Source organism: Sturnira hondurensis, unplaced genomic scaffold (genome assembly GCF_014824575.4).
Source record: "Sturnira hondurensis isolate 20B ecotype Veracruz unplaced genomic scaffold, ASM1482457v3 Scaffold0018728, whole genome shotgun sequence".
NCBI lineage: Eukaryota > Metazoa > Chordata > Mammalia > Chiroptera > Phyllostomidae > Sturnira > Sturnira hondurensis.
In genome coordinates this window covers 13,112,019-14,102,073 of record NW_028091359.1, presented here as the reverse complement: position 1 = coordinate 14,102,073, position 990,055 = coordinate 13,112,019, and the positions used below count along the sequence as shown (strand labels likewise).

Genomic DNA, 990,055 nt, shown 5'->3' with positions numbered 1-990,055 from the left:
ACCAGAGAACTTAAGTAACTTGCTATATGGCTAGGGAGTGAAGAAACTGCATTTTCTTTCTTAAAGCATTTTATTTATTTTTAGAGAGGGCAAGAGAGAGAGAGAAAAGGGAGAGAAATATCAATGTATATGGTTGCCTCTCTCACACGGCCCCCACTGGGGACCTGGCCGGCAACCCAGGCATGTGCCCTGACCAGAATCAAACCAGGCATCCTTTGGTTCGCAGCCAGCACTCAAGCCACTGAGCCACACCAGCCAGGCAGAAGCTACATTTTCATCCAGGTCATTTGACTTATGAGCCTCAGCGTTTAGTCACATGGCACACTGCTTTCCTTTCCCAATGTTCCGTGATCCATTTTTCTCTTCCACTCATCCAAACATGTGGTCAAACATCCTCTTATATTGTTCTTACGTTTTTTATATATGCATGGATCATTACCCTGGGATTATTGTAGGCTTCCTCAGCCTGGGTCCATGCCTAAGCTTCCTGATATCCCCTTGGCACCTACCAAATAGCTATTGTACTGCTTTGCATGTGTAGCTATGAAATCCACAATGATTCGATGGAATGGAATAAGTTTCAGTGGTCTCCAGTTTATAGATACATTGGTTGAGTTTGGAAGCATCTTTTGGAACTTAGACTGCATTTTCCCAATGAAAATATATTATAAATGGCTTTCTGAGGCAGCTCCTCTTCTGCCTTGTCCTTTTGTTAAGACCATCTTCTATTCCAAAATCTACTAGGAAATCTAGAAGCCCCTAAAGACCTGGATGGGCTCCAATTCTATGGCTGAACTTGAGATGCGTAATCCCGCCTGAAGGACCCTGCTCAAGGCCTGCTTCAGCTGCCAGCAACCCACCCTGGCCAAGAGAGAGGGGAAGGTAGCTTGATCACCTCCCGAGAGCGCACTTCTGCCATCACAAAGGCTCCTCGACACCTCGCCCAGGTGGAGCCGCAGTCCAGCCACCGCCAGCAGCCCCCCTCTCCAGAAGACGCCCCTCTGGATCTCATTGGCCTCATTTGTGGAATAAGACCTCTGGGCTTGACACTGGCCAAGGCAGGACTGTCCTTGTTTGGGTCATTTGTGTGGATCAGTGGCTAAACAGGTCATTGCATAGATAGGATAGATTCATAATATGTTTGTATTGGTATGTTTTCACATAAGTAGAACTGAATTTCGAAAAGAAAAGCAAGAAATCTCAAATTTTTACACTTTGGAGCCACTGGGGACCACACTCAATGACCCATTAGTAAATGGATGTGTGTAGATTTCCTGAGCCCTGCGTTGTTAGAACAAAAGTGGTTGTATACTTGGTATGATTTCAAGTGGTATACAGCTATAGTTTTCAAATGTCCAAAGCAAGGCAACCTTATTTCATTCCATAAATATCCCATACAGGAGCCCAATGTATATAACACAGAGAACATATGCAAAGGAGACTTTATAAGCCCAAATTAATATAAATTCAGGCATTGAGACAAATAACATATTTTTGGACTATAGGATGCACTCCCCCCAAATTTAGGGGGAAAGGGGAGTGCATGTTATAGTCTGTAGCTTACCTGGCTTGCTGGGGGGGGGGCAATGGCCTATGTTATTTATGTTATTAAATATTTTACCACACTTTTTGCTTCAAATTTTTTCCCTGTTTTCCTCCTCTAAAACCTAGGTGCGTCTTATAGTCCTAAAAATATGGTAAGCCTCTTTTGATGAACCCAGATCAGTTTAGTGGGGTTCATTGTCCCCTTACATCAGCCTTAGGATTCCAGTTTCCTTTTGTATGTTGTTTTGATTGTACAGTATCAAGAAAATTTTGATTTACGTGGGTAAGCAGTCATTAATTACTTCCACAATGTTACACCCAGCCTTTTTAAAGGCCAAAACACAGCTACAATCTTATTAATCAACAGCCCATTTACAAGAAGTCCCAATGCATGCAGAGATGGCAGGAGAAGCGAAACACTGACGTCTCCATTTAAAGAAGGTGATGCAGAGCAGGTCAGCTCATTCACTTCCTCTGCGGTCAACTTTGAACATGAACACATTTGGATACTTATGTTTGTGTTACAGTTTAAAATTTACCAATAACCAAAATGGAAGTTAACATCACCAATCATGAGATACACTGATATCATGAGTGATGTGATCTCCTAAGGCAGATAAAACCTCACCCACCGACTAGAAGTGCAGCTCCTGAATCGAATCATGAAAAAAATGCATCATCAAATAAGCCCCCATTAAGAGGCATTGTACAAAGCAGGCTTTCTGCACTCTTCCAAAGCATCCGTGGCATGAAGGACAAAGAAAGGCTGAGGCACCGATCTAGGTTAAGGACCCCAAAGAGACACCACAATGAAAGGCAATGTGTGACCTGGACTGGATCTCAATGTAGAAAAATGTACAGGGCATTATATTAGGACAATTGGTGAAGTTTGAATACAGATTGTATTAGGTAATAGCGTAGTTAGTATCACTGTTAGTTTTCTTGAATTTGATTCTTGTACTGCAGTCCTATAACAGAATGTCTTTGTTCTTAGGAGATAACCTCTCGGTATAAAGGGTACTATGTCTCAAGTTGTTTGGCAAAGAAAATAATGTGTTGGATATGCATAGGTAGATGGAATGGATTGAGCAAATGTAGCAAACGGTAAACAATTGGTGAATATGGTTAAAAAAATGTATGGCAGCTTTTTATACTATTTTTCTAACTTCTCTTTAGATTTGAAATTATTTCAAAATATAAATTTAAAAATCAAATAATGATCTAAAATTGTTCACAAATAAAAGAAGGTTTATTTTTAAGAAATCAAATAATACTTAAAAGTGAAGGTCACTTCAGAAGTTTGCAGACCTTGCAGAACTGAACAACCAGGACACACTTTGAAAACTCTGACACAGAATCTCTGTTAGCTCTGGTTGCCACTGCTGTGCTAGGAGATTGTAAACACTGAACAGATAACTCTAAAAACAAAAATGATGCAATGTTTGCCTTACTTGACAAATACGACCATATGCCCCAAAGAAGCACTCTGCTTGAAATTCTTTCCTGTTGTTACCCTTCAACCCTGGGGCCTAGCTAACTTCTTAGCTGTCAGCCTCAACATCACTTCCTCCAAGAAGGCTTCCATGATCTCTTTAAGTCAGGGTTGGCTGTCCCTCCTCTATGCCCCCACAGCACCCTGGAGGTGTCATCCCTGTTACAGCACTATTACAACACTTGAGCCTACTGTCCGTCTCTCAGACTCTAAGGGCCGGGAGGGCTGGCAGCTGTGTCTGTTCTGTTCTTGGACGTAACTCCAGCAACTTAGTAGCACAGTGCCTAGGCTGTGAAGCTCTTACCAAATGCCCGCTTGATAAATGAATATGGAATGTTCTCTGAATCTATGGCTCGTGTAATGTGAGGTTGTAAATCCAGCCCCTTGGTCAGTTTTCCACGTTAAAATCGGTCTTCGTGCAGCATTTATCTCATTCTCATCTCCTGCCCCTGGAAGCCGGTCTCGGGGCTGTGTTCCCTTCTCCCCTGGGGCCAGGCCTGCCCACTCTGTGTTCACACTGAACAAAAGCTGTTGTTCGGAAAACTCCTCTGCGGTTGACAGCTGCTGTAGAGGATCTGCTCCGAGTTATCCGTGAAAATCAACGCTGAATTTTCCACAGTAAATATTTGTTCCCATTCTCCTTTCCCAGCATGCTTCTGGGCCACCCCACCCTTCCTCTCTTCACCAGGTGCTCTGCATCCAGGAATACTCATTTCAGCATGAGTCCCGCCAGACACAGGCAGGAAGGCTGGGAGAAGCGGTCACACAGCATGTTCAATAGGCCCCAGTTATTCTAGAGCAGAAGTAGAAAGGCAAATTTATGTTGCAAAATAACTTTGTGATGCACCCACAACCACACAGCAAGGCCATGGAACTCTCTGCCTTAGATCTTATTCAAAGCATACTTCCTCCTCTTTCGTGACTATGGCTGGATTTGAACTAAGAATGATACATCGAAGATCTGCTCTCTCTGGTTCTGGAAGCTTAAATTTTAAAGTAAAAACAGACCCAACAATTGTCTCCTTGTTGTCAATGTATGTCCATCTGTGGAGTGCTGCCCCCACCCCAACCCTTGCCTTTCACAGTACAGACATCTCATGGGACAGAGTAAAGGGAGTTTTCATAGCAGAGATCACTGTCATGAACGCCCCTGAAAGCCCAGAAAGTGCTGTAAAAAGTTCTTTTCACCTCTAATTATTAAAGACAGGATCAGCCAGCCATTTACTAAAGACCTGGTTCTGTGTTCCAGGGATTTTTTTCCCGGTCGTCCCTGGGCTTACCTGTGACAGGGTTGATTTGGGGACAAGGATCATTCCTTAGCTCTTTGGAATGGCTGATGCTGCAGTCAGAGCTCTTTTTAACATAACCAAACTAAGCACAGAGGAAGTTTGGAGATGCCAGCTGACGAGGGGGAGGAGATGGAGGAGGAAGAAGAGAAGGAAGTGGCTGCCGCTGCTAGGACCTCAGGGCAGAAAGTGGACAGTAACAAGCACTGGTTCTCAATGTTTAGGTCTCCCCATCCTTTGATGATAACGTGTGGACTTTCTCTCCCAAGACAGACATATTAAGCACATACACAAAACATGTGGCACATGGACTCCTCCCTCCATCACCCCAGCCCCAAATAACCTGTCTGTGGATCCCAACTTAAGAACTGGACTAAGGGAAGGGTCACACCACGGGTCCTTATCATCGGGGAATGGAGAAGAATTTAAGCAAGTCATCACTGTCAGTATGCTGTGCGTCACCACACAGGGACTGTCCCAAGAGCACATCCTCCTCTGTGGGCAGAGGAGCCACAGATTTAAGGCCACCGGAAAGACAGAATCGGATGGTGGAGGAGGACACAACCTGGGACTGCCTCCAGAATTCTTTCTGCCTGTGACAACATAGTATCTGACTATAAACGTATCACTGGAATGTATTCTCTCTGCTAGTTACATAAGTACTCATCACACTGAGTTGGAGTTGGCTGTCTAGGCGTGTCCCTAAACTCTCTAGAACAGGGCCATGCTGTACTCGTCCTTAATTTTGAACCCTCAAGCTGTACCTGGTGCCCCTCAGATTATTTCTTGAATAGAATAGGTGAATTCATTAGTGGGTTAATTTATTAGTAAATGTGTGTGGATAGATCTATGTGGATATTATATTTCAAGGAGCATGGGGCATTTCTCTAAGCTCCAAGCCAGAAAACCACTAAATCTTAAACTATTCCAGCCACTGGCAGTCGTCCTGGAGCTAGAAAATGGGCGTGTGATAGGAACCCATGAAAGGAAAAACAAAAAGGCACATCCACAGTTGATTCGTGGACTGACGATGTCTTAAAGCAGGACGTTCCCAACTTTAAAGTGTGTATCACTTGGAAATGTGTTAGAAATAGGGGTTTCGGGCCCTGCCCCAGACCTCGTGAATGAAAATGTGCCTTTTGACAAGATCTCTAAGCGATGCGGCTGCTGCTGGTTTGCAGACCACACTCTGAGTAGCGAGAATCTAAGGAATCTGACCATATGCCACCTGCTGTCCGTCCTTCTCCATTCCCTCCCCCTCTTCAGGAGGCATCTCCAAACTTTATACTTAGTTTGATTATGTTGAAAGGAGCTCTGTGTCTTCCATTCACAGATGGGAAAGCGGAGTCCCAAGAAGAGCCACTGACTTTGACTAGGTCAGAGTGAGGCACTGGTAGAGCTGAGACCAAAGCTTTGAACTTCTGATTTGGGTAGTGGATAGTGTCCACTACCCAACATGGACATCTATGTGTGAGACGATGTGTGGGGAGGAGTAAAGGGAAGTAGGGAGGTCAGCACCCTACATCTTCTCTGGGTAACTCCAGGACTTCTCCACTCCGTTCCTAGGTAGGGCACTCATATCCATCCCCCCCCCCCCCCCGCCCTGCCCTTTTACTCCACTTCTAAAAGCTTGGAGTAGAGGTTGAAGAAGATGTTGCTGGGGCTGAGAAAGAGTTCAGTTTGTTCTTCCCTTCAGCGGTCAAAGCAGCAGATAGTTTGTACTAATACCACCCACCATTAATATTGGGTCAGTATCTACAGAACTGACATTGTGGGAAGAAGCGACATCGTACTCACGGTGACAGGTTCTAATCTGCCTCCCCAGCAACCCCTCTCCTCCTGCCATTCACCCGGAGTCCCTCAGCTGGTGAGCAGCACCCATCTCCTAGGGTTCAGATCATGAAGTAAGATGACGTTGAAACGCACGGCGTGCCCCTCTGATGTTTTCTGATCAGCTGGGTCGATTCCTCAGACTGTTTAGAGGTAGAAATGATATGAGCAGTATTTCTATCCAAATTCTGACAGCCTGACCCTAAAGAAATGATACAGGGGGAAACTTTTAGTGACCTAAAAGTAGAATCCACAGAATCTAGGAGACCTCAGAGGCCCTGTAACCCAACACCCCAGCCAAGGCCTGAATCCCCTCTGCAGTGTGCTACCGTGCCTGGACCAGCCTGGGCCAGCCTGGGCCATTTGACTTGTTAGGCCAGCCCGTGCCTTGCAGATGTCTCCACATAAAAGCAGATTCCAACACCCTTTCACTCAGTTTTACTCCTGAATCACTGCCTAGACTCACTCCATGCCCTGTATGCCCACAGCTCCCCAGTCTCCCATCTTCTGCTCTGGTTACTCATTATCCCTATTTATCAGCTTGGTGTGGCCTTTTGGCATGATATTCCACCAAGATAGGACCAGGGTCAAGTTCATTGTAATCCAAGAGGGGGTCAAGTTCATAGGCAGTTAAGGAAGAGCCTCCTGCTTTTCTTGCATTGACCTGTCTTTTAGAATTGCTACCCACAGAATCCTAACTGTGTTTTCTCCGATCTCTTCAAAGCCTGCCGTCTCCATTTCTAAGTTTTGTGTCTTAGCCACGTGACAATCACTTTCTCCTGGTGCTTCCGTCCGTCCCAAGTCTCTAATGAGCTCTTCTGAATAGGATTCCAATACTCTGCTTTCTCTTCAGATCGTATAAATCTGTCTCCTTTCACTGAATAGGATTCCATTCAGAGTAGCATTTTCCCCATGCTTGGGAGGCAGTGGTGACATAGTGGCGCCCAAGCTTTAGGTACCTGTACCAGAGGCTTAGGGTGGGGCTTGGGGATCTTCATTTTAATAAGCGGACCAGGAGATTCTGCTGCAGGTGGGCAGGTGACCCCGCTTGGAGGAATAGTGATAGGAACTTTGGTGTCAGACACACCAGAGCTTAATTCCTAGCTCTGCAACTTACTACCCGTGTGACATTGAACAAATTTGTTTGTCTGTATAATAAGCCTCAGTTTCCTTATCTTTGTTAAAGAGAAGATAAAACCCATTTCTAAGAATTAAACCCATGAAATGTTGACTATAAAGTGCTTCATATAATTCAAAGTGGGTAGTAAGCACTCAGTAAATACTCACCAGCATTGCTGTTGGGGAAATGCTTTCTTTGTCTCCAGGACAAAGAAATTATTAGCAGGTGATAGTTACTCATGTCCTTTTTAGCAGACTAAGATTTCTAGTATCTGCCTGTGGGTCTTCTGATCACCCTATGATTTTTCTCTGTTTGACTTGCAATTCCTACTGGGAATTTATTACCATTTCTAGGCATAACCATGGGCTTTGCACTTAGTAGGGGATCACAATTTACTGAGTATTTCTGAATAAGTGAATGCCATCTGGCCAGGCCTTCTGTGCCACACTCCCACGGCCACAATGCATCTGTTCTTCTTCGCCTCCCCCAGACGCTCTCCAGCATCCTCGTGACATCAGTCTTCTCCTGGTCTGACCCTCCCTGGTGCCCTTGTCCGTTGAAGTGTGCCGTCCCATGGAGCCTTGAGGATAACTGCCATTTGGTGTTTACTGCTTTGCATGAAAACTTCCAGTTCACTTCATCATATGCTCTGTGTACGTATTATTTTTCAAATAGAGAAATAGAGAGTTAATGAGAGATGGAGCTGGTGAAGTGAGAGTAGGGGTGGGGAGGTAGGTGGGACGTGGCTTTGACAGCCAGGTAATAGGGAGCCGTGTTTTCTTCCACGGCAGCGTGCGGTTTAGCTTCTGCTGCTGTTGTCAAAGGATAAGAACTGAGCCTACACTGTGGATGTTACATTCAAAGTTCTCCATCAATGACTAAATACACGTAGCAACTGTGCAGAGCACCCCGGTGTGCCCACAAGGATGCCAATGCTCTGGTGTTCAGGTTTGGAAGGTGGTAGAGCAGGAGGCTGGAAGCGAAGGTTCAGGGGCCGGTTCTGAACCTGTTTGCACTGTGTGTGGCCTGGGCAACTCACTTAAGCCCCTTGAAAACTCAGTTTCCTCTTCCTGAGAGTAACACTAACATCCTCCCTCATAATGTTGCTATGATAATTAAATGAGGTAAAGTATGTTAAGCATTTAGCATGGGGGCTGGGACATGGTTAGAGCTCAATCAATGTCAGCTGACAATATTGCTGTGATCCACCAGTCCCCCTGCTTGGGCTTCGATGGGCTCGTAATTAGATGGGGGAAGAAACCGTGTCTCTTTTGGTCTGGTTCTTCTCTTCCTTCGACACCCTGGGTCTCTGGTGCCCTCTTATCTGTTGGTTCTCCTCAGATGGGTCCCTTCCTTAATGCTGATCTGATCCCGTGATTGCAGGGAGTTCATGGCCTCTGTACCTGTAATTTCCCAACGTTCCCTCTGGAAGGTGCAGTGACCCCCTGGCTTTCCTATTCATGTTTTGTCCCCCAAGATCTTGGTTGCTATTGCGCAGCCAGGTATATACTTGCCTTTCGGGATGCATTTCTGACCCACTGCAAATGCAAATAGTGCACAGCACGATGTCCGTGAAGAGCTGTCCTGCCCTCCCAACCCCAGATCCCGTGCAGTTGCTTTGGGAAGGTTTGACCAATGTGTCCCAAATCTGGTTGGTCATTGGATTCACCTGGGATGCTCTAGAAAAATACAACTTTCAGGATTCCACTCCCAGTCCTTTTGAGTTCTTTGTGCCTAAGAACCACTATAATTAAGTCCATGTGGAGTCAGACACATAAAAAGAACATCTGAGATGAGCGTTGCCTGGAAAACTGAAGGCCATTGCATCTGAGTGGCCACTTTCTCTTTCACATGGGAGAGAGCAGAAGGAAGCTTGAGATTTGGGGTTTCCTGTCTCATGCTCCTCCTTTTGGGAATGTAACACATGCCTGCTTTCGACTCTTCACCTAACATCCCCTATGGCTTCTGAGAGCCATTCACCTCTTGTAGGTACAGTCACTAAACACTTATTTTATTAGGAAAGTGTGCTTTCCAGCTCTCCCTGTAAAACCTTATCAGAGCATCCCCTTGCCCACAGCCAGTGCCCTGGGCTAGAAGTGTAAGGACGATGCCTCCCATGTGTACCTCATTTGCTTACATGGCCAAAGGTTCCCTCAGATTAAAACATATAACCTATGTGTACCTCATTTGCTTACATGGCCAAAGGTTCCCTCAGATTAAAACATATACCAGCCACAAAGAAGTGTGAGTGGGCCAGCTCAGCCTTTGGGAAAAGAGAAGAAGGAAAAAGGAGGCCTATTTTTGGTTACATGGGAAAAATCCTAAAGCAAATGAGTTGGGACTGTCTTCGTGGAACTTTCAAATGGCCAAGACGGGTATCGTGTTCATGGCCCTGGGTGTGTTCTTGACTTCAACTTACTCTGACACAGGAGTCCTCCTTCACACATTGAGTTCCTGAAGAGTAGTGTACAGACAGCTTCTGTTAACTGGATCTGCTGACGGCTGCTATCTTCTCCCCTTGGCTTTCTTTCTGTTGGCAGCAACTCGGAACACCTGAGCTCTCTGCGCCTCCTTTCTTGTATCTGTTGACAGGCAATCTGTAAATTGATTCTTAAATGCCCTCTTTTCTTGTGGGGCGGGGGAGGGATCCACCACTAGTCTGCTCTTTACTTTGAAGAGTTGCATAATAAGGTGTTCATTCAATGGTGCTCCGTCCCTAGAAGGTACCTAAGGAGGAAGACACCTGAATTCCTTCTTCCTGCCCACCAACCTCACGCCATAGGAGACCAGTTGTAGAAAACAAACTTGGGAAAGTCTTCCCCTTCAAAAGAAGCTATGGGGAAGACAGTGAAGGGGTCCTATGAAAGATGTGCTGAGGCTTGATTATAGATTTTACTTCTTCATGATAATAAAGCAAGGCTGAGTGTTCACATGTTATTGTACCAAAGCCCCTGCATTCTGGTAATATCATTTGGAATGTTGCTTATCCTGGGAGAATGGGGGAAAGGAAAAGATAGGAGGAGAGAGGGTGCATGACATATGGCAGGGTTTCTCAACCACAACACAAGTGGCATTTTGGGGCTGGATAATTCTTTGTTGGTGGGGGAGGGGCTATCCTGTGCATTGTAGAATGTTATTCAACATTGATGGCCTCTACCCACTTAATGCCAGTAGGACCCTCCCTCCCAGTCGTGACAACCACAGATGTCCACAGACATTGCCCAATATCCCTTCGAGGACAAAATGACCTCCTGTTGAGAACTGCTGCAGGAGATCCTGCATTCGGCTGGAAGGGCCCTCCGTAGGAGTGCTTGGACTAAGCAGTCTTCCAATCTTTAGTCTTGCTTTGGCCTGTCCTTAATCACATGGGTCTGCTTCTTCAAGCCTCCACAGGGTCAGTCTGTGCCTGGGGTCAGCCTCTCTGGGGGCTGTGAGGATAAAACAGTGGTTGGATCAAGAGATAGAGTGTCTAAGTGCTAGCCCGGACAGACTGCTGCGGGACCTCAGGTGCAGACGAGGCGGTCTCTGCTGCAAAGGAGCTCACGACCCTGCCGTGGGAGGGTGGGGCACTGAGGAAACCGTGCATCCTTAGAACCAGGAGAAACTTTACGAATCCTGCTGCAGGCCTTTTCTTCCACAAAAAGGAAACTGAGGCCCAATGTGAGAAGGTGACTTGCTTACACAACATCTCATGTCCAGACAGAGTTAGGATGGGAGCCCTGGGTGGGTGATTCTCAGGGCAGCCTTCTTTTGACGAACCCTGCTGCCTCTCTCACTTCAGAGAAGAATGCCGACGACAGAGCAGCCCGTGACAAGGGTTCAGAGAACACAAAGTGCTCTGGTCCTCGGAGGGGGGAGGGACTCAATAATGTGTAGAGTGTAGATAAGCAGGAGTTGGTACATGGCGAGGAGTCTTAATGGAAAGATAGGTTGAAAGTTGGAGTTGGGCGTGGGTATGGCCGGTAGGTGCAACAGATAGAGCGTGGGGCGTGGAGACCAGAAAGCACAGGGACACATCCACCTGAGGAAGAGCAAGTTTTCCCCACTTAGTGGAGATCATGTTGGCACAGGGACGTGAGGCTGGAAATTGAGAAATATTAATGCAAAATGCTTACTAACATGAAATATAGAGTAGGAAAGTACAGCTAACTAAAATTATGTTTCCCGTCCTCAGAAGGCGTTGGGCGTTAACTCTGCTTCCAGTAGGCACAGAAGTTGAAGTGGCCAGAATTAGTCTGTATCATCCATACAAGGGTCAACTCTCTCACCAGTGACAAATCCCCCGCCTGCCCTCCTCGGAGACCGTTGATAGGCCTGACGGCTGCACATCTGTCACCACATCCCTACCGTCGTCCCTTTGGGTCGTTTGTGTGGTTCCACATACGAACAGTCCCCAGGAGCAGGGGTGCTGGGTTAGACCCAAAATTGCTCACTATGGGAAGCCTTCACCTCTGTCTCACCCTTGCACCGTTTCTCCCCCAGACACACTCAGACTTCAGTGGGCGCTCCTGGGCTCTCTGGGTTCTCCAGGACGCGGGTAGCCTGTCTTTCTACAACCACCAGCAGTGAGATCCTTGAAGTGGTCAAGCAGAGATCCTCTCGGAAGAACGCTGGAATAAACGAAGTGGTTCTGAATGGCCCTGTTGTCGAAATGCTTGCCCTTGTCCACACGAATTGGTGATGTCAGGGAGCTGCGTTGGCAGACAAGATGTGTGAGAGGAGCCCGCTGCCCTGGGAGTCTTGGGGCCACACACCTGGACCCTGGGTCCTATATTTTTAGCCTCTGACTTAACGTGTGCAAAAAAAAGTAAGAAAAGAAAAGAAAAAAGTATTTTCTCTTGTTGTATGTGTGTTATTTGTGTTGTCTATACTTTTTAAATTTTTCTCCAGCATTCTTCCCCCCTGTTTTGAGCTTACCCATTGTCTTCTTGGAGGGCACAATTGAACCTGTAACACTGTAAACTCGCCAACTCTCTCCTCCCTCCAGCTCAAGGGTAGAGGCTGCTGCACTGGAATAAGCTGTTGATTTATTTATTTTTTACCTTAAGTACCCCTACCTTGATTTATATAAAGTAAAAATTAAAACGCGAAGGGATCTGCTTGCTCTTTGACTATAAGGCTTGTGGTGTTAGTTAGCTATGTGGCACTTAGTACAATAGCATGTACTGTCAAATGTATCTGCTGGTCCCAATTGTGGAAAAAATAAAATATATATAATAGTATTATAAAAATATGATAGGAGCAGAAAGAAGAAACAGGATGATATGAGTTAGATGCGGGGCTCTGAGAAGGCCTGGGTAGTTGGCATGAAGGAAGAGAAGGTACTCAGCAGGAGGAAAGATTCTGGGCTGAGGGAACAGTAGTAGCATGAGCAAAGGTCCTGAGGCAGGCCGGAAAGCTTTCAGCTTGTTAGAAAAACTAGATAAATGTCCAGGCAGCTTGGTTCTGCCAAGCAAGGGAGAAGTACAATAGAAGATGAGGCTGGAGGAAAAGGCTGGGGCCAAGTCAGGCAGGTGTCCATTCCAAGGACAACGTGAAGCCACTGAAGGATTTTAACTCGGGAATTGACGTCTTATTTTGGTGGCTTGGTTTTAGTTGAGGTATAACCTATAGTAAAGTGTGTACATCTTAAGCACACCTCAAAGCTTTATGTATATACTCAGATGAAAATACAGAGTATTTTCAGAACAGATTGAAGAGAGCATGGAATGGGAAGGTTAATTAGAAATGTTTTGCATGAGTTTAGCAGAGAGATGACTGTGGCCTGAGTTGAGTGTGGTGGGTAGCAGTCAAGATGGAGAAAAGTAAAGAGATTTGGAATGAATTTGAGAAAGAATCCAAAGGGGTTTGCTGATGCAATAAATAGGTGGAGTGAAGGAAAAGGTGAGGATTCCTAGGTGTGGGGCTTGAGCAGCGTGGTAGCCACTGGTGTCAGTTGTAGAGACGAAGCCTAAAGGAGGACGGCAGGTGTTCTGGGAGGGACTTCCATTCGGGACGTGCAAAGCTTTAAATACCCGTGACACATGCAAACGGAGATGTGGAACAGATGAGACTGGACCAGCGGTACCACCTTGGGTGTCATCGGCAGGGGAAGATGGTACACAGATCAGCAGGAATGTGCACCACTACCCGGAAAGCTGGGGTAAAACGGGAGGGAAGATGTTCCAAAACCAACACCAAAGACATTCTAATATTTAGAGTCAGGTAATAGAGAGTAAAAAAGGAAGCTAAGAAGCAGAAATATGTGGAATCAGGAGGGTATGGTTTCAGGGAAGCCATGAAGGGAGACAGTGGCCTGGTCTGCTGTGCACAGTCCCGGGGAGAGTGTTACAAGGAGATATTACATCCATTGCATTTGATGACATGGAGATTATAGTGACCTTGATAGTGACCTTGAGGAGTCAACGCACCGGAGCAGGGTGGGAATCACTTCAATTTGAGCAGTTTGAACAGTGATGGGAAGGAATTAGTGTAGACAGCTTTTTTTTTGATGGTGATGAAGGAGCAATTCAGCACTGAAAGAGAACAGAGACGCAGGCCAGAAGCCAGAGAATCATTCCGTGTAGATTTTTCAGAAGAGAGATATTAGAGCTTAATTGTTTGCTGATGGAAATTTTCCAAGATAGAGATGTTAATTCAGAAGAAGGCAGGAAAAAAAGGCAAAGAATCCCCAACGCTGAGTATGTGGAGGGAGCAATGGACTCAGAGTAGAAGTGAAAGAGAAGACATGTATAAACACGGGTGCATTTAGACATATGGTGATGAAACAATGAAGAAGTTAGTACCTGTTTTGTTCTATTTGTTTTTGAATGAAACGGAAGTTTCACAGGAAAGTGGAAGAGGGGCACGAAAGGTTTGAAGACGCCAAGTCTAAGGGAGTAAGAGAGTAGGGACAGACTGCTTACCGGGAACGAGTGCCCATTCCAGGTCTGTGATCATGAATCGAAGGCAAAGGCAGTTTTGCTGGGTGACCTTCTCCAGCCGCCTTTATCTGCTGTGGAGGACGCAGAGTTTGAGTTCCGCTGAGTGAGCTAGGAAGGAGGGAGGCGCAAGGGAGCAACTCCATGATGGACCGTGCACGTCCGGATGTTCACAGGAGACACAGATGTCAGGAAGAAGGAATTTTCTCCCTCCAGCGCCTTTGGTGTGAGCTCAGCCATGAAGGCACTTGCCTGAGCAGCAGAGGTGACATCCAGTGACCACTCCTTGAAGCGTAACCCCCTGGTGTTGGAGGCGGTTAGCAGACCCTGAAGCAGCCCTCTGTGAGCTAACGCAGGGTGTGTTCTGCTCCACTGGGAGGCACTCAGCCTTCCCCGATTCTCCCCATCGTCGTCTCTCACAGGATTCTGTCCCGCTGGCCCTGGACCCTCTGTGGAAATGGAGAGGCTGCTGCTCAGGTGGGTAACTGGAAGCAAAGAGTCAAGGCACTGAAGGCACTCTGGGGGGCCGTTCGCCCAGACCTGGGCTTCTCTGTGAGGCTCCTGCTGTCCTGGGGATCTAGGACAAGCATCCTAGGCTGGCTTAGGGATCCCCAACCCCTGCTAAGGTTTAGACACTAGGCTCTTCCAGCCCACAATTATCCTGGGGCATTGTCATCCAGGTCGACCCAAGAGCTGACTAAAGACTCCCCTCTCTCCACCTGCTCCCTAGAGTTGACTGTCCTCCAGGATCTGAGGGTCCTAATGTCTCTGGCTCTAACTAGGTGCCTCCTGACTCAAGCACTGGGATCTGGCTAGAGGGAAACCTGGGTTTCTCCCCGACTCTGTCACCCATCCTAGGTATTGAACTTGACTTCTGAGCCAAGGATCAGGTGCCTCTTAGTTAGGGCCTGTCCCGCCCACAAAGAGGACCAAGATAGGGTACCTAATCCCTTTGCAATGACCAAAAGTACTTTTACTGTTCTAATTGCCTCTTACCATGACCGGCTGTTTATCTTCCACTTTAAGTGGTTAGCAAATAAGACTTTACGTCTAAGTGGAAGGGGGTGAAACGAGGGTGTGTTGCTGAGGCCTGCGCCCTGGAGTGGGGCAGTTGGGGAAGATGGTTTCTAAGGTGGTCAAGAAGTGGAAGATGACACTCTGCCTCACCTTTAACCCTCTTTCCCTCTCCTTCCTCACAATCTCCAGTTCGAATCTGACTGAACCTAGGGGGAGCCTGGTGTAGTGGCTGCGCTGGAATTGCAGTCAGGCAATCACTGGACCACGTCTGTTTCTACGTTTGCAAAGTGGGGACGGGGACGTGCGGTGCACAAGGTTGTGGTGCAAGTCAGGCTGATGCACGTGAAACTGAACAATGTGCATGAGAGTGTTTCCCACTCTGATGTGCTTTGGTTCCAGGTGTTATTGTTGGATATTTACACCAAGGTCAATTTATACATTTTAAAGAGAAAGACAAGAACTGTAGTGGCAACAAAATTCCATTAGAGGCAGGGAGTCCCAGTCATTGGGGGACCCCTCAGAGGCAAGGTGACGCTGACGTCACTTCCGGGTCAGAGAGGGCCCAGCGGGAGGAGGGTGTAAGAAGCACTCAGACAGGGCCTGGAGTCAGACAGACCTAGCACCACATCCAGCCCTGCCAGTTACCAGCTGTGGCTCTCTGACAGGTCATTAAACCTCCCAGATTTCTCTATGTACCTGCACGAAGTCTAGGTAATTGCTAGCCCCCAGGTTGGTGAGACGATTAGATGAGGTGCCGCTTGTAAAGTACCTGAAACAGAGTAGGCTCTGAGTGAATGGGGTCTTGAAAACCCATTCATTCAGGTCAAAATCCAATATTGGGGGCATATATTATGGCCTAGGCACCGTGCTAGGTGCTGGGTGACATCGCACACCTTTAAGGTAACTCTAGTTCACATCCCAGCGTCATCACTTACTAGCTGGAGAAACACATTTAACTGCTCTGAGTCCCAGTTTCCTCATGTTTAAAGTGAGGGAGAATAATGCCTTTCAGGGATCATCATAATAATCATGGACTCCATGTAAAGTACTCAGCGTGGTACTGCCACATAAGAATTCTAAAAAGTGGCAGCAATTGTGATTGATACAATCATGTCGAAACATTAAAAGGAGGGGGTACTGGTGGGTCAGATTTAAAGCTGGGAACCTGAATGACTTTCCCTTATTGAGAACATTAAATCTATTCTTGAACCAGCCTCATCTGCATTAAATAAAATATGGGATGTTCCTTTCCCTTATACATACTTGCCCATTGCTCCCTAAATACTTAAGGCAAGAGAGTTCCTTTGACTCTGAAGAGTAATGGGGTAAAATCCTAGAATGGGCAGGAGAAGAAGGCTGTGAAGTCTGCCTTGAGAGCTCTTCCAGTAGTCTTTTGAAGATTTAGGTGTTTTGCCAAAAGTATCGTTCCCCTTGTCCCCTGATTGCCCAGGTGTACACACCCTAATGCCCCCTGTGAAAATCCCTGTTTATAGTCTCTATGTCCACTGGTCCTATTGCCTTAACTTTCAGGAAGCACAAACTTGACCTTTGTCCCCAGTGGGGATCCTGGCCCACTCTGAGCTGTGAGCTGCTGCCCTTTTCCAAGCTCCTTCCTTCTCCCCTCTCCCTGGTCCTGCCCCTCGCCCAGGGTAGCTGCAGCCATTCTCAGATTGCTGGCTTTCACTCCTGCAGGGGGAACAACTGGCTTCACTATGGTCACCGTCCACACCCACAGCTCCGAGAAGGCCTGGCCTGCCTTACACAACCTGGCCTGGCTGGCCTCTCTCCTTGGAAAGCCATTCACTAGCCCACAAAAGGGCCCGGACACTTTAAACAAGCATGGGCTCACAGTCAAATTGGGGATCTCAAATTGTGACTCTTTCGCTCAGGTCAACCTTCCTTTCTTCCCAGTACAGGTGCCTTGCCCTCTCTGTTTGCATCCACCAGCTCAACCCTCCTGCCTTGAATCTCCCACAGTCGCCACACCTCAGCCACCTTCCGGGTGCTGGGAATGGGTCCAGAGTAGAACGACAGTGACAAAAACTCAGCTTTATTTTCACTTCTTTCACAAGTGTTTCCTGAGTACCTACTAAGTACCAGTCACTGCTCTAGATGCAGGGGGTTAGCAGAGAAAAAGACAGTGAAGTCTCTGTTCTCATGGAACGCACATTCAGGAAGAGGAGAAAGAATAAGCAAACATTTAGTGCCCCTTCAGAGAGTGAATATGTGCCATTAAAAAAAAACACATCAGGGCCAGGGGAGCACGGATCACGAGAGATGCTCCTCTAGATGGGTGACCAGGGAAGATTCTCCGTGGAGGCAACTCTAAGCAGGCCCCTCAGCAAAGGCAGGGAGTGAGCCATGGGAATAACGGTGGGGAGGCTCCCGGACAGAGGGCACAGCAGCACCCTGAGGTAGGGCGAGCTGGGCATGTTTGAGGAATGTTGAGGAGACCTCATTTTTTTCTGTGTCATACCGTAGTGAGTACTTTTTAATTTTAATTGTGATAGAATGTACGTAACATAAACATACCCATCTTAGCCATTTTAAAGTATGCAGTCCACCTGCATTCAGTTTATGTGCAACCTTGACCACCATCTGTCTTCGGCACGGTCGTCATCTTCCCAAACTGAAACTCTGCTCCATTAAGCAGTAACTCCCCATTCCTCTCTGTCCCCAGACCCTGGCCATCAGCACGGTACGTTCTGGGTGATGAGCACTTTAAATGCATCGTCTCCTTTAATTTTCAAAACAACTCCAGGTTGGCCATAGGTTTTACTGCCATGCCCATTCCACAGATGGGGAAACCCGAGTGAGCTGGCTGAGATCGTACAGCTGCTCTGTGGAAGGGCCACACCTTCAGTGGGTTTCCTGGATCAGGCTCGTACTCTCAACCCCCTACTAGGTGGGGGAGAAGGATGCCACTCTGCTGCCCCTCTGAGAGCCCAGAGGTGGCCCAGGAAGGTTTACCAAGGATTAGAGGCAATGTGAGCAGCTTTCCTTGCTAGGGCAGGAGGGGTGTGCGGTTCTGTCTGCCTGAAAGGAAGGGGTTGCTGCCCAGAGACACTGGTTGGGGGTGGGGCTAGCAGTTTCCTGGTGTGAGTGTTGTGGGCTTTGGGGCCAGGGCGTCCACTCCCTCCCTTACCACATACACACTTAGAACTCTGTACGCTCACCTTCACATCCATTTCCTCCCTTGCAAACATAATCGTGTTGATTTTTCAGGGGTAGTGAGATCAAATGAAATAAAGCATATACCATGTAAACCAGTGTCTGGTTTATAGTAGGTGTTCAACAAATGTTTACTCCTTGCCTCTGCAGACAGGAGCTTCAGCCACAGGCTAAGAACTAGCCTCTTTCTTCTTAAATGCATTGTACCCATCGCATTATTTGAACCCAAGGATGCTTACAAGTAGTAGTCTCACTTTACAGATGAAGAAAGCAAAGCACAGGGAGGTGAAAGAAGTTGTCCACAGCTAGTGAGTGGCAGAGCCAGGGTTTAAACCAAGCAGGGGGAGCAGAGCCCACTTGGGCAAAGACCAGTCACACTGTGGAAACTGCTATTGCTCCCCAGCCCCCCTGGGTGGCCAGTTGGGGAGACAGGGTACCCCCGGCAACCCAGCTTCCCTCCATTCTGCCAGCTTAAGCAAGGCCACCACAGGGGTGCGAGAACTGCTTGTTGGGTCTCAGAGTGACTGCCTTCTGCAGCCCCCAAACCCAGCCCACTGAGGGGCCTGGCTGAGATCATATAGCTACTGGTAGTGGGGCATTTGGATGCAGCCTCATCATGCCCCCTCCGGCTCCATCCCCTGGGGTTTGGCTGTGCCAGTGGACTTACCTTGATTCTTTGGGACAGCCCAGCTCCTTCCCTGAGTTCTTGCTCTTTGAAGCTGCTAGATGGACTCTGCCAGGACTTTGCCATCTGTGGGGCCCAGGCACAGGAGTGCCCCGAAATGCATCCTGCAGTTGTAGCTTGAGAAAGGTGAGCAGCATGGACCCAAAGCCCCAAGAGACGGGGTCTGGGCTAGCAGCGCCAGCCCCTTGGGAGAAGGAGCACCAGGCTGGCGGGAAGCCTGGGGCACCGCCTGGGAGAGGGGAGCACCAGGCCAAAGTGCTTGGGTGCGGCGCCAATTTGGAGCCCATGGCCTGGTGCCCCATGCTGCACCTGCCCAGGTGGAGGGAGTCCCTCCCTTTGTCCAGGTTGTTTAGCGTGCGTGTTCTGGGTGGCAGGGCAGGGGAAAGTGAGAAAAACTCACCCTGAAACACACCCAAAGAAACATATAGAAAAGTCACAGAGAAACACAGCAGAAACTCAGGAAGCTCAAATACACAGGCAGAGAGAGGAAACAAACAGGGTGGTCTTGGAGGCCATGGGCAGGGGGAGGGGAAAGGAAATGCTGAGAAGCAGGGAGGTTGAGGGAGGGGGGAAAACCTCCAGAGTGGAGAGGAAACCGGGGAGAGAGATGAGAGGAGGAAAGGGAAAGGACACAAGGAGGTAGTGCTTTCAAAGGGAGAGTATAAACACACATCTAGAGAAACTGAGGCAGACCCTGAGAATTAGCCTCACTCTTCCTCCCAACATACACAAGGGGGGAGCCAGAGGTGGAGGAAAGCCCAGCCTTCTCCCCCTGGTGGGCACATGAGTTCCAGGTGGGAGAACAGCCACATGAGGACTCTGAGAAAGGAGCCCCTGGCACACTATGAGCCAGCCAGGTCACCACCTGGTCCAGCTGGCAGACTCCTCCTCATCCTTCAAAACCCAACTGGAGCCATTACCTGCACTGAGAAGAAGGCTTTCCCAGACAATGCCATGCAAGCACAGTTACTCTGTCCTGTGTATTTCTGCATGTGGCCCAGGCACGTGGAGTGAAATGGGTTGTCTGCCTTCTTCCTCTTCCCCTGGATCCTCCAGACTTGAGGTCTGTGTCTTATTTATCTCCAGCCTCCAGAACCCAGTGCTTGGTGCACAGTAGATGGTCAGTGAGTATTTCTTAAAGGACAACCAGGAGCATTTGGACCCTCTAAGACATGGACCATAGACTTAAACCCAAATAGAGCCCCCAGAAACTCCTCCATCCAAGCACCATTTTCTGCAGGTGGGGAAGTTAAAACCCAGAGAGGGGAGGAGGCTTAAAGGGACACAAGCAGGAGGCCCACGATGACAGGACATGTGAACACGTACTTCTCGGAGATGCCCCTGTTGCTCCAGCCTGTGAGGTTAGAATAGCTGTGAAAGAACCTCCTGAGTGAAAACGTTCAATGGAGTATGAACAATTCAATTCCAGTTGTAAGTTCCAACCCTGAAACGGAGGCTGCTTCCTGACTATGTGAACTTGGACAAATTTCTTAAGGTGCCTGAACCTCAGGTTTTTCAACTATAAGATGGGGAACCAAACACCTGCCTCGTAGGGTCACTAGAAGAGTCACCACACAAGAGCCTGGCGGGGAGGAGACCCTCCGTAAACACAGCACCACCCTTCTCCCTGGGAGGTGCGTGCTCTTTCCTGCACTTGCAAAGGGGAAGACAGCAGTGCTAGTGAAGGTGTCTCCTCCTGTTCCAGGACAGAAGTCCATCATGGTCCACCTGGGGAGAAAAGCAAGTTTGGGGTAGGACATAAAACCCGTGTTGCTTCTGTTTGGGTCTTCTAGTCTCTGCAGGTGACTTGGGGCAGCATCATTTCATCTTGCAGAGACCCCCCCACCCCACCACTGCCGCAGCAGGTAAGACCCCACCGCCCCACTCTGTTCTGCAGCCTCTTTACCAGGCCTGCTCTGTGCTGTGTCTTTCAAGCTGCAGCTGGTGCGGGGGATGTGATCAGGACCCAGGGAGCTGCTGGAAGCATGGAGACCGTGGTCATTGTGGCCATAGGTGTGCTGGCCACCATCTTTCTGGCCTCCTTTGCAGCCTTGGTGGTGGTTTGCAGGCAGCGCTACTGCCGTCCTCGGGACCTGCTGCAGCGCTATGACTCCAAGTGAGTGCGCCTGGGCAGGGGGAGGACGATGGGGCGGGGGGGGGGGGGCAGTGCTTTGGGGACTCTGAGGAGAGAAAAGGATGTTTGGGGCTGGGCAACTGGCTCAGCTTTTTGTCTCTAAACTGACACCTGAAGGCTTTCCTTCCCCATAAAGTCCTTAGAGCTTAAGAATGTTTCTTAAGTCCCCCAACATCCTGAGCTACCTCTGACTCTGTCACTGAACTAATGAGAAAGTGACTCAACGTGTTCGCCTACCCTGAACTTGTGACTGTCTCTCTGAAACTGGCCACTTAGCATTTGGACAGGCCAAACTCTCCCCAGCCAAACTCACAGGAACAGAAATCTGATGCCCGCACTCCCGCCACACATCCACGCAGCACTCGGTGTTGTGAGGTCCCAGCACAGGACTGACTCTCTCTTAGCTCCGATTTCTTCATGAGGCACTGCATGTGCAAAACACTTTGTAAGCAAGGTCCTACTTTCAGTTTAGGGATGTTTTCACTGATCCTCCAGGGGCCATGGCATCCAACCCTTAGTTTCTCATACTCCTCCATTGAATCCTATCAGCATCTCTGTCGAGTGGATAAAAATCAGCAAACGCCCATTGTTATGCCCAGGAAAGCTCTGTTACTGAAAAGAAAGCTCTGGTACAGCGGGTGGTGTCACTTCCCCAGCAACACTAGGACGGGGAGGGGTCATGCGGCTGGACCAGTGTGGTTCTGGAGTGCGATTCTGCAGACCAAATCAGGGGCACAGCTAGGATAGGTGTCAGGAACGCTGGCTTCTCGGGAAAGGCAGACCTGAAGGGAAAATAAGGCACAAAAGGTTGTGGTTTGTCCTGAAGGAGGAGCCCTAACACGTCCATGTGGTGACCGCGGGTCACCTTGTTCTTCGTCACTTTGTTGTTGTTTTTGTGCCTCGTTTGCGCATGACTGTCAGTCACATGCTCTGCCTGTAACTGCAGTCCCGTTAGGGTCAGGTCTGGACCCAGGACAAGGGGACCCTGCTTTAACATACCACTGTCATCCTTTTGGGGGATACGGTGGCCTCCAGAGGAGTGGACAGCTGTCGTCCATCACAAAACGGCTTCCCTGGGCTCTTCCTTCCAGGCCCATCGTGGATCTCATCGGGGCCATGGAGACCCAGTCCGAGCCCTCGGAGTTGGAACTGGACGATGTCGTCATCAGCAACCCCCACATCGAGGCCATTCTGGAGAATGAAGACTGGGTTGAAGATGCCTCGTAAGGCCTTGGGATGGTTGGCTTTCCCGGAGCCCTCGGGGCGCAGCAAACGGGGCTCCCCGGGCCCTCTTCTGGCCTCCTTGGAGCTCTTGCCGGGGCACGCAGGAGCACCGCCTCAGTTCCTGCTCTTCTTCCTGCTCTCACAAAGGGGGAACCAGAGAATGACATAATGGTGTTTGTCCTGCACCCACCCTGCCACCATTTGTAGATCTGAACACTGACGATGCAGACAGGTGGCAAGAGTTGTTGTGAGGTCACCCTGCTATGCTTGGTGACCCTGGGGGTGCCCATGAGTCTGACAGGCAGGCTCCAGGGATGGAGCTGTCATCCTCAGTGTCTTCAGGGGTCTCTTCATCCAACAGGAGCCCCTCCATTCTCCCCACTCACTGGGCAGATGACTCTGGGCCACTGTGTGCAGGGCACTGGGGCAGGCCCTGCAGGTGTGAAACTGGTGTGGAGACAGAATTCCACTAAATACAGTATCTCAGAAACAACAGGGGTCTCTGTGCATGGTGCAGTGGGCCCCGGGTGGAGGTGGCGTCTCTAGTTGCCAGAGCATCCCTGCTCTCAGGTGGAGTCTGGGGTTTCAGAACTAGATGAGGAGCAGAGGTGGTGGCTGTGGGGAGGTGGGTCTCTAAACATAAGCTCTGACACATTCTTCTTGCCTCCCCAGGAGTCTCATGTCCCACTGCATTGCTGTCTTGAAGGTAATACTGGTGGATTGCCCCAGGAGTCAAAGGGGGGCGGTCACTGAGCACCCCTGTGTGCAGATTGGTAGAGTCGGAAGGGGCCTTAGGAATGGCACGGGACCCTTACAGGAGTCCTTTCTGAACCTGCCTGACACTTGGAGTTTCTAGTGTTTACTCCACTCCTACATGGAAGGTCTGTTATCCGTCAGAATTCCTGGAGCCCTTTCAAAGGCTTTAATCTCACCTGGTCCTCACAACACAGTGAGTGACCTGTGGGAGAGACCACGGGGTGGTCACCAGCCACTTTTTCACCCACTGTGGAGACAGCTGTGCGCCGAGTCTGAGTAGCTGCTGGGGGGAAATGGGGCTTTGCTCCTTCCCCCTGGGCACCTTCCCTCATTCACCGAGAGCTGGGCCTCTGTAGCGACTTGGGCTGTGTGTCTGGACTTCTCCGGTCACTAGAACGACCTTCACGAGCCCTCTTTGGCTTTGACGGTAGTCAGCAAATGGGATAATCAGCGTTAAAAAATTCATACCATGAGTACTTCAACTTGAAGATAGATTTTTCTTTATTTAATATTTTATTGTATTTGTTCTGTTACCCTTTATTCCTCCTATACCCTCTTCTACCTCCACCTACTGTACCCCCAACACGATTTTCTTTCTTTTATACTTGATCCCTCCATCCCTGTAACCCCTCCCCCAGCCAGAGCTGTCAGCCTGCTGTCCATGAGTTTGTCTCTATTTTGCTTGTCAGTTCACTTTTTCCATTAGATTCCACATATGAGTGAAGTCATATGNCTTTGGCTTTGACGGTAGTCAGCAAATGGGATAATCAGCGTTAAAAAATTCATACCATGAGTACTTCAACTTGAAGATAGATTTTTCTTTATTTAATATTTTATTGTATTTGTTCTGTTACCCTTTATTCCTCCTATACCCTCTTCTACCTCCACCTACTGTACCCCCAACACGATTTTCTTTCTTTTATAATTGATCCCTCCATCCCTGTAACCCCTTCCCCAGCCAGAGCTGTCAGCCTGCTGTCCATGAGTTTGTCTATTTTGCTTGTCAGTTCACTTTTTCCATTAGATTCCACATATGAGTGAAGTCATATGGCACTTGTCTTTCTTTGATTGGGTTATTTCGCTTAGCATAATACTCTCAGGTCCATTCATGCTGCAACAAAACATAAGATTTCCTTCTTTTATTACTGCTAAGTGGTGTTCCATCGCATAAATGTACCACAGTTTTTTTATTCACTCATCAACTGATGGGCACTTGGGCTGCTTCCAAATCTTGGCTGTTGTAAATAAAGCTGTGAACATAGTGGTGCATATATTGTTTTCAATTGGTGTTTTGGGTTTCTTTCGTTAAATTCCCAGAAGGGGAATTACTGGGTCATAAGGCAGCTCCATTTTGAATCTTTTGAGGAAATTCCATACTGTTTTCCACAGTGGCTGCACCAGTCTGCATTTCCTGACCCTGATCTGAGGTTTCTACCCCACCCTCCTCCCCCCAGCCAAGTTCTCAGTGTTTGCCTCTCCCAACTCATTCCTGTGTAGTTTGCACTTCAATCTGCGCATTTGGTTAGGGGGCCCAGCTGCGGGTTTGGATCCAAGGTGGGGATCATGTTTATCTTTGTGGGGGTGGCACAAACCTTTCGGGGGCTAGGTCACCCCCTCATCACCTCTCTCCCTGCTGTCTTAGATCTGTCACACTTTGACAGAAAAGCTTGTTGCCATGACAATGGGCTCCGGGGCCAAGATGAAGAATTCAGCCAGTGTCAGTGACATCATCGTGGTGGCCAAGCGGATCAGCCCCAGGTGAGTGGTCAGGGCCTTAAGTGCCCACACTCAATGGGGAGGGGGGGCCGGAAGCTGAGGTGGCTGGAGGCAGGGCCTGGCTCTTCCAGGAACCCACACAGGTGCCTTCAGTTATTTATGTCCTAATCACTCAGAACATCAGGAGGGTTTAGGCCTTGACACTCAAGCTGAGATGTCCTCACACAGCTGCCCCACCTCCACCCAGCAGGCTTTTTGGGAAACTGCAGCATCTGGCCAGTGCTGACTTCCATTCTGCAGACCCCGCTGTGGCTGCTCCATCTTCCTCAGTCCATCCCAGTGGGGGCTGCTTCCCTCCCTGTTGCCACGCCTTTGTCCTGGGCTCTGGGCCAGAAAGCTCATTTCCCACAGGGCCCACACCCCCACCTCAGTGGCCTCCTGGCCGTGTCCTGTCCCCCACCCATATCCATGCTGGAGACTAAGTTGGAGGTGGCTGTCACCCACTGCCTCCTCGTCCATGGCCCAGCCAGCAGCCTCCAGGACTGGGTGGGAGGTGAAGCCCTACATCACTGGGATCTCCCAAATTCCAGGCATCAGCAAAATCCCATGTGGGAGGCAAGCAGCAGATTGCAGTCAACAGCTACTCCCCATTGTGGACTCAATTTGGTGAAGAAATATAAAGCCCCTTTCTTAGAGAGCAGGGTTGTGCTAGGTTTGTGCTGCCACCTGGTGGCTGGTATGTGGATGTGCCTAAGCGGTGTTTTGTCTTTGTCCAGGATGATTTTCTCAATCAGCCACATGGCCTCCTCACTGGGAATGGTGGCGCTCCCTGAGCTCCAGGGTCCCTTGCTTTCTTGGTTGCTATGCCCTGGGTGAATCACAAGGACCCAGCGCTCTGGGGGAATATGAAAGAGTTGGTGAACTTGAACTCTGTCCAAGGACTTCAGTGAGCTGAGAAAGTGGGAGGGACAGCCCAGTATAGCTCTTGGCTTTCTGTGAAGCTCTCTTTGGTTGGGTATGGTTACATCGGTATCAGTAGAAAGCGAGTTCTCGTGGTTTTCCAAGGAAAAGAATTTCCTGAGACCCGTAGAAGAGGAAAGGGCTTGGTGGTGGTGAACTTTACTGATGATGTAAAAATAAGGGGGTTCCCCTCCTGACTTCCCAATGTTCCATCTCTGTCCATCTCATCATGTAAAAGGTCCAGTCTCGTCTTCAGTGGGGCCAGGATGAAGACCACTGCCAGAGTTTATCAAAATACAGCCCAGTCGAGCATCCGGCTGGCTTAGTGTGTGTTTCCAGCTGCAGTCCATTCCCGTGCTGCTGCACTCAGGCTCCCTCCTGGGGCCAGCGTGTAAAGTCTCCGTGGTCATGGGCCGTGCCGCTGCTAGGGCCACACGGCCATGGAGAAAACCCCTGAGTGCGCCATGTGGTTGCAGGTCACTGGGCAATAAAAGAGAAGGAGAGAGAAAGTGTGAGAAAGAGCACGCGAGAGCACGCTACTTAGTTCTCCAAGGAATATATTAGCTTTGGCTTGAAAAGATCAGGTGCTTTTTCAAAAAAAAAAAAAACCCAACCAACTTCCCAAGTTTTTGCAAGCTTTTTATAGGTCTACCCCCTGGTTAGACCGACAGGCCTCTGTGGTCAAGCATCTCCCGTGGTGCACACCAACGATCCGGTACCAGCCTCGGGAAGCAGCGTTAATCCCCTTGGCAGAGCAAGACTGAAACCCCCCGAGGCGTGAAGCTGTAGCTTCCTGATGGTGCAAACAGGCGCATGGTCCCCATTTTATTAAACTTGATGTCTAACTCCCTTTGCTCCCCTTTCTCATCAATAATTAGCTGATCACCAATGTAACAACATGGCTTATATTAGATTAGGTTGTCCCCTGACCTGCAAGACCCTCCAACACAGGCTCTGTGCAAGCACCAGACTGTCCTCAGGCCACTCGTTATTACAGAGACTCTGCATTGTTCATTCCGGAATGAACAGGAAGCTGGACCTTCCTCGTGCTTCCTGTCGCTCCCAAGAACCACCCAGGGGCCAAATTCATGATGCCACCTTGTAAGGCAGCATTGCCAGGAGGGGTTGGAGGAGGACAGATTCTGAGGATGAGTGGAGTTCTGGGTGACAAGGATTAGCAGTGGGGCTAGAGTGTGGGCGTGGACTTGACTTGATGCTCACTGGCCCTTCCTGCAGAGCCCTCGGGCGACTTCCAGAATGTTCCCTGCCATAACTCAGTCAGCATCCTTGCTTTGTCTTTTTGTCCTCACACTTCTTTCTCCTTCTGGCTGATTCATTCCACACGGTGTGTCGGTAGCACATTAGTTTTGAGGAAAGTGGCTTCACCTCCGGGCGCTGTGGAGAAAGGGGCCGGCCGAGCAGAGGCCGAGAGTGACCGTGTCTCTGCATTTCTGCATTTTCTCCCCAGCCCCTCAGCTCCGAGACAAGAACATTTAGAAATAAAATAATACATTATTATTTTTTCTCCCTGATAAGTGATCCAAGAGCAAAAGTTTGGAACAAGAACTTGTCCTATGCAAATCAGAGTAAACATTTTATTCCTTTCTGAACTAGTTTTTTAAAAAATTAACCATAAACTATACCATATGGTTAAAAAATATAATGAAACAGTTTGTATCCAAATTAAACTTAGGTTCTTTTAGTGTTACATATAACTTTTAATCATAGTCTCTTTAAGACACAAAAATATAAATACCTGTAAAAATTAAAACATGGCAGAATCTGATTATGTGAAAGTGGAGTGTCCCCGGATTCTGCCCCTCCCAATTCGTGCCGCTGACTGCTACTGAACAGCGAGTGTTTCTCCAGACTTCTCTCCTCCGCATTTCAGAAGTAGTTTGGTTATTTTTTTACACAAATGCTACCAATCAAACCTTATATATTGTTTGGCTGTGTGTCTTTTTACTTAATAGTGTATCTTGAACATCATCCCAGATGTTAGAACATGTTCTTTTTCAACTATTGGAACTAAAACCAAACCAGCAAACAAAATGCTCTCTAAACTGAACCCGAAGTCTCCCAAAGCCTGCACTGGAGAACACAGAAGCAGTGAGAGAAAGAACCACAGAAGACGTAGGCTTCAATATCAGAAAAGAACTGGGCTAAAGAAAGGTGGGAAGGAAGGGGGGTAAAGGAGACAAGGAGAGTGAAATACTGAATGTCCTTTGCCTCCTCTCAGAGTGGACGATGTTGTGAAATCGATGTACCCTCCGCTGGACCCGAAACTGCTGGATGCGCGGTGAGAGTGGTCATCCTCTCCATGCCGGGGCCTCACTGGCTGATCAGATCTGTGAGGTTGGCTGTTTGGGTGGGTTGAGGAGAAGGCTGTGGGCTGGATGCCTGGGCTGTCCTGGGCCTTGGGCACTGTTCAGTGTGGCGTGAATGGTCAGCCAAGCAGTGGGCCAAGCCTGACTGGGGTGTAGAGACCAGTCCTTGTCCTGAAACCCTGGAGAAGGAAGAACCAGGTTAGATTTCCAAATGTTATGATTACACATCTGGTCCCACTATGTCCTATCAGCGCCTCCCGTCCCTCCCATGTCCCCATCACACGCTCTCTGCTGTGTGAACTCTGGAAGAAACACGCCTGAGCTGTGAGTGCCACCCAGTGGGTCAGTGGGGCACGTGGTGAGGAATGAGAAGGAAATACCCAGGAAGCCCCACTGTGGTCCCCCTGGTACACAGTGCAAACTTCGCGTCTGAAGTGGCCGTCTTTCTGCACCAGACGTAAGCCCATCTCAAAGACCAGATTCTCTGTCTCTCGGATTTCTATGGCTATGTCCTAGACCTGTTGTGTGATGACTGCCAGCTGGGCATGGGAGGCTGCCGCTGGTTTCTCTGCCCCAGTGTTACAGCTGCGCAGTCCCAGATGCATTCTGCACCTGGGTGCAGTGATCTGTGATCTATATAACACAGTCCCAGATGCATTCTGCACGCTCACTGTGGGAAGGGTGTTCTACAGCGAATCTTCCCGTACAGCTGAAAATTCTTCCCCCTCACATGGGTTTTCTATAACTTTTTTTCTTTTAGAGTAGGGTAAACCTGCCCTGGGCCTGCCCTATTGATTCAGAGTGAATAAGTGGGAGTATGAGCTCATCCAACTGACTAGATCCAAATTGTCCCATAAAACCCTCTCCTGGAAGCTGTGAGTTGCTATACAGTAGAAAGTGGGTCCAGAGTCTTAAATAAGCTGATGAGACACAGCGTATGGTGCTTTCCCTGTAGAGTTATCGTGCACATTGGAGGCTCTGGGAAGGGCTTTAGTTCACCTTGTTGAAATTAGCCATTCCCAAATTTGTACGGACATGGTGCCACCTTTCACTCACACACTCACCAACCTCCTGGGGTAAGGACCCCAGTTTGGGGAACACACTCTAGACCTCCGACCATTTGGGCTTTGGTACAAAGTCCCGTGTTTCCTAGGGCATCTGATTCTGTTTGTTTTCTTCTAGGACAACTGCCCTGCTCCTGTCTGTCAGTCATCTGGTGCTGGTGACCAGGAATGCCTGCCACCTGAGCGGGGGCCTGGATTGGGTTGACCAGTCACTGTCAGCCGCCGAGGAGCACTTGGAAGTCCTGCGAGAAGCAGCCCTGGCTTCTGAGCCAGATAAGGGCCTCCCGGACCCTGAGGGCTTCCTGCAGGAGCAGTCTGCCATTTAGTGCCTGCTGCTGTCTGTGGGTGGCCCAGCCAAGCCTTCCCCGTTTCTATATTTGGTAGTTTTACACAGTTTGGGAGCCCTACTGTGTGCAGAGGAGAGCAGGAGAGCCCCTGAGTGGATGCCTCTGTCGCCGTTGCAGTTGCAGCGCTGGCTGGTGAGTGGCAGTCTAACATCACAGTTAGGGGAGACGTCACCCTCTGTGCGCCAGACCTCTGGAGACTCGTGGACTCTAATCTTCATTTGTCCCTCGCTGAGTGCTTTTAGGAAAATTGAGCCACCGAGAATCAGGAGGTTTCACATGACAATCAGCCGTTCTGGCTTTCTTGGACAATCAGAAGGTGAGACAACTCTGATCTGTGTCTTCCAAAGAGGACAAGCAACTGGAACGCAGAAGGAGCTGCCTGTTTGGACAGGACTTGTGCTGTGTCACCTGGCCTGTCTCTCTCACTTGTATCACCTGCCTGGTCCCCCCTCCCCTTCACAGCTGCGGGTGTGAAGGTGAGCACTGCAGAGCTGAGTATTCCCTGTTCTTCATTGTGCCCGAAATTTTCCCCAGCTACCTCCAGGTGGATAGTAAATGTATTCTTGGCCTTCTCTCAAGTGTGTGGTTACTGAGACAAATCCAAATGCGTGTGGGACACTTGTGTCTGAGGACTGAGGGTGGAAGCAGAGAGCCTAGGGATCCTTAGAGTGCCCTGTGCATATGACTGAAAATATTTAAAAGGTTCCTGAATTCAGGCAGAGTTGAAGATACCATCCTACAGTAATTTTTCCATTTTCTTATTTTTTATTTTCCCATTATAGTTGGCATACAATATTAAATATTTTCAAGTATATACCACAGTGATTAGACATTATATAATTTACTAAGTAGTTATCCCAAAAAATCTCGTACCTACCTGGCACCATACATAATTAGAATACTATTGTCTATATTCCATACATCATACTTTACATCCCTTAACTATTCTGTACCTACCAATTGGTATTTCTTAATCCCTTTATCTTTTTCATCACCCCACCCCTCTCCCATATGGCAACTATCCTAATTGTCTCTGAATGTATGAGTCTGTATCTGTTCTGTTTGTCCATTTATTTTTTCAGATCCAACTGTTTACAAATATTTATTTATTGCCACTTTATTATTCATAATTTAGATTCTTCTTCTTCTTCTTCAAGAAGACTGTTTAACATTTCATGTAATACTGGTTTGGTGGTGATGAACTCCCTTAGCTCTTTCTTGTCTGGAAAGCTCTTTATATGTCTTTATATTTTAAATGATAGCTTTGCTGCGTGGGGGTATGTTCTTGCTTTTTATAACTTTGAATAATTCTTCCCAATCTCTTCTGGACTGTAAAATTTCTTTTTAGAAATCAGCTGACAGTATTATGGGAGCTCCCTTGTAGATAACTGTTTTTCTCTTGCTGCTTTTAAGGTTGTCTCTTTGTCTTTAATCTTTTGCATCTTAATTATGGTGTGTTTTGGTGTAGGCCTCTTTGGTTTCATCTTGTTTGAGACTGTACTTTCTTTATATGTCTATTTCCTTCTCCAGTTTAGGAAAGTTTTCAGTCATTATTTTTTTCAAGTAGGTTTCAATTTCTTCCTCTTTCTCTTCTTCTGGTGCTCCCATGATGTGACTATTGGTACGCTTGAAGTTGTCCCAGAGGCTCCTTAAACTAACATCATTTTTTTTATTCTTTTTTTTTGCTGTTCTGATTGGGTATTTTTTGTTTCCTTATATTCCAAATTGCTCATTTGATTCTCAGCCACATCGACTTTACTCTTGATTCACTGTTAATTATTCCTCATTTCAGTTAATTGACACTGAAAACAGCTTGAATGGGCCTACAAGTTGAGTTGGGGGGCAGGATCTCATAGAGCCACGAGGGTAGGGTGAACAGTGACAGCCAGGGATATGGAGACTCACATATGGTACCTACTTGCTGCCACTATGGGTGAGTAGGTGGCAGTGGTGTCAGAAAAGGAATAAGGGCCTCTGCCAGCACTTTTGTGTGGCAAAAAGCTGTCCTCCCCCACCCCCACAGCTCTTGCCTTGATACCAGACAATTCACTTCCTTCCACATGTCTCAGGTTCCTTTCGAAGTACTGCCCCAGGGCTGGAGTTCACAGGGAGTGAGTCCAGGTAAGTTCATGTACAGGCCTTTTTAAGAGGAATGCCTGGGACTCCAGAAACCCTCTATCTTACTCAGTGACAATCTCTGCTGGGTTTTACAAATGGAATTTACAGGGACTTCTCTTCCTGGCATTGGAACCATGGGCTGGAGTACCTGGTGTTGAGTTCAGACCCCTAATTCCTCAAGGGGCACCTCTGCAGCCAAGATGTCCCCCCCAATTTTTATTAGCCACATGTGGGTGTGGCCTATTATATGTCTCCACCCCTCCTACCAGTCTCAATGTGGCTTCTTCTTTAAATCCCTAATTGTAGGACATCCATTCAGTTAGATTTGTGAAAGTTCTGAATGATGGTTGTTCTGTAGTTAAGTCGAAATTCTGATGTAGTTGTGGGAGGATTTGAGTGCTGCATTTACCTATGCCGCCATCTTGATGGGAAGTCTCGGGCTTCTCACTTTCATTCTTTGAATGGTTTTTAGTGATTTCTGCATCAATCCCCCAACTTTACCACATCTCTCTCTGCTCTTCTTCATTTACTTCTGCAAGTGGGATTTTGCTTCTTACACCTTTTGGCTTGATTGTCTCCTATGAGAGGTTTTTTCACACTGTCTTTCCAGATAAGCCTCATTTGGCTTATGAAGAGTGAAGCAGACTTCCTTTCCCTTGACCACCATTGTTGGTGGACCGGTAATTTTCTCTTGACCTGATGAAATCCTCACCTGGGAGAACACATCCCACACCCACCATGTTGGAGCCCATGGGCTCCTTAAAAGATATCTGTTTTGAAATTAGGAACATGAGACTCAGCAAAGAAGAAATTGATACCTAAGAAGGGGAACAAACTGTTCAACCTCACGCAGCTAGTGAGGAAAGAACTGGGAGGAGAACACATGCCAAGGACTTCCCAGTTCACTGCTTGCCCAGTGCTCCACCTTGACAGTTGGGCAGTGGGCCAGTGCAAGGGTGAGCTCTGGATCCTGCTCTCAGGAAGTGATCATAAAAGACCTCTTGGTGAGCCTATGACCCTGGCCTGCTGGTCTGCTGGGTTAATGTTCCAGGATGGCAGACGAATAGAAGCATCACCATGGTTCTATTTGTGTGTAGGGTGTCAGCTATAGGGACTCTAAGAATAAGATTCAGCAACAACTTCCCTTGCACACTGGACACAAGATATGAAATTTCTTTCCAGTGTTTTTCTGGTTTGGATATGCCTTTAGTCTAGCGTCCGTGTTCTACTTGGATGAGAAGTTCAGCTATTGGGCAAAACTCCATTATTCCATTCAACTTCAACCTTGTGCCTCCTGCACAGGTTGGATTGGGTGATATGTGTGTGTGTACATGTGCCCAAGTTCAAGGGTGGGGGTTTCTTACTGCTTAAGCTAAGACTAAAAGGAGGCCTATGTTGTTGGGAAAGAGGCAACATTTTTCTTTTATACCTTTCTTTTGAAATTCCATTAAAACTTTCTCTTCCTGTGATGAAGGCATGTTAGAGTATGTGTAGTACCTCCTGCCATTCCCCTCTTTGCTCCTGTTCAAAAAGACAAGTGTCTAGACTGGCTAGACAAAGGCTGATATTCACTGGGTCACCTTTTATGGGTGGGAGGGGCTACTGTTGCTCAGAATCGGGAACCAGGTCAGCCACTTCTTCCCTGACTTCAACCCTCCTCAGGGAGCTCTCCTCTTACTGTCTCAGTGTGGAGCACATTTGGTCTGAGTTTGGCTACCTTCTAGAAGGTTTGCATCCTTGTCTGTATAGTGGAGCTGAGCTTCCTCTGTTGGCCAGCTTTGTGGTCACATCTCTGCAGGCAAACTTTGGCTGCTTGTGAGGGGTATGTTCTAATATCTAGATTTGGGAGCTAGAAGTCCCAATTGTATCCTTGCCATTGATCTGAATTCTCCAATACAGATTATAGGCAAGCCTGTAGTTTGAAGCCTGGAACATTGCATAGGATAAGAAGAGACCTGATATTTGCTTATTTGGCATATGATCCTGTGTGTCCATGTCATTGATCTGATCTCATTGGAGCTTGGAGGAGAGAAGAGTACTCTCTTTTTTTTTGTTTACGGAGACTCAAAATACCATGAGAAAAATCAGCAGGTGGGTGGACTGAGGAAGCATAGCTAGGGGATGATAGTGTTAGGCACGACCACGTCGCTCATCAAACCAAACCACAACGTCTTGTCTTACAGGTCGGGAAACTGAGTGTCGTCCAGAGGTGAGATGGCCGGTCCAACACCACAGAAAGTACAAGCAAAGAGGGAACTGGACACAGACCAGTCTGTGCTGTATGTCAGGGTGTTTTGACAGCAGCACTACTGACTTTAGGCAGAATAATTATTGGTCACAGGGGCCTGTGCTGTGCATTGTAGGAGGTTTAGCAGCAAACTGACTTCTACCCACTCATTGCCAGGAGCATTCCTCTGCCCAGTTGTGCTCATCAAAAATGTCTTCAGACTTTGCTAAGTGGCCCCTGGGGGACAAAAGGCCCCTTGATCACCACGAACTTGGAGTCCAGCTCTTCCCTTGCAGTTTGGGAGAGAATAACTTTTGGATGCTAAGTAAAGAACGTGTTTCCTCCCAACCCCCCAGCACCTTGGGAGAACTCTGCTGGGGTCCCTGATCTCAGCCTGGAGAGAACAGCCCTCAGATGGGTGAGGGGAAGGTGCCAGAGGGAACGCAGCTAAGCCAGACCTTCTAGAATGTCCATACCTATCCTAATCTCACAGCTGGAGACTTAGGCACTCAGAGGGCTGAACCCATAGGACCCAGTGTGAGTTCTCTTACACTCATCACAGGGAGCCCCACATGGTGCCCAGGATAACCGTCCCCCAGTTTGTGCTCTGGGCTCTTGGGCAATGCCTGAGGGCTCCTCTTACATACTCTTTGCTAATTACAAGATCAGTATGTTAATAGGAAGTTATGTTTTAGAAAGCTCGATGTGCTCCCTGCCCTCACTCCGACTGGCGTGAGCCCTGGAGAGATTTGCTTTCCCTCTGGGTATCTCCATCCTCACATTCATGAATTGGGGGTGTTGGATGCTCCAGTGATGAGCAATCTTCCCACCATTGCCATCAGCCTCCACACCCCATCCTTGAGAATCAAACAGAGCAAATAAAGATGTTTATAGGTAATGTTTATTGTGATAAGAGTAGCATTATTGAGTCTAATGCAGGAAAATATATTTTTTTTTAAATTTTATTTATTCACTTATTTTTAGAATGAGGGGAAGAGAGAGAGAAAGAGAGGGAGAGAAACATCAATGTGCAAGAGAAACATTGATCAGTTGCCTCCCGCATGCCCCCTACTGGGGACCTGGCTATGCCCTGATCAAGAATCAAACCAACAGCCTTTCAATTCAAAGGCTGGCACTCAATCCACTGAGCCACACCAGCCAGAGCACAAAATGTGTATTCTTAAAGCTCAGAATAACCTGTTTCACTGACAGGAAGGATGTTAATAAAAATGACTTGTTAAGCCACTAAAAATATTAATAATAGAGTTTTAAATATATATTTTATTGATTATGCTATTAGTTTCCCATTTTTCCCTCCCCTTTATTCCCCTTTGCCCTATGCCCCTCTCCCACCAGCATTCCCCTGCCTTAGTTCATATTCATGGGTCGTACATATTTCTTTGGCTTCTCCATTTCCCATACTATTCTTAACCTCCCCCTGTCTATTTTGTACATACCATTTATGCCTCTATTCCCTGTACTTTTTCCCCTAGTCTCCCTCCTCCGCACCAAGCACATAACCCTCCATGTGGTCTCCATTTCTGTGATTCTGTTCCTGTTCTAGTTGTTTACTTAGTTAGTTTTGGGTTTTGGTTTTGTTTTTAGGTTCAGTTGTTGATACTTGTGAGTTTGTTGTCATTTTACTGTTCATTGTTGTGATCTTCTTTTTCTTAGATAAGTCACTTTCACATTTCATATAATAATGGCTTTGTGATGATGAACTTCTTTAACTTAACCTTACCTGGGAAGCACTTTATCTGCCCTTCCATTCTAAATGATAGCTTTGCTGGATAGAGCAATCTTGGATGTAGGTCTTTGGATTCCATGACTTGGAATACTTCTTTCCAAACCCTTCTTGCCTGCAAGTTTTCTCTGGAGAAATAGCTCATAGTCTTATGGGAACTCCCTTGTAGGTAACTGTCTCCTTTTCTCTTGCTGCTTTTAAGATTCTTTCCCTCTAATCTTGGGTAATGTAATTATGATGTGCCTTGGTGTATTCCTCCTTGGGTCCAACTTCTTTGGGATTCTCTGAGCTTTCTGGACTTCCTAGAAGTCTGTTTCTTTTGCCAGATTGGGGAAGTTCTTCACTATTTTTTCAAATAAGTTTTCATTTTCTTGCTCTTCCTCTTCTCCTTCAGGCACTCCTATGATTCGGATGTTGGAATATTTAACATTGTCCTGGAGGTTCCTAAGCCTCTCCTCATTTTTTTAAAATTCTTTTTCTTCATTCTGTTCTGGTTGAATGTTTCTTTCTTCCTTCTGCTCCAAACCATTGGTTTGGGTCCTGGTTTTCTTCTTGTCATTGTTGTTTCTCTGTATATTTTCCTTTATTTCACTTTTTATAGCCTTTATTTTTTTCCTCCATTTTGTGACCATACTCAACCAATTCTGTGAGCATCCTGATGTGCTTTGAACTGTGCACCTGATAAGTTGGCTATTTCTTCATCACTTAGTTGTATTTTATATGGAGCTTTGATTTGTTCTTTCATTTGGGCCATATTTTTTGTCTCAGCACACCTGTTATGTTCTAAAGGGTAGAGCCTTCATACTCACCAGGGTAGGTCAATCCATGTCCCTGCATTGTGATGCTGTATGTGAGGGAGAGATCTAAGAGGTAATAACGCAGCTTGCTCAGCTCTTGGCCAGCTTTCAGTCACTTCCCACACTACTCACAAGCAAATTGGGCCCTTCTGGTGCTGATTCCCAGGTGGGTGGATTTGTGTACACTCTAGAAGCCCGTGGGTCTCTCCAATAAACTCTCCTGTGAGGCTGAAAGTTCCTCCCACCACCACAACCCCCGCAGGTTTTTACAATCAGAGGTTTGAGGCTTTATTTCCCTGCACTGGAATCCTGGGTTGCATGGTCTATCTCCCTCCCCAGTTGTTCCTCCCAGTTTATCCACATGCAAATGTGGGACCACCCAGTCCACCAGCCACTGCTTCACCCATGCTGGTCCTCCAGCTGCCGCCTTCTCACAACTCCTCTCTGCCTCGGCTGCCCATCTCCTCCCTTCCTACCAGTCTGGATGAATGTTTCTTAACTTCTTGGCTGTCGGACTCCCATAGGGTTCCATTTTCTGGCAGTTGTGGTTATTTTTTGTTTTTAAATTTGTTGTTGTCCTTTTTTTGGTTGCATGAGGAGGCAAAGTGTATCTACCTATGCTTCCATCTTGGCCAGAAGTCTCTAATATTGAGGAGCAGCAAATGGAGGTTGGTTTCTAATCCTTTATCCTAAAATTATACCATCATTCATATGGTACGATGAGACAGGCCACAGCTTAAGCATCACTGGGCATGGTCCTAACAGTCTCTTAGGTCTGATGTGTGCTACTTATATTTTTGTGTGCGAGGAGAATGCCCACTGGTGATAAGTCCTCAAGCCTTGCCAAAGCTGAAGGTCCAGGGGCAGCTGCAGAAAAGCGTAGAGAATCTTTGGGACAAGACCCAAGCTAGTTTATTAGAGAGTAGCCAGAGCATCTCATTTTTAGAGGCTTCCAAGAGGCAGGGATGAATCTTGGGCTTTGCAGTCAGCGAACTTGAGTCAGACTTGGTTTCAAATCTCTGCTTCAGTCAGTACCTTGGGTGAGTTACTTCTTTCAGTTTTTTTATCTGTGACACTGAGGTGACACTGCCCACCTCTCAGGTTTGTTCTGGGGGTGAGTGAAGGGCGTGGGGGTTGAGAGAGTGATTGAAGATGAAGCTGGAAAGGCAGGGTGCAATGATGAAGAGGGTGTGTAGCCTGCATTCTCATTTAAGATCTCCATGAGATCACAAACATTGCCAACCCCCCTGGGGAATGTTTGGTGGACTCTGCGACCCTCCCACCTTCACACACACGTGTGCACACACACACACATCCATTTTCCATACAGGAAAGCTAATGTCGGACACTTGGCTAGGATGAGGATCTGAAGGATGCAGCATATAAATTTGCATTTCTCAAACCTGTGTCTTCTCCCTCCCTCCACTGCATCCTAAGGACGTGTGAGTCACAGAAGGTTCAGGCGACTGCTCTTGACTGTTTAAAGAGAAGTCATCCTCCTACCCCAGGGCCTCCGTGGAGAAAGCAGGCTTGTGAAACAAAATACATCCGGTGATGAAGCCAAGACCATCTTTTATTGACTAAAGGTCAACTGGGACGTAGATAAGTTAAACTATGCAGAGATCTAACATTCTGAAATGCCAAGTCCTAAGGCTGAACGGCTAAAACCAATCACTCCACATAAAATAAGACGTGACTCCCAAGGAATGATCAGAGCCTCAGCCTCCACAGGTTCTAAAATCCAGAACGCCAACCCGTCACAAGGAGGGCTGCAATGGAGCTCAGGGGCCAATGGAGCTCAGAGCCCACACTGCCCAAAAAAAAGATCTGCATACATAGAGTTCGCAGGACTGACGGCCAGACCTGTGGACTCCAGTGTGTGTTCCTACTGCTGGGAGCATGGAGAGCCAGGGCTTGGGCAGAGAGACAGACAGACTGGAAAACAGAGGAGATAGAGGAGATAGCAGCTCCCACATGAGAAAGAGAGGCCAGAAGCAGCTACCAACTTCCGGTTCCTTAAACATTCTAAATAAGAAGTGGACACTTGTTCTTCTCAAGTTAATCCTTTCTCCAGAGAAGGTGGCTTCCATTATCACCCAGTTTCCTCATCAAAGGAAGACAATTTATACAATGCAATGGAATTTTTTTAAAGATTTTATTTATTTATCTTTAGAGGGGAAGGGAAGGAGAGAGGGAGAGAAATATCAATGTATGGTTGCCTCTCGTGAGTCCCCTACTGTGAACTGGCCTGCAACCCAGGCATGTGCCCTGACTGGGAATCGAACTGTGATTGTGTGGTTCGCAGGCCTGCACTCAATCCACTGAGCTACACCAGCCAGGGCTGAATTTTTTAATCTAATCATATCATCAAAAGAATGCAACACTTGGCCTTAAAAGGCAACCAGTTCCTTTGAGTCTGAGGCAAAGGGTTGAGAACAAGCCAGGTTAGAGCACAGGACAGAGTTGGGGGGTGAGAATCTCAGCTCCGGGGTTTGTCTCTAGAGAAGGCAGACCTAAAGGCTCAAGGTGCTAAGCTTAAAAGGGGAAGCAAGCTCAAGGTGGCAGCAGCCATTGTCAGGACAGTTGCTCTGGCTGGGATGAGGGCACAGCAGCCACAGGTCTAAGCAGCCAGTCAAAGACAGACATACACAAGTCAGCCTGGAAAGTCTGCCGGTCTGGAGCAAGACCCCAACAACCACCAGGCAGGGTGGAGAATGGCTCTGTGGCTCTAATTTGTTTCTCCCTATCTTTTCAGTGCTTAATCAAGACACTGCTATAAATAGGTGCTTAATAAATACGTACAGAACAAATGAATGCAAGACAAATCCCCCACAGACACCAAGTTCACTGCTTGTCTCCACCATTCTTCCCTCCAGGAATGAGAGGAAGCCACTGACTCTCTAGTGACTTCCCAGGGTAATTCTTATTAAACCACTAATTTTCTCTGGGTTCCACAAACAAACGCACAGATGCTGCCGAGTCGTAAAGGACAAGACTATTGTAGGAGAGATCTAATAGGCAGCATCAAGGACCGAAACGGATCTGCCGACTAAGCTCTGGGGGAGGGCCTGGGCGGGGGGTGAAAGTGGCTGAGCCAGAGCCAGGCGCCTGGCAACAGGAGCCTCCTGGGCTTGTCCCCACTGCTTCGTGGAGAGAGGCAGAGGAGGCTGAACTTCACTTCCTGGGCTGGCCAGATGGAGAGGATGAAGCCCTGTAGAGACCACTCCTGCCAGCCCGCAGTGGGGGGTGGTCTGGCCGGTCACCTGAGCAACTTAACTTCCCTACATGGGCTTCTCCAGAAGCCAGCAGGAGAGCAAAGAAGTAGGNACGCACAGATGCTGCCGAGTCGTAAAGGACAAGACTATTGTAGGAGAGATCTAATAGGCAGCATCAAGGACCGAAACGGATCTGCCGACTAAGCTCTGGGGGAGGGCCTGGGGGGGGGGTGAAAGTGGCTGAGCCAGAGCCAGGCGCCTGGCAACAGGAGCCTCCTGGGCTTGTCCCCACTGCTTCATGGAGAGAGGCAGAGGAGGCTGAACTTCACTTCCTGGGCTGGCCAGATGGAGAGGATGAAGCCCTGTAGAGACCACTCCTGCCAGCCGGCAGTGGGGGGTGGTCTGGCCGGTCACCTGAGTAACTTAACTTCCCTACATGGGCTTCTCCAGAAGCCAGCAGGAGAGCAAAGAAGTAGGGAGGCCACATAATATGGGGCTGGCCTGTGGCTCAGTTCTGGAAACAGCCATCAGGATGCCTGACCAATAGGCACTGCTGAGATCATGGTGCTAAAAAATAAGTATAATAGTCACAGTGCCCCTTAACAGAGACTCATGATGTGAGAGCCAGATGTTCCACAGGACAGGGCTCTCCCGCACCCAAGTCAGAGGCGGGGGGTGGGGGGGTGTGCAGTGGAGCTGCAGCAAATCAGGCCACTGAGGCTGAGCCATGGAACAAACCAGGGTTGTTCGTTATCTCGTGGTTCAGCTCTGAGGGCAGTGAGGTGTGGCCTCAGGCATCCTCAGCATCCTCTTTACACCTGGACTCTAGGAGGAGCCCCCTCTGGACCACATGCTGGAATCCAACGGTCAGAGCCGGCCTGCGCCCGTATGAGCCTGATTTCGCATCCCAGAATCCTGCAGGATCAGGTACACCTCCGGGGAGAGGAGTGATCGTCTAATGATAGACCGCAAAGCTTGGGGGCTCCACACAGACATCTCAGGGTGCTGCAGGGTGGGGAGAGGGAAGTTGAACGTCTGGGGCTCTGCCCACCACTGCCACCAACCCTACTTCAACCTGGGTGGCCACCTCTTCCCCGCGTAGTATGTTAAACTTCCACACAAGGTGAGACAGAGAGTAGAACAGGGGCGAAGAGAACAAGGAGTTATTGTTTAATGGACACAGAGTTTCAGTTTGGAAGATAAAAAAGATAGGGAGATCGATGGTGGTAGGTACATAAAATGTGAATGTTCTCAATGCCACTAAACTATACACTTAAAATGATCAAAATGCTAAATTTTATGTTATGTATATTTTACTACAATTTGCTAAAATTTAAATGAAAAACCATGGTTAATGTATGGCCCCGTACAATAGCAGGCAGTGGCCAGACTTGACCCATGGGCCATAGTCACTGACACTTGCCCCCCCATGAGACGCTCTGACATGGGCCCCAGAAGTGAGGTTCAGGAGCCCATCACCCCACTGTCTGAGTGATAAGGAAGGAAAAAAGGAAGTAACCTAACTCCTCCCTAAGAAGAAAATGAAGAAATCCATGGTAAAATTATTCAGTGGAATACCCAGTGACATGTGGAGAAGGCACAATTTATATATTAAATTGAAAACTCTGCTGAATAATGCCCTTTGTATTAATGGATCCACAAATACATGGTGAAAGCATAAAACCACACATAAGAATGATAATCACTGAATCCGTGGTAACAGTCACTCTGAGGAGAGGGAGGAGAACGGGCATGGGTGTGGAATGCATCTGGAGCTTTAGTGATATCAGGGGTATTTTATTTCTTTAAATGAGATCTGATGCAAATATGACATAATGGTAACATACAAAGAAGCTTAATGGTGGGTAAATAGGTACTTATTATGGTCCTTTCTATTCTCGCCTTATCTTTGAAATAGTTTATAATGAAAAATGAATTCATAAAAAGGGGAAGCAAAGAGAGGAACAAATTTTTTAAGAAAAAAAATTATCAGCCCTGGCTGGTGTAGCTCAGTGGATTGAGCACGGGCCTGCAAACCAAAGGATTGTGGTTCAATTCCCAGTCAGGGCACATGCCTGGGTTGCAGGCCAGTTCCCAGCAGGGGACTCACGAGAGGCAACCATACATTGATGTTTCTCTCCTTCTCTCCTTCCCTTCTTCTCTAAAGATAAATACATAAAATCTTTAAGAAAAAAAAATCATCAATTTGAAGCATGCCAGTAGCAGCAATAGGAATAGCAGATGAGCCTATCAGTCCCTCTCACGGACCCTTCTGGGCTTTCTCAGGCCTCTTCAGGTCACCGGCTTAGAACTCAGGCACACGCCTGACGCAGAGAGCCACATGCAGAACCAAAGGATAGCTCTACCCATGGGCTCATCCCCTATGGCTGGAGAAAGGAGGCTGATGAAGCCCAGACCACCCACACCTGAGAACCACGCTCCAGCCACAGCCCACTTTCCAGAGACAGGACTGCCCACGCCCACGAAGCACAAGAAGACATTTCAGGGCTTCAAGATGTCTTGTGAAAACCTCAAGTTTTCTCCCCAATACCTGCAGAGATGAAACAAGACAGAGCAGACTTCTCCTGGGGACCCGCTGTCAACCCAGCATTTTCAGACCTTATTTCTAGTCCGTATTTAACACTGTCCGTGGGACTAAGTGGGACTTAACAAGAGAGGAAACTCAAATAAGAGTGGCTTAAAGAAGGTGGCAGCTTATTTCTGTCTCCTGTGAAATAAATCCAGAGGTAGGCAACTCAGGGTCGTGAGGAGGCTCTATCACTCCCAGGATGTGACTCTCCTGTTCTGAGGTGACAGCCGGCGCTCCCCGGTCAGATCTGCCTGCCAAGCCGCAGGGTGGAGGGAAGGGAGAAGCAGGACCAGCATCCTCTCTTTGAAAGGGGTTTTCTGGAAAGCATCCCAGGCTTTTCCCACTGACATCTCATTGGCCAGAATACGGTCAAATGGCCACACTTACTCCAAGGAGAGCTAGGAAATGTACTTTTTTAAGAAGCTTTCAGAGGTTTTATGACTAAGGAAGAAGGGGAGAAGATGAATTAGAGAAGGCAGTGTACACCTATCCCAGGCGCCGACTCAGTGCGCCACCCCGAGCAGGTGCTGTTGCTGCCTTGCCCTTCAGTCAATGCATCGCACTAAGTCATAGCTAAGATCTTTTCTGACCCGACATTCTTTCCTATGCTGGAGTTTTGTATTTTTATAATTCATTGATTCCAAAGGCAGAAGAGGCAAAGTAAAGGGAACTGGCATTTATTACTTATTCATGAATGATAGACACTCTTAAGGTTTATTTCCTTTAAACCTCAGAAGCATCTGTATGATGTTGGATGTACACCTCCTTTTATTTATTTATTTTTAAGATGTTATATATTTTTATCGAGAAGGGAGGGAGAGAGGGAAATATCAATATGTGGTTGCCTCTTGGACGCCCTCTACTGGGGACCTGGTGGCAACCCAGGCATGTGCCCTGAGTAGGAATTGGACCAGCAACCCTCTGGTTTGCAGGCCGGTGCTCCATCCATTGAGCTACACCAGCCAGGGCTGTATACCCCCTTTTAGAAATGAGAAAATTGAGACTCACGTAGGCTAAGCCACCTGCCAGGCTAAGCAGTGAGTCCAGGATTTGAACCCCATCCATGCTCCTTCCCTATAACAAGACATCAGTTTCTGTATTTGGAAATAGACGCCAATGCAGCCCTAGGTTTGCACTCACTAACAGTGTAACCTTGGACAAGCTACACAACTCCTCCGTGCCTCATTTAGCTCATTTTCAAAGTGTGAAGAAGCATCACACCTATGTATCAGGGTTGATGAGAGGAGTAAATTAGATGAACAGACACAAAATACCTGGAACAGCGCCGGGCAGGTAGTATGAGGGTCTGAAGTGTTAGCTCTCATCCTATTAGGCAACAGTGGAGACTTACCTTGAGGAAGAACTGAGGAACAGGGAGAGGGAACAGGCCAATGCAAGGCTGGGAGAAGGTGCTGGCTGAGCCAAGTCTTAGGGATGAGCAAGATCCCTGAGTCTCTCCAATGCAGGGCCTCAGCATGAGGCCGTCCTCACTAGGCGCATGTTTGATTGGAATAGGCCTCACGTAAACCCTTGGACATGGAAGACTGAGACATGAATCTCAGACTTTGCCTAGAAGGGAAGAGTGACACACCTGAATTTCCAATTGCAAGTTCTGCGTGGCACTCAGAGCAGGAACGAGGGGGCAGCCTAACGTCCAGGTAGAAGTACGTGAACGTGGGCCCTGGTTCTGCTTGGCCCTTCATAGGCTGTGTTCCAGGGGTTGTACTTTATTATTCATGGCTGGCAGCACACAGCCCCCCTTTCTGAACTGCATCCCCAGTCAGGGAAATCATCTCCTCTGTGTATGTAAAGTGTCAGCTACACAGGGTCACACCCACAGGTCCATCCGGCCAGGACAGCCAGCAGGTGGCCTGAGGAACAAGGCTGTCTCCTCAACACCAGCCCCTTTCAGGGGGGAACAGGCCGTGGAGAGAGAACCTGGCTTCCCAGCTAACACCATGACTGCAGACCTGGCCAAGCTGTAAGACCAAGACAGTGCCCCCAGGACTTCGGGTCTGGCTACTGAGGTCTCTAAAGGGTCTCAAGACCAAGCCAACTTGGACAGCGATCCCAGCCAAAAGACAGGGCTGGTCATGGAAACAGCAATAGACTTAAGGACAGTGTGGGCAGCTCTGAGGACCTGGCACCCACAGCTGTGTCTAGTCCCACCACAAGTAGCATCCTGATTCCTGAGCTAAGGCTGGTGTGGCAGGGGGTGTGGGCCATACCAGCAGACCAGGCTGGGGGGCATGCTGGAGGGCAGTGAACCGTTCAGCCCTCTTAAGAGAAGCCACAGTGGGACTAACTGAGGACACTGTAGGGCTCCACCATGTTCACATCCACACTGAGCTTTGGACCACACAATGGGCCAGGAGAAAAGTCGGCTGGCGGGAACTTCCAAGGTGAAGAAAATGCCAAACAACTGGGGAAGTGAAAAGGCTGAACCTGGAGAGGTGAGTGCACATAGGGGACTGAGGCTCAGATATTAGCCTCTGAAAACCGTAGAAGGTAGACCAAGGAGAGTGTATCACCCTCAGGCAGGGGTGGACCAGCAGGGCAACCACAGAAGGTCCTTTGGGTACTTGCCGCTGCAGAAAGAAAGGCTGAGTTCCATTAGTGTGCGTGTGGTACTTCAGAGAGTACATACATACAATTTTTTGAGCACCTACTGGGTGTAAGGCAGCAAGCTAGGCATACCATATGCATTAGCTCCTGTAGTTCACACACACGCGCACAAGGAATTAGGATTTAAGAGAGGTTAAGCAATTTGCCTAAGGCCACACAGCTAGCCAAGGGCAGTGCTAGGGTTGGATGCATGTCAGCGTGACTCCCAAGCCCAAGCTCATAACCACTCTTCCATTCTTTCAGAAGACAAAAGGCAATGCTGCTTTGAAACAGGCTTTCACTCTCCTATCCCACTGGCAGAGGGAGGGAGAGCGGGTGGGCTCTGAGAAGAGGTTCACCAGAATGGGATGGAGCATCTCTTTCATTCCCCTCCAGCCCCTGTGCCTACTTCTGCCTTCGAAAATTGTTTGTTTATATCTGTTCCATTCATTAGACCAGCGAGTGGTTCTCATCCCTGGCTAACTATTAGAATCTCTTTTGAAAAAACAACAATGCCTAGGGCCCACTCAAAACCAAATAAATCAGAATCCTCAGGACTAGGGCTTTGGCATTCATGTATTTTTTAACAACTCCTCAGATGACGATTTAAGTTTCCCTTCAGGTTTGAGACCCATTGTTGCAGACTGTGGGCACTTCAAGGTCAAGGAACGAGTGTTTGAATCCCCAGAGCCCTGCATAGTCTGGTCATAGCAGGTGATTGACACTTGTTTAAAGAGAGGATGAACACAGATCGCAGACAGCGAAGATCAAGAATACAGAAAGGCAAATCAGGGAAGCATTATGCAGAATGGGAGGGGAAGGACTTGAGACTAAGGAGCAGAAGAGAATCTTTAAGACGCCAAGGGCAAAGGATGAGGCTGCACGAGCGTGAGGTTGTCTTGCATAACAAATCTCTGGTTAAAGCCAATATGAGGCTTCAATGCGGAATAAACAGTACCTGCCTCAGAGAGAAATGAGGTGAAGACGAGTCAGAAACGTGAGCTTCTGAATGCGCCGGAACGATGGGCTTTGGGGGCCAGAGCCCTCAGTATTGATGAGATGAAGAGGCCAAGCGCAAAAAAAGGAAGAGAAAGAACAGAATTGTGATTTTGAGGATAACGGAAATGTGTGAAAAATACATAACCAGGAAGATAAAATCCATGATTTAAAAAATAAAATGGGAAAACAAGAGAAAGCAAGCTTAGTAAGAGTGGAATGAATTCCTGTCATCCTTATGTGTATTCTTTTTTTTTCTAAAATGCTATTGTTTTAGCAGCAGGGAAAGAATTAGAGGTAAATAAAATATGCAAATGCATTTTATAATGAAAAATCCCGTGATGAACAACTGAGATAATCATTGTGAAAACTGTCTGAAAAAATACAAAGTGTTCTCGAAATGTGAAGAGGCATGATTAACACTGTAAGGTAGATGCTCCTGTGTGTGCTGAGAAAATTGGCTCTCCAAGTGTTAGCCATTGGCTCAGAGTAGCCTTAGCTGAGTTTCAGAGAGCTCTCAGAAAGCAGGCTCTCCAGGGCTGGGACTGGTACACACCAGGACACCAGTATACCTGGTGTTTCTTGTCTGATAGGCACGCTAGGTACCCTGGGGCCATCTCAAGTTAGAAGAATTAAGTCTCTGGCTACATGCATAGAGCCAGAAGATAACAATAAAATAAAGGGAGGAGAGGAGAGGAGAGAGAGGAGATGAACCTAGCCTTCGTTGAGTGCCTACTACATGTCAGGCACTGGGTATATGATATTTCATTTAAATATCAAAAGAACTCTACAAGAGCCTTGAACTTGCCCAAGATCCTACTAGACGTCAGAGTTCCTTATGGGCCCCTTCCATTTCCACTCCATACTCTTTCCCTAGTATCACATGCATAGCCATAACTCTGAGAATAATGATCCATGAAAAATCTCCAGCCCACCCTTCTCTGAGTCTCAACCATCAGTCTAACTCAATGCAGATATCTCAAATACATCTCAAACTCAAGTCCAAAAGAGATGGCTTCCCAACCGTCTCATCCCAACCTCTTCCCAAATCAGACTTCCTTCTGGTGTTTTCTGCATCGGGGATCCCAATGCCCAGACTGTCATCCACAGGTAGGCATGCAAACCCGAAACCCAGGTGTCTTTCTTAACACCTCATTATCTTGCATCACTGTCCATACCAAATCCTATTTATTTGACCTTTTAAATATGTCTCAGACACATCCACTGCCTAAGTTTCCATCTCTCCCCACCTAAGCCAAGCTACCATCTTCTCTCATCCAGACTGATGTAGTAGCCCTGGGTCTTCCCTATCTACTCTGGCTGCCTCCAATTGATTCCCCACATAGAAGGCAAAAGAATTTTTCTCAAAAGACAAATCTGATTATGTCTTCCAATCCACTCCAACCCCACTTGCTGTGAATAAACCATTTGAATGGATTCACACAACTCTTCCCCTCACAAAGTCCTTCACACGGCCTATTGCATTGTCACATTTGGCTATTCTCCAGTCACAAGGGCCTTGTCTCAGTTCTTGTCCTCCTGCCACAGGACCTTTGCATGGACTAGTCTTTGTGTCTCCACTCCTCCACCTCTAAACTGCTACTAATCCTCCAGACAGCAGATCCGTTTTCATGGAAGCCTTCCTTGACATCTTGATAGGACAACACCCCTAACAATCTTTTATAAGATTCTATCTCTACTCTTAAAACACTTTTTAAGCTTTTAAGTTTATATTTATTTAAATAATCATTTGCTTAATATCTGTTTTCCTTCACTAGTCTATAATCCCATGAGAGCGGAAATTGTGTGGGTTATCTCTGCCTTATATCCCCAGCACTTAGAATTGCTTGGCATATAACAGGTGTCCGATGGAATCTGCAGAAGGAAGGGAAGCGAACAGGTGAGGAAGGAGTTGGCTAGGAGATAGCAGAGTCGGGATCCCAACCAGGGTCTGTCTCCCTGCAAGCCCAGGCTCCTTCCCAGCACCAAGGAACAGAGGGAAAGAAAGGATAAGCAAATCCATCATCTCTCCACTATCTGGTCCAGAGGAAGACAGTCTATTTTCTAAGAGAACAGACCAGTGACGTTGTCAGTGGAATTCTGCCATTGGTCGTCCTTTCTTGTTACTTTTAACTACCAGACTGTGCCCCTCAAATGAAACTCTGTGCAGAGACCAGTTCCACGAGGCATCAAGAATAATTTGGGTTATATCTTCAATGGCTCACCATTGCTCTCAGAATAAAGACTTTTTTTATTTTTATTTATTGATTTGAGAGAGAAAGAAAGAAAGAGAGACATCATTTTCTTGTTCCACTTATTTATGCATTCATTGGTTGATTCCTATACATACAAGCCCTGACCGGGCATTGAACTCTCGTTGTATGGGGATGGTGCTCTAACCCACTAAGTGATCCAACTAGGGTTTTAAATAAAGTTCTTAACATGATTTACGTGCCCTCCTTGGCTTTCCCCGATTCTTTGCAATCCCTTCACCCATCACTGTTGCTTCTCATCTAAGACTCTAACCAAGTCTACGATGTTTCTTCATATCTTACCTTGGGACAGGTAGCACCCTCTCCACACTCCCATCCACTCTGTCTACCTGACCACCTCCTATCAGTCCTCCAAGACTCTCCCTACCTCCCCTCGCCTCTCTCATCCATCCCTTTGATCCCTGACTATTTCCACCCCTATCTCTGGACTGGGTTTGGGGTGGATAAAAGAAGGTTTGATTTCATCTATTCCAGTTGCTTGGGATTTTTTTCCTGCCACTACCTCTAATCTGTGAATATGATTATTAATCATCCATCTATGGCACTCTACTGCTTCAAACATTTCAGTGATATTCATTTGATCTCTGGATGAGGGAAGACTTTTCTAAGCAAAAAAAAAGCAATGGAATAAATCATGAAGAGAAAGAAAACCAATACATTTTACTACACCAAAATAAAAACTTTTCAGATGTCAGAAACATTCTAAGCAATACTGAAAGGCAAATAACACGGCTGGGGAAGATATATGCAACATATGACAACGGGTTGTTATCCTAAATATATAAAGAGCTCGTATGAATCGATAAGAAAAATATTACAGTCCCAGTAGAAAAATGAGCTCAGGATATGAATAAATACATACAGGTAATAAACACATGAAAAGTGTTTCACTTCACCAGTAGTCCGGTTAACGCAAATTAACACAACGCCAAATCCCGGTTCACCTACCAAATCAGAACAACATCAAAGACTGGTGGGGGGTGCAGAGATTATTTGATAGTTAAAAAAAAAAAAAAACAATAAGAGCTTTTTCAGCTTTCAACAGCTCCCTACCACCTCAGGAAACGCCCAGGGTCTAGTCCTGGCCTTTCTCTCCCTTCTACGCCCCTCTCCCACCGCACCTCGCCCGCCAGCTGACCCGGGCAGAGGTGACTCCCTGAGCACAGCACCGAACGTCTCACACTGCAGTTGCCCTCCCTACACCCTCTCTCCTCCACCTCCACCCTCTCCCACCTAACACCTACACCACCTCGCCAGTTCTGAGCCATCACGGCTTTCCGGAAACTCTCCGGAGCGGGGTTTGGTGCCCCTGCTCTGTGCTCTCACTACACACACATCCTCTCACTCGGCGCTTGCTGCATTACGTCAGCAACGACTCTTTCTGGGTTTCTGGCCTCCTTAGATTATATGCGCCTCCAGAGAGGCATTATGTTCTTACTCATTCCAGTGTACCTGAGGGTTAATCCAGTGTGAATACCCCACAGACGAGTCGAACTAATCAATCGCGTGGAATAAATTAATTATTCCATTTGGCATCGTATATTTTTCCACGCTTCTGGCAAGCGCACGTTTTACTTAAAACGGAACAGGCCCCAGGCCTCATTTCAGTGCCTGGGTTCTATCATTGTATGGGCTGTGACCAATTATCGGCCATGAAACTAGTTTATGGGTCAGGACTACCTTTTGTATGTGTGTGTGAAAAAATACTAAAACTAGAAGGAATGGAATGACTCCTATCTGCAGTTTCCTTCCCCTCACTGTAGCTTCCCCCACAGCGCCCCCAGGCGGGCAGGACTGGTGGTGACAAACACAAGGCAGGGAGCTGCAATTCCTGTTCTGATTCTGACTCCAGGAAAGTCACTGATCTCCCTAGGCTTTGGTTTCCTTGTCTGTGAAATGGGCATGATGAAAATACAGGTGGCGTGAGGACCCAGTCATGCCTCAGATCCTCGAAGCCCTGCTCATCAGCATTTCTGCTACAGAGACTGTTACCTACAAGAGGCAGACCCGGCACAACCCCGTGGTGTCAGCCTGGCACTTTCCGGTCTGATGCTCCTCTTCCTCCCTCCCGAGTTGCCTGCCCCGACTACACCTCGATTGAGTTGTGAACCTCTCAGACTCAGGGAGGAAAGGTACTCAGTGACATCAGGTAAAATTATGGATCCCAGAGCCTAACATCATACGGTGTGAAGTAAATGAGTCTTTTCCTAAATCGCAATTCTAAGTCACTCCCCTGGTTAAAGCCTTTCTAGTTTCCATTATGCTCAGGACAAATCGACAACTCCCTAATATAGCCTATAAAACCCTCTGTGATCTGATGCCCTGCCAACCTGCCCAACCTTTATGCCCCACACTCCAGCCCTCCCCAATCACCTGCATTTCTCAAAGGAGCCATGCTCTCTTGACCCTGGACCTTTCCCACCTTGTCGGATCCACCTAGAACACACCTCCCTGTGCCTCCCTCAAGCCTCAGCTCCAGTATCCGTCCATTCTAGGTGCCTTCCCTATCTCGACACCACCTCACCCCGTGCCCCCACAGCCCCTTGCTATGCACTCTTCCCTCACGACCCGACCACAGCTGTGGCTCAACCAGCTGCTCATTTGTCTCTTTTGCTTCTTAGGGACAGGGCTTGCCCCCTTTTCTTCCAGATCCCCAGCACCCAGCACAACACTTCCCCCAGAGTACGTATTTGCATGTACTCTGGAAAGGAGGGGTGGAGGGAGGAGGATTTGAGAAGGGCAGGAGAAGATGGGGGAGAGGGAAATAGATGGGAATTCTTCATCTCACACCTTCCTAAAATGCACCATAAAACAAGTCGGGAGCTTTGAACTGTAAGTCGTTGTCTAAAGATCAGGCTGATGCGAGCACCGAGTCCCTGGAGCTCCTGGGATGAGGCAGGTCGGGGTCAGCACCAGGCTCAGCTGAATGCCAGGAACATGTGTTCCGTCTGGGAGATTTCCCCAGCTGGAGGAGGCTCCCTGAGCCACTCTGGAGGAATGCAAACCTGAGCAATCAACCCTGGGAACCCTGATAAGAGGCTAAGAGCTTTTTGACTGTCTGTCCCGAACTACTTGGGGTGGGGCAGGGACATGCTGGCCCGCTCCCCCTACTGCAGTGATTCCAGACTTGGGGCTACTCAGTTGCAAAACTCATGAACAGAAGCCCCTGCATGGACAGAGCCATGGTAACTGGGGCAATACCATCTGGGTCAGCGGCATCAGGGCACTGGGCCCAGTGTGGGGAGGGAAAGGCCTGGGTAAAGAAGGGTTAATGGTGGTTAATCAGGACCAGGCACACGACTGAGCATTTCGCATACACCGTTCCATTCGATACACATACCAACCCGATGAGGCAGTAGCCTTGATTTTCCACACCAGAGAGCCAAGGACCAGAGAGTCCAGTTTGTTCAAGCTCACGCAGTCAGTGATGGAGCCCAAATTTTAACCTAATTCTGTCTGACTTCAAGGATTTTCCTCTTCTCACACCCAATTCCTACTTCATTCAGAATTTGAGTCTGATGCTCACCCCCCAGGTAGGAGGGAGTGGGGGTCATGGAAGGAGAGATCTACCTCCATGCACACAGACACTAGTGAACTAGGGACTTGGGATGAGCCAGTCCTGGCTAGGTCCTGGGTGCTCGCCAACCAGCCCCTCCTGAGGAGGCAGCTTCAGGCAACTCCCAAAGGGCCTAGAGACATGGGCACTCCGAGGATTCCTAGGCTCTCTGCTTCCACCCTCAGTCCTCAGACACATGTGTCTCACACGCATTTGGCTTTGTCTCAGTAACCACACACTTGAGAGAAGACCGAGTATACATTTACTATCCACCTAGAGGTAGCTGGGGAAAATTTCGGGCACAATGAAGAACAGGGAATACTCAGCTCTGCAGTGCTCACCTTCACACCCGCAGCTGTGAAGGGGAGGGGGGAACAGGCAGGTGATACAAATGAGTGAGACAGGCCAGGTGACACAGCACAAGTCCTGTCCAAACAGGCAGCTCCTTCTGAGTTCCAGTGGATTGTCCTCTTTGGAAGACACAGATCAGAGTTGTCTCACCTTCTGATTGTCCAAGAAAGCCAGAACGGCTGATTATCACGTGAAACCTCCTGATTCTCGGTGGCTCAATTTTCCTAAAAGCACTCAGCGAGGGACAAATGAAGATTAGAGTCCACGAGTCTCCAGAGGTCTGGCGCACAGAGGGTGACGTATCCCCTAACTGTGATGTTAGACTGCCACTCACCAGCCAGTGCTGCAACTGCAACGGCGACAGAGGCATCCACTCAGGGGCTCTCCTGCTTTCCTCTGCACACAGTAGGGCTCCCAAAATGCGTAAAACAACCAAATACAGAAAAGGGGAAGGCTCAGCTGGGTCACCCACAGACAGCAGCAGGCACTAAATGGCAGACTGCTCCTGCAGGAAGCCCTCAGAGCCCAGGAGGCCCTTATCTGGCTCAGAAGCCAGGGCTGCTTCTCGCAGGACTTCCAAGTGCTCCTCGGCGGCTGACAGTGACTGGTCAACCCAATCCAGGCCCCCACTCAGGTGGCAGGCATTCCTGGTCACCAGCACCAGATGACTGACAGACAGGAGCAGGGCAGTTGTCCTAGAAGAAAACAAACAGAATCAGATGCCCTAGGAAACAAGGGACTTTGTACCAAAGCCCAAATGGTCGGAAGTCTAGAGTGTGTTCCCCAAACTGGAGTCCTTGCCCCAGGAGGTTGGTGAGTGTGTGAGTGAAAGGTGGCACCATGTCCGTACAAATTTGGGAATGGCTAATTTCAACAAGGTGAACAAAAGCCCTTCCCAGGGTCTCCAATGTGCATGATAACTCTACAGGGAAAGCACCATACGCTGTGTCTCGTCAGCTTATTTAAGACCCTGGCACCCACTTTCTACTGTATAGCAATTCACAACTTCCAGGAGAGGGACAATCTGAATCTAGTCAACTGGGTGATCACACCCTCAACACCTACCCACTTAAAGATAGGATATACATAACCCCACTTATTGATTCAGAACCAGTAAGGCCCAGGGCAGGTATATATTACTCTAAAAGAAAAAATATATATACAAAACCCATGTGAGGGGGAAGAATTTTCAGCTGTACGGGAAGATTCGCTGTAGAACATCCTTCCCACGGTGAGCGTGCAGAATGCGTCTGGGACTGTGTTATATAGATCACAGCCCACGGTCCCGGCTGCGCAGCTGTAACACTGGGGCAGAGAAACCAGCGGCAGCACCGGGACCCATGCCCAGCTGGCAGTCATCACACACAGGTCTAGGACATAGCCATAGAAATCCGAGAGACAGAGAATCTGGTCTTTGAGATGGGCTTACGTCTGGTGCAGAAAGACGGCCACTTCAGACGCGAAGTTTGCACTGTGTACCAGGGGGACCACAATGGGGCTTCCTGGGTATTTCCTTCTCATTCCTCACCACGTGCCCCACTGACCCACTGGGTGGCACTCACAGCTCAGGCGTGTTTCTTCCAGAGTTCACACAGCAGAGAGCGTGTGATGGGGACATGGGAGGGACGGGAGGCGCTGATAGGACATAGTGGGACCAGATGTGTAATCATAACATTTGGAAATCTAACCTGGTTCTTCCTTCTCCAGGGTTTCAGGACAAGGACTGGTCTCTACACCCCAGCCAGGCTTGGCCCACTGCTTAGCTGACCATTCACACCACACTGAACGGTGCCCAAGGCCCAGGACAGCCCAGGAAGGCGTCCCATCCACAGCCTTCTCCCCACCCACCCAAACAGCCAACCTCACAGATCTGATCAGCCAGTGAGGCCCCAGCATGGAGAGGATGACCACCCTCACCGTGCATCCAGCAGTTTCGGGTCCAGCGGAGGGTACATCGATTTCACGACATCGTCCACTCTGAGGGGAGGCAAAGGACGTTCGTTCAGTATTTCACTCTCCTTGTCTCCTTTACCCCCCTTCCTTTCCACCTTTCTTTAGCCCAGTTCTTCCCTTTAGTGGTTCTTTCTACAACAGAGACTTAGGAAGCCTTCAGGATCAGTTTAGAGAGTATTTTGTTTGCTGCTTTGGTTTTTGTTCTAATGGTTGAAAAAGCACATGTTCAAATATCTGGGATGCTGTCTAAAATACAGTATGAATTGAAAAGATACACAGCCCAACAACATATAACACTTGATCGATCCCATTTACACAAAACTACACAAACCAAAGCTATGAAATGCAGATAAGAAATGTCTAGATGAACACTCACTATACAACAGGGGTCAGCCCCACGAACTGGGGGCGGGGAGGGTTAGGGGGCACTTCACTTTCCAGATAGTCAATTTCAGTAACGTTTTTATTTTTACTACAGATATTATGTAGTAATTTACAAACAGATATTATGTTTGTATATTTTAAAAAACATGGTTAAAGTTTACATAGAACACTAGAAAACAAACCTACGAGTTGAATTTGGATGTAAACTGCTTCACTGTATTTCTTTCAATAGACAATATAGTTTATGGTTCAGTTTTTAAAAATCTAGTTCAGAAAGGAACAAATTATTCATTCTGTTTTGCATGGTACAAAGTCTCACTCAAAATTTTTGTCCTTGGACCACTTGAGAACCAGGCAGAAAAAATAACAACGTATTATCTTATTTCTAAATGTTCTTGTCTCAGAGCTGAGGGGCTGGGGAGAAAATGCAGAAATGCAGAGACACGGTCACTCTCGGCCTCTGCTCGGCTGGCCCCTTTCTCCACAGTGCCCGGAGCTGAAGCCACTTTCCTCGAAACTAACATGCTACCGACACACCGTGTGGAATCAATGGAGCAAGAAGACCCATGGGGACAGAATCAGCCAGAAGGAGAAAGAAGTGTGAGAACAAAAAGATAACACAAGGATGCTGAGTTATGGCAGGGAACATTCTGGAAGTAGCCCGAGGGCTCTGCAGGAAGGGCCAGTGAGCACCAGGTCAAGTCCGCGCCCACACTCTAGCCCCACTGCTAATCCTTGTCACCCAGAACTCCACTCATCCTCAGAATCTGTCCTCCTCAGCCCCTCCTGGCAATGCTGCCTTATTCCCTGGTATCCTGTGAATTTGTCTGGCCCTTAAGAGTGACAGGAAACATGAGGAAGGTCCAGCCAGAATGAGCAACACAGAGTCTCCACCAATAACGACTGGCCAGAGGACCGGTTGGTGCTTGCCCAAGGCCTGGGTTGGAGGGTCTGTCAGGACAGGGGCCAACCTACCCTGATGCATCACGTAACCATACCCACCTGGGGACAGCTCCACTGAAAACCAAGGACTATGCTGAGCGCAGTCCCTCCCACCTTTTCAATACACTAAACTCCCTGGGCAGAGTTCAAGTTCAACAACTCTTTCATATTCTCCCAGAGGGCTGGTTCCATGTGATTCACCCATGGCCAAGGTAACCAGGAAAGCAGGGACCCTGGAGCTCAGGGGGTGCCACCATTCCCAGGGATGAGGCCATGTGGCTGACTGAGAAATCACCCTGGCCCTGGCCAGTGGGGTTCAGTTGGTTGCTGCATCCACCTGTGAACTGGAAGGTCACAGTTTTGATTCCCATTTAAGGACCCATGCCTAGCTTGCAGGTTCAGTCCCTGGTAGGGCTTCGTAACAAGAGGCAACCTTTGATGTTTCTCTCTCATATCAATGTTTCTCTCTCTCTCTCTCTCTCTCTCAAATCAATAAGCATGGCCAAGGATTTAAAAAAACAAACATCCTGGACAGGGGCAACACCCCACTTAGGCACATCCACATACCAGCCACCAGGTGGCAGCACAAACCTAGCACAACCCTGCCCTCTAGGAAAGGGGCTTTATATTTCTTCACCAAATTGAGACCACAATGGGGAGTAGCTGTTGACTGCAATCTGCTGCTTGCCTCCCACATGGGATTTTGCTGATGCCTGGAATTTGGGAGATCCCAGTGATGTAGGGCTTCACCTCCCACCCAGTCCTGGAGGCTGCTGGCTGGGCCATGGACGAGGAGGCAGTGGGTGACAGCCACCTCCAACTTAGTCTCCAGCGTGGATATGGGTGGGGGACAGGACACGGCCAGGAGGCCACTGAGGTGGGGGTGTGGGCCCTGTGGGAAATGTGCTTTCTGGCCCAGAGCCCAGGACAAAGGCGTGGCAACAGGGAGGGAAGCAGCCCCCGCTGGGATGGACTGAGGAAGAGGGAGCAGCCACAGCGGGGTCTGCAGAATGGAAGTCAGCACTGGCCAGATGCTGCAGTTTCCCAAAAAGCCTGCTGGGTGGAGGTGGGGCAGCTGTGTGAGGACATCTTAGCTTGAGTGTCAAGGCCTAAACCCTCGTGATGCTCGGTGAGTGATTAGGACGTAAATAACTGAAGGCACCTGTGTGGGTTCCTGGACGAGCCAGGCCCTGCCTCCAGCCACCTCAGCTTCCGGCCCCTCCTCCCCATGGAGTGTGGGCACTTAAGGCCCTGACCACTCACCTGGGGCTGATCCGCTTGGCCACCACGATGATGTCACTGACACTGGCTGAATTCTTCATCTTGGCCCCGGAGCCCATTGTCATGGCAACAAGCTTTTCTGTCAAAGTGTGACATATCTATGACAGCAGGGAGAGAGGTGATGAGGGGGTGACCTAGCCCCCAAAAGGTTTCTGCCACCCCCACAAAGATAAACATGACCCCCACCTTGGATCCAAATCCCCAGCTGGGCCCCCTAACCAAATGCAGAGATTGAAGTGCGAATGAGGTGGGAGAGGCCAACACTGAGAACTTGGCTGGGGGAGGAGGGTGGGGTGGAAACCTCAGACCAGGGTCAGGGTTTCGGCTTAGAGAAGTCTAAACTGAGATTTGTCTGAGAAAAGTCACGTGCTCTAATCTCACCATCTCGCTGAAGGGGAAAACCTACTTTTTCTCTCTGCCTTCACCTCCTGGCCTCGTCTTCCACCCCCAGGGGGCGCCCTCAGAAATCTGGCTGGAAAAAGACAACTGCTCTCTTCAAGCACATCCTCCACAAGTGCCACAATCACTGTGGAGAATTGTATTTCCACAATTTTCTAAGGTAATACATGGGCACGTTTGTCTAGATGATGAAGAAAGGGCCTTGGAAGAAGGCAGGACAAAGGCACGATCATGCCAGGTCCCTTACTCATCTCCACCAACACTGCTGACCGCCCCGGAAGCTTTGCCCATCCCCCCCCCCCCCATGTTAGAGCCTGGATACGCCCCTGTCCCTGGCAAAGAAGTTCCTTTTCCCTTAAACTGGGGGCTGGAAAAGGAGCACAAAGAAGCCCAAGAGCCCTCCCAGGAGAGAGCCCAGGAGCCCTCCCCAGGGGGACTCAGAGTCAGGTGGCCAAAACCAAGGACCTTGAAATCTCAGCGGGAAGATAGAAGTCTCTCCCTTGATCTGAGGTCCCAAGATGGACCACAGATTCCAACCCAGGAAGACCCCTTCTGGCTGACTCATCCCCAAACTCTGATGCCACTATCCTCCACTAGGCAAGGGCAGGGCACAAAACCCAGGGCCAGGACAGATCCTGGCTGGGGGAAGAGAGACGTCATTCACCATCGTTGCTCTAGACATGACACCTGTCTATCTGCAACTGCATCTCCACCCACAGGGCTCCTCGGAATTAAATTATAAGCTTGGACTCTGCGATAACAATTTTCTATGAGCCATCCTTTCTCTGCCGAGAGAGAGAGACAGACAGACAGACAGACAGCTGAGAGGAAGGACAAACGGATTTTTAATATGTTACACTGAAAGTCACGGAAGAAAAGATAAAGCTGTCTTTTCTCAAATCTTAAATAATTACTAGACAAGGAGATGAATGTGTCGTTTCCCAGGTAACCAAAATGAAGAAACTGACAATATTTGCAACTGGTCAAATATTAATACTACAATATTACTATTATTCTATTAGACAGGGTAGTAGTATCTCCCAAGAATTGAAAATAAATGCTGAAACTATAAAAATTACCCAAAATGCAAATTGGGTGCAGTTTTCCACTCAGTCCTAGAGGCTAGACGCATTAAAAGAAAAAAAAATGTGTCCTCAAGTTGAAGTACTCATGGTATGAATTTTTTAACGCTGATTATCCCATTTGCTGACTACCGTCAAAGCCAAAGAGGGCTCGTGAAGGTCGTTCTAGTGACCGGAGAAGTCCAGACACACAGCCCGAGTCGCTACAGAGGCCCAGCTCTCGGTGAACGAGGGAAGGTGCCCAGGGAGAAGGAGCAAAGCCCCATTTCCCCCCAGCAGCTACTCAGACTCAGAGCACAGCTGTCTCCACAGTGGGTGAAAAAGTGGCTGGTGACCACCCCGTGGTCTCTCCCACAGGTCACTCACTGTGTTGTGAGGACCAGGTGAGGTAAAGCCTTTGAAAGGGCTCCAGGAATTCTGATGGATAACAGACCTTTCATGTAGAAGTGGAGTAAACTCTAGAAACTCCAAGTGTCAGGCAGGTTCAGAAAGGACTCCTGCAAGGGTCCCGTGCCATTCCTAAGGCCCCTTCCGACTCTACCAATCTGCACACAGGGGTGCTCAGTGACCGCCCCCCTTTGACTCCTGGGGCAATCCACCAGTATTACCTTCAAGACAGCAATGCAGTGGGACATGAGACCCCTGGGGAGGCAAGAAGAATGTGTCAGAGCTTATGTTTAGAGACCCACCTCCCCACAGCCACCACCTCTGCTCCTCATCTAGTTCTGACACCCCAGACACCACCTGAGAGCAGGGATGCCCTGGCAACTAGAGACACCACCTCCACCCGGTGCCCACTGCACCATGCACAGAGACCCCTGTTGTTTCTGAGATACCGTATTTAGTGGAATTCTGTCTCCACACCAGTTTCACACCTGCAGGGCCTGCCCCAGTGCCCTGCACACAGTGGCCCAGAGTCGTCTGCCCAGTGAATGGGGAGAATGGAGGGGCTCCTGTTGGATGAAGAGACCCCTGAAGACACGGAGGATGACAGCTCCATCCCTGGAGCCTGCCTGTCAGACTCATGGGCACCCCCAGGGTCACCAAGCATATCAGGGTGACCTCACAACAACTGTTGCCACCTGTCTGCATCGTCAGTGTTCAGATCTACAAATGGTGGCAGGGTGGGTGCAGGACAAACACCATTATGTCATTCTCTGGTTCCCCCTTTGTGAGAGCAGGAAGAAGAGCAGGAACTGAGGCGGTGCTCCTGCGTGCCCCGGCAAGAGCTCCAAGGAGGCCAGAAGAGGGCCCGGGGAGCCCCGTTTGCTGCGTCCCGAGGGCTCCGGGAAAGCCAACCATCCCAAGGCCTTACGAGGCATCTTCAACCCAGTCTTCATTCTCCAGAATGGCCTCGATGTGGGGGTTGCTGATGACGACATCGTCCAGTTCCAACTCAGAGGGCTCGGACTGGGTCTCCATGGCCCCGATGAGATCCACGATGGGCCTGGAAGGAAGAGCCCAGGGAAGCCGTTTTGTGATGGATGACAGCTGTCCACTCCTCTGGAGGCCACTGTATCCCCCAAAAGGATGACAGTGGTATGTTAAAGCAGGGTCCCCTTGTCCTGGGTCCAGACCTGACCCTAACGGGACTGCAGTTACAGGCAGGGCATGTGGCTAGACAGTGAGTCATTACGCAAACAGGGTCCATGCTCTGACCAGGGATGGAAACTGCAACTTAGAAATGTGCCCTGACTGGGGTTCAAACCCATGACCTTTTGGTTTATGAGACTGATCCACCCAACTGAGCCACACAGGCCAGGGCTTAAGGAACATTCTTAAGCTTTAAGGACTTTTAGGGGAAGGAGAGCCTTCAGGTGCCAGTTCAGAGACAAAAAGCTGAGCCAGTTGCCCCGCCCCAAACATCCTTTTCTCTCCTCAGAGCCCCCAGGGCACCGCCCCCCCCCCCCNCATGCCCCCCCAGGCCCCCCCCCCCCCCCCCCCCCCGCCCCATCGTCCTCCCCCTGCCCAGGCGCACTCACTTGGAGTCATAGCGCTGCAGCAGGTCCCGAGGACGGCAGTAGCGCTGCCTGCAAACCACCACCAAGGCTGCAAAGGAGGCCAGAAAGATGGTGGCCAGCACACCTATGGCCACAATGACCACGGTCTCCATGCTTCCAGCAGCTCCCTGGGTCCTGGTCACATCCCCCGCACCAGCTGCAGCTTGAAAGACACAGCACAGAGCAGGCCTGGTAAAGAGGCTGCAGAACAGAGTGGGGCGGTGGGGTCTTACCTGCTGCGGCGGTGGTGGGGTGGGGGAGTCTCTGCAAGATGAAATGATGCTGCCCCAAGTCACCTGCAGAGACTTGAAGACCCAAACAGAACCAACATGGGTTTTATGTCCTGCCCCAAACTTGCTTTTCTCCCCAGGTGGACCAGGATGAACTTCTGTCCTGGAACAGGAGGAGACACATTCACCAGCACTGCTGTCTTCCCCTTTGCAAGTACAGGAAAGAGCACGCACCTCCCAGGGAGACGGGTGGCACTGTGTTTACTGAGGGTCTCCTCCCCACCAGGCTCTTGTGTGGTGACTCTTCTAGTGACCCTACGAGGCAGGTATTTGGTTCCCCATCTTATAGTTGAAAAACCTGAGGTTCAGGCACCTTAAGAAATTTGTCCAAGTTCACATAGTCAGGAAGCAGCCTCCGTTTCAGGGTTGGAACTTACAACTGGAATTGAATTGTTCATACTCCATTGAACGTTTTCACTCAGGAGGTTCTTTCACAACTATTCTAACCTCACAGGCTGGAGCAACAGGGGCATCTCCGAGAAGTACGTGTTCACATGTCCTGTCATCGTGGGCCTCCTGCTTGTGTCCCTTTAAGCCTCCTCCCCTCTCTGGGTTTTAACTTCCCCACCTGCAGAAAATGGTGCTTGGACGGAGGAGTCTCTGGGGGCTCTATTTGGGTTTAAGTCTATGGTCCATGTCTTAGAGGGTCCAAATGCTCCTGGTTGTCCTTTAAGAAATACTCACTGACCATCTACTGTGCACCAAGCACTGGGCTGGATTCTGGAGGCTGGAGGTAAATAAGACACAGACCTCAAGTCTGGAGGATCCAGGGGAAGAGGAAGAAGGCAGACAACCCATTTCACTCCACGTGCCTGGGCCACATGCAGAAATACACAGGACAGAGTAACTGTGCTTGCATGGCATTGTCTGGGAAAGCCTTCTTCTCAGCACAGGTGACGGCTCCAGCTGGGTTTTGAAGGATGAGGAGGAGTCTGCCAGCTGGACCAGGTGGTGACCTGGCTGGCTCATAGTGTGCCAGGGGTTCCTTTCTCCGGTGCCAGGGGTTCCTTTCTCAGAGTCCTCATGTGGCTGTTCTCCCACCTGGAACTCATGTGCCCACCAGGGGGAGAAGGCTGGGCTTTCCTCCACCTCTGGCTCCCCCCTTGTGTATGTTGGGAGGAGGAGTGGGGCTAATTCTCAGGGTCTGCCTCAGTTTCTCCAGACGTGTGTTTATACTCTCCCTTTGAAAGCACTACCTCCTTGTGTCCTTTCCCTTTCCTCCTCTCATCTCTCTCCCCGGTTTCCTCTCCACTCTGGAGGTTTTCCCCCCTCCCTCGACCTCCCCGCTTCTCAGCATTTCCTTTCCCCTCCCCCTGCCCGTGGCCTCCAAGACCACCCTGTTTGTTTCCTCTCTCTGCCTGTGTGTTTGAGCTTCCTGAGTTTTTGCTGTGTTTCTCTGTGACTTTTCTATATGTTTCTTTGGGTGTTTTTCCTTTTTGTGTGTTCTCCTCTGTGTGTTTCCGATGAGTTTTTCTCGCCTTCCCCTGCCCCGCCACCCAGAACACGCACCCTAAACAACCTGGACAGAGGGAGCCTGGGCGCAAGCTGCACGGGACACCCGGGCCATTGGCTCCAACTTTCTCCAACTTGTGGGCGCCCGCGCTTTGCCCGCGCCAGCACCCGGGCGGAAACAAAGGAGGCCCAGCCGGGGCTCCCCTCCCCCAAGGCATCGCCCCACACCCCCACACCCATCCTGCTTGCCTGCGCTCCCGCTCCCAAGGGAGTGGACTGGTCCGCTCGCCTTGGGTCTCCTCTCCTGCTGCTCCGGATCAGCGGGGCTCACCCACCTCAGGCTGCGACTGCAGGACGCATTCCGGGGCGCTCCAGCTGCCGTTCCCGCCGCTGATGGCAAAGTCCTGGCGCGGGACCTGCAGGCTGCTCCTGGGAGCGGGGCATGCTGGGAAGAAGCTGGGCCGTCCCAAGGAATCAAGATAAGTCCCCTGGCGCAGCCAAACCCCCAGCGCGCGCGTGGGAGGGGGAGACGCCGGCTGTCTCCAGATCCCCCGCTGCCAGGCGCCGCTGTCACCGCCAATCCCTCTTTGGGCCAGGGGTTGGGGTGTGGGAGGCAGTCACTCTGAGACCCAACAAGTGGTCCTCGTGCCACTGCGGCGGCCAGGCCTAAGCACGCAGAGTGGAGGGAAGCGGAAGGGGCCCCTGCCTCCCCCAACCCCCACCCAGGCTTGCGAATGGGGGGAGGGGAGCGGGGGCTGGGCAGCAGTGGCCGTTTCCACGGTGCGCCTGGTCTTTGCCCGAGTGGGCTCTGCTCCCTGCTGCCCTGTTTGAACCCTGGCTCTGCCACTCACTAGCTGTGGACAACTTCTTTCACCTCCCTGTGCTTTGCTTTCTTCATCTGTAAAGTGAGACTACTACTTGTAAGCATCCTCGGGTTCAAATAACGTAATGCAATGCATTTCAGAGTGCCCAGGAGAATGTGAGTCCGTGACAGGCCCACCCCTAACAATTGCCCTGCCTGGGGCATGGGTAGAAATGCAGGACCATGGCTGACAGTCCTGCCTTCTCTGTTCACACTGGGCTCCATCCCCATTCCAAAGGCATTTGTGGGGACACAGCCTCCACCCTGCAAACAGCCATCCCCAGGCCATTCCTAAAGATGCCCACACCAGGCTGGGCAGGCTGAGGTGGAAGGGTGGAGACCAGTAGGCCCTGGAAGCAGGCTGGGGCTTCGTGGGCAGAGATTTCGAGGCAGATGTACCATCAGTGTGGTCTAGAACAGCGATTTCAACCAGTTTGCCCCAGGAATTTTTAAAACATGCAATGACTGACTATTTAGTCAGGGTCATGGACCTCTTTTCCCTTGGATTGTCAAATTAAAAAACAGCGACAGCCAATACAACAATAGCCATCTGGTGCGAATGAATCAAAATTATACCTACTTTGGGGGGATGTGGCCCAGAATTTCCGTAATTAGTTTATGTGTGCCACGAGATGAAAAAAATTCACAAATCACTGGTGTGGGAGGAGAAATGCACTCTAGGCGGCTGTCCCCGTGGGCCCTCGACTCTCAGCCCTGTGAGGAAGAGGCAGGGCCAACTAGAGCCTGGGACCCACTGGGGGCAGTGGCCCAGTGGCCCAGGCTAATGTCAGTACAGGTGACAAGGACAAAGGATGCAGACCAGGTCCAGAACAATTTAAAGCAGGTGCCGCACACTGGTTGCTCCTTAAGCCACATCCAGCCCACAGCGGTGGGGTTTTTGTGGGGGGTTTTCGCTTACAGTTTTTAAAAAGTCAAATTAGTTGCCAGAATTTTTTTAGAAATCAGGAATTTCACTTATACTTTTAGATTCCCAGCTGAATGATATGATAGCTCTATTCTTAATTTTTTAAGGAATCTCTATTCTGTTTTCCATAGTGGCTGTACCAGTTTACATTGCTATCAGCAGTGTATGGGGGTTCTCTTTACTCCACATCCTCTCCAGCATCTTGTCGTATTGATAACAGCCTTTCTAACAGGTGTGAGGTGGTATCTTGTTGTGGTTTTAAGTAGCATTTCCCTCATAGCTAGTGAAGATGAGCGTCTTTTCATATGTCTCTTTGCCAGTTGTATATCTTCTTGGGAAAAGTGTTTGCTCAGGTCGACTGCCCATTTTTCAATTGGACTGATTTGGTTATTGTTGCATTGTGTGACTGTTTATATATTTTGAATGTGTGCCCCTTAGTGGAGGATGTTTGCAAGTACCTTCTTCCATTCGGTTGCTTGACTGGTTTTGGTCACTGTTCTTTTGCTGGGCAGGAGCTTTTCGGTTTCATGTGGTCCCGTTCATTTATTTTTGCTTTTACTTTCCTTGCCTTTGAGATCAAATTCACAAAACCCTTTCTGAGGCCAATGGCCATACGTTTTGTACCCATGTTTTCTTTATTTTATCGTTTCAAGTCTTATATGTAGGTCTTTGATCTATTTTGAATTTATCAGCGTGCACAGTGCCCAATAGCAGTCTAGTTTCATTTTTTTTGCATGTACCTTTCTATTTTTTTCACACCATTTATTGAAGAGGCTTTCTTTCCTCTGTTGTATGTTTCTACCTTCTTTGTTAGAAATCAGTTGCCCATATACACATGGGTTTGTTTCTGGGCTTTCAATTCTGTTCTGTTCGATTGTTCTGCATCTGTTTTTCTGCCAATGCCATGCTGTTTTGATTATCGTAGCTTTGCAGCATAATATGAACTCAGGCAGTAGGCTTCCCCTGGCTTTGTTCTGTTTTCTCAGGAATGCTTTGGCTCTCTGGATTTTTTCGTGGTTCCATACAAATCTGATTTTTTTGTTTTTTTTTGACAAACGCCATTGGGATTTTAAATGGGATTGTACTAAATCTGTGTCTTGCTGTATGTAATACAGCCATTTTACCTATATCAAGCCCTCCAATCCATGAATATGGAATATTTTCCAGGGTTCGGGTTAAGAAACTCCCCCCACCCGCCCCGCCCCATGCCGCCCTGTGGTTGGAGGGGGAGGAGCTGAGCCAGCACTAGGAGGACGGGAGGTGGCAGCCCTGGTGTGTCCCAGCCGTGGGAGGAGCCTGGGAGGGGGCTTGCTGACCACACTGCTCAGCCTGTGCTTGCCAGAAACCACGCCACAGCATTCTTCATCTTCCTATTTTAAGGGTGAAGACATGTCGAACATGTATTTCGTTGTTGGAAATGGGATAATTAACTGGTTGTTTCTATCTTCATCATCGCCATGATAAAATGTAGGATAGCCTGTGGCGTCAAGTAATCCTGTGTGTCCAGAGCAGGGAGCATTAATTGGATACAGATGGCCTTTCAGGAAGTTGCTGGGTTGTATTTCAGGAGTATGGGATAATGGTGCCAGTTAATCATTGTTACAAGTTGTAAAATTACTGGCTCCTCTAGAAAGATCATTAAGAAAAACAATTTTTCACAGCAATTGAAAAGAGAGTTTTAATTATTTAATATAGAAATTAAACTATTAGAGACCAGTTTGGGGATGAGAAAACTTAATAGAAATTCATATACAAGAGTTTATGAACATTTTAGTTTATTAACCCACCTAATTTCTTAATTCACATCTACCTGGAAACCTGTTTAGCTGTGACCGTGAAATAGTCAGGAGACGACAGTAGCCCAGGTGCCTTGAACCCCAGGAGGATAGGGGGAGGGATGGGGTGGCCTCCCAAGTGAGAGGGACATTCCTGGGCATCCCAGGGGGGACCCAGGAGCCAGGAGAGCCCGTGCCAGGAGGTGTCAACACCAGCCCAGGATAGGCAGAGGCAGCAGCAGACTAGCAAAGGGCAAGGTATGTGATGGTCACATCAGGGAGAACAGACCTCAGTTTGTGCCTGGGTGACACTATTCCATGGGAACTGAATGAGTAACATAGGTAAAGTGTTGACGCAAAGGCCAGAGCTGGGGCAACTCACCTTACAGGTCACACAAAAGGTGAGTACCAGAGCCCCACACTAGGGGCCCAGTGACAGGACACCTGGTGTGCCCAGGGCCCCTGCCCATGCATCCTCAGGCCTCCACCTCCCCATTGACAAATGACCCAATGGGCCAGGCCCACCCTCCATGCCCAGAGGTCCCTGGTATTTGCAGGGGGCCTGCTGGGGAGAAGAGGTGCTTTAAAGGAGAATTCTGATTTTTAAATCTTGGAATGGAAGATTCTTTAGCACATTAAGTGAAAATATGGGGGGGCATGTCAAAACGCAGGCAGAGAGAAAAGAAATCCATCAAACGTTGACCTTGGCTGTTGGCTGCAAGGACTTTATTTGTCTAAATTTCCTACAATAAAACATATCATTAAAAACATTCCTTATGTTTAAAATATGGAAATCACTATTTTGAGACATAGATTAAGCAAATAAGACAAACTTTTAAAAAGGTGATTGATGATCGAGACACTCGCTGCCAGCCAGGGATGGAGGGACCTGGATGCAAAGGGGCTGGACCAATGTAGACAGTGTGCCGCGTGGACCAGGGACTGTGGGCTACGAGAACACCACTGCCCCCTTGTGTCTCCCCAGAGATAAGACAGCCTGCCCGAACAAGGGACAATTTGGAGGCAGGAAGACCGGAGTGCTGGCCCTGGCCTCACACTACCTATTCCATGCTCACACTCTTGCATTACTTTACAGACACTCTGTTCTCCTGGGTGTGAAATGGGACTCATAGGTCTCTCCCTGCCGGCCTGCCAGGTTGTAGCAAGGATCATACGAGATTCTGAAAGTGCACGTGTTCATAAAGGACATCGCACGCACGTAGGAGAAGGTAATTTGGTGTTTTTCCAAATGTCTTCTGGAGGCCAGCTGCATCAGAACTGCCTGGAATGTCGATAAAATGCATTTCCTAGGCCTGACCCAGAACTGCTCAGCCACAGTCTTTGGTGATAAAGCCCAGCCTGGGTTTTAAATAAGACTCCCTGGAAATTCTTATGAGTCCTGATGTTTCAAGTTTACTGGCTTAGTTTTATTATATCAGAACCCCCCAGACTGCACACTCAATTTTCCCTTTAGCTACTTGGGTCCCCCGAGCACGCTCTGAAGGGTTACTCTGTGCCTAGTGTCTGAGCAGCTTCCCTCCCACTGCCCCCAACTCCAGGGTGTTTTTTTCAGTATGTCCGAGAGACATCATGGTACAGTGGAAAAAAGCAGGAGCTTTGGAATTAGACCAGGATTTGCATCTCAGTTCTTCAGGTAAATTACCTAACTGCCTGCATCTTCATTGTTTTCCTCTCAATAATGGTGACAACACACATCTCAAGGTTGTTGGTAGGTATACAGGAAGTACGCTAGTATATGAAAAGTAACTGCCACATTGAACACCAGTTTCCTTCTCCGACGGGGCTGGAGACCCACCTGGGTTTGCTTAAGGTGGGTGTCCCTTCACATGGCATGTTTGGACCCACAGGGGACCTGATTCTGGCAAGAAACTTTTGCAGAATCCCCCAGAGCCCAAACCCTGTCTTGTGTGAGACCAACCACTTCCTGTGCAGGACTATGAAAGTTTAATTAGCAACTCTGTGAGATATGCATTATTAAAACCCTGCTGGACTGGCTGTTACACCCAGCCAGGGCTGCCCCCAGTGAATGGGGCTCCCCTGAGGCTGTGCCAGACTACCAGGCAGAGCCAGAAAACACTATGGCTGGCTGGGGATAACCTTCATTCTGGATGAGAGCTGCACAGCTTGGGTAGATCAGCACAGTGGCCTCCTGCAGAGCTCTGTGATCATAGATGTGTGCTGAGCTTGGCAATGCTTCTGAGCTGCAGCTTTTCATCTGCAAAGAATAGCAGCTACCTGTCCCCCTCATGGAAGTGGGGGCTCTCTCTAGACGAAGCTTTGCCAGTCACATCAGATTAGGATTCTCTAGGGCAGAGCTGTGTTCTTCCCGTCAGCCTAGGAGGTTTCCTGGGCAGGGCTGTGTCTCCAGCATCTGAGGGCCGAAGCCCCCTCACTAAGGGTGGAGGCTGCTTGCCCATTGCTCTTATGACACATAGCAGGTGCTCAGTATAGTGGAGATCCAACCTTCACTTTTCAGAAAAGAGTCCAGAAATACTTCTTTGCCTTAAGAAAGTCCAGTCTGAAGAATTCACCCAATCTTGAGTCAGGGCAGGGTTTTTCTTAATTATTCAAGGATCCATGATTTTCACCAAAGGCCCAGCCAGGGTCCTTTCAATGGCAGCTACATGTGTACGACACCAGGCTCGTTTACAAATCGTTAGCTACCTGACAGTGATGTTAGTGGGGAGAGAGAAAGAACACAGCCCGCGTTGTGGGAAGCCATCCCTAAGAGCTATTATCTGCTAGCAGGTAAATAGGATTGGCCAAAAAAGTTAGGTCTGGAAGAGTAACCCAACAAAAAGATTTCACTGATTAGTATCTATCTCACCCTCTTCCCAGGAACCCATCCTTCCGTTATTCAAAGCAAGACGTAAATGCAATCTGGCCGCCTCAAAAGTTTGCCCTAAATTTTAAAAGCCTGGTGACAGGTGATTAGAATTAGCCTTCACAGTATGTGATGTCAAGGTTATAATTGCTCATTCTTCTGTCTATAATTTATCCTGCTATCCCTTTGGGTAGCTAAACAGCTCTGATCACGAGTTGCCCAATCGGCTGCTATGTCTTCTTGACGAATCACTCTCATTCTCTCAGTCCTTTCTCTGGGCTGCAGTAATTCTTGACAACTGTCTCAGAGCCTCTGTCTCCTGTGGGTGTGGAAGGGAACAGCCATCTATTAGGAAGAACACGTGGAGGACAGAAAGCTCTGGCGTTGGGGGGAGTAGGCAGGTGGAGGGCTGAGGGCCCAGGATGCAGGGCACAACCTGCGCTCAGTGACCTCCAGTGTATGAGGCACCCTTGCCTGCTTGGGCTCTTTGGCTCAGCAGGGGTGGCAAGGCAGATCCTGCCCACGTGTCCCTGGGGAGGTGAGTGTCTAGAGTATCTTCAATAAGAAAATGCCGTGTGGTAAACTGTGAATCCACCATACAGATAAATCTGGGCAGCCTGGCACAGACCACGAGTGCTCCACTCCTGGAGTTCTCATCCTCCCGGGCTGGTTGCTCTCCCCAGTCCTGATTGCCTCTAGGTGGGCCATGTGATGAGTTTGCACCAATGGGATGTGGGTAGAAGTGATGTGGTTGAAATGGTTAAGAGTGGATGTCCTAGAGGACAGAGCCACAGGATGGGGGAAACCTGGATCCCAGGATGACTGTGTGGAGCAGAGCCCCACTGCCCACTGCACTGGCCTGGGATATGGGGAGGAATAAAATTTCATTGTGACAAACCACTCAGATGTAAGGGTTGGTCGTTATAGCAGTTAGCCTCTCCTGCCTACAACAGGCAATACTGTCTAATAGGATTCAAACACTCACACTTAAGGAAACCGAAGGTGGCCATCTATTCTGAGTTAGCAGGATGGCATCTGTAACTTGATAGTGTATTGTAACTCACCTTTGTGTGGACATTCACTTATGACTTGAAGAACATTGAATACGTGGAGTCTTAATTTTTAGACTGGGTACAGTGTTCCTGTTAGGGGTTGGAGGGAGGAACATGGTCTTTTGATAGAAGGACCTTGACCCCTCCTCCCTCTCTCTGAACTTCCTCTGGATGAGTGAACAAGCTGGATTCAGTCTCCCCACATCAGTGCAAGTATCCTCTTCTCAACAAGTTCACACTGTCATCAGCTCCCTCCTGCACTGGCCCCTGCTTCCCACGTACCCTCCTCCAACCTGACTCCCCGCCGGATCTCCCTGAAGTGCAGACTCAGTCACCGTCTTCCCTTGAATAAAACCCAAGCTCCTTCTCTTCACAAGATGCTCAATGGCCTGCCTGCCTGTCTCTCCTCTCATCTTGCCCCAAACTGTCAGGCTGCCCTCTCCTGTCAACCTGTGCCCTTCTGCCTCCCTGCCTGAAGCCCCTTCCTGTTTCTCCCCCTGCAACCACCTGCCCAGCTTCAAGGCTCAGCGGGTGCTCCTCTGCTGAGAGGCCTTCTCAGTCCATTCCTTCTGCTTCTGGCCCTGGGGTCCAGGCTGGCGTTTTGTCCCAGCACCCGCAGCACCTTATGGTAGAGGTTGGCTGTCAGGCCCGCTCCTGCCAGCCCCCAAGCTTTTTGGGAGTGGGGAGGGGAGGGCTGATTTCTCTTCCCCAGGCTGGCACACAGCTGGGCTCAACAGACCGAACTCCCAGCTCTGCTGCAGCCAAGTCAGTCCCCAAGGCAACCTTCCCTCCTGGGGCCTCAGTTTCTCCCTGAGCAAAATCAGGAGGTTGCTTGGCAAGGCGGGTCCTAGATGGTCTCTCAGGGCTTTTCCAGCTTCCCCATTCCGGGATCGTGTGATTCTACCACTAACACTGCACAGTCATGGGAGAAAAATCAACACGAAGAAAGAGTTTGTCCTAAGCTGTGTGTGAGCCACAATTCTTCAGAAGCCTGACCTCCGGGGGTGCAGTGGCTTTCAGCTCTGCCTGACGCCAGAGAGAATTTATCATTACAGAAAAGCTTATGGCGCAGGTTTAGCAAACGTGCCATCTCAGGAGTTCCAGAGCTTCATTTATCAAGCAAACAGCGCTTTGCTACTTATACTCCAGTCACTTGGATCGTAAATGAGCACTCAGATATAAAGCTGGGGTGACTGTCCTCTGTCACAGACCCCGAGGATACGTGGGCCTGTCGTTATTTTCTGCAGGGGCGGAAAGTTCATCTGCAGGGCTGCAACTTGCTACGTAGATCCCCTGATATTAGACACCAGGGCGCATGTGGGGTGGGCAGGAGGAGTTCTCAGCACACTTCCTGCCACGCCATTAGCAGGCTCAGGAAGCTCTGCCACCAGTGGCCACGTGGCCTTGGGCAAGTTCCCTCCAGGTGTTAGCGCCTGGGTCAGGGCTCTCTTATCCTCAACTCCCAGGGTGGTGGTGTCATGGGTTGGTGTTCAGCTGGTTCATCACTCTCCCGACACTGCAGGACAGTTGTGCGCAGTGGAGTCATTAATACATTCAGAGGTTTAACAAGCTCAGAACAGGGAAAATTCAGTCCAGGTTTATGAGGCTGCTCATGCCTCGCCTTGGGCTCCCAGGACTTGGCCTCTGGTGGTGGCTCGTGGAGTGAGTCCCTGGGCAGCCCCCAGTCTGCCCTGCTCACCCGATTACTCTGACTCCGGTGCAGCTCCTCACCTGTTACTTAGCTTGGTTGCCACATTTTCCTCTCCTGCCCCTAGAGTACTCATTCCCCAAGAGTCACTTCCTATTTCCCAAGGGCCTCTGGGGTCAGCTTCCTCCAGGAAGCTTTCCTGGTCCATCCTTTCACTCTTCCTCTTCTTGACTCCTAGCACTTCCTGTCTTACCATTGGCTGATCACCAGTGCATGCAGCTCTGTGCCACTGTCCATCTTTCTGTGATGTGATATCTTTCTATCTGTCCCAAAGGCCTCAGGGTCTTTGGGAACAGAGCCTGCCTGGTGGTCCTTTATGACCCAACTTCACCTAGTACAGGGCACCCTGAAGGTTCTTACTAAGTATCTGTTGCATGGCAACAGAACCGCTTGGGGAAGAGCCAATTCCTAGGGTTAAAGTCTGAATCCTTAAGCTGGCCTGCCAGGCTCTGCTCGATTAAGCCCCACCTGCCTCCCAGACCCTTCTCTCTCCACTTCCTGATTCAGGTTTTATGATCTGGAATATGAATTACTCACAAGCTGGTGTTTGGTTCTGTGCCTTTACTTAGTCTATTCATGATGCCTGGAATGCCTTTGCTCCCATCTCGTGCTTACCAATTCTTACATACCAGTTAAGACAACAACTCTTCCAGGCAGCCTTCCCCAGACCCCTAGTTTGAGTACAGGTTGTCCTCTGGACTCCCATAGCACCCCCTCCTTTCCCCCTTCTAGCACGTACCACAAGGAATTAGTGGTTGACATTTGCTTGACCAGCTTCACCAGCCCTGAGCACCCTACGTAGGTAGGCCCTATGTGTCCCAGGTTGTAGAGATGCTCAGTAAATACTTGTCAAATAGATGGATGGATGGTGGACCCTGCTGAAAATAAGAAAAATGCAAGAAAAATGGGAAATACGGGCATAGAGTTGAGGTCCAGGGGCAGAGATAAGCATCCAAGACAGGACTGGGTGTCAGGGACACAGCAAAGTGCTGGGTGCTCTGGTCAAGAAGGGTCCCAGGAAGGAGGGGGCAGAGCAGGTGTCCCATGGTCAGTATGGGGAGTGGGGACACACTGGTGGTAGTTGTCCAGGCTCAACCCCAGCCTCAGTTCTGCCATCTGTGAGGGTTTGGCTGTAGCTGCCATCATCCACCTGCCCTGCCTCTGGTTCTTAAAGAAACAGTTTGTACTTCTGTCCCCTCAGGGTCCTCCCTCCCACTTCAGACTGCAGACAAGCCTGTCTTCACAGAGTATGCAAACATCAAATGAAAGGGAACCCCATACTTGTTCTTATTTATAGTGAGGTTCTGGCTGAGGGTTCCTGGCACACAGATGTGTGTGTGTGTGTGTGTGTGTGTGTGTGTGTGTGTGTGTGTGGTGGAGGGCCTGTGTGAGGTGATAGCACTCTTCAAACGTTAATGTGCCTAGAATCACTTGGGGTATCCAACTGAAATGAAGGTTCTGAATTAGTAGGTGAGTGACAGGGTTGAGACTCTGTATTTCCAACCAGCTGGTGTTTCTGATGTGTTGGCCTTGCTGATGCTTTCAGTCTGTTGATAACACTGACAAAAACCTAATAAAAATTGGTGCCTCTCCAGGCCTGTACTTATAGGTGCTCCGGAGATGGTGCTCCGACAGCTCATCAGGCCCAGGTAGAAGGAGGGAGGTCTCCCTGTGATCCTGGCAGGGCCACAAAGCCTTCCCAGGGCCCTGCCTGTCCTGCATTCCCGGCTGCACCCCGTGGAGTAGATCCCTTCCTGTCTATTGGCAGCACATTTCTGCTAAGAAACCTCCAGCCCAGAGCTTTTGTTGTCTAATTTTATATTCAGAACACCCTTTTCTTTCTATGCAGGAAATTCCTAAGTGAAATTGAATCCCCCATAGCACAACGTCAGACTTTCCGTCCTTGGCTTTGCTTCATGGGAGTCAGAAGAAAAGGGCTAATCCTTCGTCTCTCTCCGTCTTGTCTTCTTTATGGTAAATGGTGGAATCAATTGAATAGCAGGACTGGATCACCCTGGGCAGTGGTGTTCAGCCCACACTCTGCATCAGAATCCCCTGCAGGTACCTGCAGATGCCCTGGGCTCACCTGAGATTAGGTGCTCTGGCACAGGGCCCAAATAGCAATGTTTTTCAAAAGCTCCTTAGAATATCCTAATCCTGTAGGTAGGTTGAGATCCATTAATGTAGGCCAACCTACTTGATAGATGGGAAAACTGAGGTCCACACAAGCCAGGTGATTTGCTCAGGGTCATGCGGTTGGCTGCAGAGGTGGGACCAGGCTTCAGGTCTCTGGGTCATCCCTGAATTCCTCATTGGAAGCTGTAACCACCTGCCCTACTGAGCCTTTACTGTCAGCCACAGACCCCACAGGCACCTGGCTACATGTGTGTGAAATTCACTGTCTCTTGAAAATTCACGCAGAAATTAATAGTAGAGCTTGGAGGGAGTTGAAGTCAAAAGGCCTCAAGTTAAACACGGACATGCTTAATTCTGTTTGCCTGATTAGCAGTCCTGACAGCTCAGGGTAGGATGTCTCACCTCTTCCCAGCTCCCAGATGGGACTGAGCCTCTTGGAAAAATGGACATATACATCACCAGGGCTCACAGACCTATTTCCCAGCCCTCAACACACGTTAGGGGCTATCTGTGGACACTTTCCAAGTGCCTTGTGCCTCCCATCAGAGAGCCTGACCTCCCTATGGTCACATGCTGGCTGTTCAGGGCTGGGTGGCCTGGATTGCTCTGTAAACTTTGTGGTCCAGGAAATGGCTCGTCAGAAATCAGTGCAGTTTCCATCAGAGATTGCCCCGAGGAAGAAACTAATGGGAAGAATTGGCTATTAAATGATTAAGAAATGAAATACCCCATTGAGCTCGTGTCCTCAAGAAGGTGAGCTGCTGTTCCTGGAAGGAGCTGAGAGGGACATCAGCACTTCTCTAGCTGCCCAGGATTTTCTTCTGAAGCCAGAGAGAGTTCCCAGTGCTGCTGACCATCTGCGGAGAGGCCCAGACCACACTGACCTCAGTCTGGCTGGGCTTGGAGCTTGCCTGTTCACTCACCTCTACCACGTCAACAGGCCCAGTGTGAACGTGGGTGTTGGTGCATGTGTTTAAGGAGGTGGAAGGAAGTGGGGGCATGGCCCACTCCTTTAGGGAGGAGCTAAATTAGGGATGTCAGCAGCACCCTTAGTGGGTCTTCTGGTCCTTCTTACTTTTCTGGAGTTTTCCAACTTCGGGGTGTGTCTGCATTACTGGGAGCCTTGTTAGAAAGGCAGGTTCCTGGGCCCCACTTTCAGGGAGTCTGATGTAGTAGGTGTGTGTTGGGCCTTAGAATGTGCATTTAACCTGCTTCCTATCTGCTTCTGACATATACTGAGGTTAAAGAAAGATCAGTTTTGGAAAACTTCATACTCAATATTGAGGTGACAGGGAGGAATTTGGACCCTGATATCTCAACTATGAATGAAGAGGCAGCACTAGATGACCTTGAGCACCTTTCCAGCTCCATGCACCTGTGTCCCTACCTGCCCATGGAGGTGCGTGTGCACATGGCAGTTGGAAGCTTGGATGGAAGAAGCATGAAAGCTTAAAATGCAGCCCCATGTGTGTTCCTGGCAGGGCTGGCTGTGTTGTAACCACTGACCACCACACCCCTGAGTCTTCTAAGGTTTTGCTGGTTGGAGGAACCAAACAGCTTTCTGTAATAACCCTCTGGACAGTGGAAGGATAATCATTTTCAAGCAGTGGGACCCAGTGGTGCTCAGCTGAACCACTGGGAATGGAATGGCCCCGGTGTTCATGCCTCATCTCCAGGGCTGACTCCGGGCTGGGGGTCCTGGAGGGGCCGTGGCTGTGATCCTCGGCCTGGTTAAGTAGCCCAGTCATGCATACTTGGGGACTCAGCTCTTGGGGCCATGTGAGTCAGCACAGTCTTGCCTGGCGATGGTGGTGGGGGCACAGGACAGCCAGAGGCTGTACCCACCCAGATTTGGAAGAAAGAAGCTGTGCTTTGCTTTATACAATCCGAGTTTTCCAATAAAATTAAGCATACCTCACTTATATAAATTGATACGAGCCTATTTTAAAGGAGCTACATAAAGTTTATTGGCATACTAAAGCATTTTGAGAAACTACTCTGGGATACCTTCTGTAGAACCATGAAGGCCTCTTGTACTGTGAATGATAATTAATAGGAAATTGATTTTTGACCAGAAAATTATATGTCATCAAAATTTTACAAAGGGTTTTCATACACATGAGCTTATTTATTCTCATAATAACCCCTAGAGGGAAGTAAGGCAGGGCCTGTCAACCGGGCACAGAGAGGCCGGAGGCTTGCACAGATCCTGGTGGCAGACCTGAAGTCCGTACCCGGGCCTCTTTTCTGGAAGCACAGAGGTGTGGCAGCCTGGAAAAGGTTGGGAGAGTTTCTGTTTAATTTATTAATTTGAGAAAGGGAGCAGGGGAGAGAGAGAGAGAGACAGAGAGACAGACATCAGTTTGTTGTTACACTTATTTATGCATACATTGGTTGATTCTTGAATATGGCCCAAATGGGGATCGAACCTGCAACCTTGGCATATAGGGATGATTCGCTAACCAACTGAGCTACCCAGTCAGGGAAAGCTGGGAGAATTGTTAAATAAGAATATATTTCTCTCTGTGTGTGTGTGTGTGTGTGTGTGTGTTTAGCAAGCAAGCATACCTGTTGTGCTTTTAGAGTGACTGAAAATATCTTTATTTGACTTATCCACATGCAGTATTTATATCTGCTCTTTTCCTTCCTGAGAAGTAGAAAACAGCTCTTTGATCCCTGCTATAGCTTCTCTTTGACATAACCCAGTCCGTGATAAAGCTTTATTGCTGGCAGGCCCTGTTTTTTCTCATCCGTGGCTGTCGGCCCTCTGGTAGCCATCTATTTTCCTTTGGTCCTCCACTCGTCTTTCTTTCTTACACGGAAATCTTTGGGAAAACACCCTCGGCACTGCATTTGTCAAGAGTCTTACAAATGCTAATCACCCTCATCCCAGGAATCACATCCTTCTAAAAACTAGACTAAGGAGAGAATTAAACGTAGCCTAAAAAAGGGGATTTTAAAGCTCTGTGCACAAAGATGTTCAGCAGAGTGTTAGTTAAATAGCAAAAACAGATAAAGCAATTCAAGTGTTGAACAACAGAGGGCGGATGGGTAAATTACGATATGTCCATTTGATAGGAATGTCACGCAGCCGTTAAGATGATGGATATGGAGAGTATGTAAGGACAAGGAGAACGTGCTTTCAACAGAATGTTAAGTGAGGACACAGACCTGCTTGTACTGTATAACAAGGGCTTTCAGCCTTTTTCATCTCATGGCTACTACGATTATTTTCAACTACCAAAATTTTGTGGCACATAAAAAACATAAAAAATAGGTATAATTTTGATTCATTCACACTGACATTTATTCTTATGTTGGCTGTTGCTATTTTTTTTTTGACAATCTAAGGAAAAAGAGGACAGTGCCTCTGACTGAATGCTCAGGTATTGCATGCTTTAAAAATTCTTGCAGCACATTAATTGAAAATCGCCCCTGTATAAACATGGTTCTCAAATGAACAACCACCACAACAACAACCAAACCCACAAACCTATGGGTGGGAAAAGAGATCTGAAAAAATATCCCAAAGTATTGAACTCGGGTTGTCTTTTGGTGCTTCGGCGTTCATGCTTTCTATTTCTCTGTCTTTTCTGAGCTTACAACAATGCACGTGTATAACTTCAGAAAGGGAAAGAAGGCCAGTCCTTTTCGTGGCACTGTAGGGAGTGGTGAAGAGTGTGGACTCAGAGAAGGGCTTGGGCTTGGTGTAGGGCCCGTCACTTCCAGGGTTTGTGGGTGAGTCCTCTTGGTGTTAGTTTCTCAGATGGCAAGTGGGGACACATCCTACCTACCCATGGGGACATGGCTGTTTGGGGTTAGTTTACTAAAATCAATGGCACGTAATAATGGCTCTGTATCTACTGAAAATGACTGAACTATTACTCAAATGATACGTGGAGGAGGATGGGGGTCATGTTCACCCTCATCATCCAGGTGTTCATTTATTCCTCCATGCGTATTTATGAAGTGTCTGCCATGTGCCAGAAATAGTGGCAAGGACGCGGTTTCTGTATCATTAGCATCAGCCTCACGTGACCTAACAAGCTAAGGAGAGGAAACATCAGTGGGAGGAAGATCAGGCTATGCAACTGAAAGAATAAAAAGTGGAATAAAATGAAAAAAGTCCTATCCATCCAATTTTTAAAGTGTTTATTTCCTTTAACCTTCACAATTTTCAAAGTGTTTATTTCATTTAACCTTCACAACAGCCCTTTGAAGTGGGAATGCTTTTCATTCTGATTTGACAGAAGAGCCACGAGAGACTCGAGGCCCGAGAGATTTAAGGCCCTTGTTGGAGATGCCGCGGTGGTAAGGGTGAGCTGGGATTCCAGCTCAGGCGGTGGGGATGCTAATGCACACACAGAGTCACCTCCCCCACTACAGCAGACGGGCTCTCTTTCCCCAGGTCCTTCCCCACCACACAGGACACCCGGGTCATCTTTCCAGTCAGGATTTCCTCCAGGCGTCCAGTGAACCCACTTCCTGCCAGTCTTTTCTCTCTCCCTCCAAAAAGCAAGGGGATTATGGCTCTGGGGCAGTGAAGTCCTTTGGGAGTCAGGGCCTTTTTAGTGAGCCACGAGGGTTGGAAAGACAACTCAGAGCACATTCAGGTGGCGCCTGGGGGAAGAAGGCCTGTCTCTGACAATGTGCTGTTAACTGTGGCATAAATGTGGCAGCTACGGATGTAGATGCTCACCCTGCTTGTGGGTGGTGAGATCCTGGGCCCCTGAGTGGTCGAAGACTTTTTCAGCAGGTGTTTTGTAGGACTCCTGGGGCACCCAGCCTAGTGCTGGGCTTGGCTGGTGGGTGAAGGGTGTCCTCATAGGCCATGTGAAGAACCGGACATATAAATGTTAAAGATTTTAGGCTAAAAATGTAGTGCCACAGAACCAGGATCAGAAAAAGGGAAACTGGGGAGGGTCCTCCTTTTTATCAAATCTAACCCCTTCATTCAACAGATGAGCAAACTGAAGGCTCAGAGAGGGAAAGTAACCTTCCTAAGGTCACACAGCAATGTCAATCTGTTGTTTGTTAAGGATGTAGTAAATCAGGACAGGCTTTGGGAGGTGGTGATCTGTCTGCACATGAAGAAACCATGACTTAGAGTGTTGAAGCACAATCAATCAGTGAACAAACATTTGCTGGGCCTCCTGGTGGGCATCAGGTATACACAGGTGAAGGCTATGGAAGGTGCTCCCAGGATAGCGGAGGGACAGAAATGCAAAGAGACGGGGGAGTGTAGGGTGGTAAGTGTTCCCTGGCATCAGGTAGGAGCCTGGGGGCTTTGGGAAGGAAGCCTGGGGTTAAAAAATGATGAGCCCTGGCTGGTGTAGCTCAGTGGATTGAGCGCGGGCCTGTGAACCACATGATTGCAGTTCGATTCCCAGTCAGGGCACATGCCTGGGTTGCAGGCCAGTTCCCAGCAGGGGAAGCATGAGAGGCAACCATACATTGATATTTCTCTCCCTCTCTCCTTCCCTTCCCCTCTGAAGATAAATAAATAAAGTATTTTTTTAAAAAAAATGATGAATGTGTTACCAAGCAGGTCTGGAGAAAGGGCATGACAGATGGTGGGAACAGCATGGGCAAAAGTCTATGATATTCAGCGAGCCAGCATGGCTCTTGGGGGGACTGACAAGTCATTGATGTTACTGAAATATAGAGTTCTTGGGGGTAAATGATGGGACCAAGTAGTGGCTGGCCTAGGCCTTGGCCAAGTATTGGAAAATGGGAGCCTGCTGTCAAGTAAGCACTAGAATCTAGGACCAAAGAAAGCTTCTGGGTATAAATAACTCCCATGCACAGTGGAAAGTGCCCAGAGCCACAAAGAAACCTCCCTACTGGCTGTGGGCATTGAGAAGGTCTCCTGAAGAAGGTGACCATTGAGGGGAGCACAGAAAGAAGTGTTGGATTTGTACATGAAGAGCCATAGGAGATGGAATTCTGAGAAACAGAGCAGAGAAAGTTTCAGAGTCGGGAATTTGTAGGACCCAGTGAGTGGCTCTATTTGACAACACTGTATGAAGTGTGGACCCTGATCATTGAACTTGGGCATCATGAAGCCGTACTTTAGACAACAGAGAGAGCCCTGAGAGTGCCTGAGTGAGGGTGGGGCAGGCTCAGGATGGCCTTGAAGTCTGACTTTCCAGAGTGTTTGGGGGAGGGCTCCAATATACCCAGAACTCCCGGTAGGCAGGGAGCGGCAGAAACACTGACAAGCTTAAAAGGAAGAGAAATGAGCTCTCAGGCTTAACGGTTAGTGAGGGGATTGAGAGCCAGAGCAAGACCAATAATACTTTCCAAAGCTACTTCTAGCCTTGGCTCTTGAAGAGTCAGTCACTTCTTTAATGACTCACCACCTAGCTGTTTCTGAGAATCTGGCAGCCCCTGCAGAGCAGCCTGGGCCCAAAGCAAGGGGAGGGTGCACTGGGGGCATTTGTGGCATGGTGCCAGGGAGGTAGAAAGCCCCTGGGGGGCCCTGCCCCTGACCCTTGCCAGCTCAGATGACCCAGAGAGCACAGGGACAGGGTCAAGCCTGGTAAGTCAGATCCCTCTGTGGGCAGCTGTGTCTTCCGGGTGACTGAACTAGGGAGAGAAGACAGTGACCCAGAGGGATGCCGGTCAAGGGTGACCAACACTTCCAGTTTTAGCACTGAAAGTCCCACCTCCCAAAAGACCCCTCTGTCTTGGGCAAGCCAGGATGGACAGACACTCTAGATGCAGCCCCTAGAAGCTACAGAAAGTGATTAGAAATTTGAGTCATTGTGGCCCCCCCATCAGGTCCTAAGTTGTTGAGTTTATCAACACACAGTTATTAAATCATCTCTAATTACCCTTTTTATATCTATAGCATCTGTACTGAGGCCACCTCTCTCCTTCCTAATATTTATACCTTGTGTTTTTCTCTTTTTGATCATTCTAGCTAGAGATTTATCAATGTTATTAATCTTCTAAAAATCCTTTACCTTCATTGTTTTTCTCTATTTTTATATTTCATTGATTTCTATTCTGATCTTATTTCCTTTCTTGTGCTTACTTTTGGTTTAATTTGCTCTTTCTAATTTCTTAATGTGGAAGCTGAGGTCATTGATTTGAAACTTTCTTATTTTTTAAAGATAGGTGTTTAATTCTATAAATGTCCTTTTTAGTACTGCTCTTGTGGCATCTCCAAATTTTCATTTTTATTCAGCTCAAAATACTTTCCAGTTTATTTTTTGATTTCTTTATTCACTGATGGATTATTTAGAAATATGTTATTTAATTTCTAAATATTTGAGGATTTTTCAGATATCTTTCTGTGATTGATTTCTAATTTAATTCCATTATGATTGGAGAACACACTTTGTATGACTTGAACCCTTTTAACTTTATTGAAATTTGTTTTGTGGCCCAGAATATGGTCCATTTTGGCCAATGGCCTTTGCATAGTTGAAGAGAATGTGTATTTTGTGATTGCTGCAGTGAGTGTAGATGTCCCTTAGGTCAACTTGGTTGAGCGTGTGGTTCAAGTCTTCTACATCCTTGCCGGTTTTCTCTCTGCTCATCCCAACAATTATTGAGGAAGAGGTTTGAAATCCCCCGATTATAATGGTGGATTTGTCTACTATTCTTTGCAGTTCTATCAGTTTTTGCTTTTTGTATTTGTGAAGCTTTGCTACCAGGTGAATAAATCTTTAGGATTGTCACGTCTTCTTGATGAATCCACCCTCTTGTCGTTATGTAATGACCTCCTTTATCCATGACGATATCATTGGCTCTGAAACCAACTTTGTCTGATGTGAGTGTAGCCATCCCAACGTTCTTTTGGTGAGTGCAAGGATGATATATATATATATATCTCCATCCTTTTCTTTTAGCTCTTCGTATCTTTATATTTAAAATACATGTTCTTGGTAACCATAGTGTTGGGACTTGCTTTTTTATTCAGTCTGACAACCTGTCCTTAAACTGTCACACAGAAACTGTTGTCATGTACTGTGATTATTGACGTGTTAGAGGTGAGCCTGTCATGCTGCTATGTGTGGTCTATTGGGTCTGCTTGTTCTCTGTTCCCCTTTCCCTCATTTTCTGCCTTCTGTTAGAGCAACTGAAGTTTTTTTTGTGATTCCACTTACGCTTTTTATTGGATTATTAGCTACAACTTTATTTCTCATATTTTAGTGATTTCCGTGGGGTATATTGTGTATATCTTTAACTTACCACTGTCTACCTTCAAGTGAGACTACTAAACTTCATGTATAGTATAAGAATCTTACAATAGCATTTTCCCATTTCCCAGAACTCCCTTGGCCTTTAAGCTATTGCCGGCATTCATTTTACTTATGTTATATATTGTACATATGCTCCTTTGTTATACATGTTATAATGTACATGTGTTATAAACCTCCCAATACATAGGTTATAAACTCCACAATTATTATCATTTAAGCAGCCAGTTTCCTTTGAAATGAATTTTAAGAAGATAATATCATATATTTACCAGTGTGGTTACCATGTTTAGGGCTCTGCATTCCTTTTATGTGGCTCCCCATTCCCATGTGGTGTCATTTTCCTTTTGCCTAAAGGACTACCTTTAATGTTGCTTGGAATACAGAGCTGCTGGTGATGGAGGTGCTGGGGTAAGAATCTGCTGTATCTCCAGTTTTTATATATCTGAAAAAGCCTTCATGTTGCTATATTTTTGGAAGGTATTTTCACTGGGTTCACAATTTTGGACTGAGATTTTTTTCTTTCAGTACCTATAAGATGTTGCTTCTGTCCTCTCACTTGCGCTGTTTCTGATGACAAATCTACTACCATCCTTATCTTTGTTTCTCTGCATGCAATGAGTTATTTCTCTCTGGATGCTTTTAAGTTTTCTCTTGTTACCAGTTTCAAGCAATTTTAGTATAGTCTGCTTCATGTTTCTTGGGACTGGGGTTTGTTGAGCTTCTCAGATCTGTGGATTTATAGTTTTCATAAAATTTGGAAAAGATTTAGCCATCATTTCCTCAAATACTTTTTCTGCCCCTCCTTTCTTCAAATTCTCCAAATATTCATGTTAGGCCATTTGAAGTTGTTCCATGGGACACTGACACTTTTCATTTCGAATAGTCTTTGTTGTCTCTGTGTTTCATTACTATTTTTTTGAGGTAAATGAATCTTTTCCTCTGTAATGATTAACTTGCTGTTAATCTCATCCAGCATATTTTGCACTTCAGACATTGCAGTTTTTTTAATCTCTAGAAGCTTAATTTTACATAGTTCATGTTCACACTTTGGACACATGGGACTTAGTTATAACTGTTTTAATGTCCTGTTGGCTGTTTCACATATGTCTTAGTTCTGAGTTGGTTTCAATGGATGGATCATCTTCTCACCATAGGTCATATTTTCCTACTTCTTTGCTGTCTAGTCCTGTTTGATTGGATGCCAGACATTGTGGATTTTATGATTTGGGTGTCAAATACTTTTGTATTCCTATAACTTTTCTCAAGTTTTGTTCTGAGACACATTTCAGTTACTTGGACATAGTTTGAGCCTTTTGGGTTTTGCTTTAGTATTTGCTACGTGGAAGCTGATAACCTTTAGTCTAGGGCTGATTCTTCCCCTCTCCTGATGCAAGACCCTTGTGGATACCTTGCCCAGTGTCCCGTGAACTATGAGGGCTCCCAGGTTGGCTGGTAGGAACAGGCACTCTTCCCAGCTCTGTGTGATTGTCGGGCACTGCTCCTGCAAATTCTCTCAGGTGGGTCTTTCACTGGCCTTTGGTTGTTTTCTCACATGCATGACCCAACCAGGAACCTGAATTCTGAGGGTGGGGTCCACTTTATAGATCTTTGGAGTTCCCTCTCCAAAGAGCAGAGAGCAGCCCTTTTCTCTTTGATATTCTGTCTTGTGAACTCTAGCTGTCTTGGGCTTCCTGGACTCTCAGCTCCACGTCCTCAACTCAGGGAGTCCATGGGGCTCTGCCTGAATCCCCCTCCATGAACTGTGGCCTGGAAGCTCTCTGAAGGATACAAGCTGGAACACTCCTACTGCTCCCAGCATTTTTGTTTCCCATCTCTCTAGGATCACTGTTTTTTGTTATCTAATATTCCGAACTCTTGAAAGCTACTGTTTCATATGTGTATATATATGATATATATATGTATATTTTCATATATACATATTCTCCTAACCTGAGGATTTGTTTTTTTTTAAGTTGGTCTTACAGAGAGAATGGGGGGAGGAGGAGAGAGAGAAACATTAATTGATTCCTCCTGTACATGCCCCAACCAGGGATCAAACTTACAACCTAAATATGTGCTCTGACTGGGAACTGAACCCACAACGCTCCAACCGAGTGAGCCATGCAGCCAGGCCTATCTTATATATTTTGTCTTTTTTTTTGGTAGTTTTGTGTGAGAGGATAAACCTACTCTGTTACTATATCTTGGTGAGAGGCAGGAGTCGAAGCCTCTACTACAAGCACCAGCCAAGCCCTGTCCACACCAGTCTCACTTTATTATTTTTTTCTTAAGATTTATTTTTAGAGAGAAGGAAAGGGAGGGAGGATGAGAGGGGAATAACATCAATGTGTGGTTGCCTCTTATGCATCACCTACTGGGGACCTGGCCCTGCATCCCAGGTATGTGCCCTGACTGGGAATCAAATCAGTGACCCTTTGGATTGCAGGCCTGTGCTTGATCCACTGAGCTACACCAACCAGGGCCACACCAGGCTCACTTTAGTACCAGGAGCTGAATGCTTTTCCCAGGTGAAGAGCAGATTTGAACCAGGTGTGCCTGGCTCCACTGTGTGTCATTGACTCTCCATCCAGAAAAGAGTGGTATAGCTACTCCACAAATGAAGTACTCGCACAGTCACAACCAAATGCTCTGATTTTTCTCAAGAGCCAAGTGAGATAGATTGGCATTATTAGCCCATATGACAGGTGGAGAGTCTGAGGCCCAAAGAGGTGTAGTGAACTGCCCGTGGCTGCATGAGAGAGTGAATGGCAGAGCTGGGGCTATAACCAGGGCCTCTGTCCTCCGCTCCTGGGCTGTATTTGCTGCTTCCTCTCTCCCTCACAGCAAAGCAGCAGGCAGGGAGCTCAGCTTTCATTCCTGATCATAATGACAAATGTATTTCTCCACGGGAAAGAGGACGAATCATCCAGTTCCCTGCTAGAAAACATGTGGAAAAGTGGTGCCCCGATGAATGCAGCCCAGGCGGGGCCACTGTGCTGTCTAGATGCATGGCATGTACAGTACAATCCTGTGTTTGTTGGCCGTTGCCATGGTGTGTGGACAAAATGGGAGTGTGTTTCCTTAGAAAATTTCCTCTGAAGTTCATTTCTACTAAGACCTATTGATGAAATGGCTAAGCCCCGGCAACAGCCATAACAACAGCAATGTTTGCTACCTAGCAGGAAGTAGGTTGTGATCATTAAGTGGCTTCTTGAAAGCTCGTAAAATGAAGCAATATCAATCATATTGGAAGAGAAGTTGGCATCAGAAAGATGTGGAGCTCTGGAATGGATTCTCTTTAACGGAGGGTCTTGTTTCCTTGTGGTTACCAGGAATTCTGCAAACGCAGCTATCAGAAGGCCCTGGCCTCTTGGGTGGCCTGTGAGCCCAGACAAAGGGTAGGATGGTGGGAAGAACACAGGCTTCGGAAGCTGAAAGATCTGGGTTTGAATTGTGTCTGTCCACTACTGAGCCTTAGTTTCCTCATCTCGAACATGGGCACAGGGACACCTATCTTGAAGGCAGCAGCGAGGCAGCATGGACTCGGCAGCTCGTGCCTGGTGCCCCTGATTAATGCCGTCGCACAGGAGGTCCCAAGAGTTGATGAACGAGGAATGATGGAGTGGATCGTCGTAGCTCTACTCAAAGAACCATGATGGAATCTAGAACTGGTGTTATAGAGCTCTCCTTGTGACAGGAGAAGGTGCATGTGGGAAGTGACATCGAGGGACAAAAGGAGAGAGAATATCAGGGTCCAAGGAACAAGCTGGATTAGAGATGACTGTCGAAATTTGCCCCACCCAAAGCCCTACAGAGAGCAGCCACCAGGGCTACGAGCAAGCAGAGGTTTTGAGGAGGCAAAACCAAGTGTAAATGTGTAAGCAGCATTCGGAAGTGGGCCAGCTAGGAGAGAGGATGGAGAGATGCAGAGACATCACTTGTTGCCTCTGAAAGGGGAGAAAGAGAGGGAGGAGAGGGATGGAAGGAAGAGAGAGAGAGAGAGAGCATGGAAGAAGAAGAAGAGCAGCTCTTTGAGTGGTTTCCAGATACCACGACTAGGTGCGTTGTCTGCTCTCAGCACGCCCTTCTGTCTGTCTGCCCTCTGCAGGCTTCCAGAACCGCAGCCCCTCCCTTGGGTCAGCCTCTGAGGCGATCTGCTCCTTGCAACCCAAGAGCTCTAACTGAGGCAGAAACAAATAAAGTATATACACTGGCAACTTCAAGGTAAGATACCCAAAGCACATATTGTCCCCCCCTATTTTTCTGTTTTCCCCCAATTTCTTTTTTAAAAATTGAATTTATTGGGGTGACATTGATTAATAAAGCTATATAGGTTTTGATTCTATAACACATCATCTGTACCAACCCAAGTCCAGTCTCATTTCATCATCATTTATTCCTCCTTTACCCTCTTCTACCTTCCCTCACACAGGAAGGTACCCTCTTCCCTCCTTCCCTCTTCGCCTTCCCCTCTGATCATCACCATACTGTGGTCTGTGTCTATGAGGTTTTTTCCTTAATCCCTTCACTTTTTCACCCAGTGCTCCTACCCCGACCCTCTGACAGCTGGGAGTCTGTTCTCTGTATCTGGGAGTTTGTTTCTATTTTGTTTGTGCATCCCTACATTCATGGCAGCATTATTTACAACCAAGATTTGGAAGCAGCTCAAGTGTCCATCAGTAGATGAGTGGATAAAAAAGCTGTGGTACATCTACACAATGGAATACCACCCCCCCATAAAAAAAGAGGAAAATTTTATCTTTTGTGACAGCATGGATGGGGCTGGAGAACATTATGCTGAGTGAAATGAGCCAGTCAGAGAAAGATGAGTACTGTATGATTTCACTCATATGTGGAATCTAATGAACAAAACACTTCCCACCCCACCAATTTCTTAAGTTATGGCAGCTGCTGCGGGCTCTTTTCTGTGTTCCTCCCAGCCCTGCTCCTCATCATGCTCTCCCTCCATTTTGTTTGGAGGCTCCTGTGCCTGTGTGGACATGTTTGGGCATGACCCTCCCTTGCCCTAGGCCTTCTAGTAATTTCTGTTTCCCTCTGCTGGGCTGCCTTTCCTTCCTCCGCACCCGCCCATTCGTGGGAGGCCTCACTCCAGGTGCAGCCCCCCTGCCCCCAGCCTTCTCCAAGCCTGCCCTGGCCTGAGCGAAAGCAGAATATCCCCAGGCACTCAAGGGCAGTGTTTCTCAAAGGCTAGCATCCTGGGCTATAATGTTGGGCTGATCCTAATTCCAGGCAGTAGTACCATTTCCTAGCTGGGTATTTTTGGGCACGTTTCTTAATTTCTCTGTGCTCCAGTTTTATTTTCTGTGAAATGGTTTCCAGTCGTTTCTACTTAATTAGATTTGAGAGGCACACCTGAGGTAATGGCTGTGCTGCTCTGAGAAGCGTTCTGGGTGCAGGAAACACCAGCTCTGACTCTTTGAAAGGCTTTTCTGCGGAGTCGTGTCTCTACTCTTCGGCTTCCCTCTGAGGGGTGGAGGTCCTGGGGTGTCCCCCTCCGTGCGGTTCTAAACGCGGCTAAACTCTGGCTCCTCTCCTCCACCCGCCACCACTAAGCACCAGCGTGTGCCCTTTGGGTCATAGACACCAGGGGTGGGTCTGGGCTTGGCCTCCAGAGCAGCCTGCCCGCTCCGGGGGTCACCCTCCACCCTGGCTGGCTCCTCTCCTGCTTCTGGCTCCCGTCAGGCCATTTTGTGGAGGTTTGGGGTGCTCAGCTCAGTTCACTTCGATTCAGAAAACACTGCCGGAGCTCTATTGCACTGGGAGCACTGGGGTGGGGGCGCACGGAGGAAGGAGTCTCAGTGTCAGAGACACACACGCAGCTAGAAGACCTGGGAGGTCAGCACCCAAATCGGGGCAGGGAGATGGTGTCAGCTGAGAGTGAGGTCAGCTTTAGCTGAGAGTGGGGACACCCTGTGAAGCAGCCCTGAGCTGAGGGCGCCGAGTTAGGGAAGAGGATTATTCAATTTCAGGAGCCAGGGCATGGTTAAGGACAGCCGTGGATCTGTTCCGGCCTAGTCAACCCGATCCAATCGAATTCAGCTGATCCAGCCCAGTGAGCTAACTAACTAAGCCGCAGTGGAGGGAGCATGAGGTAGTGCTGGCACAGTGGTCTTCAGTGATCCTTGGGACAGCGCGCTCTGGCCCCAGACGGTGGGGGCGGGGGGGGGAGCACTTAAAACATTTTTTTTTATTGAAAAAAAAAAAAGATCTTCATGAAAGTTCCTTTTCCTAAAAGGAAACCTTCAGGGGAAGGAGGCCTTTCCCTGTGGTGTCTGCACAAACAGGAAGCAGAGAGGAGTTTGGGGGAGGGTGTCCCGGGGAAGGCATTTCAGGACCAGCCTGGGCAGGAGGCTGTCCCTGGCGGGAGGGAGCAGGCCCCCCACCTTCACGTGAGCCTGTCTGTCTGTTAACCACCGGATCCAAACCATAAAACATATTTGTAAATACATGCATTATGCGCACCCTTAAAAATGTGTACAATTAAGACATAAAAATACACAAATTCATTCTTGTTATAAATACTTCAAGGGCCCAGAAAAACAAAAACATCTTGCATACTCAATTCTGCTCCTTTCTTCCGAGCGGCTCTCAGAATGGCAGGTACGCCTCCAGAAATTTTCTGCGCGCCACTGCGCACACACGTGCATTTATAAATATACAGCTTAGCTGAACGCATTTTGTGCACAAATGGGATTACACTGTATGCATTGTTCTGTAATTTGCTACTTTTTACTTACCGATAGGTCTTGGAAAATTTCCCCAAGGGACCTCCAGCTCTCCCTAACCCGGTTTAACTGTTGCAGCGTGGTGGGGGATGCATGCGTATTTGCCCTCCTTCATTTAATCATCCCCTACTGATGAACATTTAAGTCGTTTCCAAACTTTTGCTCTCACAAGCAGTGCTGCAGAAAAGGTCTTAGTCCACGCTTCTTGGGCTACATTAAGTAAGTATTTCTTTAGAACAGAAAGTAAGTAAGTAAGTATTAAGTAAGTATTTCTTTAGAAAAGAGAAGTGAAACTGCTAGATTTGCAGGGTACACGCGCTTTTGTGTGTTGCGTCCCCATCCACCTCTCTAGCCCCAAGACTCTCCCAGTTTTACACGCCCCTCAGCAGCTGTCTCACCTGCCTCTCTAGAGATAGGGGTGCTTCTTTGCCGGGGTCTCGTTCCCCTTGTGGTTGTTCTTCTTGCATTTCTCTTGGGTCTCCCTACAGACCTTGGTCAAATGTCATCTTGTCCTTTGCCACCCAATTGAGTAAAAGGTCGAGTTGTAAGGGCTCTGAGTGCTATTTCAAAACAGAAAGCAGATACATCAAGGAGCAAGGACTCTCATTTCAGAGTGATTTTTTATTCTACGATAGGATCTGTTGTAGGGTTTGGAGCAATCCAGTAACTAAAATTAAGCCTACAATTCATTCATTCATTCATTCATCCACTCACTGATTTATAGCGTTAGGCTCTGTGCTAATTGTTCTGCATTCCTTGTCTTCAAAGGGCACACTCTCATTGAATAGAGCAAGACATGCCAATAACTTGTATTATTAGGTACATGTATATTAATAGTTGGTTGGCTTTTGTTAAAATGTTTTAAATGCTCAAAAAAAAAGAGGAAAAAAGAGAGATCTCAGTAGGTGAGGGACCAAAGATGCCTGGGGATGGAGCAGTCTAGCAGGTTAGCGCCAAGTTTACCTGGCGCAGCAGATGGCTGTCCGGCCAGTTTGTCACAACAGGAACACACCAGGGGCTTCTCTGTCTCTGGGCAGCAGTTGTTTCCACTCGTGAAGGGGAAGGGGAGATAGAAAAGAGATGTTTTTATCAGGCCCCCCTTCTTGTGCCCTTGCCAGGGGAGTGTGGCACTCAGCAGGACTGTTCATATTCATCATTCATCCATCTATTCATTCATTCATTCATTTACTCATGTTGATATTTCTGAAAGATCAGCTTATGATGATCTAACCTTCCCACTTGGCAGGAAAAAAGATGAAACAGCTTTCATCCTGCCTATGAAAGTGTCCTCTGCACATATTTTTTTTGTCTCTTATTTAAAAAAAAAAACAAATACATCGGGAGCCAAGGCTACACTGTTCAGAGTTCAGACAGTGAGCTGCTCATGAATCAAAAGATAATGTGTACTGGATAGCAGTGACCCGACCAAAGGATGTTCTGATTTATTAACTTGTCTCCTGAGGAAGATAAAGTTGGTGAGCTGAATGGGCATAGTGGGTCTCCTTTCTCCTGCCTGGGTTTGAGGAAATAAGCCACCGAGAGATAAGCAAGTGGCTTCTGACATCAGAGCCAGCACAGAGAGGGTCCAGGAAAAGTTCTGCCCTAACGGGTGCTAGTGAGGGTGGGCACCCCCCCACACACCCCGCCACACTTGGATCCAGGCTGCGGCTGCCCTAACCAGTTAGTACAATTTACGGCTTATCCTTTTTTTTCCCTACGCACTCAGTCAGTAAAGGGACCTTTTTTTTTTTTTTTTTTAGTTTCTAGCGTTGAAGACTATTTAATTCAGTTACATAATACCTGGAGGCTAGGTAGAGCTTAAATGGACTGTAAATTATTGAAAGTAGCCCTCCGAATTATAAGAATTGTAAGACCTAATATCTTCCCCTAGGCAATTGGCAGTGTACTCGGGGCGCATTACATGCATACACACAGCTCTTAATCTGTAATTGTTTGATTGTCTGCTTCTCCTGAGAGACCGGAAACTCTGAGAACCAAGTCAGTCCTGTGTCTTCCTGCCTAACACAGTGTCCCGCACATAGTAGATGCTCAGTAAATAAATGAGTCATCAGGAAATGATCCAAGAATGGGGTGGAAGGGCTCCAGGCCTGTGTGAGGGGCAGTGTGTGGATCAGAGGGGTGGGCGTCACTGAAAAGCCGCGGGGTATAATCATCGGAAGAGGTGACAGCTGGGACCATGTTGTGGGATTTGGGCTTTATTCTCTAGGTTGGGAAAGACATTAATGTGTTTCAAGCAGGGAATGGCATGATAAATTAGGCTCTTCTTCTCTCTTTCACACATTTATTTATTTATTCGTTTCATTTAATATAATTTGTTAAGCATCTTCTACTTGCAAATGTAAAAAACAGAAATAAGATAGGGTCATACCCTTAAAGAGCTCACAATCTGGTAGGGAAGACAGATAAATAAACAGATGATTATAACGTGTAAATTTTATGCTAGAGATTCACACAGAATACTCTACGATGGCTTTCTGGGGGAGGTGACATTTGAGCCGAGTTTCAAAGGACACGTGTGAATTAGATAAGGAATGGGTGGGAAGGGTGTTGTTGGCCAGGAGAGAGAGGAGAGGAGTGTGTAATGCTTGGGAAAAACTGCGCACGGTTTAGTATAGCTGGTGCGTTGTGTGGGAAGCCAGGGGAGTAGACAGAGATGCAGCTGAAAAGGTGGGCGGGAGCCAGAGCAGAAAGAGCCATGAGGAGACTCCTGGATTTCCTCCTGTGGGCGATGGGGGGAGGGAAATGCTCAGATCTGTGTTTGAGGAAGATCATGCTGATGCAGAGAATGGATGGGGGAGGGGCAAGATGGGCAGCAGGGAGACCAGCAAGGCAGCTGCTATTCTAAGCCAGGTGAAGAACCATGAGCAACCGAATTAAGTACTGTCTGCTGTGAGGGATAATAACAGCTAGCACTTATGGAGTACTTACCTTATAGCAAGAACTATTCTACATGAATGCATTAACTTGCTCGGTTCTCTAGCCATGCACTGAATGAAACTGTCATCATTCCCATTTTACAGATGAGGAGAACGAGGCACAAGGCCAAGATGAATTCAGATTTGTTCTCAGGCCATTTACAGAGTTGGGGAATCCAGGGGAAGCAGCAATTTTAGGGTGCAGCTGTAGGATCAAAGGAAGGGGATGAGCTCTGTTTAGACTGTCATTTGAGATGCCCATGGGGTTCCGAGAGGAGGTGTTTGGCAGCACCTGGATTGCTGGGTCTAGAGCTCAGGAAAGACATCTGGACTGGGGTTGGCAATCTGAAAGTCATGGCAAAGGCCAAAGTCATTCAAGGACAATGCAGACTGGGAGGTGCCAAAAACAGCATCCTGGAGGGCCTGTCATCAAAGGGGTGAACAGAGAAAGAACTGCTTATGAAGGGGACTAAGTAAGAGGAGCAGGCAGGGAGCTGAGAAGACAACCAGACCAGGATGGAGAAGAGTGTCACAGGGAGAGTGTGGTCCAGTCCTCACGCTGCTGAGAAACCTGGTAGGACGAGGCGTGAGGAGCATTCTTATCAACAGAGAGGGGTTTGGCCACAAGATTTCATGGCTGACCTTGACATAGAAAAGTTTCAGTGGAGTGCTCGAGGTGGGCTGGGAAGTGAAAGAGAGGTGAGGAGGTGGAGAGTTCTCTCTAAAAAGAACTCTTTGGAGACTCTTTGTTGGAAAGAGAGGAGAGAGAGAGAGAGAGGCTTGGGCAGGGGGGGAGGCAGGATGGAGTGATGCTCTCTCCTTGTAAGACTTGTGCATATTTTATGTGGACTCATTTTGGGACTCCAGCTCATCCCAGCCCATCAACAGTTCTCCCTCCTCTAGTCCTTGCCATCACCTCCACCTGGATAAAAACAAATTCTCATTGCACAGAAAAAAATAGTGAAAACCCATCTATTGGTAAAATCATGTGGGGATCTGAAGGTATTTCTATTTTAGAGGCTGAGAGGCAACAAGTGATGAAGTAGCTAAGCTGGTGGATGCCTAATGGAGTCTCATTTTCATCTCTTTATGGGGAACAATGTGCCCTGTTGTTCATGGAGCGAATGGCCAAACAGCAGGCTCTTCTGCTTTCTGCTGTCTCCCTGGTGCTTTCTGGAGCAGAGCTGGCTGCTGCTGTATTTCTGAGGCTCCTGCTTTGACAGTTTGAAAGTTGCTGAAGGCACAGGTAATAAATTCTCTCCCCTGCCTTGAAAAAAATAAACAGGGCAAGCCTAAATTTCTAATGGGGCCCATGAAAACACAGCTACTAAGGATCATGAATTTGGCTGTGAGATGGACATGTAAGCCGTCTCTTCCTCATGACTGAGGAAGTCATGTTAGGACTTTGAGGGGAGCTGTCTATAGCAGGCAGGGGACACCCCTCTCAACCATTGGGTCTTTTATTTGGGGTGGGGGATACGGTTTCCCATGGGAAACCATGGAGGGATCCCCTCCAAATGTTGGCAATGTGGTCAACCTACATCAAGGGCAAAGGCTTGGGCTTCTGCTGGAGCCAATGGGGCTCACACACCTCGCCGATGACCTAGCTGAGGCCAGCAGGACCTAAGTGTTGGTGTTTGCCTTCATGTACAGCCCCAGATAGGCTTGTGAACGGCTGCTGGATGCAGGGTAAGATGTGATGATGGGCATTCTCGTGGTACTTTGGGTATAGCTCAAGTGAAGAGCCAACACAGCCAGGTGGTGGAATCGAAATGCTTCTCATACCCAGTGGCTCCAAACTGAGTAGTGATTTCCGACATTGGCTTCCCAAGGGGTTTCTGGCACCCTCAAATATAAACCCAGGGAATTTTCAGAGAATTTCCCGAATACTGAAGCTGGTGGCCAACCAACAACCCAGGAGCTCCTGAGTCATTTTCAGGCCTACCAAGAAGCATGGGCAAGATAGTAGATTAAATATTAGATGAATACATGGATATAAAAATTTATTTATTTTTTCAAAAGATTTTATTTATTTATTTTAGAGAGAGGGGAAGGGAGGGAGAAAGAGAGGGATAAGAAACATCAATGTGTGGTTGCCTCTCACACGCCCCCTGCTGGGGACCTGGCCCACAACCCAGGCCTGTGCCTTGACTGGGAACTGAACCTGTGACTCTGGTTCGCAGGCTGGCACTCACTCCACTGAGCTGCACCAGCCAGGGCTGGATATAAACATTTAGAAAACAGAAATCTTTGAGGCCTTTTGAGCAGGGGGTGGGAGGTGATAAGACCCTTTTACTATCAAATCACGACTGGCTGTCCCACCAGGAATCAGCAATCACCTTGAATTTGGGGCGCAGAGTCTGACTGGTGATGTCAACACTGAAGACAGTTTGCCTTATGTTCTTACGACGAGACCATCTCAGGTTTGCACTTGCATGAACATTCGCTTACCCATGTAATTCTTCCCGAGGGTTCCAGAGTTCTGTCCTGGCCCTCTCGTCTGTTCCATCTACTCTTCTGTTCCATCTACTCTTCTGTGTACAGGCTGCTTCTAGGCCTACAGCTCTAGCCCTGATATCTTCCATAAGTGTTTGGTTTGATTAGGGTCTCTGAGTGTGCAACCAGAAATAGTAAGATATCATCATCAATCATAGGCTGGCTTAACATCCTCAGGCAGGAGGGCCCTTAGGGCAGATTCTAATGGGCGTTTTGGCAGGGGTAGGTGGTGGGGGCAGGGAGAGCGTTAGAGTGCAGCATTTGCGAGCTACTTGAGCACAGAGTGCAGATTGGAGCGTTAGAGTGCGTTTATTCTCTCAGCAATGCACATTTGCTGAGCTCATATACAAACAAGACTCTGAGAAGCTACTTGTATGTACAATCAGAAAGACACAACAGTTGCTCTCAGGGAGCTGTCAGTCTATGGTGAGACAAGGCTGACGGAGGCCAAAGAAGAAAGTTCCTAAGAGGCGGGTGTAAGGAGCAGTGATGCACAAGATAAAGTAAGTCCCGTAAGGAGAGTTCTGTATCTCTTTAGGAATGTGACAAAATCGCCAAAACCCCTACTCCATCCTGCGAGCACCCCAAGGCCAGGACCAGGTCTTGCTTACCTTTACTTTCCCAGCACAGTAGGTGCCCAGTGAATATTTGCTGGTGGAATCAATGAATGTACAATGTGCTGTGTGGAGCAACTAGCTGCTCCTTGGGGAGTGGCAGGAGGGGACCGGAAGGTCTTCTTAGAGGTCATGCTCTCTGAGAAGTATTTGGAAATAGGAAGAGACCTTTGCCAGGTAGGTAAGACAGGGAAAGGATTCTGGGTAGAAGGAACAGTGGGTGCAAATGCACGAAGGCAGGCATCCAAGTGTGTGCTGTACTGGGTGGATGGTTTTCCATACTGGAATGTGGGGTACAGGTTGCCCAGCCAAACACAGATAATGAGGCTGGAGAGTGGGCAGGGGCAGGTGGAATATGGCCTCAGAAGCCATTCTAAAGGGCTGAGATTGTGCAAGTTACTGGAGCCTGGGGACTTAAGGGTTTGGGGCAGGGTAGCTAGGTGACCACTGGGTTGAGAAAGGGGCACTAACAAGGAGCATGCTCAGAGCCTGTCTTCTAAAATTAGGACTGCTATTTACTCCAGCTCCTACAGAGCAGGGAGCGCTTGCAAAGTACAAAAGTGCTGTCAGTCAAACTTCCAGGTGGTAGCTGTGTGCTTGAGTGACACAGGCAGGGACTCCCAGGCTGTTAATGCTGGAGGCCCTTTGAAGTCATTTAACCCTTCCTCCCATGCTATGCATGGGCAACCTGAGGCCCAGGGAGAAAAGCAACCTGTCCAAGGTCTCATGGCACAGCCAGGACTGGAGTCCAGGCCTGTGGGCTCCTAGGCTGGTTCTCTCTTTGCAGATAGATCTGGCTCAAAGCAGAGCCCTGCTACCCTCCTGGCTATTCAACCTGAAGCAAGTTACTTAACTATGTAGTTTTGTCATCAGGACTGTGAAGGGAACAATATCTTTCTTTTGGGGTTGTTGTGGGGGCCTAAATGAGATAATGCAGCTTAATGCCTGGCAGGTTTATTATCTGCATTATCACTGTGCTCAGTGAGCAGTAACGTTTTTGTCTAAGCCTCGAGGCTCTGCTTCTGCTCCTGCTCCTGGCACAATATCCCAGGCCTGTCTCTGGCGGGGGTGGCCCTGGGGTCATGCAGGGGCTCAGTAGCTGCTGAGCCAGCCAGGGGGCCATTTCTCAGGCTGTCCACAGAGGCAGGCATACCTTGGCCTAATTGGGGTTAGGATAAATGCTGATTTAAAAAAGCAATTTGGTCTGCATTACAAAATAAAATGAAGACGTACTGAAAGAGGTGCCTATGTACTTTGGCATGGGTGGAATGCTTTTTAGCAAGAGACAGGACTTTTCCATTTACATGGAGATTCAGGGCAGGATTCCCCAAAGTCCCAGCCCCTCTTAAAGCTCTCACTGGGGAGTCAGTTTCCCTCCAGTGATTAACACCAACTTTCCAGGAAAGAGCCCTCTGCTCCCCACAGTCTTGTCATCCCTCCCGGCTTTCTTCTTCGAGACTCCCTTGAGCTTTGACCCCCAGTAGCAGAATCCTGAAAGGGGAACAATGTAGACTCATAGGCTGCAAGCCACACCGGGGTTTCCTTTCCTTTCCAAGAAAGGAAAACCACTGCTAATCGTTAACTGTGAGATGCAACTCGTTGGGGAACAAACCCTGATTTCAGAAATGTTACAATGTGAAAAAAATAGGCATCCTACGATCAAAGAAAGCAGTGTCTGAGGACCAGGGTCAGCTGGGCAGGATAGGTCAGTACTGAGGGCAGGATGGAAATGCAAATGGGTGCCAACCCTCAAACAACACTTGGCCTCACCGTATTCATTTACCGTAGTTTTCTGTGTGAGCACAGACACCAGCTCTGTTTTGTTTACCACTGTGTGCCCATCACTTCACTCAGAGTAGGTGTTCAACAAACATTTACTGAATGAGAAAAACAAAACAAAGCCACATTTATAAAACATGAGGAAAAACCCAGAAAAGAAAATAAATCATTCATAATCCCCACACTGGGCATATTTTGGCTTATTTCCTTCAAATCCTATGAATATGCTCTTTTATATACATGTAAACATAACACATTATCAGATTTAGCTTCGGGTTCTGTTTTTGTATTTCTCTATTAATATGAATGAAATGATAAAATGAGATGATGCGGAAATGCTTTGAAGACTGTAAAGTGTTGAACCAAATCTCTTATTATTAGTTATAATTATCACAGCAATATGGGTATGAATGAGGCTGATCTTCTGCGAATATACATCGAAGCAAACAATGACTTTGCCCTCTGGAGCTGGGAATGTGTTCTGCTCCTCCTCACGCTGGGGGGTCCCTCTGTTTCCTTTTGGGAAGAGAAAGAGACTGAAGGACTCTTAGAAGTCATCAGCTCCGACTTCCCATTCAGCCTAGAAATTTCTTCAGTGTCACTAATGGAGGGTAAGTGGGGGTAAGGGAGAAACAAGCATATCTCTCAGGCTGATGACAAACAGCAACCTGCAAAGAGCTTCCTTCTTTCCAAGCAGCTCGAAGGAGGTTTCAGAGAACGCTGCTCCCCCCACCTGCATACTGATAGCAACGAGGACAGAGGTGTCAACACAGCTAGGTCACTTGTGACAGGCAGGGCACTTACAGTAAACAAACCGCAGAGTCGGATTTGCTCTGGACAACTCATCAAAAATTCACCTTTAGTGAGTCAAAGAATTCGTGTTCACAGCTAGTAATTAGTCTGATCCATGTCTGCGTCTTTGAAGGGAGGAAGGCTTACTGACACAACACACGAAGGAAGGACTGACAAGGATTCTCTCCTGGACCAAACTCTGGCCAGGCCCCTCAGAGCCCTCTTCTCAGCTAAGCCTCAGTGTTGGTCTATAGAGACCTGAACAACTAACAAAGTTTCTTTCTTTTCCCTTTTTTTTTATTGTAATCCATTGATGAGAGAGAGAGAGAGAGAAAGAAACATTGATCTGTTGTTCCACTTATTTATGCATTCATTGGTTGATTCTTGTATGTGCTCTGACCGTGGTTCAATTCCCCAACCTTGGTGTTTTGGGACAATGCTCTGACAAATCGAGCTACCTGGCTAGGACACTCGTGGTTTCTAACAGCTCAAAGGATGACCCTAGATGCCCTCTTCCTTTCTCCCTCCCTTACAGAGTCCATGTCTGAGAAAACTCAAAGCTGCCAAAAGAATTTATTATTTGTTCCTGCCAACACTTGAAGGTGGGACCTCGGTCTCCCCATCTTCATGGGAGGGTTGGGGTATAATGTGAGTAACCATCAGTTGGAAACGCACATGGCCTTCACAGGGACCAACCTCACCTTCCCACTCTTTGCAGGTTCACTTCTTGGACTCTGCTCAAACCCCTTCTGTTCCTACTCCCCGCCCCACCCTGATTTTTCCTTTAAAACGCCCAGTCACTTCTGTACAAATTGAAGCTGAGTTCAGTTCATGCTGAACCTTCTTTGCAATGAGTACATTACTGATTAAAATCTGCCCTGGCCGCTGTACTTGTGTCTGGCCTTGTTTATCTTTGACAGAACTCGAAGGCTGGCTCTCACAACGAGGCTAATAGCTTGGGCTCCAATTCCTTCATCTGCGCGCCTTGGCTTGTTGCATTCTTACTCAATAAAAATTTTTTTCAATTGCAGCTGACATTCAATATTATATTAGTTTTGAGTATATAGCATAGTGGTCAGACATTTATATACCTTACAGAGTGATCCTCCCAATAAGTTGAGTACCCACCTGGAACCCATACATAATTATTACAACATTATTGACTATTCTCCGTGCTGTAATTTATATCCCTGAGACTATTTTTTTTCAAACCTTCAGCCCTGAACTTGGCTCCCTGCTGTCTGGTTTACGCCCTCCTTCCTTGTCCTTAAGGAGAGGTTTACTGGGTGCACAGCTAGGTTCCCACCTTGCATACCCCTGCACGCTTCATTTCTGCTTGCGCCACCTGTCTTAGCCCCTGGGGCCTGAAGGCCAGCCCAGCAGCCTCTGGGCCTGCCCCAAAGCTGCCACCCCACCCCCTAACATGCTGCAGTGGAGGCTGACCTTGGCCTTTAGCAATTGCCCAGGCATTAAGTACAGGGGCACAGTTCCTGAGGCCTACACCATCAATTTCCCCCCAGAGATTAAAAAATACAGCTCACTTACAATTTAAACCCAGATTCTAATACAGAAGGTATTAGTATCAGAGTATTATTGTTTTATAAAATGTCTAAAGTGCTCTCTGGTCAGTACTAAATAAAAGATGACATTTGAGTTAAACTTGGAAAACAAGCTGAACTTCTGAGTTACATGTGTACCTCTTTGAAGATCACTCCTGCACTGTGCTCCCCAATTCTCCCTTTCTGGTGCAACAGCTGGTGCCTCCGACCACTCACTTCCCTCACTCTTTTGCCCTGGGCCTCCCAGGGTGAATTGTCTTGTACGATCCGGGTTAGGATTTCCTCAGAGGCGCAGCCTAGCCAGCTTTTCATTCTAGGCAAACCGGGGATGAGAGAGAGAAATCCGCCCTGTGTCCTTCCACGGTCCTGCTTTGACACTTCCTCCCTGGAGGAGAATGTGCGCACATCTGCCTTCTACGACATGAAACCCATGTCAGACCTGAGGCTATGCCAGTCCTCACTCCACTGATGTGCAGAGGTGATGCAGCAGCCCTGCTTGGCTGGGAGGGTCCCTTCCCCAGCATCAAATTGGAGAGAGCAGGCAGGAACCATGCAGGAGGCTTCCTTCCACCTTAAGCTCTGTTACGAGAGTTGATGGCCCCATTCCTTTGCCTTTGTGTAGGCAACTTTGAATTATAGCAACACGTCAAGTGACGTGATGTATCAAATCCTGGTTAGCAGTTTCCCATAGGATCCACTGTTCCGCCTACCCCTCTCCCAAATATTTTTCCCCCCAGAATGTTCTAGTTAAAGAAAACCAAACCAAAAACAACCAGTTCAGTGAAAAAGGAAATAAGCTGGGTCTCCTTCACACCCAGTGTTGGGAACCGACAAGCAGCACTGGGGGACTGGGGTGCGAAGGTTCGCCAACATCTTCTCCACTTTCAGGGTGAGACCCTTAACTGAGCCCAGCCACGCCGCAGCCTCTGGGGTGATTCAGAACCTTCCAGAGGTGCGAATCCCATTTCTCCTCCTCATACCTCTGCCGGTGGCCGGGATAGGCCGAGGACCACTGACAGAACCCAGGAACTTACCCTCTGCTCCTGTGTGGCCACGAAAGTCTGGAACCCGGGAGCCACCCCAAAGCCCAGCTCTTGGATGAAAGGTGGCTCAGACTGACTGTGGATCTGAACTTTCACTCCTGCTTCGAACGTTGTTTCCTCTGAAAGAACAAAGGCGGATAGAGCCATGGGTCAGAGACGACGGATGCTATGGAGTCCTGGGACTGAAAAGCTCAAGGGGACATAGAGAGGCCGAGTCATGGGCAGAATAAAAGCCCTCAAAGTCGTCTACCTCCTTACCCCTGGAAACCGTCCACATGTTACCTTCCAGGGCAAAGGGACATTGCAGATATGATGAAGTTAGGGATCTCACGGTGGGAGAATACCCTGACTATCCACGTTTTCCAATGTAACCACAAGGGTCCTTGTAAGAGGGAGGAAGGAGGATCACAGTCAGAGAGAGGATGGAAACATGTTATGCCACTGGCTTTGAAAACAGAGGAAGGAGCCACAGGCCAAGGGATACAGGCAGCTTCTGGAAGCTGGAAAAGGCAAGGGAGTGGGTTTCCCTAGAACCTCCTGCTGACACATAGATTTTAGCCCACTGAAACCCATCATGACTTCTGGCCCCCACAACTGTGAGATAATCAGTCTATACTGTGTGAAGTCTCTCCATTGGTGGTGATTTGTTTCAGTGGCAATCAGAAACTAATTCAGGTCAGTTAGGCCAACACCTGACTATGGAATGGGATTACGATGTGAATCAGGCCCCTTTATTTTATAGTCAAACTTGCCTGCTGGGCTGTGAGCTGAAGGTGAGGAGACCAGGAGGAGGAAAACGCGATGAGACAGCAGCAGACATAGAAATACAGGGCCCGCCCGTGTTTTATACCACGCATCTGCCTGTGCCTCGGAGCCGAAGGGGCTGGGCCACTAAACAAGAAGCTTCTGCCTTTTTTTCTTTGGCAGGAAAGACGGCCCCTGGCAGTGGGAGGTGGCAGGGGTGGTAGAGTCTGGCTCACCTGTACGTTGGTGCTCAAAATTGGTGGAGAATGAAGCAAGGGGAAAGCCTTTAATGGGCTCCTTCTCTGTCTTAATGTTTCCAAACAGCCTGCAGAGTAAGTTTCCTAAAATGCAAACCTGTGCAACTCTCTCCTGTGTTTATAAGGAACCCAGTCCTCTTAACCTGCTCCTGCTCCAGCCTTGCTCTGGGCAACCTTCTGCTTTGTGGCACCAGGTGGTGCAAGCCTCCAGGGCTGCCCATATTGGTTGTTACTGGTCCTCACTTGGCACAGATGCACCCAGATCTCCTTTTGCCTGGAGGTCTTTCTACCTTGTCCACCTGTCCATCTCCCTACTCATCACTGGTCATTGAAGGTTTAGCTCCCAGCCCCACTCCGAGCAACTCCTTCACTTGTTCGGTCGAATTCTTCACCTAGGCCTGACATGCCTCTGCCACACCAGGTAATAATCTTATATTTGATGACTGTGTGTCCACAGGCTGGGGCATCCTGAGGCCAAGATCTGGGCTTTCTCTCTGGATTTCAAAGATCCTATATAGAACAGGCATCCACCAGGTAGTCAGGAATGCGTGAATGATTTGTTACTCAAACCTTGCTCACTTATTAATGGGCAAGGTCAAAGTAGAGTCCAAACCAAGGAGTGTCCTAAAAGGAGAGAGTGAAGAGAGGGTAGGCAAGAGAAGGTGGGGGAGGGGATTGAGGTCAGAGGTCAGGAAGGGTGGGAGACATGTGTCCGCACTGGAGCCATAGCTTAGGGGCAGAGTTTTGGAACATGAACTAACGCTGGCACAGAAAAGAAGGGTGGGGAAGGAAGGGCTAGGTCAGGCAGACGGGCAGGATCCACAAACCGCATGGGGACCAGTGACCAAAGCAGGGAAAGGCGCGTGGAGCTGGGTGAGACTTCCGAGGTGGGGGAACATGCAAAGAAAGGTTTAGGAGGCAGACAGGGTCAGGCAGGGCTTTCATAGTCTAGACGAGGAGTGCAGTGGCAGACACAAGGGCTAGGAGAAAGGGACCCTCTGGCTCCCATTCTGTGTCTCTGGTCAGGGAGAGAATACCAGGCAATCCACAAGCACACCCCCCTTCCCTCCGCAGTCACCTGTTCCTCCATGGCTTTATGCAGATCACAGGGTCCAAACTCCTGTCCACCTGTCCCTCCTTGTATATATACCTGTGGTTTTGTGTCCCTCTCTCCTGCCCAGTGCCTCAGAGGACAGAGTGCCCATTCCAGTTCATTCCAGTGCCCACTGCCTCTCCCAGGGCCTGGCCCACAGGTTGATTGGGAGGGGGGCTGTGGAGAGGGAGGATGGGCAGGAGGACAAGGGTGAGCGGTCAGCTTTCTGGGGCTGTGTTTCCTGAAATCTGCCCAAAAGCTGGGATTGAGGAGAGGTGGAGGAACCCCAAGAACGGGCTCTCAGTTGGGAACAGAGTGAACGTGTCACGACGTTTAGGATTACTGGATGCCAGTGCTCGGGTGAACTGAACGCACATTCAGAGGCATTCAGAGCGGGAGAGGTGCCAAGGCTTGTTTCCACAGCCAGCTGAGGCTGGGCGCCTGCTAGAGCCCCGAGCTCGGGAAACCTTAGAGCCAGTGAGACAGGCTCAAAGCGAGGCTCCTACAGCTCACAGGGAGGCGAACAAAGGAAGCCTTTCTGTCCGAAATGCTGCGTGCCTGTGTCAGTGAGCACTTCCAAGGCTACTCAGACTCGGCGAGGGTTCACAAGGGGAGTTGATTCAGAAGCAGCAGGTGCTGGGGCAGAGTAAAATCCTGAGGTGGTTTCCCATCTTTACAAACATCCAGTGACCAGTGGGCATGGGTGGAGAAGGGGGATGGGTAAAAGGTAAATGTCTTCTGCTCTCTTCAGACCTGCACTGCCCAGTGGAACTTTCTGGGGAGATGGAATGTTCTATGATGTGTGCTATTCAACATGGCAGCCACGCGAAATAGGATTAGTGCAGCCGAGGCACTGAAATTTTAATTAATTAACTAATTAATTCCCCCTAGCTTTACTGAGGCATAATTGACAAAATTGTAAGATATTTAAAGTGGACAACGTGATGATCTGAGATCTGTATACATTGAAAAATAATTTCTTCCACTTAATTAACACATCCATCACCTTGCACATTCACCTTTCCTTTGCTTGCTTTATTAGTTTATTTGAATTTAATTTTAATTCATTAACTTCAATTGAAATAGCCACATGTGGGCAGCACAGCTGTAGAATGTCAGCTGTGAGCAAACCCCAGCCCTCTCAGACCAGGGCGTGAGAAGGACTCCGCTGCCCTGCTTTCCTAAGCAGCTGCCCCTCTGGGTCTCTTGCCAGGAGGCCCTGGGTGATTCGGGTGGGGTTCTGAGCAGCAGAATGCATGGTCCACCCAGGACGGCAGTCCTATATCGTCTCTGGCTTTGGCCGAAGTGCCACTTACACTTACAACACCGGGTAGAGTTTGTCTCTCTTCCTTCACAGAACTGCCCTTGGCTGCCCTTGGCTGAGAGTCAACAACAGCCCCCCTTATGTCCTTGTTCCATACCCACCCTCAGTTTCCCCATTTTCTGGACGAGGTGTGTTATCACTGTATATATGAAGACTCAGTTTAAGAGCTGAAGTTATCAAACATAGGTGTTCGAGCCAAAGGCTCAGGCTATGCACCTCTGAGCCTCTCTAACTAGGATGAGATTGGAATCACCTACACAAAACAACAGCAGCAGCCATAACAATAACAATAGCTGGGACCACCCACACGACTTTTAAGTCCCAGTGCAATATGAAAATATGGGGCCCCTTACTAAAGAAGCATTGAGTTTTAACACAGCAATAACAGCACATTAAGCCCTTCTGAGCACGGGGGACCACACAGGCCACACATCCAGTAGGCTGGCCTTGGAGATAACCCAGATTGGTGCTGGCAGAACTATTCACATTCTCACAGTCCTCTCACCACTAAATGATTCAGCACTGAGCTGCTTCAAAGGGTGCAGGTCCCTAGTGCAGTGAAGACTTGTTTACATATCAGGAATAGCAGGATTCAAAGCCCCAGAGAGCAAGAGAGAGCGAGAAAGCAGAGAACGGACAAGTTACTACACACCCAGTGTTGGGAACCCTTGTTAATTGGGACCAAGCTGAAACCCAGACAGCTTAGCATGAAAGATGATGTGGAATCAGGAGGAGGGTAGCAGAGCATGCTCAACCTGCAGAGGCTGAATCTCTTTCATTTTTCAGGAGCGTGGCCACGGTAGTGCCAGGTGGGGGTCTACCTGCGGAACATTTTCTGCTCGTGCAGAGAGGATTTGGGGGCTCCGCAGGAGGAGACAGAGAGCGATGGGTAGAATGTGTAATGAGGCAGGGAAAGTACATTGCAATAAAAGAAGCTTAAATCTTTAATCTTTGCAAATTACAGGAAACATGCAGAGGAAATAAACACAGGAGAGAGAAGTAGGAAGGGAAGCTGCTCTCAAAATCCAGAGAAATTTTCTAGGCTAAGGCAGCGTTGGGCTGATACAAAGCAATTTCATGTTGGACGAGTCTGACTTTGTAACGGTGGCTGGGAAAGCCAGCTTGGAAGGAGAGGGTGGAAGGGATGCCAGCTGCATGGTGGGGGGTTATCTCAGTCCATGACGGCTTCTGCTTGTCCGACCCCTGGCCACTCCCCGTCACTGTGCTCTCTCCCTGGAAGCTGCCCTGGTCGATACTGCACTGATGGGCTCCTGTGCCCTCCGCTTTTGATAGGATCCAGCCAATGGTGGCCCAGGTAGGAAACCAGGGGCCAGAGAAGGGTCAGGGTGGATCTTCAGTCCCTCAACTTTATTTGCTGGGTCATGACAGGTTAGCAGCATGCATCCTTAAAGACCACAGCTCTGGGTTGGGAAACCAGGGGGAACTCTTTTTACTGCCTCCTATCTGGGTTCTGGTACCAGCTTGTTCCTCTCTTTCCCTTGGGGTGGTTCTCCCTGCTACTGGGCCCGGGACACACCACCATCCCATATTGCCTTTCCTCAGCCTTGTCCACACCTTTGTCAACAGTCCTTCATGAATAGTTTTCCTTGTATTGCCCTGTATCTGGCAGCTGTTGATTTCCTGTTTGGGTCCTGATTGGTCGAGTCCCCAGTCAGGGACTCCTGAGAGACAGCAGGAGGCCCCTATCTGACACCATTCACTGAAGGACAGCCATTATGTTTGAGCAGCTTTAGGGATGGGACCTCACTACCTGCAGGGATAGCCACGGTTTTCAGAGTTCATCCTTCATTCAGTGGAGAATTGCCTGCTTATAGATTTCATCCCTGCTCCTAAAATCCCTCCTTCCACTTGACAGCCCTCCAAGGACCTGAGGTACATACTGTGACCAATAGAGTCCTCTGTGTCCATGCTAACCTCCCCCACTAGAGCTGACCAGTGTGTCTGCATCGCTGGAGGCCTCCAGGGACACATTCAACTGGGCCAGGCTTCCATGGGGTGGGGCTCAGGACCCTCTCCTCATCTCCCCCAGGACAGCCAATTGCCTTTAAGTTCCCAGGGGCCCACCTCCCACACTGGGTGGGGTCAAGGTGGGCGTACCTTTGGCACGCAAAGATGGCGTAGCTCTTTCTCCAAGGAGTGAGCCAGGCATTCTGAGGCAGTAGCAATGCAGGCCCGTTCTCCCTTCCATCTGGTTGACCCATACCAGCTTCACTGTCACCACCTCCTAGAAGCCTTCCCTCCTGGGTGTCCCCACACCTGGTATTTACCATTTCACAGTTAGTTGTAACTTTCTCTCCGCTAAGACTGAGAGACTCCCTGGGGACAGAGTCGATGTTTTATTTAGGTTTATATGCATAATGCCTGGCATTCAGTAGGCCCTCAATCAGTAAGTGCTGTTGGAGGGAACAAAACTGCATGGCTGACTTCTGAGACTCACAGAATCCTCCTCTCTGCCCCTGGTTGTATAGATGAGCAATAATGATTCTGAGAAGGTGACAGATTTGTATGGGTCCCACAGTGAGTTTTTGGCCAAGTGGGGTCCACGTCATGACAGCGCAGGACCCTTTGTCACATCCTGAAGCAGCAGACAGTAATAGGCTCATGTGTGGCTGGGTAGGGACTTGAGACCAGAGCTCACAGGGGCTGAGCAGGGATAACAAAGCCTGCCTGTGACGGCCCCCTAAAGGGACACAGTGGGTGTTACTGTCTAGTGTGACTGCTCTCTACCTGGTCTCTGCTGATCAGGAAATCACAGTGGCTCATCCACTGGGGAGCTGTTTGCTGAGATGAGACCTGTCCTTGGGGCCTCACTGTTCCCCATGATTAGGGAGACAGGCCTAGAGTGTCTATTCCATATTGCAGGCAGGGGAGGGCCTGGGCCTATCCATCACTGGGCCATTCTCCCATCCCCAAGTGCCTTCTCAGGCTGCCACTAATGACTCACTGCTGTGGCACAGAAATTTCCTGGGGACTGAAAAGTGTGTGTGTATGTATGAGAGGGAGAAGGAGGGAGAGGGAGCGAGGGAGAGTGAGGGGGAGAGGGAGGGGGAGAGGGAGGGGGAGGGAGAGAGAAACAGGGAGGGAGAAGAGACAGTAAAGGAGAGGCCCAGGGTCTGTGATTAATGGATGCACAGAATTTTGGAGCTAGGAGAGCCCTTGAAACTTTTAAAACCCAACTAACTTTCCATCTTTCAGGTGAGAAAATTGAGACTCACAGAGAAGATGGTACCTACTGGCCCCATGACAGGTGGTGGCTTAGTAAAGCCCAAGAACCCGGTCCCTTGATTCCTGATCCTCCTTTGCCCTTTGCCAGTTGACCAGAAGAAACAGTGGTCCCAGGTGACAAGCCCATAAGTTTCTAAGCTGGACAGGAATAAAGGGGGAAGAATAATTTAATTTGTATTCGGTTTGGCCGCCTACCTTCTCTCATCTCAGAGTTGAGTGGAAAGCTCACTGAGCATGCGGCAGTGACAATGACAGGGACTGAGGTCCCAGCTCTAGCTCTTGAGAGTCCTGCCAAATGCTGTTTGGGTGGACAACCAGGGATGCCACCTTGGCCCTTCATGCTCTCTTGACTCTCACAGAGAAACCCAAGCAGGCTGAGGTGGGGCTGTGAGGAGAGGAGCAAGGGAGCAGTACATCAGGAAGCGTGGGCTCCAGGTCTGACTCACAGCCCCACTGCTTAATAGCAGTGTGACTTCGGGTAATTTATATTGCCTCTCCGAGCCTTAGTTTTCTCCTTGCTAAATGAAGGGGGTGCTGATCTCTCTGGTTGTTTTCAGCTCTGAAATTCTATGAGCTGGGGACCAAGTACAAGTCTCCTAACTTCACTGCATCTGACTCGAACTTCCTGAAAAATAGATTTAGTAACAAAAGATATAGCCATTCCACACTCACATCAAGCCAGAAGAGTCCGATTTTTCTACAGACAACCAAAGAATCCATAAATTGCTACTTAGCTAAAATCGTGTGATGTATGTATTGTCCTCTGTGTCCGACCTTCCCCTGGTAGACAGGCCCAGTCGAGCGGTGTGCCCAGGTAAGAAAACCCACACCCAGCACAGAGATGCACACGCTCATACTTGAGTGCCCATGGATGACATTTAGAGGCTAGGCAAGCTTCTGGAGGAATTAAAATCAGCGTTCATCCCCAGGCTGGATGGAATGCAATTACGTCCTTTCAGGGCAGCATCAGGATCCCGCAGAGTATTCACACCAACAGCTCCTGACCCAGCAGATGTTATCGAGTGGCCACCAGAGTTTGGTGGGGGCTGCAAACCCCAGGCCCCTCCTGCAGAGCCTCCGAACACACAAGCATTTGAAAGACCCCCCAGACACGCTGCAGCAAACACATGTTATATTGAGTGTCACCCAAAGCAACCCTTTCCCCCACTTTTTCTGTTTTCCTTTTTAAGGAACACTAGCTCTTGGTGGAAAGAGCCGAGGACCAAATCAGAAGATAGGGACTGACTTCCAAGTTTGGATACTTTTTTAGCCCTGAGATCATGGGAAAGTCATTTGGCCTCTCAGAGACTTGCTTGCCACATCTGTTAGTTAAACGGGTTGATCTGTTAAATGGTAGATCTGCTCTGTCTATGTCATAGGACCGTGCGCACGAGGACCAGAGGATAGCATGCAGGCGATGCACCTTCTGTGCTGTAGAGTGATGCACCCGTGCTGGGGAAGGAGATGGTTAATGTTAGGTCTTAGATATGCAACAGAGAAGAATGGCTACACTTAACATATCCCTGGTAAATAGAATATTTACAAAACATGCATTAGTGAAGGCACCCTGTAGGGAGTTGGGGCTGATCTCATTACAAAAAGATTTATTCCAGGGATTCTTCAAATGAGTTTTCCTAGTGCATTCAGGCTCAGAGATTATAAATCATTTGCTAAGAAGGCTGCTAAGTCTGGGTGGGCGACTGGCACGCAGGAGATACCACCCTTGAAAAGCCATCGGGAGTGCCATGTCTTTGAAATTGTAGGGGAAGTTGGTGGATGATGAAGATTCTATTCATAGAAATTCTGTTTACACCCACTGGTGCAGGAAGTTAGGTACGACCAGATTGCTGAACAGATCACGTACATAGATTGCGATGAGGTTATAGAATTCAAAATCATTCAAAGCATTACGGAATTCATAGCAACTTCTTGTGACTATTTTCTCAATCAATGAATATAAAAAAGCATGATGGTGCTCATGTGGGGGTGATGTCTGAGAAATACCTGGATGTTAAAATGTCATCCTCCTATTTCTGAAGGGCGGGGGACTGTGGTCCAGCTCAGAGCTTCTCACATCGGAGTGTGAGGCCCCTGGGCATCATCGGTTACGATGCAGAGTTTTCTACCCTTTGGGCAGGACATCTCTACGTGTTAGCAGAACATACCAGGCTTGTGGTGACCTGATCTCTGACCGCCTCTGCAGCCCCAGGTCCCATCCCTAGATCCAGCTCCTGCAGGACACCCCAGGGTGTTCTTGGCCTTTGCTCCCGATTGCCCTCCCTCTCCATGGCCTCTCACCTGCCGGGACCCACACCCCCTCTCACTCCCACATACCACCTAGCCACCTGAGACGAAGACCAAAGGTCATTTCCCCTCCGAAGCCTCCTCTGAGGTACCCTTTTCCTCCTTTGTAGAACCTGTTGTCCCCTCCTTTGTGCTCCGTCTCTCCTCTTCTGTCACAGCACTTGATGACATTTGTTTACATGTCCCTGACCAGACCGTGACTGCCTTGTCATTCCGTAGGCATTTTACATAAAGGCTGTTGGATCAGTAAACGTCCATGTACCACATAAATGGAGCTTCAAGATGATCCCTACTTAAAAGCCTGGACTGGGCCTTTTCATCACTATCTCTGTGTGCCTGGCACACAGTCGGTGCTCTTGGCGATTTACCGACTAGGCAGACATGAACTCTGGGGTGGCCCTGTTTCATCCACCCCCCCGATGTTCACCTCAGAGCACTGGATGCCCTGCTGGGAATTTTAATGAGGGCACATCTATGTTCTGCTCAGCACTTAATAGGTCTTCTTGGGATGATAAAAGGCTGGCTTCTTCCGCTGACTTATGGCATCGTTTCTCCAGGCACCTGTAGGAATCCTCCATCCGGCACAAAGGCCACCCTGAGAGTGGGCTCGGAATCCCAGCTGCCTGCCGCCTGTCCTTGTGCTCAGGATTCTCCGGTTCAGGCCAGAGCCTGCAGCTGTACTTCTGGGGAGGTCCTTGTCACCTGGCACCACGGCCAGAGGTTTTCCCCGGGAGCAGAGTTGTTGCAGAAACCATAGCAACCGCCTGCATCCACTCCTGCCGTGTCCCATTTATGATGGGGAATAGGAGATGTGCTATCCTCCATCATTTGCTCAGGCCTTCCAGCGACATGGAAAATTCATGATTATTTTAAATTTAATTTTTCTTTTTATCAAATCAATATATGTGCATAATTTAAAGAGCCAAATGGTATTACAAGACTGCCAATGAAAAACAGCAGTTTGTTGCTCCCCTCTCGCCTCTCCCCGAGCCGCACCCCTCGGAGACGGCTCCTCTCAACGGCGTCAGCTGTCTCTTCTGGTGCTTCCTTTCCTATGTTCACAGGCACCAACCGCTTGGGTTATTTATTGGTTTCTAAAATTTTTAGATTTCCTCTACTGAATTCCTACTGTGGAGATGAGGATGTCGCTTCTTACAGGAAGCGTCTCATCAACCTTGCTTTCCTTTCCCCCTCCCGTCCACAGTTCTGTGGCATTTTGTCCGAGCCAGGGTCCAGCTTTCACATAATTAGGACTGTGACCATCTCCCAGCCTTATAGGATATTCTGTTTTTTTATTTCTTTCTTGAGAAACTATTTTGTTCTTACTGTTTTTTCCCCCTCTTTTTTGTTGGTTTATTTGGTCGGCCAGGTTACTTATCACAGAAATGGCAAAGAAAGAAGTCAAATTCACAGAAACAAAGAATCAAAAAGTGGTTGTCAGGGTCTGGGAGAAATCAGAAAGCAGGGAGAAGCTGTTAAAAGGGTGCAAACTGCCCCGGCTGGTGTAGCTCAGTGGATTGAGTGTGGGCCTGCGAACCACATGATCACGGTTCCGTTCCCAGTCAGGGCACATGTCTGGGTTGCAGGCCAGTTCCCAGTAAGGGGACACACCAGAGGCAACCATACATTGATGTTTCTCTCCTTCTCTCCTTCCCTTCCCCTCTAAGGATAAATAAATTTAAAAAAAAAAGGGTGCACACTTTCAGTTATGAGATGGACAAGGTCAGAGGATCTAATGTAAAACATGGTGACTAGAGTTGATAACACTGTTTTGCATAAATAAAATTTGCCAAGAGGGTAGAACTTACATGTTCTCATCGAAAAAATATTTTTGAATATATTTAAATATATTTGAATATTGGAATATATTTGAAACCGAATTCTACCTTCACACTTCATTTGTAGCTTGCTGGATATAGAATCCTATCTTATATCATTAAGGAAATGGCAATCAAAACAATGAGATACAACCTCACACCAGTCAGAGTGTCTATCACCAAAAAGTCAACAAGGAACGTGTTGGAGAGGATGTAGAGAGAAGGGAACCCTTGTCCCCTGGTGGTGGGACTTCAGACTGGTGCAGCCGCTGTGGAAAGCAGTAATGAGGTTTCTCAAAAAACTAAAGATTGATCTACCATACGGCCCAACAATTGCACTTCTGGCTACTTAGCCAAAGAAAACAAAAGTCTAATTGGAAATATGTTTGCCCCCTGACGTTCATGGCAGCATTATTTACAATAGCCTAGACATGAAAGCAAGCTGGGTGTCCTTTGATAGATGGATGGAGAAAGCAGATATGGTACATATATACAGTGAAATATCACTCAGCAATAAAAAGCAATGAAACCTTGCCATTTGCGACACCATGGATGGACTTAGAGAGCATTAGGCTAAGTGACATAGTCAAACAGGGAAAGGCACTTATATGTGGAATCTAAAAAAAGAAAACAAATGAACAAACAGACTCATATGAACAGAGATCAAAGGGATGGTGGTCAGAGGGGAGGCAGGTAGGGGAATGGGTGAAAAGGTGAAGGTGGGTAATACTGTGATAAGTTTCCATGGTAACAGATGACTACTAGAATTAAAAGGGGTGACCACATTGTAAGGTGTAAGAATGCTGGATCACTATGTTGTACATCTGAAACTAATATTACTAATATAATATTATACACTACCAACTATATTTAAATTATAAAAAGAATTCTGTTCTAGGAAAAAATGTCTTCCCCCCACAATCTGAAAGCATTGTAGCATTGCTTCCGTCTTCAACTCTGTCTGTCAGGAGGTCCCAGGCTATTCTGATTCTAGATCCTCAGTGTATCACTTGTTTTTTCTCTTTGAAACTTTTTAGGTTTTCTGTTTATCTCTGTTAGCCTGAATTTCAAGGATGTGTCTTGGTCTGACTGTTTTTGCTGTTTATTGCACACAGGACTTGGTGAATTCTTTTTTTTTTAAAGATTTTATTTATTTATCTTTAGAGAGGAAGGGAAGGAGAGAAATATCAATGTATAGTTGCCTCTCATGCGTCCCCTGCTGGGAACTGGCCTGCAACCCAGGCATGTGCCCTGACTGGGAATCAAACCCCGATCGTGTGGTTCGCAGGCTCGCGCTCAATCCATTGAGCTACACCAGCCAGGGCAATTCTTTTGATATGAAAAATCACGTGCTTTAGTTTGGAATTTTTCTTACATTATTTCTTTGGCAACATCCTTTTCTTCGTTTCCCCATTTTATTATTCTAGAACTCCTAATAGTAGGATGATGGACTTCCTGGATTTGCTCTGTTATTTTCATATTTTTTCCCTCTCCCATTTTCCATCTGTTTGTCTTTTTGTTTTACTTTTCAAAATATTTCCTCAATTTCAATCCTTCTATGAGTTTGAAAAATGTTTGCAATCATGTTTTTAATTTCCAGTTTTTAGAACTTCTCTGACTGTTACTTTTTAATAGCATCTTATTTCAATAGCTTGTGTTTATGGATGCAGTGCCATCTCTTATCTCCTGAGAATTTTAATTAAAACAGTTTGATGTTTCTTTCTGTTCCCTGCACTTATTTATTTATTTTATTTATCAAACACTTATGCAGTGCCTAATATTATTAAGGCACTTTTCTAAGTACTTCACAAATATTAACTCATTTCAATCTCCCTTACAGAGTAGATAATAATGTCATTGCCATTTTACAGGTTTGGGAACTGGAGCCCAGAGAAGCTCAGTAACTTGCCCAAGGTTACACAGCTGGTAGATCGTATAGCTGGGATTTGAACCCAGGGTCTAGAGCTTGTGCCATTCACCACTATCTCTATTTCCCTCCAAGTTTCTTTCTTGTTTGGTTGGTTTTAGTTTCTTTCCTGTCAGTAGCTTCCCTTAAATGCCTGGCTTTTTGGCTGTTTAGTCATAGTTGAGAGAAACTTAGAGGCTGCACATGTTCCTTATGTGTGGGAGGACTTGCCAAGAGCCTTCACTCTGGAGCGACCCAACCAGGCCGTTTTGTTTGGGGACTCCTCACTGTCACTGTGTGCGGGCCTTTGCTCCGGAGCTTGTATCTCCAGAGGTCTGTGTAGCGGTAAGGTGGATTAGCCTGCATGCAGGTCTCACTGCTCGGTAAGCAGAGTTTCCCCTCATCTCCCTGTTTTCTGTACAGCACCTCACCCGTGCCCTTGGCTTTGCCTGGTTTGCCCCAGCCCAGAGCCCATCTGTTTCGATTATGTTTTCAGCTGCAGGTGGAAAGGTATTTGTCTGACTACTCTGGGCCATGGGAGGATACCTGGGGGACTTACCAGCTCCTTTTATAGGCTTTTAACTAATCCTCCCCATTTAACTCCACCTCTCATCTCTATCTTCAGCAGAACCTGATGCCTTCAACCCCTTATTCTTTCTTGAGCTTCTGCGGTGAGAACTGTTTGGCTTTAGGTGGCTTCCCAGTGCAGACCCTCATCTTTCAGCCTCGTCTGCTGTGCTGAGTCAGCTAGCATCTATTTGGTTTCCATCTTTAAAAGTTTACAGATACCTACTATTGTCTTCTCTCCAGTCTACTTTGTCCTTAAAAAAATAAATCCTTCATTGCCCTTTAGGTGTGGCCGGGGAGGGAAGCCTCCATAAACACTCATGGTCAACCCACCATGCCCCCGAATGTCCAGGCTGTCCTCTTCCCTGAGGCTCTGGAGCTCAGAGGACAGGTCTGTGCTGCTTTCAGCATCCCCGCGCGGAAGAGGGGGAACAGTGTTTGGTGTTGGTCACTGTGACATACACAGACACAGAACCATGCTACTCAATTTTCATCCCAATAATGTCAGTCCCTGCTGGAGCCTTAGGGTTGCCCTTAGGGAATATCCCGCAGTTGGCCATAGTGAACGTGGAAAAATCAAACTGGGATCCCCGTCTCCAGTTCAACTGGAGTAGCTCTGCCTTCATCTGTTTTATATATTGGCACTGTGCCGAAGCTTTTGTTATATAAGATTCTGCTATTGCAAAAAAAAAAAAAAACCAGAAAAAAATAGAAAAGGACATAACAGACCTATCATTATATGCCATTCTCTCTTCAAAGATGTCACCTGAACCTTTCCCCCCCTGAGCTATTTTTATGGTAGTGCCTTTACAATCACATTTTGAACATTAAAGGAATGTGGTAAAAGGAGAATGGCCTTGGGGTTCACAAGTGGGTTTTTAGTTTGGTTTCACTGCTTAACCTGGGGTGTGTTCTTAGGAAGCTCACGCAGCCTCTCGGGCTCCAGTTTCTCTATCTTTCAATGGGGATTATAATCCTTGTTAGCAGGGTAACTGGGAGGATTCTTGGGATAGAATGTTTGTGGCACACAGTAGCTCATTAACATCAGTGTCTTCCTCATCCTGGCCCCATCGGTGCACACAGCAATTTTTTTCTCTCTTGACAAATATATCAACAAACATTTATTAACCTGGTATATATGTATGTAAGTAAGCCAGACATCCAAGTTCCCTAACCTCTTGGAGCCTATGTTTTAGTAAAAGGGGATAGACAGGAAAAAACCGGTAAGTAAGTTGCATGGAATACTTGAAGAGGACACATGTCACAGAGAAAAGGACAAGCAGAGCAGATAGGAGAGGGGCGGAGTGGGGTGGGCGCAATTTTAAATGAGGTGGTCAAGGGAGGCCTCACTGAGCAATGACTTGATGGAGGGACACAGTTAGCCACGTGAGTCTAAGTGAAGAGGATTCTGGGAGGAGGGAGTGAAGAATTCGGATGCCCTAAAGTGACAGTGTTCTTGGAGTGTCCCAGAAGCCACAGGGAAGCCAGTGTGGCTATAGCCACGTAAACAAGAGGATGGAACTGGAAGTGATGAGGCAGAGGGGACTACCAAGGGGGCGGATATACATTCTTTTAGAGCATAGACTCTCCAAGTAATTCCTTTGTTTAAACAGATGGCATCAAATTCATTTTTTAAAATACTAGGATTTGGAGAAACCAAGGAGATAATATTTGATAAGAATGTTGTTTGGCATTGGGATGAATGAAGGGTAGAGGGAGATGAGGAAGGGAGGGTCCTATTTGAGCCTATTTATCCAGAAATTGAGTTTATTAAAGAGCTCCTTGTATACCAGCTCTGGTTTCCTCAGATGTAACTCACCCTCTCCCCTCACCCCGGTCTCTACCTCCCTCAGCATCGCCATTCATGAGACAGTCTCTTGGGAACTCCTTCCGGCTGCCATCTCCCCAGCCTCCTTAGGGCTCTCACAGCCCTCCATGAACTCACTCCTTGGTCAGTGATTGGTCCAGGGGCGGGCGCCTGACTGACCTGGGCCAATGACTCTCTCCCTTGTGTGTGTGTTTTAAATAGGGGATTGGTTCAGTAAGAGACTCAGAACAGTCTCTCGCTGGTGGTAGGATGTGTAAAATATAAAACTACTTGGAACCATGTGTGAAAAAAAATACATGTGTGAAAACAGCCTGTCTCCAGTGAGACAGAATGAAGGGATGCAGAGAGAGGAGAGGCCAGAGAAGCAGAGTGCGAGGGGCCTGAGCCCTCTGTTGCAGTTGTTTCTGGAGCTGCGTCCTTGCCCTCCTGCTGTTCGGTTGTTGAACCTTGTCTTGGATTCCAGGCAATATGATTCCTTTTATGCCTAAGCCTGTTTGAATCCTGTTTCTCTCATGCGCAACTGAGATCACCCACTGCCTGTTTCTTTTTTTCTCTTTGAAGTTTCTCAGAGGCATCTACACAGATTTTCATTTTTAACAACCTCCCACCTGCCTTCAGCTTAATTTCCTTTAGAAAATGCTGGCCATGACATCTGCGCTTCTACAGTCTAGGACAGCTTTTCTGTCCTTTTTCTGTCTTGTGAGCTTCTCCACGAGAAAGAAGGCTTGCACTCAGAGGCCTCTGGGAGATAAATGCTCGTGCAATATTCGTATCTTGGAGGATGCATGACGTAGCATATTAAAGACTTCCTGCAATGAATAAATGTGTTTAACTTATCTAATCAGAGTTTCCCAGGTTTTTTTTTTTATTCCTAGAACATGTAACATCCCCAAATCCTGACATCCACAGGGCACCTTTGTGAACATACTGGCCAGGTCCATGTGTGACTGAGCCTGTCATCAGTGACACACTTCCAGGGTGCTCCCTGCACAAGGATGTTCGGCTGAGGGGACATCCTAGTGTGGGGCACAGTCAGCCCAGTCTCCAAAGACTCCTTTTTAATTTCCTCATTGCTCTCCTTTCCCACAGGCGGTTCAATAAGCAGATATGTTCTGGTGTTTATAAGGCAGGGTCTCCCTTTGGACCAAGATTCAGCTCCCAAGACCCAGGGTTATCTACAGGCCCCCGTGGTCACAGGACACAGGCTGACCCTGGGAGGTTCTGGAGAACCAGGCCCTGCTGGCCAACATGCAGGGAAGCCAGAGCCTGGCAGTAACCCAAACGTTTGCCCATTTCCTAGAGAGGAGGGGCACTGAATTTAGAAAAGTGGGTTGGAGGCAGCAAGTGTCTCGTTAGTAGCAAGCAGCAGATGGGGCTCAGAGGGTCTGGAGGGTGAGGTGCGCAGCCAGAAGGCATTGCCGGAAGGGTGCGTGTGATGAAGGAGCAGGAGAACTCCCCGTAAGGTCAGGCAAGTGGCTACACTGCCACTCTCGGACAGGCTGTGCAAGTGAGATGTGCTGGGAGGAAGGGAGAGAGTGGTGGTGGGGAGAGAGCTTGCACTTTGCAGTCAGTCACCCCTGGGGTAGAACCCTTTGCTGCCTCAGAAACCTGAAAGGCCCGGTCATGGATAGGGCTGGGCCTCACAATGGGAAGGACTGGCTGCAGGAAGTGGGGGCTGGGCTGCTCAGCCTCCATCCACTGCTCTCCACCCCCCACCTCCAACCTGAGGGCTCAGGGTCTCCCTCCTGCTTGAACCTTCTCTTCTCTCTACCCCCCTGCCCCATGTGGCCTCTCCTCGGGTCCATCCCTTGAGCCCCGTCACCACTCCTAACCTTATGCCCAGAACACAGCATTAGTCTTATTTGGTCTCTTTTGCATTCATGGTCCCACTCTTGGGCACCTCTTTACTTTTTCCACCTGGTAGAATTCTGGAGGCTGCCAACATCCTGGGCTTACTGGCTACATCACTCCATCTCTGCTTCTGCCTTCACACTGCTGTCTCCTCCGTCTGACCTTCTTGTGCTCCTCCCATGAGAACCCATCTGTATAATGCAGGATAACCTCTAGGCCCCACTGAAATGGCCCATGCACTATGATGTTTTCCCTGAACTTTCCTTCTCTTGCCGCCAGGTGGAGGTCACTGTCCCTCCTCATGTGTCTTCTCCTCCAGGTGATAGCCAAGGACTCCATCTTTTTTAGCTTAAGGTCCTTACTCTGGTGTAATGAATTATCTGTTGAATAATTAAATGAATAAATGAATGCAGGAAATAAGCTTTAAAGCCCGTACACACCTGGGCCCCCAGGGGCTCACACAGGCATGGTGTCGGGTCCCTGAGTGTCTACCCTTTGGCTTTCCAACATTGCACAGCCCCTCCCCCTTCCCCCAGCAAGAAGACCCTGCTTTCCTTTCCACTGGGCCTCCTAGCTGGGTTGGGATATTCGATATGGCTGGGAGAAGAAGGGGCTGGTCCATCCTTTCGTCTCCTGAAATCGAGCCAGTCACCTGCCCAACCATGCTTGTTGCTTCAAACCTTTCTCCATGCCTCCTCCCAACCCCTCTCCTCACCCTGCCTGCCTTCCCTTTCTAATATCCCCATCGTCTGCCCCTCTCTCATCTGGTGAAATCCAAGGAAACTCATCCCAGCCCATGCCAGGAACATCCTTATCATTCATCAGCACGCCGCCACCCCGTGCTTCACAGGGTGGGCCAAGACAGCTCACGGGAGGCAAACCAGCCTGTCAAAGTCCTGCACCCCTCCGCCACCACCCACTGCCCAGGTCCGTGTGCCCGGCTCACCTGTCTCTCCCCAGATGGGCAGGTACTCATCTTGCTGAATGTCCAGCATGATCTCCAGCCCGTTGCCTGTCCCTCCCTTGACCGTGGTGAGCAGAGGTTTGCCATCCTCGCCTGAGTTAAACATGTAACACTTCCCATATTTTGTAAACACCTGGAGGAGAGAAGAGAGAGAGAGAGAGAGAGAGAGAAGGACATGGGTGACTTCAGACTGGGCTCTGGAGATTGAAGAGACCCCAGAAATCCGACTTCAAGCCAAAGTCCCCACAACCCATCACAATCAACCCCTCTCAGGGACCAATGATTCCTCACCCTGGCTAAGGGCCTGACTTTTGCCCAGTGGCGCTTTGGCATCAAAGAACAAATCTGGACACCATTAAGGATTTGTTGCAGTAGGATCTGGTCTTTTCTCCCTCTGTGTGCTCCCTCTGTCCATGCCCAAGTCTCAAACATTGTTAGTAAGCTCTTGACGCTCCAAACTGCACCTCTGGCCCCAAGATCTTTTCTGGGCTCCAGACACGCTGATCCCAATGCCTAATAAGCATGACCTTGGGGGTAACACAGACCAGACCCTTGACACTCAGAATGTCCCCATGGGAACAAGTCTTCTTCAGGCCTCCCATCCTCCAGATGGTTCTCTCACATTCTGGCTCCAGGAAATAGCATCACTACCTGAGAAGGGGCTCAAGCCACACCCTCAGAGTGGCCGTCCAGGCTTCCTCTTCCTCACCCTCACATCCAATTAACCAGCAAGGCCTGTCAACACTGTCTGTACAACTCTCTTTCACTTTTCCTTTTGCTTTCTGCATTGCTGTAGCTTAGAACCTTGTCGTAGCCAGTCCTTTCTTGCCTGGGCGGCTGCAGGTTCCCAGCTGGGCTCCTGGATTCCAGACGACCTTCTCTAGCCCACCCTTTAAGTTAACTGGGGTTCGCTCTTTCCGAAATGCAAACCCGATCTTGTTAATCCCGTGCTTAAAATCCACCAGGGCTCGTCATGCCCCTGAGGCTAAAATCCAGGCCCTCCACACCCAGCCTTCTTCGATGCCTCCACCTACCCAAGCTACTGTTTCCCACCTGAATCCTTGGAACTCCACTAGGAAATCCACCTTTGTGGGCTCAGGAACTACACCTCCTGAGGTATTTATCCCTAGTGGCTAGCACAGTGCCTGGCACACGGGGGTGCTCCAGAAATATGCATTGAATGAATGAATGAGTGAGTGAGTGAGTGAGTGGCTGGGTGGGTGGAGCCAGATCAAACACCTTGCAGCGTCCCCAGATGTGCCCTGTTGGTTGCACACTTGTAGCTTCCTATTTGCTGCTGCCGCTGCCTGGAACTCCTCTCCTTTCTCTTTCTGCCTGAACAACCTCCGGCTCTGCCTGGGCAACCTCCAGCTGTTCTCCAAGACTGGATCAATGCACTGCCTGCTCCAGGAGGCCTTCCTGAAGCCCTGGATCAAGTTTAGTTTACTGCCTCCTCACTGTTCCTCTTATTCCTTCACCGTGGCAGCTATCACATGCTACAGAGTGGTTTGCTCCTACATCTCTCCTGAACTTGACTCTGCCTTTCATGTCTGAATCCACACCCTTAGTACCTTGCCTGGCACATAGTAGGTGCTTAGCCCACTTTTGCGTGATGAACGCATAATGACAAAGAAAAGATGTGATGGTGCGGGAAAAGCCCAGGGCAAGGAATCCAGAGATCTTTGTCCAAGTTTGATGTTGCCGCTTATTAGATGTCTGACTTAAGGTGAACTAAATAAACCCACTGAGCCTCAGTTTTTCCACCTACAACAAGGCGGTTCTAGTCCTTGCCTTAGCTACTTTTCAAGGTTATTGAGAAAATCAACTGAGGTAATACATGCAAAAGTGCTTTGAAACTATAAAAGCTTTCTCCAAATGCTGTGGTTATTATGATTACATAACTGCTTTGGAACCTCGAGTGGAAGTCAAATTACATCTGGCAAAATTGGCTGGAAGAGAGTCAGGCCAACTGCATTGGATTCCTGCAGCCAGTGAAATTTGGGCCCGGGCTGCCTCCCTGACCACGCTCCATGGCGCTGTCCTCTCCTGACTGTGGAAGCCGCATGGACACACTCTGGTTTCCCGTCCTTCAGTTCGGGGGCAGGTAAGTAGCAGGTACGAGTGCTGGAGGCTGCTCTTCTCATGCAGATCTTGATGGCTGGATGGAAGGATGTAAGAGCGGCCTGTACCGTGTGCCGGGCCCTCTGTTAGATGCTTACCGATGCTGCCTCATTTAACCCTTACAACTGTGATCACGGGTGGCTGATCCCGCTCCCCTTGTGCAGATGAGGAAGCCGAGGCCCAGAAAGGTTAAGTGACTCATCTAAGGTCACACAGCTCTTACGCAGAGAAGCTGGAATTCAAATCCATGTCTGTCTGATTCTAACACACGTGCTCTTTCTGGGGGTGCTGTCCTGATTCTGTGTCATTGGGATGTTTCTGCGCCACATACTCTCCTTTTCTGCCTCGCTTTTTCTATCAGCCAATCAATATTCATATGCACATGTTCAACTATGGGCAAAGGTTTGGGGATTTCAAAGAAGAATGAGCCCTACTCCCTGCTTTCACATTCTGTAGGAAGCGTCAGCAAAACAACAGATTCTGCATTTTCCCCCATTGTACAAAATGGCTCCGAGTCCCTGGCACCTATTTCAAAACAGACAAGCCCTACTCTTTCAGCTTCGTGGTGGAGACAGCTGGTACATGATTTTTCAAAGAACGGAGCTTCATCATCACCATTGTATATAGTCACTGAACTTGGCTGATGAACTTGGCCCCCAAGGCGGCCTCTGTAATGAACAGATGATGGAATTTCATAGGTAGCACACCCAATGCAAGGGGCTGAGCACATCTGGAGTGCTCCAGTAGAGGGTTCTCTTTGTAAACCCACCAAGTAACTTTTTTTGGTTCAGAAATTGTTTGTATGGTTAATTTTTCTATCTATATAAAGAGATTTATAAGTAAAAGTACTTTTCGGCATAGCCCTAGATCATTGCAAATTCTAGGCCTCTCTCCCACCCCCTCCATTTGGTACTTGAACTTGAGAATATTGGGCTGGGGTCAGAACATGTTGTCTAGTCCTGGAGTCAGCTGTGACCCCAGCCCTGCCACAACCATGCTGTGTGGCTCTGATAGAGCAATTGACTCACTCTGTGCCTCTGAAGGTGACGACAAGGCACGGGAACTGACGGGGGACTTGGAGGTCATTTCCTCCTCCCACCTGACTTCATAGGAAAGGAAATAGAAACCTGGAAGAGAGGAAGTGACTTGCTCATGGCTAGGCAGCAAGAATGTATCCATTTGGGACATGGACTCCTAGTTCAACCTGTTCCTTCCTTTATACTAGCCTCCCTCAGTTTCCCCACTTATAAGAGGAGATGGAGGATCTAGAGCATTGTTAACTTCAGCGGATCCCTAAGTGTCTGCTCTGTGCAGGCGCTGGGCTGGCAGCATTGGAACCTTGTGAATCAAAGTCTTTCCCTGTTGAGAAGGGAGCAGACAGGCCCTTGGGAGTGTAGAGACTTGGTTCCCGTCCCTGATGATCCCTTACAGGCCTGGTCCTCATCCTAAGCCCTGGTGGCAGCTCCTTCAGGTGGCTCTGTCAGCCCCACCTTTCCTGCTCCCTTCCCATGGGGATAGGTGCTGGGGCAAATGTGCTAAGTTACCACGTATGAACTGATGCAGATCAGAGCTTGGTGAGGGGTGGTGGCAACCAGAGTGGCAGGGAAGGGAACTGGAGGGTGACTGCAGCCGTGTCTGAGAGATGGCCAAGTCACAGTCTATAAGAGCCAAGTTCTTTTTTTTTTTTCTTTCAGAGACAGGGGAAGGGAGGGAGAAAGAGAGGGAGAGAAACATCAGTGTGTGGTTGTCTCTTGCATGCTCCCTACTAGGGAACTGGCCTGCAACCCAGGCATGTGCCCTGACTGGGAATGAGTCACACCCGCCAGGGCTATAAGAGCAAAGTTCTTTATCAAGTCAGAACCACCATTAAGACGCCTGACCTTGTTCTGTGGCTTCCCGGTGCATTTAAGACGAAGTCCCAAATCTTCACTGGGCTTCCATGGCTCAGCTGGGCCTCCTTTCCTTCCCTCTCCCATACCAAACACACTGGCCTCTTCAGCTCCTGAAATGTGCAGCACGCTCTTTCCCCTACAGGACCTTTCTACATACTGTTTCTTCTGCCTAGAATGTTCTCCCTATACCCTTTGCCTGGCCAACTTGTGCTCCAGCCTTGGCTTCAATGCCACATCCCCACAGGCCTCTCTTCACCACCCCACCCCCTGCTCCCAGCCTCCATTTAAACTGGGAGTCCTTGCGATTCAACCTCGCACCCCTGCTTTTCTCTTCTGTGGTGCAGATCGACGTATGCAACTAGCTGATTGGTTGGTCCTGTCTTACACTAAACTGGAAGCCCCAAGAAAGCAGAGACTGTGTCTGTTTTGTTGAATGAACACACGAATGGGCTCTAAGGTGCTGCTGCTCACACCCCCTTGCCCACCTCTGGGAGGCGCCCTGTGGTGCTGGCCAGCCAGCCTGACCTGATTCTGGTGGGAGTTCAGGCCGCCACCTGTCCTATTCCTCTTGCATCCCTTTCTCGGCCGTGGCCTTCTCACCTTCTCACTTAATTGTGCCGAAGCATTTTTGCTTGCTTCTCTGTCAAGGTATTAGAGGAAATAACCCTGTCAGGAACGAAGACAGTTCATCTTCGTAGGAGCAGGAGAAGGGGCTCAGACACAGCAGGGCACCCTCGGCTGGCCGCCTGCCCGCGCCCCACGGAGCTGCGGCTCCGCCTGGCTTTTTAGAGAGGATTATTTTCCTCTGCACTCCACATCAAAAGCCTGAGGGCTATTTACATACAGTGAGGTTTTGCTACAAACTTGGGCTAAGACTCAGCTCTCCTTCCCCGCTTCGGGGCATGATGATGTGCTTCAAATTTATGCCTTATCGCACCCAGTCAGAAAACAATTCATTTAAGTCCAGACTGTTAGGTGGAGCTCGCTGCTTCTTCAAACCTGCCATTCTCCCCAGCGCTTCTCTGCTCTCCAGGTAGGTGTGCTGGCAACCCCACTGCAACCGGCAGGGCTGGATCTGCAAGGCTGCCGAGAGTCTAGAATTGCCCTTGGTGGGATTGATGTGTAAGAATTAATGGTGCACGCTTCAAACCTGGATCTCCAGGAGTGATGCGGGATCTGGAGGTAAAAATGGGGCATGAAGGTCATCTTCCTTGCTAACATTTTGCATCACAGTTTAGAGACGGCATCTGCTTCAACTACTCAATGGCCCCATGAAATTAGAGTGAAAGAAACAGATAATTCCTGAGTCTCTACTTTTTCTTACATGCAAATTGGGCAAGATAATCTTGCTGTGTGCTTGTAGGGCCCAAATGTGAGCAGGAAAGTTGATTTGTTTGCAAGATCACATGAATATCTTTACTAGTTATGAATCCACAGTGGTGGGGGTGGGGCTAAGGTAGTTACTATGTCTCTCTTTTTCAGCACAGGACAGGTAAGCATTTTGGGTGAGCAGGGAGGTTGGAGGCGAACTAAAGAGTGAGGAGTATTGAGGGGTCCTGTCTCTTTACATCTGCACAACAGCAAGCTCATCTTGAAGTAGTTAGAGGCCTTGAAAACCACCAGGTGCCACTGATTGCTTGTTTCCTGATGATGGCAAGCCTGTTGCTAGAAGCCCACAAAGTTCTGTAGGAGAGGGAGATGCTGTGATGCCTACAACCCGTTGTGAAAATCTAGATTTAAATTCCAACAACTGCATTGTGTCCTGCTATTGGCACAGGGAATAGACACCACCAGTCTGAAGTGGGCACATTCTAAATCAGAGAAACACGGGCGTGGGCACAGGGGGAGGGTCCCACTGCCCTCCAGGAGCTCTTAGTGGAGCTCTGAAGTCACCAGCTGCCTTTGCTGCCCTCCCTGGGGTGGCATTCGCTTTACATGTGCTGCCACTAATTTCTGCAATGGCCCCGTCAGGTTATCATCCCCCCCCATTGTACAGGTAAGAAAACTGAGTCCCAGAGTGGCTGAGCCAGGTCACGGAGCTGGTAAGTGGGGCATCCAGAGAAATCAAATCTTCACCTAACTCTAAAGCCCGGGCTCCTCACCTGCTGTCCCTTGTAGCTGCAGCTCACACCCACACCCCTTCCCAACCAGCTCTCTTCCTGGCAGGTGGGCTTGCTGTTTTGCTAACACTCCAGCTCTCTCACTTGGTAGTCGGGGAGGCATGTCTCACAGTCAGGGAATCCTGGGAGAACGCAGGCACAAAAATGTTATTGCCCAAACACCTCTTTTGCCCGTGGAGAGTCTAAGACCCCGAGAGGTGAAGTGATCTGCCCTAGATCACACAGCTGGTGTGGGGGCAGAGTTGAGATCTGACCCGGGTCTGATGACTCGGGTCTATGTTCTTCCTCCAAAGCCTTCTGTTGGCACGTGCCACGGGCTGGGGGTAATGGCCAGGCCCCTCTCCCCAGGGCACTGCATCCAGGAATGAGAGAAAGATCGGCAACTGCTCCTGGCCCAGATGCGGCATCCGGGCTCAGCGTGACCTGTTGGGGTGACCTGCCGTATGGGGTCCCAGAAATGCGAAATGGAGCCCTTGCTGGGAAGGTTAGGAAAGGCTGGTACTCACAAAGACAGTTTTCTGGTCCAATCAATAGTGCAACCAACACTTCTACACCACGTATCTATTTAAGAAAATAAATTACATATAAGCTCCCTTAAGGACCGCTGAAATACCCACTTACCAGCACACAGCTGGGCCTGCAAGCCTCAAACCTTGAAAGCCATTCATTAATTCTGACCTTGTGGGCTTCTCCTAGGCAGTGGGGTTCTTGTCTCTTCTTGCTTACTTCCCTTGAAGGGAATGAAATTGTACTGCTCTAAAATGCCTCTAAAATCAACACCCTCCTCCCCCTGGTTGATTGAGCTTTCTTCTTATTGAGTTACTAAAATTTCTCATTAGGCTGTTTGCAAAATAATATGCATGTCAAAGCCAACCACTTAGTTTCATTTGTTTGCTTTTTCTCTAACTCCTCAAACACATTTCATACAACTGGGAAGTGAGAACGTCTGTCAAAAGGGTTACCAGGCGTCCACTAGACAACATGAATCTGCCTTTTTGTTTTCTGAAGTTGCAATTACTATGCCTGAAAATTAAAAGCAGCAGAGAGGTGTGTGTGTAAGGAGCCATTGACAGCCAGCTCTTTGATGGTGAAGATCATATCATTAAAATACCTGTCCGTTCAATCATCCATTCCTGCGCCAGGAGTTGTTGACCACCTACTGTGTTCCGAGGCCCGTTGCATGCCTGCGCCTCACAAAGCTCCCCAAAATAAAATTAAAAGCACAATCTCTACAAACAACCATAAAAGCACCTCCATGTGGGCGGGTGCTGTCCTGGGAAAGGAGATGAGAGACCCCCAGGGGCACTTGTCCCTTCCTGTCCACCAGGGGCCCCATCTCTCTCAGGACATTGTTCATACCACGCTCCCTAGAGGCTACTTTTCAGGAGGGAAAGGGAAGAACGAGGGATTATTGAGCATTGACCATGAATTGGTTCATACACTAGTTCACACACCTTCTATCTTTCAAGACCCATCAATGTAGATGTTAGTCTCCCCAATTTACAGATGTGGAAACTGAGGCTCTTAAAGGCTAAATGCCTTGTCCAAGTTTCTACAGCCAGGAGTAGTTCTCCTGACATTCCCATTTGTATTTGGGCTGTTAGAAGAAGGCTTATCATTACCCGAATGTAGGACACAGAAACGGGACCCTCGTCCTCCATGCCGTTGTACCCATCTGCTGGGATGTGACATTTCTGTGCCAGTTTCCCTGAGGGGCCCCTCTGGTCTCTTCTCTCCAAGCCTGAAGTGCAGCCCAGGCCTTCTCTGCTGGGCAGCTGTCGAGACAGCTTCAGAGGGAGAAGGAGGAGGTGTGTGAGTGCAATGTGGAAGAAAAGAGCAGCGAGTGACTGAAACTCTGTCAGCTGGGAAAATAGCACCAAAGCTACGAGTAATTCTGCGTGTTTGCCTTCAGTTCAAACATTTTGCGAGCAAAGGCTCTTTTGGAGGACGGCTCACGGAGTCAGAGGGAGAGCTGAAGGCGTTCCAGGTGGCATTCATCTGGAAAGTTGTTCAAAAGGCCAGACCTCCGCTGATGGATTGCTCCTGACGCCTCAGATGTGGGGGGCCAACTACGAGTTGGACAGCACCTGGCTGGTGGGAGTGTGGGCTCCATGGAGGCTTCCGACGGGACTCAGCGACTGGCGTAGTTGCTCTTTCTGCGGAAGCCCTCCGCAGCCTGTCTCCTGTGCAGAGAATTTTCTTCTCTGGATGCCCATAGTTGGCCCCACCCCTGGCACATAGTAGGCACTTCATGGGAGGTGTTTGAGCAAAAGAAAAAGTCAGGTGTGGAATTGGGAACCAGGCAGCCCCAGCTTCCAGTGCTGGCTCCTCACTGATTTAGGGGAGACCTTTCCTCCCCTTTGGACCTCGGTCTCTCATCTTGGAAATGCTTGTAAGAGTACCTTCCAGTACAATTAGGGTAAAGATCCAAAGGGCTACGGTGGTTTGAAAACACTTTGTAGGAAAAAAACCACAAATGAAACTTCAGCCCAGGCAGAGAGCGTGCCTGTGTGTGGCTTGCATCTCGCCGGAGACCTGCAGGAGCAGGGGAGGGAAAGTGCTGTTGTTTGGCCGTATAAACTGAATCTGAGGTGCCATTCCATCTGGGACTGCGTTTGTGGCTCATCCATTCATTTGTGTAGTGAACATCTACGGACACCTTTTGTGTTTTAGGCACTATCGCAGGCATTGCGGATGCAGAGATGAGTCAACCTGTGAGGAACCAGATTGTAGGGAGGCTGGCCAGGCAGACTGAGGCTGGGTGATGCCAAGTGCTGGGGGAGGGCAGAGAAGGAAGCTGCCTGGTGGGCAGTGAGGGGAGCATGTGGGGGCTGTTGCAGAATTCTCTCCAGGGACAGCAGTGGGTGCCGCCAATGGTATGGAGCAGGTTGAAGCAGATCCCTTGGACTGGCTCTTGGTCTTAGCAGGGCCATGCTGATGCCGTGGGGAAGGCCAGTGGGGCCAATCTAGGCTTCTGGCTGCCTGCTGAGCTGTGCCTGTCTGCCTGTCAGCCTAGCTCCCTTCCGCTTCCAGAACCTGATACCTCTCGCTAGACATCTACAAACTGTACTAACAGGCAGGCAGGATTTTTGGAAGAATGCAGTTTTTTGAGTTACATTGTCCTGGTCGAACACCTACTATGTGCCATACAATGTGCACAGTGAATAATGGAGCTTAGCTGTCAGAGAGTAGATACTTATTAAGACAGAGATGCAGTGACTAAGAAGAGGTGGCATATGGTTCTCTCCAAGGAAAGCTGTGCCAGTCCTAGAGGCCCCAGCCTGGGTCTCTGATCTGCCCTCAACAGGGCCCGTGTATGTGGAGGGCACATTCATACACATATTAATGTGGAGGGCACATTCATACACATATTAATGAGAAGGGCACATTTCTAGCCAGCCAAGACTGACTCTGAAGAGTGAAGCCTTGGCTGTGGGGAGCAGGACTCAGGAGGGGCGCCCTTTCCTTCAAGGAAAGCAGAGCTCAGAAAATGCATAGAGTGTGGCCACAAACTGCCCACAGTCCCATGACCACTCGTCTCTGCTGCCCTCACTCCCTGCTTCTAATTCTACTGATGTCATTCCTTCTGTCCAGCCCATTCCAATTCCCCAGCAAAGCAGACTGGGGGCAGGGTGTTCAGGACACAAGGGTCCAGACACCCCGGGAGGTGGCACCGAGTCCTGCCACACTCGGCTGTTCTGGGGCTCGGAGCCCCACAGCAGGGCACGTCTTAGTCTATGTTCTGATTACAAAGGAGACAATGGATAAAGTGCCAGGCAGGGGGTAGTCACTTAATAAAATTAGCTAATGTGATTGTTATTAGTAAGGACTCTACACCTGAGTTCTGAACTCTGAGCTTCTACAGGATGTGACTTCTGGGCTCATGACCCCTGTTACACATTTTTTTATAGCTGCTTGCCTGATGCTACAACTACAGTCCTGTGTCTAGTTCTAATGTCTGCCTGCTGCACCTATAGGAATATGTGCACACTTAGTTTTCCTGTGGCGTGCCCAGATGCTTTCCGGAACGTTCCTCGGCTATTCCTGTGTAAGAAGTTTGTACTGACTTTGCTGGATATTTCTGCTTCTCTGAACTTCCCATTGCCTAGGTGTTTCCAACACCTACCTCAGACACTTGGGTGGGCTTCACCTTCCCACTGTGAGTGTGTTTTATACCTGGGTAGCCAACCCTGAGATAAGACACGCGCCCCTCCTTGCACCTACCTCACTATATACCTTCTGGGGATTGCCCTTCTTTTGAGCCGGCGTGAGACGAGGGAGAAGAAAGGAGGGGAACCAGCAATGTGCTCTGTTGTGTTTTTGGTTAATTTCACATTATTGTGCAGGGCTGCATTGAAGACGATGCATCAGTGAAAACCAAATGATGGTTTATGATGTTTACAGAGAAAAAGCAGATGTTCCAATTAAAGCCACAGCTAAAAACAGTCTCAAGGTAGGCTGATCATAAAAGCTGATCAAGAAAAGGTCAAATAAGTAACTACCCACACAGCACTGAAATTCTCAGACTGCACTGTTACCAATTTCCTCTTTTTGCACTTGAAACATATTTCATCTTCTTTGGGAACTTCTCAGAGAGTGTCATTGACTTCTCATTCTTCCCCAAGGGGGGTCTAGAGGTTTAGCCGCATGTGATTTTAGTAGCAGAGCTTGTACCATGAACGTTCAGAGGCACCGCAGGCTCACAAATGCAGAGGGTTTTCAAGAGTTTAATCCAATGGCTTCCCTTGACATTGGAATTGGGGTATGGCTGGCAGCCCCCAGCATATGCGAGGCTACCCTCCTTCCTGGGTCTTCGGTAGATGTGACTGATCAATCGCAACCCGCTTCCCCTCCAGGTCCCCTAGTTCTTTCCTGCCCAACAATTCTGATGCCATTAGGTGTGGGATGAACCCGGTTTGCCTTCTCTGTGCCAGAAGAATGCATGCTCTGCTGGTGGTGCCAGTGTTTCTGCGCCAGGGGACAATGTCTGAAGGTGGGGGAAGGTTTGGGCAGGGCACTATGAGGGACACTGCTTTGGGGGTTTAGGTAGAAGGGACTCGATGCCAGAGGCAGGAGCTGGTCTTTGAATACTTGAAAAAACAAATAGTGCCCAGGCGTGGGCCCTGTCCTCTAGTGGAGTGAACGTGACCTTTGGAATCAAATCCTAATTCTCCCATTTGTTGGCTTTTAAAACGGGCAGACATCTCCTCGGCATCCCTGTGTCTTCCTGCCAGATTGCTGGACTAGCCCTCCCAGGAGGCTCTGATTCTCATTGTACCACACAGTTCTGTGACTCGTGATCAATGTATCAAAGGAGCTACGATGATTAAAGGTTTCCGACATGAAAGACAAAGCGTTCTCTAGTTCATTCAACATCTAATGAGTGAGTATTACATGTCCAGTACGCAGCCGGGCCCTGGGTACACAAAAATAAACAGGACAAGGACCCTGCCCTCAGGTCGTTCCTGAGCTGTCGGGGGGGGGGGGGGGGGAGAGGATGGAGAGGAAGCAGCTTCAGATCACGCAGGAGGCAGATGCAGCTGCAAGACCATCATGGGTACATCGCATCCGTTCACGGTGTGTGGCTCCTGATGAGCACTTGCATGTGGCAAGGTCCACCCTGCGTCTCTCTGGGGCTGCGCGGCCCTGCGGCAGTGCCTGGTTTCAGCCACCGCTTTGACAGCAGCACACCATCCAGCCGGCCTCTCCTGTCTGCTCCACCCTCCTCCATTCCCACTTGTGTCTCCTCGCTTCCAAATCAAGGGTGAGGCAGAGGAGGTGCCGGAAGTGCAGAAATTGAGGGAGACACGCATTTCCGGGACACTCACACTCACCCGAGAGTGAACGCCTCCTTAAGTTTTGAACCCTCCTGGCAGGCACCAGGCATTTATGATGGTGCCACACTTGCCTCCCCCTAGTCTGGGCCACAAAGCCAGACAAAGGCAGGGGTAGAGACATTGGTGATAAAAATTTCAACTGATTTCACAACCAGCCTGCACAATAGACTTGATGGTCCCATTTGCAGATGAGGAAACTGAGGCTCAGAGACAGGGAGTTACCTGTAGAGGCATCAGGGAGCAGTGAAAGGTCTCAGGCGTTTTCACAGGGACAGATCCAAGTGGGGATCCCAGTGGCCCCAGGCCTCAGCCACGTGACCTTGGGCTGGTTACTTACGTTCCCTGAACCTGTGGTGCCTCATCTGAAGAAGGGGAATAAGAATACCTCTCAGGGTTAGGTGGCGCTGTACAGCTGTTCTGGACTGAAACAAGGGGCTGGCTACGGCACCCCAGGACTTGGGCCACGCCTGGGGAGAGGAAAGAACCCAGGATGAGAGTAGAGGTACCAACACAGCAAGCGGCTGGGTGGGTGCGTCCGTCTTGCCAGGTGAGCACTCGCTATGCTCGTGGCGGCCCCAGTCCCAGGGACTTAGCGGGTAACCAATAAACGCTGCCGAATACATGAATGCATCCATTTATTCTATCCCTGCTCCATCCCCAAACCGTGGGGATTATGTCTTATTTACCCAAGTGCTCCAGGCAGAGCCTAGATAAGCATAGGTACTCAACAGACGTTTGTTGAATGAATAATTTAAAGTAAAAGAGAATGACTGGAAGAAATTATGCTGCAATTTGTTTTATAAAGAGAGATAAATTTGCATACAACTTAGCTGTCCAAAGGCCGCATAAAGTAAGTAGTCCGTAGGGCCCCACCCCATGAGCCAGCTGTCTCCCAAGCAGGACTTCAGCAGGCGGACCAGACCTCCCTCCCATAACAAGCCTCTGCCTGTCCCCGTGGCTCCAGGTGGATGGGCTAGGAAGGAATTTGGTGAGGAGGAAGTCGGGGTTCCTTTCAACAATGATGGCAGCTAGTCCCCCAGTTTTGCGGAAATGAAGAAGAAGTAGTGGGAGAAGCTGGGGATAGGGAGGACGATCAAAGCAGGCTGGCGGAGCATCCCAACGTCGAGAGCAAATACCGAGGGGCTGGCATTTGGGAGGGAGAAGAGACTTGTTCTGACAGCCGTGGAGAGCGGTTCTAGGATTTGGGTTGTTTGCACAGAAAGAACATAACGATCAAAACATCCAAAGTCACTTTTTTTCTGGGGAGACGTACATATTCTGTATCATAAGGGTATGGGTTACGCAGGTGTATATCCATTTGTCAAAACAGTACAGGTAAGAATTGTGCATTACCATGCGCATACATTTTATAACGAAAAGGAAATGTTAAATCATTATCACCTTGTCATCCTCTGTGAGGGGTGGCGGTGGGCAGAGGTACAGAGGCGACAAGAATGTCAGGATGTTAATGTGGGTGGATCTGGGTGGTGGGCATGCAGAGTTTATTAAACCTCTTCTGTTTATTTTGGGTGTGTTTGATATTTATCACAATAAAAACAAGTATACATTACGTATTAAACAAAGATGCATCAAACAGGCGGCAGTGGGAGAGGCGTGCTCTCTGTTACTAGAAGCACTTATACGAACGCTATGTGCAAACCAGCCCACTTCCCCCAACAGGCTGGAACATTGTCGGATATTGCTGAGAGCAGGAGACTGCACCAGATGACCTTGGGCAGGATCCTCACCTTCTTTCTCCTGAGGGAGGGGAACTGGCAGGCCTTTCGGGCACTGGCCGAGGGTCTGGGGGAGAGCTGGTTGCTCCAGAGCCGGGATCTGAAGCCAGAAACCCTCATTTCAGACAGGGCACGATGCTGCTCATGGAGGCAGGGCAGACACCCAAGGTGTCTGGAGAGGCCCCTGAATCTGTGGAGAGGTGAGTGGGATGAGGGGAGGGTCCAAGTCAGGATAAGGAGTCACAGGTCTGCAAAGCAGTCTGAGCCGGCGACAGTGTGAATTTTCAGGCCCAGAGCCATCTGCCACTGTCCTCTAGCTCTGTGAACCTGAACAAGGCATTCGGCTTGGCGAGCCTCGATTTTCTCACCCGTGAAAAGGAAGGCAGGACCAACCTCACAGGGCTGTTGTGAAGATTAAGTGGGTTTGTGTGCCTGGCATGTAAGCGGTCATGCTTATTACAGTTACTATTGTGAACAAAGGGGAGATGAGCCCAAGTAAAGGCAGGATCCAATGGGGAGAGGTGAATTGAACTTGAAGGTTTGTCTCAAACACCAGCTGCCAATGGAGGGCCACATTTCCGGAATGGCCGGGGTGGGGTGTGTGAATGGGTCAGCCTGGAAGGAAAAAGGCAGGGGGCAAAAATCTACATAGTTCCTTCCGCTGGTGAAATTCCAGGATTCTAGAGGAACCCTAAGCAATTTTCACGCGTAACCACTGGGGTGCTCCATGTTGCAGGTCGTTCCTGTCGCTCGTGGAAGGGCACAGTGCTCAGAGCTGTGTGTCCACATTGCCAGGACGCAGTCTCCCCCTGGCAGGCCCCAGGGCTCCCAGACCCACTCGGCTGCAGCCATGACCCCCCGAACCCTGAGCCAGTCTTCTGGACCAAGCCCTGAGTCCCCGTATAGGAGGGAAAGGCATCTCCTTCGTCTCTCGTCTCCAGCTCCTGGCACACAGTGGACGTCTAATAAATGGGTGTCAACTAAACAGGAGCGAGAGCTGTGTGTGGACAGGTGTGTGGAGTAGCCAGGCCGGCCCACCTGGAGGGGGCGCTGTGAGGACGGGGTGGAGGCCACAGCCCACCTTCCCCAGCTGGGCCCACAGAGACCCAGGAGGTGTAGGGGCAACCACTGTCAGTAGGCAGTGCTCTCAGCAGATGGCAGTGGCCTCTTTATCTCCCCAAATGGTTCAGAGCACCAGCGTGGCCAGCCACTGAACGCACCATACATCAGACAACTAATGGTGTGTTTTAGATTGTAAGAGGTAACCATCAAATGAGACCTGGGAAGGGAATTAGAGCCAGATACACAGCAGGGAGGGAAAAAATCAAGAAGAGCCTCAGAGGAAATGAGGCCAGAAGCAATCATTCTGAGACAAGAGAAACCATTTCCTGGTACCTACAGGCCAGGGGAGTTCACGTCATTTAGAATCGGTGCCCTTTGCGGAGAGCTGGGCTGGACACCGGCCCCTTGTCCGTCAGTGATGTCAGGCCTGGCCCTGACCACAGCATTCTAAAGGCCCTGTGAGCTTGTCCTGGTCACTTATTCTGGTTTTCATTCAACAGATACTTTTGCACACCTACTATGTGGCACGAGATTATGTATCGTAGCATTTAAAGTCGCAGGTTTGGAGTCAAACTGCCTGCCTTCGGATGCTGCTCTGCCCGGACTGAGGAGTGGGTGCGCTTCCCTTGCCTCCCTTCTTCCTTGCTACACCCTCTACCTGACAAGGCTGTCTGTCACCAGGTTAAAAAGGACAATATGGAGAAGGTGCTTAGAGCAACAGGGGATGTGTCCCCATGGTTCTCTGCCTTCAGAAGGGCGCATTCTACCATTCGAGTGGAGGGAGGAGGGAGCGTGCGAGATCCTCTGTGTTCAGCTAGGAACCTGCACACAAATGGCATTCAGGTCACCCATATGAATTGAGCAGAGTGCACACCCACAGGCACACCCAGGCACATGCACACATGGGCACACACATTCACTCACACGTACACCTACACAGGCACACGCATATCTATGCACACAGAGCTATTCCTGGGTCCTGGCTTTATGCAGGCACTTGTTTGTAGGGCTCTCTCATTTCTGGCACTTGGAGTTTCTCTTTCTTTAGAGCTCGGCTCTGCAATTACACATATTTAAACTGCTTTTTGTCCTGCATTTCTATGCGCGTGCAGTGGGAGATAGGTTTGTGTTGGCTCGATTTATCATGGAGATGGAATTAGAAATCGCAACCAAAATTTTAATTTTATTTGCTCATGCCCACCTTGTTTTACAAAGGTACGGAGGTTATTGAGAATGTAAATGCGATACATGTCTATATTACAAATATAATAAGAGATAAAGAAGATAAAGATTCCCCTTAAGGATTCTGGAGCCCCTTTGAGGGGGTGGGCAGGCCAGTAAGCAAACAGCTACAATAAACAATAGCAGAAGGAAGCATATGGTAGAGGAAGGGACCAGCCGGATACACTGGGGAGACTCAGAATGGGGCCAAGTGGCATGTCTGGCCTGAAGGATTGGAAAAGGCTTTGGGGACGGGGTGGGCTTGGTGCTGTGGCTGGGCAGAGGTGGACTTTGGGACACCCAAAGTGCAGAAGGGCAGAGGGGACAGCATGGTGAGAGAGACAGAAGTGTGAGAGGACATATGCGTGCTCACTGAGCATGTTGGTGGGACTGGAGGGGCGGCTCCGGGGGAAGGAAGCACTGGAGGAGATAGGAGAGGTAGGCTGGGCCAGACTGTGAAGTCCTGGGTGCAGGGTTAAGGTCATGCACGGGTGTGACGGCTTCCAGAGTTATGTATTTCATTCATGGTGGTCTTATGTGTTATTATGCCCTCCCTTTTTAAAAAGCGTATTTTATTTACTAATTTTAGAGAGCAAGAGAGAGGCAGACATTGATTTGTTGTTCCATTTATCCATGCATTCACTGGTTGATTGTAAGTAGGAGCAGGACCTACACTCGGACCCACAGTCCTAAGTCCACGTGCAGCCCCATGTACCCGAGTGTGCTGAATCCTGAAGCAGCTCAGGAAACAACAAGGGACTTCGCAAAATAAAAAGGCGAGGCAAGGTCTATATCAATCTCCCGGGAGAGGCACCGATATAAAGATGAAGACTAGCCCCTGGGCCCCTCACTACCACCAAAAAGAAAGGAAAAAAAGTACAAAGAAGCTGAATGCAGGTTAAAAGAAGAGCAGGAGTACAGGCAACAATCAATGCAGCGACTATGAGAAGGCTCCGGGGTGTGGGTGGGGGACAGAGGCTGGAAAAGGAGTCCAACCCTCCACGCACAATGGAAGAGACACACAATTCTCAGACTGTCTCAGCTCGTTTCACAGAAGAGGCCACTGGGGTGCAGAGAGAGAAGCCCCAACTTCTGCTTCTATGCTTGATTGGCTGATGCGCTCATTCATTTGTGCATGCAATAGCCACACTCTGCTACACCCGGCTCTGAGCATGGTGGGATTGCCACAAGGGGAGGGAACACAGGTTGAGACATCACATGTGAGGTACTTACAGGCAATATCTCCTTTGCTTCTCTGAGCATCTCATGGGGAAGGTGTTAGGACCCCCGTTTTACATGTGGGAAAGCTGAGCTCAGAAAGGTTCAGTCAGTCACCCAAGGCCAAGTGGCATTAACACCCAACCAAGGTCGGTGGAACACCAGGGCCGCTCCTTCCCCTTGTGCACACCGACCGCTTCCCTGCTGTCACACCCGCCCGTGAAAGCTTAACGATCAGGACGATTCTGATCTTTCTTGCCCCAATGAGAACACTTTTGAGAGTGAAAGCTGGGGGCACTGATCATGCCTGGACGACGAGCATAGCCTGGCTCTGTCCGGGGCAAACTGGGATGCAGGGGGACCTTATACTAAAGGTGACTTGTTTATATTTGCAGGGAGCTCCGCAGTTTTTCAGAGCATGTTCCCACTTTCAATCATGCCTCATTTACATGGCGCCATGAGAAAGTTTCCCAGTAACTGAAGTTCGTCCTTTGAAACACTGCAGCCCAGGTTTCCTGTCCGAGTAAGGGGCACCCCTACGTCATCTGCCGCAGGCTGGCCTTGCTCTTCAGCTTGCTGGAAGAGCTCAGGCAGAGCTGAGAAGGGGCAGTCCAGTGCTTTCCCTGCCCCAAGAGAAGGACAGGCACCCACAGTTGCTCTGTAAGACCCTCAGACTCTCAGACCACAGTGGTTCTGTACTGGGCTTTCTGTGGCTGGCTTCCTTCAAAGTCACTCAGAACCAGCATCCACCAAAGCAGAGACTTAGCACGGCAGAGCAATGCCATCTCGATGCAGACAAGAAGGCCCTGGGGATGACAGGAGATCCTTGAGCTCAACGCATTAAAACTCCTCATGTTTCAGAAGAAGACAGTGTGACTCGCAAAGAGGATGGCTCGCTCAGAGTCACAGTGCTAATTAGTGGCGAAGGTGGCCAGGAACCCAGGTTTCCTGACCTGCAGGCTGGAGGTCATTCCCTGAGCCCTGCTGTCCTCACGAGCACACTCACCGTCCGTCCTCCACCCCAACACTGGGACCGCTGGCACGTGCCCGGACACACGCCACCTTCCTTGCCCTCCATGGCTTTGGGGCACCTTTTCTGGGAGTGCCCCACCCGGAAACCCTTCCCCCCTTCCCAGCGGAAGTGGCAGTGTCTCATCAGGGCAGCCTTACCTGAACACTGTGCCTCTCTGGACCTGCTTCACGGGTTAATTTTTGGAGTCTATTATATTGTGGGATTTATGTGTCCATCTCTCCATTTGATTTCAGGCTCCCAGAGGGCAAAGATTTGTTCTTGTTCATCTCTGTATCCCTGCACCCCACACAGGGCCTGGTATAGGGCAAGCTTTCCATCAATGTTATTGCTTTAAATTGAAATGCCCTTCGGGGAAGGGAGTGACGACAGGAGAGGCTGAGGAGAAGGGACAGAAGAAGGAGGCCAGGCAGCGTCCGGGCACTGACGGCTGACTTCCTGGCATCGCCATGGGGCCAAGGGGGCTCTGAGTGCCGCAGTGGGTGTGGAACAGGCCTGAGGGTGCGGGAGAGAGCGAGGGGGGCTGGCAGCCGCTGGGACTGCTCCGCTCTGCATCTGCCTGTTGGTGTCAGTCTCTGGAAAAGTACCAGTGAATTAAAGCCCAATAAAAAAGTCAATTAAATCCAAACTCGTTTATGCCTTCAGCTCTCCCAAACCAGTGAGCCAGAATGCAAGCTGGGCCAATATTTCTCCACTTCCCCCCACATCTGCATTGGTTTCCAGCAAAGCAGCTGTGACACATTTTATTTCAACTAAAAATGGGGCATATAGACTGATAGCTAAGTGACAGCTGCCGGGGGCTCTCCGGATTCTACCCAAGACATTCATGTCAGTGGGCGTGATGTCCATGTCCTGACCTTAGGCTCTGGATGGGGCACTGGGAATCTGTGTATATTTGTGTGTTCCCATGTGCATGTGTGTTCTCATGTGTATACTGGGGGTCTGTGTGCACATACAGGATGGGGCAAAGGTAGGTTTACAGTTGTTTGTATGGAAAAGAATACAATCACGAATAAATAATAACGCAAGAGCAAACTCTGTGTTTCGTGTACTGACAACTGCAGACTTACTTTTGTCCCCGCCCAGTATGGGTGCATGCGCTGTTGTTTGCTACATAAGTACAGCTTGCACATTTGTGGGTTGATTCATCCATGTATTCCACACGCACTTATTGAGCACCTACTATCTGATAGACACTGTACTTGCCTCTGAGGTTCTCATGCTGGAAGAGATAGTCTCAGCCCCTGCCCTCGTGGGTTCTACAGCCCAGAGGTCTAGAAGGGGAAATGGACATTGAAATAAGCAACAACAACTAAGTATACTGAATGTGATGTGGAAGCCGGTATGCATGTGCATGATTGAATATGCATATTTCTCCGCCTGCCTGGAAATCTATGTTCATGTGCACCAAGCAAGGCAGGGCACAGAAGGTCCTAGAAGGTGGTGAGCCAAGGTATCTGGCACCAGGAAGGCCAGAATTCTTGTTGAGAGATGGCAAGATTGAGGCTGGGAAGTCAGAGCCAAATTTGGGTAAAGGATCAGTGAGGAACAAGGGAGGGATGGAGGCGGTCCAGCATAGGTGGCCGTGTCCTTTCTAGGAGGCACTAACGCAGGGGCTGGCCAGGTGTGTCAGGGAAGCCACAAAGAGAATGCCAGGGCCAGACATCCAGAGCTCTGGGGTTCTTCTGCCTCCAAACACGTATTTTAAATATAAGGAACATTGAGGAGGGGAGGGGTAAAGGCGATGTCCCCAATGTCGTCCAGCAATTTATGAGCAGAGTCTGATCAGAATGCACATTTCATGCCCACTAGTGAGCCTTTCACTGTGGATCCTTGACTCAGAGGGGTTCTCTTGCCCAGAATTTGACCATTGCCTGCGCATTTCCTGATGAGAATAAAACCCCACGCAGTTCTACTTGCTCAAGCCCGTTCCCGCCCCTTGCCTTCAGCCAGGGCCCGGCCACAGCCTCCCTTCCCCACTTCTTATCTCATCCTGTATGATCCCGACGGGCTCCCTGCCACCTCAGGTAGTGATAACATTTTCGATTTTAGACATCTCAGCAAGTTCTGGCAGGCGGTGCGAGGGAGCACAAATGCTAATGCCTCCATCTGGGATTATGTTAGGAAACTATCCTGACCTGACATTTTAAAAACTGCATTTTCTATTTGGTGCCTCTTCCATCTCCAAGTCCAGGGTTGTATAGTATTTAGTAAGTGGGGTGGTGGGGGTGGTTGGAGAGATGCCTTCACCTGGGTTGGAAGGTGTGCTGGCCTGGGGGTCAGAAGTCACAGGGTCCGGTCCCAAGTCATGTGGGCTTGGGCAGGTGACTCCTCATGTGTGGGCCTCACTTTCCTCCCCTGAAAGGTGAGGAGGTGGGACTTGACCATCCCTAAGGCTCCTTCTAGCCCTAACCTTTCATGGCTTTCGAATGGCCAGAGTCCCCCCAAAGCTCTTGCTTTTTCCCCATCACCTTTTTCCTGGATGCCAGGGCCACCAGCAATGCCATCTCTCTCCTGATGTTGGGGCTACTTATATATCAGTGACACACTTTTTCCTGCCTATCTGGTAGCTACCTGGATCTTACCTTCAGACCTCAGCCTGGGTCCCACTCCTGCCCACGAGTTAAATACGATAAGGATGAAGCTGTTCCAAGTCCCTTCCCCAAACCCATCCTTTCTCCAATGCCCAAACAAGGTTTCTTAGAAAATCTTGGAGTCCATCTGTCCTGGGATCTATGGCCAGTGGGTTGCTAAACAGGATCTTCCTTTTGCTCATCCAGTACATAATTGGTGACTACTGGGGGCAACCCTGTTTTGGGCACAGGCCTCCCACAACACTTTTCTTGGTATTGTCTCCCTTCACTCAAAGACCAGGATTTGGCTTGGCCTCTCTCATCAGATTAGGATCCTTCAAGGCAGAGCTGTGTGTCTCCCATTCAACCGCGGCTCCAATTAGGGCAGAGCCATGCTCTTCCCATCAGACTAGGAGGTTCCCTGAGCAGGACTATGTCTCCAGGATCTGACTGAGGGCTGACGGCCCCTCCCCGTGGGGGAAGGCTGCCTGCTGGCCTTTGTCCCAGAGACTGTCCAGAATGCCCTGTTCATCCCAGACCCAAAACTCCTGTTACCTCAGGTCTCTGCCCTTTGTTTTGTAAGCAGTAAAAAAGAGAAGGCAAGCAGCTCTCTTTTACAGGTTGGTTTTTAAATAAAGATAGTTAAAATAATTTACATTTTGCTCAGGGGAAAACTGGAGTGAGAAAGGAGGGGTAGGCTTTCCTGGCAAGGAAAGGAAGCATAAATGTCCTGCTGAATGCTCACTCAGCGGCCTTCACTCATTGAAGTGCAGAGCAAACACTGTGATTTAAGCCACGTTCCCAGGATGGGTTGGCACTAGGCCTGTGACTGCAGGTTGGACCCGAACATTCTGGGACTGTGGTCGGGCCTCTCAGGAGACAAGGGAGAGAGACAGGAAAGCTGGTTCCCAGGCAGGGAGAGGAGAGTGCTGGAGAAATGGGGGTAGCTCGCCATCTACCATTTCTTGGGCTTCCACATTTGTTCATGAGTTTATATTCTGAGCTCTAGAGCCGGAGCTGGACTAGGAGGTCAGGACCTTGGCTCTCCCAGCTACTACCTACCTGTGTGACCACAGGTAATCCCTTCCCCTCACTAAGCCTCAGTCTCTAATGACCTTGAGTTCCCTCGCAGCCCTAATATTCTAGAAGCTTCACTCTAAGTCATTGTGTTAAGCACCTTTTAGCATTCTGAGTTTCTTCTTGACATGGCTTGTAATTAATTATACAGGGTGCCCACAAAGCCTGGAAACAAACTACCATACACATAACGGAAGATGTCAACAGGACATCTTCAATTTGTTAAAGATGAAGTATTCCCTTTGCTTCCAGACCTTACTGGCGTATGTCTATGTGTGTACGATTATTTGATAAATATCTGTTTCCACCATTGGACTGTAAACTCCATGAGGGCAAGACAAGGAGCTTACTCACCATCGCCTCTTCAGCACCTCAGGCAATGCTTGGCACATACCGAGAGGTGAATAAATAGTAATTAAATGAATTAATCAGTAAGTGCATGGCAAGGCTGATCTTGCAAATGAGGAGGTCAATAAAGTAAAGTGAAGACTCAAAAAGTGGGCTTTGAGAGAATGCGCTCAGGTGTTAGAGACACCCGGCTCATTAACTGAGTCCTCTGTGGAGTCTGGAGATAGAATTTCCACCCAGAGGATGGGGTTGTGGGGTAAAAAAAAAAAAAAAAAACCAGACAGGAAGCTAAGAGCCAGCATGCAGAGATGAATGTATTATCACTTAGCTTCTTCTGAACATTTATAGACCCTTTCTCTGTCCTCAAAGGATAGCTGTGTCCTTTGATGAAGGATCACATACCTACTGGAGAATCTGGACTCACGACAGGTTAGTGCACACCCAGTCTGGAGTCCTCGAAACTATAGAGCAGACTCTCTCTGGATAGGACAGAGAGAGCAAGGGAGACTGCCACTGGGCCTGGAGCCCTCTTGGGAACTTTGTGCACTTTCTCCTCTTGCCTGGAATGTCTAGCCCCCCTCTAGTCCACTTGGACCCATCTTTCAAGACTCAGTTCAATGACCACACACTCTACTCAGGTAGAACTGTCTTCTCCTTCCTTTGGACATCACCAGAAAAATAGATATTATTTTATTATGTATCATAATGTACTAGCAATAAACCATTGATTAGTTATTCATCAATATCCTCAAGATATGGTGGCCATCCTGTATGTATACACTGCAGCTGGTAAGCTCTGTGAGCTGTTGGTGTGGCCACAGTAAAGTGTCTGGCCTCTCACACACTGGACATGCATGCTACTGTCCATGGTCTGTCCATGGTCCTAAGGTCAGGGCCTTGTGTCTTTCTGAACCTTGAGATACAGGCGCTCCACCTTCCTCTTCCACATATAAACCACAAAGCTCAATAAGGGCTCCAGGGGGGTCATGGAGAAGAAAGCATGTTGCTTAGTGGAAGGAGCGAGTGATTAGTTCTACCTAATCTGTGTGGCTCCAAGGCCTGTCTACAGGTTCCATGGTGGCAGTCAGTAACTGAGACAGCAGTGTAGGTGGTCGCCGAGACCTCTGCACCTTACCTAGTTTGGGTGCTGGCTAGTCAGGTAAGGCTTTTCTTTGAAATGCAGGCATCTCAGGTAGACAACATTGAAGGATAGGTACGCCTTGGACTAGCAGCACGCATGCTAAGGTTAAAGTCTCTTGCATTCTCTGAGGCTGTGTTTATTTTGGCTATTGATCTCATGATGAAAACTGATTACTGTACCCACCGAAACATTTAAGATATATTACAAAAAGTACAATTTTATACAAAACTTACAATGTTCCAGACACCATGACAGTTGGTTTTGCTTTTCATATCTTCTCCCTACTCCTCCAAATAACCCAGTTAGAAAAACTATGTTTATCCCAGTTTTGAAAGAACAGAGAATGGTCAAACCAACTGCCCAAGGTCACAAAGCCAGTTAAAAACTGAGTTAACTCCAGATTGTTGACTCTACAGACTGTCTGTGACTTTTTACTAGTCTTCACTACCTAATTTTTAACCAATTGCCTAGCAACAGAAAAAATAGTTTCCATGGCAACAGCAGTAAAATCAGTGTTGGTATTTGGATAATCTAATTTTTAAAAGCCCACATAAACTCTAAGCTATATTCCACATCTGGGAATGTATATAAAAAACAATTCTAACAATGGAAAATGTTTATGCATAAAGAAATATACTGAAGCATTATTCATAATCCCAAAAGTATAGCAATAAGAAATGTCCAATAACAAGGGATCGAATGCAGTGTGGTGCTATTGTTCAGTTTAACATACATGGTACGTGGTCTGTTGTTATATGGTACCACTGGTTGTCTACCCACCTCTGTTTCTAGGAACTGCCCAAATTTTCTGGGAATTGACCAGCCCTGGCCAGAAGTCATTTACATGATCAAGGTGGTTGATTCATGGTGGGTACCACCTGACCTAAGATGGACCAATCAGTTCCTGCCCTGGAATTTTTCAGAATGGGTTTGAGAGAGCTCAGTTTTTCTCTGGGAACACGAGCTGTATTGTAAAATCAGGCATATTGATTGATGGCTCTGTCTCTGTGAACCAAGAGATGAGGGGAAGGAGAGAAAGAGAGAGGGAGAGAGAGAGAGAGAGAGAGAGAGAGAGAGAGGGAGGGAGGAAGAAGGAGGAGGAAGAGGAGAAGGAGGGGAGCAAAGAGGTGGAGGAAGAGCAGGAGGAAGGTGGGCAGAGGGAGGCCTGAGAGCAGTACAGGCACAGCTGGAGGCCTGCCTGCATCCGGTATGGCACTCCAGATCCTGGTTCCGGCTCTTCTAAGAGTTCACCTGCACTTGAACCCTGCAAGATACCCTCTCATTCTTCCAATAAACTCTTCATATTGCCCAAGTCAGTTAGAATTGGCTTTGTGTTATGTGCAACCAAGAGAGTCCTAATTTGAACAGCAAGGGATTAATAATTAGTGTTCTGAGGAAGAAAAGGGGGTGCTGCAGAGGTGAACGAGGTATAGTTTCAAGGTGGAAAAGGTCTGGACCAACAAGAAGCCGGCTGGAGCTGGAACTAGACATAACCACGGAAGGAGGTGTGCTTTGGTCCTGGAGACCCAGGGCTCTTGAAAGCTGGGGAGCTGGACGGCACATCATTGTCCCTTTAGCACCAGCTGGGCAAGAGCAGCCCGACCCAGTTACGTCCTGGCAAGACCATTTCTTCCTTTTCCTTTCCCATCCCCACAGGTGATAACTGCTTCTGCAGGTACTGCTCTCGGGGTTCCCTTAGCTCCCTGCCTTTCTCCTTAGCCTTCCAACACACGCGTTACAAATTTCCCAGATTAAACGGCCTCTGTTAGAAATCCCTTGCCTATTTCTGCATTCCTGACAATACAACGTATTTGACTTTCTTGAATTTAATTTCTTCATCTATAAAAATCGAGTAATAATCCTTAACTGGTGAAGATGTTGGGAGGATCTGGCGACAGGATGACAGTAAGGTGGCTGATAGAGAGTGAGGGCTAATGAATGCTCATCCCTCCCTTCACCCTGTGACTGAAACAGTCAACTTACATAAGAAGGAGGATTTCTCCTCCTGATGACCTGCTGAGAAAACTGGTCTCCAGCAATTACGCCAGAAGTGATTAGAAGCCAAGCCCTGTAGCCCCCTTGCCTTCCTGCCACGGCCAGGTGGAGGCATGGCCAGCTTGGAATCACTTGCAGGTAGAGGCAAAAGTGTTCAGAAGAGTGTTTTCAAAACCTTCTTCCTCTTAGCATCCTCTATCTTAGTTACTCGAGCAGATTCTAATTTAGTCTCAAAAATATCCTTCTATGGCCCCAGGCAAGTGCTATGTCATGCCAGAACTAGGGACGGGAAGCCTAACCTCTCCTCTCGCCTTCTCAGTGTCAATGACAGATCCCTGGGGGTCACTTGAGCGAGGAGAGAGGAGAAGCCACCCCCACCTGACAGGTGAATGAATGACTGGCTGAATCACTGAGTGCACACCTCTGGGTACGGGCTCTGTGCCTGGGACTTCAGATGCATCCTCTCACACTCACTCCTCACAAGGTGGGAGGGGTTATAACCATATTTCAGGCGAGGGATTTGACACTTGGAGAAGGGAGGGGCTCATGTTCTGTAAGCCAGGTGGCAGAGCTGGAGTTTGAAGCCCTACCTGGCCGGCTGCAGGGCTGTCAAATGAATGGTAAGATCTGCCCTCTAGGTCTTCTCTGGGGACCCCTGACTCAGCTGCCCATGACCGAAAAGGGGCCAGCAGATGGGTATGGAATCTGAATATGTGACGTTCAGATCACATTTCCAAGACAACGGGAGCTCCCAGCTGGTTCAGAGCTGGACAGAGGGATCGGGGCTAAAAGAAGAGCATTCCACGCATGCACAGATAACACAGGATGCTGTGTCCAGCTCAAGTCTGCAGAGCTGGGTGAAACTCTATGCCAGCAGAAGAAAACTGCATCCCACCTGCATCCTCACTGGCAAGACTTTGCTTCTGGCTGGATTGCCAAGAAAGAGCAGCCCTGGTCTAGACTGGAAAGAAAGAAGAGGGAGGAAGTTATTTGGGAGCATCTAGACGTCTGCATGATACATTCCATTTGGGATTCTAATTTGGTCTCAAAAATATCCTTCTATGGCCCCAGGCAGGTGCTATATGTCATGACAGGCTGGGGGAAGCCCAACTTCCCCTCCCGTCTCCTCAGTGTCAATGACAGATCCCTGGGGGGGTCACCAGCTTGAAGAAAGAGGAGAGGCCACCTCCATCTGACCGGTGAGTGAGCAACTGGCTGAATCACTGAGTGAACACCTCGGGGTCCATTTGGGAGCTCTGGACACTTCGGTGGGTGGTTCTCAGGGAAACCGGCCGGTAGCAAATCAAGCCTGGGGCATCCTGCCGGGTTGAAATCAACTGATGGGTCCAGTTCAGTCCTTCCATCTTTCACTGCCACACACTGTCATGCTCCTTGATGTCTCTCAAAGAGCTCCACTTCCCACGCTGAAAACAGGCTCATTTTTATCCCACATTCGAAGTAAAGGTTTGATAACACCTCAAGTCTGGGTAAAGTGAGATTAAGTGGATAATATTACTGGAATGGGGTCGATGAGAAGAGTGCTATTTTTAAATTGTTGTAGAGAAGTTGAGGAAATTGAAATATTCCAGAATATATAACGTAGACAGTAAAAACTACACCCCCACCAATAAAAAAGTCAGATAAAAAAATGAGTAAGAAGAGGGAGAAGCTAGTTGAAGCAAATGTTTGAAGTGAGTTAGAAAACGCATGTGAACTGTTAATTCAGATCTGGATTCTGAGATAGCCACGTCTGAAAAGAGAAACAATTTTCACCGGTTGATAAAAGACATTGTACAGGTTCAGCTGGTGTTTAAATCTAGAAGGACAGATGGGCTGATGCTATCTTATTGAATTGCGACTTTGGTAACACTAATATACACCTCGGCCCGGGCCAGAGGAAGTGTTGTGTTCCCTAACACGTTTCAATTCACTGTAATTCTTTTTATACTTAATGAGACACAGCAGGACCGTGCTAAAGAAACCGTGGAGTAGTGGAGTCCCAGAGGAGGCAATGCAACCTCGCTATTATTTCCACCATAGCTTTTAACTGAGGAAGGAGCTGCTAGTGATTTTTCTAATGAGCAAATATGACCCCCACAGTCAAATCCAGGGGCAGTGCCAACCTGACTTGGCTGGAGGGGCCTCTTATTTACTGAGCAAAATACGTCCATCATCACTTTTAAATGCTCTCAACAAGACTGTGGAGCCATTTCTGGCTCTGACTCAGTGGGCCCCCAGTTGGAACTACCTGCCTTGGGCACTGGTTTTCATCAAAGATTGGGGGACCACGTCCAAGTTGGGGGAAACTCTGGGGATCAAGGAGTCCCTTTCTTTTTAAAGAACAGATGAGAACACTGGGGCCTGGGGAGGGGCCAAGACAAGACTATATAACAAAGCCTCCCAATTAGGTCAACTAGAAAGCCATGCACACGTGAAACATGACCTAATAGCAACAGCTATTGTCAGTGTCCAGCAGCCCGCAGCTCCCAGGGCGCTTTCATCCTGCTGCGTCGTTCCATCCGCCCTGCAGCCCCATGGGGTTGGGGGGCAGATAACTAGACCTCATGTTGGCATGCAATGCTGTACTGTGCAAAGAAACACTGACACATGTCCTGTACTCCCTGGGTAGCCCCGGGCAAGGGTTATTAAACCTGTTCCACAGGTGATGAACTTGGGGATCAGAAAAGGAGAAGTGAATTGCCCAAGGTCATGGGAAGTGGTAAGGCTAGGACTTAAATCAAGGTCACCCTTCTTCACATTTAGGTCTTGTTCGACCTTACCCTGCTGCTCTCCACATGCATATTGGGGTGAACTACAGGCAGTGCCCTTAAATACCAGCAGGTATTGACAGAATGCAAAGTGATTAAGATCCTGGGGTCTGAGTTCGAACTGCCTGAGTTCACACCCCAGTTCTGCCACTTCCAGGGCTGCACCACTTATTACTTACCCTTACTGTGCCTCAGTTTTCTCATCTGTAAATTGGAGATAATAATAGTACCTTCCTTATTGCTTTGTTGCGGGAATTAAACATCCAAGTCTGAAAGGATTCAGAGCAATGTCCTGCTCAGCCCTCAGTAAATACGAACTAATTGTATTTTTATTATAAAAGTAATACTAACACATTTGAAAGCTGACCCATAGCTTTCTTTTCTTTTTTTATCCTCACCTAAGGACATTTTTAAAATTGCTTTTAGATAGAGAAAGAGAGAGGGAGGAAGGCAGAGAGGAAGGAAGAGAGAGAAACATTGATAGGAGAGAGAAGCATCAATGGGAGAGAGAAGCATCAATTGGTTGCCTCCCGTATGCTCCCAGACGCACCCATACCTGGACCAGAAGTCAAACCCACAACCTAGGTATGTGCCCTAACTTGGAATCAAACCCACAACACTTTGGTAATAGGGCTACATGCCAACTCACTGAGCAACACAGGCCAGGGATGACTCATATCTTTCTTGACATTTCAGCTTCGGATTGGCATTTTGTTTTGTAGAAAAATGGAAAATACAGAAAAAAAGTAAATAAAAAATGCTATAATCCCAACACACAGCAATAACCACAATGTTTTGATACTTTTCCAGCCATCTTTTTCTAAACACATATAGAACTATATACAATGGCAGTTTCTATTCTGCCTTTTAAATTCAGCATTATGACATGGGCATGTCCCTATGCTATTAACTTGTTTTTAAAATAGAACTTTTAGTTACTACACAATCATACCATTCTGTAGGTATACTATGGTTCATGTACCCATCACATAGTGGTTGTGTGCAGTTGGCTGTTCATTCATTCTCGGTTGAAGAGGCTGCATGTGGTCTGCTGCTGCCTGCCTCACCCTAGCACAGCGCTTTACACACAGTAGGTGCTTCACTAAGATTTGGGTGAATGAAAGTTCATGTTTTCATAGGAACTTCCAGAGAGTTTCTATCAATGGATTTTTTACATTTATTGTATGAATGTTTTTCTGATTCCAATCTCACCATTGGGTTGAAATTTTTTAACCAGAAAGGAACCCTCATTCATCACTGGTAGGAATGTAAACTGGTATAGCCACTGTGGAAAACAGTGTGGAAGTTCCTCAAAAAATTAGTAGTGCTGGATGACCCTCTTCTGAGTATCTATTTGAAAAATCTGAACACTGGTATTTGCAAAGGTACATGCTCCCCTATGTTCACTGTAGCATTATTCATGGTGGCCAAGACATGGAAACAACCAGAGTGTCCTTTGATAGAGGACTAGATAAAAAAAGATGTGGTACACATATACAATGAAATACTACTCAGCCAGCTGTAAGAAAAGATGAAATGTTGCCATTTGTAACAACATGGATGGACCTTGAGAACAGAATAGTAAGGGAAATAAGTCAGAAAAAGCTAAGAACCATATGAGTTCACTCATATGTAGGATATAGAACTGAAACTCACAGATACAGACAACAGTATGGTGGTTACCAGAAAGAAGGGGGTGGGGGTGGTAAAGGTTACCCGAATATCTGCTGACAGCAGGTGATCTGACTTTGGGTGGTGGGCACACAATGCAATAAACAAATCATGTGTCACAGAAATGCACACTTGAAACCTACATGATCTTAATAACCAATGCCACAAATTTAATTAAAAGTAAAATAGCAAAAAAGACTTTGCCAATATGCCAAATAAAATATGGCATCCCATTGGTTTAATTTTTATTTACTCCACTGACATTAACAAATGAAAGTTGATCCATGTATTAATTAGCTGTTTTGTATTTTGCCCTCTTTTCCCTTTCTTCCTTTTTTCTTTTCATCTCTCTCACCTTCTTTTGAAAGGAACCTTTTTGAAAAAATAGGCACTAGCCCAGCAGTCTTGATACATTTCCAGTGGGTACTTTCACATTTCTAGGTAATCTTTGAAGTTCATCACAATGAATTGTGTGCTTGCTAATTATTTTAAGGCAACTGTGTTAATAAGTTCACAAAGTCATTCATTTGGAGGGAGCTCTGACAGCTCTCAGGTATTAATGAATTTCTCGCTCAACTTAGGGAGTTGGTGGTTGACACACAGCTTTCCTGACATTTCAGCTGCACATTGCCATTTTGTTTTTCTGTAATTCCATGCATGCCTTATTAAAGTTCAATTGTGATATTAGAGGAACCTTAATCTAAGGCATTAGCATCCAGTTAATTACTGAGAAGTGATGACAATTGAAGAAAAATGGGTTTTATTTCCTATCATGACAACATATTCCGTCCCACACACCTGCTCAGTACAGGTGCATATTTCTTTGGCACAGATGTCCTGCCTGCTGCTTGAGAGAATTACAGAGGTAATCACAGAATGTTCCAGAACCGGAGAGGTCAGGAGATTTGGTCCTTTCCTCCAGGTGAACATCCAAATCTTCCTGGAAAGATGCTCAGTTTCTCCTTGGAACATCTTTGGAAAGCAAAGCCTCACATTTACCTATAATCAATCATTCCTTGGTCTTATCACTGATGAGCAAGAAGTTCTTTCTTTAACCAGAATGAAGTCATTCCTGTTTTAATTTCTGCCACTTACTCATTAGTGACCTTGGAAAGCCCTCTTCTTGTGGCTTTCTCATTTCTAGAATGATGGTCCTGGAGTAATGACTCTACCAAGTCATAATTCTAAAGTCCAAGATGTAAGTTAAGTGCTTCACACACGAGGGGTGCTTAATAAATGTTGCTTCCCCTCCACAGTGCCTTGTGTTTCCACAGCAGGGGTAGAAGGGAACCGGCACTGATAAATGGGCCAACGATTGAACGTCATCTCATCTGGGAAGTTTTTTCTATGTCACTCTCTTTAATACTCACAACAATCCCGGGGAGTAGATGTTATTTTTGTCTTTATTTTATAGACGAGGGAGCTGATGTTCAGAGAGTATAGTTCTTGTTCAAGGTCACATAGATTTGGTGGTGCACCTGCTCTGCCTGCTGCCCAGTGGAGAATTACTAGGTCATACTATGCATGGAGGAGTGGGTCTAGGGAGAGCGGTAGCAGGATGCAGGGCATGCCCACACTCCCACCAAAGAGTCAAAATACCTTCACCCAATGCCTGACCCTGCAAAGTCATGCAGGCCAAGTGTGCTGGCATTTCACAGGTGGACCTGATCTCTGCTGACGGAGGCACTGGAGAAGCCTTTGAGAAGGAGGCAGGTCTGAGCTTGGTCTCAAAGGATGAGAAGATTCAGACAAGCCGTAAATGACTGCCAGAGGAAGGAAGAAATCATGACCCAGGCAGACAGGTGGGAGTGACTGTGGAGGACAGAGAGAGGAGACCTTGAACAAGAGGTTTGCACCGAGTGCTGGGAGAGAGAGTGTTGGCAAGGGAGGCTGGCCTATCGATCATGAAGGGTTCCCAATGTCAAGCTAAGGGAATTGGATCCATTCTTGAGACTTGGGTTCCCAAAATGAGCCTCAAGCTCTGACCCCGAGGAAAGCCTCAGAGGAAAGAATGAAACAGTATTCCCTGCATACCGCCCTTTCCTTGAGGGTGGGGCGTAGATTGTCTCTCCTTACTGCAGGGGGAAAGTGCATTTGAGAAGGAGGATCTTGGGTTAACGAATTTGGGGGAACCGTGATCACAGCTAAGTAGGAAGACTCTAGAAAGCAAAGTTATTGATTTTTTTAGTGCTTACAATGATTTCCACACTCATGAACACATTCTAATCTTTGGTAAGGTGCTGGAAGGATTTCTTGGGTGTAGTAACGGTGGGTTTCAATTATCCATTTAGATGACAGCTTGCAGAGCATATACTTTCACAATGTATGTGATATATGTTTTCCAGGTAATGTGGTTGGTTTCATGTCCATGGTGGACAAGAATGCTCTGCCCCATATTTCTTCAAGAAAAGACCTTGCCTACTGCTGGGGGTGCAATCAGCTGTGACCTCCAGCATCACCCCCTGTAGGGGAGCTGTACCTAAGCTCTCGCCCCTCCTGAGGGAGCCCATATCCAGTGACTCATCCCTGAGGGCCACAAGGTCCAACTCAGGATTGCTTTGAGGGGATGGTTAGCCCTGAATGCCTATGGGTTTGACCAAGGTTTTTGCTGGGTCTACCTCACAATCTGACGTCTCCCTTCTGCCCTGCAGCACTTTTCCCCCTCTGGTCCCAAGGGTGCCCCCTAATGGACACTAAACTTCAGGGTCTGCTTTCCAGGGATCTAGGGTGACTCAGCATTCCAGTTCACTCAAGACATGGGACTTTCATTGCTAAAATCAAGGCAGTCCTGGGCACACAAGGACCCTACAGAAAACCCAGCCTCAGGCAATCAAGCTGGAGGTGCCCAGTAATTATTTTTCATTCTTTAAGAAGTTGGTAGAGGGGCTTGTGCCATTTCCCCTTAGTTCTTCCTAAAAACCTCATGAGATACCTGGGGAGGCAGGTATCTCTGTGGGAAAATTAGGGCTCAGGGAAGTGAAGAAACTTTCCCCAGGCTACACAGCTAGTAGGTAGCCATGTCGGATTCAAACCTGGGCCTGCTGAGCCCAATGCCTATGCTGTATTACCTCCCAGCGTTTTTTTCGGTTTTAAGATGCAAACCTTGGCTGTGTGTTCCAAACACAGCTGCAGGTAACTATGGATGCGTAGTTAACATATGGATACAGAGAGAAGCGCTCACCGAATCCCACCATGCCCAGCATTTGCTGAAACATAAAATCCCATTCTACTCAATGCCTACCCTCCTCCCTGTGCAGATCCAGCTCTAAGCCTTTTGAACTGTCTGTTAATTACTGTCACATTGATTAAAAAATAAATCCCCTTTAATTTCATAACAGGTGGTTTGTGAGGCTGGAAGAAAAGTTGAAACTTGTGTGTAATTATTGTGTGGATTATTTGCATTTCTAATTGCTTTGTAGGCTACGGAGGGCCAAGCTTTTTGTCTCCTGGCTGTCTTTCACCTGCACCATCTGTGTTGAGCTGTTGGGGGTGGCGGCAGCAACCACCTATGAAGGTGGCGTCTCCCGCTGGAGTCCTAGAACCTCCAACCAACAGGGAAAACAACGGGGCTGGTGCCCACTCATTGGGGACCCCAGCGCCCCACCTTGAGTTCAGCGTTTGTTAGGTGCCCAATAAATACTGGCTGACCATGAGTGGTTCCTAAACTAACCCTCACATCGCTTATCTGACCCAAGCAGAAGGTGGCCACACCGAGGCCTGGCAGCTTTGGTTCCTGATGCAAGGACTCTGGTTTGCCCCCACAGATGTGTCTCAGCAGTCGCCTGTAGACAGAACTTCTGTGTACTGTATTCATTTACCCCTCTGACTCCTGAAACACTTTGGATATATGCTACTATGGACATGGATTATATACATGCCAGGGGTGTCCTAATGCTTAAGATTTTATTCCTTTGACCATATCTGGCACCTTACCTCTTTCTGTAACAGAATTAATGAGCCACAAAAGAATACTAACATGTATCACAAGCACTTTCTATTTAAGGCTTTAATGTAATATGGTAGGAAAACCCAGGTTTTGGAATCAGATCTACCAGGAGTTGATTCCTGGGTCTACTACTACTTAGCAGCTGAGAGACCCTGGAAAAGTCACACAACCTCTCTGGTTCTCAGAATTTTGTATCTGTAAAAGGGACAAAATCATACCTTGATTCAGTTTGTTTTAATCCTTACCTGAGGACACTTTTTCATTGATTTTAGAGAGAAAGGAAGGAAGGGAGAAAGGAAGAAAGAGAAACATTGACGTGAGAGAGAAACACTGATTGGTTGCCTCCCATACCCACCTGGGGCCAGGGATAGACTCTGCAACCCAGGTAGGTGCCCTGACTGGGAATCGAACCCACAACCCTTGTGGTAATGGAATGATGCTCCAAACAATTGAGCCATCTGGTTCAGTGTTCTGTAACTGTAGATATAATTTGGAATCACCTGGCTAGCTTTTAAAAATCAGCAGCTCTTGGGCTGCACTTGGAGCTGATTCAATCAGAGGGTGGGGGCGGGGCTTGGACATTCTATTTTTATGAAGGTCGCCAGGTGATTTTGCTGTGCAGTGAGGGCTGGGGGCTACCACCTGAGCCCCTAAACGAATACTGGTTCCAACCCTCCCCATCCTTTGCCCCGCGGAATTGTGCCTGACCACAGTGGGCTTGGGAGGAGCTGGGGTCCTGGGTAGGTTATGGAGACTGAGGTCCTGCCCCTGGAGAGCAGGGTGGAGACCCACGCATGTGCTAGTTCCTGGGGCAGGGCTTGTTCCATCCTCCCCCTGGCCAACGGAAACGACACTTCACTGCTTCAGTGCTTCTCCACCCCCAGGGGCCCCCCAGGGAACCCAGCTGCTGGGGGGCAGCAACAAAGTGGAGGCCCAGAATGACACCATTGAGAAAATGGCACTGGATTTTATGCTGGGTGGGCCACACATTCCTTACCACAGGCCTGTGTGGTGGGAACTGTGAGGCTCCTTTTATGCATGAGAAATCCGAGGCTCTGTGAGGCTAAGGGCCTGTGTCCTTTCAGGAGCGGAACCACGAGTCAAACCCAGTCTGTCTAATCTTAGAACTCTTCATCTTTCTCCCCTGTGCGTGGCTTTCCTTATATTAGTAATGGCTTATTATAAACTCAATCCTGCGGTTTCGGAGCAGACACTTTTGGAGCCTCTGTTTCCCTCGAAGCCCACACGTGACCCTCTGGGCCACCCCACTGGGGCTACTTTACCCTACACCCTGATCCAAGCACGGCCACCTCTCACCTGCCTCTGCCCTTGCCCACACTCTGTACTGATAGCACAGCAGCTGGACTGACTGATAAAATGTTTCCCTGACAATGCCCTCCACTGGTTTCCTCTCACTCTGGGTCAACTGCCAAGGCCTCCGATGGCCTGCACCGCCCTCCACGACTGAGCCCTCCCGTCTCCTCTCTGAGCTCATCTGCCTTCAGCCACCCGCACGTTCTGCCTTCCCCCTAGCTCTCCAAGCGTGCTGCCGCCTCAGGCTTCTGCATTTGCTGCTCCCTCTGCCTGGAATGTTTTCTCCCCAGGGTCCACGAAGTTCGCTCCTTTTCTGACTTCAAGATTTTGCTCAAATGTCACCCTGTTTAAAATCGACATGAATGCACCGGCACACCTTTCCCTGTCTCCTGCTTTATTTCCCTCACAGCATCATCGCCATCTGGTACACTACCGTGTAGACTTCACTGACTTGCTTATCGTCTGCCTTCTGCACTAGGTTTTCATCTGTTTCATTCACTGCTCCGTCCCCAGTGCCTAGGACAATGCTTACACATAGAAGGCGCTCAGTATGCACTTGTCGAATGAACGAATGAATGAATGAATCCAGCCCTTGCCTTTTGGGAACGGTGTGATGCCCTCTGCGCATGGCCAGTGAAAAGACTGGGGTAGGGGGCTGTGTTAGGGAAGGGTGTGCCCCCAGTAGTCTGCCACATTTCCTGTCCTTGGTGCTGGAGTTGGGGGGCATGCAGGTGATAGTGAGGGAACGAACACCTGGCCCCACCCTACAGATCACCCCACCTAAGCAGCTCAGCAGGTTTGCTGTCCTGTCCCATCCCCTGGGCTCTGTGCCCCACTCCTTGGTGTGTCTCTCCGCTCCTCTGGTCCTACCTGAATGCCCTTACCTTGCCCTGCCCCCACCTGGCATCGTCATCCTCACCAGAATTAATAGTTCTCAGGGTCTTCCCATGTACCAGGTACTACATAAGCCCAGCACATGTCCCTGTGTCATCAAAACCTGCCAACGACTCTCCAGCTCAGGTGCCACTATTATCTCTGGATGAGGAAACTGAGGCAGAGAAAAGTCAAGTAGCTTGCCCAATGTCACACAGCTAGTGAGTGTTGAAGAGAGCGTCCCACCCCGGGCAAGCTAAACCCAGCTGCTGCTTCTCCTTCTCACTGCGTTTCTGCCTGAGGCTCTCATGGACTGAGATACCACAGTCCCTTATTTTCTTCTCCCCCTGAAGCCATCTTCTGTACACAATTCCCAAAGGCCACTCGGTTTATCCAAAGCTATGCATCTGTGGCAGGTTCTCTCGACCTCGACACTGTTGGGCTGGGTATGTCTTTGTTGTGGCGGCTGTCCTGTGGATAAGAGGGTGTTTAGCAGCATCCTTGTCTTCTACTCATTACCAGTAGCATCTTCTTCTCCCTGAGTGGTGACAACCAAGAATGTCCCCAGACATTGCCAGATGTCCCCTGTGGGGGCCATACCAGTCCCGGTTAAGAACCACTGCTCTAGGGCGTGCGTGGTGGGGTGCATCAGAAGGCCCGTGGACAATTAGCCACTGGCAGGGCCATGCCTGTGGGTCACCATAAGCTCCCAGGATCTCCCACAGGTTCCTGAATGAATCCGACTATGCAACTCCTCTCTGGATTCACGTAGGTGCGCGACTGGCATTGCCAAAGAAGTTTGCTTTACCCGTGACTGGGGCTGACTTCTCAGTGGTCGTCCAAACACAGTATTGCACAGCAAGCTCAGAGCCAGATGGCCTGGATTCAAAACCGAGTTTCACCACTTCCTAGCCACGTGACCTTGGGAAATTGCTCCCTCTCTGTGGGCCTCACTTGTAAAATGAAAACAATCCTTGCGCCCAGCTCACTGGGTTGCGGGGATTGCCAGAGACAAAGCCGTAGAAAGCTTAGTGGAGAGACAGGCACACGCTAGTGTTTAATGGAGGTTCCTGCTTTGAAGATAAGTGTAGGGGTTACTAAACATCAGTATTCATGTGTGAAAGTTAGTATGAGGCTGGAGTTTACTAAAGACTTTAATTTGCTGTTCTACCCCAAAAGTCTGATGCCAAGCCATGTGGGGGGGCAGTGCCTGCTCCAGCCCAGCCAACAGGGAGGCAGTGTGGTTACCAGCGAGAATGTAAGCTGGTACTTACTGCTTTCCAATTGCCACTGAACTTGCTTTTTAGTTATAAATTAACATTAGTTCAGTTTCACCATTCCCAATTTAGTTTGTTGCCGGTTGTTTGCTTAACAACAGTAATTTGGGCTTATGGGTTTTCACTGGCTGGGCTTTAAGGCATTTGTGCATTGCAGCTCAACTCTGAACCATCTATTGCCTATTCCTAAAGCAACTCTGTGTCTAGTCTTTCCCCCAAACTGTCTGCACTGGAGTTTTCACATTATTTCTGAGTTCCTTTCCTGGTGAAATATAAGAGCAGATGAGACAGGAGGCTGTGTTTTTTTTTTTTTGGTTTGTTTGTTTTTTTTACCTTGTCTGGGTGGGCTAAAGGTCTTTGGGTGCCCACAGAGGTGGCTTGAAATATCGCACCCATGGGCTAAGGGCTTCTCCTGGGTCCTCCCATATGGCGCTGGTTTGTAGGAGTTAGAGCACTTGTAGTGGGTAAGAGTTAGAGGGCAGACTACCTTCCAGCTGTGTGACTTGGACAAGTTATCTCATCTCCCTGTGCTTCAACTCCCTCGACTGTAAAATAAGAATAATGCCAGCACCAACCTCCTAGGTTTGAAAGACTTCAATCAGAAAAATTCACAGTGAGTGATGATCATTGTCGATATTTTTAGGTATTAACTGATGTCCCACGCCCACCTGGAGCCTCTTAGGAGAAAGAAAAATTTACAGAGCTTTCAATGCTACAATTTCATCTGCACTATCTCACTCGATCCTCAAAACAACTCAAGGTGAAGATTATTATCCCCATTTCATAGATGGGAAAACTGAGCCTCACTGACATAGGGACTCTGAACTGAAGTCTTGTGGCTTTATGACCAGAGCCCTTCCGCTCCCAACACTGCTTTCGGAGTTACCCGTAGCATCTCCGTACCCACAACCTGCCCTGACTCTCCCTCCCCACAGATGCTCTGCTCTGTAGACAGATGGCCCAAAGCTGCTGCCAAGCTGTTCCTGAGCCACGTGGAGATCATTTTCCCCTCGTTCTGCATGGGGAGAACCTCTCATCAAACTCGATGCGTGTGATCTTGGCAGAAGTAGCTGAGACTGCCTGCTAGGTCTTTAAAACACATCAAAGAGAGGATGTCGAGGAGTGGGAATGCCCCTCTGATAGGTCCCATCTGCCTGGCTGATGGGAAGGTGACTGGGATGGGGTCTGGGTGGGGAGGGGCTGACAGGTTCCGCACAGAATGGCTGCCTCTGCTGAGGACTGTGAGTTGCGCTCATGTGTGGGGAGAGGCCCTCAGGCATCTCTGCAGCTCTGGGCCTGGCTCAGCAAGTGGGCACAGAATGAACAAGTGCAGGGCAGGGGCAGGAAACACCTTCCTCTGAAACGGGCACTAAGAAAAAGACATAAATGTGGGGGCAGATGAAACCCATCTAAGGGACAGCTTGTAACTGGGTTGCTGCAAAAGAGAAGGATTTTCTGAATCTCATCACAAGCCTGGAATGCAATTGCACAAAAGAAGTGGTAACATCTTCCGTGACAGGAGAAGACAGGGACCTGTTCCAGAATGCGGGCATCGAGGTTTGGCTGTCTCTTGTGCTGGGGGAGGGCTGAGGCGCCAGTTGACATGAGCATTCCAGTCTTCACTGCTGGTGTGGGGAAGAGGACTCAGGTCCAAGGAGCACCAGCTGCCGGTCAGGCACTGCACCAGGCACCTGCCTTGCCTTCCTCTATAGCAGGGGTGTCAAACTCATTTTCACCTTGGACCACATCAGCCTCGGGATTGCCTTCAAAGGGCCGAATGTAATTTCAACTCCTTAACAGTTAAGGAGTAGTTACATTTATACAGTCCTAAAATTATTTTGGCCCCTTGAAGGCAACCACGAGGCTGATGTGACCCCCCAGTGAAAGTGAGTTTGACGCCCTTGCTTTATAGGTTCCAGTCACACCAACCTTCCCTTCCTCTCCAACCCAGCTGCTCCTACCTGAGGCCTGTGCACATGCTGCTCTTCCCCTTTCTTCTCCTTGCTCTGTGCATGTGTGGCTCCCGAAGGCCATTTAAGTCTTGGTGTCAAGTTTGGCTTCACTGAAAGAGCCTTTTCCAAGCCCAGTGCAAGCCCTCATTTCCCCCTGCCCCGCTCACCACACTCTTTCCCATGACCCTATTTGATCTTGTTTATTGCCCTTCTCCATCCCCCAACACTTTATTTATCTGATGGCTTGTTATCTCCTTCCTACCAGTAGACTAGAATAAGCTCCTTGAAGATTCTGTTGGCATTGCTCATGACTGTATGCCCAAGAACAGTGCCTGGAAGACAGTATGTGCTCAGCAAATATCTCCTCCTACCTAGAGGCTGGCCCCCTTTTCCATGGAATTTTGTGTGACCCTCCCAAACACCCCAGGAGGTGCTATAAGGATTCCATTGTGCATGCGAAGAAACAGAGGACTGGGGACACAGGGGACTTGCCCAGTTAGTGAAAGAGCTAAGATCTGAAGCAGCACTTTGATTTCAAAGCCATACTTTTAGATACACTACACTGCTTCCCTAGGGGCCTCAGGTCAGCAGACCTTAGTGACCCTAGCTGATAGCACCACCAGGATCTCTCTCAGTTCCCGTCAAGCAACCTTCTGGTCCTAACCTGGCTTTCTGGAGTTTGTGCTGTGAGAACAAGGTGCCAACCATGTTGGCGTGAATATTTCCTGTTGCCTGGCCATTCTCTCTTGTAGGGAAAGTCAACCACTGGGTATTTCTATTTGCCATCCAGTCTTTTGTAAGAGCTTGGTTAATATGAGCCCCTACCCTGCCCCTGCCTCATGGAGACTGTCCACTCCTGGGAGTATTGATCTAGTCAGCTCCTGATCTCGCTTAGCCGAGAAGCAAGGCCTGCAGCCACGCCATGGAGACTGGGGTGGCTGCCATGTGAGATTCAGGGTGAATGAGGCATCCTCACATGACATTTGCTTCAGCACTTTGGGGCAAATAATGTTGCAACACAAATCTCTTTGCACAAAACATCTCCCCAAGCCCAAAGGGTGGCCCATTTCTTTCGAGTGATATCAGACAAAACAAAATTCCTAGAAGAAGAGCAAGGGATATGGACACGATCTGGAAGCCGCTGTTGTCACAGCTTGTCCAGCTTCATACCCCTCAGAGCCCCCTCCTGTCTACAAGTGAGGCCATGGGCCCACCCATTTACACCCGAGTCCCGATCTGGGCTCCAGAACAAGGCTGACTGCCTTCAGGTGCGGGTCTGACTTGACATCCTGTTCTAGTTGTTGGACGATCCTCTCACACATCTGGACTCTGCTTGTGACGGAACTCCAGGCTCGTGACTGGACATGCACTTCACACGTTGCTGTTTCTGTGGGTGTCTAAGGCCGGCGGAGAGGAGATGAGAACAGTGGCCTCCTGGTGCCCAGCCTTCCAGATGGCAGCTCCCCTGGTGGGCAACTTCTGGAGCCATTCTGAGAGTCGCGTCCACACCCAACTAGAAGGCTGCTCCTTCATCTTTCCTGGCAATTTGGTCAGCACCTGATTTCCTTTCATGCCTAAGGTGGTCATGGCTGTTTCTCCTGCCTGCACTGAGCCCTGCCCGACACAGGTCACAGTGTGCATGGCCTCGGGCTATGCTCTGAGGATAAAGAAGCAAATAAGACACAGTCCTACCCCCAAGAAGCTGAGCCCAGAAGTTGAAGATGGGTGCAAACATAAAGGAGAACCCCCTGGAGAGACCTTTGACAGAGTAAAGCCCAGAGGCTACAGATCATGGAAGGGGCACCTGGACATTGAGAAGTCTCCCCAAGGACAAGGAGTATTTCCTGAGGCAGAGAAAGAGAGGCACAGCTTTCTGGTGCAACAAGACCATATGCAAAGTTGCCCCAGAAACCGGGTGTCCTACCTCTGAACTACCCGCCAAGTGGTGGCCTCACTTCCTGCAAACGAACTTCCCAGACACCCCTTCCTGGGTGCCACAGGGACCTGTAAGGCCTGCCCAGCCCCCCACCTGCACTATGAGATACTTCCATGCTGCTTCTGGTTGATGTCCTTGAGGCTCACCACGTGCCGGATGTCATCTACTTCCTGCCTGCCACCACCAGGCATCCAGTGCAGCGTGATTTCTGCAGCCACCTCGCTCACTTGTTTGTGCATTTATCCAACACGCGTCTGCTGAGTACCTCCTAGATGGACCCTGGGCCCTGCTGCAGGCATGGCAGATACAGCATTGAACCTAACACACGTGAGCCCATGGAGCTCACATCCTAGTGCGTCAGGTGGTTAATGGAGAAACCGGTGAGATATGTAATACTTCAGAGGACGACAAATACTATGGGAGAAAGTGCTAAGGCAGGGAAGGGGGACCCAGGAATGCCAGAGCTGGCTGCAGTCTTGACTAGGTGGTCAGGATGGCTTCTCTCATAGATCAGTACAGATCAAGGGAGTGAAGGAACCAGCTATACACACACCGAGGGGAAAAGCAGAGGCAGAAAAAAACAGCAAGTCAAAAGCCTCAGGTGGAGGATCTTTGCCTCTTCCACTGGGGCTGACCTCACTTTGTAGGTCAGGACATCAGGGTCTTGCCCATGGTCACATAGGCAGAGTGCATAGGCACGTGTGTCCTGTCACGAAGCCCGTGGCTTTTCTTCCTGCCTGGCTTTTTGCCCCACCTGGGGCCTGGCCTAGGCCAATTTGAGCACTGTGGGTGTGTCTGGTAACCTGGCCCGCTCTGTGCCCTGTGTGGACAGCTGACCCAGAGATCGCCTTGCTTTAGGCAGGACAGCAGATTCTATATTTAGGTGGTGCATGAATCTTTCTGGGATTCTGAGGAGTGGCTGTCATCCTGGGCCCTCACCGCAGAAGCCGTTCCCTGGGGTTCAGACATTAAGGTCCGCTGAGATCTTTCCCAAAGGAGTTACCGAAGGTGGCAGAACTGACCCAATTCCTGTAGGAAGGGCAGTGGTGTTGGAAGGGTAGACAGCTGACCAGGCTCTCTGGAAAGAATTGTCCCCAAGTCGTAAACACACAGACCCACAATCACACACACATGCAACCCCACTCCCCCGACCTGACCGTTGGCAGGAGTCTGCTCAAGTTCAGGGCTCCTGGCAGCTCTGCCTTGCAATGAACCCTGTGGAATGACAACACCTGTAAGGGCTCTTTTCGGGGTAGGAACTGCCCTGGAAGCTGTGAGCGACCTTCCCAGGCAGGGATTTCAGTGGCCTTGGCCTTTCCCACATGTAAATCTCCCCAGCGTCCCATGGTCACTAGGAGGTGGTCATTTGGGGGTTCTTCCTCCCTGACACTTTCCGCACCTCCAATGCAGGAATCAGGTCCCCACTCTTCCCTCAGCTGCTCTGTTCACCCATTAGCCTGGATCTGACCAGTCTCCTTCTCCTCATGCCTACCATGTGCCTTGTGACTCCTCTCAGTACCTCTGTCATCTCCAATAACTAAAAGCCACCTGAGACTGAAGAACAACAGAGAAAAAGTGAGCACCTGGCCCAGACACAGCAGCAGGTCCCAAGGCCTCACTTGTCCCCAGGATCCTATGTAAACCTGCTCTGAATCCCGAGTTCCTGGATGGATGCTCCCTGCGCCAGGAGAATGGTGCCCAAGGTTTACCTGGTGCCCCAGATCCCAGCTAGCCAGAGAGCCCATTGTCCCCTTTGTCAGCACTGGCATTGGGGAGGGGAAGAGGGGCTAAAATCGTGCTGTGCCACATGGAGAGTCACAGAACCCGGGGCCTGGCCAGGCGCTCAGACTCAGTCCGCTACAATCGTCTCAACACACTTAAGAGGAAAGAAACTAACATGTGCCACATGTTAGAAGGATGGTCACAGAACGGCCCAGCCTTGGGCCAGGCTATCTACTAAATGCGTGTGTGTGTGTGTGTGTGTGTGTGTGTGTGTGTTATTTGTGAACACATAAGCTGCAGAGCCTTTGTGGGTGCTTCCCAGGCTGGCTGGGAGAAAGTCTGGTGGGAAGCCTGGTTCATCCTTAAGTGGGCCCAGCCCAGGAGTCAGCCGGATGGCTTCCTTTTCAGGTTCCTGGGTTCCTGGATTCCTGGTGCCACGCTGACCCAGTACTTTCTAGCCCAGGTAAGAAACTCAGTTCCAGAGAGAGTGACAAAGACATCTCCATGTGGTGCCTCTGCCAGTGCTCTGCTGCTTTCTGAAGAGAGGAGCAAGGGCAGTAAGAGGTAGGGGAGGAGTTACCTTTCCACCGAAGGGCTCAGCTATGGGTGTGCTCCCTGTAGAGTAGTTCCAGCGTGGAATTTCCTTCGTTCAATAATTATTTATTGGTGTCCCACTGGGATACTCCAAGCATTTGTGTGAGGGTGTGGAAGGTCAAGGACAGAAATGACAGAATAAAGGACTTCACAGCTTGGAAAGCTCCTTCTTGTGGTTGCTGGGGGTGCTGTAACACCCCGAGGGCTCAGGCACACGTGGACTCTGGACTCAGTCCACCTGGACTGAATTCCAGGTGTGAGTCCTTGAAGGCGCTATTTGGTACTGATTGCTATCATCTTAAGGGCACTCGTGCCAGGCACTGGTCTAGGCCCCTTTCCTGAGTGCACTCAGCTGCTTTAATCTTTCATTTCCTCATGTGGAAAATGGGGAGGATAATTGTTTTTTCACCAGGTTGTCACATAAATTAACAGTTATAAAGTTGTGTTGTTTGACCCACATAGGTGCTTATGAAATGCTACTTCCTTTCCTTTCTTCTTTGCTCTCAAGTAGCTGACAGTTCAGAGGGAGAAATAATCTAAGAATGCAGATGATGAAGACGAAGTTGAGACTCAGGTTCCAAAGGGCAGTTGTGACCAAGGGCTCTAGGGGTACAGAAGGGTGTGGAGTCCCTTTTAACTGGGGAAAGGAAGAAATGCTTGGTTTCACCCTGTATCTGGGATCCCTGAACCCCACACCCCCATTCCCAACTGCAGGCCTCGCTGGGATCCGGGCGGCCTCATGCTCCAGTTCCCCCGAAGGAAGGCAGGACCCACTTCCCTAAGGCTTCATAAAGCCCACCCCTCCTGGCCTCAGTCTTGCAGCAGCAGCACAGAGACAGACGGGCTGCAGGGCAAGGCGGTGAGGACGGAGACAACAGGCAGAGCTGGAGCCTGAGCAAACAACCCTGCCGCCCTGCACTACCGCAGGATCGCATCGAGGTGGCTCTGCAGAACGCACCTCCGCACTCATCAGAGGATGTCACATTCAGCCAAAGCTTCAGAAGTGACAGTGATTTGTTTGTTTTTTTTTTTTTCTGAAGAGCTCAAAAGAGGCAGGATTTTAACGAGCTCCTATAAAAAGAGCACCATTTGGTAACAGACTGGAATCACAGAATCAACATCCTATTTGTGGTTGGGAGAGAGACCAGCACCTGTCTTAGGTACGTTGTGGCAGTTAAGTGAGCCCGTGCACACAAAGTTTCTCAGGCAAGGTTTGGCACCATAGTAGGTGCACCCTGCTTGATCATGTGACCCAACCCCCTTGTTTTAAAGATGAAGTGTCAGGCCAGCACGTGACATTTAACATGTTCCAAGCCACTCTGTCATCTGCACCCCCTCCTTTGTGGGAGCCTGGTGCCATCAGAGCAGCATGTCCTCGTGTATCTGTCACTTCTCTTGGTGACAGTGCTGTCCCCAAGTGAACCAGCCATAACCTTACAGGCAGCTGAGATCTCTCCCTGGACCTCTGTTCGGTCACTTGACGAGTGGCAGGGGTTCCGCTCCCACAGGGCCCCCAGCGCTGCCTCTAGCTTGTTGGCACTGCCACCATCGTCCTGGTTGAGTTCCTCATAATTTCTCACCTGGATCATTGCTGCTGCCTCAGAATTGGCCCTGAGCCCCCACCTCCAGTTTTTGTGTCTCCTTTCTCCAAACAAGTCTTCCCATGATGTCACGGGGATCTTCCCAACGGCAGCGCTGCCCTTACCCCTTTATTCAAAACCATCAATGAATCCTCATTGCCTATTGCATTAGGTCCAAACTCCTCACTCTGGCATCCAAAGCCTTACCCCATAGCACCCTGGGCTGACCTCCCCAGCCTTCTTTGGACATCCCGTCTGAGTGTATACTATGCTCAGCAAAACCAGATCACCTGCCGTTTCCAGACATGGGCTTTCTGCACTATTTGCCCATCTCCATGCCCTCTGCCTGACATGCGTTCTTCAGTCTCCACATGCACAAGTGCCACCCACCCTTCGGGGCCCTTGGAATGCCCTTTCCTATAGAAAGGGCTTCCTCGCATCTCCTACTGGCTGTTATCACTCTTTCCCTCTGAATTCACAGCACACGATGTCTGGGATCTGTCCTGAGACACTCCCTGCATTATGGACACATGTGGGCAGGTGTTAACCCCCCACGAAGGGCAGGAAGGGAACTCAGCTGCTTTTGAACTCCCTGCAGTGCTGAGCGGGGCTGTGGGCACCTGAGGTGCTAAGAAAGTGAAAGCTGGTCTGCATTGTGGCCTGAGAAATGAGATTTCCCATCAAATGGCTGGGTCATCTCAGTCCTTCTGTGATGTCTGCTACTCAAGGGCCTCAGGATGGTGACTGTCTGCAACCCGGAGGCTCCAGGACTGCTGTGTGCTGACTGGCTGTGGCGGACGTCGCAACACTGCCCCTCTCAGAGCGCCCTGGGACATCATCCTTTCTAATGCCCGTATTTTACAGAAGAGGAGTCTGAGGCCCAGAGAGGGAAAGAACTGTCCAGGGTCACACAGAGGCTGTGACCAGCATCGGAGTGACCAGCATCGAAGAGACAGGAGAGACAGGAGGGGTTGTAGGCATTGTCATCCAAATAGACTGATTTCCTTGTTTATTTATTTGTTTGTTCAGCTTCCTCCCTGAGCACCAGCTGAATGCCAGGCACTGCAGAGGTCCCAAGGATTCAGGGATGAGAAAGACAGAGTCCCTGCTTTCAGGGACTCAGCCTGGTTGGTGTGGGGGTGGAAGGAACGAATAGGTAGGTCAACAGGCAGTCTGCAAGGAGGGAGAACAGTGATGGGAGCATGGAGGAGGGCACTTCACCCAAAAGGGTAAAGATGGCGCCTTCCACCCCACCCCAGCTCCTGCCCTAGCTCCCAGGGAGGGTCCCGCCTCTGCTCTGTCTCCTTTTTCCAACCCCTCCCACACTGTCCTTGATGCAGAGACGGTGCCTGATGGAAGTAATGAAATGGAGAAGGATGCTTCCCATCACCCCAAGCTCTGCTGTAAAGATTCAATTAGACCAGGCACGTAAACCACTTAGCTCAGACAGCAAGCCCTCACTAAAAGTTAGCTCTTTATTATTACAAATAAGAAACTGGAGCCTCTGGGAGGTTATGTAATATATCTAGCATGGCACAGGCAATAAGCAGGAGAGCTGGATTTTGAACCCAAGTCTGTTTACCTCCTCTCTCCAAAAGGCAGCCCAGAGACCAAGTGGCTCTAGTGTCTCTTGTGGCCCTCGAACTAGTGGAGATGATTCCATGAAGACCCTGCCGTCAGGGAAGTCTCGCTCTGTCCCAAATCCTTCTTTCCCACACATAGCATGGGGGGTTCTGGAGAAGAGGTCTGTTGAGGTGCCTCTTACCTGACCCCTTCTTGGTCGGAGCCCACCCCGCCCAGCCCTCACTGCTACCCCCGGTAACTGCATTTCTCACTCCAGGCTCCACAATAGCATCTCCACAATAACATCTCCAGAACTAACAATTCTTGCAGCCTCAGGCGGGCCTCTTGGTGCTATTTTGTCCCAGAAAGTGCACAGGATCACCTAAGATGAGTCCATCTATCTCATAGCCCATTTTGTCCTGTCCTGGGGAGGCAACAGCAGAGAGAGAGAGAGAGAGAGAGAGAGAGAGCGAGCGAGCGCTTTCTGGAAGGTAATAACGTGGAACCAACCAAAAGCACTGCCCTCCCAGCTGTGCCGGAAACCTGCATGGTCATGACATGGGAATGTGGGGGCCCTTTCCAGAGAACCAAGTGTAGCCAAGTCATCCATTTGGTAAATTCTTCCTTGAGTTTTATGGACCTGAAAATTGTTTTTGTGTGGAGTGTGGCCTCGGGAGCCAGTGACATCCCCAGCCCACACCCTGGCCAGGGGCAGCAGTTGGCCGTGGTGAAATCAGAGCCCAGCCCTGCACAGTAGATGGGCAGCTCACCAAGCACAGTGGAGAAGGCAGTTGGTGTCCACTCTGCAATGGGCACTCGCTGCCTATCTGAGGTATGGAGTGTGGGCCTCGGCCTTGCGCATAACTCCTCACACTCGGGGATACAGTTACAGTGCAGGCCCTCTGAAGGGCCACTCTGTCCCTGCTAAAGATGCCTGTCACACAACAAGAGAGCACCCTGTAGGGGTAACATCCTTCCTTCAGAGTTCATGAGGATTTCTCAGCTGTGAGTCCACACAGGTTGGGAAGTTCGGTTGTGTGTTTTTGGGCAGTGGTTCTCCGAGTGTGATCCCCAGCCCCGCAGCTCTGCACCCCCTGGGAACCTTCTCAGGCCCTACTTCAGTCCTCCCGAGTGGGAAACCCTAGGGTGGGGCCCAGCCACCTGAGTTGAACAAGCCCTCCAGCCTGTCACTTCTTTCATGCAAAGCTTTGAGACCATGGGTATATCGGAAAGGACACCAGCACCGGAAGGTGCACACCAGGTGTAGAATCCTGGCCGCGGCCCTGAGCAGTGCCTTGGATCAGCAAAACACAGTTTTCTCTCTGTGAAATGATGACACTGGAGATACTGTGAGAGTTCCTATGTCACGAATTCGTGACCAACTGCAGATGCTCCATAGATGTCATTTCCCTTCCTTCTTTCACCCCCACCCCGCTTTATAAATGAGGAATCCAACTCAAGAGTCTGCCACACGGAAGGAATGAGGCAGAGCTGGGAGGGTCACAGTCTGATTCTTTTCTCCAGGTTACCTTGGAGACAGGATGTGAGGCGGCGGCACCGTTAATGACGGCAGCACAACCTGACTGATGTGAGAACCGGCGACTAGAGAAAGGACACAAAACTGCTACCCATCAGAACCACCCCTGGCACCACACCTGTGGGCCAGAGCCGTCTGAGCTGTGGAAAGGGCTGAAGGTGAGAGCTCGGGGGGCCTCGACCTGAGCGGGAGATGGGGGCGCACGTTCCCCGCTCCTGTCCTGCCTCCTGGAGGGCCGCTGGAGAAAGGGTCACAAATGACCGAATGTTCGTAAGAAAAGCAAAAGCTTTGAAGCTGTGAGTGGAACCTGCTTAGAGAAGACAGACGTCAGCCCTGGGGTCAACAGCACTGGCTTTGAACGGGACAGATCTGGGTTTTGACCATTAGTAGCCATGAGATCTTGGCCCCCCAAATCATTTCTTCAAGGGTCCGTTCTATCCTTGGTAAATTGGGGGGCAAGGGTAATAACACCTCCCTTCCAGGACTGCTGTGAAGAGAAACGAGAAAAGTTCCACAGAGCTGCAAGCACCGTGCCTAACACAACGTGAGGACACCATCCAAGCTGCTACCTTTCCCCAGTCTTGGCCTCCGCTGCTTTATCCCTGTGTCCCAGACAACCAGTGACAATCACTTTGATGAGCTGGCTGCTCCATTGGCCTGGTTGAGTGACGTTTCATGAATCCCTTCTTGGCTTCAGGGGGTCTGCTCTGCAGCTTGTAACCCCTGGTGGCCCAGAAAGTCCTGAAGGAAAATTGGGCAAAAAAATATGGGTAGACCTCCCTGGACCTACCCATTTAGGAAAATGCACCATGTTCTGCAAATCAAATCCATGTATCAATTCATTCATTCCTTCACTGTTGGGAAACTCATCATCACTTACTCTGTGAGAGGCACTGTGTTCATGCCGGTGGTACCGATATCAATAAGATGTGGTCCCTGCCCTCAAGGAGCTCGTATCTCAGGGGGTGCAAAGGAGTTGATGGCTTTGGTACTGTGGTGTGCTCGCTGGGGCTGTCCATAGACATTCTCCTCTGCCCAGGCACACGGTGAGGCGGGGTGGCACTTCCTTGCAACGTGACTTCCAGCCGTCTGTGACTTGCTTTGCCCAGTGGAAGAAGAAGCAGGGAGGGCACTTTAAGAGCCAGAGCACCTCCTTCCCTCCCCCTCCACTGGGAACAATGGAAGCTCCAATGGAGATGGAGTCTGGGTCCCCAAGGGACCTGCTGTTCATACATGGGACACATAGCATGAGCAAGAGATGAATTTATGTTGTGCTAAGCTGTGGTGAATGGGGGGTTGTTCCTTACCCAGCATAATCCAGACTGTTCTGACTGACACAGCCACCAAACACCCTGATGTCTTCATCATTATGAATGAACCTTCCCCTCTGCCTGTCCCCCACTCCTGCCAAAAATGGAGCTTCTGTTACCAGAATGAAAACCCCGAGCAACAAAATAAAATTACTTATTTCTAATGAGATGGCTTACATGAAGCCAAGTATTCAGGTGATTAAAACATAGCTGAGACAGAATATCAACATTTCTTCTGCTGCTAAAACAGTCTATTAAATTGGTACTAATCGGGCATTTTTCTGTTGCAGAATCCCTGTCTCTGAAGCTGATGTTTTGCTGTTTTCAACCCTAGGTCTGGTCTGGCTTGAAATGCTCTTCTCCTCCCGGTCTCTATAGGGGACATTTCTAGGCCCTTCTCCAAGCAGCTGCTGACAACAGGCAAGTCCTGTGGATACTTTTTGTCCCCCAGTTTCCAAAGACAGCCCCAAGTTAGTGCACTTTACTTTCAAAAGCCCACCTCTCCGCTTTACTGTTATTTAACTGTTTTGCTTTTGTCAGACTATAGAGTTAAAAAGAACCTACAAACAGGGGTGAAAGGCTCCTCTGTTTTTCCAGACAGGAACGTGTGATGCCTGCAGCAGGTGAAGGTGGCTTCATGTGGCTCCCCCTTGAGAACACAAAGCTCTATTGATGAAGAAGGAGCACTCTTCAGTTTGCAAACGCTTTCTCATTCATTCATTAAGACCAGTTGCCTCCCAAGTGTCTGTGGGACCCATTCCCTGCCCCCATCTCTGCTGCTGCCCTCTCCACTCGGGCCCCCCCGCCTTTTCCCCAGACCCCTGCTTCTCACTCCTAATCGGTCTTGGTGCTCTCAGTCTTGCTTTCCCAGTGTATTCTCCACCTGCAGCCAAGAGTGACCTTTCGAAAATAAAAGTCTGAATGTTTTATGCCTTTGCACTGTTTTCTGAGAAGACCCCAGTTTTCTCAGAAACTTCTGACACCCTTTTCTGACCCAGTGCCCACTCACTGCTCCATGGTCTCTCTGCCTCTCCTCCTGCTCACCAAGCAAGCTGTGACCACCAGGAAGACGCCATAGTCTTATCTCCTGGCCTCAGCATCGGCAGTTTCCCCATCCCAGAAAGCCCTTTATCTGTTCTTCTCCAACACATTTTCATCCTTCAGGTCCCTGTTCCTCCCCTGACAGGTCTCCATGTTTAACCTTTCATGACTGGGCAGACGGTATCCCATGGGCTTTCCCATAGTGCTGTGTGCTTTCCATGTTGTGCTGAAATCGATCCCTTGTCTGTCTCCCCAGTAGACGGTGAGCTCTTTGAGGGCGGGGGTGACAGCTAATTTCCCTTTACACCTCCAGAGCCTGGCACGCTGTAGGTGATCCGTAAGCTACAGCTACCATGTTCTTGGTGAACATGACTGGAAGAATCTTTTATGTCACTTCATCTTGACGATAATTCAGGGATGTAGGCTGAGCAAGAATGATCCCCAGTTTCACAGGTGAGGAAACTGAGGCTCACAGGCATATGGTCCGAACACCATCCTTCCACGACTTAATGCTGCTTCCCCAGAGGCCTTGGTCTGAATGTCCCATCCTCAGAGCACTTCAGAATGGCCACCAGAGAAGAGGTGAGCAAGAGTCCCAGACAGCCTCTCTCCCCAGGTACAAGGGACAGAGAGGAAAGAGTGGATGGACTGAGTCTGAATGCTGATGTTCTATATTCAAGAATAGGGTGGCTCTGTTAAGGGCAAAATCTTTTAACCACTCTGTGCTTCCATTTCCTCACCCATAAAATGAAGTTTGTGGGGAAGATTGGGTGAGTTAATTCATAGAAAGCATGTAGTACCTGGGATATAACAAGAACTCAATAAATATTGGTGTTTACGCTTATCACTGTGAGTCGATCCAGACAAGGGGTTGAGTAGGCTGGATGGGAGAGCTTTCTGGAGACTGTCCATCCAAACCTGCTTCTCCCTAAACCTCCTGCTTCCTCTCCCCCCCACCAGCGACAAAACAAGCCACAGTATGCAGAACACCTGCCACAGTGGAGGACTGTGGCTGAATAGTTGGGATGGGGATGAGCAGACAGGAGAAAAAGCAAATGGGCAGAGCATCTCTATCTTGAGCAACTGCTCAGTGAGCTCAAGTTACGTTTCTGAAAGTTGGAAGTAAACAGAACCATTGTTGGCTAAGTCCTGTTTTCAGTGAATTAGGATTTAGGGTCAAGATCCTATAGTAAATCTTTCCTTAGTTTTTGGGCTACCTCTTCCCGATTGTTTTGCTCCTTCAAGGATTTGAGGGGAGGCTAGGGCTCTTAAAGTGAAGGTGGCCTTATGGTTTGTCTAGAAAGCCACAGGAGGCAAGCAAGAAATCTAAGAAAGATTGGGAATGGTTGCAGATAAAACGTCTCTGGAGAGATGTGTAATCAGTTCCTACTTTCATGCTGCAAATGCTCCCTGCATATGTTCCAGGTACGCTTGGCCCTGGGAAGGCCATGGTGGTCCCGGCCTCTGGGAGCCCCACCAAATGCAAAGGGAGAACCAGTCAACAAATGACTCAGCATGGTGTGAGCCAGGATGAGAAGTCCGAATGGAAGGGTCCTTCAGGCCGAGGCACGAACTCTGCAGCTGTTTGTAATGAACGCAGAATGAGCTTTAGCATCAGCCAACCTGGTTTCAACTTCTGGCCTCATTACCTATGAGCTGTTGAGCTTGTACAAGGCTCTTAACCTCACAGCCTCAGTTTCTTCACCTGTAAAATGGCACTGCTACTGGCCTATGGGGTGTTGAGAGGATGGTTCGAGGTGATATAAAATGTAGCCCTGTCTCTAGAACACAATAGATACAACAAAAGTCTGTCACTTCCATGAGAGAGGGTCCAGAAAAGGCTTTATAAAGGAGGAATCATTTAAAGCACGTTCTGAAGGAAAATTAAGAGCTGCCAGGTAGAGTGGGATGAGTTTGGGGGATCCTTTCTACAGTACTGTGATTTCTGCCCAACTTTTCAGGAACCCATATGCCTACTAACTGACAGTAATTTTTCAAAGCCAGACATGTTTTTTTTCCTATCCAGAAAAGAATCTCTTTTAATGTGTTTTTTTTGTGTGTGTGTATACATAACAGTTGTTTTGTGGTAGTTACATAATGTTCTCTTACTGTCAGCAACAAATCTGCCAAAAATATCAGAGGGCATTAAATGTGCCAGGAAACTGACAAGAGGGAGGAACCTGTTTCCTGCCATTAAAATAGGGTGAAGTCTTGCAGGGGAAAAACTAGGGTTGAGCCCAAAGAAGAAGCAGCTGGCTAAGACCCGCACACCTAGGTCCCTGGCCTCCCCATCCCCATTGGTGGCTATGCACAGAGGCCCTGAAGCCCTGTGGAGTGATTGGGTCTTGGACACCCTCTAGTATCTGAGCTGCCAATGAGCTTCCATTTCTAATGCACTTATTTCTGGCCAATGTGGAGAAAGAAGTAAGAGAAGGCTGTCTCCCAGGATGGGTTCTGGACTGAGATCATGGAAGAAACCTCAGTTCTCCCCGTGGTGGCTCTGGGCATCGCTGCAGGGAGGCTGGAGAAGTGGGGTCCATGCTGACGATGAACTGGTCTGCTAACTCACGTTCCTACGTGTGTATGCGTGCACATCCACGCCCATGGAGCCTCCCTCCCCTCCATGGGGCCTCCTCTGCTGGCCTGTCTTCTAGAATGAGCACTGGAAGCCAGCCCCATCTAGTCGGTGTAGAGGGGCAGAGGGAGAGATGACGCCTGTCTGATGTTCCCTTACGACTCAGCCCATGCCTCCCAACTCAAGCCATGCTGCCCTACAGCCCCCTGCCTTCTTCTTCCCCGACTGATCTCAAGACTCAATTCAAATGCCATTGGCCCTGTCCATGGACTTTAAGATCCGAGGGATAAGGATTATATGGCTTTATTCACCATTCTGTCGCTGGTACTTATCATAGAGCCTGGCATATAATAGGTGCTCAATAAATATTTGTTGAGCAAATAACAAGCCCATCCTTTTTAAACTCCATGTCCTCTAAAGGGCAGGACTTCATTTGTAATTTCTTAGCTCCACATTTCATATCACACCGTTGTTAACATGCCCGTCTCTCCGTCTAAACCAGGCGCTCTTCACCCAGGGTGCAGGGGTCAGCTTCAGAGGAATCCAGGAAGCCTCTGAGTTTCTCATAGGGGCAGTGACTGGAGTAAGGGCAGGAACTAGACTAGTCTGCCGAGGGCTAGACTGTGGCCCCTTGGAGGCCTGGCGGATGCTAAGTACTGAAGATGTGCTGAGTGAGTGAGTGAGTGAGTGAGTGAAAGAAAAACCCTAGGCCCTGGTCAGAGTTCCCACTATTCCCAGACCTTGATGCCTCCGTCACCGTCCCCACCCATGACTGAGGGATTTGGGCATTTCGGAAATGACCACACTCATGTGTCGCCCACACCAGCATGCCAGCAGATGGGGGACAGCAGTGCCTTGGCAAGCCAAAACAGCATGCCGAGCATGTATCCCAGCCTACTCTTCCTGAATGAAGCCACCTGCACCTTGTCCCCTCCCCTCCCGATGGTACAAATATCTTAGTCTGTTCAGGCTGCTGTAACAAAATAGTGCAGACTGTGGCTTATAAACAGCAGACATTTATTTCTCACAGTTCTGCAGTCTGAGAAGTCCAAGATCAAGGCGCTGGCAGCCTCGGTGTCTGGTGAGGCCCACTTCCTAGTTCACGACAGCACCTTCTTGCCATGTCCTCACATGGTGGAAGGGACAATGCGTCTCTCTGGGGTCCCCTTTGAAAAATCACTACCTCATTCACGAGGGCTTCACACGTGTGATCCAAGTGCCCCCCAAAGGCCCCACCTCCTGGTGTCATTCCATTGGGCCCCAGGTTCCAACATACGAATTTGGGGGACACAAACTTTCAGTCTATAGCAGTCCACCCCCGAGATCTGTTGTGCACGATGCTCCCTCCATCTGATGGCAACCCCTCTCCCAGTGCCACGTTCATGTCCTTGTCCGCCACCAGCATAGTTCTCCTTCTAGCACATTTCCTGTGTTCATGCCAACCGCAATCTGTACCCAGTAACACAGGATCTCCTTTCTAACGTGGGGTGCCCAGGATTTCTGAAGGTCCATGCTCTATAAAATCTCTCTAGGGTTCTCAGTTAACCCAACTTGCTAGGCAGGCTGAAGGCTGGCAGGGCCCAGGGGATCCCTCTGCAAGGCTGGGGACTTCCTTGGCCCTGTATGGCCATTCCTCCTCTTACACTGGAGGAATGGCCATGGGAAAAACAAGATTACTACAGAAATTCCATTCCACTTACAGATCGCAGCTGTGGGGTTTCGAGGCAAGCAGGCTGACTCCAGGGGGTGCGAGTGTGACCGCTGTGTGATTCGGTCTCACCGCAGCTCTGGGCTCATCCCAGCATCACCGCACCCCCCCCCCCAACCCAAGCCACCTCTTAGTCACCCACTGTTCTGCCCAAAGCTCCTTTCTCCTGTCCTCCTTACTCCGGCTTCTAAACTTGCCTTAGTCACCGGCTTAGGAATGTTTCCTGCTTGTCTCAGGTGCTATCTTCAGGATCTGGTCATACTTTGGATCTCAAGTCCTACCCACTGGGCATCTGGATTACAGACCCCACCCCAGCCCCATGTCTCGATCAAGAGAGGGTGATCCGACTGTGCCTGCCTATCAGACAAGGCTCCCTGGCACACAGCCAGGCCTCCTGATGAGGTGCGCTCTTCCTGCAAGATGCACGCGCTTGGAGGAGGTACCTTGTTAGCACTAATGCCAGAGGCCAGGGCTCAGCCAATCCCTCCACCCTCCCAAGCCTCTTCAGAGGAGAGGGAGCATGTCTTGAGTATGGTGATCAGGTGGCACCTCAGGAAGGCATTATGGAGGTGGAGTGGGTCGCCTTGCATCCATGCTGGTTCCCTCCCCACCACAGGGTACCTCTGTTCCCAGCATGCTGGGAAGCCAGGAGCCAGCCCCCACTGAGCAGCCCTGGCACTCCTTCCTGGGACCCGGTGCTCATGAGGTAGGTGGAGGAAGTAAGGTCATTTGAAGTCCTTCCTCCCGCTGTATTCCACCACCCCCTCGCCCCTACCCGGCCCAGAACTGTACAATAATGTCCTTGGAGGGGATTTTGGGCTGTTGGTTTATAGGGAGACTCATTCAGCTATTTGGGGACCCTCTGGTGTTTAGAAATCATGCTTCTGGAAGCTACTCATTGTATTTTTCGGGTCATAAGATGCACCTAGGTTTTAGAGGAGGAAAATGAAAAAAAATTGTAGCAAAAATGTGGTAAACTATTTAATAACATAAATAACAGAATATTTCATGAATGTAAATGTAAACAGAACTCAACAGCAACATTAACAACCATTATTCCTCCCAAATTTGGGGGGTGGGGGGGAGGGAGTGCATCTTAGAGTCCGAAAAATATGGTACTCACTGACCAGAATCCTAACTAACTCCAGAGGACTCCGGGCAGGTTCCCTGATTTCTGAGCCTGCACGTGTTCTGTGAGGCAGCCAGTCCCAGACTCACTCCTGTGTCACTGGGAAGGTGGGGCCCGGCCAGGCAGGTCTGGCTGGCTGCACCTTGGGTCCTTCTGGTGTCCGAAGGAAGACTGAGAGGTCACCAGGGCGCTCTCTGGTTCACATCTGCAACACCTACTTTAGCATCTGCAGAGCCTTTGGGGCATTTTGGTTGACTAAGGAAAAAGAAGAACCCCTTTGTTGAAAAGCATACGGCCAGTTCATAGAATATTAGGAGCTGGAATGGACTCACTGGAGATGACCCTCAGCCAGGTGCCATCTGTCGTTAAAATGCCAGGCAGCCTGGCAGAACCTGGAGGCTGATTATGAGAGTTCTGATCCCTGATCCACCACATAGCAGGTGGGAGCTTTTTGGAGAAGTCATGTACCCTCCCAACACTTGGGTTTCATTGTCTGAAAGAGGATAATACTGATAGCTAACACCTATAGAGCTACCTATGATAAAGCTTTGTTATATAGATAAAATCATTCAATACTTTCCCCAACCCTATGGTATAAGTTTCCTGGAGCTGGCCTATCAGATTGTCACAGACTCAGTGGCTTGAAACAATAGAAGTTTATCCTCTCAACAGTTCTGAGCCTGGGAGGCTGAGGTCAAGGTGTCGTCGGCAGGGGTCACACTCCCCCTGAGGGATCTAGTGGGGGTTCGTCTCTACCTCTTCGCACTCGGGTGGCTCCTGTCACTGCTCGGTTTGTGGCAGCGTCACAGCAACCTCTGCCTTCATAGCCTTCCTCCCTGTGCCTCAAACCTCCCTTTGCTTCTTTGGAGGAACAGACTTGAAATCCCCCTTAAATCCAGGCATGACATCCCACTGAGATCCTGAACTCAACTGTATCTGCAAAGACTGTTTTTTCTTTTTTAAAAACAGAGTTTACTTATTTATTTTAGAGAGGAGGAGGGAGGGAGAGAAACATTAATGCGTGGTTGCGTATCATGTGCCCCACACTGGGGACCTGGCCTGCAACCCAGTCACGTGTCCTGACTGGGAATTGAACCAGTAAGTCTTTGGTTCGCAGGCCGGCACTCAATTCACGGAGTCATACCAGCCAGGGCTGCAAAGACTATTTCTAAATGAGGTGACATTCACAGGTAACAGGGGTTAGGAGGTGGGCATATCTTTTAGAGACACAGAAATTCAATTCACTACACCTCTAAAATTGGTGCCTCTATTACCTACATTTTATAGGTGAGGAGACCAATCACGGTCACACAGTAAGTGACAGATCTGAAATGCAAACACATGTGGTCTGTTTCCAGAGCTCATTTTTTTAAAATCACTACATTGTGCAAATATTTTTTGAGCCAGATATAGTGCTAGGTGCTAGAGACATAACAGTGAAAAAGAAATGACAAAAACCGGACCCCAGATCTGTTTTAGGAACAGCAAGAAAGCCAGTGCGACGGAAGCCGAGTCGGTGAGCGAGCAGGTCTGTCGTGGGAGCTGAGATCAGAAGGTAATAGTGACCAGATGTTCAACCCAAATGAGATGGGGAATGAATAGATGGTTTCGAGCAAAGAAATAACAGGATCTATCTGCGTTCCAAAGGATTCCAGAGTGGCTGCCGTGTTGAGAACAACGACTGGGGGTCTGCGGCACAGACAGGGAGACAGTTAGAAGGTGCTACAATGATCTGGGCTGCAGATGAGGGAAGCCTGGGGCAGAGAGGCGGGGGTGGAGAAGGGTTGGAGTCTGCGCACATCTTGAAGGAACAGCTAACAGGATTTGCTGGCAGGTTATAGATGTGGACTTGGAAGAAAGAAGCAGCCAGGATTTTTGACCTGAGCACCTGGAAAGCTGGGGTTACCATCGACTCACCTGCTTTCTTTGCGGGATTCTTGTGAGCACCAAACACGGACAGTGGGAAAGTGCAGTGTGACCGGAAGCAGGGCCAAATGTCTTCAATAGTTGTTGTTGTTTATTATTATTCTGTGCTCTGAAACTTCCTCCAGCTCTAGGTTACCAGGAGGTGCCAGACAGGGTTGAACCGCTCGTCAGGAAAATCAGTGCCTTGGCCCTGGCCGGGTAGCTCAGATGGTCAGAGCGTCGACCCGATATGCCAGGGCTGTTTGTGGATTTGATCCCTGGTCAGAGCACACACAAGAATCAATCGATGAATGCCTAACTAAGTGGAAAAACAAATCAATGTTTCTCTCTCTTTCTCTCTCAAGTCAATCAATACAATGTTTTTTAAAAGCAATGCCTCAATTATGAGGGGATAACTAGCTGAAAATAACTTTAATTTGTCCTTTATTCGTTCCTCACTCTCTTCCTGCCTGTGCTGGGTACGTGTTGCATATTCAGGAAGCCTCCCTCTGTCATAATGAACACGGCGACGACATCAATATAGACAGCCACAGAGGAAACAGCGGCGATTTTGAAGTTATCTCCTGGAGGTCCTTGTCATTTCCCCCGCTGAGCCACTGAATTTAAATGGATGAGTTGCAGGCTCTCTCCCGTTCAGAGCACACAGTGACAAGCTACGGTTCTAGAAGCGATACATTTATTCTCTTCCACTTTCCCCAGGTTTCCAGCAACATTCTGATCAATGTGACAGTTTCCTGTTGATTTTTTTCTTGAAGGAGAGTCGTGCTCAGTATTTGATTCATGAGTGCGCTGGTGAATTTTCATTGCTTCTTCAGTCCATTTATTCAAACATTTCACAACTTTTATTAACAACAAGGTAGCTGTTATTTTCATCATCTGTATTTTATAGATCGAAAACCTGGCGTTCAGAGAGGTGAAACTGACTCACGTGTTCAAGGCCACACAGCTGGTGGGAAGCAGAGCTCAAGTCTGAAGCCTGCTCGCTCCTCCCTCCAAAGTGTGGCCACCACACTGGGCAGTGGGTTTTTAAGTGCAGTGAACCCTTGAATAACACAGGTTTGAACTGCACAGGCCAACTTGTATGGAGGTTTTTTTCAATAAATACTGTAAATGTACTTTTTCCTATGATTTTCTTATTTCATTTTACTTTATTGCAAGAATACAGTGTATAATACATATATAAATATGTATTAATTGACTATTTTATTGGTAAGACTTCTGGTCAACAGTGGGCTATTATTATTTAAATTTGGGGGAGTCAAAAGTTGGAGGTGGATTTTTGACTTCAGAGGGTGTTGGTGTCCACTTCTAACTCTGTGCTGTTCCAGAGTCAACTGTACCTGGTTTTTTTGAAACTAACCTTTATTTTCCCCACTTTGCAAAACAGTTTTTGTGAACCTCAGTGAAATGTTAGAATTATAAAATGATTTTAATGAAAAGGTTTTATTACTTTCAAATTTTATATAAGTGATCAACTAAGATATAATAGATGCAAATAATGAGTATTAAGGGAGATAGTGAAAAAATTATAATTCATAATAAGCCTGCAAAATGTAAGCATGCATCATAAACATAAAAGACCTTTAACATTATCATGATTAATTGCTGGACTCTGAAGTTGCTGCTGCATGAGAGGACTGCTTAATTTGAGTGCCTTTATTTTTATCCATTTTAATTTTTGACTTTCTAAAGAGAAGGGAAGGGCGGGAGAAAGAGGGGAGAGAAACATTGATGTGAGAGAGAAACATCAGTTGGCTGCCTTTTGTATGCATGCTGACTAGGGACTGAACCCACAAGCCAGGCATGTGCCCTGACCAGGAATCGAACTGGTGACCTTTTGCTTTCCAGGCAGGATAATGCCCAGCCAACTGAGCCACACTGACTGTGGGCAAGTACCCTTAAATTAATTTCAGGAAAAAAATGACTGATTTTAAATGGATTTCCCTACCTACTGAAACCTCCCATGTTTTCAGAAGCAGAAATAATCTTGAAGTTCTCAAAAGAGACCATACACACTGCATCAGTTTTTATATCAAAATCTGAATGAGTAGATCTCAAACTAAAAACCATGTATTAGATCTACGATAATCTCCCACCAGTGGTTCTCCATCAAGCCCTGGTTAGAGCAGTGATAGGACCACAGGGCACCCTCATACCCTCTGGTCTGTTTTCCTGTGGCTTACATCAGGTTTCAGGATTTGCATTCTAATTGCAGAGGCTCTGTTTTATTTTGCAAAATCATAATCGGTTGGAAGTAGAAGGGAGTTTGCAGCTTTAGAGTTGAGACCTGCCGTGGTGTCCTGGCTCTTACCTTCTAGCTGTGCAAATTTGGGCACGTCCTTAAAACCCTCTGAGCTTCAGTTTCTTGATCAGACAAATCAACCTAATGATGATAATGTCTATGTCTCAGGTTATTTTGAGGAGTTTGAGTGTTGTATGTGAAATATCTATAATGGCAACTGGTACCTTAAATAGTGCTGAGTTAAAGGAGTCTATTAGCATAAATGAGCAATATGACCCAACCTTCTTATTTCAGAGAGGAGGAATTGTATCAGGAGGTTAAAGTGACTTGTCCAAATCTACCTGGCTATCTAGTGACCCAGATGCTATTAAAGCAGAATGAAGGTGTCCTGCTTGCTAGCTCCACACCTCATCAACCATTATGTTAACACCGAAGAGCACTTCCTCCAAAGTAGCCATCCTAAAAACTCTTCATCTGGAACACATTAGTCTAGAAAAGCATTACCTGTGAGCAAATGTGCTGGACGAGGGCATGAATGCCCTACATTTCCTAAAAACGCTGCTGTCTGAGACTTGGGAGGGGAGGACTGGAGGCCCCAGTCCTATGCCTTCGAAGTAGAACTTTCTCCGTGAGGTGGGGTTAGTGCCCAGACGAATCACATTTCTGGCCCTCTGCGTCCTTCACAACAGACATCTCAAACGTGGCTACCCAACGTGCTCTTGATCACTGTGACCTTTGACCCTGTGCTCTGTTGTTTGCTTTGACTCCTTTTAATTTAAAGCCTCTAACTTCTCTTGAGGCCCTTTCCATCCTTTGCTACCCGCCTTTTCACACCTCCCTGCGTCCCCTCAACTTACGGCCTCTGTGTGCTAAGTACCTGGCACTGCTGACCTAGTAATTCCACCTAAGTGCTAACCAATGGGACCTGTGGCCTTGTTGGGTTTGCACCAGTTCAGCAGTAAGTCTGGGACATTAACAGGCAGTTCTATTTCAAACAGAGGGTATGAAGCTTCCAGAACTTATTACCCTCTAGGAGGTAGTGAAAATTTACATGAAATTTACCACCTGCTTAATATAAGCAAATGCAGTAAATTCATTAGGCCTAGAAACTTTATTAAACATCTCAAAAGCAATCACCTTCCACCACTCCTTTTACAGAGTTAATAACAGAGAGAGCTTTGCCCCAAAGGTTTATCCAATTCCAGTTTTCTGGCACCTTCTCTGCAATCCTTATTCAAACCAAACAAAACAATAATAACAAAAGTCTAAGTGGAAATCAAACTAAACATGCCTTGTCTGTAATGCTACCCACTGGCATTTAAAAAATTGACTATTGTTTTGAAATATCCCCTTCCTGGAGGAGTATGTTTTCCAGTTTTTTAAAAATTCTCACCTGACAGTATATGTATTGATTTTAGAAAAAGAGGAAAAGGAAGGGAGGGAGGGAGGAGTTGGGGGAAAGGGGAAAGGGGGGAAAGAGGGACAGAGAGAGAGAGAGAGAGAGAGAGAGAGAGAAACATTGACCTGAGAGACAAACGTTGATTAGTTGCCTCTGTATGTGCCCTGACGGGGGATGGGCATGATGTGCCCTGACCAGGAATTGAACCTGCAAACTTTTTATGTATGGGATGACATTCCAACCAATGGAGCCATCTGGCTAGGGCTTTTTTCAGGTTTTGAATAGGTTTTGTTTGTTTTTCCACTACCTCCTTCATGGCTGGGCTTCTCAGGGTTCAAAGGGATAATATATTCTTCACAAAACTGGCAGCCTGTCCTCTTGGATGACGGTCAAGCTCGGGAGTCTGGGGCTGCACGTAACAGAAAAACCAACTCCGCCTGATTACAACCGCAAATTCATGAGCTCACGCAAGAAGCCTAGGCCATTTATCAGACATTGGACAACAGTCAATACTGGATGGCGTTCTCTGAGAGGTGGGCAACGAGCAAGGCGAGCCCCAGAGTTGCCCCATGCCGCTCACCACTGTGATCTACAAGGCAGGAGTCTGCCAGCGACTGAGGAGTTCACCCTGAGTTTCAGGGAAATATTTAACCTGCTGGACAGAACTAACTTATTCAAAAGTCCATTAATGGTATCCATTTTCATGTTAATGTTCAAGTTATAAAGATGTTTTATCTGTTTATTTAAAGAGGGGAAACCACTACTTAATTCTACTTAGAATGTTTGTTAACACCCCTGAGTGTCAGGAAGTAGTAAAACTTTCCCCAGGTGAATATGAAGATTAGTGACTTAGTTTGCAGTGGGACCCCTTCTCCAGGGCTTTAATAGCCTCCCAGGCTGCTTGCCCAAAGGATGTTGTGCCCACAGATGCTGGGCTAAAGGATGGAGACGTGCATCTGTGCTTGCACTGGGCTGGTTGGCTAACCAAACCCCTTAAAGCTCTGCTCACACACCCTGGAGCCTTCACTACTTTCCCACACGTGACTCCTGGCCTGACCTGCTTTTTCAGTCCCAACACTGGCCTATTTTTGGAGGGCTATCCTCTTTGCATCTACTACATGGAAAACCAGAAATACCTGGAAATTTCCATGCCACTGGGGAGTAACTCTTAACCAATGACTGACAGGTGCAGGGTGTGTAAATACCTCAGTGCCCTTGTGCACTCATGGGGGACAACTCTGAGATCTGATCGAAACTATTATAACAAGACCTGAGGATCTAATTCAGAATCTGCAGGGTCCCTGGTGATTGGCTGATGCTGCTGGTCCAGGACCACGCTTGGAGGCCCCCAGGTCTAGCCTGCTTCCAGAAGGCCTGGTGGGACTGAGTAAAGTTTGCATCTTGGGGACTTTGTCTGGTCATCTTTCTTGGCTTGGCCATCTTCCAGGTCCCCATTCTTTACTGATTTTTCCTGTGCTTACTTCCTAATAAATCACCGTGTAAGACATAGATGGGAATAACACCAACTTCATCTGTGTCCTGGATTTATGTTCATGCCGTGCAAGCATATCAAAGCCTTCTAGTTCATTATCTCTGTTCCTTAAAAGGTAGCCTTAAATATTTTTCTCAGCAATAGCTGGATGGCATGACAACAAAGATAAATATAAATGTGGTACTAGTATCGACTATAAGCAATCATCTATCACAAGACCATCAGGAAGTATGGCCCTGGGCATGTCTGCATTGTTTGTTCTTTTGTCTTGTCAATCATTAGTACCTGAGTGATAAAAAAAAAGTACCATAGCAGGCGTCTGACAGCGGAGAATAATCTTTACTGGGTCGTCTCTTCCATTCCAACCCAATCTTCCCATAAGTAAATTATCGCATGATAAATTCTTTTGTATTCTGTGGAGCTACCAGCTTTGTTTGTCAGTCTTTTTTTTTTAATTTTTATTTTTATTTAATCCTTGTTCAAGTACAGTTTTCTGTCTTATATTCCCAGCCCTGCCCCCCCAGTGCTCCCCACCTCCCTCCCATTTCCGCCCCCCACCCTTAGTTATTGTCCATGTGTCCTTTATACTTGTTCATGTGAGTCCATCCCCTTTTCCCCTGTGATTCTCTCCCCTCTGGACCCTGTCTGTCAGTCTTAAGATAGCTTCTCGTGACAGTGGCCATTACACCTGTGCCCCACCATCAGATATCACGTTCCTGTGATCCCTGTCCCAGGGTCTTCTGGGGAGCCCACCCTAAGACAAGAGATAACAAATGCTTTGGCAGGTAGAAGGTGCGAGCGAAAACCCCCTGTGACTGGGTGCCAGTCTCTTTTTCCCAGTCCAAGACATGCCACACACTTCCCAAGGCTCCTGACTTTTTTTGTTCACGATGGCCCATAAAGCTTGAAGGATTGCTTTCATTTCTCTGCGCAATCCTCATTTTTCAAGACTCATTTCTAATGCCATCCTTACCATGAAGCTGTCCCTGATTTCCGAAGTGAGAATCAGCTTCTCCTCCCCTGCATTTTCGTCAAATGTTGCTAATGCCTTGGCTTCCTCATCCAAATAATGGGTATATCAACAGCTGCCCTTATGGTTGTCATAGAATCGTGAAGATCCAGTGAGAGCGGTGTTATATTTATTTTATTAGTTATATAGATTTTAAGGCTTTATAAACCCTTCCCACACTCGTATAAACCTTTCCCACTCTCTTATTAACCTTTCCCACACTCTTATAAACACTTCATATGCTCTTAAATACTTTCTACACTCTTAAACCTACATAATTTTAACAACATATAAAATTCTATATGGGTACTCACCAGTGAAGTATACAGTTATCCTTTGCTATATCGTGAGTTCCCTTATTGCAGCTTCACTGTATCTCAGGTTTTTTAAAGCCTGTGATACAGTGAAGCTGTAATAAGTGAACCGCAATATAGGGAGGGAGGACTGTAGCTCTTTTTGGTGTCTCTGTGTGAAACCTTGTACTTAAGCACTACAAAGTAGGGAACATATTTACAATATACAAACCTAAGCCTTAAAGTTTTCGGATTGGAGTAGAAATCTGCTATTTGGGAGCTCCCACTGCTAAGCGATTACACTGCAGCTCAACCTACCACACTCTGCAAAACCAAGACCAAGATCAAAGGGGGCTGAGTTCCAGGCGCAGAATATGTGGTGACATCCAGCTTCAGGGGGGTGTCGGCAGAGCTGTCAGCTGTCCCCTTGCCAGCATGCCAAGCCGCAGAGCCTATCACAGTGGGCTGAGTGGAAAACTTTTGGGAAAGACAAAAATGCACGTTTGCTGCTTCTCGGGGAAGGATGACAGCACCCAGGCAGGCCTATCTGGAGCCCGACAGGATGTGTGAAGACCGGCCTGAGGAAGCGAGGTAGGAGGTAGGAAGACGAATGTGGCAACAAGCGAAGTCGGGCTTTGGGCTTGACAAATTTATTACTCAGCTGGCTTGCCTGAATTGTGACATATTATTTATTGCAACGAAAAGACAATTTAAAAACCGAGACGTCAGCCACAACCCCCACCTTTTGCACACAGGCAGCAGGCATAAAACAGCCTCTGCACATCCCAACCTTCACCCCCCAAATGACAGCAGTGCAGGGAAGAAAAGTCAGGAAGCTTATCTGGAATCACAGAGATGCAGGTGCAGGAGAGACTCCATCACTCCATGCAGCGTGACCTTAGAATAATTCCACAATCCATCTTACTGTACAATGAGATAATCCCACTGAAGAGAGTTGCCGTCTGCGTTAAGGGGGAGTATGGATAGAAACGCATCTTGCCAATGACTTCATTGCGTTCTGACTGTGATTATGAATGATGACTAGGATGGTGGATGGGTTAACAGCTTACAGTTAAATAATTTTCCAGTCCATATATTAAATGGTCACCAACTTTTTAAAGTTAAGGAATAGAGTCTGTTCTCGGGGAGTTTGTAGGCTAACAGATTAGGCAGACCTAAAAACCCATTAATTAAAGGGTATTGTTTTGGTTGAGAGAACACACATGACCATCTTCATTACAGAGAAAGGGAAACTGATGATCAGAAAGTCCAATGACTTGCTCAAGGTCATGCAGCTAGGAAGGAAGGTCATAGCTCTAGCCTAGTTGTCTGACTCTATACTACCCCTCAAGGATGGCCACCCTCAATGCCTCACCCTCCTGGGACACAGTGAGGGAACTGGTAGAGTAATGGTCTGAGGGGATGAGGGACAGGAGGAAAACTTTTGATGGGAATCCTGCTAAAATCTTACTGGGCCTGGCACTTAAATACAAATAATCCATGCAACGAAGCAATGTGTTGGAGAGGAGGAGGCTGTCCTGTCATTGTCTGGGGCATTGGGGGTGTCCTGGTTGGGACGCTCCATGGTCCCATTTCAGGCTTCCATAATCCAGGTTGTCACCTACCTGCATACCTTATCAGCCTTGCAGCTTTCCTTGGGCAGGGATGTCTGCCCCCTCTGAGGGTGAATGAAGAGACTCCTGAAACTGTGGCCAGGCCTCCCAGGTGCAGGTTCTGGCACTACAGTGTACCTGCTGGCTGAGTTCAGGCAGTCACTGAACACCTCCAAACCCCAGTTCCTCCTCTGTAAAAATGTGGGACTCACACAGGCCCTGCCTTACGCCATGCATTACACGCCACGTGCCAGGTACTTTACCTGTCCCGAAGGGATTAAGAAATCATTGGGGCACAGAGTGGGTGCTCTGTGAAAGCTATAAACAGGGTAGCAGCTCATTTCATCTTTACCAGAATTCCTTTCTCATCCCCCTTTTACAAGTGGGGAAACCGGTACCTGGAGAGACACTGAATAACAGAATCCAGGTCACAGAGCTATGAAGAGGCAGACCTCGGATAGAAATCCTGACTTTAAAGCTGGGCTCTTGCCACCATGCTATGCGTCTGTGGCTTGAAAGCCCATCAAAGGATAATGACTATCAACACTTATGGGGTGGGAGGTAGGGATGGCTGGGGTAGGGGGAAGTGGTGGTGGGGAAGTGGAGACAACTGTACTTAAACAACAATACGAAATGTGAAAAAAACACTAATGGAAGAAGAATGTCAATATAACCAGCAGCGAAAGTTGCTCCAGCCTTTTCAACCCACTGAGAAGGGTAAAAGTATATAGGTTTCCCTGTGGGGTGTCCCTGCAGCTATCTGTGGGGGCCTGCCACAGGCCCAGGCAGGGGTGTGGAGCACCCTGAGGAGTATAAATAGAACCACAGTTGGCTCTTCTTGGTCGAAGTCATTGTCAGGAAAATGACGCTCCAAGTGCAAAGGCCTCCCTGCCCCACGTCAAGGCACCATGCCTCCCACTTAGGTATGATGAGGAAACACCTTCAAGCTCGGTGGTAGTGCCCAATGTCATGAACAGCTTAAGTGACAAGAGTAATTCTTTGGGCTTGGGACGGTGAGGAACTGTGGAAGAGGCTGAAGTTCAATTTCTGCAGGTGGGAAGAGGTTGGATACAAATATTTTAAGACAACGAATATGATACGGAAGGCTAATTGGAGCGCTCCTGGCAGCATGACACACAGGCGGGGGTTAGGCACCTCCACCTCAGTGTTAGAACACAAACTAAAATTGCACAGAGGGGGCTGTTGCCTGCAAGGACGCGTGTCCGAGTCCTCACTAGAAGGCTGCCATGGGGGGTAGGGAGAGGCAGGGCAGAGCAGGAGACGGCCTGGTTTTCTGTCTTGGGTCTGTGTATCTTCTTGAGAAAGCCACTTAACCTTCCCGAGCCTCAGTTCCCTTATCTGTAAAATGCGTGGAGAGTGGAAGTGAGGGTGGGCAGGGGATAGACCGGGTGCTCTTTAAAGTACCCAGCTCTCTCCCTGCTTGGACACGTGGGATTCTGGAAATCTGACTCCACCACCTGGATTTTACACGTTGTTGTTGAGAACGCATACAGCTTAGGGGTTCAGCACTGGACTCTCTCAGGACAGACAGCCTGGGTTCAAGCATCAGCTCTGCCACTGGGCCTGCTCTGGTCCTCGCACTTTCGAAGGCACTTCCCTGGCCCTTTTCCACCTCTGGCCTTCTCTACAGGGGCCAAGAGGACATGCACACCTGGAAACCACGTTTTTCCTTCTAGACCACATTCTGGGAACCTAGAATCATGGAACCCTCTGCTTGAATGACTCCAAACCCGCTTCCAGGACCCAGGAGGCCTCACTGTGGGTCCATTCTCCCTCATGTAGATGTGGTCTGGCATGCACACCCCCTACTCCCAAGTGGAGGGTCTGGACCCTGTATGTCTAGGCTGGGGTGTCCACATGCACGTGTGAAAGGTCCCTCACGGTTTAACACAGCTGGGGGACAGAGAAAGAATGGAGGTGAACTGTGGATCCCTCTCCCTGGGCCACTGGCTCTGGTCTAGAACTCCAAGGAGTGTGAGAATTCTGAATTCAAACTAGGCCTCGCAGTCATTATACAGGTATAGTTATCAGTGAGGATGGCAGAACATTTTTGTATTTAACAATTTGTTGGCTGGATTCATAACTTTCTGATATTTAAACGTGTGGTCTATAGGCCTCTATTGTTTCTCTTGTCCTGGGCTCCACTAATGTTAAAGAGGAGCCTAGTCTAGACCCTAGGGACATTGCTTAACCTCTTGGTACTGGGTTTCCTCATCAGTAAACTAGAGATGATATTAGAACCAACCTTTCAGAGTTGCTGTATGGGCCAATGAGTTGACACATAGAGACTAGCCCTGTGCCCGAAGCCCAGAGAGCGTTCAGTGCAGAGGTAGCTGTTGTTATTTTCTGTCACCCAGGCCTGGGGTTCTACCTTGCCCCCACTATGCCTTGCAGACTTCTTGGTCTCCCACTGCATTGGCTTCACTGGGTCCCCCCATCCTGCCACCTGGCCCGTGGTAGCCTGACCACAGCACTGCCTGCATACTGTGAGCTCTCGCAGTCATCTTCCATGGGTGTAGCCCCCACCAGCCTGGAGGAACCTGCTCCATCCTCTCCTGGGGTCTCTCCACCCTGGGGGACCAAAGACCCATCATTTACAAGGCTGAAGCCTGTAAACAAGACATGTACATCAAGCTGTTTGGGCCAAAACTGAAATGGCAAGTGAAGGCCTCCTTAAATATCACCACTCAGCTGGGGAAGGATGCCTGGAGAGCTAAAATGCGTAATCACACTTCTAAAGAGCAGATAAATAAGCTTGAATTCAGGTCTCAGGCCATGGCCACACCACCAACCGTCTTGCTCGGAGACCTGGTGCATGATAATGAGCCAGCGGGAAGGATTGCTCTTTCAGTGTAACTGTGCTATCATTAAAAGGCCTTCTGTAGTTCCTCCGATATGCTTATTTTATTTTTTTTCCAGTATCATGCCAGTGAAAAGTGGGATAAATGACACGTGCGTTAACGAACACCTCAGTTAATTTTATGGCAGAGGGAGCATAGGAGGTAGCGGGTGGGACCATCCCCACATTGTGGGCTCATAACCATTTTGAGCATCAAATATTTATTAAGGACCAATAGTTAAAGCCCCCATGATGGTGTAATGGCTCATTCTAAGTGCTTCCTGCTAATAAAATGAGCATTGATTTGGAAGACAATATTTAAATTCTATCCACAGTATGTCAAGGAAAGAACAACTGTGGCTGTGGCGTGAGAGCCACTTAGCTAACTTGTTTAATTATCAGATGCCCTGAAAATTGTGTGCTCTTGGCAGGGGGAAATATTTGCTAGGAAAATCTTCATCAGGGGAAACACCCACAGATCCGGGTTCCAATCCTGGCTCCCCACATTTATATTGAGTGACTTTGGACTTGATACATAAACTCTCTGAGTCTTCATTGTCTACTCTAGAAAACACAAACATTCACACCTCTCTCATGGGGTGGTTTCAGTTACAAAGATACACATTGTCTTCTGGGTTACCAGATACACATTGTCTTCTGTTACAAAGACAATGTTTATCTAGTAATGTAGCAGGATTGAGCCTCCCTGCACCCCTTCCCTTGCGCTTGAACATGGCCTTGATCTGGGAAAGCACACCTCTAGCTTCAGGAGAGTTACTACGTCATGAACAAAGTAGCAGGGTAAGCAATTGATGTCTCTTCTCCTTTGTAAAGAACCACTTCACATAAATATCTTGACCACCATCATCAACATGTATACACATCTCAGATAACCGGATTCCGATGGTTAATAAAGGGAGTTTGACTGTGAAATTCTCATGAGTATAGTCTTTCAGCGGCCCTTCTCTGTTTATCTCAGGACAAAGCCCACACTCCCCAGCATTGCATCTGAGACCTGCCATCATCTCCCCACCTCCCCTAGCCTAGCTACCTCCCTGGCTCTTCCACAGATACTTCCTGTTCCAGCCCTGTGCTCCGCGTCAACTTCCTGCCTTTGCACATGCTGTTCCCTCTTCCTGGACTGCCTTCTGGCCACCTCTGCTGAATAACTCCTTTGACCTTTATGGGGGAGCTCAGGAGTTCTCCTCTTTAAAAGGCCTTCCCTGACATCCCCACTCCACGCAGGGTTAGCCTTCCCTCCAACCGCTGAGCTCCTTGCCACCAACCGTGAATGCATTCCTTCAACATTGCTGCCCCTGTCCCCGCCCCTCTCCCTTCTCTCCGACCTGAAGGTGAGTCTCCTTGCTGTATGTCAAGCAGCCATGGCAGTGCCTGACATAGAGACAATGATTTATGAGTTTCTTTTATTGCCTCAGCTCTCTATCCCTAGGGAACCGTGTCCTGTCTCTGATTTAAAAACTAACTATATGCTGAGGACTCAAAAGTAAACCTGACCCAGTCCACTCTCTTAACCTCTACACTCATATGCTCAACTGTCCACCTACAAAGCTCTTGGGGTCCAAGCTTGCCCAGAACTGAGCTCCTACTGGAAAGTCCATCTTTCCTTTGCTCAGAACAGAAGCTCCAGGGTCATCCTTGATAATTATGTATCTGGTCTGGCTGTGATTCTGTTCCTCCACCTTCAAAAGCGGTTCAGAATCTGACCCCTTACTACTCCATCACTGTGGTCACCATTATGGGTCTCACCTAGATTGCTGCACCTGCCCTGATTGCTCCCACTCTCGCCCCCTTCAGTCTCTTCCCAGAACAGCAGTCAGAATGACCCTGTGAAAGCACCTCACTTTTCTGCTCAAACCCTTTCAAAGGCTCTGCATCACATTCAGAGTAAATGCCAAAGTCCTTACCATGATTATAAGGCCCTGCACCATCTGGCCTCGGTAACCTGCCGAGCTCATCTCTGTTGTTCTTTGGACACCCCAGGCAAGGGCCCATCTCAGGGCCTTGGCAATGGCTGTTCTCTCTGTGTGGAGCGCTCCTCCCCAGATCCATATGGCCAGCTCCCTGACTTCCTCCAGGTCTTTGTCAAACATCACCTTCCCAGGGAGGCCTTCTCTGACCACCTTATCAAAAATTTCACCTCCTGCTCTGGCTGGTGTAGCTCAGTGGATTGAGCGCGGGCCTGCGAAACAAACAACCGCGGTTCGATTCCGAGTCAGGGCACATGCCTGGGTTGCAGGTCAGTTCCCAGCACGGGATGCACAAGAAGCAACCATACATTGATATTTCTCTCCCTCTCTCCTTCCCTTCCTCTCTAAAGATAAATAGATAAATAAATAAATCTTTAAAAAAATTTCACTTCCTAACAGATTCTTCGCCTGAACTGTCTTTTCTTCTTAGCATTTATTATTCCCTATACTATATATTTTATTTATTCACCTTGTTTATTTTCTGTTTTTTTTTTCAGGCAGTGAGGGCATGGATTTTGGTCTGTTTTGTTAATTAACCTGTCCTCCATCCCTGGTTTGTAGTGGGTGTCCTTCGAACATCAGTTGGTAGAATGATCAAATGAATGAATGAAAATATGCTGGGAGAAGCCCATCCAGCAGCCCTCCAGCACTGCAGAACCAGCAGAAGCAATTCCGCGGTGAGGGGTGAGTAGTTTGGGTCACATCTGCAATAACAAAGCGCTGACGGACTCCCCCAGGGACAGTCTTGGGTTCTTTTTGTGCAGTGAGCTTTGGAGGGAGATAATGGGCTGTTCCGGTCACTGGGCTGCTAGAAACAGGGATGGTTTTCTGTCTAGGGAATGCTCTGAATTGGATTTGAGAGCAGGAAGAAATTAAGTGTGAGACAGAGAGCACCAGGTGCAGGGCTCAGACACCTCATCCACCCTGAGAGATTGTTCTCCCCTGTGGGGTGGCTGGGGTGTGGCCAGAAGGTCAGAGCCCCCTTTGGGAGTACCACTAAGAGGGGCAGGAGGGCTCCAGCTGAACTTGGCAGCCAGCCTAGACACAAAATGTAAAAGTGACTGCGCACCAGTTCATCCATTAACTTATATATTAGGGAAAATTAGATAGGCATTTCTATGGAAATAAAATATGACTGCAAGGAATGGTTGTGATTTCCTTGTTATCTTTCTAAATAAAGCAATTATTTAAATTTCTCCTTCCAGTTTCATTTAGCATAATCCTTGTGTTTGGAGCTTGCTCCCTCAGGCCTCCCCAGGAGAATGGGCACTTCAGCAGTCAGAGAGGACAAAAAGCCAACAATAGCCCTGAGATTCCACAAGCAAGGGTGGCACCTGGTGCCTGCTCTGATGAGCTTGGAACCCTCAGCCACTAAACCAGAGAACACATTGGCTTCTTTTGGCCAAAGAACCGGGAAAGACAGCTGTTAGGGGAGCACCTTCTGACAGCTGGAGTGGCTTTGCTCCAGTGCCACAGGGGGACAGAGGGAGAGGAAGCCCTCAGCAGAGCTCCCGGAACAGGAGAGGACACTGGGATGGGACTTGTCTCGTCCAGTGTTGCGGTGCCCAGCCTCCATGGCTGGAGCTCTCACCTGAGCTCCTGTCTGGGATCCTTCTCTGACTCAGCCATGGAGGCACAGGCCCGCCTTCTTTGTGCAGCCACAGCGCCTTGCTTACCCGGAACTCCCTCTGCACATGGGTGGTGAGCTAGAGTCAATGGTCTCCATTCTGCCTTCTGCTGTCGACTGGAAGCACCATGTGGGCAGGGACCACATCTGGTGGATTTTCATGGCCCCAAAGCTCAGGGTCTCGCACACAGTAATATGTGTTTGTGTATATGTCACAAACGTATATGTCCCTCACATCACCTGGTAGTCAGAATGGCCCAACTTATAAGTTCTTGCCTTGTGCCCTTGGAAGTATTGCCAGCCTGAATCAGCATTTCCCAAAATATGTTCTGGAGAACACTCATCCCATCCGACCCTCTTTTTAGAGATTGGACAAACAACAAAAACAGGTTTGTGTCCTGGCTGGGTAGCTCAGTTGGTTAGAGCATCATCCTGAGATGCCAAGGTTGTGGGTTTGATCTCAGATCAGGGCACGTACAAGAAGCAACCCATGAGTGCACGAGTAAGTGGAACAACAAATCAGTGTTTTTCCCTCCCCTTTCTCTCTCTAAAATCAATCAATAAAATTTTTTTTAAAGGATTGTAATTCTGAAAACTTGACAAGCCCTGCATTTTATACTCCTGTCTTGGAGATCCATGAGCACATTTGCTTATTAGAGTTTCTGATAAGCACTGCAGTACACAGAAGGGTTTGCAATGTCATAACCTAGCATTTGGAAACACAGGCAACTACTGAGCCCATGATTTTGGTGTAAGTATAATATCCATGCAACTTGAACACATTTTGGAAAACCTTCACCAGAACTCACAGTAGTCCCCTGGACCCGGCAATTTGTACAACTGGCACCTTCCTGGAAGGGGCTGGCCCTTCAGTCCTGGTTGGGTCCCGACACCTCCAACGCGGCCTGGTGACATCGACAATATTTCTTGCCACCGTATCTCCCAGCAGGCCACAGAGCTGGTGCCACACAGGCTGTGATGTATCTTGACACAGCGTTCCCACGGCGACGGCAGCAGGAGACAATTAGATTGGGCTGACAGCATTCATTCCTTTCTGGGCCATGTGGACCCCCTGACATCCCATTCTGAGACCACAGTTCTGCTTTGGCAACAAGAGCGTCTGCAGTTACTTGTAAACAGGGAGCTGCTCAACACTAAACTATGATTGATGTTCCAAATCAAATGCTCTCTGGGTCAGGACAGTAGATGAGATTCCAAGAATCAGGGCCTGTCATGAAACCCACTGGGGCCATAAACATGCAGGATGGCCATGGGAGGCCTCCTGGAGGCTCAGACCCGGATGACAGGAAGAGAGCTGCATCTCTATATATTCTGCTCTCAAAGCAGCAGTGCCATACTTCCCAGGAAACAGAAACGCTTGCTTGGTTTTGCCTGGTGAATTCTCACGACCTGTGAGGAGGTGGAGCAGCCAGTGGCCCAGACATATTAGCTCTGGGGTTGGTGGGGAAAGAACGAGGAGGGGAGGCCACCACTTGTTGAAAATACCTCCCCTGTGCCAGGACCCACGCTCGCTGCTCTGCATTCGTGATCTTTTTTCATCTTCATGAAATCCACTGAGGTGAGTGGTGTTTCTAGTTCACTGTGGGGGAAACTGAGAGGCAGAAGGGTGATGAAGCTTTTTGCCTAACGGAGGCCTTGGGATTTGAACCCCAGCCAGGAAGCTACATCCCAGGAAGGGGTTTCTCACTGGCGTGTTATGAGAGACATGTTGTAGACTGGGCTGGTCTGTCTGTTGACTCTCCTTGGGGGGCAGGGGGTTGTTTTCTGCTTTTTACCCCTTGACAACCCCTCCGCTGTGTGTCCCAATTGAGGTAGAACATCCTTGCATGGGTTCTGATGATCCTCTCTGATGAGAGGAGGCGAGAATCCACGAGGCTGCAGATAAACTGGGTCTAGGGTGAAACTCCAAGGAGGTCCAGATACCTCCAGATTGGAGATGCTAGATTCCAGCCCTGGATAAATTATTAGAGGCCAGTATTGTCCAAGAGCCAGATGGCTGGTCTGACCCCCAGGAAACATCGATATTTACTTTTGGGGGGTATATCCCCAAACATTCCTTCTAATGGGTGGTAGTAAAGAGCCCAATGGACTGAAAGCAAGACATCAGGGGTCCTAGCCTTGTCTCTGCCCCCTCCCAGCAGCATGACTCGACCTCCCTCTCTGTGCCTTAGTTTCCCTGTCTGTAAACGGAGTTTAAAATTTCTCCCCTGTCCCCTTCGCAGTGACAACAGATGTGGCCTCTGACTCAACGTGCCTAGGATTTATTGAGCACCAACCATGTACCAGGCATGCCACCTGCTCTGAGGAGGGGCTCAGGGGGTGGATCACAGGGGACCCCTGTCCTCAGTTGTTTCACTCAGTGCGAAGAGGATGGGTGCTGAGGGTGAGCAGTGGGCTCCATTGCAAGAGTGTTCCAGTGTGCTCTCATTCCTTACTCCATTCAGAGCATGGGATGGCTGTCTGGAGCAGGCAGAGCAAATATTGCTGTTCTCATTTGACAGACGGAGAAAACTGAGGTTACAGAAAGTAAAGGGACTTGCCGAGTGGTGGTAATAACATCCAAAGTCTGCCCACAACTCATGGGCACAGTGTTTTCACATCTGGCGCGTCATCGAACCTCCCAAACACCCCTGAGTGGTAGAACTCTTAGACTCTATATTGTAGATGAGAAGAGAGGCAGGGCCAGCGTGTCAGCTCCGAGGGAGGAGGAACCAGGTCATCTCCACCGACATATCCTCAGCACCAAGCATGGTGTCTGGCAATAGTTGCAAACTCCCACACTCGATGGCAGAAAAAACTAATAAGCCAATGAAAAAATGGGCAAAGGACTAGAAAAGATATCTCTCCAAAGATATAAAAGTGGCCAGCAGGCATATGCCCAACATCACTAATCAGAGAAATGCAAATCAAAACCAAAATGAAATATTACCTCATACCTGTCAAGATGGCTATAAGGGAGAGGGGGAGAGAGAGAGAGAGAGAGAAAGAGAGAGAGAGAGAGAGAGAGAGAAGAGGTGTATTGGAGAAGATGTAGAGAAATTGCAGACTCTATGGAAAACAGTGTGGAGATTCCTCAAAACATTTGAAAGAGAACTACCATTGGATCCAGCAACCAAGATCCTAAACAGATGTTAGTGCTCCCATGTATCCTCAATAGCCAGATGTCCCTCAGCAGATGAATGGATAAAGAAAATGTGGTTTATACACACGGTGGGATTACTACTTGGCCTCTGCAAGGAAGAAAATTTTGCAATATGCGACAACACGGAAGACCTTTGAGGACATTATGCTGTTAATCACGAAAAGACAAGCAGTTCTCTAAAATAGTCAAATTCATAAAATCAAATGGTGGAGTGGTGGCTGCTGGGGTCCGGGCGGTGGGGGGGATTCACTAGTCAAAGGGCAGAACATCTTGGACAGGCAGGACGAGTACATTCTGCACAACACTGGGCCTATAATCGACGGTGCTGTATTGTCCAGTGTATCTCATGTCCAGAGTTTTTACTACAATACAATACAATAAAAATACATAAAATGAACTGCTCAAACTGTGGCTGTGGCACAAGCTTTGGATGGCTACCAGTATCCCCTTGGACTTCATGGTGTTGGTTTGGGACAGCCCCATTGCCAACCACCAGCCTCCTCGGTGTCCTGCCTGAGGGCTTCTCTGACTGTGAGAGCCCTCTCTGCCTGTGCACAGGCCAGGCCGGATGCACCAGGGAGTGAGGGCTTTCTGGGAGCTGCCCTCAACCAGCCTGTCAGGACTTGGTGGGGATAACCTCCAGGTGGGATAACTCTGGGGCACAGTCTCCACCCCCTGGCTCCCAGAGTTCCCTGGCAGAGTAAGGTCTAAATGCCCGTGGTGCTAACTTGCTAAATAATGCTCTGGTCTGGGGTACATTCCCTCCCTGTCTCACTTCCTACTTCCTTCCCTGTCTCACTTCCTACTTCCCTCTCAGTGTTTCCTGCGATCATCCCCCAAATAAGCCATATGTCCTTTTTTGAGTGTCTGCTTCTGGGGGAGTAGGCTTGTGGGCACAGACTTTGGATGTTTTTACCACCACGCAGCAAGCACTGGGACAGGGTAAAATAACGGCTTACAGGGTGTGTGAGGGGATGAAGGAGAGAATGAGTCCCATCCTTGACCCCAGACTGGGAAGGTCGAGGGAAGGGGGCCACTGGGCCTTGGTGTGTTTGTTTCCTGGAGACTGAGCTGGGCCTGGGAAGGTGTTACATTTTGCCAGCTGGAGTTGGTGTGAAGACGCAGAGAAAACATGCCAGAAGTCTTGTGCACGGGATCCCAGCCTGGGTTATTGGTCTACGAGGAACACAGGCTCCCACTCTTGGCTGCTCAGTTCTTGTGGGACAAAATCCAAACTTTTTTAAAAAAAGATTTTATTTATTTATTTTTAAAGAGGGGAAAGGAGAGAGAAAGAGAGGGAGAGAAACATCAATGTGTGGTTGCCTCTCACGTGCTCCCTACTGGGGACCTGGCCCGGAAACCCAGGTATGAGCCCTGACTGGGAATCAAACCAGTGACCCTTTGGTTTGTAGGCTGGCGCTCAATTCACTGAGCCATACCAGCAAGGGCACAAAATCCAAACTTTTTACTTGGACCTTGCCACCTTCTCCAACTCCTCCCAGACCCCTTTGCCCTCCCTTGCAAACTCCAGCCTGACATCTCTGGTCCTCGGACACATGAGCTCCCTGCTCCCTGGGAGCATCCTGATTCATGAAGAGCTTTGCCTGTTTTCCTTTCCCTTTGGGTTTTAACTTAAAAGCAACCTCCTCAGAGAGACCTTTTCTGTCCAGCCAAATTAGTCGCTCCTTATCATTTTTGCCTCATATATTTTCATCATAAAATCTGTGTCTGTGGAATATTTTATTATTACTAATAACTTGTTCTTTATATAAAATGCAGGTTCTCTGTGTGACCTTGTTTGTTTTGTCCACTGATGCAGCCTCAGCACTTGAACAAGGCCTGGTGCATAGTAGGCGATCAATAAATATTTGTTAATGAGTGAATTAAAGAATGACTGATAAACTAATGAGAAGACAGCAGCGGCAGAGGACTAGAAGAATTCTGGAGTTTGGGCCTTTGGCTGCCTTTTAATGCTTTGGTGGGCATTTATGTGGACCAACTGGCTGTCTTTAAAGGGCCTTAGGAGATGGAGAGGTTAATGTGAACGGCTAAGCATCACTCAGGTAGGAGTAAGAGGGTCGGAACATCATGCTGGGGACTCTGACCACAAAGCCTGTGCTTTTGGCCACCACTGTCCCATAGGCATTCTCCAAGGGTCACTCTACACGCCTGAAATGTGACCTTCGGAGCACGTAACCCAGTCTTCTACCACACTGCGTTGACAGAGGATATTATTCTTGTTGCTGTGATATTTCAAACTTTATTTAGAAATTGTCCCAGTTTTATCTTTTGTTGGCTTATGAGCAAATATATAGGTCAACCATACAAATTATTTGCCCTTAAAATATGTCATATAAAAAGAAATGTTCCCATATTTCCCCCCAAAGGTGCTAGACCATGGTTTTTCATCCTCAGCACTACTGACGTTCTGAGCTGGATCATTCTTTGTGGTGAGTTCTGCCTTGTGCCTTTTAGGGTGTTTTGCAGCATCTCTGGCTCTATCCACTAGATGCCAGAAGCTCCTCCGTGTTTTGACAACCAAAAGTGCTTCCAGACACTGCCAGTTATTCCCTGGGGGCCAAAACTGCTCCCATTTAAGGACTACCACCCTGAGCTACTGGAGGGCAGGTACTTTGTCTATTTTGCTGATGACGGTGTTGCCAGTGTCTGGCCCAAGTTAAGTGTCCTGTAAATATTTGTTGGAAGAAAGCATGAATACATGCATGACTAAGTGAATGAATGAATGAATGAATGAGTGCCTGAATCCAGCCAGTGCCTGAATCCACTGAGCTTGCTGAATCACCCGGCCTCAGCAGCTCCTCACTCCTCCTGTATCCCTGATGTCACGCTGTCTGCCAGCCTCACTGACCAGTCAGAGTCAGCCTCCGGCAGAGGTATTCCATCTGGCTCCCCATAAACTATCCCCAAATAAGCAGCAGCTCCCAAATGGATCTGTCTCAGCCTTGTGCACAGAATCCAGAAACACCTAACCTTAACCCTCACGTGAAACAGGGAAAGGAAGCGGCAGAACAGGGGAGTGTATGCAACAGAATGAATGACCTGCATCCATTGTGGGGTCATTCACAGTCTTGAGTTCCAGCTTAAAAGGCTGCAGTGGAGGTAGTTACTGAGCTGCTACCTTCCCTGCATCCCCCATATATCTCCATCTCAAAGACACCGGTGGAGCAAACATCCATCGGGAGAATGTTACACTATATAATGAGGCAACCAACCGCGCTCAGATTGCAAATAAGAAAATGGGAGGCTTCTATTAGACTTTAAGCTGCTCAAGTTCACTGAGCCTCTGCTAATGAAAATATGAGCGGCTCTGAGGCTGAGCCTGCTCCCTCACGTGTTCTGGTAAATATCTTAATATCTCCAGATTGCTTTCTGCCTTCTAAAGTGTATGCATCACTTCTGACATTTATGAGTTATCTATGTTGCTTGCAAGATTGAGCCACCATGAAAACTCTCCATCTGCAATCATTTCCACATTCCCTCCCCAACTTGGGCTAAGCTAGAATCTCTCAGACTGTTAAAGCTCATCCCATATGGGTGAGATTTGAGCCAGGTGCAGACCTTTTAGGGCACAATCCCTCTTTGTCTCTATTTGCACTGCACATGTTCAGAGATTTCATTTCATTTTAACAAGTCCCGGCTGAGTGAGAACCTTCTAAGCACCAGGAATGTGAAGGTAGATGACAGGGTAGGGGACCTGGTCCTGCCCTCCAAGGAAGGGCATCCCCATTTATAGAGCACTTACTATGTGCAGTCTGCACGTACCCTCACAGTAACTCCTCCAAAAAATGGGGTGTGGGTTGTTAGCCTCGTGTCACAGCTGAGAATCTCATGTGCTCTGGGTTAAGGGGATTCGACTAAGGCCACTGTCTTTCCAGAGTTAGACGACCAGGAAGGAGGCTTAGCTGTATACTACAAGTCAGGATGAAAGAAATGCCAAATAAAGGTATAAGGACTATTTTGTGAGGAGGCAGAGAAAAAGAGGATTAATTCATTTGAAAGGCTTAATGTGGCCAAGCTTGAGGAACAAATACAATTTTGATTGATAGATGGGACGTTTCCAGGGCTGCAGGGTAGAGTGTGCAAAAGTACAGGACTGCATGCCCTTTCAGTGGAGTGAGGGGAGTGCAAAGAGTGATGTTAGCAGAGGGCTTCAGGTGCAGGTGGTGCAGGTGGTGCAGGTGGTGCAGACAGGTGCTGGATCCAGCCTGCATCAGCTCATCAGACAAATGCTCATCTTGCCCAACTCAGCGTTCAGCAAGGTCAAGTTGGTAGCTTGAAATCAGCCATGATGGGAACATTTACAGCATGGAAATGGGCAATCAGGACCCCCCACAAATCCACTTGTTAAACATTTACTAGCACATACTGAAGAGTGGAGGCACATTACCTCCAAGGTCTCATAAAAAGAACAGCAGGCTGGTAATGCTGCTGCTGAAGGTGCAGGCTCCAGAGAGGTGGTGCAAGTGGCTGGAAAGTCAGGTCTGTAGTTTAGAAAACTAGAGGGGACTGCTGTTTCTTTCTTATTTCCTGCAAAGTGGGAATGCCCCCATCTAAAGAGAAGTAAACATCTCTTTAAGTGAAGGAAAAAAATAAAAATGAAGACCTGACTTGCTGGAGTTTCTCAACATGGAAGCAGGCAGAGCATGCAGTTCCTTCCCTCTATTATGGATATTATATTATCCCCAAACTCATTTATTCAGAATTCTCTTAACCATACATCAGCGCTTTGCCTCTTCCATTACTAGCTAATCCAAATGGACCTGGTGCAAACTTAATCTTGAGGATAATGGAGGTCCAATCTATTTGTGCAATCGGCTGGCTCTTGCATCCTTGTAACATTTGCTGACTTCTTAGAATCAGCCAGGCTGCACCAGACCAGCAGACCCTGTGAGTGAGGAAGCAGAGTGCCAGGATCCCCTAGCACCCTGGGCTGCCTATAATAAATACCTACAGTACGCCAGCAACAATAGTGGGTGCTTGATGAGAATTGTACCTGATCCTCATGACACCTCCAAAAAGAAGATAGCGTGACTTTCACTTTGCAGAAAAGGAAATAGGAATCCCAGGAAGGCTGAATGACATGTGCAGTCTTGTAGTTAGCAAGCACCAGAGCTAGCATCTGAACCCACATTTGTCTCTGAGGCTCTTGCTCTTTCAACTGTCCTCGTTACTCACTGAGGTCAGCTGAATAATGGCCCCAATTGACATCTACATCCTAATCCCTGCAACCTGTGGCTATTACTTTATCTGACAAAAGGAACTTGGCAAATGTGATTAAATTAAGCCTCTTGAGGTGGGGAGATCACCATGGATTATGTAGGTGGGCTGGAAGTCATCACAAGCACCCTGAGAAAAGGAAAGCGGAGGAGGATCTGACTACAGGAAAAATGAAGGCGAGGTGACGGTGGAAACAGAGGTTGGAGTGATGTGGCCACAAGCCAGGAATGCCGTCTGAAGCTGGAAGAGGCCTAGAACGAATTCTCCCTGGAGCTTCCGGAAGGAACCAGCCCTGCTGACACCTTGATTTTAGCTCTACAAGGCTCATTTTGAACTTCTAGCCTCCAGAACTGTGAGACAATACATTCTGCTGTTTTAAGCCACTGTTTGCGGTGCTTCGTTACAGCTACAATAGGAAACTCATACGCTTTGCAAAGTGGGAGGAAGAGACTGGAGTCAAGATGTCAAGGCAGGAAAGGAGTGGGATGGGGCTGGGGCTCCAGGAGTCCTCCTTTCCAGTCATCCCATCCCTTTTAGCCACACTGACCTCAACCTGTCCCAGTGCAATCTGTAATTAAGACAAGCATGTCTTGACCCCCTCAGAAAAGGGAAGGGAGAGGTTGAGTGACAGAGGACAGGCCTCTGAACTCCGTCACTCGGGTTCTGTCTCGACTCCACCAGCCACTTGTCACGTTACCTTGGCCAAAACACTTTGTTTTTCTCAACTTCTGAGGATGGTATGATTTCTCAGATCCAACTTTAAACATTTTATATCTGTATGCTGAGCAAACTAATTCCATCAGCTCAAGTTGGGTAAAATAGTGAGCCCACCAAAGGAGCATCCGAAACGTACTCTGTGCAAATATTTCCTATTCATCTTTTATGCAAACAGTTTCCTGGGGCTCCCTGGGGAGGCCTCTCAAAGTTGTAGGCTAAGGAACCATCCCTCAGGGAGAAATCCAATGCACATCAACTTTGGAGTATTTCTCTGGCTGCCATGGCCAGAGAGGGGGAGGGTATACCTTTGCCCTATGAACTGAAGGTGAAAATAAAAGCCTGATTGGAAAGACTACAAGCAACTCCTGGAAGTTTGCAAATGTGAAGGCTTTGAATGAGGTTGCTGGGACGACAGGAGGTGGTGGTTTGAGGGATGAAAAGGCAATGATACAGTTTAGGAGTCGGCATGCTCAATGGCCGCGGTGGTGGAGTTCCAATGGGGTTATCCTTTCAGCCACTGGAGGCTGGGCCTGGCAACAGTGGTGAGATCTGGCCTGGGAATCAGCTTAGTGGGTTCTGGTGTGGCTTAACTGAAAATCACAAACTAGGATTCCAAAGGCCTAGGCTATATTTCAAGTCCTGTTATCTTCCTTATTTGGGACTTTGAGTGTCTTAAGTTTTCAACTTCAGTCTCCTGATTTGTCAACTGAGTGATGAGATCTCTTTGGAGCTGGAGAGCCCCGCCCCCACCCCTATCCCTCCTGGCAGGTCCTGGGTTCTAGCTGCTAATCTCTTCTAGCCTCAATTCACTCAACAGAAACATGGGGTTCCTCATCAGAGGGTTGATAGAAGGTTCGGTGAGATAGGATACCTTAGTGGCATGGGCCCTGGAATGCTGCCCCTGCAGCTTTTCTCACAGGCTGAGGGAATAAAAAAACATCACAAGACACAGATGGGAGTGTGCCCTGCAATTCTTTCTGAAGGTGGCTGGACCTATGCAGCAGGGTGACAGCTGGCTGGAGAGTGTGCTCCCCTCCCCATCCCTGACCAGGGGCCGTTCTGCCATGTTCACAGTCCCCATGCATCTCTCATCACCCCCAAGTAAGCATCACATGCACAGGGAGTGGGGCCTAAACGACCCAGGGACCCTGCTCTCTGAGCTCTGCAGCATCCCCAACTCCTGTCTGCGGCCTCTGCCAGCAGCTCCAGGACTCCTGGGACAAATTAGGATGTCAATATGATTTGCAGTCAGGTTGCTGAGTCTACAACCTCCCACCTGCACCCCTGGTTGACTCTCCTGGATGACGTGGTCCTTGCTCAGGCAAAAATATGACACTGAGCTGCTGGCTAAGGGTGGCCTTCCCAGAGACTGCACCCCGCTGGGTTGACCTCTAAGGCATGGGTGCAATCTGTCTGCCTGTTCTCTGGTGTGGGTCAGGGTTTCCAGACACACACCCAACACCTCCCATTTTTTTCCTAAAGCAGGACTCCTTGAACTTTTCTGTGCATGTAAACCAGTTGGAGACCTTATTAAAATTCAGAATCTGATGCAATAGATCTGGGGTGTAGCCCAAGAATCTTCATTTCTAACAAGTTCCCAGGGGAAGCTGGTGCTGCTGAGCTCCACGTAGCAGGGGCTTGAAGATCACCTTGAGGCAACAATAAAAAGCTCAAAAAGAAGGGAGAGGGGAACTAAAATTGCATGTCTGCTGCCTGCCAGGGGCTGGCCAGGGGGGGAAGGTTGTGCCCTCTTTCATCCACACATTTAATTTTCAAGGTGGGATTAGAGCCCTAATTTCTCAGACAAGGAAAAAGGAGCCAGGTGAGCCACAGACATGCACCCAGAGCCACACAGCTGGACCAAGGATCCAGAGTCAAGTTTGACGGTCTGGCTCACGCTGTCTACTCAGGTATTTCCTGCTACGTGAGGATGAAGCTCTGCTGCAATTCACCAGCGAGGAACTACATCTCGTGAGTACACACATGGGACAGCCTGGGTCTCATCCTTCATCCAGATGATGCAAAGCCAAACAATGTGAAATTTCTTGCCAGTCAAAATATAATAGATGTTTAAAAATAATAATTGCATATAGGGCAAGGTGGGGTAAAATGGGGATTCTCATACACTTCTGAGGGCAATATGTATTGGGGCAACTGATTGGACAGCAGATGGCAACATTTATCAAGTGCCTCAGACATGTTCTAGCAAAAAACAGACAAAAAAAAAAGAAAGAAAAAGAAAAGAAAAAAGAAAGAAATGTTCCTATGCCTTGACTCAGTCATTAATTCTGCTTCTGGGAGTCTGCCCTCACAAAGTCTTCATATGCGTGTACCGGCATTAATCAGGCTGAAGAAGAGTAGAAACAATGCAAACATCTAACAGTAGAGGAAAGAGAGGGAACATCCTCGCACTGGAATTTTACGTGGTCATTAAACGGTGTGTCTGTAACACCACGAACATGCTGGTGTCCTAAGAGGAAGACGTGGCTTGCAAAATGACACACAGAAAATAATATAGAATTGATATTTAAATAAGAAACCCTACACCTACAAAGAGAAAAAAAGACTTAAAGGAACGAACCCAGCACATTACTGGTTAGGGCTGGGTTGTGGAACGACGGGTGATTATGTATTTTCTAAAATGTGCATGTGGCTTTTATAGTGATTTTGTAAATGTCCTTTCAAATGAATATAGATCTATTGCACTTAACGTAAAAGGCGAATGCACACTAAAGGTTACAAATTATTTCTTATATCCTAATTGATATCACATGATGATTTCAGAGACCAGCGAACTTCACCTCTGATTGACCATTGATTAGCGCAGCTACGGTTTGTCTGTCCCCAGATCCTACAAGCAAATACGGCGCAATGTCTAAGCAAGCGCTCAAAATCATTGGGAGGGTCATACATTAAACAGACCTTAGGAGTGATCACTCATTCCTAAACAGACGGGGCTCTACGGATGCTGAGGGGAAAGATGCTTTGCAAGTGGCACAGAGTCCGCAAGGGGAGAGAAGCAGATCAATTACCATGGTCCAGTGAGAGCAGACTTTCAGGCTGATTTACATAGGACACGGTGGAGAGGATGTCGAGGGCTTTGTTCTGCTGATGTCCTCATGATGAGGAGGTGCTAGGCAAGGCAGAGACGGAGGGTGCTCCAAGCACTGTTTGCAAAGACTTAAAGGGGAGACATCGAGAACAGGTGGGGTTTAAGGAGCCACTCAAAGTGTGGCCTGGCCTAACGGTGGTCTGCTTGGGGAGGAAAGGGGTGAGTTGGGAATGGCTGGGATTGTCAAAGGCCAGAGAGGCCATGCTGTGGGGCTGGATTTTATTGAGAAGGTTATGGAACCCCCAGGAGGGTTTTGAAGAGGGGAGGATGGTGTCCAGACTGGACATTGATGAAGAGTACTGTGGTCAGACTCAGAGTGCAGGTACGGGTGGTGAGAAGCAGCGGTTCGGGATGCCTCAATAATTTATGTGAGAAACTGTGAGTGGATGGCAGAGGGGACAGAGAGGGCTGGACAGCTGGGAGGGAGATTTAGGAAGTGAATCAGGAGCAACAGGCCTTGCAAATTAATTGGTTGGGAGGGTTAGGGGGAGAGAGGAAGTCCCAGGTTTCTGATTTGGACGACTGGGTTGACTGTCAGAACATCTGTAATTGCTAGCTTATGTATTCCTGCAGGCTCAAATTTCAGGGTAAATTAAAAGGCAATTTGATTGAACAAAATATGATTTAGTCACAACCTTTCAGGAATATATACAGCTCTTGAAAATGTAGGTACGTGCAAGACCAAAGGCCCACATGTTATCCACAAGCCACTGAAGATCTAGAGGCCAGCTCCTTTCCAGTGCCTCTGGAAGGCCCTCAGCCAGCACCCAGAGGCTTTACATGGGTGGGGGTGAGGAGGTGGGGGAGGAAGCAAAGTCAGGATGGTGACTCTCCCAGTTGAGAGAGAGCTCCTGCTCTCAGACAGAAAAAAACACTGCTATGTGGAGGCATTTCCTTTCCACTGATGGCTACCCAAAATTGAGGCAGCCTATGGAGAGTGGAAAGAGAGAGAGTTACAGAAGTACAGTGACTTCTGGGAGGCTGTCAGGGGGATAAGCCTGGGCTTCTTTCTGCAGATCACCTTTCTCGCCAAGCAGAAGGGAATCATGGATTTGTAATGTGTGAAATGCATGCACACACACGGGCATGCGTGCACGTGTTTTACAGATGGGGGTCAGTGTGCTTGAACAGCCTGTTCTGCAACATGATGCTTGTGTGGCTCAGTCAGGCCCGAGCCTGAGTCTTTAGCTTCTGGGTGCTCGTCCATCCCCACAGGCCATGCTAAACCCCAGGGCACTTTGGAACCTACAGCTTGGTGCTGGGGAAAGAGCCCAGACTCTGACTCCAGACGATCTTGGACCCTTAGATTTCTCTTCTGTAAAACAGGGTGACAGCCTTGCCTTGGAGGCTTGTGGTGAGGAGTAAATGAGAAAATGCAGGTAAGGCACTCGCCACATAGTAGGCACTCAGTGCCTGTTGCAGAGCTATGAGGGACACACTCGGGCCCAGTGGTGTGCAGAGTAGCAGCTTGCCCACTGGATCTTGGCAGAGGGGACAGGAGACAGGTCTACAGATAATGTGCCTGCACAGGGGCCCGCTTGGGGTAATCCGGCGCTGTGGTAGTCCTGTATAACAAGGCGATTTCTGCAGCAAAATTTCCTGGGATGGTAAAGACAAAGTCCTACTTGCTAGACAGTGTAACTCATGCTTTTTAAAAAAATGATCTTGTTTAAAATAAAGAAGCTCTTGGCTGTGTTCTCCGTGTGCTTCGCTGAACCTTAAGTTTATGTATGTCCCACCCTGGGAGTCCAGGAGCCCAGCTGGGGCCTGGTGCAAAGGGGGTCTCCCTGAAGCTGCAAGGCTGGGCTCAGGTCTGGGGTGCAGAGAGCCAGCCCACACCGTTGCTCCCCTCCTGCCTGCTTGTGACCTTGGGAAAGTCACTGATGTCTACACCCAGAAAGGAACGGCATTCTCAGTGTCCAGCCCAGCTCCCAGCACAGAGGAGGGGCCCAGAGCCCTTTGGGTGAATGAATGAAGGAATAAATGCCTGCACTTCACCTTCCCTAAAAAGTTGATAAAAGCTCTGACTTTAAAGAATTGTGTTAGAGATACAAAATAGAAAATGCCAAGCACTGCATTTGATGCACAGTATTAGACACTTAGTATGTGGGAGCTGATGTTATCACTCTTATCATTATTAGTTGAGCATTGCCTCTGGGTGTAACTATTTCCTCTGCCTCACGCCTAGTAGGTGTTTAGTCAATGACGATGGAGTTTCAAAACATTTGCTTCCAGAGTAGACTGTAAATCTGACCAGGTTGCTCAGGGCATCTCTCCTCCCTCCTCTCTGCATCCTGACCCTTCCCTCCTCACCCCTTCAAGGGACGGAGTGATAAATGGGGGCTACCATACTGACGACTCAGGACTTGCCACGAATATTTTCCAGGCCTGCCCAAGTAGGGAAGAGCCAAACAGGGTCCAGGAAATTATTTTTGGTATTTTCTCCAGCTATTCTAATCTTTACCATTTTGCAGTGGGTGGTTAGAGCTGGTGATTTTTCTTTCTTTCTTTCTTTTTTTTTGTACAAAGGAGACCAGAATAAATGGCTTAGGGTGAGTCACTTCGAACTCACGGTGCTTCAATTACTTAAAAACTCAAGGGCCTGATGAAGCTTAGAATGTCACCTTCTTCCGAACAGCCATAAGCAGATGGGGAATGCTGCCTATTCTAAGTAGCTGATGCCTTCCAGCACAGGAAATCTGCTACTAGCTAGTGACTAGCACCCAGACAGAGGAGGCAGAAAGGCAGATTAGCCTTTGCAAGGCACCCCCGAGATGCCAAGTGCATTGCACACATTATTTCAAATCTCACTCCATTTAATCTTCACAATGACCTTATGAGGTAATACACTTACTGCCTATGAGGTAATAAATACCAGCCCCCTATACGCATATATATTCCTACAAGGGTGTCAGGTACCCTCTCTGTGTGTCATATCCATTACCTTCACGGGTCCTTGCAACGATCTGCAGACTTGGTTCTGTGGTCTTTGCTTCACAGATGAGCAAACTGAAGCTCAGATCAGGGAATGGAGGAGATAAAAATGGAACCCAAGTCTCTGTGTTTATAAAGCCCACAGCTGTAAAGTTCTGTGTTTCCCAAACTCTGTCCCAGGGAACTCTGGGGCTTCTTGAGATGCTAGTAGGTAATTATCAGAGAGAAAAAGGGGTTCTGAGGTCCAAGCAGTTTGGGAATTCTTGCTTCCACACCCCCTCCCCCATTAGAGTCAGCGCACATGTTACTTATTAGAGGCCCAGAGAGACCTTGTGTTAAAAAATATGGTCATTCTGTTTTGCCTAGACATTTCTCTACCTTGCTTGATCACACAGCCACTCCTTCACTTGTTCATCTCTGTTCATCATTCCCAGAATGCTCACCATGGAGCCCTACCTCTGTGGAGCAGGGCTATGGGCACGCTCCACTATCCTCTTCTCGAGGACTCCTGGAACAGTGCAGTTTTACCCCAGTTCTTGGGGGGAAAGGCCTGATGAAGAAAAATCAGAACTTAAAAAATTACTGCCATGAAAATGGGCCAACATTTTCTTGAATGCCCAACAATGAATAGCCCTGCTGAGGGCTCACCTGGCACTTTTAGTTGAAGAGGCACCAAGAGGTCCTCTCGTCTAATCCTATGGTCCAGACCAGAACCTCTGCTGCACCCTGGCCTCCTGAAGCGATCTTTCTGCCTCTGTTTACATAACTTCAGGGACAGGGAGCTTGCTACCTTGAAAAACAGCCTGTTCTACAGAGAAAGAAACTGTTAGAATGTCCTGCCTTCTATTGATGTGAATGATACTTTCCAGCCATTCTCACATGTCTTGTCTCTGTGAGCTCTAAAAAGTGTGAAGGCCATTGCCATTTCCCCTAGACTAAACATCTATTTCCTTACTGATGTGGTTGGTTCCCAGCCCCCTTGGGAGAAGTAGATAAACTGAGACAGAACATGGAACTTGGGGCCTGAGGGTCCAAGTCCTGAGTCTACTAACTAGTAGCTGTGTGACCTGAGAAATTTATTTCACTTCACCAAGTCTCAGTTTCTTTACTTATGAAAAAAATCTATTTACCACACAGCAATTTTTTTTGAGGATTAAGTGAAATACTGTATACAAAGAACCCAGGACAACTCCTGACATTGGGTAGGCAATCAATGCATATAATTGTCCTCCTCTCTATATTCCCTCCACCTTTCTGGTCCCTCAGCCTTGCCTGTGTGGCTTGCTCAAGCTTGTTACACCGCCCTCTTTGTGACACCTAAAGAATTCCTGGTGTAGACACACTTCTGGAATAGACAAACAGACTGTGAGAGCAGTTCTCTCATCCTAGAAACTAGCTCTGGTCTTGGTTCTGCTGTGAACCCACATGTGATCTTGGCCAAGTCATCCCCCTTTCTGGGTCCCACTCTGGCATTCTGGGGTGTTCCGAATGTTCAAAGACTGTTCTATGTTCAGTGAAAAGCCAGCAAATAATCTGGGTTTCAGGAAAAAATGGCAAGAAACATTGTTTTACCCCAAACAAAAGAGGTGGAATCTCCAAGGGCCAGAAACCAGTATGACTGTTCTTATTTGTTTCTTCTAAAAGACTTGACCACTTGATTTTATCTTCGATTGATCTTGATCTTGAAATAATGAGAAACCTAGCTGATTAGATTATGAGTAACGATTTTAGGCTTCCAGGTTCTGCTCCTACTTGGCACTGAAAAAACCCCAAAGTCATTTAAGATGCTTATTTTAAAGAGGGCCAAATAAAATAAATTCATTTCTTTTTGATTTGATTTAGTAAAATAGCCATAATGTGCATTTTGAAGAGTCTACTAAATTGTTTTTTGTTTTAACCAAGCATAGAATATATTAATTTATTTGAGTTTTGAAATGCAGAAAGTGTACAAGAAGATCATAAGACATTTTTTTTCCTGAAAGTTCATCTTAAAGACAACTATTTATAATTCACTTTCCCATGAAAGCAAAGTTATGAGTAGTAGTCAGGTTCTCAGGTCTAGCCCCACAGAGGCTTATTTAACCCATTTGCATTTATGCTTTCTTTTTGAAGTGATATATATCTTCTTTTTCTAAAAGAAGATTTTATTTATTTATTTTTACAGAGAGGGGAAGAGAGGGAGAAAGACAGGGAGAAAAACACCAATGTGTGGTTGCCTCTCGAGCACCCCCTACTGGGGACCTGGCCTGCAACCCAGGCATATACCCTGACTGGGGATTGAACCTGTGACTCTTTAGTTTGGAGGCTGGTGCTTAATTCACTTTTCTATACCAACCAGGGTGATATATATCTTCTTAATGCCTTCTGCAGTCTACGCAGCATTTGGGGGCTCTCATATGAAGGGAATGTGTTTGGGGGTCTATCCTGGGCTACTCCTTAGGGCACATAGATTCCCTAAGGCAGCACAAAGAGAGAAAATGGTGACACAGGGGACATGTGCATGCTCTCTGTAGTTGAAAAGAAACACGGTGACTGGGGGAACTCTTTTGCCTCTAGTCACAACTTTATGGCTTATCACCCACCTTGGCAAAAATTAAGTGGAAGAACTGATGAATGGCTAAATAAAATGTAATATATTTATACAGCAGAATATTACATTTGCTAATTAAAAGAAATGAAGTACCGACATATGCTACAACATGGATAAACCCTGACAACATTATGCTAAGGAGCCAGTCATACAGAACCACGTATTTTATGATTCCATGTATAGGAAATGTCCAGAAGAAGTGAATGTATGGAAAGAGAGAATGGGTTAGTGGTTGCTCAAGGCTGGAGAGAAGAGGGAGGGGTGGTGATGGGCACAGGTTGATTCTGTGGGGTCAACATGGTCTAAAAGTCAGTGGTGGGGATGGCAGCACATCCTTGCTGGACGTACTAAAAACACTAACTCACTCACTTTCAAGGGATGAATTGTATGACATGTGAATTATATGTCAATAAAGCTGTTTTTTAAAAACAGAATTAAGCCCTGGCTGTGTAGCTCAGTGGATTGAGTGCCAGCCTGCCAACCAGAGGGTTGCCAATTCGATTCCCAGCCAGGGCCCATGCCTGGGTTGTGGGCCAGGTCCTCCGTAGGGGGTGTGCGAGAGGCAGTTACACATTGATGTTTCTCTCCTCTTTCCCTAAGAATAAATGAAAAAAATATTTTTTTTACAAAAACAGAATTAAGCAAAGGAATTGAGGGGCTCTTTCTTTCTTTCTTGTGCTCCAAACAGGGCTTTCTCCACTCCCCTGGCCAGGTGCTGGCATGCTGTTCACATAAATATAAGGGAATGTTTGTAACATAGAGATTTGTAATTTAGGCAATATTTCTACATATCTCTTAAGAGAGAGCATATTTTCCAAAATATTACCCAATAAAACCACCGACTAGCAGCATTCATTCATTCATTCATTGATTCCTATCCTACAAAAACCTTCTTAATCACCAACCCTACACCATACAGCCAAGCTCACACCAGAAAGTTGCGTAAATAGAGGGAACCAGATTCTCACCAGGAACCAGGTTCACAATAGGGAGCACGATTTATATCAGGGATCCTGGTTCACACCAGGAAACCAGGTTCTCATCAGGGAATAAGAGCCAGGTTCACAGGAGGCAGCTAAGTTCAAAAAATGCTTCGATGTGCTGAAAGCCCTAATTATCCCTATTTTATATTCTAACCTGCATCTCTCACAGAACTGAACCAAAATACACCCAACTCCCTCCCCTTTTCAAGTGTTTGCTATTCACACAGTAGCAGATTCCTTTTAAGGAGCGGGGAGGAAACAAACAAATATCCAGCCCCGGCGGAGTACTCAGTTGGTTAGAGCATCTTCACACACACCAAGGTTTTGGATTCGATCTCTGGTCAAGGCACATACAAGAATCAAACAATGAAGGCATAAATAAGCGGAACAACATGGTGTTTCTCTTCTCTCTCAAATCAATAAATTTTTAAAAAATGGCAGGAAAAAAACCATCCAGACATTTGAGGTATTCAGCTAAATCAATGAGTATATTTTATAAAAAGATTTTCAGCATGGTGTCAAAGAGGGAATTTGCCTAGTGCATTTAACGCTTTCCTTACAGAATATTTGGTATTGGACAGTTGCCCTCTAAGACGAAGAAGCCTAGAACTAAAATGTGCAAGGCAACCATCCATCAGAGCTCTCTCAGAATCAGGAGACAGTGTTTCTGAAAGTGCAATGTGAGTGAAGGGCAGCCCCAAACCCTACTGTGGTCCTTCTCTGTGCTGAACATATGCTGTGCCTTTAAGACCTAGGTGGGGCTGGGGTCACAGACGACCTTCCGTCTTGGACAGTCAGAGTTTGCTGGGAGAAGATCAGCCAAGGGGCAGAGAAGATTCTGGTCATAGACATCTGATTTTTGCACATGACATTCTATGGGACAGAGGTCTGGGAATTTCTGTAGGCACCTCTGCTTCTTTTGTTTTCAAGGATTTGACTAACAGACTGGCTTCTGGAAAGGGCTCCTATTGTGGAGGGGATGAGACTCATTCAGACACATTGTCCCAATGTGGAAAGCAACTCCAAATGCAAGCCAAGAGCACAGGGTCAGGTGTTGCGCATTTACACTTGGCAACATCTGATCACAAAACCAAGGGGGCTGTGTTGGAACTGGACACCCCCCTCCACTTCATGTTAATTACCATGCTCTTGACTTTGGGCCCTGAATTATTCACGAGGACAGATAGGAAATAGGATGATGATTGGTAATCTCAGCTGTGACACCTGAATGCAGATACGGCATCTGTTTCCATGGGACACAGATTGGGCTAAGGAACTCACGTGTCTCTGGGTTTCAGGGGAGCAGGAGGTGGCAGGGAGGAGGAGGGAGCCCACGGGAGTGAGAGAAAGGTATAGTGTGGTTGCTCTCAGAGAAGGTGGAAGCAACCTGACAATGAATGGGGAGCAAGAGAACACACCCAACTAGAAGAACGTGCTGGATAAAGGTCAAGTGAATAAATGATGGCACAAGTAGATAAAATGCTGGAGGGTTCACACTTGAATGGAGGAGGGAGAATGTCGGCCCGTGTTAGGTGCCTCCTTTGACTCACTTGACTGTCATGACTGTTGCATGAGGCGAGGCACAGGAGGACACACACCTGTTTCATTCACTCCCCAGCAGCCTGTGCTATGGGTGTCAGTATGGCTGCTTTAAGTGCTGGAAGCTGGGGCTACACAAGGGACCTGCCGTCACTGGCCAGCAGCGGGGACTTCAGCTCATGTTGTTTGGTATCTACTGGCCAGATGCTGATTTGGGGGATAAAGAGGCAAATCTATGGGCATCAGGTGCTCTCTGGAGAGAGTCGTCAAAGCCTTTCCTCCCTGGCAGGAGCAGCTCTGCCGGGAACCTGCCGCACCGAGCCCCTTAGCTCCAGTCTGATGGGGAATGGATGGCCTTTTCTGGGCCTCTCCATCTACAGCAACCCCTGCTGCTCTTTGGGAGACCCCGCCTAGGAGAGGCACCTCCTACACCTCTGACTTGCAGCCTAAGGGGAACTCGCGCACATGTACAAAACAAAGCACCGAGATGTTTGTTATAGCAAAGCAACCCAAACCACCCAAGTGTGAACCAACAGGGAGATGGTTACATACGATGCTCTGTACAGAAAGGCATGGCCGCGGGTCAGAGATATTAATCCCAGCTCTGCCACTCACTGTCTGCGATTTGGGTCAAGTTACAACCTTTCAATACCTCAGTTTTCTCATCTGTAAAATGGGGAAAATAATAGTACTTATAGGGTCAGTGCAAGGATTACAAAAATTAATACAGAGAAAGTGCTTAGAACAGTGCCTGGCAGAGTCAGGTGTTAATAAATTGTAGTAATTAACAGTACTCCATAATCTAGAAATCATGAATGAGACTCCCTTTCCTCTCTGCCTCCTGACCGCTAGCCCTTGGAGACTCAGACTCCCTATGACCAGGGGACCATCTAGCCAGTTCTGGTCCTGAGAGCCAGCTGACCCCATGGAGCCAAGGGGCTGGGTCTGATCCAATCCTAAATATAATATAGCTAATTTTATATACTACATATAATACAATATATACTATATATTTTTATAATATACCCTAGATATTATCTATAGTATATATTGCCAATACAGTGTAGCTCTGCACAGCCAGCCAGGTGAGGGTTAGGTGGGAGCTGAACCATGTGGCCAGCCTGCTCCAGCCCCCGGGCTAAGGTACCACTGGCCACAGTCTATGGTCGCAGCCAGGAGAGGTGAGGAGGTTTCAGGTTTGTGCTTCTTGGCACTGAAGGGAGCAAGGAAAGGCATTCCCGCAGCCCCAGTCACTGATGTGTTTACTCACACCCTCCCAAACATTGTCACAGCAGACATTTTCCTTCCTCCTTCTTTTCTTTCATTCAGTTATCAGGGATGTACGTGCCCAGCAGCATCGCATGGATTCTGAACACACAGAGACAAAGCGGACTCCTGCTTCTGGAGGAGCTCGTGGTCCAGTGGGGGAGACAGCCAACAGAATAATTATAGGACAACTGTGTGCTCCAGTGACACAAGGACTTCATCGGTTCCAGCCCAGCCTCTGGAAGAGTGTTTGGTATGTAGGAAGCTCATACTAACAAGTACGGGGCAGATACGCACAACCACATAACCCGTACAAGCACAGACGTGGTACCTACCAACTCTGCTGTGAAGGCAAGGAAGTCTTGGATAGAAAGCGACACATGAACAGGGTTTGGAGGATGACCAGGAGTTTATTAGGTTGACCCAGCATGTAGTTTAAGATGTCTATGACAGAGCTGCAGTTGTAGATCTTGAAGCCTCAGAAAATAGCATGGTGCATGTTCTCACATCAACAAAGGTGGGTGGAAGTGGGGCAGGGAGGTTGTGAACAGCTGTCTGCCCCCCACCCCCCACTGTCACTCTGGTCACCCCCTCGCCACCCTCACCATCGCTACCACCATGAGACATGCTCCGCTGACTTGTCTGTGTGTCACCTGCAGCTCTGCTTCTCCAGCTCCCCGAACAGTGTCTGCAGAGCCCAGAGTGTGCAGTCCATGCTCACTGAGTAAATTAATGAACGGGGGAAGAAGAAGAAGGGATGGCCTTCTGCCCCCGCAGGCCCTGACGCCCTCCCAGTCTGGGCAGGTCTGGGCCAGCGCTGCCCAGCAGAAGTATGAAGCAGGCCTCAGGAGACATTTCAGATTTTCTGGTAGTCATACTTTCAAAACCACAGAAGAAGCAGATAAAGTGAATGAATGAATTAAACTAATTAATTCCACTTTATTTAACCTATTATATCCAAAATAGTATAACTTCACCATGTAATCAATGTTAAGAATTGCTGACATACTCTTTTTTTCAGGGTAGGCCTTTGATAACACTTAGTGTTCATCTCAGTCTGGACCAGCCACAGTTCAAGGGCTTAGTAGCCATAGTTCAAGTGCTCGGTAGCCCCAAGTGGCCAGCAGCTGCTGTGTTGGACAGCGAAGCCTGAGGCCTCGGCTCTGCTACCCACCGGAGACTGTCAGTGGGGCAGGCCTGGGCCCTGCACTGACATGGTCACCTGGCCAGGGGACTCTGGGGTATTGTCTGACAAAGTAGGAATAGAATCTTTTAAAATCATGCAATTCACACATTTGCTCCCTCTCAGAGGTGGCACCCTGGCGTGCCACCCCTTGTCCCCTCTACATGGAGACAGCATTGCCAGGCCCCTCTCTCCCTCCAGCATCTTCCCCACTCCAGCCCACAGCGCTGGTCCCTCGCTCTCAGTTCCATGGCTGCAGAGTCAAGCACTGTCCACGGCGCTTTGGCATTGATCAAGCACCACAGTGAGACCCCATTCTCTTGGTCATTTTAAATATCTGGGAAAAGGAGAGGAAAGTGATTGAAGTGACTGAAGGAGAGGGAAGTGATCTGGGGAGTGACTGAAGCCAGGGACATTGCGACACCCTTGGGTCCCTCAGCCAACTTTTTCAAGACCCCTCTGCCTGGCAAGCCCCGTGGTCATGGAGCACCAAGGCCCTTCTGCAACAGGGCGGAAGGACTGCATACTTCTGATCACCACTGCACTCTGGGGAGGCAGAACCACGCCCATGAGTCTGCATATCCCTGTGAGTGTGTAACGCTGAGTGTGCACATCCCTGTGAGTGTGTAACATCCATGAATGTGTGGCATCCAGAGACTATGTGACAGTCACATGATATTTTTCCCATTCGTGTGTGTACCACCCACCATCCCAATGAGGGGGTCACACCTGCCTGGAAACCTCTAACAGGTGCGAGTGAGTGAGCCTCACACGGGAGAATCACAGGTGACGACTCGGTGAGGGAGCCCATGACACGTGCGGAGGAGCTGCAGCCAGAAAATGTCTAAGTTTGCCCCGTGCACTTACTACAATCTGCACCCACTATTCCTCCTTTCATTGGAGCCGGGCAAGGTCTGTCTGACCCCTACCTCCGTCCATGCCCTCTTGTGCCTCCGTCACACAAAGGTGACAGGTCTGCATCCCCCTTTCCCTGTGTCCTCCAGGGTCTGGGTCTCAGACGGACTGATGCAGAACCCAGGAGACTTGCGTGGGTGCCCAGAGTGAAGCTGGGGAAGAGAAAGGCCCCAGGGGAGGCTCTACAAACTGGGGAGGCAGTGGGAAGGTTCATCCATAGGAGAAACCACGCAGGAACTGGCACAAGTCGCCATGACACTTTCCTTGCTCTTGGAGATGACGAGCATAAGAAAGGCTGATTCCAGCTGGGTGACAGGAGAGTCAGAGGTCCCGTGGGTACAGAGATGTGGAACCCAGGGTGTGGCAATAAAAACACAAGCACTCTGAGCTGCGCCAGCACGGGCTAGAGTGGGGCACTCGAAGTGCCAAGTGTGCCTGACTGTGGGACGGATGTCTCAGGCAAGAGGAGAAAATGTGTGTGTTGGGCCTTGAAAGGCAGGTGCGCTTTCCCTACCTGTGAAAGATATGGTACCGAGGGCAATCTGGGGTGGGGTGGGGGGAGGCAGTGTGGGCAAAGACAAGGAGACACGAACCAGCATGGCAAGGACTGTAAGACAACCAGAGCGTGGGACACGTGGGAGACGGTAAATACACATCTCCTTGTGGTTGGCCCAGCTGGGTGATCTTGAAACAAGCTGTTTTCCCAATTTTGGAAATGTCTCCACCTGGGCAATGATGATTCAGATTAGATGACTCTTGAGGGATGTTGCAGCCCTGGCTGCTCCTGAGGCAGTGAGTTCCCCATCACCCAAGGTATTCAAGCAGGGTAGGCATCACTCGGTGGGATTCTAACTTTTGATAGGTATTCAGGCCAGATGACCTTGAAGGGCCTTTCCAGGCCTGAGCTACCCTGACTAGGACCCAGATGCAGCCTACGGAGCCGAGCCAGGCAGCCAAGGATGGTCGCAAAGGGCATCTGTCCCTTTTCTGGGTCCCAGGTGGGACCCATGCTGCTCATGGTACAAAATGGCCTTTGAATGACTCATTTTCTGAGGTGAGGTATAGGAGTACCCTTCACTTCTGCCTAATAAACTGTCAGAAGGCCCCTCAGGACCAAAAGCTGGCAGGTGCCCACCTGAAAGTGATAGCAGATGACTGTGGGCTCCAGCTTCTGTTAACTCAACAAGTATCAGAGCCTCTGCTTTTCTGGGTGCAGAGGTCACTCCAGTGAGACTGTCTCTCTTTGGCAGAAGCTGATGCTCAGCGACAGGTTATAAACTCTCCAGGTGAAAGGGAAGGTTACACGAAGCCCTGCCCACTGGTGCAGAGGCCACGGTCGAAGGAAACAAGTGCTGCCCCCTTCATCCTGTCGTGGCCAGCGGTACGAGGGCCTGGAGCGGGGCCGTGGACTTGGGATGGGGGCAGGGGTTTCAGCTCAACTCTGTCACTTCCTCATGTACCCTCCATGAGCCTCTGTTTTCCCTTCTGTACAATGGGGATGACCATATCCATATGCACCAAATAAAGTATCAGGGTGGGAGGGGTATTGTGTGAGCTGTCACACACAGTGCAGATGTTGAGGTGAACGGCAAGGTCCTCACTCTAGACAATGTGACAATGTGGCCATGAAAACATGTTCAAAGGAGATGGCGGTGACTTTGATATATGAATATCATGTGTTATATGACAGTATGAGTGTTATATGAAATAGAATTTTAAAGTTATCAGTTTGTGAATGAATTTCCATATATCTATTTCTTGCATGTACCAACGAAGAGATTGAAGACAGAGTCTGTGCTAACTGAAGCATCTCTTGCATAACTAAGTCTGCAGGTGGCTATCCTCCTGTGCTCCGGGGGAATCGCATGACCATAGATAGTGGTCTTGCGAAAAGCTAGCGCATAGCTAGGCCATTTCCTTGGAAAGCCAACCATTTTCCTTCCATGGCCAGACATGGAAGCCACAAATAAATATATGGGCAAAGGCTTTGGAATCGGGAACACTTGGGGACCCATTCAGCTCTGTGCTGTCTAAGCCACAGTTCCCTCACCTGTAAAACGGGACATAACACTGCCAGGCTCCGGGTGCTGTGAGGATTAGCCATGATGAGGCACAGCGCCCAGCACAGTGCCTGGCACCGAGTGGATGCTCCACAAAGGTGGTAACATGTCACACACAGGGTGGTAACATGTCACACACAGGATGTACTCTCAGTTTTGCTCAATGAGACACTACAGAGCACCAACCTAAACCAGCCGTGGGGGTCCAGGGACTCTCACTCCTTTCCTGTGTGAGCCAAGGAAGTGCACCTCCTAATAGTTATACCAATGAACTATTTATCAAATGCCTGCTATGAGCTCAGTACCACGCCAAGTGCCTTGGGAGAGAGAAATGGAAGATGCCCCTTGTTAAACAGAATCCCCCAGCTTTGGGAGCTGATGACAGGGCTTTCTGGTCCATAGGAGGGAGCTGAGCATCCAGGTGAAGGAAAACATTGGGCAGAGGAGTCCACTTGGGGTCAGAGGCCACCTGTGTGCTAAGAGGTATAAAGCCTTCCTGCACTTGGCTTCTTCTCCAGGTCTGCATTCTCTTGTGAAATCTTCCAAAGCTCTAGATGCCTTTTTGACACCAGGGTTGAGACACAGCATGACGGTATCAGGCCAGGAACTCATTCTCCCTGCCTTCAGGAGAAAACATATCCCCAGGCCTGCCCAGGTCTATCCTGACATTTGTGGGACTTGGTGCTCTTTGGAAAAGGAATTCCAGGAGCTAGAGGCCTGAAGTATGGTCTGGCTCCCAGTGGCCCTGGTCCCTAGTCCAGGGATTCCTCACTCTTTAGGGAGGGGTAAGGCTGGACAAGAGCCAGAATGGGGCCCTCTGAAGAATGGGACCTGGATCTGTGGATATCCTGCTGTCCCAGCTTGTGCCGGCTCTGTCCCCTGATGGCTGGACCCTGTTGCCCAGTCCTGGGGACACCAGCTGGAGTCCTATCCCAGATGTGACAGGTCACTTCTGTGGTCCCAATCCCCAGAGCCCAGCCTCAGGTACTGACTCTGATGCCAGTCAGATCCAGGCCAAAGGGCCACCCTGGGCACTATGGTCAGGGTCCTGGAACTGTCCCCTAGCCCTGTCATTTCTCAGGCCTGGAAACTCTCCTTCCCAGCCTGCTTCTGGGGTGAGAATTATGTCTTGTTTCAGTGTTTCCCAACTGCAAAGACTCCCACTTCGATGGCATTGCTTGGCAAAGACCTGATACCATTTGCAGAAACCCAAGAAAACGAGAAACCGGGAGGGAGGCAAGCAGGGGCCCTGGGTGGGATTCGGGACACTGGGGCACCGCCCAGCTCCAATGCTAATTTATTCTACTGCAGCAAAACATTCACAACATAAATTTTACCGTTTTAAGTATTTGTAAGGGTACAATCGAGTGCCACTTTTTAAAAATAGACAAATTACATGTCTCTGCCACCTTAGCCTCCTCATTCATATGCATTCATTTTCCCCCTACAAATATTTATTGTGTAGGACACCTCCAGCACCATGCTAGGTACTTGATCAGTTTTCCTAACAGGCTCCTACAATAAATCCGAAAAACTATTAACCACCTCAAACATTTTAGAGCAGCGACTAAATATAATTTATTCTGTACTTGTGCTTTAAATATATTTTCACTGAAGCCTTGGGCTGTGAATTTCGCTCACTGAATTTGTGTAAAATGTCCATCCTACAACCTGCAGGGTAGGGAAAAGTTTTCCTCCACCTTCTTAGGGTCCCCGGCTGGGTCTGAAAATTAAACCGACGGAGACAGATTAACAGGAGAAAAGCATACAGACTTAATTAAATTTTTATGTACTTGGGAGCTTTTGCAAGAGAACGCAGACCTGAAGAAGAAGCCAGTGTGGGGAGGCTTTATGCGTCTTAGACAAAGAAACGGTCCGTTTGTGAAGAACTGATAAGGCAAAGGGGTTTGGGGCTAAGGTAGCAAGTGGTGAAGAAGTAATTAAGATGATAAGGGTTAGTTTAACAAGGTTTGTTTATACAGCCTCTTTGGCCCTAAATCCCCTGTCTCTGATGATAAGAATATTTTCTTTCCTCCCGGTAAATGGACGGAACCTTGCACTTGGGAGTTTTATGACCTGCTGTTTCAGGGAAGAAGGGTGAGGTGGGAAGGTCAGTGTAAACTTACTGCTGCTTCTATTTTCTCAGATTCCTTCAGCTTAAGATATTCGATATGCCAATTTGTACTTCTTAATCCCTTCACCTTTTCCACCTAGCCCCTCAACTCTCCCCGCTTCTGGTAACCGTCAGTCTGTTCTCTGTGTCTATAAGCCTGTTTCTGTTCTGTTCATTTATTTTGTTCTTTAGATTCCACGTGTAAGTGAAATCACAGAGCACTTGTCTCTCCCTGTCTGACTTATTTCAATTAGCAGAATACCCTCAATAGTCATAGGGACGTAAAGTAGAGCACAGTCAATACAATTGTGATAATCACAGTTAGTGCCAGGCGGGCACTGGAAATATGGGGGGATCACTTTGTAAGGTTTATAGTTGTCTAACCACTAGGCTGTACACCTGAAATGAGTGCAAAATAATATTGAATGTAAACAGTAACTAAAAAATAAAATTAAAAAAATTTGATATGCCAGGGTGCCGTATTTACAGGTAGCAGGTTCTGAATCCCATCAAACCTAAATGACCAAGTCATCCTCCTTGTCAAGTCAATCAGCCAAATCAGACTTACTTTCAGGCAAGAGTCTGTGACATCATCTTTCAATTCAAATAAACCCGCGAAACACACATCTGCATGGTCACTTCTGAATGCCCAGAGGAATGGAGGTAGATGATGGAGAAGGGGGACAGAGGCACCGTGGAACCTTTGACCCCTGGTTGCCTGCTTCACTGCTCGTTCCTTAACCCCTTTGCCTAGTCCTCAGGGGCTTATCCCTCTGGAGCTGCGCATTCTGGCACTGTCCCTTTAATTGCACCCCTCAGGGCAATGCACCCTAGGGAGTGTGAGGCTTGCCCTTCATCATAAAAGGGGAGCTGAGAAGAGCCATCCTGGCTGGCTCCGGGCAGAACACGTGAAAGTTGAGGATCTGGAAATGATCTTTTATCACTTTCTCCGCCTGTGCACCCCCTGGAAAGTCTTCCTGTAGCCGTATTTGGGTAGCCTGGTTGGAAGTCAGCTGCACAAGATGATTCTTAAGCCCTAACATGACAGGATCCATGTCTTGGGCCAAGGCCTGTGTTGAGGCTCCACCTAATCCCAAGTCCTCCTTTTCCTACCCCTGCTCACCCCAGATGCTCCAACAGGGCACTTGGCAGAGAGCCCCCCCACACCATTTCCCTAGGAGCTGGACAGTGGCAGACTATCTCGCCTCAAAACGTGACTGAATGAGTTCAGGACACGCCACCCCAAAATGTGTCACTTTGGTGTATTGGTTATTTTGAGCTATAGGCACTTGAAAAACTGCAAATGCGGAGAAAGGCTTCTTCTGAACTCATCTTATTTGCCTCAAGATGAATCCTTTAAAAACAACAACAGCAACAACAACAGCTCTGGTATCATAGATCACCTCCTGGGAGTTTCATCCACCAGGGAAGATTGATTCTTGTCACAGGAGAAGAGACTAGAAGTCAACTCTATACCCAGACACATTTTTTTCCACAAACTATTGTTAGCTCCCATCTGTTCTTCTAAGAGCCCATGCATCTTTCCTAAAAATCATTTACTATCCCTTAAGAGGCCTTCATCACCCTCCCTTTTCCCTATTAAGATGGCATTTCAGCTTAAATTCCAAAGCTACCTTTTTGAGTTACTCATCTTTTCTGGGGTATCTCCCATGTATGCATGAGATATACATGCTATACAGGCACAGGTGTCAGACAACAGCGCATTTTATCTCCTTATCCATTGAGTTTGTGTATAGAATGTATCATACAAAAACCTGGACTAGACTCAGAAGGAGGAGTGCAAACTGGTGGAAGAAATACCAGTGACTTAAGATACGTAGCTGACCCCATGTTACCGAAAGAAACAAGCAATCATCTGAAATGACCCCTGAGGAGAGTGAAAGACAGAAGTGTCAAAGCAGGATGGAATTCAAATGTCAAGAAGACAAAAGTCATGACTACAGAAGAAATATACAACTTTAACGCAGACAATAAAGCCATCAAAATTGTTAAAGATTTTGCTTATATTGGTTCAGTCATCAATTCAAATGGAGACTGCAGCCAAGAAATCAAGAGAAGACTGAGACTTGAAAGGGCAGCAATGGAAGAATTAGGAAAGATCACCAAGAGCAAAGATGTGGCATTCAAGACCCAGGCTAAGATCCCCCACGCCCTCGTCCTCCCAATTACTACATGTGGATGTGAAAGTCAGACAGTGAAGAAGGCTGATAGGGGAAAGATGATTCGTTTGGAATACGGTGTTGGAGAAGAGCTCTACAGATACCTTGGTCCTCCAGAAAGATGAATGAGTGGGTCCCAGAGCCAATTTGGCCTGAAACATCACTGGAGGAGAAAATTATAGAACTGAGGCTATCCTACTTTGGGCACATCATGAGAAGACTGGGCTCTTCGGAAAAGACAGTAATGCTGGGACAAAGAGAAGGAAGCAGGAAAAGAGGAAGGCCCAATAGGAGATGGACTGACTCCCTAACAGAGGCCCAGGTGGGAGCCCCCAGGAGCTGAGCAGAGCTGTGGAGGGCAGGAGACTCTGGCCGTCACTCATTCACAAGGTAACCAAGAGTCGGAGCTGGCTTAACGGCATGCAGCACACACACGCACCGATAAACCTTTCTTATTCACCTGTATTTCGTGACAGGGGTCTCAGCTAAGAACTTAGAAGGAGAGGGAAAATGCTTCTTCCTCCCTCCCCTACAGAGATTTTTCACTCTAGACACAGAAAACTCAAGTATTATGCCACTGAGAAAATACTCACGTTATGTTTGTTCTCCAGAGTTGAATTTTACTACTTGTCCCAATTCATACACACATGAACTCTTACCTGAATTTTAAAATGGAAATGACACTTTTGGAAATGAAACACACACACTCGCACTTTTATTTTTGGTAAAACACTTTGTCAAGAGACACTGGGCGCATATGCTTACCAAGTTGGGGATCTGCCCTCTTGGTTTCCTTCGCGTGGGGCAGCCCCTGTACATTGTAAAGAGGAGGATAGATCATGGCCACAGGCCAGTGGTACTCAGCATAAATCAGTCATGGGAAGATAAAACCTGTCACCCACAAGGAAGCGGCTATGTGAGCACCCACATGGCCACATTACCTCCTCCTCCGAGGCTGAAATACTGCCCATGTTCCTAGGCAATACATTTTATAACAACCACCAAAATGTCTAGAGCGGTTTCTTTTTTCTTTGAAGTTAGCAGCCCTTCAAAGGGAAGGGGAAGTTCATAAAAAGCTGTGAATGTTATACAACTACACCATCCATCTTTTATGAGGTTTGAGGCAAGCTGAGTGCCTCCTTGTAATTTACTAAGAACAGGGGCCTGAGCGGCTGCCAGCTCTCCCTAGGTTTCTCTTCGCCCCAGGAAAGGCTGTGACTGCTGTCCTGGTCGGGCCTCGGCCCTGCTGAAGGGAGGGCATGGTGCTTTGTGGGTGGTTTGTTGAGTAGGGTCCTTTGGTGGCAGGGGAGGGGGGTCCAGGTAGGTCTGGCCTGCTGCTCACACCCTGGCCCCAGTTCATCCATGGTGAGGATATAAGCCTTTGATGCTGTAATTCATTCTCTTGGAATCTCCTGTGGGATCGGGCTGAGGCCAGACACAGGCTGTGACCACATTCTTTCCACTTCCTCCATTCCCCTTCTCCCGAGGGTGGGTGACTCTGGTCCTATTTTACTCTCTTCCAGACAGCGCTTATCTTGCTGTCTTCTGTTCTTGAAAAGCAAGGTCACTGCTGGAACCTGGAGCACGAGAGGGAAGACACGCAGCCACGAATGCTGGCAGCCATGGCGTACCCACATCGGCCTTCATGCCCAGGAATGACCGTATACATGGGCCAAGCCAACCCGGCCCAGTGTTCCTCCCCCTTCTTCCTTCCCAGGGTCCTGCAGTCCATCTGAGCCTGAGGAACCATATGGTGGACACAGCACGGGAGAGAGTTCTTGTCGCTGACAGTGTTCGAGCACAGCCAGAGCAGGGCCAGCTGGCGATGACTCCAAACTGGGTGGTGATTGAACCCTTCCAGCCGTGAGAGTCCCAACTCTATTTCTAACTCAAACCGTTGTTGGAATCAGCCAGCACGTTCCCTGTGCCATGTGCTGTGTCAACAGCTTCTCATCCATGGTCTCATTTAATCCCTGTGGCAGCCCTGGGAATGGTGACTATCTCATTATACAAACGAGGAAGCAGGGCCACAGGAAAAATAAGTATGTAATTAGGATCCACACCCAGCTGGCCTGTGTGACTCCAAAGGCCACTGGTGCTTTCATGGTCATAGCTTTTGATTCTGTGCAAAGCTCCATTCCTCTGCCTGATTCCATTGCTACAGGGGCCTGAAGGACAGTGCTGGCTGGTTTGATTGTGAAGAACCCTGCAGGGGAGCCCGAAGCATCTGTGCTGAAGGAACCTTGAGCTACCTCCCCAGGGAGGTGCACTGCAGTGCTGCCAGGTTTTGGGACTCCGACGCTGCTGTGACTCACTCACCCTGAGAGGAGGAGGCCCCGGGACTCTGCCAGGAGGTAGGCGGCATGGCCTTGGGCCATGCCAAGGCTTTGCCCCCAGGGAGTTGCTTCCTCACTGGCCTTCCTGTTTCCTCATTACCTCCCTGCAGGCTATTCTTGACACTAGAGTGATCAACTGTAACCCCCTGCTGCTCCGCTCCCAACCTGCCATCTTTTCCCATTTCACTTCCAGTAGAGCTGCATGCTTACAGTGCCCTGCCTGCCATCTCTATGAGATGTGACCTTGCCTCCTCTTCTGTCCCTTGCGTCTACTTCGCCTTGGCTGCCCTGTCTTCCCTGCTCTTGCTGAACATTTCAAGTCCACTCCTGCCTCAAGGGCCTTTGCACTGGCTGTTCCCTCTGCCTGAAGTATTCTTTCCCTAGATATCCACAAGGCATACTATATCCATTTTTTTCCTAAGTCTTTGCTGAAATATGAAGACTTCCCCAAGCATTTCGATTAAAATTGTAACCCCGACTCCCACCCTCTGGCCCCAGCGATCAGGTTCCTCTCTCTGCTTCAATTTTCCCTGTGTCACCGGTCCCATCTGACATCCCATATGTTTCACTTACATGTTTGTTTATCCCTTAGACCCATCACCAACTGAGCGAAAGCTCTGCAGGGCAAGGAAATTTGCCTGCTTTGCTCACTGCTGCACAGTCTAGCGCCCACAACACTGTCAAGTTCACAGTAAGTAATTCAATAAATATTTGCCAAATGAAGGAAGGCATGAGCATTTTTAAGATGCTGTCTGGCATGACACAGGGTATGTGCTCAGTAAGTGGTACTAACCTCTTGTCTTCCTAAGATGATTATAAATTCAAAAAAATGTTCTCTGGGATCATTTATAAACCACTCTAAATTTGAGTACTGGATAGTGTTCAGCACCTACCCACAGTCAGCACTGTGCTTGTCCCCTCCATAAACTTTCTTCTCTCTGGTCTCCAGGCCTTTGTATGTGCTGTTCTTAAACATCCCTTCTTCCAGGAAGCCCACCCTGACTTCCAGACTAGGTCAAGTCTCTCTCATTGGTGTTCCCAGACTGTACCCTATCTGTCTAACCTATTAGACTATAGGATAAGCTCTGGACCCAGCACATAGTAGATGCACAATAATGGCTTATTAGAATAATTTATTAGACAGAAGCCAGAAAACTTTCAAAATGGGTACTCCCATAGAGGGTTAATCTGGATGCTTAGAGCCTATGGGTGCTGGTTCCATCCCTGCCCTGCCTTGGGTCTGTAGAGTGAGGAATGCCCCAAATTGTCTGGGTGAAATGTAGGTGACTTATCCAGAAAATAGTTTCTCCCATGAATCTCTCCTCAGATAGAGAGGCCTTGGTCTAGAGCAGCTTCTCACACCAGTCCCGAGCCCAGTAGGCCACACTCTGGGCCCAGCTCATTCGCAAGGATGTTGTTCAGCCCTGCAGTTGTTGGTCTTCCTCTTCCAGATCCTCCACCTAAGTGACTGCCCTTGCTTGAGGCTGGAGAGAGAAAAGCTTCTCACAGAAAGCAGCCTGCTAGGGAGATGGGGGATGCCGGGTGCTAGGCAACTGGTCAGGAAGCAAACACAGGCCTCACCTCCGGGGGGCTCTGCCAGGCACTAAGCAGCTCAGGCCTGGAGTTCTTTGTCTGGGTGAGTTTCCACTTCATTGCAGTCCCCACCTGATCTGCTTGTGGGACTGGCGGAGGCGAACAGAGGCTGCAGCCCCAGGCAACCAGGAGCAGAGAGGAGCTGCAGCGCCAGGGAAGGTAGGCTGGGTCTCTCGCCACCCACTCCTGTTGGGCCCTGGCTCTGCTAGTGGCCTCCGGGTGTCCTCCCTCCATGAACAGAGATGTGCTTAGAGACATGTCCTTCATCCTTTTCACGGCCAGCCCTCTCAAGAAAAAACATTGCCCTGGCCAGTGTGGCTCAGGTGGTTGGACTATCATCCCAACCAAAGGGTTGAGGGTTTGATTCCCAGTGGGGGCACATACCAAGGTAGCAGGTTCGATCTCTAGTCTGGGCATGTGTGGGAGGCAAAAAACTGATGTTTCTCTCTAACATCAATGTTTCTCTCTCTTCCTTCTTCTCTCTCTCTGAAAGCAATAAAAAAAATGTCCCCAGGTGAAGAAAAAAGGAAGAAGAAGAAGAAGAAGAAAACAGCATGAAAACAAGACGGTGGCCTACCAGGAGTATCTGGGGATTTCAGCTGTTCAGTGCACTTCCCCACTTATGGAGTGCCTACTCTCTACTAATGAGGCGTCTGGGCATCCGAATTATCTCGTTTATCACCCAGATCAACCCTGGCACATAGAGCTCATAGATCTTCTTTTATGGATTAGGAGACTGAAGCTCAGGGAGCCTAAGAGAGGAGTTCAAGGCCATGCACCTAGCAAGTGGCAGAGTCATGCTTAAATCCACACAACTTCCTCAAACAGAAACCGGGCTGTTTCTCCCAGACGTCAGCCCTGTTTTACACCCAGGTTACCTGGGCATTGTGTACTTAATTAATGCCTTCAAGGGTATGGGGTCCTGGAGAGAAGCAGAGGCAGGAGAAACCACAAGTTAAAACATGTTCGCTCTAATGGAGAGGATGCTGCTTCTGTCCCCCTGTGGCTCCCTTCCCACGGCAGGAGCCAAGTTCACGTGCTGTTCGGCTTCCCTCCTCGACCCCAGCTCAGGCCCCTCTCCTGTCTTCTTTGCCACTTCACCACAGGGGACGCCTGTCGCAGTCCTGGGCTGCCTGAATGTGAGTGAGCTGCATACTCTTAGCGCCCCACGTGGGTTCCAGACGCCGTTTTCCCACAGATATAAACCATCCCTCATCTAGACCTTATTGGTCCTACAGGAAACATTTTGGCCTCTGGCTTATTTACTCTTTTTTTCTTTTTCTTCCAAATGGTTCAGAACCTGGGCAGGAAAGAGGGTTGTATTTATTGGGCATTCTGGACCCTAGCAGTCCTGTGATCTAATTCCTTTTGATTCAATCCACCTGCTCTGTGAATCCTGCACACACAGAGGCTGTGCCGGTGCCGTGGAGTTCTCTAAAGAAGCAGAAGGCGTGCTCCTCATTCTCCTGGGCTTTGCAGCCAAGCAGGAGAGGCCCAGCTGAGCCCCCTGACACTTGTAGGGCAATTCGAAGGCACAGCCCTGGAACACCATCACTATGCCCCCAGGCAAGCATGGAGTGATCCGTTTAAATCAATGTCCTAGTTGACAGTTGTATATGTAAATGGAAAATGTAATCTTGAAATATTGGAATACAATAATAAATATTCTCCACTTTAACTCTGAACCCAGACAAAATGAAATTTATTCTTTCTTCAATGAATCAGGAAGTCTTTCATGAATTTAGGGAATCACAACCGCCTGTGTTGTGCAGCCTGGCACGGCAGCCAGTTCTTTCTTCGTTAGTCTTGGATGCCACCTGGACTGCAGGCTTTATTATCCCCACTCCAGAGATACAGAAAATGAGGCTCAGAGGACCTTAGTAACTTCTTGAGATGACTTAAACTGGATTTAAAGGCCGTCTGTGTGGTTCCGAAGCCAAGTCCATGTAGCACACCACGCTGCCTCTCAATAACCATGGCGGCATTAAGCCCTTGACATTCACAAGAGTAATCCCAAGATCTGGGAGCTCCCCATTGACAGATTCTACTTCAGCACATAATCACCTCCATTGAGAAAACCTCTGTTTCCCAGCTAAGACCTCTTCCTTCTCGGGCCCTACTTCTACCACTGGCAGGGGAGGTTAAGGCTCACTTTGGGGGGGCTGCTGTGCAAGGTGGGTGGGCAGAGAACAAGAGGGCTATGTCGAGAGGTGACCGCCAAACTGTCCACTTAGCTTCCATACAAGCTGCTCACTCACTGGAACTTGACATTCCTGCTGCATTGGTCAGCCGGCCAGGCCCCACTGCTGAAAACACACCCATGTACACACATTCCTTCTACCAGTCTGATTCTGGGCACACACTCCTCCCACCAGTCTGATTACTGGTCCGATTCTGGGCACACGCTCTTCCCACTGGTTCGATTCGGGGCAGGGACACTAAGCAGGGCTGTTCCCCAGAGTCACAACAGTTTCCTAAGGCACAGTTTGCACTGAAATTTTAAGTAGTACATCAATAGACATTTTAATTTTTAAATAACTATGCATTTTATAATGACCGTCAGAATATGTGTAACTAGTTTATCAAACCCTGATTCCATAGATAATACGGCTGATTTTTTGTCAATAGTAATGACACACTTTTCTCCAAAAACCCACTGAAGGAAAGAGAATGAGTGAGCTCGAAGGCAACTGTGTAGTAAATGGTAGTGCTGCAAATTTAGTAAATGGTGATGGCGAAAACCCTGAAGATGGTCTGCAGGTGAATGAAACTGGGGATGCCCTGGCTGTGAGGGTTCGGCGTGGGCAGAAGATCAGAGAGACACCAGTCAGGCAGGCGCCCGAGGCCATTTCCTGGAGGGGCTGGAGCTTCAAAGACAGGATGGCTTGCATGCTACCTGGTGGACAGAAGGCAAACCTGTTCCCCCTGCAAAAAAACACCCCAAACCCTGCTGCTTCATCATTAGTCATTACGTGTGAAACAGACTATGTGCGATGTTGAGAGGATTCAAAGTATAGAAAGATCCCTTTGGGAAGAATTAAACAGTCTTCTTTGAAGAGGCGAATATGAAAGCAGGACCCCCTCCTGCTATAGCCTAAGGCTTTTTTTTAACGTTTTGTATGGAAGATTTCAAACATAAGCAAGAGTAGAGAGAATAGTATAAAAAATTCATATACCCATCCCCAGCTTCTTCCTGATCATTTTCAACCCTCTTCAAAAAGGACCACCTAACTGGGGTGGGAGAAATGGGTTCTAGGTTTAGCTCTGCTGCAGTTAGCTGTGTGACCTTGGAGAAGTCACCTAACCTCTCTGAGACTGTTTTCTCTTAGGTTACATGAGGGAGATGGACCAGATAATCTCCCAGGAACTTTCTGTCACCCCACCCACTTCTCTAAGTTCATAAACAGCAATAAAGAATGCACAGTTCTAGGCCAAATGTGGTACTGGGCAAATTAAACTGACAAGTTTTGTCTACCCTTTTATTCCTTGCATGCCTGTTCCCAGGGACCAAGTCTAAGGAAGTGAAGGGACATGCTGAGCGGTTCTGTTAGGACGACACTCACAACGGGTCACATACACTGAGACGGGTCCTCATCTGCAATGAAGGAAGAAGCAGAACAAAAGCACTTTATTTGAAATGATATAGCATAGCAGTTGATTTGTATTGTCAGTGTTTGGGGACAACTGTGTATTGTCCACAATTTGTACTGGGAAGGCAGCTTACATAACCATCCATTGATTAAAGAAAACCATGTGGACCGCTAGACTAGAAAACAAGGCCCTTGGGAAGCTGCGGAATTCTGATTTACACAGGTGGGTGCCTTTGTTGGTCAAATGGATCAGATTATTGTTTCCATGAGTGAACACATATAAAACACTGAGCACAATGCCTGGTGTAATATATATTAGACATAATTTCGATGATTTCCATTTTCCATGCAGATATTAAATAAAAGGCTTACGTGTACACATACTATAAAACTCACGCAACATGACTGGCTTTGTTGACAAAAGAGCAAACCAAGGTATAACAGTCTGCTTTGCAGGGACAGTCAATGCCCTAAACAGCACTCTGGGGGAAGTCAGCAGCTCACCATCTCAAATAATTACTGGTTGTCCCTCCACACCTTCATGTCCCTCCACACCTTCCTGTCCCGAGAGCCCGGAGAGACGGTGCGTGCTGCACTTTCCACCCACAGCCTCCAGCACTGGTGACAGCCACTAGCCCTGCCCCTCTCACTGCTTCAGCACCTCTGCTCAGGTGAGAACGCTGAGCAGAGGAACAAGATGGTACTTGCTGGTAGCAAGAAGGAACAGAATGAACAGGACAGGGAGTGAGTGGCCCTGAGTTCTGGTCTTGGTTCTTCCACCATGTGATCTCAGCCATGATCCTCTCTCAGGGTTCTTGGTCTCACGCACTTAACAAAAGGGTTGAACGAGATTATGGGAAGCATTTTAGCATGAACATAATCTATTCTATTCTGACACAATAATTATATTACTATAGTGCATAACTGTAACAATTTATGGGAATAATTACATGTATTCCAAAGACTCCCAATCGGGCCCTGATTCTTGGGACTGCCTCACTGTAAGTTCTATTTACTCCTTAATTGCATTTTCACAGGGCTAGATGCTGAGCCACAGGGCTCCTGTCTTTGAAAGCTCATAGGCTACCAGAAGAGACAAGGAAAAGATCAATCAAAGTGCTATTGCAGAGATAAGAAGGAACAGGTGCTTGGGGAGTCCAGGGGAGGTGGCTCCAGTCCTAAAGGGGCGATATTTTCAGCTCACCTCTGGATTAAACATCTGCTCTGCCACATGGAGTCAATATGGAAATTGTTATTCATTCAACAACTGTCTGTTGAAATTCTACAGAGCCCCAGGCCCTGTGCTGGCCGCTCTGGGCATGCCCGCCAGGAGTTACTGATTCTGGGGAGGCAGGCATGGCACTGGGAAGGAGCAAGAATTCAGGTTCCATATAATGTGCGGAGCTACGAAGGAGGCTCGGAAATGAAACAAGAGAATGGCAGGGACAGATGTGCCTTGGAGATTGGGGGAGGCCTCCTTGAAGAGGTGACTGCTGAGCTGGGAGCCAACGGAGAAGATGGAGGTGTCTAACTGAGGAGCCGGGGGAAGAGCATCGGAGGTGACTCGGGCAGAGGTGCACAGAGCCAGGGGCTTGGGTAGTGGAGGCGGAGTGGCAGGAGCACCAAGAGTGAGAGGGTGCGTGGGAGGGTGAGGCCCAAGGGTGAGACGGGCATGGTACAAGGAGTCCAGAAGAAGCACTAAGGGGAAGGGCAGAGGAGTGAACAGATCTGATTTACTTTTTAAAAATGCATTAGATCCCATTAGAGGATGGGATGGAAGGGGACCCTGTGAATGGGGGAAGGACAGTTTGGAGGGGCCACACCATCCTCCTGGCGAGAGGTGACAGTAGCAGAGAAGATGGAGAGAAGTGGGTGGATCTGGGGTATGTGCTGAAGGTAGACTCGGCTAATGGCTAAGACGTCGGGGCAGGAGGAGCGAGAGTGGGGAATAAAGAGTGACTCCCAGTCTCCTGGCTCAGGGTATGGGGCAGAGAGAGGGGCCAGGATGTAGGTAGGGAGAGGAATAGAACACTTCCGGGATCACAGGCTTCTGTGAGGATTAAATGAAATGATGTGTAATAACCACCTAGCACATAGTAGGCACTCCCTAGATGGTTGTCCCTTACTAAAACCTAGGCAGGCCTGGCAGCCAAACCAGCAGGCAGAATGGGGCCAGGATGCAACCGGGCAAACAGTAGGCACTATACCAGGGAGCCTTGCTAGGGAACAGCGGGCTGCCTTCTGCTCAGGAGGAAATAAGACAGACCTCCACACCTGGCCCAGGTGAAGTCAGCTGGTGAGGCTGGTAACAATGATCACCATAAAGAGCAAACATATATTGCTTTACTGATCCTCTTTGACCCCTACAAGCTCATGGAAGCAGAGCCATAATCCTGATTTCAGGGTCAGGGACGCTCAGGCTGAGAATGTGTAGGGGACTGGCTTGTTCAGGCTCACACAGTGTACCAAGGCCAGCCCGGGCCTTTCTGAGCCCCACTGAGGGTTCCCCAGTAAGGCCCCTTTATCCGCTAGCCACCACTGATGCAGGCTCTGGGGCCTAGAAAGCTTTCAAGGGCTCACAAAAAAAACAAAATTGGAGCCTGAAAAAAAATCCACACTGGGTCTAAAACCGAAGAGGAAAAGGGCAGAAATGAAATAAGTGAATGTCTATTTACATGTCTACAAAATATAATATCATGTCGACTTCATTCATTGTTCCATCGGGTGGGCATTAAAATTTCATTAGGTTGAGGACTAGTGTGTGGGCTAGAGTCTGCTCACTCTGAGAATGCCCAAGTGCACACGGGACAGCGGTGAAGAAATCACGGCCAGGTGCGAGTTAGGTGAGCGACCTGTGCTCAACTAGCCACAGAGGCAGAATTTCACCCATCCTCTCCAAATGCGCTACTGCAACAAGTTATATTTCACGTGGGATAAGGGTTCACATCAGTGGGTGTGACACACAGTGGGGTGCGGTGCCCAGTGCAGATGTCTCGGGCCTTGGAGACCTAGGTGTGCAGGTGGCACCTCCCTTGGATCTTTCTTCTAAGTTTGCTGGGTTTTCGTGAAACTCTGTAAATCCAGAAAAACCTCTGAGACTATCTCTCTCAGGGTTTGAACCCATCGGCATTGTTTTGGAGGTAATGTTTGCAGGGGGTGGGGGCAGGACAGAGACAACGAGAACAGAAAGGCTTTCAGAAACCCAAGGTGAGAGAGCCCACCTGTGTCCCCTGGCAGCCAGGAGGCCAGTAAGGAAGTGACTTGGCAGAAGGAGCTCTCTGCAGGCTCCCTGGGGCAGGAGGAGTGAGCCTAAGTCAGGGGTAGGATCCGGAGCAGGTGTTTAAGGAAGAGGAATGTGAGTCTCGCCAAAGAGCAAAGGCAGGCAAGTTTCGGTTTCAGAGCTCACGCAATAGTCTTCCCCACAGATCCCCACACAAAACATTGCAGAAACTTAGTTCTGCCAAAGGCAGGGTGGGCATGTATCCAAAAGGCTATGGAAGAGGCCAAACACTCTCAGAATGTGGCTATTGAGACATATGCTTGAGACCTCCGACCTGTCAGCTTGCAGCTGGGGAGGTAGGATAAGTGGGAGAAGAGAAAATAGTCCCAGAACAGTGAGTGCAGACAATCACAGGGGTCTGAGTTAGAAACGGGGATTCTTGGGGCCAGGACCCTAGGAAGTGTTCCTTCCTCTGGCACTTGCTGCACTGATTTAGGCAAATTGCGTATACTCTGTAAGCCTCAGTTTCCTCATCTGTAAAATGGGACTGCAAAAATCTACTTCCCTGGGGAAGTAATCAGATACAGTAATCCCCCAACCCTCCTTTATCCATGGGGGACATGCTCCAAGATGCCCAGGGCATGCCTGGAACTGTGGGTAAGCGGGGCCCACTGTACTGTGTTTGAGCTACAAAGCATATCAGAGAAACTCAAAAGAGTCTTAGTGTTCTTCCCCCAACACCCACCCAAAGGGAGATGTCTCATGTTAGAGGAGTCAAGGGAGGGCAGGCAGCCAGCTGTGGACTTGGAGGCCTGAGCCAGGAGTTCATTCCTCCTGTGGGGTCGCTGGCCTGTCTCAATGCAAAGCCCCACCCAGCACTGCCCAGTCCCTCCCAAATCCATGTGCAACAAGGCCTGGAGGGATCACACCAACGGCTCACAGGAGCCTGTGCCCCTAGTCTCAAAGAACATTCTCTAAGTAGAACGAGAACAGGCCTGGGGCACAAGTCCTGCCCCCCCGCGCCCCTCTGTTCGCTGTCCGTCATGGTGTCCTCCACAAGTCGCCGTTGCTCTGTGAGCTTTAGTGTCTCAGCTTGTATAGTGAGGGGTCTGGGCTACAGTTAGTTAACTATACTGGTTGTTTTTCCATTTTTGTTTTATAGAAGGAACACATTTTAGTCTTTTTTAAGCTTTACATGCTACCTGATGTTTGAAATAGATAAAGAAGCTCCAAATAAAGTGAGGAGGGAGCTCATACCCCTCCTTATCCCACTGAAGGAGCCCAAGGCGCCTCCGTGGACCCCTATGGCTCCCAGGGAAAAATTCTGGTGAAAGGCAAAATTTGCTAACACTTCTGAATTTAAAGCTATATGTCACCGGAGTTAGATGAATTGGTGCTGATGAATATGTATTTCAAATAGTTATGTATAAAAATGTATTTGTGTGTGCTTTATTTCCATTTTTAACCAGCGGATAGCCAGCCAACTTCTTAATGTTTTATGCCTTCTTGTATCTTTCTTGATGTCAAATTTGCCGTACAATTATATTTTGATGAGGGGGTTGCCTTAGTATTTGTAGTCAGTTAAAAACGCTTTGACTGTAAGACAGAAATAGAGAGACAGATCCTGAGCTAAATATTTCTAAGGTTTCTCAGAGCTCAAATAAAATCTCAAAAATGATAACTTTTTCTTGTGGTAAGTCTTTACAATTTCATGAAGCAGGTTCTGGGTTACTAAGAAATTAGGGCAAATGCTTTTGTCTAAGAGTCAGGGCAGGAAGGAGAGCAAAACCAGTTTTAGTTGAGCACCTACTATGTGCCAAGTACTGTCTTATACCTCATGTTAGTCAATTCTTTGACTGATGCTATGAGGGTGCAAGCATCATTACTCCCATTTCACATACTGGGAAACTGAGGCCCAGAGAGGTAGAGTGACTTACCCGACGTCATATGGCTAATAGATTCAGGATTGAAACTCAGATCTGTATGCAAAGACCATGCTCTCCCCACCCCATGTTGCTTCTAAGGGCAAAAACTCTGTCTGGTTTCAGTAGATAGTCATTGAATTAAAAGCAATCCCTTTTATTAATCTGTAAGTTCTTGGCTCAGGTTCAGCTCCCCCATGTATATTGCTATCACTGGTCTCCCATGAACCATGTTGCCCATTTTTCAGATAGGGAAAACTGAGGCTTGGAGAGATGGAGTGAGTTTTTTAGGGTCAGGCTTGAGTGTGCGGAGAACTGAGGCTCTGCTATTCCCTCCTGAGTCTTCTTCCCGTCAAGAGTATGAGCCATGGACCACAGGGCTCTCTTGCTCAGGAAGCTGATGCCCCGCTCTTTAGCAGACCCCCCTCTTTCGCAGACCCCGTTTTGTTTACAAAGTGCACCGACTGTTTCAACACTGCAGGCTTTTCATTTATTAGGGATTCAATTTCTCTTCTGATCATCATTTATTTGCTTCTGCTTTCATTTTTTTAAGAGGGAAAGAAAATGCAAATGAGCAGATGAATGTCATGCATAATACAGCCATCCCTGCTACAAACAGCTTTTGTGCTGTCCGCTCTGTTCTCAAACAAATTGGTCTACAAGGACCTGACACACCTCTGGTGTGTTGATACAGACTCAGCCTGGAGACCAGATTTCCTGCCCTTGGCCTGCTGGGAGCAAACAATAGCAAAAGCGTGTTTCTGTTTGGTCTGCCATTCCCAAGGTTAATGGGCAGGGGGGTAATGTCAGAAACGGTGTTTCCCTGAGCAGCAGGAAAATGTGTTTGTGGAGCCCAGCGGTGGCAGCACAGATGTTCCAGTGCCACTCATGGTGTCGCCTGGCGCGGACTCCTCGTTCTAGGCCTTGGCTCCTGACCTGGTGTGGCCTCTGCACCCTGAGGTTTCTCGGCTCTCCCAGCTCGAGTTTTGCTGCCCTCCCTCCTGGTCTGTCTTTGCCCAGATCGTTGGCTCATTATATGTTTTCTTTCCTTTTTTCAAGAACTTGGCTCTTCACTGGGCTATGGCTGCATCTGTCCAATTTAAGGACACAGTCCAGCTGCCTTGGCCTCTTAGATTCACTGAAGACCCTCCTGCCCTCTACACTCTGCCTCTCCCAGGTCTGACTTATTCTGGCAGGTGGAGCTCAGATATACCTGGCTCCCTCCACGTGCATACGTTGAGCTGTATCTAAATAACAGTTACCCCTGACTGCACGCCGAGTGCTGTATGAGGTCCTTCTGCTTGCTAGTTATCATCTCAGTCAGTATGCACATCCCTGTGAGGTAGTTATCATTGCGTTTCCACTTTACAACTGAAGAAACCCAGGCTTAGGAACTGAGCCATGATCTCACGGCTCACAGGGGACAAAGCTGGGGTTCAAGTGCAGGTCTATATGTTTTTAGCAACATGCAATCCTGACTCCCAACCAGTATGTTTACCCTCAGGAACTCAAAACCAAACAGATGTGTTGCTGACTGTGGTTTCCAGTTACACTTTAGTCTTGAGTGTACACAGTCACAGGTGAGTGTGCAAACATACACACACACACACACACACACAAATGCCACCTGCTGTTCGTGTCACTGGGAGTCACATGCATTAGATCAGAGTCCAAAGTGAAAAATTACCATCGTCAGCACTATTAATGTCTCGTGGAAAACATTCCACTTGTAAACAATTAGGATGATGAATATTCTTGCATTTTTCTCTTTTCCACTTAGCACTACAGATGTCTACAAGACATCTGTACAAGAAGAAGAAAAGGCGTCTGCCTAGGCAGCATTGATTGGTGTTCTTTGGCAGAAGCAACCCTCTGTGGATGGACCAGTCAGCCAGGGACTCCCGGCTGAGGTGGGGTTCAGGTTGGGGAAGGAGCTGGGGAGAACAGGTGAGCATACAACCCTTGAGACTCTAGTTTTTATGAAAAGGAGAGGAAAGGGAGGATCTTAATAAGAAGATAACTTTTAAAATGAGACATCTAGTCTCTTCTTCTAGACCCATCTAGTCATGGGTCTCTCCACTGTAAGATGAGAAAGGTGACCTGATCTCTGGGGATGTCCCAGGTCCGTGACGCTGAGACCATTGGACAGGGGGCCAGTCAGTGAGAGAGCACGCTCAAACACATCCATGGTCTGTACAATCAAACTGCCTGTTAGTTTCCATCCTTGTGTGGGTTCTCAGGACCTTGCTTTCACTGAATTTCTGTTGTGTGAATGAAAGGCCACATAATGCAACTGTAGAAGAGAGACACAGATTTTGGTGCAAGTTTTCCAAAACCACTTATGTCAAGTTGTTAGTGGCTCAGCTAGCAGGTGCTCTGGGCCTTGGAGGCAATGTCTGCTGGCTGAGAATGTCACAACTGCTGAAAGACTCAGGTGGCCGTCTCAGAGGTGACGTGGGCTTGCAGAGGAGAGGAGGCCTGGGTAAGGTTTTTGGACGTCAGTCTAGAAAGGTCGGGGAACACTGAGTCAGGAATTTCTGTGAACCCCTTGCCCTTCTCCCTGCTTTCAGTTGTGCCTTCCCCTGTCCTGCGTCTACATGGTCACCAGTGTGATTGTCCTAAAATGCAAATCTCAAACGTGACTGCACATCATCCCTTCCTTTTTGGATGAAATCCTGCTATAGGTCTCCTTTGCCTTCAGGACAAATTCAAGTCCCTTAATCTAGTCTAAACCCTTCCAAGAGCTGAACTTTGTCTCCCTCCCCAACCCCAACCCATCACACCCCATGGGGGCTTTGGATGCACCCTGCTTCCTCGTACCCCTAGGCCTCTGCCCATGCTGTTCCCTCCACCCGGCACACCTATTTCTCCTTCTCTCTGTCTGGTTGACTTTCATTCATCCTTCAGGGCTTGGCTCAGGCAACACCTCCTTCCTTGATCATCGCTCCTACTTCACAGGCATGACAAACCCAATCTAAGTTAAAATGTGTTCCCTCTCCAGCTTCCTGTTTTTTAAAAAATTGACTACATGGGAATAATGCTCACATTGGAATAATAAGTCAGAAGAGCAGGGCACAAGCGAGCACACGAAATGGCATCATTTGTACCAACTTCCCCACACAGACACGCACACCGGAGCCACGTGAGCGCGCACAGCACACAGACCCAAAGGAAACAGACAAGCGCGCTAGCGGTGCAAACCTGGTGGACAGGCTGGGGAGTTTGATTTTCTCCCTTCAGTGCCTCTAAACCAGCTACATCTCATAGGTGGGACTGGTAATTTCTATAACTAGACAAAATGTTATTTAGACAAGAAGTAGTTGCATGAAACCTTGTGTGTGAATGTAATAAAATGTAAAGAAAAGACTGCGTTAGGTCTAAATCTACTGCAGGGAGGCTCAGGACACCATCTGCTAAGTACACAGAGCAGGCTCTGGTCTGGTGTGTACAGTGGTGGTTAACATACACAGATAGGCGGATACATGCTTGCTCATGTATGTGTCAACCAAGAGTAAGCTGGGGGTGACAGTCACAGGAGGTTGAGAAGGTTGGTTATCTCAGGGTGTAGGAGGGGCAAGTGGGGTGGGGAGCCAGACAATTCCTTTAGTCTTTAGTGACCTTCCTACTGTTGCATTTCACTCGCTATTATAAGCACGTGTCACTATTGTGAATGTATTTTTTAAGTCAACTGGAGAATAAAAGTCTCCAAATAGCAGGCTGGACCAAGCTGCTCACAATGATCAATATACGATTTCAGGCAAGTCAAACTGTTGCTTCTTTAACTTGTTAACCCCTTTAATTTGCAAATTATTTTATACGTGGAGAGAAGCTGCAGGGGTTCTACAGAGGGGAGTACAAAGGACACCCTCATGCCCTCCACCCACGGTGACCTCCATCAACACTGGCCCCCTTTGCTTAATTATTTTTTCTCTGTTAGAGACATATTTGTTCTCTGTTTAGTTCAGACTTAGAAACAATGAGTTATTATAGGCTTATGTGTCACTATGTGTTCAACGTTGGACTAATTCCCATGGATCTGAGTGGTCACGTTGGAAAAACACATATTAGCCCTGGCTGGTATAGCTCAGTGGGCTCTCAAGCCTGTGAACCACAGGGTCGTTGGTTCAATTCCCAGTCAGGGCACATGCCTGGGTTATGAGCCAGGACCCCAGTAGGGGGAGCACAATAGGCAACCACACACTGATATTATTCTCCCTCTCTTCTCCTCTCTCTAAAAATAAATATATAAATACCTAAAAAAGAGAAAAACATATCATTTCTTTAGCTATAGACATGCTACATGTCTAGGAAAATAGACGTACAGAAAGTTGTTCTTTTCTATAGCAGAAAAAAACTGAATACCACCAAAGGGTCTGATGCCTGGGACCTGGAAAACACATGATGCTGAATCCATACAATGGCTTTGCTAATCGAAAGCAAAAAAATGATCTGCATGAGTGCAGATAAAAATATATGTGTCTTAATATGTGTACCTTAATTTTTATTTACCACGTCTCAGACGTAGTAAAAACTGCAGAACAAAGTGCAGAATATGAAACAGAAACCCAGGGCACAAAGGAAAAAGGATTTATGCAACAAAGAGACACAGGAAGCTGCTGCCTTACTTCTAGTAAGAGGGCTGGGTCTCGTTATACTATTTTACACTCTTTTAGGCTGTTTGTATATTTTTAAAATGTGTTCACATACTATGTTCATGATAATAAAAAAATACACCAACATGAACAAAATGTTACTGTAAGAGGAAATCTGTCTCCCCGCCCCTTTGAGAACACCCACCCTGGGTCTGGGAGTAGGAAGGGGGCCATTCCCAGGGCCCCTGGGTGTGCTGAGGTGGAGGCAATGGGCAGCCTCCCGCCTTCTCAACGACCTTGCCAGCTGCTGTCCCCTGCCCCCCACAGGCACAGACTAGGGGGACTGTCAGCCCCCTGGGACTAAACCAGCCCACAGATGTGCCTGTCATCACAAACTGCTGTAAAAATTGTTGTCAACATTAAAAACATATAGATGTCACTTAAACATTTATATTTTCTGAACTAGCTGGAGAAATCTGGCATAACTGGGGCTACATTTGAAAGTGCAATGCTGAGCAGCAGCCAGGTGTGGCTCCCCTGAGCAGGTGAGTGTATAGGTTGGCCAGGTCCCCTCACGCACAGAGCCCACCTGGCTCCTGCCACTGAGGAGCAGGAGTGTCTGCAATTCCTGCTCCGAGGGCAGTGGGATTTGCACATCTCTACATTTCAGCCTCCCAGTCCAACAGTATTTTCTACTGGAGCCTCTCCAAGTGTATCCTAAGAAGCTCTGCAGCTGGAGGAGGGCTGTGGCTCAGAGAGGTGAGGTGACTTCTCTGAGGTCACACAGCAAATGCATCTCAGGAGCAGAGCAAGAGCCCAGAGTGCCAAGTGCACACTGTGTTGCCTCCCACAGATCAGCTTCCAGACTAAATATGGCTGAGAGTCAGGGGCTGGGTTCCCTGTGGGCACAACCCAGCCCTCCCTCCTCTGACACCATCTCCTGAGTGAGGCATCTGGCTGAGTGTGTTTTGCAGGAGTCTTATCATCCAGAGGCAACAGGTATAATAACAATCACTACAGCTTCACTGCTTGCTCACTCATCTCAATAGGAGTGCAGAACTGAGAAGGACAAAAAATAAAAGCACAGCTTTTTATTTTTAAGTCCTAACTTGAGGGGAGAGAGAGAGAGAGAGAGAGAAGGAGAGGAGGAGGAGAAGAGAGAGAGACAGAGAGAGAGACATCAATGTGAGAGAGAAACATTGACTGATTGCCTCCCATACATACCCCAACTGGGGATTGAACTGGCAACCCAGGCATGTGCCCTGACCAAGAATCAAACCTACAACCTTTCAGTGTATGGGACGACACTCCAACCAACTGAGAGTCACTGGCCAGGGTAAGAGCACAGCTTTGAACCATGGCTTTAGTACCTATTATTTGAGTGACTTTGGGCAAGTTATTTGTCCCTCTTTCTGTTTCCTCATTTGCTAAGTAGCAATTACAGTAACAGTACATACTTCAAAGGATTGTTTTGAGGATTAACTGAATTAATAAGTGTAGAGTATACTCAGACCATGCCTGACACATAGTAAGTGGTCAATAAACATAAGTGGACATACTTAGAATATGGTGGGAATTACGCTAAGTGATTTGCATGCTTCATCTAGGTTAGTTCTCTCAACTGGTATCAGGCCAGCGCCATTCATTCCATGGTTGTAGGTCACTGGGTGCTGTCCATGGTGCTGGGAACACAGCATTAAAAACGCAGAAAGCATATTTTTTCTGCCTTCATGAAGTTTACATTCTGTGGGGGTAGGAAGACACAGAATATCAATTTATCAATTAGTCAGTAGTTGGGAGTGATTCGTGTTGTGAAGGAAAATGACAGAGTCTGGGATAGAGAGTGAGGCTGGGTGTGGGGTTGAGTGAAGAATTCGGGTAGGGTGGTGAGGAAAGGCCACTCCCAGGAAGAGCATTTGCACAGAGACTGATGAAGTGAGAGGGAGCTGCAGATGAATGCAGGGAGAGTGTCTCTGGTGGAGGTCAGGGCAAGTGCCTTGGCCCTGAGGTTGGGGTGAAAGGCTGGCCATGTGGAATGTTCAAGTAGCCAATAGAAGCCCTCCTGGCTGCAGCCAGTGGGCAAGGGGAGGGATCCCACACGCAGGCGGGGAGAGAGACAAGTACCAAGCCTTCTACTCTGTTCTGCAGAAGGAGACACTAAAGCTCAGAAGAGTCAAGTCACTTTCCCAAGGTTACTTACTAGAACCAGGGATTTGAACCAAAGACAGTCTGGCTCCAAGGCATGTTTGCTTAACTGTCAGTATATACATGACCTTGGTTATAAACACCCAGCAATGCACTGGGAGTCTAGACACAGCTGTCCCTGCTTCCAATTGTCTCACAGTTAGGCACAGAGTACAGGACGCTGGAGATCTGGGAGTGTGTGTGCGAGACAGTGTGTGTGTGCATGCACATGGATGTTCAGGGAGGAGGAGTGCAGCAGAATGGAAGGGGCACCTTTTCCCACCCTGGCACACCCATATTCACTTTGGCAGCTTCGGTCGGCCACTCTGGGAAACGGTGAGGGCTCAGGGTTTACACAGAAAGTGGCATTTGCCCAAAATTGTCAGTTCTTGGGACAGCGCAGAGCTGACAGTTTTAAGACACCAGAGGCACTTCAATACAAATAGCACCTTTCTAAGTGCAACATCCTATTTGGTAATGATGCATTGGGCCTCCATCTCTGGTGGCAGTATCTTGCATGGCAATATCGTGCATTGTCACAATTCATGCCATCAGTCTGCAAAACCAGAGTCACAAAACCCTGTACTTTACAAGAGAATCCTGCAAACTATGTATTCTCTATGGGTAGACACCATTGCCTGGCATTCTATATGCAGCAACTGCTTGGTTGAGAAGTTAGGCCCGAAGCAACTCCCCCAACCCATTTCCCAAATGCTGGGCACAACAGGCGAGGTAAGGCATGATATCATTGCCAGAACCCATAGGCTGAGTCATAAATTAAGGGACAGGCTGTATCTTGGTGGTAGAGGAAGACAAAGGCACTAAAACAGAAAGACTTGGTGGGAAGAATGGGGACCGACAGTCTGGAGACCCAGATGTGAGTCTGGGCTTGATTGTTCATTTCAGGGTCTCACTGGGCCATCTGGTCATGTGGCCCCCACTGAATGTCACGCATTGAGTTGGGCATGGGGATGGATGTAAGTCACAACCCTTCTTCCAGGGCAGTGTCTCTCAACTCTCGGTGTGTGCACAAATCACCTGGATTGTGTTGGACCACGCACATTGGACTCCACCCCTGTAGCTTCCGATTTGGGTCTGGGGCCAAGCATTTGCTGTTGAACATGCTCTCAGGTGACACTGATGCTGCTGATCTTGGGTCCCCACTTTGTGTCCTTCCAGGGGACTTTGGGGGCCTCCATGTACAAACTTCAGAGGGAGAAACAATCTACCCAAGTTACCACAGCAGAATGGGGCAGAGCTTCAGATACAGCTGGGTCTCCTGGACCCCAAGGCCAGTGTTCTTCCACAGGGTGGCCCCGCCTGTCTCCAGACCTTGTCCCCAAGTGACTCCAGCCATGGGAGCAAGAGCAGTTAGGGGAGGCCACAGGGATGACGACCAGAGGCACTTGTCTTGCAACAGAACCTGCCCTGCACATTAACTCTGTGGGGGCCGGTCAGAACCCTTGGCAGAGGCCACTCTGAGCTTCTCAGGGCTCTCCTGAAGGTCAGATGGAATCATCTAAATGCTTCTTAAAAGGAAAATGATTGTCTGACCATTTTTTCCTGCTGAACCTCATCACCTCCAACAGACACATGATAGATCACTGCCACCAGGAGGCCAAGGGACACAGGTCTGGGCTGCGTTGCAAGGCAGAATGCTTTCTCGGGAGAGTTCATAAATGACTTATGGGGTCAAGGTAGCTGCTGGCGATGCCGAGATACCTACTCCACCCCATCCCAGTGTGGGGCCCCTGCCTGCTTCCTCAGGTAAAACCCTGGCTCTCCCCAGCCTCCCACAGGAGATCCCTGCACAGTGCAGGTCCTGGCCCCTGGTGCCTCCCACGTGCCCTCCCCTGATTGCAAAGGTGCTTTGTTGTCAACAGAGTGCTCTTCCTCAGGGAACCTCCTCTTTAGGACCCTTTTAAGCCTTTCCATCACACACTGTGATTTCATTCCTCATTGCCCTGATCTGACTGCAGAGCCTCACACTCCCGACTTGACTGCAGGCTTAGAAATAAATACCCAAGTACGCTCTACTCACAGGACCATTGTTGCCAAGGGAAAAAAAAATCATCAGTGACCCAAACAGTATCCTGGTCCTCTATCAGTAATTTCAGAAACATGGTTTCCAGCATTGCTGGCTTTTCCCCCATTACTTCCTCAGTTGGTTGTTAGAATTATGACCTACCCTCTAGAGCAAGGTAGGACACTTAAGAATGATACCATTTCCCTCCTTCCCCTCATCTTCTGCATTACAGCATCACTAGTTCTCACCCTCCCATCACTCATTTATTCACAGCTATTCTCTGAGCTGCCGTTATCTGCCTGCTGTACGGTGGTGCGTGCGGGCTCCCCGTCCTCATGGAGCGCCCAGGATTATGGGAGAAATAGCAAGGAAAGGGGAATGAGGCTTTGTCCTGAATCTCCTGGTGACCTGGAGAAAGTCAATTACCTTTGCTGAGTGAGCCAGGGCTGGTCCCAGCCCCCAGGGAGAGAGTTAGGCATCTGGATCACTGCATTCATGGTAACAGACCAGATGCCCAGGGCGCTGACCATGGCCAAGCATTCTATATAGGTTAGCTCTTTAATACTCATGGCTGCCCTCGGACACGAGACTGTTCTTATCCACACTTTTCACACAGAAGTGACTTGTAGGCCGTGGAGTAAGGATGCAAGCTCAGGAAGCCAGACTCCAAGTTCCTGCTTTTGACTCCAAGATCACAGTGGCAAGAGTGGTGGTGGCGCCTGTGGGGACTGGTGGCTGCCACCACGCTGGAAGTGTCTCCTGTCCCAGAGGAGGCCAGCCCGGCTGCCAGTCCCTCTCTGCATCCTCACAGGATGCCCATGGCTTCTCCCTGCCCATGCAGTGTCTGGAGACTGAAGTAATGAAGGGGAGCTGGTGCGTGACCAGGTTGTCAGGTGGGGGACTGAACGGTCTGCGCTGGGAACTGGCCTGCGAGTCCAGCCCGGCTCCAGTGAGCTGTGGAAACGTCTGACCCTTCCAATGCCTGCTGGGAATGAACAGCTTTACCCAAACTCATCTGCCAGCTTCAAAATTCACTGATCCCTTTGCATCTCCCAAGAGTCTCTTTTCCTCCTCCACCCCCACTTATCTTTCAATGAATAGAAGGATGAGGAGAAAGAGAGAGGTAGAGGATGGGAAGAAGAAAGGAAGGAAGGAAGGAAGGAAGGAAAGGGGGAAGAAGAAAGGAAGGGAGGGAGAGAGGATGATTAAGTCTATAGCTGCTCAGATACCTTATAATATAAATCTCAGCGTGTCATTCAAGCCTCCCACCCCCAGATTCTGAACCTCAGTGACTTTCCAAACTTACCTATCACAATCTCCCAAAGGACCAGTCATGTATTTAAAATTACCCTGTGTCATCCAGCATGTATAGATGCTCTGCTAGACCTGGTTAAACAACACAAGGACAACAGACAGTCCCCAACTCCTGATAGACATTAAAGAAATAAATACACAAATAAATGTGTAATCACACATTGTGCTGAGTGCTATAGGGAAAAAAGAAGGTACCATGAGAAGGAAAACACAGGGTGGGGGACAGAGAAGGCCTCTCTGATGTGCGGGGGAGAAGGAGTCTCCCTGAAGTGAGGGGTGAAGGCTGCCTGTGGTGGGTGACAGACACCCAGGTCTTGGCCAGGCAGGAGGTACCGAAGGCTAATGTGAAAGACTCAAGAGGACCTTGAAGAAAGTCGTGGCTGTTTGTTCTGTAAATGAGCTATTAAGGGGAACGTTATAGATGCTGTTTCAGTTCATTAACTGGACTGTGAGCTCCCTGAGGAAAGGGCATCAGTTTGCTATTCACTGGGGTATTTCCTGGTCCTAGTTGGGCGCTTTTACTTACTAATTCACACAGACAGCATCTTGTCCTACCAAGGGTTGGCCGTGACCTCTATAGCAGCAGATGGCGAGTGCAGGCATGTTTATTCTGCACACCTCATCTGCTGCCCCTTTGATCCATGGAGATAAGCCCCATCCGGAAGGACCATTGCACCATACATGCACCATGAGCTACAGGTGTGGCTGTGAGTCCAAAGGCCCTCCTGGGAGCTGCAGTCATCAGCTTTTTGTGTTTTGGTGAAAACTTTTCTCCAAAGAAAATCTTGGGTGTAAATACACCATGTGAAATAGACTAAAGCAGAGTCACTCTGGCTAGAGCAGAGTGGGGCCGAGTGGGGCAGGGGACCTGACCACACTCAGGCTGCACCCCAGCTGGTCCTCTCATCAGGTGCTCCTGGGGAGCCCAGTTTGACATCCCTGGCCTAGACGGTCTCTGGGGTGGGTGGGGCCTCCCCTATTGGGGCCCTTGAACCCAAGACTGCTGCCTGCTTCTGTTCTGACCAGAACCTGCCCTTTAGCGAAGGCGCCTTGCAAAGTTGGGAATTGCTGGGCAACCAGGCCTGTCACTCAGCTGGGATGCACTGGGCTGCACAGGTCTGGTGTGTGGAAGTGGGGTCTTCCCACTGTAGCACTTTGCCTGCAAAAGGAATTCACACAGCACACTGCAGGGGTTCTCTCCATGCTCACACTTTCATAGGACAAAGGAAGGGGCTACTGTAGACAGAGGGCAAGGGCTGATGAGTCTCAAGTGACACCATCTGAGTAGCAACAAGTTTCCAAATTGCAAGGCAGGGAGCCTGGGAAAGGAAGGCAAGTGGCAAGCAGAGAAAGGGCAAGTGCTTTGGGCTAGCATTCTGCTCTGCCTCTGGCCAGCCCTGTGACCTTGGACAAGTGACTGAACCACTCTGGGCCTCTCTTTCTTCATCTACAAAATTCATCCCGCAATGTTACTGTGATGACTGAATGATATAATGAGAGTGGAATAAATCGCTAAGAGGCACTCGGAGAAGGCCGGGATTTGTAAACTAGTTCATAAGCTATAATGTCACTACTGGGAGGTGATTTGAAAAGCATGCAGAATGGTGCCTGGCCCATGGCGGGCACTTCAATGGCAGCTCTTGCAGGGGCCCAGTGATGGATGCCAGGCTGCCACGGGCTACACTATGAGCATGGCAGAGTTCCGAGTGCTTTGCATGTATTAGCTCACTCAGTACTCACAATAACCCTACAGAGCAGGTAGGATTGTTCTCCTCATGTTCCAGATGAGGAGACTGAGGCACAGAGAGGTGGAGTAACCCCAACATCTGGACCCGATTGACTGCAGGGTATGAGTCTGAAATTCAAACAGTTGAATGAGTGCAGGTGGGAACCCAATGCCAGTTGCCTGACTCCGAGCTCCAGCTCGGAACCACATTTCCATTGAGCCTCCATTCTGGGCTGCCTCTACCTCTCCCAGCACACAGTGGAGGTGATTGTGCAGGAAACGAATGTTTCTCCCATCTGCCCCCACTCTGGATGAGGCAGCTGTTTTCTGGAACACCACCAAGTCAGGGGGCAAGAGATCAGCATTTGGTCCCCGTGTGTCCACCTGAAAGCGCTGCGGTTTGGCTTCACTCAGCTCCCTTCCCCAATGATGACACTATCGGCAGGGGTGAGGGTGTTAGAAGCATGGAATCTGGACCCCGTTGACGGCAGGGTATGAGTCTGAAATTTAAACAGTTGCTGGGAAGAACAACAGGTGGGGAAAAAAGGAAAAGGCAAGTCAGAATCACCTTCCTGTGGAGGAAAAGGTCATTCCCAGCCTGCAATGACGCTGGCCAGTTCAGAGAACCAGCTCTGCTAAGAACAGTTCTGGGACAACCCAGCTCGTCCAATGCTCTGAACACCTGACTGTGGTCACCTTAACCTGAGAGAAGGAAGAAGGCGGTAAAAAACTGTCTACCATGTGACCTTCACTGGGCCATGTGACTCTGGTCCTGCAGACCCCCCATTTCTCCCCAGATGTGCCATTTTCTCTTAGGGCTCCAGGTTGTTTTCACTGTTTCAGATGTTCTCTTTCACAGTGCCTTCTCTGGCTGGCTAGCCCCTTTTCATCATCCCTCCAGAATCAATGTGGGGCCTCCTCTTCCAGAAAGCCTTCCTGGATTAGATGCCTGGACTCTGGTTTCCATCATCGTGGGCTTACCTCTGTCCCAGGATGTACCAGGTAGTCCTTGCCCATTCATTTCTTTGTCTCCTCACACAGCAGTGAACCCCTGAGGCAGGTGTGCTCATTCACCGCTGTCTTTCCCAGCATCTGGCATGGAGCCAGACATGGAAGAGACGCACAGGGCTGAAGAACAAAGGGGGGGGGTTCATTCTCTCTGATGTGAGACCTCTATGTCCCAAGTCTGTTGTTCCTCTGTTTCACCTCATCATGACTGTCCCATCAACATAGAGACTGGAATCCAAAATTTCCACTGGAGAAGCCTGGGAGGCCCATACCCCACTCACCTCCTGCTTCGTGGCCACCACGGTCCTCTTGCTGGTTCTTGTGTGCCCCCGGTTCCTTCCCGCCTGGAGCCTTTTCTCTAACTTTTCTCTGCCTGGAGTGCTCACCCAGACAACTTCACATTTGATTTCCTGTCCTGTAGCCCTCGGCTACAAGGCCATTCTCCAGAGAGACCCACTTTGACCACGTGACTCAGCATGGCCCCCATGTTTTAGTGCCACACACAGCCCATTTGTGTCTTCATCCTTCGCCGCCATGGGACATCAGCCCCATAGGAGTGGGGTCTCTTCTGTCCTTTTCTTGCCCGTGTCCATGGCACTGAGAACAGCACCCAATTCAGAGTGGGCATTCAATAAATACCTGCCTTAACAGGCAACAAGAAACTCTCAGTTTTCATTTGCACTGAAAGAAAGTCTGCTCTTTTTAAAAAAAAACATATTTATTGCTTTTAGAGGGAGAGAGGAAAGGAGAGAGACGGGGAGAGGAAGAGAGAAAGAAATATCAATTTGTTGTTCCACTTACTTATGTATTCATTGGTTGCTTCTTGTACGTGCCCCGACTGAGGATTGAACCCACAGCTTTGATGTATCAGGACGATGCTCTAACCAACAGAGCCACCTGACCAGAGCCAAGAAAGTCTGCTTTTGCATTTAGTTCACAGAAGCAAAAGAAGGCAGAAATACTTTTTCTTTTCTCCTTTTTGGTGGGGGATACCCTGAGGGTCAGGAACTGCCTCCTGTCCCCTAGCTACAGCAGAACCTGACACCCAGAGGTCTCTACTCTGACCCAGATTTGTCCCCTGTCTGCACACTCATGGCTGCCTCTTTGAACATGCCTCCCCAACAGCTAGAACCAGACACTAAGTGGATGATCGCCATGATTAAACCGCCTTTTAATTATTCAATGCGATGTCAGTGGCGCACACCATTGTGACATTATAATGGACGCTGACTCCCTCGCAAATGTCGAGAAAGGCAGGGGACCATTACCTTGTCAAAATGTTCACTCCCTGTGACGTTATTTCCAGTACACCAACTAATTTTTCAAATAGCACCGAGCGACAGAGTGAGGCAGGGGGCTGACAAGCGCTCCTGCTCGGAGTGATTTCGGTGACACAAGGATTCAGTCGGTTCTGTCGAAAAACAGCAAATTACCTACTTTTTGGAAGTTCACTGACTCTCAAAAGAAACGAAGTTTCGGGCAATCAATCAACATTTCTTGGCTGCTCCGAGAGGGGCAAAGGGCCTTAAAGTGAGCAGGAGCTTGCGCAAGGAAGGGGCAAGAACAAGAAAGAGCACACAGGGCCATCCTAGCAGGTCCTTGTTGAATTTTACAACCACAGATGGAGGGTGGACACCACCAAATACGTCACCATGCTAGACCAACTTAGAGCGGTGGGACACACAGAGGCACAAACACACAGCCCGAGACAGCAGAGTGCTGTTTTGGATTCGGAATAACAAAAGCTAGGCCCCAGGCCTAGAACTGTCCCTGACTCATTGTGTAATTTTGATAAGATAGCTCTGGCGGCTCTTGTTGACTCAACTCTCCAAGAAGTTTGGTTGGACTTATTTCTAACATAAGATAACATGGCTGACAACTCTATGCCACACTCCCTGACTGATAATTGATCAGGATGCATTTATTGGTCACTGATTTCAAATCCAACACTGTGCCAGGACCACAGGAAATGTTAGGCCAGTTTGACAAGGCTTCTTCTTTCAGGAAACTTCGACACAGACCACACTCGAAAGGTGAAGCAGCACACAGGCTGTAGTTAAGGACCCTTCTGGGGCTTGGTGATGGCGAGGGCAACTGGTGCTCAGAGAAAGGAGCAATCAGCGTGGGCGTGGGAAGCTGCAAGGGCTTTTTGAAGCAGGGAGGGAGTGGCTGTGCTTTAAGAGGGTTGGGGGTAGGATGCCCAGAAGTGGAGGGGAGCCGGAAGGCAGACCTGGCAGGGGGAGAATGAAGGGTGGGTGAGTAGTGGCATGAAGTGAGTGAGTGGCGGGCGGCCAATGAAGACGCAAGTCACTGATGCTGCCTCTCGTCACTGGACACTCAAGTCACTCGGTGATGGGAACTGAGCCTCCAGCAGCGTTTTGCTCTTCTTTGGGCCATGATTCCTTAATTTCTTTTTGGAAAGTTATCTGTGCACGCATGCTCATGGAGGTTTATGCATCAAGGAACATGTACCTAAGCTACACCAGCTGGATTCTCTCTCCAGGCCTGGGACTTGAATGCAATTAGGTCTGGTCATTAAAAATGCCTGCTGTGCCTTCATTGCAGACACCGGGTCCTGATCTGACTGAGAGGTAATTATCACCACCTTTTATCCTTGCAGTCCCCCAGTCTCTGCCTTTTTCTGAGCCTGGTTTTCCAGCATCTCTCTCTGTGTGTGGGTCTGGGTGCTTGCGTTCATGCATGTGTGGTGCTCATGAGTGCCCTAACACTCTAACTCAGTTCAACCCTGGTACCATATTTGGTATGGGAAAACCTCATTCAGTGGTTGTTTAGCTAAACAAAGCTCTCCCAGGGCTAATGATTCTGTAAGCTCCCCGATATCCTTCTACTATAATCTATTTTGCTTAATTTAGCCAAGGTCAGCTTCTGCTGCTGACCAACAAACCCTAATTGATACCCATCTATCCACTCATCCATCCATCCATCCCTTCCCCAATCTATTATTAGAGTGTTGAGGACTAGAGAGAATAAGTAAGAACAGACAAGGAGCACAAAGTTAGAGGGAACTAAAAAAGCCAGAAGACGTTTAAAAATTAATCCATAACAACAAGCAAATCAGTGCAAAGTAATAGAACACAGATGGTCCGTTAGATTTGAAGAAACGGCAGGGCCAGCTGGGCTTAATGGGAAGGCCCTTTGGAGTAGGAAATTTTAAAGAGCAAAGTCGAAAGGAACCAACACTTGTAGATCATGTAGTATCATTCTAAACACGTTTACTGGAGTGATCTTTATTTCCCCATCACCCTACCAAGTAGGGTGGTTGTCAGCAACCACATGTTCTGGAAACTGAGGCTCATAAAGTTTGGGCCGCTTGACCTGGGTCACACCTATTAAATGACAGAACCAACATTCAAACCCAGGTCTGACTCCTTCCAACACCCTTGGTCCTTCCACTACCCACACTGCCTAACGTTAACACTGCGTGACCTGGGGCAGATTGATGTACCTCCCTAAGACTTAAGTAAGTTCCTTCTTCCCTTCCTTCCTTCCTTCCTTCCTTCCCCTCTTCCTTTCTTTTTTATGTATTTAAAAACATTGAGAATGGTGGTAGAAATATTTTCTGTGTTTGGAGCAGGGGAAGTCTTGACCAGCTTAGATGGCCTCATTGCCCACAGTTCCACTACTTGTTCTTTTTTTATTCTTGTATCATTATTAATTAATTATTGTCTTATTTTCCATATGAACAACTGTAAGGCTACTTTGCCTACCCTTGTCGATTCTTTACGGAGAGCAGAGGAGAGAGTTTCAGACCTGAGCCCACTCACTCGGGGTCCCAGCAGGCTCTGCGGCCCAGGCCTGAGGCCCCTCCTCTCCACCTGTGGGAAACGGTCTCTCCAGCCCAGAAAGGGGAAGCCTGGGGGCTGTGCATTGAGTTTTCACTCTAAGCAGACCCTCATCTCATTCCAACTTTCACTGTCCACGGTGAGAGATTTTTGAGTCAAGAAACTAATTCCTTGCAAAATCAATTGGTTAAAAAAATACCTTACTTCTTTCTTCAACCACCTACTCAAACCCCCAGGTTGGCAAGTTACTTCTACTAAAAGGAGGAAAACCTTTTAATTCTATAATCACTTTTACATTTTCAGATGTTAACCCTGCATACTGATGATACAGCTGATTATGTCATAACGAGCCATTTCCTCATCCTGACTCTTCTCCTACCTGAGAAAAGGGTTTCCTGGCTCCTCTCCCTGCCTGGTAGCTAGACCTGCAGCCCCTGCTAGCCTCTCTGTGCACTACTTCCAGCAGTTTTTCTGAAATGCAAATCTGAGCCTATCGATCTGTTTCAAATGCTTCTCTGGTCCACAGACAGCTTACAGGGGTCTCCAACCCAGGGGGCAGAACTGGGCCTGGGCAAACAGATTTTATTTGGCCCACAAGGGACTTGAAACTTTCTAATTAAAATGCCTGTGGGCAGGATGCACATGCTGCAGCTGGCCAGTGGCCTTCTTTTTCCTATCTGCTTCGACCTGGTGCCTGCGTCTCGGTGCCTGTCTGGGCCGTGAGGACGACATCATCTCCAACCCTGAAGGAAGGCTGGGATCGTCCAACTGAAACCTTCCCTTCATGACCTGGGCACCTCTGTGGCACTCTGACTAATAAAAGCTATCCACCTCAACAGTTTTAGAAAGAATACAACTAGCTTCTATTTACTGAGAGCCTACTACGTGCCAGGCCTTGCACTAACCACTTTATAGACATTACCTCCTTTAAACTACACAGCCAAGCCATGCACAGGAGGATGCCAACGATCAGGAGGTTAGTGCTGCCCAAGGCCTGAAAGTTACCAAATGGCAGTGTCAGACCTGGGTTCAAGCACATCTACTTCCAAAGGCAATGCTTACAACCTCTATGCTGTACAACCTTTCATTTTTAAGTACAAGAAAGGCCTGCCCTTCAATGCTGCTCGTTGTTGGGCAGAGGGGAACACTCTTTTCTCCTGTACCGCTGTCCCCTAGGCTTCTTTGTCAGTCCTCTCCTGGTTCCCTCCTACTTCCCTGACTGTTTCCTCTTACTCTCCTTTGCCAGCGCCTCTGCTTTCTGATGCCTGAATGTTGGCCTGCCCGGTGCCCAGTGCTCAACTCACTGCTCATCTCTGTTTCACACTCTCCTTACATGATCCCAGCCAGTCCATGCCTCTGAACCCCATCATTCCACTGATGACTCCAAACCCCTAACTCCTTCCTGACCTCTCCACAAGCACCAGGGTCACAGGTCCAACTGCCTACTAGGATGCCCACTGGTTATTCCAACCTCTACACGTCCAAACGGTTCAGTTCTATCTGTCTTCTACATACATATCTCTCCCATCCCCCAACTCTACTCTCCCAGCCTTCCCCTTCTCCGTGTGTGATACCAGCATTAGCCTGCTAGCTCAGGCCCACAGCCTTCGAGTTAATCTTGAGTTCTCCCTTGACGACACTCCACACCCAATCCAACATCAAGTCTCATTGGATCCAGCTTTACCATATCCCAAACTGGAGCACTCTCACCACCTCCACCATCAAAATCCTACTCAAGTCCACCAGCACCTCTCATCCCGAATATTGCATCTGCATGCTAACTCGTTTCCTGACTCTGTTCTTATCCAATCTGTGAAGCCAGAATGATCTTCTTCAAGAGTATTTTAATTCATGGTGTTTCCATACATTTTTAAACCTTCCAAAGGCCTCTCACTGCCCTGGGGATAATCTCCAAATTCAGTCCAACTTATAAGTTTGCCACAATGTAGCCTGTGCCTACCTCTCCAGTACCAGCTCAAACCACTCTCTCCCTCTCCCTCTCTGGCCAAGACACACTGATCTTCTCCTCTCTCAAAGAGCCCAGTTAATTTTCACCTTTGCATTGTATCCCTTCTACCTGGGACACTCTACCCCTAACATCCCTCCATAATTTTGGTCTCAGCTTGAATATCACCTCTTCACATAGCCCTTTCTGACCACACAAGCTCAAAGTGTCTTGCCAACACCCCTATCCATCACTCTATATTCTATTGTCATATTTGATTGTCTTCAGAGTCTTTATCACCACCTAAAATTGTTATTTGTTTATTTGTTTACCATCTCTCTCCACCATCCCACTGTACCAACTTCCAGACCATGAGCTCCCCGTGAGAGCAGAAACTGTGCCTGCCTGTTCTGTTTGCTCAGTGTGGTCCAGGGCTGACTGGTTCTGGCACTCAATAGGCACTCAATAATATCTGCTGAATGAATGACTGAAACCTTTAAGAGGTGGACTGAGGTCTGAAGTCTGGTGGATAACTGTTTACTGAGTAACTATTTTATATATACAGAAAAGTATATGGCTCTGAGGAAAATCTTCTTCTTATCACATAAACCCATAGACTTTGTTATGCACACAGTAGTATCACCATCACCACTATCATCCCCATCATTACTACCATCACCACCACCACCATCATTATCACTACCAATACCACCACCATCACCACCACCACCATCATTATCACTACCAATACCACCACCATCACCACCACCGTCATCACCACTACCACCATCACCACCACCACCACCACCACCATCAACAGTAACAATAATCTCCAACATGTTTATGCATTTAACACTGAACAAAACAATTTCTATACATTATCTCTTAGGATTCTCATAATGTTCCAGGGAGGGAGGTCAGTCCCTGATTTTTACCTATATTTCACATACCAGAAAACTGAGAACTGAGTCCTGCGAGCTAAAACACTTGCCTAGGATCACTCAGCTCCAAGGTGAAAGAGAACTGACTCACACCCAGCACCTGAGCTGCACGCTCAGTCCTGACGAATGCCTCCTGCCAGGCCAGCCTCCTTGGCCCCCCGGGCAGGAGAGGCAAGGCAAGCCCAGGTCTCACTGCAATTTCAACCTAATTAAAGAAGTCGCCCCCTTGACTGTACATTTGCATCTGGCAATGTAGGAAAGGGGATAGCTTTTAGATGGTAATCCTCGGTGACATTTTATGGCTCCTAAAGAGAAGAAAAATAAAAGCTTAAGGAGAGTTAGGGAGGACTTTTTGGTTGGTTAAGGAAAAAAAATTACAAAATTGAAAAAGTGGAAAAAAGTAAATGACTAGTGACTATTTTTACTGCGTGAGCTTACAAGCTGGAGTGGAGGATTAAAAGGATATATAGCTGGGGTTTCTAACCACCACTTATCACAGGGAAGCCCTCCACATTTATAGCTTTTTCCCTTTTTTCCACCTCAGGAGAGTAAGCAACCCCTGGATATAGAGCTGCCTGTCTCTGCCCGGGAACCCTGGGGACCTGGTGTGCTCGGCAGAGCTGTCATGGCTGAGAACATAGCCAGCAAGTGAGGACTGGGGCAGCTGGGCTTGTTTACTGACTGTCCCTGTGCTCACAGGGAGCGGGGTCACTCCCTAGATTACTAGGGGGGGCAGGGGGAGGGTGGAGTAGTTCCCTGAGCCAGGGCTAAGCGAGGAGGAGGAAGGCTCTGCAGAAGTAAAACAGCAACAGCCAACACTGTCTGCCAACACCTGTTCCCTCAACACCTTTAGTCCTCACAACTGCAAATACCAGTAATACCCCCTTTTACAGATGGGAAAACTGGGGCCAAGAGAGAGATGAAACAATCTGCCCAAGGTCATGTACAGTGAGTTGCTTCGCAGGGGCCCGGTTATTAAAGAGTTTAAGAACCAGCAGGGGAAAGGAAGGGACAAAAGGAGGATGGGAGAAATTATGGAGGGAGGAAGGAAACATTAATTGAGCATCTGCTTTGTAGCAGACTCCACATGATTTTTGCCTGGCTATCTTTCTTCTTCCTTACAGTCACGCTCAGGAAATGGGTGGCATTCGTGTCCCATTCTACAGATAAGGAAAGTGAGGCATGGAAAAATGAATAAAGTAACCAATGTGAGTTTGAAAGTTTCATTGCTGGGGTTTGAACTAATGTCTGTCTGGTTTCTTTTTTTTTTTCCTGGCTGGATGGCCTTGGACAAGTTACTTGACCACGTGGAACCTCTGTCTCTTTATCTAGAACATGCAAAAAGTCTTCTCCACTCTCAGGCACTGGCTAGTAAAGCCCTCTGTAAACCAGATGACACACTGTAACACTAAGTCTGGTCCAACCCTTGCTGGTAGGCAGGCAGAGCTGAGCTGCTCTCTCTGCTTCTAGGGAGGAGGAGAAGGAGGCCCCGAGATCCCCAGGTGTCTGACCCATGGCCCCTGAACCAATACAAGAGCCTGAAGCTTGGCCTCCTGCCTCCATGTGTAGCTCTCTAACACTCCCTGATCGGAGGGAACCTCAATGGGGAAAAGGTGAGCCATGAGCAGGTCAAGATGATTGACAGCCCTAATCTAAACATGGAATCAAGTAAGGTCACTGACTCGCTGTTTTTGATGACACAGGCTCCTTCCACCCTAAGGAAGGCTGCACAGCCCACTTTAGGCCAGGGATTCTCAACTGCAGTTAAAATGATCTGCGTCCAGGCTCTGCCTGAGGCCAATGAAGTCAGAATCTCTGGGGGCTGAGCTTGGGATGCTAGCAATTTTTCTGTTTTAAAAGTTCCCCCAGGTGATCCTAGTGTGCAGCCAGAGTTGAGAAATACTGATCTACGACTTCCTTTATTTTCCAGATAGGGACCAGAGGCCCAGACAGGGACAGCCAAGGGCTCAGGCTTTGCTTGGCAGTCAGTGGCGGGCTGCAGACTCTGACCTCCTGGTTCCCAGCTTGGGACTCTTTCTCCAATCCCTTCGCTCTGGTCACAGGGACTAGACCATCTTGGTGTTTGTCCCCTGATACCTGAGAGATGGACACCCAAGCCCCCCACTCTCCCAATTTTTTCCAACAACATTCCATGTCCCCAAAGGGAGCCATGGGCACCTGGGAGGCCTGAGCTGAATCATACCCTACCATCCTGCACCTGGTCTGGTCAACACGCTGCAAAATGAAGTGGGGAACTGAGGCAATTACCTAATGTGTTAGCAACCCTGTCCCTGCGGCATTCTTGTGAGCCAAAGTAATAAATAGAAAATGGTAATTTCTCTCTGGAAGCCTGGATCTGGCCTCCCACTGAATTCCCCTCCCACCCAGAAGTCATATACCATTGCCTGGTTGTCCGCTCCTGCACAGGGCGGCAGCAACTCGAAGCTATTTAAATATCTGGAGCAAAAGTTGCTTTTCAAAACCTGGATCATCATACCATAACCTCAGTTCTCCTCTGTGGCTTACTTGTCGGGCCAAAGCTGATTCTTGTAGCCTTCAATGGAAAGTAATAAAAATGCTGACAGGTATTAATTAATGATTCCCAATGGCTAACATCTTTGTGTACCTTGGTGACTAGCCCTGGAAAGGGAGTGAGAAGATCTCAGTTGTAATTAAGACTTAGCTTCTTATTAGCTTCGTGACCTTGAGCAAGTCACTCCTCTTGCCTGGGGTTTGCAACCCTTCCACCTTCCCTGAGAGTGGTTGCACAAATTCGAATGGAGAATGAATGTGAAACTGTAGACTCCACCATGGCCATACAGCCAGCACATGGGAGAGTCAAGACTTGAACCCAGAGGCCTTCCTCTGAATCACTGTATGCTAGAGTGTCTCAGGACATCGCTGGCTACAGGCGGCCTGGGAGAGGGAGGACCTAATTCTTCCTAGTGTGGAGGCACAGGGGAGGGGAGAGGATGATAAAGCTGAGTCTTGAAGAATGAGGCACAGTTTTCCAGAACCACATGGGGGTTGCAGGACATTTCGCGCTAAGGGAACGGTATATGCAAGGCTGTGGGAGAGCACAGCAGGTGCAAGGAACCTGAGGCAGTTCAACATGGCAGAAGGCGTGATGTGTAGGGGCGAGAGTTTGGAGCTTACCTGGGTGCTCGGCCTTATCTTGTAGTGGTTCCTTTAAGCCGGGTAGACTCTCAGAACACAGATAACAAATGGCTGACCCAGCTTTCCAGCACAAAACCGAAGAGGCCATTGAGGTGTATGGCCTGTTGCTGGCTATAGGAGATACAGGGGCGAGGAGATTGAATTGATGGCTTAGAATAGACTTACAAAATGTCATTTACTTAAAATGACATTTTTAGAGCCCAGCACAATACCTGGTACATAGAAGGCACTCAGTTAATGTATGAATTAGAAGAATCTGAGAGTCATGAATGAGTGAATAAAAGAATGAGCATAGGACTGGTTTGTAGGTGGTGTTAGCAGTTCTAACGGCCTGCAGCCACAAAAGCACAGGCTCCTGGCGGTATTACCCAGGGGTGCTCTGCTATTGTCATGAGTCCCTCAAACTGAAGTCTTCTCCCTGTCAGTGGCAACACGCCACACGGCGACAAAGACTGATTGCTGTGATCAAGCTAGAACTTAGACTCACAACTCTCATGGACGCGCCCACTGATACCCACAAATACCCAGGGTTGGCTCATCTTTGCGAGGCACTCATTTTGGAGGTGTGGGACTCCGTTGCCATTTCTCCATTCACACGGTCTCCCTAAATGACTAGTCATTTCAGTACCATATAAAGACAAAGGGAAGAGTTATCCTTAATAGAGACTTAGCAACGGTGGTGCCACCTGCATTTTCAGCGGCAGCAGCCGGAAGGTCTAGCCTGGAAGCAGCAGCTCTGCTTCTCAGGACAGGGTCCGGGAGGGGGCAGCCCCTCCTGGAACTTTGTCCAAAAGGGATGATGGTTGTAACACAGAAGAAAGTGTCAGAGTTGATAGGTACCCGGGTCCGTCTGGGACCAGAGGCCTTTCTTTTTCTCAGTCTTCATGCTGCCTTTCCCTCCTGCCGTGTAGATCCTCGATACTTAAAATGTGGTCCGTGCAGCCCCAGCACTGCTGTTATCTGGAAGCCTGTCAGAAATGCAGAGTCTCAGGACTCACCCACTGAACCAGAACCTGCATTTAGCAGTATCCACAGGTGACGCCCATGCATGTTAAAATGACTGAAGTTTGAGAAAGACTGTAGGAGAGCCAAAGCCCTCTGACCAGGTTTCATAAAACCCTGTAGGGGGATCAAAGAAGACTTCCCCCAGCAGCCGACAGTGACATTGAGACTTGCAGAAGGGCCTGGGTTTTGTCTTCCAGTTGCAATTCCCTACCACAGGCGGGTGAGGTACCAGAGGAGGAGTCAGAACTGGGCTGCCTTTTGCACTACTTGGGTGACCTTGGGTAAGCCAATTCTCCTCTGTCAGCCTTAGTTGTCCCATCTGTAAAATGGGAACAACACTGTTTGCCTTTCTGTCACATGGTTAATACGAAGATGAAGAAATGTTTAAAAAATTGGCAAATTCTCGGTGAAACACAACACCAGGCAAAGGGACCTGTTTTCAGTGTGGACAACATCTTGACCCAAAAGTTTAGAAGATGAATAAGAAAAATTTATCAGGGTGTTAGAGGTATAAGACTTGCCCTCCCAGAGATTAATCAGCAGCGGAATGGAGTACTAATTGACTAGGATGCAGCACTCCAAAGAAAGGGCCTGGCCACGTCATCCCTGGGTCTCACCAAGCTGCCCGTACACAGGGATGTGCAGTTGGATTCTTGGGACTGCGCTCTCTTGCAATGATTTTCTAAAGGCGAGTTCAGCCTAAGAAACCCAAGGCTCCTTACATTAGTATTCCGAAGGTCAACATTCCCAGAACTGCTAGAATCATGTTGTCTTCTCAGTTGTGTAGGTGAGAGAGGCAGCTGCATTTTGGAAAGAGCCAGATGTACTCCCAGTACAAAGAACAAGAGAACTGAGCTACTTGGAGATGAATTTCCAGTGTCGGAAGGAAGAAGACGAATTTCACCTCTTACCACCACCATGGCCACCACCCACCCCAAGGGCCTTTAGCTTGCTGTTCCCTCTGTTGGGGATGCTTTTCCCTTGATCCCTGCACACTTCCCCTTCTCATCTTCTAGGTCTCAGCAAACATGTTACCATCCCAGGGAATTGATCCATCCTCTTTCTGCCTGCAAGTAGCCTCCTGCCTTTCTCTATCCCATGGCCTTAATTTTTTGCCCTCACAGCATTTATTAATGTTGGAAACAGTCTTGTTCATTTATCTGTTTATTTGTGGATTATCTGCACCCCCCTAGAATATTTTCCTCAGTCACCTGGAATTGTATGTTAAAAATAGATAGATGGTCCTCTCGCCTATAAATTCCGACTCCGTAGTTGAGGGTCAGGGCCAGGGATGTCCAAACAATGATTCCGATTGGCATGCAGATCATTTACTGAGCTCCAGCATGTGAGCTCCGTGAGGGAAGAGCTGAATGTTCCATTTCCCTCTACATTCCACACCCAGTGTGATGCCCGGCACATGTGAGCTCTTGGTAAATTTTTACTGAATGAATTTGTGAACAACTGAATGAGTCCACATATACTTTGGTGTTACCAACCCTTTTTTCCTGTTTTGGCAATTCTGTACACAGATAGAGCACTTGTCACTTAGGAGGAGTGGCTTAGGTCCTGAGGCAGCCGGGAAGGGGGAGCCAGGCCTGCCGCCCTGAGGTCTGAGAGGGCTGCAGAAAAAGACCAAGAGAGGAAAAGGCCAGAGAAGAGGCGCCTAAGCAAAGTGAGCCTTGGGTGGTTAAAGAAACAAGATGTTTTCCTTCCAGATGGTTTACATGGAGAAGTGGTAGGAGGCAACCTCAGAAGAGATGGCATTTTTTTTTCAGAAAGTACTTTTGTTTTCTTTCATGTATTTATTATAAGTTTTATGTACACATGGTTGAAGAAGTCAAACCCTAGGAAAAGGTGCAGAATAAAATGTGAGGCTCCCTCTGACCCACCCTGTCTGTCCTCTTAGTCCCCTGCTTGGGGTCTGCACCCTCCCAGGGGTGGTCTGTGCATATCCATGCACTCTGCTGCAGAGGAGACAGGGCCAGCATCCAGTGGAAGGGAACAGCCCAAGCAAGGGCAAGGGCAAGGGCATGGAAGTCAAAAAATTCCTTGAAAAAAGAGTTGCTCATAAATGCCTTGGCTTTGTGACTCAGGGCCATGAACTGCTGACTCCAGGAGAGCGGCAAGAGCCAACAGGTAGTTCTCTACCTTACTGGCTGGCGGAGCGCCTTGGAGCATGAGTCAGGGAGGGAGGTAGCCAGAGGTCAGTGGAAAATTAAATGTGCAAAATGCGATAGCATGAGAGGCAGGTCCTCATTACCACTTCCCATACCAACCTTAGAAGCCTTGGTTCGTGCCCCCATCTGTTAAACAGGCACAAGAGTGCTCTCCCCAACAGTACTGTCTGGAGGGTTGGGGACAGATGTGAGGCACAGAGCCTGGTACAGAGCAGGTGGTCCTCCACCCTGTTTCCACTGTCCCCACCTCCTGACATCAACCATTACACCCAAGGGGCCAGAAATGCCTTTGTAGAGACCATAGCTGACCCCGACTCCAGCGTGTATTAGTAATGTCACTGCGGGCAAGTTTCTGCTTGCTCTGCCCCCTCATTGTGGTCTGGGCGGTGCCACAGCCAGGAGAGCTGTGATGACATTCTAGACCCAGCCTGTCACTCCTGACACACAGAGGCTCCCACTGTCCTTGCCTGTTCCCCTCTTTCCTCAGCATCACAGCACCCTAACCCGGCTCCTCAGCCACTGCCCAGGGACAGTGCTCTCATCTTTCCAAAGACAAGGTAAAAGAGGACTGGAGGCTGAGACACTCGCCCAGGCCGGGATTTTAAAAACGGAGACTACTCGGATGTGAAAAATGTAGCTGTGTCTCCCTGGCTCCTTAAAATATTTGATGCTCATTGAATATTCAACAACAACGAAAAAGACTCTCACTCCATGTACTGTCAAAATGTAATGTAATTATAGCCATGTTAAATATCTCCAGCTGTTCTGGGATATTTGCATCTTAAATCAAGCCTGCCTGTGCAGTCGGGGATTGCAGCTGGAGAGCCACACCGACACCATGCAAACACGGTGCTGGGGAAATTCAAGCAAGAACTTTGGGCCACAGTCTTCAGGCCTGTTTGTTCCATCTGGGCTTCACCCTAACCCTTGTAGAAGGACCCCCAACCCAAGCTATTGGCTGCGTTGCCAACAAGAGCCATCCATGTTCCTCAACAGGGCTGTGCAATCTAGCAGGTCATAAGCATCTATCCAAATGGCCCTCCAAATCCACGTGCAGGGGACATAAAGAGATAGTGTAAGATAAATGGTAATAAAGTGAATAAACACGCGTCTCACTCCAGAGCCTTTGAGGTGCTTCTATAAATCAAAGTCTTGCCATAATTTGCTCTGTGAGACTGTGCTGAGAAGCAGAATCAAACCTCATCCACTCTCCCAAGCAGCAGGTTTAAATTTGTAGACGTGAGTTCACAGAGGATGCCCATGCCATTTCAAAGTGGGGAAATAATTTTTGTTGGGAGGGGTTCCAAGGGAAGATTAAACTCTTCACTTTCAGGGATCAGAGTAGCAACGACTTTCAAATCAGTTGTGCTGTTGGAATCAGAAGGGGTGGCCAGCGCACATATTTTGGAAAAAGAGGAAGTTCACAGAGAAAGCAGCAGAGCCTGCGGCGAGATAAAACCACCTCCCATGGGCTTGCGCTCAGATGCCTTCAGCGTCTTCTTCCAGCTTCCCAGGGGCCTTTGATGTGACCTTGAATAACCCAATCTCCCTCCCTGATCTTTAATTTTGGTCTGGGCACTGAATGGAGGAAGAAAGCGTAAAAGGCTCCGATGTGCCCGCAAAGGTGTGATATGAAAACTACATAATGGTTTCTGGTTAGGATCTCAAGAGTATGCAGAAGGCCACCATTAACGCACTATTCCTCAGGGCCCGGAAGTCCTTCTTGGGAGAAGTGGGAGGTGTCACTATTAATAATGATGCAAAGGATGGCAGTGATCACTCACTTGTCCAGCAGCCAGACGTCTGTGGTTTCGTAGTCGAGAGAGGAGGGGCGCTTCAGTATGTACACCCCACTTTTACCCACTGGATCCAGACCATGGCTGGCTCTCAAGAAGTAATTTTTTTCAGTGGATGAATACAGTACCTTTAAGTATCACAACAACTCTGTAAGAAAAGTGTGATTTCTGTTTTACAAATAAGGCAACAGCCTCAGCAAAGGAAGTGACTCCCCAACACCCACCCAGTTAATACCTGGCAGGCCTGGAGTTGAACTTGAGTCTGCCTGACTCCTGAAGTCACCTTCTTTTTATTCCTTTTTCAAGTTTCTAGGGCCTAAATTCCCAATCTTTCACAAATGTAAATATGGACAAAACATTCCTGCGTTAATCTAACCTAAGCACAAGGAATCCATAGACTCTTATTTTCTTGGTTTCGGGACAGACCGTGAACTAAACCTACTCAACCTCCTTCACTAAGTGGAGTCAACTATGTAGTAGAGAGTGTTCTGTACAACAAATGAGGCTTGTATTAGTTTTCTGTTGCTGCTGTAACAAATTACCACAAACCTAGTAGCTTCAAACAACACAAATGTTTAGCTTATAGTTCCGTAGGTCTTAGCTGAACTAGACAGCTAAGTCGAGAGGTCGGCAAGGCTGTGTTCCTTCTGGAGACTGGGGAAGAATCTGTTTCCTGGCTTTTTCCAGCTTCTAGAAGCTGCCTGCTTTCCTTGACTTATGACGCCCTCCTCAAAGCCGTCAGCGTAGCGTCTTCAAATCCCTCCAACCTCTCCTTTCTGTAGTCATATCTCCTTCTCTGACTCTGATCTGCCTGCCTCTCTCTTATGAGGACTTTGTGATTACAGTGGACCCACCAGATGGTCCAGGATAATCTCCCCATCTCAAACCCCCCTAACTTAATCCACCTGCAAAGTCCCTTTTGCTATGTAAGATAATGTGTTCACAAGTTCTGGGGATGAGGATGTGACCATCTTTGAGGGGCCATGGCCTGAGCATTTCGGTTCCGTTGACACTCTGGCTAGGCCCATGGCCCCTCTGTGGATGCTGCTTTGGTGTGGCATGAAGGCTGCCCCCAGAACGATGATACCTCCATTATACCCATCCTCCTGGGTTCACCGGGAAGCCCAGCACCCCTCCCCCAGGCACCCTGCCTTGCTTCCCTCTAGGATGCTCATTTCGCGTGCACTTTTACCGACCCAGTGAATCGGACATGACTGATCCCCTCAGAGCATTCATGGAACTTTAAGGAGCCTATAGCCTTGCCCCTCCAGTGTGGTCCATGGTCCAGGAGCCTCGGCATCATCTGGGAACTTTGAGAAATGCGAATCTCAGGCCCGGTTCCAGACCTACTGGATCAGGAACGCTGTGGTGGGCTCGGGAAACTAGGAAGGTTACGGTTTGAGAAGAGTGGGCCTCAAGGGTTCCCCATTCATCCAGGGCTAATTGCAGGGCTAATTGCACCTGCCTGGGAAGGAGGGCAGGTCTCTGGGCCGAGACAACCTCAGTGCCTCTTCTCAGCAGTCACTTTTACCACTGATTCTTTTCTGCACAGAACTCAGAAGGCCCATTGCTTTTTCCATAAGAAAATCTTCCAGAGCACAGGAAAATCCCTCAAGCCCATATTGACCAGGAACCGAGTGGCTGTGGGGGAAGAAAAGGTATCTGGGAGCCTTAAGGGGCCTGAATCCAAATTCTGGCTGTTTTTCTGTCCTCAAGCCATGTGACCCATCGGACCCTGCCCGCTCCGAATTTAGGCAAGCAACAGGGTGCATCATCCACCCTCCAGTGTTGCAGGGATAGAACATGATGGGAACGGACATTGTGCTACCTTATCCGGGTACAATAATTAAGACTGCACTGCACCGGGATTTCTTTGTGGAACAACTGTGATGTAATGCCACGAGCTCTGACTTTGGAGCGCGAGGATCAGGGCCAGCTACTGAACCACTCTGCCCCTCAGTTTCCTTGTAGGTACCAGGGACAAACAAAAACTGTCCTCTTGTTGTCAGGCTGAAATAAACTAATGAAAGCAAAGTGCCTGATGGTGAGTAGGAGCTCAATAAATGTGTATGGAATCAGAGAAAACAATTAACTAAGCAACTTAATAGTGTAAACAATGGTCTCAGGGGAGATATTTGATACACTCAGGAGAACAAACTTGCCGAGTATGTTAGCAGCCTCTATTTGTTTTACCAACAATTCATGGTCTAATTATGAGTGAGTCATCTATTTGTTAGCATAGGCCTGAGCTGCATCTCAATTTGGCAGCATTTTCTCAGCCAGTACTAAAGTTACCAATGTCCTTGAAACAGAATGAAAATGGTAATTTTGTTCAGGTTATAGCGGAATTGAAACTCTTCCACAACTCCTGAACTGATTCCCCGTCATAGCTCTGCATCTCTCCAGCTGCTTGGCTGGTGGAACCGGAGGTACAAGTCCATCACTGACCCCGGGTCTTAGGAACGGTCCGTCCCTTCTCCAACTTGCAGGCCTTGGAATCCAGATGACTTCCCATTCTAATTTGCAGTGAAAGAAACCATGAGTTGAGACTTGAATGACTGTGAGGCACGCGCTCCATGGAGGGGTTTGTTCTAGCCAGTATCTCTGATGGCAGAATGGTATCATAGAAAAGAACACTGGATTTGGAGCTGGGCTGGCTTATGCTGCCCCCAGTCTGTGTCTTTGTACCTTCCGGAGCCTTGCTTTCCTCACCTATAAGATGGGCTCCATAACACCCATTGGATTCTGGTGAAGCTGATGTGACTGTTTACTTAAGAGGTGTCTTATATGAATTCTAGGCTCTGACATACCTGGTCCCACTTCCTACATGAGGGGCAGCTCCTTACAGCTCCTGTAGCCCCGATGAAGCACACTAACCTTTACAAGCCTATTTACCAGAAACAGAGAGAATTTATGGTTGTCTCTGTGGCCCAGTGCCTGGCACACAATAGCCTCTGAATGAGCACTGGTTGATTGAAACTCTGAGTACCCGATCCAAGCAAATCACTCAGGAGAACCAAAGCAACTGATGCATGAAGCAAACAGCCTAGTAACTCTTCCAGCCCTTCTCAATTGGGCAGGCATCTGATTGATACCTTCCTGGCCAGCCACAGTGGCCTCCAAATAGCCACTATCAGAACCAGCCTGATGCTGGTCAATTCGGATATCTGCAGACCCGAGCAGAGTTTACATTTGATTCCCTAAACTAATTTCCCCAAAGTCAAATAACTGCTGCAAGTCTTTTCATATTCCTTGTATAAATGTCTATTTAATCACCATCCTGTCTCCAGCACTTCAATAACTTGTACATTCCCCCCTTAATCACTGTTTCAGCGCTGCGAAAAGAAATGACTGGCTGAAGAGCTCAGGCCATCTGCAGTAGTTAAGCCCTATCTTTCCCTGACTACTTACTTGGGCCGAGGACTTTTTAGCTGAATCCTATTGGTCATTTAGCTCATGCCCTCATTTCACAGCAGATCCTGAGGCCAGAGTCACATGGCTGGGCAGGGCAGACCTGAGGCTGGATTGACCTTCCCAGCACCCTCCCCACCACCCACCAATGCTGCTCCTTCCTCACCCAGCTGTGCGGCAGTGCATCCAGCTGGTCGGCGGTGCATCTAGCTGCACACACCTTTGCAGCCCTGAAGATGTGGCTTCACTTTCGCCACCTGTTGCTTCTGTGACTTTGGGCAGACGACAGACTGTCCCTGAGCTGTATTCCCCTCATTTGTAAAATGGATAATCACACAACCTTTCAGGCTATGGGGAGAATTGACACGGCACGAAACATGCCCAGGCCGCCCAGTGCTATTTGCTCTTGTCCTCCTCTCGAAGTGCTCACTGCAAGTAATGATAATGGAAGTAGTAGCTCACATTGATTGGGTCTTTCCTCACTGCCAGAAAATGTTCTACGCCTTCCACATGTATTAGCTTCTTTATCCCTCTTTCTCTAAAGGCAAATGTATCCTTCTTGCCTCCTTAAAGACATCTATCCTCACAGCTACTGGACTTCCCGAGCTAGCACCATGTAAACAGAATGTGCTGATCTCAAACAATATGCTGCTGATATGATTTCTTGTTTTTTGTCACTGGCTCATACTAGCCAGCCTGCTTGCTGTGAAAAAGCGTGATTAACCCGAGTGCTGTGTCCGTGTCTTTAATGTATGACCAGTTCAAAATCTGGGCTCCAGGCTGACCCCCGCAAATGGGGGCCAAGAACGGGAGGAGTGGCCTCTGCTGGAGTTAGGAATGGGGGTGGCAACAGGGGGGTCGGGCTGGGACATAGGTGAGGTCTCCTTTCACAGTGTAACAGCCAGTATAAAAGGAGTCAGAGCCCTTGCTACCCAGTTTAAAAACTCAGTTTGGCTTCCAAGTGTCCACCGGTTTGTTGCTTTGCCATCCCCCAATCCACCTCACCTCCACACATCCAGCCCCAACCTCCAGCTACCTTGAACTACTCTCAGGGCCTAGAAAGCCTGTGTTCAGTCTCACCATTCCAGGCCTCTGTACTGATTTGCACATGCTGTCCCCTCCCCCAAAGTCTACTTCGCCTCCTTCTCTGGACCCAGGGGCCCCTCTGAGCCCACACTCCTGGCAAATCACCCCTCTCCTTCCTCAACAATCCTGCAGTGCATGTAGACTTACTTGATTTTACACACCCAGCAGCTCGTAGATAGCTTAACACAGAGTTGACACTCAGTAGACACTGACTGACTGAAAAATGAACCAGGAAATGAGCGTATCCCCACTTAGGTAAGTGGTCATGATAAAATAGGGTAATTATATTAATAATAATTAATAACTGCTACCACCACATGAAAAGATTCTTTCCATGTAGACCCCTTTCTCCAGATTACAACAACAGTTCCTCAATATCAAGCACCTACTGCTGTCCAGGCATGGGCCAGTCACCAAAACATACATGCCGTCCTCATTCTAGCTCTCTGAGGCCTGGAGAGCTACGTGCCTGCCCAAAGTTAGTAAGGGGCAGAGCCAAAGTCCTGAGCCAGGTCTGCTGGACACTGTGCCCTGAACCATGTCTCCTCCCGAAGAGGGTGCACTGCTCCTTGTTCTTACATTGGACCCTGGTGGCCCTGTCTCCCAGTTAGTCCCTCTTCCGAGGCCCCAGTGCCCAGAGAGACTGGGCTCATGGTTCTGCATCCTGCCCAGCTTTTGGGAAGGCTACTTTCCTTGGCCCCCTGGAAAACCTGGAAGGGCCAGGGTGCACAGAGTCTGAAGTCCAGGGCTGATGCCAGGGAGACAACATGGGCATTCAGAAGCAGGAGCCGCTTTGTCTGAGTGCTGCGTGATTGATCCCTGCACAGCTGTGACACACACACAGAGGAGCTGCAAGGAACCCCGTCCCGAGTGGGCCTGGTCAGTGAAACCCAGGAGATGCGTCTCCACGGTGCTCTTCTCCTCGCTTCTGAGTCTGTCTCCAGACCATGAGTGAGACCTTGGGGACAGTGGCACATTGCCACAAAGGCTCCCTGAGAACCTACTCCTCACCTGTTACACTAGTCCTCTTAGGAGTCGGGGGAGTGCTTGGCATCCTGCTTCTCCTTTGTCCCCAAAAGGAATACATGTCCCAAACTTGTTTGGGCATTTACTCATTAGAAATGCACTCCACTAGGATTTCCCAGAAAAATTAGCCAGAAGTTTTAGAGTGGGTGGCTCAGGACAACAGGAAGCCCTGGGGGGGGCCTGGTGAAGACATTCATTCCCCAGACTTCTCCTGAACTCAGAGTCAGGCTCTGAACTAGGTGGGAGAGACATCAGGGAGATCAGACATGATTCCCGCCTGGGTCTGGAGCGGGAGACAGACACCGGAGGCCAGTAGGAGTGGTGACACACACACACATGTGAGGACTGCCACCTAAACGGTGGTAGGAGACTCCTTGTCTGGTGATAAGGGGATGAGAGAGGGGTGACCAGGAAACATCCCTAGGGCTGGGTATTGAAGGAGGAGTCGGTGTCCCCAGGTTGACAAAGCAACGGGTAGGGGATGGTGGAGGAAGGCAGAGAGCAAGGCAGAGAGTCTTGCAGAGGGGGGTCCAGAAGTTGTAGTTCTGTGGAGCCTGAGTCAGTGGTATGAGAGAGGGCATGGCCAGGGAGAGGGCAGGGACTGAGTGCAGGGCCTGAGGAGTCGTCTCATCCTGAGGACAGGTGAGCCATTCAGAAGTTTAAAAAGCAGGATGACGTGCTCAGAGTGGAGCTCTAGGAAGATTATTGTGGCTACAGTGCAGAAAATGGGGGCAGAACAGAGAGAGCACCAAGCTGGAAGCCGAAGGCCAGTCTGGAGGTCAACACCCCTTACAACAGGCAACATTTCTATGTGGGTCCAGCAAAGTTTTAAGAGCTTCCCACCACACACACACACACACACACACACACACACACACACAAACACACACAACTAATGTGGTATATCTACTATTGTTATGTCCACTAGATGGAGCAGGAAACGAAGAACAGAGAGATTAAGTCACTTTTCCGGGGTCGCACAGTAAGTGGTAGTCTCCGCAACTGAACCACAGCGCAGCTTGAGCATTCACGCGCTTAACCGCCACACAAACACCGCTCCATCGAAGATGACAAAGGCTTGAGACAGAGTACCATGGTTAGACAAAAGTTTCCCTGATGGGGCCACCCTGTATTTGGGGCTCCCCTGAAACAGCTTTTGGCTTCCACAGGTAGAAGGGGTAGAGCCTTTAATTCTGAGGTCCTTGGCAAAAAATGGCCACATGAAATGTTCAGGGTCTGGAAGCTCCCAGGAGAAGGCAGCGACAGGAAGCCAGTAGCGGGCAATTGACTCCCCGGGGAACACATGCCTTGGGAAATGAAGGTCATATTTTTCCCGAGTATGGTTGGGTGTGTCTGCAAAATCTCCCAATGCTAGAAAGCAGGATACACGGAGGGAAGAAAAGTGTCTGCGCAGTGGGAAGGACCCTGCTTTCTTCAATCCACGGCCATACCCACACCTGCTGGGGAGGCTGAGGTCAGGCAGCTCCTGACAGTACTGTGTGCTTCTAGACAGAGCTGAGTTAGGCTCTGGTCACATGTGGCCAAGGACATGGCCACCTAGACCCCTGGGGCAGCTCCAGGTTCAACTCTCCTAGCCATATTCCTAGGAGGGATGCGATTTGGTGGGTGTGGAGGTGGGGGGAGCAAGAGTCCTACCCAGGGGTCCTCTGATAGAAGAGAGGCCTAGGGTCAGAGAGGAAGGTTATCTGTGGCTTCCATAAAATAGATTTGATCGTATGCAGAGTTGGACCTCAAACTTGCTGGCTCTGAGCTTTGGACAGTGTTTTAGAGCCTCTTCTTTGACATGGGAATAAAACTCATTCTAATGCAGGGTTGGGGTGAATGTCAGGGGTGAATACTGGCTGTTAGCATGCAATTCCGCACACTTGACAAAGCTGCAGCTGTGCAGAATTGTATTTGCTGGGCCACGTTGTTTAACTTGGAGCTGGGGCTGCAGATACTTGAATGCACATGGAACTTCAATATAACTCTAGGGCCTACTAGTTAGTAGTCATACAAAAAGAAAAAAAACCCTAATAACCAAAACAAGCACCACTCTCCTCATTCCTTCCTCTGCATGGAACTCAGAATTGCGTCTGAAGTTTGAAAGAAGTCACTTAGTAGCAAAGGTTTACGGTACCTCCTGACTGCTAAGGTAGGGCAGTCACAAGGCAGATATTCTTGAAAGGCAAAATGAAAAAAAAAATCCCAGAAAACAATAATTCAGGGTTGTTCTACAAACAGGCTGGACCCAAGCAAGGAGGGTAATATTGAAGTCAGGGTCACCCATCTAGTCAAGGACTAGCCCATTCAGCCAATCAAGGGTCTGGCCTGATGTGCCAACACCTGTTGGATTGGTGCCATCGCTTTACCATCCCAGGAAGAGCTTTGTCACAAACGAAACTGTCAGGAGTGACGCCTTCGAGCTGGTAAAATCACCATCACAGCACTGCAAACAAATACACACCCCAACATTCCCTTCGTGAGTGGAAAAACCCAAACCCACCTAAGAGACATTTATATTCAAATGACAGGACAGACTCACTCACTCCATGCTGGAACTTGGCACCCAAACTCCCCCTAGGCAAGCAGCACAAGGCAGATACCTTCTGTCTGGCAGTTGTGTTATCCAGATACACAGTGTGGGAGAACAAGCAGAGCAAATGGCTTACAAGCTCTAAGCACAGCTTCTCCAGGCCCTGGCTGTTCCATTAATACCTCTGCCTCTCTGCTTTCTCCACTGCAGGGCGGGGGGGGGGGGGGGGGGGGGGGGGGGGGGNGGGGGGGCGGGGGTGTTGGTTCCTCTAGACCGGAAGACTCACACTCACACCTGGTGGGGGCAGGAGCCCTGCCAGTGCCCACCACTATTCAATTCCTTTGGATGCTTAACACACACACAATTTTTAAAAGTAGCAGAAGGGACTGCTGCCTCCCCCACCAAGCCAGCTACAGCTTCAGTATTAATATTTAATTAATATTCTGGGAGTTTCCTCCACAGGCCTCCTGGGATGGAAGGATCTTGGAACTCCGAAGCCATAGCTCTTAGAGTGGTGAGCTTGCTTTAAGGCTTCTGCATGCGTCTCCTGATGGCCCTGTTTTGAAGAGCTTCCTAGTAGTTTTCCCAGAGACAACAAGCCCACACTTAAGGCATGCTTCCCTCTCCTTCCATTCCCGCAACCCAAATACAGGGCAGTGGCCTGGAGTCCTGTGGACCTGGATGGGTGGGGGACGAGGGTCTGGAGAAGGAGGCCTAGTATTTCTCAGAAGCAGCCCTAAGGAGCAGAGCTGAGGGTTTGGGGGTTGATACTGGAAGGAGAGAGGCAGGGACACAAGAGGGGCTGAGTCCTCCTATAGTTGTGTTGAACTTCCCACAGCCTGGAGAAGAAGGCCCGGGGAACTCAAGAGTGGATCCGGGAATGATGTGACTGCAAGGGGCCTAGTGTCCAGGTCCCTCACCCCCGCCACCCCGCTGGGGGATGGGGGCCTTTTGGCTCTAGAGAGTCGGGTAGCAGAGGGAGCAGGTCTGCGCGGAGGGCAACTCACGGAGGAGAAGTTGTGCGGACCGCAGAGCTCTCCGCGGTACTTGCAGGACAGCAGCATGTCCTCGAGCTGGTGGCCCAGGCGGTCCATGAAGGCGGCGCTGATGCCCTCGAAGTGACGCGGCGGCAGGAAGAGGCGGAAGTCGGCCAGCTTGCGGAACCACTGGCGGCGTGGCTCGTCGCCCCTCAGCAGCTCGCTGACCAGCGGGCGCGCAGTACGGTTTGGCAGCAGCAACCCCAGCCAGTGGCCGGCATAGTAAAGGTCCCCCTTGGAGAGGCGCGGGAAGCGAAGCGGGTTGTTGTTGCACACGGTGACGGCGGGGAAGGGCAGCTGGCGACTCCACTCGCGGTGCACCCGCGTGTGCGACGGGAAGCTGAGCCAGTACAGCAGGCGGTTTGAGGACCAGGACAGCAGTAAGCCGAGGGACGTGCAGAAGGCCAGCACCCACAGAGCCCGCCGCTGGAAGGAGCCCCCTGCCGCCGAGCGCCCGGCGCACATGTGCCGCAGCCCGTGCAGTTTAGCGCGGCTCAGCGACGGCCGCCCCCTGCGGGCGACCCCTGGCCCCTGCAGCGCCGGTTCCCGCACGCCGCCCCTGCCACCCCCGGGCTGCCCGGCCGCCGCCACCGGCGCCGGCTCCTCGCGAGCCATGCGGAAGCGTCCCGGGCCGGTGAGCGCGGCCGGGCGCAGCCCGGCTCCTCCGCTCCGGCTCATTCATTCAGCCCGCGGCTGGCGGCAGCGGCAGCAGCCCCGACCGGGCGGAGCCGCCATGGGAGTCCGCAGCAGCAGTGGAAGCAGCAACAGCAGCAGCCGCGCGCAGCCCGCGCTAGGGAAGCGTGCGCCCGAAAGGAGCTCCGGTGGCGCGGCATGCCCGCCGGGCGCCGCCGCTGCCTTCTCCACGGGCGCCTGCCCCGGACTGAGCGTCGCCTCGACTCGCCGCCCCTGGCACTGGCCTCTCTCGAGCGCCTCACAGACTCTCCTGGCCCCTAGTCTTTCTGAAGGATGCCCGACGCCGGCCACTACCTCTGCATGGAGCCCCACTGGGTGCCGCCTCTTCAGTCTCTGGGTGCTGCGCCCGTCTGCCTTCGTCCCGGACCTCGGGGGACCCTGAACTGAGTCCCCCCTGCTCCGCCTAACCCCAGCTCTTACGCTGGTCCTGGGAGAGCAGCCACTCGGCCACCATGACTGATTTGGACATTCCCAAAGACCCTACCGACCGGGTCAGTAGCCCAGCGGTGCTGGGACACGACAGAAGTCGCCAGGGAACGAGCGCCCCCAGAGGCGCACCGCGGCCCGGGGCTCGGCGGGTGGGGTGGGTGTGTACTGGGTGAGTGGTCTCTCTGTCGGCTGCTGCCCTCCTTCTCTTCCCTCCAAGACCCTTCTCACTGCTCTTCGGGCTGCACTCCGCCGAGACTGGCTAAGGCTCCCTCAAGTCCCGCGCCCGAGCCTTGAGTTGCAACGTGCCCGCTCTCGCCTGGGGCTGGGGGCTCTCAGGGCGTCCTGCCAGGACTGCTGGCTGCTGGCCGCCGGCTGCTGGGCCCCGTCGAGGAGGGCTAGATGGAAGTGTCGTTTCTTTACCCAGCTCTCAAGGGTGCCTCGAGTCTCCAGAAAAGGCGGGCCTCGCTGTCCACTGCCTCTTCTCACTGCCCCGGTGACTCTAGTAGCTGGGGACTGCGGAGCCCCGGCTTACAGCTCCCGGGAGTGATCCGAACTCGCTGCTCCGAGCGCCCTTCTCCTCTGGAGATTCCAAGTCCTTTGTGGCAGCGGCGCTGGCTGAGCTCCTTTACGGATTGCCCGGCCCTCTTCGGGCCCCGGGCGAACTTGGGCAGCGGCCGCGCGGCGTTGGCGCGGCTGGGCTTCAAGCACCTGCTCCTCAGCTCGCTGGCCCCGCGGCTCCAGGCGGGCGGGGCGGCGGTGGCGAGCGCTGTGCGCTCCCGGAGACGCGGTGCTGACGCGCCCGGCTCCTCCTCGCTGCATTTTAATTCCTGGCCACTGTGGCCGCTGCACACCGAGCGGGAAGCCTCTTGTTGGAGCCGGCCGAGTGGGGGATGCTGCACAGATGCGCCGGGGTGTGCAGGCTGGTGGGAGAGGTGTGGAGTCGAAATATTGTGTTTACTAGTGAGATGAGCTGTAGAGAGAGTGAGCCACTGAGTAGTGTGGCATTTGAACAAGTGTATGAGTGAGGTGTCGTGCCGAGTGTGGGTAGGATGTGCACGTGTATGTGTGAACAGGCATTTCCGTGTATCACAGGAATGTGATTTTGTTGGCACATGTACTGTGGCTACTTGAGTGCGTGTGGAATAGTGTCTGATAGTGTGTTTGTTCTGTGTATGCATATGTGTGCACTTAGTGGGTGGTACAAATGGATGTGTTGATGTGAGGTGCACAGTAGGTCTCTACTCATACTTTCCAAATACCTGACTCACTGAGGCCTCTCTGGGACACATAACACTTCCAGAAGTTACACATTAAGAAGTTTGCCATTTTCCCGAGATTAGATTTTAATGAGGGGGTGGGCAGGGAGTAGGTAGGAGTAGAGATGGCTGAAGGGGTCCCTGGGCTTTGAGGGCACTAGTGAAGTTGGGGGATTTGGGCTGAAAGAAGAGATCCGCTCATTTTGTGATGGTTTATTAGGGCCACTGGGGCAGATCTGGTAAAGGAGCGTTGGGTGTCTGAGAGAAGCTGGGGAGGGCTTTCCTGCCCCACTGGCCTGGATAGCATCCTGTCAGCACAGAAACTGCCTGCCTCTGGTCTCTGGGGAAGAGGACATCCGAGCCCTGCCCCCCACTCACCTACACACATATGTATGCACCAAACACACATAAACACAGCATGCATACACATAATACACATCCAGCTGGAGGTCCTTCTCATTCGCCTGGGGCGCAAGCTATTGAAATTGGGCTTCGCTGAACTTCTGCTTTGGATTCGGTTCCTTGAAGATGTCTGTTGCTGGCAAGGGGTGGGGTTCTGAATCTGCCAGTTTAATGGGACCTCTAAGGACAGCTCACACACCAGTGTTCCCAGCCTGGGGGGGTGGTGGGGTGCCACAGTGACACATATCCCAGCCTGGGTGGGGTGGCTGCGTGAGATCAGTGCAGTTACCGATGAAACAGCCAGGGCACACAACGGAGTCTTCCTGCATCATAACTCCGGGGTGGCACTAAGCTCTGTCTTCTACAAAGCTTTAGGACATTCTATGTTGCTTTCTTGGAAATTTCCCTCTTGAAATGTACACAGGCTGCTTTTGTTTGCCCAAGTGTTTTCTCTGCCATGCCTTCTCCTGTGAATTCTCCAGGTGGTCGCTCCTCCAGAGAGAGAAGGCATACCCAGGGGTCTTGACATGAAAATCCAGAGGTGGGCTCCGGGGTGGAGAATGGCCCCAAGCAATGACCGATGGCTCCCTTTATAACCCGTGTACACAGTGTGTTCCCTACGCAGCTCGAATACCCCCACTCCTCCCTGACCAGTACTTGGACCAGCTCAGTGAAGTTCAATTCTTCAAATCCCAGCTGAAGCACTGACTCCAAGATAACTGGATCGATACCTCCATCATAGCCCTTGCTGCAGCTCCGTATCATTGCTTGCATCCAGGACCTTCTTCTGGATGTGAGCCCTTTGAGGACAGGGACTACCTCTCGTTCATGTTTATGTCCCTACCTCTTAGCACAGCGCCCTGGCATAGTGGCGAAGAAACAAAGATTGCTTGAATGCTTCTGAATGCTGGGCACTGACCTGGGCACAGAGACATTTTATTTAATTTCTCACCTAACCCCAGGGGAGGATGGCGGGGGTGGGGGGTTGCTCTCTTTTTACAGTTGTTGAACCAAGGGCTTGGAGAGCAGGAATTGCACTCAGCTCTAACTCATTCCAAAGCCCACGATTTTCCCTCTCCATCCTGCTTCTTTCAAAACCATTATGATAAATACATGAAATAATACTATGGTCAGAAATGTAGAACTTCCTAAGCACTAGGTCCTGTTCTAAGTGACTCATACTAAAATGTCCTAAGTGTTATAAGTGTTTAATCTCCCAAACAATCCTATGGGTAGATAATTATTTTCTCTCCTTCAAAGAGGAGGAATCCTTGCCAGTGAGAGGTTGAACTACTCCCCCCGAGCCACACGGCGCTTAAGCAGGAGAGCAGCCTCTGATTCCAGGCGGCCTGGCTCCACCCCTGTCCTTCTGAAGTGCACCCCATACCATCGTGGGTCTCGGAGCAGCTCTGTTCTCAGAGCTACAGTGACAGCTCATAGGAATTAGCTTTCCCATCCTGGCAGACTCACTTGGCCAGAAAAACGAATTCGTGAGGCAGTGCATGAGCTGACCCACATAATCCACACCCACCAAGAAACCAGAAATGAGACTGTGATTTCCCAATAATAAGCTTTTAAGGACATCTCTCTTTTCTTGTTTATCTCCGAAACACCTGTCGCTCCACACCTGGCTCGCTGGCGTTCTGTGCAGTGTTTGTGTGCAGTGGCAGAAGGGCCTGCAGCCAGCCAGGCCCATTCTGCTGTGTGACCACCACCATTAATGGTAAGCTCTTTCTCCCATAAACTGAGCTTGTTGGGAGGAAGAGGTCCGTTGAAATCCATGCGATTTCCTGTTTTTCTCATCCAGTTTTAGGAGCTGACACTTTTGTTGGCTTGATCAGGCTTCCCTGAGCCCCCAAAGTTTCTATGTACCCCAAACCCTACTACTCAGGGGGATGGCACTGGGAAGGGTCTGGGGTGCCACCTAGCCCTGCTCTCGACCTGCTGTACAGAAGCCCCTCTGCACACCCCTGCAATGACGGTCCATCAACCTTCTCTGAAACACCTGGCTGTGTTTAAAGCTTCTTCCTTTCATCAAATTGGATCTGTCTCCTTGTGAATTTCTCTAATTTCTCCTAATTTACCCATTGGGAGCCATGCAAAATGAGTTTGATTTTTCCCATGAGAGCCCTTCAAAATACTTTATGGAATCAGAGTACTTCAGTGCTGAAAGGGGCTCTAGTGGTCTACCTACCTATCAAAGTCTTAAGGTGGTCTTTTTTCCCCTCTGGGCTAAATGTCCACAGCTCCTTCAAGTGTTTCTTCTGTATGTTCTGGTCTTGGGAAGGGATCTTAGATGTCAACATCCTCAAAATGTGACCCCCCAGCCCTGTGGGGGGTAAGCCCACCAGGCCTTTTTAGTCTTGACCTGGTTTGCAGTCTCTGATCTTACTTCTGATGTTCGTGGGCTCTTATTTATTTATTTGTCCTCCTACCCCTGGGATTCAGTGGAGGTGGCAGGTGGGGAGAGGGGACATTAACAATGATGGGTTCTTGGTGTCCCTGATTAGAATTCCCTAGTGCTCTTTCTTTCAGGACTTGGCTGCTCTGGTGACGAGTCAATACTATTTTCATTGTTAAAGTTCATCAATGTGGTGGGACAAGTAGTCTTTTGTGGGCCTGTCTGTGAATCTCATTATCTCTCTTTTTCTTCTCTCTCTTTTCTTTTTCTGTGTCTGTACTGCTGTTGGCTCTCTGTCTCTCTGTCCCTCTCTCTTTTCTCCCTTCCCTTTCTCCTCCCCCCGACCTCTGCCTGAAACCCAGCTGTCCTCTCTGATACCTTCTTTGTCCACACTACCAGTGGCCTCTGGAGTATTCAAAGTGGCGGTGGTGTCACATGTCCTGAGCAAATGACTAGTCGTCACGATGGGGTTTCCGGTGTTGGTGAAAGAGAGTGAGGAGGACGTCTCCCCGGTGGGTTTAGCTCATTGCACACTCCCTGCACCCGTCCCGCCAGGGAGTCAGCACTGGAGTTGCTGTTCCGTGCCACCTTTCCACAAGCTTAGTGACTCCACTGCTTTTCCTCTCACCCCACGGCTTTCTTGTATTACACTTGGCCTCTCCCATTTTTCTCTTCTGAGCTCTTTCTTAGCCTTGTCAGGTTTTTTTTCCCTTTTGGTCATCCCCATTTTTCTTGAGTTCAAGCTCTCAGCTACTCATTCTCCACCAGCACTAAATCCCAGGGTTAAGGTGGCGGACAAGAGGCCAGACCACCACATGAAAGGTCAGGGGCTATGAGTACCAGGTCTGGAGTAGAGGGCGACTAGGCTCACCCTCCCCAGAGCAGGAGGGACTCTGCTGCCTGAGAGCTGGGAGCTACATAAGAGATCTAATTTCGCCCCTTCATTCTCAGGGGAGGAAGCCGAGGTCCAGAGAGGGCAAAGATTTAGTCTAAATCATTCAGATTGATACTGATAAACACAGAACTAGAATCTAGATGCCAACTTCTGGTTCGTTCTCTGCTCGCCCTACGAAGTTACTTTTTAAAAAATCTATTTTGCAATCAGTAATGTATTCGCATGGTTCAAAAAGGACAAAAGAGTAAAGAATTTAGTAAAATTTTCCTCCCTAGAGGCAACTAATGCTATCAATTTGTTGTCTGATCTAATAACGGTACTTCATGAATATCTATGCGTGTATAGTCTCCCTAGGTCCCTTTTCTTCCACAAATGGTTGCATTCTGTGAATAACGTTTACTAGAGTAATTTATTCCATGTTCCTCACACCTTTTTCCTGCCTTTTCAGTTATTTTATGTTGCCTCCCTCTGACACCTCATTCCACCTTCTGTCATTTTCTTCAATTTCTCATTTCACATTGTCCTGCTCTCCCATCCAAAAAGGACAGTGGGTACTATGACAAGGTGGTACACAGAGCTTGGCATTTTATTATCAAATTTTTCACGAACACTTTGATAGACACTCTGATGTGGGAGTTCTCGTGTGGATATTCTCAAACAGTGGCTACTGCGAAGCTATTCCTTCTTTGCCTTTGAAGAGTGTTACATGATGTATTTGCACAATATTTAATTTCTTTGTCATATTTCCTTAGGCTAATTATACCACACACCTGCAATTGAGTACACAGCTCTTGTTGATTTGGGAAAGTGGTCCGAACATGCATTGACTGGCAGAGAAAGATGACTTGGGATTCAGGAGTTTCTCTAACTAATATTTAGAGACAGTAAAACATACCACAGAGAGAATCAGAAGGTATCAGTGCCAAAAGTGAGCTTAATGAGCATGTAATTGAACTCAGAAGAAGAAATTGATGCACACAGTTTAGTGACTTGCCCCGGGTGAGTGGGAAGTTGATCTTAAGATGATGATGATGGTGATGGTGATGATAACAATATTGGATAATTGACATTAACTGAGCACTAATAATGTATCGGGCACTATGCTCAGTTAACATACACTAACTTACTTAATCCTCACAACAAACCTATGAGATACGCACTACCATAATAGCTCTTCTACAGAGGAGGAACCCGAGGCAGAGATTGGATAAGTAGCTTGTCCAATGGCTGGGTTCAAACTCAAGCATTCTGGCTGTGGAGTATAGGATGTTAATTAAGTTGGTTGCCATCAGCTGAAAGTAGTGTCTGTAGTGGATATTTATTGAGTACCTAGACTGTATCAGGCAATGTCCTTGCCACTAGGAATGCAACATCTACTCAGATGTGGTCCTTGCCTTTACTTACAATCCAGTGGGGGACCTGGGTAAGGAAACAGATCATTTTAATAATGCTAAATATTATGTCAGAAATGAGCACAACGTGTTGAAGGGTGCACAGTAGGGTGCTCCCCTGTATGGGTCTGAGAGCTATCACCATCCAGGTTCTCTGTTTTCCTCAGACTTTCTCTGTTCATCTTCATTTTTCACCCTGCTCATGGAGAACTATGTGGCGTCTCCCACAAGGATCAACCTTTGAGCCAAGATCTGAGACCAAAGCAACATCAGCACAGTGCCACCTGAGGACGCCTTGATCCCCTCTGTCTGTGACATCCACATCCACATCCTCTTCCTGATGTGAGATTTTGTGTCCCCAATGGTGCCTTGCTGACCTGTGACATTGCCTTTCTATGCGCAGGCCATGTCAGTGTTTCCCTCTCCAGGCATAGCCTTGCCGATCATTGACTTTTTCTGGGTCTAGGCTTGAATAACTGAGTCTTGGTTGTAACTTGGGCTACAAAGTTAGCAGAGTTATGGAGCTTTGCATGCTTTTCCACCCAACTTCCTCTCCCAAACACAAAACAAAACCCTCATTAAATATAGTTAAGCACAATAACCTTCTCCAGTATCTACCATCCACTCATATGATAAAAAGGCATCCGGTGAAAGTAGGATTTATGAAATATATAACTCTAGGTACAGTTAGGCATTTTATTCACAATTCTTTGATGGTCCCCTTAACTGTTTTCAGTCATGACTTAATCTTGCCTTGGCTCTCCCCTCCCCTTTGGGGAGCCTTAACTAACCAGCCCTGAATCTGTCTGGCAGGCGGGTCCTCTGCTGTGACTCAGAGATTTGAGGCCAGCTTGATTTGTCAGACCCCTCCACCCAAGCTGCTCGTCCACTTAGCCCCAGCTTTCCTCTGTCTTAGCCACTAGAGGTTTGTGTACTCTCTTTTCTTATAAACGACTTGGCTAAACCACTACCACGGATTTCTCGGCTCCTAGTTTATCTTGCCTGTCTACCCACAGAAGCAGCAGAAAGGGAGGGGGTTAGTAGATTCTTTCGCAGTGGTGTGACTCTCCAAACAGAAGACAGGAAGAGGAGGTGGAGCAAGGGAAGGGAAAGGGGGGGAAGTGGAGGGGAAGACAGGGAAGGAGAGGAAAGAACAAAAACACAGAGTACCAGTCGGGTACCTACCATGTACTACTACTTCCACTTATAATGATTCTTCATGACAACTCTCCCAGGTGGATAACATTGGTCCTACTTCACAGATGGTGACCTAGGAACTTTACCTTTCCAATCTTCTTCTCTCTGTTGCAGGTTTAAGCACAGCCTAAACCGTAGTAACAGCCATGATCACACAATGGAACCATTCACTGAGTTAGATGTCAGGCACTGAGTGAAGCCTCATCGTCCAGATGAAAAACACGAGGCTCAGAGAGGTGAAATTACTTGCCCAGGGTCACACAGGGTATGTGTCAAGAGCCAGAATCCCAACCCAGGTCTCACTCCAATGTGGTGGAACTTATCAGAAAGGTAAGAAATCGGAAGTTCAGAAGGAGAAAAGACAAAGTGGGTGGCAACATAACTCAGAGCTTTGTAAAAACCCTTGAGGAGGTGAAGGAAGTGAAAACAGAAGCCAGATTCTCAGTATGCACTGTGCATCTGGAGCTCTGCTCTTCCCAGCTTCTGTGTGGTGCCATCATGGGCAGAGCTAAAAATATCCACGCCTAGGGGTTGGGCAGAGGGTTAGGGAAGTCCCCATGGGTCCGAGTGCCAGGCTGAGCTAAGTCAGCTAGAGAAGGCCACACAAACTATTTCTTTTCTCCACATCCAAGTCACCTTACACACGGAGAGCCATCACATGGCCACAAAGTGGGAACCTGCCTCTACAAACCATAGGTTTTCAGCCTGTTCTCCCTTCTCTCCTTCCTTCTTCCCCTATCTATCCATCCTTCCTTCCTTTCTTCCTTCCTTACACCTTGCTTTCTCCTTTCTAATCAATACTCACTTAGCCCAACAGTGCTTAAGTCGACCCATTCAATATTTCTCAGCAGCCTATAGCACTGACACACAACATTAGATTTGAAACAGTTCTCTGAAAGTGCTTAGAGTTATAAAGGCAAGTTTATAAGCTTAATGTGTAATAAGAGCATGAAACACTTCATACCCTTGACCTTGTAATTCTACAGCTTAGTAGGTTCCCCAAGGAAATAACCCAAAATCAAAGAAAAAGTACAAAGGTATTCTCAGTGAGTCTTTTCATGATAGAGAGGAAAAAAAGAGAGAAACAAAACAAAACAAATTGAACACAGTTCGCATGCCCAACACTAGGGGAATGGCCTCGCAGAATGATGGTGATGGTGATACTGTGTTATTGGAAAACAGTCAAGAACAGGACAAGGATGCCAGTGTGTTGAGTTATGTACAAAATCACATTGAGTAAAGAGTAAGTACAAAGGCACACCGGCCTGATCACCTCTTTGCATATGAACGATGGCCAGAGGAGAATTAGGAGAGACAGGGTTTACTAGCAAAAGGTTAAGCCAAGCTTGGAAAACAGGCACATTGGAAGCAGAAGGCATTCTGTCTCTATGAAGTAAGTGGTGTTACTGAATTGTGGGCCACTGCAGCCCTGGACCTCACGGCCAACCTCTCCATCCTCCTCACCATGGCACTGCCCACCAAATGATGAATGTGTTGCCCTGATGTGGCTGACTACAGTCACCTGAACCATGCCCACTCTGAACTGTGTTCCTTTGGGCTTCAGATTCTTGGATCCCCCTTGCCCTGCAATATCAGGCTCTGTCAGGATCCCTGGGTCAATGCCTCCATCTCTCAGCAATGACTCACCAGACAGGTGCTCTGTGACTGAGCAGTGACCCACAATGGCAACTGACTCAGAGGCTAAACTGTCCCCAATAAAAGGAAATTATTATTTGCCTCTGAGGTGTTGTTTTCCTTGTGCCCTTTCTGCTTGCTACATCTCCCAGTCTCTGCCTGGAAAACTTCCTCTGACTTATGATTACATTCTTGACTGGAAGACTTGGATGGGTGCACTTGACCCTGGATGGACCCCAACAAGATGAAGGACCTGAGGAATTTCCCTAACTGCAACCATGCTTTCCTCTTTAACTGTAGCTGGAACTGCCCTTGGTCTTGGCATCCATAAGACTCTTCTTTCCAGTTTAGAGGTAGTGCAAGGAGGTAAGGAAAAATACCATTTGAGCAGTCACAATAAATGTCACAAGATCAACAACAACAATAATAATAGCCTTAATTAATTGAGGAGAGTAATGTGGCAGGCAAGCTAGGAACTCTGCATGCACAGTCTCATTCAATCCTCAGTAAACCGAATGAAGTACATGCTATTCTTTCTATTTGTGCCAAGGAGGACTCTGAGGCTGAGAGATAGCAAGTGGATTATTTAAGGTCAAATTTCAGGTTTTGCTGATGTCAAATCCTCTCTCCCTGCAACCCCGTTATTTGCTTCCAGAAACTAAAGATATCAGTGCATAGTTTCAGCATGAGTGAGCCCTTGTCTTTTCCTGGAGCCTGCTTCCTCTGTGTGTGGAATCCTGATAACATACTGTGCTGTTTGTTCTCCAGGCTTTCAACAGAATAGAAATACTGTATGTTATGACAAGAAAAAGTAGGCTTAAGGTTCAAGAGGACCAATAGAAAGAACGTATAGCCAAAGCCCAACAACAAAGGAGAAGACAAAAAAATAAAAAATAAAAATAGATTTTAAAAACTAAAAAAAAAAAAAAAACGATGCGATTTAATGTTGGGTAAATTCCACACATTTTGAAAAAAAAAAATCCTGATGTCTTTTAGCCCAAAAGAACAGGTGGAACTTGCCATGATGGCCTTGAGTCCCCAGATCCCATTTTGTTCTATACAATTTGTGTAAGATATAGGGAAGGATGGGATATATTTCAGAAAGTGTTTTAGCCAAAGGATTCATTTAAAAAAAAACTTGGTGCTTAAAGGAATCTATAAATCTTGGAAACATTGGCTATTCAGAAAAATGACTGACTTCTTTGGGAGAGAGAGTCCGAATAACAAAGGTTTTTCTCCCTCATTGGTCCATTGTTTCAGCCAACGCCTTGAAGAAAACTTTCTCTGCTGTCAGTTTCTTTGATGGCCACACAGTGATCTGGTGCCAGGCTTCACATCCCCAGTTCATTCCCTTGTTGCCAGTTGGACTTATGTTGTGGGCACTTGGTTATTCTATAGAAGAGAGTTTAGTGGCATTTAAATGTTTCTATCACTTTCCTGCTTCTTAAACTAAATGTAACCATAGATCAATTTTTAACCACATTTTTTCTTTCAGGAACAAACAATAAAGGGAAAATGGAATTTTATTTGAGAAAACATTTCTAATGTTCATGTCTCCATCAGAAACATTTTAGGGCCTTGTTGTGTAGGACTTGGAAGTCTTGTGCAGCAGTAACAGCCAACTTCCAGACTTACAGAAGAGTGTCACAGGCCCTCACCTGTTAAGTCCTGAGAGCAAACTTCTCTGGGAGACCTTTTCTCGGTGTGTGTGTGTACATGTGTCCATTTTTCCCTTTTGTGTACTCCCTCATTGACTGATACAGAGATGTGAAAAGCGTACTGCTTTGTGAAGTACTGATAACATGCTCTTCTAAATTGGGACTGGAATTTTACCCAAGGAGAAGAATTTCAATTGTAAATCCCAAGTTTCTTTCTTTCTTTTTTTTTTACCTAGAAATTTTGGAATTATCCTCAACTAAGCCCTCACACCACCATGGTCTCTCCATCACCATAGGCTGTGCAATCTGCCTCCTAAATCATCCTCAAGCCCCTTGTCTGTGACCCATTGTCACTGTCACCTTGGTCAGGGCACTCGTTTGTCTATAGCTTACAGCTTAGGCTGGTATGTTTAACTCTTAACTGGATGCCTGGTTTTTGATTTCCTCCCTCTGCAATCCTTTCCCTCCTCTGCCCTATGGACTGTGCTGTTCCCCTGCTTAAAAATCCTTCAACGGCTCCCACTGCTTACTGCAATGCTCAAGGCGTGTGTGCTGTGTCCCACAATGGGCTACAGGGAGTGCAAGTGCGGATGCTCACGGCTGTGGGGGCAGCAGGAGGCCCTGGAGCTGCTCAGGACCACAGCCTTGTTGGTTTGCCCCAGTGTGCTGTACAAATAACTGTTTTGTTCTAAAAAATATTCCAGTTCTCACCCTGGCTCCATCTGCCCAACTAGCCTCTAACACTACGTCCCACCCCAAAACCCTTTGCTCTGGCTATCTAAGCTTCTTGCTTTTCCAGCTTAAATTTCCATTGCATTTTTTGCAACGTTATGACTTTGAAATTGTGTCCCAAAAGGTATCCCTCCTTGTCCTTTGCCTGAAGGTGAACTTGCACACTCACTTTTGAGACCCTGTTCAACATGCCCATCTAAGAAGCTCTGCCTTGCTCCTGCAAACAGATTAACTACTCTCTCTATTCTGCTCCAATGCAAGCCAGCTAGGGGAAGCTGGGGAAGTTCCTTATCTCTGAGTCTTAATTCCTTCATTTGAAAAATGGAGATAATAACATCTGCCTTGCAGGGTTAGCGTGAAGATTAAATAAAATAACATATGTAAACCATTTAGCACAAAGCTTGGCATAAAGGAAGCACTCAGTAAATATGTGTTGAATAATAAATGGTAGTTGCTATCATTAACCATCAAGCTTCTGCCAGTGCACTTATCCCATAATTGCACAGTGATTGTTAACCTTTTAAGATGCTCCTGTTCATCGTAGTGAGTAGATTCCACTCTGCTAGGATGTCAATTTGATGAAGAAAGTTTGTCCACTGGTGTATCCTACACACTGTCAATAGAACCTGACACAGTAGACTTCAGTAATATTTTTCGATTGCTTGTTTTCCTCATCTGGCTCTCGTGAAGTTCAAGTGTGACGATGCATGTGAAATACTTTGAAGGTATAAACATCTTACACATATTTTATAAATCTAGGAATTGTCTTTTTATCGGTACTTATTGTCTCAAGGCTGATGCTTCGGTTGAACTGTCAGCACAGAAACCGGATTCCAGTCTCATGTTCCCTGGGGGGGCATGTAAGTTCTAGGGACTCGGGTGCCCACATGGAGCACTAGCACTTTAGTTGGGCCGAGGTGGCAAGGCAGGCATTCTAATTTGTAGCATCACCTTCTGAAATACGTGGCTGAACAGAAGAGTTATTGATATTTATGGAACTGTCAGCTTCAGTTCATGTGCTTCGAACACAGATATGGTTCTGGGTGTTTTGTACACTGAGTCCAGTTACTCTCACTCTCCAGACCAGGGTGTGACCCCTTATAGACAAAGAACTGAGGCCAGAGAGAGTCAGTGATTTGTCCAAGGTCACCAGGTCAGCTATGGGACTCCCCTTAACCATGCTTCCCTTTCACCTTACTAAGGTTTCTATAACAGATAGAGGAGGAGAAGAAAATACCTGAAAATATTGGGAAAAATGAAGTCTACTTAAGGGTTTATTCAGGTGTATTTGGTAACTCAGTTCTGTGAACAGAGGCAGAGTGAAATTCTCTGTGTGCGCAGGTGAGTGAACATAGATAAGGCACAAAGGTGGCTTGAGGCCACATGGGGGAGGGTGTCTGTCTGTCTGACTGTGTACTTTATTATTTAAGTAATGAAGCTGATTTTATTTTATTTTTTGCTTCATTTGCAGAAAATCTGAATGGGGAAATATAAGTAATGAAACTTAGAAAAGCATTTTCTCAACAGGTAGTAGAATGTCTCAGAGGTGGAGAGACAAGAAGACAGGGAGTCAATTGCAATCTTCTCTGCTTAAATTGATGAGGGCCTGAGCATCCTGGTAGTGGTGTGACGGGGGAGAAATATTTCCATGGAAAGAAATAATTAAGGGATACAGTGACAGACATGGGGAATGAAGGGTCAATGTGAGACTCCTTAATGAAGAAGTTGTAACAATTAATCATGTGTCCAGGTGATGGAGTAGAAGTTAGACAGGTATCAAGGTTGATGCAAATATCCCTTAAAATGTTAAAGAGGCCAAAATAAACCACGGAATCTCATTTAAGCAAACAAACTTTAGCTTTAATAAGAGAGATTTCTTTCTTGCCTGGGGTAGAGAACCAAGCTAATTAGGGAAGGGACGACTCAGTGGCTTTCGCCTTAATGATTGAAGAAATCCTAAATTTATGCCTTCTTTCAATGAGATGGTGTTTACTTAAATCTTAACAACCATGCATGATTCCCTATCTCCTCTCCTCCTCCTTCTCTTCCTCCTCCTTCTCCAAGGGAGGCAAGCCTTCCTGATTTTCTAGGCCCAGGTTCCAGACAGCGGGTGTGTTTTGTACTGCTCATAGGATTTCTTGCCTTATGAGCCTTGGTTAATATGAGAGAAGATGTAGAAGAAAGAGCAAAATCATTTAAATTTGATCTTGGAATTTCCTTCCTTGATAATTTCTAAGACCCCACTGGGTTGCCTTTCGTAAACACCTCTCCTGGTATTGCTGGAGCCAGCCCAGAGAGCCTCAAGGTCACAAACCAAACCCCATTTACGCGACCTTGCCTGGCAACTGGCATACTGTAGGTCCTCAATAGTTCTGTGTTGCTGTTGAATGAATGATGAATGAATGAAGACAGGAAGGAAAGGAGAAAGATAGAAGAACTAAAAAGAATAATTTGATTCCACTGATAGATTTAACCTGTATGATTCCCCCCCAAAAAAACCCCTTGGTTCAGCTAGTTTATTTCTGGTAAAAGTCAGTACCACCTACATATCACAAATATTATGAATCATCTACATAATTTCAGTAAAGAGTCATTGTTTTGGTGAAAAAAAAAAGATTGGATAGGTAGTGTCAGTGAAATGATAGGTGATTCAGTGATAACCACCTGTCTTTTGGCAAATCGACATGGTCTGGGATGACTGGACTGTAGAGGAATTTGGCATTCCAGTAACCACCAACTCTGTATGTTGAAAAGCTCCCATTGATTTGGGGTGGAAAAAAATTTGTAGCATACTGCAAATAAGGGTACTGAAGTGCCTGCTGACCACTTAATTGAATCACCCTTTTCCACTGCACCAGCCCCTGATTCTAGAGCCACATCTCACATCTTTTCTCAGTTCTCTTCTCTGCCCCTGCCTTTTTCTTTTCTTCTTTCTCCTCTTTCTGTTTCTCTTTGTCCTCCCCCTCCTCCGCTCAGTTATTGACTTTTGAAACTCCTGGTTAAAATTGGTGAATTGTACACGGACATATGTCTTTTACCTCCATCTACTCCATTTAAATGATAGTAAAAGAAAAAAAAGGGCAAATACTTTCAAAGACAAAGAGGAGGCCTCAGTGGATTAGATATTTCAATATACTCAATGCCGTCTACTGCCCCCACTGACTAGTACAATGAAATCATCATTGTTCATGCATGTGCATTCCAGACCACTCTCCTTGGCTGCCAGGTTACATTGATGTTGCAAAAAAATGTTCTCATATTAATGACAGCTAGACTTTTACCAGACACAACTTAATGTACTGTGTGGCTGTTGCATTCAAAATGACTGAGCAAGTAGAGCCATGAATCTGCATAACATTTTGTGTTAAGCTTGAACATTCCTCCATGGAAGCTACTAGGATGACTCAGAAGGCTGCAGCTATAGCCAACTGGTGATTGGCGGCTCCATCGTGACAATGTGCCTGCTCATGCATCACGTCTCGAGCAAAGTTTTTTGGCAAAACACTAAATCACCCAAGTGACTCAGCCCCCCTTCAGCCCAGATTTGGCACCCTGAATCTTCTAGCTTTTCCCAAAATTTAAATCACCTTTGAAAGGGAAGAGATTTTGGACTGTCAATGAGATTCAGGAAAATACAATAGGGCAGCTGATGGTGACTGGGAGAACTGTGTGAGGCCCAAGGTGCCTACTCTGAAGGGGACAGAGGCATCATTATCCTACGTACAATGTTTCTTGTATCTTGTATCTTCTTCAATATATGTCTCTATTTTTCATATTACATGGCTGGATATCTGTATATATACATATATGTTTATCCTTAACTAAGGACATCTTTTTCACTGCTTTTAGAGAGAGAGGAAAGGAGAGAAGGAGAGAAAAAAAAAACATTGATGCGTGAGAAAACATCAATTGGTTGTTACTTCCAGTATGTGTCCTGACCAGGGATTGAACCTGCAACCTTTCAGCTTACAGGATGATGCTCTATTCGAGCCTTCAACCAGCCAGGGCCAACCCATTTTTGAAAGGCACAATGTACATGGCAGAGCAGAGGAGCTATGAACGGAAGTGCTGGCAAAGGGGAATCCCACAAGAAAGGAGCCTGAGTCAGTTTATCCGACAGAATCCCTGGAACTTCAGTGCCTCTTAGGTGGCGTGAACTTAGTATGTCCGAAACTGAATTCATCATCTTCCTCCTTCTCTTCCTCTACCACTAGCACTACCGCCACCAAGACCACTATCACCCTTTCTCCTCTGCTCCCCTCAGTGCACCCTCTATTCCCTCCTGGAGTCCTTATCCCAAGGATGGCAGCCCTGACCACACAAACTGAAGCACACTCCCCACGTCTAATACTCAAAACCCCCTATATCGATGACACAAAATCATTTCGCAATGCCAACATGTGTTCCTATATCTATTTTTCCCGCCAGACCGTGAGCCCTTAGGGACCATTTCGTTCTTGACAGTAATCTCAAAATTGAGTAATGCTTGACATAAAGAGCCTTTAAACAAAAATTTAGTGAAGAATCCCTAACTCTGGAGGATATTTTGCACCTAGGATCCCATCACTCTGTCTCCACTCCATGGAGTCAAGTAAGATAATGCCTTTATCAGTCAAAAGTGGTTTTAAAATTGAGTAATAATATGCAATGAAAAAATATTATATTTGTATAATATTAATACTCTATATTATTGTATACTACCACTGTTTGATGCCTGTCCCTTGAAGCCTGGATGTTTTGATCCCTATGGTATCTCTTAACTCTTCTGGTATCTCTTAGCTCCATCTGATAGCTTTCTGCATGTCCAATCTGTGATGGTAAAAAATGTGGCATTTATATTCAGCAAAGGCAGGTGGTACTTGGGAGTCATGAACTCCAGTTCACCTCCCAAATTAGCCACTGACTTGCCCTGTGTCTTTAGCAAAGTCACTTTACCCCTCAGGTCCTTTATCTTTCAAATAATGTAGTTGGGCTGGATAAGGTCTAGGATTAGGGTTTCTCTAAGACTTACATATATCTACCTGATCATTAACCTTAGACCACAGAAGCCCCAGCCTTGTCTTCAGAGCATCCTGAGAGCCAACATTGCCTCCTTTATTTGGGTGACTAACGTGTATCAGAAAGGATGGAGTTTGGGGACTGTGGCGCTGATGTGAAGGAACAGCCTGGACTTTCATCCCGAGGTCTAGGACCTGTGTAAAAAATGCATTTGAAGAAGCTGGATGCTGGCTGTGCATGGGTTTGATCTTTACCTTGTATCTTCTGCTGTTCTCTCTTTTTATATTTCCCTAGAAGGGGAAAACTCAAATATTGAGTCCAAGAGATAGAGTCTTCTCTTGGAAAATACACCTGCTGATTTCAGTGATGTTTGCTATTACACACACTGTGTGGGGGCTGGAAAGAAAACTTTTCTTATTCTTTTACATAGAAAAGCAAGATTGTGATTTTTGCCTTAGCATTACTTATCTGGTCCAAGGGTGGGAATCATGGAGCCTGGTTTCTCAGTCTCTAGCTAGGGAGGCAGACTGGTAAACACAAATCTACCAGAGCCCCTCTAGATTCAGGAAACCCGGGGAGGAGGTATGATGCTTGGACTCTCTGCCTGGCTTTGGCTCCATCCTAGACTGGGAAGAGCAAAAGGAGGAAGGCAGCACTACCTTAGCTGGGGGATACCTACTGTGTGCAAGGTGTTGCCCTGGCTACCTGGCATCTTACTTGAGCTTTTCAACCATGCTTCTAGGTCTCTAGGGAGCATTACCCACCTCACAGATATGGAAACTGACCCTTGGAAATTGGAAGTAATGTATTCAAATTTCCACATTAAACCTGGGATTTGAGTCCAGGTCTGCTTGACTCCAAAAACTGTTCTTTCTACTAGATAATAGTAGACTTCTCCATTCACATGTAGTTGCTCTTTGGGTGTGTTGCTTGCCTTCAGAATAATGTTCAGCCCCCACAGTGATCTTTAGGACTGCTGTCAAACACACAGGGGGCAGTAGAAGATGATGTTTAAGGACCTAGGTTTGAATATAAACTCTGTGATGTATCTGTTTCCTTATCTTTCATGTGGAGCTAATAGCATTGACCATGTAGAATTTTGTGAAAATTGAATTCAATGAGAGTAGTCTATGTTCAACCAGTGCATGGTGTGTGGTTTCTTTGAATGGTAGTCATTCTTTTAAATTTTAAAAAAAATTTTATTGATTTTTAGAGGAAGGAAGAAAGAGAGAAAAATAGAAAGGACGAGGAGGGACATCAACTTGTCCCACTTATTTTTGCATTCATTGGTTGATTCTTGTATGTGCCCTGACAGGAGATGGAACTCACAACCTCGCTATATTGGGATGACACTAACCAACTAGTTCTCTGGTCAGGACTGAATGGTAGTTGTTCTTTTAAAAAATATATATTTTATTAATTATGCTATTACAGTTGTCCATTTCCCCCTTCATTCCCCTCCACCCTGCACACCCTCTCCCATCCACATTCCCCCCTTTAGTTCATGTCCATGTGTCATAAGTTCTTTAGCTTCTACATTTCCCGCACTACTCTTGCCCTCCCCCTATTTTCTACCTACCATCTATGCTACTTATTCTCTGTACCTTTTTCCCCTCTCTCCTCCTCCCACTCCCCTGTTGTTAATCCTCCGTGTGATCTCTACTTCTGTGGCTCTGTTCCTGTTCTAGTTGTTTGCTTAATTTATTTTTGTAGTAAAATGGCAGTCGTTCTTAAATGGCAGTGTTCTAAATTATGTTGTTAGTGAGACTTTAATGGTGTTATACAGGAAGTGTCATAATGTCCAGGTCTTTACCTAATGGGGGAATTCCATTTTATCATGGGCTCTAAGCTAGGAAGTGACTTTTCTGCCAAATGTGTTATATTATGCCATCCTGACGCGTAACAGAGAAATTATCATGGACCTCACCCAAGTAACAGCATGGTGGACATCAGAAAGGACTCAGATGAGAACACTTAGATCAGCAAGATCAGGTGCAACGGAACCACCTAGTCCCCCTGCCCCCCAAGGAGTAAGAAGTGGAGTAGCAGCAAGGATTGCACATAGTTGGTCTTTCAGAGAGAAGTAAGTATGTTCATAAAGATCACTTTGGAAAAATCAGCAAAGAATAAAAAGCCAAAATCTGGGGGTCTTCCATTATTGGTAGTCAAGGACTAAGGGAGAAAGTGAACCTCAGCCAAGGTCATGTGTCCTAAGAGCAGCCCTGCACACTTGTGGAAGAATCTGACAGGATTTCAAACGTTTCCCTCACCACAGTGGTCACCATAGAAAGTCATTCCTATTCTTTAGACTTATTCCTTCTTCTGTCATCTGGTGTCATAACCCACTGTATGGTTATTGACCAGGGATTGAACTGACCAGGTACTTGGGAGTACCTTCAATTATGTCTAGTAAATGCATATCATTTTTAAACTTTATTTTTATTGCCGACACTATTGCAGATGTCCCCACTACCCCCATCCCCGACCATTCTCCTCTGGCCACCACCACACTGTTGTGTGTCCATGAAGTATATTGGGTTGGCCAAAAAGTCTATTCTATTTTTTCCATATGATGATTCCAATAGCACTTAGTTGTCTTTAGCTTCATTCAAAACAATTTTGTTATTGTGATTTTATTGTGACAGTTGTCATATCAGTGTGCATTTAAAAAAAAACTTACCAACATTGGTGTATTTTTTGTGCAGCCATTTTAGTATCAAAAATGGAAGAAGACATGCACCATTTTTTACTTTTATGCTTTATTATTTCAAAAACAGGTAAACATGCAACTGGAATGCCAAGAAAAGATTCCTATAGTAAATGGAGAAGGGGCTGCGACTGATCAAACGTGTCAAAGTGGTCTGCAAAGTTTCATGGTACTGTTGACATTTTGGCCAAATAATTCTTTGCTCTGGGTCTAATGCTCTGGAAGAGGTTTAGCAGCACCCCTGGCCTCTACCCATGAGAAGCCAATAGCGGGAGATAGCTGACACACTCAAAATATTCAAATCAATAATGTTATTGGTGAAAATGAAAAACATGTCTTCTATTCTATGGAAAAAATCCATACAGACTTTTTGGCCAACCTGATTCATAGATATTATTTGGTTAATCACTTCACCTTCGTTCATCCAGCTTCCCCTCGCCCCTCCCCTCTGACAGCTGTCAGTCTGTTCCATGTTTCTGTGCCTCTGTTTCCATGTTGCTCATCAGTTTATTCTGTTGTTTATCTCTTTGATCACAGGGGTAGAGTTTTGATCACAGGAGTAGAGTTTTCGTTTTCAATGCATCCCTGTGTTTTCTTCACCAAGCCAGAGACAAACACCTCTCTAGTTACTGTGCCATGGGAGAGACTGGATGGGGGACTCCTACGTGACATCTGTTAAGAAATCCCTCCTCCAGATGCTCTCTTATGAGGATCTCTGCTCTTCTATTTTCTCTCTTGTACTTGCACATTTCATAGGCTCTTTGAAGTAGTCCAGTGGTGTCCTGGCTGAGTCTAGGGAGAGAGACCTGTCTCCAGAGCAGCTGAGAGGGAGAAGGCCACCCTGAGGTGGGCAAGAAGAAGGTAGGGACTGCTGTCACTGGTGACCCCTTCCTGCGGGAAGTGCTTTCACAGACGATGCACTATTCCCTGTGGGTTGTGCAGGGTTTTGCTTCATTTGTGATTATCTCTGGGTGAAAAGTCATTTGAAGGAAAAGCAATGGGGTCTTAAGCTGGGCAATGCTGGCTTGGCTTTGTGGTTCCACTCTGCTCTCGGGGATGACCTTGGGCCATGGTACCACCCAGGCCTTCAGCTTTCTCCCTGGGGCCTTGTTGAAAGGCTGTTGTGGTGATGGAGGGAGCTGGCCGAGTAAGCCTTCAGGACTGTTTGGGATTTAATAGTGCTAATTTCCTTCTTCTTCCGTTTTCTTTCCTTCCACCCCCAGACCATGGGGGTTGAGGGGGCTCTGAAAGATAAAATACAAATCTGCTGGGCTTTCCCAAGGACATTATTCTTTCCAGGCTAGGGGGTGTATATCCAGAATCTTGGACTCTCTGAGTGAGAGGTGGGTTCCAGACAAAGACCCACACTTCTGCCTCCTCGCCCATGCCCTGCCCTTCCCTACCCCCGCAGTGAATGGTAAGAGACCCATCACCATGAGGAAGAATTTCTAATAACTTTAGTTCTGAAATGACCTCACTGAAATTGGCCCTTCTGGACAGGGCTGGGAAAACGGAGGTGTATTATGTAACAGGGATTTGATGTTGGAATTTGCACACTGAGTTTTCTTTATCAGCCTCGTAGAAAGCAGAGCTCAGTGGAAAAAATTTAAAGTAAAAAGGAATTTTAACAAAGAAAATAGACAAGTCAGGGGGCTTGACACATTCTTCATTCTGTGTTCTTAAGGACAAAGAAAATGGAAAAGGAAGATTCTATTTTCATGATTTGAAAGCACTTACTTTTGGTCAGAAAAAAATAGCCAATCTGGATGTTTAGTCTTGTCACTATAGCTTGGATGAGATCTTTCTCTTCTCTTTTTCTTTTTATTAATTGGGGGAGCTGAAAGGATAGAGAGATGGGGAGGTCACGGGAGACAGGCAATTCTGCCTAGTCCTGAAGGGATTCAGGAAATTGGGTCTCCTTCAGCAGAGAGAAGAGACAGTAGGCTTCAGCATCAAAGAGACCTCAAGTCAAATCTCATTTCCACCCCTTACCATCTGTGTAACCCTGGGCAAGTCATTGATGTGCTCTGAACCTCAGTTTTCTCAACTGTAGAATGGGGTAAGAGTAACTACTTTGCGTGTTAGAGTGATTGAATGTGATACGGTATGAACCCACACAGTGTCTGATACCTGGTGGGTACTGAGTGTATGATGAAACAAAAAAATGAAGTTACACCAAAGATGTGCAGAGTGCCATGATGGAGAGTAACATTGCTACTTGAGAGCACGCTGCAAACAGGACCCAGGGAGGGAGGAACCCCAGGCCTGCCCGCTGTAGCAATTCTCGTGGGATCTGTTCAGACTGAAGATGGGAAGAAGAACCAGGTAATAGAAAACACATTTTGTAGTTACTTTTATACATTCCCCAGTTTCACATCAAAAAGCTTGGAGGCATCTTAGAACAAAGTATATGGGTACAACAAAATAGGAAATTAAAAAAACATATAAAAGGTTGGGGATGCATATATTATAATTCCTTTGGCTGACACAGTTATTGAGTTTAAACACTGAGTTGGGAGCATCCTGGTAAACAAGCCAAGAGAAAGAGAGAAATGGATCGAATGAGTCTTATCATCTGAGGTGGCACAGGATCCCACTGTTTAAGGAGGGAATCTTTGTTTGGCATTATGTTTTCAAAGGAATTCACAAATCCCCAAAGCGTTTATGATCTAGCACCTCAGACTCCCCAGGCAGCGCTAAGCCAGGAATGCTGTTTCACGGTGACCCTCCTGCCATGTCTTCCATTCGGCCTCTGTCGTCCTGACCCCTGCCTGAGGCAGCCCAGGTGGGTAACAAACCACAGTGGAGCACTGGCTTGGACATCCAAAAGGCTGGATTCAAATCCTGGTTCAGTCGCTTTGTAATGTGTGACCTTGTGAATTTACTTGCCCCCGGGGAGCCTTACTTTCCCTTTCTGCAATATGGGGCTCATCACACTGCCCTTCCCCTCCTGTGGTACCGGTACCGTTGTGAGCACTGAGTGAGCAGACCAGTAAGTGTATGGCGCTCAGCTTGGGGGCTGGCACAGAGTAGCTGCTTTATAAACGGGATCAGTTTTCTTTCTCTTCCCTTTCCCAGAAGGTAATCTCCCCGCTTTCCCGCCCGCCCCCACCCCACTCCTGCCCTGGGACTCTCTAAGCTCATGAACTAATTCATTTTCAGGCCTTACTCTTTAATACTTTCTAATCCTCCATTGGCACATGGGTCTAAAATACAGACCTCAATATGTCTCTCCCTGCTTACCGCTCTCCAGAGCGTCTCAGCTGTCAACAAAATACAGTGCAGAAGCCTTGGCTGGGTGTTCAGAACCCTTCACCCTGGGGCCTCTGCTGTCTTCAGCCATGGCTCTCCAACAAATACTCTAAATTCTAGGCCTCTTAAATTGTTGGCCTGTCCCGGATTACACAATGCCTTTGTTCAAGCTTCTCCCTCTGCCTGAAGCAAACTTTTCCTCACCCTCCTGGCCAGCTGGGCACACAAGCTCACTCATTCTTCAAGATTGTTCAGGCGGTGCCTTCTCCGCCAGGCCACCTATCGATACCCAGTTAGTCTCTCTCTGTCTCTGGATACCCCTGTCGGCTACGTTACATTCTCTTGCAATATTCTCTTTCATTCTTTTGCTAGACAAGGAGCTCTTTGAGGTCAGAGATGGTGCATTTTGTCTACTCATGTCAGCACCTCTGTTAGTGCTGAACTTGGTGCTCATGTCTACTGCTAGTTGATGCTTCCCTAGTACTTGGTCCACAGCTGGACTTGACCTCTGGGACTCTGACCACCGCATGGTTCATGTGGTACCTTTTCTGCTGGACGCTGAATCTTTGAAAGCAAGAACTTTTTCCCCTTTAGCCTGGTATCTTTCATGCCGGCCACTGGCCTATAGAAGGGAAAGAAAAGCTTTGTAAAAAATGAATTTGTACATTCTGGGTGAATGAATGAGTGAGGGCCACTGGGCCCAGTATCACCTGCTCTTCAAATCAGGGGTGGGGATTGGTATTCAGCTCAATATGTATTTTTAGGTTTATTTTAAATTACAGTTTACATTCAATATCATTCTGTATAGTTTCAGGTATATAGCATAGTGGTTAGGCAATCATACTTTACAAAGTGTTCCCCCTGATATTTCCATTACCACCTGGCACCATATGTAGTTATTAAAATATTGTTGACGATGCCTTGGCTGGTGTAGCTCAGTGGACGGAGCACAGGCCTGTGAACCAGAGGATCAAGGTTCGATTCCCAGTCAGGGCACATGCCTGGGTTGCAGGCCAGTTCCCTGCAGGCCAACTCCCAGCAGGGGATGCACGAAAGGCAACCATACATTGATGTTTCTCTCCCTCTCTCCTTCCCTCTAAAGATTTTTAAAAATCTTTAAAAAAAGAAAACATTTCTAAAAAAGTATTATTGATGATATTCCCTTTGCTGTACTTTACATCCCTGTGACTGTTCTGTAACTCCCGATTCGTGCTTCTGAATTCCTTTACCTTTCTCACTGACGCCCCAGTCTTCCTCCTCCCGGCAACCCCCCATCTGTTCTCTGTATCTATGGGTCTGTTTCTGTTTTGTTTGTTCATTTATACTGTTCTTTACATTCTACAAATAGTATAGTGAAATAATATAGTATTTGTCTTTCTCTGACTGACTTATTTCTCTTAGCATAATACCCTCTAGGTCCATCCAGACTGTTGCAAATGGTAAGATTTTATTCTTGTTTAAGACCAAGTGATATCCCATGGTATAACTGTACCACGTCTTCTTTACCCACTACCTGTTGATGGGCACTTGGGCTGCTTCCACGTCTTGGCTATTGTAAATACGCTGCAACAAACATCGGGTGCAAGCATTCTTCTGAACCAGTGCTTTGAGTTTCTTCAGATATATACTCAGACGGGGAATCGCTGGGTCATAAAGCAGTTCCATTTCTAATCTTTGAGGACCCTCCTTACTCCTTCCATAGTGGCTGCACCTGTCTTCATTTGCCCCAACAGTGCATGAGGTCCCCTTTTGGCCTCATCCTCTCAACACTTGTTTCAGGTTGACATTTTAATATATTTCCACTTCAGATGCATCTCACTAATACAGTTCTCTGTAATTTCATATTAGGTGGAGGTTAGTTTTTTAAAAAGATTTTATTTATTTATTTTAGACATAGGGGAAGGGAGAAAGAGAGGGAGAGAAACATCAATGTGTGGCTGCCCCGTGTGCACCCCCTACTGGGGACCTGACCTAGACCACAACCCAGGCACGTGCCCTGACTGGGAATCGAACCAGAGACCCTTTGGTTCAAAGGCCCCTGTTCAAGCCACTGAACCACACCAGTCAGGGGTGGAGATCAGGTTCCAACATGGGGTATACCATGAAAATCCAGCAAATGAATATCATCCTTGAGAATCTTTTAGGCAGACACCCCATTGGAAGTACTATTTCTTATCAAGTCCAACTTCATTCATTTCTCTTCTGCATAGGGAAGGTTAATTTTCTCCAGTGGAACCCTAGGGATAAATAAGTAACTTGTGTTTAGGAGCTCTGTTGAATCAAAAAATACGTCTTGTCAAAAAACCAGACTGGGTTAGAAGCCCAGAGGGAGGGCCTTGGCGGGGCGGGTGGCGGGGCACAGCCTGGTGGATGATGAATGGACGGAGGCCAAAGCTTCCGGGAAGAGGTGGTTAGACAAGGCGGACACTGAAACAGTCCAAGGAGATACCAAGATGGAGTCCAAGGAGGAAGGCAGAAGTGGGCTGGGGATAAGGAGGCAATGCAAGGAGTCGGCATGGGTCCTATGAAGAAGAATGGGGAAGCTAAGAAGAGATTGCAAGAGGCCAAGGAGGGCGCTCCGAGACCATGGGCTTGCTGGCTGCAGCCGCCTGCATTCATGAACTCTCCATGCAGGGCTCTTGGGGTTGCTGCGACCTTGGCTTGCTTGAGGACTGGTGGTTTTCCAATTTTCATAAGAAATGTTTTCACTGCAAAAGTAATACTTCTTTCGTAAAATTCCAACTGCAGTGTTGAAGTATATAAAATAAAAGTAAAAAGCATCCTTTACCTTCCTGGTGCCTCCAGTCCCATTCTCGGAGGGTAATTACCAAGTGTTAACTCTTTAATGTATATCCTTTTATATGTATTTTAAGCGCAAATACTCAAACACACACAAACATCCACACGGCATTTTTTGTATTATTATTTTTAAAATGTTATTGTTGCCTACAGTCTGTTATGTGTTTTCTCTCTTGTTTAAGATTTTATTTAATTTTTTAGAGAGGGGAAAGGTGGGAGAAAGAGAGGGAGAGAAACATCGATGTGTGGTTGCCTCCTGCGAATTCCCCACTGGGGGACCTAGCTCTCAACTCAGGCATGTGCCCTAACTGGGAATCGAACAGGTGACCCCTTGGTTTTCAGGCCTGTGCTCAATCCACTGAGCCACACCAGCCAGGTGTTATGTGTTTTCTTACTCAGGAATGTATCATAGCAGCCTTTGCATCCCTAACTTTTGCACCCGGTATTTCTTAAAATGGAGAAAGTCCCTTAAAACATCAGTGATGGGAGACCATTAAGACCAGAGCTTGATATTTTAAGAGAGCTTTTTTTCCATCCTACTTAAGTCTGTTAGCCCCAGTGAACTAGAAAGTAAAGATTCATGTTACTAATTATTATTTTTTAAATAAAAATCTAAGGGCAAAACTTTGCTGGAAATAAGGCAATTGTGTTTACCAATCATCACCACTCCTGAGCAGCAATTCACGGCATAAAACTCCAGTAATTAGAACAATAAGCCCAGGTTAATTAAAATACCAGGGGTAACACTGGGCAAGACTAAAACCCACACTGGAGATTTTCCAGGCATGCATTCATTTTGTAGGCACTTCATTCACCCAGGGAGCTGGTGCTGACGAGGTAAGAGCCCAATGCTAATCAGTGCTGCTCTGCCTTGGGTCACGCCCTGCACATTTCTCTTTTCTGGCTCCAGGACCAGCCTCAGAGAGGTGGAGCCACCGCTGGGAGAACAGCGCTGTTGTTTGAGCCTAATCTTGGATCCCATTCTTGTGTTATTACCATCCATGCCACTTCCCTTAATGATTACAGGCCGGCTAATTAAAGCAGTTAATCAAGTCCCCAAGAAGTTTGAATGCTGTCTGGAGTTTCTTCTGCCTTTGTCCTCCATCCAGTGCCGGAGGCCTGGTTCCCTTGGAATGCTGCGGTCCCCACGCCTGGTTAGAGGAGCAGACCTGGTGTGAGTCGTTCCTCCTGCTGCAGCAGAGGATTCCTGTAAGCTCTGACTATGCAACTTCAAGGTCACTCCTCTAACATGCTCCTCTGGGCAGAGGCTGCCCCAGGTTGGTGAGCAGTCCTTTGGTCACTGTTCAGTGACTACAGTGCATCTGTCCATGTCCCAGTGCAGACCTTTGAGCACCATGAGGGCAGACCTGTGGGCGTTTTTTTCCTGTATTTTCAGAGCTTTGTTCAAGACCTGCATATTGGAGGCACCCAATAAAAATCCCTTCACCCATAAGCATTTTCTTTCCCCCCGGTGGCTTTTGAGTGAAGAGAATAATCAATTCAACAGATATTTATGGAGGACCCCACCCTCTTTTGGCCAGGGTCTGCTATGGGCACCATGAAGAATCAGGGGTAAATAAAACGTGGCTCTTGCTTGCCAAGAGTTTACAAGCTATTGGAGGAATAAAACACATTCACAACAATTGTAAAACATGAGTCCCCATAAGTGAAAAATCAAAGAAAGTGCCACAGGCTCTTGGAGCAAGAGAACCCTGCTGGCTAGGGAGATTCCAAAGGGCTTCATGGAGAAGGTGGCATTTTGGCCAGGTGAGTTTGAGGAAAGTGATTTGGATCTATAGAGGGGTGTGTGTGTGTGTGTGTGTACGAGCGAGCTTGCAGATAGGACACAAAGAGACTGAGATATGTCGTCCAGGGATAAAACTTCCAGTGTTTGCAAAGGCTCTGGTTGCAGCTGTGCAGAGTCTCACCTCCATCACAGAGAAAACCACTGAGGCAGCAGCTGGCAGCCCCAGGAAGGCCAGGGGCGAGATGGACCTCTGCAGCATCATGGGCTTGGTGAACTTGGAAATCAGCCTCCCCTTGCCACCTTCTTCTTCTTTCCCTTGAAGGGGTATGCCCTCTCCCCTTTTATTCCCATTTCCAGACATGCTGTCTGTATTTCTGGGTCTTCCTGCCTTCTCTTCCCTTCCTCAACAATGCCCATTCTCAGGAAGAGATGGAACACTCTCTGCCCCTGTGTGAATGTGGGTTCAGGGCTGTCTATTATCACATAGTATGCCAGGACTGAGTTCACCTGCTGCGGAGCTGAGGGGAGATTCTGGTGCCAAAATAAGGCCCTAACTGCACTTCCTTCCCCTCTCAGGAAATGGTGTTAGGGGGAGGGTTCCCCTCTCCGTAGCCCTGCCTCATTTGGCCTACACGTCACCACGACAAATTCCGTTTTCTAGGGGAGAAGCTTGCTCAGCATCTGGCCATGGAGCAACTGGTTTTATTTCTTGTTGCTTTAATTAATGGAGTCAATAAATACAGCAGGATGCCCTGCTAAGATAGATCTTGCTTTTCTTTTCCATCTCTGCTCTAGTGAGGGTCCCTCTGATTATCATTAGGAAGGGAAGTCCCTTCTGAGGCTTCTCGGGGGCCAGATGCAAAGGCATCTGGGGATCAACAGGGTGGCTTCCCCTGCCCCCCCCCCCGCCCCCAGCATGGTAGTAAGACGCTGCATGGAGCGGAAAGAAGACAGAATAAAGCCCTTTTTGTTTTGAAGTTTAAAAGGGAAAAAGATTCTCCCTTTCAGGGGCTGGGGGAGCTGATCTTCAGGGAAGGAAGTGGATGGTCACCAGGAACAATTGTGGGCAACCAGGAATTTGGAGAAAGTCTGCGGAAAGGACTGACATGGCTGACCACTAAGAACTGTAGTTTTATGCATCTGGTGGGGTAGTTTTGCACATGCTCAGCACCAACAAAGTGGCTTTTCCTCCTTCAAGGGCCCACGGTGTCCCCCATGGGAATGGGGGGCAAACAGTTTGGCTGATCACAGTTGCACCGCAGGGCACCCAGACGTGGTGGGGATGGGTCCAGGCTTTCCCAGTGTTAATGTGGGATTCAGATCATCCCCTTTCTTGGTTCATGTAAACACTGAGATTTGGAGAAATTCTAAGGGGGAGGAGTTGAAAACAACCAAGCAAAATATATTCCTCTGTGACCTGGCATGTGACCATGGGGCTTTCCCCGGCAGTTCACTGAGCAGTAAAAAGCAGCCCTGTGTAGGCACTGAGCCGGCTCTGGAGGGGCCACCCCACCTCCTCAGCCACCCTAGCCCTGCGTCTGGGAAAGCGCAGTGATAAAAATCCGAAGTCAAACATCTTCTAGACACTTTTTCCCTTCCCAGGCGGGTTCTCTACGAAATTCTCTCATAAATTTAGTGTCTGTGTTTTTCCCAAGGAGGAGCTCTGTGGCCGTATTTTTTGTAGATGTGATTGTGTTGGGCGTTCATTATTTCTGCCAGTGGCTTTAGAGCAGAGAGTCTTCCTCACTTTAAAAGGTCTCATTTTTTTTACTGGGGCAGCTCTTGGTGTGTAACGATCATTTCGAGCCTAGAAATGATCCGAATAGTAAGGGCCTTTTCAGATGAGCTCGCCCCTACCCACACCCCCATCTGACAGACAGGAGCTGGGATCTAGGGAAGGTAATGGAACTGCCCAAAGTCAGGGAGCCGGCTGGAGACGGAGCAGGGGCCTGGGCTAGGCCAGTGTGGCCCTGAAACGGACAGTAGCCTGCTTGAGGGTTTTGCTGTTGCAAACACACCCCCTTGCTGTGTTTGGGTGTGCTAGTCAGAGAGCAGACACACCAGGGCTGTAGAGCCGGCTGGAGGCCTGAGGTAATGTGCTTTCCCTCACGGAGCTCTGAAGTCATGATGTGTCTGCTCTCTGACTAGCCAAAGCCCATCTTTTTCCTTTTCCTTCCTGGCAATGTGTTCTTCACGACCACTGTAGGTTCTGTCCCCCGAAACCCTCTGCTGGGGCCCCAGAGAAGTTCACAGCTCTCTATTTGTGCCCAGGGCACTTTTGTACCTATTTTGTTAGTAGACTTCATGAAGCACCTGTTATCCTTACTCTACCTTGAGTGCCCCAGGGGCAAGGGCAGTGCTTGTGTGTCTGTGTCCCAGGACCTAGCACAGGGCAGACAGGAAGCTGGTCGGATGAACTAACGTGCCATGGTTTCCTGGGCCTACGTGCAGTCCTTTCCATTTCACAGACGCCTGATTAGGTTTTGTCACCGAGCTACAAAAGCTCCTCTTTAACATTCTCAGCACATCAGAGGGGAAGGGGACCATTTGATCACACGGAACCTGAGGCCAAGAAAGGGAATGGACTTATGCAAGGGTGCACAGCATTTCTGTGTCGGAACTAAGATTTCGGTGAAAATGCAAGGGCCAGCTTGTAGCTCCTGTGCCGTTGTTTAAAATAGTCATTATTAAGTTGCATTAAAAAACATCTTTCTATCAAATTCCCTTGGGTATAAGAAAGATTAAAGATTGTGTTTCTAGCATTTCTTCTTCTTATTGTTATTTTGCTTCTTTCTAACAAAAACCATTTTGCTTTGTGCTGGAGGTAAGAGCAGAAACGGCCATTTCTCAGTCTTCAGGGGAAGGAGTTCATAATTACTCTCTATCAAATTTGTGATAGAAATGATTCCTTCTTTCACGGGAAAAAGATATCTACTAATCTTCCATTACAGATTTTCTTTTCACTGAGTTTATAGCGGTCTTGATGAGAAGTGTGATGCCAGTTTAACTAGATTTTTCAATGGGTGTGCCACAAGATTTAAAAACATGTAATAACTGACTATTTGGTCAGGGGCACTGACTTCTTTTCCCATAGATGGTCAAATTAAAAAAATGACAACAGCTAACACGAATGACAATAGCCGTCTGGTGTGAGTGAATCAAAATTATACCTACTTTTTTGTCAGATTGGCAAAAAATATGTATTTTTTGCTGCCGAATTTTACTAATTAGTTTATGTGTGCCAGGAGATGCACGGGGTTGAGAATTGCTGCACCAGAGTACTGGAAATGGGCTGTTCTCCTCCAAGCCATCAGTGATCAGGACACTGTGGCCATAGTAGGAATGGTGGTGACAGTTTTGGGTCCCAGTCTGTCCAGGGCATCCTGGCTTCCCTGTCAGCTCTCTGGAACTCAGGAAGGACCATCCCGAATCCATGCTCTGCTCTCCACTCTCAAGAGTGACGTAACACAAGAGTGTTGGCCCCAGAATTAACCAACAGCAAGGGCACTCTCTGGGAATCTGCTCCCAAGGTCTTGTGGGTAAAGAAGGTGGGTGGTCTTTATTTCCATCACTGTAACCCTGGCTTGTGAACTTCAGATCTTGGGAGATCAGAGCCTGAGCCAGGTTGAGAGTGCAGAGAGTGGGACAAAGTCAGCTCTATGTGTGGGTGAGAAATGAGTCTGAATCACCCTACTCTGCCTCCCAAGTGACAAGAGAAAAGCCAGTGGGAAGTAAGACCCAAATGGTGCCAAAATGCAGCCAAAGCGAGAGCCTGGTCTACCCAGCCAGCCCTTGCTCTTATGGTTTTCAAGAAGAGTCTTCCCTTAAGCAACTAGAGATGCTGATTTGTAGTTCATGCCTGTTTGTTGTAGCAAGCTGCTATTAAGTGTCTACTGTATGCCCAATTAGTCTGCTGGGGTAATATGAGAAGTCTTAACCCCTGCCTTCAATGAACTTATCAATTAGTAGGAAAATTCATCCATCCATTCATCCATCCATTCATTCACTCACTCATTTAATATTTTCTGAAAGCCTACCTTATGCTCTGTACAATATTGAATACTGAAGGTAGTGGTAGTTAAAACACAATACCTTCCTTCAAGAATGCCGCTGTCTGGTAGACTGATGAAGGAGATAGATGCTTACAGAGTGGGTGAGAGGGACTTTAAGAGAGGAACAGAGTGTGGTGGAGGAAAAAGGTGGGGTACCTTGCCCAGGTGCAGGTTAGAGCAGGTGATACTCAAATAGAATCATGAAAGCTGAACAAGAGTCAGTGAGGAAATAAAAGTAAGTGTGTCCAGTACTCATTTAGGAGTCCAAGTCATCCCCTATTAGAATTTAGGGGATGGTTTAATATTTATGAGAATAAAGAACTAAAGTATTTAAAGCTGTGACTACCTCTTTCTGGATATAGCCATAAATAATCAGAGAATAATTTTGAAAAAACAAACAAGAAATAACTCAACTCTCACATGTTGCTGGTAGGAATATAAATCGGTGCACCTGTCTTTGGACAACTGGCAGTATTTGCTAAATAAGCACGTGGCCACCCTATGGCATAGCCATTCTCCCCCCAGGTATATACCCCACAGGAAGGTATGCACAAGTTCACCCAAAGTCAGGTTCAAGGATACTCACAGCAATACTATCCCAAATACCCACAGGCTGGAAACTGCCTTGATGCCGTCCATGTGGGATGGGTAGGTAAACCGTGGTGCAGTCACACACTAGAGCACTGTGCAACAATGAGAGTGAACCATCACAACCATTCACAACAATGTGGATGAGTCTCAAAAGTCTAATCCTAAAGTACAAAACCCAGCAAACTAATCTATGCTATTGGAAGCCAGGATGATGGTCATCCTTGGCAGGGGTAGTAACTGAAAACAAACATGGCAGTGCGGGGAGAGGAATGCCTCACTGGTGCTGGTAACATCTCAGTCTTTCTAAGTCTTGATTCGGGTGTCGGTCACATGGTGACATTCCCTTTGTGAGAATTCAGTGATCTATACACACACAATAGTGGATGGTCTTATATGCATATTATCCTTCATAAAAACTTGAAAGCCATCTGTAGTCCAGGGTGAGATCGCAGCCCAGAGGCAGACTGTAAGGGCAGTAGAACGTGGAGTACAGAAAAGACCCACAGTAACTTGGGTACTTCTGGGTCCTTTGAGAGAAGAGTGGGCACTCCTGGGAGGTTTGGTGCCCTGGTGTCATGAAATCGAGCACTTCATTTTCCCCCAAAGGAGGCCTCATCCCCTTCCCTGAGTGTTGGCAATAGCTTTTGCCTACCCTTTCAGAGGGCAGAACGGGGCTGTGAGCAGAGCAATGGCTTTTTCACAAGGTTAGGTCCCTGTCCATTAGCAGTGGGCAGCGTGACTCTCGGCCCCTCATTTTCCACATGAGGTGAATAGGGTAACAATCTGGGGCTGTTGCCGTGGCAGAGCTGTTGCTATGATTCACTCCTAACCTCATCAGCTGCAGGCCGCCTGGTCTCCAGCAGGATGAAGAATATCATAGGACCATACCAATTCCAGGGGTTGCTGGATTCTGACCCAGGGGGCTGGGAGGTAAGAGGTGGCCTGATCTGCCTGCGATGTGTGTAACAATCAGGATACCAAACCCCAGTGCCCAGTGTGTCCAACGGGAGCCTTCCATTAGAATGTCACTATTTTGCCATATCTGATGTGGCTCAGTGGATTGAGCACCAGCCTGTGAACCAAAGGGTTGCAGGTTCAATTCCCAGCCAGGGCACATGCCTGGGTCGTGGGCTAGGGGCCCAGTGGGAAGCGTGCAAGAGGCAACCACTCATTGATGTTTCTCTTCTTTTCTTTCTCCTTCCTTTATCCTCTCTAAAACAAACAAACAAACAAATATATACATACAATCTTTAAAAAAATAAGAAATGTCACTGTTCTCTTTCAGCATTTCCTGATGCCCCTGACCACTGGCCAAACCACTGAACCCCCCTTGGTATTCTCTTGCTCCCATTACAGCAGGAGCCCAGGGATCAGGGCTTCTAGCAATGTTCTCAACAGCTTTTCCCTCTGTTCTAGAGAAGAAACCCAGGGGAGGGGGGGTGCGAAGCTGTTGCAAATCATTCCTCCAGGCTCCTGGCCTGTCTGCTGTCCTGCTCACTCCCCTTGCCAGGAATGTCACATGAAAACCACCCTGGAAAGAGATGTAGTATAACCTCCCACTGTCCCTGACAGCCTGGGATCCCAGCTTGGCCCAGAGCCCAGTGGAAGAGAAGAGGAGAGAATACGGGCTGAATGCACTTAGCACAGCACCTAACACCAAGCAAGCACTCAATTCTCATTCGATAGGAAGCTGCTCTTGAGTATGTACCTCTCAACCCAAACACCTCTGTTCCCTGAAGAAAAAGCGGCCGCTGCCAAAGCTGAGGAGGGCCTAGAGAATTGCCGACCAACATTTCCCCCAAGGGCCTCCTCTCATCTCTATCAAGGTCCCATGAGGACTTGGAGGGCAGTTTCCTCTCCCTCAATACCCTGTTCCCACTGGTATAGTCAGTCAATCATGGACTCTTGCTGATTCCTCCTCCACAATCCCATTCTCCTTGCTCTTTCCCCCCAACCCCGCATCCCCAGCACTGCTCCATTTCAGATGCCATTTCCTTTTGCCTGACGCGACACAGTAACCTTTGACTGATCTCCCAAGTGATTGCCTGATCTAGCACACACTTCCCTGTGTGTTCTTCATCTGGTCAACAGGGCAGGTATCTTCGCAATCTCCGGGCAATCTCTTTAAACTCACCTCCCAGTGCTAGTCGACAGGGAGCCTTCTCTCCCCAGGAATATCAACCCATTACCTCCCAAGGTGTCACTCACAATCCCTCTTCAGCATTCTGACCATACTGCTCCTCACATCCAGTACAGCCCTGACCCCTGTTTCCTACTTCCCTGTTTCTTTCCTACCTCCCTGCTGACTAGGCAGCAGCCAAGTCGCCTTTGTGAAGCTTCTCCTGATTCTCAAGGCAAGATATTTCTTCCATTGATCCTCAGAGTACTTCCTTCAATTTCTAAACCTTGAAGGCTGGGATGGCTTCTTATTCACTGCTGTAGCCATAATGCCCAGCCCAGCACCCTGCACAGAGTATGAATAGGAGCTTTGAATAGTCCTCTGTAGGCAGTGGTTACTTGGTATACGCCGCAAGTCAGGGAAAACCCAACAAAGGCGTTCATGTATCATTTTTCTAGTGAACCCCAACAAAGTGGACTACCTACCCACTGTGTGCACTTGCTATGCTGGGAATGCCAAAAGTGGATGAGACCAGAGTTTGCTGTCAAGGAGCTGAGTGGTGGAAGGCGTCAAGTAAACGGACATTTACCTGCAGGGTAATACATGCTATGCTACAAGTGTAAGATTTGAAGCCAGTTCATGAGAAGTAACCCCCCCACTCCAGACTGTGCCAAGGATGGGGGTGTTGTGGGTGGAAATGTGTCACCCGAAAAGACATGTTGAAGTCCTAACCTGAAGTTTCTGTGATTGTGACCACATTTGGAAACAGTGTCTTTGTAGATGTAGTGGTGTCGGGACGAAATCGGCCTGGACTGGGGTAGACCTGGTGTCCTTGTGAGGAAAGAGAATTGGAGACACACAGACTCACAGGGAAGAGGGCGATGTGGCAACAGAGGCAGAGACTGGAGTGATGCAGCTACAAGCTGGGGAGCACCAAGCCCGGCCGGCAACCCCCAGAAGCAAGAAAAGAGGCAATTCTTTCTGTGCCCGGGCCTTTGGAGTGAGTGTGGCCTTGCCAACACCATGACTTCAGATTTCTAGCCTCCAGAATTGTGAGACAATCTGTGTCTGCTTGTTTTAAGCCACCCACTGTGTGAGACTTTGTTACGGTGGCCCTAGGAAACGGACACAGAGAGTAACTGGAAGAGACAAACCCTGAGTTGAGGAAAAGCCTCTTGAAATGACATTTGTGTTGCTCTGGGCACAGTGAGTTGGGAAGGTGAGAAGTCTGGGTTTAGGAGACAGCAGAGACCGAGAGGTGCCCCTACTGCGATGCTGATGGGGACTTTGGGTTGAGGAAGGTGGCCAGGCTGAGTTGAGGGCCATGAGCTGGAGTAAGGCCACCCAAGATGTGGAGGGCATCAAATGGTGCTCAGGCTTCCTCCTTCTCCCTCTCCTTCTTCCCTCTCTCCCCTACTCTCTTTCCATCTTCAGAGATACCCACCCACTGCCACCTGTAATATCTCTGCTTCTGAGGACCATGTTTCTGTGCTTGGGACCCAACCTCTCAGGGCACAGGTTTGATGCTTGCTTTCTCCCTTTTCCCACCCCCCACTCCCCCCACACTTAGAGAACTCTCAAACTGCTTTCTCTCAGAATTTCCTCTCATCCACTCTCCTCTGCTCCCCTCTCCTCTCTCATGTAGCAGGAAGAATCAGGAGGGGTTGAAAAGGAATGCTCTTGTCTCCACTTCAGCCTCTCATCGGCACTTCCGTTGTTTCTGAGCTTTTCCAGGCACACAGATGGGGCAGGCCCTGTGGTACGTCCTGCTGTGTCTACAGTAAATCAGAACCCAGGGGGTGCCCTGCTGAATACAGCAGGTCAGTGAACCCGAATGTGTTCGAACGCCTTTCCCTTGTCGCTTTTTCATTCCCCTTTTCTGGAGCTGGGGGTGATGCTGTTGGGAAAACTGGCCAAATGCTTTCTTCACTTAAGAAAAAACTTCTTTTTTTTAAAGAGGTATGAAGAAACTCAGAATCCCAAGAAAATAGTGCTGGGAGTGTTTAGGTGATGAGGTCAAAAATGGTGTGGAGTAGTTGATGGAGTCGCATAGGATCAAACGGCACCATCGACCCTCTTAGCGGTCTGACTGTGGAAAAGCCCCTTACTCTCTTAGGGCCTTGGCTTCCTTGGCTGAGAAGTTCACTAGCTGTAAGGCTATTGGGGTCACAGGAATATCAGTCTGAATAAATAAGGAAGCCTGTGCTAATGGGGGTAAGACCTTGACTCAGAATCACAGCTGGTCAGATCTAGAAGGGACTGTAGTGTCTTTTGAGAAAACTTCCCATTTTACAAATGAGGAAATGAAGGCCAAAATTTCAGAAGTGGCTAGGCCAAGCTCATCCAATACCTTTATATCCTGATTGCCAACATGAGTCCCTCACATGACAGCCAAGTATATCTATCTCAGTTGTAATGGTGTGACCTCTACAAGAAGTATTTCCTTTGCACATGCAAACTTGGAATAAGGGAACCCAAGTTCAAGCCTTGAACTCTGTCCTTAACAGCTACCTCTTGACCTTGGACAAGCCACTTAGTCTCCTGCTACTTTCATCTCCAGTCCTTTCATCTTCCCAATGGGATTGCCATCCTGGCCTTGCAGGTTTGTGAGGATAAGAGGTGATAAATTTGTGGAACTATCCAGAACCAACCATACACGTGATTGTACCCGTCATATCTGTCCTCTCCTTGCAGAAAGGAGTTGCCTTCAGTACAGAGGAGAAGGAGGCATACATTTGGGGCAAGAGGGAAGGCACTGTCCTCTCACTATAAATCAGGCATATGAAGTCTGTGCAGAAGGTGTCTAGCCATGTAATATGAAAAACAGAGACATTTATTGAAGAAGATGCAAGATATAAGAAACATGGTACACAGGACAATGACACCTCAGTCACCTTCTAAGTAGGCACCTTGGGACTTCATATAGCTCCCCAACTGCCATCAGCTGCCCTGTCATATTTTCCTGAATCTCACTGATGGTCTGATATCTCTTCCCTTTCGAAGGTGATTTCAGTTTTGGGAAACGCCAGAAGCCACAGGGTGCCACATCTGGGCTGTAGGGGGGCTGAGTCACCTGGGCGATCTGAGGTTTCACCAAAATCTCTGCATGAGACATGATGCATCAGGGGGTGTGCTGTCTGGATGAGTTGCCAATCACCAGTTGCCCTTAGCTGCAGCCTTCTGAATCATCGGAGTAGTTTCTGCATTCCCTTCCACTCTCCTTGGCTGCCAGGTTACATTGGTGTCCTGCAAACCATTCTCATTATACTGACAATGGTTGAACTTTTTCCCGACAGACTTCATATAGGTGTGTCCTTGGAGACCCTACCTGTCCCAATGGGAAAGGGGCTGGGTTCTCATCATGACTCTGTCTCATCTCGGCTGCTCAGTGACCTGAGGTCAGTTACTTTCCCTCTCTTGGCTTATTTATTTATTTTTTAAAAAATATATTTTATTGATTATACCGTTACAGTTGTTCTATTCCCCCCCTTCATTCCCCTCTACCCTGCACACCCCCTTCCCCACCATTCCCCCCTTTAGTTTATGACCATGTGTCTGAAGTTCTTTAGATTCTATATTTCCCCTACTATTCTTGCCCTCCCCCCTATCTATTTTCTACCTACCATCTATGCTATTTATTCTCTGTACCTTCTCCCCCCTTCTCCTCCTCCCACTCCCCTGTTGCTAACCCCTCCATGTGTTCTTCATTTCTATGGTTCCACTCCTGATCTAGCTGTCCTCTTGGTTTGCTTTTGTTTTAGGTGTGGTTGCAAATAATTGCGAGTTTGCTACCCTTTCACTGTTCATATTTTTTATCTTCTTTTTCTTAGATAAGTCCCTTTAACATTTCATATAATAAGGGCTTAGTGATGATGAACTCCTTGAATTTGATCTTATCTGAGAAGCACTTTATCTGTCCTTCCATTCTAAATGAAAGCTTTGCTGGATAGAGCAATCTTGGATGTAGGTCTTTGGATTTCATGACTTGGAATACTTCTTTGCAGCCCCTTCTTGCCTGTAAGGTCTCTTTTGAGAAATCCGCTGACAGTCTGATGGGCACTCCTTTGTAGGTGACTGTCCCCTTATCTCTTGCTGCTTCTAGGATTCTCTCCTTCATTTTAGTCTTGGCTAATGTAATTATGATGTGCCTTGGTGTGTTCCTTCTTGGGTCCAACTTCTTTGGGACTCTCTGAGCTTCCTGGATTTCCTGGAAGTCTATTTCCTTTGCCAGACTGGGGAAATTCTCCTTTATTATTTGTTCAAATAAGTTTTCCACTCGTGGCTGTTTCTTTTCCCCTTCTGGTGCCCCTATAATTTGGATGTTGAAACATTTAAAGATGTCCTGGAGGTTCCTAAACCTCTCCTCGTTTTTTTGAATTCTTGTTACTTCACATTTTTCTGTTTGGTCATTTCTTCCTTCCTTCTGGTCCACTCCCTTGATTGAGTCCCAGTTTCCTTTCCATCACTACTGGTTTCCTGTGCATTTCCCTTCATTTCAATTAGTTTAGCCTTCATATGTTCCTCTAATTTGTGACTAAAATCAACCAGTTCTGTGAGCATCCTGATCACCAGTATTTTAAACTGTGCATCTGAGAGGTTTGCTATTTGTTTGTCACTTAAAGTTATCGGCTCTGGGGCTTTGAGTTCTTTTTGAACCATATTTTGGACTGTTTGTGCCTGTTACGTATGAGGAGCAGAGCTCTAGGTGTTTACCAGGGCGGGGCAACTCAGTCGTTGGGTTGTGATGCTGTATGTGGGGGTGGGGTCAGAGGGGCAATGGAGGTCCCCTCTGCTGCTTCCCGACACTGGGGCCTGTGCGCTCTGTTTCACTGCGTGCGAATGTGTGACTGTGGTCAGCCTGCCGCCTTGCGCCCTCGCTGGGTCTGCCTGATGCTACCTGGGCTGCCTGGGTGCCTGGGGTCGGGGGATCCTTCCTGCCAGACCCTGCTCTGCTACCGGCTCCACCCCTCTTACCTGTCCGGTTGAACGGTTCGTTGATGTCGGACTTCTGTATAGTTCAATTTTCTGTTCTTTGGCTGCGCCTTTGTTTACTAAACCTTTGTTGTATTTTAACTTGGTTGTGGGAGAAGGCACAGTGTTTCCACCTACGCCTCCATCTTGGTGGAAGTCCTGCTTATTTATTTTTGAAATCTGTAAAAGGGTAGCAGTGGTGGGACCACATGATCTCTAAGGCCTTATCTGGCTATGAGCCCTGCTCCCCTGATGCTGAGGTCAGCCCCACGCTTTCTGAGGGAAGGAAATTTATCTTCCTGGGCTGAGGCCTGTAGGTTTATCCCAGGCTCCTCACCCCCACCCCTGGGCAGTCTGCTGGGAGGGGCTGTGAAATAGACACTTATACTCTTCTCTCCTAGTTTTGTATTCCTCCAGTGACTGGGCACCTGGCCTCTGGCAGGGCCGAGGGAAGAGCCTTGGGGCCACATCCTGCAGTCAGTGATGAGTGATGGATCATAAAAAAATAAAGGCTGCATTTATTGAGCCAGACTCGGTACAGACACTGCTGCAATGAGCCCGCATCACATCCCAGGGGCTCAGTCCTATTAGCCCCATATGAGAGATGAGGGGACTGAGGCCCATGCAACCACATTATCTAGGCCCCAGGACTCCGGAGGAGGGCTAAGCTGGCATGGACGCCATCTGATGGAAGCAAAACTAACACCAGGGCTACTTGCCACCACTTCATCCCATAGAAATACAGTGCAAGACACACACGAGATGTCATATTATTCAGTAACTCTTTTTTTAAAAAGGTTAAAAGCAACCAGTGAAGTTAATTCTCAAAATACATTTTATCTAATCCAGTACGTAGAAAATTATTTCAGCATGGAATCAGTATAAAAATAATTAATGAGATACTTTACATTCTTCTTTTTGGTATCAAGTCTTAGAAATCTGGAGGTGTCATCCTCACAGCACATCTCAGTCTGCACTAGCCACACTCAAGCCACACAGCTACATGTGGTGATATGACGAATGGACTGGATGGTACCACTCCGGACAATTTTCTCTGGCCCTCGGTCCCTCTCCCAAGGTCTCAACGCACACAGAGATGACAGCAGTATGCCCAGGAGAGGCCTCCCCTCATTGGATTCCTGTGGCCTTCTAGGTACCAACCTGTCTCATTACCTGTACAGCATCTGTTCAATCCACAGCAACCCATTTCCGCTCTCCCAGAGGCCCAATGATCACCACTGGAACAGCTAACACCTCCAGCCTGCCGCATAACTACCGTTCCTTCTTTGTCTTGAGGACATTCAAGATCTGCTCTCTGAGCCACTTCCACCCACTGCTCTGTAAGACCCAAGTCTTGGAGGGGGAGTGTCTTCAGGATGGTACAAGGCCAGTCATCTTCTCTTCACCCTCCTGTCTGTCTTTAAAAAGGGAGACGCCTTGAGAATTAATTTGATGATATGGATCAGGAGAGATAAAAAATATCCATTCCCTTTACCAAGTCATTTCCTAAGAAAACAATCTGAAACGTGGAGAAAGTTTCAGGCCTGGCGATGCTTATCAGAGCCTTATTTATATTGTACTATGAAATAATTGGACACGGCCCCAGCGTTCAACGCTGGCACAGTGATTACAGAGATGGAACCATGGCTACAGCGAGACCATGCAGCCATTTACAATCATATGTGGTTGAGGGGAGGGGGGAAGGGGTTGAGGGGAGGCAGGCAAAGGTGGGGGGAAATGGGGACATCTGTAATAGTGTCAACGATAAAAATAAAGAAAAGATACAAAAAATAATATCAGGGAGGATAAAGAGGGCTTCTTGTGTTAAACTATGAAGGGGAAAGAACAGGAATCGACTTTTTAATGCAGAATTATAAGTATGTAAAAATACCTCAGCACAACAGAACGACAGAAGGAGAGAGAATACACCAAGGAGTTTCAAAGCAGTTATCTGTTGGCAGTAGGAGGATGGGCAATTTCTCCCTCTCTTTTTTCCATTTATCTATATTTTTGAAATCCAGTGAGTACATATTTCTTTCATAATAAAATAGGTTTTATTATACCAAGTAAACAAAGTTAAGGGAAAAAATAACGTGGAAAAGCAATTAACAGTGATGCTGTCGAGTGCTGGAAAATCATTTGGCTGTGCCCGCGGGGGCCTAGGGCAGGGGTGCGGGAGGCGGGAGGGAGGAGGGGGTGGTGGGTGCAGGGCCTCCTCTCCTGCCAGGCCGATTTGCATTTTGCACACTGATACATCATTTCTGACAATTTGGAAAGTCTCTTCCTCGAGCCTGGGACTGGGGCTGCCCCACAAACAAAACGCTGGTTTGTGAGGAAGACCCTCTCTTTAGTGGTGTTTACACAACAAACTCTTTCTTCAGCCTGGAGCCACAAAATGGACGTATTCAATGCCCTCAGGAAGAGCCTGGACAAGGAGGCTGCTCAGTTGCTTTAAGTCTAAAATTAAGTGTCTGAGAAACAGAACTATTTTCCTACTCCCATGGGCAGCAGAATCTTCATCTTGGGGCACTGAGTTTGAAACCCCGAGGCCTTTCTGAGTTTGCACATTCCAAAAGAGAGCCTCACAATCTTTGTTTATTACAAAGTAAGCTTGGAGGAGGGAGTGGTCCCTGAGCCATAAGGGAGGTTTGTATGGACCCATTTCATGGATGATACCACTGAGGCACAGGCAGGGTGAGAAAAGCCCCTAAACGAGTGAAGGGCACCCCTAGGGTTCCCCATCAGGTCGGCCTGGCTCCAGATCTCCTTCCTTTCCTATTGTTTGTCTTTTCTGCTTCACGCTGCAGGGGCGGGCACACCCTGGAAGATGGAAATTTGGCTGTTTGGCTGGCTCCTAGTGCTGACCAATCATGTTTCCCCATTCCTGGGTTCTCACAGTTGAATGTAAAAAGGGACAATAGACCTGTCCTCCAATGACCACAGACACATAGCCTGTCACAAACAGACCCCACTGATAATCAACCCAGCTGGCGTGCAGTCCTAAAAGTGGAGAGGAAGTTTGACCAAAGAGAACTTTCTGACACAAAGGGAGCATCTTTGGCCCTCGCAGTGCAAGGGGGGACGGGCTCTATCATTTGTAGGGATTATTTAGGATGCAAGCAACTGCCTCTTCTCTCCAAAGGAGCAACCCAACCCAAGGCCATGATGGCTCGTGTGTCATCCTCTGTGGACAAGGATTGACAAAGGGCCCTCTGTATCCAGCAGGTGATGGGGTCCTCTTCCCGCAGGCAAGCACAAGACGAATGATGCCTTCAGTGGAAGGTGGTGGAATAACTCAGGCAAGCTGCAAACGCGCTGGCTGTCAGTGTGATTCACGGAGTAATTACAGAATAATACACTGTAAACTATTAGGAGATAATAACAATAAGTCAGGATTGACTCCCTGCTTTGAAAACTTGGGGCTGACAAACCTGCCAGTTGTTTGCTAGTTCTTAAAGTCTGTAAAACATGTAACGTGAGCCGAGCCTGGCAGCTGGATTTAAAAGGCACAGATCTACTACCTCTTTTTACATTAAACTGTGAGAACCCTGCAATGGAAAAATATAAATGGAAGCAGTTCGGCTAAGGCCAGCGCTAGTGTCCAGATAAAATGGTAATTATCACTTTTACCTGGAACCCCACTTGGTTCCCTGAAAGCTGAAAACAGATCCAGGGAGTGAGCTGAATGTGCCTTGTCCTAACAGAAAGAAAAACAAAAATAATAGTGATAACAAACCTGGCTGGTGTAGCTCAGTGGATTGAGCGCGGGCCTGCGAACCAGACAATCGTGGTTCGATTCCCAGTCAGGGCACATGCCTGGGTTGCAGGCCAGCTCCCGGCAGGGGCCAGTTCCCAGCAGGGGATGCACAAGAAGCAACCATACATTGATGTTTCTCTTCCTCTCTCCTTGCCTTCCCCTCTAAAAATAAATAAATAAAACATTTAAAAAAATAATAGTAATAACAAAGCTGGAGTACCTACTATGTTCCAGGTAGTTTACATGTGTCCCCTTCACATAAATTCTTCACAGATGAGCAGGTGGGGAAGCTTAGTCTCATTTTTGGGTTGAAGAAACTGTGGTTCAGCTCATCTGAGTAGTGCAGCCAGTGTGACAGTAAGTGGGGAAGATGGGTTTCGAATCCCAACATTCTAAATAAACCCAACATGGGTTTCCAAGTCTAGGCATTTCCTCCACACCAGGCTGGGTCCCAGGAACCACAGAGGTGGGGTCGGTGCACCCACGGGCCTGGCTGACACATGGATTCAGAGCCTCCACACCTTAGGGGCTGCAGAGGGAGGGTGGCATGCCCTGTGCTGCCACCAGGATCGGCCAAGGTCATGGCAGAGCAGGCCTGAGCACAAAGGGGGATCCGCCACGTCAGAATCATGCACCTATGACTTGGGGCCACAAACATGAATTCAAGACACTCAAGAGGCCACAGGTCAGCCTTCCAGTCCCCAGCTCAGACACACAATAGATTCATGGAAGGGGGAGGAGCGAAGTCACAGAGTCTCCTTTGAACAGAGGTGACAGTGGAGTGAAGCGCTGAGGGGTGATCAGGGGTTTTCCAAGGAGAGCAAAGGGAGAAGGAGAGACAGCAGCCTGAGCTGAAAGCGCCTGGGCTTGATAAGCACGTGGGGAGTCCTGGACCGGCGGGAACCAGTGTGCGGAGGCTCACGGCCTGGGCCCGCTCCCTGGATCTGCTGCTGGTTCTGCTCGCGAGCCCGAGATGTCTCTCTGATCCCAGGCGCTCTGTCCTTCAGCACAATTTCTGGATCACATCAACGTTCTAAAAAGCAAGGTTTATAGCCCCAACTAGGTAGGTCCCAACCTTCAGAAAGAAGGTTGGTACCATGTCAAGCCATACTGGAGCCTGAAGCAAAAGGTAACTCGAGGAATACTGACCATGTCTTTATTTAAAATGTGGATCTCGCGTTCATCGTGAGTTTATTGAAGTGACTTTTGATTTTTAAAAAGTACTGCATTAACATGTTCTTTAGTTTGATTATTGAGATTTGGGGCTCCCCTTAAATTTGGCACATGAGGCAAGTGCTGTGTTTGTCTCACTATATTCCTGGTGCTGGGAAGGGGACTGAAACAGAGGAGTGCCTACCGTGTGCTCTGCGGAGGTCCCTGGCTGAGCCTCACGGGGCTGTGCAGGAAGGGAAGCCTCTACCCCAGTGTACAGGGGAGGCGAGGGAGGCCCAGGGACGTGCAGTGAATTGCCCAAGGCTGCTTGTGTTTAGTGAGTGATGAACGTTTCCCAAGGTTGGTGGGGGGCTCTCTCTCTCTCTCTCTCTCTCTCCAGGTGGAGTCTGACTGATTCTACAAAGCCAGGCCCATTTGACCCTCTCAGGCAGGAGGTAATGGGACTGAAACAAAAGGAACAGGACAGTCAGATTCGTCCATGTGCTCACGGCACAGAGGAGCCAGGAAGGCTCTGGATCAAGACTAATGGCCTTGGTTTTCAAGACAGAAGGATTCCTACAGCAGAGAAGGGTGATTCATCAGGCTGCCAGGCTGGATGGGAATGTCCCCTGAGAACATCCAGCTCCCTTTTAATCTGGGTCTCTCCAAGTTCCCTCCAGGGCTGGCTGTGTGCTCCTGAGAGCCCTGCCCTCTCACAAAGGGCTGAGGGACACCAGTAGCCCCAGGGCACCTGTTGGCCCTGACTCACCTTCCACTGTACTGGGGCCCCAAGGCCTCTAGCAAGGCAGCAACTGCAGAAGCAAAGTGCTTGGACTCTGAAATCTGACGGACCTGGGTGCAAGTGCCGGCTCCATCACTTAGAATAATAGCAGCTGCCATTTGTTGGGTCCTGCCTGGGCCATGCTGTGTACCTCACTTCCCTGAGCCTCACTGAGTCTCCATTCAACAGATGTGCAAGCCAAGGCTCTGAGAAATGCTGTTGCTGAGGGCACACGATAGTTAGTAGCAGAATCTGGATTTTCACCTGGGGTGGTCTGACTCCAAAGTCCTTGCTAGGCTTCTATCATGTGATCGGGGCAGGTTATTTTACTTCTCTGAGCCTCGGTTTCCTCCACCGTTCAAAGGGGCTAGAAATGCTGTTAGCATTCCCGTGAGGATTCAATGAGCCAATTCACTGGTAAATATCTCTTAGGTATCTGCTCTGTTCCTGGCACTGTGCTGCCAGCCCTGGAAGTACAGAGACAACGGAGATGCTCCTTATCAGAGAGATCTCAGGGAGGACTGGGTGAGCGGGGGAGTAAGCCAAGGTGGCCGCACCCTGTGAAAAGTGTGTGGCAGAGGAGAGTGCCAGGCCAAGGAGGAGAGAGAGTGCAAGCGTGAAAATCCAGGTGGCTTCCTAGACGTCCAGTTGGGTTGGAAGGAACGAGGGGAAGGTAACTCCAGGCAGATGGGCACAGCATGTGCAAATCAGAAGCAAGAAGGAACAAGGCATGTGTCTGCAGGCATGGCCACAGGTGGCATGGCCGGAGCAGGCATTCTCAATGGGAGGAGTAACTAATGACAGAGGACTTGGCTCCTGGGGGAAAGGTAAAAGATCTTAGGTATTTCAGTGGTTTGTGACCTTCCAAAGGGTCACTGTACACAAACATATGTTTGTGTATATCTGTGCTAGTAAAATTTCTTGGGCAGATAAGCAAACAATGTCTAAAAAGGCTGAGTAGGCTACAACATGGGTGAACCTAGAGGATGCTACGCCAAAGGAACTATGTCAGGACCAAAAGACAGACACTGTATGAGTCCCCTTCTATAGGGTACCTAGAGTAGTCACATTTATAGATGCAGGAAGTTGAATGACGGTGGTCAGGGACTGGGGTGGGAGAGGGGAGAATTAGTATTTAATCTTTACAAAGTTTCAGCTCTGCAAGATGAAAAATTTTGGAGTTTAGTTGCACAGCAGTGTGAATGTGTTTAATATTGTTGAATGTATACTCAGAAAGGGTTTAGATAGTAAATTTTGTTTTCTCTTTTTTAACACAACAAAATTATTCAGAATTAAAAAAGGAAGGTGTCCCTTGGAAAAAGGGCTGGAAAGCACTGGGCTAGAGCAGGGTAGGGGGAGCGTGGGGAGCAACTAGAGGGGAGGCCGGGAAGCTGGGCAGGACCAGGCCTGCAAGATCTTGGATCTTGTGTTTGGTAGACTGAAGTTTCCATTCTGTAGGTTTGAGGTCAGCAAACTTGTTCTGTGAGTATTTTTGGTTTTGTGGTTGATATAGTCTCCTCAAGTCTACTGTCATAGAAGAAAAGCAGCCACTGACAATATGCAGATGAATGGACATGGCTGTGTTCCAATAAAACTTTATTTACAAAGATAAAAGTCATCTGCATTTGGCCCGTGGGCACTAATTTGCTTTTGATGCCTGTTATGCCCTTGGAAATGTTCACTCAGGGGAATCCAATTTGCATTTTAAAAAGCCACTTTGGCATCTATGCAGAGACTGGATTGGAGAGAGTCTGTACTGAAGGGACCCAGCCCAGCACAGTGCCCTGCCCTCAGGGAGGTGGGGGGCCCCTTCCTGCCCTCATGCCTGGCAGTGTCTTCTGAGTGGAGGTTGGGTGAAGTCTGTCTCTCTCCAGGACAGCCTCCTCTTTTTGACGCTGTGCGAACCCACGACTGGGATGGCTCCCCAGCTCCTGAAGGTAAGAGGCCCAGCTCTTTGAGATCTTTTCAGCTGCATGGAGAAGAGATAGAGCCAAATTGGCAGTGGTGACACTAGAATGGCTCCTGGTATTTTGCTGCAGGTCACTTGATAGTAAAGTCTCCTCGCTCCTCAAGCACACCCTGCATCTCATAGCTTTGATTCATTAACTCCAACTGCAGGAATTGCAGGTAACATTCAGAGCTGCATTTTAAGCAGGCAAGGATGACTGCTTTAAAATTGGCCCCTCTAAAAAGGTTAATATTATAAATGCATCTTAAATGTCTAATACATAACCAAATGCCACAAATATAAAAATGTCAGCAGCATTAAAACTCAAAGAGGAAAAAAACAAAACTTCTCACCTTTGCCCTCTGCTTTGTTTATAAAGGTCTGTGTTGCTAAGTCAGGCTGCCAATGGGGCCAGAGAAAAGCCTTCAGTTCCCGTTGTGCCCAGGGGGCCATGCCTGTGCCCTGGGGTGGGCCAGAAGAGGAGGAATCAAACTCTTCTGCCAGGGGCCTGTCTCATAATCTGCCAGAATTTTGGGTTTCCTCAGATGTACAACAGAGGTGATGATCTTTTTTTTTCTCTACTCACATTACCTAGAAAGTTCAGAAAGTTCTTAATTGACTATGAAATCCACCACAAGTGTTGGATACTGCTATTTTTTTGAGGTCAGTGTTTGGTACATAGCAAGTGCTTAGTAAATGTTCATTGAATGGATGAGTCTTCTCTTTCTGTTCACCTTTTCACTTTCCAAGGTCTATAAGACTTCAAGGTTGGCTCACTTTAGTTAAGGAAGATGCTCCTCCCCCAGGTGCACATGTGTTTTCTGGAAGATGATATCAGAATCTTTTCTAAGATGAAAGAATAAGTGTGCAATAATGGAATTTCAAGTATACTAATAGTCCAGGCAGAGGAGGCTCCTACCTCACCAAATAGCTCTGCCTTGAGAGTGTGTTTGTGTGTGGGGGGCTGTGTGTATGTGGGCAGGTACCTATGAGTGAATATGTGCATGTGTGTAGGCATGGATATGCCAGGGTCAGGACTAGAGTCATGAGTACATGTGTTTATTATATGTGTGCCTGTGTGTCATTAAATGTGCAAGTGGGTATGCATGGCTAAGCCAGGGCCAGGACTAGGGAGAAGCTTGTCATTAAGGAGGCACTCACTCTCAGAGGCTGACTTTGCACTTGCATGACCCCAGGAGTGGGTGCCTCTTTAAATACAGGGGTGGGCAAAAGGAGGTTTACAGTTGAGAGTACACAAAACACAGAGTTTATTCTTGTATTTTTATTTATGAATTATTATATTATTTTCATATAAAAAACTATAAACCTACTTTTTCCTGCCTCTATATTGTGTCTGATGCCTCAAGCTGTTCCAGCCTTGTACTATTCATATGCATGTAGGAAAGGGATACTGTTTAAAATGATGTTCACAGGAAAGAACCAATATCCTTGTCCTAAAGATTTCCTCAAATTTTAGATTTTTTGAAAATCTTTAAGGTCATCCAACACAGTGGCAATCAAATGGTGAAGTACATCAGAATCACTTCAGAAGAGGTGGTTAGACCTCCAGATTCCCAGGCTCCACCCCCCAGGATTAAGGGTTAGGGACCTGGAGTCTGCATGCTTAGTAGACACCCACACTTGCCACTTTAGGTATCTCTGATGTGGGTGGTCCAGGACCACCCACTGAGAAAGTCTTATAATGAGGGGGATTATGCAATTTATCGTCCAAACCAGGTTACTTTTGAGAATGAAAGGAATTTGTGATTGTTTAAATCAGAGGGTGGCAAACTGCCTGTTTCTGTCAATAAAGTTTTCTTGAAACACAGCCACACCCATTTGTTTCTGTATTATCTGTGGCTACTTCGAATTACAATGGCAGAGTTGAGCAGTTACAACAGAGACCACGTGGCCTCCAAAGTATAACGTATTTACTATCTGGTTCTTTACAGACACAGCGTCCAATGCCTAGTTTGAATTACTGTTCAGCAAAAATGTACCCCTCCCCCGTCTCTTCCTCTTGTAGACAGAGTCCATGTCATTGATGGTGGGTGTAGCCACGTCTCTTATCTTGGGTCATGGGATGTTAGGGGACATGCCATGGGCTTGTCCCATGGGGCTTGCTCTCTTGTTATTCTCTCATTTCATGAGCAGAACATGCCCTGTCCAGTCTGCTGTTCCATGGAGAATAAAAGACATGTGGAGTATATCTAGACCCAACTCACTGGGTGGGGCCATGGCCCCAGAACCCATACCAGCCAACCTCAGCCAATCCACAGACTCATGAGCAAGCACAGATGATTATTGGTTTAGGCTATTGAATCTTGGGGTGTCTCATCAAGCAGCATTATTATGGTAATAACTTACTGATACAGAGACACTATTGATAATTACTCCAGGCTTGCAGGTATAATGTGCGCATGGTTATCTTAATTATAGTTTAATCATCCCCTTTTTGCTTAGAAGGAAGCTGAGGCCCAGCGGAGTTAGAATTTGACCAAGTAAGTTTTGTACAATGCCCAGATATCTGATTGTATTGCATTATTCAGTATCCTGTTTGGATGCACAGAGTTTGAATTCCTGCCTAGATTTGAATTGCAAACAGATCGGTCCCTGGCTGGCCTCAGTTTCCCTCAACTGATGAACCTTTAGAGAAAGATGCTTAACAGTTCGTGGGGTAAACTGGAGTGGGTGTAGGGGGAGGTGGGGTTAAGTTGGGGATTTGCCCTGGCTTCTGATGCCTCTTTTCCAGAGTGTTGAGAAAAGGCCTGCCTTAGACTGCCACTTCTTGAAATAAATACCCACATCTACTCCTGAACAAATAAATAGCAAGAAAAATGTGGCCAAAGGGAAACAGCAACAAGAATAATTCCACAGCAGTCACATATTGTGATTCAAACTTAATGTTGCTTAGCAGAAGAAAATGTGTTGTGAATGAACAGAGATCAATTCATGCCACCATCAAGTGGCAGGTGACATTGGCAGGAGATGGCCTTAAAGCCAACAATTCCACTCCAAGGGGTTTCCTGTGAGGCAGTTAGCAAAGTAGAAGGGGCCACCTGTGAAATCCTTACTCTGGTGCTGGGTCTTTAATCTACAAAGTGGCTTTTTGTGGAGAGGCATATGTATGGGCTCACGCAGCCGTGTGCAGGGGCATGTGTGTGTCTGTGCACGTGTGAATGTGTTTGTGGGCACCTTTGAGCAAGTCTATGTACATGTTTGTGTTTCATAAGTTTATGGTTCTTATGTGTTTGTGTGTGTCTATATGTATTCACATGTACATATGTGTGCTTATGTGTATGTTCCCGGCTGTCTGACATTGTTAGAGTCCCTCTGCTTGCCTGCCACCCTATCCCTGTAGCTTGGCTGCTCCTGCTCTCCACTGATGGATTAAATCTACATTAGGACTGTACGTGATCATTGACTCTCAACTCAGCCTTCCCACCCGGAAATGCCACGGCTCTGGGTCTCGGGGCTTGTAGAACACGGAGGAGATTGTCCCTGAGGCAGCCCTGTCACATCATCTCTGCTTGCCTGAGGATGGCAGAACTTTCAGGCAAAGCTCAGCTAAGTCTGCCTCAAGAACTTATCCCCAGGATGCTATTCCCTCCTCTCTTCCTTGGGGACCAGGACAGAACTGGCTGGGCTGGGCAGGGCAGGGCCGGGTGCTGGCAGAAGGTTGGTTGGCCCTAAGAGGTAACTCAGAGAGACCAAAAGTTCATATATCCCAGGGTCAGATTGTAGCCAAATAGGTGAGCCAAGGACAGCATTCAGACGCAGCTTCAAGCAGCAGGTCTGAGTAGCAAGAGGGAGGCTCAGGCCAGCCAGGGACCCATCTGTTTGCAATGCAAATCTAGACAGGAATTCAAATCTACACAGGAAAGAGGGCAAGCAGGTAAGACAAAGGGCTGAGAATACCTCAGAGAGGCCAGTGTCTAGATGGGTCCTGCCCAATGACCAGGGCCAGGTGGGCTATAACATGTTCAGGGTTAGACCAGTCAGACTGGAACGAGCCCCTCGTCCAAGAATCTTTCCCTGGAGGGTCCATTAATCCTTCAACTACTCATAGAATCCCCATCTCCTCACCAACCCTCTCCGGTGTATTCTGTGATTCCTAATAGATTCCACTGGCTACTCCAAGAAGTTGTTCAACTACCCTGGACATTTAATCTCCTCCAGACATTGATTTTTGCTTGTGTCCAGATCCTCTCTCTCCAGCCAGACTGAAAACTCCCCTGGCACAAGACAGTGTCTGCTGTGTCTTCGGCTTCCTGCTGGGCTATGTACTTGTGTGTACTCAGCCGCCTCTCTGACTGGGGGGACGATGTGGCTGTCAGCCTTTTGTACCTGAGGGGTGTTCAGCCTCAGCTGTGTTTCCTTCCTCTGCTTTCTCCAGTCTCAGAATTCTGTGCCCACCTCCACCCACGGCCCACAGACTCAGCATGGCCTACATTTTAAGCCAACTGAGGCCCCTCCCCTCATCAGCAGACATGCTCCACTACCCCGAGATGTGCACATCCAGATGTGATCAGAGCTTCTCTCTGGGAAAAAGTCATGGATGGATCCCCATGGGGTCCCCTGGCCCACTCTTTCCCCTCTATACCTGGACTGCCCTTTTCCTTCTCTGTTTTGGAAATACTCATTATTCAAGACTTGGACTAGCCATCACCTCCTCTGTGAAGCCTTCTCTGATTCCTCCAGGCTGAGTGTTGTATTCCAGCCTCTGTCTGCTCATGGGGACTTGTTCATGCCTTATGATAGCAATTAACACGTTATGGTGTCAAAATCAGTTTAAATGTTCAACTTCCCCACCAGACAATTAGTTCTTCCAGGGCAGGGACCATGTCTCAGTTATCTTTGTAGCTCCCCATCCCCCATCCCAAACTGTCACATACAGAGTGGGTTCTCAGTCTAACTTTTAACTCTCTCAACCAGTTGCTAGAGAAGCAGGCAGTTCCCTGAGCACGAAGCACAGAGCAGAGCGAGAAGCAGGTGCTTGTAATCAGGGGGCCAGGGTCAGGAATGTCCAGTGTTGGACAACACAGACTCTCTCTGTAGTAGCAACAGGCACATACCAGCCATCAGCTGATAGTCACTATTACCCAGCAGACAGGTGGCACCAGGAAGGTTGAAAGCAGATAACAGGTGCTTGGGACCAGGGCAGCAGAAAGGTTGGGAGCAGATAACAGGTGCTTGAGACACACCTGTGGTGGGGAAAGAGCCTGGTGAGAAGAAGTAGATCAGAATCCTGGTCTGGCCACTTACACTACATGATCCTGAGCCAAGAATTTGATCTCCTTGGGCCTCAGTTTCTTTGTCTGTAAATTGGGGATAGAAATCCCTGTCTTATGGGGTTGGGATGAGATCATGTGCTTAAGTAGTGATCACAGGGCTTCTTTGACTCTAAATCTCTCTGTGGTCTCTCTTCCCACCTAATGCTATTCACACATTCCTTATGTCATGAACCCACTATATGCTGAATACTGAATACTGAAGAATGTATTTATGTATGTCTGTTTGGTAAGTAGACTGGAAATTCTTTGAGAACAGGGACCAAGTCTCAGCTCTGGATTCTTGGTAGCTGCACATATAGGTGCCAAGATAGCACCTGAATAAATGGGTGAAACGAAAGAGTAAATACAACTTCTTAGTTGGGAGGGCCCTGCCACTGTAGATGCGGCACAACCCGTTTCTTGGGGGCTGAGGAGAGCAGCTTGAATGGACCAACCACAAGAAGACTTTTAAAGCAAAACAAAAAAAAAAGTTTACAAAAAGAACTTTCCAATTAATAAACCACCCAAACTCCTGACTACCCAAGTGTTTCCAGACAGAGCTTTTGCCAGGGAGACTGGCTCATTCGTAATTAATGAGTGTTTGTTTGCATTCAAAGGCAGTAAAGTGCTCAACTGTTTTAAAAGAACCTACTCTCCAGAGAAGGCTAAACATTATCCTCGTAATCTTGGAGACTGGCAATTTTATTTTGTTGGTCACCTTGTGTGTGTGTGTGTGTGCATTCCTTCAACAAATATTTATGGAGCTCTTATTCTGGGCCACTCGTACTACTTCAGGCACTGAGAACATGGCAGTCAGTAAGGTGAGGAGCCCTATCCTCATGTATATTATGATCAAGTCGGGGGAGATGGTCAATAACTAAATGAATAGAAGAAATAGGAATGGTAAATATGAAACAGAGATTTAAAGCATGGTGATGTGCTCAGGAGTAATTGGGTGACGAGTTTTGGTTGGGTGGTCAGAGCAGGGGGAGAAGGAATTCCAAATAAAAAGAAGAGCTGGTGCAAAGGCCCTGGGGTGGAGAAGAGCTAGGCATATTCTAGTAGTGGACAAGTGGGAAGAGCAACATAAATGAAGTTGGAGAAAAAAGTGAAAGCTGAATTAAACAGGTCATTAAAATCCTCGGGGAAAGAATTCAGATTTGTACCAAGTGCAATAAGTAAGTTTAAGCAGGGGACTGACATGATCTGATATATGTGTTAAAAAATATCTCTGGCCCTGACCAGTGTGGCTCAGTTGGTTGGAGTGTCATCCCATACACCAGAAGTTTGGGGTTTCAATTCCCGGTCAGGGCACATACCTAGGTTTCAGGTTCGATCCCCAGTCAGGACATGTATTGGGAGGCAACCGATTAATGATTCACTCTCTATCTTTGTCCCTTCTTAGCTCTCTAAAATCAATAAACATGTTTTTAAAATTTGTAAAAAATATCTCTGGCTCCTCATGGAGAATGAATTTTAGGGACCAAGAATGGAAGGCAGAGACCAGTTAGAAGATTATCCCAGTAGTATGATGAGAAATGGTGGGAGCTTGGAGGTGTTAACAGCAGAAGCAGAAACATAGAAACATGTATGTATTTTGGAAGCAAAATCGCAGCCTTTGGTGATTGATCCTTGGAGGAAGATAGTAGTGGGTCGAAGATATTCAAGGAGAACTCCAAGATATTAGACTTGTGATAAGGTGAACAGTGGTGATATTTTCTGAGAGAACTGGGGGAAATAACCTGGGCTTTTGTCTATGTGCACATGTGTGAACATGTGTGCACATGCACTAGAGTGGTAGGGAGAGGACTGTTTCGGGACCAAGGGTCCCGCCCTGGCCTTGCTGAGTTTGAGAGGCCCGAGGCATGTCCATGAGGAGATGCCAAGTGGGCCTTTGGATCTTTGCAACTTGAGCTCTGAGAGGTGATTAACGATGGAAATATAGGTCTGGGGGTTATTTACCTATCAATCACCAAGGAAACGAAATGTAAATAAAGAAGAGAAAGAGACCCAAACAGAGCTCCAAGGCACTTCCATATTGAGAGTAAAACCTGAGAGTGAGCTATCACTGAGGCCAAAAGAAAAACAGCTTGGGGAGAAGAAGGGGCAAAAGTGTGGATTTCAGCAGTGTGAGAACAGGCAAGTGACTGCTGGGTGGGGCAGCCAGTGGCCTCCACAGAGGGCCTGGCAGTGTCCCTGCAGTGGTGGGACTGCGCACATCAGTACAGTGGGTTGAGAAGACAACCTGCGGCAGAAACAGGAACATCGACAGGCACATTTGTTTGGGAAGGGAGTTTTGCTGTGAAGGGGAACAGAGACGTAGAGCAGTGGCTGAAGTATAAAATGGGACGAAGTTTATATATTAAGGGAAATGACGTTAGTGGAAGGGAGACATGTTAGTGCAAGGGACGTGGATTGAAGAGAGATGAAGGGGACCCAGTGTTAGGAACAAGAAAAATAGTCTCAGCCCCAAGGAGCCTGCGTCCCTAGCAAACATCCTGTAAGTTGATTGCCATCTGTTTAGTTTCAAAATTTTCCTCTCAGTTGAGTCAGACCCCACCCAGTTCCCGCGCGAGAGCTCTGTGAGCCAACGGCTAACCACCACATCCGCTTCTGTGCAACGCTTGCTTGCTTGCTTGCCCCTATATAAGGACTTGGTTGTAAGCGCTAGGCGTGATTCTCGTTTGCAGCCCCTGCGGGCACTGTGTCTCTGGACACTTTAAGAGTTCGCCCCTGTGCAGGTTAAACTTGGCCAATAAAGTAACATCTTTGAAACCCTGAAAGTCTCTGACATTTGTTCTCGCGGTTGGTGGATGCAACACCCAGAACCCAAAAGGAGGGGTCTTTAAAGGCTTTGAAAGGGAGAAAGATGCTTCACTTATTGAAACAAAAGAAAAGACAAAGAAGATGGGTTCAAGCAGCATATTTTCCAGAATGGAAATCTGAGCATGTCTATCTCGTTACATCTAATTGCATTCAAGCAGGAGACAAGGACACGGACTTTGGCTATTGTGTATGAATATATGTGGGAGTATTTGGGGGAGCAGTAGGAGTTTTGAGTAGAGAGTAGAAGGTGTGAAACAATCATTTTGAAAAATAAGCACGTGCACTTGGAGAGTGTAGTAGGATCGCCAGGCAACACTGAGTGCCAGTGTGGCATTTCTGGCCATGGATTTAAAGTTGGACCAGTTATCCTAAGAACGTGTGTTTTTCATTGTCAACATGGAGCAGGTGAAAAGTCAGATCTAATTATGCTCAGGGCTTGCCCTAGGGGGTAAAAAGAGATAGAGGTGGCAAAGGAATTCAAGGTGTTTAGTAGAGGTTCTAATGACAAAGAATGCCTTGAAAGAAAGATCAGGAGGTGCTGAGGCCCCAAGGGGATGCCTGAGGGTGAGAGGGGGTGGGAGACATTTGTTTCAAAGCCTTGATGAGGTCACAGATGTGCTGGAGCCCCAGCAGTGGCTGGGGTGAGCTGGTAGCATAAGAAGTCATCCAAGGGGATACTTAAAGCCAAGATTTGTTAAGGTGATGGATGCGGCCGTGAATGATCATGAGGTCAAGCTTGTGATAACGGGGGGCGCTGGGTAGCTTAAGGCAGTATGGGTGAAAAATGGATTATTGGAGGAAATGAGGTCAAGAAAGTGAGGCCATGGGGATTCCGAAGTCACTGTGAGTGATGACAGCAGTGAAAAGAGAGGACACAGGGACCAGTGAGTGAGGTCTGACTGAGGCAGGGCCAATGAGGAGGGCTAGCTGGTGCCAAAGGCTGAAGTGACCTCCAAGGAACTCTGTGTGTGTGTGTGTGTGTGTGTGTGTGTGTGTATGAGTTTGGAATCTATATGGTTAGAAGGCATTACTTAGGAGTGAGAAGGAGAAGAGGGACCCCACTTTCAGCCCCTAAGTATAGGTAGAAGTACAAGTGAAAGTGTTGAAATGGCTGCAGTTGCGTTGAGAGGATGAAGGGAATATTCAGAGAAGGGCTGTAGTTGGCAGGCTGTCTTCTGCCCATACAGCATGAGCTCCAGAGGGCGCCACACAAAGGTAGGGGGCAGCTAGGAAGTTGCGTGAGATTATAGGATGTGCAGAACAGTGGGGGAATGAGGTTCTGTGATGAGAGACATTGAGGAGGCTTGGGGACAGTGCAGAACAAGGTATAGGCCAGATAGAATTGGCCTAATGGTCTCTTGGGAGGAGGTGGGTCCAAGCTGGACTTTTCTCTCCTGAGGTCTCAAGGTGGTGGTCAAGGGTGGTACCTTAGGTGGTACTTGGTGTTAGAATGAACTAGATCCAAATTTGGCATGCCATGTGTCCCCCAGGCCAGGCCATTGAGCTGAACAAGAGAAACAGGCTGGGTCAGAGCCAGGGGAACCAGATCAGGGCATCTCAGTATCCAGTTTGCAAACAAAGCCCCCAAGGATCGTGATTCAGTGGGTCCAGGTGGGGCCTGAGGGTCTGTATTTCTCACCAGCCCTAGGCAGTGCTCAGACTGCTGGTCTGGGGACCACACTCTGAGTCGTGAGGACTGAGGCATCCCTGGTCTTGCTCAAGGCTGTGGCTCTTCCTCATCTGTACCCGCTGTCACATGAAAATGAAGGCTCACTACCGTCTTCTCTTCTGACTGTTTAGAGAGAAGCCAGAGATCTACATTTTTATGTAAAATCCTTTCATTTAAAATATAAATAAAGAATCAAAACTTCTGTAAGACACTGGTGGGCCAAACAGAATGCAGAATTCAGGCGCATCGGTACGTGCTATCTTACAGAGAGGCACGGGGACACAATGGGGCACGGGGAGTGCTGGCCGGGGAGTCAGCTGTTTGGGGTCACAGCGTTGGCTCTGCCCCTGGCACTACAGGTCACCATTCCCACGGCATCTGGAAGTTAAAAAGCAGGTTCCCAGTCACCTGGGCTGCCGTCTGTCCCTGCCAGGCTGCGTTCAGTCCTGGCTCTACAGAAAAGTTGTCCTTCCCCCTTCCTTCATCCAGAACGCCCTCCATCTGCCCCTGCTCCCACCTCCCAATTAACGCTACTGCCTCGAACGTGGTTTAGTTGATGGAGTGCCTGAAAGTCTCCGTTTTCTTTGAAATGCCATGAAATATTGACATATTTAATTCTATCATTCAGGCCTGAAACCATTTTTCTAGCAGAAAATATTGCCGTATTATATGTATGCAGGTCTCTGCAACTCAAGAAAAGAATAATCACACATAAAATATTTTGAAGAAAACACATTCCTGGTTTCCCATTAGCATTTATTTCCACCGGTTCACTTCCCGTGTCACCTACAGCATTCCCTAGCAGACAAGTGGTAGCAAGCACCCAATGTTTAAGAACCGTTTATTTTATTACATTTTTTAAAAATCCTCACTTGAGGATATATTCATTGATTTTAGAGAGAGGGCAGGGGAGAGAGAGAGAAAGAGAGAGACATCGATTGGTTGCTTCCCATATGCACCCTGACCAGGGATTGAACCCTCAACCTAAAGCATGTGCTCTGATTGCAATCGAACCTTCAACCTTTCAATGCATGAGATGATACACCAAACAACTGAGCTATCCAACTAGGGCGAGACCAGTTTGGTTTTTTTTTTCTTTAACTCTTAATATAGAGAACATTTTATTCATTAAGGTAATGTGTTCTGGGAATTGAAATGCCAATTACTGTATTTTAGTGGGGAGAACTGTCCTTCGAGCTTTTAGATGCCAGTGTTCCAAGTGAAAGTGAGCTGAAAATTTGCCCAAGTCCCATCCACTCACTCTTCAAAGTCTAGGTGAAGACCCCTGTCTGCGTACTGTTTTCCTTGAGTTCTGCTTGCTCCTCTTCACCACCCTCCTTGCTGAGATGCTGTGTCTGAAACATACTGTTAACTCCTGGTTGTGAGTGCTGAGTGGGTCTGTCTGGCTGCCTAGCTGTTAGCTCGTGCCTGCTAGGACTGTGAATGGAATCTCTGCTGAGCCAGCAAAGAGCGGCCTCAGGAAACACTGAATCACTGACTTTTCTCTGCATCACAGGACCTTGGCAACTCCTCACCTCCCATGAGTCATGGGAACTAAGGACCTGACGATGTTATAGCCCCTCTGTGAAAACTGTGCATCCATACAAGGTCTCACCATGATATGGGGCAAGGGTTGTTCTTCGAACTCCCTGAATCCCTCTGGTTCCTACTTATAAGGACTCTCTGCTTCTCTTGTAGTATTGCAAACAGCATAGACTTTGGCGTCAGAGAGCCCTGGGTTCAAATCTTGGTCCTGTTACATATTAACTACATGATTTTACAAGGTATTTGAATCTTTAAGCCTCACTATTTACATTAGGAAAATAAAACTAGTACTAAGACCTCCATCATAGAGCAAGTGTGGTGGTGGGGGGGTGTGTTCATCCTCTCCTCCCCTCTCCTCTCTGACTGCATGCCCCTCCCCGCTTCCAAGAACCCACTGGCTATTGGTTGGACCCCATGACCTGCCCCATTGCAAATGGAAGGTAAGGAGGCTTGACACTGGCCTTAAAAGCTCCCTTCCACATGCCCATGTCTCCTTAGGTGGCCATACTAAGCAATTCAGAAAACATAAGCCCTAGGTCCAGATGTTTTTGCACAGGTCTAATGATTTCCCATCCTTTCTTCATTGGTCCAGTCCCTGTTTACATGCCCCCCTGCCAAGGTACAAAGTTCACTTTCCTCCCCAGGGGCTCCTTCTTCCAAGCAACCTCTGCCTCTCAGCAGCACTCTCGCACGTGCGAAGCCTCATGCTTCCCTGCCCCCAAGCTCTTCCCATGATTACACAAAGTCTGATTGTGGAGCCTGTCGGAATGCATTCATAATGCAACTTTATTTCCCAGAGAAAATTTCCATGGGAGATGAGAGTCTCAGCAGAGCTGGCACCCTGCATTTGTGACCCTTGGGCATGTTAGAGTCTTTCCGAAGGATTTCTTTATCCACACACTCAGAGCTGTGGGGGAGGGGACTCTGGGAGTGGCATGGGGTGCTGAGGAGGAAGATGAGTGAGCAATTGGGGCACCTGGGATCTGGACCTGCTCTGCATCAGCTGAGTGGCTATGTGACCAGGGGCAAATTTGCTAACACTTCAGGGCAAAATTCCTTAACACTGTCCTCCTTCTGCTGTGCCTTTCTGGTGCCTCCTCCTTGGTCTCCTTTATGGTCTTCCCTGTAGGCTTTTTCCTGTGTCCTTGTCTTTTCTCATTTCTCCCTGGGTTTGCTCCTTCTCTTCCATGGCTCCTCCTGTCGTCCCTCTAATGATGGCTGCCCAGCCCCTATCTGTAGCTGAAATGTTCAGTGCTATTCACCCAAACCTCCAACTTTACTTCCACATGGACATGTTGCAGGCATCTCAAAATCGGCATGCCCAGAACGGAGCTCACCATCTTCCCTGCAAACCTGCTCCTTGATTACTAGTCCTCATCTCCTCCTCAGAGACAATAGGCCAGAAATCTTGGAAATGGTAATCAGCCACACCATCACTATCTATTTCACGCACACTGGATCAGAGCGTGAGATGCCTAGGTGTCTGCCCACTGGGCTCCCTAGCCACTGCCTGGCCCCAAGGAGGCCCTTCTTATCCCTGGCCTGGACCCTTCCAGCACGCCCCTCTCTGATCTCTTCTACCCACTGCTGCCAGCTTTCCCCGTCTCCACTCACTAATAGGGAGAGCTTGGGTGATAACAGGTTTCTCCCTGCTTCCATAAAATGGGAGGATTCAGAGGAGATGATCACATAAGATGCTTCCAGCCCTAGCTATCTTTGATTCAATTATTATTCACCTGACTCCACTGCTCAACACCCTGAGATAGATCATTTCTGGATTCTTTCCTCTTCTCCAAGTCATCCTCCCAACCATTTCCAGAGGGATCTTTCCAGGACTGGAGGCAATTCTGTGATGTCCTCCGTGACTGATTCCTAACTGCTCCTTTGCTGGCCTCAGTACTTCCTCTGGCGCTTTTTAAAATTTTTATTTTTGAGAGAGAGAGAGAGGGAGAGGGAGAGAGAGAAGTATTTGTTGTTCCACTTATTGATGCACTCATTGGTTGATTAGTGTACGTGCCCTGACCAGGGATCACACCCACAACCTTGGTGTATTGGGACGATGCCCTAACCTACTGAGCTACCCGGCCAGGACTCCAGGTGCTTTCAATTCAAGATACACTTAATGCTTGGCAGTTCCTCACACTTACCAGCTGGTTTTCAGGCCTCCATGCTGTGTATTTTCTATTCTAGCTGTTGGAATTGTTTTTCCCTTTCCTACTCTTTTCTTCCCTCACCCATGGGGTCTGTCTGGTGACCTTGTCCTTTTTCTTCAAGGGCCAGATCAAGCATCACTCTTCCTCCAAAGCTCAGCTAATGGCATTCACACATTTGCCACCCCCTCCTTACACACGGGCCTCCCCACTGGATTCTGAGCCCTATAAAAGTCATGATATCGCACTGCCAGGGCTCAGCACCATGCTGACATAAAAGACAGGTTCGATAATGATATTGTGATTGAATGGCTCCCCCAATCCATGAAATAACATCCATTCTCTTTCTTTGGCCATTTAAGACTCTTTCCATTCTAGACCCATCTCCTGTTAGCTGTTTCCCTGAAAGCACTTAAGCCAACTGCACCATTCACCCTCCATAATCATGCCCTGAACATGCTCGCCACCACAGAGAAAACTTGTGCTTCCACCCTCCACCCCGCTCGTGTCTATACCTTCTCTGTTCTTTAAAGCTCAGCCAAATGTCACTCCTGGCTTTCCCTATTCCCAACCCAGGAATGACCTTTTGTTTTAGGAGTCCATGTAGGTCTTTGGACCACTTTTATGATTCTTAGCATTTGGGGCCTTGTAATAAAGTGATGTGGTCAATTTAACTTCCCTGTTAATTACTTGCTGTTCCACACATTCTGACCACGGGGTCTCCGTCAAGGTTCTCTACTTCTCACGTGCACCATGGGGGAGTTTAAGGCTTTCCCAGTCAATGATAGCCATGAGCACCTTTAAATTCATTCATCCCCATCTCTCCATCTCTGTCCCAGTCCTTTAGTGGAGACTGCTCTGCCTCTTGTCTGGACCACAGCAAGAGCCTCCTAACGAGCCTTCGTTTTGCCAGGGCAGCCGGTGTGAACTTTTATCTGTGCAAACCCAACCAAGTCACCCCCTGCTAAAAATCCTCATTGACTTCTCATTGCTCTTGAGATAAAGGGCCAAATGCCCCACAGGGGCTGTTCCCCTACCCCCATCTCTTGGTCTCCCTGTGCTCTCTGCCCTCCAGCTGTGCCGTCTGTCCTTCTAGGTGCTCTGGAATCCTATTCACTTGTGGGCTGGGCCAGGCCGCTCCTTTTCAGGGAACATTCTCCTCTTTGGCTTTCCTTATTGGGCATGGTGGGTCCCCCGCCCCAACCTTCTGACCTCCACTCAAAATATCACTCCTCCTTCTGACTCCCACCGCAACCCCTGCTCCCTTGTCAAAACTCAGCATTTACAGGTCACCACCCCCCTGCAATGAGTATTTGGGGCAGAGGGCACGACTTTTATTCACCACTGTCCTTTTTCCCTGCCTCTTTCCCCCCACTCATGCGCCCAGCTCGGGACTCAGCGGAGTAGGTCTGGGACAGGGATGTCAGTAGGCACGTTTGCCCGTAGCAGTCGGGGAGAAGGCTGCATCTTATTCATTTCACTGGGAGCGGGAAGGATGCTGTGAATGTATCCATGAACGTCAGTATGAGGTTGTGTATTTCTAGAGTTTCAGCTGGTGGCAGATAAAACGAAAAGCACCGAAGACCACGGACACAAATTTGAGAAGAAGATTAAAGAAGCAGTCTTGGGTGGAAGCTTTTTGAGCAGAAAAGAGGGAAAGCCAGTGCCCAGGGCTCCACTGCAAGTTGTCCTGAGCAATTTCATGGGGCAGACTCGTTACTGGGCATGGAGTGGAGTCGGGTGGGGCTTTGCAGGCCTGGGCTCCTTCATCCCAGGATGTGCCTTCCATGCTCGGCTCTTAAGTTTGTAAATTATTTAAATGTAGAGACTGTATTTTATCTATCTTGGTTTTCTCTGTTCCCATAACAGGTCTTGACAAATAGAATTTTTGTAAGTGTTTCCTGAATTGGATCAAATTTATCCTTATCACAGCCTGAGCCCTGTTGAGATTCATTCCTTCATTCAACATTTGCTGCACACCTACTGTTCATTTACCCATCCAGCATTTATTGTACGCTTACTGACTGCCAGGCATGGGGCTACACACGTGAAGAAGGCACACATGTTTCCTGTGTGCTCAGAGCGATCTTGCAGAGTGAAGGGAACTGCATGATACGCTCAGTGCTGAGAGCTCAAGGGCAGTGGGATCCCAGAGAAGGCGCAACTAACCTAGACCTGGGGTGGGGGTGGTGATCAGAGAAGTCTCCCTGGGGAAACTGATCTCTAAAGTGGGACCTGACAGATGAGTAGGAGTCAGCCTGGAATGGGGATAAGCACAAAGAGTATTTGAGACAGAGGTCAAAGCATACGTAGCGGTTCAGAGAATTCCACATCATTCACCCACGCAGTCACCCATCCACTGCGACAGGAGTGAAGGGCGGAGGCTAAAGGTGTGTGAAGAGGCTGGAACCTGTGTGACCACTGCTAATAGAAGGTGCTGGGCACTTTAATACATTCATTTTTATGGAGTCTTCAGGACAACCCTATCAGGCAAGATCATTCCACTTTTTCAAATAAGATTCAGGAAAGTTCAGGGGCTGAAGGAAGTTTGCTCCGTGTGTCAACAGCCTGAGCCACCTCCAGATTCTGAGGTCGCAGAGGAGAAAGGCACCCAGTGCTGGGCAGACGTGGGAACCAGCAGCGCCTGCACTTCGCCGATGCTATGGCTGCGGTCTGCATTCCTAGGTTCACTGGCTGGTCTCTGCCACCATTAGGATCCGCTGTGTACTGCTCAGTTGGGGTTGACAGGAAAGGTAGAAAGGCCACCTCTGTAGACAGTTCTCTTGGCCAGAGTGCTAACCTCTTGTCTTCACAGTATTCAAATGAGGCCCCCACAGGTTGCACTCAGAGCCAGCACCTGGCTGCACAATTTGGAAGAAGCTCCGCAGGCACGGAGGCCTCATTATGTAATTAGGTCTTCGGAAAATGAGCGATTCTTCAGCTACTGCAATCAGAGGGCCTGACGCAGCCCGCGCCTCCAAGGAAAGGGCTGGTGTGTGTCTCTATTACTCATTGCTGCCGCTTCATGAAGACTGTCACAAGGCAAGGAATCTCCAGGGGGCCCCAGATTCTGTGAGGAAGAAAGAGGGGCCCTTTCCTTTAGGGAACAACTTGGGGGTTAGGGACAGTCTAGAGTGGTGGTCTCAACCCTGGGCATGCATCAGCAACCCTGGGTGGGCTGATTAAAACACAGCAACCTGGGCCCACCCCATAGTTTGGATGGGGCCTGAGAATGTGCATTTCTAACAAATTCCCTGATGATGCTGGTGCTGCTTATTTGGGGACCACACTTTGAGAAACACTCTCTAGAGTAAACTGAAGCACAGCATCCCCAGCTTCCTTGAGAAGACCCCCTATCGGACCCCACAGTCAGAGCTGAACTCTTCTCATGTGTGCACAGCGTTTACAGTGAGCTTCACCACGTAGTTAGGGAGGGAGAAATAGTTACTCCTATTTCTCAGATTAAGAAGGTGAGACCCAAGTTCCCATGCACATAGCATAGCCGGTGTAAAACCTAGGTCACGGATTTGCACAGGCAGATCTTCACCATTTTTTTCTTTCAGCTCAGGGCAGTGGGATCTCTAACTAGGCATCAAAATCTATGTTCTTCCATTCTTCCTGGGCACCCAGCTACACCCCTCTCCTAGCCTTTCTCTAGTTGAGTAAGACCATTCACCAGTTTCTTTCCAGAGAAATGGAGGGCCAACGATGCACGCCCCTTCCAAGCCTAGCCCATATTAACCTCTCCTCCCACGTACTGGGATCCCAATGCTTCATCTCTGCCCTGCTTCTGAGTGTTAACTTCCAGGGTGACTTTGGAACTCAGGAGGACCCGGGGCCCTGAATGTGTGTGTGGAGGAGTGTCACCCATGAGTTGAATAACTACCCAGAACTCTATCTAATCAACTTAGGTTGCATTAAAGCATTACGATTTTGGAGTTCATTTGTGTGTGGGTTTGTTTTTTTTAAAAAATTCTCACTTGAGTACATGTTTTTTATCGATGAGAGAAAGAGACAGAAGCATGGATGTGAAAGAGATACATGGATCAGTTGCCTCTCATACAGGCCCTGACAAGATTTTGAACCCCAAACCTTGGTATCCCTGACCAGAGATCAAACCTGCAACCCTCTGGTGTCTGGAACGATGCTGCCACCAGGCACTGGGCTGGAGGCCAGGGCTGGAATCCATTTGTTTTGACTGCCTAACTTGCCGAACTTAAAACGATCAGTTTTTTCATAGCATGATCTTAGGACTACTTGCAGCAGAATCCCTTGCTTTCTAAAAATGCCAATTTTGATATCTCACCCCATCCCTGCAGAGTCTGGCGATCTGTATTTTAAAAGTGATCCCATCTGGCTCTTATGCACACTGACGTTTGACAACCCTCGCCTAGATCTGGGATTGGTGATGTGGGGTCCATGGCCAAATGTGGCCTGACAACACAGGAGCTAAGAATGGGTCCTACATTTTTAAATGGTTAAACAAATCAAAAGGAGAACAATAGCACAATATTTCGTGAAACGTGCAAAGTTTTATGGGAGCGCAGCCACACTCATTTGTTCATATACTTCCTTTGGCTCCTCTCGTGCTCCTCGCTGCAAGAGGGACCATATGGCCCGTGGAGTCTAAAATATTTACTATCTGGCTTTTTACAGAAAAAGTTTGCTGACTCACATTCCAGTTCCTAAAACTCCACTTTGCAAGGTACCTCCCATGAATGGTAATATGCGATGTGTAGCTAATGGCATCATGACCTATGGACTTAGAGTCCTTGCGGCACAGACAAATGAGAACAAATATTAGCATTTACTCATTCATTTATTCATTCTTTTAGTAAACACTGTGCTGCGCACTGAGTCGCAAAAGAGAACATGATAGGTGAATAATACATAAGCTGGCACCCGTGCTTTTCCCTTTATGAAACTCATTATTAAATAAAAGGCTAAACATTAACTAATCTCTAATTACTGTGTAACAATGTTACATATTACTGCAGAGAGATTTTTGCAAGAGGCATTAACAGAAAAGGTTCACAAGTAGGAGGCAACTGGACCTACTGAAGATCCTCAATTTATAGGAGTGGAATGTAGCAAAGACTCAACGGGAAGAAATTGCAGGCAGAGGGTAAAGGAACTGTATTTTTTTTCAACAAAGAACAACAAGCGCCAGTAGGAGAAGCAAAAATGTCTCAGTGGACAAGCCCTAACAGCAACAGAGGAAGAGGAAGAGAGTCTGTTACTCCAGGAGGCAACACGTAGGGGGAAGGACGTGAGCGGATATATTTGAAGCATGTGGGTCTGGCCACCCATGAGCTTGGCGAAAGGAGAACAGGTGGGCCAGCCAGAGAGAGCAGGCTGAATAGAATTCCTTCACGGCTAAGGGCGGGGAAAGGGGCTCAGCTAACCCTAGAATGGAAATTAATGTCTGAAGGGTCTCGCCTGGAGTTGGCAGCACTGATATATTGGTATCCGGTAGGGTCCAGAGTTTAGATCAGGGAGGCGCATCCAAGTCAATGAAATGGGTTCCTGAAGCAGGGTCCCGTTTTAGAAAAAAGAGCCAGATGAAACCAAAGCAATAATATCATGCTGCCACCACTTACCGGCTCTAGGGCTGAGGGCCAAAGCCTAGTTTTGGTGGAGGCAGCCAAAAATCAAAGCCAGAACCAGGGCAGAAGTTCAGACAAGCACTGGAGGCCCAGGGAGGTTTAGGGCTCAAGAGATACCTAGAACTCGATTTTCACCCGTGAAGCAAGACTGTTCCCTAGAAATTTGAGCTATAGCCAGCCACCTGACAAAGGTCACCAAAAAGATGTAAGGGGAATTATTGAAGACACTTGCAGAAAGCTCCTCAAAGAGAGCTTACTTAAAGAAGCTCTCCAGTTTTGCCCTCCCTTCCCTTCCTGTTGCCTAACAGAACACAGATGTGAGGGTGATGCTACGGCAGCCTTCTTGGGCCATGAAGTGACTTTGAAAATGGAAGCACATGAGAGGATAGTGTTGCTGAACAACAGGAGTCTGGGTCTCTACTAACCCTGAAGCAGCTACACCAGACTTTGAGTTGTCTGTCTACAGACTTCTTTTATCTTAGATAAAAACAACTTTCCATTTTGTGCAGGCCATTTGGGGTTTTCCATTAGGGGATGCCAAACTTACTCCTTACAGGTACTTCCAACCATCCAGTAGCATTTCCCAGCATGTGGTGTATGCGCCATCAACAGTACACAGATACTTGTAGATGGTATTAACTCAGACAAGCAGGGATCTGTGATTATATGTTTGTTTTAATTTATACTAAAGAAAATATAGCAAGCACTTCAAACTTGTGATTTCACCGATAAGACTCAGGTTGGTACTTACATTTAAAAACTAAGTCCATTTAAATGATATGGTTGAATAAATAAGGGCACAACCAGCTTTCAGCAAAGGCAACAATCATGAAGGGAGAACTGAAGTGACTGGATGTTTGCAAAGTGTCCTGAGGAACGTTGCTGGAACCAGACCTGTCTCGGCTGGGCAAGCCAGCGCTTATCGCAGTGGATACTCAGTGTGTGTCTGTGAGATGAATGACAACACACACAGTGGTCTCCCAGAAAGAGCTCCAGCTTTTCCCAGCATGCCCTTCACCTCCCCTGTAGCCCACCGCCCCCGACCCTCCCCACCGGAAGAAAGACCCCAAGCCCCACTTTCGTATGTTTTTTCCAATCTCCTAATACGCCATTTCTCTTTTTGAAGCACAGGGAGGCAACCTGCTCTTAGGGTTTTTATTTTGCAGGTTTTATTAAACGGAGCTTTTAGCTTCAGCCATTTCACAATTCCGTGTTGATCTTCTCCTCACACTGGCTCATTGGTCGGGCCTCATTTCATGTGGTGGAAATAAAAGGAAACTGCCTCCCATATAGAAGATCTATGGCTGCTTGTTTCTCTTGAGCATAAATATATTTATCACCAGTGGTCAGGCAGAGCCCTAAGCAGAACTCGACTTTGTGTGGGCTCTCGATCCCTTGGAGAGTCTGGTGAATAATCTAACGTCGCTGCCCCCCAAATGCACATGTTCCTCTTCCACCAACACTTTGCATGAAATTATAGGGATTCTCAAACCCACTGAAGGCTATCTGTGCGTGCTTTAATGGTTCAGGGATCTGCTGTTAAGAAGTAGTGGTGATGGGGCCTACAGATGAGCACATAGGTTGTAACATTGTAATGCGCTCAGGTGTGGAGAGGCAGGAATTGAAAAGGTGATGGATGCTTCCAACTGGAAACCGAGGAGGTTGGGCAGGGGGCGGGGGCAGGGCAGGGCAAGCTTGGGGCAATATTGGGGAATACAGCCTGCAGGGGAAGGCCAGGAGTCCGTACTGGGTCAGGCAGAGGCCCTGTAGGTAAGACAGCGGAGGATCTCAGGAGAGTCTGTTCTTTCACTGCACCTTCCTCACTCGGGTTTTGCAAGGCTGCAAAGATGAGGGGTGGGAGAGCCCTACCCTGTGTCTGTCTCTGCTGGATCTTGTGCTTCCCCTGGACAGGGACCTTGTTCGTTATTGTAGCATCCCCAGCACCCAGCACAGCACCTGACTCAGAGCAGGTGCTCCTTAAATGCATTTGAATAAGCCACCAAAGTTGGTGCTGTTTGAGTGTCTGCTGAATGAATAAAGGAAGGGGGTGGGGCGGGGGGAGGGAGAGAGTTGATACTATCCTTTGGGGGTGACATATCACTTTTGGAATTGCCCACCTTTTAGTCTTCCTAAAACTGCATCTGTGTGTAAATTGAAATCTGATAGGAAGAAAAAAATCTGTTTTTCCTAATGACTTTGATAATAATTTCAGAGATGCTTTGCTTCTATTTCCTCTTGATTTAAAATGGGCATTTGTCTAATATATTGGCCCCTAAAGCATTTTTCCCTATAAAGGAAGAAATGTTCAGAAAATCGGTTCTTAAATGCTCAGATAATGGTGGGGAAAAAAATAAAATCACTGTAAACCTTTGCATTTCAAAAGACTGTCCTTTCTGGAGCAGAGACCCTCCAAATAGCTCAATCAGTGGGCTCCCCTCAGGCAGGGGGAGGAGCACAAGCAAGCCTGCCTCCTGAATTGAATTATCGGCTCATTTTATGGTTTAGGAAAGCACCGCCTAGAAAGATTAAATGACCTGCCCAAGGTCATAGAGCGAGTTCATTGTGGAGTAGAAAGCAGTGACCTTTCCATTACTGCTACAAATGACTGTTAGAGAAAAAACAGGGCTTTTATAAGACCAGGTGACTTATCATGTAAAAACTTGCCTTTTCCAGGCTGTGCTGTGCATGCCTTGGTTAAAGACCCAGCCCTGCTTTCTGAGCTTCCAGGCCATGCTCTCTGGCTGCCAATGCCTGTGTCCCCCAGCCCACACCTGTGTCCTCCCTGGCTGCCTGGCCTCTGCTTGGGCCCTGCTCCTGGGGCAGAGTGCTGGGAAGTGGGAAAAATCCAAAGAAAAGTTGCCAAGGCAACAGGCGGCTGCTCTGGAAGGTGATCTATGGCTCAGCAAAAGCTGGAGGGTTTGCTTGTTTGCTCCTCATCTGGGCCCTCCAAGCTTCCGTGCGTGCACTGGGGGGATGTCACGGCCACCCCAGCCCTCCTCTCACTTTTTTCTGGGGCTTCCCCCTGGGTTTTGGGTCCACTCACTGTCAGCCTCCCTCAGCAAGTGGCCAGAGAAAATCCAGGGAGCTGCTTGGGTTTTCATCCTCTTTGCTCCCTGGCTAATAGAAACACCATATCTCAAAGCTGGAAGTAGTCACAGAGATCCCTTTGGCCCAACACATTGCTTTGGCCTGAAGGGAAACTGAGGCCCAGAAGGACAGAGATTTGTAGAAAAACACACTCTGAAATGCTGTCTTCGTCTGTGTGGGCTGCCATAACAAAACACCATAGGCTGCGGGGCTTGAACAACCGAAATGTATTCCTCATAGTTTTGGAGTCTTCGAAGTTCAAGATCAAGGTCCTGGCGGGTTCACTTCCTGGTGGGGGCTCTCTTCTGCTTGCAGATGGCTGCGTTCTCTCCGTCCTCACCAGCCTTTCCTCAGGGTGTGCGCATGGAGAAGGCTTGAGCTCTTTGATGTCTCCTAACAAGCACACTCATCCCATCATGGGCCACCCCCCGCTTCCTGACCTCATCTAACCCTAATTACTCCCAAGGCCCCATCTCCAAATACCATCACATTGGGCTTGAATATATGAATCTGGGGGGGGGGCACCAACAGTCAATCCATAAGCACAAGGAAGGAGCAGAACTGGAACTCACAGTCCAGTGCTCTTCCTGCAGCACCATATTGCTTGTCTGATGCAATTCGCGAGAGCTGTTTAGAGGCTGGTTACCACAACTGGCTGGCCTTGGCTAAGCTACTTCTCTCGTGGGCCTCAGTTTCCCATTCTGGTCAATGGGGGCTTGGTCTATGACTCTTTGCTTTATTTATGGAAAGGATACAACCTTTTTGATGATTCACTCCCCCAAAATGACACTCCCAAACCATACCCTATGACCCCAGCAATTTTTCTTGACCTCCACACAGAAGTAAAGGCTTAGGCCACAGGTGGCAAACACAAGGCCTGCAGGCCAAATCCAGCCTGGCACCTTGTTTTATCCAGCCCAGCATCTTGCTTCTACCCGGCGGCAGCGCCGAGCTCTTGCTTAACTACTAAGGAGCAGTTGCATTTATATAGACCTAAAATTACATTTGGCCCTTTGAAGGCAACTGGGGGGCTGCTGTGGCCCCTGGTGAAAATGACTTTGACATCCGTGGCTAATGCCATGAAGGGTCCCCCACCGAAGTGTCCAAAGACTGCAACAGCCCTCCTAACAAGGTCTCCTGCCTCCAGCCTAACTCCGCAGTCAAGCTTCTGGTTTTATCTCCCTAAAACCCACATCCGACCAGGGCACTCTCCTCCCCTCTTAGCATGGACGTGAGGCTCTGCCCCAGTGCAGCATCCCACCAGCCCCCTTTGTCGTCCCTCCTCCGCTTCCTTGTGACCATGAAGTTTCTAGACACACGGAGGTCTCCGGCTTCATAAGTATCGATCACTCCACCCCTTCTTTACACGCTTGTCCTAATTCCTACTCCTTTGTCAGGATCCAGCATTTCCCCGACACGCTGCAGGCACCACGGTGCTCCCTCAGTCCCTGGTGGAGCTCTTTCTCAGTGCATGAATTATTGCTTGTTACCCTCCTCTCTCACCGGGACACAGACTCCTTCCCAGAACGAGGTCTTGTTTTCTCTTGGCTCCCTGGAGCCTCCTGTAGAGCCCCACACAGAGCAGGTACTTAGGTAATGTTTGTTTAGCAAATGAATAAATCTGACTTTACAAGATTCGGTCCTTTATAGAATTCTGGGGAGTTGTCTAAAAAAAAAATTCCCAAGTTCAAGTCATGTCTGTTACCCACTGGGTTTACCATCCTGTCAATTCCTGTTACCAAGATGCCACCTATGAGTTGTTTGCTGGCCTGAGAGTAAGAAGACCCACAGACGAGTCTTCATTCTGGGGAAATCATTTCTCCCTTCTGGAGTTCGCTATAATGAGAGGTTTGGGCATGATAATTCCTAAAGGGCCTTTTATCTTTAATTGCCCATAATTCCAGGATATCCAATTAGTAGTCAACAGATAGCAAGTATAGCATAATACACTAACTTTATGTGAATTATTGAATGCATTCCAAATTTTAAGCTAATTTTATGATTGTGTAATTCTGGAGAAAAACCAAACTCTTCAGTAGAGCATTTAAGCCTCTTCACTCTCCCTTTCTCTCCTGCCTCATCTCCTTGTCCTTGCACTCCCTCCCTCACACTCTGTCCAGGAACTCTGAGTTCCTCTTGGCTCTTTGGAGGCACCATACTGTCCTTGCTACTTGCACATGCGTTTCCTACCCTCTCATATTCTCCTGACCAAGTCTTACTCATGGCTTGAAATTCAGCTCAAGTGTTACCTCCTCCAGGAAGCCTTCTTTGATAACGCCTTCCTCAAATGTAGATTATCTTCCTGCTATATGCCTCACTAGCTCCCAGGATTCTCTCTTCTAACGGCCACTAAAATGTTTCTTTATTTCATCACTTTCCCACTAGGAACATGAGTTCCTCAAGGGCAAGGACTCTTATCTGCTTATCTTCACAGCCAAGACCAGCACCATAATCAATGATTATTTTGGAGTGAATAAATTGATGACAAATAAAAAATAAACTATAACTTTCAAGGTCCAACCATAGTATTTCTATCTGCCCAGTACAAGAACAGAATTGGGTTTCAAGTCCTTGAGAACCTTGTACACTCTATTAATGAATAATAAGGAGAAATATTTGCACTCTTTGCTCAGTGGGAAATGCTGTGGGTAGCAAATATGTTTGTTTCCAGTGTTTTATGGAATGAGCATCCCCTGTGCTTGCACAGCTCAGCAAATACTATGCATGTCCTGTGCACCAGGTGCAATGGGAAACACTCCAGTTCAGCTGGACAATGGGTCTGCACAAGGACCTTCTGAGTGGGCATCTGTGCCTGGCAATGGAGTGTGAAGGAAGGCCTTTTGCTGTTTCCCAGTGAGACTGCATGTTCCTTTGGGAAACTCCCTTTGGGGAAATAACATTCTTTGGGAGTTCAGTAGAGCAGGGAGGATGCCAGAGGCTCAAAGGTGGTGTCTAGGGCAGGGCAGGGAAGATGCACAGAGGGTGGAAGTGTGTGATATACCGAAGATGAATCCTACGAACTCCCGTAAGAAATACTCTGGTGTGAGGATGATAGTCGCTCAAGTGCAGTGGCTCTACCCCTTGGGCATTTTACCTCTCCCTTGAGGTGTTCCCACTGTGATCCTCCCCTGCAGCTATCTGTAAAAGAATCTCACTAAAGCAAAAAAAAAAAAAACCAACAACAAAAAAACCCCTCCAAGGCTAAGCTAAATCAAGCTGTCCAGAGAGAGTTAGGGTGGGAGGGGATGCATCTTTGCAGCCCTGAGGTTGCCACGCCCCCAACTACTGATACTGCCCTCCTTCATGCCTCCCCTCTCAGGGGCACAGGCATCTCCTTCTCTCTGGTTCAGACAGAAATAAATTCAGAGCCAACCATGACAAAATAAAACAGTAACATGGCTGACAGAGGAGTGCAGAACTCTTCTCCGTTACAGCTAAGTCCCCAGAGACTGCTTTATTCTTCTCTAAAAAAAAATATGCCAACCCTGGCTGGTGTGGCTCAGTGGATTGAGCGCGGGCCTGCAAACCACACAATCGTGGTTCGATCCCCAGTCAGGGCACATGCCTGGGTTGCAGGCCAGTTCCCAGCAGGGGACGCACGAGAGGCAACCATACATTGATGTTTCTCTCCTTCTCTCCTTCCCTTCCTCTCTAGAGATAAATAAATAAAATCTAAAAAAAAAATATGCCAAGGAGCCCCTTGTCTCAGCCTTGGGTCTTCTCATGTCTAGCCTCATCCTTTCAAGGGGAGACCCACTGCCTGTGCTTTTAGGTTTGCACCCAAGCTGACCACCATAGCATGAGAAGGTACCATAGAGAAGGGACCTTGGACAAGGTGGCTGATTATATGTTCCAAGATGGCTTCACGGATAAGTATCCCATTCCACACATTCTCCCTACACTGAGACATTGACAGTGCTCTATCAGGAAGTGAGATCTAGGCCCTAGCTAGGCAGCTCAGTTGCTTAGAGCACTGTCCCAATACACCAAGGTTGTGGGTTCAATCCCTGGTCAGGGCACATATAAGAATCAATCAATCAATGTACAAATAAGTGGAATAACACATCAACCTTTCTCTCTCTAAAGCCAATCAATTAAAAGAAGTGATATATATGTTCACCCTTCTTGAACCTGATGGACCTTTGTAACAGCCTTGATTAGGACAGGATGGGAGGGCATTGCAGGACTCCTGAGCCTAGCTCACAAAAAGCGATGGTTTTCACCTGCTGTCAACATCATGTTGGGGTTCCTGAGCAGACTTGTAAAAAGTCTGGCTACCCTAAAGCTGCCAGGTTGGAAGCAGAACATGGAGAGGTCACATACAGACAGAAAGAAATGTCCATGGGACCTCAAGGGCCAGCTGTTTGAGTCTTCCCAGCATCTACCGCCAGTGAATGAGCCTTCAGATGATTCAAGCTTCTGGTCCTGAAGGCTTCCAACTGATGGCCCTGACATCAAGGACCAGAGACAACCCTTTCCTGCTGAGCCCTATTTGAATTTCTGACCCCCCAAATCCACAAGCACAATAAATGGTTGTTTTATGCTCCCTAGGTGTGGGGGCAATTGGTAACACAGCATTAGAGGGTCGGAGCAATAGGACGGCCCTTTCACAGCCACAGTGCTGAGTAGCTGGCCTTCACCTCCATCACTGTGCACTTCCCAACATGCTTTGACCCTTTGCACCTTTCACTTCCTCATGCTTTCCCCATTTAAGGCCTTATCTTACCCCTCTATCTGAATGTTGCTTCTTTGGCTAATACCTTTAACTCTTCTCCTGGTGATGAAGCTCCTGCTGGTTTTCTTGCTCCACCCTCTCTCCTCTTCCTGAGCTCAGGACCCTGTGCCATGGCAGACTTGCCACAGGAGGCCCTGGGTGGGGGTCAGGGTGCCAGACACTGGACAGTCTGGGGAGGCCACATCCTCTGTGGTTGTCTGAGTCAGCTCTGGCTGCTCTACCAAAATACTCGGTGGATAAGACAACTTTTATCTTTCAATTCTGGAGACTGAGAAGTCCAAAATCAAGGTACTGGCAAATTCAGTTCCTGGTGAGAACTCTCTTCCTGGCTTCCAGCCTTCTCACTGTGTCCTTATATGGCAGAGAGAGAATGAGCTTTGGTCTCTTCCTTTTCTGATAAGGACACCAATCCCATCATGGGGCCCCACACTCATGACCTCATCTAAACCTAATACTACCCAAAGCCCCTACCGTCAAACCCCATCATGTTAGGACTTTGACATATGAATGGGGTGGTACAAACATTTAGTTTGTAACACTGTGAACCTCTCCGTCTCAGGTGACATTTACCTAGATTTAAACTATCAGAAACAACCCCACACCCTTTCTGTTTTTCAGGATGGAGAAAAGGAGACTGGAAACCATTAAAGACCAGTTTTCCTGGTGGAGACTCAAATACTGGGATCGAATGAAAAAGACCTCAGGGAATCAAAATATCAAAGCAGTGGTAAGTGTCCCAACCAAAAGTCCCAAGTAGCTGAAAAGGTCTCAGGAATGTCAGCAAGAGCCTGCCACAGAAGCCCCTCTCCCAGGAGTGGTGGACCTTACACATGGAAGGTTCAAAGCAGAGGACGTTCCTGGTCCATGACTCCACTGTGAGAATAAGCTGGTACTTTCGCTAGACAATGGAGGAGCCTAAGCTGCCTAATTGGAAAGGATTCAGGGGTAAGAATGAGTCAAGTCCTTGCTCGTCCTCTGCTGGCCTTGTGCGACCACAGACAAGTCACTTTGCCTCCTCAAAGCTTCCTGTTTTGTAGATGGGAGTAACTCCAGCCTGCTTGGTCTCTTCCCGGGGCTGTTGTGAGGGTCAAATGACAAAATGCCCAGGAAGGCACTTTCACCGAATACTCAGCACATGCCATGCTCTGTGCTGGGCACTCCCCTTGTGCTATGTCACTTACTCCTCATAACGTTCCTGTAGTGTAGGAATCATCACCCCGTGTTGCAGCTAGGGCGATAGGGCAGAGGGGCCACCCAATTCGCCTGGGATCTCTTGGCGCGTACAAGGCAGGTCTGTCCTGGCCGGGTGGCTCCGTTGGTTGGAGTGTTGTTCCGTACGCCTAAAGGTTGTGGCTTTGATTGCCGGTTGGGATGTGCACGGAAGGCAGGCAGTTGATGTCTCGCTCTTCCTCTCCAACACCACCCCGCCTCTTTCTCTAAAAATCAATAACTTAATCTGCAGGTAAAGATTTTTTTTTTAAGAGTTAGATGTGACATTTCAGCTCAGAGTTGCCTGGTGCTAAAGCCAATGTTCTTCCCACTAGAATGTGAGTATTGCCTTTATTGTTGCTACTGATTTTATGCCTCTTCTATGATCCACCTTGTGAGCATATTCTTAGCACAAGGCATACGGGGGCGCTTGTCATCACGAAAGGGTACCTGGTGGTCCCCAAGTCCCCTCACTTCTGATCCCAAGGACCTCACTCCAATTGAATTAATCAGGTCTCTGCAGCACTGTCTCCCAAGAAGGTCTTGATTTCCAATACTAAGATCCTGGGGGAAATGTGGAACCAGAAATGATGCCCCAGTGATGTTGATGAGAAGAGGACTATTATATATGCCAGCCCCCGTAGATGGCGTGAGTGAGGTGAGACAGCATCCCCCAAGGCATCCACTCTGGGGACAGCTGATAGGACGCTCAGTCCTGGAAACCCACGGGAGGCAAAACAGGAGCCTGCAATGCAGGCAAATCCAACCTGGATGAGCTTCCTGGACTGAAGTGAGCATAGTTTCAGCACGCGCTCCCACCCACAATGCTCCACAATTACCTTTTCTGCCAAAGAACAAAATCCCCAATGGGCAGCCTGGTAGCACGGGCAAGGTGAGCGGCTAAGCATGCGCGTGCCACACGAGCTTTCCAACAAATCAGCCGGAGAATGTGTGGATTTTGATTAATGAGAGTCAACTCAGGGAAATGGAAATGCGAGTGCAGGGCTTTTATCAGGACAGCTTTCCTGCCTGCCAATGGAGGGCAGAGGGGAGGAGGAGCTCAGGCTCCTTAGCAATCAAACCAAGGCAGGGAAATGCCACTCTAAGACCCTGACCTGTTCTGCAAGCAGGTTTTCAGGAGGGGTGTGAGGGATTCCATGTCATCTGGCTGGAGAAGCTCAGAAGGTACAAGGCAGATCCTTTGAGTCATGTTGGAAAATCCATCCCCAGGAAGTAGCCAGTTCCCAGAATCCACACTGGGATCCTCTCTTTAGCACAACACGGTCATGGTAGAATAGGAAAGCGGGGCTTGGGAGAGTCTCCCAACTTTCTATTTAGGAGCCGGCCACTTGGGCAAGTTTCTGGCTGTGTGTGTGTGTGTGTGTGTGAGAGAGAGAGAGAGAGAGCAGGAAGCAAGCATCACTAAATGCAAGAGGCTCACAAGGAGGGGCCATACCATATGTTGCACGACCAACAACTGAAAATAACCCCCCAAAATGGGGGGCCTTTTTGAGACCTGATGGCAATCTTATTAAAACCTTCCCTTCTGCTCTGGCTGGTGTGGCTCAGTGGATTGAGCACCGGCCTCTGAACCAAAAAGGTTGCCATTTCAATTCCCAGTCAGGGCACATGCCTGGGTTGCAGGCCAGATTCCCAGCAGAGGGCATGCGAGGGGCAACCACACATTGATGTGTTTCTCTCCCTCTCTTTCTCCCTCCCTTCCCCTCTCTCTAAAAATAAATAAATAAATAAATACAATATTTTAAAAAATGTTCTCTTCCTCCTCCAGATGTGGATTCCACATCTTGACTCTGATGAGCTCATCCCTGCGACCTACGTGTGTACTTGCGTTCCCTGTACTCCGCTTGCTTCACCTGTAAAATGGGCATCATCACAGGTGGAGGGAATCAGAAGGTGCGACGCGTGTGCAAAGCTCTTGCAAACTAGAAATATGCTTTAGGATTTGCTTCTGATGGGAAGAGGGTGAACATAAATAGTAGAGGGAAACAAATATCAAAGCAGTGTGTTTCCTCTTTATGGGAATGAGGTCTGGTGGGGAGCTTTAATCCTCAGAGATTGTGCTTTAGGGCTCTGGGGAGATTGGTTCCAAAGCTTCTGAAATGAATCGGAAATTGAAAACAAAAAGCTAAAGCGACTGTGTGTTTATTTGACCGGGGCATGAGAGCAGCTGTTGGAGAGAAGGGCTGATTTTGGAAGAGACCCCTGTGTTCTCCCAGGCAGAGGTCAGGGGGAGAGGCAGAGAGGTGGTCACACTGCTGGCAGAGTGGGAGCCCCGAACAAGAGCCTGAACCCCTTGAGAAATGGGACCAGAAAGAACACTCATGGGAAGAAGTCTCCCATCAGCCAAAGCTGACCCTCTCTGCCTCTTTAGAAGCTGGAGCCAAACCCGATGGGGTGGTGCAGGGCCTGAGCCAGTTCAAATGCTTCCTGCCTCCAGGATCTACTTTTTGGAAAACCGCAGCCAGCAGGGCTGTGTAACTGGTGGGGTCAGGTGCCAAGGTGCCAGTAACAAGTCCTAGCGGCGCCGAGGAATGCTGGGCAGCTGCTATCAGGGCAGAAGCCCCCTGGGGCTTCTGGCTCCCATGTGGGAGAGTTGCCCCCACCTTCTCTTCCTTCACATTTCAGTCAGGTTAGCGCTGGGGGTGCCTCCATCGGTGGCACTACTGAAGCCCTGGCGCCAACAGACCAAGATGGGGAGGGGGTGGGATTCAGGATCCATGAGAGGGAGTGGCTCTGAAACTGGGAAGGAGAGCTAAGGAGCACTGACTATGGGCAGATCTGGTCCCTGCCAGAAAGGATACCTAGGACAAAGGGCAATATATCCCTAGATCCTGTGGCACTGATTTGAAACATGGTCCACAGGGCATTGAGGTAGAATGGGCCAGGCATGCAGGTGCTAGGAAATGTTTCAGAGGCTGGGAAAAAAGAAGAATGGATGGGGGTAGGGCCCTCCCTCAGCAGGGTAGATTCAGACCGTGCGGGTGTAGAATTGTATGGGCCTGTGGGCAGAGCCACAACCAGGATGCCAGTGAACAGGGTTCTAGCCTCAATGTTTTTTTTTTAATTTTAAATTTTTAAAAAAGATTTTATTTATTTATTTATTTTTTAGAGGGGAAGGAGAGAGGGAGAGAAACATCAATGTATGGTTGCCTTTTGTGCGTCCTCTGCTGGTAGTTAGCCTGCAAGGAACTGGCCTGCAACCCAGGCATGTGCCCTGACTGGGAATCGAACCGCGATTGTCTGGTTCGCCGGCCCGCGCTCAGTCCACTGAGCTACGCCAGCCAGGACTTAATTTTAATTTTTATTTAATTCTTGTTCAAGTACAGTTTTCTGTCTTATATTCCCAGCCCCCCCAGTGCAGTCTGTCACTGGTATAGGAGGAGTCTTCTGAGGGTTAAGCAGCGTCTATGCGCTTGGCAGGGAGCTGAGCCCTTTTATGCAGAGATCATTTACTTACATCAAACCACAGCCCTGAGAGAGGTGAGGAATGGTCTCTCTTTTACAGACGAGGAAAACCCAGAGAGGTCGGTGGGCCTGGGGAGTCTGCCCCAGCTAGGTCTCCGCTGGGCCTAAGAATCCATGCTCTAAGAAATCTACAGTTTTAAATGCTCCTCAGGCAATTCTGAGGCAAATGAAGTCTTTAATGATTTATTTCTTTGATCATTTATTCAACAGATATTATTGAGTGCCTATCATATTCTAGGCACTATTGAGATTACAGATACAAAAGAGAGAACAAAACAGCCCCCCCCCCAATTTCTATTTTACTGAGGGAAGGCAACGTAGTGAAGAAATAAATAAGTAAATATACAGTCAGATGACAGTAAGCACTATATTGAAAAATAAGGCAGATTAAGGGTGCAGAGAGCACCATGGTGAAGATGCTTGCTCTTTTATCAAGGTTGGTCAGATAAAGCCCCACTGATAAGGTGACATTTGAGCAGAGACGGATGGAGACAAGGCAGTGAGCCGTGTGGCTTTCTGCAGGAAGACTCATCCCCTGGACAAAACTGCACGTGGAAACACCCTGAGGCAGGAATGTGCTAGCAAGTTGTAGGAGGAGCAAGCTGCCCTGTGTGGTGGGAGCTGGGAGAGCAAGAGGAAGAGGAGCAGGAGATGAAGGCAAGGGGACAGCAGAGGCAGACCACAGGGGCTCTTATAGGCCTTTGCGAAGACTTTATCTTTCACAAGGAGTGAGATGAGAAGCCAGCAAGCAAAAGGTGGTGAGCAGCTGAGTGCCATGATATGGTTTGTCCGTCATTTGTTTTTTAATCCTCACCTGAGGATATGTTTACTGATTTTTAGAGAAAGAGGAAGGGGGAGGGAGAGGGAAACATTGTTGATGTTAGAAATTATCTATTGGTTGCCTCCCTTACACACACTGACAGGGGACTGAACCTGCAACCTAGGTGTGTGCCCTGACTGGGAAAAAAAGTGCAACCTTTTGGTGCGCAGGAGACACGCTCCAACCAACTGAGCCACCCAGCCAGGGCAGGGCTACATCACTTTCACTCCCCAGAGGTAAACAATATGCGGTGCATATTAGTAGCTCAATGGCTGTTGATGTAGATGAGGACAAACTATTTTTTGAGCCTTGTTTCCTACTTGCCCCTACTCCCAGAATTCTTGCTGTTCCTCGGACTTGCCACCTCTCTTTCTGTACCTGAGTTCTCCCAGCCTAGAGTGTCTTCCCCTTTCTCCCCTGAGCAAGCTCCCATTCCTCCTTCAAAACCTGGCTCCAACGTCCCATCTTTTGGTGATGTTTCTACAAGTGCCTTCGAGGGGTGAGTCTCTCCCATGCAGGGTCCCACAGCAATTTGTCCTCCCCTCTATGACAGCTCTTATCACACAGATTCAGTTACTTGATTATGTATCTTTTTCTTTCGGTAGGCAGCCTGAGGGTTAGGCCACGCTGGAATTGCCTTCATGCCCTAGATGTACATATATCAGAACAGGAAAACTACAGATGCTAACTTGTCTTCATGTTCATGGAAATATTCCTTAAGCATAGTCACCTTTTTGTCATTTGAAAACAGTATGTGCAGCCCCTACTTCAGAGAGTAGAGGGTCCTAGACAGGTTGCTGATTCAAAGAAATGGATGCATAGGAAATTGCCACCGAGCGACCAGCAATTGCAGACTTCATGGCAGGAGCACATCCCAGTATTGATAGTAAATTGGCCTTTTGACTCCTGCGTTGCCCTTTTGTGAGTTTGACGCAGTGGGTCAATTCCTCCGTGTCTCAACGTCTAGACTTCTGGAGATTGTCTGTGTAGCCAGCACCCTGCGCCTCTGTTCTTGGCCTGATGAGTCCCACGTTTTTGTCAGTGAGTCTGAACAATACAACGGCGTTTTGCTAATCAAATTTGCAGATGACAAGACAGTGGCAGGGGTGGGGATGACATCAGATGACATCATCAGGACCCAAAACGACTGCCTTAAACTGGAACAAAGGATCATTTAGCAGAGATTAATGGGGTTCAGAAACTGATTGCACAGGGATTAGAAGGGAGTGGTGTAACTCAGCAGAGTCCATGGGGGGAAAGACTGTGCACTCCGAGGGAGTTAGATATGAGCCAGAGAAGAGTGTGGCTGTTAGGAACAGAAGCTGAGTGTGCATTAAGAAAAGCAGAGGTTCTAGGAGGAAACAGGCGAGGGGTCTGCTGGACTTGTCTTGCCTGGCAGAGCCTGGAGTGTGATGCTCACAGCTGGCCACCACCTTTTAAGCAAGGCCTTGACAAAGTGGCCCATGTCCCAAGAAAAGTGACGTGATACAAAAAGCACTGAAACCCAAGAAACGGAGGGATGGCTACCCTGTGCAGTAGGGCCTGGAGAAGAAATACGACCGCCCTTCGCAAATATCCAATTTTCACAATGAAAAATGATTTTTGTAAGGCTAATGGGCAGAATCAATGTTAATTGGTAAAAGTGGCAGCTAGACATATTTTAGCTTTACATAGAACTAATGTTCTAATAAGTCAGCACTACTTAGGAGGGGAATGAGCGGCCCTGCAGCGCCGAGACTTTGTTACTTGAACTGTCTGTCAGGGGCGTTACGAGAGGAATTATGGTGTTGGAGGGACGTATCAACTTCCAGGTGCCATTCACACTTGAGAAGCTAAAATTCCAAATTATACTTTAATAAGCTGAGTTTCCCCACCTGTCTCAGCCCAAGGGCAGGAAGGACAATTGACACAGGAGCATGTTCGAGACGCACACCCTGCTGTATCCATCCCGCCAAGAGCAGACCACTGACCTTGAAAGAAGGACTTGCTGCTCAGTTCTCTCTGTGCTCAGGGGAGGCTCCTTTCCATGAGGCTCCTTGCTCTCTCATGCCCATGGACTCAGTCTCTCAAGAAAATGCCCAGCCAAATCTGAGACCCTAAGGACTGAGTCTGAGACGCCCCTCGCTGGGCCCCACACTCCTTAGATCACTGGGTGGTTTGCCTTCAAATCCAGAAATCTCACTCAGACCCACTCGAGAAGTTAAATAGCCACCATAGATCCCTGGAGGGCAGGGCCCTGTCTGTGATGACATTAACCACATCCCCCATAGCACAATGGTTAGGAGAATGTGCTCGGAAGTCCAACAGATATGGGTTCAAATTCCGAATCCCAGCTCTAGCCTCTACTAGCTGCATGAGTTGGGCAAGGTAGGAACCTCTCTGAGGCTCTGTTTCCTTGTCTATAAAATGGGAGTGATAGCTGAAAGGTTTTCTTAGGCTCTGCCGAGAAAGAAATGCCAATCAGCCATGAAGTCAGGCAATAAAGAGCTTTATTGGGGTTTGTGCGCCCGGTCGAGGTTCCCACGGTGTGCAGGATGAGGCCGGGAGAAGTTGCACCCAAGCAGGGAATGTCGTGGGGTTATATTTTCGTTGGCTCCCCCTGGAAGCTGGGGATTGGTGCCCTCTGAACAAAGCAGCAATACAGCATTGGTGGTCTCTTCCTCGGACTCAGGTTACTGTGAGGATGTCCGTCTTGGCAAAGTCCAGCTGGAGCTTCCTCCTATCCCTGCCCACCCTAACAACAGCATTACCTATTTCATAGGTTGTTGTAAGGGCCAAGACATGGAAGTGAAGAACTTGGTAAAACAGTAACACCTGATAAGCCACCGTTACCCTGCTATGGTGACGAGACCAAAGACCTGCCTTTGTTCTGGGTCCTCCAGGGTTCCGCATCCATCCCTACCCACAGCTCCTGTGGCCTTTCTTCTGGGTCACACGGGGGCTGTACTTTTCAGCACCTGGCTTCCTCCTACCTGGGCAGCACCTTTTAAAGCAGGAGCCATTGTCCCCGCGTCCCCTCCCTCCTTGTGGCATGTCACTCTCATTTTCCTCCCCCACAAAATTGTGCCAATTGTAACTTTCTGATTTCTCTTATTTGGGGGGCGGGGGGGAGCTGTTCTCTCATATGTCTTGCATTTTAACAACTTTCACTGCTATTGCTCATTTTGATCTGTTTAATAACATGTTTTAAGCAAATCCCTGGTAATAAAAGGATTTCATTACTAATGGAGACAGCTGTGAGATGCAACGGGTTGATTACTTTCCCTGTTCCATGAGGCCCGCTGCAGTCAAAAGTTTTACAGCTCTGCAAAGTTTGGGTGGCCTGGGGAAGCTGAGAAGAAGGGGATTTCCTTTTTCAGGGATAGAGCCAAAGGATGTGAAAATATGGACTTTGTGTTTGCAAAAACTGGGTTGAAGGGCAGGAGAATCCCCGTCTCCTGGCTGGCTGATGACTGAGGGGGAATGGCAAGTCTTAGGGAAGACAAGGTATTGCCCCATGAGTGAGGGGCTTCTGTGCAGGCCATGAGCCAAGGCGGACGACCCCCACCTGCCTCACAGAGACCATCCCACTGAGATGCCCAAGGAAACACCTTGGCAGGTGTCTGTTAGTCTATTCATCGCACTATAACTAATTATCTATCAGATCCCAGGAAGTGTCTTGTTCATCTTTGATACAGATGGACTTGGCATGAGAAAGGTGTTTGTGAAACTGAAATAAATTCTTTTGTCCTTTTGTTTTTTCTCTAGGTGCTCTCTCCCCTATCTTTGACATCTTCGAAAGCCAATTCTAAGCTGATGACAGAAATGCCTATCTCCACCCCTGTCTTTTAAAGATCCCCCTGTATCTCCAAGTCCCCACTTCTCCATGTGGCTGCCTCCTGTCACCTTCCCCTATACTCCCACCCCTCTTACTACACCTGGCACTTTTCATGTGTTACTTATTCTAGCCAGTGTCACCACTGACACCACTGTCCCCTCAGATGAGAACCTGGGAGTTATATCTTGATATTTCTCCATCTAGTGCTGTGATCTAATCAGTCACCAAGTTTTGTTGATTTTTACTGATTAAGTAGAGTTTGAATCTGTCTACTTCTCCCCACTGACTCTGCCACCGCCTCATCCAAGCTACAGCCATCCCTCACCTGTGCCCTAACCTGCACCCACACCACGCCATTCTCCAACCAGGAGCAAGAATGCTCTGCTCTATGCCGTTTACCTTAAGAACAGTCTTGTCAGCATCCTTGATGTCTACAAGTCCCTGGCAAGTGTGAATCCCTTCTGATCTCTGTGGCTTCATTTAGTGCCATTGTGTGTGCGTGTGTGTGTGTGTGTGTGTGTGTGTACAGCGCTCAGATTTTCTGTCCTACCCATTATTCTAGTTCGTGCAACAGAGGCGGTTTCTGCTGGGGCCTTTGCCTTTCCATGAAGACTTCTGAGAGGTTACTGGGTGATAGGCACTATGTATTTACATGAATTCCTTTATTTAAATATTACAACAAAGCTATGAAACAGGTCCTGTTATAATCCTATTCATACATGAAGAAACTGAGGCTCAGGAAGGCATTTAATCAAAGGATTCTGATCCTGCTCAGACTCCAGAGTCCTTCTGGATCACAGTGAACACCAAGAGGAGAGTATCTCAGCTCCTTGCCTGCCCAGATGCCCAAGCCAGCAGGCGCGCCTTCCTCCCAAACCCAGGGCCTGGCCCCCAGCAACAGACACTGAGGAAGGAAATGGTTATGGACCTTCATCATTTTTTATCCGGTTCAACCTCTCATTGTTCTGGCCACAGACAGACCCTCTTCTTAGCCAGGTGTAGGAGGCTAAAGGATGCCTCCCCCCACAGGTACCAGAACCTGTCAATTATTCCTTATATGGCAAAGCCCTTGCAGTTGTCATTAATTGAAGGATCTTGAGATGGAGATATTAACTTGGACTACCCAGGTGGACTCCCTCAAATGCAATGTCAAGCGTCTTTGTAGGAGGGACGTTTGACTACAGATGGAAGAAGGGAAGGCATTGTGACCACTGAGGTAGCAATTGAAGTCATGTGACCAGGAGGCAAGGAATGCCAGCAGCCGCCAAAAGCTGAAAGAGGCAACAACAAATTCTCCCCTAGAGCCCCTGGAGGGAGTGTGGTCCTGCCAACACCTTGATTTTGGCCCAGAACTGTGAAAGAAAAAATATCTGTGGTTTTAAGCCACTCAGTAATGATAAGAACAGGCCCTAGGCTGAAGACAGCCTGTGTTGTAACTGCAGAAAAACTGAATAATGCCGACACTAGAAAGAATCGGAGAATCAGGGTGGATAGAGAGACACCTCCTTGTGTGGGAGTGACTAGTTCCAGACATCCCTGGAGCTAATTACTTTCCTTCCCAGTCCTCATGTGCACATATACATCTGATGGTTTTTTCACCTTTCTTAAGGATGCAGACTTTCATCAGCAGCGACCAGTCATTCACCAGGGATGGCTCAGACTACATTTCCAGAGATTTTTAACCCAGAGCTGCTTCCTACGGCAATTGGCTGGTTAACCACATGGCAAGGAGTGGACTAGTACAGGGAGCGCCAGGATCCCTTAGTCGGTGTAAGCTGGGCTATGCTGTGGTAATAAATAAACCCTCATATTTCTGTGACTTAACATGGCAAAGGTATGTTTCTTGCCCACACAAAGTCCAGGGTAGGGTGGCTGTTCTCCATGTGGTAACTCAGCAATCCAGGCTATTTCCATCTTGTGATACTTCCATCTCAATACATGGTCTCTGTGAGCAGCTCGGCAGGGAACAGAGGCCACGAAGAAGCCACTCCCCTGTTTTACTGCTCTCAGACAGGTGGGGCAACGCATCCCTTCCACTCATAGTTCATTGACCAGTCACCCAAGCCACAACTTAACTGCGAGGGAGGCTCAGGAGTCTTGATACAAACACTGGATGAGGAAGAAAATGGATGTGGTGAGATTTACTGATCTATCCCAGAGGGAGGTCACCCTAGTTCTGCTTGTGGATTCTAGGCTTAAAAAAGAAACCGCATCCTAGGTGAAAAATTGTTTGGCAGGATTTCAGCAAATATGTCAGCAGAGCAAAGACAACATGAAGAGACTGTGAGACTAGTTCTTACAAATGAAGCGGGGTAGGATATTAATGCTAGCTCTCCCAGGAATACGACACCTAGCCCATTAGTTAAGTCTGCCTGCAGAAGAAAGGCCGAGGACGAGGTGCGGAGGGAACATACCACAACCGCTCCTGGCAAAACGATTCTTGTATGTCTTCATGCATGCAAATCAGCAAGCCTGGCATGCATTCCTGAAAATTCGAAGACTTGGCAAACTATTTATGAACTGGAATAATGTAGTGAGTTCGGGTAAACGAGGACTGAGCACGATGTAATATTTCTAAGGATTGTGGGGAAGTGATGATAATGAGTTTACCATGGTGAACTTCATTAAGCCAGGGCAGAGGACCGATTCAGTGCTGGACTCTGTGCTGGGCTCCAAGATCATGGCACACTGAGACCCAGGCCTGGAACTGTCACATGCCACTCCTTCCTGGAACCCTTGTCCCCCTCTTATCCGTTCTTCTAGTTAACACTGCCTCTTCCTTAAAACATAGCTCAGTTGTTCTGTTTACAGTCATGTAGTTTGCCGTGACATACTGTGTACAGATTACCCCCTAACTGTAGTGACTTAAAAAAAACCAAACATTTATTATTTTATGGTTTTTGTGGGCTCCAAGCGCAGCCTAGGTGGGTGCCCCCCACCCCCCATCGCCCAGGTCTCTGGCACAGCTGTGCAGTTTTTGCCAGGTCTGCGATCCCATCTGAAAGCTCAGATGGGGGGACACCTGTTGGGAGGATGCAGGTTCTCACCGACAACTGGACTCCTCGCTCGCCGCTGGCAGAGGCCTCCCTCAGGTCTCTGCCCCGAGCGCCTCTCCACAGGGCAGCTCACCACGCAATAGCTGGCTTTCCTCAGGGTGAGTGAGGGAGCTTGAGAGAGCACGAAAGATGGAGGCCCTCGTCTCTGTACCTCGCAGACTCTTTGAGTCGCTTTGTAATCTCAGAAGGGGCATCCATCACTCTAGTCCTATTTTGTTCAGTAGAAGTGGGTACTGAGAGCCAACCCCCACCCCCCACATTCAAGGAGAGAGGATTGCACAAACGCATGAATACAGGACGTGGAGATCATTGGGGGCCCACTCAGAGCTGCCTGCCACTTGCTCCTCCCTCCGTGAAGCAGCAGTTGGCTAGAGAGAGGAGGAGGAAGGCAACAGCGCGTGCTTAGCTATATCTCCAGCACATCTCTAGTTCTCTCCTCCCAATACCCCACACCCCGGTCTGCTGCTTAGAATCTGCGAGTTGGAAGGGAATTTAGAAATCATGTCTACTATCCTCATTTGTGGCCTTCTCCCCTGATAGAATTATTTATAGAATGAATTTTAGAGTGGGACCCCAGGTCACCTGCTTTTTCCAAACTGGCTTCCTCCACAGGCTCTCTCCTGCCTACTCTCCTAACTTTCTACAACTTTATTAATTCTAGTCATTCCACAGAAATCATTCTCTCAAAGGTCACCTAGAAACTTCCTGGTCAAGTATTTGATGCCAACCTACTTTTTTGAGTTATCATCTCCTTTGGCTTCTATGAGATCACACGTACCTGCTCCTCACTCAGTGGTCAGCTCTTAGTCTTCCTTGAACCAACTAAACTTGTTTACATGACCTTAGCAGCTCAGTCCTCAGACACTGTCCTTTTTTTGCCATCTAGGCCCCTTGATGGATTCATCCGGTCTTAGGGCTTTGACCTTGAGTTGCCCTCCAGTTCTCCCATATTTAACTGCCTGATGGGCATTCTTACTGACATCTCACTGATGCCTAAACCCAACCATGATTATAAGAATAACCTCAACTATTGTTTATGACCTACATGCCACTATCTATGCTAAGTGCCCTATCTATATGTTCTTACTTACTCATTTCAAAAACACTGTGCTGTAAGTAATACAATTCACATTTTGTAGATGAGAAAACTAGGCTCAGAGAGGTAAAGTGACTTGTCTGATATTTCATAACTAGGAACAAATCCATGTCTTTTTGATTCTAAAATCTGCGCTTTTAACTAGTGCACTCATGTTCTCTTTTCCCTGAAGCTGTTCCCTCTGGACCCCCCTACTTCTGTTCTGCCCTTTTCTGATTTATCAGCTTCATGATCTTGGAGTTTGAACCAGGCCACATCATGGAACTCCTCTATACCTTTGTGCATGTTGTTCTCTCTCCCTAATCATTAGCATGGCCAAAGCATCCCTTCCTTGTCACTCCACCGTGGAGGTGGTCCCTTCCTCCTTGGTGTCACATGGCTGGGATGCATACAGTGAGCTTGAAATTGTCCTCGTTGGCTAGGTCTTTGCCATGGGAACCAAAGCACTCCAATGTTGAAACGGTACGTGGGATGACTCTGAGATTGTAGCTATCACCTGAGCTGGATGACCTGTTTACCTATGAGGGCCCCCTTCTGCACAGTACCCTTTATAGCATCAGGGACCCTGGATGTTATCTTTGCAGCTCCTGTCCTGGCCACAGACCTGATGGTTAGCGAGTCATCTTGAATGAATGCCATTCCTCCAATCTCTACAGCTAATCAGTAGATAAGCTCTGCAGAGTTTTCTGTAAGATCTCTCATCTCTCTCCCCCATTTTTAATTTTCCCAGCCATGATCCCAAGTCTGTGTCTCCTGACCTCTCACACGGCCCATTGCAATCACCTCCAAACCTGTGTCTTGGCTCACTCCTTGCTGACCCGTCCAGTTCACTGCGATGATTTCTACTCTATTAACACCGCTTTGTACACATCACTTGTCTGCTCAATGGTTCCCCGATGCCTACATAATAAAGCCCACGCTTCTTAGCTGGGCTTTCAATAACCTCCCAAAAATGCCTTACTGCACCCTCCAATCTCACAGTTACTGCAGCACTATATAAATTACCTGCTCCAGCTAAAGTGTGCTGTTCACCGTGTCTCTAATGCTCCACTGAGTCCCACTGAGTCCCATTTCCACGCCATTGCTCACGCTGTTCCTCCTGTTTGAAACTCCCTCCCTGCTTCCTGCTGCGTACCTGCAGTCTACCCTGTCTTCAAGTCTCAGCTGAATTCTCGCCTCGTCCACCAGTCTCCTCTGACCAGTGACCCATAGCAACTTTTCTCCTCTGGGGTAGAGGGGAAAGGTTGGACTCTACTCAGAGATACGGGTCAGAATTTCAACTACTGATCAGTTGTGTGGCCTTGAGTAAGTTATATAACCTCATATGCTCAGTAAAATGGGAGATAGTAATACATGTGCTGGGATTGCAAAGAGGATGAAATGAGGGCATCTGAGTGCCCCAAAGAGGTTCCAGTTGGTGTCCTCAGCTGCCCCGATCCAGGGTTCAGGCAGAGCCAGGCACAGCTGGCTCATGGAGGAGACTTGCCACGCCACATTCTGTGCCAAGGGGAGGAACTCACCATGGTGTCTAAGACTCCTGGGGACATGACATGACTGCAGCAATCCCCTGATGACAGAGACCAGGCACAGCAGTGAGAGGTCTGGGCCCGGGGGTTTGCTCCTGCCCTGGAACTCCAACTCTCCCGCTTCTCAGACGAGTGACCTTGGGTCAGTTCTTTCACCTCTCTGGGCCTCTCTTACCTGATTTCCAAAGTGGGAATTGAATATGGAAGCTGCTTCGCAAGGTTAATATGACTATAAGTAAAGGAACTGTCAGGAGGTCAGCATGCCTCTGGCAGACTGTGGTCTTAAATAAATGCTAACTGTTGTGTTTTATGGTATTATTCTTGCTTCTGGTCTCTATGGAGTTGTCTTCATCCCAGAGCACAGGGAGTGTGAGTAGAAAGGGAACGAGATGGTTCACTAACCAACCCTAGAAGAGCTTGGTGGGAGCAGAGGGAAGCCTCTTCCAGAACATCTGTTACAGAGGGTAGAACAGGTGAGAATTATGCTACAGAAAATAGCTCAAAACTGGGTCACCCGACAGGAGGGGCAGAGCAGCGGCCCTCCACCCTGACAGCAAGTTGGAGTTGAGGGCTTTCCACAGATGCTGGTGTCTGAGCCCCACCAATGAAGTCTCTGATCCAATTTGTTGGGCTGGGCCTATATGCGTGTATTTTTTGAAGTCTTTTAGATGATTCCATTGTGTAGCTGAGGTTGACAAACACTAGGCTAAAAAGAGACATAAGTCAAGGTTAGAATAATGTGGACCAGGAAGGAAGGGGAGAGGTGAGGGAATAGGGCAGAACGGTGGAGAAATGATCCTGGGGACAGGGTGAGGCAAGGCAGGTACCTAGGGAGGAAAAGTTCATGGAGAATAAGTGCCTCCTTAAGTTTTGTGTCCCAGGCTCTTCATTGGCTTCACCTTAGAACAGTCCTGCCTGGAGACATTCCTAGAGCCTCACAGCAATGTCTTCAGTATTATTCTTCATGCTAGTGTAGGTGAGTCATGTGTTTTTGGAAACAGATACAGAAATGAAAAGACTAAATTCCTACTCTCATCATGCTCCCACACATCCATCCATCCATCCTCCATTTGTCCATTTATTCATTAATTTGTTAGTTTAATAAATATATATTGAGGGCTATTATGCACAGACACTCAGTTGGTTCCAATCTGCAGTCATTCACCCTAACACGTATAACATGCACATGCCGAGGTTTCTGGTCTTAACTTATGATGAGAAAGACCCTGGCTCGTTTTCAGCTCTGGAACCAGGGTCTGGAGTTAGACAGGCTGAATGAGTGTTGATGTGGGTGAAGGCAATGGTGCATGGGCCTTTCCCATCAGAGGCCCATAATTTGGAGCAAAAAACACTGACTTTGGCACTTAGTAGCTGTGGAATCTTGACCCATGTGTTTATCTTCCCCAAATCGCAGCTCCAAAATTTATAAAACGGGAACATTAGGTGATGATGAAATAAGCAAGTAAGCACGTGAGACCTGATTTATGTGAGTGTTCATGACAAAGGCCACAGAAGAAGTTAATGGAATTGGTAGAAGACTTGAATTACTTTTGAATTGGTAGAACATTTGCATTACTTTCAGGCTTTTGTTTTTCACTGTGCAATCAGTTGGAAGAGAACAGCAGATTTCCCCACTTAAGCAGATTCCCTTCATAACCAGAGGAACTTACAATTGGAGATTAGAGGGAATGTAAATGTCATCTAGTCCAATTCCCTCATTTTATAAATAGAGAGAGAGGCCTGGAGAGGGGCAGTGCCTGGGCCCAGGCTGCATAGAAAATCACTGACTCACCTTGTTGGAAGAAGCTCAGAATACTTAGTCCTGGTTCTCACTGCATCCCCTGGGAATAGGTGCACCTCTGATTTCGGCTGAACAGAAAGTTATCTTAGCAATTATGGCTCTGAAACTGGCATTGATACGAAAGAAGCAAGGGTCAACATTTCACATTTCTTGAGTTTCGACTATGTACTAGGCACATATATTCACACTGTCTCATTCAATGCATACAAAAGCCCACGAAGTAGGTTATGATTATTTTCTCTATCTTACAGATGTGGGGAATTGGGTCTCAAAGAAATTAAGTGCCTTTCCCAAGGACTCAGAGTTGGAAAGTAGCGGTGCTGGGCCTGAAGCCAGGTCTTTGAATACTTTCTGTGCTTTACCTTGTTGCTTTACTTAAAGCCCCCAAATAATTTATAGATATTTATGTGTCTAGGGCTGGCCTTGGGGCCAAGGTAGAAGAGTGGTAGCATTTCCCATCACAGGGACACAATTAGACCACCTCTAACAATCTTCCACACGCTGCTGAAATCTACCAGAGGGAACTTCAGTGATGGGTGCAGACAATGGGAAGTTCACCTGCCACACTTCTCTGCTCCTCCCAGGCCTGAAATTCCTCCATTAGTCGTCCATCCCTTTGGCTGATTTGTGGCTCTCATCCTGATTAGCTGAGAGTGAGGATGAGGGTACAGGAAGTCCTGATAGCTCAGCAGGAGTGAGTTTATTCTTCTCTCTCCCACCTATTGAACTCTGACTCATCTTTCAATGCCCAGCATAAATATTGCGGAACACAGGAACTTATAAAATGTTCTGAGTCATCTTTCCATGCTGTGGGCTAGGGACACAGGAACTCTTAAGGAAGCACAGGCTCTGCCTAGACTGCTCCCTGGTCTGCAAAGGTCATAGTTACAATGCAAAGTGGAAAGGATGAAGGTGAATGCCAACACAGTGGTGGCCAGAGGGGATTTCTAACCCTGGAGAGGTCTGTTGCCAAATTTCTGTGGAAGGTTTTCTCTACCCTCAATGCTCATCTAGCACTTTGCACAATCACTGTCAAAACAGTAACCCTGGCCCCTTGTGAAGATTTATTTGCTTGTTTATCTCAGAAGGTGAGCTTTTTAGGCTCGGCACTATGTCACTTGGCTCCGTATTTCCTTTGGTTAGCATGGCGCCTGGCACATAGTGGGTGCTCAGTAAATGTTAGTGGGTATAAAATGGGTGAAAATGAGGATATCTAAAGATAAGAAATAACAGGGATGGCAGGAGGATGAGGAAACTGGAGGAAAGACATACACATGTGAGGTAAGGGAGACTGGGGCTACAGGCCCATCTACAGAACATTAGACCTGCTTTCTATCTGGACTAGAGCTGGACCTAGGGGTATAAGCCAGGCAGAGGCCAAGGGTCCACCCTTGGAGCCCAGAAGAAAGGAACTGATCATCCTCCCATCACTCCATCTGCGTCCAGTCAATGCAGTGGGAAAACTCAGGGCACAACTCAAGGTCTAGTGGAAGAGCCCATTAGGCACTGCCCATCTTCCAGCTTCATAACACTTTCATTTTACTCTTCATATTGACTGAGATCCCAGTTTGATGGTGAATAATTTACTAATTCTCTGTACCTTATGTTTAAATCTCTTTAATCTGATCTTTTTTTTTTCAGTCACGGTGATTTATACTTGTAGAATAATGACCTTCTCAATGAAGATCGCAGTGAAAAAAGAAATCTTAGACTGGGAAGCTTTCCGTGACAGCGGGAACAAGGCAGACTACAGAGAGGGCACGGGGAGATGTCTCTGCCTGCTGCTGACCTTACCCTGTGTTACTTTTGTTCTTGTCTTGATCACCTTCTAACATACCTTGTGAGTTACCTGTACATTGTGCTTTGTCCTCATTGTGCATCTCCCCCTTCCACAGTAGAATGCAAGTTCCATGAGATTAATAATCTCTGTCTATTTTTTCACTGATATGAAAAGTCTAGAACGTCCCCAACGTCTAGAACAGGGCCTGGAATATAGTAGGTACCGAATGAATACGTGTTGAATGAACAAATAAATGAATTAACAGTCAAGCCAGTGCAGGTTGATGCAATCAGAGATTGGGAAGCCTCTCTGGGTGGCCATTTTCCACCATGTGCTCAGTGAAGGAGAGACAGGGAGGTGGGGCAGACACAGAGGGGTGGAGATGAGGGGTCAGGTGGGCCCAGAGGAAACAAGGTGGGATATGTGTTGTGGCTCCCGATGGCTTTTGGGGTCCAAGGTCCTGTCCTTCAGGGGGTTCCTCTCTATCTCCTGTTCCTGGAATCTGCTTAATAAACACCGTTTTGGCTAAGCAGGCACTGCTGGGGATCTGTTCCCTTCCAACAAAGCAGCTGTGACTGCCTATTATGCTCAGGCCTCAGGAAGTCAATCATCCAAGCCCCTGAACTTGGGGTCAGCTAGAGGGTGACACACTGGGGTGAAGAGAGGTAGTAATGAAGTCAAGGGCTTGTCTTTACACTTCTGAGTGATTATACTGACTTTCCCACTCCACCTTCATCTTCTACACTCTCCTCTGACCCAGCTCAACTCACTTTCCACCCTTAGGTGGTGTTAGGATGAAAAACACTCCCCCCATCTAGGTCCGAGTTGCTAGATCTTAATTCATGCTGGCTGCTATGTATAGGCACTGGGCCAGGGCCCCAGCAGTGACTGAGGAGCAACTCTGTCCTTAGTGCAGCCACATTTTTACGACCACTTTCTTCTTTATTTCATGACTTGTGTCCCCTTCCCATCTTCTTGGCATTTTTGATGGGGAGAAAACCATGGACAGAAAGCCCAGGAATGAGGTCTCTTGAAGTGTGTGTGCATGTGTGTTTCTGTGCATTTGTGTGTGTGTGATGTGGGCAGGGTCAAAGAGAGACCTGGGTTTAGTGTGGCAGCACTCTGCCCAATCCAACACCGAGACCTTTTCCCTTTGGGGAATAGAAAGGTGAGCCCTTTTCAGATAAGCCAGGGACCCTATCAACCTCACTAATTAACTTCCCAAGAAATTTGTCTGAGAAAGGGACAAAATAAGCAGACCTGAGTTACCTTAGACACACGTCTGCACAGCCTGGGCCAGAAGTCTGTTCTGGACTACACATCGTATTTCTCTCCTGATCATGTAGGGGCTGGTCTGGGTTGAAGCTGGGTTTAATGTTTTTACCACCTCTCCCTTTTTTCTTTAAATGCAAAGCCATCTGGACAGGAGGTTTCTGGAGTAGGATATATGGAAATGACCTGAGAGGTAGGTACCTGAGAGAATGGGAGCTAATAGATGTCAAGGCTCTTGTATGTCATGTAATATGTTCCTTGCTCTACCTATGTGATCTAGTCAAATATATTATTCCAGGGAAATAGGAGACCTAGGGGTCTTCCAGGACCTAAAGTCTGAAGCATTTGAACCATCTTGGGACCAGTCTTCTGGTCTTGGGAAGACCAAGCAAGAGGAAGTGAGCTTAGAAGAAAGTAGAGGAGGCACTGAGGGGAATGGTATAAAGTAGGAGAATTGCAGAGGGTGAATGTTGGCTTGAGTACAGGAGTTTGTGAGTATTGGAGACCTCTCCAACTCTACTTCACTCCTAAAATATGCCTGATAATGCAGGAACTTGGGGGTGAGAAGTCTCTCCTTGGGGAGAAACATGAGCCTTTATGCTGAAAAGGATCTAGCATCTTAGAACTATGCAAACAGCATATAATTAAGACTTTAACAAGAATTTTCTTTCATTTCCATTTGATGCCATTCCAAAGAACTCTTCTATGAAAACCACTGTCCACACTGTCCAGGGACTGAAAATTCAAGTTACTCAGATCATCCCCCTCATTTGTCCTCAATCTTCACCCCTTCTGGTCCCTGCTTGGCTTCCCCTACCCCAGCCTTTCCATATTACAAACCAGTGTCTCTTCTTTCAGTTCACCTACATTAGCTGCAGTAGGTTGAATTATGATAAAGTAACAGACACTTCCAAAATCTCAGTGGCTTAAACCAATGCAAGTGTATTTCTCATTTACACTACACATCTAAAGCAGGTCGCTGGAGGGTTCTAGTCATTGTAGTTACTCAGGGACGCAGGCTGGCACAGAGTTACCTACGTGAATGACACCCACATCTCAACACTCTAACCAACAGGGAAACAAGGGGACTTGCACGCCAGCTTTTACGTCCTTCTACCCAGAAGAGACACAAGTCACTTCTGTTCTCATTTAATTGGTCATTTCTGCTCCTTATTTAAAGGAAATCACACAGTCATGCTTAACCTCATGGAGTCAGGGAAGTACAATTTTCTCTCGTGCTGAGAAGAAGAGGAGAGCCAGGCTGTTGCTGAGCACTACCTCACCTCCTATAATCCACCCCCCTAATTGTTTTCTTCCCTTCCTCCCTCCTTGACCTTCTACCTGAATGCTATTCTTTGACTCCTTGGCCAATGGTCCCTCCTTCCATTCCTTCCTTCGTCACATACCCTTCTCCCTAATTCTGCTATCTGTGGTCTCCCCTCCTGTCCTCCTGTTTCCCACCCAACCCCTAATGGCTGGTCACACCTCTATCACTTGGCTGCTTTGGTTAGACGTGACTGAACACTACCCCTGATTCTAACTTCACAAGTTTCCTTTGCCCCTAATTGAGCTTAATGATTTGTGTCTTCTAATGCACACAAATGGGCAAGAATTCCTGGATCTCATTAATAATTTTAAGCATGCCAGAAGAAAGATTTGAAATCCTAAGCAAAAATTAAATGACCATAAAAATCTTTGTTCGCTTCCCAGGAGACAATCCCATTTCAATTTGACAGGTTAATTAAAAGCTGAGTAAATTGGACACAACACTTTTAATAAACAGGACTTGGCAGGCCTGAAAAGAGATAGAAGGGAGGTGAGAGCGGGAGAAAATGAAGCTAACATGTAACAAAGGAACTTAAGGTATGGGAGCTCACTCTTCCTGCAGAGCAACCTTTCTGGGAGGTTCAGGTATCTTCAAATGACATGGCTGACCCACAAGATTCTGAAGGAAGTGACTCTCTTCTCTGACTCTAATTTCCTGGGCCATATCAGTTCACAGGGCGAGAGAGCTGCTGTCTAAGGAATGCTCTTAGAGGATCTTTGTGCTGTTTCATTTCGGGGTCTATATTTGGTTCCTTCTAGACCAATCTTCTTGCAAGCCCCAAGTCCACAGAGAAAGCTGCTAGGAGACGGGGATGAGGGACTAAATTGGAGAAGCCCCATTGTGTGACTGGTTCCACGAACAGGCACATTTTTAGCCTCCTGCTTTTCTTCCATTTTATGGTCTTGCCTTACCCTTAGATCTCCTTTTTAACCATCTGTACTAAGATTTGGATTCTCTTCTGGCTCTGTTGCTTCTACCTGTTGTAGGTAAATCAGCTCTGAGGTCCCGTCTGGGACCTGGCTGCAGATGCTGTCATCAACACAGAGCCCACCCAGTGTTCCTGAATGGACTCAAGCAGAGCCTCTGAGAAGTTCTCTGGTTACCAGTCTCAGCATCCTTAGCAGAATACAGGGGTCTCATAATATGAATAAGCACACTACAGGAACTATAGAGATTTGGAATAGAAAGAAAGTAGGCACATATCTTCCCACCCCTACTCCCCAGAACCCTTTCAGGAGTCGCTTTTGCATTCATATGTAGAAAGGTCATCTCTCTCCCCCATCAATTGTCTAGTTGGGGTGATCTTATTTTTGCATTCAACAGTAATTTACTTATGTGTAGCTGCTGCATGTTGCTTTAGTTAAAATACGGCTGCCTGTAAGTATTTTATTCTTCAGTGAAAAGCCTCATCTGGAGGAACTGGCCACAAGCCCCTGGGTAGGTGAAAATGATCTCTCAGGTGGGTGTGGGACTTGCTGACCTTTGAACAAGAAAGAGTGTTGAAAAGAAAACAACCTTCATCATCATTTGTTGTCCCCTTTTCACTTCCAGAAAGAACCCTGTCAACCTACAGCTGGTGGAGACCTTGGCAATCACCTGAGTGAGGCAGCTGAGCCCCAGAGAGAGGAAGTGGCTGGCCCGAGCCTCCCAATAGGGTTGCCGCAGGGCGTCCTCTGTTGGCCAGGAGCTGTAACTTACAGACAGACCTGTACCCTTACTATTTCTGGCTACTGGTATTTCTAGCTGAGTGCAAAGCTACAGTCTGGCCAAGTCACCTATTATATGAAAACAAATTTTATTCTTTTATACTGACTTCCAAAACAAGTAAAGAGATGTTCTTGTTTAAAGATTTCAACAGTCTGAGCTGTCTGTTAGGATGGGTGGGGTAGGAAAAAATGGCAGCTGAACTACAACCAGGAAAAGATGGCTGATGTCAAACCAGACAGCTAAAAGGGTGGGCTTTATCTGTATAGCAACCTGAGACCGAGGAGAACCACCAATGATATACTGCCACTTTGTTCAAAGGGGACCAATCCCCAGCTCCCACGAAGAGAGCCAACCAAAATAAAACCCCACCACATTCCCTGCTTGGGGGCGACTTCTCCAGCCCCACTCTGCCAGCCGGGGGAAACTTGCCTGGGTGCGCAAACCCCAATAAAGCTCTATACTGCCTAACTTTGTGGCTGATTAGCATTTCTTCCTCAGCGGAGCCTAAGAAAACCTTTCATTTGGTGCCGAAACCTGGAAGGAGTTGTCTGCTGAAGACCGTTCCTCTCCCTATTCCCCGAGGAGGCCCCGACTGGCCACCCCACCAGTCCAGACAAAGAACCAGGATAAGTGTCGCTGCCCTTAAGTTTGTGGTTCCCAAACACTGATTCTGGGCCCCCATCTGCTGAGAGAGACTGCTCTCCACCAAATCGCAGCACTGTGTCAGGGTGACCCCTCTGGGAGGGACTGCTCTCTCTCTGCTGAGAGGCTCTAGGTACCGGAGGAGATGTCCCTGGGCCTAGATCCTCATTTTTACTGACTGGATCAGCAGATTGGGTTGAGGGATGCTGATTCCCATCTGCTGCTCCTCGTGGGACCAGGAATGGGGGCCAGGGGGGGGGGGCAGGAGTCCAAGCCAGACCCTAAGTCGCCTCTAGGGTGCCTCCTGAAAAATTTGCCAACAATTGATCCTGGCCTCAAGCAAAAATGGCTAATTTTTCTATCCACTATGGCCTGGCCATTATATCAGCTTGACAATCATGAAATCTGGCCTCCTAAAGGCACTTTTGATTTCGTTACCCTTCCTGACCTAGATAATTTTTGCAGATGGACTGGCAAATGGTCTGAGGTCCCCTACATTTAGAGCTTTGGGGCCTTGCGCTCCTGCCCAGATCTGTGCACCCAATGCTCCACAGCCCAAGTTCTCCTCGCCTGAGGGAACCCTGAACTTGTCCGGTCTCCTAAGCCTACTGCCCCAGAACCTCCCTCCTCCTCTGATTCCCATGAAGATCTTGCTTCTCCTCCTCCTCCTCCTTATCAGCTCCCACCAACGGCTACTCCAGCCCCTGCCCTCCCCTCTCAACCAGATTCTCCCCCTCCCTCTGAAGACCTTTCTTCCCTGGTTAGCTCACATACTCACTCCCACCTGAATCTAGAGCCCCTAGACTCCCGTATTTGCCCCCTCCGGGAAGTGGCAGGAGCAGAAGGTGTCATTTGGGTCCATGTCCTTTTTTCACTAACTGACCTCTCTTCAATTGAAAAATGCCTAGGCTCATTCTCCACTAACCCTACCAATTTTATCAAGGAATTCCAATACCTAGTCCAGGCTTATGACCTCACATGGCTTGACCTGCACATCATTTTAACTTCCACCATGAACCTGGACAAACGCAACCACGTCCAGACTGCAGCTAGGGCTCATGCAGACTAAACCCACGCCACCAATCCCCTCATGCCAGTAGGGGCCGAAGCTGTGCCAGAGGCGGAACCAGACTGGGACTACTAGGTAGCACAGGTGGGTCGGATGTGCTGCGACAAAATGGTCGAGTGCCTGATAGCAGGTATGCACCAATCTGCCCAGAAAGCAGTCAATTATGATAAGCTCAGAGAGGTCACCCAAGGCCCCGGAGAGAATCCAGCGCTGTTTCTCAACAGACTAACCAAGGCAATGATGCTCCATACCCACCTTGATGCTGGGGCCACTGTCTTAGCTACTCACTTTATCTCCCAGTCAGCCCCAGATATGAGAAGAAAACTGAAAAAGGCTGAGGATGGCCCCCAAGCCCCTGTCTGAAATTTGGTAAATATGGCATTTAAGGTGTTCAATAACCAGGAAGCAGAGGCTGAGGCTGCCCGTCAGGCTTGCCTACAACAAAAGGTAGCCCTGCAAACCCAGGCCATGCTAGTGGCCCTGCGGCTGGTGGCAAACACTGGCATGGGGGTGAAGCGTAAGTCTGGGCCAAAGAACACTCCACTGGGGGCCTGTTTCAAGTGTGGCAAAGAAGGGCACTGGCCCCGCCAGTGTCTTCAACCTCGGTTACCAATGAAGCCTTGCCCAGATTGCCGACAGCTTGGCCACTGGAGGGTTGCCTGTCCCCTTAGAGGCTCATCCCTGGCGACTCCATGTGGGGGACCAGCTGATCAAGGTGTGGACTCTTCCCTGGCTGCACCGGAACTTCTTGAACTCCTAGGCGATTGAAGCGGCCTGGACTCGAAGACCCCCATCACCCTTGCCGAGCCCAGGGTAATGCTGCAGATAGTGGGTAAGTCTATCTCTCTCCTAGTGGACATGGGGGCTACCTACTCTGTTTTACCATCTTTTTCAAAACCTCTTACTCCTTCCCAGAGCTTGGTCATGGGGGGTTGACAAGACCCCGTCTTGCCTGTGGCGAACCCTCCTGCTTAGCTGCAGTCTGGATGGCTTTCCCTTATCCCATTCATCCCTTTTCATACCCTCCTGCCCTATTCTGCTTCTAGGATGGGATGTTCTCCAATTATTAGGCGCCCTCTTCAGATCGCACAAAACCCGAACCCTTCCTCCTCCCTTATCCTCCCACTGTTAGAAAATCTAATTTCTCCTCCAGCTCCGCCCATTTCCCCTTCCCTTGTCAACCCACAAGTATGGGACACTTCTGTCTCAACCGTGGCTTCTCATCACCCCCTGGTCATCATCCACCTAAAACTGCCAGACGTTTTTCCATCCCAACCCCAATTTCCTGTCTCCCACGCAAACTTAAAAGGATTACAGCCTATCATCACCCACCTGGTCTCCTAGACCAGAAATGGCTGGCCTCTAGCCCCTCCCCTTTATGCTTCCCTGACAGCAGGAAGTAGCTGGATCAAACATGATGCCTCTTATCCTATCAAAGAGGTTGGAATGTTAGGATGGGTGGGGTAGGTAGGACAAAATGGCGGCTGAACTACAATCCAGAAAAGACAACTGACATCAAACCAGAGAGCCAAAAGGGCGGGCTTTATCTGCATAGCAACCTGAGCCCAAGGAGAACCACCAATGATATATTGCCACTTTATTCAAAGGGGACCAATCCCCAGCTCTGATGAAGAGAGCCAACCAAAATAAAACCCTGCCACATTCCCTGCTTGGGGGCAACTTCCCCAAGCCCCACTCTGTGGGCTGGGGAACCTCACCTGAGCATGCAAATCCCAATAAAGCTCTATACTGTCTGACTTTGTGGCTGATTGGCACTTCTTCCTCGGCGGTGCCTAAGAAAACCTTTCACTGTCAAAGTTGGGTAGGGAAGTATTTAGGTGACAGTAAAAAATGAGGGTGGTTAGTGGTTGCCTGGAACAAGAGCTGGAAACTAGGAGGGACTGCAAATAAATAAATAGGCATGGGATAATGGAAATTTTCTGAAGTTAGATTGTGGTAATGGTTGCATGACTAAATTTTCTAGAAGTTATTGAATTGTAGATTCAAAATGGACAATGGTGGGGGGATTGCCCAAGGGATTGGGGTGGTGCTGGGTGGAGAGGGGCAAAGGGAGGAAAATCAGGACAACTCTAATAGCATAATCAATAAAATAATTTAAAAAAATAAAATGAATGAATTTTATGGTAGGTAAATTATACCTCAACAAAGCTACCCCTCCCCACCAAAAGAAATAGAAAAAGAAATAGAGAAAAAGAAAAAGAAAAAGAAAGACAAGCCTGAGAATGAGCGCTCAAAGAATCCATCAGGAAGATATATACCTAGGCCTCCAGACTGTTTGCGTTTAGGCTCTCAAAGGCTGTGCACGCCTCCAGGGCACAGGGGCCAGAGCTGAAGCAGATAGCTCAGTTTCCAATCAATTGCACTCTAGGCCCTGGCCCAAGAGTTCAGTCCTGTCTTGACAGCTCTTCAGCTTCTGTCAAGTGCATGTTGAGTTGGGTGACATTTAAGAGAAACAACACATGCGTGGTGTTAGCACACACTACTCTGGGCTGTGGGGGCCCTGGGAGAGCTCCAGAGAGCAGGATGTTTGTACTTCATTAGCCTAAATACCCATGGACATGCTTTTGCAGCTGGTACAATAATAATTTTTCCATTTTTATCTAACCTCAAGGACTGAAATGGCCACATAAAGACTACATAGGTATTTCCAGTCAATACAGTGCCCATTATGTGACTACTCAGTGCTCTCCCCATGAGACCCTATTTAACAAGTACCCCCATAGAAGTTAATGCCTAAAGAAAGAAGTCTCAACCTTAAAAACTTGAATGACTTATTTGACAGACAGCAGGAGCAGCTAAACAAATGTGGTGGTTCCTCTTCTTCCTCCTCCTCATTCTTTTTCTTCTGTTTTGCCCTCACAGAGGCAGATATGGGAATCATTGCAAATAGAATCCTGTAAGAGGACCCTCTCCCAGATACTATGAAAGTAGAGAAAGGGGGAGACAGTAGAAATAGAGAAATAAAGGGCAACTTTCCAGGTTAGTATCTGAACTATATTTTCTTACTTTCTGCATTTTTGATGCTCTGGCATTTGTGACCCCATTGACTGGGGAGAGACAGCTCTTCCCAAGGCTAGTAAATTCTTAGTGATGGCAAAAGGCTCTGGAGCACACCTTGCAACTAACCAATCCAGAGCTCAACTTCTGAACAACTTCCTCTATCTGGCTCTTACATTCCAGGGAGGCAATATTCTGAAGCCCTACATCACCCTAGGGCCAGGTAGAGACAACCCCTATAGCCCAGGGCTTGGTGACATTATTCAAACCAGCCAGTTCTAAACTGTTGCCCCATCTAGCTGTTCCCATGAAAAACACAATCCAGGACATGGGCCATGCACTCTCCTTACCTCTTCTGCCTCCTGATTAAAACTGTTACTTTGCCCTGTGGCCATGCATGGCATGGCCTGTCCCCTCTTCTTAGGAAGTGTAAGTAGTAAAAATCATCTTTCAATGGCATTAGGCTCTCCATGTCACCACTTAGTCACCCCCACAGATTAAAATCCTATGGGTACAATTGGTACAAGAAGGGAAAGCTTGATAGGCGATTGGGAATTTTCCAGGTGGGTAGGCATTCCAGGAATAGAATAAACTTGTGCGTTGGCCCACAGACCTGGTGAGACGAGACCAATAGGGTTCTGTGTCTGATATATATTTTTAGCCCTTTAAAGGCTATCTGTTAACATTCCTTTTACAATGTGGGTGGGGCATAAATTATAAATAATAGTATCTGGGCCAAGTCTTATCTGTACAAGATAGAATTTTCCTCAAGGTCAAGTTCTGATTGTTCTTTCTTTTGTTAAACCACAGAACATAGCACCATGCAGACTTCGAGTCTTGATTCTATCTCTTATTAGCTGAGTGTCCGTCTTAACTTTTTAACCTTCCTATGCTTCAGTTTTTTATTTATAAATTGGAGTAATACCAGTAGCCGCCTCAGAAAGTTGGGTAAAGATTACATGGGTAAATATTTCTAAAACACTTACAACAGTGGCGGACACACAGTAAGGGCTATGTAAGCATTTGCTAAATCATTTTCTGACTCTTTATGAGAAGGGTACTGTGCTAAGACTTTAAAATCTATAAAGATGTGAAATGTATGTTCCTACCCCTAAAGAATTTACAAGTATAATGAGAGGCTAGAGAATTCTGGAAGATCAAAGGGCTGCTTAAGAAATTACATTTGCATGAGATGCTGAAAAGCTGACAGTGATAATAGACTCATATTTGGGCCCATAAACACTTTCAGATAGAAAAGGGAAGAGAGAAAGTGAAATGTCATTGAAACAGCACCGGGTTTTGAGTCTGACACACCTGGGTTCAAGGTCTGGGTTCCAGCTCTGCCATTTCTAGCCATGCGATCTAGTTAAGTTGATTTCTCTGAGCCTAGTCTCCTCACTTGTATGATGCTCTGTAGCAGATGGGAACAAAACAGATAATAATAATCATAGCTGACACTTACTGAGCACTTGCTATTAATGCTGGGCACCGCACTAAGAGTTCCATGAGGAAGTGAGCTTAGAGAAAGGCCAGTAACTCAGGGCCCAAGGTCACTCAGTAATAAGTGGCTGAGCAGGGATTTGAAACCAGACAGTTTGATTACGGTAGCTGATCTAATAATTGTTATTTTATGCTAAATCTCTCAGAGCTGTGCTAGAGCCAGCAGGCACTCAAATAACGACAACCAGTCGTTATTATTAACTGTGCAACATCCTTGATCCGTTTAGCTAACAGCTACTAATCATTTAAGACTCTCTCCAAGTGTTATTATTTTCTTCTCATCTCCAGAAACAGCCTGGTGATACTCCCATGATGCATCACTCCGGGCAAGCATAGGCCCAACCCTTCTGAAATTATCAACTTTATATTTTGTTTAAGTAATGAGGAACAAAGGAAGAGTCCTTTTATCAGGTCTCAGGCACATTAATCAAAAATTAATCCAATACAGTTAGTAATGAAACAGTCTGATTAGAGAAACAATCAGAACTATAGGCTTTTGCAGGTTTTAGAACATTAGACCAAATAAAGGCTTTACTCTAAATGAATTGAATGCAAAATCATTAGGACTTGCAAGCCAAGCAAGCTTGAGGAATTCTGGGAGCTAAGTTGGGGGTGGCTTGGCCTGGTAACCAATGGCAGGTCTGGTAGACCTATGGTCTACAGCCAGGTCAACTTAGGTATTAGATCGAATGCCAGGCCAGGGCAAAGAGGATGCTGGCTGGCAACTCAGCTCAACAGAAAAGTCCCTGATGGCATCTGCTGTGAACATGATGACATCACTTACAAATCCTTCCTGTTCAAGGCGAGAAGGCAGTAAGGGCCAAACCCAGATTCCAATGCAATTCAAGATCTGTGACTTCCACCCCTATAAAAACAATAATATGTGCAGTGGTAGCCTCAGGGAATGGCTTCCCAGGAGCTTCCTGTCTTGCTCAGATCCTGGGCAGTTCAACATGCAGAAGGCATTAGCTGGGCCCCTACACATAAATCAGTTTGACTGAATGTTAAAAAAAGAGAAAACAGCTTAACAACTGACTTTTGTCTCATGTTGGCTTTTCTTTTCTGTTTTGACTAATTTTCATTCCCCAATAGATGACAGAGGAATGTGGTATACTGGTGTGAACACCAGGGAACAGGAAGACTCGGGCCCATCTCTGGGTTGTGGTTGTAGATGACAGGTGGCAAGGAGGGCAGGACACTTTGGTGGACTGTAAAGACAAGGAGCCAGATTGGGGTTTGGATATGGCTGTGGTACTTCTTAGTCATGTGAGTCTCAGTTTGCTCATATTCAAAATGTGGGGTAAATATTAACTCATAAGAACAAGCCATATGTAAAATAATGGTAGAGTCAAACACTCAGTTACAAAAATTATTTAGCAGTTATTAGATGCTTGACAACACACTTATAAAACAAATCCCCCTTTCTCTACTCTCTTCATCTGAGTAACCAACCTTTATTCACCATGCCATGGATATAAACTGGCAATAAATAAATGAACAGACAAATGGGTGGGTGGGTGGGTGGGTGGATAGATGGATGGATGGACGGACAAATGGACAGATGGCCAGGGCCTGGGGAAGTCCAGAAACTATAGAACACCAATTCAATCTTTGCAGAACAATCAAGAAAGCCTTCCCGATGTCCCAGCAGGAAGCAAGGTTGGAAAGCCACATGAGTCAGGGAGGAAGGAACAAAAAAATGAGACATGAGAGGGGACAGGGATAGTTGCAAGAATGCTCAGAGAAATCAGGGAAGACACCGTGTATAGAATGTTCTGGTCCTGAATCAAGGTGAGAGGTATCTGCTGTGAGGCATTAGCATAGAAACTGAAGTGACCCTCAAGGAGCCAGGTGCCCTATGTGGACTCTTATCCTCCCCCCATTTGGCAGGCACTAGGGACCAAACTTAACACCCTGTCTAAGCCAACTCCAAGGCTAACCCTAACACTATGCTTTAAACAAATGTCAGGAGTTTAGCCAGAATTGGAGAGAGGGGTAGAGATACTCAAAGTGAGCATCAGTCTTCTCTCAGCCATACCCACTGCACACCCACCCTCCATTCCCCCATCTACCCACCAATTAACTCATCCAGATCAAATGGAATTGTGGCTAGGAGAGGAAGGTTTGCAGCAGGTGGTGATGTTTTCTGAAGCTCTGATAAAAGATGAATTTGGGGGATGAGGTGGCAGAGGGAGCTGGACTATTTGTGGTATAGGCTATAGAGGCTCAGTTGCAGAGCCTTAGGGATGTAATTGAGTCAGGTTTCATGAGCAACTGATCCTCCTGGATCCTGGCCCAGTTTGGGTGACCTTCTGGTCACGTTTGTTCTATTCTAGCATTGTTTGCCACCATTAAGCTCAGCCCAGTTTCCAATTGTTTAAATCTATCGAGCATATCCGGTTCAGCCCAGTCTGCACCAGTCCAAAGCAGCTCAGGGCAATTCACTCTAGTACCACTCAAAAGAGCCCTATCTCTTCAATCTAGTTAAAATGATTTGGACTTAATAGTTCCAACCACTGATGATAGACAGACACATTGGCAAATGGCCGACCTCAGGGTCAGCTTCAAAGATGATGATATGGAGGCTGTCACAAGGCAGACCTGAGGAGGTGTACCCATCTGAGACAGTCAGGAATGAAGGATCTGGGCACTGGAATCTCAGAGTCTGGCTGCTCTAGGCATTTCTTATGAGATTGCGCTTCACAGCAACTACAGGCAAATGTGATGAGGAGCCACAGCAGAAACCATGGAGCTCTGGACTATGCAACTCGGTGAACACATAATTTGTGCTTAATTGAATACGCTCTCTTACTAGATGCTGGTCTCAGTGATTAAGATACTAATCATTTAGAAACATACATGAGATAAGAGAAATATTAATTAAGATAACCCTAACCTTTAGCTTATTATTTTCCCTTCTAAGTTAAGGGGTAAAAATCAAGAATCCAAGGTTAGCTCAGTAACACATTTTTCCATTGGTCAGGGTTGGAGAAATACTATTTTTGAGGGACATACTCACCTGTGACTCAAGACCCTGAAGTAACTACCAGCCCCTCCTTGTGCCTACAACTCACCTCCAGCCTCCTAGCACGTCCACATCAGATCAGGCTGTAGTCACAGTGCTTGTCCTCATCACCAGGAGGTGTCTGTTCTTCCCTTTATTGCTTACTAAATTTTGCTAATCTTAGACTCTTTGTCAAGGCCCTTCCCTGAGTGGGATGTCCTCTGGACATCTAACTCTTGCTCCATGCATGTATGAACTGTCATCTTCATGAAACAAGTAAAGGTTCAGCATAGTACTTTTTCCTTTGCAGCTTTTCTTGGGCTGAGGAGGGTTTATAAATGCTGCAAGGGCAACAGTTTCCTTTGCATCCAGCCATGGATGGCTGGGATTGAAGTACAGGATGCCAGCAGGTACTTACAGAAACTGTGTCTGGCACAAAGATGTTAATAAAATATTTGTTGGGTGAATGGATGTGTGAATGAATAAATGAAAGAGCAGAAGAGTGAATAAATGAATGAAGGACAAGTCAACAAATGTGCATGAAAAGGAAAGCATGAATAACTTTAAATAGGTGAAGGAATGTGTGAAAGAATGAGTGAATGAATGAATAAATGAATGGTCATGGTTGAGTTGACACTACAGACCATTTCACTGCTTCCAGGATGGACAACCCAGCCTGGGCTGTCATGTGTAATCCTCACAGAAATCCTCCTCAGAAATGTCATTAGAATATCCTCAGAAATGTCATTAGAATAGCAATTTCCCACCCTTTTGTTTCAAGTTTAGATTGTATGGTTGTTATCATTTTTTCTCAAATGGTCAGAAAAACTTTGAGGTGGTTAAAAAAAGCTTTTCTGATTGTGCGTTACCCAGTGAATATCACTGCAGCTGGGCCACACTTCCAGAGCTGGTCTGTCATTATGTCAATCTGATGTTAATTAAAATGGTAATTGGATGACAGTTTCCAAAATCCCCCTCAGTGGCCAAGTGAAGCTTCCCACTGGGCTGATTTTGGAGGGAGAGAAGCAGACAGGGAAGGAGAAGAAGGTACTTTGGGTTTTCCTAGGCCTGGCCCTAACCCACACATCTATCTNGCTTTTCTGATTGTGCGTTACCCAGTGAATATCACTGCAGCTGGGCCACACTTCCAGAGCTGGTCTGTCATTATGTCAATCTGATGTTAATTAAAATGGTAATTGGATGACAGTTTCCAAAATCCCCCTCAGTGGCCAAGTGAAGCTTCTCACTGGGCTGATTTTGGAGGGAGAGAAGCAGACAGGGAAGGAGAAGAAGGTACTTTGGGTTTTCCTTGGCCTAGCCATAACCCACACATCTATCTGCTTGGGTGGGGCTTCAGAAAGCCAGTGGACATGCTGGTTTTGTGCTGAGTCAGTGGTTTATGAACCAGGAGGCAGTAGGAAGAAAAACAAAAATAAAAGAAGAAAGAGGAAGGGGAGGAGGGGAAGGAGGTGGAGGAGGTAAGAGGAAGCAGGAGGAGGAGATGGGCCTTGGCACTTGCTGCCCCAGGTTTGAGGACTGGCTTTATCATAGACTCGTAGTGTGACCTTGAACAAATCTCTTGATTTCTGTGAGCCACAGTCTCCTCATCTGTGAAATGGGATAATGACATCCACCATAGTGATAATAACATCACTTCGTAGGTCAAATGAGACACAAGTCGAAAGGCTTCACCAGCTCTAGGATGCGGTGCAGAAAGAAGGTAACAATCATGAGTGGCTGTCTAATGTGGTTGGGTAGGGCTTGAACAAACCTGTGAGTGCCATGATTTGATTTCAAGTTCAATGAAATACAAACAAAGCTCAAAGCTGCCTTCAGGCACTGTCTCTTCCTGTTTGCTGTTTTTGATTCCCTCTGCCCCAAGCCTTGTAGGCCACTTTTCAGCTCTCCACGGTCCGACTTCTCTCTCCCAGGCTGAAAAGAAAGGGGTGAGGAGTTCACGTCTGACAGCACAGAGCCCACAGCTTTTGTGGGATGTGGACTGCTGTAGATAACCCCGATGCCGTGGGTGGTGATCCCGCCCTGCCTTCCTGTGCCTTGTGGTAACTGCAGGGAGGAAGGAAGAGGGGAGCACTCATTTAACGAGAGCCTCCATGGGCCAGGCATTGTGCTAGGTGTTTCCCCACCACAATGGTCTTTGAGGTTGACATTAATCTTCCTTTACAGAGAGGCAGGCCCACAGAGGTCACATCATTTGCCCAAGGTCAGGCAGTGAGGAAGAGGGAGAGTCAGAATTAAAATCCTTGCCTCAATAAGGCCAAAGTTATGATATATCCATTAGATGGGGCCATGATTCTCTCCGTCTTTCCCGTGGTCTCTGGGCTGCATATGGAACACAGGTTGGGTTGTGGTGGGTTGGTGTAGGCTTAGAGGAAGGCTGCCTGGATCATCTTCTCTGCTTGTGTGAGTGAGAGAGGTAATGCAGAGAGGGAGAGAAGGTGGTGCCCTGATCAGATCCAAGCTCAGAGCACTGAAAGGAATTGTGAATAGGGGTGCAAAAATAGGCTCTATGTGGCCAGCAGTAGGTCAAGGTCTGGGGTTGTGTTAGGAACCAGGGGCTACAAGGCAGCTAAGGGATCATGAGGTTGAGGGGATGTGGAAAGAGCCCCGCCATCCCTGTTGCCTTCGGCTTGGTGTCAGATTAGGTGCTATGGGCAAGTTGCTCCTTGTTCTTACTTGTTCCCCATGACGTACTTCTGTCCCCATCCCTGAAAGGCGCTTGGCTTCTGAGACCGGGGTTGATGGCCAGCGTTTTCTGGAGGTAGAAACATAGAAGGCATTGGGAAATGCCATACTATCTATCCCCTTGCATGCTGTGTTCCTAAGGTTCTCAAAACCAAGGGAAGTGGGACACAGTCCCCAAAGCAAGAGCTCTGACTCCAGACGTTCTCACCCAAGACTGAGTGCCTCAGTAGGGAAGAGGATTAGCAAATTCACTCATTAAAGGCTCATTGACACTTCTATTATAAAGACTAATCATTTGTTTTTATTGAGATCTGTTCCCTTGATTAAACCCATTAGTGCCAAAGAGTAACCATGGATCAATCTACAAGCCTTCTTAAATGCCCTCAACTCTGTCCGGATTGTAGTGTGAATCCAGTCAATTTCACTTCTTAAGTATCTCCCCAAGCTGTTCACTTATCTCCCCCTCCAAGCTGCTACTTTGGTCCGAGTCCCCCAGTTTCTCAGCAGGACTGCTCTGAGACTCTTTGGGCTAGACTCGCTGCATTGGCCCTTGGCCAACTAAAGCCTCTACAGGCCTCATTTCTCTTTTCCAGCTTCATCTTGTACAATACTTACTCCTTTGGTTTGGTTTCTCATATACTTCTACACCCTTGTGCTGCAGATTTTTACCTGAGAGATGGACAAGAATCAAATAATCCAGACAAACTGGACCAGTACTGAGGAGGAATGGGTCAGGGTGCTCATGTATAGCAGGTAGGGCCTGACCCAGTTTCGGGGGGTATTGAGGAATGGAAGGTGGCACTGAGGAATGATATTTGGGCTGAGAGCTGAAGAGCAAGTTGGATGTAATAAGGTGAAGGCTGGGAAGGGGCGGGTGAAGGACTGAGGGCAGAAGGAATAGGCAGACCCCACTCCATCTTATTCATACTTGGCTTAGGGGTGAGGACTATGGGGAAGCCTCATTTAAGAAGGTCCTCATTCTCAGGGTGCCCTTGAGCTTATGTGAACCGAGTATGAGTGTACCCCAAATATTGCTCCCAGGGCACATCACTCACTTACCTATTTTAATCCCACCTTTGCTTGGGTCTCCAATACCCAGAGACTCTACAGGTGAAAGGAACACTGAACAGATACTACTAAAATGAATGTATTAGAGGCAGAAAGATGCAAGAAAGGGAGTCAGCTGGGGGGCTGCAGCCAAACAGAGGAGGTAATTAAGGAGGATAAACCATCAGTGGCATCCAGGAGACTGACTGGAAGGATCAACTCTGAGACAAGCTAGTGGACAGAGAAGAAAGGACATAGTGACAGCTTGGATAGAGCTGATGAGGAAAGGGGTGTTTCTAGCTTGAGTGGCTGACAATGCCCATGGATAGGAGAAGGAGGAGCAGGAGGAGAAGGAGGGGGAGGAGCAGAAGCATGAAGCCCCTGGCTGGGATGATGCTTTCCTGCTCCCACCTCAGCCTGTCTGGGACCTGGGACCACTCTGGGGAGCAACGAGCCGGTGTTGTTGGGCTCTCTCAATGTCAGGCCTGGTAGTTCACATGACCCTGAGGCTATTGGTAATCTGAGGGCAGGCACTACAGGGTCTCCCCAGGACTCCCTGAGAGACCAATCCCGGGTCTTTAACAAGGTCCACTTACACCTAGAACGCCAAACACATTTCTTTTTTAAAGTGTAACTTGGTTCTGTCACTGATTTCATATATGGCCCTAATCTACCCCTCAAAATGGCATATTACAATGGATACGCAGTGACATCAACAGGTTCCAAAGAGTTTCTTTCTCTCCTCTGGCCCCTCTCCACTGCCCCACTTTCTTCCTCTCCTTTTACATCAGGACATGCAGTTTCTCAACCAGGCTACATCTAGATCAGATGTCCTCCTTGCATGTCGTGGGACTGACCATCTGACAGGGATATTCTGATTTATGCTCCCAGGCATTCCCCCCACAGCTCACAGGGGGCAGTCAGACCATCCTCTGGGGACTTGGAGACAAATCTCAGCTTTCCCCTTAACACTGCACTGATTCACTCTATGACATTAATCACTTACCCTCTCGGGGGCTCAGCTAAAACGGGATGATGGCCTTGGACTAGCAAATGATAGCCTTCCAGAGATTTTCACATGAAGGCCCTTTTATTGTTCAGAGAGAGGGGGAGGGGAATAACACATGCACACACACACAGAGACAGAACTCATTTAGTTCAAAATGGTCCAAAGCCCTCAAGTTGCTCACTGACCTCAGGCCTGAAGCAGACTGTAAATATGGTGGGAGGATACGGGGCCTCATATTACATCCTGGAGAGAAATCCAGAGATGGGGATCAAGGAAGAGACAGAGAAAAAGAGGGAGAGACAGAGAGAGGCACTTAAGTAAAGACTAATAAAGCAGAGAGAGGGAAGCAGTGAAAGATGAAAAAGGATTTGATCACACTTTGTCCTCAGGACACGGAGGGCTGGAGATCACCTGGGAGCTGATTGAAAGCCTCAGATGTTTGAGAAGCCTGTGCTCCTTCCTGTTCCAGCTGGAGACTGTGGGCCCTGTGGGGCGAGCTGCTTTTGATAAGGAAGATTATTTCCACAGTGGCAGAAGCCAAATTCTAGCTAATGTGCAGAGTAGGGAGCAGCAGTCCATGCTCTATCAGGCCAAACCTCTGGGGCTCGCAGTTCATTTGTGGATGGGAGACCTTGGCCTTGTACTTGGTGTTAGCACAGGAGAGTCTGCTGAGCTCAACTTCCTGATCTGACTCATGTTTGTATTTCGAGATGTTATCGTTCTGGAGGTAACTCACATACCCATCTTATGAGGACAAAATCAAGGCATGATTTGGAAGTCCTCAGAGGAGCACGATTCATTGATTTCCTCATTGTCCTCCCTTCACTGAACAAACTGACCAAGCTTGGACCATTCGTCATAGCAGTCGACATGTTCACTTATTCTTTTTCCCATTTGCACTCGGGGTTCTTGCCAGTGATTCCAGCTCTTGGCATGGCCAATCTTCTCTGCCTTCTCTCATGGGCCTTCATCTTTTCTCTTTGATTAGTCTGTTTTAATTTTGAGGGTCATGTGATTCCTGGAGGGCAGCCTCCCACAGGGTGATGGGGATTGGAAACTAAGCCAGATTTTGGTGCCTGGGCCGAGCTGCTAATTACTGCAGGTGCCCGTCTGTGTGCCCCGCTGGGTGTCTTGCCCATACAGGCAGCTAAGGATGGCAGTCTGTGCAGTTGCAGGAAGATGGCAATGGCTTTTTAATAGCTGGGGGCCCCCTCATTCATCTGCGCATGCTGAGTTTATTTTGCCATTTGTCATGTTCTGACTCTAGGGCACCTGTGTTCAGAGTGGTTTGGGCTTCAAGATTGATGACCCGAGTGAATGACAGGTCCCCCTTCTCCCCTATATTAGTTGGTACTGTCAATAGAAAGCCCCACAGCCTGCTCATCTCTGAGAGGCCCATTTCTCTACCTTTGCAGAGGCCAGAGATAAAATATGTATTTGGGATCTCACCAATACACCACAGCTGTCTCCCCATCTGTGCTAGACTGAGCAAGCAAGCTTCTGAATGAGCAGGCAGCTTAATGGCTCGACTTGAGTTCTGCTTTGCCAAAGGGAGGAAAGAAAGGAAGTGGGGGGGGGATTCCAGGTCTATGTTTGGACAATAGATATTCCTTGGGTGAAGGACAGATCTCTACTGGCACACATAATTCCTCTAGCTTCCACAGATAGACCTAGAACACACTTAGTCTATGGAAGGGTGCTGAGGAAACAGGGGGTCTTGTGGCATGCAACATGATTTTCCACGCAGGAGGGGACATTTCATAGACTCTTTCATTCTCGGGGGTGTGAAATCTTAAAATCCACCCAGTCTGAAATCTAATCCTTAAATCCCAGCCAGAACACTTCCCTGTATATTTGAATGCTTCCAGTGATGGGGAAATTATGTCTTCTCAAAGCAGATGATTCCCTATTTGGAATAATCTGTCCATTGAAAGTATTGCCTATATTGAATTGACATCTGTCTCTCTGAAGCTTTTACCCACTAGGTCAACATTAGCCTTCAAAACACACAATACACATCCATTCCCTCTTCTCCTTCATGGTCTTCCATAAAGGAAGTAACCTGTTCTCTGTGAGACTTCTTTCCTCCAGGCTGTGTCCTCAATGGGCTCTTTTATGCCAGGTATTGGGATACAATAATAAATATGCCAACTGAGATCAGAAGTGTGTGCTTCATAAGACACGCTTCCAAGTCCCTTCAGCATGCCGGTTGTTGAGGAGAAGACCCGCTCCGAACCGTGCCAACATTTCCAACCCTCTGCTCATTGCCTTCCTGACTTACATCCAAGAAGAGAGGGTTGACAGTTCAGGGTCCAGGACACTCAGTAGACCATAATTGGCTAGTGGGTAGGATCACTGTGGTGCGGAGTTCATACCCTATCATGAGTGGTTCCCCTGGGCCATCTGGCCACTAGGCAGTCAGGAGGCCAGGCAGGGCTGGACTTTTCAGGACAGGCTCAAACATGCTGGTCTACCTCTTCTAGGCCTATGGCCAGGCGAAGCATACTTGGCTGACTCAGTGGTCTTAGAATCAGAAACTAGTGGCATGTGCAAGTGTGTGTGCTCAGGCATGACTAAGTATAGAAGTCCCATGTCAGAGTAACTGAGGACTCTCCCAGCTCTGAAAAGTATTTTCCTTGCTTATCTTTCTATTCTTCTTTGGGAATAACTCCCTAGTTGGAAACCCCACAGTGTAGAGAGGATACCAGGAGGGTAGAATTCCGGAATTCCTGAGCTTCTGGCTTACCACCACCCAGATAGCACCCAGTGTTCAGCTTCCCTATACCTCCTGAGATATGACATCCAGAGGCAAACTGAAAAATTACCTCAGAAAATAAAGATGTGAAAAAAAAGGAGCGTCAGAGACATAAGAGGTCCATGCCTTGCCTCTGAGAGATCTGGGAAGCATTGCTTGAATCCACTGGTCTCTCTCCTCCTTGTCCTGGAGAGAGTGGCTAAGATAAATGGTAAGTGGGTTCTGGGTCTCTTCCCTATCTTCACTATTGATCTATGAGCAATGATGGGAAGCAGCTTAGAGAGATTAAACTGGGCATGCTCAAACAAGTAGGGTCAAGAGGTTGGCATGCTGGAGCTGGGCATTTGCTCATTGGAGGGATGAGCGATTTGTCCAATACCACCCTGCGGCAGCACAAAGCTGGTCGGCTCTGTCACCTTCCAGGTGTTCAGTAGAATGACTGTGAAAATAACGACAGCAGTTTCCAATGCCAGAAAAGGTGGAAGTGAGCTATGGATAGGAAGAAAGAAGCAGATAAAGAGTGCTAGAGCGATAACAGCATTCAGAGCTCTATGCATTTGGAAGAAAATGGAGCGATATCTGTCAAAGTTAAAACCGTGCCTACTCTTTGATCCAGAAATTCCATTTCTATGTTTTGTTTTACTACAAATATATACCTGTACATGTGGGCAAAGATGTAGGTACAAGGATATACTTGTCACATCCTTGGCAATTCCCAAGACAGGGAGGAATTTACATTTCTATCACTAGGGGACTGGTTACATAAAATATGACCCATCTATATGATGAAGAAGAATGAGGGTCTAGGTATGCCGAGATGAAACTATCCTTGAGACACATTAAGGAAGGAATCCTACAGAACAGTGTGCTTCCATTTGTGCAAAATAAAAAGGTGTCTTCACAGACCTATGGGTTTGTGCATGTGTAGACTATTTCTGGAAGGATCTACATAAAATTGGTGGTACCGCTTATCTCTGGTTGGGACTGGTGGTGAAAGAATAAGGAACGGGGAGAGGGGGAAGCTTGCTTTTTTTCTATAAAGTTTTGCATTATTTAAATTAATTCTATAAGCTTATACTCTATTTCCAACAACAAAAAAGTTCCCAATAAAAAGAAAGCACATGTCTCCTGCACACCTGCCAAATGTTGCACTTCCCATTGACCCAGATATTTACTGAATACCCACTGTTTGCAAGAAACCAGGCTAGCCTGATTGGTGGAGGAAATAAAAGATATAGTTCATGCTTTCAGGGAACCTACCATCCAGATGGGGAGAAAGATGTGTTCTCATGTACTTATTCTACAAGCTGGAGGGGAAATTGAATCTTGACGAGGAAACGGAAGATTTTATAGAGAGCTGGCTTGTACTGGGAGTAGGACTGTGAGACCTGAAGGTGAATGGATGGATGGGGTACAGACTTCCGGGGTGGGGGGAGGAGAATAGCATGAACCAAAGCCATGGAATGGGCAACAAAAATCACGGTGGGCCACCTTTAGTGTACCTCCTCACATGCTGCTGTACTGTCACATATGCTTTCTTTTCAATGAAGGTATTGTTTGGTTTTAGGAGTCTTTTTGAGAATGCAGACACTTGCTTTTGATTAAGATATAAGGGGATGGAGTCTGTGATGGTGCTTGTAAACCAGCCACCCCCCCCCACACACACACACAAAGGACTGGACTGGACTTTAACACTTGTCCATTTCTATGGCGTAAGTCCTCCCACCCTGGTTGATTTCAAGCTACTGGATACAGAAAGGGAGTTGGGAGGTGACGCACATAATGGACTCTCAGTAAGCCTGAAAGAGCTCACTCCGGCACGCCACTGGATAAATTAGAATCCCAGAATATCAGAGCTAAAAGGAAATTAAAGAGGTTTAAAATAAACCTTAGCTACACATGAGGAAATTAAGGTGTTTGCACAATGTCGGAAGAGGCGGCAGAGTTGGGACATTATCTTCTAGTTCTTAGTTCAGTGAAATTTCTACTTTTTCTTGGAACTCACTAATATAATAGAGAGGATGGAACACGAGCCCATGTGGCTTTGATGGCACAAGAATTTCTGAAGAAAAGCGGAGAAGTTTCTCTGAGAGAGCACAGGTGGGTAGGGTTCTAGAAGGGGTTTTGGCCAACAGGAAGGTTCTGTGTGTTTGGGGGTATATGAAAGGGACGCAGTTGTGAGAAACAGACAGAGTCCGAAGAGATTTTAGAAGGGCTTGGAAGACAAACTTCCCCACTGTACGGGTTTGTTTAGGATTGACTTTTCTTCCCAGAACAGGAACGGAATGAGCTGTCGGCGGGGTATGTGGAAAAGAAAAACTGGCCTAGTCCCATTATGTCCCTGATGATTTGTGTGCACCTGGGCAGGTCATTTCCACCTTTGCAGGGGTCAGAGCCTTTTTCCTTAAAGTGGGGCCAGGGCTTGGGGTTAGCAGATGATTTCCCAGGCTGCTTCCAGCGTGACAGTCTCTGTGCCTGTGAGTCAGTGAAGAGGCCCCAACAACCATCAATGTCAGAAGTGAGGGAAGAATTGGGGCAGCAAGGTGGGTTTATTTATTTATGCCCAATCTGAGACAGACAAAGAGAGATCAGAGACCCAGCAGGGAAAAGTGAGGTTTGTTTTGTGAGCCTGTCATGGGGCCAGGGAATGGAAGATGGAATGGGGAGAAATAGGGTAGAGATTCCTCTTTATCATGTCATACGTTAAAAAATGTGTCAGCCCCTGCTGAAGAAAGCTTTTCAGTGAGGAACCTTTACCTTCAGGGCAAGGTCCAAACTCCTATGCATGGTTATAGGGACCTCCACTTTCTGCCCTTGCCTATCTTTCTACTCTCCTCTCCTGAGTCCCCCACCCCTGCAACGCCCAGGGAAGGCTCAGGAGCACACGCTGCCTGCTAACACCGCAGGCTTGGGGCCTCAGCCTTTGCACCGACCACTCCCTGGAATGCCCTTCCCCATCATATCTGCCCTGACTCCACAGAGATAATCACTTCCTCCCCTGACCCCACAGCTGCTTCCCTATGCATGCCATTTGAATGACAAGAGGGAGGTTTCATTGCATGGTCCTGTTTATCTCTCCCCCATTCATTCCCCTGTGAGCCCTGTGAGGGCAGGAAACTCTGTCTTGGTTCTTGTGGTGGACTTGATGGCACGTTGGAACTGGTCACTGACTCCAAGACACTGGAAAAAAACAGGTAGAGAGGAGAAAAAAAGCTGCCCCCGTAGCCCCCCTCTCCACCAGACCTCCACCCTGGAGAGAGAGAAGGTGGGGTGTGTCAGCTGGTTGCAGGTTTTTAATGAAGGCCAACTGGGAGTGCTGATCTGTCAAGTCCCTGAATTGTTTTTAGCTGAGCCCCTGAGGGAAATTGAGCAAAGCTCCCAGGGGGGCAGAAGGGTTGTAATACTATTGTAGAGTGAGGTAAATGAAAGCCTTGTGCAAGGCAGCTCCATACTGAGCTCCAATAAAGTCATTCTAACTCTCTGGAGAGGGGGATCCCTTCCCAGCTCCCACACAACCCCTCGCCCCGTCACTGCTGAGGGCTGATGCGGATGCTGTGATGTGCCACCCAGACCCCCCTCAAACACTAAAGGACTTATTCCCTGACCTTCCTTCCCCTTCCACTGGAGCTGAGCTCCAGCGTGGGCCCTAAGGAACTTCCTGCACGCTAGTCTCCACCCTGCTGTTGAGGGTTGTTAATGTTAGCAGACTGGTCAGAGATGGTAGGTTTGAATGACAGTGGTAGGAACTGAGGCTACAGGCAGGAGGGTGATGTCAATGGGGCAACCGGGAGAGCCACAGAGAAGACCAGGATCAACAGATGTCGTCAGACTGGGGCCTAGGGCTGGCCACCAAGCGGCACCCTGCCATGGCCATGGGGATGATGTAGCAGCCACAGGGAGGTGACAGGGAGTGAGTGGCTCACACTTCTGATTTCACACGGACGGGGCTCTCGCCAGCACGGTGCACTCCCACAGGGTGCTCTCAAGCATGGCTACATATTAGATTCACCCCTGAAATGCTGATTCCAGTTCTCAGCCTTAAGGGATTTGTGATCCCTCAGCCTTAAGGTCTGCAGGGAGGCCTGGGCCTTTGTATGTTTTAAATACCCACTGCGGATTTCTACTGCGCAGCTAGGACTGAAAACTACCAATATGGTGGAAAGAACAGAAGCTCTGGAATCAGACAAAATTGGGGTCAAATCCTGGTCAACTTGTGGCTGAGCAAATTTGGGGTGTAATTAATTTTCCTGTGCTTCCATTTCTCCACTGTAAAATGATGTGAATCACAAATAGTTCATGGAAATATCAAAAGGGCAACATGTTTCTAGTCATAATAATGAGGCTGATAATACCCTTCAGTCCATGAGCTATTATCACAATCATTGTTACTGCTATTTGTATTCATACTTGGACTTGGGCCCCTCCTTCCCCAGTGTATAGCAATCTGTGGTAGACTTGACTTCCTCTGCCCCTGCCCCATTACGGGGGAGACCTATCTCCTTCTCCCAGCTGGAGTTAACTAGACTGTGGATGTACAAGCTAAATGAAAAACCCTCAACTTTCCTGGGGTTGACCAGATAACCGAACACTGGCATCCATGGTTATACACCTGTTCATACCTAGTGTAACATATGTGGCAGTTCTGCCTTTCAAAATGACACCGGCAGGTTTGGGGCTGCTTTGTGGAAAACTAAGCCAGACAGGTTTTCTCATCCAAGGGCAGCTCTAAGGCCCAGGGTCCTTAAATGACTCCCCCAGAACTGCACCAGTTACAGCGTAGCTTCAGACCAGCCCTTTCTCCATTCTGCATCTTGGTTGCTTGTTCTGTAAAGTACGGGTTGCTAATCTGGATAAATGACAATTCTGTTCAGTTTGGTGCTGCTGGTGCTGCAATACCTTTGGGAGACTGACCTCATCTTCACCTTTTCCCACAGAGACTCCAATACCAAAGGCCAGGGCTCTTAGAGAAGCCACTTGAGAGCAAGGGGACCTGAGCGTCTGTCCTGGTTGCTCCCCACCCTGGCTGCTCTCACCCTTGCCCCCTAAGGGTTGTAAGTTTCCCCATTTCTCCTCCTGCCATCTAGAACTTTAAATAGCCTGCAGCATACTATGTGGCTGCCAGGAGTTGTAATTAAATAATGTCCAGCCGTCAGAAAAGCTGTTATAAATGGCCTTTTTGTCTGCACCACTGTCTGGAAAGCCAGGAAGGAGAGAAACTAGAGGCTGATAAATACGAAGGGCAGAAGTTCAGTGGGAAACCTGGGAGCAATAGCTTTGGGGGACCCTGAAAGCCACTGGAAGCTGTTTTCCTTTTTAAATGTGTAATTATTCCACGGGAGAGCGCCCAGCCCTGAGTGACCTGAAAAGGGCTAGGGAAGCTGGTGTCCTTATCTGGCGCTGCTGTCCCCGGCTGCAGTCAGCAGCCCCCTCGGAGCTCCAGACGGGAAAGTGAAAGGGGCGGGGCGGGGGGGGCGGCTGGCAATGCAGAGCCGGTGCTCAGGTGAACACTATTTTCTCCCTCCTTCCCTTCCTTCTCATCCTTTTTCTCTCTTTTTCAACAAACACCCTTGAGTCTCTATTACGTTGCGAGAATTCTCTCTAAATGAGGAATATGGGGGGCGGGGGATGCACACTTCCTGAGCATTGGAATGTATTTAGCATTGGGTATTTTATGTACATTACTCTGTTTAATTATTACAACGCACCTAGGCGATAATTATTCTAAAACTTGGTGTTGTAGATAAGGTAACTGAGGCTTTTTGATATTAAACAACTTTCCCAAATCACACAGCCAGTAATTAAGGGCTAGGGATTAGCACTCCACTAGTCTGTAAATTCCATCAAGGCAGGGGCTGCCCTGTCTTGTGTGTGTTGTTTTGCTTGGTGCAGCATGGGACCTGGCACACAGAAATACTTATGGAAGTAAGGGAGGGGGAGAATGAAGAAAGAGGGAACCAACTCAGTCAGTTCTGCCAGACATCAAATCCAATGATCTTCCTAGCAATGCACATTGTCTCTGGAGAGTACAAACAGGCAGGTATATGTCAGAGAAATGTATAAAATAGTTAGGGAAAAAGAGTTGTTTAGCTATGTGCAAAAATAACACAATTAAAAAGCAGAAAGCTTGGCTGATCAGACAGAATGGGTGGTTGAGAATCGTAAGTAACCTACCAGGGAGGGGATAGGCCAATGGTCAGGGCATTTGGGAGTGGCCTGGATTAGAACATGAGCCTATGCAGTATCCTGGGGAGGTTCTGGGGGCTAATCTGGCAATGCGGTCCCTTCCGCCCATGGGTGAGTGAGAGAGGCTCAGAGTGACGACAATATGGCCTGAGTCTGAGTGTGCATGTGAGTGTGAGTGTGTGTGGGTGCCGAAGGGGGTGGCTAGTACAATCTTCTGAGCTTAAGGAGCCATGAGGCCCGAGTGGAACTTTGTCTGTGTTTCCCGGGCGGGTCTGCCATGTACAGGTCCGCCTTGACTTCCATCTGGGCATCCACAGAGATCGGCTGACAAGTTCTGCAGCAGCAAAGAAGGTGTGGGCGGCTCCCAGGACGGGCATGTGCTGTTGGGGGGACCCTTGGGCCCTGACCTACCCCCTTCCCACCCCAGGGTTAGGTGTGGCACCAACAAAAGTAATTTTTGGTACAGCACAGGGACTTGGGAGCTAGAGGTAGATAATCAAAGATAAGGGCACTGACTACCCTTCTGCTCCTAATCATCCCCTAGCATCCCTGACCTGCTACCCCAGCAGCACAGAGCACCCAGCTCAGTGCGTGGGGGCAGTGAAGGCTCATGGAAGCTGTAATCCAGCTGTCCCTCGCTTCTGCCAGACACCCCCTGAGAGCAACAAGAACACAGGTCACAGGAAGAAACAGCCCAGTGATTTGGGGATTGTTAAATAAGTACAGCTGGAGCACTTCAGCTCTGTGGACAGGCTGCCGGGCAACACCCCCAAAGGCCAAATGGAAACTCACAGGGCCGTTTCAAGAGACACAGATGCTCAGGATGGGAAGGCCTGAGGTGGAAATATTGGGCTTACCTTGATAAAAGCTGCCTGCAGCACCACACCAGAGCCCAGCCCAAGGCCACCATCACTCTCTGGTGAGGAGGTAACCTCTTGACTGCCACAGAGACCTGTCTATTCCGCTGGTGGGGAGCCTGTGGAGCTGCATTAGAGCAGGCAGTGTATGCGATTCTCTACTGGATGGAATTCCAGGAATGGGATGGACTCTAGCGATGGAGTACGATCTTGAATTTAGTATATCTGCCATCAGGGCTGCAGGCAGGTATCCTCTACCTGCTTGGGTGGGCTTGGGCATGTCTCTAAATAACTATGGACCTCAGTTTTCTATTCACAAATAGTCATTCAGAAAGCACCCAGTGAGCACTTACTATATGCCAAGCACTCTGTTCTGTGCTGAGGGCCAGGGAACAGAGAAAAAAATGCATGACCCCTGCCCTCACGAAACTGCCAGTCTCGTGGAAGTAAACAAGCAATTGCACAAGGGAGTGCACTATTATACAGGGCAGTAAATGATCCAAGGGAAAGAACAGGTGCTGCCAGAGAACCCTGCAGGCTGAGGGACCAGGGGAGACCTCTTTGAAGAAGAGACTGGGAACTGAATCCTGGGAGGTAAGTTCAAGTCACCTGAGTCAGACGTGGAGGAAGAGTTCCTGCAAAGGCCCTCAGGAGGGGAACAGAGCAGCACGTGTTAGGCGCTGAAGCCCACCTGTGCGGCCTGAATGCACTGAGCAAGAAGCAAAGGGAAATGACATAAAGCTGAGGTTCTGGGGGACAAGACGGGGAGCACCCTGTGGGAGCCCATCACCTATGAGAAGGGTTTGGGGCTTTATTCCATGACTGTTGAGAGGCCATTACTCAGTTTTGAACTGAAGTGTGAGATTAGATTCACATGCTAAAGATAAACAATAAGAGATGGAAAAACAATGAAGCCCCCCCCCCAAATACACTTGGACCTCCATACAGGAGCAAAAAATAAAAACAGATTTGGACATGTGTTTTTATCTTACAGAATCTACCCTTTGGGAATAATCTGCTAGCAGAACAAAGAATTATGTACAAAAGTATTCATTATATTTAAAAAGACTGAAACCACTCTGGCTGTTGTGTGAAGAGAATAAACGCTAATAAGTCTTGCCTGCTTCCGAATCATAGTAGAAAAGGCTCTGAAAGGGCTTTGTAAGTGGTAATGTGTAACACACCTTTGAGAGACCTGAAAGCCTCTTCCTTCCTGCCCCCCACCGCCCCACCCCCAACCCCACCAGTAGCACTGAAAATGCCAGTTATCCCAGGAGCCTAAAGCTTTACATCTATTAAAAGGGAAATGCTCCAGGGAGGATCACACTCTGAGCTAAGCATGACAAAGGCTGAGCCTTAGCCCCAAAGAAACTAGAAGCAATGATTCTCAACCCTGGCTACACTATGGAGATACCTGGTACATTAGCCAGTTCCCAAAATGGCCCCCAAACAGCCTCACCTCCTGGTATACAAGCCCCTACCTAGCCCCTCCGTAACCAAGAGAATATGGTGGAAATGATAGAGTGTGACTTCCAAGGCTAGGTCCTAAAAGACATTGTGGCATCTGTCTTATTTTCTCTTAAATCACTCCCTCTGAGGTAAGCCAGCGGCCTTGTCCTGAGGATGCTCAGGCAGCCCTCCGGAGGAGTCCAAGTGGCACATAACTGAGGCCTCCTGCCAATAGCCATGTGGAAGAAGCATCTTGGAAACAGACCCTCCAACCCCAGCTCACATCTCGACTGCAGACTCAGGAAAGACCCTGCACCAGAACCACCCAGCGAAGCCACTCCTAGATCCCTACCCCACAGAAACTGAGACAATACATTGTCTATGGTTTAAGTCGTTAAGTTTTGAAGTGATAGATACCCAATATTCCTAGGGAGTTTTAAAATTATTGATCCTCAGGTCCCACCCAACAATTCTGATTCATCTGGTCTGGGGTAAAGTCCAGGCCTCGGTATGTTTAAAAGCCCCCAGGCAGCTTTAATGTGCAGCCAAGATTGAGAACCACTGGACTAGTGTATCGGGGAGGTCAACATAGGAAGACTTGTGTATGGGCTCTCGCCTCAGCTTTCAGAGCTAGAACTTGGTTTGTGCTACAGGTTCTATCCTGGGTGAAGGCTGAAGCCTAGTTTGTGGATCAGAGCTCAGGGGCACCGTTGGCTTATAGTCAGGTTGTCTTAGTGTTCCTCTGACTAAGGTGTCCCTAAATTTCCCTAAGGACACAAGCCTATAGAAGGGAATCAAGTGGTCTTAGCTGAGGGGAGAGGGAGGTCCAGTGCCAGGCAGGCAAATCCACTTTCTACAAACAGCCTTGACCTATGCATGCCCCCCGCAGCCCTCAGGGTGAAGTTGTGCAGGATGCCCTGCTCTCCACGGACGGGCAGCCGCCCGGCTTCCTCCCACCTGCCATTATGTTTTCTATCCAGACCACGTCTCTGCCTCTGAATGTGCTCTTTGAAACTTATGAGCAATGATGACAACTGATTCTGAAAACCTCTGAGTGTCCTCAAATTTCCACGGCTAATGGGACATTGTTCCCATCTCCGAACAATAACTCAGGAGGCCTGTCTGTCTCCCTGCTCTCCCTCATGTTATCTCCCTTATTAAACCTGCAATAAAATAATTAAAATGATTATAAAGGGAGTCTGAGCAGGTGAAAGATGCTGACGGGATCACTGGATGTTGTGAATTCCCCAGCCTCTCTCAGCACTGCATGTCAGAGTGAGTTGGCTGGTCTCTCGATACCCTCTTATGAATGGGCACCAGTACAGCCTGCATATAATTGTATGACACATGTGATTTGAGAAGCATTTATCAACACTCTTCGAGCCTCTGTGATGTGCTAGCTGTAGGAGATGCAGAATTTAGTAAGGCCTTCTTCTTGTTCCCAAGGAGCTTTTAGCTTAGTGGAGACAAATAAGTAATAGATAATAACACAGTGTGATGACAGCTTCACCAGGGGTGCTGTGAGAGGCACAGATGAGCCATTGTGCTCGACCTGAGAGGTCTTTGGAGAAAGTTGGGTCTGAGGCGTTTTACTGTCTGGCAAAGACAGAGGGAACGCAGTGCGAGAGGAGCAGCAGGTCCAACGGACAGGCGCAGGAGCTTGAGGCTTTTCAGGGAGTTGTAAGCAGCTTCTTACGGGTCTAAATATTTTCCTGGGGTCTACAACGTCAGGGGTGGCCCGAAGGTGCCTGGGGAGTAGCACCCCTTAAGTTGAGCCCCAGTATACAAAGGGGGCTCAGTGAGTGGAATTCACCATCTGCCACATCCATCCCTGATCCAACCCTGCTCTATACCCAGACCCTACTCTTTCTTTCCACAGACCGTGGATGACTCTCCCCATCCTTGTCCAGCCTAGTATTTACTCCGGGCCCATCTCCAGAAGCAGGACTTTGATTTGCTTTCTCCTCTGCTGCCTGCCTGCCTGAAACCCTTGCTCCAGGCTGGTCTCTTCATCCCGTGTGCTGCCTACGTCTTGTTAAAACTGGCCTCCATGTCATCCACCTTTCCCACTCTCGGGCAGGGCCTGTATCCACAGGCAGCCTTAGCACTGACGTATTTTTTGGAACCTGCAGCCAGACAGAGGAAGTCTGGGAAGGTAGAGACTCAACATCTGAGAGAATTCCAGGAGGGAAAAAAGGACACAGCTGTCAAGAGGAGGGCACTCCAGGTTCAGAATGGGGAAAACAAGTTGGGGGACATTAGTATGAAACTCTGGGGGAGGAGCTAAGGGGCCCTCGGATAATCCCTACTTTTGAGGCAGGTTGGGAAGAAGCTAGGAAAATGTCTTGGCAAGTGGAATAGGGAAACTGAGACAGACAGCTGAACAGGGGACTGTTTTTACAACCAGCTAATAAATTGCAAGATCTTAGCCTCCTTAACCAAGGACACTTAGGAGAAAATGGTTTATACGTTCCGGACCATTCAGGGGCAGACCCACCTCCATCCTGGTCCCTTTTGTGACATTTTTGAAGGTGAAACTGACCAGAGAATGACCCTGATCCCTCTCTATACTCATTTTGATGCATTAGCATATGAAAGGACACACCTAGAAAGCTGATCAATATTCTGATTGAGAGCTCCTCTAATTCCTGCTTTTAGAAAATAGATAAAAACCATGAAGACAAAGGACCCACTTCTCTCTCTCTTGAGCAAGCCCATGACCCCTCACCTCAACTTCTTTCCTCAGGCGTCTATCTTTGCTTTTTTCTCCTATGCTGTAAAGGTTCCCACAAGACTTTCAACCGGGGAGCAGTGGGCAGCGGCAGCTCGTCCCAGGCTAACCCCCTTGAACCTGTCTCCAAGGGCTCTCCTTTTGCCTCTGTAACTTGTTTCCTGAGTTCACACAGCCCAGCGTGGCTGATTTCGTCTTCTCTGTGATTATCCTTCTAAAGGGCCAAGGCATCTCTGCCTGGGCTCACTCCTGCTGCTGCGATCTGGCCTCTTCTATCTTGAGCCCCTCCATTGTTTCACTGTCCCCAGCGTTAATAAACATAGCCTCCAAATCACCTGGACTCATGTCGTGAAATCTTTCCACAGGAAGTCAAGAACCCACACACTCCAGGCTGTGCTGGGGTGGACCTGCCTCAGCCAAGTCTGGGTCCTTTTCCAGTGACACTTCCTGTCACTGATCCTAGAAGAGGATGAGTCACAGTGTGGATGCCTTTTATAGACATAGAGCCAGAGAAATGGTGTAAATAAGGCAAATGGCCGGTAAAACCGTGGAGGGTGCTGAGGCCATAGCAACCGGGGGAGCTCACGCCAGTCTAGTGGGGAATGCTGCTGCAAAGCTCCAGCCCACCGTTGTCATGTGGGGACGGAGTGCAGTGTAATCACATGTTAGAACTTCTTGAGATAAGTAAAACAAACTAGTTTTTAATGGAAAGCTTTGGCAATTGTCAATAGTTTAAATAAAAACAAACAAAAAACACCTACACATAAAATTGATGAAAACAGCATGGCTTTTGAATTTCACCAATTATCCCAAAACAACAAAACAACTAGAAACCACCTCCTCCCCAAACGGTGGACATTTACAGCACACTGGACAAGAAGATATCCCCACAAACACTTAAAACACAAGCAGGTGGGGACAAACCACTAACACTCCCAACCTTATATGGTCTTAGCATCTATGTGAGAGGAAGCAGAGGGCAACAGGAAGGTATCTGATAGACTTGAGAAAGGAAGGATCCCTCAATAGCCAACAGATACTCACTGGAGAGCTTGGGGTGGGGGGCAATTTGCAAAAAACAGCGGCTGAAAGTGGAAAGGTCCTTTCCCGTCCATTGGTGGGTGAGGGCAATGGGTCCGTAGCAAAGTCTGAAGGAACGGAGTGGTCCAGGTCCTATGAACACTCAAACTGACCAGCCAGGCACCCCCAACCCAGTCTCCATACTAATGAGAAACTGCTGGCCTGGGATCAAAACTGAGTAGAAGAGGGATCACAGGCTCAAAAAGAAAGAGAAGGTCACCATAAAAATGGGTAGGGGAAGAGAGCCAGGGAATGTCAGAAGGCAAACTACTATATTTTTAAATACTACCCAGAAGCAACCAAAGAGGGAGCTCTGTCTAGTTAGAAAAGCTACCCTGAGCCAGGCTTCCTTCACAAAGCTCGGGAAAGTGTATTCACATAAAACGTCATAAAAGTATTGAGGACAAAACCCACACAAAATTATTCTAAGAACAAAGAGAATAAGGTACAGACTAACTTCTTTACAGACAGTGAAAGTATGTCAGAAAGATATACCCACAAAGCAAATCAAAACTATGACCTAGTGAACTGAAATGATGTAACCAACATAAGCTAAAAGACTTTAAGAAAATGATATCATTATCATCCTAAATGTGAGTAATAATAAAACTTCAGAAATTATATGATAGCTCAGGAAGGAATTGAAAAAATAAAGTTATTTCAAAAATAAAGCTTAAAACTGCAAGGAGCACAGGACTAAATAAATATAATAGTAATGTCTCCAGAATTAACAGAAGGTAAAAATGAGAAAACGTCTAAGCATAAAAAAGAAGCCAAAAAAAGGAGATAAAAGGAACCCGAGAGAGAAAATTAAAATATTGAACAGAAAAATTGAATATGTAGCAATAGGAGTCCGTGAAAGAGAAAACCGAATTAAGGGAACAGAGTTAATGCTAGAAATTGTAATTTAAGGAAAGATGGCTAAAATAATGATAAAAGATCTGAACCTTCATATTGAAAGAACACAAATGTACATAGTGTACCTGAGAAATTTAGCCTGAATAGCAAGACATATTCTGGTAAAATTACGGCACTTTAAGAAGAAAACCATTTTTTTTTAAGCAGAAGAAAATTATTTAGGTGTCTAACTGGTAAGAGAAAATAGCTTACAAGAGAAAGAAAAATGAGCTTACCATTAGACTTTCTGACGGCAACACTTTATACCAGAATAAAATAAAAGGACATTTTAAGATCCTTAAGAAAAGAAAATATAATACAAGAATTTAAATATTCATAAAAACTGACTTTCCTGTACAAAGAGCACAGGTAACTATGATCAACATGCACAAACTCAGGAAATATTATTCCTAGAAGCTCTCTTTCGGGGACTTAGTCAGTAACAAGCTTCAATGAGCAAACTCACCACAGAGACATGGATATTGAGGACTGATGGTGAGCATCATATACTAGTTACTTATTGAATTAAGACTCAGTGGGGGTTTCTGGTGGTCCAGACAAGCAAAAAACGGTCTCAACTAGATTCAGCAACCATATTTACCTAAAAGTGACCAACACAGTCATTATAATATCATTATAATAAATTTACGGCGCAATTTTGGACCCTGCCCCCATCGCGGTGAGGGAAGGACCAAAAAGAAACCACTACTGGAGAGGAGGGAAGAGGACAAGCTGCAATAGCAGTTGCCCAGCTTGTGTCAGAGGGTCAGCTCCGCCCAACGCCCCACCCCCTTGCCTGCGTTTAACACAGACCTTATACCCAGACCCCACTGGGGCATCTCGTTTTCCGAAGTTGCCCACTTTCACTTCATGAGTGCATACTTTCACTTTTCATAAGTTTACTGTGCTTTGCTGAAAAAAAAAAAAAAAGACCGGATGGGGGTTAAAAGGGGAGAAAAATCACTATATGATCTGAAAATACACTTTATAGGAAAACTTAAGGGATAATGAGGAGAGCATATCCAGACATTTTTTCCAATTATTTTCAGTAATAGAAATAGTGACAGTAGTATTTGTCTTATTTTTCTGAGAATATTGAGTGAGTAATTGAGAGAAAGCAAATGACTGACCCTGGGAAATTCTAGTTTTATTATCAAGAAACCCGGACACTCAGTTTGGAAGAAATGAAAAACAGATATAATAGGAAGGAGACTAGGTAAAACCCAGTAGTTCTGAATTTGAATCAAAAGCATCAGTATATGTACCTGAAACTAATATATGTTAACTGTAATTAAACAATAAAAATGATTTAAAACTGGAAAATACTATTGTAATACCTATGTATAGTGTCAGGTGGCTACTAGACTCATGTTGATCACTTAGTAAGGTATGTAAATGTCTAATCGCTATATTGTACACCTAAAATTAATATAATATTGTATGTCAAAAAAAGGGAAAGTCTCAGTATCTGTACGTTATATGTATTTCCTAGTCTGTCCACTGAAAAGGCCTAGGAGCAATAACCAAACCTGCAGCAATAAACATCCCTTGTCCACAGGTCACAGTCTTGAAACACCATTTTCCACCAGAAAAAAATTAGGGCTTCCTGAGAAATGTCAGATTTCAGCACTGAGGCTGAAAATGTACAAGGTAAGCCTGGGATATTTTGTCATACGAGACAGCAAAGAGGTTACCAAAGAACACTAGAATCGTGTTAAAGGACACAGGCCAATGTAAGGGGCTCCTACTGGCCGAAGATGAGGTCATTTAATGAACTTTAATGAGTATAGCAATTGAGGTGGATTAAAACCCACCAGATATATTCAAATACTGTGTTCATAATAATAGCTCTGTATTTATAAATCTACATTTATAATACATTATCCTATGCTCTAAATATATAAAGTATTAATATAATTATTTTATAATAAGTATAATATAACAGATAATATATTGAGTATATAATTAGTCAGCTTGAGAAGATGGTAGGGAATTGGTTCATTATCTTGTGACTGATAAAGAAAAAGGATGTATCAAGTATTTACCACGTCTTTCCTACGTCAACTGCAGGGCAGGTATCTCTTTATAGAAGTATTGAAACAAATAAACGAAAAAGCAATGATTAAATTGGAATTTCATCATTGACATTTGCTAACAAATGATTGAATGTACGTATTGAGCACCCATAGCGTCGTAAAAGGAGAACAAGGCATTAGTTGCCCCCTAGGGTACCACTTGCGATCTGGCCAGTGGGAATGAACCTGAGTTGGCTCAGGCCTCTGGACAGAGTTGTCCACTTGCAGGAAATTCAGGAGACAGCAGAGCTGGTTGAACAGCAACACGAGGGAGCAATCAGCAAAAGCCCAACAGTAGGAAATTTAGGTCAAATGTTTCAGATTCTTCAGCAGATAAATTGCTAGAGGGAACAAAGGATGGAGAACAAGCTGTCATGCCTTAAAATACATGGCAACTTTTTTAAATGGGTGAGACTACAGGTATTAGGGATGCACACGTGAGTGATGAAATGATAAAGAAAACCCAGAGAATTATTTACTATTGTAGATGAAAAAGGGCTCACAGACTCCATTGGATGAGCTTAGGGGAGGCCTACAGGGTGGGCCTTGAACAGACTGAGAGACTAAAAGTGGCCGCATAGGATGGTCTGACCGTAAAAATTCCCAACCCAAAAGGAAGTCATGGCAAATAGTCACATCCTGGGCCCATAGCTTTCATCTTTACCTGAAATGAAGTAAAGATGTTTATTACCTTTTTGCATCTAAAATAACCTACCTTGGGAATATCAGAGTAACCCTTTTTCACATTCCCCTCAGGGCACATCTCCCACCAGAGCACAAGGCCAGAAAACCCCTCACTGTTACTTTGTTGCTCAACTACCATTTCTGTGCGCTGCATGTGTTAACTATCCTGTACCAACAACGCGAAAGAAGTAGACCTTTCCCCTTCACTTTTTACTCAGTCTCCGAGATTTCCCCACTCTGCTCTCTCCTGTCTCCCCAACCTATCACCAGTGGATTTCGGGAAACTCCTCTTACACCTCCCCCTTGGATTGTAATGTATAAAATTTTTGGCGAGCCAGCCAGGAGAAGGCGCTGGAGTGGGAAGCCCCCTTTGCTGCTTTGACCCCTGGGATGTCCCTTTCCATTGCCATCTATTCTGTTTCGCTGAGTCTGATGTTCCCTGATGGAAAGTCGGCTGCTAGGCATTGATGACCTTCCATTCGGGACATCAGTCACCACCGCTCCTGCGCTATGACTTCCTTTTGCAGTCTCCTTATGAGGCTCACAGAGAGTCGCTTATGCTTGTCCTCCCTGACTGACTTTTGGCCTTTATACCTGCACTCGTACCCCACTTGCCTTTTGTGAACGAAGGGTTCCTGCTGTCTTTTTACGAAGAATATCTACCTCGGGTCACTAACGGGCCCATCGCTAAGTACAGTTGTAGGAATGAGCCACTCGCATCCTCAGGATGTATGTACTGTCATTGTAAGCAGCAACATCGCCCAGAACCGCTTAACAGGTGCCTGCTGGTCATTTGTTACTAGAATGGCCACGTGGAGCTACTCTTACCTACTTAATTGAATTTGGAATTCTAAGGTGGTTTACTTGCCCCTATAAGGTATTTTAATTTCCCTTCTTGGCCTGTCATTCCTCTATGAGATTTGCCTCCAGTATGAAGGGTGATGCTTCAGACACCTCTTGAGGTCTTTTCTGGGGAAATTTCAGACTCAGGTACAATTTCTTAAAGCTCTGGAAAATTAGATAGAATACTTGAGGGCCTTCTTTGTGATTTGGAAAAGAGTCATTTTATAGTAAGATCATTTTAGTGCCCCTCTTGATGGTTTACAGGGTCAGAAACTTTTTCTAGTAAGACACTTCCTTTGCCCCAGACCTGAAAGCTTACAGGAAAATGAGGGTCTCCATAGATGGAGAATACAGAAGTGGAGAGTACTCTGGCCACAAGGACAGAGCACTGGGTCTGGGGTTGTCAGGATTATAGGCAATTGCTCAAGAATGCTGGACTGGTTCCTTCCCAACAGTTCTTTGCAGCCTGGACACTCAGTAGAGGACCATGAATCCTGCAAATGGTGTCCAGGGAACTCAAAACCTCTGAATTAAACAGAAAGAAACAGATGTAGACTGTGGCAATCGTCTCAAGTCTTTTAGATTTCTGTTGGCTGACACTCACTAGGATTTCTTTCGCCAGAGACATCTGATAGGCCAGTGGGATCCCAGGACATGTCCTGTGGCCCACTAGGAAACCTCCTGAGGCAAGCAAAGATGGATGCCTCTAGATTGCAAAGGAGTATCTTTGTGGGGTTTTTTTTCTTCTCTTTAGGATCACCGTAGTTGAGATGAGAACCACACCTTCCATCCCTTCCAAATCACCATTGGGTTGCATTCTTAGCAATTGGGATAAATTTGACCCAAAAAATTTAAAAAAGAAGAGATTACTTTTCTTTTGTAATGCTGTTTGGCCCCAATATAAATTAGGGGACGAAGAGATAGGGCCTGAGATAGGGGGCAGGAATTATAATACTGTCCTACAGTTGGATCTATTCTGCCGGAGGGAAGGCAAATGGTCTGAAATTCCTTATGTGCAGGCATTTATGGGTCTGTACCAAGATCCCTCATTTTGTTCCAGCCCCACCCTGACAAAACCTACAGGCCCAAGTCTTGATCAATTAGAAGATACCCTCCTTAGTTCCCCACCTGTCTCTCAAGAGAGATTAAGGGAACCCCAGAGTTCAGGAGTCTCTGCCCCTACCTTAGAGGGAGCGACCTCTCCACCACCCTATGCTATAGACAACCTAAGGCTACATATGAGGAAAAGCTCAGCCCTGCAGGACATACTCGGAGTGGTGCTTCTTATCTCCCTACCATTCCTACACTCATACCCTCGAGGGAGGTAGCAGGCCCTGAAGGTGCTATAAGGGTACAAGTGCCCTTCTCTGTAACTGATTTACAACAATGTAAAGACAGGCTAGGGAGTTTTTCAGAGGACCCTTCCTGTTTCACTAGTAATTTCCAGACTCTTTGGCATCTAGTATGTCATGGAGAGATTTTTACATAATTCTGACCACCTGCTGTTCCCCAGATGAGAAACAGCAGATCTGGGAAGAGGCCATAAACATGTAGATCAGCTGCATACCCAGAACCCCTAGTCTCTGTAAGTCAAGCCCACATGTATGTTGGGGATTGGACACCAAGCCATGTGGGTGCGCCGCCATGGAAGATGGGTCATACATATGCATCGCCATCTTGGATGATGGGTCACATGAGAGTTCCACCATCTTGGAACTGGGCAAGGTGGTGGGCTGTGTAATTCAGATTATGGGCTGTGTGTTACTGCTGTGTGGGCGCTGTACCTGTCAGGTTCTCTGTGCAACTGGTTCTGATAGGATGGCTCTGGTTCTGAAGGTCATGAACTGGGGTCCAAGGGTGACCATCTGATTTATAGGGTGTTTGAAAGCTGCAGGATGTCCCTGCAAACCCAGGGACTTTTAGTGGAAGATGCCTATAGTACTAGGGACTTTTAGCTGCCAGATACTGAGTTTAAGTAGAAGGAAAAGGATTTTCCTTCAAGTTTTGTGTTTTTCTCTCCACCTGATCTCTCCAGAATTTGGCATTCTGAAGAAATGAGTGATGACATAAGGTTTCTTTGCATAAACCCAATAAGACCCATCGTTAATAGTGGTTTTATTAACCAAAACTTTGACTGGAGTGTCACACCTGAAGGAGGCATGTCTAGGTTCTGGTCATTACCAGAAAGCCCTGAGAAACTGGGATTGACTTGTGAAGCTAGTGAAAGCCCACAGGAAAAACCTGGTACTTTGGTTAGTTGTGCGGTTTGTGGCAGTCTTTCCAGGGAAGGAATGAAGGTTGCTTTCCTGAAAGATGCCTAAAAAGGAACGTGTAGGCACAACAGAAGCCTCAAGGATTTCAGTGAAACAACTGGTACAGGCGAAGCCAGATGGCAGATGTGTGGCTCTGCTTCTGTGCCCCAAGGGGCGAACGGAAAAGTCAATCTAAAGGTCCCCTGTGTGAATTCCAGCGAAGCAGACTTAAAGATCATAGATGATCCAATCTGCTCTTGGTGTGTTTATGCAAACAAACAGGCAAAATTAAAAGCTGGACTCAATGTAGTCCCTTCAATGACAATGAGGGTGATCTCAGGGAGAAAAATTTTGGCTCAAGGAAAATCACAGTGCTCAGTACTGGATGTCAGAATGGTGCGGCTAACTGACTTGAAAATTTGTTTTTATTTGGAAGTTGAAACTGGGTTTGTAATATCACCAAAGATGTTCAATTTACAGGCATGAAGGATCTGTCTAATTGCCACCTATTAGATGTCATTGCAGCAAAGGCCTTGCAACTAAATGTCTTCCCAAAAGACAGTCTCACAGACACAGAGACTGGCTTGGGAATTGTTGTATGAATTGACATGTGTGTTCTTCCTTCTGTTTTCATAGGGCATATACCTATGACCTCATTACCTGAGTGATTGCTTGCAATATAGACCTCATTTAAGGAGCCCATCTTCATCATTGCCCCTTGAGACTTAATGGTTTGGCTGAACTAAGTGGTTGGGTTGGTGAAAAGTTGGGGGAGTCTGTGGGCTTCACCTTAAACTGATTTTCCCTTTTCTGTCCTAATGGCTTGGACAGAAAGGACCCAGAAATCCCAAAGGGGGGAAATCCTAAAACATTCCCCTCAGTCTGAGCTAAGTATAGTGGGCCACAAGGGCTTTGGATAGGTGTAGCATGCCTTGTACACCTTCCTCCAGATAAGCCGTTCTTTGCCTAAGTCCCTGCCTTTGTCATTTAGTGGTCATGATTTAATTGTACCTTCCAACTGTCTTGCCATATCTGTCACCTCCAGAATATGATGAGGATGCCAACTATCCAGTAATGCCAGCCTTTGGACATCAAGCCTGCAAGTTCCTGGTGACAGCTCAATGACCTAGATGATGTAAGGTCCTTCCCCTCACAGGGAGGACACCCTCTATGCTGCACCCTCCCTCCCCCACTCTTTCAGGGAACCCCTGACCCAAGGATAGGTAGGACGACATCCATGTCCAGATGGAAGTAGCTACAAGAAGATGAGACCTTCGCCCATTGTCCCTTTATATGATTATAAAGGGGTTGTATATCTGAACATGGGGATTTGTAGGAGGGTGCAGCCAGGGGGCCCCCAGAAGAATTTGCAATGGAGTCCAGAACTCAGGGTGTCCAGGAAATATTTAAAAATATGAGATGTTCTCACCCCCAAAATTCTGAGCTGGGGGGACGGGATACCTGGAGCAGGGCCATTGAGTTGTTTTGCATAGCAACAGTTTTGCAGATAACCTCTAGAATGGTCATTTAACATATCTATAACCTTTAACTGGTTTCATAGATATGTTAAATAGCTGTGGCCATACTTTGAGCCAGGGAGAAGAGAGTGACTTCCACTCAAGATGTAACTGGGAGGCAACTCCCCAGCCCCCGTTAAAGCACTTGCATGAGAGCTTGGAGATGATTGGCTCCATGCCATGGGGCCATGCCTGCCCAGACTCACTATGGCAGCCCAGTAAAATTGGGAGGATATGGGAGTCCTGGTGGGTGTAGCCAATTGTGGGAGGAGTCAGAAATGGGACTGCAGAGGAAGATTGGTGCTGGGATTTAAAAGCAGGTGTGGCAGCCATTGAAAAGAGAACCATGCGCTTTTGGCCAGAGTGGAGACTCTTGTAGCCATGTAACAGAGAATCACCATGTAGCTTTAGCAGAGAGAACCACATGGCTTTGGCCAGAGTTGGGGGGGGACCCCCCACACATGAGAAGAATCATCATGCAGCTTTAGCAGAGAACCACCACACGGCTTTGGCAGACAATCACCATACGCCTTTCTATTTCTTTTCCTGAGATACGGTACCTCGGACTGGGCAAAGGGGGAAAGAAGGACTGTGTGTGTTTGTGGGTGTTTTAAGGGACTTTGGGACTTTGGTGAAGACATTAAGTCATTACTCTTAAGTCTGTATAACTTGAATAAATCATTCCTTTCCTTTTCACCAATCTCTAACATGGAGAGCAATGATTCTCTGATAAAGGGAAAGGTGAACCTAGTACAGGGGGACCCCAGGAGAAGAGGGGTGAACTAGGTAACATTGTGGAACCCCCTTCCCTGGTGGCCAATCTGGGAAAACCATGGGAGACCTCATGTGCAGTAGCTTTACAACTACTTGTCACAGAAAAAGCCGCCAAAACTAGCCAGGAAGGATCCGCCCCATAAGAATAGAGTTCCTCCGGCCCATGAGGTCAATCTCTGCTTGCAGTTGGCCTGCTCCCATGTTCTCTGCTATAAACTCTGGGTGTTCGGTTCAAACCTTTGTCCCGATCACCAAGAACCTGGTTACCTGTGCCCACCTGTGACACAATGAACTGTAAAACTGCCACTCTCTGGAGCACTTCTCGGTCCCTTGTGATTTTGCTTCCCAGCAATTGTCATCAGATTGGGTCTAATAAACTCTTATAAGAATTTTTCTTAGGCTGAATGTCGTTTCATCAACACTATAAAAGTAAGAATATAATTACTTTGTGTGTGTGTGGGGGGGGGAGTTGTGACTGGAAATGGACACAGGAAAGGACTGGCAAAGTTCCCTTTTTTGACCTGGATGGTGTTATGAGGGTGTTTGTTGGATAATAATGTCTTCAAGTTATACGTTTACTTTGGTTTTGCATATTTGTTTTATGTTAAAATAAAGGCTTTTTTAATCCACTGATATAGTTAGGCCAAAGATAACATATTGACCAGGTTATCTTGGTCATTAAGACATACGGGTTCAAATTCTGCCAACTGGGTGTTGGCTATAACATGGACTCTCAATTGCATGTTCTCTCTGGCTTAGAGCAATTTAAAAAATTATCCAGTGAACAGGTAGAGGTCATGAGAGTGAGGTACAGGCTTTTATTAGGAGCCAAGAATGAGCTGAGTAATAAGATATAACTTGGTCCAGGGTAGAGAGCTCCCTGCATTTAACATTTCTACTTTATTTTAACCAGAAGCCCTCTGGGGTCAAATAAAATTCCAGAAAATGCCATGAGAAATGTATATGTATAATGGCAGCTCAATATTGTTAGGCAAATTCTCACCTTAACCACATCCAATTTGTAAAATTTCATGCTAATTGTGATATTTCCATCACAGTTAGATTCTTCCCTTTAAAGAAGGATTTGACATCATCAAGATCCCTTTAAACAGTAGCTTGCCGGCTAAGGTCAGCTTTGGTTTACAAAACTGTAATTGCTTTGCAGGGTGGAGGGGGCTGAGGGCTGCTCAATGATTGTCCTGTGATTGGGTAAATGAGGCTTGGTCACACACAGGAGACCAGCACTTTGGAGAGCCAGGGTGCGCCTGACAGTGCGCAGTGCTGAGGATTGCCACTCATTACCTACTCCCCAGCCCAAACTCCTGACTCTTCATAAGCATGGTTATTCACACCATAAGACAGAACCTATGCTACAATAATGAGTGATTCAGGATTTTGGAACCATTTTGTTTGAGCACATGGGACTACCCATTTACCTAAATAATTATTCTAATTAGTAATAAAGACTGATTTTTGCTATTTTGGGGTTTGACAGTGAGGTGGAGAAGAATATGTGATGCCCAAATACGCCATATTGGCATGTGAATTATTTCCAACTGAAGGCAGCTAAGGTTCAACAGACCCAGGAAAGAGCTGTCAGGAGAGACCTAATGCCACAGATAATGTTTTTATTAGAAATGAGGCAAGATATAGTCAGGAAGGAGGAGACTCTGGAGGTGCCCCAGGGCTAAGATAAAGGACATCCATACAAGGCAAAGACCTTCTAAGACTAGTCTTTCCTGCTTTCTGGAAAAGCACTGAAGCATGGTGACTCATGAATGCACCTATGCTGAAGATGCTACATGACCCTTGCTTTGTTATAATAGCATTATAATAAATTAACATTGTGGGACCTCCTTCTCCAGTGGCCAATCAAGAAAAATCATGGGAGACCACATGCACAGTAGTTTTGAAATGCAACTACTTATACATGTGCAATAGAAGCCCACCAAAAAAAAAAAAATAGCCAGGGATCTTCTGCCCTATAAGAATAAACTCTTTCCAGCCCACAAGATCAATCTCTGCTCAGAGTTGGCCCACTCCCATGTTCTGTAGAGTGTACTATCGCTTAATAAATCTGCTCTCTCTTTTTATGCTATAAACTCTGTGTGTTTGGTTCAATTATTTGTCCTCGATCACCAAGAACCTGGCTACCTATGCCCACCTGTGACAGATAGACTTAAGCATCTTCCTGTAAATGAATGGTCTTTCTCCCCTTCAAGGAAGCCCAGACCCCTACCCCCTTGTCCTTAGCTCGGGATGGCATGTAAACCCCATTGCCCAACTCGCTTTGGATTTTGGGACTTTGGAGCTCCTGTACATACAGTATCTCTTTCTCTTTGGTCAATCTGTCTTATGTCAGTTTAATGATTAGATCAGCCACAGAACCTAGAAGGGAAGAAGGAAAAAGCATTAGCATCTGAAGACCCTTTCTAAATTTGGAGACTTCTCTGTGGTATGGATTTTGGTGAGAAGAAGAGATCATCTTTCACCATAAAAACTGAAAAAGCCAATTCCTCATTTTTCTAGTCTTTTTTGTGGCTAGGGAGTAGGCACCTGATTTGGACCCAGTCAACCAGAAACACTCCAGACTTTGAGGTTAGGAGCAGTGATGGTGGGGAATTCTTGAGGCAGTGGTGGAGGGGTGCAATAGCATTTTGTTTACAGGGCCAGCGGTGGCAGAATTGATAATGTGAACATCTGGGTCCTGGATTCCATGGTGGCTGAAGTATGGTCCTCACTGATATAGTTTTAGGGTATGGGCCCACCTGTGTTCCTGCTTATTTTCTCCTAGTGGTCCTATTCTTGGCAATTCTTGAGCAACCCAATGTCTTTCAGTAAAGGTCTTCTTTTTGCTTAAGTCATCTAGAATTCTTCTTCTCCTTCTTCTTTTTATAACTTTTAATTTAGAAACCTGGCTGATACCATGGTCTGATAATGTCATGATAGGCCACTTGGAGTGAAAGGGGTCCAGGTCTCAAAAAAAAAAAAAAAAGGACAGCTATACTAATCTTTACAAAAAAAGAGGACCTTTTTTGCCTTTTTGGACCCAGAAAGGAGTGGAGAGAAAGGTTGTGAGAAAGTAAGGGTATGGATTTGGAAAAATGTAGTGTAAAAGACCTGTGAAAATTCCCCAAGGAATCTTAAGGGCATGTTAAAAATATATAAGGTTCAAAGTAAAGTTGCTTTAAGTGGTTCTCATATAAATCACTCCACTCTATTCTTTGCTTTCCTGGCTATGTGGTGTCTAGAATAAAATATACTCCACATTCATCGATGCTTTGTGTAAGTGGGGTTTGAGCATGTGGAAAGCAAGCAGAGGCTGAGTTTCACAAATGAGTTGCATGCAGTGAGATCAAGGAGCTCTGAGAAAAATCAAAAGCCCCGAGTCAAAGGGACACAAGTGAATTCAACTCCTCTGGGCGTTTGTGAACATCTTCAGAAGCGGGTGCTGCAGAATAAAGAATAGGGTTCAAGAGGTTACTATATCTTGATGGTCTCTGGAGCCACTTTGGAGTAGTGGAGGAACCATTGCCTTCTGTCTGGGGGGAAGGGCAAGGCAAGAGGCAATGAGTTCCAGAGATGGGGTGTGGATGGGAGTCAAAGGTAAGAGCTGGTGAAAGAAAATGAATGAATAATTGGAAGAGAAGATTCAGAGCAGGACAGCTGAATTCTGGTCCTTTTACTTTTAGTACTTTTTACTTTTAATCATATAGTAACCAGCCCTTTTTAAAGGCATTAGTCCTTTTACATTTAATCAGATATTTTGAGGCACAATTTATATGCCATAAAATTCACCTCTTGTAATATGCAAGGTAGTGAAATTTGAGTTGTGCAATCGTAACCATAATGCAACTTGAGATACTATCCATCACCTCCGAAAATCCTCTAGTGTCCCCCCATGGTCAGTCCACATTCTTGTCCTTAGTTCCCAGCAAACACTGATCTACTTCCCATTTCTATAAATTTGCCTTTTCTGGAAATGCTATACAAAAGGAATCATAAAATGTGTAGTGTTTAGGATACGGCTTCTTTTATTTAGCATGATGTTTTCAAGGTTCTTCCATGATGTAGCACACATTAGTAGTACTCGTTTTTATTGCTGGATAGCACTCCATCACTTACACATATATTTTGTACAGTCTCTTCAACAAATGTGCTAGGAAGACTGGACAACAATGTACTAATGAGTGAACCGGACCACTGTTTATACGATACACAAATTTTACTTATAATAGATTTAGGACTAAAATGTAGTACCTGAAACCATTAAACTCCTAGAAGAAAATACAGGAGCAGCCTCCTTGGCATAGGTCTTGGTGGTGATATTTTGAATCTGACACAATAAGTAGAAGCAGCAAGAACATAAACAAGTAGGACTGTATGAAACCGAAAAAGCTTCTGCATAGCAAAAGGCACCAACTAAATAAAAAGGAAAACTATTGAATAAGAGAAAATATTTGCAAAGTATATATCTGATAAGGGATTAATATCCAAAATATGTTAAGTATTGGGGGAACACTGCAAAGTATATTATTGTCTAACCAGTATACTGCATTCCAGAAACTAATACCAAATAATATTGCATGTAAAATGTAACTGGAAAATTTTTTTAAGTAAAAAAATATAAAAACCTCATACCACCTAATAGCAAAACCCCAAACAAGTTAATTAAAAAATGAGCAGAAGATCTGAACAGGTGCTTTTCTAAAGAGGACAGATGACCCACATGCACATGAAAAGATGCTCAGCATCATTACTTATCAGGGGAATACAAATCAAAACCATGAGTACATATCAACTCACACCTGTGAGAATGGCTATTATCAAGAAGATAAGAAATAACAAGTGTTGGCAAGAACATGGAGAGAAGGGAACTTTCATGTACTCTTTATGGGAATGTAAATTGGTGCAGCCACTGTGGAAAACAGTATGAAGATTCCTCAAAAAAAATTAAAAAAGAATTAGCTTATGATCTAGCAATTCCACTTCTGGGTATTTATCTTAAGAAAACAGTCATTTTTTTAAAAGATTTTATTTATTTTACTTTTTAGAGAGGGGAAGTGAGGGAGAAAGAGAGGAAGAGAAACACCAACGTGTGGTTGCCTCTCATATGGCCCCCTGCCCACTGAAGACCTGGCCCCGCAACTGAAGCATGCGCCCTGACTAGGAATTCAGGTGACAACTTTTTGGTTTGCAGGCCAGTGCTCAGTCCACTGAGACACACCAGCCAGGGCCAAAATCATTAACTCCAAAATATATATATACACCTCTATGTTCATTGTAGCACTATTTGTAATAACCAAGGTATGGACACAACCTAAGTGTGCACTGATGGATGAATAGATAAAGAAATTGTGATATACACACAGAAACATTACTCAGCCATAAACAAGAATGAAATCTTGCCATTTGCAACAACATGGATAAACCTCAAGGGAAGTAGAGAAAGGCAAACACCACACGATCTTGCCTATATGTGGAATCTAAAACAAAAATAAGACAAACAAAATGGGTACCTAGATGCAGAGAACAGATGGGTGGTTTCCTAAGGTGGAGGTGGAAGAAATGGGCGAAGGAAGTCAAAAGTTTAAAGAAGGAAAATAAATGGCAAAGCTCTTAAATCTACAATGATACTCACTAGACAGGAAAAAACATGGACGATTGGATTTTTTCCACATTTTGACTATCATGAATAATGCTGCTATAAACATCTGCATACATGTATTTGTGTGAACATAGGTGTCCATTCCCTTGGATAGATACCCAGAAATTGCTGGGCCTCATGGTAACTCTACTAAGGGTAACCTTTGGAAGAACTGCCAATCTATTTTCTTTTTTTTTTTAAATATATTTTATTGATTATACCATTACAGTTGTTCTATTCCCCCCCTTCAATCCCCTCCACCCACACCCTCCCTCCCCCACCATTCTACCCCCCTTAGTTTATAACCACGTGTCTCAAGTTCTTTGGATTCTATATTTCCCCCACTATTCTCGCCCTCCCCCCTATTTTCTGCCTACCATCTATGCTATTTTCTGTGCCTTCTCCCCCCTTCTCCCCCTCCCACCCCCCTGTTTCTAACCCTCCATGTGTTCTTCATTTCTATGGTTCCACTCCTGATCTAGCTGTCCTCTTGGTTTGCTTTTGTTTTAGGTGTGGTTGTTAATAACTGTGTGTTTGCTGTCCTTTCACTGTTCATATTTTTCATCTTCTTTTTCTTATATAAGTCCCTTTAGCATTTCATATAATAAGGGCTTGGTGATGATGAACTCCTTGAACTTGACCTTATCTGAGAAGCACTTTATCTGTCCTTCCATTCTAAATGAAAGTTTTGCTGGATAAAGCAATCTTGGCTGTAGGTCTTTGGATTTCATGACTTGGAATACTTCTTTCCAGCCCCTTCTTGCCTGTAAGGTCTCTTTTGAGAAATCCGCTGACAGTCTGATGGGTACTCCTTTGTAGGTGACTGTCCCCTTATCCCTTGATGCTTCTAGGATTCTCTCCTTCATTTTGGTCTTGGCTAATGTAATTATGATGTGCCTTGGTGTGTTCCTTCTTGGGTCCAACTTCTTTGGCACTCTCTGAGCTTCCTGGATTTCCTGGAAGTCTATTTCCTTTGCCAGACTGGGGAAGTTCTCCTTTATTATTTGTTCAAATACGTTTTCCACTCGTGGCTGTTTCTTTCCCCCTTCTGGTACCCCTATAATTCGGATGTTGGAACGTTTAAAGATGTCCTGGAGGTTCCTAAGCCTCTCCTCATTTTTTTGAATTCTCATTTCTTCATTCCTTTCTGGTGGGATGTTTTGTTCTTCCTTCTGGTCCATTCCATTGATTTGTGTCCCCGTTTCCTTTCCATCACTATTGGTTTCCTGTGCATCTCCCTTCATTTCAATCAGTCCAGCCCTCACACGTTCCTCTAATTTGTAACTTTGTTCCTCTAATTTGTGACTATAATCAACCAGTTCTGTGAGCATCCTGATAAATAGTGTCCTGAATTGTGCTTCTGAGAGGCTGGCAATTTCTCAGTCGCTCAGAGTTATTGGCTCTGGGACTTTGAGTTTTTCTTGTGCCATCTTTCGGGTTGTTCGTGCCTGTTCCATAGCAGGATCAGAGCCCTAAAGTGTTCACTAGAACAGGGTAACTCAGTCGCTGGGTTGTGACGTTGTAGGTGGGGGCGGGGTCAAAGAGGGACTCTGGTGTCCCGTCTGCCGCCTGCCGCCCTGGCCCTCACCGGTGCTGAAGGGCAACTAAGTCGCTGGGTTGTGACGCTGTATGTGGGGGGGCGGTCAAAGAGGGACAATGGCTCTCACTGGTATTGCAGGGCAACTAAGTCGCTGGGTTGTGACGCTGTATGTGGGGGCGGGGTCAAAGAGGGACTATGGCGTCCTGTCCGCTGCCTGCCGCCACAGCCCTCACCGGTGCCGCAGTTGCTGCCGTCACTGGGCCCACGCGTTTCGTCCCACTGCACGCGAGTGTGCCACCGCCGTCAGCCCTCGCCCCCTGGGGCCTGCGTGGTCTGTCTCACTGTGCGCGAATATGTGCCCGCGGTCTGCCCCGCACCCCAACTGGTTCCCGTCTGCCTGTGCGCCTGGGTCGGGGGCCCTGTCCTGCCCGACCCTGCTCGCTGCTGGCTCCGCCCCTCTTACCGTCCCCGTTGAACCGTTAGATGTAGTCGGACTTCCGTATAATTCAATTTTCTGTCCTTTGGTTGTGTCTTTGTTTCTCCAAACCTTTGTTGTATTCAAACTTGGTTGTGGGAGAAGGCACAGTGTTTCCTCCTATGCCTCCATCTTGGCGGAAGTCCCCAATCTATTTTCTAAAATGGCCCCACCACTTTACATTCCCACTGGGCATGAATGAGGGCTGCAGTTTCCATACATACTCACTAGCACCAGGTATTGTCAGTCTTTTTGAAAAGAACCATTGTCAGACTGTAGTGGTTTCAGTGCAGTTTCAATTTGTATTTCCCTAATGACTAATGGTATGAAGTATCTTTTCATGTGCTTATTAATTATTCATGTAGTTTCTTCAGTGAAATGTCTATTTAAATCTTTTGCCTATTAAAATGAGTTGTTTGTCTTCTTATAATTGAGTTATAAGAGTTTTTTTACACTTTCTTGATGCAAATTATTTATTTGCAAATATTTATATTACCTGCAATATTTATATCACTTGTAAATAATCTTTTCTACTTGTGACTTATCTTTCCATTTTCTTCATGGTGTCTTTGGAAGAATAATTTTCTATTTAGATAAGATCTACTTTATTAATTTTTTCTTGTTCTTTTTATATTTTCTTTGTTTGTTTTAGGGAGTGGAGAAGGGAGAGAGAAAGAGAAGGAGAGAAATAATCAATATGTGGTTGCCTCTTGTGTGCCCTATACTGGGGACCTGGCCTGCAACCCAGGCATGTGCCCTGACTGGGAATCAAACCAGTGATCTTTTGGTTTGCAGGCTGGAACTCAATCTACTGAGCCACACCAGCCAGGGCAATTTTTTCTTTTATGGACTATACTTTTGGAATCACATCTATAAAGTCTTTGCCCAATACAAAGTCAGAACTGAAAGATTTTCTCCTGTTAAAATGTTTTAGAGATTTTGCTTTTAAATTTAGGTCTATGATCCACTTTGAGTTAATTTTGTGCATGGAAAGGGTATATATGTGTGTGTGTGTGTACTGATATCCTATGTGTCCCAGCACCACTGGTCGAACAGATTATCTTCCCACTGAGTTGACTTGGCACCTTTGTCAAAAATTAGCTGAACATGAATGAAAGGATTTATTTCTGGACCTTCAATTCTGTTCCATTTACATATTTGTCTCTTCTTGTGCCAGTACTATAGTTTCTTGATTTCTGTAGATTTATTAGGTTTTGAAATTGGAAAGTTTATGTCTTCCAAGTTTGCTAATTTAAAAAATAGTTTTGATGATTTTGATCCTTTACACTTCCTTATAAATTTTGTAATTTGTCAGTTTCTTGAAACTGTTGGGCTTTTCAATGGGATTGAGTTGAATCTATAGATCAATTTGGAAAGAATATTGATCTCCAATTCATGAACATGAAGTCTTTCTTTTTTATTTAGATATTCTTTAATTCTCTCATCAATGTTTTATAGATTTCAGTGACTGAATTTTGCACTCTTTTGTTAAATTTATTCTTAAATATGTTACTCTTTTTGAGGCCACTTTAAATGAAATTATTTTCCTCACTTTACTTTTGTATTGTTTATTGCTAGCATGTGGATGTACAATTGGTTTTGAAATATTGACTGTGTATCTTGCACCTTTGATAATTTGTCCACTAGTTCTAGTAGGGTTTTTTTATACAGATTCCATAGGCTTTTCTACAAAAAGGATCATGTTGTAAGAGAATAAAAAGTTTTACTTCTTCCTTTCCTATCCCTGTGTCATTCATTTTTCCTCTTACCTTATTGCACTGATTACAACCCCCCAATATAAGGTTGAATAGGAGTAGGAAGGGCTGCCATCCTTGCCTTTTTTTTTATCTTCAGGGGGAAACACTTGGTCTTTCATCATTAAATATTTTGTAAACTGTAGAGTTCTCATAGACACCCTTTATGTAACTGAGGGAGTTTCCTACTCATCTTAGTTTGTTGGAAAAACTTTATCATGACTGAATGTTGGACTTTGTGCAACAATGTTTTTTGTGCACCTATTGTGACTTTGTAGATTTTGCTCTTTATCCATATGGTACACTATACTCATTGATTTTTAGGTGTCAAACCAGTCTTGCATTCCTGGGACAAATCCCACTTTGTCAGGGTATATAATCCTTTTTATATATTGATTAATGCAGTTTGCTGATATCTAAGAAATCCTGCTTCTGTGTTTATGAGAGATATTGATGTGTAGGTCTCCTTTCTTGTGGTGTCTTTGTCTTTGGTTTCAGGGTAATACTGGTGCTGTCTAGGGAACTATTCCTTACTCCTCTGTTTCTTAAAACTTGAAGCCATCTGGACCTAAGCTTTGGAGGGGTGCACTTTTAAATTGATTTTTAATCAATTCAACCCCTTTACTTGTTAGCAGCCTGTTCAGATTTTCCACTCCTTCTTGAGTCAGTTTTGGTAACCTGTGCTCATTTGCCTGAACTTCATCTACAGATTCTGTCCCTCTGTGCAGTGCAGCTACTTCTGTCCCTGCTCCGTTTCTTAAAATTTTCTTATTTTCCTACCTTGGCCTAGCTTCCTAAGGCCTGCTCCAATCTCTGCCCAGCTTAGTGGTCAGCCAGTGACTGGGCAGTGCCTGTGCTCCAATACCTCCAGCTCCTGTGGGTGAATCTGTGAGTGGATTGCAGAGAGCACTCAAAGTGCAGGCAGTTTCCAGGTCTACCATGGTTTTTACTTCCCATCAGGCACCCTCAGGTCCCTGCATGTTTGAACAGCCAGGTCAGGCATGGATGTGTGGAGGGCTTATCCTGCCCTCTGTGGTCTCTCCTTTCCAGGATCGCCCTGTTAACTTTCTGGCTGGTCCTCTGGTTTGTGGCTCACCTCATCTGCATCTCAACCGGAGGTTAGAAGAGCGGCAGGTTCCCATCCGTGGCTGGCACAGGCTCTTCCCTCTGCTCTTAATTGAGCCAGCCCCCTCTGGCAGTGAAGCCGATGCTTTTCATGGCCAGCAAAAATGCCCAAGTCTCTTGCTGTTCTTACCTGAAGCTCCAAAGTTTCTCACAACTAAGCGATGCTCATTTTGTTGTTTGCCTTTGGCCAATTTCCAGAGCCTTGAAAATAGCTGTTTTTGAGACTTTTGCCTGGCTTTATAGTTGTTTTTTTTTGTAAGGAATATTTGTCAACTTCATTCCTCCACAGCTGGAAGTCACCTTCGTCTTTTAAAAATGCTGGGTGCGTGACCTGTCTTCGTATTTCAAAGGTACTATTAGGCCTCTGGAAGCCAAACAATATAAGCTCTATTTGAAAAAAACTCAAGACTGGAAATGGTGCCAGGGAAGACGTGAGCTGGGGCACCAGAGACACTGAGAGGTGCTTGGAGGCCAGAGGTGATGGAGACAGTGAGGAGGCACAAGACAGTGACACAAAGTGGAGGCAAGAACTAATTGTACAGTCTAGAGAAAAATATGGAATTAAAAAAGTTAAAAGCCTACCTTATCATCACCTAATGTCATCCATCTAGCAGCCACTGTCTCCATGAGTGTTTCCTCCCAAGCACCGGGTTTGAACTGCCAGTCCTCCAGGGAGTGGGCAGGTGTGGCAGTGGGGATAGGAATGCACTGGCTATGCCACGAGGGAGGTGGGGTGGCGGGGATCCTGTGGAAATGGCCCGCATATCAGCATCACCTATGAGGTTGGCTCTGAGCTCTGAAAAAAGATTTGGCCCTAATACTTTAAAGCAGGTGTCAGTAAATTATAACATCCAGGCCAAATACAGCTTGTAATCTATGTTTGTAAATAAGGTTTGATTGGTACTTGGCCACACCCATTTGTTTCTGTACTGTCTATGCCTGCTTTTGTGCTGCATGGGCTGTGTTGAGTAGTTGTGACCAAGACTATGTGGCCTACAGGCCTAACATATTTACTACCTGGCCGTTTAAAGAAAAAGTTTGCCAGTCCTGGTTTTAAATTAAAACTACAGTAGCTAATGCCCTTGATCCGTGGATAGAGTACCACGTATAAAATTGGAGTGTTGACTACATGGCAGGGGAAGACTTCTGAGAGCCTGACGAGGCCAGAGAGGTTAACTCTAAGTGCGTCCGATGAAAAGCAGAGTCAGAGTCTGCCCCCGATGGCGGAGGTGTCCCAGATGGCCTTTCTAGAGATGTCATCAACCAAGAGAAGTCAAGGCGGTTTGTCAAAAGAGGTTATGTTTCTTGACATAACTATTTATGCCAAGTACTACTGGAAATGAAGTCAGAAGATTAGAATTAAGTGGTTAGAGACATGAGTGAGCAGTCAGACCTTGTAATTAGAGGGGGGCGGTAGAAAGGAAGACAGAGAGGTGAGTGAGGTTCACAAAGGGAGAGGAAAGCAACAAAAGCAGTTGTGAGTGGGCAAGACAGGATTGCTCAGGGCAATGCCTATGAACACTGAGTGTGAGCGGCCAGCTCCCTTTTGATCGAAAAATAATCAAAGATGATTCTGGCTTGCCTCAAGAGAGGGGAAGAAAGGTTGGGGGCAATTATGGAAGGGTTTGCTGAGGTATCTTGTAGAATTGAAGGGCTGAGATGCCTGCCCAGGATAAATTAGAATCAGGAGTTAGATTACCAGGGAGATCGGACACACAGAGGAGAAGGCAAATGTGAGGATAGAGGCAAATGCTGGAGCGATGTGGCCATAAGTCAAGGAATGCTGGCAGCTGCTAGAAGCTGGAAGAGGCAAGGAATGGCTTCTCTCTTAGAGCCTCTGGAGGAAGTGTGATTTTGCTAACAACTTGAAACTGATTTTGGACTTCTGGGAGATAATTATAACACTGAGTTATAACCCAGAGCCTGGAATTCCCAGCCTCTGTGGCTATAGCAAAGACACATGAATCCTTCAGCAGCTGAGCAAATTAGAGAGAGAGTCCCCAGCCAGCTGAGATTAGAACTGTCAGTGTGGATAACTGTGAGATAAATGGCTGTTATTTTAAGCCACCAGGCTTGTAGAAATTTGTTATGGCAGCTACAGGACACTAATGCAGGCAGCAACTGTGTCTCTTCGTCCGAGTATTCATTCACACGTACACCAAATGGACTTGGTGTGCCATACACAGTTGCTGAGTGAATGAATCCTCTGGAAGGCAATCGTGCAACCTAGTCAAACGAGTGTATTTTTTCTTCCTAGTACTTCTCATGATTATAATCAGAGTAATTTGTGTGCGTGTTCATTGACTTCTGGTCTCCCCTGTATGTCTGTAATGGTGGGGACTTTGGTTAGTCTCTGATGTGTCCTCAGAACTTACTCAGCATCAGTTACATAGTAGGTGCTCAGCACACATTTGTTAGATGAATATGTGAATGAATCAATACGTTTCCTTTAGTGAGAATGTTTTCATCAGCTGTGAAACAAAAAACCTAGAATACTAAATTCGAGGTGTCTGTAAACTAAAAGCAAAAACCAAAAAAACACTGACTGTGACTTGTTTGCACATTGGTGCTTAGATTTTGTAGCACCTGCCTGCTTTACGCAGTGTTGGAGACTAATGGAAGAAATTTAACCCTGGCTGTCGTGCAGATCTGGACTTTGCTCTGGCCCTGTCCCTCTCTGGTTGTAAATCTTGGGCATATTCTGAGTCTCTTTGAGCCTCAGTTTCCCATCGACACACTGAATACATCCATATCCAACTCAGAGGGCTGTTGTGAGGTTTAAATAAGATAGCCTTGCTCTTCTTCCAATCACTATGCCTCGTAGTTTGGTCCGACATCCTCATGCTGCGTCTCTTGCCTCAAGAATTTGACCTGCTCAAAATCTAGAGAAACGGAAAACTAGTTTGTCACAGCTTCTCTCCTGCCTTTGAGTAGCAGCTGAGAGATACTCCTTAGTGGGACGATGGTCCCTGTGTCCTGGGCTAGCTGTGCCAGTGACAGTGGCGTTAGGATATATACACCACCGTCTCTGAGAACTGATGCTTTCTTTGTTGTTGGTGGTGGTGGTGGTGTGAGTGTGCAGGCACACAGTGACCTTTGAACAGCACGGAAGAACCAGGAAGTCCATGTGCTGGCTACATCTATAAGGGCGTCAGGTGTGCTGGGCCAGAACCCGATCGAGATCTTTTTGCCAAAACCATCCAACTCTTTATTAATCAAGCCCTTCCAAGCGAGACACCACTGCATGTCAGTGTCTAGCACAAGGAATGTCAAGTCGACTAAGACATTCAGGCCCCATGAAACGACAGGGCCTGAATGTCTTAGTGCACAAGTATCGTGACTCGAGTGACTGTTATTAGCACCCCTTTCAAACGGCCTCTCTGAAGTTGCTAGCTTATGCCTGTGGGTGTTGCCTCTCCTTCCCTGCTGAGTATCATGCAGTCTTCTCTCCCTCCTCTCCAATTCTCAGAGTATGTGTATGTGTGCTTGAGGGAGAGGGCTCCTAGACTATTCTCATACTTAAAAGAAAGCCTGCCGCTTTGAATGTAGTGGAGAGCAGGGGAGTGAGGCTTTTCCAGTCCCTGGTTGGAGACAGCCCTCTTCTTCCTTCTTGTGAAGCAGTTTTGAGCAGATTAAAAAAAATAGGTTTATTTTCCATTCTGAGTCTGTGGTCTTATTTTCCCACAATGTCTCATTTTTGGAAAATATCCCCGTGCCACAGATTTTTTTCTGATGGAATCTAGAGCCCAAATCCCCTTTTGAATGGGGGAGGACTTGCTGAAATGAGGTAAGGGGCCCAGGTGGGGTGGGAGGAAAAGAAGCCAAAGTGTGTGCCCATGAGGACACCCCAGTTCCTCAGAAAGGCTTTCAAATTTTGTATTTTTCCCTTGATCTAGGATGACAGTCATAGGGCATGCACAATTTTTTAAGCTTTATTGAGATAAACTTGATTTACGATAACCTGCACATATTTAATGCATATTGACATATGTACACATCCATGAGACCCCATCACCCCTAAAAGCTGACTAGGGTTCCTTTGTAATTCACCCCCTCACACACACTGAACCTCAGTGCCACCGATCTGCTTCCCATCACTGTAAATTAGTTTGCATTTTCTAGCAGTCTCTATAAATCACAGAGCATACAATTTTTTGGTCTGGTTCCTTTCATTCAGCGTAATTATTATGAGGTTCCCCTATATTGTTGCATGTATCAATAGCTCATTCTTTTTTTGTTTTTCCTGGGTGGGTATACCACAGTTCTCACCTAATAATCATTTGTGTGTGTGTGTGTGTGTGTGTGTGTGGTGCTAACTTATAAATGTCATAGCATCCCTTTTAAAAACCTTTCTTTGAGGATTGCTAACTTATGCCCATGAGTTCCCCTCATTATCAGTTCCATGATCCCTCCAACAGATGAAGACACTGTACAATGCAAGCCAGTGGGGCTTCATGTACGTCTCACAAGCACCCAGACATCTGGAAATATCTGGAAAACTGACTAAATGTGCTCACTTTCATCTAGTGGCTTAGGACTGTCTTCAGGAAGCGAAGCTTTCGTACAGTCCTTTTTCATGACTGTCAGGGGTGCAAGGGCCTTTGCAGGCCATTTGTAGAGGAGGGAGCCGCAGCTCAGAGAGGGGGGGCTCCCGGCCCAGAGTCACAGAGCTTGTTAGTGGTGGGGCTGGACTAAGAACCCAGCCTCCAGGCTCCCAGGCCACTGCTCTCACCACCTGGACTTGCCCCAGCCCTCAGCTCTCATTTCGTTTTTCTGTGCTTAATATGTTTTCCTTGAATTGATTTTTGTCCCCTGCCACATCCATTATCTTCAAGGTTATTTTTGGTGTTCTTCTCTGCCTCTTTCATTTTTGCAGACTGATTTCCCAGGCTTTGCTGGGGTTGGCGGCACTTCCCACCTCAGAGTCTCTGGCTTTCTGTTATGTTCCTTTTCCTCTGGCCCCTACTTTATTATCTGTACAACAGATCATCCCCCAGGACCCGTCATCCCTTCTAGCCCCTAAGAGGCTGCTATTTCCCATTATGCATGACCACCACCCCTTCCCGTCTATTTCAGGCTTGTAAAATCTACTTGGAGCTCATCCTTCAGTGATAACTCAAGGCTGCACCAGCCACTGGGTGGTGACTACCGATACATCTTTCCGATGGCATTTTTTTGCTCCTCTGGGTCTTCACTGTGTGGAGATGTGTCTGTCTGGGATGATTCCATCTCTTAACTCTGTGGTGGGTGGGGCATCTGCCTGGTGCCAGCAGGTAACAGTTGCTGGAGTAGGGATGGTTTGGGATTCTCTGCAGGGATGGAAAGAGCTGGGCTGAGTATCATTCCAAACACCAGGAGTCTAATTCCAGACCCTGGAGTAATATCAAAAAACAAGAGGACTGAGAGAGGCTCAGACAACTCTCCCTTGTAGCCCAGCTCTGTCATTGAGTGACTGTGATAGAAACAAGCCTTAGTTTCATCATCTGTGAAATGGTAGTGAGAGGCACCCACTTTCGGTCTTGAAGGGACTACTAAATGTGGCAAAGGGTCTAAACTGCTTACGGCAGAGCTGGGTCCTTTGGAAGTTACAGGGATGGGTTCAAATCCTCTGCCTCCTGAGTTATTGCTGTAATCCTTGGTAAATTCATTAATCTCCTTAAGTTTTCATTTACTTAACTGTAATGTGGGGAGAAAGAGTGCCCACCTCATAAACTGGTTTTGACAATTAGTCCACAAAAGTATGTGAAGTACTGAGCAGAGTGCCTGGCATGAAGTGAGTGCTTGATAAAATGCTAGGCATTCTATTTTTTAAAAAGATTTTATTTGCTTATTTTAGGCAGAGGGGAAAGAAGGGAGAGAGGGAGAGAAACACCAATGTGTGGTTGCCTTTTGCACGCTTCCTACGGGAGACCTGGCCTGACCCGCAGCCCAGGCATGTGACCTGACTGGGAATCAAACCAGCGACCTTTTGGTTCACAGGCTGCCACTCAATCCACTGAGCCACATCAGCCAGGGCAAAATGTTGGACATTTTAAAGTGCTTAATAAATGCTATTTTCTTTTCCCCGGTAAACTTAGCCCTTAGCCTTTCTTTAAGAAAAAATAAGTGGGTACACATCCTGAGCATCCTGTGAACTTTGAGAAGTTTGTGAATTAAGCATTCATGAAATACTCTTATATATACAGAGTACACTTATTGAGTGTGGACTCTGCAGGGAGACGTACAAACTTTATGGAGCTCAAAACCTAAGTGAGTGGCAAGCAACTGGGTAAATGACTTCACAACAATTGTCACCAAGGCCAAAGCAACAAAATGAAGAGCAACAAATTGAAGAGCTGCTTCAACAAGTCAACTCTATATCCATTAATGTAAACAAGACCTGACCTCCAGGAGCGTATGGTCTATAGAGGTAACATTAGTAACACGTCTATGACGATGATGGTGGTGGTGGTGGTGACAACGCTGCAACAGTCATAGCTAATACGTAAAAAGAGCTCATTATAGGACAGATACTGCCTGAGAGTTCGGCATAAATTATCTCATTCCGTTCTCACAAGAACCCTCTGAAGTAAATAACTTTATTCTCTTATGGGCAAAGAAAAGGAAGCTGAGAGAGTTAGTAATTTGCCCAATGCCACACAGCTCCTAGGTAGCGGGGTTAGGTCTCAAACCCAAGTCTGACTAGTCTCAAAGACCTGGCACCTCACCACAAGGCACTGCCCTTCCCTGACCAGTTATAATGGAGGCAATAGCCACATAAATGCTGTGATAGAGGACAAAATGCTACGGGGGAGGGGACAGGAGCATCTGGATTCTCGCCAGGGGGATGGCAGAACACTTCATACCTGAGGCAGCTTCAGGGCTGGGTCGTAAAGGATAAGTAAGGGAACAATGGTGAGGAATGGAGTGAAAGGAGATTCTAGATTCAGGGGACAGCCTGCCCAACACAGAGGGGCTTCTCGGTTTTGGTGTGGCTGGAAACAGGAATGGGGTGGTGCAGGAGGAGGGGAGGTTCTGAGTAGAGCTGGGGGAAGGAGTCTTTAGAGGCTGAGCTTGTAAGATGCTGCACGAAGGTTAGGAAGCCTCATGCTACTTGTTTCATTTTGTCAACTTAAACTACATTATTCCAGGCTCTATTGGGAAAGATAGTTTTTCATTTTGATTTTTGGAGCTTTCTTACATGTTTAACCTGAGGGACAGGAAGATTAGGTTTTATTGAAAGACAAAAAATAATGGGCCCTGGCTGGGTGGCTCTGTTGGTTGGAGTGTCATCCCCCACATCAAACAGTTGCAGGTTCGATTCCTGGTCAAGTCACGTACGGGAGGCAACTGATCAATGTTTGATCGATGTTTCTCTCTCTATCTCACCCTTTCTCTCTCTCTAAAATCAATAAACATATCCCTGGTAAGGATTAAAAAAATAAAACAATAGATAAATAAACAAAAACAAGAAAATACTTGTTACATTAAAAATAAATAAATAAATAAATAAATAATGGTCTCTGAGGTCGAACCCTCCCCCATCCCCTTCCCCAGTTTAAATTCCATCTCTATCACTTCCTGGCTGTAGGATCTTGGGCTCATTAGTTAAAACTCCCAAGCCTCCACCTCCTCCTCTACAAAATGGGTTTGTTGGGAGGCTTGAACAGACGAATATATATTATAAACATTTAGACTAAGCACTCCCCAAATGCATTATCATGACTAGTCATGGGTCAGCTAGTGGCTGGCCACGTGACTTGTGACTTTATCTGAGCCTCTAAGTCCTTATCCCTTAATGAAGGGATTGAATAATGTTAGGTCTATTATCTCTTCCTAAATGGTTTCATCGCAAATGGCTCCTTTGACGAAAAACGTTTAGGAACACGATTTTAGAGCTTTCCTTTCCTGATAAAACACAGCACTGGGCTGACTCAGGGGCGCCGACGTCGGCTGCATGGGAGTTGGGTCCAACGGAGCCATGGAGCTGATAACACCAGCAGGCTCAGGGCCTCATCAATGGAGAGACAGGGCCTCTTCTGATTGGTCTACTGAAATAGCTTGTCAATTGTAGCGACCTCATTACTTTAACTTTTTTGTTGATTTGGGGTTTGGGGACCACCCAGGGGTCCGTTATTCAGTTTTGATCAAGACACAGTTCTGCGTCTGCTAAGTCTCTTGTCTGCGTGGCTGGCCGCAGGGTGGCTGGCCGCAGGGTCAGCTGCAAGTGATTCACTGCCTGCTTCCTGTCCAGGTTCCCAAGGGGCTGTGCCCCGACTTGGTGTCTGGCATTTGTCAGGCAGGCTGTGTGTCTCCTGCATGCTGCATCTGAGGCGCATCTCGCCACTGAGGGACCGCCTCCCAGGAGATGCATACAGGATTGGTGTATCTATTAATTCATCCGGTGGCCATTTAGCTCATTAAACAGCAATAGATTCGAATAGAAAAATGAAACTCGGTACTACATTAGAGCAAAACATGCTTCCTTCCTTTGTCTTAGTTTTATTTTCTGGAGGGAAATGTAAGAAGCTCTGCATATTGAGAGGCTCATTGCCGGAGCGGGGGTGAGAAGCTGAAAGCATCCAGGCAGAGAGATAAAAGGAGATTGGCTCCAAGCAACATCCTCCTTGCAGGAAGTGAGTGGTGGTGAATCCGTATTTCTACATAATAAGCTTTGCTGTGGGGGCCAGAGAGTCCCTTCCTTAGTGCAGGGGGAGAGTAGGCAAGGCTGGCTGTGCCTACGGGGGTGAGGTCACTGCTCCTGCTGGGTCCTCCCAGGTGATTTTTTCCTTTGGCCCTTCTAGTCTGGGCTGAGACAGCCGTGTGGGCTGAGAGCTGGGAAGTGACTATGTTTTGGTGAATGAAGCTTCTCTTCTTTAGGGTATAAGGATGTTCAGATGGCAGCAAGTTTATTTAGTCCTTTATTTGTGGGTAGATTCTTCATGACCCACAAATCTTCTGGGGACCGTAAAATTATTTTTTAAAAAATCCCAGGCTTTTTCTGTATTCCAGAGTCTTACTCAGATGTCTATGGTCGAGAGTCCAGCTAGTAACTTACACACTCAGTAGAATTTTTTTTGCTTGCCTTTAACATGTCTATTATTCCCATTTTATTCTGTCCACAATCTCTAGATTTGCTTTGGGGAAACCATCTCTCTGTAGCATTAGCTGTGGGCAGTGGCCCCACTCTCAACTCTAGGGTGCACTTGGAGGGCTTGAACCATCAGTATGTTTGGTCACCCGGCACCTGGCACAGTTTGGGTAATGATGCGCGACACACCAAGGTGGGGATGGGAGGGAAACCTGCCCTTCTCCCATCCAGGAGGTGGTGGAGGGGGCATCCTCGTCCCTCTCCTAGACAGTGTCCTCTGAGGCCACCAGGCTGGAATCGGTGTAGGCCTTTCGACTCCCAGGACAAGAGGTGTACTTAGGGTGATGCTGGCACATGAAGGAGCCCAGATTGGAAAGAGTCAGGGCTGGCACCCTGATGACAATGTGAATCTCTAGAAGAAACCACAAGTGAAGCTGGAACCACTTCTGAAGTCATTATTTATGCTAGCCAATTAGTCTGTTTTACTTTGGGCCAGTTTTCTACTTAATTACAAAAGAAAGTTTTGGAATAGATAGTCCTATCCACCACAGAAATGAGGAAAACCAATGGCAATGATACTTTATTTGGTCTCATCAACCCAGTATATTCCTCTTGGTTTCAACACTGCAGATTCTATAAAAGCTTATGTTTATGAAAAAAATGTGCTAGACACTATCTTACGTGCTATGACTTATTTAAACCCCTAAATGACCCAGTGAGGTGTGTATTGTTATTAACTCCATTGCAGATGAGGAAACTGAAGTACACAGACATTAAGTAATTTGCCTAAGGTGACAGAACCAGTGAGTAGCAGAACCGTGATTTAATATGACATCAGATTTCCATACCCCCCGCAATTCCAGTGTTCTGTGACTATGATTCTCAGAAACAGAGCCAATGACTCTTCCCACTTGCAACGACCAACCATCTTGCCAATTTCATTGCCCTGAGATTTCTCAGTTTTTCTCAGTTCCATCTCCTTTGCCCAAATTATCTGTTGCATCCTTAAATCATCTTGCCTCCTCCTCCAAGTCTGACACTCTGGTTTCCATAACATGTATCTCCATAGCACTGTATCAGAAGGCAGACAACCCACTGCCACCTGCCCTCCAGCTCTTGCTTTTCCAGAATCGTCCCACATGCAAGTTCTATAGCCAGAGGAAGTACTAAGTGGAGTTAGACTCCTCGGAAATGAACACTAATGGCCCTGCAAGTTTAGATCCACGTGTTGACACCTTGTTTAGTTTGTCACCCGCTGAGGTTGCCCAGGTCCTGAGACAAATGGGGAGTTATGGAATGTTTCCCCAATGCCCCTTTCAATCCTCTGTTAATTCCAATCTCAGGCACAATCTTTTTTTTTAACTTTGTTTTTATTGTTGACACTATTACAGGTGTCCCCACTCCCACTCGCCTTAGCTCTCCTCTACTTAGCAACCCCTCCCCCCATTCCCTCAGGCAATCTCCACACCATTGTCCCTGCCCTTGGGTCATGGGAATATGTTTGTTGGCTAATCCCTTCACCTTCTTTCCTCCATTCTTCCCCTTCTCCCTCCCCTCTGACAGCTGTCAATCAATTCTGTGTCCCTGCCTCTGTTTCTATTTTGTTCGTCGGTTTATTTTGTTCATTGGATTCCACATACTCACACAAGTGAGATCATATGGTATTTGTCTTTCTCTGACTGCCTCATAATCTTCACTATAAAAATAACCACCCTCCCAATTCCCAAGTAAGAGGCCTTCCAGTTTCTCACATTCCATCTTCCCATGCTGTGCTCTTCCCCAGAGTGTGGCTTCTTGGTGCCGCCCAAACCCTCCCTGCTATGACCCACCCTTTAGGTAATGCAGAGAAAAGGAGTGGAGATGGATTTTGTCGTGAAGAAGGGCACACACTGGCAAGCAGTGGGGACACGGCCCATAGCATCAGACCTCTGAGAGTGAAGTGATGCCCAGGTTTTCCAAGTGCTCACCATCCTTTAGAATCTACTGTCAAACACATGAGAGGGGTGTGTGTGTGTGTGTGTGTGTGTGTGTGTGTGTCACATGCCCCAGCCATCCTATCTCTTATCTATCCCATCCATATCAGGCAGCCATTGGCTTATCTGTTTGAATAAACACACATATGATTATGCATGAGGGAGTAAGTTTCATAAATCAGAATGAGAAAACCTTCAGATGCTTGACTGCGCCGGTTATACCCTAGTTCCGTTCACTCATCCAATGAACAAGGTACCAGTCCACCTATCACCCATTCACCTAACAAACCCTTATCAAACACCTACCTGTGACCGTGTGAGGCACTGAGAGTATCAAGATGAAAAATACATATTTTTCCCTTATGGTTCATACTTCAGTGGGAGAGAGACAGATTATTTCAGCCCATATAGATAAGCATTTTAACAGAGAGAACCACAGGGTGTCCTAGGAGCACAGAAGAAGGGACAGGTTTGGGAGTCAGAAAAGACTTCTTAGCAAAGGTGACAATTGGGATGAGCAGCTGAGAATGGCTATGAGAAATATTACTAATTATTAGCCCTTCTTCCTCCTGGTGATAGAACCCACCAGGCTTTAACTGGGTACGATGGCCAAAGGAGCATTTCCAGACTCTCTTCTTTCTTGGTATAGCCATGAGACTAAATTCTAGTCAGTCAATAGGAGATGAGTGGAAGAGATACGTACAGTTGAGTCACAACCCTCACAAAGGTATCTTGGCCCTGGCTGGGTAGCTCAGCTGGTTGGAGTGTCATCCTGATATACCACGGTTGTAGGTTCTATCCTTGGTTAGGGCACATATAAGAATCAACCAATGAATGCATCAATAAATGGAACAATAAATTGATGTTTCTCTCCCTCTTCTCTCTCCCTCTTTCTCACTCTCTCCCCTTCCTTGCTCTCTCTAAAAATCGATAGTTAAAACATAACGTATCTTGCCCTCTACTTCCTCTTTCCCACTCTCCTTGGGTTGGAATGTGGGTAAGGTAGAAATGATCTAGCTGGGACCACATAGACAATGCCCTAGTGGATGACACAGCCATGAGATAGAAGAGAATGGGGTCTCTGAGTGATTCTGTGGAGCACAGTCACCTACCAGTCCTGGACTTTCCACTACAGCCATTGTACTCAGGTGCCCCTTTATAAGAGCAGCTTAACCTTTACCCACAGGTTCAGCTCCACACAAGAAGTTCTGCCTGGTTAGAAATGTCTGCTCCCTTTGGGTAAGTCTGATTTATAAGTAGTTGGTGGTCACCGTGTTTTGACACTTTCATCTGCAGACAAATGAAACACTGGATCTAGGTGAGAGTATTGAGCTGTAGCCACCATGAGCACCCCCATCAAGACAGCCAGTGCTCCCTACTGGTCCTTTTACCAGGTGTGTACTCTGCTGGGTGCTGGAGGTGGAATGGCTTAAGGAGATGGCATAAGTGACAGGAGCCTTGCTCTGCTTCTCAGTCTGTGATGTGAGCTGCCTCTGCCTCCGCCCCCACCTGCTTCCTGCCCCCTCTTCCCTTTGAGCATGCCATTGCTCTAGGTAATGTTAAAGAGCATCTTGAAGTTGTGCAATCAAAGATGGATTCCTATTATTATTGCTGAGATTTCCTAAAATACAGTAGTCTTAAAGTTGTCTTCTACCCAGTCCGCATGAATTAGAACCCCAGATTCTAGGACTTTCCTAATTGCATGTGCACTTGGTTCTTATCCCTAGAATCTGTCACTAGACCCGGTTTGCACTGTCATTCTCAGTCATCCTGTTCAGAATGAAGCAACTCATTGCACTGGCTCATTTTTGATTCACATCTGTCTATCTGCACTGGTTACTGCTAATTGCCCTGTTGCCATCATTTCCCAGAGGGAGGTTCTGGCATGCTTAATACTTAGAGCTGCAGAACCATTTTAATACATCATGGCCATTCTTTCTTCTTCTCCCTAGTCACATGACCAAGAAACTGGTCAGTCACATGACCAAAAACTACTCTTCAGGCTAAATATTGGCAACCAAAGAATGCTGAGAGCAAAATGGTGATTTCACTACCTTCCCATAGTCCCCATTTGCTGTCAGTCAGTCAGATGCCTTTCTCTCATAATACATCCACAGGCAGCTGGGTAGGTGGGTTAGAGTCTCCAGAGGATTCTCTACTTCATAAAAGTTGTCTCTATGAGCTCTATCTGGCCCTTATGGACCAAAAAAGAAACAATTGCAGGCTTTGTAGGAAACCATCTATGAAATTAAGAACTGACTCTCAGCACTGGCTGGTGTGGCTCATTGGATTGAGTACTGGCCTGTGAACCACAGGGTCGCCAGTTCAATTCCCAGTTAGGGCACATGTCTGGGTTTTGGGCCAGGTCCCCAGTAGGGGGCATTTGAGAGGCAACCACATATTGATGTGTCTCTCCCTCTCTTTCTCCCTCCCTTCCCCTCTCTCTAAAAATAAATAAACAAAATCTTTAAAAAAAGGAACTGCCTCTCAGATACCTGCTCTATTCTCAGATACCTGCTCTCTTAAATCCTGGATGTCCTGGAATCTCAAGCTCAGTTGGTTTTTCTCATTCTTCCTGCCCCCCTGGTGTACACTTAGGGAGGGTTCATAATATGAAAAAATGCTCAGAGAACATGATTGACACACTGGTTACAGGCCCTTCTGAGAGGCATCTGAATACTAGACCATGGAACAGCCCAGTTCTGAAATTCTGGATACATCCGGCATTGCAGCCCCAGTCTTATCCTGCCTCAGCCCCGCGTGTGCGCTGTCACCAGGTGATGCTCATCTCCCCCGTCCTAAGACTCCTCTCTCCAAAGCATGCTTTCCAATCAAGGAGACCTGGCTTTCCTCTCTGCATCCTTTTGTAGTAGGCAGTTAGGCAGGCATGAGCAAAGTGGGAATGATAGGTCAGGTACAGAGGGTCATCAGGGCAGAGCCCTGGTTGCCTAGCATGGACAATTGTAGGGTGGGACCTTGCCCCCAGGGTGATCTTCCCCCTCCTAGCGGATTGCTGGCCACGTGATTTAGACCTTCTGGCCTTTCATATTGCTGGTCATGTGGTTCAGACACTCCACTGATCCTTCCCCTTCTGGCCTGTAGACCCCTTAGTGGAGGAACAAGGGGGCTAGAGAACAGCCTCATAGGACTCCTGTATGAGTCCTTGCACAACCACTCCCTTAAGTGTTAAGCCCTTAAGAAAATGAGGTTCTGACCTAAATCAAATAATCTTAGGAACAAAGCCTTGGGTCTGCTGACCACAGAGACAGAGTTTTGGTCAAGCCGGAGATAACATCTAGGCCTCAGCTGAGCTTCAGATCTCCAGCAAAACCAGTCCAAGCAACACCATGGCTGACGTCAGGACCAGCTGCAATGACTAATGATGCCCCATCCTGCTCTGACCAATCAGTGGAGACCACAACCTGGAGGAGACACACCTGGAAGCTGATGAATGTGCTACTGAGATCCTTCCCTAAAAAATCTCTGCCTTTAAAACCCTTAAGATGAAGGATCTAGCACATTTTTTCTCTCTCTCTCACCTGAGTCTTCCCTCCCTCTTTATTCCCTCAGGGTGTGTACCTTTGATTTCTCTCTCCTAAGCTCCAAGGGCCCTTCCTTTGCCTCTGTAACTTGTTTCCTGAGCCCACACAGCCCAGCTGGCTCACTTCTTCCACAGCTCACTTCTTCTACCTCTGACTTTCTAAATAAACTTTTGCTTGATTTGAATATTGGCTCTGAATTCTTTCTTAGCCAAATCTCAAGGACTGAGGTCTAATAGCTGGTGTCACTCAATACTAACACTTAGATTTGAGACTGATCCTTAGATTCGGATAGTGCTTACTCAATGACTTCTGGGATCTTAGGTGACAAACTCCCCATTTCTGGCCAGGTTCTATGAGGCCTCTCTAGCCCTGGGCCCCCATAGGGTGGTGGGACAGGGATCTGGATAATATAGTATTTGAGCCAACCTGGGGGACTACTTGTCACTGACATTTGAGGAAGGTATTCGAATAGGACATTTCCATTAAAATACCCACATCCTTGATTCCACACTCCTCAATAACTCTATTCATGCCTTCCCTTCCTTTCTTTCCCCCCTTTAATGTTTTTATAATATCACCTGGTGTCCAGAATTTAACTCTCCTACTGGGCTCATTAACCGAGACTTCACACTGAATATGCAGCTACCCCACTACCTTCCAAGCATGTGGACAAAGCTCCAGGTAACATCTCTAGAAAGCCCGAATCAGCAAATTCAGTCACAACTTCCCACAAAAGTAAGTACCAGCAAGGCACTTTTTCTATTTTGCTTAGGAAGAAACTTCTCCCTTTAAGTGATGTGTTTGCCTTCAAGTCCATTTGAATACAAAGATGCAATGGAATTCCATTAAAATAATTTCTGGGGCATGAGACACTGGGATAAAAGACAGGAAATTGCCCTATTCTTTATGCAGTGCTCACTTGGAGCTGACAGTTCCTGGATCGCTTTGGGAAGCAGGCTGTTAAGAAAACAAGTGGGCCATGTTTCATGCAGGCTTCCAGCCTCCACTGGCTGTTTGTATTAGGGGCTTGTTAGAGCAATAATACACCAGGACGGTTTATGGTGTTCTCTGCCACATGCTGAAGTTTCATAATTATTCAGCAGGAAAATTGTTTCTTAGGCTAAAAATGTAAATTCTAAAGTCACTTCTGGAAAGGTAATACGTGGGGGATCTTTGAGGGTGAGATTTGATGCTAAGTAAGCTTTCAGTTCCAGAGTTGGGAAGGTCTGCTCTCGTACTTGAAATATGAATGAGCTGGGATCCAGAGAGGGGAAGAGATGAATGTCCACCTGCACGGAGGCAGGACTGGAACCTGGACTTCTGCCTCTGGTCCCATGCTGTCCCTCTTCTGTCATGCCTGACTTATGTGGGGTTGTGCAGGAGGGATGCACACCAGAATATTCTTCTTGTTGCTGTTGGAGTCAAATCTTAAAGACTGTAAGGACCAGCCAAAGAAAGTGTCCACAGGCTGAAGTCAGGGAGGATGTAGTCAGAGATATGAAAGGTTTTCTTGAGAATTGGGGCATTGAGATTCTGGGTTTAACGTAACATTTAAAAATGAGGATGACATTGGAAAGGATTATCCAAGTGATAAACCATGGAGAATAGGTGACTTGAAGGACATCTTCCCAAAAGGTTTTAAAGGTGAGAAGACCATCTTGGGGTAGGTCAAATACCTGCCAAATTGAGGAGACTGGACCTGAGAGCTGGGCAGGTCTGTGATTCTAGACTTATCAGATAGTCTTCCTAGGTCCTCAGGACGAGGAGCTAGGGTATAGCTTTTGTTGTTGTGGCCGTCACTATTGTTGGGGGGAAAAGAGGCTGTGTCCTGGTGAACAGAGATGCTGATTAGTAGCTATTTAGGAACACCTTACCTTCCTCACTGCTCCCCAGGCAGGGCAGATTCTGAGCCTCCAGAATATTATTGGACAAGTGAATGAATAAATCAGTACTCAGAGAGCAGCTGAAGAGAGAGACGTGGTGGTTATGAAGGCCAGACCATCTCATGTCCCCCCTTCTGTGTCCCAGATGGCAAAACATTGTCACAAGTAACTTACCTAGGGGTGAAGATTCCAAAAGAGATCAATTTTCCAGGTACTGAAGTTAGCTTCTTTAAGCATAGACACACTTTGTTTTTGGTTCTTTTGATTTGGAAACACTTTAACCATTTTACATACTTTTAAAACAGGACTTAGGAAAGAGAAGCATCATCTTGTCTCTCTGCTTCAGAGCAATAATATTAATAATAATAAAATGCCATGATACATTTTTGTAGGGTGCTTTGTAATTCTGATGCAACTTTATATATATATCATCTCACTCATTTAATCCTTACAACACGTTGTAATATAAATTTTGCATGTGTGTACATATAATACACATGTATTCTCCTCGTTTGCACAGATAAAGTACCTGAGGATCAGAAAAACAAAAGCCATTTTTCGAGGTCACACAGCTAGCGAAAGTCAAACTTAGGTGTCAAGTTCACGTTTTCTGATTGCACACCTATTTGCTGAGCTGAGGAATAAGTGCCGCTTGACCCCCTCTCAGGTCATGGCCAATGGCAGGGTCGGCAGCCTGCTAGAAATGTGAACACTCCACACTGGGGAATGAGGTGTGCTGGGCTTAAGCAACAAGATGGTGAATAAGGGAAGGAGGCTGGGCAGAGGCAGGGAGAGAGGAAGAGCCTGGTAGGAGGCCTCAAACCCAGAGAAGGGAGGCAGCCAACAGTCAATGTTGGTGCCTAAATGGGCTGGCTGCCTGCTGGCAATGCAAACCCAGGAGGGATGAGTGGTGGGCAGGGCCTGGAAGAAGAAAGCTCTTGGAGGGGTGATGCTCGGACCAGATGCTTATGGATGGCTTGAATAGCTTAAAGCCAGGCCCCAGCCAGAGATCGGACTGCAGTGCAAGGAGTAGGGTCCAGCCTCAGGGGCCACAGACTGGGGTATACCAGGTACAATGTGTGGGCCTAGACCAGGTGGTTTGGGGTTAAGGCAGGGAACCAGACCAAGCCAAAGGGCAGAGACCACTGGGAGCTGGGGTGGCAGGTGGGGCAGCCAGCAGAGCTGCCACCCTGACCTGTGCAGCTGGGCCTAAGGCCCTGCAGACCCCCAGCACATCCAGCATCTGCACAGAAACCATCGTGGGGATTTTCCCAGCCCCACGCTCTGAGTTTCCAGCCAGGAAGGGGACATTGAGGTACAGGAAAAAAATTACAGCAGGAACTGTGTCAGGGGTCATCTGAGTGGACTCTCTGGAGGCAGCAAAGAGAGCAGAGCACACAATGAGAACTGTTTTGAGATGGGGTAGGTGGGGGGGATCTCGGCTGTGGACTCCAGATTCTCAGTTGGTGGCCACGACTCGTTAGCTGTGGCCTTGAACTGAGCGCAGGATCTGAACGAGGTGGTGAAAATAGCACCTATCCTTCCCTCAGGGTTTAGGTGAAGCAAGTGACCTGCTACCAGGAACAAAAGTACACAAGGAAGCCCATACTTCCTCCTAAGCAAGGAAATATAGTCACCTCTCTGTTGTGTACTTAACTTAGAGGGCAGAGAATGGAGAATCTGGGTGTTTCAATATTTGTAAGGCAACAGCTAAGGTATTGTGTATCTGCGGTGTGTCAGACACAGTGCTAAGTGTTGCAGGAAAAGAAGGACGCCTAAAAGCTTACGCTTTGAAAGACAGACGGGGCAGCTAACATCAGGGAGATACATGCACAAGCACTTACAATGCCAAATGCAAGATGGAGGGGAATGAGAGCTGAACGGGGTTACATGCATGGAGTGGATGCAGGGATGCAGAGCCAGGAACGGCTCATTTTGACCAGGGAGATTCATGAAGGGACTCACGGAGCCGCTGGTGTCTGAGCTACATCATGGGGGAGAGCTATTATTGAGGATAATAGCAGAATACAGCCAAGAGACCATCCACCATGGATTCGGATCTTAAACCAACTTATAAGGCTCTAAACTAATGCTTCCAAACCAAGGTCGTTGATCTGAAGTGCCCAAAACCCTATCAATCATTTGCAAATGACCGGCTCCCTTTCAGATCCCCTGTTTCAGGAGCCCTGGGAGTGGGGCCTGAGTGTTTGCATAGTGAAAAAGCACCCCCACCCCACCCCCCAGGTGATTCTGATGAGCACCTTTGGTTAAGAGCCAATGCCCCAAACCAGTGCCGAGTTGTAGTGTGCTTAGAGGTTTCCTGTTGATCATGTTAAAATTCAGATTCCTGGGCCCTGCCCTCAAACATTCTGATTCAGGGGGTCTAGAATGAGGCCTGAGATTCTGCATTTCCAACATACCCTTGGGCAATGCTAGTGCTGCAGGTCTGTGGACCACACTCTGAGGAGCAGGGCTCTCAGTGTCCCCTGGCCCTTCGGTTCTCACTGGGGTGGTGGGACCCAAAGTTAAGATGTGCTCTTTATCTGGAAATAACTTTGAAAGCAAATGCATGCTCCTCCAGCTTGGACCTTTAATAAGTCACACGCACCTGAAAGCACCTGCCTATACAGGTGATATAAGGACACCCAGCAGGGTTTAAGACACCCACCTATGGCCTCTGTGCTTGCTTGCCCTGCCTCGAGGTCCCCTTTGGCCCCTGCTTCTCACATTCCTTCCTTCCTGTTTTGATACCTGATGTGTAAAACACTCCTGGATCTTGCATATCCCTCCCCTGTTCAGGGATGTTAAGAATATATTCTGGGTCTTTTTATGGTCAGTCCACTGGAAGCTCATCAAACAGGTGGTTTGGTTGCACCAGACTGGCTGGGAGAACACCTGAGGGCTGAGTGTGTTCTGCACTCCTTCTTTTCGACACTCGCTCTGGCGAGATCGGTACAATGACTTCAGGTCACATTTGTCCTCTACATGTTTTTGAAAAATATTTTTGAAAAGTATTGTTCACGGGAGCAGTTTTTGAAAAATATTGTTCACAGGAGTAATTTGTGATCATTAGCGTGAGGGACCTCTTCAAAGCCCTTTTTGTGTTTGGAGAAATTACCTGCGGGGATTGTTGTGCTAGCTGACTGGCTCTGGGACTCCGTCACTGGAACAAGTTAGCTGTTGACAGATGTCACTCGCCTTTTAGAAACTTGGCGAAATAGGCCTTACATGGCGGGTTCTCATTAATGCAGTGGCTCTTGGCTGGTTGCCCCTCTTGCAGCCCTGCGGATAGGTCTTAATCTCATGAGGGCTACCTTTCAGAAGCAACATCCAAGTGCATTTCAATTAAATTATACAATTTTTTCTTTTAAAATTTTTCTCTCTTTTCTTCTTCTTTTTAAAATTAAGTCTTTTGTGCTGGGAACAGTGCTGGACGAGGAGCTGGAAATGAAGAGATGAATTAAAATGGATCACCTGTATTCAAATTGCTTGGTGGAGGAGACATACACACACATCGTTCTATCTGCAACACAATGCGTTGTTAGAGACCAAGTACAGTGCACATTGCGAAAAGGGAGCGCTCGTTTGTGGCTTGAGAAAACAAGGAAGCTTTGTAGCGAGAGATTCTGCCTTTTCTCACGGGAATGGTCAGGCTTTGAGAGGATAACAATATCTGAATACAACACAAGAAACATGGTAATTAAGAGAACTAAGAGAATCCAGATGTATCCCATCTCTTAGATTACCACATTAAAGATTTCGATAGTAGTAACTGTAGCAACAACAAATATTGTTTGCCTACTTTATGCCAATCATGGTATTATATAATTTATAGGCATTATCTACTTTAATGAAATTCTCCCAACCAGCCTACAAAGTAAATGATAGTATTTCCCCATTTTACAGGTAAGTGGACTGGGTTTAAAGGGATTAGGTAACTTGCTCAGGGTCTCACAGTGCTGGAATCTGAACCCAGAAAATTAAACCAGTGACTGTTAACCGACATTACTTGCTGAGCACCCACAGTGCACCCAGCACTTTGCGTAAGTCATCTTTTCAATCTTTAAAACAGCCCTGGAAAGCAAGTATCGCGGTGCTGTGTTGCCGAGGAGGATGCATCCAAGAGGTGAGTTTCACACATTCAGACAGTCGATGGATGGAAGGGCTGGAATTAGAAACCAGGTCTGTCTGAGTGCCAAAGCTCATCTTCTTTTGACCTTGCCAGATTCTTCCTCCTTCATTAAATCCACGAATGCCTTAACCCAAAGGGGTGGCAGTAAACATGGGTGCTCTAGATAGGCTGCCTGGGGCGAGGCACTTTCATAATGAAATGATTGCTTCACATTTGCTTAGGGCTGGAGATGCACAAGACATGAATATGGCCTGGGAAGGAAATAAACAGGGAAATATGGGTTTTGGAGGGGCTGCTAAGGACGGGAGACACTGGAGCTAGCTGGTAAATGACAGGAGGTGGGTTTGGGGAAATGGTGGGGTGTGCTGTATCAGCCAGGGGCTCTGGAGTCCAGCAGTCCTGGCTTCTAATCCTGAGTGTCCTTGGCCTTGTTACCACACCCTTCTGAACCTCAGTTTTCTCACCTGTAGGATGGGAATATTGATACCTTCCTGGTAGGGATGAAGTGAAGAATAAATAAGTGCAGTCCAGCCCATGGGTATGCAATAATCTGTAAATACCTTCTTGCCTCCCTGTTTACTTTGGCTCCCGCTGGCTCTGATCAGGCTACAGGGAAAAAGAAGCTAATTTCTTGAGCAGGCAGAATCTGATTCCAGCAGGGTGGCCTCAGGGCACAGACTGGCTTGGGGGATTCTGGCATAACATCCATCTGTTTAGTTCTTTCTCTAGGCCAAAATGCGAGTTTCGGGAGCCTTCCTCCACACACTAATTCCACCTAATTGGTTTGAAAAGCACTGGATGGATAAACATGCTGTCAGCCCACCACTGTAATAATGCCAGTGACATTTATGCCTCAGATAAGGATGCAGAATGAATGGAAATCCGACCTCAGGTACACTGCCATCAATGACAGCCCAGACATGGCAACCCTCACCACCTTCCCCATCCCCCAATGCCCACCCTGCCAGCCAGGAAGTGTCAGCCTCTGGGGGCGCAGCAGGCAGGGATGAGAGACATGGGGGCTCCCGGACATTTAATGAAATGCTTGCAGGCATAATTAAGAAGTAGATTTGATTTGCCCATGACACTTAGAAGTGGTAAGAACGCAGGATACTATGCTGGGCAAGTTATGTAACCCCTCTGAACTCCGGTTTCTGCCTGCGAGATGAGCACCATGATGTTTTGGGGACAAAATGAGGAGACTAAACGAAGAACCTAGCACTGTTCCTATCAAGTTTCTGGAGCTCCAGAATTTTTTTTCTCCTTTTATATATTTTCCTTTCTCCTAGAGTCACCTTTTTCTTTGTCCAAAGAGCCCAAAATCTGTCTGTGTGTGGCCCGTTCAGGAGTACACCCCATTTATTCACTTATTCATTAATACCATTTTCGCACTTATTCATGAATTATGTTTTGGTTGCTGAAAAAGTGCCGGATCCTAGCAAAGGAGCTGCATACAAAGAGTAATCAGACCTTTTCGCTGCCCTTGAATTGGTCAGCGGTTAGTGGAAGACACTGCATCGCATCAGACAGGGTCCCGACACAAGCAGATAGCACGTTCAGACCCAGACAACTCAGGGAAGGTGTATTTACAAAGGGACTCATTATAAAGCAGTGGGTGGAGCCACCAACAGCCTGGTTAGTGCCACCGCCTCTAGAGCCAATGGGGAAGGAAAGGAATGGATCCTGGAGGCCAACAGGAGAAAGTTGTGATCAGCAGGCCACCCTGAGAAGAGAAATGACCTTCTTTCTGTCAAGTGACATAGGCAGCCAAGGTAACACCCCAGGGGGAGGGCCCAACCCATTGTGTTCTCCATTAGCCGACATGATCAGAAGTTCAAGGGCAACAATTTGTTGCTTGGTTCACAGTGGTTGGCCCACCAGGGTGGAGAGCAAGGCTGAGAAGGGTGGAGGGTGGCTCTGAGGGGCAAACACAAGATGACCAGCATTTGCAGTGCAATTAATTACAAGGACGTGTGACTCAGAATGGTTAGTGTGAGACTAGAGATCCAGAAAGCCCCAGAAATGAGTGATTAACTCCCACCATTCCTTCAGTTTCTTCCCCTTCCACTCCATTCCCAAATTCACAGGGGAAAGCAGTGGGTGGGCAGTCATCTCCTAGCCTCCAGTCTGTGCTCCTGTGTCAGCAGAGATCTCTTTAACTTGTACTTCTGCCTCACTGTTCAGCTTGTTGTCTTTCAGTGGCTTCTCATTGCCTTTAGGGTGAGGTTCAGATGCTGGGGCATGGCTGGTAAAACCCTACATGATCTGGCCCTTTCTTGCCTCTCCACGATCACTTCTTCTTACACCTCTCTCCACTCTCCCCTTCTCCCCCCTCATTCTTCCCCCTCCATCAACACTAGGAGGTTTCCTTTCCCTTTCCCCCCCTCTCCCTCTGGGCCTCTGAACCTGCCATTTCTCACCTCCACCCAGACCCCAACCCGAAACATTCTTCCTCCTCTTCTTCGCCTGACTGATTCTTAGCCGACCTTCAGAAATCACAACCTACTTAAACATCAAGAAAGATATACAGAATAAAACTCAGACACCCACATAGCTACCACCTGTATTTAGTAAGTGTTGAAATTCAGCCACCTTTGCTTCAGATCTTTTTTTTTTTAAGAAATAAAACATCCTGGATACCATGGAAGCATCTATTATACTTCGTCTCCTATTTCCTGTAACTATATTTTGAGGTTAGGGTGTCCTACCCAGCCGTGTTTTTAAATGTTTGCTAGATATCTTTGCTTACTTTTCCCGCTCAACATTGTGTGTGTGTGTTGTTGTTGTTGTTTTGGCTTTGTTGATTGCATATAGTCTTGAGAGACTTCATTGGCAGCTGGCTTCTTTCTAATGATGAGGGTCAAGTAATGATGTCTGCTCCACATTTCACTGAGAAAGAGAGGCTTTCACAGAGATTTCATAAGCACCAAAAAACTCAGGACCTTCCAAGTCTCACTGCAGCTCCTCGCTCTTCCACGGCAACAGGGTGCCTGCTCACCTTCTGATAACCGTGCTGGGAGGGAAGGCCACCTTGGAAAGAAGGGGACAAGGTGGCAGTTGCTGCTGGAGCCTTCCCCTTTCACCTGGAGGGTCTCCCGTTTTCCTGCGGACTCTCTGACCATCTCAGCAGCTGCCAATAAATACTGGAAATGTTCCTGCAGTGTTGATCCCTTTTTCACATCTAGCATCGTGATTTCATCAAAGTTTCCATGCCTACGTGGACAACACCTCTCAAAGAGAGGAGAGGCAGAAAGCCGGGGAGCTATTATTTGGTAGTTCTGTTCACAAAATAAAGAGAAACATGAATCCATCACCAAATATCACCTAATCCTGGAGCTTTGACTGCAAGTATGCTTGTATATTAGTATATGTCCCAGAACACTATGCTGGTTCCACAGAAGCCATTCTAAGAAGTATTTAAGAAGAGGATCATGGTACATCATGCCAGGAGGGTTTCTCCTATCCTTGGTCCCAGGGACCTTAAGAATTCGTTGGTAATACCACCACTACACTTACAGTCAAGTGTAGAAATTGAGCTATGGTGACATATGTAAATCTGCCTCATTTATTTTAGTTGCTAAATCATATTCAAATTATTGCATGAATATATCACAACTTATCCATTCCCTACTGATGGATGTTTAAATTTTCAATCTTTTGCTTTGATCAACAATGCTGCAATAAAAAAATCCTTGAGCTCACATCTGTAGGCTATATGTACTCAGAAGTAGAATTGCTGGATCACATGGTATGCATGTCAGTTGTGTATGTCTATGTCTGTCTACCTACCTATCTGGATGGAACCATAGAGGGGTGGCATGTGTGGAGGCCTGAAGGAGAAAGGAGCTTCATAAACATGGAACTGAAAGAGGTCCTTGAGTTTGTGGAGCATAGTAACAAGCAAGCAAGAAAGCAAGGGATGAAGCTGGAGAGGGAGGCTAGGCATAGGTCATGTCTTTTAAGATCAGGTGAGGAGCTGGGCTTTTTCTAATGGCAATGGGAAGGAGTGACCGCTGATACCTCCTTCCTTCCTGTGAATGACTCCTGGTCACGTTGTATGGAGAGTTTAGGCATCTAATTTCATCTGGCTCTCCATCCCAAACCCAGCCTTCCTCCAGAAGGACTATAGGAACCCTCAACTACAAAGACTTCCTTCAGCTTCCACTTCAGCTACCTGTTCCCAAGGACACACTGGCCCTGGCCATTACCAGGAGAGGCTCTGCTGCTGGAAACTTACACCCCCACCTCCTTCTCTGCCACTGCAGCTTCTTCCCCCCCATTCCCCGCCCCCCGGTTCCTCACTCAGTTCTCCTCCAAGTTGTGCTTTGACCTCTTCAAGACCCAAGTCCTTGATTTCTTAGCCATTCTCTGTCATGCAATTCTCAATTCCTTTCTTTCTGGCCTGAATTAATCTATTCCCTCAGCTGTCAACCTAGCCTCACCCATGTTTTCACCAGCCTGTTCCTGTTCTGTAATATTCCAAGTGTTCACACATTGAACTATATGCACCTCCTTTTATGCCAGGACTGCCAAGGGCAAGTGCTGCAGGCCTGTCCCTTTGTGAACTCCTGGATTCGGATGCCTACGAGGCCTTGGGCAATGCCTGTTCCGGGCTGCCCCGGCTGTCCCTTTCTCTCCCACCTGCTCATTCTGCCCAGTGGTCACACCTAATCTTCACTCCTCTCCCCCAGACTTCCCTTGCGTGTCCTCCCACTTCAGTCTCAACAGATGATCTGCTTCCAGCTTCAAGGTGAAAATAAAAGCCATCCGACAAGAAACCCCTTGTCTGCCTGGCACAATACCTGCCTGTGAATCTGTATCTGTGCCCCTTTCCATCTTCTCTTCAGCAGCTGACCCTTGACCTGGTCTCCAAATCCCAAAGTTTTCTCCCTTCATGAGGAGGTTGCTCTATTGATTATCTATTCCCAAGAAGAAAGACCTTATGTCGCCTGTGCCTAAATAAGGACTGGGCACATAACGGGTGTTTGAGGAATATTTCTTGAATAATTCCTCTCTTCTTTGCCTTCAACCTCTGTCTTTCTATTGATTCATTGCATTACCATTTAAACCTACTAAAGGCTTTGTCAGCCACTTAAAACAAAACCCAAACCGAACCACAACTAACAGCTCTTGACCTGTGAAACTCTCCCTCGGGCTACAGCTCTGTGTCTCATCCTCTCTGCCCAGCACACACATGAACAACCTGCCCAAGCCCCATCTCCATCTCCTCCACTCACTCCTTAGTCCCCCACCACTTCGCCTCACTCATTTCATTTTTGCCACATACAATGTGCACTCTCCGTTTCTCAGAGTACCTGTCCTCTTGGCAGTGGTTGATCTTGTTGTCTTCTCTTCTCTTCAAAACACCCTCTTCCTCTGACTTCTGTGACCATATGCTCCCAACCCTTCACTGCTCTGGTCTCCCCACCTTAGCCTTTCCCTCCTGCAACCCACTCTGTGTTCCAGCCAGCCTGACCTCTCTAATGTGAATTGAATCGAGACCTTCCCCTCAGCCTCTGCCCTGTTTTGCTGTCCCCTAGATGATATCCAAGTCCCTCTGTGTGGTTGTCAGACTCAGCTGGCCAGGCCTCACCACACTGGTTCTGAAACCTCATAGCAGCCCCGTCTGTGCCATCTGCTGAAGGGCTCTAGCCCTTGGTCCACGCCACGCCTTCTGGTTATTTGACCCTCTATCACTTTCTCCAGCTGCTTATTTGGTGTGCGGACCACAACCCTGCCTTGTACCAGGTGATTCAGACCTCCACGGACTAGGCCTAATCTTAAACCTGGATTAATTTTCTATTCCCAACCTTGTGACAACTCTGACTAACATCATTTATTCTTAAGATCTACTTTATAGTTTGCAAAGTACATTCACATTCATTTTCTCATCTGATCCTCTCAACAGCCTTGCGAGGTGGGAATAGCCACTGTTACCTCCGTTCTACAGCGAAGAAGACTGAGGGTCAGGGACTTTCAGTGACCTGCCCAAGGTCACACCATGATAGATACTGGATCTATGACGTGAACCCAGATCTTGTGGTTCCTCACCCTGGCTCTTGTCTGTTTCCACACTCTCTCACTGGGCCCAGTTCCAACTTCACAGAGTGGTGTCCTGTTTCTGAGTCCAGCTGAGGGCGGCTGACCTCTGGGTCTGACTTCCATGTGCTTTTGGAGAGCTGCTTGCCAGCCTCCCCTGCACCCCCACGTTGAAGACCGGCCTGGCGATGAGAACGGAGAGGGAGCAGATGAGGGGAACACTTCACAACAAAACCTCCTTGTGTTGGAGGATGAAATGTTTTCCTTCTTGACTCCACTTCCCCAGTGAGCAGTGGCTCTTCTGCTGACAAGATGAAGAATTCATTACTAGGGAGGATGGTGATGCATGAGGCAGAAGTCTGTGGAGAGACGGCAAGGAGGCACAGCAGGGGAAAAGTCTTTTGGCTGAAGGAAGACGTGTCACAGAAGCAAAACTATTGTGGAGCAGTGTCCCCATACTACACAGATCCTCACAGCCTCCTGCTGCCTTGAGCCCAGGTTGCTTCCTTCTGTCCCTGATTAATAAAACTGGCATCCCTGGGCCTGGCACGTTGTGAGTGCCGTGTGGGTTCCATCAAGCCCACCATCTGCTTTGAACTACTTTTCAGCTGCCCCTTTGATTGCAGTTGTGCCTGAGTCTTGTCAGCATGGGTCCTCTGACACAGCCACACATCTGGGCTACTTCCAAAGGAGCTGGAGGGCCATCAGCCTGAAGATGGTCTGAGAGCACAAGGTCAGACAATGTCACTGAGTATCACTACGTTTGCAAAGAAGGAAGTGAGGCAGAGCTAACTTGCCTGACCCTGTGGGGTTCTATTCCAGCAGGAGGCCAGGCCTCTGTCCCAAGTGAGGTCTTCCTAGCTGGGTGAGCTCATCTACGTCACTAAAACTCTCTGGGTCTTTGCTGCCTCCTCTGCAGGAACATTGGGATTACAGGACTTTACTGTCCTGAAGTCAGGAAGCAGACAGGACATCATCTTTTTCCTCTCTAGGGCTGCAGCTCTTGGTGCTATGGTTTGGTGACTGTGATGGCCCAAGTTATGATTTATAAATTAGAAGCTGGAATGAAATAGGTAGGTGTGCTAGGCTGAGTAATGGCCCCTGAGATGTCCACATCCTAATTCCAAAAACCTATTAGTATTACTTTATATGACAAAAGGAGTTTTGCAAGTGTGGTGAAGTTAAGAATTTTGAGGTGGGAGCATATCCCGGATTATCCAAATGGGTCCAATGTAATCACAGGGGTTTTATCTATTTATCTTATTTTATCCTTACCTAACAACATTTTTTTCTATTGCTTTTTTTTTAAAGAGAGAGGAGGGGAGAGAGAGCTACATTGATGTGAGAGAGAAGCATTGATTGGTTGCTTCCCATACGTGTCCAGACCAGGGATCAAACCTGCAACCTAGGCAGGTGCCCTGACTGGGAATCAAACCTGGGACCTTTTAGTTACAGGATGATGCTCCAACCAATTGAGCCACACCAGCCAGGCCTCACAGGGGTTCTTATAAGAGGGAAGCAGGGGATCAGAGAGGAAAAAGCAGTATGATGACAAAAACAGTGATGTGATTTGGAAATGGAGGAAGGAAGCGGAAGCCAAAGACTAGAGGCAGACACTGGAAGCTGAAAAAGGCAAGTAGATTCTCTTCTCAGAGTTTTCAGAAAGCACCAACCCTGACCACAGGTTGACTTTAGCCCGGAGAATCTGATTTCAGAGTTCTAGCCTCTAGAACAGTAAAAGAAAAAACGTGTCGGTTTAAGCCGCCGAGTTTGTGGTAATTTGTTACAGCAGCAATAGAGAACCAATATTTCAGGACTAATCTTATTCATTAGCATATTATTTATATCCAGATTATATGGCCCAATTCAGGGCACCCTGTCCAAGAGCCATACTCTGGGAGAAACCCCCATTAGAGATGTTGTTTCGTCCATGAAATTTCCCCCCATTACAATGCACTGCCCTCCACAGCAGCACTGGGCAGTAGAAATAAAATGCAAGCCAGGCGGATAATTAAAATTTTCCTAGTAGTCTTCCAAAAGGACAAATAACAAGGGAAATTCATTTTAACGATATATCTTACTCAACCCAATCCATCCAAAATATTAGTTTCAATGGTCATCAATAAAGATCATTGTCCTGAGACTTTGTTGTTGTTTTGCAATAGATCTTCGGACTCGCGTGTGTATTTTACATGCACAGCACCTCTCAGTCTGGACAGGCCACTGGGGCCCCTGGGTCCAATCAGCACAGTTTTCAAAGAGTAAGGTTGTCAACTCCTACAAGCAGACAAATTCATCAGGCTCTGTCTAGCTGACCCTGTGTGGATGAGGGCCTGGGGACAGTGATGGCTATGAAAGGCCTACACAAAATGTACAAGGGACACTATTGTGAATGGTCACCCTGGGTCAAGCCCAGTGGTGGGTGAGAATCGGGGCTAGAATTCAAGGGCATGGGCTCCCTGTCCAGGGGTAGAAAAGCGGGGAGTGAGGCTGAGCACCACAGTTGCCATATATCACCATGTACAATGCGTACTTTTCTGCTCCAATTTTTGAGGGAAAAATAAGGATGCACATTATGCATGGGCATAATGACTATATACCATGGGTATAATAATCCCATGCATAATACACATAAAAGTGTGGGTGCACATTATACATGGCAAAATACAGCAAGTTCCTTGATCTACTTAGTAATGTATACTTACTGTTAGTTTGCTCCTATCCTTCAATATTCTTCAAGTACCTACACTTACTCAGTCCTTGACTTTAGGTCATTTCATCTTTCTCTATAGTCAGCAAGATACCTGAGCACCTGCCAGACCCCAAACCTCAGTGCACTGGGGTCCAGTCTTCCCAGTGCCTCCTTCTTGGCTGCCCCTCAAGGGTCCTTATCATTTCAAGAAATTTTCTTCAAATGTCCTCTGGGAGACAGACTGGAGCAACAGAATTCAGGAACTTGCGGGATATTTTGGATTTTAAATAAAATATTCAATGTGAAATGCCTGACACAGAGCCTGGCATATAGGGGGCCCAATCTGAGAGAACCTACTAATTTGTTCCTGCTAATAAATGGCTGACAGGAGCCCACTTGGGCCTTCCAAGGACACACTCCAGAGCCAGCCCTGCTCTGTCCAGTCTGCTGGGCCAGGCTTGGCTTTCCTTCCTATCTCCTCTTTGCTGCTATCCTGTCCTAGGCTCACTGCTGGACCTATGGCTCAGGCTCCCCCTGCCAGCCTGGAGCTCATCTCCTCACTCCCTTCCTAACTTGCTGTATCTCCCACTGCCTCAGATCGCTTACCTGTCTACTGGCTGTAAAACCCCTCTGGTCCTCTCTACCCCTTAGCCTGGGCCAGGGTGTAAGAAAGATGATGGTGACACCTGTCTAGTGCTTACCTATGTCAGGTAGTGTTCTGATGGCTTTGCCCATATTAACTTTATGTTGTATGATCTCCATTTACTGTAGGTGCCATTGAGGTACAGAGAGGGGCCACACAGCTATTGTGAGTTAGCTTTGAAGCCAGGCAGTCTGACTTCAGAGTCTATGAACATACTCATCACCTTAAACCATCTCTGCTCACACTTCCTGGAGCCTGGTTCAGAGCATGGCACGTGGTTTGAGGTCAGTAGAAGCTGCTTGAGTGAAAGAATGAGTGAGTGGCTTCTATGGCTCTGACTCTGTATCAGTCTCTGTTGGGGATTCACCTGAAGGGACAGGATTGGGGGTGGGGGTTATACCGATCTCCCCAGGGTGATAGCCAAGGAATATTCTGACACCACAGGACCCAAGGAGATGCAAACAGCCCAAGGGGCTCCCTGGTTGACCTGTGGGCCTCTGAGATGCCGAATCCTTAGGGTCCAGAGCAGTGAGTATACGTCGGGGCAGGGAGCTGCTGCAGACCCCCAACTCCTCACCTCCAGCTCTCCCCACATCCAGGCTTTGGCGTGTTACCCTGAAGTCAGGAGGGAAACACAGCGAAGGACAGGAGGAGGATGGAGCCTAAGTTTTGCTTCTGTCCAGGGTCAGCTGTCAGGACAGAGGTGGCAGGCCTGGGGCCATGGTCCAGTGGTAGGGGAGGTGTGGTGTGAGGGGTAGGTGTGGTGTGAGACAGAGGCAGGTGCAGAATGGCCAGGTTTCAAAACCACGCTCGTAAGATATAAAAATAAAGGAGTTCTTTTTATTTCTTAGGAGATTTTTACAAAAGCTATCTGATGTGATTTTTGTGAAGCTTCCTTTGAAAGCCACTCACAGACAAGCATTCCAGGCAAAGCAGAATTCATTTTTAGGTTGGCCAGGAAGAAAGTTGAGAAAACGAAATGTTGAAACCTAGAATGGTTTCCTTTTGCCGATGAGGTGAAATTCAGAGCCCTCCGCTGGGCATCACAAGTCCTCTGGTCAGCACCCATCCATCATGGCCTCCTGGTGGAGGGGCCCACCAGTGTGCTAGGAGGGGCCCCCCACTGATACCAGTGAAACTAAGGCTCAGACAGGTTAAGATGTCTGTCCAAGGTCATTCTGCTGAGGACACTGACTCCAGTCAGAGGGCCTGAGTTCCTATCCTGGAATGTCTGCAGACAAGTCATGTGACCTAGTACAAGGAACTTAACTTCTTTAAGCTGTGGCCTCTTTGTGTGTAATGTGGGGACAATAATAGTTACTCTCCCAAAGGGTCATTGTGGACAATAAACGAGCAAGTACATGTGTTTAGTACTGTATCTGACACCCAGAAATTTCTCTGTGGAGCTTAACGAGAAAGTTATGTATTAATTTACCGAGTAAGAGGCAGAGGCCACATTGGAAAGTTGTGAAAACTTGGTCATGAACCACCCACCCTGTTTGCTCACTGGCCCTGGACACCGGGGCTGCCATGGTTCCCCACCACTGTGTCTCCAGGATGTGAGATCCTCAGCTAAACTAGGCAAAGCCTCAGAAATGAACCCAGCTGGAACTGGGCGCTCCATGTGCAGGCAAAATGGGCTTCCAGGTCAAGGTCAGGGCCAGCCTTGCCAAGTTTACTAATTCACCAAACATTCACTGAGAAATCTCAGGACATGATTGGAATGGGAACTTGGGCCTCTGCACACTCTTAGAGGGTCAGTGTGAGTCCTGAGTACTCAGGTAACCAGAGTCCTGGCTTTGCTCCCAGATAAGAAAGGAAGTCCACTCTACCTCCATTGTCTTAACTACCCATCCAGGTTTGAATATTTCTAACCATTCAAATCCATATTATGTATGGTTGGAATCATAATAAGTATACAACTTCATGTTTTGCTTTTGTAATCTAAAGCAGCTCTTTGGCCACATCTGGCCCACTACCCGTTTCTGTAAATAAAGTTTTATTGGAACATAGTCACGCCCATTTGTTTACATACCACCTGTGGTTGCTCTCACACTATTCGAGGCAGAGTTAGGGAGTTGCAACAAAAACTGCAAAGCCAAAAATATTCACTATCTGGCTCTTTCCTGGGCAGTTCTCAACTCAGAGAATTATGAAGAGGCTCCCATATTATCAGACAGTCTTGTTGGTTATAAGAATTAATGGCCATAGGCCACTCCACTGGGCGGCCCACGATTTACAACTCAGCACTTCCCAGGTGGTCTGATAAATTTGCTAGCCTGGATAATTTGCGATAAAGATCTTTGTGCTTCCGCTGAATGATTTCCTTAGGAAAAACTCCCACCTGGATTCTTAGGTCAAATCATCTGACATTCTTGCCAGAGGTGGGTGAGATTCTGTCTCTGTTGTGTTTGTTTGTTTTGACCCTGTGCTAGAAATTGACTTCTCTGACTCCTGACCCACTGATAGCCCCAGCTGGATGCAGAATCTTGTTGTTGAACTTCCCTCTGCCCAACCCTCCCATTCCGTGCACCGGAGGCTGTTCTCTAGCCCCTGCCCCGACCAGCCGTGTGTCCCACCATTCTCCCTCCACTGCCATGGCTCCCACCCTCCTCTGCCAACCCCTCTGAACACAGTACTTCTCTTTCCTCTTACTTCCCTACTCATCTCTTATTTCCGATTCCCACAGTTCCAAAGGCACCAAGCATGCGGCACAGATCTCTTAGGGAACCACAAAGCAGGGCTCAGGCTGGAAAGCCCACCCTGACCACGGGGAAGGCAGAGATCCATCACTGGATTCTGCTCCTCAGGTCCAACACAAACCTGGGCACCCAGGCCCCGGGGCTTCTTGTCTAGAGGATCCACGCATCTCTGCCTGCAGCCTCACTGTGGTCGCTGCCTGCAATTCATCTCCACGTTTCCTCCGCCCTCCAGCTCCTCAGAAACTTTCCATGTATTGCCTTCTGATTTACTACAAGCACAGACTCTTTCTGTGGGAGTGTGGCTAATAAAAAAGGAAAAACTTTAAAAATGGACTTTTGCTGAACACTGCTTGACAATGAATTTCTTTAATTGCGGCATTAGGGACATATGCAATTATTTTCATCGAGCTGATCTGACAAATTAATTTGGACCCTAGAGGAAGCCAGATCATTCTGGAAGGCCAGGCCCCAGTGGTTTGGAGCCCCCAGCCAACGAAGACATCCCCCCCCACCCCCGGAACCAGATAGGCAAGTTCCTCTCTGGGAAGCCTGGCCTGAAACTGGAGGCTGGGGGGTCCCTGACTGATGCTTCACTCCCTGGAGGGCGTCTCCGCCCATGATCGTCCTGCTCTGCTCACAAGGAAAAGGGAAATGGGAACAGAAGCCCCTGTTTAGGGAACTGATTCATGAAACATGTCCACCCTCTGAGGAGCTTAAACCTCATCGCCTTCATATTTTCCTACTGGCCCTATTTTTGCCTTCCAAAAAGTGCTGGAGAAGTCCTATCTGCCTTTTTCGTAGCCGTTTTTGCGTTTTTAAGGACTAAGATCCTGTCTCCCTCTAATATTTTCCTTTCAGCCTAAATGTTTCCAGTTCTTTTTAACTGGGTTTTTTTTTTTTTTGGTCCTTCAGTCTAGGTCCTAGGTTCTTATTATTCCATTAGGTATTACAATGTCTAACAAGGCCTTTTGCCAAAATAGAGCCTTAGGAGAAGCTGTAAACTAATGGGGAATGACACAGCCAGTGCATTAAGTGGGCCTGTGCAGCCGGTTCTCAGTGCATCATGTCCAGTCACATGTTTAATCTTCACGGCTGTTCTACGAGGCCAGTGTGCCATGGTCTGTCCCATTTTACAGAAGATGAGGGTGGGGCTTGGGAATGAACAAAGTCCTGGGAGTTAAGTTCTGGCACGGCTGCTGCTTGCTCATCTTGACCATCTGTCAAGTTACTTAGCCACATTTTCTTCATCTAGAAAATGGGACGGTGAGTCCTTTGTGGTAGAGATGTCGTGAGGGTTCTAAGAGGAAGTATGGAAGTACCCACGAGGGTACCCACCCATGGGAAGTACCCGCGAGGTGGGTAAGGTCCATGAGGCCTTCCTCAGTCCTGTCTCGGGAAGGCCTGACCTTCAGTTTGACATTCTCCTTTCCACAGAGACACTCAGGAAACCAGACTCTCAATCTCCTTCCTCCTTCCTCTTGCTCAAGGTCGTCTCCCCTTGTTAAGTGAACACATCTTTCCTCTGTTTGTCCCAGTCAACAGTTTGGCCCTAACTGGAGTCCTGTGCAACCCTAAGGAAGGGTTCTGGGGAGTGTGGCCTTGCACTTGGGTTTGTTTCTGACAATGGCACTAGCAAAGGGATGGGGCATACGCAGGACAGTGATGACCCTCCCCGCCAGCCCCTTTTTGCTGTAATTGTCTGCTCCTTCAGGAGAGGGTGCTGAGTTTGCAGAGTGTGGAAGGTGGGCAAGCTGCCTGGACAATGGCTTGATGCACTTCTCTCCCTGCTTATGTGGCCCGGATGGATGTAGGTCCAGGGTCCTGCCACCGCGGCCCTTCCCTCTGAGCAGCAGAGGTTTCCAGCCACAGGTGGCTGGGTTCTCTCCAGCATCTTTTATGTCAGAGCTACAGTCAACCCAATTTTCCAAATGAGCAGTTATAGAAACACAAAAGGAGCTGCTAATGGGTTAGCAACTGATTTCTTGAAACAAACTCTTCACAGGCACAAGTACACATGGGGTCACTGGGCTTAGCAAGCACAGGTTACTTCTGGCTTCTCCATCACACTGGGCCTGGCCACACCCACAGCTGGGCCTCACCTTCACCCTTGATTCCCACTGGGCTGTGGGCTGTACTTTCTCAAAGGGCAGCACCACCTTTTTTGGAGTTCTTGTCCCACTTGTCATATATCCACAGATATGGGTCCCTGATGACTTTTAAAGATTTTATTTTGAGATAATTATAGATTTATATGTCACTGATAGAAAGAAGACTGGGAGACTCGACATTCCCCTCACCCAGTTTGTCCTGAAGCACCACCTCCTGATTATTGCATAACTTCAGGGCAATGTCACACCTGGCAAACTGACATGATCATTGACACTTCTGGACCCTCAGCAGCCCCCAGAGCACCTTTTCTCTTTTCCCCCTTTCCTTTCTTTCATTTTCCCTTGCTCCCTTTGGTCTGTCTGCTTTCCTCACTAATTCCTTCTCCTTCCACTTTCACTCTCTTTTATGGTCCTTTCCTCAAGTTTCACTGGTAGAGCTCTCAGTCTAGCTCTGCCCCTGGGGCAGGGAGCTGGGGGGTGGGGTCCAGGGCGGCTTTGAACCACCAGCTGGGGGCATGCCAGCTTTCCTCCAAGATAACATTCTTCCACCCTCCACCCTGGGGCAAGTCTTAGTTCCAGCCCACTGACCTCAAGGAGGACCAGCTGCTCTGGGATCAGGGTTAACCCGTCTGATGGGCACCAGCAGCACCGACCCAAATGCACCCCACACATTGCCCTTCCATCACCCCCTGCACAAGTTACTATAGTCAAGGCTACCTGGTTCCGTTTCTTCTTGGGTGACCTTCCCCTCTCACAGGTTTTATAGTTCAGGAAACTATAACACCTGCTCAGTTCCAGGATCAGCAGGAATACCCTGACCCTGCCTTTTCTCAAGCTCAGGTTCCATTGGATCCTTCTGATGAGGGGCTATTCACTGCTGACTCCACCATCATGTATGTGAATATGCCACAGTGAATAAAAGCACAGTATTTGGAGTCAGGCCTTATAATCCTGGGACACTTACCGATGGTGGGGCTTTGGGTAAAACACTTTATGCCCAGAGAGACTCTTGATTATTTATGAGATGGTGAAGCCTGTTTAGAGGCACTGTCTGGGGTAAGGGAAGATCAGGGGAGTTAGAACTGAACAAGTATTTGTGCAGAAGGAGGCAGGTCCCGGGGGTAATGGGGGGGGGGCAGGCTAGTCTGTATGAAGCCACTCAGGCAAAGATGCAGGGGGACCGTCCTCTGGTCCAGGCACTGTGCTGGGCTCTGTGTGAAGCAGGAGGGCCTGCCCTCAAGAGGCTCACGATCCCTGGCAATGGGGGTAATGCAGTATCAAAGGGGCTGTCACGGATGCTCTTACAACTGTTGTGGAAGCAAAGAGGAAGGATGGGGTGTGTGCTGTGGGCCCTGGGGAGTGGCTTATGGAAGAGGCAGAGTTGGATCGGGTCTAGAGGATGTGCATGAAGTGTGTTAGAGAAGTGGGGACAGGCAGTCCTGGCAGGAAAGACACCAGGACCAAAGCAAGTGCATGGTGTTATGGGGTCCCAGTTCATAGAATTGCCTGGAAGACTAGGAGTCTGGTGAGGAAGGAAAGGCAGGTGTACTGGCTTTTAAGTGTCAAAAACCCAAGTTCAAATAGCCTAGTGGGTGTGAGTGGTTTGCCTCCCAGAATCCATTACTTTTCTTCCAACCACAGTGCAGTTGGTTTTGGGGAGGGGGTGGGTGGGGGCATTTATCCCTTCTCTGCTCTCATTTCCTGTGGTCTAGGTGAGGCTTCACAGGCCACTCTATGCCGAAGTACAGGATGTGCGCCTGAGCTAACTGGTGAAACATATTCCCTTGGTGTTATGGGCAAATTGTACCCCTTATAAATTCATATGTTGAGGTCCTGAACCCCCAAACATCAGAATATAACCCCATTAGGAAACAGAGTCATTGCAGATGTAATTAGTTAAAATCCTACTAGAGCAGAGGGGCCCCTAATCCAACATAACTAGTGTCCTTGTAAAAGAACTTATGTGAACAGACAGACAGATGCACACAGGGAGGACTCCATGTAAACATGGAGGCAGAGAGCCAGGCAGTGCGCCTGCAAGCCAAGAAGAGGGGCGTGGGGCAGATGCATCCTCACAGCCCCCCGAAGGAACTGCCAGCACCTAGATTTGGGACTTCTAGCCTCCAAAACTGAGACAGTACCTTTCTGTGGCTTAAGCCACCCAGTCTGTGGTACTTCATTCCAGTCACCCTCAGGAATGAAAACACCTGCTGGCACTGGTTCTGGGGTAGGCTCGAAGCCTAAGCTGGTTCAACTGGAGGGACATTTAACTGTGGCAGGTGCCTCTGACCCGGATTCTGTTGCTTTGGGTTGTATTGCACCCAAAGCTGGAGCAGCAGCTGCTGCCATTTTTGTCACCACAAGGGAGAGTCATCTGAATGGAGGCCACAGAGAGGAAGCCCTGCTGAGAGACGGAGGGTGGGGAGTGGGGGGTGGAGAGAAGGCAGGTCCTGATGAGGTGTCTGCACACCTGTCTGCAGCCATGTCCAAGCTACTCCTACTTCTAGATTCATAAGTTGCATGAGCCAACACATTCACTTTGGACGTAAGCCAGGTTAGTCAAGTTCTCTTTAAGTTGTGACCGAAAGGATTTTGACTTATATGGTTTAACAACAAAAGGAGAGAAAGATAACAGGTTTTCCTGGAAAGAACCTGAGGTTGTATGGAAACAAATGGAAGAAAGAGCTATAAGAAGCACAGTAGCTCCAGAAACCTTGGGAACTATAACTGGGAACACACTCTGTTGGCACCTTTTTTCCCTCATCCTTTTTGGGGGTTTCCTCATGTGACAGCAACATGGCAGGCAGCACAGTGATGTCATGCCAATGTGACATGACACGGACAACGTGGAAGAGCTACCACTCTGCAAGTACAACATTAGAGTTCTGATAGAGAATCCAGGGACAGTTCCAAAAATCTGAGGGCAGAGTTCTGTTGGCTCCCTCCTGATTTTCACAGTGGTCCATGCAGCGGCTCCTCCTCCCCTGCAAAGCAGGGGACTTGGCTTCGAAGCTCCCGACAAGCCACTCCAGGTCTGACATGCTGATTCCTCTCGCAAGAAACCATAGTTCTAAGGGCTATTAGAAGGCATTCAGACCAAAGAACTCTATGGACAAATAATTTGGGAAATGTTAGATCCACCAGTCGGACAGGTTTCTTGCAGGAGTCCTCGGAGCCTTTAACAGGTTGATGTAGGCTGAGAATCCCAGCGGTAGGGTGTATGTACCCTACACATCCCAGTGGTAGGGTATATGCTACATTTCTGTAATTTGATGCTAAAACACCTTCATTCTAGAGTATCTAAAGGACCAGTATTCCTTAGAACATCATTTGAGAAAAACTATGCCCCATAGTGACAGGGGTTATGTTTTCTTCCGTTTTCTTTCCTCCTCGGGGCCTAGAACCAGACACTGACCACAGAAAGCACTCAAAGGAATCCCAGAAGCTCAGTGTCGGAAGAGACCTTGAAACATGAATGTGTTTGATAGCTTCCCCCACAACTCTTTCTGATATTACCGTATCTACTCCCATTTACCTATTTCAGTGTCACTGTGGCGCTGCAGAGTATCCTGGGTGAGACCAGGTCTCTGATGCCTCTGCAAGGTGTCATACCTGGAGTGGCTTGTAGGGAGCTAGAAGCCAAGTCCCATGCTTTACAGATGAGGAGGAGCCCCTGCGTGGACCACTGTGAAAATCAGGAGTGAGCCAACAGAAACCCGCCCTTGGGGTTTTTTGAACTGTCTTTGGATTCTTTCTTTTTTTAAAAAAAAATCTTCACCTGAGGATATGTTAACTAATTTTAGAAAGAGAGGATGGGGGAAGGAGAGAGAGAGAAAGAAAAACATTGATGTGAGAGAGAAACACCAATCAGTTGCCTCCCACACATGCCCTGACCAGAGATTGAAGCTGCAACCCAGGTATGTGTCCTAATGAGGCACACAACCCACAACATTTGGTGTACAGGTGACGCTCCAACCAACTGAGCCACCCGACTGGGGCTGGATTCTTGGTTGGGACTCTGAGGATGCAATTCGGTAGCTTCCATGCTGGCCATGTCATGCCACATTGGCATGTCATCGCTGCGCTGCCTGCCATGGCTTCTGCATGGCCACCTGATCTGGTGGGCCACTGGTGGTGCCTGCATCCCTACTGGCATTCCCTCGGCCTGGCAGTTCCAACAGAGCTCGTGTCACTGAGCTATATGCTCTCTCAACACCTGGGGACTCAGTGCTGTGAATGGTAGTGTGATGTCAGCTAAATCAAAATGACTTTCAACATGTCGAAAGCATCCCAGCTGCTCACTGAGGCACTCACTGTGTCTCACTGTGCATGGGTCCTGTTTGCTCTGCCCTGTTCTTGATCCCTAGCACCTCTGCTGCCAAAGCAGCAGGATGCAGATGTGCCAGAGGGCGCAGGGGAGGGAACTGAAAAACACAGGTGTCAGGCGGGACCCCAGTGACCATCTTGCCCACCTCCTTCCTTGCTTTTATTTGTTTTTACAGAGAAGGAAACTTGGGCTCAGAGAGGGAAAATGACTTGCCTGAAGCCACATAGCCAATTAGTGGTAGTGCCAACAGTTGTAGTGCCCAGGAAGGAGTTAAACAAGTATTTCCTAAATTGTATTTCTAGAGACATTGGCCTTGTGGGATGGTCGAGCTTGTGCTGGAAACAGTATATTCACTATTCTTTGCTTAGAGAACACACTGAAACTACAGTAAGGGATCCTGTTGCACATCTATTCAACCCGTTGTTTTTCAAATTCGTCTGACCAGGGAACTCCACCTCCTGCTTTGTGAAAGGCCATTGGAAAGAATTATTTCCTCAGAACTTCTGTTTTAAGGGCTGGACTTCGGGTTTGTCTGTGGAACGGTGGCACTGGCAAGGGGTGGTGGGACAGGCAGGCAGGGAGCAGGGAGTGGGGAGTGGGCTCTGAGGCCAGTAGCAGGAACAGCAAGCAACACTGGGGAAGACTGGTCCTGACTGTTTCTTTCTTTTTTTATCCTTACCTGAGGGAATTTACTTTATTTTTTAAAGATTTTATTTATTTTCAGAGAGAGGGGAAGGGAGGAAGAAAGAAATAAAGAGAGAAAAATATCAATGTATCACTGTATGAGAGAAACATCTCAATTGGCTGCCCCTTGCATGCCTCCAACTGGGGACCTGGCCTGCAACCCAGGCATGAGCCCCAACAGGGAATCAAACCTGTGACCTTTCAGTTTGCAGACCAGCATTCGATCCACTGAGCCACACCAGCCAGGGCTCACCTGAGGAAATTTACAAGGAAGGGAGAGAGAGAAACAGTAATGGGACAGAGAAGCATTGACAGGTTGCCTCCCCTATGCACCTGGGCGGGCAATTGTACATGTCCAGACTGAAGATACAACCCAAAACCTAGGCATGGTCCTGAATGGGAATGGAACCAACAACATGTTGACCAACTGAGCCACACCGGCCAGGGGCTGACTGTTTACTGACAGGTGGCTTTGCCTGTTTGCCGATGGAGTGGAGAGTATGAGGCCAGAAGAGGAGGAATCCAAAGGGGAGTGGCAAGATAGGACTGTGAGCTGCAGGTCAGGGAGGTCATGCGCATGAACACAGATACTCTACAAAAGGAGTACAGTGGAGCATAGACACAGAACCAGCTTCCTGGGGTAGCAAGAATAAGGCATCAACCTAGCAAAGGAGTGGGAATGTTAAGCAAGTGTTCCTTCTTTGCCCTGGTCACTAGTGCCCCGGGGGACGCAGGCATATCCCAGGTACCCTGGAGGTCTGGGAAGATGTGCAGCAATTAAATTCTCACCATCTCTGCAGACCTGAGCGGTGCCTCTGCAAATGCAGCAGAAACCTGAAGGTTCGGCAGAGCTGTGTGCTAACTTGGAGCAAAGGCGGTTTCCAAACTCCAGACCAAGGACAAGGGCAAGAGCAGTTGGCTGGTCCATTAGCACTTCCAGGGGAAGAGAAAATTATAGCCAACAGATGCCCAAACATATAGCGGCCACGGCTGGAGTGGGCCAGATTCCAGGCTCTTGGAATGGCAACAAGTAATAGCCCCAACCATGCCACTAAAGAGCTCTCCACGCCTATTGAAAGAACCCTTTCTCTCTGAGTCCCTGTGCTCATATCTTTACAATGAGTTGGCCTCAATTATTTCTTTACTTCTTTCTATGACCTTTATAATTCCCTGGCCACACAAGTAGAGTCACCCTGGATTGACTTCGGTCTGCTTGTGTTCCGTGTTCCTCACATTACTCTTCCTTGTCCTATGCCGATCCAAGGTGAACCTCCCATCTCAGAACTGTAAAAACAGGAAGTTGAAGTTCTTTCCTGAGCTCACTTTATAACTCAAGGAAGGTGCATTTAAGGAATACATCTTTCCCAAGGGAGAAAAACCAAACAACAATATCCTGTGAGTCAGCCAGACCCAGCTTCAGCTCAGCCAGACCTGCAGCATCCCTGACCATCAGCATCTCCACAGGCAACCGCACAGGGTGATGGGGAGTGGGTACCCAAGTGGTGCATCAAGTACACACTGTATCACGTGCTGGGCACGGGAATGCGGTTGGGAGCCAGGGATGGCGTTCAGCTTATGCTGATCTCAGGCGGGTCCCATCCCCTTCAGCAGGCAGCAGTGAGGGGGTGGATCAAGGCTTTTCCTGGGAGCCAGGGCTCCTCAGGAAACTCAGCTAAGATGTTGGCTCAGCTCACTCCAGTAACAAAAGCAACTCTTGATAAAGGAGCCTTGGGGTCTAGGCTTCTCTTGATCATGCATACTCTGTTGCTGGCCCACAGAACCGATACATCCTGCCTTAAAAAAACACACATACACAATGAAAACCCCTGGGAAGCCAGTGAGTAGGTTGGGCAGGCAGAAGAAGACCAGAAGGCAGTTTGGAACAAGCACTGGACAGACAGCAGTTCTAGTCCTCACTCTGCCACCAACAAGCTCAGTGACCTTAGAAAGCTGTTTGTAAGCCACGGTTTCTTTATCCGCGAAACACCGGGTTCAGTGCTAAGGACACCACCACACCTGCATTCCAGGAATAGATGAGAAACGAGGAGAGAACCACTCCAGACTCACCACCTTGGCACATAGCTCAGAGAGCTCGAGATGAAAGGACCCATCTCTGACAAGCCAGCCCCATCAGGAGAACTGGGCTGAGCCAGTTACGGAGAAGCAGGTGGAGCTAGAGCAGAGACATCAGTGTTTTCCAAGAGTCAGACCTTGGCTTTGAAAAATCCCCCAGAACTGGGCAACTGGGGAAAGGGGAGAATGAAAAAGGCAGGAGTTAGCATGAATTGATCAGCAGCTTCTGACAGCCATGTTTCCAGAACTGGTTTCTAGATATTCACCACCTCATTTCTGCTCCTTTTTCTGGACATGCTTGTGCCCAGAGCTAAACACTGTATTTTAGTTGGGCTCTAGAACACGGCTACCTTTCTTAACCTGGACACTCTACTCCTACTGATTTGGCCTTGAATTGTGTTTGTCCTTTACACAGCCGCTGCCTCACATTCTCAGCCAGGTAACCAGCCCCTCCCCTCGATGTTTCCTTCATCGTTGTTGTAAATCAGCTCTCCCCTTCCTGTCCCCGTGATTGATTTCTAGGCTCATATGTAGAATTTGACATTTATCTCTGCTAAATTTCATCTCGTTGGTTCAGGTCCATTGTCCTAGCTGTCAAGAACATTCAAATCTACCACATTAGCTACTTTGCCATTGTGGCGTGGTGATGCAGGGCAGGGGGCAGAGGGTGGATGGCTGTGTCGGAGCTGGGATTGGCAGTTGCTGCCTCAGGGCCAGGTCAGTTCCATGAAGAAGGGGAAGGAAGCAAGACAGGAAAGATGAGGGTTAGGAAATAGGCCTGGCTCAGGGCTGTTGCAGGACGGGACAAGGAATTCAACAGAGGACGTTTAACATGAGCTGGTAAACTTGGTGATAGCTGTCAGGAAAGTTCAACATGGGGTGGGCATTTAGCCATAGTCCTGGGGTGGGTGCAATACCACAGGGTCAGGGCACTAAGAGTGGGACCAGTCAGTGGCTAGGGGCGGGTAGAGGCCCGAGTCCAGTGCTCTGGGGGAGAAGGAGCACTGCCAAGGCCTAGTCACCATTCACTTACTCTTCCACCCCCTCTCAGAGCCAGGAAAACACAACTATTGGTTCTGCCACCCAACCCTCGTACGGTTAGTCTTCTTTCCACACCATTGCTTCTTTTCCAGCTTACCCGTTACCATCTGTGTTACTAACTGATCTCTTGGCATTCTCAATCCATGCTCCCCTCCCCTCCATATGATGCCACAGGGTCTTTCAAATGTACAAGTCTGGCCATATCACTTCCTCGTTAAACCTGTAATAGTTCCCCATGGTCATTACTAGAAGTACAGACTCTTCGGTATGTTGCAAACACCCAGCATGGTCTGGGTCCTGCCACTTCCCCAGATTCAACTTTAGCCCCGCCCACCCCAAATGAATGTTGATCAGATCTTACTAGACATCTAGCTTTAGCGCATTCTGGTTCCTCTGAAGCCTGAGCTACCCCAGTGCAGGAGCTAGGAGCTCTCATACTCATGCCATCAGCTCATCATCCCCAACTTTACTGGTTTATTTATTCCCCTCACTAGACTGCAAGCACCTTGAAAAAGAAATGGACTTTTGTTTGTCTCTGCGTATAATACATGATCAATAGGCTTCTGATAAAATGGGAAAGAATATTAAGGTTTCTAGCCACACAGTCTGGGGTTGGAGCAGGGCTCCAGAATATTGGGGTCTAGAAGTGTAAGACAGAGCTGAGACTGAACCCAAAACTGAGACATCAGGCTGTGTGTGTGTGCGTGTGTGTGTGTGTGTGAGAGAGAGAGAGAGAGAGGGCGGGGGAATGAAACGAATTATGCTTTGAAGCCACTACACCAGGGGTTATTGTGTCTGCTACTTTATAGATATGTGCCTTTGAATAAATCATTGATCTCACTGTATCTCCGTCTCCTCATGTGTTACATGGAGATAATGATGCCCAGCTCGGAGATAATGTAAACAAAAACACACCTCAGCCAGCGCCTGGCATGTGGCAGATTGTCCATAAATAGCACGCGTGTGGTTCACTTGCTCGTTATGCTGAGGAAATGTGAATCAGTTGGACAGGACAACATCTTTGCCGTAAGAGTCCAGTTGTCATCAAATGCCTCTTTAGTAAATGAGCGCAGAGGAGGACACAGGACCTTCACAGACAGGCCCAGGAAGGACTCCTCCTGAAGTGCTCATTGAGACAGCTGGTGAAGAACCCTGGAATGCTTGGGCCAGCTGCTCAGGACCCCCGCTGCCCACCCTGGCTAGAGTCTGACTCCCCATATCCACTCTCTATTTCCTCCTTCCCATAGTGTTTATATCAGTCCCTGGAGACTCTGCCTTTATAGCACTGCCTCGTGACAGGCAGGTTTCAAGATTTCAGTTTATCTTCCATTACCTGCTTTTGAAATGTATGCCTTTCTCGAGAGAGGCCCCAGAGAGCCCACCGAGATTCGCTTTCTGCACAGCCCAGCCGTCTCCACAGCGTCCCCCCTAAGTCATCACTCTGGTGGTCTGCATCCTGGGAAAGTGACTAATTTCACCTCATGTGTTTAAGTTTCCAAGGTTTGATATTTTCCGATCTCCTACCTAACTTCTGAAGTTCACTCTCATTGGAGAATAAACATCTTCTTTTGTTCACTGCTCATTATGCTCCTTTGTCTGTGACCTCTTATGTTAACAGGCTTTTTCTGTGAAACCCCAGAGAGCCAGTATTTTAGACTTTGGGATGCCTATGGTTTCTTTCACATATCCTTTGGCAAAAATGTCTGCAACCTTTTAAAATGCAGAACTCATTCTTAGTTTGGGGTTGCTTGGAAAACAGCCCATGGTCTGGATATGGCCCCACACTAAATGGCCATAGTATGCTAACCCTGCCTCATACCACTCATAAATGTATCCCTCCCTCCCTCTTTCCCTCCCTCTCTCCTTCTCCTCCCTCCCCTTCCCTTTGCGTCCCTTCCCTTCCTGCCTCCCCACCCTTTATTCCCTCCATCTCTATCTCCTTCCCTCCCTCCCTCTCTTCTCCACCCCCGACATTTACAAAACATTTACTAGGTTTTGGGTGCTGTGCTGTGTCTAGAGTCATGAAGATGAGTAAAACAAGACTCCTCTTCTCAAGTAAGTGTCCAGTATTTGAGGTGATCAGGACTGCCATGGTGGCTGGCAAAGTGTGTAACACGAATGGCAGCCTGCTGGCACCGACAGTGTGAGGCAGGCACGCAGTGTGGGGCACCACCTGGTGTGGCGGGCATTATCTCAGGCCAGCACACAGCAGGTCCTGGAGCCTAGAGGAGAGAAGCAGAGAGGCCGAGTACCAGGGAGATGGGATTGGAAATGAAGCCTGGAAGTAAGATTCTGTTTGGTAGTCTTTCCAAGCAGGAGAAACATTTATGCAAAGAGGTAAAGATAAGAATGGGGGCTCAGGACAGAACTGCAACTTCCTGTATCTACAGTTCTGAGATGGGAGGTTCACCTTAGATCTGCAAAGGATACCGAAGAGTAATGTGAGGAACACAGAACACAAGCAGACTGAAGTCAATCCAGGGTGTGTCGGTCAAGAAGGTGTGTGACTTGGCTGAGAAGAATTCATAAGTCAGGTGGGATCCAGAACATTCTTGGAGATGGGATGAGGTAGCAGGTAAGACCAGTCTCTGGAGGTGGAGTTGGTTCAAGTCTCAACTCTCTTGCTCACTCGTGGGGTCTTCAGGTTGGTTCTTTAAGCAATCTAAGGTTGTTTATATTTTTAATTTTTGATTTGTCAACTTACAGATAATGGCACCCCTTACCCCTCTTAAGGAACGTTGGGAGGAAAATGTGGGTTAATGAATGTGAAGTGTTTAGCACGGTGCCTGAAACAGAGTAGTGTTCAGTAAGTGCCAGCTATTCTTTTTTTTAAATCCTCACCCCCCAAGGATATGCTCATTGATTTGGGGACAGGGAGGAAAGAGAGAGAGAGACCCAGAGAGCAAGCAACATCAATGTGAGAGAGAAACATTGATCAGCTGCATCCTGTATGCACCCTGACTAAAGATGGAACCCACAACTCAGGGATGTGATCTTACCAGGGATCAAACCCATGACCTTTTGTTTTGCAGAACAACACCCAGCCAACTGAGCCACACTGGCCAGGGCAATGCCAGCTACTCTTATCAAGAGAAGGGAGGGAGGTAGCACAGGGTCTGGCTGCTGGCCCCAGATTGCACCTGCCTGAACTGACTTTGGACTTTAACATATGGGCAATGGGGACCCTTTAAAGATTTTAAGCTAGGGTAGCAGAGTCAGTCTGTCTTAGACACTAATCTTTTTGACTATGGATATTGAACTGCGGGGCATGTGTGGTGATTCCTGTGTCACCACTGAGAAAAGGGAGGCTTAGAGAACTTAAATAACTTCTTCCTCAAGGTCAACTGGCTCCTAAGAGTGGACCTGAGCCTGGTCTCCTGCACCTGAAGTTCTCTGCTCTCCCCCTCCCACACTGCTTGCTCCGTCACCAACGGGTGGCATCATGCCAGCCTCTCCCAGGCTCCAATTAGCAGACAAATCAGAAGTGGCTGGCTGCAGTCATGTTTATCATTCAGTCATCGGAGAGAAGCGATGTAGCAGGCTGGTGAGTCAGACCCCCATGGAGAAAAGATTTCAGGTGATGTGTCCTAGAGAGCTGGTCCCGAGAACTATAATTTGGATTGTCAAATATGCTTAGGAAGAGATTATTTCAACAATTCACTTCAAGCTGAATCTAGCCCTCACCCATGGAGAGCTGCGAGTACCTAAGGAACTGCTGAAAGCGAGGCTAGACTCAGGGTCTGGAGGCCTGGGTTCTGCTCCCAGTCTTGCCATTGCATAAGGGGATTGCCATCTTTTTTCTATTTCTGAGATTCAGTCTCCTTCTGTGCAAAATGAGGAGCTTGGGAAAATTCAGTTTTAGCAGCGGTAGGTAGTTTTATAGGGAGGTGATGAAAACAATTCAGATCTTTTCTCTCAAACAGGCCACCCCCTGCCCCCCAACCAGGAGGCAGCAGCTGCAGTGCAGTAAAGAGAGTCCTGGGGAGTCTGCACTGGAGGCTGGACTTGACCCATAACTTGCTGTGTGACCTCAGGCCTTTCCACCCTGTCTCTGAACCAGAGTTTTTGCACCTGTAGGTCAGGTAGCTTGGACTAGAGCAGAGACCCCTAACTGGTGAGCTGGGGGCTAAACCTGACTTCGGAGGAGATTTATTTGACTCTCAGACAGATCTGCTGGTATCCTTCTAATTATCCTCCATCTTGTTAGTGAGCCACCATTTAAGAATTGAGAGATTTCACATCCAATTCTGGATTCCTAAGTTGAAAAAAAAAAACCTAGGAGGCCTAGTCACATGGAGCCCCATTCATACCAGAGGCATGTCAGAAGCAAGCTCCCTCTGGACTGGTGCCCATTGCCAGTCCCACCATTACCACAAAGCTTCCTGGACTCATGCATACCACCTGCCTCGAAGCACCTGCTTGTGCAACCCCTGGACCAGTGCCTGTTTACCTGCATTCCCTGCCGGGGCATACACAGGCCACTCTGTTCCCACGGGCTGACACCCTGCCCCCCTGGTGTCCACTTAGATGACTATATTATAACACAAAGGAGTTATTTTTTGTTTTCCCCATATGAATTTATATTAGCAGAGTAAACAGAACTTTCCAAACACTTGTGCCCTCTTAGAAATGCTGTAGTCCTCCCCTAAGGGATGTGAGTCTTCTCACCACTGGGTCCCCCCCACCCCACTCCACACAAGGTCTTTGTAGTCCTGTCTCTCCAAGACTCTGTGGCTGTCACCCCAATTCTTTGGTTCACCAGCCACACCCAGAGAAGTGAACGTTCACACAAAAGCAGGTGGACGGAGGCCATGACTGCAAGCACTGACTCTGCAAGGGGGACTTCCCTTTCCTGAAAGCTGCTTTTATCTCTGTCTCCTGCACAGCCTTCCCTCTTTAGTTTCAGACACATGTATCTAAATTCTTCTTGGCCAAGCACCTCACACTCAGCGTGTCTTAACTAAACCCATGGCCTCTTCCCTGCATCTGTCCCTGTCCCTTTGCCATTGTCCCTCATTTGGACAAATTGCATTTCCCAGTTGCTCAAACCAGCAGGTGAGAATCAGCTTGACTTCCCCCCAGCCCTCAAACTTCTAGCCCATCAGAAACCAAGCTGTACTGACTCCACACATTGTATACATCCCACTCCCTGAACATGTCACTTCTTTCTAGTCTCCCTGCTCACACCCAGGTCTAAGCCACTGCTGTCACTTGCCTGGACTCCTGCACAGCCTCCTAACTTGGTCTCCCAGATCCACACCACTACCCTCCAGTCACTCCCATCCTATATGCCTGGGTGGTCTTTGGAAGACCCAAATATGACCACAACACGCCTTTTTTCACAATCTTTTTGGGATTTCTGAAAGGCTCAGGATAAAGCCCTGGTCTCCATGGGGCCCTTAGGCTTCTGCAGGATCTGGGCCCTCTGTGTGCAGTCAGCATGGAAGGGTCACCCTTCTTGCAAAGATCACTCACCCAAAGAACTGAGCTGGGGCCTCTGGCAGCAGCTCACGGAGCTGGAGCAACCCCAGACACAGTGATCAGGAGGCCCTTGGACAAGCTCCCCTGGGGCTCTACTGGCAAAACGTGGGTGCATCATCATTTTAACTCGAGAACAGGGATGGAGGCTTCCTGCATCCCAGATGCCAAGGCTAGCTGCTCACAGCTACAGACAGCCTGGCCTCTGACCCATTGCCTCTGATCTTTGAGCCTTAGGGCCGAGGATTAGAACAATCCTTTCTACTTATTATCAGTGTTCCTGCCCAGTACTGAGCCTGCAGTATTATAACTTGAAGATAGATGAGCTTTTCGAAAAGAAAAAAGAGGAAAAAATAGATGAGTGAGTCCAGGAGGAAGTGATGGGAATCCACCAGATTTTAAGAGAGTCCAAGGCTCTGGCTACACTCTCTACTCGCCCCAGCCCAGGCTCATACCCTAAGATGGTCCAGGCTGACCTGAGGGTCTGTATTTACCCTTCCAACCTGGCACTCCCTCTCAGGCCAACCTGCTGTAATGCCACCTGCTGGAACAGGGACCAACACCATCACCACCACTCATAAGAGTCTGCCTACATTTAGCCATAATAGAGTGACCTCTTTCTTCTGAAGAATTTTGGCCATTAATAACATGCGGTTGACAACTATCAGTGCCAGCAGGTAGCACCAGCCTCCACCTGTACAGGTGGGAAACCTGAGGCCAGGGAGGGGCAGTGACCTGGCTAGGTGACAGTGACGGGCTTCGCTCCAGAACCAGTTATTCCTGTTGTGAAGTCTAGTGCTCATTGCATTGTGTCAAATAGTCTTATTAAATCCATTCTATAAAGTAAAGAAATGCACCTCGTTGACACCAGTTTTTACCTACACTTTACATGAGAGTCTAGGACATGGGCGTAAGTAAAGACGGCACTGGAGCTATGGGGAGAAGAAGAACTATCTAGATTAAAAGTGGAGTACTTTGGTTGTCTTCCATTGCATTAATTATTAAATCCTACCTCCTGTGTTTTTCATTTATTTTATGGCTCTTTATCTAATTTCTGAGATTGAATACCTAATGCAATTATTTTCAGCTTTTCACAAAATAATAAAAGCATTGAAGGCTATGAAATGTCCTCTGAACACAGCTTTAGCTGTGTCCCTTAGGCTTTGATATGGAATGTTGCCCTCTTCGCCGCTTTCTAGATAACACATAACTTCTGTTTGCATGTCCTCTTTGAGCCAAAGGTTTGGGAACTATTTCTTAATTTCAAAACAGTGAAGGTGGTTTTTTTTTAATTTCTAAAATAAAATATTTCTAAATATTGCTGCCTAGAGAGAATGCAGAGGAGTTGGTGCCAAGGAGGAGATGAGCAATGACAACCGAGTTTTCCACTCTGGCTGGCGTCAGCAAGGGTGGGTATTTGGGTTTCACCTCCACGAGTGAGGGGAGGAGAAAGCAAGAGGGAGCTGGGGAGCAGAACTGCATGATGGCCTCGGTTCAGTGTCTGTTCTCCGTCCGCTTTCCAGGCTGTGACTTCGAGTACTGCCTCCCTCTCCGCCCCTCTGTTAGCTCTCCTGCTTGCCTGGCCTTGGGAGGCGTCTCCCCACATGGCCCATCCCCTCCTGGAAGGGAAGTCATTTTCTGCATGGGACTGTCTGGAGGCTGCCGCCCTTGGTGAATGAGCCCCTTGCCCATGAGAGTGCCTGTGGCCCTCACTCCTCTCCTAGCAGGAAGGCTGTTCCCCTTCCAGCCCCTCCTCAGGGGTGTAGGAAGGCAACACCATTGGCCTCACATCAGGAGATCAATTGATACAGGGGACTCACTGTGCCAGACACCCTGCTGGGTGCTTGACACATGGGACCTCATACTCCCTGGGCAGGCACTGTTCTCATTCTGCACAGGTGGAAACTGCGTCCTAAAATGCTCTGGGAAATCTCCTCAGGTCACACACCTGGGAACTGGGCACCAACACATTTCTCTGGCTCCTGAACATTTGCCTTCATGTTGTACTACGCTAGCCCAATCTTGACACCTCCTACTCTGTGCCACCACTCAGACTTGTCAGGGGTGGGAACTGAGGCCCTGGGTTTCCAGGGACTTAGACACAATTGCAAAGCTAGTGCATGGCACCGAGAGGCCCAAATGAAGTTGGAATTAAAAACAGCCAAAACATATGCTCCTCCTTCTTGTCCCTTGATTCTCTCCTTTCTCCATCTCTCCATCTTCCCTCTACGCCTCCCTCATCCTCATCCCAGTCTCTGTTCCTAACTGGGAAGAGTGAGAGGTGTGGAGAGTGTGGCAGGAATTAGGGCGGGCAGAGAGGGAGGAGGAAATAGAAAAAGCTCTGCTTTGGGAAGGGAGACTGACCAGACAAATCGACCCTTCCATGCTGAACCTTTCCCAGCCACCTGCCGGGGACCTTTGCACTGCCTGTATCGATCTTTCTAGGGCGTTTATTTACCCAATGAGCAAGAATTATGGATCATTTTTTGGAATGGAATCTCCTATCATGACAATAGATCATTTATGGAGTTTTATGACCTTGCTGCTGGGAACTGAGATATTAAAGCCAAAAAAGGTCATGTGGTCTTGGAAAGGCCATTTGCCTTTCTCTTTGCCTCTCTCTTTGCCACTCCCTCCTCTCTCCTCTCCCCCGATGCACAGCTCCTCTCCTTCCCGGAGCCACTGACTCTCTCGCCCACTTGATTTTGTGCCTGTGTAGCCATGGGGAAGCCATTCACCACATTTCTCACTTTCTGCAACCCCTGTGTCCACCCCTAGCACCACCACCTTAGGGGTCATGCTTTCTTTTCTACTCGGTGAGTGGAGGTGTGTCTAGCAGGCCATAGGTGCCCATAAGTACTTACTCACTAAAGAAGTGAACAGATGCATGAACAAATGACTTAGGGATTATGGCTGCCTGATTGGCTTAGTAGGAAGGGGCAAAGAGGGAAGTAAACAGGGCAGGGAAATTGCTCTGTGGCGGTTCCGACATCTCGGGTGGGGACAGGGATGTGAGAGGGCAGCCCATCCAGTCCCAGACCCCACCAGGCTCCCGGCACAGACCCACACACCCAGCCCTGCCTGGTCTCTCCTTGCCAGCCCTGGCTGCCTCCGGGCCTTCCTCTCAGGACTGCAGGACATCTTCGAGGCCTGAGCAGCAGACCCCAAGGCAGCCGTGAACTCTCTCAGCTTGGTTCTCCAGCAAAGCTCAGGCACAAACCTAACTCCACGGCCCACAGACATTTTTTATGTCTATGGGTTTAACTTCTTTCAACCTGTTTCCTCACTTCTAAAATGAAGATAAGAATACCCATGTTTCAGTAGGAATAACTCAAGATAAGGAATGCAAAGTGTTAGCAGAGGGTACACTGCTTTTTTCAATGAAACCTCTCCTGTTTCATGCCCTGCCCAACCTTTAGCCCCTGCTTCCTTCCCTCTGCTGCCGGCTTGGCACTGCCCATGGCTCCCAGCACTGACCTTGAGGCTTAAATAGCCTCGCACTCCCACTCGGAGACTCATGGGCTGATCTTGTCCTGACCTCTGCCCTCGTTCAGGCTAATGCAGAGCACAGTGTCCAGCTGGGTCCAGCTGGGTGGAGCCCAGAGCTGGGCTGAGAGACGCCCCTGAGACCACTGCTACCTCAGCAGTGTCTGTCTTCTCCGCACTCACCCACCACTCCAGCTTGTAGCCCTCACTGGGCAATTACCTGAGTTATTCATCGTAATGAGAGTGCCATGCATGTTCATGCATGCCGTGGTCATTTCTCCAGTTAGACTCGTGGTTCTCAACCTGATGATGCATTAGAAGCTCCTAGGGAGACTTTTAGAAATGCTGATACTGAGGCCCATCCCCAGAAACTCCAATTCGATTGGTCTGGAGTGGGCTGTGGGCCCTGGGGCTTTGAGACAGCGCCACCAGGACCTGCTGGGAATGAGAGGGACTGAAGTCGACGTGGGGCCCCTGGAGTCTGGGACATAGCCTCACCCACTGCTGTCTCCTCTGGGGTGCCTGCATTAATACTGACTGCACATTAATTATCAGGAGTCACCCTCCCTGCGACACTTTGTCTGACCCATACTCTTCCCTCCTGCTTGGAACAGGTTCTGAGCGCGCCTCTTATTACTCTGCTCTTGATTTCCTGCTCATGCATCTCAACAGGCAGCAGGCTGCCCACCCGAGGGCAGGATCCAGACTCTCATCTTTGAATCCTGTGTCAGAGCTGCTGCGCCTCAGAACGTATCAGGCCACAAGGATCCAGGGACTTCTTATCTCCTCTCTACTGTTGCCCTGGTTGTGGATGAAGCCCCTCCTCCCACCTGGATATTGTCTCTGCAGGCCTCACAGCCTCTGTATTCGTTACCTCTTGCTGTGGAACAGATGACCCTACAACTCAGCATCTTCAAACAGCAAATGCTGAAGACAGCCCACAGCCTCTGTGGGTCAGGACCTGGCAGCGGCTGAGCTGGGCGGGGCAGCCCAGGGTCTGGCCTGATGGTGCGGTCAGGATGTCAGCCAGGTCTGCAGTGCTGACGCCTGATGGGGCTGAAGAATCCACTGGAAGGTCCTCACGTGGCTCCTGCTGGGAAGCTCCAATTGCTACCTCAGCAGTCTCTCTACAACGCTGGTCATGACTCGGCCTTCCTAAGAGCCAAGGATCCATGGGACAAATACACAAGCAGGCGAGAGACCACCTGAGCCTAACCAGAAGCCAAGTCTTTTTAACACACAGTGTCCCTTCTTCATGGGCCTCACAGAACAACCCTGGTGCAATGTGGGTGGGGAGGCACAGGGAGGCGGGATCCTTGCAGGTCATTTTGGAGGGTGGCTACCACACCCCCACTGGGAAAGCTGGCCTGAGATACCCAATAGGGCTTCTTGTTCCTGTCCCAGCCTTTTATCTCCATCCTCTCAAACTACAAACACATATCAGCCTGCCCCATATGCAAGAAATAGTGCAAAAAGTGAATTTCATCCTGGCTTCTCTTTGGAGAAGGCTAACAGAATAACGCTCCCTGGCTCTCAGTCCCAAACTCCTTAGTAATGCCTGACCTCTTGGTGGACAACTTGTGAATCGAGACCCAGGAGTAAACCAGAAGTTTCAAACCTCTCCAGAGTGTGAACTTTGGTTATGGCCACATTTCACGACAATGGAATTGGGAGTGGTGGACAGACCGAAGAACGCTGCCCTGTGGGCTCTGAAGGGGAAGTGGGGGTGGAAACCCACCCCTGCATCTGCCCCTAAGACGTGCCTGCCAGAAGGCACAACAGGAGATGAGGCTGACCCCGGATCAGCTAACCGACCTCCCAGGGGAGGCAGCAGTGTGAGCAGCCGACAGGGGGAATGAGCACCCAGTCAGACCTGTGTCGGTTCCATTTCTGCCTTCCACCGGCCATGCGACCTCCGGTAATTGTTCTTTCCCTGGGGGCCTCGGTCTCCCCATCTATCAGATGAGTTCGTTGGACTCATGTACAGGGGTGGGCCAAAGTGGGTTTACAGTTTATTCTTGTATTATTATTTATTATTGTATTCTTTATTTGCATTGTCTTTTTCCATACCAACAACTGTAAACCTACTATTGCCCACCCTGTATTACTTAGACTGTTTTTTTTTAATAGTGGCACCTCCATTTTCCAAAGTAAGGCTTGTGACCGCTGAGCTGACTGTATCACTTCCTCATTACAATGTAAAATAGACAATATTATAACAGCTACTCAGCTCTTGTGCTTGGTATGTTTTTAATGCTGTTCTTAAATGCTCTGAACACACCAACTCATTTAATCCCCACAGTGGCCTGTGAGTTAGCTACTATTTTTTAAAATCATAATCCTCTTTTATGGAAATGGAAGCTGCAGAACAGAGGGGTGAAGTACCATGCCCGAGGTCATATAGCTTATAATATAAGTGGCTTGAATGGGTTGGGAGGCGTCAAGGCCTTGCCCTTGGCCCCTCTGCTGAACAAATAGAAGCATTATTGCTCTAGGGGAAGTGACGGAGGGGACTGGGAGTCCCCTGCTTGGCCCCTTGTTGCTCCCTCTCCTGCCACTGACACCCCAAGCACAGTTACAGACCCCCTTTGACTCTGACCCTGGATGAGCTATGATCCTATTTCTCTAAGTGGGCTCTGCAGATATCTGCATTTGAACGGTGTGGGATGCTTATTAAAACACAGATTTCTAGGTCACCTTCCGGGTATCTGCATTTGAACGGTGTGGGATGCTTATTAAAACACAGATTTCTAGGTCACCTTCCGGGTCCACAGGATCTGAATCTCTGGGTGGAGCCCAGGAGCTTCCGTGCCAGTAAGCACGCGGGTGGGTCTCAGGTTCACTGAGGATCTGCAGCCTCCTGAGGGAGGGTGGGCGGCTTCATCACAACCACTTGGCTTAAAAAGTCTGGGAGTGAGCAGTTTGCTCAGGGAGGGGGAAGACCAGGGTCTGACAGGCCAGCCAGGGGTCTTGCCTGCTTCGGTCTCCAGGTGGGGGCACTGTTAGACCCTCTGTCAAATCTGACCTCGCCTCAAGCCCCCCCACCTGGGCCATGGCAACTCAGAGTGAGCAGGAAGCTGTGTTTGGCCCGCAGCAAAGCCTGTGGCTTGACCATTATGACATTCTAGGCCACAATTAACTAGCACACCTGTGAGCACACCAGGTGACACAAGAACATTTTTATGCTTCGGAGATAAAACAATTTTCATTACTGTTTGGCACAGCCCGGGAAGCAGAGAAACAAATGGTGTTCAACATTCATGTGTTAATTATTGTTACTCCTGGAGATCGTTACCACCCAAGTGTTGATTACAAGCTTGACTGCAGAGAGCATCTTTGAAATAGGAAATCTGGTGTTTTTTTATCCTCGCCCGAGGACATTTTTTTTCATTGCTTTTAGAAAGAGAAGAAGGGGGAGAGAGAGAGAAACATCGGCAGGAGAGAGGAACATCAATTGTTCGCCCTCTCGCATGCACCCCAACTGGAGATTTAACCAGCAACTTGGTAGGTGCCCTGACCAGGAATTGAACCCATGACCTTTTGGTCTACAGGCAGCACTCCAAAGCAACAGAGCCACATGGGCCAGGACAGGAAATCTGGCTCCTTATGGCCTCTCCCATTGGCCTTCTTGGCTGACAGATGTCGGGAAAGGTCGTCAGTAGAGGTACTACAGTCCCAGGGCCACCATGCTGTGCTCGTGAGCATAGCTGTTCCACATGAAAGAAACCCTGCCCCAACAGAGAGGAATTGAAAAGGACACGGGACAGAAAGACGGGGAGAGTGGGGACCCATTAAAATCCCTCCCACTTTCACCCCCGTGTCTGGACCAGGTGAATGTTCTCTCTCCTGCCATTGTTTAAGTCATAGATACAGCATGCTCTAGCATTTTCTGAGGAAGTGACACCCCAGCAGCTTTTGGGTTACCCGGGCAGTCCTATTAGTGTGCTCAACTCCGTTTAGCGCCCCAAAAGTCAACCTACCCTCTAGGAGGGACAGTTTGCTCCGTGGCTACTAGCAGAAAGAGGAAACAGTGAGTCCACATTCTGGCTAATCCCTTGATGGGTGAACAGGGCCCCTCTCAAGACCCTGACAGGTATAGGAGCAAGTGGGACACCTGGAAGCTTGAACTCTATTTGCTTCGCATAAATGTGCCTTTGGGTCTCACTATTTTTTTTTTTTTTTTGAGTTCTAAGACAGCAGGGAGTTCTGTTTCCTAGAGGCTGCCCATAACCCAGGTCTGAGTGAAGCCTGCTGAATGGGTTGGAGGGTGGGTGTGGAGGTGGGCACAGGCGAGCATCCTTTAAAGCAGTGATGGCAAAATTGTGACCTGAGCCACTGGTCTCACAGGTGTTCCTCTCTGTCCCTGTGGTCTCTGCCGGGCAGCCTCTTCTCTAGGCCCCTAACTCTCCCATCTGTTTCCTGTGTTCTCTTCCCTCTACAGACTGTTAATATGATATTCACTCTTACAGGGTAAATGGATTATTTTCCTCTTGTCCTGAAGGGCTAACTTTGCAGGAACTAGGTCTTACCTCAGGGTGGAGGCCTACCTGCTCTGGACTTACTGCTTCTGTGACCTTGGACATGTACTTGGCCTCTCCAAGCCTTTGTGCCTTTATTTTTGAAATGGGGATAATGCACATCCTGTAGAGGCTTGTTTGGAAGTTTAACGTAGCAGGGTGTGTATATAACCCTGGCACCGGGCTTGGCTCCTAGCAGGTGTCCTTTCCCACATGAACGCTAAGTCAGGGAATGACACTTTCCTCTTGGTATAAATAATCCCAAAGCCACCCAGTTCTGTGTCCTGACTCCCTGGCTTGAGAAGCACCGCTGTGTTAACTCTGCCAAACAGTTGTCTGGCCACTGCTGACATACCTCCAGGGATGGGAGCCTTACCCCTGGACTGGGCTGGCACCTCTGAACAATTTGCATGGTGGTGAAGTTCTGTTGTAATGCCATGAATTCTGTCTCCATGTAATTCTCACCCTCTGGTAAAGTCTCGAGAGACTGACTGACTCTTTTTCTAAACCAGCTGTTCAGTGACCCCCGAGTCTTCTTGTCCCTGTTAACCAAACCCTCACATGGATCAGCCTGGGCCTTCCCCAGCTGGGAGCTCATCCCACTTTCACTCTCAGGGCCGACTTTGCACAGCTCAGGGCCAATGCCGATCTCTACCAGCAGCACCTCTGGGGGCTCAGATCCAAGGTTGGGCACAGGATCTCTGAGTGCCAGAGGCTCAGCCTCTGGGCTTCTGTGCAGTGCTTGCTGATCCCTCCTCCAACAGCCCTGCCCTTGCCCAGGGCTTTGTTCACGGGTGAGCAAATGAAGGCTCAGAGAGGTTTAGTGACTTTCTCAAGGGCACCCAGCCAGCAAATCGAAGCCTGAACAGTTTGATTCAGAATGAGAAAATGGGTAGAATGAGTTCTCCCTCCGTGGGTAGGACAGAGATGCGAATTTACGCCACACAAGACAAGTGATCCTTTAATGCTCTTGTTTGTATCTGTTCTGGGTTAAAGGTGAAGGCACGGGCAAGCAGGCTTTGCTGAGGATGTGTCAGAGCTCGTTAGGTGTTATGCCTCTCAGACAAGCAGGCAGCCCCATCACAGCCATCAAGCAGGGCGGTGTGGAGATGCTGGCAAGTGTGGCAGATGCACGCACTGGGTCCTGCGGCTGCTCACGAGAATAAAGTCCTGAGTTTCGTTCCCTCCACCGCCATCCAATCAGCTGCCTTGCATGTGATTCAGCTCAGTCACCAGTGAATTCTGCCGGGAATGCAGATGGTGCACAGGCAGGCCAGCAGCTCCTTTGGAAACGTGGTTCCAGGGCATGCGAAAGGCAGAAGGTCCTATGGGACCCCTCGAAAGCTGCCTCATTGTGCTGATACTATACACCCTGTCTCCTCTGTTTCCCCTGACCCCAAACCGGTGTCATTCCTGTCTCTTGGCCCTCAGTCTAGCCCTTGCCTGTACTTGGGGTGCCTTCCCCTCCCTGAGTCATGTGGTTACTCTTGGTCACATGCGGATAAGGGTCATGGCAACTTGGCTGGGACTCCCTGTCCTCGTCAACGTTCCTGTCTCTGTGCACAGTCACTGGAGAGATGCTTGGGGGGGGGGGCGGTTCTGGAGGGTGGAAGTGAAGCAGTGGCCACTGTCCAGTTCACTCACCTGTTGTTTAGCTGCTGCTCACCTGGTGGGTGGCCTGTCCTGCCACTGCTCCACCATCCCCTGGCACACACCCAGCTTCCCTGACCCTTGGCCGGGTGCGTGAGTTTGGCTCTGTGCCAGAGAGCCTGGCTTCTTCAGAAACCCACACGGTCAAGGTCCCAGCAGTAAAAGTGGACACAGGCTGTTCATGGTGCATCTTGGTATACTTCTACCTGACTCGTGGGGGCCTGGCTTATCCTCACTCTCCCTCCCTTGACCCCCACCTTCCTTACTTCACATCCTGCCTTTCACACATTGAGAGCCAGCATCAGATGTGCAGACCACACACAGCCTTGTGGAGACTCAGCAGCAACCATGAGTGTAAGGTCTAATCCCTTGTTCTTTGTGTCTCTTAGTGACTTGACTTTTCTTATCCAACTTGAACTGCTGTTGTGTTCACTGTGTGGAGGTCGATGGTGACCTACGACACCTATCTATCCCTCAGAGCCCAGTTTAAGTCTCACCTCCTCTGGGAGGCCTTCCCAGGCCCCACTACTGACAAGCACGCACCTCCACCTTGGAGTAATTATAACACTTGCTGCCTGTCCTGCTCTGAGGTGTAAGTGATCTGTGCACCAGTGGGGTCTTACTGCCCTCGATCACAGTTCCTTACACTTCATAGATCACACAGATCGTTAGTCCCTCCCTGGAAGACTCTAATTCTGTGAGCCTTTACCTACAACACAAATATGGTAATCAAGAAATTCGAGAACAGCCCCGAGTAAACCACGAGCCCTAAGATGACAGGACCTATGTCTTGCTCAATGTGACAGGGACTGCTCTGGACACCAATGACAATAGGAGATTGGTGGGGGAAGGTGTCCTAACCAACCCATTTGGGGAAACAGCCTGGCCCAGGATTCCCACTGGGTCCCATCTCTCAGGTTTCTTTCCTTCTCTTCACAGAGGAGCAGGACACCAAAGCCCCAGACCCGAGGTGCCAGAAACATCATTTATTCCCATGAGCCTGGGTGGGGCTAACACTTCCCAGTCACTCATCCTTCACTCTGACCCAAGCCACTCCAGGCCCCCAGTCCCCTCTATGCCTCTGCAGGGAGGACTGTTCCCACTGACCACCTACACCAGGAGTCACCTCTGCCTCCAATCCCTTAATTCTCTTTGCTCTGGCTCTCCCACCTCTCAACCCCCCAGGACTGGGTCTGATACAGATTTGGCCACTTCTCCACTGGGGCTTTCTCTCCACTTTTGTTTCTCCAGTGCATTTGAGACCAGTCCTTTGCCCAGTACAGAGTAGGCACCCCATAAAAGCAGAGGCCAGGCTGTCTTCCAGTCAGGGCCAGTTCTGCCCTACTATGAGGGGGGCAATGGGAGCAACAGACAACTCCATATCAGACTCACTGCTGGGTGTGCTGCTGCTGGGTCCTGCTTATCCGACATCTGCAAGTGAGCTGGGTTGCCCACCACCCCAGCTCTGTAAAACCCCAGCTTCCCCACTGTGATCAGTTCTGTGGCCATGTCTGCTGGGAGGGGCAGTTTTGATGCCCACAATGGAAGCTTTTGTGTGAATGCCACACGGTGGACACATCTGTTTCCTAATCAAAACACAGGCAGTGTTCTCGTGCTGGGCCCTAATTTGCTAAACTCCTGCATAATTGAGACAGATTATCTCCATTTTCCAGCTAGACAATTTGCCACTTACTCTTTCAGGAGTGATGCTGGGCTGTCTCAGGGTGCTGCGGGTGGAAGCTGCCACTCACGTCCTTTGTAGGAGGATTGGGTGGCCTCCGTACTTGCCCCCTCTCAGAGAATGCAGATGGCTGCCTTGTGTGGGGAGGAAGGGGGACTCCTTTTCTTTAGCAGATGTGTGTGCCAGGGAGGAGGGAGGAGGCAGGAGAAGGGGGGTGGGCTGTCTAGTGGGGCAGACCCAAGAAGAGAGTTTTTCTCCTGAGTCTCTGACGAAGGCCAGAATCAGAGCCCTGAACCCATCCAAGAGGCAAGGATCTGTGAGAGTCTTTAAGTTCCAAACTGGGTTCTCAGCAGGAGCCAGAACCAAAGTGACTGTCTGGCTCTGGATCAGTTGCTGAACTAGAAGCCCAATGAACCCTGGGCCGGGAGCCAGGGACAGGATGCAGAGGAGAGCGCTCAGGTAGATGGAAATGGGGACCAGGAGTGAGGTGTTGGGGCCCCACTTCACAGAAACCATATTTGCGACAACCAAACCGAAAGGAACAAGCTTTGACTAATTGGGGTCCTGTGAACAACAGGTCTTTATACGGAATACCTGTTTCAAGAGCACCCCCTCATGGGAGCCTGGTATGTGTGGGTACCAGAGTTGGGTCTGCTCACTAATGCTAGGGTCGTGTGCACAAAATGAAGTACTCCTATCCATCAGGACGAAGGGAGGCTCTGTGGCGGGGGGAGAGCTAAACAGGAAGGCAGGAGGCTGTTTTTACCCCTCCCACTGGATGACCACAGGCAAATCACTGTCCGTCTCTAGGCCTTGGACTCCCAATGGCCAGAGGAAGAGACTGGATTAGGTGGTCTTTAAGGGTGCTTCTACCTGTGACATTTCCTGCTGGAATAGAAAGAAGAAAGAGCATTCCTGGATGCCCTACTGTGTGCCGAGTGCTCATTTCACATCATAGCTGGGTCCTCCCAGGAGGGGAGCAGTATTATGGTCCACAGACAGGGGAGCCAACATCCAACAGGTGAAATAATGAACCCAAGGTGAGCAAGTGGCAGAGTCAGCCCTTACGGCTCCAGCACTGGGAGAGGCAGGTGCACTCAGAGCCCAGTTCTGGCTGACCCCGCATACCAAAGGGTATTTGCTTTCCTGTCGTGATCCTGTAGAACGAAGAGGCAGGGAGCAACCTGTGGGGCTTGCCGACCTATTCTGCTTCAAATCCAGACAAAGTTTTGGGCCACCCCCAGGGCTTAGGATGGGGAAAGGGAGGCTGATCTATTTAATTAACACCCCACTGGGCCCCTGGAATCTTTCCTCCAGCCACAGCTGCCACCCAAGAGGGAGCCTCAGTGACCCTGATAGCATCTGGGTCGCTCCAACACAAACTTTCAGCCATTCATTTTCTACACTTATAAATAAGTCAATAAAAAAGATGTTCAACATAATTTCCCCAGAGAACAGAAGAAAGAAAAGGCATGGATTGGAAGCTTCTATTATCTCCTGTTGCCTTGTCTCCAATGACAGATAATGGCTAGTGGTGAGGGGACTGGCCGGGGGACAGAATAATGTTTGCGTAAAGATTGCCTTTCACATGTGTCATCGTGCATTTGACTCAAAAAGGGGGGAAAGACAGAGGTGCGAGGCTAGCTGTGCTCTCCCTCAAGCCTCACTCCCACCCACATCAGGCCAGGCTGCAGGCCCTGACACACGAGAAATTGTTCTCGCGGAATCACCCCCTCGGTTTTCACCCCCCCCCCTTCACTTTTGGGCAGCTGATGAACTGGTCTGACACTAGTGGCTCATTGTGAAGGTCTTAATTAAGGAAGAAATTTCTGCCTTGTGAGCTCCCAGGGAATAGCCCTGGGGAAGTCTCTTCCTCCTGCCGCTCGGGGGATGGTGTAAAAGGACAGAGACCAGCTCCAAATTTATGGGATTAAATATTGGAGGCGGTGAGAGCTGCAGGTTGTCCCACGCCTGGGGGACAACCAGGAGGAAAGAGTAATTGAGAGAGTCTGGCCGAAATGATTTAGGTTGTACAGCTGAGTGGAACTGGCCCGGGGCTCCCCACCAGGGGAGTGGACATGTGGGGCATCTGGGGATGGGGTTGAACTTTCAGATTTTGGGTTAAAGAAGATAGTAAAAACGAGCAGTTGTTTTCAATGCTGACTGCCTAACAGAACCATCTGGGAGCTTTCAAAACATGGTAACTCCAGAGTCCCACCCAAGTCGAATCAAAATCTCTGAGGGGTGAGGTTCTAGCACTGAAGCATTTTAAAGGCTCCCCAGGTGATTCCGTAGCACACACAGGGCTGAGCCACTGGTCCCAATGGAGCTGCGGGCCTCTTTTCTTCCCCAAGTGTGCTCCACAGATCAGCAGTAAGGGTACCACCTGGGGAGTGTTAGAATTTTAGACCCACCCCAGAGCCCCTGAAGTGGAATCCACAATCCTCTGGGTCGTTCAGATGCACATCAAAGCTTGGGAAGCAATCGTTTACACAATGAGAGATCACCTCACACCTGTCAGAATGGCCATCATTAACAAATCAACAAACAGCTGGTGAATCAGGAGGCTGGGAAGTCAGGATGCCTGGAGTTTCTGGGTCCCTAGACTACAATTTCTTGGCCCCTGGGGAGAACCTGATCTTGAAAAAGGAGGAAGGGGCTCCTTTAAATATCCATGAGTAGGAAGCGACCACCAAAGACGCCATGGAATATTCTATTTTTTTATTTTTATTGTTGACACTGTTACACATGTCCCCATTTGCCCACCTTTGTCTGCCTCCCCCCAGCGCCTGCCCCCTTCCCTCTGGCCACTGCCATACTGTTGTCTGTGTCTATAGGTCATGCATTGCGTTGGATTGATTTCAACCCACAAAACTAAGCGTTTTGTGCCCTAATTAGACTGTGAACTTCTAAAAAAATGAAATCGAGTTGGGGATAACGTCTGGACCTTCTTCGTGCCCAGCATGCTCTGGATGGAAACAAAATGAGGGTCAGTACCCTTCTGCTGTCAGGCCCTGTGGCAGGTGAGGGTGAGGCTTGGCAGATGGTAATGATGGCCTCCCAGGATGGTCACCCTGGGGCTGCCCATAGACAGGCCAGGCCATTTAATGAAACCACTTGGTGTGAACACAGATACACATACAAGCCACCTTTGCTCAGGGCAGGGGCTCAGAGGGGACTTGGGGCCCCTGCACACATACTAACAGTTTTTCTTAGGTTGCCTGTGTTCTCACCAGGGCATGGGGAGAGCACATGGGAAGTAAAATAGTGAGAAATAGCCCATGGCCCTCCCTAGGAAGCCAGAGGTGGACCAGCTCCTCCAGGACACCAGGACCAACCTAGCAGGTAGAAAGGGGTTGGAGAGCACATCTCATAGCTTTCTAGAAGTCCATGATTGTTATTAGTTCATGCATTCACTCATTAGACTAATATTTTCCAAGTCCCTACCCTGTGTTAGGTATACCTAGTGCCTTTCTGTACCTTGTTCCGTTTGATTTCCTTTGATTACACAGAACTCTCTGAGTTAAGTCTTACTTTTTTACCTACAGATAAATAGAAACTTAAAGAAGCTAGTTAACTCAGCCCCAAATCACACAGCAAGAGCTGGGCAGTATTTGAATCACCAATTGTCTGCATCAAGCCTTGATCAGTAGAAGGAGTTTGTAGCAATGACCTACTGGCTCTTTAAGACAAACGGTCCAGAATAGCCTAGGACATGCGTGACTAAACATCCCAGCACAGGGCAGAGAATGAGGATGCTTTGTCTTGGGTAGTACTGGGGCGTATAAAGCTGGGCAGGGGCAGTGGGTGAGGGTCCACCAGACGTGAGCTGCTTTCTCTGAGCCAACCCCACATCTCCAGCAAACAGGCGCCATGGCAGAAAGAGCACCTGGGGGTCAAGCACATGGCCCCAGTCTTCTCTATGCCTCTAGAGAGACATTTGACCTTGCGGAGGCCCTCAGCACTTGCCATCTGGGGGTAAGGGCCAGATGGCCACTCAGGTCTCTGAGAATTAGATTGGCCTGATTCCTTGAGCTGCGGGGCTGGTATGTCTCTGGAGTTGCTGCTCAAAATTCTGCAAATTGCAGGGAACCCAATGATTAAAGACTTGCCCTTTGCACTTTCAGCAGCACACGCCCACATCCACTCACTTCCAATCTGGCCACATGGCCAAGGGCTTGTCATGCTGCCATTGATGAAAGTCCTTCTTTCTTCCCTCCACTGCTTTCCCTCCAAGCCCAGCTCCACCCCCCCGCCCCCCCGCCTGTGACCTGGGGATACTGGTAACTTCTCTCAAGTTTCTAATGGTGTGGTGCTCAAGGTGGTGACGCATTTCCCTATCTGACAAATGGGGACAATCACATGGTCTGACCAGCACAGCCCTTTGTACGCCCTCTTAGCCTTACTTCCAGTGTTCCAGGTGAGAGCAAGGGCCACCTGGGAGGGGAAAAGGTATTACTGCGAAAGGGATGCCCAAGGTGGGTATGTAAGGAGGGGGTTGAGGGATTATAAGAGACACAAAGTCCTTTCTCATTAATCTACTACTCCTTGTTTCTTGGGAGTCAGGTCTGTCCCAATCACTGGAACACAGTAATGGAAGCCAGAGCCAACACCCAGCCTATGCTTCATCCCAGTGGGTGAGGGTTGGGGTGGGGGTGGGGGTGGGGGGTGAAGTCAAGTCCACTGAACTAGGATATCCGTGACTTCCCTCCAGCAAGTGTGTGATGCCCAACCAGCCTAACCCATGATGCCAAGGGACATTCATTTATTATTTCGCACATCTTCCTGAATGTCTATTACATGTCAGGCACTATGCTGGGGCCTCTGGAAATACAGCAAAGAAAAATCCACACGGCCCCTGCTCACAGAAAGGAGCAATCTTATGCTAGAAATGGATAGTGAGGGAATAATGACACAAATCATTATAAAATCAACATTGCAGAAAGTGCTCTAATACCTTCATGGGTCAGCTCCTGACCTCTCACTCCCTCCAGAACTGACTGGGTCTGATCAAAAGTGAGACAGCAATGGACAAGCCAGTGGAGCACACTGGGGGAAGAATGTAGTCCTGACTCTCTTGTCACTCTCTGACTCCTGGGGCAGCAGAGCAAATAGGTAGGAAAAAGAAAGGGAGAAGTGCTGTAAAAAGGCAGCTGGAAGCCTGAAGGTGCTATGGCAGGAGATGGGACAAACCACATTCTGTCAGTTCCATATCTTCCATGTCACTGACTTGGGCCCCTCTACCCAGTCCCAGTTCAGTCCCTCGTCACCCTTGCCTGCACGACTGCAGCGGTGCCTGCCTAGTCTTGCCTCTGAACCTCCACACTGTGTCCTCCACAGAGGTGAGCAGACACCTCGCTCTGTCCGGAGCAGTTTCTCGGTCTTGGCCCGGGCAACAGGATGGGCGGCATAACCCTTTATTGCTTGGAGCTGTCCTGTGCATTGTCGATGTTTAGCAGCATCCCCCTCAGCAGTGACAACCAAAAAGATGTCCAAAGATTGTCAAATTTCCCCTGGGAGGAAAGATCAGCCCTGGTTGAGAGCCACTGGCTAAGGAATATTAAGTCATTGAGCTGAACATTCAAAGCTCTCCATGATCAGTTCTAAACTGCCTTTCATCCTCTCTTCCCTCCCACTGTATAATGTGGCCACAATCATACACACAACATTTCCAGATAGTGCCCTATTCTCGCCTTTGGCCATGCTCCCTGCTTAGAGTGTTCGTTCCCTTTCTCTNAGCAGTGACAACCAAAAAGATGTCCAAAGATTGTCAAATTTCCCCTGGGAGGCAAGATCAGCCCTGGTTGAGAGCCACTGGCTAAGGAATATTAAGTCATTGAGCTGAACATTCAAAGCTCTCCATGATCAGTTCTAAACGGCCTTTCATCCTCTCTTCCCTCCCACTGTATAATGTGGCCACAATCATGCACACAACATTTCCAGATAGTGCCCTATTCTCGCCTTTGGCCATGCTCCCTGCTTGGAGTGTTCGTTCCCTTTCTCTACCTATTAAAGAAAAATCTACTTATGTCACAAGATGCAGATCAAAAGGCACTTTTGAGAAGCATCTCCAGATATCTGAGTTTTCCGTTTCTCATCTGCCAAATAAGGATAAAAAGCATGTTCCAGGAATTGCACAGAATCACAGACTGTCAGAGCTGTTGGTGACCTGGGGAATCAATTATGTCTTCTTTCAGGGACGCAGATGGAGGTGCAGAGAAATGGAGTCTCACCTGAAGTTACACAGCCAGGAGAAGACTGAGCTGGGCATAGAACAAGGGGCTCCATTGTCCTGTGCATTGTCGATGTGCATATTCGTAGGTCAATATGCTAGTCCTACATGCCAACTTTTGCAAAAAGAAGGCACTATCTGATCAACAGGAAAGTTGGCTTTGTGTCCAGGAGTGCACAAAACCCCTCTGCACCTCGGTGTTCCTCTCTGCAGAACAAGAGACTAAACCAGATGCTCTCTCTGGGTCATTCCATGCTGCCCTATGCTATTATGAGTACTTTTTTTTTTTTAAGAAAAAGTTGTCATCCAAATATGAGGTATTCTCATTATTAATACTTCCCCAATCCATCCTACCATGTCAAAATTGAACCCCAAAGCTAACTCCCGAGAAGGTTAACATAACGATTTTGCGGCTCATCATAACAACCCTTCGCCTCACTCCCCAGCATCATTCTTCAAGTTCAAACACGAACTAGAAATGACAAATGATTCCTGTAATGCACTCTTTGACACAAATCATTTCTGATTGCTCGGGACCCCAGACAACCTTGAGCGTTCAGAAACAAGATGAGAGGGAGAAGTCTTGGAAAATGAACAGCTTTGGCTGCCCACGGACAAGAACCCTCTGCTCACGGGGCAGCAGCAGTGTGTGCTGATTACCAAACAGAACATTTTTAAATTGAGGCAAATCTGTTGTTCAGGGTGGGTCCATACAGTGAAGTGTCTTATCTCGTAGCATCCTAAGCAGCCTTCAAAGTGTTTTCCGACGTGGGGAAGAAGACATTCACATGTAAGGGCTCACATGTGAGCACAGGTACACATGATGTCTTATTCCTCCTCCCAAATGAGCTTGTATACTTGTTATTACCGCCCACTACAAAAAAGGGAAGGGAACAGCAGGGAATTCTAACAACTTGCCAAAGAACTCAATGTGTTGCTGTTANTGTTAGAAGTGAGATCATATGGTATTTGTCCTTCAACACCTGGCTTATTTCACTCAGCATAATGCTTTCCAGTTCCATCCATGATGTTGCAAAAGGTAGGAGCTCCTTCTTTCTTTCTTTCAAAATGCTTTGACTATTTGGTTTCATGTTTTGGATTGTGGATGAAAGCTTGGGGTTGAGGGAGGGAATGTACATTGATGTGAGGTAGGCTTATCTAGAAAAGAAGGGGGTTGGACTAGGTGATCATAAATATCCCAGTGCTTTATAAGAATTATTTCTTTCAGCTGCAGAGGAGCCCTATGAGATAAGTACTGGGACCGAAGGATCTGAGATTCTGAGTAGTTAAGTAACTTGCCCAAGACAGAACTGGGATGGAAGACGGTCCACCAAGGATTTGTGCTCCCTTTCAAATTATCAGGCTGCTGCTGAGAAATGATTGGCTGGGAAGAATTGAACTTCTCATCTCTCCTGAAATAGATGAGGCCACAGTGACCAGTTCAGTGGAAATTAATCCCTAGACTGACTTCAGAAGCTATGTGTTATAGGTGGCAGATTGCCTACCATCCTGGATCCCTGAGTAACTGTGTGCAACAGAATTCTCACCTCTACTCCAGCCTCCCACAGATTGCTGACTATGCTTTTGTTAAAAAAGACATAAACCTAAATTGAATTTAGTCACTGAGATTTCAGGAGTTATTTGTTACAGCAGCTAGTATTACCTTGACGAACATGGAGAGAAAAATAGTCTTGTTTCAGATGTGCATGCTCATAACTGCTATCATGTAGCTGGCCATAGAATTGTTCAGATTAATGAAGGGTGTAGGAATTTTTCTCCTTACCTCCTAACCCAAGAGCAAAAACATGGTGATATTTCTCCCATTGTTATAGAGAGTTTATTGGAGTGACAGTCATGATTCTGACTCCCTTCCCAAACGGACTGCTTTCCTTAATTTCCCCATCTCAGTAGGGCACCAGTATGTACTCATGAGATTGAGAATCAGCCTGGATTTCTGTCTTTGCCTTGCCTCCATATCTTAACAATCAACAAGTCCTGTAAGCTCTACTATCTTCAGTATTTAACCAGTGGTGTCCTGGAGCTGGCTCATACCAGTGGATGAGAGCTGATGGACAAACTGTCGGAATGTTGAAAACTGGTGGGCATCTTATTGGGAGCTTGAGACAGCTCATGGTGTGATTATGTACACCACAGGAATTGGCAAATGCCACCAAACCAGGGTTTCCCTCCTTTCGGGAACTGCCTGTCAAATAGGAAATAGGCTGACTGGCTGGAGAATTGGGTAGGCTGACTCATACCCAAAGAAGCATGGAGCAAAAGGGACACAAGGGAAGAAAGAATCCAGACAGAGCAGAAAATTCTAAAGGGCATCCAGAAGAATAGTGAAAACTTGGCCTCAGGTCAATGTCCATCAATGAAGGGCCAGAACAAGAGGGTCTAGAAGGGCCAATTGGGTACAATTTGGGTAGATTTACCTAAAGTCCCTTTATTAGGGCATCAGAGAGAACCAGTCCTTATCCATAACTTTCTAGCTGTGTTACTTTGGGGAAGTTACTTATGCTCCTAAACCTCAGTTTTCTCTACAGAAGTCAATGCAGTCCTTCCATGGCTACTACAATCGCTAAAGGAACAGTGACATGAATGCCTTCAGCACCATGCTTGGCTCAATAACCAGTCATTTCCATAGCCTTTCCTGATTTTCTTGCCTGCAAATAATCACTCCTTTTATTGTCTGTATTTTTTAGTTGGACCTTAGAACCAGGAACTATAGGGTATCAAGGCTAGACGGGGCTTGGAGAAGCAAGCGGTAGGTGTATGGGGCTCCTGGTACCACTCAGCAGGCAAAGATGGGATGGGTAGTAAGAAGAGGGCAGGAGGCCTCTTATCTTCATACATACATGGCCCTTGGGAGAACCTGGGAGGCTCAGAGAAATGCATAAACTGGGGCTGCAGAATTCAAGTCTTGTTAGGAATATTTGTCAGAAACAGAAATGACAATCCCTTATACCTGTAATATGCTTTTTACCTTACAAAACCCATTCAGACCCAGGTTTTCACTCATAACCTCCAACAAATAAGCCTGTGGGGTGGGTCCAGAAGATAATACTGTCCCCCTTGGCAGATAAGACTGAGACTGAGGAAGGAAATAGCTACCTCCGACAAGCCATGTGGCCGTAAGCTAGTCTGAGGGGGAGGTGATTATTGGTTACTGTAGTGCGCACTCCCGTCACGTGAAGGTGGAGCCTGCAATGCCCCCAAATCGGTTCATTTCTGACTAGCAGATTCCTTCTCAGACACCCAGCAGGTGCCTTGCATTTCAATGGATCCTGAATGAGTACAGCTTGCAAAAAGGTCAGTTTCTAAATGGACAGCCAGATGGGGAGGCCTTCTGGACTTCCCCGGGGCCAGGCAAGGCTGCTCCTGCCTTTGGCTCCTGCTTTCCTTGCCCTAGAACGATTCCAGTGCCTGCCATGCTAATAGCTTTCCCCTCCTGGGCCCCTTCAGGGCTCTCTGGCTTGATTCCAAAGTGTAGGGCAAAAGGCAGAAATGCAAGCAGGGCAGCTCCAAATACAAATATCTTAAGGCTCAAATGCAAATTCTTTTTTCTGTCTGCCAAGAAAACATACAGATATCTTTAATATGCAGTGCCTTGCAAAAGTGCAACAGTGGGAATTGCTTCATATCCAGTACAGTCTTGGTAACAGCACTAATAATAAAAACCCAGCCCATGTGCCTGGGGCTTTATGGCTTGCAAAGCACATTCACCATATTCACAATCACCCTTCTACTTGATTCTCACAGGAAGCGCAGCTCAACACACTTGACCAACACAGGTATTTACTGACTGCTGTGTCCTGAAGGAGCTCACCAGCCCGTACCAGGAAATTACACGAGCGAGTATACGGCACAACATGAGACCCATATGGCACTATGGGGATGTGTGACAAGGGACTCACTAGAGGAGGTGACATCCAGACTAGCAAGGAGTTAGCCCAGTGAAGGGACAGGCAAAGAAGAGGGCTTCGGGCAGAATGAACAGTGTATGTGGGGACTTTGGACTGAAAGAGCTCAAGGCTTGTATCAGTTTCCTGGGGCTATCATGACTAAGAACCACCAACTAGGTGGCTTCAATAACAGAAATATGTTGTCTCAATAGTTCTGGAGGCTGGAAGTCCAAAATCAAAGTGTCAGCAGAGTTGGCCCTTTCTTGGGTCTCTGCATCTATTCCAGGCCTCCCTCCTAGTCTGGTGGCCTCAGGCATTCTCTGATTGTAGAGAATGTGTCTTCACATCATCTCCCCTCTGCATGTGTCTGTCTTTGTGTCTGACTCTATGTCCATATTTCCCCTTTTATAAGGACACAGGCATATTGGATTAGCACCCACCTTTGTGACATCACCTTCATTTGAAGATCTACAAAGGTGAAGACCTTAATTCCAAACAGGTTCATATTCACAGGTATTCGGGGTTAGGGTTTCAACATTGTTTGGGGGACATAATTCAACTCATTACAGCACTGCTTGAAAGACTGAATGTGGTGTAGGGATTGAAGAGGAGAACGGAAAGGAGAGAAGAAGCTAGTGGTGTCTACCAGGGTCCACTCAGGAAGACTGGCCAACCAGGGTGAAGATTCTGCCTTTATCATAAGGGCACAGGGAACCCGTCTTCATTGTCATCACATGGAGTTAGTCACTCCTTCAGCTTCTTGGGCCTAATAAATCTCCCCAAGAGCATATTCTGGGAGAGTACGAATAGGTTTTTTTGCTCCATAGTGAATTCTTTGAGGGCGGGGATCAAGTCTGTTCTCTAGGACCCCCTGTAGCAGGGTGATTAGCATATGAGACACACTTACTAAATGCTTGTTAACAGAACAAATTTAGTTCAGTTCTTGTAGCAGCTGAGTACAGAGTCACCTCTTCATTCATACGTGTTATTCATACATTTTACACCATTGTTGCTATAATACACAATCCCTTTTGCACCTCCTTATGCACGTTCTTGATTTCCTAGATTTAAACGTTTATTTCATCCTCTGAAAACTAAAATCCTTTGTTATGTTCTTCCAGACTCCTGAATCTTACAGAATGTGGTTTGCAAAACAGGTCTGTCTGACTGCTTTGTTATTTGTCTTAGGAAAAAAATCAATATACGATTTGTGCATCTTCAATGTTGAGGGAAATAACAGAATCAGTTTGCCACCTTAACATTGACAAGTGAACACTTAAAATGGTGTTTATTAAACTGTCACATTGTTAGAGGTTGTAAGTTTAATGATCTACTTCTAGAATTTAAGATTTAAGAGTTGCCTGGGGGTCTCTCACCCTCTCCCTCTTTTTTAAAAGATGACTCCCGCAGGTTTGCTCAGAAAGAAGCAGGATTTTGCAGCTCTGGTCACAGTCTTTGGGCTTCTGAAGAAAGGGAGCTCCGGAGCCTCAGAACACCTCCTCAAAACAGAGTGGTTGAATGGCTGACAAACCAGTTGGCACAGGAAAAGGAAGTGAAGCTCATTGTATTACAGCATCCAAGCTAGAAAGGAGCTCAGAGAACAGCTAGATCTGCCCATTCACCCATTTACAGATCGTAAGAGACAGGCTTATAGAGGAATGGGGACTCATCTGAGCACAGACAGCAGATAATAATAACAGGCCAGGAAGGGAGATAGATGCTCAGTAGAAGCGTGGGGCATTGCTGCAAAGTGCGTTACGTTCAGCCAGGTGAGGACACTATTGTTAAAACTTCCTGATTCTCAGGGCTTTGGAGTTNGGAGCCTCAGAACACCTCCTCAAAACAGAGTGGTTGAATGGCTGACAAACCAGTTGGCACAGGAAAAGGAAGTGAAGCTCATTGTATTACAGCATCCAAGCTAGAAAGGAGCTCAGAGAACAGCTAGATCTGCCCATTCACCCATTTACAGATCATAAGAGACAGGCTTATAGAGGAATGGGGACTCATCTGAGCACAGACAGCAGATAATAATAACAGGCCAGGAAGGGAGATAGATGCTCAGTAGAAGCGTTGGGGCATTGCTGCAAAGTGCGTTACGTTCAGCCAGGTGAGGACACTATTGTTAAAACTTCCTGATTCTCAGGGCTTTGGAGTTTATCGGTCCTCTGAGAAGCATCATGGGAAAGGGTGAGCATCCTTACAGGATTGCCCAGGACTGCTCTCTGCAGAGAAGAAAGGAAGACAAAGCTAGCTAGGTCCCAAAGCATGGCATGTGTTGGGCCCTGAACCTCCAGACTGTACCTACTTCCAGATACCCTAACGCAAATAGTGCTTCCCCAAGCAGTCCTTTCTCCACCACCCCATGTCCAAAAACTCCATGTTCAGGTACTGATCCTCAGGACCTTTGTTCCAGACATCCCACCCTTGCCCCAGGTTCCTGGGTCCTTCCATTGATCTAATGTATTGTTAAAACCCACTGCACCAGGACTTTCAGATTTGAATCCAGGCTCTGCCCTTAACTATCTATGACCTTGGATAAGTACCTTTGTCTCTCTGAGTCTGTTTCTATGTCAAATCATAGTTTCTATGTCATAGAGTCCTTGCAAAGCCTAATGAGACCAATGAATGCAAAATGCTTAACTCTATCCCTATTATATATAGAATAGTTCATTTTGGTTTTTGTAGATGATTTAATATTAATGGGAAGCAAAAGTCAATTCAAATCAGTCCTTGGTGTGTGTGCCAGGGACTATGCTTAGCCTCCCAGGCATCTCTGGGGCTCCTGCTCAAAATACCTTTCACCCAGCAGCCTCTCCCTCTCTGGAAAGTTTCTCAGAGTGAGATGGATAGTAAGAGCAGAGGCAGCGAAGGCTTGACTGCGCGGACGGTAAATGGTTCAGGCTGCATCTCCCCGGAGCTCTGATTTCAACACTGTTTTCATCAGAATGATGGTTTCAGCCACAAGCAATTGATTGGCCTGTACAATTCTGTCATTCCAACAACTGATTAATTCCTCAGTAATGAAACTGCCTGTGATCCCTACTAGCATGTTAGCTCCCATAATTGAGCATTTATTCCTTGACAAATTGTCCAAGTACTTTGCATATATTTGCTCACTTAGTTCTCACAACGAAGCCCCATGCAGTAGGCCTCTGTGTATGGGGAAACTGGGGTCAGTTCAGAGAGGTTATAGAAGCTGCTCAGGTCACACAGCCTGTGAGAGGAAGAGCTGGGATTTGAATTCAAGTCTCTTTCAATCTTTCAGCCACATTAAAAAAAATCAGGTTTCCTAAGGTATAATGTTCGCACACTAAAGTTTACACTTTTTAAGCAGACGGTTTAGTAAATTTTGACAAATAAGTGTCTAATCTGTATGTGGTACACCTGAAACTAATACATTATTTTACGTCAACTGTAATTGAAAACATTTAAAATTATTTAGAAATTAAACAGAAAAGTTCTGACCAATGCGTACAGTTGTAGAACCACCCTAGAGTCGAGCTATGGCCTGACCTGAGCCCTTTACAGCACTCGCTCCCTCCCACCCCAGCCCCAGGAACCACTGCTCTGGGTTCTGAATGACATATTGATGGGATGGAGTCTGTAGTCCCTTGTACCTGGCTCCTTTCATTTGCTGTAATGCTTTTGAGATTCATCCCTGTCGTCACATGTGTTACAAGTTTGTTCCTTTTTGTTGCTGAATAGTAGTCCATTTTATGAATATACCAAAATTTGCTTATCCACTCCCCAGCTGATGGACGTGTGGATTGGTTCCATTTTGTTGCTGTTATGAATGAAGCTGTTATAAGTATTTGTGCACAAGTCTTTGTGTGAACATATGCTCATTTCGTTTTTTTCTCAGGCAAATACCCATGAGTGGAAATTCCTGAGTTTCGGGTTGTGAATACTTAACTTTTTAAGAACCTACCAAACTATTATCCAAACTTTCTGTCCCTTTTTAGATTCTTACCAGCATTGTTTGAAAGATTTTTTCAGCTCCATCGAAACATTCTAGGCTCAACATATACCTCCTCAACGCTGCTCTGAATTGAGAGGCTGAGAATGACGACTGCCACATTTCAATGAACCTAAGATGGCATTGATTTTAAGATGCATCATTATATTATGTACCACTAAGAAAGAAAAAATTTGACCAACTATGACACAATACTTACAAAAAATATTTAACAGTTATTAAAATTGTCTGTGTCTCACTTGTATACATAAATAAAATGAATGATAAAAATGGTTAGGGTATCCCTGGCTGGTGTGACTCCATGGAATGAATGACAGCCTGTGAACCAAAAGGTTGCTGGTTCAATTCCCAGTCAGGGCATGTGCTTGGGCTGTGGACCAGGCCCCTGGATAGGTGATATGCAAGAGGCAACAGATCCACGTATCTCTTGAATATTGCTATTTCTCTCCCCCTCTCTCCCCCTCCCTTCTTCTCTCTCTAAAACTAAATAAATAAAATCTTTTAATAAATAAGCTATTCCTCAAACATATTCACCTTGAGAGCCTTCTGAGTCTTTTTTGGACTGTAAGTCTTCAGTAGCCACACTTTTCCAGTCAGGATTTCCCTGTGTGCCATCCACCTATTGGTGACTCGGCCTTTTTAAAAAGAATGCTCTTATTGTCTCCAAGGTAATTTTTTCAAGCAAATCTCAAAGTGGGGGACCTTCTTATTTGACTACACTCATATTTTACCCCCACCACTCAGCTGAATTATGTTACTGTCAAAAGTTTAAATTCAGTAAAAATACTTTGGCAAATAGATGTCTAATGCCTTGAAGATATCTCAGTAGATAAATCAGTCACATTAGGCTCTCTTGCCTTAAGTTGTATTCATTTTTTAAAGGAAATGTGACATTTCTCCTGCCCACAGTACTTGTTGATTCTACACATCAAGCGATGCACAAACCCGACGTGGCCCCAAGTGCACACGTGGGCAGGCCGTGCTGACTTTTCCATGACCTACTGCTTGCCTGTGACTGACAGATGCCTTCCTTTGTGGGAGAGAGCTCGATTTTAGGAATGTTGAAATTTAAAAAAATGTCCATCTTAGAATTGATAAAATGTAGCCTATTTTATCCAAAATTTGAGTTTCTGTTTTTTAGTGCCCCCCCCTTATTTAAAATAAGTCTTTTATTGACTAATTAATTTTAGAGACAGAAAGGAAGGTAGAGGGAGAGAAACACTGATTTATTTTTCTACCCATTCATGCATCCATTGGGATGGATGTGCCCTGACTGGGGATTGAAGCCACAACCTTGGCGTATCAGAACAACGCTCTGAACAACTAAGCTACCTGACCAGGGCTCCCCCTATTCATTCTTAATTGCCACATCCTCTAAGGAATTTTTTCTGTGTTCTTTGGTCAGCATCCTTCTTTCTTTATGTTTTCTCAAGAGCTACTTGTACCTTCAATTGTACTATATTTTGCTGTAAATAAATATAGAAAGGCTTCACAGGCCTATTTCAGGAATCAAAATGTAATTACATGATCTGAGAGGGCTGGCATTTGGAGACATCTGAGTGCAATGAATCAGACCTAAGAATTTTCACCAGGCAATTCCTGAGTCAAGCTGCAGCTCTGTCACTTACTATCTCTGTGACATTGGCAAGGTATGTGACCTCTCTGACTTCAGTTTCCTCATGGTCCTGAGCCAATGCAAGCCTCTAGGCACTTTATGGAAGCCCCTTCTCCAGAAGACAAGGATGCTGGGAAACCTGCTACTTGCTTTCCTAAGTCTTCAGAGCTATGCCATTTCTGCCCAGCTCCTTTTCTCCTCGGGCCCCTGGTTCAGGTTTTGTGGCAGGAAGAAATCTTTTCTTTTCTTCCATATCATGCACTTAGAGCTAGGAAGAGGCCAGCTGGCATGGGCCCACATTTCCAGCCCCTCTTCAGCTCCACGTGCCCATGTGACTAGTTCTTACTGAAGTAGTGCTAGTGGGAGAAACGCGTGCTAAGCTGGGGGTCAAGGCTTTTAATCTCCATGGCCTCACCTGTGCTCTCTTTTTGTTTTTGCTGGAGGCAGACGGCAATGACATCTTCAACCAGAGGTCCTCAAATTTGGGTAGGCATCAGAACTCCCCAGAGAGCTGGTTAAAACACAGATTGCAAGCCCACACACCCAGCATTTCTGATCCAGTCAGCCATGAGAAGGGCCAGGTGGGAGCATTTCTAACAACTCCCCGAGTGAGAAGCTGATGCCGATGGGATGGGTACCACACTTGCAGAAGCACTGTCCGATAAGATGGCAGAGCAGCAACATGGAAAGAGTCTGGGCAGGTAAGTGACTTTGGAGGTTGGGCGGAGTAGCCCTGCCAATGAGGTGTACTCACCTGCAATTATTAAATGAATTAGAAATAAACTTGTATTGTGTTGGGGAGTTTATAGATTTTGGTAAGTCTATGTATAATGAGGCAGGTTGATCTGTTCTTAAAAGCACCATTCCCAGTATTCATGGGGCAAGGCTGAGTCCCACTGCTTGGCTGCTGTCTGTCGCTCCACCTGGTCTGGACCCAGCTTTGGACCCTCCTGCCTCAAGTATCTCATCTCATCGCGACTGCATCATCGTTCAGAAACTGAGAGTACCGATCTCTTACAAGTTCTTCTGCTTCCTGACACCTACGAATGGACAGTCTTTCCAACCTGTAGAAATCTAGCACTCCTCCCCACCCAACAGACCTAGTAATGGAGCTTCTGGCCTTGGCCTGCTGAAGCAGTTCATCTTCTCAGTCCTAATTAGTTGCTCCTGGTTACTGCCCTGAACAGCTTCTGCCCATTCTTTCTGTGTTTGGGAGCCCCCCTGCCTTTTTACAGTGGGGGACAGAATGTTAGAGCAGGCACTCATCCACTGTGTCCCCAATTCCTCTGTCCTCAGAACAGCTCCTTTCACAGATTAGGGGCTCAGCGTCTAAAATCAAAGCCATAGTGACCAATTCAGAGAAACAGAGGAACAAGTTGCAGAGTAAAAAATGACATGGCAGGGGGATGCAGTCTCCTTGGTCGGTGATCACAGCCAAGAATAACATCCAGGTCAGGCATTTCCCCAGCCAAGTGCCTCGAGCCCTTCTTGTTAGAATGCAGCCTCATAGACATAACAGGAAAATTATATGATAATTACATATAAAAAGTGTAGCAAGTATTAAGAGATCACTAGTGCAATATGAATATGGAAGCTCAAAGCAAGATTTATGCCATTAACTCAAATTACATGAGCTGAAAGTCTGCCATTGCCTTCCTTTTAACCAGAACATCAAGGAAAACTGGGGTCTTCTTGGATTATTAAAATAATTTAATTAACATGGAATAATTCACAGCAGACAACCTATAACAGAATAACTAAAATATAATTTGTTAAAATACACATTAGGTAGGTAAATGTGGTACTCAAATTCTCCAACAAATACATTAAAATTGCAACTAAACTGTACAACAACCATCACTCAGAACCACCTGAAATCCAGCTGAATGGAAGTCCTACAACTAGGGATTTAAAGGAGAAGCCACATTAAGACTGGTAGGTGGGATGGAGACTTGGACAGGATGGGTCCCAAACCCACATGAGGTGATTCAAAATTGGGAGGGATATCTTGGCTGTGGAGGTGTCCCTTGAAGGGCAAGGGGTCCCAGCTCCATACCAGGCAGCTTTATCCCAGAAAGAAGTGCTATAAGAACTCATTGTTCCTTTTCTGAGCCCTCCACCACAAAGCCGGCAGGTGGGCACCATATCTGAGTCTCCATCAACCTAACTTACATGGTTTGTCCTACTCTGGTGATTCTCTGAGACCCTGCCCACCCAACTAACAGGCCCGTGTCATTTCTAGTGGGTTTTCCAGACAAATGGCCTCTCTTGCCTCATGCTTTGGACTTTCCTAAAATCTCTCAAATAAGCAGCATCTGGCCTCTGTGTATCCTGTACCTCTTGCTAAGTGGCCCCAGACCAGGAACTAGCTGCAGCCATCCATGGTTCACAGCTTGGCCTCTCCTGGGCACCTCCAAACTCAGCACAGTAACAGCCACCTGCAGATTGCTCTGTAGCTCATGCTGGGTGGCCCCAGGAGTAGCTGACTTTGCACTTCCTGGGAGGCCCCAGAGCCAATGGAACTGGTGGACAGTTTCATACCATGCTGGATTACAATTTACCATCTCCACGAACAACATATTCAAGGGGCAAACTCAGTGAGCACCAAAGCCCCACTGAAGTAAGCCCTGCTCTATAGGGTTGGCTCCTGCACAGCAGTTCCTCTGCTGTAGTTGCACTGGCCCTTGCAGCAGATTGGCCTGGGGGTCAATCCCTCCCAGTGATGCCAATAGCAATAAAGGCTCAACTACAACAGGACAGTGTGCACAGCCCACACAGTGGTGCACCTGCACCACCAAGCTCAGGTGAATGGGGAGGCTGTGCCACTGGGCCTGACAGAACATCTACTATACAAGGCCACTGTACAAAGTCCAGGAGCTGTAGCAGCTCTACCTAATACATAGGAACAAACAGGGAAGCAGACAAAATGCAGAGACAAAGAAACAAGTCCCAAATGAAAGGACTGGAGAAATCTCCAGAAAAAAGAACTAAATGAAATGTAGGCATTCAAAACAATGGTGATAAGGGTGCTCAAGGGACTTAGTAAGAGCTTCAACAGCATGAAAAAGGACACAGAAGCCATTAAAAAGAACCAGCCTAAAGTGAAGAATACAATAACTGAAATGAAGAATACTTTTTAGGGAATCAGGAGTAGAGTAGATGAAGTAGAAAATCAAATAATCAATTTGGAATATAACCAAGCCCCACTCCCCCCCCCCAAAGAAAACCCAACAACAACAACCCCAGAAAGCAAAACAAAACAAAGCAAAACCCTAACAGGAACAGCAAAAAGAAAAAAGAATACAAAAATGAGCATAGTGGAAAAAAGAATACAAAAATGAGCATAGTTTTCCCCCATTTCTGTGGGAAAACTTCAAGCATATCAACATTCACATCATGGGGGTACAGGAAGAGAAGAGAGGGAATGATAAATTGAGATCTATTTGAAAAAATCATGACAGAAAACTCCTCTAACCTGATGAAAGAAAGAGACATACAAGTCCAAGAAGCATGGAGAGTCCCAAATAACATGAACCCAAAGAGATCCACACCAAGACACATCATAATTTAAAATGCCAAAGGTTAAAGACAAAGAGGGAATCTTAAAAGCAGCAAGAGAAAAGCAGTTACTTACCTACAAGGGAACTACCATAAGAATGTCAGCTGATTTTTCCAACAGAAACTTTGCAGGCCAGAATGGAGTGGCAAGAAATACTCAAAGTGATGAAAAGCAGGGACCCACAACAAAGATTACTCTACCTAGTAAAGCTATCATTTACAACCAAAGGACACAGGAAGAGCTTCTTAGGCAAGAAAGACTTAAAGGAGTTCATCACCATCAAATCAGTGTTACATGAAAGTTAAAGGATCTTCTTTAAGAAGAAGAAGAAACAGATAAAAAATGTGACCAATATAATGGCAATAAATACATATCTATCAACCACTGAATTTGAAAAACAAGATAAACAAGCAAAACAGAAACAAACTCATAGATACAGAGAACATTTTCACGGTTGCCATACGGGAATGGGTGGGGCGGGGTGAAAAAGTTTAAGGGATTAAGAAGTACAAATTGGTTGTTACAGAATAGTCTTGGGGATGTAAAGTACAGCATAGGGAGTACAGTCAATAATATTCCAATAAGTATGTGTGGTGTCAGATGGGCACAACATTTATTGGGATGACCATTTAGGAAGTTATATAGTGTCTAATCATTGGGGTGTACACCTGAAATTAACATAGTATTGTATGTCAACTGTAATTGAAAATTTTAAAAATAATTCAAGACAGAAATGCACATTAATTGATCACCAGTCATCATGTTTTGTTCCTCTGTAAGGGGTAAAGATGTGTTCAGGAAGAGACATTGCTCTATGCAGAAGCACACGTCCCTGCTCATTTGGCTCAGCATTTAATTAGAAGGGAGGACAAACTTCATCCTTCCATGATCCTAGAAAACTGGAGTGAAAGTCAAGGTGCGCAAATGAGGCTGTCACTGCACACTGGGCAGGCAGTACAGTGGGCAGAGCACCAGACTGGGAGTCCACAGGCCTGGGCGCTCTTCTCTGGCTCTCCTCTCGACTCACTATGTGTGTCTCTCTTCTTGAAAGCTGTTCATGACTCCCTTTGCCATTACAAAAAACTGCAGATCTCTGTTACCTGATAAGTTATGGTCAGGCCCTTGCCTGTGTTCCCAAGATTCTTGACCTTGCCCATTCCACTCCAGCCATGCTGAACTTCCTGCTGTACTTTGAGCAAATCAAGTTTGTAATCACCACAGAAACTTTTCCCTTGCCATTCTGTTAGCCTGAAATCTCTTTCCCTGAATCTTCACATGGAGATTTTTCCCATTATTCATGTCTCAGTTCAAACAACTCCTCAGAGGCCCTTCCTGTCCACCCAACCTAGTGTTGCCCCCTTTATTCTCTATCCCATCACACCCTTTTATTTTATTCACAGGTGTGATTGTCTTGGGTATTTATTTGGTCACCTATTTATGGTCTGTTTCTATTTACTATAAATGCTGTGAAAGCTTGAACTAATCTGTCTCCCTGATGTATTGCAGTTCCAGTACCCAGGATAGTGTCTAAACCACAGTAGGCCTTCTATAAATATTTGATGCTTGAATGAATGGAAGTAAGGGACTAGAATATGAAGCTCTTTGAGAGTCTGTCCAGTTTCCACATTTTAGGATGCTTGATCAAACACACAACCAAGAGAGACACAAAGGCTGTAGAAGACACAATGTGTCTTAACTCTTTTTTTGTACCTCAGCAAAGCCTTGCTTGTGATGGTCTTTCAGGGAATGTTTGGGGATTGGAGTCCATCCAGACCTGCAACTGTGGAGTTTTAAAGCACCTGTGATAAGAGCCATGACTCCTTCCTACACTTCCTCTTTCCAAAGCTGTCATCATGAGGTCACCACTTAAAACACCGGTCTCCTCCCTTGATCCTTTATTACCTGCACACCAGACTGCATCAGGGCATCCTAGCAAGACCAAGGCTCTCTCTTCAGGGTTCACGTGGCAAACCCACCTAAATCATGGCTGACAGAGGCTGTCTGTGGCTGTCTTGTGGGCTTTCTCACTTTTAAAATGAAGAGTCCAGATCTTTGGAACTATGATAGGACTTTCCCGGGTTGTGCATCTAGAACTCTGTCCTTCCCTGCTATAGGGAACCTGTGAAATGCAGTGGATGATAAAGCAGATGTTAAATCTTCTTCCCAAAGGAGGTGGTGACCCTCCTCCCCCCACGCTGCCAAAGCTTCAGCCAGCTCCTCCTCCATGGTGTGTGATCACGTCTTCCTCCTCCACCTCAGCGACCTGGATGAAAATGGACCCACTGCCTGCCTGCCCCGTGTGAACTTTCTCCTTGTCACGGGGTGCTGAACTGGGACACACTGGGGTGGCCTCGAGCCAGAGGCCTGGACCTGCTTCACCCCCAGGTTAGGCCAAATCCTTTCTTTGTTCCGTGTTTCTTGCCTCTTTATCTCTACGCAGCTTCTCCTCCCAACGGAGAAGAAATTCAAATCTCAGACACACAAATGAGGGCTGGTATCAATCAAGTCCTCTATGCGGTCCCCGTCCAGTTCAGTGGGGTTGTGCACAGTCATTGGGGGCCAGACCCCCGGCTCATAATGAAGTATTAGTTTGCTCATTGTGTGCATGTACTGTAGACGTAGTTTATTTACAAGTCCAAATACTGGAAGGATCCAAAGGTATTGTTCTAAAGCAGTGATTTTCAACTGGTGTGCCACAAGAGGCACATTGGCGTGCCTCAAGAATTTTTAAAGCATGCACTACCTGACTAGTTAGTCAGGGGCACTGACCTCTTTTCCCCTCTGATTGTCAAATGAAAAAAACGACAACAGCCAACACAACAATAGCCATCTGGTGTGAATGACTCGAAATGACACCATTTTTTCTGTCACATTGGCAAATATATATATAATTCGGTGTGCTACAGATTTTTAGTCATTAGTTTATGTATGCCATGAGATGAACAACGTTGAAAATTGCTGTTCTAAAGTGAGCTTTTATAGTAGCACCTCCTTTTTAGATTTGCGATGACCATCTTTGCTAGGAGCTTCCATGCGGGTGCTGGTGGGGAACGCTGGGCAATGGATGAATGGCGAAAGCCATCATGGGAGATGAGGGCTAATGTGCATGGCGTGGATGTGGCAGGACTAATCACGGTGGACAACTGCAGTGATGTGAAGGGACCCTCATAGTTAGCACACATATTGAAGCAGTTCTTCCTTACAGCTTGGGACAGGCAGCCACTGTTGCAAAGCTTTACTGCGTACTAGATAAACAGCAAAGGGTCTAGAGCCAGACAACCTAGTTGAGTGATGGCTGTATCACCTACTGGCTACTGCTGAGTGTTGGTTTCCTCATCTAGAGGTGGGAGAACTTGCACCCCTGATAACTTCCTGGAGATGAGGTGAGGGGAGACTATGAGCAGGGGCTGTGGTCCTCCCAGAGTGAAGGAAGCAGTAACTTCTGAGTGAGGGGATTAAGGTTGCTAGAGGAGGTACATTTGAAGGGGGCCTCAGAGGATGGCTAGGGGTTCAACAGGCAGGAAAGGCTATGGCAAGAATGGGAGTGTAGGTAGTAGAGAAAATGAGGGTGGAGGTCAGAGGAGGGGCTACATTTTGGGCAGAGAACAGCATGTTTGAGGCCCCTGTGTGGCTGGCCCGTGGACTGTCGTGCAACGAGACTGTTAAAAAATAGCTTAAAGTTCTGTATGAGTTTAATGCAAGCCTAAGGAATTTGGGCTTTGTTTGATGCAGAAAATTTTTAATGTTTTTCTCAGACGCTATTTTTATATGTAGAAAAATAAACACTATTTATCTTAAGCTAAGTGCAGAACACTTGAATGCCAAGAAAGTGCAAAGGAAAAAATAAATCGTAAACCCACTGCACAAAATAATTACTGTTAACATTTGGTCCTATGGCTCTTCAGCATTTTTTGATGAACACGTATGCTAGCCTAGCTTTACAAAAGTGCCATCTAAGGAATCTCTTTGAACAGGACACTAGCACAGTCAGGCTCATATTCCAGCCAGCCCCCTGGGGCAGCAGGTGGAAGGTGGCCCAGTGGGGGCTGCAGCCAGAGGTCAGGGTGCTGCCAGGCCACCCTGAAGAGGTGAGACATGAAGAGGGCCTGGACAGGGCAGTGCCCGTGCAGCTGTGGAGAACAGGGTGGATGCCTTCCCAGCAGAAATTCTCCAAGAGAGAACACCGCTACCTTTGTGAAGTCAAGCCTGAGGTCAGTGATTTCATCAATGACCAGTCTGACTGCTCCAATTTTCTCGCTGATTTTCTTTCACCAGATCCCTGGTCCACTTCCTAGTCAGACACACACAGCATGGTCTTTCATCCTGGAAAATGCTCTTCTCCTCGCTGACAGTGAGATTATAGACCGTTCCTCCTGGCACCTCCAGATCCCCTCCAAAAACTCGAGTGGGCCTCTTTCGGAGCTTGGTGGAGGTTTGCAGACTGTTGGTCAGAGATGTCACCGCCCTCGAGGCCCCTTCGATGTAAAAGGTAGACATTGTCCCCAAAAGGGAGCTTCGTGGTGGCTTTCTTGACTTATGGAGGCCGTGCTGCAGGTCGCTCTGTCCTCAGCCACAGAGAAGACAGCCGTGGCCGCCCTCGCTCCCACACCCTTCCCATCACCAGCTGCCTCTGCTGCCACCAAGCTGTGTGCAGAAAATGAAGGCCATCACAGAGGAGCCCGAGGCTGATCTGAGAGATGAGATGTGCTGCGGGTGGTGAAGGAAGATTGAGAGAGCGGATAATTGAGGGCCTAAGCACAAGGCTCCGCAGACGGCCAGGACAGGCTCCCAGCGTGGACCACGTTGACGTCCCATCAGCCGTTGCATCCTGGGTCCTCGGCTGCCTCACTTCAAGTGCTATTTCATAAGCAGTGTTTTCAGAAAGTTAACAAGTCTGGAGGGGCTCTGAAAGTGAAAGGACCTCTGCTGAATGCTGCTCTCTCACCAGAGGAAATGAGAGATGGTTTGCCTCATAACCCAATTTCCAAAGCCTATTATTACACAGCATTGAGAAGATTTGCCTCCTGCCAGGCCGTGCAAGGGCTGGGCCAGCTGCGAAGCCAAGCTTAGAGATCAGTGGACACTGCTGGGGTCAGGGAGAGTGATCAAGGGGATGGGGACAGCACCATCTCCTTTCAGTGACCTTTTAGCAAAAGGCCTTTTACCAAGTCACGTGTTTTGTACTGATTTTATTCCATGAAACCATGAAATGGGAGGCTGTATGGTATGAGAGCGATAAAACGAGCTTGCTGTCCACCAGCCTGGGTCCGGGCCCAGTGCAGGCAGTCTCTTACCCACCACCTGGCCTGCAGTTTCCCCATCTGGAAAACAAAGGATTGCACCCGCCTCAAGGCTGCAGGAAGCCGGAGAGAGGCAGTATGTGCAGAGAGCCTGGTTCACTTCGGCCTCTGCAGATTGACTTCTATGCCCCTCTTGTCTACGATGGAGGCTGAGAACAGCCTCCATCGTGGACAATGGTTCAGCCAAAGATCAACCAGTGTGATTTGTTCACCTTTTTAGGTAACACTTTTAGGGCAGTGATGTGTCCAGAGGAATGCCATGGCAGATGTCCCATTGGTAAGGCAGGTGCGGCTGGTGACCGTAGAAATGCTACCACAGGGAAGCGCTGCTGGGCTCCCGCAGACTGCCCTGGAGCTGGAAGGGGAGGTGCTTTCACCATGAGCCTCTTCTGCCCCCACAGCCTGTGTCCTGGGACCACTGCACAGTGTCTCCAGAAGAGCGGCGCTAAGCAGCAGGGGCATTCAAGTGCAGACCGTGCCGGTGTTGAGCTGGCACAGAGCAGGTGGAAATTGAGTATGGGGCTTACTTAGAGCTCTAGAAAAATAAGTCACAATAATAACAACCACTGAAACATTTCCTGCCTCAATAGAGGCCCTAAGGCAACAATGTGACAGCTTAGGGACGGGTTAGCCTACTATGTGTGACTGGCAAAATGGGATAGAAAAAACTATTTCAGAGCTCTTAACCTCTTCACCCCTGATAAAGGCAACTTTGGGGGAGAAAGATCCTTTAATACCACCTAACCTTTATCGAGTTCTTGCCACATACCAGGCGTGGTATGATGTGCTGTATGATATACTTAACCCAATTAGCTCTCACAACATTATGAAGTGGTAACCATTATTATCATTACTGTTGTTATGGTTATTACGATTCCTACTTTCATGATAGAGAAAACTAGGCTAAGAGAGATAAAATAACTCATCCTCATGTCTCAAATGTACTTGTGAGGCTTAAGTGCGTGTATGAAGCACCATGCAGAAGTCGAAGGAGCCACTAAAGAGTTCTTTCTGTTGTTTGCATGAGGCAGGTGGCAGTGAACACGAGTCCCCCTTGCATCTTTCCTGCAATTGAACTCTCTTTTCAAGCACGGTGTACGCCTCCAGAAGCACAGGCACTACCCAGCAATAGGTACATTGGGCAGCAGTGCTGACAGGCAGTGAAGACTGGGAGGTCACACAGGGTGGCAGTGAAGACCCAATGGGACGGTGCCTGCAGAAGGAAGGGAAGCACTTCACAAATTGGAGGCTGAGGCTGTAAGCTGCTTGGAGAGTCTCCTCTGGGTGGAATCGTTGCGTGGAAAGCGGCTTTAGCTGGAGGCAATATTATCTGGTTGCGTGGGATTCTACACAAAGATGGTACAGTCCCATCCTATGTGAGTTTACAATTAAAGGGGGGTGCAGGCAAACAGTAATTAGCATGACTATGCGTGCCTGTGCCTGTGTTGTGTATGTGTATGGATGAGCATGAGTGTGTGTGTGTATGTGTGTGTGGTGGGTGGGGATCAATGGAAAGGAATGGCTGTCGAAGCCTGGGCTACTATCAAATGAATTAGGGCACAGGACACTCCAGCAAGTGGGAACAGCATACAGAAAGATGTGAAGTGGCCTGGGGTCGCCAGCTCAAAGACCATCCACCTAACACAGCAAAGCCTTCTGAAATCTGTGTCTGGGGTCATTTTCACATGGATCCTCTACCTTCTGTGGTTTATGTGAAAGGAGTTGATGGGCAAAGGAGGTGGTGCCTGAAGGGAAGGAATGAGCAACCTGGCTGAACACAGGAAATACCACCAGAAGGTACATACATCTCCCACCCTCAGGGAGGAGTCCATGCCTGAGGCTGGCCAGGGACTGAGCTGGTGGGAAGCAAGGCTGAGTGATACTTCAGACCTTGCCTTACAGAGAAGTACTGTCAATGGGACTTTGGAGACTGAAACACGTGTGAAATGCACTGGCTGCTGAATGAAAGGGAAGGAGCCTATTACATGTCAAGTAGGGGCTGGGGGTAGTTAAGTACTTTCTTATCCTGATATTCTCAAGAACTCTGCAAGCTACCTCTTATTATTTCCATTTCTCAGATTATCAGCAAGAGGCAGATTTGAAGATCAAATCCAGGTCTTTCTGACCCTAATGTCTGTTTCTAAGCTCTTCTAACTTCATAAGACTTAAATTTCAAAATCCCCTGTGAGGTTGTTGAGGCTTATTTTTAGGCTTTATTAGAAAAGGGCTAACATTTAAGTCTTTAATCCATTTTGAGTTTATCCTTGTGTGTGGTGTAAGAGGTGGTCTAGTTTCATTTTTCTGCATGTATCTGTCCAATTTTCCCAACGCCGTTTATTGAATAAGCTATCTTTAGCCCATTGTATGTGCTTCTTCCTCTGTCAAATATTAATTGACTATAAAAGTGCGGGTTTATTTCTGGGCTCTCTATTCTGTTCCATTGACCCATGTGTCTGTTTCATGCCAGTATCATGCTGTTTTGACAACTATGGCCTTATACTATAATTTGGTATTAGGTAGTGTGATTCCTCCAACTTTGTTCTTTTTTCTAAAGATCACTGTTGCTATTCGAGGCCTTTTGTGGTTCCATATACATTTTTGTAATATTTGTTCTAGTTCTGTGAAATACATCATTGGTATCTTAGTAGGAATTGTGTTGAATCTACAGACTTAAATATTAGACTTGAAACCATAAAAATCCTAGAAGAACACATAGGCAGCAAAATCTCAGATATTGCTTGTAGCAATATTTTTTCCTGATATATCTCCTCAGGCAAGGGCAACAAAAGAAAAATAAGCAAATGTGACTATATCAGACTAAAACTAAAAAGGTTTTGCACAGCAAAAGAAACCACCAACAAAATAAAAGACAACCCACTGAACGGGAGGACATATTCGCTGATATATCAGATAAGGAGTTAATATCCATAATTTATAAAAAAACTTATAAAACTCAACACCAAAAAAACCCCCAAACAATTCCTTTAAAAAATGGACAAAGGACCTGAATAGGCAGTTCCCCAAAAGAAGACATACAGATGGCCAACAGACATGAAAATATGCTCAATGTCACACATCACCAGACAAAGGCAAATTAAAACCACAATGAGATATCACCTCACACCTCTCAGAAAGACAATTATCAATAAATCAACAAACAATACGTGTTGCTGAGGATGTGGAGAAAGGGCAACCCTTTGCACTGTTGGTGGGAATACAGACCAGTGCAGCCACTGTGGAAAGCAATATGAAATTACCTCAAAAAATTAAAAATGGATCTGCCTTATGACCCAGTGATCCCACTCCTGGGAATTCATCCAAAGAAACCCAAAACGTGAATTCAAAAGCACCCTTCTGTTCATTGCAGCGTTATTTACAATTGCCAAGATTTGGAAGCAGTCCAAGTGTCCCTCAGCAAATGAGTAGATAAAACAATTATGGTTCATTTATACAATGGAATACTACGAGGCCATAAAAAGAAGAAAATTTTATCCTTTGTAACAGCATGGATGGACCTGAAGGACATTATGCTCAGTGAAATACACCAGTCAGAGAAAAACAAACACCCTATGATTTTACTCATACATGGAATCTAATGAACAAACAACTAATAAGCAAAATAGAGACAGACTCATAGATAGAGAACAGGCTGATAGCTCTGGGATGGGGGTTATAGGGTGGAAGGATCGAGCAAAAAAGAAAAAGGACTCCTGGACATGGACAACAGTGGGGTGCCTCTAGAGGGGAGAGGGTGGGTGGAGGTAGAAGAGGGTATGGAGGGGAATAAATGGTAATGACAAAATACAATTAAAGAAAAACAAGAAAAACACTGTGTACTATAAATTACAGTAATTCCCCGACCATTTAAAAAAAGAAAGAAAGAAAAGAGCGAGAGTAGTCCTTACACTAGGATCTGAGGCAGAAAACATCTACTTTAAAGGCCAGAGAGTAAATATTCTAGGCATGTTGGCCATATGGTCTTCACAGCAAATAACCAACTCTGTCATTATAGCTTAACTGTAAATGAATGGGCATGGATGTGTTCTGTTAAAACTTTATTTACAAACATAGGGGGCTAGGCTTATAAATTATTACCCTAATTACATACGGATTATCACAGGAGCCATTACTTGGGTCGGACCCCTGCTACAGGACATGGCTGTGGCTCCTCGGGCAGGACCTTGCTGATGTCCTCACTGGATCCCCAGATGCTAACAGGGTCTCTCCACTCTGGCTGGGCCAGAGCTCCAACACCTCCCAGAACTCCTCGACCTCTAGGGTTCCACTGGATCCACTTTCAGCCTTGGAACAGCCCCTCCCCGTAAGCTCTGTGCAGCCTTGCCCCATGCATGTGCAGCCCGTTCCGCACAGAGCTCTGGGGGACCCCGTTGCCCAGCCCCCTCCTCTGTGATGGCCTGCCTCACAGGCTCCAGTCTCTATAGGAACTCCCAAATCCGACCCCCATCTCCGGAGGTCCACAGAATGTCATGCTCTATTTGGGCTCCACCTCCCTACATCACAGTTGGGAAATTGTCCCCAGATGGAGAACTGGAGGAAATGATTTTCTCTCTTTCAGGGATCGAGGTCTTGTGTTGCCCATCGCCACTGCCAGAAAACAGTTTGCTTATATATTCAGTCCAAGTATACAGTTATTCATGGTAGGGGGTGAGTCTGCTGCCAGTTTTCCTCTCGTTGGTAAAAGCAGAGAGCCCCACAATCACACCTGTCCTCCTCAGTCTATTCCTCCCTCTGCAGCCAAACGCTCATTCCCATCTAATGATCTAATCATCTTCAGCGCCTGCCCTAAAATGGTTTGATGTTTCCTTGTGGCTCTTAAGATGACATGCAAGGGACAGAATCTGTTTTGTCCATCCGTGAAATCCCAACACACAGCATGGCACCTACCCTATAACAGGTATGTAAGTGAGTATTTTTGAGGAAATGAATGAATGAGCAATGACATGTTTGGCAGAGAGAACAACATAAGCAGAGGGAGGGAAGCACAGGATGGCATGGGGAAAGGTGAATTGCTCAGTAAAATTCCAACTCAAGATATTGACTACAAATGACTCCATGACTTCATGTGTATAGGAAATATGACAATGGAAGATCACAGTACCAGCAACCTTCAAACATTTTTCTCAGCATGAAGCTCTTAGGATGGATAGACCTGTCTTGACAAGGCAAAGAAAGTTTTCCTTGGACCTGGGGTGGCTGTGCCCACAGACAGACAGATGGACATACATGCAGGCAGAAGAAATCATCAACATGCTAAAAATAAAATCCCAGCCAGCGTTTCACAGAGATCCTAAAGGAAGAGAAAAGAAATCAATAGTAAACATACCACTTGTGTAATGTCAATGTCCTCGCCACATCAGAGAAGGGGAGATTGCCTTGGAGACCAAGTTCTTTCCCAGACAGGAGAGGAAGTGATGAGGGAACTGCTACTTTGGAAGCAAGTAAAGCCCCAAAGGACTCATGAGTTGATTAAATACATTTGACAGCAAATCTTAGACACAGGAAATGAATATTTGTGCTAATCAGAGAAGGGAAAGTCAGGATTTGGGCTGAAATATCCCAAAGACCTTTTGGAAAGTAGAGTTCAAAAATTTTTAGAGCCAAGAGAAATGTACGTCTGTGGCTTGAGACCCTGGAAGGAAGAACTCAGAAGGGATGGGAAGTTCCCTAAGCTGTAGTGCTAACCGCCCCCAGCAAACACTCCCAAGGTGACAGAAGCAGAGGAACGAGCGGGGCTGCTGGGCTGCTCCTTAAGGAGGGCAGAAGAGGAGAAACGCTCACATGCACCGAGCATCCTTGAGGTGAGGGCACTTGCTTGCAGATTACGTGCGTTAGCTCATATCACCTTCATCACAACTGTATAAGGCAGGTCCTATGGTTTGTGTTTTAGAAGTAAAGGAACTGAGGCTTAGGAAAGTGAAAATATCTTTCAGAAGTCGGCAGAATTGACATTGGACCCAGATTTGTCTAATTCCAAAGCCCATGGTTCTTCCCAAATATCAGGCTGTCTGTGCGGTAGGTGGCACATGGGTGGGCAGTCTAAATTTTGGGGGGTCGGGTCTTTCTGGCTCCTAGGTCATAGGGTGTTGAATGCAATACTACGGACAAGAGGTAGTTTCATAATGATTGTATTGGTGTCATTTCAGAAACGGAAATGCCAGGTCCTCTCATTTACTGATAAGAATCCAGTTCATTTCTCTGCCTGAAAGACAGCATGAGAATTTATGTATGTATGTCATGGCCAAAGACCAAATTCTGGCTGCACCAGGGGATCCTGAAGGAACAAGCCCATGCCCATGCATGTGTGTGTGTGTGCTTGGTGTCATGATTGGGTTTCAAGACCAATTAGAGAGAGACCTTGCTCTCCCAGAGAACTGACAGCACTTGAAGGTGCTCCCCTCACTTAGCTCCTTACTGTGCGATGCAACATTTATAAAATCCATTCCCACCTGTAGCAGGGCAGGCCCACTTTCCCCTTGCTGAGCGTTCTCAGCATGGCCGAGAGTTTGCTTTAAGGATCAGCATGGAAAGAGAATGCTAAACAGAAACACTGTAGAAACCTGCGGACTCAGCCTCCACGATCCAGTGTTTGGAGGACCAGTTTGCAGGACACCATCTATTGTCTTTATACACTGCCCTTTTTATTCAGGGACACATGGGACATCAGAACATACGCTGGTGATTTTGCATGTTCATGTCAAGAGGAGAGAAGGCAGGAGGAGCCTGGGGGGGGGAAACGTGTGTGCAAATGTGGCAAGGAGCAGAAACCCAGCAGGGATTGCTGGTTTCCTAGCAATCGATGGCCAATATTCCTCAGGGACTATTCCCAGAAGAGCAGATCACTTTAAAAATAGATGCTGGTCTTGGTTGAGTTACTGACATCGCCCTACCCAGGGCTGTGCAGGCGAGCACACCACCTCCTCCCCCCCTCCCCCCCCCCCACCGGATGATCTTAAAAGCTTGGCTCCAGGTTTGGATGTTCACGTTCCTGGGGCTTCTTTCAGTAGTTTGTTCCTGGTGTGCCAGATTCCTAGAGGATTAGCTCAGGGTAGCTGCTCCGATTCAAGGTGATTTCAGGATTTTTCACTCCCCCCACCAGTGAATTAAAGAGGGATGGTTGTTATTCTCAGGAGAGTCAGCACCATTATCTAAGACTCAGCTTGAAGGTTGCTCCTTGGTGAAACTCTCACTTGCCTGGGCCAAATGCCCTTCCCATCTTCTCCTCCACTCCCCTGTCTGACCTGCCCTTATAGCACATGTTCTCCTAGACAGCCATTTTTATGCATGTGCTGTATTCCCCAGTAGGCCGAGAGCTTCTTGATTACATCTTATCTGTCACTTCCCAGTGCCCACTGCAGACCTAGTGTTACAGCAGGTACTGAGGAACACTTGTTAAATGACTGAATGAGTAGACAGAGTCCCAGAGATTTCCTATCTTCTCTCCAGCTGCCCTCCCTAGCCTGAATCATGAGCCCTGCCTTTTCCCTCCTGGAAGAAAGCAGACAGAAAGACCACACTCCAAGACTAAGGCTGCTGATGTCATTGCTGCATTAACGTTGAAACTGAAATGCTGCTGCCTTGGAGGGCCACCATCCGGAAAGGGCAAGACACACCCTTGCATGTCCAGGTGGGTCTTGCCTGACAGGGGATATCATTCCTGGAACCAAGTGCTTGTATCTGCGAGCCAGGGTGGGGGGCATGCTTACAGGTATGGGACTCTCTAGGCTGGACCTCAAGGGGGTTGAAAGATGCTTCTGCCTGAGGTGGTGCCCTCTATCTGCCCTCAATCCAGAAGCTAGGAGGTGGGGTATCAGGCGAGGGGCTGGGATGGATGGCTGCCTCCAATGGCGTGTAGATCCCTGCTGGGAGCAGAGGAGTAACAGTCTGAGTGTTGCCCTCTTTGTTCACTCTCTGCCTGCGTTAGGATTTGGTCGATTGCCCTGTGTACTCTGGCTCATCCCAGCTGCTGTGTAGGGAGCCACTGAGTTTGTCTGAGACCAGCCTTGGGCCAGGGGGCTCTAAGAAGAGCTACTACAGGGAGAGAGCTCAAGGGGATGATAGCTCGGGTGCCACATGGAACCACAATTGTGCAGCCAGCTGCTCCTCCCACCTGAAAAGCTTCCCTCCAAAGCTTAAACTCTCCAGGTTTGTACTACTTAAAATGATGAGGTTTCTCTGCTTCCCAGAACTCAGGCTTTCTGGGAAGCTGGCAGGTAGTGGTGCTCTGCTAGCATTTCATTATTTGCTCAGGCATCTGTGTCAGGCATTTTTTAATCCACCCAGTAGTGCTGTTTTCTTTTAATTGATTTTTTTTTTGTGGGGGGAGAGAAAAAGGGGAGATCTGAGAGAGAGAGGAGAAAGAGAGAAACAGAGAGAGACAGTGATTTCTTGTCCCACTTATTTTTGCATTCCTTGGTTGGTTCTTATAGGCGCCCTGACTGGAGATGCAACCTTGGTGTATCGGGCGATGCTCTAACCAACTAAACCAACTGACAAGGGCAGACCTGTGATAACAGGTATTGCTTTTCTCATCTTACAGTGGATGAAACTGAGGCCTAGAAAGAAGTGTCTGCTCACAGGAAGACTGTGCATCAGAAGTGAGAATTAGATCCAGGCTTCCAGATTTTCAATCCTGGCTCCTTCTGATTCCTGCATTTGATTTTTCTCCAAAATACACTACATACCTCTGCCCCACCCCACCCCCACCTCTGGCCTCCAGCACACCCCTGCGGCACTTTCGCTTTTTTATTAAGTGTGGAAAGCACTTTTGACTTTGTCCTGTTCCTACCTTTATAAGCTGCACCACCCTATGTGTGCCTCTGAGCGATTCCACCCAGACCCTCTGGGGTGCACCAGGCTGAGTGGGGAAAATGCCGTTAGCCCAATTTTGTTATCACAGCTCCCAATCAAGGAACCAGTGGAGACTTGAAAAGGATCTCAGAGACCAGCTAGGGCAACCCCATCACTTTGAACATTAGAAAATCAAGGCCAGGGAGGAAAGTGACCTGTCCAAGGCCATATGTGGCAAATGAGATGGGCGTGGCACTGGACCCAGGCTCCCCCATCCAGCCACCTGCCTTTTTCTTGGATGCTTTAGCCAGCAGGAATGCAGGGCTCTCTTCAGGTTTGGAGAGCCAAACCTGTGTGTGGCTGCAGACCTGCAGCCCTAACCCTGGTACCGTAATCTTCTTGAGAAGATTGGATGGCTAAGGTCCAAAGTGGGGATATTAGGCCTGACACTGCAGAGGCCACACTTCACTTTGGAGACTATGTGGCTCCAGTGCCCTGACAGGTGAGGCTGGGCCCGTGCAGGCTCAGGAGCTTTGCAGTCCTGCGAAGCCGAGAGGAACCGGGTACAGGCACAGTGCTCTGAGACACGGGCGTGCAGCCCCGTCTTTGCCTGCCTTTTCCTTTCATTTTAAGGCCTGCGTCCCTGCAGCCAAGTCAGCAATCCAATTACTGAGATTTTTGAGGAAAGCCTCAAAATTGGAAACTAAAATCTCCATTAGGAAACTCTGCCCTGCCTCATCAATCCATGGGTCAGTTTTTGACGGTTTGGGGGTGATGTTCGCCTCGCCACCATCCCTGAGATGTTTCTGGAATGCTGACTGAAGGGCACTGAGCCCTCAGTTTTGGAGATAAAGATCTCTGCCCGCGGCACCCACCCAGTCCCTGGGTTGGTGGAAAGTCACACAAAGGACACAATTCTCCTTGAATTAATTATCCTTGTTATTTGGTGTCTTTCTGAAAACAGGAATGTGGAAGGGTAGAGAAGGGCGTTTATGCCCTTGAGGAGCGCTGTCTGTCATTGACACCTCGGGGTGCCAGCAAGCCACCCCTAGCCATATTCCTGGACTGCCCTGGACTCAGACTTTGCAGGCAGGCTCTCTCTCCCCCCGACCTTCTCATTAATAACCAACACCCTCCTGTGAGCCAGCACACTCCTCAGGCTGGGAGCCTCCTCAGCCTCCACTCTCTTGTTCGGGTTTTGAGACAATGGTAGGAGTCAGGGCAGATATTTGGGTGCCCATTGTACAGATGAGCAAATTGAGATTCAGTTACGACATGGTTGGAATGAGGACATTCCAAGCAGAGGGACCAGCACGAGCCCAGGCGGAAAGATGTGGAAGAACAAGACACGTCAATGGGAGTGGAGGCAACTCAGTCAGAAGGCTCATGGGTGCCGGGGAGAGGGTGGTGGGATGCAAGGCAAGGCTAATGGGTGGCAGAGGCAGGACTTGAAAACAGAGCTTCTGCTGCCATATCTATGCACTCTTAAAAAAGATTTTATTTATTTATTTTTAGAGAGAGGGGAAGGGAGGGAGAAAGAGGAGAGAAACATCAGTGCGTGGTTGCTTCTCATGCGCCCCCAGTGTGGACCTGGCCTACAACCCAAGCGTGTGCCCTGACTGGGAGTCAAACTGTGACCCTTTGGCTTGCAGTCAGGTGCTCAATCCGCTGAGCCACACCAGCCAGGGCCATGCACTTCTTTGTAGAGGACGTCATCTCTTTACATCCTGTGCCGTGTCTGTCCTTGTGCTGTTATCACTGTTGTTCTTTGGAGTGATCTTCTGAGGTGGAGTGGACACTCTTGGGCTGTCTTCCCAGAATCCATGCATGTCCCATCTTCCTTCCCAAGAGAACCCGGAACCTGTTCAGATATCCATCCCTGCCCAACAGAGCCACTCGTTTCAGAGAAAGATGACCTCCCACCCCTAGACTGATCTAAGGGTAGTCTCATTCCCCTAGACAATGGGAAGGGTCACATGACCCAATTCTGGCCAATGACTGGGGAAGCAATCTTTTGGGAAGCTTTTGAAAAAAACCTCTCCTCTCTTTTAAGAGTCACTTTTTCTCTGGACGCTGTCCTGTCTGTGAGTGACACCTAGGGCTGCTGGGGACCTCTTGCTACCAGCGCAAAAACAAAACCAGAGCTGAGGGCTGCTGATCCCCGAGTTGAAAGAAGACAGAGCCTGGGTTCTTGGTGGAGCCATGAGCACTGACTGTCACAACCCTGGGGCCCAGCTTAACGCTGGACTCCCTGTTCTGTGAACTCCCAGAAATGCCAGCACCAGGGGCTTTCTCTCTGGGAGCCAGGAGCACCTTCCCGACTGGGGTTGTGCCTTCCTCCTCCCAGTACCTATGGGTGGGTACACTGAGGCCTTCCACACTCAGGGCTCACCTTTTTTATGCCTGTCTCTGCAGAAGCCTCACTGTGCACTGAAAGAGGAACTTTCAGTAGAGAGGAGCCGGAGACTCCCCCAAGCTCAGCAAATACTCGGGTGATCCAAAACAGTTACTACTTATGTTTTCTGGCCACATATACAGTATCAGACAGCCTCAGGGTGGTGGGTCCTCCTTCTCCTACTGGAGGAACTGCTCTGTCTCCACCATGATCTCTGCTGGAGACGGGGAGGGCCAAGCAGCCAAGTTCATGTCACACAAACTTCTTTCTAACCAGGATACATCTGATTGAATCAGGCAGGAACATCAGACTCAAGAGAGAAGCATCCTGGCTGCCAGCTGGCCTGGAAAGCACGGACTCTCTTAACAGAGAAAACACAAGTCAATTACAGCTCTTTTGGTCCGAGGTATTTGAACTAAAGACACAGAAAAAGTCTTCATCAGTTGAGCAACAGTGATACACAGACCTGGGAGGGGGTGTGGGCAGCAGGGTCACGGTACATGCTATGCTACAGTAGTGCAGTAATAGGAAGGTATGCAAGCTCTTCTGAGCCACCTTGAACCCAAAAGTCTCTCAGCTCTAGGCTCAGCATTCTCTCTCCGGGATTCCCTCCATCGCCCTTTGCAATAAACTGCCACCATCCGAGATGCCCTCCTTCAGCTAGAGATCCAGTCCCTGGCACTGCGCACAGAGCCCGGTGAGCTGCTTGCCTCCCACTACTGTCTCCTGGCCACCCGAGCCTACTGAGTTGCCTCCACTCCCTTAGATGTGCTGTGTTCTTCCACATCTTTCTTCCCCATTTTGCATTATTTCCTCTGCTTAGCATGCCCTCATTCTTTGTCCAGCTGGTGAGGTCATACTCATCTTCCAGAACCCACCCCCAGCCGAAATGTGCACTCTTTCCCAGTAGTTCTCCTGCATGCATTCATCCAAACTCTATGTAGTGTCCACCGTGGGTACTATGTTATTATTCTGAAAAAAAATCTGGATAAGGTCAGAGTGATGGGGCAGGGTATGTGTGGCTATTTCAGCCATGGCTGTCAGGGAAGGCACCTCTGAGCAGAGTTTGGATGTGGTCAGGGAGCGAGCTTGCAGAGATCTGGGGGAAGAATGGTTCTAACAGAGGGAAGAGCAAAGACAAAAGCCCCTGGAAGTCAGTCAGTCAGTCAGTCAGTCTGGTGGGAGTGAAGGCAAGAGTGGCGGGAGTGTAGTGAATGAGGGCAAGAGCAATGTTTAAAAGTGGTCGGGGGTGAGGTGATACAGAACTTTGTAGCCTCGGTGGGCCCCTGAAAAAAATTTTGATTTTGCTCCGAGCATGAAGGGAAACTCAGGCTGAGGGGAGGCGGGGGATGTAGTTGAGAAGAGTGGGTGCCATGATCTGATCTGCATGTTGAAAAGGCTGATCTGGCTGCTGGGTTGCGAGAAGGTGAGGATGGAAGCAGCGTTCCAGGCAGAGATGATGGCGATGGTGGTGGCGGCGGAGGGGTGAGGAGCTGCAGGACTGGGATCTCCTCTGCAGAGAGAGCCAGTGGGTCTTGTTGATGGACTGGATATGGGAGCAGAGGCGGGAGGGAAAGAGTGGAATTGAAGTTCAGATCTGGGCCTGAGCCATTTGGAGATGAGAAGCACCATTTAGCTAGAGGGAAACAGGGGAGGAAATGAATGCATCTGTGGGTGGAAATCAAGAACTGAGTTTGAACCCAGCACTTATCAGCCATATCTCAGACTCCTTGAGGGGAGCCCCTAAACATTTTTAGCTCTATCTCCCTCGTTCTGCTTAGCACAGGTCCTCACAAAGAGTAGATACTGAGTCCGTTCTTAATGAATGCTTTGATTTTCATCGTGTCCCTATTCCCCCCAAAACTGCAAATGGTGACCTGGCCAGTGTGGCTCAATTTGACTGAAAGATCACAGGTTAAGTTCCTGGTCAGGGCACGCACATGCTTGCAGGTTCTGCCCCTGCTTGGGGCATGTACAAGAGGCAAAGGGCCAATGTTTATCTCCCACATTGATGTTTCTCTCCACCTCTCTCTCCCTCTCTTCCCCTCTCTCTGATATTAATGAGCATGTTCTCAGATGAGGATAACAACATGCAAATGGCACCCACACAAGCTTTTTTGTTTGTTTGTTTGTTTGGTCACCTGATCACCAACAAACCATTTAATTCTTCTTTTTTATGACTAAATGGCATTTACCATCACCCTGCAGTTTGAAGTGTCTCTGCCCTCCTCCCTTTCCTATGTCTTCCATCAGTTCCTTCATAGTCAAGCAATTCAAATGGGTGCCAGGGGAGCCCTCAAACTAAAAACTCACTTTGGTGGGCTCTCTATTAGCCTGCCTTGGTTCAGGGAGGTGCCATGTTCTGTTCCCACGGGGCTGTGCTGAATTGGCCAATCCATCACCACTCAGACACTGAGCACCTTCTAGGACAAGCCCCTGTCTTCACCACCACTTTACAGCTTACCAAGCATCTTTGTATATCCTCTCACTGATTCGTGCAACCCATCTCTGAATTCCTAGGGCAGGTCTCCAGGCACTGACTGTGCTATTCTCTTCAACTTCCATCACTTGTAGTCAAAGGCCTTAACTAAGACTGCTCCCTCTGCCTGAAGAGTCCTGCCCTTCTTTCTGGCCTTGGAAACTTCCACCATAAGCTTCCAGCATAAGCTTAAATACGACATGACACCTTCCCGGACCCACACACAGAGTTAATCACTCACCCCTTCTTCCTGTGTTACCTGGACTACATGGATGTGCCTACCTTTTTAGTTCCTGTGCTGCAATATGTAGCTATAGTAAAATGTATAGTATATATACAAGTATCGGTTTCCCCAACAGATAGTAATCATTCTCCTTGAGGGAGGGACTGTTATCTCATCCATCTCAGGGTCCCAGTGCTGGACAGATTCTCTTACGCATAGTTAGCAATCAATAAATGAATGACCATATGGATATTTTAAAAGCTTGAGGTCATACTGTGGAGGGCTGTGGATATGTTGCTAAAGAATATGGACTTCAGCCTGTAGGGAAAGAAAGCCAGTGGAAGCTTGATTTATATCACGAAAGGCAGATGGCAGGCTCGTTTCATAGAATTTATTTCCCTGAAAGCTGATGAGGTCTGATTTATGTCTTCCGTTGAAGGTCAGGTTACGGACTGTTCCACTCACTCTGTCTTTCTCTCTAACTAGGGCTTTCACGAGGATGGGACGGGCAGGGAAGGTGTCAGTTATGCACAGCCTATTTCTCTGAAGCATCCAGGGAACTTCAGGAAGTTCCATTTCAACGGATCGAATTTTCACTGAGCATTTACTATGTGCCTGGCACTGTGCTCCGTGCTAGGACAAGGCAAGGTAGTTGGGAGCCCCCTCTGTCAAAACTTGGGAGGTGGGGCCTGGGGGGCCTGTGTGACATACTGAAGTCTTGCAGCCTTCAACCTATGCTGTTGTGATCTGCTCCCAGCGGAGCTGGAGCCTGGCTGGGATCGATGAGCTCCTGTCACCCTCATGACACACTCTCCTAAACCATTTCACAACACTTGGGCGTGCCTGCAGTGCTGGGCTGATGGGATGGGCCCCAGGGAGTGGGGCAGTGGAGAGCGGCAGTGGTGATGGATGTAAGTGTCAAAGCTGCTCCCCAGAAGACTTAATTGACTTCCTCAGGCGCTTCCTCAGGCCACTTATTCATCCGTTCATCCATCTACCCATGCATGCATCTATCCATGCATGCATCCTTTCACTTATTCATTCATGTACCCACTCAGATCTTTGTCTTTAAAGTGAGTAACTGTGTGTATTCATAGTTACATATCCATCCATCCATTCACCCATTGATTCATGTCTTTATGTTTAAGGCACATATATATGCCTGTTCTTACAGATGAATATCTATCTATCCATCCATTTAAATTTTTATCTTTAAAGTACATATCATTTCCTTGCTCAAAACCCCAGAGTGGCTCTCATATGCCACAACACAGAAGCAAAGTTGCTTATCTCAGCATTTACAATGAGCTTTTTTTCCTGATCATACCTACATGAGCCCTCCCCCAGCTAATTGGTCTGCTCATTTTCCCCTGCAAGCTAGATCTTGCCCTCTCTCCTCTTCTCCCACCATCTTCTTCCTTCCTAAGTGCCTTGTGTGTCATTTCTATCCACTTTTGTTTGTTGCTTCCAACCCGTCATGCATTCAAATCTTCACCTCCTCCCGAGACTGCTCACTTACTGCTGCACCAACTCTTTATCTCCTGGGAGATCCACCCCTTCTCTAAACTCCTAAAATTCTCTGTATGTGACCCACCCTTTGAGTACTTGGCTCCTGTGCCCTTGTATTGATCTTTTTCTAAATGTGGTATTTCCTTCTGGATGCCTGCCCTTGCTCAGTGCTACTGAAGACTAACTCCTTTGACTTTTTTCCACTTAGCTGTAAGCCCATTAGGACTCAAAGAAAGGGGTCAGGAATGAATCTTGGCATTTGAAGCCTTGGGCTCACTGTTCCAGGCCTGAGTCCTGGGCAGCCATGAGCCTCAGACCGAAAGCCCCCATTCTCAGACCACCAGTGCATACATGGAGAATGCAGGGTTGGCTTTACCCAGAAGCCTGCATGACCTTGACACCTGGGCCACTCTCCTGGGAATGGAACCTGTCCCTCTTACCCCCAATCTGATGAGCGCTGTCTGTGAATTGACTGGCTCCAGAGGACCATGCCTCTGCTGTAGGTGTGTCTTTTGAGTGTTACCTTCTGTGTTAGTTATTGTTGCACAACCACTTTGCAGCTTATTTGTTTCTTATGATTCTGTGGCTCAGCTGGGTCTTGCCTCGCTTCATTCGGGTCACTACGAGAGGAGTTGGGGCATCCTAGATGGTTCTAGCCTCGGGTCTGGGGCCCCAGCTGAGGTCACTGGAATGACCTCTCCCTCCATGCGGTCACTTGCACTGGGAGGGCCAACACTGGGCTTCTTCAGAATGTGGCAGTCCCACGGTCCCAGGAGTGCCTGGACAGAAGCTCCATGACCTCTTGAAACCTTGGTTCCCAAACTTCCCCAGTATCTCTTCCAATGTAGTCTTTTTAAAAAAAAATTTATTGATTGATTTTTAGAGACAGAGAGGAATAGGGTGGGGAGGGGAGAAAAACATTGATTTGTTTTTCTATCCGTTTATGCATTCATTTGTGGTTTCTTGTGTGTATGTGCCCTGACCAGGGATCGAACCTACAACCCTGGCTCATTGGGACGATGTTCCAACCAACTGAGCTACCCAGCCAGGGCTTTTCCAACACATTCTATTGGCCAGCCTAGTGTAACAGTATGTGGAAAGAGATTACATTTCCTGATGGGAGGAGCTCTAAAATATTGGGGCCTGGTTTCTCAATCTATCCACCCTGACTACCCTGGGTCACCCACAGACTGATCTCCCCCAGGCAGTAGTACACTGTTCCATACTATGCCAGAGTTCGCCACTTTTGGAGATGACATGTAACACCTTAGGCTACTTACCTGAGGGGTCATCCTCCAGCTGGGTCCGTTAGAGCATCTTTGCACGATGCTAGTCCCAACTAGAGAAGGCGATCTAGGAAGGCAGGGACTGTGTCTGGGCCCCAGTCACCCTCCGCAGTCTAGCCAATTGGGTATTTTTCACAGCAGTCGTCATCGTCTGAACTCTACAACATGTGTTTTGTCGATTTTTGTTTTTTTTTTTTTACTTGCGCATGTTTGTGTCTTTCATTGAAATGAGACCTTCGTGTAGGGACTTTGTTTTTTCATTGACAAATTACCAGCACCTAGAGGCATATTCATCACATAACAGGTGCACAGTGAATATTTTCTGAATGAATGGAAGCTCCATGAAGACCAATCAGGCCTTAAGCCCATTCACAGCCCAGCTCCTACCGATAGACTATGCCCATCAACATCTGCATCTTTAGGATAATTCATTCATTTATTATACATAGTGTGAAGTGTTATGAAGGCCGGAAAGGTTCTCTTTGTGCCAATTTTATAAATATTTCTAATGGTCTTCTATGTGTCTAGGAAGGGTTCTGGTCCTCGGAAGTACACAAACTCTTTGGCAAGATAAAATTGAAACATATGGAAAGATAAGAGGATGTTACATTTCACTCAGATTCCTTCAAATAAATTCATCTCAGTGATTCAGATGTATGCTGGGAGGGTATGAAAAAGGAAAAGTAACCCCCCACCACCTACGGGACCTCTCGCCAAGGGGTTTATCAGCAATCTCTTCAGATTTCTCAAGTTAGTTCAGATGAGGTCGTTCACTTAGGCCAAGTTCCAGGTTATTGGAGATATAATACAGGAGAGATTTCTGGTCTTTTCTTTGGCGGGGGATGGAGACTGTGCTCTGTTCTTTCTGTGAAGCTGGAAAATCCAGTGCTCAGAGCCTACCCTAGCCAATGGGCCATATTGAGCAATGTGTTAATTTCACACCAGCTGAGAGATGGATGGGCTTGCTATTCACATACAGTAGCAGGTTTCTGGCTGGCAGCCACTTGCCACCCTTGTTGAATGTGGCTTCCTCACCCAGGACCTTGTGTGGAATCGCTTACCCCTATGGGCTCACTGCCCAGACAGCCTCAGAGAGGCCCTTACATGATCAGCCTGACAGACTCCTGGCTTCCTGAACAGAGACATCCACCTGAGGGCAAAGGTGCCCATGTGTCCTGCTGCCAGGGGCCCAGAAAGTCGGCGGTGATGTGCCAGCCCCCGCCTGGGTAGCGCATGCCTCCACATCAGGCTATGACATGGCCAAACTCTGGTCGTATCCGACATCTTGGCTACAGGGGCTCCCCGAGCATTGTAAGGGATGGGATACCTGGTGGGTCTACTACCCTCACCACATCCCAACCCATGGCCATGAGTAGAGAAGTTCTTAAACTGAAGGTGGGGAGCTCCTGACTGTGGATCCAAGGGTTGGCAGTGCCCAGAATGTCAGGTTTGTCTGTAGATCAAAGCGGATTAGACCAGGCCCAACCGTCCACCTGAGCCGAGGCTGAGTCAGCGTCAGGCCACAGTACCACGAGCCCCCCTAAGGGATTCACAAGACCAGCTTACAGAGGCCCCCACAGGAGTACCGGCGCTGTCCATTAGAGCTGTCCCATGCTCTCCAGGAAGCAGCCCAATTCAAAGCACGTGGCCACCGTGTGTGTGGGACACTCCCATTCACTTCCTCCCCCTCCTGCTTTCAACCACCTGCACTGCCCACGCCCACCATGGGCCCACTCTACCTGTTGCCACTGTCCCCAGGGGCTGACACAAGAGTCTGCCTCCTGGATCTTGAAGGTGACTATGGAATGATCTTGGAATCTGAAACCGAGAACTCCCAGCACCATGCCGATGCCAGTATCCAGGGACTATATGACTCACCTTGGAGGTAAGATACGGGCTTCAGGGCACCTGTCTACGTCGATAAGCCATGGTGTGGGAAGGATTCAGAGTAAGGCAGACAGCAGATTCTCCCCACGGGACCCCTCTCTCAGATACCTTGCTCCAACCCAGTTACACGGGTCCACTGGACATTTAGAAGACACCGCTGTTTTCCATGGCATTTCATTTCCTTTGTATTTACACATACAGAGAATAATAGAGAAAAAGCATAAAATAATAGAACAAATACCCACCTTAGGAAATAAAACATATAAATATAACGGAAACACTCTGGGGCTCTTCTAGATGTTATTCCTGCCTTCCCCAGAGATAACTTTTATCCTGAAAGTAACATTCCCGTGCTACAGTTGATGCTTTTAGTATATGTGATAGTAAATATCAGTGCCGTCAACAGTTTGGGTTGCAAGTTTTAAATCTTTATATAAGCATAAATATTATCCTCGGGAACCATTGTTACCTTTTTCTTTTCTCAAGTTTTTGCTATTTGACCACGTCAATACATGTTTCTTCATTTCATCATCTCTTAAAGCGCTGCTGTTAACTTTCTCGCTCACACTTCTCTCTGCCCCTGGAGGACAATTTCTCAAGGGCGGAATCTCTCGGTTTCCTTATGCGTCTCTTCGATTTTACTAGGTATCGTCAAATGGCTCTCCAACGCGGTTGTGCTCGCATTGGCGTGAGTTCTCATTGCTGTACAACCACGCCAGCCCTTGGCACTCGCGCACTTTTTAATTCTTGTCGATTTGATGGTGGAAAAATGGCACCTTAATGTTGCTTTAATTTGCATTCCCCGATAATCAGGGAGGCAGGGTATATTTTCACGCTTATTGAGCATTTCTGTTTCCACTTCCTTATCTCACCTCTCCAAATCTTTTTTCCATTTTTCTATTGAATTGTTGATCTTTTTTCATGTTGATTTATAGCTGCATTATCAGCATCACTATTGACATTTTGGACTGGGTGACTCTTTCCTGTTGGGGACTGTTCTGCAACTGTAGGGTTTCAGCAGCAGCAGCTCTGCGCTCTCCTCACTGGATGCCAGAAGCAAATCCCCCCCGCCCCATCGCAGTTGTGACAGCATGTCTCTAGGCACTGCCAAATCACCCTCTGTTGAAAGCCACTGATTTATAAAAACACTTTTATTTTTCATGCATATTATTCTATTGTCAGTGACACAGATTGCATATGTCTTCACAAAGATATTGTCAGATCATCAATAAATCCAATTCTTCTCTATTTCAAAAGCTTTTCTTTTGAGAAAGAAAGAACAGTCTATTGTGTCCAACATGCTTGTTTGGGTACTCTGTTTTCCCACCTTTGCTTCCTATCTACAAGAGATGCGTTACTATCTCTGCTCCACAGATGGGGAGACGTAGTCTAGCAACTTGTCCAAGAGCTCTCAGCCGGCAGTTAGCAGGAACAGGGTATGGGTTCAAGTCTGAGCAGCAGCCTCCACAGACTAGAAAGCATGTGACAGGAGGAGTTTTCATCCCAGCTCTGTCCCTGGCTGGTTCTATGATGAGGCCCTGTCCTTCATGCGTGTCTGTTTCCTTGTGTGATGAGAACAAAGCAGCTGGTCACAGATCCCAAAGTTCTAGCTCATTCTACCGACAGAGTGGCATGGCTGAGAATAGAATCGGGGCTGCTAAGGTTAAGACCTGGCTCTGCTAGTCCCCTGTGGCTGATTTGCCATCGATGCCTTCCATGCCTTGTTTTTCTCATTTGAAGATGGAGGTCCAAATAGCACCGGACTCCTAAGGGTTTTGTGAGCATTCAATGAGACAGTCCATGGAAAGTCCTCACTCAGCACATGATGAAAGTTCCATGGATGCCGCAGAATGTCATTATAATTCTACGCATAGGTGACCAGTTAGTCTGGACAAGGAAGCACTGCAAAATGTAGATTGTGCTATAACGAAACATGAGTGTGCTACCTTTAGATAAAAATGAACAATACCAAGAAAGAGGTTTGTCAGCAGGCAACTCTCCTTCATTGAAAGATGAAGAGAGGAGCTGTGTGACCAGCTTGTTTTTTGTACAATGGAGGGGCTTTGTAAACGTTTTCAAGCCTACCTAAGGCTCGTCCTTGCTCATCCTCCCTCCCAGGAGAATTTCAGATGCCCTCTCTCATCTGTGGGTAGCACTCGGCTGCTGGGCAGTGCTTTCTGCAAAAAAGAAGCTCGGCAAGGACGTACTTCACCCAGAGGGCTCACAGGGACCACGGGCCAGAATGGGGCTCTAAATGTGTGCCTGCCTCGCTTTCCTTTCCATAAAAGCTGTATTTGAAATGAGGAAGTCAAGCTGCTCTGAACTCATGTTATGGGGAGAGGGGAGGCTAAGAGCCAGCAGGGACCCCCTTCAAACAGGGAGGCCAGGGGCTCTTTAAACATGCTCGTTGAGAGAGCAGGGGCCGCCACAGCTAATGACTACAGACTCAGAGAGGGGCTGCCTGCTGAGTGTGCCAGTAATTGGTTGTTAACACATGGAAATAAAAGCCCATTTAGAAACAGAGCCTTCCATTTATTTATAGTAATCTAACACAAGTATTGTCTTTAATAAAAAACCTGACATCGTTGCTAATCAGAGCCACAGCATCTAAACAGCTACAATTGTACCTCCTCACTCACTCATCTTCTCTCTCACTTCCTCTTAGAAGTTCACCTAGACTAGGCTGACCTGGCTGAGCCCTGCACCCATCCACTTTTGGCCTCTCATCCTGCCCCAGACTGTTGTGGACCGGGGCCACAGTGGATTGTGTTCTCTGATCCCTGGTAGTTATGTCTCTGTGTCTCTGGTGAGCAGAAGAAGCACAGGCTTTAGAGAGAACTCTGTGCTAATTCTGCCTTCAGCTCTTCCTAACTGTGTGGCCTCAAGCAATCTACTCTCTACATCTGGGCTTGTTGCAAATATAGATGTTCAATGTGGTTAGATATGTGGAGCCCACCGTATGGTGCTCAGCACATAGCAGGCACTCTTACAACACACCCCCCACCCCCACCCCAGGCCAGGTTTACGTATTTCTTTTTCATTCCTTCTTAATCTCCTGCAGGAAAAGCAGGATGGCCTGGAGAGTGCAGGCTCCAGAGCCAGGCTGCCTGGCGTTGAATCCTGCTCTCCTTCTAACCAGTTGTGTGGCATTGGGTGACTGATTTAAGCTCACGGTGCCTCAGTTTCTTCAACTACAAAATGGGAATGATAATGGTCCCCGCCTCCCAGGGCACTTGGGAGGATGAAGTGAGCACTTCGTGAGAACATGGTACGTTTCAGTTGTCTGGGTCGTGGCAAGATGGCATGATGGTGGTCGGGGGGAGGTTACTACTCACTGCCCACAGGCACTACCTTCTCCCCGCCCCCCGCCACCGAGCACATGGAGAAAGGAAAGGGTACCTGCTTTTTGAGTTTGACAGACCGGAGCTGGGATAACAACCGTTCCACTGGCGTGGTCCTAGAAGAGGTTTAGAACCTCTTTGGGCTTCATTTCCTTCTCTATAAAACAGGAGTAACAATAGCACCTACCCCCAACAACCCAAGTGAACCTAGCAGTGGATTTCCCCCCAGACATTCCAGGTGAGAGCTCTGGCCGGCTGACACCCTGAGATGCTAAAGAAAGAGCCCAGCTGTGGCTTCTTGGGCCTCCAACCTACAGATCTGTGAGCTGATGGCTGGGTATAGTCTTACGCCACCAGGTTTGTGGTACTTACTTATAGCAGAAAACTAGTGCCGTTTATAAAAGAGAAGACTGTCACTTAAGGGAGGGGCATTGATGGACCCTGAGCTCCTGGAGGGCAGAAACTGGCTATTCCTGATTTGGAGACCCCAGAACCTGGTATAGAGTGGATGTTCAACAAAGATTTGTAAATGCATGAATCAATGAGTGCATTTTTTTCAGTCTATAAATAAGTACCTTGATGGGGGAAAAAAGGCAGGTTCTAGGATATACTCAACCGAGAGGCAGGATAGCCGAGGATAGCTTAAGAGGATGATTTCTGGAGCTTGAGGTCTAATCTCAGCTCAGTCAGCTAGCTGTGTGACGTTTGACAAGTTACTTAGCCTGTCTGTGCCTTGGCTTTCCCATCTGCAAAATGAAGACAATAATAGCAACTACCCCGCTGGGTTGTCACAAATGTTAAATGAAGGAATGCATAGCAAGCTCTTAGAACAGTGGATCACCTGCTGTAATTAATACATACTTGGTATTACTTCACAGATAGGGCCAGAACCTTCCAAATTTATTCTTTGCTTTTCCAACCATGGGCTTGGTCCCTCTCTAGGCCCTACCCCATCATACACACTCCAAGCCTACTTTTTCTCCCCTGTAATGAGGCGAAGTTTAAGAGCATTCTCCAATGTTAAAACATGTATCACTTGAAAGAGTGTTGGACACTGCTCTTTTAACCCAGGCAACTTCCCTTACTTCTTCTCATTGCGGTGGCTTTCCAAAGTGGAGTTCATCAGCAGAAAATATCACAATGAGAGGGGAGGGGGAGGGTTGTCTAACCGTCCCCCGACCTTCCAGGAGGAAAGTATGTGGGGCCACCAGTGACTTCCACAAGGCTGACTGAAAAGCAGTGGCTTGACCGACATCAGGCAAAGCTGCATTTCTGATGGTTTCATGGATTGGCAGAACTGGAGGGAGGAGAAGTACTAGTTTTGTTATGTTTTTTTATTGGACTCCCAGAGCCCCAGTTCCAAAAACCCACAAACCAGAACTGGGTTTGATCTATTCCTAATTATACAAGGACAGATTATGTGCATTGCAAATTGTCCGCAGCATCCTTGCTCCCGTATCATCGATGAGATTCTCACTTACCCTGCCTAAGTCCATTTTGGCATGAATGATTCTTACTGTCGGCTGAGATGGCCTTATATTAGAACCATTTATATGGGGCCATTTTTCTACGTGCCTCCTCACCTGGAGGAGAAAGTCCTGCGGGGGGTGGGGGGGGGGCTATCGGTCTGTCAAAGTGAGTTTAATTTTTATGCCTTGACCTTCCTTCCAGTATGTCAGAAGAGAGCCTTCTCCTTATAAGTGCATCCATATTCAACTCCAAGCATCAGGACTCAAACTCGAGGGCTGTCTCTGTTGCTGCTTAAGCTGGCACTTTGCATCAGAGTCCAGGGACAATCTCTACTGCAGAAGCTCCAGAGGGGAGAGGACTCTTAGAGCTGTTCAGATTTCCACCTCCTCCTGAATCAGGGCTTCAGGGTGCTGCTCCCTGAGCATGTCCAGGAGAGTGTGAAGCTCAATGTGCCGAACACACACCGATAGTCAAGGGTAAACGCTCTAACAGCTAGTGACATCCCATGTAAATCACGTAAATGAGGCCCGGCTGACACTGACGGTTTTATTTAACCACAGCATGGGCCGTGAAGAGTAAACTGTCTTTGATTTCTCTGGGGCTGAGAAAGAGTCCTGATGAAACCCTGGCATGGGGCCCTCGCAGTTTTAGCCCGGCTTGCAGGACCCCGACTTGCAGGACCCTGGCTTGCGGAGCCCCAGCCAGCGTGTTCTGGGCTCCTGGAATGGAGGGTGGGGGTGGGGCAAGCCTCTGCTTGGGTTTAGCCCAAGTGAAGCTATGGCTTCCTTAGATGCTTTCCCTTTCCTTGCCCCAGCCCTGATCCTGAGCAAGGTGCGGGAATCTGTTTCCATAAAACCAATTTATTTTTCCATTTATTTGATTAATTAAAATTGCTAATACTTTGGCCTCCAGGTCATAAACACCGGTAATAAAACCCCTTTTACATCTGTCCCGTGCTTTACCTTTCCTTAAGCACTTTCACATCCATTATCTGGTGTGACCCTTTGCGTGGCCCTGCGAGGTGGGCGGCAGGGACTACGGTCCTCAGTTTATAGAGAGGGAGATGTGCTGGCAGTGCCCACACAGGTGGCATGGAGCAGGGCTGAGGCCCTTATATTCTAAGCCCAGTTCTCTTATAGGGTGACCAACCATCCCTGTGTACCCAGGCCTGAGGGGGCTCCCAGGATCCGAGGCTTTCCATTTGAAAATGGAGAAAGTCTCCGGCAGATCGGGAGGAGTTGGTCACCCTACCTCAGGACCCCAGGCTACCTGTTGTGATGGAGCCCTGTCATCCCCAAAGCAGCTGCTGCAGGAGGTGGCCTTTGACCTGGCACTGGTGAGGCTCGTGACATATCTGGACCAGCCTGCCAGGGCTCCGAGCTCAGGTCCATCTGTGATGTTGTGTTGGGGGTCAGTGGGTTTTGGAAGGACAGGAGATAGGGCCTGGACACAGGGGTGACCCCTCCTGCCGGAGCTGCTTGCGGAGACAGTTCACAAAAGAAGGTTTCGAAGAGCCTAAGGAGGCCGAGCCAGAGAAGGGACATTAACAGAAACTGCCTGGTCAGGAGGATGCAAGACAGAGACAACAGTGGCCTGAAGATAAAGATGGGGCAGAGGCCCATGGGTGGATGAGGCAGGAGGGAAAGGGCTGCAAGAGAAGTAGGCAGACAGAGGAGTAGATCTGGCCAGAGAAGATCCTGTGGCAGTCAGCTGTCAGCCACGGCATCTTTCTCCTTCACGGGCTGTAGCTCTTCCCTCCAGCCCAGAGGTCAACCCCGCCCCACCCCACCCCCGACAGACTAGCCCATCTCACTTGGCTGGGTGGGAGGAGAGGGGCAATGATTTGCCCAAAGCAGAGCATCCAGCCTTTAGCCTTTAACCAAAGCAGGAGCTGGCTGGCCGCCATGAGCTTCTTTTCCTCTCTGAACTCCACATCACCTTCCCTCTGTCTCTGACCACCCCTGGGACCTCTGCCACTTAGCTGACCCTGGGACCCAGCAACTTAGCTGTCACCACAGGATGGGAATCTCAGCTCTTGGTTCCATGTGCCTTGCTTATTAGCATTTTGACTTTAGTAATAGGAAGACCTTCAAATTGGATCGGGAAATCATTAAACTAAACTAAGCCCAAAACAAAGCAATTGAGTGGAAAATTGTGAATGTCACCTGCAGTGTTTCCTCCCTGTGCAGAGAAGAAGCGCCATTCCTGAGGTCACCTCAGAGGCAGGCGGGGGTGGGGGGCTTATCACCAGCACCTGCGCAGGTGCGAGAAGCTCGCCCCATAACTGACAAGAAAGGCTCAGTGTTGGAGAAAAGATGGGAAACTGTATAATGCTGGAGGGAATGTAAATAAGACAGTAGGCATCAGTGAGCAGGTGGGGTATCCAGCTTTTTTGTGATGACAACCACGTAGGAGGTAATAACCTGCATTTTAGCTTTCTCTCCTGCCTGCTGGTCTTGATCTTTCATCTGATTTGTATTAGTTTTGATATTTTTTTTTCTTTTTCATTACAAGTATTTCTTGAAAGCTGCCTCAAATCCTTCGTCAGCTCCTCCACGAATGTCCCTTTGGAGTAGAGAGCTGTGAGGCATGACTAAGTACCAGGAACAGAACAGCAGAGACGTACCTCACTGGTCCCACCCCTGCTGGGCTGTCATGGGGAGTTGTGCCACCCCTCCCTCAGCTCAGGAGAACTCGACAAGGATGCAACTCCCCTCTGTGCCACAGAAGGCTGGACAGGTACCCCACAACCCTGGCCAGAGGTGTTATTGAATTGTGGCTTTCTGGATATCTTCATAGAGAAGCCAGTTTATCTTTCTGGTGCTTCTGAGTTTCCAGGTTTTCTCCCCTCAGCCCATCTCCTCCATCTCTACCATCCAGGGGAACCTGCTGTATCGACAACTTAAGGGAAATGAAATGAGGCTTTAAAAAAAAATCTCACCTGAGGACATGTTTATTGATTTTAGAGAGAGGGGAGCGGTGGGGAGAGAGGGAAAAAAACAATGATGTGAGAAAGGAACATCGATCAGTTACCTCTCATATGTGCCCCAATAGGGGGCCGAAGTCTCAATCCAGGCATGCGCCCTGACCGGGATTCAAACCTGGGGCCTTTCAGTTTATGGGGCTATGCTCCGACCCACTGAGCCACACTACTCAGGATGAGAAAACTTTTATAAACCTCTTGGGCTGTTGAATTAGCTTCCCACCTGACCTCTCTGCCTCCCCCTCCCTCCGCACAATGCACGTATCTGGTCGATCATCTGAAAGTGTAATTCGTGACCCTCCTACAGCCGTCTTTAGGAGCCTATGTTGCTCTTGGCTGAAAATCTGTTTCCTCTCAGGACTTCCAGGCCCCTCATAATCTGACCCCTGCCTACTCCTCTCTCCCTTGTCCATTCTTTCCCAGTCCCTTGTGGCTTCCTGAATATGTGAAGCTTAGTCCTGCACTAAGGTGTATACACTTCCAGTTCCTTTGCCTGTTATAGGATCTTCCTGTTTCTTCATATATCAAGTTCCTTCTCATTCGTTAGGGTCACGAGGACCATCTTCTTCTCACTAACCCACTTAAGCTGGGTCCCTCCCCACCACTCTGCCCAGCCTCAAAACTGTCTATCACACCACTCAGCTTCCACCACAGCATTCATCACGGTCTGCAATTATCTTCTTTTTTCACCCATTTGCTTTTTCACATGTCTCCCTGAGCAGTGCAAAAGCTTCGCAGGGAAGACGGCTGGCACATTTTAATTCCTGCTTTGTCCTCAGCACCTAGAACAGTGGTGGGGACAGAGGAGGTTCTTAATAAGTATTTGTGAGATGAATGTATCAGTGACTTACAGTGTGAGTCAGAAAACTATGTCCTGTGGACCAAATCTGGACTCCTGCCAGTTTGTGTAAATAAAGTTTTATTGAAACACAGCCTAATCATTTACATATTGTCTTTCTACGGCTGTTCTGGAGCTACAGGCACTGAATACTTGCAACAGAGATCACATAGCCCGCAAAACTGAAAATACTGACTACCCGACCCTTTACAGAAAGTTTGCTGAAACCGTGAACCTAACGATAACTTCATCCACGTGGATATTTAGTGTGTCGCTGAGCAAGAAACCAGAGACAAGAGGTCACAGGGTCAGTTCAGCGAGTCGACGAAGTCATCAAGGACTCAGGGTTCTGCTCTTCTGCCCTCTGTGTGCCTGTGATATCTTTGCTCAAGGGTCTGCAGCTGCCACGGATGTGATGACAATCACGCACATCAGAGCTTCAAGGAGGAAGGGGTGTCGTGGAGGCAAAAACTGGCTTTCTCCTCCCGAGGGAACCCTCCATCCCCCCACCCCCAACACCAGATGGACTTCTCCTTGTGTCTTATGGGCTAGAACTGGATCCCATGCTCACTGCTAGACCAATCACCAATGAAGGGAAACAGCACCGCCATGACTGGCTCAGACAAGCAGGGTTCAGCTGACTTTGTGACAATCCCACTTGATTCAGATTTTTCAAAGGAGGCGGCCTGGTCTCATGATGAAGAATTGAAGGACACTGAGAAAGAATGTGAAAGGTCTCAAATTCTATTCTCCACCCGCTGAGTCTAATGTTTAAAACCAAGTTATACAAAAGACATTTTGTTTGAATGCATTATTCTCCAGAATACCTCTGTTAAAATGGATAATACTTTCAAAAGGCTATGTGTGGTGAGTTTATGACTTAATCCCAAAGGTATGAGGTCATAGATCATCTTGGACAGAAGACATTACTGACTTTTAAGGGAGCAGGAAACAGTATTATAATGCAAAGAGTACAGGACCATGGACCAGGATATTTGGATTCTAGTTCTCCTTTGTCTGTTAATTTTGTATGCACCTAGGAAAATTCACTTTCTCTCTCTGGACCTTACCTCCCTCATCTGTTTCAGCTAGTTAAAAGGGATCAACCATGGACTCTATGTACTTTCACGCCCATATTACTGCATTCATTTACTCATCATCCCTTTAGCTACCTTTCAGTACACGCTGTTTATTGAGTACCTCCAGGTGCAAGGAGTTTTGCTGCACGCTGGGGGTGTGGCAGTCTCTGCCCTCACAGAGTTCACTGTCCAGTGGGGAAGACAGAAAAAGTACGCAAGGGTATATAATATGGTGTGACCAGTCTCATGATAGGAGAGATGACAGGGCATGGCGAGCTCATGGCAGTTCAGGACAGAGAGGACAGTATGAGTGGCTTCCCAGAGGTGATGGCATCTACATTAAGATCTACAGGAGTCCAAATTAAAGTTCAGAAAGGGAGAGCGAGAAAGAGAAGAATTTCCCTGGTAAGAGGATCAGTGCATATTAATAACTGTTAATATACTGTCTACCATTTATTTCTTATGTGAGGTTTAGGTGTTTTTTTCAATCTACTTGCTACATGGCTTATTAAAATTACGATGGGAAGGAAAATCAGACACATGTAAAAGAGCCTCAGCCGAGTTTAACCGCCCACTACGGTGACAGCACCCGATGCCTGTTTCATTTATTTAAAAACTATGATGTGCATTTCAAACATGTCTTATCTAACAGATCCGTTAATTTAAAACAGAATTATAAAATTTTCATAATATGCTAGGTATTTGGTTAGAGCCAGAAATATAAAGTGGAAAAGGATGTGGTCCATAGGAGCTCACAGCTTAGTGCGGAGACAGTCGAGTGCACTGATAATTTAAGAAGTGTGTGCCGCAGGTGTAGAGAAAGGTGTACCAATCAGGCCAAATCTAGGAAAGCTTTTGGAAGGCCGTGAACCCTGAACTCAATTTGTTTTCTTATTTATTTATCTACCCATCCACCTATCCATCCATCCATTCTAATCACTATTCTAATTATAGTAAAATGCACACATAAATTTACCATTTTAACCCTCTTAGGTGCACAATTCAGAAACATTAAATTCATATATGATGCTATGCAAAGATCACCACTAGCCATCTCCAGAAGCCTTTCATCACTCCAAACAGAAACTGTACCCATTAAACAATAAGTCCCCGTTCCACTTCCTCCTCCCAGCCTCTGGCAATTCTACTTCCTGTCTCTATGCATTTGCCTACTCTAGATACCTCCAATAAGATACCCCCCAAAAGGACAACATTTGTCCTTTTATTTCATCCATCACAATGTCTTCAAGGCTTATCCATGTCGTATCCGGGACCACCACCTCATTCCTAGATAAGGCTGGATAATATTCCACTGCATGTACACACCCCATTTTGTTCATCCATGCCACTGTTGGAGGACACTGGGTTGTTTCCACCCTCTGTTGAATAACACTGCTGTGTATATTGGTGAACAGTATCTGTTTGAATCCTTGCTTTCAGAAGTCCTCCTGGGTACATCCTTAGGCGTGGAATTGTTGGATCATACAGTAATTCTGCTGGAACTGAACATTGAAGGCCGAGAATGTCTGAGCAGGAGAAAGCAAAAAACTCTCTGGACTAATGCCGATGGAGGGTGTGCTTCTGTGGGGTGACCCACCCATTACATAACCTCCTACTCGCCCTCCTCTCAGGAGCCATGTGGTGTGTCCCACCGTGATGACAGCCATCTGGGTCAGTCCTGGCTTCCCTAGAAGCACACACCCTATAGGATATGTGCTCTTTGCCCCAATCCACCCGGCCCAGAACATCTATGGGTTCGTAACTGCTCCCCTGCCTACCTCACTGAGTTGTTTCAAAGCTCAAGGAATAAAACCTTGAGGAATAAAGTGGTGGTCCAGACGTTTGTGGCCATTGCTATTACCCTCATCCTCATTGTGGTCTTTGTTAGAGCATGGGTGGGCTTCCCGAGGGGGCCTCAGGGGCAGTCACCCACTCAGGTGCTCCACTGGGATGAGCAATGAGCCCCTCCAATCACACCCAGGTCAGCCTCGCCCATGGAAATAAAAGCCGAGTATGACATCTTCCACCGCCACGTCCCTACACTACACCCCAATTCCTCCGACACCAGACTCTGTGACACTAACCGAGGAGTGGAAACTCATGCGCCACATCCTGAGAGACACGACAGAAGCCAGGCTGCTTTTCTCACTTAGAGGGCTGGCAGATCTGTCTGGAAGGCTATGTCTACAAATTCTGGAGTGATTGCCTCCTACCTCAAAGAGTTAATTTCCCAAGGCTTGGTGTGTTTGATTCCCGACATCTAAACATATTAATTGAGAAACAGCTGAGTGGTCGGCGTGTCGCAATGCCCTGTGTGGCTACAGAGCCTAAGACACAGGGTCTTAGCCATCAGTCTGTCGCTGCATTTACTCTGAAGTCCTACAAGGCACCATGTCTATTTTCAGGCACCTCTGTTCCAGTTATACACTGCTGGTCCCAGCTCTAAGTGTGACTGTCTTCCCTGCTAAAAGGCTGTCCATTTAAGTAATTCCTTTGCTTTAGTTGGGGGAACCTGTCTTTTAGTTAGCGGCTGCCTGTCTGGCTTCTACCTGTATCAGTGAAACCTCAGAAACCTATCTGACACCGGAGATTCTAAATTGTGTGACCCATAAAATTGCCCTGGAGTCCCTGAACTACTGCACACCTCTGATAATGAACATGGCTCTAGTTTCCCCTTGGACTCAGAATGGCCACCCCTGCTGCCATTTCACAGCCCCCAGCAGGTGCAGCTAATCCATCATGGTGCTTTCCGGCTGTTCCAGGACATGGCTTCTTGCCCTTTCTTGACACAGTACTCTAGGCAGCCACCATCCCCTGCCCCGAGCTGGCACTTGCAGTAGGTAGTGGACACTGTCACTGTTTCAGCCAGATCCTTCTGGGCCATAGATTCAGTGGCCAGCTGCTGGGAGTACATGTTGGCCATAACAATCCACAACTGTACCTTTCTCCTGTGCCTTGCCCTCTGCTGGCCCCAGCAGACACCTCCTCCTCAGGAAATGTCCTAACTTATACATGACTTCACTGATGTCATGCCTTAACTTATACAAGGGTACAAAAGCCGGGTTCCCTCACCATTCACACATATTCATATCGCTGGGTTGGGCTTAGCCTGGTTTCTCCCTTTGCTCTAATCTGCTTCCCTCACACACTTACAGATTGTGTCTGAGAGCACATCTCATTAAGCCCTCACATAAAATGCCCGTTTCAGGTTCTATTCCTAGGGACCCTGACCTAGTCATTCATCATACCTGCTTCTGACCCGACACCCAGGAAGGAGAAACCAAGGACTGGATACCTTGAGCCAGTGTGAAAACCTTTCTCCTTTCTTTCTTCAGTGCAATACATTGATGCTCAACCCACAGGTGTGTACTGAGCCCTGGACATGCATTGGGCAGTGTGCTGGGCATGGCAGGCACACTAGCGCATGACACAGGTGGCCCCTTTCATTCCGGTGGGTCAGATGTAGAAATTATGGCACTGGGAGGGGGGGATCTCTGCCATGGACCAAAGGGAAGGAGGAGGAGAGAATGGAAAGACTAGAACAGAGTCTGAAGACTCTCTCAGGTGACAGTCTTGGAAGCACTTATTTCCCTCTGGTTTCCTCATTACCTAGAACAGGAATTTTATAATTTGTGGCTCACAGGCCTCAAAAGAGAGATTCATGGGAGAGCTTCAAAGGGCTCATAACCTCCCTCCCCCAAATCGAAATGCATGTCTATTTTTTCTTGACAAATTATCCATACCTTGCCCCAGATTCCCGAAGGCACCTGTGAGCCACAAAAACCGGGAATCACTACTTGGATTTTTTGGCCATTATATCCAAAGTTCTCGAGACAAAGAAGGAAAGAGGTCTTGTTTGATAACATCAAAAACATCAAAAACTGCCACCCTGGCCAGGTGGCTCATTTGGCTAGAGTGTCATCCCAATACACCAAGGTTGCTGGTTCGATTCCCAGTCAGGGCACGTACAAAGCTCAATGAATAAATGCATAAATGAGTAGAACAACAAATCAATGTTTATCTCTCCCTTATTCTCTCTCTAAAACCAATAAATAAAAATTTAAAAAATGCACTTCTGATGCAGCAGTTGTGTGTGCAGGCCCAGCTGTGATGTCAGTGGAACAACTGCCTAATAGATACACTTTCCTCTTTCTGAAACTTTTGAATCACGCAGTGACCGCGTTTTAGAAATGAAAGCATGGGTACTTGATTGTCTCTCTGGGTCTCCTCATTGGTGAAATGAGCAGATCACACCACACTATCCTCAAGGCCTGGCCCATACTGACTTTCTGTGATTCTGTGAAGAACCTCAGAAACCATCTCTTTCAGGACCTATGTAAAAGGCTGCAGAACGGCATGGCTCAGGGTGGGGGGATTCAGGGCTAGAAAACCTAGGTTTGAATCTCAGCTTTGCCATCAGGCAGGTTTCCTCTTGGAGCCTCTGAGAAATGGTGATAAAAATGGATAATAATGGCGTCCCCACATAGGGATACTTTAGGAGCAGCAGAGTCAACCATGCGAAGTGCTTATACCACAGCGAGGCACACCATAGGCACTCACTGAGTGTTGGCTCTTCTATAATTTGTGTATAGCAGGGATAACTGAAGAGCAAGGAGTAATTTTCCAGTCAAGACAGTGAAGCCAGACTCTCCCAGGATTCTTGAGTCTAATCTGGGCTCTCTCCACTGTACCTCCCTGTCTGCCATATCTGCTACTCATCTTCACAACATCTGCAGGACTCGGATGACCATGGCCACAGAAAAGCCCATCGCCTTGACCCACTGATGCCCAAACAGTCAGGGAGGTTTGAGGGTGCCTCTAAGCGCCAGGAAGCACCTGGAGCTACTGTTTTTGACTCACATCTGCATCCCTACCTCTGTCAAGTGCCGGTGTCCCATTTCTGGGCTCTGTCCCATCAGAAAGATTGTGCGGTGCCTCAGATGCAAGGCATCTTGCTGGATTTGAGAATGCTTTTCTTACTGGGTTTACATGATCTGTTCTAAGTATCTCTGATTCCAGGCTGACATTGGCCATCTGTTGAGCATTCACAGTGCTGGCATTTGGTCACATCCTGACGCAGATCACCTCTGTGTGTCCAGCCAGAGGGCTGACTCAGTCTTGGTGCTCATTGGCTGCCTGCTTCCAGAGCTAGTTCTGGGTCAGCTCTCATTTTAGACCAGCCCCATCTTACCCCAAGACACGTGTGGATTTGGGGATGGGTATGCCAGGTGGAAGCTGGAAGTAAGAGAAACCCAGAGAGGATCAGCATTTTCTATAGTGAGTTAGAATATAACTGCGATTACTCTGGCTAATAGCATCCTCTTCCATTTATCACTTTGCAGTTGACGAAGCACATGTACACTCACTGTCCCACTTGCTCCTACCACAGCCTTGTAACGGAGGCTTGATGATCTCTGTTTAAGCAGTTGATAAGCTTAGGCAGGGAAAACTAAGTCCCTTGCCCTAAGGCCCGACAATTTTTGTAAAAGGGAGGATTGAGAACCGGGTCTGTCTGACCAAAAGTCCAGTACTCTTCCCAAAACAACCTGAGCCAGGGCCTCCGAAGGTGAAGAGGTCCAGAGCACAGGGAGAGGTCAGCAGGACGGGAAAAAGGAGTGGGGTCTTTAGGAGGAGGGGCTGGAGGGCAGGAAGCCAGCCCTTTGTGGCACTGCACAGAGCATACCTTAGTGAGTCTGACACCTTCTGGTTTCCCACTGGGTGGTCTTCAGTTGGCTAAGGACCCTCAGGAGCCTCTGCCACAGGAGTCCCCATGCCTCTCTCTTCCCTTCCTCTCATAGCTCCCAGGGGGTGATGTGTCATGGAAATGAGCTGAGCTGAAAGACCAATCAAATCTGAGTTTCCATCTTTATTTTACTACTGAGAGATCTTGCGCAAGTTATGTGACATCCCTGAGCTTCTGTTTCTTCATCTGCAAAAATGGAAGAAATACATCTGTCCTGTGTGTGGCCATGAAGATGACATTAAATAATGAATGCACGGTTGTCGGTAATACTTGGAGAGTAATGGCCCTGTGATGAGGATTAGCCACATGGCTGGAGAAACCCAGGAGGTCCTCGTGGGCAGTGCCAGGCCCGGTTGAGCTAGGCCTCATCTTCTCTGGGCCCATTTCTTTCCTGGAGGCCCTGCTGTTTGGAAACCAAACAGTCCCTCCCCCTCACTGGGGCTGATGCTGTTTCCTCTGGCTACAGACTCTCTGATGCTCCCTGCTTAGCAGTTGCTTAGCCAAGCTGGGCCAATTAAGCTGCATTCCTCTAATTGTTTTGGTGGCTTTTCTCTGAACTCCCTCCAACATGTCTACAAATTGGTTCTAAATTTAGACTCAAGCGCCAAGTCTTGGAGCTCTGAGCTTCTCCCTCCTCTAGTCAACCGTGAGGCTGGTGTGCCTTCAGTGGTAGGGCTTGAGCACATGCGCTCTCTCTCTCTCTCTCTCTCTCTCTCTGCTCCTCTTCTTCTCTTAATCAACATAGAGGCAAGAAATGACTCTATGACATGACTTATTTCATTTGCCGACCTTTTCTTATTCAAACTTCCAGGAAAGCGATGGTAGAGAATTAAAGGGGGATTAATTAGACATACACATTCTTTTTAAGCTCTGGAAACTGCACGGAGAAAACAAAACAACTTTGAAACGGTAGGGGAGGGGAGGTCTGGGGGGTGGGAGCAGAAATAGAGTGATTTCTTGTCTGCTCTTTTATGTTCTTCTCTTTCCCCGTACACCTTCCTCGTTTGCATTAATTAAAGCATCAGCCTCAAGCAGAATTGCTGTGTCTAATAGAAAGACCTAACAGTGTCTTCATCAGGCAATTAGGACTCTGATCCACAGGAGGCAGATTTAAAAGAGCCCTCCCCTCCCTCTCTCCTTCCCTCCCCTCTCCCTTCCTCGTCTTCTTAATACTTCTGGGTTTTCCTCCTCCTTCTCTCTCCTCCCTCCTCTTTGCACCTTCCTCTCTTCTCTCTTCCCACCCCCTCCTCCTTCTTCCTCTTGTCCTCTTGTGCTCCTCCCTATTAATATCAACTTCAGTTGTCAGGCCTCTTTCAAGCCAACAGAGTGACTTAACACTCTTGAAAGCTTTCTCATAGCCCTAGTCTCCCTGGAGTTATACAACGGCCTTGCATGGGGCCAGGGCAAGTGACCATGGCTTGCTTCACTGGGCAGATGAGGAAATAAAGCCCAGAGAGATTTAGCAACTTACCCATGGTCACGCAGATCTGTATGAACTCTCAAAAAGACCTAGGACTTCTGGGCTCATTCTTCGTCACAGTGGATGCTCTACAACATTTGTCAAATGAAAGGGTAATCTCACTGCTGTTTCAAGAATCAGATCAACACAGCCAAAGGCTTATAGGAAAATAGCTGGAGAAGCCAGACTCTTCCATTGTCTTGGAGCCTTATCAACCCAGAGGGTACCTGTGGACTGTCCCAGCCAACCAAGTAACCTGCCTCTTTTTTAATAAGATTTCATTTATTTATTTTTAGACAGAGGGAAGAAAAGGAGGGAGAAACAGAGGGAGAGAAACGTCACTGTGTGGTTGCCTTGTGTGTGCCCCCTACTAGGGACCTGGCCTGCACTCCAGACATGTGCTCTGACTGGGAATCAAACCGGCAACCCTTTGGTTCGCAGACAGGCGAACCACAATCCATTGAGCCACACCAGCCAGGTCTAATGTACCCTCTTTGTTGTCAGTGGAGCTCCCAAGAATATCTCCCAAATTATAGAAGATGCCCAGAGAGTCGTGTGGGCAAGGAAACATGATGGAAGGCTGGAAGGCTGGAGAAATGCCTCCCCAGGCAGCAGAGCGTTTTTTCACTCACTGCCAACTCCAAGTCTCTTTCTCCAAGAATTTCCAAGGGGTGTCAGCTCATAAATTTAAACCTGTCAACAAGCGTTGGATCTAACAACATGCGGGTGTGAGCAGACATGGCAATCCTGGCCCCCTGTGTGAGTGACGTGTCCCTGCTGTGTCCGATGGGCTTACCACTTCTACATGCATGAGTTTTGTTTCTGTAAGAGTATGAACAAGTATTATAAACTAGGAGGTTCTATACAAATGCAAAGAACTTCATTGTTGCTGGGATTACAATAGTCATAGGGGTCAAACTGGTCCTGGCGCTGGACGGAATCAGAGTAGGAAGTCCCTTTCGAGGTCATGTTGCTCAACCCCTCACTTTGTGGGTGAGGACACTAAGACCCAGAGAGAAGCAGAACGTCAACAGGTCACACTTCAGATGACAGGAAAGGATAGTTTTAGGACCTGGCATCCTGGCTCACCTCTTTCTGAATACTGCTCGCAATTTCTGTTTTACTTTTCTTGATTTTTCCTTCTTTCCTTTTCTCCCTCTAAATTCAATACATGCAAAATGCCTTGGAGCCCTGGCTGGTGTAGCTCAGTGGACTGAGCATGGGCCTGCGAACCAAAAGATTGTGGTTCAATTCCCAGTCAGGGCATATGCCCGGGTTGCAGGCCAGTTCCCAGCAGGGGATGCATGAGAAGCAACCATACATTGATATTTCTCTCCCTCTCTCCTTCCTTTCCCTTCTAAAGATAAATACATTAAAAAATGTAAAAAAATTGCCTTGGAAATATTCCTTATCCCCAGGTTTTCCTCCATCTGAATGTATGGAACCTCTGTCCCGTTACTCAAGATCCTGTGATGTGGCTTAAAAACCTGATTAATGAATCCATGCTGAAGGCTCAGGAAAGAAGAAACCAAGATGTCTGACTGTGCCAACTCTGTGATTTTCATTTCAAGAGAGGGCTTCACAGGTCTCACAGAAAGAGAGATGGCCATCAGTGGAATTTCAAGGTCTTGACAGGTCACTGGAGATTTTATCCAGATGGTCCATTGATCCACTTGTTCTTTTGGTGTTGGGGGTGTATCTCATTGAATCATCCCCACACTCTGACCTCATGCTTGGACCTCTGCCTTCTTCTCCCCAGTTAGATCATTGCTCTGCCCTCTCAGCTCTGTGACCCTGACCTTCAGCACTGACCACAGGGCCTTCTCCATCTGGAGGCTGATTCTGACACAGAGTATTTGCAGGTTACTCCCTGTTCTCTGAGTCGAGGACACAGCTTGAACACACCTTCTGTATCTTCAGGAGTTACACCCAGTAAGGTTCCCAATGAGTGTGGATACAGGGGAAGGATGGAGCTTCTGCAGGCCCTGTTTCAGGGTAAAAACAGTGTGTGAAGATGCAAGGCTGGCATCCAAAGGGGATTTAAGAGAACTTCCTGGGGAGAAGAAACAGACAGACGATTCCCCACTTGGTATCAGCTGTCTGTTTCCTTTCTGCCTTCCTATCTGGCTCACGGACTTTATATTTCTTATTTCTTCTTGCATGCTTAGAGTCTGTTACAGAGGCTGACGTTTTTGTGTTTGATGAATGCCAGTGGTAGACTATAAGAAGCCGTGGGGCTTCCAGGAGAAGGAAGGATGATAGGTCAGAATTTGAAGAAGTGAATGTCAGCAATTTTGGAAATTAATTAGTCCAACCCCCCTTGAGTGCTCTGTCAGGAAGGCTAAGACTTTCCTCTAAGGATGCATTTTGTGGGGAAGAAACAGCACGATTTGAACTGTGTGTGTATGCACATCCCACAATCAATAAGGAGCCAGCTATGCCCATGCACACCCAGCTGCTCCAGGGTGCATGTGTGTAAGGGGTCATCTCCTGTATGTGTGTGTACATTGGAGTCATTGGGAGTCAGAGCTGCAGGACAACAGAGACCAGCTAGGCGAACCCTCCAGTTTCACAGAGGAAGAAATGAAGAGTGGGACAACATCTTTATCTGTGAAATGTGAACCTTATCATCTGTTCTGTTTGTCCCATGCAGGTATGGAGTGGGTCAATGAGATCATGACTATGAACTTGCTTTGGGAAAAACAGTGTTTTTGACAATGTGAGTGAAACCCCAGTGTGAGCGAGACGAGGTCCAGAACTGGAAGGCGCTGTGGTCAGCAATGGCACAGCTGCTTTGAGGTACAGGGAACAAATGTCAATGAGGGGTGGAGGGGAGGGCTGCTCTCCATGGCCCGGGAGACCCACCACAGGGCACACACTGCTAGAGGTTGTGCAGCCCACTGCAGCCGAGGGGGAAAGGAAGGAGTGCAGTGAGGCTCACTGAACAGGAGGAGAGTGGAGCAAATGAGACGGCTGGCCCTGTGTCAGGGCCCTGTGAAGCTGCCTAATTTTAAAGATTCACATGGCGGTGCCAGGGCACACACAGCGGGGCACCAAGGAGGCCCCCGCCACAGGGTGGAATGCCACCTCCACGTTGGCGCAGCAGGAACCTAGAACATTCTGACTCAGGCCTGTGGACCCAGCTATAGCACCAGACCAGCATTCAGAAAATACCTTTCAAGTGATGTTTTCCCCTTCCCTGCACTGTAACTTCTCCCCAGCACGTTTCTCTCACTGCTTTCTCCTCTAGAGCAGGCCCCAGAATCCTCGCAGGGGTCCTGGAAGGAAGGCCTGACATGCTTTCCCAGCCCCTCCCAGTGCGGCAGAAGAGGGAGCCCGAGGGCGAGTGTGAACACTGCGGTTTCAAAGTCATCACGTTCTGCATTTTTCCACCCCCTCCAGAAGTCCATCATCCTCCAGAGGCCATGGTTTTCTTTGCCCTCCCAGAAGGAATAAAATCACTCTTGCCTGTGACTGGTTGTCATGGCAACAGGGACAACAGACATCCACAGAGCCCCAGGTCAGTGTGCACCTGGAGTTTAGTATGGTGGTAGCAGCGGTGGGAATGGGGGTGGGGTAAGGGTGTCAGGTTGCTCACATGGGCATCCCAGGAAGCAGGCATCTGAAAAGGACAGAGCTGCTGGAAGTCCCCCAGTCCTCCCTCTCCTGGTTAACTCCAGCATGCGTGATAATTACACAGGGTGTGGACAGAGCATGACCCTAACACAAAGACATCAAAGCCAGTTGCAGCCCCTGTGAAAGGTATTCTCTGTGACCTGACCTGACAGTCTTCCTTCCGTTGCTGGGGACTTGACTGACCCGGCCCAGCACTCAGAGACAAAGGAGTAGGGAGGAATGTACAAGAGAGAAAAGAAATGCACAGAAAAATAAAGAGATGGCGTCACCTACATGGCTAAACCCAGGCGTGACCGTGGTTAATTGCCAGGGTGCGATTCAGTGAGAAACCAGACTAGATTCTAGATCCTCCCGCTGGGAGAAAGGATTGACCCAGCTACAGGGTTGTATATTAGTTTAAATAATGCTAGCTGCTGTAAAAGGTGCACTCCCAAATCTCAGTGATTTAGTCCGGTAAAGTGTACTCCTGGCTCCACCTGAAGCTTAATCAGCACTACTGAGGGTAGAGGAAAGGGACGAGTGCCCAGGGACCCAGGCTGATTGATAATGGGCCTTCCGAGCCCAGGTGGTTTTCCGAAGTTGTTCTGGAGCTGACATCCAGCAGAGACTGTGAAGAAGAGTACGGGACCACAAGGGAGGTTCTTTATGGCCAGATCTTCAAGTGAGCTATGTCACTCTGCCCACACTCCACTGGCCAGAGCTTCGTCACATGATCCCACCTAACACAGGCCTTTGAAGTCAGGCTTTTCAGAAGTGGGACTCCAGGGTGAAGAGACTCCCCCTCAAAGCCTATACATTCTATGGATGCAAACTAAAGGTCAAGAGGAGAATAACAATTTTTTCCAATGCCACAAAACTAGTTGGAAGCACAGCCTGGGCTAGAACCTTTATCTCATGTCTCCTGGGCACTGCCTGTTCTATTCCTACGACGGCTCTGCACACACATGTGCGCATGCACACACACAGCCCCCCCCCCCTTAAACCTTGAGGAAAGCAAGTGGATGCAGAAACCCATGCAGACAGTTGGAGTCTGATTTAGCCGTATGTTCCCACAATTGATCCTGCAGCTTGCACAAATCTAAGCCATATTTATTATCTCACATTGGGCAACTGGTACCTTCTGTGCCTGCAGGTGTGGCAAGAGCCCTCACTGCAATTTGCATGTGGAGAAGCAGGTCCAGAAGACCCATCTCTAATTGGAGAATGGCAACATTCTCACTGACTGGCTCTGCACGGGGCCCATTTAGAAACCCTTGGGGACACTCAGGAAAGGGTTGGGAGTGAAGATCCCTGGTCTGAGTAATATAAAGGCTGACTTACAGAGAACTTTTAATGATAGCAGTTTCTAATTGCTTTCAAGGCCATTCGGGTACAAAATGGATAGATAGGTAGGGAGCACAACAAGCCCAATCAGGGGCACTTGGAGGACCACATTAATGAAGAGAAGAGAAAGTCCTGTGCAGTTAACATGCTTCTTGCTGCTAAGCTGGTATTCCACGTTTCAGAAACCAACTTGTTTTGTTTTTAACTAAACATAGTAATGTAGGAATGGGGGACAACCTATATATTGCTTTGCATGGGAATAATTGATTGACACGTAATAATAAAGCAGTTAGGTAGACTGGATTATCCATAACATTAGCCAAGGAGATTCTAGGCACTCTGCAAACCGAGGACACAGCACTCCTTGGCTCCTGCCCCCATCCTTGCCTAGAGCAGCCTAGAGATATTCACGCTCACCCACTCCTGTCTTTGGCACAGTGCCCCTTCCCCAGGACCCTCCTTTCTGTCTCTCCCTCACAGGCAGGTCCCTGAGCCCACTGACCCCTCCCTCTCCCCTGGTGAGGGGCACAGGCATAGAGAATGTATTACAATAACATAGCTGAGAGACTGCCATTGATTTTCTGGGCTCAGTCTCCACTTTAATCCATATTTTTATTAAACCTTTTTTTGTGCAGGAAGGAACATTTAGAGAAAACCATGAAGGGCTGTCAGGAGCTGTTATTAGTCATCTCAGCTCCGCCAATGAGCTGTTCTAGGGAAGAAATGTTTGCCATTGGGCAGCGGACCCAGGGGCCGGGAGTGGAGGCAGAGGCTCATTTGGCCCAGGGAAGGGAGAATAAAAGACAGCTCTCTAGACGCGGAAAGGACAATGGGAGCAGCAGTTTGCAATTTATTTCACTTCTATTGAGCACTTTTTAGAATCCGGCTCCCACAGCTGGCAAGTTGGCGCCAATCTTCTCTTAGAATGATTGAGGCTTAGAACGGGGGGGGGGGGTTTCAGAGGACATCCGGATCACTCCACATAGCTCTATTTGAGTCCTTCCAGGAACAAGCCTCGGGGCTAGGTGTTGTGTACAGAGACAAGCCCATCAGTGGGCTACACAAACCTCACTCTTCCCCTTGAGTTCAAGGCTAAATTCTTAACAACACCTCTCCCCCCTGAACTTGAAACTGCTTTTACTATAATGTTCAATACAGTTTAATGTGGTCTGTGCTGCTTCTCCAATTAGACTGCCAATTCCTTGAGGACAGGGATGATGACATAGCCACCTTTTTTATCTCCAGTCTGTAGCATAGGGCCTGGCACATCACTAGACTCTCAGGAAATAGCCCAATAAATGAGTGAGTGAATGCATGGATGAATAAATGAATAAGCAAATGGCTGAGTTCGCCACATTGCAAGTAACAAATCCTGGGGTACTGGTTAAGAGGGGGAAGGAAATAGGCCCAGGGAAAGCAAGTTGCTTCTGAAGGGGACAAAGAACGCCAACATAGTACCTGACGGGTCTGAGGACCACCTTGCCTACTTCACACTTCTATCCAGTCCTATCCTTAGACTGAGGTGCTTCTCCCCTCCCCAGCAGCTTGGGGGTGCAGAGCAGGGCAGATGTGGAACATGAGAGCAGCGAACCTGTTCCTTGTGTCAGTGGGTTGGCCAGACTGTGCCAGCTGCCCTCTGAGTCCCTAGCACTGGTATGGCCCAGCGAAGGTGGCGAAGCATCCTGCAGAAAACTGAGTTGCTTTTGGGTGGGGAGAACACTGATTCAGATCACAGGACACCGGGGAATGGAGCAGCCAGACAATCTTTTAGGCAGCAGACCAACAAGGGTTAAGTTACAACGTGGAGGAGAGGTGATAAAGCTGTCTGGGGGTTGTCTGCCCAAGCGCCACCTCCTGGGAGGATGTGCAGGAGAAACATCAACCCTGAGGGTGCAGGGAAGGGAGGAGGCACCATGGACACCTCCTGCCAGGGTGGGCTCTGGGCGGCTTCTCGAACACCCCCCTCCCCCTCCCTCATTTCCTGCACTGATTTCCAGGCCCCGTGCTCTACTCCCTACACCTTTGGCCTCTGCTGCTGGATGCAGGACACCCTGGAGGACTCACAGATGATCTTAGGACTTGCTGTTTTCCTTGGAAGGTGGGCTGGGGTTACATCTTCCTCTTGCATTTTCTGTGTGGGGATGATAGTGATGCAAATGATGCCTGTGCTCGCAGGTGGCAAGGCCATGGAGACATCTACTTGTCACTGGTCCCTGCCTTGCGACTCTCCATCAACACCAGCCATGAGTTAACTTTCCTTCACGGAGGCTGCCCTTCTGGACTCCAGCAAGAGGGCTTTGGACCATGGGCTCCAGGATTCTCAGCAAAACTGAGGACTGAATGAGCCAGCCGTATGACCCCCTAGGCACCACATTCTTAGGATATTAGCAAATAAGAGTGGCCCCAGGAGAGGGAGACTCAAATGCAGGGCTCTAAGAAAAACTGCTGAAGGCACTGAGCTGGTTCAACCTGAAGAGAAGAATTCCCTGGAAGTCCCTGACTGCATCTTCCACCTGAAGGATCCTACAGGTGGGCTGTCAAAGCAACAGGGATGGGTTTGCTCTGTATCACTGAAGGAGCAAAAGGAGAAGCACTGGGGGTGAAGGGGTATTTATAGGAAATAGAACCAGGTCAAGAAAAGGAAGCTGCTAGAACTCTTGAGAGATGGAATTAGGAGACAACTGTACTTGAACAACAATAAAAAATAATAAAATAAAACTGTGATCAGAAAAAAAAAAGATGGAATTGGTGAGCTGAGCATGATGGCAGCTACTGTCCTGTCAAACAAAACACCTCCTCGATCAAGCATGGAATTCCACAGTTTTTCCATGTGTTCGTTGCCTTTAATTCTTCACCATTCCCACGAGGAGGTCACAGCTGTAGACTGAAGGTCAGAAAAGTCATGTGGTTTCCTAGAAGCATCTCCCAGCATGAGATAGATCTGGATTTGAGGCTGGCTCTCCTATTCCCAGTCTGGTCCTCCTTCCAGGGGGCCCTAAATCTCGGGATTCCAGTAGAAGTCTCAGGAATGATAGAAGGGACTCATGCATTTTTGGCATCTTCCAACTGCAAGTCCTCCTGTTCAGAGTGGGCTGGAATTGCCTCACTCCCAGGATTTGTGGTGCCTAGGGCCCAGAGACCCAGCCTCTGGCTGACGCAGTGCCAGGGAACTCTGAAGTGCTGTTGACGTATTGGGCTCCACCTATCTGATGACATGGGTATATAACAGGATGCAGAGACCCTCACTGGTATCAGTCACTTTCTGACTTCCTTTGCATCTGTCCTCCTCCTCCCCACCCCCACCCCCGTGGTTCACCCTAATCTCACTTCTTTCCGAATCTTTCTATTACCTACCTGGATCTTGGCTCTAACCCAAAGACCAAGGGTATAACATTGTTATCTTCTAGTTCCACCTGGCAGTTCCACGTAAGCAGTACGGGAGTGCAGCGGTGGGGGCCCTTATGCCCCTTCCTAAACATCCCCCTGCCACAGAGGCAGTTCTTGACTCTGTTTCTCTCCAGCACCTCAGACACTGTTGGAGCTCAGCCAACACTCCCTCACCTTACGCCGGAACTGCCTTGTGGAATTCTAAGATGTTTCCTCTTGGTTTCCTCCAATCCATTTTCCTCAGAGCTGTCAATTTGATCTCTTTACAGCATAAAACTGGATCATGTCAGTCCCCTGCTTTAGAGAGAACGGCAGCTTCCCGTGGCACTTAGGCTGAACCACAGGATCCCGCCCTGCCTCTCTAATCTCAGGGTGCACAGCTGTCTGAGCAACAGTCACCTGCCCACAGTCACCCGCCCACAGTCACTGGCCTCACCCAGCTCCCTAAGCACACCAAGGACATTTCTTCACATAAGCCGGTTCTTCTGCACAGAATTCTTTTCATTCAGATTCTTGATCCCCACTTATTTCTACCCTGGCTAGTTATCCTTCAAGCATCAAGTCAAATGCATCCCCGCACCCCCAAGAGGCCAGCCTGCACCCCAAGTCGACATTAGATCTCCCCCAGAATCCCCTCCCATGGCATCACCCTTCCCCTTCACTGACTTTATCACAGCCTGGAATTATCATTCATTTTTGTGTCTAGTTATTCTATACCGTCCCTCCTAGAAGATAAACTTCACAGAGCAGGCACTGCTGTCTGCTCAGCCCTGCATCCCTGGAGAAGCCCATCCCTTATCTGTAGGGCACTAGACGAAGAAAGAACAGGGAGAGGACAAAGGAAAATGAAGTGGAGATAAAACGTAGGTGGGGAGAAGAGAGGGAAAGGGGAAGGAGAAGAGTGGGAGGAGGAGGAGGAGGCTGAGGGAGGGAAGAGGAGACAGAGAAGGGGAGGAGAGGAGATGAGGACCAGAGTCCTCCTGGCTGACGGGGCTCCCTCCTTCTCCCAGTGTGAGCGCAACCTGGGAGCTGGCTCTGCTGGATTGTGGCGCCCTCACCTGACAGGTGCAGCTCTTGCAACTGTTGTCCCTTTTTCCCTCAGGACCCTGGAGTAAGTCAGTCCATGGGCCTGTGTGTGCACCTGTGTCTGTGTATGTGAGTGTGTCTCTGTGTGTGCATTGGATGCACACCTGGCCCAGAAAAGAAGCAGATGCTTGTCCTCTCTCCCCACTTCGCCTCTTATCCTGGCTCTTTCCCTAATGGCCTGAGGTGTTTTCGAATAAACAACAGGCAGAAAAACCCAAAGGACAGGAAGCAAGTAGAAGGCACACACCCACATGGCTCCTGGAAAATCTGCACAGAGAGCCCGCGGGCCTCCAAGAATCTGACTTGCGATTAGCGTGATTTCTGGGAATCGGTGTGGTAGCTGAGCAGGAAGCCCAGAGAGTGCGAGGAGATCCACAGACTTCAGCTAATCAGGGAGGAGAGTGTAAGCCGGTCCGCCCTCTGCCCCTGCTGCTGGTGGTCTCTGCTGTCCCAACTAGCCCTTCTAGCCTCTGCCTGGACCCCCTCTTTCTCCCAATTCTCTGTCCAAATCAAAATGCCAGCATCTCTAGGCCTCAGAGCCCTGCTCTGTGCTGGCTAGTGGGTGTCTGGCCATAAAAAGGACTGGCTTATACTCTGCAAACCTGGGCTCTGGTCTCGGCTCTGTGGCCCCAGGCTTGTCCCCTTCTCTCACTGGGCTCCCGGATAGCTCCTAGGGCCTTCAGTAGCCCAAGGACCCTGACCTTGTGTGCTCCACGCTTCCCTTTAAATTAGTGTTTTATGGGGCCCCACGTTTTTTTCTGCCTTCTAACAAAAACCTTAAACTCTCAGTGACTTACAACAACATTTACTTCATGTGCACTGGTGTGTAGGCTAACTGAGGTTCAGTTGATCCAGGCTGGGCAGGCCAGGCCAAGCTGGAGACCAGGCTAGGTCAGACACAAGTGTGTTCCATCTGCCCTCATTCTGAAACCCAGACTAAAGGGGTGGTGGCTGTCTGGAATGTGATCTTCTCAGGGCCACTCACAAGAGCACCAGAAGCCAAGCCAAAACATGTAAAATCTCTGCTCATATCATGTCTGCTAACATCTTGTTGTTAAAGAAAGTGACAAAGCCAAGGCCAAGTCCATGGGGAAGTGAAACAGTCTCTGGCTACTCCAGGGGGAAGTAGTGCAGAGTCACTAAGGGCCTAGATGTGAAGTTCTACTGCAGGGAAGGAATGAAGAACTCAGAACAGTGAGCCAACATTCTGCAAGGTCTCTGACAGATGGCAGGTGGTGAGAGGACATTGTGAGTATCCTGGCTAGGCACTAAGGCAGAGGGAGGTGCCTCCTGCTTGTCACAGAGAGCACTAGGGGTCCCCAACATCCCTGCGCTTCTCAACAGTTCCCAGGCCCTCTTGCAGGGAGGTTGGTCATGTGACTGATGCTAGAACGTACACAGAGCCACATGCACCATCTTCAGGCTGAGGCGGGTTGAACGAGCAGCATGCCTTCTCCTTTGCCCACTTATGTGATAAACGAGCAATCCTGAAGCCACAAGAGAACAGACCAGCAGGTGGGTGCAGCCTCGATTCCTGAGTCTCCATACACAGGAGAGGAGCACAGCCTGCCTCCGACTGTGTCCTGAACAGGAGCTAAACTTCTACATTGTCAAGCCATGAAGACGATTTCCTTCTAGTGACAGCCCACTATTGCCATTCCTGACCAATACACTGCTGATGCATAGGCTCCCTGAGTAAGTCTCTCAGCTTCTCTTCTGCTCCCAATGAGGGCCCACGGTTCACGGTCTCCCAGGCAGACCCAGAGGCAGGACCCTAGAGGGGCTGTGCCGAGATCTGGCACTGCGCCCAGAGAAGGCTTCACTCTGGGTGGGGTAGGAGTTGTGAGAGAGCTTGGGGAACATTCTCTGTTATCATTAAAAATAAAATGATAGCTACCAACTGTGTGTGTGCATGTGCATATTTTTATTTTAGTACAGAAAAATAGAAAACCAGCAAACAAAATGGACTACAATTTCCCAGAGAACACCTGCTTTTATTTTGAAAATAATGATAATATGTAGTTGGGCATTCAAATAAAATGGATATAAAATGGAAATACGGTTCTCTCTCCTTGTTCCTTCAGCCCCTCTGCTCTGAGGCAGACACTTTAAACAGTACGTGAACAGCTCCTTATCCTTGCTTTCAGGGAAAAACAATGCACGCAGTCTCTTTATTTATGACCGCTCTGTATTTTGCTTTTTGTCACTTAATAAGACAAGAGCATCAGGATCTCCCCGCAATATCACCTGCAGGTATCTCTTATAATATTTAACGCCTTCAGAATATTCCATCACTGGGTGGAACTGTAATTGATTTAATGTGGCCCCAGTTGAGGGACACTGTTTCCAATACTACTCACGCATTTATTTTTTTCTGCTACAACCAGCGCTGAAATGACTGCAGTGAGTATTCCCGGACTTATTTATCAGGCAGCTTCCTAGCAGTGGAGTTTCTAGGTTAAATGGAATGCCCATTTTGATTTTGGTAAATATCACCAAATTGTCCTCTCCAAATTGCATCACTTTACTTTCCCACCAGGGGTACAGGAGAATGCCACCCACGCTCCCCAGCACTGGGTTTGCATTTGTGTCAACTTCCTCCTTGAGAAATAGCAGGGTATTCTTTTCAGGATGAATTCTGTAAGGAAGGGTTTCCTCCTCATTGTCCACTAGAGACCAGTTTCTTGAACGAACTATTTCACTAACAGGCTGCGAACGAAATGAGACAGAGGACACAATGAAGCGTGCTGGGGGTGTCCTCACTTTCCGCTGCAGCTGTGCCCACCCCACCCACTCTAAACGCCCTCAGCATCCCCGAATGTCTGCCCTGTACCCATAACCGGTTCCCTGACCTGGGCTGCACCATGGAAGTATAACCCAAGGTCACCTTTCGCTCCTTCCTTGGACAAAGCCAACCCTGAACAGCCAGATCCATGAGCTCCTTGTCAACAGCGCAGTTCCAGTAAAGGTGAGTGATGACTTGTCCGAGACAGCCCAGAGGTGGGTTTCTGCATGAGGTGAGGGGCCAGATTACATCACATCTGGGGATCTTTTTAAGAAAAGTTTATCCACCCTACTCCTCTCTCATTAAAACAATAATAGTGCCCTTGAAGTGAATTTAAAACATTCAGAAAAGCATAATGGAGAAAATATAAACTGCTGATGTATAGATATCGAGGCCTTTTGTACACCCAGCCACACACATAATACACGTTTACCAAAGCCATTCGGTACTCCCCCAGAGGCAGGTGCCGTGTGGTGGTGTTCAATAAATAGCACGGACTGCTGAACCAGGGAGCCTGGGTTTATATCGCAGCCTCACCGCTTACTGGCTGTGGGACTATGGCAAGTCACTTTGATTCTTAGGGCCTCGATTCCATCACCTGTAAAATGGGCGTAATAAATAGTTTGCCAACCTCATAGGGTTTTTGTGTGGGTTGGATGCATTGATTGCAAGTTAGGCTGGCAACCAGTGGGAGCTATCCGACTGGTTAGCTCATTTTACAACAGTAAAATTACTATTACTATTAAAATTACTATTACTATTACTATTACTATTAAAGTTTTCCCTTGTATGGGTGCACCCTAATTTATTCATCTTAGGCCCCCTCTGCTAAACATAAGAGACTTTTTTTCCAGCTTTGCCATCATAAATAATAGTGCAATAATCAACCTTTTATGTCAAACCGTGTGGCCAATTTTTAGCTCCGGAAATCTTACAGCTAATAATAGAGCAAATTTCAAAGCTTTTGACGCGCACTGCCAAGTTTTTCTGTAAAGATTGGGACAACTTATGTTTGTATCAGCAGTGTATGAGGATCGGTATTTCCTCCAAATGACACCAACGTTGAGTGTTATTATTTTTAAAAACCCACTAAGATCCTCTCCCCACCTCAGAATGTATAATTCAATAAATCTTTTTAGGAAGAAAAATCATTTGGGAAGAAAAACAGCATCGTAGACGCGGGGCGTAGCCCAAACCAGGGTACTCTCATGGTGAATCTTTGAAAATGGAAACTCTGATTTAAAAAAGTCTTGGTTCCAACATGACAAAGAACAGGAACCCTCTGATTGCAATGAGCTCCCCAGAGCCTTAGTTAAAAGGGAGACGGGCGGGGGGGGGGGTATGGAGTCATCAGTACCCATGTACTCTCACTCCTGACAGCCAGCCAGAAGTCCTATCTGAGCCTTCATCTTTTAGATTTCCAGGGGCTGAGGAGAACGCCTTTAAAATAACAATGAAGCCAAGCAGCAAACGCTTTATCCTGGTACATTAATAGTCCTAGAATGTTGTCACTCCCTGGGAGCTTGGCCGTGGCTAAGTCATGTGGCTGCCGCCAGGGTCAAGGGGGTGAAGGGAACAGGGGTCGTAGACCATGCTCTCAAAGACGCCTTCCAGCCGGAACATTTCCGAGGTCTGTATTACCTGAGTTTACAAGAGAGCTTGGTAGTGTACACTGCTATGCATTTTAAACCACGGCCCACGACCAGTACACGTAATTGGAGGCACTCTGAAAAGTGACAAAACACATTAGCAGGTCTTGGCCCCGCGGAGCCTCTGTCACCACCGGCCGCCAGCGGTGACTGCAGCAGCAGGACGAGCCTCGGCTGGGGAGTCTGTGCTGTGCAGGTACCTGGGCTGCCCTAGTCTCACCTATCAGCCCTGTCTTCTCTCGACCCGAGAGATCCAGCTCCTGCTGTCTCCTTACCAAAGAGAAAAAAGGACTCTGCAAGGTGGGGAGGACGCACTGATGCAGAGAACAGAGGTGGAGGCCAACGCTAGGACCTGCCAGTCAGCAGTGTCTTCCAGTGGATAAGCCATCCATGCCCACATCAGTGCTGAGCGTGGCAGAGCTTAGCGTTGACAAGTCTGAACTTGGGAGCCAGACTCCCTACGTGCCAATACTGGCTGCACTTAGTAGTGTGACTTGAGCAAGTCACTTTCCTTCCCATGTCTCAGTTTCCCCATCTGTATAATGGGGATAATGATAATATAGTACCTACATCACAGTGCACGGGGATTAAATGAGTTAATGTCCATGAAGTGCCTAGAAGAGTGCCTGGCATGTCATTAAGCTTTCTGTAAGACTTGTTGAATAAGCAAAGAAACAACTTTGAGGGAGTTGCTGTGGTCCAGAATGAAGGCAGGGGTGCTCTGCCACTGCTCAGCTCTGTGCCCTCAGGTGACACAGGCCATCTCTCTGAGTGATGGGTTCTTCCCCTGTGAATCAGATTTTACAACCCCAACTTCCCAGTAGGTCTTAGGATGGAGGTCTTGGCCCTCAGCAATGCTCAATCACCCTGATGTCTACATTTATTTAGCCATGTATTCAGAGAGCCCATGGAATTAATCTTATGAGCGTCTCTATGGGGAAACTGAGATGGAGAAACTGAGACCCAGGGAACCTACGAGTCTTGTTCGAGACTGTGCAGGTAAATAGGAATGGTCAGAGCTAAGACAGGAACAGTGGCCCTCAAGCTCCAAACCTCACTGTCTCTAGGAGGAGAACTCAAATGAAATGTACGGGGCAGATTGAGAGGGGGGGAGGTGAGTGTGCAGCAGGTGAGAAGGACCACAGAGCCCAGCTGGATCAGAGGTCAGAAGCAACTCATGAGAAAATCTACCAGTCTGGGCTTTGTGTCCCCAGCTTAAACAAGATTCCAGGTCAATACCTTAATGTTTCAATCCACATAAAATGAAATTAGGACTTTGCATCCTGGGCTTCCATTTGAAAAGGTCAAGGCTACATTAGTGGTCAGATGCCTCCAGAATATCTTCATTTGATTTTAGCTCTTTTAGGGAGCATCAATGTTGACAAATGTTGGGGGCAGCAGCTTGAAGGTGAAGGGCAGCGAGTTGTCACTGTCAGGGACAGAGAGAGATGGAGAAGAAGGAGCCTAGGGAAGCATTAGAGTGGGGAGGGCAAGGGAAGGCCCTGCTTGCTCCGTGCTTACTCTGGGCCAGGCGCTGAGCCAGTTGCTTCCATGTACTCACATATTCTTAACTCCTCTTCAGTGGATCATATCGTTCAATTCAAACATGGGGAAACCCATGCTCAGAGAGGTTGAGGAGCTTGTCCACAGTCACACAGAGATCAAAACCATTAACTGTTCTTTTAGAGGCAGCATATATAGAATAAAGTTTCCTTTATTCCTTGCCCAGGGATAACCAAACAGAGCTGCTTAAATATAGCATAAAGGCCATCCTGGTCTGTTCTAAAGTGAGGTTTTTCAGGAATGTCAAGGCCAGAGAAAACCATGGAGGAAAGAGAAGGAGGGCTCTGATGTCAGGACTGTAAGTCAAGGACATCAATAGATGGTCCTGCTGCTGACCAGCAGAGCCTGGGAGACCCCTCCTGTACAAAGTAGCATTCCAATGGTCTGCAGCCAATCTGGAGCTGCTATTCAGAACTCAAGCTGCACTAGTGATGTCACTGCCCAGGGTTTTGGTGCCCTCATCTGCAAGATATGAGATACCTGCCCTGTCTTATGCCACAAGGTTGCTGTAAAATGATAAAAAATAACAATAAGAGAAAGGAAAGTGCATGTGACTATACCACACTATTTCATGAAAAAATAATAACAGTAAGAGAAATGATGACAGCAAAAATAATGTACAAGCACTCCCTGTTAAAACCCCTGGATCCAGCCCCAGTTGTAAGATTTTGCAGGGAGAAATGGTCATGCGGAGTGAGTTCTGTCATCTGCAGGGAATACTCTGGCAGCCAACCCGGCCCCCTGAGCCCATTGTAGAGACACCAAGTGTTTATTGAGCATGTTGCAGAGACTGTGCTGAGTGCTCCCAAGAACCCTATAACATACATATCATTGTACCATTACTCCTTTTGCAATTAAAAAAACTCCTCCTCAGAAGGTAAGGTCACAGGGCCAGTGTGTAGTGAAGCAGGAATGAAGACTCCAGTCAATCAGCTGAGCACCTGTGTTCCTACCTACAACTCTACCTTGCCTCTTACCTGGAGCTGGCTCCAGTTTCTGCTTACCCCCACCCCCCTTTGCCTGTTCATGTACTGTAGTATGGGCTCCGCCCTTGCCTTCTTCATCAATTTCCCCCCTTTGGAGGTCACTGGATCCTTCCCAGCTTTCTCACTATGGCTGGGAAGATCATTAACCCTCAGCTGTGTGTGGCAGGAGGCAAGAGAAAGAAATCCCTGTGTGGGGTCAATACCAGTTAACTGATTTTTACTCTCTTCATTTCAGCTGTGATTCTGACTAATAACTGGACATGCTGGATGATATTATTGGTTAATAGTATCATCCCTGCTTTTCTAAGTAATTCCTGAAACTCAGGGGCTAGAAGCCTGGAAACTACATTTCCAAGACTCTCTTGCCAGCAGAGATCAGGGAGATTTGGCCAAGGAGAGGCCCTGTGCCTGAGCTTTCTAAGATGGAAGAGGAGGTACAATTCTCCAGCAGCTTCTCCATGGGCACAAGTGTGGCCTTCAGCAGACAGGACATGGGGTTTTGCCAGGGGCACCTGGATATCTTTCTATGGGCACTGAGATCTGTAGTAGCTTCCACGTGACTTGCACATTTTCACATTTTCTGAAACCCAGCAATACTCTCTGACCTCTTTCCCCTAGCCAGCAAGGTTTGTATAAGCCTCTAGTCCCCTATATTAGATACACTCCTATTTAAAACACCTCAAGTGACTTCTATTTTCCTGAGCTAACATTAAAAAATACATGGGCTAGCCCCTACGAAGTAGTAAGTAGAGATCACCTTGCACTTAGAATTTGAATTCCTCTATTTAAATTTCATCACTGCTGCTGACAATTGATGTGACTCTGCAAAGGCCATTTACTTCCCTCATCTACAAAACAGGACAGACAGTATTTGTTCTGCTTATTTTATAAGATATTTTTTAAGAGTTAAAGGAGCTGATGGATGCAAAAGTATGTTCAAAACTGGACTGGTATTGACACAAGAAGGAAATTAATATTTCTGTCTTCTTTACAGTGTTTCTTTCTGAGAAAAAAAAAAATGTATCCTCGTGTAGCCCACAAAGAAGGCCAGCCACCTCCTGGTCAGCCCCACAGGGGCTGCACACACACCATAGCTAGTTACTCGCCCCTAGCAACTTCGGTCACTGCCCTGCCCAGAATGTAGATTCCGCCATGATGGGCAGTGATTCACACCTGGTGGCTGTTCAATTCTGCTTATTTTCAACCCACTGATGGAGCCAGGTGTAAGTCCCAGCAGCTCATTCCAGGGCGATCTGTTGTAGAGAGTATGTTTAATGGGTTACTGTGTAGTGGGTACAGAGTCTCAGCTTGGGAAGATGAAAAACTTGGAAGGCGGATAGTGGTCCTGGTTGCATGACAATGTGAATGTTGTTAATGTTCCTGAACTGTACACTTCGCAATGCTTAGATGGTAAATTGTATGTTATATATATATATTACCACAATAAAAAAGAAGCCCTTCAAGGAGTACTGATGCCACTAATGTTTAAAAAGATTATGATTATGTTATGTCATGTTAGTATATCATCTTGCAATTTTATGGATCTTAAGAAGAACCTACAACCCTAATAATTTTTCTATTAATGCCTGAAATATCAATAAATTTACTCCTTTTAAAAAATTAAAATATGTATGTAGGGTAGGTGATTTGCTATATACCTGAATGAAAGTACAGATGAGTCAAGCTTGTCTGTAGATTTGTACTTTAAAGAATAATTTCAACAACAGCAGTGAGTTGGTCTTAACACTAATTTAAATAATATTTTTATTTGTATTCAATAATAATTTCAGTTTCAGCATGTGAAGAGCTACTTGTTTAAGCTCCTAAAACCGATATCACAGAAAACTTATAATCTCAACAACACATCACTTCTTTGTTAAAATGCATTATTTTAAGAGGACAAACTGTCAAAGTATAATCTCTGAGGTAGTTGTTGCCTTGATTGCAATAAATCAGAATTCAGGGGTAAGTTTAGAGGGAAAATACTATGTGAAAGTCATCCGTTGAGTCATTCATAGGCAAGCGATTGCACTAAGAAATGGAAGCAAGCAATAAACAAAAGGCCACAGATGCCATCAATGTGATTACATTTATAGAAGCAGGAGCTTAAAAGTACAGTCAATCATTAGGATGCTTTGTAATGAGAGAGAAAAGGCCTAATATTTGTAGCTCAGAGTTCCTTTGATTATGTCGCAGCGAGTACTTAAGACAAGTAAGGACCTTAAAGGAGAGCTGCATGTTCTTCTCTTTAAAGAGAGGAGCATTCCAAATTTGATGACCTTTTCTGTAATGACAATGGCAGTCAGGAGTACACTACCTAGCAGATACTTTCTGGGAGGAAAAAAAGCACTCTTAATCTGTTCCTTCAAGATAGAGATGGCATTTTAATGACACATAAGAGAGCAATTGAGTCTCAAAAAAAAAGTCTTTCTATGGGAAGAGCATTTGGAAAAATGGATGTTTGGAAACGTTGCCATTGTTATGTGATTTTATTGCCAAAAAATGATGCATCTCTCCTACAAAAGTGTTCATGTCTGCACAGGCAAAAATCATGGAAAGGGAGTATTCATTTGATTTGCTTTAAAAAAAAATCCCCTAAAGGAAAATTTCAGTGAACTTTTGAAAACATTTGTCAAAACTCTAAAAGTGTAATGCCTTTAATTTGGTTTGTCAGAAAAACTAAACAACTTGCGGGATACTGCAAAGTGACTAAGTGAGGCTGGATACAAGCAGAGCAGAAGAGAAAAATCACCTCCCATATTTTCCATGCTACACCTCTACTAGTGCAGCCAGAGAGATGATCAGCTCACTGGGCCGCCATAGAACACAGTTGATGGCCGGGTTCCTCCAGGTCCCTACTTCATTTCATCAGCCTTTATAAATTTTGGCAGTGTGTGATGAACTCCTGCATAATGTCAAAATCTCCCATCAAGGAGGTCTATTTGCCCGCATTAACCGTAGTGGTTTGGTATTATTTCGTGCAGTATTTGGAGAAGCTGATCAAGTCTCAAAAGGAATCTAGCGACAGCCCGTGGGAAATGAAATCATTCTTATTTTAGAGCGCTTTCCCATAAAATTAGCAACTTTGCTATTTTTCTGTAGAGAGATTGATTTTTATGGCTCAGAAAATAATTCAGGAAGTATTTTTAAGCTAGAGTTGCATCTGCAGTCTTCTTGTTTCTTACAAGGCAGATAAGATGATTTTTTAATGGACACTATCTATTTGAATGGAGTCAGACTGTAAAAGCTCAGTTTAATTGCCCCTTCAATGAATTCTCACCTTTCATCCATCCTGTGAATCAAATCCACACCTATTTCGGGAGCTCCAAGACCTGGCAAGCCTGGCATCCCTGGCCTCTCCACCCACCTCAGAGCCTTCCTCAGCTCTTCCTCGTGCAGCATTACCCCAGCCATCGCCCATTACAGGCATGCCTCAGTTTGTTGCGCGTCGCAGCTGTTGCCCTCTTTACAAATTGAAGGCAAAACCCTACACCAGCAAAAAGATTACAGCTCACTTTATTGCTACACTCACTTTATTGCCGTGGTCTGCCACCAAACCTGCAATATCTCTGAGATATGCCTGCACATTGTCTTGATCTTAGCTCGATCGTGTGTTGATTTACTAGTTGTAAGAGTAATGTAAGTAGTATAGCAATGTAAATGCTACAAGAGCATGGGCTTTGTCTATTTGGTTGACTACTGTAACCCCAGCACACATAACAGTGCCTGGCATATAGTGGCTGATCAATAAATATGGGCTAGATAAGTAGATGAGTAGAGTGCTGCAGATTCTAAGATAGATTCCTCTTCCCCAAACAGAGGAGGAGTTGGAGGAGTAGGAGGTGTGGGAAGTCCATCGTGGAGGAAATGGGGAACTCGAATGTGCTGGTACCTCTCACAAGCACGCCATCCTCTCCACAACCCTTCAGGGTAGGTGGGGTTGGCTCCCTCGCCCCACAAAGGAAGCAGACGCTCAGCAAGGTAACACAGCTAATGCCTGGAGCCACACAGCTGACACCTGGGAACGTGTGTCAGACTCAGGCCCCCTGTTCTCCCCCCGCTGTCCTCTGAGCACCGAGATACAGTTCCTTGAAGGCTCTGTCACCAGTCTGCTAGGGTTCAAGCTCCATCTAATTATCGTCTACTAATTAGATCACCCACTAGAAGATTTTTCTAAATCTAAAAGATTTTTAGACTATTCCCCTAAATCTTCCACTAAAAATCTACTAATGAGCTGTGCAACTGTAAACAAGGAACGTAACCCATTAAATCGGGATGCTAGTAGTGCTTACGTTGGGGTTCCTGCCAACATTAAGTGAGATAATGATACATGTTAAAAACCTGGAACAGAGCTTGGGCTATCAGGTGTCTCAGTGAAGGCTGGCTGTTGGCATTACAATTACTATCATCACTGATAGATCTTATTGCTTCTGAAGCATCTCTCTCCCTTCCTGCTTTCAATAAATACCACTGTAGCTCCTACTAAGTACCTGGCGCCATGCTAGGTATCTGAAATTAAAGGATAAATAGAAGGCAATTTTCACTGGAGGCGATGTGTGCAAAGCACCATGGGAGCATATGGGAGGGCATCTCTCCCTTGCTTAAGGGATTACTGAAAAGCTTTGTGGAGCCGTTGACATTTGAGTTAAGCCTTGAAGGATGAAATGGAATTCTTCCAAATGGAGAAGCAGGGCCAAAGGAAAGCATAATGAAACTTCTGTCAGGACTGGACCTTAGGATTGAGTTGAGATTTTCCACAGAATAAACAAACTAATTACAGTTAAGAAAAAGCAGCAAGGAAAGAGGAGGGAAAGAGAAGGAGATATAAGCAATTTGAAAGCCGAGTGCAAAATGTGGCTGAATTCAACTTTCTCATGTACCAGATGTAGTTTTATAGTGCCAACATTTTTCAGGAGAAAGAACATGGATTTTGCTGTCAAATAGTCTGGATTCAAAAGAACCATTAAGCTGTGTGACTTCCAGCAAGTGTCTTCACCTCTCTAGTGTTTTAGGTCCCTTGTTTGTTCAAAACAACACCACCAAAAAGGTAGGGCAGTACAATTCTTACTACATAGAGTTGTCTTAAGAATTAAATAAAATAACATTTGTAAAAACACTTAATACAAGGTTTGGCAAATAGCAGGTATTCAGAAAATTCCTTCCTTCCTTCCTTCCTTCCTTTCTTCCTTCTTTCCTTCCTTCCTTCTTCCCTTCCTTCCTTCCTTCCTTCCTTCCTTCCTTCCTTCCTTCCTTCCAAAATGTGGCTCCACACATACTAACCACACTGTCAACAGGAACTGAAAATAGTCAAACCATGTCATTTTTTTTCAAATTAACAAACCCATAGTGAACCCAATCCCCTTAACTCAGTTACCAGCTTTAAAGAGAGGCAGGATTTTTCCCTGAAAATAAAAGCCAAGCAAAGTGGAGGCCCCTCACATTGGTAGTTCATTGCTGGCATTACTCATTTAGATGTTTATTTAGTGCCTACCAAGGAGCAGATACCTTGGTGAGCACCTGGTTTCTTTGTTCCCTGATCCTCACAACAAGCATAAGGACAGGAACTCTCCCCATTTTGAAGATGAAGGCAATTTAAGCTTTGAGACATAACCTGCTCAAGATTATGCTTCTGGCAAATGATGACCCAGGGTCTGGCTCTCAGAACAGTCTGACTGCAACCTTATGTGCTAATACAATTAAGGTGCACAGCTATGAAGAAAAGAACTAGGTTAAACAGGAGCTGTCCATGGTTTTTATATCATTCTTAATTGAACACTGGCAATGTGTTTGTCCTTTTCTCCCAGTCTGCTTTTGTTTCTCAGTGTTTCTCTCACTTCTCTGTAGGTAGGCATATGCATATAATTCCCTAAGTGCCTCCCTCTCTTTCTCTTGTCTGGATGGAAAAACTGAGGTTCACGTCTTAAAAGGATTTCCCAAGGTTTAGAGTTTTCTGTGGATCTGGGATCTGAGGCTCCATCTCCCCGACCTTCCCATCTGCTGCCCTCCCCCACCTTCTTCCTCTGGGGTCAGAAATACACCTCCTGCTTTCCTGCCTGCCATGATGATGCAGTCTTCAGGCCCAGAAATAATTCCTCCACTTAGAAATAATTATTGTAAAAACAAATAAACTCTTTTCTCTGTGATCTTTATTCTCTTTGCATCCACACCACACAGTGGCTATTTTTACTCACCCTAACTCCTGGTAGGTCTCTTTGGAAAGTCACCATGACATTTCAGGCGGCCTGGCCTGGCATTCATCTAAAATATTTTTTCAAAAACATCCTGCTCTGGAGAAATGTCAACGTTCATGGTACATCCACAGGGATGTGTCAGCCCAGGAAAAAGATCCACTTCAGAAAGTCCTGGCCTGCCTAGGAGTAGGTTTGGAGGCAGATGCAACCAAAAGTAGAAAAGTAACTGAGGCATGCTGGGCAGGAATGATAGTGGATACCCATGTCTGTAGTGAGGTCACACGGTGAGGGTTTGGCACCTGGTGAGAGGAAAGATACAGAGACTGATCAGAAACAGGTAGGTGTTAAGGAAAAGCAGGAACAATATCCGGGCCAGTGAAGTCCAGCTGGCCTTGGATTTGACTAACTCATGTTTTCTCCCTACCTCCATCTGAAGCCTCCTCTTAGATAAGGCATGGGTAGGAATTCTGGGCCAAGCATACACAGTACCATTCATATTGGAGATGGAGAAGAAGCATTTGAAGAGAAGCCTTAGGTTTGAGTCCTGGTTTTGCTACTAAGTTATTGTTAAATTTTTAGTAACACATATCATCTCTATTGGCCTCCAATTTTTTATCTGTACAATGGAGTAGGGCACTAGGTGGTCCCATCTAGACCTTAAATTTTTTCAGCCAAAGACCAAACCATGAGGGTGGTTGCTTGTCATAGTGTCCAGCATTTGGTATTTAAGTAGTCAAAAGTAGGTAATTTTTATCCATCAATTAGTCCATTCATCAATCCACTAATCTGTCCACCCATCCACCCATTCACCCAACCATTGATCCATCTATTCACTCATCATCTGTCTATTGATCTGACCATTTACCCATCTATTAATGCATCTTCACTAAGAACTTTCTTTATGCCAAGAACTAAGCTAGCTACTACGAAACGAACACAACCCAAGATCTATCTTCAAAGAATACATTGGGAAAATGTGTGGTAGCTAGCCTGTAACATGACTCCCCATAAGCCCTGCATCCTGGTATTCACACCCTTATTTAAACTTTAGACCCCTCCCACACTGCACCAGGGTCAGTCCTTGTGACCAGTAGAATACACAAAGTTATGGTGTGTCGCTTCTGAGTTTATGTTATAAAAGATACCATATTCCCTCTCTCTCTCTTTCTCTCCCCCCACCACCCCAACCCCACCTATGATGTTCTTGCTCTTGCTCTGGGGGAAGCTGGCTCCATAATGCAATGAAACACAGTCAGCCAATGGACAGGCCCATTCGGCAAGGAACTGAGGTCTCCATCTAACAACCCGTGAAAAATGAAGGCTTTCCAACAACTATATGGGGGAGTTTACACATGTATTCTCTCCCATTTGGGCCTTCGGTTGACTGCAGCCCCAGCCAACAGCCTGAATATAACCTCAGGACTGACCCTAAGCCGAAACCACCCACCTACGCTGCTTCCTGATTTCTGGCCCACAGAAATTGAGAATTAATAAATATTTGTTGTTTTAAGCATCTAAATTTGAGGATAATTGGTAACAGAGCAACTGATAACTAATACAGAAGGGAATGAAAGCATGGACCTGTAGAATTAGTTAGTGTAATAACACTAACTTTTAATAAATTAATAAATATTTGTTGTTTTAAGCATCTAAATTTGAGGATAATTGGTAACAGAGCAACTGATAACTAATACAGAAGGGAATGAAAGCATGGACCTGTAGAATTAGTTAGTGTAATAACACTAACTTTTTAAAAAGATTTTATTTGTTTATTTCTAGAGAGATAGGAAGGGAGGAAGAAAGAGAGGGAGAGAACCATTGATGTATGGAAGATACATCAACTGGTTGTTGCTTGCCCCTTGCACGTCCCCAACTGGGGACCCTGCCTGTAACCCAGACATGTGCCCTGACCGGGTATCAAACTGGCAACCCTTTGGTTCACAGGCTGGCCCTCAATCCACTGAACCACACCAGCCAGGGCTACACCAACTTTTTGAACATTCCTAAACATCGAAGATAGAAAAAAGGGCCTAGTGCCCACTTTCAGAGAATATAATTAAAGTCAAAAGTGCTATAATGGGGGAAAATCGACAAACTTGCCATGGGGGTTTTGAGGAGGACAAGTTCATGGCTAGTTGGAGAGGGGAGGGGAATCTATACTTCTAAGTTTGGGGATGTTTCTTGAGTCTCTTTGAACTGGATTCTGAAAGGAGAGATTTGGGTGTACGGGCGGAAAGTTATACCAAATGCCACGGTGATTGTAACTCAAAGCCAACCCCTTACATAATTGGATCCATTCTAAAGATTGGCTGGTGGTTTACTGTGGTTGGTAAATAGGGGAGCCTTGCCAACACATGTGCTGTCTTTCCACATTCCTCAAGCTTTAATTTATTTTTTTAAAGATTTTATTTATTTATCTTAGAGGGGAAGGGAAGGAGAGAGAGAGAGAAATATCAATGTATGGTTGCTTCTCGTGAGTCCCCTGCTGGGAACTGGCCTGCAACCCAGGCATGTGCCCTGACTGGGAATCGAACCGCGATCGTGTGGTTCACAGGCCCACTCTCAATCCACTGAGCTACACCAGCCAGGGCACAAGCTTTAATTTCTTCACTACTTTATTATTTTATAGAAGTATCCTGTATATCATAATTTGTTTATTTTTAATTTAAATAACTTGACTAGCTTTGGGCAATTTAAATTTTACCCTAAGCAAAAATACCCACAAAACTATGGATTTGATACATATTTATAGTTGTGCTAATAAACATAAAAAATGAATAATTGCTGCTTAAAAACTGGGCTCTTCTGTATACCACCTAACACCCCCTAGCAGGCCAGCAAGACATCCCACTTTGGGAAACACCTGAGATGACGGTGTCAGGGGGAAGGGGGATGCCCTGATGGGAGGTGCCCTTGAGTAGAGTGTATTGGAAGCCCATGGATGGCATTCATCTCTGGGGTTAGTCACCCTCAAAGCTCCCCCCTCCCATCAGTTACCCAGTCCATTGATCTTGCCTCCCAAATAACTCTTCACACCCCTATTCCCTCCACCACTTCCCTGGCTTATCCTCACTGCCTGTCACATGCACCATTACAGCAGCTTCCTGACTCCCAGGACCCAAGCCTTTGCCTTCCCCTTCCCTACATCTGGCCACAACACTTCCTTTCTCTGATGCTTCCCCATCACCTTCAGAATAAAAACCTAACCTCCTTATTAGACTTGCGCACTTGGTGCTTCAGGCCCAGGACTCTCCACACCACTCCAGCCTCATCTCTGGACCTCACTCATGCCACAGCACATACACAGACATACCTCAGGCCCCAGCAACCAGGAGGATTGGAACTTCCCTGAATAAGACTGTACTCACCTATATACCTTTGTGTCTTTGAACAGGCTATGCTCTATTCCTGGAGTGTCCTCCCTTGCCAGTCCCTGGAATGGGCCTCCCCAACCTTGAGGGGCCAGCTAGCAGTTCCCTGATTCCCGCATAGAGACACAGGCACGGCTTGCTTGAAGCTACTTTTCAGTGGCTACAAGCCTCCACCATAGCACCCTGTGCTATCAATGTTCCCTTGAAATCCCACCTCCAGTACGATACTGTGAAGACAGGGTAGAAGGAGCAGTAGCTATTCCTCTGACTGAGACGCCCAGCACACAGAAGCCACTAAATAAATGCTTGTGAAATGGAACAGGTTTGTGGTTTGACTGAAGAAGAAACACATTCCAGCTCCCTTCTGCTGCTGCAACTTTCTCTGATGAAATGTTTCATCTTCTCAACAGGAAAACAATGAATGGGCCGGGGGTGGTGGTATGGGTGGCAGACGGGAGACTCAGGTGCAATGAACCCTGGGTAGACCCCCTCGACCCTTGAAGGTGAGACTCTGGTCAATGCTTTCTGATTCCCACTAAGTGCAACGTGTTTTGACAGACACAAGCCAATTAGCTGCCTGCTGCTGGCGGCTGGTTCGCTCAACATGGTTTGTCTTTTTTTTATTTGAAAACCTAATATTTTTCATGGATTTGGTTTGGTTTCACTGGGGAGACGAGATAAGCCGTTTAGTCTGAGAGGCTTAGTCGGCCCTAATGGCCCTCGTCTGCTTCACACACAGCATCCACTGAGTTCTCAGGCTCCATCTCTCACTTAGATGCGGGCAGAGGCCCCCTGTGCTGTGGGCACACCTGTACAAGTGGCTCAGCCAACCCTGCCTGGGGCAACAGAATGCAAAGGATGTCCGCCTTTTCCTCCTCGCCCCCACCTCCCTGATCGATGAGGGTGGCTCTAGATACCCAGGGTCTCTCAGCTCTTCCAGTGTGCACCTCCCCTAATTCAGCTTCCATTTCCCCAATGCCCCCTGGCTTTTTGAGGGCAGGAAATTCTGTTCCATTCACATTTGCATCTCTGGTGTGAGCTTACAATGATAACACACACTTTGGCAACGTGAAAGCCTGTATCCAGGCCTGGTACAGGGGTAAGCACTGTCCACATCCCTTATTATAATTAATCCTCGTAACAGCCCTGTGAGGCTTGATAAAATTATTATCACCTCTTAATAGAAGAAAAAAATTGGATCAAAAGAGATTAAGGAATTTATGAACACCAACCTTCCCTTCTGGCAAGAGACCAGACTAGGTTTGAACTCAAGGTGGTCTGATATTGCACACATCCCTGATCCTGACATGCACAGCATTTGGGCATGTGAAGCTGATATATATGCAGGAATTCTCCCCACGCAAGGCTGCCTCAGTGGCTGACTTCCCAGAAATCACAGCTGCCTTCACCCAACTTGCCCAATGATCCTGCCCACTGGATCGGGCCCTGTGTTGCCAACATCTGTCCAAACTGCACTTGCATCTGCTATTCCGGTTAGAAGCGGTACACTGGCCCTCCCGGTTCCCATCCCAGACATCAGCGTCTTCAGCTGAAGAATAATCCCCAGCCCTCATTCTGCCTTCCTTCCCGCTGTCCGTCAGCCTGTCTTACACCTTTGAGTTTGCTTACGATCTGGAGCCTCCCTGGGTCCACTATTAGAGAAGAATGGTTTGGCTTATATTTGGAGGGCACTTGGGAATTTCTGAAGGGGAGACTCTTTACTCCAATGGGGAATTTCTGATCAATTCCCAGGTCAATTTCATAATTGGGGGAATCTGGTAGAAATTAGAAGGCTACTCTGTTTTCATAAAGTATCTATAAAAATTCGATAGGTTAGGAAGTTGATACTAAGGAAGGGACAAGTTTTGAATTGTGTTAATACCAGCATTGTCTATAGAATGAGGGAGGTGACCATGATGCTGATTATAACAATGATGATAATAAAAATAACAATAACTAATGTTCACTGGTCTGGCATCTAGTAGGTGCAATAGGTGATAAATATAAAACCAAGGGCTGATGTGGAAGGTCTAATCTCATTGAAAGGGTGAGAGCATTCATTACATTCTTACTTGCTAATGCTTATTTGTTGAAGGAATGAGTGAGCAAGGGTGGAGAAAGTATAGCTCTCAGACTGCAATGAACTTGGAGAATGAGCCCAGGGTGGGTAGAAGGCAGGTGGAAGGTGTCCAGTTTCTTTGGGTAGGACCCGAGAGGGTGATGCCACATATTAGCAGGGGGGAAGCCAGGAGGCCCGTGCCCAGCACTCAGGGGAACTGGCGTCAGCTCCATGGGTCACAAAAATAATTATTGGAGGACCAGAAATCTGTACTTCGAGACCCCAGTGGTCTTTTACAGCTATTTTTTAAATTATTTCCTTTGTGCTTTGTTTCAGCCTTCAGTCTTTAGGGTTTTGAGGGGCTTGCAGGAAAGAAAGGGCTGTTTCTGAATTCAGCTGTCTCAGTTGTTCCGAGGAGAAACAAGGAGAGGAACTGAACAGGAATGTAAACGGAGAGAACGCATCCGAGGGATGACAGCATGGGCTTTGGAGCGAGACCTGCCCAGGTGGGATGCCTGCTGTTGACTGTTTTGTGTCTCTGTTTCCTCACTAGGAAATGGGGATAAGAATAGTGCCCCCTGCAAAGGGCTGTTGGGAAGCCAAAGTGAGATCATCACCGCAGAGTGGTTAGCGCCGTGCCTGGCATGTGAACCAAGAGGATAAGCAGAAGTTAGAGGCACTGGGTGTGGTGGAGCACCCATGGGGTGGGCATGAAGAGGACAGAGGGCATCAGCATCTGAGATCCCAAGAGGCAAGTGAACACTGGAGCATTCGAACGCTGGAGCAACGCTGAGAATCCGAAGCCCCTGAGAGTCTCTTCCATGCTACAATCTGTTCACCCAGGGGTTCTCTGTTCTATTCAAATAAGGAATGCTGTCGTCGCATGGGGCCTCAATCACCGTTTTCAAATATTTGATGCGTGGGATGCAGGGGAATGGCATAGGACCAGATGATCTTGATGTTCTTTCTACACTAAGTTTCTCTGACGCAAGAATGAGAAAAAGCTTAGGTAGAGGTCATCTTGTTGGTTCAAAGCAGAGCTGAAAATACAGATCCTAAAGAACAGGTGGCAGCAAAACAGAGGTTACGAATATGGGGTTGGGAGGCAGGACTGCGTTTGATTCCTGGTTCTGCCACTTTCTAGCTGTGCAACCCTGGGGAAATGACTTGACCTCTCTGAGTCAATTTTCTCATCTGAAAGATGGTAATACTTACCACAGAGAGGTTTTGGGAGGATTAACTGATAGAGTATATGAAAAATCCTCACCCAGCATGTGGAGCATGGTTATAGATTAATTACATTGAAGTATAGCAATGCTGATACAATAACTTTACTTACAATAACAATATAACACATCAAAACAATGAAATAGTAATGCTTCTGATGGTCATTGCCGTGTGTGAAGTAACACACAATTCTCTGCGGTGGTTCAGAAGAGACTTGGAGTTGGGGGACAGGGAAATGTTATACACTCTGGCTCTCAGTGCTGCGCAGCGTTGGGATAATGTCCTGAGACTCATATTTTGGAGACCAGTCAGAAGATTATCATGCCCCCCACCCTCAGCCAAACACTTGACTGTGTGCCCTGAGAACCTGGAAGCTACTTTCCCTGGTGAGGGGGGGCAATGTGGGTCCGCCCTCCGAAGCTCCCTCCGCTGCTCTTTTCTGATTATCCTCCTTGACCAGGCTTGTCTCTGACCTCACAGCAGCAATGCGGCTCATAATAATAACAGCTGCCATTTCTTTTGCATTTGCCTTTATGTGCTGACAACATTGTTGTGTGTGAGATGCATTCTCCCCACGTTGTGTAATTGAATCTTCAAGCAATTTTTTAAAGTGTCCCCACTTGATAGGTGAGACTCTGGGAGGTCAGGCAACTTGCCTGAAGCCTCAGGGCCTGAGCAGAAGGCCTAGAGTTCGAGCCTCGTTAAGGGATGCTCAGAGATCCTTTCTCTGAGAGCAGATGCAAGAGAAACATGAATGACAAGCATTGCCACTGGTCCTTGATGCTATTCCTAATGGCCACCAGCCTAACTGGTTCGTTCCCCTTCGAAACCCGAGCCAAGTGAAGGCATCATGACTTGGCCTGGACCATGTCACCATTCTCCCGGCACTGGCCAGGGTGCAATTTGCAGGGAGTCAGCTGAGAAAGTGTTCCCCCTTTCCTTACCAAGGACAGGCATCTAGCCGATAGGAAGCTCTAGGTAACCAGCCTGCTGCTCTCCTGGCCGCTGCAAGGGTGCTTGTCCAGGATCAGAGAAGGCGCTTGTGTAAGCAATTCCCTACCTGGTAGGGCCACCTGATTCTCTAGGCAGCCCTAACATCTGAACACAATGTTAAAAGCAGTCAGGAGTAGATGCCAGGTCACAAAAAGGTCAGGGGCCAGGAGGAAGGACCCATTAGGAAATAAACAACACATCATCCCCCCACTCCCAATTCCTGCCTAAGGCGTTGGCACCTCAAACCCCAGGTCACAGGGAGCCCACTGCTTTTAGGTAGGAGGACTGCTGGGGTTGGCTTCCCCACCTATGTGCTCAGACCTGGCATTGATGATGCGCCCTACCCGCACCCTGTCTGCTGACCAGTAAGGCAAGGCAAAACGCAGGGCATGCACTCCCTCCCTCCAATGCACAGGAGGGTCACGCTCAGATCTCACCCTCAGTATCGCCCATTCCTCCTCCCATTGCCATTCACTCACTAGCTTCTCGGCTAATCCTGGTCTAAGACAGGAGGGAGTTGAGGGCCTTTCTATCTTATTCCCAGGGCCTGACATTGAGGGTCACTAACCTGTCACTTGGTCATTAACCTTGTGACCCTGAGATCCTGCATTTTTCCTGACCCCCAAACCCACCTTCTCTGTTCTACCCCTAGGGCTGGGGGCGTCCACAGGCATTTCCTGCCTTGTTCCTTGGGCCATAATCAGTGTCTCAGGATCCTGCCCTTGCCCCAGGCTCTCTAGCCTCCTGCTGGATATTCTGCAGCATAAAGGGCTCTCCTAGACTGCAGTCTAGACCCCTGGACCCCCGGCAACAAGCCCTCAGGGTCTGGCTTTCAACCCCTTGGATCATAGAACAGCACCTGCCCTGGTTTTCCTGCTACTGGGCCTCATATTCCTGCCACAGGGCCTGGTTACCTCAAGGTTGCCCACGTGTCCATCATCACGGGACTGTCTCCTGTGACCTGTCCTCCAGATGTCAGGGCCATTGGTTCTGGCTGGCAGATCGCTCCCTCTTGACTGGGGCCAACTAGTTTCTGATGCCATCCCCTCCTGGCCAGCCCTGGCCAGCTGCAATGACTATGCCATGTCTGGCCTGAAGCTTTACACAGCCCTCACCTCGGTTATTACTAAAATGGCATTTTTTATAATTATTAAATAATCATTCAAAATGCTCTTACTACATTCCTGCAACATGCCAGGCTCTGGTGCTTGACACTGGATATTTGGAGAGAGGAAAGCTTTAACATCCGTTTGCTATTGGAGCTTTGGGTTAGTGGAAGAGATAGTCAATAAACTAGCCGACAAGGAAACAGAGAAATAGACTTGGACAGAGAATTAGGGGGAAATTCACACATTCCAAGTCACAAGGTCTGTAACCTTAGGAATTTTACAAGCATGCCAGAAGCAGTAAAAGGAGTCAACATTACAAACAAACAAAAGGATATTTGTCATCCAAGCCTGAGGACTCCACTTCCCAGTCACCATTTCTAAGTCAGACAACTGAGTCTACAGTGATGCCATTTGTGGAGATGAGGAAGACTATGATGGTGTTAGGTTGGACTATACACAATGACTGTGATATACAGACAAATGTAGGGCCATAGACAAATGTAGGGCAGCGCTGATGATAATAACGTAGCTGAGATTTAGTGAGCACTTGCTATGTCTCTGACACTATGTTCACTGCTTTAAAGACACGGTTCATTGAATGTTCTAGGCAGCATTATCCTCATTGGTAGAAACCGGATTGGAGGTTAGAATGACTCACTTGACCACTGTCTCCCAGCTGGGAGGCTGAAGAGCTGGGACTCTAACCAGGTCATTCTCCTCTCCAGCTGGCAAGCCTATTTTCCTTAGAACCATGGTCTGCATTAGAGGGGGGTGAGCATATCATAGCAGCGCTGGTGAAAGTCTAAAGTGGGAGGTACCATTGAATCTGCTGCTATGCAGGTGAATTGGTTGGAGTATGTATTTTTAACCCCTCAAGGATATGGTGAGAATCCTTAAGGTAGAGAATTTAATAAACAGAGTGATGAGGAGGGAGTGACTTTATTTTTAGCATTCTTCAGTACAGAGAAGGCACCAGAGGAAGAGAACAAGAAATTGCCCTCCTGCATACCAAGGGGGAAGTGAAGACCTGAGAATGGAACGGTGGCGGCTCCTGGTTCCCTAGCTGGCACTTCCTGGCAGGTCCTCATTAGGACAGAACCTCCTCCTCTCCATGATCTCACTGGAAGAACCACACAAGGGCACCCACAAGGATGCTCGCTGCAACCCCAAAGCTTAGGAAACCGTGGGGCCACCCTTCATGGGGCCGCTGGATGAACTGACGAGACAGAGCTCACCCACACAAGGAACCATTCCAATGACTAATGAGGTTTTATTTCAGTCGAAAGGGATTGACGTTCACAAAATGTTATTTAGAGAAAAGCAAGTTGCAGAACGATATTACTTCATCTTTTATAAAATGTGGTAACGATATGTATTTGTGTGAATGTATGCAGACACATTAAGTGCATATATATATATATATATATATATATATATATATATATATTTGTGTACACCCAAAGTGCTACATGTAAAGAAAATATGTGTAGAGAAAAATGTCAACATGCTAACATGGAAGAATTTCATGTGTTAAGCTGCTCATTTCTTGAAATCCTATAATGCATTTAAGGATATCCTTGATTTGAAAAAGAAATGACCATTACAAAGAAACAATAGTCTTAGGCCTGCTCTTGCCCCCTTCTTCCCCACCCCAGCCACCTGAGAGAGGAGGGCTGCCTGCAGTCCTTCTCGCTACCCGACTGTGTGGCAGGCCATCTGGCCCCAGTCCTCAATATTAGGCCACCTCCTAGTCCCAGAAAGCTAACAGAACCCACCCTGGCTGGTTCAGGGGGTATGCAAACTTGGGATGATGCTACCCCTGCTTCCTCCACCCCCATAAGGTTGCCCTGATTTCTTTCTCTGAGCCCAGGTTTGTGGGGAACATCTTTCTGGGCTGCTTTTTGCAGCTGAGAAGATGTTAACTGACAACTGCTCACTCACTTTTCTCCTTTGCAGGGAACAAATACGTCTCAAGGTCTGTGCCTAGACAGACACACACAGACACACACGGATACAAACTTATACAGGCACACACCAAAGCCCTAAGTGACAGGACACACAACTCACGACAGCTCAGACACCACACTCACAAAGTCGCAGACGTGTGGCAACATCACACCGCACATGCATGCATGCACACATACACGTGCATACACACCACAGACCCGTCCAGTTCTCCCCAGCTTTGAGAGAAAAGAGACAGGCGCAGCTCCAGCCCCTCCAGCAGGCTGCCCATAGGTCTGCCTGAACTCGCAAACCTGCTTTCTCTCTTCCTCCTCTTCCACCACTTCCGCCCTTCTCTTCCTTTTTTCCCTTCTTTCCCGTCTCCCTCCTTCCTCTCCTCCTTCCTCCCTTCACTTCTTCCTCCCTCTCTCCTCCCCCTCCTCTCCATTTTGTTCTGGTGTTCCAATCGGAGCTCTCTTTTCTAAGCTCCCCTTTCTTCTTAGCGCTAGAGGCTAAACGATGCACAGATAGAAGCAGGAGCGGGGCCATCAATTAAAAGCTGCCTAGGGCCGTAGAGAACAAGTTTTCCCTGGACTGTTTTTTTCTACCCTCAGTCTATCCATCTGTTCCCCACAGCTCCTCCCAAAGCAACAAGCTGGTCCTGATGTGCCCTTTCTCTGCAGGCAGCTCAGCGCCCAGGTCTCTGTCCCCCAGCTCTGCTCCCATCCCTTTTGACTGTCACGGCCGGCCCCCTCCAGTCCCTGCGGCTAGCCGCTTCCACACACAAAAGGTGAGTTTGAGGAGAAGAGGAGGAGGGGCTGGGAAGAAGACCATTAGGCTCAGCAAGGGGCTCATATTGAAAACATTTGCTGGGGTGGTTGGGAAGAAACCGTTCCACAGGCCTTTGTTCACAGGTTCCCACGACAAAGGTTTGGGCTGATAAGTGGTCTTTTCACTTCCCACACTAATGGCTATTAAGACCCACTCCTTTGTCAGTATCACTAAGAAGGTTTGATTGATGAGTGTAGTCTGCCAAGGAGCCCAGGATGCTAGATGGAGGTGTAGAGCTGCGTATGCACACTATTTGCACACGTGCACGTCTACTCTGCATGCCCATATCCACATTGACTCCGCATTTACTGAGACACTGTGGGGAACACAGTGTCGGGACCTAGGACCTGTGCTCTCAGGGTCATCATTGAATAGGGAGATGGGTGTAGCAGATTATGCCAATGTCCCACCCTCATAAAGCTGCCGAGAACCACTGTGACTGCCTAAGGTTGGTCCTGCCCTGCCAACCCACCTCCCAGCCCCGCCACTGGCTGTGCAAGCACATTTCATCCCCTCACAGAGCAAGCCACAAGTACCAGAGGACTGGTAGCCCTGAAATGCCCTCGACCAAGGATGAATGAGCAGTTAGCAGGTACTTGCAGCCTTCTTGTCCCTCAGTGACAAAAACTCTGAGGCCTGTTTCCTGGAGTTCCCCAGAGAGACAGAGCTTCAGTTGTCCCAGCGGTTTGCAGGATTGACGATGCTCCCTTCACTGTTTTCCCCTCCTGTGCCTCCCCTCCCCAAGCTCAGAGGGCAAAAAGAGGCACTTACCAGAGTCTACGAGTGGTAGTAACCTAGGGGAGGGGCATGAGAACTACATTAATTAAGTCAAGTCAGACAAAGCTCTGTCAGGGGCCTGCCAGGTGCTGCCTGACAGGGAACCTCGCTGACCAGAGATGAGAGCCAACCACAGGGAGCCTCTGGAACGAAGAGAATTCCTGCAAAGACCATTCAATAGCTACTGACCGATGCCTTCTCATTTATGCACATCCCCAAAGGGAAACAGACCACGAAACATACCTTGTAAAGGTTAAAGCTAATCTCAACACTTTTTCCCCACTCTCTGTTTCCCACACCAGCAATTGTCCACAGAAACCACCGACAACAGCAGCTCCAGTTCTAGTGACAGCCAGGGTCTCTCTTTCTCTTCTTGTGAGCAGAGTCCGTCACTCTGTCTGTGGAGTGGCTTTCCTTGCTGGTCTCCTCGCTCAACAAACTTGCTTCTGCTCTAACCTCTCACCAGGCTTGCATCTTACGTTCTCTCCTGCACGAAGCCGAGAACCCTCTTGGCTGGAGCTCGAGTCTCCCCTTGGGACTCGCCCCTCTGGCATCATTAGTAGGCAGGTAGGCCCCCCCAACCCAGACCACAGCTGTTGAGGAAGAGTGTCCTGAGGATGGAGTGTGAGCTGAGTGGCCACAGGCAGGGACACAGGCTGTGAAGTTCGACTTCCTCTTCCCACGGGCACCTTCAGAGGGGGTCAGTCCCCTGAGGACACCTGGGATGAAGTAATGGGCGTGGGTGCACTTAGAAAATGGCAAGCCTCATGTCATGTACAAAATTACTATTAAACCATGTGACCAGATTAAGCTCTGATGTCACCCCCTCTCCAGGGTCTATGGTCAGTGAAATTGTGAAATACGTCAGTTTATCTTCAAAGCTACAGCTTTTTCTGGGCCCTTTTCCAGAACTCATGGTCTCATTGCCTTGTGACCCTTCTCCTCTCTTACCTCTTTTCAAATCTGCTCTAAGTCTCTGCAGTTTATCATACACTCATCAGATGATTTTAAGTCCAAAGATTCCCTCTCTGGTATCCCAAGGAGCCAATGTATTACTGACCATGAAACTCCCAAGAAGGAGCTGCCCTGAGCTGGGGTCTCCTCAGTCAGGGGCATGGGCTGGTTAACAGTGTGACCCAGGAAGTGCCAGGGCATCCAGGGTTGTTCCCAATGGGAGACCCATTTTCTGGTCACATCCCAATCCGGAAATGACTGTTCTCGCCCAAAGGGTGGCAGAATGGCTCCCTTCTGCCCCACGCGCTGAGGGTGGATAGAGAGCCCAGGTTAAAAGAAAGAGCCAAACAGAACAAAGCTCTCCCTTGTTTAACAAATAGAGCCAGCAGCCAGTGTTTGGCAGAGCTTATTGGAGGGAATAAAAGCCTCCGAAAAAAATCAATGGATAATGATTATACTTAAAGTGCCCTTTGAGCAATTGCATTAGCAGAGATGGTGACTAGTCTGTAAATAGTAACAAAGGGCTGGACAGAAGGAAGTGACTGATGGGGACAAAGATTACACATGTATAAGCGTTCTTGAACTCCTCCACCCCCACCAGGGGAAAATTTTGCTTGCTGGATTTCTCTTGGTCTCTTTTTCTTGTAGAAATTTCACATAAGGGGTGCAATAGAGAGAACGCTATGGAAATCAGAGAAGTTTAGGTCTGCGTGATAGAGGGGTGTGTGTGTGTGTGAGAGAGAGAGAGAGAGGGAGGGAGAAAGAGGGGCTGCTATGGGGGCTGAGGATTGAGGGAGTTTGGGGGTGCATCATATCTAGGATAAGATTATTTAAAAGAAAGGTAACAAAGAATGAGAAAATTGTAAAGAGATTTTCCATAAATTAAGAATGCACACCCAGCCCTGGATGGGTGGCTCAGTTGGTTGGAGCATCATCCCGTGCACCGAAAGGTTGCAGGTTTGATTCCCTGGTCAGGGCACATACCTAGGTTGTGGGTTTGATTCCCAGTCGGGGTGTGCATGGAAGGCCACTGATCTCTCTCGCATTGATGTTTCTCTCTGTGTGTCTCTTCCTTCCTCTCTCTTTAAAATCAATGAAACATACCCTCAGGTGAAGATTTTTAAAAAAGAATGCACGCCCACCTTTTGCATTTCATCAGAAGACAAGTTGAGACGTGAAACATGTTTAATTATTGTTGAAACCACCAAACACACCATGCTCTACCTGCACAGCCGGCCCCACACCACGGGAGGCGGGGCTGTTGACTGCAATGGGAGGCCCGCCAGGATCAGCGGAGTCCAGAATGAAACCCAGACCAAGCTGGCTCTGAGACTCTTCCAGTGGCTGCATTTTTTTGAGAGGTTTTACCAAGCTCTTAGTGAAGAGAAACTGTGAGGGCCTCTCGGGGCCCCGCTGAGCAGTGCTGGGAGCACACTGCATCTATGCGCGTCCATGTTAACACATGGCAAATTGCACGCAGTTGCCATTCTGGAGCGTTGAGCCAGCCCTTCTGCATGGATGCCTTGCTTACCTACGGAGCCCCTGCAGGTATCCATGTGTGGAGAGAATGCTGCCCTCACCTGCCTGTGAGAGTCCAATGTCCTCTGCTGAGAGGGGGCTCCTCCCTGAAGGCAGAGCTCTTACCGAATGTGGCTTTCAGGACACGTGTTTCATTCTGGGTTTGCAACACATCACGCCTGCACTAGAGTCTCTGCTTCAGAAAAATAACGACTCTGTCCCTGCTGAAGGAGTGGCAGGCAGTGAGGACCACATGGGAAAGGAGGTCCTCTTTAGGCTATGGAGTTAGCTCACTGTTTCACGCTGAAAAAATTTTTAATGCTGAAATTAAGCCTGATGAAGCTGGGCTACCTATGTCCCCACAGGGAAGGATGTTCCGGTCCCCTTTCTTCCTCCCAGCAGCCAAAAGAGTGACTTACTAGATTTGTCACAGGGTCTTCCCTGCCTGTAGCCCCATTTTCAGCCCAGCATGTGGCGTGTCTGTTCCTCTGCCCAGCACCTGCATAAGGACAGGGTTCAGAAAAGACTTCTGGGCACATTAAAAATGTGGAGGGTTGGGGGGGAGGCAGTAGAACACCTCTCTGCTCTTTTATAAGACACCAACATGCCCGCATGTATAGTCGAGCTCTGTTCCCATTCCACACACAGGCTCCCACCCCTGAACAATAATGCTCTCTGTCTTCGTGGACTCCTGAATGTCAGTGCTGAAAAAGGCCTTAGAGGTTTGACAGGTGAGGAAACTGAATGCAGGAAAGTTCAAGGACTCACTCAAGGCTACACCGTGGCTGACCTAGGACTCGAACTAGTATTCCAGCCTCTTTGCCCACTCTTCTTCCTGTTCAGATCATACATGTGCCCACATGTAGTGCAGGGAGTGCCCACTCTACTAACCTAGAAAATGCTATTTTTCAGCTCGATGCAATCCCTCCAGCATGTAGGGAGACTGGGCCTCACCCCCAGCCCCCTGCCTCCGAAGTGACCAAAACCCTGTTCCTTCTTGGTTGGGCCCTTGGAGCAGAACAGTGTGAAATTCCTGGTGACCAGACAGTTCAAAAGTCAGGCAGAAATGCCATTAGCACCATTTGAGTGGTATGTGCAGAAGCAGCTGGCAAGGGATGGAATAAGCCTCGGTATTTTCATCTGTGAGTTGGGCATATAACCGGCCTTATTGCACAGGACTGAGGAATGGATTGTCTTCATCGAGTGCCCACACACTTAGCTATGTTTGTTATTAGTGGACACTGCAACCTTTGGTAGAGCAACTAGATATACTGTGACTGGGGTTCATAGCAGAAGCCATGAACCATTATGGTCTGTAATCTCTTTCAAGAAGGAAGTAGGCCATGCTGTCATTTGGGCTTTGGGGGCAACAGGAAGGACCACAGCAGTGACAGCTTCCCAGCTGGTCTCCACATAATGAAACCTGAAGCTTGATACCAAGCTCTGCCTGGCAGAGAGAGGGGCAAAGGATGCTCCAGTATACCCCAGCCTCAGGCAGGCGTGGCAGGGGAGTCAGCACAGGTCCCAGCTTGCAGCACAGGGCCCCTGCAGACCAGTGCAGCTCTGGAGAAGGCAGAAGACGGGGAACCAAGCAGGGACCCACCAGCAGCGGGACTCAGAAGTCAGTTCTGATCTGACATGCTATATGGGATCTCCAGCAGTCAGCATGAAGCATGACCTTCTTGGGTGTCTTCGTGGACCCAAAATTCACCCAATTTTGGTTGAATGACTCAAAAATAGAGACTGAGATAAAATTTGAACCCTTACGTCCAAAGCTTTTATCTCCTCACTTCTCACCCATCAGACCTCTCTGTGAGAAGTCAGAATTTTCTCTGCAACACCCTGGGCTGGCTGTTCAGTTATCTTCTACAGCCTCCTGCTTGAGGCTTGTGAGCACTGCCTAGGAAACATCAATTCCTGCTTGATTTTATCCTAAACACCTCAATTAATTACACACAAAGCTGTCTGGCCAGGACCTCATCTCCCTATAATATGAACCAGGGGAAAGAACGCCTGTGAGTCGCATTCTGGAAATGCCACGCACTGTCCTAGGCATGGGATGGGGCCACCTTGAGCCTTGTTGGAGCACGTTCATCCCAGCAGCAGGTCGCGGGGCCGCCTGCAGCTGAAACTTGGCCCAGACTCTCCGTGGCTGAGCGCACTGATGGGGTGGCCACACTGGACACTCCTGTCAGCTCCAGCCACTGTGTGGATGCCCCTGTCACCTCCCCCACCACAAAGAATGGAGGTTCTCAAACCCCACTGGCCAGGACCCACCCACAGGAAGAAACACATTTTACACAGTGACCAGTAGTTAGACGCACACACTCCACTCCATCAATTCTCAGACATGGATTTCTTTAACATTTTAATCTTGCATAAATTTAGATGCACCTTTCAAATGGTGACATCTTGCCATTAATTGGCAGCATTTTTTTCTTTCTGAGTGGTACATAAAATTTTATGTCTTCCCATAGATTATGACTTCGGTTCAGTGAAATATGGTATCTACATAACTGAAAAATGACTTTTTCATCTTCACCACATGATGCCCTGTGATATTTCCTATGTGCTATTCTATTTCTTTTCATTTTATTTTAATGCTGGTCACCGCTACCCATTTAGTTAACTTCAGGTTGAAAACAGCAGGTCTCAATCCACTTTTTTCAACATTGCCATCAAGACCATCGTGGACTGAATGTCTGTGTCCCCCCGAAATTCCTATGTTGAAATCCCGACCCCTAGGGGGATAATGGTGTTAGCAGGTGGGCCCCGTGTGAGGTGATTGTGGGGAGCCCCCGTGATGGATCAGTTCACAAAAGGGGCTCCAGGAACCTCTCTCAGCCGTTTCGCCATGTGAGGACACAGCGGAAAGATGACGTCTAGGACCCAGAAGGTGGATTACCTCTCCTCCAGAACTGTAAGAAGTGAAAGTTTGCTCCTTAAGCCACCCAGTCTCTGGTATCTGTCATAGCAGTCTGCACTGAGGAAGACGGGGGCTGAGGGGATGTGAACGAACTCCGTGAGGAAAGAGAGTTTTCCAGAAGAAGAGGAGCGGACCTGAGTTGTACGATGTTTGCGCGATCGGGCCAGGTGCGGAAGGTCATGATGAGGGAAGTGAGAATAAAGGTGACCCAGGACTTTGAACCTGACAAACCTGAGTTGCTATAGCAGCTCCCTTACTTGTAGCACTAACCCCAGAAATGGGACTTATATTACAAGCGACCCGGTTCTCCCACCTGCAAAGCACTGAGCCGTCGTAAACGGGGGGGAGGACAGACTGCCAAGGTCTGACATGTAGCAGATGCTCATAAATGGTCATACTGATTATATAAATAACATTAAAAAGTTGCTCAATAAATAGCAGCTGTTACCCTGGCCAGGTGGCTCAGTTGGTTGGAGCTATACCCTGTACACCAAAAAGTCGTGGGTTCAATTCCCAGTCAGGGCACATAGGAGAGGCACTGATCAATGTTTCTCTCTCTCTCTCTCAAATTAATAAAACATTCTCGGGCAAGGATTTAAAAAAATAGCAGCAGTTATGATTAAAAACAGTAAAAAAAAGGTTGTTCCCAATATGACATCAGTTGATAGGATTTTGACAATTATTAATAAAATTGTAATGTATCCCATTCATTTAATTACATATGGCCTTGTCACTCCAATTAAAGCCCTGATTCTCATCTGACTCAGTACTGGGTAAGTCCACTGAAGGCTCTTCCTTCACAGCGACGCACGGGTCCCCAAGGGCGGGAGCACCATGGCGGCATTTCCCCCCTGGGCAGGCCCTCTGGCTTCTGGTTGTAATTCCCATCACAATCCAGATGTCCCAGACCATGGGCTTCTGAAACCACCCCGACACGATTGTCATAATCTCTAATTGTACGAGCGAACGTGTGCCTCCCAGCTCACCATGGCGGTGCTCCACCCGCCCCCCCCCCCCGCCCGCCCNGGGGGGGACCCCCCCCCCCCCCCCCCCCCCCCCGCCCCGAATTGTGCTGGCCCTCATTGATCATCTCGGCCTGCTGTTGACACTGTGAACCCGCACTTCTCCCTGATCCACCCGACACAGTCTCCCACTCCTTCTCATTCCCAATGGTCCTCCCCTGTCATCAGCGCTCTCCGGCAGTCTTTGTCAGACCGGATGTGCGTTTCGGTTGCATTGTCTATTTGATCTCCCCTCTGATGGTTCATAAGCATTTCTTCTATCGTTTCTCAGGATTATTTCCCATGATTCAGCCACTTCTTACAACTTTTAAACCTTTGATTAACTGAGTGAATTGCTCACAGCAGCACGGCCTTATCTGATTACATAAATTAACTCTCGGACATGCATTCGATCATCAAGAACACTCTAATGAATTGTGTTAAGTTCAAACTAGGTGAGGCGCGCTTAATGTTAAATGCTGGAGAAATTCTGAGCTTCATTTCAAAAATATTAAGTAATTGCTCAGGGACGCAGACGGCTCTAAGAAACAGACCCTGTCATGTGTCCTTGTCAGTGTCTATAAATTAACAGGCACGGTTTGATGGAGAAGACAGCAGTGCCCTCTTCTCCACAGTTTCGCTTTCGGTGGTTTCAGTTTTCTGCGATCTGTTGTGGTCTGAAAATAGTAAATGAGCGATTCCCCAGATCAGCAGTTCATCCGTTTCGAATTGTTCGAATTGTGCGCTGTTCGTTCTGAGCAGTGTGAGATCGCACACCTCCGGGCTCTCACTCCCCGCCACCCCCTCCACCCCCCAACCCCCACTGGGACGTGAGTCACCCTTTGCCCAGCATCTCCACACTGTGTGGACAGCGCCCCCAGTTAATCACTTAGCAGCCGCGTGGGTCATCAGATTGACTGCGGCAGCATCTCAGTGCCTGTGTTCGCGTGACCCTTGTTTTACTCAACAACGGCCCCCGAGCCCAAGAGCAATGCAGTGTGGAGAGTCCGAAGAGAAACGACGAAGTGCTTCCGTGAAGTTTAAAACTGAGTACAGGAAAACAGGTCGAGAGGCCACATCCCCATAACTTTTATGACAGTCTATTGTCAGAACTGTTCTATTTTATTACCGGTTAGTGTTGTTAATCTCTCACTGTGTCTCACTTATAAACTGTACCACAGGTGTGTATGCACAGGAAAAAACGGTGTATGTAGGATTCAGCGCTCTCCTTGGCTTCAGGCATCCACTGGGGGTCTCGGAACATAGTCCTGATGGACAGGCTAAGGGGCGACTGCTGAACTTCATGCCTTGTGCCCATTGGCTTCCGCAAGATACGTGAACATTGTTAGCTAGACATTTGTGTGCCCGATGTGAAACAGCAGGTTATTAACAGACTATTTACAGGCATATTTACAAGCAGCCCTTCATATGTAAGTTTTACTTTCCGTCAGTAGGAAAAAGATTTTTGACTTTAGGTGAAAATAGGACCGCGGTTGTATCACATTATAGTAAAGATATTAGAATGGGGAATCACCAAGATGTATCGCTTACAAAGCAGATGAAAACTTGAGTAACAAGAATCTAACAAAATTCTTTAGTGAAAAAAAGTTAATGCAACTCATGCTACCAGATAAAAATGAGAGGGCCTTATAAATAAAGCAGAGTAATATCCTAGGCTTCTGGGTAATGCAGTTAGGTGAAAAAAATTGAATAATTTAGAATTGCAATAAGTCCTCAATGAAGAATCCTGGTTGTTTAGTTGTGGGTTGTAACTCTCTCTTTTTTTAATGATATTTTAAAAGCCCTTGGTATCCGATAACATCTGGATATGTAAATCAGTTCACAATATATTCTAAGACTTTAGCGCCCCTGCACTAACAACTTGTGAGTGCAGAGCAGCTACAGTGGGCAACGAGGGGCTCAAACAGGCTGTGTGTGTTTTCTGCCCCTAAAATGCTTATAGTCATCAACCAGGAAGAACACAGCAGAGCGACCGAACAAGGGAGGGAGGAAGGCGATGAAAAGCCAGCAGGAGCTTCGCTGGGCAGAGTGGGGGGGCGGGGGGGGCGTGGGGGGGGGCGGGGGAGTCAGAGAAGGCTCCCCGTGGATATATTTTGAGTCCTGGAAGATGAGGGGTGTGTGACGCACAGGCAGGAGAGGGACAGTGTCCCCAGCGGGGATCTATGCTTGGAAATGGCACTGAGGATGGAGCCCACAGCCCTGGAGCCCCTGCTTTGGACGATGTGCAAGGCTGTCTTGAATGGCGCAAGCAGATTAGGTGGGAGAGTGCCATGAAAATACCTGCCTGGGGTGGCCACAACCCCTTCCCACCTGTTTCCTACCCTGCAAAATGGGGGAATAACCCCTGCTTTCTGGTGAAGTCAGCAGTAGAGAAAGGGAGAGTGTATGTCAAGGGCCAAGTCCACTGCTTGGCATAAGAGAGATGTTCTATGAATAGTCATTTTCTGTGTGCTTATGCAAATGAACAGGAAATGGGCCCTTGGGGCTCCACCATACATATTAAATGGGCATTAAAATCAAGGATGGACGCCCTCGAAGATCCACCCAGGATGGATGTGAGCCTCCATCCCACCCCACTCCCCACTCCTGGAGTCAGGCAGAGGGCTCCTCAGCATCCCACAGGGCTCCAGCTCCTCTCCTTCCCACCCTAGCATGCTGTGTAAAGAAGCCTGGGACCTGAAGATGAGGAGCAGACTGGCAGGGGATGCAGTCCCAGGCCACTCACTCTGATGGCCTCTGCCCCAGAGTGTGTGTGTGCATGCATGCATGTGCTACATGTGCATGTGTGTTTATGCTTATGTATGTAAGTGGGTATCCATCTCAGTAACTGTAATGCCTGGAGAATGACAGACAGAAAAGAGGGGCAAGATTAAAGCCAAAGATAATTGTTGTTGATCAACCTACTTAATGGCCTGAAAATGCCCAATTAGATCAGTGTGTGTTGTTGGCTGCAAAGCCGGAGGGCTGAGGGATGCTCCACTTTTATCAAGGTGGCTGTGGACAGCCAAGATTCGCTGCCATGAATACCTCCAGACCCAGCAACCCGTGTTGGGCTCCTGGTGGTGGGGGAGAGGGCACAGCCTCCACCACACCCTGTGGCCATTAGCAGGCAGTGGCCTCACGGTTTCATCTCTGAGCTCAGCACGTGAGATGGCTCACGTCAAATCATGAGGTGCTGTATTTCCTAACTGCCTCCTTTCTTTCCGCTGTTGAGCTGAAAGGCGGTGGGAGCTGAATGCAGAGTTAACAGAGCAAACTGGAGTTGCAGAGAAGCGTGGAGAGGGAGGCGCCATCTAGTGGCTGCGGCAGACTTGCAAACCAGACGGACAAGGCGGGTTTCCGAGCTTTGCCAGCTGTGTGGCGCTGGGCGGCTCCTTCAGTCTCTGAGCACTGGCAGTGCTGTGATGTGATGTAACCGCTTCTGGTTTCCTCCACTGTGCTGTCCTGGCCAGGTCCATCATCACTTGCCCAGGTTGTTAAAAAATGAGGACACTGTGGCTCACTAAGGTATCCCCACTGTCTCCAACAGTTCCTGGTTATAGGAGGCGCTCAGTAACTAACTATACATTGAATAAATAAGTGAAAGGAATACCAGGCGATTGTCTGGGGCTTTGAATCTGCAAAGGCCTATAGGGATGAGAGACTCGCCAAGCCAGGGCTGTCTAGTGGGACTGAAGGAACACTCTCCCGCACGCGGCTGAGTGTATGCAGAGCTCCAGGGCTGTATTTGTGCAGAACACAGTGGGAGTCGTGTTTTCCCAGCACTACTGATAACACACTCTGACATGGCAGGTCCTAGCCCATCTCTTCGGGCACAGCGATCACGGGTAATCCGCAATCTGCTGGTCTGCAAGACCTGCTGGACAGGACACCTCATCTGGGGCTGCTGTGCTTGAAAGGGGCAGTACATAGGATGGTAAGGCTGTGGGTCACTGAGTCTTCTCCCTGGCTGACAAGCAAAGTCCCCACTGCCTTTCCTCCCAAGTTTGACACAGTTGTGACAATGGAACTGTTACTGCAGGGACTGGCTGACCCTGTGCCGGCTCCTCAGACCTCAGAAGTCCAGCACTCAGACACAGCGAGAGACAGGATGAAACTCAGGAAGGTGCAGCAAACGGTGTTTGGGGTCCTAAGCCAGCCTCTCCCTCCCAATTCTGTCTTGTGATGGGAATGAGTAATCACCCCAATTATAAAGCAACCTAAAGGCAGCAAAACCACTTAACTAAATGAGGTGCTCGGGGAGTGGAAAGAGGGAGCCTTCTGCAAAGAATTTGGCAGGAGGTTCTGGGCCAGCTCCCCAGAAAGCTCCTGTTGAATAAGCAACGTTGTTTTAGAGCTCCTACGTTGGAGGCCGCAGATACCTTCGGCAGTTTCTAGAAAATATCTGCTGCATGCAAAATCACCATCTCCAGGATGTTTAGAGAAGCGGACACTGGATTGAACTTAGCTGGAACCCAATGGCAATTTAATAAAGGGAGCGATCAAAATGTGGGGTGGTGTGCTTGAGCTAATCAGAGCCCTGGGAAAGTGTGGGGCTTGGCTGTCTTCTTCTAACAACTCCTCGGGGGTATAATTAGCTCATGCCGCCTGGGAGACCTGCCCTCCACCTAGGACAGTAAGCCAGTCCAGGGAAGCAAGAGTGACAACTACTGTGGCAGCGAGGCTCAGGCTGAAGCCTGCACAGCCCTCATCGGCTCCTGCTAGTCCCACTCGTAAACGCAGCTCAAAGCCTGGGCTTCCATCTGGGCTTGGTCCAACGTGCAGGTCTTTGGAATAGCGGTGTGAGTCCAGAGCATGGTGAGAGGCAAGACGGCAGGGGCTGCTTTTAACACCGGGAGGGGCTACTCTAGACTCGCCAAAAGTCCTGATGGTCTGAAGCGGAGCAAAAAACAGAAACCCCTTTTGGGGCAAGTTCCGGTGGGCCTCCTTCATCAGGGGCTGGTGTGGTTTAAAGTAGCCTATCAGATAGTCTCTTTGTGTGTGTGTGTGTGTGTGGCTCCCTGTGAGGCAGTTGTGCTCCAGGGCGGGAAAGCCGTCACTGTACATAATGCCAGAGGTCCTAGTGTGGAGACCAGAGGGAGCCTGGCTGGCCACCTGGCTGGTACACTTGCATCACATCTGTAAGTTTTTATGGCTCCCCAGGGCATTTGGTCACAATAAGGTTGCTTGGCCTGACACTCAAGACCCCCAACCTTAATATGGGTTCCTGGACATTGGACCCTCTCAGCAGCCAGGGATCGAGAGCTGCCGGGCTCTTTCAAGCCAGCAAGCCTACCCATAGTGCACAAAGCCTGACCCGCCTTCAACTGTGTCTCTGGCTCCTTAACCTTGATCTCAGGCTCCATCCTAACCCTTCATCAGGTCGCCCTTTACTGCCTGGCTCCTCGAGATTTTCCAGCTGGACCCTCTGCCTGTTTGACTTAACTCCATGAGCAGATCCTGGCTAAACGCCCACCCATTCCCTTTGCCCATTCTGTTCTCACAACCACACCTTCCTTCCCCTTAATCTCTCACTCCTCTGGTGCACAACCTCATGTAGCTCCAGCCTCCAAGAGCAAGTATCCTGTGCTAAATTGAGCTCTTGTCCAGCAAGCGACAGCCCTGGCTATAGGAACCTGGAGCTCAGAAAATAGTTCCCAAGCTTCTGAGCATGAAGTTCTTGAAAAGACAGGCTCTGAAATGCTCCTCTAGCATGGTGGAAGGAGCCCAGACCACAAGTTAAAAGACTTGGATCCAAGCTTGATTGTATCCCTCAGGCTGTCCCGCTGCCCAACCTTCTAGGGCTTCCGAATGTGTAGAATACATATGAACAGAACACCCTGAAGTTGCATAACTGAATGGCTCCACCTTCCACTACAAGCCAAGGGGAATGACCTCAGGCATGACAGTGAACCGCTCTGGGCCTCAGTTTCCCTATTTGGCACCTAAACTAGTGTCCTTTCCCCCAGGGCCTCAAGCTAAGGTGAGGGGCTCTTTAGAGAACATGTGGGACTATTCTCTGAGCTTTGCGCTATGCCCTCCAATCGTGCAGAAGCAGGGACTGATCTAGGGGAATACTTTGAGGATAGAGAAGTGAAAACCTGTTTGCAGCCCAGTCATGCTGTTTGATTGATTTTCACGGTGGCAACAAGTCCTGGAGTTGTTCTGAATGAAAGTCAGTCCTCTCTTTTCTGGCCCATCACACTCATGGGAACTGAGGGGAGGGCTCTGGTGGAAAGTCGACCGCTGGGCAGAAATCAAACCACCGCAGGACTCCCCTCAGCATCTGCTCATCCCCTAAGATGCACGGGCGCCTGCTTAGTCTTCCCTCCCCTCTTCCTCCCACACACATCGGGATGCACTTGCCAACTCTGAAGCCCTTTCCCCTACTCATTCCTTTTCCCTCCAAGGCTAATGGGAGAGAAGTATGAGACGGGCCTCGCTCAGTTCTTTGTTGGGAAACAACCTTTCTTACTGTGTGTGAGGTACAGATCAAGGATTGTGTGTGTTATCATTTAATCCTCACCAGGAAACTCAGCAAGGTACCTGCTATTCCTACCTTAAGGGTGAGGCAACTGAGGCTCAGAGACGCTGAGCAGCTTGCCTCAAGCCACACAGCAAGCAGAGGCTCCGTGGTCTCCTTGTGAGATGCAGATGAGAGCAGTTCCTACCTGGTAGGATTGCTGACAACTGAGCGAATGGCTGCATTGAGCATTCAGAGCAAGGTCTGACAGTGACTGAGCTGTAGCAAGGGCTTCCTATTTGAGCGTTATCATTTCTTCCCCCTTCCCTCCCTATCTCCCTCCTCCTCTCCTTCCCTCCCTCCTCTTCCCACTTTCCTTTCTCTTTTCATCCTAGAATTTAAGGGTGCTCCCAAGAATATGTAAGATCCAATAAGAAGTCTTTAAATGACTTGGCCAACGCCACATACCAACAATTAGGTTATAAAAATAACATAGCTGGGAAGTTAAAAAAAAAGATTCCAGATTTTCAAAAGGGTTAATGTTTGTCCTAGGCTATAGTGAAATATCAATGGTGAAGACTTGACTGCTGGTTGTAACTTCTTTGCTACCTCGTCTTAGATGATGCCAAGGAACAGCTTTACACATGCATGTGAATGTACATGCACACGTGCAGATGGGGACCCTAGGGTTACACGTGTACATGAATATACACACACACAGATGGGGACCCTAGTATGCACCAGAGGTATCAGTCATAATGTTCATGCTTTTGTTTAATCTTGATAGTAACCCTGCAGGGTAAATACATTCCCTGCATTTTGAAAATAAGGAAATTACGGCTTCAGCAAGCTTCCCAAATAACTGTGGTCTCAGATTCAAACTTGGGTCTAATTCCAAAATCCTTGCTCCTTTGCAGACACAATCCTGACTCCCAAGAACACGCATATTTTTCTGAGTAAATATTAGTTTCTCAGCACGAGCTTTATAAACAGCTTCCAGTGGATCCTAAGTTACTTACCCAGAATAAAGAAGTGCGTTTTGTGCATTGAATGTAACAGAAGTTAGTGACACAGTTTTTTTTCTTTTTTCCTTCCTCCAGTCTTTGCAACATGCGTGTGCACGCTGAAGTGTTTTGTAGTCTTCTTTTTAGATCTTACGTGTGTGGCGGCATTAATTAAATGCAGGCCGTGTGACCATTTGTATTTTACTTTGGAAGTCTTCTCTGTGCCTGGAGGTTCTGGACAGAGCTGCGCTGAACGGCACCATGTGGCAGGAAAATGAATGTATAATTTAGCGCTGCCGCGGTACCCTGGGGACGCAGACGGCAGTTTCAAAGTGAGGGAGAGACGTGCCCGTGGACAGCAGGTCTGAGCTTTTATTGGCGGCTCTGATTGTTGTCCGTGGAGTCCTGGCCCTTCCCCACACACTGCACCACCCTCTGTCATTATTCATTTCTCTTGTCACTGGGATAGTCTCAGCTGAATCTCCATGGGCTCCAGACTGCCCTCCTCGCAGTCCCAGGGGCCCCACCTACCACCTGCCAACCCAAGCCTCTCCTCACCCAGCAGCGGAGTGAGCTATCTGTCCTCACCATTAGTGTTCCTGACTTCAGCCTCTCAGCCTCTTTTTACCCCCTTTGAAGTGAGTCAGGGTCTCCAGGGTCTAGGGGGTGTGAGGGTTTATCTCATGCCACTGTCCCTTTTACTTTGGGGGCACCAGCCACACCAGCCTCTGTGCACTTCCCCTTGCGGGTGCTGCTTGCTCAGACCTCAGGGCCTTTGCAAATGCTGTCCCCTCTCTCTGGACATCTGTTCTCCAACACTTCACCTGGGAAACTCGTTTTTGCCTCCAGAGCTCATCTCACTTGGCATTCCCCAGGAAAAGCCCCTGATCACCCAGACACAGTCAAGACCTCCTGTTCTACGCTCTCTCTCGCAGCAGCCGGGATGTCCCTTCACGGCATGCAACGAGGCTGATACTTAAACACTCACTGTGTGATGCTTTGGCTCATATGGACATACGATGGGTTGTCTCCAAAATAGGGTCTACAAGGTGAGTGAGTGCTGAGAAGATAAAATGAGAACTTCTGCTGACCTTTATTTTTATCTAAAAATATGCACCAAGCCTTGCTCATATTTCATGTACATGCTGATGCCCTGAGTCGGCCTCATGTCAGGCGGCCCCGTGTCCTGAGAGCCCACGGGGGACCAGGCAAGGGTGGGAAACTGTCTGAGTAGTGGAGAGTGAACAAGGCCAGGCCCCGTCACTCCCACGTGTGTTGTGATGGCTGTTTCCGTGTGCCCAGCTGAGAGAATTTTTACACTATATTACAGAGTTTTAACTAAACCAACCCTTACAAAACACACAAGCAGCTTCAAAAGATCCCTCAGAGAAAACCATGGGTTGAAAATGATGCTATCCTGGCCTGGGGGCTCCGTGGGTTGGAGTGTCATCCTGTGCACCAAAAGGTTGTGGGTTCGATCCCCGATTGGGCAACATAGGAGAGCAACCAATCGATGTTTCTCTCTCTCTCTCTCTCTCTCAAATCAGTGAACATACCCTTGGGGGAGGATTTAAAACAAAAACAGAAAGAAAGAAAATGATGCTAACGATGTGAGCACAGTGGCCCTCCCAGTGAGAACTCGCCACCATAGCCCGATTTCTAGGCTGAAAACAACCTGCTCTAATCAGGTCTGGAAAGGAGTCGGCACAGAAGGGCTGCGACTGCCAAGATGATTATTCGAGATATGTAAGTACATCCAGTATCACTCATGCTGTTTTGCTAATAAAAGTGTTAAATTCATTGTGTTTACTTCACCTTCTCCTCATTATTTTAACATCTCTATTTGGTGCATGTTTTATTATTTTCATAAACTATTGGAACAGTGGCTGTCTTAGTTCAGGCTATTATGACAAAATACCATAGGCTGGGTGGCTTAAACAATAAACATTTATTGCTCATAGTTCTGGGGTTTGGTGCAAGGTCAAGGTGCCGACAGACTCGGTGTCTGGGGAAGGCCCACTTCCGGGTCCCCAGATGGCTGCCTCTGCACTATGTCCTCATTGGGCGGAGGGAGAGACCATCTGTCTCCTGTCCCTTTGTAAGAGCACTAAGCCATCATGAGGGTTCCATCCTCATGACCTTTATCCCACCTTCTAATACCATCACATTGGGAATGGAACTTCAATATACGAATTTTGGAAGGACACAAACATTCAATCCATAACAGTGGCCAATATACATAATTTATATTATCTATGATCATAAATCAAATACAGACACATATATGTGGAAGGTATGCTCCAAATTATGCACTAATAGGGGTGTCTGATTCAAAATCTGTAGGTGATGGCACTATGCTGGAAGGCCACAGGGGGCAAAGACCGAACTCTTTACTTATCACTCGGCACAGAGTGAGCGGCCAGCTGGGCATGAGTGGCGTGCCCACGCTGAATGAGTAAGTGACAGACTGGCATTGTCCAAGTGCTTAGGGCCAGGGTTCAAGTTCCTCAGAGCTGGCATTTCTACTTGACGTTATAGGAGACACTGAGACCAGCTGGTGAACAAACTGACGGTCTTTTAAGGACAACCAAGGTTCAAAGGCAAAGCCAAGAGCCCTCAACTATCTTGACTCAGGTACTGCTATTAGGAGACCATCTTTGGTTGCTTGAATATGCTCTGGGAATCTCTCCTTGCCTTCCATCCCAAAAGCGCTTATCCAAGTATATTTTCCAAACAGGTTCAGTGGTCACTCCCCAGGAGGAATTCTGGTGAATAAATTTTTCTCCATCTAATTACACAATAAACAGAGGAAGCAGAATTAAGCATTCAAGAACTCAAAGGAAAGCGGGGGTGGAAGGCATCTTCCTGTGGCTTTGAATTCAGATAGATCTCGCTGAGAATCCAGACTCTTCCAAAGTGACCTTGGGGAAGTTATTTCATGTTTCTGGACCTAAGTTTCCTAGCAGGGGCCCATATAGATAATGTGTGACTGGCCAGGTTTGTCATGACGATCAATGATGTTAATGATGTTCTTGGGGCTGTGATTGGCTCAACAAATGTAATGCCCTCCCTCCCCTTTCTCATGGTATCAGGCCCTGCCCACCTTTAAAGATACAAATAAGATGTCGACTGCTTACATATCCGTGGCTGCTGGGTTCCCCCGAGACCCACAGTGGGTGCACCCAGTCACCCACGCCCGGCCCAGGGGGTCTGTCCAGCAATCCTGTCCCCGCAGGCTCCCTCAGCCCAAGGCACACTGAACTTCCATTACGACAAATCCTTCCGGTACCCCCACCAACCCAGCTCGCTCCATTCCAGCCACAGCGAGGCACCTGCACACCACGTCCCACACTTCCATGCATGATGTACTCTTGTGTTTGCTCCTCCTGCTGCCTGAAACATCCTTCCACTCCATCTGCGACCAACCCAGGGACTTTCATTCCCCTAACTGACCTGGATGTTACTTTCTAGAGACCATGTGGGCCTCACCACCTCAGCAAAACCTTCTTTGAGTCCCAGGCTGGGTTGGGGCCTCTGTGCATTTCAGAAGTAACTGTTGATTTCTAGACTCTCCTCAGCCACAGTGAGTGCCCAGCCTTCTTTCCCACGTCTCCAGCAACCAACGCGACGGGAGGTCTACTATTCTGCCAATCACGGCCTCCCTTTCTTCGTCCATCAAGTGGAGGTCCTAGCACCTACCTGGCAGGGAGGTTGTGAGGACAAGAGGAGCTTGTACAGGCAATGAGTTTGCAGCACAGGCTGGTATACAGTAAGTATAGGGGTCCTAAGGGTGTTTCACAAATGACAGAACCATCTCATCATTTTCTCATTTTATGGCAACTCCACCCGACACCGTAAAGTCTGTTTTCTGTTTGACTATAAGCTTCCGGAGGACAGATGCTTATCTTTAACCACGGGGACTAGGATACTGCTTTGTACACAGTAGGCACTCAATAGCTGCTTCCGGTTTATTGGTTGATGGATATATTAATAGAGGGTTGAATTCCCAACAGCCAATATAGTGCCTGGCAGAAACATCAAAAGCAAGAGATAAAATTAAGAACTGGGTGAATGTGGGGCATGTGAGTGTGGGGGTGGTAGAGGGTATTACTGAGTTAGGGGTGATAGTATAGTAACCAAAGCTCGGACACGCTAGGCCTGGGCTCTGCCCCAAACTGCTGTGAGAACTGAAGGCCCCAAAGGGTGACTCATTCCCATGACCCTCTGCCTTTTCCTGCCTTCCCAGGACAGCTTGACTAGACCATTTCTAGAACGACTGGAGGAATCGTCTGGAAGGCTGAAGGTCAACCAGACAGCATCTTCTAGTCATGAGGGCCAGTCAGAGAATTCCTTGTCTGTCCCAGTCCATTTCCCCCTCCCCACCTCATCCTCCTCCATCTCCCCTCCCCCGCTATACCCGAGACTAGGACATCCATTCAGTACGTCTGAGAAGCAGGAGCAGAGGGTCCCAGGAGAGCTCTCCCCAGCACCGTTCAAGAAGGGTACAAATGTCTCCTGCCCCAGAACAGTTTCCCTGATGGTCTGCTGAGTAGAGTTGCCACAGAAAACACAAGGTGTCTAGTTAAATTTGATTCCTTATACTAACATGAATAGGGAATACATGTTAGTATAAGTATATCCATGCAATAGTTGAGGAACACTTACACTAAAAAATTACTTGCCATTTATCTGATATTCAGACTTAACTGACTATTCAGTGTCTTATTTTCTAAATCTAGCAACACCAGCTGTGGCTTGAACAGGTTGTTTAGAAGACCAGACAGGAGGGGAGATCAGCACGCAGTAGGTGAGACATCAGGTGTATGGGGCAGTAATGAGATAAAGATATTTACTAAATTTGAGCCCAAACCACCAGCCTGACTACAGAGCCAGGTGCTAGTATGCACACTGACTTCCCTCAACAACCCTGCCCACGGTCTCCCCAAAGGGAGACTCAGGCAGAGGTGTGGTGGGCATGGGCTCCAGAAAGTGCATTATTGGGAGCTCCCAGCAGGAAGGGAGGGAGGGGAAGAGGAAGCAAGAGCACTAGCTCCATGGTTATTGTCAAGTCATTGCTAAATTATTGTTAAATATCCTTATAATGGAAATGGATTGAACGTAGGTCTGCATCAACTTCATGCAAATGGTTTTTTTTTGCCCTTCTTTCGCTCATCTGCCTGCCTTCCTTCCTTCCTTCCTTCCTTCCTTCCTTCCTTCCTCATTCATGTGTTCACCCCATGGATGAGGTGGTAAAAGTGGCCACGTGGCAGAGTGGGTAAGAGCAAGAGCTTTGGAATAATACTCCCTGTATCTTATTCTGGTCCTATCACTTATTTCCTTCCTAGAAATCTGTATTTGTTCTCCGTTGCTACCATAACCAATGACCACAGACTGGGTGGCTGAAAACAACGTGATTTTATTCTCTTCCAGTTCTGCAGGTCGGAGGCCTGCCAAAGGTCTCCCTAGGCTGAAGTCCAGATGCTGGAAGGGCTACGCTCCTTCTGGAGGCTCCAGGGGACGCCCATCCCTTTGCCTTTTCCAGCCCTTAGGGGCTGCATGCACACTCCTCAGACCCCTTCTGCCACCTTCAAAGCCACCAGGGGGCGTCCAGTCCTCTGGCAGCCATCCCCTGATTCTCTGTAGCCAGGACAGTTCTCCAGTGTCAAGGACTCACCTGCATAACCCAGGAAACACCCCGTCTCAAGATCCTCGGCCTTAACCAGATTTTCTTCTTGCCCAATAGGGTGCCATCTGTGCAGGCTGCAAGGATTAGGGCGCGGGCATCTCTGGTGGTGCAGCTACTATTCTGCCAACCACAGCCTCCTTTTCTCCATCCATCAAGTGGAGGTATTAGCATCTACCTTGTAGGGAGGTTGTGAGGACTAGATGAGCTTGTACATGCAATGTGGTGCAATGTGTTTGCACCACAGGCTGGTATACAGTAAGTGCCTATTGTGGTCAGCTCTGCTGAGCCAGGAGGGTGGTGCAGAAGTGTGAAGTAAAGGCAAAGCAAAGTCCACATGCCCTTCAGGACACTGTGGGTAGCAGGGGTGTCCTGGCAACTCTGAATCTCTCTTCGTTGGCTCTGTGCTCACCGGGAGGCCTCATGGACTGGATCTGGTCCTTGGAACAGGCAGCCCCAGAAGGAGGCATCTCAGGCAAGGGGACCCAGCATCCCACTCCCTGAAGACGAACTTCAACATCAGAGTTTGGTTTTCTGGATCCATCTCTTTTGCATTTGGTTGGTGGAAGCCCATCCCCCAGAGGGCCATCTCCAGGTCAATGACCAAATTTCACAGCTGTGAACTTGGAAAGCTTGATGGCTACTCCACAGTTCAGCAACCCCAGAAATCTCCCCAGGCACTTCACATTGGAACAAAGCAACACCCCTCTGCACTGTGAAAAGAAGCTACTTAAAAGGGGTCACACAGGACCACAGCGGTGCCTACTTGTGCTCACATTCGCGTAAGCAAAGGAGACCCCAATTTCATACTTACAAATGTGCCTAAATGTACGTGAGCTAAGTGTGTGGATGGATAGATAGATAGACAGACAAACAAACACACAAGGAAGGGATCCCCTACTTCCTTCCCCTTAGGAATCATCATCGTTCACTATAACCATTTTTACAGCCTATTTAGCATCTCCCAGGGCCCACTGCCTACACTGCTGACCAGCTGTTGCTAAACTCCCCACAGTCAGTTCAGAGGAGAGCAGGCACCAGCATGCACACTCACGGCAGTAAAGGACGTTCAGCTGGGACAGTGCAGGGGGCAGTGGCAGCCTGCGGGGCAGGACGAAGTGCGAGGTTTTATTTTGTTTGGTCCTTGTTGCTGGAGACAGTTTTCTTTCCTTTTTGCCCAACTCTTTTGTCAAGCACCCACAAGACAAACACCCCACAAAATCCACCGAGAAGCCTAAGAACACTGAAAGCAATGATGGAGAGGAGAGGGTCAGCGGTGGGGGAGAGGTGGTGGGCGCTTCCTGCAGCAACAGTAAGGGGACGGGGGTCTGGGGAGCTCTGTGGGAGCTGGGGACCCAGGCAATGCTACGAGGAGCACAGAGAAAGGCTGGGTATGGGGCACCAGGGCACTGCACCCTGGCACAGGCCACAGAGCCCAAACTCGACAAAGGCAGAGACGGGCAGCCAGGGGCAGTAGACGCATCCTCTGCGGCTAGTGTGGACTGCAGAGCAAAGGGCCCTCCACCGTGCTCTGCACAGCCTAACCCTGACCCCCCACTCCCTGCAGGGAGTCTGCGTGAGCCTGCCCCCTCCAGCTGGAGGGACTGGCTAATGTATCATCTGATGCAGAGACATTTTCAAGCCAGAATCAGTTACATCACTTCGGAATGTTGACTCTTCAAAAGAAAGAACCTTTATGAGTCCAAGAAGGAAACGGGTGAGTTGCAAATGATTCCAGAATATGGCTCCCCTCGGTGGTGAGGAAGCTTTCCTGGAACAGGGGGCACTTGTCACAGGCAGCACCTTCCCGAGCTCCGTGTGCTGCCCCCCTCAGTCAGGCCAGGAAGGCTGCTGCGGCTATTTCGGACTGGTGTCCCAGCCGCTCCACGTGCTCCCTCTGACCCACCAAGCCATCTGTCTGAAACATGAACAGGGAAGCACACCTCACTCCCTCTTAAAACCCTCCCCCGCCTGCCCATCCCTCACCCGCAGTGGAGTTTCTCATGCTGGGACGCATGGCAGAAACCCGCCCTGCCCCCACTCTGCAGGGAAAGGAGGAGCGTCCTCCTGGGCCCGATCATGTTTGTGTGTATATTGGATCATATTACAGAGTAGACCACAAACGCCAGTCGGTTAAAGATAAAATGGGAGACCTCTTCCAAATGTCGACCCTGGAAAAAGCTTCTTTGGGCTTTGCCCTAGACGCCTCACATTCCTTCTCCCTTGGTCTCTGCTTGAGACAAGAAAAGATTTAAGAACCTGTGCGACACCACTCTGGACTCCGAGGGGGCACCTCGCCTCCTGTCTCTATGCACTGCTCCTTCACCAGTTATTCCATGGCCACCCCCTGCTCTTTAGAACCCAAAGGGCCACACTTCCCCTTGCAAACGCCTGTCCCGCAGTGCGCTCACATCCGAGCTTCCCAGACCCCCTGTCAGAGTCTCACATGCACAGCGCCCGGCGGGTAAATCAGAAAAACAGCCACTGCCCTGAGAAAGACCGACACTTACAGAGTGCAGACTGTGTAGGGTCAGCTCTGAGCTCCTCACCTGTATGAACTCTGGCCCGCCCACCGCCCGTGTTGCCCTGGCTGTTGAGCTGCCCAGGGTTACAGACTGAAGGCCTGAGAGCAGGTCTCTGTGGTGGAGAGCCGAACGGGATGAAGTCTGGGGACAGGGACCACGAAGGATGAAGAGGGAGATGATTCTGATGCTAGGTACCACATGAGCAACAACTTCTAAGGCCCCGTGTCATGGAAACGGAAGGATCCAGGTTTCTCAGATGATGAGAGCATCTCGCTGGAACAGCCAAAGCTCTAGGGAAGGCCGCAGTTTAATAAGTGCACCTCTCTGAATCGAACCGCGCTGCGGGGCGGGGTACACTCCTGATCAGCTCTTAGTACCCCCCACAACCTCGTCCTGGCCCTGGGCCCTCGGCCCTCCCACTCCGTGCTGTTAGTGGGAACCTGAAACACGGGGTCAGCTATCTTTTTTACTCTCACCCCTCAGAGCTAATGAAAGACTCCTCGGGCTCGGGGCCTCGAACCACTTCCTGTGATCACCAGTCGGGCTGCTCCTGTGTGGAGTCAATTAAAAGGATACCCTTGTTGCGAATTAGAGCCACTTGAGTTCATTCCCCCCTCTATTCATTTTGGGGTTTGAAAGGTCAAAAAAAAATCTCCAGAATAAAAAAGAAGGATCTGGGACTCCTCGCGGCTGCACAGATGACAAATCAACCATCTGGTTCCTCACCCTTGGCAGTCATTTCTCAAATACCTTGTCCCCAAAGGCCAGTTTTGCACACCCCATTAATGCTGGCTGCCTCGGGGACAATTACGGACAGGCAGCTTTTCCCATCCTAGCAGCAGCTTGAGCTAGAAAGCTGCTGTGTGGGGAGAGAAGGGGTGTGTGTCTGTTCTGTTGCGCACACACACACGCCCACCTTTCCCGCCAAGCACAAGAGCCAAATTAAAAACTAGATCGTATGTGTGCTGTGGCTGTTATTTTATTTTCTGCCCTCAGCTTTTTCTTGAAAAAAAAATAATAAAGTCTTCACTTTAATAAATGAAAAACCCTAAACATTTCCTGGGATGCTGCGCAAGGTTTGGGTCTAAGCGCAGAGCCCTCGACGGGGGTTCTCCGCCTGCAGGGCACAGGTAGCACTCCTGAACTTGGGCTAGGGTGGAGTTGGCTGTAACTTGGCTTGTTTCATAGTGACTGCCCCCATTTTTACGTGTCTCATGAGAGGGCATTTATTCTCTGTCCCACCCAGCTAGTCTTGCCCATGTTAACTCCCTGAAGCCCACGGCACCCTTTAATACAAGCTTTCACAATCTCTTTAGAGGGCTTGAGAAATACAACCGGCATCATTCAGAATTACCAGGAGGGGCCTTCAGTCTGGCAGTGAGATGAGATGTCTGCAGAAACTACGGGGAGGCACAGGGAGTCTCCACAGGTGAGGTATTTAACTGCCCTGGATCTCGGGTTCTTCACTTACAATGTTTAAATGGCGGTGGGGTCCGTTTGAGGCTTGCGGAAGGCATCCATAAAACTCTGCACGTGGCCTGTCTTAGCATGTCGTAGGCACTCTGTCAATGTTAGCTGATGGCGAAAACAATGACGGGGATGTCAAGTTTGGCACGTGAGATGCAGAAAAGAGAAGTCCCTTAATCTGGGAGAAATCATGGAGTGCCTCACAGGGGAGGCGGCATCGGAACAAAGGTTTCCTGGGTCTGAGAGGCTCGGACTCAGCTGCAGAGGAAGAGTGGGTGAAGGTTGGAGAGAAGAAGGGAATTTCAGGGAGGTCGAGCATGTGACGAAGGCCAAAGATGTGAAGGACCCTGGGGAGGAGCGAGCAGACCATTCATTTTAACCAAAGCCAAAAGGAGATGAGACGGACAGAGGAGGAGGCAGGGCCCACAGCTGTAGAGGGATGCACTTGGGCTGTCTGTGTGGGCACGGGGCACGACAGGAGGCACAGGGTCAACTCCTCCCGAAGTTCACACTCTCATACCTAATGGGCTGCCTTCCAGAGCAGTGAGGTCCGAGTAATGTCATAGAACATCAGAGATGAAAGGCATCTAAAGAGCACGTGACTCAACCCTCCTTTTTAAAGATGGGGAAACTGAGGTCCCAGGAAAAGGAACGCTATTCCAGCAAAGGCTCCGGAGCCGCCTGCCACTGAGCAGGTGGAGAAGGTCCCCACCTGGGGGCCATGCATTTTCATTTTGAGCTTCTGCGAGAGCGACACTGTCCCCTGCACCTACAGCCAGAGCAAGCCTCCCTCAGAGCACAGACGGTCATCCCGGTTTTCAGGGTGGGAAATCCTATGCGTATTTCAACATCCAACTGAGTGGTTTCTGGAAACTAGTTCATCAGCAGGGCCACTGCGGAAGCTCTGCAACGATGATGCAAACAAGCCGGTCCCATCCTGGGGACAGGGATTCTGTGCATCTGGGCTGAGGCCTGTGTTTTCAGCAAGTTTTGTATTCCAAAGGCTCAGCATTCCAAGAAGGCGCCCTCTGTGCCTCCCACCAGCAGGGACACCCCCCGCACATCTTTCCTCATAGCAGTTACTTTGCCCTGTTAGCTCTCTCTGTCCTGGGAGACCTTACCTGAGTCATCTTTGAAACTCGCCCTAGCCCCTCGGGCAGTGTTTGTTGATACTAGGTGAATAAATGTTTGGTGAATTGAAGTGATTGAATAAATGCATAAACAATTGCATGAATTAAGTAATAGTGGCCCTAGTAATAGCTACTGTTTTGAGTACTTTCTCTGAGCCAGAAACTGCTAAATAAAGGTGTTATATCATTCAAACTTGCATTCTTATGAGGCAAAGGCTATCTCTTCATTGCATAGGCACAGAGATTCAGGCTCAGAGAGAGGGGGGTGACTTGTTCAAGTTCAAACAACCTGTAACTTAAGAAGTAAATTATCAAGAAAACCAGTGAATGGATGGCTGCTGCTGCCTGTCCCTTGCCATCCACCGGACCAGTGCCTTCCTTGGCCGGCCAGGAGAAGGGTAGCAGTGTTGCTCTCTTCTGCCCTCTGCTGGCCCAACGCGGTATAGTGGAAAGAGCACATAAGCAAGTCTGGCTTCCTAAGAAGAGTCTGAGCTCCCTTCCATCTTGTCTTAAAACCCTCTTGTCATCAGATGGGTCACACTCCTTGGACCTGAGCTCTTCCTCTTGCCCAGCCCATTTCTCTACAGGCCAGCTTTGGGCACAGGCTTAGGGCAGGATGTGTGGGAATATGAGAGGTGCCGGGATGCCCCAGTACCTGGAATTCCGCAGGCGTGTACCTGCCCAGGTTTTGAGTGGGGACCCTGTGGTTAGCTCCACCTAAATTTGTCCTAGAGAAGCATAAACTCAGAGTTTGGAGGTCCTTTAAAAGCACTCCTATGTAGGGGTGCTTCCTGACTGGAGTCGGTGGCTGTTTCAGAGCACCTCAGTTTTGTTTGTTTGGGTTTACTAGTATATGTATCCTCTGGAGATGGAGAAGAGTTTTCATTAAGTCTCCGAGTTATAAACGAGGGTGCCCAGTTTAACCCCAAAACACACACACACATACACAGTAGAGGTGAAGGAGTCACAGCCCAGCAGAGGGAAGGGACTGGCCCAAAGTCAGACGGAGGCTCAGCAGGACTTACTGCAGCTCCTGATGCCCAGTCCGCAGCAGGACCACAGTGCCACACTGTCCCTGGCCCAGCTGCCTCTCCTGTGCAGAAGAGGCTGCTTTTCAATCAGGACTGCCCTATCCCAGGAGGTATGTTTCCTGGAGGCTGGCTGAGGGCCTCGTCCTGGTCCAGAGAGCTGGGTACCAGAACACAGGGGCAGCTGCCTCCCGCTGGTCCCACAGAGCCGGGGACAGATGACAGTGCCCACATCCGAGGGGGTATGAGGCCCGCGGGCACCCGAGGGGCTGCTCTTAGCTTCACGAAACCCTCCCTTAGGACCCCCAACCACCTTGGGAGATGGTTGGGGCAGATGAGCGTCTCTCTGCTTATCAAATGCAGAACTGGAGGCCTTGAGGTGTTAGGTAACTTGCTCAGAGTCTCGCAGCTGGACAGAAGCAGAGCTGGCTGCCCCTCAGCCCCGTGCTTTCTGTCCACGGGTCAGCTGGCTCTGAGTTTAACATGTTCATGGTTCAGGAATGACGTTTGTTCAGGGGTCTGACATGCATCACCTCTGTTAAATAGCATCTTTGCGATGAGCCTTCCCAGAAATATCGCGAACAAGGTAGCGCACATTTCCGTTACCTAGGAGCTCGGAGTATCTCCTACAGTCAGAGCAATAGGAGATACTCACGCAAGGACTAGACTTCAGGCCTCTTGCCAGTACTAAGTCCCCAGGCCCCTGGCCCTGAGTCTCTCCCCACTGTCCCCCCGCCCTTTCATTTCCCCACAGGCGATCAGTCCAAACATGCAGATCCACCTCCAGAAGTGGAGGAAGATAAGAAAGTATATACAATCTGTTAACTCCTCTGGCATCCCGAGGACTTTCACGTCCATCACCTCAGTCCTTCATTAATTAATGAATCCACGCATGTGTTCAGCATGGATTTCCTGAGGGCCTGCTTTGTACCAGGCTCCGTGTCTTGGCGCGCAGCAGGGAAGGGAGCCATGAGCCTGTCCTCACGGAGACAGTCTCCTTGCTAGAAAGACAGAGGACAGTGACAAGAACAAAAAGAAGGAAGCCAACAGGATTCCAGACAGAGAAAAATGCGGGGTGAGGGCATGAGGTGGAGAGACCCCGGAAGGCCTCCTGAGATGACCCTCTATGAGGAGTGGACACGGAGGACAATGCATATCTGTTCCCAGGGCCCCCACGTCTGCCTCCCAAGGAGGAGGCATCCCAAGGATTCTCCTTCCCCGCCGCCCTGTGGAGAATGAGGGCTGTGTTGCCAAGGCGAGAGCTCGCACAGAACGTGAAGGAATCTCCTGCTGGGAGCCGAGTGGCAAACTCACCCTTTCCCCACAGGCCCTGCAAGCAGACAGGCCTCTTCCCCACCTGCCAAGGTGCGTCCACTGCACAGCCAATGAGGCTCGAGCTCTGGCCACATCTGCACGGCCCCTTCCAGTTGCCACACTTGTTGGTTTATTTTAAACGTGTAGTTTCTCTGGGTGTATTCTCCCCTTCTAAATATAGAGTAGCTTTTCTGGCTAATTTTGCATTTGTGTTTAAAGAGGACTTCCCAAATTGTCTCGGTTTCAGCAAGGTCTCTAACATCTCTGCCGCCCTGGACACTTTGACACTCCCTTCCACTTGGCCTGCTCTGTCCCTGGGCTTCCAGGGACAACATCGCCTCACTGATCTCCTCAATGGCACGCGCTCATACGTCTACAGGATTTACCCCGTATCTGGCCTCATTCTAACTGCCTGCCATGTATTAATGTGCTGAGTCACCACCATGGCCTTTTAAGGTGATTACAATCTGAACCCCATGTTTACTGGTGGGAAACTGAGGACAGAGAGGTTAAGAAGCTTGCCAAAGATCACACAGCTAGTAAGCTGAAGGGACAAGAGTTAAATCTGGGCAGCTGGGCTCCCAGGCCCGTGCTTTGTTTGCCGTTGGTTCCGGTCCTAGCTGGCATCTCTCCACACCCCCTCAGGCCTCCATGCGCTCTGCCACTTACTGGGTATTCCACTGCCCACAGCTCAGCCTCGTTAGACTAGGCTCGCTCTCGGGCATCGGGTGGGCTTCTCCCCCCTTCCTCTGTCCGTCAGTAAACGGCAGCACAAAGGTGAAGGTCCGATGGCGTTCTCGCTGCCAAGCAGCCCTTCTGAACCCTGGTCACTTCGGCAGTGACTTTCCTTCTTTGGGGAACTCCTCCCCTCCCCCATGTAGTTCGTGTGAGCTGCCAATCACAGACGCCAGCCTGCACGGTGACGGGACCAGGGGAAGGCATCTAACTCAGACCAGTGCTCAGGGCCCTCCCCAAGGTCGTCTGCGCACACACTAGCCCAAAGGGGCCGCTCTTCGCCGCAGGGTCTCTGTGCTGGGGTGATGCTAGCCTGGGGCCACTGGCAGCTGGGTGCACTTTCCCACCGTCCACCAAGGGCAAGGAGGAGGTCAACACAGGGACGCAGACCAGAGAACGGAGAGGAGAGCAGAAGCAGTCACGTATGTCCCAAAGTCCCTGAAGCCAAGGGAGCCCCTGGAAGTCCCAAGCACGTGAGTACAGTTCACCTTTAAACAATGTAGAGATTAGAAGCACCATATAGACACAGTAAAAAACATCCACATCTAATTTTCTACTTCCTCGACGCTTAAATCGCCCCTTCAAATCCTCCTGGGATTGGTTCCAGGACCCTCCAGGGATTCCCAAACCCAGGATGCTGAAGTCCCTAATATAAAATGGCACAGAATAATGAATACACTTGGCCCTTCACATCCACAGATTCCCAACTAGCCACTGAGGGTAATGTTTCAGTCTGTAGTTGATTGAATCCATAGATGCACAACCCACAGATAGAGGGCTAGCTGTATGTGGACTGAAAAAAAAAACTGTGTATAAATAGACCTGCATGGTTCACACCTATGTTGTTCAAGGCTCAACCATAATTTCAGTTGGGTTTCTGTCGCTTGCAGCAACTCAATCTGACCTCCAACTAGGGGAGGTCACAGAAGCTTGTAGCCCCTCTGTGACCTCCATCTCCCTCATCAGGCATCATATTGATGTTCAAGGCCAACCCTTCTCCATGTTTCTTGGGTCCATCCCCTCATCTCCGTGACTGCACCTACCACCCCAGTCCACATCGTCACCATCTGTCACCTCCATTTTTGGCATAGTCTCCCCCAAACCAACTCCTTCCAATCCAGCCTGCCCCTTTCGCCCAGCAGAGTTATCTGGGCACAAACGCAGCTCAGGTCGGCTGCCTTTCCAAAGCGTGTCAAGGATTTCCCACCATTTCCCAGTGATGCCTGAGCTCCTTAGAACAGCAGGTGAAGCGCTGCCTGGCTAGAGGATGGGACTGTCTCGGCTTCAGACTGTGACGCATGCTGTCCCCAACTCCTGAAACACGGGATTCTTCTCCTGATCAGCTCTTGTCATTTTTCCAGATTCAGCTGAAGTGTCTTCCCTCCAGAAAACCACCCTTGACCCCCACACAAAAGGACCCAAAGCCTCTCCCTCCCCTGTGCTGCTCTGGCATCCTGTGCACGTGCCTGTCATTGTCCCTCGGTCCCCATTAGACCATACTGTCCCTGAGGACCAGAGACAGGACTCCTGCAGACACCCCTCGTGCTCCCGTGGTGCTGAAACATGGTGGACCTTCTGCAAGTGATTCTGACCTGCATTAACCATTTGACTCTCACTTTCTCATCCGTGACAGGTGGGGCTTACACAAGGTGACCTCTGTGGAACTCTGATTCCACAAGTCGGAAGCCATCTGGACGCACGGTTACCTCAGTGACATCTTCCAGGATTGGATATTCACAATGGGCATCTCCCAGTTCCTGTTCTCCCACACCTGAGAGATCTGAGTGTGGCCTCCAGAAATCAAATTAGATAGATCAATTAAAAACACAATAATGGAATAATTTTCATTTTTAGCCCTGATAATTTGAAAAAGTTCATCTCTTGCACTTGCTTCTGGCCTAATGCCAGAACCGAATTAGATTTATGAGTTTAGCATGATTGCAAGTTAACAGATAACCCTGTGTTCTGCTGAGCCAGTGTGAACCTTTAATGTTTAATCAAGAAGTGGTATTAGGAGTTAAGTATGGCTGGCTTAGGCTATTTTTTAAAAAATAGAAATACTTCTAAGTTTTCTAATCACAGCCCACTTCCAGACTCTGTAGTCCATCGAGGTTCTTCTCAGGTGATTTCACTTTGGGGAGTACTGCTTCCCAGAGCTGGGGTGATGGAGTGAACCCTTCTGCAAGCCAAAGCCCCCGAGTGTCTGCCCAGAGCCCCTGTCTCAGCAGGCATTTGCTAGTTTGCCGGGGCTGCAGTAACAAGGAACCGTGCCCCGAGTGGCTCAAACAAGAGAAATTTACTGTTCCACATTCTAGAGGCTGGAAGTCCGAGATCAAGGTGTCTGCAGGGCCAGGAACCCTCCGAAGGTGCGGGGGAAGGGGCTCTTCCAGGCCTCTGTCCCTGTTTCTGGGGGTCTCTTGGCTTGTGACAGTGTAAGTCCAATCTTCACATAGCAATCTTCCTGTGTGCGTGTCTCCGTGTCCACAGTTCCTCTTTTTATAAGGACACTAGTCCTATTGGATCAGGGCCCGTTCAGCTCCCATACGACCTCATCTCAACTAATTCCACCTATGAGGACTCTATTTCCAAACAAAGTTACATTCCAAGGTCCTGAGAGTCAGGATTTACTGTATGAATCTGGGGCGTGGGGTGTGCAGTGCAAACCTGACAGTTTTTCTTTTCTTTTTTTTTTTTTTCCCCAAAGAGAGAAGTAGCGGGAAAGGGAGGGAGAGAACTATCCATGTGCAAGAGACACATTGACTGGCTGCCTCTCTCATGCCCCCAGCTGGGGACCTGGCCTGCAACTCGGGCTTGTGCCCTGACCAGGAATCAAAATAGTGATGGTTGGTTTGTGGGACGATGCCCAACCCACTGAGCCACACCAGTCAGGGTCTGACGTAACCTCTAGCATCCTCAGCACTAGGTAAAGAGCCAGGCCACCTCCCTCAACAGGCTCCTTTGTTTTGGAAATCTTGGTTGATTTTCAGGAACTGACTCTCTGGGCCAATTTTTTCTTATTTCTCCTCCACTGTAAATTTCCACTCTTATGTTTTAAATTCACCAAGCAAGAGTGAGCCCTCGCAAACCTAGGCCCCACCCTGGACCCCGATAAAAGCATAAGCCCAAGCTAGTTTCTCTCTTTGTTTCTTTCCTTTTTCTCTTTCTCTCTCTCTTTTTTCTCCCTGTCTTCTTCTCCCCACCTCCCCTCTCCATCTCCTTCCCTCCCTCCCTCCAACCTTGCTGTGGCCCCAGGTACACTGTGTAACTTCCAGATCCTGTAGGTAATAACCCTTTATGTTTTCAGAGTCTTACAGTCATCATAAGAACCACAAGGGTGGGTCCAGCTGCAACGCTGGTTATTGACGGGCCGAGACCCGAACAAAATGACAAGGTAACACAATTCAACCCAAAACAGTCATCTTGATGGGAAAAAAATTTGAATATTCAGTCCTTTGCATAGAGACTTTTCTTTTAGTTCTTCCGCTCAATCTAATTAATTGTATTTTGGATGCTTCTGGTAATAACTTCCACTTTGTTTATGCCTAAAGCCTACCATTAAAGGCTCTAGGCTAGATGAACCTGGTCTACAAGTTCTACAGTTCGGCATCTTCAAAAGCAAAATGCTGGCCCGAGTCTCCAGAAAACGCAGGAGTGTCAGGGAAGCTGCCGAGCCAGTGCCACCACGACGGGCGAGGAGCCCGTCGCCCCTCCTCAGCCCCCGGCTTCTCTCCAGAGCCACTCCCTGCAGAGTGGGCGTCTCAGGTTCTACAAAAAACAACTTTCAAAAATGTTTGCAGGTAGCAGAGCCGCTAGAAATGACAGATCCTCTTTGCAGAATGCCACGAAGTCCTGAATGTCAAGGTAAAATTAATACAAAAATGTACAATTGCCTGATGAATCAATCATAGTCTTTTCTAGATTCTGGTTTTGATAAGAAGTAGCAGGTCCCAATGATTCTAGGAGGGGGAAATGTGAAAACTGAGGACATTATACTCATGTCTTTTTTTTTTAAATCGTTAAAAAGATGTCCATGATTATATTTCGGAGGAAAAACAAATCGGTCCAAGTCAGGGACACCAATGTCCCTTGCGAATGCTGTCTGGTGCTGTGTCAAGTTAGACAAATGTGTCCCAGCAGGACCCTGCTATGGAGTCAGCTATTTTGTGGGAGTCCAGGGCATAAGACAAATGTGAGCGGAGCTGTCCTGTCAAAGGAGCAACACAGCCCACCAGACTGTGACTCCAGACTATGACTCCTCAAGCCCTCGCCTCAGCACCAAGACAAGCCCTTCAGGCAAGACCATCTACCAGCCACATGACCTTGGACTTGTCCTTACCTCTGCTTTCTCTGGGTTGTCATAGTCTTTCTCTGAGGCCCCCAGAGAGATTCCACCTACCAGGCCCCTCCACAGCACACATGCAGGAAGGCGAAGGGCTTCCCCCCAGCCCACTGCCCCGTCTCCTTCCACCGCAGCCCTCACTGGGATCTCCAGCCTTCCCCACCGTGTCCTCTGGAACCCCCCTCCTGCCTGAGCTCCAAGTTACCCTGACAGCCCCTCCTTCAGAAGGGGGGACTAAAAACCATGCTTCCTAAGGTGAGGGGACTAGCTGTGAAATGCCAAGCCCAAGATCCCGAAGTGCTAGCGGTCCCTTGGAAAACAAAGCACACAGCTTTGCAGCCTGAGAGGCTCGCTTGAATTCCAAGAGGAAGGAGAGCGGCAGGCTTGGTAATCTTAGCTATCTGAAGAGAGTTTATCAGGCCCTGGGTGTTTACTGCACTGTTTTCAGTCATCTGGCCCTTAGCTGTTCCTCTCGGGCTTGTGCATAGCAGAGGTCAGGGTTGGGTCGCCCCAGGAGGAGCAGACTGAGGCCTCGAGGCAGCACTCAAGATTGTCAACAGCTGTGAAAGGGCCACAGTGGCTGACACGATGCCCATTTTTCTCCCCTGGCTGTCAGGGAAGGACCAGCCAATCAGGAGGTTGGGTTAAAGTGCCTCTCCTCAAATGAGTGGCTGTTGCTCTCCACCGGGACGGTGGCACACCGAGAGCCGTGGGACCTGTCACACACGATGTGTTGGTAGTTAGTCTCCTGCATGAGGCTGGGTCAAGGCTGTTTTCCCACGTGACTACCTTGTGAATCTTGCTCCCACCTCAGAAGGCGGCGGCCCCCATCCTGGCCTCTAGCAGGAGAACCGGGCTGGGCTTGGGCTGGGCAGGAGCAAGTCTCTGAGGTCTCGTGGTGGCCGCAGAGGGTCCTGCAATGGCATCTCTGGGGCTGGAGGAGTGGGCGGAGGTGAAGCTAGGCAGCAGAGTCAAGGTCCAGGTGCCTGCACAGGTGGAAGAAAGGTGACCAAATGCAAGAGAGACCGTGTGTCCTCTCTCGAAAGCTAGAGAAGAGGGTTAGACACTGAGGAGAGACAAGCGAGGTACAGCGGGATCGACCTGTTGGAGAGGTGTGTGTCTGGTGTCATAATAGAGGTTTTGCCTCTCACCCTGCCCCCGAGTGTGTTAGTGCTGCTTACACCTCCTCCCTGAGAGGGATGCTCAGGTCACCGCAGGGCAGGGCTCAGAGCAGGGACACTGTGAATGAGCAGGGTGTGCCTGCCACTGGCACCCCGTGGAGGGCGGAACGCACATTCATGTGTTAACCATCCTTGGCCCACATGAAAGGTTCACATTTATGGTTCCCATCCACTCAGTTGAGCAAGTATTTATGGCGCCTCTACATTCAGTCCCTGGAATACAGAAATAAAACACCCTCTTGTCTTGATGAGCTCACGCTGCAGTGTGGGAGGCCGACACACAGCTAGAGCGTTTCATGAGGCAGGCCAGAGAGGGAGGCAGGCACGGGGGACCTACGCCAACCTTTGGATGCCAGAGGGGGCTCCTGAAGAAAAAATGCCGGGGTCCCCAGGATCTCGGGCTCCAGACAGTGAAGATAATGGTGTCATGCCTGTGATTAGGTAATGGTGTGGGCAGGGCGAAGGGATGTCACAGATGTAACTGAAGTCCAAAATCTATTGATTTTACGTTAATCAGAGGAAGACTGTCTTGGGTGGATGTGTGGCAAATCAGCTGGAACCCCTTTAAAAAGGCGGCACAGCCTTCCCCCGAGGTCTGAGAAGTTGTTCCACTGCCCATGAAGAAGCAAATGATCCCACTGTGCAGAGGGTCCCATGGCTGAAGAAGCCATCCTGGCTGACAGCTTGTACCTGTCCCACAGCCATAAAGATGTGAAGTCTACCAACCCCCTGAGTGAGCGCCAAAGTGGATGCCTTCCCGGTCTAGCTTCCTGATGAGAACATAGCCTGGCTGGCACCTGGGCTGCTGCCTCATGGAACCCTCAGCAGAGGGCTCAGCTAAGCTGGGCTCCTGCTCCTTGGAAACTGAGATCATGACTGTATATTGTTTCCAGCCCCAGAGCTCACGGGGATGCATTTTATAGCTGGGAAGCAAATTATAATGCTGAAGCCAGAAATGAGAAGGAATGTGCCAGGTGCAAATGGAGAACATTTTTAAGTCTGAGGGATCACGGACCAGGACCAGAGAGTGAGAGGACACTCAGGTGAATGGGGCTCACAGGGCAGGAACAGCTGAGGCAGCAGGGGCCGGGTGGGGAGGGGCCTGGCGTGCCCACTCTCCCTGCTGAGGGTGGGCAGAGTCTATCCCTCTTTTGGCTTCTGCCACAGCCTGCATCCTTCCCCTGAGAAGTGGCCACAGGCACTTAGTTCCTCAGAGGCTGCCCCCTCAGGGGCCGCATTCTGTACTGTGAGGAAGGCCACCCTAGTCCTAACCTTGGCCATGGCTGACCAAGTCTGCGCTAAAGGCAGCAAATATTAAGTAGCACAACATACAACTCCAGCTCACGGTGGGGTGGTGTTTATCTGGATCGATCAGGCCCTCTTTGGCGGGCTGGAGAGTTGAAAAACAAAAGAGGAAGATACACAGAGAGAGTCAGTAGTGGCCTAGAAGCTAAACGGCACATGGAGATGAGAAGGGCAGGCAGCAGGGTCCTGAGGCACAGGCTCCGTAGAAACACAGAAGCTGAGAGCAAAGTGGCGTGCAGGTGAAAGAGCCTGGGGCTAGAGGCATATCAGGAGTGGCAGGAGCAGGGACGGAGGGCGGCAGGGCCCAAGGAATGGGGGCTGGGGGCTGAGGGCTGGAGCGGAGCAGCAGGCTGCACTGGCTCCCTCTCCTCCCAGTCCCCTCCTCACCCCAGGCCACTGCACAAGCACCGACCTTCCTGGATGTTGCTCTAGTGGCCTCATGGCCAAGATCCCTGCCTCTCTTCCTAGGGTGGCCATCACCAGTGACCACAAATGAGGTGGCTTAAAACAACAAGTCTGTTCTCCTGCAGCCCTGGAGGCCAGACGTCCAAACTCAAGGGGTCGGCAGGGCCATACTCGCTCCGAAGGCTCTCAAGCAGGATCCTTCCTCGCCTCTTCCAGCTTCTGGCGGCTCCTGGTGTTCCTTGGCTGGGACTGCATCGCTCCAGTCTCTGCCTCCTTCTTCGCATCCTCTGCAGCTCTATGTCCTCTCTTCTTACAAGGACGCCCATCATTGTATCTAGAGGGTGCTGGTCAACCCACTGCTCTGCCCTCTGTGTTCCCACTGCAGCTAACAGGAGCCCTGCGGACACAGACTCCTCATTCCGGGGCCCCTGCCCCACCAGGGTCCTTGCCCCTGTTTTCTCAGGCTCCCCACCCTACTGCTCCCACCTCTTCCCACCCCCAGGCTTGTGGAGATCAGTGGACTCCTCATGTGACCTCAGTTCTCCTCTTCTTCCTTTGGCTTTTGAAAGAGAAGAGAGTGCAGTTCTCTCAGGGCTCTCTGCAGGGGTGTCATGCTGCAGACAAGCAGCGTCCACCCTGAACTCACCCAGCCCGGCTGACTGTTAGGTGCTGGGATCGCCTGCCCGCCAGCTCCCTGAATCGGCCCTGCCCCACCCACTCTCCACTTTGTGTGAGAGAGGCTCTCTCTCTGGATTTCCTTTCTGACTTCTTGGAAGCAGATCTGAGGAGGTCAGTTCCCAACTCAGGATTAGGCCGGGCCTGCCAGAGCCCTAGGCCATAAGTGGACCGAGGGGGCAGGACTGAGCTCATGTCAGTGGAGTTGTCTCAGGAAAGGTCAGGGGTTAGAAATAGAAACCTAAATGCAGTCTAACTGAGACGCGCATGGATGACCACGGGGACCATGTGCAGGCCACGCAGACCCAGGTTGAAATCTTGGTTCTCATACATCCTGTGTGTCCTTGGGTAAGTTGCTTAACCTCTCTGGGCCTCAGTTTTCTCATACACAGCGAAAACAAGAGCAGTGCTTTCTTCACAGGATTACTGTGAAGAGTAAATGGGATAACACTGAAATACCTAGCGCTCTACTAGGCATAGAGTTAGTACCTAATCTGAGTTCTTTCTTTACCTTCCTCATGCTCCCCAGTCCATAAGCAGAAAGAAGGTCTGGCCAGGGAGCTGTAGTAGAGGCAGAGGCAGTTGGAGTTGGCAGGGAGAGGTTCACATGGAAGCTGGGTCACCCCCTAAAAAAGGTAAGGTTTCACTGTAAGGGGGACCAAAGTGAGAAAAGAGACATAACAAGCCATCGTGGATGCTACCAGGGACAACGCTTCTCATGCACCGGGACCGATTCTGCCAACAACTGAGTCCTGCTGTCTCTGCCTTAATACCTGGGAAGGTCGGGACCCTCGCTCTCCCACCACAATGGACGACGGCAGCCCTGAGAATCATGGAGGTGGGGGGCAGGGGCTCTTAGAGCTCCATCTGCTTCCCTGTGCAGCCTGAGCCCAGTCAGTTCTCCTTGCACGACTCTTTTCCCCTCTGGTATGGGTGGCAGGTGCCAAAAGAAGAATCCAGATAGTTTATGGGTCATTTCCTCTGCAGCCAGACAATAACCGAGGATAATTGTCTGTTGGATATAGTTTATTGCGTTTGGTAGCGGGTCCCGTGCCCAGAGATGGCCACAGCCTGAGCCTCCCTAATGACCTGGGGAGCCAAGCAAAGATGTGATTATTCTGTTTATTGAGAATTAAAATAAATCTGGTCAGAGGAGAATAACCGCTATTTGGCTCTTCCCAAAGGCAATTACCTGTAATTTTGCCGCTCCAGGAAAGACAGCCACTAGTATCTGAGGACCAAAGCCATTACAGCAGCTGAGAAGGCCCAGAGGAGACTCATCACGGTGCTGTTCTCAGTGCCCCGTCAACCTCACTTCCTTTCGATTTGGGTTCAATTTATAACCTACACAGCCCCCCACGGGTGCGGGGAGAGGGGACTGCGTGTGTGTTGGCAGGCATGACAGTTAATTGGAAAATTCTGCAATCCCCCTTTACCAAAGGCGAGGCAACCTGCTGGCCTATTAGTTCAAATGGTTTCATCTCGTCCAGCTGAGCTGTGTTCTGGCTCTGGGACTTCTCATGGGTTGTGTGTATTTGTTTGTGCTTAAATGAAAGATCCTAATGAAATGCGGTGGCTGCTGTGGCCCATTGGCCTGTTGGACCAGCTGCAAGGTGCACTGCAGGTCAGTTTTCACTATTAACAGGAAAAATCATGAGGTCTCAAAGAATTGACTTATAACACAGAGTCCAACGGGAAAAAGAAACCATCCTAATAGTACTATTAGAGCCACTCGCATGGGAGGGACTTAACTCAGTGGGAGACCAAAGGGGGCCCTTAGAGCCGAGTCCCGGAAATGGCACAGAAGCCACAGCCTGTCTCACTCATGCCACATACTCCAGCTCTGTCATAGTGTTTATAGTTACTGACATCACTTCCATGACGACAAAATGTCTGGAGGTAGGATACCTCTGAATGGATATCTCGCTTCCTTCATCCTCCCACCCCGCTGTCAGAGGCTGGTACATCCAAATCTGAATTCGCATATGGGAAGTATTCCTGATACGTGCATCATTCTGATATGTGAATGATCACACCTCACACCCCTGCCCTGGCCATACTGCTACGGGGCCATCGGCCCCAGTTATCAGCTGGATACACAGGGTTTGGAAGACCGTCTGAATAGTCTGTACTTCCCCACGTGTCTGCAGGACGCCGGGGCAGCTACGGGCAGCTGGAAGGTTGGTAACTGACCTAACAGAGTTCAGGACGCTGCAGTTGTTGCGACCCTATGTGCACAGCTGTCTCCATCTGTGCTGAGATAAGATAAAGGGGGTGGGGCTGAAACACCTGCCGGACCCCCACACATCATCAAGATGGGGCAGGCTGCACATGCAAGCAAAACTGTTGTAATGGCAAGAACGATCTCCAAGTGCAAAGTGAAGTTGTTTCTCCTTGGCACCTAGGAAGAAAGCTGGCTAAGACCCTCTGTTTAGAAAGAAATCCAAATGAGTGTGAAATCTGCATCTCCAACTGCTTGCTTGTGTTGTCCCTAGATTACTGACTATGGCAGATGGGTTTAAAGTGGGAAGAACGGAACTAACAGCTATGGAGTAAAGCAAGCCAGGTACGTTACACACTTCTGAGAGCTCTAAGATGGGGTTACCATAGAAGTGGGCATTGTCGGTTTCCTGCTGGTACCCATTCCTCTGTGCCTCCTCCCGAATGGGGCTCATGTAACTTGGTGGGGACTGATCTCCAGCTGTAGGAGTCTGTCCCTGGTATAAACCAGCTAAAGTGATCCCATCCCTTTTCTACTGACGGGTGCAGAACTCTGGCTTATCTGATCAGTGTACGGCATTCTCCCAGTGACTGTTACTGGTTCAGAGGGGGCACAAGACTTCAGCTGGCCCAATCAGACTAAAGAACCATTATTCATCCCATGGCAGTTTCCACAAGATACAGACCAGACAGCACTCTGGTTTCTGTTCCTGCTGGTGTCCCTCTTCTGACCGTAAGGAAGGCCAGTCAGGGACGAGGCTGACACCGTGAATTGTGGGCACACAATGAGGAACCTGGACCCAGAACCTGCTCCACCACAGGACTGCCTGTCGCAAGAAAACATTCTTTATCATCTCAGCCGGTGTGAGGATGGGTTCTCCTAATTGCAGTCAAGAGCATCCTTAGCAGATGTGATTGGTGCCACTTCTCGACGTGGAGAACGACTCGTAAGTGTTGAGTGGTTTTAGGATTAGCAGTTCTTGAGTCAAGGGACCCTCCCTGGCCCAGCCAGCTAAGAGTGGCTGAGACAGTCTGCAAGCACGAGAGCTGAGGGGAGTTAATACAAGGATTTAGAAAAAGCCCCATTGCCTGAGACCAGAGTCTGTTTCTTTGGGAAAGGATATCGATGGAAGCCACTTCCCAAATCACACCTGGCACCCCCATTGGAAGGGAACTGTCCCTTTCTTACTGTATCTTCCACTCCCGACTCCAGCTCCCTGTCTGACACATTCTTAGTGAGTACTGACTAACGCATGACTGCGTTAGAAGTCTGCGTGCATCCACTAGAAGGGTGTACGTACATCCATCTCATTAGAAGGCTGCGTACACCCACGCCTGTGTACGGCCCCTACCCTGTCTGTATTGCACGTTCTGTATTCCATCCTGTTCAGCCTTCCTCCCCCTTCTCAGCAATATGCTAACTAGTGCTTCCCCGCCCCTTGTGTCAACAGGGAGAAGAACCTCAGCAGCCCTTTAAATGTCACACGCCCGCTTATTAAAAAGAATGTGAATAAACATGTCTCTCTGGGCTGGTCCTGAAGTGCCGCCTCCAAGGAGAGAATCTCGAACGTCGCCGTCACCGCGACGGAGGTGGTATTTCAGACACCGCCTCCGCCCCCCCGAGCTGGGCCCAGGCTGCTCCCAGGAGCAGGAGTCCACAGGAGGCACAACTTAATTGTATTTTAAAACAGTGTTGACCCAACGACTGAGTAAAATGGAAAATGCGCCTGCCCTGGTCCGCAGCAATTCCGTGGGAAGGTGCACACCCTGGAGAAATTTTTGCACATGTTTAGCAGGAGGCTTGTATAAAGAGTCTGTGCCATGTTGTCGTAAGAGTAAAGAAGACGGAAGGAAAATAAACTCTGTTGCATTCACAGGATGAAAAAAAGTGAATGAGCTAGTTCCATACTCCAACATGGATGGGTCTCCACACACTGAATGAACAAAAAAAGTAGCAGAGTCGTACATGCATCACGGTAGCAATTACGTAAAAATTTCAAAACTTGAAAGGTAAATCAGTATCTTTTTATAGGTGTGTGTGTATAGGAAAAATATTTACCAAAAAAATCACAGAATAACATAAAATTTACACTCCTAATTTATTTGGGGGATGGAGTTAATAGGAATAAAGTGGGGAACAAATGTGTTTGACTTCATGTATAAGGTTTTACTTAGTTGTGTGAGTGTTTATGTAAAATACACCGGAAGCAGAAACAAGCGAAACTGCTCATCTGCCCCGTTGCCCGGTGGAAGCCCCGTTCTCGGGGGGAACCTCGGGAAATAGGTTCTTGGGTGCCCTTGGGTGCAGCTCAGCTCGCCAGACTGCGAGGAGCTCATCTCATTAAGAACTAAAGCTTCTTAAAATATGCAAATTCTTTACATTATTTCATGAATTTTTAAAGAAGCAATCTTTTCAAAGCAATACAGGCATACATTTAAAAAATTAGAAGTGACTAAAAGGCCTGTGATAAACACGCCCGCCCCCGGAACACTCCACCCCTCCCGCACTGCCCCTCGCAGCCTCTCCCAGCCCTTCCCGCTGCAGTGTCTGGGTTTGCCTCCGCGGCTTCGTATTAAAGCTCTTCCTGGATTTTCACGTCTAGCCACGGCCTTCCTTTTGAGAGAGAGGCGTATTTAACTCACCCACCGCTCCCTCTGCCCCTCCCCCATCCTCCCAGCATCATTGTATTTCAATTTTTTATTAAATCAAGTCACTATTTACCTTAGTACTGCTATATAAATACTGCTACCCAGAGAATGTTCCTGTGATTTACTTTCTTCCTCTTATAACTCTGGTGTCCTTGGGTTAATAACTGCTTTTCCTTAAAAAAAGAAGATGCTTAGTTTTCTATATAGGAATCTGATTTTTATCCCAACACTTCCTCAGCTTTCTAAAATGTGTGTTTCAGATGACAATCGATTGCTTATCGATTAGTAGTAGGAGTAATATAGTACTAGTATTTAAATGGGAGACGCCATTCTTGATCATTCCATTTTCTTTTATGTTGATTGTTTTAATTTATTCATGAGAGAGAGGAGGGGGGGCATTGATTTGTTGTTCCACTTACTGATGCGTTCACTAGTGGATTCTTGTGTGTGCCCTGACCAGGGATCAAACCCCAAACCTTGGCATATCAGGATGATGCTCCAACCAACTGAGCTACCGCCCAGGGCTTCTATATTCTTATTCAAATCAATAATATCGCCCAGCTCACGTCCTGGGACTGCTGTCTGCCACATTCTGGCGGACTCCTTCTGCTGCCCTTGTCTGGGGAGACCCCCTTTCCTCCTACGCCACGCTCTCCTCGTTCTGGGGTTTCCCTCTCCACCACATTGGCTGCTTTCTAAGAAGAAATGGGCACATACATGGAGGATATGAGACCTTATAAATCTGAAAATGGCTTCCACGACCTGATGCGGGGTTGACTGTGTGCTGTGGCAGAGAGTCTGGGTGGCCGGTCCTTTTCTTCCAGAAATATGGAAGCTCACATTCAGGCCTGAGCTTCTCATGCTGTTGGTGAGGAGTTTCAATGTCTGTTTCTTTCTTTGTCACCTTTCCCTCCCCCTCTGGAGTTTACAGGGCTTAAGGTGCAGAGCAGAGTTTTGGGAGCATTTGAAGGCCGGCTTTAAAGTAAAAAAATGCCACAATAATAATTTTAAAAAGCACATGGCAGAAAGAGTCACCGGGGTCGTAGTGTGGAGCTATCATTTTGACGTCTCATTCCCCAAGAGGTCACTCTGCTCTGTCTTACACTAAAATCACAACTCGCTCTATGCCAGGCCTTGTTGTAGGAAGCGGGAGACAGAGGAGAGCTGGGTTCTGCTCTCAGGGAGCTTACGCTCCAGGAAGGCAGAGGCTCACTGAGTCACGACAGATAGTGACGAGTGCCGTGAAGAAACCAAACAGGGTCATGGATCAGGAAAGGAGAAGGGAGGGGTAACTTCTGATCGAATGGCCAGGGAAGGCGTCTTTCGGTTAGTTACTTTAAGAGGAGAAACGGAAGATAAAAGGGAGCCAGGAATAAAAAGGATCTGGGAAAAGCATATTCTGGGTGGAAGGAACGGCAAGTGCAAACCCCCTGAGGCATCAATCACTGCGGTGTGCTGGAGAGACGGAGAGAATGCCGGAGTGGCTAGAACATAAAGGACAAGGGGGAAAGTACCAGGAGCTGAGGTCGGAGAGGTGGGAGCCATATTTTGTATTGCGACAAACGTCAGATTTTAATGAACTGAAGTGGGCCCTTTTTGGAAGTCTTCAAGCCAGAAAAGGTACATTCAGGGGAGAGGAGCTGGGACCTTGAGCCTGCCCCTGCCCTCACTGCTGCAAGCCTTATTTCTGCTCCTAAACTAGGCATGGCCCTCGGTGCACCCGATGGCTAGACTGGCCTGCCCCTCTGCTGGGAGGGCCAGGCCCATGCTCTGAGTCACAGATTGTGAACCCACAACTCTGTCCCTTTGGCTTCAGGCGTTTCCTTTGACAACACTCTATGCTTCATTCAGACCCAGGTTTCAGTGCCACCCACTCTCCCATCCATTTCCCATTTCCCCCAGCCCAGCTGACCCTCCTCTCTACCTTTGAAAGATTGCTGGTGCCGGGACTTCACAGATTACAGAGGGGTGGGGGATAGACGTTTGTGGCCTAAAAGTTCGTGGTCCTGCCTTGGTTGCCCTGGGAATCATTATTTCACCCTCTGGTCCTGTCTGGATTCCCTAAACTGCACCATGTTGGGGGTGGACCCACTGGTCTTTAAGGTCCCTTTCAATTATCATAGTCAAACCTGGGGTACAGTCACATGGCCCATCGTGGTGTCTGGGATAAACAGAAAAGCCAGAAGAAGCAGATATGCCGTACATTCTAGAGCAAAAGACTCTCCACCTTGGGTTCAAAACCTCTCCTTCTTGCTTTGAAATCCCACCAAACCTGTCTTCAGCTTTCCAGGCTCTTAGCCTCTGGTAACTACATGTTTGGAATACACTTACGTCTTCCTGGAAACAACATGAATGGGAGTGTCACTTAACTGGAGACTTGCCTGGTGTTTATATTTGAAATGAATGACTTGGAACTAGTTAGTCTCATATGTAGATAAGCCAAAACATGAAATCTTTCTCTTGCCTCTTTTTTTCCTTACATATTAACATTTCACTTGAGTCATATGTTCATTATTCGAGAATACTAGGGAGACACAGGTTGTAGAATTGGAAGTCGGCCATAGCATTTCACTGACAACCACAGTAAAAAAATGGTACATGTTATTTTATTTATGTATTTATGCATGTGTATATACATGCATGTATGTATTTACTATGAAGAAATGTACTAAAAAGGTTTAAAAAGTTTTTGGTAGGCTAAATAATGGCCCCCCAAAATATATTCAGGTCCTAATCTCCAAAATTTGTGAACATCACCTTATTTTAAAAAAGGGTGTTTTGGGATGTGACTGAGGACCTTGAATTAAAGAGATTATCTGGGATTGTCCAGGTGGGCCCTAAATGCAGTCACACATATCCTCGTAAGAGGAAGAGTTGATGCACAGAGTAAAGGCCACGGGAGGGTGGAGCTGAGACGGATTCGAAGATGCTGGCTTTGCAGACAGGACTGAGGTGGCTATAAGCCAAGGAGTACCAGGAGCTACCAGAAGCTGGGAAAAGCCAGGACAGATTCTCCCCTAGGGCCTCCAGAAGGGGCAGCGCCATGCTGGTGCCTTGGTCAGGCCCGGGACATCCACTTCAGACTTCTCTCCTGCACACTCTGGGAGAACCCTGTCTGCTGTTTTAAACCACCCAGTCTGTGATAATTTTCTAGACCAGCCACAGAAAACCAATATGACCTTCAAGGATTGAAATGCAACACAGCGGTCTTCCGCAGCCCCAGGTTCCACGTTTTACTCCCGTGGGATGGGGGGCAAATATTTCAAATCTTATAGCAGTTTCTTCTGGTAAATGTCCCCGTATTTCCAACCAGGATGCATATATACATTTTACACATTGTCTGTTGACTTTGCATTTTTACAGGGATATAAAACTCTTATGGCTCCAAAACATATGCGTGGACACACACTGCTCCTTCATCACGTGACCAACTTCCAAAATTATTATCACGTCTGCTGAAATCTGCAGTTTAATTTTTTATTATTACATTGATAGAAACGGCACTCCCAGCTGTGCCATGTGGTGTACTATGTTTCTATCTTCCTTCTTGAACAACCTTTGGTTTTTCCTGCAGTGAATAACTGCCCCAGGTTTTGACCTACCCACTTCCTTTACATGTAGTTGCACAACTGCATCTCCAAACTCCGCCAGACACAGACACCTGATCTTGACCCATTCCAACACATTAGTTAATCTACGATTTTACCCCCATTCTCCACCGTAGAAACACTCTTTCCAAATCTCCCCATCCTCCCACTCCACTCCGAGCTGGGTGCTTCCTAGCTCTGTGGCTCTGCGGTCGACCCTCCTCCCCCCTCCCTTGGAGAACCGGATCCCTGGGTCCTCTGCCTGTCCCTTTCTCCATTGTGCCTCATCCAAGCGAAGAAGCCTATTCTCGTGGCTTTGGAGAAGGGTGTACGCCCTGGATACGGTATTTCTTATCTTTAGCTTGGCTACAGACAACAATCCAAAGGAATCATTTCCCCCAAAAGTTTCTCAGGCACTCCCCTACTTCTGATAGTGTAGTGGATAATTTTAATACAAATCCTATTTCTGACCTTGTGCATGTGATCTTGTTTTTCGAAAACTTTTTAGGATTTTTCACTTTGCCTTCATTACTCCAAAATTTTATAATGAATAAATTTTATAATGAAATTGTGCTGAGCATAAGGTGGGCCCTTTAAATATGGAAATGCTCCAATTATAGGAAAAAATTTTTTACTAGATCTTGGGTCGTTTTCTCTAGTCTAAGTTCTTTAATCTCTGGAGTTTTCTCTGACTTTGAACTTTCTGGACTAATTTTGTAAGGTGTTCATATGTTCCCTGTTCTTTTCCATCACTTTATCTTTTCATTTGGGATATATAGGTGGATATATATATATATATATATATCCAAAAATGTACATATGGATACACACACATATCCATTCTATCAAAGTTTGTATTTTGAGACATAAGGAAATAGATATAGATATCCATTCTATCAAAGTTTGTATTTTGCCTCTCATAATTTTAACTTCTGAGATAAATTTTATTTGCTGTTTAAAGATATTTTTAAAGCATCAACACTGTTTTCTACCTCTCTGAGGATATACAGTGCAGGGTTCCCCTTGGTGGCTTCCCTCTGCTTTCTGCATCATTTCTCTTTTCTTCCAGTGCCTTTATTGTTTGACTAGTTTTCATTGAGAGGCTTCACCCCAATGTTTTCATGCCTGGCACCCTTTCACATCTAAAAGTGAGACATTTCGGAGAGGATTAGCTCTGTGTGCGCAGGCGATGCTTGTTCAGTGATGGGCTTTTATTAGGATGCTGCCGCAAGTGTCAAGGCATTTTGCTAAGGGGACTTCAACGGTCAGTATCTGTAAGATTCTTCTCTCTTGCAGGTCAACTTGTTGACCCTACCATCTTCTGTTATAAGGACTAGAAACCTCCTATTCCTTAGTCCCCAGTTTTTAGTGTAGCAATCTGCACCTCCCACTCTGCCCAAGCCATGCATGGTATTCTTGGGCTCCAGTTGCCTCTGGCACACCACTTCTCCAAAGAGAACACCTCCACTCCTTCGGGGTGGGGGAGGGAGAGCTGCCTGGTTGCTGAGGGTAGAGTGGGGCATCTAGGGGTCTAGGGGTCTAACTACAATACATATATTCAAATTCTTACCTGAGGGCACGATTATTGATTTTAGAGAAGGGGGAAGGGCAGGGAGAGAGACAGAGAGAGAGAAGGAAACATCAATTGGCTGCCTCTTGTGTGCACCCTGACTGGGGACTGAGCCCACAACTAAAGCATGTGCCCTGACTGGGAATCGAACCCAGCAACCCTTTGGCTTATAGGATGACACTCCAACCAGCTGAGCCACACCAGCCAGGGTGAGGTCTAACTGCTCTTTGTAGAATGCCAACCAATCTTTTACTCTCAACCCCAACATACCTTCAGAGACACCTATTGCCTTAAAGCTCAGAGTGTTTAGAGTTCTGGAAGAGAATTCAGTTGGCTTCTTGGTTACCCATTTTAGCTTTCTGTGCTATGCAAAGTTAAATTTTACTTAGCCATCTGTTTTCTAGTACTCAAAGTTCTCTTGACGCCTGTTTTTATTTTTCCTTTACCAGTTTCTGTCTTCTTGAGGGCATGCCCCCCCTTTCTTTGTACTCATGTTAGTGCGCACTTGGGTTAGCCCAAAAGAACACACCTGAGTTCAATTATCCACATTTTATAAGAGCTTACCTCCTCCTTTCCTTTTCTCTTCTAGCTCTGAAGCCAAGACCTCCTCATCTGAACTGGTGGTCCCAAACTGTCTTTCCAATTGCAGGTGGGTAGTCACTGCCTCTATTCCCTTTTGGGTGTAGAGCAGACAAAGCCCCACCTATCATGCTCACACACCATTCCTGCCATTCTGCACCAACCACCCCCTCCTTTAAAATAACCTACCTTGGAGCAACTTCTATGGCTGAGGCATCTGCCCTCGTTGTTCTAGCCCTATGAACAGAACTGAGATCCAAAGCATTTGATAGGTGCTTCAACACACATCTTTTTCAATCTTCACAACAATTCTGGATGATAGGTCTCATAGATTCCTTTCCATGGATAAAGAAACTGAAGCTGAGAGAGATGATGTATCATGTAGCCATGTAAGTGCACGTAACTAGTAGATGGTAGAGCTGAAGTTCAAACCCCAATCAGCACTATATCAATGCCATGCTTTTGCTGCCCTACCCTGGGGCCTTAGGGATGAGCATCTCTGTTTTCACACTCCACGTTGACTACTGTGGTATCTCCTATTGGCGGCAGTATCAGAGGCTGACTGTCCACCAGCATCACCACCACCACCACCACCACCTGCCTGCCCCACCTACCCTGAGCTGTGTTCGTGTCTCAGCTCCTACTCTGAGCAGTGGCTTGGGATCCCACTAGAGAAATCCTTTGCAATGGCCTCTGTGTTAGGGGAACATCCTCAATAGGCAGGGAGGCAGAATAAGTGCAAGCCAACTAACCTTGTAAACACCTATTTCTTTATCTGCTCAATGTTGAGCTTCTGTTTGGGTATTTCTATTTATGAGTGCCCAGGACATTGTGGGGCAACACATTCTATCAGTGCAGTGTTCACAGCCCCTTCTTTCTTTCTGTATTGACCTTGTTATCTTTGTCCCACTTTCCTAACACCTGTCTTCACATATGCCCTGTATTAATGAGCTCCAAGTTCCATGGGCTACTAAAGAAGAAAGGAGCGTCTAGCCACCCTCATGGGTCTGTGTGGATCCTGAGATCAGGTTTCCTGTACCACTGTATGCCCTTCTCTGCCCATCTATGGCACTGCCACCAACAGGCCACACGGCAAGAAAGAGACAGAACGTCCTGGGTTGTTTCACAGGAAGCAGGATTCCCACCATGGGCAGAGGAGTCATTTATTCATTCATCCATCTGGTCACTCACTAATTTATTAGATAGTTACTAGACACTTATGATGTGCCAACCTCTCTCTTAGGTCCTGGTCATACAAGAAGAAGAAGAAGACATAAGCCAGCCTCTGCCACCAGTGCTGACGAGAGATGGGAGAAACAGATCTGTAACCAAGGACCACTGTGTAAGTCTCCCCGGAAGGATGTGTGCTGGCTCGTTCACCAGAAGAGCACTCTGCTCAGGCCTGCAATCTGGTGAGGCCACGGATGGCATCCCAGAGGAGGTCACGCTGAAAAGGCCTTTAAAGATGATCTAAGCAAATCTCCTGATCGTACCAATATGAAAGCAGAGGCAGAAGAAAGGTTAGAGCACCTCACACGCATTGGTAGGGATGCCTGAAGAAATTCCACTTACACATTTCGGGTCCTTCTTGCAAAAGTTATCACATCATAAGACTTTCTCCTGAGTCACAAAATTGTCCCCCAAATTAGGTGAAGCCTGTGGGCCCTGGATTACAAATAAATAATGCCATTTTGTTAAAAAGCGGTACTTTGAATTTAAGTGCAGTACTAATCTGAACTGTTGACTTTTGGTAGCGTAATTTAAAGGCTCAGCGGGGCACCTGTGCCCTCGTGGCTCCTGCAGCCCAGCCCAGGCTCTTGAAAAGAGTGGGATGCACCCGGGAGCCTGTCACTGCCTCTTCAGGACCTCCTGGCAAGACAAGTCACCCTGTTGGTCTGCCATGTGTTGCTCTACCTGCTAGAACATTCCCTTTCTCCCCTGGTACTCTGCAGGAACCCATGAGCTTCCACCCTGCCCCTGCCCCCAACCTGATACCATGGCCAGAGTTATGACAACCTACCCAGGGTCAGGAAACCTCTGCCCCCACTCCCCGCCCAGAGTCTATGGGTGGCAGGAGGGAGCAGGAAGCTCCTTTTTGTATCCTCGTTCTAGTCGTTCTGTGCTCTTTGTCTAAGAACCTCTTCTTTCTTAGTTCAACTGCAGAATGAGGAAATTAGTCCCTCACCTTTCTGATGCCCCAAGGTCCCCAGGGTGTCAAGTGGCAAGTCAATTTCGGAAGTGAGCTCTCCTGACTCCTAATTGTGCCACCTTCCCTTTTTTCTTCATGTCTCCCTCAGGGCAGTGGAGGATGAAGCAGGGAATCCCAGGAGTAAATATGGGGACTCCGGGGAAAGTTACTGCGTCTGCCTGGGGCAGTGTCCCTGATGCCATCCCTTGTCTTCCTTCAGGGGAGTTCCACCGCAGCACATGGCCCCCAGTGATGACTACACTTAGCTCTGAGTGGTCCCCTTCTCTGCAGGCAACAGGAGTGTGGACATAATGTGGGGGATGGATGCCTGCATGCCTTCATGGCCTCTCTCAGTCCTTATCCTGCCCCCTGCAACTCACACCGAACCTCATGGGACTCCAGCACAGGCTCGTGGCAGCCTTTGTGCCCAAGCACCTGCCTTGGTCTACTTTATGCTTCCGTTAGTTACCGATCGCTGTGTAACAAATGACCCCAAGACTTGGCGGGTTAAAGCAACAGGTTCATAGTTAACACTTTCAGAGCTTCTGTGGGTGAAGAATCCAGACAAAGCTTAGGGGGCCTCAGCCTCTGGGTCTCACAAGGTGCAGTCAGGGGCCGGCTGGGGCTGCCGTCATCTCAAGGCACATCTTAACCTGACAGCTGATCCAAGGTTTTTAGTAGCAAGGCAGTTAACACACTTGTCCCCCATAATTTTCTGGGATCTGAACAGTATTTCTGCTAAGAACAAGGCCGTGAGGAATTTGGGAGCCAAGGTGAAGCCATGAAAGCAAACTGGTTATGTCTTTGTCATCTTAAAGTCAGTTGTTTTCAGTCCCCTTTCTCCTTCAATATACTCAAGCCTATGACTCAGTCCCTTCCATGAACGTGTCTGACCAAAGCAGTGGTTATCCTGGGGAGTCCATGCCTCCTTGGCCAGGAGAAGTGGCTGGGGTGGAGTGTATAAAAGTCTCCGGGTAGGTGGCGTGTTTTCTGAAGGTAATTCTTACACTGACTCCCCCCAAGGAGGTATTTGACAATACCTAACAAAATTTGAAAATGAGTACCCTCACAAAACCACCAATTCACAATTCTACTCCTACATACACACTTTATATGCCCTATTCACTCCAAAGAAACTTACATAAAAGTGTGTCATGAAGCATGTAAAAGGGTATTCATTGCATCGTTGTTTGTAATGGCAAAAATTTGGACACAACACAAATGTCCTTCTGTAAGGGAACGGNGTTTTCTGAAGGTAATTCTTACACTGACTCCCCCCAAGGAGGTATTTGACAATACCTAACAAAATTTGAAAATGAGTACCCTCACAAAACCACCAATTCACAATTCTACTCCTACATACACACTTTATATGCCCTATTCACTCCAAAGAAACTTACATAAAAGTGTGTCATGAAGCATGTAAAAGGGTATTCATTGCATCGTTGTTTGAAATGGCAAAAATTTGGACACAACACAAATGTCCTTCTGTAAGGGAATGGATAAGCAAAAGGTAGTATATTCCTAAAATGGAATGTTATACAGCAGTTCAAGTAACTAGATGTCTATGAATGTACAAAAAAAAATAGATCTTGAAAACAACAACAAGAGAAAAGACACAAGTGATAAAACATTATGGACTGAGTGATGCCATTTATGTTAAATCAAAACACATCCAACAATGCTGCATTATGTTTATGTAGATAAACATGTGCAGTAAAAGTTAAAAACCATGACCAGTAGGAAAAGCAACAAGATTCCCAGATCCTGATTGCCGTTAGCCATGTGGGGAGGAAGACGAGACTGAAGAGCAGAACAAGAAGAGTTTCAGCCTCACCTGTGCTATTCCGTTCGCCTCACATGTACATTGTTGGGGATCTAAACCAAAACAACCAAATGTTGTTGCTTCACTGGTAAGTCATTACCTTATTGTTAGTGATCTTCTGAGTTTTCACATTAAAAAAGAATAAGACATGAGAACAAACATCAGGCTCTGCTTTGCACTGTCTAAATCTCCATGGAAATGTGGCCCCTGGAGACATGCAGAGACAACCTTCATGGCCAAGGGGCAGGACTGGGATGTCCTGTTACCGAGACAACACAAAGAGCTGGGAGGAGCAACACCAGGTTCTGGCTTCCAACCAAGCTATGGAGTTCCCCTGGAGTTTCACTCTTAGACCTCCCATTAAGTTTTTGTTGGAGCATTGTAACTGCAAACAATCCTCAGACCCGGAGCAAGAGGGAAAGAGTGATCTTGACCTGGTGTCTTTTTCATTCTGGTTTCCACGAAGCCTATGCAAACTTGAATTATGGTTCCTGGATATCTGTGGGATATCTGTGGTTGGATATCTTTCCAATCACATCTCCTCCATCCCTTTCAGGAACCAGTGCCAGTGGACGTCACTCCCTTGCAAGCAGAACGGCCCTAGACAAAACAAGATCATGTTCCTATTGGTCCATGTCCCCAAAGAAACCCAAGCGGCTTGTTAAAATGACAGAGACATCATCCAGGTACAGAAACAAAGTGGCTTACAGGGCACAGAACTCAGTGTTCCCTGACTGAACCATCAACTTCTCTCCAGCCCCTGGTCCTCAATCCCGTTTCTCCACATCCTTGAATAGCATCATCATCTCCTTGGCTGCTCAAGCTAGAAACCCAAGAATCATGATTAATGCCTCTTCCTCCTTTGCCACATACAGGTAATCAACTAGTCACTGAGTGTGGCCCAGTCTTCCTTCTGAACGCCCATCAAAGCCACACACTGGTCTCCATCCCTCTTGCCACCATCTCAGTTCCAAGTCTAGATCACCTGCTTCACTGGAGTAATAGCCTTCTGACTTGTTCTTCTTGCCACTCCCCTGCTTCCAATCTATCATCTACTTAGTAGCCAGAGTGATCAGTTCATGCCCCTCCACGCCTTAGAACTTCCAATGGCTTCTATGGTTCTTCTATGGTTCTTAAAGAGGTCTTTACATTTAAGACCCAAGTTTTCAGTGGCTTCTAGTGCCCCTGCTGATAGCCTGACTACAGCCCCATGTTCCAGCCACCTGTGATTGATTGACACTTCTGAGGGGCCTGCGATGGAGACATTTCAAGCACCTGATCCTTTGCTGAAAGCCGGGTTCTCAGTATTTCTAATCTCATGCTTTACTTACCTCTCCCTAAACTTGGAATGTGTGTAATGTCAACAACACTCCGTCTTTACCGCCCTTTGAAGTCCAGCTCTGATGCTGCCTTCTGAAGATGCTTTTCATAATTGAATCTCCTGCCCCCAACACACACACCCCCTCTCTGTCTTGGACACTTCTGTGTCCAAATGTCATTTCATGATTCTTCCCCTTCAAGTCATCGGTCTGTCCTTCCTTCTAAGACTGAAGGCAGAAGCGATGTCTTGCTCTGAACCAGTAACCAGACAAGGCATTTCAATCCAGTACATGCTCAATAAGGATGTGCTGACTTGAGCTTAATGGCATCTCTGGGCAGGAAACAGTCCTGGGGCGTGAGGAACGAACACGTCTCAGGGATGCTGGTCACTCCAACTTTGCTAAAGAAGCTCCGTGACTCACCTCTAAATTCACCTAAACTTCGACAACCTCTGCCAGCCATTTCCCTTGAGTCATGTAGGCAGATGCACTAATAACGATGATTTAAAGTGAGACTTCGATGTCAGCACCTCATTCACACTTCAGAAAGATGAGTATTCAGAGGCACACAAAAAGGGTGTAATTACCATTTCAGGAAAATATTTTAATCTGATGCAATGCATTACTGCCCTGATAGCTCTCCGCCCTTGCACCAAATGGTTGTAAAATGAATATTACAGAGGGGGGAATGTGCTTCTCTTCCCACTCAAAAGACAGGTAGGGAGCAAAGGCAAATACAGGGAAGACCTGCTGTTAAGGAGGGCGAGGCTGGCACAGCAAAGGCTTTTAAGTGCACTGTGGCAGACGAGTGTGCAATGGCTGGTAACGTTTCTGGCCTGGGGGGGGGGAGGGCCTGTCTGGGTTTGTCTGGGACACCGCCCCCTTCATCAGGAGCATTGAGAACCCTAATTCAAAGTGCGAGCTATGGGAGCAGGAAGTCATGGTGGCTCTCTACTCTGGCTGCCCTGTCAAGGCTGGAGCTGAGAGGCTCTGTCTGGATTCCCTGGGCCCCTTACGGCTGCTGCCCTTCTGGATCCAGAGGCCCCTTTAAAGGCTTGTGACATGCTGCATCCAACCTCCGATTAGGAGGAGAGCTGCTCCCTGCCCAAGGCTCAGAGGTCCCAGCGGGCTGCCCTCCCTGAGCCGACAGGGTGGGCCATCTCTGTAACTGAGTCGCAGCTGCCCCTTTCCTGGAACACAGGTAATTCCTCCTGCCTCACAGGGACATCGTGACAATTAAATGGGAGAAATGGATATAACATGCTTAGCTTAGTAAGTTGCTTAATATACAGTAGTTCTTCTGATGGTTATTATTATATTATCATCTTATTATCCTAGGGAGTAAGCTAATTAAAAATAATAATCAGAGAGAGTGAGGAAGTGACCCAGGTCTTAAGAAACCACACAGAGACTCCTGGAAGCTCTCAGTTTCTGCCATTTCAGGAGGGGCTTCTATTTACGGAAAGAACAATTCACAGACACGTGTCTCTGGGTCTCTAGGCAGAGAGTAGAAGGGACCTGGGAGAACCCAGGAGATGGGATGGGTGATCTGGAAGTGTGAGAAGACGCCGTTGAGTGACGTGCCTCCTCCCCACTGTCTTACTCTGTTTGGGCTGCTCCCACAGAATTCCATAGACTGTGGCTTAGGAACAAGAGAGATTTATTTCTCACCGTTCTGAAGGCTGGGAAATCCAAGATCAAAGCATCAGCAGATTCACTGTCTGGTGAGAACCTCCTTCCTGGACCACAAACGGTCATCTCCTTGCTGTAGTGGAAGGGGTGATGTTGCCCTCTGGGGTCTCTTTTACAAGGACCCAAACCCCATCATGAGAACCCCATTCTCAGGACCTCATCACCTCCCAAAGGCCCCACCTCCACATAACATCACACTGGGGGGTCAGCTCCAACATGTAACTAGAGGAGAAACACAAATAATCAGTGTGTCATAAGCTCCCGTCTCAACAATTTCAGGCTGGGTACAAAATCTACTCCCCGTGTGGTGCAGAGATAACGGAGCAGGGTGACTTAGACTAGACCAGCTAAAAGCTTCCCTGTGAGAAGTGAGCCAGCTCCCACCTTCCCTACACATCTCTGCAGAGAGAAGGGGTTAGGGAAGTCCCAGGAGGCAGGGGCAGAGAAAGCAACAGAATGCTGGGGGCTGCACAGCAAATGTGACATTTGAGGCCCAGAACCCCTCTGTTCCCGTCTTGTTAAAGCACCGGCTGGGACACTGAGGGAGGGATCAGCTGGCTGTTACCTCACGGTCAGAGAGGCCCGCAAGAGCCAGGAGCAGAGATCTCCAGGCATGCCACCAGCAGCCTGTGGCCTCCATCACTGAGGCCTGAGTCACCAGCAAAACCCAGAGACAGACCCTTGTCAGGCAGTGGTGCAGCCCAAGCCTGCTCAGGGTCACCCAGGACAGAGTCGTTACCGATCACCAGTGCCAAAGGCCAGACTTGCTGGCAGCCTGGGGGTGGGTTGAGTCTACCACTGAGACCTCACGGAAAGTGATGGGAGGGACCCTGTGGGCACAGTGCTGCTGGAGTGGAAATGAGACCCTCCCATGGGTGGGGGTGACAGACTAGCCCTCACGCCCTTAGTTCTCAACTGAAGTGTTAGGCACAATAGAAGACCTTACACAGGGAAGCAGGTGTGGAGGAGGGCCCGGTGGAGACGGCCAAGAGGGGGCTTGACGACTAGGAGCTCAGGGGAGACCCTGGGGAGCTAGGGTGTAGGAGACTCAGGGAGGACTGAATTAGGTGCTGCCCTGAGGAGTGCTCTGGGCAACCGATTCCACGGCGGGACCCCCACCCAGCAGCATGGCAGTTAGTGCACAGGGCTCCTTCGGGCAGATTAGAAGGAAGCACTCCTTCTCCAGGTGCTCACTTTGCATCTGCCGGGAACTTGTCACAATGTACTGATTTTATCAGAACCAGAAATTTTACTGCTGTCTGTCAGAGAATTGTTCTAATAGCTGGACACGGCTAAGATGTCAGCAGTGTGAAAGAGCCAGCCCAGGCCCAGTGTCCGCAGGCAGGGCACGCACCATGCCGGGACCTGAAGCCTTCCATCAGCATGCAAAGCTGGATTTTATTTGGACTTCTAATAGGATGCTGAGTCTCAACTCAGGCTGGATGTGGAGCCAAAAGATTGGCTTCCAAATAAGCTGAGGGCTGCGGGGTTGGGCTGGGGACCTTCAAGGCTACCGTCCTTCCCAACCATCAAACCAGCCCTGAAAGGAGCTCTGACGCACAGCCAACGGGAATGCTCCTCGTCCAGTTAGGCCGAGAGAGACTTAGAAATAGAACACTTGCCCAGCACAGTTTCTGTTATTTTTTAAAAGACTGAAAAAGTCAGCAGGGATCTCCAGGAGCAGTAGAATTAAGAAGACAGGAGGCTTCGAGTTTTCTTTGATGCCTAGAAACATGGTTTATGTGTCTCTCTCTCCAGTATCCAAAATACTTTAATAATACCCTATCATTTTATCCACAGGATACTTCCCTGAGAAAGGCAGAGTGGGTATTATCTTCACTTTGCAAATGAAGAAATTGCAATGCAGAGTTGCACGTGACTTACCCGGTGTCACACATTTACTCAGAGATTCATGAATAGTCAGCCTGATGTACCACACCAAGGTCCAGTCTTAGTAACTTGAGGAATGAGGCATATCATGAGTATTCAAGCCTGGCCTACTGAATAAAAAGAAGGAGGAGAAGAAACAGGGATGGATAGATAGAGGTAGTTAGGTTAGGGCATCCGTGAAGTGACCCCACTGGCCAGGTTGCCCTGGTTTGGAATAACTTGGGGGTCACTGGACTTTAGTAACCACTCAGCGAAGTCCAACAATGAAAGGACGCCTGCGACTTCGGCTATAACCTAGACGGAGAGGCAGGGGATCCCAGGGGAAAGCACACAGGAACCACGTCTGTGACTCAATGTGCTGTAGGAATAGCACGTGTTTGAGTCTCAGAGTCTGGCCCAGCTAGTTGCAAGCCATTGGGCCCTCTATTTCATCTCTCTGGGTCTTAGGTGACCCAGCTGTTAAATGAGGCAAACACTATCCACTTCAGTAATTCATGTAAAACACTAAGCATATGGTCCTGGAACATAATAAAACCAGCAAATATTCACTGCTATTCCTCTACTCTTTAGAGCGTGGTCAAAGGCATTCTCCCACTGGCTGTTTCCCAATGGAAGGCAGCGTTGGCCTGTGCAGCCTCACGAGAGGAGATTAAGAAATGGGGTCCCAAACTCTCCTGCGTACCTGGACCCATATCTTTGTTTCCTGAATTCATTCATTCATTCACTCATTCATTCAAGTACTTGGGCATCCGCTCATGCTTTCATCCATTATGGGAGATGTTACTGGTCCTCATTAGGGTTTTCAGTTGTCCTTTTTTCCAGGCACACATACCGGCCACGTGCCTTGCTTGGGACAACAAAATGTGAGCAGAGCCGGTACGAGTGACCTCTGGGTGAAATAATTTAAGGGTCAGCACTCTGTTCTCCTTCCTTGCCATGGCAAACCCAAAAGCCAGTATTGGAGAAGGTGATGTCACAAAATGGTGGCTTCTCTGTCAGCCTGCCTCCCTGAACGGCTGTAAGGAGCGGAATACCCCCCACCCCCCTCCAAGCCACATTAGACAAACAGCACGAGTGAGGAATAAACCTGGGGGGCGGTTTGAACGCTGACTGAGATTTGGGTGTTATGTGTTACTATCCCTTACTCACAGTTACTCTGACTAATACATCCACTCGTTTCTCATTCATTGGACAACTTTTTTTGAATCCCTAACAAGTGCTAAGCACCCTCCGGGTGCGGGGGGCTCAGAAGGCATAAAACAGATCCAGCCCCTGATCACAGAGTGAACGTCCAGTGGGGGAGGGTGCAAACACACAAATGCATATATATACTAGGTTATAGATTCTATGAGGAAAGATAAGGTGGGTGAAGGAGCTTGGGAGAGCTGTTCCGGATGCAACAGTTAGGGAAGGCCCTCTGAGAAGGCACCGTCGGAACAGGAACCCAGCTAATGTAACAGGGTAAGCCATCCAGACACCTGAAGGGGAGGCATTCTGGAGAATGGGGAGGGGCAGCACAGAGGCACCAAGGTTAGACCACGTTTGGCAGGTGGCAGGATCAGCAAGGAGCCAGAGGGAGGTCAAGGCATGAGGTCACAGCAAAAGGCACAACCGAGAAAAGCAATCTGCAGCCATGGAGGGAATATTTATAATGCATGTCTAATAAAAATTTCATGTCTGGAATATTAAAAGAGCTCCCGTAAGTCAATAAGAAAGAGACAACATAATTTTGAAAAATGGGCAGCAGGTTTAAACAGGTGACTTATGAAAGAAGATAGCCAAATGCCAACAAGACAATGAAAAGGCAATCACCTCATTACTCTTCAGGGCAGCACAGTTCTGAAGCAAAAGGAGATACTATTACACTTTCCATGAATGGCCAAACAGACTGAAAAAGTTCAAGTATTTGCAAGAATATGAAGCAAATGAAATTCTCATCCTTTGCTAGTGGAAATCATGTCAGAAAATCATTTAGCGATCCTAATAAAGGTATGTATATGCCTATCCTATTTAACAGAAATCCAAATCCTAGGTATACCCAGGAGAAATAAAAAGACACATGTGGCCCAACGCTGAAAACAAGACAAATGCCCACCAAGAGTAACACACATAGATAAACTGTGCTATAGTCACATGGTAGAATACCTCACCACAATACAGAAGAACACAGTATTAACACCAGAACATGGGCAAATCTCAAAAATGTTGTTCAGCAAAGGAATCCAAAATTGTCCACACGCTATGATTCTGAGTATGAGGGGGGAACCCCCCATAAAACAGAATTATCTTCTGGAGGAAGGGCCCCTTGTAGTACAGTCTTCCCCCTCTAAACAACTGTTCAAGGAACACATTGGATCTGTGGGCCAGCTGGTGTTGTTGTGAGAGGCTGCATTCAACTTCAGTGACACTTTTTTGAAGGCTCTTTCAGCCTGTTTGCCCATTTCATGATGGGTGATTAACGAGCGTACCTGCCCCCACTGCGCTGAGTGTTCAACACTTTTTGACAAAAAACAGCACAACCCCTGTGCCCCACCCTCCCTATTCACCCAATCTCACTCTGAGCAACTTTTTTGTTTCCCCAGAGGAAAAAAGTCCTCAAAGGAAAACATGTTGCCAATGTGGAAGAGCTGAAACGGCATCAGAGTTGACAAGTTTCAGAAACTTCTGAGCAGTAGAAAAAATGTCTCAATAGGTGTATTGCATCAAATGGAGAAAAGTTGAAGGTGGCTAAAGTTCAAACATGTAAAAAGAAATACACAATTTTTTATAAATAAATTCTGGTTTGGGGGGGTCTCCCCTCATAAGTAAAGTTTAAGAAGAGGCATAAATGAACCCACAGTAGTAAAAGTCAAACTCATGGTCACCCTCGGTGGAGGTGGGTGTTACCTGGAAAGAGGTGTGAGGGCACTTGCCAGGTAAGGGAAATATTCCGTACCTTGACCTGGGTGGCAGTCACCTGGATGTATACGTAGGTAAAACCAGTCGACTGTCTGCGTAAGATCTGGGGGTTCTACTGCACGTGACATGCAACTCAGTTGGAAAGAACCACAATGATGGAGATGATGAAAGCGAGATCGTGGAGAACCTTTGTGCTGCAGCCAGGGTTTTGCATTTCTTTCTAAGAGGGCTGGGCAGCCACTGGAAGGTTCTAAGCAGGTCAGAGATGTGAAAATCATCTGGAAAAGCTGATCCTGTCTGCGGCGTGAAGAACAGACATCGGTCCAAGTGGGAGGGGGCACAGGGTGTGAGCAGAAGACCTGCAAGAGCTGCAGGGGATGTGCCCGGGGGGGGGGGGGGGGCAAGCGGACGCAGAGTGGGAGCAGGGTCTGGGAGAACAGTGGAGGTCCAGAGGCCTCGGTTTGCTGACGGACTGAATGGGGGATTGAAGCAAAGGGCTGGAACCCACACTGACTTTGGCCAGTGAACCCAACAGAATGCAACTGCCAATCACTGGGATGAGGAGGACATGAGAAAAAGCCATTTCGGAGGTGAGGGGGGATCAAGAATTTGACTTTGAACGTGATAACTCTTAGATGCCCCCTACATACCCAATTAAGTGTTAAAAGAGGTAGTTGGCCAATTGAGTTTGGATTAACAGGTAGCAAATATCAATATATACTCCTTCAACATACACTCACATTGCCTCGGTGGCGTGGGGGGCGGGGGTCCAACCTGTGGCCCACAGGTCACACGCAGCCCAGGGTGGCTGTGAATGTGGCCCAACACAAAACTGTAAATTTACTTAAAACGTCATGAGATATTTTTTTTGTGATTACGTGTCGCAGTGTATTTAATGTGTGGCCCAAGACAACTCTTCGTCCTCCACGGTGGCCCAGAGACGCCAAAAGGATGGACCCCCCTGCCCCACGCCTTCCCCTTTGTTGTCTTCTTAAAGAGGACAAAGTGAGTCTTAAGTGCACCTTTCATCTGTTTCAGCTGTAATCACTGTCCCTCCCATTCACCAGACGGAACACACTGGCGGCGGGGTCTGGGAAACGCTGCTGAGACGTGATCGGCAAGCTGCTACCCTGGGCTCGTCGAGTCCTTCTGGATCGCAGCTCTGCCCTCGTGGCCCTGCAATGGCAGGACACGGGGCTGTCCCCCTGCCGCACCCGATGCTTTCCAGCACGGCTCACGTGGGGGCACAGCTGGGCCCGCAGGTGGGGTGGGTGTCAGAGCAGACGGTCTCCAGCAGACAGTCTCCATGCCCCGTGTCGAACAAACACATCGTTAGGGAGCCGGGACGGCGTGTGGGGGGAGGGAAAACTCTCATTTTGGGAAAGGACTTAATTAAAAGGAAGAAAAGCCATAGTGACGACATTAACTATTTAGGCGTCTGGCCAGTTAGGTGATTTTGCACGGGGTGTGGTGGTCCCAGCCATAGCTGTTGGTGGGGCAGCCCGAGGGGCAGCTGGGAGAGGTAAGGAAGGCCAGGGCCCTGGAGTCAGATTGGCTTGATATTCCATCCCAGCCATGTGGTCTTCTAGAAGTCGTCACTTCTCTGAGCCTTGGTTTCTACATTTTCAAATAAATGTAGAATAGGGAGGTCATGGTCAATCAAATGAGATACAGACGGTGCCTTCCATGATTCATGGGCTACAGTATACACTCAGAGCACCTCCATCCGTTTCCTCTCTTCCCGCCCCACCCGTGAGTGTACTTCCTTAGCATACGAATGCAATTGCACCACGTTCATATTAAGAAAGCACTTTTTTGTTTTCTACTGTTAATTTCTGAAGGTAGGACCCTGGCAACTTCACCCCGCTCCAAGACAGAGAGAGAGACACACACACACACAGCATTGCTGCACAGGGTTTTGCCCTGTGGCTGCACTGACCACACAAAGCCGCACCTCACCAATGTCTCCACTTCCGGCCCCAGGGCATGCTCAGGTACAGGCAGGGGTGCATCCTCCAGAGTCCCCCAGACGGGGGGAGGATGCACTGAGCACACCTCTCAGAGCTCACACCCTGGAGTAAACCCTCCCACACTGAACGGGGCTGCCACTCACTTAACTGATTGACAGAAACGGGCAGCTTGTGGGCTTCTCTCTTGCGTTTCATGCTCAAAGGAACCCTGAGCCTCCATGGAAAAACCTGCCCACCCCTTGAAGAGACCACATGAAAAGGCCCTGAAACTGCAGACTGTGAGACCCGGCTGTCCTAGCCTTCCGCTGAGCCTCTAGATGCCTACCGCCACAGTGGCCACCTGACCACACTGCGTGAGAGACCCGAGGGAGGCCAGCAGAGGCTGGGCCCAGTCACCTCACAGAGCCACGATGCAGCAACAGGACCTGAAACAAGCACCTTGTGTTGTCTTACCTTTTCAGCTGACCCGTCCACAAAGCACCTCTTTCATACTGTACCATCGTAACACAGCTTCCCTGAAGCCCTGGCCAGATGGCTCAGTTGGTTGGAGCATCGACCCTGTACACCAAAGGCTGCGGGTTTGATCCCTGGTTGGGCACATATCTAGGTTGTGGTTTTGATCCCCTGGCGGGTATGGGAGGCAACCTATCAATGTTTCTCTCTCACATCGATGTTCCTCTCTCTCCCTTCCTCTCTCTCTAAAAAATCGATACACATATCCTTGAGTGAGGATGGAAAAAAAGAGCTTCCTGGAATAACACCTGCAGCGCCCCCCTCCCCTGGGTTGTGGCAAGGGGTTCACAGGGCCAGGGCCACTAACAGAGGCAGACCCTGCAGTCCTCCGCATTTCTTCTTCCCCCGAGACTTCGTTCAACAGATGTTTTTTCTCTCCCCTTCTGCTGAAAATCCCTCAGACAATTTAAGGCCTGCTGCAGCCTGGCCCACCTGCTCCTTAAGGGTCCCTGGACGCACCTCAAACCAGGGCTCCTGCTCTGTAATGGCTCAATAAGAGCTATCCAAATGTGAAGTCATTTGTTAGTTGTTTAAATTCCTTAGGTGAGGCCTCCTTGCGATCTGATCATAGACGACAACCTCAGGGCAGGAAAGAGGTGGAGGGACCCCCTGCTCTGTCCCACCCTCACACGCACCAATAATTTGGGGTAGAGTAGGTAAATGATGCATCTCGCGTTGCCTGGCTGCTACCCACTGGAAAATCAGCATCAACATTCTGATGGATAAACTGTAAGTTCATTTAAAAGAATCACTGAATCTTCTGGGAGCTTTTTGTCATACATTCTCTCAGACAAGGACTCCCCAAATGAACTCCCAAGGAGCGTCTGGAAGACGCGCTTGTGTTCGCACACAGCCCTGGTCTAGAGCAGGAGCCCTGGGTCTCGTCTACCCCACGTCACACTAGTGAAGAAACTGGCTGGCAGGTTTGGAAGGAAGGAGGAATGGCTGGCAAGCCCTAGGTGACTCTCCGGGGAGTTCCAACCCGGGGCCTCATCCTGCAGGCACCTCCAGGGAGCAAAACAGGCCTCTGAGCGTCCCATTTTTAAAACAATAATCCTGAGCTGACATGGGCATACACGATTTGATTTTTTTTTAAGTTAAGGTGATAGGGACTTGCGGCCTGAGCTTTCTCATCTTCGAAGTGGAATGCTTCTCCAGGCTGAGCTACACACAAGTCAGCACTCTGGGTGTGCGGTCCTTTGTCTGTAACCGTCCCGGCATTAACAATAGCTTTACCGAGCGTTTGCTTCGCTTAAGTAACTTCCATGTGAAGTCTGCTCTCCAGGAGCTGACAGAGTATCAAGATGGGAGCTACAACAGAGGTAGTGTGGGGCTCCGGGCAGACACTCCGCCTGGGCGCCTGGTCCCCATCTGCACACCTATTCCCCCTCTCATGCTTTGCACCTGTTGCTACACACCTGTCACTCTCTTCAGAGGTTACCCCTGGGCTCCTGAGCCACTTTTACCTGCACAAAGAGCCAAGATCCCTGGGAGCTTCCATACCCCCAGGGGCTCGAAGCCAAGGACTGGTCCCCAGCTGGGATAAATTTGACCATGTACCTGACACTCCACTCCAGAGCTCCCCGCAGGATCAGAGAGCTGAGGCTGGGGCTTCACCTAAGATAACCACCCCCCATTTGGTTTTCCCCCTTCCCTCTCCTGCTCCTTTAAGCATTGCACCCTATGACCTTGTTTGAACAGGACAAAGAGAAAGCAAAACTTCCATGAAGCCCCGGTCCTTCTTACCAGGTCGTGGGCTGTTGAGATAACATCATTTCCCCCCTCCTAGTTATTTACCTGCCTGACCTTTCCTGAGAGACCTTATCACAGAAAGAAATTGGTTTTCTCTCCATGTAGCTTCAGTTTGAACCCTGGTTCCCCAGGCTACCAGGGGTTCTGTCTAGCCTGCGGAGGAGGGTCTAGTCCAGGGGCCCAGGGAAGGCCTCCAAAGTGATTTAGGGGAATGAGTAATAGCCGTAGAGATGCAAGTTACGGAGGGAATGTGTTTTCAGGGCAGCTCCTGGCCAGCTGGGAAGGCAGTGGAAGAGCGGTGAGGGAGACAGGCTAAGCCAGACTACAGGGTCTGTGCCTATGGTCATCACCATGTGTGGAGTGGCAGGTGAGGAGAGGTGCTAAGGAGGTACCACAGTTACTAAGGATGACACTGAATGCAGTGTTCCCATGAAGGGTGCCAATCGGCACCCTGGCATGCCCCGTCTGTGCAGTGTGCCCCCCCAAGAGTGCAGTCAACTGCACAAAGTCAAGATCATTTGTCAAACTCCAGAGAAACAGAAAACAGGAAAATTACCCAAGGTGAGATCATTAGATAGTAGATGCCCGGGGAGGTCCCAGGCCTTTATGAAGGGTCAGTAGGAGAGGCAGTCCAGGGCAGTGGTTGCACCTCCACAAGGAAGATTCTGGATGAATCTTGTATCTGCCCTCTGAGCGAGGTGACCCGGGAAAATCTCTTCCCCGCCATGGCCTTGATTTCCCCAACCTCACAGAGCTGTTACAAGGAGCCAGTGAGTTCATATTCCTAAATTACCAGGAATAACGCCTGGGGCCATGGGGGCATTTACAGGTATTAATGATCTTTAACACTTCAGTATTAATGAGTAGTCCAGTTTTATAGGTAAGGAAACTGAGGCTCAGCAGTGAAAGTTGACCGAAATTATGCAGCTGCTTCTGTTTTAGAAACACTGATTAATGCTTGGCGTGTCCTTGCTAGAAACTCGTAAAAACTGGCATTTAAATGAAGAGCCCACGATCTTTCCACACCTCACTGCCTCATGCTTGAAGGAAATGTGAGATATTCCATTTTAATTATTTTATTACACTGAGGGACACGCGGTGATTGTAGGCCACCTAACAAAGACTGAAATATTGTACAAGTCCATGGGGACAGACTTGATGAGTTCAAAAGAATGACTTCTAATTAGTGTGAGAAGAGCTTACCTGTGAATGGATGACTTTCAAAATGTATAAAACACCTTCCCTGCCTCCTTTCTTCTGAATAAATATTTCTTCTGAAACTGTGTCTCTTCTGTTTGCTTGCGTAAGGAAGTCCTGCCTTTGATTCCTCCAGGCCGAGGGAGAGGTAGGTCAGAACAGGCCCTGTTCCAGGAGCTGCAGAACTCAGACTCCTGCCCTGACAGCAGAGGCTCCTTCCCTGGGGACTAATGGGGGGAGGGGGAGGGGGAGGGGAGCTGGGGAAAAGGGAAGGCGGAACTGCAACTCTGCTCCACCGATTCCTCGTTTTGAAGACAGGTGATAAGTCAGACCTGGCTCACAAAATGCATTAGTGCATTTATTCATTTAAAAGTCCTTAGGTTTTAGGAATGGCTGTGAATGAGTAAAATGAACTTCTTGACTACTTGAATGGAGATAAATGATTCCAAAATGCTAGAAGGGGGCTGGAAAAATTACCTCCCGTAGGTATTTGAAATGTTTCTCGTCTAACTCTTCTTGCTCACCTGGTTGATGTGTTTTACAAATCCTTCCTGAAGATGCTTCAAGAAAAACGGCAACCTAGCTTTGTCCTGAGCTGTGCAAGATTTGAACTCAGCTCCCTATATCTGAAAAATCCCCATGATTTCCTGACAACATGTCTTGAACTTCACTCTAAAAGGTAAAATTGAATAAATTGGGGCCCCTGTGTTCAGTGGAATGCCGCGAAGAGCAAAGAATCCATTCAACATTTACAGAATTTCCCCTGTGGGTCAGGGGCTGTTCCAGGGCCAAAGATGAATTGGTGGAAGTACCAGTCAGAAACCTCCCACTGTGTCTAGCATGCACCTTGTACACAGTAGGTCTACAGGGTTACTGCTGACTGAGAGGAGCTCAAAGATTAGAGATTGAGGGCCAAATTCCAATGCTGAAAATTAACTCCCTGCCCTGCTCTGCTTCCTTTTAGGAAGAAGTCGAGGGGTTCTGAGACCTCAAATTGACTAAACTCTTTGGTGAGTGGCGGTTTTCACACTGGTGGCAAAGAGGGCAGGACTTGCTGGGTCTTCAGCCTTCCTCTTGCTCACCCTATGCTCTCCTCTGCCTGCACCGACTCCAAGTCTGCGCCAAAGGGAGTGCCCACGTGGTATCTGGTGAAGCCCCTTCTGAGAGCTAACCCCCCTCCTCAGCTTCCTCAACAACAGCTCCCCACCCCCGTGGAGCCCTGGAGCAGGGGCGCCCCCAGGACGGCCCCATGGGAGGCAAGTGCTAATCCTAGAAATTGTGCCCCAGGCTGCCCTGCCGCCTCTCACACCTACATACCTGTCCTGTAGTCAGCAGCCCCAGTGGGCCGGCCTGCTTTCTCTTCCACCGGAGACTTCACTACTGTTATTTCATCTCTTAGCTCAGGATCTTTAAGTTTTCCCTCGGAAGGAAGGAAGGAAGGAAGGAAGGAAGGGAGGGGAAGGGTTGGTTTCAAGTGAGTTCCTCACTGTCATTGTCACCCTCTCTGGTCTCCACTTGTTCTGTAACTTCTCTTTCAAGTGTGTTTTACCTGATCCAGGCAAAACATGAAAAGTAGGAAAAAGTGCTCAATAAATGTTTGATGGCTCTTGATGGGCCTGCTGCGCTGGGGCTGCAGGAAGGCCACGTGGGGAATCTATTTTTCCTCCCACAGGAGAGAAAAGACTGTGGGACAGAAAATCCTCCTGCTGTTGCTGAGGTAAGTGGGGTCTTGGTGGGGTCAGCTGATGCCTGAGGCAGCAACACCAGCCCAGCCTGCAAATAATTCCCACTCTGCCAATTCATTAAAATCCTATATATTTATCATGCAGACATTGTGGAAAGGAAATACATTTTCTATTGCCACCGACCTTTAGGTTCTTATTCTAAACTCAGGCTGCCCTGCCTACTGCGATGTGTTCATAAGCCTGGGTCAACGTAGGCCAGCCCAGCGTGTCCCTCTCTCTCCTGAAGGGACAGTGAAGTCCCCAGGGCCCCATCTCTTCAGAGGCAAGCGATTTTCATCTGATCAGTATACAGGGTAGACTTCTCTGGCAATTTACTAACTCTATTTTATTCTATAATTTTTCCTTATTATAAAAGCAATACAAGCTTGTTGTAAAAAGTGAAATCATAGGGAACTATATTAAAAATTTTAATAGTATTCCCATTTTTCTTGCCAGCTGTACCTTCCTTGCCAAGATCATTAGAAAATGACCTTTCACACTTCCCAAGGCTTCCACAAACACACATACGGATGCTTAGATCACTGCTCCCCAGTTGTTCAAATCCGAAATGGAACTCCACCATCCACTTCATAAGAGATCTTGCTTCTATTCCCTGAGGCTTCTATTCCCCACCATCTAGCCATAGATTGTGGACATCTTTTGGGCCAATACAGATGCATGTAACATGATCTTTTTTAAAAAAAGAACAGCTTTATTGAAACATAACTGAGCTATAATAGGCTGCACATATTTGAAGTGCACGGTTGCTAAATTTTGGGTTTTGCAGCACAGTCCTTCCAGTGTTGCATAAAATAGTTGTTTGAATGCACCATAATCTTCTATCCCTCTTTTGGCAGACAATGGAATTGTTTGCAGCTTTTTGCTAATATTGTACAGAATATGCTGAAAGCACACATACACACACATGCACGACTTCGCACATTTACCCTTGTTAACAGGCTTTGTTTCTGTCACGTAGATTACAGACAGTAGGACTGCGGACCAAACGCACGCTCACTCTGCATTGTCATCAACCCCATCAGACTGCTTTCCCAAGTCACAGCCTGGCCATGCGGGCGGGTTGTGCCTCTAGCTCGCTCTCTTTAGCCCAGGACCTTGTCCTCAAATCACACTCTAACTCTCTGATATACTACACCTCCTGCCCCAACTTTCTCTGTAGGACCACCCTGTCTTTTTCCTGAGTGGTTAAGCTTGGGGATGGCTTTGCCTTCTTACATCTGAATGGATTAAGGAGATTTTAGAGATTTTAATCTGTGTTTAAGCCCCAGAGTATCCCACTATTAAGTAGGTTACAGCTTTACTACTCTAATTAAGAGACATTTAAGAGAAAGTCAGTATGTAAAACACCTCTAACTGTGCATAGAATATAATGTTTGTTCAATACATAATAACTGTTCTCATTGAGCAATTTCCTAAACCAATGGGATGACATCTCTCTACTCTATCTGCAAGCTGTGGCCACTCCACCAGGTCAGGGAAGGCACCATTTTTTTTTTGAAACTGCACAAAAATTTCAGTTAGAGTTGGAAATAACTTTTGAGTAGGTGTTCGCAAACCTCTAGACAGCAATCCACATGGTTTGGCAAAGGACCTCTTGGCCTACTCTCCTACACATTTCAACTTTCCAGAAGGAAAAAAAAAAGGAAGTCAGTAAAAAAAAAAAATTGAGATGAACACAATAGGGAACAAGAACCCAACTCTTGGTAAACTTTAATAGCTCACCAGTACAGTTACTAGAAATCCCTTCTCTCACGCAGAAAAGAAGACACCTGGGATATTGGGGTGATTAGCCTCTAAGACCAGAAGGAAGGGCTTGAACGTCGTGGCGCCCCAGCAAACTTCCTCAGGCCACCATCAGACTGAAGATCTTATTTCTAATCTCGACCCTAGGGGACACTTGGCCATATTCCTCATATCAAAACAAGAACCCCTGGCTTGGCCACCTGGCCTCTTAAACAGGACTCATGGGGGAAGACTCCCCACTCCATCGGACAGCCCTCTCCTCGGCTGGATTACTCGATTCACTAGACAGCATTTACACAGTACCCGACCTTCCACCCACTGAGTGCTCCTGAAGGGTGTCCAGTGGGGTCATATTTGAAGTAGAGGGACGTCTGCTACCCAAGTGCTCAAATCTTATGACACAAACACACAGTCTGGCTAGAGAAAGAACTAGTAGGAAAGACACTGAAAATCAGATGGCAAGGTGGGCTGGGAGCAGAATTTCCTTCCTCCCTTAGGGCAGGAGGAGGATAAGCTTTGAGACAAGTTGGGCCTGGCTAAGTCGGTCACTGAGTCCATATGGCTAAGTCTCTCTGTTAGCTTCTCTAAAAAATACGGCTACTTTCCCGTCAACAGAGTTACTATGAGGAAAGAGGAGTTGAGACACCTCGCTGACTGAATTTAACTCCCCTTAATACTCCAGGGGCCCCCCTCTAGGATGTTAACTTCCAGTGCATCCAGCCAGCCCAGTGTGCAGGGCCCCAGAGAGGACTCCTGCTCAGGCCGACCTAGGAAGTCTCAGACATGCATGAAACCATCTCCAGGCAGGTCAGGGTACGGAGCAGATGCACAGATAGTGCTGCCCAGGGATCCCGGGCCCTAAGTTCCTGTATCTTGTTAGACCAAGAGGCACCAGTAGGATAGAAAGCATTTTCTTTTTGGAGTCAGAATGTAACTGCAGAGCAGGGGTCCCAAAAATAGCAGAGAATTTTCCCCACAAACCTGGATTGGGGGAAGGGAGGAGTGCATGATAAGGCCTTTAAGATAATTTGCATAACAATGGCAAGTTGATAGCTGTGCTGCTGCCCAGAGCAAAGCTGTAGTGACTTTGAGAACCTCTAGTCACTTGTGACATAGCACAGGGGAGGAGGTTGCCCTGAGTCATGGGGAACTCTTGCCCTGACTAAAGATGGCGGCCAAAAGAAGGTAAAAGATATGGGTTAACTGGCAAAAGCAGCACATCATGGGGGTGGGGGGTAAGGGGTGGATATTAGGTCAAATAGGAAGTTCCTGACCGAGCATTTAAAATCAGGATGGGCTGAGAGAGAAGGAAGCTACATGTTCTGAAAGTGTGTAGAAAAGGGGTCTGGTCTCCCATGAGGTCTGGTGTGTAAAGAGATGCCATGGTTGGGAGTAAGGAGGAGGAGGCCCTCTGGGAAGCCGGCCTGGACAGCATGGCGGCAGAGCTGATGCAGCTGTGTGGGGCCCCGCCCAACCAAGCACTGATTAGTGGGAGATGCTTGGAGCTGAGCTGAACTGACTGGGAATGCTGATCTGCAGACTTCTGCTTTTCTGAACGATGGGACCTCAGACTGGCATATTCTGAAACTGGCCTGGTTTGGCAAAGGGAGGCAGGACCATGTGTTTTGGGGTGTTTTAAAGGGAGTGGGACTTAATGACAGAAATCTGCCATTATTCTAAATGTGTATAACCTTTAAATAAACAACCCCTTTCCTTTGGCACTGAACCCTTGCACTGGGAGTCATGCTTCTCGGTGGTGGGTAATCGAACCCCACACTTGTTCCGGAACAGCACAGGCGGGGTTCTGTGACAAGAATGGCGGGTTAGACTCTGCATTTCCTTCTCTAGTAGCTGCATGACTCTGACAGTCCCTGGGCACCGTGTTCCTCACCGTGAAATGGGAATATCAGTGTTCCTCATGTCTGTTACATAGGGCTGACAGGAAGAACGACCCAGACAGAGGAGCTTGACAGACCGTGTGGGCACTAATGTGCTTCACGCCCGTGAGTGTGAGCCAGCTGTGGGGCCTCTCCCCTGCTGAGCTGCAGAATTCAATGAACAGCCCATTCGAAGCTCAACTCCCTGGAGCATTTGAGAGGACACGGAGATAAAGATAGTGCTGATGCGGGGGTGATAGAAGAGTCCCCAGGACCCCGGGCAGGCGCTGAGCAGCATCTCCAGGCACTGCTGGTAGTGGGAGCTATCCATCCTGGCTCCTCAAATGTGTGTGTTTGCTGCTGGTATCACTGACAGTGACAGACAATGCAATTTCCTCCTGTTCTGGTCAGACACAACCTCTATGAGCCCAGCCCCCGCAGCGCCATGAGGCCCCGGCTCGGGCAGTCTGCAGCATTTATTTATTTTTATGTATTTATTCCGCAGCATTTATTTGTGATGATTTCCAGGCATCCCCTGAGGCCATCATCCCGGATACCCTGTCAAAGTTTAGAACAGGGGATTCATGTGAGCTGATGTACAAAGATGAGCTGAGCAAAGGATCTTTGGTTGGATGGCTGGAGGGTTTTTCAGAGGAGGATGGGAAGCTGGCTGGCTGGAGCTCCTGGTTGGAGGGAAAGGGTCAGGCTGTCATCTCCACCACGGGGAAGGGCCAGTGCTCAGACTGGGCCTGATGGCCACTGAGGCCATCCAAGTGACAGATGACCACCAGGGGTTCTGGGAGGAGTGGGGACAAGGTATGGTCCTTGGTTGAGCATGGACAGAGAAAGCATGAAGGCCAAAGTGTTCTGATCAATCTAGAAATAACACTGAATCGTATCCGTGTTATTTGTTGGGTTTGTAATACATATAGATGTAATGACAATAATAACACAAAATTGGGAAGACAAACGAGAGCTATAAAGGAGTAAGTTCCAGTAAGTTAAAATAGGTACAGTAAGCCCTAGAGAAACCTCCAAGAAAATAACTCAAAAAATTAAGTGAAAAATATCATTAGAGAAATTAGGAAATTGCATTAGGATAAAAATCCACTCACCTCAAAGGAAAGTGGTAAAGGAGGAATAGGGGAATAAAAAGACATGAGATACATAGAAAATAAAAATTAAACAGCAGATGCAAGTCCAAAAATGTCAATAATAATATTAAATGTAAATTAATTAAACCATCCAATCAAAGGCGGAGATTGTCCGACTGGACGATAAACAAGACCCAGTTATATAATGTATACAAGAGGCACCCATTAACTTTAAAAATACAAATAGTTAAAAGTGAAAGGATAGAAAAAGGTACCTTAAGCAAATAGCAAGAATAAGAAAAACTGAATGGCTATTACTAAGACAAAACAACTTTATTTTTTTTAATATTTTATTTATTTATCCTTAGAGGGGAAGGGAAGGAGAGAGGGAGAGAAATATCAATGTATGGTTGCCTCTGCCGAGGACACACAATGTATCATGTGTCCCCTGCCAGGAACTGGCCCGCAACCCAGGCACGTGCCCTGACTGGGAATCGAACCTCAGTCCTCTGGTTCGCAGGCCCGTGCTCAATCCACTGAGCTACACCAGCCAGGGCCTACAAAACAACTTTAAAACAAAAAATATTACTAGAGAAAAACAGGGATGTTGTAGAATGATAAAAACAGCCAAGTCAAAAGGAAGTGATAATAACGATAAACACACACGCACCTAACAATGGGCCCTGAAACATGTAAAGCCCCGACTGATAAACTAAAGGGGGAAACACACAATTCCATAACCATAGTTGGAGACCTCAATATCCCTACTCCAATACCTCAGATGGTTTTTTCAGTAATGGGTGGAACTTGGCAGAACATCGAAGAGTTAAACCACACTGTGCAAAAGCTGGACCTCACAGAAACCAATAGGACGTTCCTCCTTCAACACCACAACATACGTTCCTCTGAAGAGCATTCCACTCCTCACTACCGACCACAGTGGGACCATGAAACAAGACTCAATAAACCTAAAAAGGATGAAGTCAGGCTCCATCCAATCACAATGGAGTGAACTTAGAGATTAATAACAGCCAAAAAAATTGGTAAATTCACAAACATGTAGAAACTGAACAATACACTACGAAATAACCAATGAGTGGAAAAAGAAGTGAGTTAAAAAGAGAAATCACAGGGAGAATTAGAAAGTACTTTGAGAGCAATGAAAAGGTACATCATTCCCGAACGCATGGAAAGTGGCGAATGCAGTGCTTAGAGCTATAAATGGCTACATTAAGGGTGACGACAGACCTCAAGCCCACAGCCTACCCTCCCAGGTTGAGCCACTGGGAGAACCCGTGGATGACCCGTGACAACACGACACAGAGGGAAAGAAGCCAGTCACACAGTACCGTGCAGTATGTGATTCCATTTACACGGAAGGCCCACGATGGGCAAGTCTACGGGGACAGAAGATACATAAGAGTTGTTTAGCGCTGGGAGGGGAGGAGGATGGGGGTGGCAGCCAAAGCATGCAGCCTTTCTTTCTGGGGGGAATGGAAGTATTTCCAAGTTGATTGTGGTGAGTGTTGCCCACTGAATTGCATACTTCAATGTGTGAATTATGTGTATATGGCATGTCAATTATATATCAATAAACCTGTTTAAAAAAGAAATCACCCGGCACTTAGAGCCATGGGCCCAGGAGTCGAGTCCTGGATTGCCATTTGCCAGCTCTGTGGCCTTGGGCCAGTTTCTGAGCCTCACTGAAGACTGTAAAGCAGGCAAAACGGTCCCAGTTTGGCCTGCCCCACAGGCTCCTTCAGTAGGTCAAGTGCATTGCTGAACATGAATGTACTTTGTAAGCTCTCTGCCCTCCCGCCAGCCATGTGGCACATTCCTGCCCCTACCAGACTCATGGAGATGCCCGGACATGGACATCCTGCAGTACTTTGCCCATCCTGGGGCTCTGCGCTTGCCCATCCTGGGGCTCTGCGCTAGCCCCTCGAGTAAAGCCCAGGAAGGGAGTCACTTTTAGGCCACAGGCCCTGAACCAAGCCCTGCCCCTGCCCTCCTGCCACTCCCTGTGACTTCAGGACATGCCCCTGGCTCATGAAGACAGCCTCTAACAGGTGGGCCTTGTCTCAAAGCCACCCTCCGACACCAGCCCTCGGTCTCCAGGTCACTCTGACTTCAGTGAAAGCAGCCAGTGCTTGTTGACCGGACAGTCTGCGTTTTCCCGTCACCAAACCACCAGTTGGGCAAGCACCACTATCACTCCCATTTCACGGGTGAGAAGGTCTAGGCTCAGGGAGGCCAGGTGACTGGCCAGAACACACCATTAGCTGCAAAAGAGTTGGGCTTTGAACCCACGGGGTCAGACTGCAAAGCCCTACCCTCTGACTGCCAAGCTCCTGGGGCAGCCCTTCCCTGTGCCCCACCCTCCTAGCCCAGGGCTTTCAACTCTGGAGCTGCCAGGGCCCCCTGCCTCCTCACTGCAGCCTTCCCCGTGGGCTGATCTTGGGTGTCTCCCTTTCTTACCGCCCCACCTGCCAGGTCTGGACTCTGCAATTTCTGACCCCAATTTCTGGCCCGTGCACCTCTGAGTACCTGCCCTGTGTCCTAAACGCATGGAAGGGGTCCTTCCTGGCCTAAGGCTGAGCCTCTGGGTGTGGGGGGTTGGGGTGGGGGCCATGATAAGTGCAGCATTTGAAAGCAGGGCTTCCTGATAAGAAAGGGAAAATTTGTTTTGAAAATGGAATCCGAAGGCATGAACTCATCTGTGGGTGGGGTGGGGATCAGCAGAATCCCCCTACCCTCCTGGTCTCTGTTTCCCCATCTGTAACACTCTGGGGTGCTTCCCAGCCCCCACTCCTGGCCACGTGAGAATCAGGCTGCTGTGACCTGCGGGCTGCCTGGGCTCCGGGACTCCAGAATGGTAAACATCTAAGGCTTCTCTCGTCCTTTTCTTCCTTCACGGGCTTCTTGAGCGATTAGTGTAATGCTCTGCACACAATAGACTTTTAATTAGTACTTGCGGGATGAATAAATGCATGAGCCGCTGACAAGCTCCAGTGGGAAGAAACCTGAGTCCTGTGTGACCACAGTCCCCAGAGCCCATCCATCCCCCCCTCCCTGTCGTCACAGGAAGGCAAGCCTGAGGCAGCGTGGGGGCCCGGGGGTGCTACTGTAGAGGTCGGGAGGAGGAACATGCACACTCTGGGGCAGGTGAGGAGGGCGTAGGAGATTTGAGAGAGACCGGGTGGGCTGCAAGAGAGGAGCCCCGCTCTGGCACTCTGACAGGATGGCAGGTGACCCCCCTTCAGGAGACCCTTCAGCCCTGCTCCCCGTCCCTCACTCTGGCTCTGCCTTCTCCCCACCCCAGGAACACAGGGTCCCTGTCCTCTGGGTGCACTAGCTCCCTCCCCCACCCTTTCTTAGTCCAGCCCACTTCCTCTTCTGGGAGTAGAGAGGGGTCACAGGAAGTGTTTAGCGGAACAGCGAAGGTGCAGTGGGGTGGGGGGGTGGGGGGTTGAGGGGGTGTCCTCACAAGCTGGGGGAGGGACATTTTTACTACTTAAGCCCTGCCCTCCCCTCCTTACTACTTGGGGCCCTATAAGTCTCTAACATGAATCTGTTTATGTTAAAATGACCCTGTTTATTAGTCCCACTGGCAGCACCAGCCTCCACATGCAAACCTGGAGCCGGCTGCCCCCACTCGACCATGCTCAGCACGTCCCTGCCCTATCTCCAGGGCTCCCTCCCATTCCGCAGAGCTGGTACTGGGCAGGCCCATGGTGCCCACCTTGCCAAGGCCAGCTGAGTGAGGAGGTGATGGTTGGCATCTCTTTATGGCCCGCCAGGGTCTAACAGGGCACCTGCCCCACAGCCGGAAGCCAACCGTCAATACCCACCTCCCTCTCAAACCTGTCCAGCTTTCTTTGGCCTCCCAGACCGCTTTTGCTCAGCTGTCCTCATTCCTGAGCCAATCCCAAGCCAGCGTGAATTCAAGAAAAGATCTATTGGCAGGCACAAGATTGGGCCCAGCTATGTGCTCCCTGGAATGCTGCCAACTTGAAGGCTGTGGTGCAGGTGAACTTGGGGAATGCCAGGATCCTCCTCCTAGGCTACTCCCCAACCTGCCCAGGGCTCGTCGATGTGTTGCCCCTCCCCCATGTCAGTTACAGGTAAGCTTTGGGAACCACCTCTCTTTGATTTAAGCATCCTCTTCCCAGGTTTTCCTTCAGGTGCTCCCTTGGGTGCTGAACTCCTGTTACTAACATCTGCTCTGTGTAAGGCACTGCGCTAGGTCCAGAGAATAAGGTTGTGATGTGTATGTATGTCTGCACAGTTTCTTAGCAGGGAACCGGGGCTCCAGGTCCAGACAGGCAATCAGATGTGGTCGAGTCAGGAGACGCAGAGAGCCCCGGCCGGCTCTGCAGAGCACTCCTGGGCCCCTGGGCAACCTTACCCCTCTCCTGAAATTTGTTCCTCACCCTTACAGGAGCACATTGCAAGAACTGGAGGAGAGTGTGGACACAGTGGATCCCTTCCCCAAATTCAAATATATCTGTACACATGACATTTTGCAAAATAAATTTAAGGCTCACAGCTGCCCCTAGACCGGGGTGAGACAGGGCCTAGGGGCTCCCCAACCCCGACGAGGACTTTCCGTACTCCAGCCCCTGGCCTCATCCTGTGGGGGTGCAGCTGCTGGGTGTCAGGTCTGCTAGTTTGTTTGTAATAGTTTATTGGCTTTGTTTCCACCAAAGACCAATTGTCTGACTGGTCCAGAGACACAGCAGGAAGAATGTCTGGCTCTGGAGTCTTCAGACGGGCGTTCTTCCCTTCCCCGGCCCCCCACCTACACCACACCCCTGTGGGATGGGGAGGTTGGGCAGATGCATCTTCCTAATAGGACCCATGCATCCAGTTTCCTGAGGAAACAGATTGGAGATATCCCTCGAGCCAGACCTAGAGGAATAAAGTAATAATGTTATCACTCGACACAGAGCTATTTAAATACAGATTAGGTTGCTGGGGAAATAAAAAGGGGGGGTCCCTTTTGTTATGAAAATGAAGGGAAAGTGGGAGGGTTGAGTTTGTGTTTTGATATGTTAATGAGTTTGGAGGCCCCCTCGGCGGGGGCTGCTGGGGAAGTGGAGCTGCCCGGCATATTTATTTGTGCAGTTTAATTTAACAGCTAGGCTAACACAGAGCTGCAATCAGGATTGTGTAAAGATAATTACAGGCCTGTTATTAATCAGGTGCCTGCAGGAGGTGGCTTGCTAGCTTGCGGCTACCTTAGCAGCAAGCGGATCTGCAGCAGCCCTGGCACAGCACCATCATGGTCTCATTCTGCCATCTAGTGGCAGTTCTAGGAATTACCTGGGGGGAAAACAGAAGAAAAATAGTTTTGCTTCTTTTTAAATGAGGCAGTCACTTTCTAGAATGAACAGAAATTGCTGCCCTTTCCGAAAAGGTCAGACAAGGAAAGGTCTTTGGAAAATATGAGGCCAGCCTTCCCTTTTTAACTCATGCTAAATCTGAAGTCAAAGAAAGTCACTTTCTCAAGGACACCTTTTACAGCTGGGATCAGAATGTTTTATTCCAGACTCATTGATTCTCCTAAAATGCCAGTGAATATAACCTATGGAATTAAAAAGGCGGTTCTATGGAAAACAACCTCACAGGGTGATCTGATTTTAAATGACTAACTGGGTGGTTCATGGTGGATAGTCATGCCCCAGGCATATACCGTTTTAGTAAAAGGGTTCTCTTTGCTTTAAGAAGGTCCTCCCCATTGTTTCTGTGAATCTAGGTTAATATACCTTTGAAATCAGCTGTAACCACACTCAAGAGAGCAATAATCTTGATAACTATACTGTAATCCAATCCCTGTCTGGCTTCCTCCCACCTCCATGTAATCATCTTTACCGTTCCTTCCCTCCTTAATCTCAAACGCATGAATGCAGCTGCAAAACTATTATTCTCAGGAGCATTTGAGATCTTGCTCCCTAGCATATGTTACCAGTTTGGCTCAGATAAACTCATAAACATTCTCTACAGGTTTGGGCATTTCTTACATTAACAAAACACAACTTTTTCTCCAACCCTTACCCCTATCTTTTCTGTTTTTCAACTCTTTAAAAAAATTTACTTATTTATTTTTAGACATTGGGGAAGGGAGGGAAAAAGAGGGAGAGAAACATTAATGTGTGGTTGCCTTTCATGTGCCCCCTACTGGGGACCTGGCCAGCAACCCAGGCATGTGCCCTGACTGGGAATAGAACTGGCAGTCCTTTGGTTCACAGGCGGGTGCTCAATCCACTGAGCCTCTCCAGCCAGGGCTGGTTTTCAACTCTTGTATTATGTATTTATTTAAGATCCAGTTCCCCACTTTGCTTGATTCTAGTTTCCCCTGGTTCCTGCACAGAACGATTCTGAGTGTGTCCAGTGTGGAAACAGTGACCCCAGCTGAGGGAGTGCCAGAGCGGACACAGCAACATGACGGGGCCTTATCAATAGGACAGGCTGCAGGGACAGCCTGGGGGCGACCAGAGAGGGGTGACCCGTGGAACTCCATACTGTCACAGAGAAACCCACAGGCCTCACGATGGGGCCCTTTGTACTAAAGCCCATGACACCAAACCCAGATTTACTACCTGACCCGACTGCTGTTTCAACCTTTCCCAGAAATAGTCTTAACCAAGTCTGGAACTTTCTGGTCAAGCACCAGTAAGGTAATCTGTCCTGTGGGCCCTCTCCATCCCATCCCCACCTCCCCAACCTCCCAAAAGCAGAGGAAATCTGCCTGCTAAAAACCCTTGCAGTTCCCTAACCTCCAAAAGATGTCCTGGTCTAAAAATGAGCCTTTCTTTACTTTCGTTTATAGCTCCCTCGCCCCATCCTTCTTCCTATAAAAACCTGCCATGTTTTACGGCTCCTGGAGCGGCCTTTCCAGTTGCTAGACAGGATGCTGCCCGATTATGAATGTTTAATAAAGCCAATTAGATCTTCCTATTTATCAGCTGGATTTTGTTCTTTAACAATACGCTCTCCTCGATTTTTCTGTAAGCTTAAAACTGCTTTAAAAAATGAAGTCTGTTAATGAAATAGTTAAGAAGTAAAAGGGTAGGTGGGGAAGCCTTCCTGCTTTTTCTGTTCTTTATTACGTAGCCTGTCTAAATCATGTCTTGGCCATCCCTCCCTCCCTCCTCTCAACTTTAAGCCTCAGTTCTTCTCAGCCCATTTTCAGATTCCGCTTCCGAAACACCTTGGAGAACAAGGGAGGGACCAGGTATGAGATGACACTTGAGCTGGCAGGTCCTGTCTGTCAGGGGTGTGTGAACTCACCAGGTGAAGGTTCCCAGCATTAGGGCCCCGGACACTCCCGTAAAGTCAGGGGCCCACCCTGGTTTCTACCAAACCAGGCCAGTCACTACATTCCCTCCAAGGCCACAACCCCTAGGCTCCTGGGAGCAACTAACTGTTCACATGTCTGTCTCTCAAGCTAGACTCCCAAGTTCTAGATGGGCAAGGATTGTCTCTAACTGATGTTGGCATTCTCGATCCAGTCCACTGTTTAAGGCAGAGAATGTGCTCAAACACAAATTGTCAGATAAACGAGTTAGCAGGTTTGGCGCCTGCAGCAGCTGGAGAACGGCCCACTGAAGACGTGAGTCCTAATCCCTGGGACCTGTGCACGTTACTTTATACGACAAAAGGAACCTTGCAGATGGGAGTAAGTTCGGGGTTTTTGAGATGAGGACACCGCTCTGGTGGCTGCTCCAGGCGGGCCTAAAGTCATCGACGTGTCCTTGTCAGAGTGAGGCAGAGGGAGAGCTGGCTGCGGAGGAGAAGGCACCCACAGGAGGAAGAGACCGGAGTGATGTGGCCACCAGCCACGGATGCCGGCAGCCACCAGAAGCTCGAAGAGGCGAGGAAACAGGTTCTCCCCAAAACCTCTGGAGGGAGGGCAACCCTGCAGATACCCTGTTTTTAGCCCAGGGACACGTAGCTCAGGCGGCTGACCCCCAGAACTGCAAATGCATGAACTTGTGTTGCATTAAGTCACTGAGCCTGTGGTGATTTGTTACAGGAGCAACAAGAAACTAAGACGGTTCCCACCCTCTGCCCTCCCGCTCCACTGGGGATGGTTTCCTCCTGGTTCTGTCCATCTCTGGGCTCCCCCATTGGTTAGGTTAGAGACACACCAGCGAAAACCATGGTATTGGTGACAGTGTATTATCAGTTAGGTTTGAAACAGATAGAGTATATATAAATGAATAGAATAGACAGAGAGAGAGAGACAGACAGACAGACAGAGAAGATTTATTGCAGAAACTAGCGCATGCAGTTATGGGGGCCTGGAAGTCCACACCGTCTGCAGGCTGGGGACCCAGGAAGCCGGCGGTGTTGTCTGAGAGCAGGAGAGGGTGGACGGCCCTGTTCAAGCCAAGAGAGCAAATTCTCCCTTCTTGGGCCTTTCTGTTCCACCAGGCCCTCAATGGGCTGGACAGTGGCCCCTGCCTGGGGCAGTGGGAGCATCTCCGCCCAAATGCCAAGGTCTTCCAGAAACTCCCTCACAGTCGTGCCCGGAAATGAAACTCAGCAGGAGGGTGTCTCTTACCCCACTCAAATTGACATCGATGGTAGTTTTTGACAAAATTCTTACATTTCATACTGTCTTCTGAAAAAATAATTTATCAAGTGCAGCGTCCCCTCTTGGCGGTGTTTGCACATAATATATAAAATTCATAATCTTGTTTTGAAGTACTTTAATGAATATGTTCGCTGGCAATCCCAGTTGCCACTGTCTCAGCAGGAGAGTTTGTTCAAATTGGAATTGATCTAAAAAAACTATTTAACGATTACAAAAACTCAAGAGAAGTTGTTGAATTTGACATGACTTTCAATAAGACATGTATTAGGTGATGATATTGACTAATTACAATTAGTGATGTTGAAAGGAAACAAGAGAAATTAATTTTATAAAATAGATAATATTTATAAATAATGTATGTTTTTATCATTTATCTGATCCTTAATGGATCATCAACAGAACACTCATTCAATAAAAATTGAATTCAGTTGTCTCTGATATTTTGCTGACTTCCAGTTATATAAAAACTACAGACTGATTTTTTTAAAGGTTTTAATCATTTTTAGACAGAGGGGGAGGGAGGGAGAAAGAGAGTAAGAAACATCGATGTGTGGTTGCCTCTCACACACCCCCTACTGGGGACCTGGCCCAAAACCCAAGCATGTGCCCTGACTGGGAATCGAACCTGTGACCCTTTGTTTCACAGGTTGGCACTCAATCCACTGAGCTACACCAGCCGGGGCTAAAAACTATAGCCCGATTTTGTATATATACATATGTACAGTATATACATACATATACAGTATATATACACATGTACATATACACATATGTAAGTATATACACACACATATAAATTGCAAGATAGGTGAGAGGATACGCCATATATCATGTGTGATTTCACATATATAAACCATAGCCTTGTTTATAATTTGTACATAAGTTATAATGAAATGTAAGTTATACATATGTAAATTATAAAGGTATACTCTTCACAGTAAGACAACAGAACATATTTTATTTATTTTGGGGAGGACCTGGTTCCTGCCTCTTGAATATTAGACTCAGGGTCTCTGGGCCTCCATTCTCCCTCCCTTTGCTCCAAATTCGGAGTGGACCTGCCCCTAGGACCTGAGTGCACAACAAATCTCTGCCGTAAATGCATGCGCTGAGCCAGAGCAAGGCGACGCTCCTCCTGAAACACTTGGTCAATGGGCTGGTCTTGGAGTCCATGGCAGTACATTTGGGGTGAGTGGGACACTTACACGGCTGCTGTTGGATCTCAACCTAGACCCACCTGGGAGGATGTGCGCCTGGTTGTATAGTTCTCATTGGTCTAATCTGAATCCAAAGAGAGCAGTGCCCGGCGCTTACACTTCCCTTTCCCTCCCGGTGTGTCATCTTTCTGCCACACACTTCCTGATGCACACGCTATCCTCTCAACACAGTAAGACGTCACAGTGCAGAAGATGTCGTAGGGTGGACTCAGGGCCCCTGTTTGGTTGTGCCATTATGCCCCCAAAGGGAGTCTAGTGGCTGGATTATGGGGCATCTGTCACCGTGGAGGGGGTGCTGGCGGAAGGAAGGAGCTCTGCAGGGACTCTGGGAAGAGTCCCTCAACGCAGGGACAGGGAAGACCACCTGAACTCTCCTCCTGCTTTGCCTGGGCACCAGGACTGAATCACCCCACAAAGGATCCTGTCACGGACGTGGTCTGGCCTGGTACCGACACAGCAGAGCCCCCAACACACTGGGAAGAGTGCCACCAGAGATGAAAACTGTCACCTCCTGGCTGGCGACACGTGGTCCGGTCTCAAAGGCAGGCTGCAGCCGAGGAAACCAGCCAGTGGGTTCAGAGTGACTCCGGCTGCCCCGTGAGCTCTGGCACACAAAGGGAGTGGCAACGAACAGTGACCATTCTTCGTGTTTCCTCCGCCACCCACCTGTCTGCCACCGTGCCCCTGAGGCTGCATGCTTCGTTTTCAAACCCCAAGACCACCCAAGCTCAAGTGCCTTTTACCTCTGTGGCTCCTTTCCCAGGCTCTTTCTCTTCCTCCAGGAAGAGGAAGAGCCAGTGACACAGTCCAACCCAGGCCTGACCCTGCTGGGAGGCAGGGGCCAGAGAAGGCACTGAGTGGGAACTGCCGGTGCCCCCTGGTGGTGAGCAGGGGCAGAGAGAGCAAGCGGAGCCTGGGCTCAGTAATGACTGTCATCTGGTCACACCTTCCTACACTGACAGCAGAGAGGACTGGCCAGCCCCTTCCACCCGAAGCGNTCTTTCTGCCACACACTTCCTGATGCACACGCTATCCTCTCAACACAGTAAGACGTCACAGTGCAGAAGATGTCATAGGGTGGACTCAGGGCCCCCGTTTGGTTGTGCCATTATGCCCCCAAAGGGAGTCTAGTGACTGGATTAAGGGGCATCTGCCACCGTGGAGGGGGTGCTGGCGGAAGGAAGGAGCTCTGCAGGGACTCTGGGAAGAGTCCCTCAACACAGGGACAGGGAAGACCACCTGAACTCTCCTCCTGCTTTGCCTGGGCACCAGGACTGAATCACCCCACAAAGGATCCTGTCACGGACGTGGTCTGGCCTGGTACCGACACAGCAGAGCCCCCAACACACTGGGAAGAGTGCCACCAGAGATGAAAACTGTCACCTCCTGGCTGGCGACACGTGGTCCGGTCTCAAAGGCAGGCTGCAGCTGAGGAAACCAGCCAGTGGGTTCAGAGTGACTCCGGCTGCCCCGTGAGCTCTGGCACACAAAGGGAGTGGCAACAAACAGTGACCATTCTTCGTGTTTCCTCCGCCACCCACCTGTCTGCCACCGTGCCCCCGAGACTGCATGCTTCTTTTGCAAACCCCAAGACCACCCAAGCTCAAGTGCCTTTTACCTCTGTGGCTCCTTTCCCAGGCTCTTCCTCTCAGAGCCGGTGACACAGTCCAACCCAGGCCCAACCCTGCTGGGAGGCAGGGGCCAGAGAAGGCACTGAGTGGGAACTGCCGGTGCCCCCTGGTGGTGAGCAGGGGCAGAGAGAGCAAGGGGAGCCTGGGGCTCAGTAATGACTGTCATCTGGTCACACCTTCCTACACTGACAGCAGAGAGGACTGGCCGGCCCCTTCCACCCGAAGCGCCCACAGGAGGGGTTGGTGACCCAGGTGACAGCAGGGGCTGAGCACGGCTTGTCCTCTCCAGGACAGCTGTGGGGGTGACAGAGCTCTAGGAGCGTGAGGTAAGGGGGGTGCCAAGCCCTACCTTTGTCAGGAGGGTCTGGCACCAGGTTGGGTCCTGGGACCCTAGAGACCCCATGGCTTAAGATCCTTACTGCTCTCTTCTGCTCACAGGCCACCCGCCTCGGTGACTTGTGATGCCAGCCTATAAAGTGGCCCGCCTATCAAGCAATTATCAACCAGCACGGGTGCCAGCATCCCCCCGCCCCCCCCCCAGACCTGCTCCCTGGGGGCTGCAGCAGCAGACAGAGATAACTGTGATGTTGACAGAGACCGACTCCATAGGGTACAATTATGAAACGCTTTCTCTTATGTTTCTTCTCTGGATTGCCTGACAAACCTGCTTGATCAGCCCTTTCCCCCCACCAAATTTGTGGGCAGGTCCTTCAATTTCCTGTCACTTTCAGGAAATGGAAAGTCCTTTGGTCACTGCTAGTCTCGAAACAATCTGACCCCCACAGTAAGATGTTTTGTCCCCTGTAATTCTTAAAATTGAACTTCAAGTTTCTCGGTCTTCCCCCCAAAAGGTACGTTTTTGGAGAATAGACTGGAGACAGGGACGTGCCCACCTGACTGCTGCTGTGGTGACTTGGCATTGGAGTCGGATGGGGTCAGAGGCTGTTCCAATGTAGGACTTCCTTCAGGCTCATTTGTGAGGTCTCCAGGGCCCCTCCTCCCCTGGGCTCCACATTGCTGCACGGCTCTTTAGTGTGAGCAGTGCACCCCTATCGTGGTCTCTGGGAATAGCCCTGCCGTGATGCCCAGTCCCCGCAGAGCTGCTGGGAAGGGGTCCTCTTGTGCTCACGGCCACTGTCTTGGCAGGGACTCCTTGGGCAAAGCCCTCTGCCCTCCGCCACAGGTGGCTTAGACTCCAGGCCAGACTACCACACTTTCCAAGCAGTGTCCTTCAAGCCCCTCTTGAGAGGAGTGAGGTGAAGGACACAGCATCTTGTGATACAGAAACAACACACGTCAGAGAAATCTCTCTCCAACTTTTCAACCGACTCCCTTCACACTTGTGCCTGGGTGTCATCCTAAGCGCTGAGCTCACGGCAGTGGCATCCACCACTTGTCTTCTCTGGGTGACACAGCGCTTTCTGTCCAAATGGGCCAGTGGTTTCCTGTTCTGTCTAACTCTTACCTTGCAGGACGGGGTGGTTCTCAGCCAAATCTAAAGAAACGTGGCCATCCCTTAAAAGGAAGCTGCATGTTGAGAATTAAGCCTGTATTTCCAATTTGACCCCTGGGGAGAAGAGAAAAAAAAACCTCTGAGCCCTTTGGGCTCACCCCTGGGTGTTAACCCAAATGTCCACTCCTCCCCAGTGCTGGCACTTCATCTTCTCTATTCATCACTGATTGTGACGGTTATCGACTCTAATTCTATGTAAATACAGACATTGAGGAAGACAGCATAAGTATGAGGAGTCCCAGCCGGTGTCCCGTATGATCATTATTAACCATCATTCGATAAAATTAATCCCTGCTGCTATTTACCCCAGAGCAGGCTGCCCAGGAGCTGTCCATGGAGAAGCAGCGAGAGAGTGAATCAGACCATGAAAATCAGAGCAGCTGTCCTGTGACATTGGACTTGAGGCTCACGTTCAAAAGCCCCTTGTCTTTCCTGCGGTGTCTTCCTGGGGGAGGCATGTCCTTCCCTATGTTCACTCCCATGCCGGCCCCGTGAGACGTGGCTGCCACCATTCCCTCTCTGTGACTCCTTGGGGATTTCAAAACTGTGCTTCCTGGGTGTTTCAGAATCCACGATTGAAATCGGACCTCTCTGAACTGCGCCTTACAATTTCGGAGGAAACCTGCTCGGCTTCTTGTTGCGTGTGTTCTTGGGTGACAGCTCTCATCTGTGTGTGTTTACGTATGAACTACTAAGTGATGGATAAAACAGCCCCAAAGCTATTTGTATCAACTTGAATTAAAATAAAAGTCAAAGCCAGATGCCACACTATATTTTTAAGCAGGAAATCGAAGAAACTGTAAGAAGCGACTGCTACGAGTCTTCAGAATACAAATGGTACCCTCGAATCAATGAACTCGTGTACAAATACGATGTGAGAAGGTTGGAGGATATCTATGTGCCAGTTTCCAAAAAAAATGAGTTAAATTTCTATTGGTTTCTATCAGATCATTAGAAGTAAAACCCCTAATGCAGCCCACACGAGGGCAGAGAGCGCTCTTCTCCGATAGAAAAGTTTATTTTTAAAGTTTCAAGGACAACTGACTTGTAACCGTCAGACCATAAATACTCATTTTACCACACTGCATTTATTAGCGTATTTGTTCTGAACACTGAGTTAGTTTCCTCAAATGGCAAACGTGGTCTGCCATGGGTGGTTAACCTGGAGATAATTAACCCACTGACTTGGGCTTCATTGATTCAGTTCTACAGACTCAGTGTAACATCTACACGGATTCTCTTAATAGTAATAATATAGCTAATGACATTCCTTATTGAAAAAAGCTATATTCATATTTGTAAAAAGTGACTCTAGCCCTGGCTGGTGTGGCTCAGTGGATTGAGTGCCAGTCAGCAGACCAAAAGGTCGCCGGTTCGATTCCCAGTCAGGGCACATGCCTGGGTTGTGGGTCAGGTCCTCAGTTGGGGGCGTGAGAGAAGCAGCCAATCAATGCTTTTCTTGCACATCGTGTCTCTCTTCTTCTCTTTCTCCCTCCTTACCCCTCTAAAAATAAATAAATATTAAAAAATAAAAATAAAAACAAGTGACTCTAACAGTTTCACTTAAAACACGATGCAAACTTCCCCTTTTGCATCATCTGAGTGATTTAGCACCTCAGGACTTCAAGTATAACACTTAAGAAGAAAACAGTTAGATGACTGATTTATTTTTGCTTCTTTTCCTCTGAATCCACAAAGAAGCCCTGAAGTGAAGGCCATCCTGGGGAGGTTAACCGTGTTAAGAGAGGCTGCCATTGTATGCTGATCTGAAGTTCATGGCTACTGAACGTGCATTGAAATCTTATAGTCCCAGGTCCCAGGTCCCAGAGATGACAGTCAGTGTCGGCCGCATGCTCATCCTTTCTGATCACCTTTATTCATGGACGCTCACGAGATGTGGATATTCTCAGAGCGTGTCAGGGATCCATGCGCCCCCTTCCCCTATCCAGAAGGACAGCGGAAGTTTTTGGCTCTTTCCTGGGTAAAGAACCCTGAGTCTGGAATAAGAAATGATCGGCTATTGAAGCCAAGGAATCAGGTTGGGATCTGCGAGTGTCTCTTTGTTCTGAGCGTTGAATGAGAAATGATGGGCCCAGAGGTGGGTGGGAGGGGCATTTCTGTAGAAAGAGTGCCTCCTGGGAACAGAAAGCCAAGGTTTCAGACCTACACCTGCCATTCATTTGCTTTACGGCCCTTGACAGTCATTTCCCCCTTCTGGGCCACAGTTTTCGTGTCTGCCAGATAATGAATTAGACTGGGTGACTTTGGAGGCCCCTGAAAGAGCTGACACCCTATGTAGGGGTTTACGAGAATATGCCCGACCCTAAGCTTAACTGCTTTTTCTCCACCAAGCACCATGCGACTGTGGCTTTACTTCTCATGTAGCTGAGAGCAAGCCTGTGGTGGGGGAGCAGCCCAGGCTTCCACCTCCAGCCCTGGGGGGTCACTGTTCACTGCCCTGAGCCCCAGGGTCTTCCTCTGTAAGATGAAACGTGGCCACGCATGGTTCGTATACAAATCAAGTCAGAGAATACATGTGTGATGCACCTAGACAGGGCTTGGCACAGAGCAGAACTCAAAATATGCTCACTGTTATTGCTGTTGCTGTTGTTCACGGTACTACTCCCGGCCAATAAGGCATCCACTACAATCCTGGGAAGGCAGCAGAAGCTCCCTCTATGCCAGCGCTCCCTGCTAGTTGATGATGCTAATTTCTTTCCCAGGCACCCCACCACACTTTCCAGGTTGTAAATCTGCCTCTCACCCTTGTCGCCAGCTGCCTCTTGAATAGGAACCAATTCTCTGTAATCAAGCAGGGAAGATGGCAATTCCCCATCCCTGCTGGGTACTCACAGCTTTATCGCTCTCCTTGGTTAAATTGAAATACTTTATAGCATTAATGCTTTTCAGATTGAAACCTGCAGGGTTGATTTTTTTTGACATTTCCCCCCTGGGATGGTGGCAGAACTTGTCTTCCAGAAGACAGACTAATTGCGAGGTCTCTGACCAGGCCCTAGACCCTGCTGGCTGGCTGGCAGTGCACCTCCTGACACAGACCAGAATTAGTCATCTAGGTGCGGTTTGGTCACCTGTAATTGGTGGGCCATCAGCAAGATACCTGATGCTGAAGGGCCCAGAGTCACATTTATTGCTCACGACGTGCTAGGCACTGAACCAGGAGCTCTGCCCCAAACAACTCTGGGATCCAGGGTAAGAGTGAAAACACTGAGGAACTTCAGGCAGGAATGGGGCTGAACATTCAGCAATAGAGACTGGCCACGGCCCCTCCCGGTGCGCTCTAGGTGAGTATCAGCCCTGACAACCAGGAAATTATCAGTATTCCTCAGTCTACTAATGTGGAAACTGAGGACCAGAGACGTTAAATAACTTGCCCAAGGTTACCGAGAAACTGAACAGACAGTCTTGATCTGATGTGCGTGTGACCTTCGGGTTCCTTTGCTTGTCACCCTCTTGTCCACATGCACAGACTTCTCTGCCACCCGGAGTTTTTTCTCCCTTTGCATCGACACAGCCTAGCTGGTCTGCATCTCCGCTTCCTTCCTTCCTGTGGATGTTCTTTGAGCCTGTGCTTGTGGGTAGAAACTGAACCCAAGCTGAGGCCCCGCAGAACTTCCATGAGCATTTTGCAAGGAGTCCTGGAGCTGGTTTCGCCAGAGGGCTGAACTGTTAGAAAGGCTTGGCACGTGCTTGGGAGGGCTTTTTCCTCTTTCTTTGAGAAACCTAGTAAAGTTTCTTTGGTCAGACAAGCATTAGAGATCACTTTTAGGAATTCATGCCTACACTAGCTGAGCTCAGACTTTAGATAGGGAGACAAAACAGAACTAACGTTTCCTGGGCTCCGACGAAATGCCAGGTGCATTACCCACAGTATTGTGCTAGGAGGCAGGGCCTGGGTCCCAGATCAGTGAGTCTGAGATTCAAACCTCAGCTTAGTCACTTACTAGCTGTGTGGTATTGTTGAAGTTAGTCTTTTTCAGTTGAAAAATGAGTAGTAATACTGCCTACCTAATGTGGCTGTTGGTGGGCGGAAGTGGATTAAAAGAAACAAAACATGTAAAGTGTTTAGCATAGAACTTGGCACACAGCAAATGCTTAGTGAGTGGTAGCTGCTGTCATTCTCCCTGCCGTGGATGAGAATGCTGAAGAGGGTTCAAGTTCAACCCCAAGGTCATGTCGCTCAAAGGCAGCCAGATGCTTCTAACTCCCAACACACTACTCCAGACAATCTTTTTTGTCAAAAATTTTTTCAGCTTTAAACCTAATAAGTTTAAACTACACAGGAAATGTAGTCTTTCAGAAGATGATACTGAGAATTGAACTATTTTTTTAGCATAGACCTAAACTGCATTTATGACCTGACTACCTTTGTACTCCAGAGGACGGGGTGGCCAGCAGAAAAGCAAAGTGGTAAGGGAACAGTCATTTGCTTTCCTACTAACTTTTCATACCCCAGCTCACAACTAGAGCCTCCAAAGGCGGGGAGCCTGCCGCCCAGCTGAGCAGTGAATTTGCTTGTGCTAGCTTTTGGCAAAGTCACCAGTTGGTGCATGGGGACGCAGGCTGAGAGTAACCGTAATGCATTTTGAGAAAGCCAGACCAATTTCTTCCCTCATTGTCTCAGTTACCCTTTTCTCAGTTTGGCCTCTCTCTCTCTCTCTGTGGGATCATGCTGGATGGGAAGGGGAAGAAAAAGAGCAGAAAGTCACCGGGGTGTACTGCATGTCCTTTAACTTCAAGTCCTCATCCACAGATTTAGTCTTCACGATGCCCTCACCCCCATGAGGTCTGCAGCATTAGCTCCCTGTCACTGTTGAGAAAACTAAAGCTCTGAGGTGGGAAGTGGTGTTTTTGACATCACACAGACAGTAAGTGATGCAGTCAGGGTAACAGGACATCTCCTAGTCCCCCCCACTGCATCAGGCTATCACAGTCAGGGAGTGGGCTTCCGGCAGTGACAGGAATTTGTTATTTCAGAAGATCTCTTTTTTTCTCTGAAGGCTTATTTTTATTCACATTGATGGGTCAAGGCCAAGTCTGGGTTGGATCAGACATGGTTAACAGATTTCATGCCAAAGCCCACTGTGATTGGTTTACAGCTTGGAGCTCTGGTGGAATGAGGTGGTGAGGCAGCCATGTCCAACTCCCTCAGAGAAAGTACTGGGAAGGATTGGCGACGTCTGCCTTGGGAACACTGGTGGGAGTCTGAGAATGTTGCACAAGGTGCTGTGGTGGTTGTCCTTGTCCCCATGGCCCATTGCATGGTGGCCATTCCTGTGCCTGTGCTTGTGGGTAGAAACTGAATCCAAGCTGAGGCCCCGCAGAACTTCCATGAGCACTTTCCAAGGTGTCCAGGAGCTGGCTTTGTCCGAGGGCTGAACTGTTAGAAATATTTGGCACGTGCCTGGGAGAGCTTCTTCCTATTTCTCTGAAAAAAACCTAGCAAAGTTTTTTTAGCTCAGACAAGCACTTTTAAGCAAGAAGAAAAAGAAGGAAGAAGAAGGGGAAGAGAACACGCCTATATGTGGAAATAGAACCCTTCCCGGGAATTCCTAGCTGACGTCTGTATACACCTCACTGCATGGCATAGAGATAGATACCGCGCTGAATGGGATTTGGGAAAAGTAAGCATTTTGATTGGGTCCGTGTCTACCCCTCACATAAATTCGGTTCTGTCCATAGAGAAGCAGAAACTAGACACTGGGAGAAAACCAACAGGGTATCTGTCACGTGACTGGATTGAACGTCTCCACAGTCCCTTCTGGCTAAGTGGCCATCTGACGGTTTGGCAGGTTTAGTTCCTCTTGGACACGGTGGCAGTTTCTTCAATAAACATGCAGCCCCTGGTTCATTGGGGATCTTTAATAGATGGTTGGCGTGAGGGAATCCACGGGCCAGTCAGTCCCTAGCGGTTTAATCTAGAAGGATGGAGACTCCTTAGGAGATATGTCCCATGAGCAATGCTCAGAAAGCCACGGAGTGACCTCAGCACAGTGTCAAGGATTGGCTGTGATCCCAGCCAGGCCTGGATGAGACAGGAGAGGGATAACGAGGAGAAATCACAGAGGTGTAGCAAGTTCAAGGCAGAGCCGGAGCAGGACTCAGTCTCCCAGGCACAGGGTGTGCAGCAGCTCGCGGGCCCGCAGCGTCTGTCTGCAGTCCTGGGAGTGCGAGGGTGAGACGCCAGTTAACAATGAAGTGTTTCTTAACAACCAGCTAAGTTCTGTGAATGAAAAGCATGTGAGCAAAGAACAGGAGCTCTGTTGGTGCAGAATTAATGAATAAAGTTTGAGCTGAGATGTAAGATATAATCAGGAGTTGAACAGTGTAAGTATGCCAGGCACATACGTTCATGGGCATGTGCTGTGTGAGAGTACGTGCATGTTTGGGGCATGCGCATGTGTGTGTCGTGGGAAAGTGTCCTGGGCAGAATCTGTAAGGAGCCACAGTCCTCTGTCCACCTCATCCTAACTGTGGATCTCACCCAAGTTCAGCTCCTCTGTGCTCTCATGGGGGCAGTGCCATCGACTGGGACTTTGGTGATTCCCATAGGGTGCAGTCATCAGATAACATGCAGGACACCCTGCTAAATTTGAAATTCAGATAGACGACTGCAGTCGGGCTGCTGGCCTTGGGCCTGGAAAGTTCCCATGCCTGGGCCTCTGTTTTCTCATCTGTGAATCAAGGTCAAAGAAGCAACTCCAACACCAGTGGAGGGAAGGAGGCAGGCACAAACATGCAGACACTGGAGAATCCCAGGCGGCCTTGGTTAGGAATCGGAGGGCTGGGCACTTTTTGTAGCTTTTTCATACACTCCGCAACCTGAGGCCATGTACCTCTCCAGGTGCTTCAGTCTCCTCAATAAAGTCAGACTTTTGTGACACTCTCCACTTTATCCCTTAGCCCAGGGCCACCAGCTCAGTAAATAATAATAATGAAAACAGCAACTACGGCCGCTGGATTAATCAGGCCTTTTCATCAGTCCAGTCTTGCCCCCTCTGTTCCCTTGCCCACGCAGAGGTCTGAGGGATCTTTCTGAAGCAGTAGTAAAAGCCCATGGTCCCCCTTCGGAGAAGCCTGCCACAGCTTCCATCAGCACCCACATCAACATTTGCTCTCCCTGAGCCGCTCCTGCTCTACCTTAGGGGATCAACTTGCCACCTGCCTCACTTTCTATCCTTTAACCGCCTTGAATTACTTAAGCTCCCAGAATGAATCACACTTCTTCCCCAGGCCTATGCCTGGACACCACCAACCCAAATCGTTGAATGAATGAATGGAGGATGGATGAATGAATGGATGAATGGGGAAGGGAGCATGCGTATAAGCCATAACGGTTTCTTGTTTTTTTCAGATTTTTAAAATTTATTTATCTTTAGAGGGGAAGGGAATGAGAGAGGGAGAGAGGGAGAGAGATATCAATGTATGGTTGCTTCTCATGTGGCCCCTGCTGGGAACTGGCCTGCAACCCAGGCATGTGCCCTGACTGGGAATCGAACCGCGATCATCTGGTTCACAGGCTCACACTCAATCCACTGAGCTATACCAGCCAGGGCGCCACAACGGTTTCTTAAACCACTGTCATCAATCCTGTCGTTCATCCTCATCCAATGCCTTTGTCTGTGCCTTGCAACATGACATGATGAAGGCAGCTGAGAGTGTCTTAGATTCTGGGGTACAATTGTGGGGAAGTGTATCGAGACTGGCATAATATAATTCCTGAAAATGGGGTGGCCAGGGAAAACTGCCCCTGCCCATGACGACATCCATTTGAACAACTGGGCTGCAGCCTGAGGTGAAGCAGCAATCATCTATGGACCTGGCTCTCATGCACAGGGAGTTTTCACAACCTGCTCCCCGGAATCTGAATCTAGCCCGCTGTGCAGCCCTGGGAGGGAGACTTCCTGGCCTGCTTGCCATCTTTGGCTGGCAAAGAAACATCTAAATTAGATGCAATCTGGGAAAAAGATCATCCATTGCATACAAATTTCATTTGCAACATTATTAAAAGTCTCTCAGGTACCTGGTTTGGGGTTATTGTGATTACAAGACAACTAGGTGGTACCACCTGCCCCCTCCTCCCTGAAGTGGATCTTGGCACTGCTTCCTGCAGGGAGCCTTCCATGATTACCCCTTTTCTTCACACTGCCCTATGATGACTCTGCTCTACTCTTCTGACTTTCATTTCCATGATGGGGTATGCACCAGTAGGGATCTTCTCAGGAGGGCACTATCAATCCCCTTAGTTTTTAAGTCTCTCCTCTGGGACACAGAAGAATAGGGAGTTCAAGGCCCTGATGCCCCACTGGCTTCACTGCTGACTCCCCAAGCTACTCAGTGGGGGAATCACTCATCTCAAGCCCTGTCTCCTCCCTTCTCAAATGAAGATGAGCCGCTTCTGCTGCAGACCTGGGAGAAGAGATTGAGAAGAGCTGGAGAGCCCCTGTGAGTTCCTGTGAAAGGAGCTCTTACCTTAGACCTAGAAGTGTGTGTGATAGAGAGGAATCTATGAGTGCTGAACTTGTGGAGCCAACACCCCCCAAACAGCTCAGCTCACGTCGGCGCGTCCCCGTGCCAGCCACACCTCATCTGCACGCTGCTGTTCATCTGCCAAAGAAACACCTTTCAGCCACTTTACTGGCAGATAAACATTACAAACATTTCCTGCCTTATAGTCACACTTATTTTTTTAAGCCTCAGATCCCATTATCCATTGAATGACTTGACCTAGAAAGATTTTGACCGTTTCTGAAAATCAAATTCACCTCCTGGGGATAAACACACTTGTCACAACTGAGATGATTCAAGAGTCGATTCTTCTCCTTCCTCAGTAGGCAGTCCAGCATCATCAAGAAGAGTTGTACAATTGTACAGGTAGGGATTGAAATTCTGGCTTCTTCACCTCACAGCTGGGTAGCACTGGGCAAGTGGCACAACCTCTCTGAGCCTCCAGATCCTCATCTGGAAGCGGAGAATCCCTTTCCAACCTCAAAGGGTCATGAGGGTGCATAGTAAGTGAGACAAAGTCCAGGCTGCATGGTGGATACTCACGAAGAATTAATGCACCCCATCTTCCCCATCCTCTGGACACCAGCGAGCACTGCCTGGACTGCCTAGTCATCTCATCATTACTTTTACTCATTCACTCACTGGTGTTTTAGGGGCACAGCATGCTTACTCATTTCTCTTTTCCTTCCAGTGCTAGTGTGTTATTAAGCACATAGTAGGCACTCAAGAAAGGCCTCTTTCAATGAGCCCAATGTGCCACTGGCTCTGAAACCACCTCTGATAGAAGAGTCGTGGGAAGGACTGGGCCATGCAATCAGAGAAGGATGTCATTTCCTAGGGAATAAGTCACTACTGGCAGTCATTTTGTAAACATATTTGGCCTCCCAGGGTTTCTGCTTTGAAACTCCTATGGATTGTGTAAATTCTCAGATTCCTTACAAAGTGATTGTTTCTGCCCTGATGCATTCTCCAGATGCCCTCTAGATGGCAGTATTCAATACAGATAAAGCCCTAAAGCCTCTTGGAAACAGAAGTAGGGGGAAAAATCTTTTTATTACCAATGCATTAAGAATGAATTTATCATCCTGGCTCAGCAAAAGCCTAGCTATTTGGTAAGAAGCTTTATCCCTGGCTAATGTGCAGCTTAATCAGTCAGTTAGATACAAAGCCAGCTCAGGCCTTTGTCTTGGGAGAAAAATGAATAACCCTGCCTTTGAGGTTTCACTTTCCTGTGGACAAGCCCCAGGAACTTAGTGGCTGGAGGCTGTGGGAAAGGAGTAGGAGCAATAACCAGAGGCGGAGAGTTCTACACCTTGAAGTGAGAATGAGGGATGGTTTATCCAGCAAAGGGGTTTTAGTGGAACGATACTAATAATAATAGCAACTAAAAGGAATGCTTACTTGCCAGACACCCTTCAAATGCTTTCCTATTCCAACTCACCCAGTCTTATGAAGATCGTACTTTCATAGGTGAGGAAACTGGGGCCTAGAGAATAAGTGAATCCCGCAATGTCCCATCACTAGGGGTTGACAGCACAGGTGTTGGGCTTGGAGTTGGCTACAGCAGTCTAGTCAACAGCTACGGTGGGGGCGGTGCAGGCAGACCACAAAGCAGCTGACAAGACACATTCCATCCCTTCGGTATTCTCACACCACCAGGGCCCACTGCATGTGGCCAGAGTGTTCCCGACTGCAAGTGAGACAACCAGGGGAAGTGGAAACGCCCAGTCCACTCCCACACTTGGGAAAAGGGTGCAAAGGCACCCACCACTCTGACACAGGTGACTCAGCAGACGTTGTTGGGAAAAAGCACACGATTCAGAACCAGAGAGACCTGAGGTTGAATCCAGGCTCAACTGGTTTCTTGCGCAAGCTACATAACGTCCTAGATGATCAACTGATTTCAAGTGGAGGGTGCAGCCCAACGCGGGGGAAGCCAGGCAGTTGCAAACCCCCAGGAGCCAGGAAGTGAGCGGTCAGCAGCACGATGTACAGAGTGCAGGTTCCAGGGGGCAGCTCGGGCTCTGCTCACAAGGAGTGGGGTCCTCTGAGCAGGGCAGGGCAGGAGGGCCCTGTGGAAGCCAGGCCAGGGAGGTCATTTGCTTAACAGGTAACCGTTTTGGTGCCAGGCAGCCTGGATTGGACCCGGGCTCTATCCCCTATCAGCCATGTGGTGCAGGCCACATTATGTAAAGGCTCTGAGCCTCCATCCTCTGATCTGCAAAGGGGTGTGATAAGAACATGTGTGAAGGGCTTGGCACGGGGCAAGTGAGGATGGGGGTGATGAGCAGCATTACAGAAGAGGCACAATGGCAAACTAAAGGCACGGAGTGACGCGATCACTGCGAGTTCCAATACCTCAGCTTTGCTCCCAGCCCTATTTCCCCAGCTGCCCATGTTTGGAGGTTTGCTAGCAGCCACGCAGTCTCATCCTCATTGCTTGAGAAGGGGCCGAGGCTCCTCTCCACGCCATCTCCAAGTGGCTGGCTTCTGGCTTTGCTCAGGGCTCTCTATGTGCATTTCCTGATAGTGCTTTCTATGCAGAAACTAACACAGAGGTCCCCATTGTCTCTGCCATCGGTCCTGAGAGACGCTGGAGACAGTGTGGGCTGATGGAGGGGCTGGGATGGGGGGGGCGAGCAGGCACAGAGGGCTGTAGTGTAAGTGAAGGGGTGGGGGCAGTCACGCCTTTTGCCCATTCACTAACAGTGGAGCTGTGCCAACAGCTTTTGTGGTCCTTTGTAGACGTGACAGTCATTAAACCGTGATTGGGGCTTAATGGGGAGAAGCAAGAACACAGGGATCAGTCCTGTCGGCACAAGGTCCCTTCCATGTACAGTGCTCTGTGATCACGTTATTCAGTAATTACAGGTGGACAGGACTCTGTGCCGTGCCGTCTCTGGGGATGCCCTTGCCAGGAGCTCAGCAGGAACCCTCTCTCTGAGAGCCCAGAGCACATCACTTAGCCCAAGAGTGGACAGTGGCCCAACCAGACTCGGGGGGCTCCAAGGCTTGGAATTAAAAAAGTGTGGTACTGTGGGGATGGTCTTTAGACCGATGGTCCAATGGTTGCTATCAGTCCTTTCCAGTGACTTTGCTATGACAAATTCCAAATCACAGATTCTAGAGTGAATGGGGGACCCAACGCAACCCAGGCCCTCAAGGAGATGGCAAGACCCCCGAGAGATGTAAGATCTTGCTGCTAACGAAGAGCCTTTGAATTACACGCAGGGCTCCTTGAGCCGGACTTCACACCAGCTGAATGTTAGTAACGTCCCGAGGGCCTCTGTAAGGTGGTTACTGCGTTCCACTTTCCCAGTGTGGAAACAGTCTCAGAGAGGTTAGGGAGCTGGACAAAATCATGAAGTTGGAAGTAAGAGAAGGGGCTGGGTTTGGACCCAACCTACACCACCTTGACCATGATGGGTGGACCAGGCAGAGTATCAGGCTGTGGAAACACTCATCTGACTCACTGGCCAGTTCAAGGGCCATAAATCAGACTCAGAAATGGAAGGTGAAGCCTGAGTTAGCCTTTCTGGGAAGGGAGAGGAGCCTACAACACTGAGCGATTTCTCCGATATCCTGTCTCCGAGACGCCCAGGTGGAGCCGGAACAGTGAGGAAAGGACGGCCTTGAACTCCAAGTTCAAATTGAGATTCCCAAACTTCTAGATGTCAAGACCTAGTAAAATGACATTACTAAAAAACTGAAGACAGCATCAGGGACCAACTTTTTATTTTGCATCTGAAGAGCTTTTTCTCCGCTGTCACCATCATTTCACGTAAAAAGGACATTTTGATAACACGCCTAATTAAGAAGATTTTAACTTCATAAAAAGGATAATCCTTTAAATGTAATCAATTTCATTTTATAAAAATTTGCTTCTCTATTGTTCCCATTTGTTGCAGTCACAGAACACCTTCATTACTCACCGTCAGCAGTCCGTGGCAACCCCGGCCCCAGCCCACCTGTCTCGTGCCCTAAGCTCTGAGTCATTCCCCAGTAGTGGGAGTGAAGGAGCGGGGCTGGAGGGTGGAGAATCATGGCCTATCTCCCTTGGGTAAACAAGCCACCCTTCCGGCCCAACAGAAAATTGGGGCAAAAACTGACAAGGTCATTTCGTACGAACAAGTCTGAATGAGTGAGAAGTGTGAACTACAGCCATTTTCAAAGGCGGTTAATGTTCCTCTTTTCAAACACACATATTCACACTGTGCTACAAACTAATTTAGCGAAGAGTTGTTAATTAGATGTCTTTGGAAAATTGGGTTTCTTAGATGCATGAGACTGAATTGCAGATACTATTCTCAGTGCACGGCAGGCTAACGGGTGCTTCCAAGGTACTCGTGATGAGTCCAGGGGAGACCGAGCTGACCCCATCGGCCGGGAGTGCACGCACACAGCTCGTGGAACACGCTCACAAAAGCTAGCTCTCCCTTTAAACACGTGCCACCTGCCACGGCAGCAGGGTCCCAAGGTTGCCTACCTGAAAGACGGACTCCTCTGGGAGGCCCCAGGAACTAGGGCCACGATTGCCCTCTTGGAGGTGACCCGTGGCACTGGACACAGAGGGCCCACCTGCAAGTGTATAACATGGGCCCAGAATGGGCACATAATAAAAAGGTCGGTTGGGGGTGGGGGCAGAGAACATGTTTCCAAAGGGCTCAACACACTGAGAAGAGGTGGGTTGGGTCCCACGAACAGATGAAAATAAACATTTCTAGCTTCTGTGAGGTGGCGCACTCTGCAATGTGTGTTGGGGATGCAAAGGCAAACCCAGACAAAGTCAGAATCCTCAGAGTGGACCCCAACTTGTGGGGAGAGTGACAAACTGTGGCGAGACGAAGGTGTCATGACTGCAGGGAGTTCATGCACAGCATTCGTGACAAGAGGAACCCCACTGAGCACCTGGAAAGTAGGGGTCTCACAGAAGTGACACTAACCAATGACATTTCCTGACTGCTCGGTGTGGCGTAAGCACCCTGATAATAAGCACTTAAAAATTTATTGTTATTCTATTACGATTGTCCCAATTTTTCCCCCTTTGCCCTCCTCTGCCCAGCCCACGCCCTGTTCCCACCGTCAATCCCCACTCTGTTGTCCCCATCTGTGGGTCATCCACCTGTGGTCTTTGACTACTCTCATTGACTGGTCCCATTCACAGCAGCACCATTTACAATATAGCCAAGTGCAGGGAACAGCCTGAGTGCCCATCAGTGAAAGAGTGGATCAAAAAACTGCAGTACGTTTACACAGTGGAATACTACGCAGCAGAAAGAAAGAAGGAGCTCCTACCCTTCGAGACAGTGTGGATGGAACTGGAGAGCATTATGCTGAGTCAAATAAGCCAGGCAGTGAAAGACAAATACCATATGATCTCACCTGAAAAGCACTTTAACGACATAATTTTGCTTAACTCTCCCAACAACATACTATTGACCCCTTTTTACAGACACAGAAATAGGCCTTATCTATGAGATTTAGCAGAGGATTACTGTCCTACACTATGTGTGCATGTGCACACACATGTGTATATGTACATGTATGCATATGTGTGTAGATGTGTATGAATAGCATTTCGGCTGACTAAGGGAACCCCTCGCCTGCACGGGCTCCCTCCAAGGTTCTCAAAAGGCCTAGTCATGTGGTCGCATGTTGTGATAAAGCTTGCAAAATTGAATTATTTTGGTGGCAATTGGTTAATCCCCTCCCCCCCCACTTTGTCCACTCTGACTTCTCCTCTATCACACTGCCCTTCGTGTTGAGTGAGCTGAATGTGTGGAGCTGTCGTCTGGATGGTTTTGGCATCTGGCTAAGGGAGGTTGCGTTTGGGGTGCAGTCATTGGGGGGTTAAGGGGACATCCCTGCAGGGACTGACTGACTTCTGGGCATAGTCACTGCCAGCCACTCCGGCATGGGAATGGCTTTTGGGAAGACTCCCACTGGTTCACCTTGCGTGGCCACGTGAAGTGCGGGGCTTGGACAGGCGGCAGTAAGAACGGCTCCTGCTGTCCCTCAGTGCCCATATGGGCCATGAGGAGAAACAAGGTCTGACGTGTGCACGGCGGCCAGTCTGAGGAAAAGCCTCCCAGTCGAGACACGTGCACAGTCATACCAGACGGTTCCATTTTCGCGGATGCCCATCAAAGCAAGTTTCCTCCTGGTACGTTAATACATTTGTACCATTATGTACCACCCCTTTCTTTTGTTTTCTTTCTTTCTTATTTATTTATTTTTAAAATTGTGTTGTTGTTCGAGTACAGTTGTCTGCGCGTACTCCCCCACTGCCCCCCACCCCAGCCAAAGCCCCCTCCCTCCCTTGCTTCCTTCCCACCTTGGTTTTGTCCGTGTGCCCTTTATAGTCGTTCCCGAAACCTTTCCTTTGGCTTCTGAAGAGACTCGCAGAAGAGAGTGATGAGAATTCCCGAGTTTGTAAGGCCGCGCGCGCAACAGGACAGCAAATGGGGTTACACCTGTGTTTATGCATCCCGGCTCTTAATAATAGCTTTTCGGATCAACCAAGTGAGACAAAAGGCTGCATTATATTTCTATGCACTCTTTAGAAAATGATATCACAAAAATCACTGTCCTGTGAAGAAGCAATCACAGGGTATACAGCCGGAGAACACAGGAAAAAAGTATTGTAGAGGTGGATCGAGCAGCTAATTAATAGGAGTCTTATTTTTCTGGACATTGTGCTTGCAATATTTGTCAGCTATTTTAAAATTTGCCATCTGTTGTGATATTTTGTCATTCTCATCCTCATTTTTTCCTTATAGTTGCACTTAATTTTGTATTTGTTAGTTTGTATTCTTTTTTTAAAATGGGGGTCCCTCAAAGGGCACCAGGGTCAGAGCCATCTGGGCCTGTGCAGGGGAGGGGTCCTTCGTGCGTGTGTGGCCTGTGTCCTCTTTCCTGACCCTTCTCCCTCCGCCCTTCCTCTCCAGCCAACACTGACAATTCTGATTTATCTTTCTTTCTTAAGGTGCATGGCTTTTGAATTGCCATGTCCCTGACTGGGAGCCCCAGGTTTGGCAGCCACTTTCCAGACACGTGGAAGCAGGGCATTAGCTGGAGCAGCAGAGGGCCCTCCCCGGCCACTCCCAATGTGTCTGCCTCACCCCTGTTCATGAACTCAGCAAGTGCCACGGCTCCTGCGCAGAACTGTTTCCACGCAGCGCTTTCGGCCCAGACTCCACACTGGCATTTGAACGCTTGCTCCCTGAGTGGCAGGCAGGGACAGCCGGTCTCCCCTGGGCTTTTGTGACAGCCCCTGGGTCTGTTCAGCTCCCCATAGGCTAGGACTAAGGCCCCTTCCCGCCAGGCACTCACCCAGATTTAGGACCATAGAGATGAGTCAGGAACCTCCTCTGGAAGTCTGATGGGGAGAAGCCCATGTCCTTACACTGTGACAAGGACACTGAGTCCAGAGAGGGGCCCTGAACCGGACCTGAAAGGTCAGTGAAGGCCTCCTGGGAGAACTCGCACCTGAGCTGAGTCTTAGAGGACAAAAAAAGCACCGTCCAGGGGAGGAGAGATGGCCGGCAGAGCGCACACACACACACACACGTGCTCTCCCAGTCACTCAGTCGAACTCTAGTCCAGGTGCTATACTGGTGGGATTTCAAAGATATGATTAAAGTCCCTAATCAGTTGACTTAAATTAAACAAAAGGGAGATTGTAGTGGGTGCGTCTGACCTAGTCTGGTAAGCACTTTCAAACTGCGAGTAGGCCTCCCCTGAGCCCACAGACTCTAAACAGTTACGGGGTCTACAATTCTTGTCCCTCTCCCACCTCTCACTTCCCTCGTCTTCTCAGTGATGCCACCTGCAGACAATGAGTTTCAGCTCATACCCGGGGATCCCAGGCTGCTGGTGATCTTCACTTGCCTGCCCTGTAGACCTTGCATTTACTCAGCTAGCCCCACAGCTGTATAAGCTGATTTACTACAATAGGGCCTGGCAGAAATAAGGCCTGTGCGAGTGTGGTTGGTAGGGTAGGAATACAGATGTAGTCATTTATAGTTTTAATCTGAACATTGTACCTACGATGTCATATGGTGTGCTTGAGTGTGATGTTGTTATGTTACAGAATTACATGTGTGTGATTTTGTAATAAAAGATTTGGTAACAAAAAAGTGGTGTTATCTGTGCTAGACCCTGTATATATGATATAATAAATCTCTTATCTATCTACCACCTCTTGGTTCTGTTTCTCCTATCGGACCTTGACTTGTGCTAACAATGAGGATGGGAATGATGATGAAGATACAGTAATAGTATGAGCAATTCACACTGATTGAGAACTTAATGCGCCAGACAGGATGCTTCACACTTTTCAGATATTCTTCTCACTCATTTGGCTCAACAACTCTATGAGGCAGGTACTATATTGTCCCTTTTTCACAGATGAGGAAACTGAGGCACGGAGAGGCTGAGCCACTTGCGGTATAGCCAGTCAACCTCAGAGCCAGGATTGGGTTCATCTACCGCCCTGGGCCTCATGCTCCATGAGCGGAAGCATAAGCAGGTCTGACCATTTGGTGCTTAAAGTGAGAGCGATGAGCAAAGAGATCAGAGAAGCCATAAGATTAGGTGGGAGTCACAGCCACCCTGGGTGCCAGCCTGTCTTCTCCCTTTGAGGGTGGAGGGGGTGGACGAGAATCCTCATATACAGAACAGAGGACATGAGATGTGTGAGATCCAATAGTCCATCTCTCACTGGACAGATGAGCCAATGGAGGCCCTGCAACGGCATGGACATGCAAAGTAGCAGGGTGTGCAAACAGGCCATCAGGTGGGTAACGTCCCATGGGGCAGGTCCTTCTGATGCAGAGGCCTGCATGACCCTGTGGTCCAGGGAGCAGGGGGACCTTCCAGGGAGACCCTGCCATGTCAGGAAGCAGGCAGCCTCAATTGGGTTCCCACGAGGTCCTGCCCAGTCGTGCAGACGAGGGTCAGCGTGAGGTTTGGAGAGGGGACAAATATGATGCTGTAATCTTTGGCACCTCCCAGGCAGGAAGAAGTGAGTCTCCAGACCCGTGTGTAACAGTAGTTCCCGCACGGCAGAGAGGGCAGCTTCGTGCTTTGGCTCGAGACGTACCTGACCGTGCTGAGGGCAAGGACAGAGTCAGGGCACCCATGCAGAGAACAGTAATATTAATACTGGTAATAATAATAATAATAATAATGATAACTCCTATTATTCTTTCTATTTTAAGTGCTTTCCCGGACACAAATGGCTTTTCACATACTGAAATGTTTCACAGGACACCTTTTGTCACTTCCTGCCTTCGCACTTCACAAAAGGGAAGATGGAAGGTCCTTAAGGGATTGGTTCTAGGTCACATGGCTCTCAGTGGTGGCACTGTCTGGGTGTTCAGACCCCCATGACCCCATTCCCCACTGTCCTCGCTGCCTCCTGCTTCTGGGGGCTGCACACACATCTCTGGGTACGAAGACAGTCCTGTCCCCTCCACAATCTGCTTTCATTTTGCTCTGGGAACGCCAGAATACGGTGCTGGGGCGCAGTGGAGAGCCAGCCAACTTCAGAGAGCGGGCTGAGAGATGATGAAGGGTGAGAACCAGAGGTGGTCAAAATATGGAGATTAATTACACTCAACCAAAGGAGTGGGCTTTTATGGGCTGTCAGTCAGGAGAAAATATTTTGAAGTCAAAATTTTAAAAATGTCACAATTGGTATTTTGAATTCGTAGATATCCCAAGTGCCTTGTAATATACCTTCTATATATTTTTTTGTTTAGAGAGAAGAAAAAACCTGCCTTTAAAAACCACAGGGTCTTGTTGTGAGCTCTGCAGTTGCCACGGGGCAGGTCCTTGCCCAAAAGTCACACAGCTAGTAAGTGGCAGAGCCAAGACTCAAATCGGGGACAGCCTTATCCCAAAGCCACGGACACAAAGCAAGTGCCATTATCTCATTATGCAGGTGAAGGGACATGGTAAGAGACACACACAGAGGGAAAAGCACTTTACTAGGGGCTTCTGTACGATGGGGTGCAAAGACGTGACTCTTCCCAGCTCTGAGCCCTTGGACAAACTCAGCTGCATGCCCGTGTCCTTCATCTGTATGATGGGATTTGGATCAACAGCCTCTCTTAGCTATTGTAGGGATAATGAGATAATGGACATCCATCAACTGCTCAGAACAGGGCATAGATGAGAGGTGAGGCTTTAGTGCCACCCGGGGCCTTTGAAGCAACAAGCAAAATGCGTTTCAAACAGTAAATGTTACATGGGTCTTTATGGAAATAATGAATAAAAAATGAGGGGAGCCTTAAAATGAAACGTTAGCACTGTTATCCCAACAGGGTCCCTAAAATCCCTCCAGCCTGTTATACACTTTTTGCTGGGTACAACATATCTCTAGTGATTCACAGGTTTTCTACTAAAATAGTCATGCACATATACCATTAGTTGACAGGGGTAGTAATGACAAATACTTGCAAGGCATTTTCCAGAACTTTTTTTTGGCACTGTCTCATTTTATTCTCACAATAATGCCGTGGACTGCTGCTACTGTCACTGCTGTGGCAGTGGCTGCTTCATGCCCTGCTTGCATTCCTGGGGGTCTGCTGTGGGTGACTCTGTGCCGAGTCCCTGCAGAGTGCTTTGCCAGTGTATCCCATGGACTGGACTGTTAACAGCATTTTATGTGTGAGAAAGCCAAGGCTAGCAGGGTTTTTAAAAAACTTGCCCAAAAGTCACACAGCTAGTACGTGGCAGAGCCAAGACTCAAATCGGGGACAGGCTGATCCCAAAGACACTGTCACAAAGCAAGAGTCATCATCTCATTACACAGACAAAGCAACACACGCCAAGAGAAGTTGCAGGACTTACTGCAAATGATTCGTCTAGTAAAGGGCAGGATCTGGACCTAAATTTACGAACTCTTGCTCAAAATTCTAAGCTGCTTCTTCAACGTGACTGTCCCCCAATCTGGTGATAGTCAGTCTGCCTTTTCTCAATGCTTCTACCTACCAAGTGTATGCTAAGCATCTAACGAACATTATTATTCCATCTGCCCAAACCCAGTGATGTATGTGCTCATGGAAAGAGGCTGAAGAGTTCAATCTCCAAACCATTAATGGCAGTTATCTCAAGGTGGTAGGATTTTAAATTATTATTTTCTTCATCACCTTACATATGGTTTGATTTTTTAAACAAATAAAGATGATAAAACATAAAAGCATAAGTTTATAACTACTCTTTGTTGGAGGTATTATTTATCCCTACTTTCCAGCTGAAAAAACTGAGGCTAAAAGAGGGAAAATGAATGATTTGCTCAAAGTCCAGAGCTCTCGAGCATCCATTCTACTGAGCCACCACCACCTGGGAGCCCCGATTTGCCCAGAGCAGGACAGCAACGTCCCACATGATCTTATAATCTCTCCTGTGACAGGGGCATGGCTCCTTCTACCCTAAATCAACCAGGGCAGGAGCAACAATTCACAGGGCTGTTTCCCAAACGTTGGGCTGTCACCCTTATGTTAAAGTGTATTGTGTGTCGTGAAGGCTTCTGTGGGTGTCGAGTGCCTCGTGTGACCTCATATTCTTCCTTAGTCACTGCCTGGGACAGTGGAGGTGGTATGGCATGATGACATTCAGAGGGGCGGGGGACCACAGTTGAATGGGTGAGCTCTTGTGCATGCGTGTGTGTGTTGGGGCGGCGCCCACACCACTTTGGCCTCTGGGTGTAGAGAGACGTGTAAATACCTCTTAGATCTGCTCCTTAGTTTCAAAAGTTTGATGCTATTCCCTAAATGCAAAAACATTTGGAAAATACTAATTTAGATGACTCAGTAGGAAGTTGATGGTGAAAATGATGTTTGCCAGACAATACTGGGTGATCCCTCAGAAACCATTAAATTCCAGCCTTGTCCACTGAGACAAGCAGGCCCTCTGTGATAGTAATAGCCAGCCAGACCCAACCTGTGGAACATATTTGTTAAAACTTATAAACCAGCTTATTATCGCCCCGCATCCCTTCCCGACCTAGACCAAAAGACCAGGAGTAAGTAGCAAGGTTTGGTGAAGAAAACACCAGGCCCTGGACCTGAATCTACTCCATGGCTCTTACAAGAAGTACATCTTTGAACAAGACACTTGACCCCTCTGGGTCTGTCCTCTGTCAGCTAAGGAAACGGACCAGATCATCTGAAGGACCTGTGAGTACAGCAGGATGCAATTCGATTCCACAAACACTACTGAGCACCCACCTGTGTCCAGCACTGAGGTAATCAGGGAGGAGCTGGTGATGGCAGGCGCTTGATTCTGCACGACCACAACATACTTCTCTATATCATGGGTGAAGCGTGAAGACCCTCTGCAGTGAATGCCCTAACGGGCCACCCAGGTCTCTCCTTACGTCAGAGGCACTTACTCGCCCAGTTATTGTAGCTGCCCCACCCAGTATTCCTGCTGAACCCAACGTTCCTCCCCCTACCCAGCGACTGGTTGACTTTGGGTCCAAAGGCCCAGTCCTTTCCTTGCAAGAGGGACACACTATCAGGGCAACTTCAGCTCCAGAGCTCCTGCTGGGAACACTGAGGCTGGTGAGGGCAGTGCAGCTTAATTTACCTGCCCCACCCTAACCCGCTTGCTCCTTCACAGGCATTATTCCTAAGAGCAGGCCTCCAAACCCCCTTGCAAGCAAATCTCTGATTCAGAGTCTGCTTCCTGGAGAAACTCAAACATTACCAGGGAATCCCATGGCCTTTGGGAAATGGGGGTCCACTCAGAGTGGATGGAAGCAGGCCTGGTGCCCATTCCATTTCCTGGGACATGGGCACATACATCCCTTGTGTGGTTTCAGGGGATGGGATTGGGGGGTCCCTGCACTGATAGATGCCTCTTGTGAACATGGCCCAGGGGTCTGGTGAATGCTTAGCTTTAAAGAGAAACTAAGGAAGCCCAAGTTCTTTCTCCTTTGTATCACTGAGCAGCAGTCAATAATACTTCATCTGTACGGGAGCAAACTCTTCCAGCCTGACTTATTCAGGTAACCGGAAGCCCAACTATTCCCCTTGAAGTTAAAAAAAAATGCCTGCATTGAGCACATGGTAGAAAGTCAAGAGCACTTACTGAATCAGGAGAATTACCAGGGCTGTAAGAGAAGCCTCTGTGAAAGGTGGGCCAGGTGTGGGTTTGCTGCAAAAATCTCTGTGACCACCAGGTCTTCTTCTCAACCAGCTGAGAATCGCCAACATCCTGGATTCTGAACACCATGGCTGTGCCAAAGGACGCGCTCTCCGCCCTCCTTCCAGACCACCACTGTGTTCAGTCTGTACTTCCAGGGAAACCACGGTCATGTTTAAGGCCATGTGCTCCCTAGGAAACACTGTGTGCAACCAGAGCACTGCAGAGTGGAAAACACACTGTGATTCAGACCCCAACTCTGGTGCTTGTCAGCATGCGGCCTTGGACAAATCACTTCACCAACCAGAATTCTTGGTAAAATAAGACTAAACCTTACCTTTCAGAAACTTTGTTACAACAAGAAATAACATTACAGGCTTAACAGCAACTTGGCCTTCAAAGCCAGTTACTGTTACTAGTAATAATAATGTCTAGATAATACTGGTATTACAAAGAAAAGGGATACTAGCTAGCCAATATAATGCAGAGGCTAAAACCAGACAAAAGGCTGGATCTATCTGATTGTTGCCTTCACATGTTATGTAAAAATAGATACTCCCATCATCCACCTGATGCTGAAAAACGGTACTGCCAGAACCATCCGTGCTTCATTTTCTTCAGTTGTTGTTGCCTTCACTGATAGCCTGGCCAAAGCTTGGCTCGAGCTATACACAGAAGAGGAAAGGTGTCTCTGATGTACAGGGAAACTCTGGGCTGGCAGGGGATGAGGGGGCGCAAACCCCAAGCTCCTGGCTTGTGATCTTGGGCAAATCATTTAACCTCCTGAGCCTCAGTTTCCTGATTCACTTATTTGTCCATTTGACCGACATTTATTATACACAGATGAGTCAAGTATGGGGCCTCCCGCAGCAAGAACAACCCGGGAAGTGAGCTGCAACTGAGGGCAGCGGAAACGCCGACATGCTGATCTCACACTATGGGACACACAATCCAAGTGAGGGCCATGGGGGCGAGAGCACCACTCTTTCCCAGGGCTACAGCCCCAGCCCTCAGCACCTGAGAATGCTGGACAGAGAAACGAATGAGAAATTCTGCCGCAGAACTTGGGGGAAGCTGTAGAGTGGAGGTAACACATGACCTGGGTCTTACTTAATGAACAAGGAGAAGTTAGGAAGAAATTATAGGAATGGATCCTCCAGGTAAGAACACGCAAGGGCACGGAACAGCGTTGTTGGGGACACACCTGCAGGACTAACACAGAGCGTGCAGAAGGCAGGATGAGATCCCTTGGAGGTGCTGGGAGCAAGAAAGAAGCCAGCCATGCAAGACCGCCTGGGGAATGTGTGTCAGACAGGATACTTGCAGCTTGCTACTTTGATGTATATATGTTATAGATTTATCACCTAATTGTTGTTGTCATGATGTTAGATTTGTGTTTAATGTTGTTGCTCCATAATTGATCATTAGGAAAGGAATATGTATGTGGATGTGAAGCTTGGCTCTGAATACAGTATTAATGAATTCATTCATTCATCCAACAGATATTTTATTCTGATAAATGCTAATTGCTGCTCAGAGAGCGTGACCAAGGTAATTTGCTGAGGCATGAGTTTGTGCTTCCCTGGTTCTGCTTGCCTGCTTGGGGAACTGAAGTTCAGGCATGCTCTTCCTGCTGTGTGTGCGTGTTCTGGCCTCTGCTCAGTGCTTGCAGCAAGGAAGGAAGTCAGAGTTTCCTCCATCTCAGCACTCACAGCGGGAGCCGTTCTCTCCCACAGGTGGATTATGCAGGAGCACAGAGGCCAGGGAGAGGGAGAACTTGGGAGAAGAGAAAATCAGTGTGCAAAGTAGCAAATGGGGAGAGGTGATGGCAGCAGATGGCAGCTGGAGGGGGTAGGCAGGGCTCTGAGGAGCAGCCGGTGGCAGGAAGAGAAAGAAAGGCGCAGGTTTTATTGATGCAGGAAAGAAGAACAGGAACTGGAAAAAGGACGAGAGAGATGAAAGGATTAGAGAAGAGGAGGTACAGAGAAAGAACTAGGTATTGGAACAAAAACTGAAGAGGGAAGAAATTGGGGCAGGAGGAGGGAGTAGGAGGGGAGAAAGTGAGCTAAGATAATTGCATAGAAAGACCTCCCCCCGCAGAGGAGGGGGGTCTCTGAAGGAATTCTGGGCTCAGGGGACATTGCAGAGGGGAAGGAAGGAAGGTGTCTGGCTTGCCAGCCTGCACAGATTCTCTGAAGGAAGGTGTCACATGTCAAAATATTCTGTGGTGACGCATGAATTAGCAGAGATCGGTTTGTGTGTAAGAGATCTTGATGAAGCACCCCAAAGACAAATCAAAGCTGTCATGCAAATGAGACTGTTCATCCAATTAACACACATTGCAGCACCTGGCTTCTGAGCCCAGAAGCATGGGCTCCGGCTGGCATCTGACGGGAGTGGGATCGGGTTTGTTTGCGTATTCACTTGTCTGTCTGCGAGTTCTGTGGCAGTGAAGGAAATCACCTTCAGCAATGTGTTCTGGGCCCTGTTTAAAGGTCATCATAACCTGGGGTTTCAACCATCATGAAATGAGCTCACCCCGTGGCTCAGTGCAGGCAGGATTTCTACCACCCTGCAAAGCCATGATGAGTCCTTAGAATGGATGGCAGCAGCCCAGTCACCAGCTCTCTCTGCTGTTTGCCAGGGCTGGGGGAAGAGCCAGCTCTGGGCTGAGGGGGCTGAGTCTGGTATGGCTGTGGGCCCTGGATATGTCATTGGGATGGTTCCTGAATAGACAGATCACAGCGGGTCACAGCTGTGGCTGGAGGGCCTCTGTGGGGCCCAGACATCTCTGGGCCCTTGGAGTTTCATTGCTCAGGCTGGTGCCTGGAGGTCCCAACATGGCAGGGGTTCTGCCCTAAACCTCAACAAATTTGACAAGCACCTTGACCTCTCTCCCACTCTTTCTGCTCTTTCTTCTTTGTAGGTGGGCTTGTTTGCTGTACCCTCATGCCTAGATGGAGTCCTTGTCTAACTCAGAGACACACGTGTGTGTTCCGTCCTTCCTTCCTCCCTCCTTCCACAGGCCACACTTATTGAATGCCTATGGTGAGGCCTACTGTGTGCCAAGCACTAGCTGAGTTTTCATTCTAGCTGGGTAAAATAGCTTAAAACTATATGACACATTGGATATTAGATGGTGATAAATGTCCAGGAGGAAAATAAGGGAGAGGGGGATAAGAGTGCTTAACACGTGTGGTATGGACAAGTGCCGTGTGGTGGCCCCAACACAAGAACCCCCAATGGCACAGAGAAATGATGGACCTGCCTCTCCCCACCAGTCAGAGCTCTGGGGTGTGGCTCTGTTTGGATCGGAGGGTATCGTGCTGGCCATCTGCCTGGGTTGGCTCCAACGACACTTTGTTTTCTGCTCTTACCCTTCTCTGAACTGCTGGCCTGCTGCAGGGGTCTCAGAATACCATTGGGTCAGGTGGCCTGGCATCTTTGCTCTGGCATGAATCAAAAACAAGCTAGTCTCAGGGTGACCATGGCTGCTGTATACAGTGGTACAGGTTGTCTAGTGAATAATCCAAACGCTTGCTCTTTACATAGACTACACTGTAAAAACCATGCTGCCTTGGATTGGGCAGTACAAAACCTGAACAGCCAATCATGGCAGCCTCTCTGGGCCCACATAAACATGGGGTGGAGGTGGGGCAGGGTGGGGAGGTCACACTGTGGTTGAACTCAGCACGAAAGAGAACATGGAAAAAACAGCTTCTACCCTAGAATCGGCTCTCACCAGTGCTTCCCAATGGCTGGGGTCACTTGTTCTCCCTACCTAGATGTCTTGGAGTCTGAACCACACCCACAGAAACCTTTGAGACCTACCCGCCCCTTCTGACCTTAGCTGGTTTTCCATATACTATTACCTGCTTGACCCAGACTGGCCTCATGTCCTCTTTAGCTACCTCTGCCTCTCAGGCCTTGACCTTCTGGTTACTCCTACTCCCTAGAGAGACCTTTTTAAGCTTCAAGACCGGGACATCCTGTCAGCTTTGTCTTGCTGCTGCCCACCGCCTGGAGAGGCTTAATTCCAAGTGCACCATGCTACTTTGCATGCCGGAAATCACCAAGTACCAGATCTTGTCTACACAGCATCCATCACACCTCTAGGAAAAGCAGAGTCAGGTTGGGGACCGAAGCACGTGTGACTCAGAGCTGTTGTGCTTTTCACTTCGAGCACCGCTTTGGTGTGTACGGATTCCCAGCATGGCTTACACGAGAAATACGTACTGATTTTCTATGGAAAAGATGGGAAACAACTCCTTTTGACTACCTCATCCACTTCCAGAAGGCAGGCCCACTGGGAAAGTTATTTCCCCATCTTACCTGACAATAAAAATCATCAAGGGGTATTTGTTAAAACACATAAATTTCAGAGACCACTCACATTCACGGTATCAGAATTTCTGGAAGATAATCCTGGGAAATGGTACTGGGGTGGCCAAAAAGGTCATTGCATTTTTCTGTATGATGGCTCTAGAGGTGCTTCACTCTTTTTAACTTCATTCCAAACAATTTTGTTAGATTGTATTGTGACAGCTGTCATATCAGTGTGCACTTTTAAAAAACTTATCAAAATTGGTAAATTTTTATGAAACCATTTTTAAAAGAGACTTTATTTATTTATTTTTTAGAGTCAGGGAAGAGAAGGAAAAAGAGGGGGAAATATTAATGTGCGGTTGCCTCTCATGTGCCCCCCACTGGGGACCCAGGCCACAACCCAGGCATGTGCCCTGACTGGGAATCGAACAAGCAATCCTTTGGTTTGCAGACTGGCACTCAATCCACTGAGCCATACCAGCCAGGGATTGTGAAGCCATTTTAATATTGAAGATGGAAGAAAATAAGCAACATTTTCAGCATATTATACTTTATTATTTTAAGAAAGACCAAAACACAACTGAAAAGCAAAAAAAAAAAAAAAAAGATTCGTGCCATGTATGAGAAGGTGTTGTGACTGATCAAATGTGCTGAAAGTGGTTTGGGAAGTTTCTTGGTCCTACTGACATTTTGGCCAAATAATCCTTTGCTGTGGGGCCGTCTTATGCACTGGAAGATATTTAGCAGCACCCCTGGCCTCTACCCAGGAAAAGCCAATAGCGGGAGATAGCCAGCGTACTCAAAATATCCAAATCCATACATTTATTGGTGAAAATAGAAAAAAACGTGTCTTTTATTTTATGGAAGAAACTAAACAGACATTTTGGCCAAGGCCAATATATTTAAAACACGTTCCAGGTGATCTCTGTTATCATGAAATTTTAGACAATTTGGGGGAAGGGACCATAACAACAGCAAACGTTATTGAACATTACCTCATATCAGCAATTCTTTCCAGTGCTTTCCATATTGTAACTTTATTTATCCCACTAACAGCTTCATGAGGCAGGTATTATTTCCACCACACAGATGGGGAAGGGAAGCATAGAGAGGCTAAGAAACTTTCTCAGGGCCCTACAGCTAACTTCGTCTGACTCCCAGACCTGACCCTTCCCTACAACACTGTGCTACCTCTCAAAGAAAAGGTCTTTTCTGTCAGCTTCAAGCACAGGAAGCATGAGTGATGTCCTTAGTGGTGAGGGAAGAACACTGGGGAAAGGGAATGGGCAATACAGTAACAGTGGCTTAGAACTCCAGGTCACCAGGAGGCGCTGATGTCCATTGAGATCTAGCCCAAAGGACCTGAGGCTGATATGCACTCACAGATCTGGTGAAGGAAAGAGTTAAGTGACAAATTTTTTTGGAAAAAAGAAAGGAGAAAAATGGGAGTCTGTCACCTGGTGTTAGAAAGGAGAGGTAGCCATCAAGTGGGATAATGTGCAATGTTTTGAAAGGAGGCAATGACCTGAAGGTATGACCTGAACCACCTGGCTTTTCTTCTGCCCAATTCTACCTGCACAGTCTGCTCTCTGCAGCTCCAACTCCTGTCATGCCATGTGACTTCCTGATCTAATGTGGCCTGTCCTTCCTCCTAGTCCCCGTTTTGTCACTTTCTATGACACTTTTTTACCATTAGTTTCCACACACATATGTTTTATTTCTTCCACTATTCACTCAACAGACTTCAAATTCCTTTAGAATTAAGACAAAGTCCTATCTATCTTTGCATCTCGCACATTACCCAGAACATTTCTTGCCTGCTAAAGGTGCTTGGTAAATGTTTCACAAACAAATGTATAGACAGGTGACTGGGACACCCTATGATAACTTCACAGTCCAGAGTAGACTGCTCGAGAGTAGTGCTTTTTAATTTTAAGTGCAAAGAAATGGCCTGAGGATATTACTTAAATTCAGACCCTGGTCCAGAAAGTCTGGGATGGGACCAGAGAGGCTGTACCTGTAACAAGCTTCCAGGTGGTTTTGAAGTTGCTGCTCAGGACCACATTCTGGGTCACAGGGCTTCCCCCTCTTTGCTGACCTGCTGTTTCCAAAGGAAAGAACTGGGAGCCAGGTCATTTTCCCCAAGAGGCTCTCTTATGTGCTTGGACCAGGCCAGGCTACCGAAGTCAACATTCTTATACGGGCTGTGCACTGATTTAAACATCACTAAGTGCAATTCAATTCAATTCTATTCTATTCTATTCAATTCCACTCACTGCAACACGCTGAAGTTCCAGTTTGCTTTATGGTTTTACCCATATATATTACGACAATATCTGCCACCACATCCCCTCACACATTTCTGCCTTGCAAGTATCTATTCTCCCACCAACAAACCCACTGTGTAGATAATTAAAGAAAGTAATTTCCATCTTTTGTTTACATATGCGCTGCCTATTTTTAGTGGAAAGCAGTCCCCACTGCTCTAAGCTGGTGGCTGGCTTCCTGTCTCCCATGATAGGTGTGGGGATCTCAGCTTTGTTCTGCTTCTGTCACTCCTTTAATGATTCCCCAGGGCTGGTGCCACCACTGTAGGGAGCTGGTGAATCGGGAAAACTTCCAGCTGGAGTCATCAAGTGCTGAGTCCATGAAAACACTGCAGAGACTGGTTATGGTGGAGAGCTATGGGAGGATACCTGCGCCTGGTGCCCATTGCCTAAAATTCCGAGAGTTAGTTTGTACACCATCATTTATAATCTCTGCCTGCTTAACTCAAGTTTCTACTCTTGTAAGTGAAAGAAGGAATCGAACTCTTCATTTTCTCTTTCTAAATCTTTTCTATTTAGGAGACAGGATGAGCCACCACGTGAATAAAATGCATTGACTTTGGAGGATCTGGGTTAATCCCATCAACACCAAAAATGAGATTAAGTTCTTCTACCCAGCATAGGCTAAAAATTCTTAACTTTCTAGCCCAGCATACTGCACAGATTTGAAACTGATCATGCAACCGTATAAAATGTAATGAAAAGATTTGATTACATAAAAATCAAGGTAATGGGAATACAGGCCCGGTGGAAGATCATCTGAAGGAGAAAGTGAAAGCAGGCATACGAATCACGGCTTCTACATAGTTACTGTGGGGAAACAAAAATTTGGCTTTGAGGTTCCTGGTGGCCAGAGCACAAAGGGAATAGAGTTAGCTGCACGATTAGCATTAGAAAATGCACACTACCGCCTTTGTCTTTGTGCTCAGATCTGAAAATAGTATCTTCCATGAGTATTCACAACAGGAATGTGGTACAGTATAAGAGACAAAATCTTCTTCAACATCTCCACAATACACGTAATACCATTACAGAAGAGACTTCTTTCAACTCAAGAGCAAAATGTCCAAGGAAAACTCCGATAAAGCAAATTCTTAACTTGAATTGAGAGGGAGAGAAAGGCAAACTAAAAATTCTAGGGCACCATGTATTAAGAACCATAATACAATTTTATATTTGTCCAATTAAAAGAGTGTATTGTCTTCATAATACAAAATACAGCAAGTAAAATTCACTCAGATCAGTGCAGGCAGTGAAGTATGGTCAAACAGCTTTCTTGTATTTTCTCTTGATTTTGTATAAAGTTCACCGAAAACATGGGGTAAAACACACAGGCTTGTTTTCAGTCAGACATGGCTCAAACCCCAGTTCTGCAACTTATTATATGAGGGACCCTGGACAAGTTACTTACTGCCATTAAGCTTTAATTCTCTTCAGTAAGATGGAAATAAAATGTAAATATACGCATCAAGATGTTGATGTAAGGATTAAAGGGGATGATTCATCGGAGATGTTTAGCGTTATGTCTGGAACACTCTCAGTGAATACTAATCACTCAATGAACAGTAACTCTTCCATTGTTATTTTCCAAGACGTCATTGTCTAATATGATAGTGATGAGCCACAAATGGCTATTTGAATTTAAATCAGGTAAAAGTAAATAGAATCTAAAATTTAGTTTCTCATTTGCAATAGCTGTATGTAGCTAGTGGTTACTGAATTGGACAACACAGATACAGAGCATTTCCATCATCACAGAGAGTTCAATTGGATAGAACTCATCTAGAGGGATGTATGAACCACCTATTTATTTGAGCTATTCTGCAGAATATTATCTTTCTCAGGCCAGCTTTGGTGAAATTTGGACAATAAATAGTTCTTTAGAAAAGACCTGGAGGGCAGGTACCTTGATTCCCTAAACAAATCAGATCTATGTCCTTTATGAACAAAGTCAATAACGAAGTTCGAGAACATTACTGAGGGTGACCTTGCAGATGTCTGGTCACCCCCTGCCACATGGAGGGGGTTCCAAGGGCCCAGGCAGCCTGAAGAAATTCCTTTGTAACTGGGCCTGAGCCTGCTCCCAGAACAGGAATACACAAAGTATCAACTGCCTAGTTTCCCCCCACCGCAATTGTTTCTCCATCTTTGGTCTTTTCTGGACTTGAAATGGTTCAGTCAGGAGAATTCCTCTAGAAATGGAAGGAGGACCAGAGAGATCAATTTAGTAAGAACCCTGCTGTTGTCTGTGGTTGGCTCCTCAGCTTCCACATTCACAACTCCCAGTAGCACCCCTTCTCCGTGTGCAACTTCGGTCAGGGCTGGGAGTGACAGGCAGGTAGTTCCATAATGAATGTCCAGCCCTTGGAAGAAGCTCCAGCAATGACCTGGAACCACGTTAACAGCCTGGTGCTTCTTCCTTGACTGTGCTTTTAAGTGCACGACCCAAGGAGAAGAAATCTTGAAGGGAAGCGCCACCTTTGGATAACTGGTAAAACTCGCTCTCTTTTGCTCCCCAACATAAGCTGGTTCTCCTTTCTCAGTGCTGAAGAAATGCTGATGGGACAGAAAGCCTTTCTGAAGTTCTACAGTCCCCAAAGTTGGGTAACTGGAACACTGGGCGATAGCTTGGTAATTGCCTGTGGGAATTCCTGAGCCCTCCACATTTCTGACCACTACTTGGAAGTCACAACCTTAGAGGTAGAGAGAGGACACCTGTGTGAGTCAAGTTAGACACCAACGCGATTCCAACTCTGAGTGTGCAAGAAAAGCCAGGCAATGACCATCTGTGGGGGTGGTTTGCATAAATGTGTATTTCCACATCTTAGATTTTCCTAAATGGGATACACTTGCAGTATAATACATAGCGAGAGAACTGAGTGTGTACCCCGGGGTAAGGGATTCACTACGCCTGATGCCTAATGTTTATTCCTAGATGAAATCATTGAAAAACGAAATGAAAGCCCTGGCCAAGCCACACACCTTTCCCTCTTCTCTTCCTTTTTCAAAGGCTTTGGCTTCAAATTTATCAAAAGAACAGAAATCTGTTTTCACTGACAGAAACTTCATTTCACCTGCAAAAACCAGTCTTCCCTCACCCTGTTTTGCATTCAGACAAGTTCCACAAGATAAATGTATTCTCCGATTCACCAGCAGCAAGAAAGATAAAGGCTTGGAAACTCCCTAAGTACATTCTCCCAATTATCCTAACTGGCATTTTTTTTTTTAATTTGGCAAACCATCTATTCTGATTAAACTGTAGCTCAGGAGCCTTTTATTTGAAGACTGCCAGTGTGAGGTAGAAAGGTGGCTCACTGTGAGATTTCCTCAGCTTTAACAGCCCAAAGAGAAGTGTTGAAAGAGATCCCAGTATTCCCGTGCCAGTGATTTTTGTTAGGGAAGATCTAAAAATACCCACAGCAGCCTCCCTCCCTGCCCTTTCCCCTCGAAGTTGGCCGGAGACCTTTCCCCATTTAAGCAACCAGAAAGACGGGTCAGAAGTGGCCTGTTATCACCACCCTGTCCAAGTTTCCCCTGAGATCTAAATAAACAAACGAGTCCAGCAAATGGACCAGGAGGCTTCAGCCCTGCTCAGCTTTAGGAATATATTTACCCATTTAATAACGGTTATTTATCCAGACATTTAATTGCACCATTGTAAACACACAGGGAAACCCTTGGGGGAAGGTAGCTCAGTTGCTGAGACGAGACAGATTTAAAACTCTGTTCCCGCAGCCCAGCCCCCTCTCAGAGCCCGGCTCTGGGCCTGGGACCAGGGAGTTATTTTGTAGGTGGGTAGGGGGATCTAAGAGGCCTCCCCCAACTTGGCATGCTGTTTGGCACGGAGCACATACACATTGTAACAACCAAGGAATCAGTGAACGAGTGCAGGGAGGGCAACAGGGAAGGGAGAGATCCTCTGTTCAGGACGCCTAGCTCTCAAAGTCAAGTTTCCATGGGCTACAGTCTTTGTCCATGGCCAGAGCTTTGCTGGTGCTGAAGGACAGGTGGAGGCCAGGCTTCAAGGGCTACCTATCAGTGTAGTTCCACAGGAATGCTGCACCTTTAAATGAGGCCATGAAGGCAGCAGGTACCACAGAGAGAGGCACCCTGGGTGTCACGATGCCATTATGGGGCCTGTGAGTCCATTCTCAACATCAGTGCTCATCCTTTGGTCTGTTCCTTCTCTCTCAGTTTCCTGGATTCGGGGGCTTTTGTTTTTAGCTCTGTATCAGTCCCTCAGACCCTGAAAAAACACTAGGCAACATTCACTTTGGCTCTTTATGTTCCTTCTCAGATATAATGTTCCATTTGCCTCCTCATTTTATCACGCTCAGCTCATTAATTCATCTGGTTAAGCTCTGGATCCTAGGACCTACTCCACGGTTGAGTCACTCGTCCACGCCGGCCTGGCACCCTTACAACTCCCTCCGCACCTCTCGTTCATGTTCCAGGCGCTCCCTAAAAAGCATTTGCAGCTAAGATCCAGAAGCTCAGGAGTCATGCAGAAGCGGCACCCCTCAAAAAATTTTCTTTTGATTCCTCTTGCTGTGATCTGACACTTCTGAACCCTCTCAAGGGCCATTTTATTTTTCAATCCTTCCTCTTTGTATCACTCCTCCAGACTGATATTACACTTGGTCTCTGTTTCTGCTTTGTGACACTGACTTTGCCCTGGGAAATCTCTGTGGATGATGGGCCAGCTCTGCCGTGCCCTCTAAGGAACGAAGTTCTCAAAATCCTGGTCCATATCCTGGGATGAAAGCGCATTTTTCAGAGAAGAGAATGTGCTTGATGGTCTAATGAGCCTCTCTTTTGAAAGTAATAGGACAGGCTGGTTTTCTCAGCAAAGGCTCCCATTTGTCACTGCTGACACTAGCCAGTCCCCCAAAGCCCCACTGCTTCCTGAAAGAGAAACCCCTCATTCAGACCAGAGGAACTGAGATGGTCTCAGGATACAATGAGTATCGATGCCACCGACTGCCCGATGGGATTCCTCTTGCCAGCCTCTGGTTAGTAAAGGGCCCAGCAGTGGAAGGCCTGGTAAATACAGCACATGGCACCATTTAGTATGCCTGGGTCACAGAATGCTAAGCAGTCACTGCAATAGAATAGGTTAGAGGATGCTGCTTCTGACATTTCTCTTTCAGAAGGTCATGGTGAAGGTGAGCGTCCCAAAGTCTTCACAAGGCCTGTGGAAAGAAACCTGCCGTGCTTTACTCACACAGGCTGTTCCCATACTTCTCTGGCCACCAAATGCATTTTGATACCGTCACACTGTGGGGGCGACTTTTCCTCCCAAGTCCCTCCGAGTGCCACGGATGAAAGTAAACCTGACTGAGACATGATGTGATCTGCTTAGGGAGGAGAAGTGGCCATTTTCCCACGGAAAAAAAAGGCCTTGAGCAGTGGCCAGTTTCTTGGGGGAAAAAGGCCAGCAGCAGCCAGTTTCTCTGAGGAGAAAAAGGCCTCGAGCCCCCTCCTCCAGGGCCTTTTATTGGGTTGTGATACACAGGAATACAGGGCAGCAAGGATCAAACAGTAGATAACAATTCAAAGAAATCTGAGGGCTTAGTATGAGTCAGAGTCTATCAGGAACAGAGTTTTAGGGTTTCCTGCTTGAACCCTTAACATGTGAATGAAAGCACTCTTAGCAGAGCAGATTTCACAGGTTTATCAGGAAGTCTTTGGGATGCCAGATTTTTCCCCAGGACACGCTCTAGCAAGGCAAGGAGCTGTACCTCTCCCCATCAGGTATTCAGGCTTAAGGGGATTAGAGCCAGGAAGAGCTTCTCCCAGAGAACATGGGGACTGGGGCTTTGTCAAAGCTGGGGGGTGAGAGTCCATTCCTCTTTGTTGCAGCCCCCTGAGTCCTTCCATGAAGGCCTCCCAAGTGATCGAGTCTGGCTTAGGTTGCCCCCAACTGTGAGGGGTCTTAGCTGTCATCAACTTCCGACCAAGCTTTGGGGGCAGGGAGAGGAAACTGAGGCAGAGTTTGCTACCAGAGACAAGCTTTGTCTCCTGCGGCTCGCATTCCAAAGGTTGTCCCTCACCCTTAGCCACAAGGGGTAAAGGTACAATTCCTAGAACCAGGCAGAGCGGTCTACAACATCACATCTATGATGTTCCTTGGAGCTAGTGTTAACCCAGAACACACCTGGTAAAATATTCATTTTACTCTATTGATCTTATCCCAATTCTCTGCTCTATTACACACACACACACACCAGTCAAAAGAAATGCCATATAGATCCCATTCTCCATCTCAGTGGGCTCCTTCATGGACCCACTCTCTTCCTGCAGGCAAAACAGCTCTAGCCTCATTCTTGTCGTTCCTATAGGGACCACCCAAGGCCCCACTGATGCCCAGAGAAACACTCATACAGACAGACACAACAGTTTATCATGCAAACCAGGGACGACAAACATTTGTCCTTAAAGGGCCAGCAAGTAAATCTTTTGGACTCTGTGGGTCATTTGGTCTCCATCCCAACCACTCACTCAACTCCGCCCTTCTGGCACGAGAGCCGCCATGGACATGGATAAACTAAGAGGTGTGGCCGGGCTCCAACGAAACTTTACCAATACTCAGATTTGAAGTTGATATCATTTTCACATACCACAAAATGCTATTCTCATTTTGATTTGTTTCCAACCATTTAACAATATAAAAGGCATTCTTGGCCCACAGGTTGTATAAAAATAGGCAGCAGGCTGATTTGGCCAGTGGGCCATGGTTTGCCAGTTCCTGCTTTACACCATCAATAGGGTCCTGAAAAAGTGCGTGAATTTTTGCTCAAAGAATCCTATTGCAACATGTTAAAGAGGCTGCTCCTTAAAGGGTATTATTGTGATGAGGTCTTTGGCAATGTAGCTCTCTCAGTTCCTAAATCTGGTATCGGGCCTGGGCCTCCTGAATAATCCAGCCCTCCCCTGCCATCTTGAGGGAAACTGCGCAATGAAAGCTGGCTTCCTGCCTCTCTGAATTCCAGAGTGGGTGTCATGCCAAAGAAGCCTCTCTCTCTCTGGCCAAACCTAGCCCCACGGGCTCTCCGGCTGTCAGAGATGTGGTATCTGAGCTGGTTCCAGTTGGAAGGTTTCTGCCCACAGTTCTGCTCAAGAAGCCGTATGTTTTAACAACAGTCACGGCATCTGCAGAACACCCAAGATGACAGTGTCCTGTTTGCACACTGTCACCGCCGTGATAAATAGTACATTCCTGAGAACCAATCTGACTTACTGACAGGGCAGCCCCTCTGCCTGAAAGAAGCAGCCAGCCACCTTGCCCTCACCCTCAGCTCAGAGGCAGGAGGAAACCACTGCCAGCCAAGACAGCCGCAGACAACACCACCCCTACACTCCAGGACAAAGTGGGAGTACTCCATCAACCTGTCATGCTCCCTATAGGACACTGGGCACCCAGCTTGAGGGGGCTGTTTTGCAGATATGATTAAATCAGTGGTTGTTTGGGCAGGAGCAGACACTGGTTTAGTGGGCTTTTTGAGGAAGGCCCTGGGTCCTGAGCGTGGGGCAGGATTTAGAAGTGGATTCTGTATAGCTGTAGGTACTGGCTTACTGTCATTAAGTCTTTCCATTCATAGCTCATTCAGGCAGTCAGCAAATGTGGCCTGGGTCCCTGTTTTGTAGCAGGTCCCATGCTGGGTGCTGCCAACACAGAGGTGGGTGAACAGCATGAAACTGCCACTCGCCTAGAGCAGCCTGCCCAGCAGGAGAGACGAGGACTGAAGCCACCCATTACAACATGAGACACCTGGAGAAGGTGCCCTATAAACCAGAGAAGCATTCAGTCTCTCTCTCTCTCCCTCTCCTTCCTGGCTCAATCTCTCTCCTCTTCTCCTAAACCTCTAAAAATGACTTTGAACTCATGCTCCCACTTCCAATGTTGCACCCCCCAACCCTCCTCACACACATCTGTTCACGGAAGCCACCATGCACTTTTTAACCCACAAATCTAACCACGTCCCTGCCTCACTCACACCCTTTTGATGGATGGATGGCCGTTACACTTAGAACAACATGTAAACCCCTCCCAGGGCCCATGGGCTCAGCACCTACCCCATCTATACCTGCTCCTCTTTGCTTATTACCATTTTTCCAAATCCTTCACACACGTTCTTTCTTCTCTAAGTGCAAGTCATCTGAAATCAGATGGTTGTGTCAAAGACCAACTCACCAACTTATTGGCCGAGTGATTTGGGGCAAGTTAGTGCACCTTTCAGTGCCTCCCTTTTGTCCTCTGTAAAATGGGCACAGTAAATAGTGTCCACCGTATCGGGTTGCTGTAGAGACTGAATGAGCTAACATACACACAAAGTGCTTGGGAAGCACCTGGAACAGAGGATGTACTCAATAATATCAACCAATGCCATTGTCATCAGCATTCCACATGCTTCAGGCAGAAATTCAATTGCCGCGTCCTCAGAGAAGCCTTCCCTGATACAATGCAATTAAGTAGCTCTTTTAATACTCTTAGTATGCTGTATTTTCTCTTTAAATCTATTAGTACAAGTGGTCATTATATCATTGTGTGCTTGGCTCCTCGCGTGATATGTGTCTCCTCATTACAGCTCAGGTTCCACAAGGGTTGGGTCCACGTCGATTGTGCTCCCTGCTGTGTCTCTGTGTCTAGTGTCATGCCTGGTACATGAGAGGTTTTAAATAGAAGGACGCTGAATGGATGAATCAATGAATGAACAAATGAATGCAAAGGGGAGGCCAAGGAAATTCTTTCTAAAGGAAATGACTCTGAGTTGGTTTTGGAAAGTGTGAATATGAGTTTGCAGTGGGGTGGAGAGGCGGCATGGTGGGGAGAGAAGATTGCAGGGAGAGGAAGCCCCTGGGGCAAAGGCACACAGAGAGGACCTGTGGGCAACCTCGAGCAGTGCAGTGTCACTGAGGTGGGCGAGGGGGGCATGTTGGCCTGAGGGGGACGCCCACCTCCCTATCGGCCCCGACTCTCTGTGGTGTGGTGATGAGCACATCATTACCCTCTTTGGGCCTATTTCCGAGCTGTAAAATGTGGAAGATAATCCTTGATCCTGTCTACCGCGGGGTCTCCCTTGAAGTGCGAGGCACTGAAGAGATGACACAGGGATAGGGAGGCTCACACGGTGCTCGTTGGTGCAGGGCAGGTACCCGGTCGGTGTTCGAACCACTTCCCCTCCCCCATCCCAGCTTTCCCTGCCTTCCCTGCTCTCTGATGTCCTCGTGCAGGGATGCAGGCCTGCTCCGATTCCAAATCAACCTTTTTTTATTATTGTATTTTACAGAATATGCATTCATTTTTTTTCAATGTACCAGTCTCATCTTGTCTGACACCTCAGCGCCCCTCCTCCCCCATCCAGTCCGGTGAAAAACTAAGTTCTCCCCACTTCCTGATCTGGTGGCTGGCTCTCAGCAGCCAGGGTCCTGAGTTTCTTCCTCACCAATCAGACCTCTGAGGGACTGATAACCTCCCAGTGACCTCTGGGCCCGAGATGCAGCCTCGCTTGTGCTCTCCTCCCTGCACTGCCTTTGCCTGACAAATTGATCTACCTCTCAGCCCAGTCCTGAATGCCCGGAGGCCACTGGGGTCCCCGGCCTCTAAAACTGGTGTTTGCCTCTCGTCTGTGCCTGAACCCCAGGGGAATGTGGACATTCAGAGTGTGCGTGAACTGGGAGCCAAAGGGCACCCTCGAGGTGGTGGCTGCTGCTGTACATGCCTGAACGAGGGATGTGCCCAGTGACATGGTTTCATAGGTGAAGGAAAGCGCCCTTCCCCAGATGTCTCAGGCCCACACTGCTACGAACATTAAGTAAAGCTTGCCCTAAGGTGGAAGGACTGACTCAGCCTCTGCCGTAGGTAGGCAGCCTTTGACTGAGGGAAGAAAGGGTGAGAGGGCTTGGCTATAAAAAGGGATGAGCACAAGGCTGCTCTCCTTCCTTTCTCGTGTGTAAGTAGGCTTACACATCCCTTGTGTGCACAGACCTCCTGAGTTGACACGAGAAAGCTAAACCCAAATCCGTCGGAAGTCTATGTAACAGAGCAGGGAAGCCTGCCCCGAAGCCTGTGTACGGCATGTTTACCCTGAGGAAGAAATGGCAGCCGCTGCTACCCAGAAAGCAGAAAGCTGGCTACAAACTTCATCGGGCTACAAATGCTAAAGAGTAGATAACAATGCTGTGCCTCTACTTTCAGCACACGTGCAGACATCACGAATAGATCACAGCATGTGTTCCTGCTAAACCTGAACTAGCTCTCACAATTCTTCTTTATAAAGCAAGGACTGTTCTCACATCCGCTTAGGAAGGGCGCCCCCTTCCAGGGTGAATGGGGTCGGGGCTAAGTGGGAAAGGATTTTAGATTTATCTTCCTGGAGCACAGACATTAACATTCTGCTTTTAACTTCTTGCAGGTGAGCTACATCGATGCATTTGGGGGGAAAAGCCACTTGTACAATCTGGCTTGTGAGATATTTTTTAAGCACCTTCATGGTTCATTAGGAAACAGTTTATGGAGCAAAGCGTCAAAAAAAGTTCTTGGCAGGGTACCAAACGGAGTCTTAAGATGTTTCTGGCAGGAGCATCTCTCAACATTTCAGGAAGCTTGGAGGTGGCTGTTATGGGGAGGGCAAAAGGAAGTCCCAGTCTATCTCAGTGGTCTTCGAACCTTGCTGCACATTTGACTCACTCGGGGAGTGTTTAAAAATCTCGATGCTCAAGTCGTACCCCACATCGAGATAGATCAGAATATCCGAGGGCGGGCACCAGGCATTCATCATTTTGGAAGATCCCAGCTAATCCCAACATGCAGCCAGATTTGGGACCCACTGGTACGAGCACAATCCGGTCTCAGAGCTGCTCGTCTCGCTCCCTCTCAAGGGGACCTCAGAGACCATCTGGTTCTCACATCAGCTCCATGAGGCCACTGAACAGGTGCCACTGCCCCACAGGCTCAGACCGGGGAATCAGCCACAGAGAAACAAAGTGGTTTTGAAAGACGTGTGCTAGAGGCCAAGTCCTGATATGTTTTCTTCCAGGGCAGGAGATGCTGCAACAACGGTATATAATGAAACAACAGAAAAATCGATGTCTCCATATGGAAAGATTCTAGGGGTATGCACAGAAGAACTAACCTGCGGCCCTTTAAAGAACAGTCCCATCTTGCAGGGACAATTTCCCAAACAAAGTAGACACATACACGCACACACCATTGTAACAACAAGGGGTACAAAGATGTCCCCTTTTTTGATTGATTTTTTTGAAAAATTAATGCTTCGTCTGTCCCACTGGCTCTCCTGTCTCAGGCTTAGAACAGCTCAGGGAGCAGGAGACCCTCCACAGAAAGGCTTGTATGGCGGCAGGTGTGTGCATTGCGCGGGCCTTTATGGAAAGAAATAGATGCACGTAACTCCATTTTCTCAGGCCGAGTCACAAGGTTCAGTAGCTCATGTAATGAGATTATTCCAACTTGAAGGCCAATTGGAAAAGCAATTACCAGCCATTAAAGTCCATTGCCGGGCTCCTCGGCCGCCTGCCTCAGCCCTTCTCTTCTCTCTGTCACCCTGGTGCTACACCTCAGTTCAGTGCGGGGGCCCAGAGTGGGGAGCGGTGGGGGCCCTGGATCCAGGCAAACTGCGTGGGCTTCCAAGAAAGTCACCCGATAGTTCACCCTGCTCAGTGTCACTGGGCCAAACAACTCCTAGAGAGGAGGGGACTCACTCATCACAGTCCTCCATGCGCCAAACAGCATGAGAAAATACTTCTATGGGCATTGTCTCATTTCATGCCCATTAGCTAATATTTAATCCCTGTTAGCCACTAGCCCATGGATGCTGAAGATTTAGCATGTGTTAGTTCTTGTTCCCCTGTGCACTGACCGACATCATTAATAAACCACAGTGCGCATTTCTGCTGAACCCAACTGGGTCTTGGGATTTGTAATATGGGGGAGGGTTCTTTTCTCAAATCTGCTTCAGAACCTAAGGCCAGGTCTGAGTCACCCTCCCAGGGGGCTGTCATTTTGCTAATGAAGGAGCTGAGGCAGGGTGAGGTAAACAGCTCTCCTGAGGCCGCCTTGTGGGATAGTGGTGTGGCTGGAACTCCGCCCCGGGCTCCCAGCTCCATAGTTTATCCCCGGGCTGGCCTTCCCGGGGCCAGCTTCCTGCCGCCTCCACGTCACGCGTATACATGCTGTCCCTGTGCCAGCTTGACTAGCTCCTATTCACCCTTCAAGACCCAGTTGTGGGTCGCTTTCCCCCTTTATGAAGCTGTGAAAATTTCTTCGCCAGCTCCCTAAAAGTTAGGTGTCCCTTTCGCTCTGTTCCTGCACCACGCTGGATGTGCTCCTGTTATCCCACAGAAAGCCCTTTATTTTGGGTAGGGGGTTGTTTCTTACCCACGAGACAGGACGATACTGTGAAGCTGTTAACAAGTGTATTTTTGCTCTTAGTACCTAGTGTCACCCTGCCTTCCCGCACGCCCACCGAGGGATCAGCAGGGACCAGAGCATCCTTTCCCAGCCACCTCTGAGGTTGGGCTACTATGGCAGCGATGTCTTATCATTGAGTTCATGGCCAGCTTTTGAATTCCATCATAGACTCAAAATCAATGAGACAATAGCTTTGAAGGGAAAAAAAGGTCTTAGAGGGCCAAGAGCACATATCTAGGCCTAAAGAACAATCAGGCCTGTCCATAAACTGGAGGGAGCGAGACCCAGAGAGGAGAGCAAGAGAACAGGATGCTAGGAGGCCAGAGGGAGCCTACGTGTGCTTCCAGGGATGGGCGTGTTGCCTGGCAAGTGAGCACCGTGCTCTGGTTCCTCTACATTGACCCACCTTGGGGTGGCGGAAGAGAGGAATTATAGAGCCTGGGCAGAAAGGACCTGAGTCAACCCCCTCCATATTTCTCGGCCTCAGAGAGGCTCAGAAGAGCATCAGTTATTCTGTGTCCCCAGCAGGTATGTGGAAATGACTAAGGGAGAGCCCCTGTGAGACTGTGTGAGGCTGCAATGTGGATGCTTTAACTGGACTAGATTTACCCACATTAGGCTTAGGGCAGCCTCCTTTTCCTTAGGACCCTCAGGGTTTTCTACCTGGGCCCACCTTACACCACCATGCTCCTCCTTCAGACTGCACCTAGGACCAGGGCTGGCCTCCTTGGCAAGACTGATGGGACTTCCCAGGGCCTACTCATCCTCAGGGCTTAAACCTCCAGGGCTCGGAAGTTGAGGGGGGTTCTCATGTGCCCTGTTCACTCTCTTGGTCATGCTGCTGATGTCCTAGTCCAGGGCCAAGGCCAATGACATCCTTGATGGCCAATCCCTGGAGACCTGTAAGCTCGGTATAGTGACAGAGAACATCACTATGAGGTTCTTACTAAGAGAAGCCTTCATAAGACAGTAAGTGTGGAATGGTCCCAGAAAGGCATGTGGAAAATAGATTGGTGGAGAAGCAGGAGAGTGGTGCAGAGCCCAAGGCAGAGAGCCAAGGGCCCAGCCTGGGGATGTTAGTGACATTTACTGGAGTCGAAGCAACCTCATTGCCTCAAAGGAGAAGTCAGCCTGAGCCACTCAGCTGCAAACTCTGTCTTAACAAAGGATGGGGTGACCTCTATTGCCCCCAATAGCCCTCAAGTCACTCCCTGAAAAAAACAAAAACAAAAACAAAACCCAGCCCCAGAGGGCCAACATTCAGCCAGGTGTTTAAAACAGGGAGGTATCAGGTGTCCTCTTTGCTGGTAATAAGGCCTGGGGGTGAAAGACGACCTGACCCCTGACATTGGTAAGCTTCAGGTTTTGTGTTTCCAAGAGCAGTCACGCCTGGGAAGAGCCGCTCTCCTCCACGACCACGGTTTTCTGTGCACCTGCTGGTTTCCTAAGGCTGAGCGGCTGGCAGAGCACAGTGGAGGGAGGGGGGTGGTCTTGGCACTGGCATTGCCTCAGTCTCCCTACGGCTCCTAATTCTAGCCTCACCTTTGACTTGAATGTGGGTAGATTCACAGAATGTGCTCAAGGGGGACTGTGGCTGGCGAAGAGTGGGGATTTGAGTAGAGAAATTAAAGTTTCGGTCTCTAAGTGCAGACCCTCTGTCCTCTGGCCAGGGGTAGGAGAGCAGCGGGGTCTCACCCCAGCCACTCCTCTCTCTTCCCAGGAGATACCTCGGTGTCAGCCCCTGAGGCCCTGGTCCCTACATCCCATCACTTGCCCAGCTTCTTTCGTGGGAGGCAAAGAAACAAGACAGAGGAGCAGATGACTTCCCGGTGTGACTGAAATGCCATTTCATGCCGCTGTGTGTGTGTGTGTTCACGTGTGCACATGCATGTGTGTGGTATGCAAATGTGTGTGTGTGTGTGTATGTGTGTGGTGTAGGGAAAGAGGCAGAGGTCTAAAACTTCCAATTTGGGGTTTGAGTCCTTAGGGTGCTTAAGCAAATATAAGCCAGCCATTCATTATTACAAGCCGTGTCTAATTTATTGATTGAATCTCCATAAGTGCCAGCTCACAATGTTGCCATCAAGGAAAGTCCCTGTAAAAGACTGGAAGGCTTCTGGTGGGCAGAGCGCTGCCTCTCCATGGGCCATGCACCCAGGAAGAGGGCTCATGGATGCTTCGACCTGCTGACTAAGCTAAGGTGGGTGGGAACTCACAGGCTCCATTTGCTCGTCTCTTGGGATTCTCTCTGTTGGGACCCCAGGTTGCAGGTGTGTACATGCCTAACCACTCACGGCCTTTTGCGTGTGTGCCTCTGTGGAAATGTACTGGGAGCCATACACAGCTATGGGCATGCACACATCACACAACATGGGTCTGGGCTGTGCCTTTGTGTGCTGATGTGAATGTGGGCTCTGAGCTCCTAGAGGGCAGGGTCTATAGTTTCTTCCTCTACAGACCCCGATGTCTGGCACATAGATGTTCCATAAATGTCAACCAAATGGAAAGGAAGGACCTGTGTATCTGTGAGTCTCTGAGGGGAGGCTTGTCAGTGTGTGTCACAGTACAAGCTGGGGTGAGGACCAGGCACAGGCCAGTCCTGGGGTGTGACAGCACCGCCATGCTCTGGGAAAGGCTGTTTCTCAAGGGAAGGGTTTGCAGGGCTGTGAGCTGAGCATGTTCCCCAGAGACACTGGCTCTCAGACCCCAGTTCCTCACAGTAGGCCTGCAAAGCTCCATCCCTCACAGACTCCTTTCCTGCCAAGCTCCTACATTCCCCCAGGAACCTGGCAGACAGAAGCAACCTAGGGGCTTCAGAGTCTGCGTAGCATGCATGCTCCCGGCCATCCCATCTGGGGCCGGGTCCCACAGGCTGCCGTGGACAGCACGTTGTATCCTGAGTTCAGTTCCCCCAGCATTGTTCATGGGGGGCCTGGGTCTTGACTCCTTACCCCAAACTTTCTCCAGCCCACCCTGCTTCTTTTTGGTTCTGTTTCCTGAAAAGGCCTGGACTTCACCTGACCCTCTTTGGACAATCTGAACTTTTCTGACCCGCCTTGAATCACCTTGACCACTGCAGCCTGGTAAGCTTTTGCCATAGACCTAATGGCACTGCCTTGCTCACCTCAACACACCAAGGTCAAGTTAACTTGCATCCCTTAGTGATGACTTGGTGCCCCCTCGTCATCACTTCCTAACTTAATTGATTTGCCTGGGTTTCCTTTCTTTCTTCTCATTGCTCTCTTGCTCCACAGAGAGATGGAAAGGCAAGGGTTGCACTATTCCAACCCTTGTCTTTCACAGATAGGGAAACCGAGGCCCAGAAAAGGGAAGTGACCCCAGCCTATTGAATAGTGTGTTCAGCAGAAATTGTACTAAGTGCCCACAGCCTATGGAAAGGACAGACATGTAAATGGGCCATTTTGGTCCGGGGTAATGGATGTTGCCACAGTGGGGAGCACAAGGGTGTGGGAACAGAGAGGAGGGGCTCCTACACAGACGGAAGGGATGATGGACGGCTTCCAGAGCAGGTGACGTAGGTGTGGTTTCCTGAGCAGGAGCTCACCAAGTAGAGGGGGTGAGAGACTTCGGACAGATGGAGAAGCTTCTACTCAATGCATCGCTATGGGCTTCTTTCCAGGGTACCTGCTTCTCATTCCTAACCACCCCCCGAAAAAAAAAAAGAAGGGGTAGGAAGGTGTGAAGGGAAAAAGGAGATGAATGATGACATCATTAAAGCATGAATGAAAGCACAAATCAGCAGAGAATGCAACCTGCATTATTGGTGTCCTTCCTGAGCAAGCGCACGGGGATGAGCATAAGCAGGTTTCCAGTTGTGAGCATGTGAAACACTGAGCTCATTCGAGCATCATTATTTATTAATATTGTACTATTGACTCGCATTACAACTGTAAACCTACTCTTGCCCACCCCTCTCCGACTTCACGCAGATAACATTATGACTGCTCTCATCTGGCCAAGGAGGCAGCTGAAGCTTGGAGAGACTGAACAATTTCTCACGCCCTGCCAACAGAGGGAACCAGAGTTCAAATCCAGGTCGGCCTGGCTCTGCCGAGGCCTTTTCCAGTCTCTCCCGTCTCTTGTCAGCGGCGGCTCACCTCCTTCAGGCAACGGGTAGGAAAAGCCAAGTATTCAGCTGTCTGTCCCCTCTCAGTACTGTAAGGAGAGACAGTCCCTCTCCTCTACCCACCAGCCAGAGAGAAGAGCTTCTTCCCTGCGGCAGAGGCAACACACTCCCACCTGCCTACACTCACGCCTGTGAATCCAACGGGGCCTCTGCCAAGCAGCATATTCATGGGGCCTTTGCCGATGCCTGAATCTGCCGAGTCTTCATTTTTCCTGGAAGCCAAGCGAAGTTTGATTTTTTCATTCACCTCACAGGTTCATAAAGCAGATCAGCAAATTGTGGCTAATGCTCAAACCTTGTCTTTCCAGGCTTCTCAGCCTGCCTGCCCTCACAGCAGGCTCCACTGAACTGGCCTGACCTGCAGCCCGCCCAACTTGGAGGCATGCTGGAATCACCTGGGGCAGCCTCAGCAAGACTGATGGCTGGGTTCTACCCTGGAGGTCATAGGGCACAGGACTCTGCCCATTGAGATTCTCAGATGTTCTCCAGGAGATGTGTGTGGAGGGGGCTGAGAACCACTAGCCTGGGAGGCATCCCTACCCAAGGCACTCGGTATCTGAACAGCCTCATGCTCTGAAACACGCTTTTGATACTGGCCGGTCTTACCTGTGCTTCTGCTTTGAAAATGAATCTTCTGTTTTGGTCTGTTTGGGGGATCCCTCCACTGCCCCAGACTCACTAGGACTGAGGCCTGCCTCGTGTGTGTCACACGCCTCTTCTCTGAGTGCAGACGGGCTGAGTTCCGTGCAGCTCACCTGTTCACAGGCCTTACTGGTGCTGTCCTCTGCTGAGCCCGGGATTCCCACCTATCGGGACACCCCCTTGCTGTCTTGGGAGCAAGTATCATGAAAGGAAAACAGCGCCACTTCAGAGGCAGACAATCCTTGGTTCTGGTTCCAGCCCTGAGACCCCCCTGGCTATATAATGTCCTGATGGTCGGTTTTCTCACCTGTCAGATGGTTGCTATAGTTATTTATTTTTGTGCAATAAACCGACTCCAAACTAAATGTTTAAAGCAACATTTACTTTGCCTGAGCCTCCACAATGTGGGCAGGGCTCCGCAGAGAAAGCTCAGATCTGCTCTGCTCAGTGTCGACGGGGGGTCAGCTTGCAGGCTGGGGTCGGAGTCACCAGAAGCCCCATTCACCCGCATGTCTGGCTCTTGGGCTGGGAAGACTCAGTCAGGGCTGGGTGCTGGGGCTCCTCACGCATCTTTCCCTGCCTATGGTCTCTCTCCACATGGTCTGCCTAGCTTGCGGCTTCAGGGTGACCAGGTTTCTTACAGGATGGCTCAGAGCTCCCAAGCTTGTTTCCGAGAGAGCCAAGGGAAGCTGAGAGATCACTTAGCATCCCCTCCACTTCATTCGCTCCACTAAGGCAGTCACACGGGTCCCCCGGATTCAGGGGGTGAGGAAACAGAATCCTCCTTCTGCTGGGAGGGCAACAAGGGTGGGGAAGAGCATGAGGGCCCCGAAAAGTTGCAGCCACTCTGGGAAAATAAACCTCCCACAGTGGGAATGATAGTACTCTAGTGCTGGCAGGCTTATTTCGGTGACTATAATGTGCACCCTAAACTCTTCGCCTAAACTAGGCTTTATTATTAATAAACCTTTGTAGCTACCATATCACTGAAACCTCACAGCACCTGACATCAGTACTCTCATTTTACAGAGCTGAGAACTGTGGTAGGGAGGGCTTGAGGGGCCAGCCCAGGTCCCCCATATTGAGTCACAGGCTTGGATTTGAAGACTCGTGTGGCTCTAGGTCCGTGGTTTTTAACCAGGGGACATGTGGCGATCCTGGTAACACCTTTTGTTGTCACAATTTTAGGGGGTATGTGGGAGACTTACTACTGACATCTAGTGGACAGAGGCTAGAGATGCTGCTAAACACCCTCCAGTGCACAGGACAGTCCGGAACCCCACAATAAGGCATTATTCAGACTAGAACGTTACTGGTGATAAGACTGAGAAACCCTGCCCCAGAGGCGATATTCCCGTTACTGCCCCTTATAGGCATTTCTTCACATTAGTTTCTATTCCCCTTCCTCTAATTGCTCCTGCTGCACCAGCTCCTTCCTAGACTAGCCCTGGGCGGGTGTTTGTTCATTTGGAATGACTCAGCACCTAAAATCGGGCATGCCCTCCAAGACCCTGCTTTCCTCATGGGGTTGTATCCAGGTCTAGGTGGTGGGCAGTCTCAGGCTGCAGCATCACTCAGGGTCCCCTGGATCAGGCTCAGCTGCCAGACAAAGCACCACCCTGGTGGGTGGAGCCTGTTGGGTCAGAAGCCACAGGCTGTTTTACAAAAGACCAGGTAAAACGCTGTTTGAAGCCTGTGGCCTAAACAGTATCCCCTTCCTGAAAGCATATCACAGAGCAGAGGGGAGCTCTACCTCCAGAACCCAGAAGGAAGGAGGCATGGAGCCGGGCAATGGCATTTTCTCACATCTGCGTTGATGTTAGTACAATGTAGTCAGTGGTCAGGTATTTTAAAAGCACTACAAGTTAACCTTTAGCTCAGAGGTAGGCTTTTGTCTCCCTCGCCTCCCCTCTCAACCGCTCATTGGCAGGCTGCCTAATGAACACAGCTCAGATCCATTAGAGGCCGGGCAGATGATGGTCCTGCATGAAGTCACCCTCCAAAGGCTTTTAGGAAGAGCGAGGAACCTGTGACAATGGGAGAGGAGATACATTCATCCTAGGACAATAATTGCATCAAAGCTCTTTGCTGAGAACACTATTAATGCTGGATGTGGTCAAGGACTGGTATGCCAAAGGCACCCTCTGAAATGACATCTTTTTCTAATACGACCATAACTGTGACAGGTGGACGAAGTGCAAGCTCAGGCATTAGCACAGTTTGTCAATTCTAATGCTGAGACTGTGGCCTTGGCCGTGCGGGGAGGCAGGGCGGCACCAGTGTTCTAGAAAAACAAACTTGGTTTTGAATCTTGGACCTGACACTTACCTGCTGTGTGACCTTGGGCAAGTCACGTGGACTCTGAGTAACAAAAAGCATCAAATACAAGGACACAGAGTAGAACATCAATGTATAAATGCTGCTAGTATTATTCTTAATCAAGTTCTGCAGAAAGTGAACATCTGATCTGAAAAGAAAAACTACCCAAGTTCTTAGGATTGGGATTTGGAAATCTATACATTGCATGAGGCTCAGCACCTCACCCTCTGAACTCCCTTTGCTGGCTCCTCTCGAGGGGCTGTACAGCTGAGATGCCCCCCTTAGGGGGAGGGCTGTGGTTAGATATGAGGCAATGATACAGACATGAGCTGCCCGGTATGGTAGCCACTAGCCACACTGAGAAACTGAACTATGGTTGTGATCATTGGCTACTGAGAAATTAAAATATGGTTGCTGTGAGCAAGTAGCTGAGTTTAACATGTTATTTAACTTGAATTAATTTACATTTAAATTTAAAAACATACTAGATTCAGTTATTGCAAAAGTTAAGCATGCTTGGAACAAGTGGTAGACAAACCTAGTTTCTCAACTGTAACTTTTATTAACTTTAAGTACAGATCATGTACTTCCATTGGTAACTGAGATGATCTCTAAGTACAAAACACACACTGTATTTTGAATACTTTGTACAAAAAAGAATGTCAACTATCTCAATAATTTTTATTTTGACTACATGTTGAAGTTTGTTACCTATTGAAACATTTAGATGTTTTGGGTTAAATAAAATATATTGTTAAAAGTAATTTCACTCATTTCTATTTGTGTCATTTAAATGTGGCTATTAGAAAACAAATAAAAATATATGTGGTTTGTATTATACTTCTGTCGGCCGGGGTGGATGCAGACTGCTCAGACAACTTGAAACCCAGGCCCAGGCTTTCTTTGCTTTAGGCACCGACAACTCTGCCTGGAGTCCCGTCAAGCAGCATCTGCAGAAGGCCAAGTCCAGAAGGACCCAGAAAAATGACCATGGGAATTCATGGGCCCAGGAAAGGTTTAAAGTCTTAAGGTTTAAAGGTTAAAAGTCAAGGTAAGTTTGGGAGCAGATGTGTATCTGGAGTCCAGATTCAGACAAGCACCTAGAACCTATGTCCCCGAGAGCCATGGCTGCCCCTCACCCTCCACGCTTCACCGACTGCTGGTGGGTCTCAGCCCACAGCCATGCCCATGAGTGACAGCAAGGGCCACAGGCAGCTTCAGTTGCCTTATTCTGATGTCACTGTCTCATCTATGTTCAGCACTGGCCACACTTCTTTCACTGATACATTTATATCTTCTTTCTGTTTCTTCATTCGCCAAATTTTCCATCTCTCATTGCAGGTACTAGACTATAGAGATGAGCAAACCCCCTCCCTATAAGCTCCCCAAGGGCAATGGCTAGATCACTTGGTTTCCTCCAGTCCTTACACTGCACTCATAGAAGGTGTTGAAGAAGCAGGTCTTGAATGCAGGACTGGATGAATAAACAGGTCCTATGTCACAACTATTCCTACACCTCATTTTAAAGCACATTATGTTAAAAGGGTTTAGAAGAAAACAATTCGATGTAATGATGTCAGGATACAGCTATTCCTGGTGTTGGTCAAAGGTGTTCTCTGGGGCCGTGACCGTGACTGATTGTAAAGACCATAACTGTTCTCAGATGCCTCTTTCTGACCTAGTTTCTACTTCTGGTAGAAGCAGATCCTTTGGACACTCAATCCACTCTTCCTTCCAGGCTTCAATCTCCAAAGTGCCCTAGTTGGCTGTTAAAGACTTTATAACTCCTCTAACTTGACCCCACACCCTCAGGCTTATTCTAGGCCCTGATATTTATATTCTATGGATGTGCCCTTCTTTTTCAGGTCTGTGTTCTCTCCTGTCCCTAAAACCAGCAGCAGGGAGCTATTCTGAGGTGAGTAGGTTGTACCGCATTCAGGCAGTTGATCAGCAATGATAACATGACCCAGAGGGCTGGCAGGAAAAACAGAGAAGATGTGGAGATTGAAAGAAAATGGCCCGTGAAGACCATCCCTTGATGGGAGAGAGGCTGAGGGATACAGTTCTCTCAAATGAAGGACTCAGGGTTCCAAACAGACTACTTGAGACAAGGGGTCCTACTTTGGGCCCTGAATACCAAGGTGGTCCAACGTACTAAGAGTGTGGACCTTTGTCAGGATAGGTGACAGCATGTCTTTCAACTTGGAGTCAAGGATGATGGGGGACATCTGAAAGACACATGGTGAGGAAAGAAATTGAAGAGAAGGCTTCCAGTGACCATCGCAGACATATGCTAGATGTTATATAATTTTCCCTTTGCTTGTGTTTTTTTAGAAAAGAAGCAGTACGGCAGTTAGGAGCATGGGCTGTTAAATCAGATTCAACACTCGATTCAGCTACTAACTTCTTGTTTACCATGAGACAAATAATGTAACCTCTTGAGACTCTGTTTCTCCACTAATAGATGAGGATAATCATTCTTGCTCCTCAGGATGAGAGAGCATGGCACAAGATGATGTGCATACAGAAAGATAAGCACCATGCCCAGCACATAGTGAGTCCTCTATAAACACTTGCTAGCTATTATCATCACATCATTCTGAAACTTGGGTAAATTTGCCATCTGTTCTACTTTTGGTCCCCCCCTCCCCGCATTCTTTCCTTTGTCCCCCTGGAAAGTATAGCTGCAGGACCTATACAATGAAAAGGGACCTCGTCTTGTTTCTAGAGACAGCAAAGTGGGGACATCAATGTGTTCTGTTGAGCACGGACATGGGGTGAAAGAGCCCAAAGTGACAGGGTGGGTTTCAGTGGGTCACCTGAAGAGGGAGTGATTCAAGATACACCGGATGAAAGGGGAAAGACACTTGGGATCCACCTTGAGCCACAGGAGGGGTCTTCCGAGCATAAACATTGTTCTCTGCCTAAAAGAGGCCTTACGTGACGTAGCTGCAAACCCCAACCAGGAAGTCCCTGGCATTTCTGACAGACTTCCATGCACCGGCCGCCCTATTTCTAGCCCGATTAGCCAACTAGGGCAAGGGGGAGCCCTGCCCTGCCCTGCCCTGAGAATCTCGGCTTGCTAAGTAAGTCTGGCAGTTTACCGTCACTCATCCCTACTCTACAGCAATTTCAGAACCTCATAATGGGATTTTTTGAGATTTGAGTATTTAAAGACCTCAAAAGGATGAAAAGCTAAGGTACATTTTAAGACTAAACTCTGAGAAGGAAAGAACCGCAGAAGAAAATCCCCGTTGACTGTTTTATCCCTAAAAGCTGCTGTATCTAAATTTATCAACGAAGTGTTTATAATCTTGAAGATGTACTGTATTCCTTTAAATAAAAGATTTCTAAGGTGAATTTCTGTTGTTGTCTCCACTTCAATAATAGATATATCTAATTAGTAGATACTTGAAAGTCCATTTAATTTTTAATTCAGGAAGTCATTCACGAGAGAGGCAATTTAAACAACTCTAGAAAAAACCCTCAAACCCCAAGAAAATCCCATTAACTCTGTGGATACTCTAATGGTGCATTTAACTCACGTTGGATTATGATGGCTTCCTGTAGAGGCAGGTACCTATGCTTCTATCAATTCCCTTTTGGGGAATATAAGCTTTTAGCTTTTAATAATTAGTGCAGTTGATTAGATGGATAGCAGGGAGGTATCAAGGTTGCCTTTTACAATTCACTCCTCAGAAGGAGAACATTGCCTCTGGTTTCCCCCCGAAATTCTGTGGCCCTATAGAGCTTACATACCAGGTATGACGCCTCTTCGAGCCTCTCGGTGGGTTCATGTATTTGCCACCTTCATAGCACTTGCTGGAGGGCAAAGAGACACCCCTGGGAGTGAGGCAAGGTCGGGAACATGCTTCTAGTCTGTTTCTAGAATCGGGGCTACAGCATTTGTCTCCAGTCGTTGATCCGCCAACCACATACAGGGTCCAAGCTCAGCTTGGACTTCTTCACGGCAGGCCTCTTTCCTTTTAACAAAGTTAGATTCACTGGGTTGGATGAATATCAGGGAGCAGCAGCTCAGTGCTCTCATTGCGCCAACAAGGAAACAGGCCCAGAGAGGGCAGATGGCTGTCCCAATGTCACAGAGCTAGCTAGCTAGAAGGTGACGAGGAACCGAAACACAGGTGTCCCATTGCCCTTAAGTGCTCTTTCTGTCACTCCTTGTTACTGCCATGTCCTTAGCACTGAGGAGGGGACAGACCAGACCAGCCCCTATGATTTGATTTTCATGTTTAGAGATGGAGTGGGAGATGGAGAGGGTAGAAAAGGACTGGAATCACTAAGAAAAATTCTACCCTAAAGGACCTCTGTGATAAACTTCATGAAGAAGCAGAACAAACACACTCGAGGCAACTAGAAGGACAACCATGACAAAAGAATATATAATTAGGTACTAAATTATGTGCACAGAGAATGAAGAAAACTTTTAGTTTTCACCTACCCCCTTGCCTATGTGTAAGATTCTGTAACTTTGGTAGGCCTTTGACCCGCTGAGGCTCACTGGAGGAGGTGGGGCAAGGGATTCCAATGATCACTGGTGCCACATACAAAAAACCCTCAAGTTCATCTGGAAGCATTGTAGTGCACGTGGGCAGGTGCTGTCCTCTGACTGCAACACATAAGGAAGATGTAAGATTACTGGAGGAGACCTCCAAGGAGAAGGAAACATGAATAACTGATGAAGGCTGCCTGGCAGTCTCTGTGCGTCCTTCTTTCCTGAGGCCTTTGCACAGATGTGCCCATGGAGGTGAACTTGGCATTAAGTATAAAATGATGACATGAGAGAGAGAGTAAACTAGAAAAACAGAGTGAAGCATCACATGCTAGTTGCATGCTCTTTGAGTCAATATACTCCTTTTAGTGCTGTTTGTGACGTGCCATTGCCCACGCCCAGGGGTAAGGGAGCACAGTGCAGACCACTGAGGTTTTGAAATGCCCAGGACCAGACCAGTCATGGTTTCCTCGTACCCCGGGATCCCAAGGGAAAGTGAGGGAGAAGGACTCCAGTACAGGATGCACCTACTCTCAGAGTCATTGTGACGGCTACGTGAAACTGGAATATAAAGTAAATGTTAGAGCTTGGCACACTATGCCAAAAAAAAGTTTTCTGGGATGGGTGTGATTTACTCAAAACCAGGGAAGAACTATAACCACCGCTAGTTTTCATCCAGAGTTTGACCTTGTCCACGACTTCACGGCCTTGAGGAGAAGGGCCTTCTCCCCACGTGGTCAAGAAAAGAATGATGTTTGAGGGTGAAGAGAGTTGATTAGATCCACCCTCTGTTAGTTAAAAAATAATAAAGGTCAGAAAGGCCTGGGTTCCCTACAAATCATGTCAGACACAGTCAGGGGCAGAGGAAAGGAGTCCGTTGTAGGTGTAAGGAAAATCTGACTCCCCACTTAGAGCAGGTTCTTTGGTGACTGGGTTCCTATGGTGAACAACAGGGAAAAGTCCAAAATAAGAAGGTCCCCTTTGTTTCTTTTCTGAGATGGTATGGACGGGGAAACAGCTGATATTGCTGTGTCCCCTACTGCCCTACAGTACCTGGAGGACAGAAACTCCAAGACTAGGCAGGAACAACCATGCAGCGGAGAGAGAAGGCTGTTTGAATCCCAGGGGGTGCTGGGAAGAGAGGAACAGAATGTTATATAATTGCTTCCAGGCAGGATATCGCGTTAAGTGTTTTTACTCAGGAACTGTTTACTTTTATCTATAGAAACATAATCACTTTAGAATTAGAGGATATCATATCGCATTTAACTTTCAACCCAAAGCCAAAGCAGAGATAGTTTGTCTCTAGCATCACTGAAAGAGATGGGGATTTTGCTGAAATATGCCTAACCAAGAAAATGTCAGCATGCTCATAGGCAGTTCTTTCTAGAACTGATTTTAAAAAATCCCATCCTGCTTGTTAAAAAGCTCTTCCTTGTATTAAGCTGAACTCTTGCCTGCTCAGATTTTCTCTTGGCTTGTAGTTAAGGTTCACTGCAACAGAAGGGCCTGTCTAGACTTATGTGGCCCCCACCTTGTCATTTCATGAGTAGCTTCTTCCAGTTGCTTCTCGTGAGTCTTAACCTGAGGGAAGATGAGGCAGGGTGGCCCCCTTTCCCAAGCACCCACCTCCTCTCCTCCCTTTTGTCTGGTCAGAAATAAACAAGGCTCCTCCCCTGTTCTCGGCAGGAGTACGGGTGTGTGATAGGGACATGGGTCCCATCTGGGCCTGAGAGTAGTCGCTAACAGCTGAGCATCTAGTAGGACCACCCTTTCTGATGGCACGTCCCAAGTGCATGGGGTCATGAAGCATATTTGCATTTCAAAAGTAAGTGCTTAGGAAGAAAACAGTGATGGCCTATATTTATATGTGAGCATGAAATATGTAGCAGTCTCCTCCTTCCTGGCCTGGAGTTTTGGGGACCTGCTCCTTGCCCACTAGATAATGGAGAACTTTCCCTCACCCCTGAGGTGGAAATGGGTCATGAAAGCTCTGCCTGATGGTCACCCCAGGCCCTCTTGTGGATTCAGTGTCTCCTTGAGCACCAGGAAGTTTCTGCAGTCTCCCCCAATTCCCTGCCATGGTTCAGGCCAGGGGCTAAGTCCTGGGCCACCCTGAGGACCAGGGCACACTTCCTTCTTTTAAAGGGCTTTTAGTCATTTCTCTTCCTTTGGAAGGGAACATAGATGAGTAGTTTGGCAAAGTGATTATTATTATTTTATTGCTGAGAGAGAGAGAGACAGACAGACAGAGAGAGATCAGTCCTGTATGTGCTCTGACTGGAGATCGAACCTGCAACCCTTTGGTGAACAGGACAACATTCCAACCACTGAGACATGTGATCAGGGCAAGTGATTATCTTTTAAGTCGTCCTTTGAGCCAATGTATAAAGGAGCTCCGGGAGAAGTTCTGGTCAGAGAAATTTCTTCCTCCTGATGTCATTTGGGAGCTGTCGGTGTTTACGCACATGCAGCACTTAGGTCCTTGTGCTTCCACATCAGACTCCTCCCTGCTGACAGCAGGCCTGTCTCTCCCAGGGACAGGGATGTAATTATCCTTCCCCAAGCGCAGGGCACACTGTCAGGATTTTGCTCTGGAAGAGAAAGGGCCCCTGAAACAACCTGGGAAAGAGGAGAGGGAGAACAAGGATCCCTGATCTGTTGACTTGGAAACCCTCCTCTTTGGTGCAGCTGAAAACTGCCTCACAAGTCCCTTCCCAGCCTCTTTTTGCCTGTCCTATTCCAGTTTGCCCTCTGTTTGCTTGTGCACAGAGCATTTGGGGGAAGAGGGGGATGCAGACCTGATACCTCACTGTAATCAACATAAAGGGGGTAATTGGAGCTACTTCTTAGCACCATCTCAGTTCCTCTCCAGATGCCTGTTTCTGGCCTTAAATGTGGAGGGAGGATCTCCACGGTCAGTTAAGGGTTCTCCCATTCTCCCTAGATGTAGAAACAACATAACCAAGTTTTGACCTACATACACTAGCAAAGTGGTACCCAAATAAAGCTGGTTTTGCGAGTGGCAGGAGAGACGCAACCTCCTCAGTTCCTGGATCCTCACATTACCTAAAATCCAGATAGACATAGAGCCAGGGTCCTAAATTATTAATGACAGGCAGGGATCGAAGTATGCTCATAACACTAAGCACGAGATTAAGCTCCTGGTCAGCCAGAAAGCCGAAGGAGATGCAGCTTTCTAGACAAGAGCCGTTTAAGACATTGGAGAGCCCTGCTGGCAGTGCGAAGGAGACTGCAGAGCAGGTAGGGGGTGAGTGCTATCAAATATGTCTCTATTTACATCCAGCTAAGGAGTTGGGAGCCACCCAGGAGGCTGCTGCAAAGCCCCAGCCCTTTAGCACCAGCCTGCCATGACCACTGACACCTATGTCACCTTTGAAAAGTGCTATGTGGACACCTACTCATTAAAAAAGGAGCTAAAGAGAAAATTAGAGGTGTGTTTGCCATATGACCCAGTAACCCCATTTCCAGAATATATTTACTCCATCCAGGTCAATCTATACAAATATGTTCCAGAGAATAGATCCCGAGATATACACCAGAAAAATTCTCACGCAGGTTCTTTGCAAGGCAGGCAAAATGTTTTCTTTGGAATGTTGTTTGATTGTTATCATGGGGGGTTACAGCCAACAGAGACATCCATTGTTAGCATACAGATAAGTCAAATACAATACATAGATACTAAGGGATGTCATGCCGTAGTTGGGAGAAACTGACATATAGAGAGAACATACGCCCCTTCTACTGGTGTGTGTGGGTGTGTGTGTGTTCAAGCAGGTGTTGGAGCGACAGGAACTATGTCTCCTCCATCAAGTGTCATAGTAATGGTCTCAAGTAGAAGCAGCATGAGGAGAGAACCAGACCAGAAGTTAGTCTTGGCATTGTATCTCTGAGATTTTCACCTATACAATGAAGATCCTAGACACACTTCCCAGGCTTATTGGTGGTTTAAAATAAACTGTTGCATGTAGACACAGTTAGGAAATTTGACTTGTTTGCCACACCTGCGTAAGCCATTATCGTTCTGGCTAATGGGGGGTAGTCAGCATCTATCCTTGTACTATTCAGATTCCAGTTGCTACCCTTTCCTTCAAAGCACCTTCTAAGTAGAAAGAACTTTATAAGAGGGAGACTCAAAAAAACCCAGAATTATCATCTGAAGGGCAGGCCCCTTGTAGTACAGGCTTCCCCTGCTAGGTGAGTGTTCTAGGAATGCATGTGTATCAGTGGACCCGCTGGTGTTGTTGTGAGAGGCTGTGTTCAGCTTCAGTGAATTTTTTTGAAGACTCTTTCAATGTGCTTGCCCATTTTATGAGTGCACCTGCCCACACTGCACTGAGCGTTCAGCAGTTTTTCACCAAAAATGGCATGACCCCTACTCCCCACCTCCCTATTCACCTGATCTCACCCCATGCAATGCTTTTTTTTCCAGAATGAAAAATGTCCTCAAAGGGAAACATTTTGCAGATGGGGAAGAAATGAAACAAAACGTAGCAGAAGCACCAAAAGGCATCAAAATCAATGAGTTCAAGAGCAGGGGGTGGGATGGGCTAAGGGGGAAAAATTGGGACAACAGAATAACAATAATAAATGATTTAATTTAAAAAACTGTTTTGAGCAATGGAAAAAAGGTCTTGATAGGTGTATTGCATCAAATGGAGAGTACTTTGAAGATGGCTGGAGTTTAAACATGTAAGAATAAGTACACACTTTTTTATAAATAAATTCTGGTTTGGGGGGTTCCCTCCTTGTATAGCAAAGCCAGGGCACAGTGTTTTAGTAGCTATCGATGAAGACCACATTGTACCCATGAGAGTGCTGAATTCCTACTCTGAATACCTTCTTGGCAAGGTTCGTTTCTGATGAATCTTCTTCCATCGGGTTCTTCCAGAAACCCGTTAAATAAGACACAGGCCTAGTTACTAATTTCCGATAGCTTTTGTTACAGGTGGCTCTTGTCTCGTGTAAGCAAGATGGATTCCAACTCCAGCACGGACCCCTCATCACTGGCAGGTGGCAAAGGACCATCTGATGGGGAAAGGGAAGTCACTTCTGCATGTGGTGACTTTACAAATGCAGCCAGACTTCACATGGGAGAAGGGAAAGGCAGTCAGCCTCCAAAGCCCTTAACCTATTCTTGTTCCGAGACATCAGGAAACCAATGAAACATGTTAATGCTATTTTAAAAAGATATAAAATGATACCATTTCTATCCTTTCTCACCATGACAAATTCACCTTCACCCCAAGAGAGTGCTGTCCCTGTCCCTTGGATGGACTAGATGATCATCCTCCCAGTGATTTAGGAAGTTTCTGAGACCTGCTGTGCCCAGGCAGTATGCTATCCACCCCCGTGCTAGGACGGTCCACTCAAAAACTGAACAGAGAGCTCTGCCGGGTGCTTCCATTCACATTTTCAACAAATATTTATCAAGTCCCCACTGTTTGCCAGGCATTGTGGATATAATAATGAGGAAGACAGGTATGATTTCTGTTCTGATGGAATTTTCACATTGTAAGACTGATATTCAAGAGATGCCCATCTTTCTGACCTTATCTCAGAGGCGGCGTGGCACAACAGTAAAGGGTGCGAGCTCTGGGGCCAGACTGCCTGGGTTCTAGTCCTGGCTTAACCAGTTACTTGCTGTGGGATCTTGCTTCATCTTTAAAGGGGGTTAATTGCAGGACGCATCTCATTGGTTTGTACTAAAGATAAAGTACACCGAAACATTTAAAGCACTTAGAACAATAGCAGGTGTATAGTAAGCACTCAATGTTTTTTTTTTCCTAATTGCATCCCATCAAGACCTTTCCACTTCTAGGGAAATATGTTTTATATCTCTTGCACATAAATTACTAAATCCAGCCATCAGTCCTTCATACATATTTCACCCTCTTTCTTCTCAATTAGTTTATGTCTAGAAGTTGCTTTAAACTCAAATTTTGTCAATTAGAAGAAGTCTTTTCTGATAAATCCCAGATCATTTTAATTGTTCTTTAACCCTTCCCCCTCCTGTTCTGTAGTCCTGTTTCACCAACACTTTGGTATACAGAATACCACTCTGACTTATACTCACCTCTGGGTTCAGAGAAGGCAAGTGACTAGCAGAAGATCACACAGCTCGCTTTTAATGCTAGAGTCTGGCACTCAAACTTTAGTTTGTCTGGTTTCAAATTCTATGACTTTACTATGCTATTCTGACTTCCATCACATAATAGAACACTCTAATAAAAATATCTCTAACTGGTCCTGGCTGGTGTGGCTCAGTGGATTGAGTGCTGAACTGGGAACCAAAGGGTCGCTGGTTTGATTCCCATTCAGAGCACATGCCTGGGATTCAGGCTGGGTTCCCAGTGGGGGATCCATGAGAAGCAACCACACATTGATGTTTCTCTCCCTCTCTTTCTTCCTTCCTTCTCCTCCGTCTAAAAATAAAATAAGTAAAATCTTTTAAAAATATCTATAATACATATGTAAACATATATACACAGGGTGGGCAAAAGTAGGTTTGCAGTTGTGAGTATGCATATAATTAATATTCATTTAACTTGTATTATTTCCATACAAACAACTGTAAATCTACTTTTCCTATCCATGTATATGGCATAATAATATATAGTACACAGTAATATACACCTGTAATATATGTAATATATTTTATTGTGTAGTTATATATATTGACTTGGAGTTTATCAGGAAAGATTTCTTATAGTTAGCAAGATTTGAACTTTTTGAGCAACTTATAGACATAAATTATCATATACTATATAATCATTATCATAATATATTAGTTTAACAATTGTGTACATTATATACCTATACTAGTATATATAGTTACATATGTATGCAATATATATATTTACATATATACACATGTAATGTGAATATGTGTCTGTATGCAAGTGCAAATATGTAAATTACTCATTTAATATTCACACAGCTTTTATAGGCAGGTACTGGTATTATGCCCATTTTATTAATATGCAGACTAAGGCTTGAAGGAGTAAAGCAGGCTTCTCAAGGTCCTGTAGCAGGGGAAAAAGATAGAATTTGAATCTGAATCTGCCACTTTATCTTTTCCATTGTTTGTACTCCACAGGACTTACCACACTGGTTGCTCAATGGTTAAAGCAAACCTAGTGCTAACTAAAGGGATCAAAAAATTATATCTGAGTTCCTACAGTTCTTGTTCACCCTCTACAGCAACCTACTGAGCTGGAAGTTCAATAAGCTTTAGCTTAGTGTGGATTTTCCAGGCCCTCTGGGTCCTTCCGTGGTGTGCGACATAAACCTTCCTTTGGATAAGGAGTGCCATCTCTCTTCGGGTCTGTCAAACCCCAAAGTGGTGGCAACAGCTGGTGCCCTAGACCCTAAAGTCCTTTCATGACTAGTTGGTAGCTGGGGCAGTCCTGAGGGGCTAAGGATTTGGGGTCTTGCTCAGCCAGTGGCCTAAACGGGCCCCATGCTTCTGTGGGCAGTTGACTTTGCAAATCATAGCATATTTGAAAAATACTGCTGTCGAGCAATATATTGAGCCAGTCTCCACACCCACGAAATCCATAAGGGTGTAGATATCCAGATAGGCCTTAATTGTGATTTAATAGTGTTCACTGTAATTTAGCTCCAGGGAAATGTACTTTCAATTAACCAGTGTAAACACAATGTCTACTTACCCCATAAATGTTCTCCTAAATGTGCTAATTAAGGCCGAGATTCAGTGACTTTCAAATTATGCCTTCCTTTCTTCCCCCCACATGCCTCTGCAGCATCACCTTGCTCTTATCTGGATGTTGGCATAGTGGTCCGTTGCCTGCCTCCAATCTTGCCCTATGTACCTTAATTCAGCCTCTATAGGGCTTAAATCTATTCAAAACTCTTTAGGGACTGACTCACCCTGTTTTACCGACTACATTCTAACTCTGGCCTTGAGATGCTCACTCTTCCAAAATATGGCAGCCGATCTACCCTCCAGCCTCATCTTCTATTTTTCACCAACATTATTTCACCCAGGCCCTTCTACGCCCAGGTCTTTGTTCATGCTGCTCCCTCTTTCTGAACGACTCTTCCTTCCATCTGTTCACGTGAAAGCCCATCCTCTTCTCCAAAACCATTCTCACGCCTCCACCAAAATCACTAGGCAACCTATTTGCTTGTGCCTGGTTGTGACATGCTGCCCTTTATGTCCACATTGATTTACTTATTCTTCTCTCATGGACATTAGCATACATATACATCTCTCAGTTCTACCACAACTTGACTCTAACAAAGCCTTGAAGCAAGCAGTCCTGCGTTTTTATCTCTGTGCCTTCACAGGGATTTACACACAGATGCTTAATAAATGATTACAGCGTTCAAGAGTTGGGTAGAAATGACAGGAGGTAGAAGGGACAACCCTGAACCGTTGGGCCCTTTAAGAAACAAAAACACTCAGGCGTCACTAAAGCCTCTCCGGTGTTCGAGGGGGTCCTTGAACACGGTGTTGGCCCTGCTTGAATGAATGCCATGCTGGGTATTCCACCTTCAGGATTCATCCAGATTATGTGCTTCATCCCTAGAGAGTTCTCCTAGTCATTCAGTAAAATCCCGAAGATGATCACATACCCGATGACACGCCCCTAAAGTATCCCCCATATAAGTAACCACAAACATTAAGAGAAATTCAGTGGTTTACATGACAAGATTTGAATCTGGAAACCTCCGTTACAGCCTGAGTCGTAGACCCCAGAAATCACTGTGGAACTAGGATAACTGGGCCTCTGTACACAGCACCAGGGAGATCATTGGAGAGCTAAAGGTGAGGCCCTTTATGGTCTCATCCAGGCTCTGGATCAGCGGGATGCCATACTGGCTGCCCATTAAAATCACCTGGGGGGGGAGGGGGAATGGGCTCTAAAAATAGCACTGGCTGCCCCACCCCAACCAACTGATATCTCTGAGGTGGTTTGCTAGTGACAGGGGCTGAGACCTATCTAGACCAGAGATGGCAAACACAAGGCCCGCAGGCCGAATCTGGTCCTCTGCCTTGTTTTAGCCAGCCCAGCACTGAGCTCTGGCTTAACTGTTAAGGAGTAGTTACATTTATGCAGTCCTATAATTGCATTTGGCCCTTTGAAGGCAACCACGAGGCTAAATGAGTTTGATACACCTGATCTAGACCTAATTACCTCCCAGAGGCCTCACCTCCTAATTTTGCATATTGGAGTATAGGGAGTGAACATACAAGTTTTGGTGAGCAGAATCATTCCGTCCATAGCAGAACTTCAGTACTGAATTAAGTCATTAATAAGAGATTATAAAAAGGGGCCATGACATGGTCATATTATCATGTCTACAGGTGGCCAGGTAGGAAAGTGAGGAGGAAAGTCGCTATCTGTCAGAACTCTGGCTTTTGAATAAGAGTTTGCTCAATCCCATGTCCAGAAACCCATGGCCCTATGTTGCAAGAAGTAAGTGCATGCTTTAATAAAGATGCAGAATATGAATTTAGATCTAGGCAGGTTATTGCTTAAGGTACATCTGCCCATATGTAGGCTACACACACCGAGCCGAGATGATCCAGGGGAAAGAAAGAAATGGTTTCTTCTGAGGGCACAGTAAGATGACTGGAGACCTTAGAAGAAGAGCCGGCCATTCTGATGGACAGCTAAACAACCATGAAGACTCCAGAGAGCAGGAACCAGGGTCTACAGCACTGGAGGACCCTTTAATTTTCAGGGAACCCAGAAGCCACTTGGATAGGGAAGATCCGTAAAGAGAAAGCATGAACAGGTGAGACAGGGCCCTTTTCATGGGCAAGGGATAGACGACAACCAGAAATACAAAGGCAAACCTGACGGACGGAAATTTTCCTGGTAAGTGGGGGAAGGTAGGAACAGGCTTCAAAGGTCCTTGTATTCAGAATTTTGGGTTGTTTTGGACCAATGCTGTGAGGACGTGAAAAGGCTAGTGGGAGGGTAAGAATACTTAAATGCAGCTTTTAATACTTCTTTTTCAATTAAAGTCTAAAAGCCGGCCTGTAAGCCTGAGGTGCAGGAGGCCATTAGCCCCCCCAGGGAAAGTGGTTAGGCACAGGTGTTCCACGGCTGCCAAATCACAACGTGTGCACGTCCCGGATCCAGAACATCTGAACCACTGGGCCCTGTTTGAGGCTGAAAGGGCCCATTTTGAAACCAATCAAGGAAAATGCACGTCACACAGTGAAAAACAGCGCTGGGAACACGCTGTTCCCAGGGAGGGTCCAGGCACTAGGAGGAACATTGCCCACACTCCAGGGGCCACCTTGATTGGGAGAAGGCCCAGACAGAGGAGGTCATGAGGCTTTCTGTGAGGTCATTACTGATGTTTTGTCGTCGTCGTGGAAAATAATTGAGAGGTTCCTGCAATGTCCTGTGCCAGGTTTAAGCACAAAACTACAAAAGTAGAGAAGGTGGAGAGATGTGTTAGTGTCTGCAAGTGAAACGGTTTGGGGAATGCAGTTGACCGTAAGGCACAGAGGAGGCCATCGTACCATGGAACCGGAAAAGAAAAGTGAACCCAATCTCAAGAGCAAAGAAACGGAGAATTAAGAAGGGTGAGATGATTTTGTTCTGCCATGATCAGATGTAGAGTGACTTCAGACCTAGATATGACACTTTTAGAGGGATGTTAATGAGCTGGAGCCTGAGCCAGATAGGCAGAGATGCCGGGAAGTGAGAGAGGGTCTCTCTGGGGTGTCGAGACTGGGAGTGAGAAAGACCCAAGAGCACACCATTGCTGGGCACGGCCATGCAATGGGCTGCCTGTGAAAGATCAATTAGACCTATTCTGACAGGCCCAGAGGGGAGAACCAGAGGAGATGAGTGGAGTTCTGGGGAGATGGATTTCAATTTGATGAAAGGAAGACGTTTGACACAGAGCTGAGCTTTCTGGCTGTAGATCTGACTGCCTTGCAGGCCATGAGTCCGAAAGGGGGTCAACAGAGAAGGACAAAAGGGCCTCACTCCTGGGCCCATCTATGAGTTCTCACAGAGGCAGTGACCCGCTGTTTTATTTTCTTCATAGCAGTTAACACCTGAAATGGTCTTGTTTATTGGTTGACATGCTGATAGTCTTCTTTCCAGTACAATGTAAACCCCATGAGAATGGGGATAGAATCTATCTTGTTTGCTGCCATGTCAGGTACCTGACACATGGTAGGTGGCTGGTGAATACTGTACAATGAATGAGGGGAGGTTAAGGGAGAGACTCAACCACTGTTCGAAAGGTAAATCTTACAACTGGCTTTCAGAACTTAAAAACATATATATATGCCTTTCCTGAATGAAAAACTCATATGGGATCCCAATCTATAAAACAGATTAATGTGTTATTTTAACAGTATACATGTATATCATAAGTCACAATGTGAACCCTTTATTTTTCTTCATAGTAAGGATTACTGAGGACTAAGAGATTGTTTTGGTAAACATCATAAAATCTTTGAAATTCAGGCTACCAGAAGACTGAGAATTGATTCCTTTATCTCCTCTGACTTGGCAGAGCCCCGAGAAAGGCCTGATTCATGCCGAGAAGTAGTTGCAAACGATGCCAGTCTCCAGCGGCTCATCTGGCGATCTCAGGATAATTCTTCAATTAAACCGATGCAGGAGCTTGAAAAGGGAGTAGTTGGGAAATTGAGCTTGGAAGTCAAATTTCCTACAGGTTGTAACAGTAAATTGTGCCTCTTATCAGACATTCAAAGTCAAACGGAGGCAGAGCTCACAGTAAGTGCCGACGCTATTCTGATGTGCGACATTATCGTGAACCTGATGAGTTATACATCCAGTTATAATTGTACAACCAACCATGGAGCCATGGTGGGAGGCAAGCACCTTTTCTTTGCCTAGCTCTTAATTGAACATGAGACTGATTTTCTGTGCTGTGGAACTAGAATCCCACAGATGGAGGTGCTCAGGCGTGAATTAATCTTTTTAAAAAATCAGTGCAGAGATGTAACCTTCATAACCAATGACTCATTTTCAATAAGTTCAGTTATGGACGTGTAACTCTGTTGGGAGAAGGGTTCTCAGAACAGCACAAAAATGACCTGGTAGCACAAGTTAATGAATTTTTGGTTAAAATTTGGTGTATGGCACAGGTGGCAAACACAAGGCCCAAGAGCCGAATCCGGCCCTCCACCTTGTTCTAGCCAGCCTAGCACCTCATTTCTACCCGGCGGCAGCCCTGAGCTCCTTGCCCCTAGTTAAGGAGTGGTTACATTTACACAGTCCTAAAATTACATTCGACCCTTTGAATGGGAACCGAGAGGCTGATGTGGCCCCGGATGAAAACAAGTTTGACCAGCCTTGGTGGTCTTTTAAATAAACTTTACCAATGAAACATATAGGAAAATAATATTTGAATTAAAAAAAGTTTTGCAAGGTTCCTGCAGCACTTGAAGTTAAATATCACCAGACAAGGACAAATATAGGGATTTCTTGTGAATCTGAGAATTCTCCCAGACAGGCTGGGATTGCAGTCATAACCTTCAGGGCCACATACATAGGCTACAGAGAAGAAGGTAATTACGGGGGTTTTAAAACTCTTTTGTTTATTGATTTTAGAGAGAGGAAGGGGGAGGGAGAGAGACAGAGAACATCGACCTGTTGTCCAACTTATTTATGCATTCACTGGGTGACTCTTGTGTGTGCTCTGAGCGGGGCTCAAACCTGCGACCCTGGCATATTGGGGAGATGCTCCAACCAACTGAGCGACCCTACTGAGGCTAATTAAGAGTTTTTACACGGGACTAACTGCTGTAGGTACCCAAGTAAGCAAGGACCGTAACCTCCACATGTTCTGCCTCAACATCCTTGGTGTGGCAAAGGTAGCTTCCACCATAATGGGGATGGTAGGTGGGTGCACGTGTGTGGAGTCGATGCCCAGCTGAGCATAAAGAGTAACCAGCCCTTGAACCTCCATTTTACAGAGATGACGGTGACTTTTATTTCTTTATATCCAAAAAGGAAGAAATGCATTCCCTCACTTAAGTTAAGGGACCATCCAATGGCCAAATATAAAGTGCTAGCCCATTGTTTAACTCTAGTAGTTATTGTAAAATACCAGACAATAAAAGCTACCAATGTTTGATAAGTACTTGCTATGTACTAGATAGTTTCATAATTGATTTATGCAAACTATTTTATTCTTCTAACAATCTCAGAATTCCCACTTCTTTATGATCCCCATTTACAGAGGAGAAAACTGAGGCACACTGATGTTGAGTACTTTGGTTAACCTCCTCCAGCTAGCGTGCAGCGGGGCCATGACTCAGATCCTTACAAGTTGGCTCTAAAGCCCAAACATTTCACCACTTTATAAATATGAACCGATACTGGGGGAAATTTAAGTTCAGGAGATAAAGTATTGAGTTACAGAATACCTGGGGTTTTAGAAAAAGAAATCCAGAGTTACGAAATCCTCCAAAAGTTGATAAAGTTATGCAAAAGTCAAATAAGTACCTTACTATTGATACCACCAGTTATATTGTTATTCAGTTTCTTCTTAGCCTATAGTGGGATCTCTATCCCTTTCATGGAAACTTATCTCCAAATTTATCATTCATACCAAAGAGAAAATAGATTTCACTCTCCATTGCTTTGCTATACACTTGACATCACCAAAAGGACTTCACAGTGTTGAATGGAGGATGCACTTAGAAATGCAGCATTGAACTTTGAGACCTGCAGTGGGTGCGAAAAAGAGGAGCCCTGAGTGTTAGGGGGCTCACATGGTGAAGTGAAGAAGCATACATTTGGGAGGCAGACAGTGGCTCTGCTGTCAAATAGCTGTATGACTTCGGGCTGCTCGTCTACCCTAAGCCTCAGTTTTCTGAGCCGAGAATGGGAATCACGTAGCCCCTGAGGCCTGCTGGGAGGATGGCATGACCATATTTTAAACATCTGCTACACAGAGACCCTTTACATGTGGAAGTCTTCTTCCCTGCTTCCGTGTTTCTCATGAGGTATACCTATGATGAAAATGACCTCACATATCCAATACACAAAATAAAAGTAGATGGGTTTATTAGCAAATACTGGGACAAGGATTTGGCATCTCTGATGAAAGGTTTATAAAAATCTGAATAAGAGACTGTAAGGAGGAGGCCGTGTTATTCCAGAACCCCTTCTGCCTCCGGCCTTGCCAAAGCTTCTATCAGTATTTAGCTGTTGAACTAAAATGAACTTTTTCTTCCTTTCATGACTTTGAATTGGGCGGGGGTGGGGTGGGGTGGACTCTGGAGAATTCATGCAAAGACCGTCCCTATTGTTTTCCAAGTTGCAAACAAAGTGTCTAGGATTCCAATAGTCAGAGATGACAAACAGGAATACTGGGCATAAACAAAATGACCTCAGCAGAAAGTTGAGAGAGCACTGGAATGCTCCCAAGTAAGCCTGGGCTTTTCAGACAAGCTCTGGGTTTGGGACCCTTCTCCTGAGCCACACAGGCTGCAGGTTCTGGGAGGCAGCTCCTCCCAGGTGGGATCATGGGATGGAACTCAGCAGATGCTGGTAGTAAATGAGGGGCCAGCGACCAAGCTTGGCTAGAATACCCAGGTCTCTATCCAAGTCCAACACCCACTTGCTTCACCTGTCCAGTCCTGCTGGGGTTGACTTGAGCTACTTCCCCTTCCCAAGGGTGCGTCCCTTGTAGTGGTGGTCTAACTAATAGCTCTGATGGCCTTGACCATCAGCCTTGTTCTGTTGTCTTGTGTACAGAGTGTGGGATCAGTGACGATGAATGAGTTAGTTCTAAATTCAACAGATAGACTAAAGAAATGTCTGATGCCATCCCACTGTAATAAAAATTCTTCAGCTTAACTGACATTTCCAATCTGACTCCTTTCAAAGTGGGATGTTTGCTGTTAAACACACAGGCACACCTACCCACATACGACAACACTGTTTCTGCCCCTGCCTACACCTGTGAGCAGCTGGGGCTCCTGGTGGATAACTTTTGGGATCCATGGTTTCTTTCCAGGGACCTAGACCAGGAAAGCACAATTTTCCAAACCTACTCCTGTCATCTCCTCCCACTCTGGACAAGTATGTCTTGGCTCCCTTCAGTTCATAAATGCTCCCTGGGCACACAGCTCAGATTTCCCCCAGGAGAACCTTCCCAGGGGCTGTGGAGAAGAGTCCCCTGTTCCACCAGACACCTAGTGGGTTTGGACCCAGCTCCAATGACTCCTCATATCCTCTCCTGGAAACGGAGACCCTGGAAGGCACCTAAGCAGAAAGGAAGAGGAATATCATAGGAGGTAGTTTCTACTAGCTGCAGCTGTACCATTGCCATGGGTTCTGGGAAAAACAGACCTGCTCTCACAGAACCTCAGTTTTCTCATCTGTACAATGAGGAGCATAGCCCTGCCTTTTCCACCTCACCCACCTTGGCAGCCAGCTCTCTGCAACACGGTCACCCTCTAGTAGGAGTAAGTCCCAGGTCAGGAGGCCTGTGATGAGCCCATATCATCATCACTTCCCCATCCTCCACCTGACACCCCATTCCTGACCAGTTTCTGTGATCCTCAGCTCCCAGCCTCTGGCCTCTCTTTCTTCCCAGAGCTGGGCTGACAACATAAAAAGCAGAACGAGACGAGGCTTGCTCCCTGAGTGTGTCTGCCCTTCCTCCATTGCAGACAGCATCTAGGGCACCACTGTGCTCTCATTTGCAATGGTCAAGTGGACACAGCCTGCTCTCCCCATATTTTAATTCACCAACCAGTATTCCTTAAAGAGTCTATGTGCTGGGCACAGAGGGGAAGAGGAAATTGTCCCTGGCCTAGAAGGCAAGCAAACAGGAAAGGGCAGAGCCCTGTATTGTGTGCCAGTGTATAGGGAAGCACATGGGACAGAAGCCCAGTGGAGGGGAGCCTGGGAAGTTTCAAGAAGGAAGGAAGAGTAGCCAGCATTTATTGGGCAAAGGGAACAGGTGGGAGTAGAAACCTCGGGAAGCATTCGAGGCAGGAGATGCAAATGCCTGTATATGGGGACAAAAGGGCTCCCTCCAGGAGCCTTATGAAGGATGACTATGTCCCTACTGGACAGAAGAGGACATGGTGAGCCTTTCTCAGGGCCTCGCAGCCAGGGGAACGCACAACCTGAGCTCCTGCCAGGACACGCTCTGCCTTCCCAAGGAGAAGCACAGTTGCTAAAGGAAAGCGGGAGTCGCTGCTGCCTTTGCCAGAAAACCCATTAGACGGAGGATCAGATGAGCTAACAGGGTGAGAACCAGAACAGGTTATTGCTAGATGCAACACATGTCCCAGGAGCAACAGTGTTTCCATTCTATCCTCAATGATAATAAAAGTGCCAACTATGGGGCAAACCAGTGGGTTACCCAGTGGAGGGGTGAGGGTCTCCCCTATGTTTCTTCTTACACTCTCAGCCCCTGGGTCATGCACCTTTTCTTCCTCTGCTGTCCTTTCAGTAGATTACTACTTGGCAGAGGTGGTCCATCAGCTCCTGCCCCCACGTGGATGAGAGTGTCATAACCCGAAAGCTGCAGAGGCTGGGCATGGAGATACCGCCCCCCCTGACTCAAAACAGGCCACGCTTACAAGCACCAATGCTCTCAGGAATCTCTCACTAATCTTTTTATCTGGGTGTTTATACAACATTTTGCAGAGCTGACTGCGTCATGCTTTTATAAAAGAGCAGAAATACCAACGTCAGCATTTCAGGTACACAGTAATTCCTGATTTGCTCTCCCTAAGGCATTCTAGGCAGCAGCTGAGTGGCATAAGTGAGGGACTGAGGGGACTCTTGGAAGGCGGATGGGCTCTAGTCTAGGGCCCACGGCATTGCTGGGCGCAGCTCGGGGGCTCTGCCAAGCAACACAGAAAAACACGGGAAGGGGGAGGGGAGGAAAGTGCTCTTCACTAGGCACATTCTGTACACATTGTCCACTTCTCCCTCATGGTTCTGCACGGGAGGCATGGCTCTGATCATGCAGCTAAAGAAACTGAGGCTTTTGGGAGGCACTAACTCATTTGCCAAAGTAACACATTTCGCAAGAGGCAAATCCTGCCCATTGGTGGATTCCTGGACTGTTTCTGCATTTATTATGTTCCTGAAAATTGGCCTAACTTTCATAACTCATTTGTGTTCAAGTCAGAGTTAGGACCTGGACCTCTCACCATTCTATACCGGTGAGTACATGTACTCATACATCAGGGCACTTGCTCACCGACTGGTGCCCAGCGCTGACTCTGGGCCAGATCCTGTACTGAGCCCCTGCCTGCTGGTGGCTCTGTGGAAAGAACCAGAGTCTGGAAGTTAAGAGAGAGCACCTGAGAATGGCCGGCTGCCCACCCAAGTGGACACAACCTGGGAGTTAGCACTCTGTTGCACACTCTCAACCGATCCTCCCAAGGGCCCCAGGAGGCACGGATCATCGTCATTCCCCCATGCAGTCGAGAAAACTGAGGAATCAGAGATGCCATGTACCTGGCTGGGGGTCACAGGGTCAGTAAATAACCAAACAGGATGCAAGCCGAGTCTGTCTGATGCCAAGCCTGTTTTCTTAAACACCGTGCCATTGGGAAGGAGGAGTGGAGGGCTGGGTGAAAAAGGTGAAGGGATTAAGGAGTACACATGGTTAGTCCCATAACAGTTTGGGGAGGTAAAGTACAGCATAGGGAACACAGGCAATGACATTGTACGGAGCCAGGTGGGTACTGGAATATTAGGGGATCACCTGGTAAAGTACATGATTGTCTAACCACTGTGCTGTACACCTGAAACTAATACAAAATAATATTGAATGTAAACGGTAACCGGAAAAAATGTACACATGCTGTTAGATTCGGGGTGTGTGGCGTGGGAGGTCATGGGAGGCTTCCCAGAGAGGTGGCCTCAGAGGAGTGTGGAGGGTTTACTCAGAGTCAACCCAGTGAACGAAGGGAAACGCCACCCTCCAGGACTCCTTCAGAAACTGGGGAGGGGGACCAGCGATCTCCAAGTCTGGAGAACTAAGCAGGACTTGGGAAAAAAAAAAAAAAACACACACACACACACATAAAAAAAAACCTTTCATACCATGAAAGAGTTTGGATTCTACCTCAAAGGCAATAGGAGCTAAGAAGGACTTTATTCAAAGCTGACTTGATTTGCATTTTCAGGTCGCTGGTGCTGCAGCGAGGACTGGACTGAGGCAAGGCTGCAGGCAGGGAAACCGACGGGTGTTACTGCAGTTCAGAGCAATCCCCAAGTTGGAGGCAGTGGGGATGCGCGGTCTATTTTGAATTCTGATAGGTGAAAGGTACGCTGCTGCTCGCAAGAAATACATCCTGAAATACAGAAATACATTGCTGTATTGCAATCTGTGGTCTCACTGTGCCCAGCTTTCTTCCATTGCTGGTCCCCTCAGGTGCTCCAAGCAAGCAGGCATTATTAGCACACTGCAGTTCTGGAACCAGTTTCAAGGTCAGTAAGGAGTAAGTGGCAGCGAGCACAGAAGCAACGTATGGAGGCAAAGGTATCTATATTGCAGCTATTTGTCCCATTAAAGTCCCACGAACTATAATGTTCGTGAGAATTTCTGTGCATCAGTCAAAAATACAATCAAAGAAAGATTGAAAGGCTATGACCAGGACCACAGTATTTTGTTCCTCTGTCTCTCATTTCCTCTAATTCCCCTCAAATGCAGAAAGACAGTTAACGCATACCATTTTCTCCATGTTTAGTTCCCGCATGAATTTTCTTAAGCCTCTGGCAGCAATTACCACTTGTCTGCTAGTGCAAACCAGCTGATGACAAAGGGAGTGAACAATAGCAAACAGATATTAAGGGGAGAACTTGGAAACAGTTGATCCGCTTAGTTTGACAGACTGCTGTTGGGTTTGGGGTGTTTTGAGGGGGGGCAGGGTGTTCAAAGGCTTGTTTCCTCTGGGTTGCGATGGGAGAGAACACATATAATAGAGTCATATTTTCTGCAGGTAAAATTGTTGCTAGTTCTCACGACAGGGCAGAATCTATCAAAAGTTGCAGACGCTCTGCACTGCGCCCCAGGTGTCCAGAGCTGCCCTTGCCAGACAAGGGCAAAAAGAGCAACAAAGGAAAGGTCTTTCTCACTAATCCTCGCTCCTGCTAATCCTAGGAGGCTCCCTCAGACAGACTGAGAATATGCTTAAGGGTATAATTCAGGGCTCTCAGCCTCCGTTCTACTGACTTTTTGGACTGGAGAGTTCGGTGTTGTGGGGCTGTCCTACACCTTGTCCGATGTTTACCAGCACCCATGGCCTCTGCCCGCAAGATGCCTGTGCCACTCCCAGCTGTGACAGTGCTGCATGTTCCCACGGAGGGAGAGTCACCTGCAATTGAGAACCACTCCTCCAACTGGGTCATCAGTCACTGAGGGGTCTCGGTTTGCTTGTCTTCCAAATGGGCACTACCAGATCTGTTCAGTTCACAGAGTGACTGCGGAAAACTGGGAAGAACTACCCAAGTGAGAAGTCCGGCTGCTGTTTCCATGAGCATGAAGCTAATGCCTACCTCCAGCTGTCAGATGACAGAAAGGAACCCAGCAACCAGCCACCCCTGTGCTGGCTGCGCACCAAGTGTATGACATATAGCTAGCTCCCTGTGCCCAAGCCTGCATTTAGCGATTCAGGCCTGCCGCATCACTTGGCCCCTCTCACCCCAGCTTCTCTTCTGAGTGTCAGACAGAGAAAAGATGCTAGACAGCCAGCCAGCTGTGCAAACAGAGAGAAGAACCTGGCTTCCCTCTGTCAAGGAGTATGGTTGTTCTTTAACAGGGAAAACAGGGAGCATTCATCTTCATTCCAGGAGAGTAATGAGGCCCTTTGCCAAAACGGTTCACTCCTTCTCAAATCTCCCAGAGACAAGAAGCCACAGAAATCAGTTGTCTTTGTATCTTCACTGATCATTGTGCACTGTGGTCATGTGTAGGCTGAGTGGGGATGGAGGAGATCTACACAGTCAGGAGGGGACAGCACACGTTCTCTTAACCTTCTCCACTGGCCTCAGGGCAACCCTTCCTGTTGGGGGTTGGAGGCTATCACGGGCCCTCTCTTTGGGGAAGGGATGGCAGGGGCAGCTGGCAACTGAGCAGCAATTACGTGCTCAGCAGGCGAAGGCACCATGTGGGTTTTACACGTGTTATCACAACCCACACATAAGTTTGACATACGCTAATAAGTTTGGCTTTACAGCTTAGTAGGAACTGAAATACAGAAGGTTAACTGTGTTAAGACACCATGCTGGGTCTTACATGTGTTACTGCAATCTACACGTAAGTTTGACATACACTAATAAATTTGGTTTTACAGCCTAGTAGAAACTAAAATACGGAAGGTTAACTATTTGAAGGCATCACGCTGGGTTTTACACGTGTTATTGAAATCTACAAATAAGTTTGACAGATACTTAACAAGTTTGGTCTTACAGTCTAGGAACTGAAATACAGAAGGTTAAGTGACTTGCCCAGAATGACTGGGTGGGGAGGGGTCAGCATTTGAACTTCGGGCTGTCTGACTGCAAAGCCCGGTTCCTTTTCCTACACCTGCTGCTTCTGATAAGAACACTTTTCCTCCGAAGAGGAGAAACAACTTTCCCAAATTCACAGAGCTCTTCCGAGGACACCCACGGGGTTCCCTCTGCAAAGTCCGTTGTCTTTAGCATGGTCCGAGGTGAGGTTCTGGGAACCTGGGGAAGCTCAGGAGCAGGTCGCTCTAAGGAACAGGCCACTGCTATGTGACACCATTCTGTGGGGGCCCCTCTTTCTAGCATGTGGCACCAACACAAGCCAGACGGCCCCCATCCTCTCGCCATCCCGACAGAGTGTTGAAACCCTTTCCCCATCCTAGACAGAGTTGTAATGTAATAAAAGCTGAGAGCCTTCCCTCAGGAAAATGCACATTCACACCTATACGAATGGGTTGTGTGTAATCTGAGAGGTTCTGTGACCCTCGGCTTAAAACACTTCCGCCACACACAAAGGCAGTCAACATCTTGGTTACCAGCTAACAATGGAGCAGGGATTCGATGACAGCCCAGGGCAGGACTGGGACTCTGTTAGACACCTTGGGAGGAGGACACATCCTGGGGAAAGCAGGGTGGGGGGTGTGCAGGACCTCTGTGAGGAGAGGGTCCCAGCAGTGGGGAGGGAATTCCTGAGGGAGATGGCTCCTTTGGCCCCAGGGCAGGGGATTGACAGGAAGTGAGCAGCAATCACATGTCAGGCATCCATGCATTTCTTCATTTTTGTTGGGCTTGAAGACAAGTGGTCAAGGAATCTCTAGCATCATCTGCAAAATGGAGTGTGGCCTGGACAGTCCCCAAGGGATAATGCTTAAAAAATGATCCCTTATGGTCGTCAGAATCCTACAAGTCAGGGGTGGTCCACAGCGACAGCAGTGGCCTTCCGGTGTTTCTTCTGAGATGAACTGAAGGTCCGAATGGATTTAATAGCAGCAGGAGGGTCGAGAGGAGGGGATAGGAGGAAAAGAAGGACCTCCTGTCTAAGCTCTCCAAGGGCAGAACTTATCCACAGCACATCCTGAGTGTCTGGCACCAAGTCTGAACAGAGTGGATGTTCACAAAATGCTTGCTGTGCTCGGTAAGTGAGTGGACACGTGTGGAAGAGGACCAGATTGGGAGCCACGAGAGCAGAATTCCGATCCTGGCTTTTCCACCAACTAGATGCTTGACCTGGGCAGCTTAAGTTCTCTAGACCTCAGTTCCTCCTCTCTAAACCGCCTTTGTGGATCTCCCACTTTGATTCCATGCATTTTACTTCTAAGAAAGTTGAGTTATTTGCACATACATCCATGTTAATAACAGTCTAAGATCCCTGATCGGACAGCCAGTCTGGCTAGGAGTAAACTCAGAGGTCGGTTCTGGTGAAATACATCTCCTGCTTTGTGGACTGTCTGTCCCAGGATGTGCCTGTTGTTTGGGAAGTGCGGTGGGGAGGAAGGACGTTTGTTTGGTGGTTGATGGCCTGGCCCCAACTCCAGCTGAGTCTGAGAGGCAGAGGAGTGAGTCTGTGTGATTTTCCACTAAGGGCATATATGTATATCTGTTTGGTGGGTGGTGTGTCTACTCATAAACATGTATTGTATAGACATGTGTATGTGTATGGGTCACATGTGCAGTCCCTCAAGGTGCACAGTGTAGCATTTACTGGTGTGGGTATGTGTTTTGTGTGCATCAATATATGTGTATATCGTGTACACACACATGAGCACACTGTGCAATGATGTGCTTCTTTGGTAAACATATATATTTGGCACATGGGTGCTGAATGTGCATGCTTGGGGCCTGTGCATATTTGCATGTCTCTGTTCTGGTGGGACGGCAGAGCCCACAGTCTGAGAATCATGCCCCAGGACTCCACCAGGGACTGCAGGGTATGGAAGTGGTTTCTTGTCCACAGGATAAGAAGCTACAGAATGAGTAGAGTTCCTACACATGCTGTCCAGATGTGCCAACCCACAGACACTGACGCAGGGGTCCCCTGTGGATTGTCCTAATTATGTGTGTCCACAGCTGAGTCAGCTGGGGCTGAGATCTGGGGACCTCTGTCACACAAATGGCCAGCCCCCATTTGTCATCTGCCTGAGATGAGCTTTCCATACGGGTCTATCTTTCCTTGTATGTGGTAGGTGTTAGTTTGTAGTTGTTGATATTCGGAAAGATGTGTGCTGTCTCCAGGGTCAAGCGGGGTTGCTGCTTCTTTCTTCCTTCTGGTTGCTGGGTATGAATAGAAGCAAGAGAAACCTCTGACCCAGGCTCCCTCTGGGAGGACAGTTGAGTTAGGCAACTAGTTAGTCAGTCAGTGCTTTTCCTACGAGAAGACAGGGGAGTATGGAGTCGGACCAAAGCAGCAGAGAGTCTGGCCAAATGAGAGACGTTTGCAGGTTAGCAACTGAGCAACCTGTGATAGGAGCTTGGGGAAGCCAGATGGGGTGACACAAGGAGGGAGGGATGGGGTGCTGGCAGCATACGTGAGCATAACTGGGTCCTCTCTAAACCATGGAAGGAGATGACAGTTAGCTAACCCCAGCCTGGAGACCCAGAGCTGCTCTCAAATGGCTGTGTGACCTGGGGTCAGTCATTTTCCCTCTCTGGGCTTCAGAGTTCCAACTTCCCTCCCACTATAGGACACAGAATTCTCTCAAGCCAAGCCCCATACTTGCTCAAGGTCAGCACCCTCAACCACTGTACAGCTCCTCAGACTTACAATCTAGGCAGGAACATCCAACCCACAGCCCGCAGGCCTCACACAGCCCAAGATGACTAAAACTGTGGCCCAACACAACTATAAATGTGGCCCAACACAAAATTGTAAATTTGCTCAAAATCTTTTTTTTTTTTTTTGCTCAACAGTTTTCACTAGTGTTTGTGTATTTAATGTGTGGCCCAGAGATGCCAAATGGTTGGACACCCCTGAAAGGGTCTGTTGAGTATTGGAGAGAGCTCGGGTAACACCTGTGAGGGGACCCCAAGTCTTGGGAGGACTCTGAGCTCTGGTCCTCACCAGGATTCCCACAGATAGGTGGGTAGACACTGCTACGTCTCTCTCTAGGGCCCTCCTTCTCTCTCAGCTGGCTCCTTCCACCTCATCCACAATTCTCCCTACTCCTTAAGCCACCTACTCAGAAGACCCTGGGCACATGCTTTGCACACATTAATTTGTACAATCAAGCAATCAACCTATAAGCGAGAGAGAAGAAACCTCACTCTGTAGGTGGGGGGGAGCACAGCTGGGAAATGAGTAACAACTGGGGTGCTAACCCCTGCCCTACCACAGCCCTTTCTCTGCACCCCTCCACGCAGCTGACCTGCAGTGCTCAGCCAGCTGGTTATGGAGAAATGGTTAATGAGGGGCTCTGCGCAGCCAGCCTGGGAGCAATTCTCTCTGTGCTCTCAACTACAGATATGAATTTTGTTTAGTTCAAAGACCTCATTAACTTCAGGGTTACTGGGAGCAGCTTCACAGTTGATTCATCTTCAGGAATCAAAGAGCCCGAGCCCCCTGAGTGGCCAGGGCCCCCCCCCCCCCCCCGGGCGCNGGCCCCCCCCCCCCCCGAGTGGCTCGGCAGGGCGTCTCTGCTGCTCTCTCACCTCCCAGACCTGCAGCCACTGCCCGGGCCTCAGCTGCCTTTCCCAGGGCTTGGGATCATGGTAGAGCCGAACTCCACCCATGAGACCTTTGGGCTCCCTCTGGGAGTCTCCAGGGACAACAGACATTTGTGTGGGTCTCATCCAGGTCCTATCTCCTAAACCAGGAGAGACACTTGTTGGAGGTAGCGGCAAGCCTTGGCCCCACCATGCTAGAGACAAAGAGGGGATGCACGCCGTATTCGTAGGAGCCTGGTTTTGTCACTAACTCTGAGCCTCTGCTTAGCACATGAGCAGATTGACTCAGAAGTTCATTGGGGTCCCTTCCTGCTCTGATAATGACATGGCCCTGATTGTCCAGGCTCTGAAACTGCCAATGGGAGAATAAAATACATTCATGCATGTAATTAGTATTCACTGAGCACTTACTACGTGTCATTCATTGTGCCAAGTGTTAGGAATGCAGGGGTAGCCATGTCCACACACACAGATAAACTTAGTCATTTAAAATAGTATACGATAAGAAGTAAAGGAGGTATGAAAAGAATAGTGTAATGTGAATGTCACCTCAGTATGAGAAGTAAAAAATGTGAATAACTTGCCCCAGATTCAAAGGCACAAAGCAGTTCTCCAGGTCTAAGAGCCAGGGCTTCCATTACGTTGGCTGCATGATAAAGTCCAGTTCAATAGTCTGTGCTTAGCAGACATTCAACAAAGATTTGTTGACAAAGGACAGAGGGGAAGGAAGGAGTGAGTCAGGGAAAAGGGGAGGGGAGAAGGAAAATAGTTCAGAAGGGGGAGGTTGAGGACGTCACTGTCTCCTATGACAAGAAAAAACTGAAGTTCAGTCGAGTGGTTGAACAGCTCACTCAGCTAGGAAAGGCCACATGAAGGCAGAGGGAATAAGAAGGGAACGATTGGGATTCGGCACGTCAAAAAAGCTGGAGTTGGCAGTGAGACAGGCAATGCGGCCCCGGGGTGGCGTGGGGGTCGCCTTTCTTATATATGTATATTCCTCACATAGCCTCAGAGAGACTGGGGGGCAGCAACTTGGGGTATTGGCCTTAGAATCCTGGCTCTGACACCTACTGGCTGGGTGGCTCTGGGAAGGCTAATCCTGGTTTCCTCATTTTTGACGTGGAGAGTATGGTGCCTACATTCTAGACTTTTCTAAGGGTGAGATGACATAAGGGTCTTATGGAGTACAGGTACGGTACTAGGAATAATTTGTGTTCAGTAAACGCGAGCACTTTCACTTTCCTCTCTGCAGACAGTGAGGATGGGGAAGAGAAGAGTGAGCTGCTCAGAGTGTTTGAGCTGGGAGTTAAAGTCAGGCAGGAAAAGCAATGTCTTCCTCTCTGGGGCTGGTCACCTGCCTGGAGGCAGAGTCAGTGATGGTCCAGTCAGCTTCAAGGGATCTCATGTCCCTCACTGCTGTGGACCAATGGCTGCCCGGAAACAGAAACGAAATGCAGAAATTTTTTAAAACTTCCAGCTGAGCTGAGCAGTCATTCATCTCATCACATCTTTCTAGTGGTAAACTTTCTGTGTGGTCCACCACATGGAAGATGCTTTCTTCTCTAAGCAGCCAGATCATAGGTTGAGTATTTCCCCAACTACAAGGGGTTGGCAACTAATACCTGAATGTGTAACATAGCTGCAGAGCCTTCTAAAAGTACTAGAAGGACTTCTTGGACTTAGAGAGGCCTCTGTACAGGTTTTTATTTAGTTTTGTTGTCATGGCATGAGTTCATTCTTTTTTGATGTCATCATGAAATTAAAAGTTAAAAGAGCCTAAGTTTTGTATACAGATACATGCCTGAGATGGTAGATGCCAACTGACCCTTGCTCTGTAAGCAGAAATGTTTGTGTTCCCATGATATTCTACACACTCTGTTGGACACTAAAGGTACAAGACTGAGTGAGTAAGTCATAGCCCCTATCTATCCTCAGGGGTTTACAGCCTCAGTTGCCAGGGATCTAGGGCCCATACTCACATACTACCAGTGGGAGTGTGAATAGCATGATCCTTTTAGAGAGCAATCTGTAGACATGTATCCAGAGTCTGCAAACCTGTCATTCCTTTTACAAAAATAATTCTTCTACACCCAAAAAATCATCTGAAGTTTTAAAAAGGGAAAAGTGCCCTATATCTACAAAGGTAGGTATTTTTATATTATTCTTAAGAGAGTAGAATTAAAAACAATCTTAATATGAGTCCAGTCCAGATGGTGGCATAGGTAAAGACGGTACTCAGAACCTCCACAACAACAAATAAATTACAACTAAACTACAGAGGAACCATCATTCAGAACTGACTAAAATCTAGCTACATATAAGTCTTATAACTACAAAGAAGCCACATTGAGACTGATGGGAGGGGCAGAGACTCTGAATGAATTGGTCCCCCACCTACATGTGGCAGATAAAAATCGGGAAGGATATCTTAGCTGCAGAGGTCCCCATGAGGAGCCAGGGGTCCTAGCCCCACACCAGTACCCAAAGTTCAGGGTTTCAATGCTGGAGAGAGAAGTTCTCATAGCTTCTGGTTGTAAAAACCAGCAGGGATTTTGGTTGAGACTGAGGGCCCTGGGAGTCCCAAGTAATTCCTCTTAAAGGGCCTGTGTATAGACTTACTTACTCACTCTGAGTGCCATCACTGGGGCAGCAACTCAAAAGCTGCCAAGGACATAGAGGGAGGAACTGAATTGTCTGGCTTCAGTCAGGAGGGCTTGAGGAACAGCTTTCTCCTAGACAGAAGTGCTGTCAGAGGCCATTGTTCCTTTGTTGAGCCTCTCCCCATAAAGCTGCCAGATGGGTACCATATTTATCTGATGTTTATCTTCCATCAACTTGGCTAACACCAGACACCTCAATTTGGTCATTCTCTGACACCCTACTCCATCCAAATTGTGGGCCGACCCAAGCCATTTCCAGTGGCTTTTCCCCCCCACACAAATAGTCTGTCTTGGTTTATGCTTCATAATTTCCTAGAATCCCTTAAACAAGTATTATCCATCCTGTGTGTACCACATACATCTTGCTAAGTGGTCCCAGACCTGGCACTAACCTCAGTTCTCAGCTTGGCCTCTCCAGGGCACCTCTAAACCCAGCCCAAGTAGCAGCCATCTGCAGATTGCTCTGTAGCTCATGCCAGGTGGCCCTGGGCAGGGCACAGGCAGTGGCTGGCCTTTGACTGCACCTCCTGGGAGGCCCCAGAGCCAGTGCACCCTATGGACAGCTTCAGACCATGCTAGATTATAATCCAACTACCACCACAAGTGACATACTCAAGGAGAGGACTTGGCAGGCACCAAAACCCCACCAGGTGTGTGGGGAGACTGCTCCACAGGACACCTACTAGCATAAGGCCACTGTATCAAGACTATATCTGCCTAATATTGATATATACAAACAAACACAGAAAAGTGGCCAAAATGAGGAGACAAAGAAACTTGTCCCAAAGGAAAGAACAGGAAAAATCTCTAGAAAAGAACTAAGTGAGATGAAGCCAAGCAAAGTACCAGACACAGAGTTCAAAACAATGGTTACAAGGATGTGCAAAGAACTTAGTGAGAACTTCAACAGCATGAGAAAGGACATGGAAACAGTAAAAAGGAACCAGTTGGAAATGAAGAATAAATGACAGGAAATCAATAGTAGAGTAGATGAAGCAGCAGATCCAACCAGCAATTTGGAAGTTAGAAAAGCAAAAAGCACCCAATCAGAACAGCAAAAAGAAAAAAGAATTTTAAAAAATGAGGATAGTGTAAGGAGACTCTGGGACAACTTCAAGCATACCAACATTTGCATCATGGGGGTACCACAAGGAGAGGAGAGCAAGAAGTTTAAACCTATTACAAACAATAATGATGAAAAAGTTCTTTAATCTAGTGAATGATATAGACACACAAGTCCAGGAAACATGGACAGACTCAAAGAAGATGAACCCAAAAAGGCCCACATCAAGACACATCATAATTAAAATGCTAAAGGTTAAAGATGAAAAAAGAATCTTAAAAGCATCAAGAGAAAAGCAGTTAGTTGCCTACAAGGGAGCTCCCATAAGACTGTCAGCTGATTTCTCAACAGACATTTTACAGGCCAGAAGGGACTAGCAAGGAATATTCAAAGTGATGAAAAGCAAGGACCTGCAGCCAAGATTATTCTACCTAGCAAAGCTATCATTTATAACTGAAGGACAGATAAATAACTTCCCAGGCAAGAAAAAGCTAAAGGAATTAATGACCACCAAACCAGTATTGCAAGAAATGTTAAAGGGTCTTCTAGAAGAAGAAGGAAGAGGAGGAGGAGATTAAAAATATGAATAGTAAAATGGCAATAAATACATATCTATCAACAATTGCTTTAAATTCAAATGAATTAAATGCTCCAATCAAAAGACATGGTGGCTAAACGGATAATAAAACAAGACCCTTACATATGTTGTCTGTAAGAGACTATCTTCACATAAAAAAAAAAAACACACACACAGACTAAAAGTGAAGGGGATAAGAAAAGATATTTCATAAAACTGAGAACAAACAAACAAAAAACCTGGGGTAGCAATACTTATATCAGACAAAATAGACTTTAAAACAAAAGTTATGACAAGAGACGAAGGAGGACTCAGAAACTCCACTTCCAGGTATTTATCTAAAGAAGCACAGAACACTGAATTGAAGAGATATATATATATCCATACGTTTATTGCAGCACTGTTTACAGTAGTCAAGATATGGAAGGGATGTAAGTGTGCACCAATAGATAGATGGATAAAGAAGAAGTGGTGCACATACACACGTACGATGGATTATGACTCCACCATAAAAAAGAGTGAAATTTTACTCTCTGCAACAACATGGATAGACCTAGAGGCTATTATGTTCAGTGAAATAAGTCAGATAAAGACAAATGCCAGATGATTTCACTTATATCTGAAATCTAAAAAACACAATAAACAACAGGTCAGAAACAGACTCATAGACACAGGGAACATTTTGATGGTTGCCAGATGGGGGTGGGGGGATGAGTGAGAATGGGGAAGGGATTTGGAAGGACAAATTGGTAGCTACAGAGCAGTCACAGGATGTAAAGTACAGCATGTTGAATGTTAGTTATTACAACAGTATTGCAATAGCTATGCAAAGGTGGGTGAAAGTGGGTTTACATTTGTGAATAAGAGAAACCCACTTTACTCTTGTACTCTTATTTATTAATTATTGTATCCTTTATTTGTGTTACAACTATATGCCTACTTTTGCCCACCCCTGTATAGGATGTCAGTTGGGTACTAGATTTATTGATGTTATCACTTTATAAGTTGAATAAATGTCTAATCACAGGGTTGTACACCTGAAACTAATATAACATGGTATGCCAACTATAACTCAAACATAAAAAATAGGAGAGAGAAAATGGCGGCGGAGTAGGACGGAGCGACCGCAGTTCTCCTACACTTGGGGGAAAATCCTGGCAGATTGACAGAAGAACAGCACAATCAATTACCCAACCAACAATTCCCCAGCATTTATGANGTGAAATTTTACTCTCTGCAACAACATGGATAGACCTAGAGGCTATTATGTTCAGTGAAATAAGTCAGATAAAGACAAATGCCAGATGATTTCACTTATATCTGAAATCTAAAAAACACAATAAACAACAGGTCAGAAACAGACTCATAGACACAGGGAACATTTTGATGGTTGCCAGATGGGGGTGGGGGGATGAGTGAGAATGGGGAAGGGATTTGGAAGGACAAATTGGTAGCTACAGAGCAGTCACAGGATGTAAAGTACAGCATGTTGAATGTTAGTTATTACAACAGTATTGCAATAGCTATGCAAAGGTGGGTGAAAGTGGGTTTACATTTGTGAATAAGAGAAACCCACTTTACTCTTGTACTCTTATTTATTAATTATTGTATCCTTTATTTGTGTTACAACTATATGCCTACTTTTGCCCACCCCTGTATAGGATGTCAGTTGGGTACTAGATTTATTGATGTTATCACTTTATAAGTTGAATAAATGTCTAATCACAGGGTTGTACACCTGAAACTAATATAACATGGTATGCCAACTATAACTCAAACATAGAAAATAGTGTTTAAAAAAAGAAAGCAATCTTAATGCCCAGTAATTAGGGAGAACTTAAGTAACTTAGGCTATACCCTCTTTACTGGACAGAGGGAGGTAATTAACAAGCCAGGATAAAGAGTCCCCAGTGGGGTGGGAAATATTTAGCCACACTGTTAGAAGAAAAACGTGGGGTTCACAATCATTTTGTGCAGTACTATCACAGCGATGCAACACTTTTTCCACATTCAAATGGTACTTTTCAGCTTCTGAGGTAGTTTCACAAGCATATCTTAATTTAAAAATTCATGGCAGGCCTTTAATGGATTCAGGCCATGCATTATTGCTCCCACTCTGCATGTGAGGAGATTGAGGTTCGCTGAGGCTTATGCATCTAATAACCAAGAATTTCACTTGCAGAAAAGTGTGGAGGACGGGAGAATCGTTACAAAAGCTTTATAAAATGCATTGATTTTTCTTTGTGCTTGATGCCAGCTCCACATTGAGCAGCCTGCCCCTTCCCATCCTCTCTGCCTGCTGAGAGGAAGGTGAGAGGCCTACCACGGATTGAATCAAAGTAATAACTTCCCACGACTGTCTTGGTATACTTCCACTACTGCTTAGCTCTGTCGAAAAGTAATCTGCACTTTCACGTCGGTGCTGATGTGACCAGAGATGCTTTCTTGCTGTAATATAGAAGAAATATCTCTGCACAGGGACCCTCAGTGACTCTGCACAGGGACTCAGGCTCAAACAGTGACAAAAACAATCAGAGGCAGGTAGGAGACAGTGGCATAAGCAAGGTGGCATTTAATTTTTAGCACAAGCAGCCCCTCTCCACCTCTCAGGCCTCTCCTGCCTTAGCTACTTCATAAGCTCTATCCTGGGGCTGCACCTTGCTGCCCCTGATCCCCGGGCTTCGCTCACTTGCCCCACCCCTTCATACTGCTCAAGCTTTCCTTCTGCCCCGTATCGCATTTCCCTGTGCCATCTCGAAAATGGCTGCTCCCTTCAAGGTCAGCTAAAATGAAGCCTCCTTGGTGGCAGAGTCAGCTGGTCTATTCTCTGGGTTCTCCAAACACTGCATAACATCCTCTCTCAGTATTTGCACCACACCGTATTCTGGGGTAGTTTTATATTGCAGTCTTACCCACAAAATGGAATGCTCAGAACCAGAGAATACACAGCCCCACTGAACCCTCAGAAAGGCATCTAAGATACGCCTTTTTACTCCCCGTCATATAGATGAGAACTAGGTGGACATACGTGTTCAGGGTAAAAGAGCTAGTATGTGGCAGACTTGAACTTGAACTTACGTCTAATTTTGTGTCCCCAGCTCCTGCCACAATACCCTACCAGCTCCTCCACAGCTGAATGAATGAATGAATGAATTAGTGAGTAATCAAAAATCTTCCTTAACAGTATCCCCTTCCTTGTGTACACCTTCTCTCTGGTGACACAGGATGTCATAACTCAGAGAAGAGGCCTGGTGGAAATGACCACGACACCAACTCCTAAGGTCCACAACTGCCCTGTGCTATGTTCTATTCTCTCCTGATTGCCAGAACAGAAAAGACTTTTGAGTTTATCTAGGACACTGCTCTTTTCCGATTATTATACTCAGGAGATTATTTCCTTCTCCGCTCCCTTTCAGTCCTTCTGTCACTGATTAAGGAGAAAGGCTCAAAGTGGTGTTAATATGCCTCTTACAAGTCTCTAAACATTTGCTAATTTTCCTTTTTAACAAAGAGAGAACAAGTGTTGGGCATAGAGCCTTGGCACAAGAAGGCGCCTCACATTACAAGCCAGCAACAATGTTTTGTTTTCATTATCCTCATCTTTATACTTACCTTCTATTTAGGGTGAATGATAATGTTTTTCCATTTATGCAGCAATTTAAAGTCCCCATTATAAACACACACAGTTATAGGAGAAAAGAGAGTTAATTTAAAGAGAAATGCTGTATAAATGGAGCACAGACATTATATAGATAAAGAACAAATCATGCAGGCATGGAGAGAGCCCAGTGTTTGGGAAATTCTAGTTAAGTCCAACCACCTGTTCAGCAGGGGGAACACAAGCCCCAAAAGGGCAAGTAGTTTACTAGAGATGACCCAACCAGCTCCTCTTTACTCTCCTCAGCCATGCATATATCTCTAAGAGCTGTTTCTATATTTATTTTGTTACTAGTGAAGGAAATGGCCAATCAAAGTATTCTGTTGGTGGCAAGGGGCACCTGGGCTGGGGATTATCAGGGAGGCTGTGTTCTGGATTTCCCCAGCAGTGAAAAGGCACCCTATGCCCTGGGTGGGCTCAGCAGGTGGCAGGCACCTTGGCAGCCTCGTTGGTCACTCACTGACTGAGCAGAGCTCAGGAAGAAATAGACCATTGGGCACTTACAGTGAAGTCACAGTCGTAGCTTATCAAACAGCATTAATAAAGTCCACAAAGACATACCTAAGTGACGAAAATGAGCCTCTGCCTCTGTAAATAAATCCATGTCTTGCAAATAAAAACATGGCAGAAAAACCAACTGCAAATGTACTCCTAGAAAAAGCGACCAGATGTCCCTTGGAATCTTTTTAATTAAATTGTGAGTCAATTGCAAGCCAGAGGGGTTGGGGGCTGAGGGGAGCAGAATTTTGCTTTCTAAGATTGCCAGATGCAAAGTCCAATTTTCAGGATAATATATCCAGGGTGGAGGAAGCTTTCCAAAATTTAATTACATATTGCCTAGCAACTGAGGAGATGGACAGGAATAAAGTTGGGAGGCCTGCGGTGATGTATTAAAGATGTTGATGCCCCAGGTTGGAGAATGCACATCTATAGGCTGTGGTCAGGGATCACGGGAGGCAGTTTCAGGTTCATAAATTGTAAGCCTCATTCCTCTCCGTCTCTCATAGGCTGACTAACACGACAACCTGGCAGAATCGTGACTCTACATTCTTCACTCATCACAATGGAAGCCACTTTTTTTGTATAAAGTAACAGATACTGTTAGACAATCAACAGTATAGAGATGTATAAGGCAGCAAGTAAATGCTCTCCTAACGAGCACCACTGTTAACGTCTTGATCCATATATTTCTAGAATTTTCTAATCATAGTTAACCTCTTTCTTTCTTACCTCAAGGAGATATTACTACTACATATTGTGATCTGGAACCTGTTTTCTTTCCTCTAATATTTGGTGACTGTTCTTCTCTAGCCTTTGGTTTTTATTGAAATGTAACAAACATATAGAAAAGTCCACAAATAATGGAACCACCATTGAGCACAATACTTTCATCATTATTAGCCTCATGCCCTCCACCATGATGGGCCTTGCCCCCCAATTCTCTTGTACCCCCTCCTACTCACTACTCCCTTCTTTCCCTCCAAACTTCACATATATATTAGTTGTGCGTGACTTCAACCTTCATACAGAAGGAATGAGACACTATATATTCCTCTGTATCTGACTCCCTTGTTCTCGACACTCGTGTAGCTGTGGTTCATTTTTGATTCATATACCACTACAATGTATAGTTATATAATAATTGAGGTATCCATTCCAATGCTGATGAACCTTTAGGTTGCCTCCAGCTTGGGGCTACTACCAAGAATGCCACTTTGTCCATCTTCCTGGCACACCTACAAAGGTATACATCTTAAAGTGAGATTGTCACCTTTCCGAAACAACGGTACCAATTCACACTCTCAATATGAGTTTATGAAAGTTTCTGAATTCATCCTTTTGAATGTCTGTACCACCTTTTATTGTATAAATATATTCATAGTTTCCTACTAATAGAAAATTTGGTTGTTTCCAATTTTACACACATATTTCTTTAAAAAAAAAAAAAGTGCTTCCATGAATGTCCCTTTACATTCATCTTTGAGCACTTCTGTGATGGTTCCTTACAGTGCATTCCAAGGGATGAGAGTTTGGGGGTCAAATAGTGTGTGTATTTTAAATGTTCCTAGTTTCAGGTTTTCTAAATTTCTTTCCTAAGTTAATGTCCTGCAACCCCACAATCTTTCTGGCTGTTCCTAAATTTCATCTTTCTGTTTGTTTCCCTGAACACACCCCAACTGTCCTGTAAAATGGGGGCCCCAGAGCTCCCCGGGCAGCTCTGAATGGATTGGATAGAAGCGTGGGGTCTAGAGATGCTGGAGGCAGACACGAGGAGAGCTCCACGTGTGGTCTTCTGGACACATCAGTCACATGGGAAGAAAAGACCATATAAGGCAAATGATGACATTCAACATTCATTGAGAGTCATGTGTACTCGGTTATACAAAGACCATTAGGACAAAGACATAGGCGAAAGTCCTATAATGGAGATCTGACATGTTACGTTGGCACAGAGGAGAGGGTGAATACTTTCAGAAGGAACAGAGAAGGCTTAGTAGAAAATTCATATGTTTGCTGTTATATCTGGGTCAGGCTGGCTGAGGATTACCGAGTTTTAAGTGGGATATGAGCGTTGTCAATAACTGTTCTTTCGGATCCCTTGGCTTCAGTGCACTAGGACCTTTATGGTAGTATTTTATTTGGGCTATCTCTTTACAGTTTTACAATAATTTATGTATGTATTGTTCTCCTCCCACTTCTCAGATGAGAATGGAAGGCTTAAAGGGAATAAAATTAACTCACCAAGGTTGCACAGCTTGTCAAGGAGAAAAGATTAGAAACCATCTCTGTCCAACTTCAAAAACCAGGCTCTTTTGCCCTCCACAGTCATTTTAACAAACAGCAATGCAAAAGCCCAGTTAGGGAGGCTTTGAGGTGACCACAGATGCAAGTGATGAGATGTAAGGGAAAGGATGCTGGTGTCCATTGGAGGAGCTGAGGTTCAAAGGGGGAGACCCCTCTTAGCGGGGATCGCATGGGGCTTCGGGCCAGGTGCAGAGGTCTGGGCCGCAGCTGCTCTGATAACTGCCTCAGGGCTTCTGCTGCGTGGGCAGGGTCCCTGCCTATACTCACCTCTGCATCCTCACCTTGGGACTCTCTGTGGGGAACACCTTGACAAGGCAGACAGGAAGGCGCACAGAGGGAAAGGAATGCCCCAGGTGCATCAGAGATCTGGCACTGCTGTCACCTTGTGAACGCAGAGCAAGGACACGAAATTTAGGAAGAGTGAAGGGACTTACAGAAGCAGCAGAGTTGAGATTTGAACTCACATCTCCTGGTCCATGGTTTCCATCTGAGAAAGTTCTTCTAAATTGTTTGCTCTTAGCATGAGCCACAGACATTTACTCCCTCCGAGCTATGAAAGTACTATCGACAGCTATATATTTATATAGTAATTAAATTTCATTTGTTTAATTTATTTACTCATTTGACACTATTTATAGCAGGGATCAGCACTGGGCAGGGGAGGGTGAGTTTGAATGAAGTAATGGTAAGTATTTCAGGCTTACGAGCCAGAGGTCTCGGCAGCGGAACTCAACTCTGCCACTGCGTCCTGAAAACAGCAGTAGAGAACATGCCAACAAATGGATTTGTCTATGTTCAGGTAAAACTTTTTTAGCAAAACAAATGACAGGGGACATAGGATAGCCACGGGCAAAAGAACAAAGTTACACCGCTCCCTCACACTGAATACAAAAATCAACTCGAAAGGGACCAAAGAATTAAACGTAAGAGCTGAAACCATAAAACTCCAGGAGGAAAATTGGCATAAATTTGTATGACCTTAAACGAGGCAATATTTTTTAAATATGGCACCAAAAGCACAAGCAACAAAAGAAAAATACTAATAAACTAGACGTTGTCAAAATTAAAACTTTTGTGCCGCGAAGAAAATGTCATCAAGAAAATCACAGCAATCCATAGAACGGGAGGAATTATTTGCAAAACATCTATCTAATCAGGGCCTTGTCTCCAAAGTATGTAAATAACTCTTACAACAGAGTAACAAAACAGACAAGTAACCCAATTAAAAAATGAGCAAAGAATCTGAAGAGACCTATCTCAAAAAATATGCCCCCAATCAATAAGCCCATGAAAAGAAGCTCAAGATCACTGGCCATTGGAGAAATGCAAATCCTCGCCCACAGGGAGTCACGGCTTCATACCCACTAGGGTGGTTAGAATAAAGAAGGCAAAGGGTATCAGGTGTGGTGAGGATGCCGCGCAACTGGCCCCTCGTGCACTGCTGGTGGGAACGCGAACTGCCACCGCTGATTGGAGAACAGTCTGGCAGTTCCTCAAAAGGTTAAATGTAGAGTTATTGTGTGACCCAGTAATTCCGGTTCTAGGTGTCCATCCAAGAGAAATGAAAACATAGGTCTACATAAAACTTATACGTGAATGTTCATAGCAGCATCATTAATGATACCCCCAAAGGGGAAAGGACCCCAACAGCCATCAGCTGATGAATGTGTAAACGAAATGTGGTGTATCTGCACGATGGGATATTATTTAGCCTTAAAAAGAACAACGTACAGACGCATGTTATCACATGGGTGCACCCTGAAATCAATGCACTAAGTGAAAGAACCCAGTTGTACTGTGTGATTCCGTTTATATGAAATGTCCGGATTAGACAAACGAGACAGAATTCACACTAGTGATTGCCTAGGGCTGGGAGTGAGGAGTTAAAGAGAAACAGGGAGTGGCAGCTAAGGGGTTTCTGAATCAATTTATAAAATTGACTGTGGTCGTAGGAGAGGGTAACACAACTCTGGTTATACTAAAAGCCACTGAACTGTAAGCTTCAAATGGGTAAATTGTATGTGATATGAATTATATCTCAATAAAACAGTTACATTAAAAACAACCAAAAAACTCAAGATGGCAGGCTGTGTTTGTCCCAAGGGCCGCGGTCTGCCGACCCCTGATTTATAGGATGCCTGGTACAGTGCCAGGTGCGGAGTGCATCACAGAGAAAATGAGACTCAGTGCTGCTCCGGTGAGGCACTCGGTCTGGTGTCAGAGACGGGTATGGAACACAATCATTTCTAATTGGTCTGCAGTGAGAAACTGTAGCAGGTGTTTCAAAGGAGAAAATGCAGGAGAAAGAGGAGCAACGGGGTCAAGCAGAGCCTGTGGGCCATGATGAGGAATTCTGTTTGTTTGCTTTTTTCAGTGTGCTCTGTCCAAGGCTCTCTCTGGATGCTATTTGGAGACTGGGCCTGGGGGATGGCAAGAAGGGAAATAGACCAGTAGGAAGGTGAATGGATTGAGGATACCTAGGTGGAGGGGCAAGAGGTCATGATGATGGGTTGAATTTAGAGTAGCTGGAGGAGGGAGAATTCAAGATACGCCCCAGTTTTATGGCTTAAGCAGCTGATGGAGGGTGTGAGGCTTTTTTTCAATGGATTTGGGGGGTGGGGGTTGGGGGGGAGAATCCCAGGGCCAGGTCCCAGACATTGGAGACTCACTAGGGAGTTCCAAACGTGGGCTTAGACCTGAGTTTTCCTTAGCAGTACAATTGCAATAATAATATTACCTTGTGAGGTTGTCACAATGATTAAATGAGTTAATATTTGGGAAGCTCTTAGAATATACAATTCCTCACTTAAGGTCGATAGGTTTTTGGAACTGCGATGAACCGAAGTATAATGAAACCAATTTTACCATAGGCTAATTGATATAAACAACAGTTAAGCTCCTACAACCTCTCATTACACTGTAACGAAATGTCCTTGAAAGAAACAACTTTATAAAGGAAACAATACAGAAAGAAACAAGTTATTCGAGAACCTGCTGTACTCTGATAGCCAAGGTCTGCGAAGAGTTGGCCTCAGTGTGAAGACAGAAGCTAGGAGAGGCAAGACCTTCCCCGTGAAAAGTCCCGGCAGCAGCCAGCTCCTGCCCCTGAGTGCTGGGCACAAAGTATGGGTGTTGGCCTCTCCACTGTGGGTGACGAGCCACGCGGTATCATTGTTAATTAAGAGTTCATTCCTGGAGCTAGATCATCTGGATTTAATCCCAGCCACACTTCTTACCAGCTGTGTGACTGAGCAAGCTACCTAATGGCTCATTTGTGCCTCAGTTTCCTCCCTACTAAAATGAGCAGAACTGTCTTAATGTCATTGTGAGGATTCAGAGAGCAAATACAGGCCTAGTTCCCACAGCTGTGGCTGCCCTGGAGGCATTTGCCATTCTGGCTTTGGGATTCAGGGGGGTCCTCAGGAAAGGTGGGAGGTGTGGTGCTTCGTTGTTGATAGGTGGTGTCTTTTGGGTGAAGTCTCTCTGCACCGCTTGGAACTGGTAGCTGGTTTTCCTCTGTGTGAGGGGTGAGGGTCATGATCAAGTGCAGTGACAATCTCTGCTCCCCTTCCCTTTCCTCTTGGAGGCTCTTGAGCACCCAGCACCCACTTCAGGCTCTTCCAGACAGATACCGTGTCTGCGACACAAGGTCCCTTGCAGCTCCCACCCCCAGGGAGGGCTGAGTCCCAGTGGCCCTTTCGGGAGGAATTCTGGGGCTGGGTGGGGCTGGAACACTTGCTAAGTAAGGGTCAGTGTCTCAGTCAACTCAGCTGGGAGGGGGGGAGGCAAGTCACCACCTTGCTGGACAAGTGCGAACTATTCTGGGCAGCACTTGAAGCAATAACACTTGATGCTAATTGACTGCAGCAAGGCAGCAGGTGCCCCTCACACCCCTTCCAGCTTCTTCCACAGTGTCAGCCCAGCCTCCTCCCTTCCTTGTTTAGCCTGACCTGCTGACTCTCCTGGTTTCCAGATGGACAATGTGGGAGAAGGCCCTGATGGGCGGGGCGGGGCTGAGAAGGAGGGAGGGTATGTGTGTGATGCTTTTCTTTCGCACACACTTGTCTTATGTAGGAGGATGGATTCTCTGCACCTAAGGTCCCCTACCCCTCCATCCTGGTCTAAAGGTGGCCTCTCCCAGGGCAGCCTCCTCAGTGAGGCAGGGGCGCCTGTATTCTCAGAGCCCTAGGAGGAGGACTCAATGGCCTAAATTATGGGGGGAAGAGAGGGACAAGAGAGGCCCCAGGAAAGAGGAAGCAGATGAATAATGCATGCTGGAGGTGACAGTAAACAGTCTCCGGATGGCTCTGATGAGCCCCTGCAGACTAAAAACGAGGGGAGTCGGGCGCTGAGTCACAGCAAAGGGGGTGATTAGTCTGTCAGTGGTACCATCTTGGGTGAGGTTTGGGGCTGAGTCACGCCCTGCAGAGGGAGGGAGAGAAGGCCAAACCCCAACACAACCAGGCAGGGCCCATGTGTTCCTGATGAGCCTCACCATTCCGGGATCCCTTCTCCCTGCCCCGGGGTGAACACCCCCGGAGCAGCAGCTCTCGGCCAAGAGAGCACTGGGACTTCTCTCCCCTCAGCAAGGAGGGGTGCCAGTAGTTTTCTGTTGTCTGTGTGTGTCTGACTGGTCTGGCGGACAGCCCCTAAGCCCAGCCAGGAATCGTGGCGGTGAGCCGACAGCCAGGAGTGCCGCTGGTTGCCGACACACAGAGCACGGAGCCGTGAGGACTCAAGATGGGGGGGCGCGGGCAGGACCCCACAGACAGCCGAGTCAAGGGTCAGTCTGAGCAGGCCTGGCAGGGAGAGGCACACGGAGATCAGACAGCAACCAGAGATGGCAAGACGGGTGGATGGATTGGTTCGTTCGTTCGTTCATTCACTCACTCACGAGTACATGGTTATTGAGCACTGTTATGTACCAGGCACTCCTCCTAATGTCAGGAATACATCAACAAGAGAGTTGATCTGGGGGAGAGCACACATGGAGGGCCTGAGGCAGGGAAGAGCTCGGCGCACTCAGAATGCCAGCTGGGGCTTCAGTGAAGAGGTGGGGGAGGGGAGGCAGAGGCCAGAAGGGCCAGATCCCATGCAAAGGTGCAGAGGCTGGATTCCCAGCTCCGTGTGGAGCTGTGCGTGACTTACCGTGGAGAAGAACTTTCTTGTTTACGAGAGCAAATCCCAGGGAAGGGGCTGCCCTGGAGGTGTTTGTCTCTCTGCTTTGGGACTTGGGGCCAGCCCCAGCTCATGGCTGGAGGCGAGATGCTCTGCCTTTCCAGAGCCTGTAGGGAGCCTCAAAGTGGTAGGAACATCAAAACATTTGAAGACAAAGGATATGGAATATTTATGAAGCACCCTTTGTATGGTAGAGATGCACATGCGTGGTCCCTTTTATTACTTGTAACAATTCTTATCACAGAGGAGATGAACAGAATTCAGAGAGTTAAATAACATGTCTGCCCAAGAAGTGGCAGGATTCTGTCTCTGACCTATAGCCCATGACCTTAACCTTTTGTTGCCACTTGGGAGAACTACAGGGTCTGGGTCTCTCATTTCAACTTGTGCTTCTGACATGTGAGGAAGAGGCTAAGCTACGATGGTACGGCTCACCGGTGGTTGAGCAGAGCAGGCCAGGCCAGACCAGGCCATGACCTTCTGACGTGTGGTGTAGGGTTCCCCCACGACACCCCTGGCAGGCAGTGTGGGGTAGCAGAAGATCCTGAAGGATTTGGGATCATTCCTATGCCGTCACTTAATACTGTGGGACCTTGGACAGGTTCCCTCCCTTCTCTAACACTCGGCATCCTTTTCAGTAAAATGGGGTATTAATATTGATTTCAGTCTTATAAAGTATTGTTTTAAAGACTAACAGGGGCAATGCCATGCCCAAAAGCACCTGATGCAATGCTTTTAAAGCCCACAGCTGCACCAAGACTCAAGCCCAGGTTTTAAGCCCTAAACCTGTTTATGGTTCAGCCCCTGGCAATGGTACTTCCAAAGGCTGTGAGAACCCTGTGTGTCCATGTCAGAACCTGGAAGAAGATTTCCCAAACTTCCCTTTGGGAAGGGAGGAATCTGGGGCTCTGACTCACCGCTGCAGGCCTCTGGCCACTGGCCTCTGGCAGGCGGGAAGGAGGGACTTAAACCTATGTCTTAGCCAGGCAGCTGGGCTTGCCCCACTTGACCAGTTCCCGCCTGTTCTCTTCCAGGCTGATCTTGTGTGCAGTCTTTTCACCTCATAAGACTTCTTAGCAACTGGCCTAGAGCCCAGGGCTTTTGTCCCACACCTTTGGGTTTGTTTCCTTCTAGGTTCTAATATCAATCACAATGCACTGATGTTGCCCCTCCCCCTCAGATTTGATTGACAGAAACACTTAGAGATGCCTAGATGACAAGAGAGGATGGTGCCTCTGCAGGAGCTGACCAGGTTCCAGCTGTTCTCAGAAGGTATATCATCGCCTTCCGCCATGAGCTGACCACACGAGTACCAGGAATGGAAGGACCTTATATCTCTTCAAGTAGAGTTTTCAGATAAAGCACAGCAAGCAACAAACTTTTAGTGTAAGTATAGCCCAAATATTATATACTTATACTGAAAGTCCACTTGTTTTTTTTCCCTGAAATTTAAATTTAACTGGATGTTCTGCATTTCTATTTGCTAAACCAAGTGCCCCTTGCCTCAAGTCAACCATTCTTTTCACCATGTTCCCCTGACCTTGAGCCTCAGTTCTGATAACTGCTTAACTGGTCTGGGACTTGGCCTTGAACCCAGATCTGATAACTATGTCTCCATTCCCCTGTGACTGTGACTGAGCCTCCACGTGATAACCTCTTTCCTAGTGTCCCAGACACCCTGACTTCCTCTTCCTAGTTCTGTCCCACTCACACTGGGGTCTTTCTCCACCCCTTTCAGACTTCCCAAGTGCCAACCTTTTACTGGCCTTCCCAGGCATGTCCACGTGGGGCCTAGTGCCCTGATCTCCCTCCCTTAAGTTCCTGCTGCTGGAAATCACCTGTTGCTGGTCACCACATGCTCCTCGGATAGTTTTCCCCGGATTACCTATGACTAGTCTTACTCCTCTTTCCCAGCAGCATTCCCGTCCTGTTAAAATTAACTGCCCTCCTCTCTCTTGATCTATGCTAAGCTCCAATGACAGCTAGTCTTTGAGCTCGAAAAGCACTCAGCACATGTGTCTGGACCAATATCTACTGCCTTCTCCACCACCCAACAGCATCAGTCACATAGTACATGTCTAGTAAATCGTTATGGAATAAATGAAAATAGAATAGAAAACTGAGTCTCGAGAGAGTTGGGTGATGAGGATGGAGAATAGAAATTCCCTTGAGAGATGAGTGCAGAAAACTGTTGGCTAGTTTTGCCTGGATCACCATCCCATGGTCCACACACCACAAATAGTTCTTACAACCAGATATAAAATATGTGGTTCCTTTGGCTCCAGGGTAAAGAAATCCCAGAAGTGAGAGGAAAGGAAAAGAGGGAACGTTTTGGGGGTGATTCTGTCAACTGCTCCTCCCAGAAGAATTCTCAATTCATACAGAGGATGTTGTGTCTCCTTTACTTAAGGCCACTCGTTCACGAAGGCCACTCAGGGGGCTATCCTGCACCACTCGCTTGTTTGCGCCCCCGTCTCCCTCCATGCTCTTCTGCCCTGCCCTGCCGGATCTGCACCTGTGCATTAAGAAGGTGCTTAATGAATGATGATAACTCCAAACCCTTGGCTGCTGTACTTCCTTTCAGCCAGAGTAACCTGGCCCACAGGAAAATGATTAACTGGATGAATTTCCTTTCTTTGTCTCTTTGAAAAAAAAAAAAGAATAATCCCCTTGAAAGTGCAAAGGGTCCCAGAGTGAGTGACTTAAACGCAGCTTTTATAATACCACTCAATGCAGGTCTCTTAATTCCAGTAAAGGGCAGGGAAATCTTTTGATTTTCACAGAAAAAGAGGAAAAATGCTTCAATTGAAAATTTTCTATTATGAGGTTGTTGTTTTTTTAAAGAAAAGAAAGGGCTATTTCAGATCATATATATTAAAATAAAGAAATAAACAGAAAATGGACCTACGTGAGCAGTAGGAGCATTTTACTGAAAAGACATGGGTTCAAGGTCTCACCTTGGCACTTGCTGGCTGTGTTGTCCTTATCTCTTCGCACCTCTGTGTTCTCATTTGTAAAATGGGACTGAAGGTATGTCCTCCCCTAACTCACAGGGGCATGATGAGAGTAAAATAAAGCAGGAAATGTAAACTCGCTCGACTCCTTGATAAGCTGTGCACAAAGGGAAGGGAATATCTGTCTTTCAACTGGATATGCCTGGGAAGGCCCTCAGATTGGTGCCACTGTGGGTACCTAGGACACCAGGTCACTTGTATCTGACATGTGCCTCTGGTGAGGATTTTTAAGAGATTTTATTTATTTATTTTTAGAGAGAGAAGATGGGAGGGAGAAAGAGTGAGAGAGAAATATCAATGTGTGGTTGCCTCTCGAACACCCCCTGCTGGGGACCTGGCCCACAACCCAGACATGTGCCCTGACTGGGAATCCAACTGGCCACCCTTTGGTTCTCAGGCCAGTGTTCAATCCACTGAGCCACACCAGCTAGGACTGTAAACAAGACTTCGATGATTTCTTTCAAACCAGAACTTCTGAGACTAAACAAATGGCTTAAAAGTAAGAAACATAGCAATGATAAAAAGGCTAAACTGCAGTGATGTATATTTTTGAGTTTCCTTTCTACTAATTACTTCTCAGGGACCAGGACTTTATTGCACTACCTCAATCCTTTAACAACTCTATGAGGGTGATGATTATTATCCCCATTTTATAAATAATGTGAATTACTGAGATGTTAAGTAAGATGCCCAAGATCTCACAGTTCAATAAATGCCAGAGCCTCGTTTCTAATAAAAGATTACATTCTCTTAAATATCCTATCTTAAATTCCCTGTATCTGCATTCATTCAACAATTATTTGTTGAGCACCTACTATATGACCATCACTGTGTCAGGCATTGGGAATACTGTGGGGGAGGGATATGTAAAACATGCAGCCCAGAGCCCATGGTCCAGTTGTCACTGAACTTCTATTCTAGGTCTGCCTCTCATGCCACATAGATGAACAATAAGCAGAAGAAGTCCAGTTCAGCCACAGGTAAACTGTGGTATCCTAAGGCCATGTCGTATTCACTTCTGCAGGGTCGATTCCCCATGCACCTTTCTGAGAGCTGCAGCTTCCCTTGAAACGTTTCCATTATCTCAGAAGCCCATGTATTGGGCTGGGAATATGAGTTTCACATCAATTTATGTTCCTTTTGCTTTTCTGAGTCAAGGGGGAAAGCTTTACATTATTTCTAAACTCACAAAAATCCAAGAACGTGCTTTGCCAGACTAAACACCAAAGCCTATTTCAACATATTAAAATAGGTAATAGCAGCTAGTGAGGCTGAGGTCATTTCATGATGAATTTCTCTTGTATGGCACTCTGCGTTTGCACACTGAATAGAATTCTGATAAATGGATGAATAAATGAAACAATCCCAAGTGGGATGATTGGCTTAGCTCTACATAAAGACCGCAGACTTGGCATCTGGCCCCATCCAACCACTCAACAGACAACTGAATTTGTACCCAGGAAGAACCAGGTAGAAGATTATGCAATTTTCTCATTGCAATGGGAGGATCGAGTCAGAGCAAATGGACTACAGCATCAGGTAGAAAAAGATTCCAAACCCTTCCTTCCCACAGACTGCCCCTGGAAAGTGCCACCCATTGCCTGTCTTGAGAGCCACCCCCCCCCCCCCCACACACACACACAGATGATCCTCAGGTCTGTTCTAGCTCTGTGACCTCTCTTCTCAGCCCCAGTGCACTTGTCACCTTGCCTGCTGGCCATCTCCTATAAACAGTCCAAAAGCACCCCAGACCCCCTTAGAATGAGACTCATTCAAGACTCAAGACAGCATCCTCTGCCTCACGACCAGCATCTCTTTCTGCACTTCCTGTATTAGGGGATGGGCCCTTGTTTCTGTACAACAGAGAACAATAAGAACAACAATCAATTTTCTTTTTATACCGATGAGAAAACTGGAGCTCAGACAGGTAAAGTAACTTAGACACACCAGTAGGAAGTGCAAGAGTGGTAGTCAAATCCAGGCAGTCTGGCTCCAGAGCACAATACGTAACCACAAGACTATCCCTCTGTCCAGACACCATGCCGAGCATCCTTTGCATGCACCCCCACACCTGGTCATTTCTCTGCCTGCCTCTGTCTGCCCTGCTCTGGGCTTCTGGAGGCTGCCTTCTATGCACTATGCCATCTGGACTCCCTTGCGGCCTGAATGATGGTTGGATGTGGCCAATGAGAGACTGGATGATTGGAGGAGAGAAAGGTCAGGAGATTCAGCCCCATACCCTACCCATTGCCTCCCATCCTCACTCTAGTACTGCCAGGTGACAACTCCTCCACGGGCCTAGTGACACCATTTCCTCACTCTGTTCCTGCAGGCCCAGGGGTAATCACAATCCCCCACTGCTGTCTGTCCCTGGATGCTCCTCCAGAACCCTGGCTCCGCTTATCCCTGCTCTCACCTCTGCAAACAGTCCTTGCCTTCTCTTTCCTGCTGGCATCCATTCAGATTCCAATCTTTGATGCCATCTATGACTTCTCCCTCCCCTGGCGATATGAAGGTCTGTGATTCCTGCCTTGGAGTGTCTCTAGTATTTTGTTCTTCACCTGTATGCCTACTGCTGTCTGACACTAGCCCATTAGCTTCCTACCTGGCCTCCCAGCATGCAGGCTCTTATGTTTCCCATAGATCTTCCATAACAGTTGGAGCCCTCCCCACAAAGCCTACATTCACTCTTTTATTTGCCTTTCAAAACCCTTCAATGGTTCCCTAAAGCTTAAAGAATAAAATCAAACTTCTAAGTCTAGAGTCGGTCTTATTCATTTTTGTATTTCTCCAAGGACCTTGCTTGTATTCAATCTATGTTGTGTTGAATGAAGAAAATATTATCATTATTTGTGAAGTTCAAAAGGTGTGCAGCACAGGAACGCAGGGCTGCCACCAAAGCATCCTCGAAACACTTTGTAATCTTGACTGGTGTATAATCCGAGGGTGAGCACCTTCAAAAGCTCTTCCCAGCCCCATCTATTTTGCCTTAGCTCTTGACTTAACAGCTCCATGGCCTGCACACACAGTCGAGTTTCAGGTGTTCCTCCTTCCACAGGGGGAGGAAGGACCGTGAGGGAGGTAGCGGCATGGGCTGGAGGCAAACTGCCTAGGTCCAGCTCCTGATCTCTCTGTACTTGAGCAAGTTAGTGGATCATTCAAAGTCCGACTTTGTCTCTGTGGAGAAGGGATAAAAAGTGCACTTTCTGCATAGGTTATTTTTTAAGGGGATTAAATAAAGCATGAAGCATGGTACTCAGAACAAAACTCCCAAGATTTAAGCAGGTGTTACTACACGCCCAATTGTAAAGTAAGATTGTCATATTTCATAGTATTATGTCTATTGTATAAGCTGTGTGCATACAGCAGTGCCTGCATGTAGACTATTTTAGTTCAATCTCCCCCAATATCGAGTTGTATTATTATTAGCCTTACTTTGTATAAGAGGAAAGGGACAGGCAGAGAGGTTATATGTCTTTCTTGACATCACATGGCAAATAAGTGCTAAGTCGAGACTTGAATATGGGACAACTCATTCAAAAATACGCTGGTCTGCCCTGGCTGGTGTAGCTCAGTGGATTGAGCGCATTCCTGCGAACCAGAGGATCGCGGTTCGATTCCGAGACAGGGCACATGCCTGGGTTGCGGACCAGTTCCCAGCAGGGGACACACGAGAAGCAATCATACACTGATGTTTCTCTCCCTCTCTCCTTCCTTTCCCCTCTAAAGATAAATAAATAAAATCTTTTTTAAAAAGTCAAAATGTTAAACAAAAAACCACTGGTCTGAGGACAATGTGCTCTAGCAAAAGGAACCTAATCAACAAAACAAACAAGCAAGCAAAATATAACAAAAGTCAACTCACTCTCAAGGCCTACCTCAAATGTCCCTTCCTCCATGGAATCTTCCTTCGCTTTCTGAGAAGGATTCACTAATCTTCTGCCACCTAGAAGCATCCCCAATTATAGACCTACTCAGATTAACTGAAGTGAGTTGTGTGTTATCCTTGGGAATTTACATTTCCGGCTCTTTCACTAAACTCTGAGTGCTCCTAGGACAGAACTGCTGTCACTCACACGGGCAATCTCGGGGACCATCTCGGTGCCTCGCATAAAGTAGACGGCAAGGCAATAAAGCACAGTAGGATCCATCAGTCAGGATAAACCAGTTATGTCATAGTAAATAATAACCCTCTGAATCTTGGTGGCTTTCAAAAGCAAAGGTTCCTTTTTTAGTCATTCAATATTCCCCTTGCAGCTGACTGGAACTCCCGCTCCAGAAGCAGCCCCTGGCTCCATTGTGAGTGTCTCATAGAAGCTGGACAAAGGAAAGATGGCAGAAGACACACTGGCCCCTAAAACTCCAGCTTGGATGTGGTGCGCATACCTGCATCCACATCTCACTGGCCAAGGCAAGACACACAGCCAATCAATCCTGAGGCCAGGGGCAGGATTCTTCCCCGGAGGGGCTCTAACTGAGGATGAGACAGCACACAGCGCATCTAACAACTGGAAGCTCCATTTAGAAGGGAACTAATATTTAGTTATTGAAGACGTGCTATGAGACAGGGAGTACAGTACAGGTTCGACATGGAATCCTTTTTGAAATATATATTCATGAAACACCCTTCCCCCCCAGTGCACGCCCATGAGGGTACAGATCATTGCTTTAGCTTTGCAGGTGATGCATCCCAGGCTTCAGGAAGTTAAGAAAATACATTAAGCTCATGCAGGATCTTAATCTATTTGACATGAGTCTAACTCCAAAGCTCACTTTCTGCTAAATCACATTGTTCACTTTGGTTTTTGAAGCTTTTAATTAGAAAGCATTGCCCTATGTACAAGAAATGGAGTAAATTCTTATTATTCAAAGTGTCATGCCTGAGACAATGGAATTGGCATCACCGGCTAGACAGGCAGGCTCTCAGGCCCCGCCCCCTACCTACTGAATTAGAATCTGCATTTTAACAAGATCCGAGATGAGTTGAAGTCACATTCGCATTTGAGAAGCAATGATGTAGGCACCAGAGGGAAAGGAATACCTTGTTTCTGTCTCTACTGGAATCAGGGAACAGGGCAGAGCTGTCTCTGGGGCTGCCCACTGTTGAAAGCCTCATCGTGTTAATTTTGTAGAAATAGGAGAAAATGACATAAAGCCTGCTAAGCTTGTTCCCTTGTGAGAGCAACATTAAGAGGCGCTGCTGAGAGCCCATGACTTTGAGTGTCCCTTCCAACAATTTTCTCACCATTCACTTTCATTAAGTCACTGAGCATTCTTCGCATGCCTGCTACCTGTCAGCACTGGGACCTGTGGAGGGGCCCTGCCCTTGAGAGGCTGCTGTCCAGTGGAGTGAGGCAGACATGCACATGGACACTGTACCACATCATTGCAGGCACTGTCTTGGGGTGTCAGGGAAGGCTTCATGGAGGAGGCAGTCCTTAAGGCATGAACGGGAGCTCGCTCTGCAGGGGCTCTGGAGGGCCTGGTACCTTTCAGGCAGTGACAAGCAGCTCAGAGGCCACTGACGCAACAGAGAAATACGTGGGCACAGCTGGTGCTTGGGGTTGGAAGAAGTATGGTAAAACCTTTGTTGTTCCCCGGGTGTCATTTCTAGAATGCCTAAGTGTCGAGGACAGAAGGGATGTAGGGCAGGTGGGAGCAAAACGAATGGGCTCCAGTGGGGGGGTAAAGGACTGGGTCAGCCCCTCTCTGTGCCTCTCGGTTTTGACCGCCTGTGGCCTCAGACCCACCCTGCTTCTGAGCCCATCTGGATGAGGGCAGGGAGCATTTTTAGGAGGACATATCAATAAGCAGATTTTTTTTCATGCAATGTAATTTTAATTTAATGTTAATATAGGTAGAGCTAGACACAGACATAGCGGGACACATAAAATGGTTAAACAGAAGCTATTGTTGGTAATGTCAGGGAAAAAATTGCAGGAAGACGTGGACGCAGAGCAGAATTTCAAAACAGTGTTAACTGGATAAAGAGGAGGAAGCGAATGGAAAAAGTGGGAGTGGAGGGCAAGGCAGAGATCAGGACAGGTGGGGCACAGCGACGGCAAAGGGTCCGCACAGCAAATATGGGGACTCTAAACTCCTATGACCAGAATATGAGGCTGGGGGCAGGAGAGCGTTGTTCCTTTGCATTGCAAGATTCCAAGACTTGCTCAGCTCAAACCCTGTCCTACCCCCTATACCTACCTACTGCCCTGGATCTCAGTTTGGGCTCCAGACCCCGAGACTCCCAGAGGCAAGGACACAAAGAGCATTGCTGGCCACAGGAAGGTGTGGAGCAGAAGGGGAGAGAGTGATGCCAGGGAGAACCGCTGGGGGAAGGAGGGCAGAGGGCAGGGGAGACTGCACCCAGGCGCCAGAAGAGTCATTCATCTGTCCCAAGCCTCCTATCACAGTCATAACGTAGGTTCCCCCGATAAGGAGGCAATTAAAGTCCAATTAACCTTCCTGAACTGTGGTTCTTCAGATGGAAATTTGGAGATCATTAAATAGGGGGCTGAGCACGTGGAGGGGGCTGCAGGGTGAGGGCAGAAGGAAATCCTTTTCCTGAAGCTGTCAGCATCCTTTAGGGTTCCCTGTCACAAGCAGTCCCCAGCACAAATGGGCTAGGAGACCACTGCAAGGGGGGAGCGCAGAGAACAGAAGGATTTTCCTCCCCCTCCCCAAATGCCTCCCCCGACCCCAGGATAGGCTTCAGGAAGAGATGCACCAACTGCAATTTCAGGCTGCTGAGTACAAATGCTTCCTGAGTGGGGATGGGAGGGGACCTACTCCTGACAGCTGCCTTTGAGGAGCACGCTCAGTTTATTAAATTAGCAGGCTTCTCTCTCGTGGCGAGGGCACTGGAGAATGAAATACCAAATGGATCAGTTTCAAGGAATCTGAGACTGATAAATTTTCAGAGCTGGAAGCTTCCTTGGAGAGTGTCTGGTTCAATCCCCACCCCTCTCATTTTTAAGATGAGAAAATCTGCAGCCCAGAGATAGGAAATGACTTCCCTAAAGTCACAGTTGCTACTTGAAACGCAAAACTAAGAGGCATGGAATGATGTCACATGCATTCTCCCCATAATTTATTACTTCTGCATGTTTAGTGTTCTTTATATTGAATTTACTTTTGATACAGAGTGCCTGCAATTTCAGAGGTAATTTACTATAACAGATAATTCTTAAGATTTCCCATCATTATTAATATTGACTTGAATTATGTTGCACTTTATATCAAAACGTGGGTTTAATTTAACCCACAAAAACTAATTCTATCAGTTAAAACAAATCTTTCCACAGTGAGAAGGCAGCCTCGCTTCTTACAGAGATCACACTAATGTGAATTGCAATCCGTTGCCTGCATCTGGATTTTCAATCAGATATTCACTCCTGTCTTTAAAATCTTCATTAGCACCCATTGTTAGGCTGGACACCTTGAACAGGTAATCAGCCCTCATTGCAGCATGGATGTGACAAGCCTGAGAAATAAGAGAAGAGTCAGCTAAACTCAACCTGAGTTAATGAAAATGGAGCGCTGGGCTCTGTGCGAGGCTCTGAGAATGCAAAGGTCAGAACCAGATCATTAGGACCCACGCCTCCAGTAGCTCAGTGCCTTACCAGGACTGGCTGGCAGGGTGTGAATCAGAAAACGGAAATGCGGGACAGCACTGTCCCCAAAGCAAGCACAACCTTCTACCAGCATATACACAGAGCTGACCTCAGCCTGAGGGGAGACCCCATTCCATGATTCCAGTACGGAGTTCAAATTTGTCCTTCTAAAGGTGTGCCGTCCAATATAGTGGCCACTAGCCACAGGTGGCTATATAATTTTAAATTAATATTTTGACATAGCCCTGGCTGGTGTAGCTCAGTGGATTGAGTGCAGGCCTGCGAACCACACGATCACGGTTCGATTCCCAGTCAGGGCACATGCCTGGGCTGCAGGCCAGTTCCCGGCGGGGGACACACCAGAGGCAGCCATACATTGATATTTCTCTCCCTCTCTCCTTCCCTTCCCCTCTAAAGATAAATAAATGAAATCTTAAAAAAAAAACCCAAATATTTTGACATAAAAATCCAGTTCCTCAGTCACACTAGCTACATTTCAAGTGCTCAACCGTCACACGTGGCTAGTGGCTACCGTGTTGGACAGTGCCAGTTTAAACCATTCCCATCATTGTGGTGAGCTCTGTCGGACAGTGCTGGCCTGGAAGCTGGCTCTGTTTGGGTAGTTGTCTTCGGGGAGAGATCAGCCTGCCTAAGATGTCTGAGAAAGTGGGCAAGGGGTCATCAGAGCCAGACACTGGAATGGCTTCTGCTGGGAATAGGACAGGCAAGGATAGCTCTCCATTTGCTAACTCCAGGGTCTGCCATGCATTATAACTCCAAGTGGCCCCACTCTCTCTGGGTTTCTCTAAGTGAGATTGGGGTAATTATCTAAATTGTAAATGTTACCTGTATTTCTTCAAAAGCCGTGTCATTTTTTTCTATTGCAGCTGCAGTCTATCTAATACTAGGATGTGAAATAATTCACTAGGTGCTTACCAGTTGCCATTATGATGCTAAGTGCTTTCAAAGCAATACTTCATTTGCTCCCCAAGAACCCCTGTGCATGTGGTATATAGATGAAGAAGTGGAGGCCCAGTTCACAAGCCAGTGAGTGCTGAGTCAGGAGTTGAACCCAGATGAAGAAGTGGAGGCCCAGTTCACTAATGAATGAGTGCAGAGGAGTGCAGAGTGAGGAATTCAACCCAGATGAAGAAGGGGAGACCCAGGTCACCAGCCAGTGAGTGGAGGGTCAGGAATTGAATCCAGAGCCTGAGTCTGAACCACCACTCACGCTGTTTTCTGTGAGTGATTCCAGGCCCCGGCCCTACGCCTTCCTGAGTATCTCCCGAGTAAGAAAGCCACTTAAAGACTTCTTTTCACTTAGTTCACCAATTCAATGGGAGAATCTACTCCCCAGTCTTTATAGGGGCTTTCTGAGGATCAGACAAAAGAGTTCGGGAGGAAAAGTGCCTTATGAACTTTAAAGCCCCATCTGAGTGTCAGCGACCAAAGGGAAAAAACAAAGATTGTTGACACCATCATTCAGGTCAGTACTATTTGGCGTATCGAATCACCTGGAGAAGTTGTTAAATATTATACTGAAGTACTGGGTTGCCCCAAAAGTCTGTTACCTTTGTTTCCATACGATGGCTCTAGTGCTTAGTTGTTTTTTATGTCATTTGAAACAGTCTTCTCAGATTTTATTGTGACAGCTGCCATATCATTATACACTTTAACAAAACTTATCAAAACGGGTACATTTTTGTGAAGCCATTTTAATATTGAAGATGGAAAACATATGCAACATTTTCAGTGCATTATGCTTTATTATTTCAAGAAAGGTAAGAACACGACTGAAACACACCAAAAAGATTTGTGCCATGTGTGGAGAAAGTGCTGTGACTGATCGAATGTGTCAAAAGTAGTTTGTGTGGTTTCTTGGTACTATTGACACTTTGGCCAAATAATCTTTGCTGTGGGGCTGTTTCACACATTGAAAGGTGTTTAGCAGCCTTCTGGCCTCTACCCACTGGAAGCCAATAGCAGGAGAACTGACATTCTCAAAAATATCCAGATCAACAAAGTTATTGGTGAAAATGAAAATGGTGTCTTTTATTTTATAGAAAAAACATGAACTTTTTGGCCAACCCAACACTTTCCCTTTACATCCATTTTTTTGAGAGTGTTTCTCATGAAAGGATGTTGAATTTTATCAATTGTTTCTGCATGTATTGAGATAATCATGTGATTTTTATCTTTCATTCTATTAATGCGGTGTATCACATTTATTGGCATGCCTATGTCCAACTATCCTTTCATCTCAGGGATAAATCCCACTTGATCATGCTGCATGATTTTTAATAAGCCGTTGAATTCAGTTTGCTAGTGTTTTGTGGAGAATTCTTACATCTATATTCCTCAGGGATTTGGCTGGCAGCTTTCTTTTCTTGTCGTGTGATTACCTTGCTTTGGTACCAGCATAAAGATGGTCTTTTAAGATGGGTTTGAAGGGGTGTTGTCTCCTCTTTCTATTTTTTGGAAGAGTGCAAGAACTGGCATTAATTATTCTTTAAATGTTTGGTGGAATTCACCTGTGAAGCCATCTGGTCCTGGGTTTTTCTGTGTTGGGGGATTTTGATTACTTATTTAGTCTTCTTACTCATTATTGGTCAAGGGGTCATTATATAATGATAAAGGGTCAATTCATCAAGAGGATGTAACAATTGTATATATATATTCACTCAGCGTGGGAGCATCTACATACATTATGCAAATACCTCCATTTCTTCAAGATGTTTTCTCCATCTCATCTTGGTTAGCCCATCAGAGATGAGCTTAGGCAGCACAGTTCTGGCTGCTGTGGGAAGAATTTTACTATACTGTACATTGGTATTAGGTCATTGGCCTAACAAAGATGCTATAATGAAAGTTTCTTTTGAATATACTGAAGAGATGCTGCAGGGCATTACATCATAACACTTTCCCCTTGTGAGAGCCAATGGGAAAAACTTCTTTCAGGCTTCAGGTCCAGGAAAACCTGAGCTCCTCTCAAGCAACGGCCTTGGACTTATCTCATGGACCCTGAGGTTTAAAAGTGATCACATTTCATTTTTCCCTCCTGTTTTGACTGTTGGGAAGCTACCCACCTCTAACAAGATTTCAAGGCATGTGAATGTATACCCTAACCCCATTCTTGGTTGGTGGAATTTTATTTACCTATTCATTTTAGTGAGCTATTAAGACAACTAAAAAGATTCCAGGGAGAGGGCAAAGAAGATGGCTCATAGTTCACATCCCACAGCAGACAAATTACGACTAGTTTATTTGGCGTTTCTCTACATCTACATCTCTCCCTGGGGCTATAGAGGTGGTAATTTTATTTTCCTGCCATTATTTTTCTTTTGCTGTAGCATTTTCATATACCATTTTCCCTTCTAACATTGCATGCAATTTTGTAATCTCCTTTAAACAAATTTCTTTTAATGAGCCATGCAGTTTCATGAATCTTTGCCTAGAATAGTGATTAAATATCTGTTAGGTGCCTGGCATTGTTTTTGGTGTGCGGACTTACAATAGTGAATAAAATAGGCAGGGTTCTTATAACAATGTTTACAATGCACTGGGCATTTGGGAAACAGAAATGAGCAAGAAAACAAACAAAAGCATAACTTCACAGAGTGGCCAGGTCTGTAGAGGAAATGGAAAAGGTGATATGGTGGCAAAGGGCTGGGAAGGGGACACATGGGGTAGGGTGGGAGGAAAGGCCTTTCAAGGAGGTATATGTGAACTGAGGTCTAAATGCAGAGGCACAAGCCACTCAAAGACCTGGAATGACTATGCCAGGGCAGAGGAACCAGCAAGTGCAAAGGGCCTGGAGCAATGATGACAGTAAAGTCTTGGAAGAATGGTTGTGATCACATGGTAACCTCCTAGTCAGCTTTCAAAACCCATGTCACCTCTGTCTCCTGCTTCATTGAAGTAAACTCCATCACTCTTGACATCACTCAAAGGGAAGGTCAGCCACTTTATGCCTGTACAGTCCACGGTGCATTGCACATGTCAGCTGAGAAGCACACCTTCCTCACTGGACTGTGAGCACCTGAGGTGTCCTCAGGAAGAACAAGAATAGCATCTTCCTTCTCTCAAGCATAGTCCTGGCACAAAGAAAACACATAGTTTCATTTTTTAAGATAAGTCTTTGCTGAGCTGACAATGCAGGCAATGCTCACACTTGAGTGACGTCTTCAGGTACTGGCCCAAGGTCCAGTTTCTCCATCTGCAGAGCCATGAGCTGCTGGGGCTTTGCTTGTGACCTGAATAGATTGGCAGGAGAGAACGAGCCGCCTGAGTGAGCACAGCCAGCCTCTGTTTGGGAGGAGGGAGCCTGCTGCCTCCTTCCTCTGAAGAGCCCCTTCTGGGAAAGGAATGACTCTTACAGCGATATTGGATTTCCCTGCAAGATTTATGACCCAATTTAAAGTTATGGGGCTTTTATTAATTATAATAAACACCAATTTCATTACACTTCAACTTCCAAAGAAATTACATGCTATGGAAAGGAAATAAAATGTTAGTTTTGTGCTAATGCCAGACACACATTAGCTGGCTGGGTACTGTGCTCGTGTTGGCTGCTCCGCTGGGGCAGAGGAAGGGGCATTTTGGAAGGAAGAGTCTGAGGAGCTGTTTCCAGAATTTAAATCCATTTGCTCAGAAACAATGGAAAGGAGCTGTGCTGCCGCAGGCAGCTCGCGGGATCACTCCCTTTAGGAGGAGCTGCACTGGGTAACGCAGTCTTGACCCTAAGCCCTAAAGACTAGCTCTGTCTGTCTCTTACTTGCTGTGTGATCCTAAGTAAGTTACTGCTCCTCTCTGAGCCTTACTATCCTCACCTTAAAAATAGACTTGACCTAGGTCAGGGATAGTGAATGTAGTTCATCTCTTGTGCCAATTCCAACATATAGGAACTGGTCACCTATGACTATTTTAAGAAAGATCCTGAAATTTTATCCAGGATTCGTGGGATAGAGCAGTATAATCAATTAGCAAGGTCTGCCAGGGGCAGGCACCAGGAGGGTAGCTGAACACAGGCTGGGCATTCAGCCTCCCAGGGAATATCTGATGATCTCAGAACCTATTATGGATTTTAATTTAAAGCTACATGGCCTATTAGTAGCTAACCTGGTACAAAATCTCAGGACTATGGATTCTTAGTCCAAAACCTTTATCTACAAAATAAAGAAACCTTATATAAGGTTTCCTTATATAAGGAAACTTCATGGTAACAATGAATGTGGTAAGAGTTCAGTGATGCCACATATGGGATGCGTTCTATAGCAGAAGACAAGGAATAAATATCATTCCCATCATTCCGCATTTTCATTCAGGCCTGAGCTCATGAAACCGTACTGGTTGGCGGCTCTCTCCCTTTGGAGTGGGTTTTGGAGAGATGACTCTTCAAAAGCTTCACCTCAGTCCACGCTGGGTGCATGAGTTTTGCCAGCTACAGGACCCTTGGGCATAACCCATGGCTCCACAGATTCCTAAAGGCGAGTTTTATTTTAAAGCTGCTTGGTTTTATATTTTATTGTTACGGACTTTCCAACAGTATGCTACTTTTGTTTTTGCTGGGGAATGGAAAATATTTTGATATTTCTGGGGTGATGAGGTTTAATGAACCCCCTAAGGGGGTGGAGAAGAGGATTCAGCAATTTTGCACAATTGCTTCCCGCCAGATGTGGAATTAAGCTTCTGGGTGCAAACTCAGAGTACACTGGGTAATAGGTGGGAAGCGTGCTGTGGCTCTCACCAGGGGGAGGAGAAGGGAGGACAGACTGCGAGAAGCTCAGTGTGTGTGTGTAGCCATTATCACACATTTCTGAGTAGAGAACAGATACCGAAATGAGTGCACTGGGCCCTCCTGAGTGGTCTCACCTCACACCGGGTGCCACCGTTGTGAGAGGCACACGAACATCACCTAATGCCTGACAGCCCACATTTCGAGTTGTTCAGACCTGAGTTTGAATCCAGGCTTGAAAAGTTGCTAGCTGTGTGAACTCAAACAAGTCTCTTAACTTCAATGGGCCTCAGTCTCCGTAAATAGTGGGCAGATAACCAATTGACGTGTGGCATGTGAGTGGGTGGGTGAAGTGCTATATCAAGATGTCTTGATTATTGACTTGGGCTCGGCTTAGCTCTAAGTTGCTGCGTGACGATGGACCAGAAACCTTCCCTGGTTGGGTGTCAGTCTCCCAGGCAGTCCACAAGGGGGAAGGACTGGATGGACTCTCAGTCCCTTCTAGCCTGACAGTTGGCATGAAGGATAGACATGGTCTAACCTCCTGGGATGCGTGGAGCACTCTGATAACACTGTCCCTGCAGTCATTCTGGTCTAGATTAGAAAAAGGCAGACTCGAGTGTCGGACTACTGGGTTTTACATCCAAGTTCTGAACTTCCTAAACGGATGGGCCATCTAAGTTCATCCCCGCTTCCCCATCCAGGTAGTTGGGAGTTAGTGGCAAGGAAAGAATGCTTTACTCTGTGCCATGTGCTCAGCCTTTGCCAGGCCAGTGGTAAGTACAGAAGCAGCAGGCACCGCTTTAAAGACAGACCCCTGCTCATGGTAGGCTGTGCTTCTCTTGAGAAAAGATGGAGCCAAAACTGCCTCTAGGGGGCCGCCTAGTTTAGTTAGGGCCAATAGGTAAATAGTTTTTTTTAAAGCCTTCATAATTCAAGGCTGGTGGATACCTGGATGTGTTCCCAGGCTGAGATGGTCCTGGCGGGGAATCTCCTCTGATTCCCCTCCACCGTGCTGTGTCTCACAGGTCTTGAAATATTGGGATTCTCTTTAAATTATGTTATAAAAGGTAGAACAGTGGTGAGGCAAGAACATGGACTTTAGTCTTCAAAAACGCTGAATTCAAACACCTAATCTACCTCTTACTGGGGACTTGACTTTGCAGGCAAGACGAGACTTCTCTGAGTCTCAGCTCCTTCTGCTGTAAAAATGGACACAACAGTCGCTGCCCTGACAGCGTGATTATGAGAATTAAATGAACTTCCAAAAAAAATGCAAGGCACTTAGCATACAGTAGGTACTCAATAAGGAACAATGGTTTTCAAATGCGAATGTGTCACGCTGTTTATATAGTTATCCAACCGCCCTCTAATTGCCTGTGGCAAAGATCCTATTACTTGTACTCCTTTTCTGTTTCTGCCTTAGGGCCTGGTTGGGGGCAATGGGATGGGTGAGCAAGAGCTCTCTCTATTTAACCTACCTCCGGGCCAAGACTATGTTTGTCTCCTTGGCCCAAACGCTCCTTCCCCTCAGGATGGCGTTTTGCTAGCCTGTGCAGAGATGGAAATCACTTCCACAATATTCCTCCCGTTTGCCCATCACCAGCTTTGTTTTCCCACTGGTCCAACCCACTCCATCAGAGGCTTTCTTGGGGGCAATCTTCCCTCCCACCAGCCCAAATTCAGTTTTTGCGTATGCAGGGAGTTAAGTGCGCTGACACAGCCAGGGGAGGCACATTCATCGCTTTTTCAGCTACACGGTGGACACGAAAGGCTGACATTGGAAGATGAGCAGGGTCTGCACACTTGGCCAGGGTGGGGCTTGAATTCATCAGTCCGACCGCCTGGCTCCGGTAGGGGCTCTGTGTGGCTTGGTGGATGCTGTGCGTTCTCCTATGGCTCTAACCTCACTGTGACAGAGCCCCAGCGCTCTGGGCTCTCACTAATCTGAATTCTCTCAGACTAGTGTATACACTATTTATGACATGGGTGACAGTTTACACCACAGATTACAGTCTGCACTGTGGCTTGTGACCCAGGCCTACTTGGCCTCTGTATAGAAGGTGACACTCCTGTATTCCTGTGGCTGATGCCCCCTGGGGTTGTACATCTGGTGTCCCTGGCCCCACCCTTGCTCACTCTGTCCTGCTCTCTATAAGCACCCATAGCAATTCACACCCTCTTGCTAAAGGACTATTGGAGGATGTCCTGGTTTGAAATGCATTGGATACTAATAGGAAGTAGATCCTTGATCTTTCTGAATTGGAATCTTGGGGTGGGGTGGAGGGCTTTGGGATTATGAAATTCTATTAAAGCTCTCCAGGTGATGCTTATGGGCAGTAACACTGGGGAGTCAGCCTCACACCGTGTTAAAGGGATGGTCACTTAGCCGGTTATCTGTGCTTTCGGCCTGTAGACCAACACTGAAAAGAAGAGACTTTGGAGAGTAACGTGAGCCGCTATTTCCAGCATTAAGTGTCAAGAAGAGAAGCACTCAGACACCATCTCCTCCTTCTAAATTCATTGCTATTCCGCACAGCATCCACCAGATGCCCTTTTACTGCTCCAGAGAGAGATGGATTTGCCCAAGAGCTTCTTTCTCCCTCCCCACTCTTTTCACATGAAACTTTGTACCGTGGCATCCCACCCTCCCACACTTTGCATTGTTCGAGGACAAAAACCATCTCTTACTCTTCTCTGTGCCACCATGACACAGTATAGCATCTGCTCCGTTATAGTATTAATGAGTGGTTTTGAATTAGAGAAAATGTGTCTTCATCCAGCTTTCTTTAATGAGTGCATATTGATTATTGCCGGAAATCAAGTTTGAAGCTAGTCACACCATACAAAAGGCTGGCTGTAAGTGGCTGTAAAACTGCATTTGCCATGAATGTACCCATCTGTGTCAAAGGGTATTGTATTTCAAAATAAATGATCTCCTTGGAAAGCTTTGCATTACTTCCAATACCACAGTTTTTGCTCAGATGCATCTGAACTTCTGGGTTCACGGCTGAAGGACTGGGCACCCGTGGGAGGGCGGAGCCCTCCAGTGGCTATATCGAGCCCTGGAAGTGCAGCTGTGGGAGGGCTTCTGGGAGGCAAGGGGTCTGTTTGGTGTATAATCACAGCGACCGTAAAAAAAAGCTCAGAGCAGGTAGTTGGAAGTGAATGTACACCAGGGAGGCTATGATGGAAACGGCAAATGGATGGTTATAGAGGTTACCGGGACAGTTATAGTAATGCAGACCAGTTGTACTCAAACTGGGGGAGTCACAGACAGTGAAGTACTCTGGGATAATAAGATGGTGATATATTTTTCCCTGAAACTATACAAGATATCAGCAAGCAAAGGGATTCCAAATAAGATTTAATTTCATCTTCCACCTGGGGAGGGGGGGGTGCCCTGCCCATATTTTCTGGGTTGATTCTTTTTTTTGGCTCTTTATCTGAAATAACTTTAGACTTATGAGAAGCTACAAAAATAGTATAGAGTTCATATATACCCTTCATCCAGCTTCCCCTAATCTTAATGATATACATAACCACAGTGCAATGATTAAAACCAAGAAATTGCCATTGGTATAATACTATTAGCTAACCTATAGACACCATTTGAATTTTGTCATTTTTTTCTATAGTTTTCTCGGTCTGCCTCAGGATCCAATTCAAGATCTCACATTGTAATTAGTGGTTATACTTCTTTAATTTCTTCCAACCTGTGACCACATCTCATTCTTTCATGACCTTGGCCATCTTCCTGGGTATTGGTCGTTTGTAAAATGTCTCTCAATTTTTGTCCCAATCATAAGTGGAGAAAACACATAATTCTTGAAAGGTTGCAGGGCAGACAAGAATACCAGCTTCCAATTTTATGGTCACATCTTCCTTCGACTCAACCCTTCCTCCAATGGCTATTTTATCTGTTTTGCAAATTCATATTCATTCCCCAAACATAAAGAGTTTCAGGTCTAAAGGAAAAACAGAATACTGATTCAAAGCTCTAAAGAAACCCCCCAAAGAGAAGATGCGCAGGAGTTTTCGGTGGAGGCGGCACCATCGAGGTTTTTAACCTCAGCACGTCCTAGCTTTGCTGCATAATGGGGCGAGGCTGCTGCCAGCTGTCAGCACCAAGGCAGGAGTAATGAAGCTGAAAGTAGGGGTGCACTCTGCGCACTTCCTTGGGAAGATGTGAGAACCAAGCTGGTGTGGAGAACCAAGCCAGAAAACGGGAGAAGGGGAGACACCGCAAATTCACCCATGTATCTGAGCGATACATGGGTGAAAGAGCCTAGGACAGAAAGCCAGAAGGCACTAGGGCAAGGCTGGGCGAAGAAGTCTGGGTGAAGAAGAGACCACAGCCCCTCCTCTACAAGAGAGCCTGGGACACCCAGCATCAAATATGTAAGAGAACTGTGCCACTTAAATTTCAAATCCTGAAACTTGGTTTAAAATTCAATCACAATGATCTTCTGGAATATGCACTTTATGTATAGATGTCTTTGTGTTGTGTGTATAAGCCTGTAGCTTCCTGGTTCCCTATTCCCAGCCATCAATATATTTCATAAAATTGGACAGATGAAGAGCTGCAAAATTTCACAGCATCTACATGAATTGAGCCCTTTGGAGTCACACCACGCATAACCTGTATAGCTGGACAAGGCAGTTTTTATGGGTGATTGAAGAAGCAATAATACTTTATGGGGGTGAAAGTATCCTGCCTTAACTCTGGGAGCCTAATTACTTCAGTGGTCACACAAGCGTGGCAATCCCTTTCTCCCAGGGTCCTCGTGCATTTCAAATAGTTAACCTAGGCAACTCGCGGTACTCAGCACGTAGTAGACACCGGCAAAGTTAGTTCCTCCCCACACATTAATAAGTATCCGTGCGTATTCTTGAAGCATGGGAGGGGCATGGAGCCAGAGTGTGTTCACCAGCCAGTCAAAGCTGGGGAGGAAGGCGGCCATCACACTCACCCCCCAGATGGAGTGTCCCAGGACCAACCAATAAAGAGAGGCTATTAGTGGTTTTGCTTTCTTGTTCTGTGTATTATTCCAGACGGTCTCTCCTAAGACCCCCATGCTCCCACAGGGCATGTAGTTGTAAGGATATATATCTATCAAATACCCCCATCCAGGTGCCCTCCCACAGTGCTCATTAAAATAAATAACCTACTGTGTGTTATTTGCTACTGGTGGGGTGAAAATAAAATTCTAAATACTCACTGTATTATTTTACTCATGACATGTGGAAAAAAAACTTCTCTTAGGTTACCCATCAGCCTAGTGAAAAGTACTTAACTCAGAGCAGCAATGATTCATATAGTTTCATACAATTTCCCTCCCAAAGTTCAATAAAGACTCGTCAATAGATAGCTTATACATACCCAGCGAGGTGTAAGGGAGCCCACAGGGAAATGGATGGGCTGACCATTTAACTATTTCAGTGTCTTGTGGGCTGAGCTCTGAGCCCCAGCAGACTCCCAGGCAGGAGGCTGTACATTTCCACCTGTGAGCACCATGCCCATCGCCTTAACCAGGCTAGGCTACAGACAGTGGGAGTTAGTACAATGCAGACTTGAGAGACAGGGAGACCAGCTCACAGCCCCCTGGTTCCTGGTCCTGGGTGCTGGTTTCCTTGCATTTAGGTGCCTCTTTTATGCATTAAACTCCCACAAACTCAGATAGAATCCAGCTGAGGGTGACATCGCTTCTCAGGTGTGCCACCAGGACCAAGCCTGCCCTTTTGTTTCTCTGACCAGCTGCCCCCTTTCCTCCTCTCTTGGGCTGCCTGAGTCCCTAGTTTTGTAGCACAGTCTCTGTGCTATTGGGGAGGAATCTCTTCTTCACCACTGAGTCCTCCCTCTGCTCACTCATGCCTCTGCCTTGCCTACCTCCCTCTAAACTTGACATACACCTGGGATTGCACCTGCAGCAGCAGCCACAGAAAGGAGGCTCTGGAACAGTGACACTCCCTTCTGCAACCTCATCAGTGTGGCTGTTATCCTGACCCAGGCCTCCCTCCTGGAAGGGAGACGTTACACGGAGATAGGGCGTCTGAGCTTTCACCTGGTTCTTCCCTGAAGTCCATGCGGCAAGCACAGGGCAGGCACATCCTCCTATGTGGACCTCTACTTCCTTCTCCCATCCCTCCGTTCTTCAATTATGTAGCATCTGCCATAAGCCTGGAATCAAGCTCAGCCCTGGGGATACAAAGATGACTAAGACACAACTCTTGCAAACCTGCATTTCAGCCAGGAAGACACATTTGAAAATGAAGAGTTAGCCAACTATGTGATAAGCTCCTTGAAATCAGGAGTCTGAACAGGCTCATCCCCAGAGTCCCCTTAAGTTCCAGAATTCTAGTGGGCTATAATGTTGATGGTGCAGCCAATATTGATACTTGTAAATAGAGGAGTAGTGATATTGACCTGGGTCTGGGACTTTGCAAAATCGTCTTGGCAGCTTAGTTCCAATCAGCGGTATCGCATTTCCAATCAGTAGTGCTATGTTTGCCAACTGGTTATAATAGGTTTCATCAGTCATTAAACGACAATAATATTGTGACTGTGCTCTGCCACTCCAGTGAGGGAGATGGTGGATGTGCTCTCACTACCACTGTTCCCACTTCCTTTTCGTGCGGGTTTCAGCACTGCAGAAACTAGGCACGTTTCGGCCACATTCCCCTGCTTCTCTTGTGCCTAGAATCTGGCTTTGATTTAGGTTCACTCAGTCCGATGCACTTGTACTAGACCTAAATTGAAATCTGCATTCTGCAGGGAGACATGGGGCAGATCTACTGCAGTAGGAGGTGTGACTGAATCTTTACTGAGAGCTTTTCTTGTTCCTTCAATCCTGTCAATTATTTAGTAAGCCACCTAAGACATAGTAATAAATCCCTTTTCCTTCAACCACCCAGAGTTGTTTCTATTGAGTGCAATGAAGCCTTAACCAACACAGCACCTGAGAGGAAATGAAATCCAGCATAACAGCATAGAATCCAGTTTACGCTCAAGTAAAGGAGGGTGCATGCTGAAATGCACACTTTCCCACTCAGCTGAAGCCAGGGGATCCTGATTTTGAAGTTGTCTCTGCTTTAAAGTAGATATCAAAGTTACCAAGGGGAATGTCCACGTCAGCAATGTGGTGGGCTGGGATGCTACACCTGAGTCCTGACTTCACGGCTCTGTGCCAGCAGTTACGGTGGGGCCCAGACATGAGTATCCTGTGCAGGGCTGAGGCAGGTACGAAGGTCATCCAGCCTGGGTCTAGTGAGTAAGCAGGGACCCCAGCGGTCAACACAAAGAAAATCACCACTCATGCTTTATATCCATGGGTAACAGGTTCCCAACTAGTGGCAGGATTTCACTAGGAACCTATGTTTTAGGGGAAAATATTAAGACCCCAATTCTTCCAGGGAGAGAATATAAGAGCAGAAGTTTATCCAGAACTATTAAGACATTGCCATTTCCTGCAAGTTCACCAGCTTCCAGAAGGTTAATGTCAAAGCTACAGGAAGAAATGAACAGCACAGTGAGCATCCCACCATATTCGACATAGGACGTTTGTCTGTGTACAGCCTTCTTCCCTGCTTGCATCCCACCCCCCCAGTCTAGGAAACTTTTATCTTTCAAAAATAATAAACATGGAGGGGAAATTATGTTCTTGACAGAGCAGCATCGATTCCATCAGTCTGTCTCCGGGGACCTTTGACTTTGCAAGAATATTTTAGTTTCAACCTTTCTCCTCAGTGCCATGAACACTGCAACAGCAATTTACTCCTTTCCAGCAGCCATAAAAATTATCCCCTATATTTCTCAACATCATAGGAAATTAGCACCTTTGACCATCTTTTCCTAGAGCCCTGTGTTTCCCACTCATGGTACGAGATGCATGGACAATTAATGATGGTCCATGGAAGGTTCTCCTTTCTGGCATGCTGATGGAAAATTCCAACCTGCCAACTGTGTACTAATCTATCCCCATGCTTATCTTGAGTGTGTAGAAATAAATCTAAAGTAGCACTTTCCAAAATGGGTTTTATATCTCACCAGGTCTGCGAGATGTTATTAAGTGTGCCACAAATAAAATATTTTGTAGTCAAATAAAATTGGAAAGTGCTGCATGCTTTCAATTTCAGAGCACATATTCGTGTGTCTGATAAATCCTACGGTAAAGGAACCTATTCAAATTTCAGATTTGGTAAGCCCAGGATTCCCCAGTTTGTTTAAACATGGAAGAGTTTAATATTTGCTTCCCGGTGTTCTATGGGTACCAGTTTGGGTAGATGATGACATTTCAGAAAATAAAATTGAATTATACAACAAGGGGTATGAACATAAGATAAAATTCTAATTCCAAAACACCTGCTGCCGATGAACGAGAGTCATAGCGAGGGACTTGGCACTGAGCTGGTTTCGCCTGCTCTTAGTTGGTCCTGAGAAAGGAGTACAGGCTGAGTCTGCAGGTAGGGTTTAAATGATTACAGCTGCAGTGCTGGGGAAGGCTGCAAAGCATTTTTACTAGAGTGTGCTCCCAGACCAGCAGCTACAGCATCTCAGAAATGCAGAGTCTCAGGCCTCACCCCAGACTTCCTCAATCAGAATCTGAAATTTAATGAGATCTCTAAGTGATTTGTGTGCAAATTGAAATGTGAGGAGTGCTGGGGTGAAGCTGTGGCTCTTCACACTCCCAGTGCTTTGGAATCATCTAGGGAGCTTTAAAAATACTACAGATTCCTGGGATCCATCCCCAGAGATTCTGACCCACCTGTTCTGAGGCACAGTGACAGCCCTGGTGTTTTCTAAAACTCCCCTACCCCTGAAGCCAAGGTTGAGAACCACTGGTCTAACCCAGATGAGAGCTGTGGGCAAAGAGGTTAAGTTTAGAAGTCTCAGGAGGCACCACAAGGACCGCACATTCAGCCTGTTCCACATCCACTCATGGGACTGATGAGCGCTGCCTTTGGAACCTGCAGTATGGTTCCCTGTGATGACTTAGCACCCCCCCGAGGAATACTCCACAGCCTTTGGCGAGGCCTTAGCACGGACGTATCGGACGCAAGAGCCATACTACCCTTCTGGGCTTAGTTACTATGGTGACTCCTTCCCAAAACCATTTAGGAGCTCTGCCAGTGTGCCTTCTCTGGGTCTGGGCACTTCAGCAGAACAACATCCTTGCAGGCAGGGATGCCCATGAAGTGCAAAAGCAGCAGCCGTCGCCACAGAATGCTCTTCCCCCAGCAGGTTGAAGCCATCCTGAAGTCTTCAGTTGGGTAAAGAATCCTCTGTTGAATAGAGGACTTCAGAAAGAGCAACTGACCCAAATGTGCACAGGCCTGGAGTTCCATCACTGGGCACAGATGTTTCTTATGAAGATGAAAACATTTAGCTATGTTAAGTAGTTCCATGCACCAGGCAATTTGCTTGAGCTGTCTAGTTTAACATATTTTTTTTTCACCAGGAGGTAACTATTAGCATTCCTCTCTTTAGGAGAGGAAACCAAGACTCCCGGAAAGTAAATGTTTTTCTAACTATTAAATGGTGGGGCTGGCACTGAAACTCATGGGGGGGGGGTGACTCCAAAGGTCCTTCTATTTCTACTACAGCACAGACCAAGGCATTCAGAAGGCACTGTCCCTAACTGGCTCTCAGACCGCTCCTGGTTCAAACCCAGGGCCGCCATGACTGATTCTCCATCTCACAAGAAATCCTGATATTAGACAACTAGAAAATTTTCATTCACAACAGGCTAGAGTTACCCATTAACTCGTGTGATGTTCTCTCTTGCATCAAAGCTCATCCTCTGCTCTTTGCTGCAGAGATATGTGCTGACATAGATAAGGAGTGCTCGGTGCATGTGAGATGTGTGAGCACAGATAATATGTAAAGTAGGGACACTGGAGAGAGTGAAATGCTAATGTGGGGTTTGAACTTGGATATATAGGATTCAGTCAACCATTCATCATCCTCAGTGGTAAACAGGAGAAAGGCAGCTATCACTGATGTATTCTGAAGCCAGTCCCCACCAAGCTGGAGCAGGGAAAAAAGGTAGTCTGCCATCAGACAAATGGGGAAATGGCCCGGGACAGGTCTGGGAGGGTGGTCCCAAGCTGATATTCCTTAAAGATGACGACATTAGGTTAACACCCACACCCTTGTCAGGTGTCTGGGATGCCTTCACAATCAGGAGACCTATGATATACTAAAAAGTTTACCCAGTAAAGGGAAATCCTCCCATTGATGCTGATTAAGTGTTTCTCCCTTAATATTCTGGGCAACCTAAGAAAGGTAGTTCTGAGGCTCTTATATTCTCTTCCTTAACGAATTGGTAGTTCTGAGGCTGAACATGTCTTTCTCTAGTTGTACGAAACTTGGTATTTTAACAGACACAAGGTAGAGGCACAAAAACTCTTTCCTCGCTGCATGTTCTAGAAACAGCTAGGAGTATATCAGAACATGTTGCTGGCAGAACAATACACCACTCAGTCTGTCCTGAGACTACTGGGTTCACTCACCTTGTCCTACGGGGCTGCTGCAATGCAGATACCATACAGGACACTCTACATTCCTCTAGGACTTTGCATCATTTAGACAAAAATGGATGTGTCATCAGCTCTGTGGTCTTAGCTTCAAGGCATGTGAGGATCTCAATGTGGAGGCTGCTGGGGACAGGAAGGTCATCTGGCACCACATGCGATAGAGTAAATGCCATGGCTGGCAGGCCCTTGTTTTCAAGGCATCACTGGTCTAATGTTTAGGAGTGCCTGATCTCTCAGGCAGAGTCACTTTTTAGTCAGTTGGAAGATGTTCTCTTGGTTTTAGATTCTGCCTAGGACACAGCAGCCTCTCCCAAGGGTTGGGTACACAGAATAAGATCTGGCCTTGGTGGGAGGGGATGGCTGAGATGAGTCAGGGAATCAGCCTCTCAGACCCACAGGCTAGGAATCAGGGTGTAGAATAGAGAGGTCAGGAACCCCAGGAGCAGAGGCCCTGTGTTAAGCCATTTCCATAAAAAGACCAATGTGATGGGGACTACAGCTCAGTGGGCACCAGGACACTGCAGCTCAGGCAGCAAGACTAATTCCAGCCCCTCTTTCTGATTAGCTTGAGGTGCTTTAAGCTCTGATTTTTTTTTTTTGATACTAGGAAGGGGGAGGATTATATCCTGCAGCTAAGTAGAATTGGGGGATGCAGGGGCTGGCAGCCTCACTTTGCAATTGCCTTCAAGGAGCCCCTTGCTCCTCTCCCTGATAATCTTGGCCTGTCTCTCAGTGTTCTCTGAAAAGGACCTCTGTTTGCCATCCAATTTTGCTTCCCACTGTGACCTGTCACTCATTCTCTCATTTGGTCCTACTTGGCCCTCGTCTCTAACCAAGATCATCTCAGCTCTGCTCTAAGTCTCCATTCATATTGTTCATTTGTCTTGAATTCTTTTTTCTACTGATTCTTTCCCAGGCCGTGAGTCTTCAGAGCAATGTGGAAATCTGTCTTTTCCATGAATCCTCTGCCAACTATTACAGTCCACTAACCACTCAGCGATTCCTCTGAATGACTACAGTGTCTTGAAAGTATGCCCTAAGGTAGAGTTTAATTCCACACTGTCTTTAATTGTAGGTTCTTGTCATCCTTCTCATTCTGCTCAATTCAACAAGCATTTATTGAACACTGACAATCAGCCAGGCACACTGTGCTGGAGACTTGAGTATAAGACATTAAAATAACACCTGCTCAGCGCAGGGCACTGTGTTAGACACCTTATGCATGCATCAGTTTGCCCCTCATATTGAATTTTAAGCTTCTTTTTAGTAGATTTTGCTAGTACTCACTGAACACTGAGTTCTCATAGAACATACTGAGAAAGTTCCCATTATCCTGTTTACTCCTCACAGCAGGCCAGTGTTCAGTGCTTCCTTCCATCACTCTCTGCCCTGGCACCTCCTCTCAGAAAGCCTGCCCATGCTCAGTTCTCAGAGCCACTGACTCCACAGCCACGTTGGGTCCAGTAGACCACATGGTCTTGTCCACTCCCCTGACCAAAGCTGGACCAACTGGCTTCTCTTTCTTGAGGTATTTGTAATTTGTAGTAAAAAATTCCACTGACTATTGAACTTGTGATAATACAGACCCAGGGGGCCAAGGGCACAGTGCTGGAGTATCTGTTTTCTACAACATTAACGGAGATGTGGGGGGGCAGGAGGGGGCAGAGAGAGAAATTAAACAAATACAAAGAGAAGCAGTGAAAGAGAGCAGAAGAACGAGATGGAAGGAGAGAGCAAAGGACAAGGAGATAGAGAAAGCAGAGCAAATTCCACTCCTAATATCGTCTCAGTTTTTGATTCCAGGGCCCCCTGAGACTGGCAGTACTTCCTGTCCTTGGGTTCCTTGATTCACACCACTGCGTCCTTCCCACAGTTCCTGATTTAATGAAGTTGGCTTCACTGGTTAAGTATTACTAGCAGCCCCATACACCTGGCTAGGTACAGGGTGGGGCAAAGGTAGGTTTACAGTTGTTCATATGGAAAATAATAAAATGATTAATAAATAATAATACAAGAGTGAACTTTGTGTTTTGCGTTCTTACAACTGTAAGCCTACTTTTGCCCCACCCTGTATGAGCAACATTGTCTATCACTCCATTTCCCAGAATAAATAACAAGTCTCGAGAGTCCCATTGTCTTTAGTAGATGGTTGGAATTAGACATTGGATTTCGGTACACCGTCCTTTGCTTAAAGCCCAACCCAGAGTTAAACACCTAGCAGGACCTCAATTAATACTTGTTCATTTACTATGTTGTGAAATTCTCTAGTGAAATGTTCTTGGTCATTTCAGTCCTAGCCCCACATTCCTTCTTTCCTTGTCCCCACTGCTTACTTGATGTCCCCTGTTTGTTCCCTTATAGTCATTTCCTCAGCTCAGGATCAGATCTGAGTCACAGAAAAGGGCAGCTACTGCATGGGAACCTGGAGAGCATGACCATTTGGACAGTGCCATGGGGGGCTGCCTCAGCATCGTCTGGACAAGTTTCCACGATGCCCTCCTTACATAAATGGATAATTGGGGTGGGCAGCTAAAGGCGGATGTAGCCCCACACCTTGGAAAACATTCATCAAGATAGCAGTGGTGGTGTTTGCACTCTTGGCAGTTTATTATAATTTCTATAGCAAAAGCAGCTGTGGGTGTGGAAAACATTATCCTCTCTGGGCGTTTTTAACAAAATATCCCAGAACAGCAGGTCCACAAGGACAAGGTGAGGCCATTCTCCATTCCGAATAACATATACTTTTTCTGCAAATAAAAGAAGCAATTTAAGCATTTTGGCTTCCCAGAGTGAGTTGGCAGGCACACTCCTCATCTCACAGATGCCTTTGGGTGAAGGTGTTTTATTAAGAGAGAATGTACCGGGGGCAGGGAGGAACCACAGAACGTGGGGTTTGGAGCTCACAGGCTGAGAGGGGAGGGGGCTAGAGGGAGGAGAGGGTGTGGGGAGCATGGAGAGAGATGTCCTGCTGCTCAGACACTAGTGTCATGTAACCCGAAGCCCCCAGGAGAGTCCTGTTCATGACAACTGAGAGGTGAAGAACTTAATTCTATTTGTTTCATTTCTTCCTTCACTCACAGTTAACAAGAGACGGTAGAGATGATTATTATATAATTTATTATCTGAGGGGATCCATGTCCCAAATTAATATTTCTTTTGAGTATGTATATCCTAATAAGGACATGGACCAAAGGAGGCCCCTTTTTTTTGAAATGATGGATAAAATTGAATGCCCATTCCCCCACTTGCTTACCATGTGACCCTGGGACAGTTGCTCAATTTCTGGGTCTCAGATTCTTCATCAGTCAACTAGGGGTAATAGCAGCACCACTCTCATAGAATTGTTATGAGCATTGAATGAGTTAACATCTATTTAAAAATGCTAAGAACAGGGACTTCTGCCAAGATGGAGGCATAGGTGGAAACACTGTGCCTTCTCCCACAACCAAGTTTGAACACAACAAAGGTTTGGAGAACTAGGACACACCCAAAGACCAGAAAACAGAATTATACGGAAGTCCGACAGCTACGAACCGTTCAACGGGACAGTAAGAGAGGTGGAGCCAGCAGCAGAGCTGGGTCGGGCAGGACAGATCCCCTGACCTAGGCACACAGGCAGCCTGGAACCAGTCGAGGTGTGGGGCAGACTGACCGCGGTTGCACATTCGCGCACAGTGAGACGGACCACACAGGCCCCAGGGGGCGAACCCAGTGGTGGAGGGCTGACGGTGGTGGCACACTCGCGTGCAGTGGAATGAAACGCGTGGGCCTGGTGATGGTCGTGGCTGCGGCACCGGGGCCGCGGAGGTAGGCGGTAGACGGGAAGTCATTGTCCCTCTTTGACCCTGCCCCCACATACAACGTCACAACCCAGCGACTTAGTTTCCCTGTTCTAGTGAACATTTTAGGGCTCTGATCCTGCTACGGAACAGGCACAAACAGCCCAAAAGATGGTGCAAGAAGAACTCAAAGTTCCAGAGCCAATAACTCTAAGCGACTGAGAAATTGCCAGCCTCTCAGAAGCACAATTCAAGACACTATTTATCAGGATGCTCACAGAACTGGTAGATTATAGTCACAAATTAGAGGAACATAGTCACAAATTAGAGGAACATATGAAGGCTAAACTAATCGAAATGAAGGGAAATGCACAGGAAACCAATAGTGATGGAAAGGAAACGGGGACTCAAATCAATGGAATGGACCAGAAGGAAGAACAAAACATCCCACCAGAAAGGAATGAAGAAATGAGAATTCAAAAAAATGAGGAGAGGCTTAGGAACCTCCAGGACATCTTTAAACGTTCCAACATCCGGATTATAGGGGTACCAGAAGGGGGAAAGAAACAGCCACGAGTGGAAAACTTATTTGAACAAATAATAAAGGAGAACTTCCCCAGTCTGGCAAAGGAAATAGACTTCCAGGAAATCCAGGAAGCTCAGAGAGTGCCAAAGAAGTTGGACCCAAGAAGGAACACACCAAGGCACATCATAATTACATTAGCCAAGACTAAAATGAAGGAGAGAATCCTAGAAGCAGCAAGGGATAAGGGGACAGTCACCTACAAAGGAGTACCCATCAGACTGTCAGCGGATTTCTCAAAAGAGACCTTCCAGGCAAGAAGGGGCTGGAAAGAAGTATTCCAAGTCATGAAATCCAAAGACCTACAGCCAAGATTGCTTTATCCAGCAAAACTTTCATTTAGAATGGAAGGACAGATAAAGTGCTTCTCAGATAAGGGCAAGTTCAAGGAGTTCATCATCACCAAGCCCTTATTATAGGAAATGCTAAAGGGACTTATATAAGAAAAAGAAGATGAAAAATATGAACAGTGAAAGGACAGCAAACACACAGTTATTAACAACCACACCTAAAACAAAAGCAAACCAAGAGGACAGCTAGATCAGGAGTGGAACCATAGAAATGAAGAACACATGGAGGTTTAGAAACAGGGGGGTGGAAGGGGGAGAAGGGGGGAGAAGGCACAGAAAATAGCATAGATGGTAGGTAGAAAATAGATAGGGGGGAGGGCAAGAATAGTGGGGGGAATATAGAATCTAAAGAACTTGAGACACATGGTTATAAACTAAGGGGGGGAGAATGGTGGGGGAGGGAGTGTGCGGGTGGAGGGGAATGAAGGGGGGGAATAGAACAACTGTAATGGTATAATCAATAAAATATATTAAAAAATGCTAAGAACAGTGCTTGGCACATAGGAGGGTCCAGTAAGTACACGTTGGCTATTATTATTCAAATGGCTTTGGGCATGCCAACTACATGTCCCACTCCCAGGATGCAAAAAGGAATAGGGGAAGAATCTGCCCTCAGAACATCCATATTCTAGATAAATGACAGCTACTCAAGAGTAACGAGAGATCTCATTTATTGAGTGCTCGCTACGTGCCAGCCACTGCTGTGCATTGGACCTAAAGAGACAGGTGCTAGTAGCTCCCAGGCTTGGAGAAGTTAAACAATGGGCCTGGTGCAAAGAAAGAAACACCTCAGAAGAAGTGATGTAGCCAGGGCGAAAACCCAAGCCTGCCTGATACCCCGCCTGGCCTTTTCTTTGCTGATTCTTTGCATGACTCCTACTTCATCAGAGAGAAGCTGCATTGCTCTTCCATCGAGAACATGAAAAAACATCCCTCCCTGGGCTGGCTCTTCTTCACAGAACCCCATTCTCTACCCTCAGAAAACTGATCCCAATTTTTCATTACATTTTTATTGATTGTCTTCCTCTCCAGACTATCAACTCTATGTGGGGAGAGAACAGACCATCCGTTTTGTTCATCGTTGCCTATCTACCAACCAGCACACAGCCTGCTGTGTAGCAGGCACTCAATAAACACCACTGGAGGATTACTATGGGAGATGGCCTCTCTGAAAGCAAAGAGAAAGCAACACTGTCTTCCTACATGCCCCAGTGAAAATATAAGGAACACATGGGGTTTTACTGCAGGGCACTGGGGAAGGCTTCTTGGAGGAGGTGACATGGTAATGGGATCTAGGAGGATGAGCGGGACAGTGACAAGAGCAGAGGAAGTGGAGGCTGTTTCAAGCACGCGCTAAGGCATGTCCACAAGCAAAGTCACAGAAAGCTGAGAAAGCCCAGCTGAGGGAAGAGCAAATGGCAACAGTATCTCGGCCTTTGTGCTTTCTGGTCCAGTAGCAAACTCAAAGTGAGTGCCTGCAGCCAGATTATAATACGATTCCTCACATGAGGCTGAGCTGCCACGCTGCCAAGCCCTGGGAGGATCCCTCTGAGGGAGAGTGGAAGAAGGGAGATGCCTTTTTCTTCACCATCCAAAGAGAGAGAGGTAATGCTTGCACTAGGAACCTTTGTCTAATCTACACAAGAGCATTCCAGTTAGAATTCAGCTGGATGAAACATACAGAAAACCCCACATTCGTGGAGTTAAAATGGGACAGACACTGGCTCCCTCAGGTCCAGGCACAGGGGTTGGCAGCACCAGGCCATCAAGTTCTCAGGGACCAAGCAGCCTCTGCCTTCCGGAGGTCACCGTCCTGAAGGCACAGTCCTTGTCCTTGTCCTCATGGTGCAGGATGTGCCCTGGCCATGGCACCAGTATCCTAAGAAGCAGGACAAAGGGGTTGGGGAAAGGAAGCAGCTTCTGGAGGCTTGCTTATGTCCCATTGACCAGACCTAGGCATATGGCCGTACCTGTGGACAAAAGGTGGCTGAGGAATGTGGTCTTAATGTATGCAGTAGAACAATCATGTACCTAGCTCAAACCCAGGGGCCCTATGGAGAACTAGAATAGATACTGGGGTGAAGTACGTTGCATGATTTCACCTTGCCCTTGGCATGTGCAGTGAAATTGGTATCTGGACCAGGGGTTAATATATTCTCTAGCCAGCCAATATTTATGCTTGGCCATGGAGTACTGCATCATTCTCATCATTTCAAATATTGAAAGCTGTGTAATCCTGTGTTCCAATAATACTTTATTGGAATTCCATTATGCTAAATGCTAAACACAGATTTCTCTACTGAAATCAGAGGTGAGAAGTCTGGAGTACCCCCTACCACCCCCTCCCCTGAACTCCGCTCCTTCCTACAGGGCCCTCGGAGCACAATGTGGGAACCTGTCTTCAGGCAACTGTCAGGATGCTTGCCCAGAGAAACTACAGACTGTCAGCAGCACTTTTAAATGACATTCTAATTGCTCTACCTTCCAGGAGCACTTCTAGCTTACAATTTTTTAAATCAAAAATTTCCCCCAGTTTTGGCCAATTCTCATACATTTCTCAGCTTCTTTATTTCAACTTGTGGGGGATCCAAGATGACTTGGCACCTTAAGGGTTGTAGAACAATAACATGAGATAGTTGTAAAGAGCTTAGCATCACATCCGACAGGACTGAGTTTTCAATAAATGTTAACTATTATCATTTTCTCACAATCTATTCTGCTTAGGTAACATTGCAATCTTAACACATTTTTTTTTTAACTGAAATGGCTCAATAGCAAAATTGTTGTGCTTTTCTCATGGCAAGCTGCATTTAGTGACTAATAAAATACAATTTATTTTTAAGTTAAATTCTTTGCCAAGGAACTTTTCTTGATTCTCATCTTCTGCTATTCTAGCACCAAAAGGGGCAAAGACCTCCCCTTTAACTCACCTTGATCCATCTGAATTTTTTCTATGATAAATGAATTCTAGGACATTACTATCAGCATCCCAGTCCATCTAATTCTATCTATATAACAAATCTGGAATGTCATCTTCTTCCTTATTAATTATTAGGCAAGACTCCCAAATAAGATGCATCTCTCTTCATGCGTGTCATTAAAAAGTGCACTTAGCCCTGACTGCTGCGGCTTAGTTGGTTGGGCGTTTCTCTGCAGAGTAAAGGGTAACTGGTTCCATTCTTAGTCAGGGCCCATGCCTGGGTTGCACGTTCGGTCCCCAAATGGGGCACGTACAAGAAGCAACCAATCAATGTTTCTCTCTCACATCAAAGTTTCTCTCCCTCTCTTCCTCCCTCCCTTCCCTACTCTCTAAAAATAAATAAATAAAATCTTTTGAAAATGCACTTGGTCTTATTCTCCATCCTTAAGATGTTCTTGCTGTCAGCCATGATATAAATAAAATGATTAAATGTTATGCATAGATCAGACACCCCCAAAATAGTAACTCTCATCATCATGCTTTAATTGTTGATAATGGTACTTTTCATATTTTTTGAGTACCTACAATGTGCCACTCTAGGCGAGGTGTTTAATACACATGATCTTATTTAACCCCACCAACAAGCCAGTGAGCAGACATCATCATGAACTGAATTTTATAAATAAGGAAACTAAAGCTCATAGACTGCGTTGGGTTTCTAAAACACAGAGTCAGAGCCACAGCTTCACCGGGGGAGGAGCACAATCCCAGGTGAGCACGGACACAGCAGAAGGGAAGAGTAGCATAGGGAGGGAGGCAGTCCCGAGGAGCTGCATGACTGACTGGCCATAACGTGGCAAAAACACAGCTGGTAGGTCCATCACACAGGACTGACCTGGAGAAGCCATATATGACCTCTACATGTGGGAAGGACAGACAACCAGTTTATTGGCTGGTTTTCCTGATCTCTTGTATCTTGTTGCTCAAAGTCAGGCCCATGGGGTGTTAACTCCCCTAAACTTCCCAGCTATATATTCAACCTCTCTCAGCAGCCAGTGGGGTGACCAGAGCCTCAGTGGGTCCAACTGAGTTGGAGTCAAAACGGGTAGCTGACAACAAGAGACAGACATCTGGAGCAACATGGATGTGGGGTGGCATATGAACATCAGCCAGGACATGCAGACAGCCGAAGTCACTTGCTAAGGTTACACAGACACGGCAGAGTCAACATTCAAATCCAGGCCAGTCTGACTCCAAAAGACTTACTGTGTGTGTGTGTGTGTGTATGTGTGTGTGTTTTATTGAATTTATTGGGGTGACATTGGTTAATAAAGTTATATAGGTTTCAGGTGTACAATTCAATAATACATCACCTGTATATTGCATTGTGTGTTCCCCACCCAAAGTCAAGTCTATTACCATTTAGCCCCCATTTATCCTCTTCCATCTTCCACCCTCCCCTGTTCTCTCTGGTAGTCATCATACTGTGGTCTGTGTCTATGAGGTTTTTTTAATTTGCTTAATCCATTCACCTTTTTCACTCAACCCCCCAATGCCTCTCCTCTCTGACAGCTGTCAGTCTGTTTTCTGTATCTATGAGTCAGTTTTTATTTTGTTTGTTAGTTTATTTTGATCATTATATTCCACATATAAGTAAAATTATATGGTACTTGTCTTTCTCTGACTGGTTTATTTCACTTAGCATAATACACTAAGCCCATCAATGGGCTTAGAGGCCCATCGATGCCATTGCAAGTGGTAAACTTTCCTTCTTTTTTATGGCTGAGTAGTATTCTGTTGTGTGAATGTACCACAGCTTTTTTTATCCAGTAAAGGATAAAAAAGAAGCTTTTTTATCCAGCTTTTTTATCTACTGATGGGCACTTGGACACTTTTATTTTTCAATGACATCGAGATGCCTTGTACCGCTGAGATTAGCAGCAAGCTGGGAGAGGAAGCTGGGTTTCCTGAAATGTCTAGCTCATGGCCATGGGCAGCCAAATCCTTATCAAGCAGTCATAGCTGATCAGGTGATAAGAGTGCACATAGGTTTGTGTTGTTCTTTTCTATATCCTAGAAATAAACACTTTCAGAGGACATGAGCCATCTTGGTTATAACCTTCCATGTGATCCACTGTGGCTGCCTTAACCCAACCCAGAAGATTAGCACCAAGACAGAGAGTGTATGCAAGCAACGTATGAATGGCCAGCGCTCTGCCCTCACCTTTGCCTGCCAGATGTCAAGGGCATCAGCAATAAAATCAAGTGGGCCCATTTCCTCTGAAGGATTAGAATAAATTGCCACATGTTTCACAGAAAATGCTTTGGATGAACATCCAGTGTCAAGACCAATAATCCAGGAAGTGAGGACCAACATCTGCACAAAGCTGAGACCTCTGTTCAAGGAGACATGCACTTTCACAGGTGTGCCCTGTGTTAGGAAAGCCTATCATTCAGCAGGAGCTTCCCTGTGTTCCTCTGTATTTGTCTCCTCTCACTCCCCTCTCATAGCGTGAATGGGCCCCATCACACTCTAGAGTTGTCTCAGCTCTGCCTTCTACCCACTCCTGCCTTGCCCTATTGCCCTGCTGTCTCTTGCATTTTCAAAGTCTTCCTCCTCACTTTGGGCTCCTTTCTTCAGCCTACAGACATGCTCTGATGTATCCACATTCAATAAGACATTTCCCATTTTTCCTCCACATACATCCTATTTTTCTGCTTCTCAAGTTTTTCAAATGAACACCCCTTGAATCTCAATCACATGTTCAATTCTTAACTGTTTCAATGCCAGCTTTCCTCTCATCACTTTCCTGAAATACTTTCTCCAAAGGCCCCTGTAGTAAACACCTATTGTTTCTGCCACTCCCCCCAGAACCTGTTCTCTCTTCTCAGCCTGGTAATTGCACCCCAATGCTCCTCCTGGAAAATCACTCTCTTTCCCACTCTCAACCGATGAGATTTGCCCAGGCTGTCCCTATAACCTTGGCTTAAACCGATTAGTGACTGTTAAGGAATGGGCATGTAAGACCTTTTTTGGGACCGCAGAGAGGGACTTCTTTTCTCTCTGCTGTTGGATTTAAACCTGAGAGAGAGAGAAGACCTCAATCTGCAAGTAACTACTTGCCATCCCAAAGAGAGAGCCTGTTTGGAAATGAACCTGGAGAAGAGGAAGGAGGAATAATCTGATCCTGGTGACATCATTTGAATCCCTAAATTATGTCACTCCTGATAATGATGTCCCTATCTGCTGGCTCTTTCAGTCAACGGAAACTTTTTGTTTAGGTCAGTTTGTTAGTATTTATCATATTTTGCCATACATAATGTGCACTTTTTCACCCAAGTTTTTGAGGGAAAAATAAGGGTGCACATTATACATTGGTAGTACTAATTCCATACCTATATAAACATTTTTAGTTCTTTTATTTATGCTTATGCACCAAAAGTGTAACTCTAGAAAGCAATAATGATATCTGTATGCAAAATAATACCCTGGAATATGATAATTGGCTTTATTTCTAAACATAAGTAAATAAAAAATTGAATTAAAAATTAAAACAAAAGATATTTTTCCTTGAAAGTTGGGGCCAAAAACGTGGGTGCACATTATACATGGCAAAATACAGGTATGTCCCTTGCAGCAGAAAGAGTCCCAACTGGTACAGAAACCTAACATGGTCATCAGTGCCTTCTGAAGCACCAACATCAATGGCCTCCTTTCATCTGAGCGTGACCCAGAGCTGGAGCACTGCAGCTCCAAGTCCAGTTCCAGCTCCTTGCACAAGTTACTTGACTGCTCTGAGCCTCAGTTTCTCCACCTGGATATGGGACTACCATGAGGAGTGCATGCATTGGGGTCTGAAGAAATGGTGGCTGTTCTTCAAATGCGACAGGCAGATGGGGGCAGCAGCAGGGGTCTCCTCAGTGCCACCTGTCTCTGCACTGAACACCACCCACCTGGGACCAGCACTGGCTTCATCACCTCACTCGTCCCATGGCTCTGCTTGACTCGTGCTTTTTGAGTTTCTCCACCTGCCTTTCTAATCACACATGTTCTGACTTCTCTCCCTCCTCTCAAATGTAGGTATTTGCCCACATTCTTGCCTGGGACCTCTTGTCCTCTATTTTGATCCTCTTTCCCCTGAGGATTTCAGCTCGGCTTTCCTCACTACATACTGGACACCTCCTTCATGGGTGTCCCAGGGCCATAAGCCAGGGGAACCTCAAACGTCACATGTGCTGTTTCTTCTCCAGAATTCTCAATTCCAGACTTACTGCTATTGACTTTCACTCTTTTGCTGACTACATCTCTTTTCTCTCAGTCCTTGAGGCCCAGAGCCTTGAAGTCATGACAACTCCTCTCAGCTCTTGGCTCCCAAGTCCATTTCCAAGTCCTGTCACACTAATCTTCTTTCTCTCATGTCTCTGAACAGCCCCCACCTTTGTTCTCTTCCACAGACCACCACACCAATTCCTGCCACCCTGGAGGCTGGTGATGGGGGTCATTGCAATAGCTCCCTGAGCAGTCCCTTAAAGGTCTCTCAGACCTGAGTGGCTGAATGAACAAATCTTGTTAATACCAAGGCCTTTGTTATTAATCTCTTCTTCCCCCCAAGCCTTCCATGATTGCTTAATGCCTTTTAAATGAAATAAACATAATTCAATAGACATTTGTTTCAGCATCTCCTCTGTGTCAGGCACTGTGCTGGGCATTGTGAAGACAAAATTAGAATGGATAGAGTCCCTGCCCTCCAGGGCCTGTCACAGGCATGTACACAGGCCTGCACACAGACACACGCACTCTCAGAGTGGTGAATGTGAGTTTTTCTTCATTCACTCCCAATTCGTCTTCCCAATTTTAATTTGCTTCATGGCACCTTCTCTGTAAATCAGGTTGAACTACACATATTTTCATGTTCTCCCACCTTCTTGACTTGGCTTATGCTGGTTCCTTCCCTGCAATATTTTTCCCTCCAACTCTGCTTGACCAAACCTTATGCATCATTTGTAGCTTTCCTCAATGACGCTGTCCTATAAATCTTTTGCTTATTGCCCTAATCAGTTATAATATTTTCTTCTCATCTCCCAAAACACCGTATATGAACCTCTGTCTTGCAGTTTCCATTTGTGCACTGGAAAAAGGTACTTATGTAGGTAACTTACCCATCCAATTAGACCACAAGTTCTTTCAGTGGAGGGGCTTTTATTTATATTTGCATCACCAACCACTAGAAAGAATTTCCCAACATGCTTAGTGTGCATTTACCTATACAGAGCACATGCACCATTTAGGGCCAGCTTTTTTGCACTAAAGAAGAATTCTTTACTTAAAGAAAGAGTTGAGAAGATTTCCCACAGGTTCTTTTAAATAAATCTTCAGGCTTGTTTTAACTTGCTTAAGGAGTATTAACTATTAGCTTGGAGGAAAACTGTGGACTGGGAGAAATGAAACAAATAAACAAAAAAAGTGAAATTGTCAGAAACCATGGCCCATTAATGATTTCCTAGAAAGTAGAGCCTCACTGACTATGCCACTAAGGCATCGTATTTCGTCCCCAGATCCTGCATTGGAGAGGGCGATGAGGTGGGAGAATACTCGGGAAGATGCTATTACACATTTGCGTCATGCTGGAGAGGACCTGGGTCTTACCGGCATTCCTGAAGAATCCTAGGGCATCAGCTGTGAATTAGCCTGGGGTCCCGAGTGCCAACAAGGGCCAGTTCAGTGTACCTGACTGTCAGCCTGTCCTTGCTATTTTGTAATGACATGAAGTGGAATGGGGACACGCCATGACCACCACCATCAGCTCCACCAGAATTCCTGAGTGGACTGGGCTGAGGGTTGGCCATCTGGATTACTGGGTAATTTGAGTGCAGGAGGTGAAAGATGAAGAAATAGCAGGCCATTTCAGACCTCCGACCCTGGGTTCCCTCAAGGATTACAGATAAGGTATAGATTTGGATCCAGGTGGTTAAAAAGGCATCATCAGCCTGACCTATGATTTTCCCAGGATCAGTATTACTGCCTTGTGGGGGAAACTTTGCCCTCAAAGTCCCCCTGTCTGCCACGGACGAAAGTGAAATACCAAGACATGATCTGCTTCGGGAGGAGAGGTGGCCAATCTCTCAGAGGAGACAAGCCTAGAGCCCCTTCCTCAACAGCTTTAACTGGGTTGTAATACACAAGAATACAGACAGACGGCAAGGATCAAACAGTAGATAACATTTCAAAGAAATCTTAGTCTGAGTCAGTGCCTGTCAGGTAAGGGGGTTGCAGAAACTTTGGGAGACATACTCATTTCCTGCTCAGACCCTTATCATATGGACGAAAGCACTTTTAGCAAAGCAGGCTTCACAGGACTTTAGAAATTCTTTCTTATATCCGATCACCCCAGATCCCACTCTAGCCAGCAAGGGGCTGCAGTGCCTCCCCCATCATAGGTTTTAGGCTTAAATGAATTAGAGCTAGGAAGTGCTTCTCCCAGAGGGAAATGGGGACTCGGGCTATGTCAGAATAGCTGGGGGACGAGGGTCCATCACTCCCTCTTTCTTGCAGCCCCCTGAGTCCTTCCATGATGGCCTTCCAAGCGACGGTGTCTGGCTTAGGTTGCCCCCCCCCCCGAGGGGTCTTACCTGTCATAGACTAACGGACCAAGCGTTGTGGACAGGGGAAGAAGCAGAAGTAGCACTTGCTGCCAGAGACAAGCTTTGTCTCCTTAGTGGCTCATATTCCAGAGGTTGCTCACTCAGGCTCAGCCATGGGGGTCAGTTACAACTCCTGCAACCAGGCAGAGAGGATCCCAACACTGCCTGAGCAGGATTCCTTCCTGAGAGAGCAAGGTGATGAGCAGATCAGAATGTAGAAGGGCCCCTATGAGGCCCCCAAATCATACAGCTGTTCCCCACTCATTGAAACTAGTGCTCCGGGCTGGAAGAGTCTTGTTAAAGGCATCATGGTTGTCCAGGCACAGGAATTGATGCAAAGGGATGCCCTGGGATCTCCAGGTGCCCCCCTACACACCATCATCCCCCAGACTCTGGTGTCATCCCACACATTGCCAGGGCCTCTGATGGATACCCAGGCATCAGCTTCTGTCCTGGCCCTAGATATGCAGTCTTTAACAATCAGAGGACCGTGTTCCTAACTCAAAGTTTATGGGAGGATCCAGTGACCTCTCATAGCAGTGCCCAGCCTAGGGCAAATCCTCAGTGAAGGTTAGCTGATGTTACTTGTGCATTTATTACTTATTTAATTAGCCACAACCCTCATTTACTGTGCTGTGAAATACAAGGATCCTCCCTGCACAGAGGGTAGGGAAGTGTTTTAGTTGAGAGCATGACGTCAGAAAGACATGGGTTTGGGTCCAGATTCTTCTGCCTCCTAGCTATGTGAAGGTGCAAGTTTCTTAACTTCTCTTAGCCTTATCTATAAAATGAATGTCATAGCATCTACGTAGGTATATTGATGCCAAGATTAAATAATTCAGGCAGAGGCCTAGAAAGATACCTAGTACCTACTGAATGATAAAATGATACTGATAACATTAAACTATTAATCATCATTATCAGTACTATTTCTGCAGGAGATGTGATATGGTTAGGGGATGGGACATGTATAAGAAGTGCTGGGTCAGTGAAATAGACTGTACATACTCAAGGAGCTTCCAGGCAGAAGGAGATGAGTGGGCAGGAGGCAGCTGAGGCTCCTGAAAAGACGGACTTGGGCAGGATTGGGACAGGGACATGGAAGAGGCTGCATGTGGAAAATCCCAAGCAGAGGGTCTGCTGCTGGCTCCCTAGGAAACACTTCAGTATTTAAGGAGGAAAGAGAGTGGAGTTGCTTTAAATGATCTCAAAGACCCTTGTGCAAAACAGGCTTCGGAGTTTGGATGGGGAATTATTGCCGAAGCGTGATCTGTCCCGATGGCCTGGAATATATCTCTGACAAATGGGAAGTCTACAAGATAAATGACACAAACCAAGCTAATGACAGGGAACTTTCACAGGAGAAAGGATGACGTGAATGTTCTCCAATGCTGGTGCCTCCATCCCACTTGAAGCAGCTCCTCTGTCTCCCACCAACAAGAACAACGCTGAAAATGACAAAGTGCTGCTGTTCAGGATTTGCCCAGAGCTGCAGTGAGGTCCAGAAACATTCTGAGGCACAAACCCTTCTTTGGTCCAGGGCCCTGCAGCACTGTGTGGTTGACTAATGGAACTCCCTAACCTGCAGAAGGGTGGCCTTTCATCCCCTCAGAGAGCTTCTGAAAGCTCTAGGTGTCTCATCTCACTGGTGGGGTTGAGCAGAAACTTGGCTGATGTCAAACAGCAAGGTATTAACAGGCCTGCTAATTTCTAAAGCTTCCATTATTGCTTGATGATTAAGACTAGTAATAAATCTTTGCTTGGCTACTTGTTAGTTGTGGGTCTTGTACAAGTTCAATAAACTCTCTGAACATTGGTTTTTTTCATTTGTAAAATAGTGAATTCCCTCCTTCCTCCCTACCTCCCCCTTCCCTCTCTTCCTCTCTCCTTTTCTTCCTGTCTCCCTTCCTCCCTTCCATTCTCCTTCCCATCTGCCTTCTTCCCTCCCTCCCTTCTTTCTCTCTGTAGGGTGACTGACTCACCTGTCTCCCAGGACTTCCCTGGCGTCAGCACAGAAGGCCCTGCATTCCAGGAAGCTGCTCAGTCCCTGACAACCCCTATTTCTCTGTTCAGCGATAATGACTGACTGTTTTAGGGGTTGGAATAGCCATCTCTATTCCAGACAGAGAAGACAGAGAAGACCCCGGTTCTCAAGGAGCTAACATCTTAATTCTATCAGGGAAAGACAGATCTAAATACCTTCAAGCATTGATTCAATAATACACAAACAATACTGTGAAGAAAATACCAACACACTCCCCTCCTAATTTTCAGATACAGAAATTAATAGAGACTTGGCTCTATTAATTTTCCTAATATCACACGGACAGTGAAAGGTAAAGCCAGCATTTCTATATTTTTAAGATATTATTTATTTATTTTTTGGGCAAGGGGAAGGGAGGGAGAAAGAGAAGGAGTGAAACATCAGTGTGAGAAAGAGACATCAATCAGTTGCCTCTTGAACGTGCCCTGACCAGGGACCAAACACATAAACCAGGCATGTGCCCTGAGCAGGAATCAAACCGGAAACCTTTAGCTTTGTGGAATGATGCCCAACTAACTAAGCCACACTGGTCAGGGCTAAAGCCAGCATTTAAAAGCCTGCAGTTTCCATGCCCATCTGCCCAGCCTCAATACTTCACCACCTTATGAATGGCTAATGTAAGATTTAGACAAAGTGAGGCCACAGGGAAAACCCCCTTCCTACATAAAATGCTGATTAGCTCCTAAAAAGATCATTTTCTTCCCCATCCCTTAAGTTGGCTAAGGATCTGTGTTCCTAACCACCAGGCCACATGGAAGATGAAGTAAAGGTTATCCCTAAGGATCATTCGCTCCTGCTCCGCGCAGACTCGGAAGCCCTTCCTCAGAGCGGTACCTCTGCCCTAGAGAACCTTCAGCTGAGAAGCTCCTGATGGCTCTGCAATTGACCCAGGTGAGCACAAGGGTGCAGGATTCCTGAAGCACAAGGGTCCTTTGGCTGTGAGGAGCTGTTTGCCAAGGGCATCAACCATCAGAATATGGAGAGCAAGCAATGCCCCAATGCCAGCCAGAGCTCTATGCCAAGAAAGAAAAACGGAACCCATTTCTTTCAGACCTTCAGGTTCCCCAGCAGATGACAGGGTGATAAACAAGGACCATGTCTGAGAGATAGTTCCGGTTTCCAAGGCTGAGTGTTCTATCCATCCACCCAACCACATTTGGAGGAAATGGATGGTCTGGTGCTGTTGCAGGGAACTTATTTATCACGCTGCCCAAGGCACACCCTCACTTTGTGGAGGAGTACATCGAGGTCAGGCTTGGAGAAAATGACTTCTTAAGGTCACACAAAATGCCAAAGAAGAGACAGGTCTAAGCCCCAAGTCACTTGACTCCAAACACATTTCCACAAAATGTTCCTCCACTTGGCTAGGTTCTCAAGTTATTTATGGGGAACAGGACTCCCCTCTGTACACTTCCTACCCACATAGGCTTTGGGGCAGGGGAGTAGAGCTCAGAGTCCATGGCTGTCTGGCTGGCATCAGTTGTAAGGGGAAGTCTGAAAAGTTTTTGCTCCATGTGGCCCAAACCAGTCTAAAAATGCTCTTGAGGCATCACCAACAGACCTAAGATGTGCAGTGGGCAGAATCTAGACGGTGGGAGAAGGTGGGAGAAGGAGGGAAAGGGAAGAATAAAGGGAGATAGTTGGCAGGCTCTCAGCCCAGGCTGGACCAGAGTGAAATTCAGAACTCTTCTTCCCCACCCTCCACCTCCTGTACCTCATGCCCACCCAGCAGCTACAAGGCAGAAGCTGAGGGGAGGAGCCCAGGAATCACAGGCAGACCGAGCTGGGTTCACCTCCCAGCTTCATTAACACCTGCTGTGTGACCTTGAGCAGATCTGAGCACCCTCCCTCCCCTTCCCCACCATACCCTTGATCTTTTTTTTGTCATCTGCTAGAACACCAGAGTTACAGACTTGTGGGGCAAATCAGAGAGCATATTTATAAACACCTCTCACAGGACCTGGCCTAGAAAGCCCCTGGTAAATGGCAGCTATCACCATCGTTGGTGGGAACACTTTACTACCGGCTTCCTGCATTGCACTGTGGAGAAGTGCTGGTTGTATGGCTCCCAGCTCACCCCAGCTCCTGGGGTTTGGGCTCACAGGGCAGCCACACCCACACTCTGGCTCCTTTAGCTGAGCTGGTTTAAGCATCGAGTCCTCCTTGTGCAGCTGGAACTACACTGACAAGATCTCGGCATCGCAAAGCGATAAATTAGAAGGCGGGGGAGACACTGTCATGCTACAGAGGGCTGCACCATGCACTTCCTTTAATTGGGATCCTCTCCAGAGCACTTAAAGTCCAATTTCCACTTGCCAAAATTCTGTTTCCACATTCCTGTCTAAGAACTTGCCTAGTGTGAATGTGAGGACTGTGGAGACACTGCTGCAATCTTTCCCTCTCTATCCCCTTCTCCTGCCTTCTCAGAAGGTTCTTTGATGAGGTCCTGGTGGAGCTGCTGACCGGCAGGGAGTAGAGAGGGGACACTTGTGCTTAGACAAAGCTGCCCATTATCCTGGGCCATTGGATTCACCATGCCACTGCCGCCTCAGGCCAGCCAACACCCTGTCATTCTAAGTTACCCTCAACCAGAGCTCAGGCCCTGCAGGGGAGAGGGGGACAGTGAAGAAATACAAGTCAGCCTTGTGACAACTATGCAGACACATGTCACAACAGTCACTCTTCAGACAGTGCCCCCTGACCTCTGAGCTGAGAAGAATTTAGGGTCGGCACATTCAGGGCTTGCTCTGCCTTCCCGGCTTCTCTGATCACCTGCTACAGGCCTGATGCCTGAGATCTTTCTACGAACCAAGTTCAGTGTAGCAGCAGAGAAGAGAGTTTTGAGGAAGCAGACCTCAAATCAAGCCCACCTGTGTGGCCTTTGGCTCCTTAACCCTTTCAAAGCCAGTTCGCCATCTGTAAAAGGGTGATGGACATACCACCGTACCAACTTGCACAACAGGACCGCATGAGGGCAACGAGGTGAGCATCTGAGGCAGCATAGGCTTGGCACGTCCTTCCTCTCCATCAGGGGAGGCAGCTGAAATCCTGGACCGTCACATCCAAATAATTCTCCAGTCCCTACTTCTGGTATAGGGAACAAAGGAGAAGGCCACAGACTCTCTGTATCCAACACTGTAGACAAGGAATTGGGCATTTCTGAGAAGTTTGGCTGGTGGCAGTAGCCCTCCGCTCACCAGGGAAAGGGCCATGTGGCTCCCTCTGCAGCCCAGCCTGAGTGCAGTCTCTGAGCATCACCCTCACCTTAGATAGTTTGGCTTAAGGAGCCCCAGTTCCCTGTTCTGGGGCTGGTACCACGTCAGTCTCGTGGTTGGTGTAGCTCTGCTCCCATGGCCCAGGTTTGATCCATCTGTGCTTCCTCCAAATCCAGGGAACTGGCCTGATGCCCATGTCCTCCCAGGGTTTGACCTGCTTGGGTGCATCTTGAACCCCTGGCACGGAGGCTGTATTCCACTGTCAACACTTCCTCCTGTTTCCCCCACCCACTCCCACCCTACCTGCAGCACTGTGGGTGCCCTCCAGGATTTCAGAATACTGAAGATAGGACCTATACCTCTATTTTAAAGATCTTAAGAAGTCTCTAAAGGTTTGTGTGCCCCCAAATGAGTATATTCTTTAGATGCAAAAGGTTCAAATCCCAATATTATTATCCAAAGTATAGAGAAAATGGTTTTTAATATTGGTCACTTGCAATGATGTTTGGGAGCCTCATAGATGATGCTCTAAGTTAAGAGTCTTCAAACATGTTTAGATGATTAAGTATCTGAAAGTTTCTATCCTCATTGCAAAAGCAAAAAAAAAAGTTAATTCCCTTAAGAGTTGTAAAAATACTAACGTAGGTCATTCGTAGTCTTATTTTGTTTTGAGCACGGTGCTAAGTGCTTTACAGAACTCACTCCATCCTACAATTAATTGCTATTTCATAATTGAGCAAATTGAGGCTCGGAGAGGTTAAATCACATGTCTAATGTCACTCTGCAAGTTGGGAATCAGTAAATCGATCCAGAAAGTTAAACTCATTCCATAGCCTTTCTTCCTATCCTCCCTGCCCCATCCCTAGATCAGAGAAAATGCCCATCAGTTAGATGTGACTATGTGTTTTGTAAACCACATCAAATTACAGCCATTAACACATGGGCTGACTCACACCAACAAGACAGCAAATCCAGGCACGAGTTATCTGTTGGATGATAACTGTCTGCTAATTTTGCTAATTGTGGGTTCATTTGTCAACTGCTATTGAGTGACAGCAGGCAAGCAGTAGGAGGCACCACAGGTTTAAGAAAAGCATATGGGAGAAAAGCTTCTCTGGGAAGCATTTCGATGTCTTAGTCTATTTTCTTGCCTCCTGCCAACTGTAAAAAACCACATTATTGGGTGTCAGAGGCAGAATAACTTGGCCTGTTTTATGGAAACCTGTGTTCTTTTAAGCAATGCCTATCCCCGCATGCCCATGGTAACCCTGCTTAGAGGCCTTCCTGGTGTTCCAGCCCAACATTTTGGAGGAATACACCACCTGGCACCAGCAGCAGCGGGCCAGCATGGCCAAGATTCTTGGTGAGGGGTGAGGGGTGGGGCACCCCCATGGGGCCAGAAGCTTGATGGTGGACAGACAGCACAGCTCTGATATGCTTCTCACTCTTGTGGAATCACGCTTCTAAGATGACCCACGTTCTATACGACACGACCCTCCACCTCCCTCATTCTCTGACTGGCTGAGGCAGAACACCTGGCCCACGTGCAACCATATCATAGAATGAACAGAAAACAAGGGCTTTGGGCCTCACTTGAAAGCTGAACTGTCTTCCAGATCCCCATCTTGGAAACAGAGAGAGAAACAGGCTCCAGGCCCCAGAGGGAGTGCAGGGGGCTGAGCCGGAAGGTGGCCGCAATGACCAGGGAGGGGTATGGGGATGCAGGAGGTCTGAGTGAGTACAGGGAGTCCATTGGTGCAAGGTGGAAAATGGAGCAGATTCCTAGGGAGAGGAGGTGACGCCAGGAGAAAGGTGAGTCTGGGGCCCCAATGCCTGTCCTGAAACTGCCGATGTAAGTGAATCCCTCCTCTCTTAGGCCCCTCACTGGGTCTCAGAAACCTCAGACACTGCAGGGCGGAGGGTTCCATTTCTTTCCTCCTCATCCCCTTCACATCCAGGCCTTGTGTCACCTGCCTTTCAAGCTTAGCAAGCTGTTTACAAGGCTTTCTATACTTGCCTATTGCTCACTCCCAAGTTCCCAGTCTCCTACTGACTCTGTCTCCCACTGTGATCCTTTTTCCTGGTTCCTGCTGAGCTGGGGCTCATTTACATTTCACTCACCAACCTCATTTAGTTAATTTTCTACAGTTAATTCAATGTTCACAAAAAGTAGCCTTGGATTGCATCTGCATTTATCACCTTCTGGGGCTCTGGGAGGGTTTTGGAGTGGTGGCTTGCGTGCTGAGATCCCCACTTAGGCCAAGGCAAGGACACAGCTCGCAGGCTGGGCACAGAAGACCCTTCTGCAGGGTGAGCTCAGCAGCTTCCTCTGGTGGCAGCCCCGGGGGTCAAGTCCCTGCAGGGCATCCAGCGACCTCTTCCCCTGCAGCTTTGCCCAGGGAGGAGCCACCTGGATTGCACCTTCCTGCCTTGTAAAAATTCACTGTGCACATATCTCTAGGTTGATTGCCTGTTATGCAAAGCACTGCCTTCACCTTAGCCTAAAATAGCTTTGGCTTTGGAGGATGAGGGGCTGGGGGTTGCTGTTTAGAACCTATATTATTACAAGGGCTGGGAGTAAACATTAAAGTAAACACAAGACTTCACAAAATTGCAATGGCAAAGGGGTGGGACCCCTGGCAAAGGGGTTGAACAAGCCACGGAGAGACCCTGGGTCATGACGAGCAAAAGGCAGTGTGGGTAGGTCAGTTCACTCTCCTTCTTCATTCCTGAGTAGCTGGCTGCAGAAGTGAGCTGCACGGTAGCAGAACTATCCGAGCCCACATCAACTGGGTGTCGCATGTGACCAACTTTTTATTTTAAGCCTTCTACTACTCTTCAGTCTAATTGAAGAAAACACGCAGCAAGTAATAGTAACTGACCGTTCTGTTCAGTAACAGGTTGCAAGTTCATCAGTAACCCTTTCCTCATCCCCAAAGTGCCAAAGACTAGATCCCACCACTTGTTTTTCCTGCATTTGTCACATCTCAGACCTTATTGGGGAGGAGTTGTCTGCCCTGGTTCCTTTTGAGTTTTATTTGGACCCCAAGAGCCATAATAAGGAGAATGTCACAACATATGTCAAGCTTCCCAAAAAAATGGTTCCAGAAATCTGCCCGTAGTTTGTATAGCAGGCCTTCCTGGGACAACTGTGGTTCAGTCTGCTTCAGAATTTTCTTGGCCCCCCTAGGAAATTTTCGTGACCCCCCCTAGGATCTTGGGGTAGCAGGACAGGGGCTGGGATCACAGCCCCCAACCCACCACCTCCGCCTAAGTATGCAAAATGCTGTGAGCAGCAGACTCCAGTTGACTGCATGCAGACGTTTCCTTCTCCCCATGGTCAATGAAGTCAAAGTACCGCGAAGCAATGGTTCCTCCTCTCACTAGCCACCAGCCCAACCTTGAGCCTTGATTGTCTGCTTTCACAGCTCCCATTTATTCTGGCTGCTCTCTGCATTTATTTTTCTTCCCATCTCTTCCTCTGGCCTGATGAACAGGAGGGCCAATACAGTTCTAAGGAACCCACTGCAGCAAACAAGAGAACCTTTCTCCACCCCAGCAAGCTCTCCCGGGTAGCTGACACCAGCTTACCCAAGTCTGGTTCTGTGTGTTGTCAATCAGGAGGGTCTTTCGGGTTCTTCAAGCCACCAGCCAGCTTGCTGGTACCATTTGGAAAAAGAAAAGCCCTCATGAGTTGTTCTTTATTAACCAGGAGGGACCTCTGAATGTGACTGAGTCTTCATCAGCTTCAGAAGAAAAGGCTGTGAGTGGACCTACTCAAAACTGCCTGGGGAACAATCACTGTTCAGCATCCTCAATGGATCCCCTAAGAAAGTAATGTTGGCACAGATTGCAGTAGACCTTTAAGTCATCATTTTATTAAAGTCTCAGAACCAATTAGACACAAGTCATACTGGGTCTGTCGGGCTCAATTTAGGTTCTCTCTACTGCCCAAAGAGGAGCTGAGTCAGGCAGGTAGGTCATCCTGGAAGAGGCAGGGATCAATTCCAAGCCTACTTTCCCTCGGTAACCCAGAGTAGACTCTTTCCCTGCCTCCCTCCACTGGCATGTCCATGCAGAGCCACCCTGAGTCCCACCTGGGGCGTGAGGGCAACAGCTGAGCTTCACTGTCCAATACAGTAGCCGCTGGCCACATACAATTATTGAATATCTGAAACATGACCAGTCTGAACTGAGATATGCTGTAAGCATAAAATATGTACTAGATATTTAAGACAGTATGAAAAAAAGGTGAAATAGTCCATTAATATTCTTATGTCCGTTGCACATTTAAATAATAATGTCTTGGGATTTATGGGATTAAATAAACTATAGCACCTGTTTTGTATTTTTAACTATGACCACCAGAGAATTAAAAAGTACATTTGTGACTTGTATTATATTCCTTTTGGACAACACTGTTCTAGAGACCTTTTTGGCTGGAGAGATTATCGGAGGTCCTGTGTGAATACAGGGAGAGGGAAATACTGATCAGGCTTAGATTCTGCCACTTCTGCACTCACAACCCTTTAAAGGCTTCTCATGATGCCCTGGCCAGTGGGGCCACCTCATCTCCTGGAGCTCTCGGCCTCTCACCCTCTGCCCCAGCCTCCTGGCCTCGCTCTACTTTAACACAATAACCACACCCCACTGCAGAGTCCTTGCAAGTGCGCTTCCCTCTGCCTGGAACACCCTTCCCCTGACCTTGGTCCCCCTTCTTCCCTCTTTATTCAGGTCTCAACCAGAAAGCCACCTTCTCTAAGAGGCCACCCCCGATTCACTCTCCTGATCTAGTTAGGACCATTGCCATCCCTCTACTCTGCTTTGACTGTCATCAAAGCTCTTATTGCCACTGGGCAGTAAATTGCGCCTTCACTTTCTCCTCCAGACAGGGAGTCTCCGTCTCTTTTGTCTAACACAGTGCTTGGCACATACTAGATGCTCAGTGAATGTTTGTTTAATGAACACACAACAAGCGCCTCAAGGCAAATGGGATCCTGCCATTTTTCGGATGAGTTAACTCAAGCTTGGAGAGAGATTAGAACAGGACAGACAAGGAACTAGGGTCACTGACTGCCCCGAGCTGCAAAGAGGTAGTGGCTTGGTGACTTGGAAAGTCCCCTCCTCTAGGACCTCACATACCGGTAATCTGCCCACGCCCATAGGCTAGGGCCACCTTGTCATGGGAAGGAAATAGGGCAGACAGCAAGACCACTCTAGTATGCTCTGGAGTATTCCTGGGGGAAATAGATGCCACGGTTAAAAGGAGAGAGGAGCCCCTGCCTGTTGGCCTACAGACTTTCAGCTTCACAGACGCTCAATAATACAGGCCCCTCTGGATGCCAGAAACAAACCTGAGAGCCTCAGAGCCACAGGAGGCCTCAGCCACATCCCCTTGACAGCACCCCCGCCCGGCTCGGGCACATCCAGAGAGTAGGAGTTCACTCCCACGGCAGCCGCGCTGGTAGTTCTGTGTTTGTTTTCATCAACAGCAAGCACTTGATTCTTTCAGGTCAACAGCTACTTACTTCCTTGTAGTTACTGTTTTTCAGACACTTCTTCCAAGTTGCGGCTCTGCAGAGATACTGAGCAACACTCATCCTATTTCCCAGATCCGCCCCCAGGTCCTGGTGGCTTGAGAAGCCGGACTTCCCAGAAAGCACTCTTGGCAGGGCAGCCACTCATCTGGCTCCAAGGGTCAGATTAAGAAGCATTATTGCTCTAGGTGACTCACTCTTGGAGGCTGGTTCTCTGAGGCCACAGCCTCCTCCTGGTCACCCAGAATAACCCCCGCTCACCATGGGCGGCCTGACTTCTGACTTCCAAACTCACATGTGCTTTTTCTCATTACTTTAGCAGCATCTCTTCAAGTGCCTGTGGGAGCCAGGCACTGTGCCGTATGTTAGGAATAGAATAATGGAGAAGACACAGGCCCTGGCCTCATGGTCTCATGGAAAGGCTGTAAGTTCACTGGGCACTAAAAGCAACAGGATCTGCCTGTGATGAATGTAAATCCCAAGGGCTCGAGCCATGGGCACAGAGGAGAACCTGATCCACCCTAAAGGACGCAGAGAGGCCATCCTGGATTCTAACCTGTCGATTTCGAGTTGCCTACCAGGAAGCTCAGTCTGTAAGTCCCACAGATGTTCTGCTAGAAAGTAGAAGCCACTCATCAGTTTTCTCAAGCAGGAACACTCAAAATCATCATCTAACTTTCCATCTCAGCCTACAGCTCACACAGACACAGACACAGAAACACCACTCAGTTACTTGTTTCCTTACTCTTTCTCTAGCTCCCCCCTTCCTCTCATTCTCTCAGGTCCTCTGCCATTCCACCTTAAAACAGGGATAGAAGGATCCTAGCAGGTGCCAACCCCCAAATGAAAATGGGTCCCTATTGCCTAACGGCGAGACTTCCCAGCAGCGTGCTGTGGGAGGCACCCCACAACCGGGTCCCAACAGCCAACCCAGCATGGGCCCTATGAGCCTACAAGCCTCCAGCTCCAGCCCCACAGGCCTGCTTGCCCTTCTCCAAACCCTCTGCTCCAGTAACTCCCCCTCTTCACTCCTTTGTACACGCTTTCCCCTTTCTTCTGAACCCCACAAACTCTTAGTCACCCCCAACTCACTCAAATGTCACTCCCTCTGTTTAACTTCCACTGGGAAGTCATTGTTCTTACCAAGAAAAGAACATTATTTTATTGTAGTAGTTCTATTATATTTTAAATAGAATAGAGGTTGGGGTTCCCAGAGTGCAAAGGTAGTGCACTGTAGTTCAACTTCTATCCCCAGCATGTGGTGTAGAAGCTAGAAAAAGCATTAATACCTAAAGTTTTTATTTATTAATGATGAATACAATCAGTGATAGTCATGAATAGTAATGAAAACAGCTGTCACCATAATGCCAATACGGCCACTTACTTTGCCAAGCCTGTGCTAAGCACATACAAGCAAGATCTCATCTAATTTGTCAGCATCCTATAAGATCTTATTCCCAAGTTACAGATCAGGAAAGTACAGCTTAGAGAGTATAAATAACTCTCTCAAGGTCATGCATCTTACAAGTGGCAGAGGTGAGACCCGAAGCCATGTCTGTCTGGCCCCTGACCTTGTGCTCTTAGCCACTGTGTACTCTGGGACCAGTAAAGGTACTGAACCAATTGATTCACAAGTGCCAGAGAATTTGCCCCTCAGCACCCCTTACCTGCTACCCTTCCTGTGACCTTTCAAGATAAACTCTAAGTTCTTAGCTGCATCCTGTACTTGGGCAGGTGGTACAGTGGACTAGCTAAGTGAGATCAGACTCTGCCAATCCCAGGATGTGTGGTCTTGTGTAGGTTACTCACGCCCCTGAACCTCAGTCTCCTCATCTGTAAAATGGGGAGATGATCGTCCCTATCCCAGAGACTCACTGTGGGGTTATAGGAGATAATACACGTAGAATACTTAGAGCCAAAAAAATAGCACATCAGACATGTTCAATACATGTTACCTACTGAAATGATGGCCAATATCCTAGACATCCTGACTTTAATGAAACTGAAGAATGTTACTGCCCCTGAATAAAATCTCCTTCATAGGTGACAACACTGTGGGTGAATGAAAGCTCTGAGTAAGAGGGTGGGGGTGGGATAAGTGCCAGGGGCAGGAGAGGAGAGGTGACCATGCTGGAAGCAGAGTCTCTCAACGGGGCCCAGGCAAGGATGAAACCACTCAGAGTCAGGCCCTGGTGGACACTGGGAAGCATCAGGTGAGTTGGGAGGGCAGGGGGTGGGTAGTGGGGGCTGTCAGTGATTCACCACACCTGAGGGCGATGCAGAGGGTCAGGATTCTGGAGGTCAGCAACAGGCTTAAAGAACCCATCTCAGGAGTCAGTGGCCCTGAATGTCTAGCCTCCTGGATGTCAGGCTAAAGAGAGCGGGCAGAGGGAGTCTGTGACTGACCCTCACCCTGTGCTGGGAATGTGATCCCGGACAGAGGCCGCCTCAGCACTGGCCAGAAGTTCTGTGGGAGTGGCCCCTAAAAGTAGTCAGCATCCAGGGCAGCCAGCCTGTGGCCAGCACTGGAAAGGGGGGGCGGGGCGGGGCGGGGAAGTGTACAGAGGGCCCAGGAGGAAAACCAGCGTGAAGTTGGGCAGGCCAGAGGAGAAATGACCAGGCACCAGGAGCTGAGAGGACAAAGGAACCCAGGAGTCACAGGCAGGAAGAACTCCCCCGCACCAGGAACAGCCCCAGGAGAGGAATGGAGAGGCCCCAGGTTCTCTCTGTATGACTTTGAAAACCGTTCTGGCCCTCTCTAGGCCTCATGTCCTCCCCTGTAGGATGAGGGCATGGACTCTGAGATCATGTACCATCACTCTATAAAGTTGTAAGAAGACAAGCACTAACATATCCCTCTGAGCCTTGGTTTCCACGCCTGTACAATGGGCTGGAAATGGCTGTCTGTTCAGGTCACTGTGTATTCGGGACATTTGAAGTGCCTACCCTCGGAGCTGGCACACCGTACGTGCTTGATTAAGTCCCACCACTCCTCTCTGCCAAGCCTGACTGGGGAGAGCTAGGGGCCTCCCTGCCTCAGAGAGTCTGGGAGGTTGGTTCCTTGACCCCCCCTTCACGAGGCGGTAACCAGGCTGCTGGACCATCCCTGCTGCTAGCAAACCTTTCTTTTCAACCACCACTTATGGGGTTTGTGTTCATTTGTTTTTGTTTCCATCAGAATGCAATGTACACATATTAAAGAGAATTTGGAGCATATTGAAAAGAAAGAACAATAAATCTCCCGTGAGTCTGTGGTCCAAAGACTTTCCGGGCACTGCCTGGCCTTTCTCTTTCTCTGCAGGGTATTTGCAAGCTGATAAGTTCACCTTCTATCTACAGCATCGTTTCCTGCTTTCTTCTCCTCACTGTTATTACAAAAAATCCCAACTGGAAGAAATGCTGTTTTAATAACAATGCTGCAACGTACCTAGCCAGCTCTGTCCCGCTGTCAGACATTCTGAACGTCCAACTCTCCTAAATCAAAGATCCACTGATATTTAATTCATAAAGGGTGTTTTTTTCGACAACTGCCGTCGGGATTTTCTTCTTTAGTACAGATGACCAGAGTGTATGGTGCAGGGAAAATGCTGACTTTTAGCATCTCTGGGCCCTCCCATCTCACTTGTGATTTGGGGAGTGTGAAAACCAAGCATCTCGAAAGAAATACTAGTTTTTTAGGAAATCCAGCCTTAGGCTTGGCACAAATCTCTGGGGAAGCATCAGTGAGAGCCTTTACACTTATTTTATTATTTTCCTTTTCTGGCTTAGTTTGAATAGACCCCCAGGGCAGATGGGTTTCCTGAGCTATCTGAATTTTAAATATCTGCCTGGGGCTTCCCGTGCTAAATCCTATAAATATTTTCCCTCTTATGCTACTGCCAAAGCATGGGAGTTTGGAAGGTTGCCCTAAAAGGGGAGAAGAGGGGCCTTTATTGGCACTGCACAGACTGGAGGCAAGGAAGGGAAGACGTTGGTTGTCCTGATAGTCCTGGACCAGCTGGGTCAGGGGACGGAGTCCCTGCCTTCTTCAGCTGGGGTCTCTCCCTTTGAATGTCCTCTGGCTCACTCCACCCCTTCCTGCTGCCCGCAAGCCTCTTTCCATCACTTTGGGGGCCCAGAGACCACCCACTTAACTGGTGAGGGCCCTCTCCCCTACCCAGCTCCTGCTAGCTCCCTATTCTGGACAGGGTGTCTTGTTCTGTCATTTGCTCTCTCTGTCACAAGATGGTTGAACCAGAAGTTTCCTTAAATATCACAAGGACACCTCCTGTTAGTTGAATACCTCACAATTAGTGCAGAGTCATACCATGATTACCTCATTAATCTTCCCAGTAGTCCTGTGCTGTGCAGTAGAAGAAGGAATCAGAGAGGTCAATTAACCTTCTCTAGGCTACACAGCCCACTAGTAATCGAATCAGTTCTAGAAGCAGAATCTGTCGGCTCTAGGCCCAGTAATTTCCTTTTTTCGATCTCTTTCTCTTGTTTCTTAGATGAGACGACAGAAGTCCAGAGAAGTGAAGAGGCTCTTTGAGGTCACAAACCATGCCCACTGAGAAAGGCTGGGACTGGATCCAACTTCCCCTGTTCCCTGGCCCTCCTCCATGAAAAGCAAACAGACCATGAATGAGTCAAGAGACCACCCATTCTGGCCTGTGGGTCCTTGTAGATCTTGGGAGTGAAACAGCTCTGATTGCTGGATCCCTACACTAGGGTGAACTCTGTAGAGCTGGTGAGACCCAGTGGGAACACTAAGGCTGGAATGAAGGCCAAAGGGATGGTAAGTAGGCAGCAGGAGCCAGAGCAATGAGTTCAGGAGGCATCCACCCTGCAGCTGCCCACAGCAGAACAGGGGGTGTGGTCAGCAACGATGCCCTCTGACTCTGGCTCAAGCAACAGAAGGACTCTGGCCAACCCGTAGCAGTAACCCCCTTGGGAGATGGGCTGTCCCTGAGCATCTTGGAGAAGCTGACAGTGCCCATCGTCACGGGGGAGACCAGGGACCGCATTAATCCGAAAGAAGACCAAGGCGTCAATCATTTGAAAGAGGTGAGCCTGAGGCCTTGATGTCAGAGACGAAAGAGAGAGCGGAAGGAAAGTGCCTGCCCTGAGCACTAATGGGTTCTGTCACTGGCTCCTGCCCTTCAGTCTGGGAGGGAGAGGCTACCCCCAGTAAGTCTCTGTCCAAGGTCATGCAGCTAGCAAATGGTCTGCACAGACTGGACAGCATGCCGGATGCTTAGGACCATGAGGTTTCCACTCCACACCCATCCTCTCCTAGTCAGTACATTGGTCCTGGCTGTATCCACCAGTGAGGGCTCCACACTGGTTCATTCTGTGATCTCTGTGGGCACCGTGGACACATTCTGGCCTCCCCGTAGAAGCCAGTTCTCCACGCTGTGTGCCACTGCACGGCTGTAGTAATAGCTGCCAGAGGGGTCGCCCTGAAACATCCCTATCACCTGGTGCCCCTTCTCAATGAGCAAGCCTAAGTTTCCAGATTGGGGACCCCCCAGGTTAAGACCCAGAGGCAGAGCATGGACTAAGGGGGTCTCTAACAATATCCCTATAGAGATAAATTCTGTCCACTACCTTCCTGAATCAGTGGTCTCCTTGGACCCAGCCAGCCCCTCCCTTCCTTGCGTCAACCTTTTGCCAGTACAGTGTTGAGCACTGCAGGTCCTCGACTTTCCCCTTCCCTCTCTACGTCTCCCGTCAACTCTGCTTCCTCCCTGGCAATAAATGTGAAACTGAACACAGCAATACACTGTGGTAAGCACAGTACTGGGGATAAAACAGTTGACAAGAATATAGTTCCTACCTTCGCAGAGCTTAAAGACTAGTGGAGAACACAGCCATCCCTCAAATAACACCCATACACAAATCACTGCAAACCAAGACAGGACTAAGAAGGCAAAGTCCAGGGCATTATAAGGAAACAAACAAGCGGGTCTGCTCTAGGGTGTGGAGGGAAGCCTGGCATCTGACCTGAGATGTAAGTGATGATGCAATCAGGGGCAGTGCATGGTGGGTGGGTGTGAAGGCCCAGGGCCTTCTCCCCAGAAGAACAAAAAGGGCCTGTGCAGCTAGAGTCAGAGAAAATGAGAAGCTGTGTGCCATGGGGCTGGAGAGGGGAACGGGTTAGGTCTCGCAGGGCTTGGAGGGCCACGTTGCGCTGTTTGGATTTCACTTGCAGTGCGGCAGCATCAGACGAGTAGGATGAAGAGATTGCTCGGTTCCGGTGGAGAGTGGAGGGCACGGGGTGAGAACTGGCTCAGGAGACTAACTGCAGGAGTCCAGGTGAACCCAGCTCTGGTGGGACCCCCACCCCTCAGGGGGCCACAGAGCCTCTGTCCCTGCAGGGAGCCCAGGCAGGAGGTTCAGGCTGAGCTGGAAGGACAGTTGCAGCCAATGCAGAAAGGGGTTTCTTCGGTCCATTTCCCTACCAGACTCTCTTGGGAAAAAAGCAACAGACCTGACCCATCCCAGAAGGGAGGCCTGCAGGACAGACCCAGAGCAGGGGCACAAAGCATACAGACAGCGAAGGGACGCTGTGCTCCTGCACCACAAGGGCTGTCCTTAGCAGGTCCCTGAAGCCCAGGGAGCTCCTCCTAAGTGGGACCCCAAGAGACCCGCTCTCAGCCCTGGATGCGGAGATGCAGCTACATGCAGGATAGTGGACTGGGGTGGAGTTGGGGGTCTCTGGCCCAGTGTCTTCTCCACTGGGAGCAAAGGAGTTTGGGCAGCAGGAGGGGCCCAGAGACCCACCAATCCCCACTGCAGTGGTTGTTTCTATCCCAGGCTGGCTCTGAGGAAGTCCAGGAGGGAAGCCACCTTGGAGCTGACTGCTGGGGCAGAAGAGAGGTTGAGCAATGGCTGCAGCCCGAGTGGAGGTCCGGGGATCCGCAGGTGATCCTGCCAGGACAGAGCTGCTGCCACCCTGCGGGAGCCACCTGGAGCCAGAGAAAGGGTGTTGGTGGCTGTCCTGATGACCACAGGGCAACCCCAGTCTGAAGGGGCGTGTGGCCGAGGAAGTATATGGACACAACATTCCCAGAGGGCGTTACCCGGGCTGTAATACAGGTGCCCCCAGGGACAAATAGAGGAGGTTTTCATTTGGACTGAGGTGGCAGGAGAGGGGTTGAAGAAGGTTGCTGTGAGATGGCGACTGGCCAGGCTCTCAAAGCTGGATGGGAGGTCACCAATGGGCAAGAGGGTAGAAAGCTGGAAAGATGTCCAAAGTGAGAGGAGCACTGAGCAAGGCGGGGCACTGCACGGAATGTGGAGCACATCATCGCCGTGAGGCCCCAGCAGACGCAGAGCCCCTCACAGGGCTGGGTTGGTAAGTGAGGTCCTGTAGCAGTGTCCCTGCTTCTCACATCCTTCTCATTGTGAAGGAGGAATGCAACTCCCCCTGACCTGAGCAACCCTACAATGTCTCAGAACCTTTGGAAGTCAGCTAATGATGAGGAAACAGGCCCAGAGAAGTGCGGGGTCTTGTTCAAGGTCACACAAAAGCCAGTGGAAGAGTCAGGGCAGGGACCCAGCTCTTCTGCCTCCCCGTGCACTTTCTGCTTTATCGCGTCTGTCCTTATTCTCATCAGATAAGTGTGTGTGCAGGAGGCAGGAGTCGGATGGGGGACACGAAGCCAGAGATGAGTGAGTGGCAAGTCACTTCTCAGTGACGATCACTATGGAAACAAGTGGCTGAGATGGACTGGGGCCCTGAAGTCAGGGGTCAAGCTTTTTTTATTTCCAACTTCACATGTTGCCGGAGGAAGATGATGTGTGTTGCTAAGAGGTAACTCCAGCTGGACAGCTGAGGAGGCAGAAGCTATGTGCTTCATTGGCAAAGCAGTGGATGCCAGCTGCCGCCCCAATTTTAGAAACCACGGCTCAAGTCAAGGGCCAGCCCACCAGGTCCCACGGAGGGCCTCCCTCTCACTGGTTACAGACCCCTCTGTCTCCAGGCATGACAGGACATCGCCATTCCACAAGCATTTCTGTCTTCCAGAGTCTCAGGATAGTAACTTCACACCCTGAGATCTTGGAGGCTATGTATTCCAACCTTTTAATCTTCCGACAAAATCTTCCCCCATTTAGTTCTCACGCACCCATTTTACACATGGGAAAACCAAGACCCACAAAGGGGACTAAGGCCTCCCGACGAGCAAACAATAAAAGCGAGTCCCAACACCAGATCTTCTGAATTCCAGGCCACATTTTTTTTTCCTCGATCCCCTAGCGCAGCAAAAATAAAAGGTGGCAGTCTGTGATCCTGTGTCCTGAGGTGGGGAAAAAGGCTCAGGGAAGAAGGTGGACATGGCAATGTGGAAACCACAGAATGAGGCCAGAAATCACCCCTTCGCCACATGCCCTCGCTGCCCCAACTTCCCCTGTGAACACTCCGCACCCCACATTTCAGGGTAGAAACATCACGAGGGAGAAGACGGAAGAAATGAATGGACAACATGTGTAGATCACTGTATAGTTTATAAAATGCTTTCCCAGCCCACCCACCATTTCATCTTCAAACAACCTTGCGTAGGAAGAGAACGTGAAAATGCCACCACCTCAATTCAGAGGTAAGGTTCCAGACCCCAGGGGCTGGCTTGAATTCAGATCTAAAACTCCTGGACCAAATCCTGTGATTTTTCTATTTACAGTGCCTTTCCTTTGTCTGCACACGAATGAGGACATTGGTGTGTGTGTCGGAGGGGCGTGGCATTCACTGGATGACATTAGAAAAATAAATGGAAAAAAATAATCACAGCCATCACCTCTCATTGAGCATCCGTAGCACACACTAGGCCCTGAGCTAAAACACGGGGCTCACACTGTCTCACTTCCTCCACACACCACCTGGAGAGGCAGGTATTATTGTCCCATTTTACTGGTGAGGAAACCGAGGGTCAGCAAATCAAGTCCTTGCCATCGTTTCCTCTCATTCACTCTAAGGGTGTCTTGTTTCCTGATAACATAGTTATTTTTAACTGTGATGTGCTCCTTTTCTCAGAATTTTGTTAGTGGGAAGAGTTTGCACCCTGGAGCAAAGGTGGGCACTAGGTAGGGTCTGTGTTCCCTCTGACAACCCTGAGCCCCTCTAAATGAGATGTTTGTCTTGGGGTTTTCAGATCACCCAGGTGGCATAAATTCAGTCTCAAAACCGATATCAGAACGTGCTGATGGTTCTAAACTTCCGGTGGCAATTTATCAACCCCTTCCATTCAGTGCCTCTGTTTCAGATTGTTTATTTTCCTTGTACTTCCCAAGGGGGGAAATGCTATCTGATTCATCCTCACCCAAGAGTGTGGCCCTCTGGGGCCTGAGCACTGTGGGGAGAGGAATGGCTGTTAGCCTACCCAGCCCTGGGCTCAGCGCGGTGATGGTGACCGCAGTCATCGCAGAAGGAAACTGTGTCAGCTGAATGAGACTTTTCATATTCATATCCCATTAGGCTCAAGAAGAAATCCAATGAGGAGGAGGAATGCACTGAGATATCCATTTTATAGACCACACTGAGGCTCAGAGAGAGGCAGACAGACCAAAGCAGGAGGAAGTGGGCAGGAAGGGGATGAGGGAGGTGAGGCCAAGGGGAGGGTGCTCCTACCAGGCGCTGAGCCTGGGCAGCCCCACTGGGCTGCGCTTCCTTCAAGTGCCCAGTGAGAGCCTTTCTACCCTGCCTGCTCCCCAGGGTTGCCCTGCAGGAGACACGCCCTGAGGGTGAGATGAACTAACAGTGTCGACCCTCCTTCGCACATTAGACAGTTATTGGGCCCTGCTGTGGTCACCATCCACCCCTCCGGGGAACAGTGATGATCAGATCTGGTGATGAGCTCCAGCATCAAATGGACTGGCCAGGCGGCCATCCCTTTCCAGGCCCCCCTGCTCCTGCTCCTCCCTGCGTCTCTCCTGAACCTGCCCCCTGGGTTCCCCGACAGACCAAGACCAAGGACTGTCAAAGGTGGCTGAGGATTTATTTGCACCTCTGGGGCAGCTCTCAAAGGTGGGGAAGGTCCCTAGTCTTTGGCATGTGATTGCGTGGGGTCGCTGCTGTCTGAGACAGGGCAACTCTGTAGAAGACAGAAGACAGATTCGGGGCAGAAGCTTGGTGTTAAAGCTAGAATGTGTTGCTTATCCACTGGTGTGTGTATGCGGAGTGGTCTTGATCTTAAGTCTGTCCATCTCCCAGAGCCTCAGTTTCCCCATCAGAAAAAGGAGCATCATGGTGTCTATTTCACAGAATTGTTGGAAGCATAAAATGGGTAACATATTCACAGCCTCAAAGGTCAGCACAGGCAAAAGGGTTTACTGTTGCTCTCAGAGGCCTCAGGGCTGGTGGGCTCACTGGCAGGGCAGCGCTGGGGCAGCGAACCAGGAGGACAGTAACCCAGGACAGCCAGGGGGCCCATGGAGCTCTAATTGTCTTGGCAGAAGACAAGTTCAGTGCCAGGAACATGGTATTAGGGGATAAACACTAAGGACAAGACTAAAAGAAAAGGAAGAATGGGCAGCAAAGTTGCCAGCTAAGAAGGCCCACGCCAGCAGAGTCGGATGTGGCTCAAAGTGCAGCTGGAAACGAAAGTGGCAAAGGCTGCCCCAGCCTTGAGCTGTCATGTTAGGCCACGTGTGGCTGGTGTGACAGGGAAAGCCACGGTGGCCTCAGTGAATCCTGCGCATCTTCTCCAGGACTATTGAGGTCCCCCTGCCAGTATGGTGACAAGAAGCTCCCTGGTCTGACTCAGCTGCCTTTGAAAAACAAATTGGGCTTTTTCAGGCTGATGTGATTGCTCTCGCAGTCCGCCTCTGGCCCGAGGAGGAAGCAATTCGGGGGAGGCCAACAGCAGGCCCTGCGAAGTGGGACGCATGCCCCGCTGGCTGCGAGTCTCAAAGTGGACGAGACAATGAGATTAGAGCATCATTAGATTCTGACAGGGAAATCCCACTCGTGGTGCTTGGAGCAGCGAAGATGAAAGTCAGAGATCATCAGACCTTAGCCTAAGACATGCCACCGCGCAGGGGAATCATTGGCTGTGAGTTAGACGCTAACAGCCATCTAAGTGGTAAGTGGGAGGAAGGGGCCACATCCTATTAGCATTTCCCTTGGTCTCCACATGTCACAGCCAGGGTGGCTGTTCCAGCTCAGGCGCCTGTGCACCACCCACTGGATTGCGTAGAATTTCTTACTCAGACATAGTCAAAGCGATGGCGATTTTGCCATCTGCCTTTTGAGAATCCTTCCCTTGCTGCCTCACCATGGGTAAGAGATGATGAGGCAAAGGAGCCCAAGGATGGAGGAATGTCAGGGGCTGTCAGAAGTTCAAGGTGATCCCGGCCACAGCAGAAGTGCCAACATCTCTCTGAATGCTAAAAGGAGGTGGCAACTGATTAGCTTGGCCTTGCATCAGACTTCTTCGGAACAAATATACACTTCTTATAAGCATGGTCATCAAGACATACTCATTTGTTCATCCATTCATTCATTTCACAATTGGTGACTCTCCACTATGTGCCAGGCACAGGGATAAATTTTGTGAGTTTATACGAAAATGAATGAGTCACATCCACTGCTCTCTGGGATGCCACAGTCTGGTGGGGCTCCCCTCTTCTGGAGAGAGAGGGGGCAAGGAGAGCTGGAGAAGGCCCTCCTGTCCAGGAAGTCTAAACTGAGAGTCAAAATGAGGGCAGAGCACGCTAGAAACAGGTAGTGCCACGTGGCGCCACTGGGTGGGCCAAGCCAGAGGGCCAGGTGCACTGAGGCAACTGGCAGAGATGGGCACACATGCAGGAGATGGTGGCAGGTAGGGGGCCAGGGAAGGAGCACCGGAGGATGGAGGGCAGAACTGTGGCAGAGTGGGGGTGGGGGAAGAGTTGGGGCCTATGTGCCCCCTCTATTCCCATCACTATGCCCAGGGGCCTGACTTCCCCTGAGTGGAAGAAAACTGGGAGTTTCAGAAACCTGATGAAACATGAAATATGAGAGGACATCATATCTGATGTGTAGACTGAACAGCAAGTCACAGTTCTGTCTGCCCAGCAGCAGTGTAAACATCACAGTTTTAACTAAGCAGGAAGGTAAAGTCAAAAGACAACTAGAAGCCCAATCTCACAGGGAGACCTGTCGCCACTCCCCCTCTGGGCTTGGGGCACAGGCAGGTTCTCCAGGACAAGGGCCGGGCCCTATTCATCTTCGATGTTGATTTCTGCTCTAAGTGGGCCTCTGCTCGGCCCTTACAAGTTTCCACATCAACAGTCAACGGAATTACAGGGCACTACATGATCTATCGGGCTTGTGTAAAAAGTGCCGTGGAACTCGGGAGAAGAACTGAGGAGGGTGGATGGGAAGGCTTCATGGAAGTGGTTATATCTGAACTGGGCTTTAGAGGATAAACAGGAAGTCATGAAACAGAAGACAGGAAGGAATCCCTAGGCACAGGGACGAAGCTTCACATGCAAAAGTCACACGGAATGGAGAGGTGCACACCGGGGCAGTCGGAGGTCTAACTGCTCAGGACCCCTTGAAGATGGAGACTTCCCAGTTGTCCTTCAAAGAGATACATTTGTAAAATATTGGAGGCCCTTAAACACCAAGATAAGCTGCCTTGTAAGATTATGTTTTTCTAGTCAAAGGGGACCATCAAGGAGCTGATATTTGTCTTTATGGGCTTGGATGGGGATGTTTTAAGTCCTGTACTATGTATTTTTACCATTCTTAAATACTCTCAGTTTCCCATTGGTTTAGGTATGACCTCAAGTTACAACTAACATTTATGGGACTCTGTCATGTGCTAGGTACTCAGATGTATCCCATTTCTCCACTTGGCCCTAAGTGATAACTACTGTTATTATTTTCATTTTTCAGAATATGACATGCGAGGTGGTGAGAGTTGAGATCTCTCGTCTCAGTCTCATAGTCTGCAAGCCAGAATGAGGATTTGAATCTGGGTCCATCTGACTCCAAAACCCACGCCCCTTCCACCACACCACACTGGGTGGCCACTGAGGGCTGGACTCTGAAAGGCCCACAGAGGACGCTCCTGCACGAAGGGGCAGAGCAGAGGGGGCTGACAACCATTAAGCTGACCTTGACCTCTGCTGTCTCCAGGTCCCCTTACTGCAGTCTGCAAAACTCATCTGGAGAAACAGCGTCAACACTCCAAGAGCCCCTTCTCAGAGCTCCAGCAGCCCAGAGAGTCAGGCTGGAGCCTGGGGAGAGCAAGGCCCCACAGGGAGCCTCGTCTTCTGGATAAGCCTTTAGAGACAGCGTGTGACCCAGCCGTCTGCCCCGCTGGCCAGAAATCACACAACCACGGCTCAGAGAGTTGAAAGGGACCTTAAAGGTCACCTAATCCTCCGGATGGAAGGCTGCCACACAGTGATGCCCACCCCCACCAGGATCACAGGCTCATATCTCAAATGCCAGCTGGCCTCAGACGGCGTGGGGTCTTGGCCTCAAACATGCCATCTGTGCTACACAGACATGGCACGGGGGCCACTCTAGCTTTAGAGAACCTGAACCCCAGGGTCTGTCCTGCTTCCCCCGCCCCCATTATAGCTCTGCACTCTGAGAAGCAGCACCTTCTCTTGTCCTCAGCTTGGGCATCTGAAAAGACAGACCACCCATGCCTGGTTCACACAGTCACCAGGAGACTGGGACCAAGCAATGCAGGGCACACAGTGCCAATATGCACACACACACATACGCACACAAGGTAAAGGATCACGAGAGTGATGGCCGATAGCAGAGGTCAGCCGACTACGTCTGCACAGCCAGTAGTCAGTGTTTTAGGCTGGGGGCCAAAAGGTCTCTGTCATGAAAGGCCTCCGTCACCACTGGAGCAGGAAAGCAGCCACAGACGACATGTGAACGAGCAAGTGTGACTGTGCTCCAACATCTTCATTAAAGAACACTTAAATTGGACTTTCTTATCATTTTCATGTGGCACACAAAATATTATTCTTTTGACTTTTTTAATAACTTAAAAATGTAAAAGCTATTCTTAGCTAGTGGGCCAGAGTTGGCCCACGGGCCACAGTCTGACCGCCCCTGACTGGTGGGTGAGTCTTCAGCATTACAGGAAGCCCTCACAGGGGTGCAGTGCTTGGGCTATAATAATACGAAATTTCCCATGCCACCTCTTCTGGGAAAATCTCCTTGGTGGTGTTCCCAGTGCCAATGGGCTGGTCAATGGGGACCTGTAGCCCCTGGTCGGCACAGGCGTCGCAATGCACTATGGCCGTTGCTTGGCCAAAGCCCAGGAGCTCCTCCAGGGCCAGACCCCAGCTGGTCCCTCTTACATATCTGCAGAGCCTGGTGCTACGCTGTTGACTACGATGCCCAATCAGCACTTCTGCAATCACGCTTTCCTTTGTATATTTCTAAATTTCATTTTCCAAAAAAAAAATTAAAGATTCTATAGATCTTCCCAATGCTGCCTCAGGTACCTATGATTTCACTTTCTAGCCCAAGGAGCCAAAGGATTAATGAGGTTATTTACAAATACACATTAGGCCCATTTTCACAGAACATGCATTTCCTCTTCCTTTGCATCCCCTGGGCCTGCTCTCCAGCCTCATTTGACAGGTATGCAAAGTTCTGGGTAGATAACGAGCCTCAGTTTGCTCATCTTTAAGTGGGGGGTTGTACTTGTGCCAATACTACTTAGTTATTGTGTGCCTTGGAAGAAACAGTCATATAAATTACTTAGCACACTGGCACTGAGAGAAGGCTCACTGAGGACTGGTTATTAGTTTCTTATCCTCCAAGATAAAAACTGCTGCTCATATTTCGCGGTAAGAAAGGGAGGCTCAGAGAAGCCAGCTGTGTGCCTCCAAATCCAAGAGCACTGGCCTCTGAACCCCCGTGTGGTCAACCCCAGGCCCTGCTCCACAGTCCATGGCTGAATCTAGACTCAAGCCAGGCCTGACTCCGCCTTCTGCAAGTCACCTAGGTCTCAGAGAAGAGCAGCCACGAGGCTGCCTGGAGCGAGGGTTCCAGGAGGCTGAAACCCAGACAGAATCAGCTGCCCCAGACAGCACGGTTAGGGAGGCCTCTCAGCACCTCCTTCCTTAATCAGGCACTCTTGCGGCGTGCCTTCCAGAGAACCACACTTTCCCTCTCGGCCCAAGTACCTCTAGAGCTGATTATGGGCAGGGCCTCCCCACTACCAGCGCGGAGCACGGGGCTGCTGGGAAACTCAGGCCATTGCTCCAGATGCAGCTGACGTACATGAGGACCATCCTCCTCCCCTGACACACAAAGAAGTGAAACTAAAATGAAAGCAGACTCTAATGAATGCAGACCACGTCCTCCCCGCCAGTATCGAGACAAAGTCTATTCTGCTGCCTGTCACTTGAAAAGTAATAGAGTAATAGCGAAGTAAGTTATAAAAACCAAACAGCAAGTCCTCTTCCTGAATACTGAAGAGAAAGCTGGGGCTGGGGAGCTGGGGCAGGGATGAGCAGGGACCTGGAGTCCTAGCCTGCAGAAGCCTGTGAGGTCTCAGCCATCCCCTGGACCACAGTCTCCTGCCTGCAGTGTTCTTCCCACAAAAGGCTGAAGCCCAGAGAGGGAAAGGGATGCACAATGGCCATGGGACAGGTTAAGAACAAAGTCCTAATGAGACCCAGTGCACCCTTCTGTGGGGCCAGTGCTTTCTGGGGTGTCTGCAAAGGCTGGGGCACAGGATGGCCCTGAAGGAGGCTTGGTTCTTCTGCGCCACCCCTGTTGCCTTTTGCACTTTCTTGTCGAGAGGAAGAAAGCGCCGACCTGCTGGCACCAGCTCGCTGGCTGCTTGGCAATTCCATCTCCTATTATAAAACTGTCAGTTAACAAATTGATCTTCTAAGGTATGATCGAGTCTCCCATTTGTCCAGGCCTGGTCGATTCATGGGAAACAACGAGTTTAGAGCCAGAAAAATGTGACTGCAGATCCTGGCTCTGTCTCTTATTAGTCAAGTGTCATAGTTTCCCTCATCTCTTGGGGCCTCCATTTTCTCAGCTATAAAACAGGAATAGTGATATCACCTATCTGGCAAGATTACTAATACAATAATAAATAATAATGTCAGTTAACAAATAACATTCCTTGGATGCATGCTATTATGAATTAGGCACCATGACAAATGATTTACATATGATCTCCTTTCATCTTTACAGAAATCCTTGAAGGTAGGTTCTATTATTATTCCCATTGTACAGATGAGGAAACTGAGGCTCTGTGAGGACCAGCATCTTGCCTAAGATTACACAGCAAGTTAGAGGTAGAGCTGAGATGCCCATCATAGACTACAAAGTCTGCTGGCTGGATACTAGGTAGTACTATGGCCCCAGCTTCTTTGGACTTTGAGACTAGTCTCTTTCTCCAGCCTAAGGGAGACAGCAGGACCATAAGCTTATGTAACAAACCCTGTGAGTGCCTATCCTACCCCTGTCTTACCCAAAGAATCTCTAGTTCATGCAGTATCACCCTCCATGTGTTTCTGGGGAACTGGTTGTCTAGGTATGATCAATTTAAGGAATGCCATCAAACACACATGGGATGTACACTTTTTGCAACAGTATTGTATTTCAGTTTTCAGTGTTCGTGAAAGACAGACATGAGAATCACAATGTCTTTAAATTGCTTTCAATAGGAAGAGAGACAAAGTGAGAGAGAGAGAGAGAGGAAGCAATGTCGCAAATAGTTAGTATATTATTCATAACTTTAGGTGAAGAGAATACAGGTGTCCATTGTTTCCCTTGTTCAAATTTTCTGTAGCCTTGAAAGTGATCAAGTACAAAAAAAAAAAGGTGGAGAAGAGACTCAGGAAGAGCTAGCCGGTCCCCTGCCCCAGGGTGTGAGGGTGTGATGCCTGGAACCCAGGCGGTTCCCCTTCTGCTGTGGGACCTCAGGCAAGGTGCCTCAGAGAGCCTCAGCTTCTCATCTGCACAGCGAGAGTAAAAACAGGATCCGCCTCCTCAGATTGCTATGAGGGGAAAAGGAGATAACAAAGATAAATCACTTGCCGTGACACCTACCCACAGTACGCCCTGCAGAAAACAGAACAGCAGAAGGATGGAAGGTGCCAGGTTCTTAATGAATGAGATCATGGAGTCACAGGCCTGGCTAGTCCAGGAAGAGCCCCACCTCCATACTTTGGGTCACCTGAGGTGATGTACTTACTCCCTTATAAGCCACTATTTTCTTTATTACAGATAAAATCACACTCCTCCCTTCCTAAGGAAACAATCTGAAACTCAGACAAAAATGCATTTGCAATGGAAAAAATATTTAAAGATTCTAATTATGTAGGAAAAGAATGGGATTAAACAAATTATGGTGCATCTATAGGGTAGAATATTATGCAGCTGTCGAAAAGCGATGTCAGAAACTTGTTTTATGGCAGCAGGAAATGCTCTTAATCTAATATTGATATCTGAAATAAGCAAATAGGCAAATATTAAAGATTAGAAGAAAATAGAGCCAAATATTGATAGTATTGTACATTTAGATATTTAATTAAATGCTTCAATATTTTCTGTATTTGTAATGAGTAATTTATATTATTTATAAAATAATAATTTAAATGGTATATTTCCAAACTCTATCTCTGAAATAGTGGGAACAAAATTATATATTTGTGTGAGATTACCTATATGAAATGCATTCAAAATTGGACGAAAATATAACATGTTAAGAGTCATCACCACTGAGTTGTGAGATTATGAATGACATTTTTTACCTTTTTATAAATACACATCATACATTTTCTACAATGAGCACATGTTGCTTTATAATTTAAAACAATTCTTAAAGTACAATTTTTAAAACTACCAATTTATAACTTTTAGCCGCAGTGTGGTCCAGGCTGGATGAGGTTCGTGAATAGGTTAGGAGGAAGGAGCAAAAATGAAAGCCATAGATTAGGGTGGGCCCTGAGTGCCAAGCTTTGGGGTTTACATTTAATTGCTGGGCAACGAGGGACCACCATAGATTCTTTAGTCTACATGGAGTGGGATGGGTTTAGGAGTAGTGTGCTTTGCTAAGAGTATTCAGGCAGGATCATGAGGGCATAAGAGGCAGAGTGGGCATACTGGGGAGGCCTGTCCACATGCAATTCCTCTTTGGGGCAAACTGGCATACAGAAATTTAAATAAATTGTCCAAAGTCACATGACCTAGAAAGAGGTGAGGCAGGTTTAAACCTCAGTTCATCTGCTCTCATTGCCAACCTGCCTCCATGGAGGTGGGATGTGGCGGTGGTCCGTGACAGGCGGTGCAGGACTGCCCCCAGCACTAAGAAGGGGAGGAGAGAGGGCTCGTGCCCACAGCACCATGCCTGAAGTCCACAGGCATGCGGGACCCACGCGCCAGTCTCACCGCCCAGCGTATGCAGGACCAGTCAAGTTGCACATTTGGGGCTCTGCGCCTAAAGCTGGGAGCCCGCTTGCAGACTCACCAAGGCGTCCCAACAGGTTTACCTCAAAGCAGTGAGCAGAGCTCACAGGAGCAGAAACAGCTCTGTTAAAGCAAAACATCATTACGATGAGAAGAGACAACAGCTCTAACGCCCACGCAGCGCCAGTGGAGCTGTAAATGTGCCTCCAAATTAGACGTGGGGAAGAGCGCCACCAGCTCCGGCTGCTTGTCCCCAAGGACAAGGGCAGCCTGATTCACCGCATCGTCCCACCCCCAGCCCTGCCACAAGCTGCAAGTGTTTTGTCTGTGTCTACTTGAGATGTCTTATGCAACAGAACCACATCTCCGAGAACAGACAGTTTGCCTTCTTTCATATGATGTTCTCATTGTCAGGGAAGTTTCCCTGACATGAAGCCCGGTTCGTGCTGTTGCTTAAAAGAAGAACCTTGAAGGTTCCAAGGGGAAATGTACTTTCATAAGATAGTCAAAGCTCTAAATAGACCGAGACTTTCCTCTGTGGCAAAGTGTTTACCGAGCACGACCTCACTACTTTGTATATGAAAGTCAGTTCGCGGTGCCAAAGTCCCTCCACACACTTCACTACACTGATTTCCTTCTTCCCGTCAAAGGTAGGGAGGTGGGGGGGGGCGGGTATTTTCCCTTTTTGCAGATGAGGTGATGGAGGCCTACAGATATTGCTGTCTTGACCAATAAATCACACCGAAATTAACTCGCAGATCTGAGCCCACTGACTCCAGATCCAGCATCTTTCCAATACCACCCTCCAGCCAGCCCTGCCCTACGTACTGTAGGGAGCACAGCCAACGAGTCCCCATGAGCCAGTTATTAAGTCATTGTCTCCCAGTTTCAAGCTCACCCTTCTCTGTGCTACTTTGGCTGGCTGGGACGACAAATTCTCTCTGCTTGGCCAGCTGGGTCCTGGGGAGGTTCTGCCAATGGGGACTGATAGAAGAGAGTGGCAAGGCTACAGGGGAAGGGATTTCTTCTCAGTGTTTTCTGGTAGATTCCTGCTTATTTCCGTCCTTGGAAGAATCACCCAGGCAGCACTTTTTCATCCTGGCCGATAGGGTCCCTTCCCAAAGTAGCAACTGAACCCAGTGTGGGGTTTTTCCAATACTTGCAGAACCCCCATCCCAAGATGCCAGCATCAGCCTGCAAGTGTCCCCTTCTGTGTTGTCTGAGCTCCAGCTTCAGGGTCTGGACCCCACCCAAGGTTTCTGCATTGGAATCATTGCAATGGTTTCCCTTTCTTCCCTCAGGCCAAGGGCTGGTGGCTGCTTCCTGTAGTAGCTGCCTACGTTATACCCTAGTGTTCCCTTCTACTCTTTCAGTTACCTGGTTAACAAATTTAAGCCTAGTTAAATTTTCTTATATTTAGTTCTCTATGTTCAAATGTCAGGTGTGGTTTCCATCTCCTGAGTGGCCACTGACCCATGGACTATAGTTGAGGACCTATCATCAGGCTGTCATGAGTGATGGGCCCAGGAAACAAGGTAGAAAGAAAGCACAGGTAGGGTGTCTGCACATCATAGGGCCTCAAGAAGCAGCTACTGACTGAGAAGAGAAGCAAAAGAATAGCTAAATGCAGGAGCCCTTAGTGTTGAGGAAATGCTTGGGCAAGAGGAGAGGAAGATTGAGAAAATAGCTCTTGCAGAACTGTTACAGCCATTTGGAGGATGAAGATTTAAAGCGAGCCCTGGCTGGTGTAGCTCAATGGATTGAGCACGGGCCTGTAAAGCAAAGGGTCGCCAGTTTGATTCCCAGTCAGGGCACATGCCTAGGTTGCAGGCCAGGCCCCCAGGAGGGGACACAGGAGAAGCAACCACACACTGATGTTTCTCTCCCACTCTTTCTCCTTCCCTTCCCCTCTCTCTAAAAATAAATAAATAAAATATTTTTAAAAAAAAAGATTTAAAGCAAGAAGCAAGTAGCACCTCCAGAACTGTCCCAGGAAGGCTGTCACAAGGCCACGCTGGCGATGTGATACAACTCTTAGCCTTTTCACTGGTCAGAAACATCAAGGTTCCCAAGTATTGACATCACTGCACACTGTGCCCTCCTCCAGCAGGGAGAGTGGGGCATCTTGGCCCTGAAGACTCCAGCCCACCTATCCTCTCAACCCTGAGTGTGGGCAGCCTCGGGGTGGTGCCTGCCTCTGCAAGGAGAGAGGCTTCCAGAAAGAGAGGTCGTCTTTGTCTGTGGCCACTTTGGCAGCTGCTGATCTGGGTCGAACAACCAGAGTCATGGGGATTTGTTGTCCTTGTCTCTGCTAATCCCAGAGAGAAAGGATAGACATCTGGAAAAGCTAGGAAACACCCTGAAGCTAGTTTGGGTTCTGGAATGACCTCTTGGGAACCCGGCCACCAGCAACACAACTTCTACCACCTCCCTGTTCATATATCCACCTGTCCCTACATTCCTAGAGCTCTGAATTTGGTCCGCCCGAACACCAAGACTTTCTTCCCTGGTCCAGACTTATTCCTGGCCAGGCAAACAGAAGCACAAAGGCCCAGAGAAAAAGGGAAGCGGGATGCCCTCAGAGGTCCATGGGATATGGAATCTAGCCTGGCTGGAGTTGAAAGTCTGTGTCGAGGATTTATGGGAAGCCATTTCCTTGTGCTGAACTCCAGCTGTTCTCGTGTGCCCAGCATCCATTCTGCAGGACTCTAATGAGAGTACGCAATGTTTTCTTCGAGGAATCACCACTCTTCTACCCTTGGACCCACGGGCTCTGCCTGGGCTGACTGCACTGCCCGCATCCAGGGGCTGCTCTTTGTACTGCAGCCTGGTCCGTCCGCACATGTCACCCCCTGGCTCCAGTTGCTGGTGGAGGAATGAGCATCTGATGCAAGCAGGAAAATTCAGAGCCAACCCCGGGGGTCTCAGAAAAATTATGGGGGAAGGGTCACTCTCCTTCTGCTGTGGCAAGTAAGGCAGGGAAGTGTGAGCCCACAGTCACTGGCAGCCATCTCTAGTACTTCGTGAGGAGAATCTGAGAATGGGACCAACACAGAGGGAATCAGAGCCTAGAGAGGAAGAGGGACGTCTGAGCCCCTAGATCCAACCCTGCCTGAGTCCTTCAGTCCTTGAACAGATGCATTTCCTTTTTTTCTCAAACCACACGCACACACACATGGTGGGTTTTCATCGCTGTAGACCAGGGGTGTCAAACTCATTTTCACTGGGGGGCCATATCAGCCTCATGGTTGCCTTCAAAAGGCCGAGTGTACTGTAATTTTAGGACTGGATAAATATAAATGCTCCTTAACTAGGGGCAAGGAGCTCAGCTCTCCCGCCAGGTAGAAACAAGGCGCTGGGCCAGATAAAACAAGGTGGAGGGCCGGATTCATCCATATGTGCTCTAGACTAAAAGAATCTAGACCAATTATATAGCAGGGGTGAATGAGTTATATACCTACATACTTGACTGGGAGTTTATAGCAGATCAGTAGACCCATGGAGAGACATTACCTGCTAAAGCCCTTCCAAAGCTTCCTGTTATTCTCCTGAGAAAACCCCAACTCCTTAAACATAGTTTCAGAGCCTTCAGTGATCAGGCCCTTTCCTTCCTCCCAATCTCTCTATTCTCTCTGCCCTGGACCTTACATTTGTGGAATGTGTCACTGCCTTGTGCCTCCAACTTCTATACATACACATGGGCCTCTTCCTGGGATCTGCCTTACTTGTCTCCCTCCTCCAAATCCTTCAAATATCAGCTCAAATGCACACCTTTAGGGAAGCATTCCTGGGCCCCAGAGAGGGCTGGCGCCCACTGTGTTCTGGCCTCTCACAGCAGTTTTTCTAGTGCACAGCATGCTTGGGATCACAGGTTCAGGGCCTGCCCTGCCCTAGAACGTAGGCCCTGTGAGTGTCAGAGCCACACTGTCTAATCTCTTCTCTATCACCAGGGCCAGAAGAGTTGCCCGACAAACACTACGTGTTGGACATCTTAAGGAGATATAGTGCAGCCATGAGTAGGTAGAAAGGGAGGACCTACAAACCAGGGCTGAGGAGACCTGCTGGGTCAGCACTCTAAGTGCAAGGTGATCAAAGCCCAGGTTAAGGTCATGACCCAGGATGAGAGAAGACAAGGGAAGGCAAAGGAAGGAAAGACTGTATTAAGAGTGAGAATCGAAGAGCCAAGAAATTTTGATCAACTTTGAAGGCAGGTGAAAAAAAAAGAATCTTTAAAGAGACACCCACATCATGGATCATATGGCTAAGGGGAATGCGTAGCCATTGGCAAAGGGTGAGGTCATCACGGAGAGGGTCACTGTCATGTTGCCATGTAGAGAAGTAGACAAAGCCCAAGCATTTTGCAGGACCGGGAAGAAACGGCAGAAGGTAAAGGGCAGTTTCCCTGCTGGGTGAGTAAAGCAACCAGCCAACACTGGAGGCCATAACTGAGTAGAGAGTGCACCCAGGCTGAAGTGCACGGGAACAGGGCTCAGCCCTGCAATGTCACCTGGCTAAAGCTGAGCTATGTAGTAATGGGGACTTTACAAATGAGATGCCTGCATTGTCCTTGTCCTCCTAGAAGAAGCAGGCAAACGGGTGTTTATTGTTTGCATTTCTCCTTCAGAGCAAGCTTGCTGTTCTGAGAAGGTTACTGGGTGGTCTGCACAATTGCCTGCTCAGGTGATGACTGCTCAAACAGGGCAGAATTTCAGACGCCTAAACTTCTGGTCTTGTTGGACAGGGTAAGGGGACATCCTCAGGAGGGAGGAAAGCCTCAACCAAGGGAGCAGGGTAGCCCCCTGCTGCCACTTCATGCAAAAAGGTATCAGGGATCCTCAGACCTCAGAGCCTCTCCCCACATCTGCCTTCCAACCTCCACATCCAGGCAAGAGTCAGAATCAACCAGGGAGAAGCCAATTCAGTTGGCTTCTCAGAAGCCAGTTCAGAACAGGAAAAAATGGCGGTGGAGTAGGAAGGAGCGACTCCAGTTCTCGTACCTCTGGGAGAAAATCCTGGCAGAAAATCCTGGCAGATTTACTGAAGAACAGAGCAATCAATTCCCCAACCAACAATTCACCAGCATTTATGAAAATAAGAGACCAGAGATAGTGACGAACTAGACAGCTACAGGTCGTTGGGGTCTCAGGGACGCAAGTAAGGACGGAGGCAGCCAGGCCAGTGGCAGCCATTGGCCGGCGCCTAAAGACCTCAGAGCTGCGGCTGCCGCAGCGGTCAGAGCCCAGAGGCTTCCTTCCGTCTGTGCCCAGCGACAGGGGTGTCTGACACAGAGGACTCATTGGGACCCCCGCACCTGTGAGTAAAGACAAAAGCGGCAGCGGCAGGGCCGGCTGCCCTCGGGAGCCAGGCACCCCAGAGTAAAGTCAAAAGCAACAGCAGCGGGACCAGCAGCCATTGGCCGACGCGTAAAGACCTCGGAGCTGCTGCTGCTGCAGCTTCCAGAGCCCAGAGGCTTCTGTCTATAGCCAGCGTCAGGGCGTCTGCCACAGAGGACTCATCGGGAGTCCAACACCTGTGAGTAAAGACAAAAGCAGCAGCAACAGGGCTGGCTGCCCTCGGCCAGCCCGAAATGCCTCGGAGCCACCACTGCCGCTGCGTTAGGGGTGTAGAGGCTTCCATCTGTGGCCAGTGCCACGGAGGACTCATAGGGAGCCCAGCACCCAGTGGAGCACTGGGCCAGCTGCGGGGTCCTTGGAAGAGCTGGCTCCCTCCCTCACCATCTAGGCAGGGCTGGGTGGCAGAGACCTGTCTGCCTAGGTGTGCAGGGAGGGTGGCAAGGACAGGGGGCCATGTTCAGTTGCAATCTAGGCGGTCGCCAGCCCAGCAGCCTGCCAGCCCAGGAAATTTGAGAGGAGCATTGTCTTAACCAGTCAGGTTGGGGATTGGACTGGGCTGAAAGGTAGGCTTTCTGGAGAAGTTTTTACTGGAAAGTGGACTGAGGTGTTCTCCTGTGAAGGCAGCTTGACTTGCTGCTCACCCAGCCATAGGATTGGGAAGGACCAGTACCAGATCCCGTGGGACCCAGGCAGCCTGTCAGGTGGGCGGGCACCCGCATGCCAGTCTGGTAGCCTGGCTGGCGGGTGGGTGTGCACCTGGGCCTACAACCCAGCCCACAGAGGGGTCCTGCCGAAACCAGAAAAACCGGATTAGACAGTTTGAAACCAACAAAGAAGGAGGGGTTTTTTTGTTTTTTTTAAGCTTTTTTAAAAACTTTTTTCAGTAATCGTATGTTTTTTTAATTTTATTGTTGCTGTATCTTTCAGCACTTTGTTCCTCTCCTTTCTTTTTCCTGTTTTAGTCCTTCTTCCTTTCATTCCAAACTTATTGCTTTTTCCTCATTTCTCTTGCCCTTTTTTTTGTGTGTGTGTTTTTTTGTTTGTTGCTTTCTATACCACTGTAAATACTTCACAACATATCTCTTGGGTCTTAGCCCACTTTACAGGTTCCTGAATTCTATTACTGTAGTGATTAACTCTACTTGCTCACACGCTACCTCTATTTACTATTCTTTACTCTCACCTTACCTCAAAATCTGACCACCTACAACCTCACTGCTTTCTAGATACAACTCACAAGCCTTCCCTCCCCAACAAAAGACTTATCTTTGGTCTATCCTTTCTTAAAAGTGGCAAATTGGGTTGAAGATTACAGTTAACACTATATAGAGCCTAAAGATCTTCTATCTCTTCTCTACCGGCTGTAACTGTAAATATCATAAAGTACTCTCCTGCTGTCATAAACCATTTTGCCTCCCCCTCCAGCTGATCACACACACACAAAGAAAGGAGTAGGTGGAAGCAGAGAACATCAAGATACCTGCAGGAGACTGTACCACTGAATTTCACAGGAATTCTACCACAGAAGTTCACACCATAAACCTAGGGAGTCAGAACAGATCAATTTAAGAAGCTGAAGCTAACAAGAAGAGTCTCATAAGCAATGGGAAGACAAAGAAACAATGCCCAAATGAAAGAAAAGGTGGAAGTCTCAGAAATAATGTTAGATGAAAGAGAGGCAAGTCAGCTATCAGATATTGAATTCAAAGCACTAGTTATCAGGAAATTCAAAGAGCTCACAATGAGCTACCAGAAACTAGAGGGGAGCTACCATGAGCTCTCCGCAAACTATATCAACATGAAAAAGGAAATAGAAACTATCACCAAAGGACAAGAGGAAATGAAGAATACAATTTCGGAACTGAAGAACACAGTAGAAGGAATGAAAAGCAGGATCGATGAGGCAGAAGATCGGATCAGTGAGTTGGAGGACACAGTAGAAAGAATCTCCCAGAAAGAGCAAGAAAGGGAAAAGAGGCTCAAAAAGAATGAAGATGGACTAAGAGAAATGCAAGATAATATGAAACGTAATAATATCCGAATAATAGGAATACCAGAAGGAGAAGAAGAAGAACAAGGGATAGAAAACCTATTTGAAAGAGTAATGATGGAAAATTTTCCTAATTTGATGAGAGAAAAAGTTACACGAATCCAGGAATCACAGAGAGTCCCATTCAAGAGGAACCCAAAGAGGCCCACTTCAAGACACATCATCATTAAAATGGCAAAATTTCAAGACAAAGAGAGAATCCTAAAGGCAGCAAGGGAGAAAAAGGAAGTAACATACAAGGGAGCCCCAATAAGGTTAGCTACTGACTTCTCAATGGAAACACTCCAAGCAAGAAGAGAATGGCAAGAAATATTTCAAGTAATGAGAACCAGAGGCCTACAACCAAGGCTACTTTACCCAGCAAGGCTCTCAATCAAGATAGAAGGCCAAATAAAGAGCTTCCAAGACAAAAGAAGTCTAAAAGAATATGCCTCCACCAAACCAGCTCTACAAGAAATACTAAAAGGGCTGCTTTAAGGAAAGGAAGGAAAAGAGAGAGACAGAGAGGAACTGTGGTACAAAAATGGCAATGAATAAGTCCCTATCAATAATAACCTTGAATGTAAATGGATTAAATGCTCCAATCAAAAGACATAGAATAGCTGAATGGATAAGAAAGCATGACCCACACATATGCTGCCTACAGGAGACCCACCTCAGGACAAAAGACCATCACAGACTAAAAGTGAAAGGCTGGAAACAAATTTTCCAAGCAAATGGACAAGAAAAAAAAGCCGGGGTAGCAATTCTAATATCAGACAAAATAGACTTCAAAAAAAGGGCCATAAAGAGAGACCCAGAAGGTCACTTCATATTGCTCAAGGGAAGAATCCAGCACGAAGACATTAACATCATAAATATATATGCACCCAACATAGGAGCACCCAAATATATAAGAAAAATCCTAGAAGACTTCAAGAAAGATATTGACAGCAACACAATTATAGTAGGGGATTTTAACACCCCACTGTCAAAAATGGACAGATCTTCCAAACAAAATATCAACAAAGATATAGCAGCATTAAACGACACTCTAGAAGAAATGGACTTGACTGATATATATAGAGCGCTTCATCCCAAAGAAGCTAAATACACATTCTTTTCAAATGCACATGGAACATTTTCAAAGATAGACCACATGATAGGACACAAAATGAGCCTCAACAAATTCAAGAAAATTGAAATCATACCAAGCATTTTCTCTGACCACAAGGGACTGAAATTAGAAACCAACCCCAAAGGAAAAAACCCAAAACACCCAAAATCATGGAGACTGAATGGTATGCTATTAAACAACGAATGGGTCAAGATTGAAATTAGGGAAGAAATCAAAAAGTTTCTGGAAACAAATGAAAATGAACTCACAACAACCCAAAACTTATGGGACACGGCCAAGGCAGTCCTGAGAGGGAAGTTCATAGCAATACAGGCTTACCTAAAGAAAATAGAAACATTTCAAACAAACAACCTAACCCGACGCCTGCAAGAACTCGAAGAACAACAACAAAGACAGCCCAGAGCAAGTACAAGGAAGGAAATAACCAAGATCAGAGCAGAATTAAATGACATAGAGACCAAAAGCACAATTATAAGGATCAATGAATCCAAGAGTTGGTTTTTTGAAAAGATAAACAAAATAGACAAGCCTTTAAGTAGGCTCATTAAGAAAAGAAGAGAGAGGACACAAATAAACACAATCAGAAATGAAAGAGGAGAGATTACAACTGATACCACAGAAATAGAAGGGATTGTAAGGAATTACTATGAAGAACTGTATGCCAAGAAATTTGAAAACCTAGGTGAAATGGACAAATTTCTAGAAAAATATAATCTTCCAAAACTCAATGAAGAAGAAGTAGAAAGCCTGAACAGACCAATAACAGCAAATGAAATTGAAGCAGTAATCAAAAAACTCCCATCACACAAAAGCCCCGGACCAGATGGTTTCACAGGAGAATTCTACAAAGCGTTTAAGGAAGAGCTAACCCCTATTCTTCACAGACTATTCCAAAAAATCCAAAATGATGGGAAACTCCCAAACTCTTTTTATGAAGCGAGCATTATCCTAATTCCAAAACCAGAGAGAGACACAACAAAGAAAGAAAATTACAGGCCAATATCACTGATGAACATAGATGCTAAAATCCTCAACAAAATATTGGCAAATCGCATCCAACAATACATCAAAAAGATCATACACCATGACCAAGTGGGATTCATCCCAGGGATGCAAGGATGGTTCAATATCCGCAAATCAGTAAATGTAATACACCACATAAACAAAAGCAAGGACAAAAACCACATGGTCATATCAATAGACGCGGAAAAAGCTTTTGATAAGGTACAACACCCATTTATGATAAAGGTACTCAGCAAAGTGGGAATAGAGGGAGCATTCCTCAATATAATAAAGGCCATATATGAAAGACCTACAGCCAACATCATACTGAATGGGCAAAAACTGAAAGCTTTTCCACTAAGATCAGGAACAAGACAAGGTTGTCCACTTTCACCACTTCTATTTAATATAGTATTGGAAGTTCTAGCCACAGCAATCAGACAAGAAAAGGAAATAAAAGGCATCCAAATCGGAAAGGAGGAAACAAAACTGTCACTGTTTGCAGATGACATGATAGTGTACATGGAAAATCCTATAGACTCTACCAAAAAACTGCTGGAACTAATAAATGAATTTGGCAAAACAGCGGGATACAAAGTCAATATCCAGAAATCAAAGGCATTTCTGTATACTAACAATGAATCAGCAGAAGCAGAAATCAAGAAAAAAATCCCATTCGATATAGCAAAAAGAAAAATAAAATATCTGGGAATAAATCTAACCAAGGAGGTTAAAGACCTGTATGCAGAAAATTACACAACACTGAAGACAGAAATCAAGGAAGACACAAACAAATGGAGACGTATACCGTGTTCATGGATTGGAAGAATTAACATCATCAAAATGTCCATACTACCCAAAGCAATTTACAGATTCAATGCAATACCTATTAAAGTACCAATGGCATATTTCACAGACATAGAACAAACACTTCAAAAATTTATATGGAACCATAAAAGACCCCGAATAGCAGCTGCAATGTTAAGAAAGAAGAACAAAGTAGGAGGGATCACAATACCTGATATCAAACTGTATTACAAGGCCACTGTAATCAAAACAGCCTGGTACTGGCATAAAAACAGGCACATAGACCAATGGAACAGAATAGAGAACCCAGAAATAAACCCAAATCTCTACAGTCAATTAATATTCGACAAAGGGGGCAGTATCATAAAATGGGGTAAAGATAGCCTCTTCAACAAATGGTGTTGGGAGAACTGGACAGCTACATGCAAAAAAATGAAACTCGAGCACCAACTTACATCATACACCAAAATAAATTCAAGGTGGATAAAAGACTTAAATATAAGCCATGACACCATTAAAGTCCTAGAGGAGAACATTGGCAGGAAAATCTCAGATATTTCACGCAGCAACATTTTTACTGATATGTCCCCTAGAGCAAGGACTATAAAGGAAAGAATAAACAAATGGGATCTCATCAAAATAAAAAGCTTCTGCGCAGCTAAAGAAAACAGCATTAAAATAAAAAGACAACCAACTGTATGGGAAAACATATTTGCCAATGATACCTCAGACAAAGGTTTAATCTCCAAAATATACAAAGAACTCACACGACTTCACTCTAAGAAGACAACTAACCCAATTAAAAAATGGGGAAAGGACTTGAACAGACACTTCTGCAAGGAGGACATACAGAGGATCCAGAGACACATGAAGAGATGCTCAATATTTCTTGCTATCAGAGGGATGCAAATTAAAACCACAATGAGATACCACTTTATACCAGTGAGAATGACTATCATAAACAAAGCAATAAACAACAAATGTTGGAGAGGGTGTGGGGAAAAGGGGACTCTGGTCCACTGTTGCTGGAATTGCAGACTGGTACCACCATTATGGAAAACAGTATGGAATTTTCTCAGAAAACTAAAATTGGACTTGCCTTTTGACCCAGCGATTCCACTGCTAGAATTGTATCCTAAGAGCCCTAAAACACCAATCCCAAAGAACCTATGCACCCCAATGTTCATAGCAGCACAATTTACAATAGCCAAGAGTTGGAAGCAACCTAGGTGCCCGTCAGTAAATGAATGGATCAAAAAACTATGGTACATATACACAATGGAATTTTATGCTGCAGAAAGAAAGAAGGAGCTCCTACCTTTTGCTACATCATGGATGGAACTGGAAAGCATTATGCTGAGTGAAATAAGCCAGGTGTTGAAGGACAAGTGCCATGTGATCTCACCTTTAACAGGAAGCTAAACAACAAAACGGACAAGCAAGCAAAATATGACCAAAGACACTGAAATGGAGAACAGGCTGATGGTGACCAGGGGGGAGAGGGGAGGGAATTTCAGGGGAAATAAGGGAGGGATTTAGAGGAGCCTATATAAAGGATACATGGACAACAACTGAGAAGGGTGGAAGTGGGAGGGAGGGGGGAGCATGGGGGGGTGGGATGGGATGGAGTAATAGACAGAAAACTGTACTTGAAAAATAATTAAATAAAAAAAATTGGAAAAAAAAAAGAAGTCAGTTCAGTCCTATGGGCCTCTAAAACCCCTACTGAGCTCCTGTCATATGCTAATGAAAGAGATCAAGGAGCCCGCAGTCACATAAGGCAGCAGGTACAGAAGCAGAACAAGGCTAGATATGTAACAAACATGAGGTGCTTTGGGAATGTGGGGGAGGGGCTTTGAACCCAGCAGAGGTGAGGGTGGATCTCAAAGAAGGCTGCCTGGAGGAGGCAACATCAGAGTAGAGTCTTTTTTTTTTATATTTTATTTATTTATCTTTAGAGGGGAAGGGAAGGAGAGAGGGGGAGAAATATCAATGTATGGTTGCCTCTGCCAAGGACACACAATGTATCGTGTGTCCCCTGCCGGGAACTGGGCTGCAACCCAGGCATGTGCCCTGACTGGGAATCGAACCGAGATCCTCTGGTTAACATCAGAGTAGAGTCTTGAAGGAGCATAGTACCCAGTACACCCGCGCGTGAAAGACCAAATGGAAGGATGGATGGATGGCTCAGTCTGCTCTTCATCCCAGAACCACAGCAAATTGTGTAGCTGTCCCAAGGCCTTGTAAACTGCACAACATTTTGCAGGTGTGCAGAAGAGGAAATAAAGTGCTCCTGCCAACTTGTACTGGGGGCTCCTGAGAAAGAATGACTGAGGCACAGCTGCCTCCCTCTCCAATCAACAGGATGCTCTTTAAATATGTAGGAGTCTCACTGGGACACTGCCAACACTATTTGGTTTTCTTGAAAGTGCATGAAAAATGTGCATAATATTCAGGCTCCATTCCGAAGAGCCATGGATGGGGGCCAAACAAGAGGAATGATTTGGGGTGAAAAATGACTGATGTCATTTCATGTCTCCCAACCCAAACTAGTATCATCCTTGAGGCTGACCTTAAGCTACCTCCTACAGGAAGGCTTTTGACACCATAAATCCTTCCCCCTGAAAAACAATATCTTTCCACTTGATTCCCTGCCACATCTGGACTTGGGGTATCAGTTACAGCACTGCTCACTGAGCTTTCACGTCTATGTCCTCTCCACCCTTCACCCAGGTCCCCTGCAACATCAGTAATGAGCTTGGTTTTACAGGTTTTACAGGCCTAGAGTGCGGCTCAGTGACTACAGGCCCAAGGTTGCATCCCTAGTAAGGCTTCAAGCCTGGACTGGTACCAAAGCTCTGCCTCCACCACACTCCCAGCAGCCCCTTTCCATGCCTCACGGCCTCCCAATCTCATTTATGGTTCGCCTCTCTACACTGAAGAGTTGGTTTCTGGGTACGTTTGGGTTGCATTGCCTGGTTGAGCATTTAAAAGCTAAGAGTGGGTATTCACATTTTCATTTCTGTCCTGTGCCATTTCCTCATTTCTGGGCACAGACTAGGTGCTGACAATGTGAAGCACAGAGAGGAAAATGTCAGCACAAAGAGAAGGCATCTGTTCGGTGCGTTCATTATTCCGATGAAAAAACTGAAGATCAGAGGGGAAAAGTGACTTAAATATGCACTGAATGGACATTGAGCAAGAAGCCAGCCCAGCCATGTCCTTAGCACCTAATAGGCACTGAGTTATGTTATTGTTATGTGTAACATAGATAACACATGCATAGCATACATAGATTATATTACATATAATATGCAGTGTTATATATAGCATGTGTTTTATCACCATCATCATCATTTGTGTCTGAATGAGAACATTAAACCTGCTTCTCACAGCATTTCTCCCACAGAATGCCACCTGAGGAAGTGGCAAGAGATATGGGAGTGACATAAAAGCATCCAGGTCACTTTTTTCTCTTAACAGGAAAGTCACTATCCCAGGGGGAGTGGGGAGTTTGGAGGAACAGAGCTCAGCTCTCCTCATCCCAGCTCAGGCCACTTGCCTGGTGCCTGCTGCCTGCTGCTCCTGCAGTGCTGGTGAGATGCCCAGCCCGCCAGGCCCTCATTGTGCAGGCTTTGCGGAGGACAGAAGAGCTCCAGCCCCTGTGAGTATTCCCATTGTTCGAAGCGCTTTGGTGATACACAGACAGCAGATTACCCACTATGAGAAATTTTGTAGAACAAGGTGTTCTCTGGTCTCCATCTGCACACCTGGGCAGATGGTATTGTTAGCAGGTGGGTTGGTGAGGAGCCAAGCTTTGGAAGGCGAATTCTTGCAGGTTGTTTGTCCCATCTCTCCTGCTTCTACTAAGTAATGAGGACAGTGTGGGCTTTGGAATGAGAGAGCCCTGGATTGGAATTCCACCTCACTTTGTAGCTGTGTGACCTTGGGTAAAATACCTAATGTCTCTGAGTGGAAATACCTAATGTCTCCTATCTATAAAGTGGAAATACCAATATTCCATGAAGGATCCTACCAGGATTAAAGGAGATAATGTATGTAAAGTATCTCCTATAATACCCAAATCACTCTGAAACTAAATATATTTGAACCACCATAAAACCCAGTAATGCAACAGAACATAACTCACTAAAATAATCCAAGAATGAGAAGTTAAAGGGGGAAGGGAACTAAATTGTGTTGCTCATTAACATACCCAATGTTGTGAGAAATAATTTAGATATTTTTCTCATTCTACCTGTACCCATTTTACAGATGAAAAAACCCAAGGATCGTGGAAGCTCAGATTTGTACCCTGCAGGCACAGAACTTTATCAGCTCCTCCCTCCTTTCTAAGATCAGTGCAAAGCCCCTGGTTTACTTGCTAATTTTGTACAGTTAATTTCCGGTTCTATTTTATCGCTAGTTCCTGCAATCTGGAAATGTGCTCTGCACTGATATTCCATCTATTCTGGTACATAAGCTATTTCCACGTGGGTCTCCATGAGAGTACCCCCCTCACCAAGTCTTCATCTGAGCCCTAATCTGAGTCCTGTTCCCTAATTTCCAAAGGCCTGTTTTACATCCACCCACAGAGGCCCCACTGACATCGCAGAATTTATGTGGCCCAAAGCAATCACCCCACCCCCAAATCTCCTTTTTCTGATTCCCTATTTTCCATGAATAACATCTCTCTTCTGAAAAGCCAGCAGTTACGTCTTGGGTATCTTTCCCTGGACATGGCCCCCATTCCATTCTCCATACAACGCTCTGATTAGAACTCTTCACCACCACCTTGAGGAGGGCCTAACTGTCTTTAGTAATTCCCCACCGCTACCTTGTAAAGAATCACTCCGTAACTTGCCATTTGAAGCTCATAAAATCTGGTCTTAATCAATTTATTTCTCCCTGTAATGTATGTCACAGCAAAATGGGTAACTTACTGTTCCTACAACATCGCTCATGCTCAGTTAGTAATAGTAATAAACACTTCAGTGTCCTAAGCCCTTTACATCCATTGTCTCATTAATTCCTCACCACAACCTTATGAAGTGAACGATGCACAACCTGTGAAGTTGCCCAGGGCCCAGAAACTTCCCATGTTGGTTTAATGCTCTGTTGTCACTGCGTTGAAATTTTTAACTCTGGAACAGGAAGCCTCGCATATGCATCTTGCCATGGGTCCTGCAAACTAAGCAGCTAATCCTTGAGGTAGGTACTGCTAACAACCCCATTTTACAGATGTAAAAACCAATGACACAGCTAATCACTCCAAGAAGTCTTTCCTATAGCCGTACTGTACTGAAGACCTACTGTGTAGCAAACCCATACTGTGTTTGGGTTTTATGATGTGCTATCCTCTCAGGCTCCCTCCCTTTATCCTCACACCCACTTTGCAAAAAGTGGGTGGCATTTCCTGTGCTCTCATCTCCCATAAGTTAAACAACTTTCTCACAATCACAAAGCTTGGAAGTGGCAGAGCCAGAATCCAGCTCTAGGTTGGCCTGCCCTCGAGCCTGGTCCCCTTCCTGCTGTCTGGGAAGAATAAAAATGGTAGTTCCACCATTTCAGAGGCAGTCTGAGCACCTGGTGGGCACTGAACAAAAGGGGCAGAGACTCCGCGGAGACTTCAAAAAATAAAGCCCTACTGCACTGTGACCGGTGCGGTGTCTTCTGAGACCTGAAGAAGCCTCCATCTCCCATTAAAAGCTGCTGTTGTCTGCAAACTGCCTCTCATCATGAGGCTACTCCTTTCCCATGCACTGCAAGGGAGAAACAACAGATCGCCAGGGCCAGGAAACCATCACAGGGGACGGGGAGGAGGTGTCATTTCTTCTTGGCCTTCCTCTATATTTAGCCTGAAATCCCTCAATCTTCAGGGGGCAGGCAGAGGTGAGAGCAGACGGTGGGGCGGGGGGGCTTCAGCACCATAGGACTCCCGTGCCAGGGAGCATCCGTCCACCCGTGTGGGGCCCCATTAGTGCCACGCTTTACAGGAGTTCACCATGCGGCAGGAAAGGAAACCCCAACTGCAGAACATGCCGTGAAAACCACAGGACAGCCCATCTAGGCGCAAGTTGGCAACATGATTCTGCAAGGATATTAAATCAACAATGGAAAGCTGACTTGTCCCGCAGGGTGTCAGCTTGCTGCAGGAGTTAGGGGAGGTGTGAGAGGTGGTGCTATATCAGCCTTGAGTTTCAGCCCCAACTATGAAATGTGCTTCCTTCCTCTCACGTGCTCCCTCCTGGAGTCAACGTCCACCAGACAGGGAGTGAGTGAGTGTGTGTGTGTGTGTGTGTGTATTTACAGTGGGGAGAAGTGGGGAACTGATTACCCCATCTGTGAGCACATGTGCTTCAAAGGGGGCTTTTAAATATAGATGCCAGGGCGCCACTCCTGGAGATGTTGATTCATTCCAGAGTGGGACTCAGACATCTGTGTTTCTATAAAGCTCTCCAGGTAATGCAGAGTACAGCCTGTCGAGGAAAAACTGAGCATAAAATGAATTTGGGGGTTGGGCTTTATATTCTACTTTTGGTCCTCTCCATTACAGGCGTTTTGAATAAGTGTATGTGTATCTTGGAGGCTCAGTTTCCCTATCTGTACATGGGTATGAAATCCTCAGTTTCTGGCAGTCAATGCTCAGTAAATGTTATGGACTGGCCCAATGGATGGATGAATGATGCAAGGAAACGTGTGCCTGCATCAGAAAACAGCCACGCTAGTTTCTGAAGGCATACGATTGCCGCTTGCCTTAGGTCAGGCTGCCCCAGAAGCAAACGCTGACTTAGGAATGAAACAGTCCAATGCAATGGATGCAAGGCAGTCCCGAGAAGCCTCAACAGAAGAACTAGGAAGTAAACACGGGAAGAGAAGGAAGCAGTAGAGGGTGCATTAATGAGGCCCTGACCACTGTGGGCAACAGGGACTCAGTCACACTGGGACCTCTGGGACACAGTGCAGAACAGGCTGGAAGGTGAGAGGTGCACCACTGTCATCATCAATGGCTGAGGGCTGCTCCTGGGGACAGGAGCTCCAGGGCCCCTCTGCCCTGTCCTGCTTGTGGGCGGAAAGAACGCCCTTGGCAGAGAACTGGAGCCACAGGTGTCTGCTGTACGATGCCGTCAGTAGCTCCTGCAATGGCGAGTGCCAGCAGATGTGGGCACGGCACCGAGAGCAAGTGTCCCACTGCTGTACTGACAGGCACCTTCTTGAGCTGGGCTGAGGCAGGGTGGGAGGCAGAGTGGGAGGAAGGGAAAGACCCACTGGTGACTAGTGGCCTAAGATTCCTACTCCCAGCGCCCACCACCTCGAGGCTCCAGCAACGCCAAGTCCTATTCATCCCAACTTGCCTGTTTTCCTGGCAGTTCTGAGGCTCGATCAGCCTCTGCACTGCTGACATTCTAAGCCAGTTAATTCTTTGTTGTAGAGGCTGTTTTGTGGATTGTAAGATGTTTAGCAGCATCCCTGGCCTCCACTCCCTTAGACAATAGTAGCATCTCCTACGGTTTGTGGTTATGACAACCAAAACTTGTCTCCATGCATAGTCATATGTCCCCAAGGTGACAAAGTCGCCCCTAGTTGAGCATCACTGAGGTAAACAGATGTCTTGCCTTATCCTCTAGACCCCAGCAGTCCCCCACTCAGACTTTCTAAGCTCTGCTTGCATCCTGACCAGGCCCTGGCTTTGCTTGGTCTCTGCTCAGGTGGACGCTATGCTTGGAACACACCAAGTGCCAGGTGCAGCTAGAACCCAGCTGTGACACCTGCTGCTCCCTGTAGAGCAGAGAGCACTGAGCTATAGGTAGGGAAAGCTAAGTGGTCATAATGACACTGGTATCACAGCTGGGCTATGGGGGCCACGCAAGACGGGGAAGCCGGGAAGTTTCTGGCTGAGCAGCCCACATAGCCATTGGTCCCACAGGCCAACCCAGAGGATAGACTTAAGGCTGGCCCAGTCAGAGGTATTGGTGAAGCATGTCAAGTGCTCAGTGAGGATATGCCATCCTAAAGTTATACAGGGAGCAAGTACCCAGTCAGTCAGGAAGGAAGTCTAGACCAACTAGCTCCAGACTACTTACTCTTTCCCTAACCAGGTGACATCCTGGTTAAAGGTGGGGGGGCCTGAGATCCACTCCTGACAGGAGTGATGCTTAGAATAAACACAGGTACCCTGAGCCACTCATGCCAACAGCTGACTCTCTGGCCCTCAGTGCTCTATAGGACTAGCCAATTTTCCCCTGTTCATCTATTGTCCCTCAAGCCAGAGAAGCCAAGCTTGGGCATGCAGGGTTTTCTCTCTCCCCTTGTACACCCCCTCCACTCCCTCTCCTTTATGCCTCCCTCCAGGATGCCCCTGCAAGGCACATGTCACTCAAAGGGCACACAGTAGCATCCAGTTCTCCAGTAGAAATGATTCACACTAAACTCCAACGCCAGCTGAGCAAAGAATCCATAGACGGGCAGTAGGACTCCAAACCAGCTGTGCCATTGGCACCCCACTACTCCTGCCTTTGTGTTTGGGGTCATCAATGCTGCAGCCTACCTGGTCGAAAAAAACCTGCCCCTGAGCCTGGCCCCCACCGCAATCTTCAGAAGGCCTGAGCAGGGGTATTTGGTGCGTGGAAAGAAATCTGGCAAGTCCAACAGTCGCATTTCACATATATGCACATGCATACACATGTACACACATCCACACACATGCAACAGCTCCAGAAAGTGGCAGTTTTGTGCATCCTTCTCCCTACCCTGCCAGTCACATGTATAATTAAAATATCCCTGGGAGATGAGAGAAATGAGGGGGAAGCAAGGCACTAGGCTGGCTAGAATTAACTCTCCACAAACACCAGATTGTGGAGAAACATGCCTGTACAGGTGCAAGGACACACACACACAGAGAAGGAGAAAGTTTTCGACACCTCTGCCTACCTCATCCACATTTACAAAAAAATCATAATCCAGAGACCAAAGGGCTCCGAGAGCACGACAGTGTGTCGGGCCCCCAACGTGGATTTTCTGACGCAGGCCCGGCTGCAGATGCAGAATGACCTACCCCCCGGTGTGATCGGGACAGAGATGGAATTCTTGTCCTGTCTTCTTGTGAATGGGAGTTGTGATCTCATTGGCATTTGCAATAATTCTTTCCCAAACTGAGAAGTACAATAAAGGCGATAATGACCACTAGGCTTCTGGCACTTCAAGCCACCAAAAGCCTTCCATCCATCAGTCACGTCCATCACTTCATGCAATTCTCAAAACAACACAGAGAGGTTACGGATAGAGAAACTGAGGCTCAGAGAGATTGAGTAACACCGGAAACCATAAACTTCAAGCTATAGACTTACAAATGTTAAGCTAATATCATCATCACTGTCACCAGCATCATATCCCTTATTTACCAACCATGACATGAGATATCTTAAGGGCAGAGTTATCCCTTATCCATGTCTGAATGCCCCACAAGTCTCACCCGATGACCTGACACATAGTCAGTGATCAATATATATATTTGATGGTGGCTTCATTTACATCATATACAACAGAAAGCCAGTACAGAGAGGGGAAAAATACTCACAGCCAGCAACTTCTGGGCTCTAAATTTTTAAAAAGTAGTTTCTCATTCTTAAAAAAAAAAAAAAAAACTCAATAAAACCTGAGACTGCCAGAGCTCCAGTGGTCTACAGGTTCGGAATAATGTCCTTCAATTCTGGTACACAGGGCTGGCCCAGCCCTGTGGTTCCCGACCAGACAGCATACCCTGAAAAGCACCAAAAGCACTCCCTTTCTGGGAAAAAAAAACCCCTCCTTTATTGTCTGAAACTGGCACCTTCCACTCCCTGAACCAAAGGCAGTGAAAAAAGTTTGATGTCTGTGATCAGCCCGCCACACCTGACTGAGGACTAGTACATATAAGACTAGCTCCTGCCACACAGCTGACCCTCCAGAAGAGAACACAGGTCAATTGTGATAAGAGTTGAGCGTGTGCACAGTCTGAAGCTTTTGGTGTGATAATCCCATGGGACCCGCCACGGACAGCAAAATGGTCCTAGCCATCTGGAGCTGAAGGAGTGGAGAATGCGGACAAACCTTAAGCAACATCTTCCCTCTCTGAGTCAGAAGTTGCTTCCACACAGATTAGGAGTTGCACTTGGTGCAGGATGGTGTAACAGGACTGACCCACGTCAAATGGCCAGTGTCAGAGTTGTGGCCGAGGCCAGCCCTGGACCTGGCTCACCCACAGAGAGAAGAGACGTTGCGAGAATTCCAGGGGAAGGATGTCCTGAATTTCTGCCATCCCCTTTCTGGCTTGGCCAGTGGCACTTCTGGGCTTGGAGCCTGAGCGGAAACCTTCTTAGCAGAGACTGAATCAGAGCACACAGCACTGAGTTGGATCCCAAGTCCCAGAAGCTATCAAAGTAGGAACAGAAGTTGTTAAATTCAGGGGGTCAGAAGCAGATACTAAATGCCAAGGGTCCAGGATCCAGGGAGAGGGCAAGCGCCAGCCATAAATACAGTGCCTGGTCCCAGGCTGGCTCTTCAGTGCAGGTGGGGGCCCTGGTGGGAAGAGTGCCCAGCCATGCCAAAAGAGCCCTGGTGCAATGGCCAGGCCCAGGCTCTCACTGAGGAGCAGGCCCAGACTCGGGGCGACAGGAGCTTTTTGGCACTGCTCAGCAGGATGGGGATGCAAACTCCAGAGCGGAGATTGGGCGGGCGGGAGTGCTCTAATTTTCAATTACTGTGTTCAGACCAAAGGGAGCTCCACTCCAGGGTGTGTTTGACTTCGCATCACGCCACCTCCTGAACATATAGACACAGACAGAGCAGTGGCTGTGTCCTGCTCACTCATCCGACCAGGCTGCCATGGGATGTGAGCCACGGGTTGTGTTTACACAGGGGCTTATTAAAGCAAATAGGATTTGTCTTAGACGGCAAACAGGCCCTCCGTCGGGTACACGTGTTTGCTGTGACCCCTGGGGCATTTCCCACAGAGCACATGCCACTACAACAGGGCCCCCTGTTCAGCTGCACTGGGCCTCAGAGATATCTTTCCAGGCCTGCTCCCCTTGCCTCCGAAGATCTCTAAATATTTGCCCAAGACAAGGCACATTCTCTTCGCATCATCCTGCCACCTGGTCCAGGGGAAGGGAAGTCCTCACCTTTCCACACAATCTCTTGCAGAGACAGGCAGGCACTTCCTTTCCATGAGAAATAGTCCCCACTCCCTCAATCTTCCAGGGCTTCAGTTTCCCCAGTTGAAAAACAGGCAAATTCCATAACATGCTTTCTAAGGGACCTTCCTCTTCAGACATTCTGCGCTCTCTGAGAAGCACTGGGAAGTGGGGGACCTTCTGAGTGGGGAGTCAGAGCCCTGCAGGGCACCGGCAGTCCAGTCCCAAACTTCCCCTGTCCTCAATGAATAATTCCTTCCCGATTCCTGAGTCTCGCGTGCTTCCCGACAAAGGGCAGGAGACTGTGGCAAGCCCAGGCAGCTTCTCTCTTCCAAGAAACTGATTGAATGGAGTGGCCCGAGGATGGAAAGACTGGAGCCCATCCATCCATGGAGTCCTGCCACCAGGAGATGACCCAGGAATTCCTCCCTCCTAGATCTTCAGACATTTTGGGTTCTTCTCCCCTCCAAGGGTGCCTTTGTAGCCTTAGTTCTCATGCTGTGAACTGCCTTGCATCCATCCATTCATTCACCTGTGTGCCTGAGTCCTGCAAGTCACTCACATGTCACCCTGTCAATAAACCCTTTCCCGGCCCCCCCCATTTCTAATCACAGCCACTCTAGCGTGCTTCATTTTTAATGGGTAGTCCGTTGTCATCTTTTAAAATTGTACTAATTTGCTTCAGATTTCATGCATTGGCCATCTCTCCCCATTAGAACATAAACACCATGGGAGCACTCACTTGTGTCTGTTATGCTCGTTGCTGGGTTTTCGGTGCTCAAAACAGTGCCTGGCACATGGCAGGTACTCATTAAATACTGTTTGAATGAATAAATGTATGCATTGATTTGGAAAATAACCACAGGTGGTTTGGGTTCTAACTAACTTACTAGTCCTGTCTCATATTTTGCCCTCTGCATCCTCGTCCCTTCCACGGCTAGGAAGTCCCTTTGCTGATAGGAAAGCAAGAAGTCTGAACAAAAGCAGGGGTCACAGCCCACATGTGGGGGGCCTCCTCGGGGGGGGGGCCTCCAGCCCAGGGCGGCGTAGCTCACTCTTCTCCCTCCAGCGTCCTCACCCTCCCCTTTCGACCCCATGCCTGGACCACTTTCACTTGAGAAAGCTCAACGTCCAGATCTGTGTCTGGGAAAGAGTAGAAAAGGAAAAAGGGAAAAAAAAATACAGATAGGTCTCAGGGAACTAGAACCTAAAAATAAATTTTGCTATACAAATGTGTTTTTTGTTTGTTTGTTTGTCTCGGGGGGGGTGGGGGTTGGATGTAACGGAGTCCCAGGCGAGCCCACCACACTGTGTTTGGAAAGCAGGGGTGTCCAGAGCAGGTTCTGGAAACCCAGAACCCCTCTCTCCGCTCTGACGCCACCAATAACGTGCTGTCCCACACGCTCCCCTCGTTGGCTGCGCCCCACATCACTGCCTTCTTGAGGTCTGCATTCCTAACTCCTCAGCTCCTCTCCACTGGCTCTGGTCTTCCCTGCTCATTCGATGACACACATTCCTCAAGGTCCTGTTCTTCACCCTCTGGACTCCATATGCTACATTTCACCCTCAGGGATTCCGTCCTCTCCCTTGATGTTAATCAAGTTGGAGATTTCTGCAAATTTTTCTCTACACCCTCTAAACCTCGGACTATCTGAAGAGCGCCTCTACTTGAAATCTCCTTGCCCCCAGCCAGTCTTTACTCCTGCGCTCCCTCCACCTCTCGGCACCCCAAACCGGATGGGCCCTACTGGATCACCTGTAAAATGGGCTAGGCCTCCCTTTCTCAAATAACTTCAGGGCTGAACAATATCATTTAGGTAAAGGTGCTTTATAAACGGTATTAATGTTACTTGGTCTAATTCAATCTCAGACTGAAATGCCTTCCCTTTATTTCCACAACCTCATGCAGTGGGGTTCAGCCACACCTTTGGAATCACACCCATGAGCTTCCATCCCCCCAGGTGCCTGCCCAGGCCTGGACCCACGTTCCAACCCTGGGCTTTCAACTTGCATGGGCTCCTGGTATCAGTTCAGTCTGCTTCCCTCACCTGGGCACATCCTCACAGTGCTCTCTTCTGATGGAAAAGCCAGAGTGGGCCCGAGGAAGAGGGTCAGGGCAGGGGAGGACAGGGGCATTGATGAACCCTGTGCCTGATGATGTCCTTGTGTGAGCCTGTCCAATGCCCAGCCATCCCAGGAGGAAGGTATCATTATCCTCAGCATAGAGTTGGCACATGGAGGCTCCAAAAGGGTCAGACACAGGTCTAAGGTTTGACTCATCAGGAGGCTGCTTTGTTCTCCCTCTCTCAGGCTGCCCAAGGAGAAGGGTGCGTGAGACAGACACCAGAAGCCCCCGGGACAAACTGGCTCTTGCAAAGACACCCTTTAGAACTGAATTATGAAATGGGGCGGTCTCAGGGGTAGTATTGGGCAGGGGAGGGAGAGGTGTCTGCACCGAAGGAAGGGTGGAGGGAACAGGGTGCCTGTGCGCCTTCATGCTAATTTTGACATTTTCCTGTGTGTCTGCTTGTCATCATCAACTTACAATTTAACCTCATGGTGGTGATGCCTCTGGAATGTCAACAAGACTTGCAGGAATTTCATTACAGCCCAGCATCTGGCCCCTGGTATTTCTGATACAAATGATGTGCAGCTGCATTCTGGCCCTGCTGTCTTTATCCCCAATCTAGTCAACGGAGGCATTAGGCACACTTAATCCGGAGAGATATTCCACACACCGAGAGGAGGGCTTGTCAGTTCCACTAGGGGCTTTTCCTATGGACTAGTCTGCCTGGGCCAATTAACCCAGAGTAATTACTGAAAGCATTTGATACTGATGACGGATACAGGGGGCCGACCCCAGGGGTGGCTGGAAGGCAAGCGGTGAATAGTGAAATGGCCCTGCGTCTGCCCAGAGCTTACTGATTTCAAAGTCCCTCTGCCTGCATCATAGCAGTGGTCCAAAGTTGTGGGCTGGGGAGCTGGCGGTGTCCGCATCTCACAAAAGTGAAAATTAAGCCTCAGAGAGGGAAAGGATGTCGGGTTCACCAGAGTAAAGAAACACAGAAAAGCTGGGCACACGCTCCATGGGTAGTTTGGACTTTTTTGTTGTTGTTCATCTGATATTTATTGAGCACCTACTAGAGCCGGAAATTGTACTTGGCTAGAGGATATGGTTTCTCCATCTCTTATGTCCATGCCATTTGTCTGTAGAATCTTCTCTTTTTGGTCTTCTCCTAAGAGGTATTTTTGCCCAGCTCCCTACATCCTATACCCATTTACTCCCCTTTGTCCCTCAGTTCTTCTCAGATTTGTGCTCAGGCCAACTCTGATGTCCCTGGATTATACCTGAGTATTCTACTGAGTAACCCAAGAGTAGCCTCGTGCCACTAATCCTCTCCAGGGAAAGAGCCGCCCTGTCCTGTCAGAGGCCTCCTGCACCTTTGTGAGCAAGATGGAGGGCCATCTGGGGCCACAGAACCTTCTAGTTCCAGGAAGCACAGTGTCAGCAGCTGTCTGCCTGGCCTGTGGGTTCAACAGGTCTCACTGGCTCTGGCAACACAGTATGACATGGAAATCCTGGGTCAGGGTCCTGGCGTATCTATGACTCTATGGGATGTGGAGTCTTGGCACCTCGTGTGCAGGCACCAGCACCTGAGATACTGAACCAAAGTACAGGAGGTCATGGCAGAGACCACACTGCGCCCAGATCTTTCCCAGGCCAGAGGGCTGAATATGCCAGTGTTGACCAGGGCTGCTGGCTTCCCTGCCGGATGTGTTCACACCGGGATGCTTGGGCAGTGGTTTCTGGGGACACTGTTCACATGGGGCAGCTGACCACGAGGCCATTGGAGGCCCCACCTTCCTCACCTCAACCCAACCAAGCTCCACCCAGCCCAGGAGAGATGCTCTCTGACCCTGGTGTCCCCTTCCCGCACAGAATCTCTTGGGGGAGTTATGGGGAGTCATCACACCCCAAGAACTCCATGCTGAGAGGAAGCCACCAGTGCCAGCCCTCCCTGCCATGGCCTCCTCAGATACTAGAGTGGATCCTGGTCCTCTGGAGGTAAGAGGGGAGGGAAAGGCCCCAGGGTCAGCAAAAAGATGTAAAAGCCCACCCCTTCTTACAAGAACACCTCTACTTTTTCCTCCTAATAGCACTCTTATAGCACTAGGGCAAGTTACACTGGCCAACATGAAAGTGGAAGGTCGGGGATGCCAAGGCCATTTCTCAAGGTGAAATACTTTCAAATGGCCAGCCCTTGACTGACAAGGTTCCAAACTACAGGTTCTATCTTCACACTCGGAGTCCTCCATCCTTTTCTTACTCTCCATGATGAACTCGGGGACTCTGTTTCATCCATGTGGGCTTCCCCAAGCAGAGCTGCTGGAGACCCAAAGTAGCCAGCTTTCCCAGGGCACATTGGGCTTGTGCCCCGGGATGTGTCTGCTGGATGGAGCAACAGCAGGGCCCAGGCCACTTCATATCCCCAGGATGCTGAGCTGAGCTCTAGCCAGGGTGAGTCTCGTGGGCTTAGAGAGTCACAGCAAGGGATGTGAGCTTGAAGCCAAGTCAGATAATAGTAAAAAATAATAATCAAGAGAGACACAACACACAAAGACACTGGGACAAAAATCGAAGGTCAGGTTCACAAACACAGAGGCAACTAGGAGGGGGGATGGAAGGACACACCTCTACCGATAACCTTGTACTTCTGGGAAACAAGAGGCCAAGGACAGTCGGAGCTCAGCAAGGTTCTGAATGGAGAAGGGGAAAGCTGGCTGAGCCTTGGTCTTCACCTCGATCTCCGCCAGTTGGCCACGGTCAGCTTTCAGAAGATACATTTTCCTCAGGTGAGATCAGAACATCCAGAAATGACTCAGTGGGTCAGAAGAAAAGGGGAGACAGGAAGGAGTAGAAGAACAGGCCTTCAAAATGTGGATATGAGGATGGCAGGGGGAGAAGAACGGGGCTCTCGGAACTGGAGAGGGGCTTTTTGGAGAACTGGGGCAACTGAAGCAACTTCGCGGCATATATATTCATTCTATCTACATGTAATAGATGAAGAATTTGGCTCAGAGAAGTGTAACACATCATTCAAGGTCACACAGTCAGTAAGTGGCAGAACCTTGATACAAGCACAGATCTGTCTTATTCCAAGACCCAACATCTTAACTGCCATTTCATGAAGAGTTAGGGTCAACTACGAGGCTGAGATACCCTAAGATACAGGTGTGGGCTGGAGTATTGAGGAGTCCAGGGCAGCCGATGAAGGTCCGAGGCACTGTAAAATGGGCAGCCTGAGTAGATAGCATCCTGGTTCTCCTGGGAGCAAGCAGTGCCCACTTGAGGGCTGACCCAGTTCAGGCCTGGAGCCATTGCTCAGAAATCGCACCAAGCAAATCCCCAGCCGTAATTACCACGACACTTGCAGCACTGGGCTGAGAGCTGGAAATAGCTCTGTATTTATTTACCCTGCAATTACATGCTACATTAAATGCTCCACAAGAACATGGCGATCACCCTGCAATTAACTGGTCCCTGCTTCCTGGGCAAGAGAAGACTGGAGACAGTTACTGGATGAAATCGAGTGCTGCCTGGTTTCTTAATGGGCCTGGGGGTCACCTTGTACCTTGTGCCTGGCAGAAACTGTAATGCCCAGTAGGCGCTATCTTGGCTCCAGGGAAAGAGAGTTCATATCCTGGTCAGACCTAAACCAAACTTGACTGTGAGTTCTGTGAGGCATATTTGAACCTCCCTGGCCTGAGCTCTGCCCAGCTTGTCTCCTCCAGCTCCTCTCACTTAGTGATCTCTCTGCACTTAATATTTGGAGTTCCTGAACATGACTCCACCAACCTGTGCATGAATTAGTTTCTGCCATGTTTACCTGACAAATTCTTATTTACCTTCCAAGATTCAGCTCAAATATCACTTCCCTTAGGAAGTATTCTTTGAAAGAAGATTGCATAGCATAGTAAAAACAGACAGACCTGGAATCAAACACCAGTCTCATTACTTAACAGCTATGTGACTTTTGGCAAGTGACTTCACCTCTCTGAACCCCACAATATATGTGTATATGTACACCAACATATAGAATGCCCTGACACCACGGGCATATGCATTATGTGTTAACATATATATACAAGAATTCATAGTCAAGAACAGATGTTAGCAGGGTGGAGACAGCATGGTGCCTGACACAACAGGTGCATGCCAAATCTGTGTTAAATCAATGAACCAATGAGTAAATCAACCAGACGATCAAAAGTTAACTAGGAGCTGAGAATGTATGCACCCATGTTTATCTTTCTGCCTCCCCACTTAACTTCCTACACATAAACATGTATACATGTTATATATAAAGGTAGTATGCAAACATGACAGTAATTGGGCTCTGATTGCCTGGAAATTCCAGAGAACTAGTTTCTCAGGCTGTGTGGACAGATTAAGAATGCCAGTAAAAGGCATTAAGAAAAGGGTTAATTATATATTTACTACTCCTGTCATTTTCTCCTAATTATGTCTTGGCAAGCAGAGTCTCCTGGATGAGTCTTAACTCTCAGTGTCTTTAAAAATATAATAATAAATCAATATGAAATGAAATGTTCCCAACAGCCAAGAATGCCCAGGAATGTTTTCAATCAGTAAGAGCCCCAGTGAGCCAGGCTGGCACCGGTTCTGGTGTTTGGACTTGAGAGACCAGATATGGGGCCAGAAAAGCAGCAGGAGACCCAGGCAGTGTCTGGGCTGTGCTTCCAAGGCCACCTCTGAGTCTGATGAGGGTCACCTGCAGTTCCCATGGCCATCCATCCCCTGCTGCCAATTTCCCACGAAGCAACAGGAGGAGGAGGCTGGGTATGAAAATGAATGAGCCACTCTTGTGGCATTTTGCTGGGTTTCTGGATTGAGAAGATAGGGACCATTTACTGAGCACCCTCTCCATCAGCAGTTCTCAACTGGGACAATCTTGCCTGAGGGGACATTGAGCAAAGTCTGGAGATACTTTTTTGGTTGTTAAACTTGGCATTGATGCCACTAGTGGTACATCTCCATCCCACAGTGAATAAGACAGCCCCCCCCCCAACAATTATGCAGGCCCAAAATGTCACTAGTGCTGAGGCTGAGAAACCCCACAGTATGTGAAGGCAGGCTTGGGCCCGGGTGCTCCATACTCTCTATTACTGACTGTGGTCCCTCAGTGTTCAGGCCTCTTTATGTGCTTTTCTTTTTTATGTTTGATGATTAAGAACAGCCAGCACACACATGCTCAGAACAAATGCACAGTCTTCCTTCATGTAATGTCCATGCCTCCTTGGCTGCAATTATATTCATCCAGAATTAGTCAGCTCTTACCAGCAGAAGGTTGTAGAAACTCTGGAGGCCCGTGGGCATGAGTAGAAGCCAGCTTTGTCTCTTCTTGGGGAAAAGACCGTGCTCCTCTCACTGGTCACAGCAGGCACAGGAAGGGTAGCAAGGCTTGGGAGCTTGCTGCTCTCCATCAGACTGGCCTGGGCAGGAAGCTAGTGCATCTCCTGTCTAGGAGATGACAGAGACTTACGTGTTTCTTATCAGGCACCCCTACTCTGCTCAGTGATGACTCTCCATCCCAAGCCATCAAACACACCTACAGCAGCCAAGCAATTGGTAGGCCTACTAGCTTCTATAATTTGAGGCTTGTATCTAGGATCCAAAGGTCTCCGGTGCATAAAAGACCCAAGAGAGATTTTCCTAGGATTTTCTCATGTAGTCTTCACAACCACTGTGCATAGCAGATATATGTACCTCTCTTTTACATTTAGGGGAAGGGGCCTTAAGCCACTGAATGACTTACTTAAAGCAACAGAACTAAGAAATGATGAAACTAACATGCAAACACTAGTCTGACAGACCCAAGGCACATGTATGTTCTTGCCACTGCAGCCGGCTGCTGGAAACAGAGCAGAAAGGGACACTTTTGATCTTTACAAGAGTGGGGCAAACAGAGAAAGGCATGGATCGTTTCTCCAACCCTGCCCTCCCCTATAAGCACTGACCCTGTCCCTGACACCTGCATGCCTTTCTGCAGGGCACCAGGAGCTCCAGACACTGAAGAGAGACACGTTCTAACAGGCAGAAAGAAGAAGTCATTTGGGAACCTGCAATCAGCAGTATGAATATAAATGTGGTGATAAACATACGGGACTCATTACTCTTAGAGAAGGCCAAGGCTTCTTCTGAACAGATGGCAGGAGGATTTTAATAAAGGCCTCAAGCCATGATGAGTTGTTAAAGGCGTGTAGGAACGTGAGGAGGACCTTCCAGCTCAGTCAGCCCCAGGAACACCTGAGGAGTCCCCACTGAGGATGGGGACTTGGGGAATAACCTATATAAAGTACTGTGAACTCTTCTGCAAGTTGCCACCCCCTCCCACACACTACTTCTGACAAATCCAACATTCCTCAACACGCGTCTGAGAGAGCAGCACTTTGGAACTGTAATGTGCCCAGGAGCTCTGCGTCAACATGGGTCTGGAGAGGGCTGGCCGCCTGCGTGCCTGACAAGTTCCCAGGTGATGCCGATGTCACTTGGCCCACAGGCCACACCTCGAATAGAAAGGCTTTAGAACACTAGTGAAGCAAGGTATGAACAGGTCTTCAAGGGAAACGAAAAGATTCCGGAGGCGAAATGTTTTAGCAAACATTACATTAACTTTAACACATATCTGAACTGCAGGGGAAGGGGGTGGGGTTGGACGTGTATGACGATGTTAAAAGGCTTCGGAAGAAGAAGAGGTTCCACACCTCCTCTTGGGTTAAGTGAAAGGAGTCTCTTTCCCGCAGGAGTTTTCGGTGCCTTCACACTGTGTAGGTCAGATCACTGCACTCTTCTGTCTGAAGTTGAGGATGTAAAAGGCCTTACAGGCCAGCAAGGCCCCCGGGGCTTCACTCCTTCCTCTTCCCACCTTCATTATCTCCAGGCACACTCCAGTCCCAGGGCCTTCGCCTCAGGTCTTTCCTGTGACCACCAACCTACTCACTCCCTTGCTCCCTTTTTTGCTCCAATGCCAGAGGTCTAGGTGAGGCTTCCCCGACCACCCTAGGGAATATCACAGCCCACCCTCCCCCTTCAACCTGTTTAATCACTTTTTCTTTTTTAAATGCATTTTCACTTTCAAGCATACCATATAATTTCACAATGTACTATGTTTATTTGTTGTATAATGCTTTGCCTGGTTCTAGGAATTGTATCTCCACTTGCGGCTAAGGGCGAGGGACGACCTCTGGACTGTGAGCCACAGGAGACAAAGCTTGTCTCTGGTAGCAAACACTGCCTCAGTTTCCTCTCCCTGCCCCCAAAGCTTGGTCGGAAGTCAATGACGGGTAAGACCCCTCACAGTGGGGGGCAACCTAAGCCAGACTCGATCACTTGGGAGGACTTCATGGAAGGACTCAGGGGGCTGCAACAAAGAGCAATGGACTCTCGCCCCCCTGGCTTTGACAAAGCCAGAGTCCCCATGTTCTCTGGGAGAAGTGCTTCCCGGCTCTAATCCACTTCAGCCTGAATACCTGTTGGGAGAGGTGCAGCTCCTTGCCTTGCTAGAGCGTGTCCTGGGGAAAAATCTGGCATCACAAAGACTTCCTGATAAACCTGTGAAATCTGCTCTGCTAAGAGTTCTTTCATTCATACATTAAGAGTTCAAGCAGGAAACCCTAAAACTCTATTCCTGACAGACTCTGACTCATACTAAACCCTCAGATTTCTTTGAATTGTTATCTACTGTTTGATCCTTGCTGCCCTGTATTTCTGTGTATTTCAACCCAATAAAAGCCCCTAGAGGAGGGAGCTCAATACCTATTTTCCCCTGAGAAACTGGCCACTGGTCACAGCCTTTTTCCTCTGGAAAATGGCCACTTCTTCTCCCCAAGCAGATCACATCATGTCTCAGTCATGATTACTCTCATCCATGGCAGCCAGGGGGACTTGCGAGGAAAGTTGCCCCCACATTTATTGCTTCTGGTTTGTCTACCCCAGTAGATTATAAACTCCACAAGGGCAAGAATCTTTTTAGGGGCAGGTATTATTAAGAACCAAGAACGCTGCCTGTTACACATGAAGTATTGTACGTATTTGCTGAATCATTAACTGAATGAATGGGAATGTGAAATTCTTGGTAGGGGTGGAATACAGTGAGCACAATTCCCTGAAGGTTTCTAACCACAGAAGCTATTTTTTTCTTATTTCTTTTCCCGCAGAGGCTCTCAGTATGACCACTCTTCCTAAAGGCACATTTTTCTAGGAAACGCTGCTGTGATAACTCACTGAGGATCAGCCTTCATCCATTTTCCTAAATCCTCCCAAGCCTATTCATAATCATCCCCTACCAGGTCCCAGAGCGATGAGTTCCATAAATTTATTACCCACAGTATAAATTTATCTTTAAATCTGCGAGAACAATGTCACAGGACATTGTTCCTCTCCTCCAGTCGGCCAAAGCACCCCCACCCCCATGCTGCTGGGGTAGAAGAAGCACTGGGTCCCCATTATGCCTTTGGAGCAACAGGTGCTTCCCAAATACATATTTAACCTTCCAAGTAATCCTCCAAGGTGAAACTTAATCCCACATTATACAAATGAGAACCTGAGTCTCAGAGAGATTAAGTAGCTTGTGAAACTGGGATTCAGATCGAGGTCCACCATCCTTTAAAGCTCCTACATCCACACACAGCAACGTGGCGAACCTCCCAACACAGCGTCTGGACCACACCGGACTGCCGAATCAGAGCCTTGGAAGCTGCGTGTCTATCCAGAGGGCCTTCCTTGTGAACCGAAGCCACACCATCAGTAATGCTCCTTGAGATTAGACTACATGCTAATTATCACTCTAAGCACTTTACATATAATCTTTTTGTAATTCCTACTACCCCATGGACCTCAGTTTATACATGAAGAAACTAAGACAATTGAGAAGTTATGTAACGTATCAGCTTGCCCAAGGTCAGGCAGTTATGGAGCAGCAGAGCTGCCTGTGCCAGAATCAGGGAAAAAGAAGAGCCAGGAGAGATGCAGACCTGAGCCCAGCCACTGCTGCCTGGAGCACCTGGCCTTGCTCTCAGGAGCACTTGGCCTTGCTCTGATGTTCTGAGTGCCAACCACAGTTCATCCTGCCCTCTTCCCTCGGCCCTCCAGTGTTCCCCGCCAATCATGCTCTTGCCTCTGAATCTGCCTCCCAGCTCTCTGATGAACCTCTTTCCTTCTGGCAGAAGGACCTGCCTTTGGATGGGAGTGCAACTCACACCCTTCCATCTCTGCAAGCCCCAGAATTCCTCTCCCGTACAGCGTTCCCTGACAACCCCTCCCCTGGGAGTCATCCTAAGAACCAAGAAGGCTCTTAGAGACCATCCTTGGACATTTGAAGGGCCTGACACCCAGGGTAGCTGCTCCCTTGCCTAAGCGTGCAGGCAGTGATAAGCCTGGACCAGGGCACAGGCCTGGAAATCCCATCCCTCTGTCCTTTCATCCATTAGCCAACCAACCAGAAAGCATTTACTGAACACCTGTGACATAAAAGTGAGAAGGAGCATCCCATAAGATTCTGTTATACCTTCAGCAGGTTTATCGTTTGTGATCACTCACAGTTTCATTCACTTATCTCTTCATTCAATACAGCTTCAGACTCCAGAAATAATGAGCAAAACGACACCACCTCTGCTGGAGTATGAGGTTTACTTTCCGTTCTTTTCTTTTCTCCGGTTGTATTGAGATACAATTGACATATACCATGTAACGGTTTAAGGTATACCATGCAATAATTTGATATATTGCCAAATGATTAACACAATGAGTTAACACCCATCACTATCTGTTACTTTAATCATGCCACAAATGTATTATAAAGCATTCATTATCATAGATGGTAATGAGTGCTTTAAAAATACAGAAATATTCAAGGCTCTATACAGCATATAATCTGTGAGGGGAGCAGGAAGGAAGAGGCCCCAGCCTGGGAAGCAAAGAAAACATCCTGCAGGAAGTGGCATTTAAAGCGAGATACAAAGGGGAGTAAGAGCACATTAGTCGAGAAGGGGATTGAGGTGGAGAGCATGTGTAGAGGAAAGTCCTGAGGCAGAAGGAACCTAACATATTTAAGATTATAATATGCTAGTACAGTATTGCAGAGTATAGAATACATACATAACACATAAAGTAGACAGCTCTTCCCCAGGAAGACATTAACATTTGAGTGACTGCTGTGTATCACTTTATCCTATCATGAAGTAGGTATGAATTCCATCTTACAGATGGAAAAACCGAGACCCTGGAAAACAAAGACACTTACGAAACAGGTTTGCCAGCCTTAGCAGACACTGTTGATGTTCCACTCAAGTTACTAATACTCCTCTGAATCATTTCTAGGTACCTTTCCATAAACCTGTTGCGGATTTGTGTTTGTTTCATTTTGTTTTGTTTTTGCTTCTGATGACCAGTCCTGGGGCTTCTAGATCCACTGCTTCCAGAGAGCTCAAGGCCCTGGGAGGTAAATGCTGCGGAGTAGCCCTGAGACAGTGATGGCTCGGAGCATGACGGCCCAGCAACCTAGCCTAGAGCAGGGACAGACTCTAAGGTGTGATGTACACAGGAGAACTCCCCTGCAGAATCCGGCTGAGCCAGGACTTGGCAGCAAATGGATCACTTGCCTCACATCTCCCCCCCTCTCTGTCCTGTCTCCCCCATTTCCCTATTGGTTTCTCCTGGGATCCCTCTTAATAAATCCCTCAGACAAGAACTGTCACCTCAGAGATCACTTAAGGAACCCAACCTAAAACACAATCCATGCCTGTCATGAAGGTGTCTTCCTAGCAAGCCAGTGAAGGCAGAGAATTTGAGTTGATCAAACAGCAACACTGGTTCAGAGTAAAATGAGCAGTAATGATAAGAGGTTCAAGTGCAGGGAGGGGTTTCTCTGAGCTTAAGGAGAGACAGGAAGGCCTTTGAGAAACATCAGCTAAGCATCAAAGGACATGTCGGGTACGACCACAGTGCAGAAAAGTAGGCATTCAGTATGGGGAGGTGTGACATTGCAAAAGAATGGCATCACAAGGGTGACAGAAACGCTCACAGAACAGAGGCAATGGTGCCAGCCAGATGGAGTCACAGAAAATAGAGCAGGAAAGAAGATCAGGGCCAGACTGCGGAGGACTTCTCCAGCATCAGGCCACAGAGAAGTCAATGGAAAGAGTATGCTCTGTCGTGGTGGGCACACTAGGTTCTCCTGCTACACCCACCCATTCCTATAGTGAGGGGGCCTAAAGCAGCCATTCAGGTTACTCAGCAGTGACCTGAAAAGACTTTCTTCAGATGTTTGCTCTGTGGATTAAATAAGAATAGCCCAATGGAATCCCTTGGACCATTAGTAGAGATTTAAAGGATGCTGGAGTTTGAGTTTGTTTTTTTTTTCCTTTCTAGGAGTTTGGGCTCCATTCTGTAAGAGGAGTCACTGAAAAGGCTTTGATCAAGGACGTAAAATACTTGAAATAAGATATTAGAGAAACTTGTACTACAGTGAAGAGTGGTACAGGCGAGGGCAACTGAAGGAGCGGAAGAGAGCCAGGAACCCAAACTACCTCTGAGGTGTGAGCGTCTAATTGAACAGGGATTTGAGAAGAGGCAGTAGTTTAAGGGTGAATGTGAGGGGTTTGGTGTGAGGTATGTTGAGTCTGAAGTTATAGCTGGACATGCAGAGTGGCAGCAGCACATGACCAGAAGCGCCAGACAGGCCTGAGTTCAGATCCCGCCTCTGCCACATACTAGCTGTGGGACTGGCCAAGGTTCAGGACCCTCTCTGAGCCTACATTACCTGACCTGCAAAAAGAGAACATGAATACGACAAGGTTGCTCTAAGGACTGAGGCTTATGATATTATCTGGCAACTGATAAACTAATAGATGCTCAACAAATAAGTAGCTTTTTTAATAAAAATGGCATTTGAGATTGAGTCTTGGAAAGCATTGGGCTAGAGGAACAGCTGAGGCATAATCACAGTTGAGATCAATGATCTTTTGGAGGAAAATGTCCTGTCAAAGGACACTGTAGATAAGTTTTAAGCTAGTTGGCTACTTCTGTTCTCCTATAAGGAGCACACCCAGTTCAGTTATACAAACACTTATGAGCCAGACATGGTGGAAATGGGGGCCCTGAGCTGAGCAAGACTCAGTTTCTGCCCTGGGAAGACCCACAGTTTCTTGGACAGGATGGACATTAAGAAAACCAAGCAAAATGCAAAGTGAGAAGAGTTCTACAAAGGGCCCGAACCAAGTACACCTTGGGTACACCAGGCTCTGGGTACACCGAGGAGAGCACGGTGAATGTTGCCTAGAGAAACAACTGGAACATTATGATCTTTCCCAAAGTGTTAAACACGGGTAATCACTTTCAAATGAACTAACTATGCGTAAGTAATCCCATTCACTTAATTATTAGTTCAAGGATGGTAGTTCAAAGGCAAGAAACTCTAAGAAAAATCCTAACCCCAAATATCGAGATCATTGTCATAAAAAAAAGAATAGGGGATGAAGAATATAAAGAATGTAGTACTGAAAGCATAGGATTCTCTAGATTCCAACTCCAACAGCTTCCAAGCCACGTGGTGATTGGCGATAGAGTTAACAAGCGTTGCCCTCTAGAATGGAAACACTCATTGGGTTTCTAGGTGTTGATGGGTATGAAGCTGGCTGGTGTTGATGGGTATGAAGCTGGCTGTCAACATAGGAGGAAAAAAATGTTTTCCCTAGTAAATGAATCTGAAGCCACCACTTCCAAAACCAGACCGATGCCGCTGGGGAAACCTCACAGGTTCAGCTCATTGTAACCCCTCTTCTGCTTTCCTGATAAGAAAAAGACATCCGGAAGGGAAGGTCACCCAGCTGGGGAAAGCCAGGGTAGAGTCCTGACTCCCATCCAATGCCTCTTTCCAAAATGCTATCCTGTCTCTTAAATGAATCAAAGGCTCTAAATCCTCCAGTCCATGTTGCTACCACCTGTTCACACACACACACACACACACACACACACACACACTCCTAAAGGGGCCCCAAGTGGGCCACCACCTCCTCTGCATGGAGCCTCCTATGCCCTTGGCAACATCTCATGAATGCAGTGCTCAGAGCCAGCCCAGGGTTCTGGCCCCCAGAAGAGGGTAAGCCAGCAGAGAAGAGTTCCTAAAATGATCAACTGCTGGCTTCCAAGACCTCCCATGGAAGAGCTGCACTTGATAGTCCCCACCAGCAAAGGCAGGAAGTTCTGATAATCTCATTAATAACTTAATGGGATTATTAACCACTGCCCAGTGTGGGCAGATCTGGTCAATCCTTTTGGTTATGGGAATGCATCCATTTTTCACACAATTACAGCCTGAGAGGATCCTCGCCGGGGCTGCCAATTGTGAGCTTTATTAGAATAGGGCAATTTTGACATGAGATTAGATTTTTCCTCTGCACAGAAGCTTTTGTTTGAAGCAAACGAACTGGTGTTCCTCATATTAGTATATTAATAAAATGTTGTCAAGTGGGTGTGTGATCTTTAAGACTGACCCGATGGCAGAGTCGTGAGAACACAGCTCTGGGAGGCAGGACGCCTGTCCTCCCGGTCCAGCTCTGTGACTCCAGCACAAGCGACTCTGGGTCTTTAGCCCCAGTTTCTCATTATCTACTGAACTAGGGTGGGGCCAGGTCAGTGGCTCAGAACTAGAGGCCCCCAGGCAATGAACAACACTTCAGAAAACCTAATAGCGTGATGTATATTACTGATCTAATGCCTCACAGACTAAGTAAATGTGACTTCTTTTCTCTTGGGCAGAATTACGTCTTCTCAGTGGGAAACACCGGTTAATTCAGCCTGGTCAGATGCTCCGTCAATAACATCGGGGGGGGCGGGGCGGATTTGGAGGCCATTAGACAAAAACCAAAGTAGAAGCAGCCGAGGAAATTGATTTCTAAGGTCTGTCTCTGATCAGCTATTTATTCCTTGAAACCCAGCTTCCCCGACCCTGGCAGGCTGAATTTACGGCTGTCCCCCCAGCACTCCTCAATGGGACTGCTGTTAACTGTACACACATCCGTCTTCTCCCAACCAGGCTCTGTCTCCCTCGGGATGTGCAGAGAATTCCAGTTACCGCCCCACGCAGGGTGTGCTGGAGCCGGCCCACGCTGGCTCACCAGAGCCAATTACATGCATTTCTTCCTAACTCCGAATTCAGCGACTTCATGAAATTGCTCGTGGTGGAAGTATTTATAACAGGAAATCGGAAAACTACAAATCATGGCTTTGCTTCCTCCCAGAAAGCTGGTTGTTAAATATTTACTGGCACATCACTGACTATATCCACACTGCTTTGCTTTTAGGGTAGAATAACCACATAGTTAAATTTTGATGAGTAAATGAACGACCAGAGTCAGCAAACTGGGGGCTGACAGATTTCAGGAGGGCCGGGCTCTGTGTCTAAGCGAGATAGAAAGCTGCCTGGCCAACTGGCAGGAGGGGTTCAAACTAAAGCAGTGCGTTTAGGCTTGTGCAGGAAAATCGCTGATGTGTAGGCCGCATCCCAGTCCTGAATCCAGGGGTGGGGGGACAGGTCTTCCACATCGGCATTTTCTAAATACCCTCTTATGATTCTAAAACATAGCCAAGTTTGAGAACCACAAGAAAATTCCCAGGCCAATCTAAGCCCGTCCTCCACCTGTCTTCAGGCACCCCCAAGTGTCCACCAGTGTCCACATTTCAATGCAGCGAGACTGAGAGGGAGGAGGAGGCACAGTATTGCTCTGGTAGGTTAGCAGCCACACTCGTACCTCGGGCTAAGTTACGAGGAGCTGCCCTTCCTGCTTGGTACGCTTTTGACTGCTTGGCTCACGCCCAGCGTGATGATTCAGTCGGGTGGTCACTGAAGAAGAAACATCACCACTCTGTCCGAGAGTCCAGCCCCTGCAGCCTAAAGAGCTTCCCTGCAAGTCACTAAGTGCACGCCCACTGACTCCATGTCCCCATGCTTGAAAGCCACTACAATTCCCTTCCTTTCATGTGACATACCTGTCATTTTCTCTCTTTAAAAAGACAGCGAGTTTCCCTTGAGGCTCTGCTTGATCTCCAGGGCCACCGACAAGACACAGCGGCCACAGCGTGGGCTTTGGAATCAACCTGACTCTGAGTTCAAGCTCCAGGTCCGTGTGAGAGCTGTGTACCTGTGCCAAGTGAGTCAGCTGCTCCAAGCCTTGCATTCTACCTCTCTAAAATGAGGTGGACAGCACTTCAATGGCCAGAACCTATCTGGATGTGTTTAATCTCATGTACTGGAAAAGGGCAGAGAACTGAACCACACTCAGTCAGTTTAGTCTGTCCTGCTCCTCACTGGCCATTCATCTAGGTCAAATCACACCCCCCACCTCTGATTCTCAATGTCTCTCCTCTGAAAATAATAGAGACTGACTAGATGTTCCGGATGGGTCTTTTCCGTGCTAGGGGGACTTAATGCCTCTTAATGCTTCTCACTATCCATTCATCTGCCTTCCATGGTGATTGATCTCTTTCTATATACACCTTGTCTCCCCAGAGAGCACTCCAGAGAGTAGTGAATAGACCTTATATGCCTAGGCATCTCTAGAGCCCAGGAGAGTGCCCTAAACTTAGGACACTTACCACAGTAGGCTCCTATCTCCTTACCAATCTCCAGCTTTGTAAACGCCTCATCAAATGACAGAGCCATCCTAAGCCTATTACAGAGCTGGCTGACGCTGCAGGCTCAGAGCGCTGTGCCCCAGCGGACCTGACGCTGCTGTAGCTACTACCTGCATATTGCTCAAGATGTATCAACTGCCAGAAAGGACCCGTGGGTGAGTGCCCCACGTTATAAGAAGAGTTACGCAGTAAATTCCCAATGGGTCAGCTGTGGGATTTGGATGATAATCTTTCAGATGTCACCTAGCCGCGATGATGCAGAAAGAGCACTGGGGTGTCAAAGTAAACCACTGAAAGTCACAGCACGCTTCCGGGCCTAAAAAGTTTCCCAGCCACTCTGCCCCACTGCTCCTTGGATACATAAGTCATGAGTTACACTCAGCAATCTCTACTCGGTAATTGCTCCTTTCCCTAAGTGACGCCAGAGCCAATGTGGTTTTTATTTCTCCTTAAATGAGGATTTGCTAGCAGGCCTCTATTTTTTCTCGCCTAATAACAAGTGACAGCAAAGTGTGAAATTAGCTATAATAAGCATCAAGGGCTGCATTTTTTTTTTCAAACTCCCAAACAAGCTGAGAAATCGGTGCCTGGCCCTTAAGACCCAGTGGCATCTAGTAGTCTTCTTGACCGTAACCCACCGGAAGGGGCTAGGCGACCTCCTGACTCCAGACACCCATGGGTTTCGGAGTTGGGCATCTGGTGATGCCACGACTACTGGCAGGTGTTACTGAGGCCAAGCCTGGCCCGTCTGATCCGAGCCTCCCAGAGGATTGGGCCCAATGCAAAAGGAGTGGGGCTTCTGGAGATGAGATTTCAAATATTCCTTCACTGGAGGAGTTGATCTGTATGTTTGACTTGAACTTTTCACATACAAAATCCTTCAGGCCCCAGAGAAATAAAAGGGGTTCTGGGTGTATTTGAGGACTCCACACACTCCTGCCTTCCAGATAGGTGGTCTCTGTGCAGGACTACCACCTGTGACCACACAGGTGAGACCCCCTAGCAGGGCCCGGCTGCAACCTACTTCCAGTGGCAATACTAATGGCTCCCGCTAGGGCTGTGCAGCCTGGCAGGGAAATTTTCTCTACGTCTAAATTTCTTTGTTGGTAACATGGAGACAATCATGTCTGAATCACAGGACAACTGAGAGGATACAAGTGGGCAAGTGTAGGAAAGAGGTCATTGGGCGGGGTGCCTAGGCATAAAATGTGATCCTCATGTCCTGACTTTCAAGGCTTGAGACGCAGAGCGTGGCAGAGGGAGCGTCTCCCCCACCCATCCTTTGTTTCCCTCTCCCGCCTCATCTCCTCCCCCAGCCCTTGGCAGGTATCCGGGCTCCTGCCATTCTCTCTGCACACCTCAGTCCCACTCACATCCTTTAAGACTCAGCCTCCTGGAAGTGATGTCACACCTTCTAGGAAGCCTTCTCCAGCCCATTCATGGTTTAGAGTCTCTATTCTCGTCCATGACTGACTGCCTCTCAGTTTCAAACCCACCTTCCTCCCATGGCTTCACGACAAGACCCCACAAACCACTTTTCGACTTTGCAAGCTGAGCCTCTGTTGGGTTTTGCCAATACACACATACGTTCTTTTCTTGTGCTCGGCTTTATTGTGTCTCCCAGATGTTGTGGTTTTTTCTTAACAAATTGAAGGCAAGATCCTCCTCCAGCAAAACGGTTGCGATGCACTTCACTGTGGTGTGCTGGCACCAAACCTGCCGTACCTCTGAGCTATGCCTGCCCAGGGAGCTACAGGGAAGCGGTGAGGTAGGAGGAGGAAGAACAAACTTCATCTTTCGGCTTCTTTCCCCTGGGTGTCCTGTCTGCTTCCTCTTCCTGTCAGATTCACCCCCCTCTGGCTCCCGCACCTCAGCAGCCGTCGTCTGGTCTAGTAACATTTAGAAGAGGGTTTCAGTTTTCCCCACCAATTTCAGAACTCACCTCACTGTACCCCCTTGGAAACAGCAGTGCCCGCTGGTTGGTGTTCCCTCCTTCATGCTCAGAGCCATGAGCATCAGTAGGGAAGGGCCCTCTCCCCAGAGGACTTGAATTTTAGCTCTGCGGGGTCCTCACGCCAAGCGTCCAAGTGAGCAACTTCCAACCAGCATGCTGCAAGGATTTTTAAAGCATGCACTACCTAACTCTCTAGTCAGAGGCACCGACCTCTTTTTCCTTAGGGTGTCAAATTAAAAAATGACAATAGCCAACACAACAATAACCATCCTGTGTGAATGAGTCAAAATTACACCTAACTTTTGTCAGATCAGCAAAAATATATATATATATTTGTAATGCTGCAGACTTTTAGTAATTAATTTCTGTGTGCCATGAAATGAAAAAGGTTGAACACCGCTGGTCTAAGTTTTAATTACGCTAACATCTTATGTTACCCTGGTGGGGAGGGTGGTGGCCGCTTCCAGTAGTTGCTATATCTGTGATAACAAATTGTTCCCTTTATCCTTTGAGTATCTAGTTAAAAATGTATTCTTTCTAGGTAATGATTCTTTTGAATTAATTCTCCTTTTTTAAAAAAAATAAAGTAGTTTCTTTCTCCTTACTGGACACTGATAGATACATCTACATACAACCCGTGACTCATAGCTATCCAAGTGCGTATCAGATACACTGCTGTGATCTATCATTCACCTCCTGGTCTTTCTTCTTTTTATTATTAGGGCAAAATGTAGCATCCAGCTTAATGAACACTGGTGAATTTGTGAAGAGTAGGCTAAGTTAAGGAATGAACAATGCCTGTGAGAGTCAATACACCTTAAGGCATGAATGCTGGGACTTCTGCCTGACCCCCTTGCTGGCATGGTAGTGGGGCAGACTTCATCCAGCACTGTCCCAGTGCTGTAGCTGTTGAGAACTTTGCAATCATGCCCCAATTAACTCATGAGAAACCTAATCGGCTCAAGAATGAGCCCTAGAGTTTTAGGATCAAATCTTAGCTGTGCAACTTCATCACTGTAAGACACCGAGCAAGTGACTTAACCTCTTGGACCACAGCTTTCTCCCTCATAAGACAAGGAATGTGAAGTCATATTTCAAAGGATTCTTATGAGGATTAAACTTTAAAAGTATGCAAATGAACCTGTGGTAGCAGATTGCACAGAGGAGAAGCTAAATACTGATGTCATTCCTCTTTTCCTCCCCCCCCCATCTCTTGACTATCACTGCCTAAACATTAGTGAGAATCCAGGAGACTTCATTTCTGAAAGACACCCAGGAGGAGGGTAAATGTGCTCAGTCTCTGTGATCACCATCATCACCATCCTCATTATTACCCTCATTATTGTCTCCCATCACCATCCCCCCACCACCCCCACCCCCACCATCACCCCCACCCCCACCATCACCACCACCACCATCATCAAGTGAAAACTCATGCAAGGCTAGGTGCTTTGCCTAGTTCTCTTTATACAGGGTCCAGCAGAAGTAACGCCTGCCCGAGTATGGCTGGTGGGGTAACAATATGGTGGTAATAATTTATAGTTTTAAATTGAACATTTCACCTAAAATGTCATATGGTGTATGGGCTTGAGTGTGATATTGTTATGTTACAGAATTACATGCTTGTGACTTTGTAATAAAAGACTGCGTAATAAACAACAGGGTGTTATTGGTGCTGGACCCTGTATACTCTTCAGATCAATATTTTCCTAAGTATTTACAGGTGAGAAAACTTTCGGAGGTTCAGTTAGTGTATAAGGTTCCACAGCTAGTCATTAACAGTACTACAGATTGGTCCCATGGTTGTCTGGGTCCAAGCTCTTCCCTGACACTGTGAGCCAGAGTCAGACTTCCCCATGTCCTCCCATTAAGTAGCTGTTGACCCCAAAGCCTGTATGTTTTGTTTCTCTGTCACTGGCATCTGGCCTGACGTGCAGCCCTCCCTGGCCCCACTTTTCCTGCCTCCGGCCACAGCAACAGCATCTCACTGTAGCCGAAATGCAATTGCCCACCTCGCGCCTGACCCTGTGGTGGACAGAGAGACACTAGCACCTGCAGCCTGAGTGCCTGACTGTGCACCTTCCTGAAACACCACCTTTTCCCATTCCTTCCTGCTCAGGTTAACAGCTGGGGCGGAATTCTTTGTGTGAGACTTTGCTGAGCATATTGTCTCTCACTCTCAGTTCTGACACCCCATTGGTAAGAGGAGGACGGCTGTAGTGTGGGCAATAGGAGCAGAGAAAGAAATGAAGGCCGCCAGTTTATGCCAGTCACGTGCCACCACCTCTCTGGGGACAGCAAAATGGGTTTTTATAGTTCTGCAGCCACCACTCCCTTCTACCATGTCACTCAGGGGAGAACCAGGCACTTAACAGCCACAGGCCAGAAACACCCAGGAAGCAGTGGCACGAAGTGGGAGCAAAAAGACTGGTTCTTTCTGCCCCTGAATGACTTCAGATAAGCCAGTCTCCATCTCACGGGGCTTTGGTTTCCTCCTCTGACGCAGGGGGAGACTGGCCAGGAGCTATAGGGTCAGAGACATCTGACTTTGAATCCAGGCCATGGTGTTTTTTTCTACGACCTTAGATGAGATTCTTAATTTCTCCTAGGCTCAGTTTTCTCCTCTATAGAGGGGGAGTAAGTAAAATAACCGTCACACATAGCTGTGATGAAGAGTCAGTGAGTGGTAGGCCTACAGTGGTATGAGCTCCCTGCCCCTTCCTCGGTGAGGGGAGTGGACTGGGTGATCTCTGAGGCTCCTCTAGGCCTGTTCCTCTGATCCCATAGATGGCCTCTCGGTTCTGTGTGGCACTCAGTGCATTTCTGCACACAAGGAAGACCCCTTGCTTCATAGCTGACCTCAAGCACGGCAGCAGGACGGGTGGAGGGTGTGGGGAGGCATTGTTCCCAGGGTTCCTGAGTTTCACCCTCTTACCATGAACTATGTTCCTGTGACGTGCTCTGGGTCCACAGGAGGTGTCTAGAAGAGGCATCAAACACCCATGTCTCTGAATGGTGCCGATAAATACTAGGCACAGCTCCTTTTGGGGTGGGGGGGGGAACCACAGTCCCCTTCTACCTCTGCCCATCCTAGCCTAAGAGAGTCATCTTCAAGAAAGATTCCATCATTCATTTACATAACTAAGCCAAGAAACAGTCATCTTTCAGATCCCTTCCTCTCCCTCACACCACAAGCCACTGGGCCCCACAGAGTTTCTCCCTCAGTCTACCCGTGGTTACCGCCTTTCAACCCCCACCCCCTGTGTTCAGGCTCAGGCCTCGTCGCCTCTCCCTCTTCATGTGTAAAGAACTCCTCCACTGCCAGGCCCAGCCTGCCCCAGCGCCTTCCCTGGCTGGCTGACACACCTGCTTCTTGGTGTTTCCATTACCTTCAAATTTTTCCACAATGAATATGTATTGTGTTTATAATTTAAAAAGGGTTTTAAAAGTTGACTTCAAGTCGGATCACTTCTCCACTCACTACCTTTTACTCCCTTCCCCATTATCTTTATCTCCGGGATGACACTGCATCGTCTCCCGAGTTCGGAACGGCAGCCACCTCCGCCCCACCTCCTGATGTCTCCCCCAGGATCTTCTGTGTACGCCTCACAGAAAGGCCCCAACTTTCCCCCAAATGCCTCATTCTCTCTTGCCTACCACATATGGGGCCATTGTTCATATTAATTTCCCTACCTGGAAAGCCTTGACCTGGCAAATCACTATTTAGTCTTGAGAATGCTACTAAAACATCACCTCCCCCGGGAAGTCTTCTCTGACCACAGCACGGTAACCACTTTTGCAGCGTCAGCAACCACCTTCTGATGCTGTCGCATCACCGCTGGAGAAAAGATCGACCTGGACCGGTAACCATCTTTCTTGTGTGTCCCTTCCTGATTGGATCATGAGAGCTCTGAAAGCCAGGACTTTCTTCTCAGTCATCCTTACATCATCAGGGCCCTTCGCACACACCTGCTTTCCACGTGTGCGTGTGCGGTGCACTGTCCTGACCACCAAACACATCTGAGTTGAATAAACAGTCATGGCTCTGCCCTCCTGGAGCTTACAGTTGAGTGGGGAAGACGGACAAAAAAAAAACCAGTGAGTCAGTAACTAAAAGAGAAATTTAAATTGTGAAATGTGTTACAAAGGATGGAAATGGTGTTGTGATAAAGACTAACTGGTAAGAGGGGATTACTTAGGAATCTCCTAAGAGGGCCCTTTAAGAAGATGAAGTTGAAGCTGGCATCTTCAGGCTGTGAAGGAGCCACCCAGCTGAAGGGCTGGGGACAGCTTTCCAGGAGGAAGCCTCGGCACCTGCAGGACTCACTGGATGGCAAGGGCGCAGCACGTGTGAGGCTCGGGCAGAAGCCAGGGCAGCTGCAGCATAGGGAGCAGGGTGGGGAGCAGGGTGGAGAGCAGGGAGAGACTGCGGGCGGGCGGGGGGGGGGGTCAGGGGCGGACAGAGGGTGGGTTCATTCGAGGAGCAATGAGAAAGCGCTGACATGTGTTAAGGTAGAAAAAGGACATAATTAAAGTTGAGTTTTAAATGCTTACTCTGACCTTCAGGCTCCTCACCTGAAACTATGGCTAACGTCACCTACTTCTCAGGGTTTTTTCAAAGATGCAAACCCTTCTTAGGATGTTGACCTCTCAGCCTAGACCTGAAAGATAGAAGAAGACAGTCCTGTTAACAGTGAGGGCAAGCGTACAGCACTGGGCATGAAACAGAACTCCATGAGTCAAATTCTGTGGGCTTGTTTTTCTCTCAGTGTTTTGTTATGTTTGTTTTGCAATCAAACATCTAAATATCTTGAGAGTTGCTCAAGGTCTCTCTATAGGAGTGAACTCTACTTATTGCTGGCAGCCTAAACACCTGACCATTCAGCATTGATTTCTGCAGAGGTAAAAAGGCTGCCCTGTGGAAGTGACCTTCCTTGCCTTACCAAAGGGAGAAGATGTGACCCAAAAGACCACCATGCTAAAGACTCTTTGAAATAAAGCACACTGTATCTATCATGTCATTAAAGATAAACTAAAGAAAACCCAGTCGAGGCTGGTGTGGCTCAGTGGATTGAGTGCTGGCCTGCAAACCGAAAGGTCACTGCTTCGATTGCCAGTCAGGGCACATGCTTGAGTTGTGAACCAGGTCTCCATTTGGGGCTCTGCGAGAGGCAACCACACATTGATGTTTCCCTCTCTTTCTTCCTTCCTACTCCTCTCTCTGAAAATAGATAAATAAAATATTTTCTTAAAAAGAAAAAAAAGAAGAAGGAGGAGGAAGAAAGAAAAGAAAACCCAGAGAGCAGAAGTCAGAGTAGCAAGCACCAAAACTGGTTTTGGAACTCCAGTCTCCTGACCTAAGTCTGGAGTTCATTCCTCTGTACAAACTTGTCAAAAGGGGTGACTCTGAGATTGAAGGCTGGGCCCCATTAGGGAGCTTTTGAACTCACCTTGAGCCAAACTCAAGCTTCAGCATCTTTACTGTTGCTAAATGACTTGCCCCGGGGAGGTGAATGTGCTTCTGAGGTGAACAGAAATCACTCCTTCTGACTGCTGGCCTAGCACCGGCATTGCTCACGCTAGCAGAATAAGCAGGGAGCTGTGTTCTAGGCCAGAAACTGCTGGATGGGCTGTTTATGCTGAAACCCAGGGCGGTGTTCAAAGGGCCTGACAACATCATCTGGCATACAACTTCAGCTTAACACGGAAGGACACTCGGGCCCAGGGGAGTGGAAGCCACTTTCCCGACATCAGTCGGACTTCATAGCAGAGTTGGAACAAGAGCCTCATCTTCTGACACAATCTAGGGCTCTTTCCGGCGTGCTGTGCCCCCGCCCCTCCCCAAAGTGGACGACACCACGAAACCATTGCCTGGCCTCCTTCTAGACCATGCACCTCTGAGGGCTGGTATCACCGTTCCTCTCTTTCTTCTCTTATCCCTTCTTCAGGGAACTGCCAAAAGCATCCATAAAAAGTTGGCCGATTCTGGGACTGAACATGCTTTATAATTTGCCTGGTGGTAATTCCTGGGTAAATACCCAGTGAAAGGGTATTTGGTGTGTTTCACATAAGAAGATCTCTGAGCCCTGGCTGGTGTAGCTCAGTGGATCGAGCGCGGGCTGTGAACCAAAGGGTCATGGTTCGATTCCCGGTCAGGGCACATGCCTGGGTTGCGGGCCCGGTCCCCAGTGGGGGTGTGTGAGAGGCAACCACACATTGATGTTTTATTTTACCCACAAAAATAAAATATTAAAAATAAAAATGAGAAAAAATATCTCTGAAACACATGCACATATACACACACATACACACATACACACATTTCAGTTGGTGAAATAAGGCCTAACTTCTTATCTCACATCTGCACTTATCACACTCTGTGACCTTTGGTTCATTCCTCAACCACCCTGTCCTTTTGAATTAAAGTTTCTAAGTAGCCAACCCACCAATTCCTCTTTCCTTCTTTAGCATGGATGGGGCTAAGGAATTGTGAGTGAGAGAGTGCGTGTGTATATGATGTTTCCTCATCTGGCTCTCAGAACAGTCCAACCAGGCAGATATTATTATTCCTCCCATTTTACAGATGCACACATGTAGTCACTTCGCAAACATCTGTGTCACTACTGTGTAGCAAACACTGTGCCAGGGAGACCTCCTGTTCTCATGAAACTGACACAGGATCAAAGTGGAGACACTGAGGACCATAAAGTAAAAATTCAGTAGTAAGCCAAGCCTTGAACTGGAGTCTCCTTATTCCAAATCTCATGTTCTTTCTATGTCCCCAAGTGGTATCCTGCTAAGAATAAAGACTGAAGCTAGAACAAGATGATTCCAGGGAAGGGAATTATTCATCTTCTTTGTCCTTCTGAATCTTAGAGTGACGCAAGGGCAAGAGGGTTATCGCCCCTTGCAAGCAGCTGGAATGCAGCAGCTCTCAACAAACCATGCCATCCATGATCAGGAAGAAAGAAGGAAAAGATCTATGAACCTGCGTGTGTGTGTGTGAGAGAGAGAGAGAGGCAGACCACAGCTGGGGCTTAGAACCCACAGGCCTTGCCATTTCCTCGAAAGCCTAGAGAAATCGGTCTGAGCAGCCACATCCACCTCATTTCCACTGGGACAAGGAGAAGACCATCCCTATTGGCACACACACACTTAGTCCCTGTGTGGAAGGCCCTCTTCCCATTTCTCTGCGCTTTGAGAGTCTCAGGAAGCCTGGAGTGCCCCGGGTGAAGCAGTGTGTGGGCCTCTGGACTAAGGACTGTGCGGAACCGCCCTCCCGCACCCTTGGCTCTTCTTACAAACAGTAAAGACCCCAGCTCTCCCATTCCAAGCACATGTGCTATACTTAACATTTTGCAGAAAAAATATACATATACGTTCATTTTTTTAAATGTCAAGAGCCTGTCACAGTAGAGAATGGAGAGAGGTGGTCAGAGGTCATTTGGGTAGGAGAAGCATTTCGTGGGGGCCTCACACTTAGATTTAGCCTCAAATTTAGACTTTGGATTTCCCTTTGGAGGTTATACAAACACATGCTGCTACTTTAGGGTGTTTGAAACATTCACTGGCTAAATGCAAATATGTAACACAGTCTACCATTTTATAATCCTGTTTTATCCCTTCTCAGAATAAGAGCTCTAAAAATGGAAGTGCTCAGCACACTTGACTTTGAGAAACCATAAGCTCACCCTGGGAAGTCAAAAAACAAAAACCAAAAACCAAACCACAGAGCATCCCCCTCACTTCACGCATAGGAAAACTGAGGTTTAGATAGAGCTCCCGGCTCAGAACCATTTGGCAGACCAGTCTTGTTGCACATGGCCGGTGGCAGCACCAGCGAGATGCCCTGAGGCTTCTCCATGATGGGAGTCACCAGCCAGGTGTGACTGCTGAACACCTGCCAGGTGGCCGGTCTGAATTGAGAAGTGCTGTAACTATGGAACACACATCAGACTTCCAAGGCCTGGTACAAAAAAAAGAAGGTTAAATGTCTCATTAATAATTTTTATATTCATTACACATTGAAATAATATTTTGGATACGATGACTAAACATAATACGTTATTAAAACTAGCTCTACCTCTCCTTTTCACTGTTTTAAATGTAGCTATGAGAAATTTAAAATTACATAGGAGGCTTATATTACATTGCTATTGGCTAACACGGCTCTAAGGGAAGTAAGTACCAATTATCCCAAGTAGGTGCTGGCTTATAATGTAGCAGGGGGTATTCTTGCCAAATATTTAGAAATAGCCTTGAGGATTTTAGCTCAGCTCAAGACCACATCAGAGGAGATGACCTGAATCTGGGGGTTAGGGTGGGCCAAAGCCTCTAGACGCACCCGACACTCCCTGCTCCCCATATTTCTGAATCCATGTACATCCACTGAGTGGGATCAGGACAGTAACAAGAGCAGTACATCAGGGGCTAGCCCTTCAGATGAGAATGTCACACTAAATGCAGACTTGCTCCCTATAAATCACCTTGATTTATCGCCAAATTAGATGGCAAAACGAAACATCCAACAGGCAATGAAATTCCAGCTATAGCAGCAGCGTGAACCCACTCTGATTCACTGTGAGCAGACGGCTTGTCCCACGTGAGTCTGAGCACTGACGTTTCCAGGGTAAAAAGTGGGGTGAGGTGGGCTCTGAATACCTAATTCTCTCCCCCAGCAGAGGTAAGTCAGCCCTCAGCTGCCAGGATAGTGGACACAAGGCAGGGCTCTGCGGACCTTGGTCACCTGTCATTCTTCTCAGGAGGAGTATTTCCCAGGGCTCATGCCAAATGAGAATGAGACCCCAGGTAACTTTGGTCCATCTGAGCTGGGCCTCCAGGTTCAGACTGAGGGGTAATTTTTTATATGGCCCAAGCAAGTTCTGAGCAAAAGGCATGCCAGGCCCTGTGGTGCCAGCACGCTGCAATGTCTGTGGTGGCCTCCTTTTCAGAAGAGACCTCAGCCGTGGGCCCCTGTCCTGGGAGCTCAGATGTGCAAATCACACCTGGAGACCAGAGTCTGGCCAGTTCTATCCTTTGCTCTCTGTGACCCTGAGTCAAAATTCCTCCATGACTCCAGGGCAGGTCCCTTTTTTTGGACAACTGGGGGGATGTTGGCCTAGATGATGGCTCAGGGTCTTCTGAACTCCAACACATGCCTTGTGACCTCATTCCAACACGTATGTACTCATACAAACACACGGAGGGACACAGAGACATGTCCACCCCAGACTATGTTTACCCTCCAGTTCCCGTGCTGCCGCACATCCCCCGCAGTAGCCTGAGTGTGCCCACAGGGAGAGCAGCCCTCCCCTGGTCACTTGCTCTCTTTAAATAGTCAACACCAGTGTCCCCCATTAGGGCACGTTCCTGAAACCCTCTCGGCCTCCAGGCAGGGTGAGGTGCTGCTGCCCTGCTCTGAGTGCAGCCTCTGTGCAGTCCAATATCACCCCATATTTGTATTTGCATTCTGCCCCCCCGCACACTGTACTGAGCTACTTGTGGACAGGGATTGATTTATTTATGAATCCCTAGAGACTCACATCATCTGTATCATAGGATGTACTGAATGATAAACAAATGTTTATTGAATGAATGAATACATAAATGAGGCAGACTAACTTAACCCCAGAGAGTTCAGATCCTGCTCAGGGCCCTGTTTCCTAGAAGGTCAATCTCTAGAGCAGTGCTGGCTCCTGGCGACACCTAGCAACAGTTGCCGTGACAACTGAAAGCACCATTTTCCCAGGGCAATCCTCCCCTCTTTGCCTTTCCCCACCTGGCTCAGCAGATCCAGGGAGGCACCCCTCCTGCTTCAGGAAGCAGTGGGACTGGGTAGGCTCCCTGAGACAGCTTATCAAGTGGCTTGGCTCCTCCTCTGGGGGAGGGAGAGGTCCTGATGGAGAGGGAGAAAACTGGATTGATGGAATCAGATGTGTTTGGGACCTAGTAGGAGGGACAGGCTGGGCCAACTGGCAATGGGACCCTAAGGACACCCAGAGGGAAAGCTCATCAGAGAGGTCTCAGTCAGCCGGGAGCTGGGCAGAACTGCTGTCCTTGCGGTTGGGCGGAGTGCAATATTGGGTGGGCAAGAGAGAGCTGACTTGAAGGCTGCACCCAGAAAATAGACCGAAGAGCAGAATACTCAGCCTGCGAGGCCCACACCCTGCAAGGACCCCACCCCAGGCCCCAGCCCTTCTGGGGATAGCTCCAGGCCATGTGTGAGCCCCTACAGTTCACAGATATATAACAGGGGTATTGTGAATGAATAAAAGGCTGTGCTGAGACAAGGAGAGAGCAGTCCCACGGCTGGGGATCCAGAAGAGAAGCCACTGAGGGCCTGTTCTGTGTAGGCTGCACTACACAAATGGATGGACGTCGTCACGGAAGAAGAGAAAACGAGGGCTTCAGAAGGCCAAGTCAATTGCCAAGGTTACATGGATAAAGGGGTCAAGTGAGGATCTGAAGAGGCCCCTGGCTGCTCCACCCCATGCCAGAGCCACAGCAGCAGAAAGACGCCTCCAGACCGTCTTGCAGCTGGTTCTCTCTGTCCCACCCTCCACCCGCACGTTCTGTCTAGGCAGGGAACACCTGGACCCTGCAGCCCACTCCTGTGCATCAGAAATCCTCCAGGTGAGAGCAGCTCTTGCTCTGTTCTTGTCACTTTCAGTGCCCAGCCCTGATGGATACCAGGTGCTGAATACATTATTGCCAGAGGGACCCTGGCAGGTTCAAAACAGGGAGAACGCTAGCGTCTCCAACTACGAGACCTTTGGACAGCTACCACCCCTGAAAGGAGAATCAACTTCATAAATTGAATCCAGACCCAGGTGGTCTGGCCAGAGCCTGAGCTCTACCCTCACGCCAGTCGGCCCGGCTCATCTGGCAGAACGTTTCCAGGGTTTGGATTCAATTTAGCCTCCACTACCCGAAGCTGCAACATTGGATATGCTCCGTAACCTCCCCGAGCAGAATGTAGGGAAGTGGGTGAGCAAGGGAGGATGTCCTAAGTATAGGCTACTTTTCTCCGGTGTTGGTTTGGGTTCCAGTCTCAGCCCAAAGGCATCCAGGTGCTGCTTTGCTCCCCAGCACCAAATACAGCCCCAGACAGACAGGGGTTAATAGCTTTAGGCACAGAATCCAGCACACTGCTTTGTGCAGGGTGTTTGTGTCCCCCTAAAAGTTACATGTTGAAGTCCTAACACCCCAGTGTAATGGTTTGGAGGTGGGGCCTCTGGGAGGGCACTGAGTCAGGACAGAGATGCCCTCTCAATGGGATCAGTGCCTTTATAAGAAGAGACAGGGAGAAATGATCTCTCTCTCAGGCACAAACACACGGCAGAAGAGTGACAAGCCAGGAAGCCGGCTCTCACCAGAAAATGAATCTGCCAGCCTCTTGATCTCCAGTGCTGGGCCATTTACCCATCAATGGCCCTCCAGGGCAGGCTGACCTGGAATTGATGACATCTGAAGAGCAAAGAAGCTGCCAGAGGGACTGAAGCCATTCATTTTTTCATTCATTCATTCATTCAACAAATATTTATTGAGCCAAGTCTACCTTGTCCTGTGGCCTGGGGATCACAAGGCAAAACACACTAATAAAAATAATGACTTTGGTCACGCAAACTGCAACTGTGATAGCATTAAAGCAGTAGATAAAATATGGCCACACATTCTTTGCTAACTCTCTCATCAGGAGGTGAGATCTTTCCGGATCCCCTTCGGCCTGGGCTGGCTCTGTGATGTACTTCAACCAAAGGGTGTGGCAGGAGCCCTTGCAGCTTCTGTTTTCCCCTCTCAGGAGGAACCTGGAGTTCACGCAGTGAGAGCTGGAAGACCAGGAAGTGAGGGAGGTCCCACAGGCAGTCTCAGCCATCCCAGCTGAGCCCGGGCCCCAGGCAATCGTGAGCTGAGAGCAGCCATGGAGCAAGCCCAGCTTAGCACTGCCTGGCCAGCTCCTAGCGTCGGGACAAAGGATAAACCCTCCTTGCTGTGAGTCGCTGTTTTTTAAGTGGGTTGTAACACAGCAAGAGACAACTGACACAATGAAGCACACTTCAAGTTTTTTTTTCATTTTGATAAACTAAAATGTGAAACTTCCTGATAAATATCTTAGGGCTCATAAATTCAGAAAAGCACTTAACGATTTTTATCCACCCCACGATCCATCTTTCCATTTATTTAAAAGTAATATGTAGACACGGTACAAAGATTCAAACACTCAGGAAGATAGAAAACAAAAGTCGACGTTGCCCCCCACACCTGGAGCCCCGTGCCATTTCCTCAAAGGTAAACACTGTTAGGAGTTTCTCTGGACCCTCCCAGTAAAGAAGGATTTCGTGTGCACTTGCAGGTCTGCAGCTACGCCAGTATCTGCGGCCGTCTCCTTTGCTCATTTGCAGCTACTGTGTTATATGCACTGCTTTGCGTTTTGATATTCTTTTCTCTGCTAATGATTTATCTGAAGTACCTCTCCACCACGGGGGACCTGTTTCACGGTGTATCACTATAAAGATGGACTGAGGAGGGGCAGTGGCATTGTTTCAGTTTTGAACATACATATAAACACATATTGGCAAGCTTTTGCTTGCCTATCCACAGATATGGCTGGGTCAGAGTTCCTGTTTATTTTACATTTTGACAGGTCCATTTATTTGGGGACTCCAATATAGAAAAAGTTTGTGGCCATTTTTACCAACCCTGCTTCTGAGGAGCCCTGCAATAGCTGGTGAGTTGATCTGCCCATTTTAAAGAAGATGAAACTGAGTCTTCAAGAGGTGGATCATGTGCCCAAGGTCCCACAACTAGCAAACTTAGTAACAAAGTTTTTTAAAACTTTTTTCTGAGCAGCATTAACCTTTCACGAGAACCTAAGGGATAAGAAAAACTGAAACCAAAGACATACTAAGAAAATCTCATTACAAACGGAGTACAGACTTCTAAATGTCTCATCCACTTGCTCCTCTGTGGTCATAAAATGAGAGTTGATCTCTCCAAAATTTGAGATTTGGAAACTGGGAAGACGGAAGCTCATTGCAGGTGGTGGCAGCCACAGGCTAAGTGGCAGGGTGAGGGGGACGTTTCATAGAGGAGCCCTGTATGCAGGCCATGAAGTGGAGATGAGTGTCAGGGCAGAGACTTCGGCTTAGACCTTTATCACAGTCCCTGTCCTCTGGGGAAGTCCTGGGCTTCCCGGCCAAGGCCCGAGCTCACAGCCGCATCTCGTGGTGTGAGCAGCTCCCACAGCCTAGCCCCAGCCGGGAACCCAGGCCTAGGAACACTGAGTGGGCCCGTCGGGGTGCTACCTGGCTAGGCCCCCCTGGGTTAGGCTGTGGGAGCTGCTCACGCCACAAGATGCGGCTGTGAGCTCAGGCCTTGGCCGGGAAGCCCAGGACTTCCCCAGAGGACGGGGACTGTGATAAAGGTCTAAGCCGAAGTCTCTGCCCTGACTCTTTAGGAGTCAGAGCATCTCTGTCACCTCAATTCCAGGCCCCCAGATTTAACTGGGTGAAGAGCAGAGGTATTATTTCCAGGGGAATTCAGGTGGCGGAATATGGAGATGAGGGAGCTACTGACTGGGAGCACCCACTTTGAGCCGAGCATTCTACCTGTGCTGGCTCCTTAAAGCCTCACATCAAGCATGAGGGGCTACTATTGTCCCATTTCAGACACCAGGGCGATGATGCTCAGGCACCCCGATTTTACAATTGAGCCTCAAGGTCTGGACCAGACTGGCAGCTAAGGTGCTGTGTTGTCAGCTCAGATACTAGAGCCCAGATGATTGAAACCGCACATACTTCTTTCCCACAGTTCTGGAAGCTGGGCCACAGTTCTCATGAGCCACAGTTTAGGCGTGTGGCTGAGCTGGGCCCTGTGATGGGTAAAGTGAGTCATGGGGATGCAGCTTCCAAAGACCGTGTCATCGCCTGTCCCCTCCCCACCCGGGCTGCACAGAATCCCTACACATGTTCGGGGCCTTGGGTCAGTCTAACCTCTTTTACTTCCTCTCCTCTCTAGGTTTCTCCAGGTGCAGCTGGCCAGCCTTTCCCATGCCCCTTGTCTCAGGGAAGCACCTGACTTGAGAGAAAGAAGGTCACACCAGGAGTCAAGAGACAAATCTTCCATGTGAGGCTCAGTCTTTACCCGACAGTATGACCTTGGGAACTCCACCTTCCACCTTAGGGTCTCAGCTTCCTTAGTAACAAAATGAAGAGCAATCAGAGCGCCCAGAGTCTCAGCACGGGGTGAGGATACGGGGTGGGAGTGGTAGCAATCTGGGCGTGCTCTGATCCAATCAGAAGAGCTCCAACTCTAATTACTCTCCTGTGTTGGATCTTGTTATTTTCACTGACTTCAGTGAGATACAACGTACACGGCATAGAGCTCACCCACTGAAAGTGTACAATTCAACTGGTTTTGTTCAACCACCACCACAATGGGATACCTTTGAAAACACGTCTCTGGTCTTAAATAATACTAATACCAATAATAACCACTGACACCTTAATTTTCAACCAATTTTAAACTGCCCACAAGAAAGGCGGTTTTTAACATACCTTATGTATATGACACACAGGGGGTTTACCCACCCTCTGAAGGTGACGGTAGGGGGAGTATGGACATGGGGGTTAGGCTGGGACCTGTAGATAAGGGAGGGATGCCAGCGCCAGGGAGAGTAATCAGCCACTCAGCATGCCCTCCAGGGACGCGGGGCAGGGGGCCCTCTGAGTGGCAGGCACAGCAGTGGCAGCTGCCAGAGAAAGGACCTCTCCCACACACTCAACCTGCTGCAGGAATAACACTGACTGATTCAGCCTCCCTCCCATCTCTCTCAAGGACACACAGCCAAACATGATGCTTGCTTCATGTATCAAATCTGGTGAAAACCTACCTAAAACTGACCGGAACAAATAAATGCACTGACAGACTCAGGGATGGAGGAACAGAGATGCCTTATAGCCAACCACCGGCCCTTGAACACCTTGTGCGCAGCCTTGGAACCCCAGATTAGCACTCTGAAAAGCAATGAGGTGGGGAGCACTCGGGCATGTTCTCCCTATTCTCCACCAGTCAGTCAGTGACTGGGCTCCACTGAACGTCTACAGTGGGAACCAGCTCACTGCTGCAGAACAAAATACAGGCCAGGTTTATAACTTAGCTTTGCAGTTTGCTAGTGGTGTACACTTAGCAAGTAACATTACCTACCTGTGCCTTTTCTCTCCACTAAGAACAAGCTCTGAGCTCAAAGCTATGAAGAAGGATGGAGTAAGAGCCATCTCTGTCTCCAGGAGCTTAGAGAATCCTTTGGCGGGGGGTGGGGGGGGTGGGTGGGAGGAGATACATATGTAACAAATAACCTTGGGGTGTCAAGGTGTAGGCCAAGAGGACTGGTGAAGGTAACAAGTACACTGCCTACCTTAGCCCCTCCTGCGTGGTTTCCCTTCTCCACAACCTACAACCCAGCCTTGTCCCCTAGTTCTGTGCCACCTGTAGGCTCAGTCCGGCCCAGCCCCTGAGCCAATGTGAACCTGACCTGGCAGTGGGGTAGGGACATCTTCATCAGAAGTGACAATGCTTAGTGCACCAGCATCATCACCACAGAACACTCCCCCCAAAGATTCCCATGCCCTCACCTAGAACTGTGACGATAGTACAGAGCAAAAGGGGCCTTGCTGATGCAATGATGGCTCACCATGGGCCTCAAAACAGTGAGAGCATCCTGGACTGGCCCCCCTCATCCTATGTGCAGTTCAAAGCACAGCACTCCCTCCAGCGGGAGTCAGAGAGAGATGTGACAGAAGGCACGGCCCGGAGAGACCTGAAGCCACTGTGGAAGGAAGGAATGGAAAGCAGGAGGAAAGGTGGCAAAGGACTCCAGGAGCCAAGAGCAGCCCAGGCTGACGGCAGGAAACGAGAGCACAGCCCTACAATCTTAAGGAACAGCCTGCAGCCAACAACCTGAAGGAACCTGGACGTAGATTCTTTCCCAGATCCCCTAGTGAGAAACACAGCCCTGCCAGCCCCTTGGTCTCAGTGTTGTGAGACATTTAACAGGGGACATAGTAGGGCTACCCAGATGCCTGATCCACAGAATCTGGGATACAAAATGGGTATTAAGTTGCCAAGTTTGTGGGTAATTTGTCATATTCAAACATGGTTACCATCACCCTACTAACAATATCATTACCACCAAATTACTATCACCCAGTCCCATGCCATCAGCACCATCACTCCCCCCCATTACTGCCCCCATTCTCACCAATACCAACCCCACCTCCACCACCCCCTCCACGTTGCACCTTCTTCATCATCGTCCCACAATCACCCACCACCTCCACCCAGCACCACCATCCCAGGCCTCAACGAGCCCTGTTAATCTCAATACTATTTAACAACTAATGAGGCAGAAAGTGTTCATTCAGGATCCCCAAGACTTGCACAAATGGATTGGAGAGAATTTGCTGCTATAGCGTTAAAAGGACCTTGTTTATTTCCTTTCCCTGCTTCCTTTTAGGCAAACCATAGGCAGGAGAGTGGCCCCAGGGGCAGGCAGGGGTGCCTGCAGGGGGGTTACTGTCTATAGCAATAGCAACTCTGGGCTGCTTTCTTTCCATTTGCTTTCCCTCTGGGCACTAAAAGCTCATTAGGGCTCAGGCAGAAGAGAAATGGCCAGAGTGAGGAGAGAAACTCTTCATTTCTCAGAAATTCTGCTCTGGGCTCCTACTGCCTGTTTCCTAGCAGGCTGGGTCTGCAATGTCCCCCAGAGACGGAGCAAGCCCTGGCCAAGGACAGGGGTCATGCAGGGGGGTCATGCAGCGCAGGCCTGAGGTTTCATATAGCACCGGTTTGATTTCAGGCCCCAGTCTGTTGTGGTTTAGATTCATTCACACCTGGATAGGGCTGAGATTTACCTGAGTACTATCTGGGAAGCCACAGTCTGCTGAGCAAATAAATAGTGTAAATGAAGCTGGGGAGTGGGGGAGTGTTTAACCTACTTAGGAGAATCTGCATTCTCAAGCATTTTAGCTCCTTCCTTTTGCACGGAGGAGAACGACTTGCTGAATGCAAGCTATTCCAAGTTGGCCAATGAGGGGCCTCTGGGCCTCCAATGGACAGCACCTTGTTCTCAGTGCAGTAGGCCCTGGGAGCCATGTGGAAGAGGCTCTGTGCTCCAGGGCAACGCCCCTGACTGAGCTTGAGACCCAGCTCTGAGACCCGACTCTGCCCCATGTGTACCTCAGGCTAATGCTTTGTTCCCTCGGGGCCTCCGAATCTGTATCTGGAAGGTAAGAAAGCTGGTGATTCTGAGACCCAGCGCTGCCCTTGCATGCACTCATAGTTTCCCGTGGCATCGTAGATACTCCTACGAATCTGATTAATTTCACCAACATGTACTGAGAACCCACTATGTGAGAACACCGTGTGGGTAGCCAGACATCCCATGCACTAGATAGTCACAAGCCCTCCCATCACAGACGGCATGGCCTGTGATAGGAGGACACTCTCACTGCTGTGTGAGGCATTTACATTTACAGCCGTGTAAATGTTCAAGGATCCACTGAGTCCCTCCTCACACCTCAGAGGACCAACTCCTCCTTTAGATTCTCTCGAAGGTTCTCTCCAGTCCTGCAACTTTATATTACAGGGAAATGCTTTTCTTACTAAATATCCTTTACCCCACTGTTAATTATAAGTAAGACGGTATAAAGAGTATGCAGGAGACAGAGTCAGATTTGAGTATCAGACCCGACTTGCTAGTCATTTAACGATAAACCTTGGGCATGTAGTCTCTTCAGGCCTCAGTTTCCTTAGCAATAAAATGGGGATAAAAATGTTGCCCTTGTATATGTCAGCAAAACAGTGTGAGGATCAAATGAGACTCCGTATCTCAAAGGGCTGCAGAAAGCACACAAGCCTGCGTGAGCAGAAAACGCTGATGTGGCCTTGCCCAGGATCATGCCCGTCATGCCAGATGCACAACTTTGTTTAAGTGGCTTCGCCTTCCAGCCTCAGTGTCCTCGGCTGTGAAATGCACATGACGTGTTTGATCTCATAGAATTCTGAGGGTTAGAGACAGTCTCTGCAAAGGTTCATTTATGAGGGCTCAGCGCACAGGAGAGGTCTAGCAAATAGTGACTGATGGCAGCTGCTGGGCAAGTTCCGGATTTGGAGTCTTGCAATAACAGTTTGCAGGTATTTTCTGCAGAGACTGGAAGGCAGCCTGCCTCGCTCAGCCCCTTTCACGCCTGGAGTCCAAGTAAAGGTGTGTATTTCTAAGCAGGAGGAAATACAGCATGCCTGCGCCGAAGTCTTAATGAGAACCAGGAGCCCTGTGGCAGCTGAAGGTGCAGCTGCTAGCCATGCATGAAGTTAATTTCACTTCTGTAAATGTCTAGTGGTTTAGGGAGCAGGAGACAGGCCCCGGCTGCAGAGATGAGCCGTGCTCTGCCTCAGAAATGATGGGGCAAGCAGCCCTCCCAGCCAAGGAGTTTCATTCCTGCAGCAACTAAACCAGAACCAGGGAAGGCTCCCTGTGATCTCGGGTTTGTTTTCATCTTCAGGTGGAAAGGTCTCCAAAAACAATCATGTTATCACTTTTCTCCTCAGTGCTAACTTAATAAAAGTAGGTCTTTTAATTAATTTTGCTGTTTCTCAATGTGCTATCTTTGAACAGAATAAAGATGCTTTTACTCTCTCTGTGGCTTTTGTAGCCCACAGGCAAGTCTTTCCCTGTGTCTGCCAACCCCCTAAATGCCACGGGTGGAGGAGACCTCAAGAGCACTTGGGCTCATCGACCTCATTTTGCAGACGAGAAAACCGAGGCCTGGAGAAGGGCAGTGATCTGTTCCAGGTCACACACTGAGGTAGTGGCTGAGTTGGGATTCAAATCCAGAAGAAAAAGGCTCAGGGTGCAGTGAACAGCTGAGAGTTTTTGCAAAGACTTCACTAGGACACGTTCTCAGAGAACAGTGGTTAAAAGGAAGTGGCTCGATGCTGTTCTCTTCATTTAAACAGATACACGTGCATACACACGCCAGGGTGACTATCTTTCACCTGGAGCTATCCTGCTATTTAAAAAGGAATGCATGGGTTCCTGGATGTTTTGCAATAAAGCAAATTTCTATTTCAGCAACCCCTTTCTTCCTATTGATTTTCCGCATAAAATCCAAGCAGTAGACTGTTGTAAAAAGAAAATTGGCCTTTGGATTTACTAAAATTGCCCAGGAATGTGGCAAACCACTCTAAATACATGTTAAAGGGGAAAACAGAGTGCTCCAGTGAAATATTAAGAGGAACCCTGAAATTATTAACAATACCTGGTGCTGAAGATGATGAGGCGAAAATAAGACCAGTGACAGGGCAGTCCAACATTGAAAAAGGGGCCAGTTTTCTATCCTGCCTCCCCCAGCCCCATTTTCCTCCCACTGGTGAAAAACCTTGTCCGTGGAGGACTGGGTATCAGCGAAGTTTACTGCCCCCAGCCTCCAATCTCTCAACACCCCCAAGTGTCCACGTGCACTTTCCAGTCACTTAAATTCACTGGCATCTCTCCAGACAGTCTTGCCTGATTACACGGCCATGGACGTTACACCATCACTTGTCAGACCACGGACACTCCCTCCCCTCTGTTCACTGAGAATCTTTGAAGACACCTTCCCTGATTCCTACAGCCAGACTTTATCTTTGCCTCCCCGGACCAACCAGAGCACTTTATCTGTCATTCCCTAGGGACCTTGAGGACCAGCTGTATATTCTTTCAGTTCAGATGCTACTTATTTTGCATATTGCAAGTTCCTTCTGCACTGTGGCCATGCGTCATTCCCACTTAAGGGGATAGTGGAGTGCTGCCAATCAGGAGAATACCCTCTCCTTTCCTTCCATTCCTAATATATGCCTCTTGGAGGGATTATATTTTTCAGCAAGCATATTTGTGAAACCTATACTGTTTGAGGCACTGTGTTAGTAACTCGGGCTGACACAGAGGAATTCCAAACATGAGCCCTGCACTCAAAGAGCTTCCAGTCCTATTGGTGTGCAAAGGTGTTTCATTGAGTTAATCTTGCTTCACACACATTTGCTTCCAGCTACGGATTTACTCCTTTAATAATGCATAGATGTGAGCTCATTTACATTCTCTACTAGGAACATTTTTTTCCACCCACGGTTATTAACCATAACTTCTCAGGAGGAGATGTCTGGAGTCACAAAAACATTGGAAGGAGTTTTGGACCGGGTGAGAAGTGGCCCCCACAGGTGTTCCTGGAGACGAGCGTAGATCTCCAGTGAACAGATGGGATCTCCCCCTGCTCCTCTGAAGTTCTCTCTGGTTTGTCTTGTTATGGCTGTCCTGTCCTCCTCCCTCCACACAAGCAGAGAGCAGCGCATCCGCTCCTTGGACGGCACCTCTCTGGCTCCACCTCCTACCCCTCTCTCCATCTCTCACGGCTCACCTCTCTTTGCTGTTACTCATACACAAATGATTTACACAGTTCATCCACCCATTACAGAGGTGGAAACCAAGACTCAGAGAAAGTAGGGTGACTTGCCCAGGTCATAATGCTCCCAGGTGGCAGACCCATCATGGTTGGCTCCACGGCCCAAGTTTTCTTCATCACATAGTGCTACAGGTGAGAGCTGTGACCCTGGAACAGCTTCAGGGGTGACATGCAGCTTCTTCACCTCCTGTCTTCCCTGCAGCACACCTCTCATTCTTCCAGCATTAGCTAGTTCTTATCAAAACTGAAGCAGGCATGCAGGCTTGAAGGACAACCACATGACAGAGCACCAATAACAAAAACGTATTATCAGGCACTCCTTGTACAATTGCCACAACTGTCTGAGGAGGGAGCCATGACTATTTTCATCATTTTGCAGATGACAGCACAGAGCATCAGAGAGATTAAGTAATTTGCACAGGGGCACACAGCCACTATAGGACAGGGCTGAGATTCAAATGTTGGTCTTTCCAAAAGGCAGCTGGAGCTCATGGGAAGTGGGGAAACAGACCTACAACAAGGACAAACACCAAATGGGTCTGCCATATGTGAAGCCTGAAACTAGAAGCTGGGCTCTGTCAGTGGGTGGGCAGGGGTGCTGTGAAATGAGTAAGAAAGTTCACAGTGTCTTGCAGAGTCAGAGAGTGACTTTCAAAACACGAGAGCCTGGGCAAGGGGCAGCGGCATTTATAAGCAACTCTTTAAGGTTCCAAGTGCTGTACCAGTGAGAGTATCCGAAATTCTGTCCCAAGCATCCTGGGTCGAGGACAGAAGAGGAGACTGGCTGAAGTGCCCAGGAGCTTCTGAGCATGAAGCCAACAGTCCCGCATGAGAAGAACCTCTCAGCAGAGTCCTCAGATACACTTCTGCTCCACCACTCAGCTGTGTCTTCCCTGAGCACCAAGAGGCAGGATGAGCAAAGGCAGACAAGGCATGTGATAGGAAGAATGAGAACTCTGGCATCACCGAGGCTTGTAATGAGCTCCATCTCCCCTGATTCCAAGCTCTGAGACCCTGGGGAATTGCTCATTCCCCCGAGCCTGAGAAATGAAATAACAAATGTAGAAACACAGAGCAAACAGGTGATCCTCAAAGAAGGTTAGCCCTTTCCACATCCCAATTAGAGTAACATGTGGTATGAGCTCCTAGGGGCAACACAAAGAGCTGCGATGCTTTTTACCGCTTCTTGGAAGTTTATCATTTAATTGGGATGCAGGACACAAAAGAGAACAAACAGAAGAAAATAGTAAATGTTCCAATCGCTGGAGCATTGTCCTGCCTTCAACATTCCTCCTGCTGGTCCATCTTCTGGAGCACCCGTTTCAACAAAAATCTGATCATGTCCCTTATGACAAAAGAATTATTCTCTTAGGCATCTACTCAACAGAAACATGCCCAAATGTTCATTAACAGACGTGATCATTTGCTCAGCGTTAGTCATTAGAGAAGTGTTCGGTAAAATCATAGTGAGAGTCTACTGCGCAGTTCTCCGAGTGTCTTAAGTCAAAAAGAGTAACTACCACAAGTGCTGGTGGGGATGTTGAGCAACCAGAACACTCGTGCTTTGCTGGTGGAAAGGTGAAACGGTGCAACCACTCTGAAACCAATTTAGACCATTCTTAAAATGTGCACATACCTGGAATACGACCCAGCCACCTCATTCCTCTCTGTACTTACCCAAGGAGAAATGAAAGTACATGTCCCCAGAGGACTTGCACAGGAATCCTCATAGAAGCTTTATTGGTAAGAGCTCCAAACTGGAAACAACTCAAACGTCCATCAACACATGAATGACAAGCACATGGTGGGATAGCCAGACAATGGAATACCACCTAGCAATGGAAAAGGGCAGACTATTAACACACGTCAACAGAAATAAGTCTCAAAATAATTAGGCTGTGTGCAGTAATCCAGGCAAAAGAAGAACAGCACACACTGTATGGATGACACCTGCATAACATTGCAGCAGGTGCAGAATGGTGCACAGTGACAGAAAGCAGACTGCAGTCGCCTGGCAATGGAGGTGGAACATGGGGTGGGCAGGAGGGGAGGGTCACAAAAGGGAATGAAGAAACTTTGGAGGCTGAGAATGTGTCCACTTTCCTGACTGTTGTGATTGTTTCTCATGTGTGTGTGTGTGTGTGTGTGTGTGTGCGCGCGCATGTGTATACTGACTTATTTATATATATAAATAATTTATGTGTCAGAACTTATTAAATTATACACTTGAAATTTGTGCAGCTTAATGGTAATTTATACTAATTATAATTCAGCAAATCTGCTTTTTAAGGCACTTACAAGAATGTTTACAGCATCTTTATTCATAATGGCCGCAAACTGGAAACAGTATAGGTGTCCATCAACAGAAAAATAAATAAACATCCGTGCTTTCATATAACAGAACACTATGCAGCAATGGCAATGGACAAACTGCAATTACACGCAACATCATGGATCGTTCCAACAAACAAGAATGCACAAAATGAGTTCCAAACAAACGAATGCAAAGCATACGATTCCAGATACAGAAGGCTTAAAATGTATCTGAAAATAAACCTGTGGTGTTAGAAATTAGGGGAGGGGTGACTTTTGGGGAGGAGGGAGAGCAGGGGTGTGATGGGAGCCCCTAGGATGCTGGTGACACTGGGTTCCTTGGGTAGGTGATTCCTTTATGGCTGCATTCTCTTGCGATAATGCTTTAAGCTGTAGACTTATGATTTCTCCATTTTCTGTACATATGCTATGCTTTAATAAATAAGCTTATTTTTAAAGGTTATTATAATGGCATGTGATAAAGGGAAGTGTTGAGTGGAGTTGAAAGAATACTGCAAAGGAGATTATAGAAGAGGAAAGGAGCTGGGGGTTGGGGTGAGATAGAGTGGGGGTGGGGTGCGGAACAACAATATGATAGCAAGTTAGTGAAAAGGGGGTGTGGGGGTGTGAGGCTGTATGGCCAGGAGTGTAGGCCTGGACACTCTGGGCTTGGCAGAAATTTTCCCAAACCTGCATATGCAAAATCAATTCAACTATATACATCTTAAAACTTTGCATTTGTTTAGTGCTTCACAATTTACAGTTTACAAGGTTGTGATCCCTGTAAAGATAAGAACTCTGCTAATCTATGCACAGAGTGGGCCTTCAGCAAATGTTTGTTTGAATGAATGTCACCTTCACCAACTCAGTAATTTCTCCCGAGAATTCTGTGGGCAAGCAGAGCGAGGGTTACTAGTCTCTTTACATAAAGGGAAAAATCAAGGCTCCCAGGAGTTAAGAGACTACTTGCAGAATGGACCAAAGCATGGGTGCGGTTTGAATCTTGGCTTGATGCCTTGAGCCCTGTGCACTTGTATACGGCTGGAACAAAGAGCCCAGTGCTCTTCCCCTCCAGCTGTGGATCCCTCCCTGGTCCACTGTGAAAGCATACACGAGTTAAGCCTTAGGTCCCCAAAGGTGAAGCACACGGTGCAATGTCTTACAGTTGGATTCTCTCTTTGGTCATGGGGTGACCTTTTATAGTTCCAAAGGCATGCACACCCTTCCTGCTGGGGACACATGAAGATGAAGTACACTATCACAACTCATACAAAATGAAAGTGGGCAATATCTTTAACACACACACACACACACACGCACGCACGCACGCACGCACACACATTCAAGAAGGCCTGAAGGACAGCAGCCAGTCCCCTAGGGAGAATGGGCAGATTCACTGCCAGAAGATGCCCAGGTGGATGCTCAATTGTGCTGTCCCTTGTGTATGTTGCTGAGCATAATTATATCCCAAGGGAGTCCAGGCTTCCAGATGGGCCTCAAAGCATCATTTACATATAGTATTTTAGGCCAATAACATCATTCTAATGAAGCAGGAAGAAAGAACAAGAATAATAAAATTAAAAAGTCAAATTTCCATCCTTAATCTCCAGGGCTGCAAATAGGATACGCCTGCAGGTCAGAGGCCCAGTGAGGGTAAGGACGGAAGCCCGTTTCAAAAGGGGCCAAGTGTTCCATACAGTGTTGATGAGAGTGACACGCTTTAATCCCTGTTCCTGCGGCTGACCTGCATCTTCATGATGTGAGAGGAAGCCCAAAGGAGACGCAAAAAGGGAAATCACAGCTTGTCTATCTGCTTCTATGTCCCACTTCCCTTAGGGAGGCCCCACAGGACACAACCTTCATCAGATCCATTTGTTTCTGCTGCAAGGACAGGTGTCCAGGGATGAATCCAGGAGTGTTTATGGAAATTTTTCAAGCAGGTGAGTCCTACCCAGCCACAACCTCCTGCCCACAGAGACCTACTTCCCTCATGGGCCCCTGCACATTTGATGGAATTCCCACAGTTCAAATGCCTCTGGGACACTATGACTTGGAGCTGGTTCTCACTCACTTTTTTTAGCCTCTGCTCTGAGATGCACACCCAGGGCCCTAAGTTAAACACAACTGCTGCAGCCCCTTCCCTCAGGGAGCTCACAGCCCTGCAGGGGAGAGGTTCTTAGCTGCATTTAGTGCTCTCATTAAACAACAACGACAACAAAACTACGAATAAGATGGGGTGGGAGCGAAGGCAGGTGAGGAACCCTTTACACTTCCAGTTCCTGAGAACCTCTGTGGGCCTGCCCCGGGTCCCATTGCGCAAGGAATCCCACCTGGCCCCTAAAAAGGCACTGCCACCCTCACCCCCTGCCCCTCTTCATAACCAAACTCACAGAGCCATGTTCTGGAAGCACATCTCCCACTCCCAGGGTAAGGCGAACCCCACCATCACCCTAGGCCACTCTCAGCTATGCCAGGGAATCAGACAAGCTCTATAGCAGCTGGTTGGAGGGGAACAACCTTATAAGATGACTAAGAAGTGTCATTGGAGACCTGAGGCCCCCAAATCTACTGCTGGAGACTGTTCCTGGAACTTCACCTTGGGTTCACTGACTTTCAGTCTTCCCCAGGATGACTGCAAAACTGCAAGACCATGAGATGTGGAGTTGGGAGGTGCAGGTTCCAGCCCCACTGCTAATGTCCATCTGCACGCCCTTGGGCAAGCTGCTGCCCCTGTATGGACTTCTACCTGATCTGCTACCAATGAGGGGCCCGAAGGGATAGTATAATGTTCAGAAAAGGTGAGGCCTCAAGGGCCATAAAGCAACACACCAGCCAGGACTAATTTCTATCCAACTGAATAGTCCTTAGCTACTGTCCCAAGAAGGCTGACAAACCCTGCCAAAGGTGTTAGCCCCCCCACTATTCTAGCCATCTCAGCCGAGGCAAAACACATGTAAAGGAAACCGCTGAGCCTCCAAATGTCTGCAGCCGCATGAGGGGGTAAGATGAGCAGCACTGTCTCGCTGAGTTCTGCCTGATAGAAGAATTCATGAGAAAATGAATGGCCGGTATTTTAAGCCACTACATGTGATACAGGATGCGGCCAAGAGGGGGGCCCCCCCGAAAAGGATTTGGAATGGTGTCCAGAACTCAAGGTGTCTAGGAAATATTGGAGAGACATATAAGATGTCCTTACCCCTTTCCCTACAGGTGTGAGTTGGGGGAAGGGACACACGGAGGAGGAACATGCAGGGCTGTTTTGTACAGCCACAGCCTTGCAGCTAATCCATGGCAGGGTCATTTAACATATCTACAGCCTTTGGCGGGTCACTTGCATATGTTAAATGGCTGTGGCCAGGCTTGGAGCCAGGGGGATGAAGTCACTTCCCCCCCAAGATGTAACTAGGGGGCTGGTCCCCCGAGTTACAGTGCCTGCGTGGGAGCTTGGAGATCGGCTCCAGGACCTGGGGCCATACCTACCCAGACTCACGATGGCAGCCCAATAAACTTGCAATAATATAGAAATACTGGCAGGTGTAACTGATCGTGGGAGGAGTCGGAATAGGGGTACAGAGGAAGATCGGCACAAGGATTTAAACCCAGACACAGCAACCATTGAGGGAGAACCACGTGCTTTTGGCCAGAATGGGGACTCCTGCGGCCATGTGGGAGAGAATCACCCCGTAGCTTTAGCAGGGGGAGCCACGTGATTTCAGCAGAGTGAGGACCCCCTCTAGGCCAGGTGAAGGAGAACTACGTGGCTTTGCCAGAATGGGGACCCCTGCAGCCAGGTGAAGAAGAAAAAGTCATGCTTTTGGTGGAGTGCAGACCCCTGCAGCTTTGGTAGAAGAGGCCCACGTGGCTTTGGGGTGCTCTCTTAGGCCATGTGGCCTGGGAAGCAGGAAAGATTTTGCCTGGGAAAATGGGTACAAAGAACTCTTGGCAGTGGACAATGAGAAGGTGCAACATGACTTTGGATTAATTAAAGATCCTGCCTGGATGGCAACACAGCTAATGGTGCTAGCAGCCTGGAAAAAAAAATGCATGTGTGCTCTTTTCCTGATTTACGCTACCCAGAATTAGGACAGGGGGAGAAGGGAGTGCTGTGTGCGTAGGTGGATATCCTAAAGGACTTTGATATTTTAATGAAGATGTTAGGTTACTACTTTAGATCTGTATAGCATTAAATAAACATTTCCTTTCTTTTCACAAATCTCTGGCATTGAGAGATATCTTTCCAATTGGTGATCGGGCCCAGTAGGTGGTCCAGACGGTATTAGTATACCATCCTCCGAAGTCCGGGCTGGTGTATCTGTTCTGTAACAGTTTTTGGTGTCCCTGGGTGGGCACTAATATTGCTCCCCCCTTGGACCTCTGTTCTGTAACACATGGAGGGGCAGTTTGTTCTACAGCAACAGATCGGTGAAGAGGTGTCAGAGGAGCATGCTACAGTACACAACCTTGCAAAGACGGGTGACGATAGCTAGAGGCTTGGATTAAGGTAAGCAGATCTGGGTTGTATCTTGAGTGGCACCTGGGTAAAACAGATCACTGAAATCTATTGTCTCAAAGACATTTAACTATTATGGGATGTGTTGTCATAGGATTTGGACAATGCTGGTTGTCTGAGCCCGTGCAGATGTCCCCACAAGGTGGGCTGGAAGCCCACTTGGTTCCACATATGGAGGGAGTAAAATTTCACGCATAAATTCCCAGTTATTTGCCAGGCTTCCCTCCTCCTCCCCTCACCAGTCCCTCTCCCAGCTCTCACTCAGAGGACTTGAGATGGAAAGCCATGGAAACAAAGGGTTCTGTGAAGTACTGAATGGGAAACAGAGTGTCTGGGTCTTGAGGAAGCAAAAGCCGTTGTGTTGTTAATAACATTTTTATGGGTGATTTTCTTGTCTTTGTTGAAGGAGAGTAGAACTGACTCCAGTCTGCTCTTCCAGGCCTGAGGGGTCAGTGGCCCTAGTGGAACTCCAGGTCTGTGGGATTTACTCCCAGCTGACCACACTACACTCCCCCACCTCAATGTCAATCACAATAGGTACCGGTTTTCAAGAACTCTGCATGCTAGCCATTGGGTTGTACAGTTTATTTGTGCTACCTCACTGAGTCCTTATAATGATCTTTCAGGTCATACTTATTATCTCCCTTTCTACAGTTCAGAAGGCTGAAAGTCAGAGATATTAAACAATGTCTTATATTCGAGACATTTTAATTGAGAGCTGCAGGGACCCAAATCCTAAGCTCTTAACAATTCTCTGAACTGAAAATAGCTGTTATTCCTGACCATTATTACCAGGACCACTCAGACATGTATATATGTATCCATTTATCCAACATATACATTCACTATTTAACACAGATTTAATGATCACCTACTCTGCGTATGAACAGATACACATTAAGGAAAAAAAACAGACAGTCTCCACCCTCATGGACCTTACAGACTCTAAACCAGAGATACTTGCCATGACCTTCACCATGAACTCTCACTTTACAACATCCTTGAATCTCTTTCTCCATTTTAACCCAACAACCTCCTAGTTTAGCCAAGGCTCTAACATTCCACAGCCTGGCCCTGACTTGAATCTTTGCTGTATTCTTGACACAGTCTATACCTTTCTCATCACAATTCCTGTCACATTATCCTGAGTTGCCTCTCCACCCATCCAGCCCTGCAAACTTTGCAGGTGAAAGGGGGGAAAGGCACAGGAACAAGGAAATGAGAAGAGATAGACGGAAGGATCCTGCATTAGGGTGGAAAACAGGGACTGAAGAGCAGTGCTGTCCAACCTCAGATGAAGAATCCTTTTATAAGAAATCAGAATTCAGCACCTTCTATCTCCTCCTCCCCTGCTTCCATCCTGTGTCTTGGAAATTTTCGCTTATGTCCTTTTTCTCTCACACCCATGCAAATAGGCTTCAGCCCCAGACCTCAAAATCACAGAACTACCTTTCTTGCAGGATCAGGAATAGATTAGTCACATAGGCGGGTATATAAGATCTCTATAGTCTCTCTTAAAAGAAGCCTGGTATAAATAGATTACAAAGTTGGCCCCATCCCTCCCACCCTGCCTATACCCAAGCCCTTTGCAATATGACTGTATAGCCCTTTCCACAAGAGATGGGGTCTTTTTCCCACTCTCGCTGAATGCAGAACGGCCTGCTGACTTGCTTCAGCCACGAGAATGCAGCAGGAGGGACGATGTGCCCATTCTGAGCCCATGTCTTAAGAGGCCTTGCATGCTGCAGCTCACCTTCTTGCACTTCTGCCTCTACGATGAGTTTGTCACTCTTATGGGTCAGGTAATATTCTAGGAACTAAAAAAAAATTATGAAAGGAGCAAGCATGGTCCCCATATGGAATGAGTTTACATTCTAGTGAATCCAGGAATGATAGATGAGAATCTATAATTTTCCAGGTCAGAAAGTACCATTATTCAACCTCAAATAACACAAACATTTCTTTCTAGGTTGCCAGTTTATTTCAAAAGAATGTAATGCAGGAACAGCCAGATGGAATAAATACATAGGGCGAGGTGTGTGGGAAGGTGCACAGAACTTCCGCTCTCTCTCCAAGCACACCACCCTCCCCTTACAGCCGCATGTTCACCAACCCAGAAGCTCCTGCTTAATCTTACACGATATTCCAATTAAGGGTCTGAGCCCTCCGAACACAGGGAGTTCCCTATGCGCCAATGTAACAGTTCCCATTTTAGATAGCTCTCACTCCTAGAAAGCCAGCCTTTCCTTAGAGTGAACCGAAGTCTATCCATCAAATGTCCACACTTTGATGTATGGATCCACCTCAGGGGCGCATACAGCATGTCTAACTACAACCCATATCTATCCTGATCTCGCTCTCCTCCCAGATAAATCTTCCTCTTTCCCTTAGCTGTTCTCCAAAGTCATGATTTTGAGATCTCTTGCCATGCTTAAGAATTTGCTACATTATTTTTCACAGGCATAAACTCAAAACTTACCAACTTTTATGACCTCATCAAGTACATTATATCTCCTATTCCAGGGGCCCTAAGATCCCTTCATTTTAAAATGAGGAAGTTAAACAATAGCTTCCAAGAAGAGGCGGCAGCATGCAATGGAATAAATCCTAGATGCTCGATAAATAGTCTCTCCTTCCTCTGGTTGAATTCTATCACTGTCGCTGAGCCGGCCCATTCACTTATTGTCTCATAACACACCCCACCCCCTTTTTAACCTGCAGAGTCAGTCCATGACTGTGAAATCAGAAGACCCGGGTCTGAGGTCCAGCTCTGGCACTTGACAGCTGCCTGACTTTGGGCATGTTAATGACCTTCTCTGTCTCGTTTTTTTCACCTATACGTAGGAACCATTGCTCCTTTTCCTCCCGGCTCACAAGAATTGTCATTAGGGCTGTGTGTGAAGATGGTGAATGCTCTACATTAAAGAACTCTTCCGTAAGGATGCTGGGCAGTTCAGAGACGGCACATTGGTGCTCTCTCGAAGTGGGAACTCCAGACCAGCAGCACAGTGGACACCATTCTAGTTTTTTAGATACTTCCATTGAGCCCATTTCCTAATGCACTTACTGGCTCTGTTTCTACAGGAAAATTCAATTCTATTTAAATAATTCTAGAGAAGAGATTGTGTGGCCATAATTGCCCCTCCTAATGAGCGCATCACATTCTGTGATGTTCTAAGAGAAGAAAGCTATTGAGGAAAATGCCACATTAAATATGGGCATAGGTGACAGGCTTGGCAAGAGAAAACTCCAGGACGCTAGTAGAGTCCTCCTCGTGGCTGCATGGAAGATGCAGCTGGCCCGAGGTTTCGGCCCCTGCTCCGGGGGCACTGCCGGAAGACTCTCTCCGTGCTGTGTGTTTTACCTTTCTCCAGTCCATCACTGCCGCACCCCCTCCACACCGCCCTCCCATGATCCTGCTCTACTCCCCACCTCTCCTTGCCATGCCCTTGGTTCCTGCAGAATCAAGCCCATACTCCCAGCAGGGCTCATGACCACCTCCCATTCAGATCCCACAGCCATGCAATTCTGTCCCTCCTTCATTCAACCCACTGTGATATTTTGTGTCCAAATGCCAGAAAACATGCAATTCCTTCCCACCACGGTCCCTTTTTGCCTTTGTTCATTTCATCAATTCTACTCGGCCTTTAAAACTCAGTAGAGAATTTGCCTCCTTCAGGAGTGTCAGGCTGATAACCTGCAGAAAGGTAGTTCCAGGGAGGTCATTACTTCCTTTTCTGTGTCCAGTTTGGACCTTAAATAGCACTGTGTCTTCATGCATTGAGATTCTGTCATCTGCCTGTCTCCATCTGGACAGCGAGAGCAGAGTAGGAGCCTCAACTATCTGAGTCTCCAGCACGAATAGTGCTCAGCACATGGAAAATGTCTGAAACAGACTACAATAAGGCATAAGTATCTCACCTAAGCACCAATATTAAAATGAGGTTGCATAATAATGACTACACTCTGGATCCCCCTCCCCCAAACTGAGCACTGTATAACATTTCCATGTGTCTGAGCCCCAGACGGCCAAAGAACGAACCCAGAAAGAAAAAGCAGAGAACATAACCCAGCTCCTATTCTTTCATGAGACAAGAATTTATGATTGCCAGGAAATGTATAAATTGCAGTACAGATTTTTGTCACCAATTCAGGAAAGGACAGAACACAGCTATTTTTCACAACCTCAAATGCATGCATGGGTTTTGGCTGCTGCAGTGTTAATACCATGTTTGTTTCACGTAGATAAGATGAGGTGGCAAAGAGGCCTGCTTCTCCACACGTGAGGGCTGACATGGTCGCTCACAAGGCTGCTTGGCTCTCAGGATTCTGGCGTAACCCATACGTGCTTAATCCTAACACCAGAACTGCTGAGCTCAGAGGGCAGGAGCCTGTGGACTTTTTCTGGGTGGAGGAATTTCTGCTCACTTATGGACTTTAATGCTCATAAAAATCTATCTATTTTTAGTTCCTATTTCCTTAAATACAAAAGATCTTTATTGAGCACCTAGTATGTGTTTGGGCAAGAAGGAGAAGTAAGTATGAATTCATCTCCCCAGCCTCAATATGGGGCATGTATGAGTTGTGTTATAATCACAGAAAACATCAGAAAACATGTGACAATCAACCGCCCAGCTCCTTCTCACTATGTCCAAGCAAGGGCAGCCTGTAAATGCCTGGATGACCAGGTGAGGAGAGATGGGTTGTGAATGAAACTTGCAGGTGGGTATTCATTCCCATGAATCAAACCTGCTCTCTCTGCTGTTGATCTGGGGAGAGACACATTCCCCAAACTGGGATTCATTTCTGTGAGATAGCCCTTCTGCAGCTTCTGGGTGCTGCTTGCTTTGTCCAGGAATACCAAATTCCTAAGAATGGCAGAGAAGAAAAATTTTGCTTTATTCTAGCAACATTACGATTAATCCCTTTGTCAGAGGAGCCCCACGGCATCAAGAAAACTGGTGATGTGTGACTTTTCTCTAATCCCATCAGCTCATCTCCCTCTAGTGAATACAAACACTATACCAGTGCCAGAGCTTGGCAGGACGCAGCAGCCACGGAGTGGTGGAGAACACACAGGATCTGTTGTCAGAACACTTGGACTACTCCTGGCTCCACCGCCTATTAGCTGTGCCTCTTTGGGTGAGTTGCAACCTCCCTCTGCCTGCCTCAATGTCCTCACCTGTAAAATGGGATGGATGATCTGAGGATCAGCATAGGCAGCATATATGCAATCACCTTAATAACCTTGAAGATTTACATAAATGAAGGCTGACCATTAGTTCTTTTCAGATGGCGCCCATAGGCTCTTCTTAAAAAGATAGGTGCCTTCTGGATAAGAAGTTCCATGCCTCCTTCATATTTGCATTTCCTGAACTTGACCTAGTGCCAGGTACTTGATGAGCTCCTCGGGGAATATTTATTGAATTAGTGAGTGAACAATTTGGAAGATAGTTCCCTGGAGGTTGAGGTACATGTCCTCCCTCCCAGCAAAAAGAAAAAAGAAAGAAAAATTAATCTATAGAAAGTTTGGAATCCTCCAAATGAATTTTAAAATATTTAGTATTTTCTGAATAGAATATGTACACATGTAATTGTGTGTGGGTCTATTATTTCCTCGGAGGCTGGAAGTCTACATTAAATATGAATAACACTGCCCTGAAAAACTTTTGGCTCCTGGTTATGTGAATGTGTTTTGTTCAGCATTAAGAGAATAGATAGAGATGGGCTAATAGGTCATGCCCTGGTTCTCATTCTTGATTCATTGATTCATTTCTTTGTTCATTCATTAATTCACTGGCAGCAAATGGTTCTGTGTAGAAGCCAAGCCTCATTACGAGGTGAAAAATGTTTGACCCAGCCTCTCTTGGCTGATGAAATCCCACTGATCCTTCCAGAGCTTATTTCCTCTGGGCCTTAACACATTTGAAATTCTACTACTGTATCTACGTGTGGCACTTAACCACCATCCCTGATCTTCAGTTTTATCCTTTCAGAGCTCAAAATGTTGCCACTTTCCCCACATTGATACAATTCCTATTACTGGCATGTATTGCCAACAGAATTCTCCAGAAATCTCATCCCTAAAAAGACTGTTCATGGTTAAGTCTGAGTCAATATGCAGAATGACAATGACTGCTTTGGTCCTAAATCCAAACTTTGGACTGTAGATCAGGCCAACCGGACCACTTAGCCAAGGTGTCTACAACCTCCTCACCACGCCTGCATCTTCTCTGTCTTCCCAACCTAGGTATGCCCCTGCTACAGCCTCCGTTTCTGTCCCTCATGTCTCCTCCTTTCTTCTCCCCTCTACCCTCATATCCCTGGTCTACTCCAATTTTATACTGAATTCTCATGCACCAGACCCAGGCTGGAATGAATAAACTCTCCCATAATGTCTGCTGTTCCCAGCTTACCATACCCCTTACTCTTTATTTCCACCCCTTCACGTCTCAACCCCTACGAAATAACATTTCTTTCCCATGTTTTATGCTTCCAAATTTTGTTCTCCCTGGGTTGCTGCTTCTACCTCAGGCTGGCGGCGCCAATGATATTATGATCATATATTAAGTTTAATGTGTCCACTAGGCATTTTACACTCTCATAAAAATCAGGCCCTCTAAGAGCTCCCTGTGCTGAAGACAATGGAAATGCCTTCCCCGGCCTCCACTGGTACATCATGCCGTTCGGGCCTTTGCAATAGCAAAGTGGGGTGGCGGTTATTTACTGTTGTTTATGTGACTCTTGATGACAAAGACAGCACTTTGAAGATAACTAAATGATTTTCTAGCTTACACGCAAAGCTGAAAGTCTGATCCCTGCCATTTGAGCAACCCCCCATAGCACTAGTGACATTAATAATAGGTTACACTTATTTACTGTATGTCAGACTGTACACTAAACATTTTATATGCATTATCCCTCATAATCTGCTCAATGGCCCTGTACAACAAGAAGTATTTGATTTAAAAGTATTTAATAAAGGAAGAAAATTGAGAGACAGAGAAGTAACAGGTTCAAGGGCAAACAGTATAGAAGAGGGAAAAGTGAAATTACTGAAACCCAGATGGTCTGGTTTCAGAGCCTGCCTGCTTACGCTCACACAGGCACTGGCATTGGAAGAGGCCCACCCTTAAGGTCTAGGTTCACAAATGAGTTAAAGACAAGTGTGACCAATTACGTGGATGCTGTAGACGTGCTCTTCTCTCTAAAAATGCTCTGCCCAAAATTCCTCCTCTGTCCGTCTCTGACAAGGACTCAAAAACTTGCAGTACCTCCATCCCACAACTGAAGAGAGTTTATCTTTCTCTTCCCTGGCCTAGGAGACAGACAATGGGCAACCAGAGTGGAGGACTCAGACAAAAGCAAATCTCCTTGTACTGGGCAGTTGTAAGTGCTGCCTGCAGGCCTGCACAGGAGACAGAAGCACAGTAAGCCAGGTGCTCCTTCCACAGAATACTAGCTCCATTAATAATCTTAGGTGCTCACTAGTACAGTTTGCTAACAGCAGATAAGGGATCTATTAGCCAAATGGTTTCCATTGTTTATCTGCCCTCTTGATTCTTTGACAGTGTTTTGCACTTCACTTAGCCCTTTCCCTCATTCCTCATTTTCTTCATTTGAGGCATCTATGATCTACCCTCACAGTATGATTTTGCTTGGGAAATATATATATCAATGAAGTACCACTTTTCAAGAATGAGGAAGCTAAAGCTCAAAGAGGATGTTTTGCCCAGAGCCAGGAAGCCTGTTGGTGTAGAGACTGGACAGGATTTGTACTTCCTGGCTCACAGACAGTGCTCCTTCCAAATAATGTGGGAAAGCGGAGATACCTCCCCACCCAGATTATGGTCAGCACAAGAGTGGGCTGATAAACCCACACCAGCGACACCCTATCCAGGTAACAGCCCTCCTGAGAAGTCTCCCAGAGTTTCAGTTTACACATATTCATTTGCCAGACAGACCCCAAAACATGTCAAAATACAGGGTAGGGCTAAAGGACATTTATAGTTGTGAGTACGTGAAACACTGAATTTATTCTTGCATTATTTACTAAATATTGTATTATTTTCCCTGCAAACAACTGTCAACCTACTTTTGCCCCACCCTGTACCTATCACGTCCTACCTGACTTTTGCTCCAATGCCACATCCTCAGTCCTAGAGCCTGTAAATTGCTGCTGTCCATGGTGCTAATCAATCAACCTAAGAGGACACATTAACCACAGGATTCCAAGAAATGAGGGAGTGGAAAGATAATAGTCACTGTTGCGCAAAGACTCAAAAACAGGAAATAAGGTACCGTTCTAGGAATTCAGTATAAAATGACAAGAAAGAAAGGCATCATGCCTGTCTTCATAGAGTCTGTCTTCTAGTGAAAAGACAGACAAACAAGCCACCAAAGGTGTCAGTTGGGAGGGCCTCTCGAAGATTTGAAGGATAAGAAGAAACAACCATGTGAAAACTGAGATGAGAACACTCCATCGGGAAAAAATGACTCACCCCAAAGCCCTGAGCTTAGAAAAATCTTGGCATGCATAAGCACCTCTCAGACAATCTAGTGGGAGACTACTGCATAGCAAGAGAGGCTGGAGGAAAAAGATATGAAGTGGCTAAATGAAGCAGAACATAGCTTGGGCTTTTTCCTGTATAAAACAGCAAGTCACTAAGAACTGAAAACTACAAAGAGCCCTGGCTGGTGTGGCTCAGTGGGTTGAGTTCCAGCCTGCAAACCAAAGGGTCATTGGTTCAATTCCCAGTCAGGGCATAGGCCTGGGTTGTGGGTCAGGTCTCCAGTAGGGGGCCCATGAGAGGCAACCACACACTGATGTTTCTCTCCTCTTTCTTCCTCCTTCCCCTTTCTAAAAGTAAATAAGCCACAAAGAGAAGTGGTTTAATTTATACTTAAAATAATATTTTAATATAAAAAATTTCAAACATATATAATCAAGAGTATAATGAACCCCACATACTCATCACACAGATTCAACAATAATCAACATTTTGCCCCTCTTGTATCATCAATATTCCCACCTCCTCTCCATCTTCCCACTTGTTATTTTTTTACTGTCCTATTTTCCTCTTTTAAGTCTACTTAAATGAAATGTATGAATCTTAGCTATATTGTTTTGATGAACGAAACCCATATCCTTATCACAGAATACTTTCATCTTCCTACAAAGTTCCTTCATGTCCCCTCTCAGTCAAACCCCGCCAACTCCCCACTCCAAGAGGCAGTGGCTGTTCTGACCTCATTATCTTCGATTGATTTTTGCTTCTTCTAAAAGCTTATATTCATGGATTCATACAGGATTATTTTCTTGTGTCTGGCTTCTTTCACTCAGCAAAATGTTTTTGAGATTCATCTATTTGTGTGTATCAGTGGTTTGTCTTTTTACCTTTAGCTGATTGCTGTTCCATTGTACAAATATAAAATATGCTTATCGATGGACCCACTGACAGACATTCGGGTTGTTTCCATTTTTGGGCCATTGTGGATAAACCTATTATAACTGTTGTACAATTATTTCTGTGGACATACGTTTTTGTCTCTCTCGGATAAATTCCTAGGAATAGAACTAATTCATACCTTTTTCAGGTACTGGGAATAACGTGGAGGGGTCAGGGATACCAGCAACAAAAACAATTAAGAGGCAATTACAATAGTTCTGAGAGTGAATATGATCGTTTACACTGGGAAGGATTGCAGGAAGACTCAAGGGAGGCAGCTAAGAAATACTCATGTGTATAAGTAAATATAATCAGTTATTGCTGCTAAAGTAAATGTGGGCGTAAGAGAAATGGAAGCTTTGAGGATGACTAATAGGTCTCTAGCTTGATTAAACTGGTTGCATACTGGGACCTTTTACTATAATTTAGGAGGTTGGGAAAGAACAATAATTTAGAGAGTATACAAGTGTTTCATTGTGCAATGCATGAGACATCCAGGAGGAGATATTAGGCAGGAACTTAGAGGCTGGAGCTCAGGGAAAAGGCAGACCCACTGCTGCCCTTGCATGCAGCTTCCACCCTGCCTGGACCCAGACCTCGAGACCTGATAGAGAAGTGGAAAGTGGATTTTATTTCATAGCAACTTTTTACTCCGCTACATTGGTTAAGAGCTACCTGGAACACTGAAAGAAAGGATTCTGAGACCACACTCAGGGTTGGTCAGCAGAAGTGATGGGGCAGATAGGAAAGGCCTTCGATGGCCACAGAATCACAATGAGGCAGAACCTCAGAATCGCAATGAGACAGTTCAGATACTGTCTCTGCCCAGTCACATAGGTATCCACGAGCACAGCAATCTAAAAAGTGAAGAATCTGATCTGGGATAACAGAGCCACTAATAATACAGATACAGGACTTAGGCTGTGCAAATATATAGATTGATCCAATATGGAGCTGTCTCTTTACTCCTTTATTTCAATTCCTCTACCAAATTACCTGATTCAGTATCGTACAAGTCCTCAGAGAATGTCTGTGACCTTCCTCACCTGGTCCTCAAATTGCAAACATCCCAGAATGCTCTGAGTTTCTCAATTTTAGCCAGGACCTTTTCATGTCTTGAGGTTAAATAACCTACTCTTGTGAAAACTCACTTTAAATGATTTCAAAGTTTGAATACAATGATAGATTATTTAAATACCTTAGGAAAACCCCATTTCTTGTGAAACAGCACCCCAGAGGATTTCAAAGTTTTGAGTACAATGATGAAGCTTTTAAATACCATGGGAAAATGTCAAAGAGTAGATTAGATAATCAATGTGTAGTTGCTGGCTCCTTTCTCCTTCCCAATAGAAGACATGGGTGAGTACTCTTGTTATTAAGAAAACTACCTGTGTATCGATTCATCCACTTAATCATCAAGCTTTTGTTGATCACCTAATCCATGCCAGGCCTTGTACTTGGACTCGAATATAAAGACAGGTAAACTGTGGATGCTGCCCTCACAAAGGCTCACCCAGACACGCAAGTAAACCCAAGGAGAGTTGGATATGTTACTTTGTTAATATTCCAAGGTAATTTAAAAATGAATCCTCAGAGGATAGGAAGTCTAAACTGAGTCTTGAAAGAAAATTAAAACTTTCTCTGGAGGAACCTTGAAAAAGGGCATGTCAAACAGAGAAGCCAGCATGGAACGTGCAGAGAAGCCAGCATGGAACACATCTGCCCAAGGGAAAAAGCAAAGCTGGAAATTGAGAAAATACTAGAGCAGCAGAGGTAGGCAGGGCCTGCATTGATGATTGAACTTGATGCAATTCTTGCTACAATGGTAACTGCAGAACCAACAAAATTGCCCCATCCTGTTTAATAATATACTGAGTTGCTTTCCAGAGACAACAAACCAGAACTGCAAGTCAGGCAGCTGAGGTATGAGCAGAGGAGAATAATTTGACCTCCAGCTGCACCCAGAGCCAAAGTCTTGCCACTCCTGACCCCCACCCCGACCTCAAAATACACACACAGAACCAAAAGGACTGGGCCATGACAGAAACTTTAATACTGAATCCTTCCAGAAGCAAAAAGTCCATTGTCCAGGAAGATCGGTGCTGAAGCACCCTACCATAAATGGCCAAACTCCAAGGTCTTCCAATTAAAACTTGTCTGCCAGGGTCTCACATACCTGCTCGCCCAACCCCTTAGAAACCAGTCCTGAAACCCAGATAAGGCAGTTTGAGCTTCTGAGTTCTCTCCTTGCTTAGCTAACACTCTGCAAATAAAAGAGACTCTAATTTCTCCACTGCAACTCTCAGCATGAAGGGTCTGGCTCTGCTAGCGCCAGGTGGACCAGTCTGTTTGGTGACACAGCATGAGCCAATAGTTGGGTTTTACAAGGAGAGAGACATAATCAGATATGCATTTTTGAAAGACTGTTGTGGCAATGCAGTGGCCAGGTAGCGAAGCAAATTTGCCACTCTTAAAATGTGTGTCTCTGGCATGAAGACTGTTTTATTTTTAAGAAACAAAAGACTTTGGAAGAACCTTTAACCTTACTCCTTACTGTCTACAGATTGATACAGAGGGTCTTTACCAGGAAGGGAGTTATTACCACAGATAACTATGCTGAACCAACATGTACATGGTCCAGTGAAAGATACAGGTGTGTGTTGCACATGTGTGTGCATTCTTCTTCCCACTGACACATGGCTAACCCCCACTTTTTCTTTAAAGCTGAATTCAAGTGTCTTATCTAGGAAGACTTCTCAGCTCCCTTCACCTGAAAAATAATATCTTTCTAAACTCTATTACCTACATTTCTCTTTACATTTTATCATAGATTTGAGTCAGTTCTGCCCATGTCGTGTTCTAGCTAGACTGTGAGGTTCTTGAGTCTTCCCACATGGGATTCACCTCTGAGTCTCCATCAGGGGTCTGATCATACTGAAGAGGACAACCTCTCAGGGTTTACAGAGTGTCACTGCCTGTGTCATCTCACTGCGTCATCACAGTAGCCGGGTCAGCTTTATCATCAATGGATTACAACCAGCTGAGAGAGGAGGTGGCCGTCTAAAAGGACAGCCCTTGAATCCTGCTCTTCTAACAAGTCCTCTTGTCTCGGTGGTCTTCATTCCTAGAAGCAACCTCTGTCACCTGAGTATGGGGGCCTCATGGATGAAGTGAGTTGTGCACATAGATCTTCAGGGCCCATTTTCATCCGAAAGACTGATGGCAGGCCTTAAGACAGTGTCCTTGAAGCCTCCTTTCCTCCCCCCTGCTCCCAGGTAACCTGATCCTCTGGGCCTTAGCTAACGGGTTAATAGTCCCTCCCATGTATTTAGACACCAGGGGTGACCTTGCCCCCATTGTGGGAATGTAGGCAGATGAGATTGGTGGGGAGAGAAGAGACCCAGCCAGTTTCCCATGGAATTTGTGTAGGGGCCTCACATTCACTGGGCACTTACCAAGGCTGGCACTCACATTCACTGGGCACTTACCAAATGGCACTCTGGGAATATCCTTTGGGTTCTCTCCTGATAACCCTCTGAGTAGGGCTGATTTATAGAACGCATTTCATAGAAAGGGAAAGTAGTCATCGGTAACATGAAAGGCCTTGCCCAAGTTCACACCACCAGTAAATGGCAAAATCGAGATTCAAACCACTTTTCATCTATTTCCAAAGCCTCTGCCTCTCCCTCTCCTTCTCCCCTCTCCCCCTCCCCCTCCCTCTATGCTGCCCCCCCCCCCCCGAAGCACAAAAGATCTCTGGGAAAAAAGAGGAGGGTTGTTCTTACAAGCTACTTGTTCTGATGTACCTATACTTACAACCAGACTGCTGACATGAGGGAGGGTTTTGCCTACACTCCTCACTATCGTGTTCTTGTTCCTGGGTAGAGGGCCTGGCCCTAAGCAGGTCTGCCTAAGGTCAGGGGGTAGTGTCTGGGTTCCTAACTTCGTGTAGAAAAGATTTCACATCACGAGTCCAGATGACTATGAGGATACATTTATTAAAGCTGCAGACAGTAAAACAAGGGAGGGCTTAGCATAGAAGAAGCAACAGGAGAGCCTGGGCTGGGCTCTCTTAGCTCACTGGGAAGTCACAGAAAAGGGGACCTTGGGAGCAGGTTCAGGGGGTTAGCCTGGGACAAGCTGCCAGCTGCCCATTGCCTTAGAGTCTAGGAGACACATGCCTGAGGGGAAAGAAGTGGGAGAAGACGCAGGGAATGGAAATGATGAGGGCTGCTCCCCAGAGGGAGAGTGTGTGTGCTGGGTCTCTTGTCTTGAGGCTTTTATGTCTGTCTTGTAGGTAGGAGTCTTAGGGAAGGCCTCGGGAGAGGGCTGTGGTAGAATACTCATCAGTTCTTGTGGTGCGCCAGGTGTCTTCAAGGTCATGATCTCCGCTGATCGGTCAATGATACGGTGGGGAGTCTTCAGTCATTAAGGTTGGTTCCGACATCTTTTTGCTACTTTTTTTGGGCATAGAGCTGAAATGCAACTGAGCCTAGATGTTATCTCTAGGGAGGTGACCTTTTGTATCAGCTGTAAATTGCTTGGCCATTGTGCTCAACTACCTGTCTCAGTTTCCCTATTCCACTTGCCAAGGAATTTTCCCAGCTTCTTACTGTCCTGTCTCATTCTGAGAAAGAGAGAGGAAGGCAATTGAAAAGTAAACAAACAAGAGGAGAAGAGTAGAAACACTGAGAAGAAAAACAAGAGGAGAGTAGTCAGGATTGAAAATTCTAGAGAACTGCTTGATTTGACCCTGAAAGTTCCTTCTCCCGAGTGGTGAGGATAATAAAATTTAGAGTGCTCCATTTTACCAACCACTCTTCTAAGTACTTTGCTTACAAGAAACTTATTTAATCCACTTGCACCCTTGAGATAATATTTTCTGCAATTCTTTACGTGAGAAAACTTAGGCACCTAGAGGCTGGGCATTTTCTCTAGAGTCCTGTAGGTGCTCAATTTCAGAACTGGCATTTGGGCCTCAGGAATCTGAGTCTATGGCCCATGCTCTTAACACAGAATGACTGTGGCCAGAGCAGGCCTGGCTGAAGGGAATGAAAATCTCAAGTTTGAAGTCACACCCTCTACCCTTGAAGGATTTAAGGAGAAGACAAACCATGGACACAATATTGTGACTAATCCAGGCAATAGTCCTGAACCACTAAGTAATTAAGCTGTTCCTCTGTATGAAAATCCCCCCAGAGATCGCTACAGGCCAGTGGTTCCCAGGCCTGGCTGTACATGAGAATTACCTGGGGAATTCTTGTAAAACACTGTTGCCTGGGCCTCATGCCAGATCAACTGAGTCAGAACCTTTTGAGGGGGACTTCATATCCCAAGTTTTTAAAGCTCCCCAGGTGATTCTGATGCACAGCCTGGGCTGGGAACCATTGGTGCAAGTGCATGAAGGGGCCATCTGTGAGTGAAGAACCAGCTTGGACCAACCGTCTGGGTTTGCCTGGACTGAGGCTTTCCAAGATGCAGGAAGGACTTTCAGGGCAAACACCAGGATAACCCCAGATAAACCAGAATGGGTTGGCCACCCTGGCAGGAAGAAGAGATGCCCTCACCTCTCCCGTGTCTGAGAATCTACAGTAGCTCCCTACAGCATTCTGTATCAAGAGAACTAGCTGCTAGATGTCAAGGAAGATAGATTCCAACCCCAGCCCTGCCACTTAAACAGTTTTTTGGTTTTAGCCAAGCCAGTAACCCTCTGTGGGCCATAGCTTTTTCCTGTAAAATGAGGACGTGGTGCTCAATGGTTTGAAGGTCCCTTGAAGCTCTCTCACTCGGTACTGAGACTTCTTTCTGGGCTGTGGCATTATTCTGAGTTTCTGCAGGACAATGTTCACCGTTTCTTGATCACAGCCCTTAGCTTCCCGAGGGGAAAGGCCATACATTTCTGTAGGTATGGGCCACACCCCTGGGGCCTGGCACAGTGTCCTTAGTCTAGTGGGTCCTCAGGGAAGCAGGTGGTTGTTGCTTTCCACAGTTCTAACCTGGGAAGTCCAAAGGGGGGCCAGCTTGGCAGGAAAAACTTTATTACCTTCAAAGGCTTTTAGCAAAAAGGTAAAGCGTTTTTAGAGGGAGGAAATGAGTGCAATGATGGCAAATCCATTAGCTGAACTCCAGTGGAGCCTCCCAAGGCCAGTGAAGGGGGAGCTGTGATGGGCTGAAGCTGACCCCCACCGGCTCAGGGGAGCTGATCACACTCCTCCCTGCCCAACTCTGCTTTCAGTGACGTCACCTTGGTGGCCTGAAATCAGCTACAGTGGGAATGGTGGGGATATTTATAACATAGAAAGTGGCAAATGCAAAAAATCTAGGCTTTCCCTGCCACATTTATTTATTTATTGATTGATTGATTGATTGATTGATTGAAACACGTTTTCAGGACATATCCCTGACCAGTTAGCTCAGGAAGGAGCAGGGAGCTCCCAGCCTAGGGCTCCTTGGGGATGCAGGAGCGCCCTCCAGCTGGTTGTCAAGCTGGCCCTTCCTGAGTTGAGCCAGGCAGAAATATCAAGTGTCAAGTGAGAGTAAGAGAAGGGATGAAAGGACAGAGAAACAGGGAAGACTTAGTCAGTTGTCAACAGGCCTAAGCAAAACATTTAGCTCAGTCACTCATAGGCCATTTGGGGAAGTAGTGAGTTTCTCAACACAGTCTTTGAGCAGAAGCTGGCGACCATTTTGCAGAATGACATGAGGAGAAAGGGATATTTTAAAAGTAGAGAAAATAGGCATGGGCTTTAGAATAAGAATGTTTAGGCTCGAAGCCCCCAAATGACCAAACCATCTGTTTGATCTCAGGTAAGATTACTGAGCCTTTTTGGGAGTCAACCTCCACATTTTTTCAATGGCAATAATGAAATTTTATTAACAGGATGTGTGCCAGTTACATGCACACTTGGCCTGCAGTTGGCACACTAAGCAGGAGCCACTGGGTTAGAAACAGAAAAAGATAATCTGGCATGTAACACCTGTGTAGCTTGGACACGGTTTTTGAATGAGCAGCTTGGAACTGGGAAAGTTTGCAAAGCCATTTCCAAGTTTGGTTGGCATACATTTCTCAGTGACTGCTCATAGTCCCCCAGTTAAGCTGAGCTGGTGGGCAAAGGAAGGTGGCCTTTAAACTGACCACAGGGAAAAAGCAATAACCCCTTGGGTGGTGACCTTACAGCCTGCCACCAGCAGGCTTTGCTCAGCCCTCGTGAGGACTCAAGCAAGCAGAAGATGGGAGCTTTTCTGGAGAGGAGATTATCAAGTTGTGGGAAAGATTTGAGGTAGGTTCTACCTGAGACTTTTCAAACTTATATCCATTCAGGTATATATAATCTCTGCTCTTGAGCCTCGGGTAGCATATCCTCACAGTTCCTTTTAGAAACCCAGAGGAGATCAATCTGTATGGTCTAGAGAGAGAGAGAGGTTAGGCCAGAAGTCAGAAATGGGACTTAACTCTCTCTATAACCACTTCAAGGGGGAACTTCCCAGTCTCCACCAATAAAACAAGAGCTGGAGGAAAGTTCCACAGGTATCCAGAGTCTGGACTCAAGTAGAGACATCAGGACTGGGTCACCTGCCAACCACTCTCCACCACTGCCCCACTACGTAGAAAACAAGCCAGGAAGGAGACAAACCACCCTATCCATCATGGACCCACAAGCTGTTCACAAACCAAGGTAATTCATGTTTAGTAAATGCTACCCTCCTCTTGTGCTAGTTCATGGCATAACCCATGGTGCCTTCCTTGCTTCACAGGCACTGTCTAGGGCTGGGCACTCAGACTCCCCAAGAAGCTTGGGGGCAGCACCCCAGAGGCAGTCTACAGCTCCACTTTTATGAAGCGGGTACCAGGCTGACTTAATTAGTGACTTTTATTTCCACTGCTCTCAGTCCAAAAATATATCCCTTCGATCCTAGGGCCCAGTCTTCAGCGGATTCCCCAAGTTCTGAGGCCAAAGACAGGTGCGACACACTTCTCAGAAGTCCCAGAGTTAGTAGGTACCCTCTTGGCATTTCAGGAGTGCACAAATTGTTAAGTGCACCACCCTGGGCAGGGCCTGGGATTGGGCCAATGTCTACATATCCCTGGGACAGCAAAGAGAATGGTGAGGTGGGGTGGGAAGGGCTATAACAGATAAGAGATATTTAGGTATTGAGATATACCCAGAAAAGGCAAGAATGCAGACCTACATATCCTGGCCTTGGGGGATACCATAACCCCTTCCTGGGCCTCATCTTCCCATGTGTACCTTCTGTGGATTCTTTCCATCCCAACCCATCCACTATTCACCATCTGCACTGCCCGCTTCCTGAGACCAATTTACCTTCTGTTTCACTGACTCCCCTCATTGACACTTGCCTCCCCCAACTTAATATTCAGAGGGGGAAATTAACAACAAGGCCAATTCTAAAAGAAGAGGAAGAAGAGAAGTAGAAAAATCAAGCAAAGACATTTTTCACAAGTCAAAGAGGAAAGAGCAGAAAGACTCTGGCTAAGAAAAAATACAAACTAAACCTCCGTTGCAAGTACATATGAAAGTGTGATCTTTAAGGAAAAAGAAAGTGGCAGGCGCAGACTGACGAGAGGCAGTGAGAAAACAGGACCCGGTGGGAGGTGTGCAAGATCAGGCACCAGGCCTCTTGGGCTGGAGCAGCTAGTTCAGGGTGAAAATGAAACACAAAAGCCGTGGTGCACTGGACCCAAAAAAGCTGGGGGCTTCCAGGGCAAGCTGTCTTCCATAGCAGCCACCCTGGTGGTAGGTTATGAAAGCACCATGTGCTTCTACAAGGCAGCCTCAGCTCCATTCTGCTCCATCATGGCTTTGCTTCTCGGTCTCAATGTGCCAGTCTGGTCTCGTTCTCAGGGGAGCTCCCAGACAAGCCCCATCTCACCACCAAGGAAGGCCCGGCTGCTGCAGCAACCTGCTGGGGAGAAGGGCATTTTGGAGATTGTTGGATTGTTTCCAAGATTTAATTAAAACAACCCTGGAAAGAAGGCCACATTTTCCCCTACATTTTAGATTAAAAAATCGAGGTTAGAGGAATTTTTAAGGCCACAGTGTTAGAATGTGGTAAAGCCAATACTGAGCCAGCTGTTGGTGTTTTAATATCCTATACTTTTCCCTGGTTCTAAAAGCAATGTATCTTTATTATGAAAAAGATATAAACTAATAAAACAACAAAATGAAAGCCACCCATAACCCTCTACCCTTAGAGGAATAAAAATACTGCACATTTCCTTCTAGTCTTTTTAATTAATTCATCTGCATATTTACTTCCTTTAAAAGGAGGATTGTATCATGTATACTGTTAGAAGCTTCTCTAAAAACTTTATGTGATGGGCCATTTCGGTGCAGTCATTACATATCCTTAAGCAAGTGACTGTGTTTGCTACATAGCAATACTTCCTATGGCTACACCGTAGTTCATTTGACCCTTTTCAACTCTTAGACATTTAAGGCGCCTCCTACTTTGAGGAGCTTTATGAATGACTTTAAGGAATGTCTTTTAATATAACCTTTGCCAGCCCTGGCACTAACATTTGTGATCTCAAAAAGCCAGCACTGTAAACATACAGATTCGACAATAAAAATATACACAGAAAACCATTATGACAAGTAGTAAAATCATAGAGCAAAGAACTGGTAGGTGTTGGGAAAGTAAGATGAGTATAACTTGGTGGGATCCAGCAAGGTTTCGTCAAGAAAATGACACTACATTTGAAATGGGGTCAGCAACCTCCTTCTGTAAAGAGCCAGATGGAAAATATTTTAGACTTTGCAGACAGGAGGGTTTGTTGCAACTACTCAGCTCTGTCCCTGCAGTGCAAAAGCAGACCGTAGACAATACAGAGATGAATGGGTGTGTCTGTGCTCCCAAAAACTTTATTTACAGAAACAGGCCATGGGCTGCACTTGGTCAATAGGCTATCGTTTGTCAACCCCTAATTTAGAACAGAAAAAATAGAGATGGATTTTTCGTTAGGGCCTTATCAAAAAGAGGACATTTCAGCTGGAAAGAATTGTGAGGGCAAAACATAGAAAGCAAATACAGGAAATAGGGAAAGATATTTAATGGTTGGCTCACATAGATTGGGCCCAAGTCACATCGGGTCTAAACATCAGGCTGAAGTTTATAGATTTTATTATGCAGCACACAGAAAATTCACTCATTTTCATGGGACCATTTTCAAGTATTGGGGACCCAAATTGCTCCCAGGATGACACTCATCTCTGAGAAATTGCAGGAAGGGTTCCAAGCACAGAAGCACAGGTTTGACTTCATCTCTATTTTGGTTTTCTGTTTTCTTGCTTCTCTCCTTTAGCATCTCATAATTCACTCCATTTCGGCATATCTAGAGGCCCAGAGGCCAGAGGTTATCCATCTGGAAGAAATAGGAGTGAGGCAGGAGAGGGGAAGGAGTTCTGTGTTGGCTGTTTCTTCGCTGGCTTTGAATCTCTGTGCATGTGATGGAGCTTGTGAGAGAGCAACTGGCCACCCAGGTGTGAGAAGTCAGCTGACTCCTGGCCTAGAACATAGGCCTCCTTCTGGGTACACGTCTCCCCATCTGGACTGTCTGCTCATCGAGCCCATACATGGTCTTCATTTCCTTCTATTCCCACAGCTCTCTTCATGGTCTAAGACCCTTCCTGGCTTTCAAGAGTGACTTCACAATGAATAGCATGATATCTACTGGGAACCTGTTAGGAATGAAGAGCCTGAGGCCTCACCCCAGACCTACAGAGTTAGAAGCTGGGGTGTATGGTTTTTTTTTAAGATTTGATTTATTTATTTTTAGAGACGGGGGAGGGAGGGAGAAAGAGAGGGAGAGAAACATCAATGTGTGGTTGTCTCTAATGCACCCCATACTGGGGACCTGGCCCACAACCCAGGCATGTGCCCTGAGTGGCAATCAAACTGGCTACCCTTTGGTTCACAGGCCGGTGCTTGATCCACTGAGCCACGCCATCCAGGACTAGGAGTCTGTGTTTTATCCACCACCCAGGTGACTGTGAGGCACAATCAAGTTTGCAAATCACTGCCTAGGATCCCTCTATCCCCAGCAGGACTCCATCCCAAGGGGCTGGGCCTGTGCTACTGAGCATTGTATGCCATTTTATCCTCCTAAAAGTCCTAAGATCTCATTATCATTTCCATTTAAAATATACAGACGATGAGGCTCCGATAAGTTAAGAAATTTGATCTGAACCAGGGTCTTCTTTATTCCAAAGCCCATTCTATTGCCTATTATGCTCTAGTGCCTTCTCTTTATAGACAGGGTTAGAAGGTCCACGGATAAGGATTTTCCCAAAGCCTGTCATGATTTATTTACTTAATAAGCACTTATTGACCACCTCTCCTATGCCAGGTCACATCCTAAGGTATTACACACCTTGTTAAATTTCATCCTGGCCTCAACCTCATGAGTAGGTAACTTGCCTCAGCACTTACAGAACATGGAACCTGGGCTTAGGGAGACTATATGATTTGTTCTGGGGTTACTGGAGTTCAGAGTGCTGTAAAATCTCACAAAAGGATGCCTTTCCGGCTCAAGCAAGCAGGGGCTTTATAGAGGGACAAGTTGAACTGAGAAGGATTGCGCACATGGTGGGAGAAGATGACAGCACAGGCAAAGTTGCACAGGTTCAAGTGCCCTGCAGTGGGGGTTCTGTGGTGAGCCCGTGAGAACTATGTGTGTCTCAGGCCCCGCACCAACTCCAAGACCTTCCAAAACCTTCCGAGACCGCTCTCATACAAAGAGCCCTCTCCAGGTGCCCTAGGTTTGAGTTCCATTTCTTTCACTGAGGCTGTTTCCGAGTTGGTAGAAGAATGAGTGGGGTTCAAACACTTTTCAAGTCACAAAAGCCTTTATTTAAGTATCTGCAGAGGGCTGACCACCATTAGCCCCTCACAACCCTTGGCAGCACTTTGGCACCACGTGGAGAAATTGTCTCTGCAGCTCAGCCATTCTAGCCCCCATTCCCACATGACATTTCCCATACCCTCCCCCTCACTCCTCTCAGCCACACTGGCCTTCTTGCTATTCCTCAAACATGTCAGCCACACACTCTCCTCAGAGCCTTTGTACAGGCCATTCCCTTTGCCCAATATATTCTTCCTCTAGCCATCCTTCCCCTCTTCCAGTCTTTGCCCACACACTGCCCCTTGATGAGCTCTACTGTAACCCCTATTTAAAAATCACAACCCCTCCCCTACCCAACAGGGTAATTTCCCCAAGCCCTTAGGAATTTGTAACTTGGTAACTAGCTTTTATTGTGTACGTTGCTTATGTCAGGTCTCTGTCAGGAGTAAGAAGCTCCTTGAAAGCAGAGATCAGCATCTGCTTGTTCACTGACACATCCCAAGTGCCCAGAACAGTGCTTCAGAACCCGCAGGCCCTAGATAGCTCTCCATTATAGTGAAGACAGGAGCTTTGAGAGTACTCCTCCTTTACAAATTGTCTTCCCTGTGGGCACTTCCAAGGCCCCCACCCCATGGTCTGCAGCATGGCCAGAGGCCAAAAAGACCCGGAAGGGTCTTTTGAGGCCAAGAGCAAGGCCACTTGCTTTCTTCCCACACCTTCATCTTTCAACTATGCAGTCAGAAAGTGAACTACTCAGAGTACAGAGGATACGCAAAGAATGTCGGAAAAGGAGGGAAGGAAAGAGGGGGGAGCAGAGGCTACTATTGCAGATGGCCCAGCTAGGATTCAAAGTGGGAGCTGCATCTCCCACAGCACCTTCTTGTGTCCTACACAGGAACAGGACAAGGGGCACATGGTTAGCACCTACTAAGAGCCAGTTTTAGAGGTACACATTTTCTATGGGCTGACTCATTCATCCTTCTGACTATGCTGGGATGTCAGGATACATAAGCAGCTGAACCCCAGAGACTGATACTGACCAAGATCATACAGCTAGTAAGGCATGCACACTAGAGAAACAACTGAGTATTTCTCAGGGAGCAGGGAAGTTGAGGAATCCACTATGCGTAGCTTTGCTCTTCCTACCTCATTCATCTCCTGGACTCACAGAACCTAGGGCCTGCAGTTTGGGAACCTCTGGCCCTAGGCACCTTTCCTGTGATCCTGCCCTGCACAGGGAGGCAGCCTTTGCTCATGCTCCCTGCTCTCAAGTCACCACCAACACCACAGGGAATGTTTGCCCACATCATACCCTTTCCCTTAGGCACCTGAGGAGGCTGTGAAGCCAGCCAGGAGATGTTTTGTCTGGCTAAGCTTCCGACTGATTCAAAGTCTTCAGAACCTACTTCTCCTGGCACTGCTCTTCCTGGAAACGGTTGCCATGGAACACACACAGTCATGCAGCCTTCACTGTCAGAACTAATGAAAGTCAAAGAGCTATTAGGGGAAGGATGTTTTTTTCTCCCTCCCCTTTGCGCATAATTCCACTCTTCTGGCGAGGTGTTTGCATTTCTGTTCTGTTTGTGAGATGTTAATTGCATCCTCATTGTAATTCCTTGCCCACTGCCATCACCTCCTTTGGAGCTCCAGTTCCTAAAGCAAAGCCTTTTTGAGATAATGAAGCCAAGTGACCAGAGGGAGGGCTTCCAGCCTCTCTCTGGAGTGATCTTTCCTAAGCGTGCCTCTGACCGGACCACGTGGCTGCTGAAAAGCCTTCTTTCTGCCACTCCCAGGAACTCCAGGACCGTGCGCTCAAGGACTCTCAGAACCAGGTCCCGCCAGCACTTTGCAATCTCCCCTCTTTTTTTCAGGGCATTCTGAACAAGAGTCACAGAAGGCCAGCTCTACCCTCTAATGACACACTCAGCTCAGTTTCTGGTGCCCCATGCCTTCTGTCTAGAATACCCTCTAGGCCCTAATCACTAACTTTTTCAGGGTTCATCTATACGGGTGGCCACCTTGCTGCAGCCTCCATTCCTAATGCAGGCAGACCTATGGCTCCTTCCTGTTCCCTGGGTGACACACATCCCATCATAACTATTGGTTGCACACCTATCTTCTTCTTCTAAGCAGTGAATTCCTGGAAAGCAGAGCCAGGCTCTGATTTCTCCCCAACATCCCAGTGCCTAGCTTTGTGCCTGGCACTTTAGTAGCCGTTTGTGATGCTGCTGCTAACTTAAATCTTCCCACACTGCAAGTCCACTGGGGTAAGGAGGGCACAGGCCAGCCTGAGGAAGGGGAAGAAACTTATGGGTGAAGTGCTCTGCAGACTCCACCTGCCTAGTACTGCCCCACCCACCACAGAGGCACTGTGGAAGAGAAGCCAGTTCTGGGGCCCTAGAAGCTTATCCTGGTGGTATTTATAGGAGGGTAATTAGTTCCTTTCCTTCCCTAGCGTCTCTGGAGATGCAGGAAGAGAAGATCTGAGAGGCAGGAATGAGGAAAGTAAAGTGAAGTGATTGCCATAGAAACGTGGGGAAGGTGCTCAAGGGCCAGGGAAAAGGGGAGCAGCTCCCAGCACTTGGGGTACCCCTCACTTGTGAATAGAGGGTCTCAGTCCTGGAAGAAAGACTCTCTGGGAAGCCTGGGGGCTTTTCCTCCCATGGGCAAAGCGGCTCTCTTTCAATTCAGCCCAGGCTTGAAAGAAGCTATTTGTTCCCACCAGGGAGACCCTGGTTCTGCAAGAGGTTCCAGGCCAGGGAGTCTCTTGTGGGTCAAAAGTCCCACAGGTTCTCTCCCTCTAGACTCCTGAAGAAGTTCATTTCACCCCAATAACTGCAGTTTCCCCAGCTGTGTGCCCAAGCATGGGAAGGGCCAAAGGCAACTTCCCTGCACAGGGGCAATGTAAGGGAGTTGGGACAGCTGATCAAAGTGCCTTCCATCTCAGATCTCTCATCTAGACTCTTGCAATCACCTCCTAATTGCTCGTTCAGCCCTTGTCCTCACCTCCCTTCAGTCGATTCTCCACATTTCCACCAGAATGATATTTCTAAAATGCAATTCTGATCTTGTCACTTTCCTGCTCAAAATTCTTCAGCAGGTCTACAAGATGGTCAGGAGAGAAATCCTTATTGCTTTGCATTGAATACAGGCTCCATCATGCTCTGGCTATCTGACCACTGGCCAATCCCTCTCCCCATACTCAGCCCATGATATTTCATCTCAGTCATACTAAATAATGTATTATTTTTCCAAACACTCCACTCTCTCTAGCCTCTGGTCTGCCCATGCTGTTCCCACTGCCTATAATGCCCCTTCCTTTTTTCTTTCCTTCCTCTCCTCTCCCTCTCCACCTTCAATCTCCTTATCACCCTTTAAGTTTCAGCTCCAAGGCCATCTCTTCCCAGGGAAGACTTCCCAGGCAGACCAGGTACCCCCCCTGTTGCCCCACTGGACCCCCCATGTCCCCACTGAGGAAATCTCATGGCCAATCAAAATCACTGGGCTTCCTGTTGGTTTTCCAATCGTTTGTCCTTATAGATAGGTCCACGTTTTACTGATTTTTGTATCCCAATACCTACCAGAGCTAACGTCAAATTAATTTGAAATATCATAGAGCCAGGACTAGGGTGAGGTGAATGAGGCACTAGGGTGCGGAATTTGAGATGCTCTCTGTATAAAGACAGGCTGCTCTTCTGTTTGTCAGGTCACATCCAGGCCTTAGTGGTAGAAAGGGTGCCTTCTATTTCAGAGAAAGATGGAAGAGACTGCATTTTTCTGAAAGGTACTAATCTCTTCTTTTATACAGAACTGAAAAGTATCTTTCTCTACACCGGAATCTCCAAGTAAATCTCTAACTTCTTGGATGTGGGGCAAGATAAGGAAGGCTTATCCCTACCTAGACACTACCCTAGACTCCCAAGCCAATGGCTTTTGCACTTAGCTAAAATGAACTTTATAAATACTGTCTATCTCTGTCCATACAAGATAGTTCTAGCCGTAAACTTGGGTATATTGAATAGATAACCACCTAGCTTTTTATAATATGCAAAGAACTATCTTTCCCTAAAAGGAAGCCATTAATAGCCACTTAAAAGGAGGGGGAAATGCCGCCAAGACTACATGCAAGCCCAGTGATATAACATTCCCACTCAGGCTATTTGACACACAACTCCAGGGGGCACCATTCACATAGACTGCAATGTCGGTTGTGTCTCCAAAGCTGTGCAATGTGGTGTCTGTGCACCGCTATTACTCAGCCACATGCAACGGTGGTTTGGATTTCCTCATGCTAAACATCCTCACCAATAGCCCCAAAGGGGAGCAAACTCAGTGTTGGCAGGCTGATTCCAGAGACCACAAATGGCTAGCTTCTCTGACTTTCCAATGGGATGACCTTGGCCAAATCCCTACACTCTCATCCTCTGTAAAACTGATGCCTCAGGTTAGGCCCACATAAGGACATTAGACTGAGAGGTTCCTGTGGAGGGAAGGATAGACAGTTCCCTTCAAATTAGCAATGGGAGGGTCCTGTCTCATGCAAAGTAGAAGGAGACAGATAACAAATGCTTCAGGAGCCTGAGCACTTTAGGGTACACATACTCCAAGCTCTTCATTTTCAGATAAAGAAACTGAATCATAGCGATGGGAGGAGTACTGCCCAATGTCACCAAATGCATTAGCAACAAAGGAGACCCTTTGTGGTTCAGTCAGGGCTCATTGAACCACACACCTGCTTTTTTGATCATGGTGCTGGGTGGGTGAGTCTGGAAGACTCCTCACAGCTTCTATAGGTTTCCATTCAGAATCAATTGGAGAAACCCCATTCTCTTCAGTCCCTGCTCAATGGAGGTCCACCTACCCCTAAAGTAAGGGCCTGTCCCTGCCCTTTTAAAATGGTCCAAGAATTGTCTCAATTTCTTGTATCTAAGGAAGTCTTTGCCCAGCACTCTTTGGTGGCATCTACCTGAATTGCTGGCACATAGAACCCAAAAGGAGATGTGTGCCTTCTGGAGCAAAGATTCACTTAGTGTGATCCTGAGACCAATTGCACTGGGGCCCCTCAAATGCTTGTTAAAAGTCTAGTTTTCCAGACCTACTAAATCAGAACCTTGAGTGTGGGAGATATTTACTGACACTCAATAAAGTTTGAGAACCAATTCCCAGCTATTACAATAGGAAAATGGGATCTCTTGGGTATTAAATATTTACCCAGGCACTATGCTGGGCATTGTATATATACATTCCCTATAAGTGATAGAAGGATAAACAAGACATTATCTCTCAGCCACAGAGAGAGTATTGGTGCTGAGGATGGCACCTAGAGCCCACTGAATCAAAGTCCTTCCCAAAAGGAGGGGGTGTGGGAACGTCAACTGAGTTCCTACTCCCAGCCCTCAAGCCCCAGCACTTCACTCACTTCACTATATCTCCTTCCACCTAAATTTAACCCCTAGCTCTCAAAACCTCTTGAATCTGAACACCCCTGTTACATTCTTGGTTCTGCCACTTACTAGTTATATGACCCCTGGTACCTTTTTTTATATCTATAAGCCTTCATAATTTTCTATATAATTGGGGAGAACAGTTCTAGGGTAGTCGTTAGTATGAGAGGTAATCATAGGGACTCAATAAATGAGCTTTCTTCCCTTTCTAATCCCACTTTTGGAATGGTATAACCTGGCTTAACAAACCCCAGTAGCCTTCTGGCCCTTGTTTACTTCCCCATGACTCAACATCACCAGTTCAACTCATCACACCTGGCTCATGTTTGCCTCTGGGCCTTTGCTCAGGTTGTATCCTTCACCTAGTATGACCACACACTTTTATCTGCCAATGCAAATCCTATCATGTTTAAAGGCCATGTTCAAGTCCTTCCTGCTGCCTTGGAAAGCCTTCTTCTAGTCCAGGACAACAGAGGCCTCAGTCCCCTCTGTTTCTCCCCACTGCTCTCCTCCACTTCATCTCCTGGAGATAAGAACATCAGAGTCAGCAAGATCAGTGTTCTGTAGGTATTGAGATTTCTCATACCGATACTTTTTAATGGATCAGCATCAGGGCATAAATTTTCGTTTTGCCAGGTGAGGATATAATTTTAAAGGCTTCCTTCTAATCTCATCATCACATCACAAAACAATGATACTGTAATGCCAAAAGAAGTAATAAGGGAGAGTATTTCATACAAAAGGATTGTCCTTTAAATGGAACAAACTCAGCTTCATGAAAAGCTCACTGCACTGTCCATCTGTTGCTCCCTTTGCTTTGGACTAATGAAAATGCTGTCAGAGGCTGGCTCCTGGACAATTGCTCCATCGCCTGCTCCATGCAGGAATACATCTTGGCAATATGCTTACCACATCCTCAACAGCTTCCATTTACTGAGCACTTGCTGTATACTTGACCCTATGCTAAGCGCTTCGTGCATTATCTCACTGAGTCCTTTGCTTCCATCATTACCACTTCCATTTTTGACATGAAGCTTAGAAAAGTTAACTAATAAGGCCAGGTCACATGGTAAAGTGGCTGAGCTGGGTTTATAATATAGGACAGCTTGACCTCAAACCTGGGCTCCTTCCTCTACTCCATGCCTTGTCTCCTACATCAGGAAGAATGTTTTGAAGGCAAAAGTATAAAGGGATATGCTTATCTATCTCCTCACAGTCCATTTTCAAAGCATGCAGACATTCATTCATGTATTTGACCAATAATTATGAAGGCACTGTCCTAGGTGCTGAATCCAGTGACGGCAAGGGCAGACAACAAGTCTACCCTCACAGAGGGTACACTGTGACATGTATGACTATGCCAAATAGTGAGCAATAATACAATGTCTTACCAGTAGCTCCCCTACTCAATCCCAAGAGCTTTGTAAAGACCAAGGCGACAGGCAGGTGTACAACTTTGAAAAGTGCCCTGGGCCTCTGAGAGCTCAGTAATGATCTGATTCCCTTAAACTACCGGCCTTAGGTATGGAAATTGATGAGTCAAAGACGCTTTTCAGACTGACCAGCCCCCACACTCCAGCTCCACTTTATTTATGAGAAGGAGTTGAATTTAAAAGGGACAGATGTAGTATTGATTTTGCATGCACCTGAAGATAAGTCTCCCCCAACTCCCTGCTGAGCCCCCAGCCCTCATTTGCTACAGAGCCGATCACAGCAAATCACTCTCTTCAATGACTTGTTTCATTCCCTCACCACACTCTGATCTTACAGCTCTCAGCATCCCTGTGGCTTCCACTTGCCTTTACCTCACAGCTCTAGAGTGATGCACCCGCATGGCCTTTTAATGCTCACTTTTAGAAAGCCCAGAAGTCATGGCTGCTATAACAGATTATTCAGCCCTTACCACCAAGCAGCTCCCAGGCTACCCATTTTCAGTTGTCCTAACTCCTCCAGGACCATGTCCCCAACTTGCTAACCTCACGACTGAAGCTTCTGACCAGAGTGATATCACACTGTTGGCATATATATATAATCTGATGACCAACTTCACAGGGATAAGCCTGACAGACAATATCATAGCCAATGGGTCTCAGCAAAAGGTCTAACAATCTTCTCCCTGAGGGCACTGCTGGCACGTCAGGAAGAAATAATTCATCCTTGTATGGGGCTCTCTTGCATGGCAAGAAGACTTAGCATTTCTGCCCTTGTCCCCTGCAAATAAATCCCAGTAACAACAAAATACATCCCCAAACATATCCCAATGCCCCTCTAGAAGGGCCTGCAGACTGAAATGACAGTGGCTAGGGGTGGTTTTGGATCTTCCCATTATGCAGCCATGAACTACAGACTGGGAGGGTCCTGAGAGTGGGAGGATGGTGCTCTGAGAAATTCCACTGTAGGGAAGGGAAAAATAGATTCGTCTATCACCTCTTTCCCAGGTAAAAAGCAACCGGAAAAGATGTCAAAGAGGGAAGGGACATAACAGATCAGATTCAAGAATATTCACTGGAGGGAGTCCACATCATGACTGAATCAAAGTGGAAAAAGTCAAAATCCTCATTGGCATATTTCTAATCAATGTTCAAGAGGCAGTAAATGTAAAGGAAAGAGTATGCGTGGACATTGGGGTCAGAGGAACACAGACTGGAATCCCAGCTCTGCTTCCTTTATTAGCTGAGACCTTCATCAAGGTATTTATTTGGGCCTCAGTTTTTTCACCTGTAGAGACACAGCAGTGTATGTCACGTAGGAATGAAAAGCAAGCATTATTGGAATTTCTCTCCCCTACTTCAGTAGGGCAGGTGGTTTGGAACAGCTCAATAGCATGCTGCAGTTGTGGGGGTGGGGGTAGATGGGAGAAAGGGGCAGAAAGGGGAAAGTCAGGGATGAGCTGTGGACAGGATAATCCAGAAATGGTAGGAGATCCTGGACACCAGGACCCCAAAGATGAAGTCATGACCTGTGCAGTGAGCACAGGTATTAAAGACTTTGATCCTGGAGCCAGTATTAAGATAAAAAACCCACGCAGTAGAAGAGGTCTCAGGAAAAGAACAGGGAGGGGCATCAGTGGACAACTAACTGGAGGTCAGGGTAACATAGGTCAGACACACTGATAAGACCAATAAGAAGGCAGCACTCCTGAGTTATGATGGGAATATAGTTCCTTTGGCCACAAGACAGCTTTTCCCTATAGGCACAAAGTCAGTGAACTTGAGTACCTAGGAGTACTTAAGTCTCCCTCCATTCTTCACTACCAACGTCATTGTACTGCACCAGGAGAGGGGTGAAAGGGGTGGAGAGGGATCTTACTGGGTCAGAAGCAAGTTGATGAGGGCCATCTTGTCTGGCACATCTGAGCAAAGCTTTGGAAAACACCCAAGTTGGATGCCTAATTCACTAGAAGGCAGTGGAGAGGGTAGAAAGTAGACCCTCCTTTCTTAATCCACATTATTTGCCTTACTTGCCTTACTTTTAAAATAAACTTTATTATGCAATATTTGAGACATATTAAAAAGGCATAAGTAATAATACAATAATAAGCCATATTTCTACCACCAAATTAGGAAATTAGGCATTTCCAGTCTAACTGAAGGCCTCACCCACCACGTACCTCTTCATGTCCACTCTCGTCCCCTTCTCTACCCACAGAAGTCAACATAATCTGGAATTTAGACTTTCTCACTCCCACAGATGACTTTATACTCTTACTAGATATTTATTTATCCCTGAACAATATATAAAGTTGGTTTTTGTGTTCTCAAACTTTTTATAAATCTTAACATAGAATTAGTATATATTTCTGCTGCTTGCTGTTTTTCCTTCAGCATTGTTTATGTGATTCATCTCCATTGACATGTGTAGCTCTGATTTATTTATTAGTTTTCTTTGATAAAATTGTATTATTTGAGAACATCACTACTTATTTATTCATTCCTGTGAAAAGATAATAAAGGTTTTTTTCCCCAAAATGTTTCTTATAAACTGCCGCTGTGATCATTCCCTAGCACAAATGGGCAGATGCTGCCATCTGTCCCACCCGTCACTCCTTCACTTCCTTTTCAGTTGTACGCCTTCCTCCACATCCTGCATCCAGGCCACTCTGCTTGGGCTCTGTGATTAGACTCCTCTCATCAGAAGAGTCCCTTGGTTCTGTGAACTAGTTTGGGACTTACCACCTTAACTTTGTCCTTGGGAGCTCTTATCTATGCCCTCCATCTTCAGACAGAAATCACCAGGTAAGTAACCTACCCCAAGCCCAATGAAGTCCTATGGGACTTACCATAGGTAAGTCAGCTGTATCAGCTCCTCCCTGACTCCTGTCTAACTAGATGATAAACTCCAATGGGTAGGGGTTTGGTCTGAAGCATTCAATGATAGAGCTCTGTCCCAGACACAGGACCTGGAACATTATACAATGCTCTTTAAATACTTGTTGACTAGATGAATGCATGAACAAATGCTTCATGGAGAAGGAGTATCAGATAACCAGGATTATTTATACACGTGCATTTACCTTCACCTGGATACACAGCCCCAACCTATACATCCATGGCAATCCGAGTGAATTCCATGTCATCACTGGGTCTTCCGCAGACTGAAAGTTCCCTCTCACCACTTAGTGAATTCTAATTAAAGATACAAACACATCCAGTCTTTCCCACACAAGTCCTCCAACAACCTAAGTCACCCAAGAATGGTGGATCCTTACAGTACTCAGCCTGTAGAAGCCAGTAGAGATGGCCTTCCTTTACCCTGGTGAGGTCACTTTTTTTCCTTTATATTAATTTTTATTTTTCAGTTACAGTTGACATACAACATTATATTAGTTTCAGGTGTACAACACCGTGATTAGACATTATGTAACTTACTAAGTGATCATACCAATAAATCTAGTACCCATCTGACACCATACATAGTTATTACACCATTATTTACTAAATTCCCTATGTTGTCTTTACATCTCCATGACTATTCTGTAACTACCAATTTTTACTTCTTTAATTTTTTAATTTTTGGTTTTAGAGAGAGGAGAAGAGAGGGACAAAGAGATGAAGAGAAACATCAATATGAGAAAGATACATTGATTGGCTGCCTTCCATATGCACCCCAACTAGGGACTGAGCCTTCACCCCAGGCATGTGCCCTGACTAGGGAATCTAACTGGAAACCTTTTGGTTTGTGGGACAGCACTCAACCAGCTGAGCCACACTCGCCAGGGCCCAATTTATACTTCTTAATCCCTTCATATTTTTCACCCGTCCCCGTCCCCTTCCCCTCCCTGCCATCAAAATGTTCTATGAGTCTATTTCTGTTCTGTTTTTTAGATTCCACATATAACTGAAATCATATGTCATTTGTATTCTTCTGCCTGACTATTTCACTCAGCACAATACCTTTTAGGTTCATCCATGTTGTTACAGATGGCAAGATTTCATTGTTTTTTATGGCTGTCATAATTTACTATATATATGCACCATTTCTTCTTTATCCATTTATCTATGTGATAGACACTTAGGTGGCTTCCACATCTTGACTATTGTAAATAATGCTGCAATAAATATATGTATGTATATGTCTTTTCTATTTAGCATTTTGGATTTCTTCAGATAAATACCCAGAAGTGGAATTCCTGGGTCCTTCTTTGTATCCTGCGATATAGCCTTTGTTTTAAAGTCTGTTTTGTCTGGTATAATAAGAATTACTATCCCAGGTTTTTGTTTGTTTTCATTTTAATGAAATATCTTTTCTCATCCTATTACTTTCAGTCTGTTTGTGTCTTTTGGTCTGAAGTGAGTCTCTTGTAGACAGCATATGTAAAGGTCTTGTTCTGTTATCCATTCAACCTCCGTATGTCTTTTGATTGGAGTATTTAGTCCATTTGCATTCAAAGTAATTGTTGACAGATATGTATTTATTCCCATTTTATTATTATTTTCTTCTCCTCCTCCTCCTCCTTCTAGAAGAGTCTAACATTCCTTGTAATACTGGTTTGATGGTGATGAATTCCTTTAGCTTTTTGTTACCTAGGAAGTTCTTTACCGGTCCTTTGATTCTAAATGATAGCTTTGCTGGGTAGAGTACTTTGGATTGTAAGTCCTTGCTTTTTATCACTTTGAATATTTTCTGCCAGTCCCTTCTGGCCTGCAAAGTTTCTACTGAGAAATCAACTGACAGTCTTATAGGAGCTCCCTTGTAGGTAACTTTTCAGATTCTCTTTGTCTTTGATCTTTGGAATTTTCATTATGATGTCTTGGTGTGGGCCTCTTTGGGTTCATCTGGTTTGAGACTCTCTGCAGTTCTGAGACGTGTATGTCTACAGCCTTCAACAGGTTAGGACAGTTTTCCATAATTATTTTTTCACATGGGTTTTCATTCCTTGCTTTCTCTCTCCTCTTCTTCCTGTATCCCCATTGTGCAAATGTTGATATGCTTAAAGTTGTCCCAGAGGCTCCTTAAACTATCCTCATTCTTTTAGATTCTTTTTTTTTTTTTTTTTTTGCTGTTCTAATGGGATGTTTTCTGCTTCCATATCATCCAAATCGTTGATTTGATCTTCTGCTTCATATACTCCACTGTTGATTCTCTGTAATATAGTCTTCATTTTAGTTAATGGAGTCTTCATATNTATCCTCATTCTTTTAGATTCTTTTTTTTTTTGCTGTTCTAATGGGATGTTTTCTGCTTCCATATCATCCAAATCGTTGATTTGATCTTCTGCTTCATATACTCCACTGTTGATTCTCTGTAATATAGTCTTCATTTTAGTTAATGGAGTCTTCATATCTGACTTTTTTTGTTGTCTACCTTTGTTTTTATATTTCTTATCTCTTTGGTGAAGTTCTCACTAAGTTTACCTTCTCTTCTCCTACATTCATTGAGCATACTTATAACCAATGTTTTGAATCCTGCATCTGGTAGATTGTCTTCATTTTGTTTAGTTCTTTTCCTCGAGTTTTGTTCTGTTCTTTCATTTGGACATGTTTCCTTGTCTCCTCACTTTGGCTGCCTCCCTATGTTTCTTTTTATGTATTAGGTAGAGCTGCTACATCTCCTGGGCTTTGTAGAGTGGTGTTATGTAGTAGGTGTACCGTAGAATCTAGTTGCACAGCCTCCCCATTTGCCTGGGCTGGGCGCTCCCGCTGTTTCCCCCATGTGGGCTGTGTACACCCTTCTGTTGTAGATGAGCTTTGATTGCTGTTGGCCTGTCAATGGAGGGATTTGCCCCCAGGCCGACTAGCTTTGACAACTGAGACCACTGTGGAAGATCAGCTGTGCAGCAGCCTACCCAACAGAGCAGGAGTTACTTCAGCAGGGCTCTGCTGCCCACCGAGTCCTCCCTTTGAGTTTGTCCTTTGTAAAGGTGATTGGGTGTTGCTTTGACACAGTCTGAAGCTGTCCACCAAAAGTGCTGGCTTTGGTGCCTTCCAGGAGGTACAAGCCAAGGTCAACTGCCACCTGTTTTTTCCCAAGGCACTGGATATGAACTACAAAGCGATCTGCAGATGACCTCTACTTGTGCTGGTTTGGCCAGGAGAGGCCACACTGTGAACTAAGGCTGGCTGCAGCTAATGTAGGCCTAGGGCCACATAGTGAGAGGCAGGGGACATGCCATAGCCAAATGCTGCTTGTTTGAGAGCTTTTAGCAAAGTCCAAAGCATGAACCAAGATAGGCCAACTAGGGTAGGCCCACAAGTTGGGTTGGGCAGGGTCTCAGGGAATCACCAGGGCATGAGGAACAGTGTTAGGTGGATGGAGGTTCAGATACAGCATCCACCTGCCAATTCTGTGGGGAGAGGACTCAGCAAAAGAATAATGGCCTCTGCCAGCACTTCTGTCTAGGAGAAAGCTGCCCTTCCAGTCCTTGTCCAGAAGCCAGACAATTCAGTTCCTCCCTGTATATCCCTGGCACCTTTGAGGTACTGTCCCATCTGATATTCAGAGCTAGTGAGTCCAAATAAGTCAATGTGTGGATCCTTTAAGAGAAATGCCTGGGACTCCAGGAGCTCTCTGTCTCACTCAGATAAAATCCCTGCTCATTTTTACAGCCAGAAGTTATGGGAACTTCTCTGGCACTGGAACCTTGGGCTGTAGGGTCTGGTTTGGGTCTGGGACCCCTGGCTCATACGAGGAGGCCTCGGCAACCCAGATATCCCTCCCGATTTTTATCTACTACATGTGAGTATGGGAACAGCCCATTTTATGTCTCCTACTTCCCATCAATCTTGATGTGTCTTCCACTTTATATACATTGTTGTAGGACATCTGTTCAGTTAGATTTGAGGCAGTTAAAAATGATAGTTATCCTGTAGTTTAATTGTAATTTTGATGCGGATGTGGGAAGATTCAAGCCTCACATTTCCCTACATTGTCATCCTGACCAGAACTTCTGTAAGGTCACTTTTTGATGTAAAACACATGCTACAGTTGAAACATCTGATAGCAGTGCTGTTCTTCACATCAGATATCGAGAGGGGGAAGAAGCACAAAGCCCAATGGGCTCTTGGGGGGGAAAAAGGAACAGGGGGAAAAAGTTGGTATTTCCTGAGAGGGGGAGTAGAACTGAGGTGTAGCCATGAGAAATTGCAGACATTCTAGTCAAATAGCAGGTTGCAGTGGAATAAAAACCACTGAGTGTGGAGAAAGGGGACTTGCCACCAATCCTCTCTGCCACATACCAACCTATGACTTCGGTCAAGTCATTTAGTTTCATCTGATAACAGACATTAGCTCACATTGATTGTGTGCCAACTATGTACAGACAGTCATATGCATCGCGTAGCATTCCCAGGTTGAATCAGAAGATCAACTCATAGACTACACAGCCAAACACACAGCATCTCCTGCAGGCATTTCTGACTACTTCACTACACTGCCTTTTCACTGGGTATACAATCCTACATATCCTGGTAACAACCCTGTTGGGCGGATGATGATAAGAGAGAAACTGAGGCGCACAGCTACATGGTTGGGGAGGATGCTGCAATTCAAACCTAGGGTTGCTGTTTGGCCTCAGCGGCACGTGTTACTTGGGATCTGGAATCACTTGCTAAAACCAAGGTACTTTAGCTCAACCTTAAAAATTATTTCCGAAGTCCATGGGCCCAGGCCCGTCTTACTGGAATTCCTCCACTGAGCCCATTTTATTACATGGAACATTGAAAGAAATTGTAGTGTTACTGCATTCCTGCATTAGTAAATTAATTTAATAAATATTAAATCCCTGCTGTGCATAGAGTACTTACTGTTCTAGGCTCCACAGATGCAGAGAAATAAAAACCACAGAGTCTCTCCTTTGGAGATTCTCATGATGGAATATGCAAAGGTTCAAGTTCAGGCTAATGATGACTCCAAGGGATTTAGCAACTATATGCAACAAGAAAAATCCTGGAGAAAAGGACACCCGAATATTTAGGGTCCTGGATATGGTCCATACCATGTGGCCTTGAAAAACTCATAAGGCATGTCCTACTCTAGGTCCTCAGTGTCTCCATGTATAAAATGGGGCCATAGTCCTGGCTGGTGTGGCTCAGTGGACTGAGTGCCGGCCTGCAAACCAAAGGGTTGCTGCCGGTTCAATTTCCAGTCAGGGCACATGCCTGGGTTGCAGGCCAGATTCCCAGTAGGGGGGCCTGCAAGAGGCAACCACACATTGATATTTCTATCCCTCTCTTTCTCCCTCCATCACCCTCTCTAAATAAATACATTTTTTAAAAAGTTTATAAAATGAGATCATAACACAGAATGATCTCTCGCTTCTCTACAGCTTCTGTTCCAGAGCTCATGTCCACTGGTAGTGACCTGGGCACCATCAGTTCCGATGCGGCCAGCTGGACAGAGTTCTGAAACCCCAGGTGGTGCAGCGCACAAGACCAACTTAGACCAGGGGATTCCATTCTGTCTGTCTTCTCTGCATGATTTAACTATCCTCTTGGCCTTTTTGTAGGCATCTAGGGTTTGAAGCTGGCAGTGCCATCAAAGGCAGGCTGGTAGCTGCACCATAAAAGGGTTGTATTCCCTCTTGTTGATAAATAAATCCTTTTTCCCCTAAATAGCCAAGCTGGCGGGTTTCATTTTAAGTGCTTTGCGCTCAGCGGAGAGTTGGTACTGGCAACACTGCCTCCTTCATCTTTGCAATATTAATTAGTTTTCCACGACACTTTATTTTAATCACGAAAAAGTGAGATCCGTGAGAACCCGTCTAAGGAAGAGTTGGGAAGAGGAGGGCAAATGAGATGCAGAGTAGAAAGGAAGGACACATAATGCGGGGGAAGCAGTCAGAGATGGAGGGGGGAAGGCACAGGCCGCGAGGTGAGGAAGGGAGCTGGTGTGTCATAAACACCCACTATGGGTTGGGGATGGTCCCAAGTCCTTTGCCAGCTTTGTTTCAGACAACCCTGAAGTCAGTCTGCATCTTAGACTCATTTTATAGAGGAGCAAACCGAAGCTCAGAAAAATGAGGTCTCTTTCTCCAGGTCAAAATTCTAATACAGGGAAGATCCAGAGTTTGAATCCTAAATTTTTACTCCGTGCCTGAGCCTCTTTCAACGACATCCATACAGTTTCACACAAATAGGAATCTGGCAATTATCCTGCCCAGTGTAGTCGTAGGGGTGGGGCATCTCCAGCCCTAAAAAGCACACAAGAAGGGCGCTTGACTCGATCTTTATGAAAACGGCACCATCGCATTTGTGTCTTGGAAACCTCCCTCTGAGTGCAGCGCAGAGACAGGGCTAAAAAGCGGGCAAGACTGTTGCAGCTGCCTCTTTTAGGGTGTGGCTGCCAAGATGGAGAGGAATAACCCTGCAAACTCTCTCAGCTCGTTCTCTCTTGGCAGCTCAGACAGGATGAGGTTAGGTGAAATGAGAATAACAACACCCCTCTAAGGGCCCAGAGGAAGAATTTCAAGAGAGGGGCAGTGTGAAAGAAAATGTGATCAGTATCTTCTTCTCCTTTGTTACAAAGCAATCCATAATCACATACTGAGACTCAGGATAGGTCCAGCAGTCTTTTAGTAACTATAAGGATATCTTTCATCTCTTTACCTTCAAAGATCTTCCAGCCTGGTTAAGAAAGGAGGGCATACTTTCCTAAACAGATACCTAGCAATATACACCATACAGACACAGACAAGGAGCGGGAGGCAGGAAGAGTGCGCTGAATTGGCATGATTGGGGGTGGAAGAGGATCGAGGGGATGGCTATTTACCAGAACACATTGTGTGTGTTATGAATTGAATTATGTTTCCTAAGCGGGTTATGTTGAAGTTTTAGCCTCCAGTAACTCAAAAGGACCTTAATTTGGAGATAGGGTCATTGCATATGGTAATTAGGTAAGCTAAAATGAGATCAAACTGGATGGAGTAGGGCGGCCCCTAATCCAATAGGACTAATGTTTCTATGAGAGGGAGGACGACCACAGGAAGATAAGGCAAAGATTGGAGTTACATTGTCACAAGCCAAGAAACATCCAGGACTACCAGAAGCTGGAAGAGACAGTGAGGGATCCTCCCCTAGAGGCTTTGGAGGGAGCATGGCCCTGAAACACCTTGACTTCCAGCCTCCAGAATGGTGAGAGAATAACTTTCTGTTGTTTTAAGCCACCCAGTGTGTGAAAACTGATACTGTGTGTATCTCACTATACCTTCCCACAAAACTGCATGGAGTGGGCACTTTTAGTTCCATTTTACAGGTCAGGAATCTGAGGCCCCAGAATTACTGTATTTGCCAGGTATAATGTGCTCCCATGTATAATATGTACCCATATTTTTGGCCCAAACTTTCAAGAAAATAATCATTCTTTTTAATTTTTTAATTCAATGTTTATTTATTTATATTTAGAAACAAAACCAATTACCATTTTCCAGGGTATTATTTGCATATGGATATCATTATTGCTTTCTAAGGTTACACTTTTAACGCATAAGCATAAATAAAAGGATTTAAAAGGTTTATATAGATATAGAATTAGTACTACCCATGTATAAGGCACAGCCTTGCTTTTCCCTCAAAAATGTGGGCAAAAAACTTGCACATCACACACGGCAAAATACAGTAACATGTACAGATCATCCCACTAACACACGGCATGCCTGTGCTCAGCTATCCACTACCGAGGTGGTTCTGGAGGTGAAGCTGAAAGGATAAATAGGAAATAGAAGTTACCAGAAGGTAACGGATGATCATGTGGACAGCAGGAGAACTTTCCTCCATTATGTCCTGTATCACTTTAGTTCCCAAGATAAATAGTGCTTAGAGGGTGGCAGGCACAGGCTTGAAGTTAAAGAAAAATTGTGGCTGAACTGGATGTGGTTGCCCTTGAGGAATTCACGGTCTAGTGAGGGAGAAAGACAGTTGACCGGACACAACAAGGTGAGCACCACATCCACTGTGTGAACAAAGCCGGTGGAAACACAGGCAGCCGGTACTTCCTATTTCCGAAACCAAGACACCTTGATGGTGACGCAGCTCTGGACTCAACAACAGCTTGCAGAGAGGGGAAACCTTATCCTATTAAGTGAACATACAGCAGTTCGAACATCGATATTGTAAATTCCCAACGAAAAGCAAGAACAGATAAAATGTGAGAAAGTGGGCATCTCAGAATCAAGGAAATACTGCAACTTTTTCCAGGATGGGCACGGAAGGCTTCATGATGGCACTGGAGCTGAACCTCAGGGAAGAGGGAAATGTGCCAAGGGAAGGGCACCGGGAGACAGATTGCTCACAGGCTGGCAAAGTTTCTCCCTCTAAGCGTCTCTCAACCAAAACTCCAGCTCCACCAAAGCAGGGATCCACGTTGCTATGATCACTGCTCTATTCACAACACCTAGAAGAGAATATAGTAGGTGCTCAATGTGTAGGTAGACTTAATTAGTCCCATTAGAATGAGATAGTATATGAAATGTCTCTCAATGTGCTCAGAAGTTTGGTCTCCATCATTTGAACACTTATTCCTTCATTGGTGAACATCTTACCCTATGCCCCATCCCGAGTCCTGGGTTGCTTTCTGGGAACACAGAGGTGGGTAAGACAAGCTCTCCGAGGGCCATCCGTAGGCTGAGAAGCCAAAGAAGTGATTTCCATATTTACAGTGTGATTTACATCCTCCGATGGAAAAAAAAAAAAAAAAACAGGGTGAGAGAGAGCAGGCAAGCCTTGGAAGGGGAGGTCACACCCAGCTGAGATTTAGAGGGTGAGCAGGAAATTAGCTTGGCACAGGAGGGAGAATGATGCTCTAGAAAGAGCAGTGGCTACATCCAAAAAGGAACTTGTCTCCTCCTGGGAACCGTAAATACAGGATGACTTGGAGTGCAGACTGGGAAGCAAGATGCAAGGTGGGTGCTGCTGACACGGCTATGGGAGCCAAAGCACACGGGGATGTCTTTGAGGGGCCGGGACTGTGGTAGAAAAGATATTTGCTAGCCGTTTTGCAAGCCTCCTGTGGTCAGACTACAATTCACTCACCCTGAGAAGAGGGAGCCCAGTCCCTGCAGGACACCAAAGGGTAGAATGCAAAGCAATGGCAGGAAGAGGGAGAGGCGTGTATTAACACTACCTTAAGTTCACATTCTTCTTTCTTTAATCCACTGGTGATTAATAGGTAGTACATGTCCCCCCAATCCATTCTCAAGAGAGGTGTTATAATAACACGTCAGGGAGGTGTGGATAAGCAGCATCAGGGAGACTGGTTTATAATGCAGTTTGCAACAGATGCTAACATCCTGATTATGCATTCCGGCATCATTTATACTCGGCTCCATGGTACGGCAAGGCTCGTCACATCATAATTCTCCAAAGCAGTTGCTATTAATCATTCATTCATTATTAAAACACATTGTGTTCACTCTGCTTGGCAACAGGAGTAGGCCTGGCTCCGTTGATCCAGAGCAGTCATCTCCAGACGCTGTCAGCTGTGGCCCAGAGGAACTCCAGCCCTCCAGGGTGGCTGAAAGCTTCAGACAGACACCTCGACACAGACAGGGACATGGGACTCAGCAGGGATGAATCTCAACCAAAGGGATGTGCATCTGTGAGGGGCCGAGGGCTCCCAGAAACCACGACCATCTGTTCTCCTGGGTGTCTCCTTGGGCCATTTCTCCCTGAGTTGAAGGCCCCCTTTCCACTCTCTTATGTGCACAGGTGTCTCGGTATCATCCACTATCAGGGTTTTGTTCCCAAAGTCACTTGATCCTAAGAAGCCATAGGTCTTAGTCAAACGTAAAGTCTTTAGGGTCAAATCCCTGTCTTCCAGTACTAGCTGGGTGACCTTGGATAAGTAATCTAGCTTGTTGGTCCCTCAGTTTCACCAGCTGTCCAATGGGGTTGATTATAACAGAACCAAGCCCATAGAATTGCTGTTAGGGTTCAATGAGTGAATTCTGACAAAGCCTTTATAAGATGCCTGAAACATAATTCATATCAGCCTTTGTTATTCCTTATTAAAACAAGCTTAACCTCTTCTAGATGTCCCCCCACAGCCTTTTACAGTGGGGGGATGGAATCCATAAATAGTGGTTGAGCATTCTGAACGTACCAGGTATTATTTTATGTACCAGAGACATGGAGATATGTAAGGCATGACGCCTCCTTCAAGGAACTACCCAGCTAGGAATGCAATGTGCTAAAACTGCTCAAAGCTCCAAGAGGCCTAAAAGCCCCTCTAGCTTTCCTCCAAAGTCTCTGCATTTGATATGCTTTCCAGTTTCCACGGCACTTTCTTCCATTTAATATTTCATTGGTGCTCACCAGAAAGGTGAGCAGGGCACAAATGATTATTACATCTTTTACAGCAACAAACACTCCTTGTCCTCTCACTATTAGGTTAGTGCCTAAGGCCCTTGATGGTTCGGTACTTTTAATGAAATATTTCAGCCTAAAAATGTACAGAGAATAATTTAATGAATGAATAGAAGAGTAGCAAAGCCTTTGTATCCTTCTTTTCGTGCTATCCAATAGTAACCATTAATTTCAAACCTGGTGTTATGATTTCCAGGCTTTTTAAGAAAACATTTGCTGCAAAAAATGTATACCTACAAATAATGTACATTTCTGTATACGTGTTTTCAAACCTGATATAAATAATACCGTATTGCACATCACCGGCAGCTTGCTTTTTTAAGGAAAGTGTTCATTTTGGAAAAGATCAAATGTATCCAAGTAAGCAGACTGTATAATGAATACCCATGTACTTCTCACCCAGCTCCAGTTATCAATATTCAGTCATTCTTGACTCACCTGTACGGATATCACACCCTTCCTCCTCCCCTGGACTTAAACATTATATTTGACAGTTGTGCTTTAAAGTAAAATTTACATATATTTAAATGCATATATTTTAACTGTATACTTTTTAAAAATAGATATATTCTATATCTCTATTTCTATCACGATACAGAACAGTCTCGTCTCTACTCTAAAGAAAAAAATATTCTTCTTTTCCAGCTTTTTTTTTTCCCTTCCACCATCCCTACACCCTAGGAAGCTGCTGTTTTGATCTTTCACCTTAAATCACATTTGCCTGTTCTATAGTTTTGTATGAATAGACTCACAGAGTACACAAGCATTTGTGTCCATTTGGGGTGAGGCATTTTATCTCTGAGATTCATCTCTGTTGTTCTCTGTATAAGTAGATGGCTTCCTTTTACTGCTAAGTGGTACTCCATTGTATGAACATAGCACAATTTGTTAATTCATTCCCATTGTTCATGAACACTTGCACTGTTGGCACTGCTCGGCTATTGTGAACAAAACTGCTATGAACATTTTTATGCAGTGCTTTTTGTGGATATTGGTTTGCATTGCTTTGGGACAAAGGAGCGGACTTGCTGGGTCACAGAGTGGGTATATTTTAACTTTTACGAAAAATTATCAAACCGTTTGCCAAGGGGGTTGTGCCAGTTCTCACTATACAAGCAATCCAGTTGCTCTACAGCCTCACCAACCCCTGCTGCGATGTTATTTTGTTATTCAAAAACTTTGCCTATTTTCATGCAGTTGTCATTTTACTTTTCAGTTGAAAGAATGGTTACATATTTGGAATAGAAGTTTGCTGTCAAAAGTGTGTTTTGAAAATATTTTCTCCAGGTCTACCTATTCATTCTTCATAATACCATTTGTTGATCACATTTTTTGTTTTAATTTTTATGAAGTTTAATTTATGATTTCTTTTTCTTGTATTATCAATGTTTTCTGAATTTTGTCTTAGCAATCTTCATCTACTATTCTGTGAATCTTCTGAAAGTCTTCCAATTTTAACATCCAAATTTAAGTCCAAGATCCATTGTGTGTGTCATTATTTTCTGAAACATCTGAGAGTAATGTATATGCATCAAGGAACTTTACCTCTAAATACTTAAATTTAGAGTATGATACTTTCTTACACAACCATTGCAATGATCAAACTCATACATTTACATTTATGCTATACTTTTAACTAAGATATCATCCAAATTCCAAATGTCTCAATTTATTTAAAAACGTCCTTTATAGAAACTTTCTCTTCTCCAGTTCAGGATCCATCTAGTGGCCAAGTTTCTTTAGCCTTAGATAATCTATAATATTTCCACAGCTTTTCCTTGTCTTTTATGACAACATTTTTAAAGAATACAGTCCTTCCATGTTTAAACAGAAAGTTATTCATTTGGGGTGGTGTGACATTTCCTCATGACTAAAGTCATACACACTTCGGATATCACACCTGGAAACACACCAGGTCCACCTGTTCCTTATGGGTGATGGTCATTTTGATCATTCAATCAAGGTGTTGCCAATTTTTTTAGTATATACAATACTTACTGATTTCTCTTCTTTTCAACTAGTAATCAGCATGTGGAAGACACTTAAAATCACACAAATACCTTGCTCTTGTCAAAATGTCCCTCAAGATGACGTATCCACAGATGATTCTTCCTGGACAGTCCTTACCATGGTGGCTGCAATATGATGATCTCTGAAGTCCAGCACTTCCTTCACACTGGCGACTCAGCCCACAGCATCCTATGTAACCAAGAGGGTGCCCTTCTACTTCATGTATGTATATACGTGTCTAATCTACGCATTGACTCTATTGTATCTTTCTACCTATCTATTGTGCATGTGGATTCATGCATGCCTGTACTGTATTTGCCTGGTTTATTATTCAGTGGTATCCTTAATTATTTTGGTGTGCAAATGGTCTCAGATTGGGTCAATGGGAGCTCCTTAAAGTTGGCTCCAGTACATTCAGTTTCTCTGCTGTATCATATACCATTGTAAAACCATACCAAACTTATTTTTGCATTCTGCTGATTGCCATTAGGTTTTTTAAATGATTTTTCATATGTATAAATAATGTCAAATATGAATTCTTGTGCATGTCTCCTATGTACATCTATGTTCCAGGACAGAGCTAAGTATAAAACTTCTGGTTCTTATGAAGTGAAAGCCATCCATCTTTAATTATTCACAAAGTAGGTATGACTTCTGATAAAGATGGTGGCATAGGTAAATACGGCATGCCTCCTCACACACCCACATCAAAATTACAACCAAAATATAGAACAACCATCACTCAGAACCGTCGGAAATCAAGTTCAATGGAAGTCTAACAACTACCGAATTAAAGAAACCACATCCATCCCAACAGCTACACAGGGCAGAGACACGAAATGGGGTGGGTAAAAATTTAGGAGGGATATGTTGAGAGCGAGGAGTCCCAGCCCCACACCAGGCTCCCAAGCCTGGGTTCCAGTGCCTGGAATATAAGTCCCCATAACTTCTGGCTACAAAAGCCAGTGGAGATTAGTGACTGAAAGAAATTTCTAGAGTCCCAATCAATAGAGTTCCCCTTAAAGAACCCACACACAGATGTACTCACACTCACACTGTCTGAGCTCCAGCACCAGGGTAGCAGCTTGAAAGGCACCACTCACATACAGGGAAGAACTGAAGTATCTGGTATCAAGGTGAGAATGGGGATCAGCTTTCACCAGGACAGAAAGGCAGACAGAGGCCATCATCCCATTTTTGAGCCCTTCCCACACAGAGCCACAGAGCCAGCAGGTGGGTGCCATATCTGAGACTCCATAAATCTGGATAACAGTGGTTTGCCCTCCCCTGGAGATCCCCTGAGACTCTGTCCCACCTAACTTAAGGGTCTACTCAAACTGTTAACTGTGACTTTTCCATATGGCTCATGCTTCAAAACTTACATGGTCTTGGCTCATGTTTCACAGCTTCCTAAAACCTATCAAACAGGAAACAGCCTGCCTCAGTGAATCTCCCACCTCTGTAACTCTTGCTAAGCAGCCCCAGGCCTGGCACAAGCAGCAGCCAGCCTAGATGCACAGCTTGCCTTTACCTGAGAATCTCCAAGCCCAGCAAAAGTAGCAGCCATCTCAGATTACTTTATAGCTCATATAGGGACGGCTCTGGGAAGAACACAGGTGGGAGCTGGCCTTGGCCTACATCACCTGGGAAACCCCAGAGCCTACACAGAGTTCAAAACACTGTTCATAAGGATGCTCAAGGAACTTAGTAAGGACCTCAACAGCATAAAAAAGACCCAATCAGAAATGAAGGATACACTAACTGAAATAAGAACAATTTACAGGGAAACAACAGTAGAGTGGGTGAAGCTGAGAATCAAATCAATGGTTTGGAACATAAGGAAGCAAAAAAAATCAGAACAACGAAGAAAAGGGAATCAAAAAAAGCGCAGCCTCTGGGAAAATTTCAAGAGGTCCAACATTCACATCTTAGGGGTGCCAGAGGGAGAAGAGAAAGAGCAATAAATTGGAAAGCTGTTTGAAAAACTAATGAAGGAAAACTTCCCTAAGTTGGTGAAGGAAATAGACATGCAAGTCCAGGAAGCACAGAGAGTCCCAATTATAATGGATGCAAAGAGGCTCACTCCAAGACACATCATAATTAAAATGCCAAAAGTTAAAGATAAAGTGAGAATCTTAAAAGCAAGAGAAAAGCTGTTAGTTTCCTACAAGGGAGTTCCCATAAGACTGTCACCTGATTTTTCAAAAGAAATTTTGCAGGCTGGAAGGGACTGGCAGGAAATATTCAAGGTCTTGAAAAGCAGGGATCTATAGCCAAGAATGCTCTATTCAACAAGGCTATTTAGAATCAAAGAACAGATAAAGTGCTTCTTGGACAAGGTAAAGCTAAAGCAGTTCATCACCACCAAACGATTGCTATATGAAATATTAAAGGAATTTATTCAAGAAAAAGAAAATTATCAAAACTATGAATAAAATGGCAGTAAATAACATATCTGTCAAAATTGAATCTAAGAAACAAACTAAGCAAACAAGCACACAGACAGAATCATGGATATGGAAAAGTGTTTTGATGGTTGCCAGATAGGAGGGGGCTATGAGGAAATGGGTGAGGAGGTGTGGGATCAAGAAGAATAAATAGGTAGTTACAGAATAGCCGTGGAAATGCAAAGTACAGTATAGGAAATGGAGTACCCAAAGAACTTATACATGTGGCACATGGACATGAACAATGGTTTGGGGATGGCCTGAGGGAGTTGGGGGTTCTGGGTGGAGGGGACAAAGGGAGGAAAACTGAAACAGCTGTAATAGCATAATCAATAAAAAATCTGTAAAAAGTGAAAAATACTAAAAACATCAAAATAAGTACCTTTGCCAATTTACACTTACATTAACAGTGAATGAGAGTTCATCCTGATCAACATCCTTCCCAACACTTGGAAATGTTATACACACTCACACACACTCTGTCTCTCACACACACACATACACAGACACATTTGCCATTTGACAGGTTTTAAATGGAATCTCTCTGTTGCATAAATCTGAATATTTCAGGTATTCATTGGCCACTAAGCTTTTTCTCTTTGGGAACTCAGTCATTCATATACTGATTCTCATTTTTCAGGTTGAGAAATAAAAACTCAGATGCCTTAAGGAATACGTCCTACATCACAGCACTGTGATGTTAGAATACCTGGACATGAATCCAGGTATTCTAACACTGAAAAAATGTCTACTATCTATCATGATACTCTATAGATTCATGATTAAGTACATGTGTCCATTTGTGTGTGATTGTACATGCATGTGTGACAGGCAGGACAGTATTTTTTGAAATTCACATTTTAATTTGAGGTCTTCAAAGCCATCCCTGGGTAAATATAACATCCTTGGCAAATCACTTCCAATATACCCTTTGTACCCAATCTTTGTCCTAAGTAAATCAAATTCAAATGAATGAAAATCAAGAACAATCTAGAAGAAAAGTCCTCAGAGGACAGCCCCCACCCCTCCCATATTGCCTATCTTCCTATGAGGGTTTATAGAGTGAACAAATGAACACAAGCAGCAAGTCATCCTCACCAACCATCTCTCTCTCTCTCTCTCTCTCCATCCCACCCCCTTTGGCATCCTCTCTAGGACACTGACCAGATTAGGATAGGACCCAGAGTACTGGCCCAGTTTACACCCAGGACAACTCTGGAAAAGCTGCATTCTCCGGTTGCCCTAGGAAACAGCAGCTACTCCCAGCCTGTGGCTTTAGCAGCTGTAGTTGCGTACCACCACCCCACCACCACCCTTTCCCTTAACTCACCCAGGCTCATGGCTCCCTCTACCTCAGGACTACTCATTAGTCTGGGATTAGCAGTTGTGTCAGCAGCAAGTCCAGCAAAGCCCTGCTGTACTGGACTGTAGCTGCTCAGAGCTGTCTATGGAGGGAGGGCTCAGCTGCCCGAGTGCCAGGCACATGTCAAATCCAATTTGGGAGATGATCTTGTTAAGCCGCTTAATCTGATGACAAGTCCTCCTTTTTTAAAAAAAATCATCAGTTAAGAAGGTTTTGCAAAGTCTACCAAACACCAAAGCTCAGGTCAGATAGTATTTCCTGTCAAGAATACATTCTTTATATTCCATCAGTCACTTGGTTCAAGGGGAGTTGATTAGTCATATAGGATAACATACAAGCCTTGCTGGCCAATAGTCAGTGTCTGCCCTTCAAAAGCTCTGTGACTCATTTGTGTGACTGTATAGTCCAGGATCTTCACAAGTCAAAAGCGCAGCGCTGGTTTTTATTTCTATCTTATTACCCTTTCAAAAGTAGGGGTGCCAAAAATAATAAAGCCAATTGCTTATAAGTTCATGGTGAAATAGTGCTTTTGTACATTGCTAAGGACAGCATGTGTTGTTTTAACCCTGCTGAAAAAAAATTTTGCAGTAGGCACCAAAATCCACAAAGGCATACGTCCTCTGACATTCTATTATGGACTTTTCTAAAGTAGAGAGTCAGGCTAAAATAGATCACATATCTATCACGGGCTAGGCATGTTTATAGTCATTCTGCTGGTGATTCTGCATGCCATGTACTCCCCATTTGATAGATGAGGAAATTAGAACAATGACTGATGACTTATCCGATGCTGCAGCGTTATGATGAAAGAGAGCCTGCCTTCAAACCCAGTCTGCCTGAGTCCAATGCCCTGTTTCTTCCTCTCTAAAATACGGCTTGGGGAGAAGCAGTTGTACACACGACATCGTTACGGCAGCACTAGTCATAATAGCAGAAAGTGAGAAAAAGCAAAGCGGCTCATAACAGAGGAATGTTTTAGTAAATTATGGGAAATTTACCCAGTGGATTACTTTGCCATCTTGTAAAGGATAATTTTTTTAAAAAGATTATTTGGCAATATCAGGAAAAGCATATAACTGTCAAGAGAATAGAATACAAAAGTTATTTCTATGAAATGATTATAACTATATTAAAATGCATGCCCATATGAAAATAAATGCTCATGGGAACCTGGAAAATAAAAGACTTTTAAAAAGATATTAATAAACTAAGCTTTAGTTCTCATAATATCCACACTGTTAGGAGTTGTATTTAAAGAGAGGCATGAGTTTGGGTGGAAAGAATAATGTACCCAGAAAAGTCCAGAATTTGAATATTAGCACCAACATATTCTAAATTTGTGAAGCTGAATATACTGTATAATCTCTGACACTCAATCTTTTTGGTTTGTAAGATGGTGATAATAATTTTAACTTCACCAGGTCATAGGGCAAAATAAATAAATTAAAACACATGCAAACATTAAACCCACCATAATAAATCCATTAACAAAAATATCATCCATGATAACTTCATTAACAAAAAAATTAAAATGATGGTATTTCTCAAGCTTCCATCACCTATAATATTTTCTGTAAATTTTCTCATGCAAGGCAGGGCTGAACAGGATACAGCATTTTGGCCCACACACAATGGATGCTCACAGGGCAGCCAAGGGAGGCGCGTAAACACGAGAATTCACTCCTTGCCAGCATCATTCTCAGCTCAAACCAGCCACAGATCTGATGCTTCATCAACATTGAATGTATTATATATTAATCCCTAGGCTCTGCAGTGAAGCCAGCATGTGAAACTAACCCTTCCCTGGCCCTTTGGGCATTTACAAGATAAGACCTTTTTCAGGCTAGGCAGCAATACTCCCTGAAGCCTCCTAGAATGAATGCCATCACTCTATAAGACATTGTAAGCTCTTTTCAGTAGGGATGTTATGGGAAGATCCCCCTGGCTTCAATACTGCTAAGAGAGCAAGAGACACTCAACGAGATGGGACCTATTAATGTTTCTACGTGCTCTTATGGCTGGGTAGCTGCACTAGCTAAGCCTGAAGTTGCTCTCCACTATGTCCCTATTTCCCAAATCAATTGTAGGGTCAAGTGGATTGGGGGATGGGAAAGGGGGGGTCACATCAGAAATAAGACAAACTTCACTAGGAGCTGTATAAGCACTGATGGGTGTCTAGTAAAAATTAGTACCCTGATCCACAGCATCCTGGCTGTTGAATCTTCCCCGGGGCTCCTAGCAGCAGGCCCTAAGTGAGCAATGGCTAGTGACTGTGTGAGTGAGTCAATCTGCTCCTCCATGAACAGGTGCTCCCTGCTTCCAGCCATGGCCCGAAAGGGAGATTGAGGAAAGTGGAGAGTGGTGGGGCAATGAGAGAATGTCATCATCAAAGATTTAGTAGATATCAATGACATAAGGACGAGATGAGTTTGCTGTTTCGGTACTCACCACCTGCTAGGAGAATATTGTTGCCCCATCATTTTAAAGATGAGAAAAGTGAGGCTCCATACTTGTTTTAATTATCCATCATCTACATGATGAGTCCTTACCACAGTCAAGGAACCATGAACTCTGAGGAGACATGATAGATTGTCAGAAAATAGTTTCTCACTTGGCTGTGATGCTTGTTCACGAAGCTCCTCAGAACACATTGTTCCCTTGGGCAGAAGCTCCCAGATCAAGAAGAAATTGGCAGTGCAGTTGTCCCAGCTTCTGCTCCTTCTTGCCTGCACTGAGTTGAATGAAACAAACCTGGTGCCAGGACAGGGAACAGTGCTTTAAATGGCTGCCCTGGAAGCAGTTCCTTAGAACAGCTCTTGGCTCACGGCAAAGGCAAGTACACCTGGCAGCCACCAGGTGGGGGAGACTGCATACTGCACCCTGGGATGGCCATGAGAGCAGGGGGCAGGCTGCTGAACAGGGTGACTCCTTCTTCCCATGAAACATGATAAGCATAGGATCTGGGGGTGGGAAAACAAACACACACACACACACACACCCCTAGATTGAACAGGACTCTGCCATTTGCTTGCCCTGTGTTTTGGCAATTTTCCTGAGATCTTAGATCTTTATCAGCAGAAAAGATTTTTGAGGGCCTAAAAGTGAGTCAGGTATATAGTATAACCTGCCCGGCACCTGGCACATAGGCATCAATCTTTTCTCCTGAACAATGTTCCCAGGAGGAGAACAGTGAAGGTTAGGTGGCAGTTGGCATCCGGAGAAGAGGGTGATAGGTTCAGCCTCTGATCCAGAAGGGAGGCCCAGACACAGACAAGGCTATTCCCCAGAGCTCGTAGGAAAACTGCTGGGGAAGTCAGAGCTGTGGGCAAGGGGAGGAAGACAAGAGATTAGGAAGCAGGGCAACCTGTTAGGACAGCAGACTCCAACTGTTAGGGGTACAAGTCAAAGAATTCTATTCAACTCTGATTTTAGGGCCTAAGGCTATGTCTAGTGAGTGCACTTTAGTATATACACTCTATGGCTATTGTCTTGTAGAAATGGGCACCCAAGAGATTTCAAGAAACCACTTGGGAGAGAGAGACAGCTTTCCCTCAGATGCTCATTTCATTGACCAGTCCCCTTGTGAGTCAGCATATTTATTCGAGCCAAATCCATTCTGCTTTCATTTCAGCCCTCTTCTGGGTTAGCTCTCTTGGAGAGCTAACCACTAGCTTGATCACCCAATTACTTGCCCTGACTACCTTGCTGGTGAAGAGCACAGCTGTGCGCTGCCTTAGCCAACCACTCAATAATTGCAGTGGTAGTACCCTGCATTTTTGTATTTTGGATGGCACAAAAGATGATGGTGCCTCTCTTTAGGAGCTTTAGACATTTGAATTGCAGTACGCTAGAACTCATCTTTCCCGATCATCCCTTCACTACTGGAGTCCCCTTACTCTTACCCATGACAGGTAGCTATTCAACTCCTACTTAGGCTCCTCTCGTGATGGGAACTTCCTGCCACCCAAAGCAACCATTCCCCACAGGCTCCAGTGCTGGGTGTAGAGAACAGGAGACTCTCAGTACATACTGAATATGCAAAGGTCATCAGCTGATGGCTTGAGTTTTTCCTTCATTCATTGATTAATCCATTTTCTATCAATCTCTCTCTTCTTAACTTCTACACTTGTCTCACTTGGAGCTGCTCAAACATTTCGAGACCCTCCAGGATGAACATTTCTGATTCCTTCCAATATTCCTCAGATAGCTCTGTGCCTACCCCTGTCCTGCCTGCCTGCCCTCTCTTGGTTTCTCTCATTTGAAGACTGTTCCTCCCAGATCGTGGCATTTAGAATTTAGCAAGTTGAAATCACTGTCTTTCAGCTGGAACTTGGAACCACACTCCCCTTGCTCAGAAGTCTACAGGGTCCAGCAGAAGAAAGGCCTGCTTGAGTGTGGTTGCTAGGGTCATAATACAGGTGTAATAAAAAATTTATAGTTTCAGTTTGAGCCTTTCACCTAAAAGGTCACATGGTGTGCTTGAGTGTGATAGTGTTATGTTATAGAATGACATGCTTATGATTTTGTAATAAAAGATTGTGTAATAAAAAAGGGACATTATTTGTGTTGGACCCTGTATATTTTTACTAATATAGCTCAAACAGAACCGGTAGGCATGTACATGGAAACATGCTCCATACGCATAGAACAATGTTTCAGGAGGCCATGGGGAGAAGGTTGATGGTATTCGCTCCATATGCATTTTAGAGTCCAGAGCTAAAGACACAAATTCAAGAAGGGACAAAAACTATAAGAGGCAGACATCAGGCAGCATGAGATCAGCACTAAAACCAGTTGGTGTAACAGAGGGTTAATGGTAGAGATGACTCTTGGCAAAGTCAGAGAAAGCTGATGGACTTCGAGGCCCCAAGCCCCTCCGAGCTCCTTCCTCCCTCCTGATTCGGCAGATGGAGTGAAAAAAGGAACAACTTCACAGCCACACTGATCTTGGTTTGAATCCTCATTCTCCCAGGCTTCGTAGTGTCATACACGTGCCTCTCTCTCACCAAGCCATTTTTATTTTCTGTATAATGGGAACCATGACGACTCTGTCCCTGGGTGGCTCTGATTATGAAGCAAGGCAACAGATAGGACCTAGCACAGAACTGGAGTGCGGGGCGTTCGGAATGCGTTTCGCACTCCCCAACGCGAGCACTCTCCATGTTGACCAGGGAAGCCTGCTTTGGGCAAAGGACTTACGTCAGCAATTTACACCTCAGTGTGGGCCAGGGAGGCAGTGCGATTCCTGAGGGGTGGGGGGAGTTTGTATGCTGCCGAGGTGTTAAATAAATCTTACGCTCCAGTCAGCGGGTGGCAGTGATGCTGGTTGTGGCATTTTACTTTATTTCTTACCAAGCAGCTTTCATGAGGGCTCTGAATATAGCTGCTCTTCCTACACCACCTGCTTTCTTCTACACCCTCTCCCTCTCCCTATACCACCTGCTTTCTCCCTAGGGGTGGGACTTAAAAGATGCCATCCACACTCTCCTAACTGTTGCTAGTATGTCTTACCGAAAGGGCAGCATTTTCCACAATTTGGTTACAGATGTGAACCGCTGGGCAGGATTAACTAAGCCAATTTCAAGACATTCCAATCCCATTGCAAGTGTGTGCATGTGCACGTGTGTGTTCTGACTGCATACCCCGAACCACCAACCTGTCAGGGTTTTGCATACATTTTATTCAACAACCCTTTACTTCACATATAGTACGACTTATGCACTATCCTAGAGGTAAAGGAGAGAAAGACACATACAGTCCTTGTCTGGTGAAAGAGATATAATCATACAAGTTATAGAACGGTTTGCGTTAGCCAGATGTATAAGTAAGTCACGTCAGGGCACAGAGGAGGGAGCAGAGAGCAATCATTCCCCAGGGTTGGAGAAATTCAGAGAACTCACCGAGGAAGAAGCTTACGGTTGGGGCCTTGATAGATGAATAGGAGTTTTCCCAGTGTCGCAATGGAAAAAGGACAGTTGAGGCAGAGAGGACAGCTTGCAAAACACTGAGAGTCACAGGTGGGCACATCATTTTCAGGCAACAAGAGCACCTAAAGGCTGGGACTAGTGGGGTGCAGTGGAAGAATGAAGGAATTTAGGGGTCCAGTATGGGAAGGACCTTAGTGAAGGAATTTTAGCTAAAGAGAAGTGACTGAAACCATTTTGACAAAAGATGCTCACATCTCATACTCAGACGTGGGCGCGGAGAGAAGAAAGGCTGGGCTCAAGATATGTTTGGCAGATAAAAATTTGCAGGCCTGGTGATGGATTGTATGGAGGAGGGGCCCTGAGAGGAGGGAGGAGTTGAGGATGACTCTGAGGTTTCTGGTTTTCGAAGTTGATTGGATAACATCATCATTAACGAAGATTGAAAACACAGGGAGAGGAGCAGGTTCCGGGGGAGGTTAGATAAATAACAGCAAGGGGCACATCTCCCATCAGCTTCAAGGACTTTACTCTGCCAGGGCCTCAAAATAAATATCAGCTCCACAACGCCCTTGAATGACACCCTCTAATGCAAGTTCTGAGCCAGGACCTTAGAGAGCTCCCATGGGACTCCAGACAGACTCCTTTGACTTCCAGCTGTGGTTCCCCTGTGTCATTTTGGTTGTCACGGTAAGGAAACACAGAATAGCAGCTCACCATATACTCTGGGACACGGTAGCCCTGGGTTCAAATCTCTCTCCCACCACCACCACTAACAGACTATGTATTCTTGCAATTTATTCAATCTCTCTTAAGCCTCAGCTATTATCTATAAAATAAGTATACTAATTATACCCACCACATAGGGCAACATGGGATTAAATGAGTTAATGCATGTAAGAGGCTCAGAGAAGTCTCAGGTGCACAGAAAGAACTCACAAAGAAATGTTGTTATCCGTATACTTTTTCCCCTTTCTTTTTTTTTTTTGAGGGTGGGTGGGTGGAGAACTCTTCAGCAGACAAGGACCAATTTCATACACCTACGCTTCTTCCAGAAGTTCCCATTAAGGTTGGCACAATGCAGCCATAAAGTCCGCCCTTTAGACATATAAACCAAGCCCTTGGCCACTTTCAGCAAGTTATGCTTCTGGCCACACTCCCAGAGGTAGGACAGATTTGTGATGATTGCTCATGGGTCCCTGACCAGGCCCCCTGGTCAAAGAAAATGCTGGTCAGCATCAGGAAATGGAGCAAGACTGTCTGACCTGGAAGCTGAGACCATCTCTGCAGGTCTCTTGTGAGATGTCAAGACTGTTTGGCCTCCACCCAGGGAATGGGTGCCCTAAGGCTGTTCAAGTCCAAAATTACAGAACAGTCTAAAGTGACCTTGAACATGAAAAGACACCAGTGCTGCCATGGCTTTGTCCACTGTGCTAACAGCCAGGGTACTGTGCGTGGGAGTATATTAAGTAGAAATTTTCTCTTGGCCAAATTCCACAGTCTTCTATTGGAGGTCCAAGCTCTAAAATCAATTCCTCTCTGAACTCCACCCCCCCTACACACACAAGCACACACACTCACCCAGGAAGAGATCGCTTTTACTCTCTTGTAAAGTCCCACAGCAATTTATCAGTTCACAGCTTCTGCAGTCAATCTTTTCTACCTTGCACTACAACTGTTTGTGGACTATAAACTCCTGCCCGGCTACAAATCCTATCATGACTGTAAGCTCCGTAAGGATGGGATTTGTGGCTGGTTCATCTTGAGGTCCCCCATGGTCCTTGATAAAAGGTGAACACTAAGAAATAATATTCAATGAATAGGAACCATCTTGGCCACCACCATTCACTGGCTTTCTCTCTTCTCCAGCTTCCCCTCAGAACAGGAGGCAGCCTCACTCCTGCCTTACAAAGTTTCCTGTGAACTCCTGCCCCCAGAGCCATTACAGTTTTGGCCATTAAGGTTTCTGGAGGTTTTTTCTGGTGATGGATAACAAAGTTAAAGGAATATGCAGTATCCAACTTCTACTTGGTGACCTATGAGCCCTCTTAACACACCCAGAACTGAACTGCTCAGTCTTCCTTCCTCTACCTCTCCCATCTGCCACCTGCCCCTCTGGCTTATTTTCCAGCTCAATGAGACTGACTCACTCTCTCTCTCTCTCTCTCTCTCTCTCTCTCTCTCTGACTCATTTAGATTTTCAACTTAGAGTTGAAGCTGGCAACAAGCTTCAGGCAGATGTAGGAATAGGATGAATGAATTTTTTACACAGAAAGAACAAGAATTTAGGGGGTCCAGAGAATGTACCACTATAGGTTGAATTGTCCTCCAAAAGCACATGTTGATGTTCTAAACCCCAGTGCCTCCGAATGTGACCTTATTTCGATATAGGGTTTGTTGTAGATGCAACTAGTTAACACAAGGTCATGCTGGTGTAGAACGGGCACCTATACCAGTACAACTGATGTCCTTAAAAAAAAAAAGAGAGAAGGAACACACAGGAAGAACATAGACACAGATCAGACCCATAAGCCAAGGAATGTCCAGGGTTTCTGGCAAACCCTGGAAGTTGAAGAGGCAAGGAAGGATTTCTCCCTACAGACTTCAGAGGAAGCATGGCCCTTTCGACACTGGGATTTTGGATGTCTAGGCTCTGGAACTTAAACAATAAACTCCTGTTGTTTGAAGCCACCAGTGTGTGGTGCTCGGTCACTGCAGCCCCAGGGAATGACTCCACCCGCTGTCCTTCGGCCGTGAAGAGGGACTTGGCCTTGTCTCTCCTCAGCCCCCACAGCTTACCTCGTCCCAGCCCTGCCTCACCTCTATGTCCCCGTCTGCCTCCTCTGACTTATTCCCACCCACACACCCACAGCTGAGTCTGTCCTCTCTTCACTGGACTACCATAAAAGCATTATAGTAAGCATCCCTCCAGTCTGTCATCGGCACTGCTGCTGGAGAGATCTTTTCAAAATATCCATCTGGTCATGTTCTCCCCTGATTAGAAACCCTGTAATTCTCCCTGAAACGTCAGGGCACTGGAAAAGAAGTGCAAGTCTTTCTGTTGCTCACGGCCCTTGACAAGAAGGACCGCAACCATCGCCCTGGAGTCAGCTCTGGCACCCACACCCACATGCACCCGTTGTTTCAAGCCCATGGGAATATCCTAAGTCAAATGGGTTTGTTCATCAAAGAGTCTTCAGATGCTACTGCCCTACCTTCAACCCTACCTTCAACCTCACTCCTCTTCTTCACCTAATCAGCTTGTACTCTCTCTTCAAAATCAGCTCAGTTATCATCTTTGGGCAATCTTCTCTACACTTTCCTCTCCCAGTCAATAGGGTGTCCCTCTCTGTACTTTCATTGGGGTCTGCCCCACCCAGCCCATTTCTACCACTAGACTCAACTGTTTTGGTGCTAAAACCATCTCTGTTACTTGTATCGCCAAACCAACATGGTCACAGAGCAGGTACCCAACAAATGATTGTTTTGTTTTTTGGTTTTTTTTACTTATCAACTATTAACTGTCATATGTACTGTTGGGGGCAAGGCAATGAGCCCAATCTGGCAGGCACTGTTGCATTTCCTCCTCCCACCAACCCTATCTGTTGAGTATCATCATCTTTCTGTTATTACTAAGGAGGCTGAGTCTCAGAGATGAACTAACTGCCCAGCACACACAGCTAGAAAGTGCCAGAGGGGAAGAGTCTAGACTCAGCCTCCAGACTCCCCCACCCGGCCAGAATGACGAAGGAGGAGCCAATGAACACGGGAGAACTCACGATGAAAAGTTATTTCCTACAGTTCATCGGAATGCAGATGGAGACTTCCCTAGTTTCACCTGCCACTTCAATACTGACTTGCTTCTCAGAGAGAGACAGAGAGAGAGAGAGAGAGAGAGAGCACGCACCAACTCTCCCGTGGTTAAAGGAGTCACAGTCCTCATTTGTCACACCAGTATGTGTGTCTATGTCCGCAGAGGGGAAGAATGAATGCAAATGTTATGAACACTAGCAGAGGCAAATGTGGTGCTATTTTATCTCCTCAGAACAGAGCATAAAGCCAGAGCCGGGCCTGCACGCTGAGCTTCATTTACAGTGTGTGGCAAACAGAGTCCTGATGAGGGAGGTGCCCTCTTCACACACACCCGCACCCCGCACCTTGTTAGAGGCAAAGATGAATTTAAAACACAAGCTGCTCAGNTCTCAGAGAGAGACAGAGAGAGAGAGAGAGAGAGAGAGAGCACGCACCAACTCTCCTGTGGTTAAAGGAGTCACAGTCCTCATTTGTCACACCAGTATGTGTCTATGTCCGCAGAGGGGAAGAATGAATGCAAATGTTATGAACACTAGCAGAGGCAAATGAGGTGCTATTTTATCTCCTCAGAACAGAGCATAAAGCCAGAGCCGGGCCTGCACGCTGAGCTTCATTTACAGTGTGTGGCAAACAGAGTCCTGATGAGGGAGGCGCCCTCTTCACACACACCCGCACCCCGCACCTTGTTAGAGGCAAAGATGAATTTAAAACACAAGCTGCTCAGAGAGAGATAAATCAATTTTCATCAGATCAGCGCCCCTGACACCACCCCGATGAATCAATATATTTCTCCGTAACGGAGTCACCAGAGCTACCACCAAGTCACTGGGAAACACGAAGCAGCCACATAAAGAATATCACAGAGTGACAGAACACCCACATCTGAATTTCAGTTGTCTACCTTCAAGGGCACAGTAATATCTTCAGTAGGGGAGTCCATCCAAAATTCCTAAGTCCTGGCTTCGCTTCCCCCAGGCGACAGGTCTGTGGGCGTCCAGGGTTCCCATTGCTCCAAGCTGGCAGCAGGTGAGTCTCAACCCAGCCTAGGAGGAAGAACCTGGACTCCCCTGGAAAGTGGCCCACTGGAAGGGAGATGGAAGGCTCTAACCACATTAACACACACCCGGCCAGTCCTTGACCTGGGGAGAGGATTGGCACCCTGTGGGTGGGTTTCAGGCAGCCCCGGAGGCCCTGCAACCCAGTGAGCACCACTAAGATCAAGCCTACCTGGCACCATCAGCCAGGAACCCAGTAGGAGGCCACCCAGGCCTGGAGGGAGTGCCCCATCCTGCTGGCCCTCACCTCCTGCCATCTCAGGGAGTCGCAGAGGGCTCACTCCTGAGAATGACAGCCAGCTGCTGGCAGGTGTCCCCTGAGAGTCACCTGGGTCATGCGCATGCCTCTTGCTCAGATCTTTGCATCACTGTGACCATGATGACAGCCACACAGGTAGTGTACTGGCTAAGAGCCTGAAGCCAACAGCCAGGCAGTCTAAGTCTGAATCTTGGGGCTGCCATGCATCACCTGAGAGGTCTTGTAAGCCTCACTTTCCCCATCTATGAAATGGAACAATGCCACCCCACCTCATAGGGTGGGTGTGACCCTCAGCCACCTTTATGGAAGGACTGACCAGGCATAGGGATCATTCAAAGTTCTTTAAAGGTATTGAGCCATTTCTTCTTGGCAACAACTTGGTGAAGTTGGTTTTACGTTTCTGGCCATTTAACGAATCAGGAAGTGGAGGCACAGAGGTTCCATAAAAGCAATAGCACACAGAAAGTGCTTAGCACAATGCCTAGCCCCTTGCAAAAGCTCAGTGGGTGTTGTCACCTTCTGTTACTACAACATTTAACATACTTTCTAAGTAGTTTAAAACCTGACTCGGGCTCCTAAGTATTATTGATCTGTACAATAGCATTTCTAAAATCCAGATTAGTACAAAAGCCTTATAAGTGGCCTCCTGACCCCTCCAATCCATACTCTTGAGTGCTGCTAGGAAGATCTCTCTAAAACTCCCACATTTATATTCCTTCAGAGGATTCCCCATGCCTTTTAGATAAAGTCCAAACCTCTTGGCTTTGTGGGAAAAGATCCCCTTAACCTGGCTTTGGTTTGCTGGTCCAATCTTGGTTCCCAACGCTTGCACGTTACAGTTACACTCCAATTACCACCAATTCTTTCAGAAATATGGTTTGTTCACATACACAGTAGAACTTTTATGTAGGTCGTCTCTCTACTTGTAATGATTTCCCTTCCTTATTCTTGTACACACCCTCCCTTCCTGATAGAGTTGCCTTCTCCATGAAATTTGCCCTGCACCCTGGGGCAGATTGGCAGTCAGGGTCCCGGGTGAGCCTCAGTGCCCTCACCATGTCATTCCTGACACTGTATGTGTCTGCCCACTGTCTGCCTCTTCTGTTAAGCCAGGGCCTGCTGCATGACCAGGCTTTGACATCAGGATATCGAAGCTCCCCAGCTCATGTCCTGGTATACAGCAGGCACTGTGTGCAAGTGTGTTTTATATATTGCTTTTCTTTTGAATTACTGTGGCGCAGAGGTGACAAAACGCCATAATCTTGTCCTTGATCAGGAGACAGCTGAGGGTCTTATGCGGTCTTAGGGACAATGTCAGCTCAACAGAATCCACTGTAGCTAGTTTAATCAGAAAAGGAATTTGATGGAGGGTGTGAGGTAGCTCGTGGGACCTCCAGAAGACCAGAGATTCTGTCTCAGAAGGGAACAGCCTGAAAGGATGCTCAACTTACATTGCCAGGCAACTCCCATCGAGTCGCTGCCCCTGTCATCTCTGGGCAATGGCACCCCAGCTCCTATCCAATTCAATGAAGGAGTAACAGTGATCTGTAGTGGTAGGAATTCCTATCTCATCAAGGGGGAAACTGAGGCATAACAAGACCATGGGCTTGGCTCACAGACCCACAGGTAGTAGGTGTTCTGTTGCCTAAATGTACCTACTATGTGGCAGCCACCTGGACATGAGCCAAGTGGGTGCCCAGATGCCTGAACCCACGGTGGCAGAGGGCACTGAGGAGACAGGGTGAGAGGCATGCGCATGTCCCCTCTCGGGCACAAAGCTGGCCCACTTGTCTCAGCCCCCACCGAAGTGGAGTGGGACCCTGGGATGGAGTTTTCTGCTTAGCAAGAGTATGAATTCAAGAGAAGTGAGTCAGCTCTGGGCTGGCGCATATGAAAGCTGGTGGATCTTCTCCACTATCTCGTGGCAAGACACAGAGGACCCAAGGGAGGACTAGAGGCCCTGGGGGAAGCAGAGCTGCCACATGGGAACAGCCCCAGCTCCAGAGCATCACGAGCAAGGCCGCCCTCCCAAAGCTGTGGTGTGAGGGAGAAATACAGGTCAGTAAGATGTACAGACCATATGTTAGAGCCATCAACCTACCCTCACAGGTGAACATGGGGCCGGGACCCACTGATTCACACTCCATCCTGAAGGGCTGCCACCGAGAGGGCGGAGCCCCAGGCTGGCAGGCAAGCAGGGAATGAATGAGGCTCCACACAGGCGGCAGCCTTCCAGGTTGGTAAACACACCCAGGTGTGGGGGGCTGGCACACCCAGAGAGGGCGTGGAAGCCCCATTCCCCTGCCCCCTTACCCTATGTATTGCTTCCACTCAGTTGTTCCTGAGTTGTAACTTTATAATAAACCAGTAATAGTAAGCAAAGTGGTTTCCTGAGTTCTGTGAGCCATTCCAGCAAATTATCAAACCCTAACAAGGAATAAGGGGAACCCTGGTCTGTAGCCCGGGTTAGAAGTTCCAGGAGCCTGGGACTTGCGACTGGCATCTGAAGTGGGGGCAGTCTCTTAATCCACAGGCCTGCTCTATCTCTGGTAGTGTCAGAATTGAATTGAATTGGATTGAACTAAAGGACGCCCAGCTGGTGTCCTGAGAGTCACAGAATTGGCTGGGGTAAGGAAAAACCCCATGCAATTGGTTTCAGAGCATAATGAGTAGAAATATATCAAAGACATGTCCGAGTCAGGGCTTCTCCAACCAGAAATGAGGGCTGACTATCGAAGGATCTGGTCTCGTCATCTCTGTATCTACCATCTACTATCCCGCTGATTCTGTCTCTCTCCTCTGCTTATCTCTCCTTAGCTTCATTCTGAGCTCTATAAAGCAAACAATGAGATGATCTTTATAGCTCCCCTTCTACTATCACATTCTCCAATGGACTCTGAGCCAACAGAAGTATCAGGCCTCAGCCAGTGCGGGTCCCCCGAGCCAGCAACTTCCGTTTGGTTGGGGGATGCGACCCCTTCCTTATTCTAGACCGTTAACCTCCCCCCACTCCCAGACCAGTGATGGAGCAATCGGCTCTGCCCCACAAATAAGTAGCTAGAATCAAGAAAGACGACCTGGGTCAGGAGCCCTTCTCAGCCTGAACACATGCCTCCCCCTTCTGTGGAGTCAATCAGGAGCCTCAGCTCTGCCCACCCTTACCTGGAAAATGCCATCAGCTCCAAGGAGGAGTCAGATGTCTCCTGAGTCCTCCACAGGGAGGCAGGGTCTCAAGAATGTAGAACCTGTCCCACTCAGAGAAAGAAGTACGAAAATGATGAAAGGGTTGTTGGGGTGTGCGGAGTGCAGACTCAGAACCTACGGGCTCAGCGCGTAGCCCAGAGACAAGCTGGCCTTTCACGTGCTCAGCATCCCAGGCTTTGGGCAAAGGAGGCTGCCCTCTTAGACCCGCATTCCAGCTGGGTCATATGGTGGCTCTGTGACAATGGGGATGTTACCCAAGCTGTCTGAACCTCTGATTTCTCAGTCTGTAAAAAGGGGATTATAATTGTTTCTGCCTCACAGGGTTGTTGTAAGAATTAAACAAGGAAATGTGTGGGGCATGAAGCATACACACTGAGCCCAGAACACAGCAATCAGCATCGCTCTGCACCCAGTACGGTGCCTAGCATCTTACCCAGTTTTAGGAAATGTTTGAGAAAGAGAGGAGGGAAGAAAAGAGAAGAAAAAAACAAGGAAGAAAGGAAGAAAGGAAGAAGGGTGGAAATGGGTGGTAAGAGGCTCAGGCCAGAGCTCTGAATAATTAACACATGGTCTGTGCAAGTTTCTATGGGGTGGGGGTAGAGTCTCAGAGTCTGATCGAAGCACTCCATGTGATTCCACTCGGCCTGCCTCCCAGCCCTACTGAGAGGCCCCACCACCAGCTCCCAATGACCCCTGGTGTAGGGACTTCCCCCCACCCGCCAGAGCCTGACACCAGCAGAGGGAGCTGTCATTGTGAGGGAGCCAAGTGGACCCAGAACCTCCCTGGGCCTCACTGTGCCTGGAGAGGGTCAACTGCCCCCCACCCCGTGCAAACCACACTTCTTCAGTGTGATAAGACAGGAGGGGCCTGTTGATGTCATTGCATGACCTCAGGCAAGTCACTTAACTTTTCAGAGCCTCAGTTTCCTCATCTGTAAAATGGGGAGAGTTAATAGCCCTTGTCCTACAGAACCTCATGGGTGGGGCTGTTCTAGCATGAAACTAAGTGCTAGATAAACACGTTATTATTGGTAGTGCCTCCAGCACTCTCTTTACACCAAGCATTCACTGGTGTCCTGCAAATGTCAGATAGTCAAGAGTTGGTTTCTTCCTTGTTTTGCAGAGAGCGGGGTGGGGGGCGAGGGTGCATCAGTAGAGAGTGCACCAGGTCCAGCTCAGTTCTGACAGTGGGTTAGAACCTCCCGGAGAGCCATACCACCACACCAGAAGCCCCGGACCCACCCCAGCAATTCTGACTTGGTGCATATGTGGTGGGGGGGCGTGGCCTAGTTGTCTTTTTAATGTTTGTAGGTGTTTCCTATGAAAGGTTGAGAACTCCTGGGCTCCCCAATGAAGTGAATGTGCATAAACCAAAGGAGGGGAATAATCTAAAAATCAGCCTCGGAGTGATGAGTAACCCCCTCCCCCAGAGTTCAAGGGCCTGTGAACTACGAGAATGAAACATTTATGAATCTAGTTTTTAATAGCTCAGATCTATCATATGCGAATTACACGTCAAGCACTATGCTAAGCTCATGATAGCCTTTATCCCAGTGAACCCTCATTTCGGCCCTATGGGGTGCGGACTGATATCACCCCATGTACAGAGGCAGGAACTGGCAGGGCTTATTATTCCTCATTATTACGGTGGAACCACACCAAGCCTAGCGATGCCTGACCCTGAGGCCAAGCTCTGCGCTCCTTCAGTCGGCTGACCAGTGCTGCTGGAGAGAGAGAGACTGGGCCCCTCACCCTGTCTTCAAAGAAAAACTCCTGTTTTTCTCTGGGCAAATCACTGCCCTCTCTGAACCTGTTTCCTCATCTATAAAATGTGCCAGTTCTGTCATTCTTAGACCTACAGTCTTGTGAACCCATCGTACTTAAGTCCACTTCCCCTTTATTCTTCTCGTTTCAATTTCCTTAACCTCAAAATGTATTTGAAACCAGCGTAACTAGCCTAGAGGCCTGCTCTTAAGAGAGGTGACTACAAGATTTTGGCCTCTCCAGGCTTTGAAGCAGGGTGTCCTCTTTCTGAGTTGTGTTGCTGGGTTTTTTTTTTCCCCCCAGCTTATAAAATCCAAGACCTCTAGGGAAGTGTTGCAAGGGAGAATCAGCTTTGGAAGCCCTGCAATGACATTTGATAAACACACATATTGTAGGCTAGAAACCCATTTCACAGTCCTAAAAAGCTATATCCCATGTTCTACCTGAGACTGAAAATTCTTTAAAAGTTTGCTCTGGGGTTGTTAAAAGATTGTTGGCTAAGAAGGCACCTCAGCACTTACTGTATATACAGTCTCCTGGAGATGCACAGTGCACGTCAGCCACAGTAAAGGTGCTGATACATCCTAAGGTGCTGATGCAGTCGAGAAATCTGGGCAGCTTTGTTTCATCCAGATTTTCCTCAAGCTTCCTTGGCCACAGAACCCTTTGATTCAATACCTAAATCGAATACTTAAAACAGGGCGTACTTGTCCCCGCCAGAGCTACATTCCATCTTCTTAACCGCCAGATCGGGCTTCCTTGAAATTTAGAAGACAGGCTGTGAGCAGACCAAGTGCAGAAGGAAGGCTCATGCCGGCTGTCGCCACCCCCGTCACACCCTCTCCCGCCTTACGAGCAGGTCTGATGAGCAGGGAGGGCTGCGATGAACCAAGGCAGCCGCCTGGCCTGGTGATACAGGAAACACTGTCCTCCAACTGCCAGGTGGGCCCAGCTCGGTGACAATAAAGCCACTGTGGGAACTTGCACCCTGTTATGATAAGGGTGGTTTCTCATCCTTCAGGTTGTCTGTGGGGTTGGGGCGTTAATTCACTTGTACAAGTGAAAGGACTGAATTAGAGACACTCAGACAGACAGAATGACCTGGCGGAACCTTTCACGTTCTTTCCAAGGTAGGATCCGTTAGGGGACAGTCATTGCCACCATGCCTTCAGCCAGCAAAGCTCCATTAAACCCTAACTCTGTGCAGGCTCTGGGCATTGTGCATGATGAATCTGATTCAACGAGGGCCTTCCAGGGGCTCCTGGCTCCCATGGAGACAGATGTGCAAACAGTTATCACACTGGATACTTGAACGAGGAGGGGAGACAAGGGCTCAAAGGGACCTAGAAAGGGGAGAACCAGCTCTGCCTCTTTCCAGTGCAACACACATGTACCGAGAATCTTCCGTGTCCCAGATACTGTGCTGGGCACTGAGGGAGGAGACAGGAACAACAGGGTCCCTGCCTAGAAGGGGCCTTTGGCCTCCTAGAGGTTCCAGTGCCCATACCCCTTCTCCAACAGAACAAAACATTTCCTCCTCTAAATTCTGGAATCCCCACCCCCCCACCCCCGTACTGGTCACACCACAGTGCTTGTCACACAAGGAATTTGTTAGAATGTTTGTTTTCCCAAAGGGCCTGTAAGCAGCTCAAGGGCCAGCACCTCTCCCCAACCCCCAACTACTGATGTTTGCATAGAAAGTGCACCTGGAAGACAGCAGATGCTCAACAAATGCCTTTGAACTGCAGACAGGAGTGCAGGGGCAAGGGGAGTTTACAAATCAGTGTATCATAAGGCCACTCTGGTGCATCCCTGGGAGAGGAAAAAGTGCCAAGGTGGCCCGTGCAGGGAGAACAGGGATCCAATGTGGGGAGCAGGGAGAGAGCCGGAAAGCACAGGGGACAGGGGGCACTGACTCAGACACAGGAAGATGGGCAGACTGAGGACAAAAGAATACTAGGGGAGAGGACAGGAATAAATCCTAAGGATGAACAGTGTGAACGGAACCGAGGAGTCAGGGTGGGGTGGGGGGTGGGAAGCAAGGATCCAGGAAAGAGCGAATTACAGTTTGACCAGAGTTTAGGGAACGTATCATGAGGAATTGGAAACTGGGCCTGGGAATGCAGTTTGAGGAGGCAACGGGCACCTTGATTGATTAGAGTGAAGCAGGGACATACCGAAAAGCAGAATGTGGACACGGCCATGTGACAGTGGTGAAGGATGGGAATGGGAGGGAGAGCAGCTGGGGAGAGACCGCTGAGAAATATCCATTCTGAGTCCGTCATCATATTCCTTAAAGAAACTGCCAGCCCCCAGCTCCACTGCCACGGCCTCAGAAGAGTCATTTCTGGCGCTGGTATAGCTCCCTCCCCTTTGAACTATAAATAGCCACACATAAAGGTCTCTGCCCCCAGCACAGTGGACACAGACACTCCAGTGCTGAGCTGTTGCCCACCAGGACCTAAGCACAGCCAGCCCTGACTCAGCCCTGAGTGGTCACCCCTCTGCCCCTTGTGGGGAGCCAGCCCACGGTCCTCCAACAGCATGGTCAGTGGGTAACAGGAAGTGGCATCTTCCTGAGCTGAATCCCACCCCCCAATCCCCGAGGTCCGTTGCACTCCACCAAAAGAGTGAGGGAGGAAGACTGCAGCCTGTGGCTGTGCGTGCCTTCCCTTTACACCCACTCAGGGGCCTTGCCGAGGAGCACTGCTCACCCAGGGCCAGGTCTGAGCATCTGGAACGGAGTGCCTGGAAGTCTGACTGCTGGCTCTTCGGTGAGTTACCTTGGGTCTAGCCCCTGCCCTCTTCTCCAGGGCAGTGTCCTGGGAACTTGAGACAACTGTGGGTGCTGTCCTGCATCTGAGGCACCCAGAAGCTTCAGGCTGGGGTTTGCTGAGGAAGAAGACCCGAACGCCTCATGCAGGGTATCACAATAAACACAAGGAATGACAAGTCTGACCAACCTTGGTCTGGATCCTGACTTCACCACCTGCTGGAGCATGACTTTGGAAAAGCCCCTGAGCTTCCTGGGACTTGAATGTCCTCATCCGCAAGGCAGGATGACACCTGCCTGCCCGACCACTGTGCCCTTGTGAACCAGAAGGCAAGGGTACACAGGAGTGTTCTCCACAAACTAAGGGCTTGGGAAAAGCAGTCTGTGATACACACCTTGCGGGCCTCTAGTTGGGTGGGAGGAGAGAGGGCTCTTGGGAACCCAAGGCCTCCCTAGAAACACAGTCTCCCCTAAAGAGAAGCCTAGGCCCCAACCTGACTGGAGTCACATTGGGGTATATGTATATACATTACATATATACACACGTGTATATATGTGTATATACATATACACTACATGTATACACATGTGTATATATGTGTATATACATATACACATATATATGCGTGTATATGTATATACACATATATACATATATGTATATATGTGTGCATATATATGTATATACACATGTGTATATACACACATATACACATGTGTATATATGTAATGTATATACATATATTACATACATATAAGATCATACACACACACACACACAAATACGTATATATATTTTTTCTCATTTTAGAGGCAATGAGAGGATTCAAACTTGGGTCTCTATCTTTTTTCTCAGTGCTTTTCTCCCCCTTCTCTTCTGAGTGTGGAGGAAGAGGATTTTGTCCAGGTTGGTGGGGGCAGTGCCTGGGGAATATTCAGTTAACCTTAGTTCTCTCCCCTCCCCTTCTAAAGAAGGTGCTAGGACTCGCCTGGGAGTTTCCAGGGCCAGGAGGCGGGCCCTGGGCAGCCAGGGCCACCTGGGCTGGGAACAGAACATCAATCCATGTACCCGGGAGAGCAGCCCTGACTCTGGGCTGTGGGGCAAAAGCCCAGAAGGATGACAACCACGTGCACGGCCGGAGACCAGGGGACCAGAGGTACCAACAAGCCTGGTGCCTGCCGGGTTTGGGGAGGCTCCCAGGGCCTGGCACCAGCAGGGAGGCTCCCCTTGTGAGGTGGCAAGGGCCCTGCAGCCTCCCCAAGCTGCCCTGCCTCTGCCGTGTGCCCGCGTTGTCTCCTGTAAACCACACGTACTTGCACCTGAGGACAGCCCTTGAAACGGGACTTCATCCCAGTCTGCAGATCAAACCAGTGGTTCTCAGCCAGGAACGGTTTTGCCCTGCAGGAGACACTGAGCAGTGTTTGGAGATATTCCAGGTTGTCAAAACCGGTGGTGGTGGGAGGTTGTTAGGGGGCTGGTCACCAGTGGCCAGGAACCAAGCATCCTACAATGAGGAGGACAGCCCCATCACCGAGTGTACACCCCAAAATGTCAATAATGTTGAGGTTGAGAAACCATGAGAGGAAGAAACTGCCTCTCAGAGACACTTCAGAAGTTCCCACAGCTGCTGGGCGCGGGACTCAGCTTCCAGGTGCTGCTGCTTCTCTGATCCAAAGCCAGGGCTCCTTCTTTACCTCTGGGGCAGGGAGACTCAGCCCAGCCAAGGCCAAGGAAACTGAAGGGGGATGAGCCTGAGCTCCTTCCAGCAAACAGAGTCGGGGTGCCATGGGCCCTCTCGAGACGCTCGCCTGAAATCTGAAACCCTTGACAGAAACTGACCCGAAGCTTCCCAGGACAATGTTGGTGCCCTTGGCTGTAACCAGAGCTTTGGGAGTTGTAAACACTGACTTATTTGCACTTGGAATTGTCTAAGTGGTTGGCTCCCTCCGTGACCCTCCCAACCCCATCTCTGGGCACAGCATTTTTCCTTAAGTCTCATGGCCAGGGTGAACTCCCTACAGTCCAGAAAGGAGCCACAATGCCTGTTCACCAGGACAGCCACCTTGACCAGGTTCCTTGTGCTGTCCTCAAAGACAGATAATATAGGGCAAAGCCTGACACCCAGTCAGCAAGCAATCAGGGAAGGAGGAACAGGCCGGCAGGTGTGTGGGTGTGGCCGTGGTAGAGATGAGGTGGGGAAAGCCAGCACCGCTGGGCCATGAGCACCAGGGAAGTTCAGAGGGTGGACTCTGCCCGAGTCCTGTGTGGAGACAGGATGAGGTTCAAGGTCAGTGAGGGACCTAACCACTTCTCCATGCCAGTTGGCATCATACACCCCAGAAGCGAAGTCTGTTCATGACAGTTCCAAAATTAATTAGGTCTGACCTCGGGCAGGAAGCTTCCCTTCCCACCACTCTGCTGGATGCACAGGCCGCCTGTCACTCCTAAGACAGGACAGCTGAGTGCCAAGCTGCAATCCTTACTCCGATTCCCTGGATCCTTCCCCCAACTCATACCTAGGCAGTACCTTCGGGAACACCTGTAGTCCACCACTCACTCTGACAAAAACACCACCACCTTGAATGGAGAAGTCCGAATTTACTGGGCAGCTCATTGCCACCAACATCACTGAGACATTGACAACCAGAGGGTGGGGTTTAGACCCCACAGACAGGTTTGTCAGAGCCCTAGAGACAAATGGAATATTGTGCCACAGATAAGCTCTTCCTGCTAGGGAAGTTGGAAAATCCATTTTGAATAGCAGAACCTCACAACTTCTCCAGGTTCAGGCCAGCAAAGCCTCAGCCAGCAGCCAGCTATGTATGGCTTGGCTTCCCTAAGCCAAGAACTACATTTGTTTTCTGTGGCCAACAGGTCACATGCAGGCCTGCCCCTGGGTAACTGGTGCGCTGAGCAGGGATGTGGCAGGCACAGGCGATAAACTACAGGTAGAAAGTGGCCAAGGACCGGAGCTAGCACTAGCACGTCAGTGGGAGAAGGGCCGTCAGCATGCCCAGCTCTGGGCCTTGCTTCCCACTCTCCAGGCTGCTGTTCGTCGTGCTAGCAGTTTTCAAACATGGCTGAGCATCAGAGTGAACCTGGTGAAGTTTGAAAAAATCCTGGCGCCCGGGCTGCCGTGCAGATCTCTCAGGGGTGGGATCCAGTTCTCCAGGTAATTTCACCGTGCAGCCAACATTGAGAATCACAGTCTTAAATCTTCCCTTTACAGCTTGATTCATTCTCCTGGCCCCCGATGAGTCTTCCACTGCTGGGGTATTGCTTATGTTCTACAGACAGCAATCCACCCCCAAAGACTTCAGCTCCACAAAGATGACTTAAGGTAAGAGCTCCAATTAACACAAGACTCTTATTTTTTTTAAATAATAATAACTAAAGCAAATGGAAACTCTTATTTTTGCAACATCTTTCTTACCTAATCTTCCTCAACCAGGATACTGCCAAGCAGGATTTTTTTTAAAGTAAAATGTGATCGTGTCACCCAGAAATCTCAATAGCTCCCCACGGTCTACAGCGCTCAGCATCTGGCCTCCCCTGCTGGCCTTCTCTCCTGTTCCTGGCTCTACCCAAGCACACACCTTACATGCACACCCTGGGCCTAGCTGTCCTGTAATTTCATTGGTACAGCTTCCCGGCCCTGTGATGCCCTTACCCACCCCCCTTCCCTTTGTCAAAATTCTACTCCTTTTGAAGGTCTGGCTAAAATGTCATCCCAAATCCCCCCAGTTAGAATGAATCCTCCCTCCTCCGTACTCCCTCCCTCCACCCCCATGCACAGTACCAATACTTCTCTCCTGACAATTCTAATTAAAAGTATGTTTAAGGGGGAGGGAGACGGGTAAAAGAGGTGAAGGGGAATAAGGACAAACTTCCAGTTATAAATAAGCCACAGGGATGCAGTGTACAACACAGGAAAGATAGTCAATATTAGTGTAATAACTTTGCACAGTGATAGACGGTTAATGGACTTATCCTGATGATCACAGCATATCCGCATCCCTCTAAAAAAATGAGATTCCCCTAGGGACAGGGGATGCACCTTATCCATCCTGACCCAAAGTAGACCCCTGGGAATACAAAATGAATGAATGCTGGAAGAGCAGGTTGAATTAACTTTGCATTGTGGCTACATACTTGGCTCTCCGCAACTGAGATCTTAGTGATCACACGCTGTTTGGGGGTGAGGTGATTTTCCAGCAAACAGATTGAATTATATTTTCCCAGGAAGGGAGATTTCAATCCATCTAGTGAAATCATCATCACCCATGTTCTGTGTTAATCCTCTGGGCTCATTAGACTGCCGTATAATTAGCGTCCCTAAGCAGGAAAGGCAAGGCCGAGAACAGATTCCATGGTTGAAATGCTGCACCTGCTTGTGGAATATCAGGCGAGTGATGCCGGGTCAAAGAGCCACAATACCAAGGGCTCCTGGGGACAGTCATGCTTCAGGTGTCTCCTAGGGACACCCAGAGGTGTCCACTGGGCACCTCTCCCCTCTGGGAGCCCCACCCCACTCCACCACTGTGCACCCAAAAGTCCCTCCCTGCAGGCTCAAAGCCAGATACCTGTTGAATGACCTAGTTGTCCAGGAAAATACAGACTGAAGGCAGGGGAATGTGAAACTGCCCCAGTTGCCCCATAATGCTCTGCCCGCTCTAAACAGAAGCTCTCCTTCATGCACTGCCTAGAAAGGCAAAATAGGAAAGGCAGTGAATGGGACCATGAACCTGGAGACCTTGGCAATGTCTTAAATTCTTATGCCTCAGTCCTCATACACACAATACACTGGGAGAAGTAAAAGGACCCCCCTCATCCCACTATGGCGAGGATACAGTGCATCATTGGGAGATGCTTTCAATGCCCCCTAGCACTTAGCAAATGCTCAGTACATGTTTTGCTCCCATCATTTACCCAGGTAGTACAATCACGTGAAATCCACATGGGAAACTTCCCTTCCTGCCCCACCTCCTCTGCTCCCACTGAAGAGGGTCTGCAGCATGAATTCCTAGAGGTGGGTGCAAGACAGCGCAGGTATTAGGCATCTTCTTGAGAAGGCTACAGGGAAGTGAGGAGATACTAAGGGACAGGCCAAATAGTGAGGATCCCTCCAGCTGACACTTCACGACCTGCCTTATGCCATGTGGTCAGTGTTATCACGGCCCTGTTCCACCTCTGCCCAGTGAGAAACACGTCTATTAGAGAAACATCTCCATCCTTGAATTCTCTGGGATCTGGAAAGAGTCTGTGGTTGCCTTGACTATAGCTAAGTGAAGTCCTACTGACCTTTCCTCCCCCCTTATTCCTTGTTCCTCTGGGAACTCATCATCCCTCAAAGCCCTACATGGCAATTATTACACTACCTTGATCCTCTGAAAACTGCTAAGTAAAAGACAACAAGGATAGGTATTTATCCTTCCTTCGTAGGAGCAACTGTGGTTGACCTCCAGTTGATGAAGGAAAGCTCTTCGCTACTGAAGAACATCAACTAATAAATGTGGAGAGAACAACAGAACCAAGAAATCACTACTTTGCAACCGCTAATGAAACCGTCAGTTCAGGTTCAAATATTATGGGAAACGGAATACTTGCCGGGTACCATGGTACCTACCATGTCACAGACGATGGGAGATGACTTGATGATGGGAGACAACGCAGTGGAAAGACCCCCCAGTTGCTACGTTAACCGAGTGATGTAAACTAGCATCTCTAAGAGTGGGACGACCACAGCCTATGCCCTTCCTGCTATGACACCATATGAAACATACAGCTTCACTTACAGAGTCCTCTTGCCAAAAACATTAACCTGAATCTCATCAAGCTCTTAAACCTAACTCCCAGTCTATAAGAAATACAGGGGAAGGAGGAATAAGTGAAACCACAAGTAAGTAATCAGACAGATTCATAGTGTGAAATAATTGTATAGGACCACTGGTTTGTTTTCTCCCAATAGTCAATATGAAAAGGAGTGTGAATAGCAGCATTATTCATGACTGCCGAAAAAAGAAAACAGAGACAACTGAAATGTCCATTAACTGACAAATGAATAAAATGTAGCAGATCCACATAGTGAAATATTATTTGGTAATAGAAAGGAATAAAGTACTGATACATGCTGCAATATGGATTAACCTTCAAAACACTATGTTAAATTGTACACCTGAAACCTACATAATTTTATTAACCAATGTCACTCCAATAGATTCAATAAAAAAGAAAAGAAACACAGTCCTAAAGGAAAGATGTCTGTCACGATACACCATAGGGTGCATGATTGCATTTGTATGAAATGCCCAGAATAGGCAACTCTATATAGAGACAGAAAGAAGATTAGTGATGGGTGATTGCCTGGGGCTAGAATGGTGGGGTTTGGAGGAATGGGGGTGGTGATGACTGCTAATGGGTACAAAGTTTAATTTGGGATGATAAAAATGTTCTAAAATTCAGAATACTATAAATGCACAAAGTCCTAACTTCACTGATGTTTACACTTTATAGAGGTAAATTATATAAGAATTGTACTTCAAAGTTATTTGTAAAAAAACGTGTGTTTTTGTGTGTGCGTTATGCTGGGGGAAAGCTTTTTTTTTAATTTTTTTTTTTTTTTAGAGAGAGGGGAAAAAGAGGGAGAGAAACATCAATGTGTGGTTGCCTCTCATGCACCCCCTACTGGGGACCTGACCTACAACCCAGGCATGTGCCCTGACTGGAAATCAAACCAGTGACCTTTTGGTTCACAGGCTGGTGCTCAATCCACTGACCAACACCAGCCAAGGGGACTAGGGGAAGGCTGATTAAAAGTACAGAACTACCAAATGCAACACTAAAAAGCCATAAAAAATTGGGGGGACAACTGAGGAAATTTGAGTAAGAGTGGAAGGCAGCCTGGGAGCAGCCTGAGTACCCCTAGGGAGGGCAGCAAGGTGAGGCAGTAGGGCAGTGGGGTGAGGACCGCCCCTCCCCCTGGTGAGGAAGCATCCAAGAAGAGCAGTAGTCTGGGGAGACAGGAAGACGGCTGCCATTCACGGAGCAAATAAGTGAGTAAGATAATGAGAGGCAGGTTTCCTACCGCTGGAGAAAAGAGAGACAGGCATGGATGAGGACAAACCAAGGGGGAATCCTGGGGTGTTGGACTGGAACTGGAGGTATCAGTGTGAACTCTCGGTTTACCATGGAGGTGCAAATACCCTCACTCTGCCCTCGGAGCAAGGCCAGGAGCAGCAGCACTGGAGGAGCGACGATCACACCCAAACACACATCTTCTGAACAGCATCGCCCACCGAAAGGAGCCAGGGCTCACCGGAAAAGGTGACTCTGCACAGGACCGAGGGCAGAAAAGAAAGATGACCCTGGAACATCTAGCTGGGCCGGAAACGTTTTAAGTGCTCAAAAGCCGCAGGGGAAGTGCCGAGAAGGACACAGAGTCAGCTGGAAGAGATCCCCAGACAGGGGGACACTGGAGTTTGAAATAAAGAATGATATTAACAGTTTATAACTCACTGAGTAAAAAAAAAAGAAGAAGAAATCTGAACCTACAGTGATATAAATAAACAAGTTACTAAAAAGGAGAGAAGAGAAAGCTCTTCTGTATCTTAGAAAGCCAACGGATACACGCAGACAGAACGATGGAATTAGAAAAATCACCATTTGGCCAGCATTACTCTAATAATCCAGGCCAGAAAAACCACTGGCTAATAAAACTGCAGGGCGAAAGAGGGACGAGAAATGGGTTTTACCTCGTCTTCCAGTGCCTCCCTAGAAGAGAGCATATTAACCCAGTGATAAAAGTGAGCACGCTAAGTACTGGGACACACAGACATCATCACGTGACTCCAGACAGGATGCAACGAGAAGCATCCTGTATCAGCTCTGCGCACTGTGGCCAAAAGCTCGTTACCTGGCTCTGATCAAGACGGAACATCGGACAAACCCACACTGGAAGTCATTCTGCAAAATGGCCTCCTTGAATCATAAAAAAATGTCAAGGTCATAAGGTCGGGGAGAAACTGAGAAGCAGTTCCGGAGGCGAGGCATCGAAGGAGACGAGGCAACCGAGTGATGTAGGACGGGGTCCTTTGGAGAAAGGATACACAGAAATCTTTATGCTAGTCTCACAACGCGTATATGTTTGAAATCATTTCAAAGGAGACAAACACATCAGTACCTCCTTTTGGAAACTGTCGGAGCCCACTCTGTGTCGCCTCTGGACTGTGTGCAGAGGCTTTGGTTGTTCGGTGTAATCTGTTGTAGCTGCTCAGCCTACAATTGTAGCTGCTCGGCCTCCCCACTAGACTACGAGGCCCTTGAATTCTCCCACAGGGCCATATGCACTTCCATTTCCAGAGCCCAGGACGATGGCCAAAATATAGAAAGCACTCATTGGATGTGTGTCGAATCCCTGTGCTGGGCCTGGCGGGCACCTCCCTGCACACGCTGACTGTTGGTAAATTCCTCTAGATATTAAGCTGAAATTCGCCTCTCTGCAAACCAGAGAACATCTGCCTGCCCTGCAGCAATGAGCTGTGAGTCCTGGAACAGTGTCCTGCTTCCAGCAGCACGGTGCCTGAGATCACAGGCTCCAAGGAGCAGCACTCCAGCCTCGCTGCTTCGGGGAGAACAGTGGCCCCTGTTTGTTTATTCCCAGCCCATTGTGGCAGCCTTGACTGTACAGTGCTCACTTGTGATTCATGTGAGTGTCACTTGAGCTCCCAGAGGTTTGCAGCCATAATTCAACATTTGTTAATAGCCACTTAAAATGTCCCTGAAATAGCTAAAGGGCCCAGGGGATAGAAGGTATTCTGCTAAGAAATCATTCCAGGGAGGCAGAAGCAGCCTTGGCCCAAACTTTAGAAGACACTGTTACTTCCAGTTCATTGAGATATTTCTCTCTCACTGGCCGCCTTCTTACATTCCATGGACAGAGGGGTGACATCCCTCAGGGCCACCATGGAGAAAGTGGGACCTGAAATCCTCTCCATCATGGCGGACAGGCTAGAACCCCTCCCTAGTCGTTCCTGTGCAGACAAAGCTCCCTCGATCACTGGGTCCAGTGTGGGGGGAGAAAACACAAGAGAACACAGTCCAGAGGATTCCAAGAGAAAGCCCCCCCACTCAAAGAACAGAAAGGAGGAAAGAGAAAATACAGTTACTGGATTGGAAGTTCAAAAGTTTGTGCACAGGTGGAGATGGCAAGAGGCAGAAGGGTAAGAAAAGACTCATGTAGGTTGAGGTCTACTGTGCTGCACAGTCTATAAATTACGTAATTCTCCCACAATCAAATTACATAAATTGCCCAAGGTCATCCAACCAGTATAAGAGTGTAGGATTTAAATAGAGATAATCTCACTGCGGAGCCTGTTCCACTCTTAAGCGCTGCCCTGCACTGCCACCTGCAAATTTGGCAGAGCATACTAGGACTAAAATGTTCAAATTCAAGTCATTGAGTCAAAAGCAGAAGTTCAAGCTCCCAGTGCCAAGCCCTCACATCCTGCTTCTTTAAACACACCTGTTTCTCCTATTATCATTGCCGCCACCCAGAGTTGGATTTAAAGTGGGGAAGTGTAGACAGAAAGAGCAAGCAGGGAAGAATTACACGTACAGCTGAGAACTGACCACCATTTGCTAATGTCACACCCCCTGAGCCCCTCAGCTGGCAACTTGGAGAGATATCAAGTGTTACTCTGGCAAGACTTCTCCATCTACTCAACTTTCCTGCAGGGGGTGCTGTGGAACTGTGTGGCCCTTCCACCTGTGCATTGCGGAGCCAAGACACTGGCGGGGAGAGAGCGAAGGATCATATGCAGTTCTGCAGGGCTAGAGGCCAGGAGGACCAGGGCATATGTCCAGCTCCTGGCAATGTGGTGCTTGCGATAGGCAGACATCATGGCTGCAGGATCCAAAGTCTACCTTCCTCTTAAAAGTGGAAGGTGAATTCACAAAATTAACGCGCAGTGTCCAGCTGGGCAACCAGTGAAACCAACTCACTCAAGATGCAAGACATAAGCCCCAAAACCATCCATCAAAGGAAAAGGTCTGGGGTGGGCCCCCGCCCAGAATCAGTCTTTTGATGGAATCTGATCAGGTAGGAATTGTAGCTGGAAGGTCTTATTCTGAAAACTTGGAATATTCAATTGTAGCATAAACCCCCTCAGCTGGCCTTGAAAGGCAGCCACAGAAGGCTAGGCTGCCTGTGCTTCCTCTCTCAGTTTACCCGCCCAAGGCAAGGGGTGCAAGTTAGAGCCAGGGGGCTGCATGGACGGCAGAACACTGCAGCTTCAAGCTGAGGCTTCCTCTGCACCCCACGGTTCAGCTCTGGTAGCTGCCAGGCCTGGTTCCTAGGGAAGGATACAAGCAAATGGAGGGATCTTTGGCCTGGACTTCAACTCTTTTGAGCTAAAGAATAGTTGATGAATGGCCTGAGTTCCCTCAGCTCAGCCCTGCATAAACAAGCTTGATGTCTTCACAGAGAACCCCAAGGGGAATTGAAAGGCATGAGTTCTAATCCCAAGGGGGCCACTTTGTTACTGAGAGACCTTGTGCCAGTAACTAAACGGCTCTAGGCCTTAATTACGTTCAACTGTGAAACAGATACGTTGTTACCTTTTCCACTTTCAGAATCATTGTGAGGGTCAAATAACATCTAACAATAAAAGCATCAAGGATCTGGAACCAGAGTACCTGGTTCAAATCCCACTCCCACCAATTCTTAGGGAGGTGACTTTAGGTCCCTTGCTTAACCTTCCTGAGACTCAACTTTCTCCATCCAAAAAGCAAAGCTACAAATATGACATATTTCATAAGGCTGCTATGATGCCTGAATTTTTCCATGTAAAGTGCTTGATTTAGAACAGCATCCAGGACCACAGTACGTGCTCAGAAAACACTACCAATAATTAGCAGGCTTTGTAAATTACACAACGCTGGTCAAATGGAAGGGATCTATTTTTGACATGGCCTAGGTGTCTACCGCAGCTTACCGCAGCTTACCGCCAATGGGAATGCAGAGGCTGGGTGTCTGGCTCAACGGGGCTTCATTCCCCTGAGTATTCAGGATTTGCTGATGTCAATAGGGATTTCCAAAAAGTCCTTCTGCTTTTGGACGCCCTAACACTACATTTTATCACCATCTTACTAATAATAAAAATAACAGCAACAAAAGAGCTGACACTTGCATCCAAAGTTGAAAGTTTCACTTACATTATTTCATTCAACTGCTAACAAAAAAAAGTCCTGTGAAGTAAGTGCCAGTATGATTATTATTTAATAGGTGAGAAAGCTAATGCCTGCAGAGGGTAAGTAAATTGCACAAGGTCACTATTAAGATCTGTTTTGCACCCATAAAACACTTCCCTTCTGACACCAAATGTGTGGGTTTCCCCCTCCCACCAGGCAATTTTGACACTGCCCGGCATCAGTGCAGACTCTGGGTTAAGGGCTCAGTCCCACAGGACTGGCCCCCCGCTTCCAGTGCCAAGCACAAATCCAGGCCACCTGTTCTTCTGACCAACTTGCTATAAATCAGGGATCCACAGGATCCCCTCCTCAGGCTCAATAAATTGCTGGAATGGCTCACAGAACTCAGAAAAAGTTTGCTTCCTATTGCTGCTTTAGGATAAAGGATACAACTCAGTAACAACCCAATGGAAGAGGTGCGTCGGGCAAGGTATGAGGTAAGGGGCACAGCTTCCGTGCCCTCTCCAGCGTGCCTCCCTCCCAGCACTTCCCTGTGTTCACCAGCCCAGAGGCTCTCCAAACCCCTTCACTTAGAGGTTTTTATGGAGCTTCCATTACATAGGCAACACAGATTAACTCACCGGCCATCGGTGGTTAGCTCAGTCTGCAGCCCCTCTCTCCTCCCTGGAGGTCTGGGGGTGGGGCTGAAAGTTCTAACCCTCTAGTCATATGGTTGGCTCCATAGGCAACCAGTCCCCGCCCCAAAGCAACCGAGGGGCCCATCAAAAGTCACCTCCCTAGCATAAACTCTGGTAGGGCTGAAAGGAGCGTATTAAGAATAACAAAATATGTTCCTCTCACCCCAATCCCTCTCGAAATTCCACGGGTTTTTAAAAGGCCCTGTGCCAGGAACTTGAGATGAAGACCAAATGGAGATCTCTTATTATATCACATCATCAGTCACGCATGCCTGGAACGTCTATGTGTCTTTCACTAAATTCCATGATTGAACTCTGAGACTAAAATATCTCAGGTGCCAGAGCCCCTTCATCCTTCTAACACTTGCCACAATCCCCTGGTGCTCCTGGGCAGGCATCCCCCTTCTCCCCACCAGGTGAGCCTCCCCCCTCAGCCCTAAGGCTGGATCTGTCTCTATCCCCACATACCCCAGAGTTATGCGCATCTGTACACCTCTCAGTGCCCCCTGCTTCCTGCCCTCACATGGAACCAGGCCAGGCCCAACCACATCCAAGATTTGCCCTCTAGGATGACATCTAGCACCCAGAGCTTGATAGCAAATCCCTGTGGAAGTGCCTTTCAAGGAGTTGTACATACCCAGCTTGAGAGGCCAGGACACTGAATGGCCACTCGAATCTCTGGCTACGGACACCCACACACTTCCTGCACTCTCTCTGAGTATCAGTTCTTTTTTCTCCAAGAGTTCTCCCCCAGCACTATTCTTATTCCCAGCGTCTGAAACACACAGCCACAAGGCTATGCAGTACTGGGAAACGGGGTATTTCTGCAGGCTGCAGGTGCTGCTGGCTTACCCCTATTATCAATTCTTTCTAATGCTGTCTGCCTATGGCCCTCCCCTCAGACACCAAGTATCTGTTCAGGAAAGAAAGAAATCAAAGATACTCAGAGTTAAGGTAATTTCAGAGGTCATTAAATCTTGCTCTTTACCTGACATCGATCCACCTCAACAGCACTACCAATAAGCAACTGCACGGCCCCAGCTAGAGCTGACGACAGGACACAGGTACTCTACACTCCCAGGACAGCTCCTGCCAACCAGCTGCTGTCCACCTGTCTGAACTCCTGCCCACCCGCGGGTGCGAGGGCTGCCCTCTGACCTCGCACAGAGAAAGCCTCATTCCTCTCCCCTGTAACTGCCTGCTAAGTGTGTGAAGACTCCAGGCCATCATTTGCCCTGGAGTCACCCTCTCCCCTTTTCAGGCCAAACAGCTTCAGTTCTACCCTACTGTCCTCATCACCCATGATTCCTGTGACATATGAGGAGCATCAGCCCTGGTCAACTGCACATTTCTCACTGCCTCCTGCTTTATAAATGGGCCCAAGCCACTGCCAACATCAAAGGCAGCCTCCTCCTCCTCCTTGTGGCTAGAAGCCAGACCAATGCACATTCAGGAAACAATGGCAGAGAAGGCTGGTGGGGGTGGGAAAGAGAAGTTCTCAGAGAGAGAAGAACTGGGGAATGATGAGAATGCAGGCATTGACAAAGGTGTGAGCTCAGATATGAGCAGCTCAGCAGGTACAGCAGCTGGGAGAATGAGGCTAGCTCAGCTCTTCGGGTATGGGCAACTCTGGAAAGGGTCTTCCTTGGGCAAAAAGCTCCGAAGAACAAGCCAGCTGTGCCGAGAGTTGTGAATCCTAATCGAGGAGATGCGCATTTGAATTATGAAAAATCTCCCTTGAAAACAGTTACATGTCCCAGATCTAAAAAGGCCAAGGTTTAAAAGACTTTTGAAATGGGTATTTCCTTCTTTCCAAGCCAGACATAGGTCCACGTGCCTAGGCGATTCTCTGTGTTACCAAACAGATGAGAAACTAAACCTAATTGCTACACAGGCTGAGTTCCCTAGCAGAGCGAGAGATGGGGCTTCTTGTCCAGGTGTGTTACTGAGCAAAGGACACTGGGAAAAGCCTGGAAGGGAACAAGGCACGCGGGCGGGGGCAGGAGAAAAGGTGAGCCGAGCTGTGGCTTCAGGAGAAGTTCTAGCTCAGCCTGACGCCTTTTGAGAAGCTCTGGGATGTAAACAGCACCACAGTCTGTCTGGTCTTGAGGCAGGATGAGTGGCATTTTGTACTCCTATGGCAGTAGGTCACCAGCTACTGGCTTCCCCCAGGCAGCAGGGAGGGGCATGACTTCTTGGGTACCTCAGAAGAGACAGCCCCAGTCAACTAAGGGCATGCTCCTGTCCTCAATGCAGATATGAGAGGTCAGGGGCTGCACCCCAACAGCAGTACAGGGGACCTGGGCGGCACATTAACAGCATCTTCCATAGATGCCCTTGCTAATTTATACATGAACCCCATGTGCAACTGCAGGATTAGTGTGATGGAAACACTCGGTCAGACTCATGAGGTACAGCCAGACCCACAATGGCCCGTGGGCAGAGTTTGACAGTAGGTGTCTGCGCATCCCTCATCCCACCTCAGGCCCTGAGTTCCACTGTGCCAGCGTGTTTCTGCAGCCACTGTACCATTCTATCGAAACAATACCAACAGACCCAAAAAACGGATAAATACATCTAGTTGCAAAACAACATCAACTCTATCCCCCCAAATACAGATTAAGTTGCAGTTGCAGCCAACAAATGTGGAGTCAGAAAATAAATTTTAATTATGTTCTATGGCATTAGAATTCTACAGGTTGGCAAGTCTTTGGGAATCACCCGTTCAACTCCCTCATTTTATAGACGAGGAAACTGAGGCCCCATAGAGACTAATAACCTTGCCCAAGGTTGTACAACTCAGTCAACGGAAGTCATTAAGTCCAGGCAAGCATGTTCCTTCTGTGTTTCACGCTTTATGTCTTCCGAGAATAAAGTTCCATGGCCGCTGAGGTAATCAACAGAAAATGCACCTAAGGCATGAGACAATAAGTGCTAAGAGATGGAAAGACGCCTTAGAATCTAATGGATAACACTTTCAGGATGCTGTTCCTAAATAAACAGGCTTCTACTGCAGATCTCAGATTCATCAAATAACAAACATGTATTTCCAAGCTACGCAATAACCACTAAGCTCAATCTGTACAAACTGGTTTTAAGTCCACTGCATGGGAGAAATGGAATCTCAAACTTGCAGGGATGATGCAGGCCATTAGTTTCACATTGACATAGATCATGGTCAACTGGCCCTGCTGGTCAAGTTTGATATTTCAACCCAGTTCCATCAAACATAAACACTCAGATGAAAAAGAAAAGGCATGCGGCACACTTCCAGATAGCTCTAGACCCGGGTGGTCTATCTTTGTTCTGATGGAGAGAACGGAACACTTGGCACTTTGAAACACGAACTGCTCTACAGAGCAGCATCTCTGACAGCAATCTTAGTGCCAACAGCTTCCAGTTCAGTCTTCGGGGGACTCGTTTCAATGGGATCTCTTACTATAAAAAAATCAGCAGCTAACTAGGATTCACTGAACAGAAGATTTTCTTGAACTCATCTCTTCATTAAAGGAAAGACTTTCTGTAAAGAGTAAAGGGAACCGCTGTGGAAAGGGGGAAAGGGACTAGCTCCGATTCAGTCAAGCCCCCGGGGGGGCTCCTTTCATCAGCAGTTCTGAGGTCTACGAAGTCCCCAGGATGGAGGCACAGACATACAGACTCGCCACACTAGATACTGGGCATTAATTCAGTGGACTGGGCAGTAGCTTCAGCTTTACTTTGCAAATAGATGGCATGGGTCATTATGATAGTTAGCTCCCAGTCACTGCCCTGCCCCTTTATCCCAACAGAGAGAATTCAGCACATTCCTGAAAGCTTTACTTCCACAGAGCTCTGCAAACTAGAACATTCCCAACCAAAGGCTGGCACCATGGCAAACTAGTTACCCAACTTGGCAGAGGCCGTCTCTCCAAAGACGTGGCAAACACAAAACTTCGAAGCATCTTAAAGAATGTGAATGATTACTTACTATGCATTAGGTATCACTTAGATTATTTTGACACAAACCTAGAGTCTTGTGTCAGAGGCTGGGGAGAGCCAGAGATATCATGGGGAGGCCGAAGCATGCAGTGTTGATGGTCGTTCAAGGAAGATCACAATTGGTCCTCAACCAGGAGCAAGGTCAGGCCTCATTCAGGAGGTCTAACGTGGTGTCCACGAACACACCTCTGCTTTATCCTCACAAACATCCAACAGACAATGGGCTTCAAGGAAATGCACAGATGAACGGTCAATAAAGCAAAGTCAAAGTTGTGGACCTAAAACCCAAGGAGGCTGAGCTAAGAGGGGGATCTCACAGACTATCTCTGGGTGCTTCCTTCTGGCAGGTGAGATAAAACATACCCCACAAAGAGGGTAAGAGGTCAGACCCATTGAGATATATCTTTGGATTTTATTTGTCCTCTACATGGACCTTTGAGGAAACCTCTAACACCATGCGCACCACCCAGGGGAACAAGAAGAGAGCAAGCCGACTCTGCCTGGGTGTGTGCTGTGTGTCAGACATGGAGCCAGACGTGCCGGTGGGGTCACAGACATAGGGATACACACACATACACACATGTGACTGAATGGAGCGACTCCCAAAATGCCAAAATAATACATGTAATGACACGCAGGATGTTGTTATGGGCAATTTTTCTTCCTTCTCCATCCTTTCTCATACTTCTCAAGTTTTCTCCAATAAGCAAGGAGCATTTCTATAACCAGAGAGTGTATTATTAAAATAATAGCAATTATGGGTCAAGTCACCTCACCGGAGGTGGAACCCAGGTACCCATCCTGAAAAGAGAGGCTATTTCACTTTATTACAGCTACTGAGTCACGACATTAAAAACACTTTAAGCCCACTTAGCATACTCTAAAGACACATTTTAAAAGCTTACCATGTGCTAAATAGTTCTAAGTCCTAAGAATAAAAAGTTAGTTAAGACATCATGTCTCACAGGGAGGAGAGACAGATATAGGCAATGCATCAAAGTTTTCAGTGCTTAGATAATTCAAGTATTAAATTAAATTATCTCCAAAGTCCCCCTTTAGCCTAAACACGTCCTGATTCTATTGCAAGAAAAAGCACAACAATTGCTCTAACAGGAATAAGCCAAAATGCTATTTGGGAGACAGCGAAGGAGGAGATTAGTTTAGATTACGGTCATGGGGAGACAGATCGGCAATAGTTTCCTGGGGAAGGCTACGGCACACTAGAGCTGGATTTCAAAAGATGAATGGGATTTAAATAAATAGACACAGAGAGAGAGGTACAAAAGGTAAAAAAATAAATAAATAAAAGCAGAACAGTAAGGAAGAAAGGCCCAAGAGCAAAGAATTCTGGGTCAGTTCGGGAAACAGCAAGTAACTATTTAATTGATAAGCCTTTACTGGGGATTTACATCCTTGTATTTGCCATGGTGTTTTCAGAGAATGTGTTCGGTGAGACAAGAGTCCTGCTCTCGACTAGCCCGCCATCTGGAGGGGGTGGGAAACGGGCTGTGAGCTCTCTGACGGCAAGAATCGGGTCTGTCTTTATCACTGCTGCGGACCATGCGCTCCATCTCATTGACAAGGGAATGGAGGTGCGTGCGTTGACAGGACACACTGTGATAGAAGCTGTATACCTTGTCCATAGGTCACTCAGCTCCCATCAGGGGCTGGGCATGAGTTTGCTGGGTTGAATTTAGGAACATTGGCTGGAACACGGAAGCCAAAATGGTGGGTAAGGAGAGGACGCTTGGGCAGCAGGACCGATGGGAATGAAAAGTACTGGGAGAAGTCAAAGTTTAACATATTAGGGGAATCACAAATCCCACAAACACAGAAGATGCCCGTGCTCTGAAACTGTTGCTGAGTCGCAGCATGGAAGAGTGGGAAGAGCACTGGACTGGAGTTAAGAGAACAGGAGTCAAGGGCAGGCTCAGTCAGTATTCCTGTGCAAAGCAGGGGGCCTGCCCTGTCGTTGCCTTTTACCACGCACTAGAACTTGACACACTTCACCTCCCTGGATCAGTACCACAACTCTATGTGGTAGGTATCATTTCTCCTGTTTTAGAAATGGGGAAAGTGAGGTTAACAAACATGCCCAAGGTTACAGAGCAAATACGAGGCACAGCTGTAATTCCAGCTCACATCTCTGTTCAAAGTCCACATTTTTCACGCACACAGCTCCTCATGTAATTAGAAGTAATTTCAGGTTAGCTATGGACTCCCGGCCATGTGCAAGAATACCCAATGCCTGTGCTTCCTACACCTTTCTCCCCCGTCTCTACAATGCTATGGGATGTTGATTTAAAAATATCCACCGAAGTGCCTCTAACAAGATCTCGGTGGAGAAATCTTTCTTTCAATAAGAAAAGAGATGCATTTCCTAATAAATCTCAATTTTAAAGTACAAAAATACACAACTATGTAAATAAGGTTAAACATGCCAACTCACAGGTCATCTGCATTCCTGAACATCAAGGCAGGTGAATCCCAAAGTGTCAGCAGAGAAGCGACGTAAAACAGTCATGAGCTAGTCACAAACAGTGGGGATGCCGCCTGTCAGCACTGGTTAGCTACTGAGCTCAGCTATGACCTCCGTGCTAAGAAACTCCAACTCAATAAGACTGGGCTTTATCACAGGCTCCAAAAAAAATAAAAAGCAGCAGCTGCCTCTCCCTTCCTGGTTTACCCTGACAGCATTACTCACCAACCGATCCTATAGTGGGCTGCAAACAGGGCAAGTAGGTTGGAAAATAACCTCTTACTAATATTGATAATGACCTGCCTTATGTCTGCATAGCTGTCACTAGGTATGAGAGACCTTTCAACATGTATTGCTTGCATGGTTCATCCTTCCAACAACTCTGTGAGTTAGAAAATCACATATTGCTGTGACATGTCACGGGGCCTAGAGAGAGTACAAATTATAACCCGAGAAATAAACTAGAAAAAGATGGAGGTAGGATTGCCTTCCTGCTGCTCATCTTAACTCCAGGTCATCCAATGTGGTGGGAGAACCCCCCTCCCCCAACCCAACCCTCTTAGCCTACTCCACTTCCTTCCACTCTGGGTCAGTGGGGGAATCTCCACTGCATGGACACGAAGGAACCAAAGCCCTCTTCTGCTTTCCCAGGAAGGAAAAGCACGCACCTAACTGAAGTCAGACTGTCTCAGGTTGGGGCTAACAGTGTTCCTGCCTGAGATGATGCACACCTGTTTACACGGCAGTTGGAATTCCATGCCTGGCTTCCTGGAGACTTTTAACCTCCATAAACAGCCTTTCCCTCTGCTAAAATCATGGCTCGTTCACAAATTAAAGAGCATTACACACTTCATTGCACACCAGCTAAGAAGTTGAAATAAGAAAGCTTGTGTGAAAGTATTAGCCCTGGAGATGGCATTAAATGTGCTCCACAGGAAAAACAAACAAACAAATGGAAAAAGGAATCCACCTGTGACATCCCCTCCCCTATACTGAACCTCTCTAATAAGTCAGCCACAGTACTTAGAGATAGAAGCCATCCAGATTAGTAAAGAAGTCAAGTGGAGAGGGATGTGCAGCAAAGGGAATGAAAGACAGAGAGGCCAGTGAACCCACTTCAACAACTACCTGCAAGGCTCTCTGCTCCCGTACAGTGTGGGAGCCCAAGAATAAGCATACCTATCCCCCAGGCCAAAAGGGACAGGAAGACAAGGGGGAATGGGAAGGACTCCTCAGTGCAAAGTCTTGGAACAAACTTTGGCATCATGTTCCCTCTTGCAGAGGGACTCAATATCGCTGCTCATTGTGATCGAGTGAAAAAGACCAGCCTCCCATGTGAGGGCTCCTCCAGGTTTCCTGAAGTGTGTGCCCTTTTTGAGACTCCCTGAACAACTTAAAGATCCAGCCCTGAAGCTCATTCCCTTTTCAGTCCTGGGGTAGTTCAGACATTGAGGGTCAGTCCGAAAAGGGACTCGGTAAGGATGGCAGACAATGACATTTCACTGAGTAATAAACCTTATCCACAGGCAACTCCCCTATTTGAGAGACATCGTGGAGAGGTCAAGGCTCAGGTAAGGCTCTAAAAGCCGATCTTTAGCTTCTTGGGAACCCAGCAACTCAAATGATGGGTTCAAATGCAGCCGGAGGTCAAAGAACCTTTACGTTGAATTGGAACTTGGTCGTGAATTGAGAGAAAGCCATTAGTTGAACAGTGCTTATGAGAATGCTTGAGAACTCTGTCCAGGGTCTGCCACTGACTATAGTATGTCTCTGTGCCACTCTCTCTCTGCTATCTGTGTTGCATGTGGGTTCAGGCAGACAGAGGAACAGCTGAGTGCACTTCAAGCTGCATGGTGCAGTGGTGAAGCGGAGTGTTGCTACGGCACTAGAAAGAATGGGCTGGAATACAGGGATGGTTGCAGCCTCCAGAATGAGGCATTTTCCCCCATCTCTCCCCAAACCAACTAATACATCATTTGTGCGTGACGTGTTTTAGGATCCTGCTTGCTTTATTTAGAAGGGCTTTCAGTACTACTGGTCCCACCTCCCAGCTCGGACTCCCTTCTTTAGTACACACTACTACTGATTTTGCTATGCTTTCCTCCACACCCCCATTATGTTTAAAGCAGACACCACAAAACAGCTCCACCAGGAAACAGAGCTCTAAAGGATGTGAGAGGCTGTGCCCCCTGGCACTCTGAGCTTTTCCAGAATCACAGACAGCCAAGAGCAGGCATAGAGGCTGTGGGCAGAGACTGGTTGTAACATTTAAAAAAAAAACTCAGATCAAGAGGCTGGTAAGCAGTGAATCTGAGAGCAGATGGAGAATGGGTGTACCACAGGAAAGGTAGGGTAGGTCTTTACTAGGCAGAGGGTTCCAGACTATTGCTGAAGACAGTCCCTTTGCAACTGCTAAACCTGCCATCCCAAACTTACAATGACAATTTGACTCAAGGTTCTGAGACTTCAAAGCTCTCCATTTTCCCTAAGGCAGCAACAGGAGAAGCAGCCACACTGGGGCTTCTGGAGGGTCCCACAGACCCTGATGCCCCAGACTTGCCTAGAAGCAAAGACTTGTCTGCAGCTGCAGTCTGACCTGTTATGCCAGGTTATGCCTAGCAGCCCACTAATTGGGCACCCAGAGGACCCTAGCAGCAACACCTCCCTCTCCTTTCTCTCTTTGCCCCTCCAGGAAGCCCCAGCCTGAATGTGAGCCACATGCCCTCAGCTCTGCCTCTTTACTCAGCTCCACACTCCTTCTCCAGGCTTCCCCATCCCACAGCTGCTCACCCCTCTCCACATCACCCCTCTTGCATCCACATTGTTAAGCAATTGTACATAGAGAAAACTGAGCCTTTCCATTTCAAGCTGGAGCTCCCAGACAAGCCAGCCTGGACCACTTCAACCTCACAGCCATGTCACTGACCATCCTACACACAGGCCTCCGCCTGGACCCTCCTCTTTGGCCGAAGCACCCTGCACATCTCTTTGCTTTCAATCTGCCACAAGGCCAATGGAGACCTGGGGTTTCCAGCCTCTCCTCTCCCCACACGGAGCTCAAAATCCACACAAGAAAAGGAAGCAAAGAGACTTCCACACCTTTGCAGCATCACCTGCTCCAGCAAGATCCCAAAGCCACTGGAACCACCAAGGCTGCCTGGGGCCCCACACCCCCTTCTCTGGCGGGTTTTAGCTCCAGCCCAGCCCACGAGATGCAGTGCCTGATAGCACTTCCGAGCAGAGAGAGAGAGAGAGAGAGAGAAAATGCCACCTCGTCAATGACAAGCTGTTCCAATCACATAGCTCAGACACCAAATGCCCCGGACAACAGACAAATCAGGCCTCCTCTCTCTGGTGGGGAGGAGGCCAAAGCAGCACATCTGGAGAAGTGAACCCCACGGCAAGCTCCCTTTTCACACCCACCTGCCATCTGACCGGACAACAGTGCCCCCTCCCAGCAGGCACATTTCTCCAGTTCCAACAGCTCTGGCCAACTATCCTCTTGGCCTTCAACTGAGGCACAACTCTCTCTCCTTCTCCAAAGCACAGGGAGACCCCCAAACCAAGCAAGAGACCACCAGCATGGCACTTCTCAACAGGACCAAGCACAAGAGTAAGCTGAAAACCAAGTACTCACTGTGGTGAAGTCCTGGTGGCCGCACTCCTGCCCTTTGAACTTGCAGTAGAGCATCATATCCTTCAGGTCATGGCCTACGCGATGCAGGAACTCCAGCATGCTGAACTGCTTGGGTTTGTAGTGTTTGAAGTTGGCCTTCTGCCTCAGGGCCTCCAGCACTGTGGGGTCAGCCAGGTGTGGATCCGGGATCTGCAGGTTGACGTCCAGCAGGGCCAGCAGCTCCCCAGCATGGTACAGGTCATTGGTGGTGAGCCTGGAAAACCGGAAGCCATTGAGGTTGCAAAGGGTCACAGCTGGGAAGACCAGGCTTTGGGCCACCACCTCGTCCACCTTGGTGACATGCTGGTAGGAGAAGTAGTAGGACACCCTCTCAGAACTCTCCACCAGCAGCAGGCCCAGGGAGCCCACAAAGGCCACAGCCCAGAGCACACGCCGGATGGTCAGTGGCCCGTACACGAAGATGTGGCGGATGCCGTGGAGGGTGGAGGTGTTGGCAAAGATCTGGAGGCTAGAGGGCTGCAGGCTGCCCTCGCTGGGGCTCTCCTTGAGGTCCATGGGGACCCTGTGCAGTTCGGTAACTGGCTTCAGGTTGATCAGATTTCAGAGAAGAGTTCCCAGTCCTCGAGCTCAGCTTAAACCTTGACGTTCAAGGCAGAGAACCCAAGATGAGCCTCAGGCCAGGCGCGGTGAGTTTATCCTGAGAGCCCCACCGCAAGCTGACAGGGGTGAGTGTTTATATAAAACCCATTCAAACTCTAGCTCCTGATTTTTTCCAGGCGATAAGGAGGGCTGGTTTTATTTAGGGAGACACCAAGGTGATGTGGAAGAGATGTGGGTGGGAAGGGAGAGCTTAGCCAATGGAAATAAAGTCCTCCCCCCTACACACGCCACTAGAGACAAGATTAAAAGCGAGAGCGAGGGAGAAAATGCTTAAAACAAGTCGCTGAGCAGCTCGGAGCCTGTTAACCAGTGCATAATGCCCCGTGTTAACCATCCCGGGGACGTCAGGGCGGCCACGCTGATGCACTGCGGGCGGGCGGCGCAGGGCCAAGCCTTCAGAGCCGTCACTGACGCTGCCGCTCCGGTCCTCTCCCCCGCACTGTTTTGGACTCCGGATTCCGTTTCTCGCTGCCGGCCTCCGTCCCTCTTCTTCTTCTTCTCCTCCTCCTCCTCCAGGCCCCCTTTTTTGGGCAAAATTCCAAACGCCAGCAGCCCCGGCTAGCGCCTCGGAGAGGAAACAGCGCGCGTCTGCGGAGAGGCAAGGACTGACCGGGAGGCTACAAGCCGGGGGCTCGGACCGGGACTCATCTCTCCCCGCCGCCCAGAAGAAAAGCGAGACCCTGATAGAGAAGAGCAAGCTGGCCTCTCTCACCCCTCCTCCACCAGGCTGCTGGGGGGAAGGGCGCCGCGGGGCGGGTGGGGGCGAGGTCTGGTGGGGGCTGGGGACCCGGCGAAAGTTTCTTCGTAGCCTTTTTTTGCAGGGAGCTAATGGGGTGGGCTTCTCCCTGAAGGTGGAAAACCAGCGCTGGAGTGAGGACGTGACACCCCGCCCCCACGATGGCAGAAAGACACTTCATAAACTCCCAGGAGCCAGGTATGCGGGTGCAGGCAGCATTCCTTTGCACCAGTGTCTGCTCCCGGGCCAGGCTTAGCCTGGGCTTTCCAGACGGGAGGTGGTTGAAAAGGGGGAAGGAAAAGGCGCAATCTAAAAGCCAATGCGGGGAGGGGGGTGGGGGGGGAGGGGACATGCCAGGGAGCAGGAGCCCCTCCTGAAACAGGAAAGCCAGGCGCCCCTCGGAGCCCCCAAGAGCAACAAGTAGCCCCCACCCTGGCAGAGCCGGCAGGAGATTCGGGCTGAAAATGAAAGGCAGCCCGGGTTCCAGTTAGGGCTGGCTGCATTCCCTTTGGGAGTGTGCGCGTGCGTTTGTATGTGCACGTGTGTGTGTGTGTGTGTGTGTGTGTGTGTGTTCTGCCCCAGAATACGCCAGATGGAAGCACAGCTGGAGCCATAGGTGGGAGCAAAGGATTGAGCTCCCAGCCACCTACCTATCTTTTTCCTGAAAATCCACTGGATGTCAGCCCCTGCTAGCAGGTGGGTGTGGCTTGCCAGGGCCAGANGGTGTGTGCGCGTGCGTTTGTATGTGCACGTGTGTGTGTGTGTGTGTGTGTGTGTGTTCTGCCCCAGAATACGCCAGATGGAAGCACAGCTGGAGCCATAGGTGGGAGCAAAGGATTGAGCTCCCAGCCACCTACCTATCTTTTTCCTGAAAATCCACTGGATGTCAGCCCCTGCTAGCAGGTGGGTGTGGCTTGCCAGGGCCAGAAATCAAATGACTGAAACCTATGCAATCCGTGGTGCTAAATCTTTCTCAGGAGTTAAGGAACAGAAAGTTCCAGGTGGCCAGCCCAATGCCCACTGCCTAGCTGGGGCAAAGTGACAGGGACAAGCCTTACAGAGCTGACCTGGTGTCCCCAGGGCATGCCAAGTTCCAATAATGCTCCTTAGAACAGGGTGGTGAAGGAGGCAGCTTAGGGAATGTCCCTCCTGGTAGGTATCTGCCCTGAATTAGTTCTCTATCCCATCTCCCCTCTTGCTAAACCAGGTCCAACCTGAGAACAGTGTCCGGATGTACTCTGAGGCAACACGTGACATTAAGTCAGTGGTTTATTGATCTGGGCGCTCAAAAAGCAGAAACATTAAACACCAATGACAGAAGCTAGCCAGCATCATGGATGTGTCATTCCAGAGGTCCCAGACCCTGCCTGTAGGGCACCAAGGTTGCAAAATGGGTGCAAAAACTAAGAATGTATCGTATGTCAGGACCTGTGTGAGTGCACCTTGTCATCTCCCTTACCCCTGGCCCATCTTGACAGGTGTGTGTTGTTACTCCTCATCTACAGATGAGAAGCAGGTTCACAGAAGGAAAATGCCCCGGCCCAGTTACAAGCCAGTAAATGCCAGAGCTGGGACTTGAACTCGGAGGCACATTTGCCTTTAAAACACAGCTTCACAAAGCAGATCCAACCCGTTCCTTCCCAAATGTAGGGAGGGGGCAAGCCTTTCTACCCCACTTTCCCCGGTACACACACAACTGCCTGCCAGAATCTTCAAAGGTGATATAGAGGCTTTAACTGGGCTCAGTCGTCCAGATGCTCTCAACAGCACCTCACCCCCCCAAGGCTGTGTCCTTTGGGCAGCTGCTAGAGTGGGGAAGGCAAGTGGAATGTACATTTTAAGGCCAAGGGAAGGAGAGAGGAGCCTCTGGTTGCCCAGGCCAGTTCTGCGGTCAACAGACATATCCAAGGGGCGACCTCCAACCCTCCATCCCCTGTGACAGCGCTGACAATCTCACATGACCCCCTCTTCTGCAGTGTGCGCCCATGGGGTTCCAATGGCATGGAGATGGCTCATTTTTGACAGTTATCTGGCTGCATTGGAGGCAGATTGCACAGCACCAGTGTAGGCACATTAAAGAGAAAAATGCTGGTTAAGGTAATGATTCCCCAAATAAATAACAATTTCTCCAGAGAAAGCTCCATAATCTGAACCACTGACGAGTTAAGTCTCCTAGGTCAGGGGTCAGATCAATTAGGGCTTTCACTTGTGTCCTCATGTGACCTACTGAAGATAACATTAACCAGTTCATCAGGTACAAATACACAACATCTGTTTGGATGATGGCACCGGTGCCTCCTTGCAAGGCAATAACAATGTCCAAGGCCATCTTGTTTCGAAGGACAGCTTTTCTCAGGGACATGTCAGCATTCAGTAAAGACAGGCTTTGCCAGCTGTCATTTAAGGCTTGCTGGGTGAATTCAGCCAGAGCTTTTATGTGTGTTATAATGTCCTCCAGGCCAATGGAGGGGGAAGACAGTGGCCAAACGACTGCAATAGTGGGAAAAAGAGTGCCCACCTTGGCCTTGAGGACAGGGAGGTTGGCAGCTTCAGGAACTTGACCTGGTTGTGCATACCGTACATAATACCAGGGCGGCAGCACTGTCAGGAGGGAGGATATGGACTGGGGGTAGGAGATGCATGGTCAGTACCCTCTCTTTCTCTCCTCTTTTAAGGGTCAGGGTTCCATTCCAAGTACAAAGCATTCCAGTTTGCAACAGGACAGCGGATCCCGGTAGAGACTGAGTAGCTCCCCCTCACCCAGGGGTACCAAGTAACTCACCCATGCCGGTGGACGTCCCATTGCAAATTCTAGTACATAGTGGCTCTCTCAGGTGTGCTGGTGGGTGGTGTTCTCAGCAACATAGCATGTTGATCCACAGTGATAGACGGGACAATGGCTGTTTCCCACAACTGCCATACCTTTATGGCGCTGGGTGTCTCAGCATGCATCCCCAGCCCAGCATATGAGGCAACAAGCTCTACTGGTTGATCAAACGTTTTAAGCCTAGTACAGTAATTGAGTCCACCTGTCAGTCATTGGCGCCAATTCAAGTCCAACGGGAATCCACAATTTGGGGGTGTGGTGAAGGAGGAAACTTAAGCACCAACAAGTTGATTGTAATACATCACACCTGTGGAACAGCTCCATCGTGAACTAGCACAACTGTGGAATGGCTAGGCAGTGCAACAACCCTCGGGCAGAGCCCCTCTCAGGCTAGATGGCTAGGGGTCTCTCCTCAGCTCTTCCCTGCTCAGGTCTGGCCATTCCAATCCACACAGACACATTCCCTGAAAGGGGAAAGTTGCACTCCCTAAGCCAGTGGGGGAGCTGATTTATGTAGCAAGAAATCCCTGTCCCTGATTCCTGATTGGTCTGTCCTCATGCAAATGAGGACTCCAAAGTGTTACAGGTCCCAAAAGCACCACCCTGATTGGTTGGAGTGGAGCCACTCTGATCAGTCAGTGAAAATACACAAATTAGGATATGGTGGCACAGCTCTGATTGGATGAGGAAAATCTCAGTCCTATTGGTTGAAATGCGGTTCCAAAAACTTTGTAAGAGTTGGTTCAGAGGACAGGAACACAGTGCAGTCTTTCCACCAAAGCTTGGTTTCTGTGAGAGATGTTTGAAAATGGCTGCTAGGCTCTATTTTTAAATTTCAGCCCAGTTAGCCACCAGGAGTCTTTCTTGGTAGGTATCTTCTTTCTCAGGCTCTACCTGGCCAAAGTGGTTATACCTGTGTTATTTAGTCTGTTGCTTTAATATTCCATTTTCTCCTTCCCACTCACCATGCTGCTTACGGGTTTTAGGGGAGAAGGAACCTCCATTCAATGTCATATTCTTTTTCCCAGTCTCGTGCACTATGACCTTTGAAATGTGACCCCCAACCACTGTCTATTCAACTTGGGTATCCACGGATGGTACTCAGCTTCTCTGACCCCATAATGGTGATAGGCTGGTTTGCACAGCAGCAGGGAAAGGCTTAGATCAGACCACACACAGGGTCCACACTAACCAAGGCACATTTAGAACCCTCACTTGAAGGGACTAGGCCCATGTAATCAATTTGCTAATCTCTCACAGCTGGGAGCTCCAGTGGACGGCCCCAAAGTCCTTTGCTTTGGGCATTGTTTAGAACACACAGGATCTGTTTTTAGTGCATTAAACAAGTCACTGTATTTCAAGGGCACTCTGGCACCTTTGGCAATATGCCATCCCACCCACGCGCTGCAGTGGGCAGTCTTTCTATGTATGCAATCTGCTATTATCTCCTGAAGGGTCGGTTAGGGCTCAGAGCTGGGCTTCCTGATGGACAGTGGGTGTCAGAGCGTTAGGAGCCAGAACATGGAAGACACTTAGAACTTCTCTTGCAGACAAACCCAAAAGTCTTTCCGTCTATCCTGACTTTTCCAGGGCTTACTTATGGTCATCCAAGCCTTGGCTTTCCATTGTCCGAGCCACAGGTTAATCTCTTTAGAACAGCCCAGCTGTCCGTGCAAAGGGTTAATGGCCAGGGCTCATAAGTGATCCCCAGCCAAACCTCCCTGAGTTCAGCCAACTAGTTTATTCTTGCTTCCATGTATCTATTTACCAGATGTCAGTGGGAATTTCCCCTCCTCCCTCTCTACAGGCCACAGGGGCCGCCACAGAAATAGGGGTGGGGACATTTGGAGTGTCTGCATACTCTACATACAGCAAGGGTGTCAAACTCATGTTCCCCGGGGGCCACATCAGCCTTGCAGTTGCCTTCAAAGGGCCAGATATAATTTCAATTCCTTAACAGTTAAGGAGTAGTTACATTTCTACAGTCCTAAATTATTTCGACCCTTTGAAGCCAACCGCAAGGCTGATGTGGCCCCCCGTGAAAATGAGTTTGACACCCCTGCTCTTCAGGGCCTAGGGGCACCTGCGTCTCTTAGGACAGAGGGCTGGTGGGCAGGGTGCTCCTCTGCTGCAAACGGGCGTGCTGTTAGTCAAAGGGGGAGTGTGAGCCAGGGCAGAGGTGGGTCAATGAGACATAGTCCCCATCCAGCCCTTGCTAGGAAGTCAAGTTCTTGCCATGATATGCTATTCCTTTTCAAGAGGCTCAACCTGGAGGAACACTGTATACATGGCTAGGAGTCACTGCTCTCTGGGAGTTTATAGGTTTCTGCCCGCTTCCAGAGCTGGCACCAAAGTCCTGGGGAGACTCCTGTTGTTTCTGCCACAGAGCACAACCCATACCCTCTGCAGTCACAGGCACATCTAACTCAAATGGTAGCCATGCCTGGGAGATGCCCAGAGCTTTAACCTGGTTCATTAGTATTTTCGTCTTCTCAAAGGCTACCTGCTGCTCTGAGTCCCAGTCCCCCACGTGCCCCTTCTTGACCAGACAGCATAGCAATGGAGGCACTGTGCCAGATGGGGAACAAAAGGCCTCCACAACCCCCAAATCCTTTGCACCTCTTTCACGGTCTTAGCTGTTGGATGGACTTGCACTTTATCAGTCACAGCCTCTGGGACAGTGTGCATCTCACCCGGCCGAATGACTCCCAAAACCACATTGGTGTTTGGATTCCTCTTGCAGATGTTCCAGTGAAGTCTGCAGAGTGTCCTAGAGCAGAGGCAAGTCTTCACGGGTCAACATTATAACATCAAAGTAATGGGCCTGTTTTACTGATGTGGAGAAAGGTGGCCGGTGGGGGGGTGGGTCTCAACCTACCATGTTACCACATATTGTGGAACTGCAGGTAGCCGAGGGAAAGCCCTTGGAAGGTCCATTACTGCCCGCCCTCTCGAAGGCAGATTTATCTTAGTTCTCAGAAGCCTGTACTTGTCAGAGTCTAGCCAGGAATCTCCTTGAAGACAAGCCCTTTCGTAGGAACTTTTGCAAAAGCACCAGAGTAAAACAGTAACTCTCTGCAAATGACAAAAGACTTAAAAATGGTCATTGTCAAAGATCTCATAAGAGTTCCTTGTAAGGCTGTTGACAAGGAAATCTGGTTATTCCTGTGTTATATATTTTTAAATTAAGACCAATAACATTATATCAGAACATACCAGATTTCTAGGAATTTTATACAAATATACCCTAAAGAAAATGTAGCATCATTGATCTGACAGTGTTTCCTATGTAATTTAGCATATCAAATAAGCCCACTTAGTTTAATATCTCTCTTTTATATGGAGAGAGAATATATCTTTTGAGATGTTCCAGGTGCCCTCTGGAATATCCCAAAATTAGTTCAAGGTCAACATGAATTCATTTAGAATTTGATTTGGGGAGAGTTTGTCAAATATATCAAAAGGCTTTAAAATACAGTATTAAATAGGACTCTAAGTCACTGTGAAGCAGTACATTATCCATTTAAACCAAAGTGACAAAAGGCTTTAAAGGCAAACACAGACAGTTACATAGTTGTAAAGAAGACGGAGAAGGAGAAGAAGAGAGAAAAGGAAAAGAAGAAAGGAAGAAGCTTGGCTCTTTTAATGAAGAAGACACAGTTTTCTTAAGTAATCAAGACCTGGTAAAGACCACACGAAGCAGAGGAAACTTCCTTGAAAAAGCACAGAACCGTTGTTCTTCTAGGCAGATTACTGAAAAGGTAAAGAAGAACCTCTCACAATCTTATCAAGAATAGACACTTAGTCCAAGAAAATTAACTTTTAGTTTTACATAAGTACACAGTTGATTTTATAGCTTGTTTGTCTTTAAGCCAATTAGAGCTATTTTACAAATTAATTTTGGCAGTACCCTCCAGAGGTAGAAAAACAATTAGCAGTATGGCTTATATATAAACATCAGATTTCCCAGGACCCTCAGAAATGCTTTTGTGGTATTCAGTTGACGAAACGTTCCCCTCTGCAGTCAGATTTACAATACCTATTTGCTCTGCGCTGTGGGCATGTGTAGGAGGCAGGGAGACTGGGCTTCGATTGGGTCCACTGGGCCCAGACTTTCGGGTCCTGCCCTCATTGTGTGTACCTGTGGTCTTTTGATGAAGGCAGAATGCCAAGTATACAACTAAACATGAAAGGACTTTCCAGATAAATTAATTTGCAAATCAGGCCATTTAACCCCCTATTAGACAATGTGCCCGGGTTTTGCTCTGATAAATTTGTTCACTTATAAATGAATAAATGAACACACACGGGCAAATTCACTTTCTCTGACACAGAAACTGCTTTTCTGAGATGCAGGGATTGACTCTGGAGCACCCGGGGTTGTCTGGAGCCTGGAGCCCCGTAGACCATAGACTGTGAGAACCACCAAGTGCAGCCTCCTTCCTTCTCCAAATAGGAAGGTTGGGAAGCCGAGGTCTACAATCAGCTCTAATGCTAATTTGCTACTTAACGTGTGCCAGATGCAGGGTGCTGCCACCATCGCTCCCTGATTAAAAAAAGGAAAAAAAAAAACAAGAGAGAGAGACACATTCTTTTCTAACATACAGATGACATTATCACTTCCAACTCAGAGGGGCTTCAATATATTACAATTTTCCTCCTGGCTTGTCATTGCCATAAAGAGAGTTAAAAATCAACAATTATAAACCAAAGTATTCCCTGCTGTTGGTTGGTTTATAATAAACACCTCATACAACAACCATTCCCATTTAATTACCTCCATGTACACTTAGCAAATAATTTGTCTTGAAGGGTATACCAGGGAGGAGCATTAAGCAAAGCTGGGCACTTAATGCATACCTCATTGAGATTTTATTTATAGTTGTTGTTGTTGTTTTTTTTTTTCAGGAGAAAACTAGAGAAGCCAGACCACACGAAGTGGACTTTGGTGGCTCAGCTGCCAGTTGCTCTGAGTCCGGACATGGACTGAATTTGCTGCGTGGCCTTCAGAAAACCATGTAACATCTCTGTGCTGTTTCCTTGTTTATGCTAAATAATTGCTGAGGCTTCCACCTGCACCAGCTTTCTGTCCCCTACAATTTGACTCGAGCCTTGACCAAATCATAAACACATAAATGACCAAATCCTTAATGGGACAAAAATTAGAATTTGGGATTCTGCTCATTAACCCTATGTCACCATCTGCTGGAGCAGAGTGCCCCGTGAATTTGAATTACCAACACTTGTTAAACCTGCAGATTCCTGCTCCACTCCCCCTCTTACCTACTGTGCTCCACTGAATCCCATTCCCCGGGGCTGGGCCTGGAAGGCCCTCTTCTTTCAAAGGGTTATGGAGGGCAGAAAGGGCCCTCCACCTGGAAGCAGCCGTGCATCAGGAGCTCCTACTGCCTCTCAGGCACCCCAGGCCGGTTTCTGGAGTTTGATACTTACATTTCCCTCTGCCTGCCTGGAATGATTTCCCCCATGGCTGGCTTCTTATTTGTTGTCTACTCAGGGAGGCCTTGGCCGGCTTTCCTAACTCCACCCTCCACCCCATCCATTGTCCCATCACATGTTTCCTTTCCTTCTCATTACTAGTCATTTTATGAAATTCTTTTCACCTCCCTGTGACTTATCTGTTGTTCCTACTGGAATAAAGGCCCCCAACCTCTACCCCTGTTCCCACCTGACACTCGTTCCAGGGACGCAGAAACCCTACCTGTCTTATTGGCGACTGTAGCCCAGCTTGGAGCGCATGGGAGGTGCTCAGCAGTCTAAGAATTCATGAATAAATGAACACTGGCTGGACTTGCTTGTTTCTGATGCTCAGACTGCTTCTCTGGGGCACAAGAATGAAGACCCTTTTCTGACCCTGAGGAACCTGGGCCCTACCCTGAGCCCAGTTCCTGAGGAAGGTGAGGGGCACCCCGGGTCACCTAATCCTGTCTGCTATTCCCCCAGCACCTGGGGACGGCCTTAGTGGAGCCAGAGTCGGTGCACCCAGCAGGGGGCACTGTGCACCTGGAGAATCTCAGTCCAGGTTACCTGACCGGAAAAGCCTGACTTCGGAGCTCAGGACGAAGTTCTCCTTCATCATCTACAAAATCATGGGTATGGATGGGAATATGAACTAAGCGCTGCTTATACACAATTAAAGGGTCATTCCATCTTTAGCCCCCTTGACTTTAAATGGCTAGCTGACCTTGACACTTCGCAGACAAACTTCCCTCTACTTTCTTAATCCAATAGGCTAATGATGACATCAGGAAATAAACAGTAAATGTTGAATAAATGCTTGCCGGTGTGAAATAGTATGTCAATTCATAAGAGGACCTCCAAACTCTACCTTACTGTCCATACATTTCTTGATAACCAAAATTTAGTTTGTGCTATGAGGACTTGCCCCTTTGTACAAAATCAGTGGTTTCTAACTTGCTCTTGTTTTGTTTGCTTTCAATGAGACACATTTACTTACAGTCCCTTAGTCCCATATGGACTGACCTCCCAGGTAAGCTGAGGACACACTTTTGGACTGCACCTGACCCTGAAGGCCTTTAAACCAGCCCCTCTGTTTATAAAGACATAAGAGTCTTGTTATCTAAATGGAACAGGCCTGGTTCTAATGTACACCACGGGTGAAACGAAGTTCCCAGGGCTCGGAAGCCTTGGTTTCTGCTTTGATTTCATGTCATTTCCCTTCTCCTCAGGGCTGTGAAAGTCCACTGCACCCCACCCCACCTTTCTCCTGCCTGAACTCTCTGCATTATGTTTCTTTTCTCTAAATATTCTTTATCTCATCTTCTTTCCTTTAATGTTTTATTTTTATTTATTTTTAGAGAAAGGAGAAGGGAAGGAGAAAGAGAGGGAGAGAAATATTGATGTACGAGAGAAACATCAATGTATGCTTGCACATTCTCAATGGGTGGCCCGCAATCCAGACGTGTGCCCTGACCAGGAATCGAACCAGCGACCTTTTGATTCTCAGGCCAGCCCTCAGTCCACTGAGCCACACCAGCCAGGGCTCACCTTGTCTTCATGCATCCTCTTCCAGTCTCCTATGTCTCTCTTTCCCTGGGGAAGGAAACAGAAGAAAGAAACCATCACTGTTTGCTTTCTCTCTGTCTCGATCCCCGGAAACAGTGACTCCACATTTAGGACAAAGAAACAAAAAGGCCCTGAAGTCAATAAGCCATAGACAGGCTTTCAACAAAAACTTTATTAGCAACACCTGGGCCATAGGTGTGCTAGCACACCACAGAAGAACACCAGTGAAAGAAAAACAGTGCCCAAGAACCTGGTCTGCCCTGCTTTTGAGTGGAACCGCCTCTCCCCCTGGTGGTTACAATGACTGATCTTGAGGAACAAGTTGTGGCTTTTTTATCATCCTTTGATCTCTTAGCTTATTTCGCAAGCTCTTCGACTCATTAACCCTGTCTCGCCCACCCACCCACCCACCTTCTTATATCAGTGCCCTCCCCTCCCTATTCATCCACCTGTCCCTTTAAAAAATGCCTCAGCATGTATGGGTAGGCGTACCCTTCACTTGTGTACTTATTTGCATTTGGTGACTTTACTGTATCTCCTGTATTCATTTTAATTCAATGTGTTACTCTCTAGCTTTCATAAAACAACGTGAGATAAAAGTAATGAAATAGGAATAAGAAAGTGGAAAACAGGGCTAGGAGAAACGGAGCAATGCATTTACGTTTATGATCACGGCCTTCTTTTTTTCTGCATCAATACACATTCTCGTCGAAATTCACGACACAAGTTTTGATGTGTCCAGTCCCGAGGTGGGCTCTACAAGAGGACAAGCAAGGGACATAAAGCATGGCCCCTGTGCTGTTCATCTCACAAGCGAGGCACGATCATCACACCCATCGCACACTTAATGGGAAACACGACCCCATTCGATTTCTGTGAGCAGAAGAGGGGTTGTGTGTCCGTGACAGGAAAGGAGACAGGGAGGCTCAGAGATCTGGCAGACCCTGAGAAGACAGCAGGAGAGTCTGGGGCTCAGCTCCTGGTTTCCTACCTCCAGGTTTCGTGGTATTTCCATTCGGCCTTTGTTCGAATCAGGCTTCCCCACAGAAGCGTCGCAGCGCTGTGACAGTGCCACATCGGCTGGCCGTGACAAGAAGAGCTGGCTCCAGGGAAAAAGAAATCAATGAGGGCTGGGGAGAGGGAAGAGGGAAGAGAGCGACAGGGAGGGGTGAGTGGGAGCCGGAGCTGGAAGGAAGCTGGCGGACTCGGTCTGAGCGCGAGCTCAGGGTGGTCCTTCCACCCTGAGGACCACATCATAGGGTGGTCCTTCCAGACCCTATGTGTCTTGTGTGTGTCACCCACCAGGGCCACAGAAAAGCCACCAGTGGTGGGGTTTCCAAGAGCTTATTGTGAAAGGAGCGAGAATGAGGTAAATGTCTTGACCTTCTATCTCTGTATGTAAAAATATATATATACATATATATGTATATGTATATGTATAATATTTCCTTTTTCTGGTTCTGATTATACATGCCAGGTAGTGAGGTTTTATTGTCTTTTAATTTGGTCTGGGCACTCCGATGCAGCAATGTGGGAGAACACCAATAAGCAAGAGGCATCATTTCGCTGGTGGAGGAAGTCATCCAGCAAACCTAACCTCTGGTTTAGCTGCAAGCTGAGCCTGGTCTGGCTCCCATTTTATGAATGAGCACACTGAGACCCGGGTTGACAGGGGAGAACTGCCCCAGGTACAGGGCAGCCAAGCCACCAGAGTCCAGGCTTAGACCCAGGTCTTGTAATTCTGTGCCCTCAGCTACTCAGCGAGTACGGTAAACACCAATTAAACTACAAGAGGCAGGCAAGAGACTTAATAAAAAATAAATGCAATCCGGGATGATGGATATATTTAGGGGATAAATTATTATGCGATGATGTAAAAATAGATCAAGAGAGAGCACATGAAATTACAAGCCTAACTGTGTGGAAGACGGGAAGTTACATGGAGAGCGTTGGGTGCATTTAATTAATTTTGCTGGGAAAACATTCTGAGGCTGCCACCTGAAACCAAAACATTCAATCTTCGCTTAAAGTAACAATACCTGTGGTCCTCTGAGGAGGAGTTAAAATCCAATAGAGCTTGCAGTTGTTGATTAAAATAATGCCAACATTCAAGTGCTTTGATGGACAATCCCAATCCCAAAGTAACCACATACTTGATGTCTGTGTATGAAGCGGGTCTGTGGGCTGAATTCCCACTGACATTGCAAAGTCCTGGTAAGTTTCTGCACAGATTGAATTTCCACAGAGGGAAGGGGATCCACATGTACTGGGAGCCAAGATCTCATTTCTTCCTGTGAGGGTATTCTGCCCCTTTAAAGTCAAGGAGACCAAGACTTAAAGATGTTAAGTAAACTGCTCGTGGTCCCGCTGCAGGTGAGGGAATGAGCTTCCAGTAAGAACCCAGGGCAACTGAATCACCCTGTTGCCCAGGCGCCTTGTGAGACTGTGGCATGCTGTGGCCCAGGGTTCAGGGGCTGTCGTCAGACAGCCATGAGTTTCAGCCCTAAACCCACCTCACGAGCTCTGTTACTTGCAGCACGCTGTGTAACTTACCTAACCCTTGCTTTCCTTGTCTGTAAATAGTCCCAGTACCCACCTCTTAGGGCATCACTGATGCGATGGGTCGAACCGTGTAAAGGACTGACAAGTATCTAAGAAGAGCTCGGTAACCACAGCACCGTTATTGACATCTTCATTATTATCACTGCTGTGGTCAGAGGAGATGCAGCTGACATGGAACCCACCCCATGGACCTGTGACCTTTCTCAGCCTCCATGCCGTTTGCCCTGTCCCCATGCAAAATGGGAAGGGTGTAGTCACAAATCTGGCTTTACACGTGACAGCAGATAAGCAGGGCAACATCAATGATCATAAACGAGGCTCCACCCAGGTCCCACGAGCAAGGAGAGAACTCGCACAGCGGGTCTCGGGGCCTTTCCCCTGAGAGGGGCGGGACAGTCTGACAGGGTCCTTTCTACCCCCTGCCACTTGAAGGTCATCCCTCCCTGAAAGTGCTCATTCCGAGCTCCCCCTCCTTATGCAAACAGGATCCACAAGGATCCACACACAAGGATCCATCGCACAAGGATCCACATTTAAACCTATGTTTACTTAAGTCTGGAAAGATTTTCATAAAACAGTCATATTTTGCTTTCAGAAGGAATTGTGATCAGGCCTTCCCTGGGCTTCAGCCCTTTTCGCATCCGTTTTATCTCAACACGCAACAGCCCCACCAGTATGTGTGGTGGTGCTCACCTGGCAGGTGAGGCCCAGGAGGGACATGGAAGTGAATTCGTTTGTTCAAGGTTTTGATGGAATTTTGAGCGTTAGGAAACGGTGGATGGGTGTGGGTCTATCAGAATTTCTCCTGAGGTGTGTTAAATGTAGTTGGAAAAATGGAGAAGGCTTCAGGGCTCTATTTGTCTGAACAGAAAATGAGAGAAACAAGGAGAAGGATTATTGACTTCCCCATCTCAGGGCAAAATCTAAAATGCTTTCAATGCCCTGCCCTTCTTACAATGGAACATCCCTGATGTTTCTCACATTATTTATTTCTCTTATATTGTCTGCTTCCCCGACTGGAATATGAACTTCTAGAAGGTAAGGATTTGGGGCTACCTAGTCAGGCCAGTTCTCTAGCACCTAAAACAGCCTCTGACACATGGGAGAGTCTCAATCAATATTTGTGGAATTAATGAATGAACCTTAAAACAAACAACTGTGCTCCTGACTTTCCAAAAGTGCTCCAGGTCTTACCGTCTTCTATGTAAACAAGTACCCAGTCCGAGATGGAAGGATTTCTTCAAAAAGCAACAAGTCAGGCCTATCGTGTCTGAAGGGCTCATTATGTCACTTTACCTCTGTCTCTCAAATAGGAGCATTGCCCCATGAACTATAAGCCTTTTGAGGATACAGAACATGCCCTATTGGGAGCATTATATCCTCATAGACTAGCAGAGAGCTTGATATCTCAAAAAGGGCCAAGACTATTTAGAAAAATAGAAAAGCATGGCCTCAAGGAAACGAAGCGTCAGCACATCATCACCCTTTTATTCCAGTCCTCGGTGATTTACTCCCATGTGGCTCCCTCTTGGGTGCAGTGTGCACATGGCAAACATTCCCGCTCCCTCTGCACCGGCTGGGTCTACTGAGAGCATCCATGGAGATGAGCTTCCAACAGTCACATAGTCTCTGATTCTGCAAGATGGACCACAAGCCCTGATGAAAGAGAGAAGAGAAGAAAAAAGGAAGGGAGGGAGGGAGGGAGGGAGGAAGAAGAGGAAGACAGAGAAGGGAGGGACAGAGGCAGGCTTAATTCCCTGTTTGGGGCCAAAACAGACCAGAAAGCACTAGCAATTACGTGGAAGCTGTTACTGCAATGCCAGTTTGCTTCTGGAGTTACAGCTGTACTCCAGGAACCTGAGTTTACTCCAGAGAGGTCATTAGTGTCTGTAAACATGTTATCGAGGGCAGTAGCGTCCTTTCCAGTCTGGGATGTCCTCAGTCAAGTGTGGCAGCAGGAAATGCGGGTCAAAATAATTAACCTCATGTGATTTGGGCAGGTCTCTTTGCAAAATTACCCATATGCACTTCATATTTCTTTCAGTTGAATAAGCTAAGAGTATCTGTTTTCAAAAGGTTCTTCCTTTCCTCTCTTTTTTTTTTCTACCACTGTGCCTTTTTTTTTTCTGGCTCTGGCTCCATATATCTTATGACTTACTTTCTCTCCTTTATTCCCCTCCTCCTTCCCACCCACCCCCCAGCCCTAGCCCCCAAAAGGGGCTACTGGTCAAAGTTCAGCTGGGGTTTTCAGCACTGTAATTCTCACACCGGATCGTAACTCTCAGGAGAAAACCAGAATTTCTAACGTGGTAAAGGCCTTTCTTGACTTTGTTTTAATTAAATCATTCTTTCTATTCCCAGGCCTCCATGAACTATAATTACATCCAAACGTTCCTCTTGACCACCTGTACCTGAGGCTGCGGCAGACACCCCTGCAGTGTCCATCTGGCCAAGGACCAGCATGGCATTGGGAGCCAGCTCTGGGCTCAGATACTGTTCCCACCATTTGTTACTCTACCTGGACTTTTGAATGGCTCATCTGTGAAATGAGGATGATGTTATTTACCAGGTTATGAGGAAAAAATGGAAGAAGTAGCTGAAGTTTCTCTCAGAGTGTGAGTTTCAGTGAGTGTTAATTCCATCCATCCATTTATTCTATTTGCTCAACACACATGTATTGAAATCCAGTTAAATGCAAAGCATGCACGATATACAAGTTTTGGTACTGGGATGGCCTATTTCACCAGGCTGGGGTACATTTATAGTCACATGTTTTTATTGTTGTGAAATGAATCACTCAAGCAATTTCCCCTAGTCAACATGAGGTCCAGAATCTTTCTCCCTCTTGATGTTATTTTCTTTTACACCAGCCTCATTCCCACCACTTGTCCAAGAAACCCCGGGGCCTTAGCTGTCTGTTGAACACCGGTGCCAATTCTTTACTGTCAGCGGGCAAGTTCAATTTCTCCTCATCACCACAAGAGGTCACTGCTGAAGAATGGCCCAGTGTAGGTCCAGAGTTGCACCTCCAGGGTAGGTGAGGCCATGCCCACAGGTGCTGGCCTAGATTATTGTACAGACTATGGTGGGGAATTGTGCTTAGGTCAAGATTTTAGTTCTAGTAGTTCACAAGCACATTCAGGAGATCCAGGAGCTAAGACACTTCCAGACTCACTCACATACTGACCTTCAACCTGACCTGCTCAGGTCTTCCTGACCAGTTTGCTTGGACCCTTCTCTCCATCCCGTGAGCTTGAGGAGGACCAACATTCTCCATTCTGCTGATTTCCCTCCCCTCATGCCTCTAGGACCAGGGTTTTCATCTCAGCCCCATTCCACCATGCGAGGCTACAGGACCCCTTTGCAGACCAGTCTGTGCCGCTCCAGGCCCCAGAGAGAGGCCTGGAGAGAGGAGAGAGGCAGCTTCTGCTAAGCCCCAGTATGTCTTCCAACAGAACACACACAAAGCCCTGTTAACACCTTCCCGCATGACATAGACTCCTCTCATAAGAGGTGGGTTCCATGCTTGCCCCTACGTTTTCCTTCACACAGAAGGGCTGCAAGGTTTTTTTCCTTACACAATTGCAGTTGTACATGACCAGGTGCCCAGTCTTGGTCTTTAAAAATGTAAAATAAAGCAAAACAACAAACAAAGCACGGGCCCCAGGAAAATGTCAAAGAACCCCCAGAGCACTGCTCTGCTCACTTAACCAAATCCCTCCGCATCAGAAACACCTCGAGAGAGACAAAGACCTCCTAGGTGCCCAAGAACAACTAAGAAGGTGGTCATGAAGGCACATGCAGGGAACAGTCACCTGGAGCAGACCAAGACTATTTTCATCACCTCCACTGTCTCCCAACCCCTGTCGCCCCACCAGGAGACAGCCCTTCATAGGGTTTTGGGGTGGGAGGTGGGGGTGAGGCTCACGAGCCCACCGGGCTGTGGATAGGCCTGGCAGTAGGGCCAATTTTTAAGTCAGTCTCCCCTCCCCACCCCTCATACCCTGTTGGTAACTGTAGAATTTAGGAAGTGAAGGGACTGGAGCCAAGGACAAACACTACCTCTTCTCCCCTTCTAGTTAATTCCCTTTGAAACCAGAATGCCTGGAGCACTTCAGCCTTACCCTGTATTCTCCTCCTTTGCTTCCTTCCCAAGGAAACCCAGCGAGGT

The 990,055-nt window shown here is 47.7% G+C and overlaps 4 protein-coding genes and 1 long non-coding RNA gene across 11 annotated transcripts; 2 read left to right on the top strand and 3 right to left on the bottom strand.

Moving 5' to 3' along the window:
• Nucleotides 1-20,956: 20,956 nt before the first annotated feature.
• Nucleotides 20,957-30,155, top strand: LOC119003695 (transmembrane protein 98). The gene is made up of 6 exons (XM_037070215.1): nt 20,957-21,182; nt 22,292-22,423; nt 23,097-23,130; nt 24,823-24,938; nt 28,096-28,155; nt 29,366-30,155. The coding sequence occupies exons 1-6, from the start codon at nt 21,052-21,054 to the stop codon at nt 29,571-29,573; spliced, it is 681 nt and encodes a 226-aa protein (XP_036926110.1). The 5' UTR covers nt 20,957-21,051; the 3' UTR covers nt 29,574-30,155.
• A 21,802-nt stretch (nt 30,156-51,957) lies between these two features.
• Nucleotides 51,958-62,392, bottom strand: LOC119003635 (transmembrane protein 98-like). Of its 7 annotated transcripts, none has more exons than XM_037070101.1 (7): nt 62,104-62,392; nt 60,089-60,269; nt 59,422-59,553; nt 58,715-58,748; nt 56,608-56,723; nt 53,983-54,042; nt 51,958-52,760 (listed from the first exon to the last, which is right to left on the bottom strand). In XM_037070101.1, the coding sequence occupies exons 2-7, from the start codon at nt 60,217-60,219 to the stop codon at nt 52,553-52,555; spliced, it is 681 nt and encodes a 226-aa protein (XP_036925996.1). In that variant the 5' UTR covers nt 60,220-60,269; nt 62,104-62,392; the 3' UTR covers nt 51,958-52,552. The 7 variants fall into 7 exon arrangements, with proteins under 7 accessions (XP_036925996.1, XP_036925999.1, XP_036926000.1 ...); XM_037070104.1 differs by having other exon boundaries at nt 62,138-62,392; XM_037070105.1 differs by having other exon boundaries at nt 60,089-60,263; nt 62,184-62,392.
• Nucleotides 62,393-99,184: 36,792 nt separating this feature from the next.
• On the bottom strand, nt 99,185-972,852 carry LOC119003581 (acid-sensing ion channel 2-like). The gene is made up of 4 exons (XM_037070037.1): nt 972,056-972,852; nt 117,213-117,363; nt 99,321-99,448; nt 99,185-99,268 (listed from the first exon to the last, which is right to left on the bottom strand). Exons 1-4 carry the CDS (start codon nt 972,608-972,610, stop codon nt 99,185-99,187), a joined length of 918 nt encoding a protein of 305 aa, XP_036925932.1. The 5' UTR covers nt 972,611-972,852.
• LOC119003544 (acid-sensing ion channel 2-like) lies at nt 265,805-270,942 on the bottom strand. The gene is made up of 2 exons (XM_037069993.1): nt 268,961-270,942; nt 265,805-267,866 (listed from the first exon to the last, which is right to left on the bottom strand). Exons 1-2 carry the CDS (start codon nt 269,666-269,668, stop codon nt 267,786-267,788), a joined length of 789 nt encoding a protein of 262 aa, XP_036925888.1. The 5' UTR covers nt 269,669-270,942; the 3' UTR covers nt 265,805-267,785.
• A 648-nt stretch (nt 972,853-973,500) lies between the features above and the next one.
• LOC119003718 (uncharacterized) lies at nt 973,501-982,093 on the top strand. The gene is made up of 2 exons (XR_005070010.1): nt 973,501-973,649; nt 981,187-982,093. It is a non-coding gene; the product is annotated as an uncharacterized LOC119003718 (long non-coding RNA).
• The last annotated feature ends 7,962 nt before the right edge of the window (nt 982,094-990,055 follow it).

Coding starts and splice junctions, on each gene's coding strand:
- LOC119003695 (XM_037070215.1), top strand. CDS start 21,052: ATGGAGACCGTGGTCATTGTGGCCATAGGTGTGCTGGCCACCATCTTT. Junction 22,424..23,096: donor GACTGGGTTGAAGATGCCTC/GTAAGGCCTTGG, acceptor TTGCCTCCCCAG/GAGTCTCATGTCCCACTGCA. Junction 28,156..29,365: donor CCGAAACTGCTGGATGCGCG/GTGAGAGTGGTC, acceptor GTTTTCTTCTAG/GACAACTGCCCTGCTCCTGT.
- LOC119003635 (XM_037070101.1), bottom strand. CDS start 60,219: ATGGAGACCGTGGTCATTGTGGCCATAGGTGTGCTGGCCACCATCTTT. Junction 59,554..60,088: donor CTGCAGCGCTATGACTCCAA/GTGAGTGCGCCT, acceptor TCTTCCTTCCAG/GCCCATCGTGGATCTCATCG. Junction 58,749..59,421: donor GACTGGGTTGAAGATGCCTC/GTAAGGCCTTGG, acceptor TTGCCTCCCCAG/GGGTCTCATGTCCCACTGCA.
- LOC119003544 (XM_037069993.1), bottom strand. CDS start 269,668: ATGAGCCGGAGCGGAGGAGCCGGGCTGCGCCCGGCCGCGCTCACCGGC. Junction 267,867..268,960: donor GTCCGCACAACTTCTCCTCC/GTGAGTTGCCCT, acceptor ATTTGTTTGCAG/TGCTGTGATGGTGATTTTAC.
- LOC119003581 (XM_037070037.1), bottom strand. CDS start 972,610: ATGGACCTCAAGGAGAGCCCCAGCGAGGGCAGCCTGCAGCCCTCTAGC. Junction 99,449..117,212: donor GCCCATCTGGGGAGAGACAG/GTGAGCCGGGCA, acceptor TTGTTCTTTCAG/AGGAAACAACGTTCGAAGCA. Junction 99,269..99,320: donor TGGCCACACAGGAGCAGAGG/GTAAGTTCCTGG, acceptor GGCCACCGGCAG/AGGTATGAGGAGGAGAAATG.